Source organism: Schistocerca nitens, chromosome 1, assembly GCF_023898315.1.
Source record: "Schistocerca nitens isolate TAMUIC-IGC-003100 chromosome 1, iqSchNite1.1, whole genome shotgun sequence".
NCBI classification, from domain to species: Eukaryota; Metazoa; Arthropoda; class Insecta; order Orthoptera; family Acrididae; genus Schistocerca; species Schistocerca nitens.
Genome location: NC_064614.1, coordinates 253,059,269 through 254,212,701, shown reverse-complemented (window position 1 = coordinate 254,212,701; position 1,153,433 = coordinate 253,059,269). Strand labels below are relative to the sequence as shown.

The 1,153,433-nt window shown below is 40.9% G+C and overlaps 2 protein-coding genes and 1 pseudogene across 3 annotated transcripts; 2 read left to right on the top strand and 1 right to left on the bottom strand.

Moving 5' to 3' along the window:
* Positions 1–206,680: 206,680 nt before the first annotated feature.
* Positions 206,681–1,137,741, top strand: LOC126247391 (parathyroid hormone/parathyroid hormone-related peptide receptor-like). Its single transcript, XM_049948475.1, has 14 exons — positions 206,681–206,778; positions 334,565–334,622; positions 805,918–805,993; positions 893,844–893,922; positions 925,271–925,377; positions 947,764–947,895; positions 955,261–955,355; positions 976,135–976,300; positions 993,873–994,035; positions 1,006,378–1,006,508; positions 1,040,964–1,041,049; positions 1,041,163–1,041,304; positions 1,062,956–1,063,070; positions 1,137,454–1,137,741. Exons 4-14 carry the CDS (start codon positions 893,850–893,852, stop codon positions 1,137,537–1,137,539), a joined length of 1,296 nt encoding a protein of 431 aa, XP_049804432.1. The 5' UTR covers positions 206,681–206,778; positions 334,565–334,622; positions 805,918–805,993; positions 893,844–893,849; the 3' UTR covers positions 1,137,540–1,137,741.
* LOC126247365 (parathyroid hormone/parathyroid hormone-related peptide receptor-like) lies at positions 382,160–671,578 on the top strand. Of its 2 annotated transcripts, none has more exons than XM_049948473.1 (12): positions 382,160–382,229; positions 426,866–426,944; positions 456,666–456,772; positions 479,272–479,403; positions 486,764–486,858; positions 507,821–507,986; positions 525,756–525,918; positions 537,566–537,696; positions 571,991–572,076; positions 572,190–572,331; positions 593,891–594,005; positions 671,337–671,578. In XM_049948473.1, exons 1-12 carry the CDS (start codon positions 382,185–382,187, stop codon positions 671,420–671,422), a joined length of 1,347 nt encoding a protein of 448 aa, XP_049804430.1. In that variant the 5' UTR covers positions 382,160–382,184; the 3' UTR covers positions 671,423–671,578. The 2 variants fall into 2 exon arrangements, with proteins under 2 accessions (XP_049804430.1, XP_049804431.1); XM_049948474.1 differs by lacking the exon at positions 671,337–671,578 and adding an exon at positions 640,214–641,875 and having other exon boundaries at positions 382,161–382,229.
* LOC126210189 (5S ribosomal RNA) lies at positions 748,236–748,353 on the bottom strand (annotated as a pseudogene).
* Positions 1,137,742–1,153,433: the final 15,692 nt, after the last annotated feature.

The window sequence follows — 1,153,433 nt, the reverse complement described above, 5'->3', positions numbered from 1 at the left end:
GAAGATGCAACAGATCTGCTAAAGAGAATGCCTACACTACACCTGTCCGTCCCTTTTTGCAGTAGTGCTGCACGCTGTGGGGTCCTTACCAGATATTCCTGGAGGTTTCGAATATTATTATCCTTCGGCCTAAACCATTACAAGTGCGTTATTTCTGGTTGTCACTACTCTTGTATAAGTGGATATTCAACGAGGTGTGAAGTTTTAAAAATCATCTCGCTAACGTAAAGTAACTTTTTTTTCAGGTGATTGTCTGTAGTCGTGATACACTTTGAGATCCCAACGCCAAAGAAGCACAACACGCTGCTAGGGCAGCGAAAACATAAAGGTGCAGACTGTTGAGAAAGCGAATTGTCGCGAGCTGCTTCTTTTACTGCATTTGAAGGTGAACAGTACTGCAACATTCCATACTGAATTTTGGTGTGTGTGTGTGTGTGTGTGTGTGTGTGTGTTTGTGTGTGGTAACAGATGTATCCAAGCCCATAGCCTGAGACTACAACTACCCGCACTACAGATGTATCCTGCAAGTTGCCTGGGCTCCGGCACTGCAGGAACACTCCTTTTGCACACTCGTAAGGCGGGCATGGCATATCAATAATAAACTGACGGAAAAAATCGCTACTGAACAAGGAGTTGTGCGACATAAACGAATGTTGGTAGGCATATTTCTATATTTGAAAGACGACATCTATTCAAACTCCACGCCAATCTCATAAGAGTGACACTAGTAGCGCCACTATTGGGCTGTAACTCAGGTTTGCTATAAATAAACGCTGTAACAATCGTGAGGGTTATTTACCCTACAGATTGGACCTGATGAGTTGATGTTGGTCAAGAATGCTTTTAATGCGACAGGTCCCGGACGGCCACGTGGCACTACCGAGAGGGAAGACCATCGTGTTCGGTTTATCGCTATGGCAACGGTAGTCATCTGCAGCAGCAGTTGAACAGCAGTTGGCGCTACAGTAACACGGGGTACTGTTATCAATCGGTTACTTCAAGGACAGCTCCAAGCAAGACGCCCTGTAGCGTGAATTCCACTGACCTCAAGCCAATTCCCTGTATTTAGCCACCAAGTTCAACAGGCTTGGCACTCCATTCCACAAACTGACATCTGGCACCTGTACAACACAATGCATGCACGTTTCCATGCAACATCCTGGTGATTATACCTGTTATTAATGTACCAGCATTTTACATTTGCAATGGCTTACCTCGCGTTTACATCAGATTGTCACCTTGCCTTCTGAATCATTTAAATATGGAATCCATACAAATGTATTCCGGAAATTTCACTACTCTACATTTATATTTTTTGGTGTAACAATTTCTTTTCCGTCAGTGTACCAAATTGAATTGCGTGCAGAGCACGCCAATCTTTTAAGAACTGCAGCTCCAGCACCAGAGGCATCTGCTTCGAAACCAGAGGCACGCGCAGCCCAGACAGCATCGCCACAAACGGAAGCACTGCTTTGCCTCCGTGTATTACAGGCCATCCATGCATCAAGCAGGTGTCATTCCGTATTGTGTATTTAGAACGACACGCCATTTAGTTCGTTGAGCCACTTCAATCAGTTCTGAAGCAGAGCGAGCACCATGATCTAGACCACGTGTTTCTTTTTCTTTAAAGAAATAGGTACTAGATTCACAAAGGAAATATTTTTGTATTGTATCCAATAGTTAAATGTGCAAACTGCTGCTTAATTTTACTTTATATGAAAATTTTCTTTATATGTGAACACATAAATATACGCAGAATGCAAATACAGTTAACAGGTTATAAGAATGAAGTACAGGATCCGCAAAAAATATTTTTGCACTGCATACAATAGTTTTATGTTCAAACGGTACTTCAAGTAAAGAATTCCTTTCCTTGTAGTAACTGTTCTATTTACATCACGGAACCATAGCATAAATTAATCGCTTGTAACACGGATCTTATGAAATAGTGTCTTAGAATTTTTAATATTCCTCATACCAATGCACTAATTCACAATTGGCTTGAAAATATTCTTCTTGGAAGTTATTTTAGTCTTGCATATAAATATAGGATGTTGATATTTGTAATGATAGAGGCAGGAGCTATCAAACTTTCAAGCGTATCCTGTTATTATCCGCAATACAGCCTTCTTCTGTGTTCTTGTGCGTTTCCGGCAGCAACCCGATCTGGAGGATAATGCACCTCAGTTAGTACGAGCAACCAGCTGCCACTGAGGAATTTTACGTCCTCCAATGTAGCCTCCTGGTGGCCTGGTGCTCCCAGACTGGTATCTTGGTGTATAACTTAGACTGATAACTGTGCTCAGCAGTTTCCATCACTATACTACCAAATATACGTTGAGTTTGCTGCACTGCCTGAAAAGGGGCCAGTGCTAAGTGAAGTAGTTCAACGACTTCCATGGAACTTATAATATTTCTGTGGTATCGTCCAAAGATCGTGAAACCACACCAAAGTCGGCAATGCGCTTCGATACCACAGACATTACCGATATCTTGCTCCAATACGCAACGATGAATGGGAGGACTCATAAAGAACCACTCCCTCTCTCAGGGCCACAGCGTCATCACACACAGGTTGATATACTGAGAATGGACTCGCTCAGCCCCTGTTTGGCGCCTCCAACGAAGCAGTCAGCATTATCTAGGTAGTACACCTGTGCTATTCAAGTCTCAGAGGGACTGTAATTTTGTAAATGTTGAACTTCAAGAGAAGAGTTCGTAATTGTGTGCATCAAGTAATGCTTTACTATTCAATAATAGTAGTGAACATTCGGCTCATTCCTACAGCAAGGAACTGTATAAAGTTAAGTAAATCTTTTTATCAGTCTTATAATATAGTGAACTAAGTGGTGGCCAAAAATATCCAGCATAAGAAGTCATCCCTCATTCAGCCAACGGCTCCGCTAAAGATGGCAAAGGAGCAGACAAGGGTTCAGGGCACTATCTTGCCTTTGGGATGGTAAACTGCTCCTAAAGGCGGAAGAATCAGCAGTGATCAACGGCATGAGGATGCAGAAGGCATTGGAAACCACTGCACTAAATATACATAACGTTTATGCACAGGACATGTCCCCTGCAACTAAACAGTGTCATGGTGATCTCTCAATTTGAAAAATATTCCGGACTAGCTTCCCATTTGGATTTTCGGAAGGGGACTGCCAATGGGGAGGTCACCATGAGAAAATGATTGAATAACCAACGAAAGGATAACGTTCTACGACTGAGAACAAGGAATGTCAGAAGTTTTACCATGGTAGGGAAGCTAGAAAATCTTAAAAGAGAAATGTTAAGGCTCAGTCTAGGTATAATGAAGGTCAGTGAAATGAAATGAAAAGAAAACAAGAATTTCTAGTCAGATGAGAACAGGGTAATATCAGCAGCGGCAGAAAATGGTAGAATAGGGGTAGGATTCGTTATAAATAGGAAGGTAGGGCAGATAGTGAGTTGCTGTGGGCAATTCAGTGATAGGATGAGTCTCATCATAGTCGACATCAAACCAACAACGACAACGATAGTTGAGATAGCGTGGGGGAGAGGAGGAAGATTAATCGAGTTATACAATAAATTTCAGCTAGTAATAGAGAATGCTCCGTTCAAAAATTACGAGAGAAGGAGGTATACCTGGAAAAGGCTGGGAGATACGAGTACATTTCAGTTAGACTACATCATGCCGAGGCAAAACTCCAAAATCACATTCTGGATTGTAAAGCGTACTCAGGAGCAGTTATGGACTCAGATCAAAATTTCGTAGTTATGAAGAGGAGGCTGAAGTTTGAGAGACTTGTCAGGAAGAATCAATGCACAAGTTAAATACGGAAGTACTAAGGAATGGCGAGGTACACATTAAGTTCTCTGAGGCTGTAGATATTAAGATAAGGAATAGCTCAGTAGTCACATCACTTGAAGAGGAATGGGCGTCTCTAAAAGGGTAGTCACACAAGTTGAAGAGAAAACCGCCGGTACAAAGAAGGTAACTGCGAAGAAACCATGGGTAACAGAAGAAATACTTCAGTTGATAGATGAAAGAATGAAACACAAGAATGTTCTAGGAATTCAGGAATACAGAAACACAAGTAACTTAGGAATGAAATAAGTAGGAAGTGCAGGGAAGCTAAAGCGAAATAGCTACATGAAAAATCTGAAGACATCGAAAAAGAAATGATTCTAAAAAGAACTGACTCAGCATATAAGAAAGTGAAAACAACTTTCGCTGAAACTAAAGACAAAATCGGTAACGTGGAGACTGCAGGGGTAATCAAAAATGGTTCAAATGGCTCTGAGCACTATGGGACTCAACATCTTAGGTCATAAGTCCCCTAGAACTTAGAACTACTTAAACCTAACTAACCTAAGGACATCACACACACCCATGCCCGAGGCAGGATTCGAACCTGCGACCGTAGCAGTCCCGCGGTTCCGGACTGCAGCGCCAGAACCGCTAGACCACCGCGGCCGGCAGGGGGTAATCCCCCTGTTAAATGCAGAGGAGACAACAGATAGGTGGAAAAAGCGCAGTGATGGCCTCTATGACGGGGAGGACTTGTTTGAACAGGGGTGATATAGAAGAGATAGGGGATCGAGTAGAAGAATCAGAATTTAAAAGAGCTCTGGAAAACTTAAAATCAAATCACGCAGAAGGGATGGATAAAATTCCATCAGAATTTCTGAAACCATTGAGAGAGCAGCAACAAAACGACTATTCACGTTCGTGTTTATTATGTATGAGACTGGCAACATACCATCTGACTCTTAGAAGAACATCATCAACACAATTACGAAGATTGTAAGAGTTGACATGTGCGAGAATTATCGCACAATCAGTCTGACAGCTCATGCATCCAAGTTACTGACAAGAGTAATATACAGAATAACGGAGAAGAAAACTGAGGGTGTGTTAGATGTCGATCAGTTTTGTTTAGGAAAGGTAAATGCCCCAGAGAGGGGCAATTCTGACATTGTGGTTGACGATGGAAGGAAAAATAAAAAAAATTCAAGACACGTTCGTAGCGTTTGTCGCCCTGTCGCGTTCGAAAACGTAATAAATGTGCAAGATGTTAGAAATTCTGAGAAAAACAGTGGTAATCTATAGGGAAAGACGGTTAATGTACCACATGTACAAGAACAAGGACGGAACAATAAGAGTGGAAGACCAAGTACGAAGCGCTCGGATTAAAAGGGATGTAAACAGGGATATATTCTTTCGTCCCTACTGTTCGATCTACACATCGAAGAAGCAATGATGAATATAAATGAAAGGTTCAAGAGTATCATTGAAATTCAAGGTGAAAGGGTGTAAATGACAAGAGTCGCTGATGACACTGCTGTTGTGAGTGAAAGTGAAGCTAACTTACAGGATCTGCTAAATGGAATGAATGGTGTAACGAATACAAAGTATGGATTGAGACAAAGAAGACGAAAGTAATGAAAAGTAGCAGAAATGAGAACATTGAGAAACGGAACATCAGGCTTAATGATCACGAAGTAGATGAAGTTAAGGGATTCCGCTACCGAGGTAGCAAAATAATCAATCACGAACTGAGCAAGGAGGACTTAAAAAGCAGACTAGCAGTGGAAAAAAGGACATTCATAGCCGAAAGAACTCTACTAATATCAAACATAGGCCTTAATTTGAGGAAGAAACTTCTGAGAATGTACGTTTGGAGCACAGCATTGTGTGGTAGTGAAACATGGACTGTGGGAAAACCGATGCAGAAAAGAGTCGTGCATTTGAGATATGGTGCTACAAAAGAATGTTGAAAATTAGATGGACTGATAAGGACTGAGGATGTCCTCCGCAGAATCGCTGAGAAACATAATATATGGAAAATACTGACAAGAAGAAGGGACATCAGGTAAGACATCAGGGAGTAATTTCCATTGTCCTTGAGGGAGATGTAGAGGGTCAAAGTTGTAGAGGACGACAGAAATTGGAATGCATCCAGCAAATAATGTAGTTTGCAATTGCTTCTCCGAGAACAAGAGGTTGACACAGACGAGGAATTCGTGGCGGGCCGTATCAAACCAATCGGAAGATTGATGATTCAAAAAGAAGAAAAATTAGAATAATTTTTCATATGGTGTAGTTCCGGGCAGCCATATAAAAGAGTTATCAAAAACACCAACAGTTGTTACCGGACGAATTGAACTTCGTCAAATCGTAACACTTTCAAGCGCTTTCATGAACGGAGACAAAATAAGCTTTAGTGTTTACCAATCCTTAATTTGTGGTTCAGTCTAATTGGGCACCTTAAGTCAGTGCTGAACAAGTCTGGTTAAGTTTCTGTATTTTTGTGTTCAATGAAAATAAATGCTAATTGCTTATAGTATGAAACAATGTTAGTGAGTGTGTGGCTACCACATACGAGGTGTATGAAAAAAATGATGACAGTGACAGGATTGAAAGTGATCTGGCAACGCTGTGTTGTTCTACTTGTGTAGACCGCTGTGTTCGTTCCATTCAGATACTCAGTCCAAGTTTCAGCTTCGTACAGCCAGCACGAGATTTTTAAGAGCGCCAGTTGTTTTGTGTTATGAAAATGGGATAGCGGAATTTAGAGAAACGTTAAGTGATCACGTTTTGTGTTAAACTTGCGGAATCAGCGGGTATGACCCTTGGAAAGGTGAAACAGACCTATGGTGAACATTCCTTATGAAGCTCATAAGTTTCTCGTTGGCTCAAATCAGTTTTGGAAGGCCGAAGAGATGAACCTCGCTCAGTGACACCTTCAACTTCAAAAACCGACGGAAACTTCTAAAGGGTGCATGCTCTTGAGAGATTGTTCCTCCAGAACAAACTGTCAACCAAGTATTTTACAAAGACGTCCTTGAAAGGCTCAAAACGCAGTGTATCGAGTGAGACCGGGCACTGCAGACAAGTGGATGCTTCATCGTGACAACGCCCCTTGTGACGTGACCTCTCGCAGCAAGGAATCTTTGACTTCAAAAGGCATTCCTGTTGTTCCACAGCCCCCCTATTCCCCTAGTCTGAGTTCTTGCGATTTTTTCTTTTTCCAAAATTGCAAAATATCTTAAAAGGACGTCATTTTGGGACTCTGGAGACCATTCAAAGGAACGTGACCGTCATGTTAAAGGCCCCTACCAATTGAAGCCTCTCAGCGCTGCTACCAAGACCGGGAAAAATGACTCCACCGGTGTATAGGTGCCGAATGGAACTACTTTGAAGCGGACAATACTATTGTTTGAAAAAATAAAAACTTTGATAGAGCGCCAGTTGTTGTTGTTTGTTATGAAAATGGGATAACGTAATTTAGAGAAATGTTAAGCGATGACGTTTTGTGTTAAACTTGCGGAACCCGCGAGTATGACCTTTCAAAATTTGAAACAGGCCTATGGTGAACATTCTTTATCAAGCTCATAAGTTTCTCGTTGGCACAAATCAGTTTTGGAAGGTCGAGGAGATGAAGCTCGCTCAGTGAGACCTTCAACTTCAAAAACCGACGAAAACGTCGAAAGTGTGCGTGCTCTTGTGAGACTGTTCCTCCAGGACAAACTGTCAACCAAGTATTTTACAAAGACGTCCGTGAAAGGCTCAAAACGCAGTGGATCGAGTGAGACGGGTCACTGCAGACAAGTGGATGCTTCAACGTGACAATGCCCCTTGTGACGTGACCACTCGCAGCAAGGAATCTTTGACTTCAAAAGGCATTCCTGTTCTTTCACAGCCCCCCTATTCACCTAGTCTGAGTCCTTGCGATTTTTTCTTTTTCAGAAATCGCAAAATATCTTAAAAGACGTCATTTTGGGACTGTGGGGACCATTCAAAGGAACGTGACCGACATATTAAAGGCTCTACCAATTGAAGCCTCTCAGCGCTGCTACCAAGACTGCGGAGAACGACTCCACCCGTGTGAAGCTGCCGAAGGGGACTACTTTGAAGCGGAAAATACTACTGTTCGAAAAAATAAAAACTTTGATAGATAAAAAAAAGTCTTATTACTTACATACGTGCTGTATTGAAAGGTGGACATGCAGAGGACTAACACCATCACCAAGTTTATGGTCGCAGTTTAATTGTTTTTGTGATGTGATAATTAAAACTTAACGGCTATCCCTAGTATGCATTAGGATATTGGGTCACAGACTGAATATCAGACAAAATACACTAACAGAAAAAAGTTGCAGCATCAAGAACGAGTTGTGCTACATAAACGAAAGTTAGTTGATATGTTTTTGCATCTGAAAGACGATGTCCATTCAGATTTCGCGCCAGTCGCATAAGAAACATAAGAATGGTCTCTGCAGCGCCTCCATGAGGAAACAAATCAGGTTTGCTTTGAGTACACGCTGTAATGATCGTGAGCATTAGTTAGCTTTGACATTCGACATGGTGAATTTATGTTAATTAAGAACGATTTAAGGCGATAATGAAGCCATTATCGACACCTTACTGACTTGGGATGAGGTCGAGTATCAGTACTAAGATAATCTGGATGTTCCTTCTGCATTATTTCAGACACAACGAACTGTTACAAATCGGTTACTTGATGGACAGGTCCGACTCAGACGCCCTGTGGCGTGTCTGCCACTGACCCCAAACTACCGCCATTTGCCATTTCAGTGGCGTCAAGCAAGAGGTCATTGGAGGGCAGGGTGGAAGTCTGTTGTGCTTTCTCGAGAAAGCTGGTTCTGTCTCGGTGCAAGTGATGGCCGTGTATTGGTTAGGAGGCCAATGGAGAGCCAGCCTGTCTGCTTCCTAGACACATTGGACCTACATGTGAGCTTACGGTCAGTGGTGAGATTTCGTACGACAACAGCAGCACTCTCGTGGCTATCCCACGCACCCTGACTGAAAATTGGTACGTCAGTCTGGTGATTCAACCTGTTGTGCAGACATCCATGAACAGCATTCCAGGCGATGTTCTGCAACAGGAAACTCTCACACACATCCCGCTATTGTAACCCAACACGCTCAACAGTGTCGACATGTTGCCTTGACCTGTCCGATCACCAGATCTGTCTCCAACCGAGCACATACGGGACACCTGACGACAGCTCCAGCGTCATTCACAGCCAGCATTAACCGTCCCTATATTAGCCGGCAAATTGCAACAGGCATGGAACTCTTGCACGTTTGCAACCTAGTATTCGACATTCTGGCGGTTACACCTGTTATTAATGTAACATCATAAAACATTTGCAGTAGCTTATCTGGCACTCACATTAACCTGTGATCTTGCAGTGTTAAGCACTTAAATATGCCACCTAGAAAAATGTATTCCCGAAATTTCTTTGTTCTACAATAATTATTTTTTGGTGTTGAGATTTTTTTCCCGTCAGTGTATGATGTACCAAGAAGCGCAGAATATTTGTTTTTTACCAGAGAAAGAAAAATACTTCTACCACAACATTTTACTAGTGCGTGTGAGGACGTAGATATGCTGCATTAGCCGTGTAGGCGGCGACTTCGACGACTGCATCCTCTCGCCCAATACCGCAGATAGGTGTGCGGGAGACTCATGTTGGCCTTTGAATGTTACTTGTTCATTGAGAAGGTCCATGTGATGATTTATTGCTGTATACTTTTAAATTTTCCGCCAGCGCGCCGCCAGCGAGCTCACGCTTCCACCGCACGCTGTCTGTGATGGGGGGCGCAACGCATTTGAATTTACATGACGTCACGGCGTGCGACTCTGATTAGACGGAGCTTCTTTTTAAGCAGCCCCGCTCAGAGCTTCTCCCCAGACTCAGTTAATCCATAGACTCACCAACCTTAGTACGGAAGACTGTAGTGAGACATTACATCGACGCAGAAGTTGCTACTTCCAGTGGAGCTTATCGGCTGAGGAAGACACGACGGTCGGTCTGTTCCACTGGGCCCTCCAGGGCCTGTTCAGATGGAGTTTAGTCTTAGAAGTTGCTACTCAGCATTCCTAGTTACCAGTGACTTATCCCTTTATATCAGCATTCAACAGTATTTGTTTCTGTCAAAAACGGTACTCTCATTTTATACAACAGCACCACAGTAGGACCCACAGCACTTAAAAATTATGTAGTTCTCAGTCACAATTTAAGACAAAACAACGGAGAATTATACGAATGAGGCATAAATGGTAGGAGAGATGTACATGTACAGACAGATGAGTGATTACTATTTCAGAAAAATTCGATGAATTATTCAAGAGAAAGAGCTTCATAAATTGAGCAAATCAGTAATGTGTCAGTCCACCTCTGGCCAGTACGTAAGCAGTTATTAGACTTGGAACTGATTGATAGAGTTGTTGGATGTCCTCCTGAAGGATATTGTGCCAGATTCTGTCCAACTGGCGGGTTAGATCGTCAAAATCTCGAGCTGGTTGGTGGGTCCTGCCCATAGTGCTCCAAACTTTCTCAATAGGGAAGAAATCCGGCGGCCTTGCTGGCCAACGTATGATTTGGCAAGCGCGAGTACGAGCAGTAGAAGTTCTCGCCGTGTGTGGGCGAGCTTTATCTTGCTGAAATATAAGCCCAGGATGGATTACCACGAAGGGCAACGAAACGGAGCGTAGAATGTCGTCGGCCTACCGCACTGTTGTAAGGGTGTCGCGGATGACAACCGAAGGGATCCTGCTATGAAAAGTTATAGCAGCCCAGACCATCACTCCCGGATGTCGTGCCGTGCGACGGCCGACAGTCTGGTTGGTATCCCACCGCTGTGCAGTGCGTCTCCAGACACGTCTTCGGTCTGTAATTTCATTGACAGGTATAATTGTCTTCAGTGATGAGTCACGCTCCGAACTGAGCCCCGACGAACAAGGTATTTATGGGCCCTCAATAGGTACATAATGCATTCACTTTCAGTCTTCCCTTCTTTGCCATATGAGCTCTTAATATTTACACAACTGCTTTTCTTTCTTCTTAAGATCACTTTCATTTTTCTGTAGGTACCGTTATCTTTTCCTGTCTTTCCCTTTAGTTTCTACTGCCTTGCATTTTTCCACCAACCATTCCTGCTTAGCTATTTCGTCTGTATCCCCTTACGCCCCCCCCCCCCCCTTCATATGGCGTATTTCTGTATTTTTTCCTTTCGCCAGTTAAATTCTGTTTCTCCTGCAGTATGCAAGGATTTGTTGCTGGCATGTCTTTTAACCTATACGATCCACTGTTACAGGGCTATTACAAATGATTGAAGCGATTTCATAAATTCACTGTAGCTCCATTCATTGACATATGGTCACGACACACTACAGATACGTAGAAAAACTCATAAAGTTTTGTTCGGCTGAAGCCGCACTTCGGGTTTCTGCCGCCAGAGCGCTCGAGAGCGCAGTGAGATAAAATAGCGACAGGAGCCGAGAAAGCGTATGTCGTGCTTGAAATGCACTCACATCAGTCAGTCATAACAGTGCAACGACACTTCAGGACGAAGTTCAACAAAGATCCACCAACTGATAACTCCATTCGGCGATGATATGCGCAGTTTAAAGCTTCTGGATGCATCTGTAAGGGGAAATCAACGGGTCGGCCTGCAGTGAGCGAAGAAACGGTTGAACGCGTGCGGGCAAGTTTCATGCGTAGCCCGCGGAAGTCGACGAATAAAGCAAGCAGGGAGCTAAACGTACCACAGCCGACGGTTTGGAAAATCTTACGGAAAAGGCTAAAGCAGAAGCCTTACCGTTTACAATTGCTACAAGCCCTGACACCCGATGACAAAGTCAAACGCTTTGAATTTTCGGCGCGGTTGCAACAGCTCATGGAAGAGGATGCGTTCAGTGCGAAACTTGTTTTCAGTGATGAAGCAACATTTTCTCTTAATGGTGAAGTGAACAGACACAATGTGCGAATCTGGGCGGTAGAGAATCCTCACGCATTCGTGCAGCAAATTCGCAATTCACCAAAAGTTAACGTGTTTTGTGCAATCTCACCGTTTAAAGTTTACGGCCCCTTTTTCTTCTGCGAAAAAAACGTTACAGGACACGTGTATCTGGACATGCTGGAAAATTGGCTCATGCCACAACTGGAGACCGACAGCGCCGACTTCATCTTTCAACAGGATGGTGCTCCACCGCACTTCCATCATGATGTTCGGCATTTCTTAAACAGGAGATTGGAAAACCGATGGATCGGTCGTGGTGGAGATCATGATCAGCAATTGATGTCATGGCCTCCACGCTCTCCTGACTTAACCCCATGCGATTTCTTTCTGTGGGGTTATGTGAAAGATTCAGTGTTTAAACCTCCTCTACCAAGAAACGTGCCAGAACTGCGAGCTCGCATCAGCGATGCTTTCGAGCTCATTGATGGGGACATGCTGCGCCGAGTGTGGGAGGAACTTGATTATCGGCTTGATGTCTGCCGAATCACTAAAGGGGCACATATCGAACATTTGTGAATGCCTAAAAAAACTTTTTGAGTTTTTGTATGTGTGTGCAAAGCATTGTGAAAATATCTCAAATAATAAAGTTATTGTAGAGCTGTGAAATCGCTTCAATCATTTGTAATAACCCTGTACTTTCACTGCTTCATCCTTCTAAGCTTTGTATTCTTCTTAGTACATTGTATTCCTCTCCCACGTTTCAGTTCAACGTTGCCTAATGCTTGCTCTAATACTTCCAACAACTTCTGAGTCTGTCAATTTATTCAGGTCCCATTTCCATAAATTTCTATCTTTTTGTGCATCACAGCAAATAAATAATAGCAGAGGTTGAAAATACCGCTTCAGTTGTAAATTTCTTTATTTGCGCATGACCTGTTTCGGACTGTTATAAGCCCATCCTCAGGTGTCGTAGCCGTGCTGTGGTCCCCGAGCGCTGCATGTACCAAGCGCGGTGTGCTGCCTATGAGCGCACCGCACCTGGTACACGCGACGCTCGGGGACCATAGCACGGCTACGACACCTGAGGATGGGCTTATAACAGACCGAAACAGGTCGTGCACAAATAAAGAAATTTACAACTGAAGTGGTATTTTCAACCTCTGCTATAATGCTCAGTTGCGGATGTTCTTCCAACAGGATTGTTTGCAATAAATAATAGTCCGTTCCACATTTTACAGTTTAAAATCTGGTTCCGAAATCTCTGTGTCGTCATTATATCATCAACCTAATACCTTCTAGTATCCCTAGGACTCATCCAGATTTACGGCTATGTTTCATAATTCTTAAACCATTAGTAATGATGAAATTCTGTTCTGCGCAGTATTCTTCCAGGTGACTTCAATCTTTCATTCCTTTCTCCCAGTCGATTGTCTTATTTCTCCTTCTTTTCCAAGTATCGTCTCTCTTAGGTACCCGAATAATTTCTCTTGTCTTGTTCATCTGCGTAGCTCGTTGGCAGTTGGCGTACAAACTTGTACTAGTGTGGTGAGTGTTGACTTCGTGTCTGTTTTGGCTATGGTACATCGTTCACTACGCTGTTCGTAGTAGCCTATCCGTATTCCTATTTTCTTAGTCACTATTAGGGCTGCTATTACATAACTCATGTTTGATTTTGTGTTGACAACCCTCTTCCCTGACAAGAAGTCCTGTTCTTTCTGCCACCGTGCATCACGAATTCGCACGATCTCTAACTTCAACCTTTGCATTTCTCTTTTCAAATTACCCAGCCCACTAAAGCTGTCTAACATTCCACGTCCCGACCCGTAGAAAGCTAGTTTTGTTTTTCCTGGTGACGACATCCTCCTGAGTAGGTCCTTCCAGGACGTCCGAATGGGAGACTATTTTAACTCTGGAATATCTCATCCTAGACGACGGCATAATTATGAAGCCATACAGTAGAGCTGCATGCCTTCGGGAAAAAATAACGGTTGTGTTTTCCTTTGCTTTCAACCGTTCACAGTACCAGCACAGCAGTGTCATGTTGGCTGATGTCAGAAAGCCAGATTAATCGATCATCCACATTGTTGCACCTGTAAATACCGAAAAGATTGTTGCCGCTTTTCAGCAGCCTAAGATACTACTCCGTCTTGATTGTTCCTATCGTACTGCCTTCTATGCCACTGAGGCATGCTACCTACTCCACCTCGGGATAAATGTGGCAGTGTTCTAAATTTCTCAAATACGTCCGACATAAAACATTGTTTATACTCAATGTTTTATACATAATGAACCAATTTTTGAATTAAATAGACAATTGAGGGAGATTAATTGTTAGTATTGCTCTCGTAAATATTATTAATCTGAATGAGAAAATTGTATGAAAGTGGCCAAGTATTGTCGTTTTGAAGAGTTCTTGTTGATGCGATGTGCACAAACAATAGAGTCGAGCACGGGGTACTGAACAATATGTTAAGCTCGTGATTAAACAGGCGTTGTGGCCGAGCTTACTATCAGCCTCACTGTAACTTGACGTGGACAGAAATCACTATAGGCTTGTCAGACAGTCCACTGGTCAGAGATCCAGTCAGATGGAGACGGAGATCTGATGAACGAAGGCACGGTTACAATCGTGTGGCTGACTATCGCAGACTACAACTTTATTTCTCATAATCTGCCACCTTCGGACTGTCTACAGACCAGCGACTAGATAAATATTGAAAACGTCACCACTCCTCGTATACAAAGACTAAGGATATTATCTGAAAATGATTCATAAAAGCCGGCCGTTGTGACCAAGCGGTTCTAGGCGCTTCAGCCCGGCACCGCGCTGCTGCTACGGTCGCAGGCTCGAATCCTGCCTCGAGCATGGATGTGTGTGATGTCCTTAGGTTGGTTAGGTTTAAGTAGTTCTAAGTTCTAGGGGACTGATGACCTCAGAAGTTAAGTCCCATAGTGCTCAGAGCCGTTATTGTTGTCTACTGGTACAAAGGTGGAAGTGATTTCGACAGCATTGCTTCGATATATGGAGTTGTGACTAGCACTGACATCCAAATTAAATGTGTTCTGTACGTTTGACTGTCAGAGTTTTAATTTGCTATTCCCCTTGGTTTGCTATAAATTCTGTCATTGGGTCCAAATTTACATTTGTATTCATTCAATTACGTCAGACTGTGCATAACTTCTTTCATTAATCCTACCTTTGACCAGTCTGATAGTTGATCATTAAAAATCACTGCTCTGCATAAAAGCCGCGACAACGTCTCCTCACAGGCCTGCATCAGTGCTGCCTCCAGTAATATTTTAAAGTGTGCTTTCCCCATAGGTGGCGAACAACTTCCGTACTCCGGATTCCGGAAAGACCCGTTGCGTTGTAACTTGGTACCGTTATTTGAATAACGGTACCAAGTTACAACGCACCAGCGAAATTAACACATAAATAATAAAAACATAAAATCAAAGCGCTTCGATCTGCGCTAACGACACGAAACTAGCCATGTTTAATGAGGAGTAAAGAATACGAAAACTGGATATGTTACACTACTGGCCATTAAAATTGCTACATCACGAATATCAAGTGCTAAAGACGCGAAATTTAAGAGACAGGAAGAAGATGCTGTGATATGAAAATGATTAGCTTTTCAGATCATTCACACAAGATTGGCGCCGGTGGCGACACCTACAATGTGCTGACATGAGGAAACTTTCCAACCGATTTCCCATACACAAACAGCAGTTGACTGGCGTTTTCTGATCAAACGTTGTTGTGATGCCTCGTGTAAGGAGGAGAAATGCGTACCTTCATGTTTCCGACTTTGATAAAGGTCGGATTGTAGCCTATCTCGAGTGCGTTTTATCGTATCACGACATTACTGCTCGCATTGGTAGAGATCCAATGACAGTTAGCAGAATATGGAATCGGTGGGTTCAGTAGGGTAATACGGAACGCCGTGCTGGATCCCAACGGCCTCGTATCACTAGCAGTCGAGATGACATGCATCTTATCCGCATGGCTGTAACGAATCGTTCAGCCACGTCTCGACCCCTGAGTCAACAGACGGGGACGTTTGCAAGATAACAACCATCTGCACGAACAGTTCTACAACGTTTGCAGCAGCATGGATTATCAGCTCGGAGACCATGGCTGCAGTTACCCTAGACGCTGCATCACAGAAAGGAGCGCCTGCGATGGTGTACTCAACGACGAACCTGGGTGCACGAATGGCAAAATGTCATTTTTTCGGGTGAATCCAGGTTCTGTTTACAGCATTATGATGGTCGTATCTGCGTTTGGCGACATCGCGGTGAACGCGCATTGGAAGCGTGTATTCGTCATCGCCATACTGGCGTATCACCCGACGTGATGGTATGGGGTGCCATTGGTTACACGTCTCGGTCACCTCTTGTTCGCATTGACGGCACTTTGATCAGTGGACGTTACATTTCAGATGTGTTACGTCCCGTGGCTGTACCCTTCATTTGATCCCTTCGAAACCCTACATTTCAGCAGGATAATGCACGACCGCATGTTGCAGGTCTTGTACGGACCTTTCTGGATACAGAAAATGTTCGACTGCTGTCCTGGCCAGCACATTCTCCAGATCTCTCACCAACTGAAAACGTCTGGTCAATGGTGGCCGGCAACTGGCTCGTCACAATACGCCAGTCACTACTCTTGATGAGCTGTGGTATCATGTTGAAGCTGCATGGGCAGCTGTACCTATACACGCCATCCTAGCTCTGTTAAACTCAATGCCCAAGCGTATCAAGGCCGTTATTACGGCCAGAGGTGGTTGTTCTGGGTACTGATTTCTCAGTATCTATGCACCCAAATTGCCTGAAAATGTAATCACATGTCAGTTCTAGTATAATATATTCAACCAATGAATACCCGTTTATCGTCTGCATTTCTTCTTGGTGTAGCAATTTTAATGGCTAGGAGTGTACTCACATTTGCAGAAGTGCGGCGTTTTGTGGTAGTGTGCAAAATGTCGGCAACAAGTGACTCCGGCAGACGAACTAGGTGTTCTCCTTCAGGGTAGTAACCCACATCGGTGTAAGATAGCTTGATGAGTTTCCGTGGAAAGTGGACCCCGAGGGAGAGTGACGCAAAATAAGCTCTTCCTCAGACAGTCTTCGCTTTCACGTAATTTGCTTGGTCGAGGAATGCGCAGGGCGAACTGAAGACACGTTCAGACTGAGGGGGTCTGTAATTCGTCCCACGCGACACCTAGTGACCTGAATCCCTCCCTGTGATGCTGTCTGTAGTTAATCAAGCGGCAATTCAGCTAGAACTGCTGCGCTGGGACGTACCGGCTGGCTAGAGCTGTATTTCATCTCCGCTCGCGTTCTGGTTGGCTCTTCCTTTTATATTTCCTTGGATTCTCTGTTTCGACACCAAACTATTTGCCAGAGGTAGATATGATAAATCCGATGTCGATGCACTGCAAGCTGAGCATTATGCATAGTAATGTAAGTGAGTAATTTTTTTGACATTCACCCTGTAATCGTGCAGCTAGGTTTTACGTAAAGATTACTTGTTTCGATTTGAGGAAAAATACCCTCTCACATACAAACTTTCGACCCAAGAATCAAATTTAGTAACCTGATCTGACTGGGAGGAGGTAGAGAATTACCTAGGCTGTGAGCACTTACTTTATTAACAGAACGGATTATGGTGGGCATAGCAAAAGGAAAATTGAATTTAAGGGAACATGAACAGTTATACCAAAGACCTCACCTAGCATAAAAGTGTTTAGGTAACATGGTGTAGAGCCAGTTTCAGAGGAAATTAACATGTGGATCCAGATGAAAAATGGTTCTAATGGCTCTGAGCACTATGGGACTTAACTTCTGAGGTCATCAGTCCCCTAGAACTTAGAACTACTTAAATCTAACTAACCTAAGGACATTACACACATCCATTCCAGAGGCAGGATTCGAACCTGCGACCTAGCGGTCGCGCGGTTCCGCACTGTAGCGCCTAGAACCGCTCGGCCACTCTGGCCGGCTCCAGATGAAAGATCGTCCGCCGAGTTGCAAGTCTTTTCAGTTGACGCTATACTTCGCGACCTCCCTATCGATGACGATGAAATAATGATGATGAGAACATAATCCCCGAGCAGAGAAAATCCTCGACCCAGTCGGGAAACGAAAGCGGGCTCGTTGCACGTCAGTCAGATGTTCTTGTTAATTTTGTTTTATTTATATTTTGCCTAGTCTCACTTTTTATTTTATTTTATTTTATTGTCTGTGGAGTGGAGGGGGGCGGGGGTGGAGGGTTTAATGGTCCCAGGGACAAAGTGGGCAAGGGTCATTTTACAAAGCCTGGCTACAATGTCTCCTTCGCCAAACAAGAACATACGGTAGGGGTAAGTGGCCAAAGGTGAATATTCATTTATTTATTGACAAAAGGTAAATCCAGTAGCTTGTCTCTGTCACAAGATTTTAAAAGACGGAGGGAGGCGTACTACTTGCGTGAAAAAAAAAAACACAAGTAACGCTTCTGAAACACTTACATGCGGCGTCGATACCCCTCGGACGCCGCCTACCCTTCTTCATGGAACGTTCTTTCGTAATGTCATGCAGGTACCTTTACCTGTTCAGTCTTTTAAGTGTGAATGTATCAAATTTATCTCCTGCCATGAATGGTCCAGCTAGGGCCGGATCGTGGAAGTAGCTCCTCATGAAGTAGGAAAAGTTTTGGCTGTACTTCGGGTTCTTCATAATAGCACAATGACTATCGTTTTGTTTAAAAAATCCATGAGTCCTATGACACCACCTCCAAAAAAAAAATTATGAATCGCGTGACCTATGATCCACATGACAGCACTGTGGTTCGTCCTCGGGTAACAGCGTCCGGATAGAGTGCGGGCGAAATTCTTTGAAAAGAGAGCCAAAATTTAGCGCACAAAATACCATATCTCATCCGACTGCCCACAGCGTAGCTGATGTTAATCTGTATCCTGAAGATTGGAGTTCACACCCAAAGGCGAAATGTCAAGAGGGATCCATGGAGTCTCTCTCAAATAATCTGATTTTTGTTCACCGTCACGTGCCATGTCGAACGTACGACTGAATCTAGCGTTACTGCGTTGACAGTGCGCCATACTGCCCTACAATGCACAATAGGATATGTCAGTTCGACGATATTAGGTGACTGGCGGCGAGCTACGATGCTACAAATGTCACTGGCCATTGGAAAGTGAGAGACAGCAAGAACGTCTCGCAGGTAGCTATACTCTAGATAAAACCTCCCAAAGTAGGAAAACGGCATCGGTACCTCAATAAGCGCCAGTGGAGGATCAACATGGTGACACAGCCTCCATCGGTAAACCCATGAGGCTGGTCGGGTATCGCCGCCAAAGCTCGAGGTGCATACCAAATTATAGAATTACTGCCCGATCACGAACATTCTTTAGGAAGAATGAGGGAGTCGTATCGAACCGTAAACATAATTGGAGCGCTGACAAATGGACCGAATGCGTCCATGCGGCTTCGAGCTGTGTGTTTAGGCAACGGTAGCGTTTGCGCTGCATGCGGAATTCGTGATGCCTGATAGACATTAATAAATTCGGTCCGTTGATGAAAGGTCAAAGTGCGGAGACGACGATCCAAAGGTCTAGCTCGGCTATGTTTCAAGAGGCTCTGATAATTAAGGATCGTCGTACGTGAAATGTTGTCCGTGATGTTGATACCAAAACAGCGGAATTTATCGCACAGTGTGAGTGGGACGAAGTTTTCAGGTGTCACCCCAGTGCCAATATTCAAGGTCACCGATTTATGTACGTTTATACGGCTCCCTGAACCTTCACCAAAAGTGGCTAATCAACCCATGGCTCTGCGGACATCATGTTCGTCACGAAGAATTAACGTCAGATCATCTGCATACGCGTTGCACCTGAAAACGATGGCACCAAGAGGCAGTCAAGTGAGGCGGTGTCGCAAGCCTCGCAACAACGGTTCTAATTCTAAAGCGTACAGTATCATCGATAAGTTGCATCCCTATCTAACGGAGTAGCGAATCTGCAAGTGCGTTCGACAGTCTACCGTTGACAAGCGCTTTTGATGTTGCGGTACGTAGGAGACTGAGCACCATCTCGACGAAAGCGACCGGTTAATACACAGACTGGAAAACAGCAGTTAATTACGTATGATCGACGCGATCAAATGGTTGACTAAAGCTTTTCGCATCCATCGCTTCCAGTACACGACGCATGTTAGCAAGGGCAATCAGGCCCCTGCGGCGGCAAAGGGCAATCGGATGTTACGCGTCCCACCCATCGATGTCTGATCCATTGATAAGACCAAGACGTCCAACGCTGAATTCGAGTTGTCAACAGGCGTGTGAAAATTTTCATATCACAGTTCAATAAATTTAATGTCCGGTAGTCCATAATGCCTGATCCTTCGCGAGGTATACGGATTGGTATGATGACACCTTCAACTAAGGCAGTCGGAAGATGCACCTCTGCCGTCGTGACTTCGTGACATATGGAAGTCCAATAGGGTACAGATAGCCTCTGGAACGTCCTATAAAATGCAGGGTTAATCCAGCAGGTCCTGATGTCTTATTGGCTGCCTCTTTTCCTGTGGCACCCACTTCTTCTTCAGTCACCGGTTCTAGTAGTGCCTGTTGAACGTTCGGAGTGACCGTGGAGGGCGTAAAACCAACCACATCAGCAATGATCATTGGGTCAAATTTCTCCCCCCCCCCCCCCAACATGTGGCACTAATGGGTAAAATGCGTAATGTTTATGTCTCTTTGCACGATGTGACGGACGCCATCTTCTCTTGTCACCTCATGGATCAAAGTCCTGTATCCGCGTTATATGGTACATGTACGGTCGTTCGTTGGCGATTCTGACTGTTTGATGTAAACAAATAATGGTCCCTTCAAAGTGTTGACTTGTCAACGTTTCAGTCTTCGCTTCTGCTCGGCTGTCATTTGGCTGTCCAGTGACGAAGGTGTTGTGTCGACAAGTGGTGCCGACACAGTGTTTTGAGGGGGCCGAAATGCACGCTATAAGCGCACGAAGGATGGCGTGAAGTCTGAAACAGGAGACGTAATGAATGCTATAAAGAAAAGTACGTAGCTGCCGAAATACTTAACTTTAATCCATCCTTGTGGTACATTGCTCTTGACGATACAAGTGAGACTCTTAAGATACATGCAATGTTACAAATGGCGCCTTGCTAGGTCGTAGCCATGAACTTAGCGGAAGGCTATTCTAACTATCTGCTCTGCAAATGAGCGAGGCTTCCACAGTGTGCATCGCTAGCGACGTCGTCCGTACAACTGGGACGAGTGCTCGTCAGTCTCTCGAGACCTGCCTTGTGGTGGCGCTCGGTCTGCGATCCTGACAGTGGCGACACGCGGGTCCGACATGTACTAATGGACCGCGGCCGATTTAAGCTACCACCTAGCAAGTGTGGTGTCTGGCGGTGACACCACAGAAGGCATAACGGAACTCCCTGAGGATGGTGTAGTGGAGCTCTCTAATGCTGCGCCTGCACGCTGCAGGTTCCCTACTAAACGCCTTCAAGGTAAAAGGCTCGGCTTGGCACAGTTCAGCCACCACTGTAAAGTAGACGTATACGCACCTCGTCGTCGTAGGCTCAGTTACTATGTGTCTCCCATCAGTGAGCTCAGGTGAGTGGTGTAAAATTTCCGCGAGCAGCGGCTGCGCCACACCCGTTGGCGTCCAAGTGTGGTGGTACAGATGTAAGCAGTGTGTTCAGTAAATGCCGCCAGCTACAACTCGGCTACCGTGATAGCATCCCTGAGAGAGTGGGAGGTGAATTCTGCTACACGAATGTTCCGCGAAGTACGTGACACTGTTTAAAATTCAAATCACCACCTGTCACCACATCATCTATTTACCCAAGAGGACGCCATCATCATTTAATCATACAGTAAAGCTGCATGCCCTCGGGAAAAATTACGGCCGTAGTTTCCCCTTGCTTTCAGCCGTTCGCAGTACCAGCACAGCAAGGCCGTTTTGGTTATTGTTACAAGGCCAGATCAGTCAATCATCCAGACTGTTGCCCTTGCAACTACTGAAAAGGCTGCTGCCCCTCTTCAGGAACCACACGTTTGTCTGGCATTATTTGGTTAATTCCTCAACAAAGAATAGCTAACGTTCACGCTTCTTCCTGGCACTCGACGGTGCGTAAACATTGACGGGGTATCATCTCTGGGACCAGTAGCGTCATACCCCTGACATTCGGGAGGTAACGTACATCGGTGCCTGTTAAACCTTTTTTCAGATGAACTGCGACGCCACTATCAGTATCCGACGCGAGTGCTATGCATGTCGTGTATTCAGAGACGTCCAGGAACACAAGAACGTATACTTCTTGCAATAAGACCAAGTCAGTGTGTGTCGCGTAACAATGGCAGCTTCGCTCGCGGCCGAATGGTGTTGATCTTCATAGTCGCGAATCGATATGACTGTCGCTCGCCCTCGGCTGTGGCAGTCATCAGTGTGAGCAATGGCGACGGGTATGGTCTCGCCGACGCCACCCTGTCGTCTGTATTATCATGTCGTCCCCAGGAGATGGAGAGGCGGGTGTAACTCTCTTTCTTCTACAACTATTGTACCCCCAAAGAGTCGTCTCCCACATCGTCACTGGAGACAGGCTGCCGGCGTGCTACAGCGGCTACCAAGGAGTCCCTTGACGTGGTTCCACCCCCCCCCCCCCCTCCGTCACCGAACAGATGTCCAGGAGAGGAATCATCCATTGCGTCGGTTCCTAATGGGGATGGGGAAGCAGTAGCAGGTAGAGATCGGTACGATCGTGTGTATTCGTCCGCGTGAGACAGTCGTCAGACGGCGTCTGTCGTCGTTTCTTGCTTGCGGATGAACGCTGCTTCTGGACGTGCGCGCCGAGTCGGAATGTGAATGTAGATCCGACTCCTCTACGTCTTCCAAGAGAAATGCTTGGGTTGGCACGAGTCTTGGATCGACATACAGACGCCCGTTGTGCGGCGGCAGTTGCTGTTCGGATTTATCTGGCGACTCCCTCTGCAGCGATCGAGCAGTTAAGTGCCCCGTCAATAGTGACCGTCTGTCTCCGCTGGTAACCTATCCCAATACACAACGCCAGACGTCGCAGGTGCATAAGTAACTGGTAAAATCGGCGGAGGAAGATGTTGTACCGCTTCGGCTGATGGAATCTGGATGACCGGCGGCTGCAAACAATCAGAGAAAAGCTGGCCCTTCTGTCCACATCCTGAGCAGTACCTGATAGTCCATCTTACGTGATAACTACACGAGTACAGTCAACGTTCAAGTATGAAGGAACATGCTTTGTGAGTTCGAGTTTGACCTGTCGTTCTCCATTGAGGCTGGATACGTTGTGAAAGTCTGCCACTTCTCAGCCACATGGCTAATGACAGTCCCACACGGCTACCTCGAAAGGTAGCTCGTAAACTCGGAGGATCGTCATGCCTAGGCTTGCATGTTCATGGGTAACAGAGCCGATATGACCATCTAAATGCCTACACTGGCGTTTGCCGGCATTACCGGTAACCACCTTAGTGTGCACTTCTTTTATAATTATCTTAACATTGACGATACTGGTTGTGATCGAAAAGTGAATATCAGTGATGTCCTGTGGCTCTAGATGTAGTTCATCACGTAAAAAATCATGGATATTCATCTTGGAACGTAATCTCAATAGTATTCTTTCTATAGCATTTCACCGTGTTACTTCAATGAGTATACAGTAGGCGACTAGCGCTCGCCGGAAGTGAACAAACTCACGTACGCTACTAGACGCCCTCGCCCCTCCGTCGCTGATTGCCAGCTGATTTCCTCAGCTAAGGGGGCGGACAGTTGTACTCAGTTATAAGACATCAAATTAACACACTTAATGAATGAAGCACTGCGACGTTGCTAACTGCTTCAGCACTCAAACTCACCTTTTGTGATGAAAAGCTTGCACAGATATATAAAGTATAATATTTGGAGTGGTTACTGGTGTTGTTGACGTAAATTTAAGCAATAAAATCATTAATTGTGGTGGCCCATTCGCGTAAAGTAATACATTCCAAATGCTTAGTGTATGTCGGCCTAACTCTTTGGAAAAGAAACATGTAATAGTCATGTGGGACTGGAGTGTAGTAGTAGGGGAAGGAGTAGAAGAAAGGGTTACGGGAGAAAATGGGCTTGGTACTAGAAATAGGAGAGGATAAAAACTAATTGAGTTCTACAATAATTTCAGCTATCAAAAGCGAATACTCTGTTCAATATTCACAAGAGGAGGAGGTATACTCGGAAAAGACCGGCAGATGGGGTTAAGATTACAGTTATACCATATTATGGTCAGGCAGAAGTTACTGAAGTGTTAAGTAATCTGTTATGATCACGTTCCTGCGTCACTAAGCTTTTCCACTCTTCGGCGACGACTTCTGCACCTGGATTCTGCAAGAACTTGAGATATCGGGTAACTGAATATACATCGACGCATTAGGAGCTCAGTTTTATAATTAATTTACAATTCTATCTTTCAAGTCATTATTATACTCCTGCTTTCATCAGTTCGATGTGTGCCACTTCTCGAGCAACGAACTTTCAAAAAATCACGTCATCATTTTATTTAGTTCGTTTTTGTGGAATACGCTACAGCGTTCACCCACGTACTTCGTGTAGGTACCTGTACAAGAAGCAAGGCATTTCAACTGTGCCGTCACAATACGTATATTCACTAAATGCACAAATAGCACATGGCAGTACTAGAAGAACTGTGAGGTCCATACTTACAATACAAGGAAAAGGGAAAGAAAGACTCGTTTCTAAGTGTAATTACATGAGTAGGACCAAAAAATTATGGTATCATTAATTTGAACTAAGACCATGCATACATATCATGTCAACTGACTCGTTTCACATCATTTCGATAAAAGAATCATTCAAATGATCTATGGAACCTGACTAACTAACAAACCAACTAACTACGAGTAAATATCATGTTCCGCAGTTTAAGGTTTTTCCTGAAATCCACTACCCATATTTTTTAATTATGCAATATAAATTGTAGTGGGACAGTCGTAATTTATGAGTAGCTCACTTCTAAACATAAATTTCTCAGTCACAGAATGAACGATTAAACATAACGTTAACAGAAAATCAAAATTCCTCCTTACTACACGTATCCACGTACTGCTTACCTGGGGTGTTCCACCGCGGTGCTAGCAACTAGCTCCCATGTTTACTGATAAGAGCGCTTGCCTGCGGAGGAGCTATAAACAGAAGTTTGAAGGACCCCTTAACTTTCAGACTGTTTGATGGTACCGAGCTGCCGCCTGTTTCCCATCAATTTCGCCCTCCCTCCGGTCTGCATCCACTGTGTCATCTCATCGAGTTATCCGCAGGCCCACTCGATACCACGATTAACACCCACTCGCTGGTACGTTGCTACTAACAAAGTTAGTTTCGCCATTCCGCCTGCCAGAGGCATAGTGGCTTCGCAATTGGTGCTCGAACCATTAAAATGGAAAACGTGTCCGGCATGGGGCCACGAATCCAGTGTCCCAAGTCATTTCCCATATTGGTCTTGATGCATTCTTTACATTAATACAGGTAAGAGAAACATCTATATGAAATAAATGTTCGTTTGTTAAAATACGTTCATCTCCGCAAGTTCTTGACCAATTGCTTTGAAATTTTGACATAACTTTGAATTCTAATATGGGCATGTTTTAAATACCTATATTTTTAATATGTGATGTATAATATTTGTCTATGCAATTTTTTGAGTTTTTTTGTAAGAACTTTTACCTACTATTAAACTTGCATAAACTTGTGTTAAATATATTTCAAAAATAGGTACATAAAACACGTGTCTATTGTAATGTAACGCAGCGTTAAAATTTCAGAGCAATTGGTCTACAACTTTCGGAGTTTTGCGATCAGGAACATCTACATTTTTTTTACAAGTACAAATGCGGATGTTCCTTTCTTAAAAATCTCAAATCTCGAAAATTTCTGCACAGATCAGTTTAAAATTTTTCCATGTCGTTCCATTAGAATACACGCATGTTTTTATAAACCTACTGGACCGTCATCTGGTATATATGTAACATACAGGGTGAGTCACCTAACGTTACCGCTGGATATATTTCGTAAACCACATCAAATACTGACGAATCGATTCCACAGACCGAACGTGAGGAGAGGGGCTAGTGTAATTGGTTAATACAAACCATAAAAAATGCACGGAAGTAAGTTTTTTAACACAAACCTACGTTTTTTTAAATGGAACCCCGTTAGTTTTGTTGGCACATCTGAAAATATAAACAGATACGTAATCAGTGCCGTTTGTTGCATTGTAAAATGTTAATTACATCCGGAGATATTGTAACCTAAAGTTGACGCTTGAGTACCATTCCTCCGCTGTTCGATCGTGTGTATCGGAGAGCACCGAATTACGTAGGGATCCAAAGGCAACGGTGAGGACCTTAGGTACAGAAGAGACTGGAACAGCACATTACGTCCACATGCTAACACCTTTTTATTGGTCTTTTTCACTGACGCACATGTACATTACCATGAGGGGTGAGGTACACGTACACACGTGGTTCCCGTTTTCAATTACGGAGTGGAATAGAGTGTGTCCCGACATGTCAGGCCAATAGATGTTCAATGTGGTGGCCATCATTTGCTGCACACAATTGCAATCTCTGGCGTAATGAATGTCGTTCACGCCGCAGTACATCTGGTGTAATGTCGCCGCAGGCTGCCACAATACGTTGTTTCACATCCTCTGGGGTTGTAGGCACATCACGGTACACATTCTCCTTTAACGTAGCCCACAGAAAGAAGTCCAGAGGTGTAAGATCAGGAGAACCGGCTGGACAATTTATGCGTCCTCCACGTCCTATGAAACGCCCGTCGAACGTGTACCTCACCCCTCATGGTAATGTACATGTGCGTCAGTGAAAAAGACCAATAAAAAGGTGTTACCATGTGGACGTAATGTGCTGTTCCAGTCTCTTCTGTACCTAAGGTCCATCATCGTTGCCTTTGGATCCCTACGTAATTCGGTGCTCTCCGATACACACGATCGAACAGCGGAGGAGTGGTAGTCAAGCGTCAACTTTAGGTTACAATATCTCCGGATGTAATTAACATTTTACAATGCAACAAACGGCACTGATTACGTATTTGTTTATATTTTCAGATGTGCTAACAAAACTAACGGGGTTCCATTTAAAAAAAAACGTAGGTTTGTGTTAAAAAACGTACTTCCGTGCATTTTTGTATGGTTTGTATTAACCAGTTACACTAGCCCCTCTCCTCACGTTCGGTCTGTGGAATCGATTCGTCAGTATTTGATGTGGTTTACGAAATATATCCAGCGGTAATGTTAGGTGACTCACCCTGTATATCTAATAAAACTGGAAACATAAAAATATAAATATTCATTGGTTTGAAATCGTCAATCTCCGAAAGATCTTGACCAATTGCCTTGAAATTTTGAGACATCGTTGCTTTCTAATACGGGTGTGTTTTTAGGTATCTATTTCTTTAATATATATAAGAAACTCTTTGAGATTTTTGTAGCAATGTTCCTCAGTTATAAAATTTATAAAAACTTGTATATACAGGGTGGTCCATTGATCGTGACCGAGCAAAATATCTCCCAAAGATGCGCCAAACGAAAAAACTACAAAGAACGAAACTTGTCAAGCTTGAAGGGGGAAACCAGATGGTCCTATAGTTGGCCCGCTAGATGGCGCTGCCATAGGTCAAACGGATATAAACTCCGTTTTTTTAAATAGGAACCCCCACTTTTTATTTCATATTCATGTAATACGTAAAGAAATATGAATATTTTAGTGGGACCACTGCTTTCGCTTTGTGATAGATGGCGCTGTAACAGTCACAGACATATGGCTCACAATTTTAGACGAACATTTGGTAACAGGTAGGTTTTTCAAATTAAAATGCAGAACGTAGGTACGTTTGAACATTTTATTTCAGTTGTTCCAATGTGATACATGTACCTTTGTGAACTTATCACTTCTGAGAACGCATGCTGTTACAGCGTCATTACCTGTAAATACCACATTAATGCAATAAATGTCTCGTGGTCGTGCGGTAGCGTTCTCGCTTCCCACGCCCGGGTTCCCGGGTTCGATTCCCGGCGGGGTCAGGGATTTTCTCTGCCTCGTGATGGCTGGGTGTTGTGTGATGTCCTTAGGTTAGTTAGGTTTAAGTAGTTCTAAGTTCTAGGAGACTGATGACCATAGATGTTAAGTCCCATAGTGCTCAGAGCCATTTGAACCATTTTTTTGCAATAAATGCTCAAAATTATGTCCGTCAACCTCAATGCATTTGGCAATACGTGTAACGACATTCCTCTCCACAGCGAGTGGTTCGCCTTCCGTAATGTTCGCACATGCATTGACAATGCGCTGACGCGTGTTGTCAGGCGTTGTCCGTGGATCACGATAGCAAATATCCTTCAAGTTTCCCCACAGAATAAATTCCGGGGACGACAGATCCGGTGAACGTGCGGGCCATGGTATGGTGCTTAGACGACCAATCCACCTGTCATGAAATACGCTACTCAATACCTCTTCAACCGCACGCGAGCTATGTGCCGGACATCCATCATGTTGGAGGTACACAGCCATTCAGTCAGGCAGTGAAACATCTTGTAGTAACATTGGTAGAACATTACGTAGGAAATCAGCGTACATTGCACCGTTTAGATTGTCATCGATAAAATGGGAGTCAATTATCCCTCCTCTCATAATGCCGCACCATACATTAACCCGCCAAGGTCGCTGATGTTCCACTTGTCGCAGCCATTGTGGATTTTCCGTTGCCCAGTAGTGCATATTATGCCGGTTTACGTTATCGCTGTTGGTGAATGATGCTCGTCGCTAAATAGAATGCGTGCAAAAAATCTGTCATCGTCCCGTAATTTCTCTTGTGCCCAGTGGCAGAACTGTATACGACTTTGAAAGTCGTATACTTTCAAAGTCGTTTCCATGCAATTCCTGGTGTATAGAAATATGGTACGGGTGCAATCGATGTTGATGTACGAGTAGCATTCTCAACAGCGAAATTTTTGAGATTCCCGATTCTCACGCAATTTGTCTGCTACTGATGTGCGGATTAGCCGCGACAGCACCTAAGACACCTACTTGGGCATCATTATTTGTTACAGGTCGTGGTTGACGTTTCACATGTGGCTGAACACTTCCTGTTACCTTAAATAACGCAACTATCCGGCGAACGGTCCGGACACTTGGATGATATCGACCCTTTCCGCAATTAGTAAATGGTCCATTTTAACACAGGTAATGTATCACGAAGCAAATACCATCTGCACTGCCGGAATGTTACGTGATACCAGGTACTTATACGTTTGAGACTATTACAGCGCTATCTATCACAAAGTGAAAAAAGTGTTCCAACTAAAACATTCATATTTCTTTAGTACTACACGAATATATAATAAAAAATGGGGGTTCCTATTTAAAAAAAACGCAGTTGATATCCGTTTGACCTATGGCAGCGCCATCTAGCGGGCCAACCATAGCGCCATCTGGTTTTCCCCTTCAAGCTAGACGAGTTTCGTTCTTTGCAGTTTTTTCGTTTGATGCTTATTTCGTGAGATATTTGGCCCGGTCACTATCAATGGACCACCCTGTATATACTGGTATTGGAACATTAGAATACGCTAGCATTTGAATGGAACGTTTTGCCAAAATTTCAAAGCTTTCGGTGAAGAACTTTTGGAGATATAATGTTTTGAACAAACTACCTTCATTTGTTGTTTTCTTTCTTTATTCTTTGTTAGTACAGTAGATCTGCCTTAGTTCATTACAATATTACATCGCAGAGTGCGTCGTACTTGAAGAGCCTAAGCGCTGCAGCATGTAATTGCAAATCAATCTGAGGAAGAATCCATTACGCGCTTATGTTTGGTTTTAGTAACCACTGGAGTGACAACTGGTGAACGGAACAGATACACACGTAATAATGATTCTGTTAACTTCTTGTGTATAGTTCACTTTCTTATGTTTTCATTCTGCTTCACTTCGTTTCCGTAATTGCTTTTCTTATTTTTTGGAGCAAGTGGCAGTGGAACTGTGCTGTGTAGATTGATTATCTTTTGAAATCAATTAGTTCGTTAGTATTTTTTAATTTATTTGCTTCTTTCTTTACTCGTTGTTTTCTTTCTTTATTTTTTATTAATATAATCGATCTACTTTAGTTCATCGAAATGCTGCCTAAAACATTCATATTTCTTTACGTACTACACGAATATGTAATAAAGAATGGGGGTCCTATTTTTAAAAAAACGCAGTTGATATCCGTTTGACCTATGGCAGCGCCATCTAGCGGGCTAACCATAGCGCCATCTGGTTTCCCTCTTCATGCTAGACAAGTTTCGTTCATTGGAGGTTTTTCGTTTGACGCTTGTTTCGTGAGATATTTGGCCCGGTCACTATCAATAGACCATCCTGTATTGTGCATGTTTCACACAGAGCGACTGTTTTGGGGAAATAGTTTAATCGTTTTACGGTTCGATACCATAGTTTATCGTAGAAAAACCTGCAAGAATGATGTATGTCACGTGCTGGAAATACATTTCTTACATTGGAATATTAACAGCGCTGCATTCCAAACGACTGATAGGTGGGAAACAATAGCGATCTAACATTATAGCTTGTTGTAAGTGAGGGACGTTGTAACGTTATAAGTGCATATGTTTATGTTCTCTCTTACCAGTACCTTCACGGTACTGATCCTAGACTATAGAAAAATACTTTAAGAGTTGATAGCGTAGTTGATTTACGTAAAATGGTTCAAACTCCATCCGTCTGGAGCTCCATCATACATAAAAACAACCCGTTTCTTGTTGTTCTTAACCGTCTGCTATTATATCACAACACTTTCAAATCTGTTGCTATACACCGATAAGGGGACCTAACCTCCTCGACATGGGTGCATCTGGAGAAATGTTATGTACTTGGATGGGCGAGGACTTGGCTAGCTCGATTCATTCATGTGACGTGGAATGTAGCTGTCCCTTCTGGTCGGTTGCAGATTAAATCGGTAACGGTGCTGCAGGGTGGGTTGGTCAATGACAGTGTGAGGGGTCTTTCAGTCTCTAATTTTATCCTAAGACTCTGAGAATGCTCTGTGACCCCCCATCAGCAAAGAGGTAGATCATAAATTAAGCACCATGCTCGAGGTGTTAGAAATATGTAGAGTGCTGTCTGGTATACTTTGATGATGTGTGTGTTCGACAATTAACAATGAATGGACGTACTGCACAGTCAAAGTAGAGAAGGGGGTGGTTTAGCTATGATACTGAAATTGGTGAACATGCTGTCACAGCATTTCTCGGTGTTGAAATTACTGTAAAATTGCTGAAATTGTTCGCACTATCAACTGTGATGCCTATTATTATAGTACACTGATGGTGTATTTTCCACCCCATCCATCCACTGGTACGCTGTTGGTTACCACATAATGATTGACTGACATCGCTTGTTTGAGTTGGAGAGAGAGATTTGGTGGAGGGACAACACCTACTGGGGATGGATAGCACCGAAACAGCGATCGCGTACATGACTGTAGTGTGAGTAATCAGTCGAAATGGAACGCAGAGCCATCAGCTATTCCATCTCTGTGACAGATGAGTTTAAATGTAGAGGTCGTCAATCACTATCGGACATCAGTTTGGAAACTCTCCACAACACCGCCAAACTCTTCCACTTTCCTCATGTTGTAACTGTCTTACATTTGAAATCAGCCAGTGTGTGTGGCGTGTTATGATAGCCGCAGTAACAAGATGATTAGATGATTTACACTGTGAGATGTCTAGTTTTCTGCGAGAGGCAATGGATCAGAACGTGTTAATGTCAGTTTAGAACCTGACATGGACCTCGAAGTCGTGGAAAAAATCAAAATGTATGGCAGAGTACAGAGCATGTTACAGCAGGAAAAAAAAAAAGGTGCAAACAACGACACGGGGTCACAGGGAGCGTCTCTTGCGACTTACAGTATAGTCTGTGGGATACGGTCATCCTCCAACAGTACAGGTGATGAAACTTTAAAATGATCTGTGCAGTGGATCAGTACCTGTATATTTAATAGGATCATCACATGTTCTCGATGTCGGCACGCATGCGGTATTTGTTTTCGATATATGGGAGGAGAGAGACGCGGTAAAAATCGTATCGAATTCTCTATCGGATGAAGTTAGTTGAGCTTTTATAGTTCATAATTTTTCTCTGGCAGATGGAATAGAATGACGATGATAGAATGTTGGGGTGATATACGTGAATGGGCCCTGAGGGACGTGGATCTGTAGTACCTGCTTGTAGTTTGGAGAAGCACCACAATGCAGTAGCAAAATCCGCGTCCTTCCCCCAGCTCCCATACAGACTTTTATATTACCTCGTGTTGCAGGACCAGCCTTCGTTTCCATCGAATGGTCCAAACACAGTTGTGTCACAGTAACTCAGCTTCGCCTGTTTCTGCACGGGTTGCCGAAGGTAGTAGATGTAGCTTTCTCCGACTTCTACTCAGTTCCGACTTACATTGCAACAATCACATGCGCAAAACAGAGTCTGAGGGGTAGTTTCAAGATACATAGGAGCTACCTAAAACTATGTTGAAATTTTACGGTAGCAGATAGGTTCGAGAAAGGTGGCTCGTTTCGAGATACGAGAGTGCCAGAAATATGATATGGCAACAAGACAAAATGCGTTACAAATACAGGAGTGGTGGCGGCGTGAGGGGGTTGCAAATACCTGTTTCATACCACGCTCCTTAGCCGAATCACTTTCAAAATTCGATAATTTTATTTCGAGGGTGCATCGTCAGCGACGTGTAACCGCACTGCTGGTGTGATAATATACAATGCGGCGATCACCGCCTATATTCAGTGTCATGGTATTTGTCTGGTAAAACCATGTCATTCATAGGTAATGCAGTACGTGGATTTATGAAGCCGGTATAGCTTTTAACATGGATACTTGTGTGCACGTGTAGAACCAAGACCGTTTGTGATGGTAATATGTTTATTTTTATTTATTTTTATTTTTTTTTTTATTATAGCGCTTTGTAAGATGATTACACCTCTCTTTCTAACACACTGTGGTAGCACTCGCAAGAAAAACTCATGAGACATGTCCACCCATCGTTGATTTTTGGTTAGTATTATTTTGTATTATACTTACTAGAAGGCAGTGCATAATAGGCTCGCCTTGAGCATCAGCCTTATAAAGTATGTGTTTGTGTCCCGACATGTGCAAAGGAAATGACTATGTCCAGTGGTAAGGAAGTTATGGATTTGACGTGGAGTACTGTGATAGCAAAGGGAAGAGTATGTCAAGTCATAGGAATGGTACACATATATCCATTTCCAGAGTCATAGCCGTCAGCAGGGTGTATTTCTGATACTTTGCTCATTGTCGAATGTCGTTCAAATGAGACCACAGTCGTAACATTTAGTTGTAAGTAGAATGAGCTGTCCGAATGTAGAGGCCTCTTCGAGTGTAGGAATGTAGCTGACTTAACCGTATTGTTCTCTTGACAGTTGAATAGCGAACTAATACTTAGTATGTGTTGGGCAGCTTTCGTGATCAAGTGGAAATCTGACTACATTGACTACATTCAATGTGGACATGTGTTTTCTCTGGGCCATTGTTCCCTACCATATAGATTGTTCGGTTGACTGCTTCCTCACATTTGACTTCTTTATCTAGTTGAGAGAAGATCGATTGTGGTGTGTGCATCTAGCAGGTGGAAGACAGGTTTGCCGGTTCTCTAGACTTGAGAAACACCTTAGTAGACTTTGTAAATTATAGAGATGATTTGGAATCTGTTACATCACCGACATCAGTATTCACGAGTGGAAATATCATTTTCCTCTATTTGTGTCGAGTTTTCACGTAAAAGTCTTCGCAGACGGTGTAAGTTTCTAGTTACTCAGTGGTCAAGAGCACACTCCACCTCGCTAAGGTTTGGGGTTTGTAGAGAAATAATTTACAGTCTATATCTTCGGAATTACGTTGTGCAAGCGATAGGTAGGATACTGCTGTGTGTTTAATATTGAGAAGTGCCGCGAAAATGGTATAATATTATGGAAAACCATGCGAAAATACATGTGTTCTTGTAATCCCAGAGTCTGGAGATGGGTATAGAAAAGCAAGCAAGCAAGCAGGTCCAGACCAGAAACAGTAATGTGTTTGTGCCAAGGGAGAACGAGCCAGAATTTATAGAACAGTTCTGAGAGTGATTTCGGTCCACTGAGGGCTCTCTGGTCACCTGTTGAGAGTAGATGACTGTCGAGCTCACAGGGAAATATCTGGTGTTGCAAGGGGTGTGCACAGTGCTGTCTGTCTTAGTGACACATGTATGAATGATGTAAGAGTGCTGATTTTGTATGGTGCACGATATTAATTGTATGTTTATTACATCAACACGATATGCAGTGATATATTGCTGGGTTGGAGATCGGTATCACACTCTAATATTCAAGCTCATGTCCTCAGTGGTAGACTAAGAGTCTTTCCGTATTTGACGATATGTAGGGCACTTTGTAAGGTTTAGTTGTGGGTGCAATATGACGATCAGTGTAAAATAGTTTTTTGCTGCTGAAAGTCTTGTCTGCAGAAAGAAAACAAAAAATACGGATGGTGCTTCCACACTGGCGGCATCAGCAATTCGGTAAGTAAATTCGATAAGAGCCAATCATAATACCCATTTCCTTTACAAGATATCCTTTGTGCTGGTATATAAGAGTCTCTACACAGTAGTGAGAACGTTTGTGTATGTTGAAAGCAGGAAGGGTAACACATGACAGATGGGATACCACATTAGAACCGCGAGGATGAACGAATTCGCATTTTACTTGTTGTTCTATCGATAGTGATAATGATTACAGTACACCAACCCGTGTCGGTGATGTTTTTCCAAGCATTATGTCCATGGGTACGGTATTCATTATCACACATAGAGCCAGATGTCTGTCCTTCATAACACTTCTTTCAGAGAATCTTGGCAGGATGCAGCATCTTCCAGAAGCGCTGATTGTAAGACTTTGTCAGATAACTTCCTAGGACTGAGCAGAATTGAGACATATAGCTGGTGTGAGTGTAGGCATACCATAATATTTTCAGGTGCAGTACAGATATAGAAGATAACTGCACATTGTTTGTGCAAAATGTGTATACATTGCAGTGTAAAGTTACTGTGGCTTATGTTGTGGCATCACCAGAGAAGATGAGCGTGTGTCCTATCGTGAGGGACATATAGATTCAGCACATCAATAACCGCAAGGGGATGAGAGAGATTTTTTATGTGGACAATTATGTATGCTATAGATACTGAGATTTGTTCCAGAAGCACAGCTGTCAAGAGGAGACATTACCTGTACATCTATTGGTGTCAGACTGCAGCAGCAATCGTAATATTTAATTTTAGTTACACTGGTAAATATGTTCCTGGCTTCCAATATTCTTGTGAGTCTTGTATGTTTTTGATGATCTGTGGACAACTTTAGCAGGTTTAACTGTCAGTGCAATTTAGCGATCTGTGCAAAATAATTTTACCGCTGAAAGTCTCGTCTGTAGAAAACAATGGTGAATAGTGCTCCCACACTGCCAGCAGCAGCAGTTTGAAGGGTAAATTCAGTGTCGAACAGGCTGTCCTGTTAGGATCGCTAGCAACAATACGCCCTGTGCTATTCTGGGAAGCATTGGAATATCTCTCTTAGCGTTGGACCCACACCACAGCTATGCATCATCGCATCAGCAACAGTAAACACACGCACGTGCGGTCCAGAGGATGACTTGGCGCTTATTTAGATAGACATGTGACGTCAGTGTAACACTCAAAGAACTTTCACATGCTGTCAGCAGCCGAGTGAGAGTGATGGCCAGTGCTGGATTGCGTCTGGTGGTGGCTTGTGGCAGCATCGATACACTCTGAAAATAGGCCTTTGCTCCCATCCGCTCACATCAGCAATGGTGTCTTGGTGACCACATAATTCGAGAAGAATTTCTCAGGTGTCAAGTATGAAAGGGATGCTGCCACTCGTGCCTGTGGGACCCAAACGGGCACCTGTGCATGGCTTGGCAGCTGCCAGTGCATCTCGACTTCTGGGAGCATGTGCAGTAGCGTCGTGTGTGGTCCAGTGGACAGGGGATGGCGAGCAGTGCCTGTGCACACTGTTTGCATGCCTGCTGCATTATTTTGGGGGCAGGTCTGTAGGCTGTGCTGTGTGTTATTTGGATAGTTTACGAGTTGATTTCGTTTGTACATCAGTGTACTGCATTATTTGGGAGGAGTTTGCATGTCTATGTGCTGTGTACTGAAATTTTCTCGGAAATTTAGGAGTTGTTTGCATGTCTGCAGAGTGTTATTTCAGTAATTTACGAGTAGTTTACAGGACTGTAGGCTGTGTAGTGTGACACCAATCATATCATAGCATGTGTTTTGTGTCAGTATAATAAATACGCTATCTCTCAAAATCCATACCTAAATAAATTGTTCCAAAATAAATAAAGTACACTCCTTCCTCTCTCCAGCAGCCCAGTGCAGGCTGAGTCTTTTTTTCCTGTCCAGACAGCCATCTTGGGTTACGTCACAGAATGGACAACAGTGCTCTCTGGTGGTGGTACTGTGTACTAGGTCAGTTGGACTCTGGATCCCATGGCAACCACACTGTTTTCCTCCAAAATCCACCATCTTGGATAATGGTACTTGTGTCATCAGCTGACATAATGGACGCAATTTTGGATTATGCCACAGGATGGACAACAGCACCCTGTGGTGGTGGTACTGTGTACTAGGTCAGTTGGACTCTGGACCTCATGGCAAACACACTGGATGGCTTACTGCCTCTAATTGTTTGAATAAAGACTGAATGCAAAAGAAAGACTTATGTCCAGCACAGGTCGAGTCCTTTTCCAGCCAATTCCTAGGAGGAGGTGGCGGTCAGGTGACTTAGGTTAGTGGAGGTAGCTCAAGTGACCTATTTTCCTGCTATTTTCTTAGGATAGTAGAGGTTGCATTGTCCTGATGGAATTTGAACTTCCCACCATTTTGCAGGGGCGTTATGTTAGTGGAGGTAACCTAATTGGCCTATCTTCATGCCAAAATCCGCCATCTTGAATGACATCACGACCACCATCTTGGACTTCATGCACTGTTGCCAAGTCTACAGGCCGCCATCTTGGATGACGTCATCGCCGCCATCTTAAATATATCTGGCAACAATGGAGAGTGGGGCCACTCCTCCCCCCCTTGTTCCACAACTACTAACGATTTTTCCATCTTCATACAAAGGCAGTCATCATACGCATGAGTAAGTTCAAGATTCAGTTGAACATGTTCCTCGCTATCGCTGTCTAGACCTATTTATTATAATCACTCGCAATCCTGCTTGAAAGTTATACTACAGCTCTTATTTCCTGGACAATCCGCAGTGCAAAGACATGACTTCTCAGCACCTGTTTGCAGACAGAAGCTGAAAATGTTGATGGTAAAACAATGTTTTTAGGTCTGTGAGATGATGGGTGTACTCAGTGGAATTGCGAAAGAAGAGTCTTCCACATGCACATATCTGGCTTTGTAACAAAGTCACTTCAGACGTAATCGACGATGTAACACGTACCAAATACCGGATGCCGATGGAGATGTCGACGCCGAAGACGATGGCGACGTCGACAGGATTTTGCATGAAGTTGCGACGAAAAATATGATATACGGGCAGGGTGAATCCAAATTCATCATGCATTGTAGATGGAAAATGCACTAAGCGATGTCCTCGATCATTAGTATTCAAGACAGTTGCAGGACGCAGTGTACACTGGTGGCCAAAATTAAAGCAAAACATCGAACTTCGGCCGGGTTGCGTTTGTTTCGCTCCAGAACGGTATTCTCGGTGATAGTAAAGTATAAAGAATACAGAACGTAAGCAACTACAACATGCATAATGGTAGACAAATATTTTCTTCATTTCAGTAGAGTGTGTGACCACTTCTGGCAGCAATACAGGCATTACAAACGACAGGGAATGCTGTGAATGATGCCATCAATCTCATGTTGAGGCAATAACGCCCATTTCCGGCCAGAGTGGCCGAGCGGTTCTAGGCGCTACAGTCTGGAACCGCGCGACCGCTACGGTCGCAGGTTCGAATCCTGTCTCGGGCATGGATGTGTGTGATGTCCTTAGGTTAGTTAGGTTTAAGTAGTTCTAAGATCTAGGGGACTGATGACCTCAGAAGTTAAGTCCCATTGTGCTCAGAGCCAATAACGCACATTCTTCCTGCAGTACTGCTCGTAAATTTTGGAGACTGGTTGGTAGATGCTGACATGGTGCAACTCATGTCCCTAGTGTGTTCCAGACATGCTGTATGGGGTTCAAATTGGGAGAGGAAACAGGCCACGCCATGTGCGCAATATCTTTCGTTTCCAAGAATACATCAACCATGTGTGCTCTATGAAGTCGAGCACTATCGTCCAGCAATACGAAGTTTGGGCCCACAGCATCTCACTGCCACTGCATATGAGGTCCCAAGACGTCATTGCGATACCTGACAGCAGTTAAACCTTGCTGATTTAACTGTACAATTTCTTGAAGAGGTGTTCGAGAGGGCAACATAATCACTGCACACACCATTAGGGATCAACGTTCAGAATGGTTGGGTCTCGAAATAGTGTTCTACGTTTCCTCCACATCATTGTCCAGACCAAATTAGGACTCATGTGAGAAAACAACAATTGCCGAATGTTGACGACACCACTCTAGATGTTCCCTTCTGTGAAGACACGTCAAAGATACACTACAGCAGGTCTCTGACAACAAAGTCCACTCTATCAAAGCCTTCTCTACACTGTTTGCCCCGATACAATGTGCAACAGCTGGTGCGAGATCAGATGCCAGTTTCCATGCAGTACTAAGGTGGTATCGTTATGCCCTTACAGCCAAATAACAGTTGTCTTCTTCGGATGTTACACGCAGTTGGCGCCACCCTGGTTTTTGGAATAGAGTTTCGTACTCTGTAAACTGTCACCAAATTCGAAAAACTTCAGAACGATTCACATTAAGCCATCGGGCCACATCAGTTTGGCACTGTCCTGCTTCCATTCTTCCTATGGCCCTCCACCACAGAGAGCCTGTTAGGCATCTTCTCTGTGCCATGCTGCACAGTCTGAGTATACAGCGATTGTGTACTATCCTGTTTGATAGGTGCCATGACATCATTTTGGGAGTGGTTGTCCACTGACCAGAATGACACCTTCCTGGCATGACACAATTGTACAGACATCTGTTGACAGTTTGTACGATTATATCGTGAATTAGACAAAGTATGGGGAAATAGTGGATTGTTGCTCTAATTTTGGACATTTGTGTGTATATGGAAGAATATCAGCGGAAGATGGTGATAGATTAGCAACCATATATAGGCGAGATAGTTACATCGAACTGGAAACCGATGGATTGTTCCATATTCGCTTTTACTCTCAAAAACATAGAAAGGGCACACCAAGTGTGATACTGCTTACCTCCACTTTGAAATACCTTGGCATCACGCTTGACCATCACCTCACCTGGACTCCCATCTCCTTAGAATCCAACACAAAGCCCACAGTAGACTCTGCCTCATGAAACTCCCGTCTGGCTGGACATGGGAATTGCACCCTTCTAGCATCCTTCATACCTACAAATCCTTGATCCATTCTATACTTTGTTACACCAGTGTTGCCTGTAACTCCACGTCTCCTAAATTCTATAAAGCCCACCAAGTCCTTGAACGCTATGTACTCCACCTTGCTTACCGTGTCCATCTCCCATCCCCCACAAGGACCCTATATGATCTCATCCACTTTCCACATCTCCTCCTTTTCCTTGAACACTTCTGTATTCTCTACACCAACTGCCACCTCGATCCCCCTCACCCCCTGGTGTCTCCATTCCTCTCCACTCCCCACCTGCTGCCACACCTTTACCAATGTGTCCCCGCCCCCATCTCTCTGTCTCCACACTCTCCACCTCCTCACCCAATGGAATTTCCAATGTCTCCCCATCCTGTATGATATTTATCCTACCTTCCAACTGTCCCTCCTCTTCCCCTGCCCTCCTCTCTTGAGCTCCCTCTCCTCCCCCTCTCTGCTGTTCCCTCCCTCCTCCCCTGTCTTTCTCCTTTTGCAGTCCTCGCACCCCCTCCCCGTCCCCTGCCCCTTGGTGTGCTACCGTCTCCACTTCTTCTCTTCTTCTCCCCCATCCTGGCCCCCTCCTCTGTGACCCCCCCCCCTCCCATCGCTCTTTCATCTCTCCCCCCCCCCTCTCCAACCTCCCCCCCCCTCCCCTTTAGCAGGCCCTTCAAATTTTACTGCAGTTCATTTGTTGTGTTTCAATGCTCACAGTGTATGTAACATCAGTGGAGTGTGTGTTCAGTGTCGTCGTCCCATGCTGTGAACGCGGTTTTTTAATGTGCTGTTTGTGTCGCCAGTGTGCTACATCTTCATCGAGTATCATTTTAGTTGTATGTGGATTTTATGTAAACGTGCCTCGTCCAACTGCCCCTTTTTTGTATATTTTAACTCCAATCGCTTCCCTCTTCTCACGTGCTCATTTCATCTTTTGTCCATGTGTGTTACATGTGTTATGCCCTCCTATGGTATTTCATGTAATCTCTTGGCTGAAGAGCGGCGAATTGTGACAATAAAGGAAAAAATGGAATATTGCACCTCTGTTAAATCGATCAAATAAATTTGAAAGTACGTGAATAAAGGCAGCGTCATGGCACTTTTTAGTGTGCAGTCGGAAAGAAGTGATACAAATGCGATATCAGCTGGAAGATACATAAGCAGCAATTAAGCTGTGCGGTATATTCTTTGAATTACCATACACGAACGAAGTCCAGCTTTGATCACGTAGCAGGAAATCTAGAAAATGGACAACGTGTTTATTTCACAAATGCAAATGTGCAACAAAATAGCCCCGAATCCAACAGCTGCAACGTTAACTACTTTCTTCACGTTACTGTCGTATTCGGAAGTGCCTAAGTATTACACATGGAATGCGAGTAGAAAATCATTTGAAAGACGAAACGAGGAGGGCCAGCTAAAGGACAACCTGGCATAGTCAAAGAAACTACCCTAGGCAGACCGTACCCCGTGCCTCCCAGGATGAATACTTCTTTTTCGACTGCTATTGGTAAATGTCCAGGTCCAGTCCCTTTCCAATAATTGAAAATTTTCAGTGACGTAACATATGCCATTTTCCGCAGTGCATGTAGAGCTCTGAATTGGTTGGCGAATGACTGAGATATATGAATTAATGACCCATGCAACACGTCATATCCAAAACAAATTCGTGTGTTCTCGATCTCCGTGGAACGCCGCCGCACATACTGCAACTGGAAATCGGTGTGCTAGTTATCATGTTGCGAAACATCAACTAGCCAAAGCCGTGCAACGGCACAGGGCTTATAGTAAAAACATTAATGAGCAGCATCCTAGAAACACCAATCTTGACAGAACCACTAATAGGTGAAAATGTCCCCATTTCCCGCATACCTGTTTTTCCATCGGATATACCATTTCAGTTTAAGAGATTGCAATTTCTCAATCAACTGGCGTTTCCAGTTACGATTAACAAATATAACGGTTAATCCTTCGAAGCGTTCGGTTTACTTCTACAGATGGATTGCTTTTCTCGTGGACACTTATACTGAAGCGCCAAAGAAACTGGTATAAGCATGCGTATTCAAATACAGAACTATGTAAAAAGCAAAACGTAGCGTTGCGGTCGGCAACGCCTATGTAAGACAAGTGTCTGTCGGAGTTGTTACATCGGTTACAAAGCAAGTTATCAAGATTTAAGTGAGTTTCAACGTGGTTTTATAATTGGCCCACGAGCGATGGGACACAGCAGCTTCTTCGAGGTAGCGATGAAGTGGGGATTTTCCCCTACGATCATTTAACGAGTGTACCACGAATAGCAGGAATCTGGTAAAACATCAAATCTGCGACATCGCTGCGCCCGGAGAAAGATCCTGCAAGAACAGAACCAACGACAATTGAAGAGAATCATTCAGCGTGACAGAAGTTCGCTAAATTTCTACAGATTTCAATGCTGGCCCATCCACAAGCTTCAGCATGAGAACCATTCAACGAAACATTATAGATACGAGCTTTCGGGGTCGACGGTCCTCTCGTGTACCCTTGATGAATGCACGACACAAAGCTTTACGCCTTGCCTGGCCCGTCAGCACTGACATAAGAATGTTGATGACTGGAAACATGTTGCCTAGTCGGTCGAGTCTCGCTTCAAATTGTATCGAGGGGATGGACGTGTACGGGTATGGAGACAACCTCATGAATCCGTGGACCCTGGATTGTTCAAGCTGGTGGAGGCTCGGTGTTGGTGCGGGGTGCGTGCAGTTGGGATGATATGGGACCTCCGATCCGTCTAGATACACCTCTGAGAAGTGACACGTACATAAGCGTCCTGTCTGGTGACCTGCATCCATTCATGTCCATTCCGACGGATATCGTCAACTCCGGCAGGACAATGCGACACCCCACACGTCCATAGTTGCTACAGAGTGGCTCCAGGAACACTCATCTGAGTTAAAACACTTCCGCTGGCCACCAAACTCGCCAGACGTGAACACTGTTGAGCATACTTGGGGTACATTCCAACGTGCTGTCCAGAAGAGATCTCCATCCCCTTCACTCTTATAGATTTATGGACAGCCTGGAGTGATTGATGGTGTCAGTTCCCTCCATGCAACGTCGTGTTGCAGCTCTTCTACGTGCTCTTGGGGGCCCTTCACGATATTAGGCAGGTGTGCCAGTTTCTTTGGCTCTTCAGTTATACAGGTGTGTCGCATTTCTTAGAGTCGCCAATCCAGACAATCTGTACATCTACAAAGAAAATGGAACAACAAAAATATTGTATACGCACAAGAATTTTGAAATTAAACATGTTAGAAACGTAAGCTTTCTCTTTTCTTTTTTTCTTTTTAACCTAAGCTATAGCAAAGCGTGGCCAGGTACAGTTGGCTAGCAATAAGAATTTTAATTACATGTTGTGTTGTTGTGGTCTTCAGTCCTGTGACTGGTTTGATGCAGCTCTCCATGCTACTCTATCCTGTGCAAGCTTCTTCATCTCCCAGTACCTACTGCAACCTATATCCTTTTGAATCTGCTTGGTGTATTCATCTCTTGGTCTCCCTCTACGATTTTTACCCTCCACGCTGCCCTCCAATGCTAAAGTTGTGATCCCTTGATGCCTCAAAACATGTCCTACCAACCGATCCCTTCTTCTAGTCAAGTTATGCCGCAAACTACTCTTCACCTCAATCCTATTCAATACCTCCTCATTAGTTATGTGATCTACCCATCTAATCTTCAGCATTCTTCTGTAGCACCACATTTCGAAATCTTCTATTCTCTTCTTGTACAAACTATTTATCGTGCATTTTTAACTTCCATACATGGCTACACTCCATACAAATATTTTCAGAAATGACTTCCTGACACTTAAATCTATACCCGATGTTAACAAATTTCTCTTCTTCCGAAAAACTTTCCTTGCCATTGCCAGTCTACATTTTATGTCCTCTCTACTTCGACCATCATCAGTTATTTTGCTCCCCAAACAGCAAAACTCCTTCACTACTTCAAGTGTCTCATTTCCTAATCTAATTCCCTCAGCATCACCCGACTTAATTCGACTACATTCCATTATCCTCGTTCTGCTTTTGTTGGTGTTCATCTTATATCCTCCTTTCAAGACACTATCCATTCCGTTCAACTGCTCTTCCAAGTCCTTTGCTGTCTCTGACAGAATTACAATGTTATCGGCTAACCTCAAAGTTTTTATTTCTTCTCCATTGATTTTAATACCTACTCCGAATTCTTCTTTTGTTTCCTTCACTGCTTGCTCAATATACAGATTGAATAACATCGGGGAGAGGCTACAGCCCTGTCTCACTCTCTTCCCAACCACTGCTTCCCTTTCATGTCCCTCAACTCTTATAACTGCCATCTGGTTTCTGTACAAATTGTAAATAGCCTTTCGCTCCCTGTATTTTACCCTTGCCACCTTCAGAATTTGAAAGAGAGTATTCCAGTCAACATTGTCGAAAGCTTTCTCTAAGTCTGCATATGCTAGAAACGTAGGTTTGCCTTTCCTTAATCTAGTTTCTAAGGTAAGTCGTAGGGTCAGTTTTGCCTCACGTGTTCCAATGTTTCTACGGAATCCAAACTGATCTTCCCCGAGGTCGGCTTCTACTAGTTTTTCCATTAGTCTGTAAAGAATTCGCGTTAGTATTTTGCAGCTGTGACTTATTTAACTGATTGTTCGGTAATTTTCACATTTGTCAACACCTGCTTTCTTTGGGATTCGAATTATTTTATTCTTCTTGAAGTCTGAGGGTATTTCGCCTGTCTCATACATCTTGCTCACCAGATGGTAGAGTTTTGTCAGGACTGGCTCTCCCAAGGCTGTCAATAGTTATAATGGAATGTTGTCTACTCCCGTGGCCTTGTTTTGACTCAGGTCTTTCAGTGCTCTGTCAAACTCTTCACGCAGTCTTGTATCTCCCATTTCATCTTCATCCTCATCCTCTTCCATTTCCATAATATTGTCCTCAAGTACATCGCCCTTGTATAGACCCTCTATATACTCCTTCCACCTTTCTGCTTTCCCTTCTTTGCTTAGAGCTGGGTTTCCGTCTAAGCCCTTGATATTCATACAAGTGGTTCTATTTTCTCCAAAGGTCTCTTTAATTTTCCTGTAGGCAGTATCTATGTTACCACTAGTGAGATAAGCCTCTACATCCTCACATTTGTCCTCTAGCCATCCCTGCTTAGCCATTTTGCACTTCCTGTCGATCTCATTTTTGAGACGTTTGTATTCCTTTTTGCCTGCTTCATTTACTGCACTTTTATATTTTCTCCTTTCGTCAATTAAATTCAATATTTCTTCTGTTAGCCAAGGATTTCTACTAGCCCTCGTCTTTTTACCTACTTGATCCTCTGCTGCCTTCACTATGTCATCCCTCAAAGCTACCCATTCTTCTTCTACTGTATTTCTTTCCCCCATTCCTGTCAATTGTTCCCTTATGCTCTCCCTGAAACTCTGTACAACCTCTGGTTTAGTCAGTTTATCCAGGTCCCATCTCCTTAAGTTCCCACCTTTTTGCAGCTTCTTCAGTTTTAATCTACAGTGCATAACCAATAGATTGTGGTCAGAGTCCACATCCGCCCCTGGAAATGTCTTACAGTTTAAAACCTGGTTCCTAAATCTCTGTCTTACCATTATATAATCTATCTGGAACCTGGTCCCGAGTTCGAGTCTCGGTTCGGGACACAGTTTTAATCTGCCAGGAAGTTTCATACCTGAAACCTGTCAGTATCTCAAGGCTTCTTCCATGTATACAGCCTTCTTTAATGATTCTTGAACCAAGTGTTAGCTATGATTAAGTTGTGCACTGGGCAAAATTCTACCAGGCGGCTTCCTCTTTCATTTCTTACCCCCAATCCATATTCACCTACTACGTTTCCTTCTCTCCCTTTTCCTACTACCGAATTCCAGTCATCCATGACTACAAAATTTTCATCTCCCTCCACTATCTGAATAATTTCCTTTATGTCATCATACATTTCTTCAGTTTCTTAGTCATCTGCAGAGCTAGTTGGCATATAAACTTGTACTACTGCAGTAGGCGTGGGCTTCGTCTCTGTCTTGCCCACAATAATGCGTTCACTATGCTGTTTTTAGTAGCTTACCCGCACTCCTATTTTTTTATTCATTATTAAACCTACTCCTGCATTACCCCTATTTGACTTTGTATTTATAACCTTGTATTCGCCTGACCAAAAGTCTTGTTCCTTCTGCCACCGAATTTCACTGATTACCACTATATCTAACTTTAACCTATCCATTTCCCTATTTAAATTTTCTAACCTCTCTGCCCGATTAAGGGATCTGACATTCCACGCTCCGATCCGTTGAACGCCAATTTTCTTTCTGCTGATAACGACGTCCTCCTGAGTAGCCCCGCCAGGAGATCCGAATGGGGGAATTGTGTTACCTCCGGAATATTTTACTCAAGATGACGCCATCATCATTTAACCATACAGTAAAGCTGCATGCCCTCGGGAAAAATTACATTTAATTACACAGCGCCTTAAAATTTACTACATAGAAGTAATTTACTACGGCGCCAATAAAATCATTTTTAGCCTACAGCTGACTGCGTGCGTAAAATTTACATTCTCTTGCGGCAACTTTGAATAACGAGAATAAAATTTCATCCCAAGTTGTCAACAAGGAACTGTGCAAGTTGGTGGTGGCTTCGTAATGGTGTGGGCTGTGTTAACATGGAATGGACTGGGTTCTCTGGTGCAACTGAACCGATAATTGACTGGAAATATTTATGTAGATTACTTGGAGGCCAATTGCAGCCATTCATCTACTTCATGTTCGCAAAAAACTATGGATCTTTTGTGGGAGGCCGGCCGATGTGACCGAGCGGTTCTAGCCGATTCAGTCCTGAACCGCACTGTTGCTACGGTCGCAGGTTCGAATCCTGCCTCGGGCATGGACGTGTGTGATGTCCTTAGGTTGGTTAGGTTTAAGTAGTTCTAAGTCTAGGGGACTGATGACCTCAGATGTTGAGTCCCATAGCGCTTAGAGCCATTTGTTTTGTGAATGACGAAGCGCAATGTCGCGGGATCGCAATGGTTCGCGCCTGGTTTGAAGAACATTCTGGACGATTCGAGCGAATTATTTGGCCACGAAATTCGCCAGACGTGAATCACATGGAACAATTGTGGGAAGAAACTGAGGTATCAGTTCGTGCACAAAGTTCTTCACCGGCAACACTTTCGCAATGTTATGTCACCGACACTTTTATTGAAGGATTAAGAATAGATTCGTTCCTCAAAGCCGCATTTATTCAGGTACACAACCAAACTTCCTATAATGTTTGCGGCTTTGTTTCTCCAAGTACATTTAGTTGTTTTAAGAGCTCTGTGTGTTTTTTGATCATGGCGAAACAGCTAGTGATTTATATCCTCTAAATACGATAAGAGGAATTATTACTTGCATCTATACTACAAAAAGATTATAATTTGAATTTCGTAGAATTTACTGATCATTTCGAGCGGCGTCTGACGTAATGCGGCAATCACATACGTATTAGCAGCTAAAAACGGCGGTTTATTTCAGAAAAGAAAGCTGTAGGTCACAATTGATACAGAGAAACTTACAAAATAAGCAACGTTAGTTTTCCGTAAGAGGTATTCACACATTTTCGCATAAAGAAACTTTAACAGCAAAACTGTTAACTAACATAAAGTACAAAAAATGCGGCGCGGATGTTTTATACTCGGGTCTTAGATGCGGATAAAGTTTCAGATTTTCCCTTCTCCATTTTATTTTTAATTTAGCGCATATCTATTTGGTACTTCACTTACGTTATTGAGCAACAAGTACCAATACCAACATACAAAAAAAAAAGAATTCATTTATATCAATATCGTTCCTGAGTTAGTAAGAGACCGTTTCATCTTGCCGTCGTATTTTGTCTTAGATGATGGTGAACATTGTGACTGCTTGTTTTCTTCTATTGTGCCTCGCCAGAATTACGGGAACTTTGTCACTGTTGTTCCCACTATCATGTCTCTTGTTCCATGTTGTGGTTACGCTAGGCAGAAATCAGGATATACGAGGTTCTGAACAGCAATTAACAATGAAGCGTTGGTGGCGGTCTGCTCAGCACCCGGAAACTGCTGATATGAATGCATTGTGTAGCTATTGTCCATTTAACACTGGCTCAGTTAACGCTTGTCGCACATATCCGAGCACCAAGCGTGACGTATTTAGTGTTGTCGGCACGATGCAAGTTATCCTTCGGTCAGCAAACACTCATATTGCAAACGGCGTCATCGGCGCTCACTGTGTCTTCTGTTATCGGTCCTTACCAAACGATTCCCTCTAGTTTAGAGGCAGCGGATGTAACATTATCTCTGAGTAAATATTCTGCGAAAGGTCACTTATCGCCTTTTCAGTCATGGATTTCGACGTGGTTGTTGCATCTCACAATAATTCCATATTTAAAACCATGTCTAAAGTCAGTTTTCGATGCTCAGTTTTACCTTCAGGTCACTTTCCTCAAATATTTTCTCTATTTATGTTTACTTTTTCTTACCGTAGTAAACTGACTCATTTTCAAAATAGTTCAATTCCAAAATTGTACAGTGGAACTCTCAAAGGTGTTAAGTGCCAAAATGTATATAATTGAGATTTTTGATCAGAAAGTGCTTTAAGCCAAAGCCATTTTCCTCTCAAAAGAGCTATTTTTCGGTTCATCGTCTTCGAGTTGCAACTGATGGTGATAGATGGTACTCCTTTTTTTATGATCATGCCTGCCAGTACAGAGTCTCAAGAGAAGACACGTCCAGCACTTCAGATACGTGATTTTCATGTTAAACTTGATTACGTTAAATTTTGATATAAACTGAAACCATTATCTAGGTTAGGTATTACACTACTGGCCATTAAAATTGCTACACCACGAAGATCAAGTGCTAAAGACGCGAAATTTAACAGACAGGAAGAAGATGCTGTGATATGCAAATGATTAGCTTTTCAGATCATTCACACAAGGTTGGTGCCGGTGGCGACACCTACAATGTGCTGACATGAGGAAACTTTCCAACCGATTTCCCATACACAAACAGCAGTTGACTGGCGTTGCCTCGTCAAACGTTGTTGTGATGCCTCGTGTAAGGAGGAGAAATGCGTACCTTCATGTTTCCGACTTTGATAAAGGTCGGATTGTAGCCTATCGCGATTGCGGTTCATCGTATCGCGACATTGCTGCTCGCGTTGGTCGGTATCCAATGACTGTTAGCAGAATACAGAGTCGGTGGGTTCACGAGGGTAATACGGAACGCCGTGCTGGATCCCAACGGCCTCCTGTCACTAGCAGTCGAGATGACAGGCATCTTATCCGCATGGCTATAACGGATCGTGCAGCCGCGTCTCTATCCCTGAGTCAACAGTTGGGGACGTTTGCAAGACAACAACCATCTGCACGAACAGTTCGACGACGTTTGCAACAGCATGGACTATCAGCTCGGAGACCATGGCTGCGGTTACCCTTGACGCTACATCACAGACAGGAGCGCCTTCGATGGTGAACTCAACGACGAGCCTGGGCGCACGAATGGCAAAACGTCATTTTTTCGGATGACGCCAGGTTCTGTTTACAGCATCATGATGGTCGCATCCGTGTTTGGCGACATCGCGGTGAACGCACATTGGAAGCGTGTATTCGTCATCGCCATACTGGCGTATCACCCGGCGTGATGGTGGTGTGCCATTGGTTACACGTCTCGGTCACCTCTTGTTCGCATTGACGGCACTTTGAACAGTGAACGTTACATTTCAGATGTGTTACGACCCGTGGCTCTACCTTCATTCGATCCCTGCGAAAACCTACATTTCAGCAGGATAATATACGACCGCATGTTGCAGGTCCTGTACGGGCCTTTCTGGATACAGAAAATGTTCGTCTGCTGCCCTGGCCAGCACATTCTCCAGTTCTCTCACCAACTGAAAACGTCTGGTCAATGGTGGCCGAGCAACTGGCTCGTCACAATACGCCAGTCACTACTCTTGATGGCCGGCCGGAGTGGCCGAACGGTTCTAGGCGCTACAATCTGGAACCACGCGACCACTACGGTCCTGTACGTGCTATTCTGGACACAGAAAATGTTCGACTGCTGCCCTGGCCAGCACATTCTCCAGATCTCTCATTATCCAGCTTCAAGAATTTAGTGAATACATGCAGTTTTGAATCAGTGTTGAATTCTCCGCCCTGCCTCGGGCATGGATGTGTGTGATGTCCTTAGGTTAGTTAGGTTTAAGTAGTTCTAAGTTCTAAGGGACTGATGACCTCAGACGTTAAGTCCCATAGTGCTCAGAGCCTTTTGAACCATTTTGAAGTACTCTTGATGAACTGTGGTATCGTGTTGAAGCTGCATGGGCAGCTGTACCTGTACACGCCATCCAAGCTCTGACTCAATGCCCAGGCGTATCAAGGCCGTTATTACAGCCAGAGGTGGTTGTTCTGGGTACTGATATCTCAGGATCTATGCACCCAAATTGCGTGAGAATGTAATCACATGTCAGTTCTCGTATAATGTATTTGTCCAATGAATATCCGTTTATCATCTGCATTTCTTCTTGGTGTAGCAGTTTTAATGGCCAGTAGTGTATTAATTTGGTAATTTACATCTTTATACTTCATTTGTGCAGAAAATATGAAATGGATATTGCAGTGCGGAGAATTCAACACTGATTCAAAACTACATGTATTCACTAAATTCTTGAAGCTGGATTGTAGAAGGCAGAAGAATTCTCTTATGCAGTATGTTTCTCTTGGAGAGGCTCAGATGCACCACAAACGTAATAACAAGAGTAAAGATACCATTAGGCGGCAGTTTACTGCAACGTACAGTATCCCAAATGGGGAAGGTAATTTGATACAGGTTTGCAAAAATACATTCATGAACAACTAGAAGGTAGGCCGCAAAGAAATAGAAGTGATAATTTCTAAAAAGAAGAAGGGCAATGTAGTGTACATCGACTATAGTAAACCTAATGTGTCACATGAGTTGGCTAAGGTGACAAAAGTCACACGGCAGCGATATGCACACGTGCACATGGCGGCAGTATCGCGTACGCAAGGTGTAAAAGGGAGCTGTCAGCGACAGCGACAGGGGAGCTATCATTTGTACTCAGTAGATCCATATGGAAAGGTTTCCGATGTTATTATGGGCGCACTATGGGGATTAACATACTTTGAACGCTCAGTGATACTTGCAGCTAGACGCATGGGGCGTTACGTTTCGGAAACCGTTAAGGATTTCAATGTCCTGAGATACATTGTGTCAAGAGTGTGCAGAATACCAAATTTCAGACATTACCTCTCACCAGGGACAACGCAGTGGCCGAGCGTCTTCATTCCAAGACCGAGAGCAGCGGCTTTTGCGCCGAGTTGCAGTGCTAACAGACAAAATCATTGTGGGACGTACGACGAGCGTATACGTTAGGACAGTGCGGTGAAATTTGGCGTTAATGGGCTATGGCAGCGGGCGACCTGTGCGAGTGCCTCTGCTTACAGCTCGTAACCATATCGATTGCACCCTAGACGAATGGAGAACCGTGAGCTGGTCATATAAGGCCATATTTAAGTTGGCGGGAGCTGACGGTATCGTTGGATTGTGGCGCAGACCCACGGATCGATGGACAAAAGGTGTCAACAAGGTACTGTGTAAGTAAGTGGTGGCTTGTGGCTCCCTAATTGTGTGGGTTGTGTTTATATGGAATGGACTGGGACCTCTGGTCCAAATTAACGTATCATTGACTGGAAATAGTCATGTTCGGCTACCCTGGAGACCAATTGTAGCTATTCATGCACTTCATATTCCCAAACATTTTTATGACAGTGCGCCATATCACCGATTTGAAGAACATTCTGGACAATTTGAGCGTATGATCTGTTCACCCAGATCGTCTGAAATGAATCCCATCGAGCATTTATGGGACATAATTGAGAAGCCAGTTCGTGCACAAAATCCGGTATTGAAACACTTGCGCTATTATCGACGGCTCAGTTTTTCTGCAGGAGACTTGTAACGACTTATTGAGTTCATGCCACGTCGAGCTCTACACCGGGCAAGAGGAGCTTCGACTCAATATTTGGAGGTATCCCATAACTTACGTTGTCTTAGTGCACACAGATGATGACGAGTGTAGAGTAAAAAATCATGTTAATTAGTTTCCGAAGAATGGAATCCATTCCAGACTTGAATATACACAGACCGTCAGTTGCGTTTAATGAAATATTTTCAAACAACGAAGTTGGTTGCACATACTGTAAAAAGATCTGTAAACAAACTTTTTCCTGAACTGAAATCTCGTCGTCGTACGGTAGATAAATGTAAAACATGCGACGAACTGCAATGCGAAATTCGAGGGCAAAGTGCACAAATTGTACCTGCAAAAAAGGTGCTAGAATTGCACCGGTGTACAGCACAGAGTACTGCAGACAAAATGAAAGCCAAACGTGCTCTTTCTCAATCGGCGGGAGGTCAAATATCTACACTACTGGCCATTAAAATTGCTACACCGAGAAGAAATGCAGATGATAAACGGGTACTCATTGGACAAATATATTATACTAGAAGTGACGTGTGATTACATTTTCACGCAATTTGGGTGCATAGATACTGAGAAATCAGTACCCAGAACAACCACCTCTGGCCATAATAACGGCCTTGATACTCCTGGGAATTGAGTCAAACAGAGCTTGGATGGCGTGCACAGGTACAGCCGCCATGCAGCTTCAACACGATACCACAGTTCATCAAGAGTACTGACTGGCATAATGTGACGAGCCAGTTGCTCGGCCACCATTGACCAGACGTTTTCAATTGGTGAGAGATCTGGAGAATATGCTGGCCAGGGCAGCAGTCGAACATTTTCTGTATCCAGAAAGGCACGTACAGGACCCGCTACATGCGATCGTGTATTATCCTGCTGAAATGTAGGGTTTCGCAGGGATCGAATGAAAGGTAGAGCCAAGGGTCGTAACACATCTGAAACAACATGCGAACAAGAGGTGACAGAGGCGTGTAACGAATGGCACCCCATACCATCCCGCCGGGTGATACGCCAGTATGGCGATGACGAATACACGCTTCCAATGTGCGTTCACCGCGATGTCGCCAAACACGGATGCGACCATCATGTTGCTGTAAACAGAACCTGGATTCATCCGAAAAAATGACGATTTGCCATTCTTGGACCCAGGTTCGTCGTTGAGTACACCATCGCAGGCGCTCCTGTCTCTGATGCAGCGTCAGGGGTAACCGCAGCCATGGTCTCCGAGCTGATAGTGCATGCTGCTGCAAACGTCGTCGAACTGTTCGTGCAGATGGTTGTTGTGTTGCAAACGTCCCGAACTGTTGACTCAGGGATCGAGACTTGGCTGCACGATCCGTTACAGCCATGCGGATAAGATGCCTGTTATCTCGACAGCTAGTGATACGAGGCCGTTGGGATCCAGCACGGCGTTCCGTATTACCCTCTTGTACTCACCGATTCCTTATTCTGCTAACAGTCATTGGATCTCGACCAACGCGAGCACCAATGTCGCGATACGAAACACCGCAATCGCGATAGGCTACAATCCGACCTTTATCAAAGTCGGAAACGTGATGGTACGCATTTCTCCTCCTTACACGAGGCATCACAACAACGTTTCATCAGGCAACGCCGGTCAACTGCTGTTTGTGTATGAGAATCGGTTCGAAACTTTCCTCATGTCAGCACGTTGTATGTGTCGCCACTGGCGCCAAAATTGTGAGAATGCTCTGAAAAGCTAATCATTTGCATATCAAAGCATCTTCTTCCTGTCGGTTAAATTTCGCGTCTGTAGCACGTCATCTTCGTAGTGTAGCAATTTTAATGGGCAGTAGTGTACTACACTCCTGGAAATGGAAAAAGGAACACATTGACACCGGTGTGTCAGACCCACCATACTTGCTCCGGACACTGCGAGAGGGCTGTACAAGCAATGATCACACGCACGGCACAGCGGACACACCAGGAACCGCGGTGTTGGCCGTCGAATGGCGCTAGCTGCGCAGCATTTGTGCACCGCCGCCGTCAGTGTCAGCCAGTTTGCCGTGGCATACGGAGCTCCATCGCAGTCTTTAACACTGGTAGCATGCCGCGACAGCGTGGACGTGAACCGTATGTGCAGTTGACGAACTTTGAGCGAGGGCGTATAGTGGGCATGCGGGAGGCCGGGTGGACGTACCGCCGAATTGCTCAACACGTGGGGCGTGAGGTCTCCACAGTACATCGATGTTGTCGGCAGTGGTCGGCGGAAGGTGCACGTGCCCGTCGACCTGGGACCGGACCGCAGCGACGCACGGATGCACGCCAAGACCGTAGGATCCTACGCAGTGCCGTAGGGGACCGCACCGCCACTTCCCAGCAAATTAGGGACACTGTTGCGCCTGGGGTATCGGCGAGGACCATTCGCAACCGTCTCCATGAAGCTGGGCTACGGTCCCGCACACCGTTAGGCCGTCTTCCGCTCACGCCCCAACATCGTGCAGCCCGCCTCCAGTGGTGTCGCGACAGGCGTGAATGGAGGGACGAATGGAGACGTGTCGTCTTCAGCGATGAGAGTCGCTTCTGCCTTGGTGCCAATGATGGTCGTATGTGTGTTTGGCGCCGTGCAGGTGAACGCCACAATCAGGACTGCATACGACCGAGGCACACAGGGCCAACACCCGGCATCATGGTGTGGGGAGCGATCTCCTACACTGGCCGTACACCACTGGTGATCGTCGAGGGGACACTGAATAGTGCACGGTACATCCAAACCGTCATCGAACCCATCGTTCTACCATTCCTAGACCGGCAAGGGAACTTGCTGTTCCAGCAGGACAGTGCACGTCCGCATGTATCCCGTGCCACCCAACGTGCTCTAGAAGGTGTACGTCAACTACCCTGGCCAGCAAGATCTCCGGATCTGTCCCCCATTGAGCATGTTTGGGACTGGATGAAGCGTCGTCTCACGCGGTCTGCACGTCCAGCACGAACGCTGGTCCAACTGAGGCGCCAGGTGGAAATGGCATGGCAAGCCGTTCCACAGGACTACATCCAGCATCTCTACGATCGTCTCCATGGGAGAATAGCAGCCTGCATTGCTGCGAAAGGTGGATATACACTGTACTAGTGCCGACATTGTGCATGCTCTGTTGCCTGTGTCAATGTGCCTGTGGTTCTGTCAGTGTGATCATGTGATGTATATGACCCCAGGAATTTGTCAATAAAGTTTCCCCTTCCTGGGACAATGAATTCATGGTGTTCTTATTTCAATTTCCAGGAGTGTATTTCTGCAGCAAGTACTTCATGTCCCTCCCTTCACTTACTGATTCTGTAGTGTTTTATCGTGGTCAGTTGAGCTGTTTTAACTTCTTCATCAGGTTAGGTGACACCCAGACTTCTTATATATGAGCCTGAGATCGGGACTGATTGTCGTGTCGCACGCGTTAGCGCGAGCGTGATGTGTTTCCGGCCGCAGTTTTTAAATTTTTTTTTATCTGTGTTACACTTTCGATTTCGGTACATACCGCGGACGATGAAGCTACAAGGTAAACATATTACAGTGCTTAACACCCTGGTTTGCCATTCCGAAAATTAAACTTCAAAATACGATATGCTGACGGCCGAGTAGCGTGTTTGGTGTGTGAACGGTGCCCGGTGTATACAACACTAACTCTTTTGATGCGTATATTGGATTGCAAGTTTAATATACAGACTAATGAAATACTCTCTCATTATGGAATGTCGGTTCATAATGTCAACCTGAAATATATTATGTGTGGACAGTGCAGCAGTTCGTCCGCCGAATTGACGGATTTTGCTCAGCAGTGTTATCTGTGAACTTAATGAACTTACAGCTTATAGTGACCATGCTATACTTTATTGGGATGCAAGCTAATAAGGCGAAAGCTGCCTAGAAGGACTGTGAAGAGAGAGTTATATCGAGCTGAACGCTTTCTGAGAACAGTGCTGGCAGTGATATTGGCGTAACAGAGTTAACGTCTTACCAGGGACGATTATTTCGTGTTATAATAATCGCAACACTTTAATTTGGGAACCGTGAAGTATAAGGCATCCAGAAGCCCTGTATTAGACGGAACAGTCCCTTTTTTGAGTCTCTGTCCCGTTTTTCTCAAGGTTCAACAGGAAGCCAAAACGTCCGTTTTTGTGGCAGTAAGTTATCGACATAAAATGCCGTTTAACTATGGTTCTCAAAAATTCAAAAGTCTTATTTTGCATCACTTTGATGACAAATTTAACGGTACTAACAACTGACAAAGAAAACCACTATATATATTATGGATCTACGGTACAAATACACCGGAAACCATTTGGAGACTTCGCTCCGAGAAGTACAGTTGCGCACGACAATTGAACTGCGCTGGTCTGCCCTGTCAGCTAACATCTACATCTACATCTACTGAGGGTTCATCGAACCACCTTCACAATAATTCTCTATTATTCCAATCTCGAACAGCAAGCGGAAAAAAAGAACCTCTGCATCTATCCATGCGAGCTCTGATTTTCCTTATTTTGTTATGATGATCGTTTCTTCCTATGTAGGTCGCATTCGGAAGAGAAGTTTGGTGATTGAAATTTCTTGAGAAGATCTCGCCCCAACGAGAAACGTCTTAAATGATGTCCACGTCAAATCCTGTATCAAAAGTACAAAAAGTGCTACCCTTCTTTCAACTTTCTCGACGTAATCCGTTAATCATATCTGCTAAGTATTCCACACCGCGCAGCAGAACTCCAAAAGAGGTCGTACAAGCGCCATGTAGGCAATCTCTTTGGTAGATCTGCTGCATCTTCTAAGAGATCTGCCAATAAAATACCATCTTTGGTTCGCCTTCCCCACAACATACTCTATAAGTTCTTTTCAATTTAAGCTGTTCGTAATTGTAATTCCTTGGTATTTAGTTGAATTTACGGCCTTCATATTTGACTGATTTATCGTGTAACCGAAGTTTAATGGATTCTTTTTCATTAATGTGGATGACCTCACATATTTCATAATTAGATTCAACTGCCAATTTTGGCAGTACGTGGATATCTTTTCTAAATCGTTGTGCAATTTTTATTTTATTTTATGATGACTTTACTAGGCGGTAGACGGGAGCGCCATCTGCAAACAACTTAAAGAATGTTGTTCGGACTGTCTCCTACATCGTTTATATAGATAAGGAACTGCAGAGGGCCTATAGCACTACCTTGGGGAACGCCAGAAATCACTTCTGTTTTACTAATTGACAATCCGTCCATTACTACGAACTGTGATCTCTCTGACAAGATATCAAGATTGCAGTCGCTTAACTGAGACGATATTCCATAAGCACGCAATATGATTACAAACCTCGCTTTTGAGGTAAGGTGTCGAAAGCCTTCTGGAAATCTAGAAATACGGAATCAGTTGGAAATCCCTTGTCGATAGTGGGGGTAAAGAGCTCGTTCTGTTTCACAAGAACGATGTTTACTAAATCGGTGTTGACTGTGCGCCAATAGGCACTTCCCTTCGAGGCGATTCATAATATTCGAACACAATATACGTTCCAAAATCTTGTTGCACATCGAAATTAATGATAAAGGCCTATGATTTGGTGGATTACTTCTATTGCCTTTCTTGAATAGTGATGTGACTTGTGCAGCTTTCCAGTCTTCGGGTACGGATCTTTCGTAGAACAAGCGATTGCATATGATTGCTAAATATAGAGCTACTGCGTCAGTATACTCTTAAAGGAACCTCATTGGCATACAGTCTGGACCGGAAGACTTGCTTTTATTAAGTGATTTAAGTTGCTTCACTATTCCGAGGATATCTGCTTCTAAGTTACTCATGTTGACATTTGTTCTTGATTCGAATTCTGGTATATTTACTTCGTCTTCTTTGGTGAAGGAATTTCGGAAGGGTTGGTGAAGGAATTTCGGAAGGCTGTGCTTAGTAACTCTGCTTTAGCAGCACTGTCATCGACAGTATTTCCTTTGCTATCATAACCACTCGTGTTTGATGTGAATGTTGCCAACAAAAACGAAAACTACAAACGCATATCAATGAGTGTGGGTCCAAAGATTTTCATTGCGATTGTGACTTTAGCTGAAGACAGTACGGTGTTCTACATTTGGGAAACAATAAAATACAGGAAACCTTTGTCAACAATGAGTGCTAAAATACTTGAAGTTAACAATAAGCCACTGCCGAAAACGAAGTGTGTTTTTAATAATGACCTACAAAAGGAATACACATACGTTAAAAAAATTTTCTGATCCATATGTTGGATGTAATAAGTGTGCATCTACTTTCGGCATAAGCCGTGGGGCGCAATTGGAGGTATCACAAAATACAAACAGTGAAAACCATAACCGAATGATGCGTGCAAGTGCTTCTTCCAGCATCGTATTCACTAATTTTTGAAAAGCAAAAGGTTTGGTCATCAACGTAAGAAATTAGCAACTGTTGAGGGACTATTCGAGTACCATTCGCTTACCATACTGTCCACCATAACCAGTCTTTCAGATCAATGGACTGTACTGCTAAACTTATCCAACGTATTTTTTAACATAAATTGACTTGTGACCGTAGCAGAAAGGAGGCAATTATATAAAATTTTTCAATCCCATTAGCAAATTTCTCAACTAGAATCCGATTTACAGAAAGCCAATTTTCTTTCAGTAATGACGAATGCATCAAACCATAAAGACGTAAAAATATTTTCATTGTTACTAGATATTTTGATCCCAAAGAGGCCATTCAAGTTAAAATGTTAGATCTAATATCTTTGCCCGGAGAAACTTCAGAAATCACTGCTACACTTTTAAGAGTAATAACTTCAAAAAAAATCAATGGCTCTTTGCGGAGATAATACAAACTGCAGTTCTGGAGGTGTTTCAAGTAAGGACGTCAATAGCTTTTTCACGAAACTGAAAGGAAATTTAGGTCGTAACTTACTTGGGATTGAGTGTTCTACTCATACAGTCCACAATATTATGCAGATGGCTATTGATGTCTTTCCTATTGATATTGAAGTTTTTTTCTATAATTTGTTCTTACTGCTAAGTGTGTTCAGGAAAGGTTGAATATCTTATAGAATTTTGTAAATTTTAGACCATGAGTACAAACAAGTTTTAGGCTATGTCGAATGTCTTCTGACTATGTTTGTTCCTCTGAAATCATATTTAGAATCTCAAAATAAATGCCCATTTCTTATGAATCCATTCTTTGAAAATCCTTTATCAGAAGCTTGACTGTACCTTCTTTCCAATCAAGTACCAACGTTTTTCACCGTGGGTCAAGGACAAGGTAGTGAAACAATTACAGTGTTAAATGATTTAAAAGCTAATTCAGTTATCATCAGATATCGCAAATTTTGAAGTTCCACACATTTTATCAAACAGCAGCCGATTATTTAAGAAAGGAGTTTGAACCCGTTGAGGGTTTGCAGCAGTGCAGTTTGGTAACGCTTAAGGATCGAATACCTCATTGGAAAGATATACAATAAACTGAAGATTTCACTCGTGAAATGGCTCCTTCAACTGTAATAGACGATACTGGTCTGTGTGGTGAGTATGTGTATATTGAACAAAATATCTCACCGAAAATATTACAAAAATGGAACTGGAACAAATCACCTAGCGACTGTTGAGCAGAAATTATTTCACATTGTAAAATGAACAAGGTGCCTAATACAAACTGATAATATTACAATTTCTTCTTTGTTTACCAGGAACTAACGCCCCCATCGAACGAGTGTTTTCTCGTGTGAATGGTTTGTGTACAAATGAGAAGAAAGCTGTACAAGTTTGAAATTTTCCCGACGAATCAACTGTTCAAAAAGATTTCGGGCTTGCAGCCGGTCGTCGTAAGCTTCATTGCACTTTTATGGGGGATTTTGAGGATGGAGCACTTGAATCAGCGGTTTGTAAACCAACGGTTTTTTAGAGATACGTCGATGATACTTTCATAGTGTGACCCCACGGAGAGGAAAAGTTAATGGAGTTTTCTCATCATCTTAACTCCATCCATGAGAATATTCGATTTATTATGGAACTAGAGAAAGATGGCTGCCTTCCATTCCTGGCTGTTTTGCTTAAACGGAAGAGTACGGCTCGGTGGGGCACTCTGTATATCGTAAGCCCACTCACACTGATTCACTGATTTGTATTCTTCAAGTTGCCATCATCCATCCTAGACCATGAGTGTACTTAAAACCCTTGTGCACAGGGCACATACAGTGTCGCATGCAGAGAATTTGCCTAAGGAACTTGCACATTTAAGGACGGTGTTCAGAAACAATGGATACTCGATCCGGCAATTAACAGGGCCTTCCCAACTACAGCCAGGAACGGGGAAGTGGGTAAAGAGGAGAACGTGCCATCCAAGTCCCTGGCTTTTCTTCCCTTCGTTGGAAATATCTCCTTCAAGATAGCGATGATTCTTAATTATCTTCATGTGAAAGTGGTTTTACGTCCGCCTTCCGAGAGTTCGGATTTTCTGGGATCGGTGAAGGATGATCTGTTACTGCGGCAGGGGGGAATTTACAAAATACCGTGTCAATGTGGTATGGCCTACATAGGACAGACAACGCGTACAGTGGAAGAGCGTTGTACAGAACATCAACGTTGCACTCGCCTACCGCAATCCAGTAAGTCTGCAGTTGCGGAACATTGTATTTCTAGCGGACATTCAATGGAGTACGACAAAACTTCGATTTTGGACACAGCAACAACTTTTTGGGACTCCATTATCAAAGAATCCGTTGAAATACGCATTGCGGGAAACCTGATGAACCGTGACAGTGGTTACCAACTGAATAACGCTTGGAATCCCGTCATCTCCGAAATATGCTTGAGACGAAGGCGCCAGAAGACTTTCAATAGCTGCTACCAGCGACAATACCGACGGCAGCTGAGTATTGCAGTTCCACCAGCGAGAGCGCTGTCGCTGGGCGGTGTGGCCCTTCTGTCTCCGCGACTGCAACGCATGCGCGGCAGTACTATCAGCGCACTACATAAGACGCAGCGGAAAACGTCTTCGTCAGTCCTGGTTCGGCTCACCTGACGATGGCTGGCAGTTGTCCAGCCGAAATATCGTGCAATGAAGTTTACGACGACCTGCTACAAGCCCGAAATCTTTTTGAAGAGAAGAAAGCTCTTTCAGTGCAATCTTTGAAAGCTATGTTGATCAATAACGGGAATTTTGATCAACCCTGGTTAATTCTTACAGAGTGTTGGTGGTAATGTGGACTTACTGAAGAGGGTCCATTCATCAGCAAAATATTGATGAGGATGAGTCTTGCGTTAACAGTTCTACAGGGCTGTTTCTCTGGAGTGAGTTTAGAGCTACTGTATAATGTAAGTCATACATTATTTATTAATTTATGTGTTATTAGTTTCGAAATCTTCGTTTGTATGACGATGCAGTTTTAGTTATTCACATTTAAAATAGACCGTATTCTTGTTTCAAGAATATAATCACCTTATTGAAGCAACGTGTTTAACAAGTGAACTGTTTCATCACGGAAATTCTTCTAGCCGTAATCTGATGTGAAACAAAAAAAATTAAATTATGAGTAGAAACGTTTAACAAGCACTGTGACGTCGGAATACGCCGAGTGTTTACTGGTGAAGTTCGTCCCGTCTGCATTACCGACTACAAGTATTTCAATCGAGAGGGTACTGTAAAAGTCGCACGTACCTGCTCCACCTTCAAACGGAGATCATTCTCAAGAGGCCAATTACGGCAGCAATTATTATGAGGATTACACTGAGGGATTATGGAACGGCAGCATGGAACTACGGTACGCCGACTTCAGCAGGTAACTGATTAAACACCGCACGTTGCTAGAAAGATTTTTGTAATGAAATTATTAAGTCTGCTTAAGTCGTTCTTGTTTCTCATTGTTGCTACTCTTCACGTAACTGAAATCCCAAGCGTTTTTAAATATTGCTTTACGTAATTTTCAAAGCCATGAAACAGAATTAATTTTATTTTTTCAATAGCTTTCAATAGACAATATCATATTTTTGCAAATATTTTGTTTTCTTACACTGCCTTAATTCTTACAACATTTATGTGTACTACCAAATTATTGGCAGCGATGTTACTGGCAGCGATACAATATTTTCCAGTATTTGTCTTCTCTTCCGTTTTGCCTACATAAATATAGAATTACGGTAAATGTGAGCGGTGCTGCTGTATACTACATACTATCCAGTTTATTTGCCTAAATATCTGTTATTTATTTCCGTGTGTTGGCGAAATACGCAAGTTATATAGCATGTGCCATTACGTCAGTTAATTACAGCCAATCAATAAAGAGTAACGGTGCTTTCATTGGTGAAGTACTTAGACAGAGTAGAAACTTTAAATGTGACAGATGCGTGTTGCGTGGCATTTTCTTGCGTATCAGAATTTGTAATGCTGCTGTATTCCAAAGCCATTGTGGGATCTTGCGTACTTGTTTGATGAATATTAGTAGTCAGTTTCATCCGTGCGGGCGTAACTTTTAATTAAGTCTTGAAGTAATAGAATTTTCGTGGTTTCAGTTACTTCAAAATTTATGTACATGAGATCTTGCGTACATTTCGTCACACACATATCAGGTTCCTTCACTTTTTATATATGAGCAATGTCGTTTCCTGGTAGGAGAAATAGTGCAGTAGTAGTAGTAGTAGAGGGTTTTTCTGGGCTCACGACAGCAAGGTCTTCAGCGCCCGCTCAGTAACATAGTGACACGGGGAGAAATATTGGTGGTGGCGATCCCTGTTTCGTCACAATCTCCACTGTCTCCGTTAGACAGAAAGAAAGGATGATTAATTTGTGTCTATTTTGATGTAAATTCTTTGAAGCAGTGTGACAGAAAATATAATCCAGCGGCGCTCTTAGCCTTTTATAAATGTCCCTACCCGAGTTGCTGAAGATAGTTGTGTTCTATTCATACAACAAGCGAAAGTTACAGAGCGGTATGCCTACCCTGTGGTAAGCAGATGGTTAACCATCATGCATGACTGGTCACATTACATAATTTAGCACAGTCTACAATTCAAAAACTGTCGCAGAAAACTAACTAATGACAAAGTACTAAAGATTTTAAAGAAAGCTTAAAAAATATTGACTGGGCTGAGGTTTACAATGAGCCAAATGCTAACTCTAAATTCAATATATTTCTTAATGAGTTTGTTTTCTTTATTACATTAGTTTTCCTAAAAAGATAATTAAATGTAATAATGAGAAGTTATTAAAGAAACCTTCTGTCACTGCAGGTAACACAGTGTCTCCACAACATAGAACAAGAAATAACGCACAAATATTTTCACATTTTAGACATTACTGTAACATATTTTGTACGCACATCTTACCTGTGACTGATAACGGGATAAGAAAATAAAATCAGTTCCTAATATTATTGAAAGAGAAAAATGGAAAGAAGCCATAGGAGGTCACACTGTTTCTATGAAAGAGAATGGAATCACTGTAAAAGACATTTCATGTAAACCGATATATTTAATAGTTACTTATTGAAAATAGGTGAGAACACTGGGACAAATAGATCTGAAGAGAAAGCAAAACACTACACTGAAGAAGCATTACAGAGGACTTTCAGCGAAATTAATATCAAATCCCTACCTCAAATAAGGAAGATCTAAAAAGTAAAAGTTCATATGGATACACAATATCCCAAATAAGACGCTAAAAGCTTGTGGCCTTGTTGTATGTAACGATCTTATTAGTTACGTAATGCATCATTAACTCAAATTGTTTTCCCAGATAAGCTGAAATATGCTATTGTTACACCTCTCTATAGAAAGGACGACCCCACAGATGTCAATAACTACCGGCCAGTGTCACTCCTTACATCATTTTGTAAACTTTTTGAGAAAGTAATGTACTTTAGGCTTCTCATCCATCTGTGTAGTTAGGGGATGCTTAGTCAATCACAGTTTGAATTTCAGTAGGGCTACTCTTTTCAGTCAGTTGTTTATCAATTTACTGAGCACATAATACAAACTTTATACGATCAAATATCACCTGGTAGAATCTTTGTGACCTATCGAAGTGATGTGATTGTGCCAATCGCAACATTCTTTTTGAGAAGTGGAGCCTTTTGTAATTACTTCAGCACGCTTCCGGTTTATTTTTTTAAGAAATAAAATGTAGAGAGTTACCTCAGCCTCTTCGACTAGAACAAAGAGGGACGCCGCATCTTCTGCATGGCCATAACTTACAATGAAAGGCCCACAGTGTTCGAAGAGTGGCTATCTAATGTTTTTTCTTTTTGTGTTAATGATGTGCAATTTTGAATCTGAAAACAGATACTGTTCTGTTTGCAGACGATATGTTGTTCCAAAGCCGAACAAAGACGTATCAACAGAGAAGGAGTAACTAATGCTTTTGTGAAATTTATGACAGGTTTTGCACAAACGAGATAGCTTTAACCTTTGAAAAAACGTAGGTCATCCAGTTTCGTACTGTCAACAACTCCCACTTCCTATTAACCTACTACAGCAACAAGAAATAATAAGCAGGGTATGTAATTCAACTATTTGTCCGCGAATAATGATTAAAACGTAAACTGGAAAAATCATATAGGTTCAGCTACTTTTGTCATTAGAATTACTGAAACTCTGGAGATATAAGTGTCAGTAAATTAACAAATTTTGTATAATTTGTTTCACTATTGACAGGGACAATTTTCTGGGTTAACTCGTAACTTAGGCAATAAGTATTCTTTGCCTAAAAGACAGTAATTAGAGATGTCTTCGGGGTTCACACACATACACCCTATAGGCATCATTTTAAGGAGCTGGGAATGTGAACCATAGCCTCGTAGCACATTTATTCAGTTGTAAAATTTGTTATCAGCGCTTGACCTGAGCTTAAGAATAACAGGGGTATTAACAAGTACAGCACTAAAAAGACAAACATTCTCAATTACTCTTTAATGACCTTAACTCTGGCACATAAAGGGATGAAATATGCAGCTGTAAAGCTCATGAATTACGCGCCTGCACGCGCATGCACGCGCGCGCTTGTGTGTGTGTGTGTGTGTGTTCCACGTTTGTTCTGTTGACACGTTCCACAGTATAACTTTTATTGAGAATATGATTTATGGAACAAGTAACTTACTAATTAACTGAAAGAAGGACTGGTATTGAAAGTGATGACATGCAGCAGAGCTGAAATGCCTCACTGATTCACTTTGAGTTGCTCTGTCTGCTGGTATATGCTGAAGATCGTAAATAGCAAGTCTAATATCTCGCAAATTAATTACTAATTATGCAGGCAGTGAGAAGAAATAAGCGCTAACCATCATTTGCAGATGGTCCACGGCCACATCCAAATGGGTTTCCATCTCCTGTGAGGATTCAGTGTCGAACAAACTCAATTACAAAGTGAAAGATGAATCGCAGAAGCAAAATTATTTATGTAGGACTACTTCATGGTGCAGTGAGTATTTTATGTGCGCTTCCTTTGAATTTACGTAAGAGTAAACGATAGTTCGCTGAAGAGCTGAGTAGACCGGCTGTGCCAGCAGCGGGAACTTGATACATTACATAGTCTCGGACATGTGATAGGCAGTCTTTTCAGCCAAGACTTTCATATCAGTGTTTCTCCGTCTGTGATGAGAGTTTCTCAATACCTGTGACCTATTCGCCTTTTATTCGTTTGGAGTACAGAAGGAGATTGGGAAGTGGCCCCTAATGGACACACCGAAATCACAATCGAAATCAGTTGTAGTTGCCAAACACTTCTTTATTACAAACACATTGCTTATAATACCATAATCACAACAAAGCTTGTCTTATAGAACACAAAAATATTTTAAGATATCTTCCACATATCGTTTACTTTCAACCAATTACATTAATTTAAACCATGTCCATGGACCCATAATTAATTCAATATGACTGACAAATAAATTACACCTACTTCATCACTTACATGCAAACCCTTTTATCTATCTTTTCATCACATCCAAGTTCGGATTTCAGCAGACAGTAATGTTTTAAGACTTCTTTGGCCAACTTTTCATAATTCAAACACAATATTAATAAAAGCATGCTCGTAAAATATGACTAACATAACTATCTCAGATAAAAGTTATGAGTTCAACAAACACTAAAATTTTAAGGATTACTCGGTCAACTTTTCACCGACTAATAAAATGTTCATAAAATCCTCCTGATTCATAAAATATGACTAACATGAATAACTCACATCAAAGTTCTAAGTTCAACAAGCCCCAAAAATTTTAAACTTTACTCGGCCAACTTCTGATTAATAGAACAATACTACTTGCATATACCAGGTTCGTATGACTTCATTACCTGACTATAACGAGAAGATATTCCCAAGAAAAACTTAACACTGGCCGCTTCCACTTTACATCTACATCTACATCTACATTTATACTCCGCAAGCCACCCAACGGTGTGTGGCGGAGGGCACTTTACGTGCCACTATCATTACCTCCCTTTTCTGTTCCAGTCGCGTATGGTTCACGGGAAGAACGACTGTCTAAAAGCCACCGTGCGCGCTCGAATCTCTCTAATTTTACATTCGTGATCTCCTCGGGAGGTATAACTAGGGGGTAGCAATACATTCGGTACCTCCTCCGGAAGCGCACCCTCTCGAAACCTGGCAAGCAAGCTACACCGCGATGCAGAGCGCCTCTCTTGCAGAGTCTGCCTCTTGAGTTTGCTAAACATCTCCGTAACACTATCACGGTTACCAAATAACCCTGTGACGAAACGCGCCGCTCTTCTTTGGATCTTCTCTATCTCCTCCGTCAACCCGATCTGGTACGGATCCCACACTGATGAGCAATACTCAAATATAGGTCGAACGAGTGTTTTACCTGAGTATTAGTGATGGACGCGAGCACAGCAAAAGATTTTAACCAATACAAGAAATCCACGGGACAAGAAATGAACAGACAATATTCTGGGGCGTGAGATACACAGCTAGTTATCAGTATCTTTCAATGATATACTCCACAAATGAAACCAACAGAATTAACCTCAGTGACTTACTTGGGCTTCACAGCTCTTAAAATTTGATTAGCCAATCCCTTAAAACCATCACTAAAATAATGGCATAAAAGTTAGAATAGCAAGAATTATCTCGGTTCACATTTAAAGGCCAGACCAAAACAATGACGTAACAGGTGGAATGGGAAAAATATTTCAGCGTAGCTTGGAACGCCAAACACAGACTTACGCACTGCAGTGTTACACTTGTTGCTACGTGTTTAGCCGTGCTTCGTGTCTGTTTGGTGGGCGTCGTTACACTTCCTTATCCGTCGTCAAGGTATCAAGTGAAAAAACCAAATCCAGTGATAAACAACTGGAACAATTCCAAATGGTTTTTAGTACACTGGAATATTTAGCTAACATGAGCACCACCCACCGAAGCAATACGACGACTCCAATTCATTCGGCCTGTGTAACTTGTAACTAACTAAACGGAACTTCTCCTTCTAACCTCGAAGAAAACCCAGTTACGATGGGCAGAAGATTTGCATTGTAACGGTTAGACTCGCAATAGCGGCTGGCCACGCTCCTTCGTCGTGCCAACTCGGCCTCCGCCGTGCTGCATACAAACACAGTCCCTCGTAACTCCACATCACACCGCGGATACCCGCACACAAACCCCAGCAGAGCGCGCGCACTGCAGTTAAAATCCCCCGACGCCAAAGATGTGTAGAAGACAAATAAGCATCGAAGTCGACTCAACGATCAAAAGACAATCGATGGAAACTGGCGTCAGTGGAAATTGGCGTCAGCAACGCACCATCTCAGAGATCATACGTACTGTTACATATTCACAGAGTTACAGAATCACGTCAGTTTCTGACTCGTTTGTAAATAAGGTACATAGGAGTTCGATACATTTTTCTTTCTTTCGTGTCAATAATGTCGTAATTGAAAGAAAGAATAATGGAACGTTGGTTTTTGAAGTCAGGCCAACATCAACATTAAAAAGTTTTTAAATTATTTACGTAAATCACTGAAACGTGTACTGCATAGGATTTCACTTTCTCTTCTCGAAGCAGAAAATTTGTGACAAAACTGTATCAATAAAAGTGAAATCCAAACACCTCTTGTTTGTCTGTTGCTATTTCTACACAGTACAGTACCGCATGAAAGCCCTCACTAAATACGTTATCATGAGAGTCCACTCACCGTAATGAATATCACGGAATGAAATTACTGAGCAGCACATTCACTTGTAAGAACGAGTATTTTTACTTTAAAATATTCATGCTCACCGTAAGTGTTCTTGTTTTTGTTGTTGTTCGGTCCGAAGACTGGTTTGATACAGCTCTCCGCACTTGTATGTCCTGTGCAAGCCCCTTCATCTCTGAATAGCTTCGGCAGCCGACTTCCGCTTGACCCTGCTTGCTATACTCACGCTTTAGTCTTCCTCTACAATCCCCCCCTCTTCCGCCGTTTCCGCCTATTACCAATTCTTTGACATAGCAGAATCATCAGGATGTGTCCTATCAACTGAGCCCTTCTTTCAGTCTGGTTGAGCGATAAATTTATTTTTCCTCGAATTCGATTCACTAACTTCTCATTAGTTATTCGATCTACCTATTTAATCTTCATCATTTTTCTATATTACCACGTATCAAAAGCTTCTACACTATTCTTATATGAACTGATTATAGTCCACATTTCTCTGCTCTTCTTACGGCTGTCAGTCTACATTTCACATCCTCTCTAGTTTAGCCATTGGCAGTTATTTTAATGTCCAGATAGCATAACACATCTGCTGATTCTACTGTCTCATTCCCTAATGTTATTCCGCAACATTCCATCAGTCTTGTTTTATTTTTAGGTCTTGTTTTATTTTTGTTGATGTTCATCTTATAACTACTTTTTAAGCCACTATCAAGTCGAATCGACTGGTCTTACAAGTTTTTTACGGTCTGTGACAGAATAACAATATCATCGGCATTCTTCAGCCTTTATTTTTCTTCTGAACTGTAATTCCATTTCCATATTTGTCCTTTACTGCTTGCTCAACGAGCAGATTCAATAACATTCCTTCTCAATCACTGCTTCACTTTCATATCATTCGACACTGCTTCATTTTCATATCATTCGACCCTTATAACTGTAGTCTGACTTCTGTACAATGTGTAAATAATCTTTCGTTCCCAGTGTATTATCACTGGTACCGTAAATATTTCATACAACGCGTTTCAGTCAACATTATCAAAACTTTTCTTCTAATCTCCAAATGCGAGAAAACGTGGGTTTACCTTTAAGATAAGTCATAGAAGCATAATTGCCTTCCGTCTTTATTTCCCCGAGGCCACCTTCTAGCAGTTTTTCCATTCTTCTGTGAATAATTCATCTCAGTATTTTGCAACCATGACTTTTTAAACTATTGATTCGGTTGTATTCCCACCTGTCAGCACCTTTAAAATACGCTTGCAGACAAAGAACGATGTACCAAGATGAAATTATCCGATTGCGACGGAAATGTGATGTAAATGTACACACAAACAAAAAAAATCAGAAAAAAATTGATGATTTATTCAAGAGAAAGAACTTCACAAATTGAGGGAAGTCAATAACGCGTTGGTCCACGTCTGGCCCCTATGCAAGTAGTTCTTTGGTTTTGCATTCATTCATAGAGGAGCTGGATGTATTGAGGGACATCGTGCTAAATTCTGTCCAAGGGGCTTATTAGATGGTCAAAATCTTGAGCTGATTACAGGGTCTTGTCCACAATGCTGCAAACGTTCTCAATCAGGGAGAGATGCGGTGATCTTGCTGGTCAAGGTGGGCTCATCTGTTCTTCATTTATGTCCTCTTCCATTTCTGTAACACTGCCTTCAATTTTTGTACAGACATTCTGTATACTCCTTTCACCTTTCAGCTTTCCCTTCTTTGCTTAGGACTGGCCTTCCACTTCAGCTCTTTATATTCATACAGTTGCTTCTCTTTTTTCCAAATCTTTCTTTAATTTTTCAGTGGGAGGCATCTATCTTTCTCCTAGTGAAATATGCTTCTAAAGCCTTACATTTGTCCTCTGATCTTTCTTGATGAGCTATTTTGCACTTACCATAAGTTTCATTTTTTAGACTTTTGTGTTCCCTTTCGTCTGCTTCAGTTGCTGCATTTTTATATTTTCTCCTTTCATCATTAAATTCATATCTCCTCTCTCATCCTAGGATTTATACTAGGCCTTGTCTTTTTACCTATTTGATCCTCTTCTGCCTTCACTATTTCATCTCTCACAGCTATTCGTTTTTCCTTTACTGTATTACTTTCCTCTGTTCGAGTCAATCGTTGCTTAATGCTCCATCTGAAACTCTCAACAATCTCAGGTTCTTTGAGCTTGTCCACGTCCGATCTGCTACGTTTTCTACCTTTTTGCAAATTATTCCGCTTTAACCTATGGTTCATAACCAATAAATTGTGGTCAGTGTCCACATCTGTTTTTGGAAAGTTCTTACAATTTAAAATCTGGTTCCGAAATTTCTTTCTTACCATTAATAATATAATCTAAAACCCTTCCAATGTCTCCAGGCATCTTCCACGTAAACAACATTTTTCGTGATCGTTACACTATGTGTTAGCAATGATTGAATTATGCTCTGTGAAAAATTCTACCAGGCGGCATCCTCTTCCGGTGTTTGGCTGTAAAAAATACCTGTCCTCATAGCCCAGAAATTCGGAGCGGAAAAGAAAGCACAGCCCGTAGTTGCGGTGCAGTGCCGGAGCGACGGAGCGGCCTGGTGACGTCATCACGCAACAGCCTGCAGCCTAAGGCACGGATGTACCATATATAAACCAGAAAATACGATACTGGTAGCACATCTTAACTGTATTTGGTAAATATTTAGAACCGCAATGTATGACTTACATGGAACATAAGTGAATGTCGAAATATTCATCTAATTACCTACTTTAATATGTTTGCCTCTTAAAGTTAAATGTAAGTCAATACATTTATTACGCTGTCATATTATCTGCGCAAGGAATGTGCATTTGATGGCCTTAAGAGCATATTAAAAAGTGTAAGTGTTCCATAGAATTTAAACGAGCGCCTTCCACGTGGGATTAAAAATGGCGGATTGTTCAGCTTGTACTACACAGTTCTCTATTGCAGCCGAAGACGTCACACAAGATGTAGTCCACCAAAGCTTCAAGTGAGATAAGGCCATCAACTTAACAGAATAACGCCAGCAAGGTGCTGCAAGAAGCAGAACTGCGCCACAGCCCCAAACAGTGGCGCAGCAACGCCCAGCGCCACTCCTCTAAGAAACTGCCCAGAACAGTTTTCTCTACCTGAAGAAGCAGGCGAAACACGAGAAACGCTCAGCATGCTCTGTCTGTAGAGACGGTGCAGAGCGTCCTGCAGTTACTGCAGTTACTTCAGTCCTTTGTGGTGAATGCGCTACAACCCCTTAGCTCAACCACAGAGGAATCGCATCGCCAGCTGATTGCGTACGGAACTAATCAGTGATTTTTTTGTTTCTCCTTCCAGTTCTTTAAATCTGGACAATAAGAACGTTATCTGTTAAACACACTGAACGGCCAAAAGTCAGGGGACGGCACAGTGATAAGAGGCGGTTGTCGGCTGGTGGAGCCCATGCCGTGCAAGCGGTGCATCTACACCAGGGACGAGCTGACTCAGAGCAGAACGTCGATCGTCCCTTATGGCTCTGAGAAGAGAATGTGACGTACCCTGTAAGCAGGCGCAGGAGTTCTACGGGGCAAATTACAGCCGTCATAGGCGTCGGCGAGATAGTTAGGGGGAATCTGGGTGCAGACTTCTTATTCATTACAGAGCCCTCTCGTATTTCTAGGAACCGTTGTCTGCGGTTCTACTGTACCGCTGATTTAACACTGAATACCGCGACGAGAAACAATGCAGCTTTACCAGTCACTATACAGGGTGTTTATAAACAAATATCGGGGTTTTAATGCTTTATAATATTTCTTACATTAAACTTACAGTTATAAATGATATGTCAAATGAAAGAGCAACTCAAACAGTTTTACCAATAATCTTATAAATGTTCAATGTGAGCACCATTTGTCACACGGCCTTTCTTTTTTGGTGAACCTACTGTAACTTGCGCTTCTTACATTCACACACTATAGCAATTGCTCTTTCCTCAGTTGGAAGAAGATGAGCCAGAGAACATAATTTTCCAGCAAGATGGTGCGCCACCTCACTGGCATAGCGAAGTACGCGATCGATTAAACTTCACTGTACCCAAGCGCTGGATAGGCCGCAAGTGGCCCAATGACAGGGCTTGCTTTGCTTGGCCCCCACGTCCACCCGACCTAACGCCATGCGATTTGTTCCTTTGGGGCTTCATCAAGGATCGTGTGTACGTGCCTCTGCTGCCAGCAGACCTCCCTGAATTAAGAAACCGAATTGAAGCATCACTGAAGACACACTTATCAACGGTTGGGAAGAACTCAGCTATAGACTTGATGTGTGCCGTGTGACAAATGGTGCTCACATTGAACATTAGAAGGATCTTGGTGCAAATGTTTGAGCTGCTCTTTCATTTGACATATCATTTCTAACTGTAAGTTTAATATAATACAATTATAAAGCGTTAAAACCCCGATATTCATCTATAAACACCCTGTATAGTTTAGGTTTTCTTAGTTGTCACTCTGTTCGTGGAAAATAATCCCGATTCCTTGGTGTGGTTGCGATTTCAGCGTTGGTCAAGTTGGGTGACAACCTGTACAGAACCGCTCCGAAATCATGACTTCAGTCAGTCGCGCCCTTGTTCAGGCCTTACTGAGCTGCTGAGATAAGGTACTGGTCTGATATCCTGGTGCACTGATTCAGTCGCCGATTCCAAACAAACACGGCAGTGGCCTATGTGACTGTCATCCGCCCCAGTTCCCGTAAGGAATGTTCAGAGGTAATGATATACACCCTGATCACTTCCTAGTTACTTTATAAATTGAAATTTGGGCAAGATGGAGGAAACAAACGTCTGCAAAGAAAACCCAAAGCCAAAACTTGAAATATAAAGTTCATCTGCTACAGGAAGAAAACGTAAGGCACTTACATCAGGAAAGACTCACACAGGAATTCCAAATGGTTGAAACTAAACACAATATTGAAGAAGAATGGGAAAAATTAGAAACATCAATGCTGAAAATAGCTAATGAGGTACTAGGGGAAAGTAAAGTGTCAAACCAGAAAAGCGGTCCGAAAATATAGAACACAGAAAGAGTTGACAAAATTAAAGAAAAAATGCTCATGACACCTACTTACAAACAAGGACAAATGAAGCCTGGGAAATATATGAAAAGAAAAGAAATAATGCAAAGACATTTGCCTGGAGCGATTTAGGGAAATTTAAGTCAAGATGGCCAGACGCATCTGAGCTGTAGTCCATTCGAAAGCCGGTACAATGTGCTTACCACTGCACCACCTCGTTCGGTAACACCCAACAACAATGGTTCAAATGGCTCTGAGCACAGTCCCCTAGAGCTTAGAACTACTTGAACCTAACTAAGCTAAGGACATCACACACATCCATACCCGAGGTAGGATTCGAACCTGCGACCTTCGAGGTCGCTCGGTTCCAGACTGAAGCGCCTAGAACCGCTCGGCCACTGCGGCCGGCCAACAACAATGTGAGCAATTAGAAATACATCTAACGTCAGCCAACGTGTAACTTCATTTACACGGATCACGAAAGTTACACACATCAAAAAGAGTTTTGCATCACCCCAGTTTAAAGAACTCCTGAAGATAGATGTTGACTGTGGATATTGTGCCACAGTCCGTTTGACTGTTCAGAGATGTCACTGAACCCGGCCAAAGATGTAAACAACCATGCATGAGCAGCGCCTATTAGACGGAAGGGGTCAGACAGCCGATCAGCTCCGGTCATTCCACCAGGTTACTTTGTGCCAGGAAGGGCTCTCGACAAGGGAAGTGTCCAGGCTCTCGGAGTAAGCCAAAGACATGTTGTTTGGATATGGAAGAGCTACAGAGAGACAGGAACTGTCAATAACATGCCTCGCTCAGGCCGCTACCAACGGATTATGGCTCGGAGAAACCCTGACAGCAACGCCACCATATTGAATAATGCTTTTCGTGCAGCCTCAGGACATTGTGTTACGACTCAAACTGTGCGCAATAGCCTGCATGATGCGCAACTTCACTCCCGATGTCCATGATGAGGTCCATCTTTGCGACCACGACACCATGCAGCGCGGTACAGATGGGCCCGACAACATGCCAAATGGACCGCTTGGGATTGGCATCACGTTCTCTTCACCGATGAGTGTCGCATATGCCTTCAACCAGACAACCGTCGGAGAAGTGTTTGGAGGCAACCCGTTCAGGCTGAACGCCTTAGACACACTGTCCAGCGAGTGCAGCAAGGTTGACGATCCATGCAGTTTTTGGATGGCATTAGGTGGGACCGACGTACGCTGCTGGTGGTCGTGGAAGGCCCCGTAACGGCTGTACGATACGTGAATGCCATCCTCCGACCAATACTGCAACCATATTGACAGCATTTGGCGAGACATTCGCCTTCAAGGACGGCAATTCGCGCCCCCATCGTGCACATCTTGTGATTGAGTTCCTTCAGGAAAACGACATTGCTCTATTATAGTAGCCAGTACGCTCTCCAGACATGAACCCAATCGAACATGCCTGGGGTAGACTGCAAAGGGCTGTTACTGGACGACGAGACCCACCAATCACTCTGAGGGATCTACGCCGATTCGCCATTGAGGAATGGGACAACTTGGACCAACAGTGCCTTGATAAACTTGTGGATAGTATGCCATGACGAATACAGGCATGCATCAATGCAAGAGGACGTGCTACTGGGTATGAGAGTTACCGGTGTGTACAACAATCTGGACCACCAACCTCTGTAGGTCTCACTGTATGGTGGTACTATATGCAATGTGTGGTTTTCACGAGCAATAAAAAGGGCGGAAATTATGTTTATGTTGATCTCTATTCCAATTTTCTGTACAGGTTCTGGAACTCTCGGAACCGAATTCAGATGTTCAAATGTGTGTGAATTCTTAAGGGACCAAACTACTGAGGTCATCGGTACCCAGAGTTACACACTACTGAAATTAACTTAAACGAAATAATGCTAAGAACAACACACACACCCATGCCCGAGGGAGAACTCGTACCTCCGGCGGGAGAGGCCGCGCAATCCGTGACATGGGCGCCTTTAGACTGTACGGCTACTCCGCGCGACTCTTGGAACCGAAGTGATGGAAAACTTCTTTTTTATGTGTGTACATAGCGCCGTTAGTTGCAAACGCAGATACGCCGTTTAACGATCCCCCACATCCTCCTCACCCTTATCTACCTCCAAAAAACCATGACCAGCTGGACAGGCCACGTGAGGTGTCTCCCATCGGCAGCGACTAGGATGGCTGTGCGTGGCACTCCATGTCTGCCTTCTTTCTGCTCTTGCACTGTTGCCTTTTCCGCATGTGCCATTGGGTAACGTATTCTTGCAGAAAGACGTCGGCACCGACTTGGATGTTCATTGATCTCCCATTTGGTCATTTAACATAGTGGAAACAATGGAAGAGCTTGTGCTAAATCTTGACCTAGTGCTTCCAGTGCTGACTCAATGCTGAGACGGAGTCTGAATTCTCTCGTCAAGTCTGGTACGACTGGAGGCTCGGGTGTGGAATGCTTGGATGTCGTCACTACAAATGGTGCGTGGAATGCAGCGTCCGCCAACAAATCTTTTCTACTGTAAATTAACCGTATAAATCCATCTTGTCAATTAATTTACATTTCAATCGGAGAACATGGGGTGTGACCCGCCCCAGTTTTCAGAGTCAATTAAATCTTTTAATATATGTCAGTACCTGGGGCGTCTCCATCAGGAGAAACTGTGGATCTGTGTGCGAGGTTTCAGTCTCCGGGAAATAAACTTGTGATATTCATTTGGCCAGCGATCGGGCTGTTGTAAATGCCACGACGGCCCATGCCATCATATATCTCTAATACGAAGTTTGAGGCGTTTTTCTTCTTGGCGTACGATTCGCAAGATCGTCCCTATAATGTCTCCATTGGGATGGCGAGGTGTACGTTGAATTTCCGTAGTCCAGATACATGCAAAAAATTTTCAAGTATCAGGACTAGCACTTAACCAATGATGTATCACCATGGGATCTGTCTCGTTAGCATTGCAACAGAAACGAAGAAGTCTCATCGTCATTAATACTGTCAAAAATTCCAATCGTGACAGCGTAACGCTCTTCACAGTTGTTTGTCTGCTTATTAACAAAAGTGGCCAACTGACGAATGGTGAATTACTGAGGAAGAAGAGAAAATTATTCCACAGCCTTGTTTAACAGTCCATTTTCTGGAATGTGTGAGACTAATAATGCCTAGTCTAAAAATTGTTTATAGCTGCTATGATGAGTTGTATCATTTATTGCAATAAATGAGGAAGCAAATATGTTTTAAGTTAATCATTAAAATTACGTGAAAGTAACAACCTATAATTAACGCATAACAATATTTCGAGTCCAACAAATGTAATATAAAGTATATATGTTTTTGAGCATACTATAATACTGTAAAATACATTATAGCCGTACATAATCACGATACGAAGTACGTTCAAATGATAAACAAATAACTCGCTTTTTCACAATGCTTTGAACGTAAGCCACTGAACGTTTTTTTATAAAAACTTCATAGCACTAACTTTTCATAAAACTGTCCTACGTACATAGAAAAATGGATAAGTAGTATGTAACCAGAGGTGGCTTGTTCTAGTCATTTTTCAGTCATCTTCATCTTCTTATGTGGTAGCCTAGGTGTTCAGCTTACTTGATGTGAATATGTAATATACTGTACTTCAGTATTTTAGCAATATAATCTTTCTTCTTCTTGTTTACCGGAGCTTTTCCACCACATACTTCTCTTTAACGGAGCCCAGTCTTCTAGTTGGGAAAATATGTCCTGGCTATCACTAATGCATGAACTTCAGGTTCTACAAAAATGCTCTAGCAACTTTTTGCCCTTTCTCTTTTGACATGTACCCATAGTACAGAAACCGATGGGGAGAAAATGACACTTTGTCATGTTTTCTAGTGCTCCTCCCATTTTTTGAGCTGAGATGATGACATTTGTTTATAAAGGGATCCATCAAGTGTTAAAATCCATTGTTTCTTTTGTTTCTGCTGCATGAACTTTACAATGACCAAGGCTGCTGAATTCGGTGATAAGTTATATATACCGATCTACAATAAGCACTCATTCGCCCATTGTCGCGGTGATATGGTAGATAAGAGTGCCCTCTAATGGGAACTAGTGACGGCTTTTACTAAATTTGTCACTATCTGTTATGAACTGTAACATTTCTCTAGCTGTATGACTGTGATTTTGACTTCCAAATGTGTCTCCGTACAAGTGTCGGTCTTTTATGTTTTTGGAGACAAGGTACTCGATGCAATGGTTAGAAAGGTGCTTACTGCATTAGGGTCTTTCTTAATTTGACCCACATGACAACAATAACAAATGCCTTTCTTTGTTTTCATGGGCTGTATCTCAAAATTTAAAAAATCATAGTGTGATGTCACCGCCAGACACCACACTTGCTAGGTGGTAGCTTAAATCGGCCGCGGTCCATTAGTACATGTCGGACCCGCGTGTCGCCACTGTCAGGATCGCAGACCGAGCGCCACCACAAGGCAGGTCTCGAGAGACTGACTAGCACTCGCCCCAGTTGTACGGACGACATTGCTAGCGACTACACGTACGAAGCCTTTCTCTCATTTGCCGAGAGACCGTTAGAATAGCCTTCAGCTAAGTCCATGGCTACGACCTAGCAAGGCGCCATTAACCATATCTGGAGAGAGTCTCACTTGTATTATCAAGAGCGATGTACCGCAGAAGCGAATAAAAGTTAAGTATACGAGAAGCTCCGTTCTTTTCTTTATAGCATTCATAACGTATCCTGTTCCAGACTTAACGCAAGACGGCTTGAGTTGACGCGTGCCCTTTCGGCTACCTCCCTTGTGTCTAGACTGTCTTGTCTAGACACAGCACATAGCATACTAAAACGCAATCATTTTTTTTTTGTTTTATTGCTTTTCATCATTATTTTAAACTCCAAATTCTGAGGTCCTCGTCTTAACACCAAATGTGGAACAGTTAATCAAAGTTTTCAACAAATATCACATACTGATTCAGCATGACTCCTATCCTGACACAAGTTTATTTCTAAAATGTGACAACCCCTGGGGTTCTCCCTACGAAAAACAATTGCGTAGTTAAATTCGCTTTCTACAAGCAACAAAACAATGACGACCTCCAGTTTTAATTTCAATTGATGCCTCTTTGTAAAGAAACTGAAACCTACAAAATATGCATTTCCAATGTTTGAGGAGTTATCCGCTTTTAGAAATGAGCGATTCAGTTGGACATGAGACTCAGTATTTAGTGCGCCTGACATATAAGAAAAAAAATGGCTCTGAGCACTATGGGACTCAACATCTTAGGTCATAAGTCCCCTAGAACTTAGAACTACTTAAACCTAACTAACCTAAGGACATCACACACACCCATGCCCGAGGCAGGGTTCGAACCTGCGACCGTAGAAGTCCCGCGGTTCCGGACTGCAGCGCCAGAACCACTAGACCACCGCGGCCGGCGACATATAAGACCTCACCATATTGTCGCTCGGCAGCGTGACAGAAACGATAGGTGCAAATTTTACCCTCTTCGAAGTTTTGATACATCTTGGTATATAAGTTTGTAATGGCTGACATCCGGGTGTGGCACTGAGGCAAGATACCGAGGCAAAAATTTATTCCACCCAAATAGCGGAGTCTCGAAAGTTTTCCTATTGTAAATTCTGGGGTTGGTAAGCTCAGGTGATCATAAAAAGTAGCGGTTACTTACAACGACCTTCTTCTGCTGCCTGTACTTTAACGGCGACTTGACGCTGATCTGTGCAAACTATATCACCTACCACCAACAAGTAACAAATCTCGTGATCTCTTTGCCTTTTTATGTCCATAGGTCGACCTGTCTGCAACTGTGTACCTCTACGATTGCTAGGCTCATAACCACCTGAAAATGGCTTTGGTGGCTAAAACTGGTGGTAGTGTTAGAAAAAGAAACTGCGGCTGGGGCTGTACTTTTCGCACCATTAATTACTACACTTGCAGATACCCACAACCATCATCTGTCACGTCCAACATATAGACAAAAAAGTAAAACTCAGAAAAATTAATATTCACGAGTTAGAAATGTTGTGTTTTTTGCTGTGTATAATACTTGCATGTATACAAACAATGTAAAGTGAAAAATTGTATTTTTTTATATAACTTTATTTGTTACTCAACTGTTTTCAGCAGAACATTCAGCGATTCGCCTTGTGAAACCTGAGAAAGCACTGACATGCGCGCGAGACATCGTTTACCTCGAGAAATTGAGGCTGTACACAACAAATTTTCAAGTACAGATACCATTTGGAAAATATGGTCCTTGATTTTTTACTACCTCCCAGTTTACAACGACAGGTAAAAATTTTTCATCTAGAACTCAATGAACAGTCGAACACCAAAGGTCAAAAATAAAAATAATTAAATGAACTTCCGACATGATTGCTCGGAACCTTCGGTTGTCAGTAATTTGGTCGACCTGTGTTTGTATATATAAGGAAACTTTTCTCTCTGAGAAGCTCCTACACATACGCTAATGAGAACCCTTGTTCACAGCGTGCAGTGTGCCAGCGTGTCATAGCCTTCACGCAATTTAATTGACTTCAGTGAATGAGAGTGGGCCTGTCCTAGTAATTGCCCTTTGTTACTAGGCCTTTCCGGCTTCCGCGGTGGTAATTAGAGTGATGCAGTACTTCCTGGTTCCAGCGAAGCTTCCTACACTCCGGTAGCACGATTTCGTCGCGCCGCCAAAAGTAATAATTCAGCAGAGATACGTGAAAGCAAAAATAAAGGGAAAGATGTTGCATGTGATGAAAAACAATAAAGAGTAGAACGGATTTCATTGTGAATAAAAGATGACAACGCTGTTTTGCTTTCACAGAAATGTTAGTACCTACAGCGGCTTCCACGACCAGCAGAGTATTATATACACCCAATTAATTTAGCAGTAAGTTAGTGGCACAGTTTCCACGCGTCATCTGCACGATAAATCGTAGTAATATGGAACAAGTATTTTCTTCATCTTCACACCACAAACGAATTTGTAATTTTTATTTTTATTTATTTATTTTTTTTTTTATTTAGGAAGTTACTCTCAGCCACGCGAGGAATTGGAGCGATGGGACAACCGATTGGTTTTAACAAACGATTGTTTCTTCCGTTCAGTCAAATTTTTTTTCAGTCGAATAGAACAACCAAATGAAACTAGTCTCTCCGGACATATCAGGTATATAAATGTTTTCACTCAATCTATGAAGTTTTCATACTTTTGGCATTAAATATTAGTTTGTTTTGAGAAGTTAATAGCTGGCGCTACATTATGAATTTCTATTTAAATACATTAACAATTAGTTTTTTATTTAAATTTACTGAAGCTCTGTCTGCTTCTTCACGCAGGTTAGCACCAGTCATCGATAATTCTATTTCGGTAAATGCTGAGGTGAAGATACCAGAAACCATACAAGACACAATTTTTTTAATTGTTGGTGAACCCTCTTGTTTTTAAGCGCATATTTGTCATTCTTCAGATTTTTTTTTTTTTGCGGAAATGTTTGGCGTCATTAGTTAATTATTTTTGAATTTCTTTAATTCACGTAATTTCACCATATGAACCATCTAGCACATGATGTACGTCGGATTGAGTTTATATTTACCACTTTTTACCCAGTTACATGATTGTTTTTGTTCCTGCGCCACTAAGCGTTTCGGTATTCTGATCCAGACCCGAAGTTCGCTGTTAAGAAAACGCCTGCTCACAAGCACGGACAAAGAACTGAGCTAACAGCTACTTATTGGCCCTGAATAAAAACGACTGTATAACTGGCGACAGGCGATAGTGGAAGGCGTCAACAATAAAGATTTAATAGTGGCAAATCAATCGAATCTTTCCGCTCAGAAATGAATGGACAGGACTGCACCGACTGTTTTGATGTGGTTTCTCCCATATACTGCTTTCACTTAAAAGAAAGACTGAATAACTCAACGCACAGGTAAAACTATAACCGAATCAGTCGATTTCTGTCCAACAACCGACTAAATCGATTGTTTTTTTTTCGGTTGCTTCCGTAACTATAAGGATTGGCAACAGCAACATGATTCCTGTGAACATCAAAAGTTTTCTCAGTAAGACGGAGATGTATATTTCGTTCAGGAGAGGGCAGTAGCCGGCCGCGGTGGCCGTCCGGTTCTAGCGCTGCAGTCCGGAACCGCGGGGCATGGATGTGTGTGATGTCCTTAGGTTAGTTAGGTTTAAGTAGTTCTAAGTTCTAGGGGACTGATGACCTAAGATGTTAAGTCCCATAGTGCTCAGAGCCATTTGAACCATTTTTTAGAAGACAGTATGGTGAAAAATATACGCTCAGGAGACGACAGTATGGTGTAATATTGCCATCGTTTACATTTTATCTGGCTTAAGGATGTACATAACGATGTCATATCTCCCGCTGTGTGCTGTCACGGTACCACTTGGTAAGATGTGGAGATGATGCCACTGACATACACACATTAAAAAAGTTTTGCATCACCTCGGTTTCAAGAGTTCCGAAACCTGTACAGAAAATTGGAATAGAGATCAACATAAACATCATTTCCGCCCTTTTCGTTGCTCATGAAAACCACACATTGCATGTAGTACCACCATACAGCGAGACCTTCAGACCTAGTGGTCAAGATTGCTGTACACCGGTACCTCTCATTCCCAGTAGCACGTCCTTTTGCATTGATCCATGCCTGTATTCGTCGTGGCATACTATCCACAAGTTCATCAAGGCACTGTTGGTCCAGATTGTCCCACTCCTCAACGGCGATTGGGCGTAGATCCCTCAGAGTGGTTGGTGGGTCTCGTCGTCCATAAACCGCCCTTTTCAATCTATTCCAGACATGTTCGATAGTATTCACGTCTGGAGAACATGCTGGCCAATCTAGTTGAGCGATGTCGTTATCCTGAAGGACGTCGTTCACAAGATGTGCATGTGGGGGCGCGAATTGTCGTCCATGAATACGAATGCCTCGCCAATATGCTGTTGATATGGTTGCACTATCGGTCGGAGGATGGCATTCACGTATGGTACAGCCGTTATGGCGCCTTCCACGACCACCAGCATATGAAGGCATATGCGACACTCATCGGTGAAGAGAACGTTATGTCAATCCTGAGCGGTCCATTCGGCATGTTGTACCGCGGTGTATGGTGTCGTTGTTGCAAAGATGGACCTCGCAATGGACGTCGGGAGTGAAGTTGCACATCATGCAGCCTATTGCGCACTGTTTGCGTTGTAGCACGACGTCCTGTGACTGTACGAAAAGCATTATTTAAGACGGTGGCGTTGCTGTCAGGGTTCCTCCGAGCCATAATCCGTTAGTAGCGGTCATCCACTGCAGTAGCAGCCCTTGGGCGGCCGCGGCGAGGCATTTTGTCGACAGTTCCTGTCTCTCTGTATCTAATTCATGTCTGAACAACATGGCTTTGATTCACTCCGAGACGCCTGGATACTTCCGTTGTTGAGAGCCCTTCCCGGCGAAAGTAACAATGCGGACGCGATCGAACCGCGGTATTAACCGTCTAGGCATGGTTGAACTACAGACAACACGAGCCGTGTACCTCCTTATGGGTGGAATAACTGGTACTGATCGGCTGTCGGACATCCACCGTCAACGTCTATCTTCAGGAGTCTTTGGAACCGGTGTGATGCAAAACTTTCTTAGATATGTACATACCACTGCACGCACAGACAATTCCTCGTTCAGTACCAATGCAGTGGTTTCAGGTATTTTTTTATGAATATTACCTGTCTCTCGGTAAATCAGATGTCTATTACTCACTAAACCCACAGGTAATGCGTGCCGCAAGTTACACTGACAAACATCTGCGTAAGGCAGCAGGAAGAAAAACTGCATTTGACAAGACAACTAACTACCTACAGAAGTACGAAGTCAAAGTATCACCGACATGACTCCTAATTGCAGCAGCAGAATATCAAATTACATCTGACATAGAATCTCGCTACAGCAGTTTACCCTCAAATTACATTTCGGGTGACGTGTACTTGCAGCAGAAGGAAGTCAGAATACAACTGACATGAAAGTCAAATTACCTCTGAAGTGAAAACCTCTTGGAAACTCTGGTAGTCAAATTACATTTGGCATGGCATCTAGCTACAGTAGTAGGAAACCATATTACATTGGGTATGGCATACACCTACAAGCTGTGGTAAGTCAAGTCTCATTTGACATTACGTCTACCTGCAGCAGCAGGAAGTCAAGTTACATTTGATGTGATATCTATCGGCAGTAGTAGGAAGCCAAATTACTTCCTACGTGATACTTATTTACAGCAGCAGGCATTGTATTTTACTACCTGCTGCTGTTGGTTGTTTTTATATGGAACTAGTGGCACACTGGAATTGACCCTTCGGCTAACAACATCCTCCTTCAATGGACGAAAGCAAGTGACACTTCTGGCCCTCAGTTTCTTACACGATATAGGCTTGAAATCGATGGTACACTAATTTAATATCACAATAACTGCTGTGTCACAGAGACACTAACTCCTCCCGAACAGGCTACGAAGGCCCAAATGTACCGACCGGCCGCCGTATCATCCTCAGACCACAGGCACCACTGGATGCGGGTATGGAGGGGCATGTGGTCAGCACACCGCTCTCCCGGGCGTATGTCAGTTTCCGAGACCGGAACCGCTACTTCTCAATTAAGTAGCTCCTCAGTTTGCCTCACAAGGACTGAGTGCAGCCCGCTTGCCAACAGCGCTCGGCAGACCGGATGGTCACCCATCCCCAGCTCGACAGCGCTTAACTTCGGTGATCTGACGGGAATCGGTGTTACCACAGCGACAAGGCCGTCGGCCACAGAGACACTATCTGATCAAAATCATCCGAACATCATTACGAAATGAGGAATTGACCACTAGATGTCACGATCGGCGGATCCACGAGTATTAAAGGAGACGGAGTGTATTGCGCTGTCAGTGGCGTAGCAGTAACAGCTGAATGGATTGGTCAAGAGAGCTCCATGAAGTTGAACGTGAACTAATTTATTGCATGTCAGCTGAGCTACAGTCTTCACCCGGTAGCTGAGTGGTCAGTGCGATGGAACGTCAATCCTAAGGGCCCGGGCTGGGTCGAAGATGTCTTCCGCTAAGGTACTGGGTGTTGTGTTGTCCTAATCATCATCATTTTTATTCCCATCGACGCGCAAGTCGCCGAAGTGGCGTCAGATCGAAAGACTTGCACCCGGCGAACGGTTTACCCGACGGGAGGCCCTAGTCGCACGACATTCACATTCACCTGAGTAACAAATCCATCAAGGACATTTCGACCCTTCCAGAGATGTCGACATATGGTGATGCAATTATCTGAATGCGTGGTGTCTGTCCTTTCGGACATGTCCGAAAGAACACACACCTTGCAGAATCTGCAGCTGCCAAACACTATATGCAAATCGAAGGGGATCATTGCTGTTGGCTGCAGCGGAACATTACGCGGAATCAGCCGCCACAAGCGAAAATGTGTACCGGACCGGGATTCGAAACCGAAATCACCTGCCTACTAGGCAGGTGCTTTAACCACTGCCCCATCCGGGACCATCGTTGTCTCAAATGCGCGGACCATCTCGTCACGCCTCACGGCGGTTCCACATTCCCACCTAGCGTCACCTACCCGCAGTCCCTGTCCCCTGGCCCCTGTTCGCTACTCTGAGATTCCCACAGGAGTTTCGGAGGCATTTGTACATTCCCACTGGAGAAGGTGGATCCACTGCCCAGCGAGGCATTTTCTCTCAATTTACATAGGAGATGTAATTGTCAAATGGAAACGCGAAGGAAGAACCATAGCCAAACGAAGATCAGTCACATCTCATGCACAGACGGACAGGAAACGTCGAGCACTGGCGACGGTGATTGTAAGAAATCGCGTAAAATCACCAGAAAGAAATACTCGTGAGTTCCAAAGTATTACCAGCAGTCCATCTAACATAGTGATCCTGCGTATGGAGTTAAAACAATGGGCTAAATTGGCCTAGCAGTTATTCATAAGTAAACATTTCAGTAGTCAATGCGCTGCTTGAGGTGATGTAAACGCCGACGCCATTGGATAGTCGATGACCCGAAACGAATTATTTAGAAGATCGAATTACGCTTTAGCCTGTGGCAATCTGAAGGAAACGTTTGGGTTTGGCGAATGTCTTGAGAATGTTACCTGCCATCATGCGTTGCACGCACAGTGACGTATGGAGGATGTGGTGTTAGGCTATGGGGGTTTTCTTCGTGGTTAGGGTGTGGTCCCACTACTGCACTTAAGAAAACCCTAAATGCGGAATGACATGAGCACACTGTACAGTAGTGTATATTCAGTGCATTAGAGGAACGTTTCGGAGACGATGATTGTCCAGATAGAGTATTCTGCAACATAGCCGGCATTAATCGTGAATCTCTTGTCCAGCGATAAGTCTCAAGCGAATGGAAAAAAACACAGGTGATTTATATGTATAAGAAAGGTAAAACAACGGTGCAGAATAATTAGAGACCAAGTATCCTTAACATTCTGATTTGGAATATCTCAAAATTTCCTAGAGACAGAAAAGCTTCTGTCCACAAATCAGTTGGATTTAAAAAGCATCACTCGTGTTAAATTCAGCTTACCATTCTCCTATAAACCGTGGATGGACGGCAACAGGTAGATTCCACATTCCTAAATTTCCGGAAAGCATTTGACGCGGCCCACCACTGCAGATTAAAGATTGACGAAGGTCAGAGCATACTGTTTAGGCACCCAAGCATGAGTGTTGCTCAAAGACTTTGAGCAACAGAGCTCAGTACGTGGTCCTCGATGGAGAGTATCGTCAGAAGTGCCCCAGGGAATTGCGATAGGACCGCTTTTATTCTCTGTATACATAAATGATCTGACGGAGAAGGTGAAATGCAATTTACGGCTGTCTGCTGATGGCGGTGTGGTGTACGGCGACGGGCCGTCATGAGTGACAGAAGGGCTGTACAAGAAGACTTAGACAAAATTCCTAGATGGTGTCGTGAATGGCAGCTTGCTCTAAATATAGAAAAATGTTAGTGCAGGTGAGTAGGAGAAACAGTCCTGCAGCGTTGGAATACAGGATTAGCAGGTTGCAGCTTGACAGTCTCTTTGAGTAAATATCCTGGCGTAACGCTGGAAAGGGATATGAAATGGAAACAGCATGTCAGGTTGGAAGGCGAATGGTCGACTTTGGTTTATTGGTAGAATTTTGGGAAAGTGTAGCTGATATATAAAGGAGGCGGCATATACACTAAAACTAAAAACTAAACACCTCCCAAACAAGCCAAAAAGACCCAACGGCACCGACCGGCCGCCGTGTCATCCTGAGCCGACATGCGTCACTGGATGCGGATATGGAGGGCCATGTGGTCAGCACACCGCTCTCCCGGCCGTTTGTCAGTTTCCGAGATCGGAGCCGCTACTTCTCAATCAAGTAGCTCCTCAGTTTGCCTCACAAGGGCTGAGTGCACCCCACTTGCCAACAGCGCTCGGCAGACAGATGGTCACCCATCCAAGTAGGCATATACACTACTGGCCATTAAAATTGCTACACCACGAAGATGACGTGCTACAGACGCGAAATTTAACCGACAGGAAGAAGATGCTGTGATATGCAAATGATTGGCTTTTCAGAGCATTCACACAAGGTTGGCGCCGGTGGCGACACCTACAACGTGCTGACATGAGGAAAGTTTCCAACCGATTTCTCATACACAAACAGCAGTTGACCGGCGTTGCCTGGTGAAACGTTGTTGTGATGCCTCGTGTAAGGAGGATAAATGCCTACCATCACGTTTCCGACTTTGATAAAGGTCGGATTATAGCCTAACGCGAATGCGGTTTATCGTTTCGCGACATTGCTGCTCGCGTTGCTCGAGATCCAATGACTGTTAGCAGAATATGGAATCGGTGGGTTCAGGAAGGTAATACGGAACGCCGTGCCAGATCCCTACGGCCTCGTATCACTAGCACATTCTCCAGATCTCTCACCAATTGAAGACGTCTGGCCAATGGTGGTCGAGCAACTGACTCGTCACAATGCGCCAGTCACTATTCTTGATGAACTGTGGTATCGTGTTGAAGCTGCATGGGCAGCTGTACCTGTACACACCATCCAAGCACTGTTTTACTCAATGCCCAGGCGTATCAAGGCCGTTATTACGGCCAGAGGTGGTTGTTCTGGGTACTGATTTCTCAGGATCTATGCACCCAGATTGCGTAAAAATGTAATCACATGTCAGTTCTAGTATAATATATTTGTCCAATTAATACCCGTTTATCATGTGCATTTCTTCTTGGTGCAACAATTTTAATGGCGAGTAGTGTAGAACGTTAGTACGACTCATTCTTTATTACTGCTAGAGTGTTTGGGATCCCCACCAGGTCGGATTAAAGGAAGACGTAAAAGCAATTCAGAGACAAACTGCTAGATTTGTTACCAGTAGGTTCAATCAGCACGCAAGTATTACGGAGATTCTTCGTGAAATCAAATGGGAATCCCTCTAGGGAAGACGATGCTCTTTGCGCGAAGCACTACTGCCCAAAATTAGAGAACTGGCATCTGAGGCCAACTGCAGAACGCTCCTGCTGCCGCCAACGTACATTTCGCGTAAGGACCACGAAGATGAGACGCGATAAATCGGGGCTCGTACTGAGGCTTTTAGACAGTCGTTTTCGCCTCGCTGTATTTACGAATGTAACAGGAGAGGAAATGATTAGAAGTGGTGCAAGGTACCTTCCGCCATGCACCGTAAGGTAGATTGCGGAGTATGTATGTAGATACAGATTGCTTGTATCATTATGACAAAGTACTCTGTCATAAAGCAGCATTCCTGAGGCTGCATTTTGTTGACAACAAAATTCCTGAAATAGACTGGTCTGCCCAGATTCCCGACCCGATCTTCTCCGTTTTGGGCTCTTGAGGAAGATTTGGTTGCAAATTCCTCTACAGACTTTCACACACCATACTGAAAGTGTCCGTAGCAGATTTCAAGCCGCCAGAGAGACAGTAGTCACCCGGATACTTTTGATCAGATGATGTACGAGGGTGAGTCAAATGAAAACCTTAAATATTTTAAAGTATTATTTATTGTGCAGAAGTGGTACACAGCTGTATCACTTTTTTAACATAATCTCCCCTACGCTCAATGCAAGTCCTCCAGCGCTTACAAAGTGCATAAATTCCTTTAGAAAAAAAAAATTGTTTTTGTAGTCCGCGCAACCACACCACGTGGCGTACCTCTTCATCAGAAAGGAACTTCTTTCCTCCCATTGCGTCTTTGAGTGGTCCAATCATATGGAAATCACTTGGGAAAGGTCTGGTGAGTATGGTGGATGAGGAAGACACTCAAAATGCAGGTCTGAGATTGCTACAACTGTTCTACCGGCAGTGTGGGGCCTTGCATTGTCATGTTGCAAAAGTACACCTGCTGACAGCAATCCACGTCGTTTCTATTTGATTGCATGCCGCAGATGATTTTTTATGAGATCTGTGTATCATACACTGGTGACGGTGGTCCCTCTAGGCATGTAATGCTCCAAAATGAAGCCTTTTTCGTCCCAAAAGAGAGTCAGCAAAACCTTCCCTGCTGATGGTTCTGTTCGAAACTTCTTTGGTTTTGGTGATAAGGAATGGCGCCATTCCTTGCTCGCTCTCTTGGTTTCCGGTTGCCGACCGCGGTGGTCTAGCGGTTCTAGGCGCTCAGTCAGGAACCGCGCGACTGCTACGATCGCAGGTTCGAATCCTGCCTCGGGCATGGATGTGTGTGCTGTCCTTAGGTTAGTTAGGTTTAAGTAGTTCTAAGTTCTAGGGGACTTATGACCACAGATGTTGAGTCCCATAGTGCTCAGAGCCGTTTCCGATTGGTGGAAGTGAACCCAGGTTTCGTCCTCAGTAACGATTCTTGCAAGGAAGCCATCACCTTCTCGTTCAAAGCGCCGAAGAAGTTCTTCACAAGCATCAACACGTCGTTCTCTCACTTCAGGAGTCAGCTGCCGTGGCACCCATCTTGCAGACACTTGTGAAACTGGAACACATCATGCACATTGTGGTGTGCTGTCCCATGACTAATCTGTAAACATGCAGCAATGTCATTCAGTGTGACTCGACGGTTTTCCTTCACTATGGCTTCAACTGCTGCAATGTTCTGTTGAATCACAACTCGTTGTGCCTGACCTGGACGAGGAGCATCTTCCATTGAAGTCACACCATTTGTGAACTTCCTACTCCATTCTTAGACTCGCTGCTGTGACAAACATGCATCACCGTACTGAACCTTCATTCGTCGATGAATTTCGATAGGTTTCACACCTTCACTACGCAAAAACCGAATAACAGAACGCTGTTCTTCCCTGGTGCAAGTCGCAAGTGGGGCGGCCATCTTTATACTGATACTGAGACGGTATGTGCGCATCTGCACTACGCTGCCACCTACAGGCCATTCTGCACGCTGTTTATAACACGCTTACCAACTTAAAGTATAACGGAGCGAAATTTTGATTTGTTATTACAAATTTAAGGTTTTCATTTGACTCACTCTCCTACATCGTTAATGAGAATAAAAAAAAACAGTTTTACCTAGATTGGTGACTGTACGCAATATGACGACACGGCTACTCGTTCTGTCAGAGACCGCCTCTTCCTGAATGCGTGAGGGCGCCGCTCAGGCTGTGGGGTGCTCATCAGGGAAGTCGCTGTAGCGACACTCGCCTCACGTTCCGCTGAGGGGCCCAACATGGCACCCCCATTTGTCTCGAGAGAGCTACGTGAGACGGCAGGCGCGGCCGTTGCTCACAGTGACACGGCCGCTAAGCAGCTCCCGTGTCACGTTACCGACGAACCACTTCTTCTCCTTTGTCCTCGAAAGAGGGGGCAATTTCTCTGTCAGTGTTTACAGCAGCAACCATAGTGGCGACAGATATGACTGCCTTGAGTGGCGAGAGGAGTGACATTTTTTTTCTTGCGTTTTCCTGACATGTTGAATACCAGCAACATTTCACGCTCAAAGCTGTTTCCTAACCTTTCGGTACTTTGTTTCGTCCGGAATTCAAATGATAAAATTTGTCTAACTTTTAAAGTAATGTGTAAATATTTATCTCATGTATGTATTTGTTAAAGTTCGTGTTTGTAAATGTCTGGTTGCATTCTGAAATTGGTAAAACTTTTTTTGATATCGAAATTCGTAGATCTCAGTCTAAGGCAACAAAACTGTGTTACAATTAAATTTTTAACGCAAATATGCGGAGCTCAAGCTACACGATGCGAAATTCAGTCTAGCAATCCATTTTCTGTGAAATTTACTGGAAAACATATGACTCATTGTCAGATTAAAATGTTGCCCCTCAATTTTGTTAATCTTTATCTTTAGTCTTGCATACAATGACTGCACCAGATTTGTTACTGTAATTGCACATAATGAACATAAAAATTACCGCATCTGACTTTCTGACAAAACTGCTTAAGTACTCACAAGATAGCACTTTGCTGACGTTTTCCACTGGTATTAAGCCTCTGACCTATTATATTGCCGGCCGCGGTGGCCGAGCGGTTCCAAGCTCCTCAGTCCGCAACCACGCTGCTGCTACGGTCGCAGGTTTGAATCCTGCCTCGGGCATGGATGTGTGTGATGTCCTTAGGTTAGTTAGGTTTACTTAGTTCTAAGTTCTGGGAGACTGATGACCTCAGATGTTAAGTCCCATAGTACTTAGAGCCATTTGAACCATTTGAACCTAATATATTATTTTCACAAACAACACTCTGACAATCACTGTGCCTCACAGTGGGCAAGGATGATAATTTTGTTGGCCTACCTGTGCGAACGGAACGCTCTTCTCTTCTGCAACCTGTTACTGTTAAGATAATGATGAAACTGTCAAAAATCCAATTTCATTTACCGTACTTTTGATGCGCAACGCAGGAGGGTATCTTGTCATTTTACATAAAAATTATGATGATGGTAATGGTGTTTGGTTTGTGGGGCGCCGAACTGCGCGGTTATCAGCGCCCGTACAAATTCCCAAGCTTCGCTCTGTCCAAACTCGCCACTTTCAGGAATGATGATGAAATGATCAGGATAACACAAACACCCAGTCATCTCGAGGCACTTAACATAAAAAAATGCTTCTGCAGCACACAACTAGCGATGTGCTGTGCGAGTATACAAAACACATTGATAAAGGTAAAGATTGTAAGGTGGGGAACTAAGCTTAACGACTAATAAATGAGAACAAGATTCCAAGTTAAACTACGCTTCATTAAGGTACAACAACAATACAAATTTCCAGAAAGAGTTCACAAATAGACAAGTGAAGAAAATATTTCTTAATAATTTTCCTGTGCACTGTTACATTCCTTGCCACTTGTTTCATTTCTAATACAAAACCGTATATCGCATTGTAAAATTTCTACATCAAACTTGAATTGTAGGCAATGTCCTACAGTAAGAAACTATACAATTACAAACATAAAAAACTGGATTACCTTCCACGTTGGCGTATATAATTCCTCGATTAGTACAATCCCACCTACTCAGTATTTTTCATCAAAACATATTATCTGTGGTCTCAGGAAGAGACTTACAAAGAATATGCTTGTATCGATACTACGGAGGTTGAGTGCATCTACCAAATTCAGGACTTCATTTATAAATATGGCCAAAACTTCGTGAAAATCGTCATGGCGAATAGCACACTCCACTTTCAACTTAAAATCTATAACATGAGGGTGACAGGATTTTGACCAGATAAATCCACAATTTGTCTCGTAAAAATAAGACAACTGATATATAGCAGTGACATTAAATCTTAACACTTCGAAGAGATTCATCGAATAATGTATTCAGGAGTTTATTTTAGGTGAAATACGCAATATAATTCACTAAAAATTTTCAGAAAACATGCCTTAATGTACACTATTATAAAATTAAAGTTCAGTTATAAAAATTTAATCAAAAATTCCAAAAATTCAAACAAAATACTCACAATCCAACAATGTCAGAAAGTTACAAATTACTTGGCACAAAAATAGTTGCAATATTTCTTAGTATTTTGTGGAACGTCCATTTGAGCGTGAATTTCTTGAATTAAACCGTTCTTACTGTGATAACTTCTCGGTTGGCATATAGGGCGACAATTCGACGCGTATCATCTTCTCCTGGTGGAATAAACAGTCACCACTATTAACTCTCTGACGTATGGACTAACCAAATAACTGGCTAAGCTTCTAAAACACCTTGTGGACTACTGCACTCAGAATGTGAAGAACACGGTTAATTCCATGGCATTATTTAAGGGCATGAAGCAGAGGATTCACTTGACAATGAGCTTCAATTGCTTTCCAAAAAATTCCTCTTTAATGCTATGTTCTACAAAGATCTGAATCCGTAGAAGTCACCATACGCTTCACTTAATATGATAACATATGATGAAGGACACAGTAAAAAATGACCAACGTTTGAAATTAACAGATCATGTGACGTTATTGTATATTTCAGTGAAATGGAAATGATTGCATTCAACTCTCTGTATTTGTAGAAATCAGATGGCCATCTTTTCTCGTAACTTAGTTCGTTGGGTAGAACAGCAACAAGTATTGTTTAAATAGCGTCTTATATTTTTTATTCGGAAATCCACATGCACACCTCAAGATTTATGCAAATGCGTACTACAGAGTACCATTCACGTTAACATATCAAAACTGTAAAACAATATAGATTTTGGATTTCCCGTACAAGCACACTTGCAAGTATCCGAGGTAATGTAACACGTCTGCGTGATGAAATTAACAATGAACAAAAGGGAACCTAACTAAAATTCAGTCAACCGTCTTCTGTCGAATGTTTGTGTGAGTACAATGTAAGCCAACGAAGAGAAAGTAGAAATACTACTCCTCTATGGAGGTTGTGAGTTTGCCGAACAATAATTACAATAATGTTTTCTTATTTACGTGGAGAGGTATGACATATGTGATGTAATAGAAAAAGAAATGAAAGTCGATATGGAAGACTTACGGGATCTCATACTAGTGTCGGAGCGTAACGGATCTTTGTAGGACTTTGTAACCTCCCCCTCACTTATCGACCTTAATGACAGTGAAAAATTAAACCGCGTGTACCTAATGGAAATTTGGGAAAGCAATCGTCACCGAAGTTAATCTGTCGGTAAAGAGGGAGGAAAGGGTTACATCTAAATGAAAGGAAAAATGCAAATGAAACTGGTGGAAATTAATTTTGAAAAGGGGTAAAGTTAATAAAGAAAGTAAATGTGCGGCCGTTACGTTAACAATTAACTAGCGGTAATTAGATATTTGAGATTTGGGGGAAATTACGGTCGCCAGTCCTAAGGACAATTACTATAGTAACTGAAAAAGAAAGGTTATTACACATATAATTAGCACTAGAAGCGTGGCAACTGAAGGTTGACACGTGTAGTGTGAAAACTGTAAGTTTGTCAGAAGTAATAAATTTCGCTACACTCTGACTTAATTTAGCAAAAGAATTAATAAAACCGGAAAATCGAAAGTTAATTTAGTGACTGAAGTTAATAGTGAGCTTTCTTTCTGAAGCACATCGAAATTCAGTAAAATACGGTTAGTCTTGGACTACCTCAACAATCATTTCAAAAGCTACTTGAATCTACGCAATTTAGAAATAAGAGATTTAACTTCGAACTTGAATTAAATGATTCTGAACAATTAACAATAGTAAAATTTAGTACGTACCAAGCTGAGCTGCAGTCACAGGTCAGCTAAAATATGCTAACAAAACTCGCACTCTTAATTTGTGCTCGTGTAATCTAAATATTGTAGCCAGCTATGAATACTTTAACTGAACTTTGAAATTAAGGCAGTGAAATTGAATTATATTATTTTAATGCTGGCGTTTGAATTTCAACGACACTCGGGTTCATTTCGGAAAAGGAAGGGACCCGGCTTGGCAATGCAATTGGGACAATGAGCAACAAAGGTTCATGCTACGTTGCTGTAATTTTGTGATTTGAACAGTTTGAAAAGCTGAGGTCTGCCATACAGTTCTGAAACTTTACGTGCTTTTAGTCTTCCTTGTTGGTTGATTGAAGGTTTGAAGTCGCCGATCGAGGAGGTGGCGACAGTCACTCATTGTCGGCCGCCGCTGTTGCAGAAGCTGGATGCTGGCGCGCCTTCTTCTCGACACGGCCACCAGGCGAAACGGGCTCTTGATGTGTGCCAGCTAATGCTTCCCGTCCGCGACACCGTGCTAGAAACTACCATAGCCAGTCGATCGCAATTACATGCTGCCAAACCCCGAAAGCCCGGCAACTTTCGGGAGCGTCACACAACACACCTGCACCACTCGCTACTCCAGCCAGACTCCGACTGCTCTGCCCGCGCTCCACGCGGCAGAGTTAACACTACCAAAGATCCTACACACTTTGATTCTTCACACGACCTATCGATGTAATCGTTCGATAGCATAGTTTTCCCTAGGCAAGACCCAGCGTAAAATACAAATAATATTTACAAAACAAACCAATTATACATCGACATAAATGCATATATATATATATATATATATATATATATATATATATATACACAAATATTAAAACAATTACAATATATAAAGACACAGAAATGTTATATCTTCAGGTAACAAAATAAGTAAAAAATTATGGTACAATAGATGGAAATAGGAGGATATGCATTTCCGGCATTACAACTTGCACTCAAATAAGGCACAAAGATGGACAATACTCCATCGAAATGTCTAAAAACATTGGCGGAAGTGGCAACCAAAAGCCTATTGAGATTGGTTTGGAGAATATAATCGACTGGAAAAATACCATCCATTGTTTGGAAAAAATATCATCCATGACATCCAGAATTTAAATAAGCACGAGAATTATGAAGCAATCAGCTTAACTATCAAGCATCCAAGTTGTTAACAAGAGCAATATACAAAAGAATGAAAATAAAAACAAGGATCTGACTGATAACACTCAGTTTGGCTTCAGTAAATCAGCCAGAAAGGTACCTCCGACTGTACGCTTGGTAATGGACTCATGATGTAACAAAAATCGAGGCACATTCCAAGGATTTGTGCGTCTGCCAAAAACGTTCGACGATGTTAACTGGTGCAAAATTTTCGACATTCTGAGAAAATAAGAGTAATCTTTAGGGAAATAGGGATACTGCACAATACGTGTAAGAATCAAATGGGGACAATAAGATGGAAGATCAAGGGCAAAGTGCTCAGATTAAGAAGGGTCCGAGACATGATGTAGTTTCTTGCTCCTACTGTCCAACGTATAAGTTGAAAAAGTAATAACAGAAATGAAAGAAAGGCTAAAGACTGGCTTTAAAAAACAGGGTGAAGGGATATCGGTGATAAGATTCGCTAATGACACTGTAATCAGTGGATGGACTGGAATGGACGGCCTAAAGAGTACAGAATATAGATGGAGAGCAAGCGGAAAAAACACAAAAGTAGAGAAGATCAGCAGGAATTAGATTAGCGTAGACGTAATATCAAACTTGGTGAATACGAAGTAGACGATGTTAAGGAATCCTACTTCCGTGGAGGCAATATAACACATGACGGACAACGTAAGGGGTACATAAAAGGCAGAATAACATAAGCTAAGAGCGCATTCCTGGCGAAAATATTTCTACTAGTATCAAATATCAGTTTGTGGAAGATCTTTCTCGGAATGTGCGTTAAGATCATAGCATTGTATGGCAGTTAATCACAGAGTACTGGAAAACCGTAAAGAAGAGAGTCGAAACGTTTCAAATGTGATGCTACAGAAGGATATTGAAAATTAGGTGGACTGATAAAATAGAAATGAGGACGTTCCCTGCCGAATCGGTGAAGAAAGTAACATGTGAGCAACACAAATGAGAAGAAAGGACAGGATTATAGCACACATGTTACGATATCAGGGAATAAATTATTTGGTACCAGGTGAAGCTGTAGAGGGTAAGAACTGTAGGGTTACACATGGATTGGATTGCATCCAAGAAATAATAGAGAACGTAGGGTGCAAGAGCCTTTCTGAGATGACAAGACTGGAGCGAGAGAGGAACTCACAAAGGGTCAGATCAAACCAATCAGAAGGCCCATGAGTGAAAAAAAATTAGAAGAAAAGAAAACAATCATGTTGGTTAATGTCCCCTCTGCTACTTGAAGATTTGCTTGATTACTTTTTTAGTTTGATTCTCGACAATAAATTACATGGGGTGGTCAAGAATCTTTTTTTATTTTTATCATTCTTCTGACTCTTGATAACAGAGTAATTGTTTTCGAGAGCTCGTATCGACAAAGCAGATTGCGACCTCGATGTTGGATTAAGAAAAATTTTGGGTGCAGCCCGTCACGAATTCTTCGCCTGTGCCAATGTCACCAGCGAACCTTATCATTGATATCGTTACACCTTGATTTTGATCTCACTCTTGAACCATTCTTTTATTTCTCTCAATGTTCCTTCAATGTATACACTGAACAGTAGGACCAAAATATTGCATCCCTGTCCTACACCCCCTTCAATCGGAGCATATCTTTCTTGGTTTTCCACTCTTATTGTTTCCTCTTGGTTCTTGTACATGTCGCATATTACCCAAATTTCCCAGTAGCTACCGCCGGCCGTTGTGACCGAACGGTTCTAAGTGCTTCAGTCTGGAACCGCGCAACCACTACGGTCGCAGGTTCGAATCCTGCCTCGGGCATGTAAGTGTGTGATGTCCTTAGGTTGGTTAGGTTTAGGTAGTTCTAAGTTCTAGGGGACTGATGACCTCAGATGTTAAGTCCCATAGTGCTCAGAGCCATTCGAACCATTTGAACCCAGTAGCTACCCTGATTTTTCTCAGAATTTCGATCATCTTCCATCATTTTAATTTGTCGAACGCTTATTCCAGGCCAGCAAATCCATTAATTCTTCTTCAGTTTTGCTTCCATTATCAAGCACAACATCACAGCGACCTCTCTCGTTTCATAAAACAGAACTGATCGTCACAACAGATCCACAATTTTCTTTTCCATTCTTCTGTATAATATTCTCGTCAGCAATGTTACAACATTCCCGATCTCCGCGGTTGTAATATGTCAGAACGACAAAAAAAATGGTTCAAATGGCTCTGAGCACTATGGGACTTAACATCTGAGGTCATCAGTCCCCTAAAACTTAGAACTACTTAAACCTAACTAACCTAAGGACATCACACACATCCATGCCCGAGGCAGGATTCGAACCTGCGACCGTAGCAGTCGCGTGGTTCCGGACTGAAGCGCCTAGAACCGCTCGGCCACCGCGGCCGGCTCAGAACGACAGATAGGTTTTTTTTTGAGAGAGAGAGAGCGGGGGGGGGGGGGGTGACTCACGCCGAAGCTAGCGGAGAAACGTAGGTAAGTGTGTCATTGACTTTATTACATCGAAGATACGCAGCGGGTCTTCTGCTGAACTCGACGTTGGCGCCCCGCAGCGTGCGTGGGTCAACTACAGTCGCGAAGGCCAGAATCTGCAGCGCCGGCGCCCGATCGCCCAGCCTTGGTGACGTACCGCTCCTGTTCGGGCCACGGCTAAGTGACCGTCCCTTGCGTTATCCGCGCTCTGTGGCCTGGAACACGGCTGACGTCTCCCTCAAGCACGTGTCGAGGAACCTACGTTGAGAGGCGAAGGGAAGCAGCCGACCGCTGCCGTTGTACTGAACCTTAGCAGCTCTGGCCGTCCGCCCAGGGCAGCTCGTAGCTTACGAGCGGTGTCGTAAACCTGCCTCCCAGAATCGTTTCCAGAATATCAACATTGCCGCACCCATGAAACGATGTGCCAATTGGTCCCTTAACTACTACCTTCCGGCCATAGCTGAGCGAAATTTACAAGAATTCCCCAAATCCACTCCCGTATTTATTCGTGGCCCAGAAGCATCTTGGATGAATGACCTGTTAAGGTGATTGTGCGATAATTCTCGCACTTCTCAGCTCTTTCAATCTTGGAAATTGTGTGGATGACTTTTTCCCGAAAGTCTGACCGTATACCGCCAGTCTCATACATTCTACACACCAACGTGAATAATCGTTTTGTTGCCACTTCCCCCAATCATATTAGAAATACCGATGGAATGTTGTGTACCCCTTTTGTTTTATTTGAATTTGAGTCTTCCAAAACTCGTCTAAATTCTGATTCTAATACTGGAACTCCTAACTCTTCTCTATCGACTCCTATTTCTTCTTCTATCACGTTGTCAAGTAGGTTCTTCCTCCTCGTAGAGGCCCTCAATGTATTCTTTCCAGCTATGCCCTCTCTCCTCAGCATTTAACAGCGGAATTAACATTGCACTGTTCATTTTACCGCCCTTGCTTTTAATTTCACTGAAGGTTGTTTTGACTTTCCTGTACGCTGAGTCAGTCCTTCTGACAATCATTTCTTGAAGTATTTCTCCCATTACTCATGGATTTTTCGCAGTTATCTTCCTTGTACCTACGTTTTTCTCTCCAACTTCTGTGACTGCCGGTTTTAGAGTTGTCCATCTCTCTTCAATTGGACTGCCTACAGAGCTACTCATTATCGCAGTATTCACCGCCTCAGAGAGCTTCAGGCATACCTCTTCATTCCTTACTACTTCCGTGTGCCACTTCTTTGCTCATCGATTCTTCCTGACTAATTTATTAAACTTCAACCTGACTGAAACCTTCCGGTACCTCTGAGCCTTTTCCAAGTATACCTCCTCCTCTTGTGATTCTCGAACAGAGTATTCGCTATCACTAAATTAACCAGAACTGAATTAGTATTTCTCCTGTCTCAAACCCATATTCTCTCGTAACCCTGTCTTCTACTTCTTCCCCTACAACCACATTCCAGTTCCCCATCACTGTTTGATTTTCATCTCCCTTTACGTACTGAATAACCCGTTCGATATTTTCACATACTTCCTCTATCTTTTAATCTTCGGCTTGCGACGTCGGCATGTATTTGGTCTGCTGTCGAGTTTAATGAGGACAATCCTGTCACTGAACTGTTCCCAGTAATACACTCTGTTTCCTAACTTCCTATGCATAACGAATTCTACTCCGAATTCTACTCCCGTTATTCCATTTTCTGCTGCTGTTGGTATTACCCCATAGTCGTCTTCTTTCCACTTCACTTCACTGACCTCAACTGTATCTCGCTTGAGCCTTAGCAAATTCCTTTTCAGATTTTTCACCTTGTCCACTACGTTCAAAATTCTGACATCCCACCCCTTGAATCGTAGAACGTTATCCCTGATTATTAAATCCGTTTATCATGGTCACCTCCCCCTTGGTAGTCCCCTCCTGGAAATCCGAATGGGGGCCTAATCTGAAATCATTTGGCAATGGAAAGGTCATCATGGCACTTTTTCAATTACAGGCCACATGTTCTGTTGATACACCTGATGTGTCTTTAACTCACTGGTTTCCATTGCCTTCTGCATCCTCATGCGGTTCATCATCGCTGTTTTTGTCATCTTTTAAGGGCAGTTTCCCAACGCAAGGGCAAGAGCGTGCCCTGAAATTCTGGCCGCTCCGCCGCCCTCATTGACAAGGCCGTTGGAAGAATGAGGGTGACATTTTTATGCCGGAAGTCTTCGGCCACCATTGGGTGATGATATTTTCAGAATTTCAGCAGTGGCGGGTTACGAACCCGAGACTCAAAGACGCTACCTCCAGACCATAAGTTAGGTTAGGTTAGTAGGGTTTAACGTCCCGTCGACAACGAGGTCATTAGAGACGGAGCGCAAGCTCTGTTTAGGGAAGGATGGGGAAGGAAATCGGCCGTGCCCTTTCAAAGGAACCATCCCGGCATTTGCCTGAAACGATTTAGGGAAATCACGGAAAACCTAAATCAGGATGGCCGGAGACGGGATTGAACCGTCGTCCTCCCGAATGCGAGTCCAGTGTGCTAACCACTGCGCCAGACCATAAGTCTGTTGTAATTACAAAATTAAGTCAAATTTGCGAAGAACTTGGCACTAGAAGCTCACTTACCGATACGACGTTGCATCTCCTCTGGCCTGGATGGATGCATTGATTCTGCTGGGAGGGGCGTCATAAATGTGGGGTTTCCTATCCTGAGACAAGATGGCACTCTACTTTTTAAACTGTTTCTTGATTTCCTGGATATTGGCACTGGTACAGAGTTGCCATTCAGGTCTCACACTTCTCAATAAGTAGTCCACGTTACCCTGTCGTGACAGCACTCCAGGCGCCGCCATCTTGTTGTGGTGTTAACGGCAGCCTACACATGAGACAGTAATGCCTTAGTCTGACTGCTGCTATTGTGCGACGTCACAGAATGTTGCAGATAGACCAGTACTTGTTCTCGAATGGCAGCTGCAGCTGTGAAGGAGTTACAGTGTACTTGGTGCGCAATAAGGCGATCATCCCTTGTTGTGATAGATGTAATCGACTGCGGCCTAGACATCTAACGTGCCTGTTCTTGCGTCCCGTTCAGTCCAACATAGAATTACCGATATGTCCAAATGCCCCACAGATCTGTAAATGGCACAATTAAACTACACTCCTGGAAATTGAAATAAGAACACCGTGAATTCATTGTCCCAGGAAGGGGAAACTTTATTGACACATTCCTGGGGTCAGATACATCACATGATCACACTGACAGAACCACAGACACATAGACACAGGCAACCGAGCATGCACAATGTCGGCACTAGTACAGTGTATATCCACCTTTCGCAGCAATGCAGGCTGCTATTCTCCCATGGAGACGATCGTAGAGATGCTGGATGTAGTCCTGTGGAACGGCTTGACATGCCATTTCCACCTGGCGCCTCAGTTGGACCAGCGTTCGTGCTGGACGTGCAGACCGCGTGAGACGACGCTTCATCCAGTCCCAAACATGCTCAATGGGGGACAGATCCGGAGATCTTGCTGGCCAGGGTAGTTGACTTACACTTTCTAGAGCACGTTGGGTGGCACGGGATACATGCGAACGTGCATTGTCCTGTTGGAACAGCAAGTTCCCTTGCCGGTCTAGGAATGGTAGAACGATGGGTTCGATGACGGTTTGGATGTACCGTGCACTATTCAGTGCCCCTCGACGATCACCAGTGGTGTACGGCCAGTGTAGGAGATCGCTCCCCATACCATGATGCCGGGTGTTGGCCCTGTGTGCCTCGGTCGTATGCAGTCCTGATTGTGGCGCTCACCTACACGGCGCCAAACACGCATACGACCATCATTGACACCAAGGCAGAAGCGACTCTCATCGCTGAAGACGACACGTCTCCATTCGTCCCTCCATTCACGCCTGTCGCGACACCACTGGAGGCGGGCTGCACGATGTTGGGGCGTGAGCGGAAGACGGCCTAACGGTGTGCGGGACCGTAGCCCAGCTTCATGGAGACGGTTGCGAATGGTCCTCGCCGATACCCCAGGAGCAACAGTGTCCCTAATTTGCTGGGAAGTGGCGGTGCGGTCCCCTACGGCACTGCGAAGGATCCTACGGTCTTGGCGTGCATCCGTGCGTCGCTGCGGTCCGGTCCCAGGTCGACGGGCACGTGCACCTTCCGCCGACCACTGGCGACAACATCGATGTACTGTGGAGACCTCACGCCCCACGTGTTGAGCAATTCGGCGGTACGTCCACCCGGCCTCCCGCATGCCCACTATACGCCCTCGCTCAAAGTCCGTCAACTGCACATACGGTTCACGTCCACGCTGTCGCGGCATGCTACCAGTGTTAAAGACTGCGATGGAGCTCCGTATGCCACGGCAAACTGGCTGACACTGACGGCGGCGGTGCACAAATGCTGCGCAGCTAGCGCCATTCGACGGCCAACACCGCGGTTCCTGGTGTGTCCGCTGTGCCGTGCGTGTGATCATTGCTTGTACAGCCCTCCCGCATTGTCCGGAGCAAGTATGGTGGGTCTGACACACCGGTGTCAATGTGTTCTTTTTTCCATTTCCAGGAGTGTAGTTAGCCAAATAAAACCGAGAATCAGGTCGTTTTCAAACTGCCAGGTACTGGTAACGCTGTCTCATTTCGGTATGTGGTATCTCCGTCTCTTTCATAATGATCATACAACATCTGATGTTGTTCACGCCCCTTGTATATCCCACCAAGCCTGCTAACACTAAGCACAAACATCACTAATGCAGTCTAACTGCCGTTCCACTTGTGACAGAAATGGCAAATCTAATCGTTTACACTCTGCTGATGGTCTATACGTACACGATGGTACACTGACATCCATATCTTCTCTGTGCTTCACTTTTTTGGCATGCAAAGTATAGTGGCGGGGCGGACCTCAAAAGTAAGTTACACATTTTCTATGGCACGTGAAGTAAATTTTACGGAATGCTGCACTATATTTTACAGCGAAACAGATTCAGGACACTATTTTTCACCATATTTGCCAAAACTCTGGAAACAATGGACGTTCTAGTAATCATTCCGCTCCTCGGTGATTGAAATCAACCCCATGCTCACTGAGCTGTTTGAGAACTTCTGTGTGAACATCCACATTGTTGGAAAATCCATGACTGCCGTGAACCAATTCCTTTATCGCTGGGCTTTAACATCTGTAGTGTCCTTTCTTCCCAGTTAGCGCCATCCACATCGTGTGGCCTTCTCAAATCTTGGCACCTTTTCACCATAGCTGGATGTGCCACTGTATTTGGCCCGTATAGTGGCAGAATTTCATGCTGAATCTGTGTGCAATGTAGAGCTTTCAGCCACAAGAGTATCCAGTCCGTCTCTCTCTCTCTCTCTCTCTCTCTCTCTCTCTCTCTGTGTGTGTGTGTGTGTGTGTGTGTGTGTGTGTGTGTGTGTGTTTGTGTGTGTGTGTCTAGATATGTATGATGGTGTATATTCAAAGATGACTTCTGGCCTCTTTGGTAGTCAATTTAGTTTTGATGTTCTTATATTCTTACACATAAATAGCTTGATATTTTATAGTGGTGACTTTAATGGTTTTCAGGATTTTCTGTACGTTTCTTTTGTGCATCGTAGTGAGATCGCTCACTAGTCTAATGGTGTTGTTGTCATAAAGGAGTTACTTTGTCTTGATAATATATTCCTTTCACTTATTAGTGCTGGCGTATTAACTTCACCTGCCTTGGTATTGAGCGCATTATGCTTTTTTAGTATCTTGTTTTCTGACATTTTTTGTTCTGTTGTTTTCTTGCATTTTACATTTGATAATGGTCTTGTTGTCACTGATCATGTGTTGTCTTGTTAGGTTGGCATTGAAATGTAATAAGTAAACACGGAAAAATGACCACAAATCTTCTAGTCTCATTAAGCTGTTTAACTCATCACCATTGTATATAAATCTCTAAAAAAAATTTCCCCTAAACTTTGTCTAGCTCTTTGCTGTTTCCTTTACTTGTTGGTAGAATATTCTTTACTTTCTCCATATCAGCATTGCAAATGTTCTACCACTGCTTCTCTTTCCTTCCATTCTCCCTTCTGTGACAATTCTCGTAAACTGCTTTTCCGTAGAATGTCATAAATCCAATTTGCTTTCCTCTTCCTCCACCTTCATCTACATCCATATCTACTGATATACTCTGAAAACCACTGTGATGTACACTGTATCAGTTATTAGGGCTTTCCTTTCAGGTATGATTGCTTAAATATGTCCGTGCGTATTGTAATTAGTCTAATCTTATCTTCCTAATCCCAATGGGAATGATAGGGGAGGGGATTGTAGTGTACTCATATATTCGTGCCTTACAGTTATCTCTAAAATTTTTCTAAGTATGTTTTCATAGGATGGTTAGAATCTGTGTTCAAGAATCTACCAGTACAATACTTTCAGCATCCCTGTGACTCTCACTGGTCAAATAAACCTGCTATCATCCACGCTGCCCTTCTTTTCATACGTTAAATATCCCCTGTTAGTCCTGTTTGGTTAGGGTCCAACACACTTGAGCAATATTCCAGGAAGGGTCGGATGAGTGTTTTACATGCAATCTTCTTCTTCGTGAACTGCTTGTATTTTCCTAATATTCTACCATGGAACCGCAGTGTGGAACCTCCTTTACTTACGAATGTGCCTATGTGATTGCTCTATTTCAGATCCCTACAGATCGTTACATCCATCCATCTATTTAAATTTACCGATTAAAACTGTGGCTCAATGAAATTTTCGACTTAGTATACTACGCTTTCACGTTTTGTGATGTGTAGAATTTTACATTTCTGAACATTTAATGCAAAGTTACTTATCCTTGTACCAGTTACTGATCATGTCAACATTCGACTAAATATTTGTGGAACATTACATTTCCCTGTGCTGGTGTTTTAACTCTTCTCTCTTATTTCTTGTTTTACTTTTAGTTCTGGCACCTTCAAAGTATTCTACAGGCTGGCTCACTCTTGTTTTTTGTGACCAGCCAGTCACGTTTCCTGTGCTGTTATTTTAGCTACTCTCGTTTTCTTTATGTTTTAATCCCTTGTATAGCACATTTCATCCTTTCTCCGTTGTCCTACAGCGTGTCAGGTAGAGTAATTGTACGAGTGAAAGTGAGTGAGATGAGGGTGAGTGAGTGAGTGAGTGAATGAGTGAACGTCATTTTGTAGCTTTACTCCTCACAATGTGGCAACATTTTTGGCCCCTTTATCGACTTCGTTTCTGAGACAAATTCCATTACGCAGTTTCTGAAACAAATGCGATGCGGTAGTGATGAAATATATCATGTATCTGATTGCCACGGTCCATGTTTTCAGCATCTTATGAGATAAATGTACGATTTGGTTCTGACGTGACTGAAGTCTTTAGGGAGCTCTTGTTGCTTTCAGTTCTTACATTTTCTTCTAACGTAATTTTTCCATTTCATCTTCAGAGCCGGATCCAAAGACTTCCAATCACCTTAATTCTCTTTCTATTTTTTTTTTTTTTTTTTAATCTTAAGATTTTAAAGATGGTTGTTCTTCGGCAACTGTGCATGCAAGAGCTCCAATCGATTGGAAGTAACAGACAACCAAATGCAAAATACGGGTTTGTTAAACCTTGTCCATAGTTTCGACAGTTTTAAAACTGTCTTCTTCGAGGGTATTGTACCTATTAACAAATGTTACGAAATTGTGTGAACAACAGAGATGGTACCATTACACTAGCCGGCCGTGGTGGCCAAGCGGTTAAAGGCGCTACAGTCTGGAACCGCGCGGCCGCTACGGTCGCAGATTCGAATCCTGCCTCGGGCATGGATGTGTGTGATGTCCTTAGGTTAGTTAGGTTTAAGTAGTTCTAAGTTCTAGGGGACTGATGACCTTAGAAGTTAAGTCCTATAGTGCTCAGAGCCATTTTGAACCATTACACTAATTAAAATTACAGGAAATGTTTACAAATAATTTAGAGGAGCATACTCACGTAGAATCACATAGTATCTACTCCCGATGAGGAAATCGTTGACTGTGTCTAATACACGTGCCTGTCATCCCCTTAATAACCATTTAAAATATACGATTAAAAATTAGTATCTGTGTATTGTAGGGCTTTGTCTCAACGCTTTTTAAATTACCATACTTTTAACAATGGTTTCAGCAACGTGTAGTGTGCCACTTGAAAGATATGTATAAATACAGTAAAATATAAAACATGGCAGCATATCCTACAGAGCGTGAGTATGCCACGTACAGAGTTAGTGATATGCGCCGACCGTCTGAAGAGTAGAAGCACTAGCCTGGGAGGTGGCGCTGTTGCACGTCCTGTAAGCGCGTAACTGCAATGAACAGCCTGTGCGATTTCACAAGTACGTTTTCATTACCAGAAGTAACATATTGATTAAAAAGTTAAAAAGAGGGAGAGTGGAGGGGGTTAAAAAGGGTGTGCCATTATATGGCTTATAAGGAACCTATGGCTCAGGAAAACAATATGTGCAGAAATGCACGAGAAGCACTTGTGCGTGAATACGCAACTATAACAAGCATGAGTTTCAAGGCAAAAACACTTAAAGGAAATAATTTCAACTTATAAGAGGCTCAAAACTTGACTTATTAAGTTGACCTCTGACATGGAAGAATACTGTAAAACGACACGCTGTGGAGGAGAAACTGCAACTATTAAAAGACAAATGCAAGTAGGGGAAAGAGGAGGAAAGGCAAATGCAAATAGGGCAAAGAGAAGGAGGGGGGGAAGAGGGAGGGTAGATCATCACTTGTGAAGCGTCATGCTAAGGGAAGTTGTCATACTGATAAAACATGCTATATAAACAAACATACTTTGCCCAAGTCAAAGCTCACGTAATACTAAGAAGAAAGGGGAACGACGTAGAGGACAATTTATTAGAGGATCAATACGGATTCGGAAGAGGAAGGGCTACAAGAGAAACCTTTGAATGTCTACCCACATGCGTGGAAAGTATGAAGATATTAACGAGGACTGTCTCACGGATTGCTAAAATGCTTTTAGTCAAGAAAAATCTGAGAAGTAGGATTCCCGCTCCGAGGGTACTTAATTGTGTATATAGACTATAATAGTTTCGTGCGTCTCCTCCTTCTCCATGACAATGCAAGGCCCCACAAACCTGCGCACCCAATAGAAGGTCACTAAACTCCACTGGACTCCACTTCCTCACCCATTCCACAGCCCGGGTCTCGCACCTCAGACCTCCATCTCTCTGGCTCAATGAGAGCTGTGCTTGGCTGAGCAGTACTTGGATCATGGGGAGGTTATTGACACAGCAAGACGTTGATTCCGATGTTGACCAGCAGAGTGCTTCCTTGCGGACATACATACCGTCCCAGTAAGATGGCGTATAGCGACTGTACTGAACGGAAATTATGTCGAAAAATAGGATTTTGTAGCCAAAGAAGTGAGAGATAATATGGCGTATTGGAATCCTGAATTACACCAACGTGCTTTCAAAATAAAAGTTTCTTTACTTATTGAACGCCACTCATAAGTAGAAAATGTCAGGGACTATGTGGAAAAACGGGTAAAACATAGCAGGCAACATAGCCGGTATTTGGCAACCCTGCGCTATCTGATTATCTGGCTTCACTAGTGTCCGGAAACTCTTCTTTGCCGAACTGAGGCCATTAACATGACAATGGGCGATGTCGCACGGTATTAGCGTAAAGTCTGGTGGGGGTGACCAGCTTAACGAGGCTTCAGCCGAACACCTATCACCACACATACCAAACAGATGTGGACATTAAAATTATAAAGAATGTAGCAACCAGTCGCGGAATCATAATTTATCTTGTTGCAAATCGATTTCGACTGATATCAGTCATCATCATTGCATTTTTCTAACCGATACATGCCATAAGTAGAAGTAATGTCCTTGGCAAATTTCTTACGGAGTCCAAAATTCAGATGTGAACATGCTACAACCTCGTCTCAGGTCACTCATATTAGTTATATTATCCGTTTATCACATCTGATTTGTCACCACCTCTCTCTTGCACATGTGTGTCTCCTTGACTTATTGTGTGTTCACATTTCTTTCAATGATTCAAATGACATCTTTCATTTTTAGGGTTCCACACCTCAATGTATCAAAACAGAACGTCTTTAACATCACTTTTCTCTCTCTCTCTCTCTCTCTCTGTGTGTGTGTGTGTCTGTCTGTGTGTGTTTCTGTCTGTCTGTTATGACCACTTTTCCTCAGGAACGGGTAGAGGTATCAAGTTGAAATTTATGTCAGATGCTAGAATCTACGGTCTCTTGGAGCTGTAAAAATTTAAGCTTCTAAGTCAACGCAGTCAGAAGACACAGCAGTATTTGTCACGTATTTTGGTACTTGCAAAACTGTAGACGAAATACCTACAGAGGTATCAGACCTGGTGGACTAGCGGTTAAGCGTGTGCTTGGAAACAAAGAGATCACGGGATCGAATGTCGCTCGGACCAATGATTTTTCTGTCTTTTATACTAGCTTTCACCTCTCAATGATGTGAGGAGTCGCCATAAAAAAACATGCGGCTCGGATTTCATGTTAAACTGTAGGTCCCCCTCCCGTTTGGATAACTGGTATAGATTAACAACAGGTAACTCGCCGAAGTGGCTTCCAATAGAAAAACTTGAACCAGACCGTTGAGCCTCACGAAAGTAGTTTTTTCTCTATATATATAATTAAAATACCCTCTCAGCGCGAGTCCTACTCGCAGTTCTCGGATTCTTTGTGATCAAAGGCATTTTCTCAATCTATGAGACATTCGTACATCTCCTTCTTAACATCTCCATAGTTTCCATGCATATGCTTATACACTCAAAGGCTTCTCTTGTTCCCTTTGCTCTTCCGAATGCGTATGATCCTCTGATAAGATGTCCTCTATGTCGTTCTCCTTTCTGCTTAGTATTGCGTGCGCATTGACTTTGGCAATTTGATACGTAAGGCTGCACTCCTTTGTATTTGATTTTCGGTACTTGAATGTTAAAAGAAAATCTTCTGTAGTTTTACTATACTTTGTATTTTATTTGTGAGAAAAAATAGTCTCATTTTAGTACACTATCGCCATGTGTAAAGTCATAGCGGCAATATTTCTCTGTTTTCGATCACGATCTGAAGCACTACTATGTATCGAGAGAAACTAAAGCACTAACACACGGTACTACTCTTTCATTTCCACTTTTGACGATAACTGCTCAACATCTAAGGCAAGACTGACTAGAGCTCTCGGTTTCTGCGAGGAGTCATGTACAAAAAAGACCTTGGAATACATCCAACTGCAGTTTTACATAGTAAATCTTCTTATCTACCTACCGTAAAGTGTGAAGTTATTCATTCACGTGAGTACTAAAACAAATCAGCTAAATTTCGATTACGCGATAAGTCACACAAATATGAAGGCTGTAAATTAAGCTAAATAGCGATTACAATTACAAATAACCTAAATTGGAACGATCACATAGATAATATTGTGGATAGTGTAGTGTTAGCAGTTAGCCAACACTACGCACACTACTTGGTTGAGGTGGCCGAATGCACGCGTTAAACTCGCGCAGGCTAGAGAGAGGTCTGAAACAGGATACGTAATGAATGCTATAAAGAAAAGTACGTAGCTGCTGGAATACTTAACTTTAATCCATCATTGTTGTACATCGCTCTTGACGATACAAGTGAGACTCTGTAGATACATGCAATGTAATACTAATGGCGCCTTGCTAGGTCGTAGCCATTGACTTAGCTGAAGGCTATTCTAACTATCTGCTCTGCAAATGAGCGAGGCTTCGTCAGTGTGCATCGCTAGCTAAGTCGTCCGTACAACTGGGGCGAGTGCTAGTCCGTCTCTCGAGACCTGTCGTGTGGTGGCGCTCGGTCTGCGATCACTGACAGTGGCAACACGCGGGTCCGACATGTACTAATGGACCGCGGCCGATTTAAAGCTACCACCTAGCAAGTGTGGTGTCTGGCGGTGACACCACAGATAGAGCAAACCAAAGACTGTGATTCATTGGCAGAACACTTCGAAAGTGCAACAGGTCTACTAAAGAGACTGCTTGCACGACGCTTATCCGCCCTATTCTGGAGTATTGCTGGGCGGTGTGGAATCCGCATCAGGTGGGACTGACGGATGACACCGAAAAAGTACAAAGAAGGACAGCTCGTTTTGTATTATCGAGAACTAGGGGAGATCGTGTCACAGACGTGGAACGTGAATTGGAGTGGCAATCATGAAAACAAAGGCGGCTTCCGTTGAGACGGGATCTTCTCATGAAATTTCAATCACCAGTTTTCTCCTCCGATTGCGAAAACATTCTGTTGGCACCCATCTACATAGGGAGAAATGATCATCACAATAAAATAAGAGAAATCAGGGCTCGCACAGAAAAATTTAAGTGCTGGTTTTTCCCGCGTGCCGTTCAAGAGTGGAACGGTAGAGAGACAGCTTGAAGGTGGTTCATTGAACTTCCTGCCAGGTACTTTATTGTGATTAGCAGAGTAATCACGTAGATGTAGATGTAGATGTACATTTGCAGTTCTTTCGTATCTCGCCATGCCAATTAATTTTTCAGAGTACCTGAGATGTTTTCATATTACGTCTGAACTAAAACGCTCTTGTGCGTTACAAAGTTCCCCGATCCCCTGCGGAAACCTGTTCAGAATATCTTGTCTGTGTTATAGGCCTAGTCTGTATCGCTGTATCGGATTTCCGATCATCTAAATAGTATGCCAGACCGCGATTCGAACCTGAGGTCCTGGAGCTTGGGAGACATTGAGGGAGGGGAGAGGGGGTGGGGGGGCAAGGAATGACAACCTGAAACTTTAAAATGGTCTGTGAAGCGTACCCGGGTAGCGCAACCTCTTTCCCATTATCCACGAAACGCAACGTTATACTTTAAAGTAATGTGACATCGTATTTTAAGTTCTCAAAAATGCTAATAGTTTCGTGTGCCAAATAATCTTCATTGGGTTAAGGCAAGAAAAGCGGATAATAAATTGTGAGCACAGCGTCTTACCACACTGTTATGAAACTACTGAGGACCTAGTAAAAATTCTATGTAGAAATGCTTAATTGATAATGCACTGAAAGATTTTTTTTTTAATTGTCCAAGTGTCTAACGTTGTTCCTATTGATGTCGAGCTATGGCCGCGACCCCCTCCCCCCCTCGCTTTTCCCAACGTCGTGTTCCGCCAAAATCTTCTGCCTTTTCCATCCGACCAATAGACAACTTCGGCACTAAAACTAGTTTACCCTATCGAAGAGAATTGTTGGGAGTTGCTTGTGGTTTACGCCAATCGATCTTGCGTGAGATGAGCTGAGAGCTTGCGCCGAACTACTTCATTAAGAATTAAGGCTCCAGTGGGATTTTCTAGAACAAGTTTCAAGGCGTACCTGATATGAAGAGTGCTTTTAGAAAGTGAACTTGCGTGTCATGCAGCACTGTGCTACAAACACTCACAAAACATATGATTTTGTTTCGAGTTTGTTTGACACAAAAAATTTTCTACTTTAATTGAAACTATAAATTGTAATTTCTTTTTGTTTTTGTTACAGATATAATTTACAGAATTAGTAAAGACTATTATTTCAAGAACAATGTATACAAGAATTGTATGACCACTCGATCTTGGAAGAACAAAGTGGCATTCGAAAACGCAGGTCACGTGTATATAACAGCTTTAGCAGCAGACAGAGGATGAAGAAGAGATTGGAATCTAAGCAGATATTTGGTCTTCATAGATCCTGAGAAAGCATGTAACTCAGTCCTCCAAAGATGTCAAAAATGGTTCAAATGGCTCTGAGCACTATGGGACTCAACTTCTGAGGTCATTAGTCCCCTAGAACTTAGAACTAGTTAAACCTAACTAACCTAAGGACATCACAAACATCCATGCCCGAGGCAGGATTCGAAACTGCGACCGTAGCGGTCCTGCGGTTCCAGACTGCAGCGCCTTTAACCGCACGGCCACTTCGGCCGGCTTCCAAAGATGTCGTCTGAGGTCCTGTAGTTTGGGCAATTGCCAAAAATTTATGTGACAACTAACATAAACCTCCAAAAGTCGGCAGAGTGTGTCATTAAAAGTGGGACAAGAAATTTCTAGAGAGCCCTTCTGAATAACTAAAGGCCTGAAATAAGGCTGCTGTCTGTCTCCCAGTCTGTTGAAGATTTTATTTACTCGTATGGTGATTTTATACAATATACAGTTGATACAAGGCAAGTGATTTTACACAATATACATATAAGACAAGATTAAACCTTAAATTCGGTGTTTTTCAACCAATTAATTAAGCTGGGTGTGAGAGTGAACAAGTCGTCGGGAATTCAAGGGTATGAATGAAGTGGACAGCGTTGGACTAAATGTTCAATTGTCTGCTCTTCGTGATTACATTCACACATTTATGAATTGATCCAGACCCATTTGTACCTGAAGTAGCTACAACAACCATGTCCAGTCCTTAACCTGCTGAGGCGGCACCAGAGGTTCCTCGGTAGGTCAAAACCTTTTGGGTTCTTTGTGGGATCAAGGTGATGGGCTCTTGTTCCAAATGTTTTTGTTGTCCATTCATGCTTCCAGCTTTCATTTAGATCAAAACTATCCGCGATGAGTTGTCCTGCAGTAACACTTGCTGGTCTTCTTGATCGCAATCGTTGCTGTGGCGGATGGCAGAATTCTTGGTGCAGTGCTAGAGGGGGTGATGCAGAGATTTTCTTGGCCTCCCTCAGTAGAGCTTGTTTCCGCCTTAAGTGAGGTGGAGGGATGTGACTCAGTACAGGTAACCAGTGGCATGGGCTGGATTTGATGGAACCAGTAATACAGCGCATTGTGTCGTTAAGTTTTGTGTCTACCTTCTTCACATGTACACTTTCCAGCCGTACAGGTGCACAGCACTCAGCAGCAGAGTACACAAGACTGATGCCAGTTAAACGCAGACAGTCAGCAGAGGTTCCCCAGGTTGTACCACTGAGCTTATGTAGTAAGTTGTTCCTTGCAGCAACTTTATGAGAAAGATTGGTGATGTGCTCTTTGTAGCTCAGAGTTCTATCTAGAGTGATTCCGATATATTTTGGGAAAGGATTGTACCTCAACGTTTGTCCATTAAGCAGAACTCTTGGTTTGTAGTTCGCATCACGATTCGCTAGATGGAAACATATGGTGATATACAAAATGTTGAAGATGAATGTGCAGAAGGCACTGGATCCTTGGTGTACAAAGTGCTTATGCATGGTGTTTGAAGTAGGGGACCAGCGCGTGAGCACACTTTTCTGTGCTAATGATCAGGTCCTCATTGTAGCAAACACCTTTAAGCTAATTAGTCAAAGAAGCTGCCCAAATAGACATATCTGTAAACAGAATATGTTATTCGAAAAAAGAATGTTACAAAAAAAAGGAAATTAAAAATCAAGATACATTTAATATTTTATTTTTATTTCATAAACAATACTAATCCCAGGAGATGAGGTACTGCGAAAGCATAGCTGTGAAGACGAGTCTTGGCGTATGCAGAAATTTAAGGGACCGGATAAACAAAGACGTTTCATTCACCTCAGTGGATGCATGAACAATCATAAATCAATGATTTGATCTATAAAAATGACCTGCACACTCTGCCCAAACTAAAGATTAACATAGCAAAGGAGATTAGCAACATTATTGTCAGCCACTCTGTTGCATACTGTGTTATGTGAGGAGGAATCTTATAGACAGTTTAGTTCAAAGAGTCTTGTAGTTCTTCCTTGCTTTCAATGAGGATATCAATGTCACTAGCGAATCTTATCCGTGATATTCCGTCACTCTCAATTTTAATCATACTTCTGAAGTTTTGTTCTATTGCCTCTTCGATGTAGACGTTGAGCAGTGCTGGCCGCGGCTTATGCGTTGGTTTAAACTTTGACTGTTACTCTGCGTTTGGTTTCCCGCTGTTATTGCGATTATGCTGCGGTTCTTCCTCTTTCTACCTATGGCAGCAACGGCGTGTATTGATATTCGCACCTTGTACAATCTTTGGTCTGGTGCTGATAGTTTCTGGCTAGCCGGTTTGCGGCAGTCGTTCGGTTGGTGTGGGTCAGCCAGGAAATCTGCGCGCTGCGCAGTGGGCTGGACCCGCTGGCGGTCTCTACGCAGTGTCGGAGTGTGTGGGAGCTGTTCCGATTGCTACGAGGTTCGTGGCTCACCGACCCAGGACAGCAAAGTTGAGTGTTCAGTTAATTACCGAAGCCAGTCTGTTCACATTGTCCGTTGACTTTCATGGTTGGCTGTTGGGGGTATTCCCGTGAGCAACAGCGAGTGTTTGAGTTGGCGAAAGTTTGGCCACCATCCGGTGGAGTTTAACTGTATTTTGATTATTTGAAGTCCAAGTGCACCAGCGGAATTTTCTGCCTTGTGACCGTTTGCGTTCCGGTTACCTGTCCTGGCCGCTGACGTAAAATTCAGGCAGTGTCTTTTCCTCACCGTGTTGTCGCTGTCCAACACGTTTGTGTAGTTTTGACAGCTTATGCATACTTGGTTGTGGGCGACTACACCTTTTACGTTTTCGCTTTGGAGTTCCTTGTGTATTGGTCGGGAGGAAAGCAAGTCGTCTTGTCGGTGGGTCGGTTGACTGTCTCTTGGTTGGGTTTCCGGCAGATCGGATATAGTTGGGCCGACTACCTGTCCCCCCGAAGCGAAGGTTAATATTTCAAGTGCAGACCGACCCCCGGAAATTTCTGAGCGCCGCTGGCTGTACTGCCTTTTCTTATTGGTGTTTGATTGTGTGTTTTAATGGCTCATAGCCGATGGTTTGAATCTGTATGCTTTTAGTTGGGTTTTAAATAATGGGCCTTCAGCCGTTTTAAAATTGAAAGTTCCTTACTTGCCAAGTCTTGCATTGTTTGGGCCTTCAGTCTCCCTTTTTAAAAATTATGTATGGATAAAGCTTTGGGCCTTCTGCCTTTGAAAATTTGTTGTAGATGTGTTTTTAAATCACGGGCCTTCACCCCTTTTCAAATTAAAATTCCTTACTTGTCAAGTCTTTGATTGTTTGAGTCTTCAGCCTCATTTGAAATATTATTTAAGGATAAAACCTTGCGCTTTCTACCTTTTGAAAATGTATTGTAGTTGTGTTTTAAATCATGGGCCTTCAGCCGTTTTAAAAATTAAATAGGTTGCGCCCTTAAGCCATAAGATTGGGTGACATATTCAGGGTCGTGCGGTAGCGTTCTCGCTTCCCACGCCCGGGTTCCCGGGTTCGATTCCCGGCGGGGTCAGGGATTTTCTCTGCCTCGTGATGGCTGGGTGTTGTGTGCTGTCCTTAGGTTAGTTAGGTTTAAGTAGTTCTAAGTTCTAGGGGACTTATGACCACAGCAGTTGAGTCCCATAGTGCTCAGAGCCATTTGAACCATTTTTTTGACATATTCAGACGATAGTTAAGCTCGGAAATTTGCGCTGTTGTGTTTGGGCAACTAAATAAAGTTATATGTGTTCGAATGTAACTGACAGCACCTCATTTTTGGCCCCTTTCCACAGTTCCAACTATCTGTTCTGTCCTGCGGATTTAACCAGGCGTTTCGGACGTAGAGTAGAATGACTGCATCCGTAACCTTCTCTGTTTTTAATCCGAGTACTTTTCTCTTCTGTTTTTACTGTTCCTCTTCGTTCTTATACATATTGTATATTTCACCAGAGAAACAAAATTTTTGAAGATGCTCCACACTTCGACCGTCAGATACCACACTAAAAACGGAATTGCTCTCTTAAACTGACGTAGGAGTATCTAGGGATTAACAAACACAACGTTATCGCTATCTTTACCAAAGTTTTGAGTAAGCAAAATGTATGTTCCAAATCTGCGACACAGACTGACAGGTAGAATGCTTCACGAATAGAAGCTATAGGAAATTAAAGTGACATACATGATGCTCCTCTATCTTTTGTGTATACTCTCATCACAGGGCTTCGAATGTGTTGCTAAGAGTAAGGTCGTCAACCACCACGGTCGCTGGGCCCAAGCACCTCAAGCTTTTAATCACTTATAAAGGAATCCATCGTGTATAGCTTGCACATGTTTTACTGTAAGGGTCGATCGAAAAGTTTCCGATCGAAGGGCGTGGAGTCCAGAGTCGGTATGACAATCATACATAATCGGAGTGAGCATACAGGAAATGGTCCCACCGAAACACCAGGTTGAAGATGGTAAAACATCGTTTCCTACTCCCTACTGCACATCTTCGTCCGACGGGAATCGTCGACGCCTCAAAGCCTTTTTAAGGGACCGAAGGCGTGATATTCGCATGGGGAGAAATCAGGAGGGCGCTCCATTGTCTCCTACTTGAATCTCCCAGCTCAGGCTGGCCTCCCAGCTCAACCGGCGTCTAGTGCCGAATCACTTGCAGCCTGTGAGAATCCACAAAACTAGGGAAGTGGTTGCTACGGCAACGAGACGAACAAGGTAACGGCCAGGCTTATGTAAGACAAATTAATTGAGCGACATGTCAGACAGTTGTATTAGTCTGTGATGTAGGCTAATCATTTTATCTTAGGGACGCATTTACAATTCGCGCATTTCTCCTGGCGGTTGTTCTACTGAAAAATGGCATCAGGAGTTGCCTGAAGAAGTGAGAGTTACTTGGGCTCCAAAACTTGGTCAGTGTTCAGTTTACTCTCAACAGAGCAGTCGAAGATTTACTGTAATTACTGAATGTAGTCAGTTGACATTTCGGCTAACAGAAGTATTTATAGCAATTTCAGTTTTGACAATTTGTCGTTTTAAGGCACAGGCGTTAATGCTCTCTCTACAACGTTAAGGCGAGACATGATGGAACATAGTTTCCAGTAGCCTGAATCTATTTTTTATTGTTTATTGTTATTTCATTCTCCTCGTCCTATATGGGTGAAGAGTGAGCTGCAAGCGATACAACATTCCGCTCTTCAGCCAAAATACTTAAAAATAATATAAATGAGGACGGAACAAACATTACTAAAAGGCGAAGCATTTACATATGTTTTAGAAACTCTAAACGAATAAATTTTGCAGTTCTTTTTTTTTTATCAGTCTTCTGACTGGTTTGATGCGGCTCGTCTCGGATTCCTCTTCTGTACCAAACCCTTCATCACAAAGTAGCACTTTCAATTAATTTCTAGGAGTATACCAGGTTCTGCTTCCTCTACAGCTTTTACCATCTACTGTTCCTTCTAATACCACAGAAGTTACTCCCTGATGTCGTAACAGATATCTCATCTTTATATCCCTTCTTCTTGTCAGTGTTTTCGATACATTCCTTTCCTCGGCGAGTATGCAGAGAACCTCCTCTTACCTTACCAGTCCACCTAATTTTCAATAGTCTTCTGAGCACAATATCTCAAATATTTCGATTCCCTTCTTTCCTGGCTCAAAATGGCTCTGAGCACTATGGGACTTAACTTCTGAGGTCATCAGTCCCCTGGAACTTAGAATTCCTTAAACCTGACTAACCTAAGGACATCACACATCCATGCCCGAGGCAGGATTCGAACCTGCGACCGTAGCGGTAGCGCGATTCCAGACTGTAGCGCCTAGAACAGCTCGGCCACTACGGCCGGCCTCTTCTTTCCCAGTTTTCCCACATTTCCTGCTCCACTACCATACAACGCTGTGCTCCAAACGTACATTCTCAGAAATTTCTTCCTCAAATTAAGACCTATCTCTAGTACTACTAGCCTTCTCTTGGCCAGGAATGTCCTTTCTGTCAGTGCTGGTGTGCTTTTTATGTCCTTGTTCCGCCCATCATGGTTATTTTGTTGTCTGGTAACAGAATTCCTTAATTTCTTTTACTTTTCGGTCCCCAATTCTTATGTCATGTTTCTCGCTGTTCTCATTTCTGTCACTTATCGTTACTTTCGCCTTTCTTCGATTTACTCTCACTCCAATTCTGTTGTCATCAGAGTGTTCATTCTACTCAATGTATATTGTAATACTTCCTCATCTGCACTGGGGATAGGAATACCGTCAGCGAAGCTTATCATTGATATCCTTTCAGCTTGAATTTTAATCTCACTCTTGAACCTTCCTTAGTCCCGCCATTGTTTCTTCTATGTAAAGATTGAACAGTAGGGACGAAAGACCGCATCCCTGTTCTACACCCTCTTCCATCTAAGCACATCGTTCTTGGTCTTTCACTCTTATTGTTACCTTTTCGTTCTTGTAATTGTCGTATATTACACGTCTTCCCCTTTACTTTAACCCGATATCTCTCGGAATTTGGAATGCCTTGCATCATTTGAGTTTGTTGAACGCTTCTTCCAGATCTAAAAATACTACGAATGTGTCTTAATTTTTTCTTTGATCTTGCTTCCATTATCAACTGCAACATCAGAACTGCCTTTCTAATGCCTTTATCAAACTGATCGTCATATAACAGATACTTAATTTTCTTTTCCATTCTTTTGTATGTAATTCTTGTCAACAACTTGGATGCATGAGCTATTAGGTTGACTGTGCTAGATCTCTCGCAGTTATCGGCTGTGGTAATCTTCGAAATTGTGTGGATGATGTTTTCCCGAAAGTCTGAAGGTGTATCGGTAGTTTCATACATTCTACACACCAGCGTGAATAATAGTTTTTTGCCACTTCCCATAATGATTTTAGAAATTCCGATAGAACGTTATTGATCCCATCTGCCTTATTTGAAAGTAAGTCTCCCAAAGCTATTTCATATTCTGATTCTAATAATGAATTCCCTATCTCTTCCCTACCATTCATGTTTCTTCTTTTATCACGTTCCCAGACAAGTCCTCCCCCTCAAAATTTTCAGATGTGTGTGTGAATTCTTAAGGGACCAAACTGCTATCGCTACGGTCGCAGGTTCGAATCCTGCCTCAGGCATGGATGTGTGTAATGTCCTTAGGTTAGTTAGATTTAATTAGTTCTAAGTTATAGGCGACTGATGACCTCAGAAGTTAAGTCACATAGTGCTCAGAGCCATTTGAACCATTTTTGCACCAAACTGCTAAGGTCATCGGTTCCTTGACTTACACACTACTTAAACTAACTTAAACTTACGCTAAGAATAACATACACACCCATGGCCGAGGGAGAACTCGTATCTCCGGCGGGAGGGGCCGCGCAGTCAGTGACATGGTGCTTCAAACCGCGCGGCTCTCTCCTCTGCATTTAACAGTGTAATTCCCATTGCACTCTTAATGTTAACAACCTTGTTTTTAATTTCACCAAGGTTGTTTCAACTTTTGTAATTGCTGAGTCAGTCCTTCCAACATTCATTTCGTTTTCGATACTATCTTCACATTTTTCCTGAAGTTATTGCGCCTAAGCCTCCCTGCACTTCCTATTTATTTCACTCCTAAGTGAGCAGTATTTCTATATTCATGAATTTCCCTGAACATTTTGTACTTCCTCCTTTCATAGATCAAGTGAATTATTTCTTCTCTTACCCATGTTTTCTTCGCAGTACTGTTGTCTGCTTTTCCAACTTCTTTGATTTCCCTTTTTAGAGATGTCCATACCTCTTCAACTGAACTGCCTACTGAGCTCTTCATTATCTAGTATCAATGGTTTCAGAGAACTTAAAGCGTATCTCTTCATTCAAATTAGCATATAGTATCTCAATTCTTTGCAAACTGATTCTTCATGACTAGTCTCTTAAACTTCAGTCTGCTCTTCATCATTACTAAACTCTGATCTGAATCTATGTCAGCCCCAGGGTACGCCTTAAAATCCAGATTTCAGAATCTCTGCTTGACCCTGATGTAATCTAATTCAAATCGTCCCATACCTCCCGCTCATTTCCAAGAATACTTCTTGCTCTTGTGATTCTTGAACAGGATGTTCGCTGTTAGCAGCTGGAATTTATTGCAAAGCTCAATTAGCTCACATTTTCCGGTAATCCTTTCTTGTACTCCTACCCTTACTGCCGCATTCCAATCCCACATGCCTATTAATTTTCATCTGCCTTTACGTACTGAATCGCCTTCTCAGTATCATCATGTACTTTCCCTATCTCTTCATCTTCTGATTGTGACATTGACATGTATACCTAAACTATAATTGTCGCTATTGTTTTTCTGTCGATTCTAATGAGAACTACCATATCACTTAACTGTTCACAGTAACTCGCTGTCAGCCCTATCTTCCTATTCATAAAGATTCCTGTTCCTGTTCTACCAGTTTCTGCTGCTGTTGATATTATCCTATACCCATCTGAACACAAATCCTTGGCTTCTTTCAATTTCACTTCACTGGTCCCTACTGTATCTACATTAAGCCTCATTATTTACCTTTTCAGATTTTATAGATCTCTTACCACGTTGAAATCACGCGACGACTCGTAGAACATTATCCTTTCGTTGGTTATTCAGTCTTTTCCTCATGGCGTTTACAAAACATTAAAACTGTTGCCGTGCTTTGGTTCAAATGGCTCTGAGCACAATGGGACTTAACTTCTAAGGGCATCAGTCCCCTAGAACTTAGATGTACTTAAACCTAGCTAACCTAAGGACATCACACACATCCATGCCTGAGGCAGGATTCGAACCTGCGACCGTAGCGGTCGCGCGGTTCTAGACTGTAGCGCCTGCCGTGCTTTGTTGTTGAAATTAAAATCGAAGGACTTTGTTACACGAGGTGCGACAATAAAGTAATGAGACTGATTTTCTTTGCAAGATGTAGCAACCCTGCCGGCTTGCATAGGCACAATATCTTTGACGTTGGTCTATAAGCTGCTTCTAGTCCAAGTGGCACATCGATGTAACTGCTCAGTCGTGAGGTGTGCTGTAATAAGTTAACACGTGTTCGTGTCGCTCATCATGGAAATGCGCAACGGTATGCCATTTCTTTTTTCGTTAAATTGGATGAAAATGCGACTACAACTTATAGTAAGCTTCAGAAGGCTTTTGGAGAGGAGGTTATGTCAAGAGCTCAAGTTTTTCGTTGGCATAAAATGTTTAGTGAAGGCAGAACGAATGTTGAAGATGAAGACCGCAGTGGACGACCATCAGCCTCACAGACGGATGTCAACTCGTCCAGGGTGCGTGAACTCGTACGATCTGATCGAAGATCATCCGTGAAAATGATTGTAGAAGAACTGAACATCAATCTAGAAACGGTTCGTCTAATAACGACTAAAGATATTGGTATGAGAAAGATTTGTGCAAAAATGGTCCCCAAAAATCTCACACCACAACAGCGAGAAACACGGAAAAATATGACAGCCGATCCGTTAGAGCAAACGGAATTCAATCCAGAATTGCTGAGTCGTGTTATCACTGGTGATGAAAGTTGGTTTTTCCAGTATGATCCGGAGACAAAACGCCAAAGTTCGCAATGATGCTCAATGGAATCACCCAAAAAAGCTCTCCTTTCAAAGTCAAAAGTGAAATGCATGCTTGTGTGCTTCTTTGATTCCAAGGGAATTGTTCATACAAGACAAGATGTCCAAAAAGCTGTGACAAGAGTCTTGGAGGATATTACAGAAGATGAGTTCCAGAAATGTTACCATCAATGGCAGCAGTGCTGGAAAAAGTGTGTGCAATCAGAAGGGAACTACTTTGAAGGAGACAACACTAAACTTGACTAAAACGGTAAGCAACACTTATTTTCAAATGAGTCTCATTACTTTACTGTTGCACCTCGTATACAAGGGTGTGCTGGAAAGTAATGTCTCCGTTTTTTGTATAAAATCAAACTTTATTAACACTCTACATCTTTATACTTCATCTCTACATATTTATTTCTTAATGTAGTCAGCCTGGTGACGAACACATCTCTCCTATCGAGAGACCAGGTGGTGACAATGTCATTGCTGGATGTTTGACTTTGTTGACGGAGCCAGAACCTCATCTTCACTTCCACCGCTTCATCACTATGAAAGTGAAGACCTCGAATGTGTTCTCTTAGTTCTGAAAAATAGGTTAAAATCGGATGGGGACAAGTAGGGGCTGTATGGAGGCCGATCGACGAGAGTGAACTCAAGGCATTGGATTGCTGCAAGTGTCGCAGCACTCGTGTGTGGTCTGGCCTTATCCTACTGAAGGACAGGATGCTCCATGTGTGAACAAACCCCTTCGACTTCGTAGAACTCTGTTACTGTACACCATTTCTCAAGCACCTACACAATTACGTTAAACATCGCCACGTTACACGCTACAATTCGGAGCCCTCTAGTAGCAGTGAACAACATTGAATCAGTAGTTACGTTATTTGCAAACCAACAGTTATAGCTATGCCAATTTATATGTTTTTAGAGTGGGTAGTACCTCCAAGTACATGTGGATGGCGAGACCAAGCCATTAATAATTATTTTCCACTAGGCAGTAGCAGCAGCGATTCAGGTATTGAAGTGTGGACACATGGACACAAAACGGGTAGTCTATGCTGACAGACATAGTCCGCTCATTGTTGCAGTTGCGACAGTGCAGAAAACACCAGGTCTTCAAGTCTGCGACTTGTTTGTTTGAAGACTGTTCGACGCATAGAAAAAAAGACAACCAACATGATGATGCATGTACATATTAAGGTAAAATGTATAAAACTATCGAAGTCCAAGAAAAGAGTACAAGTCGGCTCCTAGCTGAGCTGTTCCCGGCTACAGAAAAATGTTTCAAAAATGAGCCCCATGTGAACAGGACTGACGCACTGAGGGTTCCGTACAAATTCAGTTACACACTATCTGATCAAAAGTATCCGGACGCCTGGCTGAAAATGACTTACAAGTTCGTGGTGCCCTCCGTCGGTAATGCTAGAATTCAATATCGTGTTGGCTCGCCCTTAGCCTTGATGACAGCTTCCACTCTCGCAGGCATACGTGCAATCAGGTGCTGGAAGGTTTCTTGGTGAATGGCAGCTCATACTCCACTGAGTGCTGCACTGAGGAGAGGTACCGACTTCAGTCGGTGAGGCCTAGCACGAAATCGGGGCTCCAAAAGCACCCCAAAGGTGTTCTTTACGATTCAGGTCAGGACTCTGTGCAGGCCAGTCCATTACAGGGATGTTGTCGTGTAGCTACTCCGCCACAAGCCGTGCATTATAAACGGGTGCTCGTTCGGGTTGAAAGATGCAATCGCCATCCCCGAATTGCTCTTCAACAGTGGGAAGCAAGAAGGTGCTTAAAACATCAGTATAGGTCTGTGCTGCTACAGTGCCACACAAAACAACAAGGTGTGCAAGCCCCCTCCATGAAAAATATGACCACACCATAACATCACCGCCTCCGTATTTTACTGTTGGCACTGCACGCGCTGGCAGATGGCGTTCACAGAGCATTCGCCATATCCACACCCTGCTATCGGATCGCCACATTGTGTACCGTGAAACAACGTTTTTCCACTGTTCAATTGTCCAATTTTTACGCTCCTTACGCCAAGCGAGCCGTCGTTTAGCATTTAATGGCGTGATGTGTGGCTTATGAGCAGCCTCTCAACCGTGAAATCCAAGTTTTCTCATCTCCCGCCTAACTGCCATAGAACTTGCAGTGGATCCTGATGCAGTTCGGAATTTCTGTGTGATGGTCGGGATGGATTACACCTTACGACCCTCTTCAACTGTCGGCGGTCTCTGTCAGTCTTCAGACGAGGTCGGCCTGTACGCTTTTGTGTTGTCCCTTCACGTTTCCACTTCACTATCACATCGGAAACAATGAACCTAGGGATGTTTAGAAATGTGGAAACATCGCGTACAGACGTATGACACAAGTGACACCCAATCACCTGACCACATTCGAGGTCCCTGAGTTCCGCGGAGCACCCCGTTCTGCTCTCTCACGATTTCTAATGACTACTGAGGTCGCTGATATGGTGTACCTGGCAGTAGGTAGCAGCATAATGCACCTAATATGAAAAGCGTATGTTTTTGGGGGTGTCAAAAAATCGCTCTGAGCACTATGGGACTTAACAACTGAGGTCATCAGTTCCCTAGAACTTAGAACTACTTAAACCTAACTAACCTAAGGACATCACACACATCCATGCCCGAGGTAGGATTCGAACCTGTGACCGTAGCAGGCGCGCGGTTCCGGACTGAAGCGCCCAGAACGCTTGGCGCTTGGGGGTGTCCGGATACTTTTGATCACATAGTGTATGTATACAGATTTTTCATCCGTCTCAGAATCAGAGAAGCTCCACGATTTTTGTCTGTTATTGATATCGATACTGGCAAGATATCGGTCCCCGGAAATCCAAGACAGTTTCAGTACAGTAGTTCCTGAGACTAGCCTGGACACAGAAAAAGAAGCGAGCAGGCGACATCAGTTTATATCTGTAAAGAGAAAAGGTTTAATAAAATATTTTTATTTACTTACTAAAGGAAGACTCCACTTACATTTTATTTTTGCATGCAGTAATATGTTTCTGTCTTGCTTGTGACGGATTATGAGTGCAATGTATGCTGTAATGGCAAAAAGATCTCTTGTGATATAGCAACAGTTTAACGTTTTACGGAAATTTTTTCCTTTACTTACACTGCGAAACCTAGCTTCTTTTCATATTTCATGATTTTAGGTCAAAGAGAAGTACGGTGTATGTTTTTATGAGTGAGTTTGCGAGTATCGAAGTATGTGATATAAATAGCCGTATCTCTTAGCAGAATTGACGTAGAAGCTTCAGTGTCTCACACCGCCGAGGGACCGTAGACCATAATATGTGACATAAATGTGAAGTTGATACGCCTATCAGTTCCTGAGGAAGAGGAGTGTTAACAGACCGATAGTCGGATAATAAATGACAAATAAAATATTTTTGGTGTGTGATATAATTACAGATTAACAATTTTCGGATTTTTACTGTTAGTTATACAGTGGAAAATTGCTTTCTGCGAAATTTCATGATTCTAGGTCAACGGACAGTACCCTGCAAGTTTTGATAAGTTAGTTTATGAGTATCAAAATATGTGACATAAATAACCGTATATTTTGATTGCTTTGACTTAGTAGCTTAAATTTTTTACACTGCAAAGGACCGTAGACCCTACTAACTGACATACATTTCAACCTGATGCGTCCATCGGTTCCTAAGAAAAAAGTGTTCCTAACAGTCAGACAAACAGACAGACAGAGAGACGAACAACAAAATGATCCCATAGAGGCTCCGTTTCTACCAGCTGAGGCACGAATCGTAAAAAGAACACTGCACTTCCTTTAAAAAGCTGAAGGACCAGCACTGGAAACAAGTTGATTTTGGAATGAGAAAATGTGTGTGAATCCAAATATGTATACGTATGCTTCCACATACACTGTGAGCGTTGGACATGTGTCAAACACAATGACAACAATCAGCTTGCTTAAATATAAAAAATACGTACACAATTACACTGAAAAGATTCGTTGGTGTAGAACACTTGGTGGTTGGATTACAATGGCGTTAAATAAATTACGTAGTGAGTTACCCGTTCATTGTCCTCGTGTACACTATTTCTTCAGCTTCTGCTCGTGACATCGGCGTGTTTATGTAAACTGTTGCTGTTGGCACCGATATGCTGCCGATTTTGGTTATACCAAGCCTGTCTCTGAACTCTTCTTTGTCCTGCCTTCTTATTCATGACGAATCTTACACCAGTTTTCTATTGCTGCTGATGCCGCAGAAATTCTTACTTTGTTCCACTTCACTGTCTCTTATTACTTCTGGCTGAGTCTCTGAATTTTAGTTTACCATTTTACTTACTTTCCTACAACATTCAAATCCTTACCTCGACATCCGAATGGAGAAATGTACCTTTCTTTGGTGCATTAATTTGTCGTGGACTTCCTCCTTGGTGGTCTCCTCTCAGAGATCGTTATGAGAGTATATTCTGGAATCTTTTGCTAATGTAGAGATCCTCATGATACTTTTTCAGTTTTAAGTACCGATGGCAGACTGAGGTTGACTGGAAACGGTAATTTAGGCTACTATTTCTATGGCGTCAGTATAGTGCAGATCAAGTGTCTAATATTTCACTATTTTGTTTGAAGATTAAACAAACTTTCCTACTACTACTGATTTGACTGTATATAGTAGTGTATAGAAAGAAATAAAAACAAAACAGCTTTATGTGTGTCACCGCAACCGATTTCTCATATACAAACAGCAGTTGACCGGCGTTGCCTGGTGAGACGTTGTTGTGATGCCTCGTGTAAGGAGGAGAAATGCGTACCATCACGTTTCCGACTTTGATAAAGGTCGGATCGTAGCCTATCGCGATTGCGGTTTATCGTATCGCGACATTGCTGCTCGCGTTGGTCGAGATCCAATGACTGTTAGCAGAATATGGAATCGGTGGGTTCAGGAGGACAATACGGAACGCCGTGCTGGATCCCAACGGGCTCGTATCACTAGCATTCGAGATGACAGGCATCTTATCCGCATGGCTGTAACGGATCGTGCAGCCACGTCTCGATCCCAGAGTCAACAGATGGGGACGTTTGCAAGACAACAACCATCTGCACGAACAGTTCGACGACGTTTGCAGCAGCACGGACTATCAGCTCGGATACCATGGCTGCGGTTACGCTTGACGCTGCATCAAAGACAGGAGCGCCTGCGATGGTCTACTCATCGACGAACCTGGGTGCAAAACTGGCAAAACGTCATTTTTTCGGATGAATCCAGGTTCTGTTCACAGCATCATGATGGTCGCATCCGTGTTTGGCGACATCGCGTTGAACGCATATTGGAAGCGTCATCTCGGCGTGATGGTATGTGGTGCCATTGATTACAAGTCGCGATCACCTCTTGCTCGCATTGACGTAACATTACAGATGTGTTACGACCCGTGGCTTTACCCTTCATTCGATCCCTGCAAAACCCTACATATCACAGGGTAATGCTCGACCGCATGTTGCAGGTCCTGTACGGACCTTTCCGGATACAGAAAATGTTCGACTGCTGCCCTGGCCAGCACACTCTCCAGATCTCTCACCAATTGAAAACGTCTGGTCAATGGTGGCCGAGCAACTGGCTCGTCACAATTCGCCAGTCACTACTCTTGATGAACTGTGGTAACGTGTTGAAGCTGCATGGGCAGCTGTAGCTGTACACGCCATCCAAGCTCTGTTTGACTCAATGCCCAGGCGTATCAAGGCCGTCATTACGGCCAGAGGTGGTTGTTCTGGGTACTGATTTCTCAGGATTACACCCAAATTGCGTGAAAATGCAATCACATGTCAGTTCTAGTATAATATATTTGTCCAATGAATACCCGTTTATCATCTGTATTTCTTCTTGGTGTAGCAATTTGATTGGCCATTAGTGTATTTTGTGACAACTAGATAATGTGCTCGGTATGGTGTATGACCACCTCCGGCAACAGTTCAGGCCTGTGAACGACGGGGCGTGCTGTAAATGATGTCATCAGTCTCATGTTGAGACAATAACGCCCGCTCTTCCTGCGGAGCTGCTCGCAAGCCTTGGAGAGTGGTTGGTGGATGCAACGTGCCTTCCTTATGCCTCCCAGACATGCTCTTTGGAATTCAGATCGGGAGAGCGAGCAGGCCAAGCCGTACGTGCAGTATCTTCCTTTTCCAAGGTATCATCAACCACATGTGCTCTATGAGGTCGAGGATTATCGTCCATCAGTACGAAGTCTGGGCCCACAGCTCCTCGCAACAACCGCACACGAGGTCCCAAGATCTCGTCACGATACCTGACGGCAGTTAAACCTTGCTGATTCAACCACACAATTGCATGAAGAGATGTCCGACTGGTCAACATAATCCCTGCCCATACCATCAGGGATCCTCCTCGATATCGGTCTGTGTTCTCTATGTTTGGGTGCCGAAATAGTGTGCCAGATGCAAATCCGCTGGGAATCAATCTCCAGACATAATCGGGATTCATCTGTGACAAGAGCGTTGGTCCGCTGTCCGACCGTACAGATGGCATGCTGCAGACTCCGCTCTAGACGTCCTCTTCAGTGAAGACGGTTCAGAGGTACGCATACAGCAGGTCTCCGACAATACACCACTCTGCTGAAGCCTTCTGTACACCGTTAGCCTCTACTCAACACATCCAGTGGATGCTGCGAGGGCAGATGCCAGTTGCCGCGCAACGTCTGACATAACCATCAGTATTTCGACAGGTGTATACACTGTCATTTGCAGGGTACAAATGCAGTGGTATTTCTGTAAGTTATTTGAAAAAGACATAATTATTGTACACGTTAAAATATTTGCTGATTTGTACAGTTGCTGCCGGCCGCGGTGGCCGTGTGGTTCTAGGGGCAGCAGTCCGGAATCGCTGGACTGCTACGGTCGCAGGTTCGAATCCTGCCTCGGGGATGGATGTGTGTGATGTCCTTAGGTTAGTTAGGTTTAAGTAGTTCTAAGTTCTAGGGGACTGATGACCTAAGATGTTAAGTCCCATAGTGCTCAGAGCCATTTGAACCATTTTTTTGTATAGTTGCTAGTGAAACTGCAATACATCAGTCCACCAATAGAGCCTCTCCTATTAATCATACGACACCTAAGAACGCTGAGTTATTAGACGTCGTCTTCCAGTCATACTGACTCAGTACTACAATTAAATAAAAACAAAATGTACAAATATATCAAGAGGATATTAACTACATGTAAGAGATTTAAATCTCTCTAATTTGCTTAAAGTTATAGTTGGAACTCATGTATGCACATTCAGTTATTGTGCAACTGTCGCTTCATGTGTCCCCTGATTCACTCGCGAACGGTGAGCGTAAAGAATGATTACACAGGCCAACGAAAAAAAATTTTTTGAAACACTTTTTTTACTTCGATAGCTGATCTTTATAGATTTTTATGAGGTGAACCCAAATCTAGCCTTAGTTTATTGTATCATCCATAGTTTTCGAGCATTATGCTTTTTATAATATAGTATAAAAATCCTATGCTATACGGTAAACGGGGAAATTAATGAAACGCTTTGTTACAACGTAAGCATGGTTTGTATTTACAGTAAGATACTTAAAACAGTGATATATGTTAATAGAGGTTTCACTTGTCAGCTGTAATTGGTTTGTATTTTCTTTCTCTTTTTTCTTTGAAGCTTCTTGTGTAGCTTTTTCTACGATGAGTCGCTTGCTGAACTTCACGAGGAAGTGACCAACAGTAGTCCCCCATCATGTTGGTTTCTCAGCGGCCTTGGTAGCGTTTTCCATCACTTTAATGTCCTGGTGAAAAGGCTCTCCTCGCTCCTCACTAACATCTCCCATATTGTCCAGGAAGTAACCAAGGTGACTGTTCAAAAAGTGAGCATTCAGGCTCATTAAACATCCTAAAGTTTTAATCTTCTTTAACATTGTGGCTGTAACAGACACATATTCTGGGTCATGTTCATGTCCTAAGAACATTGGTACGACTTGCTCGAATGATATCCATGCCTCTTTCTCATTTAAGGTCATTGTGGATTCAGAGTTAACATCAAACATCAATTTTCTAATGTAGGGCACAAAGACAGATTCTTTTGGTTTAGCTACTGAAAGGTGTCGAAACTTTAGGCAGAGATGCTTACAACATGGTCCACCTTTAGGCAAAGCCCTTTAGAAACTGTTTCATTAGACCTAACTTTATATGTAGAAGTGGTAGGGGTACGTTTTTTTTTTTTTTGGATCTACAAGGTTTTTGCATAGAATGTTCTTCTCTCCAGGGTTTAAAGACTCCCTCACAGGCCAGTTCTTTCTGCACCAGTGTTCATCTACATCTACATTTATACTCCGCAAGCCACCCAACGGTGTGTGGCGTAGGGCACTTTACGTGCCACTGTCATTACCTCCCTTTTCTGTTCCAGTCGCGTATGGTTCGCGGGAAGAACGACTGTCTGAAAGCCTCCGTGCGCGCTCGAATCTCTCTAATTTTACATTCGTGATCTCCTCGGGAGGTATAAGTAGGGGGAAGCAATATATTCGATACCTCATCCAGAAACGCACCCTCTCGAAACCTGGCGGGCAAGCTACACCGCGATGCAGAGCGCCTCTCTTGCAGAGTCTGCCTCTTGAGTTTGCTAAACATCTCCGTAACGCTATCACGGTTACCAAATAACCATGTGACGAAACGCGCCGCTCTTCTTTGGATCTTCTCTATCTCCTCCGTCAACCCGATCTGGTACGGATCCCACACTGTTGAGGAATACTCAAGTATAGGTCGAACGAGTGTTTTGTAAGCCACCTCCTTTGTTGATGGACTACATTTTCTAAGGACTCTCCCAATGAATCTCAACCTGGTACCCGCCTTACCAACAATTAATTTTATATGATCATTCCACTTCAAATAGTCCGCACGCATACTCCCAGATATTTTACAGAAGTAACTGCTACCAGTGTTTGTTCCGCTATCATATAATCTTACATTAAAGGATCCTTCTTTCTCAAAAATGGTTCAAATGGCTCTGAGCACTATGGGACTCAACTGCTGAGGTCATAAGTCCCCTAGAACTTAGAACTACTTAAACCTAACTAACCTAAGGACAACACACACATCCATGTCCGAGGCAGGATTCGAACCTGCGACCGTAGCGGTCGCGCGGTTCCACACTGTAGCGCCAGAACCGCTCGGCCACCAGCGGCCGGCGATCCTTCTTTCTATGTATTCGCAATACATTACATTTGTCTATGTTAAGGGTCAGTTGCCACTCCCTGCACCAAGTGCCTATCCGCTGCAGATCTTCCTGAATTTCGCTACAATTTTCTAATGCTGCAACTTCTCTGTATACTACAGCATCATCCGCGAAAAGCCGCATGGAACTTCCGACACTATCTACTAGGTCATTTATATATATTGTGAAAAGCAATGGTCCCATAACACTCCCCTGTGGCACGCCAGAGGTTACTTTAACGTCTGTAGACGTCTCTCCATTGATAACAACATGCTGTGTTCTGTTTGCTAAAAACTCTTCAATCCATCCACACAGCTGTTCTGATATTCCGTAGGCTCTTACTTTGTTTATCAGGCGACAGTGCGGAACTGTATCGAATGCCTTCCGGAACTCAAGGAAAATAGCATCTACCTGGGAGCCAGTATCTAATATTTTCTGGGTCTCATGAACAAATAAAGCGAGTTGGGCCTCACACGATCGCTGTTTCCGGAATCCATGTTGATTCCTACAGAGTAGATTCTGGGTTTCCAAAACCGACATGATACTCGAGCAAAAAACATGTTCTAAAATTCTACAACAGATCGACGTCAGAGATATAGGTCTAGAGTTTTTCGCATCTGCTCGACGACTCTTCTTGAAGACTGGGACTACCTGTGCTCTTTTCCAATCTTTTGGAACCTTCCGTTCCTCTAGAGACTTGCGGTACACGGCTGTCAGAAGGGGGGGCAAGTTCTTTCGCGTACTCTGTGTAGAAACGAATTGGTATCCCATCAGGTCCAGTGGACCTTCCTCTGTTGAGTGATTTCAGTTGCTTTTCTATTCCTTGGACACTTATTTCGATGGCAGCCATTTTTTCGTTTGTGCGAGGATTTAGAGAAGGAACTGCAGTGCGGTCTTCCTCTGTGAAACAGCTTTGGAAAAAGGTGTTTAGTATTTCAGCTTTACGCTGTCTGGATATGCTGTTTTGAGCCACTTACTGATTTAACGTAAGACCAGAACTTCCTAGGATTTTCTGTTAAGTCGGTACATAGAATTTTACTTTCGAATTCACTGAACGCTTCACGCATAGCCCTCCGTACGCTAACTTCGACATCGTTTAGGTTCTGTTTGTCTGAGAGGTTTTGGCTGCGTTTAAACTTGGAGTGAAGCTCTCTTTGATTTCGCAGTAGCTTCCTAACTTTGTTGTTGAACCACGGTGGGTTTTTCCCGTCCCTCACAGTTTTACTCGGCACGTACCTGTCTAAAACGCATTTTACAATTGCCTTAAACTTTTTCCATAAACACTCAACATTGTCAGTGTCGGAATAGAAATTTTCGTTTTGATCTGTTAGGTAGTCTGAAATCTGCCTTCTATTACTCTTGCTAAACAGATAAACCTTCCTCCCTTTTTTTATATTCCTATTAACTTCCATATTCAGGGATGCTGCAACGGCCTTATGATCACTGATTCCCTGTTCTGCACTTACAGAGTCGAAAAGTTCGGGTCTGTTTGTTATCAGTAGGTCCAAGATGTTATCTCCACGAGTCGGTTCTCTGTTTAATTGCTCGAGGTAACTTTCGGATAGTGCACTCAGTATAATGTCACTCGATGCTCTGTCCCTACCACCCGTCCTAAACATCTGAGTGTCCCAGTCTATATCTGGTAAATTGAAATCTCCACCTAAGACTACAATATGCTGAGAAAATTTATGTGCAATGTATTCCAAATTTTCTCTCAGTTGTTCTGCAACTAATGCTGCTGAGTCGGGAGGTCGGTAAAAGGAGCCAATTATTAACCTAGCTCGGTTGTTGAGTGTAACCTCCACCCATAATACATATTTCACAGTAACTATCCACTTCTACTACACTACAGGATAAACTACTAGTAACAGCGACAAACACGCCACCACCGGTTGCATGCAATCTATCCTTTCTAAACACCGTCTGTGCCTTTGTAAAAATTTCGGCTGAATTTATCTCTAGCTTCAGCCAGCTTTCTGTACCTATAACGATTTCAGCTTCGGTGCTTTCTATCAGCGCTTGAAGTTCCGGTACTTTACCAATGCAGCTTCGACAGTTTACAATTACAATACCGATTGCTGCTTGGTCCCCGAATGTCCTGACTTTGCCCCGGACCCTTTGAGGCTGTTGCCCTTTCTGTACTTGCCCGAGGCCATCTAACCTAAAAAACCGCCCAGTCCACTCCACACAAACCCTGCTACCGGTGTAGCCGCTTGCTGCGTGTAGTGGACTCCTGACCTATCCAGCGGAACCCGAAACCCGACCACCCTATGGCGCAAGTCGAGGAATCTGCAGCCCACACGGTCGCAGAACCGTCTCAGCCTCTGATTCAGACCCTCCACTCGGCTCTGTACCAAAGGTCTGCAGTCAGTCCTGTCGACGATGCTGCAGATGGTGAGCTCTGCTTTCATCCCGCTAGCGAGACTGGCAGTCTTCACCAAATCAGATAGCCGCCGGAAGCCAGAGAGGATTTCCTCCGATCCATAGCGACACACATCATTGGTGTCGACATGAGCGACCACCTGCAGATGGGTGCACACTGTACCCTTCATGGCATCCGGGAGGACCCTTTCCACATCTGGAATGACTCCCCCTGGTATGCACACGGAGTGCACATTGGTTTTCTTCCCCTCTCTTGCTGCCATTTCCCTAAGGGGCCCCATTACGCGCCTGACGTTGGAGCTTCCAACTACCAGTAAGCCCAACCTCTGCGACTGCCCGGATCTTGCAGACTGAGGGGCAACCTTTGGAACAGGACAAGCAGCCATCTCCGGCCGAACATCAGTATCAGCCGGAGACAGAGCCTGAAACCGGTTCGTCAGACAAACTGGAGAGTCCTTCCGTTCAGCCCTCCGGAATGTCTTTCGCCCCCTGCCACACCTCGAGATGACCTCCCACTCTATCACAGGTGAGGGATCAGCCTCAATGTGGGCAGTATCCCGGGCAGCCACAGTCGTATTCCGATCGGAGGATGCGTGGTACGAGCTGGCCGTCCCCGACAAACCCCATCCGGACCCCCACAGTGATGCCCATTGCCAACAGCCTCAAGCTGTGTGACCGAAGCCAACACTGCCTGAAGCTGGGAGCGAAGGGATGCCAACTCAGCCTGCATCCGAACACAGCAGTTGCAGTCCCTATCCATGCTAAAAACTGTTTTGCAAAGAACGTCTGAACTGATCTACAGAGAGCACAAACGAATCGACACAAAATTTAAACAGTTATTAAAATACAAGATTGCCTAGTAAATGCAGTAACGCTGCTACTTGCGGACTGCTGACACACTGCTTGGCGGCGGAAGGAGACTACGCGATTTTACACTATTCAGGTACTAAAACGCGATGCTACAACTCTCAAATACTATAATACGCCCGAAATTTATGAATTTGAACAATGCAAGTACCAAAAACACGCAAAGAAATTAAGAATTAAACTATTTCAAATGAGTGAGCTAGGAGAATACGACTTTCTGCTGGCAGCTGCTTATGCAACGGCTTTTCCTTATCTTCCTCCCATTCACACAAGAAACATGGAAATTTGGTAAAGCCGCCTAGCTGCCCAAGGAGCATGCATGTTACTTTTAGATCGCCACATGTCACCCAGCCAGGAGCAGAATAGCCTATTTTCTTTATCACTATTTCTAGGTTTTCATAGCTTTCTTTCATATGTGCAGAATGTCGAGCAGGTATAGATGCATACTTGTTACCATTGTGTAATCAAACAGCCTTTACACTAGCTTTGGATGAATCAATAAACAGCCTCCAATCTTCCTTTTTGCAATACCAAACTCATTCATCAGACCGGGAATGTCTGAGCAGCACACTAAATCACCTTCTTGTTGAAAAATCTTGGAAAATTGCTGCTCTCTCTTTCTGTACATGTACATGCTGCTTCTTTTCTTTTAATCTAGAGCTAAGCAATTCAGCTTTTTCCTTCGTTAAGCCCAGATCCCTAATCAAATCGTTAAGCTCGGTCTGAGTAAACAATTTGGGCTCTAGACTTTCTGTGTTACAATGGAATTCATCATCATCTGGTTCATCTACATAAAATCGTACACCATAAAATACTTGTGTTGGAATAGAATTTAAATCATCTGATGGTTCAGGAACCGGCAAATCTACACCATGCCCTACTGGTCGGACGGCGGACGGAAGGTTAGGGTAGCTTATTACCTTCTTGTTTTTCGAATTATCACCAGTAATATCCAGACTGAAAAAGTAGCAATCATCGGAATGATTTCTTGTCTCCCTCTATATCCGGCGTCCAAGGTTTACCTTGATCAACAAGTTTAGATCTAAAGTATGATAAATAAACATTTTTCACAAAGTCTATAATGTTTCTTTGGTGTTTTTAATCACAAATTCACCACAAATATAGTCCGCAGCTCGTGGTCGTGCGGTAGCGTTCTCGCTTCCCACGCTCGGGTTCCCGGGTTCGATTCCCGGCGGTGTCAGGGATTTTCTCTACCTCGTGATGACTGGGTGCTGTGTGCTGTCCTTAGGTTAGTTAGGTTTAAGTAGTTCTAAGTTCTAGGGGACTGATGACCATAGATGTTAAGTCCCATAGTGCTCAGAGCCATTTGAACCATTTTGAACCACAAATATAAAAAAAACTGCAGAGTTTTTACAACCACGATTAGACATTGTACTGAGCACATGTACAGGGAACGGGAAAGTGAGGTTAGGCTGACAGTAAGCAAAACACCATCCGTTAAAACAAATATAGAATCGACCCTTTTTTTGCCAGAAAATGTTTTTCAGCAATACTACCAACGTCGTACTCATTCATTACACCTCATTTTTAAATTATTTTAACTATATAAAAGCTGTTAAATTCTTTAAGAAATCGCTTAATTTGATAAATTTAACTGTAAAATGTGAAGAAATGGTGGGTTATACAGTTTTTTTAAGTATCATATTGGGATTTACCACCCTAAAAACATAAGAATAAGGAATTTTCAGCAAAAAAGTTTTTTCATTGTTGGCCTGTGTTGGCTCGAAACTTTGATTTTATCTTCATAGTCTTTTCGCGAGATACACGTAGGAGAGAGCAATATGTTCATTGGCTCTTCTATGGAAATACACGTTTGAAAATTTAAAGCTTTCTACTACAATTACAATATTTTAAAATATATTAAAAATTTTCACTTACACTTGACTCAAAAAATAAAATAATATAAAATAAAATTAATGAAAATCAACTAAAGGAAAATACGCTACTTCCAGTAGTTAATACGACACAAAAATTTTATAATCCTTAGCACATCAAACATACCTTTTCAAATGTTCAAATGTGTGTGTGTGTGATTTTCTAAGGGACCAGACTGCTGATTTCATTGGTCCCTAGACTTACACACTACTTAAACTAACCTTAACTAACGTACGCGAAGGACAACATACACACTCATGCCCGAGGGAGGACTCGAACCACCGGCGGGAGAGGCCTCACGATTCGTGACATGGCGCCTCTAACCGCGCGGCCACTCCGCGCTGCATACCTATTCAGTTGCGATAAGTTTACCTTAATAAAGAACGAATATGCTTGATTCGTATGCTTCTGCACTGTTCTGAATATATCACAGATGTAATGTCTCTTAATGATGGTAACGAAAGTTACAGAACAGACAAACAGGTCAGTTCAACTGTCGGCTCTGACACCTATGAGGAAATATTAGCTTAACAGCTGGTTACTTCACCAACTAATATTCTTTTCACTACAGACATTATCTTAACAATATTTATACCGCATTTTGAAACAGAAATCATCTTTCAGTGACAGTTATATTGAAAGGTATCACTAATATCACTCCGAAGCAGAGTACCCCCCTGGAAATTGTTGGTGACTGCTTCAGATCTAGATATTTCTGTACACTTCTGCAAGTATTAATTAGCCACACGTACAACGACTCTAAATACTACGCGGACATTATTCTTATCGATCTGCTTTGTCTGGTGGTCTTGAGACTCAGTATCAGTTTTATATTTTGTGTCTGATCTATCACAAATTAAAGATGGCCGAAAGAGAGCTGCAGTATACTAGTCGGGATGACATAGTCTTTGTGCGATAACAGTTTACAGTTACTATAAAAAACAATACTTTTGGAAATGTGTACCTTTTATACAAGCGCAAACAACGGTTATTGCTGGCCCCATATTTACCATCATCAGTTCTTACTTTCTGATAATTTTGTTAGTTAATTTTGCTTGCATGTGGACATATCAAGAGAATAAGTTAATATTACGTTATACTGATAATTTTTACGTTATGGACCGTCTGACTACAACTGAATGAAACACAATTTTCGTGCCATATGCGTTTCACCTTTATTTTCTGCAAGACATCTACAGTGATCTGGAATATGTACATATTTTTGCTACTTACTTTACATTTTGGTCAATGTACCTATAAGTTATAAACAGTTCTGGTGGTTGGTTTTTGCTATTATGTAGTGATATTTCGAACTGAACTTACAGGTTGCGTGGACGATTTTCTACATATTACGCTCCTGTTGCATTTTTGTTATTGTTCCTCTTCTTATAAATGCCAATTTGCGGAATTTTTCCCGCATTTCACAGCACTCCAACCTGACAAACACACACAATGACAACACCACACAGGAAAGAACCGGATGGTACACGATGACTTACACTTTAAATTAACACACAGAGTTGCAAACATTCTAAAGAGACAGGGCTTCCAAATACCATACAAGACTGGGCACACCCTCCAATCACATCAAAGCCAAACAGCTACAAAGAGGGACAAATTCCAACATTCAGGAATATATAAACTTGTTTGTCAAAGTTGTGATGCAGTATACATAGGCATAACCTGCAGGAATTTTAAAACACGAAGCAAAAAACATATCATGAGTTGGAAGTACGAAACAAACCATTCCACATTTGTAGAACAGTTAAAACACCATAACCACCATCCTACAAACATGTAACAAGAAACGAAAATAATGACAAGCATTTTATACAAATGCAAGTAAACTTCCACATTCAGAAAGCCATCGCAGAAAACAAACATGTGATAAATGAGCAAACACACATCAACACAGGTTCCCTACTAAATAAAAGAAATGATAAGATAAAAATCGTCCCTCATACAACCAGAAAAAAATCTCAACCCCCCTTCGCCTTCTGGACACACACACACACACACACAGACACACACACACACACACACATACATACACAAAAAATGCATACACAAGCAGATCACAGATACTTCAATAATTACACTCGAAAGTTGGCAATATCATTCGACCTTTGGCAATAACATCTGACAATCGGCAACACAAACCAAAACATTGCATCAAAACAAGTGTTCAGTTCCTAGTGCTGTGAAATGTGGGAAAAAATTCGCAAATTGACGTTTATAAGAAGTGCAACAACAACAAAATTGCAACAGGAGCGTAATATGTAGAAAATCGTCCACGCAACCTGTAAGTACAGTTCAAAATATCACTACACAATAGCAAAAATCAACCACCAGAACTGTTTATAACCTTTAGGTACATTGACCAAAATGTAAACTAAATACCAAAAATATGTACATATTCCAGGCCACTGAAGATACCTTGCAGAAAATAAAGGCGAAACGCGTATGGCACGAAGATTGTGTTTCATTCACTTGTAGTCGGACGGTCCATAAAGTAAAAATTATCAGTATACCGTAATATTGCACGCAACTGAGGAAGACAGGACTAAAAAAGCTGAAGATGTGAAAACGTTAATGCTCATGAATGAAATGGTGTGGATTTTCAGTAGTGGAAGGATAAATACTTACTTAAGTAAAAATTAACGACGTTCTCCGACATGTATTATAAACATTACGCGCCTATTAGATGCACTTTATCTTCGGCGGACTGGCACCCAGCAACCAGAAAGACGGCTGATAAGGGAGGAGAGCTACTGCGCCATTTTCCTGCCTAACAGGCAGAGTAACTATTATAATTTAATCCTTAATTTCGATCGGAAGGTTAAGTTAACAGCGAGTTTTTTGTATTAGTTCCGCTTGCAGTCTTCTGTATACAAGTAAAACATCAGAGGCACTAATCTGCAACACAGACATCCCATTTCAATTACATATTTCTGTACATATACTATTACACTTCTGTATCTGTGTGCAACCCCCATCGCTTCACAATTACGAACATTCATTCTATCTTACATTTTCGAAAGCTATCTGTATTTTCGGGACATAAAATGAGGCTGTTCTTTTTCGTTACTAAGATTAAGGTCGTCCATTGCAAACATTACACTAGCATAATATGCTTCCAGATGTCGTTACTAAGCATCTCTCAAGTACGATGAAACGCAAAGGTGGCTTTTCAGTGCTACTGCGCTCTGGCACGGAGCCACGGAGTGCTGACGACTGAGTGGCCTTCCAGCGAAATGCTTCTCAACGCCACATTCTTCAGGTGCGGAAGCAGCACTCTTGAGGAACTTCCGTGCTCCACAACACACTCGCGGATATTGTGACGTCAACACAACGCTGCTGCTGTTACAGCTGGAAGGAAGCCAGCAACATCTCTGAGCAGAAGCAGACGCTCGTTCACACGAATGCCATATGGCTACATTTCACGTTATTAAAGCTTCAAGAGAACTTAGCATTCACAAGTTGCGGCAAGCCATTTAGTTTGTTCTCCCGCATATTTCTTCTTTAGTACATGGCGCAAGTCTTTTACTTCTCCAAAACACATGATGCATTCGCTCTGTGTGTGATTGTAACAGCATTTCAAGGACAGGTCAGTTATCCACATTCCGAGCGTCAGTCTCTACGTCCTGAAATAATGTAATTTTTACCTTTCTCCATCATGTTTTTAGTTTTACTCTTATTCAAGTTCGTTTTACAAGCACTTTTCCCTGGATTGTTTCCTGTCTCCCTTCTTTTTCCTCTTTTAAAGTTTCCACAAAAGGTCTGTAACAGTTAGAGTACGGGGGACATTCAGTAAATAACGCAACACACTTTCTTTCTCAACCAGTTTCGGTTGAAGAAATGACACCGTGGGACACCGTGAAGTATTCTCGCTTCAGCTCCTATACACCAAGAAGAAATGCAGATGAGAAACGGGTATTCATTGGACGAATATATTATACTAGAGCTGACATGTGATTACATTTCCACACAACTTGGGTCCATAGATCCTGAGAAATCAGTACCCAGATCAACCACCTCTGGCCATAATGACGGCCTTGATTCGCCCTGGCATTGAGTCAAACAGAGCTTGGATGGGGTGTACAGGTACAGCTGCCCATGCAGCTTCAACACGATACCACAGTTCATCAAGGGTAGTGACTGGTCTATTGTGACGAGCCAGTTGCTCGCCAACATTCACCACACGTTTTCAGTTGGTGAGAGATCTGGAGAATGTGCTGGCCAATGCAGCAGTCGAACATTTTCTGTATCCAGAAAGGCCCGTACAGTACCTGCAACATGCGGTCGAGCGTTATCCTGCTGAAATGTACGGTTTCGTATGGATCGAATTAAGGGTAGAGCCACGGGTCGTAACTCATCTGAAACGTAACGTCCACTGTTCTAAGTGCCGTCAATGCGAACAAGAGGTGACCGAGACGTGTAACCAATGGCACCCCATACCATCACGCCGGGTGATACGCCAGTATGGCGATGACGAATACACGCTTCCAATGTGCGTTCACCGCGATGTCACCAAACACGGATTCGACCGACATGATGCTGTAAACAGAACCTGGATTCATCCGAAAAATGACGATTTGCCATTCGTGCACCCAGGTTCGTCGTTGAGTACACCATCGCAGGCGCTCCTGTTTGTGATGCAGCGTCAAGGGTAACCGCAGCCATGGTCTCCGAGCTGATTGTCCATGCTGCTGCAAACATCGTCGAACTGTTCGTCCAGATGGTTGTTGTCTTGCAAACGTCCCCATCTGTTGACTCTGGGATCGAGACGTGGCTGCACGATCCGTTACACCCATGCGGATAAGATGCCTGTCAGTGACACGAGGCCGTTGGGATCCAGCACGGCGTTCCGTATTACCCTCCTGAACCAACCGATTCCATAATGTGTTAACAGTCATTGGATCTCGACCAACGCGAGCAGCAATGTCGCGATACGATAAACCGCAATCGCGATGGCTACAGTCCGACCTTTATCAAAGTCGGAAACGTGATGGTACGCATTTCTCCTCCTTACACGAGGCATCACAACAACGTTTCGCCAGGCAACGCCGGTCAACTGCTGTTTGTGTATGAGAAATCGGTTCGAAACTTTCCTCATGTCAGCACGTTCTAGGTGTCGCCACCGGTGCCAACCTTGTGTGAATGCTCTGAATAGCTAATCATTTGCACATCACAGCATCTTCTTCCTGTCGGTTAAATTTCGCGTCTGTAGCACGTCATCTTCGTGGTGTAGCGAGATTAATGGCCAGTAGCGTAGTTACATGAAGTGTCGGTAGGTGGCGGCGCCACACGTAGCCTTCAAAATGCCGTCTGTAATGGAGGTGCGTTCCAAGCAGAGAGCTGTCGTTAAGTCTCTTTTGGTAGAAAACCGGAGCATTTCAGAAATTAATAGGCGCTTGCAGAATGTCTACAGAGACCTGGAAGTGAGCAGGAATACGGTGAGTTCTCTGTCAACATTGCGACAAGGTCGCGCCAACCTGTCCTATCTCCCGCGTGCGAGCCGGCCGCACATCGCTGTGACTCCTGCAGTGTTGGAACGTGAGGACACTCTCATTCGAGATGATCGACGGATCACAATCAGACATCTCACTGCAGAACTGGCCGTCTCTGTTGGTGGTGTTAACTCGCTCGTCCAGCAGTTGGCGTACTCAGAAGTGTATATCCACTGGGCTCCTAGCCACGTAACAGAAGACCATAAAGAGCAACAAAGAGTCATCTGCGCCGAATTGCTTCCGCGTTACGAGCCTGCTCTTGACAGTCTTTTGTCGATCATTGTCACAGTCGATGAAACGCGGATTCATCACTTCGAACTGGAAACAAAACGACAATCCTTGAAGTGGCGCCACACCAACTCTCCTCCAAAGAAAAAGTTCATAGCCGCACTCTCAGACGGTAATCTCATGGCGATTGTCTTCTGGGACTCTGAAGGGGTTATTCAGTTTTATGTTCTCCATCGTGGTGCAACTGAAAGCCTTCAAATCTAGACTTTAATAATAAAATGGGAAGGTACTGTTAATCAGAAGTCAAGCCTTAACATCACAATACAAAAAAATGACTAAAGAAACATCACACAAACATTTTTCTTTGACAAACTCTTTCACTAACATAGGGTCTGTGGTGGCCAAAGTGAACAGCTGGGGATCGACTCACGACAGTAACCGGAACACTAATCGCTTTATCTGACTTCATACTCGTGAATCCGGGTTATTGCACAAAAACTATGCCACCATCAAGTATCTATATTCTACCATTCCAAAAAGAAAAATATGGTTCAAAAGAACAGGGCGGTGAGAAACATATATTGGAGTCCTGCGCCGTAGCAGTGAATACCTTACCCTCCTGCTGGTCAGAGCGGCACACCGCGATGCGTTCGGCGACTGAAGTCATGGACGGCCTCAATCTGTTATTAATGGCGCGCACCCAAAAACGCAAGTACGCGGTCTCGCGTTCAGTTAATTCGAACGGCAGGTACTTTCCTATGAGCCTCTGAAACCCCGGTGGATTCCAGTGTGCAGGTGGACCCGTTTAATGGTCTGTCAAACCAATTTGACAAATGAGTACACCCACGCGTCACTTGCTGTATGCGTGAAGCTAGAAGCAGTAATTCTGACGGTTCAGGAGGTGACTGACACAGGCTCTAAGTGGCACACTAGCAAAGGATGCAAGTCTCACCGTATAGGTAGAGACCTTCAGTTCTTTACTAGCAAAGCGCCAGTACAAGAGTGACATCTCTTCTCTCTCTGTCTGCTTCCTCCTCAGCTCGGTGGCAAAGCACACTTACATCTTAAACTTCATCCACTTTAGCACAAGCCAATCTCGAGCTGGAGCACAGCATTCGAAGCTCGGAGAGGGGCCCTTGCTCTGCATACACCGATCTGACCAATCAGAGACTTTAAAGTCAATTGGGAGAAAAGGAGAAAAGGAGAAAAGATTCACCTTCACAGCCTCTTTCCTGCGTGTTTACGCCGTTTCTTTTGCTAACAACGTGACCAGGATCGAACCACACCCCTCCATAGAAAGCTTTTTATCTCCCCTGTTGCGTCCATTTCAGAGTTTTCAAAGAACGGCCATAAACTCACTAAATGCCTTGTGCTTTCACGAATATATTTTGTAACAGTGTCTGGATGTCTGGGTCCCAGTGACCTACCCCACGGAAATTCGCAGAACGCTCACAGTGGTTTGTCGGCTTCCTGCCTAACAAGGGCCCAACCTCTGCCTCATTGCCAGTCTACTAAGTGCTAGCCATTGCAGCGGTGACTTCTCGGCGCTAGTCAGTCTACCTGGATGCGCCTGCCTCCCGACTGGCACCAACTAAAGTGCCCGCACATTGAGACAGCAGAACTCGGGCGTCCGGCAATGTTTCCACCCAGCTGCCACTGAAAAAACGCGCTTCCCTCAGCCCACTATCGCCATGCTCTTTTACTGCAGTTGTTTAAATCGGCACCCTATTCCTTTAAACACAGGTAAAGCTTACTGTTATTCCTTCCCTAGAGCATGCAGCAAGAGCATTAACTACTGTCCACCATTTCATCAAGATGTATGAAGTCAAATTGCAATAAAGATCATATTCCCTAAGAACATGAAGTGGCATAACACCAAATCAGAAGTGAGAGTAATCTGCAATCTCTCACAACGATCAACGCAGCAGTGTATTATGCTTGAGCATATTATACTTCAGTGTATTATATCTCAGTGTGTTAGTCACCAAAAAAGTAGAAACGAATTTTTCCTTCTGCATGACAACGCAAGATCTGACACAACTCGGCGCAACCACGAGGAGCTCACAGAACTTCATTGAACTGTTCTTCCTCATCCCCCGTACAGCCTGGATCTTGCACCTTCCGGATTAGATCTGCGTGGCCCAGTGAAGGATGCACTCCGCGGGGAGCAATAAATGTATGATGGGGAACAGCAAGACGTTGGCTCCATTTACCTTAGAGTGGTACCAGCATACAGGTCCTCCCAGTTAGGTGGCGTACGTCCGTCGCATTGAACGTCTATTATGGTGAAAAATTGGGTTTTGTAGCCAAAAAGTGTATTGGAATCCTCAATAAAACCAATCTGCTTTCAGAAAAAAATGTGTTGCATTACTTACTGAACGACCCTCGTATGATATACCAGTAAGAGTCAGAAGCGTCCATCGCCGAGATGTCTGAGGCAGGCTAGTGCAATAACATTTGACACACAGGAAGACCAAACTATCGTGGATGATGAGGGAGGTGAAAGAGAGCCGGGGAAAGAGGGGACGGAGGGAGCCATAGTTCTACTCCCGGAGCGCGAAACGCGAAAAGGGACGTGGCCCGTTAACTAGTCAGTTTATATTCAGAAAATACCATATTCTTTGTCAGAAACTACAGAGAAAGGGTAATACCAAGTATGCGGCTTCCTTTGTTATTAAGTAATTTTAAAACTTTATTTTTTGTGTTCACATGTTGTTATATTCAACTGACATTCTACGAAAATAATAACTCTTCTTTGCTCAAAATTTCTTATCCACTTACAAGAAATTAATAGAGACCTGTAGTAGTTTCTGTTAGTCCAGCCAGAAGACCCAACGAGACCTACCTTATGGTCTGTTCTGGTTTTCCAACGCCGTCCACAGCAGTTGACTGTTAGGATTATGACAGCAAAACCCCATTTGATATTACCATATGTGCTACATCTAAATCACAGGAAAATTAATTTACTTGTTCCTAGCAACAAATACTTCATGATACCGAACGGTTGGTTGCAGTCCGATGAATATGTATGTCACATGGTTAGTGTCTCTGCTTGCTAACCTGGAGACGAGAATATGATTCCTAGTGATCACTTACGGCTTTTTTGCGACTGTAAGTTATGGAGCTGAGTATTCGAAATCTCAAGTGACCAAATAAGTTGCTGGAATAAATAAGCAGCAACAATAACCGAAACGATAACTGCGTCCATCCAGAAGTTTCAGTGGCGCCGGGCGAATTTACCCTGGCGGCCGCGACCGTTATGTACGTACTCTTGTTATTGCTGACAGTTGGAGCTACACTAGCGCCTCAAGCGGCCAGAAAGCTGTTCGTTTCTTAACGTCGTACGCGACCATTACGCGACATACGAATACTGTTTGTTTTTAATTATCTTTTATATAATTTACGAAATATTTTCATTATGCAGTATCAAGAGAAGTGAATGCTCGTAAAATAAACCTTAATACCGCCAAAACTCTTGAAAGACATTACGTAAGCTACAACTTATTCGAGAAAAAATATTTTCGAAATTTTTTCCGTATTTCCATCTTGCCCCAAGTTTTCACTTCAACAGCATTCTGATCTGCTTAACAACAAATCAGGAGCGTTTATTAAGAACCTGGATTCAATATTTTTTTTAAAGTAGTTGTCTTTCTTTAACCGTTTGAACGCTGAAACGCTGTAACAAATATGTCTCAAAAGGCGACTTGCAAAACAGCGGTTTGGAGGGGGGGAGGGGAGAGGAGGGGGGATCTTGGTGCTCTATGCCTGTTTGAGATAGGAACATGGTGTCAAAAGTCTTTGTTTAGACCGGACCAGCAGCCATTTCTACAACCATTTGAACATCTCTCTTGCTGTAGGGACATTACAGTATATTAAGCAAGGTTTGAATAACGAAACGGAGCTGGTGCCCAGGAAAATTTTGCGGCTCGATTAATCCTTTCTGAAAAAGATTTTAATTGAACTGAAATTAATGCTCAGCTAGTTGCACCATTTGTACGTGCAGGAACAGTCATCAGACTGGAACGAGACTGATGGTTCAAATTGGTCCATCGAATTGTCACACCCCAGTTTAAGATAAATTTTATCCGTTTGAAAACATTTTGCTTCATTTGAATTTTACGTGCAAAAAACATGTTTTTCTGGGAGATTTTGAAGCGTGCCACTTCTATATTTTAAACTTTTACGAATCGCTTCAACTCTGGATGAGGGTAGATAAATAGGGGCAAAACGCAATTTTTTCATCGAATAATCTTTGTCCGTTGCCGAGATATGAAGGTTTAAAATCGAGCTAAACGCAGTATGTAAAAATCGCTCTGACGTGAACTGAATGCGCGAAAACGGATTAAAATGAATCAAATAAATAAAAAATGCATTCTTGCGGTAAAAAGGAAAACTCGCTTTCAAAAATCTAGCTTCATTCCGATTTTACGCGCAAAAACTGGTGTTTTGTCAGTTTTTTTACGCACCGTTTCTTTGTTTCAAACTGTTGCGAATCGGTACAAATTTTGTAAGGAGGTAGGCAAATACGCGTCGCTAAAAGCTCGTCCTGTATTTTGGTGAAAGCTTTGCTCAATGCCACATCAGTCGTCGCCCGAGTCAATAAAAATCTACATCCATTGCCAAGTTATGGCGGTCTAATGACAAAATTGTTGCAGCGTAAAAGTTGTGAATCAGAATGAAAAACGCTTCTATTATAGCACCTTTTCGATATATCTGGCAGCTTCAAAGACGTTTAAATCAAAACATCTTGACATATTCGCGCTATTTTACGAGGCAATCCGACTTCCCCAGCGCAATAAGCTCTAGTAGATGCAAGCTGTTGACACATGTGCATCTAGCACTTTACAGACTAAAGTCCCTGATCCTGTCGCCAAACTCCAGAACATTCACGAGCCATGATAAGCAATAGGCAGTATCACATGGCCGAAGAGCATACATGTAACAGCTAAAAAGAGTTTGAGTGTCTGTGGGTGTATTTGTTCCTGAGATAACCCTAAAAAATTTTTTGGTTTCTGGGTAGAGGCGGTTGATTTTTTCCCCGAAGGAAGAATTTCTCCCCCAACTTCACTCCCTGTTACATGTATGGTGAATATTGTAGAAACAAAAAGACACAAATTTGTGTGCTTCTAGAGAGTGGAACGCATCGACAATAGGAAGTATCCGAGAATGTAGGTGCATGTGAAATAGGAATTATCCCAGAGTAGGGCATGCATTCTAAATTTTAGTGACGTGTGCCGTGTTGAATGAAATGGTGGCATGTGCCATGTTATACTACATGACACAATCAAACATGTTACTTTAGTTGACATGATGCGTTTTATTTCATGAGATGGATACCAATACTAACAAGTAAAAACAATTGAATATTTCAAAATGTTTTGATTGAAATATCTTTGCCAGTTGATAAGTAGAAAAGCTAGTTGCCTTCTTTTACATCCCTGACTCTGCCCAGGACACATTAGCCTTTTTATGCTAGGATACGAGCATTTTTCATTTTGGTTACTTTCTATGATATTTCAGTTGCTTTCTGTCCTTATTATGATGGGCACTATCCTTGTCAGATAAAAATTTTGAACAAAATGCTACATTTCACTCGCCTTTCCAACATATGAATAAATTTATTTAATCCAAATAATTAATTTTCAAAAGACTACGTTTTCGATATATCTGGCAGCTTCAAAAACATCTTGACATATTCGCGCTGTTTTACGAGGTAATCCTACTTCCCCAGCGCAATAAGCTGGGGTCTGACTTTTCTGGCTGTGGTGTAGCGACTTTCCTGGAAATGGTTTCTTCTGCGCATTCAGTCCGATTGCTTTTGACATTTTATTATCACGGCTGCATAACATATCTCTTCTTGAGCCGCAACTCATATGGCGTTCGTGAACTGGTTTGGCTCGAACTGCAGCGAACAAAACTTTACGTTATTATGTAGCAATACGAAATCCTTCTGCTGTTTACTAACGATTTCATACTCCGAAAAACAAACATTAAAGTTTAGTAAATGTGGGTACCTTACACTAGAATCGAAAAGGAATAGCCCTGTAACATAATGTTTTACCTCTCAGGAGCTCTAACGAGTGATTAATGTCACAAACTGGAAGCTGAAGAAATGAGTTAAAATGTGTGTCACGGCTTGGACATGAACTTAGGGTTTTTTGTTTGTAAGCAGAAATGCAGAACATTACATCATCGCACCACTATGGCCAACGGTGCTGCACAAACTACGCAAATCGAATGCCCTCGGCAACACAAACTTCGATTCATATCTTCAGCTTATTTTCCTCCTAAACTGTCACTAGTGTCGGGCTCCGCAGCATAGGAATAGCAGCCCAGCGTTGAACGAAATTGGGAAGTCCTGTACCACAGGTGAGCGTATAAATCTTACGATTACATTTTCTCTGAGACATTTAAGTCTCATCTTTATCTACCACAATGCTGGAAGCTGAAGAAATGAATTAAAATTTGTCACACCAGGGACTCGAACATCGAATCGAGTCTTCAGCATTATCGTAAATGTCTCGTGGAATATTTAGTTATAAGATCTAAATGTCACAACGTTTTTCATTAATTTTATTATTGGTGCAATTTAATATATATTCTCCCTCTTGTAGGAACCAAGTTACAGGTCAGTATAAAGGAAACTACTCATATTCATCGGATATCATACCGAACATAATAGTGTACAGGCCACCTGGGGTGATGTTCTCACACTATGTAACGAAAGTGAGCAGCAGTGTCACAGCTGAAATGTTACTGAGGTCATGTGAACTTTGGACCCAAAAAAAGGCGCTCCATTGTTTGCGGAATGTTTCTCACACCATAGTGAGGCGTACCTGAAATGGGGGGGGGGGGGGGGGGGGGTGATGCATTGACTTGGTTGAAGTACAAACAAGTGGATGTAGAATGAGATTTTCACTCTGCAGCGGAGTGTGCGCTGATATGAAACTTCCTGGCAGATTTAAACTGTGTGCCGGACCGAGACTCAAACTCGGGACCTTTGCCTTACGCGGGCAAGTGCTCTACCAACTGAGCTACCCAAGCACGACTCACGCCCCGTCCTTACAGCTTTAATTCTGCCAGTACCTCGTCTCCTAACTTCCAACCTTTACAGAAGCTCTCCTGCGAACCTTGCAGAACTAGCACTCCTGAAAGAAAGGATATTACGGAGATATGGCTTATCCACAGCCTGGGGGATGTTTCCAGAATGAGATTTTCACTCTGCAGCGGAGTGTGCGCTGATATGAAACTTCCTGGCAGATTAAAACTATGTGCCGGACCGAGACTCGAACTCGGGACCTTGGTTGGTACGTAGGAGACGAGGTACTGGCATACGTAAAGCTGTGAGGACGGGGCGTGAGTCGTGTTTGGGTAGCTCAGTTGGTAGAGCACTTTCCCGCGAAAGGCACAGGTCCCGAGTTCGAGCCTCGGTCCAGCACACAGTTTTAATCTGCCAGGAAGTTTCAAGTTGATGTACTTGATTGGGCTGTCACCTACTGCGTCCCTCGAAGTTGAGAAACGGCAGCGAACGTAGCAGGACCGCACTACACCCCTTGTGAACACTCCTCACCTTTCGAAACACACAGATCATTCAGTTCTGCAAATATAGAGGCACCAAATTAATAATATGGCGGGGAAATAATAACTAGAGTGGGATCTTTAAAAACTTTAGGTGTCAAGCATTTATGAACTTAAAAAGTCTATTCATTTATGAAACCATTGACAGCACTTGGTTCAAATGGCTCTGAGCACTATGGGACTCAACTGCTGAGGTCATTAGTCCCCTAGAACTTAGAACTAGTTAAACCTAACTAACCTAAGGACATCACACACATCCATGCCCGAGGCAGGATTCGAACCTGCGACCGTAGCGGTCTCGCGGTTCCAGACTGCAGCGCCAGAACCGCGCGGCCACTTCGGCCGGCTGACAGCACTTGACTGTTTTCTTATTTCTTTATTATGGCTCTGAGCACTATGGGACTCAACTGCTGAGGTCATAAGTCCCCTAGAACTTAGAACTACTTAAACCTAACTAACCTAAGGACAACACACACATCCATGCCCGAGGCAGGATTCGAACCTGCGACCGTAGCTGTCGCGCGGTTCCAGACTGTAGCGCCAGAACCGCTCGGCCACCAGCGGCCTTATTTATTATGCTATCTCCATTTCGGAAGCAGAGCCATTTTCAAGTGCAAGATGAGAAAAAGTAAATAACTTTGTAAACTCAAAAGCAACGCTTTTCGCCCGGATAGGGCATCATCAGGGTATCCGAAAATATAATAAAATAATATAAAATATAAATGTAGGATTACTGTAGTGTCATCGTCCCCTTATATTTTCAGATAACCTAATGATACCCAATGCCGGCGAAACGAGTCGTTCTTGACTTAATAAAGAACACCATCCAACCTACGACTGTTTTTTTAATTAGTGTAATTACAAATATTAGAAATTGTACGCATATTTTGTAATATTTTGACGACGAAATGTCATTCAGCCATACCTGATACTTACTGACTTTTTATTACCTCACACTCGAAAATGTCTCTGCAATCGAAATCGCGATAGTGAAATAAATAAATAACAAAAAGTTACTGACAAATGGCCACAATGATTTCATTTAAAAATTATATTATGGCTGTTGTCTCCAAACAAGGAAAAATTATAAATGGGTGCAGGTGACCAGACAGGATGCTTACGTACGTGCCACCTGCCAGAGTCGTACCTACACGTATAAGGGGTCCCATATCACACCGACTGTACACGTTCCTCGCCACTTCAGAGCCTCCACTAGCTTGAACTGTCCCCTGCTGACATGCAGGGTCCACGGATTCATGAGGTTGTCTCCATACCCGTACACGTCCATCCGCTCGATACAATTTGAAACAAGATTCGCCCGAACTGGCAATATGTTTCCGGTCATCAATAGTCCAATGTCGGTGTTGATGCTCCCAGGCGAGGGGTAAAGCTTTTTGACGTGCAGTCATCAAGAGTACACGAGTGGGCCTTCGGCTCCGAAAGCCTATATCGATGATGTTTCGTTGAATGGTTCGCACGCTGACACTTGTTGACGGCCCAGCTTTGAAATCTGTAGCAATTTGCGGAAGGGTTGATTTCTATCACGTTGAACGATTCTCTTCAATCGTCGTTGGTCCCATTCTTGCAGGATCTTTTTCCGGCCGCAGCGATGCCGGAGATTTGATGTTCTTCCGGATTTCTCATATCCACGGTACGCTCGTGAAATGGTCGCACGGGAAAATCCCCACTTCATCGCTGCCTCGGACATGCTGGTCCCATCGCTTATGCGCCGACTATAGCACCACGTTCAAACTCACTTAAACCTTGATAACCTGCCATTGTAGCAGCACTAACCGACCTAACAACTGCGACAGACACATGTCTTATATAGGCGTTTCTGACTGCAGCCCTGTATCCTGTCTGTTTACATATGTCTGTATTTGAATACGCATGCCTATACCAGTTTCTTTGGCACTTCATTGTATATTTAACTTCAGCTTAACTATTTCTCTTTTCAAATTTTCTAACCTCCCCGATTAAGAGACCTAATAATCCACACTCCTATTTATAGAATGCATTTTGTTTTTGCTGATGGCAACATCCTTCTGAGTAGTCCAGAGCTGGAGATGTGAATGGGAACTATTTTATCCCCAAAATATTTTACCCAAGAGGATACAGTAAAGCTGCGTGCCGTCGAGGCAAGATAACAGCTGTAGTTTTTCTTTGCTGTCTGCCGCTTGCAGTACCAGCACAGCAAGCCTATGTGGCTATATTGGCTGGTATTACAAGGTCAGATCAGTCAATTCTGAGGTGCCATCTGAGCTGTTTAGAATACCCTTAACGTGCTATAAATCAATTCCTTAGTGACCTACAGAGAGGAGAAACTTCCCATAAGGACACAAATTTAAGAAAGAAATGTCACGCAAAGAAGCACATTGTTGAAGGGAAACTAATAGGGATGGAGCAATCATGCATAAAAATATGGGTAGCACAACACACATGGGTACGTTAAGTATGGGGATCATCTATCTACAACATAAACAAGCAGTCAGAGTAACAGTTTGTTTTATTATTACGAAACTATCCACTTAGATAAGTATGTGAACCTTTAATAAACGGACAAGGAATTTTAATTATGAAATCTAGCCTTAGCACAAATGGGTGATCGCAGTAAAAGGATGATCAAAAAAATGGCTCTGAGCACTATGCGACTTAACTTCTGAGGTCATCAGTCGCCTAGAACTTAGAACTAATTAAACCTAACTAACCTAAGGACATCACACACATCCATGCCCGAGGCAGGATTCGAACCTGCGACCGTAGCGGTCACGCGGTTCCAGACTGAAGCGCCTTTAACCGCACGGCCACACCGGCAGGCAAAAGGATAATCATGTGAACAAATTGGAGATGCAGCCAATGACTGAAAGAGAAATTACTGCTTTAAAGAAAGAGCCTGGGAAAATAAGTAGTAACGTCAGCTTTATCGCCAAAGTGCATGATGAAAGCAACTAGCTGTCTGCGAACATTAAAACTGTGTAATAAAAACCCGATGAAAGTTAATTAGCCTAGCATCCCTCTTGACTCAGTGACTGCATCGCCAGCTCATCTTACCACTCTCACACAGCGTGAAGCTGGAAGATGGCACCAGTAACGGCTGGAAATTCTGAGTCCAGGTTGTCCTCTGTAGCCAGTAGTAATAAGAAGACATCTTTCTGCATGCCAGCAAATCTTGTCTCATCAGTCACCTATCAGCAGGTCTCTCCTCGACCGCCTGGTCACAAATCTTCTTTCAGATAAATACTGTAACCCGTACTGGAACGCCGGCCGGAGTGGCCGAGCGGTTCACAGTTCGGCGCTAGCGGCCGTGCGAAGCGGAGTTCCGAATACTTCCGCCTGTGCGGCGTGTACGAGTGTTTGTTTACTTGTGGACTTAGTCTGCGCGGGGGCTAGTAACAACGATCATGGCGAACAAGTACAGGAAAACTACATTACGATTCAATTTCTGCAAAGACTACGAACGACCCAAGGCTTTAGCAGTGGAACGATTCATTCGACAGGACGTCAAGATACCGCCAAACGATATTGTCGGAATTCACCTGTCCATCGTTAGTCCCACGGTGTATGTTAAGATGGTAAATGACGCGGCGTGTGAGAGAATTCTGCAGGCGACAAAAGCTGGTCTCCGATTTTGCCATAGTGACGGGAATGTCGGCGCGGTAACTGTAGAACATGCTGGTCTGGGTGTACGGACAATACGTGTTTTTGAGCTGCCATTTGAGCTCCCGGCTGACGAAGTTATCGAGGCTTTTAAGCCATACGGCACGGTACATGGTCACACAGCAGAACGCTGGACACAATTCGCCACGTACCCCGTTCTTAACGGAGTGCGACAGATCACTATTGATCTTCAGAAGCATGTACCGTCCTATCTGACAATTGGTGGTTGTGGGGCGGTGGTGATTTACGATGGTCAACGACGTACATGTTCTGGCTGTGGCCAGGAGGGACACCTCAGATAGAACTGTATGCAACGGTGGGTTACGCAACTGCCTTCAGATGTCCGGGAGCCGTCGCCGGCGATGACAGTACTACCGATCACCTAGGCCAAAGCCCTCACTGCGTCCGCTGATGACCGAAAGGACACAGCCCCGGTTTAAGATCAAGATGGCACTCTCCGAAACATTGCAGCAGACGTCGGGATGACAGAGGATGCTGCTCCATCGAGCATACAATCTACGGCGACAACATCAGATGAGACCGAACTCCCACCAAGCACACCGATAGTACACGAAACAGTTCTAGCCACTACGGATGCTGTGCCGTCTGGAACGCACTCTGTGACGACAACATCAGTTTCGACCGAACTCCCGCCAAGTACAACGATGGGACTCGAAACACTTCCAGTTCCTACGGATGCTTTTCTGTCGGGCAGCCGTGATTACCTACAATCTGAGGACACGGAAGGAAGATCACGCAAAAAACGTTCCCCGAAAAGGAGGAAACGGCGTCGTCGCACGACATCTCCTAGGAATGACTCCCCTTGCCCCGACGACGATGTGCCTGTGGACCAAGACGACACAACAGCCTCTACGAAACAGGATGAGGCAATGGAAACTGTTCGATCAGACCCGCAGCGGTCTGTCACATTGACGGTACCGGGACGTGGTGATGCTGGAGAGGAATCACAACCAGTTCGCTCTCCAGACGCAGATGCTGTGGCTACGGACACGAATATATCACTGCCTGCAAAGATGTGGTATGACGATATTGAGGAGGCGCCGGACGTCATACAGAGGCAGCCGGCACTCACGAAGACGGCCTAATAATTGCTGAAGGTGAAGGGAGAGGGGCGAGAGAACGTCTTCTAACTCAGCCCCCAGCGTCGATGCAGGGAGATGTTGTTGCGCCTCGACAGAGTGGGATTCAACGCCATGCGAACCGTATTGCGACATTAAATATAAATGACGTGCGTTCACCGGCCAATACACTGAAGGAAATGATTTGGGCATCTGATGTGGATATTGCTTTGCTGCAGGAAGTCCACATAGCTGCATTCCCATACATCGCAGGCTACCAATCCTATTCGTCACATGGAGATCACAATGGGAGTGGGGTGGCAGTTTACTTGCGAGATGGCTTCCCAGTGGAAAACGTGTGTTACCTTCCGTCGGCCAGGGGAATGGCTTTCACGACGTTTGGGACTCGCATCATCAATCTTTATGCACCGTCGGGAAACAATCGGCGGCGGGAAAGGGCGCGATTTTATGCAGAAGACATTGCCCCACTTTTCCATGGACGTTATGAATGTGTAATAACTGGTGGAGATTTCATCTGTGTTCTCAGCCAGAAAGACCAATGGCCGCAAGCAAACATCAGCCAAGAGTTGCGAATCGTTGTCAACGACCTTGTACTTAGTGACACGTGGGAATTACGACATGGAGATGCACCGGGATACACCTATGTGACAAGTCATTCGGCGAGCAGGTTAGATCGCATTTATATCTCACGGGCTCATGCAAATGATGTCCAGGACGCGGAACGCTGGCCATTGGCATTTTCCGATCACAGCGCTTACATCTGTAATGTGCTTCTTCCCCGTAGAAAGGTATGGAACAGTAAGGCCCCGTGGAAATTAAACATTCAACATCTACATGATCGTGAATGCCGTCAACGGATCCTTGAGACATGGACGATGTGCGAGCGAAGGGTTGGAAGGTATGCGACCAAGCTTGATTGGTGGCTGACTTGTACTAAACCGGCGCTTCGCCGTACGTTGATCTCATATTGCAGGGAGATGGCAGAATGGCGCCGCCGTACGACCGACTTTTATTTTGCAGCGCTACGCGACCTGGACGATGGTCCGCCGGGATAGGACGTTTGGATCGAACGCAAAAGGATAAAAGCTAAACTAGTGGCTTTAGCTCGGAAACATCTTCAGGGAACCATGGTGCGCACCAGATGTCACGATACGATAATGCACGAGATTCCTTCCATGCACCACGTCGTGAATGCACGAAAGCACCGACGACGCGTTTTGGTACGTGAATTAATTACCCGCGAAGACCGAAGAGTGACGCGTCAAGCGGACATTGTTTCTGCATTCGTCGACCATTACCAACACATCTATCTGGAAGAAGCAGCCCCTGTCGATGACCTCAAACGTATAGCCACGTACGTCTCCCATACACTGACGGTGGAAGCCGCGGGAACCTTACTGGAAGCCATTACCTGTGAGGAAATACATGATGCGATCGCAAAGGGTGCGTTGAATAGGTCCCCAGGCATTGATGGACTTCCTGCTGAATTTTATCGAGAATTTCACAACGAAATGGCACCGCGATGGACGGAAATGTACAACGAAATGTTAAATTCCGGTGCGCCTATTCCACCGGCTTTTATGGAAGGCCTCTTGGTGCCAGTACATAAACCGAAGCCAGGAATTACGGTCACACATTATCGTCCCATCACCCTGCTTAATGCCGACTATAAGATCTTTGCACGGTTGCTAGCGTCCCGATGCCGTATGTTTAATTCGTAGCGTTCTCTCTCCAGAACAGACGACACCGGGTGGATCGATGAATGTGCAAACAGCTGCTGGCGAATGCCGTGATGTGATAGCGCTGGTGGAGGAGTGCCGGCTTAAAGCGGCGATGGTGGTGGTTGATTTTGACAGTGCTTTTGACAAGGTGCGCCACAACTATCTGTACGCTGTACTGGAACAAATGGGATATCCAGACCGTTTTACTGGTCTCATTAGAAGGATTTATGGGGGCGCACAATCCTTGGTACAGGTTAATGGGCGTATAGCAGGGCCCATTCAAATTCGACGATCCATTCGCCAGGTCTGCCCTCTTTCGATGCTGCTGTTCGCGATAGCGTTGGAACCATTGATTGGGAGGCTAACAAATTCTCTTTCTGGGATGGAACTGCGGGGCTACACCTTCAAAAGTCGTGCCTATGCGGACGACCTCCTGCTGCTCGTTCGTTCTGAGGAAGAGGTGAAGACGGTCCTTGAACTGTTGTTGGACCACAGTGTGACGGCGGGTAGTGCAGTGAACATGAACAAATCGGCAGCAATGCCGGTTGGAAGGAGCCTTACGCCGGAAGAAATTAGTCCGTTTCCTTACGTGCAACGGTTCCGCTATCTCGGCATAGACTTTACCTCATCTGTAAAACATACTGCGGCAGTTAACTACCGACGTATTTTACAGACAACACGTACCATGGTCCGACAACATCTCCTACGGCGCCTTGATCCTTTGCAGCGAGTCGAATATCTGAACACTTATGTGGTTTCTCGAATGGTGCATATTTCGCAGATCCTGCCCCTACCCCTCACGCTCGGACGTCGACTTCAATCAGCACTAGGCTATTTTGTGATGATTGGGTCGCCCCTCAAGGTGCGATACGCAACGCTCACGCTCCCTACGGACGAGGGGGGACTCGGACTTACGAATGTTCACTGCCGAGCGACGGCGCTCCTTCTAGCCACGATGTACAAGCAATGGCGTAGCGGGCGTGATTCCCTTACATCCCGCCTACTGGATCTCCTAGTTCCAGCGTCCCTCACACCTGCGGTGGCGGTGGGCAACATTACGCCACATTTTGCGCATGTATCAACATTTATCGTGGAACTTAGTTATATCAGAGACGAGCTTCCGCGCACGAGACCGCCATGCGCGAAGGATTTTTGTGTTTGGCTGCTACGGCGGATAAGTCGTAATGTCATTGAACTCAAACACCCCAAGTTGCATTAGCCGAAGATTTGGAGACATGTGCACCAAAAATTCCTTCCTACCTTCGTTCGGGCACTGTGGTTCTCTGTCACGTGTGGCAAGTTCAACACCAACCAACGACTCCATGCAATTGGACTAGTGGACACTCTACTATGCCCGAAATGTCGCCAAGTGGATGACGACCATCACCGCTTAACTTGTATCGCGCTGGAGGACGTATGGTTCCTAGGAAGACAGATGGTGGCTTGCTACCTCCGTGTGACCCCGCAACATATTACACCTGCTTCCTTCTTACATCCGGAGAGTGACTACTTTCCGGCGATTAAATCACAGTCGATCATCTGGGCCAAAGGTTGGACGATCGCGTACCTCTATGGGGATGCTGCCAAGTCGCGACTCGACTTTTGGTATTCCTTGCAGCAAGCCCACAATGAGGTTCATAGATGGTCACACTATCGGAAAACCTTTGCCAACTATCTTCAGGCAGTCTTCCTCGTGTGCACATTTGACAGCTGATAATGAACCTCAAGCTTCTCTCTCCGCTCCATATGCAATGCACATACTTTACCATGAAATGATCTACATGTTCCTTTTAACAGAGTGGTCCTTATGGAAAATAAATAAATAAAAACAACATCCCTGTATCCCTGTTCCTTTACATTTGTGATTTGGTTTACAATGATTTTTTTTGTTTGTTTTTGCAGAGGATGCATTTCATTTAGTGTTTGCAAAAAAAAAAAAAAAAAGCGGTTCTAGGCTCTACAGTCTGGAGCCGCGCGACCGCTACGGTCGCAGGTTCGAATCCTGCCTCGGGCATGGATGTGGGTGATGTCCTTAGGTTAGTTAGGTTTAAGTAGTTCTAGGGGACTGATGACCTCAGCAGTTAAGTCCCATAGTGCTCAGAGCCATTTGAACCATTTTTTTTTTCGTACTGGAACTGAGGAAGAAGCTCCTGTACTATCCGGTCCTGGAATGTAGTACTGTATGGCAGTGAAACCACAACCACTGCAAATCAATAGAAGAAGGCAACTCAAGTATTTCAAATGCTGTGCTGTCGAAATATAAACCGTTAATTGAACAGGAACCAAAAAGAATGCGTGAGGCAAGAAGTCAGCGGAAGCCTTTTACCAGAAGAAGAGAATAACCAGTGAAACATCTTCCACGGCAGGCTGGAATTGTCCATTAGGTGCAGCAAGAGCTGGATTCGGACTGACTACCACGGAGCCGATCGCCACCGCACAGGGTTGCGTCACCAGCCTCAGCTGTGGAGGCCACTGTTGGCCATGGGAGAAACGAACAGATGAGATAGGAAAAACTAGAGCACAGCCACAAACTGATGATTTAAAAGAATATGAAGCTGTACTGGCTCACGTATTCCGATCATTGTCTTTCTCGGACATCTGCAACATCTGTGGCTCTGGGAGACATAACATTAAACCCCATACTTTGCTTCGTAGTTGAGAAAGAATGCATTAGCTGATGTTTCGCACACGAAGTGGAGTGAGGTGCAGGTTGAGTGAAGTGCAGATGGAACAACGGGTACCAGGTCTGTGAGAAAGCGCGCCAGCTTAGTTATATGAGGTGACTTGCTCCCACGACACGAGATGGATAGTTAGCCTCGGCCCAGCACACCAAGTCTCACAATTACCTTTATTAATCTTAGTTAAAGTGTAATACAGACTACATGGTTTATTATGGTAGCTTTTCTCTCAGTATTATAGTGATGAAAAAGACCACTTCAGCTATATGATAAATATTTATGAGCCATCTAGTTTCGCGGCGTTAGAGCCACATCTTCAGGCATACATCTTCATATAAAAAAAGAGCAAAACGCATAAATGTTTCGTTTCGGTTATTATACGGTTAAACTATAAACGGAACTACACTGACGCAAAAAAAAAAACGCCACACCAAACAATAACTGTTAAAAACTATACAACAGCCATACTCTAAAACAATATATTTATAATATGTCCAGCATATGTAAACAGATGTGCTATTTTGTACCATGTTTGTGTGATGTAACAAGCATCTCTGAACAATAAGTATATGGACATGGACTTTTGCGCAAGGTGCTTTATGTTTTTAAATACTTTAGTGATGACAAACCTTTTATAATGTGCTGGTTTTTATCCACTTGATATCTTGTACGTGAGGTTCAGCGTAAAATGAACACGTTTTACTACAAAAGATTTTTAAGACATGGAGATGACAGCAAAGTTTGCTGAAATTGGTAGTCATAAATAAATAAATATTTTATGCGATCTTGGCTTTTAAATGAATTTTAACAATCAAAACAGATCGTCTTTCAGTACTCTCAAAACGAGGAAATTCAACCAAGAAATAATTAATTCCCACACACCTATCATGGATAAAACTGCGTCGTCAAGAACTTTCTCCGTGAGATTTATCACAGAACGTTTAGACATAGTACCAGATTCCGAGCCACGGAAACATTCAAACTTCGCCACATGCCTGGCAGTCACACTGCGACCATGAAGCATCGTCCAGCCAGTCCGAAGAAAAGGCCTAAATTTTTGAAGCCAACATTAAATGAACGGAAACAATTCCTTGGGAACAAAATCCAATTGTCTACAGTGTAAAGGATCGTTTCACGAACAATAGCTGGGCCAGTGCATTGTTTTATGCGACCAGCAGCAGAAGAATTAATATGATGCACAACATTGACAACCACTGGAACAATGTTTTGATCACGGCTCCTCAGCAAAAACAATGCACATTGCAATCTTACTCCACTGCTGCGAATTTTTCTGACCAATACATTTCCTCCCCATAGAGGTTGTAAGACGTCGTGGTCTCCTGACCTTCATTGCTTACATATTCCGCACATCAAGATGCTTCATTCGAAGCCAAACTCCATAAGATAAAGTCAACATTGTATGAATTCATGTAAACGATATGCAACTAACAAGTAAATCGCAAGTGCTCACCGAGGTTGAAATACTCGAGGCTGGCGTACACACACACATTCAAGACACAACGGTCACAAAAGCTTTTAGTTCGGGAGAGGCAAACCGCACGCCGAGAGGCTGGTCCCTTCAGAGGACAAGTCAACCCATCTACGACAGCCGGCGACCACCGGTAAAGCAGACAGTGTTTGCCTGAGTGAAAGGGAGAATGACCCCGTGCTTGGCTTAAAAGCAAATTCCGCTACATTGTGTGGGAGCACCCAGCCTATGCATTCTTTACAAACATAGCACGCAGTTTCAGAGGTTTCCACAGGGAGACAGCAAACGCCAAACGCCGATGCTACAGATTTCCGGATTGGTCGCCTTAAACGAAACGTCATTCTGCCGTTTTAGAAGAGCAATGCTGATTGGCAGACGACATTCCTGACGCCTTGAGTTGAAGGAGTAATGGAAGAGACCGAAAGATATACCCCTTCACGTCTGGCATGGAGAGGAGCCGTTCTGTTGTCGCTCTTGGAGCGAGAACACGTAACGATAGCGTGTGCACTTGTACGTGTACTCAAAGAGCGAGGAACAAGTCTCTCCTCAGTACTTCACTGGGAGAGCACCTCTGTTGAGAGCAAATCATAGTGTGACTCTATATTGAGTCCTTGCGATTAAGTGTTGTTCACTGTGTTGGCCGCCACAATTATTGTGCGGTGTGAATGGACAGAGTTATAGTTAAGCCGCCTGTGAGCGAATTTTTTAGTGACATCGCGGTGGACTTGTTATCTGACCGGTGTATCACGCCAATAGTTAGACTAGGGGCGAATAGGAGTCCTTGACTTCATCAAGGCGTAGGGAGAGTTTGATTGGTAAACTATTTGAGACCTTAGTTGACTTCCATTACTTTTTATGCATTGACCAGTAGCCTACTACGAGCAGACAGATGGAGTTATGATGGAAAGCCTGTTGGCATCTACCACTGCCAATTTCTCTATGGAAGAGTCCGTGGAACGTGTCTTGGAGTTAGCGGCTTCGAAACCTAAGTGTTTTTTTCAGGTATGTATACGATGCCTTTGTTGTTTGGCCTCATGGCAGTGTGAACTGGAACGACATTTTAGAATACCAGAATTCAAACCACCCGAATGTTCGTTTCACGATGGGGGTGGAAACGATATCTGTCTCCTTCTTTGATGTCTTGGTCAGGAGGAAGATGGATGGCACGTTGAGTCATGGCGTTCACAGGAAGAGTACTTACACTGACTTGTATCTGCAGGCTGACGGTTCTCAACATTCGGCTCATCGTGAACGGCTACTTAGTACTTTGGATCACAGGATCCTGAAAGTTTGTCAGCTGAGTTAACCCTTCTTGAAATCACCTTTCGTCAGATGGTGCTAAAGTCTACGGCCTTTTTGCCTTACACAACGGACATCTCGAACAGGATTGGTCGTATTTTTCGAAAATATGATGTGAACTCTATTTTTCGACGTCCATCTAAGATCAGAATCTTTATAGGTTCCATAAAAGATGATCTTGCTTTGTGTAAGGCGGGTAGCTACCGTATTGCTTGCAGTTGTGGCACGTCATATACTGGTCAGATTATTAGGACTGGGAAGGGTCGATGTACTGAGCGTAGGCGGCACACACTTACAACAGCCGAGCAAACACGCCATTGTAGAACATTGTCTCGGCACCGGTCATCCTATGGAATATAACAACAAGGAGATTCTGACATTGACGTCCAGCTATCGGGATAGTTTTATTAAGGAAGCTGTCGAAATTAAATTACCAAATAACCTTGTGAACAGAGATGGTTTTGTTTAAATTCTGCATTAAATCGTGCTCTCTCACATGTCAAAAAACAGAGGGACAGATTTTATGCTACCTCACCTATTGATTATTAATTTCACTATCGATAACTTCTGACGTCGGCCATCTTTGTTTTGTGACAGCAGTTTGTGTGTGTGTGTGTGTGTGTGAGTGAGTGTGTGTGTGTGTGTGTGTGCGTGCGTGCGTGCGTGTGTGTGTGTGTGTGTGTGTGTGTGTGTGTGTGTGTGTATTATCTTTACGGAGTTTCATTGAGAACCGAGATTTTAAATTCGCTAGTACAGCGCTTACTTCCTGCAGTTTTGCCTTGAAAATGGCAGGTGCGCTCTTGTCGAAATATCGGCTGTTGTTGACAACGTCATTTGGCTGCATTCCCGTAAGTTACTTGAATATTGCATACGCCTGGCGAAACTAAGGTCTCACATTGAAGTGAGTTGTGGATCCTGTTATAATGTGCATGTATTCAATAGCTAAAAGAAAAGAGTCCCTTGGTAGAAAAACAGCGAGCGACAAAAATTTGTCTTCTACGTCCAGTCTTTCCACACAAGGTGTCCTCCTCTGTCACTTCAAGGTACGCTGCTAAATACGGTTAAACAAGGCGTTCGTTCGAGGCTATTACTTCTTGTGTGCTCCCGACCATATTTCCTTAGCAAAACTAGCGTGACATTCAAGTCGAACAGGAAAATTATGAAGCAGTTCGCAGTACCCACGTTGTCAGTCGTAAGAAGTTCAGGGCCAACGGAACAGGGTTCGGCACGCAGCTCACGTAGACTCACACACGACGCTGTCGTATTTCCTTTGAGACCGTAGAGAAGTAGGACCGATGGCAGCGGACCAGGAAGAGGTATTTCGTTTTCCCAAGGTGGCGAAGTGGCACAGATAAATAATGGCTGCTTAGTGCCGTAAGAGGCACAGAATGACGTTAGTTAAAGGGAAAGAAAGAGCTGGTTGGCAACGAAGTAAGTTACTGCGATCTCTAACAAGACACCACAGTACTTGTGTTCACTGAACAGGTAACCCTGAATGTGAAGCTAAATAAATCCTATTCAATTTTTTTCATTGATGCTATTCAGTTTACGTGAACTGTTCCATAGTTCTCTGCAACGGGTCTAATAAACTCATGTTATAATGGTGTTATGTAAGTACTAGAAATTTGGGATACTTTCAGCCTCATATAGTAATAGTAATATTAATAGGATAATGATCAAAAAATAAGATAATTCGTTAGTGCACTTATTATTGCGTGACACATTTCCTTCTTGTCTCAAATACTATACGATGCAACTGCACCTGTAAATTTCAAGTCTGCGAAAGCGCTTCCGGGAGCAAAGTATCGTAACGTAAGCGCTGATTTGGTAGAACTGTGTCTCTCATTGTACTATTTTATGTTTTGATTATGGGGGTACCAGCGTCCGAAGAAATTTGTCGGGAGGGATCTGGAGGGGGGCGGAGGGCAATTGTCAATGAATTGGGACGCTAATGTATGTGGAGAACCATTTCCAGTAATGTATCAAATGTTGGGGCAACAGCATACAAAAACTTACGATAATTTTTGTTTCGTTCAACCCTGATCCCCTCAGCAAGAGTTCGTGAGTGATCTTTGACGTTACTTGAATCAGTTTTCATCCATTTTTTTGTGCTTACAATAATGTGCAATAACCACAGTAGCAACATCTTTATCGTCCAAAATCCTAATCACAGTGTTATTGCATAATATCAAATGGTTCAAATGGCTCTGAGCACTACGGGACTTAACATCTGTGGTCATCAGTCCCCTAGAACTTAGAACTACTTAAACCTAACTAACCTAAGGACATCACACACATCCATGCCCGAGGCAGGATTCGAACCTGCGACCGTAGCAGTCGCGCGGCTCCGGACTGAGCGCCTAGAACCGCTAGACCACCGCGGCCGGCTGCATAATATCGTAGACATTATTATTGAGCAGTCTAGTGAGATCTTGAACAATATTGAACAATATTATCGACCATTTAGGGCCCACTTTAGAAGTCTCTTGTGGCTATTTGTCTAGCAGTGCTGTTTATAGTTGCCCAGGAAGCAAGGATTGTTAATGCAAATCGAAGATCCATAGTTACGGCGATGTTGCTCCTGATATCTTTTTTTTAGAGAACAATGTAATACAGTATGACGAGAGGTATGGGGTATATCAACCTACGCACATTCGCATGTGTCTGACTTTTGCCAATACTGCGTACATATACAGGGTATGGTCTATGTACCGTTATGAAATGGGTCATTCCTCTATTTGGGTTCATGTTTACCTTCTCGAATGTCAGGACTATTGGCAACCACAACAACCAGTATCCTTATTGTCCCAGTCCGTCTGTCGCCTTCCAGCTCTCCAGAACTTCACTTGCACTTTATTCGTGATTTGTTGCACCTCACCTTCTCAAAGTCCCCTTTCCCTGACTAATAGCAAGCAGCTCTGTACAGGACCATTATATCGAGAGGATACGTCTTACGCGTCCATTCGTGCGTTAATAGAATATCTGCTGGACCCCATACTTGCTACGAATTCATCGCTGGCAAGGTGGCACTGTGGTTCAATCTCACTCCTGATAGAGAAAATTTATAAGCCACAGTTGAAATTCGTGACACCTTGAACACGATTTCGCAAGCTTTCCCGTTGACTTTAGTTAAGGGAACTGAGAAAGTGCTTTCTCGAATCTCCACATTTGACATCTGCGAATAATACATCGTCCTAATTTGAGAATAACATTACTACTTAAATAACATCTGCCCCTTAGCAATAAAAAGGTTGTCTTGTGGGCAGTTAATGTGGGTTTGTTGTTAATGAAGCATCCTACTATATAGATAACGCCATATGTAGATTTTTTATTGAACAGCTGGAGGTGTAATGTATTCGCCGCAAGACCTAAATTACCTACATGCATTTGCTATTCAAAACCAACAGATGAAACACCTAAATCGATTCACGACAGAAGGAAGTACACAAATGTTCGGGGAATAACAGGAATACAACAATATACCAGGTGTGTTCAATAAGTAAGGCAACACTAGTTTTCTGAAAGCAGGTTGCCCTTTTTCAGTATTCCAACACAACATTTCACTCGCCACTCTTCTGGCTACAAAACTCTATTTTTGGAGATCTTCTCTGTTCAAGCGACTGCCTCACGCCACCTTACTAGGACGGCTTGTATGCGCACCTGGTACCATGCTACTGATCGCCCTCGGAGCCAACGTCTTGATGCTCCAATGACCTCCCCATCATTCACGTACTGCTTTCCACGGATTTGGAAGTTGGAAGGTGCGAGATTCGAACTGTAAGTTGGACAAGGAAATGTTGTGATCTTTTCTTGGGTGAGCAGACATGTGAGGCCTTGCGTTGTTATGGAGAAGGGGAAGTTCGTTTCCATTTTCGTGGCGACGAACATGCAGAAGTCGTTTCTTCAATTTCTTGAGGGTAGCACAGTACACTTCAGAGTTGATCTTTGCGCCATAAAGGAGGACATCATACAGAATAACATCTTCAGAGTCCCAGAAGACCGTCGCCATGGCTTTATGGCTGATAGTTAGATTCTGAACTTTTTTTCGGAGGAGAAGTGCTGTGGCGGCAGTCCATGGACTGCCTCTTGATTCCGGTTCAAAGTGATGAGCCCATGTTTCATCGCCTGTGACGATGTTTGACAAAAAATTGTGACGATCAACAGTTCTGCGCAGATGGCCCTTCGTTTTTCTTTACGCTTTGGTGGAGAAGACCTAGCGGGCACATACCTTCGAGTAGCCGAATTGATGGACGAGTGTGTCAGCAGTATACCACCGGTAACATCCAACTGATCAGCGAGGTGTTTGTGATTCGTCGATCCCCTCAGATGAGAGTGTCCGCACGTTCCAAGATTGCAGGAGTCACAGCTGTGTGCAGCCGGCCCGCACGCGGGAGATGGGACAGGTTTGCCGGACCTTGTTGCGATGCTGACAGACGCCTCGCAACGACTCACAGTGCCTTTTTTCACTGTCAGGTCTTCGTATACATTCTACAAACCACTAAGATTGTCTGATTTTTCACCAACAGAAACTCAGCTACATCCCTCTGGAACGCACCTCCGTTACAGACGCCAGTTTGAAGGCTACGTATAGCGCCGCCACCTGTCAGACCTTCATAAAACTATAGGAGCTGAAGCGGTAGTATTCCATGATGTGTCCACAACAAATTACGCATTTTTTCAGCCGAAATTGGCCGAGGAAAAGAATGTGTTGCATTACTTATAGAACGCCCCTCATAAATCCCTTAGAAATGAAATAAACAGCAAGTGCAGGGAACAAAGGTGAAATCTATGCAGGAAAGATGTGACAAAATCAAACAAGAAATTATTGACAGGAGGACTGAATTAGTAAACATTTCACCTTTGGTGAAATTAAAACCAAGCGTGGTAACATCAAGAGCGCAATGGGAATATCACTGTTAAATCGAAAAGACAGAGCAGATAGATGGAAAGAGTACAATGAAGGCATCTTCGAGGGTGAGCACTTGTCTGATGACGTGACAGTAGAAGAAACTGTAGACGATAAGGATGGCATAGGTGAACCAGTGTTAGAGTCCGAATTTAAAATAGCTCTGGAAGACATAAGATGAAATAAGGCAGAATGGATAAATAATATTCCCTCGGAATTTCTAAAATTGCAATCAAATGACTATTCAAGTTGTTGTGTCAATTCTAAGCGACTGTCGACGTACCATCAAACTTTCGGGAAAATATCATCTACACAATTCCGAAGACCGCAAGGGAAAAAAAGTGCGACAACTATCGCACAGCTAGCTTAACAGCTCACGAATCCAAGCTTCTACAAGAATAAGATACAGTGCAATGGGAAATAAAATTGAGCATCAGTTAGATGACGGTCAGTTTGACTTTAGGAACGGCAATGGCACCAGAAAGGCATTTCTCAAGTTGCGATTCTTAATGAGTGCAAGACTGAAGGAATATTAAGACACGCTCATAGGATTTTTCGACCAACAAAAAGCGTTCGACATTGTACAATGCTGCAAGATATTTCCAGTCTCAGAACACTAGGAGCAAGCTACACGGAAAGACGGATAATATACAACATGTACAAGAGCAAGGAGGAACCACTAAGACCGGAGTACCAAGAATGTAGTGTTCGGATTAAAAAGGGGGTTCCTAATGTTCACATCGATGAGGCAAACACGGAAATAGAAGAAAGGTTCAAGAGTATGATTAAATTTCAGTGTGAAAAGACATCTGATGGCATTGCTTTCCTCAGTGAAGCTGAAAAAGAGTTACAAGGTTTGTTGAATGGAATGAAAAGTCTGATGATTACAGAATATGGAGTAAGAGTAAATGGAAGAAAGTAAGAGAAGTAGCAGAAATGAGAACAGCCAGTAACTCAATATCAAAACTGGTGATCATGAAGTAGATGAAATTAAGGAATTCGACTTCATATGCAGCAAAATAACACATAACGGAAGAAACAAAGAGGACACAAAGAGCTAACAAGCAAATGAAATAGGGGATTCCTGACCAAGAGAATTCTACTGGTATCAAACATAGGCTTCAATTCGAGGAACAAATTTTTAAGAATGTGCGTTTGAAACACACCTCTTTATTGTAGTGAATCACGGTTATTGGGAAAACCAGAAAACAAGAGAAACGGGGTTTTGAGATGTGGTGCCATAGAACAACCTTGAAAATTAGGTGGACTGATACAATAAAGAATGTTGTAGTTCTTCGCACAATCAATGAAGAAAGGAACGTTTGGAAAACACTGACATGAAGAACGGAAGAAGAAAGGACATGTGTTAAGACTGCAGGGAATGAGCTTCATTGTACTCGAGGGTAAACAGTGTAGGCGAAGAAGAGATTGGAATACACCCAACAAATAATTAAGGGCGTTGGGTGCCAATGCTTCTTCGAGACGAAGAGGCTAGTGTATTTTTTTTTAAATCTTTGATGTACTCCAGTTCTGTTGCCTTGTTGATAGTATCGATGAACTGCGAGGCCGTGTACAGGTATTGACCGGAAGATGTCCTGGAGCCTGCATTCACATGAACGGTGTTCGTTTACTGACTCAGAAACGATTGGTTTTCGGACCTATGTTTATTAGGATTATTTGCTTGTCTTCTACTCGCCCCTTTCGTTTTTATCTGTAATAGACAATACTGTAGGGGTAGAAGTGCAGAAATTTCTAACGATGACTGAGACCAGTGTATTATATCAGTATTTACTGCATTTGCAGACAAAGAATTATTGCTGTTATGAACCATGGACCTTCCCGTTGGTGGGGAGGCTTGCGTGCCTCAACGATACAGATAGCCCTACCGTAGGTGCAACAACAACGGAGGGGTATTTGTTGAGAGGCCAGACAAACGTGTGGTTCCTGAAGAGGGGCAGCAGCCTTTTCAGTAGTTGCAGGGGCAACAGTCTAGATGATTGACTGACCTGGCCTTGTAACACTAACCAAAACGGCCTTGCTGTACTGGTACTGCGAACGGCTGAAAGCAAGGGGAAACTATAACCGTAATTTTTCCCGAGGGCATGCAGCTTATCTGTATGATTAAATGATGACGGCGTCCTCTTGGGTAAAATATTCCGGAGGTAAAATAGTCCCCCATTCGGATCTCTGGGTGGGGACTACTCAAGAGGACTTCGTTATCAGGAGAGAGAAAAATGGCGTTCTACGGATCGGAGCGTGGAATGTCAGATCTCTTAATCGGGCAGGTAGGTTAGAAAATTTAAAAAGGGAAATGGATATGTTAAAGTTAGATATAGTGGGATTTAGTGAAGTTCGGTGGCCGGAGGAGCAAGACTTTTGGTCAGGTGAATACGGGGTTATAAATACAAAATCAAATAGGGTAATGCAGGAGGTTTAATAATTAATAAAAAATAGGAGTGCGGGTAAGCTACTACAAACAGCATAGTGAACGCATTATTGTGGCCAACATAGACACGAAGCCCATGCCAACTACAGTAGTACAAGTTTGTATGCCAACTAGCTCTGCAGATGATGAAGAACTTGATGAAATACATGATGAGATAAAAGAAATTATTCAGGTGGTGAAGGGAGCCGAAAGTTTAATAGTCATGGGTGACTCGAATTCGACAGTAGGAAAAGGAAGAGAAGGAAACGTAGTAGGTGAATACGGATTGGGGCTAAGAAATGAAAGAGGAAGCCGCCTGGTAGAATTTTGCACAGAGCATAATCATAGCTAACACTTGGTTCAAGAATCATGAAAGAAGCTTGTATACATGGAAGAACCCTGGAGATACCAAATGGTCTCAGATAGATAATATAATGGTAAGACAGAGATTTAGGAACCAGATTTTAAATTGTAAGACATTTCCAGGGGCAGATGTGGACTCTGACCACAATCTATTGGTTATGAACTGTAGATTAAAACTGAAGAAACTGCAAAAAGTTGGGAATTTAAGGAGATGGGACCTGGATAAACTGAAAGAACCAGAGGTTGTACAGAGTTTCAGGGAGAGCATAGGGGAACAATTGACAGGAATGGGGGAAAGAACTACAGTAGAAGAAGAATGGGTAGCTTTGAGGAATGAAATAGTAAAGGCAGCAGAGGATCAAGTAGGTAAAAGGACGAGGGCTAGTACAAATCCTTGGGTAACAGAAGAGATACTAAATTTAATTGATGAAAGGAGAAAATACTAAAATGCAGTAAGTGCAGCAGGCAAAAAGGGATACAAACGTCTCAAAAATGAGATCGACAGGAAGTGCAAAATGGCTAAGCAGGAATGGCTAGAGGACAAATGTAAGGGTGTAGAGGCTTATCTCACTAGGGCTAAGATAGATACTGCCTACAGAAAAATTAAAGAGACCTTTGGAGAAAAGAGAACCACTTGCATGAATGTCAAGAGCTTAGATGGAAACCCAGTTCTAAGCAAAGAAGGGAAAGCAGAAAGATGGAAGGAGTATATAGAGGTTCTATATAGGGGCGATGTTCTTGAGGATAATATTATGGAAATGGAAGAGGAGGTAGATGAAGAAGATATGACAGATATGATACTGCGTGAAGAGTTTGGCAGAGCACTGAAAGACCTAAGTCGAAACAAGGATCCAGAAGTAGACAACATTCCATTAGAACTACTGACAGCCTTGGGAGAGCCAGTCCTGACAAAACTGTATCATCTGGTGAGCAAGATGTATGAGACAGGCGAAATACCCGCAGACTTCAAGAAGAATATAATAATTCCAATCCCAAAGAAAGCAGGTGTTGACAGATGTGAAAATTACCGAACTATCAGTTAAATAAGTCACAGCTGCAAAATACTAACGCGAATTCTTTACATACGAATGGAAAAACTGGTAGAAGCCGACCTTGGGGAAGATCAGTTTGGATTCCGTAGAAATGTTGGAACACGTGAGGCAATACTGACCGTACGACTTATCTTAGAAGAAAGAATAAGGAAAGGCAAACCTACGTTTCTAGCATTTGTAGACTTAGAGACAGCTTTTGACAATGTTGGCCGGAATGCTCTCTTTCAAATTCTGAAGGTGGCAGGGGTAAAATATAGGGAGCGAAAGGCTATTTACAATTTGTACAGAAACCAGATGGCAGTTATAACAGTCGAGGGATATGAAAGGGAAGCAGTGGTTGGAAAGGGAGTGAGGCAGGGTTGCAGCCTCTCCCCGATGCTATTCAATCTGTATATTGAGCAAGCAGTAAAGGAAACAAAAGAAAAGTTCGGAGAAGGTATTAAAATCCATGTGGAAGAAATAAAAACTTTGAGGTTCGCCGATGACACTGTAATTCTGTCAGAGGCAGCAAAGGACTTGGGAGAGCAGTTGAACGGAATGGACAGTGTCTTGAAAGGAGGGTATAAGATGAACATCCACAAAAACAAAACAAGGATAATGGAATGTAGTCGAATTAAGTCGGGTGATCCTGAGGGAATTAGATTAGGAAATGATACCTTAAAGTAGTAAAGGAGTTTTGCTATTTGGGGAGCAAAATAACTGTTGATGGTCGAAGTAGAGAGGATATAAAATGTAGACTGACAATGGCAAGGAAAGCGTTTCTGAAGAAGAAAAATTTGTTAACATCGAGTATAGATTTAAGTGCCAGGAAGTCGTTTCTGAAAGTATTTGTATGGAGTGTAGCCATGTATGGAAGTGAAACATGGACGATAAATAATTTAGACAAGAAGAGAATAGAAGCTTTCGAAATGTGGTGCTACAGAAGAATACTGAAGATTAGATGGGTAGATTACATAACTAATGAGGAGGTATTGAATAGAATTGGGGAGAAGAGGAGTTTGTGGCACAAAAGAAGAAGGGATTGGTTGGTAGGACATGTTCTGAGGCATCAAGGGATCACCAATTTAGTACTGGAGGGCAGCGTCGAGGGTAAAAATCGTAGAGGTAGACCAAGAGATGAATACACTAAGCAGATTCAGAAGGATGTAGGCTGCAATACGTACTGGGAGAAGAAGCAGCTTGTACAGGATAGAGTAGCATTGGAGAGCTGCATCAAACCAGTCTGAGGACTGGAGACCACAACAACAACAACAACAACAACAATGAGTAGCATGTTTTAAGGTTGGTTAGTACCTTTAGACACATTAATGTTTATTTTTCACTGGGCAGTAGGTCATATGTTCAGGTGTGGGTGCATGAATGGGAAACCGTTAGTCTATACTGACAGGTATAGTCTACTTAATGGTGCGGTTCCGAAAGTGCAGAAAACATCGGGTAGCAAATTACGTGACGTCTTTGTGGAAAACTGTCAGAGGGAAAGAAAAATCAATTAATACATTGGAATGAGTATATATTAAGATGCCAATGCTCACAATATCTCTTAATATCCTCCATATATACAAATCACCCAAAACATCCTGTCCACCTACCTAGTAGCCTGTATGTCAACCTGTAACACGTATAACAATGGCGATGCGTCGTGGTATGGAAGCAGTAAGGCGTTTGTAGGTCGCTGGATGGATTTGGCACCACATCTGCACACACTAGTCCCCTAATTTCCGTAAATTCCGGGAAGAGGTCGATGAGCCCTGACCACGGTCATTCACATCGCAGATATGTTCGATCGGCTTCAGATCTGGCGAGCTGTGGGCCAGCACATTAAGTGGAACATGCCAGTGAGTTCCTCGAACCACTCCTTTACACTCCTGGCCTTGCGACATGGTGCATTATCTTGCTTAAAAATGCAGTTGAGAAACATGATCGTCATTAAGAGGTGTACGTGGTCTGTAACCAGCGTACGAGACTACTTGGCCGCCATGGCGCCTTGCACGAGCTCCACCGGACGCATGGATGCCCATGTGAATGATCCCCAGAACATAATGTAGCCACCCACGGCTTGTCTCCGTCCTGAAATACAGTTGTCAAGAGGATGTTACCCTGGAAGACAACGAATTCGCGTCCTATTTTGTCATAATGAAGAAGCTGTTGGGATTCATAACACCATGTAACGCTCTGCTAATGCGTGCACGTCCAGTGCCGAAGGTCACGTGCCCATTTCAGTCGTAATTGCCAATATCATGGTGTTAACACTGGAACATGCTTGGGACGTCAGCTGCGGAGGCCCATCGTTAAGAGTGTTCGGTGCACCGTGTGCACAGACACACTTATACTCTGTCCAGCGTTAAAGTCTGATGTTAGGTCCCCACAGTTCACCGCCATTCCTCTTTTACCAGATAGCGCAGTCTACGACGTCCGAAATCTGTAATGAAGGGTGGCCGCCAAATCCCACGATGCCTGGACACCGTTTCACAGAGCTCCTAGAACACCTGACAAGTAGTGCAACTTCCGAAATGCTCGCGCCGAGTCTCTGGGCCATCACAGTCTGCGTTCGGTCAGCCGCAGGTACATCGCGCGCCTTCCCCATTCTACACACGTACAACACCCTCACTCATACTACATGCACCATTCATGTGCCTGACTAGCAGTCGTTCATCGACAGGTGGCGCTGCTATCGGCTGGACGGGTTTATATCGATAGTAGGATGATAGTTATAATGTTCTGACTGATCATTGTATATGGGATGTCTGTTGTAACTTGGAGCAACTGAATAACTCGAAAAATACGCGTCAAACGAACAACACATTCCAGGTTTAAATGTAATATTTTCAATGGAGATGTGCCCGTGCTAAAACTCTAAAACTGACGGTCCCCTAACCCATACACCTTTCCACGGGTTCCCCCCTCCCTCCCCCCACCCCCGCATGGTCTTGTTTGAAAATCACCCTGCGCTCTGTCAAACGCAGGTACATCGCGCGCCTTCCCCTTTCTACACACGGACAACACCCTCACTCATACTACATCCACCATTAATGTGTCTGACTAGCAGTCGTTCCTCGACAGGTGGCGCTGTCCCTCCCACCCCCCCCCCCCCTGCCATGGGGATAGAGCCAACTTTTTATTTTCAAATGGGAACCACCCATTTTTATTACAGGTTCGGTTTCTACACCAAGAGAGTAGGGTTTACAAAAAACTTTTTTTTTCGATTCGTGGTAGATAGCATGGTAATCGACAAAATTCAATTTCTCCGGGTGTTGCAATTAAGAACCTACTCATTTGATTCTACTTCATATTTTAGATAAAAATATAATTTACTTGTTCTAAACAGTTAATATTACTGTTAAAAATGTAATTTAGGTTTGCAAATTTGATTTTACACTAATGCACTTACATTTAGAAATTTAAAAGTCTGGCACATGGTAACGTAGTTTTCTGTTCTCTTTAGAGTTGATTTCGATGAACCCCTATACCATAAGGATATGTGCGCCCCTCGAATTTTATCATGAGGGTGACCGAGTTTGGTGTAAGTCTCGAAAGGAGACGATTGTCGCTCGTCTCTGTATCCTTTGTTTTCTCTTGTCGTGCATTTGCAACACATCCAGTAAAATAATTAAGACCATCGACATTTCTTGTGCTGTGAATGTAGAGGTGGTTGATTTACATCTGAATATGACGTAAACAAGGGAAGCAGTTTGTTTCGCGATGTATCTCATTTAGATGAAATAAAATGCGATGACACGTGTCCGCCCAAAGCTGTCACATACAGGTGCTTTCAGTGTAATTTGCGCTGCCTGCTGTTTATTGCCACAGGACACACAGAGCGTCAGAAACCACAACACAGGTAGAAGAGAAAGCACAAACATTGTTTTTGTTGGGCAACGGATTGGTACTTGAAGCCCTTCACATGTGTAATGTAATTAGCTAAAATCGTAAACTAACTAAAGCTTCACGCCATTTCAACAGCTGAACAATATTACTAAATGGAATATCCGAAAACAAACCTGACATTCTAGTTTTGATCTGAAAATACAAGAGCCATCTTCACAGGCACATTATACTTCTCTAATTGTAAAGAGGCAAAAGAAGAAATTTCAGTCACAAAACGAAAAAAAAGCTATTGTAGTACTTTTAACCACGCGTTGAGTTGCGGATGTCATTGTATTCCTTATATGAAAAGTATAATAACCATCACCTCCAAGTATTACAGGCGTCGATTTCGTGTTTATTATTTTTTGTGTTTTGTCGATTTTTTCTTGTTACTGAACAATTTTGGTGCCGCTATATTATACTTTACTAATTATTATAAAATTTCAGTGTCGCTAGATATCTGTCCTGAAGTTGACAGGTCAGTTGTTTATTGTCGTGAATACTGTACAGCCGGCCGCGGTGGCCGTGCGGTTCTAGGCGCTGCAGTCCGGAACCGCGGGACTGCTACGGTCGCAGGTTCGAATCCTGCCTCGGGCATGGATGTGTGTGATGTCCTTAGGTTAGTTAGGTTTAAGTAGTTCTAAGTTCTAGCGGATTGATGACCTCAGAAGTTAAGTCCCATAGTGCTCAGAGCCATTTGAACCATTTGAACCAATACTGTACTGTTATGTAAGAACAGTGTTCTGTTATGTGTTAGTAATTTTATGTTAGGTAATTGGTATGCATGGAGCAATGCAAATGGTTTTAACTCGAATTGGTCCTGTTCCGTCAGTCACTGAAAAGTCACGAGAAAGTTAAGTCCAAAAATGATGATTTTAATTAATGAAATGTTAGTAGTTCAAATGTGTGTGAAATCTTATGGGACTTAACTGCTAAGTCATCAGTCCCAAAGGTTACACACTACTTAACCTAAATTATCCTAAGGACAAACACACACACACCCATGCCCGAGGGAGGACTCGAACCTCCGCCGGGACCAGCCGCACAGTCCATGACTGCAGCGCCCAAGACCGCTCGGCTAATCCCGTGCAGCGAAATATCAGTAGTGACGTTGCAAGATCTGATGTGTGTTTACATAAGATACACTTGAAAGCCTAAGTGATGATGACTTGAGCTGCGACAGGAACGACGAAAGGGAAAGGAATGGTAAAAACTCTAGCCCTTCCGATGCTGACTTTAGCTAGCCTGCAGGCCCTTGACAATTGTGAGTTGAAGTTACTGACCAAGAAAAACACAATTATAAATCCTTGTGGCCTATGGATAAGAGTAATTTTGAAACAAGACCATGCTTCTAATATCTAGGAAGTACTACAATCAACAGTGAAAAAAAAAGGCGGGTAGTATACGATAACAGAAGCAAGTACGTTCCAGTAAACTTGGATATGCACACCAGACGACTGCCAAATAGTTCCAAATGTGTGATTAAGTAACGGAACTGTCTTACATATGAAATACTGTCATGTTAGGACAAATATAGACTGAGGTGACAAGTTATGGGTAGCGATGTGCAGATATATAAATGACGGTAGTTTCGCGTGCATAACGTTTAAAAGGACAGTGCATTGGCGGAGCTGTCATTTTTACTGAGGTGATCTAAGTGATTTTGGTCCCGTGACGGGAATTAACAGACTTTGAACGCAGAATGGTAGTTGGAGCAAGACGCATGGGATATTCTGGAAATCGTTAGGGAATTTAGTATTCCGAGATCCACAGTGTCAAGGGTGTGCCGAGAATAAGATTTACAGGCGTTACCTCTCACCAGGTCAACGCAGTGGCCGACGGTCTTCACTTAACGACCGAGAGCAGAATTTGTGTAGAGCTGTCAGTGCTAACAAACAAGCAACACTGCATGAAATAACCGTAGAAATCAATGTGGGACGTAAGACGAACGTATCCGGTAAGACAATGCGGCGAAATTCGGCGTTAATGGGTTATGGCAGCAGACAACAGACCAGAGCGCATTTGCTAACAGCGCGACAGCGCCTGCAGCGCCTCTCCTGGGCTAGTGACCATGTCGGTTGGACCCTAGTCGACAGGAAAACCGTGACCTACTCAGATAAGTCCAGATTTCAAGATTTCAGTTGGTAAGAGGTGATGGTAGAGTTCGAGTGTGTCGCAGACCCCACGAAGCCATGGACCCAGGATGTCAATAAGGCACTGTGCAAGCTGGTGATGGATCCTTAACGGTGAGCGGCCGTGTTTATATGGAATGGACTGGGTTCTTTGGATGTTCGGCTACTTGGAGATCATCTGCAGCCATTATTCCAAAACAACGATGGAATTTTTATGGCCGACAGTGCGCCATTCACTGGGTCACTAATGTACGCGACTGGTTTGGAAAACATTCTGGAAAAAATCAAGCCAATGATTTGTCCACTCAGACCGCCCGATATGAACCCCATCAAACATTTATGGATCATAATCGGGAGGTTAGTTCGTGCACAAAATCCTGCACCGGCAACACTTCCGAAATTATGGACAGCTATGGAGGCAGTATGGCTCAGTATTTCGGGCAGGGGTCTTCCAACCACTTGTTGAGTTCTTACGACTTCGAGTTAACTGTACTACGCCGGCAAAAGGAAGTCCAACGCGATATTAGGAAATACCCACGACTTTTGTCACCGTAGTGTATCTGACACGTAAACTTTTCGATTCAGTCTCCCAAAAAATGTGTTGAATATTTTGAGAGGTGATAGTAGCTACTGAAAGTCCAATAAACATTAGGTTCTTACACGCATGCTTTCTGAGATCTGTACACTTGTTGATACGAGAAATGGAACATGATGACCATTCATGACGCTTGTTATAACAGGTGCTCAACGTGACGTAACTCCATGGCAATCCATATTTCTGTCCTTCCTGTCTTTGAAAGACATCCGGGTGTTGTTGTAAGTACTAGCATGCATTGACGACGCGATCCCATACTGTCTGGACTACGTTGACTGGGCTGGCAGAGACTAATGCCTTCAAGTGTTTCCGTAACAAAAATTCCAGGGGACTGAAGTCCGGAGAACGTGGAAGCCACGGGGTGGGGTCTCCGCGACCATTCCAGCGGTCCTGAAATGTCAGCTTCAGATGTTCACGCACAGTTTACAGGAAATGTGTTGTTGCCTTATCGTGCGTAAACCACATCTATAGTTAGTAAACTAACATGGCAAAGGGCAGGCAATACATTAGCAAGGAGAAACGATGTTGATGTCCTCTTTCTGTAACTGCATAGGGAGTTTCATAACCTGCTGGTTATGAAAATTCACAGCACCATCTCTTGTGAACTCCACCTCGTCGGTACAATCTTCGACAAAAACAGTGGATCTGCAGTGCACTTCCGCAAGAGGTATTGACAGAACAGCAATCTGCTACGATGGCCTTCTGGCCTTAGTGCTTGGGCACGCTGAAGATGATATGGCACCAAATATTCATGTAGCACCATCCAGATAAGGAGATAGCTCATGACTTCTGCTGCCAAACGCCGCACACTGGTTCCAGGCGTTTCGTCCAGTAGCTGTTGCACATGACCCTCCATCTGAGGTGTGCGGACTGACCGAGGCTATCCACTGTTTACCTTGTGCGGTGCAAGAGAACCCGTGTCTTTAACACTGTGAAAAAGGTGGCAGAACTGGTTGTCGGATGGTACTCTGTGTTGTGGATATTTTTCCGCGTAGAGGGCACGAGCTCACAGGCTACTTCCATTTGTTAACCCGTAGCAGAAAATCCTATTCGCCACATCACCTGTGGAGTAGTATGCTTCCATTACTAACATGTGGAAGAGAAAGGAAAATGCACATGTAATACGTCAGCCTCAAAAATGGCTCTGAGCACTATGGGACTTATCTTCTGAGGTCAACAGTCCCCTAGAACTTAGAACTACTTAAACCTAACTGACCTAAGGACATCACACACATCCATGCCCGAGGCAGGATTCGAACCTGCGACCGTAGCGGTCGCGCGGTTCCAGACTGAAACGCCTAGAACCGCTCGGCCACTCCGGCCGGCCGTCAGTCTCAGTTGCAAATATAAACCAATCTTTACCCACGTTTCAGTCCAAATAATTTTGCCTTCTTCAGAAACCAGTGACACTAAACTATTGCATGCCAAAATTTGGCCATGTTAAGTATAAAGCTGTAGCACCGAAGTAACCAGTTACTACAGTTCAGTTATCACATTGCTGACAGGGCTGCAAAATGTTAAAATTTCATAAAGGAAAATGTGCTGAACCATTTGTGTACATGACGGTAGAAATATCACAATAAAAGTAAACATAACAATTATGCCATTTTTGGTAGTTGACACGGCACTACGATACATATTCAGGGTTGCAAGTAATTCACTGCATAATAGCACACGTTAACAAGATTGAAACTACAGTACCTACAACACAACGCAAACGACACAATTACCTGTAGACTACCCAATGCTCAGACTGATGTGTACACTAGAGACGTCGATACAGAGAGACATGTAGAGTAGTGAACCCTACATCTACATCTACATCTACATGACTACTCTGCAATTCACATTTAAGTGCTTGGCAGAGGGTTCATCGAACCACAATCGTACTATCTCTCTACCATTCCACTCCCGAACAGCGCACGGGAAAAACGAACACCTAAACCTTTCTGTTCGAGCTCTGATTTCTCTTATTTAATTTTGGTGATCATTCCTACCTATGTAGGTTGGGCTCAACAAAATATTTTCGCATTCGGAAGAGAAAGTTGGTGACTGAAATTTCGTAAATAGATCTCGCTGCGACGAAAACCGTCTTTGCTTTAATGACTTCCATCCCAATTCTCGTATCATATCTGCCACACTCTCTCCCCTATTGCGTGACAATACAAAACGAGCTGCCCTTTTTTGCACCCTTTCGATGTCCTCCGTCAATCTCACCTGGTAAGGATATCACACCGCGCAGCAATATTCTAACAGAGGACGAACGAGTGTAGTGTAAGCTGTCTCTTTAGTGGACTTGTTGCATCTTCTGAATGTCCTGCCAATGAAACGCAACCTTTGGCTCGCTTTCCCCACAATATTATCTATGTGGTCTTTCCAACTGAAGTTGTTCGTAATTTTAACACCCAGATACTTAGTTGAATTGACAGCCTTGAGAATTGTACTATTTATCGAGTAATCGAATTCCAACGGATTTCTTTTGGAACTCATGTGGATCACCTCACACTTTTCGTTATTTAGCGTCAACTGCCACCTGCCACACCATACAGCAATCTTTTCTAAATCGCTTTGCAACTGATACTGGTCTTCGGATGACCTTACTAGACGGCAAATTACAGCATCATCTGCGAACAACCTAAGAGAACTGCTCAGATTGTCACCCTGGTCATTTATATAGACCAGGAACAGCAGAGGTCCCAGGACGCTTCCCTGGGGAACACCGTATATCACTTCAGTTTTACTCGATGATTTGCCGTCTATTACTACGAACTGCGACCTTCCTGACAGGAAATCACGAATCCAGTCGCACAACTGAGACGATACCCCATAGGCCCGCAGCTTGATTAGAAGTCGCTTGTGAGGAACGGTGTCAAAAGCTTTCCGGAAATCTAGAAATACGGAATCAACTTGAGATCCCCTGTCGATAGCGGCCATTACTTCGTGCGAATAAAGAGCTCGCTGCGTTGCACAAGAACGATGTTTTCTGAAACCATACTGATTACGTATCAATAGATCGTTCCCTTCGAGGTGATTCATAATGTTTGAATACAGTATGTGCTCCAAAACTCTACTGCAAACCGACGTCAATGATATAGGTCTGTAGTTCGATGGATTACTCTTACTACCCTTCTTAAACACTGGTGCGACCTGCGCAATTTTCCAATCTGTAGGTACAGATCTATCGGTGAGCGAGCGGTTGTATATGATTGTTAAGTAGGGAGCTATTGTATCAGCGTAATCTGAAAGGAACCTAATCGGTATACAAACTGGACCTGAAGACTTGCCCGTATCAAGCGATTTGAGTTGCTTCGCATCCCCTAAGGTATCTACTTCTAAGAAACTCATGCTATCAGCTGTTCGTGTTTCAAATTCTGGAATATTCCATTCGTCTTCACTGGTGAAGGAATTTCGGAAATCTGCGTTCAATAACTCCGCTTTAGTGGCACAGTCGTCGGTAACAGTACCATCGGCACTGCGCAGCGAAGGTATTGACTGCGTCTTGCCGCTTGTGTTCTTTACATACGACCAGAATTTCTTCGGATTTTCTACCAAAGTTCGAGACAATGTTTCGTTGTGGAACCTATTAAAGGCATCTCGCATTGAAGTCCGTGCCATATTTCGCGCGTCTGTAAATTTTTGCCAATCTTCGGGATTTCGCGTTCTTCTGAACTTCGCATGCTTTTTCCGTTGCCTCTGCAACAGCGTTCGGACCTGTTTTGTGTACCACGGGGGATCAGTTCCATCTCTTACCAATTTATGAGGTATGAATCTCTCAATTGCTGTTGCTACTATATCTTTGAATTTGAGCCACATCTCGTCTGCATTTGCATAGTCAGTTCGGAAGGAATGGAGATTGTCTCTTAGGAAGGCTTCTAGTGACACTTTATCCGCTTTTTTAAATAAAATTATTTTGCGTTTGTTTCTGGTGGATTTGGAAGAAACGGTATTGAGCCTATCTACAACGACCTTGTGATCACTAATCCCTGTATCAGTCATGATGCTCTCTATCAGCTCTGGATTGTTTGTGGCTAAGAGGTCAAGTGTGTTTTCGCAACCATTTACAATTCGCGTGGGTTCGTGGACTAACTGCTCGAAATAAGTTTCTGAGAAAGCATTTAGGACAATCTCGGCAGATGTTTTCTGCCTACCACCGGTTTTGAACAAGTATTTTTGCCAACATATCGAGGGAAGGTTGAAGTCCCCACCAACCACAACCGCATGAGTGGGGTATTTATTTGTTACGAGACTCAAATTTTCTCTGAACTGTTCAGCAACTATATCATCGGAGTCTGGGGGTCGGTAGAAGGAGCCAATTATTAACGTAGTTCGGCTGTTAAGTATAACCTCCATCCATACCAATTCGCACTGAGTATCTACTTCGACTTCACTACAAGATAAACCACTACTGACAGACACAAACACTCCATCACCCAGGCAACGGCTGTGGACTTAAAGTATTTGTTTCCTCGATGTTTACATAGTCAATAAGCGACGCGAACATATTCGCAACCGAACGTCTTCAGCACCTATGGACAAGTGTACAAAACTCAGGAAAAGTATGCTCACGTTTATTGGACTTTTTTCTTGCTTTACTGGTAACTACCTTCTCCAAAACATTCGACACTTTTTAATATCCTTTATTTGGGTTTAAATTTCACTTGTGGCCTTCCTTACCAAGAAAGAAAACACTATTTCGTCATGTCATATGTTACAATTTACGATTCTCTTGTACCTGATAGAAGGATGTGTTCTACATATTGTCCTCGCATTTGGATGCTATACAACACTGGTGTCTGCGGTGTGGACGAGTTCTTTCAACCCCCCCACCCCCTGATCATCTCGCAGATCCTGTCAAGACTGTACGATTAGATGTTGGAAGGGTTGTTTCCAGAAAGCAGACTAGTCCAAATATCGATTTTTTGAGTTAAACATGTCTTCTTTTTCTCTTTGGCCAGCTCTGTGTAATGATACTATTTCTGTCTCCAAGTAGCAGACAGGTCCAGAGATAAACACCCTTAAAATATTGAGGATTCTACAACAATAAGACAAGACCCATATCTTTCCATCAAATTCCAGACTAGTCCTTGGAATTGTCTACTATTTGCAGAATACAGTGGTAGAGTGCGTTACTGTGCGCTCCGCACTGTCAGCTGAGACAGCCTTTAACTTTTTCTTACAGTCTTGCAAGTCATTGTCTCAGTAGCGTTCGACAATAGAGGACACTAACTCTTGTATGTGGTCAGAAAGGCAACAGGAAAAGAGGAAACGTGAATGTATCGTAACAGATGCAAAAGTACGAGGTGAAGAACGTGTAAACCATGGTCGGAACCTTGTCCCAAAGCGAATAGTTTGTGCTGATTGTAGGTAAGTTGTTCATTAATATTTGTTGATAATATTGTTGATACTTATATACTTCAGTAGTTATATACTTAATTACTGTTCCATTCCACTGCTAATACAGTTCTATCGTATTCTTAGGCCCACAAAGTTCAGGTGCTTTAAAAATATCGATGATGGCAAACGGCAACAGATTTTGGAAGACTTTAACAGCTTGGGTGCAAAGGACGATCAAGACTCCGATCTATATGGACTAATTACAAGTCACGTAATTTCAACGAAGCGGCCATGGAATACTGACCAATTTAAAAGGAGAAACCATGCAGCTGCCTATGCTTACAAAGTTCGCATTGAAGGTAAGGATGTACCTGTGCCAATAAGCTTTTTTAAACTTCAACGCAGTTTTTAAGGACAGACTCACCAGATTACAGCACAGCTTATTGACAACTGGGGGGTCACCGAAAAGCAAACACGTTCGCCCTAAATCTAGACCGAGGAATTGACTGTGTGAAATATGGAATATCACATTACTTTATATCAGGCAAGAAAATCTCATTACTCAATTAGGGACAGTCCAAAGCGGAGTTACCTGTCTCAAGAGTTGAGCATTGCTGTCATACGTCAACACACACTTAACCTGTATCAGATTAATGTACCCAGCAAATAATATTGCCAGTTTTCAACACAGGCCTTTGATTCCTAAGGTCGGATACATGTGCAATAAGCGACGCACTTCAGCAAAAGATCAGTGCAGCTACAGTTGCAGACGAGAATATAAAAGCCCAAAACACAGTAGAAAAAACACAAGACTTAAAGAGAGCTGATGCTTACGTGACAGAAAGATTTGTTATGAAAGCTAAGGTAGGTGATGCAACTTGTCTGTGCTTTGATTTCATGCAAAACCTTCCTCTGCAACACATTCAGAGTAGTCCTGGTTATTATTCACGGCGAGAATGGCACAGCATTTTCTGCGTTCATAACTTAGCAGACGATTCTGTGAAAATGTATCGCTACCTCGAGCATGAGGCTAAAAATGGCCCAAATGAAATGACAGCATTGCTCCTGTATATAATAAATAACCTTCCAGAAGATCAAATGCGTGATGAACTGTTTTCAATCTCTGAATGGTGCCCCGGACAGAATAAAAACAAGACAATGATTCAGTTTCTGTACTGTGTGGTTCACGTTCTGAAACTTTTCAACAGTCACATACCTCTGCCGGCCCCTGTGGCCGAGCGGTTCTAGGCGCTTCAGTCTGGAACCGCGCGACCGCTTCGGTTGCAGGTTCGAATCCTGCCTCGGGCATGGATGTGGGTATGTCCTTAGGTTAGTTAGGTTTAAGTAGTTCTAAGTTCTAGGGGACTGATGACCCAGATGTTGTCCCATAGTGCTGAGAGCCATTTGAACCATTTGAACCACATACCTCTTCCCCATTAGAGGCAACAGGTTCTTCCCTAAAGATCAAGACTTTGGCCTAATTGGTAAGGAGAAAAAGAAAAACCGTTAAGCTGTAATATCTGAAAAGTGGGACAAAGTTGTGGAAGACGCAAGGAAGTACCGTACACAATTTTACCTCAAGATAATGACTCATGAAGATTTCTTCGATGTAAAGAGTGCTGTAGAATCATTGTTCTTGAAGACAACAAACAACTGCAAACAGCATGATGATTCTCAAGAAAGATGATACATACAGCAACCTACGGCGAACATACTATCAGCCTTGGGAAAGACGCATTGTGACAAGCAGAACGTAGCGAAGAGATGTTACTTCTCTTACTCTTCCAAACTTCTGTGAGTCACCTTCTGGTTTGCAATCTGCTAAGAAAAGGGCTTTGTTGGATCTTATACAGTACCTCGAAGACCCTGCACATCGCACATACTCCGAGTCTTCATTGGAGGATCTCCATGCGCACACAGAAGATCAACCTGCAGCGTAAAATTTTGATACTGATATGATGATAATTCTGACGGTTATGACGATGATTGATTGCAAGGAATGTTTACCTTTCAATAGTAACTCGTATTTTGTACGTAATTACTAATAAATTATTGTTTTACTGTTTCGTTTGACTAAGATTTCCGCAAAAACCAGACTAGCCTAAACGTTTTTTATTCTTTCTCAACTGTACCGATACAAAAAAATTTCTTCTATTTGTAAGGGAAAACTGTTATAGAGTAGATAGTACAAAACGAATATTAACTTGTTTCGTTCGACCCAACTGAAGCTAGCCAGATTTTTTAAGTTCCTGAAAATTGTGCTTCTAGGACTGGTCTGGTTCTTGGAATCAACCCTTCAGTTCTTCAACCTTATCAACGGGAGTGCAGTACATTTCACTCTTGATATGAGCACATGCAGAGAAACTCAGAGGATTGAGATTATGTTATCTTGGAGGCCATGGTACAAGCCCAGTTCGATCTATCCATCTATGACCATATTCGTACGTTAGACATCCTATATTAGCAGTAAAATGTGGCGATGCCCCACCATGCACATACCATATTCCCCAAGGAGTACATCCTCAAGTAATCCTGGAAGACCTCACAGGAGACATCGATGATACCCTGGTCCATCAAATTCACTCGGAAGAATGTATGACCCAGTGAGACGATAGCCTGCTAGCCCTAATCGCACATTAAATGAGACACGTTGGCGATGTGGTGACGCAAAAACAGCTGAAACCGTCTATGTTTATACTACTTATTTACGCAGACTGCAAGTTAAGGTCTTTAAATGCAAAGAATTTGGCGGGATCTCAGAGAAATTGTCCCGTAATTGATAAGTCACGATTGAATCTACTTTATATATTTGTTTGTACATTCCCGTTATCAGAGTATCTTTTTAGAGTTATAATTCTCGTGATTTATAATTATAAATCGGTGAATTTATGTGTTTGAACTTCTACTGTATAACTTCCGTACATCCAACTTCGAGTAGCTTTCTAATTGTATAATATTTCCGCGTAATATTCCAAACGTAGAATGAGAGGTTCTCATTTATTGCTGTGTAACGTTTTAGCTATATGGTCAGTGTACTGCGACACGGACGTAATGTGACTGTACAACTTTCTGAACATGAAGCCTGAATGTGCAACGCTGTGAATATATAATGGTACAGAATTTTCTGAAAGCTATATTATCAATGTAATAGTCAATTTTACCTAGTATCCGTGGCTGATAACTTCCCAGTAATCACGACTGTGATATTAACTGACGTTTACAACGACCGTGTGCTGTTATTGATACTCATTGGATTTATATGGAAGTACTTAACTATCTACTGCTTCTTAAATACACCAAATAATGTTTGGTAAAGATCCTAACACTAATTCTTACCTGCGCAATGAAGATAACACAGTCCGGTTCTGCCCTGCAATCCTACATGTAATGTAACATTCTGCTGCAAGACTGCCTTTAAAAAGTCGCACGGCTTTTGCCAGTAGCATTTAAATAAATCATGCGATGTGCAACGCGTATGAGTACACAAATAACGCAACAAAACAAGCAAGGCGAGTTAGCGCGTCAGATTTTCAATCTTCAGACGAGCGTATAAAGATCTAGATCTAATTAAATCAAAAATTTGCTTCAATTACACTAATCCAATTTAATGGAGAAAGCATGCATGGTTAACTGGTTTGGTATTTGAAAGTGTGAGCAAGTCTCTGTTAAATTGTGTTGTCACTAACAATCACTGGATTTCAATATGTAGCAGAAAGCTCATGTATTAAACGGTTTTAGAAAAATCACATTCCTGCATTCACTACATCGAAAAGGGTGAAGAGTGATGTAATAATTTCCTGAGTTTGTGTATGGTGATCACGAAATAGCTACCCACGCTAACTAAAAACTTAATTTCTACATCTTGACTAGCGAAATAAAAATGTTCCCCAGCCAAAACGCTCAAACAGTTGTGAACGCAACAGAGTAGCGTCCCGAAAGTAGAATCTCCACACCATCACTGACAACAATACAAATCCAACTGAAGAGCGTCCCTGACCATAAACAAGGCAGACACAAGTGATGTCATGGACCCGTAGCAACATTAACTCTGGCAATCCAAAGAAATCTCCACGGATGTCCTCAGGAGCCAAGCTCCATGTGGTAAGGATTAGAGAAACTACTGCCACATCTCCTCATACAGAAACCTCACCCATTATGCTGATTTGAGCCCAATTTTAGTCCCATTTAGATGAGGACTTAATCTAAAACGGTTATATTTCAAAGACATTTGTACTAACTGGGGCCAGTACACATCCACCTGTGTCAGTTTTCGCCACTACTTATGACACACAATGTATCTTTAATCGTTGTTGTTGTTGTTGCGGTCTTCAGTCCTAACACTGGTTTGATGATTTGATGCAGCTCTCTATGCTACTCTATCCTGTGCAAGCCTCCTCATCTCCGAGCAACTACGGCGACCTACATCCTTCTGCATATACCTACTCTATTCATGTACTACGATTGTTACCCCCCACATAACCCTCCTATACTAAACTGGTGATCCGTTGATACCTTAGAATGTGTCCTACCAACCGATCCCTTCTTTTAGTCAGGTTGTACGACAAATTTCTCTTCTTTCCAATTCTTTTCAGTGTCTCATTAGTTACGTGATCTCCCGTCTCATATTCAGCATTCTTCTGCAGCAACACATTTCAAAAGCTTCTATTCTGTTCCTGCCTAAACTGTTTATCGTCCATGTTTCACTTCCATACATGGCTTCACTCCATACAAATACTTTCAGAAAGGACTTTCTGACACTTAAATCTATACTCGATGCTAACAAATTTCTCTTCTTCAGAAACGTTTTTCTTTCCAGTGCCAGTCTATATTTTATATCCTCCCTACTTCGACCATCATCAGTTACTTTGCTTCCCAAGCAGCAAAACTCTTCTACTACTTTGAGTGTCCTAATCTAATTCCCTCAGAATAATGTGAGCCAATTCGACTACATTCCATCATCCTCGTTTTGCTTTTGTTGATGCTCATCCTATATCCTCCTTTCAAGACACTGTCCATTCAGTTCAACTGCTCTTCCAGTCCTTTACTGTCTATGTCAGGATTACAATGTCATCAGCAAATATAAAATTATTTATTTCTTCTCCCTGAACTTAAATTCCTACTCCAAATTTTTCTTTTGTTTCCTCTACTGCTTGCTCAGCATACAGATTGAATAACATCGGGGATAGGCTACAACCCTGTCTCACTCTCTTCTCAACCACTGCTTTCCTTTCATGCCCCTCGACTCTTATAACTGCCAACTGGTTTCAGTACAAATTGTAAATAGCCTGAAATTTCCTGGCAGATTAAAACTGTGTGTTGGACCTAGACTCGAACTCGTGACCTTCGCCTTTCGCGGGCAAGTGCTCTACCCACTGAGCTACCCAAGCACAGCTCACGCTCACGAACCGTCCCCACAGCTTCAATTCTCCCAGTACCTCGTCTGTTACCTTTCAAACTTCACAGAAGCTCTTCTGTGAAGTTTCATATCAGCACACACTCCGCTGCAGAGTGAAAATTTCATTCTGTAAACAGCCTTTCGCTCCCCGTATTTAACTACTGCCATCTTACGAATTTCAAAGAGAGTATTCCAGTCAACATTGTCAAAAGCTTTCTCTAAGTCTACAAATGCTATAAACGTAGATTTTCCTTTCCTCAACCCATCGGCTATGAGAAGTCTTAGGGTCGTTATTGTCACGCGCGTTCCAAGATTTCTCTGGATTTCAAACTGATCTTCCCCGAGGTCGGCTTCTACCAGTTTCTCCATTCTTCTTTAAAGGATTCGTGTTAGTTTTTTCTCAACCGTGACTTATTGAACTGATAGTCCTTTAATTTTCACACCTGTCAGCACCTGCTATCTTTGAAATTGGAATTATTATATTCTTCTTGAAGTCTGTAAATATTTTACCTGTCTAATACATCTTGCTCACTGGGTGGAATAATTTTGTCATGACTGACTCTCACAAGTCTATCGATAGTTCTAGCGGAATGTTATCTACACTCGAGGCCTTGTTTCGAATGGCTCTGAGCACTATGGGACTTAACATCTGAGGTCATCTGTCCCCTAGAACTTAGAACTACTTAAACCTAACTAACCTAAGGACAACACACACATCCATGCCCGAGGCAGGATTCGAACCTGCGACCGTAGCGGTCGCCCAGTTCCAGACTGAAGCGCCTTGTTTCGATTTAAGTCTTTCAGTACTTTGGCAAATTCTTCACGCAGTTCCATTCTTATCTTCATCTAAGTCCTCTTCCATTTCCATAACAGTGTCCTCAAGTATACCTCCCTTGCAAAGACACTCTATATGCGTTCGGCTTTTCCTTCTTTACTTAGGACTGGTTTTCCATGTGAGCTCCTGATGATCATATAGGTTTTCTCCAAAGGTCTCTTTAATTTTCCTGTAAGCAGCGTCTATCTTATCACTAGCGATGTATGCTTCTACATCCTTACATTTCTCCTGTAACCGTTCCTGCTTAACCATTCTACACTCTCGATCGCATTTCTTAGACGTTTGTATTCCCTTCCGCCTGACTCATTTATTGGATTTTTATATTTTATCCTTTCGTCGATTAAATTCAATGTCTCTTGTGTTACCCAAGGATTTCTACTAGCCCTTAGTTTTTACTTACTTGATCCTCTGCTGCCCTCACCCTCAAAGCTACCCATTCTTCTCCTACTGTATTCCCTTCCCCTGTTTTTGTCAATCGTTCCTTAATGGTCGCTCTGAAACTCCCTATACCCTCTGGTTCTTTCAGTTTATCCAGGTCCCACCTACTTAAATTCTCGCCTTTTTGCAGTTTCTTCATTTTTGATTCGTAGTTTATAACAAATAAATTGTGGTCAGAGTGCACATCTACCACTGGAAATGTTTACAGTTTAAAAGCTGGTTCAGAAATCTCTGTCTTGCCGTTATATAAGCAATCTGATTCCTTCCGGTGTCTCCAGGTCTCTTCCACGTATAAAACCTTCTTTCATGATTCTTAAAACAAGAATTAAGAATTAATTAATTTGATTGTGACTGCACACGCATCTGAATGAACAACTGAACATACATGAAACCTGAAGAAATTTGTAGTTTTTTCAGCTTTGTTATGGACATGCGATGCCATAATATCAGATCATCGTAGAATAAATGCAAACGTAAAATAACGCAGCAGCCTTACCGTACTTATTAATGTGGATAATTCCACTGCATTTGTCTTAAAACAACCTGTTTGCTTTTGACGCATGATTTCTAATCGGCAGTTTCATTAATTCTTACAGCTTATCGCTTAAGCTCAAAAATGGTTCAAATGGCTCTGCGCACTACGGGACTTAACATCTGAGGTCATCAGTCACCTAGAACTTAGAACTACTTAAACCTAACTAACCTAAGGACATCACACACATCCATGCCTGAGGCAGGATTCGAACCTGCGACCGTAGCAGCAGCACGGTTCCGGACTGAAACGCCTAGAACCGCTCGGCCACTCCGGCCGGCATCGCTTAAGCTTTCGAAAGCTCTAACATAATCTGTGAAACGAATACTGTCAACTGAATTCTTTTTCTCTTTTACCTGTTTTAGTTCAAAGGCATTCCCTTCCAAAAACCTAGCTGACTGGCAGATACGTATTTTGAAAGGTGTTTTGACATGGACAGAAGCTCTAGAATTGTACAACAGCGCGAAGTAGTGCGACAGATTGCACAACGGCTTCTGTTGTCTTCTCACCTCTCACTGATAGTGCCCGGTTTCCCTTTTCAAGTTTTTTCGTATTATTTTAACAGATATAAGAATTCCTCTATAATTTATGCGTTGTTTGAAAAATTGGAAAGCTAGAAAACTTTAACACTGGAGAGGTTATGGGAGGACGTAAAAAAAAAAAAACATTGTTGCAAATAAAGGACTGAATAAATTTACAACCAAGAATAGTGATTGGTCGTCTCTAAAGGACACAAATCTGTGGATTTTCAGGGGCAAATCGCTTATCAAATGAAAAGTTATGGTAAAAGACTAAATTATTGAATGTAAAATCTTAATTTCTTTGTTTAACAAGGGAAGCGATTGGATCTCCCGAAAAGAATTTACATGAGGCTTTGAAAGGTGGACAGGTATGCAAATAAAACAATATGTGCGAAATATGGCGTTTCGAAATCGCTCACAATCCCAGGATGAGGACGTGGTACAACAAAGGATACAAAAAGTGGATATCAACAAGGGCAATGGCAATGACATGATGTACATGTACATTTCATGTTTGTGTATTCTCCTATATGCAGAGCAACAGACAAAATGGCACCGTAGATCCAAATAATAGTCTTTGTACGTCTTACGGTCTCCATGACACACATTGCACAGAAACAAAACGTTTCTGGTACGCACTCCTTTCTGCTTACACTACAAACATTGTCCTGAGTGTTCTCTGCACAATATGTCAAAATGTTAATGCGACTATCCCCGTCAGAAATATGAGCAGAATTCCAAATCAGACCATACACAAATAAAACATGAGGCACACACACCCCATACAACAACGTAACAAATAAAAATAACAATATAGACCTCATATAACCTACGTTACTCCACGGCATGGTAATGTGGTGGGAAAAAGCAACGCTGTTAAACTACTCCAGGAGCAGGTCGCGACGGCACTCGAATCATATTCAGGAGCGTTGCACATATCAACTGCAGCAAAGTTCACCTCCAACACACTGCGGAATGGCAGAACCGTATCCTGTGCCACGTATCCAGACGCTTTCCATACATAGGTTGGTATAATGTCGCTCTGAACTGATTACATGTGAAAGAATGCAGCCTGAAAATGAAGAGTCTGTCACGCAGATTGATGGCATGATTCTCATCACAGCGCATGACGGCGCGCAAATGGTTTATACTGGTGAAAGAAGCACACGTGCAGAGGCTGGCAGTGCTTTGTAGCTTTCGTTGATATGGTCATTTCCAACAACTGTCTGTCCTTGTTGCCGAAGGCTTTGGTTGGCAGACTCGTGTCGCCACGAATCCAGCTACAAAGTGGCAGGACCCGTTATTTCCGGTTCCAATACCTACCGCATATGATACAAAACAAGTGCTTTAGCCATCTTCCCACTAGCACTGCAGTCATATTCTGTGTTCCGTAGTTCGTTGCGTTGTAACGTTTGGGACACACGTCAGCCAAACGTCTCCATACGATTCCTAAAAGCAGATATACATATTTTGAAAGGTGTTTTGACATGGACAAAAGCACTTGAATTGTACAACAGCACGAAGTAGATGGTTCAAATGGCTCTGAGCACTATGGGACTCAACTGCTGAGGTCATAAGTCCCCTAGAACTTAGAACTACTTAAACCTAACTAACCTAAGGACAACACACACATCCATGCCCGAGGCAGGATTCGAACCTGCGACCGTAGCGGTCGCGCGGTTCCAGACTGTAGCGCCAGAACCGCTCGGCCACCAGCGGCCGGCGCACGAAGTAGATGCGACAGATTGCACAACGGCTTCGGTTGTCGTCTCACCTCTCTCTGACAGTGTCCGGTTTGCTGTGACTTCGTACTCAAATCGACATTGGTCGGTATTGAACATCATGTCGGCATCAATGTCATTGACAATAAGATAGTCCGTCGCCTTTTGAACACTCCAATGTCCTCATTCTCCCGGTAGTGTCCATAGTAATATCCTGCCTTGCAACTAACCGTGTGAACTTGTGTGAAGTTATTTTATAGCGGTTTTCGAAGTGCTGCCCTTGAAATTAGAGATGCCTAGAGGAATAGCTTCTTGCTTCGCTCACGTCTCTACACGCCAATAGTGAATTGAGAGTTCCATGTGGGGCGCCACCTGCAATTTAGTATATATATATTCTGGCGAATTCTTGCCGCCTTGTGTTCCATAATACCGCCAGATTCAAGGCCTGTAACAATTTGCCGCACCTTCTCTAGCGTTGTGTTTGAGAGCAGCCGCTGCTACGGATTTGGGCGCAGCCTTCACACTGTCATAAATCCTCTTCACTGTTATTGGTGTGAAATGTTTCTGAATTCCTGTATGTCGCACCCTGGGGGCGGGGGGTGATGGTTCATAGGAACTGGAACCGGAGTTTCGCACTGGCAGTTGTGGAACATCACTGTGGGACCATTCCCTGTCGTCCAGCCATTTGCAAGATCATCACTGTCACGCCATAACGTCTGTCCTTCCAACATGAAAGCACCTCAGCACATGTTTCTCCAACAGGTTTATCAACTCCTGTGCAATACGCCTGTTAAAGTATGTTGGAGCCGTGTCGTATAGTGGATAACCCTCTGTCACCTCCGTCATTTGTACCACAGCATGGGGATTACACGCCATTTCGGAAATCTCACGGCCAAACGTCGTCTTCTAAAACTTCAGTGTTGAACAGACGAACAGGCTTGTGCCCTGACCCATTACTTACGACTAAGCCCCTTCGTGGGCAAACATCACTGACGTACGACACACGCTTCATCTTCCACGCTTGCGCCTTCTCACATGACCTCGCAACGCACGCTTATATATTGTCCGTTTGTCCTCCAAGGTCTGCAAGTAATTCTGGTGAGTAGCAGCTCTCGTTGTCTTGCACTCACGTTCTCCGGTGGGATACACGTGGCTCGGTAGACATCTTTAACTGTAGCCCTCGCCCTTCGAAGCTCCGTCTCTCGTTTAGGATGTTCATACCACGTTTATTGCAAAACACTGTCACTGCACCTATTGGAGCGGCCGTCTCATTTGCATGTACTAGTCCAGGGTTGTCAGCAGTTGTGCCATATGACTCGTCGCACATGTTGTTAACAGTTACAGGCAGGTACAAAATAAGTGCATATCCTTGTTGTTCGTGAATGTCTAGCAAATAATCTTGGGGCACATGACCCCCTTGCTATTTCAGCTTTGTGAGCGGAATCGGAGATGGTGCATTTAAGAATGGCCCCGATGATTACTATTAGCACCATAAGGTACGGCCAGATCTGTTACCGATATTATTCTTCTAATCCTCCTTAGCCAATCCGTTTTCAAAAGTCAAGCTTAGAAATTGACTTTAACCTAGCACTGTATTTTGAGCGAACTCTCACTTTACATGTCCTCGTGAGAGGGTTTTGAGCAATTGTGGAACACCATATTTCGCACATATTGTTTCCTTTGCATGCCAGTTCACCTCTCAATGTCTCGTTCAAATTCTCGTCGGGACATTCCATAACTTCCCTTGTAAGTGCAGTAGGTACTTACCACAAAACTGATAGATTTAGTTACAGCTGAGAAGAACTAAGGAGAATACTCGAAATGAAGGAAAGGATGGAAACAAACAAAAAGTCAAAATTGAATTAATGACATTAGGTGCTAGTCTGCATTGGTTTACATTAATGGAGAAAGTTGAAAATTTGAGCTTGGCCACAGTTCAAACCCGGGTCTCCCACTCACTAGGCAGATGCCCTAACCACTGTGCCATCCGGACACAGTGGTAATCGCAACTACACGGACTACCTCTAGCATGCCTCCCGTCAAATCCAAATTCTCAGCTTACCCACACACTGAGATGTATGAGACAGGCAAAATTCCCTCAGACTTCAAGAAGAATATAATAATTCCAATCCCAAAGAAAGCAGGGGTTGACAGATGTGAAAATTGCCGAACTATCAGTTTAATAAGCCACGGCTGCAAAATACTAACACGAATTCCTTGCAGACGAATGGAAAAACTGGTAGAAGCCGACCTCAGGGCAGATCAGTTTGGATTCCGTAGAAATGTTGGAACACGCGAGGCAATACTGACCCTACGACTTTTCTTAGAAAATAGATTAAGGAAAGGCAAGCCTACATTTCTAGCATAGACTTAGAGAAACCTTTTGACAATGTTGACTGGAATACTCTCTTTCAAATTCTGAAGGTGGCAGGGGTAAAATACAGGGAGCGAAAGGCTATTTACAATTTGTACAGAAACCAGATGGCAGTTATAAGAGTGGAGGGGCATGAAAGGGAAGCAGTGGTTGGGAAGGGAGTGAGACAGGGTTGTAGCCTCTACCCGATGTTATTCAATCTATATATTGAGCAAGCAGTAAAGGAAACAAAAGAAAAATTCGGAGTAGGTGTTAAAATCCATAGAGAAGAAATTAAAACTTTGAGGTTCGCCAATGACATTGTAATGCTGTCACAGACATCAAAGGACCTGGAGAGCATCTGAACGGAATGGACAGTGTCTTGGAAGGAGGATATAAGATGAACATCAATAAAAGCAAAACGAGGATAATGGAATGTAGTCGAATTAAATCGGGTGATGCTGAGGGTATTAGATTAGGAAACGAGACGCTTAAAGTAGTAAATGAATTTTGCTATTTGGGGAGCAAAATAACTGATGATGGTCAAAGTAGAGAGGATATAAAATGTAGACTGGCAATAGCAAGGAAAGCGCTTCTGAAGAAGAGAAATTTGTTAACATCGAGTATAGATTTTTCAGTGTCAGGAAGTCTTTTCTGCAAGTAGTTGTATGGAGTGTAGCCATGTATGGAAGTGAAACGTGGACGATAAACAGTTTAGACAAAAAGAGAATAGAAGCTTTCGAAATGTGGTGCTACAGAAGGATGCTGAAGAATAGATGGGTAGATCACATAACTAATGAGAATGTACTGAATAGAATTGTGGAGAAAGAAAGTTGTGGCACAACTTGACTAGAAAAAGGGATCGATTGGTAGGACATATTCTGAGGCATCAAGGGATCACCGATTTAGTATTGGAGGGCAACCCGGAAGGTAAAAATCGTAGAGGGAGACCAAGACATGAATACACTAAACAGATTCAGAAGGATGTAGGTTTCAGTAGGTACTGGGAGATGAAGAAGCTTAAACAGGATAGAGTAGCATGGAGAGCTGCATCAAACCAGCCTCTGGACTGAAGACCACAACAGCAACAGCCCACATACTAATGGCGTAGTGCTCCTTGCCCTTTATACTCATTACTCACGGCATTTCGCCAATTTCCGTAAGACTTCGAGCGTGGTGTGCATCTGCACTGAAGGGATCATTGGCCAGCCTCGCCTTAATTGTATGTGTGGTGTCAATTCTTTCGGACATCAACATATAAATAAAGGAAAAGTTTTAGAAATTCGCCAAAAATGATAACAGAACTCTATGAAAGTGAAACATGGAGCATGACGTCGAAAGGTAGAATTCAAGCAGCCGAAATGCGTTTGTTATAGCTGTGGAAGGAACCTCATAGCTAGATCCTATAAAAATCCAAAGTCCGAGAAACTATCTCAAAGCTACAAGTTCACAGCAGACAGCTGACAAACACAGGAATAAGCGGATAAGCCACAGGCTCCCCAAAAGTATTTTAAACTACCAGCCCTCAACGAAAAGAAGCGTCGGATGGGCAACTGAGAGGTGGATACCAGAATATGAGCTGCTTTATTGCCTTGCATCTGCAAGAAGTGTTATTCAAGAATATCGTTTGGCCACAACGTCTTCCTTCTTTTTGTGCCGTTTCCTGCATCGGCGCAGGGTCGACATGGTGATTAGCGGATTTGGCATGCTTGATTTGAGGAGTGACCGGATGCCGTTCCTGTTGCTAAACCGTTACCCCCGAGACGGAATGTGTGTACCCAAACGGTCTAATTGTAGTGGTAGTCATGTGAAGGTGGGCAAAACTTTTGTACATGTTTGCGAATTGTGTAACTGATGGGGGACTTGGGTATCATCCCGGTACTCACACAGTCTGCTGAATCCTAAGGCATCGACTGCACACCGACCAGCGCAGCCCTGCGATACGGCATCAAGAACGCGTTGACCCTCGCGCCAGTGGAAGGAGCGGGCAGCGCCACACCGGCAGGAAGACAGAGTTAAGCGCCCCCTGTCGACGCTGACTTGATCAGCAGCCCATCGCTAGTAGGCAGGCAGTGTGTTCGAACACGCGATGCACAAGCAAGTCTCCACCGCGCAATGATCGGTTGATCGTCTACTACGGCCATGCCACATAGGAAGAAAATTCGGAGACGAAGACCAAGGCTGCGGACATGGTAACTTCTGGAATGGCGCGAACGGACAACAACGGACGATCCGGGCCCCGGCAGCGGCCGGTAAGTTTGCGTCCTCAACGTCGGCGATCGACGTCTGGAACCAGCCACAGCTCCAGGGGAAAGACAGTCACACTAGGAACATACACCCCACCACCTATCAACATTCTACCGACTGAAGACCACCAGGAACAACGAATAACGAACGACGATCGAAGGAAACGACTCCAACTGGCAGGTTTTCATTTTGTCCCAAACAAACGAACGGAACGTAAGAGGGAACACGCCTGCACTAACGACTCTCCCAGCACTGGAAATCCTTGAAGCCACGGTCATCATAATTTCTACTGCCTATTGCCACATCACGCTGATGTCAACGTACATCAGCCCCAATAGGCAATTCATTGAAGAGGATTTCCTGGCGATATTTGACCGATTTGATGAAATCTTGATGTGTGCTGATCTCAGTTCAAAGCAGTTCGCATGATACTCTCGAAGCAACAGCCCGAGAGGTGGAGACTCTGTCCTTTGGAAGAAAGACTTGATGCTACCACGTTCGCGTCTGAGAATCCAACGCACATTCTGTCGAACACCCATCGTAGTTTGGATATTCTAGATATGGCCATGCTTAAGAACCTGAGGCTGGATTGGCAACTGCATACGATCAACGACTTGACCTCCAACCACCATCCAGTCTTGGACGTGATCACAGAGGCTTTGCGCACAATGTGACATCCATCACAAACGTCCACGAATTAGGACAAGCTCGACCGGTGGCTGCAAAACAGTGTGCAACCCACTGTATTCGTTTCATCTGCAGCATGTATTGATGAAACCATTGACAAACTAACTGGCCAAATTCGAAGCACATACAATAGGCATCATTCATCACCACCTACCTTACGCCTTATCAAGAGTACCTCGCTACCTTCACCAAAAATTTGAAAACTCTCAAGAATAGGGCCAGATGACGCAGACTGTGCTATGGGAACCCAGAAGCTCGGAGGGAGATGAAACGCCTCTCAAACGAACTTCGCTGACGTGCCTTAGAACATCAAACTGAAGCGTGGGGAAACAAAATGTCCACCTTTCTGCTCCAATCCCGTAACGAGTGCAGTCTTTCCCGCACCATACGAAATCCATGGCCACTGAACCGAACGCTCCAGGGTCCCGCAGGACCGACGTATGACCCACTCGCCAAAGCAGAACTTTTGCCTCCACTTACGAAGCTTAGAAAGATGTGGACACCCTAGATGGTGGTGTGGACGCATATGGGATCACACAGAGAGCACAAATAATCAGGGACACTATCCAGCAAGCACAGCCAATTCTCGCGACCCTGGCGGAAACCCGAAGAATAATTCGCAGCTTTGGGGTTCATGCTCCGGGACCAGATGGCGTTACTCATGACGAACTTAAGCACATCCCCCGGAAGCCAACTGTTTTCGTCACACGCATCTACGACAGCTGCATGCCGTTGGGGTACTTTCCACAACCTTGGAACATTGCTCAGGTTGAGCCCATTCCGAAGTCTGGAAAAGATCTAAGCCAGCCCTCGAATTATCGACCAATCAGTCTCTTGTCGACAGTGTCGAAAATGCTTGAAGGGTTGCTACTCTACAGGACACAAGCTGTAATCTTCGACCTGGATATGATAAGGCTGGATCTCTTCGCCTTTCAACCTCAGCTTTCTACGTATCTCATAACATATCGCCTTTAATATGGATATGTCTACTTACACCGTCGCCAGTTTTTGGATATATACACTCCTGGAAATGGAAAAAAGAACACATTGACACCGGTGTGTCAGACCCACCATACTTGCTCCGGACACTGCGAGAGGGCTGTACAAGCAATGATCACACGCATGGCACAGCGGACACACCAGGAACCGCGGTGTTGGCCGTCGAATGGCGCTAGCTGCGCAGCATTTCTGCACCACCGCCGTCAGTGTCAGCCAGTTTGCCGTGGCATACGGAGCTCCATCGCAGTCTTTAACACTGGTAGCATGCCGCGACAGCGTGGACGTGAACCGTATGTGCAGTTGACGGACTTTGAGCGAGGGCGTATAGTGGGCATGCGGGAGGCCGGGTGGACGTACCGCCGAATTGCTCAACACGTGGGGCGTGAGGTCTCCACAGTACATCGATGTTGTCGCCAGTGGTCGGCGGAAGGTGCACGTGCCCGTCGACCTGGGACCGGACCGCAGCGACGCACGGATGCACGCCAAGACCATAGGATCCTACGCAGTGCCGTAGGGGACCGCACCGCCACTTCCCAGCAAATTAGGGACACTGTTGCTCCTGGGGTATCGGCGAGGACCATTCGCAACCGTCTCCATGAAGCTGGGCTACGGTCCCGCACACCGTTAGGCCGTCTTCCGCTCACGCCCCAATATCGTGCAGCCCGCCTCCAGTGGTGTCGCGACAGGCGTGAATGGAGGGACGAATGGAGACGTGTCGTCTTCAGCGATGAAAGTCGCTTCTGCCTTGGTGCCAATGATGGTCGTATGCGTGTTTGGCGCCGTGCAGGTGAGCGCCACAATCAGGACTGCATACGACCGAGGCACACAGGGCCAACACCCGGCATCATGGTGTGGGGAGCGATCTCCTACACTGGCCGTACACCACTGGTGATCGTCGAGGGGACACTGAATAGTGCACGGTACATCCAAACCGTCATCGAACCCATCGTTCTACCATTCCTAGACCGGCAAGGGAACTTGCTGTTCCAACAGGACAATGCACGTCCGCATGTATCCCGTGCCACCCAACGTGCTCTAGAAGGTGTAAGTCAACTACCCTGGCCAGCAAGATCTCCGGATCTGTCCCCCATTGAGCATGTTTGGGACTGGATGAAGCGTCGTCTCACGCGGTCTGCACGTCCAGCACGAACGCTGGTCCAACTGAGGCGCCAGGTGGAAATGGCATGGCCAGCCGTTCCACAGGACTACATCCAGCATCTCTACGATCGTCTCCATGGGAGAATAGCAGCCTGCATTGCTGCGAAAGGTGGATATACACTGTACTAGTGCCGACATTGTGCATGCTCTGTTGCCTGTGTCTATGTGCCTGTGGTTCTGTCAGTGTGATCATGTGATGTATCTGACCCCAGGAATGTGTCAATAAAGTTTCCCCTTCCTGGGACAATGAATTCACGGTGTTCTTATTTCAATTTCCAGGAGTGTAGACGGCGAACCACCGGGTCTGGCGCGACAAACTGATCACCAAATTGTACGACCTTCACGTCCTTCCTGGCTACTGTATCAAGTCGATCATCAGCTTTTTTCAGGGCAGGAACAGTTAAGATACAAGGACAACGCTCCAGTCTCAGGCACCTTTGGGGAAGAATCCCACAGGGATCGGTTTTGTCACCCATTCTCTTTGTCATCTACGTTAACGATTTCCAGTTCTGCCCCCAGTGGTGCTTGCCCACTTGCCCAATTTTCTTGTGATACAGCTCTGTTGACAGGCTGCCGACTAGCCATTGCCATCATCAACTGCCTCCAGCGACAACTGACGTTAACTGAACAATGGATGGCCCAAAACTGTTTTGAGCTCAATGAAGAAGAGACGGAGGCCGTGATATTTACACCACAACGCTTCAGTCTCCGACTGATTCTGCACGGTTGACTATTCAACTGGACAGACAGAGTTAAGTATCTTGCTATTATCCTGGACAAGAAGCTACTTTTTGAACACATTTACGAGAGAAACGGACCAAGTAGCTACAACTTCTCCACTAGCTCTATCCTATATTAGCAAGCACAGAACTACAGACCAGGACCAAGCTCCGCCTTTATTCTGCAACTGTCCTCCCGGCGTTTCTTTACGGCTCGTTGACTTGGGGCACAGTTTGCCCCTCATTCTTACGCCACCTCCAGGCAGTCCAGAATCTGTGCTTTCGGGCCATACTACGTGCACCCTGTTGGGCCCAGATCCATGACCTCCATCGTGAACTTGACATGGCACTCCTCAGGGAACAGATTCGGATATCCTCTATGAAACTCCTCAACGACATTGAAGCGTTACGACCACCAACAAGGCACCTTCAGTATGTCGACTCTGTGGTATCTGGACAGTGGCACAGGGCCAAGATACTGCGAGCCATCGAGGAAGATCTTCCTTAATGACGTCGACGTGAAGCTGATTGAAGACATGGTGGGAAAAACTGTGTCACCAAATTTTAACCAAAAATACTGATGTTGTGTAGGTCGACAACGAACCGTTTTTAAACTACAGGAACTTAGCGCCATGCGCTCCGTTTGGCCGCGGGATTGCCCTCTTGCCGGATGCTCTGGACAACGCATGACTGTGAATGCTTTGCCTTCCGGGGATCGCGATGTATCCAAGGCGGCCCGCACACTCGCTGCCCGTCAACCGACGATCGGCAACAGGGTAATCCCATGGCCAATCGAAGTGCTTGGCACCAAGTTCCCGTAGTTTAAAAATGGTGCTTTGTCGACCTACACAACATTAGTAATTTTGTTTCCTACTGGCATCAGCTATCCAGGATTAAAATTTCGTGACACAATTTTCCTCCATCCTGTGTACATATACATATCTGGATCTACAGATCCCGAGCCCAAGACCCTGTTAAAGATAATAAAGATGAACTTGGACCATCTACCTTCACACCCCAGAAGTCTATCCATGCGGATGGTAGTACTTTGGAAACATTACAAAAAAAAAAAAAAAAAATGTTTGATCTGAGTTGTCGAGAGCATCACTACTGAGTAATAGGAAGACGATATTTAGCCTGCGTTCTTCGAGTAGTAATGGTGTGTAAATGTAATTGGTTGTAGGAGGCTCAGGAAGCACAGGAAGCCACCTCATAACGAGAATTTAATTTATGTTTTTTTTTTCCTTTTTAGAAATAAAGTGTTCCATTAATCTGCAAGTGTTTTATGTGGATCATTTTGGATTCCTGCCACCGCCCATCGCAATTTCTTTTTTTCCTTGTTTGTGTCGGTGCTGACTCCCACAGTAGCCGACACAACAGAATCGTATGTGGGAAATCGCCTAAAAACCACATCCAGGCCGACAGGCACACTACACCGACCCTTGTCGTTAATCGATCGGGGGCTGGCACCTCTCCCCGTCCCGAAAGCTTCAACGCCCACGGCTCTCCGGGTCTTTTGCACACAGTAATGAGCACAAATAACCTTCAGTCGCTTGGGCGTTGCATTCACGTTCCACTACGTTGATACGTGTCTGCCAGGGTCCTTAAAAGTTCTCGAAATACTTACCTCCAACAATTTAAATAAGGCATCATTAAAATAACTTTATATAATTTCCAAACCTTGGCCTAGCCGTAAATTGTCCATCACAGGTCTGCAACAGCCGTGCTGCATTCGCCTACAGTAAGTTATGGAGACCAGAGAAAATCTAAATCAAGATCTGTGGACGGGAATTTGAACTCTTTTTTTTTTTTTCCTTTTCTGTACGTTTGCCTACCCAAAGCGGTAGACACGAGTTCGGTTCCGTGTACTGCTAAGAAATTTTCTTTGGTGAAACGACAACACGTCCTCACAGCCTTCTGAACACAATTATGGGGTTCTTTAGTAAGAAGTAGACTACTTCTTAGGAAAGGAGAAATAAATGCCCTCTAAACAGATGCACACACTATACACCTCACCGTACTGATATAAAACGACGTCATCAGGCCGTTGTGCATGAGTGTGCAGAATTTTCATGCATGTGAGTTATGATGGGTTTATTGGTTGTGCGCGAAAATGAGTGGACCGACAGAACTGGGTGGAGGTCACAAGAATAGAGAAACTGATTGCGCTGGACTGCGACAGCAACTCCACAACGTTATTTACATTTTGGCTGAACGTTGACTGAACGCTTATACTGCAGATCTTTTCTTGTCTTACGTAACTTGTGAATGAGCAAGCAGCTTCATACAGGTAGAGTGTATTACATTGTCACAAGACGGAAGACGGTGTGAGAAGAAGCGATCGCGGTAAGTTCAGTTTCTTAATTCAACGTGCTGTAGATGCCAAAATATCCAAACATTCAGAACGAGTTGTCTTGCGGTTTTCATTTGTCTTATCATCATCCAAGAGCTTTTCTGAATTCATTTCTCATTAACGAGTCAGTTTTTTTCTTTAATGAACATAGACGTGCAGTACCTCGTCAGTAAGTAATAAAGACTGTACAGATAACTTTCTTACTTAGTTAATACGTTAAGGAATTTAATCATATAATATCGTGGTACACCCGCCATTTATTTTGCTGAATTAATTTCTTACCCCATCTGCGTAGTTTCATAGTGAATGCACTGCTTTCTTCGGAGATATTTTTTTTTCCATTTTTTTTTGGGAGGGGGGGGGGGGAGAGGTCGTCATTAATCTTCTTACTAGTTTCATGTGGCCCGCCACGAATTCCTCTGCCGTGTCTACCTCTTCATCTCGGAACAGCACTTGCACCCTGTGTCCTGAAGTAACTGTTGGACCTATTCCAGTCTCTGACCATCCCTACACTTTTTACCCTCTGCAGCTCCTTCTAGCACCACTGAAGTTAATGCCTTTTGTCTTAACACGTACTCTGTCATCATGTCCCTTCTTCTTGACAGCGTTGTCGAAATATTTCATTTCTAACCGATTCTGCAGAGAACGTCCTCATTCCTAATCAGTAGACCTAATTTTCAAAATCCTTCTATAACACTACATCTAAAAGACTTCGGTTCTTTCCTTTCCGGTTTTCACACAGTCCATGATTCACTACCATACAACTTACATTCTCTTGAAATTCCTTCCTCAAATTAAGGCCTATTTTTTTATGCCAGTAGACTTCTGTTTTACAGGAATGTCCACTTTATCTGTGCTAGTCTACTTTTTATGTCCTCCCTGCTTCGTCCGTCATGAGTTATTTGCTTCCAAAATAGCACACAGTCTTAACTTCGTCTCCTTCGTAGTCACCAATTTTGATTTTAAGTTTATCGCTTTTTTTTCATTTCTGCCACTCCTCAATACTTTTATCTGTCTTCCCTTTACTCTCAAACCATAGATGTGCTCATTAAACCATTCGCTCCATTCAACACATCCTTTAATTCTTCCTCACTCTCAATGAGGATAGCAATATCATGGAATCTTATCATTGATATCCTTTCACCGTGAATTTAATGCCACTCCTAAACGTTTCCTTTATTTCCGTTGTTGCTTCTTTCCTGTACAGATGGAACAGTAGGGGAAAGGGACTCCTTCCCTGTCTTACACCCGTTTTAACATGAGCACTTCGTTACCGGTCATCCACCGTTATTTTTTCTTATTGATTACTGTGTATAATGTGTATTACCCGTGTTTACCTATAGCAGACTCCTATTTTTCTCAAAATTTCTAACAACTTCATCTCTTTACATTGTCGAACACTTTTTCCACGTCGACAAACAAGAGTCATTGAACTAGAAAATGCATAATTCAGTATCTCATACAACACGCTCCATCCCTTGGGTTCTAGCTCTAGCAAATAAGCATCAACAGAGCTTTTGATGACGATGGTGGTAGGTAAACGTGAGATGATTCCTCAAAGTGTACATTGATGCAGCAATGCTCAAAATTTTAACCTCTTCAAATCCGTAACGGTCTAAATGAAATCCTTCGTCAAAGACAAGAAGTTATATTGACACGCTCTAGTATTCACGCTAATCTTATAACAATTTCCTCTCCAGACAAACAAGTATACAGGCTAACGCAACAGACTTTTTACACGACAAATCGCTCCCCAGAGGGTGACAAATATTCCACATTGTACCACAAAACTCTGAAGTTCGCCTTCTCGCACTAAGCCTGTGACCTTCGTAAGAACTGATTGAGCAAGTGAGAGCTATCACGTACCAATACTCATCAGTGGTCGGAACGCAAGTGTAGTGTAAACTGTTAGACGCAGTGTAAGGAGCACACTACGCCGACAATAACAAGTTCCTGAACACTCGATTGATGCGTGCACCACGAAACAGAGATACACGTAAACATTAGACGGAACCTGTAACAGCGTACGACAATTAGATAGATAATACTGACTGCTTTTTGGAACACTCTGAAAGTGAAACCTCGATAATCGTCTGAGTTCGGCGATGTATACAGCTCGTATATTTTATTTATTTTCGTTTAATCACACTAATTTGTTAATTGCACTGACTACACGAAAACCTTCGTTCCAGATATGCAACACTTGATTGCAGTACACAATTACAATAATCTACACAGAAATCTACACTCTCTGATCAAAGGTATTCGTAAAACCTATGTATTGTGAAATTGACCACAAGATGTAACGACAAGCGGACACACCAGTATAAATGGAGGTGGGGTGTATTGTGTTGTCGATAGAGAAGCAGTAACATCAGAATGAATCTGTCAGGAGAATTCGGTGACTTCGAATGTGGGCTGGTCATTGGATGTCACATTAAAAAATTCTTCATGGACATTTTAGTTCTTCTGCCCCAGTCAACTGTTGGTGATGTGACTGTGAATTGCAAAAGCGAAGGAACAGCCACAGCTACACCGAGAACAGGCAGACCTCATGTACTCACGGACAGAAACCGTCCAATATTTTTTTAGGTCGAGACTGTTTGCTATTTTTGCCGTATATTTTGCCGTACCGCTGTTCTCCAGGGGAAATGTTCTCAAAATTACTAATGTACATACGAGGGAAGTTTGAAAAGTCCGTGCAAAAATAAAATCTGCTTACGTGTTTGGGGTAAACCTTTTATTATTTTTCTACATAGTCTCCTTTTAGACTTATACACTTCGTCCAACGGTGTTCTAATTTGTTGATCCCTTTCGAATAATAGGAATTGACAAGTCTGCAAAATAGCTATTAGTTGCTGCAATCACCTCCTCTTTCAATAAAATCTTTGTCACGCCAGCCGTTTCTTCAAATTGGGGAACAAATAGTAGTCCGAGGGAGCCAAGTCTGGAAAACAGGGGGGATGTGAAAAAGAGTTGGAATCTTATTTCCATTAATTTTGCGACCACAACTGTTGAGGTGTGCGCTGGTTCATTGTCGTGGTGCAAAAGGACTTTTTTGCGGTTCAATCGCCGGCGTTTCTCTTGCAGCTCGGTTTTCAAACGGTCCAATAACGATGAGTAATATTCACATGTAATAATTTTACCCTTTTCCAGATAGTCGACGACGATTATCCCTTGCGAAACGCAAAAGACAGTCGCCATAACCTTTCCGGCCGAAGGAATGGTCTTCGCCCTTTTTGGTGCAGATTCTCCCTTGGTAACCCATTGTTTATGATTGTTGATTAGTCTCAGGAGTATAGTAATGTATCCTAGTTTCACCCACAGTGATGAAACGACGCTTAAAGTCCTGCGGATTCTTTCTGAGCAGCTGCAAACCATCCTTGCAACACTTCACACGATTCCGTTTTTGGTCAAGCGTGAGCAATGGCGGAACCCATCTTGCGGATAGCTTTCTCATGTCCAAATGGTCCAAATGTTTATGCAAAATATTATGTACCCGTTCATTCGAGATGCCCACAGCACTAGCAATCTCGCGCACCTTAAGTCTCCTGTCACCCATCACCATATTATGGATTTTATCAATGATTTCTGGAGTCGTAACTTCCACAGGGAGTCCAGAACGTTCAGCATCACTTGTGCCCATATGGCCACTTCGAAAATTTTGAAACCACTTATAAACTGTTCTAATCGAAGGTGCAGAGTTACCGTAATGTTTAACAAGCTTCTCTTTAGTCTCCTGAGGCGTTTTGCCTTTCATAAAGTAATGCTTAATCACCATACGAAATTCTTTTTCGTCCATTTTTTGACAATCACTCGACTTCCTTGATTCACACGAATGCCAAACACAAAGAAATAGACCAATATGACTGAAACTTGGTGTGTGTTCTTTCCAAAGATGCTACTGAGCCGTGGTAAAAATTGCTGTTTTGAAGAGCACGCCGCAGCGCGTAGTGTGAAGCAGTCGCCCTCCGTTTCTGGCGGTGGCGTCGCTGTGGTAATCGCAGCTTTTGGTGTCTCCCTCTGGTGGGAAAGCGGAAAGGTTGCCTGTTCACGTGCATTTAAGGGGCGCTATCAGCTCGGCAGGGTGGTCAGTCGGAGTGAGGCTAGGTCAGTCTCGCGCCACCAGTTGCTGGTCTGTCTCTCGTTCGCATTTGTGCGGCAGTTAGTGTCTGTCTGTCGTCGGAGTGCGAGTATGTCTGTCGTTTGGATCAAACTTTAAGCCAGAAAATGAGAGTCTTGCCATTCCGCCAGTAACAGAACTCAGCTAGTGGTCGCCCGGTCGGGGCTGAGTTCCTGCATCTGAGTCTGCACGTTAGGTCGCCAGTCTGCTCGAATTGCTCGGGCAACGGTCATTGGGGGTTGGATCGGTCGGTTGGTCGGTCACGCACTGAGACACGAGATGACGTGTCCGCCTTGAGCGTCGGCGCATGTGAGGTCCCCACGTGAGTCCAGTGGGCCGCGCCGTATAGAAAGGGGTAGTGGCTTCGCGGCCGACACGAGAGCAACAGAGCGTTGGGGCTGCTGCGCCAGGTCTTCGCCAAAAATGGCTGTTTATTAGAAGATAAGTGATTCGAGATATGTTGTTTCATTTACTTGTTAAATTCTACTTGTTTTCTTGGTGAGGTCACCAGCCGCGTGTTTTGGGGTCGTCCCACCATTCTTCTCCGTTTGCCCACCCGCGGGAAGGTGGTTATTTGTGAATTGGGTGGTCCGTTTTTCCCTTGTGGGGTTGGGGGGGGGGGGGGGGGGGGGGGGTAGAGCAATCTGCGGTTCGGGTTGTTCAGTAATCCCCCTTGTCAATCTGTCACACGTTAATAGCTGTCTCTGTCATGTTTGTCGGATTCGGTGTTAACGAATTTATAGAATTAAGGTGTAAAGGCCGAATAACTGAAATATGTTTTTATCTCGCCTATCATTTTGCGAGGCGGTATATGTGTAATATAGAGCATTTTATGTAAGTCTGAATTTCATGGATTTTATTTAAATAGTCATTTTTGTGAAGTTGCCACCCTTCCACCGTAAGAGTCCTTTTAAAAACAAATTGCACATTCGGTGGCAAATAATTTCTTAGTGTGAGTGTTTGTAGCATTTCCATCCCTCTTAAAGGGTGCGTAGTTAATTCGTTTGTGTGAGGTTGTTAAATGGTTCAAATGGCTCTGAGCACTATGGGACTTAACATCTGAGGTCATCAGTCCCCCAGAGCTTAGAACTACTTAAACCTAACTAAACTAAGGACATCACACACATCCATGCCCGAGTCAGGATTCGAACCTGCGACCGGAGTGGTCGCGCGGTTCCAGACTGAAGCGCCTAGAACCGCTCGACCACGAGGTTGTTAAAATTTTTTGTTTAAAGTAATTTTGGTGTCTTGCAGATATGCACCAGTGTAGTCTTTCAGAGGTGAGCGGTCGTGACTACGGCCGTGTTGAAAGGGTGCGGCAAGCTTCTCGTCCCGAAGGGTCATACTGTCAATATTGTTCTTTCTGCCTCTAAATAAAATTGTAACTAGAAATTTCGAGGGTGCTTTCTGCTTACAAATTTTAAATCTGTTTTTGAAAAGGCTTTTATGAATAAAATTAGCATTTGTTACAGGTAATTTCATTTTCATCAGTTACTCGCTGGCAACTACTTCCACGCTCACCTAGTGTGATTAAATGAGTTAATGTTCTTGATTAATCGCTAGTAAATAAAGGAAATTCTTTGAGAAAAGATTTTGAAAGTAAATTCACGGTTCAGCTACTAACTAAACATGACCTCGATACGCACCGGTGGTGCTATCTCTCGGTCTTTGCACGGACTTTTCAAACGCCCCTCGTATAAACTGATGGACAGTGCAAATTCGCCAGCTCTTGTGAGTGGCTACGTCCAAACCCCCAATGTTGCGAATCTCCCGCCTGTCACCGCTGGTAGACTGGTGCCCCGACCTCGGCGCCTGGCCTGGCCCCAGCCAGCATGTCAGAGGCCTCCTAGCAGCGCGTGGCCCCGGCGCGTCCCGCGGTCCGCGGCAGCTGTGGTGACGTCACGGATTATCTGCCCGCCGGCCGGCCTCGGACCCGCGAGTGAGGCGCCGACAAACACACGCACAACAGTGGCCTGCCGGCAGCGGAGCGGGACGCGCGCGAATCTCGCTACGGGCCGGAACACCGCAGCTCGCCGTTCAGTGTGTGTGTGTGCACCAGGTATCGCACTTCGCAGCAGGAGAGGTAGCTGTGTCACGAGTGCTTCTCCAGGTAACTTTCCAACAGCTTCCTCTATCTTATATTCAGCATGTAACTAAATTCCCTTTACAGGTTTCGAGGACAAGTTCCTTACACCAAAACAAAACCAAAAAAACTAGTAAACATGGGTTCTAAAATACATACCTCAAGAACTATGAGCATTTGTTCATCATCGATACTGTGAAAAACATCTCTTCCACAGCAAGCTCTTTGCACCAATTGTAAAGTTATACGTGCCGCTAATGTGCCAGGAAGGGGGGTTATAATTGTTACATCCCACTTCTGACACCAATTGTAACGTTATACAGACGGGTAACGTGCCACTTTTGACACCAATTGTAATGTTAGGAGAGGTTTACAAGGGACTTCTGCACCCGATGTTAATGTGTAGCTTGGCAGGAAAGGGGAAAGAAGGCTGTTAAATATGCCTCGTGGCGGCAGTGTGCTGGAGGTCGACCGGTCAGGATTTGATAGTGGGCATCCAGGGCTACCGTTAAATGACAAAACAGGAAATTAAATACAATGAATAGGATATATTTCAATATACAGAGTACAAAGGGCGCGCCTATGGTCGGATGTTAGCAGGTTCAGGCCAGTCTAGGAGGTCGAATATTAAAATGGGCAACAGAAGGGGAAGCGGTTCATATTAACTTACGTTCGTGGCCGGTCGCGAAAGGCAGAGCCGGAGGTCTACCTTCCAAAAAGACGCCTGTTATGCTCCAGGTCTGGATTACAAGAGAGAGAAGCAACTGTGTTCTGCTCCGTAGGACGCTCCGGCGTCCACACACGTGATCGGTATCCCGCGCACGCTATTGGCTAAGATCAATGGCGGACAGAACCGCCTCGGGTTTGAAAGGCAAGCGACTTGTGTCACTTTTTTTTTTTTTGAGACGGTGTGAATTATTCTGGGAGAAAACTTGTAAAGACTCCACTGGGCCTTTGAAATAAATTTCTTAAACCAGTTCCCTAAAATATTACTTGACTAGCTGCCATCCTGTACAGTATTTTGGAAGGAGATAGTATGGACCAGAACAAAGAAAAGTGGCAAGTAAACATTGGTTCTAAAATGCAGATACAAAACGCTATGAGCACTTGCCCAACAAAAGAGAGTAGCGAGGATAAACAAATGTTCATAGCTCTTAAACTATTAATTTTAGAGCCCATGTTTACTGGAAATTCTTACCTTGTTTTGGTCCATACCAACTCCTCCTAAAATATGGAAAGCAAAGAGCTTGCAGTAGAATAAATGTGTTTCACAGTATCGAAGTTTGCACTTTAGACGCCATGTTTACTAGACATTACGCTCTTCTTTCGGTAGAAGGAACCTGTCCTCAAAACATATAGAGGGAATTTAGCTACACCCTGTATAATCGAAAATGCTTGCCATAACGCGTAACTGTTCTTCAGAACACACGCTGGTTCAGTTTCTTATATCGTTCCAGAAGGCACTACCCCGTTGCCCATTTCAGCACCTGCAGCTCCTCGAAACTGATCGAAATTTTATAACTACCCAATCAGTCTACTGGAGTAGAGTGGCGCCTAAGACTAACACAATTTCGTAGCGTTCCGCGGGCCAGTGTCTATTTGAACGAAACCGTTTGGGTATTAGGTCACGTTATTTTGAAGCTAGAATAACTATTAAAATCGACTTTTTCACCGTCTTTGCAGTAGCTCTTTTCAGGGCAACCTGATCAGGTCCGCTGTTCGTTTTATAATTGTTACAGCCATTTGTTAAAGCACTGTACTCTAACATCTTAAGTTTTCGCAAACCAAGGAAAACATTCTGCAGGTGAGTAGATGGAATGTAGCAGAGTGGACTTTTTAATGTTTGAAGAACACAATGAAATGGATATTTATCCACTACTGTAGCTGATAAGTAGTGCAATATCTTTGAAGAATCCTAGAATAAGTTTCTTTCCTTGAGGAAGAAATTCATATAAATGATCAAGTAATGATTTTGATAGTGTTTTAGATTATTTCTTTCTTTTACTCATTCTTATTCACAGTATTGTATACTCAAAGTACATACAAAACGGTTTCATTGATCTTCAATCAGCAGCAGTAGTAACAGCACTGTTACGAACAGGATATTTCTTCGGAACATTGTAAAAATACCTATATTCATGCGCAATACAATCAGTCAAACGATAAATGTCTTGCATTTTTTTTCCTGTTAACAGCCAGCCTTTTTAAAATTAAAAACATACGCTCTTCTGGAAATACACACATCAAAAAAAGTTTTGCTTCACCTCGGTTCCGAGAGTTCCGTAAACTACACAGAAAATTGGAATACAGATCAACATAAACATCATTTCCGTCCTTTTTATTGCTCATCAAAAACAAATTGCGTGTTATACCACCATACAGCTATACCTTCAGAGGTGGTGGTCCAGATTGCTGTACACACCGCTACCTCTAATACCCAGTAGCACGTCCTCTTGCATTGATGGGCGCTGATGACCTCGATGTTGAGCGCCCGTAAACCCCAACACACACACTCTTGCATTGATGCATGCCTGTATTCATCGTGGCATACTATCCACAAGTTCATCAAGGCACTGTTGACCCCGATTGTCCCACTCCTTAACGGCGATTCGGCGTAGACCCCTCAGGGTCGTTGGTGGGTCACGTCGTCCATAAACAGCCCTTTTCAATATATCCCAGACATGTTCGACAGGGTTTATATCTGGAGAAAATGCTGACTACTCTAGTCGAACGATGCCATTATCCTGAAGGAACTCAGTCACAGGATATGCACAATGGAAGTGCGAATTGTCGTCCATGAAGACGAATGCCTCGCCAATATGCTGCCGATATGGTTGCACTATCGTTCTGAGGATGGCATTCACGTATAGTGCAGCTGTTACGGCGCCTTCCATGACCACCAGCGGCGTACGTCGGCCCCACATAATGCCACCCCAAAACAGCAGGGAACCTCCACCTTGCTGCACTCGATGCACAGTGTGTCTAAGGCGTTCAGCCTGACTGGGTTGCCTCCAAACAGGTCTCCGACGATTGTCTGGTCGAAGGCATATGTGACACTCATCAGTGAAGAGAACGTGGGGCCAATCCTGAGCGGTCCATTCCGCATGTTGTTGGGCCCATCTGTACCGCGCTCGATAGTCTCGTTGTTGCAAAGATGGACGTCGCCACGGACATCGGGAATGAAGTTGCGCATCCGCGTACAGTTTGAGTCGTAACGCGACGTCCTGTGGCTGCACAAAGAGCATTGTTCCACAAGGTGGCGTTGCTGTAAGGGTTCCTCCGAGTCATAATTCGTAGGTAGCGGTCATCTACTACAGTAGGAGCCCTTCGGCGGCCTGAGCGAGGCATCCCATCGACAGTTCCTGTCTCTCTGTATCTCCTCCATGTCCGAACAACATCGCTTTGGCTTACTCCGAGACGCCTGGACACTTCCCTTGTTGAGAGCCCATCCTGCACACAGTAACAATGCGGACGCGATCGAACCGCGGTATTGACCGTCTAGACATCTACATCTATATCTACATGGATACTCTGCAAATCACATTTAAGTGCCTGGCAGAAGGTTCATCGAACCACCTTCACAATTCTCTATTATTCCAATAGCGCGCGGAAAGAACGAACATCTATATCTTTCCGTACGGGCTCTAATTTCCCTTATTGTATCGTGGTGACCGTTTCTCCCTATGTAGGTCAGTATCAACAAAATATTTTCCCATTCGGAGGAGAATGTTGATGATTGGAATTTCGTGAGAAGATTCCGTCGCAACGAAGAACGCCTTTCCTTTAATGATGTCCAGTCCAAATCCTGTATCATTTCTCTGACACTCTCTCCCATAATTCGCGATAATACAAAACATACTGCCCTTCTTTGAACTTTTTCGATGTACTCCGTCAGTCCTATCTGGTAAGGATCCCACAGCTCGCAGCAGTATTCTAAAAGAGGACGGACAAGCGTAGTGTAGGCAGTCTCCTCAGTAGATCTGTTACATTTTCTAAGTGTCCTGCCAATAAAACGCAGTCTTTGGTTAGCCTTCCCCACAACATTTTCTATGTGTTCCTTCCAATTTAAGTTGTTCGTAATTGTAATACCTAGGTATTTAGTTGAATTTACGGCTTTTAAATTTGACTGATGTATCGTGTAACCGCAGTTTAACGAATTCTTTTAGGACTTATGTGGATGAACTCAAACTTTTCGTTATTTAGAGTCAACTGCTAATTTTCGCACCATTTAGATATCTTTTCTAAATCGTTTTGCAACTTGTTTTGATCTTCTGATGACAGCGTCACCTGCAAACTACCTAAGACGGCTGCTCAGATTGTCTCCCAAATCGTTTATATAGATAAGGAACGGCAAAGGTCCTATGACACTACTTTGGGGAACGCCAGAAATCACTTCTGTTTTACTCGATGGCTTTCCGTCAGTTGCTACGGACTGTGACCTCTCTGACAAGAAATCACAAATCCAGTCACATAACTGAAACGATATTCCACAAGCAAGCAATTTTACTACAATATACGGATTCGATCTTAAATCCCTTGTCAATAGCACTCAGCACTTCATGCGAATAAAGAGCTAGTTGTGTTTCACAGGAACGATGCTTTCTAAACCCATGTTGACTGTGTGCCAATAGACAGTTTTCTCCCAGGTAATTCATAATGTTCGAACACAATATATATTCCAGAATTCTGTTGCATATCGACGTTAACGATATGGGCCTGTAATTTAATGGATTACTCCTACTACCTTTCTTGAAGATTGGTGTGACCTGTGCAACTTTCCAGTCTTTGGGTACGGATCTTTCGTCGAGCGAACGGTTGTATATTATTGTTAAATACTGAGCTCATGCATTAGTATACTCCGAAAGGAACCCAATTGGTTTAAAGTCTGGATCAGAAGACTTGCTTTTATTAAATTATTTAAGTTGCTTCACTTCTCTGAGGATATTTACTTCTACGTTACTCATGTTGGCAGCTGTTCTCCGTTCGAATTCTGGAATATTTACTTCCTCTTCTTTTGTGAAGGCATTTCGGAAGGCTGTGTTTAGTAACTCTGCTTAGGCAACACTGTCTTTGATAGTATCTTCATTGGGATTGCGCAGAGAAGACATTGATTGTTTCTTGTCGCTAACATACTTCACATACGACCAGAATCTCTTTGGATTTTCTGCCAGGGTTCGAGACAAAGTTTTGTTGTGGAAACTGTTATAAGCATCTTGCATTGAAGTCCTCGCTAAACTTCCAGCTTCTGTAAAAGATCGCCAATCTTGGGGATTTTGCGTCTGTTTAAATTTGGCATGTTTGTTACTTTGTTTCTGCAACAGTCTTCTAACCCGTTTTGTGTACCAAGGAGGATCACCTCCGTCGTTTGTTAATTTATTTGGTATAAATCTCTCAATTGCTGCCGATACTGTTTCTTTGAATTCAGGCCACATTTGGTCTACACTTATATTACTAATTTGGAATGAGTGGAGATTGTCTCTCAGGAAGGTGTCAAGTGAATTTTTATCTGCTTTTTTGAATAGTTATATTTTGCGCTTATTTTTCGAGGATTGGGGCTTCAGTATTCAATCTCGCTACGACAACCCTGTGTTCACTAATCCCTGTATCGGTTTTGATGCTCGTTATTAACTCAGGATTATTTGTTGCTTCGAGGTCAAGTGTGTTTTCACAGCCGCTTACTATTCGCGTGGGCTCCTGAACTAACTGCTCGCAATAATTTTCAGAGAATGCGTTTAGCACGTTTTCAGATGATATTTTATGCGTACCTCCGGAATTAAACATGTTTTTTCGCCAACGTAACAAGGGTAAATTAAAGTCACCACCAACTATTTTCGTATGAGTCGGGTACGTGTTTGAAATCAAACTCAAGTTTCCTTTGAACCTTTCAGCAACTGTATCGTCTAAATTGGGAGGTCGGTAAAAGGATCCTATTATTATTTTATTCTGGTTGCCAACAATGACCTCTGTTCATACTAACTCACAGGACGTATCTACTTCAATTTCGCAACAAGTTAAACTACTTCTAACAGCAACAAACACGCCACCGCCAACCGTGTTTAGCCTACCCTTTCTGAACACTGTTAGATGCTGAGCTTATATCCGCGTTTAGCCGGCTTTCAGTGCCTATAGCGCTTTGAGCATCAGTACTTTCTATTAGCTTTTGGAGCTCTGACACTTTCCCAACACAGCTACAACAATTTACAACTGTTATACCAATGGTTCCTTTATCTACGTTCCTCCTGTGTTCAGCCTGCTCCCTTTGTGACTGAAGCCCTTCTTGTGTTTTCCCGAGACCCTCTAACCTAAAAAAACCGCCCAATCCACGCCACACAGCCCCTGCTACCCGTGAACCGCCTCCTGCGTATAGTGGACACCGGACCTATTCAGCGGAACCCGAAACCCAACCACCCTTTGGCGCAAGTCGAGGAATCTGCACACTACACGGTCACAGAACCGCCTGAGCCTCTGATTCAAACCCCCGACTCGGCTCTGTACCAGAGGTCCACAATCGGTCCTCTCGACTATGTTGCAAATGGTCAGCTCTGTTTTCATCTTGCAAGCAAGACTGGCAGCCTTTACCACTTCTGTTAGCCGCTCGAAACCAGAGAGAATCTCTTCTTATCCAAAGTGAGACGTATCATTGGTACCTGCAGTTGGCTGCACCCTGTGTTCTTCATGGCATCCGGGAGGACCCTTTCCACATCTATAATGACTCCACCCGGTATGCACACGGAGTGCACATTAGTTTTTTTTTTTTTTCTTCTTGTCAGCCAAGTCCCTGAGGGAGCTCCCAACTACCAATAATCCCACCCTCTGTGATTGCCCGGATCTTGCAGGCCGAGTGGTTTCCTCTGAAACAGGACAACACGAGCCGTGTACCTCCTTCCTGGTGGAATGACTGGAACTGATCGGCTGTCGGACCCTCTCCGTCTAATAGGCGCTGCTCATGCATGATTGTTTCCATCTTTGGGCGGGTTTGGTTCAAATGGCTCTGAGCACTATGGGACTTAACATCTATGGTCATCAGTCCCCTAGAACTTAGAACTACTTAAACCTAACTAACCTAAGGACAGCACACAACACCCAGTCATCACGAGGCAGAGAAAATCCCTGACCCCGCCGGGAATCGAACCCGGGACCCCGTGCTCGGGAAGCGAGAACGCGACCGCGAGACCACGAGCTGCGGACTTGGGCGGGTTTAGTGACATCTCTGAACAGTCAAAGGGACTGTGTCTGTTATGCAATCACCATAGTCAACGTCTATCTTCAAGAGTTCTGGGAACCGGGGTGATCCAAAACTTTTCTGTATGCGTGTAAAAGATTGAATGTATGCATCTGTAGCCCTCCTATGTATTCAGCAGCCACAACAGTTGTCTGTAACCTACTATGTTCAAAATGCACACCTCCATACTTATCAAGAGGGACACTTAATTGTCAATCACATCGCGATTACGGGCAGCATGGGGTTCACGCCTGAGCCTCAGGACGTGCGCTAGCAGCGCATGTCGGGTGTTTCAAGCGTCAACTTCGCGTCTCAATATCTCGGGATGTAATGGGAATATTGCGATGCAATCAACGCCATTGTGTATGTGCTTTGTCATGCTATGGATTGCTGAAGAAAAAATATAGGAGGTCCATTTAAAAAAACATAAGTTTGTGTTAAAAAAACACATATGCTTTCGTTTTAGAATGTTTCGAAATATGTACATTCAGGGGCCCCAGCCCTACATTGATACCTGTGAAAGTCGTTTTCCAATAGCTGTTATTGTTCCAGAGATATTTTGGGTGGACAAGATAGCTGGGACACCCTTTATATTCTGGCAGCTCTTCTGGGTACCTGTTTCACCACGAAAAATTTCGTGTCACACATTATACGAATGTTCCCTAAACGGAAAAATACTGTTTCACTCCATTAAACTGTTAGTAACCGCGATAGGCGCAGACTTTTGAAGCACATACTGATGCTTATTTTCTCCAGTATGGCCGTCGGAAACAAATGTAGCTCTTTGAAATTTTCTGGGACACATTCTTTTATATAATCAAACAGGAAGGAGTACACTTCATTTGCTCTTTTCCCAACAATGCCTTGATGGCATACAGGCATTCATTTTTGATGTTGTGGATACAAAATAAATTGAAATGCCTCCTGAAATATTTGGCGTAATACTTAAAGGTAATGCCAGAATTGGGACCTTTTATTTGTAGTAACTCGCGCACAGCCTGACTGTGAGCCTGGAAGTCGAATTTCTAAATCCACGTGAAGAGTTCAGTTACTCTTGTACAGGAAATGTCTATGTGATCGTGAATGAGTTTCACACATGCAGGTGACATAGCACGGCTCTTGTAACCAGTTCCACGCATATCTTGTGGACCACAATAACCAAAATGAGAAACGCAAGCAGTACGGCACACTTTACGTCATTCAGTCTATACTGACAGTCATCTTCCGTGAACTTTTCAAAACACTTGTAACTGCAACTAGAAGGAAGAAAAACGAATATAACATCACTTTGTCATCCTATTTTCAGACGAGCCGGCTGACCTGTGACATACCACGCGTGGAGGTCCACATCGAAATTTTGTTTCGTTCCGACGGCACTTCCCCCTTTGCTCTTTGACATTTCCAGTCGAAAAAATTCCATTTTGTAGAGAAAATATCAATAAACATTTTGACGAAATTTGACATTGTTATCTATAACACATCCCGAGAAAAAAATTCTCAAAAACATGCTTTTTTCGGGCCAAAGATAGTAAACCTCCCCTTAGATGCATTTATCATCGTTATTTCGAACTGTTATACCATTCTCAAGTGACAGATCACAACGACGGGTCTCAATGCCTGATCGTTATCAGACGCCACTCCTGCTGGGCGCTCAATAAAAATTAAGTGCACTGATGACATGAACTGTACAGTGATCACTACACGAAGTGCCACGTTCTTATATAGAGGGGTTCAGAAAAATGTAGACACTCTTTTATAGTCAATATTTATGGAACAAAATGACATACCGTCACAGTTCTTGCACGGGGAGAAGGTTACTTTATGTGTTCAAAGTGACCGCCATTAGCAGCCAAACAACGTTGATGACGCTGATCTGTTGACCGAACTACGGCTACCAGTATTGCCGTACAGGACGCCTCGATGGTTTTCGTAGCTCGTTCAGTGTAGCTGGCTTCTGTTAATAAACTTCATTTTTCAAGGCCCCCAATAGGTAGAAGTGAAGAGATATAAGGCCTAGAGACCGTGGTGGGTACTCAACAGCTCTTAGACCTATCCATGGCCCAGGTACATCTTCATTCAAGTAGGCTCTGGCGTCTCTGTGGTAATGAGGCGGAGCGCCATCTTGTTGTAGGTAAAATCTTTAATTTCCAAACACATCTCAGATGGCAGATAAAATCGATATTTGCAGCATATGAAAATACTGGTACACCTCAACGGTTGTGGTACCTTCTAAGAAGAATGGGCCAGTCAAACGATGACATACCACACAACATATTAACACCTGCTAGGTTAATTTGTTTATCCATATGAACGTGAGGATTTTCAGGAGTCCAGTACACGCAGTAGTGGAGGTTTACTGTACCGTTCAGTTTGAATTGTGCCTCGTCAGGCCAGATAACCATCCCTGAAAACCATCCATCCTCACGAAGCTTGCCTTCAAACCAATCGCAGTACTCCATCTGTGGTGTCACTGCCAGACACCACACTTGCTAGGTGGTAGCTTAAATCGGCCGCGGTCCATTAGTACATGTCGGACCCCCGTGTCGCCACTGTGTGATCGCAGACCGAGCGCCACCACACGGCAGGTCTCGAGAGACGTACGAGAACTCGCCCCAGTTGTACGACGACTTTGCTAGCGCCTATACGGACGAAGCCTTTGCTCTCATTTGCCGAGAGACAGAATAGCCTTCAGCTAAGTTAATGGCTACGACTTAGCAAGGCGCCATTAGCCTTACATAGTTTGATAGTTATCGTATGAAATGTCTCATCAAGAATGCTGTATTCACAACAAGGATAAATAAAAGTTAAGTATTAGAGGAGCTGCATACTTTTCTTATTAGAATTCACTACTTATCCTGTTCCAGAATTCACGCCAGTCTGCGTTAGATAGCGTGCATTTCGGCCTCCTCTATCTACAAGGTGTTGGCACATTCACCAACACATCACCATCCTTCGATCCGAGTCATCCTCGTTCATAGCCTGCAACGAGCTTGGAAAGTACACTTTCGACTTTGCAACCTTCAGAATCCATCCTGGGCTTCGGCAGCTTACGACGCGAGGCGTGGCGCCTTTTATCGTTCCTGTCTAGAGCCTAGTGGTGGGCAGGAAATCGCGTATCTGTTAGAAATCGCAGTGACTGAGAAGTCACAGATATCACAGTAGCAACTTTACAGAATCTAACTGCGATTTCAGTCACAGTTAGCAGTCGCAAGTAGTATTTCACATTCAAAGACGTGAGCCATCTATTGGTCGAATTTAGCACTGCTTTCTGCGATTTCAGTGACAAGTCGCAACTAAGAGTCGCAAGTAGCAACTAGAAAGCGCGGTTAACAGTGCCATCTGTGGGTCAAAGTTCGTACTACGCCCATCCCTGCGGTACGCTATGGAGTCTAACTGCGATTTCCGTGACAAGTCGCAACTAAGAGTCGCAAGTAGCAACTAAAAAGCGCAGTTAGCACTGCCATCTGTTGAGCAAAGTTCATACTACGCTATTCGCTACCGAGTCAAACTGCGATTTCTGTGACAAATCGCAACTAAGAGTTGCAAGTAGCAACTAAAAAGCGCAGTTAACATACTTTTCCTAGTGTCATCTGTTGATCGACGTACGTACTTCGTTATGAGAGCCTTGTGCCTCACGAGATCGATGTGCTGTGTGTGCATATGAAGGGCTTATTTCAATAGTGGTACAAGTCTATTTTTGTTAATTTTGAGATATAGAGTCGTAAAGTTAAATGAGCGCTGAAAAATCTGCAGTTGAGATACCAGAAATATTCAAGCATATGGCTTCTTGCTAGAGATGAACCTTTATTTATGTTTGTTTGGATCACTAATTTCAGAAGCATTATAGACAGAAAAGTGGAGGTAATGGACTTGTACCACTATTGAAATAAGCCTTTCATATTATGTGACGACATGCACATTCAGCATCAGTTATGGTTGGTCAAATACTGCTGTGACTCTGAATGTATTATATTAATAAGAAGCAACATTGCCCTTTTCTCCTGAAAATATCAAGTAACGTAACAAATGTGTTTGATTCTGCTTCCAATATGACAGTTTTGGTTAATACTCCACATGCCTACAGGACTTTGCAATGTTAACACAGCAGAACTCAGACATCTGTATAAGTGTAGAGAAATGAAAAAAGTCATATGAATGCCTCACTTTTGTTCCGACACAGTTCAAGACTCGGGAGAAAAGTTTTACACCTGGTGTTCTACATGGCAACTTCACACACAAGAACTTTTTGCCGACACTACTACCACCTACATAAGTAAGCTTTTCCTGTGTTACTTTCAAGTAATGCACTTAAGCTATTCCTGATTTAACTGGAAGATCTGTACTTCCCACTTTCATATCAACAGCCTCAAAATGCATATTGTAGACTTCGGAATATGTTACAGGTCAGTGTCACACCAAGATTGTGGAGAAAGGGGGCGGGGGGGGGGGGGGGCGGCATGTCGCTCTCCAACAAGTGTTTACCAATAAGTAAGTGGCGGAAAATTATGGGTATAGGACGGCTTAAACATGTGGAAAATGAGATTTTTATTATTCACTCATTGTATTTGACATTTATTATTCCTTTAAAATCGCACAACAACTTCAATAAAACACAGCTTAATCATTCACACACTTACTTCACAATTGTTTCACTTTTAAACTGCAAATCCTCTAAGAGCTGTCTTGAATCTTCACAAGTCTCTCCCAACAGCCTTGATGTGGATAGATACGTACAGCAACCAGTAATCAGAGTCAGAACTGTGTCTGCAAAAACACAAGGATTATTAAACAATTTTTGCTGTCATTAATTACTAGAAATATAATTGACAGAGTAGATTGCTAATATTTGCTATAATGAATATCACATTTGCAAGAACGATCTCACTGAAGTAATTAAGTCCATCGAAACGCTTAGAAACTAACCTCTCGTCTGACGAAAACGGTGTAAAGACGCAGTGGCAATTTCTTCAGATCTGTTGACAATGATATTTTGAGTTATCACTTTACTGAGTGACTGAAATGTAGTTCAGGTACCTGTGAACATAACAATATGTTAGAATTCATTTTCTAAATACGAACTATTACGGTACTGTACGGCTACTTACATATTAATTACACTATTAATATTTTCACAGTTGTTTCTTTAATACAAAATTAAAGCCAACGGAAGAAAAAACGTAAAACATACTTGCCAATGACAGGTTTGTTGCGATGCAATTTTCCATGTTGACAGATGTAACTTTTTCATACAGTAGTAAGTCGCAGAAATCGCAGGAGTCACGGAAATCGCAGAAGTAGCAGAAGTCACAGAAATCGCAGAAGTAGCAGAAATCGCAGAAGTAGCAGAAGTAGCAGAAATCGCAGAAGTCACAGAAGTAGCAGAAATCGTGGAAGTAGCAGAAATCGCAGAAATAGCAGTGGCGGAGGGATACACGACCTATGTTCCTTAACTGCGACTCTTAACTGCGACAAATCGCAGTTAAGAATAACAGATACTGAAAAGTAGCATTCACAGAAATCACTGATATCGGAAAATCGCAGTTTAGCCCATCACTACTAGAGCCTGTGTATCGGGAGAATGACTCATGCGTGCACAGCAACAGATGGTCTAAAGCGGGTTCAGTCGAGTACTTAGTTCTAATTTTCATCCACCAGAGTGTAGTAGTGCCCAGAGACATTCAAGAAACAGATCAAGAGAATGTTTTTGTGAATTTTTCTGTTTATTTCTTGAAGGCGTTTTTATTTATTTTTGTACAGTTTTGTATATGGTTTTAGTAATGTGAATGATGCGTGAATGTGGTCTAAAGATAGTATGTACATCATTGTTCTACTGATAAACGCTGTACGAACTAGCGTGAGAAATTCGTAAGACTGTGTGAATGCAGACGACGGGGAATTTTGTATCATCATATATTAAGTAAGGTTATGGTAAAAGGAAAGCTAATTCGAGTGCAAATGAAAATAGTTAATAACGTAAAGTATAAACAAAATACCATAATGTTAAATACACTACTGGGCATTAAAATTGCTACACCAAGAAGAAATGCAGATGATAAACGGGTATTCATTGGACAAATATATTATATTAGAACTGACATGTGATTACATTTTTACGCAATTTGGGTGCATAGATCCCGAGAAATCAGTACCCAGGACAACCACCTCTGGCCGTGATAACGGCCTTGATACGCCTGGGCATTGAGTCAAACAGAGCTTGGATGGCGTGTACAAGTACAGCTGCCCATGCAGCTTCAACACGATACCACAGTTCATCAAGAGTAGTGACTGGCGAATTGTGACGAGCCCGTTGCTCGGCCACCATTGACCAGACGTTTTCAATTGGTGAGAGATCTGGAGAATATGCTGGCCAGGGCAGCAGTCGAACATTTTCTGTATCCAGAAAGGCCCGTACAGGACCTGCAACATGCGGTCGTGCATTATCATGCTGAAGTGTAGGGTTTCCCAGGGATCGAATGAAGGGTAGAGCCACGGGTCGTAACAAATCTGGAATGTAACGTCCACTGTTCAAAGTGCCGTCAATGCGAACAAGAGGTGACCGAGACGTGTAACCTATGGCACCCCATACAATCACGCCGGGTGATACGCCAGTATGGCGATGACGAATACACGCTTCCAATGTGCGTTCACCACGATGTCGCCAATCACGGATGCGACCATCATGATGCTTTAAACAGAACCTGGGTTCATCAGATAAAATGATGTTTTGCCATTCTTGCACCCAGGTTCGTCGTTGAGTACACCATCTTAGGCGCTCCTGTCTGCGATGCAGAGTCAAGGGTAACCGCAGCCATGGTCTCCGAGCTGATAGTCCATGCTGCTGCAAACGTCGTCGAACTGTTCGTTCAGATTGTTGTTGTCTTGCAAACGTCCCCATCTGTTGGCTCAGGGATCGAGACGTGGCTGCACGATCCTTTACAGCCATGCGGATAAGATGCCTGTCATCTCGACTGCTAGTGATACGAGGCCGTTGGGATCCAGCACGGCGTTCCGTATTACCCTCCTGAACCCACCGATTCCATATTCTGCTAACAGTCATTGCATCTCGACCAACGCGAGCTGCAATGTCGCGATACGATAAACCGCAATCGCGATAGGCTACAATCCGACCTTTATCAAAGTCGGAAACGTGATGGTACTAATTTCTCCTCCTTGCACGAGGCATCACAACAACGTTTCACCAGGCAACGCCGGTCAACTGCTGCTTGTGTATGAGAAATCGGTGGAAACTTTCCTCATGTCAGCACGTTGTATGTGTTGCAACCGGCGCCAACCTTGTGTGAATCCTCTGAAAAGCTAATCATTTGCATATCTTCTTCCTTTTGGTTAAATTTCGCGTCTGTAGCACGTCACCTTCGTGGTGTAGCAATTTTAATGACCAGTACTGTCTTTATTTCGGGCAAAAGTGCAGTTCCAAAGTGTGTTATTTGTTGATTGGTTAGTCATGAAAAGCGCAGACTAACGCGGGAGAATAATGTTTTTCTATTGACCTTAAAGAAAATGGACCAGTCAGAACGGAGTATTCTTCGCGCTTCTTTTCTCTGAGATATAGAATGTTCACAGCAGTCTAAGAGTCGGAGCCTAGCCTTTCAATGGTACGGTCGTGTTTAGTATGAGCTCCGAAGGAAGTTACAGTTTGCCGGTTTTAGTGGTGCTACATGTCTCAAAAGTTAATTAAAGTGAAGGCATATTTATTCCGGTGCGTTTTTTTAGAAAGTACGGATTTCTTAAGTAAATTTGTGTTTAATAAAAGACAGTAACTCCGCGTGGCAAATAGACCAGATCGCTGACTAAAAACTTGAGTGCATTAGGCACTGATAAACTTAATAGTATGTCGAGCAGTTTCATTTAAAAACAATCCGTGCTTAGTAGCTATTGAGATTTCGGGAAATACGCTATCATAAACCAGCTAATGTGAATTAAAGTGTTTTTTCTTGACTGTGTTAGGATTAGCACGGGCTTGGCAGCGAACGTGTAATTCTTGGCTTCAGAATATACCGAAGTTTTTTTAGGTGACTCAGTAAAATGTTGCAACACAGCAGCGCTAGAAGCTGTCTTGATGTTTTCGGTCGGGCTGACCTTCTCTTTTGCACATCCTGAACCGTACCGCCAGCTTCAGATTTATCCCTAATATGATAAATTGTTGTACATGTTGATTGTCGTTGTACCTCCATCGATTTTCGTACTCCCAGTACCACTTCAGTATGGCCCTGCGTTGCTCAAACGGCGAACTTATTTCATTCATCGCTGTACTGTCTTCTGCTGGAAAACGCACGCCAAGCTCTGTCGAGAAAACAGAGAACTACGCTGCCCCCAAAAATTGCAATGATATGTCATGGGTAACCCTCGTTTCACTACAATTCCTGCGAACTTGACGTCATTTTGACGTCACATGAAATATCGACGACCTCATTATCGGCAATCGACTTTGGTTAGCATTCGATACGGGCCTCTCACAAGATTTCATGCGCTTCATTAAATATCACTTATTAACACATCAACGATATAAGCCTTAAAGATAGAGCATGATAACAAAGACCGGAGTTAAACATCGCCCGGTTAAGTGCGAGCCTAATAAATAACGTTGTGGCTGGTGGAATCGAAAGTTATTGGCTCGCATCCCGATACATCCAATTTTTTTTTTCATGTTAGAGATGTTAATACATTCTTTTACTTTCTTACGAAAGTAATACAAGTATGTTCTGCAATACTGGATGTTATTTACATTCAGTATGTTTGGAGAACAAACGATGAAATAAATAGTGATTTCAGAGCACGTGGTTAGCTAAGAACCTGAGGACAGCTTAAATTACTGCGACTAAAACGAGCAACAACAAAATTCATATTCTCCCTCCATACAAAATTTGGCTCTTTATTTACGAATATGTGACGCCTTTCGAGTGTGTGTTTAGGCAGAAACCTAACACGGCAACTTAAAACATCAATGTAGGCCTGTGCTGTAATAATGCCAAAAAAACAATAAGGGGTGGAAGCCCCCTCCATGAGAAAACGACCACACCATAACACCACCACCTCCGAATTCTACTGTTGGTACTGCATACGCTGGCAGTTGACGTTCACCGAGCATTCGCCATACCCACACCCTGCCATCGGATCGCCACATTGTGTACCGTGATTTGTCAATCCACACAACGTTTTTCCACTCTTCAATCGTCCAATCTTTTCGCTCCTTACACCAAGCGAGGCGTCGTTTGGCATTTACCGTCGTGATGTGTGGCTTATGAGCAGCCACTCGACCATGAAATCCAAGTTATTACCCCCCGCGTAACTGTCGTAGTACTTGCAGTGGATCCTGATGCAGTTTGGAATCCCTGTGTGATGATCTGGATAGATGTCTGCTAATTACACATTACGACCCTCTTCAACTGTCGGCGGTCTCTGTTCGCCCAGGTCGGCCTGTACGCTTTTGTGCTGTCCGTGCCCTTCACGTTTCCACTTCACTATCACATTGGAAGCAGTGAACCAAGTCATGTTTAGGTGTGTGGAAATCTCTCGTACAAACGTATTACAGAAGTTACACCCAATCACCTGACCACGTTCGAAGCCCGTGAGTTCCGCGGAGCGCCCTGTTCTGCTCTTTCACGATGTCTATTGACCACTGAGGTTGCTGACACGGAGTACCTGGTAGTAGGTGGCAGCACAGTGCGCCTAATATGAAAAACGTATGTTTTTGGCGGTGTCCGGATACTTTTGATCACATAGTGTATTACAGATCTTAATACGGGACAGGAAACCCGTTGGTGTTGAAAACAGGTTCCAGTCTTCTCGGACTGGGTAAATACAGGTCATGTATGGTTTTCAAGGGAATCTTATACGCCGGCTGGTGTGGCCGTGCGGTTCTAGGCGCTACAGCCTGGAACCGCGCGACTGCTACGGTCGCAGGTTCGAATCCTGCCTCGGGCGTGGATGAGTGTGATGTCCTTAGGTTAGTTAGGTTTAAGTACTTCAAAGTTCTAGGGGACTGATGACCACAGATGTTAAGTCCCATAGTGCTCAGAGCCATTTGAACTATATTTTTTAATCTTATACTGATCTTCCTGAAAAACAGTGACGAGTTCAGGTAACGATTACTGAGGTGGTCAGCGATCACGCACCCTTCTCTCCAAAGCAGACCACAAGGGCTGAATATTACTGAGATTTGGTGACTGATAGTCAGCCAAAATGGTACAATTCCTTCTCGTGAAGAGTGGTCCTTCACGATGCGAGCTGTGTGAACACGATCCCTGACGTCTTGGAACTCAACAACATCACAAGGAACAAACATTCTACCATGGAATGGACCTGATCAGCTAAAATTACCACATGATCCTTGAATGTAATGCGACCATGCGGCATAGTCGTGGGACTCATGGATATGGCGATACGACTACCCATACCATCACCGAACTCTAGCCATGCTTCATTCTTGGAAGATAAACTCGGCCAGAAGTTGTGAAACGATGCTCATCTGAGCAAATCAATGTCTTCCATTCCGCCACTCTCCAGCTTTCTCGACTTCGGCACCACGTTTTGCTGACACAGGCATTTGCATCACCGATGAGTGGTTTTGCAATTCCAGCTCGCCCTGCAGTTCGCTCCCCCCGCGTTGGTTTGGTGCCGACGGGGTTTGCAAGTGCGACATTAACTTCTGCAGTGACTTTTGCATCTATCGTCCACTTATTTTTCATTACAATGACCGTCTGTCACGACCACACAGCACACACATTCGTAGCCGTTGTGACTTAACGGATGCTTTCCCGCGTTACCTGTATGCAGTATAAATTTTGAAACACCAAACAGTTTGACTCCCTTGTTTACGGAAGCATCCATCATATGAACATCAACAGTCTTACACGTACGAATTCACTGATCTCCGAAATAATGCACTCACAACTAAACAGAACACCGTTCTAACCACGAGTGATACTTTAAACTTACTGAGGACATTGCACAGGTGCCGTTGGTTGTCAAATACAACAGCACAACCTGCAGGCTTGGCTAGCATCGGTATTTATAGTGAAACATGCATTTCTCAAGGGGTTTCCATTTCTTAGTTCAAGCCCTGTCAGTACATAGACAGCCCTGAGGCAGGTTCGTACGAAGTAGAGAGGCTTATTTAAGAGAACAAGACACAATGTTTCAAGAGTAAGTTAAAAGAGGTGGTGTGGGATGAGGTGTGTATAGAAAGAGCTGCTAATATCAGATTCCATTTTTTCCGTAGTAATTTTGTGTCGACGTTTGACAGTTGGTTTCATAAAAAGTTATCTTGGAGGTCCACTAAAAAAAAAAACTAAGCTGTGGATAACCAAGGGAATTAAAATCTCATGTAAGAGGAAAAGGGAAATTTATGTAAAGGCCAGAAAAATTCAAGATCCGATATTACTTCCATACTACCAAAAATGCTGCACTATTTTAAGGAACATTAATAAGAGTCAAGAAGTATGTACATCCTGGCAGTCAATAAGTCCTGACGGTTAATAAGATTTAAAATATATGGTATATTGTTTACCGCGAGACAGGACAGCCAGTTAGTGTACTAGGTACCATAACAATCTAAATAACAATGTAGTGACTGATAATCCACAAGCTGAGAGTACTTTTAACAATAACGTTCTCAATGTAGCATAAAAATAGGATTAACTGGTTCTGTTGAAGATGCAAGAGAATGTATTAAAATGTCATTCCAAGAAACTTTAAGCAGATAGATGCAGTACCAACCTCCTTCACTGAAATTAATAGAATTATAAAATTCTAAAACGCAGAAGCTAGTATGTTATTGATGGAATTTCAAACAGAATTCAGGAAAGTTCTTCTAATCTAATAAGTAATGTAATGCACAACTGGCACACGGAATTCCTCCAAAAAGACTAAAAGGTGTAAGTGTTAAACATCGAAAGATTAAACAATTACCATCCAATTTCCTTACTGATATTTTCTCCCAAAATATACGAAACAGTAATTAATTCAAGAGTAGTCTCACACTTAAGTGGAAACAATTTACTTAGCGTAACACAGGTTGGGTTACAGAATGGTTGCTCGACTGACAATACTATTTGTACATTCATTTATCAAATAGTAAAATCCTTAAATAATAAAATATCGAGCGTTGGTATTTTTTGTGACCTATCCAAGGCGTTTAATTGCTTGGATCACGTTACCGTCTAAGAAAAATTCAAGTTTTGTGGAACTGAGGGCTTTAAACACAGCTGGTTTGACATACTTAAAAACATAATGCCAAAAGTCGTGCTGAATAATTCAAAAATGTTCGAAAGGTAGCAAATTTTAATGACTGGATAGAAATCACAAAGATCATTAATCCAAAAGGCTTAATTTTGGATCCACTCCTTTTCCTTACATATCAGTATAACTTTCCACATAACATTCAAAAAGCAAAACTGGTACTTTTTGCTGATGATACTAGTGTTATAATAAATCTCATTACAGAAAAAGGAGCTAAAATTTTGTAAATAATATTTTCCAAAGAATTATTAAGTGGGTCTCTGAAAACGGATTATCCCTTAATTTTGAAAAACACACTACATTCAGATGTGTACAACAAATAGTCATGCAGCCCATGAGCAGGAGTCAGTAAATAGGGTAGAATGCTCCAAATTTTTGGGTCTCCATATTGATGAAAACTTTAACTAGAAGAAGCGTATTACTGAGCTTCTCAAACAATTAAGTTCAGCTATTTTCGCTCTTCGTATAATTGCTAATCTTGGATACAAACGAGTTAACCTCCGAACGTATTTTGGGCATTTTCCACTCAACGTCTTATAGAATATTTTTCAGAGGTATTTCATCACTTAGAAAGAACGTACTGGTTGCACACGAGCGGGCAGTGAGAATAATTTGTGGCGGTCACCCACCGACGTCAAGCATGTACCTCTTCAAGGAGCTAGGCACTTTAAGTGCACCGTCACAGTACATATATTCGCTAATGAAATTCGTCATAAATAATCAATCACAGATTGAGAAGAACAAGACACGTTGTCAGAAGGTAAAATTGCCTTCACTACCCATTAGTAAAACTGTCAATGGCTCAGAAATATAATTCAGTATGCAACAGCAAAAGTTTTTGATCATTTTCCCAGTACCATAAAATGTCTGACAATTAACAAAGCAAGTTTTAAATCTAAATTAAAAGCATTTCTTCTGGATAGTTCCTTCTATTTCATAAACTAATTTCTGTTTATAAACTGGTAGACAGAAAAAAACTTGTTTCTAAGTGTATTTGCATTGGTAGGACTATAAAACTGATTTGATTATTAATGTTAACACTAATCATGTATATGTATCATGTAAACTGACTCGTTGCACATCATTTCTATAAAAGAATCGTTGAAGTGACTCTATGTAACTACCAACCAAACATACATGAGGGTGTTTGTGAAGTACAAAAATTTCAGTACAATTCCCTGATTTGTTATAACTACTCGTACCTGATTTCTTTCGGTGGAGAAGTAGGTTGAAAAAAATATTGCATGTCACAACCTCATTTGCAGAAACAAAAAAAGGCACATTCGCTATGCACACATTTGGATTCTTAGCATTTTATTTCCACATTTAAGTTCATTTACTATACTGTATAGTACTGTAATTTGTAATCAGTTTTACTCAGGTATCTAAACTTCTCATGCTTGCGATTTCGATTTTCAAGGTACTTAATTTTTCCAGACAATGGATTCGCACGAAAATTAAATCACTAGCTCTTATATTTTATAAATATTCTTCACCTATTCAAACTCTTAAACAACAAAGCAACCAGTTCAGAACACTCGCCATACATTTCTTTTACTATAATAACAGAGGAAGGTGCTCCTATACTTTTGGGCAACCAGGCACATGAGAAAGGATTTAGCACATTATACTTTTTAGTGGCAGTTATTGGGCCGTATCTGATACATCCATTCTGATTCTTCTTGTGTAGGCCTTTCTAGAAAAGTCTTTCTCCTGTTTATTTCTCCAGCGAAATACTTTACAACATCAAAATTTCTTTTTGCTTCTTATATCCTGGAGGCACTGGAGGATTTCAGATAGATTATGTAACAGTAAGACAGAGATTTAGGAACAAGGTTTCAAATTGCAAACATTTGCAGTGGCAGATGTGGACTCTGACCACAATCTATTGGTTATGAACTGTAGATTAAAACTGAAGAAACTGCGAAAAGGTGGGAATTTAAGGAGATTGGATCTGGATATACAGGAAGAACCAGATGTTGTAGAGCGTTTCAGAGAGAGCATTAGGGAACGATTGACAAGAACGGGGGAAAGAAATACAGTAGAAGACGAATGAGTAGCTTTAAAAGATGAAATTGTAAAGGCAGCAGAGGATCAAGTAGGTAAAAAGACGAGGGTTAGTAGACATCCTTGGATAACACAAGAGATATTGAACTTAATTGATGAAAGGAGAAAATATAAAAATGCAGTAAATGAAGCAGGCTAAAAGGAATACAAACGTATCAAAAATGAGATCGATAGGAAGTGCAAAATTTCTAAACAGAGATGGCTAGAGGAAAAACGTAAGGATGTAGAGGCATATATCACTAGGGGTAAGATAGATACTGCCTACAGGAAAATTAAAGAGATCTTTGGAGAAAAGAGAACCTCATGGATGAATATCAAGAGCTCAGATGGAGAACCAGTTCTAAGCACGAAGGGAAAGCAGAAAGGTGAAAGGAGTATATAGAGGGTCTATACAAGGGCGATATACTTGAGGGCGATAATATGGAAATGGAAGAGGACGTAGATGAAGATGAAATGGGAGATATGATACTGCGTGAAGAATTTGACAGAGCACTGAAAGACCTAAGTCGAAACAAGGCCCCGGGAGTAAACAACATTCCATTAGAGTTACTGATAGCTTTGGGAAAGCCAGCCCTGACAAAACTACCATCTGGTGAGTAAGATGTATGAGAAAGGCGAAATACCCTCAGACTTCAAGAACAATATAATAATTCCAATCCCAAAGGAAGCAGGTGTTGACAGATGTGAAAATTACCGAACTATCAGTTTAATAAGTCACGGCTGCAAAATACTAACGCGAATTCTTTACAGACGAATGGAAAAACTGATAGAAGCCGACTCGAGGACGATCAGTTTGGATTCCGTAGAAATGTTGGAATACGTGAGGCAATACTGACCCTATGACTTATCTCAGAAGATAGGTTAAGGAAAGGCAAACCTACGTTTCTAGAATTTGTAGACTTAGAGAAGGCTTTTGACAATATTGATTGGAATACTCTCTTTCAAATTCTGAATGTGGCACGGATCAAATTCAGGGAGCGAAAGGCTATTTACAATTTGTACAGAAAACGGATGGCAGTTGTAAGAGTCGAGGGGGATGAAAGGGAAGCAATGGTTGGGAAGGGAGTCAGACAGTGCTGTACCCCTTCCCCGATGTTATTCAATCTGTATATTGAGGAAACAGTAAAGGAAACAAAAGAAAAATTTGGAGGAGGAATTAAAATCCATGGAGAAGAAATAAAAACTTTGAGGTTTGCCGATGACATTGTAATTCTGGTAGAGACAGCTAAGGACATGGAAGAGCAGTTGAACTGCTTGGACAGTGTCTTGAACGGAGGATATGAGATGAACATCAACAAAAGCAAAACGAGGATAATGGAGTGTAGTCTAATTAGATCAGGTGATGCAGAGGGAATTAGATTAGGAAATGAGACACTTAAAGTAGTAGATGACTTTTGCTATTTGGGTAGCAAAATAACTGACGATGGTCGAAGTTGAGAGGACATAAAAGGTAGACTAGCAATGACAAGGAAAGCGTTTATGAAGAAGAGAAATTTGTTAACATCGAATACTGATTTGTCAGGAAGTCTAATTGGAACACCATAGCTCTAATGTTGTACGGATTTATTTTGCCTTTGGTTTTATTTCATGTTATATTGGATCTGAGTTTCTGTAAATGTGTTTGATTCAATAGATAACACAAAATTGTATACTCCTTTCTTTGTAAAAACTTTTATGTCATAATTTGATTCTCTGCAATGTAGTGTATCTGTCATTTAAATTCATTGTCGCAATTGGAGGGAGGCAAAACTTTCTGTATATATTTGGAATTTTGTTTAAATAATTCTTTTTGTAGAAATACCAATATGTGCAAATGTTTTGTTTTATTTAAAATGATTGTTTGTTGTTACGTAAACTGCTGACCTTCACTTAGGATTCTTAGTTATTTTGTATGTAAAAGATAGTGTGGTTCCCCTTGGGAACGGAACTTAGTAGCGCGCGCAAATTGTGGTTGGCCTAGGTAGAAAAGGTGAAATTGAGAGTCAGTCGGGAACGAGCTACCAAACTGTGAACTGCCCATGTAAAAGTTGTATATTGTGCTGGTTCTGAGAGAGGCTTTCCTGTCGTTTTCCAATGCCTCGGATGGATGTTCAAGAAGCTGGAATTATTCTGAAATTGGTATCTATCATCGCCACCAAGGAATGATAGACTCCAGCAATTCTACCTGCAAATCCACCTAACAACACGCAATCGCCACCACATTGCACAATCACTGCAATGGAACACTATAGTTCAAATGGTTCAAATGGCTCTGAGCACTATGGGACTTAACATCAGTGGTCATCAGTCCCGTAGAACTTAGAACTACTTAAACCTAACTAACCTAAGGACATCACACACATCCATGCCCGAGGCAGGATTCGAACCTGCGACCGTAGCAGTCGCGCAGCTCCGGACTGAGCGCCTAGAACCGCGAGACCACCGCGGCCGGCGAACACTATAGTAATGTACAGTGAAGGATCAGCTTGTTGGATGTGTTAGTGTGCTCAAATGTAAGGTAATACATAACTGAATTTATGTACCTACCTTGATTTTTTCCTTATCATAACACCACTCAGGTTCCTCTCCGTTTGAACTAAAGTGATTACTGAGTGTCCCTACTGATAGAACATTAATGCCCAGTGTTTTTATAATTAATGCCTCTTGAACATAGTAGAAAGAAAGTTAATGTGGCAAGAGAGTGAGTTAAAGTAAATGATGCTTGCTGAAAATAATTTTCCTATGAAAACTGCTTATTAAAGTGTTGTTGCCAACTTCAAAATTAAAAGTTCTTAAGACTGAGGCTTATAAAGTTTTGCTTAGTAAATGATCACATTGCTGCCTGTTGTAAATCGCAGAAGGTGAGTCAGTGTCTTACAAATATGTTAATTTTGTGTCTCACTGTAGTAAAAGTGGAAAACTGCAGTTGTGGAAAGTTATATACTCATACTTGGTAAGCACTTGTTTCTTTTGGGTATTGAAAGTGTATTGAGAGTGTAATAAGATCCACAGGTTATTCTTTACACTCATGATAAATAACAATTAATAGAGAGACCACTATTCATGAAAACAATAATTTCTTTATTCAATAAAACAGTGAATTCCATTTAACTTTCATTCTAAATAGAAAATTATTTAGCTGAGAGAGGCTTAACCTGTGGCCATTTCATAATTTTGCAATGAACTACATTTACAATTTTATGTCAACTAGGAAAATGTTTGGAAAGTAATACTGAACCTATGTCCGATTTATGATTCTACAGTGAATATTAATAGTAATGTTATAAAGACCATTCAGTTTGAATAATCCATGAAAGTAATAGTGTGTATTGTTATCTGTTATATTTATGCCAGTAGTTTGTTCTGATCTGTTAACTCCAACCTTAACCTGAACACACTGTATTCAGGTGGCAGAGTTCATTGCAGTCGCGTGTGGAAAAGTATAGGTTGTGTTTGTCCGTTGAAGTTACTCATACCTGATTTCTTCTTAAAAAAAGAATGTTAATCATTCTCTTGCCTAATTAGGCTGGCGACCGTTTTCTTTACTCTTTAAACAGTGTAGCTAGGTAAAATATTATTAATTACTGTTTAAATGTTTACGTAATTCTGACTTTCACTTCCGATAAGCCACCTCCGTTAGGTACAACACGGTCAACATACCAAAATTCCTCTCAGAGGGTAACACTGCTCTGTTGCGTTATACCATAATTGCTTTAACAAGATAGTTTTATTTCACGACCTGTTTCAACTTTAAGGTTATGGTATAGTAGTGGCAGACAGAAATGTTATATACTCTGAAAGTATTTGTAAGGAGTGTAGCCATGTATGGAAGTGAAACAAAGATGGTTAGTGGTGTAATCAAGAAGAGAATATAAGCTTTCGAAATGTGGTGCTACAGAAGAATGCTGAAGATTAGATGGGTAGATCACGTAACTAATGAGGGGGTATTGAATAGAGTTTGGGAGAAGAGGAATTTGTGGCACAACCTGACTAGAAGAAGGGATCGGTTGACAGGACATGTTCTGAGGCACCAAGGGATCACCAATTTAGTATTGGAGGGCAGCGTGGAGGGTAAAAATCGTAGAGGGACACCAAGAGATGAATAAGCAGATTCAGAAGACTCAGAAGGATAATTACTTGGAAGTGAAGAAGCTTGCGCAGGATAGAGTGGCATGGAGGGCTGCATCAAACTAGTCTCTGGACTGAAGACCACAACACAACAACACATCCAGTAAACTGTTTATATGGAGTGATAAGTGACTTTTAGTTCTTAGTGGCTTTGGCTCATAGGTTTAGTGGCTGCGGCAGCCACAAGACGCCAGTCGTACAGAATGCTTCTCTATTGTAATAACCGATGTCAACGTGTATATGAGGTAAGTAATTATCGATAACAACAAGCCCGCATCTCGTGGTCGTGCGGTAGCGTTCTCGCTTCCCACGCCCGGGTTCCCGGGTTCGATTCCCGGCGGGGTCAGGGATTTTCTCTGCCTCGTGATGGCTGGGTGTTGTGTGCTGTCCTTAGGTTAGTTAGGTTTAAGTAGTTCTAAGTTCTAGGGGACTTATGACCACAGCAGTTGAGTCCCATAGTGCTCAGAGCCATTTTTTTTTATAACAACAAATATCACCTCACGACGTACACGACGTAAAGGGCAATAACAACACGACAGCGGAAAGTAAATTTCATCTAGGGTAGCAGCACTACTGGACTCACTGCGAGCCCCGTAATTCTGGTTCTAGTCACATTTAAGACAAGAAAATGTTATTACACGCTCATGCACATTTCCCTCATTTTACAGACGCACGATGATACTGCCTGGTAGAATTAAAAGATTCTTCTGAGCAGCAGGGTGCATCTCCCAGTGGTAATGGAATTCCTCCGTGTCTGCCAACCGCAAAACTGAGCCGCCGCCTTTAATACAGACACTTTTACGGCGGTGTTTACGTCACTGACGACGTAGCCCACTTCTGGGCTCACACCAAATGTACTGTAGATCCTACACTAAAATCTAAACCCTTCAGTTCACAATTATAGATATGAGAACAAGGGATAATTCCTAGTACTTTCCCACAATTTCCCAAATGATTCTGTTGCTGTTTTCGACTGTAGGTATGCGATGTTTTGTTTATAGAATTCATTTACTTCTACACTTTTTAAACAAAATTCTGAAGGAAATACAACCACAACAAACAAATCTTTTCCTGCTTTAGAGGCTAAATACTTGCAGCAACTTCGGTGATTACCACCACGTTCATTGTATATTTCTGCTTAAGAAAGTTTCATCTTCAGTTTTATTCTTTTCTTTCGTCGACGTTCTCACTCGAAAGTAACAACATGATATTACGAAGTAGTGATCTCTGGTCGAGCGGTGGCCACGTACTAGCTATCGGTTTCCCCTTTCTTGTGATATGGATCACAGGTGCAGTATAAAGCTGGCTCGAAATGTACATCAAAATTATATCAACGTTTCATACGAAAATTTTTGTTTCGCGGAGAAGCAGTAAATGATGTCGTTTTTTTCTTTGTGGTATTGTTACTGTAGTTTGTTGGTAGTGTATCAGATTTGTCACACCGTATCGGTACGAACATCTCTAAGAAACAATAGAAGGCTGCTACAAAAAGGCGACACTAGTTCAGTATGGTGCAGTTAGTAGTCGACACGAGCCATACAGCGGTGAGGTGGAAGATTAGGGACGTACATGTACTTTATACATATATAGTCCACAAGTCACCTTATGGTGCGTGCGGACGACACTTTGTGTTTCACAATCCCCTCTCACTTTCTTATTCTAGTCGCGAAATGTGTGCGTGAAGATCGATGAGGCCTCCAGGTGAACTCCAATGTCTGCAATTTTATCTTCATGACTTTTCTTCCCTTTTTATTTTTTTTTCTGGTCATTGTCGGGCCACATTCCCATCGTCAATGGTCCTGCAAAAGATTCACAATAATACAGTTCCTGATTCTATACGCTATGGACTATATACGACAGGATTTGGTACGTATTTCCAAATGTGGGTTAGAACGTCCAGTGCTTAAGTGTAATTTCTTTTTGTACCCTCAGATTTTTTTGTAGATGTTTTTTGTACAAATGTTACTTAATTTTTAGCTGGTTTGCAGTTCGTCTGACCAGAAACATGTTCTTCGACGATGACGTCTCATGGACAGGTCAGACACATTTTAACATTCCAGCATCAACTTGAAATGGCAACAAAGCGAAATCATGACCGTGTAAAATATATGAACAATTAACAGCTACACAGCGGAAATTTCTTTAAAAAAATCTCCAGAAGGCGTTTGCAAACAGCGAAATCCCCAGATTCCGAGATAACTTGACAATACCGGTTTAATATTGACAACATACGCAGAACGCGATGTTCACTCCAGAAATGTTTCTACTCATATAAAAAAACATGGAGGTAGAAAAAGGAGTTTTCGTTACGTCGCAAAGTTGAAGCCGTCGTCCGACATCTTGATATCTATAGATTTTTGTGGCCGTATCTCAAATAGCAGCCGGTACGTTGATTGTGTGGAGAGGCAATTGTTTAATCATTAGGCGTCGTTTACTGGTGTACTAATGGATCCGACCGTAATGTAAAGTTTAAAGGAATCACGTCTCATTCGTAAGCAACATTTTCTTTTGTATACATGAATTATGGTTGCACTGTTTACTTTTATCCTTTCCCGTATTTTTCATTGATCTGGCATCCTAGCCACTCTGTATCAACGGACTCGTTCCAGCACAACATACTGCTACAATATGTGATAAAAAGTATCCGGACACCTGGCTGAAAATTACTTACAAGCTCGTAGCGCCTTCTATCGATAATGCTGGAATTCAGTATGGTATTGCCCCAAACCTAGCCTTGATGATAGCTTTCACTCTCGCAGGCATACGGTCAATCAGGTGCTGGAAGGTTTTTTGGGGAATGACAGCCCATTCTTTACGGAATACTGCATTGAGGAGAGGTATCGATGTCGGTCGCTGAGACCTGGCACGAAGTTGGCGTTCCAGAACATCCCAAAGGTGTTCTATAGTATTCAGGTCAGGACTCTGTGCAGGCCAGTCCATTACACGGATGTTATTGTCGTGTAACCACTCCGCCACAGGCCGTGCATTATGAACAGGTGTTCGATCGTGTTGAAAGATACAATCGCCATCCCCTAATCGCTCTTCAACAGTGGGAAGCAAGAAGCTGCTTGAAACATCAATGCAGGCCTGTGCTCTGATATTGCCACGCAAAACAATAAGGGGTGCAAGCCCCCTCCATGAAAAATACGATCACACTATAACACCACCACCTCCGAATTTTACTGTTGGCACTAGACATTAACCAAGCATTCGCCATTACCACGCCCTGTCATCGGATCGCAGTATTGTCTACCGTGATTCGTCACTCCACACGTTTTTCCACTGTTCAATCGTCCAATGTTTACGCTCCTTACACGAAGTGTGGTGTTGTTTGCCATTCACCGGCGTGATATGTGGCTTATGAGCAGCCACTCGGCCTTGAAATCCCAGTTCTCATCTCCCGCATAAGTGTCATAGTACTTGCAGTGGATCCTGATGCAGTTTGGAATTCCTGTTTGATGATCTGGATATATGTCTTCCTATTACACATGACGATCCTCTTCAACTGTCGGCGGTCTCTGTCAGTCAACAGACGAGGTCGGCCTGTACGATTTTGTGCTGTACGTGTCCCTTCACGTTTCCACTTCAATAACACATCGGAAACAGTGAGCCTAGGGATGTTTAGGAGTGTGGAAATCTCGCGTGCAGACGCATAACACAAGTGACAGCCAATCACCTGACCAAGTTCGAAGTCCGTGAGTTCCGCGGAGCCCCCCATTCTGCTCTCTCACGATGTTTAATGACTACTGAGGTCGCTGATATGGAGTACCTGGCAGCAGGTGGCAGCACAGTGCAGCTAATATGAAAAACATATGTTTTTCGGGGTTGTCCGGATACTTTTGATCACATAGTGTATGTGACCGCTCTGGTTGTTGGTGCAGCATCTTGTTCCTTAAAGTCCTGCTGCTGATAATTATTCATTGTTCACATTTCCTCTCTCTTTAAAAAATAGCTTGCCTAGAACAGCTGGAGACAGCGGTGAGGTGTACGTGAGTTTTGTGTGTGTGTATGAATGTGTGTGCGTGTGTGTGCTTCGCTTCCTTTGTGAAGAAGGCTTTCGCCGAAAAATTATGTCAACACTCCTCTAATCGTGCCTGCCTGCTGCTTGACTTGCGAGTCACATTATAGTTATTCCCTTGTGAATTTTATTGTAAATAATCTAGTGCACTTCACAGGAGCAATGATACATAATTACAATACCAGAAGAAAAAGGACATTGATTACGCCATATTAAGGTTGTCTGTAACACAAACAGTGGTTCACAACGCTGCAACTATAATAGATATTTTAAGGGAAAAGAAAAACTCTGTATGAAATAAATATGCCGAGTAGCGGCAAAGAATTAATTTATCTACATGTGATAGGCGTAAGAGGTAAGATCTCAAATAATTTAATTTATGAAACGGAAGACAAAAGCCTACAGAGTAGCGGCAAAGAATTAATTTATCTACATGTGATAGGCGTAAGAGGTAAGATCTCAAATAATTTAATTTATAAAACGGAAGACAAAAGCTTACAATTATTATTATTGTTTACCAAACCTAACTGCTTCTGTAATAAATAATTTGTATTTGTATAGTAATACTTCGCAACAATCAGCGCGAAGATAATTGATGAAGCATAATTTTTTTTTATTTATTTATTGTTCCGTGGGACCACATTTAGGAGAAGTCTCCATGGTCATGGAACGAGTCAATACATGAAATTATAACACGATTGTAGAAACAGATAAAATGAAATAAGAAACATATTCAGGCGACAAGTCGTTAGTTTAAATAAAGAAAATCAAGAATTTAACACTGGAATTTGCTTAATTTTTTAGCTCTTCCAGGAGCTCCTCGACAGAATAGAAGGAGTGAGCCATGAGGAAACTCTTCAGTTTAGACTTAAAAGAGTTTGGGCTACTGCTAAGATTTTTGAGTTCTTGTGGTAGCTTATTGAAAATAGATGCAGCCGAATACTGCACTCCTTTCTGCACAAGAGTCAAGGAAGTGCATTCTACATGCAGATTTGATTTCTGCCTAGTATTAACTGAGTGAAAGCTGCTAACTCTTGGGAATAAGCTAATATTGCTAACAACAAACGACATTAAAGAAAATACATACTGTGAGGGCAATGTCAAAATTCCCAGACTATTGAATAGGGGTCGACAAGAGGTTTTCGAACTTACACCATACATAGCTCGAACAGCCCGTTTTTGAGCCAAAAATACCCTTTTTGAATCAGAAGAATTACCCCAAAAAATAATACCATATGACATAAGCGTATGAAAATATGCGAAGTATACTAATTTTCGTGTTGAAATGTCACTTATTTCAGATACTGTTCTAATGGTAAATAAAGCGGCATTTAGTTTCTGAACAAGATCCTGAACATGGGCTTTCCACAACAGCTTACTATCTATCCGTACGCCTAGGAACTTGAACTGTTCCGTCTCGCTTATAACATGCCCATTCTGTCTGATTAAAATGTCAGTTCTTGTTGAATTGTGAGTTAGAAACTGTAAAAACTGAGTCTTACTGTGATTTAGCATCAAATTATTTTCCACAAGCCACGAACTTATATCATGAACTACATTATTTGATAATGTTTCAATATTACACACAAGATCCTTCACTACCAAGGTGGTGTCATCAGCAAACAGAAATATTTTTGAATCACCTGTAATACTAGAAGGCATATCATTTATATAAACGAGAAACAGCAGTGGCCCCAGCACCGACCCCTGGGGAACGCCCCATTTAACAGTGCCCCATTGGGACTGAACATCATTACCACTCTCAATATTGCGGAGGATTACCTTCTGCTTTCTGTTCTTAAAGTAGAAGGCGAACCAATTGTAAGCTACTCCCCTTACTCCATAATGTTCCAACTTCTGCAGTAATATTTTGTGGTCAACACAGTCAAAAGCCTTCGTTAAATCAAAGAAATCACCTAACGTTTGCAACCTTTTATTTAATCCGTCCAAAACCTCAAAGAGAAAAGAGGCTATAGCATTTTCAGTTGTTAAGCCATTTCTAAAACCAAACTGTACATTTGACAGCAAATTGTGTGAATTTAAATGCTGCAGTAACCTTGTATATACAACCCTCTCGATAACTTTAGCAAACACCGATGGCATAGAAATAGGTCTATAACTGTCAACATTATCCCTGTCTCCCTTTTTATAAAGTGGCTTCACTACCGAGTACTTTAATCGGTCAGGAAACCGACCACTCCTAAAGGAAAAGTTACAGATATGGCTAAGTACTGAGCTAACATACGTGGAACAATACTTCAGTATTCTGCTAGATACCCCGTCATATCCATGAGAGTTCTTGGTCTTTAGTGATTTAATTATTAACTCAATCTCCCTCTTGTCAGTATCATGGAGGAGCATTTCAGGTAACAGTCTCGGAACACTTTTTTCTAAGAGCGCTATATGATTCCCTGTTGGGACTAGGTTTCTATTTAGTTCACCTGCTATATTCAGAAAGTGATTATTAAGTACTGTACATATATGCGACTTATAATGTTCGTTAACTATCATTTTATTATTGGTTTCGTATCATGTAGCGTCCGTTCACACCAGCAACCTGTATCTTTTAAAAATCGAACTCTGATGTCCCCTTGTTCGGCGACCGTAGAAATTCCACTTCAGAGACCGAAGCTCCAACCTGTAATAAGAATATTTATGTAATTTATGAAGAAGACAATCTTTCTTGAAGTTTTCCCGGCAGACATAATGTTCCATCATCTTTCGGGCGTGCACTCGGGACAGCGACAATTCTTCTTGCGATATTTCGGCTAGAAACCTTCCAGCCATCTTCAAGGCGAGTCGGAGACTGAGTTCGTAGCGTTTGCGCGTGCCTATTTATACGGAGAGTCACGTGATACAAAGCTGCTGAGGATTGAAAGCGCATGCGTCAAAGATATCAAAGTCGCCACTACTGCGCTAGTCATAGATAAGATGTATATAGCAAAGATAAACATATAAGCGCAGAGTGCAAACAAATTAGTGCTGCTGCGAATCCACTGTCCTTGTAAATAAATAATTAATCTTAAAAAGCGGTAACATCTGTCGGAAATGAAGATGCAGAAATTCTTTCCGAACGAAGGTGTGAAATAAGCGGTTTCCAAGCATTGTCAAGATAAAATCCTTCGTCACGGTTTAGCAGGTTGTCGGCTAGTTGTATTTCTACAACTTCCTTAACAACTGAGTCCCAGAAAGATGAAGCAGTAGTTAAAATCTTAACATCTTTATAATCCATGGCATGGCCAGTAGAAATGCAATGTTCGGCAACTGCTGATTTGTTGGACTGAAGAAGACGTGTGTACCGCTGGTGTTCGACGCATCGTTCCTGTACAGTGCGCGTGGTTTGCCCTATGTAACGTTTGCCACACTCACCAGGGATTTCATAAACTCCTGCCTTTCGCAATTTCTGCATCTTCACTTCCGACAGATGTTACCACTTTTAAACATTAAATATTTATTTACAAGCACGGTGGATTCGCAGCAGCACTATTTTGTTTGCACTCTGCGCTTATATGTTTATCTTTGCTATATACATCTTATCTATGACTAGCGCAGTAGTGGCGACTTTGATATCTTTGACGCATGCGCTTTCAATCCTCAGCAGCTTTGTATCACGTGACTCTCCGTATAAATAGGCACGTGCAGACGCTACGAACTCAGTCTCCGACTCGCCTTGAAGATGGCTGGGAGGTTTCTAGCCGAAATATCGCAAGAAGAATTGTCGCTGTCCCGAGTGCACGCCCGAAAGATGATGGAACAAGACAATTATTATTGGCGACGTGCGTGAAAGAACTACTGAAATTGTGTGCTAATTTTTATTTTATTTGTTGTTCCAAGATACAAAACTGTTCATGTTAGGAGAACCGCTGGAACCGAAAAGTAAAATTTATCTGACGAGAAAATTAAAAGCAGAATTTAGGAGAGAAGAACCAGAAAAGGTAAGGCGCAGCAATCCTTAGCTCCTGCACATTAGCAAGAGCGTATGTGTGTCGTAGACTTCATTATGTGAAATGTCGTTTAGTTTGAAGTTGATACAGCACTTTTCTTTTCAAAATGCATATAATATACACTCACAATACAACAGAGTGTAACAGTAAGTCGTAGAACATTGTTCTAAGAAGATAGCTTCGTTTGACTACATCATTCATAAAATAGCGAGCCGCCATTAAGAAAACAATATGTGGACAGAAAATTTTTTAAATTTCAGTTTATGAATTTTCGTAGCAGAGGATGTTTAAAAATCAAACATCTGCTATTAAAACAAAATTTTATCAATAGAATTTTTGCACAGGGATGGTTAAAGCAGGTAGACAATTAGCAAAAATTGAGCATAACATTGAAAATGCATATTCTGACAGTGTTGTAGCTAACGGAAATGACCAATGTGTGTTACACAATATCACAGTAACTACACAAACCGTAGACAACAATGAAAATCTGTTAGGGAAATATGTTTAGTAGGATGAATGAAGCTACATCAGAGCCTTTAATTGAGGCGGACGTATTATTGTATGGTACAGCCTGCGCCGTCGTCAAACACCGACCCAGTGCAAATCATGTTAAGCAAATTGGGCAATCTGGACATCCAAACTAAATTGAATAACATACAAACTGATCTCACTACTTTAAAAACCGAACATGATGAGATAGAATCAGAATTAGTGACAGTGCAAAACAGTAACACTGCACTAAATACCAAAGGTGACGAAATAAATATTCGACTCACTGGTCGGGTTACAGGTTTATACAGACAGATCAAAACACTTAGTGAGCAACAGGGTCAATCAAATGCTAAAACTGAAACTTTGTTTAGTCAGAATAAGAAATCTGAGGATCAGCAAAAGTTACTTGTATCTGATGCTGAGATGTCTTCTAATCATGACGCATTAAGCACATAAGTAGCATGTGTTGCTGAGGCGTACGCTTCCGTAAACACAGCTTCCGTAAACACACGTGTCACAGAGTTAGATGCCAAGGTAGATATCGTAGCAAGTAATTTTAAAGACAGTTTGCAATTAGAAACCGACAATCACTTTTGTCAGGTTAACACAGATTTTCACACTTGACTGGAGAAAAACGATAAGCATTTTGAAAGTTGTTTGAACAAAATTTGCCCTCGATTGTCAATGATAAAGCTAAAGAAATTTTGAACAGTGATACAGATACTGTACATTTTCCACCACAAACCGACAGATACATACAGAAACAGTCAAGTGATTACATACCTAATGAGCACATAGAACATACTAATAGTAACTCATACGCAAATTAACAGGATAGACATGAGTCTATGAGCCAGTTCAGCAACTACAAGTGTGTGAACATGCGCCGCCATCAAATAGCAGTAAACAAATAATATACCGTATCCAATGTGTATATGGGAAATGAGCATATTTTAAATCAAGGGGCGTAAAATGCATTAGCAGAAATGTTACATGATTAAAGTTTATTAAAATACAGGCAATTCCAAGCCTTCGTCCATGAAAAGACAAGAGTACATCCAATTGTTTTTCTCAAAGCTCTTAGAAACCCTTTTCTCCGTACATGGACAGAGAGGCGAAAGATATGTTAGGTCATCGGTTTCATACAAGGTGAAGCAGCCATAAGGGCGTGTTAAGTTGCGGATTGTTGTACAAATTATGAACAATGCGAGCGAGCTTTTCTGAACAAATTCTGGTCAGCTTCGGTTCAGGAGAGGCTTCGAAATTGGTGTCCGAACCAGAACCGTTCAATTCACGGCAGGGTAATCTTCATCGTTACTTTGAGAAATATTTGAACATGACACATTACTGGAATGATTCCGTGTCTTCACGAGACGTGACCCGTGTATTAAAAACACGATTGCCATTTCACATAAGGGAAAAAATACAGTTACCAGATCATGAAGTAGAACAGGTTCTTTCGGTCTTAGTTCACTTGATATCATTAACGAAGACATACTGAGTACGCGAAATAACAGTTACGGCACGCCTGTCAGAAATACAAACAGCGCCAGTTAGTCAACCTAATCCACACACGAGGAATAATGTCAACTGCATGGGGCAGCAAAACATGCAACCATCTCTGAATGCGTGCAATAATAACATGGCACACATTCAAACGGAGACAATCCAAACATAAAAGGAAAAGCCGATAACAATAACAACAACTATGGACATGGAAATAATCACAATCACTGGCAACACAGCACGCAAAACCCACCGTATAAAACAATCCGCAACCACAGTATTACAGGAACCATTACGGACATGGTGGTTTTCCATACTTTAATTGCCGGCAAAATCATTGGCAATCACCACCAAGTGTTACGGAGCAAAACAGTAATTTAATGAATCATACTCAACCAAGCAACAATAATATGACAAATCAAAACACAACACCGCACATACAAAGGCAACAAAACGGTGACTGCAACAGACAATATCCGAGTGTAAATATTGTGAAGGTTGAGAATGAAGACACCCCAACAACCACACATTCGACGAACTAGTAAGGTCACAACTCACCCCTAGGTGGTTATTGAGGTACGCGTGGGGGACGGTGATACAATAACAGACATGTTTGACGCACCGAATGGAAGATAGTGCTCAAACACAATTATAACAAGCGATTTAAACAACCCACACATACTTTTCCTAAGGAACAATCACGAAGCAAGGTTAATAGACGAGCTACTTGAAGATCATACTGAGTGTCGATCACCAATAAAAGACATCGTTCTAGGAACGGTACACCAACAAGTATTATGACTGATACGGGAGCGGCAATTAGCACTGTATCTCACAATTTTTATGAACAAATGGTTGAATTAGAATCGATATCTGAATTTCCGGGTCAAAAATGCAGAATCTTGACTACGGTTGGATGCAAATCAAATAGGATAGGTAAGCAAATATTTGTGACTATGGAAGTAAGAAATGGTACAATAGAATGGCCGCTCCTTGTTGTAGAAAACCTGGTCATAAATTGCCTGATTGGCGTAGATGTATTGAGAGAGAAGAACAGTATAATTGACTTCTCACATGGAAAATTTTTATGAAGCACAACGGCACTCAGATCTACATTAGTCTGGATAAGCAGAGAATGAACCATCATAAACACTGTTCTGTATGCAAGATCCAGTTAGTATGTGAACAAGATGACATTACTAGCAATGAATCTGTGTTTGATACATTGCTAAACTACATCTACCTATTTACAAAGAAACCAGGTGTGATCAATACGTATATATATAACATGGAAGTTAAACCTCATGAAATCTTTTGCTGTAGCACATATAAGATTCCTCAGTGCAAGCAGCCTGTGAAGCGTGAAGGAATCAAGCAAATGCTTAGGTGGAATATCATGGAACCATCAGTATCTCCTAATTGCAGTCCATTATTAACTGTAATCAAACCAAACGGAAATATACGCTTAGTTCTGGATACACATGCGATCAACGAAATCATCATGCCAGTTCACACAAAAACACACAATCTCGAAGAACAATTGTAGAAATTTTTAGAGGCAAAATACTTATTAACTGTAGATTTAAAAAATTCGTTTTGGCAAGGACCGTTAAGAAAAGAGTCAAAGAACTCTATTGCGTTTATTTTTGGTGGCCGCAGGTACCAATGTTGTGTACTACCATTCGGACTCAATGTAAGTTTAGGTGTTTCCATTACTGCTCTAGGCACAGAATTACTGGAAAATATACACTTAGTTCTGGATACACATGCGATCAACGAAATCATCATGCCAGTTCACACAAAAACACAAAATCTCGAACAACAATGGTAGAAATTTTTAGAGGCAAAATACTTATTAACTGTAGATTTAAAAAATTCCTTGTACGTTGATGACATCCTTATAGCCACACAGACACGAGAATATCATATATACATTTTAGAAGAGACATTATGTACATTCGGACAAGCTAGTGTTACAGAAAAGCTACAAAACTCAACGTTTGCAGGAAGTAAGTTTAAGTACTTGACACATACTATTAGTTGTGAAGGTATTAGACTAGATCCTAGTAAATTGGATGCAATGAATAATTTTTATTACCCACGAATCAGAAAAAAAATTAAAATCTTTACATCTTTCGTGGGTCTAGGCGCTACGTGCTGAATCAGTTGCTCAACAGCAAACACTTGATGGCACTTTTAAAGAAGAATCATGCTTGCGTTTGGACGGAACAATGTACACGAGATTTTAACAGAGTAAAGGAAGCATTGGTGAACTTAAATACACTCCTGGAAATGGAAAAAAGAACACATTGACACCGGTGTGTCAGACCAACCATACTTGCTCCGGACACTGCGAGAGGGCTGTACAAGCAATGATCACACGCACGGCACAGCGGACACACCAGGAACCGCGGTGTTGGCCGTCGAATGGCGCTAGCTGCGCAGCATTTGTGCACCGCCGCCGTCAGTGTCAGCCAGTTTGCCGTGGCATACGGAGCTCCATCGCAGTCTTTAACACTGGTAGCATGCCGCGACAGCGTGGACGTGAACCGTATGTGCAGTTGACGGACTTTGAGCGAGGGCGTATAGTGGGCATGCGGGAGGCCGGGTGGACGTACCGCCGAATTGCTCAACACGTGGGGCGTGAGGTCTCCACAGTACATCGATGTTGTCGCCAGTGGTCGGCGGAAGGTGCACGTGTCCGTCGACCTGGGACCGGACCGCAGCGACGCACGGATGCACGCCAAGACCGTAGGATCCTACGCAGTGCCGTAGGGGACCGCACCGCCACTTCCCAGCAAATTAGGGACACTGTTGCTCCTGGGGTATCGGCGAGGACCATTCGCAACCGTCTCCATGAAGCTGGGCTACGGTCCCGCACACCGTTAGGCCGTCTTCCGCTCACGCCCCAACATCGTGCAGCCCGCCTCCAGTGGTGTCGCGACAGGCGTGAATGGAGGGACGAATGGAGACGTGTCGTCTTCAGCGATGAGAGTCGCTTCTGCCTTGGTGCCAATGCTGGTCGTATGCGTGTTTGGCGCCGTGCAGGTGAGCGCCACAATCAGGACTGCATACGACCGAGGCACACAGGGCCAACACCCGGCATCATGGTGTGGGGAGCGATCTCCTACACTGGCCGTACACCACTGGTGATCGTCGAGGGGACACTGAATAGTGCACGGTACATCCAAACCGTCATCGAACCCATCGTTCTACCATTCCTAGACCGGCAAGGGAACTTGCTGTTCCAACAGGACAATGCACGTCCGCATGTATCCCGTGCCACCCAACGTGCTCTAGAAGGTGTAAGTCAACTACCCTGGCCAGCAAGATCTCCGGATCTGTCCCCCATTGAGCATGTTTGGGACTGGATGAAGCGTCGTCTCACGCGGTCTGCACGTCCAGCACGAACGCTGGTCCAACTGAGGCGCCAGGTGGAAATGGCATGGCAAGCCGTTCCACAGGACTACATCCAGCATCTCTACGATCGTCTCCATGGGAGAATAGCAGCCTGCATTGCTGCGAAAGGTGGATATACACTGTACTAGTGCCGACATTGTGCATGCTCTGTTGCCTGTGTCTATGTGCCTGTGGTTCTGTCAGTGTGATCATGTGATGTATCTGACCCCAGGAATGTGTCAATAAAGTTTCCCCTTCCTGGGACAATGAATTCACGGTGTTCTTATTTCAATTTCCAGGAGTGTATTTTGACTCAGCCTGATCTTAACGAAGATTTCCGTATTGCAAACGATGCAGTATGCACAGGGCTTGGATCATGTCTATTTTAGGTGATAATAACGGGGGGGGGGGGGCAACCAAGAGGTAAAAATTGGTTTTGATAGTCGAACTCTGGGTGAGTGCGAACGTACTTATTCAACCACAAAGTTGGAAACCCTGTGAATCATACGGGCTTTTAAGAAATTTAACTATTATATTTTTGGAAGACATGTGAAGATATACACTGACCATCAGGCGTTAACCTTTTTAATGACATGCAAACTCGTACATCTCCGATTATCGCGACTGGCAATGACCTTGCAAACTACTCCTTCGAAAAGGACAACATAACTGCAGATGCGTTGTCACATCTACCTCAGAGACTATCTCATGACGCAGATGATATGGAACATAAGAACAATTACCGCATCATGCTCAGGCAGGACAAACAATACCATCAGCATTATCTAGATTTTTGTAGGGATACGTCGACACTGCAGAAGGCTGACAGTAGGTGGAGCAAAGTAAAATCGGCAACAGCAAACAACCCTGACTACCCTATTTGAAAGCATTATAAACTAGATCAGAATGTCTTTTTCTATCGTCGACGTTCAGACGGTAATCAACTGCGCGTCTGTGTTCCACAAGAATCAGAAACAAATCTAATCTGGCATACACATTTTACTTCGGGACACTACGGCACAAAGAAATATATGCAAAAAGTAAACACTTACTGTTATTTCACATGCGGAGGAAAATTCACAAACTTACCAAAACATGTACAAATTGTCAAAAGGCAAAGCCTGAGAACCTAGGTTCTAAAGTCGAGTTGCATTCAATTATTCCCAGTAAACCTTAATAAATTGTAGCGACAAACAAAAGTGGACCGTATCAACGATGTGTAGGCGATGTCAAGTATGTATTCGCTCTGCGTGACCTTTTCTCAGAATATGTGAAACTATGTGCCACAAGATGTGCGACAGCCAACACAATCATTAAAAGGGTAAGTAGAGATTATATACCTAGCGTTGGCAAATCTATCGCCATCCTTTCTGACAATGCATCATATTACACAGATTATAAGTTCAGGAAGTTCTTGAAAGATAATGACATCGAAATTATCCTTGTCTCAAGATTTAGCCCTCAATCTAATCCATTTAAAAACGTATTCAAGGAAGTAAACCGTTTTATGCGAACGTACATTTCAGTGAATCATACCAATTGGGCGAATTATTTGCCTCTTTTCGAGGACGCTTACAATAATTTCCCAATGTATGACACTAATTATACACCTACAGAAATTATGTTAGATGTAAAGGATTGTAACGAATGGTGTGATCCCCTTCCGAAGGTTCCTCGACAACCGGAATCTCACGGCAGCAAGATATGAGATGTATTAATTACCCTCGCAAATAACGTCAGAATCAGAAAACACGAAATTGACAAAACTGTAAAACGAACTCAGAAATTTACAATTGACACGCAAGTAATTTTGCATTTCACCCGAAATCTTGTGCATTGAAGCGACATAACGCTAAGTGGGCACTTCTTTTTCAAATCCATACCTCATTGCTCGTATTCCACATGTTGGGACATATTTGTTAAAAATCCTAGAACAAGCAAAATAGTTGGATTGTACCATCATAGATATTTACGTAAGTTTCATGTAAAAGCATAAACTATGACATTAAGAGACAAGCAGGCAAATGAATCACAAACCACGAATGTAAAGCACAACGCGGTGTCTACAGATTACAAATACACACATCAAAAAAAAGTTTTGTATCATGCCGGTTCCCAGAACCCCTGAAGACAGACTTTCACTGTGGATATTGTATCACAGATACAGTCCCTTTGACTGTTCAGAGATGTCACTAAACCTGCCCAAAGATGTAAACAACCATGCAAGAGCAGTAGCTATTAGACGGAGGGGGTCCGGCAGCCGATCAGTTCCAGTCATTCCACCAGGAAGGAGGTACATGGATCGTGTTGTCTGTAGTGCAACCATGCCTAGACGGTTAATACCGCAGTTCGATCGCTTCCGCATCGTTACTTTGTGTCACAAAGGACTCTCAACAAGGGAAGTATCCAAGCGTCTCGGGGTGAACCAAAGCGATGTTGTTCGGACATGGAGGACATACAGAGAGACAGGAACCGTCTATGACACGCCTCGCTCAGGCCGCCCAAGGGCTGCTATTGCAGTGGATGACCGTTATCTACGGATTATGGCTCGTAGGAATCCTGACAGCAACGCCAGCATGTTGAATAATGCTATTCGTGCGACTACAGGACGTCGTGTTACGACTCAAACTGTGCACAATAGGCTGCATGATACTCAGCTTCACTCCCGACGTCCGTGGCGAGGTCCATCTTTGCAACCACGACACCATGCAACGCGGTACAGATGGGCCCAAAAACATGCCAAATGGACCGCTCAGGATTGGCATCACGTTCTCTTCACCGATGAGAGTCGCATATGATTTCAACCAGACAGTCGTCGGAGACAACTTAGACACACTGTCCAGCAAGTGCAGCAAGGTGGAGGTTCCCTGCTGTTTTTGGGTGGCATTATGTGGGGTCGACGTTCGGCGCTGGTGGTCATGGCATGCGCCGTAACGGCTGTACGATACGTGAATACTTTCCTCCGACCGATAGTGCAACCATATCGACAGCATATTGGCGAGGCATTCGTCTTCATGGACGAAAATTCGCACCCCCATAGTGCACATCTTGTGAATGACTTCTCTCAGGATAACGACATCGTTCGACTACAGTGGCCAGCATATTTTCCAGACATGAACCCTATCGATCATGCCTGGGATAGATTGAAAAGGACTGTTTACGGACGACGTGACCCACCAACCACTCTGAGGGATCTACGCCGAATCGTAGTTGAGAAGTGGGACAACCCGGACCCACAGTGCCTTGATGAACTTGTGAATAGTATGCCATGACGAAAACAGGCACGCATCGATGCAAGCGGACGTGCTACTGGGTATTACAGGTACAGCAATCTTGGCAACCACCTCTGAAGGGCTCGCTGTAAGGTGGTACAAAATACAATGTGTGGTTTTCATGATCAATAAAAAGGGCGGAAATGATGTTTATATTGATCTCTATACTAATTTTCTGTACAGGTTCCGAACCTCTCCGAACCGAGGTGATGCATAACTTTTTTTGATGTGTGTATATAAAATCGTCTAAGGTATTTTATTTCAGGTCACCATCTAAGAAGAAAGAAGATATGGCGAGGAACAGAACTTTATTATGATATAAATGATCTCTTTGTCATTAATGATTTATTTAATTTTATTATGTTGCATACCGAAGGTTATGCCTGTCACTCAGGGATTTTCTGTGTAACAGTAATGACAGAAGACTGAGCGCATATGAACCTCACACAAACAGAAATCATTCCTAGAAACGAATTACGTTTCAAGACACATAATGGAACCACATACGTTCAGAATGTAATGAAAAATGTCAAAGGATGCAGACAAATTATATAGACGAACGAAATCATTATAGCACATTGGCAAACAGATTAAGGTTCACAAACATATCAAGTGCTGTATCTTGTAGCTCGATTTAGAGAAATGTTAACTGTTGCTTTAACTGTAGGGTTTGATTCATAGAGAAGCTATTGAGCTCATGTGTTGTTGCGCGGCTTGTGCTGGGCTTAATCTTTTCTTTCAGATTTCAGCAGTGATTAAAGAAATCCTATGATATATAAAAGAAACACAGAACTGCTGCGTAAACAAAAGTATAGTAGAATGTTTACAATGACAAAAGTAATTAGACAAAAAACTTTTAAAAGAACGAATTAAATCGTGTATATGATGACAGGAATGTCATAAGGCGCAATAAACGGTGATAAATTCGATCACTTAAGTTCAAAGTAGTGTACAATGAAACATATGTAAGACAATGGCAAGTAGCAAAAACAAATATAAACAAATTAATATTATGTGTGTGAGAAGTCGTGAGGAATTTGGAGGGCGAAATGTTCTCGGAAACGCGACTACCTGCCAAGTACAAATCCAAAACAGGGGTCGACCAAGAAATTCTGTCACTCTTCCGCACGGTTCTGCAGAGAACGAGTATGTTATGGCCTTTGTTCCCAAATGAATCGCCACCACGAAGACCACCAGATGAATACCGTTGTGCGCGTGTGTTATTCTGAAAAAACGTAAAAAAGAAAACATTGGATGTAAAACAATATTTTGAGTGTGAAAAACGAATTGTATTTATTGTACCATCTGTTATATATTTACTTTATTATTTCTATGTTAAAATGTATGATTTCCTCTTCTAATGATGATCATTATGTAAGAAGACAAATATTTAACCACGTGCGACAAGTTTAAGCCGTTGCATACTGAACTGTGGAATGACTGGAGCTATTGTGCATACCAGAGGTTGTTGAAATATGAACATTGCGTGACGACAGCTCGACGTATTCTCCTCGCACTGAGACTACAAATAATGCTCCAAGAAGCTCGGCGCGAGAATTTAAATCTGATTATTGTATATAAATGTAAAAAGAAACTGGTATATATATATGTTTTTGAAGAATATTGTAAACAAACCTTAGAAGTAAATAGTTCGACTGTAGTTTGACATTCAGGCTCGCTATTCAGGGGGCAGTATAATAGATCTTTTAAGGGAAAAGAAAAATTCTGTATGGAATAAATATGCTGAGTAGAGCTGACTAGAGCCTATCACAGGCATAAGAGATAATACCTCGGATAATTTTATTTCTGCAACAAAAGACAAAAACTTACAATTATTATTCTTCTGTTCTCTTTGTTAGAGTTTGGAGAGGAAACCTCTTTCCGTAATCTGCTAGACGTTGTATAATTTTTTAGTTGATAAAGTATGTCATCAAAGGTGTCGTTGACATGCTTCTGTCTTAAAAATTTCTATTTGTATAGTAATATTTCGCAGCAATCAGCGTGAAGATAATTGATGAAGTATAATGGTCATTACGTATTCTTTTATTATTGGTCTCCTATCATATATGTGTCCTTTCAGACCAGCATTCTGTATCTTTTAAATTCTAAGTCTGATGTTTCTTTGTCCGGCGAAAGTAGAAATTCTATTTGAGAGACCGCAACTTCGACCTGTAGTAAGAATATTTTTGTCATTTATGAATAAGACAACCTTTACAACCAAAGGTTTTGATCGCTTACTCAGTGTTATACAATGCCTGGCAGACAGGAAAGTAAAATTTGAACTTTAACTGAAAATGCTTCTCTTTGATAACTACTCCTACTCTGCAGAAGACTGTCTATTATTGTTATGTATAAATGTTGACGACTAGGAATTACTAACATGTTTCTGCATCTAATTAATAAATGATCAGCATGGAGGCGTAGTTACAAAAAAAATTGATGTTAATATAAAATGGCCATTTCACATCATTAAGATTTATCATAAATTCTACACTTTGAAAATCTCAAAATGAAATCCAAAAGTAAAATGAAGCAATTGATCAAAGTAGACTACATTGCAATATTGATATGTCTGGTTGTCCCTGAAACATTGACAGTTACTGGCGAGAAATATTCTGGGAAAAGAAGCAAACAGGCTACTTTTCGAAAGGTAGGCCTATATGTTACACAGGTAAGGTTATTTTTATTTTAAAAAAGTTACTTACATGCACGTTAAAGCAAAATATCCATTTTACGGGGTCTATGCGTTTGAGCCCCCTCCCTTAACCACATTTGTAGTATTTCACAATATTTAGCACGAGATACAATATGATGCCTTGTTTCTTCCCTCATTACACATGTTAATGCTCTGGCAAAGAACACGTAGGTAAGTTTTTTGCAAACGAGAACATTAAAAAAGCTGTGCATACGGGTTGAAAGCTGTGAATGTAACGAATAAGAAACAGTACCAGTAGCAAACAAGCATTGGTTTCAGAGTTCCAGCTTCATCTGATGTCGAGTAAAAGTGAAATTAAATGGATTACGAAAGCATGATTTTCACACTGCTTCCTTCTCTTCTTGGTTAATCGAAGTATATCAATGAGAAACAAGTTATATTAACGAGGCCAAATGTGTCGTATTGCAAGAGCAAATACGCATTTAAAAACAAAACGTTCGTAATTGCCTTTCTGACACTGTGTTACTCATGTAAGCACTGTAATTATTAGTGTTTAAAGGAGTTGTAGCGTGCGGTTAGGGCTATTGGAGATGGCTGCTGGTCTAGCCTGCTCTGGCTTCAAAACAACGTACAGCGTTAGTCTATAGTGCCACAGACTGTGATATTGCCATCTTCCTTCCTTTTTTACCTCTATAGAGAAAATATTCGAGTAATACTCAGAGTCCAAACGAACAAACCGACATAAAAAAGAAAAAATTTATCAAAAATTTCACAGATATCCTCACTCACAGATGATAACGCCTTAATCAAAACTCAACATAATTAATATGTTAATTCTATTTAACTTGTTTATAACCAGTAAACGAAATAATACAAAGAAATTAAAAAAAACGATTGCATAGCAGTCTATGAGTCACTTAAATCACAGAATACAATACGCACGAACACCCAGAGGTATACCTCCACACAGGAATCAATACCTCTGATATTTTTGACGACGAAATGCGTCGCTGGCATTGCACAGCAAGCCTACAACATAACGAGGACTTGCTAGAAACTAGCTAAAATTTAAAATAACATATGTAAAAACATATACAAAAAATGCTATCATGGTATGAAAAATTCCATGTTAGTACTGGACATTCTAACGCAAAATGGAAATACATCCCGAATCTCATAGCATTTAGTCCTTAGTGTACGGTAATATGATTGTATTACTGTGTATCTTTTATTACATCGCTGACGTTGGGCATGTAGTTCAACTCCGGCCCGAGAAAAAGAAAACCAGATAGGCAACCTTTTTTATGTTGTTCATGAACTAAGTCATTTGCCATACAATAATACAAAGAAAATGAAAAAGAGTTCAACCTCACAAAGAAGGTAAGAAAAAATGTCATCTATGATCTGTACATGAAGAAAGACTACTGAGAGTGTTTGTCATTCCGAAATCACATTTGATTTTGATTGTTTGTGAACGTGTTACGCCTTGTGTGATAAAGACAAACGTCTTCCAGCATGTATCGAAATTAGACAACAGCAGTGACGGAGACTGCAGCTTATCATTTCAAGATAATGCTGCTCGCGTTATAGTCGGAGTCCTAAGAGCGTCATGCGAATATGGAATCTGTGTCCAGGAGGGCCATACTCATCGCGAGTAAAATAATTATCGATGCGAACAGTGAGACGACTTCAGGAGCACCATAGGCAGCCAATATGGCGACCACCGCTATGTATCGCACATTACTACACAATTTGCAGCGACCGGCTCCAAATTACCGCCGTTACCAGATCTGTTACAAAAGAGAAAAAAATACTAACGTAACGACAAAAGATTAAACTGGCTGAACGCTAAGTCTCCTGAAGAAAATCTAAGAATATACAAAAACGATAACATAGCTGAAAGTCATAACATAAATTTGCGGGTATTCTGATACGAGCATCAGCATCACATAATTTGTGCACACAGGTACATGAGAAAGTCCTAGCGATTGCCTGAGCGTGTCGTATGCTTATAAAAACTTGAGGTGCAGCTGGTAGAGTGAGCTAGGCTGAGGTGCATAAGTGACCAGCACCACAGACTGAACAGATTACAGTTAAATATTAGTAGTCACAAACTAAAATACACTATAAATGATTTTTCCACAAGATATTCTGTTCGGAAATATTCCACAACTAGTAGTGCAAATTCTCCAAACTTCTATTTCGTACAGAGAAGAAAAATCACGAGACTAATGAACGCAGAAACTCTCCCTTACACCTTTAATACATAATAAAGTTTTTCATCGTCTTTGACGTATTTAACAGATCATTTCTCATCATCATCATCATCATCATCATCATCTCAGCCTTTTCCCAAGTCATGTGGGATCGGCGTTGCTTTGCTGGATCCTTCTCTTCCATAAATGCCTATCCAGTGCTTCTTCTCTGAGCCATCCTTTCTCCCGTAGGTCGCCTGCTACCTTGCCCTTCCATCTCAGTTTCGGTCTTCCTCTTCTCCTTGTTCCTTCGATTTCTAGGCCTTCAATTCTTCTCCCCACGTAGTACTCCCATCTTCTCGGCACATGTCCACACCATCTTAGCCTACTTTCTTGGATCTTCTTCTCTATGGACCCCACTTTCACTGTTCCCCTGATGTACTTATTACTGTCTATCCTTTCGTGGCACCCCACTCATCCACCCTAACATTCTCATTTCTGCCACTCCCATCTTTATCTCTTGGGCTTTTGTAATTGGCCAAGTTTCTGCGCTATACAGCATCGCAGGCCTCACCACGGACTTGTAAAGCTGTCCTTTAATTCTGCAGCTAACCTTCTTATCACACAGTACTCCGCTCAGTTTCCTCCAGTTCATCCATCCACTATTTATCCTGTGCTGTATTTCGGCCTCCATTCCTCCATCACTTTGCATCTAAGAGCCTAGGTATTTAAATTTCTTGACCAGCGTCAGTTATTCTCCTTGCAGGTTTATAAATACGTCTTTGGCATCCTTTGTACACATATATTCTGTTTTCACCCTACTAATTCTCATTCCCCTTTTCTCTAGAGCTTTTCTCCACTGTTCAAGCTTGTCTTGAAGTGTCTCTTGGGTGAATTCAGAGATTACAACATCATCGGCAAACATCATGCTGCAAGGTGCCTCTGTTTTCACATCTTTGACTAGCACATCCATGAAAAGGTCAAAGAGATATGGGCTGGTAGTAGATCCATGATGTAGTCCTACTCTCACTAGAAATGCCTTTGTTGCACCTGCACTGCTCCTGAGTTGTGTCATTGCACCTTCTAACAACCCTACCACAACAAAGGTCAAAAATTAATTATGATTGTAGTGTTGCTCACCCTGCTAAATATTGCATTTTCGGGCAACAACAAAGTTATATTATGTGGCAGGTGTCATTAGAGCACAGTTAATAGTCATTTCATGAAATAATGGATAAACTAGGCACTCATCTTTTCGTGTTTCCCATACTGGTCTCGCTGGTCTCGTTGTGAACTCATGGCTCAATCGTCGAAAATCTAGGTAGTGACGATTCCAAGCTCGGATGCACAGAGGCCTAGGTGTTATTCTGCGATATTCAAAAGTTTTATAGATGTGTTTCATAAATCATTCTTGAAGATTAAACTTTTGCAAGTTAGCGCAATGGTGATGTAAAAAATAATCAGCGCTCCGAATTTAAGTTAGACTTCTTTTTTATTATTTTTCTTGTAATATCACTTCGCATTATAAAACATACTTGAAAATATCTTCCTGACTGTTATATTTCACATTTCATAAACTGACTACAACTTGCGTCTTTTCAACATGACGACCAAGACTTGACTCTCTAATAACCGCTAACGCGCCCAAAAATCAGAGTTACAAATACATCAAAGATCATAGTGACAAAAGAAAGAATACACATAAGAATAATATCACTGCAACATAAACATATCGATGTATCAAAGTACATCTACATTAATGAAATCAAATCTGAATGTTGTCTCAGAAATATGTTAACTACTTTACAGAAACACAGTAGAATATTGCTGGTATCGAGAGGTTGAGGTGAGGTGCCGCAATGGTTACGTAATTCAAGTACAATTACAACCTTCATACATGTCTTCTAACACACTGATATATTTTTCTGGCAGGCATTTACTTCTCAGACATCTCCATATCTCTTCCCTCGGCACTCTGTCATACGCCTTCTCAAGATGGATAAAGGCTATATGTATTTCGGCTTGTACCTCTCTGTGCCTCGCCATCCGTTGCCTTAGTGCAAATATTGCGTCGGTTGTTCCTCTTCCCGTCATAAACCCAAACTGTTCTTCACTTCAGTTTCTAGACGCAACCTCTTCTCAATAATACTCTCCCAGATCTTCATTGTGTGGGACATCAGTTTTATCCCTCTTTAATTGCCACAGTTTTGGATATCCCCTTTCCCCTTGCATATGGGAACCACCATACTACTCCACCACGCATGCGATATTCTTTCTCCTTTCCTGATCATTTCTGTTGTAACAATATTTTGTATTCGTCTGTGAAATTCTGTATGTCGCGTTCACGTACAATTCACTGTACTTTGTTCACAATGGTACTTCACTCAATTACAGAGCGAAATAATAGTCACTAATTCGAGAGACAAACATACAGAACAATTCGTACGAGAGCAAAATCGGCAGTTACAAGAGATACAACCTAAGGTCGAACATTTGACACTTCTCAGTCCATATATTCTAGCGATTGCCGTCGATATCGGAAAACAGAGTCATTTGTTGACTTATTTCACAGTCGTAGGTTGGGGGATAACTAAATACGATTTGTGTGGAAAAATTTTGTTTAAACTTTTAATCAGAGTAGATTCTTAATTCCGTGTTTTGTGTATCTTGGCAATTTGTTAATGACTTCTTGTTAAAATACAGCATCCCGTTTGAATACTAGTTTGACAAAGCTTTTCATTAGCGACGAGACATTCATCCTACGCTTAGGTTTTTGCATAAAATGTAAGAACGTGAATGATGAAATCTGTATAGCGCAGTCAGCTGCTTTCTTAAAATAGCTTCATTCATGTTCTCGACTCACGGTTACTGCCCAGATAAACGCTATCTAAAACTTGATGCAGTGGGTAGTTACAGGTAAAAAACGTCTTCATAAACTACAAGTGTTGTGTGACGAGCTCTCAGTGCTGGTGAGGTACGTCACTCTGAATAACTGCGCCAGCGGTATGTTCCAAAGCCGCTACGTTATACATTAGTCAACGTTCAGAAATTATATTTCAGAATAACCGAGAGATACCTTGATGAGAACTCTGAACACAAATATACAATATTTCCTCTAACACACTCTCTGCCTGAAGCTAAATCCAAATAGCGATACAGTATTTGACTGTGTTGATTACAACGACAAGTTCGTCACTGTTACGGAATATTCCAGGCTGGAGACCCAATTAACCCACAGTAACTGAAGATCAGCTGGTCGCCACTACATGATACGATTTCAGGGTTTGACGCCTTGATGAGACTGTTGATGACACAGAATCTGCAGCCGTCGGTCGTGAGCTATAATACCGCGCAAATGAATAGTGTGGTTGCTAGATTGGCTGCCGCTATAGGAGATAGCGAGTTCGTCGCCGATTGGCCTACCTGATCGGATGATGTCATCGTTGTCTTGGATTGGCAGGCAGGAGGCGCGGCAAAAGTGATTCCTCCGCCGAGGTCGACCTCGCGCAGCCGTTCGACCGAAGGTGAGTGCGTTGCAGGCGTCGCCGGCAACCCGGAACACAGCGATGTCAGACGGGATGCAAGCAGCGAGGGTACCCGGAGTATCCAGCAATAAGGGAATCGTTATTTTCTTTGCACTCGAATAGCCCATAAAACTGAAGCGATTACAGACATTTAGCAGTCTGAACAGGTAAGAATTTTCGCCAAGATGCGAACTGTTCACTAAAGGTCGGGTAGTGAACAGCTACGAGGTGCTTCTACGACTCTGCTAGCCCAGCAAAAGCCCGTGAAAACTTCCTGCAATTCCTTACTGAAATGGTGGAAGTTTCGCAGCTAAAGGATTACCAAGTGCTTCACGGATCGTTATTCAAACTACACACTGGCAGGCAAAGGTTTGCTTCTAACTATTCGCAACTCTTCAGATCCTACTGAATCGTGGAACAGATTAATTTAGCAGTTTATGTATATTTTACTGGTGTTTGCTTTACATATGACTACAGGAAACAAATGCCTAAAACTAGTTAAAATATTTTCAGTTCGGAGATGCAAAACATGCATGAATTCGTTTTGTTTCCTATTATGTTTACAATATGTCGCATTTAAGCCACAAACACCTAGCTGTCCCGTTGATTCAACCTTCGTCCCGGAGGCAAGCAATAATTGCATTAAAATTAACTATACTGACAGAACCTAGCAAGAATGACGGTTTTATTCTTTTTCCTGACTGCTTAGCTTGCGGCTACAACAGACAGCTACGTATCTTTGTCTCAGCCCATTGTGCCCATGTCTAAAGTATAATGCTCTCTGAGCCAGCCTAAGAACAATCGCTCTCAGATACAGTTATATTCCATCGATAATTAAATCGGTTTTCAACGTGAAATACGAGGGTTTTAGCAGAAACTGACCCCCAAGTTTTCTCGGTGGCACTGTCCTGCTATTGAGACACGGTTAAGCGTTGAGAATAAAATTTCTCATTTAACGGTTGAGAATAAAATTTCTCATTTAACCATCGTGCATGTAATTATCCAGAGGTAAAAATATAATAAATTATCATAACTAACAAAAAAGAATTCAAACTTACATACCTGAAAATTGCGATTTCCTTTTAACACGATGTGGTACTGCAGTAGTACGAGCCTAATGGGAATGTTGTTTAGTATTCTGAAACTTTAGCAAGGATTCGAATTGACTCAGAAAATGAAACACATAGTAACTATCAATGCATATCCAGTTATTCCCAGAGCAAACAAGTTTAAGTATAATTCTGATTGTCAAAAAATAATATAGGCCTATAGACATTAAAGAATATCACACTGTTTTTAGTAATATTTAACTTTTTTCAGCATTTTTGTACTTCTTTCGCGGTACGGAATTTTTCCAAACACGAATGTAGTAGCATTTTCTCAGTTTGTTAACAGCTGTCCGTAAAATTCTTTACCAAATTCGAGACAATATCTCTGATAAGGGACAGGGCATTACAGATTTCTCTGTTTATAATAAAATGATAAATGTTAAGGTAATAGTCATCTTAGGATATGTTGTAATAGTTCACTTAGGCGCCACTTAATTCAAACAAGCGCGACGAATACATAATTTCCTCCTTAAACTGAAGATCTCCGGAAATTCGTTAAATAAATTATAGCTCGGAGACATATTGTCTTTCTTGTTTTCTTGTTTCGCCTGTTCTAGCTTTATATTTCGGTCCGTTGTCTACGTGATACATTACCTGTTCAAATGACTTGTCACCATCAGTTCGCTTCATTCTTCCCATTTCTGTCAGTATTGTTCGCTATTATGATCTATACTAGAGTACATATCCATGTCTTATGTCTTCATTTATCTTCAAATATCCAATTTTACATGACCATTTCCTAACGATTTGTATCAAGCGAAAGACATGACAACTGAATTAAAATTATTTTAAGTGCAGTTATGAGGATATGGACTCAAATCGTCCAATAGTTGGTTTGAGAATTTCAGTGTAAATTTGGTCTGTTACTGTTGATAAACTGGTCTGTTGCTGAGAATATTCTGCAGTTTTTCTAAGTAATTCTGTATTTGTTGCTTTTACTCTTTTTTATGCCATATAATTTTGGTCGTTTTCGGTAGTCTACCTAACCTGATGTTTTGACTTCTTATGTTGTAGTAATTCCGCTTCATACAGTTATATTTCAAACACTACAACTTCCCTTTAAGTGGCGCATATTCCATTCATAATCCATTACACAATGTGAATGGTATAAAAATTGAAAGGAAGGCTCGAATCGAAATAACCCGTCGAGGCCGAAAGAGACGGGTCTGCTAACACGGACTGTACAACTATGGGAAATTGTGTGGGCGGTGGGCCTTCGCAGGAGCTAAAGCAATATTCAACCAAAAAGTTTTGCGGAAACCACAGAAAACCTCAGTGAGAATAGTCGGGCGATGCAATTCGTTCCTCCCAACAACTAGTCTAAGTGTAATTACTGACGACTCATTTCATTTTATCGCAGCTAAGCTGCTCGGTCTAACTATTAAATTGCAGTGTAGCAGGACGAAAACTGGAACTTCCCTGACTTATAAATAAAACTAAATCATCGTACATTGAGGGATCTTACTCTACCTGCTAAAACTTGTCTATAGAAGTCGGGTTTTAACTTTCAAATGACGAAGGAATGTTCACAACTGCGTTCATTAATTATAATTTCTCCCAAAGTACTCAAAGTTGTGCCCCTGACGAACGTTTACCGAGTCAACCTATAAAAGGCATTAAATAGTCTTCCGTCGACTGCCTGTATTTCGGTATTTTTAGGCTTGTATTTCTGATCCGTATTTTGGAACGCAAACTTCGTTGTTGGTGTTTCCAAAACTCACTTAAGCTCTTCGTCATGAAGTAATAAAAGAAGTCACACCTACACATTGCGAGAATCAGTATCTCTGTTTGTCACTGGTGAAATTCACTCATTTGTTTGGTTTCTACTGCACGCTGCAGTCTAACTGTTAAACTGCAGTGTAGCAGGACGAAAACTGGAACTTCCCTGACTTATAAATAAAACTAAATCATCGTACATTGAGGGATCTTACTCTACCTGCTAAAACTTGTCTATAGAAGTCGGGTTTTAACTTTCAAATGACGAAGGAATGTTCACAACTGCGTTCATTAATTATAATTTCTCCCACAGTACTCAAAGTTGTGCCCCTGACGAACGTTTACCGAGTCAACCTATAAAAGGCATTAAATAGTCTTCCGTCGACTGCCTGTATTTCGGTATTTTTAGGCTTGTATTTCTGATCCGTATTTTGGAACGCAAACTTCGTTGTTGGTGTTTCCAAAACTCACTTAAGCTCTTCGTCATGAAGTAATAAAAGAAGTCACACCTACACATTGCGAGAATCAGTATCTCTGTTTGTCACTGGTGAAATTCACTCATTTGTTTGGTTTCTACTGCACACTGCAGTCTAACTGTTAAACTGCAGTGTAGCAGGACGAAAACTGGAACTTCCCTAACTTATAAATAAAACTAAATCATCGTACATTGAGGGATCTTACTCTACCTGCTAAAACTTGTCTATAGAAGTCGGGTTTTAACTTTCAAATGACGAAGGAATGTTCACAACTGCGTTCATTAATTATAATTTCTCCCAAAGTACTCAAAGTTGTGCCCCTGACGAACGTTTACCGAGTCAACCTATAAAAGGCATTAAATAGTCTTTCGTCGACTGCCTGTATTTCGGTATTTTTAGGCTTGTATTTCTGATCCGTATTTTGGAACGCAAACTTCGTTGTTAGTGTTCCCAAAACTCACTTAAGCTCTTCGTCATGAAGTAATAAAAGAAGTCACACCTACACATTGCGAGAATCAGTATCTCTGTTTGTCACTGGTGAAATTCACTCATTTGTTTGGTTTCTACTGCACACTGCAGTCTAACTGTTAAACTGCAGTGTAGCAGGACGAAAACTGGAACTTCCCTGACTTATAAATAAAACTAAATCATCGTACATTGAGGGATCTTACTCTACCTGCTAAAACTTGTCTATAGAAGTCGGGTTTTAACTTTCAAATGACGAAGGAATGTTCACAACTGCGTTCATTAATTATAATTTCTCCCAAAGTACTCAAAGTTGTGCCCCTGACGAACGTTTACCGAGTCAACCTATAAAAGGCATTAAATAGTCTTCCGTCGACTGCCTGTATTTCGGTATTTTTAGGCTTGTATTTCTGATCCGTATTTTGGAACGCAAACTTCGTTGTTAGTGTTCCCAAAACTCACTTAAGCTCTTCGTCATGAAGTAATAAAAGAAGTCACACCTACACATTGCGAGAATCAGTATCTCTGTTTGTCACTGGTGAAATTCACTCATTTGTTTGGTTTCTACTGCAAACAGATTGCCAATATCCATTGAAAACCGAACAACTTAGAGGAATTTCGCGTAGACCACCAGTCATTCGCAGTATACAGGTTGCGACTGCTTTACCACGTTATGACTAAAGCCGTCAAGAGAATTTTGGAAACCATATCATTGGGCTTCCGTTCCCCAAAGAAAATGCAGACAGTCCGCGGACTTACATTCATAAAATGGATATCTTCCACTGTATCTGCGTACTATTATGGATTCGTTCCAAAAATATTTTTCCATGGTTCTCTGAGAAAAGCAAGCTTTCACATAATATAAACACAGTGACAGAAATACGATGATTACGACATCGATTACAATGCACCTCATAACGTCAACAATACTAACATTACGTACAGAAAAGCTGACAAAGATAAAATAAAAGTCACTTGCATACATATGAATCATTAGATTTACAATATACTCATAAACAAACGACACATGATAGCAACATTTATCAAATGCGAATCTAAAGTTCAATAACTCGTAACCGTTACCATTTTTAATATCTGATTGCCGGCGTTTAATAATCTGCGAATCAGATGTCAGTTATTGTTAGAAAAGTAAATATTTCTGCTACTAACAATACAAGTTATTTTAATATCGTGCAAAACCAGGAATATCTCATAAAGAGCACAGATATTAAACATATCCTGTTGGAACAACACATCACAGGCTGCGTAGGGCTTCTCAGGGCAGCGATCGTAAGGCCTCCCCGATTAGTCTGACAAACAGGTTCCAGGTGCTGTCTGTGGCTGACGCTGCCCTTCGTCCTGGCCATCGTCCGAGCCATCACAGATGGTGGGATTATTGGTAGTTAGGTGCTCCAATGTTAGGCTTGTTATGTGGCCCTCCAGGGACATGGCTGCCACGGAAGGGAAGAAAGCCAGAGAGCACTCCATGTGCATACCGGGTGGAGTCGTTCTAGAAGTGGAACGGGTCCTTCCGGATGCCTTGAAGAGCACGGGGCGCAGCCAACTGCAGGTGATGGCTCATTTCGGTACCAATGTTGTGTGTCGCTTTTGATCGGAAGAGATTCTCTGGTTTCGAGCGGCTATTAGAAAAGGTAAGGACTGCCAGTATTGCTTGCGAGATGAAAGCAGAACTCACCATTTGCAGCATAGTCAACAGGACCGATTGCGGACATCTGGTACAGAGCCGTGTGAAGGGTCTGAATCAAAGGCTCGGACAGTTTTGCGACCATGTAGGCTGCAGATTCCTCAACTTGCGCTATAGGGTGGTGGGGTTTCGGGTTCCGTCAAATAGGTCAGGAAACCATCACATGCAGGAGGCGGCTACGTAGGTATCAGGGGGCTGTGTAGCGTGGCCTGGGCGTTTTTCTGCGTTAGAGGGCCTCGAGGAAACACAAAAATGGCTTCAATGTTGAAGAGTGTAGGTCGAACACAGGAAGAACGTAGATCGGTATAACAGTTGTAGAGTGTTGTAACTGTATTGTGAAAGTACCAGACCTCCAAGCACTAATAGAAAGCACTCATGCTCAAATCGTTATAGGCACTGAAAGCCGGAGGACCTAATAGTGTTCAGAAAAGATAGGCTAAATACAGATGGCGATGGCGGTTTGTTGCTATTGGAAGTAGTTTAGCTTGTAGAAAAATTGAAGTAGATAGTTCCTGTGAGTTAGTATTGGTAGAGGTCATTCTTGGCAACCGGAATAAAATAATCATTGGATCCTTTCCCCGACTTCCCAACTCAGATGATACAGTTACTGAAAGATTCGAAGAAAACAAATACCCGATTCATACAATTATAGTTGGTGGTGACTTCAATTTATCCTCGATATGCTGGCGAAAATTTAGATTTAAATCCGGAGATACGCATAGAACATCAAGCGAAATCGTACTAAACACGTTCTCGGAAAATTATTTCGAGTAGTTAGTTCAGAAGCCAACTCGAACAGTAAACAGTTCTGAAAACACACTTCACCTATTGGCAGCAAATAATCCTAAGATAATAATGAGTATCAAAACGGATACAGGGATTAGAAAACACAGGGTTGTCGTAGCGTGAGCCGGCCGAAGTGGTCGTGCGGTTAAAGGCGCTGCAGTCTGGAACCGCAAGACCGCTACGGTCGCAGGTTCGAATCCTGCCTCGGGCATGGATGTTTGTGATGTCCTTAGGTTAGTTAGGTTTAACTAGTTCTAAGTTCTAGGGGACTAATGACCTCAGCAGTTGAGTCCCATAGTGCTCAGAGCCATTTGAACCATTTTTTGTCGTAGCGTGACTGAATACCGTAACTGTCAAATCCTCCAAACAATCTCCACTCCTTCCAAATTAACAATGTAAGTATAACAGATGTGGCTTGAATTCAGAGAAACAGTATCGTCATAAATTGAAAGATTTGAATCAAACAAGTGAATAAACGACCGAACTGATCCCCAAGGCACAGAAAACAAGTCAGAACGCCGTTGCAGAAACAACTGAAAAAAGCACGCCAAATTTAAACGAACGCAAAATCCCCAAGATTGGCGATATTTTACAGGAGCTCAAAATTCAGCGCGCACTTCACTGCGAAATGCTTATAATAGCTTCCACAACGAAACTTTGTCTCGAAACCTTGCAGGAAATCCTAAGAGATTCCGGTCGTACGTAAAGTATTTTAGCGGCAAGACACAACCAATACCTTCTCTGCATCATAGTAATGGAAATAAAATCAATGAAAATTTTGCTAATGCAGCGTTAGTAAAGACAGCCTTCCGAAATTCCTCCACCAAAGAAAAAGTAAATGTTCCAGAATTCGAATCAAGAACAGCTACCAACATGAGTAACTTGGAAGTAGATTCTTCGGGGTAGTGAAGCGACATAAATCACTTAATAAAACAAGTCTTCCGGTCTAGACCGTACTAGGGTCTACCAGTTAGGTTTCTTTCAGAGTATGATGCTGCATTAGCTCCATACATAGCAATCATATGCAATTACTCGTTCAGTGAGAGATCCGTATCCAAAGACTTGAAAGTTGTATAGGTCACACCAATATTCAAGAAATGGAATAGGAATAATCCACTAAAATATAGATCCATACCATTAACTTCGATATGCATCAGGATTTTGGAACATATATTGTGTTCGAACATTATGAATTACATCGAAGAGTATGCATGATCTATTGGCACACAGTCAACACGGATTTAGAAAACATCGTTCTTGTGAAACACTACAAGCTCTTTACTCGCACGAAGTACTGAGTGCTATCGTCAAGGGATTTCTAATTTTATCATATTTCTAGATTTCCACAAGGCCTTTGATATGGTACCTCACAAGTAGTTTGTAATCAAACTGTGTATTTATGGAATATCCTCACAGTTATGCGACTGGATTCGTGTTTTCTTGTCAGAGTGGTCACAGTTCGTAGTAACTGACGGAAAATCGTAATGTAAAACAGAAGTGACTTCCAGCGTTCCTCAGGTTAGTGTTATAGGCCCTCTGCTGTTCCTTATCTATATAAACGATTTAGGAGACAATCTGAGCAGCTGTATTAGGTTGTTTTGCAGATGATGCTGCCGGTTTTCGTCTAGTATAGTCATCAGAAGTTCAAAACAAATTGCAAAACGATTTAGAAAAGATATCTCTATAGTGAAACAAGTTGGCAGCTGACACTAAACAATGAAAAGTGAGAGGTCATCCACATGACAGCTAAAAGGAGGCCGTTAAACTTTGGATACGCGATAAATCAATCAAAACTAAAAGCCGTAAATTAAACTAAATACCTATAAATTACAGTTAGGATCAAAAATTGGAAAGAACACAAAAAATCCTGTCAGGAAGGTGAACCAGAGACTGTGTTTCATTGGCAGAACAGAAGATGTAACGGATTCACTAAAGACCATCTACACTACACATGTCTGTCTTCTTTTGTAGTAATGGTGCATGGCTCTGAGCACTATGGGACTTAACATCTGAGGTCATCAGTCCCCGAGAACTTAGAACTACTTAAACCTAACCTAAGAACATCACACACATCCATGCCCAAGGCAGGATTCGAACCTGCGACCGTTGCGGTCGCGCGGTTCCATACTGAAGCGCCGAGAACCACTCGGCCACACCGGCCGGCAGTAATGGTGCACGGTGTGGCATCCTTACCACATAAAATAAATGGTCTACATCGAGAAAGTTCAAAGAAGGGGAGTACGTTTTGTATTATCGACAAATAGGGGAGAGGGTGTCACAGTCCAGGATTTAGGGTGGACATCATTAAAACAAAGGCGTTTCGCGGTGCTGCGAAATTTTCTCACGAAATTTCAATCCCTAACATACTCCTCCGACTGCGAAAATATTTTTTGACGGCGACCTTCATAAGGAGAAACGACCATCATAGTAAAATAAGGGAGGTCAGGGCTCGCACAGAAAAAATATAGGTGTTCGTTTCTTCCATGCACTACTCGAGAGTGGAATAACAGAGAATTATTGCGAAGATGGTTCGATGAACACTCTGCCAAGTACTTAGATGTGATTTTCAGAGGATCCCTGTGTGTGTAGATGTAGATGTAGATGTAGGCCACCTTCCTGTTGCAAGAATGGCGAAAGAACGTGTATAACAATATTCTGCACGTTCCGAGCGCTGGTTAGCTTTCCCTCCAAAAACACCAAAGGTGAGCGACAGTTGTAGCTTTTCGCACCCCAGACATTAAGACTCGTGATGGGGTTAGTATGTCTTGGGCGAGTGCACCCTACACTAACCTGATCTACGTCGTCTGCACGAACCACTGTCACTTGCGTGCAGGCAGAATCCGTTTTCATCGCTGAAGACCACGGCTCGCCATTACATCTTCCGAATGATCCTATGGTAGCACCAGTCAAACCGTGTACGTTGATGCTGTGGCGTGCCAATTGTCCCACAACCGTTTCGCAAATGACCCCGTCATCTGTGATGTACTAGTTGTACGATCTGCCACTGTTGTCCTTACAATACGAAAATGGTTCAAATGGCTCTGAGCACTATGGGACTCAACTGCTGTGGTCATTAGTCCCCTAGAACTTAGAACTACTTAATCATAACTAACCTAAGGACATCACAAACATCCATGCCCGAGGCAGGATTCGAACCTGCGACCGTAGCAGTCGCACGGTTCCGGACTGCGCGCCTAGAACCGTGAGACCACCTCGGCCGGCTTTACAATACGACGATCCCGGTAGGCGTCTGTGCTGCGTGAACGTCCAGAATCTCGTCTGCAGGTGTGAGAATGTCTACGTGACCTCTGATACCAGCATCATTGCACAAATGACGCAGCACGTCCAGCTTATGTGGCAGTTCTCTGAAAGGACCATCCCGCCACCCGTAAGGCCACAATTTGACCCCTTGTAAACTCGCACAATTTGTTGTCGAAAGCACGAGTGCATCTCCGTGACATTTTTAACAGATTGATTCACAGGTTTGCACCATACTGAGGCTTCTGGCTGTAAGGATTCCCTATCAAAGGGTAGACACAGATGGCGTTCTGGTAGCTATGCCACTACGCTATCTGTTAGGGGACGACATTGAAACAGTGATCAGTACATCAACAATCCCCCATGTGGCATATGCCGTCAAAAGATCAAAATCGACGTCATCTTTCCAGGTGTACTAATTTTTTGCCTGTACTGCAGTTGATCGATAGGTAATTGTGTAATACTCTTTCCTAGCATCTCTCCACTTGTGGCATCGTGGTAGCATCCATAAGTAGGAATACCTGTAGGATGTAAGACAAGGGCTTAAGCAAGGAAGTATCCTATCTCCTGCACTTTTTAATGTTGTGATGGAGGGAATGAATAGGGCAGTTAAAGATATACTAAAAGAAAAAGACAAAGATGATTTTTGCAGATGATATGGTAATATGGGGTGATAAAGAGGTAGATGTACAGTTACAGCTTGATGCGTGGAAGGAAATAATGAAAAGGTATGGATTAAAAATAAGTAAAGATAAGAGTGAAGTAATGGTATTTGGAAGAGAGAAAGGGATCAATGGAAATATTACCTCAAATGGAGAACCCCTCAAAGTGGTAGCAAGTTTCACTTATTTAGGGACCGAAATATCGAGGGATGGAAGAGTAAACAACGAAATTAATTGGAGGTTACAGAAGGGAGGCAATTTCTACCAAACAATAAAACACCTGATTTGGAATAAGGAAGTTTCAGAAAAAACAAAACTCCTTATATATAAGAATTATTACTTCCCTATTGTCACCTATGGTGGAGAAACATGGGCAATGACAGAAAGGGACTGGAGCAGACTGCAAGCAGGGGAAATGAAATTTCTCAGAGCAGTTAAGGGAAAAACAAAAATGGACAGAGTAAGGAATGTAGAGATTAGATAGGACTTTAAACAAGAAAGTACGAGCGAAGAAATTGAAAAAAATAGATTAAGATGGTATGGGCATGTTAAGAGGAAGCATGGGCAGAGACTCCCCAAAATTATGGAAGAACTAAAGCTGGATGGAAAAAGACCTAGAGGTCGCCCAAGAACACGATGGAAAGGAGAGGTGTGACCTGACAGCAAGTGGAGGAAGAAAAATGGTGGGAGCCAAATGGAGAAGACTCGTCAGCACCCAGACCCGGCAGTAGCCGGAGCGGGATCCGGATATACACTCCTGGAAATGGAAAAAAGAACACATTGACACCGGTGTGTCAGACCCACCATACTTGCTCCGGACACTGCGAGAGGGCTGTACAAGCAATGATCACACGCACGGCACAGCGGACACACCAGGAACCGCGGTGTTGGCCGTCGAATGGCGCTAGCTGCGCAGCATTTGTGCACCGCCGCCGTCAGTGTCAGCCAGTTTGCCGTGGCATACGGAGCTCCATCGCAGTCTTTAACACTGGTAGCATGCCGCGACAGCGTGGACGTGAACCGTACGTGCAGTTGACGGACTTTGAGCGAGGGCGTATAGTGGGCATGCGGGAGGCCGGGTGGACGTACCGCCGAATTGCTCAACACATGGGGCGTGAGGTCTCCACAGTACATCGATGTTGTCGCCAGTGGTCGGCGGAAGGTGCACGTGCCCGTCGACCTGGGACCGGACCGCAGCGACGCACGGATGCACGCCAAGACCGTAGGATCCTACGCAGTGCCGTAGGGGACCGCACCGCCACTTCCCAGCAAGTTAGGGACACTGTTGCTCCTGGGGTATCGGCGAGGACCATTCGCAACCGTCTCCATGAAGCTGGGCTACGGTCCCGCACACCGTTAGGCCGTCTTCCGCTCACGCCCCAACATCGTGCAGCCCGCCTCCAGTGGTGTCGCGACAGGCGTGAATGGAGGGACGAATGGAGACGTGTCGTCTTCAGCGATGAGAGTCGCTTCTGCCTTGGTGCCAATGATGGTCGTATGCGTGTTTGGCGCCGTGCAGGTGAGCGCCACAATCAGGACTGCATACGACCGAGGCACACAGGGCCAACACCCGGCATCATGGTGTGGGGAGCGATCTCCTACACGGGCCGTACACCACTGGTGATCGTCGAGGGGACACTGAATAGTGCACGGTACATCCAAACCGTCATCGAACCCATCGTTCTACCATTCCTAGACCGGCAAGGGAACTTGCTGTTCCAACAGGACAATGCACGTCCGCATGTATCCCGTGCCACCCAACGTGCTCTAGAAGGTGTAAGTCAACTACCCTGGCCAGCAAGATCTCCGGATCTGTCCCCCATTGCGCATGTTTGGGACTGGATGAAGCGTCGTCTCACGCGGTCTGCACGTCCAGCACGAACGCTGGTCCAACTGAGGCGCCAGGTGGAAATGGCATGGCAAGCCGTTCCACAGGACTACATCCAGCATCTCTACGATCGTCTCCATGGGAGAATAGCAGCCTGCATTGCTGCGAAAGGTGGATATACACTGTACTAGTGCCGACATTGTGCATGCTCTGTTGCCTGTGTCTATGTGCCTGTGGTTCTGTCAGTGTGATCATGTGATGTATCTGACCCCAGGAATGTGTCAATAAAGTTTCCCCTTCCTGGGACAATGAATTCACGGTGTTCTTATTTCAATTTCCAAGAGTGTAGATAGTAAATAGCGTACTGGGCATGTCGCCGACATCAGTGAGTAGATATCACGGGATTTTCTATGTTACGCTGTTTGCATTTTGGCAGAGACCGAAACTAATATTAGAAGTATTTTTACTGTATTGGCAGATTTATTTGTAACGGTAGCAGTGAATAATTATGATTGCTAGGGATGCATACTGAAATACATAAAATGGGGAACAGTTACTTTTAGTAAGTTTGTTCCACAGAGACATATGACTTCGGAGGCAATGCATGTGGACGACAAAAACTGTTTCCTACGCATCGAAAGTCGTCTGTATTACACTCGCAAAGAAGACGCTCGACGAGATGGCTTATACGTTGAATCGGTAGAAATCGAATGCTGTTAACCGATATTGCTCCTTTACTGCCGTTACCGGGTTCAACTAGTATACAACATTGTGTTTACTAATGGTTTAGTGCATTAATAAAAAAGATAATTTCGAACTCAATTATACTTATCATTTCAGCGATTGTCAACTCAGCATACCACTTATACTTTCGTTCATGCAGACGCACCACGACATTGTAGTCTACTCTTTGAAGTTGGCAGTGGAGTGAAATCAATTAATACCGATCGATGTTACTTGATTTCTGTCGAGTCAAGTACTTCTATCTGGAATCTTGACAATGCAGTGCGCTTGTAATACGTATCGTAATAAGCAGTGACATGGGACGCTCATTTCATTTATTAGAATTTTGAAACGCACACATTATGTGGTTAAACTTTGAAATATGCATCTCACTACAATATTCATTAAGCTTCGAGAGTATAGAGTTTTCTTTTCAATTAATGACTGTCTTCTTGAGCAAAAGTAATATTTTAATGTAAGGATCATCTAAAATCTAGCCACGTGTAAATCGATCCACAAAATTACATCATTCGCAACTGATGTGTGATCTTTTAAGTGCATTTACATCAATATACTGTAAACACTGTAACGTTTTGCAGTTTATACGCTCGTTGCTTTAAGATTCAGTTATAAACATACGGGTTCTTTATGCATTGGGCAGGTAGGAACACTTTAGGACACACATTCGTAATTCGATCTTCAGACCGAAGATGTTTTACGTATTCACTTAAACTATTAGACAGTGTTAATAGTTAAGCACTCGTTTGTATTCAAGTAGTTAATTCCGTTCGTGAATTAAGTTAAATGGCTACCTTGCCTTTAAGTAAAGCGTAAGTAATACCAACTCAGGAATATACTATCCATAAAAGATATCACTTTTTCGAACCCCTTTATTGTCTCCAAATGCGAAGTATAAGTTTGAAATTTGGCTCTTTCTTAATGGCGCAAAAGCGTGGCGACATGCGACGTCACCCTCTGGCTCGGCGAAGCTTCAAACGAAAAGGTGTCGACACATGCTAGAAAAGGCCACATCTCATAAGCTCATGTGAAGCGCAAAGTGGGTTAATGATTGCACATTTTCACCAAACTTCACCACAATCCTCCCCAACATCATCGAAGACGTGTCACACGGTGGCAAGGTCGTCCAGTCCCAGTCGTCCCACTCCCAAGCTTAGCCACATTTCATCACTTCTTTCGACGTCTCTGCGATGGAAGTTAGCACCGCGACACCCAGCTTTGAAATCGCGCGGTTTTCCTGCGGATGGCCGAGGGAAATATATCAGACACACCGCCTCTCAGAATCAACACGAGAAGCTCTCAAGAGGTAGCGCAAAGGGTTTCAAAGAAGCCACCCTTTCCCTTGGTTCGCAGAGCAATGAGCAACAGGGTGATGTTCTTGACAACGTTTGATACTGCTCACACACCCCGGACGATTCTACCCTACTCTAAGGACTTCATGGGACTGCAACGCCACTAAACTCGATCTGATCCCTTTGGAGTGTAGTCCAATCGTAAGTTTCGCTCTGGTCTACAGAGTGATAGCACTACGGACTGTTTAAAACCATTCGAAGAAATGTGAACTTGATACGATGCAGCACAGGGTGTTTATTCTTTGTCAGCCCTCCTGTGATGTGACCACGGAGGGGAGCAACATTGGCAGAAGCGTGAATGAAACAGCAACATCCTCGGTGCCATCCATGCACGTTAAAAGTGTTCCTGTCGGGGACTCTGATATACACTGAAGCGCCAAAGACACTGGAATAGACATGCTTATTCAATAATAAGCAGAATACGGCGCTGCGGTCGGCAGCATCTACATAAGACAACAAGTGTCTGGCGCAGTTGTTAGATCGGCTACAACGGCAGGTTATCAAGATTTAAGTGAGTTTTAACGTGGTGTTATACTCGGCGCACGAGCGATGGGACACAGCATCTGCGAGATGGCGATGAAGTGGGGATTTTCCTGTACGACCATATCACGAGTGTATCATGAATATCAGGAATCCCGTTAACATCAAATCTCCGACATCGCTGCGGCCTGAAAAAGGTCCTGCTAGAACGAGACCAACGACGACTGAAGAGAATCGTTTAACGTGACAGAAGTGCAACCCTTCCACAGATTGCTGAAGATTTCAACGCTGGCCCATCAGCAAGTGTCAACGGGGCGAACCATTCAGTGAAACATAATCGATATGGATTTTGGGATACGAGGGCTCACTCGTGTACCCTTGATGACTGCACCACAAAAAGCTTTACGCCTCGCTTGGGCCCGTCAAAATCGACATTGGACTGTTGATGACTGGAAACATGTCGCCTGGTCTGACGAGTCTCGTTTCAAATTGTATCGAGCGGATGGACGTGTACGGGTATGGAGAAAACCTCATGAATCCATGGACCCTGCACGTCAGCAGGGGACTGTTCAAGCTGTTAGAGGTTCTGTAATGGTGCGGGGCGTGTACAGCTGGAGTGATATGGGACCGTTGATACGTCTAGATACGCCTCTGAGAGGTGACATGTACGTAAGCATCCTCTCTGATCACCTGCATCCATTCGTGCCCACTGCACATTCCGACGGACTAGGGAAATTCCAGCAGGACAACGAGACATCCCACACGACCACAGTTGCTACAGAGTGGCTCCAGGAACGCTCTAATGAGTTTAAACACTTTCACTGGCCACCAAACTCCCCAGACATGAACATTATTGAGCATATCTGGGATGCCTTGCAACTTGCTATTCAGAAGAGATCTCCACCCCCTCGTAGTCTTACGGATTTGTGGACAGCCCTGCAGGATTCATGCCTGTCATTTCCCTCCAGCACTACTTCAGACATTAGTCGAGTCCATGCTAACTCGTGTTGCGGCACTTATGCGTGCTCGCGGAGGCGCTACACGATATTAGGTAGGTGTACCAGTTTCTTTGCCTCTTCAGTGTACATGTAGCCAAGTAGTGCCCTGCGGCTGCTCGAGCGCCTTACGACAGGCAACCCTACGTAAGAGCTGTCACAGCGTTTGCCTGCTCTTACAAATCTTACTCTTTGAACTTCGCTATTTAGAAAAGTAACCATTTTTTTAAGTGTTCACGAACCAGTCCCCATAAAAGGACGGCGAAACTAACAATAAAGGTGCTAAGGTCGAGACAGTTGGAATGAGACAGACTGCAAGCAGTGAGTTTCCCTATTTGATTGTCTTTCACGCCATTCCCGCCCATACTTAAATGTAAGAAATACTGTTTTGGTACAATGCGCTTCTCAAGCATTTTAAGAATTCGACGTTCACAGTCGTACAAACCTATTTATTACCATACGAGACAGCCATCCAACACTGCAGCGGCTTTATCGGAACCAGCTAAGGCGTCAGAGTTCACCCGTATCACATCTGAGTCTCTTCAGCTTTCTTTCTAATCTTCCGCCAAACACTAATAGGGTTTTCCTTCAATCGCAGTTGATGTTACGGGTAACGACTCCATTTCAAAAAAATATGGAACGTGCTTTCCAACGTAGAGTAATGAACAAACTCCCTGGGCGACTATATAGTCTGTGCACCAACAATTGTTAGCATTCCCGTTGTCAAAATGAAGCGGTTTACAACACAGCAGGCAGGAAAATATGCAATACCTGACCTATTCCACAAACACTGGACAAGTACGCTTTCTACTGATGATTCAAAAGCAATACAAATTGATACGTTCGTGTTGATATATTTTGGGTAAGCTGGTGGCGGTTATTTGACTAGGAGCTCAGTAACAGGTCAGGAGAGGAGATGTTGCTGACGGTAGATGGGGAGAACGCCGCGTGAGCTTGAAAGGAAGGGAAGGGCTTGGGCAGTACAGAGGGGATCAGTCGACTGACACCCAGCACAGGATATTGGAGAGTGTTAATTTTGGAAGACAGCAGGTTTTCCTGTTTTGTATTGGTTACGTTGTGGATAGCCATGTGTAAAATCATAGATTCTTTTGGTCATGTCCATTGCTGTTGTGGAAAATTCGATGTGGTGGTGCCAGGTCTTAATTCAGCCACGAAAGTAATTCGAGGTTGCCCTACTGCGTGGCAGTGTAGCAGTTATCACCTTCATATAAGAGAAGTTAACGGTGCTGTATTGTACACTGAAAATGAAAAATATCATAATCTAGATAAAGTTCTGAATATACGGACTGAAACCGTGCGTTTGTAGAAAATCACAAGTACGTGAAATCTTCTTGGAAATTTTAGGTTCAATTATAGCATCAGGAAATAATGTTCAAGCGAGAAGGCTGACGTACCGTATGCTTAAAGTTACTGCAGTGGATTTTTTTTTTTTTTTTTTAGGTTGTGGTAGGTGGGCATTACAGGTCTGCAAATTATTATATCTGATTAATGGCGTTTTTATGACAGTAGAGTGGTAATTCTGTTATATGGAGTGGTTTGCAACTGTTTCCACTTTTCAGTGCTTTAGCTGTAAGAGTATCTTATACTAAACTTTATGTGTGTCTTTCACACGAATGCTGAATGACAGTAATTGAATGTTAACTGGCGTATGTCCGCACAACTTAAAATAATCAGGTTACCACAAATAATCTCGACTTTTAACAGAACTTTTCTCCATTCATCTCATATATTCGTAAGACTTGTCTGTTAATTCCAATAACTGAGGACATAGTATGCAGTACTCGCCACGTTCTTTTCGAAACAGATATAGCTCGTTCACGTGCACTTGCCATCTTGTTAGTAGCATATCTACATATATACTGCGCTAGCCACCAAGCGGTGTGTGGCGGAGGGCACTACTCGCTCCAAAGGCACATTTCCCCCCCCCCCCCCCCCCCCCCTCTGTTGCACTCGCAGATTGCGCCAGGGAAAAACGACCGTCTGAACGCCTCAGTAAGAGCTCTAATTTCCCTTATCTTTGAATGGTGATCATTGCGCTATTTGAAAATTGGTGGTAATAATATATGTTCTACATCTTCGGCGAATATCGGATTTTCGAAATTAGTGAGCAGCCCCTTCCGTTTAGCGTGTCGTCTGTCTGCAAGTGTGTCCCACTTCAAACTTTCTAGGAGATTTGTAACACTCTCGCGATGGCTAAATGTACCAGTCACGATTCTTGCCCCTCTTCTTTGGACCTTCTCAATCTCTTGAATGAGACCAACTGGTAAGATCCCATACAGACGAACAATACTCTAAGACTGGCGAACTAAGGTATTGTAAGCAATTTCCTTTGTTGAAGGATTGCATCGCTTCAGGATTCCACCAATAAATCTAGAGTTCGCCTTATCTGTTACTTGTGTAACCTGATCGTTCCATTTAAGATCATTTCGAATAATCACACCCAGATACTTGACGGACATTACCGCTTCCAAAGACTGGGCATTTATTTTGTACTCGTACATTAATGGGGATCTTAGCTTTGTTATACGCAGTAGGTTACAGTTACTAATATTGAGAGATAACTGCCAGTCGGTACACCACGCATTTATTTCCTGAAAATGCTCATTAATTCATTAATTTGTTCACAACTTCCATGTGATTCTACTTTCCTGTAGACGACAACATCATCGGTAAACAGTCTAATGCCGCTGTCAGTACCATCAGCCAGATCGTTTATGTAAATCGTAAAAAGCAGCGGATCTATTACGCTGTCCTGGGGCACACCTGATGTTGCGCTTGTTTCTCTTGAAGTCTCCCCATGCAGGACGACATACTGCTCTCTGTCTGTTCGAAAACTTTCTATCCAACCGCATGTGTCTTCGGATAGACCGTAAGCGAGCACTTTTTGGAGCAACCGACAATGCGGAACTGAGTCGAACGCCTTTCGAAAGTCGAGGAATATGGCATCAGCCTGGGAGCCGGAATCTAGAGCCCGTTGTATATCATGCACAAAGAAAAAGTCATTATGTCTGAACACAAAATATGTTCCATGATCCTACAACTAATCGATGTCAGTGAAACTGGCCGGTAATTATGTATATCCGATTTTCTACCCATTTTATAGATTGCTATGACCTCGCCCTTCTTCCAGTCCCGTGGAACTTTCCGCTGTTTCAATGATCTCTGATAGATGATGGATAAAAAAGGCGCTGTATTTGTATCATAGTCAACATAAAATCTTACTGGGAAACCGTCTGGGCCAGATGCCTTCCTGGCGTCTAAGGATCTTAACTGTTTGACAATCCCAGATACACTAAACACTATGTCAGCCATCCTTGCGTTTGTTCGACAATTGAAAGGGCAAATGTCGCATTGCAGCACTCGTCTCCAAGCACAGAGGTGTCGCTGCATCCGTCACAGCTTAGGATATTATAATCTAGTCTACCATCAAAAATATAGGGTTCTTCACAATTCATGTTACACACTACAAGAGACTGCATCGGGGACTTAGTAGATCAAGTATTGCAGAGGAAGCCACGTCCGAAAACGTCATCCAATAACGCTACAGAGCTTGCCGGCGCCGGTAAATGTATGTATACACAGAATTATTCCGTGATTATGTTACAAACTTCCTACGATGATGGAGAAGTGTAAATGTATCAATTTGAGTTAAGAGTGCCTGTACCAGAAACTAAAGAGTCTAAAGTTATCAGCCGAAAACCGTTCTGATACCTCTGACAGTGGAAATTAGGTACTTGCGCAGTTGTCGCTCAGATTGTTAGGCAGGCGACTTTCAGAGGTGCTAGTACCAAAACAAGAAACAGTGTCAAGTAAACGTAGGCTCTAAAACGCATACATTCAGAGCTGTTCAATAGAGGTGATACGTTTCACAGTTGCGAAGCTCCACAACTGCCCATAGTCCTCAGGTATGCATTTTAGAGCCCATGTTTCCTGGATATTTTTTCCTTGTTTTGGTCCGTACTACAGCCTCTAAAAGTTGCCTACCTTATAATCTTAGCAACAACAGTAACAGTACAAGATTTCACTGTCAGAGGTATCAGAAGGTTTTTCGCTTATAACTTTCGACTCGTTAGTTTCCAGTACAGGGACCCTTACTTTAAATTGATACGTTTATATTTCTCCGCCATCCTAGAAAGTTTTTAACATCATCACAGGATCACCCGTAGATACACTCATGCTCATAAATTAAGGATAACTGCAGAGTGTGGTGCCAAACAACGTGGCGCTACATAAAACTGGCGCTAATAGCAAAGGCACATAAGGAACACACACGACACAGATCTGTAAGTCCATGGTAGTAGTCATAAGTTGAGAAAACCGTCCCGAAACACATGTGCTACAAAATGCCACTGTTTCTTACACATGTACCCCGACATCAATATCGGATATGATCACTGTGCACACGTACGCAGGCCGCTCAACGGGTTGGCATACTCTGAAAGAGGTGGTCGAGCAGCTGCTGGGGTATAGCCTCTCATTCTTGGGGGTTTGAAGACGTGTAGCGATACGTCGACCGAGAGCATCCCAGACGTGCTCGATGGGGCTTAGGTCTGGAGAACAGGCAGGCCACTCCATTCGCCTGATATCTTCTATTTCTAGGTATTCCTCCACGATGGCAGCTCGGTGGGGCCGTGCGTTATCATCCATCAGGAGGAAGGTGGGACCCACTGCACCCCTGAAAAGGTGGACATACTGGTGCAAAATGACGTCCCGATACACCTGACCTGTTACAGTTCCTCTGTCAAAGACATGCAGGGATGTACGTGCACCAATCATAATCCCACCCCACACCATCAAACCACAATCTCCATACAGGTCCCTTTCAAGGACATTAAGGGGTTGGTATCTGGTTTCTGGTTCACGCCGATGAAAAGCCGGCGAGAATCACTGTTCAGACTATACCTGGACTCGTCCGTGAACATAACCTGGGACCACTGTTCCAATGACAATGTACGGTGTTCTTGACACCAGGCTTTACCTACTCTCCTGTGACCAGGTGTCAGTGGAAAGCACCTTGCAGGTCTCCGGACAAATACACCATGTCTGTTCAGTCGTCTATAGACTGCGTGTCTGGAGACAACTGTTCCAGTGGCTGTGGTAAGGCCCCGAGCAAGGCTACCTGCAGTACTTCGTGGCCGTCTGCGGGCACTGATGGTGAGATATCGGTCTTCTTGTGGTGTTGTACACTGTGTACGTCCCGTACTGTAGTGTCTGGACAAGTTTCCTGTCTGCTGGAATCGTTTCCATAAGCTTTGTGGCACACGGAGGGCCCGTGCTACGCCCTGCTGTGTTTGACCAGCCTCCAGTCGCCCTAGTATTCTACCCCTGATAACACCATCAATATGTATTTTTTGAGCCATTTTCGACACACAGTCACCATTAGCACGTCTGAAAACGTCTTCACACTTACTCGCTGCACCGTATTCTGACATGCACCAACACATCTCTGCGTATGTTGACTGCTGCCAGCGCCACCATGCGACGACCGCAGGTCAAATGCACCGCATGGTCATACCCTGAGGTGATTTAAACCCGCAAACCGTGCACCAGAGCGTTGTTTCACCATGTATCAGCATTATCCTTAATTTATGAGCATGAGTATACATAGATTTACAGGCGCAGGCGCCTCTAACTTTGATGCTCTACAGCGTCGTTGGATGACGTTTTCGGACACGGGTTCCCGTCTGAAACTTGATTACTACGTCCCCTCTACAACCTCTAGAAATGTGTAACATGAATTTTGAAATATCTTGTCTAATAGATTATAACCTAACCTCCCTGATTCTGCCAAAAACTGACGTAGGCGATCAGATATCCTGTGATGAAGCTGTCTGCCGATGTTATCGACGACGGCGACGGCGACGGCGTCTGACGACCGTTGTCGACGCCCCTGCGAAAGCACACTAACGCATTCTGGTATGGTATTGAACAGCCGCTTAAAACTGTGAACTTCGATTTCTGGAAAACGCTCGAGAGGCGCTTTGTTCTAGAATGGCATTTGTTTCAGCCAGTCACATACTACAGCCATACGAAAGATGAGCAAATTTGATGGCCAGTTAATGATTTGCGCACCTTGACAGGGAGGGGGGGACTTGGGGGAGAGCACGAGGGCACATGCGACCACATTGTTTTGACAACTGCTGCTGCTGCTGCGCTTCATGAACAAGGACGGAGGCAGCGACTGGCTAATTAACGTGCAGCTAATCAGAAGGATCCAGTGATGTCTTTAATTATCGTAAGGTAGCGAAACTTGGTAGATATCCTAATAAATTAATGCGGTAGGGATTTACGCTAGGGGAAAAAAATTAGTTCCAGTTTGGCCAGTATGCGCATATCTGCGCTGTGAATGCAAGAAAGACGTACAGAAATATAAACAGGCTTCTTCGGCCATTGTCACAGTCGATGAAACACGGATATCTGAACAAAAAAGATATGTCCGACTAAGACAACACCCCATGTCACCGATGGCAGAACACCAGGATGAGTGCAGCAAACTGAGCGATTTTGGTGAAGCTCGCGTACTGGCGAAACTGCCTCTTACTTTCAGGAGGAAAATTAGAGAGACAATAGATATAGCCAAGCGGCCAGCCAACATGAACAGAAAAGACGGGTACCGACTTCCGACGTATGGGTGCCATCAATAACAACGTTACGGGACGACAGCCCACGTGAAGCAGTACACACGGGCGCGCGGGAGACCGCAGCGGCCGCAGGGACATAAGAGTACTGGCGCGCCTCGGCCGGCTCCAGAAAGCAGGAAAACAACGCCACGTCACAACTGCCGCCTGGTTTTCCATTAGCCGATTTCCACCAATCACAAGCAGTAATGCAAACACTAGCCAAACGTCGGGTTTCCACCAATGAAAAGAAATAATAAAAACACCAATAAAGGACTTCTAACATCTCTCCCCTTCACCCTTAACAGCCTATCAGAATTAGATAACAGCCACTTCTGCACTTATATAAGAAACAAAGTTTTCTCATTCAGTAGTAAACAAAAACATCTTGAAGAAAGTCACTTGCAGCAGTGACCGAAGAGGCGGTAGTTTCAGATGTGTACTATACGATCACAAACCCAGCAAAATTTTATTCGCCACGTACAGAAATGATTCCATACGTAATGGATTAGGACTGGGACGTGGGCAGAAAAGGTCAAACAAGTGAGGGAAGCTTAGTGTTGATTTTATTATTAAACGCCGTTTACGCAATTTGTTCATGAAGAGCCCCAGAGAGGTCGACGGGATGCTGTAACACGCCAGATTTGTACCTGGTGGTCAAATTGGAACAATTTTTTTTTTCAGCGTAAGTCGGTTCCGCATTAACGTATCAGCATACCTACTTAAGATTCACTGTCATGGGATAGTTATAGCCACAAATGGACCTCTTATAACCAACCAGTGCCTGGCGCAGCTCAGGGACCCGGCGTCCAGTGTTGGCTGCGACTGTCTACCCTCCTACTAGTCACACCACTGGCAGCACTGTTGACACAATCCGCGTGCAAACGTCGCACCTACTGTATGTACCAGATGATGCTCGACAAGTGTTCCATCTCTGTGATGCACATATCCTGCCTTGGAATCAGCGTTGAATTCTATGCTTTTAACCCCTAAGTGGGTACTTTCCGTCCTCATTCCTCTGGCTCGGTGGGTAACTTCCCTAGCGCGGGCTGACACAGTCACACCACGTGCCTTGCTCATTCATTAATATATCTCTGAGTTAATTTAGTTCATGGAAAACTAAAGAACATTAGAATTAGAGTTCTAAAACTACCGCTGGCTACTGTAGACTATCATAAGCAAGCGTAGACTATCGTAGTTTTCCTACTAGCTTTGGTCGGTAAAGGTCGTACCCATGTTACCTGTACGTCAAACCTAGTTAACACGACACTAGGTTGAAGGCAATTGCGCTACCAGCCACTGCACATGTGCGCCGCGCGTTTGCGCAACACGCTGGTGAAACAAAACACTTTCGCCGTGTTCCAAATGGTTCAAATGGCTCTGAGCACTATGCGACTTAACTTCTGAGGTCATCAGTCGCCTAGAACTTGGAACTAATTAAATATAACTAACCTAGGGACATCACACACATCCATGCCCGAGGCAGGATTCGAACCTGCGACCGTAGCGGTCGCTCGGCTCCAGACTGTAGCGCCTAGAGCCGCACGGCCACTCCGGCCGGCCGCCGTGTTCCATCTTTGGCGACACTAGCTGCACGAGTTTTGAGGTTATGTGTGTTCGTAGAGTGTAGACAACCTGAAATATGAAGTGGGGAACGGAGAATAATGTTCGCTTTTTGGATATCTATGCTTTGCATAGGTGTTTGTGGGATTTCAGTGATACCGATTACAAAAACAAGCAACATATTGCTGCCGCTGAGACTGTCTGTGCGATCGTAACACAGATGGTTTGACAATATCTGAGCTTCAGGGCAAAATTTATTGAGTTAGGAGCATATATATAACTGAATTAGGAAAAATACAAGCAAGTGTAATTCTAGCTGTGGCTAGAAGACTAAAATTCCATCGTTCCAGTTGGCCAACTCTTTGTTAAGGAATATTGTTGACAGGAAGGAAGGCTATACAAATTCAAGAAGCTGCATTCTTTATTCAATATTCATCTATTTAAAACGTCGCTGCAGTGATCCCCATTCACATACTTCAGAATTTTAAAATATTGCCACTGTAAAGATCTCTCTTCAGGAGAGTAGTTTGCAAACCATTCTCTTCGTAATGAGCCTGCTTCGAGTAATTATTGTTGCTAATGTAAATAATTATTACTGTTAATGTTAATAATCATTGGTGTTAATGAAATAGCGTCATCATCATCTAAAACCGTATCTTATAGCATGCCGAGTGTTCTTAATTGTAATGCACGTAATATGTTATGTATTTTCAGTTCTGGCGACAGTGCTTCATGCATTACAGTACCTTTATTCCTTATCGCATAATTACCTCTATTTAGAAGAAACGTGAACAGCTCTGTTGACATTCTAAGATAATTAAAAGAACTTCTTGGATCTTCCGTTGTAGATTATTTCAGCAAGGGTGCTGAGCAACCGAGCTAACGTCTTTTCTTCATCCAGTCACGAATCGAAAAATGTTTCTTATTTTTTTCTTAAACAGCGATTCCACGCAACAAGCTTTAACTCCATCACAACTCGTGCGACGCGCAGCTGCCAAAACTTTCATTTCAGACACAACTCAGGGACCCACAAAACGACGAAACTGAAGTGAATACTGGTGGGCGCAACCCAATGTCGTCGTGTAAACTAGGCTTTGGTTGTGTTGCATGCCTATCGGACGATACCCCATGACACTCGCTTTCTTTACGTGTGTGGTCAGTACCTTACACGATTCCTCTAAAAACCGGAAACAGTGAACCGTCTAGAAACTGAGTGAGGATATAGAGGGTGTTCCAGGACGAATGGTCAGAACTCAGGTTTATGACAGGAACGATCATTTGAAGCAAACAATCCTAGTAAAAATATGCTTTAAATTGCATACGTTAAGAGATATGAGCACTTCTTCATCATCGATACTGTGGAACAAATCTCTTCTACTGCAAGCTCTTTGCTTTCCACATTTTGAGAGGTGGCAGAATGGACAGAAATAATAAAAAAAATTTCGAGTAAACATGGGTTCTAAAATGCATACCTTAAGAGCTATGAGCACTTGTTCAGCAGAAGAGATTTTTTTCACAGTAGTCAAGATGAACAAATGCTCATAGCTATTAAGGTATGCATTTTAGAACACATGTTTACTGGACTTTTTCTGGTCTTTCAATCCATACTGCCATCTCTCAAAATGTGGAAAGCAAAGACCTTGCAATAGATGAAATTTTTTCCGCAGTATCGAAGGTGAAGGAGTGTATTGTGATAAGCAACCTGCTTACGTATAAATAACATATAATAATCAAGGGAGAGAGTGTCATGGTATGACAATCAGTAAAACGAAGTGAAATATTTTGGCGACCCCCACCTACATAACGAGAAATGGCCACCGCAACACAATAAGAGAAATCAGAGCTCACACACAAAGATTTGTGTGTTCATTCCTTTTGTTTTACCCCGTGTAGACCTATATACTATTCAGCAAACAGATTTGCTTGGTCCCACTGAGTCGTTTACCGAACAAAATACGAACTTCGGGTCAAATTTGTGACTGGATTCAGCAATTTTCTAATAGATGGAACTCCAATACATGAACGAAATCGACAGATGTAATCAAACTCTCAAGGAAGGATTTAGGTGTTTAACATGTGCTTTGTTCATTTTTTCCCACATAGGATTGGAGAGTGGAATGCTCAATAAATAGTCTTTGCACCCTACATCAATCACTTTGATGTGAACTGCAGAACAGTGTGGTGCAATTGTTTTGATGTAACATAGCGATGTTTGGAGTGAAGGGACACAACTTTTTTTGTTTTTGTTTTCTCTAACTGAGAATAGCAACGGAAACCTAAAAGTATCTGCTATATGAATAGATTTTGACATAAAATTCACTGATTTTGGTAGAAAGGCACTGATTTCGACTGGAAATACGCTAATTTTTCTTACAGTTCCAAACATCTATTTGATACACTGTCAAAAATTCCACCCTCTTCACATCCAAATGTCTCATGGAGTCTCTGCACCACTGCTGGAATGTGATGTTAAAACACTTGTTAGAATACCTCCTTTAGCGACCCCTAGCTGCGAGATAACAGAATATATGACAAATGGTATCTAAGAAAAGTGACCATTTGACGTGTGTAGTACGATGAATTGCAGAATATATGGGTGACCCATGTACTCTCATCCATGCGAGTCGTTATAGATATTCCATTGGATTTTTATTATAATCATTGTCGTAGCACGTCATTTAATAATGTGTGAACCATCACTGAAGAGGCTTAAATTAAGTCAGGAATAGAAACAAAGCGTCAATCTGGACTGGATCAAAGCATTTATCTGGACTGGGTTTTGGAAAAAAAATATCGATTGAAGTTATGCCCTTTACCAGGATATTAATCATTTATATTACAGGCAAATTCTATCTGTAGGAGCCTAATCCAATCAGATGATTTTTTTAAACTAAATTAGAATCTATAAGATCCCTGTGTGCACAGCCTCCATTGAGAATTTCAGTATTAAGAATCGGACAGCAATCAGTCGCAAAAGCCACCTTTTATCTAGATTTCGACTATTACGCAGTCATCACCGGTGCTAATAAATACAAAGATATGTGGAATCAACAACAGATAAAAAAATATCAAATATCAGAGGTACAGCAAACCATAAGAAAATATATAGCAAAAGCATACCAGTTGCCAACAGGTGACGTAGACCCCATCGTATCAAAGAAAAACAGAAATAAATGATACAGGCATGTATGTGACTGACAGAGACCTGAGGCCTTTGCTTACATTATCGCAAGTGGCAGGAACATATATATATTTGAACACCTGTGGTGCTCTCTATTGAACTATAGATCAAAAAACTTTTTTACTGTAATATTTTTTAAAATTCTTTTTGCAATAAAACCAAGCTAATAAGCAGATCTTTTAAAAATTTATGTCAAGGATTTACAATGTGGTATGGTGAAACGAAAAGTCATTTTACATGAGAGTAAAGACAGTACTGGACAAATGCTTATTACATTTAATATTAAGACTAATAGATTAGAATCTACTCACAAAAGTACCTAGAATAATATATTCAAAATCAGTTAAGATACTTAAAACCATTTAAAACTCAGGGATGTATACACCGGGGTAAAATAACGTAAAACTGTTCCGTATGGGACTTGAGGGGCCTTCTCTGGACTTACAATACAATCTGGTGCAAATCAAAGCAGCAGTCTGTTACAACACATGTATTGGATTCTAAATTTACAACCACTTCACAAAATGTATTTGTTTTATGTAACAGAAGGTCTGAACAAATGTAGTGAGTAAAATCTAACATATGTAAAATAGTGAAGTACATGACGTAGCGTCATAGAGGCCTTGAGCTGCTCTCTGTACACTTAGCTATGAATAAAACGATATTCCGAAGAAAATCTAATACAAAGTCAAATATTTGGACACATATACATTGTATACGATACGATATTTCAGTGTCTGTGTTATTCTGTTTACGATGGAAAGTTCCTTTAGACATATATGCATCAGAAAAAGACAGCATTGCAATATCATATTTATCTAGCGATACCGGGCAAGCGACTTTCAAGTACAACGTGTGACCCGTACGGCAATGTACATAATGGATGTACGAGTACGGATCGTAGACGCAGAGTTGACGACATATGGAAGTTTGGGTCTGGCCGTGGGTCGTGCACGGGTAGCCAAACGGTAAGGCGACTGCTCGCGATAAGCGGGAAATCCGGCTTTGAGTCCTGGTCCGGCACAGATTTTCATTGTCGTCATTCCATTCTACAGCTGATGGCTGTCCTTATTCGCAATTGCGAATGCATTTAATGTAAATATACATTAAGCCCTTTCACATCCACGTCTCTAATATAGGGGCTGTACCGTGTCAAAACATTTCTGATTTTTTTTAAAAAAAGCAATATATTAAATGAAGAACATAATAAAATGTTATTAACATCATAGTCACAGATTACCTTTTCAATAACCAGAGGCTGCATTACACCGGTGACACAATCTCAAACCATCCATTAGTATATGAAAATGACGACCTGAAATAATGTTCGAGGGCTGGTTTATCCAGTTCTAAACTCTTAACCCAGTTGCATTTTCTCTCTCTCTCTCTCTCTCTCTCTCTCTCTCTCTCTCTCTCTCTCTCTCTCTCTCTGTGTGTGTGTGTGTGTGTGTGTGTGTGTGTGTGTGTGTGTGTGTGTGTGTGTGTGTGTGTGTGTGTGTGTGTGTGTGTGTGTGCGCGCGTTTGTGTGTGCTTGCGTGTGTGTGTGTGTGCACGCACACGTGCGTGTGCATCACACGTACTCCCTCCCCCCCCCCCCCCCAGACTCTTTGTTGAACCTAACTTGGTTGGGTCCATTTCCAAACACTATGACAGATCTAACCTTCACACTCTACTCTGGACTTCATGGGGCTGGGTACCCTCAGAGCCCGGGCTTAGGTTTCTGAGATGGATCCACCAGTAGTAACTCCATCTAGTGTTCAGAGGCAAATGCACCAGCAGCGGGACCTGGATAGTGTTCGAAGGTGGATCCGTGCACATTGGGTCCAGGATATTGATCAGAGAAGGAGCCCCCCCCCCCCCCCCCACACACACACAAATACACAACAGTGCAATTAGGGAAGGAATTTACAGTTGGATAATACAGTTCCTCAAACATTATTTCCTTCTTTTACATACGTCTTGGATCTTTAAGCTATATAATTATGTAATTTGAGAGCTAGAATTTATCAGTATTCTATGTTATCACAATACGAGAAAGTAGAAACAGGTCGTTAAGTGCTCATGGAGCTAGATTTCGTAAGATTCAGTAAGCATGGAGGTGTATTTAAGATAGCTAAACAGACACTCAACTACCATGTGCTTAATAACATTGTAACACACTCCAGCTACACCACAATCCATGTGCTTTAGTTCAAGTAACAGGTTTGTTGAGAAAATAATTTTTTATCTACTCTCAGCCATGATTTTATTTTTTAAGTACGAAATGCATAGCAGCGCTGGATATACGTAGCAGCGCTCAACATAAGAAAATACCTCCATGTCACCTTCTTAATTAGGCTTAACGTTCTTAATTAGGCTTAACTTTGTTAAGCGTTATCAGTCATTCATGAAGCATCGGCGTCCGTTTAGCCACTATTTTTTTATGACTCACCTGTCGGCGTGTGCTTCATGTTTATGAGGTTGTGATAGGGAATTTCGTGCGACTCTGAATCTTGTATATACTTTTAGCGGTTTATTTTCTCGTAGTGTTAGCGCTATAAATATTCAGTGGCTAGTTGGGTTCGAGACAGCTGTCTGTCTAATGGAATGGCCCTGACTCATCGTGAAATGTTGCCAAGAGAAAGAACAAGAATATTATGCAGCACTTTATCAAAAGCGAAGCACTTAAAATGCGGATAATACCATTTACAGTGCAGAGATGAAAAAACCAGGCTAGGAATTCCTTTTGCAGATGTTATAAGCCACCGAAAACAATGCTCTCAGGCTGACCAGCGTACTGATAAATGGTCACAAATCCCATCCTCATAAGTAATGAGTTTATTCACAAAATAACATTTTTTCTACTGTCGTTCACGAATTTTTTAATATGTTGTGTTTCGATAATAGACACACGTGATGTTAATGTTCACTAGCATATTTCCAGGTACTTTTGATCAGATAGCGTAAGCACAAAGTAGATCACACAGCGCATTACAAGCAAACAAGAGGGGAGCAAGTTCGCATGTGCACCCGTAGCAAGAGGTGCACTGCAGCATGCGTGCCTGAGTGGCAGGAAGAATACAGTGTTCCTAACCGAAAATCGGTTTCAAAGTCAGCCATATCGACCATCCCACTCTCGAAAAACAAGTGGGGAAAAACGAACACTGTGTGCCATATTCTTAACATAGCTGTGCACAGTGAGCTGCCGCCTCACAGGAAGGTGCTGCTGCAACAAGTAGTGGTGGCCTGCAGATCTGATACCGAGCAGTGTATAATTATTACTAACTTAACGTACTATAAAAAAGCACTATTAACAAAATACTCTTCATAGAATGGAATGAATCTGTGTTACGCATCTGATCCCATTTGGTGCCTCGCTGCCGGTATCAGCAAGTGGATTCAATATAAAACACGATATTATTACATCTTACAAAATCAGTCTGCATCTGTGCATAAAAAATGAGGCAAGATTGATGCCATGTGACCGCTAGTTGTTATACCGAAGCCTGTGCGACAACTCCCGTACACCACACTGTGGGTGCAGAGTACCACCGGCCCTCTTTACATGCACACACACTATAACAAGACAGGCGACTCGCAGAACAGTGCAACTTGTCAACTGCTACAGCCTCTATGCAGTGGCTGAGCTAGATGCTGCCTCAGGGCGACAGCGCGGTGGCTCGCAAACACTAACTGTCACTGCATGTTTGCCACATTCCACACGCTCCAGTGTGTAGCCCCAAAATACATCAAATGAGAGTTGAGACCGCAGCCTTAATGACAAATCGGAAAACCGTATTTTGAGAAACATTTTTTCGCGCGAGAGAAAGTGTCCAATATTATGTACTGGACCACAGCATGTAGAATGCTGTCTTCACGTGTGGAGACCAAGGATCAGTCCCATGGTATAGACAGTATGGGTCAGAAGGTAAGGCAGGTTTGGTGCTGCCCTGACCCTCACACAGCAGTTGCGCGACAGCACCCGTAGCAAGAGGTGCACTGCAGCATGCGTGCCTCGGTCGGGCAGCGCTGTATTATGTGATGGAGCCCATGACCTTCAGTGTGACTGTAATAAAACACTGCTGCATGAATGCCCAGGAGAGCCACGGTCGTTGTTAAATCTATAACCAGGGTTCTATCCGAATAATTTATTTAAAAATGGCTCTGCACCTCCACACTACAATTGCTCAGCAGCAAAAGTAGAAAGAGTGTACTGCGTTAAGAGAATGAACCCAAACTCCTCCACAGTGTAGTTGCTACATAGAAAGAGCGTATTTTGTTTAAAATACTCTCTCACACAACCTATTGGGCTAGGTCCACCATCTTCTTTATCCTTTTTCTAAAAACCCGTCTGTACATCCCATAGGCTTTGTAGATATCAATTCCCTATTGTATCATGTAGTATCAATAATACACTCAAATATTGCTATACAACCAGAAATTTCCTTTTTTTTAATTTCCCATCATTTGGCACTGGACTATGTCCACTGTAATATTATAGGTACGGATTCATAACACAAGTCATGGAGGTAGCCACCTGGGGCAGCCATGTATGAGAGTGATATAATTCCATCATATTTTGTCAGACGTCTTCGATCAGCCATGTTTGATTTTGGCAGTCATACTGGATCATAAACATACTAATTAAGAGAAGGCTACCCTAAAAACATCTTGGCCAAAAATTAGATCCTAAATAAACTTATGTAACAAAATGAAGCTATAAGGAAAAGGATAGTCCTAATTGCTGATAAATTAGATCCTACATAAAAACTGCGTAACAATCCAAATGGTATAGAACGATTGGGGAGGGGGAGCTAGAGAGAAAAGGTGCTGGGGGAGTGTCCAGATGTTCAAGGTCAGTAGCCCAGTCAGTAGAATAACAGCCCAGCTTTTATACATAAGGCAATTGGCATACACGAAGAAGGGGAGAGGTGCATGGAGGGGGGTGTCATAATGCATCCCTAACCTCTCTCAAGCAGGCGAAGAGAGGGTGAAAATTGGGCTCGGACTGGTATAACCCCCATCATCAGATCTACCACAGATCTTCATGAACCTACTTTATAGAGAGGACATGCCTCCGATCTCCACAGTTTATGACGAGGCGTGGACGTATCATCCTTCAGTCACTTCCCACGGATGCTCATAGCAGTAGGACGCAAGCAGCTGACCATTTCCACCATTTCCGAGATGCTCGTTCCCTGGTGCCAGCCTGTAGCAATCTGCCATTCGTTAAAGCCGATTACGTCAGATGATTCACTTGCGTATCTTATTGTCTTTAAAGTGAGTCCACATTCGTCACTGCCAGCTTAATACACTTTCCTTACTGCTTTACGTGCCTGCAACGTCACCATGTGAGGCGGGCAGTGGTTGTAATATAGTGGACCATAAGCATTGTATGTTAATACATGAAGTACTTACAGAGTGAAATTTCCCGAAACAAAAGTTATCTTATTCCTCCTCAAAGTTCAGATGTAAAGTTTCATTTTTAGGCTATCCGCAATGTGGTAGTCTCATGACAAAAGCTGTAGGGATCACATTACCCAGATCTTTGCCATGAGATGCTCTACTTCTCTATGTTTTAATCACTTTACTGAAAATTCACACACTGAAAACTTTCAGACACATTTGACTCTTAAATTTGAAAATTATATTTAGCATACGACAAGCACTACAGGTCATTTCTTCTGTTTATTTCTTTTATTATTCATCTAGACAAATCAACTGACTCTATGACTCGCCTTTTTATTTGTGCTACACTCTTTCTATGTGTAAAATATACATTTGAGACTTATTAAATGTTATAAATACCTGACATTATCAGCTGGAGGGCGATCATGTAAGGAACACTTCAGATATGAATTTTGTATTGTGGTGACCGCATTGTAGTGGCGACTTCTGCCACCAAATGCATCAGGATGACCAAATGTAGCGGGAAGAGATAGAAGGCACTGTATTAAGACTCGTTGGAACTTTCCAAATGATTTATTGTTTCCAACCACAGTGCCCTCATACACCTCGGTCTCCATCACAGGTCCCTACTGCAGCAACCACAACCAACAGCGGGAACGCCTTGGGCTGCGGATCGGAGCCGCCAGGCGGGGAAGCCGCCGGTGGTGGAGCACGCAGCACCGGGTAAACACAGGACGATTCGGACGACAGACCAACGACAACAGACAACAACCGACCACGACCGACTATGAGCGACACAACAAGGAAGAGATAAACAACGGAGGCTTGTGGAAACCACAACACCAAACACCAAACGTAAATCCACTCGGAACCAGAGCCAGGCAAATGTCAACAACGAGCAACGACCAGAACGCAGTACCGCCGAGATAGAAACGAAATCAAGAGCGAGTACCAGACTGGCTGGACTAAGGCAGAGCGTGTCCCTATATACGAAACCGGAGGGAGCGGCTATTGGCCGCTGTCTGCACGTGGCTTAGCCAGGCCCCCACAACCGCACGAGTGGTCGACTGTGAAGAGCGGACAAATTGAGTAGCTGGGCGGCGGCCGTTAGAGTGGTAAACCGACGCGCGGAGTTCGAATGTTTATACATCGCTTTTAGTTATAAAATGCCTTCCCTTGGGTTAGGTCGCAAACATAATGCCTCATTTAAATACGTTACTACAATATACTTTTTAATTTATGAACAAACGGCAACTAGTCACTGTTTATGAATTTATATTACGTACTACATGGAATCTGCCGCAGCTAAAAGTTATGTACTGGACCCCTAGCATTTTTCGTAGTTCATTTACGATAGATGTACGCAAAATGCGTCAAAATACTCGAAGATTTGCCCACTTTATTAATAGATATTTTCTGACTCTACCTTGCTTTAGATTTTATGACGAGAAGTGCGTTATATATGGCATAGTGCTTTAGCAACTCACGACCATATTATCGAGTTTCGACCTAACCTAGACCATGAAAACACTACCGATCAGCCAGCTTTCTTCAAAATGATCAGAACATATAAAATGGTATTCTGTCGGTCGGAAATGTTGCCTCCTGACAGCGTGTAACCATTTTTGTAACAGCTGTGGTTTTGAGAAAGGAAACCTGCAAATAGATGCACAGACACTATGCTAATACCGTGTTACAAAAACATTTATTAAGCAAGTCCACTGACATACAAAACAACTTCAAATATTCACATACCTGTGAAATGTAATATTCGTTCCTTTCTCGAATCTATTTGTGCAATTAATCGCTGCAAACTCTTCACCATTGTACTTCTTTTGATTGGAACGTACAGACAGTAGAATTACGAGTAACAAATACTGTATGTACGCCCCAACAAATATACAACGTTGAATCAGGGTCTTCATAAACAACAATACTACACAACACATCTTTTTTTTTTAATCTCATTTTGTTCGTTTTAGTTTCTTTGTATTTTCTCGGGGCGGACGTCGAAACACACCCGTTTCAGTTCGTAGCTGATGCATTAACTCAGTTTTTTTATTACAGAGGGCAGCTAGCACTCCGACCGAACACTCTGAGTTACCGTGCCTTCATCAGACTACAACCACTATAATGGCGTCCAGCCGAAGGTTCAAATTATCCCGCGACTGCAGCGCTATCAGTGAGTCTAGTTATTTTTTACAAGGTCTTTGGGCTTAGCGGTGGTGCCCTCGCTGCGCGAGAGCCGCTGCGCGGAATAGCCGCCGCGGAGGCGGAGCCCTCTATGGGCTGACCACGTCCATTTATTCTGCAGCGTGTTGAACTTCCGCGGCGGAAGGTACTAGACCCACAATGCCGAGGAAGCACCCCAGCAGCCCATGCAATGCAACGCTGTGTCGAGCCAGCCTTGAGTTGCGGTATCGTCAGGATGCCGGCAGTCGACTCGGCAGTCTACATCCCTGCCGACTCAGCGCTGCTCAGTGTGAGCCGCAAGCTGCCTGCTGACAACTGCAAGATGGTCCACATCGTGTTCCCTCACTGGGTTGGCTTAGGATGCGGCGACAACAAGTGCCCTTGATCTGGAGTCCGAATCTGTGGCCCTCGCCTTGGGATGCCTCCGGCATGTGTTGGAAACCGGGACGACTGCCCGCAGTGGTGAGCCTTGGCGTGGCCCGCCGCTGGCTGGCTACGGACCCCACGTTGGCCTCAAAGGGTCGAACCAGTGGCCTACCGTGTACTGGAATGCTGGCGCCCCATCTGCTGCTGCCTGTAGCTGGTGGTGTGGCATGCCCCGCCATCCAGGAGAGCTGCCACACTTGAATGAATCTCGTTAGAAACCCGCACCTGTTTATACGCGGCTGTGCGCCTCTGTTTTGCCATACACCCCACTTCGCATCACGTACTCATAACATGCTAGGTTGGCCAGTGGGCCCCTTCTGCCTGCGACTTGTGACATGCAAAACCGGTACATAGACTCTTTCAGCAAACCTGTGGCCTCTATTGTACTTCGCAACTGTTGGTATGCCTAACTCACTGCAATTCGGCCTGCACCTGGCTGTAACTAGTGCTCAGAATATTGCACAAAACTAACATTCCCTATCCTAAACGGTGTTGCAGCTACAGCATATAGATACATACGAACAATGCAATGAAAACCATATCTGAAGCTTTCTTTACTAATTAAATGTGATTTTCAGGCCATCTTCAGTAGTTGCTCTATTAAATAGTTCCACTCGTTGTCGAAGTGAATCTTTTTTTGATGCATAAGTAAATACAATCTCATGAGTAAAATTAAGATGCTTCGGATACGTTTAACACTAGATTCTTTCTTTGTCCTTCCAGTTCAAGGATCTGAAAACTTACTTTGGAACTGCTAACAATATTTTTGGTTCTGAGGAATCTCCTTACCGGCACTTCTTTCATCTAGCAGTTTCCCATTGTTCTGATGAGACTTAATAGAAACTGTCGCATTGACATACATATTATACGCTCGTACTGAAACAATGCCTTATTCGTCAAGAGCTGCTAGTGTGGAATTTGTGGGAACTGACAAGGAGACCGCACCTACTCGTCATGAACGATTTAGTCCTAGTTTATGGTACTGTATAAGCAATGCTTGACCAAAAATGAGAGTGACAGAAATGGGAGCTCTAGGTAGTTAAGCGTCCAGAAAAAATAGCGTTTTGGACGAGGCAAGAGCTACTTTTGTCTGCGTGGTTTCCAGGCAGTGGTTACCACAGCTGAAAGAGTATGGAACGGTAATCAGTAGATCGCGTGGGCGAATTCCTATTCGGGAATTCTTTGTTATTTTCAGTTTTTACCTTACTTAGACTGCAAATGAACCGAAACTACGCTCGGTATGCCGTATTTATTAATATTTTCGTAAAAAGTACGAAAGGAAAGGCTAACGACGATTACTAAAAATAAAGAAAGATTCCCTCATAGCGACTCGACACCACGAGCCTTGGATTACTGTTCTGTACTCACTCTTCTTATTTTGTTTATTTATTTATTTCTTCTTCTGTCGTTCTGTCAACTGATTAAAAACTTTTCCTCTACATTTCTGTGCGGACGTCGCATGACGCTTCTAAAATTCGATCGATGAAAACATCGCCCAGATTTTTCTCTTTTTTCTTTTTAAATTGTTAATACAGAGGACGGTCAGTTCGCTGAACGAACACGCTAAGCTACGGTGTCGGGCATACCCGCTGCGCTAACCGCTACCGTGAAACTATGCTAATGTAAATGGCTGACATGAAATGTATTCACAGTTGCGAATATCAGCTGTGTAAGGGAATGATACATTTCATGCATGCATGTCCGAAGGAACATTACATCGTTCTTCTTAACAACACAGGCAATGAAATACTGTATAGTAACGTAAATGGCTCATGTCTCGCTCGACTCTCGCCAAAAAGTGATTTTTTTTCTAAACACTTGGAACTCTGCAGCTTCCTCTTCTACCACTTTCATTTCTCGCCAAGACCTGTATATAACACAAATCTGAAGGAAATCAGCGGTGACGAGTAGGCGCGGTTCCCTTGTTAATCAAAGGGTATGTAAGATTGTATAAATCGCAGTCAAAGAGGCAATTCCTATGCTTTGTTCCATTTTGTAATTGTACTCACGATCTGCAACTAACCTAAAACTCACAAATGTTGTGGGGTACGGAGGCAGAGGGGACGGACATTGTGACATGACCGTTTCGCAGCTTCCTTCTTTTGCTCTAAGACAACATTGAACAGTTATAGGGATGGGCATTGTTATCAACAAACATCTCAGCCGTTTTACGTCGAGTTGTTACTTTTCCAACTATTCCTCCTGGTCCTGAGTCAATAGTGTCTAGGCTTACAAGAAATTATTAACATATTCGGCGTCGAAACTACGCCTCTGTGTGCGATTGTAATTAAAAGAAAAAGCATTATTCATTCATCACACAAATGACAAACTGACCGTGTCTTTGAAGGTAACAACACTGCAAAGTTCTGTATGAACCAGTTTAAAAAATGTCATAATTGGTTTATTTTCTTCTAGAATAATATAATAATGATTTCATTTTCTTTACAGACACTTACAAGCTACTGTGAAGAATCTGTTACCTTTATTTAGAAATACACGTAATTACTACAGTAAATTATGTACTGTGCTCGTTTCAGAAGGATAACGCAATGTTTTGTTTAATGTATATCAGTCCTACTACTAATCCTGCTGGTTTTGCTTGTTCGTTCACTACTGCTACTACAGCTGTTACTACTACTACTAATACCACTATAATTAAAAACTGTTTTCTTTAACTGTAGTTGTTCTATTGCTAGCAGGAACGAAAATAGCAGTTTTCTTGACGGCTCTTGAAACAGAATTATTACAATAGCGGCAATTTTATATTTCAGATACTAGAACGTTCGCCCGGCACTTCACTGAATGGCAAGTATTCTTCGACTCTTATTTTCCACTCTTTTCCTACTGGACCCTTTCCAAACACATTTCGCTCAGAATTTTGATGGATACGTTGGTCCTTGCCAACTCCAGCTTTTATCTTTTATGAAGTACTTTTCGAGCTCTGTTTGGGCGTTATTTCCTCCTATTTGTTTTCAACGGCCATACGAGGGTAGAGCCACCTTCTGGACGTTTGCCGGTATAGCTGTTCTCCATGATATTGCAAAACTTGTTTACGCCATAAAAATGAAAATGGTCTGTGTTTATTGTCGTTTATTGCCCCGTACGTCCGCCGCCGTAACAAATATCTGAAGATGCAGTAGGACAAAGCTTTTGGAGATTTACGTTCAGCCGACTGGTGTGGCCGAGCGGTTCTAGACGCTTCAATCTGGAACCGCGCCACCGCTACCGTCGCAGGTTCGAATCCTGCCTCGGACATGGTTGTGTGCGATGTCCTTAGGTTAGTTAGGTTTAAGTGGTTCTAAGTTCTAGGGGACTGATGACCTCAGATGTTAAGTCCCATAGTGCTCACAGACATTTGAACCTCTTTTTTTATGTTCATTACTTAGTCGCATGACAGAGGACCAACAAAGGAACGTCCACGACCGCCCACTCACCTTTTCTCCCCCTTCCCCCTCCCCCCCCCCTCTCTCTCTCTCTCTCTCGCTCGCTTTCTGTGTGTGTGTGTGTGTGAGAGAGAGAGAGAGAGAGAGCACGTGAATTTGTTCTTTTACCGCCATATTACTCGATATGGTTCGTATCTCCTCTCTTTTCAGAAGTTAATCTCTTCGAGTCCCGGTTAGAGCACTGGACTCGCATTCTGGAGGACGACGGCCCAAACTCGCGTCCAGCCATCCTGATTTAGGTTTTCCGAGATTCCCCTAAATCGCTTCAGGCAAATGCCGGGATGGTTCCTTTGAAAGGGGACGGCCGATTTCCTACCCTATCCTTCCCTACTCCCATTGGACCGATGACCTAGCTGTTTGATCCCCTCCCCCAAATCAACCAACCAACCATATTCGAGCCCCACTACACATTATCATAGCATCACATCCGATAGACGCTCTGTAGCAGTTGATAAGACAAATTCGGGACTGTTTCAACTACGAGTACGTGTAGCAGAGCTCAGGCCATTGGCAAATCCCTTAGATTAAGGAGACGAGTAATAAGAACAAAAGTGTGTATGGCAAGATGAAACCTTCTTGGGGGCCAAGCTGATCTCCGAGTATGCAGAGAGCCGCAGTCAGTTCAGCACTTCTCACGCCTGTTCGAGTCTGACAACTTGTATACTGGAAGACTTTCATTTCGCCAAAGATAGAGCTGTCCATCTTGTAAGTTTCTGTACTGTAATAAATTAATTATTTTTCACAGCTTAGTTAATACATACGTTTTCAAAGTTTATTTTCCATCTTTACTAATCACTTTCCTTAATGTTTTCTTGGTGTTTTTAAGTACTCTGGCACATGCATAATTTATAAACAGTTGTTATAAAAATACAATTTGTATGGTTACTGTATGCAAAACAAAATAAATGTATAAGAAAAAGCCTTTTCGGTAGTAGTGTGAATGGGAATTCAAGCCGAGCATTTTCTTGAAAACAATCATGAAATGATTGTAGATTTTGTCAGATCCATGGGCTTGGACTGTACTCAAAACATGACGCTGCCGGCACCTGGGAAGTTAACCACTATCGCTGCACTCAACCCTTGGAAAATAGCAGACCTGCCTAAGTTTTTTGCTTGCTGGGGAGTGGCTTCCCTACAGCGCAGTTGTGTGACTGACCCACCCGAAGTCTAAGAGGCCGGACCGAGGCTGGAAGAACAAAGCAAGGCATGAAGATTAGGGCTGAACGTCTCGTAGACGACGAGGTCATTAGCTGGATCACCAATTTGGATTTTGGAGAGAGGTGGGAAAGAAATCGCTACTTTCAGAGCAAAACCACGGAAACTTTAATCTGGATGGCCGAAGTCCTCCAGAATGCGAGTCCTATGTGCTAACCATTGCGCCAACCATTCGGTACCACGGCTGGGGAATGAGCGAGCGAGTTCAGAGATGGGTTCCACGCTGTTTTCCGTAATCCGTGCTGAAAATTCCGCTCATGACCTGCTGAAACCTTGTATGGCTGTGTCGAGTACAATACTACCCAACTCAGGCCTGGGAATTTTGGTATCAGCCTGGCTTTACTAATCTGGGCCAAACTGATAATCTCAAGAGTAGGCGTATGATTGCTGGTAGTTAACAGCGGTACTTCAGACAGACAACGCCGACTCAATTCTACCAGATTTGCTGTCCAATGGCGACAGGACGGCACGAAATCTATCCTAAATGGTTCAAATGGCTCTGAGCACTATGGGATTTAACAGGTGAGGTCATCAGTCCCCTAGAACTTAGAACTACTTAAACCTAACTAACCTAAGGACATCACACACATCCATGCCCGAGGCAGTATTCGAACCTGCGACCGTAGCGGTCTTGTGGTCCCAGACTGAAGCGCCTAGAACCGCTCGGTCACACCAGACGGCGAAATCTATCCCAGCCACACGCTTTGTACAATGCACGGATCATTTACACAATTCTCAACAATGCCCCTGTACTGCTCACCTAATGTTCCTGCTAATTAAAATACCAGGAGAAGACCAAAGCTCAGTTAACTGACAATATTCTCACGTGCTACTCAGCAGGGTGCGGGACGCTCAGACTGTAAATGTATATCACTAAGCACCTCCTATTTGTATGCCTCGGAAAACTGGTGTATCTATATGTCTGGCTGTAATACCCAAATCTGATCCTAACGCACTACTGTCACGTTCTGTCTAGATGATGCTTTTAGACCTGCACAAATATTCTTTCTCTGTCCGCAGCTTTTGAAACAATGCTTACAGGGCGAACAAAAAAACATTTTATTGTTAATTTAGATACATAGTCATTAACATGCATTAAAGAGGGAAACACAAATATGCACCAACGGCAATTTGTTATTTCATATTGTGTTACCAGTAGGATTCTTATAACATACTACCTCTGTATATCCTGTGCTACATTTTCGTCGTGTTTACTCGTTTCAGTATGTTATGGATGTAAAATTTGTTTCATGTCGGTATCTGTCCTTTGTTATGTATCTTCGTACCAGGGTATGACTTAAAACTTATGTACACTATGAACTGTAGTGTAACATTTCGAGTGTTGAGATGGCTGTTTAGTCACGTTCCGAAATCCAATAAATTAAAAAAGAAATTACACACTTCCTCAAACACAACTCGCTAAGGTCTGACAACGGACGCAATAAACACAAAATCTCAGGAGACGACCACGACGTTGCTCCAGTGATATTTCCTTGAATGCGAAACGTGACGCTGGAGGTAAATCGGATATGCTTCTCACTCGTTCAGATTTCCTCAAACGATGCAGACGCCGGAGGCCACACCGAGTGTGTTGACCAAGCATCGTACTATAGAAGTAGCTGAATCTGATCCTTATGAAACTTTTGAAATTCTCCACTCTGAAATTTCTCCCCCTGTGCCTCGATCTATCGTCGACACTGCTCAGGCAATTTTTTTTTTTCTTTCAAATCGGAAGTAAAACCTTCATAATACTGTCGGGCTCTTTAAAAGTACGACTCCTGAAAATATAAATATTAATGATTCGACGTCGTGTTGTAAGGAGTACTGTTACTTTGATGTTGTAACGTACCGATATTGTACTTCATACTTATCGCTCGCTTCTGCAACTTTCGAAGCCGAGCGCGCCTTTTCTCTGAGGGAGCACTGTCTTGCTGTAAATGGCGACAATGCTCCAGCAGTAGATGTTTCGCGCCTTCTTGGTGTGTACAAAGTAGAGTCGTTGTTGTGTTTCAGCTAGGAGCGGTCGCACCGAGCCACATCACTGATAAGTCAGTATGAAGAATTTGATAGGGAGTATTATTAAGAGTTGAAAGTGTAACCTCGATTCGTAGGAGAAAGTTATTCAGTTGTTTCGCGAAAAGGCGAGCAGGATTAGTTATGAGTAGAGTTGTAGAACTATGGAGGCCTACCATAAGTGAGCTTACACTACGGTAGTTTACCCCGTAGCTTTGAGCAGTTAAGATCGTATCTGTGTTACCGATACGTTGGGTGTATTGTATACCTCTCGGGCATAACGTCGGAATGTATGCGATCAGTGTCTTACTAGATTCCTCTAGAAGATGGAAGCACTCAACCGTCTAGAAACTGAGGATATATAAAAGGCCAGGTAAACTACAGAACATTTTTGTTCTATATAGTTATTCCTTCTGTATATCTCTTAAGAATAAACAGTATTTACAGCAAAACTGAAATTGTCAATGTGTAACTGAGGTTTTATTCGAAAACTGTTGATTTGTAACGTGAAACAGAGGAATATTGTACTACCAATAAAGAAAACAATACAGATGTTATCACACAGAGCTAAAAAAGCCATTTCCTCATAAAAAGATAAACAAAACAAAAAGCAAACAAAAATACATCAAACATTATGTTGTGATTTGGCAGGAGCCAATTCACGGGGTTTGGAGGAAGCCGAAAGGCACGCGTTTAAGCTCACGCAGGCTGGCGTGAGGTCTGGAACAGGTAAAGTAATTATACTATCAAGAAAAGTACGTAGCTGCTGGAGTACTTAACTTTAATCCATAATTGGTGAACATCGGTCTGACTGTACATGCATCCCAAGATAAATAACAAATGATAATGGCGCCTTGCTAGGTCGTAGCAAATGACGTAGCTGAAGGCTATGCTAACTATCGTCTCGGCAAATGAGAGCGTAATTTGTCAGTGAACCATCGCTAGCAAAGTCGGCTGTACAACTGGGCGAGTGCTAGGAAGTCTCTCTAGACCTGCCGTGTGGCGGCGCTCGGTCTGCAATCACTGACAGTGGCGACACGCGGATCCGACGTATACTAACGGACCGCGGCCGATTTAAAGGCTACCACCTAGCAAGTGTGGTGTCTGGCGGTGACACCACACATTACCTCAGTACTTTGTCGAACGTCTATAAAATGTGTTTCTGTTGTTCATAAGCAATTCGCATTTATCAATACTAACAGGAGACTCTTGTCTTTGAACATGACGAAGAATATTCTGTTGAGTACAAAATAAAACCAGTAATTGCGAGTATGTACATTTCTTTGTGTTGCTGCAAGTAAACTGTACTTGCATCAAAAATATTTGCGCTGATTACATAAAAGCTCAGAAGTCATGTGATCAACTAATTCTTATTACTTATAAAATGCTGTTTATATTCTGTAATGATATAAAATACACAGTGGACTAAAACTGAGTGATGTATGGCTCTAATTACGTGCAAAACCAAAAACTAAACAAAAAAATGAGAAGTCGTCGACCCTCACTTTCACTCTTATACATTCATTTATGTTTCTTTCCCTACCAATTCCGCCAATATTATCGGTCATCCTACCATTTAATGCTCACTTATGTAGCGTACGTGCATCAAAAGTAACGAACTGTAGTTCTGGTACAGCAGAACTCTAGTTATGAAATTTAAGGTTGAAACAGTGTAATGTTTGTGAATCAGTAATTTTCTTGGGGAAACATATTGATAGTAGAACATGAATAAAAAGCTTGTTCTGTTACTGTAGAAACGTAATGTAGCATTGGTTACTTCAGCATCAATGTGGAACAAGTGTAACTGTTATCATACGACAGGATGAACTTGGGCATTGTTAGAGAAACACGTTACGTGCAAAAGGGACAATAAAACAAATAATTTGACTTGTGTGTTGTTATTTCAAAGTGACATTTGCCATGTCTTAACTGAATAACTTTAATATTTCAGGAGCATGAGAGACACGTGTTCGTATGAGGCACATGGTCAGATTTATTTCGTAACGAAGCTCGTTCTCTATGTAAAACTCCCATACTCGAGTCCAGTAGCCGCAAAGACTAGTCTACTATAACATAATCTAATATATAAATTATATATGTTGTTGTGGTCTTCAGTCCTGAGACTGGTTTGATGCAGCTCTCCACGCTACTCTATCCTGTGCAAGCTTCTTCATCTCCCAGTACCTACTGCAACCTACATCCTTCTGAATCTGCTTAGTGTATTCATCTCTTGGTCTCCCCCTACGATTTTTACCCTCCAAGCTGCCCTCCAATATTAAATTGGTGATCCCTTGATGCCTCAGAACATGTCCTACCAACCGATCCCTTCTTCTGGTCAAGTTGTGCCACAAACTCCTTTTCTCCCCAATCCTATTCAGTACCTCCTCATTAGTTATGTGATCTACCCATCTAATCTTCAGCATTTTTCTGTAGCACCACATTTCGAAAGCTTCTATTCTCTTCTTGTCCAAACTATTTACCGTCCATGTTTCACTTCCATACATGGCTACACTCCATACAAATACTTTCAGAAATGACTTCCTGACACTTAAATCTATACTCGATGTTAACAAATTTCTCTTCTTCAGAAACGCTTTCCTTGTCATTGCCAGTCTACATTTTATATCCTCTCTACTTCGACCATCATCAGTTATTTTGCTCCCCAAATAGCAAAACTCCTTTACTACTTTAAGTGTCTCATTTCCTAATCTAATACCCTCAACATCACCCGACTTAATTCGACTACATTCCATTATCCTCGTTTTGCTTTTGTTGATGTTCATCTTATATCCTCCCTTCAAGACACTGTCCATTCCGTTCAACTGCTCTTCCAAGTCCTTTGCTGTCTCTGACAGAATTACAATGTCATCGGCGAACCTCAAAGTTTTTATTTCTTCTCCATGGATTTTAATACCTACTCCGAATTTTTCTTTTGTTTCCTTTACTGCTTGCTCAATATACAGATTGAATAACATCGGGGAGAGGCTACAACCCTGTCTTACTCCCTTCCCAACCACTGCTTCCCTTTCATGTCCATCGACTCTTATAACTTTCTGTACAAATTGTAAATAGCCTTTCGCTCCCTGTATTTTACCCCTGCCACCTTTAGAATTTGAAAGAGAGTATTCCAGTCAACATTGTCAAAAGCTTTCTCCAAATCTACAAATGCTAGAAACATAGGTTTGCCTTTCCTTAATCTTTCTTCTAAGATAAGGTCAGTATTGCCTCACGTGTTCCAGTATTTCTACGGAATCCAAACTGATCTTCCCCGAGGTTGACTTCTACTAGTTTTTCCATTCGTGTGTAAAGAATTCGTGTTAGTATTTTGCAGATGTGGCTTATTAAACTGATTGTTCGGTAATTCTCACATCTGTCAACACCTGCTTTCTTTGGGATTATATATAAGTAATCTAATATAATATAAAAATAACTAATATACATTACGGAGCTTTGTGGTGTTATTGCTTACCCGATGTTGTCGGTTCGGACTGGCAGAGGTATAGTCATGCAATGTTTCAACGAGTCAGCTATTTTGCTGGGTAGTCATTTGCGTTCATGAGATGCTGTGACGTGATGTGCGTATCTGCGCTGTCAGTCGATGTATAAAGAAAAGCTTGTGCATGATGCATCCTTGATATTCACAATACCTAACCTTGAAGGGCAACCGCTGTGTTAGATGCCACCGTGCACTGATATATACTTGAATATTTCTCGTATCTCAACTGCATATTTTTCAGCGCTCTTTTAACTTTAGGACTCTGTATCTCAGAATGAACAAAAATGGACTTGTGCCGCTATTGAAATAAGCCCTTCATATGATCCTTGAGCTTTCATATGGTCCTACCTGGTCTAGTTTCAGTGGTGGAGCTCTACTAGAATGTGTCGATTTGAGGGATCAGGAAAGGTTAGAATAAAAGTCTTCTGACGTAAAGGACAGCTGAGGTCAACACTATCTGGGGTACCAATTTCCAACATTTGCAGCTGCCTCCCAATCGTCTCCGAATAGACTAGTTTTACAAGGATTGTCTGGTGATATAGCGTAGTAACTACATCTGCTATTTGTATTACATAGACGTCTCTCACCTCCGCGGTTTGCTTAAATAACATTTTTGTTCAGCTTAACATCGTGATAACAACGATGTTCCTAAAGGCCTTACAAGATTTCAATACAGTAGGAATCACGCCTCCCTTAATGTAGCATCGTAGTTTAGCCTGTTTGCACTCGTACCAAAGCGAGTTGCATAGCACATGGGGCGGGTGTGGGTGGGTGCGAGTGAGAAAGGCGTATGTGGAATTTTTACATAGAGCATGCAGTACACTGCCCGTAACTGCAAGTCAGTCGTAAACATAACTTCGCCAGAACGTTACGTCAGATATCCGTTGCACTGGGAGCTGTGTTTTTCCAGCCCATTCTGGAAGCCTTGTGGCGTACGTAGACCGTCCATAGACCGTGTTACCGGAGGCACATTCATAGTTCTGCAGTGTCAGGGATTTGCTTCTCAAATTAGCGCCCTATTTTAATTAATTAATTAACACTTTAGTACTGAAATCGAGTTAGTTGGCCGTTGGAGTTTTATGAGGCTGTCGCCTTGCAAATGTCAGCCACGAGCAGAACAGGGAAGTGCCCGGCTGGCTCTCGACCTTGGCCACGTGGCGCCATTGTGACGTCACCGTTTATCTGAGTCCACTTCCTACAGGCCCGTAGCGCTTCCGCAAAAAACAAGCGGGCAGGCGGCGCTGTGCAAAGCAATTCCACGCAGCAACCGTCCGTCCGCACACGCTGCCACGGCAGTGTGACTTGCTATGCAGCTAACACACTTCCTCCGATGAGCTTAAAATTATACCTGATTACAGATGTTTTGTGAATAGATTGCTTAATTTCACTTATCATCACTGGCAAAATTGAAGCTCCGGGGACGGCTCGTGAATCATGCTTAGGTTGCCCAGCTGGTAGAGCATTTGCCGGCGAAAGGCAAATGTCCCGAGTTCGAGTCTCGATCCGGCACACAGTTTTAATCTGACAGGAAGTTTCATATCAGCGCACACTCCTTTGCAGAGTGAAAATTTCATTCCGGTATCATCACGTGATTCGGCTATTGCTATCATCAGATCCAAAACATAAGACTCGTGAAAGAAAGTTCAATCACAGTCGCAACAAAACCTACGCCGAAGTGGAGCGTTTATTACAGCTGACACTTAACTTCACGGCTTCCATGTTTCCACAGTACCCTATGTATTCGAATTGGGGGAGGGGGTGGGGGGAGGGGTAGGAGTAATAAAAGAAAAGATGTTATAGACACGTGGAAGTCCCATTATTGGAACTCTGGGAATGCCCTTTCAGAGAACAGAAAATAGCAGGTCCTGTCAGAGAAGTACTGCACGAAGAATTTAAGAAATTATCACTGGTAATGCCAGCATTCTCGATTGAAAGTAATCCATCGTCATTCCTACAGTGAAACGTTGATATCCAAATTTTATATAATTTAACGCCTCCCTCTTTTCTGTAAATCGTTAGAGTCTATAAACCTGAATATCCTCTCTATACCTGTGCGCACGGTATTGGGGTGTTTTTGATATGACACTCGTTTCACTGAATTTTTTCACCCTCTTGGTAAACGTTTTCCGCTAAGGCCGATTTATCCATATATCCGCTCTTGAGTTCAACCAGATGGATGTTAACACTTCTTTTCGTGGTACCAATATAAAATAGTCCACAAAGACAAGGAATTTTTTATATGGGTGCGCCAAAGGACGTCGTATATGTTTTGCCGATCTTAAAACATTCTTTCATCCTCCCCATCGGTCTGACGGTAGTTTCCACACCATAATTGCTCAACACCTTCCCCATGTGACCTGTAATCTTACTAATGAACGAAAGGAAAACTTTACCCTTGGGTGACCGTTGCTCCTTGTTGATTCTGATTGCCTCCTAGGGCGAAGTGCTCGATCTATCTCCTTGTTAGAATAACCATTCTTCTTGAATGCCGACCGGAGATGTTCAAGATCATGTTTTAAACAAGGCAGTTCACAAATTTTGTATGCCCTGTCTACCAATGTTTTAACAATATCTCTTTTTTGCCTGGGATGGAGGTTAGAATCTTTATGAAGGCAACGGTCAGTGTGTCTGGCTTTCCTAATTTCTTATGGTCCTATCGGCCATATCTGAAGATGTTTACCAATAGGGTGATTCTAAAATAAAATTCAGTGAGACGAGCGTCATATCTACAACATCGCATTATCATGGGTGCATGTATAAAGAGGCTGTTCGGATTTATAAACACTGGAATAATTTTAACAGATAAGATGAAGGTGTTAAATTAGATAACTTTTCGATGTCAATGTTCCGCCGTAAGAATGACGATATATTTTTTTCAGTTGAGAATGTTGGCTTTACCTGAGATAATTTCATAGATGAGGTCATGTGATGGACTGTAGTGTGCTCTACAGTGCCTATCTATACGGCGCTCTCCCGAGTTCTGGTCGCATTTCGCCACTTTACCTCTGGAGATGTCTCCTGGAGTCGGAGATAAAATGGTACGGGACGTTTTATGCATCGACTTCGATCTATCAGACTGGAAGTTTCATGTGATATCAGTACCGGTCGAGGAAGCTGACATCGTATGATGTATATTTCTTCAGCTTAAGGAAACCAAACGAAGAAAACGTTTGGCATCTATCTCTGGTAGTCTACTTGAATATGTGCACGTGAGTACCTAATTGGCTAACTTTAATGCTAAATGAATCGGAAACAGCGCAACATATCGAATTTTTTTCTGAACAAATATTTCTCAGCACGGACTCCCCTGAAACATCCTTACAAGCTTCGCACCCTATATGAGATAAAGAATTTATTACAAAGGAACCTATTCCCTGGATCTCTTTTCGATTGACTAAAGGTGTCCTAATTTATCATCTACCACTCTTTTCAACTCCGACTTCTCATTATTTCCATAGTTCCACACATTTTCTGTTCGTGTCACACCAATGACAGCCACTGAACAATCGTTTTCTAGAACGTCCTTTGTCACACAATCCTCGAAATTCAACGTGTATAACTGACTCTCAGTACTTGTCATGAACAGTTTCATATCAAATTTAATTTATAAATTCCAGCCCGAGGATATCATCTAATAGGGGAGGAACAGTGAAGAAGTTTGCCCACATTGCTCATGATTGACACACGAAATCGATTCTAGCTCGTCTCTCCACTTCCATTGCTTTTCTCATTACTGCTTCTCTCACTTTAGTCTTCTACCTTGGAAATTTAGAGCATGCTTTCTCTCGTAGACATTTGTCATAAACACTATTGCTCATCAAGGACTTTCCAGCGTCAAAAACACAATGAATTTCCTTACAGGATAACCTAGAATCTCCACTTCATCTCCCTCTCTTAACAGAACTTCCGTTAACTCTTCAAAACTAATGTACAATAATATGAGTTGCTGATAATTATTTACACTATTACCCAGCCCAGATCCCTCCAGTCAATTCCTTGCAATATTCGTTTCACTCGCACTTATTTCTTGAATTGGCCATCAGCACTTCTACAATTTGTTGTGCTGCATCACGCTTCTGTACTCTCTTATACCTCACAAAATCACTCCTATCACTGTAAGAGCCTCTTGGAGACCGTCAGGCCGGCCGGTGTGGCCGAGTGGTTCTAGGCGCTTCAGTCTGGAACCATGCGACCGCTACAGTCGCATGTTCGAATCCTGCCTCGGGCATGGATGTGTGTGATGTCCTTAGGTTAGTTAGGTTTAAGTAGTTCTAAGTTCTAGGGGACTGATGACCTCAGATGTTAAGTCCCATAGTGCTCAGAGCCATATGAACCATTTGAATTTGATACCACCAGCCTCTCTTGGACCCGTTGTTCCACCTGTTACCAATCATATTCAAATGATAGCGAGAATGTCATATTCTGCTTCCCTCCAGACGATGCTCTGAAGTTGAACTATTTCCGGCTTGCTGTACCAGGACTTTTACCTTGTTACTGCAATCACAGCCCAGCTCTTGTAAGAGACATCAAAATGCCCTTACATCGTCCATGCACCTCCTGGCTGTGACTTTCTTGGAGACAATGAGGCAGGCTTCGTCAAGCAAATCCTTACTAGCTCCGCCGGGTCATACGACAAATCAAGGTATTGGTTTCACTTCGTCATTTCCCTGAAATACTGTCTTGGATTACTATAATTTGATTCACTACACCTCTTCATCATGGAAATACTTATTTTTATCTCACCCTGGATACTCTTACACGAGAACTCAGATAGAAATGTGTATCTAAAAGCTTGGTGCGTTTTACAGGTTCGAATCCTGCCTCGGGCATGGATGTGTGTGATGTCCTTAGGTTAGTTAGGTTTAAGTAGTTCTACGTTCTAGGGGACTGATTACCACAGATGTTAAGTCCCATAGTGCTCAGAGCCATTTGAACCATTTTTTTGCGTTTTACGGTCTTGCATGATTGCGTGGAAAGTCGTCATGCAGGTGCCCACAGACGAAATTTATCTTCAACAAAGGGAACGAAGACATGGACAGTGCTTTGTCAAGTCGTCAAGGCACATTTGTAGGTGTTGCTCCTTCATGGGACAGGGCACAAGACTTACTTCTGGAACGAGGACAACTGATATTGAGGATTGTCCTCATCAAGATCAGTCAACTCGTCCAGTTCATTCGGTCTAATCCGCGTGGACGTCCATTTAAGTTGACATAACCTATCCTGTAATTCATCTGTTCTGATTACTTTGAATTTGCTTTCTGCTTGTACTGAACCCAGCATTTGTAGTATTGCATCTCACATCGTGGTTGCAGTTCGCAATCCATCAGAGCTCATCTAACATTCCCCGACGCTTTCTGTTTATCTCAATCGGATTCTGCCTGTATTGTAGCAGCAACTGGACTTCTGCTCTGTCGCCTACTGCTACGAGACATGTACGATCAGAACAGTCATCTGTACAGAGAGGAGAGAAAGTCGCTCAATGGCAGTGGCTAGCAACTCTAGTTTATCCAAGACTTCTATCCCTCTTCTTGTTGCTGTAATACTTATCGTGCTGCGGAATATGCTGAAATACATTTTGTAGCAATTCGGTCTGCTCTGTAGTAATTTCACTTATGACTTCTAATACCTAATCAACCGATGCAGCACGGCTTCGCAAGGCCAACTCTCCTTCCAAAATTATTATACGATTCTCAATCCCTTCAGCTGTCTTGGGCTGGTGTTCTGCCTCGTCAGCTACTTTATTGCTCACTTCTTCACGCCATTGGTTCATTGTTTCTAACTTTGTCCTGACTTCACTTATCTCTTCCTAATTTCTTCCATGGTGCCCGTCCTGACTTCGCTTATCTCTTCCTAATTTCTTCCATGGTGCCCCCGCTTACGGCAATATACGTATCTAATTCGTCATTTTGCGCCTCAGTCTTTTGCCCTAGCCTCTTCTCCTAATCAGTAGTCTTCACTTTAAGTTTCTTGTACAGATTGACTAACTCTGCACTTTCATTCTCTTTCCTAGGTTCTCACTCTTCACCTGAAATTGCTACATAATTAGCTTCTGAAAATCTCTAGAGTCAATCCTGGATATAATGATGATGATGATGTTTGGCTTGTGGAGCGCTCAGCTGCGCGGTTATCAGCGCCCATACGAATTCCCAACCTTTGCTCAGTCCAATCTGCCATTTTCATGAATAATGATGAAATGATAAGGTTATCACAAACACCCAGTCATCTCGAGGCAGGTGAAAATCCCTGACCCCACTGGGAATCGAACCCGGGACCCCGTGCTCGGGAAGCGAGAACGCGACCGCCAGACCACGAGATGCGGACAATCGTGGATATAACAGGTGAGCCAGAGCGTGGCACTGTTCACTCGGGTTCAGTGAACTCGTCCTGTACCTGCCATGCCAGTCCGTCTGGCACCTCTATGGACTGCAGACTAATCTCCTGAGAGATGTCCGGAGGGGCTTGGCCCATGCATGGCGTTTGCGTCAGTGTCTAAAACCTTCGCCCCGCCTTCTAACAACTGCATTGTGTCCACTGACAAAACTATCTCCTTCTGGGAACACGTCTCCCCGTCGCTCCCACTGGCGACCCTGTCAACACTTTCTTCATGTTAACAGTACAAGTCTGAACACCTCTTAATTTGAGACTGAATTTATTGATGGGTATTCAAAACAGAAAAGAAACATGACAAAACTTAGAAGGAATTCTAAATAAAAACTGTTTCACATTTTTTTTGTGTCATCAGTCCTCTGACTGGTTTGCTGTGTCCCGCCACGACTTCCTCTCCTGGGCCAATCTTTCCGCCTCAGAGGAGTAGCACTTGCAACCTATGTTCTCAGTTATTTGCTGGATGTATTCCAATCTCTTTTTTCCTCTACAGCTTTTACTCTCTACAGCTCCCATTACTACCGATGATGTTATTCTCTAATATTTTAACAGGTATCCTATCCTTCTTATCAGTGTTCCCATATATTCCTGTACGCGCCTGTTCTGCGGAGAACCTCCTCATATCGTACCTAGTAAGTCTACCTAATTTTCAACATTCTTCTGCAGCACCACATCTCAAATGTTTCGATTCTGTTTCGTTCCGGTTCTCCCACAGTCCGTGTTTCACTACCATCCAATGCTGTGCTCCAAACGCACATCTCAGAAATTGGCTTGATACTAGTAGACTTCTCTTGGCCAGAAATACCCTCTTTGCCAGTGCTAGATTGTCCTCCTTGATCCATCCGCCATAGGCTATTTTGCTGGCTTGGTAGAAGAATTCCGTAACTTCATCTACTACGTAATCACCAATCGTGATCTTCATTTTCTCACTGTTCTCATTTCTGCTTCTTCTCATTACTTTCGTCTTTCTTCGATTTACTTTCAATCCATATTCTGCACCCATTTGACGGTTCATTCCAGTCAGTAGATCCTGTTCTTCTTCTTCACTTTCACTAAGGGTAGCAATGACATCAGCGAATCTTATCACTGATATCGTTTCACTTCTAATTGTAACTGCTTTTTTTAACCTTTCTTTTACAGTGAAGAGCCAAAGAAACTGGTACACGTGCCTAATATCGTGCAGGACCCCCTTGAGGACGAAGAAGTGCCGCAACACGACACAGCGTGGACTCGACTAATGTCTGAAGTAGTGCTGGAGGGAACTGATTCCATGAATCCTGCAGGGCTGTCCATAAATCCGTAAGAATACGACTGGGTGGAGATCACTTCTGAACAGCACGTTGCAAGGCATCCCAGTATTGCTCAATAAGGTTCATGTCTGGGGAGGTTGGTGGCCAGCGGAAGTGTTTAAACTCAGAAGAGTGTTCCTGGAGCCACTCTGTAACAATTTTGGACGTGTGGGGTGTTGTACTGTGCAGCTGGAATTGCCCAAGTCCGACGGAATGCACAATGGGCATGGATGGATGCCGGTGATCAGACAGGATGCTTACGTATGTGTCACCTGTCAGAATAGTATCTGGACGCAATAGGGGTCCCATATCTCTCTATCTGCACACGCGCCACAGCCTCCACCAACAGGAACAGTCTCTTGTTGACGTGCAGGATCCATGGATTCATGAGTTTGTCTCCACACCCGTACAGGTCCATCCACTTGATACAATTTGAAATGAGACTCGTCTGTCGAGATAACATGTTTCCAGTCATCGACAGTCCAATAGCGATGTTGAAGGGCCCAGGCGAGGCATAAAGCTTTGTGTCGTGCAGTCATCAAGGGTACACGAGTGCACCTTCGACTCCGAAAGCCCATATTGATGATGTTCCTTTGAATGGTTCGCACGCTGATACTTGTTGATGGCTCAGCACTGAAATCTGGAGCAATTTTCGGAAGGATTGTACTTCTGTGACGCTGAACGATTCTCTTCAGTCGTCGTTGGTCTCGTTCTTTCAGGATCTTTCCAGCCGCAGAGATGTCAGAGATTTGATGTTTCACCGGATTCCTGATATTCAATGCACACTCTTGAAGTGGTCGTACGGGAAAAACCCCACTTCATCGCTACCTCGGAGATGCTGTGTCCCATTGCTCTCGTGCCGACTATAACATCACGTTCAAACGCAGACAAATCTTGATGACCTGCCATTGTATCAGGACTAACCGATCCACTCTTTATTTCACTATCTCTGTGTTTGAATATGCATGCCAATGCCTGTTTCTTTGGCGCTTCAGTGTATTTCCGTCATTGTCTCTTTGCTATATAGATTGAAAAGAAGGGGCGGAAGACCTCATCCCTGTCTTATACCCTTTTTAATCAGAGAGCTTCGCTCTTGGTCTCCCACTCTTATTTTTTCCTCTCGATTCCTGTATGTATTGTATATTGCCCGTTCTCCCCTATACCCTACCCCTATTTTCCTCACAATTTCGAACATCTTGCACCATTTGACGTTGTCGAACGCCTTTTCCTGATTGACGATCCTGTGAACGTGTCTTGATTTTTCTTCAGTGTTGCTTCCATTATCAACCGTAACGTCAGAACTGCCTCTCTGGTGCCTTTACCTTTCCTGAAGCCAAACTGATCGTCATCTAACACATTCTAAATTTACTTATTTATTCTTCTCTATATTTTTCTTAGACGCGTGAACTGTTAAGCTTACTGTGCAATAATTCTGGCACTTGTCAGCTCTTGTAATCTTCCGATTTCAGTGGATGATGTTCTTGGTCTTCCTACTGATCTGGTATCTAAAATTCTGAAATTTAAGGCTTGTTTTGGTAGTCTAGAATCTGGCATTCTGTGTAGATGTTCTAACTAGCCTTGTCAATTAGACTTGATTTTTCTCATTTATAGCGTATATCCCAAGTTTTGCTCTTATGTCTTCGTTTCTTAATCCATCTATTGTGCAGACCTTTCATTCCTCGTAGAAATTTCATTTCTGATACTTGAAATCTACTTTCTTGCTTTTCAGCAGTTGTCCAAGTTTCACTTCCGTGTAGTTAAGTGGATGCGGCCATTATCTAGTAAAGCTTTAGTTTTCTGTCTTTTCTCACTTTGTTTCTCAATGTTCTATCGATTGTTCTATGTATCATCTGATATTTCTGCAGTTTGTTGTCAATGTCGGGTTCATTCTGGTAGCTTATAATATATCCTAGATAATTGAAAGAACTAACTTGTTCGATGGTTTTATTTCCTCTAACAAGCTTAGTCCTCGCCAGTTTCGTCAGTTTGAAAGCCATCACTTTCGCTTTTTGGAATGGATATTTTCGTATTATATTCTTTAGCAATTTGGTTAAGCTTATGGCTATCCTGTACAATTGCGAGGTCATCTGCAAAAAGCATTGTATTAAAGAATATGTTATCTGATAATCTTAAGGCAAGATCAGTTTGTTGTTTCCATGTTTCAATCACGTCGTCAGTGTATTCATTAAAAAGTGTGGGCGATATACTACCCCCTTGTCAGACGCCTTGATTTGTAGACGTGTCTTCAGATATAGCATGATTAGTCTTTATTCTTATTTTTGTACTTCTGTATAGGCTTTCTATCACTTTATTATTTGCTGCAGATATCCTTTCTTGTGTAAAAATTCCATAAATTCCATTGCTTCTACATGGTTGAAGGTTTTCTCTCAGTCTATAAATACGATGCATGTTTCACTATTGAACTCTCTTGGTTACTCTATAATTTGGTACGTGTGAAAACATTATCAGCACAGGATCTAGCTTTTCTGAAACTGTTTTCTTCTTAAGATAACAAATTTTCGGTAATAATCTGCAGGCACTGATTTATTATCTTGGCGTACATCTTGTATGCTGTGCCTGTTGATGTTAAACCACGGTAATTATTGCAGTCATTTCGTTTACCTTTTTTAGAGATTAATACGACATCTGCAATTGTCAATAGTTTCGGGATTTGGCGTCTTTTCCAAAACATATTGTATAAATGAAAAAGTCTTAAGTTTTAACAATAACCGCCCAAATTTAAGTATTTTAGCGGTTACGCCGTCTGGTCCCGTTGCTTTCCGGTCTTTCTCTTTTTGTTTTATTCAGAGCATTGTTTATTTCTTGGATCATTGTGAGATCGCCGCCATATGGCTTATACATTTCGGGTGTGTCTGTCTCTGATGCTTGGTTTTCATTACACCAAAGCTGTTCATAATGTGCAGCTCATTCATATTCTGTTATTATAATCTGATACGCTAGCTTCTTTTCCTCAACTGCTTCTGCAATATCTTCGTTCCACACTCTAACGCCCTTCTTATTTTTTCTCTTATCCTTTTCTTTTAGTGATTCATCTGCGTCCTGTTCGATACACAGCTTTATATTTTGCCATTCTGTTTCCAAACTGTCACTTGTATCTGTCTGGTTTAGGCAAATATTCAGTCTATTTTGGTATTGATGTTTTATGCTCTCATCCTGTAACAGATGAACCTTAAAACCTTCTTCCCTTTTTGTTTGAACTCTTTTGTCTTCCTTCCAGCGAGCATAGCTATTCTTGCTATCACTAGGTTGTGGTCCGAGTGAATGTCGCTACCTCTCCAAACACGAATATCATGAACTTGATTGCATATTTTGCTATTGGCCATCATATAATTTATTACCGATCTCTGAATTTATGCATATCTCTCATCCCAAAAAAATTAGTAATTTTCAGTTCATTACTTGAGGCAAAATGTACAAGAGAATGTCCATTATCATTAATGTGTTGTTCGCCGAAAGTTCCGACGGTTACAGGCACCAGATACTAGATTATTTCCTCTTCTGGCATTAAACTCTCTGCAGATTAATAGGTGATACGTTTTATTTTATTTATCCACTTCTTTTTTGTAGGGTTTCATAAGCAGCTCCAGTCTCTTTCTTCTACTTTTAGGAGTGTACACCCCAATTACTTTTAAACGCTCTCGATCTATGTTGAATCTCGGTGTTATGATTCTGTCATTTATGTAAGTATAATCTTCGATTTCAGATTTCTGTTTACTATCTACTATTATAGTTACTACACTACTTGCTCTTTTATTACTTCTTGCACCGCCGTAAATCATTATGCATTTCTAACATTCCACGTCGTAACGCTGAGCTTTTCCACTATTCCGAACCATTTGTCCTTTCCTGATTTGAGTGGTCTTGTATTTAATCCGTCTGGCTGGCTCCATTGAAGAACATGAGTGAAACTGAAGTGCCTGGTACTAGATGCCACCCCATAGCCAGGCTAGATATGTAGTGGGGCTGCCACATTTTGGCCTCTTGACTTGTCATTAATTTTGGGTAAAGTTTACTTTTCCTAGCTTTGGTAAGCCAGGTCACCTACCTGCAAGGCAGCAGTGTTTAATTTTTCTTTGGGGTTATTTCTCCTTGGAAGGTTGACTTCACCTTGTCTAAAGGCCATCATGCCCCGTGTCTGAGCCCTCTCGGACGCTAATTTTAAGTCTTCAGTGACCTCGTTGTGGACTGCTCTTCGTCTGGCTTGGGTGACCCTGCAAGAAGCTTAAGGGAACATTGTACGTCCTATGCCGCCAATGTTAAATTATCGAATTTTGTGACCCATTATCTTGGAAAGTTTTTAAGACACCAACTTACAATTTTCCATAATTATTGAATGCACCTTTCTAGATACACTGAACTAGATTTCATGTTTTTTTTTTTCAAACACTCAATTTAATTATTCTAATTCCATATGTGCTGAATCTCACACTTGGCATGCTGTGAAAAAAAATGGCTCTGAGCACTACGGGACTTAACATCTGAGGTCATCAGTACCCGAGAACTTAGAACTACTTAAACATAACTAACCTAAGAACATCACACACATCCGTGCCCGAGGCATGATTCGAACCTGCGCCTGTAGCGGCCGCGCGGTTCCAGATTGAAGCGCCTATAACCGCTCGGCCACACTGGCCGGCCATGCTGTGATAATTTCATGTCTCTACCATCAGTACTTTTTTTAGAAAACGGGTCATTTATTGCAAAAAAAATTAGCTCAGGCGTATTGAGGTTTAAAAATGTTTTTATTACAAATTCTTATACAGACGTACATTTCTGCATCTTTTATGCACTAGAATTGCCCTGCCGATAGTCTGTGTCTTCTTCAGTGTCACAACACCCAGTGTTTGCCACCTCCTTTTCTTTCTTAATTCTTTTGTCATTTGCTGAGAAGCTAACTCTGCTTCATGTACACGAAGCTCATCCAGTTCCTGCAGTCCTTTAGCTGTGTTTTGTCAAAATCTTACCCCTAAATTCTTCAGAACCTTAAAGTCTTTCACAGTTCCCACCATTAAAAGTTGTTATAGCATCAGACACTGCTAACTTTAGAGTCATAAGGCCAACAAATACATGTTTAGGAAAATGGCACCACAAAACATTATTGAAGGACTCATTCAATTCTGGGTCTTCCCATGTAAACACTTCTTTAATAGCTCAGGAGTTGCCAAATCTCTGTAAATAAGTTTGATTGCCATAATATCATTACTTTTACCACTGTCACCCGTTTCTAAAGATACTTTCCTTTTCAGTGCACTAGAGGACGTGGTCACTTCGAAAACATCATCGTGGTTTCCTTCACTACTAGCACACGTGTTTTCAAGTACTTCAGAAGAAAATGCGGGTCTCACATATCTGTTACCCTCAAATCTGCGTTTCTTGAAGTCACTTTTACGCTTAGTCATTTTATTTACGTATAAAAATCAATATAAGTTAGCTTACTACAAAAATAGCCGATAATCACACTACTTTCAACGGAAACTAGTATCAGAAACAAAGGACTGATTTGTTTATTCGTAATGCCAACTTCTGAGACGTAGCAGTAGGCACAAAAAAAAGCAATTCACAGACTGTGTAGTTCCCAAGATATGACTGATCAACTGGGGCAGCATACGCATAGCTGTGAAATTTGAAGTCACATGTCCAAATTCAAAATATTTTTTGAAAGTCTCACAATTGTCTGATTTTAATGCATTATATACCAAAATGTTCAGGAAAGTGCCAAGTACGCTATGGGGTAGAAAACAGAAAATATCAAGTTTCATCATATTTCATGTATAATGTCCCCTTAAGCTCCCCCTAGCATAGCTCTCAGGGTAGCGTCCGCTCACGATACGGTGATCGATGTGTGGTGACCAATTTTCATCTAAAGTCGCTACTCGTGACACTTATCTCAAATTTACAAGTGGTAAACAAGCCAGACAAAAATAAATTGCTGCATTGTCGGCGAAATTCTTTTTAGATACTACCGAAAGCAGGTGACAAAAATGTGAGTGTACGCTTCAGTTTGGAACGGCTCTTCCCCTCCAGCGCTCGACATTTCCCCCACAGCGCCTGTCCGTAGCGGCCCCCCCCCCCCTCCACCCACTTCTCTACTGCTTTCCCCTCATACATCCTGCCATCTGCGCATCTGCGAGGCATGGTATTCTGTATGTGCTATAAAGGGACGAGCAAACCTCCTTACCGTAGTAGGTTGCAGTCCTCGAGAAGGTCACTGACAATTTAAAAGACTTTTCTCGAGCTGGACAGCTATACTCATTGGTCGCAGGAGATGAAGGGCATCAGTGGAAAGCATGTAAGCAAAGAAAAGCGAATCATACTCCATGAAAAAAATTACATTTATTAACACGAGGTATTCTCCCCACAAAGTTAGCGATCATTTAACAAGTGAAATTAACCTTAATATTATTATTCCCTTTGGGTATTGACTTATTGACGAATTCTGTCGACCTTATTCTGTCAGCAAAGGAAAGTGCAATCGGAAAAAGGGGAAAACGTTGCTCTTGTGAACGCATTAAAAGCTCAAGCGCTCGCTACAGCAGTGGAAGTCACTGGAATATACACTGAAGCGCCAAAGAAACTGGTATAAGCATGTGTATTCAAATACAGATGTATGTAAACAGGCAGAATACGGCACTGCGGTCGGCAATCCCTTTATAACAAGTGTCTGGAGCACTTGTTAGATCGGTTACTGCTGCTATGATGGCAGATTATAAAGATTTAAATCCGTTTGAGAGTAGTGTTACAGTCGGCGCACGAGCGATGGGACGCACCATCTCCGAGGAGGCAATAAATTGGGGATTTTCCCGTACGACCATTTCACAAGTGTACCGTGAATATCAGGATCCGGTAAAACATCAAATCTCATATATCGCTGCGGCCTGAAAAGACCCTGCAAGAACGAAACCAACGACGACTCAAGAGAATCGTTCAACGTGACAGAAGTACGGCCCTTCTGCAAATTGCTGTATATTTCAGTGCTGGGTCATCAACAAGTGTCAGCATTCGAACCATTCAACGAGGCATCATCGATATGCGCTTTCGGAGCCGAAGGTTCACTCGTGTACCTTTGATGACTCCACGACACAAAGCTTTACATCTCGCCTGGGCCCGTCAACACCGACATTGGACTGTTGATGAATGGAACCATGTTGCCTGGTCGGACGAATGGACGCGTACATGTATGGGGACAACCACATGAATCTATGGATCCTGCATGTCATCAGAGAACTGTTCAAGCTGATGGATGCACTGAGGCTCTGTAATGGAGTGGAGGGTGTGCAGTTGGAGTGATATGGGACCCCTGATACGTCTACATACGACTCTGACAGGTGACACGTACACAAGCTCACTGTCTTGTCACCTACATCCATTCATGTTCATTGTACATTCAGACGCACTTGGGCAATTTCAGTAGGACACTGCGACATCCCACACGTCCAGAATTTCTACAGTGTGGCTCCAGCAACATTCTTCCGATTCTAAAGACTTCCGCTGGAGCGTATCTGGGATGCCTTGCAACGTGCTGCTCAGAAGAGACCTCCACCCCGTCGTACTCTTACGGATTTATGGACAGCCCTGCAGGATTCATGGAATCAGTTCCCTCCAGCACTACTTCAGACATTAGTCGAGTCCACGCCATGTCGTGTTGCGGCGCTTCTGCGTGCTCGTTGGGGCCCTACACGATATTAGGCAGGTTACCAGTCTCTTTGGCTCTTTAGTGTAAATTCACCAATAATTCCTACGAATTATTAACTGCCGTCAAACCTGGCTTCTGACCATTCATTCTGCCCAAGAGAATCTGTAGAGCACCATGAAGAAATCCTAATGGGAGTAACTAATGAAAAGACATGTCGTCCTTCCAAAATCCAAGTTGAAAATAGATAAAATTTACACACGCGAAAATCAGCTACCTAACCCCCTGGATAACTGGATTTAATTACTGCACGGATTATCTACATTATGAAAGGAAATGTTTAACCGGATTACCAACCAAAAACGTTTTACCCTAAATGCGCCCGAGAGCACCAACCGTTACTCACCACATCGTCAGATTGCGATTTAGTATTCCCGAAACTTTCTAAAACATCCCAGATTCTGTGCTCTGGTGCAAAGCTCCCTGAGCAGGGGACGGGGGTGGGGTGGGAGGGGCGTGGGGAAGGTGGCTGCCAACCAATCTTCCTAAAGCACGACGCCCAACGCTTTATCCAATCAGGTGGACGACAAAAATGCTGGCGCCCGTTTCTCAGCACTCCACCCGTTTACTGAACAAAAATTCGAACAGGAATTCGGTGGAAATTTCCGTAGTTCGCACGCAGGTCTAACTGACCAATCACCAGACGAACATTTGAAAAGAGTGGGACCAACACTGCTATCTCCACGCCAGTCACGCCACATTCCAGTTTTGAAAGCTAAAAATTCAACGGACGTTCTTACGTTTCCACAACGTGAAACCAAGGAAGCTATACTGTCTCTACTATGACACTTGCACTCCCAAATAACCACACCTTCATACAACACTGAGCTAACCATTATCAAGTTGTGGGTAAAGAGTAAAATAGAATGCTGATACGAGATGCATCTCCGTTGGAAACTTGCATCGTAATTCGGAATAACATAGGCACTGCCATGTCGTATTTATACGCCGACAGTGGGCAGTGCTTTCAAGTAAAATGCCTCCCCTGTACGGGAATATACGTAATGGATGTACCAGTACAGAATGTAGGTAGACACATTGTTAACGACATAGGGAAGTTTAGGTCTGGACCTGAGTGGTGCTCGGGTTAAGCAAATGATGAGGCCCGCGATAAGCGGGAATTCCGGGTTGGATTTCCCGCTCCGGCACCAATTTTTGTTGTCATCATTCCATTATACAGCTGATGGTTATTCATATTTACAACTGCAAATACATTTCTTGCACAAAATCAATAGAGTCAAGAACGCGCGCTATTCTTCACCTAGGCATGGTTATATGATAAGCAAACAGCAGCAAAGCGGCCTGCTGAATTACTTGAAGCCATGTTAATCATTACAAGTAGTACTCTAACGAAAGACGGCTGAAAAAGTCTAATAATATGTTTCTCTGATTTCTTTCGGGAGAAAAGTTGCATGTTCGTTAATATTTTCTTGTCGCGTGGTCTTGGATTTTCAGCAGAATGCCTCTGTTATTTTCATCGCTTCATTTATAGCCTCTGTCGAGGAGATTTGAGACGACCACCTTAGCACACATTGTTGCTGTTGTTGTTGTTATTGGTGTGTTCTTGAGTCCGAAGGCTGATTTGATGCAGCTCTCCATGGTACTCTATCCTGTGCAAGCCTTTTTGTAGAATAATTACTGCAACCTACATCCTTCTAAATCTGCTTACTGTATTCATCTCATGGTCTCCCTCTATCATTTTTATCACCAACACTTCCTTAAAATACTGAGCTGGTGACGCTTTGAAGTCTTAGAAGGTGTCCTGTCAATCAATCCCTTTTTCTAGTCAAGTTGTGTCACAAATTTCTTGTCTCCCCAGTTCTATTTAATACCTCGTCATTAGTTACGTGATCTGCCCATATAATCTTCAGCATTCTTCACATTTCTAAAGCTTCTATTCTCTTTTTATTGAAGTGCTCACTGTACACGTTTCACTTTCATACATGGCAACACTCCATACAATATCTTCAGAAAAGACTTCATAACACTACAATCTACGTTCAATGTTAACAAATTTTTCTTCTGAAGAAATGCTCTTATTCCCAGTGCCAGTCTACGTTTTGTATCCTCTCTTCTTCGACCATCGTTAGTTATTTTCCTGTCCAAATATCAAAACTCATTTACTGTCTTAAGTGTGTCGCTTCCTAAACTAATTCCTTCAGTATTACTTGATTTAATTCGACTACATTCCATTACCCTTGTTTTCCTTTTGTTAATGTTTATCTTATATCCTCCTTTCAAGACACAGTCGATTGCATTCAACTGCCCTTCCAAGTCCTTTGTAGTCTCTGACAGAGTTATGATGTCATGACAAGCCTCAAAGTTTTTATTTCTTCTCCCTGAACTTCAATTCCTATTCCTAATCTTCCCTTCACTGCTACCTTCATAATTTCAAAGAGAGTCTTCCACTCAACATTGTCAACCGCTTGCTGTAAGTCTACAAACGCTATAAACATAGGTTTGTCTTATTTATTTACACGTCAAGTTCCGTAGTACCAAATTGAAGGCAAATCTCCAAGATCATGAAACTTGTCAGTACATGAAATTACAACATAAAAGTAATAACAGATAAAAATAAAATGTTTATGAACCCGAAAAATGTCAAGCCATAAGTTTAAGCAAACACGATCAACAATACAACAAGAATCAGTTTAATTTTTCAAGGAACTCCTCGACAGAATAGAAGGAGTGACCCATGAGGAAACTCTTCAGTTTAGATTTGAAAGCGCGTGGATTACTGCTAAGATTTTTGAATTCTAGTGGTCGCTCATAGAAAATGGATGCAACAGTATATTGCACACCTTTCTGAACAAGGGTTAAGGAAGTCCGATCCAAATGCAGGTTTTATTTCTGCCGAGTATTAACTGACTGAAAGCTGCTTATTCTTGGGAATAAGCTAATATTGTTAACGAGAAATGACAGTAAGGAACATACATATTGAGAGACCAATGCCAAAATACCCAGACTCGTGAACAGGGGTCGACAAAGGGTTCGTGAACTTACACCACTTATTGCCTGAACCGCCCATTTCTGATATCCTTTCAGAATTGGAATAGTTACTCCAAAATAAAATACCATACATCATAAGCGAATGAAAATAAGCAATGTAGACTAACTTTAGAGTCGAACGATCATTCAGTTAGATACCGTTCGAACAGTAAAAATGGTAGTATTAAGTCTTTTAACAAGATCCTGAATGTGACCTTTCCACAACAGTTCACTATCTATCTGAACACCTAGAAATTTGAACTGCTCAGTTTCACTTATCACATGCCCATTCTGTGAAATTAAAACATCAGGTTTTGTTGAAATGTGTGTTAGAAACTGTAAAAACTCAGTCTTACTGTGATTTCAAAAAATGTTCAAATGTGTGTGAAATCTTATGGGACTTAACTGCTAAGTCATCAGTCCCAAAGCTTACACACTACTTAACCTAAATTATCCTACGGACAAACACACACACCCATGCCCGAGGGAGGACTCGAACCTCCGCCGGGACCAGGACTGTGATTTAGCATTAGTTTATTTTCTATGAGCGATGAACTTACGTGATGAACTGCACTATTTGAAATCAAGCCAATGTTGCACACAACATCGTTTATTACCAAGCTAGTGTCATCAGCAATTCTATTTTAGAGTTATCTGTAATACGAGTACTAGAGGGCATATCATTTATATAAATAAGGAACAGGAGTGGTCCCAACACTGATTCCTGCCCCCTCCCCTTGATTGTACCCCAACCAGACCCCACATCACACCCATTATCAACACCGTGAATGATGACCTTTTGCTGTCTGTTGCTAAAGTAGGAGGTGAACCAATTGTGAGCTACTCCCCGTATTCTGTAATGGTCCAACTTATGCAGCAATATTTTGTGATCAACACAATCAAACGTCTTAGTTAAATCAAAAAATATGCTTAGCGTTCGAAACCTTTTGTTTAACCCATCAAGTACCTCAAAGAGAAAAAAGAATATAGCAGTTTCAGTTGTTAAACGACTTCTAAAGCCGAACTGTACATCTGATAGCAAATCGTGTGATATAAAATGATCAATTATTCTTACATACACAGCCTTATCAGTAACTTTAACAAACACTGATGGCATAGAAATAGGCCTAAAATTGTCTATATTATCCCTTTCTCCCTTTTTATAAAGCGGCTTAACTAGTTCAGGAAACTCACCATTCCTAAAGGAAAAATTACAAATATAGCTAAATACAGGGCTAACATGTGCAGCATAGTACTTTAATTTTCTGATCGGCACTCCATTATATCCATGAGAGCCCTCATTAGTCTTTAGTAATTTAATTATCGACTCAATCTGCCCCTTGTCTGTATCACAGAGGAGTATTTCAGACATCAAGGCATTTGCCAAGAGAGTTATATGATTCCCTGTAGAAACTAAAGTTTTATTTAATTCACCAGCAATGCTCAGAAAATGATTGTTAAATATTCTGCATATATCAAACATAAACATCTGTTAGTAAAATTTTCTCCACAAATTTTAACAGTAAAAGGCTTTTGTACCCATACAAATGTTGCATATAATTACAAACTATGTAGGAAAGTCAATCCAGCAGCGATAGAGAGTTTTTTAAACCTCGTCAAGGAACAAGAGTGGTAGGATTCTGATTCTCATGGCAGGATGGCTTTGCTTAGGACTGGTTTTCCATCAGAGCTCTTGATATTCATACTGCAGCTTCTGTTTTCTCCAAGGACCGCTTTTATTTTTTTGTAGGCGGTATCTGTCTTTCCCTAACGAAATCTGCTTCTAAATACATACATACTCTACATATATCATTCATCATTAACAGAAATATTTTTACTACGCATTGACTTTATATCGTCTACCTTGTGCTGCTGACCAGACACTACCTTCACAACTGACGGTGTGGTTTTAATTTTATCCTGTGAATTAGCTATTCTATTAGCGTGCCACATACGCTTTGCCTTCCTAATAACATTTTAAGCACCTTGCAGTACTGTTTGTAATGGGCTACTGTAGCCTGATTGTGACTGTTTCTAACATTTTGATATAATTGCCGATTTTTCCTACATGATATCCTTATGCCACTAGTTAGCCACCTAGGCTGCCTTTTACCGCTAGTACCCCGTTTAGAACGTTCTAATGGAAAGGAACTTTCAAAGATAATGAGAAATGTGTTAAGGAAAGCTTATATTTGTCATCTATGTTATTCGCACTATAAACTTCCTGCCACTCTTGTTCCTTGACGAGGATTAAAAAACTCTCTGTTGCTGCTGGATTGACTTTCCTACATAGTTTGTAATTATATGTGACATTTGCTTGAGTACAAAAGTCTTTTAGTGTTAAAATTTGTGCCGCATGGTCTGAAAGGCCCTTCACCCTTTTACTAACACAATGCCCATCTAGTAATTAAGAATGAATAAAAATATTGTCTATGGCTGTGCTATTGTTCCCCTGCACCCTAGTTGAAAAAAACACGGTCAGCATCAGATCATATGAATTTAGAAGATCTACAAACAACCTTTTTCTTGCACCATAATATACAAATCTAATATTGAAGTCACCACATATAACCAATTTTTGGTACTTCCTATAAAGTGAATCAAGAACTCTCTCTAGCTTGAGCATAAATGCTCTGAAGTCAAAGTTGGGGGATCTATGAACAATAACAATTAGAAGTTTAGTTTCACTAAATTCAACTATCTTCAAAGATAGGTAGTGGGGTCAGTATTGCCTCTCTTGTTCCTCCACTTCTCTGCAAAGCAAACTGAGCTTCTGTGAGGTCGACTTCTACCAGTTCTTCGAATCTTCTGTAAAGAATTCGTGTTAGTATTTTGCAGCTATGACTTATTACACTGACGGTTCGGTAATTTTCACACTTGTCAGCAACTGTGTTCTTTTTACCTGGAGTCCGAGAGGGCTTCGCTTGTCCCCTACAGGGTGCACACTTGATGGAAGAGTTTTGTCATGGCTGTCTTTCCAAAAGTTATCAGTAATTCTGTCAGAATGTCGTCTACTCCCTGGGGCTTGTTTCGACTGACGTTTCTTCTCAAATTCTTCTCCCATCTCATATTCAACTACGTCTCATCCACTTCTGTAGTGTTGGCTTCAAGTTCACCTCCCTTGCACAGACCCTCCATCTTTCAGCTTTCCCTTCTTTGATTAGGATTGGTTTTCCATCAGAACTCCTGATATTCATACTGCTGCGTTCTCTTTTCTCCAAGGACGTCTTTTATTTTCTTGTAGGCGGTATCTTTCTTCCCCTAGCGAAATTTGTTTCTAAATCCTTATATCTGTCCTCTAGCCATTTCTGCTTAGCCATTTTGCGCTTCCTATCAATCTTATTTTTTAGACATTAGTATTCCTTTTCGCCTGATTCTTTTCTGTATTTTTATATTTTCTACTTTCATCGATTACATTCAGTATCTCTCGTATTATACAAGAATTTATACTAGGCCGTGCGTTTTTACCTATTTAATTCTCTGCAGCGTTTGCTATTACATCTCTTAAAGCTACCCATTCGTCGTCTTCTGTATTACTTTATCCTGTTCTAGCAATTGTTGCCTAATGCTCACTCTGGAAATCTCAATAACCTTCGGTTCTTTCAACTTATCTCAGTCCCACTTCCTCAATTTCCTACCTTTCTTCAGTTTTATGTACAGTTCGTTGGCAATAAATTGTGGTCAGAGTCCACATCTCCCCCTGGAAATGACTTATAATTTAAATTCTGGTTCCCAAATTCTGTCTTACCATTACTTAAGCAATGTGGAAGCTTCCGATGTCTCCAGGCCTCTACCACGTATACAACCTCCTTTCATGATTCTTAAACAAGTGTCAGTGATGATAAATTATGCTCTGTGCAAAATTCTACTAGGCGACTTCCTCTTTCAGTCCTTTCCCCCCGGCCATATTAACCCAACTATTTTCCTTTCTTTTCCTGTTCCTACTATCGAATTCCAGTCCCTCTCACAACTGAATAATCATCTTCCTTAACTATATGAATAATTCCTTTTATCTCATCATATATTTCTCCAAACTCTTCATCATCTGCGGAGCGAGTTGGCATATATTATCCGAATCTGGACAACCTTCCAGATCAGACGAGGATTCACAGCATTCGTAACACGCGTGAAAGGTTAGTAAAACGGATAGTGTACAGGTATAGCGCTAGGGGGCCTATATAAATATTTTTATTCATTATTTTGTTTTAGGCAACGCGCTTGCCGCAGTGGATACACCGGTTCCCGTGAGGTCACCGAAGTTAAGCGCTGTCGGGCGTGGCCGGCACTTGGATGGGTGACCATCCAGACTACCATGCGCTGTTGCCATTTTTCGGGGTGCACTCAGACTCGTGATGCCAATTGAGGAGCTACTCGACCAAGTAGTAGCGGCTCCGGTCAAAGAAAACCATCATAACGACCGGGAGAGCGGTGTGCTGACCACACGCCCCTCCTACCCACATTCTCAGGATGACACAGCGGTCGGATGGTTCCGATGGGCCACTTGTGGCCTGAAGACGGAGTGCTACTACATTATTTTGTTTTCCTTATTGTGTTTAGTAACGGATCTCAGTACATTCAGGTATTGAAAAATGAAATGATCGTGTGGCATTGTTGGCCGGGTGGCCTCTTGCGGGGAAGTTCGGCCGCCGTATCGCAAGTCCTTTTTAGTTGACGCCACTTCGGCGACTTGCACATCAATGATGATAAAATAATGAGGATGAACACACAACACCCAGTCATCACGTGGTAGAGAAAATCTCTGACCCCACCAGGAATCGAACCCGGGACCCCGTGCGCAGGAAGCGAGAACGCTACCGCAAGACCACGAGCTGCGGACTATTCAGGTATTACAAGAACGTTATGACTCTGATATGGCTTTACTACATGAGAAAGTATTTGCAACTATCGAAACTGCACGATCGGGTAGTAGGTCGGTGATGACTGATGAGGTTAATGCTGATTGTTGAATTCTGGCGGTTGTCGTATGTATAGACTCGTGTCAAACTTGTAAATCAGTATGTGCTCCTTGTCGTGTTGAACAGCAGAAAAGCAGAGATTAATGTTGAGTATACTGTGAACTGAACACTCTGCATTATGCGTGTATGAACGGAGTTTTTGCGTGTGATGTGAATTCAAATCAGTGGGTCCCTGGCAAACAATGCTTGTGCACAATGTCAGGTTTGAATACTTCGAGAACTGTGTTTTGATGTGTATATCCCTTCAAATGTGTCGTATCAATCACTGAGCAGAAACTGTTTCGCAGGTACAAGGGAGTAGAGCACTGTACAGATGAATAGTCTCCCATAATTATGACAGTATTTCAAATTGTGCGCATTTTTTTACTGCAGTTCCACGGCTTCAAGCTCACGACGACAGCTGCGACAGTACTGGAGTCCTATCATTATTTGCAGCAGATGTATAACGGATTTGGTGTCATTATTTTCAAAGTAGAATCGTCAAATACCAGCACTGCGTGTGTTCTTCCCCACATTAACTCGGAATTCTACGAGGTGAGGTGCAGCCATTTACTGTTAAACACTATCAGTCTCTCAGTTACAAAATTACCTGTTGTTTCTCTAAAATGAAATTTTGTTCCAATTGTAGAATTGTTTTTAGTCGATCTACGACAACATTCTCATTTAACAGTCTCAACCCACTGTCCGCACAAACTAAGTTGACACTGAACAGTATAAATGTTGTGTTTTCTCCACCTATCTCCTTATAGTTATTTTACTATGTAATAAAATAGTGGTTGCACCTGTTCTCAATCACTTAGTGTATCACCCAAGTTTCGACGATTTATGAATAATTGTGTCAAATGAATAGATTTGCAACCAGCCGTTATGTGGCGCGCACTCAAACCTATCGTAAGTATTCTTTGTTGCGATTAGCGGAGAACAGCAGCAGTATTCGAATTTGACAGCTGTTGTCCTGTACGCCGGCCGAAGTGGGCGTGCGGTTCTAGGCGCTACAGTCTGGAGCCGAGCGACAGCTACGGTTGCAGGTTCGAGTCCTGCCTTGGGCATGGATGTGTGTCATGTCCTTAGGTTAGTTAGGTTTAATTAGTTCTAAGTTCTAGGCGACTGATGACCTCAGAAGTTAAGTCGCATAGTACTCAGAGCCATTTGAATCATTTTTGTCCTGTACACGTGTTCTGGAGCATGTTTGTTTACATTATAATGTGATTTGTATGGTTTGTCGCGTCGGTGTATGCCGAGTAATTAACCACATTTTTCGTTACATGCATATTTATTATTCAACAACCACGGTACTTTGTATTTGTGGCAACTATAATGCCAGAAAACGATGTTTATGTAATTTTATTGGTGCTGGTTTTGTGCATGTTTGCATAAATGTGCAAGGCGAGTATATAAGTACAGTTTCAGGGCTTTTGAGTTGCTACGGTAAATTTAACTTCATTCTTGTAACTCATAACCTAATATGTAGAATTCATCACCATTAACTAATACACTTACGTTAATTAAGGGTGGGTTGTATAAAGCACGTGACACAAAGAATGATCAATCTGAATTCGGAGATCAGCGTTATATTAACGTTAATCCTAGATTATTTCGTCGTGAAGTGGAATCATCTTCGACTGGCGTTATTTCTCGGATCGAGTCAACTTAAGCACAGTCGTCAGATTACAACCTTATCGGCATTACAAAATAACATTTTTGTTCTGCGCAAATCCGAGTTAAAAAGAAGTAAATAATGCTATTAACACAAAAAATGTTAAGTAAATATGTGAAAACGCCACTTTCAAATTGCTAAAGCTCTAAATACTTTTACGCTCTCTTAGGTTAAGAATGAGCGGCTTTGTAATTAATGAATACAGGTAACAATCGGATCTTATAACAGTTTTTGGAGATGACTCGTAGTTAATGTGATTAGTTTCAGGCATTTTACAAGCACTTAGAGGCAGTGTAAGAAATGGAAATTTTAATATTTGCATTGAAAAGTTAAGTATATGGAGCTTGACCGCAGCCAATAACGATTAAACATCTTTTTTAAAACTGTTCTCTAGCCTCGTATAGCGGTACCTATAGAGCATTTATTTTTTAACTACAGAACAAATGCATAAAATGTTATGCCAACTGCACACGCGTTGATGAACAATACCAGTTATATGCATAATAAAGTCAAGTTTTAGCGATAAGCCAGTGGCTCAGCGGTTGCTTCCCATAGTGCATTTCAGAGGAAGTCAGATTCTATCGCAGGTCATTTGTTGGAACTTTTTTTCTGTTTGCCACTTGACTTCGCCTCTGGCAGTGTTTGTTAATTTACAACATACTGAGCTGTTGAAGTTTCCATCTCACGAGAGGAATCTATCATATTTGCACCCGGAGTTGAAACTCAGTCTTATTTGATGTTTTTCCTCTCTCTCTTACTGTCGCCGAAGTTGTGACATCAATATTTTTGTTACATCTTGAAAAACAATGGAATTATTGGGAAAAAATAAGCATTTCAAATATTATTAAAAATAGCATTTATCATTACAATTCACATGGATTAACACTTTCCAGTAAACTATCACCAACAGTCTTTCTTTGTCTCTAATTAGTCGTTGTGTGACGGTTTGCCCTCTTTTGTTTCTTTGTTTGTTGTCCTCAGTGTCGACGTACTGGCTGAAAAAATAGGGGGTGGAAGTGCAGTACTGTCTACTGTAAATGATGTAGCCGACAGGTGCACTTTTGCATTTCACAGTTGTTTACTTTCACTTTTCACAGCCCCCCCCCCCCCCCCTCCCATATACAAATTTAATATGGCCAGTGCACTATTGTTTAGTTTTCTATAAGCCTCATCAATCGTTTTCAGGCGAACATCCACATACTGCTACAATAGTTTACTGTTGAATATCTATGAGCAGTAAAAAATCTAACCACAAAGTTCAAAGTTCTTGAAGAATAGAAAGTTACGTATGGAGCAGACGCTGTCATTGTTTTAACACACGGTCTAATAGTGTAACACTTATCTCACAGTTAGGTTGAAGCTTTGTTGTTATTCTAATCAACACAGATGTCTCGTCTGAAACTCGGCCGTGGACTGACTGTCTTGGTACCAAAAATCTGGTCCTTGTATATCTTCACAATAATGGGTACTGAAACTACACATTGTTCGAAGTTTAATTTATAGAAATTAACTGAATACATCGAAAAATTGCGTCTTTTTAACAGTTTATTCTACTACAAGACTTAAGCCGAATTATTTGTTTAAATGATGAAACTAACAGATATCGTTACGCAAACAATACTTTTGACAAAACTGTTAATTACTTTTGAATTAATTATGAGCTGGCTTTGCTGACATGTTTTCGAATAGGGCCAAATAGAGCCTTTAAGAAAACTACGAGGTGCATTCAAGTTCTAAGGCCTCCGATTTTTTTTCTAATTAACTACTCACCCGAAATCGATGAAACTGGCGCCACTTCTCGACGTAATCGCCCTGCAGACATACACATTTTTCACAACGCTGACGTTATGATTCCATGGCAGCGGCGAAGGCTTCTTTAGGAGTCTGTTTTGAGCACTGGAAAATCGCTGAGGCAATAGCAGCACGGCTGGTGAATGTGCGGCCACGGAGAGTGTCTCTCATTGTTGGAAAAAGCCAAAAGTCACTAGGAGCCAGGTCAGGTGAGTAGGGAGTATGAGGAATCACTTTAAATTTGTTATCACAAAGAAACTGTTGCGTAAAGTTAGCTCGATGTGTGGGTGCGTTGTCTTGGTGAAACAGCACACGCGCAGCCCTTCCCGGACGTTTTTGTTGCAGTGCAGGAAGGAATTTGTTCTTCAAAACATTTTCGTAGGATGCACCTGTTACCGTAGTGCCCTTTGGAACGCAATGGGTAAGGATTACGCGCTCGCTGTCCCAGAACATGGACACCATCATTTTTTCAGCACTGGCGGTTACCCGAAATTTTTTTGGTGGCGATGAATCTGTGTGCTTCCATTGAGCTGACTGGCGCTTTGTTTCTGGATTGAAAAATGGCATCCACGTCTCATCCATTGTCACAACCGATGAAAAGAAAGTTCCATTCATGCTGTCGTTGCGCGTCAACATTGCTTGGCAACATGCCACACGGGCAGCCTTGTGGTCGTCCGTCAGCATTCGTGGCACCCACCTGGATGACACTTTTCGCATTTTCAGGTCGTCATGCAGGATTGTGTGCACAGAACCCACAGAAATGCCAACTCTGGAGGCGATCTGTTCAACAGTCATTCGGCGATCCCCCAAAACAATTCTCTCCACTTTCTCGATCATGTCGTCAGACCGGCTTGTGCGAGCCCGAGGTTGTTTCGGTTTGTTGTCACACGATGTTCTGCCTTCATTAAACTGTCGCACCCACGAACGCACTTTCGACACATCCATAACTCCATCACCACATGTCTCCTTCAACTGTCAATGAATTTCAATTGGTTTCACACCACGCAAATTCAGAAAACGAATATTGCACGCTGTTCAAGTAAGGAAAACGTCGCCATTTTAAGTATTTAAAAAAGTTCTCATTCTCGCTGCTGGCGGTAAAATTCCATCTGCCGTATGGTGCTACCATCTCTGGGACGTATTGGCAATGAACGCGGCCTCATTTTAAAACAATGCACATGTTTCTATATCTTTCCAGTCCGGAGAAAAAAAAAATCGGAGGCCTTAGAACTTGAATGCACCTCGTATTAGGGCCTAGTTGCTCCTCTAAATGTTTATAATTAGTACAGAATTTATATTTGTTTATATGTCAACAATAGAAATTAAGTTACAAAACAATTACTGATTCTACCCTATAACAATAGTATTAAGTAGGAATAGTCGAAATAAATTAGAAAATCAATTACATCCACAAAAATAAGCACAAAATTAGATGTGGTGTTGTATTCATTAAAACTGAGGGCCAACCTTCCTCTTTTATGAAAATGCAGATTATACTCACGTATGTTAATCTTAATTACTCAGACATGAAAAAATGAATTTTAAGGAGGAAGATGGCAATACAAGAGGGGAGGTAAAAATATTCCATCATGCTTCGTCACAGTTGGCAAATATGCTTCTCGATTAGACGTAAACCAATTAACAGAACTGCACCAGAATATGTAAGCAACGTGCACAAAATAGTGAGAGCTCAAAAAGAAACCTATCTTCAGTTTTTGGACAAATTTTCGTGACCTTGCCTGGAGAAGTTTCTCTACATTATTGACTCATTGGGTGGGCAAATCGATAGCTCCTTATACGACGGGTTGTTTGTTGATGAAATTGGAATACCGAAGTGTTCATCTAAAATAATTCTGGCAAAGTGAATGTCTCTAAGTTAACTTTTTCCATTTCAAATATTATTAAAAATAGCTTTTATCATTACAATTCACGTAGATTAATACTTTCCAGAAAACTAAGACATTCACCGATTACAGAAGTGCTCTGTTTTCATTGCACAGTAAAGGGAAATCACAAGTAGATGTGATGCAGTTTAAATACACAGCTTTATCCATAGTCAATTTCAGGCTCGTTCTTTCGAGAAAATGTTTCGACATACGTAGTTTACCACGAATATCGTCTGATAACTAGTAGCTACATTAACGAGGATGTTCTAATTACATTCACACTAAAAAAATGTAACTGTGGCATGTGCCTTCGCACAATGTCCGTGATGCTCCGAATTTCTAAGATATCGACATGGAGAACGGAGAGATTCTCTTGCATCATGAAAGTAAGTAGCAAGGCAGAAAATGAAATACTGGAATTTATGTGTTTGCAGTTATCGATTGCCGTTAGCTGCAGAAAACTGTATGAGGTTTGTGGTGATAAAATCTAGTTTTAATACGATATAAAATGCTCATTGCTTTTGTCAGTAATACCGTTGTATTTCACGATGTCACGATGCCGCATAATTTTCTTGAGAAAGAAAGAGAGAAAAAAACACATAATATTGGATTTAAACAAGGGACGCATACATTCAAAGCTGTGCTCCCAACGACTGCGCTACCAGCTCACTTAAGTACACTCTGCGCAAGCGGACTGATGAAGCGAGGTCGAAGCTTCGACCGTACGTTTCTCGGGAACTATTTACTGTTGTTACCTAAGCCAAAGTAGGTGTCCCTTTATTTTCACCATTCCTTCACCCTGTTAAGTTCGGACTGTATCTGAAAGCTACCAATGGTGGGTTCCCATTGTCAGAATAAAAATAAATCACACGGCAGTTATAGCTGCAGCACTTGTCTTGGGCAATACAATACAGGTTTGTACAAAATGATCTGGAAACTTTGAAGTGATTGTAAAAATGTTTGTTTGTATGATTATGTGTGTCTGTATTATATGATTATATATATGGAAATAGCAATTCAAGAAGTTCTTGTGTCATGTTTATAAATGTTCTGTGTGTGAAAAGAAAGGTCACACGGCACACGCCCAATCTACAATCCAAATCACCCACACTCGCCCTAAGGTGTCCACATTGATGTCAGTCACAACTACCCTGATACGTCCGCCTTTGCAAAGACATCGTGTTTTTATTTCAACTTTTGTACCTAAGGTCCTGAATTTTCCACATGCATCAGTTGCGGACTCGCTATTGCAGATCTCAGTCCCCCAAAATGCCCCTTCTCCGTTGGTCTGGCCACCATGTTGCTGGAGATCATTGCAACAAAAAAGCTTCTTGTGTTGTTGAAGCCATACATATAATCACATAATACCTTAACTCAATACAAACATTTTGTACTATCAATTGAAATTGTCTAGATCATTCTAAATAATTCTGAATAGCTATCAGTGCATCGGATGGGGAGCCTGAAAGAATTGTAGCCAGCAGTGTTTTTTTTAAATCTGTGGAAGGACAAGTAAATAACAAGAACATACCAAATATCTTCAGTGGTCTGGAATATGTACATAGTTTTACTATTTAGTTTACATTTTGGGGCAATATATCTATAGGTTATAGACCGTTCTGGTGCTTGGTTTTTCTATGACGTAGTAATATAGGTTCCGAAGACGATTTTCTACATGTTATGTTTATGTTCCATTTTTGCTGCTGTTCTCATTTGGGTTTTTGTTGTCCACACTTCACAGCACTAAGAACGGATCACTTGTTTTTTTATTTTTATTTTAATTTTGTGTGTGTGAAATGGTATTTGTGTGTGTGTGTGTGTGTGTGTGTGTGTGTGTGTTGTGTGTTTGTGTGTGTGTGTGTGTGTGTGTGTGTGTGTGTGTGTGTGTGTGACCAGAAGGCGAAGGGGGAAAGAGAGAGAGAGAGAGAGATAGATAGATAGATAGAGGGAGGGAGGAAGGTATGTATTTGTTTTAATGTGGTTGCATGTGCAAGAGGGATGATTTTTACCTTATCTTTTTTTATTAAGTGTAATAGGGAGTCTGTACAGAAGTTTGTTTTCAGCGATGGATTTTTGCATGTGGAAGTTTCCTTGCATTAGGATAAGATATTTGTCACTGTCTTGTTATCATTGACATAACACATTTTCAAACATTTCCGGTCACGATTTACCTGTTAGTTCTGTGAATTCCTCGCATTTTCTTTGTCGGCCGTAGTAACTTTTATCAGTTCCTTGCCTTCAATTGTGTCTTTATGCTAACCGAATCCATTTCCAGCATGAAATCGGTTCTGACTGGGGAAAAGTTTGAAGATCGGAACTCTCCTGCTCTCTTTTATGTTTACAATACATCTTCGATAATAAGTATTGTGTATCTAGGATGTATGATCAGTAACTTCGGTCGCAGCCCTATAATCGTGCAAATAGCTGATTTTAGCGGTGTTGCAAAGCAGGTTTTGTGCTAATTTAAATCGACACTAAACCTCCTTCGGTGGATCCAAGTTTATTGTCATTCAATAGGGCAGAGTCTGAGCGATGTTCGATTTCTGAACTAAGGCCGAAATTGACCTTCACCCAGAAATGTTTATACAATCGGCACCTCGATGTAACATAACGAGATTAGATCATCATTCGATTGCGCGATCATTTACACTATTTAAATTTAGGTCGGCTATTACCGTTTTTTGCAGTAGCATCCGTCAGAGACGGAGAGAACGAATTTAAATAGGCATGTGTCAGTGTAGCGTGCTTGCTAAGTGGTTCACGGGTAAAGTGGCATACAACAAACCAAATGGTGTCAGGTTCGATCACCCGTCGCTTATAGGATTTTTATCTGTCAATTATCAATTCTTTTACCACTGGCAACGTTCGTCGATGTGAAAAATAAGTTGACAGAGGTTCGGAAGCCTCGTTAAACTGTGGGCCCCCATGTACCTGGCTGGATAAGTGAGTTCAAAGGCCGGATGAAGACAACGACATACCATCACCAGCAGGACCATGCCTAGTAAAGTACCGTTAGGTTCAAAACTATCTTCTGATTCATAACTGCTTTACTTGTTGCTAAGTGGTATGAAGTATAAAAATTGCATTTTTCAAACCATCGAGAAATAGTAGGGTTTTGGCCATACTCTTTTATTTTTCTCTCTTCTGTTAGTCGTGGGAATAACCTCCAGAACTCTTGTGTCTATCCTCATGTCACTCAGTATATCAAACAGCCTGTGTCATCTGTTTATTGACTGTCTTAAGCTAAGAGAAGAGTCGTTCTAGTACGGCTTTAGCTTATCAAGTTTCCTGGAACTTTTCCCTGATATCTTAAGTGACTGTGTTTCTCTTTCGTTTCAGTTGGTCTTGAATGGGTTCCGAACGCATTGGTCTTCAGGCTGTGTTACTTAAATTTGAGGTAATAAAACTATTCGTTAATTTCTTGCCTTATAAAAACTTCCACAAATTTTGTAGTAGTTCAGTGTTAGCATAGTTTAAACAACGACAAGCTGATGACATTAAAGTTCAAGGACGTCTCCATAAGCAACATTTGAAGACGAATAAAGGTCTAACGCAAATTATTGGTTAATTACTATTACGAAAATAAATAAGAAAAGCTTTGACCCTATCTGAAGCGCGGTCTTTGAATTTCAGGATTTCCGATAGTGTACACAGTGGAAACAAATAGACGTAACTACACTACTTTTTCATTCCCGAGACGTCTTCACCTGTAGTGAATTATTCTTTCTATTTCTTATCGTCTCTTCGTCAGTCCTTGATCCTGTAATCTATTTTTCACTTGATAACTTAGATTATTATGTTTCCTTGATTATTTGAAGTTCATATCACATACATAAAGAAAAACAAAAAACAATTCTTTTTAGCTCATACTGACAGTAGCTTCGTACCTTTTTATGAAAAGAACATATTTGGTTCTTGTACTGTAGTTAGAGCAAGCAACTTTCTCAATTACTCTCTACGATGGCGATGCTTAAAACGCAATCCACACATAAATGTTCAGTTTTTCCTTTACTGTCACTATGCTCATTCCATTTTTTGTATCGAAACAGCTGTGATGGTAGATTTGTTTGTATTCTTTTTTATATTCTCTAGTCCATCCACATCTCACCACTGGCTTTACCTGATAGAGGTATTTTCCGTTTACAGGTATCCCTGTGACAAATGGAATCAACATCAACAGAAACCAGTAGCGCTGAATGCATTTTATGATAGAAAGAAATCTGTAAGCGATTTTACAAATATCATTTTTAGTTTGTTATAGCCATGGCTTGTTTCATTATGTTGCGTTAGCCAGTTCTGCATTAAGCATCTTACAGATATTTTTCTTATTGTTTTCAGTGGTACATGATCTTCTACTGATATTTATCTGAGTATTAATGAACATAATATTTTTTCTTGTTGAGCTTATGGTTTCCGCGCACCTTATCCGCCATAGTATGTGTGATGATGGTTAGTTATCACTATTGTTTCATAATTTCTCCGGGTTCTACAGTAATAGTCCGATGGCTCCGTGATGTAATACACTAGCTGTCAAAAAAACGTTAAGTAACCAGAAGAAATGGATGTCAGTATAACGTCGTACACTTATACGGAGTGTTCAAAAAGTCTCTCCGCCGTGCCGTATGATAGCCGCGCGTGCCGTATGATTGTTCGCCTGCCTGGGTTACTTACCTTCAAGTGGACTCTCCCAACATTCCACTGTTTCGTTTATCTCAGCCAGCGTCAGTAGTATCGTTGGTGTGCGTCGTCACGTGTTGACGTGAGCGTTTAAGTTTAGTTCCTTTGTTCGTTTGTTTCGTTTTTGTTGCTCTTAAAATGCTAACCATTCAAGTACGTGTGTTTTTAGTCGAACAAGTGTTAAAAGCTGGCGGTAAATACACAGTTTCAGTTCGTCAAACATTTAATTCAGTTTTCCCGGAGACAGCACTTCCACATCGTAATACTGTGCAAGATTTGATTAACAAATTTCAAAGTACGGGTTCCGTGACACATGCACCGAGAAGTGGTCGTCCTAGAGTTTTGTCTGAGGATAAACTACTCGATATTTCCGATAAAATGTCCAAGAGCCGGAGCAAGTCAGTAAGAAAACTCGACCAGCAAATCGATGTTAGTGTCGGAATGGCCCACACAGCTGTAAGGAAAAAATTAGAACTTTTCCCATACAAAGTAGTAGTCATGCAAGAACTGAAAAATACTGATCATGGCAAGAGACTGCATTATTGTCAATGGTTCAAAAATTTCGTTCAACAAAATGGAAAGGATATTCTTAATGAAACGTTTTTCACTGATGAAGCGTGGTTTCATTCATCCACTCGCAAAATTCTCGTACGTGGAGTACTGAAAATCCATTGTGTATTCATGAGGAACCACTTCATTCTGTGAAAATAGGAGTTTGGATTGCAGTTTCGAGACGTCGGATTGTGGGTCCCATATTTTTCAACGAAACGATAAACGTACAACGTTACTGCAGTGATATTCCGTACACATTTATAGGAGAACTTGTGTTAAGTGAGATACTGAACATTTATTTTCAACAAGATGGTGCAACCGCGCATACAGCTCGCGTTTCAGTGCCACTGCTTGCAGGTGTTTTTGGTGATCACATAATTTCACAGGAACTTGGCATCCACGGTCGCCTGACCTAACACCGCCTGACCTTTTCTTCTGGGGTGCAGCGAAAGCAACTGTCTATAAAAACCGTCCAAAATCCGTCGATGAATTGAAAACTGCAATCTCCACTTTCACTGCTTCTGTTACAGAAGAAATGTTACAGCTTGTGTTTGGGATCATGATTAGGCGAACTGAATTGTGTATTCAACAACAGGGGGGACACTTTCAACATTTAATGTGAAAATTTGTAAGTAAAAATGAATATGCAGAGGTTGATTTCGGTATGTTCACTGCGGCATACGGCACGCGCGGCTAACAATCATACAGCATTGCGGAGAGACATTTTGAACATCCCGTATGTTATAGGGGATACATAAAGGATTAGAGTTGCATTTCTCTGACAGGTATAACGGCCAACAGAGTACATAAGCGTTGTTCGTGTTTAGTGTTACGATGCCAGGTAGTGCATGTAAGGGGCGTGAACCGTGTCTGGTGCTGAGTAATCACTGCGAAGGACGCGGAGGTGTCGCATACTCGTGTGGAACATCGTTATCAGTTGTGGATCTCCATTTGGCCGGCTCATCAAATCCTACAATATCCAGATATATAGGGCATTTCGCAGTGTCAAGGTCACAATGGTGGGCTGCATTGGAACGTGAAATAAGGCCTAATCGTCATCATTGCTCTGGTCGCCCTCGTCGGACCACAAAGGGGCATCGCCGTATTGTGCACCAACCACTTCATAACCCATTCAAATTTGCGCCTCTCATACGAGTACAAGCAATGGACTCCCTCCAGCATTCTGTGTCATCCCGCCCAGTGGTAGGAGACTAGCAGTGGCCGGACTAGGGAATTACCGTCCCATGGGTAGGCTGTTGTTAACCCATAACACAAACGGCTGCGTTTGGAATGGTGCCGTGATCGGGAAGAATGCTGGCTCTGAGCACTATGGGACTTAACATCTATGGTCATCAGTCCCTTAGAACTTACAACTACTTAAACCTAACTAACCTAAGGACATCACACGACACCCAGTCATCACGAGGCAGAGAAAATCCCTTACCCCGCCGGGAATCGAACCCGGGCGCGGGAAGCGAGAACGCTATCGCACGACCACGAGCTGCGGACTGGGGGGGGGGGGGGGGGGGGGGAAGAATGCTGTTTGCTGATGATGCTGTGGTGTACGGGAAGGTGTCGTCGTTGAGAGACTGTAGGAGGATACAAGATGACTTGGACAGGATTTGTGATTGGTGTAAAGAATGGCAGCTAACTCTAAATATAGATAAATGTAAATTAATGCAGATGAATAGGAAAAAGAATCCTGTAATGTTTGAATACCCCATTAGTAGTGTAGCGCTTGACACAGTCACTTCGATTAAATATTTGGGCGTAACACTGCAGAGCGATATGAAGTGGGACAAGCATGTAATGGCAGTTGTGGGCAATGCGGATAGTCGTCTTCGGTTCATTGGTAGAATTTTGGGAAGATGTGGTTCATCTGTAAAGGAGACCGCTTATAAAACACTAACACGACCTATTCTTGAGTACTGCTGGAGCGTTTGGGATCCCTGTCAGGTCGGATTGAGGGAGGACATAGAAGCAATTCAGAGGCGGGCTGCTAGATTTGTTACTGGTGGGTTTGATCATCACGTGAGTGTTACGGAAATGCTTCAGAAACTGGTGGGAGTCTCTAGAGGAAAGGAGGCGTTCTTTTCGTGAATCGCTACTGAGGAAATTTAGAGAACCAGCATTTGAGGCTGACTGCAGTACAATTTTACTGCCGCCAACTTATATTGCGCGGAAAGACCACAAGGATAAGATAAGAGAGATTAGGGCTCGTACAGAGGCATATAGGCAGTCATTTTTCCCTCGTTCTGTTTGGGAGTGGAACAGGGAGAGAAGATGCTAGTTGTGGTACGAGGTACCCTCCGCCACGCACTGTATGGTGGATTGCGGCGTATCTGTGTAGATGTAGATGTAGATATAGAGTCGCGAATCTGCACTACACTGAATGACCATCATCGATGATTAAGTTGGCGACCTTAGGAGAGGTCACGAGCTTCCAATGTTTTGGAGAGGCACAGCGGTGTTACCCCTGACGTCATGGTGTGGGCAGCCACTGGGTATGTCTTCAGTTAACTAAGGCGGTGGTTGAGGGAAATCTGACGGCACAACGGAACGTCACGGACGTCTTGAATCCTCACGTTTTTCCGCAGGACATTGGTCGTCCGCATTTGGCACGGTGTCTCTACGAGCCGTCTGCGCGATATTGACGTACTCCTGTGGCTAGCAAGGTACCTAGAAGTGATCCCCAAAGCACATGCTTGGCACCAGCTCGACTTCTTCCCAGTGCCACTACCCAGGATATCAAGGACCAACAGCTGTTAGCCTGCTTGCCTCAGGAGAGGATACAACGTCTTTCTGACACCCTTCCCAACCGAATCAGTGCATATATCCAGGCCAGAGGGGATACAACGTCATGCTGATAAGTGAATCGTACTGCCAAGTTCTTTGTAAATTTGACTCAATTTTGTAATACATACCTCCTCAACCCGTGAAGTTTCATTTCGTTTCCTCCTCCCCTTCCGGCTGGTTCACATTTTTAGTCAGACAGTGTAGTTATACCCGTAGATAATGTATTTAATGATTGTATAATTGTCGGAATTTCTTCGTTTGTAAATACAGTATTGGCGTGGAAATTATATTGAGCAAATCGTAAACATTTACTGGGTAATCAGAATACGTCTTCGAAAGATTCTGATGGTTTCCTTAGGCAACGTTATCAGTAAGATATCGATTTATAAAATGAATCGGTCAGTGGTTAATTGCTCCAATGGCGAGATAACGGCGTGCACTGTCATTACCGCGAAGGTGAATGTGGTTCATGGTGATAGAATTGAAGGTTTTAGAGCGTTTTTAAAGGAGTGAATTATCACCTTGTGATTTCCTGTCTTCTGAACACCCTTCCAGCAAAGTAGTGTTGTGCTGCGGTTTATAATTATGACTAGCTGATAACAGACGCAAAAAGACGAGGTCACATAGTCATTCGCACATTACTGTAATGGCGGATTTAGCAGCTATTAGTGTGAGAAAATGCACATTACTAATTGGCGCTAATGGGCATCCAGATGCTGGCAGCCCCACGCTCATGAATAACCTCACAGCTCTCCGCGAATCCCTCCATGACGGAGCGCTAACCACAGTCTCTGACTGTTAAGGCCGGCCGGAGCGGCCGAGCGGTTCTACGCGCTACAGTTTGATGCCGCGCGACCGCTACGGTCGCAGGTTCGAATCGTGCCTCGGGCAGGGATGTGTGTGATGTCCTTTAGTTAGTTAGGTTTAAGTAGTTCTAAGTTCTAGGGGACTGATGACCTCACCAGTTAAGTTCCATAGTGCTCAGAGCCATTTGAACCATTTGACTGTTAAGACAGACGCAAATTTTAAACGATCTTTAGCGGAAGAAATATCTCATCGGCTCCAAAATGTAGATGATTTGTTATTCCTCTTTCTTTAAATACAACAGAACATATTTAGTTACAACATCGCGATTTTTTCTTAGAAATGGTTCAAATGGCTCTGAACACTACGGGAATTAACTTCTGAGGTCATCAGTGCCCTAGAAAGTAGAACTACTTAAACCTAACTAACCTAAGGACATCACACACATCCATTCCCGAGGCAAGATTCGAAACTGCGACCGTAGCGGTCGCGCGGTTCCAGACTATAGCGCCTAGAACCGCACGGTCACTCTGGCCGGCGATGTTTTCTTAGAAAATATCTTGAAGTAACTCCTGTGCAACAATTCCATCTTCAACAGAAGCTGCAATTTTTGGGAGGAAAATCAAATTCCGCTTGAGATTTATTCGATATCATAACCGGTTTCAGGTGTACTCCATTATCCAGTGCAGCGGTGTAGCCATGCAATATGTCGCTCGTTCGTACTGGGAAATACTAGTTATTCATTTATTCATTCGTTATTAATTCAATTATTCATTGCGTTCGACAGGTCCCCTCCCCCGCTGCCCCGCCCCCCCCCCCCCCCCCACATAAACCATGGACCTTGCCGTTGGTGGGGGGGCTTGCGTGCCTCGGCGATACAGATGACCGTACCGTAGGTGCAACCACAACGGAGGGGTATCTGTTGCGACGCCAGACAAACGTGTGTTTCCTGAAGAGGGGCAGCAGCCTTTCCAGTAGTTGCAGGGACAACAGTCTGGATGATTGACTGATCTGGCCTTGTAACATTAACCAAAACGGCCTTGCTGTACTGCGAACGGCTGAAAGCAAGGGGAAACTACAGCCGTAATTTTTCCCGAGGGCATGCAGCTTTACTGTAATATTAAATGATGATGACGTCCTCTTGGGTAAAATATTCCGGAGGTAAAATAGTCCCCCATTCGGATCTCCGGGCGGGGACTACTCAAGAGGACGTCGTCATCAGGAGAAAGAAAACGGGCGTTCTACGGATAGGGGCGTGGAATGTCAGATCCCTTAATCGGGCAGGTAGGTTAGAAAATTTAAAAAGGGAAATGGATAGGTTAAAGTTAGATATAGTGGGAATTAGTGAAGTTCGGTGGCAGGAGGAACAAGACTTTTGGTCAGGTGAATACAGGGTTATAAATACAAAATCAAATAGGGGTAACGCAGGAGTAGGTTTAATAATGAATAAAAAAATAGGAGTGTGGGTAAGCTGCTACAAACAGCATAGTGAACGCATTATTGTGGCCAAGATAGACACAAAGCCCACGCCTACTACAGTAGTACACGTTTATATGCCAACTAGTTCTGCAGATGATGAAGATATAGATGAAATGTATGGTGAGATAAAAGAAATTATTCAGGTAGTGAAGGGAGACGAAAATTTAATAGTCATGGGTGACTGGAATTCGTCAGTAGGAAAAGGGAGAGAAGGAAACATAGTAGGTGAATATGGATTGGGGGGGGGAAGAAATGAAAGAGGAAGCCGTCTGGTACAATTTTGCACAGAGCATAACTTAATCATAGCTAACACTTGGTTCAAGAATCATAAAAGAAGGTTGTATACATGGAAGAATCCTGGAGATACTAAAAAGTATCAGATCGATTATATAATGGTAAGACAGAGCTTTAGGAACCAGGTTTTAAATTGTAAGACATTTCCAGGGGCAGATGTGGACACTGACCACAATCTATTGGTTATGAACTGTAGATTAAAACCGAAGAAACTGCAAAAAGGTGGGAATTTAAGGAGATGGGACCTGGATAAACTGACTAAACCAGAGGTTGTAGAGAGTTTCAGGGAGAGCATAAGGGAACAATTGACAGGAATGAGGGAAAGAAATACAGCAGAAGAAGAATGAGTAGCTCTGAGGGATGAAGTAGTGAAGGCAGCAGACGATCAAGTAGGTAAAAAGACGAGGGCTAAAAGAAATCCTTGGGTAACAGAAGAAATATTGAATTTAATTGATGAAAGGAGAAAATATAAAAATGCAGTAAATGAAGCAGGCAAAAAGGAATACAAACGTCTCAAAAATGAGATCGACAGGAAGTGCAAAATGGCTAAGCAGGGATGGCTAGAAGACAAATGTAAGGATGTAGAGGCTTATCTCACTAGGGACAAGATAGATACTGCCTACAGGAAAATTAAAGAGACCTTTGGAGAGAAGAGAACCACTTGTATGAATATCAAGAGCTCAGATGGAAACCCAGTTCTAAGCAAAGAAGGGGAGGCAGAAAGGTGGAGGGAGTATATAGAGGATTTATACAAGGGCGATGTACTTGAGGACAATATTATAAAAATGGAAGAGGATGTAGATGAAGACGAAATGGGAGATAAGGTACTGCGTGAAGAGTTTGGCAGAGCACTGAAAGACCTGAGTCGAAACAAGGCCCCGGGAGTAGACAACATTCCATTAGAACTACTGACAGCCTTGGGAGAGCCAGTCATGACAAAACTCTACCATCTGGTGAGCAAGATGTATGAGACAGGCGAAATACCCTCAGACTTCAAGAAGAATATAATAATTCCAATCCCAAAGAAAGCAGGTGTCGACAGATGTGAAAATTACCGAACTATCAGTTTAATAAGTCACAGCTGCAAAATACTAACGCGAATTCTTTACAGACGAATGGAACAACTAGTAGAATCGGACCTCGGGGAAGATCAGTTTGGATTCCGTAGAAATGTTGGAACACGTGAGGCAATACTAACCTTACGACTTATCTTAGAAGAAAGATTAAGAAAAGGCAAACCTACGTTTCTAGCATTGTAGACTTAGAGAAAGCTTTTGACAATGTTAACTGGAATACTCTCTTTCAAATTCTGAAGGTGACAGGGGTAAAATACAGGGAGCGAAAGGCTATTTACCATTTGTACAGAAACCAGATGGCAGTTATAAGAGTGGAGGGGCATGAAAGGGAAGCAGTGGTTGGGAAGGGAGTGAGACAGGGTTGTAGCCTCTACCCGATGTTATTCAATCTGTATATTGAGCAAGCAGTAAAGGAAACAAACGAAAAATTCGGAGTAGGTATTAAAATTCATGGAGAAGAAATAAAAACTTTGAGGTTCGCCGATGACATTGTAATTCTGTCAGAGACAGCAAAGGACTTGGAAGAGCAATTGAACGGAATGGACAGTGTCTTGAAAGGCAGATATAAGATGAACATCAACAAAAGCAAAACGAGGATAATGGAATGTAGTCGAATTAAGTAGGGTGATGCTGAGGGAATTAGATTAGGAAATGAGACACTTAAAGTAGTAAAGGAGTTTTGCTATTTGGGGAGTAAAATGTAGACTGGTAATGGCAAGGAAATCGTTTCTGAAGAAGAGAAATTTGTTAACATCGAGTATAGATTTAAGTGTCAGGAAGTCGTTTCTGAAAGTATTTGTATGGAGTGTAGCCATGTATGGAAGCGAAACATGGACGATAAATAGTTTGGACAAGAAGAGAATAGAAGCTTTCGAAATGTGGTGCTACAGAAGAATGCTGAAGATAAGGTGGGTAGATCACGTAACTAATGAGGAGGTATTGAATAGAATTGGGGAGAAGAGAAGTTTGTGGCACAACTTGACTAGACGAAGGGATCGGTTGGTAGGACATGTTTTGAGGCATCAAGGGATCACAAATTTAACATTTTAGGACAGCGTGGAGGGTAAAAATCGTAGAGGGCGACCAAGAGATGAATACACTAAGCAGATTCAGAAGGATGTAGGTTGCAGTAGGTACTGGGAGATGAAGAAGCTTGCACAGGATAGAGTAGCATGGAGAGCTGCATCACACCAGTCTCAGGACTGAAGACCACAACAACAACAACAACATTCGACAGTTCCCGTCATGAAGAAGAGTCTTCAGGGATGTGGAGCGATGGTGTACATTAATAAAGTGAAACAGCAGCGATAGATTGCATCAATAATTGACTATCGTTAAACTGTTACAAGCTACTAGTGGGTATTCAACCTACGTTTAACGCAGTGAAGTTAACAAAAAAGGAGCTACTTCAGAAACAGCATCTGCTTTCCCAGTTATATGAAAACCAGAGTCCCAGTGGGAAACTTTCGAACTTTTATAGTTTCAGATAACGACAGCATTTGGAATAATTGTAGTCGCTGGGCTAAGGTTAGTTACGAGAATGAAGAGTAAACGTCTTTAAAAATGAACCGAACGACGTGAAATAATAATTATGAATTCATAATACATCGTTTTATGTACACTTACATGTGCCCGAAAATATGTTTGGCATTCGGAATGTTTGTCCTGGTTTGTACGAGTGTTTGTCCCGGCTTGTACGATGGGCGGGGACGAGGGACTGTTAGTAATGCCACATGACGTGTAACTGTAACTCGACCAATATATTCAATTAAAGTAAGCACGTTAGGCCGTAGTAACAATAGGTAAACCGCAACTCAAGGCGGCGATAAAAAATATGTCCGTTGTTTCGGAAAGTATATTCGTTTAGAAAAGTCATCTCGGACAGAAGAGATAATGCACTAGCGCAGTAGTCACGATTATTGTCTATGACAATACTGTATAAAAATTATTCAGTTAATAAGCACTTTGAAACAAGTAAAATTGTATTTGTAGTAAGATAATATAAAGAGAGAGTCTCATATTCGTGAGGAATAAGTTATTTTCGTAAATATAGGTGCATCCATAGCGCAAAATAGGAATTCAATGTCAGAATCCTGTTAAAAAATCTTTTAAACGATACCTCATTCATCCCTGTACGACTAGTATGCGTTGAAAAAAAAGGTATGTTGACTTGAGTAATAATATATAATAATGATAAACTGTTAAGGAGCCTACACACGTTCGATATTAATTGACAATAGTAGTTTGTTAAACATTCGATATATTTAAGCGACCTCACACCATCAATAGCACTGACAAAAATTGTCAGTTGACAACGCGATTTTACAAGTTTAAGATGATAACACCCCAAAAACAAAGTGAGTGCTGCAATCATATCATCTAACTTGCAAGCAACAGAAAACAACAAAAAACGGGAAAATCTTCTGTAAGTGGTTGAAAAAAAGGACAGATCACAAGTTAATTTACTGACTGAAATCAGAGGCACGGACGCGAAAGTTTTCATCTGCCTATATTTTCAGGGAATTAATATGTAAAATATCTTTCACGGCTTATGACAATTTGGTGAAACTGGTACGCATCACAGGCCTCTTACTACTTACTGCAGGTCTGTGACCTATTTTTCGAAGTGCAGGCGTTTTTCCAAATTACCATGTAATTCATTGACTTATATATTTTTTTCAAATTAATAAAGTAAGCAGTGTAGTGGAGAATCCTCCGTTGGCCAGCCTATTAAAATTCTTTTGTACTAAAATACTACTTTGAAAAATTGACTCTGAGTTGTGGTATGCACAGAGGCGAACTGAAAACGTAAACAGTGCATTCTAACGTCTGTGTCTGGTTCAGAGAGCTCTGTCGGTATGTGAATAGAGATTATTCTCACACCGTTAATACTTGAACTCACGCGTTCAGTCTGTATTGACAATATTGAGAATATTTTGAAGGCCATCAGTAACGTTCGTCAATATTTTTAGTGTGGACAATAAGTCAATACACACCCTCAAACAGTCAATATATTGACGGTTTGACAGTGTTATTGAACGAGTGAGGGCCCTTTAAGCGCTGTAGGCCGTTGGTAAAAGGTCATAATTTAAGAGAAACTCAATTTCAGATAACCGAATGCGCGAATACTGCTTTTTTATTTCCCGGTTGCAGCGCCACGTAGGAAAAATGGTGGTTCCTGAGCGTAAAGCGGTTTGCGCTCTGCGGTTTGCTAAGAGTAAATCTGTAATTTCAGTTCAGCAAGCGTTTCGTTTAAAGTTTAACTGTGAGCCCCCATCTGATAGAAACATATATCGACGGTATAATCAGTTCGAAACGACAGGATGTTCCTGTAAAGGGGAAAGCAAGGGACAATCCAAAGTGTCTGTTAAGGATCTTGACCGTGTCAGAGCATCTTACCTTCGAAGTCCTAAGACGTGTGTTAGGAAAGCAAGTCTTGAACTTGCGAAAGACGTCAGTGTGGAGTCTTTTAAGAAAACACATGCATCCATACTGGCTACAGTTTGTACAAGCCTTAAATCCAGATGAGTATTGTGTACGTTATGGCTTTGCACGTGGAGTGTTGAATCGGGGAGACGACTTTCTTGACCGTGTGGTGTTCACTGATGAGACATGTTCAGTGATGAGATACTATTTTATTTGAGTAGGAAATTAAATACCCATAATTTTCCGCTGAAGCTACCGTAACGGGGATGGGATATTGGATATTACCAAATAAGCAGTTTTTATGGTTTACGATCCCTCACAACTTGGGAACCACATGGAGCCCACCATTCATAAGTTATCTGGATATGTTCCAAGAATTGCGCTTTCCCCAATTAGAAGGTGAGCCTGAAAATTTTATTGTGCGGCAAAATGGACTTCCTCCCACTGACATTTCTTTGTAGAAGAGTGCTTCAACGTCGAAGTCTCTAACTACTGGATGGTCTTCATGGTCAGCTTAACAGAGCTATTTTCCTCTGGTCTCCGCGGTCACCTGATCTCGGGCCATGCGACTTTTTTTTCCTTTATAAGAGATCATGTCTACGTTCCGCCTCTACCTAATGATTTGCCAGAGTTGAGACCCCGAACTGTAGAGGCTATTACTTCCGTTACTCCGCACATGTCCAGCAGCTTGTGGGGAGAATTGGATTTTAGGCTGCATGTGTGCTGTGTAGCTGAAGATGTAGGCATAGAACATTTGTAAGAAAAACTAGTTTACTTTGCCTTCAGTTTCATGCATCGTTTGTTGTAAACGTTCTAAATTAAACTGTTATAATATACCTCTGAAACAGGCACATTCTTTTATGGACACCCTGTATATTTCTCCATCGGTCCGAGTGATAAGAATTCGACTGCTGGTCACCACAGTAAGTCTTCTCTGTTACGAAGCTGGAGTAGCGTCATCCATCCGGCGCAAACTGCCTCAACACACCCATGGCCACTAAAAGATAAACTTTCGTTTATCCGACAAATGAACGCTTGCAGCGAGGTTAATAGTAGTGACCCAAATGTTTATGAAGATTGTTGTGCGGGACTTAGTACACAGTTTTTACACCGAGCTCTCTGGTTCCACGAAACCTTTGAGTGAGATTTACGCAACTCGGCCGAGGGTAAATGTAACTAGTTGCCAGACGGGTGTGACAATTGCATTCAGATCTGTTCGGTCTACAGACCTAGTCCTTTAAGCAGTGCAGTTTACGTTTGACGATACTTTGTAGCGAACGCTTCTCCACCAAACAAAAACTGTTGCAGTTGTTTCAAAGAAAATGCCTTTTTTGCATGCTGCACATCGAAATTTTTATTTTTATTTATGCACCCAGACGCGTTTCGCCTTTTTACAACGAATCTTCAGTGGGTGTCCTGAAATAGTACATTTTATGGTTTCACATCAGGGGACTGATGACCATAGATGTTAAGTCCCATAGTGCTCAGAGCCATTTCACATCTAAGTTATAGATTTAAAAACAGTTCCTTAACGTTTTTTTATGAAATGGAAAGGTACTTACAGGTAACTTCTAATTCATTGCATCTAAGCAAAGTGCTTTCTCTCATCTGGCAACCAGGCCGACATCTTACAGTTCACTTTCAGTTCACTGTTTACGTTACACATCACTGTAACTGCAATCTTTTTAATACAGAGTTTCATTAGTTTTTCTAAGTGTTACCAACATTCTCAGTTTTCTGCATTCAGCTGTTTTATGAATGTGTGTGTGTGTATATGTGGGTGTGTGTGTGTGGGGGGGGGGGGGAATCAGATGTGTAATCATTTGTTGGGATTTCTGTCTATTATATGATCAATCAGAGGAATCAGTGAATTGGTGAATTGTTAGTCATATTTACTTAGTAATTTAGTAGTTGTTTCTTTTCAGCCTTTGTTTTGTGTATATGATAATTTTCTTGTAATGTTAGGAGATATCTTTCATTATTTATTCTAATTATTTTCATATCATTTTCTCTTGTAGTAGGTTTGTGGTTATTTTCTCTCAAATGTTCTGCAAAACTTGAGTGGCTCGTTCCATATTTCCATGCTCTGATATGTTCTTTGTACCGGATGTCAAATGTTCTGCTGGTTTGTCCTATATATCTTCCATCACATGTGGTGCACTTGTAACATGCCCTTTTTTTTATTTATTATATCCGCTCGTTCGCGGATCTGAATAGCAGCCCAAAATTAGATAATTAATTAATGTGACCGTGTACCTAATGGGCTGGCAATCGGATTGGACTGCTCAGGGGATGTTACATTCCGTATTGTCCTTCGCAAATACTGTAATAAGTACTGTTTGGTGGTAAGAAGGATACAATACAGTTTCACAAACAAGATCTATATTCTCAGCAAAAGCATAAAATAAGGAGACAGCCACTGCCTTCGTCAATACACTGTAAATGACGGCTAATCTCAGCACAAGTTTCTTTAGTTATTCTTAATCGTCACACGCAACATCCAATCACTGTAATCCAAGTAATGCCGGCGCGGTAGACGCGGAAGTTCAATAGCGGCACTTAATATCACTGAAATCACTCTGTAATTAAACTTTCTCACTTTCCCGTATAATACTAACACAAAGGGGTTAAACCGCGGCGATGGCCACTCCCTTTGTCGATAATTTGCATTAATTCAACTGCTGGCTTCTGCACAGCTCTGCCCGCCTCGCGGGAACCTACCACACCCTGACTCGGCACTCTCCACACTCTAACTCTCCGCCCAGTTCTTCCCGCCTCGCGGGAATCTACCCAAGCCGCACTCGGCACTCCGGTGAACCCCCTTTCGCTCTCGCGACCTGCACACACACTACTCGATAGTTGCCCTGTCGACCTGTGTGAGCGCAAACTTAGTAGTAAGGGCCTGCGGACCCCTTACATCCCCGCCCTCAAAAACTTTTTTTGAACCGCAGGTGAAAAAGAATCGGCAAGGGATTACAAAAAAAAACATGGTTACATTTGAACAGAACATGCAATACAAATCATTAATGAATTTACAATTTTTCAAAGTAGTCCTGGACTCCGGTAGTGGGCTGCCTCCACAACAATTTCTACAAAAGGTTATTACATCACATAAATGGCATTGTCTAAAATTACAATTTTTCATTTCAACCAGCATTAGTCCTCTCTAATCCAATATCTAATGACAACACACACAGCATATATACTCAAAAATTCTTACCTAAACACAGAACATATGAATTCTACACTACCATTTAGCTATTACAGGTTTTATATTCATTCTTAGATAATTTTTGATATGAAATATGCAACTCTAATTGTAATACCTTACAAAACACAATGCAAATAAACACTTCCCTCTTTCAAAAGTCCATTTTACAGCTAAATGTCCTAACCATGTCTTAGCAGGTTTATTCGGGTCCTTGTACCCCTCATTCTTGACCGGACCTCACCTGGAGTGTCCTTCGGTTTTTCGGTTCCTCCGCCTCTTCCTCGGTAATCAGACGAATGATTAATATGAATCCTTGGGTCATTACTCCCTTCTCTGTTTTGATCATTAGCTTGCTTGTATTTCTGTGATATAATAGACTCCAATTGGTCCAGTATCTTCATTAAGGCCTCTCTACCTTTAATTAGGCTCCTGGATACGGTTCCTTGCCTTTTCTGATTCAATCTTCTTTTTATCGCAGATACCATGACGTTATCATTCAGGGGTTGTTCCAAAATCTCGTTCCGTTTCCACAAATGTTTGGCAAATTCTTCCGACGTTCCTTTCCAATTACTAAGTGGCTTGCAGTGTAGTGGGTCCTCAAGTGCTGCACACTGACGACTTTTGGGCCAGCATTTCTTCAATAATCCTCCTCCAAACTGATCATAATTAGTATTCCCTTTCTTCCTCTTGATTCCACAAGTGAAGTCCTCACCTTCAATTGCAATCCACTGGTCATCTTCTTCTCGCTGCACGGCTATAGCATTCCTCGGATTGGCTGCCAATTGGTTTTGCTTATCTCCTATCCCCTCAACCACATCGTTGCATTGTTTCTGCATCTGCGTCACCTTGGCGATTCGATGATTGCAATTTGTTTCCACTTCGTTGATTCTTTCTCCCAATTCGGCTTTCGTTTCTTCAATATTGTCTTCTATTTTTTTTGTTAATTTTCCTTCCACCTTTTCCACATCTCCCTGGACTTGGTCTATACTCTTCTGCAGCTTATTCTCTCTCTCGTTGATATCCATTTTCCACTGTTCTTGTAGCTTCTGTATTTGCTTCTTCAGATTACATTCCATCTTCATCTGCGATGTTTTGATCTCTTGTGCTATAGTTGCTTGTAACTCTTCCTTTAATGATGCGTTATTTTCTTGTGAATTCTTCTTTAATGATTCTTGACCTTTTAGCAACTCTACTAACATCGACCGTATATCGGCCTCTTCTGAAACTGGCCTAGCTCTCATCGCTTGTCCCGGTGTTTCAGGGTAACTAGTTGAATGTGCTGATGGGCTTCCTAATGACAATCCACAATCACTAATTCCTGAATCATCTTTGTCTTCCTGTCCTATCCCTTTCCTCTCAACTACTGCCTCATAGACCTGCTTATCTTCAAAAGACATTTTTGGTTTATATTTAATGCCCAGGCAAGTAATACAAAATAACCTCCAATAACCCAAAACACTCCTAATTACCATGAAACTAATCAAACAGTTCCTGTAATCCTTTCAGTTAATTCCCAAAATGATACAACATGCATGGGTACTGAACATAACAGCCCTCAAAAACCTAAATTTCCAGTAACAATTTCCACATACACAGTTTACGTAAAAATGTTTCAAACAAGATAATCATAACACTCACAAAATCTATAAATGCTATATTACCAAAACAATTACCATTTATACAGTGCAGTGTGCATAAATAAGCATGCTATACTTCATAGTATGTTTCACAACTTTTTTGAAATTACTGCAATTGAGCACTTTTCCTAATGTAAATATCAGTTAAAAACTGTTTATTTATCGCAAATATTGCACACTGCAATTTACTGTTATGTTAACCCGTCGTCTTCACTCACCAACCGACGTTACCGCAAGCCGCGATGTTTTGACGTTTGAGATGGGCGTGGCTGTGCCGCCGCTGGAGCTTGCGTGAAGTTGAAGATCAGCTGCAAGGCGACGTAGTTCCCCGTCGGCCGCTCCGTGGCGCTGCAGGCGGGCGTAGTTCGTAGTTCGGCCGCTAGATGCCGGAACTGCGCTCGTTGTCTCGAAGTTGCGTCGCTCGCCGTGGTGTCGTGTGAAATCACCTCGCGGATCGAAGCTCTTTGGTGCAACTGCTACGCGGCTGCGTGACGTCATTCACTAATTGCGTCGCCACAATACATTATCGTCAGCATACCAGTTTATGGGTCCACACGAATTCGTCCGATTTTCACCGTTCAAAAAGCAATTTCAGTCAACATGTTATCATTAAACACCTTTCTAACAACTTGTGTGACGAAGTCTTGGCTCGTTTTGCTATTTTAATGTTCACACGTGTCTCTCTTTAGTGTCCACTTTTCACAGTTTTTCGCGCAGATTTTCGCATTTGCACTTTACAACACAGTTTATTGACGCTAATTGGCTATTTAATATGGCAAGAAAAACAGTTTAGTCACAATCGTGCGATATTATTACTTCGTATTGTTCAAAAATGCACTGTTCCTTATCGCGATTTTAACGTTGCAAAATATTTTCTTGCTTTAAGCACGGTAAATTACCTATTGTTCATTACGACTCGTCCGAAAATTGCACTTGTCCTTTCACGGTAAGCCAAGGATGTAACATACCCTTTTATTTATTATTATTGTTCCCGCTCGTTCGCGGATCTGAATAGCAGCCCAAAATTAGATAATTAATTAATGTGACCGTGTACCTAATGGGCTGGCAATCGGATTGGACTGCTCAGGGGATGTTACATTCCGTATTGTCCTTCGCAAATACTGTAATAAGTACTGTTTGGTGGTAAGAAGGACACAACACAGTTTCACAAACAAGATCTATATTCTCAGCAAAAGCATAAAATAAGGAGATAGCCACTGCCTTCGTCAATACACTGTAAATGACGGCTAATCTCAGCACAGGTTTCTTTAGTTATTCTTAATCGTCACACGCAACATCCAATCACTGTAATCCAAGTGATGCCGGCGCGGTAGACGCGGAAGTTCAATAGCGGCACTTAATATCACTGAAATCACTCTGTAATTAAACTTTCTCACTTTTCCGTATAATACTAACACAGAGGGGTTAAACCGCGGCGATGGCCACTCCCTTTGTCGATAATTTACATTAATTCAACTGCTGGCTTCTGCACAGCTCTGCCCGCCTCGCGGGAACCTACCACACCCTGACTCGGCACTCTCCACACACTAACTCTCCGCCCAGTTCTTCCGGCCTCGCGGGAATCTACCCAAGCCGCACTCGGCACTCCGGTGAACCCCTTTCGCTCTCGCGACCTGCACACACACTACTCGATAGTTGCCCTGTCGACCTGTGTGAGCGCAAACTTAGTAGTAAGGGCCTGCGGACCCCTTACACACTGTAGTTGGTATATTCCTGCTTTTTGATAGATATCTGTGTTTTTCGTTATTTTTGGAATGTGCCTTTGGATTGAATTGTCTGTTTTGAATGATGTGTATATACCGTGTCTTTTGAAAATGTTTGTTATTTTATGTGTGAGTTTGTGCTGTGTGAGTTTGCACTCCTCTGCCTCACTTCCTACAGTCAGGTAACACTGGTCACAAAATGAAGAATCTGAATGCTGTTCTTTGCTAAGTCATAGGTGCTGAATTCGAAAATTAAATCATCTTTTCGTAATCAGACTCGATTTTCTTATGACAAGCTACTATATCTATCGAAATCTTTGAAAATGCTGCAATTTTATTATTCTTTTTTGGCTTAACTTAGATATTGCGCTGCTTTAATTGCTGAAAAATAATCTAAATATCTACCAGGAATTACCTTAGGTGACTCTCAGTTCAGAAATTTGCCTTCCGGAAAGAAGGTTGGTTTAGCAATACTGCCGACGAGTCGTTCTTGAACATATCGAATCACGTTGTGTTTGCTGTTGGCATTCGCATTTCAGCAGTGAGGGTTTTGATTACTGTCGGAAACGACTGCTTCTTGTTCTAATTCATGAAGAATTGTTTGCGTTTTGTGTTAATTCAGAAGAAGAAATCTAGTTCCCTATGACTTCCCGCTATTTCAGTCGAAGAATCATCAACAGTAACAAACAACACAAAACGAACTTTTATCTACAAATGTCTACAACTGATCACTTAATAGTAAAAGTAAACGTAAATTATGTAAAGGGTAAATGTTTGTTTCCAAGAATTAAGCAATATCGGGAAAAGAGAAATGGAAAGAGAAGTTGTGAACAATGACAATCAACAGTCAATGACAGTCAAGTCCCCCCTTTGCTGATTGGGCAGGTGATTCAACAATAGTAAACAATCAGTGCATGATCTGCAAAGTCTCAGCCGAACTTACATTTGGTTGTAAGAATGCAGTATTCTGGTGGAACCGGCAATATGAAACCGGAAAAAAAACGTTTGCAAATTGTTTTGTAAGGTAGGATCATCAGACGTCAGGGCGACAGAGACTCACAGTCATAGCAGCAGTGACCGGGACAATACAAAATATTTGGCGTTACGTATTAGCACATTGCCTTTTCGAATGTTAATTCATGCTTTTAGAACCAGAATCGCTATGTAATTCGAGTGGAACCCTTAGTACTTCTTCCATTAGCGAAAGGACCAACTCCAAACGATACTTCGTCTTCCATTTCAGAATTTAGCAGGCTGAACTTTCACCTATGGAAATAAAATATAGTTTCCATCATCATGAGTCAAGTGTTCTAGTGTATGGCGTAGTGATCCTACGTTCGATTACCGTGACGGTCATGGGTTACTGTAAGGTGGGAAAGTCTGGAGTAGGGTCGGCTCAGTCTGCTGAGGAAAAATGAGAAGCTGCTTGATTAGATAAACGCTGAAACTGAAATGCGCATGGCCTCAAATCAAAAGACTTGCACCACTCTTGGTGCTACACAACATTTATAATTTCTGGTCGAACATTAAGTTAATTGTGGAAACCCAACAATTTAAAACAAGAACAAACTTATGAAAATAGCGCACAGTATTTTTCTTCAGCATATTACGAATTCGGTTCTGGTTTCTTTAGCGGACTTCTGCTTTTGCTCCTTGCGCAACCATCATTTCTCCTTGAGGATGCGGATTTCCTAAACGTGCGCAGTTCCTCATTCGCACGTGCCGGGTTAAAGTAGTCGCAATAAACATTTGCTGCATGTTCACCGAACGACGACATAAAAAGCTGTGAGCAGTTTTAGGTTCTCTCACGTGTACCGACTGAGCCAATTGGAGCATTGATCGCTTTTCCTTGAACAGTGATCTGCAAATAATAACAGTTAGAAATGTTATTCCTGCGACACATTCCTGTAGTATTGCAGTATTTCATAGGTACTAGACATACCAGCTAAAATTGTCGAAAATGTGCCAGAAAGAAATGATATCGTTTATTTATCTATGACTCTCTCTGTGACTATAAACAGACACGCCTGAAAGGAGAAAGTGTGCCTCTTCAAAGAGAAATTCTTGATCATTATAGTAGTTTATATACACTCTAAAAAAAAATGACGCACTCCGAGGGAATTATTGGAATGATACTGAATCGGTAGATGTGATGTACTTGTGTAGAAAAACAAATGATTCCAATGTCAGGAAAATTGGGTGGTTTGTTCAGTATAAAGAGCTTCACAAGTTGAGCAATTCAATAACGCGTGCGTCCACCTCTAACCCTCATACAAGCATTTATTCAGCTTGGCATTGGTTGACAGTTCTCGGATGTCGTCCTGAGGGATATCGTGCCACATTCTGTCCAACTGCCACGTTAGATCGTCAAAATCACAAAAAAAGCACGAAGACACGCAGCAGAAATTCTAGCAGTGTACGGGCGGATATTATTTTGCTGAAATGTAAGACCAGCTTCTATATCGGCATGGATGCTCTGCAAATCACATTTAAGTGCCTGGCAGAGGGTTCATCGAACCACGTTCACAATTCTCTATTATTCGAATCTCGTATAGCACGCGGAAAGAATGAACACCTATATCCTTCCGTACGAGCTCTGATTTCCCTTATGTTATCTTCGTGATCGTTCCTCTCTATGTAAGTCGGTGTCAACAAAATATTTTCGCATTCGGAGGAGAAAGTTGGTGATTGGAATTTCGTGAGAAGATTCCGTCGCAACGAAAAACGCCTTTCTTTTAATGATGTCCATCCCAAATCCTGTATCATTTCTGTGACACTCTCTCCCATATTTCGCCATAATACAAAACGTGCTGCCTTTCTTTGAACTTTTTCGATGTACTCAGTCACTCCTATCTGTTAAGGATCCCACACCGCGCGACAGTATTCTAAAAGAGGACGGACAAGCGTAGTGTAGGCAGTCTCCTTAGTAGGTCTGTTACATTTTCTAAGTGTCCTGCCAATGAAACGCAGTCTTTGGTTACCCTTCCCCTCAACAATTTTTGTGTGTTCCTTCCAATTTAAGTTGTTCGTAATTCTAATACCTAGGTATTTAGTTGAATTTACGGCATTTAGATTAGACTGATTTATCGTGTATTCAACGTTTAACGCGTTCCTTTTAGCACTCATGTGGATGACCTCAAACTTTTCGTTATTTAAGGTTAACTGCCACTTTTCGCACCATTCCGATATTTCTTATAAATCGTTTTGTAGTTTGTTTTGATATTCTGATGACTTTATTAGTCGATAAACGACAGCGTCATCTGCAAACAACCGAAGACGGCTGCTCAAATTGTCTCCCAAATCGTTTATATAGATACGGAACAGCAAATGGCTTATAACACTACCTTGGGGAACGCCAGAAATCACTTCTGTTTTACTCGATGACTTTCCGTCAATTACAACGAACTGTGACCTCTCTGACAGGAAATCACAGATCCAGTCACATAACTGAGACGATATTCCATAAGCACGCAATTTCACTACGAGCCGCTTGTGTGGTACTGTGTCAAAAGCCTTCCAGAAATCCAGAAATACGAAATAGATCTGAAATCCCTTGTCAGTAGCACTCAGCACTTCATGTGAATAAAGAGCTGGTTGGGTTTCACAGGAACGATGTTTTCTAAACCCATGTTGACTGTCAACAGACCGTTTCTTTCGAGGTAATTCATAATGTTCGAACACAACATATGTTCTAAATCCTGCAGCATATCGACGTTAACGATATGGGCCCGTAATTTAGTGGATTACTCCTACTACCTTTCTTGAATATTGGTGTGACCTGTGCAACTTTCCAGTCTTTGGGTACGGATCATTCGTCGAGCGAACGGTTGTATACGATTGTTATGTATGGAGCTAATGCATCAGCATACTCCGAAAGTAACCTAATTGGTATACAGTCTGTACCAGAAGACTTGCTTTTATTAAGTGATTTAAGTTGCTTCATTACTCCGAGGATATTTACTTCTACGGTACTCATGTTGGCAGCTGTTCTCGATTCGAATTCTGGAATATTTACTTCGTCTTATTTTGTGAAGGCATTTCGGAAGGCTGTGTTTAGTAACTCTGCTTTGGCAGCACTGTCTTCGGTAGTATCTCCATTGCTATCGCGCAGAGATGGCATTAATTGTTTCTCGCCGCTAACATACTTCACATACGACCAGAATCGCTTTGGATTTTCTGCCAGGTTTCGAGACAAAGTTCGAGTTGTCTTGGTATGAACAAAACGGGGCGGGGAATATCGTCAACCTTCCGGTGTGCTGTAAGGGTGCCTCAGATGACAATCAAAGGGGTCCTGCTAAGAAAAGAAGGGGACTCTAGACCATTACTCCTGGTTGTCGTCCCGTATGACGGGCGACAGTCAGATTGGTATCTCACCGCTGTCTGGGGCCTCTTCAGGCACGCCTACTGGATAGAACCTCTTTGACTGGAGTAGGATTGTCTTTAGTGACGAGTTCCGCCTCGATATGAGCCCCGATGACCAGCTTAGGAATGTGTAGAGGCGCCCCGGACAGCGGTAGGCTACCAGCGTGACGCCCGCCTTGGGTTGCCACTTCTTTTCATAGTAGTCATCCTTTGGTGTCATCTGTGTCACCATTACAGCAAAGCGGTACGTCGACGGTATTCTACGCCCCGTTTTTTTGTCCTTCATGGCAAGCCATTCAACAAGATGGTGCCCCGCCGCATACGGAGAGAGTTTCTGCCGCTTGTCTTCGTGCTTGCCAAACTCTACCTCGGCCAGCAAAGTCACCAAACCTGACCCCAATCTAAAGCGTATGAAGCATTATGGGCAATCCCAGTTCGGGATTTTGACGATCTAACGTGCCAATTGGACAGAATTCGGCACGATATCCCTTAGAAGGACATCCAATAACCCTATCAATCAGTGCCAAGTCGAATAACTGCTTGCATAAGAGGCAAAAATGGACCAATGCATTTCGACTTGCTCCATTTGTGAAGCTCCTCCTCTTAAATAAGTCGCCCAATTTTTCTGAAGTTGTACCCATTTTTTTATCTGTATATATATACACCGACATCAAAAAAACGTAAGCCACTGCTGTTTGAAACCAACATAACTTATCTGTGCTGCAGGTCCTCTAAAAACTGAAACCATGTGGGGTACAGCCGTTTGACTATACGCATTTGTTACCGTAAGAAACCACTAGAGGACGTTACTCTTTATAGCAGTCAGACCGGATGTACACCAATACTGTGATGCAACAAATATTAGATAACACGTTATTAGAGATGAGGCAGTCCTTAATGTTTCTAAATTAAACTTCGTTACAATAAGTGACACAAAAGTGTTATCACACACATAAATGACACAATGAGCTTTTGTTCGTGATCTGAGTTTGAACCCACTGTTAACCAAACAAAGTTTGGGTGTATGATCGAGACTCGACTAGGCATAAAGAGATGTAAAATATCGAAGCTTTTACCAGTGTCAATTTACAAGACCGAATGTCCAAACCTGGTAATAAATGACGACCCGTTTAGCGCACACTGGGAGCCCCATGAAGCTTATATTGCCCCTGAGAAATAATCGCGAAATGTATGTAATAAAGTGCAACGCACAAGTGTGTAATGCCATGAAGTAAAGTTGTGGTGATGGACGGTGAGTACAGTCATGTAACCATATGAATTGTTAACTAAGCACAATCAGATGCCAGATATTAAATATGTTCACCAGTAGCGTGCTACTTTGAACGTGAAACGATACAAATGATTTTTGCCTGGCAGGGATTCGAACCTGGCACCTTTCACAATCGTCTTATAGCTGCGAACAGACGTGAAATATTTAATGTTTCTTCACCACTAACGAGATGTCAACATATTCAACTAGAGGTAATGCAACAAATAGTTCTGTACTATCTGTGACTCCAACGCCACGCATATCGTCGTTGCCGACCCCAAACGAAAAGTTCAAAAAAATGGTTCAAATGGCTCTGAGCACTGTGGGACTTAACATCTATGGTCATCAGTCCCCTAGAGCTTAGAACTACTTAAACCTAACTAACCTAAGAACAGCACACAACATCCAGTCATCACGAGGCAAAGAAAATCCCTGACCCCGCCGGGAATCGAACCCGGGAACCCGGGCGTGGGAAGCGAGGACGCTACCGCACGACCACGAGCTGCAGACCCAAACGAAAAGGTGTCAACTCCCAAATCCACTTTTGCTAGTAGTTTGGATAGCGCCGTTCGTAGAAACCTGGAGAAGCTTGGCATCATGAGGAAACAATGAAATGATTGGACAGTAGCATCTCGAAGGGTTCAAATCCAGAGGAAAAATTGGAATCGGAGCTCAAATTCCAGTCCAGTGCCAATAATTTCAAAACCTCAAGGACACTTAAAATAAGAAATGAAGGTCCTATGACCTAAAACTACCTGCACATCATCAGATAGTTATCAATAACGAGGTGGAATTACTAGTGTAAGAAAGCTTCCTAGAGCCAGAGTTTCTGCAAGCAGCGACTTCCGTCTTTTACAGTCAAAACTAATCCAACTCTGTTCCACTCAGTAGCGAAAAGACGTGTTTAATGTTGATCTGAAACCATGACACAGTCCTACTTTCCTTACTAATCGTTACTGGAGGTGAAGAGGGTATGTTGGTGGCTGTTAATAACTGGTACCCCCTGTGGGAATCAAACCCATGTTTAATTAGAGTAGCCATTTGTTATACAGTGCTATGATGAGGCAATAGTTGCATTACTACAGTGCATAGAAGAAAGGTATAAATATGGACATCAGCTTTTGTTTTTGACTTAAAGGTACCTTCTTTTGTAAAAATTCTAGATTTTATACCTTCATTAACAACTATAACAAGTTTAAGACATGATGAGAGGCGAAACCACGATATGTATCCTTTATTTCTATTCGAAAACAAAGATTTACAAAAAGCTTGTAAAATGGAACTTAAAAAAAGAGGGGTGCAAACACAGGCATCCACAAAAATGTTCAAGAAATCTTTTGAAGTATTTTAAGTAAATGGGTTAAAACAATACAAAATGGTAGACTAGTCTACTAAAAGCGACTTTCGTAGAATTATGCATGAAATCTGAAATTATTTACAGTAACCACAAACGTAAGTAGCTCCTTCAGCACCAGCACAATCTAAATGTGCCCACATTTTTGGCAAATAACACATTTAATCCACACCTCTCCTCTCCTGTCTTGAGGAAACTTCTCTTCATAAAAGATGCAGCTTGTATCGCCTCATTCTGGTGTATCCCCACCGTTCACATCAAAGTTATTATCGCTGTCCACGAGGTGAGGGCTGCAGGAGCCTGACGAGCCTGATGATGAATCAGATAGTTTTGTGGAACAAATTTTCTGTTTTTGAAGGACTTTGGATTTTGCACCTCTGTCCGCAGGGCGGCCTCTAACCCCAGAGGAAGTCAACGACCTGTTCTTGACAGCACTTTTGTCATTCGACTTTCTCAGCCGATTTTTGTGTGGCGTTCCAGTGATGTGGCAGGCGGTTGCTGCTTTTTGTCCCCGTGTTGTGTTTCTCTTCTTAATGTTCGGGACAGGAGATATGTCGAATGGTGAAACTGCATTTATTGAAGTCCCTGGAGAACTTCCCGATGTTTCAATGGCTTCATTAACTGGCATAGCTATAGCTTGAAGTGACTTTACATCAGGATAACTCGAAGAAGAAGCAGATGATGTCGATGGTCCAGAGACACCAAGTAGAGGAGCATGTGATTCAGAAACATTAGGTCTATGTACCACTGTGGAGCACGTTTTTCCTATAACAAACTCAGTAGCTATGAAATCAGCGTCGATGAAGATGTAACAGTTCATAGGGTATAACCCGGTTACTTTGAATCCGTTTATTGCTATCTCAGCTGATTTGGTACGAAGGTAGGCTTGGCCAAAAACCTCCATTAAGCTCATAAGATGTGAGGGGACGCTCATTGTGATGCAACCATACTCTCACTGCCTCGCTGTAGTACGTTTTCAGAGGTCCCATGAACATCTTATCTAGAGGCTGCAGTTTGTTGGTGCAATGTGGAGGAAGTGAGATGATAGTCATGTGGTGTTTTTTCGCCAACAATAGCATGTGGATTTCGAACGTGGCTATAATGACCATCCAAGAGAACAGGCCTTTGTTCAGTCGGACATATTTTCTCAGTGAAGTGAACGAACCATTCGTTGAACAAATTGTTTTGAACCCATCCTTCAGTTGCACCAGGTGGCAGCCTCTCATTAGAGCTTGGGACATGTTGGTTCTAGGGAAAATTATCATTGGCGGGACATGCTGTCCCGAAGTGCTCATGGATGCGATAATGTGATTGTAGCCCCTCTTTCTGCAGACGTTAGAGCTGCAATTTGTTTCTTCCCTTTCATCCCTATCACTTTTGGAATTTTGCTTTGGACATTGGACAGGCCTGCCTCATCCACGTTATACACTCGGTCTGCTGGATATGAGTGATTGTGGAAAGCGTCTGCCAATAAATCAAAGAAAACCATCACATTCTCTTTATTGAAGCCTAAGGCTCTGGCATATGAAGTCCCACAGGGTTTGCAAATTGACAGCTGATCCTTGTGTCTCTCAAGAAAAAGGACAGCCAAAGCTTGTCCTGCTTCTCCTCCTCTGAAAGGGGTAGCCAAAGTATTTCTGTAGGCAAGTAAAAATGCCATTCTTCTCAGATCCACCAAAGCGCACCCAAAGAATTTTTGCTCCATCTCAAGGAGATAAGAAATTAGCCGTTGTTCGAGATCTGCATTTAAAGTCGCTTTTCTTCTAAGCTTTGTCTCTTGAATCGCTTGCTCAGGGATTTTATCAAGTTTAAGAAATCTCTGCAAAGTGGTTCGAGGCACCCTGAATATTCTTGCAGTACCTTTCACAGAAGCCTTCTTTGCTTTCACAGCTGCTATGGCACGTACCATCTGAGGTTTATCCCACTGATGCCTCTGGTTCTTACATTCATAGCGCTTCTTCGTTCTCGGCATTGTGGAAGGACGAACTAAAGCACTAGAGTCTATTATCACAATTTGAAAATACTATTCGTTTGTTTGTTGCTGTGTGAGTTGTATACATGATCTTTAAACAAAATTCGACTAACCACATCCCCATAAAATTATTTAAATGTTTCACATTGTTTAAGAGAAGAGATGATATAATTAGCTTCCAATTGATCACTGCTATTGTCTACCAGCAACAGGCACCGTTTTCAGTCCTGGTCGCCAGACTGCGGCACTTCCCATACCCTCTTCGTGAGGGGTGCCCATAATTACACGTGTGCCCATTTTTACACCTTTTCCTTAATAACCCTTTCCATTAGGTAATTGAACAAAATAGACACAAACATCAGAGAAATTGTCAGTAATATATTCCACCTCGTTACGACAACCATCTCCTGATGTGCAGATAGTTTTAGGGTATAGGACCTCCATTTCTTATTTTAAGTGTCCCTGAGGTTTTGAAAATATTGGCGCTGGACTGGAATTTGAATCCTGATTCCAATTTTTATCTGGATTTGAACCCTTCGAGATGATATTGTCCAATCATTTCAGTGTGTCCTCATCATGCCAAACTCCTCCAACTCTCTACGAACGGCGCGCTCCTAACTGCTAGCAAAAGGTGAAAGGTGATTTAGTTGTTGACTCCTCTTCGTATGGTGTCAACAACGACGATATGCGTGGGACTGGAGCCTCGGGCAGTACAAAGCTATGTGTTGCGTTACCTCTAGGCGAGCATGTGCACATCTTGCTACTGGTGAAAAAACATTAAATATTTCATGCCTATTTGTAGCTATAATAGTGAAAGGCGCCAGATTCGAATCCCAGCCAGGCAAAAATCATTTGTATCGTCGTTTCACCTTCCAGTAGTTAACAATTCATGTAGGTGGTTCTATCCTCCGCCCATCATCACAGCTTTACTTAACGGTGTTTCACACTTGCGCGCTGCGCTTTATTACGTAACTTACTTATAAGTACGTTACTTCTCAGGGGCAATATGGCAATATAAACTCCATGGGGCTGCCAGTGCTGTGCTAAACGTATCATCAATAATTTCCAGGTTCGGAATTTGGCCTTGTAAACTGATACTGATAAAAGATATTTTACATCTCTTTGTGCCTTGTCGAGGCACCATCAGACATACAAGCTGTGTTTGGTTAACAGTGGGTGCAAATTCGGATCACGAACAACAACTCTTCAAGTCATTGAGTGCGATAAGACTTCTGCAATGTTACTTATTGCATTGAAATTTAATTTACTAGCGTTAAAGACTGTCTCTTCTCTTGTAACGTGTTTTCTAATATTTGTTGTATGACAGCATTTGTTTACGTCTGGAGTGACTGTCATAAATACCAAGTACTTTACTAGTCTCTTGTGGTACCCACTGTGTATAGTCAAACGACTGTACTGTGGAGGGTTTAGAGGACCTGCGAAGTCGCTTACTATGTTGGCTGCATACAGTCAGGTACAGCCTACACATTGGAATTCAGGGGTGACCTGCTTTTTGTGCTGTCAAATGTACATGATCTCTCGGTCTATTGTCCCATTCTGGTAGTTCCTTCGTGGTGCGTAGTTATTTTTTGGAAGGTGTACATGCGGTCAGTTACGTAAGTATAAGAGTATCGACAACATAATAAGTTTTAAAAACATTAGTTGAAGTAGAGTGCAATAATCACGCAAGTAACCTCCCATTAATGTGCCATTTCACTAATGCGAATACATAATAATGTATATGCATCCACGTACTATTAAGCTCACTGGAGAAATTTTAGTCACATCCTTGAGCACACTGGTCGCTTTGAAGCCTTGTTGATGGTGCAGAACTGGTAACAGCAGCCAACGTAACCCTCCTCGGCCGACCTAAGTCGTGGCATTGAAGTAATGTGTACGTTCCAGACGACTGTAGGGAATGTTGTTGTTGTTGTGGTCCTCAGTCCTGAGACTGGTTTGATGCAGCTCTCCATGCTACTCTATCCTGTGCAAGCTTCTTCAACTCCCAGTACTTATTTCAATCTACATCCTTCTGAATCTGTATAGTTTATTCATCTCTTGGCCTCCCTCTACGATTTTTACCCTCCATGCTGCCCTCCAATGCTAAATTTGTGATCCCCTGATGCCTCAGAACATGTCCTACCAACCGGTCCCTTCTTCTTGTCAAGTTGTGCCACAAACTCCTCTTCTCCCCAATTCTATTCAATGCCTCCTCATTAGCTATGTGATCTACCCATCTAATCTTCAGCATTCTTCTGTAGCACCACATTTCGAAAGCTTCTATTCTCTTCTTGTCCAAACTATTTATCGTCCATGTTTCACTTACACACATAGCTACATTCCATATAAATACTTTCAGAAACGACTTTCTGACACTTAAATCTATACTCGACGTTAACAAATTTCACTTCTTCAGAAACGCTTTCCTTGCCATTGCCAGTCTACATTTTATATCCTCTCTACTTCGACCATCATCAGTTATTTTGCTCCCCAAATAGCAAAACTCCTTTACTACTTTAAGTGTCTCATTTCCTAATCTAATTCCCTCAGCATCACCCTACTTAATTCGACTACATTCCATTATCCTCGTTTTGCTTTTGTTGATGTTCATCTTATATCCTCCTTTCAAGACACTGCCCATTCCGTTCAACTGCTCTTCCAAGTCCTTTGCTGTCTCTGACAGAATTACAATGTCATCGGCGAACCTCAAAGTTTTTATTTCTTCTCCATGCATTTTAATACCTACTCCGAACTTTTCTTTTGTTTCCTTTACTGCTTTCTCAATATACAGATTGAATAACATCGGGGAGAGGCTACAACCCTGTCTCACTCCCTTCCCAACCACTGCTTCTCTTTCGTGCCCCTCCACTCTTATAACTGCCATCTGGTTTCTGTACAAATGGTAAATAGCCTTTCGCTCCCTGTATTTTACCCCTACCACCAATAGAATTTGAAAGAGAGTATTCCAATCAACGTTGTCAAAAGCTTTCTCTAAGTCTACAAATGCTAGAAACGTAGGTTTGCCTTTCCTTAATCTTTCTTCTAAGATAAGTCGTAAGGTCAGTATTGCCTCACGTGTTCAACCATTTCTACGGTATCCAAACTGATCTTCCCCGAGGCCGTCTTCTAGCAGTTGTTCCATTCGTCTGTAAAGAATTCGCGTTAGTATTTTGCAGCCGTGACTTATTAAACTGATAGTTCGGTAATTTTCACATCTGTCAACACCTGCTTTCTTTGGGATTGGAATTATTATATTCTTCTTGAAGTCTGAGGGTATTTCGCCTGTCTCATACATCTTGCTCATAAGATGGTAGAGTTTCGTCAGGACTGGCTCTCCCAAGGCTGTCAGTAGCTCTAATGGAATGTTGTCTACTCCCGTGGCCTTGTTTCGACTCAGGTCTTTCAGTGCTCTGTCAAACTCTTCACGCAGTATCTTATCCCCCATTTCGCCTTCATCTACATCCTCTTCCATTTCCATAATATTGTCCTCAAGTACATCGCCCTTGTATAAACCCTCTATATACTCCTTCCACCTTTCTGCCTTCCCTTCTTTGCTTAGAACTGGGTTGTCATCTGAGCTCTTGATATTCATACAAGTGATTCTCTTCTCTCCAAAGGTCTCTTTAATTTTCCCGTAGGCAGTATCTATCTTACCCCTAGTGAGATAAGCCTCTACATCCTTACATTTGTCCTCTAGCCATCCTTGCTTAGCCATTTTGCACTTCCTGTCGATCTCATTTTTGAGACGTTTGTATTCCTTTTTACCTGCTTCATCTACTGCATTTTTATACTTTCTCCTTTCATCAATTAAATTCAATATTTCTTCTGTTACCCAAGGATTTCTATTAGCCCTCGTCTTTTTACCTACTTGATCGTCTGCTGCCTTCACTACTTTATCCCTCAGAGCTACCCATTCTTCTTCTACTGTATTTCTTTCCCCCATTCCTGTCAATTGTTCCCTTATGCTCTCCCTGAAACTCTCTACAACCTCTGGTTCTTTCAGTTTATCCAGGTCCCATCTCCTTAAATTCCCACCTTTTTGCAGTTTCTTCAGTTTTAATCTACAGTTCATAACCAATAGATTGTGGTCAGAGTCCACATCTGCCCCTGGAAATGCCCTACAATTTAAAACCTGGTTCCTAAAGCTCTGTCTTACCATTATATAATCTATCTGATAGCTTTTAGTATCTCCAGGATTCTTCCATGTATACAACCTTCTTTCATGATTCTTGAACCTCTTTCATTTCTTCCCCCCAATCCATATTCACCTACTATGTTTCCTTCTCTCCCTTTTCCTACTCTCTAATTCCAATCACCCATGACTATTAAATTTCCGTCTCCCTTCACTACCTGAATAATTTCTTTTATCTCATCGTACGTTTCATCAATTTCTTCGTCATCTGCAGAACTAGTTGGCATATAAACTTGTACTGCTGTAGTAGGCATGGGTTTCGTGTCTATCTTGGCCACAATAATGCGTTCACTATGCTGTTTGTATTAGCTTACCCACACTCCTATTTTTTTATTCATTATTAAACCTACTCCTGCATTACCCCTATTTGATTTTGTATTTATAACCCTGTATTCACCTGACCAAAAGTCTTGTTGCTCCTGCCACCGAACTTCACTAATTCCCACTATATCTAACGTCAACCTATCCATTTCCCTTTTTAAATTTTATAACCTACCTGCCCGATTCAGGGATCTGACATTCCACGCTCCGATCCGTAGAACGCCAGTTTTCTTTCTTCTGATAACGACGTCCTCTTGCGTAGTCGCCGCCCGGAGATCCGAATGGGGGACTATTTTACCTCCGGAATATTTTACCCAAGAGGACGCCATCATCATTTAACCATAGTGTAAAGTTCCATGCCCTCTGGAAAAATTACGTTCGCAGTACCAGCACAGCAAGGCCGTTTTGGTTAGTGTTACAAGGCCAGATCAGTCAATCGTCCAGACCGTTGCCCCTGCAACTACTGAAAAGGCTGCTTCCCCTCTTCAGGAACCACACGTTTGTCTGACCCTCAACAGATACCCCTCCTACGGTGCGGCCATCTGTATCGCTGAGGCACGCAAGCCTCCCCACCAACGGCAAGGTCCATGGTTCATTGGGTGGGGGGGGGAGGGGGGGCTGTAGGGAATAAGCAGAGATAAATGGACCGACGTGGACACATAACAGAATGTTAGAAAGGAGCTATCGTTTTCTATCGTGACCGTGACCCCACCGTGAATTATGTTTCACAATTTGACGGTGTATCATGGAGAGATGTCAAACGTGTGTACGAGAAATGTTGTACAACTCGTAGGCTATGCGACCGAAGGTATTAAAACGTGCATCCAAGAATGCGGCGTTGTAATTATGAGGGTTTTTTCTTTCATGTCACTCTTGCATCAGGTACACTGTTGGATTACACAGTTTGCGATAATGAGAACATGGTACGAGTCAAGAAAAATTTCAAAAACCATTATAATTGCAACACAGTAAACGCGGCATGCAACAGACGTCAGTTTGACATGAAGTGTATTACACGCTTAAATGTGCAAATGACTAACATTTCAGTACAATCGGACGATGTAGGCAGAAGTAACGACACTTACTTTTTGTAAGTAAGAATAAATTATGTAGTTATTATGTCATGTAGATCACATTTGGATATTTATCATTTGTGAGAAGATCAATTTATGGATGTTATGAGGAGAAACGTAGTCGACACACATAGTGTCAGGAAATGTTTTTATTAGCACGAAGACTGAGGTACAATTTAAGTTATCGATTGTCGATTGTTGAAGCAAAGATAATCGCAACACCTTGCAACAAACACTTTGATTCTCAACTAACTTGATATTAAGTAAATTCTATTTTTGTTATACGCAGGACATGTTTCTAACATGAACACAACATTGCTCACTGTTTGCTGTTTTCGTAGATGCCGAACAAACCATCTGAAATTGCATTTTTAGATCTCTGTAGGAAATCTATTATTGTAATGTTGAAATCAGATTAATCTATTACCCCATATTTTGCCACCATAAACGGAGCATCTGTAACAACTGAAGATCACGATAGGGCAATAGGTTTCATGGAGCACCTACTCTCTCGCCCAATTGCACAACTGTATCCTGTTTTGACTAAGGAATCACGGCCGAATTCACCAACGTCAATTAAAATTAAGCACATCATAAAATATTGCTGTCTCTGTAAGTATTTGTTTAAGATGCTCTTGCCGTTAGTTGACTTTTTGTGCTCTAATGTTAGTCGACTTTTTGGATTCTGCTGCTAGTTTCTAGAAGCCTAATACTCGGATTATAAAATACGGCTGAGAACCGCAGGCTGCACGAACACCCGCGGGCCGCAGTTTGACGACTATTGGGTTATTGTGTGTCATTTCGGATCCTCTTACCGCGGATAATCGGAAGGTTTCTGACCGGTTACTGCAATTTGTGTTTTCAGTTGAATCCAGGGGGTAGAGAGATACAGAGAAATGTAGACACTCTCTGATAGTTAATATCTTTGAATTAAAATGACATATTGTTGTAATTTTGCGGGGTAGCGTAGTCTATTGTTTTCTCAACAGATCTTGGCCCTCGGTTTCCAGCAGATGACAGTGCAGCAATAAATGAAGTAAGATTGTCTTTTGAGCAACGCAAGACCGTATCGAAGGAGTACTGGAAGTACGAAAACATGATGGAGGTACAACGGTAATGGTGTAATGTGTACGGAACTCAGCTGAAGCCGTTGGTGCTGTTCGGGATGAGCATAAGGAAAGGTCTGGCCGGCCAAGAACATCAGCAAGTGCAACTTCCAGCACTGCTGTGTTGCAAGCACTTTACTAGGTCACCTCAAAAGTGGGGTAAGCCGATCAAGCGTACGACGAATTCTGAAGCGTGTCAAGTGGAAAGTGTACTTTTCAAGATCGACGCACGCTATGAAAGAGGACAACTGCGAGTACTCTGAATCGTTTGCAGGGATGTTTCGCGACGATAAAAGATTGCAGAGATGGTTATCTTTGTCTGACGACGCGCAATTCAGACTGAACGGTACTGTAAACCGCCACAACTGGGTGTATTGGGCTCCTGAAAATCCTCACGTTCACGGGGACAAAAATATTAATCTAGCGGGTGTTAATGTGTGGGATAATTCCCAAGAATGTTTGCCTATCGAAGACGCGGGCTCCAAACGATAGATATCAGATGTGCGATTCTAAATCGATCACGCTGCTATGGTGGCGGGCGCTATAAGCATGTTTGTAGTACACGCTACAACAACGACAAAAGAAGAGCTTTACGAAAATACTTGTAATTACAAAGGAAACGACTTACCTCTCTCGTCGTCGACGTTGTCGTCATGCGAAAGTCCATTTGATGAGTACGCTACGGCAGTATTCTCTTTTTGGGGTAACCTGGATAGACTCTGCCAATGTCACGCAAAACTATGGGTAGAGTGTCACATGCGTCAAATTTTCCTTGTAACCTCAAGTTATGGAAATACAGATACTGAAACAATTGGTCTCTCTCTCTCTCTCCTGGACGCCCTTCTCTTTTAATGGAAGATATCACTGATTTCCACAGGCACTCGATGTTCTGCGTGTGCACATTGGGGTCATCGGAAGACACGAAGCCTATACTATGGTTGACAAACTCGTGGTTGAATCCTTCTCTTTCAGTGTCTTGTAGGACTGAAAGCCGTCTGTAATCACTTTTCTACAGGGCAGTATAAAGTGCTTTAAAAGACCGACTGAAGTTAAATTGTCTCTGGAGAGCACTTTTACCACAAAGTACCTCCGGGACTCTCGTTCTATACCACCGAATACGCAAATATGTTTGATTTCATTCTTTAAAGGCCGTTCTCTCTGGTTTTTCCTTCTTGCTATGTGTGATTCGTCCACTTCAACAACTTTATTTGGTTCACCTTGTAATGTCCCCACAGAAAATACCCTATACCACGCACCAATTAATCATTGTCAATCAAACCATCCACATTCATTCACTTTGGAAAAGTATCTGATCTGATTTTCTCGTAACATATGTGGCGACAGCTAAACGACGCCAAAGTATTTTCTAGCGCGTTTATTCTTTGAAATAACAGAGATGCATATATGCATTCTCTATGGTTGTTAGAGAGTAACTAGGACAGTTTCTGAAGTAGGGATTGAGGGATTGACTTATTTCTGAGAATTACATATTCTGATTTTCTTCTCGCTAAATCGAGCGAATTAACTTTTGTGCCACTAGCGGTTTGTTTCAATAGAAAGAGAATGTAAACGGAAAATAATTAAGACGTGGAATCACCGGAGATCTGGACATGTAACGGAGATGGATTTAATACACAATTTCCTTCATAAATAAGGTTTGTGACTTTTTGTTCCGGAGTGAATGAACGAATGAGTTTTTTCTGAACCATTTGATGATCACGTTGGCCCTGTAATTAGTGGGGAAGTTTCAGCTGTGTCGAAGAGAGCCTGCAATCACTGAGTCTGTGTTAAATCGTCCAAAAAGGCTTCGTACACATCTGGAATTCGCAATCTTTCGTAAAAGGAACAAATTGTCCACACGATTGATTCTCCCGACTGAATACGGTGTTTAACAGTAATAATAAATGTAAAGATCTCTTACAGCAAGTCAGCCAACAAATGGGAGGCCCTTACTTTACTGTATAGATTTATGTGTGAAGGTGAAGGGATCTTAAAGGCAACAGATACACGTCTATACAGACAAGACATTACACAAAGTTAGCGGCTAGCTGCATTCATCACCTATTCATAGAGAAGGAAGAGACGACAACTTATTATTATCTTGTTAAAATGGCCAATCCGTGACAGGACACGTTTTTGGACGTTGCTAAAATAATTTTGTTCTCTGTTTCATGTCAACTACGACGAGCTAACCTAACTGACGCTTGGAAAAGAGAGGAAAGACTCGCAGGTGATATAATTGGATCTACAAATAAAGCCGAAAGACAGCACGCTCGGCGCAGAGAAAAGGCTAGATCTATACTTTTATTATTATATGCTAGTGTAGTTGAAGTATACGCTTTTTTTATTTAGTGTTATTTGATTTTTGAACATTGATTAACTGTGTTCATGTTAGAAGTATTTTCATTGACCTGTCCCAGTTGCATTTCTCTGTATATGAACATTAAGAAGGTAGACACAGAAGTACTCTTGTGTCAACGGAGTTACATATAGTGACAGTAGAAGGGAGTTATATATAGTGACAGTAGAACATTTATATGGTTTTAACTAGGGCAATGTTTAGGATGAGTCAAGCAGAGCAAAGCAGCACGCAACAGCCTTCAGCTGTTAGCACTGATAATAATGACGTAGTAAGAAGTGTTGTAGGACCGATGGCTACAGATCGCGCAATAGAACGCCCTGTAGATACGGCTGGAGGTATACAGCAGGGATTAGATCCATTGGTAATTATCATGAGAAAGATGCAGATGATAATCGAGAGCATGAATACTTTGAAAACCGATATTAACGCGAAATTGGCCTCAGTTACTGAAGGGCAGGAAAATTTGAAAACCGATATTAAAGCCCGATTAGTGACAGTCACTCAAACTCAAGAAGAAATGAAATTAGTTCAGACTGAGATTAAGCAGCAGTTACAAGACAGTTTTTCCGAATTAGAGCAGCGGATAGAGGCGAAGACCAAGGAACTCAAAGATCAGGCCGAAGAGACGGAGCCGGCCGCGGTGGTCTCGCGGTTCTAGGCGCGCAGTCCGGAACCGTGCGACTGCTACGGTCGTAGGTTCGAATCCTGCCTCGGGCATGGATGTGTGTGATGTCCTTAGGTTAGTTAGGTTTAAGTAGTTCTAAGTTCAAGGGAACTGATAACCACAGCAGTTGAGTCCCATAGTGCTCAGAGCCATTTTTTTGAAGAGACGGAACGAAAATTAACTGCACAAATAGAATTGGTGAAAGCACAATGTGAGGAATCTACTCACCGCGTACGTGTCGAAATGAAGGAGTATGTGGCTATTAAGATAGATACTGTACGGGAACAAGTGGAAATGGTTCCGCAATTAGTACAAAAGCAAGATGCCATGTCATGTGCAATTGCGTCACTTCCTGAATTGGCACGTACACAGACTAACCTAAAGGAAAGCGTTGAACAACTGACAGAGCGTCAAGACGTTATAGACCACCAAATTAACGTATTAACGGGTAAATTATCCGAAATCACATTAGAAAACAAAAGGCTAATGTGTGAAAACGTTGAGCAAAATGTTAAGGCAGTATTCCAGAGTTTATCTGGCAAACAGGAAGAGAATTTGTTTGCGAAAGGACTTGAGGAGGTGCGACAGCAGTTAGGTGCTGATTTGGAGCATTGGAAACAAACGATAGAAGAGTCGATGCGCGCTTCACAACAAAGCTCAGAACAAATGAATACAGGGCAGCAGCAGAAGTTGGCAGCGACTATAGAGCCAGTTACTGCCCATTCGCACACAATACCGACTTGTGTAAGTAATTCAAACATTAAATTGCCACAAGCGGGCTGTTCGCGTGAATTCTTATCTAACGGAGATTACGAAAGCCTTTGCCATGCCGAAGAAAAAATGATAAAGCATAGCCAATTCCAGATTTTTAACTCTGACAAAAGGGGGTCCATCCAATTGTTTTTATTCGAAGTTTCAGAGGAGTGCTACCCAGAAATTGGTCGGAGTGACAGAAGATCAGTTTTGTTACAGGATATGTACAAGGTTCGGGGGCGATCTGGGCCTCGGACATGACTTCTGTTTGCTCGACATATGACGATTTTGAGAAGGCGTTTTTAGCAAAGTTCTGGTCAGAAGGGGTACAGGAACGCCTAAGGCAGGAGGTGCTCTGCCCAGAGCCTTTCTCCTTTTCGAAAGGAAACCTTAGAAAGTATTTCGAAAAATATATAAATAAAACGAGATACTGGGACAGACCTATGCCCTTGCCAGATATAATAAACATATTTAAGGCAAGACTACCAACTAGCATCCGGAATCAATTGATTTACGGCAACGACAAAGACTTGGAGTCGTTCCTCACGACGTTAGACCATATAGATATTATCGAAGAGAACAACCAGAAAGCCCGTAATAACAGATTCCAATATAGGGAGATAGAACCTCCGCCAAACGGTAGGCAAGGTGGAAGTATGTGTTATGCCAATGGCGATCAATCGACACTTAGAAGGAATGAACAGAGATCGTTAAGTAATGGAGAAACCCCTCAAAATCTCAATAGTAATCCCCAGCAATGGCCTTGCGAGGGGCTATTCAAGGAACAACAGGAACGGGAAAAGATACAATCCCGTGTGGAGGAACGAAAGAAATTTCAGACCCCAAGCGTGGAATAATAACGATAATAGGAAGTGGAATCAACCGGAAGGAATGAATTCAAATAGCCAACATCAGTGGGGTCGGACATCTACGAATCAACCGGTAATTACCGAAGTGACGGATGATGTCAACCAGCAGACAAATCAAAATCCAACAAACTTGTAAGGACCCACTCGTGCCCCGGAGGAGCGGTCAACAATTGGTTGAGGGGCAACAGGATATGTGTACCCATGTTAACGTATAATGATGGACGTTTACTGGCAGATGAACTGACCGAGGACTTAGAACCACAAGATGAGGATAAGGAACAGGTGGCAGTAGCCGAAGTGCAAGTCATTATGGAGACCGTACCTATAGTGGCGGTTTTAGACACAGCTGCAACCACAAATGTTATTTCGGAGGCGCTATTCAACAGAATCAGAAATATAAGAAGAGTACCAATTTTTCCAGTTCAAAATTGCAGAATAATAGGCGCCGTTGGAGCTCGATCGGCTAATGTAAAGGTGCAGTCACTACTTGGTGTGGAAGTCGGAAATGTAGCAATATTAAGCACATTCCTTGTTGTGACAAATTTGGTGGTAGACTGCATTATCGGAGTCGACAGCCTACGTCAATACGGATGCAGAATAGATTTTAAAACAGGAAAAATTTGGTTGAATGTAAATAAACAAGAAATTGAGTTGGAGTTGTTGAGAAAAAAAAAGTCTTACGAGAAAATATAATTGTGGGATCAGTGTGCAAGTAATCAGGACGGCCCAAAATTCGAAAGAGCACGTAATTAATGAGTTCCAAGTCAAGGAAGATTTCGGTCAATTAGTGTTTGAAAAGTTAAATGAATCCGACTGCATTATTGAAGATCAGAAGAAGCATCTCAATGAATTATTATTCACCTATGAAAACGTTTTTGATGAAAGACCAGGAGTTATTAAGGGATACATATGCCATCTTTACGTTAAGCCGCACGAAACGTATTGTAGAACTTTCTGTCCTGTTCCCTGGAGGTTAAAGGCTCAAGTTCAAAAGGAAATAGATCGCATGTTGAAATGGGGTTTGATGGAACCCTCTGCAAGCCCATACTGCTCCCCATTGCAAGTGACAGAGATGAACGTTCGTAAAAACATAACAATAAACTGTCTGTGTTTAGTGTTAGAAAACTGTAAACTGAAATAATTAATCAGGGACACAGATTGTAGAAATAGTGACTACCTATTACTATCGAGTGCTGCAAAGAAGATAGTGGAGATAGGCTTCACCTGTGTTTGGGTAAACATGGAACTTTAGCATTGGTAATGTCATCAAGATTTATAAAGGATCTGAATGACCTTCAAGAAGAAAGAAATGTTTCCCGAAAATGACGCTGCATAATCAAAAGAGGTTCACAGTGAATGTTCATATATACTTTCAAGTGCACGCTTAGATGTGTAAAGGTGTGAAGTGGTGCGTTTAGGCAGTGAATCATAAGTGACGGTTAACGCCGCAAAGATAATTTCCCGCGCAAAACAATTGACGCCGGCGCGAGAGTTAGAATCGATATAGACGACACAGATATGCTTTGTAAGAGACTCGCATCAAACGCGAGGGGAAACTGATTGATGTTGAACTTCAAAAAAGTGTCATAATTAGACGTTAAGAGTTCTTGATTTATTGTTGAATGTCAAAAGAAAGTAATATTCATAGAATTAGTAGTTATTTAATGGGTCTTGTTCACTTTGGAATTTTGTTTGAAAATCCATTTCCATATATGTGCATGTATGAATGCCGGATGAATCAGAGAATAAATGAAAGAAGAGAATCCACATTCCTCACTACTAATAACTTTTACATTACAGCAATCAAGCGGAGAAATATATGTATTTAGGATAAAATTTTTATGAGTATAGGTAAATGATATGACTTTTCAAGGAAATGATGGATTATGTCTTTGTATAAAATGAACCACACTTTCCATTATTCGATGATTTGAATCCAAAATCTACTGCAAGTTGCATGAATCCTTTAAATTACGAAGAACAAATCATTGACAGAAAATGTGTCAGAATTTTTGGACTTACAAGCACAAATGGTGATGCGAAGTCCAAAAGAAAATTCAAACTAGAGTAATTATTATGATGTTTTCGGCAACAGCATTAGTCAATGGATAAACGGAAACTTTAAGTCAATGGCTAAATTCCTTGCAGTACATCCTAAGAAAAAGGATGCATGAAGCCAGAGGGATTTTGTTTTCAAAAAGGAGAATCTTGGACGGTGGAACCTAACCAGTTCTTTTACAGGAAGAGTTTCCCTTTCGGTCATTGCTAATTCTTTCGGAATGAATGTTGCATGTGAAATCTGGTATCCCTGTTCCTTCTACTCTTCCCATTGTGGGCCGCGTAGAAGACCGACTACAAATGTGGACGTCGGGGACATGCAAGATCCGGGGGAGTTTCAGCATCGCAAGATATTGTCCTGGGAACAAGATTGTAAAAAAAGAAACTCGAGTTATTTTTTTTTTTTTTTTTTTTTTTTTTTTTTTTTTTTTTTTTTTTTTTGCTAGAGGCACAAATCACTCTTCTCCAAATCGTTATATAAATCGATCCCTATCTTTCCTTTAGAGATCAATTTCAAAATTATTTTTTCTCTTCTGTAGGCTTTCCTATCTTCTATGTACCGTAGGCTGGGGGTCTAGGCTTAAGAGGTTTTCCAAGGTTTCCCTGCTTAAGAAAGTTCCCGAATGGGTAGACCCTGATAACAGTCTCATGAAAGATCATCTTTCTTGGTTGTGCACAGCAAACATAACACCTTGATGCACGTAAAAGCAATACAGCCGCGGTACCTGTCTCTTCATTTCTTATGTTTCCAATGTTTATTTTCTTCGTCTGTCTTAAACATAATTATTTCTTTTTCAGTCGGAGGACTGACACTCATCACTTCCGGGTTACCCACAATAATAGATAGCTCGCGAAGTGTGTTCGGTAAATCAAAATTAGGCTCACAAACTTCGCTCGCTGCGAGGGGCATTGTAATGTCCCCACAGAAAATACCCTATACCACGCACCAATTAATCATTGTCAATCAAACCATCCTCATTCATTCACTTTGGAAAAGTATCTGATCTGATTTTCTCGTAACATATGCGGCGACAGCTAGACGACGCCAAAGTATTTTCTAGCGCGTTTATTCTTTGAAATAATAGAGATGCATATATGCATTCTCTATGGTTGTTAGAGAGTAACTAGGACAGTTTCTGGAGTAGGGATTGAGGGATTGACGTATTTCTGAGAATTACATATTCTGACTTTCTTCTCGCTAAATCGAGCGAATTAACTTTTGTGCCGCTAGCGGTTTGTTTGAATAGAAAGAGAGTGTACACGGAAAATAATTAAGACGTGGAATCACCGGAGATCTGGACATGTAACGGAGATGGATTTAATACACAATTTCCTTCGTAAATAAGGTTTGTGACTTTTTGTTCCGGAGTGAATGAACGAATGAGTTTTTTCTGAACCATTTGATGATCACGTTGGCCCTGTAATTAGTGGGGAAGTTTCAGCTGTGTCGAAGAGAGCCTGCAATCACTGAGTCTGTGTTAAATCGTCCAAAAAGGCTTCGTACACATCTGGAATTCGCAATCTTTCGTAAAAGGAACAAATTGTCCACACGATTGATTCTCCCGACTGAATACAGTGTTTAACAGTACTAATAAATGTAAAGATCTCTTACAGCAAGTCAGCCAACAAATGGGAGGCCCTTACTTTACTGTATAGATTTATGTGTGAAGGTGAAGGGATCTTAAAGGCAACAGATACACGTCTATACAGACAAGACATTACACAAAGTTAGCGGCTAGCTGCATTCATCACCTATTCATAGAGAAGGAAGAGACGACAACTTATTATTATCTTGTTAAAACCTATCGGTACACTGTCGTTCGTCACTATTACATAATAAACTTCTCTGCAAAACCCGAAATAGTTGCACACGGTATTGGTAGATGAGTCAGTTTCTGATGCTGTTGCTTGAAGGGTATAGACCCTAATCCAGCAAGATACAAGAATTTTGCCGGTCTGGATCGATAAATTGGAATAGTTAAACCATGTATTCTTCCTGATGGTCGTTCGTTTACCACAGTTTCCGCAATGAAACAGTAAAGGTATTTCACTGTCAGAACTGTTCTTACAAACTTTTATAGACTTCGCACCACCGAAGTCTACACAGTCCCTCCTTTCGTCATCTGGTATTCGTCCACATTCCCGACAGAAATTCGAACAATTTTCTGCATTGCATAAGCATGGAATTAGATTCTTCCACGTGAGGCAATCGGCGGAAGAAACGTCTACAATACCAGACATCCCACTCACTACCGACATAAATACACTCCTGGAAATTGAAATAAGAACACCGTGAATTCATTGTCCCAGGAAGGGGAAACTTTATTGACACATTCCTGGGGTCAGATACATCACATGATCACACTGACAGAACCACAGGCACATAGACACAGGCAACAGAGCATGCACAATGTCGGCACTAGTACAGTGTATATCCACCTTTCGCAGCAATGCAGGCTGCTATTCTCCCATGGAGACGATCGTAGAGATGCTGCTGGATGTAGTCCTGTAGAACGGCTTGCCATGCCATTTCCACCTGGCGCCTCAGTTGGACCAGCGTTCGTGCTGGACGTGCAGACCGCGTGAGACGACGCTTCATCCAGTCCCAAACATGCTCAATGGGGGACAGATCCGGAGATCTTGCTGGCCAGGGTAGTTGACGTACACCTTCTAGAGCACGTTGGGTGGCACGGGATACATGCGGACGTGCATTGTCCTGTTGGAACAGCAAGTTCCCTTGCCGGTCTAGGAATGGTAGAACGATGGGTTCGATGACGGTTTGGATGTACCGTGCACTATTCAGTGTCCCCTCGACGATCACCAGTGATGTACGGCCAGTGTAGGAGATCGCTCCCCACACCATGATGCCGGGTGTTGGCCCTGTGCGCCTCGGTCGTATGCAGTCCTGATTGTGGCGCTCACCTGCACGGCGCCAAACACGCATACGACCATCATTGGCACCAAGGCAGAAGCGACTCTCATCGCTGAAGACGACACGTCTCCATTCGTCCCTCCATTCACGCCTGTCGCGACACCACTGGAGGCGGGCTGCACGATGTTGGGGCGTGAGCGGAAGACGGCCTAACGGTGTGCGGGACCGTAGCCCAGCTTCATGGAGACGGTTGCGAATGGTCCTCGCCGATACCCCAGGAGCAACAGTGTCCCTAATTTGCTGGGAAGTGGCGGTGCGGTCCCCTACGGCACTGCGTAGGATCCTACGGTCTTGGCGTGCATCCGTGCGTCGCTGCGGTCCGGTCCCAGGTCGACGGGCACGTGCACCTTCCGCCGACCACTGGCGACAACATCGATGTACTGTGGAGACCTCACGCCCCACGTGTTGAGCAATTCGGCGGTACGTCCACCCGGCCTTCCGCATGCCCACTATACGCCCTCGCTCAAAGTCCGTCAACTGCACATACGGTTCACGTCCACGCTGTCGCGGCATGCTACCAGTGTTAAAGACTGCGATGGAGCTCCGTATGCCACGGCAAACTGGCTGACACTGACGGCGGCGGTGCACAAATGCTGCGCAGCTAGCGCCATTCGACGGCCAACACCGCGGTTCCTGGTGTGTCCGCTGTGCCGTGCGTGTGATCATTGCTTGTACAGCCCTCTCGCAGTGTCCGGAGCAAGTATGGTGGGTCTGACACACCGGTGTCAATGTGTTCTTATTTCCATTTCCAGGAGTGTATTTTGGGTTTCCCTAGCAACTCACCAATAGTTTATCATAACGCCCGCCACCACAGTCACGTGATCTATTTAGAATCGCACATTCTACATTTATCGTTTGGAGCCCGCGGCTTCGATAGGCAAACATTCTTGGAAATTACCCGGTGTGGTCTGTCATCGCACGGTTCGATTGGCCCATTCTCCTTTGAAGGTACCGTAACTGGCGAAGTGTATCTTCATGTGCAAACATCTATTTCACCTGGCATCCGAAAGGTGTTTGGAAGTGAAAGTTTTTACCTACAACAAGATGACTCTCTGCCTCACTAACACAGAGATGTCAGAGCCTACTGGACGAAAATCTACCTGGACGATGGATAGGTGGAAGAGGAGCTGATGAGTACCAACCACGGTCTCCAGACGTTACAACTCTTTACTTCTACCAATGCAGGACCCTGCAAAATGAAATTTACCAACAGAAGCCAGCTACACTGAACGAGCTACGAGAAAGCGTCGTGGCGTCCTGTGCGGCTGTCACACCGGCAATACTGACAGCCGTAGTTCTGCCACCCGCCCAGAGGGATCGACGTTGTTTGGCTGCTAATGGGGCTCAATTTGAACACATAAAATAACCTTCCCCCTTTGCCAGAATTGTTGCGGTATGTCATTTTGTTTCATTATTATTGACTATCAATGAGTGTCTTCATTTTTCTGGACCCCGCTGTACACCCTACTCACCATGTGCTGCGTGGTTAATCGCATAGTGTTTTTCCCATTCTCGCTTAACCAAATTAATCGTACATCTATTTTGTGGAACACTTATTTCTGATAAATTCTAGTGTCCGATAACACCCGTCGGCTTTGACCAATGACATCATATGTAAGGCAAAGATGCTGCAATGGACAATCTATGAATGGAACAGATCATACTCATAAACCAACGAATGTAATATGCCACAACATAATGCATTTAACGCGACTATTATATACGTGCGAATAAACCGTCGAATAGTTGGAACCGGTAACTAGAAACAACCTATGTAGGACGTTATTTCTAGTTATCGATTCCAATACTGCTGTTTCTTGCGCAAACATTTTATAACATATCAGGAACGTGCTTAAAAAATGATCTTGTTGGTGAACTACAGAATACGACTAGACTTTCAAAAATTGAAAATCTTTACGCACATTACAGCACACGCAAAGAAATAAAACGCAAAAACGACCAAACCTTGCAACCGATAACTATACTACACGAAAGTCACACCAACTACAGTAGCTCCAAATAATACTCAGTAAAATCGATACACCAGGAGTGACAGTAAAAATAAGAGCAGTGTAGCAGAAACATCGAAAAGGAAAACAAAAAGTGGCTCCATAAAAAGAAACGTACCGCATATGAACTTCCAAAGGAACCAAGATTGAGGCTGACAAGAACGAAATAAAAACATAACAAGAAATAATAATGTTAGAAGGTCAAACTGTAACGAAAGAAGCAAAACCAGAATAAATAATGAAAAAAATAATAAGAAACACAAACTACCACGCACGAATGAGGTACCATCCAAATCAGTTCTTCCCTACCACCCGCCCTCAATCAGACGAAAAATTTTAAAATAGTAAAAAGAATGAAACCACGAGTCAATAATATAAACCCTCCGGCAAAGACGCAGCAATATCCCTCGGCCCACCATTGTAACCAGAAAATATTAAAAGCCAGAAAAACCTCCTTCCAGAGAAACCAAAAAAGTAGCACTGGCACAATACAGTGACATAAAAAAACGCAACGTAAAACAAATAATATGTATCAGACTCACCAATTCCTAACTAACAAAATGAGGCTTGTACATTTTGCTGACTCCTTTAATAAATGCAAGAAATAAGCAATAACCTTTAGGAATACTCTTCCTACAACAGTATTCATCTTAATGGCCTTACCACACAGAAATCCTTATCTTTCCCCGCCCGACAACAGATTTTACAGCCCCCCAATACCCCTCGATAGTGTTAGTACATGGCCTCGTCTTATAATCTTTAAACTGAATACTGTGATTCACGACCAAATGATGATAACCCCCAACTCCTTGTACGAAGCAAACGCATCCGACATGACTACAGAACCTTCTTCCACATATTCTTCTATTAAATATGTCAAGACACCTTTGTCCGATTTGGTACAACCCTAAATACAACATCAGCACAATCTCCTCCAGAAACTACTACTCCAAAAACCCAAAGCCAAACAACCTCGTGCCCCCTTTCGTACTTTCTCTTTCCAAAATGTGGCTCATTTACTTCAACTATAACCCCTGACTCTCCCAATGACCCCCTATACTTTCTCTACGAAACGAGAACCAGTCGACTACAGCACCACACGAAACCTCTGCTTCGTGCATGATAGATTTGCAAGAATATTCATAGCAAAAATAGTAGGTCAGCACGAAAATTACTTCTAAACTCATCCTCGATCTTTCGAACCACGTCCCCCTGCGTATGCATCTCCATATGTTATTTTTTCTGCACCTCCACATGAATTCATCGGAAGTTCGTGATGATGCAACCTTCATTAAAACGATATAATTTCCACAGACACTGCACTTGCAAAATTCAACAATGACGCCCAATGATTCCAAAAATTTTATAGTTGATTTACGGTCACTCATTTTCTGAAGCAGCATTTTCGCAGTAAAAACAACTGACTCATCCATAACTAACAGCGTTAGAAATCAAGACCTTATCAATCACGACTACTTATAACTCACCACTACTTTCATTAACAAAAGATGCCGAAAACAAATTACGAGAAAAAAACAAAACAATCTACATCGAATTTTTAATATACGCGCATAACGAGGAAATCCAGAGAAACCATTTAACGTTCATCGACAGCACTCTGCGGCACGAATAAAATAACATCACACATTACGTCATTGGTCAAAGCCGACAGGTGGTATCGGACACTAGAATTGACCCTTATTTCAGCCACCATTAGTTTATTAAGGCGAGTGTAAGCGTAACACTGAGGTATGTAGCTTTTAATTTAAAGTCGAGAAGCGGTTTTCCTGTACGCGATCCCTCAAGACGTACACGTTATATTAACGAGTGGGCAAGGCGCGAGTCACAGCTCCAGAGGGAAAGACAGATTTTCGCTGGGTGACGCGACGCGGAAGCACAGCGGCCGGACGGGGAAGGCGGCGGATGTGGCGTGCAGTCTCCTGCCGACGCCAGTGTGCGTCCAGCAGAGCTCGCGGCGCCCCACACATGCAGCACTGGGCCAGAATGGTCTACCTCAACTATAATCGGAAGGTAAGCTCACACGCGTACACCAGCGTACGGAATACCAGACCAGCTGTGTCACTGCACTGAAGAGTTTCTAGCAAACAGAACCCAGCACGTCATTCTCAACCATGAGAAATCGTCAGATGTAAAAATAACTTCGTATGTACCGCAGTGGAGTGTTATTGGGCCACTGTTTTTCACAAGATATAGAGCGTATTAGAAAGAGCGTGTAACAGTTTGAAAGAAAGTAGTAACCACAAAACAAGAAAAAAGTGTGCAATAAACATGGACTCTTCGCTCTCCGTATTATGGGATGAAGTATTATAGATCAAAACAAAAAACAAAAAATGGCCGGTGGATATTGGCTCTAAAATGCATACCTTAAGAGCTATGAGACTTTTTTATCTTCGATGCTGTGAAACGCAGGTCTTTTGCTGAACAGGTGCTCGTACCTCTTAAGGTATGCATTTTAGAGCCCATGTTTGCTGGACTTCCTTCTCTTGTTTGGGTGGGTCTACCACCTCCCAAAATGTTCGACACACCCTATACTTCTTAAGTAATAGAACCCAGTACGTTGTCCTCGATGGTGAGTGTTCATCGGCGGTGAGGGTATCATCTGGAGTGCCCCAGGGAAGTGTGGTAGGCCCGCTGTTGTTTTCTGTCTACATAAATGATCTTTTGGATAGGGTGGATAGCAATGTGCGGCTGTTTGCTGATGATGCTGTGGTGTACGGGAAGGTGTCGTCGTTGAGAGACTGTCGGAGGATACAAGATGACTTGGACAGGATTTGTGATTGGTGTAAAGAATGGCAGCTAACTCTAAATATAGATAAATGTAAATTAATTCAGATGAATATGAAAAAGAATCATGTAATGTTTGAATTCTCCATTAGTAGTGTAGCGCTTGACATAGTCACGTCGATTAAATATTTGGGCGTAACACTGCAGAGCGATATGAAGTGGGACAAGCATGTAATGGCAGTTGCGGGCAATGCGGATTGTCGTCTTCGGTTCGTTGGTAGAATTTTGGGAAGATGTGGTTCATCTGTAAAGGAGACCGCTTATAAAACACTAATACGACCTATTCTTGAGTACTGCTCGAGCGTTTGGGATCCCTATCAGGTCGGATTGAGGGAGGACATAGAAGCAATTCAGAGGCGGGCTGCTAGATTTGTTACTGGTAGGTTTGACCATCACTCGAGTGTTACGGAAATGCTTCACGAACTCGTGTGGGAGTCTTTAGAGGAAAGGAGGCGTTCTTTTCGTGAATCGCTACTGAGGAAATTTAGAGAACCAACATTTGGGGCTGACTGCAGTACAGTTTTACTACCGCCAACTTACATTTCACGGAAAGACCACAAAGATAAGATAAGAGAGATCAAGGCTCGTACAGAGGCATATAGGCAGTAATTTTTCCCTCGTTCTGTTTGGGAGTGGAACAGGGAGAGAAGATGCTAGTTGTGGTACGAGGTACCCTCCGCCACGCACCGTATGGTGGATTGCGGAGTATGTATGTAGATGTAGATATAAGTGACCTAGTGAATAACGTCGAATGTTCGATGAGGCTTTTCGCGGAGAATGCTATTTCTGCAGAGAAGTCACAATGCTAGAAAATTGTAGTGAAATACAAGAAGACCTAAAGAAATCGACGCTTGGTGCAGGAAGCGGAAGTTTTCTATCAACATAAATGTAACGTATTACGTATAGAAAGGCAGAAAGACCGATAATTATATGATCACACTATTACAGAACAATCGTTGGAAGCAGTCACATACTTAAAATACCTGGGAGTATGCGTACGTAGCGATTTCAAGTGGATAGACCACATAAAACTAATCGTAGGTAAGGCAGATGCCAGATAGAATCATCGGCACATGTAGTCCATCCGCAAAGGACGAAGTTTACAGAACCCTCGTTCGACCATTTTTTGAATATTGCTTGTCGGTCTGGGATCCGTACTAGATATGACTGATAGAGAAAATAGAGACGACCCAAAGAGGAGCAGCGCATTTGGTTACATTTTCATATTAGATCATCAACCAACTCCAACGGCTGACGTTGCAAGAAAGGCGTTATGCGTCACTCGTGTTTTACTGTTCCGAGAAGAATCAACCAATATATTGCTTCCTCCTAAGTATATCTCGCAAAAAGACCACAAAGGTAAAATTAGAGAGATTCGAGCTTACACGGAGGCTTTAACAATAATCGTTCTTCCCAGGAACTATTCGCTCTCGGAACAGGAAATTGGGGTAGTGATTGTAGCCCACAAAGTACCCTCCGCGACACAACGTAAGGTAGCTCGCGTAGTGTAGATGTAGATGTACTAAGGACGTATTTTAATATTTCTGTGCCATCCCACTGGCTTCAAACAGCCCAATGTTTCTGTCCAGACTGTAGTACTCTCTCCATCTTAGCACGTATATTCCAAGAGATATCCTCAGTGACGTAGGAACTGTGTTAGTTTCGCAAAAAAAATTCCCGTCGTTACTTTTTCTGTGGCCTTACAGTCAGCATCAGATAACGTGCACCCACTATGTTTTGTCATCTAGTTACACGATTCTTGGAAGTAGTTCTTCCCCAATAAAGCAGCAACTGTACGCTGTGTTTAGTTTCTCTGTCTTCAGGATTTTTATATTGGAATGAACAGTTCCTGGTCCATATGTGGAGTTACCTCTGTACATCACTTCTGCCTGCCTAGATGTTCGATACCAAACGTTACACGACTGTTCTGCTTCTCTCGTGAACGGACGATCTGTGGCATGGTGCTTCTTTCTTCCGGTTAATAGATCCACTTCATAGGTCACTCATTCCGTCTTCAGGCCACGAGTGGCCTACCGGGACCATCCGACCGCCGTGTCATCCTCAGAGGAGGATGCGGATAGGAGGGGCTTGGGGTCAGCACACCCCTCTCCTGGTCGTTAAGACGGTATTCTTGACCAAAGCCGCTACTATTCGGTCGAATAGCTCCTCCATTGGCATCACGAGGCTGACTGCACCCCGAAAAATGCTGACAGCGCATGGCGGCCTAGATGGTCACCCGTCCAAGTGCCGACCACGCCCGACAGCGCTTAACTTCGATGTTCTCGCGGGAACCGGTGTATCCACTGCGGCAAGGCCGTTGCCAGTTCATAGGTCATCATAAAGCGTAATGCGCAGCGTGCCAGCTTCCGACACAGACATCGAATCCTCGTCACAAATTAAAGACCGTGGCTGGTGCAGCAGAAAGCGTGGGTGTGGTTTTTATGCGGTTTCTCACGCTCGTTTAAGCAAATGCTGGGTTGGACCCCAATTTCTGTCTCAGAAAATACGACACCAAACGGGTAGGCCTATAATACGGTCACAACTGGAATAAAATTCACACATTTCAGACAGATGGTGCACGCGCTAAGGGGGTGAAACACCCCTTGAAAAAGTTCGAGTATAATATTTCTGAATGAGTACCATTGTAATGATAACTGATATATAAATGAATGAGTACCAGTGAAATGATAACTGATACATAAAACAAAACACCTTCGAATATAAGTTCTATGGCTTTAAGACACGTTACAACGGTGCAAAATGAGTCGTGAAAAAGTCATTTTTTCCGATATCCCCCCCCCCCCCCAGTTTCCATATCGTCATCTAATAGCAGAACGAATGACATCATTAATATCAAATTCAGTCATATATGTTATGAAGTGATATTCCAAAGACGCATTTGTCAGAAATAAGCTAGAAATATCTCTAAATCGGTGCACAGAGCCCGATATTTTCCACGTGCATGTTGAGTTGTTTAAAAAAACTTTCTCGGAAAAATATAGTCCGAATGTATATTCTAAATATATTGTTCTATATATTTTTTTTCTTTTAATTCCATTAAATATAAAAATCTTGTGTTGTTTCGTGATTTCTTTTTATATTTGGTGTTCCTTTTTTCAATTTGTGAAATTTTCAGTTTTATTAATGTTACAGTTCAAATTGTTTGTACATTATTGTTGTAACATTATTGTAAATATGTACAATAATAAGCAAGCGCAGAGTCTTTCGGCAATTTTGGCATTGAAGTAGACACACAATCGGGTGGGCATACAGCGATACATAGGTATTTCTAGCTTTTTTCTGACAAATTCTTCTCAGGAATACCATTTCATCATATATGACTGAATATGGTATTATCGACGCTGCACGTCTTGCTACTACTCAAAAATCGAAATCAAAAATGATATGTAGGAGAGAGGTATTTCGAAAAAAATGATTTTTCGACAAATCTGAATGCATTGTTGTAACGTACATTAAAAGTTCTTTTAATATCTGTTACCGTTTGAACGGTGCCAAATCAGAAAAATTAAACTCAATTTTTTTTTTCAAGAGGTTGTGTCACATCCTATGCGGCCGTATGGATACGTACAAAAAAATCTTAGTTTGCTCCGCACAGAAACATATTCAAAGCTGATCAAAATAGATGTGTATTCCTTGGGTAACTTTACTTGTAAGATGGAGGCCATCAGGTTGCAAACCAAATAAAAATAAATTTGCCAAATCCTGTGTAAAACGGACCCCTAACGTACTAGACGGAATGAGCACAAAGCAATAGAATAAGAAGAAACTACTTTTGACGATTTCTACTAAGTTTCAGGCAGTTGTTTTGGACAATAGCGGAATGATTGAATACATCAAAAGTGTAAATAAAGCTAAACCATTTTACTGATCACCTTGTCCAGGTACAAATCACCCTCGAGTTTTCAAATGTCACCTCTTTTGCACTAGTTTTGAAGCAGGTAATTAGATTCTTTTCCAGAAATCTGAAACATCCGGTATAAAAGATTTATAATGGTGGACACTTTGTTTCTTGTCTGTGCATGGCGGTCATCAGATACGATGATCTTGGACCGCAACGCTCATAAAACTTCATTTCGACCAGTACTGAGCTCCATGAGCTGAAGGAGTGAGCGCGGTGCGTAACACTATTCAAAGGCATATTTGGAAGGATGGTCTATGGTAAAGCCGTCATATTAGCGAGAGGCATTCGGAGTTTTCGCTTGTGTTTATGACTTTCGAGTGATCTTTTCCTCTTATACTTCGTACCAAAATGGCCAAGAATTATTTTTCGTATGGTTCAGTAACTGATGATCGACAGAAAGCGTTGTTCCGTTTCCACAGTTAAATTAGCTAAGCTTCATGCGTGAAGGAAAATATTCAACTGACACAATAAAATGCCACTATAAACCTGAAATCTATTCAGATTTCCTCACTCGAGAGCAGAATGTATAAATAAATGGGTGACGCTCTACGTACGGGGAAATAGATACCGTTGATTTACTTATTGGCAATCTTTTGCAAAAGACATACTGCAGACAGGAACCGATAAACAGCTGCTGAAAGACGACAATGTCCCGAGTTTATTCAGTTTTATCGATGATTTACAACAGAACAATCAATCAGGCCAGTGTATTAGAGTTGTCATGTTTGGCACATTTTGTAAACATTTAAGTATTGCGGTGAAAAATAAATATAGAAATAAAATCTGCTACAAATACTGTTAGTGATTTGACAGTCTCCTTGCTTCTTGGAAATTGTAGTTTGCTAACTGAAAACGTTAATTTCATTATTGAGTAGTACATAGCAGGTTTAATGCCAGTACCTTTTGTTTGCTTGTAGTGAGCAGTTTTGCTACTTAAGTAGGTTTACCGAACTGTTTTTTCGCATCTTCCCGTTTCGTTTCCATCATATTCCATTGTCAGGACCCAAGAATGGTTAAGTTAAAATTGTTTATTAGCGAAATGTTCACGACCCATTTAGGGACATAATTATACAGGAACATGGCTCATATCGATGCTTCACTCATTTTGTGTCGATACATTGTCTCATAATTCTATGAGTTGGATATGGAAGGGGAAATATAAATTTCTTCTGTACAGAAGGAAGCTTTTTGAGCATAACGATACCAAAATTACATACTCAAACAGAGCAGAGCAGGTGCGAAGTGGATCTTACAGAGAAGGATTAGCAGATACAAATTACACTACTGGCCATTAAAATTGCTACACCACGAAGATGACGTGCTACAGACGCGAAATTTAACCGACACGAATAAGATGCTGTGATACGCAAATGATTAGCTTTTCAGAGCATTCACACAAGGCTGGCGCCGGTGGCGACACCACAACGTGCTAACATGAGGAAAGTTTCCAACCGATTTCTCATACACCAACAGCAGTTGACCGGCGTTGCCTGGTGAAACGTTGTTGTGATGCCTCGTGTAAGGAGGAGAAATGCGTACCATCACGTTTCCGACTTTGATAAAGGTCGGATTGTAGCCTATCGCGATTACGGTTTATCGTATCGCGACATTGCTGCTCGCGTTGGTGGAGATCCAATAACTGTTAACAGAATATGGAAACGGTGGGTTCAGGAGAGTAATACGGCCTTGTATCACTTGCACTCGAGATGACAGGCATCTTCTCCGCATGGCTGTAGCGGATCGTGCAGCCACGTCTCGATCCCTGAGTCAACAGATGGGGACGTTTGCAAGACAACAACCATCTGAACCAACAGTTTGACGACGTTTGCAACAGCATGGACTATCAGCTCGGAGACCGTGGCTGCGGCTACCGTTGACACTGCATTACAGACAGGAGCGCCTGCGATGGTGTACTCAACGACGAACCTGGGTGCACGAATGGCAAAACGTCATTTTTTCGGATGAATCCAGGTTCTGTTTACAGTATCATGATGGTCGCATTCGTGTTTGGCGACTTAGCAGTGAACGTACAATGGAAGCGTGTATTCGTCATCGCCTTACTGGCGTATCACCCGGCGTGATGGTAAGGGGTGCCATTGGTTACACGTCTCTGTAGCTTTCTCTCCACTGTAGTACTGATCACACTTCATATGACATCCTGCTGTGTTGGCAGAAGAGCCAACACCGTGTTGCTAGAGGAGGCCGAAATGCACGCGTTTAATTACACGCAGACTGGCGTGAGGTCTGGAACAGGACAATGTCTTGAGAATTGCAATAAAGTACGAAGATCTTGGAATACTTAACTTTAATCCATAATTGGTGTACATCGCTCTTGACGGTACATGCTTCACATAATAAATATCAATTGAATACGGCGCCTTGCTAGGTCGTAGCAAATGACGTAGCTGAAGGCTATGCTAACTATCGTCTCGGCAAATGAGAGAGTAATTTGTCAGTGAACCATTGCTATGAACGTCGGCCGTACAACTGGGGCGATTGCCAGGACGATTCTCTAGACCTGCCGTGTGGTGGCGCTCGGTCTGCAATCACTGACAGTGGCGACACGCGGGTCCGACGTATACTAATGGACCGCGGCCGATTTAAAGGCTACCACCTAGCAAGTGTGGTGTCTGGCGGTGACACCACACATCCAATTCAAGTAGAGGTTATTGGTACAGCTAGACTGGCAAAACGCCCATTCTAGAAGTAACCAGGGCCAATTCGGAAACTTTTTCCACACAGGTCGAATCACCAGACTGACGCACCAATGGCGAATTTTCTCTAAAGACACACACCCAACAAAAATCGAAACTGATCACTTACCACAATGCCATATAAAAGAAATTACATCAATATCGCATGTTAAACAACTGAAACAGCGTGATAATTTAACGGTGACTCTTATATCTCGAGTTTAACAATTTCCACAGTGCATTATTTAACAACAAATATATATCAGCTACGTAGCAAGTCTCCGTTCTACCTGCTTTATTAATGTGTGATGTCACTATAAATTTGTCGATAGTGGACTTATAATTTTCACGAAAAATTAATACTGTAGAAATCAATTTCCCTCACCACCTGCATTAAAATGACATTGCTGCTTACCAAGTCTACATCAGCAGTGTTCAAATCACTATTAGACATATAACCAGCTATAGAAAAATCCAAGTCTTAACACTCACAACACAATGCTAAGTTATCGAACGATATTACCCCCATTAAACTACACTCCTGGAAATGGAAAAAAGAACACATTGACACCGGTGTGTCAGACCCACCATACTTGCTCCGGACACTGCGAGAGGGCTGTACAAGCAATGATCACACGCACGGCACAGCGGACACACCAGGAACCGCGGTGTTGGCCGTCGAATGGCGCTAGCTGCGCAGCATTTGTGCACCGCCGCCGTCAGTGTCAGCCAGTTTGCCGTGGCATACGGAGCTCCATCGCAGTCTTTAACACTGGTAGCATGCCGCGACAGCGTGGACGTGAACCGTATGTGCAGTTGACGGACTTTGAGCGAGGGCGTATAGCGGGCATGCGGGAGGCCGGGTGGACGTACCGCCAAATTGCTCAACACGTGGGGCGTGAGGTCTCCACAGTACATCGATGTTGTCGCCAGTGGTCGGCGGAAGGTGCACGTGCCCGTCGACCTGGGACCGGACCGCAGCGACGCACGGATGCACGCCAAGACCGTAGGATCCTACGCAGTGCCGTAGGGGACCGCACCGCCACTTCCCAGCAAATTAGGGACACTGTTGCTCCTGGGGTATCGGCGAGGACCATTCGCAACCGTCTCCATGAAGCTGGGCTACGGTCCCGCACACCGTTAGGCCGTCTTCCGCTCACGCCCCAACATCGTGCAGCCCGCCTCCAGTGGTGTCGCGACAGGCGTGAATGGAGGGACGAATGGAGACGTGTCGTCTTCAGCGATGAGAGTCGCTTCTGCCTTGGTGCCAATGATGGTCGTATGCGTGTTTGGCGCCGTGCAGGTGAGCGCCACAATCAGGACTGCATACGACCGAGGTACACAGGGCCAGCACCCGGCATCATGGTGTGGGGAGCGATCTCCTACACTGGCCGTACACCACTGGTGATCGTCGAGGGGACACTGAATAGTGCACGGTACATCCAAACCGTCATCGAACCCATCGTTCTACCATTCCTAGACCGGCAAGGGAACTTGCTGTTCCAACAGGACAATGCACGTCCGCATGTATCCCGTGCCACCCAACGTGCTCTAGAAGGTGTAAGTCAACTACCCTGGCCAGCAAGATCTCCGGATCTGTCCCCCATTGAGCATGTTTGGGACTGGATGAAGCGTCGTCTCACGCGGTCTGCACGTCCAGCACGAACGCTGGTCCAACTGAGGCGCCAGGTGGAAATGGCATGGCAAGCCGTTCCACAGGACTACATCCAGCATCTCTACGATCGTCTCCATGGGAGAATAGCAGCCTGCATTGCTGCGAAAGGTGGATATACACTGTACTAGTGTCGACATTGTGCATGCTCTGTTGCCTGTGTCTATGTGCCTGTGGTTCTGTCAGTGTGATCATGTGATGTATCTGACCCCAGGAATGTGTCAATAAAGTTTCCCCTTCCTGGGACAATGAATTCAAAGTGTTCTTATTTCAATTTCCAGGAGTGTATATATTTTACACTAATCTATATTTAGCCATTAGGTCATTTTCGAGTGTGTACCGAAATGACTAAACAATAAAAAATTTAAATAACAGAGGGGGACAAAAATAGAAAGAATAGAAATTACTGTATGAATTACGCGCCTTGTTACATTATTCACGCGTCAAAAATCGTCTGACCTGTGTGAAATAATATTCAGCGTCGGGAAGTACGAATCAGGCTACACAAATCAGTTGTCTCATAATTACGTGTGAGAAAATACCTGCGGCACACAAAATACCTGGAAACTTGGAAGCCAGGCAAATATAGTGAAGCTGTGATGTAAATTGGACGTCCAAAACACAGGTTTAAGCTTCATTACACAGTGTCTAAACATCAACTGTCATGAATGTAAGTGAAACGATCGTCAAAAACCACCAGAGAAACATGTGCACTACTGTTTGCATTTCTGACTGAGGCGTGCCGTAACTGTTATTCCGCGCACTCCGCATGTCTTCCTCAATGATATCAAGTGAATCTAAGACCGAAAGAAACTGTTCTACATAATTATCTGGTAACTGCTTTTTTCCATTATGTGAAATAGCAATCGTGTTTTTAATGCACGCCGGTCGGTGTGGCCGAGCGGTTCTAGGCACTACAGTCTGGAACCGCGCGGTCGCTACGGTCGCAGGTTCGAATCCTGCCTCGGCCATGGATGTGTGTGATGTCCTTAGATTAGTTAGGTTTAAGTACTTCTAAGTTCTAGAGGACTGCTGACCTCAGAAGTTAAGTGACATAGCTCAGAGCCATTTGATTTGAACAAGGTAGTAGAATTGTTTACTTGATATGCTGAGTACATTAATTTTGCCATAAACACTACATGACTGTGTAGCATGGAGATCTAATTTCAAAGCTCACTTGTAAACACCGTAAAATCCTTTAACGTACTATAAATACCAAGAATCATGGAGATTCAACCTCATGAGACAGTTAATTTTCCAATAACTGGTGCGTTATATAATTAAAAAGCTGTAGACATCGTAACAAAATGACGAAAACTTTATGAAAAACTTCTAAAGGTTTTTACACTAAGACAAACACTCAAAAGACAGCAGTGTAAAAAAGGAATTATGGGGTGGGAGGAAGGGGACACTGGGGGGGGGGGGGGAGGGGGGCTTAGGGAGGCAAAAAGGGGTGACGCAGACGTAGGAGGGCAGGTTGGAACTACTTACATACTTTCAAGGGCTTCTTCACTCTTCGGCAGCTGTCCTGTATTCCCATTCGCAAGCTTTCACGATCATGGCAGCCTTCCTCTTTCAGATCTCTCTTCCTCATGTTTCCAATTACTCCCGCTCTTCATGTTAACCTCGGCCGTCCCCGCTTCCTCCTTCCTGGCGGCGACCGCTCCAGAATTGGTTTTGGCCATCATCCTTGCTCCACTCACCGTATGTCGCCATACCAATGAAGAGCTCTAGTCTCAGTTATTTGCACGACTGATTGTTCCATATCCGTTATCTCCGTAATTTTATCATTTCTTTTCTCTCTGCCCTGGATGTCCTGACTGCCCTCCGTATTTCTTCAGTTTCTACTGCCTGTACTCTGCTTCTCTGCAGCTCTCCACAAGGTCTATCCTTCTGCACCGTACACGGATCAGCCAGAACATCGTGACAACCGACCTTCGATCGATATAAACCCGACCAGGCAATAGCTCTGTCACCTGGCGTGGATGACTGCTAGTCAGACACATACACGGTGCATGTAGTATCCGTGAGCGTGCTGTCCGTATGTAGAAAGGGGAAGGCTCGCAATCTATCTGAGTTTGATCGAAGGCAGATTGTGATGGCCTGGAGGATCGGCACGAGCATTTCGGAATCTGCACGACTTGTCGGCTGACCGAGGACTGCTGTGATGAGTGTCTTCAACATGTGACGAAACCAAGGTGAAACCACATCCAAAAAAACAAGGTGGAACCACGTGCAGATGTCATGGGGTTGGGCCGCCACTACTCTTTACAGATATCGGACGTCGTAGGCTGTGCAGACTGGTAAAGCAGGACAGGCGGCGATATGTGGCGAAACTAACATCATATTTTAATGCTGGGCAGAGTACAAGTTTTTCTGAAGACACAGTGCACCGAACACTCCTAACGATGGGCTTCCGCAACCGACGACCCATGCATGTGCCAATGTTAACGCCACGACATCGCAACTGTCAATAAAATGGGCACATGCCCATCGGCACTGGAGCGTTGAATCGTCTGATGAATCTCGATACCTTCTTCATCAAGCCGATGGGAGGTTGCGAATACTTCGTCTTCCAGGGAGACAGCTCCTTGACACCTGTACTGTGGGATGTAGACGAGCTGTCAGCGCCTCTGTTGTGCTCCGCGGAACATTCACGTGATCATCCATGGGTCCAATGGAGCTCGTGCAAGGCACTGTGATGGCCAAGGCGTATGGTAAATTGGTTGCAGACCACATACACTCCTTCATGACGATCATGTTTCGAGACGACAGTGGCATTTCTCAATAAGATAATGCGGCATACCACAAGGTCAAGAATGTGATGAAGTGGTTCGAGAAATACAGTGGCAAGTTCCAGTTGATGAACTGGCCCCCGACCTCGCCAGATCTGAAATAGACGAACTCGTCTGGGATATGATTGAACGAGGCGTCAGAGCTTAATCCCCCCCTTCCCAGAACTTACGGGAATTAGTTGACTTGTATGTGCAGATGTGATGGCAACCCTCTCCAACGGCCTACCAAGGCCTCATTGCTTCCAACCCACGTCGCGTCGCCACTGTTATCCGTGCCAAAGATAGACATACCGGCTATTAGGTAGGTGGTCATAATTTTCTGTCTGATCAGTGTATGTTGATATATTTTCCACTACTGTCTACAGAATCCTCTTCTTTGTTTCTTTTGACATTGCCGGACTCCACAGAATTCCATTTATCGTTTTAAATGCTGCTCTTGCCTGCCGAATTCTGTATTCCACATCTGCTTCACAGCTTGCTCAGGAACAGATAATCGGTCCTAAGTTTCTGAACTGCTTTACAGCTTTAATAATTCCTTGCGGCAGTTCTATATCCATTCCATCTCCTCTAGTAGCTTACTAGATGTCCAGTTTTGCTCATATTTTTTCTAAACCCGTCCCCTTTAGATATTTCCATTAATTTCGTTATCATAAATGTGACATCCTCTCTCCTTTGTGCTGTCAGTACTTGATCACTGGAAAATGATAATGAGTGGATAGACTAGTATCCCATACCTCCGAGTGACTGATTCCAACGTTCCAGTATATACTGTATGTACGGTGTAAAGAGGATCGGTGAGATACTGCAACACTGTCTGAATCCTTCCAATGTTTAGAATGCCTAACTCAGCTTTCTCCCTACTTTAACTGCTGTGTACGATTGATGGTATAATCCTTCAGTGAAGGATATATGTTCTGTTTCTACTCCTATATAAACTCCGCCGCTTCCGCTACTCTGTTGATAGGTACAGAATTCAAAAATATTGGTGTCCTGCTTGACCCTTAGAATACACTTTCTCATTTATTTGTCTGAAGATAAAAATATGATTCATAGAAGATTGTCCAACTGTAAAACTTGCCTGCTCCCCTTGCATTTTTCCCTCAATCTAGTTCTGCTTTTGAGTAAGCGCGAAAAAGTCTACTGATAGAAGCCGTAACAGTAATTGCCCTATAATTTTTTGGGTGCTTCTTCTTCCCTTTTCTGTAGATAGAAGATTTGTATTCTACACACTACTCTCTTGGTATTTCCTCTCCCTCCACAATCTGCCTGAACAATTCACGTACAAGTCTCACCATTTGAGGGGACCTATATTTCCACAGTGCCATCGCTCTTCCTCCCAGTCAACATGCCTTTCCGTTCTTTGTCTCTTTCGGCATCTCTTTTACCTCTTCCTCTAGTATAGGTTCAATATTACCTAATGTACTTATTTTGTTGTAGACTTCTATCACGTGGTCTCTTCTTTTTTCTATCAGGAGTTCTTCAAAGTGCTTTTTCCACGGTCCGATAGGTATAGACTGTATTGTGGGTGCGAGACTGCTGGCCGTTTCCATCTTCCTTATTGTCCACCGTGCCTCGCCGATTTCAAAAAATGGTTCAAATGGTTCTGAGCACTATGGGACTCAACTGCTGAGGTCATTAGTCCCCTAGAACTTAGAACTAGTTAAACCGAACTAACCTAAGGACATCACAAACATCCATGCCCGAGGCAGGATTCGAACCTGCGACCGTAGCGGTCTTGCGGTTCCAGACTGCAGCGCCTTTAACCGCACGGCCACTTCGGCCGGCTTCGCCGATTTCCTACATCCCTTAATTTCTTAGCCCCCGTTTTATATAACTTATAAATTTTCCCATCCTCCTCTCCCCCAGAGCATAACAGTATGTGATACAGGTTGAAACCACCGAAATGAAAATAAAACGTGAAAAAAATGGTTCAGATGGCTCTGAGCACTATGGGACTTAACAGCTGAAGTCATCAGTCCCGCCGGCCGCAGTGGCCGTGCGGTTCTAGGCGCCTCAGTCCGGAACCGCGTGACTGCAACGGTCGCAGGTTCGAATCCTGCCTAAGGCATGGATGTGTGTGGTGTGCTTAGGTTAGTTAGGTTTAAGTAGTTCTAAGTCATAGGGGACTGATGACCTCAGATGTTAAGTCCCATAGTGCTCAGAGTCATTTGAACCATTTTTCATCAGTCCCCTAGAAAATGGCTCTGAGCACTATGGGACTCAACTGCTGTGGTCATAAGTCCCCTAGAACTTAGAACTACTTAAACCTAACTAACCTAAGGACAGCACACAACACCCAGCCATCACGAGGCAGAGAAAATCCCTGACCCCGCCGGGAATCGAACCCGGGAACCCGGGCGTGGGAAGCGAGAACGCTACCGCACGACCACGAGATGCGGGCAGTCCCCTAGAACTTAGAACTAATTAAACCTAACTAACCTAAGGACATCACACACATCCATGCCCGAGGTAGGATTCGAATCTGCGACCGTAGCAGTCGCGCGGTTCCGGACTGAAACACCTAGAACCACTCGGCCACCGCGGCCGGCAACGTGAAAAACTAGCGGGCGTTTGTCTGTTCCACGGTTCAGTCTTATACTTGTTCAGACAGTAATACTCATTATGAATCAAAACAAGTGGCCGATGCATTAGGTCTGTGCAGTAGCAAGAGATGCCCAGAATACTTGTTAAATGATCTGTTTGAATCTAACAAAAAGAACTGTTATTTCTGAGGAACTGCTGAATGGTAAATACATCTGTCTTACTAACGTTAATTATAACTATGTGAACTAAGATCCAATGTATCGGCTGCTTGTTTGGCTTCATAATGCGTACTAAGTGCTCACTTGTCAGGTGTGTAATACTAGCCTACAAGATACTAGGAGATGTGCAGGGAATGACCTACACAACGGCCACACTGTGTCACATGATGGCACATCTGACATTGATTATTCAGCCAATAGTATTACATGAACATAAGAGGTTAAAACTAGCACACATGCAAGTAAAATGAATTCATAGTACCAGACCACAAGCTGTCCTCGAGCTACTATAGCCCTAAGTGTCAAAATAATTGTGCACTGATTTTCATCAAACAATGTAAGATGTATATGTTTACTTACACCGAGGTGACAAGTCATGGGACACCCCCTAAAATCGTGTCGGACCCCCTTTTGCCCAGCGCAGTGCAACAATTCGACACAGCATGGACTCAACAAGTGTTGGAAGCACCCTGCAGAAATATTAAGTCATGCTGCCTCTGCAGCCGCTCATAATTGCGAAACTGTTATAGGTGCAGGATTTGGTGCACGAACCGACCTCTAGATTATATCCCATAAATGTTCGATGGGATTCTTGTCGGTCGATCTGGGTGGCCAGATCATTCACTTGAATCGTACAGAATGTTCTTCAAACCAATCGCGAAAAATTGTGGCCCAGTGACATGGCGCATTGTTTTCAATAAAAAGTCCATCGTTGTTTGGGAATATGAAGTCCATGAATGGCTGCAAATGGTCTCAAAGTAGCTAAAAATAGCCATTTCAAGTCAATGATTGGTTTCATTCCATTTAAGCACAGCCCACACCATTATGGAGCCAACACCAGCTTGCACAGTGCCGTGTTCGCAACTTGGGTCCGATGCTTCGTGGGGTCTACGCCACACTCGACCCCTTCCGTCACCTCTTACCAACTGAAATCAGAACTCATCTGACCAGGGCACGTGTTTCCAGCCGTTTAGGATCCAACCGATATGGTCACGAGCCCAGGACAGGTGCTGCAGGCGCTGTCGTCCTGTTAGCTAAGGCACTCGCGTCGGCCGTCTGCTGCTATAGCCCATTTCGTCCGACGGTCGTTAATTGATACGTTCGTAGACGGCCACATTAATTTCTGTGAGTATTTCAGGAAGTGTTGCTTGTCTTTTAGTACTGATCACTCTACGCAAACGCCGCTGCTTTCGGTCCTTAAATGAAGCCAGTCGGCCACTGCGTTGTCCGTGATGAGAGGTAATGCCTGAAATTTGGTTTTTCGGCACGTATTTGACACTGTGATTCTTGGAATATTGAATTCCCTAACGATTTCTGAAATGGAATGTCCCATGCCTCTCGCTCCAACTACACTACTGGCCATTAAAATTGCTACACCACGAAGATGACGTGCTACAGACGCGAAATTTAACCGACACGAAGAAGATGCTGTGATATGCAAATGATTAGATTTTCAGAGCATTCACGCAAGGTTACCGCCGGTAGCGACACCACAACGTGCTGACATGAGGAAAGTTTCCAACCGATTTCTCATACACAAACAGCAGTTGACCGGCGTTGCCTGGTGAAACGTTGTTGTGATGCCTCGTGCAAGGAGGAGAAATGCGTACCATCACGTTTCCGACTTTGATAAAGGTCGGATTGTAGCCTGTCGCGATTGCGGTTTATCGTATAGCGATATTGCTGCTCGCGTTGGTCGAGATCCAATGACTGTTAACAGAATATGGAAACGGTGGGTTCAGGAGAGTAATACGGCCTTGTATCACTTCCAGTCGAGATGACAGGCATCTTATCCGCATGGCTGTAGCGGAACGTGTAGCCACGTCTCGATCCCTGAGTCAATAGATGGGGACGTTTGCAAGACAACAACAATCTGCACGAACAGTTCGACGACGTTTGCAGCAGCATGGACTATCAGCTGGGAGACCATGGCTGCGGTTACCCTTGACGCTGCATCACAGACATGGAGCGACTGCAATGGTGTACTCAACGACGAACCTGGGTGCACGAATGGCAAAACGTCATTTTTTCGGATGAATCCAGGTTCTGTTTACAGCATCATGATGGTCGCATCCGTGTTTGGTGACATCGCGGTGAACGCACATTGGAAGCATGTATTCGTGATCGCCATACTGGCGTATCATCCGGCGTGATGGTATCGGATGCCATTGGTTACACGTCTCGGTCACCTCTTGTTCGCATTGACGGCGCGTTGAACAGTGGACGTTACATTTCAGATGTGTTACGACCCGTGGCTCTACCCTTCATTCGATCCCTGCAAAACCCTACATTTCAGCAGGGTAATGGACGACCGCATGTTGCAGGTCCTGTATGGGCCTTTCTGGATACAGAAGATGTTCGACTGCTGCCCTGGCCAGCACATTCTCCAGATCTCTCACTAACTGAAAACGTCTGGTCAGTGGTGGCCGAGCAACTGGCTCGTCACAATACGTCAGTCACTACCTTTGATGAACAATGCTATCGTGTTGAAGCTGCATGGGCAGCTGTACCTGTACACGCCATCCAAGCTCTGTTTGACTCAATTCCCAGGCGTATCAAGGCCGTTATTACGGCCAGAGGTGGTTGTTCTGGGTACTGATTTCTCAGGATCTATGCACTCAAATTGCGTGAAACTGTAATCACATGTCCGTCCTAGTATAATATACACTCCTGGAAATTGAAATAAGAAACCGTGAATTCATTGTCCCAGGAAGGGGAAACTTTATTGACACATTCCTGGGGTCAGATACATCACATGCTCACACTGACAGAACCACAGGCACATAGACATAGGCAACAGAGCATGCACAATGTCGGCACTAGTACAGTGTATATCCACCTTTCGCAGCAATGCAGGCTGCTATTCTCCCATGGAGACGATCGTAGGGATGCTGGATGTAGTCCTGTGGAACGGCTTGCCATGCCATTTCCACCTGGCGCCTCAGTTGGACCAGCGTTCGTGCTGGACGTGCAGACCGCGTGAGACGACGCTTCATCCAGTCCCAAACATGCTCAATGGGGGACAGATCCGGAGATCTTGCTGGCCAGGGTAGTTGACTTACACCTTCTAGAGCACGTTGGGTGGCACGGGATACATGCGGACGTGCATTGTCCTGTTGGAACAGCAAGTTCCCTTGCCGGTCTAGGAATGGTAGAACGATGGGTTCGATGACGGTTTGGATGTACCGTGCACTATTCAGTGTCCCCTCGACGATCACCAGTGGTGTACGGCCAGTGTAGGAGATCGCTCCCCACACCATGATGCCGGGTGCTGGCCCTGTGTACCTCGGTCGTATGCAGTCCTGATTGTGGCGCTCACCTGCACGGCGCCAAACACGCATACGACCATCATTGGCACCAAGGCAGAAGCGACTCTCATCGCTGAAGACGACACGTCTCCATTCGTCCCTCCATTCACGCCTGTCGCGACACCACTGGAGGCGGGCTGCACGATGTTGGGGCGTGAGCGGAAGACGGCCTAACGGTGTGCGGGACCGTAGCCCAGCTTCATGGAGACGGTTGCGAATGGTCCTCGCCGATACCCCAGGAGCAACAGTGTCCCTAATTTGCTGGGAAGTGGCGGTGCGGTCCCCTACGGCACTGCGTAGGATCCTACGGTCTTGGCGTGCATCCGTGCGTCGCTGCGGTCCGGTCCCAGATCGACGGGCACGTGCACCTTCCGCCGACCACTGGCGACAACATCGATGTACTGTGGAGACCTCACGCCCCACGTGTTGAGCAATTCGGCGGTACGTCCACCCGGCCTCCCGCATGCCCACTATACGCCCTCGCTCAAAGTCCGTCAACTGCACATACGGTTCACGTCCACGCTGTCGCGGCATGCTACCAGTGTTAAAGACTGCGATGGAGCTCCGTATGCCACGGCAAACTGGCTGACACTGACGGCGGCGGTGCACAAATGCTGCGCAGCTAGCGCCATTCGACGGCCAACACCGCGGTTCCTGGTGTGTCCGCTGTGCCGTGCGTGTGATCATTGCTTGTACAGCCCTCTCGCAGTGTCCGGAGCAAGTATGGTGGGTCTGACACACCGGTGTCAATGTGTTCTTTTTTCCATTTCCAGGAGTGTATTTGTCCAATGAATACCCGTTTATCATCTGCATTTCTTCTTGGTGTGGCAATATTAATGGCCTGTAGTGTATTATTCCGCATTGAAAGTCTGTTAATTCCCGTTGAGCGACCATAATCACTTCGGAAACCTTTTCACATGAATCACATGAGTACCAATGACGGCTCTCCCAATGCAGCTGCCCTTTTACAGCTTGTGCACGCATTACGACGCAATCGTTATATGTGTATATCGCTATCCCATGACTTCTGTCATCTCAGTATGTGTATATTGCAACGACGTTAGCTAGTATCAAAAGACATCTTTGTATACTCGCCATGGTATTGCCTGTGCGTTGATCTGTGCAATCGAGATTCTATGGTGCAACCTTTGAAGTCTTACATCGTAAGATGTTTAATCGCTGCACACAGTAAAAATTAGTAATGTGTCTTAAAAAAGTATCAAATAATAATGCCAAAATGTGTATCCACCTAGACTTTGAGGACCTTATATAACAAAGTTCTGTTACGTGAGAGTGCGACACCATGTTACCTGCATGGTCTTTACACGGTGTACCTTTTATACGCCTGTTGCATTTCAGACTAAAAACCGATGTACAAAATTTACGTTCCTGCACCCAGCCGTTACCTTTCCTTAAATGTACGCTTGTGACACCTGCTATTGTGAATCTGGTCGATGTAGAATATTAACATAGCAACGAATGCCACATGTATTAAAGTTAGCGCTACAACATAAAGTCTTTGACTTATATGGCCTTATTCAGTTACGAGTTGCATTACTCTTAGTTGATGATTTTTCTTTGTTACCTTTCACCTAGACTTTGTGGTACAAGTCAGAGTATCGGCACGTATAGTATGCAATAAGGAAATAAGTACTTTTAGCCCTTGAGATACTGGCCTTCGACACATATTATTAATTTGTTCCATATACTTTATAAAAGTCAAGGTGCTATCATTTTTATTGATATGCATAATGTTTACCTGATAATCATCCAGACCTCGCGTGACCTGTTCATAAGGAAATAAGCGTACTGTGTAGGTCTTGCTTTAATGATCTTTGGCAGATATTTTGAATTTGCTCTGTATACGTGACCACAATTAAGTTTGCTGTCCTTTCTACCGCTGTATGGTCTTTACCTAATAATCACCCAGACATCTGGTGCTGTTTTTAGCTGTACTAACATATTAACTATTTCCTTGACAATGATATTACAGAAGACTCTGTTGTAAGTACAATAATTTTTTCTCTTTGGTTATGCGAAAATGAAGTTAGGTTTAATCTGTGGTAGCTCTATCATGACGTAGAAAAGTGGACACATAGATAATGTAGGAATTCTTGGTTAGTAATAGTTTCGGCTACAATTACTCTACAACAAGTGTGTATAGATAATCTAAGTGACATTAAATTGGTTTTAATAGTGTAACCCATTTAAAACTGTTTTTCTACTAAGATTTCACCTAGACACAGGCTGATTAGTTAGATGTCTCTAAACATTGAATTACTCTCATAACGACATAAGTGTACCATATAGATTTTCATTAGTGACCTCCATTACAGACTATGGGTTTAATTCGTGTATAAGATGGAAATTATGATGGTGTCCTCCTAACTGATGTAGGGTCTATACTCAAAATAAACTAGACATCGGGTGACATATTGTAACAGTAAAAAACTTGTCAACACGTCATACAAGACACAGTTGTGAGTGCATAAATTAAATGTATCATGCGGTACTTTCAATCAAGACATAGGCAGTTGCACTCTAAGATATCGATTTAGTCTTAGATACAATAGTTTTATCCTCGTTCCTGCTACTATTAGGCTTGCATAGAGAACCTAAGCCACATGTCTTCTGGTTTTTGACTGTGTAATTTTTTAATATTGTAAGAAGTGTTTTTGTAAAATAATTAAATATGTTATTTTACAAAAAATGTTTTTAATGGTAATGTTTTCAGGCTTGGCATATATCCATGCTTTTGTCCAGTGTAAGTTGGTGTTATCGAGTAACACCACCAAAGTGCCCAATGTGGTGGGCTTATGTAACAGAATGTTTACTCTCATTCTCAGTCAATTGCCATCTGTTGATGCCTTGTCGTCGCGCATTAGTATCATGTTTGTATATTTCATTGCTTTTATGTTTGACATGCCGACTTCCAGTAAATTTCACTACACTGACGCACATGTATGTGGAATATCGCCACTTGCAGTACTGAAGAAAAAGATGCTGTGATGTTATAAAGCAGCATTGCTTTTATGTTTGACATGCCGACTTCCAGTAAATTCCACTACACTGACGTACATGTATGTGGAATATCGCCACTTACAATACTGAAGAAAAAGGTGCTGTGATGTCATAAAACATAAGATATGTTGTGGTTCTTCCATGTATTGGGTTAAATGAAATATTCATGTATTTCATCATGCTAGTTAACTGTTTATCCTGTCAATGTGAGTTCTATCCTATAGCGGGTCTGATCGTGGCAAAAACGTCTTGCCGAAACTAGTTACCTAATAAATGGTTTACTAGCGATCTTGGGGTTTAAAATTTCTTCAGACCCCACACTATTGCAGTTCGCCTCCATACTGATATAACGTTCTGTGTTAAACAGAAATATTGTAGAAACTTGGAAGCTATGACATTTTTTGGAGATGCTGCTAGCAAATAGGCTTTCTCAGGAAAGCTTTCCAATTTGGAGCACTGAAAATAGTCTGCTTTGGTTGTTGTTCTTCCTTATTTCCTGGTTATAGCTTGAGTCATGTGGTCCAAAGGATGTCAAGTCTGAAGCCCGTACATACAGTGTGGTGGGAGACGTAACAAAACAACCCCGTTTTCGTTGGAAAGTTCAAGGGTATGTGTGCTCTTGTAGCTACTATGGCCATCTAGTATTGGAAGTATTTTTTTTTTGTGTGTGTTTGGCTTCACTATGGAAATGAATTGTTACAGCCATTGCACACATAAATCTGCAGTCATGTACCGATTTTCACTGTGCAGATGCAGGGTACCCACTTTATCTGCATCGTACAGTATTGGAGATGGAATTCAACTTCTTTCGAAGAAACATTTATGCAGGTGGAATGTACCGTCGGAAGTGGGACACGCTACAACAGTTACGTAAATTCCACTCAGAACTCTTTATGGCACCAACTTGTTTTTTATTTTTTAGTAAAAATTCTTTGAGGTTTCTGAATGTTGTGAGCGATGATTCGCCCAAATCATACATTTTTAATGGCAGAAGTGTTATCGTTGTCGACTACCTCTTCAAGCAGCGAGAAAAATTATAAGACTTGTGGCTTATTAACAGCCAGTGAACATGCTGCTCAGGTTTGTTCTGGTTGCCGTAGACTTACCTCAGGGTTACGATTTCGGAAACGTTCCAACGCTGCCATCTTACTATCTTCCTTAAAAGGAGGATGAATTACAGTTCTCTGAGACACCTCATACGCTATATGTCGAGTGTCAGTTCAGGTTAATCCACAAAGATGCGATTCAAGGTCTAAAATATGGACTAGCAGCTTTTCAGTCTTGTGAGCGTACATTATGAAATCGAACATCTTCTTGACCGCTTTTCTCACCTCGTTCTTTCCAGAACAGCGTAACCTGAGGTACACTGTACACCAAAGATGCTAAAGTCATCCCATCATACTCTTTGTAACGGCAGCAACAGCAGATGTCACGTCGCTTCCATTCCACGACAATCTGTTTGAAGTCTACTATGTATTGTGAGCTCTTCTTCCCCTGATAGTAAATCTTCCTTAGAAGTGATCAACGCTACACAGCTTGGAAAGTTTCCTAACAGTAGGACTGGTTTCGTTGACCTCGAAAACGGTTTTCCGCGCCTCACCTCAGCAAAAGCAAGTGCGCAAAGATTAATGGTTTGTGGGGTTGCCAGCACAAACTATCGAGTAAAAAGAGCTCTATGGAATTAGCAAGCAATCAACAATGTTGTGCTATTGTTATAAACATGTCTTATGTATTTAAAAAATCAAATATTTGCTTGATATCAATTTAAGTTAAAGTCAATAACTCTTTTGCTAGCTGTTGCGATCGACGTTGCTCCAGTAATTGACAGCTGACACTGAAATTACATCTCAAATGCTGACAGCTTAGAGTACGAAACACATGAAAGTAAAAGACCACTTTGAAAGAAGCGATGCAGAATTTGCAGGAAGAAACACCGAAATCTTTAAACACAAAGACGCAGCACTGGAAAGTTCACGCAAGGACTCATCAGGCTACTTCTCCAGTCAACGGAAGCTAGTTTTGCAGCTTTATATCGAATCGCAGAGACCGAGAAATATCATACAGCAGGAGAGGAGATAATTAAGTGGTGCTTATTAGTTGCGCTGAAGATAGTTCCAGGACAGCAACATGTGGAAAGGATAAACAAGATATCTCTCTCTAACAATATTATCGGAAGTCGTGAGTTTGGATATTTTCGACGCGGTAGTCAACGAAATAATATTATTTCTTTGCACCGCACTTGGATGAATGGACTGACGTTCTAGCTTGCTTCCAGCTGCTTGTCTATCTTCGATACATGCAAAGCGACGGCCTGAAAGAGGAATACTTCTTGTTCCCGTAATCACTGGTCATTACTACAGCAGCGAATATGTTTTTCGATCAGCGAAGAAGTTGTTGAGGAAAATTAGAGACGTTGGTCAAAGTTGGTACGTGTGAGCACAGACAGAGCACCTTCCATGCTTGGCATTCTCTCTGAATCCACGTATTGGTGAAAGAAGTTCTCCAAATACAACGTTCTGCCACGGCGGTATTATCGTTTCGCTTTGACAGTGAAAATATTCCACCTGACATGTTCATTGAACTCACTCATATAGTGAATATTGTAAACCCTATTCGAGACAGTGCAACGAACACGAGAGTTCTCAAAGAATTCTGAAAAGAAACTGAAGCAAAATTCGATGTCCTCTTGTTCCACACCGAAATACGACGGCTGTGACGTGGTAATATGTTGCACAGAGTGCTCGATTTGCAACAAGGAATTGCTTTGTTTCTGAAAAGGGCGATGACGGAAAAGGAGAAACACTTAACGTGCTGAAATAACAGATAATATATTTATACTGACAGGAAAAGATCGAGTTGTTGAAGATGCAGAAGATGAAAATCATGTGGCCTCTTGACAATGGAGATTTTGATTTCATTAATAAATGCCACGGAAGACTACAGACTTAAACAACTAGCACTGATAAAAAACCATCCCAACATCAAGAAGGAATTTCCGAGATAAACGAAAGTTGGTCGGCGTGTTTCTACATCTGACAAACGATGTCTCTTCAGATTTCGTGCCACTCACATAAAGCCTAGTTTACACGACGACATTGGGTTGCGCCACTCGTTGTGTGGAATGAGTTGCACGCAAGTGGTTTCATACATGACTGTAGACACGGCGACACCAGTATACACTTCAGTTTCGTCGTTTTGTGGGTCTCTGAGTCGTGTCTGAAATGAAAGAGTTGTGAGGGAGTTAAAGCTTGTTGCGTGGAATCGCTGCATAAGAAAAAAATAAGAAACGTGTTTCGATTCTTGACTAGCTGAAATAATTTATAACGGAGGACCCATGAAATTGTTTTAATTACTTTAGAATGTCACCTGAACTGTTCACGTTTTTTCTAAATAGAGTTAATTATGCAATAAGGAACAAAGGTACTGTAATGCATGAGGCACTGTCGCCAGAACTGAAATTACATATCATATTGCGTGCATTACAATCGAGAACACTCGGCATGCTGTAAGATACGGTTTTAGTCGGTGATGACGCTACTTCATTAACACAATAATTATTACTGTTAATGTTAATAATTACTGAACATTAGCAACAATAATTATTCGAAGCAGGCCGCATTAAGAAGAGAATGGTTTGCAAACTACTCTCTTGATGATAGATCTGTACAGTGGCAATATTTCAAAATTCTAACATACGTGAACGGGGAGCAATGCAGCGACGTTTTAAATAGATGAATATTGAATAAAGAATGCAGCTTCTTGAATTTGTATAGCCTTCCCTCCTGTCAACAATGTTCCTTGGCTTACTCGAACGACGGGATTTTAGTCTTGTTGACAAGAGCATTGCCACAGCTAGAATTGTACTTGCTTGTATTTTTCTTAATTCAGTTGTATATGTGCTCCTAACTCAATAAATTTTCCCCTGCAGCTCAGACATTGTCAAACCATCTATGTTATGATCGCACATGACGGTCTCAGCAGCAGCAATATGTTGCTTATTTTTGTAGATATCCAACAAGCGAACATTAATTTCCGTTTCCCACTTCACATTTCAGTTTGTCTACACTCTACGATACACATAACCTCAAAACTCATGCAACTAGTGTCTCCAAAGTAGGAACACGCCGAAAGTGTTTAGTTTCACCGAGTTGCGCAAACGCGCGGCGCGTATGCGCAGTGGCCGGTAGCTCGGTTACTTGCAACCTAGTGTCGTGTAAACTAGGCTAGTAGCGCCACTATGAGGATGCAAATCAGGTTTGCTTTAAGTACACTCTGCAGCGATCGTAAGTGTCAGTTATCTTCGAGATTGGACGTGGTGACCTGAGGTTAGTCAAGAATGCCTTTAAGGTGCCAAAGATGTCATTATCAACACCTCACTGAGTATGTATGAGATCGTGTAATAGGGCTACGAGAAGCTCGATGTTCCTTCTGAAATATTGTAGAAAGATTTGACAGGCATATAGGCACCGTACAGAACTATCGGCAGCAGTGCTCACGGATATACGGTTGCCAGAAGACCGGGCTCTGGACGGCCAATTGGCACTATCGAGGGGGAAGACCTTCTGGTTTCGTTATGGCTCTGGCGCATCGTACTCCATCTGTAGCAGTAATTTGAGCAGCAGTTAGCAGCACAGTGACACAACGAAAACCTACAAATCAGTTACGTCAAGGACAGCACCGAGGCTGGCACACTGTAGCATGCATTCCGCTGATCCACCATCTCCGACTTCAGTGGTGTCAAGCAAGAGCTCACTGCACAGCAAGGTGGATGTCTGTTGTATTGTGAAAGCTAGTTCTGCCTCGGTGTCAGTGATGGCCATGTGTTGGTTAGAAGGCAGTTAGTTGAGATCTGCAACCAATCTATCTGCATGGTAGATACGTTGGTTCTACACCTGAAGCTATGGTCTGGGATGCAATTTCTATGACAACAGCAGCACTCTCGTGGTTGTTCCACGCTCCCTGACTGCAAATTGCTACGTCAGTGGTGATTCGACCAGTTGCGCTGCCATTCGGAAACAGCAGTCCAGGGTATGTTTTCTAACAGGATAACGCTCGCCCTGTTGTAATCCAGCACCCTCTACAGAGTATCGACATGTTACCTTGGCCTGCTCGATAAGCAGATCTGTCACCAGTCGAGCACATACGGGACTTCATCGACGACAACTCCAACCGTCATCCACAATATGCATTAACCGTCCTCGTATTGACCGATCAACTGCAACAGGCGTGGGGCGTCATCTCACAAACACCCCCGGCACCTGTACAACACAATGCAAGCACGTCTGCATGCTTGCATTCAGCTTTCTGATATTAATGTACTAGCATTTAACTTTGCAATGGCTTATATCGCGCTTACATTTAACTGTGATCTTGTAATGTTAATCACTTAAATATATTACCCAGACAAATTATTCCCGAAATATCATTGCTCTCATTTTTTGGTGTTGTGAATTTTTTCCATCTATTTATTTCGAAAGTGCCATATCGTTGTTTTTTATTTGTGGAAATAATTACGTTTCACTTCAGATTGTAAGGAAATATAGCGAATAGTTTGACAGCACAAGACCAAGTTACCAGTTTCCTTCACAGAACAGACCTTCATCAGTGCAGGACTGAAGGCCAAGACAATTCAATTTTGCCAGAGCTGATAGTGATTCTCGACGTCAACAATGAAATCTTACTTGCCGATTCATGTGACGGCTCTTTGTCTGCTAGCCGGTTGCCCTGCAGGAAGCTGTGTATGTTTCCCGTTGACAGGTCTGGTACTGTTTTTCTTGTGAGCCCAGGGGTATCAAGGCCGTTATTATGAGTAGTAAGGCAACCTTCACGTCAGGCCACTCTGAATTGTTGCCAAATTTAGTGAAGATGGCGGCCATGACGTCATCCAAGATGGCGGCATGTAGACTTGGCAACATCGCATGACGTCATCCGAGATGGCGGATTTTGGCGGGAAAATTGGCCAATTGTGTACGTCCACCAACCTACCCTCCATAAAAACGGCGGCAATTTTGAATTTTGGCGGGAAAATAGCCCAATTGGGCTAAGTTCACTAACCTAAGCCTCCAGAAGAAAAAATGGCGGGATGTTTGAATTCCAACAGTTTGACGCATGCAAAAACCGTACTTGTCTTTATTTTTATTCATTATTATTGATTATCATTCATTATCTTTTTTATCATTTATTATTATTTATGTTCATTTATTTCATTTATTATTTATTATTATTATTAGTGGCCTACCTCCACTAACATAGAAAACCACGCCAAGTTCAATTTATTATTATTGATACAATACGCCTAATTTTGGCGGCAAGAAAGCCATTTCCCTTACAACTATAACAAAAAATCGGTCACAAGTTCAAATTCCATCACGATGATCGGTCACACATACTGAATAGGCCACCTCATCGTACTAAGTTTGAATTTTCTCTCAGTCGCTTATTGTTTCACTTATAAGCTATCAAAATCTCGTCAAATTCATTCATTCATTCATTTCATTGTTGCCCTTATGGACAGTGTTTGAACTCGAAAATCACATGATGACACAATTTTCACTTCTTTCCTCTCTTCCTCTTCTCTTCCCAAAATCTCTTCATCCTTTGGCTGTGCTCCTGTTTCCTTTGCTCTGTCCATAATGTTCCTGTCTTCTTTCTCTCCTTTACAATAAATTTTGCACTCCTAACTTTGTTTCTGAAGTATTTCCTGTCTCCTATCATTTGCCTGTTGATCCCTATCTGCCTTACGTCTTCGTCTATTTCATGATACCAATTTGTTTTCTTGCCTGAGCTGTTTACTACATCAAAAATTTTCTTTGTAAGTCGGTTGTTGTCCATTCTCTGTATGTGCCCATAGAAAGTTAATCTGCGTTTTCTGATCGCGTCTGTTAGTCTGTCAGTGTGCTGGTACAGCTCTTTGGTAGGTCGCTTCATCCATATGCCATCTCTGTGAATTGGTCCAAATATTTTTCTGAGAATTTTGCGTTCTATTTTTTCTGTGTCTATGATGCCTGATGCTCCAATTGTGGTTGTTTCTGACGCGTACAATGCTTCTGGTAATACAACTGTTTTGTAGTGCCTAAGTTTGGCCTGCCTCGATATGCTTTTCTTATTATAATGTGACCATGTGAGTTTGTATGCCTTCTGGAGTTTCTTCGTTCGTTCCATGTTAGCCGCCTTGTTTGATCCTCCCATTTGTATGTACTCCCCTAAATACTTAAATTTTTCGACTCTTTCTACGGATCCATATACAGTATGCATGGTGTGTACATTGTTGGTCTGTCGTTCCATATATTGTGTCTTCTCGTAAGATACCTGCAGACCTGTTTTGGCAGCTATTTCATGCAAGCATTCCAGTGCTTCCTTTGCCTCCTGTGTATTATTGCTGAGTATGGCTATATCATCTGCAAATGCCAGACATTTTATGATTGTTTTGGTTTCACGTGTTCTTCCCAGCTGTATTCCTTTAACTTGTTCCTCCCACTGTTTGATAATTTTGTCTAACACCATGTTGAACAGGATTGGTGAGAGCCCGTCTCCTTGTCGGACACCTGTGTGTATGTGGAAGGGTTCCGAAATTTCTCCCATGAACTTAATCTTGGAGGTAGTGTCTGTAAGCGTCTGTTGTATAAGTGTCCTGGTTTTTCTGTCGATACCATATTCTTCCAGTACGTCAAAGAGTGTCTGTCTGTCTATGGAATCATATGCTTTTTTAAAGTCCACAAAGGTAACTACAGTGTTTCTTGCCTGTCTGACTTTCAAAAGTGTTCTCAAGTTCCAGATCTGTTCGATGCATGATCTCCCTTTTCTGAAGCCCGCCTGGTATTCCCCAATTTGCAGATCTGCTTGTGGTTCTAGTCTGTTTAATAGCACCTTAGAGAAAATTTTGTATGTAACTGGTACTAGCGAAATGCCTCTGTAATTGTTTGGATCTGACTTATCACCCTTTTTATGTAACGGATGGATCAATGCACATTTCCATTCCTCTGGCACTTTCTCTGTGATCCAAATTTCGGAGATAATCTTATGGATTTTTTTGGTGATGTTTTCATCTTGGAGTTTCCAGATCTCGGCGATAATACCATCTTCTCCGGCAGCTCTGTTATTTTTCATTTGTTTTATGATTTCCTCTATCTCTTCTATTGTGGGTGGATCAGAATCGGCATTAGATGTGGTCTTTTGGAATGTTAATTTTCCTGTAGGTTTTTTGCAATTAAGAAGTTTATCAAAGTAATGTTTGAGAATTTTACAGTTTTCTTTTGTGTTTGTTTCCAGGGATCCATCTGTTCTTTGGAAGCAGAGGCTAGGGGGTTGATAGCACTTAATATTTTCTTTGAAAGTTCTGTAAAAATTTCTTGTGTTTTTTCTTTTGAAATCTTCCTCAATTTCTTTTAGTCTGTTATTGTCATATGCTCGTTTTTCCCTTCTGATTTCCTTCGATGCTAGTTTCTGAACTTCGTGAAATTCTTTCCATGTTTCTGAATTTCTGTAGCTACTGAACTTGTCCCATGCTTGCTTTCTTCTCTCAATGGCTTCATCACAATTTGCGTTCCACCACCTATGTAATAATAATAAACTGCACTTCCACTAATTTAAGTCAACTCCTGTGAATTCGTGGGAAATGGACTGAGGACTTTATTTCAAACAGTACGGTCATCACTAGTTCTCCAACTTAACATATTCGAGATTGCAGCAGCATCCACTGTGCTCGCTATGAGGTCTGGAGTCCAACTGTGTTAGCTCGTATCTCAGCCACCCGAGGACGTCGCCGTGACGTCATTTAAGATGGCGGCAAGAAAGCCAATTGCATATGGCTAGAACGCGGGCTATATCACGTGACTAAAGCATCCACATAGAACACTGGAAAAAAAATTGACCTTCATCAACTTGTCCTTCTCTAGAATAAATGAGTGAACGTTTAAATCGTACCTAGTTAAAGCCCTATCTCTATCGATCATCCCGTACACTCTCTGTTATCATTTAACACAGATGTGAGTAAGTTTAGACGGGAATGATTCCTGTCCTCCTGAAAATCATCAAATACAGTATTCAACTCTCGTGTATCACTGCACCTTAGTAGACATACACTATAATATGAACTCAAAGAGAAAAAAATTGACTACCTTCCTTATTCCGCTCACTTCGATGTCATCGTTTTCCTACATTCGTCTTGTTGCCGCATACTTGACTCCATGTACAAATTGCTCCCTGCGAACCAGAAAATAAGCAAGCATGTCCTCACTTTCACCGCATCTCGGTCCATATTAGGTCAGTTTATACGTATGCACTAATCAGTTTTCGCATTTCTTTCGATTTTATGTCAGATCTATCCATACGACTGCGACATAACATATCGTTCTGTGTTCTAAAATTGCCTGTAAATGTAATTGCCTGTCGGACGTGTGACTTAGTGTGGGACAGGTTGATTGCACGCGTCTGTTGTGTTATTTTGCCGCCGGCCAAAGTGGCCGTGCGGTTAAAGGCGCTGCAGTCTGGAACCGCAAGACCGCTACGGTCGCAGGTTCGAATCCTGCCTCGGGCATGGTTGTTTGTGATGTCCTTAGGTTAGTCAGGTTTAACTAGTTCTAAGTTCTAGGGGACTAATGACCTCAGCAGTTGAGTCCCATAGTGCTCAGAGCCATTTGAACCATTTGTTATTTTGCTATGCGTTATTTGGACAGATTATGAGTACTGATGGTGTTTACAGTTATGTGTACTGCATCATTTAGGTGCAGTTTGATATTGTGCACTGAAATTAGGAGCTGTTTGCGTGTCTGCCGACTGTGTAACATGACACCAGGACGAGTGTTTTTTGTATGAGAGTGAGAGGTACACTCGATGCGTAAATAAAATGTATGTTAAGTATTTGTGGGACGATACAGAATGAGAGAGTTCGAGTTGGTTGTTATTTTTTCTACTTGGAGGGTTTGTTAGATCGAATTGCTGAGGCGAGTAGCTACGAGAGCGTGAGGGATGTGATTGCAGCATATCTCCGTCTCTCAGCGGTTAACTAAAGATGGGGCGAGCAATGTTCTCGGATTAGGTACTGGGGGTGTGCTCTGGCCATGTGCTAGACCGTGTGGATTGAACAACAGTATTAGGGTCATAGTTTAGCTACAATATTTATAGAGGACTATGTCCGACGCGAGTATAAAGGTCCAGACTGTGATGTGGGCGGTCTCGGCTCGTGGTGTGTGAGAGAGGCAAAGCAGACGATTTTGAGTCATCACAGGTGACTTAGGTTAGTGGCTTCGTTTGCCACAATTTTCTTTTGTTTGGTAGCGAAACACGAACTGACCATCAGAATTGAAGCTTGGCTTATTTGTATAGACAGAATGTGATATAAGTTAATGTAGGTTAGTACACGTTAGTGCACATTAGTAAACGGAAGCAAGCATTAGTACATGTTAGCCAACGAATATGGGTCGGTAAAAGGACGTGGTGGTCTGTAGGGACTTTAACTATTTCATTTCAAGTGCAGGCGGGTGTGGCAGTGGCGAAAATTGATTCAAAGTCTAGGTGGACGTGGCAGTTTTCCGCATCAGAGAGGTTAATTAATTGATCAGATTAATTAAATAGTCATGCGGACTTTGTTACATTCACTTGCGGAGGTACTAAGCTAGGTGCGTGCGATGGCTCATGTGTACGGACGTGTGTTTTCGCCAAGATCCTGGATTAGATAATCGAAGCATGTGGGCTGAAAATGAGAATCAGGTGATCAGTTAACTTAGTGAGAGCGTTCTTTGTCCGACAGAGCCACGTGGTCGAACACGCGTTGTAACGTCAAGGAAGTTTCCAACTCGGTAGAAAAAACATTCCAGTTCGAGCGTGTTGGTTCCTGTCTATCGGTCTTGAATTGCAAAGTTTATGGGGATGAGGGCGTCCTTTGTGCTCCATCACACGTGCTGGTGGCGCGGTATGTGACGTGAGGGTGGTTTGGACAAAGCAAGTGTGACAGTTCCTGTCCGTCGGAGATGGGAATTTGCGAACTTTAGGACCGATATAGCTTTTAGCGTGTCACGTGATAGAACTTTCCAAACATCTCGGGCGGTTGTGTGAGGTAGGTATCGGCAGGTTCGAACCTGTTCACAAAAATAAATTTCGGGTGGAACGTGTCCTTTGTCCAGCACGTGGTCGACAGGTTCCATCCTGCCCAGCGTTAAGTGCTCGCGGGATCCTCAGGCGCCGCTTGCCGCCTACCTGGCGCGCTGGCCGGGGCTGTGCGGGCACTGCTGGTCGCTTGACGTCTGCCGGCCAGGGAGCTGCCGATGGAGCGGGCTCAGCCGGCCGCGCATACGTCAGCTGCGCTCTGGAGTTCGCTGTGTGAGCATGGACAAGTCAGTTGGGACACACCTGCATGACCGTAATGCCTGAAATAAAGAGTCATTTTCCCACCTTGTGACTTAGCGTAGTACAAGTGACGAGATTTTAATAATGCATGTCCGGGTGCTGATTTAGAAATACGTGGCCAGATTTGACTGTCCAGCAAAGCAGGTTGCAGATTCCCCTCTCGAGCAAGCAACTTTGGCGACGAACGTGTGGCGGGGCGTTGCTTGTCCCACAAAGCCGCGTGGTGGATCTCGAACCGACCGGCCGATGTTTACGCCGGCCGAGTGGCGCCTGTGACGTCAGCGGCGGCTTGCTGGCTGGACCAGCGGCGCGCGTGGGCTACTGCCGACCGACCTCTGCTGGCGACGACATGAACTAAACCATTTGGGCTCTGGAGTTCGTGGTGTGACCATCTCGAAGTCAGTTGGGACACACCTGTATGACCGTAATGCCTGAAATAAAGAGTCATTTCCCCACCTGCTGACTTAGGTTAGTATAAGTGGCGCGATTTTAATAATTTTGCGGCGGAAGTATAAGTGACCGCGAAAATTCAAACTTGGTGGACGTGACCCAATTGGCTTTCTTGCCGCCATCTTAAATGACGTCACGGCGACGTCCTCGGGTGGCTGAGATACGTACTAACACACAGTTGGACTCCAGACCTCGTAGCGAGCATGGTGGATGCTGCTGCGATCTCGAATATGTTATGTTGGAGAACTAGTGATGACCGTACTGTTTGAAATAAAGACCTCAGTCCATTTCCCACAAATTCACAGGAGTTGACTTAGATTAGTGGAAGTGCAGTTTATTATTATTATTTGACGAGATTTTGATAGCTTATGAGTGAAACAATAAGTGACTGCGAGAAAATTCAAACTTAGTACGATGAGGTGGCCTATTTAGTATGTGTGACCGATTATCGTGATGGAATTTGAACCTGTGGCCGATTTTTTGTTATGGTTCTAAGGGAAATGGCTTTCTTGCCGCCAAAACCAGGCATATTGTATAAATAATAATAAATGATTGAACTTGGTGCGATTGTCTATGTTAGTGGAGGTAGGCCAATAATAATAATAAATAATAATAAATGATATAAATGAACATAAATAATAATAAATGATAATGAATGATAATAAATAATAATGAATAATAATAAACAAAAGTAAGGCTTTGCAGCCAGTATCGTGTTGGAATTTGGAGGGAATTTTCTAGTGGAGGCAGGTCAATAATAATAAATGATAATGAATGTTAATAAATGATAATCAATAATAATGAATAATAATAATAAAGACAAGTACGGTTTTTGTATGCATTATCCTGTTGCAATTCAAACTTCCCGCCATTTTTTCTTCTGGAGGCTTAGGTTAGTGGACGTAGCTCAATTGGCCTATTTTCCCGCCAAAATCCGTCATCGCCGCCATCTTGAATAAATTTGGCAACAATGCAGAGTGGCCTGATGAGAAGGTTGCCCTACTACTAATATGGCCAGAGGTGGTTGTTCTGGGTAATGATTTCTCAGGATCTATGCACCCAAATTGCGTGAAAATGTAATCACATGTCAGTTCTAGTATAATATATGTGTCCAATGAATACCTGTTTATCATCTGTATTTCTTCTTGGTATAGCAATTTTAATGGCCAGTAGTGTAGGTCATAAATGCTTGCATATTTCACTGTTTGTTAGGTAATTAAAATCCGGGCCCTATTCTTCAGCCCCGGCCAGGGCCTACGAGTAGAGGGCGTGCTTGCACCCCTACGCTCTGTATCTAAACCAATAAAAGTTCTTTGTAACTCTGAAAAGTGTTTGCCCAGGGACCCCCTCGTCTTTGTAAGCAACCCATTGACCGCTTCATCTGGTGTCAGCAGGTAGTCTTCGAGCCCATCACGAAGTCGTTTCTTGACAACAGTACGAGCAACAACACCTACTATCTTCATTGCGGGGTGAGTGCAGTCTCTTCGTTTTGTTTTTGTTTGACTGCGAGTGTCATGACTAGTCAGTGAGTTTTTGTCAGGGGCTGAGTTGCAACTGTAAGCTTAGTGTGTGATACAGGAACACAAACAGTAATGGGAGGAGGATTACTTGTTAGTGTTAGTTTTCTGGTAGTTATGGGCAATAAGGGTGGCATGAGTAACACCTATGACTCATTATGTAGAGGTATATAAAACTGTTAATCATCAATAGTAATGTGGCAGGAGAAGCTAAGTTAAGTAGTTGTTTTGCTGTATAACATCAATGAGTAAGAGAAGCCACTCAGACGAGAGCAATATGTTAGTGTTGCACTTAAGTGGTCTTGTAATTTTATTTTGTTTCGTGTGGAGCAAGGCGTATGACTCGATATCATAGCATGTAAGGCAGTGCGGAGTGTTTCAGTGGTTTTTTTCTCGTTTATGATTGTGTAGCTCATGACATATAATCATTTCATGCAGTATCACAGGATCAGTACAGCAAGGTCGTTGAGAATTTTAAGGTACAAAGTAGATAGAGTGCGAGTGGAAAATATGGACAAGAGTAAGAGATTAGAAGCACTTGATTCTTAGATGGAGGAAAAGACGTAGTCCAAGACTCCAGAGGAGAGAAGACAGAAAGGAAAAAGAGGAAGCAGAATGGAAGAAGAACAATGCTGAAAAGGAGAGGAGCAGGCTTGCGGATAATTTACCTGTTCCTACAGAATGTCCGACTACAGTTGATGTGGTTAAACCTGTCACACCTGAGGAGAGCAGGACAGAATGTCCGGATTGGTTACACGATTTTCTTGCTAGGAAGACTAAATTAACTGTGCATTATGTCGAAATACGACTTTCTGGGAATTTAAGTAAGGCAGAGAAGAATGACGTTGTTGAAGTTAAGGAGAGTAATGTAGAATTCCTGCTCCGATATCCAGTGAATTGTGGAGTCTGGGGTAACTGTAGTGCCAGACGGAATGAGTGTGGACCGTACCGAAGTGATTCAGTGAAGTGAAAGCAACAGGGGTGATTTATGTGACGTACTGCCTGTCCCACTGGGTGACGGTGGGTTCCGTGTAGAGGCCAGAGAGTCTAGGCCGGACGCCCAGGGAAGTGCAAGCGCCTCTGATTTTTGTGTTGTGCAGAGTGGAACTACCGACGGAATTGTTGTTTTAGATACTACAGGGCATACACGAGAAGTTGTTGATACTTATGTTGCAGGTGTTGTGACAGAAACGGTGCAGGCACGCACGTTTCCTCAGAATCAGGGTGAATGGAGGAAAAGTAAGAGAAGGCGTGGCTGTAGAGTTGATAATCAGGTGGACAGAGCTTAATCTGGTGAAAAGTGTACGTCAGAGGTTCGGAATGTAAAAACGAGCGCAAGTACTGGGTCACAGCCGTGACGCGCGGAGCGAGCTTTTCATAACACAGCCATAGTCTGGCGTATGGGATGAGCATGAAATGGGTGAAGGGTGCAAAGCAAGCCTGACTGAACATCATGCCAAAATTGACCGACGGCGACAAAAAGCCGTTGCCAGTGTGGAGACCTCACGACGTGCATCTAGTGTAGAAGACGAACCACTTAAGCGACGTACAAATACATTCAGTAATAATTCGCATGATACAGTGCCGGCAGACAACGGGAAGTTGTTTTGGGTAGGCAGGAGTATCAGAAAATTCATCAACGAGTGGTACAATGAAAAGAGTAAGTGGAACTACATGTCGAGGAGTTGGGAATGGGAGTACTATATTTAAGGATAGTTTTTGGAGTACGTTGTCTTGGGAAGCGTAAGATGAACTGTTGTCCGAAGGACAAAGGTCCGAAAGCTGTGCCGGAGCAAAGGGCGTAAAGTTGTAATGAAGTCAGACCAAGTTTTGTTGACGGTGACATATTAAGGATAATTGACTAAGAAAGAATGAGAGTCATTTTAGCTTGTAAGTGTGGAATGGAGAGCTAGCTTTTGTGTGCATGAGCATGGTAAGGGGCCTAGCAGTGGAATATGTTTCGTAGAATTTGAATTAAGGAGCGGGGCAGGAGGCTATTGAGAAATCATATGAGTTTATGTGAAACAAACGAGAGACGAAAGATGGATTTATGGAGTCAGGGACGATTTAGTACTTATTTTACGAATTAAGGGTAGAAGTAATTATAATAAAAAGCTGGGACAGGATGAGACCCGAGCAACCAGATCTTGTCCATGGGAGGGGGGGGGGGGGGGGGAAGTGTAGTACCGCGACGCAGTCTTTGGACATAAAACTATTATCCTTTAACAAAAGTAAAGAGAAGTAGCAGGGAAGCGCCGTAGAGCATAGCGTTAACAGCTGCAGCCGGTAGCAGCCAGTATGGTGACGTGTGGGTCACAGTAACAGACCACAAACTGATAGCACTGCAAGGACAGCTGAGCTCAGTGGTAAACGAGCCGCGTAGCGGGAACAGTGGAGCAAGTGGGAGAGGTATCATCACATCAAGTTGAGTCTCTTGTTATGGAAACGTGACTAGGAGCCGGGTTTTAGTGAAACAACTAAGTCCTGGAGGCATATAAATAAGTCTGGATTTTGAGGCAGGGAGCACTTGTCAACGCCGAAGGCCAGCAGTACCACCACGATGCGACGCAGGACAATGAGACGACTGGGCTCCGACAGCCTCAGTCATGAGTTTGAGACCGCCATCTTTACCTGCCACCACCGACGCCGATTGCGAGGGGCCATAATCCGAGTGGGTTACTATCATAGCACAACACAACGCGATTCTGGCGTCAACGGCCGTGGCCTACAGAGGTTGCCGTCCTAAGCAGCGTAGGGTGCCGGCTCACCTGCACCAGGCAGAAGCCCCCGCCCCCCCCCCCCCCCCCACCCCTCGTAGAGTCAACGACTAGAGGCGTGCCTGCCTCACAATGCCATCCATGTATCGAAATCCATAAAAGTTCTTTGTAACTGTTAACAGTGTTTGCACTGGGCCTGTCACCTCCATTCACCACCCCACAGCTTAAAGACGGACTTGGCAACATTTCAACAAAATATTGTTGGCGAGTATCCCATTCTATCCAAACAAGTCTTATGAAAACATATTCTATTTGCCACTACTTGCAGGTGTAATATTTTAACTACTGTATCAATCAAAACAAAAGTGGAGAATGAAATGAACTTGGAACATGATGTATGATGTGCATTGGTAGACACCAATCCTAAAAAACAAAGAAAGAAAGAAGCAGTACCAAACATTTCATTGACTTATTCTATACCTAATAAAGGATCGAGACAAAAAACAGAAGTTTACTAATTTGAAGGTTAGCCAAATATCTTTCATCTTACCCATTTTTAAGTCTAAGGTTTTTCTAGATGCTAAAATTCGTTGGGTTGTTAACTGATATCTGATCTCGTAATGGGTAATAATCATTGAAAGACTGATAACTGAAGTTGGCTGTGCGCCGATGCACCTGTATATTAGCCAAATCTAACATAGTGCGCTTGAGGCTAAATAAAAAGTGAGCAGAGAATATACAGGGTGTTCAAAATAAAGTGTCAAAAACTTGGAGAGGAGGTAATATTCGTCGAAGAAAGAAAAATAAGTCCAATAAACGTGGGTCTGGAAACATATACTTTCCGTGATAAACACGCGTTTATAGGAAGGGCTGCGCGACGCTTAGTTGCGAATATAAGCGCAGTCGTTGCATCGGCGCTCCATCAAATGTGTCAGCAAGGTATTATGATGTTTTGCTCTTAGCACTCTACTTACCATTAGGTGGTCTGCAGTCAGTATTGTGGTTCGAATCGTGTTGTAGGCTACGTTAGTTTTCGTAAAGCGGAGATTCACTTATATGTTTACTGTTACTGGACTGTTTGTACGTACAAATGGCGTAGTACATTTACAATTACATTTTGTCTCTTCCACCACTTGTTAGCAATGGAAGCCTACTATTCGACAGGTGAAATGGCAGATATGATATTCTGCTACGGTTTAGCAAATGAACGAAGTCTGCGAGCCCATGCCCTCTATGCTGAAAAATATCTGTAGCGTTGAGTGCCCTCTGATAATCTGTTCTGCAGACTTTTCCAGTGCACCTTGGAAGACTGACAGTGGAAGGCCCCGTTCAGTCCTCACGCCTGACATGGGGGAGCGTGTCCTACGTATTATAAACTGTCACTTGTATATCTGTTTCACAGCTAACTTTATATACCTTAATTCCACAAGGGATATAAACTTCTTTAGCCTCTCCGAATAATCATTTTCTTTCAAACTTCCGTGAAATAAAGTCCATAAAATCTCAATAGCGTAAGCTCAATAATCCAGATATCTTCCAGTCTCGTGGCAAATGAGACGCGAGATAAAAGAAACTTCAACGCCAGAAAGACTTCACTTCACGTAAATAAAATTTGCTTTCCAAATCAGTCACTCGTAAAATTCATCTTCACGCACACTTCCAAAAAAATCTTCAAAATTATGAACGTTAGCTTTTTAATAATTTTTTGGCAGCAATTATTAATTGCACTGCGGTAATAGATACACGTCTCAGACAGAACTAACACTTATAAACAGATTTCAACTTCTCGCAGCTAAATCAAGACAGGAACTCGAGACATATTTTAATTCACTACAATTCAAAACTACACTACTTGCCATTAAAATTGCTACACCACGAAGATGACGTGCTACAGGCGCGAAATTTAACCGACAGGAAGAAGATGCTGTGATATGCAAATGATTAGCTTTTCAGAGCATTCACACAAGGTTGGCGCCGGTGGCGACACCTACAACGTGCTGACATGAGGAAAGTTTCCAACCGACTTCTCATACACAAACAGCAAAAAAATGGCTCTGAGCACTATGGGACTCAACTGCTGAGGTCATTAGTCCCCTAGAACTTAAAACTAGTTAAACCTAACTAACCTAAGGACATCACAAACATCCTTGCCGGAGGCAGGATTCGAACCTGCGACCGTAGGGGTCTTGGGGTTCCCGACTGCAGCGCCTTTAACCGCACGGCCACTTTTTTTTTTTTTTTTTTTAATTTCATTTTGTTCGTTTTCTTTCGTTGTATATGATCGGAGCGGACGTCGTAAGACACCCGTTTCAGTTCGTTGTTGATCGATAATCACTTCGGCCGGCTACACAAACAGCAGTTGACCGGCGTTGCCTGGTGAAACGTTGTTGTGATGCCTCGTGTAAGGAGGGGAAATGCGTACCATCACGTTTCCGACTTTGATAAAGGTCGGACTGTAGACTATCGCGACTGCGGTTTATCGTATAGCGACATTGCTGCTCGCGTTAGTCGATATCCAATGACTGTTAGCAGAATATGGAATCGGTGGGTTCAGGCGGGTAATCGGAACGCCGTGCTGGATTCCAACGGCCTCGTATCACTACCAGTCGAGATGACAGGCATCTTATCCACATGGCTGTAACGGATAGTGCAGCCACGTCTCGATCCCTGAGTCAACAGGTGGGGTTGTTTGCAAGACAACAACCATCTGCACGAACAGTTCGACGACGTTTGCAGCAGCATGGAATATCATCTCGGAGACCAAGTCTGTGTTACCCTTGACGCTGCATCACGGACAGGAGCGCCTACGATGGTGTACTCAACGACGAACCTGGGTACAGGAATGGCAAAACGTCATTTTTTTCGGATGAATCCAGGTTCTGTTTACAGCATCATGATGGTCACATCCGTGTTTGGCGACATCGCGGTGAACGCACATTGAAAGCGTGTATTCGTCATCGCCATACTGGCGAATCACCCGGCGTGATGGTATGTGGTGCCATTGGTTACGCGTCTTGGTCACCTCTTGTTCGCATTGACGGCACTGTGAACAGTGGACGTTACATTTCAGATGTGTTACGACCCGTGGCTCTACCCTTCATTCGATCCCTGTGAAACCGTACATTTCAGCAGGATAATGCACGACCGCATGTTGCAGGTCCTGTATGAACCTTTCTGGCTACAGAAAATGTTCGACTGCTGCTCTGGCCAGCACATTCTCCAGATCTCTCACCAATTGAAAACGTCTGATCAATGGTGACCGAGCAACTGGCTCGTCACAATATGCCAGTCACTACTCTGGATGAACTGTGGTATCGTGTTGAAGGTGCATGGGCAGCTGTACCTGTACACGCCATCCAAGCTCTGTTTGACTCAATGTCCAGGCGTATTACGGCCAGAGGTGGTTGTTCTGATTTCTCAGGATCTATGCACCCAAGTCGCGTGAAAATGTAATCACATGTCAGTTCTAGTATAATATATTTCTCCAATGAATCCCCTTTTATCATCTGCATTTCTTCTTGGTGTAGCAATTTTAATGGCCAGTAGTGTATTAAATTCATTTCTCTTCATTATAAATTTAGGGTTGTGTGAGTCGCTTCGGAGGTGGGGTAGGGGGAGAGTTTGCAAAACCGCCGTCGCTTTACGCCACCGTAGACCAGGAAGGATGGCTGCGTAACGGCAAGGAAACTGGTCCTACTGCGACGCCTCACGCCTATACCATGAAACAATAGAAAGAGCGTGTGTTTCTTGCAATACCATATTACAATAAGAAATATACGCAATCTTTTCATTTTCGATAACGTGCATGTGTCGAGTGACGGAGACTGGTCGATGTTACAGTCTAATTTAATTCAGACTTTAGAAAATGGAAAATAAGTCAATACTGAAACCATTCCACTAAACAGTTGTACGCAGTACAATGGAAACTTGCATTTTTACTGCTACATGAGAATGTCCTCAACTTTACAGGTATGATGAGGTCAGCTGTTTAAGCCACAATTCGAACCATTCGATGTGGCATTTATTCAGATACAAGAGGCATTCCCATGGACAAAAGTTTGTTAAATAACGGAAATGTCCTGAATAACATCCGCAGTTGTATCCCCAATCTTTGCAATTGTAATCTGACACTTCCGCTTCATTTGTGAACAGTATTTCATTTCCAAAGCTTGTGACACGTTCTTCGCAGTCTACGGGAGCAGCTCTGCCATTGCTGTCTTCGTGTTATCTCTGAGGAAGTGAGTAAGTAATGTCGCAGCGCTGTACGGGTCTATAAATACATCACTCTCTTCCGCGATGTTTCCTGGCTGTTGACGAAATAGCATCTACAGTCGCTGGCGAACAGGATTTTATTTAATTATGTATACTTCTGAGGCTTTTCTTACTAGAAACGTGACCAGTATTGAATTTTTATAGAAAACGGTGACCACTTTAACTGAAAGTTGACGTACATCCTTCTGTGCGACTTTAAATTCGTACCAAGACAGGACTCGTAGACGACCAGAGAAGAAGTCACCTCGGTATGGAAGAGCAAAGATGGATGATCAGAAGTGAAGCACACGCAACACCCGCACGTCTTTTCCTTGACTCTCTGATCCTCAGTTTTCAAACACTAGAAGTTTAAAAGCTTTGGGCAGACCCCCTTTTGAACGCATACGGTTATTGCTGACGCGTATACGCTGTTTCATCACATGAGCTTCATATCACCATTATTCTATTCTTCCTGATTTTATTACGATTTTTGTGAAAACGTATCCACACTGTAGCAATACATGGTGCTATTCATATTTATACGCCACAAAAAGAGCGAGGATCACAGTAGCTAATGATGATGCAATAATAAGAGTATATCCCGAGGGGGACACATTAAATATTGTGGTGTCATAAGGTTCAATGTCGCCCATTCCTGTTCGTGATCTAAATGATTTACTTGGGATACTGTGGAACTCTCCAAAGCTGTAATGTCTGATTACTACATGAACACATTGATAAAGGATTCAAACACATCCATAGTAGACACCGCCGAGAGTGTAAGTGAATGGTCTTACAGCTGGTTCACAGCCAACAGCTCCACTTCTAATCTTATAAAAAAAAACTCATTGTATACAATTCCAAGCAAATCAGAATATCTTACAGGTACTAGAAGTAGAGATCAATGGTCGTACGCTTGATGAAGCTCCAAGTATGAAGTTACTGGGCACCCAGGTGGACAGTAAATTGACGTGACACCAGCATGTCAATAAGTTAACAAAAACTCTCAGTTATATCTGCTTTGCGCTTAGAAACCTTCTCATTTTGTTGACTTGCAGACAAGAGTGCTAGCATATTCACTCAATATTTTTGTGAAAAACATACTTCTTCTACAAATGCATGAAGTAAGAATATTGTATAAATAAGACAACTGAACATCTTTGAAAATCTTCGTAAACTTCCATTATATGCTAATACCTTACTTTTTCACGGTATTTATGGTTAATAATAAGAAAGAATTGAGGATTAACTCTGCAGTTCACAACCACAATACTAGAAATAAATATAATTTTCATGTACACTATGCATTCATCTTTAGGGTTCAGAATGAACTTTTTAATACTCTGGTACACAAGTTTATACCTGTTTGCTAGTGGAGCATCAGGCATGAAATTTGTAAACCCCAAATCTTCAAAAGCAAAGTGAAAGAATCACATTAGCCATTTAGCGGTGCCTTTTTACAAAATGCAGCAAGTTATCAATTATTTAGGTGCAATTATCTAGTTAGCGTATTATCCGTGGTTGATTCGGTGATTTAAAGAAAAGGGAGAAAAATAAGTCTCAAATCCTCTGATAACATTTGAATCAATATTTTCTTTTAAAATTCATTATGCTGCGAATGACTCATGTGTTATCATATATTTCAAGACATTGAAATGCGTTGATCTGTCATTAGAGTAAGGTGGAAGAAATTTGTTTGACTATACACATGTTTTGGCTGTCTGGGAGGTATGAATGAAAATCAGAAAAAAATTGGCAGTTATTTTCTGAGAGTGAGCTAAAAACAAATAGTAGCGAATACTGTGTGTTTTAGTTTTGTAAACAAGCTGCCAGTTCCCAGTGAGTAATGTGTAAATATTGCAGTAGCCTTTCAAATATGACATTTTCCATGTTTTGTAAATATAAAATACAAGAAACTATCAGCCTCGATTGCGATAATTACCTCAATGGAGGCTGATAGTTCAAATGGTTCAAATGGCTCTGAGCACTATGCGACTTAACTTCTGCGGTCATGAGTCGCCTAGAACTTAGAACTAATTAAACCTAACTAACCTAAGGACATCACACACATCCATGCCCGAGGCAGGATTCGAACCTGCGACCGTAGCGGCCGCGCGGGTCCAGACTGTAGCGCCTTTAACCGCTTGGCCACCACGGCCGGCGGAGGCTGATAGTTTCTTATATATTAGATTATCACGACTGCTGACTGGGCTGCAATGTTGAAAGTACTAAAATTTTGTAAATGTCATTTTCTAGTAAAATTTATATTTTAGATTATCCAGATTTTTCGTTTAACCATTTACTCTTTGATTCATATTAACCTGTATGATCAGGAGTTTGCTGTGGCAATTTTCTCGTAATACACAAGTAATCTATGCGTAGTTACCAGAATTATTAGAGTAGGTAGATTAGTACCAGTTTTAATTTGTTGTTTATGCATCTTACAGAAGCAGCCAGCTGTGGTTGTTGTTGTCTGTTAATGCATAACCTGATGTATCCTAAAGACTTTCCTTCATGATGAAACTAACAGAATACGAAGTCTGAATGAATGGATCCTCTCAATCTCTACTTGTATTGCAGTGACATTCCACCATGCCAATATCTGCAGCGAGATCCCACCCAAATAGGAATATTATTTCATCCATGAAGTTTACATCATCCTCGTCTTGCCTTCATACTCCTGGTCAATCCCTTGTGGCTACTGCCACTTGTTTTTAAATATATATCTCCTTTAAGGACACTGAGGGCTGAGATGTGCTGATGAGATGCGTCTATTTCACTCTCCCCCTCCCCCCTTTTTCACCTGCCCCTCACCCTGTTGACAGTAACACCACAGTCTTTGTATGCTGTTTTAAGGAAAATTAAAGAAAGTGAGTATCGCCTCATAATAAAGTTTCATAGAGTTCCAGAAAACCTGCCAAAAGGCTATAAAAATTCTTAATGTGACGGCAGTTGGTGACCAAAACTTGTAACTGGCTCTTTGTGTAAAACAATTATAGCTTGTGTCTTCGACTACGATGCAAGAATATGGACTGGCTGAGCAGGAAAAGTAAAGACTGTGCAATCTCTTCAACAACAGTCAAGGTTCGAACATTGAGTTCATGGAACCTAATACCTCTCCGTTTCATAATAAGTGTACCGTACTTAATTTTCAAAATCATTCTGCACCTCCACATTATTGTGTAATAGATGGTGCACATCTTTTCGGGGCTTGCTGTGGTTATTACCTTCAGAATAAAACAGTTAATGGTCTTCAGTCAAGACGACATAATGTCATATAATGAAACAGCCAAATACTGTAGACCATTGTGACTGTTTTGAACTGCTTATTATACTCGTAATTTCAAGGAAAACCAAGTATATTGAAACTGTCTACCTAAATGTGAAGCAAAATTCTTTATCTTTTTTCAGCGAGAGATGGAAAAGCAGAAGGAAATTTTAATTATAAAGGAAATGGAATGCAGAAAATTAAATGCATCGAATGCACCAGGTAAGTCAACAACTCATAATAATTTCCGTATTGTGTACTGTCATTTAGGATTGTAGATCTAAGGGTTGTTGTAAGTAATTGATCATTGATTAACGTAACTTTTCAAATAACTTACGGGAATGCAGCCGGATGGCGTAGTCGACAACCGCATAACGCTTCACGTCACCTGGCTGCGTTCCCGCCAGTTAATTTGAACATTGTATATTCTGGGAGAAACTCATGTGTCACTATTTAACATTTTATTGTTATTTGCATCACTCCCATAACTGAAGTATTTGCATTGTACTGTATATTTATTGATCCAGCTTTGGCATACAGTACAGCTTGTACAAGTACTATTGGACACGTCAGAATAACGTGTCATTCAATATAAACGCAAAAGGAAAACGCATATAATCATTCTTGAACTCTGAGTTGTGCTGATTGATATAAATGAAGAAAAATTACTATTGTTCCAAATTTAGAAATTCTTGTACAGAATAAAAACAGTGCTTCATTACGAATACCTTTAGTTTTTTCCCTTAAATACTAGTTCTGGAGCAATATTATTTCATCTATTGTATTATTGTGTAATGTGACATCGCACTGTATTATACTTTTGATGTAGGATAATGTTCTGGAAAACATTTGATAGATATTGACAGTTCTCTGGTTCCACAATTGTGCACAGCCCTGTTCTGCATTTTTCACCAATTTTCATGAGGAAGTTCCCAGCGAATAAAATGGTTTCAAGAAGGAGCAAACATGGAACAGTTATATCACCAAGCTCATTAAAATGAGGTTTACAGGATTCCATTTTTTAAGGCCACAAATTATCCTCAGTCGCCTTCTTTACTTTATACACTGAAGAGCCAAAGAAACTGGTACACTTGCCTAATATCGTGTGGGTCCTTGCAAGAACACGGAAGTGCCATAACACGACGTGGCATGGTCTCGACTAATGACTGAAGTAATGCTGGAGGGAACTGATACCACGAATCCTGCAGGGCTGTCCATAAATCCGTAAGAGTAATAGGCAGTGGAGATCTCTTCTGAACGGCACGTTGCAAGGCATCCCAGAAGTGCTCAATAATGTTTATGTCTGGAGAGTTTGTTTGCCAGCGGAAGTGTTTATACTCAGAAAAGTGTTCCTGGAGTCACTCTGTGGCAATACTGGACGTGTGCGGTGTCGCTTTGTGCAGCTGGAATTGCCGAAGTCCGTCGGAATGCGCAATGGACATGAATGGATGCAGGTGTGAGACACGATGCTTACGTAACTGTCACCTATCAGAATCGTTTCTAGACGTATCGTGGGTCCCATATTACTCCAGTACAGAGGCTCGACCAGCTTGAACAGTCCCCTGCTGCCATGGCAGTGTCCGTGGATTCATGAGATTGCCTCCATACCCGCACACGTCCATCGGCTAGATACAATTTGCAACAAGACTTGTCCGACCAGGCAACATCTTTCCAGTCGCAAACAGTCCCATGTCGGTCTTGATGGGCCCAGGCGAGGCATAAAACTTTGTTTTGTGCAGTCATCAAGGGTACACAAGTGGACCCTCGGCTCCGAAAGCCCATATCGATGATGTTTCGTTGAATGGTTCGCACGCTGACACTTGTTGATGGCCCAGAATTGAAATCTGCAGCAATTTGCGGAAGTTTTGTACTTCTGTCACGTTGAACGATTCTCTGTGGTCGTCGTTTGTCCCGTTCTTGCAGGATCTCTTTCCTTCCGCTGCAATGTCGGAGATTTGATGTCTTACCGGATGCCTCATTCCACGGAACATTCGTGAAATGGTCGTACGGGAAAATCCCCACTTCATCGCTATTTCAGAGTTGCTGTGTCCCATCGCCAGTGCGCCAATTATAACACCACGTTCAAACTCACTGTTGTGATAACTCTGGAAATTATTTTCTGATATCAGATACCGGTCGCCTCATGTCGGGCGCCAAAACTGTAGTGAATTCGAGAAATTAAATGAAATTAAACACGGAGGGTACAAAATTGAGGGGTTCCTGTATGAATATAAAAGATTGCTTATATGTTCAAAACATGAAAGAAATGTTTTTTTGTGCTGTTTATACAAAACAAAACAAAATCACAAATCTCAGGGCCGATTTGACAGGGTACGGACACGACTCAGTTATTAAGGGGAAGGAGGAGGGAACGAATCGTCTCACCATTCTTGTTATCATTCGTCATTTACTGCTGTTGACTGCACCCGGGAACTCTGCCCAGGGAGTCGGGCCCCTTCCTCCTCCACGGCAGCTCGCGGCGACTTGGCGAAAGTGGCTGCGGTATTAAATCTCTTAAATCTTGATAACCTGCCATTGTAGCAGCAGCAACCGATCTAACAACTGCGCCAGACACTTATTATCGTAAACACAAGATAGACGTTGACTGTGGATATTGTACCACAGACACAGTCTCTTTGACTGTTCAGAGATGTCACTAAACCTGCCCAAACATGTAAACAACCATGCATGAGCAGCGCCTATTAGACGGAGGAGATCCGACAGCCGATCAGTTCCAGTCATTCCTCCAGGAAGGAGGTACACAGCTCGTGTTGTCTGTAGTTCAACCATGTCTAGACGGTCAACACCACAGTTCGATCGCGTCTGCATTGTTACTTGGTGCTAGGAATGGCTCTCAACAAGACAAGTGTCCAGGTGTCTTGGAGTGATGTTGTTCGGACATGGAGATACAGAGAGACTGGACCTGTCGACGACATGCCTCGCTCAGGCCGCCCAAGGGCTACTACTGCAGTGGATGACAGCTACCTACGGATTATGGCTCGAAGGAACCCTGATGGTAACGCCACCATGTTGAATAATGCTTTTAGTGCAGCCACAGGACGTCATGTTACGTCTCAAACTGTGCGCAATAGGCTGAATGATGCGCAACTTCACCCCCGACTTCCATGGTGAGGTCCATCTTTGCAACCACGACACCATGCGCCAACATGCCCAATGGACCGCTCAACGTTGGCATCACATTCTCTTCACCAGTGAGTGTTGCATATGCCTTCAACCAGACAATCGTCAGAGATGTGTTTGGAGGCAACCCAGTCAGGCTGAAAGCCTTAGACACACTGTCCAGCGAGTGTAGCAAGGTGGAGGTTCCCTGCTGGCATTTTGGGGTGGCATTATGTGGGGCCGACGTACGCCGCTGGTGGTCATGGAAGGCGCCGTAGCGGCTGTATGATACGTCAATGTGATCCTCCGACTGACAGTGTAACCATATCGGCAGCATATTGGCGAGGCATTTGTCGTCATGGACGACAATTCGCGCCCCCGTCGTGCACATCTTCTGAATGACTTACTTCAGGGTAGCGACATCGCTCGACTAGAGTGGCCAGCATGTTCTCCACACATGAACCGTATCGAACATCCCTGGGCTAGACTGAAAAGGGCTCTTTATGGACGACGTGACCCGCCAACCACTCTGACGGATCTACGCCGAATCGCCGTTGAGGAGTGGGACAATCTGGACCAAGAGTGCCTTGATGAACTTGTGTATGCCATGATGAATACAGGCATGCATCAATGCAAGAGGACGTGCTACTGGGTATTAGAGGTACCGGTGTGTACAGCAATCTGAACCACCGCTTCTGGAAGTCTCGCTGTATGGTGGTACAACATGCAATGTGTGGTTTTCACGAGCAATAAAAAGGGCGGAACCTAAAATGATCGCTCGCTTCCCACGCCCGGGTTCCCGGGTTCGATTCCCGGCGGGGTCAGAGATTTTCTCTGCCTCGTGATGGCTGGGTGTTGTGTGCTGTCCTTAGGTTAGTTAGGTTTAAGTAGTTCTAAGTTCTAGGGGACTTATGACCACAGCAGTTGAGTCCCATAGTGCTCAGAGCCATTTGAACCTAAAATGATCGCGTCTGAAGTTAATCTGCCCAGTCAAGCAGTCAAGGCTATTTTCGAGTACAAAAAGAGTGCAGAAAAGCTCGCAATGACGATACAGCATACTCACTTCAATAGAAATCATCTCAAAGATAACTCATTCCAAATTATGTCAAGACTGACTTCAAAACAAACACGACAACTGCAAAGAAAACATTGGTAAACGCACGAAAACTCTGGGTGCAAAACGAGCTGAAAGAACTTTATATTATGTTCAACACACAGCTTTATAATGCAGAATTACGGTTGGGAAAGTTGCTTCAAAGACTAGAATATGATTCCGTAACCGAGAAAGTCAGATAGTACACCGAGTTCATCGTACAGAAAACAAAAGAAACAAAAGCTACACGGAAGAAAAAACTAGCCAATCTTATAAAGCAACAGTTACCTCCCAAACTGAACCAAAACAGCCAAGGAAACAGACATTCTACACTACGTTTCCTCAACAACACGAACATAATATTCACTGCAGAAGAAGAGGCACTACTCTGCAAAGGTTTAAAACTCAATGTTCAAGTTCCACTGGACCAAAAGAACCAAGAAAAGCTCATCACTAGTGTCACACAGATCTTAAGCATAGCCCCTAAGAAGCAAAATGACAGAATAGCAGCCTGCCACAAACTTAACGAAATCATTGAAAAGCAAATTGCAGAACCATCCCCAGCATACAAGAAAAAAGAAGCCCTTACATGTACCATTGAGACTAAATTAATCATGAATAATGCAATAATTGTAAAAGGGTAACATAACTGTTGTAATGAACACAGCAACATACGATGAAAAAACTTTAGACTTCTTCCAAACCAACGACATAATAGAAATACATAAACATCCAACAGCCAGAACACAAAAAGAGATCAAACACATTTCAAACTACTACAACTTTCTACTCACTATCCAAGAAGCAAGAAACACTGTAACAATGAGCCCACAAGCACCTTGCCTTAGATCACAACCAAAGATCCACAAAAATAGGACCCCCATCAGACCTATAGTGAACTGTAGGAACAGCCCAACATGCAAACTCAATAAAATACTCTTCAGCATTCTCAAAGAAGCATACACATTCAATAACGAGAGAACACTAAAAACACAACAGAATTTACACAACATGTCAAAAACATAGAAGTACCTGATGGAGTCACACTTGCCTCATTTAACAAACAAAATCTTTATTCCTCTGTGACAGTAGATCACACACAGCAGATAATCAATGCCAACCTGAAAAAGCACAAAAAATCCCTTCAGTTCACATTACTCAACTAATGGACCTTCTTGAATTTGCACTTTCACACGACTATTTTAAATTTAACAATAAAATCTACAAACAAACAGATGCTCTGGCAATGGGCTCGAATCTGTCTGTATTGCTAGCAGAAATATTTATAAGTAACTTAGAAGACAAAATCCTGAATTTCAACCACCGTCTCCTCAAAAATATCATCAACTACTAGAGATATGTAGATGATACCATCATTTTAATCAAAGGCACTATAGATGACATCAGTGAGTTGAACCAGTTATTCAACAACTCCCATGAAAACATAAAATTCACAACACAACACACACTACAACCCATAACTCCTCTTGTCACCCCACAGCCCACAAAATAGCAGCATTCCGGTGCGTGATCAACAGAGCTATACAACTACCACTCTCTGAAGAAAAATGTGATCAGGAAATTGAAATAATAAAACAATCAGCTATTGCGAGTGGTTATAACAGCTCCATAGTGGACACCCTAAAACACTCAATAATGGCAAAGCCATCACAGCACAAACAAAAGAAAGAAAGTAACATCTTCCATACAATCCCCTTTCTAGATAACATTTCATATCAAACTGCCAATGTCTTCAAACGAAAAGGCATAAGCATATCCTTTATCATAGACAACAAGATAGGACAGGAGCTACCCCACAACGTCAGCACACGAAACCCACTTCATCACACAGGTGTGTATAAACCTGAATGTTTGGACTGTGACTGCTTCTACATAGTCCAGACAGGCAGATCGTTTGAGGTTAGATTCAAAGAACACATGGCAGCACTAAAAAACAAAAAATACCACACAACAACAATAGCCACCCACCTGCATGAAATAAAGCTCCATGTTAACAACACAAGTATCAGCATCCTACACATCCAACCAAAACCCAGAAAAATAGATATCCTTGAAACTCTCCAAATATACAAACACCAAACAAAACAACCTGAATCCATATTAAATGACCAAAATGACAATATTTACAGTAGTATCATCTCTGTTTTCATTAAATTGCATACACACATACACATACACACACACGCACACATACACATACATACACACACACACACACACACACACACACACACACACACACACACACACACACACACACTTTAGTATTTACCATAAATATTTAGTTATGTTACCATGACAGCTGCCAAGAGTACGAGAGATTGACCTCATCTATCTACATCTCCATCTACGTGATTACTCTGCTATTCACGACGAAGTGTCTGGCAGAGGGTTCAATAAACCACCTTCAAGCTGTCTCTCTACCGTACCACTCTCGAACGACATGCGGGAAAAACGAGATCTCAAATTTTTATGTGCGAGCCCTGATTTCTCTTTTTTTTTCGTGATGATCATTTCTCGCCATGTATGTGGGTGGCAACAGAATGTTTTCACAATCGGAGGAGAAAACTGGTGATTGATATTTCATGAGGAGATTCCGTCACAACGAAAAACACCTTTGTTTTAATGATTGCCACTCCAATTCACGTATCTTGTCTGTGACACTATCTCCCCTATTTCGCGAAAATAGAAAACGAGCTACCCTTCTTTGTACTTTTTCGATGTCATCCGTCAGTCCCACCTGATGCGGATCCCACACCGCACAGCAGTAGTCAAGAACAGTCGACTGTTTACTCACTGAAACAACATTCCAACTAGACGTTTACTTGGGAACAGCGTTATAGCCGAAACAAGGTTACAGGAAAAAAGGAACATTACCAATTAAATTTTTTTCACCTTACCTGGAATTACTCATTATAATAAATTTGAATTTACAGGCGTTGGGTACTATCTCGTCCCTAATAAGCTGTTTACTGATATTTGTTGCGTCTTCGTATTTGTTTACATCTGAAACGATTGCTATACAGAGCTGTGTTTTCTGGAGGTCACTTGTGATAACCACTTTGTATAGTCAGACGACTGTACCGAAAAGTGTTTAGAGATCCTGCAAGACATTTACGTTATGTATGCTGCCTGTATATCTGGCGCAAAGCGATTCAAGTCATTGAGATACTTGCGAGATAGGATATTACATTACCTGATGCGACACTGTGGGACACGGCCTATATCCAATTTACCTGTACACGTTTAACAGGAAAGACTATGGGGTCTGTCTGTGTGTGCCTACAGCAACACTCGATCATTATCTTTAACTGTGACGCCCTATATTGGAATTAGGGAACCAGTAGAGACCAACCAACCACTTTACGAACTTCGAGGACATATCGATTGGTGGCAATAGTAGACAATGTTGCTATTACCATTTACCAGCAAGAAAAAGAGATATTTTCCAGTGTTCGGTAATTACAGAATCTCTCCCACCCTGCACAGCATCACCTTAGGAGCGATAATGTGAATAACGATTGCTAGCGAGTACATCTAGTGTTGTGGAACATGCGAATGCAAATGTGCAGTGAAGATCACAGCCACACTTAAGGCAGGACCAGTAGTAGCACATCACCCCACAGCGGCGTACGAGTAGCTCTACCTCGGCGACGAAGGCGAGGAGAAGCGTATCGAAGCGAAGTGTAAGACAGTGCCTTAATCAGTCCCTATGGTTTTTCCGGTGCTGTTCTTTGTTTCTTTTTTATTAATTACAGGAACTAAAAAGTGATTCTATGGCAGAGATAGCTCTGCTCTGGTGCGCATCTCCTCGTCTGCATCGCCATGGTGGAACTATGCCACCATGGGGCTGACATGGTACTCCTGGTTCTGCCTTCAGTGTCGTTGTGATCTTCGCTGCACCCACACATCCCGTATACACTGAGCGTGTCCGACCTCCCTTTTCCCAACTTAATGCAGCAACTCGAAGTGGCATAGACTCAACAAGTCATCAGAAGTCCCCTGCAGAACGACTGAGACATGCTGCCTCTATAGGTGTCCATAACTGCGAATGTGTTCCCAGTGCAAGATTTCGTGCACGAATTGACCTGTCGATCATGTCTCGTAAATTTTCGGTGAGATTCGTGTTTGGCGACCTGTGTGGCTAAATCATGGGTTCGATTTGTCCAGAATGTGCTTCAGACCAGTCGCGAACGGTTGCGGCCTGGTGACATGGCCCACCCTGTTTGAGAACATGACCTCCACAAGTGGTTGGAGATGGTATCCAAATAGCCGAACATAACCATTTCCAAGTCAATGATCGTTTCAGTTGGAACACAGGATCCAGTCCATTCCATGTAAACGCAGCCCACACCATTACTGAGCCACCACCATCCTGCACGGTGCCTTATTGACAACTTAGATCCAGGCATTGTGGGGTCTGCACCGCAATCGATCCCTACAGGCAGTTCTGGGACTCATCTAACCAGACCGCGGTTTTCCATTCGTCTAACCGATTGGTCACAAGCCCAAGAGAGGCAATGCCGTGCTGCTAGCAAAGACACTCGCGTTGGTCGGCTGCTGCCATGACACATTAAAACCACATTTCGCCGCACTGCCCCAACGGATACGTCGTTGTAAGTCCCACATTCATTTGTGCGCTTATTTGACGCATTGTGCTTATCTGTTAGCACTGACAACTTTACGTAAACGCCACTGCTCGCAATCGTTAAGTGAAGGCCGTCAGCCACACCGTTAACAGTCGTGAGAGGTAATGCTTGAATTTTGGTATTCTCGGCACACTCTCTATACTGCGGATCTCGGAATATTTAATTCCCTAACGATTTCTACAATGGAATGTCCCATGAGTCTAGCTCCAGCTGCCATCCTGCTTTCAAAGTCTGTTAATCCTCATAGTGCTGTCATAATCAAGTCCGAAACCATTTCACATGATCACCTGAATAAAAATGACAGCTTCGCCAATACACTGCCCTTTCATAAATTGTGTACGGGATACTATCACCATCTGTATATGCGCATGTCGCTATCCCACGACTTTTGTCACACCAGTGTATACAAGGACAGCATTCATTTTACCTGTCTCCCTACAGTAGACCTTTCCTTTACAATCTAGGTTCATATGGCTCATATTACGGAATATCCTCGATTCAGTATACAATAATCAACTACATCGGTACCGGCCCTGATACAAAATGTATTCGTGAATATATATTGTATTGTATTGTATGGAACTGGGGACCTAGAAACTACAGAGAGGCTTCGTCTCCGCCATAGCCCTCAGTGGTGTGGTACACAACCCCACAACAGGCTACAGCAGTCCACTCACCCCCCCCCCCAACCCACACACACACATCGAACCACCCCCTCCCCCCCCCCCCCCCCTCCTCGGGTTATTGTGCGGTTCGGCCACCAGTGGACCCCTCTGGGAACATCTCACACCAGACGAGTGTAACCCCAAATGTTTGCATGATAGAATAATTATGGTGTATGTATACATGGAGAAAGTGTTTGCGCAGTAGTCGCCGACATAGTGTAACTGAGGCGGAATAAGGGGAACCAGCCCGCATTCGCCAAGGCAGATGGAAAACCGCCTTAAAAACAATCCACAGACTGGCCATCACACCGGACCTCGACAGTAATCAGCCAGGCAGATTCGTGTCAGGGACCGGCACGGCTTCCCACCGGGAAAACAGTGCGTTAGACCGCACGGCTAACTGGGCGGGCGTGAATACTGTTTGTGTGTTTCCTTTTTTATTAACTATTACTTACATCTACATCCATATTCCGCAAGCCACGGTGTGTTGTATGGTGGAGCGTATTTTGTGTACCTCTATCAATTACCCCCTTTCCTATTCTATTCACAAATATCTCACGGGAAGAACAGTTGCCTCCACGCGGGCTCAAATCTCTCTGCTCTTATCTACCTGGTCTTTACACGAGATAAACATAGGAGGAAGCAGTATATTTGTCGACCCTTCCGGGAACATGCACTCTGGACACTTTAACAGTAAACCATACTGTAATGCGGTGTCACCTCGCCTTTCCTGTTCCACTCACAAACTGTTTGAGGGAAGATTAATTGCCGGTAAACCCCCCTTGTGGGCTCAAATCTCCCTAATTTTATCTTCGTGGTCTTTTCACGAGATATACATAGGAGGAAGCAGTATTAAAAAAATGGCTCTGAGCACTATGGGAGTTAACTTCTGAGGTCATCAGTCCCCTAGAACTTAGAACTACTTAAACCTAACTAACCTAAGGACATCACACACATCCATGCCCGAGGCAGGATTCGAACCTGCGACCGTAGCTGCGTTCCAGACTGTAGCGCCTAGAACCGCTCGGCCACCCCGGCTGGCGGAAGCAGTATATTTGTGGGCTGTTGTAGGAACGTATACTCTTTGCTCTTTAACAATAAATCATACTGCGATTCAGTACGTCTCTCTAGCAGCATCTGCTGCTGGAGTTAGTTGATCGTCTCTGTGACGCGTTTGTGCCTACTAAACGAACCTGTAATGAAACGTGCTGCTCTTCTTTGGAGCTTCTCTTTGTCCTCTGTCAATCCTACCCTATACAGATCCCCTACTGATGAGCAGTGTTCAATTATAGGCCAAACCAGGTTTTGTGAGCTATCTCCTTTGTTGATGGACCGCATTTCCTGAGGATTCTTCCAATGAATGTCACGGCCGACTGCACCAACGTCGAATAAAAGTTAACTGTGGTTAAATCTGCATTTAACACTGGCCAGTTCAAAATTCGTCTGCACCAACTTAGTTTAAAGTTAAACGAAAAAGTTAACTGCGGTTAAAGTTGACTGTGGTTGGAGGCTCATTTATCTTGAATTGATCACGCTTAAAATAAGGAAACACATACCATATTAAGATGGCGGAGCGTTTTGATGTTTCAGATAGCACAGAAGATGAAAAAATGTTATAACTTGACCAAGTAAATCATCATCACAACTGTATTCACGTACTTCTGGAAAGGGGAAATCCTTTCAAAGAAGGAAATTTGAAGAGAAATTTCGTCTTTCAAAAGAAACAGTGTGGTGGTTACTACAACAAATCAACGAGACTTTGGAATTTCCTACTCACCAGAACATCTCAGTCTCACCCACTAATAGACTTCTAATGACATTAAGGGTGCATTTGGAGCGCATTACTGGTGCATTTAATACAACTTCCACTACAGTGCTAATGTTCACTCGACAGCAAAAAAAGTGGGCCACTTCTGAATGCAGACAACATAACGTAGCTGACTTGCAAATCCTCTAAAGACCGAAACCCTCTTGGGTACAATCGATTGACTTCACACAATGGTTACCACAAGAGACCACTAGAGAACACTGCTCATTCTGGCTGTCATCCAAATGTAAACTAATACTGTGATGCAACAAATATTAGAAAACACGTTTTAGAGGTTAGGCAGCTGCTAATGCTTGTAAATTAAACTTATTTACAACAAGTGACACTTCAGAAGTCTTACCGTGCCCATTAAATGACATGACGAGATTTTGTTCTTGTTCTGAATTTGAATGCAGTTTTAACCAAACAAAGCTTGCGTGTCTGATAGAGACTGAACTAGGAATAAACAGACTAAAATATCGAAGTTTTCACCAGTATAACTGTAAAAGGTCGAATGTCCATATCTGGAAATAAATGACGATATTTTTAGCACTGCACTAAGAACCTCACGAAGCTTATATTGCCCCTGAAAACTAACCACGAAAAGCATGCAATAAAGTGCAATGCGCAAGCGCGAAACGCCATGAAGTAAAGTTGTGGCGATGGACAGGGAGTAGAACCCAGTACCTGTTTGAATTGTTAACTAAGCACAATCGGACTTCAGGTATTAAGTATGCTCATCAATAGCGTGATGTTGGAACCTGAAACGACGGTACAAGTGATTTTTGCCTGGCAGAGATTCGAACCCAGCACCTTTCACTATTGTCTTGTAGCTACGAATAGACATGAAACATTTATTGTTTCTTCACCAGTAGCAAGATGTGCACATGTTCGGCTAGAGGTGCCTGGGTCTCCAACCCAGCGCATATCGTCGTTGTTGACCCCACATGAAGAGATGTCAACTACTTCGTTCGCTTTCACTAGTAGTTAGGATCGCGCCGTTCGTAGATACCTGGAGGAGTTTGACATCGTGAGTAAAAAACGAAATCATCTAGAAGGTTTCAAATCCAGAGAAAAATTGGAAACGGAGCTCGAATCCTAGTCTAGTGCAAAAATTTTCAGATCTCAAAGTCACCTAAAATAAGAAATGAAAGTCCTAAGACCTTACATGAGGATTGGTTCGTGAACTAAAATAACATTACTAGTGTAAGAAAGCTTACTAGAGACAGATTTTCTGCAAGCAGCAACTTTGTCTCTGACGGCTAAAACTAATCCAACTCCGTTGCAGGCAGTAGCGAATGTAGATGTTTAATGTTGATTTGGAACCACAGTACAGTCCTGGGTTCTTTACTTGTTGTTACTGAGGGAGAAGAGGGTATATTTGTGACTGTTAAAAACTGGTACCCCAGCGGAAATCGAACCCACACCTTAGTCATTGCAATCTAGACTCAGTCCAACCAACCACCGAATCTTACATGTCTTAGCATCATGTTTTTATCATAATGGGGTACGCAGTACATGGTACATGAAGTGTTGACTTGCAATTCAGCTGTTGTTGTGAATAACGTTTTCGTTCTGTAATAGTCTACGGCACGCACTGCGAGCGCAAAGCGGTGATATCAAACCCATCCTTGTCCTTTCTGTTTTAAGCCATATTGCGTCCTTCTGCTATGAGCATCAGTCTGACAGAAGGTCAGAGACAGTTTCGTTATTTTTCTAGCCAGCCAGTAATAGAAAAAGGTTGGTGAAACATGTTTATGAAAGATCTCGTGGGTGTCAATCATGTTAAGACCAATTTGTGCACCATCAGCCATCGGCCATTTGATGTAGACCTGCTTCTACCCAAGTGATCGCGACGTATCAGGCATAGAGTCTATGATCTCCAGCGGACTTTTCTGCACTCTAATCGACAAGTACATCCTTATGAAACATTTTGTACGATACAATACTGTGTTTCAGCATGTTCCGTGGCGATTTTGTATGGCATATCACTATAAACTTATTTAACAATGGTCTTACTTTGTTCAAGTTTGTAGTATAGCTGATGCCTTGACAACTTGAATATTTCTCATTTTTTACTTGTTGGGGAGCGTCGTTTATGCATCAGAAAACGGACTCTAAACGGAATAAAGTTTAACATTTGTCCCATTATGTTCTTTTGTGTTTAATAAAAGGGTGAAAGCAATGTAGGCAATTTGAAACCCCGTTTGCCTTGTATGGAGTGAGTGCTTTCGAGAAAGCCAAGTCGTATCGTTTCAAATATGATAAGTTTGAGAAAAATTCATCACCACATTCAGGAAGACAAACAGTTGTTGATGAAGGACGTTTCTGGAATTTGCTACTGTGGTCAATTACGGCGTATTAGCCTTTGTGTAAAACTTGCCTTCAGTAGTCATATTGAGGTTAAAAGAAAGAACGAGGATTACGGTACAATGTCTCGCCGAAAATGAAATCAGACGCTAACTGGGAACGGTAGGAAAGGAAGTCGTCTGCGCACTTTCAAAGGATTGATCCTTCCATTTGCTGCAATAGTTTTTAGGAGGTAACCGTAAACCTAAACCAGTAAAACCTGATGGCTATTTGAAGTACATACGGTAACTTCATAAGGAGAAAATAGTGGAGCCATAACAAACATTATCTCAAACAATGGCCTGTATACGTCCACAAATTTTATTGTTATTGATATACGTCTGGTGGCGCCAAGTAGGTGTTTTGTGTTACGAACTGCTTCACAGGGATGTGTCCTTTGGAGTTGACATTTTTGGCAACAAATGAGATGCCTTGCAGTCGCAGAGTAACATAAGCGACATGGAAGACAGCACCAAGGAGTTTGGTTGACAATCGTGCCTCCTGCGCATCTTCTAATCTGACACCCGCATGTGTTTATCTTTCTCGCCCCTTAACGGTTAACTATCAATAAAGTTAGTTTCTGCTTTCTTTTGTTTGTTTTGTTTTGACGATTGCGTTAAACGTGGCTTAACACAGTATCAGCATGTTGTTGTGAATAACGTATTCATTGTATAATAGTCTACGGCACGAAGGATCAATCCTTTGAAAGTGCACAGATGACTTCCTTTCCCACTGTTCGCAGTTCGCGTCTCATCTCGTTTTCGACGAGACATTGTACCGTAATCCTCCTTCCTTTCTTTTAATCTCAATCCGTGGATTCGATCTGCGCGTCATCAGACGGTAACGAGATGGAATATATTGTTGACAGTTTCTCTGATATTTGTGTCTATTTTGTTAAGTAACCTAATGGAAAACGCTTTTAATGTGCACTATAGTAATACAACTGATTCATCGTCATAATACCATACGATGAAAGACTATCTTAATTAAACGTGAAGTCTTTTGTCGTACTCAAGGACCTTTATCGGACGACAACGTAAATACGACAATGTGGCTGTGAGAGTAGTTATTGAATGAAGTACAGTTGGCAGATTATTCAGTGATACGATTTCATTAACAAATATGTGTATTTTCAGTATTTTATGTTTCTTACCTCTACATCTACTGGTTACTGAACGTAGAGAGACGTCTTAGGATTACAAAATTTCTAAAGATGTTTTGTGTTCGATAGAGCTGTGTGGAGCTCTGTCACAGAGGACGTAAAATGTTACTCTCGCGCCAGTTTGGAACTGAGAGCTACTGCCTCTTCTCCCTTTCAGTGTGTTGACATTTTCATGGTGAACGCGATCAGCTGCAGCGTTCATCGCCTCCTCATTGCCCTTGTGATGGCTGATACAGATAATTCGCAATGTAGACAACGAGATTAACTGTAGTAGCTGCATGAAAGTAATCTCCCCAGTCTGTAAACTTATATTTGATCAATCTGTGACACACCAAAGTGGAATTCATTTAGTATCTTTGATTGGTATACCACGAATGTATCAAGTGGATCTTGAAAATAATCCTCTGTCATTCTAGGAAGAAATAAAACAATCGTCATCAGACATGTTACACTCTTTTGTCATGATGTCATGATCCTATCATAGTCGTAGCAGAAGATTATGTTTCTTCGTCGAGTGGGCTAACAATTTAGGAGTGCACCTTCTGCATCAACGATGCAGCGGCTTAATTATTTTTCCTACGACGTCATGAGTAGTAATCAGGTATTTATGGCGAGGGAGAAGAATGGAAAGTTGCACAGAACACAGCAATGCATACGAAAGAAAATAAACGTAATTCACTCAGTTACAGATACATTTAATTGACAATGGCATATAGCAGGACATGTGAATAAATACTTTGAAGCAACGTTATTAAATACCCCGAAATGTATTACATATTGACATCAAACCAGAATGGATTTGGGAAGCGTCACCCTTGAGAGACACAGCTGACACTTTTTCACACAACGTACTGTGTAAAGGGTCTCTCAAATTGATTTCGTAGTTACAGAGCTCCAAAAAGGCTTTTGGTATCATTCCTCATAAATGGATTCCTACCACGTTGCTTTCCTACAGACTATCGTCTGTTGTGGACTGGATTCGTGATTTCCTGTCTGAAGGATCACTGTGTTCAGTGGATGACAGGATGCTATTTCTAATATACACAAACTATTTAGCAGTCAGAGCATTTGTCTTAGATTTGTCTGAGATAACGCTGCCGTCTAGTAAAGTCCTCAGAAGAGTAAAGCGAATTGCAAAATGATGTTGACAATCTACACGGTGCAGATTGTGACAATAGATGCTAAACAGTTAAATGTGGGAGGTTCCGCACATGATTACTAAGAAGGTTCCATCAAGCAAAACAAATCTGAGGGTTATAGATATAACAAAAGTCCTGGGGCTAACAAATATAAACAGCATAACTGGGAAACATCACATGTTGTGACGGAGGGGGAACAAACTGTAGGGTGTGTAATAATTATGTGTTATTTATGGTTGTCAAAGCAGAAAAATACGTAAAGACTTTTTCTAGGTTAAGTGAATATTTTAGAGACTTTTTGCGCAGCAACAGCCAGCCCTTCGACAGATCAACGACCGAGCAGCCTGGCAATGCTTCCAAGGAAAACAACGACCAGCGCTGTTCGCACATCAGTGGTCAATGTTCCAGGTACTGTCAGCATACGGAACTCCCGTACGTGACGTGTCTGGCGATACGGAGGAGAGGTCAGGGAAATGTCCGACCACGCCAGCAGCCCGCATCTCGTGGTCGTGCGGTACCGTTCTCGCTTCCCACGCCCGGGTTCCCGGGTTCGATTCCCGGCGGGGTCAGGGATTTTCTCTGCCTCGTGATGGCTGGGTGTTGTGTGCTGTCCTTAGGTTAGTTAGGTTTAAGTAGTTCTAAGTTCTAGGGGACTTATGACCACAGCAGTTGAGTCCCATAGTGCTCAGAGCCATTTGAACCACGCCAGCACAGAGGTGAAACACTGGAAAGCCGGGAAGTGTGTCGATGTTGGTCACGTGTCTGTCCAACGTGAGAAGCATAGATCAAAGACCGAAGCGTCAGTCGCCGCCTAGAAACTTTCCAACATTGGCAAAAACACCGAATAAATACTTCCGACAAACGGTCATGAAAGTGTCCTCCGAGAGAAGAAAGAAGACACGGATAAACGTCGCTTGTACGGACGGATCGATGGTTAGTCAGCGGACGTCATATTTCGCTTCAACGACAGCCGCTACGCTGTTCGACAGAAGATATCAGTACCGCGACAATAGGTCAACGCAGAAGATGCCATCCCAGATGTTACCAGAAAGAAGTTCGTGTGGTATTTACCTAAATGATTGGTGAGGACAAAGGGACTGCGGCCTCACCAAATGGGTCTCCTGTGAGCCTAGGGATTGACGAACTCCGCCAGAGGACGCCTAACCTGAAGCTCGCTGGTTCGATTCTGTGATGGAGGACCCCACGCCACGCCGTAGCCGCTTGTTAATAACGCAGCGAGAGAATTCATAAGGAGAAGACCGCACCGCCGCCGTAGTGGGTCACGCCGTAGTGGGGAAGAACACGACGTCTGGCACGCCGCTGAAACACGAGCTGTCGCCGCATCAGCGGTCTCTGAAATCAGCACGCTACGTCTCCGCCGCTCCGCAGCCGCGAGGAATTGAGCGAGTTAAAACACATCGTATTGCTCTGTTTGTTCAAAGGGTCTTATGTCAAAATAAATGACTGTTAGTGGAACCACCAATGTTTGACTCACACCTCACCCACTGAGCCAAGGAAAGAGCCCACTCTCCCTCCCACAACGTGTCGCTTTCCCTCCTGCCATCCCTGACAAAATAATGATCTTTGCTACCCTCAGTCACTGACGCTCAATATCTAGTGTCCCTAAACCTCGACCCGATACGAAATGTTGGGTTACTGACACAGCCATTAGAAGATCGAAGAAGTCTACTAAGGAGACCACCAACACTACGGTTGTTCGACCTCGTCTGGAATACTGCTGAGGAATGTGCGATCATCACCTGGCTGGATTGATGGAGGCCACTGAAAACGTTGAAAGAAGGCAGCTGATTTTGCAGTATAGCGAAATAGGGGAGAGAGGATGACGGTTTTCTTTTTTTTCCCCCTTGACGTTGGAGATGGGGAGGAGGCAGGGGGACGAGTTGGGGACACAGATTAAAACAAACGCTTTTTCACTGTATCGCGTTATTTCAACAAGATTTCAGCCACGATCCCCCCTCTTCTGAAAACAAACTTCTGTTATCACTGCCGTACAAAGGATGATACTACAAATGTAGTAACATAAGAGTAATTAGAACTTGCACATAAAGTTTTGGTGTTCATTTTTCTCGGACTTCATATGTGAGTTGACTGGTCGCGAAACTGAAGCGATTGTGTGAACCCTTTATGAACTGCGAATTACAGAGTAATCGTGTATCACTTTGATGTAAATGAAGCGCCTCAGCAAAACGTAATTTCCGTTGTGCAGCACTTAAAGTTTCAAAGACAATAAGTACAGTTTGTAAGTGCTCAAAATGTGAATAATATAAGATGAACACACAATTATTTCGCAAGTTTGTCACTAAAACTGTTTACTTTTAAAATCCGTGATCTTGGTAGAACACATATTTTCTTAAGGAAAGATCTTATGCATAGAACTTACAAAAAAGAATAGTTTCTTGCATCATGTTTTTGCTAGCTAGTTGAAATATTTCGTGGTAGCTACATTCATCAGGAGTGTATTCTTTAACTTATTTTTCGTTAAATATTTGAATCAAACGTCAAAAGTAGATGCGCCTACCTGCTCATGTTGTAGCAAAATAGCTCTAGCTGCATTAGTTTGTGTTGTAGACTTGGGTAGGGTACATGAAATGTTTGGTACTTCAAGGAGTCAGCAAGGCTTTGCTAGGGCCCATACTAGCTGCGATTCGTGAGCGGCGGGAGAGCCAGGCTGGATGGCTGATTAGCTGGCCAGCAGGATACACTATGTGATCAAAAGTATCCGGACACCTGGCTGAAAATGACTTACAAGTTCGTGGCGTCCTCCATCGGTAATGCTGGAATTCAGAATGGTGTTGGCCCACCTTTAGCCTTGATGACAGCTTCCACTCTCTCAGGCATACATTCAATTAGGTGCTAGAAGCTTTCTTGGAGAATGGCTGCCCATTCTTCACTAAGTGCTGCATTGAGGAGAGGTATCGATGTCGGTCGGTGCGGCCTAGCACGAAGTAGGCGTTCCAAAGCATCCCAAAGGTGTTCTATAGGATTCAGGGCAGGACTATGTGCAAGCCAGTTCATTACAGGGATGTTACTGTCGTGTAACGACTCCGCCACAGGCCGTGCATTATGAACAGGTGCTCGATCGTGTTGAAAGATTCAATCGCCATACCCGAATTGTTCTTCAATAGTGGCAAGCAAGAAGGTGCTGAAAACTCAATGTAGGTCTGTGCTGCGACAGTGCCAAGCAAAACCACAAGGGTTGCACCCCCCTCCATGAAAAACAGGACCACACCATAACACCACCGCCTCCGAATTTTACTGTTGGCACTTCACACGTTGGCAGATGACGTTCAGCGGGCATTCGCCACACGCACACCCTGCCATCGGATCGCCACATTGTGTACCGTGATTTGTCACTCCAACAACGTTTCTCCACTGTTCAGTCGCCCAATGTTTACGCTCCTTACACCAAACGAGGCGTCGTTTGGCATTTACTGACGTGATGTGTGGCTTATGAGCAGCCCCACGACCATGAAATCAAAGTTTTCTCAGTCCCCGCCTAACTGTCATAGTACTTGCAGTGCATCCTGATGCAGTTTGGAATTCCTGTGTGATAGTCTGGACAGATGTCTGCCTATTACACATTACGACCGTCTTCAACTGTCGGTGGTCTCTGTCAGTAAACAGACGAGGTCGGCCTGTACGCTTTTGTGCTGTATGTGTCCCTTGACGTTTCCACTTCATTATCACATCGGAAATAGTGGACCTATGGATGTTTAGGAGTGTCGAAATCTCGCGTACAGACCTATGAAACAAGTGACACCCTATCACCGGACGACGTTCGAAGTCCGTGAATTCCGCGGAGCGCCACATTCTGCTCTCTCGCGATGTCTAATGACTACTTAGATCGCTGATATGAAGTACCTGGCAATAGGTGGCAGCACAATGCACATAATATGAAAAACGTATGTTTTTGGGGGTGTCCGGATACTTTTGATCACACAGTGTACAGCCTGGTGCCGAGGCGAGACCGAAGCGAGCGAGCCGGCAGTGACGGGCCAACAGCACCCCCTCTCCCCACCCCCGCCACCACAGTCAGGAACGGGCCAGCACAACCATAATTATTCTTGGCTCTGCCTCTGCCTCTCCCTTCGACATAGGTATGTTTACTTCCTCTCCTGGCATCAGTATCAGATCGGCAAGCAGAAATACACATCAGGCCGTCTGTTACAATGGCTCACTGAGAGACATCAACCTGAGATAGAGTTGTCGCTCTTATTGAAGAAGGTGGATGTTCCATCAGAATAGCTGGCAGAAGGTGTGGTGTGGCATATACCATTGCAACGAGATGGTGGAGGAACTACATTGAAAGAGGCCCTACCAAAAGAGCTCCTGGCTGAGGCACGAACAGAGTGAGCTCACCACAGGACAGATGAACGAAATCTTTAGAAATTTTGTCATAATGGGACGTCTCACTACGTTCAGTAACCAGTAGATCTAGAGGTAAGAAACATAAAATACAGCGGATCTGCTACTGAAAATAGACAAATCTATTAATGAAACCCTATCACTGAATATTCGGTTAACTGTGTTTCATTCAGCAGCTACTCTCACAGCCACATTGTCGTATTCACATTGTACACCGTAAAGCTACTTAAGTACGACAAAATTAAGGTAGCCATTTTTGTATGATATTATGATGAGACCCCAATTGTATTATTGTAGTGCATATTAATATCGTTTCCCATTAGGCTATTGAAAAAAATAGATACAAATATCAGATAAATTGTCAACAATATATTCCACCACGTTATCGAAAACCATCTGATGATGTGCGGGTAATTTTTCGATCCCATGCAGGTAATGACTTGCTGATTCTGAGTTAAGCCACGTATAAAGTACAATCGCCAAAACAAAAACAAACAAAAGAAAAAAACTAACTTACTTGATGGTTGATCGATAAGGGGTGATGAAGGTAAACACATGGGGGTGCCAGATTAGAAGATGTGCATTAGGTATGTTTGTGAACAAAGCTCCCTGATGCTGTCTTCTATGTCGCCAAAAATGTCGACTGCAAAGGAATGTCCTTGTGAAGCAGTTTGTAACACAAAACATCGACTTACTTTGCGCCACCAGATGTATATCAATAACAATAACATTTGTGGACGTATCAGACCATTGTTTGAGATAATGTTTGTTAGGTCATACCCACCGTTTTCTCCTTATGAAGTTACTGTACGATACTTCAAATCAGAATCAGGCTTCAGTGATTTAGGTTTACGGTGACTTTCTTCAATCTATTGCAGCAAATGCAAGGATCAGTCCTTTGAAATAGCACAGATGACTTCCTTCCCTGGAACCGTGCGACCGCTACGGTCGCAGGTTCGAATCCTGCCTCGGGCGTGGATGTGTGTGATGTCCTTAGGTTAGTTAGGTTTAAGTAGTTCTAAGTTCTAGGGGACTGATGACCTCAGACGTTAAGTCCCATAGTGCTCAGAGCCATTTGAACCATTTGAACTTCCTTCCCCATCTTTTCCAGTTCGCGTCTAATCCCGTTTTCGACGAGACGTTGTACCGTAATCCTCCTTCTTTTCTTTTAACCTCAATATGAGTTTTGAAGGCAAATCTCACACAAAGGTTAACTGATCACATTTTGCCAATTATCGGATACACTGCCATTGACCATAGTAGTAAATTGAATGTGGTGATTAATGTATCTCAAACCGATCATACTTGGAACGATAGAACTCAACTTTCTCGAAAGCACTCATTCCATACAGGGGACAGTTGTTTCGAACTGCCTCCACTGCTATCATATTAATCACAAACGGAACACAATGGTACAAATATCAGACTTTACTCCGTTTTAGAGTCCATTTTCTAACATATAAATGACTCTCCTCAATGCCAGAAATGAGAAATATCCAAGTTGTCATGGCACGAGCTATACTACAAACTTGAACAAAGTAAGACCATTGTTAAATACGTTTATAGTTATATGCCATACAAAATCGCCACGGAGCATGCTGAAACACAATATTATATCATACAAAATGATTCGTGAGATCGTACTTGTTAATTCAAGCGCAGAGACTCCATGCCTGATATGTCGCGATCACTTGGGTAGAAGCAGGTCTGCATCAAATGGCCGATGGCTGATGACGCTGAAATTGGTATTAGCATGACCAACGCCCACGAGCCATTTCATAAACATGTGTCATTAAGATTTTTCTATTACTGCGTGGTTAGAAAAATAATGAAACTGTCTCTGACCTGTCAGATCGATGCTCTTAGCAGACAGACGGAACATGGCTTTAAAAAGCAAGGAAAGGCAGGGGTTTGATATCACCACTTGGCGCTCGCACTGCGTGACGTTGACAACAGCTGATGTGCAAATCAACACATCTCATACCATCTGCTGTTTACCCCTTTATGACAAAAACATGACGCTTAAACATGTGAAATTCGGGGGTTGGTTGGACTGAGACTAGCTTCTAATGACTTAGATGTGGGTTTGATTTCCACTGGGGGAAACAGTTCTTAATAGCCATAAATATAACCACTTCATCTCCAGTAACAGCAACTGTTCTATGGTTCCAATCAACATTAAACATTGATGAAGGTTCCTCGGGTCTCCTTCAGGGTGGTAGCGTTGATGTATCGCGACATTTCGGGAAGTGTCATACTACCCATCTTACAATGAAGTGTCGAGATTCGTAGAGAGTGGGGTATTTACACTACTGGCCATTAAAATTGCTACACCACGAAGATGACGGGCTACAGATACGAAATTTAACCTACAAGAAGAAGATGCTGTGATATGCAAATGATTAGCTTTTCAGAGCATTCACACAAGGTTAGCGACGGTGGCGACACCTACAACGTAATGACATGAGAAAAGTTTCCAACCGATTTCTCGTACACAAACAGCAGTTGACCGGCGTTGCCTGGTGAAACGTTGTTGTGATGCCTCGTGTAAGGAGGAGAAATGCGTACCATCACGTTTCTGACTTTCATAAAGCTCGCATTGTAGCCTATCGCGATTGCGGTTTATTGTAACGCGACATTGCTGCTCGCGTTGGTCGAGATCCAATGACTGTTAGCAGAATATGGAATCGGTGGGTTCAGGAGGATAATATGGAACGCCGTGCTGGATCCCAACGGCCTCGTATCACTAGCAGTCGAGATGACAGGCATCTTATTCGCATGGCTGTAACGGTTCGTGCAGCCACGTCTCAATCCCTGAGTCAACAGATGGGGAAGTTTGCAGGACAACAACCATCTGCACGAACAGTTCGACGACGTTTGCAGCAGCATGGTCTATCAGCTCGGAGACCATGGCTGTGGTTACCCTTGATGCTGCATCACAGACAGGAGCACCTGCGATGATGTACTGAACGACGAACCTGGGTGCACGAATGGCAAACCGTCATTTTTTCGGATGAATCCAGGTTCTGTTTACAGCATCATGATGGTTGCATCCATATTTGGTGGCATAGCAGTGAACGCACATTGGAAGCATGTATTCGTCATCGCCATACTGGCGTATCACCCGGCGTGATGGTATGGGGTGCCATTGGTTACATGTCTCGGTCACCTCTTGTTTGCAATGACAGCACTTTGAACAGTGGACGTTACATTTAAGATGTGTTACGACCCATGGCTCTACCTTTCATTCAGTCCCTGCGAAACCCTACATTTCAGCAGGATAATGCATGACCACATGTTGCAGGTCCTGTACGGGCCTTTCTGGATACAGAAAATATTCGACTGCTGCCCTGCCCAGCACATTCTCCAGATCTCTCACCAATTGAAAACGTCTGGTCAATGGTGGCCAAGCAACTGGCTCATCAAATACGCCAGTCACTACTCGTGATGAACTGTGGTATCGTGTTGAAGCTGCATCGGCAGCTGTGCCTGTACACGCCATCCAAGCTCTGTTTGCCTCAATGCCCAGGCGTATCAAGGCCGTTGTTACGGCCAGAGGTGGTTGTTCTGGGTACTGATTTCTCAGGATCTAAGCACCCAAATTGCGTGAAAATGTAATCACGTGTCAGTTCTAGTATAATATATTTGTACAATGAATACTCGTTTATTATCTGCATTTCTTCTTGGTGTAGCAATTTTAGTGGCCAGTAGTGTATATGCGCAGTCACACCCCTCCACTAGGCCTTGGGATGCTGTGGTGGACGAGCATGAGCACACTGCCGTGGGGTTAGCAGTCACCTCAGCAGCCGCGATCGGATCTCGGTGCAAGCATTCTGTCTACGTCCGCAGCGGAGGACATTGACAGGTGCGCTCCCGACAGTTTGCCGCAATCACAGGTTTCCTTGCTGCGCTCAATTGGTATCCCGCATCCCTGTTGACCAGGTTGGCATGAATCCTTATTTCTAGGGATTCTTTGATAATACTTCCCCAGAAGCCAGATATTCGGCAGAACACCTTCGTGTTTTCAAAGTTGAATGTGTGTTCATTTATGCTGTGTTCTGCTATGGCCGATTTTTCTGTGTGACCTAGTCGCAGACATCTGATATGTTCTTCACAGCATTTAGATATACAGTGCTGTGTTTGTCCAACGTATTTTTTACCACATTTGCATGGTATGCAGTATATTCCTGGTGTGTTAAGACTCAGCCGGTCTTTGGCAGAACCTAGGAGCTCCCTCGTCTTTGGTGGTGGACAGAGAATGGTTTTGATATTATATTACCCCAGAAGTCATGCAATTTTGGATGAGAGTCTTCTTCTTCTTCTTCTGGGGTTGTCACTGTTTCCTTCCTAATTTAAAACGCCCTGTTGATCTGCATTTCACTGTAGCCATCTTAGTGAAAGACTTCCCTCAGGTGTTGCAGGTCAGATGGCAGGCTGCAGATGGTGCACGCCCAATGTATCAGGGTGGTCAGTAGTGTTAGCCTTTGTGCTGGATGGTGGCAGCTTGTTGCATGAAGGTATGGGTCTGTGTGTGTCTTCTTCCTATGTACTGCATGGCCTAGAGAACCATCTGCCTTCTTCTTAATTAGTATGTCAAGCAAGGGGAGGCATCCATTTTCCTCCATTTCGATCATGTGGGAACATGGCAAACAGGCACTAGATGAGTTTCTGGAGCACCTCAACAGCATCCATCCAAATATCAGATTTAAAATGGAAATGGAGGAAAATCTTTGGCTACAGATGTGACAGCTATTGTGGACAGGCTGTGTGGAAGGGATTTCTTGGTATGTAATGGGTGGCAGCTGTCAAAGTGGAGGTACTGCTGTTGGTTGATACATATGTTTGATCTGGAAGGAAGTTCTGATGTCGTCATTAACAGCACACCAGATGCAGCGCCTCTCCCAGGGTTTGTGGCCATTATGTTGGATCATAGGCAACTAGAAACTGTGGCCTAATCAGACGAATCCTGATTTCAGTTGGTAAGAGCTGTTGGCACAGACCCCATGAAGCTATAGACCCAAGTTATTAAGAAGACATTGTGCATGGTGTTGGTGGCTCCATAATGGTGCATACTGTGTTTACATGGAATGGACTTGGTCCTCTTTTCCAGCTGAACTGATTGACTAGGAAATGGTTATGTTCAGCTATTTGAAGACTATCTCCAACCATTCTTGGACATCAAATGGCTCTGAGCACTATGGGACTTAACTTCTAAGGTCATCAGTCCCCTAGAACTTCGAACTACTTAAACCTAACTAACCTAAGGACATCACACACATCCATGCCCTAGGCAGGATTCGAACCTGCGACCGTAGCGGTCGCGCAGGTCCAGACTGTAGCGCCTAGAACCGCTCGGCCACCCCGGCCGGCTCTTGGACATCATATTCCCAAACAAATATGTCAGCTGAGGGGGCCACAGTTCTTCATGAAGAACATTCTATACAATTTGACTGAATGGTTTTGCCACCCAGATCACCCGATATCAATTTTATCAAACAGAATGTTAAGGACATAATCAAGATGTCAGTTCATGCACAGCATCCTACACTAGCAACACTTTCGCAATTGTGGGTGGCTCAGTATTTCTGCAGGGGACTTCCAGTGACATCTTGAATCCATGTCTACATCTACATCTACATTTATACTCCACAAGCCACACAACGGTGTGTGGCGGAGGGCGCTTTACGTGCCACTGTCATTACCTCCCTTTCCTGTTCCAGTCGCGTATGGTTCGCGGGAAGAACGACTGTCTGAAAGCCTCCGTGCGCGCTCTAATCTCTCTAATTTTACATTCGTGATCTCCTCGGGAGGTATAAGTAGGGGGAAGCAATATATTCAATACCTCATCCAGAAAACGCTCTCGAAACCTGGCGAGCAAGCTACACCGAGATGCAGAGCGCCTCTCTTGCAGAGTCTGCCACTTGAGTTTGCTAAACATCTCCGTAACGCTATCACGGTTACCAAATAACCCTGTGACGAAACGCGCCGCTCTTCTTTGGATCTTCTCTATCTCCTCCGTCAACCCGATCTGGTATGGATCCCACACTGATGAGCAATACTCAAGTATAGGTCAAACAAGTGTTTTGTAAGCCACCTCCTTTGTTGATGGACTACATTTTCTAAGCACTCTCCCATGTCATGTCATGCCAAGTTGCTGCACTATGCTGGGAAAAAGGATTTCTGACACAATATTAGGTCTTCTGTAACCCCAATGTTACAGTGAGATGCAAGTCAATGTTTGATATTTTAAATTTTTGTATTTTAATTTCTTTCCCTGGAAGATTATTGAAAATGAAAACTGCAGCATAAAGTACACATTGCTGCAAGAAAGTTTGTCAAGCTGCTGTTCATTTTCTATCTAATTTTCATCGTGCCATTTCCTTTTGAATCAGTTTGCGTTATTAACCATAAATCCCATTTGTACAGGGCTGACAGAAACACCCAAACACACTGCACATTGTACTGAGAGACATTTTCTGATGTAAGAATATTCTTTGTAAATTTTCAGAGTACAGGGCTTAATGATTTGATACAGTGAAAATATGCAAAGTAACAAGTTTCAGTGTCAGATGCAGAGGAAATTATGCTAGTTGTATAGATAGCAGCATTAAGTTTCTATACAAGATCGTAATGTCATTCTGTGAAGAGAGTTTTTCATTTATTTTTGGTACAAAGAACTGAATTATTATTTGAGCTCTTTCTGAGAGTAAAAGTTCACTTCTACAAGAGTTCTGTCAGAAACTGTATGCTCTGCACTTTGTTGCTGTTAAATGTTAATATGTTTTCTGCAAGCCATGAGCTTATCTTATTCACTTCCATACTCACTATAACATTCACATTATGTTACATGTCTCTCATAATGACACTTGTGTGACTTGAAAAAAGAACAATGTTTGAATCACTTGCCAAGTAAAGAATCATAAATGAAGTAGCTATGAACAAGAAAGTCCTCACAACACTGATGGTAATACCATGTGTACTATAAAACAGATTACATTTATTTATAAAATGAGAAGTAAGATTCCTGAAGATAATTTTAAAAAATCTTATGATTGATAGTTATAATTATCACCTAAAAGAAATCTGGGTGCAATCATGAAACTTGTGGATGGTGTCAGCTCTATTCATATTCACCCATCAATGGATTACATTTTCCCCACAGTGGATGATTTGGTGGAGACCTTGGCTGTGGAAGTCTGCATTTTCAATATTCATGAAATACATGACCTTAAAAATCATCTTATTATCTTGCTGTAAGTGCCTGCCATAAATGGTTTCTTCACATGATGAAAGGGAAAGAAGCCACTGGGTGTCATATCAGGAGAATATGGTGAGAGTGAAGCAGCTGAGGCAAAATTTGATAGCACAAAGAAGCATGAAGTGTGACTCCTTCCTGTGTAGAGTGAGCTGTAGCATTACTACATACCAAAAATATACTCTTTGACATCCACCCATGACTCTTCATCATCACAGCTCATAAGGAAATTTCAGCAGTATGCTCTTGTGAAGGTTTCCCCTTACAAACATAATCTCTCATAATCTGTTTGCTGTACACCATTGCAGTCCCAGAAAACACTCAGCATCACCTTGCCAATTTTTTTTATTTGTGTATTGTGTTTCCTTTTTTCTTTTGTGTGTGTGTGTGTGTGTGTGTGTTTGTATGTGTGTGTGGGTATGTGTGTGTGGGTATGTGTGTGTGGGTATGTGTGTGTGTGTGTGTGTGTGTGTGTGTGTGTGTGTGTGTGCCTGTGTGTGGGTTGCCATGGCACAGGTACAGCATTTCTTCTCTTCCTTTATTCAGTGGACTTTTTGAGTGGGTGTGAGCAGTCTTGAATACCTAGCAGATATCTACTTTTGTCATGTTCAGTATGTCATGCGATATATTGAAAACTGATTTTCACTTTTTTTCACTATCAACTCAGTTGTGATGTGCTGCTCTTTGAAATTTCTGGGCACCCATTTCCCATGTGATTCTGAATTCTTCACAAAGATATGGTCTGCACTTCATTCTTCATCACTGAGATTTTTCTGGCACCACTGGAAGTATATGCACCACCTAACCACCGTGTCATAAGATGATTTATTGTTGCTGTACCCATCCATGAACTCATCATATGTTATTGCAGTATTGTGTCCCTTCAAATGTTAGAAAGAAATAGCTACACTATATTTCACTTTATCAGGGAGTTGCACTATTTTATTTTCGCTCCTGTAGTGCCATGCTGTGGTGCAGGAAATTCAATGTTTATCAGCACCACAAACATATACATGCAAAAACGCAGAAAAATTAATTGCAATTCTTCAGGCTTTCTGATGTTCTTGATATAGGAGAAGGGTTAGAATTTAACATCTCATCAACAGTGAGGTCTTTAACGACATAGCAGAAGCTCAGGTTACAGAAGGATGATGAAGTAAATCAGCCTTGCCCATTTCAAAGGAACCATCCTGGCATTTGTCTGGAACAATTTAGGGAAATCATAGAAAACCTACCTGGATCTGGATGGCCAGACAGGCAATTGAACCACTGTCCTCCCAAATGTGAGATTAGTGATTTGTTGTGTGTACTAAAGTTATATCATAACCTTCCTTTCATGTTATTTCAGTGATGAGACTTACTGCATGCGCCAGGTGCTCCCTGTTTCAGGTAGCACCTGACGAAGGCAATGAGTCACATCACCAAAATATCATGAGATAAAGACTATGATATCCGACACTACACTCAAGACTGTTTAAATTAATTTACATGATAATTAAAACTTTATGACCATCCCTTGTATTTAAACAAGGCATAACAGGCTTTGGAATACACAATTAAACCCAAAACGTTTGTGACCAATTAAAGAGTACAATTGTAGGAAAAGAAGTGGAACTACTGTATCACCAGATCTTGTATCTCCAGATTTACTTCAGCTGGAGTTGCTTAAGAAAGAAAGAAAGTATACCTTTAAATTCCAACAAGTCATGCAAGTATGACTGAATTTATTGTAAACATTTGCAGAGATATTGACTAGAAAATGCTATTGCATCATCAGGAATCTTTTACAAATAATAGGCCCTATTAGGTCATCACTTTTTTAACAGTTATTTCGGGTCTTCATGGAACATGAATAAAGATTCCCATGTGGAATCAACCTTCTTTTTCACTGACAACACTGCCATAATGCCCAGTGCAGTCCTGAAGGCCTTGTCATTCACATCAATTTTGTCTTTACTGTTTACCTTTTGGCTACATGTATAAGATAAACAATTAATGCCATGAAACGAAAGGTTATTTCTGTATCACATACAATCATGCAAATAGCTTGCAGTTATCTGCTCTGATATATGTTTAGTTTGATAAATCGTGCTCTATTTATCATCATTTCTGAGGTCACAGCATGCTGAGTTACCTTACTTTCTTGTATTGTAATAATTCAGTAGTAAATAGATGATATTCCTGATTAAGTTTCATAAATCATTCTTTAATGTTATTTTCACTTATATATCTGTAAATTACTGTAGATAGTTATCAAGAGCAACAATACTGCTACCTTTCTTTACCTTTTGTCCCAGGAACATGTGAACCAGTATGGGATACAATTTCATGCTGGCCAGAGACAGAACCTGGACAATACCAGATTCTACCATGTGCAGACTACTTTCTAGGTTTTGATCCTATGGTAATGATCATATTTTGTCAAATATCTCTTGCTGCCTAAGCTTAACACTTAATCACACAATGAAATTAACAGTATTTCACTGGCATTGGGGTAAAACCTTTTATTTTTTAAATGCTATCAGCTTGCTTATCATGTTTCACAAAATGTTATTGACCTTTTTACTCTCTTCCTAGTGTAAATTTTCATATGAGTTTGTTACTGTAACTACATGTTTTTATTGAAATACTGCTTTTTCATACAGTGTCATTATGTTGAGCAAGGAAATCCTGATTTAATATTGCAATACATTAAATTTAACAACAATATCAGAAGGATGTATTTCTACTCACATACAGGAGGCACTGATACACAGAAAGGTACAATAAAAAGACGTCTAAACATTTAAGCTTTCAGACAAAAAAAGTCTTTCTTCCAAAATAGAAACATACATTCAAACAAGACTTGTGCTTGCTTGTATCAATAAATTATTCCAAAATTACTCCAGCAAACCAATGACTTTCTCAAGTCACACTCTGATATGGGATCATTTCCTCCTTATATCCATAACACACTCTCCACCACAGCTTTCCATCATCCTCCTAACCCTTGGAACATCCTAATAAAACCATGTAACAGTCTCAGCATTTCTCATCCATTATCCTTACCACAATGTTCCTACTCTGCAACTAATCCCACTCTAAAATCAGTCACATGCACTTGCCCCTACCACTCACTCTAGTTGCATTACTAGTAAATCCTACAGTATCAAATAAAGAGCAACATGCGAAACCATGCATGAGATCACCAGAAGGCTTCTTAAATAAGAAAGACTACCATGAAGTGGTACAGTGGGCACAGAAGAATTGACTGTCTTAAGGACAACCAGTTCTCAGTAGCTGAGCAGACTTCATCATGACTCAAGAGACCGAAGTATCTGATATACTGTATGAGCCTATTGGACCCTCTCACTCAGCACTAGTTTCCCGAAACTCTGGAGATGGGAAGCTTGCTCTCAAACATATTTTCACATTCACCCCCCCCCCCCCCCCCCCAATCTTCTCTTTGCTTTTAATATCTTTTTGAATTCTGAAAAGAATTTGACTCAATACCACACTGACATTTGTTGACTGATGTTTTATAATTTGAGAGTATCAAAAATGAGGTTTGTGACAGGATTGCAGATTTTTTATAGGAAGGATGCAGTATGTTAATTTGGATAGAGAGCCACTGATAGATGTAGCAGTAACTGCAGGCATTGCCTAGGGAAGTGTGCTGAGACTCTAGATGTACATGTTGTACAGCAATGAGTAGGTTGATGATATTAATAGAAACCTCAGACATTTCACAGATGATACTGTTATCCATAATGAGTAGTCTGGAAACATGTGCACAAATATTCAGTCTGATCTTAATATCTAAAAGCAATGTGAAGATTGGTAGCTTCCTTTAAGTATTCAGAAATTTAAATTTGTGTGTTTCAAAAACCACAGAAAGGTAGCCTTGTATGACTAAAAAATAGAGTCACACCCAGAATGGGTCAACTCATTGGTGTAATCAGTGTGGAGGTACTGAATGGAATGATCACATAGACTCACTTGTTGGTAAAGCAGGTAGTAGTCTTCAGTTCATAGGTAGGACACTGAGAAAATGCAATCAGAAAGGTGAACACCTACAAAATACTGTCTGAAACATCCCAGTATATTATGCAAGTGCAGTGGACCCATACTAGATATGACTAACTAGGGCCGGCCGGAGTGGCCGAGCGGTCCTAGGCGCTACAGTCTGGAACCGCGAGACCTCCACGGTCGCAGCTTTGAATCCTGCCTCGGGCATGGATGTGTGTGATGTCCTTAGGTTAGTTAGGTTTAAGTAGTTCTAAGTTCTAGGGGACTGATGACGTCAGAAGTTAAGTTCCATAGTGCTCAGAGCCATTTGAACCATTTTTTTGACTAACTAGGGATACTGAACTTTTACAGGAAGGGCAGTACAAATGGTTACAGGTTTGTTTCTCTCACAGAAGAGCATAATGGAAGTGCTGTCAAAAACTAAACTGGCAGGCCCTTGAAGGTATCAAATATCCTGTGAAAACCTACATACAAAATTTCAAGAAAAAATATTAAGTGAACAATTTAGGGATATGTTTCAGTCCCTTATTATCACTCTTTTACAGGCCGAGAACTCAAGGTCAGATTAAATACAGTGCACACTGAGACAATAAAGCTGTCATTTTATCTGCACTCCATATGTGGGTGGAAAGGGAAGAAATCTTGATATTAATTACAATGAGAATTACTCTCTGCTGCATTCCTTACAGTGGTTTTAAGAACATGGACATAGATGTAAATATAGCTTTTGAAATCAAAGAAATATTGCTACACCCCTTTTGTGTAACACACTCTCAATTAAATGAAAAATATGGATACACTGCAATCACATGATAGTTCACAATTCCAGTCCACTGGGTCACATAGTTTTGTGTGAGAATGGTAGAGAATTTAGTACAACATAATCTGAAGCGTCTTACAGTGGCTCAGTAATAAGGTCTTATCTTCAGATTGACATCAAAGCAACCAGGTCCCCTGTGATATTCTGCTGGCATCTCTTACCAACTGCTGGAGGAGTCCCTCCTGGCAGAAATTGCAGCATATTAACCTAGCTGTCAAATGACAGAGATATAGTATCCCTCCCCACTTTAATCCATATGTAGGACCAGAAGTGTACTTGTCAGTATCATGATCACTCTACCGGTATGGGGGAGGTTTGGGTAGGCAAGTTAGCTAAGGGTTCACTGTCCATCTCAACACATGATGTTACTGTGTCCTCTTCTTGTGGCTCACGATTGCCCAGAACTACTATTCTGCAGGACTGTTTTGCAATATTTTATGGAGCTATGTTATGTACTGTAACCAGCTGTGCATCATCATCAGAGAGACCATTCATAACAGGAGAAGTTTTTATTTGTTTGGACCTATCTTGGTCTACAAAAACATTATCTATCAGTGTGCTGCTTTCATCTACCATCCATATAGGAAAATCAGTAACTGACGTCAAATTGAAAGAACCAAGTAATAAGATGGTAGAGCACTTGCCCGCGAAAGGCAAAGGTCCCGATTTCGAGTCTCGGTCAGGCACACAGTTTTAATCTGCCAGGAAGTTTCATATCAGCGCACACTCTGCTGCAGAGTGAAAATCTCATTCTGGAACCAAGTAATACTTCACAGTCAATCTTTCTGCGAGACTTTTTCAGAAAATCTACATTGAAATTCCCACAAAACAGTTGTGTATTGTGTATTGTTTGTATTGAACTGGGGACCTAAAAACAATGGAGGGGCTTCATCCCACTGTAGCCCTCACTGGTTCACAACCCCACAACAGGCCACTGCAGCCCACCCACCTAGACGTGCGTACACGGAGACAGTGTCTGCGCAGCAATCATTGACATAATGTAACTGAGGCGGAATAAGGGGAACCAGCTCACATTCACCAAGGCAGATGGAAAACCACCTTAAAAACCATCCACAGGCTGGCCAGCACACCAAACCATGACACTAATCCACCAGGTGGATTTGTGCTGGGGACCGGCATGCCTTCCTGCTTGGGATGCAGCATGTTAGACTGCGTGAGCCGGGCGGTCTCACAAACAAGTTACTTCCATATCTGACAATGACTCTCCATCCAAGAGAACATACTGTGTACCAAAAAGTTATCAGTCCAGTTGCAAATTTCACTTGGAAGTCCATATGATCATACTTTTGACAATAAGTATAGGTGTGGTACTGAGTCAGATGCTTTTTGGAAATCGAGAAATACTGTATCTACCTGACTGCCTTGATCTAAAGCTTTCGGTATGTCATGTGAGAAAAGTGTAAGTTGGGTTTTGCATGATTGATGTTTTTGGAAACTTTGCTGGTGGGCATGGAGAAGGTCATTCTGTTCGAGATACTTCATTATTTTTGAACTCAGAATATGTTCTAAGATTCTACAACAAGCCAATGTCAAGGATAATGGATGGTAGTTTTGTGGATCTTTAGTATTTTTCTGATCTATTCTTCAGTGTCTCAGAGGAAAACAAACACACTGCTGGTGCCACAACTACATACATCTACTATTACTTACCTTGAGGTTTGGTTTCACCCTGAAAATAAGCCGTTTGTCACTCCGTTTTATGTACTCAGTCTACTGTCAATGCAGGGATGCACTTTCTTTCATCATAGTACATTTAGAAGAATGAGAGTGATGTTTTATCTCTAAAATTAATTTGATGTTATTTGACAGAACTTTTTAAGTCTCTACTGTTAATGTATTATTAATTTTTTCTACACATTATGCCACACACCAGTGCAAAGTGGCATCTGTAGTCAAAAATGATGCCAAAGTAATATCATTTTCCTGGTACACCCCTGAATGATATCACAGTAAACATAAAACACATCAGAATGAAATTGGTGTCATCAAGCTTAATCACTTTTGCAAGTATAAGCTTTCATCAGTACGACATATGAGATTTTTGTTGCTGCTGCTACCAAATGGTGCTTAGACAGATGGAGGGATAATATAATACACTACTTGACCACTTTTCCAATTAAAGATTACTGTAACCATATTTCACAGATGATCATATCCAATTGGCTCTCATGATCTTTTAAGTTAATGTGAGTTTCCCTACATTAATATAACATACCTGTGGCTGAGTGAGGTAAATGTAATGAATCAAAAAGTGTTGCAGCCACAGCTCCATATTCAGGGCACTGACCACCACAGTCAAAGACCCATACTGACACAGCACCCTCAGTATCAAGTCATTTTTGTGCTCTGATATACTTTCGTGATACAATGATCATGTCCTCAAGAAACTTCCATATCATGGAAGAATGCAGCAGCGCAACCTCTTGCACATAATTGGCCTCCTGACATGAGTCTTTAAGTCCCTGGGGCTAGCCAGCCATTCTGGCACAGCTGAGCTATGTTATGATGCTGACTCCATGTCAGGTGCAGTCACAAAGATAGTGATATATGTATGATGCAGCTGCTAACATCAGCACCATCCGTTGTACTCTTGACTGTTGCCTGACATCACATGCTCTTGGGATCCTTGTGTCCTGCCACCCATGTCTCAGGGCTTGAAATGAGCTCTCACCAAGCTCTGCACCACACAGGCCTGATGTAACCAGTTGTAGCCACCAATTCTCCAGTATGGAGTTTGGGGCACTGTGTCACCCTACTGTCAATTGAGCACCTTTACTGGGACTGTAGCAGACACTATAGTCAGGTCTGCTGTGGGCTCAGTCCCACAAGACATCTATGAGGCCCAACACAGCTTCAGCGAGACTCAGTATGCACTGCCACTGACAAGAAATATACTGCGAGGACAGCTCCACTGGGAGACACTGCAGTGACATATTTTCCACACTTGGCAAGTTACAAATAACTTGGTATGAAGGGCAACCACAGCTGTGATTAAGAATTTCAAATAGTGAAAACCACAACAGCTGCATCAAAATGATTTATTAACAACTACTTTCATGACGTTATGGTCACATCTTCAGCTAACAAACTGCTGACCTAAAAAAGGTAGCAAAATCATAATTATAACTGTCCTAAAGCAGAAAGTACCTAATTAATATAGTGCTGATTAGCAAATGATATATACATACCTTTCAATACTAATGTTCTTAAAATCTTCAAAAGGGTAAATAATACATGTTGTACTCTTACCCTCCCACATCACAATTAAATACATTGTCTTAGTATCTTCACTATTTTCAAAAGCTTTGAGAGGTGTAAGATATACAAAATAAATAACTTTCTACTCATCTTCATTATCTTGCTTTTGTTGTTAATGGCTCAAAGTCTTGTCTAGAAGTACATTCTTGCAGCTGAAATTTCGATTCCTTAGGTTCTTGATGACTAAATAACTGATGAAGATTTGTCTGTATTATTCTTGAATTTCATTCTTTGTCACATCTTTCAACATTTCACTCTTTTTTACATTTTCCACATTCAGGAAAAACCAACAAGTACATATTTGGTGACAAACTTAGAAAATGTCTACTTCCATCAGAGACATGCCCACCACTACTTACATTCTGCAGTACTCACAATTTCCAAAGAGTTTACAAAGCAAAAGAGTTTACAGACTTTCTTTACCAAAGAAGAATATTCCCTAAAATATATCATTATTTTGTAAATCAATCTAGAAATAAGTTTAATAATTATTGTCAGATTGTACAATTAATAATATGAATTTTAAGTTTGCCAGAAATTTTGTAATTTCAATTATTTTTAAAAGAAGAGTAATTTTAACTGTTAGTACATATTGATTGTAACACATTAATTTCTTTTTATACATTTTAGCCTGAAATGTAATATACTGTATACAAAAACATATGAATTCCTTTAGCTGAGATAATTTTAACCTATGATAGAATCGATGGTATACATGGTAGAGATTATCTCTATTAAAAAAAAAAGAAGGTAATGTTAGAGGAAGGTGACTCATTATAATATCCCTCTCACAAAATTTGGAAACCAAATGTTTGCAATATTTTATGACAGACTATAAGGTTTACCGAACATTGTACAAAATGGTGCCCAGGACAGCAGATAGATGTATAGAGGTATCTGATACATAACATGTAATGGAGAACTTAGAATATTTACTATAAGACTCATAATCTATACATATATCAGGATATGGTATTCAGATTTTCAGATCTGTGGAACATACTGTTACAAGAAAAATTATAGAATGTAAAAACTACAGCACCACCAAACTGTAGAAAAACAAAGACAATGTAAATTACTAGAATTTATAAGTTTTGAGTTAAGATCTATACGATGAAACATTCAATATCTTCAAAAGATAAGAGAAAACATTTCAGAACATAAGTGTATGACGAGTAAGTCAACTCAAAAAACTCATAACGACGGGTACAGACCAGAAGAATATACTCAGTCATGAGTAGTAATCAATCAGCCATATAAATCATAGTATTTATGGATGTATTGACTCATGGAAAAACAAAATAATGGAAAAATATTAGAGCCTGAGTTTACGATGTGGGGACCAACCCAAGAAATCCAAACCACACAGGGTACAAACCAGGAAAAAAAGTTCAACACAACAAAATGAATAAAGTTCATAATCATATTAATGAGTTAAACTATATGCAAAGAGTAACTGTGAGAAGCATCTAGCTTCAGTCAGTGGTTGTACACTCTCCTTGAGTACACGTGCAAACAATCATGAACAGAGCTAAGGATGAGTCTGTCCAAAACTCAAAATCCAATCAGATACAATACTGCAATTCTCAGGATAGATTCAGGTAAACATACTCACAAATTAGCTTTGAATGATGACACAATCCAGTAGCTTAACAACCAAAATCCAAGTATGAAAGCAGACATATATACATCTTATTATATTGTCCATACTAGTAAATGTCTTCCACACTGACCTACATACACAAAGACCTAGAAGATTCAAAACTTCCTGGCAGATTAAAACTGTGTGCCGGACCTATACTTGAACTTTGGAAACCTAGAAAATTCATTTACAAATGGAAAAAAAATACATACTGATTTAAAGTTTCATAATGATTGGAGAGTCGTCCCCCAATAAAAACAATGAAATAAAAAATTAAAAAAACATGCATTTATGCTGAATAACAGTGTCTTTAACAGTCTTGGTTAATAATTCACAAATATCAGACACAACACACATTCCAGTCGACAGATGCTCCAGTATGTTACCCAGCACATACAATGTCTTGCAAAATGACTGGTCCAGCAGGGCACAGCCATACAGCAATGTGGAGAGTGTATCTGCCCCCATCTTTCAGCTTCCTCCTTAGAGTTATCATTACACTCTCAAATGGATAGGTAACTTCCTGTCTAGCATTCACATCAAATCCTGAAACATTGTTTTGAGTACTAAATATGTTATTAAATACCTTCTTAACATCACACGAGGTATGCTCTCCAGCTGCATTTTACATAGTCAGTTATATGGCATTTATGTCAGGTGAGATTAAAAAGTGTTCACATATGAAAGATTAATAATCAGAGTTAAATGCAATAAAAAAATGGACTAATAAGGTAATGCACACAGATATGCTCAGATACTATTCCTAATTTTTGCAGTACAAGTTATGAATATTGTTCCATTTCAGAACTGTAAAAAGCTCTACTCATACAGTCTCATGGTATCTATACATTAAATTCTACAGCACAAATCCATTACAGAACATAATTACATAGTGTATCACAGATTTTAATCCAGTCAATACAGAACTTCAAAACTCACATACTAAGTTCCACAAAACAAAACACAGTTACATAGTCTTATACATATACAGAGAGATTTAAACTAAGTAAGTGGATAAGATAGAACTCTAGAAAATACATGATCTTACATACTAAACCCATGGCAATGGAAAAGGTACAAACAAAGAAAGATTAGATACCTATGGATCATATCTATAGGCTTTCAGTTCAGTGCCTAATCCAAACAACTTCTTAGATTTTGGATACATGAGTCTGTATGCTTTAGAATGTGGATTTCAAGAACTTCGAATGGTCCAATATAAATGTCAAAAAATTTCTTTATCTCAGATGTCAGTACTTTAGAATTCTCTTTGGCTTTCACCAACACAAAATCTCCTACTTCAAACTTACAAAATCTACTTTTACCATCATGTCTCTGCTTTCTCCTGCCCCCCTGTTTTTTCATCATCTCCATCAGTCAGTATATAAGACAGAACTTTAAAATTACATGATCTTACATACTACATTCATGAAAAACAAAACACAGTTACATAGTCTAAAAAAATCTACAAACACAGTGAATATTTTCTTCTAGACTAGGTATTACTATGCATTCATGTTCATGTCTCTTGTCCTCTATACTAAATGTTGCCAGTACTTGACATCTTACATACTTACTTTGCTTACCACTGGCCCCTCTTATCTTTACACCGACAATGGGCATTCCCACAAAATTCTTACTATACTGGATTTTGCCTCTAAATTATTCAGATATACCACGAATCAGACTACCTGTATCAATCAAACAGTTCCCTTCCCACTGATCAATCTTACTCTTAATGTATGGACATCCAACATCTGAATTATCATCACTGTTGTTAGACACTTCTTGTAAAAGATCACTTTCAGTTTCATAAATGCTACATCAGCACTGTTTTGCTGGGTTTTATCAACATTACTGGTATCATAGCATTACTTTGGCTACACTTGCTATCAGGTAATGATTGAACACACTGAATGGGTTCCATAGCACAACTGACATTACTTATTACAGAAGGAACAAAAAAAAAAAACATTACTGTCAAAATTACACGTCTACTTAGATCTTCTTTCACTTCATTCCACCAATTTTGGTACAGATTTTGACTAACCAAGGCTAATTTATTCCAGAATGCAAATTTATCTATGTTATCATCAATATAATCACAAACATTTTTTTTTAAATCACCTTTATTCTCTGAGCTTACATTTTGGATCATTAGTCTGGATGACATTAATGAAAAACTGCTTTGACTGGACTAGTATTCCATGACTCTCACTTACATCATCACAAACATCACTTACCTTACCTGTATTCACAAATAACTCTGAAACTTCAGTATTCATAAACTCCACAAATACCTGACACTCATCATCATCCTCATTGCCATCATCATCTTCTTCCAAAATTACTTCACCAATAACATCATTAACAACACAATTCGTATCACTATCAAAGTCACACACTTCACTTACATTCATTTGCAATAAACTATCAGTCTCAGACTTATCAGCCTCCGTCAATTCACAGCTCTCATTTATGCCTACATCAAAAATACCACCTAATACATATCCAATACAGTTATTACCCATCTTACATGCATCAATAACACTGTTTTCTGACCAAGAGAAGAAATCATTAGAACACGCTACATAAAAATTCTCATTACTCTGACATTCTGGTTTGTGATTAGTATCTACATCATTATAATTAAGCATAGTATTCCAAAACTTTTGATCAAAACAAAATGAGAAATCTGATGTTCCTTCCGTTCAGCTTCAGACACCTGTGCCACATTGTTAATTCTATTATTATTGTCTAAATGTATGTGTAAATTGGGAGGCCTGTACTTGCGTGTTTCCTCACCCCAACACCATGGACCTTCATTGAGGCAAACCACTGTTTCCCAAATAGTTGCCTCTATGATTGTTTCTCCTATGATATTGCCATGGTTATCCCTATTATTCCTGTTCTACTGAGGTTAAAAATTTCTGTCTCTATTACCATTTTGACCCTGACTGAAATTACCATTATCTCTGTTTCTGTAGTTGCTACCATTGTGATCTCTATCATTTCGATTGTTATGGTACATGTTTCTTTCTGCTGCCCTATCCAGCCAATTTATTTAAAATACTTTTCTCTAAACTCTGGTATGTTTCCCACTGACTTAAATTTAGATTTACCCGAGACAGAGCTTCACCTTCAAGACATCTTTTAACAAATTTAATCTTTTGGTTGTCACTCATGCCTGACACAAAACTATGTCTACAGTGGTGTAGAAAATCCACTGTATGTAAACTGTTTGATGGAAAACGTTTGGTTGGAATGTTGGACCACACAATACCATTGTTTGAATAAAGATTATTGTTAATGAAATTTTCCTGAACTACTGAAATTTTTTGCTCTAGAACATTTACATTATTTAGCATACTGTTTTCAACATTAAAAATATTTTGACCTAAACTACTAAAGTTCTGTTCCATTTCTTCCTCTATGATCTTCTGTTGAACTCTGATATCATTAACATTCTTCTCCTGTTGCAAAGATTGTGCAACTATCTCATTTACCAAAACAATAAATTTATTTTCTAATACACTAACTTTTCATTCACACTTTTTAATCCATCTGACAACCAATTTTTTAGCTCTGAAACCTGATTGCTAAGTTGGTCTATTTGATATTGTACCTTGCCATTTTGTCATTGTTTTCAGTTTTCAGTTTATTTAATTGTCCTTGAAGTGAAGTAAATTTTTCAGTTAACTGATCATTAAATGCACTAAATTTGCTATTGTTGTCTGTCTTCATTTCCTCTAATTTTATTAAAATCAACTACAAAATATCAGTTGTCACTGTCTCTTTGCTAACTACACTTTCACTTGGTTCAAACATGTCTAGGCTGTGTCCTACAGCTTTCACATCTACATAACTATCCTCATCTCTATTCATTTTCCTAGCAATCACACGAGTCCACCAAACTTATTAATTTCACAAGTAGTTTGTACTTATCTTTGTTGATGTTCTTCGTCATACTTGTCAAGTCCTCCTTCAATTCATTCAGTCTGTCATTGTTGATATCATATGAAATACTCATCACTGTTGATATGACTTTGTTGGGCAGTTCTCTGATCTTATTTCGTCAAGTAATTGGAGCTTTCGAATCTTCATTTACATAAAAACTGCAAATACACATATCCAAAATCCATTCCTCTTTTGCAACAGACCGATCTTCATTATCAGTCAACAGATCATGGCTGATGCCACCACTTGTAATCTTACCCTCCCATCCTCTTTATCTCATTGTTGTTGTTGTCGATGGCTCAAAGTCTTGTCTAGGGGTACATTCTTGCAGCTGAAATTTCGATTTCTTAGCTTCTTGATGACTAAATAACTGATGAAGATTTGTCTGTATTATTCTTGAATTTTATTCTTTGTCACATCTTTCAACTTTTCACTGTTTTTTACATTTTCCACATTCAGGAAAAACCAACATATTTGGTGACAAACTTAGAAAATGTCTACTTCCATCAGAGGCATGCCCACCACTACTTACATTCTGCAGTACTCACAATTTCCAAAGAGTTTACAAAGCAAAAGAGTTTACAGACTTTCTTTACCAAAGAAGAATATTCCCTAAAAATATCGTTATTTTGTAAATCAATCTAGAAATAAATTTAATAATCATCATCAGATTGTGCAATTAATAATATGTATTTTATGTATGCCAGAAATTTTGTAATTTCAATTATTTTTAAAATAAGAGTAATTTTAAGTGTTAGTACGTATGAGTTGTAACACAATAACTTCTTTTTATTTATTTTAGCCTGAAATATAATACAACATATTCAAAACCATATGCATTCTTTTAGTGAAACAGCTGAGATAATTTTAACCCATGCAAGAATTGATAGTACTCATGGTATTGGTTATCTCCATAAAAAAAGGTAATGTTAGAGGCGGGTGACTCGTTATAAAGTCCCCTATCTTCCTGCAAAAATTGGTATCACAAAGACCACAACCATCATCAGTAAAGATGTAACCCTAGAAGCAAAAATTGTTAAATAAGAACTGCCGTCATAAAGCTTGGAAAAGAATGTCCAGCCTAAGTAAACGTAAGGGACATATGTGGTACATCTTCTCAGGTACAGATAGAATGTGCAGCTAGAATTGTGTCACCATCCACTTTTGGCAGATTCTGACTAATGACATGGAATATTCACAAGTGATAGGCAGAGGGGAGGGGGGCATATAACAAACAAGTTGCCCTCTCTTTCTATGCCTTTCATGACATCATTTCCAATCTCCATCTGTTTCTTAACATTATACACATTATTCTCATACTGTGTTTTGGTACTGTAATATCTGCTTGTTAATTGTAAAATTGTTAAGACCTGCTATCTCTGTTTTTGTTGTTTACAGAGGTTTCTCTGTTTTCCAAAACTTACTCGCAATTATACATTGGTTTAGATTGGCAATTTGCTGTTGCTTTTTGCGTTTCTTTGTGGCCGCTGCCCCACTATGTTGATTCCTATTGTTTAGTGGGTTCTTCCTAAGATGGGACCCACTTATTCAGTCACTGGTGGTGCTGGCTGCTGTGCCTGAGCAGATGTACCACAAATGTCCAGTAAGTCCATTAGATTGGGGGTTTGTCTCCATATTTTATGATGGCAGTTCTTATTCAAGAATTTTTGTTTCTAGTTTTATGTCTTCCTCCGGTTCCACTGGCTATTTTATTCATGATGGTTATGTTTGTTATTATGCCAGTTTTGTGCAAGAAGATAGGGGACTTCTATAATTTACCCTTATGGAGATTTTAAGGGCATAATTTGTTGAAAGTTTCATGTACCTTACTTGCTGATCAACATTATATTAATTCCATAGTTCATGCTTCAGGATAGTCTTAATTACAATTTTGGTATCTTCTTTAAGTCAGCAGTTTGTTATCTGAAGATGTGACTATAATGTCATGAAATGAGTGATGATTAATAAATCATTTTGATGCAGCTGTTGCAGTTAATATCATTTGAAAAACACACCAAGGTCTCAGAGATTAACTCCCATAGCTAAAAAGACTGAATGATTGTAAATAATAAATTATAAAGGGCATTTATGTACATCAGCTGCTTTCCTCTGCTGCACCCACATCCATCTCTAACCCACTGCAAGCCATCCCAAGACCCTGTCACAAAACCAAAAATATATGCAGGGTGATTCAGAGATGTTTACTGCACCTGATTGGGTGGCACAGTGTAGTTGCTGAGTACTAGTGACATGTTACAGGGGCACTGTCTGACAAGAAACCTGGAAGGCGGGATGGTACATTGTTTAAAACACTTTTAGACACTTACATTATTTTCTTGCCTACCTCTGACATATATTTTTCCAAGGTGTGAGTTCCTTCATATCTGCTACACAATGTATTTGTTTTGATTAAAGTATTCCTCTGCAAGAAATTCTTCACACACAGCCTTGCTTTGCATCTTGTGCTATGAAATGAAGTGGCTCATTTATCCACTGATTTTTTATGAATAAAAAAATAAACTAACTATGAAATCAATGAATGTGGTGACACACCCACTCCTTTCTCTGGCATGGTGGCAGAATTTAACATAAGCTAATTTTCTGAACATGGGTTGGGGTTCTGATGTATAGTGTCATTCAATAGTTGGCCTTCAAGGTTAAAGTGAAACATAGTGAGATTATCAATTAAATAAATCATTGCTTCAGAGTAGCATTTTGGAAATGTGGATACTGCTTACATAACTATGTTACAACCTGTTTTGTCTTTATAATTCTTCTGCAGCACCATTTTCAAATTTTCTATTCTTTTCCTGTCTATATTGTTTATTGCCCATGTTACAGCTAAGACAAAATAGTTTCACAAAAGAAGCACACTGATCAAGAAATTGGGTTCCCCAAAGAGATATGCTACTAATTCCATTTGACATCACTCATAGCTCTGATAATGGCTTGAAGGGAGCAATGAAGAGGGTCCACAAGTTTCTTCAGTTGTGCCATATTGAGTTGAAGTCAACATCGATGTTCAGATCTTGAAGAACTACCAAACTGTGGGGATGTTGACTGTTACATTTCAGCTACTGTTCCAAATATCCCCACAGAATCAGGTGATTCAGCAGGCAGTTGAGTACAGTAGTGTGCCTGAGTGTTCATCAAAACAGTAGTCTATATATGCAGCCCTGCAAATGTGGTTGTTGTTATATTGTAAGATGGGAGCATTGTGTGTGCTGTGAGCAATGGCCTTTTAAAAGGTATCCAACACCAATGTGCAATTCATGCATTTTTTTTCCAGCGATGCTCATTCAGAAACTGTTTGGGAGGAATCTGTGTTCACTGACAGCAGAAATTCACTATTGGGTTTAAAACCAATTTTCAGGGATGAGATGTGCCACTCATCTCCAGTCCCTGTCAGTTAGGATTCTTTTATGACCACTGTTCTTACATTGTGTCACATGGCTGTGAATGGTACACCAGTCTTTGTAGACATGTTGGACAGCTCACATTGATACATCAACAAATCAGACAGCTTCAATCAGGGTGTAGTTTCAGGCCTGATCAAACACAATAGCTCCTTTCTGCCATTCTGTCACAGTTACATATACATCTGCATCCTGAAAGGGGGAAGCAATACAGAAAATGAACAATATCTGACTCACTGCATGTGGTGTGATCCTATAAATCACAGTTTTGCCTCTTTTCAAATGATACAGGGTAGTGAGTACACAGATGGCCCAGTGAGGCATTTAACCTGCTGTGTATGGAAGGGGTAGTTCATTCCAGAAATAATTCTGAGATATTTTTGAGGGGTATTCTATCCCATGACTTGCAACTCCTCAGTCAAGTGACTGTGAGCATAAATTGGGATGTTTATTTCAACATTGTAAATAGTCAGCTTTTGCCCTTTCTTCCACCTCTTCATGAATAATATACTGTAAATGCTCACATCTTCCAAGATGACAACAATCATGTTCATATGGCTTCACATATACGAGGTCTACCTTCTACTTATTGTACATTGTCTCCTTTGTAATACTCTCCTCCACAATTGATACACCACTCCCAACACTGTTTCCGCTTCTGGAAGCAGTCTTGGTATGCCCCTTGTTGGATCATGCAAAGCACTGTCTGCATATTTTCTTTTATCTGATCTGGCATTTATAATGATATGTTTACGTAATGTGTATACATAAACATACAGTTATAAGTCCCCGTTCGTAATCGCTAATTATAACAATATGTTACTTTTGTGCTGTAACATATAGCTATAATCAGCGGTGGAAACATATTTGCGAACGCCGACCGTGTGCGGCTGTTTCTTGTTGGATCGTCTGATCAGTCGGAAGTTGCATTGCAGAGGAGAGTAAATGCCTATTCAAAATATAATTATTTTGGATAGCTCAACATGAATTTCCTAAGGGACCGTAGTTTATCATGCATTTACCAGTAGAATATGGCGCGGAGAAAATATTTCTCCGCATATAACTTCCGTCCGAACTCGACGAAAGAATTCGTGACTGTGAACTCTCTATTTGGCAGAAACATAAAGAAAATTAAATAATTTCATGAAGAAGTGAGACATAGATTCTATATTAAATGAATAGTCCATACACCAGTTCCATTTAACTCTGAATTTATGGCAATTAATAGACGAACTTACACTGCAATGAAGGATTTAACATGGATGCCGTTTTGACTGGCACTTCTCGTAATAAAAACAATTCCTTTGACGTTTTCACAAACATGTCGCACAATAAATCTACTGCTAGGCACTTTTAGTATTACACATTTACTTTACACTAGAACAATATTATTTTTAACAATAATAATACGGCGGCAAGACATGCGCATCCGACACAAGTTACAGGAGACAAGAGAAGAATGAGTAACTGTTTCATTTCATTTCATTTTATTATCTTCCTGTATATCATATCATATCTCGTACCTCAAAAAAAAAAAAAAAAAAAAAAAAGTGTAAAAGTGTTCTTCTTCTGTCCGTTTTTCGCGCCGCGGTTTTCAAAGTCAATAACTCACTGCATCTCTGACGGCGCTTCGACAATAAACAAGTTACGTCACAGGTCATTCACCTTTTACATTCTCGCAACATTATTTGCTAACTGTAGCTGTTGCCGAGTGACTGCTTGATTAATGAATGATTTAAAATGATAAGGCAATCACATAATGTTACACATTGCAAATCTTTGTCCTTTCAATGGGATTTTTATCGTTGGAAAAAAGTCCACAGGGACCTCTTAAGGAACATCTTATTCCCATTTGCACAATCCAATTGCTCTTCACAAAATTGTGAGGTGAAGGTCTTTCTGGTCTTGACTCGTCAGCTGTGGGATGAACTTGGTGGCAACAAGATGCTGTGTCAGGATTTCATGAGATGATCCAACTGAAATGTCACATTTTTCTGCAATTTCTTGGACAGTCAGTCTTCTATTGGCATGCACAATTTTGTTGACGTTCCCCACAGGAGCGTCATCGATAGATGTCAGAAGGTGTCCTGAATGAGGTTCATCTTTAACTTCTGTCCAGCCATTTTTAAACCATGTGAACCATCTATAACACTGAGTATGGCTTAAGCACTCTTGAGTTTCATACAAAATTTAATGCAGACACATTGCCCCTCTAATTCTGCCAGCTCAAAATTCACAAACTGTGTGACACAACATTCTACTCGATACAGCAACGAATATTAACTAACAGACATACAACAATGAAGCTTGTAGAAGTTATACATTAAACACAGGCATATGCAGGTATGCCAACTGGATTTTGTTCCAACACACCATAGGGCGCGAAATTTCAGATGAACTGGAATCTTTTGAACAGACCTCATACATTCCAGGTGAATGATCAGGAACATGTAGAATTGCATGCACAGATTCAGTACAACAGACTGGCAGGGACATACCATTTCACTGCCATGACTTACAGCAGAAGTGGAGGGTCATATTGACACTTGGTTCAGTTCTACATCATCTCTTTTTAGGGGATGCCCAATATTTTGTATGTTCAGCTTGCTTTCTGACAGTCAAATTTATATAATATCTTATAATACTTCTCTTTTCCAGATAAGGCCAGTTTGCATTTATTGGATAAGTTTTATTTGTGTTTCTGGTTACTGAAATTCATTTTGATTTATGTGTTTGACATTGCATCAGTTTGGGGGTGATCTAAACATTACATTATTTTTGAAGAATCAAGTCTGCCAAGACCATCAGCGGTTCTTTTTATTACTATGACTGGTTTCAACAGAACTACACGGTCATCATCAGATCTGAAAGTTACATAAACAAAACATCCCACGTGAAGGTGACTTAAATGTACACAGTTTCATATAACCACCATGTACACTACTTCGATGTTAGAATGTACCTTGCAACATTATTACTTGTACATGCTTGTTACAATACTGAAAGCCACATAGTGATGTTGCCTCAGATAAAATGTGACAGGGAACATCACCATATCACAAATAAAATAAAACAAAATTAAAACATACAGCATCACTTGCAGTTGTCTCAGCATACACTATTTGCTTGACACCACAGTAGCAATGTAGCTACTATAATTCTCCCTCAGATGAGGAAGTACACATTTGTTTACATAGTAGTGTCCAATAATTGATAAACGTTTCTACAACTGGGAGAAGATGCTTATTCAGATTTTGCACAAGTCACTTAAGAGAGGCACTAGTTGCACCACTAGGAGAATGCAAATCAGGTTTGTTTTAAGTACACACTGTAATGAAAGGTTTGCTTTAAACACACATTGTAATGATCATGAGCATTAGTTACCTTTGAGAATGGATGTGTTGAATTGATGTTAGTCAAGAATGCCCTTAAGATGACAAAGACACCATTATCAACACCTCACTGACTTTGAACCAGGTCTTGTAATAGGGCTGCAAGAAGCTGAATATTCCCTCTGCAATATTGCAGAAAGACTTGACAGGAATGTAGCCACTGTATATGACTGCCGGCTGTGGTGATCACAAGAATATACAGTCGCAAGAAGACCTGGCTCTGGATGGTCACATGGGACAACGAGAGGGTAAATCATTGAGTTTGGTGTATGGTTCTGGTGCAGCACATTGCATCTGCAGCAGCAATTTGAACAGTGTTTAGCACTACAGAGACACCATGAACTGTTACAAGTCAGTTACTTCAAGCACAGCTTTGAGGCAGACACCCATAGCATGCACACCACTGACCACAAACCACCACCACTCGTGACTTCAGTGGCTCAAATGCTCATTGGTGGGCAAGGTGGAGGCCCATTGTGTTTTCTGATGAAAGCTTGTTCTGCCCCAGTGCCAATGACGGCCATGTGTTGGTTAGAAGTAGGCCAGCTGAGGACCTGTAAACAACCCGTCTGCATGCTAGACACACTGGACATACACCTTAGATTACAGTCTGGGATGCAGTTTTATATGACACCAGTAGTACTTTTGTGGTCACCTTCTGTACCCTGACTGCAGATTTGTTCATCAGTCTGGTGATGCCACCTGCTGTGCTGACATTCATGAACAGCATTCTAGGGGGTGTTTTCCAACAGTATACTACTCACCCATACCACTGTTGTAATCCAACTTCTGCTACAAAGTGTAAACATGTCCCTTGGCCTGCCTATCATTAGATCTGTCGCCAATCAAACACATATGGGACATCATTAGATAACAACTCAATGTCATCCACAGACAGCATCAACCATCTCTGTACCTGCTGACCAAGTGCAACAGGCATGCATGGAACTCCATCTGACAAACTAATATCCAGCACCTGTACAATACAATGCATGCACTTCTTCTTGCTTGCATTCAATATTCTGGTGGTTACACTGTTAATGTACTAGCATTTCACATTTGCAATAGCTTATCACACCATTATCCTGTGATCTAACAATCTTAATCACTTATATATGTTACCTAGACAAATGAACTCCTGAAATTTCATTACTCTATATTAATTATTTTTTGATGTTCCAATTTTTTTCTGCAAGTGTATATTGTTTGAAGTTGATTTTATAAAAATTATGTAAAATAGTAGGCAGCCTATTGTGTCAACATACTTTAAGGCATCATTTAATTTTGTGATATTTCTGTTGTTTTTGTTCATTAATTTAAAAAATTCACAGATTTTTTAAACATTAAAATTGTTTAAGAGTATTAAAATCATAATTTCTTTAAAAATTCTTGCTGCAGGACATTGAATTTAAATACTGGTCAAATGCGGTGTAAAACATTTAATGATTATATTGTTTAACTTTTACAGCTTCATTATTACCTTCCTGCCTGCAGTTTGTGTGTAGTTTGTGTGGTTCAAGGTACAATTTGGGTGATTTAAGTGATGCATTGTACAAGACTATTTTGTGCCATCTTTTAAACCAGCATTGAAAAAAAAGGGTAATGCTAAACATGGTGGACTCTTTCTCTTTACAACTACGATAAAAGTATATTTTTACTAAAAGTAATCGAAGGTATAACAGCCTCCTCCACACTCCCCACTAGCACAATGACATCACTCTAGCTCTACTTTGGCAGGAAATAGATGCTGTGTGCCAACTAACTCCTTATACCATCTGACTCCTGTCTACCCCAAGGATTTTTTGAAGTTTTGTAAATCTCATATCTTCCCTGATACCTTTCATATGAATTATAGCAGCTACAGCATTGTTCAAACTATTTAAGACTGTTCTTGAATGCAAATGTTCTGCGCTTAACAGAGAAGTTTTTGCTTTCATTACTTCCTCCCAGGTTTTTATCATTACCATTGTTATTCCCTCATTTCCAGTGGTTTTTCCACTTTTCATACACCACATTGCTTTCTCTACATTTTCTGGTGATAGTACTTCCACAACCCACTCATTTTTGCAATAAGTTGTCAGGGTATTTCTTTGCTTGGTGGCAATATTTAGATTTCTGAAGAAATCCTCAGACACCTGTATGAAGTGTGATCCCCTCGTACATCCTAACAGATCCATAAGATATCTTCACTGATGTAATGTCTACATATTGTAAGTGCCTAATTTGCTTTCTTCACTCTTTGGTTATTCTCAATGTTTTCTCTTATGACCTTCTCATTATTTATTCTGACAGATTTTCATTAAGAGTTTTGAACAGTATTGTTTAGTTCAGTCAATTCTATTGAACGTCTGTTTTGATTTGTTTTTATTTCTTATCTTTCCTTCGATTTTTGTAATCTCCAATGAAATTTTATTTTGTTTGTTTCCCTTCACTCTTGAAACATATCAAACTGTTTCCAGTATAATATTTGTTAAATGACCATTTCTTATATTTAAATCTACAGATTCTTCATTTTCTTGAGGCAGTTTTATGGGTAAAAAAAATAGTTATATAAAAGAAATAGCACTAAATTAACAATAATTTTAGTGTTCTTCCTCTTATATACTGGTACCTAAATTATTTGAATAAATGGAACTGGGTTTGTGCTTCAAGAGTTTTATTCTTTACAACTTACTGTTCAGTTTTATTTTGCTTCTTACTAGTCTGTGGTCATTGGAAATCATGAACTGGTTTAAGACTGACAGATTCTGCTTGGTGTGTCTGTTGTTTGACAGCACATAGTTTCACTTTTAATTCAATTTTGTCCTTTTTTGTCCAATTTTTGCCTGAGATTTTTATTAAAAATGTTTCTGGGGTTAACATTTGGTTTCCTTTACTAACTCTTGTAACACTTCATAAAAATTTTCAACTTTTTCTTTTTCATCCAATGTTGTTGGTGCATAAATTTCTACTATTTAAATAAGTGTTGTTTCCTTATTATTAATACTATTCTTGCTATTTCTTCCTTACAAACCAATAATTCAGTCCTTAATTTTGTGGTTAATGCTAAAACCTTCTTGTGAGTGTATGTATTGATCTGTGTCTCTATAGCAAATGACTGCAGTTATTTTTATTCAACTTTGTTTTTTTCTCCTCTGATACATCAGTGATATCCCACTTGATGCTATTTAGTTGTGCTTTCAGCTACAGCAGCATATATTCAGTCTAAAGTGTTCTATTTATAGTGCCTGTTTGGAGTATGGTAGAAGCAGTCAAGTCAAAAGTAATAGTATTTTAGTTTCTTTACGTGTTTGGGTCCATAGTCTGATGTAATTTCTGTCTGCTTAAACTGTTTTTAATGTTTATTGTAGGCTGTGATATGCTGTTGCTACAGACGAACTCTACTACATCATGTATTACTGTCCAATAATGTAATATGTGAGCCGGCCGAAGTGGCCGTGCGGTTAAAGGCGCTGCAGTCTGGAACCGCAAGACCGCTACGGTCGCAGGTTCGAATCCTGCCTCGGGCATGGATGTTTGTGATGTCCTTAGGTTAGTTAGGTTTAACTAGTTCTAAGTTCTAGGGGACTAATGACCTCAGCAGTTGAGTCCCATAGTGCTCAGAGCCATTTGAACCATTTTTTAATATGTGATTTAATAAAGTTAATCTGTATAAAAAATTTGTCACAGCCTATGGTGGACATAAATAATGATTTTAGCATGCACAATATTTTGTTTAGCCAAACTTCATGTAGCAGTGTTTGGTTAGAGATCTAGCTAGTAGTGCATCTTATTACAAACACGCTGCTCATGTTCCTTCAGTCCTCTACCTCCAACATGCATTAACCTAGGCCAAGATTCAGACAGATATCTCAAGAATTCACAGATAACAAATTGTCCTCCAACAACCTTCTCCATAGTACATTAGCCAGCAGGCTGGACATATCTGGTGAGGCATATGTCCATCATAAATCCTCAACAGCGCTAGACGCACAGCACTTGCAACTGATGTTTGATTGTTTCTAAATGCCAGTGATGGCCATCTACATAGTCATTTTGCTCACTGAACATGTGCTGGCCAAGGGTAATCTTGTTATGCTTGGTCAATACCAGGTACTAGGTCATTAATCAATGTCAGTCACTAAATCAGTTAGTTTTCTATTGAATAAAGTAATGAAATCTGTTTTGAAGTTTTCCCTAATGCCTGCAGCCAAAGCACCACAAGAAAATTACCTCAATTAAATCATGTAATAGATTGAAATAGCATCCTGTTGTTGGTTGTTAGAAATATATTTTATGAAAAAGTTTAATGTTAAATTCTGCTCCTAGCTTTATTCTTGATACTTTAAAAAGAGTTAATTTTTATTGATTCATTCACCTAAAAGTAATAACTAATTCACATATCAACAGAAAAATGCGACAAAGTACTGTTACGAGAATGGCACGTGGGAACATTGGAGCAACTACACACAGTGTTCTGACAGCGGGTACACCACAGTAACTGAACAGTTTGATGAAGTCCTTAATGATTCTTCAGTTGTGGTATGAAATTTTAGATTTTTTAAAATTATAATAAACAAATTTTTTGTAACTGTATGGGAGGGCTGAATGTACAAGACCATGATATATTCAGAACTTTGAAGACTGGATACAATGTGACTGTTATCTGTAGATGATATAAAGTAAAAATCCTTGACTATGAAGATATGAGAGACAAAAACTTGCAGTTAGTTGTGTAATGATCACAGGTATACAACTTTACCTCCTGTACAGTTCAAGTATTAAAATGGAAAAGTTTATAAGAAATAAGTAACACAGTTTGATACAATCTCTTTTAACAGTGATCATTAGCAAGTTTACCAAATTAATAGTTTGTCAAATTAGTTGAGAAATAGTAAATTGTGGTACAGTGGCGCTACAATGGAGTCATAATCTTATCATTATCGCTGTTCTGAAAGAAAAACCATGTGGAAGAAGAATAATCCATTTTTACACAAAATTATAACTTGTTATTTCCTTAACACTCCTGTCTTGTAGTTTTCTTTCACATAATATTGTTGTTCTTGAATGTAAAGTGTTTTAATTCGCAATGATAAATGAGTGTTTTCTTGTATGAGGCAAAGCTTACCATTACAAAAAGGGAATTATTATTTTAGGGGAAGTAATGTTGATTGTTTTACGTTACATAGGGGAGTTACTGAGTCAGGTATAAAGGTCTTCAATAAGCTCCCCATCAATATAAAAAAGGAAATAAATAATGTACAGGTTTTCAAAAGGAAACTAAAACTATTCCTCATCGAACAAACTTTCTATAAAATGAATGAATACTTAGAGTTATGATGTACAAGAGTGGGGGAAACCGCCTAAGAAAAGCATTCCCTTAAAGATAAAATGTGATGCTGTTACTTGTAGTTTAACTGAAACTGTGGTGATAAAATGTAAATTTATCTGTTTCATTATGAGAAAATGTGAACTCACATGTATCCCACTTTCTTGAGCATTCACTTAAACCTCTTCTTAAGGGATGCAGTTAAAACTTGTATTCATTCAAACCATGACCATGACGAAAATTTACTTCCTTATATATGTCAGTAGCATAAAAATATGCACTGTCACTTATTCTACTATTTTAAACAATCACTTAAACTGTTTTCGGCATAATGCAGGCTTTAATACTGCATGCAAGTAATTGTTCTTGTAAAATAAACCAATGTCTGTGCAATGTGATGTATAAATGTTAATGTACTACTGTAATTGCATCAATTGACTTGTCCTTTATTACTTGTACACTGGCTGTATAATATGTAATCAACAGGACCAAATAAATAAATAAAAATAAAAATAAACTCTTGCACGTAGCTAAACCATTTTTCTGTTTTTGTAACTAGCTGTTCCCATAAATGCATTGCTATAGCTCAGTCAGGTTAAATGGAAAAGAAAGAAAACAGAAAGCAAACATTTCTAACATCTATGGGAATTGTATATCTAAAAACAAAGATGATGTGACTTACCAAACGAAATCGCTGGCAGGTTGATAGACACACAAAGAAACACAAACATATACACAAAATTTAAGCTTTTGCAACCAACGGTTGCTTCATCAGGAAAGAGGGAAGGAGAGGGAAAGACGAAAGGATGTGGGTTTTAAGGGAGAGGGTAAGGAGTCATTCCAATCCTGGGAGCGGAAAGACTTACCTTAGGGGGAAAGAAGGACAGGTATACACTCGCATACACACAAATCTCCCCCCCCCCCCCACCTGTCCACCCAGTCTGTGTCACCTCCTTCTCTTTTCCTGTCCATATTCTTCTCACTCCTCACTCTCCATTGCCTCCTGTCCCCTTTCTCTGTCCATCTCCTCATTTCTGCTTTCTATCTCCATTTCCTCTCACCCTTTGTCGATCTCCTCTTCCTCACTCTCTCTGACTTTCAGCCTTATTTATTGTTATTGCATATTCAACTTGTTACATGAGCTTCTTATCACTTGCTGATAAGTCGTAAATACAATTTTCCTGTTTGTCAACAACATTTTTTTGTTATATATTTTATATATAAATGCATTTATATACACTACTGGCCATTAAAATTGGTACACCAAGAAGAAATGCAGATAATAAAAGGGTATTCATTAGACAAATATACTAGAACTGACATGTGATTACATTTTCACGCAATTTGGGTGCATAGATCCTGAGAAATCAGTACCCAGAACAACCACCTCCGGCCGTAATAACTGCCTTGATACACCTGGGCATTGAGGCAAACAGAGCTTGGATGGCGTGTACAGGTACAGCTAGCTGCCCATGCAGCTTCAGCATGATATCACACTTCATCAAGAGTAGTGACTGGCGCATTGTGATGAGCCAGTTGCTCGCCCACCATTGACCAGACATTTTCAATTGGTGAGAGATCTAGAGAATGTGCTGGCCAGGGCAGCAGTCGAACATTTTCTGTATCCAGAAAGGCCCGTACAGGACCTGCAGTATGCAGTCGTGCATTATCATACTGAAATGTAGGGTTTCGCAGGGATAAAATGAAGGGTAGAGCCACGGGTCCTAACACATCTGAAATGTAACGTCCACTGTTCAAAGTGCCGTCAATGCGAACAAGAGGTGACCGAACGAGTGGTATCGGTAGTTTCAGTAGTCCGTTACATTACAACGTGTAACCAATGGCACCCCATACCATCATGCCAGGTGATATGCCAGTATGGCGATGACGAATACACGCTTCCAATGTGCGTTCACCAAGATGTCGCCAAACACAGATGCAACCATCATGATGCTGTAAACAGAACCTGGATTCATCCAAAAAATGATGTTTTGCCATTCGTGTACCCAGGTTCGTCGTTGAGTACACCATCACAGGCATTCCTGTCTGTGATGCAGCGTCAAGGGTAACCACAGCCATGGTCTCCGAGCTGATAGTCCATGCTGCTGCAAGCGTCGTCGAACTGTTCATGCAGAAGGTGGTTGTCTTGCAAACGTCCCCATCTGTTGATTCAGGGATCAAGACGTGGCTGCATGATCCATTACTGCACATGTAGATAAGATGCATGTCATCTTGAATGCTAGTGATACGAGGCCGTTGGGATCCAGCACGGCGTTCCATATTACCCTCCTGAACCCACCAATTCCATATTCTGCTAACAGTCTATGGATCTCCACCAACGCGATCAGCAATGTCGCGATACGATTAACCGCAATCGTGATAGGCTACGATCCTACCTTTATGAAAGTTGGAAATGTGATGGTACACATTCCTCCTCCTTACACAAGGCATCACAACAATGTTTCACCAGGCAACACCGGTCAACTGCTGTTTGTGTATGAGAAATCGGTTGGAAACTTTCCTCATGTCAGCAAGTTGTAGGTGTTGCCACCAGCGCCAACCTTGTGTGAATGCTCTGAAAAGCTAATCATTTGCATATCACAGCACGTTCTTCCTGTCAGTTAAATTTTGCATCTGTAGCACATCATCTTTGTGATGTAGCGATTTTAATGGCCAGTAGTGTATTATATACAGGGTATCGCTAAGAAACACCAACAAACTTTAGACACAAGTTCCTCCCACCAAAACAAGAAAAAAGTCTAGTAAACAAGGGTGCTAAAGAGCATACCTTAAAAGATATGAGCACTAGTTCATCTGAGATACTATGAAACATATTTCTTCTACTGCAAGCTTTTGCTTTTCATATTTGGTGAGGCAGTAGTGTGGACCAGACCAAGAGAAAAACTCTAGTAAACATGGGCTCTAAAACGTATAGCTTAAGAGCTATAAGTAGTTATTCAGTAGAGGAGAACTGTTTCACACTAGTGAAGATAAACAAGTTCATTTTAGACCCTAAGTTTATTAGACTTTTTTTCTTGTTTTGGTCAATACTTACTGCTCCCGAAATATGGAAAGCAAAGACCTTGCAGTAGAGGAGATCTGTTTAATGACATTTTAAAACCCATGTTTATCACACACTTTTTTACTTACACCTGTATAAGGAACCTGTCCTTAAAATGTGCTGGAGTTTTTATGGGACACCCTGTATATTAAATTATGTATAGTATGTCTGGCCGAATGTTCATTAGAGTATTGCATAAAAATTTAAGGTAAATAAGTCAAGAAATTTTTGACATTTTTGGTAATAGCACTTCCCTTTTATATTTCACATGTTTATTTATATATGACATATATATTAAAAAATGGGCATATAAAAATACATTCATATTCAAATGCAACATTGTGTCAAAATTTCAACGCAATCAATGAAGAACTTCTGGATATTTAAGATTTTGAACAGACAAAACATTTAAATTTTTATTTATATAGACGTAAATTTTCATTTGCACAAAATTACAAATCTCCAAAAGTTCTTCACTGATAATGTTGCATTCTAACATGCACGTGTTTTTGTATACCTACTGAAGCATCAAATGTTCATCATTCAGAATCTTAACTCTCTGAAAGTTCTTCACCAATTCCTTTGAAATTTTGACACAACATTGTATTCAAATATGGGCAGACAATACTGTTTGTAATTCCTGATTGTCAGGCAGTGCACATTCTGTGTCACGACAGTTGAACATCCCATGGTCCACTGTATAGAAATTGCTTCAAACCATTCTCAAATGGTATTCACACAAGATCCATATTGTACAGCAGCTGGCACCATAGGATCCACAACATGTTGACTTCGCTGTCCACTTTCTCTTAACTATTGAAGTTGACGAGTGCTGACCCCGCACCATCCTATGGACAAACAAAGCTCATTTTTCTCTGACAGTGGAGGTGAACACACAGAGTTGCTGAGTGTGGAGATCTTCACCTCCAGTCACTGTGCATGAAGTTGCTCTGTACAGTGAATGTTTCTCCATATGGTGTGGCTTCATCGCTATGTTCATCATTAGCCCATTCTTTTTCGAAAAATTTGACTCTCAAGGATCAAAGAGGTGCAGTGTGATGGCCAGCATTAATGCGATATGCTTTGCCAGCATGTCATACTCATCCTACAGGAGAGAGATGCATTGAACAGTTTTCATTGCAAGATGGGGCTCCACTGCACATCGCTCTTGAAGTTCACCTGCTTCTCTGAAAAACATTTGGAAATGATTGAATTATCAGCCAATTATTTCCAAATTCTTGACCGGCATGATCACCTGATCTCACTCCCTGTGATTCCTGGTTGTGGGGCTACCTGACGGACAGGGTTTACCAAGGCAACATTCACACATGATCTGAAGTCCAGCATATCAAGAGAGATAGTCAGCATGCTTTGTTCTACTGTGCAGTATGCAATCCTGTGCTTTCAGACTCTCCTGGACACTGACAGGTGCCATATTGAGCCACTTTTGTTGCAGTAATGGTACTGGTATGAAATGGTATGATGTGCCATAGTTGCACATTTAAAATCTTTCAGCTGAACTGGTTCTGCATTATTTCTCTTCCCCATGTCCTTGACATTAATGTTACCAAGTTTGGTCCTTGTATGGTAATTAGTTTCTCTATTATAACTTATTAAATAGGGAAAGTTTGATTATAACCACCTGGTATATAAAAACATGCGTGTGCTTGAATCCAATGATATGTCAAAATTTCAAAGCAAGTGGTGAAGAACTTTTGGAGATTTGCAATATTGTACAAATGAACATTTACATTTTTATTTAATAGATTACTAACCTGGCTTTCAAGAAACGTATACATGTTGATATCTATATTTCTGGGAGAGTTATACCTTTAAATTCTTTAAAATGCTTCCTCTGTGATTTTCTGTTGGTACCCTGTTTCATCGTCCTTATTGATTATTTTTAAGTTTAAAAATTATTGCTTTGCTAAACCTTTATTTGCACTGAACAGTGTGCCATATTGCAGCAGTCTCTTTGTTTTTGAATGTAGACATGTATCAGAAGCACCAAGACTTCATGAGTGTCATAACAGTACAACTGGGTGTGCAACAGACTATGACTGATTTGATCAATGGCTTTAGACAGATTTAAAAGCAGCCCACAGCTTAATTCATAGCCACTGTATGGAATTAAAGTCGAGAAAGATGTATCAGTTTATATGGTTTTTTTCTGAATCCATTTTCAGCATTCCAAAGTATTTTATTTTTATTCAAATAGTTCAGCAACCTTTTCATTAAAATATTCTGTTAGTTATCATTCGTCTTTACCTTCTTATGCGTACTAGCCACCTTCCTTTATCTAAATGCTGTGTCAATTTTTGTTACAAGAAATTCATAATTATGACTGCAATCATTTCTACTTATTATTTTAGCCATTTAAGTCAACTCCCCCACTTTCATAATTTCTTATTCTTCTTTTTCTGCAGCTTGAGTTGTACTTAGAAGCTAACCCATTCACTAGTTTCATGAATTAGCTGTCTCCTAATAAGGCTCTGTTTGTAATATAATAAGACCTACAGAATAACCACTGAAGAAATAATTACACTGTTAACCTCACCACTGAGGGCCTTAAAACTCCAAAACATAATTTTCATTCTTATATCAACCTGTCCTTTCTCGTCATTGTCAATATCAAATCATGTTACTGCTTTTTGCATAGCTTTCAGCTTGTAGCTGACATCAAATGCTCATGAATTTTAAGGTCTCTTGAAACGTAATATTTATTAAAGAATCACAGACCAACTTATAATGTTGGTAAAGTTTACTGGCCATGGATAATGTTGAGGACTACTAGCACTGATGTGGCTGAGCCTGACATGCTTGTAGATAGCATTCTGGCTAGCTGAAATGACAGAAATGGGAACACAGAATTGCTGGCAGAGCTGTGAGCCAATTTCATTTTATGCTTGGGCAAACATATATGCTTCCTGTACTTTTCAGTAGATCTCTTGACAGTTCTTGGAAGAACTGCACCCAGTAGTTACAGTCATACTCTCACTGGTGGCATCACAGCTGTTAGAGTAAAGCTTTTGTTACTGTTTGTTGGTATCTATCTTAGCCTGAAACTGCTAACTCAATGATTTTTGCTGGGTGAGCATCATTGTCATTGGAAACTTGTTCATTTTGTTGCTGTAGTCAACAGATATTGTTGTATGTATGCTTGTGTGTCCTGTAAATTTATCAGACTATAATTGAAACATGGTAATGTAGACAGTATATCACAAATCATTACGACTGTTTTTGCTCATTACGACTGTTTTTGCATTATACTGAAGATTTAAGGCATTGTTAAAAGATGAATCTTCTAGGCAATGTTTATTTTTATATTTTGCTTTGTATCTGTTGACATTCAATATCAATCAAATAAGGGTACATGGCAGATACTTTTCACAGACATCATCAATAAATAATGTTATAAATCTTTTGTGTTACTTATGATGGCTTCATATATAAATGAAAACAATGTTTCTTCAGAAACCAATGAAATTATAAAGATGCTTTATTCTTTACAGATATATGTGCAACTTTCAAGAGACATTTCCAAAGCAGGCTACAGTATTTCAATGGTATCACTTATTTTTGCATTCACCATTTTGGCATCTGTCAGGTACGTTAAATTGTGTTAATTATAATCACACACACACACACACACACACACACACACACACACTAGCAGTCAGATATCAACCAACATTTTCATAAGAAGTTGTAGAATTTTCTGAAGGAACTAATACCATCAAATATTGCATGACGACAGTTCACAATATAAGCAGTATGATGCCTCAGAGTTGTTGGATTGCTGCTGAGGACAACTGTGCAACAACTTTTGTTACTGCCACCAAATATTTCTCATTTTACATACAGAAGGAAGTACCCTATCCAATCTTATATTGCATGTGTGATCAGTGATAGCTCTGGGGATTTTGTATACTAAGGTAGATGATTAACATTTTGAAAGAAGGCAGGGAACAACTGCATCTTGGGAGGAGCATGCTACATGGCTGGAAAAAGGGGTCCTGGAACAGACACAACCCTCAGTTGCACCGTCAGTGTTCCACGTATTTAGGGGCAAACAAAATTTGCATTTTGTCATAAATGCAAATACAAACGTGAATTCTGCATCAAAAATGTGGAGACATAAAATGCTACTTTATAGAAAATTGTATCTAGATGAACTATTTTATCAGAGATGGTTTGAAACAGCTTTATTTTCTGCATATAAATTTTCAAAATGTAACCAATCTTCGGTTACTGGTATTGCACATCATGCGGCAAAATGAGTTTTGAAAGATACTGTGTCTAAGAATGTGTTTGCAAAATAAAAAGCGCATGAATGCAATGATGTGCCATTGTGCTGGATTTTCAAGTGCTATGCCAACTGTGAGTGGTAGAATGGTCTGTACAAGATATAAGCCTCCATATGAGCCCTAATTTCTCATATCTTGTCTTCATGGTACTTACACACAGTGTATGTTAGCAGTAGTAGTATCATTCCACAGTCAGCTTCCAATGCAGCTCCTCTAAATTTTCTCAATAGTGTTCCTCAGAAAAAATGTTGCCTTCCCTCCAGGGATTCTCATTTAAGTTCCTGAAGCATCTATGTAGCACTTGCTTGTTGTTCAAACCTACTGGTAACAAATCTAGCAGCCCACCTCGGAATTGCTTTTATGTCTTCCTATAATCTGACATGTATGGATCCCAAACACTCAAACAGTACTCAAGAATAGTTTGCACTAGCATCCTATATGTGGTCTCTTTATCAGATGAATCACACTTCCCAAAATTCTCGCAATAAACCAAACTCAACCATTCTTCTTTCCTACCACAATCCTCATATGCTTGTTCCATTTTATATCACTCTGCAGCATTACACCCAGGTATTTACACATTGTGAGTGTGTCAAGCAGGACACTAATAAAGCTGTTGCAAACATTACAGGTTCGTACTTGCCACATCATGTAATGTAGTAGTCAGCTGTGGAACCTAACATCTTATAACAAAGAAATGTGTACATTTAACTGGTAGCTAAAATTAAAAGGTTGATGTAATGTGGAAACTTTATACTATGCCAAAATTCTTCCCATAACATAGAGCAGAGTTATTTTCGGTTCTATTTCTATTTGAAGTACCTTGTTGGTTCTAACTGTAGCATTGTCAGCTATGGGTAGCATGGTTATGTATGCTTATGAAAGGTCAAAATTAACATTTTGCTGGTTTTATTGTTATTGACTTGGGCAGCAAAATGAAAAGTAATGTCAAGAAACACATTATTATCTTGGATTACAACCACGTCTTAGAGAGACCTGGATAACAGATAGTTGGTCCATTACTGCAAATTACTGCACCCAAGAGATGATTTAAGGAAGAACTGTTTTAGGCTTCTCCTAGTGTTACTTTGTAATATTTGTATGAAATATCAAATTAATTGCATTCACTGAAATGAAATGAATATATGATGGAGGTGAAATCAATGAAAATGCTATGATAGAAATAATATCCATGAAAAACATTCTGAAATAGTAAAATTGGAATGAAATATACATGTTGTGACTGATGAAAATTTAGGTTGATTTTTTACATTAATTATTCATTCCATAGACCCACAAAAGAGGGGATCTTCCTAGGTGTGAAACATGTCAGATAAACACATTACAAAAATGTAATTAGAAAAACTTGAGTTTCATTAATTTTAATGATCCTCAGTCAATAAACAGTAAAATTATGTACATGAATTAAAATTAAACTGCTAATGTTTACAGGTTTAATACTTACATCTGCTTTCATTAAATCCTTCATTCACACAGTAGCTAGTAACTTGACTATTACAACCAAGTATTGTCAAAAATTAAAGTAAATTATTCATTTCAATGATCCTCAGTTAATAACAGTCAAATTATGTACAAGATTTAAAATTTAACTTCCACTATTTACAGACTTAAGACTTACATCTGCTTTCCATACAACCATAATTCACACAGTAGTTAGTTACTTGGCTGTTACAACCAAGTATTGTCAAAAATTAAAGTATAATAAATTTTCATTAAAATGATGTACTGCACTTGTTGAGAAATTCAAAGATGGAATAGAAGGAATTTGCCACCAAAAATTCTTTTAAATTATGTTTAAATTGTGCCTTGTCTGAAACTAAACTGTTAATGGTTGCTGGTAACTTATTGAAAATATGCATTGCTGAATACTGGACTCCCCTCTGGGCAAGAATAAGTGATTTTAAATCTTTATGTTTATTATTCTTATTCCTAGTATTAATACTGTGTACTAAGCAGTTAGTTGGAAATAGAGTTGTATTATCTACAACAAACTTCATTAAGGAATAAATATACTGAGAAGCTGTGGTTAGTATGCCCAATTCTTTGAATAGGTTTCGACATTATGTTCGTGGATTTACATGACACACTACTCTTAATTATATGATTCTGTACTCTAAAAATTTTTTCTCCGTTTGTGGAGTTACCCCAAAATATGATACCATATCACATAATGGAGTGAAAATAAGCAAAAGATGCCAGTTTTTTATATTTATATCTCCTATGTCTGACATCATTCGCATTGCAAACACAGACTTGTTTAGGTGCTATAGCAATTCATTAGTATGTCGCTCCCTACTAGATTTATTGTCAAGTTGTAATCCCAAGAATTCTACACTCTCAACTTCTCCTATTTCCATGTTATCATACTTAATACACACACTAGAAGGAAATCTCTCAGAAGTTCTGAACTGCATGTAGTGGGTCTTTTCAAAGTTTAATGTCAGTGAATTGGCTATGAACCACTTATTAATATCAATAAAGATTAGATTAGCTGCTATTTTTAAATTTATATTTGATTTACTATTTATTGCAATGTTTGTATCATCTGCAAATGAGAAAAACTTGGCATCTGGTAATGTAACAGATGCCACTGTCATTACCTCCCTTTCCTGTTCCAATTGCGCATGGTTCATGGGAAGAATGACTGCCGGAAAGCCTCTGTGCACACTTGAATCTCTCTAATTTTACATTTGTGATCTAGGAAGGTATAAGTAGGGGGAAGCAATATATTCGATACCTCACCCAGAAATGCACCCTCTCAAACCTGGACAGCAAGCTACACCGCGATGCAGAGCACCTCTCTTGCAGAGTCTGCCACTTGAGTTTGCTAAACATCTCCGAAACGCTATCACGCTTACCAAATAACCTTGTGACAAAACTCGCCGCTCTTCTTTGGATCTTCTCTATCTCCTATGTCAACCCGGCCTGGTATGGATCCCACACTGATGAGCAATACTCAAGTATAGGTCGAATAAGTTCTTTTGTAAGCCATCTCCTTTGTTGATGGACTACATTTTCTAAGGACTCTCCCAATGAATCTCAACCTGGCACCCACCTTACCAACAATTAATTTTATATGATCATTCCACTTCAAATCGTTCTGTATGCATACTCCCAGATATTTTACAGAAGTAACTGCTACCAGTTTTTGTTCCTCTAATCATATAATCATACAATAAAGGATCCTTGTTTCTATGTATTCGCAATACATTACATTTGTCTATATTATGGGTCAGTTTCATTTATTTTTAGAGCTATTTGTTCCTCCTCATTTCTGCTCCTACCTGTCTCTGACTTAACTATATCCTGTATTGTTTTCATTTTATTGCCGGATGTATTTATCTTCTTCTCATAATGCAGGTGTTCAGATTTATGGATAACCTTCTTCAGCATCTTACAGTAATTTTTGTAATGAGCTATAATGCTAGTATCAAAGGTGTCCCTACATATGAGATAGAGTTTCCTTTTTGTCTCACATGATATCTTTATCGCTTGTGTGATCCATGGTTTCTTATTGGACTTCTGCTTAATTTGAGTTACCTTCAGGGGAAAACAATTTTCAAATAAGGTGCTAACTTTATTAATGAATGTTTTGCATTTTCCATTTGTGTCTTGGATGCTGTAAACATCCATCCAATTAATTTCTTTGAGCAATCTCCTAAATTTTTCAGTTTTTGACTGTTTTATTGGCCTTCTGTACTCAGTTCTGATAGATGTTTTGCCCTGACAATGCCAGACCAGAGCTTGGACACTGACTTTTTTTTTTAACGGTCTCTTTGATGGGAGAAACTTAAAACAGTCATACCAATAATCCTCACTTCTGAAAACAAGATCAGGCCTAATGTGAGAAGTTATGCATCCCATTGTGCAAAATTTTGCAAAGGTAGTTCAAGTTCTCCAGGACATGATATAAGATAGATAACCATGAGACTGGAAAGACAAAATTTGATGTTGGGCTATGCTTTCCTGACTCTGCTACAATTCTGTGATGAAACTGTCATCAGCATTAACAGAGTTCAGAAAAGTCTTCAAGGTTCTGTACATGATATAAAATCTCTGTGTAACAAGTACCAAGAGCAAAGAGAGGCGTTAGTGGCAAAGTTGCTTCAGGAAGAATCAGATATCTATGAGAAAAGTAAAATTCCATCTTTCATGAATGTTTCAATCTTAGATGCCATTCCCTATTTGGAAATTACTGTTTCATATTCCAAATGTATTGAATTTTTTCAATACATTTTCTCTGACAGTCTCCCACAAGTCCAGTCCCTCATCCATGATGTGGGAGATGGGCAATGGCATGAAGAAAGGGATTGCCTGTAGGGCAGTACAATGGGGACTGTGTGTGCCCTCAGACTGCTACAGTATCTATGAAGGCCCTACAGAGCCCTGAAAAGTGGTGGCCAAGGGGGCTCTGGTGGAGTCAGCAGTGGATAATCCATTTGCTTTCAACACTCAAATGAGGCCTGGATCAAAACCAATACCGAAAGTGACAAAGCCTTTGAGCAGATCTGCCACGTATGATGACCAAAATGGTCATGATGAAAGACACACCGAAAGAAATATACAAGAACTGGGCTATTAATGCTGTATCCTTAGAAAAGTATGCAAGAAGTAAAGTGCTGGGAAAAGGATGTGGTAGTCAGGAAAAGACAAAAGAAGAACTGGTGTCACACTAATAGTAGCTAAAGAACTGGCAAATGAAGTACTTATTGTTGAAAATGTGATTGACACAATAATTAAAGTTAAGATAATGATAGAAGAAGATATTCTTGATGTGGTCCGGATGTATGCTCCTCAAATAGGCTGAAAAACAGATTAGAAGGAAGAGTTCATCTCTAAACTGGAAGATGCTTTAACATCTATCAAGACTGTCACTATGGGAGACTTTAATGATAGAATTGCAGATGATAGAAGAGCATATGAAACAGTCATAGGAAGCCACAGAGAAGATCATATAAATGAGGAAGATAAGGTATTACTAGACACATGTCTGAGAAGTGAATGTATAATTGGTGATGGATGGTATAAGAAAAGAGATAGTCACATGTGAACCAAATGTGGTAGGAATTTAGAATGTAAATCCACAACAGACTATTTAATAATAACTAAAGAAATCACAAGAAGCCTGACAGAAGTTGAATCAATCCCAAGCATTAATCTCAATGGAAACCACAGACTACTGGTAGGGATACTGAAGAAAATCAGAAAACTTACATATGGGGAAAAAGAGAGGCAAAAATCAAGGCCTGGAAACTGAAAGATAGAGAAACCTGAGAGACAGACGGGAAGAAGATTAAGACACAGCTTCCTAAAGATGAGAGGAAGGATGTGAAGGAAGAATGGAGGAATTTCAAACAGGCCCTTCCCAATGCAGCAGAAGAAAGATGTGGAAGGACATGGACAAGAATCAGATACAAAAAACTCCATGGTGAAATGAGAGAAAGAAGTTTTGAAAGTATGGAAAGAATGCTTCCAAAAACTATATGAATGATGGGATGAAACAAATGCACATGATGAGATAGAGGGAAATGTAAGAGATATTGCCATTACAGAATAAATAAAAGAGAAGATCTGCAGCTCTTAGATGTAGAGAAAAATGGCAAAGCTCCTGGAGTAGATGACATCACAGTGGAAATGTTCAAAGCCACGTGAGCTATCAGAATTCACTGACTGTATAGAATAATGAGGATAGTATGGACATGTAGAAGGATTACTTGTGATCAGACAAAGGACAATTATTGTACCAATCTTTAAGAAGGGTACCAAGTTCCTCTGTGAGAATTGCAGAGGAATAGCTCTACTGTTGCACTGCATGAAGATTTATGAAAAGATAATTTTACAGAAAATCAGGAAAGAGACAGAACCGTAATTAAGAGAACAAAAAGGATTCTGACCTGGAAGATGTCATATTTACAGCCAGACAAGTTATAGAAAGGAAATGGTAATTTGGTAAAAGCATCATATTTGCATATATATGTAAGGCTTATGAACTGTTAGAAGGAAATTCTCATGGCCAGGTCTGAATAGACTGTAACTGTCAAAAGGAATGCAACTGAGAAACATTTACAAAAAAATTACCCAGAGTAGTATAATAGACAACAACAATCATAATAGTTTATAATGGACTTAGGGATTTGGCAAGGAAGTGTACTCTCGCCAGTGATTTTTAATATAGTTATGGACAACATCATAAAAAAAAGTTCACCAAGAGTCAACAGCAGATAATACGAAAATCATAGCATATTCAGATGATGTGGTGACCTCTTCATGTATGCAGCCCCCATCAATGCAACCCGCATCACATGCTGTGAAGGTGTCCCCATCCCATTGACTGCCTCCTGTACATGTATCAGCCTGGGGTTCCTGCTTCCCGATGCCAGGTGCTGACCAGTCTCCAGTCTCACATACATTGCTGCAGCCTACTGTTCCAGTTGGGCCGCCTCCACTGGTTCCCTCACTATCATCACCTCAGCCATCATCGCTGGTGGGTCCAGCCCCATCTCCTCCACACTGGGTCCTGCCTGCAGATGACAATGCAAATATAGCAATGGCACCCTCCTCCTTGGTGCTGTCATCAACACAATGTCCCCCCACCATGGAAACCATATTCCTGCCACACTGTATCCAATAGATATGTTTCTCATTGGGTCACCAACTTCTCCTCCGTCATCTGGGTGCCTTCTTTGCATGAAGGAGAAGTGTGCTGTACCCTGCTATTAGTGTGTGTGACTTTTAGTATGCCAAGAGTAGTGTGGCCATGTGTGTCTACTTAAATCAACTGCCAACTGTTTCAGCATTATCCGAGCACTAAGGCCACCTGTAGGAAGCTTGCACATGACATGGCATCCCCCACATTGTCCACCTGTGACTTGTGTCTATGTATGCAAGGAGCTGCATTGACTCACACTCACTACGTTGTTTTATTTTGTAGCACTCACATCAATTGTTTTGTGTATCACTTATGCTGCACCTTCTGTATGACTCTTTTTGTCTTGTTATGTGTGAGGCCAATTTCTGTTACTGTTCAGAGGTATGAATAAAGCCGTATTTGTGTTACTTCACTCAGTGTTGTGTTTTACATGGTTACTGAATGTTAAGATTAAATGTATGAAAACAGAAAAATTTGCAAACTTTTATAAACATATTTAAAATATATCTATTGAACAATATTAATATACACATCTTAAAGTTATCACTTACTTGAAGAACATGTCCACATGAAGCAGGTAAAGAACCTCACAAAAGTAATAAAAGCATAATATATATTTTACGGATTCATCTTTAGACAGAGCACTTGCTTAAAGCGCTGAGAAAATGCTAGTCACACAAAGCTCTGCTGTTAGTGAATCACAACTATTTCAAAAGCTTTTTACTGAGATGTCACACATGTATCATCGTCAAAACTTGTGGCTTGTTGTGGGTAAGAAGGCATGAAACATTAGAGAAGTGGTGTAGCACTGCATTCTGTATCCATGCTCGATGAACAGAGGGGGTGTGGCAGCATCCTTGAACTACACTCGAGCAATGATGTAGTGTAATGAGCATCAAGTGCTTCATGCAAGGCACAGGTCTAAGTGTGGGCAATTTTACCTTGTATTCTTACTGCTGAAACATAACTTTTTTAAGGTTTCATGCTATCAAAGCTACATCAGCTATTATATGTACAAGCATAAATAAACTATTCTATCAGCTAATATAACATTCAAAATAATCAATTTTTCATGTAATTGGATAGGTGAAAAAAACCTATTGCAAGCTACGATCTCCTGTGAGAATCTCAGAGTAGTAAACATGGAGTCAGTGGATAGGAACTGCAGATAGGTGGCACTTGGTGGGATTATGGATTGCCTGTGTGGTGTGCGGAGATAGTCCGCGCAGTTGCAATAATGCTGTGTCTTGGTTAACAGTGGTTAACACCCCTACCTAGTAAGCAGGAGATCCTGGGTTTGAGTCCTGGTCTGGTACACATTTTCACTCATTGCTGATGATTCAACATACTGTTCTGCTGCAGGTGACAGCAGTGATCCCCATCAGTTTACATATAATGTTTGATAGCTGCAGATACTGCATGGTGTCTGTTCTTTTAGACTCGTCTGAAAGAACAGACACTGCACATTCATATAATTGATACACCTAGCTGGACAATGGATCCATCTTCCAATCTCCTGTGGGAATCTCAGAGTTGTGAACATAAAGTCAATGGAGAGGGATTGCAGATAGGTGGCACTAGGAGGGAATGTGGATCAACCATGAGGCATGTCAAGATAGTCCATGCAGTTACAGTAACTCTGTGTTTCAAGTGGTGCAGTGGTTTATGCACCTGCCTAGTAAGCAGGAAATCCTGGGTTTGAATCCCAATCCAGTACACATTTTCACTCATTGCCACTGATTTCACATAACGTCCCACTGCAGTTGACAGCAGCGATCCCCCACAGTTTACACTCAGTATTACCCTGGTCTTAAATGTTTTAATCAGCTACTTTTATAGGGCCATGACTTCCTAAAATCATGCACTGAAATGAGATCCATTCTGCCTGAGATTTTTCCCACTGCTCAAAGAATAGCTTTTCATCACCCTCCCTATCTTCACAACATCCTCCTCAGACCCTATGCTCCTTCTATATCCATCCCTACCTATGGCTCGTACCCCTGTGACCATCCCTGCTGCAAGACTTGCCCTATACACCCTCCTACCATCACATATACCAACCCTGTAAGTGGCAAAACATATGTTATCAAAGGGAGGGCCTCCTGTGAAATGACACATGTCGTATACCAGCCCTTATGTAAATGCTGTTTGGCCTGTTACATTGGCATGACTACCACCAAATTATTTCGGTTAGGATAATGGACATAGACAGAGGTTGTATACTGGCAACACACAATATCCTGTTGCTGAGCATGCTCTACAACATAACAGTCGTGACCTCAATGCCTATTTCACCACATGATTCTTCCTCCAGACACCAGTTTCTCAGAACTCTGTGGGTGGGAACCAGCATTACAACATGTCCTTGGTTCTCACCACCTACTTGGCCTAAATTTACATTAATTTCTTTCACGTCAGTATTTCTTCACGTAACAACTCCTTTCTTCACTCCAGTTTAGTTTTCTACATCTTTCATTTTCTGATCTATCTGTTTATCACCATTCTCCCCTCCCACCTCCGTTACATACAGTACGCCTAACTTTTCACTCTTATTAACTCATGCATGATGTTTTAGTAGTAATCTCTGTCTTGCTCATTACCTGGTCTTCCACTTTTAAGTTCTCAGGTTTTCAAATCTCATCCATTGCAGTCCCTACAAACTGTCTTCCCTTCTCATTCTGTCCGTTAAGTCACTGCTGACCCAGGGTTCTGTGTGACTTTTCCAAACTGTACCTCTTCTGTTAATCCTCTCCAGTCCTTTTCCTTCACCCCTCTTCCTTACGCCTCAAGTTGTCTGCTGGAAGAAGAAGCCTCTGGCTCCAAAAGCTTGCATAAGTTAAACCTCTTTTTGTGTGTGTTCTCCTGTTACCACTTGGTGAGTAAACTTTTTTTATCTATCCATTTACATTATATTCTATCAGCTAGTTTGACTTGATTGGAAGGAAATCTACTGGTGAGAAAGACTCAATGATCTTAATCTCAGAATCAGACATAATCTCACATGGAATTTACTCTATACCGAAGCATGGTAATTAAGGGAGAATGAATCTTACTCTGCTTGGAGCATACACTGTGCTGAATGTTGACAATATTAGGAAAAGGATAGACAGCTACTCACCATAAAGATGACCCATTGATCTGCATACAGGCACAACGAAAAGACTGTTATACATTATAGCTTTCGGACAAAGCCTTCTTCAGCAAAGAAAACATGTACACATTCACAAAAGCAAGCACACCTCAGCTCTGAACAGAATGTGACTATCATGTGAACAGCAATATGGAGTGGGGCAGGGAAGAGGAAGAGATAGCAGGGAATCGTGGGAGGAGACAAGAGCACTGTCTGGTGGGGTGTGCAGGGACTAGAGATTGCCATGTACCGTGTCGGGAGGTGGTATGTGGTGGGAAAAGCAGGAACTGGAAAAGGAGAGTAGCAGGAAATGAGACAATCAGGAAAGCAGTAGGTTACCATAGGTTGAGAGCGGGATAATTTTGGGATTGGAGAATGTGTTGTAAGGATAACTCTCTTCTGCACAGTTCAGAAAACCTGGTGATGGAGGGGAGGATCCAGATCAGTCTCAACCTATGGTAATGTACCATCCCACCACTCTCCACTGAGCAGTTTCCACCCTCTCGTCCTATCACCTCCTTCCTTTTCACAGTCCTTCACCATCTACCCACCCATCCTTTCCCCTTCCCTGCTCCTCTTCTTCTGTGCTCCTTTCCCTTTCCACTGCCCATTTTGTCCCCCACACTCCACATCCTGACACTAGTCTCTAGTCCCTGCATGCCCTAACAGACAGAACTCTTCTCTCCCACTTCCCCACCACACTCTGGAATGCTATTCACGTGACAGTCACAGTCAGAGCTGCTAATGGCAGTGGTCACATGTGTGTGAGGTGTGCTTGCTTGTGTGTTTAATACTATCACAGCTCTCTCCTTTTCATACAGACTCTTCATTCTCTTCCAATATTTTAAGTATCTTATAACTAATTAGCTTATCTTGATCCTCCATGCTGTAACAACTACATAATATCTCACTGACCTCAACGGGTATGAATTGATTTTCATGTACCTGTTTCACCAATTCCAAATCATCAAATCCTACTGTTCTATTACTCATATCATTATTTAGTACTTTCACATAAACCATACCATCTAACTCATCATAAAATACAACATCAGCATCAAAATAATCATTAGCAACATCATCTGCAACCACTTCAACTACACGTCTCCTCATCACAATCACTATCAAAAGTACTAGAACATGTGCTAGCGGACACACAAACATAATTTAACTTAGGTATGTGATTCTTTCTTTTCTCCACATCTTTTTCAGATAATAGCAAAAATTTGCCATCATAAAGTAAGTTATCTAAACAGTACTCATCAGCATCATCATAAATTTTGCTATTACTAAACACATAATTCTCATCAAATAACTTAGTCAAATTATCTGTACTAAGATGAAATGTATTTCCTGTTTTACTAGTCTTTTCCCTCATTTCCATCAGCATGAACTCCCAAAATCCTTTATCATAATCAACTTTGTTTATCTGGTAATTATTGTGTCTATTGTGGTGTCTGTGGCCTGAATCCCACGTTCTTCTCCTGCCTCTATCTTGATTGATTGATTTATTTATTTTATCCATCTTTCAGCATTAACATGAAATCTATGTCATCAGAAGAATTACAGCTATTTGCACATTATGTTTTTCATAACAAAATATTACATGGTACAAAAATAACAGTGTTGTACCCTATTATCTTATAATTGCCTCTACATCCATATCTATACATGACAGTAAGCCTTAATTTATTAGCATTAACATGCAATTGACGCTGTCAGAAGAATTATAGCTATTTGTACATTATGTTTCATATAAAAAAATATTGCATGGTAAAAAATATAGCAGTGTTGTACCCTATTAGCTTATAGCTGCCTCTAAACCACATCTATACATAACAGTAAGCCTTAATTTATCAATAAATTAGGTCATCTTTACAACTATTCTGAAATTATTCTATACTATAGAAAGTATTTACCTTCATCCACACTTTGGTTTTAGTTTTAAATATGTTCAGTGAAACCACTTGAGCCTGAATGGGTAAAGTGTTGAATGATTGTATGCCTATGTATTCATACCTAGATTGGGTTTTCTTAAGCCTGGTTGTGGATATATCAATCGCATTTGTTTGTTGACTATTGTGTTGATGAACAGATTTCCTTATAGTGTAGTGGTTTAAGTTTTCTTTTATTTTTAATAGGGAACAATATATGTAAAGAGATGGGACTGTGAGAATTTATAAGTCTTTAAAATAAGGTCTACATGAGGTCTTGTCAGTGATTCCATAAAGACATCTAATTGCTTTTTTTCTTCCAAGTGAAAATTTTTGGCTCCTGGGGAGTTACCCCATAAAAGAATGCCATATTGTAGATGGCAGTGTAAGAAGGCATAGTATGAATGAAGTAATAAATCTTGTGTAATACATGTGTGTATTTTGACTAGTAGGTAGATAACTCGTGATAACTTTCGACACACATAATCTGAATGTGTGTCCCACATTAATTTCGAGTCAACATGTATTCCTAGTAGTTTAACAGATGATAATCAGTGTTACTGTTTGACAAACTGAAGATTATATTGGCAGTCTTTTCATGGTTCATAGTTAACTCATTAGCCTTAAACCAGATATTCTTCACTTTCCTCCTTCAGTTTGTTTATATCCTTTCTGGTACTAGCCAAGGTTGTGTCATCAGCATAGAGGATAGATTTTTTAGGGTATGTTACTCGGAAATTCATTTACAAAGAATATAAATAGTAGAGGGCCAAGCACTGAGCCCAGAGGAACACCTCGTTTTATACTTAGTCTGTGACTTTTGGCCTTTATGCTTTACAATTTGTTTTCTATTGCTGAGGTATGATTGAATTAGTCAGAGTCCCAAGTGTTTGATTCCATAGCAACACGGTTTATCTAATAATAATTTGAGGTTAACTGAGTCAAAAGCCTTACTCAAGCCAATTTGAATGGCTTCGGCAGATAATTCTGACTCAAATGCTTTGAATGTCGATAGGTTTGACCTAAATCGATACTGAGAATCAGTTAATATATTATTGTCTGATAGGCGTATAGCCGGCCGCTGTGGCCGAGTGGTTCTAGGCATTTCAGTCCGGAACCACGCTGCTGCTATGGTCGCAGGTTCGAATCCTGCCTCAGGCATGAATGTGTGTGATGTCCTTAGGTTAGTTAGGTTTAAGTAGTTCTAAGTCTAGGGGACTGATGACCTCAGATGTTAAGTCCCATAGTGCTTAGAGCCATTTGAACCATTTTTTGATAGGTATATGCATATTTGCTGCAGTATGCAGTATTCTATTATATTTGAAAGAATAGGCACAAGTGAAATTGGTCTATAATTATTGATACAGGACTTGTCACACTTTTTGTAGAATGATATAACAACTGTCTTTTTGAGACATTCTGGAAAGTGTCCACTAGAGAGCATCCAGTTTATCAGTATGAAAAGAGGATATGATATGAGATCTAAAAATTTTTTAAATTACAAAGTTTGACAGGCGATAAACATTTTAGATCTGGAGTATCCTAATTTAGAGTTTGCTTTAATTATATCAATTACTTGTGCTTCTCTCCATTTACAAGCTGATACTATGTTTGTAATGTTCCGTTGAAAATTTCTGCCAGATGTGGGGTGAAAAATAGGTGTATGTGTAGAATTGGAATTCTGGTTGCCCTGAGTTGAGAGGCTAAGTTTGGCAGAGTTGACAAAAAAGTGATTGAAATCATCAGCAGTGATGTTAGCAGCATTTGTGTTGTCTTTATAGTTTATTTATTTATTGTTCCGTAGATCCAGTTAGTGAGTCAATCACAAGGATATGGAACGTGTCAAATTGTACATGTGTCAATTTAAACTTACAATAAATACAAGGGCAATTCAATGGCAAATTGTACATAGTTTAAGTAAGACATACTATAAATACAGTAACAGATACAATGTCAGCTAGATAACATAACAACCATTTGACAGAAAAAGAAGTTTCAAATAAAGGTTAAAGATAAGAGCACAAAGTTAAATCAGATATTAGGCCTACAAGAGTAAATACATGTACAGCCAATCTGTTGTTACAAAAAGTGTGCTAATGCCCAAATGCACAAAAAAATCAATTTAACTACTTCTAGACACAATAAGTTTAGTGATGGTATACATTTTCTTTCAGGTATTCATCCACAGTATAATAAGATTTCTCTGTCAGGTAATCTTTGAGAACTTGTTTAAATTTTGGCAGTTCTGTATGAACACATTTGATATGTAGTGGTAGAGCATTGAACAGCTTAATGCTGGAGTAGTGAACTCCTTTTTGTACCAGAGTGAGACGTTTCATTTCTAAATGTAGATGGTTTTTGTTTCTGGTGTTATAACCATGGAATTTACTGTTGTCTTGGTATATGGAATAATTTTTGCACACAAAGGTCAGCAAGGAAAAAATATACTGTGAGGCAGTTGTTAGGATACCTATCTTCCGAAACAAGTGCCTGCAAGAGTGTCTTTGATGGACCCCACACATTATTCTGATTGCTTTTTTTTTTTTTGGATGGTGAAAACTTTTTTTGCAAGTGGTTGGTTCCCCCAGAATATGATAGCATATGACATCAATGAGTAGAAGTAGCCAAATTAGGCAACCTTAATAGTGTCAACTTCAGCCACTGAAGAAATTACCCGTAATGCAAATGTTGCCGAGCTAAGTTTTTTACATAGATGAAGACTGTGAACTGACCAATTACATTTACTGTCTATCTAAGCACCCAGGAATTTTGTGTCTTCAACTTTCTGTATTGGTTGATCTCTACATTTTATGTCAATTTCATCAGGATTACTTTGTGATGTATGGAACCTCATAAAATGAGTTTTATCTGCATTGAGTGAGAGACCATTTGAGGAGAACCAATTTAAGATGTCATTAAAAACAGTATTTGTAGTTTTTTCAAGATCATGATCAATCAAATCGTCAATTAGAATTGTGGTATCATCGGCAAACAGGGTAAATTTGCTGTTTGTCTCAGAACAAAGAGGAAGATCATTAATAAAGATGAGGAAAAGCAGTGGGCCCAAAACGGAGCCTTGAGGCACACCACATGTTATCGTGCCCCATTCAGATGAGGCAGGTTCTCCAGAAGAGCCATTTAGCATTACAGTCTGCTTCCAATCCTGTAGATATGATTGTAGGCACAAGCCAACAGTACCAGCTAAACCATAGTATTCTGCCTTTTTCCAAAGAATTTGGTGGTTTACACAGTCAAAGGCTTCTTAAGATCACAAAAAATACCCACTGGAGACATTTTTTTGTTAATGGCTTCCAAAACTTGGTTACTGAAAGAGAATATTGCCTGTTCAGTACAAAGACCGGCACGAAAACCAAACTGATTTTTGCTTAAGATACTGTGGAAGTTGAGATGGTCTACAATCCTCCTGTGCATGAATTTTTCTAGAATTTTCGAGAAGATAGTTAATAGGGATATTGGGCGATAGTTTGTAACAATGCTTTTATCCCCTTTTTTAAAGAGAGGAATCACTACAGCCAACTTAAGTCTGTCAGGGACAATCCCATCTTGTAGGGATGCATTGTATATGTTGCATAAGACAGGACTAACAAATTTATAACAGTGTTTCAGCATTTTACTGGAAATATTGTCCACACCAGCAGAATTTTTATTTTTTAATGATCTAATTACTCTTATGACTTCGCTTACAGTAACTGGAGATAAGGATAACTGTGGGATATCCACATCTAGCTCTGCTTTTATTACTTTCCATGCAGCCTTACATTTATTGTGTGATTTTTTAATGAAATCACCATTTGGCTTACACTTGGCTATTTTAATTTTAGATCTGTATTTTGTTTTTAGGTTTTTGTAAGTTTCTTTATCTAATGCTCCCTTTTTGACTTTATCGTGACAAGTAATTACCAATAGTCTCAGTTTTTGTAATTGAGGTGAAAACCACTTCTGTAAAGTTGAGTGGCTAGGTTCCCTTACTTTTTTGTTTTTTAACCATTGAACAGCATGTATGGAAGATTCAGAAATGATTTTGAGGAATGTGCTGAAGGCTTCATCCACATTTCTGGAGGAATGTTCACGGTATTCCAATCTATAGACTTAAGTTCTTCTCTATACTTGCTAATACTTCTACCTGTAAATAGTCTCACATACTGAATTTCTTCCTGGTCTTTTTTTTTTTTTTTTTTTTTTTTTTTTTTTTTTTTTTTTTTTTTCAGTAATTAGTTTTACCCATATACCTCTATGGTCCGACAGGTAATCAACATTAAATAAGCCTAGCTCAAAATCACATTTGTATACATTTGTTATTAGATTGTCAAGAGAGGAGAAATGCCTTGCAGGACTTTCATTACCACAAAAGAGATAGGATCTTAACATATTTACTAAATTAACATTTATGGCTGTCGTTTTCCTAATGTCTATGTTTAGATCCCAGAAATTAATATTTCAGTAACTGTCCTTGTTGTTTTGTTCTGGTGGAATTGTGATGACTCCCCATTCTGAAAATTGATCTCCCAAGCTCAATCTAATTTATCTACGTATTTCAGAAATTCCTCAATAGTGTTGTCTGGTCCGTAAATAAGACTCCACTGAACATGGCCAGGTAAACGCCACTTCACCACATCAATTTGGATTAATGCATCAAGTGATTTATATAAATGTGCTAAAGTCCTAAGCTGATTTTCACAAAATTCTCTCATTCTCATATCTCCTTTGCAGAATCTAATTTTATTCAAAAATTCTGATTTTATTCATGCCTGCTTACTTTCTGACCAAAATTTGTTTAGAAATAATTTTTCAAACTCTGTAAATGTCATTTCTGGGTTAACATACTGGTTAGCCCAGGATAAATCTTCTACATCTAAAATAGATTAAAAAATTTCACTTTCATATGTTCTGGCATGCCTGGGGCAAAGCTGTCTTTGCACCAGTACAAGTAAGCGACAGGGTGGAGTTTAAAATCACCCAGAAAAATTTTGATAATAACATTACTGCAATTGTTCTGAAACATGTTATTATCACTATATATACTACTAAACATATTAATCTCTAGATTTATTACTTTAGAGGTGACTGCTTGAAGACTATTTGTTAATTCATTCACCTGCTGTTTACTGAAGAAATTTGTTCTAAAACAAGTATAGAATTTAATTTTAGTTTCTTGTCAAGGAAATTATTTTTGGTTTCAATATAAGTCTGTTTGTTATGCAGCTCTGATTTTCTTCTGTCAAGTTTGTCAGTGACAATCTTTTCTGTTCCTTTTACTCATTTGTTGACTAGGCCAACATGTTTGTTAACTAGCTGTAATTCAGTAACAGCAAACTTCTTCAGACAATCCACCTCAGATTCTACATCGGATACTGTTTCATGTTCACTGTTTATTTGTTTATTTGCCTTATTAACATCTTCCCTAATTGCTTCTAGCTTCTGGTCCATTGGTTTGAGAATATGTCTATTTTTCTGAAATTATTTTTGACATTGTCTCTACTTTTTTTTTTTATTTTGCTGTGACAGTTTACTATCTAGTAACTTAGAAAATTGATCTAATAGGTTTTCTTGTTGTTGAAATACAAATAAAGGTGAAATTATACTACTTGATGAATACTCTTGGCTTTGAATGTTTGGATTCGGTGTCAATGCACGTAGCTGTTGACCCGATCTTGTTGTGATTCCGCCTTGGTCACATGCAGAAAACGTATTGCTTCTACTCATTTTAACTAATTTTCCACAACTTGATGAGATGATAAAAAAAACTTCCAAAAACTATCTTTCCTATAATATTTGTGAAGTATGTCACACACAATTATTTGATTGACTTTATTATGCAATTTCACTTCCTATCAGTTAGCTGTTTTACTACTCTGTTATGTAAGTAATATTTTGGTACTCATCTGACAGTCCATGCTGCTGGCTGTTGGTGTTGGTCCATTTATTCACATGTCCACTTTTTCCATATAGGCCCTTGTTTCTGTTCATGTCCCAGTACATGGTAAAAAATTATTTCACCCAAAACTTAATAACCATTAGCATACAATGAAGTTTTATACATATCCCAGCTCTTTTCACCACATTGTAATAAAACATGGTGGAAATGTTTTTGCAGGTGTTTGGAATGTGTATCGTTGTTTAACACAAGAAAAACAATGTTAACTATACCACGTTTTACCACACATTACCAGGATAAAATATGTTCTCCACCAGTTTTATATGTATCTCACGTAATGTGGGATGTAGCCTCTTGATGCTGCCATAGATTCATTTTGATGTTATTGCATCGTCACATGGATATCATGTAATGGTTTAATTAAGTTTTAGTGCTTCTTGTTCATTTCGCATGCTAGATGTTCAGCGGCATATGTACGAAGTCTGACTACATGCTGTTGATACAAAATTTGGTCTAAGACTGAAGTATGGCAACTTACAAATTGCCTCTATTTATATGGTTTTAAACAGTTACTGTCATTGTTACATATAGAATTTAGCATTTATACAATTAAAGTTTTTACATACTTCTTCCCAAATTACATACAAATTTACATGGAATAAAAGAGAATAATTTCATACAAAGACAGGAAAGAATTTGTTTCTATTAAGACTATAAATTACATGTTTTATCATTGCAACAATGTATTTCATTAATTTAACATATAGTATTTAAGTAACGTAAAAAAAAATCATGCTATCATTTTCAGTTGAACAGAGTGATTAGTTTTATTGAATGAAAGGCCCAGAAGCAACTAATTAACTTTTCAACAAGTAAAATTTTACATTTCTATATGGATGTTATTACAGTTGTATTAAGGAACACCAATTAAAACTGATGATGGTCGAAGTAGAGAGGATATAAAATGTAGACTGGCAATGGCAAGGAAAGCGTTTCTGAAGAAGAGAAATTTGTTAACATCGAGTATAGATTTAAGTGTCAGGAAGTCTTTTCTGAAAGTATTTGTATGGAATGTAGCCATGTATGGAAGTGAAACATGGACGATAAATAGTTTGAACAAGAAGAGAATAGAAGCTTTCGAAATGTGGTGCTACAGAAGAATGCTGAAGACTAGATGGGTAGATCACATAACTAATGAGGAGGTACTGAATAGGATTGGGGAGAAGAGGAGTTTGTGGCACAACTTGACCAGAAGAAGGGATCGGTTGGTAGGACATGTTCTGAGGCATCAAGGGATCATCAATTTAGTATTGGAGGGCAGCGTGGAGGGTAAAAATCGTAGGGGGAGACCAAGAGATGCATTCACTAAGCAGATTCAGAAGGATGTAGGTTGCAGTAGGTACTGGGAGATGAAGAAGCTTGCACAGGATAGAGTAGCATGGAGAGCTGCATCAAACCAGTCTCAGGACTGATGACCACAACAACAACAATATTAAAACGTGAGTATGCTTGATTCTGACTGAAAAATCATCTTGTCATATTTTCATTAGGGATTCAAACAATTTCTGGTTTCAAAACATAAAAATACCTGACACTCTATGACTTGGAAATATCGGAAATTTAATGGTTAATTACTCCGTAATTTCAATAGCAAAATCAATCCTACCATGTACCTGAAAGTTGTCTTGGGTGTGAATGATGATGATACATTAGTTTTTAATCCAACATGTTTCCTTCATTCCATATACTGGTGAGACCCAATGTAAACAATGTCAAAACAACAGTTCAAATTAGTGTAAATTATTAATATTATATATATACCCTATTTGGGAGACTAGAGATGAGATTGGAATAGAATATATGGTCCTAAGAGGTTGTGGTATTACAATCTTACTGGCAGAATTTTGACATGGTTGTTCATAATTATAGTCCGATTAAGAGGTAACATTGCATGTAATTATTGATATGAACTGTAATAATACGATTCACGTTGTCCGTTGCACTTCACATAGTGTAGACCAGGAACAGTCTGCTAGGCATGCCCAATGTCAAACTGACTGGGCACGGCCCATGCTGCCTGAGTTGTTGTTGTTCCACCGGCAGAGGGCGTGGCCTAATTCTCGCATGCCCTCTGGTGGCCGGGACTTTACTTGCGGCAACTACTGTCCGTGACGCACCATGCCGATGTGCAACTCCCGCAATCTTTCTGGTGGCTACTGCATGGACTTTAAGCTGAATATAATGATAAATGAACTTGTAAATGTGTTTTACATGATTACTAACATTTAATTAAGAAGAAAAAATTGTACATTATTTGAATCTAACACATGTTTGCTCCATAATAATTTGTATAAATATCCAATTTCTACTTCAGAGCCTTATATTCCATGTAGCACCTTGCCTCTCATTTAAAATATTTGAAAAAAAATTCACATTACCTTTACAACCAAAGTTTTTGCTTAACACTCTCTCTTACCTCTGAGAATGGATTAGAATTTTTAATCATTAAACAGGTCTGAGGAACAGTTTATATCACTGGGGTTTATTGTGAACTAAAATATAGGGTATCAATCTTAAGCTGTTATTCATTTTTCACTTTAAAAGGCACTAATTTACATTTTTTTCATTGCAGGACATTGTGGTGCCCTCGAAATATTTTGCACATGAACTTGTTTCTTTCATTTATTTTGAGAGCATTTGTTTCACTACTTAAAGAAAGTATTTTTGTTCTTTATATTGGTCTCCCAAGCAATTTAGTAGAGGAAGGTGGTATATATTTCTTCAAAGAACAACCTGAGGTAAGCAATGAAGCTTTGTAATATCTATATCTAGAAAGATAATTGTTTTAACTCTTACAACAAATACAGTTATTGTCACTTTACTTGTGTCCATTTCCTTCTCATCAGATTTTCTCGTATATTGAGTATCTAACATTTATTACTATCATCATTAGTGCTAATATAGATTGTTTCATAGTGAACTGATCATGGCTTAGATGCCTGAATCAAAGGTGTACAAAAGCCCCTATTAAAATTAAACAGATTTAGAAACTTGCTCACTTACAAGCCGAAGTACTGTGCAAAATAAAGCTAAAGTGGTCCAGAAGATGAAGTGAGATGATAGCAATTGAGAGAGAGCCCACCAATGCATAGTCTTATATTTGTCCTCTGTGTAAGTTCACATGATCAGCCAGCAATATTGGCAGTGCTCTTGCTGCTGGTGCCCTTGCCAGATGTGGGTGATTTTACACATACCCATACACCTGTATCTTCCATTTGCACATATGGTAGGGTTACTAAAGAAATTAGATTAGATTAGATTTACTTTCATTCCAATTGATCCGTAGTGAGGAGGTCCTCCAGGATGTGGAACATGTCAGAAAAACAACAATACATGACAAATATTTACAACTAAAACAAATAAGCTAATGTACCATTCCACAGGTCCCAAGAGGAATGATCATCATTTTTTAATGAACACTAACAGTCATTTTACAAATACTAATGCACTGAATTTAAAATAAAAAAGTTTTTTATTTATTTATAAGGTAATAAACATGTAATACAACTACTGTAATACTTATTTACAATGAACACATTACTGCACTGAAATGGTGCAGAAGTTAGATTACACTTACACACACACACACGCACGCAAATTTTCAATGAACACCTTACTGCACTGAAATTGTGCAGAAGTTATGTTGTACTTATATACAAATCAGTTGGTTTTACTAAGAAATTCATCAATGGAGTAGAAGGAGTTGGCCACCAATAAATCCTTTAGGCTTCTCTTAAACTGAATTTCAGACAGCCTTATAACTGTTTCATGTGTGAATAAGAAAATTATTCAGTAAGATCTGCAAAGTGTATCAAATCACTAAGTTTTTGTCTGTTGATCATCCACAAACAGACAGTTTCACAAGACATGGATTTCACCTAAACAGAAGTCTGGAAATTGTAATGGGCTGCCATAGATGTCTTCAGGAGTGACAGTGTTAGAGCCAAGTGTGTGGTACTCTGTGCAGTGCCAAGCCTACGACATTGCAGTTTATGCAGCCAAATCCTGGGAATGTTGAAGCACAACAAACATAATCATCCCTATCACAACCAATTCCAACTGCACCAACACAATTATCACAAATCACAGTGAAAATATAATTATCAGCAGCAGGACTGCTATTATTACCAGCAGGAAAACTACCACCATTAGCTGCAGCAGCAGAACCAGTACAACCAAAAACAGAAGATACTGAAGGAATATAGGCACAATCAAAACTGCCTTTCAAAGGCTATGGCAGCATAGATATACATGTTAGGGCAGGTGGAGTGGTCATTATTCATGGATTTGACAGGAATGCTCATTGTAAGCAAAAAAATCTTATGAACATATGTCCTATTCTGAGTGGTTTCTGAGACAGAATACATTTAATGGATGTTTGATTTTGGGCTAGATGTGTACACATGTGTCTTACCCATCTGACCTCTTTTAGAAGAGCAAATGATGGGACATAATTATCTTCATTTTTTTGGAAAATTTGTTGTTGAACTCCTTGAGTATGTTCCTTTGGTCACGAAGGCTATAATGTACTTCCACCATGATGGAGTCTCTCCATGCTGCTGCTCTCATCATGGAACATGCAGAGGTACTCAGACAAGCCACACAAAATGTTCTTCCAAGAATACTCAGATGCAACGAAATTGATGGTGGGGTATTCAAACATTTTTTATGAACTGTACAATGACTGTAAGATGATGTGTACAATAATTCTTAGAGGTGAATGTGTTAAAAATATATCGTTTTCAACAGATACTTTGTAAAATGCATCTTGCAAAACTTAACAATATTATGAAAAGGAAAGTTAGTACTCACCATATAGCGGAGATGCTGAGTTACAGATAGGCACAACAGAAAGACTGTCACACATAAGTGTCTTCCTGTTTCCTTAAATAACATACTTATATGGCAAACAGTCCGGACACTTCAATGATGTCATCCAGGATACCAAGCAGCATACATAGCACACACCCGTTGGGCATTTTGATCACAATAGCCATACATCAACACGATATTGACCTTTTCCGCAATTGGTAAATGGTCCATTTTAACACGGGTAATGTATCACGAAGCAAATACCATCCACACCGGTGGAATGTTGCATGACACCACATACTTATATGTTTGCGACTATTACAGCACCATCTATCACAAAGTGAAAAAAGTGGTCCAACTAAAACATTCACATTTCTTTACGTACTACACGAATATGTAATAAAAACTGGGGATTCCTATTTTAAAAAACGCAGTTGATATCCGTTTGACCTATGGTAGTGCCATCTAGTGGGCCAACCATAGCGCCATCTGGTTTCCCCCTTCAAGCTAGACAAGTTTCATTCTTTGTTGTTTTTTTGTTTTACACTTATTTTGTGAGATATTTGGCCTGGTCACGACCAATGGAGCACCCTGTTCAATCAGTTTTTTTATGTAAAACTTTTGAGTAACATTTTATTCATTCTTTTCTTAATATTTGGGAACAAATTTTTATGTTTCAAGATATTCATCTATAGTATAACACCAATTTTGCAATAAATATTTATGGACAACTGTTTTAAATGTTGACATGTCTTTTATTGTTTTAATGTTATTAGGTGGCTTATTGTATTGTCTGTATCCTGTTTGGAGTAACACATTCTGTTTTAGTGTTGTGTATGCATGTGGAACATGCATATCCTGCTTTCTCCTTGTGTTATACAGGTGGATACTCTCGTTAGTTGATATAAGATTGTTGCTATTTTCTAAGATTTTCCAAATAAATATTATTACTTGTAAGATATATAAACATGGTAGTGGAAGGATGTGAAGTTTCTTAAATAAGGGGTTGCATGAGATTCTTGAGGCAGCATTTTCTATGGCTCTTACAATTCTCTTTTGGCACATAAAATAAGTTTTGCTGGCAGATGCATTTCCCCAAAACATTATGCCATATTGGAGTTCCTGGGCAAAGTATACACTTCTTAGTGTCTCTTTTGATGTGCAACCAGAAATAATTTTGATAGTATACCAAATGATATTCAATTTATTTATAATGTATTTTGCATGTTGGATCCATATTCCGAGAAATTTTGTAGAGCTCTTAGTTTTCAAGGATTCTGGTAAACAACTCTATGTCTCGTGTTAGTGGACATTTATTTTGCACTTTGTGTAAGTTCATTGTGACTTTTTTCTGTGTTTATTACTTAACTGTTTCCAGAAAACCAGTCTGTAATGTGGGTGGTACACTTTTTAATCGCTATCAGTTATTCTTCTCTTGTCCTTTCTTTTATTATCAGATTTGTGTCATCTGTGAGGTTTATGTAATTATGGTATGGACTGGTCGATTCCAAGTCATTCACAAAGAGTAGAAACAGATAGAAACAGAATTGGACATAGAATAAAGCCTTGTGGTACACTGTACTTAATGCTCTGCTTTTCTGAGTGGTAGGACTTTCTCTTGCTCCCTTCTTGGATAGCTACCTCAACCACTTGGTTTCTATTTTGGAGATATGATTTTATCCATTCACAAGCTGGGCAGATAATACCTACAGATTCAATTTTCTTAAAAAAGGTGTGATTTATGACATCAAATGGTTTAGAGAGGTCTAGAAATATGGATGAGATATGCTCTTTGCTGTCTATTGAATGTAAGGTTTCATTTAGGAATGCAAAAATAGCAGTCTCAGTAGATTTAAATTTTCAGAATCCTTTTTATGTATTTGAGAAGTAATTATTTTTCTATGAAATTGATCAATCTTTTATAATAGATTTTTCAATTATTTTGGAAAAACCAGATAGTATAGAAATAGGCCTATAATTTGATACTTCTGTTTTTATCCCTTTCTTGAGCAGAGGTTCTACTCTTTCTCTCTTCAATTTTTCTGGGAACGCCCCTTCTGATAGAGAACAGTTACAGATGTCGACAGGTGGCCTGGGTATGAGGGAAGCACATTTCTTCAAGATGTAGTCAGGGTTATTGTCACTAGCAACAGAGAATTTGGGCTTCAGTTCTTTGATTGTAGCAAGCATTTCCTTATCATTGGTAGGATATAGTAAAATAGATTTATTATTTAAAGTACAAATGGACTGATTTCTGGGAGTACATTTGGATTCGATTTATAAGATATTCAGCTAACTGTGTAAAGTACGAATTAAATTTATTTGCAATTTTTGTAGGTTCAGTTATCACAGCTGACTTTTCCATTAGGCAGTTAATATTAAGGAAATCTGCCTGTTCTGCTGCAGTTTCCTTCCTTACAATATTCCATGTGGCTTTCATTGTATTGGAGGAATTTTTCATGCATGTGTCATTTGCCATTATTTTTGCTTGTTTGACAACATCTTTGAAGAACTTTTTATAGGTTTTGTAATAAGTATCAAATTCTGGTGACGTGAGCTGTTTGGAAATCTGTGTAGTAATCTTTTTTTGTTTGAGGATACCAGAATCCCAGAAGTGATCCATTTATTTTTTGTTTTCCTTGTGTATATTTTCCTCTGTGTTGAAGGGAAGCACAATTCAAAATAGTAGGAAAAATTACTGATGAAGTTTTTATATTTTTCATCTGTGTGTTTGCAGTTATAAATCTCTTTCCAGTTTTCTTTGTTCAGGTAATGGAGAAAGTGATTTATATTTTCATTACTGTAGTTTCTACTGGTGGTAGTTAGGCAGTGTTTAAATTGCAGTTCAGTTTCTGTACTCAGAGTTATTCAACTGTGTGACCCCCAAAGCACATGTTTAGTGTTTCTATTGTAAGTTCATTTCTATATTTACAAATATCTGATCAATGGTGGTGGACGAGGTCTTCTTGATACGAGTTGTTGTTTCCACAGTAGATTTGATGTTAAAAGTTTTCAAGGGATTCAGAAATTCATTATTTTCTTTGATGTTCTTTGCAAAGTCAATATTAAAATCACAATGTAAAATAACTCTTTTGTTTCTTTGTGTTAGCCTATTAAGTGAATATTCCGAAAGTTTTAGGAAGATACTTATGTCACCAGTTGCAGCTCTGTATAAACAAATAATGGCTAGTTTAGTGTCGACAATCCCAACTCCTGATAGCTCTACAGCTTTTTCGTTCATTATTTCAACAACAAATTTTATATTTATGAAGTTTGTATGATTTCTTACAAATGTACAATTTCCACCAAGTTTAAGAATTTTTTACAGAAATAACAACCTTGCACAAAGTTATGGAGGGACACTACATAACTTGTCCTCATCAAGCCAAAGTTTTGTGTAACATGATAATGAGGTAGTTTTTAATTTGTTTTCTAAGAAGATTTGGATTTCAATTATTTAGTAGCTAGTGATAGCACATGTTGATGAAAAAGAACCATATTCATACTTCTGTACTCTACCTGTGAGTTTAGAAATAAGATATTACGGTGAATCATCTGTGAGTTGGCAGACTGATTTTTCACAGTTTTATTTTTTTCCTGGCTTGAAACTATAAAAAATTGTCATTGAATGGAAGAGATGTATTTTGCCTATGGCTTCGACGTAAGGTGTTTTGCATTGCTGCTCCAGTTGTTGTTGGTTCTGCTGCTACTACTAGTAGTGTTGTTGTTGTTGCTGCTGCTGCTGCTACTGCTACTGCTTCTGATGATCATGTTGCTGCTGCTTCACTTATTTCTGGTGTTTGCTCTTCCACAACTACTGTGCTGTTCTGTGAGCTGCTTGCATTTGGGGTTTTCACTTGCATTAGCAAAAGCTCACATTTGTCTTGGAGGATTGCAGCTTTGCTGACAGCAGATTTTCCATTTGAGTCTCCAGATAATATGCACTTCTTGTCCATGAGAGGTATGACTCTTGTATCATCACATTGCACATTTGAGATTTTATTTACTACATCTAAAATTTTTGTTACTACAAAGGTTTTTTCAAGTTTATTTAGGTGAAAACTGTGTGTTGTGTGGAATCTTTTCCCAAAATTGCTTATGTTCACAAATGTTATATTTTAAACCACCTGCAAATATTTGCATTTCTGTATCTGCACTTTCGATATCTTCGTTTACACAGGATGATTCTCTGAAAAAACAATAATGTTTGTTTCTCTCAGCTCATTATTTTCTTTTTAATGAGATTAAAATATGCTTTTTTCACTCCTTGTAACATCATTTGATCCTGCCAGGAAGTCCTTTTCGCTCAGCGAAGAAATTTTGTTCCTGAGTCATTGATGTAGCAGCACTGAATTTTGCTCCTGGGTTTGTTGTACAATTAAGATTCTGACTGCTTGTGCGCTGAAATTCAGTGGCTATATTTTGGCCTTGGCTGTCTGCATGCAATTTTACATGTATGTGCTGTTCAGAGCATACCAATTTTCTCCCTACCTTTGCTGTGCACGCTGTCTCGTTTGGCACTATTTGTTTTGTCTTTTTTGCTAACATAAGTCAATAGTGTGTCGGGTGAACAGCTTATTGGTGGCAAATGTTTTTGGGAGCACTTTTGCATATGACATATGCATTTAATATTGGTATGCATTTTAGTTACAAAGGCAAATGGTTATATAAATGAATGACATTCGACACATTTTTGCTTCAATAGTGAAAACAAAGTTTGCGGGTTTTGTGTGATGTGGAAGTTAACTGCCACAGTTTTTTCAGAATTTATGATGAACCTATTGGTCCTGAACCAGTACCTTGAGGTATGCATAACTGATATTGCAGCCTCCTGCAGATTTTCCTCATTCTGTGATTTAATTAGAATATTAGTGTCATCTGCAAATAGTACAGTACATCCATCATGTATTTTACTTGCTGAGTCATTTATTTACAGCTGTAAAAACAAGAAATTTTTTGTGTTTCACTATCTTTGTGTTTTATTTCTGTAATCTGCTGATTATTACTGAGGTACAACTGGAGCCACCTTTCAGACTGACTGGTAATTCCATAATTACCTAATTTATGCAAGAGAATGCCATGATCAGTAACATCAAAGGCTCTACTTAGATCCATAAATATCCTAGATACATGTTGCTTATCATCCACTGCTTTTAATACTTCATTTGGACTATAGTTAACAATATCACTTTTTGCACCCTTCTCATACAAAGGTGTTACTTTTGCAGTTTTTACATTATTTGCAACACACCACTCTCAAAAGATGAATTTACTATGTCTGTTAGTGGTTCCACAATAAATGTTGTGCTAAATTTGGTATCTAGTCAACAACCACTGAACATTTACTAGGTAATTCTTACAGGATTCTTGACAGTTCCTCAGGTGTTGCTTGATACATGAAAAATGTGTTTGTATGAATTCTTTGATCTGAGTGACTGACTGGCTGTTTGTCAAGGTGTGTATTTATTGACTGCTGTGCTATATTAGAGAAATAATTGTTGAAAGCACCAGTCACATTTTTGAGGTTGGTTAGTTTACTTTATTCACAATAAGCTCTATATTACTGTGATTAACTGGCCTGGTGCCCATTTCTTCCCTTATAACTTGTCAGGTTGCTTTAGTTTTATTCTTGAACTTACACAATATTTTGTCATTTTCTATTTTTTGCTTTTGAAGTAACTCGAGTTAGCATTCTTCTGTATTTTTTTGAAATATCCAATTAAGTCAGGATTACTATTTTGCTTGGAGTACTCATACAATCTCCTTTTCGGAAGGTTGGAACTTAAATAGTGGCAACTGCTTATTCACAACCAAAACAAAAGAGTCACATGTTTGCACCTGTTACTTTCCCTCAAAGTAGTCACCAGCATTGTGTGTCCAGTGATGGGGAAGACATAGTATACTGTTAGCAGAGCCAGTTCCGTCGATCGTGCGAATGGAGCGGTCTACTGCCTGTTGAATTTCTGTAACAGTTCTGAAGCAAATGTCATGAAGTGGTTCCTACATTTTCTGAATCAAATCAAAGTCACAAGGACTTAAGTCTGGGGAGTATGGTGGATGGTACAGTACTTCCCAGTCCCATCAACCAAACAGAGCAGCCACAGCTTGCGCTCTATGCGCCCGCGCATTGTCATGCAAAATGATGGGTGGGTTGTACAGAATGAAGATGCAAAGCTAGTTCTTTTTGCTGATGATACAAGTATAGTAATCACACCCAAGAAGCAATAATCAGCTGAGGAAATTGCAAATAATGTCTCTCAGAAAATTATTAAGTGGTTCTCTGCAAATTGACTCTCACTAAATTTTGAGAAAACACAGTTTATACAATTCTTTAATTTTTTAGGTTAGGAGGCCTTGGGAAAGTACGGGGTGGGCTGCTATCTCAAAGGGTGCATGGCAAATACAGGACGTGCTTGGATCAAGGAACAGTCAGAATTGTAGTTGTAAATTGTTGTAGTTGTGCTGGGAAAGTCCCTGAGCTACAAGCGCTAATAGAAAGCACAGAAGCTGAAATCGTTATAGGTACAGAAAGCTGGCTAAAGCCTGAAATAAGTTCTGCAGAAGTTTTTACGAAGTCTCAGATGGTGTTCAGGAAAGATAGATTAGGCAGAATTGGTGGTGGAGTGTTTGTGTCTGTCAGTAGTGGTTTATCTTGTAGTGAAGTCGAAGTAGATACTCCGTGCGAATTGCTATGGGTGGAGGTTATACTTAACAGCCAAACTAAGTTAATAATTGGCTCCTTCTACCGACCCCCAGACTCTGATGATATAGTTGCTGAACAGTTCAGAGAAAATTTGAGTCTCGTAACAAATAAATACCCCACTCATACGGTTATAGTTGGTGGGGACTTCAACCTTCCCTCGATATGTTGGCAAAAATACTTGTTCAAAACCGGTGGTAGGCAGACATCTTCCGAGATTGTCCTAAATGCTTTCTCCGAAAATTATTTCAAGCAGTTAGTCCACGAACACACGTGAATTGCAAATGATTGCGAAAACACACTTGATCTCTTAGCCACAAACAATCCACAGCTAATAGAGAGCATCATGACTGATACAGGGATTAGTGATCACAAGGTCGTTGTAGCTAGGCTCAATACCGTTTCTTCCAAATCCACCAGAAACAAACGCAAAATAATTTTATTTAAAAAGCGGATAAAGTGTCACTAGAAGCCTTCCTAAGTGACAATCTCCATTCCTTCCGAACTAACTATGCAAATGTAGACGAGATGTGGCTCAAACTCAAAGATATAGTAGCAACAGCAATTGAGAGATTCATACCTCATAAATTGGTAAGAGATGGAACTGGTCCCCCATGATACACAAAATACGTCCGAACGCTGTTGCAGAGGCAACGGAAAATCCCGAAGATTGGCTAAAATTTACAGACGCATGAAATTTGACACAGACTTCAATGCTAGATGCCTTTAATAGGTTACACAACGAAACATTGTCTCAAAATTTGGTAGAAAATCCGAAGAAATTCTGGTCGTATGTAAAGTACACAAGCGGCAAGATGCAATCAATACCTTCGCTGCGCAGTGCCAATGGTACTGTTACCGACGACAGTGCCGCTAAAGCGGAGTTATTGAACGCAGTTTTCCGAAATTCCTTCACCAGGGAAGACAAATGGAATATTCCAGAATTTGAAACACGAACAGCTGCTAGCATGAGTTTCTTAGAAGTAGATACCTTAGGGGTTGCGAAGCAACTCAAATCGCTTGATACGGGCAAGTCTTCAGATCCAGATTGTATACCAATTAGGTTCCTTTCAGATTACGCTGATACAATAGCTCCCTACTTAGCAATCATATACAACCACTCGCTCACCGATAGATCTGTACCTACAGAATGGAAAATTGCACAGGTCGCACCAGTGTTTAAGAAGGGTAGTAGGAGTAATCCATCGAACTACAGACCTATATCATTGACGTCGGTTTGCAGTAGGGTTTTGGAGTATATACTTTATTCAAACATTATGAATCACCTCAAAGGGAACGATCTATTGATACGTAATCAGCATGGTTTCAGAAAACATCGTTCTTGTGCAACGCAGCTAGCTCTTTATTCGCACAAAGTAATGGCCGCTATCGACAGGGGATCTCAGGTTGATTCCGTATTTCTGGATTTCCGGAAAGCTTTTGACACCGTTCCTCACAAGTGACTTCCAATCAAGCTGTGGGCATATGGGGTATCATCTCAGTTGTGCGACTGGATTCGTGATTTCCTGTCAGGAAGGTCGCAGTTCGTAGTAATAGACGGCAAATCATCGAGTAAAACTGAAGTGATATCAGGTGTTCCCCAGGGAAGCGTCCTGGGACCTATGCTGTTCCTCATCTATATAAATGACCTGGGTGACAATCTGAGCAGTTCTCTTAGGTTGTTCACAGATGATGCTGTAATTTACTGTCTAGTAAGGTCATCCGAAGACCAGTATCAGTTGCAAAGCTATTTAGAAAAGATTGCTATATGGTGTGGCAGGTTGATGCTAAATAACGAAAAGTGTGAGATGATCCACATGAGTTCCAAAAGAAATCCGTTGGAATTCGATTACTCGATAAATAGTACAATTCTCAAGGCTGTCAATTCAATTAAGTATCTGGGTGTTAAAATCATGAACAACTTCAGTTGGAAAGACCACATAGATAATATTGCGGGGAAGGTGAGCCAAAGGTTGTGTTTCATTGGCAGGAAACTTTGAAGATGCAACAAGTCCACTAAAGAGACAGCTTACACTACACTCATTCGTCCTCTGTTAGAATATTGCTGCGCGGTGTGGGATCCTTACCAGGTGGGATTGACGGAGAACATCAAAAGGGTGCAAAAAAAAGGGCAGCTCGTTTTGTATTATCACGTAACAGGGGAGAGAGTGTGGCAGATATGATACACGAGTTGGGATGGAAGTCATTAAAGCAAAGACATTTTTCGTCACGGCGAGATCTATTTACGAAATTTCAGTCACCAACTTTCTCTTCCGAATGCGAAAATATTTTGTTGAGCCCAACCTACATAGGTAAGAATGATCATCGAAATAAACTAAGAGAAATCAGAGCTCGAACAGAAAGGTTTAGGTGTTCGTTTTTCCCGCGCGCTGTTCGGGAGTGGAATGGTAGAGAGATAGTATGATTGTGGTTCAATGAACACTCTGCCAAGCACTTAAATGTAAATTGCAGAGTAGTCATGTAGATGTAGATGTAAATGGTATAACACCATTGATAAATATAGACTATGAATGGAAGTCTGTTGCTAAGGCAGAATACTCAAAATTTATTCGTGTGTGCATTGATGAGAAATTGAATTGGAAGGAACACATCGATGATCTGCTGAAATGGTTAGGTTCAGCTACTTATGCTATTAGGGTTACTGAAAATTTTGCCAATAAACATATCAGTAAATTAGCTTACTATGCCCGTTTTCATTCATTGCTTTCATATGGCTTCATATTTTGTGGCAATTTGATATTAAGAGAGAAAGTATTCATTGCACAAAAGTGTGTAATCAGAATAACAGTAGGAGCCCACCCAAGATCACCTTGCAGACATTTATTTAAGGAACTTGGGATATTCACAGTACCTTCACAATACATATATTCACTTATGAAATTAGTCATTAATAACCAATCCCAATTAAAAAATAACAGCGAAGTGCATAGCTACAACACTAGAAGAAATGATGAAATTCACTATTCTGGAATAAATTTCACTTTGGCTCAGAAAGGTGTGAATTATGCTGCCACAAAAATCTTTAGTCATTTGCCAAATAATATTAAAAGTGTAACAGAAGGCCAACCAACATTTAAAAGCAAATTAAAAGAATTTCAGAATGACAACACCTTCTACTCAATAGATGAGTTTTGAGATATGAAGTAATAACTGTGTGTGTGTTTGGGGGGGGGGGGGGGGGGGGATTACTGATTTTGCCTAAGTTATGTTAAAGTGACACTTCCACATCATTATGAAATGTCGTATCCGTGACCAGTGGAACAAGGATTAATGTATGTGTGTACAAAACTGTAACTCTAAGGTTTCGGTCCACATCGAGGTCTCATGATAAATCTTTAGATGTTTCCAGAATAATCATAATTAACAACTGACTACACCAATAATGTTAAAGCAAAATACAGTTATATCTCACATCTCACCTTTTATGATATAACAAAACAGATTCTATGGGTACATGTTCAGTAGTTTTCTAAACATGGCCAGAATTCAATAATTTCTATACACTGAAACAGATCCAGATACATTTAATGTGTAAACACCGAGCAAGTTACTTCAGGACCAATATCAAAACTTCTTCAAAATAGCAATTTTCCCCAAAATGTAGTCTTTTTTCCTTTAATTGTCAAATATCCTCAATCCTCCCCAATAGTAGTTCATCAACACAACATAGTCATCTTCAACTGGAAGAGATATTTCATTATTTAAACTTTCCTAGCTTCAGATAGTGCAAAATATGTAAAAACAAAAAAAATCTTGTTTTATGGTACAAGATTTTCAATCAATGTGTAAATAATTTCATCTCTTCTCAACAAAAGAGAGTCACAATAAATTTCCTCATTAACCAGACAGTAGAAATATTGTGAGATTGCACTTAGCACTAGACGTCTTAACTTCTAGCTGAAAAGACACTTAACCTATTGAGACAGTCAAAGAGCATGTGTAAAGGTAGACAGATGAACAGAACAAAATCTGCAATATGAGAAGATGAAAATCAAAAGTAATACTGCAGCTCATCCTCATCATCACTGACTTCTGCATCTGTTTCTACTAATGAAAATCTCTATGCATATGACAATTTTTTCACATATATACACAAAATTTTGGTGCAACGTTGTCTTCATACAAACTTCATTTTCTGTTTAGCACATTTGTTTGAAACTTTGCAAGTAATCACATTACCAGCAACTCTGATTTTGTATGTTTTACCCTATAATGAACTTTACAACAGTCTTAAACATTTACAATAATAATAATAATAATAATAATAATAATAATAACTTCCAATGTCAGTTAAATTAGGCAGAAGTTTGTCATGACTAGACTGAGGTAACATCATGAAACTGTTCTCGCTTATGTTACAAGCATTTTCAATGTAATAGTCTGATAACTCCTAGCACTTATTTAAATATACCTTCTGTCAAGTTATCTTCTTAAATTTTTCTAAACTTTACGATTTTGAGCTTAAAATAAATCTGAATTTGTTATAATTGCCTTCATCGAAAATAGACCACACACACACACACACACACACACACACACACACACACAAATGCAACTCACACACATGACTGTAGTCTCAGGCAACTGAAACCACACTGCCTTGTTTGTTCCTATAATTTTCTTAGTGTCTGAATTTTCATCTTACACCACAAGGGCATCGTTGGCAATTTCCATTGAATTTTCTCCTTCAACGCTCAAAATTGTTTTCACTGTCGTTATTAATAATGCTCCTAACTGTTGCATCACTAAGTCATCTTTCAGTGCCTCATTTTTAAGTTAGAGATGTTTTCATTATAAACTTCAAGTTAGTTTTCAGTTCTGCTAAGTCTTTTATTATTTCCCTCCATTAGCAACCTAAATTATTCACTGATGGAAGCATTGCCCTCTTTAATTTGCAACAAAAGCATTCTGAACATTTCAGTTGTATCTAATTTCTTTGATCCTTCTGAATGTTCTAAAGACTGATCCAGCATTAACCCCCATGACCCATGTCCTCTAAATTTTTCTCTTTGTTTTCATCATGTTGAAAAAGTTACATTTTATTTTCTGCAATCAAAAAACTAATTAGAAATATACTACACCACTTATAATAACATATTTTTTTCATCAAGTTCCAGTCCAGATCCCTGACTGTTTTCAACAATGTGGCCCAGTTGCTCCTCAGTTTTCCACAAGCTTCATCTCAGCTGCACTGTTCTTTCTGGTCATCATCCAAACTTTTATATAGTGTGAAATTTAATCATAACATTCACTGAAAAACAGAATATTTATTAGTATTTCAGTCTACAACTCAATGATCATGTTTGATGCACCCAAATATAAACAATATTTTCACAATGGTTTACTGATGATAATCATAAAAAAAATTGATAGTTTCAATGGTCCCAGGGTTAAAATTCATTTATCAAAACTTTTCAGAAGTTGGTGTGGTTTTTAATTTATAAATGACTAAACACTTTTCTTTTATGTTTGATGATTTATTTTGCTGTTTTTTCTCCAGTTCAAACATAATATTTGTCACACTTTTCATAACATACACTACTGGCCATTAAAATCGTTACACCAAGAAGAAATGCAGATAAACGGGTATTCATTGGACAAATATATTATACTAGAATAATGGCCTTAATATGCCTGGGCATTGTGTTAAACAGAGCTTGGATGGGGTGTACAGGTATAGCTGCCCACGCAGCTGCAACACACTACCACAGTTCATCAAGAGTAGTGACTGGTGTATTGTGACGAGCCAGTTGCTCAGCCACCATTGTCCAAACGTTTTCAATTGGTTACAGATGTGGAGAATGTACTGGCCAGGGCAGCAGTCGAACATTTTCTGCATCCAGAAAGGCCCGTACAGGACCTGCAACATGCAGTCATGCATTATCCTGCTGAAATGTAGGGTTTCGCTGGGATCAAATAAAGGGTAGAGCCATGGGTCACACATCTGAAATGTAATGTCCACTGTTCAAAGTGCCGTCAATGTGAACAAGAGGTGACTGAGACATGTAACCAATGGCACCCCATACAAATCACGCCGGGTGATACACCAGTATGGCGATGAATACAGAACCTGGATTCATCCGAAAAAATTACGTTTTGCCATTCGTACACCCAGGTTCGTCGTTGAGTACACCATTGCAGGTGCTCCTGTCTGTGATGCAGCATCAAGGGTAACCGTGGCCATGGTCTCCGAGCTGATAGTCCATGCTGCTGCAAACATCATCAAACTGTTCGTGCAGATGGTTGTTGTCTTGCAAACGTCCCCATCTGTTGACTCAGGGATTGAGACGTGGCTTCACGATCCATTACAGCCATGTGGATGAGATGCCTGTCATCTCGACTGCTAGTGATATGAGGCTGTTGGGATCCAGCACGGCAGTCCATATTACCCTCCTGAACCCTTTGATTCCATATTCTGCTAACAGTCATTGGATCTCGACCAACGTGAGCAGCAATGTCACGATACGATAAACCGCAATTGCGAAAGGCTACAATCTGACCTTTATCAAAGTCGGAAACATGATAGTACGCATTTCTCCTCCTTACACGAGGCATCACAACAATGTTTCACCAGGCAACGCTGGTCGACTGTTGTTTGTGTGTGAGAAATCGGTGGGAAACTTTCGTCATGTCAGCACATTGTAGGTGTCGCCACCATTGTGTGAATGCTCTGAAAAGCTAATCATTTGCATATCACAGCATCTTCTTCCTGTCGGTTAAATTTCGCATCTATAGCACGTCATCTTCATGGTGTAGCAATTTTAATGGCCAGTAGTGTAGTTCTTCAAATTAGATTCATATCTTTGATATATGACAAAGCGTGGAACAATGAATATCATGAATGAAGTTTTATAAAGCAATGTCTATCCTCACATTGTTCTACAGAGTGAGTGATGGGTCATTTACAAACAAGAAGACAGTAAGATCCAGGCAGCTGAAATCAGATTTCTTAGGGCTGTGGAAGGTTTTACCAGAGCAGACAGATTAAGAAACAGTGACATTAGGAAGGAATTAAAGATATTTAATTTAGGAAGCAAAACTGAAGGCAACAGAAAAAAATGGAGTGAACAAGTTAACATAATAAATTGCAGCAGACTAGCTTAAATAAGTCACAAACTATAATCCAGTAGAAACCAAAAGAATCTGGGATGGCCGAGGAAGGGGTGGGCACCACAATGGAGGAAGGCATAATACTTTAAGTGGAGAAGAAGAAGGAAAAGAAGAAGACTATTTTTTGTCCTTCCTATTATTGCCAGCGGAATATTCCAAGTCATTGCCAGCATGACAGATGTTCTAACAACACCTTTTCATATTCCAGTAATCTTGACATTAAAAGAGTTTGCAATTAATACTGATGAAAACTCGTATATGAGCATGCAACTGTATATTTACTACAGCGAGAAATGAGCATGGAAAATAGGGGCTAGGATAATGACAATATTATGAAAAGGAGGGATTGCTACACATGTTATAGACGGGGTGTTTAGTCACAGACAGGTACAACAAAAAGACTGCTGTACATTCAACCTTTTGGCCAAAAGGCCTTCTTCCATTCTTCCGAAGTAGAAAACACACACACATACACACACACACACATACACACACACACACACACACACACACACACACACACACACACACACACACACACATGACCACTCTCTCTGGTCACTGAGGCTGCAGCCACACAGAGTGGTCATTTGTGTACGAGTTGTCCTTGTGCAAAAGTGTGTATGTTCTCTACTGCAGACGAAGGCCTTTCGGTCAAAAGCTCACTCTTTTTAAGAACCTTCAACATCACAGCGCATCAGTAATCGTTGGTTAATATATTAAAAAACTAGAAACCCACCTCGATTGCGAAAAAATGACCTAGTGTTAACCTAGGTTTCGGCGTAGATAACTACACCTTCTTCAGAACAATAAAACTCACAAGTGCCTAAGAAGACCTTTGTCAATGATTAAAAGAACACCATAGCTATATATTTACAAACGAAAAAAAGGAAAACACAAACAGTACATATGTACAAAGTCAAAACCCCTACGTAACTTACACCATTAAGTTAAGTAGTGGTTTTGACTTTGTACATATGTACTGTTTGTGTTTTCCTTTTTTTCGTTTATAAATATATAGCTATGGTGTTCTTTTAATCATTGACAAAGGTCTTCTTAGGCACTTGTGAGTTTTATTGTTCTGAAGAAGGTGTAGTTATCTACGCCGAAACCTAGGTTAATACTAGCTGCTTTTTTCGTAATCGAGGTGGGTTTCTAGTTTTTTAATAAACTCACTCTTTTTGTTGTTCCTGTTTTTAACTCAATGTCTTCTCTGTTTGGTAAGTAGTAATCTATTCATCCTTTCATAATATCATAGAAAAAAAGATTAACTACGAACTCAGAGTCAAACAACCTTGTAGGTTATAGCCCAGTAACTTGTTCAATGTCTCAAATTTAAAAACACCATTTGTAGAAGCTGCTATTGCAGTTTATAATTGCACTAAAAGATGTTGTTTTTGTGCCAGTTGTATGGTTATGTGTATTCAAAAACCATAATTGTCAATAGTTACATATGTCTGACATAAATTGCACATTCAGAAAAATTCATTCAAAAATCAAAAAATTGTAGGGAGATGAAATGACTGACCAGCACTTACCTTCAGTACTGTGTATAGACACATTTAAAATTCTTCCTTTTGAAGAGCCAGTTATTCTGTCTCCTTGTAATTTTATAAAGTGCATGTATTCTGATGGTCTCATGCAGGGACAAAGTTAACCAGCTCAAATGTGCAAATATATAAAGAAAATGTATTTTTCTTTTAAAAGTTCACTATACTCCATGTAAACATCATAGAAATTTATAATTAGGAGGTCTTTATTTACACTATAAACTGAGATGTTGAAATTTGTTCCATCAGATACTAAGACTCTTTCTGTTATAATTTATACTTAATATATTTAACATCTTCCTTGTCTCTTCCAGAGAATTGTATGGGACTGCAAATTAGTAATCAGTATTTGGCAATATTTCATGCTAGCTAATTATAGTTGGATATTGATGGAAGCCCTCTACCTACATAATCTTGTTTTCAATGCTCTTTTTTCGGACAGAAGCAGTGTGATACACTACACCATTTTAGGTTGGGGTACGTATGTTCTTATTATAACTTACTACAAATATAACTGTCAAAATATGCCAACAGTGCTCTCATGATGTTCTCATGGCTCATTTGTAGAAGTACTGTGGGTATTATATATGCACATAACTGTAGTAATGGTGGTTTCAAGTTATGGAAATATTACTAATGACTTGGCAAGCAAATTAGAAGTGACAATGAATACATGCTAAATAAATATATAAATTGGTGACAGATAAAGAAAATGTAATAATTGATTCCCCACTGCCTGGAAGGCTAAAAGTGACATATTTCAGTATCATAATTTTAGAGGTCTGGATTTACTAGTTGAATTATTTGTATGTTCCATGGGTTATAATTATCTCTTGCTTTCATGTGGAGCAATTCACTTGCTTACAGTTATAATACATATTTTAAGAAAAACACACAAAGTTTTCTGCACAAGCTGATAAACATTTGTCATTAGTGATAATTTGCTTATCACATATATCCCTACACCATTTGACAGAACTCAAGAAATATTATCTTAGCACCATGCTAGTCACTGGCAGACATTAATTTTGTACCATTTGATTTGATTTGTGTAGTAACACGATTCACATTTTCTGTTGCACTTCACATAGTGTAGACCGGGAGCTGTTTGCTAGGCATGCCCGATGTGAACTGACTGGGCATGGCCCATTCTGCCTGAGTAGTTGTTGTTCCACCGGCAGAGGGCGTGGCTGAATTCTCGCGTGCCCTCTGGTGGACGGGACTTTACTTGCAGCAACTACTGTCCGTGATGCACCGTGCTGATGTGCACCTCCCGCGATCTTTCTGGTGGCTACTGCACTCCTCCTTCGGGGGGTGAAGCCACTGTGATCCACTGTGTCGGAAGTTGGAGTGTCATGCAGTAGCGATGACCTCCATGTCCATTGAAAGGCTGGAATTGGGGGGATCTGCCAACCCTCGAGCCGGAACCTTCGAATACGGTTGGAAGTGACCCACACGAAGACGCCCCCGTCGTCCCGCCACCGGAGCCCGGGACAGAACGGGCGACAAGCCGTCAAATTGCGGATCCCGGTCCACCTCAGGAGGGGCAAGACCCAGTGGCGGGGACGATGGGGAAGGGACGACCACAGGTGAACCAGCATCCTGAGAAACTGGGCCTGCGCGGGGGGCTGGCTCTTGCCGGGACATCTCTAATGATGGCGATGCCAGTGCTGCAGCTACTGGAGGCTGCCAAGGCTGAGAACCATCGCAGTGTGGCGGGGTCACAGGTGGGAGGGGCGGTAGCATCCCCTGAGAAAACGAAAAGGGTCCCAGCAATGGGGAAGCCAGCGCCCGAGGAGTCGGAGGGTGGGTGCCCAAACGTGGATGTAGCTGATTTTGGTGATGACGTACCTCCCAGTCCCCCGCCTGCAGGGTATAGAGCCGGTGGCCATTGTGGTGCAGGACCACCGCCAATATCCAATGTGGATTGCGACCAAACCCACGTGCCCAGACCGACATACCCGGTGGAAAGCCGGGTACCCCATTTTGCGAAGACTTGCGAGGACCAGACTGGAGGAGGTGCAGCAGAGTCCTAGGTTGGCGCTTGTGGAGGAAGTCTGTAGGGCTGCGTTCCCCCATCAGTGTGGTCCGGTATGCCTTCAGGAAAAACGTCAATGCCTCCTCCGCAGGAAATACGTGCACATACTTTTTCATCTGTGTCTTAAATGTGCACACCATGCGCTCGGCATCCCCATTCGATTGTGGATGAAAGGGGGGAGAGCAAACATGCCGAATACCGAAGTGCCTACAAAAATCCTGGATGGTCTGCAAAATAAACTGAAGTCCATTGTCCGATACCAGGGTGACTGGCAGACCTTCCACAGAAAAGATTTTTGATAGTGCCTGGATTGCGACTTCTGAAGTGGTTGAGGAGCAGCGAACCACATATGGGAATCGGGAATAAGCATCAATGACAATGAGCCAAAAGCCATTGAGAAACAGGCCCGCAAAATCTATGTGAACATGTTCCCATGCCTGGGTTGCAGGCAGCCATGAAGAGAACGCTGACCTGGGAGACGCCTGTCGGCTCGCACACTGGGAACAGGCGGCCACCAAGTGCTCAATTTCTCTGTCAATACCAATCCAGTACACATGTCTGTGAGCCCAGGTTTTAGTACGGGAAACACCCCAGTGCCCCTCATGTAATAACGTGAGGACCTCCCTTCGCAAACTTGCAGGAACAACCATGCAAGGAGCTGTAGCTGTATCATCGGTAGCCAGAAGGAGAACTCCTTCCAAGACAGAGGCGGCCTCGTAGAACAAAATAATTATGAAGAGGGTCCGAGGCCTGGCCTGGAGGTTGGGACGACCACCCCTGCTGAACGAGGCGAACTACTTGCCGGAGAACTGGGTCACCTGCCGTTTCCCTGGTGACTCTAGAACTAGTGATCGGGAAGCCATCAACCGCTTGGTGGGATGCCACATCCAAATGAAAACACATAATCTCCTCCCATCGAACTTAGGATCCGGGCCCACCGGAAGACGGGAAAGAGCGTCGGAGTTGGCATGCTGTCCGGTAAGGTGAAAATGAATGTCATAATGGTACTTAGAGAGGAACGAGCCCAGCGCTGCAGTCTGTGGGCCACCCTATCCGGAATTTGAGAGGCGGGGCCAAATAACGATATTAATGGCTTATGGTCAGTGATTAACTGAAACTTCGGATATACCGAAGGCCAACCGCTGGTATTGGTAAAGGCCAAACGGGGTGTTGACGTCCGCCAGCCGTTTGGAATCATCATCAAGTGGTATCTGATGATAAGCCTCCGAAAGATCAATTTTCGAAAAATATTGGCATCCCTCCACGGCGGAGAACAATTCATCAGAATGAGGCAAGGGATAGTTGTCCACCACCAATTGGGAATTAATGATGGCCTTGAAATCGCCACAAGGACGTAATTTTCCCGAGGGTTTCATGACAATAACGAGGGGCGAAGCCCACTCACTAGAAGAAATGGGAAGAATGACCCCGAGGGCTGTCAGCCGATCTGGCTCTGCTTTTACCTGAGGGCAGAGAGCCAAGGGGATCTGCCTCGCGCGTAGAGAACATGGGCGAGCCAACGCCTTCAATGTTAAGTGAGCTTCAAAGTCTGAAACACACCCCAGGCCCTCCTCAAAGATATCCTTATAGTCAGAGATCAAAGATTCCAATAATTGATAGGGAACATCTTTGGAGACCAACTGTATGGTGTCTGCAATAGAAAAACCGAAAGCTTGAAAGGCATCCAATCCAAAAAGGTTAGCAGAGCTCGCATCACTGACAACAATAAAAGTAAGAGGCCAAGTGACTGATTTGTAAGTAACATCGGTAGTGAATTGACCCAGTAGGGGAATGAACTGTTTACCATAACCACGTAGACACTGGTAAACTGGCGCCAATGGGGGTGACCCAAGGTCGAAGTAAGTTTTTGCATTCAATAAGGAAACTGCCGCGCCCGTATCTACTTGCAGTTGTAATCGGCGCGACCAAACCAACACCTCGATAAAGAGTTTTTGTGCCGATGTGTCGGGAGCCTGCCCTGACGAAACTTCCTGAATGTCAACGTCCATGTCCTCTGTACCTGCTCCCTTCAATTCTTTTGAGGCTGAGAGTCAAACTTTAGCAATGTGTCGTTTTTATTGCATTTGCGACAAACAGCCCAATGCTGGGGGCACTCTGACCGATCATAATGTATATAGCACGATGCACAGTATGGTAACAGGGGCCGGCAGCCGGAACTCTATTTACGCGCCGTGTGGCAGCAGCCGTAACGGCCGGATTGTACCGCTCGTACGTCGTCCACCCCAGATGCAGTGGACGCGGCCGCACCGCCCTGAACCGCCGTGACGTCGCACCACGCTTCCAACTGTTGACCTGAGGCGTGAAAGAGTTCATACAATTGAGCAATGGACAGGACTTCCTCAAGGGAAGGGTCTTCCAACTGCAGGGCCCATTGCCGGACCTCCCTATCAGGGACCGAATGAACAATGACGTCGCGCACCATAACGTGGGTATACAACTCTCGCGACTGCTCCGTGACAAAATGACACTTGCAACTAACTCACTGCAGGGTAGCGGCCCACACCCAGTAAGACATATGGGGCTGCTTCTTGCATTGATAGAACTTGACCCTAGCCGCCACAACATGCGTGCGGTGGTGATAATATGAAGACAGCAATGAACACAATGCGTCAAAAGACAAGGATGAGGGTTCCTGCAATGGCGCTAGCTGCCACAAAACTTGATACAGCGAGGGAGATATCCAAGACAAGAAAAGAGCATGACATACCTCTGCATTGGCAACATGAAATGCCTGGAAATGCTGCCGAAGGTGACGTTCATATGTGTCCCAATCCTCCGCCGTCTCGTCATACAGGGGAAAGGAAGGAGGGAATGGCGCTGGAGCAGACTGCGTGGAGAGCAACGCCGCAAGCACTTGTTTCATGGTTGCCATGAGCTCCATCTGCTGCTCAAACAAAACCCGCACTAAATCCTCCATGCCATGGATAAGCTGCAAAACCGGAACAAAGATGCAACACGCGAAAGAACAATCCCATCCTCGTCGCCAATTGTGTAGTAACACGATTCACGTTTTCCGTCGCACTTCACATAGTGTAGACCAGGAACTGTCTGCTAGGCATGCCCGATGTGAACTGACTGGGCACGGCCCGTGCTGCCTGAGTTGTTGTTCCGCCGGCAGAGGGCGCGGCCAAATTCTCGCATGCCCTCTGGTGGACGGGACTTTACTTGCGGCAACTACTGTCCGTGACCCGCCGTGCCAATGTGCGCCTCCCGCGATCTTTCTGGTGGCTACTTCAATTTGACTTTTTATTGGTCCAGTTTTATCATACAGCAAAAATTGTACAATCGATATTGGACAGATGAAAGAAAAGTTACAATAATACATAGTATCAGCAAAATAGTAGGCAAATTAAAAATAGGTACCTATTACAATTAATTTCGTTACGTATTCAGAAATTCTCTGACAGAATAGAAACAGTGCTTTATTAGAAATGCCTTTACTTTAGCTTTAAATATTGTATGAGTAGCATTTTTTATTTCCTCTGGTATCTTATTGTGTAGTATTACACCAATGTTAATTATGCTCCTGTGATAGGTGGTTGTTCTGTGATATTTGATGTATATTTGATTCCCCTCTGGTACTGTAGTTGTGTACATTTTTGCTCTGTAGCAGTTTGCCTGTTTTCAGGAGGTAGTCCCTAGTGGACAAGATAGTTTCATAAATGATTAAACTTGGAACATTTAGAACACTAAGCTCAGTAAAATGGGATTTACAGGACTCCATATTTTTCAGGCCACAAATTATTCTTAGAGCTCTTTTTTGCATTCTAAAAACCTTTACACTGTGAGTTGAGTATCCCCAGAAAACGATCCCATATCGGACTAGTGAGTGGAACTGAGCATAGTATGCCTGCAGTACTGTTGTTTTGCTTGTTGTAGCCTTTAAAACTCTTAGGCCATAGCACACAGATGATAGTTTTCTAGAAAAGTTATTTATATTGTGTATTCCACTTTAAGTCTTGCTGAACCCATAGACCCAAACATTTTGTGGCACATTTTCTAGGGGATAATTTTTTAATTGTGTTTGAATAGAGATTTGATTAGACGGAGGAATTAAATGAAAATCAACACACACAGTTTTTTCAGTATTTATAATGAGTTTGTATTTTGTGAACCACACAGAAAGTCTTTTCATAGAACTTTCTGCTGTGGACTGCAAAGTTTCTGGACTGGATCCATTGAGCAATATGCTGGTGTCATCAGCAAACAGGATAGTTTCTGTGGCACTCATATATTCAACTAAGTCGTCCACATAAATAAAGAAGAGTAGTGGACCTAAGATTGAGCACTGCGGTACACCATATTTTATTGGTAATTCGTTAGAAAGAAACGAGTTGTTTCTTGTTTTATTCATTTTGTTGAATTCATACTGAAGTGATACTTTCTGCCTCCAATTTTTTAGGTATGAACACAACCAGCTATGGGCTACACCTCTTACACCTCGACTTTCTAATTTTTCGAGCAGAATGTAATGGTCCAGGACATCAAAGGCTTTTGATAGATCTAGAAAAATACCTGCAGCTAATTTATGTTGATCAAGGGATTTTAAGATGCAGTCTAAGAATTCGAAAATTGCTGTTTGTGTAGATTTAGTCTTTCTAAAACATTGTTGTTGTACTGTAAGAGGTGCTTATTTATTTATGAGACTTAAAAGCCTGTCGTAGAAGAGTTTTCCTAAAATTTTTGAGAAGGAACATAACTGTGACACGGATCAGTAGTTTGATATTTTTGAAGAAGTACCTTTTTTTAGCAGTGGTGAAACTTTTGCTATTTTAAAAATATCTGGAAAAACACCAGTTTTTAAAGACAGGTTGAAAATGTTTGCCAAGGGGTTTGCTATGTGGTGATCACATGCTTTTAATATGAAATCAGGTACTTCATCAAGACCACCTGCATCTTATTGCTTAATGGTTTAATTTTACTTATAATTTCATTGGGGTTTGGTTCATAAACATACATAGAAGCAGTCGAGATCACTAATTTGCTGGAGAAACTTGGGACTGGTCCTTGACAGTGTACTTGAATGAGGTCTTCAGCTACGGAAGTGAGGTATTCATTGAATTTTTCCACAACTGAATTTGGGTCTGTGACTTTTGAGCCTTCTAGTGTTAATGATGCATTCTTTTTCTTTGGAGCTGAACTACAAGTTTCTTTCTTTATAACTCTCCACACGGATCTCATTTTGTTAGATGAGTTTCTTATCAAATTGTCATTCCACATAATTTTTACCTCTTTGACTACTCTACCATAGATTCTTTTGTAGGCTTTTGAATAACCTGTGAATTCTTGGGTTACTCTATATTTCTTATAATAGTATTGCAGAAATCTGTTTCTCTCACTGGAAATTTTTATGCCTTCAGTTACTCATTGCTTATTATTGTTAGGTTTTACTGTTTTTACTAATTTTGGAAATGCTACATTAAAATAGTGAAGAAAGATGCTCTGAAAACTCATGTACATGCTTTCAACATTGTTCTGAGTGGCAATGCTTTCCCAGTTTTCCTACGCCAGTAAGAGATTAAAAATTCTAATGTTATCTTCTGTAATGTTATCTATGTACAGCATTGTATGGTAGTGAAACATGGACTGTGGGAAAACCGGAAGAGAACAGAATCGAATCATTTGAGACGTGGTGCTATAAACGAATGTTGAAAATTAGGTGGACTGATAAGGTAAGGAATGAGGAGGTTCTACGCAGAATCGGAGAGGGAAGGAATATGTGGTAAACACTGATAAGGAGAAGGGACAGGATGATAGGACATCTGCTAAGACATGAGGGAATGACTTCCATGGTACTAGAGGGAGCTGTAGAGGGCAAAAACTGTAGAGGAAGACAGAGATTGGAATACGTCAAGCAAATAATTGAGGACGTACGTTGCAAGTGCTACTCTGAGATGAAGAGGTTAGCACAGGAAAGGAATTCGTGGCGGGCCGCATCAAACCAGTCAGTAGACCAATGACCAAAAAAAAAATGTTATCTTCAGAAAAGTTTCTATTTTCAACTACTTTTTTTGGAACTACTACTACTTGTAGGCATTTCTATATACAGCAGCTGTGCCTCATGATCACTATAACCCATGCTCAGTACTCTGCTTGTGAAACTGTAATTTGTTTCTGATATGAATATTTGGTCAATAATGGAATTTGTGCATTCTGTTAAACTTGTTGGGCAGTGTCTTGTGGGGATAATATTGAATGTGTTGGTAATATTTATTAAAGCATCTCTGGTGCTGCTGTCTTTTGAAAAATCAATATTGAAATCCCCACAAAGCACTATCCTCATATTTAGTGTACAGATCCTGTTCAGCAGAACCTCTATTTTGTTCATAAAGACTAGCAGGTTTCCACTTGGTGCTCTATATATGTTAATAACTATGAAACTAAGCTCTGGCAGTTTAGTAATGGAAAGTTCAAAGTCTTTTTCAGTTGGGTCAATATAACTTTTACTGACATCACAGAACTTCATTTGTTCTTTTACAAAGATAGCAGAGCCACCATGTTTGGAAAGCTCTAGGCTAAAATTACTTGCTAATCTATATCCTGAGATTGAGGTTAATTTTACTTCATCATTTTGTATCCAATGTTCTGTAATGCAAATTATGTCTAGATTTAGTGCATACTGGAGTAGTACTTCCAACATGGAAATTTGATTTGTGGGTGACTGAACATTATGGTGTAGTATAGCAAAATCTGGGTATTTAGTAACTTTAGTTGAAATGGTTTCTGATTATTGATCTAATGGCATTTCTAATACAGCACTTACCCTACAAAATGTTCGCTGCCGGCCGCGGTGGTCTCGCGGTTCTAGGCGCGCAGTCCGGAACCGTGCGACTGCTACGGTCGCAGGTTCGAATCCTGCCTTGGGCATGGATGTGTGTGATGTCCTTAGGTTAGTTAGGTTTAAGTAGTTCTAAGTTCTAGGGGACTAATGACCACAGCAGTTGAGTCCCATAGTGCTCAGAGCCATTTTGAAAATGTTCGCTATCTTTCTTGTGTGTGGCTTCTGTTTGCTGGTGGCAATCAACAGGTGAGTTAACTTCTGGAGCTTGTATAAGTTTTGCTTCATCCACATCTGTCCTCTTTGGTTTAAACCATTTCATAATTTTCGTTTGGCTGATGACTTGATTGTTTGTTTCTCACCTAATTGGTTTAAACCACTTGGTAATTTGCATCTGGCCGATGACACAGCTTGTAACTCATCTAAAGCACTTCTTAATCTCCATTTGTTTGTCACTTATACTTTTTTCTTCACTCTTCTTCGAGATGCGAGTACATATTTTTTTGGCTAGTAATTTCTTTCCTGGTGTATTTAAATGAAGTCCATGGACTGTATGGAACCTTTGCTCCAATCTGTTTATATCTACAATATCGACATTCTTAAAGTTAGTGCATATTTCAGTGATACACTCATTTGCAAGATTAATTTCGTGGTTCACACATGACCAGGGTGGTAAATCATGTTGATGTAGGATGTTCATAATGAGTACATTTGTGTGGGTTAAATTATTTAAACATTTCCTCATTTTTGTAATAACCTTGTATGTCTCATTTCTATAGACGTCATTTGATTCTCCTATTAACACAGCAAAATCGTCTTTATTCAAAGTAGCAATGTCAGTTGATGTTGTTAGATCTGTTATTTCACTCAATGAAGTCCGTGGCTTTATGAAACCAGATGCCTTGAAACTACATGTTCTCATCAACATTGCAGAAATTTCACAGCCGTGACTATCACCTAACACACAGATTGTTTTGTGTTTCACACTTTTTGTAACCAGAGGATTTAAGGTTCTTTTCTCACCTGACTAGTGTCACTTTTTCACCACATGTATTATAAATGTTCTTCAGTTTGCAGTTTCGCTGGAGATGTGTTTTTTAATGTAGTTTCCTTTTTTGCACTGAAGTCTGTGGTAGTGTAGGTGTGCGCATTTATTTTCGGAATTTTTAGAATATCTCCTGATGCAGTATTTTCATTGTTTGACCTACTTACAATGAGCAATGGTTTGCCTACATCGTTTTCCAACTTTTCAACCTTTTCTGACGTGTTCACTAAATCTACTAAATTTTAAAACAACAATAACTCCTTTAAAACAACAATAACTCCTAAAGTTATCAGACCAGAGATATCTCCTTAGAATATCCTTTTCAAAAGAATACTCCTTGTTTTGTTGTTGACTCAAATTGTCTTCCATTTTCTGTGTACAACATAAGGTACCATTACTGCGCAGTCACCTGTTTGTACCCTTGAAAATACCTCGCTCATCATACAAGCACCTCTTTGCATATTAACCAACAACATTTCTTCTTCCAACATCATTCTATTTAAGCTGCTTTATACATTGAGCTAATTGTCATCAGATATGTACATTACAATTATATCACAAATGTTTGGATTCAAATATCTTGTACAATGAGAATACATTTGGAAATGCAAAACAGCCAAGAATGTAAGACACAACAAAAGATCATTGAAATGTTTTTGGTTATTGCTTCTACAACGTTACTGTTGTTACTGTGAGCACCGTTCTTACATGGCCACAACACACCTCCAAGTTACTACATCTGAGAATGAGTAGCTCACAGCAGGTGGACTCATGAAGCTCCTTCTCCTGCTTTGCAGATGTGGTATGTCGATGTACCTTGCATCATCTTCACATAATAATAAACTATTTCTCTTACAATATGCTTTCTGAAATTTAACTACTTATACAAGTATTTATTAATGTCACAACCATCTTTCATTATTTAGAAGGACTGAGAGTATGACCCATCATCTTCCCTAAAATAATGTGTTACACCTCAAGGTACATTTTGTAGTTCAGTCCACGCTCAATCCTAGAAGTTTTCGTATTTGCTTATTGTTTCTTCACATTTGGCAATTACAAGTTGTATCATAAAACTTCCTGGCAGATTAAAACTGTGTGCCCGACTGAGACTCAAACTCAGAAACTTTGCCTTTCGCGAGCAACTCTCTACCATCTGAGCTACCGAAGCACGACCCACGCCCGGTCCTCACAGCCTTACTTCTGCCAGTATCATAGTTCGAAGTGCACATTAAAACTACAGGTCCTCCTATAACTTGCTGGAAAGGAAGTTCAGAGATCAGAGGAAGGTGTGGGCACATTACATCAATTAGAACCTTGCTTAGTAAAATGCTGCATCCTTGGATTAAGGACAGCTTTACATTACAGTGGTTGTAGACAAACCAAATAAAACTGTTGCAAGATATGATACAGAGACTGGGTGGCACTGGGAGAGAATATGGCTTTGGAATTAATGTAGAAAAGACAAATGTCACATGAATGTCTTCAGATGATACACTGTTAAATTTGAGATTGGGATCAAACAATCTGGAAGGCAATCTGGACACCTTTTAATATATGATAGGCATCATCCCATTGAAATTTGTTCCTAACTTGCCATGGTCAAAGAGGCAGTCATAAAGTAATCTCTACTTACTAGTAATATTGATATTAGACTGAAGAAAAAATGGGTTAAGTGTTATATATGGAGTGTGGAACTGTATGGGAGAGAAACTTGGACACTAAGGAAAACAGACAAAAAAATTTTAACAAGTTTGAGATGTTGTATAGAAGAAGGATAGGAAATATAAAATGAACAGACAGAATAACATAGATAGAGGTGCTGACATGGGTTGGTGAGAGGTAGTCAGTTGCAGAAATATCATCTACAGATAACACAGCCTGATAAGCCATATTTTGAGACATTAATGTCTCTTACTTGATGATACATAAGGCAGGTTAGGAGAAAAAACTCAGAATGAGAAGAAGAAGAGCAGCATTGATTGATGAATTAAAGATAAAGAACAAATATCAGCTGTTGCAGAAACAACTGAAGATAGAGATAAATGGAGGAGAAGAATCATAACTAAAACCTGATGTCTTAAGGATGAGCTTTCCTAGTCATCTGTGGAACTGACAGCAGACAGAACACTGTAGATGATAATGGTAACAGTATTTAGTTAATACCAAGTGTATAGAATGCATTTTTCAATGTAAGTACATAAGTAAATAAATAAAAATCATGTTCTCTTTTTTGTTCTAGGATTGCCTTTGTTGTTTCTTATTCCATGGATTATATGCCGTATTTTTTTTGAAGATGACTTGTGTTGGACTTTCAATTTAAATAAAAATATATCTGCAATTATATATGTTCCTATGGCTGCCTCAAATATTGTAAGTGTAGATGAATATTATTACTTATCTTTTGTTCACATTTGTTCATATCAAAGAAAGCATACCTGAAATTACTTAGGAAGATTTAACAGGAGAGTAGCAAGAATATCTAGTATTGAATTTCAGCATAATTTCTCAATGAGAAACTTTAACTATGTGACAAAAGTAATTGCAGTATTTGTATGGCCTGCAAAAATCTTGTAAATGCAATAAAAGAAAAACATGTTTTTGGCTTGTCATTTGATTTCCTTGTAACTTGTAGCAAAGATGAATAAAAGTAAAGCAGAGTCACCATAACTTCAGCACCAGTAGTGGATTGCCTAGTGCCCTCAGAAACAGACATTACATTCTATGTCTTTCTTTACAAAAACCCTTTTCTTATATTTGTATTTTTATTTGTACTTGTATTTATTTATTGGTCCTGTAAATCGTGTTTAGGTACATATTTTGTACAAACGATGTAGGACAAGTCACGTTGTTACAGTATATACAACTTCATACACATTGTTATTTTGAAAGAATAAATAATTAAAAATTATTCAATACATGTTGAATATTGATGACAAATTTAATATAATGAAATAAAATGATAGACTTATTAAGAAAATTTGAGCAGTTACACTACACTTTTCTGGTACTCTAAAAACTCAGAAACAGAATAGAAGTAGTGCAGTTTCACTTTAAACTTTTGTAAATTTTGCATCTGTTTCAAATAGGGTGGCATGTGATTGTACAGCATTATGCCAGTATGATACACTCCTCTCTTACAGATGTTTGTACTTACTGTATTGACATGCAAGTAATGCTTCTGCCTAGTATCATGAGGGTGGTAATCACAGTTATACTTGAAGATATTTCCATCTTTTAAAATACTTCCTTTTGTGAAATTTAATATTTCATACATATATAAGCAAGGGAGAGGCAGTACACTGAGATTTTTAAATATTGGTCTACTGGAGCCTCTGTACTTAGTATGGTTTTTTATTCTAACAATCTTTTTCTTTAGCCTAAATGTTTTGTTTGTACCTACGGAGTTCCCCCAAAAGATAATGCCATACATCAGCAGTGACTGAATACTGCCATGGTACATTGTGATCACAGACACACAGCTTGTATTTTGTGCAAGGATTCTTCCTGCGTACGTAAGTGTGTTTAGCTTTTTATTTACATGGTTAAGATGTGTCTCCCATTTTAGGTTTTGCTGGATATGTATACCTAAAAATTTTGTGTCACTCACAGATGAGACAGTTTTTCCATCAATTTTAAAAATTGGTCTTGCAGGATGTAGTTTCTGTGAATTGTGGAAATTGACTGTCACTGTTTTTTCATTATTTATTATTAGCTTGTTTGTTCTGAACCATTGTGTCAAATTTTGTATTATAACTGTAGCTGTTTTTTGTAGGCTTTCTTCATCACGTGATTTGATTAGGATATTTGTGTCATCTGCAAAAAGTACTGTTGTCCTTTTAGTTATTTTTTCTGACAAATCATTAACATAAAGAATGAAAAGAATTGGCCCAAGGACTGACCCTTGAGGAACTCCATATGTAATGTTTTGTGCCTTACTGTAAAAATTACAAATTTTTGTGTTTTTATGTCTTTTTATTTTATTTTAGTGATCTGTTGACAGTCATGAAGGTAGGAATGTATCCACTTGTTTGGCAGGCCTCGTATTCCATAATTACCTAGCTTCTGCAACAGAGTATTATGATCAATTACATCGAAGGCTTTACTAAGGTCAAGAAATAGGCCAGACACATGTTGCTTATTATCTACTGCAGTTAGAATTTCATTTAAGAAGGTATAAATAGCTGACTGTGTTGGTCTGCCAGTTCTGAATCCATGTTGCGCATCACTTATTATGTTTTCATTATTTAGAAAGGCTGTCAGCCTTCTAAGAAAAAGTTTTTCAAGAATTTTACCAAAACCTGACAATACTGATACGGGTCTATAGTTTGCAGCTTCATGTTTGTCCCCTTTCTTGTACAGTGGTGTCACTTTTGCCATTTTCAGATTTTTCGGGAATATACTACTCACGAATGATGAATTGAAAATATCCGTTAATGGTTCTACAACAGATGTTACACTTGCTTTGATAATAATATCTGGTATTTCATCAGTACCTGCTGAATACTTATTGGGTAACCTTTTTATAATGACAGATAATTCCTCAAATGTTGTTGGAGACGTGAATAGGGTTCTTGTAAGAATTTTTGTATCTGGAGTGTATTGCTGTCTGGTTGTGAGTTGTAATGTTTGGTAATTAGGTGGTGTGCAACATTAGAAAAGTAGTTGTTAAATTTATTAGCCACTACTGTGGGGTTGATTATTTTATTGTTGTTTTCATGAAGTTCTATATTTTTGTGGACTAATGATGTAGTACCTGTTTCTCTTTTTATGATACTCCAGGTTGCTCAAGTCTTATTCCTGGAATTTTTTATTTGTTTGTCATTTTCCATTTTCTTTGCTTTTCTTATAACTTGTCTAAGTATTTGTTTATATTGTTTAAAGTAGTTGATGAATACAGGATTTTTGGTTTGCTTTGAGTATTCATATAAGTTCCTTTTATTCTGGCATGATATTTGTATTCCTGTTGTGATCCATTTATTTGGTTTGTGCACAGAATTTGTAAGTGACGTTTGTTTGGACAAGGCTATTTCAAAAAACTGTTTGTATGTGGGCATAAATTTATCAAACTTGTCATCTGTGTTGTTTGAACTGTAAACATCAGTCCAGATTTCTCTTCTCAAGAGAGAGCAAAAGTAATCTATGTTTTCATTATTAAATTTCCTCACAATAGCTCTAGTTTTCTGGGCTTTCATGTTTCCTGGAATAGCATTTGTATTTGGGCATTGTGATCACTAAACCCAGTGTTTGCAGTCTCTGTGTTGCAGACATATTTATCTGTATTTACAAACACCTGATCTATGGTTGTTGCAGAAGTAGTGGTTATATGAGTTGGGTTGGTTATAGTTGGTTTTAGCTTAAAGGACTTCAGTAAGTCTTTGATTTCATCTTTAAATTTACTAGGTTTGGAGAAATCAACATTGAAATCTCCACATATGATAATATTTTTTTAATAGTGTTGAAGTCCTCTAATAGCTCTTCCATATGTTTATAAAACACTTTTTTTACCGCCATCTGGTGACCTATATACACAGATGATTACAGAATTGCTAGTTGGCAGTTCTACTATTGAGAGTTCTATGTCTCTTTCTTTAGATAAGCTGTCAAATTTGGTTATGTTAGTGAAGTCTATATCTTCTCGAAGACATATGCAGCTACCACCATGCCTGAGTACTTCTCTACAAAATGTGGCAGCTAATTTAAACTGACGTACGTGTGCTAGTTCTATCATGTCTTTATTTAGCCAGTGCTCAGTAAAGCATAAAACGGAAATATCACTCATATCATTTAACAAGATTTGTATTTCATCCAGTTTATTGGAAAGAGACTGAACATTCTGATGGAACAATTTAAAGTATGGAGCAGGGACTATATTGTGTCTTGCTTGACCACTTACCTCTTTTTTACATCTAGTATTGTTAGCTGTAACAAATCCTCCTTGATTTGAGGTGTGGGTGGTGTCTTCTTGCTAGCTGGTTCCCTGGATTCTGGGCCCTGCCTTTCTGTGCTGTGGTGCTTCTAATGGTAATCCAATTGTCAAGTAGCATTTGTTTCATTTTAGGCACTTGTATTGCACTGGTTTTCACATTGTATTTATTTTGGTGAAACACTAATTTCTTCAGGTAGACTGGTCGATTCAGAGAGACATGCATCTGGTTTGTACGACTGTTAATTTTAATTAACGAAGACAGTCTATTGCATACCTGCTCCTTCCCCTGTCTGTTCAAGTGGAATCCATGATGTGTGAATTTATCATTAGACAGTCTTTCCATTTCAAAGTTTATGGATATTCTACTTTTGTTGCAAGATTTTGAACAGTTCACTGTTTGCACTAAATGATGATTAACCATGCCAATTTTTTCGTTTATATATTCTTTGACGAATCTTTGGGGAATTGGATGCAAAATGATATTTGTCTTGTTACTGAGTTGGAGAACTCTTGGTAACACGTTATCAATGCTTTCCACAATGTTTTTGTAGTAGTCTTCAGTATCGTTCAACCCAGCCATTAAGATAAGAGTATCACTTGCATTCAAATCTTCTGCTAATTTGTCAATTAGATTAAAAACTTCATGGAGAGGAGCATTTGGTTTAATAAAACTTTTAATGTCATATTTTGTGTCTAGTTTTGTCTCCAGAATGTTTCTGCAGTACCAGCCTTGGCTGTCACTCACTATTAAAACTTTTGGATTCCATACTGCATTCTGTAACTCGTAACTTTGTTTCATATGTTGAGGTGCTTTATCTTCTGGAACACTATTGGTATCGTTCATTACAGTTTCGTTTTCACTGATTGCTGTGTAAACGCTGCCTTCTGTTACACTCACACATTGCATTGGCTCTTTACCAGCTGACATCAGAACAGTTTCTTTATCTGAAGGTGCACTTACTTGTTTGGTTGCACTTTTTCTGGATACCATTGGCATTGTAGATACATTATAACACGAGTGCCGTTTTAGTTGTGATTTTAAATTGTGTGTGTTGGATGCACTTTTTATGGTACACCACTTTTCACTGCTTACATATCTGCTTAGTTCTTGTTCTAACTCACTGATTCTTGCTAACAGAACGTTTCTATCCTCTTGCAACACTTTAATTATTTCATCTTTCGATGCTGAGTCCGTTACGAGTTTGTGATCACCATGTGGCACCAAAACACAGTTCTTCATTTTTGATCATGTAAAAATACCCTTACATTTATTTACTTTTACAGTGCACGAGTATCACAGATTGTCCTTATCGCCACCATTTTTTACACATTTCACACATAATAGTCTTGTATTTATATCAGTTTTTGTGAGCTTTGAATATGTTACCCTTTTACCCTGCACCATCTTTTAATGATTTTCATTCATGAATTTAACAGAATCAGATGGTAACATTAATTTGTCATTATGATGAACAGTTGTTCTGTTCAATGAGTTTCAGATAAAAAGAAGGTGACATTTTTTAACCACTGCTTTATTTGTTTTATTAGTATGTGACTAGTTTCTACTTTTAGGCCATTTTCAAATTATTTTCTGTACTGTAACAGGTATTTATGAGTATTGGCATGAGGTTCTCTGGTGGAAGTGCAGAAGATGTTGGCAGTTTGATACTGTTTGTTGATTTTATTGCTAGGTATAGTGAATATCTGCCTGTGAGAGGCATGCATCAGGTCACTAGTAGTGAACATTCAACTAGGGTGGGCTGGTGTAGAGTTGCTGGCATCAGTCCTTCTCATCTGTGTGGTTCTATAGTGAACAACCTTGCTTAGCTATACATTCCAATCTGCTTCATAATACTGTGTCAGGTGATGGTACCTCAACTCTTCTGACTGTGGCTTGAGCAGGCTGATCTTCAGCACAGCAGTAGCCAGCACCGTTGCACAGACCAGTGGCTGGAGAGTGGCAGCTAGTGATAGTGGATCTTAATGGCATAAGGCTGGGAGGGGCTTTCTTCAACCTTCAGCCCATCTAATCTGTGGCTGGACCACCAGCTGGCAGTCCAGTCAAGATGATGAAATGACATTAGTGGCATCACAGCAGCAGCCTACATGCAGCGGACTCAAGTTCTAAGCCCAGCTGTACACAGGCCCAGTCCATTCAGATGGTTAGCGTTTGCGCATGACAGATCGTGCCTTGTTGCTGCGTGCATCAAGTACAAGGCTTGCCTAGCACTGCCAAAATTTCTTATATGCTAGTCATTGCCCAAGTGGCTGGGTCATGGTTGCAGAAATACTGATTCTACACATTACAGTAACAGACTGCAGCATGGGCACGGATCATAACATTTCTTACCATCTTGGAAGAGTTAGGCCCACTGAATGTCTAATCTGACAAGTCTGGCCAAAAAGTGGCACATATTCATTTATGTTTTACACCTTACAAAATCCCGATTTAAACACAGGTCTGGAGTACGAACTGTAGGTTAGCTGCTACACTCTTATAGTCTTTTCTTTCCAATTTAATATTTACACTTTTTATGACATTTACACTTTTACACCATTTCACCTTCATGGCACTTGGTCATTGAGTGATTCCTGAGTTTTTGCACCATCCCACTTCAACTTTTCAAGGCTCTCTTCTAGGCTGAGTCATTTCTTTACCTGAATCAGCACTTCTGGTATGGCCCTGCAGTTTGAAAATGGTGAGGATGGGATCTGGGCAACTCTACACTTGAGGGAGCTATAAACAATGTACTATTGCCTTTACTATGAATGCAACTGATGTGGTAGTTCCTAAAAGCAGATGATGCTTCTGTTTGGTTTGGTGTCTTTTTCTCATGCCCAGGCAAATGTTCCATTGATACATGGCCATTCTTAGCAGCCAGCATCTGGTCTAGTGAAGCTAGAAGGGTTAGGTCTAAGGTGTTATTTAGATATGGCAGTTATTCTTTAGGCACAATTTAAAAATGTAAGTCTGAATATGTAAAGCAGCAAACAAATGTTATTCAGGGTTGTTGTTTGAATTATAGTGGCAAGTAGTCAGAAAGTAGGTCCAGAAATGGTGCAGCAGGTACCATTAATCAACAGCCTTGCCCGTGCAATTTTAATTGTTATGTGCTACTTAAGGGACCTTGGTCATAACAATTACATATGATTACTTCTGTGTCTGTTACTGAAAAGAGCCAATGCGACCTTACCTTTTGGAAAAGTTCAGTTTTACTTGCAAACACAACCCTGGGGCACTTGCTGCAGCAACTTAGAAGTGGAGAGCAGTGCGTAGGATTTCCTGTCAGGCACTATTCTGTAAAGCTCCCAACACCACCAAGTAGGAATGAAATACAACCTCCAGTATGGTACCTTCACTGGTGATGGCAAAATTAGCCCACCCTCAGTTAGTTTGCTAGGCTAACCCATGACCTTAGACATATGGATATGTCAGCGTAACCAAAGTGGTACAATGTTCCTTTCACCTGACCTTACCTTCTCTCCTTACCACATCCCTCCCCCATTTTGAAGGAATTGCTACCAATGTGAGGCAGTGCTTCAGGGGTTCCCTTGAGTGGATGGACTGACCCTACATGTACAACCTTGGTAGAAGTTGAGAGTTTCAGTTTTACATTAACTGGAGAAATCATTTCAATTAGTTGAAAAGGCTCATGGTACTTGTAATGTTCTCCATTGATAGTCCACAGTGTTGATGTACTGCATTGTTATACTGGGTGAAAAATGAAGTGGTTGAAGTTCAACACTGATTACTGTAAATGATGTAGCCAACAGTTGCACAGTTGCGTTTCACAGTTCTTTACTTTCAATTCACAAACGTCAATATTGCACAGTTATATGGCCTGTTCACTATTGGTTAATTTTTGATAAGCCTCATACATAAACATCAGCATACTGCTACAATAGTTTGCTGTTGAACATCTACGAGCAGAAAATACCTAACCATACAGTTCACTATTTCTCAAATATATTGAACAGACACTGTCATTGTTTTAACACATGGCCTGTTTATGTTACACTAATTCCACTGTTCAGTTGACACATCGTTGTTACACTAGATTGATACAGGTTTCCTGTCTGAAAATCAGCTGTGGACTGACTGTCTCAGGACCAAAAATTGGGCCTTTATATATCCTTACAATAATAGGTACTAAAACTATACATTGTTCGATGTTTAATTTACAGAAATTACAATTAAAACATAACTCATTCAATTAACTGAATAAATTGAAAATTTCTGTCTCTTTAAGAGTTTCTTCTACCACCAAGGCTAGGCTGAATTATTTGTTTAAATAATGAAATTAACAGATACATTATACAAATAATAATTTTGACAGATGTGGTAATTATTTGCCAATGTTTTCAAATGGAGCCAAATAAATACTTTAAGAATCCTAATAGTTCTTCTTCCTAATGTTTATAATTATTATAGAATTTATATTTGTTTATAAGTCAACAATAGAATAAGTCATGAAACAATTACTGATTTCACCCTATAACAAAAGATATTAACTAGGGATAGGCAAAATAAATAGGAAATTAATAACATACACAAAACTAAGCACAAAATTAGATCTGGTGCTATATTTCTTAAGAGTGAGGGCCAACCTTTCTTTTTTATGAAAGTGCAGATTATATTCATAATGGTAATTAGTCAAAAATTTAAAAAAAATAATTTAAGGAGGCAGATGGCAAAACAAGAGAGGAAGTAAAGAGATCCCAGCTTGCTTTTTCACATACTGTATTATTAACTTCCTTGTCTTCCCTTTAAATACATTGCGGTTAGTTGACATTACCACCATGTGACATGGTACTTGGTGGCTTTGTTTTTCCTTTTTGGGCACTTGCCACTCCAGGACTTTTAAATTCATCTTCTGAACCTGGCACCATATACACTTTGATCTCTTATCAAAGTTTTGAATGGGGGATACATCTTCCCCATGGTGACATTTACAAAGTTCAACAGGGGAAGAAACAACTGTTTATGGTTATAAGCCCATACATTCATGTATTTTTTAATTATAGTCTGCTTCAAAGTACAGTAGTAGAGTGTCCCAGTGATGACTATTTACTACATAATAATTTAACATTTTTCCTATTGTGCTGTGCATCCTCTCTGTCCTCTGAATCACATGCTGGTATACTGGACTATGCCTTAACTTTCTAATCCATGAAAGTTGACACAATTGCTTCACTAGTTCAGAGATAGGTTAGTGCCAGTGGTTAAACATTGTCTGAGCTACTGTTTCTGCTTGCTGTTTCAGCATAGTAGCCATGGATAGAAATACCAATCATTTGGAATTGTCTATCAGCCACGTGTAACCTTTGTAATGGAATCTGTTGAGAATTAAGCTCAGCCCTTTGCACACAGAGTACACAATCTTTGACATACTGTTCCTCTCAGAAACCTGTCACAAAACTTCTTCCTGTAAACTTGTCAGCACTTTTTGTGTGTGTATATATATATGTGTGTGCATGTGTGTGTGTGTGTGTGTGTGTGTGTGTGTGTGTGTGTGTGTGTGTGAACTGAGCATCCATCAAGAATTGCTGACAATCCCGGTCACAGGCCTAAGCATAGTCTGCAGATATACCAATACATTCCACAGTGTGTATCTTGTGAATCAATCTGCTTTCATTACCATGAATCTTTCCAGGTTCATGTAACACTTCAAAATTATTGAGTTTTTGATAATTTGTAATAAAATAGGTAACAACCTACCTACCTCTAGACAACGTACTAGTCATTCTAATTTACCAAGAAAGTTGCAGATACAGGGTAAATAAGCCCTAGGACTAAAGGGAAATCTGGGAAAATCTTGGGAATTTTCTTATACAGGAAAAATCAGAGGAAAACTCAGGAGTTTTTCAGAATTCCATAAATATCGTGTTGCTTTAGTTTTCAGTTAAATTATTGTGATTTAGACTGATAAGAACTGACGCTCTAACAAAGAATTTTACTTTATCCCACTACTGAAGAATAATACAGTAGCAATACAACTTAAACAAAAGAATTGCAGTAATACAACATAAACAAGAGAATAACACCAAAATCAAACACCATTTGCAAAGAAAATGCACCATTTACAACTGCAAAACACAGTGCACACATAAATGTCTGCTGACAGCTAAATGTGTAAAAGACTATGCAATACTTGGTAACAACAAACAGCTTTCAATGCAGGGTCCATGAGAAATATGGCCTGGCAAAAATTTGTGATGTCACATCAGCTGGCTTGTCTGCCACACTTTGTGAATGCTTGGCTCCATGCAGGTCACCTGGGAAATCAATTGTTAATTGAAAAGGTACCCACTAAAGCCCCTCCCCCCCCCCCCATTAACCATGGACCTGGGAAGGCTTGCATGCCTCAGCAATACAAATAGATGTACCATAGGTACAACTGCAATGGAGGGGTATCTGTTGAGAGATCAGGCAAATGTGTGATTCCTGGAGAGGGGCAGCAGCTTTTTCAGTAGTTTTTCCCAAGGACATGCAGCTTTACTGTATTGTTAAGTGATGATGGTGTCCTCTTGGGTAAAATATTCTGGAGGCAAAATAGTTCCCCATTTGGATCTCCAGGCAGTGACTACTCAGGAGGATGTCGCTATCGGCAGAAACAAAACTGGCATTCTACGAATCAGAGCATGCAAGGTCAGATCCCTTAAATTGGGCAGGTAAGTTAGAAAATTTAAAAGAAGGAAATGGGTAGGTTAAAGTTAGATATAGTGGGAATTAGTGAAGTTCGGAGCAGGAAAAACAAGACTTCCGGTCAGACGAATACAAGGTTGTAAATAAAAAATCAAGTAGGAGTAATGCAGGAGTAGGTTTAATAATGAATAAAAAAATATGAATGCAGATAAGCTACTAGGAACAGCATAGTGAACGCATTATTGTAGCCAAGATAGACACAAAGCCCATGTCTACCACAGTAGTACAAGTTTATATGGTAACTAGCTCTGCAGATGATGAAGAGATTGAAGAAATGTTGTATACATGGAAGAGGTCAGGAGACACTGGAAAGTTTCAGGTTGATTATATGATGGTAAGATAGAGATTTTGGAACAAGATTGCAAATAGTAAGGCATTTCCAGTGGCAGATGTCAACTCTAACCACAATTTATTGGTTATGAATTGTAGACTAAAACTGAAGAAACTGCAAAAAGGTAGGAATATAAGGAAATGGGACCTGGATAAACTGAAAGAACCACAGGCAGAAGAGAGTTTCAGAGAATGCATTAGGGAACGACTGACAAGAGCAGTGGAAAAAGATTCAGTAGAAGAAGAATGGGTTGCTTTGAGAGATGAAATAGTGAAGGCAGCAGTGGATGAAGTAGGTAAAAAGACAAAGGCTAGTAGAAATCCATGGGTAACAGAAGATATATTGAATTTAATTGAGGAAAGTAGGAAGTGCAGTAAAAGAAGCAAGTGAAAAAGAATACAAATGTCTCAAAAATGAGATTTACAGGAAGTGCAAAATGGCTAAGCAGGGATGGCTAGAGGACAAATGTAAGGATGTTGAAGCATGTGTCAGTAGGGATAAGACAGATACTGCCTACAGGAAAAGCAGAGAGACATTTGGAGAAGAGAGAACCTCCTGTGTGAATATCAAGAACTCAGACGGAAAACCAGTCCTAAGGAAAGAAGAGGAAGCAGAAAGATCAAAGGAGTATATAGATGGTCTGTACAAGGTGATGTACATGAGGACAATATTATGGAAATGGAAAAGGATGTAGATGAAGATGAAATGGGAGATATGATACTACATGAAGAATTTGACAGAGCACTGAAAGGCCCCAGGAGTAGACAACATCTATTAGAACTACTGATAGCCCTGGGAGACTAGCCATGACAAAACTCTTCCATCTGGTAAGCAAAATGTATGAGACAGGAGAAACATCCCCAGACTTCAAGGATAATATAATAATTCCAGTCCCAAAAAAAGCAAGTGCTGGCATTTGTAAAAATTTACCGAGCTATCAGTTTAATAAGCCACAGTTGCAAAATACTAACATGAATTCTTTACAGACAAATGGAAAAACTGATAGAAGCTGACGTTGGGGAAGATCAGTTTGGATTTCATAGAAATGTTGGAAAACTTGAGACAATACTGACCCTACGACTTATCTTAGGTGATAGGTTAAGGAAAGGAAAACCTACATTTACAGCATTTGTAGACTTAGAGAAAGCTTTTGACAATGTTGACTGGAATACTCCCTTCCAAATTCTGAAGATGGCAGGGGTAAAATACAGGGAGCAAAAGGCTATTTACAATTTGTAAAGAAACCAGATGGCATGAAAGGGAAGCAGTGTTTAAGAAGGGAATGGGATAGGGATGTAACCTATCTCTGATATTTTTCAATCTGTATATTGAGCAAGCAGTGAAGGAAACAAAAGAAAAATTTGGTGCAAAAATTAAAATCCTTGGAAAAGAAATAAAAACTATGAGGTTTGCCGATGACATTGTAATTCTGTCAGAGACAGCAAAGGACCTGGAAGAGCAGCTGAACAGAATGGTGGACAGTGTCTTGAATTTAACACATTGTGTACAAAATTATATGAATTAAAAAATAAAAACATCTGAGGCAATGTTGATTGACCTGTTCAAAATTCAAAAATTAGTTCTGTTATCGAATACTTCTGTTGAGGAAAAGTAATGCTACAGGAGGGTGTCCCTTTACAGTATGCACCATTTAACGCCAGTACCATGTATCCTTAATCTAAATTGATTAAACAGACAATGTCATCTTAAGTAATATACCCTTAAGTAATATACTCTCTGACCAAAAAAGTGGTTGTGGGATTTCATTGAATACCACTTTGCCTTAAATTTGAACACAATATAGTGAAGAATTTAATGGTCACTGACTCCAAAATGTTTTAAACCTTGCAAGTTAAACATCTCATTTTCTTTTCTTGCAATTGGGTCAGTTACACAGTTTCTTTTGGGTGTTATTGCATGTCGTGCTTCGTAGAGATGTTGAAACTTGGAAGTTAGTCCTTCACTCTCTATAGTCTTCTTTACTAATACCAAGTCCCCTAATTTATACACTATTTGGGTGCACCTTTCCCATTTCTTTTTTCTCTCATTCTCTCTCTCTCTGTCTCTTTCCAATCATCAATCCTGACTTGTGGGGTCTGCTGTTTCGCTACATCTCCTCCATTTCTCCCTGTTGTTGACATCTTTTGGTCTTAAGCCAAAAACGTGCATGTCTCCCCTGACTTTGTCAGTCCATCTCTTTGCCGGTCTTCCTCATGGCCTTGTTTCTGGGTTGATATGGAGTGCTGTATTTGTGACTGACTTGTCTTGCTTTCTCATGATGTGGCCGTACCAACAGAGACGGGCTTCCCTCACTTTGTCGGTCATCAACGTGACACCAAACATTTGCCGAATGTCTGTATTTTTTACATGATCACATTGTGTCAGCCCCATGGGCCATTGAAGCATCTTCATCTCCATGGTGTATAACATTTGATCCTGTTGTTTCAACATAGAGTGACACTCAGTCCCATACTTTGCTGCTGGGCATACCATGGTCTAATATACTGCATTCACCCTCATCCGAGTATCAAGAGTTGTGTCGCAGTCTGAGGTGACGACATACCCTAGGTACTTAAAATGCATGGTCTTCTGCAGGTCTTATTCGCCAATACTTTGGTGCCTCTGGTTTGGCAGCCACATTCTAGGTACTCTGCCTTCTGGACATTGAGGTGCAGTCCATTGTCAGCCAATCTGTCCTTCCACATTTGAACCTGGTGCTGGAGTTCAGGGTGGGCTTAATCAGCAAGTACCACATCATCTGCATAAAGAAGGGTCCAGAGATGTGAAGTCTGTATGTCAGCTGTTGTCATATTCATGCAAAGAATGAATAGCAATGGTGAAAGGGCAGAACCCTGATGAACACCCACAGTGATACCGAACGGCGGAGAAATTCCAGCAGGACTCCGAACAACACTAAGGGAATTACGGTACAAAAGTTGCACCCAGCTTACATACTCTTCAGGGATGCCATGGCAGTGAAGAGCTTGCCAATTAAAATCATGTGGGATATGATCGAAAGCCTTTTCTAGATCTAGAAATGCCATGTGTACACTCTTGTGTTTTTCCATCAAAAGGTGCATGGCTTGGATAGCATTGATGGTGCTGCATCCCTTAACAAATCAACACTGGTTTGGTATTATGGAAACAATACTTCTGAGTCTGCTATCAAGTACCCCATTCAAAGATCTTTCAAGTATGACAGAGGAGTTGAATAGGGTGATAAGTCGAGCAATCGTTCATGTCCCCTTTTCCCTTCTGGAATGGAACTGTTATGCTAGTTGTCCATTCTTGTGGAAGCTGTTTTTTGGTGATGATTTGGTTGAAGAGTGAGACAAGGAATTCTGAAGCAGCCTTCTGTGCATTTTCCTGATTTCCACTGGTAGGTCATCTGGGCCAGTTGCTTTTCCATTTTTCATCTTGCTGATGGCATGCATTACTTCTTCAGGTGTAATTGAGGGGAAGGTCCTAAGTTAGGATGAGGACTAGTAATTGGTGGATGCATAAACTCTTTGTTGCTGATGTTACAAAAGTAGGCTGTCCAACACAGGAAAATAGACAATTTATCTCTTAGCAACTTCAACATTTGTAGTCCTGTCTTCCTCAGTAGCATGTAATATTACGGTATATTGATAATTTTTACTTATGGACCATCTGACAGCAATTGAATAAAACACAATTTTAGTGCCATATGTGTTTCGCCTTGATTTTCTGCAAGGTATCATCAGTGGCAGGTTGCATGGACAATTTCTTACATATTACACTCCTGTTGCATTTTTGGTGTTCTTCTTCTTCTTATGAATGCCAATATGCAGTTTTTTCCCACATTCCACAGCGCTATGAACTATGAAACATTGCATTGAAACAATCGTTCAGTTCATAGTGCTGTGGAATGTGTGGAAAAAACACAAATTGGCTTTCATAAGAAGAACAACACCAAAAATGCAACAGGAGTGTAATATGTAAGAAATTCTCCACGCAACCTGCCACTGATAATGCCTTGCAGAAAATAAAGGCAAAATGAGTATGGCACTAAAATTGTGTTTTATTCAGTTGCTGTCAGGTGGTCCATAAGTAAAAATCATCAATATACCGTAATATCTCTTAGCAGTTTGGTGTCAGCTCCCGTGATGTGCATGACGTGTCCAATGTCCTGAGATGAAAGGTGACATGACTTATCAAGATGGTAGATGTTGTTTTCTCCCGATGGTGTGTCAAGCTGGTCATACAGTGTCTGGTAATACTGATGTTCTGCCCTGTTTGCTGCCAATTTCAGGTTATGATATTTCTGGAGGTCAGTGTCAATTCGTGAGTTACATCGAGTCCTGTATGCCATCTTTGTCTCCTTGATTGCTTGCTTGACTTCATCTGTCCACCACCAGGTTTGTTTATCAATGCATTTTCTTCCAGGTATGATTTTTCCCAGCGTTTTTGTCACTGCTTGATGTATTTGTTCCACAGCATCTTTCGATATATCTTCAACCAACTGATCGGTTTTCACGGAGAAGTTTGCCAAGGCTGCCATCAACATGTTTCACTGGGTATTCATTCGCCACCACTTAATTTTCTCAGTCCCAGTCTTAGGTTTAGGTTTGGGTTGTATAACACACTTATGAATATCAAGGACAAGCAATTGGTGCTGATGGGCAATGCAGTCATACGGAATTACTTTGGCATCCATTACCAGCCTCATGTCTTGTTGACGAACTAGCCAATAATCAAGCTGAGTAGCATGATCTCCACTTGTATAAGTAGCCAGATGTGTTGGCATCTTTTTAAAGTATATGTTGGTCACAATGAGATCATGAGCTTCTGCAAAATCAAGTATCTGACATCCATCATCGTTCCGTACACTGAACCCATGTCCTCCATGGCATCTCACATACCCTTCTTTGTGAGCCCCGACATGTCCGTTCAAATCTCCTCCAACAATGATAGACTCATCCTGGGGAATTTCTCAAAGGAGGGTTCCCAGACTGTTCCAAAACTTGTCCTTCTCATCCTCAGTGTGTCCAGTTTGAGGTAAATAGCAAGATACAATGTGGGCAGTGATAGCTGTTGAATCAATCTCGATAGACATAAGCCTTTCTGACTCCCTGTTGACACTGGTGACATTGTTACAGGTTGGTTGGTTGGTTGGTTGTTTTGGGGAAGGAGACCAGACAGCGTGGTCATCGGTCTCATCGGAGTAGGGAAGGATGGGGAAGGAAGTCGGCCGTGCCCTTTGAAAGGAACCATCCCGGCATTTGCCTGGAGTGATTTAGGGAAATCACAGAAAACCTAAATCAGGATGGTCGGACGCGGGATTGAACCGTCGTCCTCCCGAATGCGAGTCCAGTGTCTAACCACTGCGCCACCTCGCTCGGTCATTGTTACAGAAGTCCTGGTAGACAACTATTGCTATGCCATTTTGTGTACTGGTACCATGATAGATGAGTTTGCATCCATCTCTGATTTCTTTTCTCTTTGAACTTTTCCACTTGGTCTCCTGGGTGCAGGCAATGTTGACACATCTGTTTTTAAGCATTTCTGCTAGTTCACAATGTCAGCTGGTCAATGAACCAATATTGAGGGTCGCTAATCTCATTAGTTGTATAGGTTGGACTAACTTCTTTAACCTACCACATCCATGAGTAGGTAACCCTCGCCCATTTCTCACATCACTTAGGCACAATTGGTGTGTATTGCTACAGGAGGGCACCCTAGCATGTTCCGAATTTAGCCATAGATGCAACAAAAGATTCCTCAACTGACGGGTCCCTTCGTCTGTCACTGAGGGCATTTTATAGCTACTGACAGCAAGTTATTAGGTGACCCCTAACCTGCATTAATTAATGCCTTTTTGATATTTGTCTATGGTACAGGAGTAATCCACACAGTCTCTTCAGGCCAGTTCTACTGGTGCTGTCCTGGTAACCATATGGGAGTGTTCATTCAGTATTCTTTCAAAACAACCCAACACTATCATTCCACTTGGAGTGTTTATCAGCCCAATATGGTCGACATTACCTTCCTAATTCTCACATCTCGCATTGACGGTGTTAGCCTGTGAGTGGTACCATGATATGAGGACATGATTGATTTTTTCCCATGCTAGGAACTCCTCAAATTGACTTGCTGTAAATTGTTTACTGTTATCTCACAATAGGTGTTTTGGTCTCCCTACCTGCTGTAAGTAATGATGTCTCAGCATCAGTATGATACTTTGGGCCATGGCTTTTCTCAATGGATATAATTTAACTAATTTCAACCAGCATTCCAGGACAACAAAATTACTGCCCAACTCCCTGCTCCCCAGACAGTGGACCATAGAAGTCAACTACTACTAAATCCCATAATTCATTGAATATTATGGGATGAAGTAAGTTGTGCAGTTTTGTCGTCCATTTTTCACCATCTGACATATCCCACTATGTTGTAAATTTTTTTTAACTCTCCAGTGCATGTTTTTAATGCAATAATACATTTTAATGTGCATGGTACAGTTCTTATGACAAAAGTGACCAAATCTTAGATGTATGGACCATGTTATTAATGCAGTAGGGCTGAAGGGAATAAAGAGCAGCCAGTTACTTAAAGAGTGACTTTTGTGGAACAGCATCCCTCTTTTGATGTTTAACTCATCATTCCCATTTTCTAACCATTGAGTATGTTGGTGTAGTGCTTGATCCATGTGTTACTCTGTTTGTAAGTTCTACACCTACATCTACATCTACATCCATACTCCGCAAACCACCTGACGGTGTGTGGCGGAGGATACCTTGAGTACCTCTATCGGTTCTCCCTTCTATTCCAGTCTCATATTGTTTGTGGAAAGAAGGATTGTCGGTATGCTTCTGTGTGGGCTCTAATCTCTCTAATTTTATCCTCATGGTCTCTTCGCGAGATATACGTAGGAGGGAGCAATATACTGCTTGACTCTTCGGTGAAGGTATGTTCTCGAAACTTCAACAAAAGCCCGTACCGAGCTACTGAGCGTCTCTTCTGCATAGTCTTCCACTGGAGTTTATCTATCATATCCATAATGGTTTCGCGATTACCAAACGATCCTGTAAAGAAGCGCGCTGCTCTCTGTTGGATCTTCTCTATCTCTTCTATTAACCCTATCTGGTATGGATCCTACACTGTTGAGCAGTATTCAAGCAGTGGGCAAACAAGCGTACTGTAACCTACTTCCTTTGTTTTCAAATTGCACTTCCTTAGGATTCTTCCTATGAATCTCAGTCTGACATCTGCTTTACCAACGATCAACTTTATATGATCATTCCATTTTAAATCACAAGTTATGGCAGAAATTTATGACATCCCTATACAAACTGGTTTTAAAAATCATATTGCAAAAGTGCCACATTCTCATATGTCTTCTTGTTGCTATAAACCTATTGGAAGCTACAATGATGCCTCTGGTACTAAATTTTTGTTGCCTTTGACATAACCTGTAGAAAAAATTGAATTCCTGTTGCACAGTGTGCACTTTAGTGAGCCTGTTGTGTAGCAGCTTACTTTTTGAGACTAGCGTTAATGATTTGCAATCACTATAGACAATGGTCTCATAGCCTAATAACTTTTTAAATGTACATACTTCTGCTGATGTCTTTTTATCTGTTACGCCATAATTTCTTTCAGTATGTCTGAGGGCATGGCTTGCAAATGCTATAGGTTTGTGTTCAACTATAGCACTCAATAATTTTTTTTTGTACATCTGGGTGCTGAGGCTGTAATCCAAGGCATCTGTTGTGAGATGAAATGGTTGGCTGAAATCAGGATACACCAGTAGTGGTGCTGCACCAAACTGTCTCCAGCAGAGAGTACGAGTGTAGGACAGTAAATCTTTGATGAGGGCTGTTTGGTTGAATCTGGGAGTGGGGCTGAAGGTGAGGACTCTCTGCTGGAAGTATCACTTTGCCATGAAGAAAAATGATCCTATTCCTACTCCTAATGATCCAACTCCCCAAGACACTATCCAAATTGAACCCTGCCTGGAACAGTTCCGTCCTCCGTCACAGCGGGACCCACCTCCTCTTCCTCAAAATCACCCTCTCCAAACCTTCCAGGAATTTCTGACTTCCAGCCTTGCCTCTCAATCCTTCTTAAAAAACCTTAATACTTCTCCCAACATCACCACTGCTGAAGCCCGAGCTATCCGTGATCTGAAGGCTGACCGAGTCATCGTCATTCTTCCAGCGGACAAGGGTTCCACGACCGTGGTACTTGATCGTCGGGAGTATGTGGCTGAGGGACTGCGTCAGCTTTCAGACAACACCACATACAAAGTTTACCAAGGTAATCCCATTCCTGATGTCCAGGCGGAGCTTCAAGGCATCCTCGGAACCTTAGGCCCCCTACAAAACCTTTCACCTGACTCCATCAACCTCCTGACCCCACCGACACCCCGCACCCCTACCTTCTACCTTCTTCCCAAAATTCATAAACCCAACCATCCCGGCCGCCCCATTGTAGCTGGTTACCAAACCCCCTCAGAGCGTATCTCTGCCTACGTAGATCAACACCTTCAACTCATTACATGCAGTCTCCCATCCTTCATCAAAGACACCAACCACTTTCTCGAACGCCTGGAATCCTTACCCAATCTGTTACCCCCGGAAACCACCCTTGTAACCATTGATGCCCATTACTGAACAAAGTGGCAAACATCCGCATTTGTGTAATACGGCGAATAATACCACAGAGAACTCTGTCAGTGAAATAAGTGATAAGTATAAATGGAAAACAGTTTCCTATAATAAGAAGGACAAACGTAAAAGTGCAACGAACAAAGAAGATGACAAAAACGATTTTCTGTTAATAGGTGATTCTATTTTAAAAAATGTTATTGTGCCGGACTGCGAGGTCGATGTTCGACCTGGAATCCGATCGCATCAACTCAACAAACATTTTAAGAATGTATTGTCCACGAAAAGAAACACGGGCGAAACTGGTAACAAAACTTTAAGTACCGACGATTACAGAGGTGTCTTAATCCACGTGGGCACAAACTCCATCCGCAGTAACAGTGAGGAAGAAATCGTGAATGAAACACGGAATCTGATTAGATCGGCGAAAACTGTATACCCAACATCCAGGCTGGTAATTAGTGAAATTATTCATCGAAGATCGGTAAGTGATACTTACATCAACAGGCTAAATACCGGCATTAGGGAACAGTGCAACAGACTCGGTGCAGTATTCATTGACACAAACAAATTCTTAAACTGCAAGTGTCTGGGAAAAGACGGCCTGCACTTGAATAGATTAGGCTCTGTGAACCTAAGTAAAATATTCATAGACGTGTGTAAAGTCCTAAGAAGCAAAGGAAACTAATTCATTGTGATAGGGGTGACAAAGAAAAAATTCAAACTGAAAATAAAAAGTTTAGGTACCAAACAAATGATGCACGTGAAATAACTAAAAGCAAAAATGATCTATTGATGCACTGGAATATAAATGGCTTAGGGGCAGAACTACCAAATCGTAAATTCTCAAAAATCGACGAACTAAAAATTCTGCTTTCAGAATCCGTAAATATTAAAATAATCTGCTTAAATGAACGCTGGTTAACAGAAGATAGTATAAAAGTACTAAATAGTATTAATAATTTTAAGGTAGCTGCTAGCTTTTGTAGAATAAGCAAATCTCGTGGAGGCTCCTGCATTCTTGTCAATTCTTCCATAAGTTATACAGTAAGAGATAGTTTTAATTATTTAAATGAAGAGAGCGTGTTTGAAAGTTGCTCTGTAGAGCTGAGTGATCTGAATACATTGGTTATAGCAATCTACAGAATTCCTGGATTTGCGGTAACAAAAGTGTTTTTAACCAAATTCGAATGCCTCCTGGAAAAACTCCAGAAAGAAAGTAAGAAAAAAGTTGTTATAGCAGCAGACTTCAACTTAAATGTCTTAGTTGAAAGCAATGATTCCACAAAATTTCGTGACTTAATTCAGAAATCTGGTTTCAAGCTAAATTTTTCTGAAGGCACTAGGGAAAACAGCAGATCAGTGACCTGCATTGATAATATTATTACTAACTACAAATTTGACAGTGGAAATAAGCACAAATACTGCTTAGACTTGGATATTTCAGATCACTCAGCTCTGTTTATTGAGCTCCCAAAAGCAAATAACCTAAAGCCTCCAGAAGTGTGTATAAAAAGGGATCTCAGTAAAAGTAAAATGGATTTATTCCGCAGTAAATTAAGTATAATAAGCTGGCCTGTAGACTACAATAGTTCAAGCTCGATAAACTATGACAAATTCTTAAATTGTTTCTTAGAGGTATTTAATGAATCATTTCCTCGTAGATATAAGCAAAAGAAAGTTAATGGTAAACTCAAATGGATTACAACAGGAATAAAGATCTCTAGTGCCAGAAAGAGAGAGCTCCACAATGAGTTAAAATCAAACAGAAATCCAAATTTTGTTATTTATGTCAAACAGTATAAAGCTGTATTTAGGAAAGTTGTAGCGGCAGCTAAAAAAATGGCAAATAATAAATTCATACGAGAACACAGAAATAAGACAAAAGCAGTGTGGTCAGTTGTTAAGTCTGAACTAGGAGCCAAAGTAAAAATTCATGAGATTTTGAAAATTAGACATGAAAATGAAATTATAGTAAACCCTGTTCAGATGTCAAGTTGTTTCAATGAATTCTTCCTAAACGTAGTAAGATCGGATGTGGATACGACATTCTATCAGGGCATCACAAATTTGGAAAACAGCCAGAACACATCTTTTAAACAATTTGAAAAAATAACCCAAAGGGATGTGGAAAAGGAAATATTGTCTCTAAAAAACAAAACCTCACATGGGTGGGATGAAATAACAACATCTGTAATCAAGTATGTGTACGATATTATTTCCCAACCACTGTCAACTATTATAAATCAATCTTATGAACAGGGATGCTTTCCAGAGGTATTGAAATATGGTGAGATCAAACCTCTATTCAAGAAAGGATCGACAGAAGATATGGGGAATTACCGGCCTATCTCTCTCTTGCCGGTCTTCTCTAAAGTGTTTGAAAAGATTGCAGCAAAACAAATTAATAACTTTCTTACTGTAAATGATATAATTTTTAAAAACCAGTTCGGATTCCAACAGGGTAAAAGCACTGCGAATGCTATAAATGAGTTTATCCAAAAAATATGCTCCACGTTAGATAAAGGTAGAAAGGTCACAGGTATATTCTGTGATCTGACTAAAGCTTTTGATTCAGTGAACCATGCATTACTCCTCCACAAATTACAGATGTATGGAATCAGAGACACTGCTTTAAAATGGTTTAGCTCTTACCTGTCAGGTAGGAAACAGAGAGTAATTTTAACTTCAAATGGAACCAATTATTCATCAGATTGGAAAACAGTTCCCCAAGGAGTCCCACAAGGTTCGATATTGGGTCCCTATCTGTTTCTTTTTTACGTAAATGACCTACCACTTGCTATTGATGTTCATTCAGTCTTATTTGCTGATGATACATCAGTTCTAATTGAAAATGAGGTATCTGAAAATATTCCAGAAAAAGCCAAAAATACTTTAGAAAAACTTGAATCTTGGTTCTATCAAAATGGACTAAAACTAAATGTAACTAAAACCAAAATGATACAATTTGAAGCTAAATCAGTAGAAAGGAGTGAAATAAAGATAACTTGCAATGATCAGGATATCACAGAAGCAAACCACGTGAAGTTCTTAGGCCTAAATCTTGACAAAAATTTAAATAGGAAGGTACACATAGATTACTTAGCAAATAAACTGAACAACTTAGCATTTGCAATGTGTATTTTGTCAGGTGCCACAAACATGGATACCAGAAAGATAGTTTATCACTGCTACTTTGAGTCAGTTATTCGTTATGGCATAATCTTCTGGGGAAATTCAGCAAATGTCACTAGGCTCCTAGTATTACAAAAGAAAGTAATTAGAAACATGTGTGTTGCAAAAAAACAGGAATCCTGTCGACCACTGTTAAAAAATTTAAAAGTACTATCTATCCCCTCACTTTACATATATGAGATGGTGGTGTTCCTATATAGAAATCAACAAACACTAGACAATTTCCGTTTTGACCACAACTACAGCACTCGCCACAGAGACAACTTCAAACTTCCAACACATCGTTTAAAACTTTATGCCCAAACGCCAGAGTATATGGGGTTAAAAATTTTCAATAAAATAAAAGGCAGTAATATATTTAAAATGGAGATTGGTTCACTGAAAAGATTGCTCTTTACTCTCCTGGTGGAAAAGTGTTATTATTCTGTCGATGAATTCATTGAGGACAGCTTCACAATCTGAACACAGGGATTGTAAAACATTTATTATTTTATGTACATGTGTAGCTGTAACTTAGAAATGTAAAATATAATGTAAACTTTTGTATTTCTCTTAAAAAAGTGAAAAAAGTTTCTTTTGTAAACCTTGACATGTCTCCTGCACATCAAATCAAATGATTTGAAAATTGTATGTAATGAGATGAATAAACCACATAACATAACATAACATAACAAATATTCCGCACGTCCAGGGCCTCGCTGCGTTGGAGCACTTCCTTTCACATCGATCACCTGCCACCCTACCTAAAACCTCTTTCCTCATTACCTTAGCCAGCTTCATCCTGACCCACAACTTCTTCACTTTTGAAGGCCAGACATACCAACAATTAAAGGGAACAGCCATGGGTACCAGGATGGCCCCCTTGTACGCCAACCTATTCATGGGCCGCCTAGAGGAAGCCTTCTTGGTTACCCAGGCCTGCCAACCCAAAGTTTGGTACAGATTTATTGATGACATCTTCATGATCTGGACTCACAGTGAAGAAGAACTCCAGAATTTCCTTTCCAACCTCAACTCCTTTGGTTCCATCAGATTCACCTGGTCCTATTCCAAATCCCACGCCACTTTCCTTGATGTTGACCTCCATCTGTCCAATGACCAGCATCACACGTCCGTCCACATCAAACCCACCAACAAGCAACAGTACCTGCATTATGACAGCTGCCACCCATTCCACATCAAACGGTCCCTTCCCTACAGCCTAGGTCTTCGTGGCAAAAGAATCTGCTCCAGTCCGGAATCCCTGAACCATTACACCAACAACCTGACAACAGCTTTCGCATCCCGTAACTACCCTCCCGACCTGGTACAGAAGCAAATAACCAGAGCCACTTCCTCATCCCCTCAAACCCAGAACCTCCCACAGAAGAACCACAAAAGTGCCCCACTTGTGACAGGATACTTTCCGGGACTGGACCAGACTCTGAATGTGGCTCTCCAGCAGGGATACGACTTCCTCAAATCCTGCCCTGAAATGAGATCCATCCTTCATGAAATCCTCCCCACTCCACCAAGAGTGTCTTTCCGCCGTCCACCTAACCTTCGTAACCTGTTAGTTCATCCCTATGAAATCCCCAAACCACCTTCCCTACCCTCTGGCTCCTATCCTTGTAACCGCCCCCGGTGTAAAGCCTGTCCCATGCACCCTCCCACCACCACCTACTCCAGTCCTGTAACCCAGAAGGTGTACACAATCAAAGGCAGAGCCACGTGTGAAAGCACCCACGTGATTTACCAACTGACCTGCCTACACTGTGATGCATTCTATGTGGGAATGACCAGCAACAAACTGTCCATTCGCATGAATGGACACAGGCAGACAGTGTTTGTTGGTAATGAGGATCACCCTGTGGCTAAACATGCCTTGGTGCACGGCCAGCACATCTTGGCACAGTGTTACACCGTCCGGGTTATCTGGATACTTCCCACCAACACCAACCTATCCGAACTCCGGAGATGGGAACTTGCTCTTCAATATATCCTCTCTCCCCTTACCCACCAGGCCTCAATCTCCGCTAATTTCAAGTTGCCGCCACTCATACCTGTCATTCAACAACATCTTTGCCTCTGCACTTCCGCCTCGACTGACATCTCTGCCCAAACTCTTTGTCTTTAAATATGTCTGCTTGTGTCTGTATATGTGTGGATTGATATGTGTGTGTGTGTGAGTGTATACCCGTCCTTTTTTCCCCCTAAGGTAAGTCTTTCCGCTCCCGGGATTGGAATGACTCCTTACCCTCTCCCTTAAAACCCACATCCTTTCGTCTTTCCCTCTCCTTCCCTCTTTCCTGATGAGGGAACAGTTTGTTGCAAAAGCTTGAATTTTGTGTGTATGTTTGTGTTTGTTTGTGTGTCTGTCGACCTGCCAGCACTTTCATTTGGTAAGTCACATCATATTTTTTTTTAGATATATTTTTCCTACGTGGAATGTTTCCCTCTATTATAATCACAACAGAAACTGTAATACATCTAACGGAAATGCATATGGTCTCTACATATACAAAAACAATATTAGTGTGTATGTCAAATCTTCAGCTGTTCCTGGTTTCAACAAAAATATCTCTTTATGACTGGTAATAATGTCTGATTTCTCCTTTGCATGAAGTCCTAATGATTTATCAGTACTAGCTAATATATCTTCCACTAATATTGTTTCTGTATATAATAGAGGCCATATGCATTTCTGTTTGATCTATTGCAGTTTCTATTGTGAGTATTACATGTATGTGACTAGTTGCCATGGAATCAAATGGTAATGTTATTAGTTGTTGATCATCACTATATGAAAAAGTTACAGATCCTGTACATTCCTTTCCCAGACGTATAGGGATGCTTAAATCAGATACAAGGAACATCATACAACTAAATTTATATGTGCCAATAGAAAAATGCATTAATATTTCAGCCTGCACCAGGTTACTGTTTTTTCCTGTGTATCCCATCACCTTCACTCTGGTGACCAGCAGTATCATGAATACATGCAACAAATTACAGGTCATTAAAAAATTCTGGTTCACAACACAAATTTCAATGCCTAATCCATAATTATATCTACTGGTACTTCACCTATCATGATGTAACTTTTGTCAAATGTAATTTTTAGTTATACATTGATTCTCATGTAATAAATTATTCATCATCATATTACCTCTATCATACCTAATAGTCATATGGGACCTAATAATCATATGGGATTCCAATGATATTGACTTGACTGAAACCACTTCAGAAGATCGAGCCTGTCTTCTGAAGCTTATAAGTTTTCCCTCTGTGCTGTTATGAAATTCTTGAGTGTTTTGATCTCCTTCAGGAGTACTTTGTTTAGCATCTTTCCAATTACATCTTTATCTGTTGTTATGCTGGTTATTGCATTCATTTCTCTACTCTCTTTCTCCCCTAAATTGACTGTTAGCTTGTGCTTATCTTCTGTCCCTGATCATGTTCCTACGGTTATTGTTTCAACATTCCTGCTGGCTTTCTGTCATGTCCAGCTGTTCCGAATATTCTAAAACGATCTTAACTTTTCCCCAGCCTTTCCCTAATAACTTTTTTCATACTCTCCATGGTAGGAGGCTGATAATAACTTCTAATAAGTGCTCCTCACAAATTGGATCACTGAGGCATTTGGCTTTATTTAGTTGATATTCAACAAAATCCCTGTATCCCATCCATTCACTACTGTTATATGGTTTTGACCCCAGTAATTCCAGGTGAAGTTACTTCAATACTCCCCACTCCAGTATTTAGCTTTTAATTCACTTTCAAAATCAATAAAAGACTTGAAATCATCTACCATCAGCATACCATATTGTGCTTTGTTTTCCAATAAATGTCTGGCTATGAATCTAATTTTATTCTGGTCTGACCATGTGCTGGGTAACATACTTCAGGCTTGAGGAATAATAAAGTATGTATATTTCTGCCTGGTGTAAATTTAGGAACTATATGGTTAATTCCTTTACTAAGCATTGACATAAAATCATCACACATACTACTTTGTTGATTGCTCTTAACTAATTCCTCATCCCTATGCTTTCTTTCTGGTTGTGGGCAGTTCTGAGTGGATGCATCATCACTGTTGGACAATAAATGTGGGAGTCTGTTGTTACTATTACGAGTCATCAACCTAGTGTCTGCTGGTCTGACTGCAGTGTCTGAATATGGGATGTCTTGTGTATGTGAGGTATTATTCTGCTGTGAATGTAATGTAGTTTCTTTGTGCTCATTACAGCATTCCACTGTTTTTGAATGAATGTTAATTTTATTCATTAAGAACAATATTGTTTCTATATCTCTTCTGTCAATTTTTGCACATTCATTTCAGTCTTCTGTTTTGAGCTGTTTAATTTTTATGTCTTGACAGAATGAATGTGTTGTAACTGTCACTCTACCTTGTCATCTAATAATTCCAATTGTATATCTATTTCCTCTAAGCATTGGAACACTAGGCCAAGTCTAGTTTCCAATATATCCATTCTCACATTGACCTGTGTCATTGGAGTATTGATATTTAATTCCACCTGTTGTAATCCGGTATTCATTTGGTTTAACCTTTATTTAAATGGGTAAAATTGTTATCCATCTGATTTGTCATTGTTTCTGTAACAACCTGATGACAAACTGATTCCATCTGTGAAAATCGTGATTCCATCTGTGAAAATTTTTGTTGGTCCATTGCATGAATGTATATAATAATGCTTCAGCTGTTTGATGACCTTCTAAGAGACTCATGATTGTTAAACTCATCTCCAATTATTTAGTATAACAGCACAAAGTTACTGCCATACTATCAAATTAAATAGGGGTGGCCCTGACTTTAAAAGAACTTTAGAGGTCAGAGGTCATCTATTAGTCACTAAGTGCTAGTTATGCACCAAATTCATTCAGTGCAACATATTTACAATTATACAAACACACAAACATATCTCATATTTGACCCACCGGTAATTAATTGCTATAAAGGTAGATGATGTACAATCTTAAACAATGCACTGCACTGCTGTGAGATGACAATGTGGAGAGTTGAAATGTGTGCATACTAATGTATGCTCATGATGCTGGGTGCTGAAGCAGACAACTTATGTACACGTTTTCAATTACTCTTCACAGCCTTAAACTGGCATGCTGCAAATGTATTTAAGTACTGCTTGATTCATATTTAGCAATCTGTAGATGCAAACCAGCCACAACATGTGATATTTTCAATGAATAAAGTCATCACCAATTGTTTATATGCATGGCGACATGTCATTGATTCATGTACTCTGGAAGTTGTTCTTGAAAATTAGAGTTTTCACTGGTAAATATTAATATTATGCTATATAACAGAATAAAACACATTCAGTTGCAACTTTAGTGCAATTCTCACTGTTTCTTGTGTCATAACTGCATGCTGTATCACTTTATCGATGTCCATTTTTATCATTGCAATTGTAATTGCACTTTGCAGATTACTATCACTACTGATAACAGTTGTGTGTGTGTGTGTGTGTGTGAATTTTCTGCATAATTTGCCTGCTTACTTCGTCTTCTTTACTTCTGTGAAACATCATATATGTTTTTGTATTTTTTCCTGTGTTGGATTTCATCTCCATTGATGTTCACTGGCACACAAATCTACCAGATGCGACAATGCCACTGTGCAGCTGAATTAATAGATTGTCTCAGCTTTGAATATTTTTGCCTGAAATCCCTAACTAATTCTTCTTCCTCCAGTACTCCAAGTTAGCTGTCAGTGTACCTAGTGAAATCTCTGCTTCTAGTGAAAATATAATTAATCATGCTGATGGGCACTAGGCAGCTTCCATGAACCTCTTGTACATACGATAAACTGTGGCATATAAAACACTGTGCTGTGTCCAGTTCTTCGCTCCCTATCAAGGTCTCGGCCACATATAAAGTATAAAAAGTCAGATCTACTGCTCTATCCACCCAGATAAGCTTCCAGTGTTATATCCAGTGAGTTGATTCTAAGGGACCATGTACATAGTTTAGGTGTGCCTTGTGACTGTTTGGTTTTTTTAATAGTAAAACTGGAATGGAATGATGTTGCATCCATTCCCACTGTGCAGTGTTCTAGGTTGACTTTGTATGATATTTAATCAGAAAATGTAGCCACATTATGACATTGTAGCTAAGGTCAACCCTAGGGAGTACTTCCACACAAGGCCAGAAGTCTATCACCCTCCCACTTGGAAATTCAACAATGTGGGACCGAGTAAGTGAATACAATGCCAACCTGCACCACTTAGCCTACAATGAGATGGTTAAATTTTTTTTAATATCAAGTATGTGGACTTGCTATGGGTACCTGCAATCATGCGTTTGCACAGACTCCCTTCTACATACCCAGTTAAACGATACTCTGCCACTGATTCCACAAAGGGGTGTCTCGAGCTTACGTTAACTGAGAACACAGCACAGTGGCTGCATTGTTCCTTCTGTTATGTAACACTGTGCTGTGGGTCTACACTGCAGCTACCTCCCTTGTGTTTGTGGAAACCTCCACTGGTTTTTCTGTTCAGAGTGTCCCTCTCATTTACACTTCTAACACTGAAGCTTCCCACAATTCCACTGAATACGGCCATGCTAACTGCATCTATAAAATGCTATCTGAGTATTAAAAACTACTCTTTTCACCCTGAGTTTGGTCACTATGTCAATCTAGGTGAAAACTGTTGCAGTTTCTACAGACTCGTTTAAAGTTTGTGGAAACTCCGTACACATTTTATGCAACATCTCAACAGGCAAACCCCCCCAAAAATGCATCTAGCATCCTTTTGCTCAGCCTGCTGCAGAATGTCCCTATCGATCTGTCAATTCCTAATATGTATTAGAATTTATTTTCCTAATATGATCCATAAAACCTTACACCACTTCTCCCTACCTTTGACCTACCTCATTAACTTGTTTCCAATAGTATCAATATGTGTTCTTCTTCATGTAGTGCTCAACCAGTCCTCCTGAAAGTCCTGGGATGACTGAACATTTCACAACAACGTCTTATGACATATCACAAACACCCTAGCACCAACTGCTGCACATTTTTTCAGATGATGTAACTTACCAAACGAAAGAGCTGGCATGTTGATAGACACACAAACAAACACAAACATACACACAAAATTCAAGCTTTCGCAACCAACGGTTGCTTCATCAGGAAAGAGGGAAGGAGGGGGAAAGATGAAAGGATGTAGGTTTTAAGGGAGCAGGTAAGGAGTCATTCCAATCCCGGGAGCAGAAAGACTTACCTTAGGGGGAAAAAAGGGACAGGTATACACTCGCGCACACACACACACATCTATCCGCACATATACAAACACAAGCAGACATATGTAAATGCATTTGTTTTGGTTTACACACATGCTGTATTTTTGGTTTGACAGCTTTACATTTTAATCAACAGTTTCAGACAGTTTTAAAACTGAAATTATAGGGGAAGCATGTTGAGGGTGAATTGATAAGTATGGTAAATTTCTGTAAAAAGAAAATGATGGTTGGTAAACATAAATTTTTTAATAATTTTATGCACAATGACAAATGGGAGTAAGGAGCAATGACTTATTATTGGCTCTGTAAACCCATGGGATGTGGTGCACTTAAATTTGAATGAATATTTTGACTGCAGTTGGGTGGTATACCATCTGCATAATAGGAATGCAGACCAATTCTCTATTCCTGTTTCTAAGAATAATGTCATGGACAACAAATACACAGTTGTAGAACTAAGACAAACTGAACCAAGAAACCTAAACATCTTGGACATTTTACTGAAAACAGAAAACTAGGAACGGATTTATAGTGAAAAAATAAATAAGAGTTGGGTATCTTTCTGTGAAGCTATGAATTACTATATAAATATTAGTGTCAAAAATCAAACAATGTAAACTCCTGGTAGGAATATGACCGCCAACTCCAGCATCTCCGACCGGTCATGGGTGCGTGAAGTGTGCTTGCTAGTGTGTGGGTGAATGGTGTGTGTGTCTCTTAGTGATGACAGCCATGGTTGAAAACTTTATGTGGGTGTCTTTTCATTGTGCCTGTTTGTAACTTGATGTGTCTTCTTTACGGTAAGTAGCAATCTGTCTTTTCTTAAATTGTTGTTACTAGTGTCAAAAGATATGCAGAAAAGTACAAAAAAAGCCTGTTAGAAATCGCATCACTTCAAAACTTAGTCAGGGTAGGGAGGAGTTAATGGGAGTGTATAAAGATTATCAGACAAATAAATACCAAGTGGAGATGCTGAGTCGCAATAGGCACAACAAAAAAATTCACACAATTGTAGCTTTCTGCGAGTAGCAGCACCAGTGCATGATGGGAGTGGCGACTGGGTGGGGGTAGGGAGGAAGCTGGGGCAGGGAGGGGGAGGGATACTATGGTGGGAGTAGTGGACAGTGAAGTGCAGCAACACTAAACTGTAGAAATAGCCATAAAGGATAGGCTTGTAAATTTCATACAGAAATAAAATACCTGGTGCTTTGCAGGATTTTTACATTCAACTCATAATTTCAAATAATACGGCAAATGAAAGAGCACCTCAAACTGCTTCTCTTACCTGTGTTCAACATGAACAACATGAACACATTGAGCCAATAGGTGAGTTCTTCCCAGACCTTGATCAGTTTGTCTGGAGTAATTGTTGCAACAACTGCTTTAATTGTGTTTCTTAAGTTTGGTAGATCAGCTGGTAGCAGAAGCACATACACAGGATCCTTTATGAACCCCCCAAGGTTAAAATTGTATGGCATCAGATGAGATGAATGTGGAAGCCATTGGCACAAGCTCTGTCATCCAACCTCTTGCAGCCAATCCAGACATTGCGTATAATGTCATTTATTGAATTGCTTACTGAGTTATGCCAGTGAAATGGCGCATGATTTTGCTACCAAATAAAGTTCTGTGGTTCAGCTTCTTCCAATTGAGCGAAACCCCATAGCTACAGCACATCAAGAGAAAAAACACCAGTTGCTACCAAATAAAGTTCTGTGGTTCAGCTTCTTCCAATTGAGCGAAACCCCATAGCTACAGAACATCAAGAGAAAAAACACCAGTTACAATTTAGCCATGAAAGAAAGAAAGGCCCATAAACTCTGCACTGGTATATGGCCTAAAAATCGTTTAATTTGTGGAAGTCCTATTGCAAGTGTACCACCTTGTGTGGATTTGCTGACCTCCTGATGTGCACATTATGTGTGTCCCCATTTCCACTTAAGTGACTGTCGATTCATCACCAAAGATGACATGGTCGAGAAAATCTTCCTTCTCATGCAGCAAAGTTGGCACATAAACCATGGTACATAGGTTTTAAATCTCGTAAGAACTGCAAACAGTAAGGAAATAGTTGAAAGCATCACATTAGAAGTACCCACACAGATGTCACTGGAACTGCTAATTCATCACTTGTTTCTCGAACTGATTTCTTGGGGCAATGCATGTAAAACTCTCTTACTCATTTAACACATTCTTAAGTCACACTTGGTCATAGGTGTGAAAAATAGTGTTCACATTGGACACTTGTAAGAAAAACTGTTTTAGTTGATCTTCTATTTGCTGTATCACTTACAATCATATGTTGAATGTGATAAATGCTACTAAGCCTTAAACCCCAATATTCACTAAAACACCTGGTGTAATAAATAATACACAGCACAGTTTCAGAAAAGGTTGAGCCACAAAGACAGCAGTTGCAGACTTCACAGCATATGTAGTCAGGGGACTGGAAAAACAGAAACAAGTATGTAGTATACTCCTTGACGTGTCAAGGACCTTTTGTCTGTGTATGTCACAGACATCCATTAGAAAAATTAAATCAGTATGGCTAAGAGGTAGAGCAATAAATGTTATTGATTTATTTATTGAAAATAAAATATAAAAATGGCATCTTATTGGATACTGTGCTTTCAGTATTCAAAGTGGTAAAATAATGTGTTGTATTGATTTAGCAAAAGCACCATTACTATTTATTCTATACGTAAATCACATGACCGATGCTGTAAATGAAACAGTGGTCATGTATACTGATGACATATCTCTAGTAGTAGATGGATAGGCCATTGAAAAATCTTCATAACCAGCTTTGTGTCTCAAGTATTTCAGAAGCTCCTTATAGCAAGATTTTGGGGTTGACAGTGGACAGTTTCATGTCATAACAGATTCATATAGATATAAATCTGTTCAAAAAATAATACAAATATATTTCTCCTGTGAAAAATGTCACAAACTGTTGACCATGATACTTTATAGTCTTATTTATCCACACTCTTCTTACTATATACCCTTGTGTGGGAGAGCAGGTAACATACATATAAGTAGGTTACTCATACTGTTGTATAAGGCAATTATGTGCATTAGAAACCTATCACCAAGGCTGTCCTGCAGAAACCAATTCACAGAATTCCAAATAATAACAGTGCCTGCACTGTAGATATTTGAAACAGCTAGATCCTAAAAATAAACTATACAGCTTTGATGAATAAAAATATAAGTATTTGTGAAGGTAACTACCCCATGTATACAGATAGTCATAAGTTAAATGACAAAGATCTTGAAATGAACACTTTATAACAAACTTCCATGCAGCATTAATAACTTAAAAACACTATCTACTTCAAATAAAAACTAAATAAGCCAACTGGTCTCAGGCTGTTGCTACAATGTATGGGAGTTCTTTGAATCAAGTGTACAAATCCCTTAAATAATCAAACACTTGAAAATCCAGGATCGAATGAACAATATTATGAAAAGTAAAGTTGCTACGCAAGCACCCGTGCACACACATAACTCACACACACATATGACCACAGTCTCTGGCAGCTGAAGCCACACATTGAATGTTTTAAATAAGAGATTTATCTACAAATGCCATATAAAAACATGTAAAGATGTTGTGCTGCCAACTATATATTCTTTTAACTATGTCTGAAACTGTTTTGTGTGTGTGTGAAATACAGAAAACTCATTATAACTGTTTTTATTTTACATGATGTAAACTTTAATTCTACACAGCTTTGTCATAAATGCCTGAAAAACAGTGTACTTTTATTTTTTTATGTAAATACCAAACACATTTTAACACATGTACTTATATCCTAATGTATCCAATATCACTAGAATAAGTGGCCAAAGGATGAAAAATAAGTAAATTAAATAAGAATATTGAGTTTAGGGTATACCACTTCACGGTATTGCCGGCCGCGGTGGTCTCGCGGTTCTAGGCGCGCAGTCCGGAACCGTGCGACTGCTACGGTCGCAGGTTCGAATCCTGCCTCGGGCATGGATGTGTGTGATGTCCTTAGGTTAGTTAGGTTTAAGTAGTTCTAAGTTCTAGGGGACTAATGACCACAGCAGTTGAGTCCCATAGTGCTCAGAGCCATTTGAACCACTTCACGGTATTTAGTACTTTGCATGCCTGGGGGGTGTTTATGCACTATGAATTGTAGACTTTCTCAGCTGTAGTTTAGTTGACTGTTCACTCTTTTGTTGATCATGTAATATGTCCCTTAACTGAATCGTGTCAAACTTTTTGTATAGGTGCATAAAAATTAGTTAAAATATATGATTATTGAGTGAACTGTTTTCCAGATAAAGGAAATTTTTGGGGACTTTCCACCATAACTCTTGACCATTTATCACTGGAAAAACGAATTTAAAAATAGTTGTGCGAGTGATAAAGATTCGCCATGCTCTGGAGTTTCACTTGATGTTTTTTTCTGATGAAATGGTACATAAAATTTGTGATATCCTAAGTGATGATCTTTTCAACAACTAACATAAAATGAATGTAAGATAATCAACCTTGTAGACCTAGACTTACATGCATATTTAATGTTAAAAATCTGTAAGATCTGCTAACAGTAAACCATTTCCTTTGTTTACAGATATGTTTCATATTATTCATTAGGCTTGTCAGAGTTATCTTCACAAAACTGCAATCATCAGTATGTGAGCAGACACAAATCTATAGGTAAATTATTTTCTTTTCTTTGATTTAATTATCATTTTCATTGCTGGAAATAATAATTATATTTCTCATGATAAGAATGATGTGAAGTTCTTGTGCATCTTCCCAATTACTAGACGCCTGGCAAAATCAACACTAACACTTATACCTTTGTTTGGAGTGCACTATGTAGTATTTCTGGCATTTGAACATTCAAAAATTGGGATCCGAGCAGAAATGGTGGTCCTCCTTACCAACATTCTATTTGATTCTTTCCAGGTATGTTGGTTAAACATGTCTTTAGGTTACCTGATTTACATACAAATAACTATAAATTATAAAATAGTTATTTTGATGAAAATTATTTTTACTATTGCACTTATTGTGTATAATATGTTGTATTAATGTTTGCTTGTACTTCTGTTCCTTATGTATCAATAAGGCTACAAGTCAGCTTCATGAGTAATTTAGTACTTACTATTTCCAAAATTAATTTTGAACTATCTAATTAAGTCTACTAATATGTGAGAAAGTTCTGGTAGAATGTACAGCTGCACTGTGCTGGATGTTCAAACAATGCTGGGGTTGCAGCCTGGCAGCTGGGGGTTGTGTCAGGTGGGATGAGTGGAGAGAGAAAGAGGCTGGAAGCAGTAGGAGGTGTTGGGGACAGGTAGCCAGTGGCTCAGAGAGAGGTAGCAGGTATGTAAGAAAGGACCATGCAAGGAGGGGTAGCAGGTGCATGAGTCAGGCATGTGCCACATGAGTACCAGAGCTGGTGAGATGTGAAACTCATCCAAGATTTACTCTCCTTCTCTTGATCCATTCAGTGGAATTTTTTCTTTGCTACCAATCCATCCAAACAAGGTTAACCTAATACCAACAGTGAACGTTGCCTCTCCCAGTTCACACTACAATCCTGCCGTGACCCTTCCATCTAACAAACCTCAGTTACCTTCCAAGAATTCCTTAACTCCAACTTGATCACCATCTATTTCCTTGTCCATTCTCAAGAAAACAAACCCCACAACAGAAGGAAGAACAGCCTTTCCTAACCTCAAAACAAACTGCGATTTAATCATCCTTGCAGCAGACAAAGTCTCTACCACCATTATGACAACAGAAGGCTGCCACCAACAGTCTGACTCCACCACGAACACCTGCACATAGCAATTCCACCTCAGAACATAACCTCCGATCCCTATTGAAATGCCTAAACCCATCCCAGAATCTCTTCCCTGAATCCATCTCCTGCCTTACCCCAGTGACCCCCCACACACCAACTTTCTACATGCTTTCCAAAATTCACAAACCTTACAATGCTGTACATTTCATTGTAGCTGGTCATTGTGCTCCCACTGAAATAATTCTGCTCTGGTTGACCAACATGTCCAACCAATTACCAAAAGCTTACCCTTACACATCAAAGATACTAAATACTTCCATCACTGACCTTCGACCATCCTTACCACATTATCACCTGGATCCCTAGTTTTCACTGTAGATGCCATATCCCCATACACCAATACCCTTCTTGTCTATGGCCTTGCTGCTGGTGAACACTACTTCTATCAAAGTCCTTCTGGCTCCAAACACACTGCCTCATTTCTCATACACCATACTAATTATATACACACACACAACTGCTTCTCCTTTGAGGGAATATATACAAAAATATCCACAGCCCAGTCATGGGCATCCACATGGCACTCTCCTATTTTAAGATGTTAATGGGCAATTGGGAGGAAAATTTTGTGCTCTCCCAAAACCTCAAAACCCCTGTTTGGTTAAGATTCATTGATGGTATGTTCATGATTTGGACTCAGGGCCAAGACATCCCATTGTCATTCCTGCACACCCTCAGCACTTTCTCTCCCCCCTCCTCAACCAAATGTGCCTTGTTCCTGGTCACTGACCATCACTTTTCTGATGGCTTCATCCAAACTTCTCTTCATATTAAATCCACTAATCAACAACAGTACAAGCGTTCTGATAGCTTTCATTCCTTGCACAGCAAAACTATTTAGTTCTACAACTCAAAAGATAATCAGCAGGTTTAATTCTACATCTACATCTACATGGATACACTGCAAATCATGTTTAAGTGCCTGGCAGAGGGTTCATTGAACCACCTTCACAATTCTCTATTATTCCAGTCTCATAACGCGCGGGAAGATTGAACACCTATATCTTTCTGTACGAGCTCTGATTTCCCTTATTTTATCGTGGTGATCATTACTCACTATGTAGGTGAGCATCAACAAAATATTTTTGCATTTGGAGGAGAAAGTTGGTGATTGGAATTTTGTGAGAAGGTTACGTCCCAAAGGAAAATGCCTTTCTTTTAATGATGTCCAGCCCAAATCCTGTATCTCTCCTATATTGCACGATAATACAAAATGTGCTGCCCTTCTTTGAACTTTTTCAATGTACTCTGTTAGTCCTATCTGATAAGAATCCCACACTGCACAGCAGTATTCTAAAAGAGGACAAACAAGCATAGTGGGCAGTCTCCTTAGTAGATCTGCTAATAAAACACAGTATTTGGTTAGCCTTCCCCACATTTTCTATATTTTCCTTCCAATTTAAGTTGTTTGTAATTGTAATTCCTAGGTAGGTATTTAGTTGAATTTAAGGCCTTTAGATTTGACTGATTTATCATGTAGCTGAAGTGTAATGAATTCCTTTTAGCACTCATGTGGATGACCTCATACTTTTCATTATTTAGGGTCAACTGCCAATTTTAACACCATTCAGATATCTTTTCTAAATCATTTTGCAATTTGTTTTGATCTTCTGATGACTTTATTAGCCAATAAACAACAGCATCATCTGCAAACAACCTAAGAGGGCTGTTCAGATTGTCTCCCAAATCGTTTATGTAGATAAGGAACAGCAAAGGGCCTATAACACTACCTTGGGGAATGCCAGAAATCACTTCTGTTTTACTCAATACCTTTCCATCAATTACTATGAACTGTGACCTCTGTGACAGGAAGGCACAAATCCAGTCACATAATTGAGACGATATTGCATATGCACACAATTTCACTACAAGCTGCTTGTGTGATACAGTGCCAAAAGCCTTCCAGAAGTCCAGAAATACGTAATCAATCTGAAATCCCTTGTCAATAGCACTCAACACTTCATGCTAATAAAGAGCTAGTTGTGTTTCACAAGAATGATGTTTTCTAACCCCATGTTGACTGTGTGTCAATAGACCATTTTCTTCAAGGTAATTCTTAATGTTTGAACACAATATATGTTCCAGAATCCTGCTGCATATCAATGTTAATGATATGGGCCTGTAATTAAGTGGATTACTCCTACTACCTTTCTTGAATGTTGATGTGACCTGTCCAACTTTCCAATCTTTGGGTACATATCTTTTGTCAAGCGAACAGTTGTATATGATTGTTGAGTATGGAGCTAATGCATCAGCATATTCTGAAAGGAACTTAATTGGTATACAGTCTAGACCAGAAGACTTGCTTTCATTAAGTGATTTAAGTTGCTTCACTACTCCAAGGATATTTACTTCTGTGTTACTCATGTTGGCAGCTGTTCTTGATTTGAATTCTGGAACATTTACTTCGTCTTCTTTTGTGAAGGCATTTCAGAAGGCTGTGTTTAGTAACTCTGCTTTGGCAGAACTTTTTTTGATAGTATCTCCATTGCTTTCGTTCAGAGAAGGCATTAATTGTTTCTTGCCACGAACATCTTCACATACAAGCATAATCTCTTTGGATTTTCTGCCAGGTTTTGAGTAAAATTTCGTTGTGGAAACTGTTATAAGCATCTCACATTGAAGTCCATGCTAAATTTTGAGCTTCTGTAGAAGATCACCAATCTTGGCCATCCTTTGTTCATTGCCTTGTAACACATTACACCAGCCAAAATGCAGCCCCACTGTGAAGGCTGTTCTCAAACAGAGGATGAGTTGGTTGACATTTGTAATCATCTGGAAATCACCGTGATTGCTGTCAAATGATTGACAGGTGCTTCGAATCAGTGTGTTGGAAGAGCTCCAAAGAGTTGTGTACTGGCAATGCCTGTACCAGAGGTACTTCAAGTACTATCCTAGCCTCTGGATCCCGTCTCCTCTGCAGAAAGTACAGGATCTGTCATTACACGTCCATATGACTGTGAGTGGCACATCAATGGTATATCTAGGTATCCCGTACAGGGTGGACGGTGATCGGGGACAACTCAGAGTGTTGTATCAATCTCCTAACCAACAAGTCTGAGGTTCTGTCTTTCACAGAAACTGAAGCTAAACAAGTGGGGCTCACTTCACCTTTTGTGGGGAAACCTATTTTTCCCAGTGTCAGGAGGAGGCAAATGCAAAAGTATTGGGGCCTATTAATCATCTGCAGTTCAAATGTATGATGAATGATGGTACACCTTAAGGACATGGCAGCAAGGGACAGGAAAGGACACCAGGTGCACTCAGTGTGTATGCCTGTGGGCCTCATTCAACATGTTGAAGAGGCTGTTCCAGCTGTGGCTTCCTGGACTTGTGCCATAGGGCTGAGTACTGTAGGGCCCCCTAAAAAGGTCAGGTATGTGCTACACATCAGAAGCTGGTAATCAGGTAGCTGACTTTGTATGGTGGGTGCACAAGGGTTTTTTTTTGATCAGATGACCCTCCAACCAATCCAGATAACAATATCTGTAGGAAACCCAGAAGTATAAGTGTAAGATCAAAAGAAATGCCTCCCATAGGTGAGAGTATTAAAACCCTAATAGTAAACTGCCGAAGCATTTGCAACAAAGTGCCAGAGATTGAAGCATTCATGAAAAGCAGTGAAGCTCACATAATACTAGGTACAGAAAGTTGATGACCTCCTCAATGCCAACCAGCATGGTTTTTGAAAACATCGATCATGTGAAACCCAACTCGCACTTTTCTCACATGACATACTGAAATCTTCTAACGCTTTCTTGGACGACAAGAGACAGTGCTGTATTGGGTTGCATGACTCTTATGTCTGTTCCAGTTGACTCATACAATGCATGTGCAGCTGATCCTCTTCTTTGGGTCTTCATCTATGCCACTCTCACCATTTAATTCTTCTCCGAAGACTGTTTCACATTAAAGGGAATAATATTAACCAACTCTCTATTCTTGAAAAAAACTGTTTACTCATAGGATCTTTTCAGTTCAACAACAATATATTTTCAACTCTCAACCACAAAGTAACAATTATTCTGTACAAGCTCCAGCAAGCCAACTGGTTCCAAGATAAATATCAGAATTGACAAAACACCCATGCAATTACATACAAGCTGCCTCATGCAGAGCCAAGACATCAAGTAAGAGTCTCTATGCAATACACGCTTCTTCATGACACCAAAAACCACATAACATTATACAAGCACTCTTTGACTTTTTGAAATAAATTCCAAGGAACTGCTGGTAACCACTTGTCGGGTCAGCTCCTGGCTTCTCGTGTCAGCTGTCCCTCCTGCACACACAGATATGTGTGGCACAGTAAAAAGGCTCTATCTCCCTCATCATTAAAATATCAGCTGTTTGAGATGGTGGAGAGCCAAGTGTTTGTAGAAATTACCCGAAATTTTCAAAGCACTACATATGGCTCCCCTTAGCTCGAACACGTGAAATTTTACACATATTCATCATATACACTAATATTTGTTGTTGTTGTTGTGATCTTCAGTCCTGAGACTGGTCTGATGCAGCTCTCCATGCTACTCTATCCTGTGCAAGCTTCTTCATCTCCCAGTACCTACTGCAACCTACATCCTTCTGAATCTGCTTAGTGTATTCATCTCTTGGTCTCCCCCTACAATTTTTACCCTCCACACTGCCCTCCAATACTAAACTGGTGATCCCTTGATGCCTCAGAACATGTCCTACCAACCAATCCCTTCTTCTAGTTAAGTTGTACCACAAACTTCTCTTCTCCCCAATCCTATTCAACACCTCCTCATTAGTTATGTGATCTACCCATCTAATCTTCAGCATTCTTCTGTAGCACCACATTTCGAAAGCTTCTATTCTCTTCTTGTCCAAACTGTTTATCGTCCATGTTTCACTTCTATACATGGCTACACTCCATACAAATACTTTCAGAAATGGCTTCCTGACACTTAAATCTATACTCGATGTTAACAAATTTCTCTTCTTCAGAAATGCTTTCCTTGCCATTGCCAGTCTACATTTTATATCCTCTCTACTTCAACCATCATCAGTTATTTTCCTCCCCAAGTAGCAGAACTCCTTTACTACTTTAAGTGTCTCATTTCCCAATCTAATTCCCTCAGCATCACCCAACTTAATTCGACTACATTCCATTATCCTCGTTTTGCTTTTGTTGATGTTCATCTTGTATCCTCCTTTCAAGACACTGTCCATTCCGTTCAAATGCTCTTCCAAGTCCTTTGCTGTCTCTGACAGAATTAGAATGTCATCGGCGAACCTCAAAGTTTTTATTTCTTCTCCGTGCATTTTAATACCTAATCCAAATTTTTCTTTTGTTTCCTTTACTGCTTGCTCAATATACAGATTGAATAACATCGGGGAGAGGCTGCAACCCTGTCTTACTCCCTTTCCAACCACTGCTTCCCTTTCATGCCCCTCGACTCTTATAACTGCCATCTGGTTTCTGTACAAATTGTAAATAGCCTTTCGCTCCCTGTATTTTACCCCTGCCACCTTCAGAATTTGAAAGAGAATATTCCAGTCAACATTGTCAAAAGCTTTCTCTAAGTCTACAAATGCTAGGAACGTAGGTTTGCCTTTCCTTAATCTAGTTTCTAAGATAAGTCGTAGGGTCAGTATTACCTCACGTCTTCCAATATTTCTACGGAATCCAAATTGATCTTCCCCGAGGTCGGCTTCTACTAGTTTTTCCATTCGTCTGTAAAGAAATCGTGATAGTATTTTGCAGCCGTGACTTATTAAACTGATAGTTCGGTAATTTTCACATCTGTCAACACCTGCTTTCTTTGGGATTGGAATTATTATATTCTTCTTGAAGTCTGAGGGTATTTCGCCTGTCTCATACATCTTGCTCGCCAGATGGTTGAGTTTTGTCAGGACTGGCTCTCCCAAGGCTGTCAGTAGTTCTAATGGAATGTTGTCTACTCCCGAAGCTTTGTTGCGACTCAGGTCTTTCAGTGCTCTGTCAAACTCTTCACGCAGTATCGTATCTCCCATTTCATCTTCATCTACATCCTCTTCCATTTCCATAATATTGTCATCAAGAACATCACCCTTGTATAGACCCTGTATATACTCCTTCCACCTTTCTGCTTTCCCTTTTTTTCTTAGATCTGGGTTTCCATCTGAGCTCTTGTTATTCGTACAAGTGGTTCTCTTTTCTCCAAAGGTCTCTTTAATTTTCCTGTAGGTAGTATCTATCTTACCCCTAGTGAGATAAGTCTCTACATCCTTACATTTGTCCTCTAGCCATCCCTGCTTAGCCATTTTGCACTTCCTGTCGATCTCATTTTTGAGACGTTTGTATTCCTTTTTGCCTGCTTCATTTACTGCATTTGTATATTTGCTCCTTTGATCAATTAAATTTAATATTTCTTCACTTACCCAAAGATTTCTACTAGCCCTCGTCTTTTTACCTACTTGATCCTCTGCTGCCTTCACCACTTCATCCCTCAAAGCTACCCATTCTTCTTCTACTGTATTTCTTTCCCCCATTCTTGTCAATTGATCCCTTATGCTCTCCCTGAAACTCTGTACAACCTCTGGTTTAGTCAGTTTATCCAGGTCCCATCTCCTTAAATTCCCACCTTTTTGCAGTTTCTTCAGTTTTAATCTACAGTTCATAACCAATAGATTGTGGTCAGAGTCGACATCTGCCCCTGGAAATGTCTTACAATTTAAAAGCTGGTTCCTAAATCTCTGTCTTACCATTATATAATCTATCTGAAACCTGTCAGTATCTCCAGGCTTCTTCCATGTATACAATCTTCTTTTATGATTCTTGAACCAAGTGTTAGCTATGATTAGGTTGTGCTCTGTGCAAAATTCTACCAGGCGGCTTCCTCTTTCATTTCCTACCCCCAATCCATATTCACTTACTACGGTTCCTTCTCTCCCTTTTCCTACTGATGAATTCCAGTCACCCATGACTATTAAATTTTCATCCCCCTTCACTATCTGAGTAATTTCTTTTATTTCATCATACATTTCTTCAATTTCTTTGTCATCTGCAGAGCTAGTTGGCATATAAACTTGTACTACTGTGGTAGGCGTGGGCTTCATATCTATCTTGGCCACAATAATGTGTTCACTATGCTGTTTGTAGTAGCTTACCCGCATTCCTATTTTCCTATTCATTATTAAACCTACTCCTGCATTACCCCTATTTGATCTTGTGTTTATAACCCTGTAGTCACCTGACCAGAAGTCTTGTTCCTTCTGCCACCGAACTTCACTAATTCCCACTATATCTAACTTTAACCTATCCATTTCCCTTTTTAAATTTTCTAACCTACTTGCGCGATTAAGGGATCTGACATTCCACGCTCCGATCCGTAGAATGCCAGTTTTCTTTCTCCTGATAACGACATCCTCTCGAGTAGTCCCCACCCGGAGATCCAAATGGGGGACTATTTTACCTCCGGAATATTTTACCCAAGAGGACGCCATCATCATTTAACCATACAGTACAGCTGCATGCCCTCTGGAAAAATTACGGCTGTAGTTTCCCCTTGCTTTCAGCCGTTCGCAGTACCAGCACAGCAAGGCTGTTTTGGTTAGTGTTACAAGGCCAGATCAATCAATCATCCAGACTATTGCCCCTGCAACTACTGAAAAGGCTGCTGCCCCTCTTCAGGAACCACACGTTTGTCTGGCCTCTCAACAGATACCCCTCCGTTGTGGTTGCACCTACGGTACGGCTATCTGTATCACTGAGGCACGCAAGCCACCCCACCAACGGCAAGGTCCATGGTTCATGGGGGGACATTAATATTTATCACAACACTAATTTACATTTCAATCAGTATACAACATGTCTCTTTTAGTCCTTGTGTACTTAATACCTAGATTTTCCTTTTCTTGTTTTTCTTCATTTTGACAATAACTATCTGAGCATTTCACCCGATGTTGGAGCTATTGTTTTACATCCAGGAATCATGCGGATAACATTTTTTATTTCCAGTCACAAACTCCAGGTGGCACAGACTTTTGATTGGCTCATTGTTTACTATACTTCTCTAAACTATCTTTGCTTTAGTACTTAACAGTTTTATTTCCTACAGTAGCTTGTAGTCTGGAGGAAACTCTGGAGAAAAAAGTGAACGTGATCTTTCTGACACTCATAACTCCTAATAATGCTGTTGTTCAAACTTACCAGAATGATCTCTATAAAACTGTGTGACATCTGTCATGATACTGTCCTTTCCTTTAGGCACAGTACCTATATTTTAACTCCTAGATGCTCCTATGGATGCACTAACTCCTTCTGTATTGGTAGGTACACCTCTTTCTTATCCCCATATTCTATTGTACAGTTCAATCCCCTTCTTGGTGCACCTGCCTGTACAGTATACGTCAGCCTCTCTTCGGTCTGCCTATCTGCCCTTTTCTTCATTCAATAAAAGGTGAGTGTGCCCCCACTCCTTTGTGACTAGGCCCCATGGTTCATTGCCCTAGTATACATCTTTTGTATACTGTTGCTAAATATTACCTGGCAAAATTCAATTCTACTTCACAATTCACTTTTACCTCTGAGTACCTTATTTGATCCCCTAAAGTCCTCCACTACTTGTCAACTTCTACACTTTCAGCAGACCTCAAATTTATATATAATTCGATATAACATATCTTTCTTTATTCGATACTTGTCCCACTATCCTACAAATCATCAGAAAAAATGTTCGACTGATATTCCTAGATAATTATCACCATTAGTTCCTCCCTGGCTTATGCTCATTATTTCTTCCATACTTTTTACTCTCCTTCATTTATCACACTTCCTCGTGCAATGTAGAACTGTCTCTGTTCTTATATCTATGTATAAATGTTATAACGTCAAGTTTAACAATATATATTTCAGAATGACACAACACATATAAGTCACAGAGTAAGTTGACAAGCAAGACATGTGTACATGTTAGTATTCCAATGAGCACTGAGTCCCAGTCTAGGGGCCGCTACTCTTCTGACCACTTAGGTGGCGCAGCTGCTGCATGGCTGGCAGACAGCGCCACACGTAGAGGACGCGTGTAATTGCGCGGCAGCGCTTTGAATGATTGGCGAGTCACAACACTTTCCCCACCTTTGAAATTGTTGCACTGGTCTTGATGGAGGTGTCCTGGAGATGGCTAATGTCCATAGGTGTTGTTTGACTCGCCGTAAAGTCTCGAGGAGGAGGCTTCCCGTACGGACGGAACTGTCCCCGATGATAACGGGTCGAGATGACAGGAGACGTAGGGGTCGAATCTGCTGGGGCTCCATGCACCAATCTGCCCATTCCGGCAAGTCCAATTGATATGACTGGAGACATGGGCGATGTGTCGGCGTCCGTTGGAGGAGGAGGCGAGTAGATTTGCTCTGACAGAGGATGGTCATCCGGTTCCTGCATGGGCACGTCTCCTGGTGGCATCCGTTCTTGTGCTGGCATCACGATGATGGTGAGAGGGCTGCGTTGTGAGTATTGAGAGATGCGAAGGTCCCGAGCGTCAGGTAGAGCCGAAGGTGGTGTAGCGGCATTCGGAACAGGCGTTGCCGGCACATGAGGCCGAAGCTGGTCTGAATGACACAGTGCAACACCCGTGTCCGTCTGGATTTCATACAAGCCGGCCAAAGTGGCCATGCGGTTAAAGGCGCTGCAGTCTGGAACCGCAAGACCGCTACAGTCGCAGGTTTGAATCCTGCCTCGGGCATGGATGTTTGTGATGTCCTTAGGTTAGTTAGGTTTAACTAGTTCTAAGTTCTAGGGGACTAATGACCTCAGCAGTTGAGTCCCATAATGTTCAGAGCCATTTTTTTTTTTTTTTGATTTCATACATGCATCTGCCAAGGTGTCGTAAGATGCGGCCTGGGCTCCATTTTGGCCACCTGCCATGTCCCCGTACCCAGACGAGGTCGTCAGTGGTGAACCGGCCAAGTGAAGGCACCTGCTGCTGTGAGGTGGAAGGCAGCAGAAGATGAAGCAGCGTGCGGGGCTGTCAGCCATGTAAGAGCTCAGCCGGACTGTGGTCGCCCATGCAGGTGAAATGGTAAGACGCCAGAAACTGGAGAAGCACATCATCAGCAGCAGAAGAAGTCAGAAGTTTCCGCATCTGAGCCTTGAATGTGCAGACCAGTCGTTCAGCCTCACCGTTGGATTGTGGATAGAACGATGGGGCCATGACATGCATAACGACGTGATGAGCACAAAAATCCGCAAATTCAGAAGAAGCAAATTGCGGACCATTATCAGTAACAAGAGTAGAGGGGAGGCCTTCCAAAGAAAAAATTCGGGCGAGAGCACTGGTGGTTGCCGCGGTGGTAGGCGACGTGCAACGGACAATGAAAGGAAAGTTAGAGTAGGCGTCAATTACGAGGAGCCAATAAGTACCTAAAAAGGGTCCCACAAAGTCAGCATGAATGCGCTCCCAGGGCTTCTCAGGCGAAGGCCACGGTGACAAAGATGACTTCGGGGCAGCGGCTTGTGATGCACAAGGGCCGCAGGCAGCGACCATGTGTGCTATTTCAGAGTCGCTGCCAGGCCAATACACATGACGACGCGCCAGAGATTTTGTGCGAGACACACCCCAGTGCCCTTGGTGAAGGAAGTGCAAGACCGAAGCATGCAAAGACGCAGGTACCACAACAGTGGAAAGGAGGATGACACCATTCCTAGCCGTGAGGCAGTAGCGCAAAGCGTAGTAGTTCCGCAATGGATCAGAAGTCTTAGTGGACGGGCGATCTGGCCAACCATTCTGAATACAGCGTAAAACCCAGGAGAGGGTAAGGTCAGAACCCGTAGCAGCCGCCAGCCTGTCCCCAGTGATGGGGAACCCGTCCACAACCCGCTGCTCGGCAACATCCAGGTGGAAACACAAAAGTTTGTTCCTATTGAATGCCAGATCAGGACCCTTGGGAAGGCGAGACAGTGCATCAGCATTCACATGTTGAGCTGTCGGCCGGAATTGAATCTCGTAATTGAAATGAGACAAGTAAAGAGCCCAATGCTGGAGGCGGTGTGCAGCCTTGTCGGGAAGTGACGTTGATGGATGAAACAAGGAAACAAGTGGTTTGTGATTCGTAACAAGATGAAATTTGGATCCATAGACAAAAACACCAAACTTATGAAGAGCATAAATAATGGCCAAAGCTTCTTTTTCAATTTGAGAATACTTTTATTGGGCATCCGTGAGCGTTTTGGAGGTATAAGCAATGGGTTGTTCCGAACCATCAGAAAAACGGTGCACAAGGACTGCACTGACCCCGTACTGAGACATGTCCATGGCAAGAACAAGATGTTGGCCAGGTCGATAAGTAGCCAGGCACAGGGCCTGTTTCAGCATAGTCTTCAATTTCTGGAAAGCCGCATCGCATGATGCGGACCAGTGAAAAGGCACGTTTTTATGCAACAGGCGATGCAACAGCTGAGCCACCGAAGCCACAGATGGTAAAAACTTGTGATAGTATGCTATTTTCCCCAAGAAGGCCTGCAGTTCTTTAACAGATGTAGGGTGAGGAAGGGCATCGATCACACCGACACTTTGCTGAAGCGGACGAATACCATACCGAGAGAGTTGAAACCCCAAGTACGTGATAGATGCCTGAAAAAATTGTGATTTCTGAAGATTACACTTAAGACCGGCAGTCTGTAAGACATGAAAAAGTGTGCAGAGATTTTGAAGATGTTCTTCAGTGGTGGAGCCAGTGACAACAATATCGTCCATGTAATTGATACACCCAGGGATAGGGCTGGTAGAAATCCTTGGGTAACAGAAGAAATATTGAATTTAATTGATGAAAGGAGAAAATATAAAAATGCAGTAAATGAAGCAGGCAAAAAGGAATACAAACGTCTCAAAAATGAGATCGACAGGAAGTGCAAAATGGCTAAGCAGGGATGGCTAGAGGACAAATGTAAGGATGTAGAGGCTTATCTCACTAGGGGTAAGATAGATACTGCCTACAGGAAAATTAAAGAGACCTTTGGAGATAAGAGAACCACTTGTATGAACATCAAGAGCTCAGATGGAAACCCAGTTCTAAGCAAAGAAGGGAAAGCAGAAAGCTGGAAGGAGTATATACAGGGTCTGTACAAGGGTGATGTACTTGAGGACAATATTATGGAAATGGAAGAGGATGTAGATGAAGATGAAATGGGAGATACGATACTGCGTGAAGAGTTTGACAGAGCACTGAAAGACCTGAGTCGAAACAAGGCCCCCGGAGTAGACAACATTCCATTAGAACTACTGACAGCCTTGGGAGAGCCAGTCCTGACAAAACTCTACCATCTGGTGAGCAAGATGTATGAAACAGGCGAAATACCCTCAGACTTCAAGAAGAATATAATAATTCCAATCCCAAAGAAAGCAGGTGTCGACAGATGTGAGAATTACCGAACTATCAGTTTAATAAGCCACAGCTGCAAAATACTAACACGAATTCTTAACAGACGAATGGAAAAACTAGTAGAAGCTGACCTTGGGGAAGATCAGTTTGGATTCCGTAGAAATACTGGAACATGTGAGGCAATACTGACCTTACGACCTATCTTAGAAGAAAGATTAAGGAAAGGCAAACCTACGTTTCTAGCATTTGTAGACTTAGAGAAAGCTTTTGACAATGTTGACTGGAATACTCTCTTTCAAATTCTAAAGGTAGCAGGGGTAAAATACAGGGAGCGAAAGGCTATTTACAATTTGTACAGAATCCAGATGGAAGTTATAAGAGTCGAGGGACATGAAAGGGAAGCAGTGGTTGGGAAGGGAGTAAGACAGGGTTGTAGCCTCTCCCCGATGTTATTCAATCTGTATATTGAGCAAGCAGTAAAGGAAACAAAAGAAAAATTTGGATTAGGTATTAAAATCCACGGAGAAGAAATAAAAACTTTGAGGTTCGCCGATGACATTCTAATTCTGTCAGAGACAGCAAAGTACTTGGAAGAGCATTTGAACGGAATGGACAGTGTCTTGAAAGGAGGATACAAGATGAACATCAACAAAAGCAAAACGAGGATAATGGAATGTAGTCGAATTAAGTTGGGTGATGCTGAGGGAATTAGATTGGGAAATGAGACACTTAAAGTAGTAAAGGAGTTCTGCTACTTGGGGAGGAAAATAACTGATGATGGTTGAAGTAGAGAGGATATAAAATGTAGACTGGCAATGGCAAGGAAAGCATTTCTGAAGAAGAGAAATTTGTTAACATCGAGTATAGATTTAAGTGTCAGGAAGCCATTTCTGAAAGTATTTGTATGGAGTGTAGCCATGTATGGAAGTGAAACATGGACAGTAAATAGTTTGGACAAGAAGAGAATAGAAGCTTTCGAAATGTGGTGCTACAGAAGAATGCTGAAGATTAGATGGGTAGATCACATAACTAATGAGGAGGTGTTGAATAGGATTGGGGAGAAGAGGAGTTTGTGGCACAACTTCACCAGAAGAAGGAATCGGTTGGTAGGACATGTTCTGAGGCATCAAGGGATCACCAATTTAGTATTGGAGGGCAGCGTGGAGGGTAAAAATTGTAGGGGGAGACGAAGAGATGAATACACTAAGCAGATTCAGAAGGATGTAGGTTGCAGTAGGTACTGGGAGATGAAGAAGCTTGCACAGGATAGAGTAGCATGGAGAGCTGCATCAAACCAGTCTCAGGACTGGAGACCACAACAACAACAACAGGGATAGGGAGCAATAATTGTTCCAAGAATCGCTGAAAGAGAGCAGGGGTGCTAGCAACCCCAAATGGCAAGCATTGGTATTGATAGAGGCCGAAAGGCATGATAAGGACCAGAAACTGCTGGGAAGCAGCATCGAGAGGAAGTTGATGATAAGCCTCTGACAGGTCAATTTTAGAAAAATACTAGTATCCAGCAAGTTTAGTGAACAGTTCTTCAGGACGGGGCATAGGGTAAGTATCGATGAGGCATTGAGCATTTACTGTGGCTTTGAAATAGCCACAGAGACGAATATCACCATTTGGCTTAGCAATGACAACGACAGGAGAGGACCACTCACTGGAAGTGACAGGAAGCAAGACCCCTGAAGTAGTAAGACGATCCAACTCCCGTTTTACCCGATCACGAAGGGCCGCAGGAATGAGCCGAGCCCGAAAAAACTTAGGCCGAGCAGTGGGTTTGAGTGTGATATGAGCTTCAAAGTCATTTGCATGGCCTAACCCAGGAGAAAAAAGGGATGAAAATGTCATCGACAAGGAACCCAGTTGAGCATAAGGAATAGCATCAGAGACAATATTGACAGAATCATCAATGGAGAACCCAAAAACGCGAAAGGCATCGAAACCAAAAAGATTTTCTCTGTTGCTCTGGTCGACCACAAATATGGGAACAGTGCAAACGATGGATTTGTAAGATACCTCAGCATTAAACTGTCCCAAGAGAGAAATCTTCTGTTTATTGTACGTCCGTAATTGCCGAGTGACAGGTGACAGGAGTGGAGAACCCAACTGAAGATACGTCTGAGAATTAATTATAGTGGCAGCAGAACCGGTATCCACTTGCATACAAACATCTCGACCAAGGATTTGGACAGTGAAGAATAACTTCCCTGAAAGGGAAGAAGTACAATTGACAGACAACACAGAATCAGAATCAGCGTCATGTTCATGAACATCATGTATGCGGTCGGATTTGCAAACGGAAGACACATGACCTTTCTTTTTGCAATTGTGACACACAGCCCTACGTTGGGGACAATCCTCGTGTGAAAGTTTCGTAAGACACCGCAGACATGAAGGAAGTTGCCGGGGGTTGTGCTGCAGTTTCTTAGCGGCTTGTTTACGGCTACGCCGAGGCTGCGCGTGGGAGTGCACTGCGGCCATATCGGCCGGCGGGGACGGGCCGCATGCGTCGTCAACAGTGCACAGAGGTTGTATTTCCCCAACATCAACCCACGCCTCTATTTGCGCCCCAGCGGTGCGAGAAATTTCAAAAGACTGCGCAATGGAGAAAACTTCATCTAGAGACGGATTCGCCAACTGAAGGGCACATTGCCGAACTTCTTTGTCGGGTGCCGACCAGATAATAGCATCCCATACCATGGAATTGGCATAGGATTATTTGTGAATGTCAGTAACAAATTGACCCTTTCAACTGAGACCGTGAAGTTCAGCAGCGCAAGTGCGATAGGATTGATGTGGCTGTTTTTGACAACGATAAAAGGCAACACGAAAGGCTACCACATGCGTTTGCTTTTGAAAATAGACAGACAGAAGTGAGCACATTTCAGCAAAGGACAAAGATGCAGGACCCTTCAAAGGAGCCATTTGTGACAACAACCAATACGTTTGAGGTGAAATCCAGGAAAGGAACAGAGACTTACATGGTTGTTCATCCATGACATGAAATGCCAAGAAGTGCTGTCGAAGACGTTTTTTGTAATCAGACCAGTCTTCTGCCATCTTGTCGTAAGGAGGAAAAGGAGGTACAGCCAACGACGAGAAACACCCCGCATTTGATGCCGCGACAAAATCGTGAATCGCTGCTGTTAGAAGCATTTGCTGTTCAAGGAGATCTAGCCATGGAACCCTGTGGGTCAACAGTGAAAAGGAAAAATCGACTACCTCGTCGCCAATTGTTATAACGTCAAGTTTAACAATATATATTTCAGAACGACACAACACGTATAAGTCACAGAGTAAGTTGACAAGCAAAACATGTGTACGCATTAGCATTCGAATGAGCACTGAGTCCCAGTCTAGCAGCCACTGCTCAGCTGGCCGCTTAGGTGGTGCAGCTGCTGCATGGCTGGCAGACAGCGCTGCACGTAGAGGACACACGTAATTGCGCGGCGGCGCTTTGAATGATCAGCGAGTCACAACAATAAATATATAAGAAGTGACAAAAGGAAAAAAAGGGATGATGCAGAACCATCATATATCGACCTTACAATATGTGCATCTATCCAGATGTACATATGTCTTTATTCCTCTCCCCATCTCATGAAGGCCTTCACAGACAGGCAATAACCCCCCCCCCCCCCTACCCATCTCCAAACATAGTCCACAAACAGATTTCCTGTGGCGTATCCTCACACATCCTCATTCCCCCCATCAACCCTAAGAATCAACTACAAAGGAGCCTCCCCCCCCCCCTCCCAATCTGTTACCTAATATCATCCTGCAATGGAAAAATTGAACCATACTCCTTGCCAGGGCTTTGATAAACTCTCATCAAGCCCTGAAATGAGGGACACCATACCCAGAAATCTTCCCATTCCTCCTAAAGCAGTGTTCCATCACCCACTCAATCTGCACAACATCCTAGTCCATCCCTATACCACTCCCAATTCAGAGTACTTGCCACAGGGATATATATTGTGATGGTAGACTAAGGTGCAAATGTGCCTGAAGCACACCACCCAGCACATCCTACTTGAACCCTGTCACAGGCCTATCCTATCCCATCAGAGGCAGGGCCACCCATGAAACAAGCATATCATATTCCAGCTGTACTGCAATCATCGCACAGCAATTTATGTGGGCATGACCACCAACCTGCTGTCCAACAGAATGAATGGCTGCCACCAAAATGTAGTCAAGAACAAAGTTGAACCCCCAGTGGCACAACACACCACTTAGCACAACATGAGGAGTTCAGTGGTTGCTTCACAATCTGTGCCATCTGGATCCTTCCAGCCAACACCAGATTTTCTGAACACCGTAATGCGTGTTTTCCTTACAACAAATACTTCACTGCCATAATCCTTTAGGCCTCAGCCTCTGCTAACTTACTGTCTTGACACCTCCTACCCAACAGTTTCATCACCCTCTCTACTGTCGCTCCTTCCTAGGCTGTGTCTCCATTTCATCTTGATCATGCTCCATACCTCACCTTGTTCCTGCAGCTGCCACCACTCCCTCCAGTATTTCTATTTTACACACCTCCTGCCTCCCAGCAAGCTTCTAGCTACCCACCACTAACTCCTTCTCGTGCTACCTGCTCCCCCCCTCCCCCCCCCCCCTCTCACTCTCTCTCTCTCTCTCTCTCTCTCTCTCTCTCTCTCTCTCTCTCTCTCTCTCTCTCTCTCTCTCGTGTGTGTGTGTGTGTGGGTGTGGGTGTGTGTGTGTGTGTGTGTGTACTGTAGCTTGTCAATGCATTTCTTCTGAAAGCTAACAAAGTTTTCATTGTCTTTTGTGTGTGCCTGTCAGTGACTCAATGCCTCTGCTACCAAGCTGGTCCTGTGTAAGCAAAGATATACATGAAAAAAAAAAAAAAAAACAAAGAGGCTCCAAATACCTGCAGCCAATTTAATAATGGAACATTAGTGGATATAAGTAAACTTGGAAGAAGATTTCACACAACTCATGACCTCCACCTCAACATAGTGGGAGAGAATTTAATTACCTGCAAGATTTTATGAATAGTAGGTAAAAAATTAAACCTGGAGCATTATATTTCAGAAGTTGTACCTCTCAAGGACAAAAGTAATGTGTTTTATTCTACAAACAAGAAATGTTGGGTAACAGAAGTGCAAGGAGCCAACTACAACACAAATGAGGCTACCACATGGACTTCCTAGGGGGCAGAAAGCACTCAGAGGTCAATGAGACAAAAGACAACTCCAAGCAAGTGCACATATGGTTTTTGTGGACAGAATCTCTCCAAGCAGAGATGAGATATGTGATGTAATTAAAATGGCCTTAGGAAATTTTGATGTTAATTTAAAATCTAGTAGACAAATAAATTGTAGGGACAAGTCTCTTTCTATACACCACCAGAACGTCCAGTCAGTCACAGACAATGTTTTAAGATTGAGGTCTTACTAAATATTGAACTTAGTTTTGTCAGTGTTCTATGTCTCTCAGATTACTGGTTAAAGGCAGATCTGATTGATTCACTTTCAGTACCATGCTACACACTTGCAAATTACTCCTGTGGAAGAAATCACAAAAATAGTAGTACTACTGTTTTAACTGAAACTTAGATACAAAACTATTGACAGTTTTGCGTACTTCATTGAAGAAAAGTTTGAAGCAACAGATGTACAAATCAGTGGTGCAAATACAACTCACTTATTGCTCTGCTAATGGGAATTTTGAGTTATTTTTCAATAAACCTGAAACATTGCTTAGTATGATACATGTAAGCATGAAATAAACAGCAATATGTAGGCAGTTAAGCACCTTTCCTTGGAACAAGCATGAGAAAAAACTATCACTCAACCATATAAATACTTTTGATTTAAACCAAACTAACAATTAGAATAAGAATTACCAAAACTACTGTTACTACTGTGGCCCAGATATTTGCAAACACAATTTATACTGCAAAATGCATAAATATAAATACAAGAGATCATGAAGTGCAAGTGGTAACCCTCTCAGACTATTTACTGCCAAACCAACATGATAAGGAAACCATGACTAAGAAATTTCAACACATAGAGTGTAGAAATGTTCAATCACTTATTGTCAAGAGAGAGATGGGAAGATGCATTACACCAACAAAAACTTTGAAAAGTTTTGAACAGTCCTAAGTATGTATTTATGACAACCACTTTCTGTGATCTTTAATCCAGTGGAGTTTGCAAACAGACATCTCACAAATCTATCTTAGAAAAGTAACTTCCTGCACCAAACCTGTCCAAGAGTTCCTCAGGGCGAGGTGACAGGTAAGTGTCAGCTACTGTCTGTGGGTTGACTATAGGCTTGAAGTCAACACAAATGCAAATGCGATCAGAAGGCTTAGGCAGCAAAACAAGAGGACTTGCCCATTCACTAGCTTGAATGGGAGCAATTACACCATTCTCTTGCAGTTCTTTCAATCCCTCATGGTACCATACTATGCCAGCCTTTGCAGGGGCCATCTAGAGAAATCATTTCCAGCCAACCAGAATCCCAAACCCTTCACCTACTTCAGATTCATTGATGACATCTTCGTGATCTAGATCGGGGATTCCTCCAGAACCTCAACACCTTCTCCCCCATTCACTTCACCTGTTTGTCCTGAATCCAAAAAACCAACTTCCTTGATGTTCACCTCCACTTCAAAGATGGCCACATCAGTTCCTCCATCCATATCAAACCTACCAGTCACTAGCATACTTCCACTATGGCAACTACCACACACTCCATACCAAGAATTCCCTTCCATACAGCATAGTCACTTGCACTCATTGCATCTATAGTGATGTGCAGTCCATCTCAAAACATACTAAGGGACTCACTGAGGCCTTCACAGACAGTAATTATCATTCCAATCTTGTATAGGAACAGATCTTCCATGCCGTATTTCTCCAGTCACCCACCAGCTGCCAAAGTTCCACCATATGGCCACACAGGAATACTCCTTTTATGACTCAGTACCAGCCAGGACAGGAGCAAATGATTGACATTCTCCGCCAGGGTTTCAACAACCTCTCATCACGCCCTGAAATGAGAATTGTGCTACCCAATACCCTCCTCACCCTTCCCACAGTGGTATCCTGCCACTCTCCAAGTCTACACAATATCCTCATCAATTCCTACACAACCCCTGCTCTAAACCCCTTGCCTCTTGGCTCATATCCCTATAATAGACCTAGATGCAAGACCTGTCCCATACAGCCTCCCACCACCACGTACTTCAGTCCAGTCACAAGCATCACCTATCCCATCAAAGCCACAGCCACCTGTGAAACAAAGTCATGTGATCGACAGGCTAATCTGCAACCACTGTGCCTTATTCTATGTTGGCATGACAACCAAAAAGCTGTCTGTTTGCATCAGTGGCCACTGACAAACTGTGGGCATGGAAGAACTGGACCACCCATTTGCTGAACATGCTGCCCAACACAACATTCTTTATTTTAATGACAGCCTGTGCTCTCTGGATCCTTCCTATCAACACCAGCTTATCTGTATAGTGCAGGTGGGAACTTTCCACCCCCCACCCCCCCCCCCACCTATACCCTGCTCTCCCTCCTCTTCCCTGCCCCAGCCTCCTCCTTACCCTCACCAACTGGGATGTTTCTCTCATCACACACAGTTGCATGTAGTCTGGCCCGGCAGCCAGAGGGAGTGGTCATGTGTGTGTGAACTGTGTTTGCATGATGTATGTGTGTGTGTGTGTGTGTGTGTGTGTGTGTGTGTGTGTGTGTTTTGTGTGTGTGTGTGTGTGCATGAGCCTTTCTATGCATGCATGCAAGGGTGTGTAGGTGGCCATTCACATGCATGTGCATTGCTGTGCTTGCTCAGGTGCAAATGACATCCCACAATCTGCAGAGATTTTCTGAATGAATAACAAATTTCAATCCAGTGAGTGGTCTTCTGTAATCCTAACTATTTAAATACATATTATTCTATTTGTTTTCTGTAGGCATTTCATATACTTATATGAACTCTAATAACAGTTTTCAAAAATAAACTTAGATGGCTTGATTTACTTTTCCTTGTCTGATAACATTATTACTGTGATTCTTCAGTTTCTCCCAGCGTATTTGTTGCTCGAACAGTCCACGGGTATACTGCCAGTTCATAGTGTCCAACGGGCCGCCTGCCCTCAGGAGCTCAGTTCATCAGCGCACCTGATGATGGCGACATGTCTGATCACCGAAATATTGTGCCCGTTGGACACAATGAACCGGCAGTATACCCGTGGACTGTTCGAGCAACATTATTACTAGTCTGTAACTGTGCCAAGAACATCATTACTGCTTTATTAACTGTATTAATTGTTTACAGGGTTTCCTTGTGGCACTTCTTTATTGTTTCTTGAATTCAGAGGTCAGGACAGAGCTAAATAAGACACCTTTCCAGTGGCCCCAAAGAAGACGAAGGAACACCAATGCTAGCGATGGTATGATATGTAGAATGTAGTGTTGTAGCTGCTGATTTTTTGTGAAGCACTAGAGTCCATTCAGATGGTTGTATACTACTTATATTTTATTTCATGAGTATGTCAGTGACAACAGTATAGAAGCTCACAGAAGACAATGAGATTTGCACAGTGTACATGCCTCAAATGTTGTGTTACTTCATAGCTTTGTACATGGCTTTCTAACAAAAGTTTTGAAACTGCTACATCAATGAAGCAATTGACAATAATCCCACTGCATTTTTCTCTGTATTTGTTTTTATCATCTTCAGCACAGTTGTTGTTCTATTGGATAGCTTTGCACAAAGTGACAAGTTTTAGAGTATAATTTTTGTCTTCAGGCGATATTAACTGTTACAGTACAATAAAATCACAATAAAAGGAAAATTTAATTCAGCACTCTGTAAAATTACAAAGAGATGGAATAATTAGACAGTACTTACCTTTATGAGATGAAATTCCCAGGTACTTGTTGAAATAAATTCTTCAGTGTAAAAGAAACTACACCCATCTTCCAAGCCTTACATGTTCTTTTCTCAGGGAGGAAAGAGGAATAGAGTACATCTCACCTTGCAGTATACGTAACCTTCCAAACTACTCTGTTTCACCTCTCTTATTCTGTTAGACATACAATACACTGAAGCACGAACACGCCAACTTAATTTGTCTATGCCCTGAGAAAGATTGCTGTGGCACAGTCAAAGAATCAACTGTTTTGGTATTTTAGCATTTTAATTATTTTGTAAGCTAAAACTGAAGTGTATGGAGAAGGATTTTAGTGAAATTAATAATGACTGTGGAAATCCATATATTTATAGAAATTAATTTTCAGTTAAAACTTGTACATAAATTCTTTTAATTTTAATATATAAAATACTAATTTCATTTAAAATTATAAACCACAGTCTTTAAGGTATTAGTAGTGTAGAATAAATAAGTTTAGCTTTAGCCAAATAAAAGGAAGTATTTTTAATTCAATGCAGAGTGTCTGTGATGGAAAGGGTCTTAGGAGAGGAAGGAGTGTGCATTCAGTTTGCTTTTGATACTAGTTTTTTTTTCTTTTTATAGATGAAATTAACCATTTCTACAGCCATGTTGTACTGTCAATGTACTCCAGGCATCAGTGGTAAAGAGATATGGGAAATGGTAACATCTAATAGAGTGAACCGGTATAGGATATGGAAAAGAGGCTTGACCTGTTGCTTCAGTCAGACATAGATGAGCATCAGGTAATGCAGTTGTAGACAGGTCACAATAAAATTTCAGCAAGAGAAAGAAAGTTTTGTTGTTAGGCAGTTACGCTAGAGATGTTGATCAACTGTTGGATGATCCTGGAGCTTGAATAACTGCTAATATTAGTTCCTGAGTAAGTGATATTAAAAAGGAAATGGAGAAGGCAAGTACTGTCATGACTTGTAAAATATCAAAGGTTACCAATGCCACAACAGGGTACTTTTAATTGTATGGAGGGCAGATGGAAACCATCTTCTAAGAGATGTTAAGACTGAGACAAATATTCACTTTGAGAAACTAACTGGACACCATAATCCTAGTATACTGTAATCATGCAAACAGCTTATAGTCAAATATTTACAGTGATTGTGATGTCCCTCGCCTCCAGTTGAAATTGAATAAGTGTAAAATGTGAAAGACCAGCTACTCTAATTACATCATAATATCTAAAAACTGTGACTTAGAATAATGAACTATTTATTTGGATTGATTTGTTAGTGTCATCATGTGCAGTTGAAATAATCTGCTCTCAGAAAATCATGTGACCACTGTTATAGTTTTAACTGGTATTATAGGATTTAGGTAAATTCGTATTTTAGCAGTAGAACTGTACTTCTCTACAGTGGGTATGAAGAAAGGTATTCAATAAAATATCACACATTTAAGTACAATGGCATTAATAAACTCTGCTCAGACACCATCCAGAGACACATAAAACAAAAGTAGAATTTCATAACAAATCATTTATGCCAGTAACTCCATGCAGAGCAACTGCAGAAAATTTTTGCCTATTCATAACTAACTGCAAGGCTATATATAACAATGCAAAACAGATAATGGTTGCTGATGATTTAAATATACATTTTCAAAAAGCTCATATACTGGTAGTAAGAATTTATTCCAGTTACTAACATTAGAATCTGATTTATTTTGTACCATAAGCTTTTCAATAAGTTTAGTTAATTGCTGTCAGTGATGTGGCTTGCTTGTCTCAGCAATACAGACAGCCATACTGTGTGTGCAACCACAACAAAGAGATATCTGTTGAGAGGCAAGACAAACATATGGTTCTGGAAATGGGCAGTAGCCTTTTCAGTAGTTGAAGGGGCAACAGTCTGTATGTTTGACTGATCTGGCATTGTAACATCAAACAAAATGGCCTTGTTGTGCTGTTAATGCAAATATCTGAAAGCAAGTGGAAACTGCAGCCTTAATGTTTTCCCAGGGCAAGCAGCCCTACTGTATGGTTAAATGATGAAGGTGTCCTCTTGGGTAAAATATTCTGGAGATAAAATAGTCCCCCTTTTGGATCTCCAGGTGTGGCTACTTAGGAGAATCTCATCATCAGGAGAAACAAAATTTGTGTTATATGGATTGGATGTGGAATGTTACACCCCTAATTGGACAGCTAGGTTAGAGAATTTTAAAAGGGAAATTGATAGGTTGAAGTTATATATAGTGCAAATTAGTGAAGTTTGGTGGCAAGAAGAACAGGACTTCTGGTCATGTGAATACGGGGTTATAAATAGAAAATCAACTCAGGATAATGCAGGAGTGGATTTAATAATGAATAAGAAAATATGAATGCAGGTAAGATAGTATGAACAGCATAGTGAACACATTACCATAGCCAAGATTTACACAACCCACCACAGTAAAACAAGTGTATGCCAACTATCCCTGCAGAATATGAAGAGATTTAAAAAATGTATCATGTGATAAAAGAAATTATTGGAATACTTAAGGGATACAAAAATTTCATTGTGTTGTGGACTGAAATTTGTTGGTAGGAAAAGTAAAAGGAGGAAAAATAGTAGATGAATATTGACTGGGGGAAAGAAATGAATGAGAAAGCTGCTGTAGAATTTTGTACAGAGTATAATTTAATCATTGTAAACCCTTGGTTTGAGAAACGTGAAAGATGACTGTATGTGTGGAAGAGAGCTGGAAGGTTTCATATTGACTTTATACTATTGTAAGTCAGAGATTTTGGAACCAGATTTTAAACTCTAAGGCATTTCTAGGGGCAAATGTGGACTCTGACCACAATGTATTGCTTATCAACTGTAGATTAAAGCTGAAGAAGGAGATGGGACTTAGACAAGTTGAAAGAACCAGACGTTTCAGAGGCTGAATTGGGAAAAGGAATACAGTAGAACTCGAATGAAGCAGGTGAAAAGGAATAAAATCGTCTTGAAATGAGACTGACAGGAAGTGCAAAACGGCTGATCAGGAATATCTGGAGGACAAACGTAATTATTGAGGATCATATTTCATTAGAAGGAAGACAGACACTGCCTGCAGGAAAATTCAAGAGGATTTTTGAGAAAATAAAAGCAGCAGTATGAATATCCAGATCTCAGATGGAAAACTAGTCCTAAGCAAAGAAGGAAAGCTGAAAGGTGGAAGCAGTATATAGAGGGCCTATACAAGGGAGATGAAATTGAAGGCAATCAAAATAACTGATGACAGCCAAAGTAGAGAGGATATAAATAGCAGACTGACAAAGGTAAGAAATGTGTTTCTGAAGAAGAGAAATTTGTTAAAACTGAGTATAGATTTAATTGTTAGGAAGTCTTTTCTGAAGGTATTTGTCTGGAATGTAGTCATGTATGGAAGTGAAACAGGGACAGTAGCACAGTTCAGATACGAACAGAATAGATGCTTTTGAAATGTGGTGCTACAGAATAATACTGAAGATTAGATGGTAAGTTACATAGCTGATGAGGAGGTACTGAATATAATTGGGGAGACAAGGGATTTGTGGCACAACCTGAGTAAAAACAGGGATTGATTGATAGGACACAACCTGAGACATCAAGAGATCTCCATTTTAGTATTGGAGGGAAATACTGGAGTAAAAATCATAGAGGGGAGCAAGAGATGGATCAAAAAGCAGATGCAGAAGGATATAGGTTGCAGTAATTATTTGGATGTGAAGAGGTTTTCACAGATAAAGTAGCAGACCAGTCTTCGGATTGAAGAGAACAGTAACAACAGCAGCAGCAGCTAACTGCTGATTAATTGACAGGTATAATTAACATTCATATTACAAAATCACTAGTCAAGTCTCAGATTGTGTCATGCAGTTCCTATGTTAAGTATTAATACTGATTAAGATGCAACATCTACTAAATCTGACATCAAGAAATCTATGAATTAACCAGTAGTTGAGTATCTTAGGAAACTGCTCGGGGTCATAAGCTCAGAAATTGTATACTTTAATTAAAAATATAATGCACTTATTAATGAAGTCTTCATCTTATGCAATATTTATGTTCCCCAAAATAAAATCAGTTCTAACCAACATTTACATGAAAACCTCTAAGGATAAAGGTATCTTGTAAATCAAAAGGATAAATGATTCATCAAAGATCTGGAGCACTCTTAAAGTGGTGTGATGTTTGCTGATAGTATTATTACACTGATAAAGCGGCCAGACACATCCACAGCAGACACAGCTAGGAGAATAGTAGAATAGGCTTGTAACTGGTTCACAACATACAGTGTAGCTCTTAATCTTACAAAAACTCATATAATTCAATTCCCATGAAACGAAAATGACCTGCAGTTACTAACAATAGAGACCAGTTGTCCCATACTAACTGAAATCAGACTAACTGTCTGAAATCATAGACTTCCATGTTTGTAAAAAAGTAAAGGTGGATCTATCATGTGAATAAGTTAACTAAAACACTCAGTTCTGCAAACTTTTTTTACTTGGAAGACTCTCTCACTGTGTCAACTGGTTGACAGGATTGTTAGTATACTTTTCATATTTTCACTTAGTACTATATGATTGCTTGCAGTAACAGTATTATATAAAGTTAATAACTGAACAAACTGCAGAACCATCTTCTAACATCATGGCAATCTTATTCTCACTTGCCAACACATTACTCCCTGATGATACTTGTATAAGGTGGCTCTAGTGTCAGCTGTGAACCACTCATACTAGTTGTCAGGATATGTAGGTACTGGGTCCATGAAGAGCAGAAATACACAAACACTGCGTAAATAACTTCCACGTGATTATTCACAAAAAACAGTTTATAGTAACATGCACACCTACACCAACTCATCATGACTTGGTCTGTCACCTTAGCACCTTAACAGGTTCCACTTTGTAGTGAGAAAATAGTTATTCCACATTTAAGCTGTGCTAGATAAAACAGCTATACTGTGTGCAGGTGGCCAGTGACTCGCGCCGTGTAGGTGCTCTGCGGTAGGCATCACATGTACTGACGAAAGTAGTTCATCAGCATTCCAAAATAAGTGGCAGCTTGTACACATGTACACAGGTTTCCACTTTTGTGCAAGCTTCTACCCTTTACACTTCACAATAAGAGTGAATTGAGGATGAGCTGATCCAGTCACAACCGCTGTACTTGTACGAGAGGCAAAATTAATTTCCACAATAATATGAATGAGTGCAGAAAGCAAAGTTCTTAAATACACATGATTTCTGCAATTATAAAAATATTTTTGCAGTTTTTATCAAAATTTTGTACATTTTTAGCTACTCTGATTCTGATGCAGTACATTTAGAAAAAATGGAAAGTAAGCTCATTCAACTCATAGAATCGGGTGTACTGCCGGTGGTCTGCATCTTCCCAACACAATATTTGGACGTCATAACTCAGTGTCTTCATCAGGTGTTCCCTGAGGTGTTCAGTCTCAGGGAACACCTGATGAAGACGCCGAGTTATGACATCGAAATATCATGTTGGGAAGACGCGGACCACCGGCAGTACACCCGATTCTATGAGATGACAACAAATCGCCTGGAAAGTCTTAGAAATTATTAGCTCATTCAACATTAAATTTGATTTCTTGGTTAAAAATGCAGCGCTCATCATTTTGGTGGGAGATGAAATGGTCCAAACATATTGCTTCTCCAGTGGAAACATCATTTCATACAATTCCTTCTCTTTCATTTCACATTTTGTTTGGTCATTAAAATTAAAGTACACTATAATGTTTTTACACACAAGTACCTTTTTACACAACACTTTTATGACAGAAGACATACTAAGTGTGCAATACAAGGTCTTACAGAGACAATTCTGAACTACAGACTTCCTAAGACCAGACTGACTGATTTGGTGAACATTCAGTTGTATATAACAGATAATGATTTTCCAGAATGTTCTAGGAGCTGTTTGTTCAAATTGAAGGTAACAATGACATCTGTTTTTCAAAAACAATGGGAACCTAAGAATTATTTTTATCTTCTTGTATGTATACAAAAATCTGAGATTGAAAATAACCACATGTAAAGGTATGCATATACTTTGTTTTCACATCAGTAAAAATTGTTTTCAAAGAAATTAAGTGTGTCTCTGAAAAATAATGATGTTCTTCATTTAGCAGTAATAAATTTCTGTTTAATATTATGTAAATTAAATGTGGAAAAATTATCAAGTCTACATGACATTTGTTATAAATTTATGGAAAAATAAAACCAACTACTATTTCTCTTTGATAGGCTTGTCCAAAATGAGATCTACAAGATTAATCTTTGCAGTACAATACTTTCACATAATATGATACACATAATACTTTAATAACTTACCAGAAAAATTTTGGAAGGTATAATATTTTGTAAATACTGCAATGTAAAATTTGCTTAGGTAAATATCGTGAATCCTTTACTCTACAAACAAAAACAGATCATACATTAACAAAAAAGGGGTGGATTCACCATTTCAGTAAACTCAGGGTGGTATCAGAAATTTTGGTTGATTTAGAAACCCCATTATCTTTGTTTGCTATACAGGATGATTCATGATGATATGCAAATATTTTAATAACTAAAACCAAAGAAAAAAGTTCATATAAACATTGGTCTGCAAATGTTTAGTTATATAGTTACAGATAATAAAAGATTTTGCCTCAAATTTAGTAACTTCGCTAATATGAAGCCATCCCAAAACTGTACGAGATTAAAGTAAAGCATTATTTCCATTTATATTGTTGTTATTGGTCTGGTTAATCTAATAAAACATGTCCCAGATGTGTATCTGCATTACTTGGTTGCATTATGAATGCAGTAGACGAAATTAGGAATAACTATGTCAAACTGAAACGAGCAACAAAATCTGTTCATACACGTGCAGCTAAATGCATCGAACTCAGTGGAGGCATTTTTGAACATTTATTGTGAATCTATTGTGAAATTGTATATGCACTGTACAACTTGCCGGCCATGGTGGTCTCGCGGTTCTAGGCGCGCAGTCCGGAACCGTGCGACTGCTACGGGCGCAGGTTCGAATCCTGCCTCGGGCATGGATGTGTGTCATGTCCGTAGGTTAGTTAGGTTTAAGTAGTTCTAAGTTCTAGGGGACTGATAACCACAGCAGTTGAGTCCCGTAGTGCTCAGAGCCATTTGAACCATTTTTTTGTACAACTTCCTCAACACTGAACTTTGTTTTTTCCAGTTTAACATGAGTTCACGTGTGCTATGGTATTGATAAAAGCAGATTATCTGACATATTCATACAGTTTCCATTAATGATATTACCATCATTTTTTCAAAATTAAATTCTCTGCAATTTCTGTCGAAAACTTTGTGCAATTGCCTGGAATTTAAAAAACAAAATGGGCCACGTAGTTAAGAAATTAAAAATATTACGAAATTATGTCCTTGCTTCTCTGGATGTTCTGCAAAACTACAGCAGATACACTCCTGGGACATGATTTATTGGATTCACCAGATCAATAATAACATAATAAATTGAAATTGCGCTTTACTTTAACCCCATACAGTTTTGTGATGGCTTCATATTAGCGAAGTTGCTAAATTTCAGGCAAAATCTTTTATTACCTGTACCTCCTTACCTAAACATTTGTGGACCTATGTTTATATGAACTTTTTTCTTTAGTTTTACTTGTAGAATAACATATTAAACTATTTGCATATCTTCACGAATCACCTTGTATATGATAAACGCAAAGGTGTGTTTTATTTTAGTTGTAAAACAAACTCTTGCATTAATCATTTTTATGAATTCTTCTCTTGAATTATATTTATTATATTTAAGCCAAGTTTCTAATTCTTGCAGCAGCAAGAAAGATTGCAACAGGACATGTTGTCATGGTTAGTTGTTGTCCATTTGTGCTTCCACCATTAACGTATTAAATTTCTGCACACTATAATGAGGTTACATAAGGTACCTTTCAGTATGTAATACCTAATTAGAGTTACTGTTGTCTCAGACAGTGGAAAAATATGGAAAAACAGCTAGTTATAACTTTTTTCCTGTCAACTTTGCTTCTACAGTTTTATAAGATGTACATGAATAGCTCCCTTGCTGCACAGAAATCACTCGAAATATTTCTTGTACATCTACCTACTCGTTGTTGTTGTTGTTGTTGTTGTTGTTGTTTTGGTCTTCAGTCCTGACACTGGTTTGATGCAGCTCTCCATGCTACTCTATCCTGCGCAAGCTTCTTCATCTCCCAGTACCTACTGCAACCCACATCCTTCTGAATCTGCTTGGTGTATTCATCTCTTGGTCTCCCTCTACGATTTTTACCCTCCACGCTGCCTTCCAATACTAAATTGGTGATCCCTTGATGCCTCAGAACATGTCCTACCAACTGATCCCTTCTTCTAGTCAAGTTGTGCCACAAACTTCTCTTCTCCCCAATCCTATTCAATACCTCCTCATTAGTTATGTGATCTACCCATCTAATCTTCAGCATTCTTATGTAGCACCACATTTTGAAAGCTTCTATTCTCTTCTTGTCCAAACTATTTATCATCCATGTTTCACTTCCATACATGGCTACACTCCATACAAATACGACCTGACACTTAAATCTATACTCAATGTTAACAAATTTCTCTTCTTCAGAAACGCTTTCCTTCCCATTGCCAGTCTACATTTGATATCCTCTCTACTTTGACCATCATCAGTTATTTTGCTCCCCAAATAGCAGAACTCCTTTACTACTTTAAGTGTCTCATTTCCTAATCTAATTCCCTCAGCATCACCCAACTTAATTCGACTACATTCCATTATCCTCATTTTGCTTTTGTTGATGTTCATCTTGTATCCTCCTTTCAAGACACTGTCCATTCCGTTCAAATGCTCTTCCAAGTCCTTTGCTGTCTCTGACAGAATTAGAATGTCATCGGCGAACCTCAAAGTTTTTATTTCTTCTCCGTGCATTTTAATACCTAATCCAAATTTTTCTTTTGTTTCCTTTACTGCTTGCTCAATATACAGATTGAATAACATCGGGGAGAGGCTGCAACCCTGTCTTACTCCCTTTCCAACCACTGCTTCCCTTTCATGCCCCTCGACTCTTATAACTGCCATCTGGTTTCTGTACAAATTGTAAATAGCCTTTCGCTCCCTGTATTTTACCCCTGCCACCTTCAGAATTTGAAAGAGAATATTTCAGTCAACATTGTCAAAAGCTTTCTCTAAGTCTACAAATGCTAGGAACGTAGGTTTGCCTTTCCTTAATCTAGTTTCTAAGATAAGTCGTAGGGTCAGTATTACCTCACGTCTTCCAATATTTCTATGGAATCCAAATTGATCTTCCCCGAGGTCGGCTTCTACTAGTTTTTCCATTCGTCTGTAAAGAAATCGTGATAGTATTTTGCAGCCGTGACTTATTAAACTGATAGTTCGGTAATTTTCACATCTGTCAACACCTGCTTTCTTTGGGATTGGAATTATTATATTCTTCTTGAAGTCTGAGGGTATTTCGCCTGTCTCATACATCTTGCTCGCCAGATGGTTGAGTTTTGTCAGGACTGGCTCTCCCAAGGCTGTCAGTAGTTCTAATGGAATGTTGTCTACTCCCAAAGCTTTGTTTCGACTCAGGTCTTTCAGTGCTCTGTCAAACTCTTCACGCAGTATCATATCTCCCATTTCATCTTCATCTACATCCTCTTCAATTTCCATAATATTGTCCTCAAGTACATCGCACTTGTATAGACCCTCTATATACTGCTTCCACCTTTCTGCTTTCCCTTCTTTGCTTAGAACTGGGTTTCCACCTGAGCTCTTGATATTCATACAAGTGGTTCTCTTTTCTCCAAAGGTCTCTTTAATTTTCCTGTAGGTAGTATCTATTTTACCCCTTGTGAGATAAGTCTCTATATCCTTACATTTGTCCTCTAGCCATCCCTGCTTAGCCATTTTGCGCTTCCTGTCGATCTCATTTTTGACACGTTTGTATTCCTTTTTGCCTGCTTCATTTACTGCATTTTTATATTTTCTCCTTTCATCAATTAAATTTAATATTTATTCTGTTACCCAAAGATTTCTACTAGCCCTCATCTTTTTACCTACTTGATCCTCTGCTGCCTTCACCACTTCATCCCTCAAAGCTACCCATTCTTCTTCTACTGTATTTCTTTCCCCCATTCTCGTCAATTGTTCCCTTATGCTCTCCCTGAAACTCTGTACAACCTCTGGTTTAGTCAGTTTATCCAGGTTTTGCAGTTTCTTCAGTTTTAATCTACAGTTCATAACCAATAGATTGTGGTCAGAGTCGACATCTGCCCCTGGAAATGTCTTACAATTTAAAAGCTGGTTCCTAAATCTCTGTCTTACCATTATATAATCTATCTGAAACCTGTCAGTATCTCCAGGCATCTTCCATGTATACAATCTTCTTTTATGATTCTTGAACCAAGTGTTAGCTTTTATTAGGTTGTGCTCTGTGCAAAATTCTACCAGGCGGCTTCCTCTTTCATTTCTTACCCCCAATCCATATTCACCTACTACGGTTCCTTCTCTCCCTCTTCCTACTGACGAATTCCAGTCACCCATGACTATAAATTTTTCATCGCCCTTCACTATCTGAATAATTTCTTTTATTTCATCATACATGTCTTCAATTTCTTCGTCATCTGCAGAGCTAGTTGGCATATAAACTTGTACTACTGTGGTAGGCATGGGCTACATATCTATCTTGGCCACAACAGTGCATTCACTATGCTGTTTGTAGTAGCTTACCTGCATTCCTATTTTCCTATTCATTATTAAACCTACTCCTCCATTACCCCTTATTTGATCTTGTATTTATAACCCTGTAGTCACCTGACCAGAAGTCTTGTTCCTCCTGCAACCGAACTTCACTAATTCCCACTATATCTAACCTTAACCTATCCATTTCCCTTTTTAAATTTTCTAACCTACCTGCCCGATTAAGGGATCTGACATTCCACGCTCCGATCCGTAGAACGCCAGTTTTCTTTCTCCTGATAACGATGTCCTCTTGAGTAGTCCCTGCCCGGAGATCCAAATGGGGGACTATTTTACCTCCGGAATATCTTACCCAAGAGGACACCATCATCATTAACCATACAGTAAAGCTGCTTGCCCTCGGGAAAAATTACGGCTGTAGTTTCCCCTTGCTTTCAGCCGTTCGCAGTACCAGCACAGCAAGGCCGTTTTGATTAGTGTTACAAGGCCAGATCAGTCAATCATCCAGACTGTTGCCCCTGCAACTACTGAAAAGGCTGCTGCCCCTCTTCAGGAACCACGCGTTTGTCTGGCCTCTCAACAGATACCCTTCCGTTGTGGTTGCACCTACGGTACGGCTATCTGTATCGCTGAGGCACGCAAGCCTCCCCACCAACGGCAAGGTCCATGGTTCATGGTCCATGGTTTATTGAAATACAAAAATACCTTGATATTGTTTTGTTTTTAGTTCAAGATTTGACATGAACTCTCACTGCTCCGTCTATCACTGTAGCACTTCTATTAACCTCAATAATGTTTCCAATTACTGTGGCTTCCTTGAAAATGATACGACCTCATCAGTCCCAAAAAGTTTCAAGACTGTATTAATAAAAAATAGAGAAACTTTTGGTTTTAACAGTTCAGCTGTTCTACATAGTATTCCTCCACTTGTGCACAATGCACAGCATGTTCATGCAACAATGTGAAACTGTCAGAAAAATCCTCCTTTTAAGATGTTGTTCTACTCACACATCACATTGGCTTGAATGCTGGTTATGTCATCAAAGTTCTGACCCCACATGTGAATTGTTATACACTCCTGGAAATGGAAAAAAGAACATATTGACACCGGTGTGTCAGACCCACCATACTTGCTCCGGACACTGCGAGAGGGCTGTACAAGCAATGATCACACGCACGACACAGCGGACACACCAGGAACCGCGGTGTTGGCCGTCGAATGGCGCTAGCTGCGCAGCATTTGTGCACCGCCGCCGTCAGTGTCAGCCAGTTTGCCGTGGCATACGGAGCTCCATCGCAGTCTTTAACACTGGTAGCATGCCGCGACAGCATGGACGTGAACCATATGTGCAGCTGACGGACTTTGAGCGAGGGCGTATAGTGGGCATGCGGGAGGCCGGGTGGACGTACCGCCGAATTGCTCAACACGTGGGGCGTGAGGTCTCCACAGTACATCGATGTTGTCGCCAGTGGTCGGCGGAAGGTGCACGTGCCCGTCGACCTGGGACCGGACCGCAACGACGCACAGATGCACGCCAAGACCGTAGGATCCTACGCAGTGCCGTAGGGGACCGCACCGCCACTTCCCAGCAAATTAGGGACACTGTTGCTCCTGGGGTATCGGCGAGGACCATTCGCAACCGTCTCCATGAAGCTGGGCTACGGTCCCGCACACCGTTAGGCCGTCTTCCGCTCACGCCCCAACATCGTGCAGCCCGCCTCCAGTGGTGTCGCGACAGGCGTGAATGGAGGGACGAATGGAGACGTGTCGTCTTCAGCGATGAGAGTCGCTTCTGCCTTGGTGCCAATGATGGTCGTATGCGTGTTTGGCGCCGTGCAGGTGAGCGCCACAATCAGGACTGCATACGACCGAGGTACACAGGGCCAACACCCGGCATCATGGAGTGGGGAGCGATCTCCTACACTGGCCGTACACCACTGGTGATCGTCGAGGGGACACTGAATAGTGCACGGTACATCCAAACCGTCATCGAACCCATCGTTCTACCATTCCTAGACCGGCAAGGGAACTTGCTGTTCCAACAGGACAATGCACGTCCGCATGTATCCCGTGCCACCCAACGTGCTCTAGAAGGTGTAAGTCAACTACCCTGGCCAGCAAGATCTCCGGATCTGTCCCCCATTGAGCATGTTTGGGACTGGATGAAGCGTCGTCTCACGCGGTCTGCACGTCCAGCACGAACGCTGGTCCAACTGAGGCGCCAGGTGGAAATGGCATGGCAAGCTGTTCCACAGGACTACATCCAGCATCTCTACGATCGTCTCCATGGGAGAATAGCAGCCTGCATTGCTGCGAAAGGTGGATATACACTGTACTAGTGCCGACATTGTGCATGCTCTGTTGCCTGTGTCTATGTGCCCGTGGTTCTGTCAGTGTGATCATGTGATATATCTGACCCCAGGAATGTGTCAATAAAGTTTCCCCATCCTGGGACAATGAATTCACGGTGTTCTTATTTCAATTTCCAGGAGTGTATTTGGGAATAATAAGAAGTCATTTACCACCAAATCAGGTGAATATGAAGGGCAGTTGAGAGCTGTCACTCATTATGTGCCAGAATCTGCACTACATTTGCAGCCAGGTGAATGGGAGCAATGCCATGCAGCAAGAAGAAATCCCTTCCCTTTCATTGTTGTAGACAAACCATTGAACCATCTTCTGCAACCAATCCATGGCACCCAAGTTATAGTGCAACTTTACAGAGGTGCCAGTAGGAAAAAATTCCCTTTGAATAATGCTATAACATCAACAAGGTGACAAACTATGTCTTCACTCTTGATTTTGTCATTTGCACCTTCTTTGCTCTTGACAAACCATCAAAGAGCTATTCTGCCCTTTGTCTTTTTGTGGTAGGTTTGTTTTGATAACAACAAGTCTCGTCATCTATGATGATTTTTTCAAGAAAAGAAATGTCTGCATTTTTTATTCCAGTCACGTCACAGCAGGTGTACATGCATCACTGTTTTTGTTTGCAAGTTAAAGTGTGTTGGACAAACTTCAAACACACTTTTCTCTTCTTCAAAACATTATGGAGAATGTCTTAAACACTTGTTTTACAGATGTTCAGTTCTTCAACAACAGTTCAGCATGAGACATGGTGGTCATTTTTTAAAAGAGCGAGGATTTTCTCAACATTTTTGTTGTTTGAACTTCAGGGTGTATTGCCTGACCTCTCATTGTCCTTGAGCAACACCTGTCCTTTACAATTTTTAAACAGCTCAAACACTCAACCACAAATTGAATACTTTAAATAATTAGTACGATAAGCCTTTTCCATGGACTCAAATAGCAGCATAGCCACTTTGCTGAGTGAAATTGAATGACTGCTAGTTGCTCCACAGCCATTTATGACACAACAATGTTGACAAACTATGGCCATATGTCCACTACTTAACACTGCCTACTCACAACTGACCAGTGGAATGCATTCTTGTTGTTTACAGCTGTCAGTTCAAGCTGCCAGTGTAGCTACTATGCTGAAGTCATGTACATGTCAGGCATAAAATTAGTCATGGAACTTTTTGGATGGACAGTGAAGTCAGACAACTTCAATGAATTTTTAACAAAGTTTGCAGTAAATTTGCACATTTCTCAGTAAGAGTAACTAACCAAAAGAATGCAGAAAATTGTCTTAGTAATTCAATCAATATAGTCCGTGGACGTAATTCTGATTGGGGAAAAATCATATACGGCTTCCCCAAAGCTCAGTCTTACCCCTGACATTGTTCCTCATATACATAAATGATATTCCGTCTAGTATGCAACAAATAGAATTAGTTTCTTTTGCAGATGACACCAGTGCTTTAAACAATCCAAGCATATAAACATGAACAGAAGTAATGGTACACAGTCTTCTTAAAACTATCAGTGACTCATTTTCTGTGAATGCTGTCACCCTCAATTTTAAAAAGATACAGCATATCCAGTTCTGCACATCTAGGGGTACTACACTAATGATAAGTGTAACACATGGTGAGGAAGTATTATATGGGGTTGATACTTCAATATTCTTGATGAGAATTTAAGCTGGAAAAAACACATTTTGGAACATTATAATTATCAGATTTGAGCTCAGTTTAGTAAACAAATTTCCTGTACTTAATCGAAAACTGTAACATAATATTTCTTGATAGAGAGTTGAAAATTAGTTGAGACATGTAACTCAGAAGACTGTAGACTGATTTTATACTAGTTAGTTAGTTTCAAGTTCATGGATCATTATGCACAATAAATAGTAATGATGTGAAAGAGTCATTTTACATTTACATTGCAGATTGTAAATATGGCTATATGCTGAAACTTATAATTATGTTTTTTCTTCTTTCTTTAAAAAAGAAAATATGCAGAGGTTACCACCTTTTACACATTACAATAATAGAAATTTTGCTACTGAATAGAAGGAGTTATCAGTGAGAAATGTTTTTCAGTTTGTTTTCAAATTTTACTTTGCTGTCTGTCAGACATTTTATATCATTGGGTAAATGATCAAAAATTTTAGTTGCAGCACTGTACACCCCTTTCATGTAAAATACAACATTAATGTGGAGTAATGAACGTCATTTTTCCTTCTGGTATTGTAATTATGTGCATCATTACTCCTTTTCAACTGTAATAGATTATTTACAACAAACTTACTGAGGGCATTAATATACTGTGAACCAGTAGTCATAATGCCCAACTCCTTAAACAGATGACTACAAGATGATTGTGGGTGAGCACAACGTACACTGAAGTGCCAAAGAAACTGGTATAGGCATGTGTATTCAAATACAGAGGTATGTATACAGGCAGAATAAGGCACTGCAGTCAGCAACGCCTATGTAAGACATCAAGTGTTGGCGCAGTTGTTAGATCAGTTACTGCTGCTACAGTGGCAGGTTATCAAGATTTAAATGAGTTTTATTGTGGTGTTATAGTCAGTGTATGAGTGATGTGACACATCATCTCCGAGGTACTGATGAATGGAGATTTTCCCCTGTGACCATTTCATGAGTGTACCATGAACATCAGGAGTCTGGGTTACATCAAATCTCCAACATAGCTGTGGTCGAAAAAAGATCGTGCAAGAATGGAACCAACAATGACTGAAGAGATTCAATCAATGTGACAGAATTGCAAACTTTCCACAAATTGCTACAGATTTCAATGCTTGGCCAACAACAAGTGCGTGAACCTTTCAGTGAAACATCATCGATATGGGCTTTTGGAGCTGAAGGGCCATGCATGTACCCTTGATGACTGCATGACACAGAGATTTACGTTTCACCTTGGCCTGTCAGCACCAACATTGAACTGTTGATGATTGGAAGCATATCGCCTGGTTGGACGAGTCTCATTTCAATTTGTATTGAGCAGATGGACGTGTACAGGTGTGGAGACAATCTCATGAATCCATCGACCCTCTTCTAAGCTTAAACACTTCCACTGGCCACCAAACTCCCTGGACATGAACATTATTGAGCATATCTGGGATACCTTGCAACACGCTGTTCAGAAGAGATCTCCACCCCCTCGTACTCTTACGGATTTATGGACAGCCCTGCAGGATTCGTGGTGTCAGTTCGCTCCAGCACTACTTCAGTCATTAGTCGAGTCCATGCCACATAATGTTGCGGCACTTCTGCATGCTCGTGGGGGCCCAACCCTATATATTAGGGACAAGAAAATTTTGCAAAAACGATAACGTGAAAAATAATGCGAAATTGGCAATTTTTAATGAAATGTCACAAAATTGGCAGTTTTTAAGAAATATGGAGAAATTTGTCATTTTCGCTTGTAAAAAAAATGTTATAAATATGAGGTCGTCAATCTGCCGATTTTCATAACTGCTAGTTATTTAATATCGCAATTGCATTTTGACATCTTATTTCCACAAGGCTTAGGTTGGTGTACCGTCTTAATATACATGATCAATTCCTGCATAGCTATGATCTGATGTCAGAAGTAATATCAAAAGTGCGACAAAAATTGGCAAAAAACAACGAATTTGAAGAAAAATAATACCAAATTTGACAGAAACACTGAATTGATAAAAAACCATAGAATCTGGCAAAAAAGGTAAAATCAAAGTTGGAGAGAAGGGTAACAATGAATTTGGCAAAAATAGCAGCCAATTTGGCGGCAAATACCACCAAATTAAGCAAAAAATAGCAGCAAATTTTCCAAAGAAATAACTGATAGAAAACAACACAAATTTTGAAATAACCTCAAATTTAGCAAAAGAATAAAACCAAAAAGATACAAATGACAAAAGCAGCGATTTTAGCAAAAATAGCACCAAATGGCAAAAACAGCGAAGTTGGCACAAAAACCCGAAACTGACAAAAAAAAAAACACCAAACTTGACAGACAAGTGTTGTGACTAGCCGATCATTCAAAGCGCCGCTGCGCAATTACGCGCATCCTCTATGTGCGGCGCTGTCTGCCAGCCATGCAGCAGCTGCGCCACCTAAGCGGCCAGCCGAGCAGCGGCCGCTAGACTGGGACTCAGTGCTCATTCGAATGCTAACGTGTACACATGTCTTGCTTGTCAACTTACTCTGTGACTTATATATGTTGTGTCGTTCTGAAATATATTTGTTAAACTTGACGTTATAACAACAATGAATGTAACAAAAAGATAAAAAGTTTAAAAACGGCCGAAAATAGCACAAAATTTGGCGAAACAGGGAGATTCATATGAAAATCCAAAATTGGCAAAAAACACCAAACTCGGCAAAAAAAGAATTTGACAAAAAGATAAAAATGACAAAGCAAGCAAAAAATAGCACCAAATTTGCAAAGCCACTTAAACTGGCATGAAAATGCGAAACTGGCAAAAAACAACAAACTCGGCAAAAATTACCCCAAATGTGCAAAAATAGTGACACCTAATTTGTAAAAAAATCACATCAAATTTAGCAAAAATGCAACTTAGCAAAAAATGCAACAACGAATTCTGCAAGAAAAGATAACATCAAATTTGTCTAAACATATCACAAAATTTGGTCAAAATTTAACACCCCATTTGGCCATAAAATAAAAGATTTTTTCTTGCCCCTACATACATTAAGTCCCCACCAAGTGTTACACTTATCAGTACCAGTCTCATATGCAAGAAAGAACTAATTCTGCTTTATGCATATTAGAAGGAAGATGATTCTCATATATGAGGAACAATAGCAGACCTATTATTGAGCTTCAGGGAGCCCCATAAGTGGTTTCTACCCAGTCAGAATTATGATCCCAGATTGTGTTGGTTGAATTACCAAGCACAGCTTTGTAGATTCTTATATTTAGATATGACATTGTCTATTGGTTAGCAGTACCATTAATTGCATAAAACAAATTTGTCTAGAGGAATAGTTATGTACACCATGGATAGGTCACAGAAAATACCAATCAGTGCTATTTTATTATTTAATGCTTGTTAAATTTGTTGAGTGCACGTATAAATGGCTTTCTCATTAGAGCAACTCTCCTGAAACATGAACTGTGATTCGCTGGGGACATTACTATTACTTAGGTGGGATACTCTTCTAGAACATGTCATCTTAATAAAAAAATTTGGAAAATGATATCAGCAGTGAAACAAGTTGGTAGTTCTTGACATCCCTCCTACCATCTTTCTTTAACAGTGGCATATTCCAGTCTCCTCAGAAAAATGCTTCAAGTTAGTGATGCATTACATATTTCAGATAGGACTGTACTTATCAAACTAATACAAATCATTACTACTCTACTGCAAAAACCATCAAAACCAAATGAGATTTTATTTTTGAGAGAATATACAATTTTCCTAATTTCAGAAGGAGAAACTACTGATAAATTCACATAACTGAATTTTATGAGAGTTAATTTTTCATCATATTATTGTGATTTTTCTCTAGAACTGTCTGTCCCTATATTTTTTACAACATTTAAGAAATAATTATTAAATGTGTACGCTATCAATGAGTCTTCACTTATAGCCCTTCCATTCAGTTCAGCAGTAAAGCCATCCTGTTCTATGGCTGGTTGTCCTGTCTGAATTTCACTACATTACATATAGCCATACGTGCGTTGTCAGAATTACCGATTTCTGATGTTATATGCATGTTACTTGATATTTTTAATAACCTTTGTTATTAATTCTGAATAGTTTTTGCACTGCGTAAATACCTTAGGATCTGTACTTCTTCTTACCAACAGATACATTTTCCTTTTCCTTTCACAAGATACTTTAATCCCTCTAGGGATCCATGATTGTTCCATGGCTGTTTAGTGTCCTTTCTAATTAGCTTACACAGAATGCTGTTTTCAAAGAATGACATGAATTTATGTTAGCATATGGTTCATTATAAATTTCATTCTAGGTGATCTCTTGTAAACTATTCCTAAAAACATTTGTACTGAAGTCATTAATTATTCTAACTGATTTCCACTTAGGACTATCTATACTGTAAGGCACTAAGAGCATTTTTCCTACCAGATTCCTTTACAAAATCTACACTGAAGTCACCACAGGTTATTAATGGTTCGCTTCTGACTGACAGAGTAAGCAATACAGAAGCAGACTATTATTTGGTATTAATTCACAAGCACACACTTCTTTGTGCTGATCACTACAAAATCTACTTGTCTCAATGTTTTTGAACTTGTGCTCTGTCTTAATGTATGCGACAACTCCTCCTTTAGTTTTGCATGAGTGAGATGCTGGAATGTAATCTTTTACATGTAACTTCAGACTTGCATAACTCATGGACACGTGACCACTATAGTTTCCTGGAACTAAGGTCTGACTGTGACTACATTTGTGGTGGGCAGCAATCTTTGCTGGGATGTGTACACTACTGGCCATTAAAATTTCTACACCATGAAGATGACAAGCTACAGACGTGAAATTTAACCGACAGGAAGAAGATGCTGTGATATGCAAATGATTAGCTTTTCAGAGCATTCACACAAGGTTGGTGCTGGTGGTGACACCTACAACGTGCTGACATGATGGAAGTTTCCAACCAATTTCTCATACACAAACAGCAGTTGACCGGCGTTGCCTGGTGAAACATTGTTGTGATGACTCATGTAAGGAGGAGAAATGCATACCATCATGTTTCTGACTTTGATAAAGGTCGGATTGTAGCCTATTGCGATTGCGGTTTATCGCAGTATGACATTGCTGCTCGCGTTGTTTGAGATCCAATGACTGTCAGCAGAATATGGAATTGGTGGGTTCAGGAGGGTAACATGGAATGCCGTGCTGGATCCCAATGGCCTCGTATCACTAGCAGTTGAGATGACAGGCATCTTATCTGCATGGCTGTAACAGAGCATGCAGCCATGTCTTGATCCCTGAGTCAACAGATGGGGACGTTTGCAAGACAACAACCATCTGCACGAACAGTTCGACGACGTTTACAGCAGCATGGACTATCAGCTCGGAGACCATGGCTCTGGTTACCCTTGATGCTAAATCACAGACAGGAGCGCCTGCAATAGTGTACTCAACAACGAACCTGGGTGCACAAATGGCAAAACATCATTTTTTCGGATGAATCCAGGTTCTGTTTACAGCATCATGATGGTTGCATCCGTGTTTGGCAACATCGTGGTGAACACACATTGGATGCGTGTTGGTATGGGGTGCCATTGGTTACACCTCTTGTTCGCATTGATGACACTTTGAACAGTGGACGTTACATTTCAGATGTATTACGACCCGTGACTCTACCCTTCATTCGATCCCTGCAAAACCCTACATTTCAGCAGGATAATGCACAACTGAATGTTGAAAGTCCTGTACGGGCCTTTCTGGATACAGATCATGTTTGGCTGCTGCCCTGGCCAGCACCTTCTCCAGATTTCTCACCAATTGAAAACGTCTGGTCAATGGTGGCCGAGCAACTGGCTCATCACAATACGCTAGTCACTACTCTCGATGAACTGTGGTATCATGTTGAAGCTGCATGGGCGGCTGTACCTGTACACACCATCCAAGCTCTGTTTGACTCAATGTCCAGGCATATCAAGGCCGTTATTACGGCCAGAGGTGGTTGTTATGGGTACTGATTTGTCAGGATCTATGGACCCAAAATGTGTGAAACTGTAATCACATGTCAGTTCTAGTATAATATATTTGTCCAATGAATACCGATTTATCATCTGCATTTCTTCTTGGTGTAACAATTTTAATGGCCATAGTGTAGTAGTGTCACAGAAGAGCAGTGTGGGGGTGGGGAAGATACTAGCACTGCATTTAGCGACGTGTTGAGGACAAGATAGTAGACTGCTAATTGCAGAATCAGGAGGCTGCCATTTTGGGGGGGGGGGGGGGGTGTAGGAAGGAGGACTATTCTTGTATATGGAGGGTGGAAGCAGGGAAGGGGATAGGCTTATGTGTGATGATCACAGATAGCTAGGCTGTATGCAAGGGACTAGTTGATGTAGAATGGGATGGCAGCTGTTGAAGTGAGGGTATTTTTGATATTTGACACATTTGATGTGGAACTAGTGATTTAGCCATTCCTGAGGTTGATTCTTCTAGATGGTCCATGATAAAGTTCATATGGAATGGAGGCATGTAGGTGCCCTTGGCTACACCGCAGATTTGTTTCTAGGTGATGCCGTCAAAAGGGAATTAATTGTTGTTGAGGGTATAGTTTGTCATGGTGATGAGGTAGGAGGCCTTAGGTCTAGAGTTGGTCAGGCAATGGGGACGATTTGAAGAGCGGCAGGTTCAAATGGCTCTGAGCAATATGGGACTTAACTTCTGAGTTCATCAGTCCCCTAGAACTTAGAACTACTTAAACATAACTAACCTAAGGACATCACACACATCCATGCCCATGGCAGGATTCGAACCTGTCGCAGGTTGTCACGTGGTTCCAGATTGTAGCACCTAGAACAAGAGTGGCAGGAAGTCCAGCTGAATATCTGGAATGGTGTCACTGTAGCAGGGCTTGCAGATACATGTATCTGACAGCTGCTGGAGCCCTCTGCTCATAATCCCTGGAGTTCATAGTCACATTGGTGGAGCCTTTGTGGCCAGTAAGATTATGCAATCAGGATCAGTATTTAAATGATGAATTCAAATCCTGTATAGCTCCTTCCTAGGCCAACCCATTCATGGGCCATCTTGAGGAGTCCTTCCTAAGAACCCAAAATCCAAAAAAATGGTTCAAATGGCTCTGAGCACCACGGAACTTAACATCTTAGGTCATCAGTCCCCTAGAACTTAGAACTACTTAAACTTAACTAACCTAAGGACATCACACACATCCATGCCCAAGGCAGGATTCGAACCTGCGACCATAGCCGTCCTGCGGTTCTGGACTGAAGCACCTAGAACCGCACGGCCACCACGGCCGGCCCCCCAAAATACAAAACCCCTCAACTGGTTCAGATCTGTTGACGATGTCTTTTAAGATCTGAACCAAGGGTGGGGACACTCTATCTACATTTCTCCAGAGTCTCAACGTTTTCTTCCCCATTTGCTTCTCCTGAACCTCCTCAGTGCAGTAAACCACATTCTTTGATGTTGACCTCCATCTCTAAAATGGCTACATCAATACCTCTACCCACATCAAACCTATCAGCTACCAACAATAACTCCACTTTAACAGCACATCTGCTACCAATTTCTTTCCACCGTGTTTCCACCTGTGGTCAGCACATTTGTAGTGAAGAGCAGTTCCTCTCCAAATATGACAAGGGTCACAGTAAGGCCCTTCACACATTTTACAGAAACAGATTTCCCACACCTAGCCTCCCCAGTCAACTACCAGCCTCCACATATCCACTGTCTGGCCACACAGAAACATAACCCTTGTGATTCAGTATCATCCAGGGCTGGAGCAACTGAATCACATTCTCCACAATGTTTTCAACTAGCTCTCGTCATGCCATGAAATGAGAAATATCCTCCACACTATTTACCCCACCGTTCCACAGTGCTATACCACTGTCCACCCAACTTAAGCAATATCTTTGCCCATCCATATTACACCTCTGCTCCCTATCCTTTGTCGTATGGCTCAGATCCCTCCAATAGATGCAAATTCAAGACCTGTCCTATACATTCTCCCGCTACCATTTAACTAAGACCTGTCACATGCATCTCCTACCCCATCAAAGGCAGGAACACCTTTGAAAGCAGACATGTGTTCTGCCAGCTTAACTGCAATCACTATGCCTTGTTCTTTGGCGGCATGATCTCTAAAAGTATCTGTCTGCATGAAGGACCACCACAAAACTTTGACCAAGATAAAGTTGGACAACACATTTGCTGAGGATGCTGCCCAACACAATACATTTGACTACAGTGACTGCTTCACAGCCTATGCCATCTGGATTTTTCTCACCAAAACCAGCTTTTCTGAAATGCACAGGTAGGAATTCTCCCTGCAACATACCCTCCATATCTTCCTCCTGGCTTCAAACTTTGCTAGTCCCTGTCCTTCACCTGCCTATCCCCCTCCCTGCTCCCAATCCAGCTCCATAGATAACTTCTGTCTTACAATTACATCTACGGAATCTTTGCCCCTTCTCTGCTTATCTCCTCTCTCTTCCCCCCCCCCCCCCCCTTTCTCCAGTACAGCCGCCTGATGGTGCATCTAGCAGACCACTATTTTGTCCCCAGACAGCACTATTATCTTTCCCCATCCCTACCTTGCTATCACTCCCCCTCCTGCTCGTGCCTCTTCTTTATTCCTCTACCCAATGCAATAACGATTACTGGTCACCTCAGACACAGCCATAATCGGGCCTTAGTGCCCAGAGATGACAGTGACGATGTGTGTGTCAGTTATGCATGTGTAAATGTTTCTTTTGTCTATATCAGATGAAGGAATTAGTCCAATAGCTAATAATATCTAGCATATAATCTCAGTATTTGTCTGAAGTACCATATTCAAATATCTTCTGTTCAGTTCTTGACTGGACTGTTTATTGTTCACTTTTCCCATCTGAGAAATATCTTTAGAAAAATCTTCCTAATGTATAACAAATGTCTGTTTTACAGAAATGTATTTTCTTCCTGTTACCATTCTTCATTTTATGTCATCGCTGCTTCAGCCTTCATTAGTTATTTTGCTGCCCAGATAGCAGACTCAAGCTACTACTGTTAGTGTCTCATTTCATAATTTAATTCCCTCTAGCTGTGCCCAAAATGGCTTCTGAACTAATGTTGTGTCATCAGTGTTCTTAATGGGTATAGTTAACTAATTAAATAGCTTAATTCCCATGTGGAAAATTCCTTTCTGGCATAAACTTGAGTTTGCATGTACTAAATACAGGTTATTTCCCATCTGTGTGTAATGATTATAGCTACTTTTGCATTCATGCATGTCATAGACAAACATAAATTTCTTTTCCAAATATCTCCTTGGCTCCATTCACAGCCTGTTCAATGTATAGACAGAATAACATAATGGATAGGCTACAACCTTGTCTCATGCCCATCTCCACTGCTGCTATCTTTCATGTACTTCAATTTTTATGCTTGCAGTCTGGTTTCTGTGCAACTTGTATAACTTTTATTTTATCCCTGCTACCTTCACAATATCAAAGAATGTACTACAGTCAACAAATATCAAAGAATGTGTTTCAGTCAACAATGTCAAAAGCTTTCTCTAAATCTGCAAATATTATAAGTGTAGTTTTGCGTTTCTTTAATGTATCTTTTAAGATAAGTCATAGGGTCAGTACGGCCTGGGTGTTCCTACTTCTTTCTGGAACAGAAAACGATCTTTGCTGAGGTGAGCCTCAAACAGTTTTTCCATTCTTCTCTAAATAATTCATTTTAGTATTTTGCAACAATGGCTTATTAAACTGGTTGTCCCATAATATTCACATTTGTCAGCACTTACCTTCTTTGGAATTGGAATTATTACAGTGTGCTGTCAAGTTCATCTCACAGACCCTTGTATCATATCTTATTTTCATTCAGTTCAATTCAATTCAATTTTTATTATCACATAACATGCCTTATACAATCAAAGATTGTAACATAGGTGACTTGTCAGTTTTACACTATATATAACAATACTAAAAATAGACAATAAACTAATAATATACATGGTGTAACATCTTCAAAGAGGTATTTTAATTACAATTATAATGCATTGTTACCATTCATGAAATCTTCTACACTATAGTAACATTTATCTTTCAGATATTTTTCCAGGTCTCTTTTGGTACCTTTTACATTTGGGTCATCCATATCTTTCCATATTTTATTTACAAATTTCATGCCCATATAGTATGGGGTTTTTTCATATGATTTTAAACAGTGGGTAGGTAACATGTAGCTCGTTCTATGTCTGGTATCATATTGATGCAAGAAGAAGTTGCCCTCAAAAAGTTGTGGGTTTCTTTTCGTGAAAGTGAGAGTTTCATAGATGTATATGCTTGGAATGCTCATTAGATCCAGTTTTACAAATAAAGGTTTGCAGTGTTGCTTTGGTTTTGCTCCCACCATTGCTCGGATGATTCTTTTTTGTAGTCTAAAAGCTCTAAGTAAATTTGTTTTTTCAGACCCCCAGAAAATTATACTATACCTAATGACTGAAACAAAATATGCATTATATACAGTTTTTCTTACAGCTAAATCAGTAATACTATACAAGATATTCATAATATATACAATGCTATTCAGTTGACCCAGTATGTTGTCCACATGGCGACTCCATAACAGGTTTTTATTGACTAACACGCCAAGGAATTTGACAGAGTCTGCAGTCTCTAATTTTTTGTCCAAATACCTTATTTCACTTATAGACTGTGCAGATTGTTTTGTGTTAAAATGAACAATTTTTGTTTTTGTAAAATTTAATGTCAAGTTATTGTTTTTGACCCATGCCTCCACTTCCCCAAGTGTTTGTTCAGTATGACGAATTAGGTCTACCTCATTTTTACAACAGACTACAGCTGTTGAGTCATCTGCATAGAGGATAGTATCAGACTGGACCTGACATGGCATATCATTAATATAATACAGAAAAAGCAGTGGCCCTAATATTGAGCCTTGTGGAACACCTAATTGAGTGTTTTTCCAGCCAGAGAGAAATTTCTTGCCGTTGATGTTAATAAGTACTCTTTGTTTTCTGTTTGCCAAGTATGATGACATCCAGCTAAGAGATTTGCCTTGAAAACCATAGCGTGCCAATTTTTGGAGAAGCAGGTCATGATTTACTGTGTCGAAGGCTTTGGACAGGTCACAAAAGATGCCTGACACACACATTCTATCATCAAGACATCTGCTGACTTTTGTGACTAATTCATTTATTGCATGGATTGTGCTGTGGCCTTTTCTGAAACCATATTGATTGCCTAAGATAATGCTGTTAGATGAATTGTGATTTTCAATCTGATCACATGCAACTCTTTCAAATATTTTTGAGAAAATTGGTAAGAGTGAGATTGGCCTATAGTTGCCCAATTCATCTTGTTTACCTTTCTTATGTATGGGCCGAACTTCTGCATATTTTAATCGATCTGGGAAACATCCCTCATAAAATGATTGGTTGATTATGAAAGAGAGTGGATATGCAATTCTGTGACGGACTATTTTTATTATTTCAGTGGGGACCTCATCCCACCCCGCAGATTTTGAATTTTTTAGGGACATTATGATTTTGATGACATCTGAGATGGAAACATGAAAAAACTTAAAACATGTGCAATTGCTATCTGTCATATTGGGCTTTGTATTTGGTGGTGAACAGTCACCAAATTTGTTACAGTTTATGAAAAAGTCATTGAATGATTCACAAATGGCACTGGGTTCTGTAACAGCTCTACCATTTATCACTATTTTAGAAGGGCATTTTCTCACTGCCGACTTCACTTCTTATAACAGACCAAACAGCTTTTGATTTGTTTTTTTCATTTGAAAAGAAGTCGTTATTTGCAGTACGTTTTGCTAGTTTAACTATTTTGTCAAATGTTTTTTTGTATGTGCTTACATACTTAAGAAATTGAGGGCTTCGATTTACTTTTGCCTCCATATGCAGTTTCCTCTTAGTAGCACTAGACACTCTAATTCCTTTTGTTACCCAGGATCTACTTTTTTGGGACCTGGTCCTCACTGTTACAAAAGGGAAGCATTCATTGAATATACCCAAGAATTCAGTTAAAAAGTTATTGTATTTGTCACTTGTGGAAGTGTGTTTGCTGACTGTCCACTTGGTTTGGCTTAGTTTTTTGCAAAATACTTCCACATTTTCTTGACTGAAATTCCTACATCTTTTTGTTGTGCAGACTGAATTTTGCTTCGGTAATGATACAAATAGTGCTTTATGGTCTGATACTCCTAAATCTAGAAGAAACTTTTCATTTACATAATAATTATAACTACTTACAATATTGTCAATACATGTTGCAGAGCTTGCTGTAATTCTTGTATACTGATCGAAATTGAGATTTAGCCCATTTGTGGCTACCAGGTTCTTTAAGTGTGAAGAAAATTTGTCATCAGTCCTTACATCTATGTTGAAGTCAGCACATATAACCACTTTCTTGTACAGTTTCTCACATTTTAATTTATGTAGCAATGTATCAAACTTATCTAAAAATACCGAGCTTATATGGGACCCAGGGGTGCGATATATGCTGATAATTAGTGTGTTATAGTCTTTAAGTTCTATACAACAACTTTCAAATGTGCCTTCTTCATTCAGATGGCTAAAATTCTGTCTGATATCATAGTCTACCGTGGAATGAACTAATACGCAAGAGCCTCCATACCCATTGGTCCTACAAAAGCTGGTAGCCAGTTTATAACCTGTAAGTTTATTTAGGAGACTGATATTTTCAGATTTTAGCCAATGTTCATTAAGGCATATTACTTTCACAGATTGTTTCACACTTTCTAGCAAAATTTCTATATCATAAAGCTTCCTGATCATTCCTTCAGACAGACCTCTTATGTTCAAGTGCATAACGAAATTACTACTGCATATATTATTAGGTAGAGGGTCTTTAAAACTAATTTGACTATAAAGTAACGGAACGTCCACCTGAGTGTTGACTGCTTGTTCTGGATTCGTTGTATTGGGCCAAATTCGGATAGAACTGGCCCCCTTCCTCAGTTTCCCTGTGTGTGAGCATCTGGGTGATGAGTAGGTACAGTTTTCTTGACGATAATTTCAGTCTTTGCTGTATGTTCTGAGGCTGGTTCTGGCACCGTCTCATCTTCTGGACATGATGTTCCTGTTTGAGCTGGCGCTGTGGCTGCGATTTTGAAATTGTTTTCTCATTTATCCATTTCCTTGGTCGATACTAGTTGCACAGTAATTGGTTTTCTTGCAACGTCGTCGTCTTTTTGTATTAATTTTGCTAGCATTCTGCCAACGTATGACTTGCCAGCGTTATTATAATGTAGTCCATGTTTCGTAAACAAATCTCTTGCATCTGGAAGATCAAGAAATGTTACATTTTGTTGGGACTTGCATATTTTGTAGAACTGTCTGTTTACTTTTGCAAGCTCTAGATTTACGATGGAATTGTCTTGCAGGTCGTATTTGTGAGGCAAACTAGTAACTATGATGTTCGGAACTTTCAGATCAAGTAATGTAGTTTTTAAACACTGGGTCGCATGTTTACTCTCATTTCTGTATACATCATTACTTCCACCCATGATTATGACGGCATCATTCTTAGATAGCTCATTAAGTGAGTTGCTGCTCTTAATTATCTCAGTCAAAGGTGCACTGGGTTTCGTCATACCTGTTGCCGTGAATAACGTACTGTACTCATTTATTTTTTCGGCAATTTTCTTGGCGTGGCTATCACCAAGTACAACAACTCGTCGTTTGATGTTCACTGATTTATTTTTCGTATTAGATGTTTTCTTGGCTGCGCGCTCGATTGGAAGTTTCGTCATTGTTCTTTGTCTTATCACAGTCTTCGTCTAGTGTTGTGAATTTATTTGCTAGCGATATCGCCGGAACTGTACTCACTGTCTGTTTGTTTGTTTTTTTTGGCAAACGCCACGTTTTTTGCGCAGAACGACGGTTAACAACACTGTCTTGTGCTAGACGATGATCTCGCTCTATCTCTTTGTATTTCGTTTCCAGTTCTTGATATTTCTGCCGAAGTTCTTCATATTTCGTATTTATAGTCATTAAATCCTCTGTAAGCACACTTATTATTTTTTCTTTTGATTTTATCGTGTCCACTACCTCGTTTTTCGTGACACTCACAATGCACTGACGGCATGTCCAGTCATGTTCGTCTTTTATATATTTTAGATTCACTTTAACACATTTGTCGTGATACCACGACCTGCACTGGATGCATAGGATACCTCTCTTTACCTTTTTACGCAGATTTTACACACGTCACTATCACTTTTTAAGGAAACTGAGACATCGTTACAGAACAAAGTTTCATTCGGCGCCATCTTTCCTCTTCCACTTTTATAATATTTTATTGAAGGCCAGTTCTTTTGTGTAGCTCCTCTGTATGTTTCTTTGTCAAAATATTTAAGCCATTCCTTTCTTGATGTCATTTGTGACGATGCTCCAGAATCAATGATCCACTCATTCTGGTTGAAAACTGAATACCAAGTGCACAAAACAATCACTTTTCTGTTCCCTTTGATTCTTTCTTTGACAAGTCTTGCTTCTGAGGACATTCGGACTTGAAGTGACCATACTTCCAGCAATTGAAACATTTCACTTCCTTCTTTTCTTGCTTGTCTTTTGAGAAACCCTACTGTGATTTCTTATAATTCTTTGTAAATAAGGCACTATCACTGCCACCTTTGTCCAACTTGAGGTATTCTTCCACACTACATTCAGCAACTTTGCTTTGATATTTTCTGATGTGAAATTTTCGTCCACTGTACTGGGCTCTATACCCATCCAGTATGGTAAACAAACTTTTGGTAAATCTCTAAGCATAACCAGTGCAATTAGCCCATCATCAACTGGTTTGTCGATGTTCTGCAGTTTGCTGGCTACATCCAACATGTGAGTAACGTAATTTTGAATAGTCTGTTCGATTTTGGATAGTGTAGTATCCAGCAGAACATCCCAAAGATTAATCCATCTGGTTTTATTCTTACCAGCAAGCAGGTTTTCCAAAGTATCCCGAGCTTCATTTGCTTTTGTTGTGTTTTCCACTTGCGCATACAGAGATTTATCCACATGCAAAAGAATAAGTGTCCACACATCTATATCCTTCTCTGCATTCGTAGCAGTACTTGCACCAATGGTATAATCCCATAATTTCTCGTGCATTAGAATGAGTTTCATTCTGAACTTCCATGTGCTATAATCATCCTTGTTTCTCAGTTTGTCTACCACTGGAGTAGTGGTTTTTGTCAATCTTACATTTGAAGCCATTTTCAGACACTTGAATTCAAAGCACTAGAATATGAGACTGAGTTCAAATGCTGATGAAGTTGACAAAACACAAATCGAAACAAGTATCACACACAACACGGGCACATAACGTAACACGTTTCTTCAGTTATTTATCTTTCTATCCACACAACAAACATAGATTTGCCGTTCTGGGCCCATAACCTGTTAGCAGAGCAAGATTAGGCATTGAAAAAGAGAAGTAACAGATTGTTCATAGTACTTATATTCTGATAAAAATACATTACATGTTGCAAAATTAAGATAGTGAACATCAAGATCAAAAATAGTCTACTCATCATACTCTATGTATACAAACAATGAGCCAGATTACCAATATAACAAAAATGAGACAAAAGTCATCACAATGTTTACATATTGATGTCACTGAATTTACATCTGCCATGGTTTATTCACTAGATTTTGATCTTGTAATGATTTCATTTGTGTTTTTTGCTTTAACTTTGCAGCAGTAACATTTTCCAGGTTGAACTACTATACTTTTAATTGCACGGAATACACAAAGACTCATTATTTTTTACATTTTTCGCAGAACTCGATTTTTGTGTACACCTTATAAGAATGTAATTGATTTTTCAATTTTATAAACAAATGTAAATTCTGTACTAATTATAAACATTTGGAAGCTGCAACAGTGGCATTCTATAAGTATTTATTTGGCTCTATTTGAAACCATGTTAGCAAAGCCAGCCCTTAATTAATTCCAAAGTAATTACCAATTTCATCAAAATTATTGTTTGTATAACTATATCTGTTAATTACATGACTGAAACAAATAATACGGCTTAACCCTTGTAGTAAAATAAACTGTTAAAAAGACAGAATTTTTCTGTATACTGGTATTCAGTTAATTGAATGAATTATGTTTCAGTTGTAATTTCTGTAACTCAAACATCAAACAATGTATAGTTTCAGTACCTATTATTGGGATGATATATAAAGGCCCAGTTTTTGGTCTCGAGACAGTCAGTCCACGCGCGAGTTTCAGATGATGAACCCGAATTGTTAGATCGACAACAATGTATCAACTTAACTGTGAAATAAGCATAAGACAAATAGGCCGTGTGTTAAAACAATGCCAGTCTGTTCAATATGTACTGTATTATTCTGCAAGAACTTTGAATTGTGTGGTTAAGATTTTACTGCTCTTAGACATTCATCAGTAAACTATTGTAGCAGTATGTGGATGTTTGCTTGCAATGTGTTAATGAGGATTATCAAAGTTAACTTATAGTGGACTGGCCATATAACGTTTTTTTTTTTTTTTTTTTTGGGGGGGGGGGGGGGGTGAACAGTGAAAAAGAACTGTGAAACGCAAATGTGCACCTGTCGGCCACATCTAGCTACACAGTATGTTGATACCAAGGACAATCAAAAAGGCGAATGTCACAAAAGAGTAAGAAATTTCTCAGCAGTAAAGTTCTGGAAATGTTGATTGCAGTTAGCACAAGACGAAACAGCAGAACCAACTGTAGCATGCCAACCACAAACAGTAGCATATCAGCCACCACCTGTTATAGCAGCAGAACCATCACCATCAGCTACTATAGCAGAGCCACCTTTGATTAATCAGGACAAGGCAGCTGAGAAGTAAAGTTGAAATCAGTGGGATTTGAATTAGGATAAAAATGTAAGTTATGATATGCTCTCATAATCACTTTCTTAGGTGTTAATAGCTCATTTTTGCACAGAAAAATGTAATTATTGTTGTGCAATGGATCCAGGAACTCAGAAAGAGCTTAGTTTTGTTTGTTTACTCTTCAGAAAAACTTTGTACGTGCCACAATGAAGCCCTCACAGTTAATGCTGTTCTCAGGTATAGATGAGCTATTTCCTGTTTATAAGCAGCTGCAAATCACCTGAAATGTTGTTATATTTAAAGCTACTGCAAATTGCGTGTTTGGCAGGCTGCCAAGAGACACATAGCAGAGACACCGAAGGTATCTCAACTATTATACTCTCCTGTGGATACTGTCTCCTCTTCATGATTTAGAGGATCTAACACCCGTTGTTGCCTATGAGTAGTGTGCAAGTGGTAGATCCAAGGGTCCTGTACAGGGGAGGCAGGAGTCAGGGAGAACATAGTGTACTATACTACATCTATGTAGTATGACCGAGTATGACATTCTGACTTCCATGGAAACTGACAATAAGAACTGTACTTGAAATATTGTCAGAGATACATTGTCACTGTGTGCTCTTGAACTGACCTACATTACATCAACATAGTTATTAGTTTTCAGTTCTCTGAAACAGAGGTTGAAGTATATTGTTCACACACCTTTAAGAAGGTATGGTATGGCAGAAAAAGACCAGTCCATTAATTTGTATGATGTTAACTGCACAAAACACTCTTGTGTTGTCATATGGAGTCTCTATGATGTAACTAATGAGGAGTCCCAGGACTTCAACGTTGATTGTTCTTCAAGTTCACATATTGCATTAATTGCAGCCATGCTTTGTCAGAAAAAAATAACATGTCCTGATCAGCCAGTATTTGGTTAGCAGGAGTGATGGTGTAACATTTCTCACCACCAGTGTTTTTGAAAATGTCTTGGATTAAATCACAAATTGATGCTCCTCCATCCATGAGGTCGAGATATTAATCTTGGCAGTCTTCTTGATGCTATTCCAGAGGAGCAGTTGCTGCATCAGATTTCATGCCTTCCCTTCTCTCATCATTATGATGATACTACACTATACACACATCCATTACACTCACCTAAATACTGAAACTATCCATACGACACAACTCTCACATATCTGTAAGAAAAGAGGCTATTTTGCAAGGCAGAAGAACATTCTTTCCAATGGGCAGCTGAACCTACCCTGTGGGATATTTCAGCAAACAATTCCATATGACATTTAGGTTTACACTGTTTGGGTCTTGCAGTACAGGAAGTTTTGAGAGACTATGGTTCACTCTGTGATGTCTTTGTAACTGTGAAAGCTATCTCATATATAATTCTGCAAGCCACAAAAAGGGAAAATGTATATGTAGATGATGTGCTATATCCAAGGTCGATAAGACAAATCCAATTGTGAACTTCAACATCTGATACAAGTGTGTACAATTTGATTAGTTGTAAGGATAAAATCTTTCAGTAAACAGTGACCAAAGTATTGAATGCACAGAGCTGAATTAGATATGACAGACAGTTTGTCGTGTAAAAAACAAATGTTGGAGAGTTTTTGTGAGATCAAAGCTATTTCAAATGGATATGGAGCAGCAGGCAGATTCACTGAACTCTCTACATCATCTTCTTTGATTACAAGTTTCCATGTATGGTAGCAATTATGTGTTGACCCTTACAGGGATCATATGCGAGGAAATATGAACACATTTGAAAATCATTGAGGAGGCTTCTTATGAACCTCACTAATTTTTGATTTATTTATTTTGGTGATAAACCATTCTGAATGTTTTAGACATTCTATTTTGTACTCTTGTTTATTCTTTAAAACAAAACATTCACAAAATTAGAAATTTAAGAAGCCTATGAGGCAGCCTATTCTGTATGTTAAATTGACACTTGACTTATACTAGTGCACTATGTCCATCAATACCACAGAAACAAAATTTTGTTTGCTTCAATAATATCTCCGTGTCAGTCTGAAAACTTCTCATCTAACTCACATAGTTCATTAAAAGATCAATTTTTTGTTCAGGAGGAATTCTCCTGTTGATTGTATGATGTTAATTTATACAATTTTCAAACAACATTTTGACTATTGTGCAATAATGAAAATTAATTGAAAAATGTGCTACAGAAATTATTTCAGACAATTACTATCTAAAGCTGCTTGAAGAAATATGGCAATCAGCCTTTTTATTATAGAGTTTTATTGAAGCCAAATGCATTTTCAGTTTTCACCAATCTCCAGATCATTTAATACAATTATACCTTCATCAGTACAATATTTTAATTGACTGCATTTTAAATGCTGTTTTTCTATTTTGTTTTATAACTTATAATTCTCTTTTTACTTTTATATTCTTAGCACAAACACTTTTAGTTTCACTCAATGTTGTGCACCAGCGAAGACTGATGAAAGCCTGAAACATGTCTTGGCATAAATAAAGCTATTTAAAAAGTGGCTGGTTATATTTATTCAAGTAATTCAGTTCACAGCTGTGGAGCTCAATACTCATTAACATGGGTAAATTAACTTTTCTGTAAATTTTTATCATTGCAGAGCCACTAGAAAAGTTCTCCTTCGCTATAAGACATACATAACACAAAGAAGGAATGAGTGAATGAATTGAATGATGTTATTGTGTTTGTGTTCATGTTATTCTGTGGAACATGAATACTGTTTTCTAGTACTATACTACTTGTTACAGTCATTATCTACTCAAGGGCTTATGTTTGTAAATACTGCAAGTCTTGTGGACATGGACTTTTGAAGCTGCTTTGCAATAGTCTGGCTTCAGTCTTTATGCAATGCTTAGCTGCAGTGTACTCCTGTGTCACATAGAATATACAAAGGTGTCACAGATTCACTAAGAAGTATATGACATTTATATGTTTGACTTCCGATTGTTGCTTGGGAAAAGATGAACATATGATCATCAGAATGTACTACTTTCTTCCAATCATTATTGTGGCATTTAACATCATTTGCATGATCCCTATGACACTGGTAATTTTTATTTACAAAATTATTTAATTGGATGGATAGAAAATCTACTCACTAAGTGGTGGCAGAATTTTTAATGTTATTATTATTATTGTGGTATTTTATTTATTATTTTAGAAAGAGTTTTCTCAATATGTTGACTGAGTTTTGTTGTGACCCGTATCTGCCAACCCCTCTGTACTTTGTGACAATCCTCTTTCCTCTTCAATATTCAGACATGTCAATTGCTGATTAGATCCTTTCATCCATACCTTGGTGTTGATGTCATCCTTTGAGTCATTATTTCAGCAGCACCTGGTATACTGATTATCTGATTATGTAAAACATATCACTCAGTGGCAGTGTTTGGCAATGATCCAAGCACATTACCATACTCCAAAGGCACTGACAATTCAACTTCACTCATGAAGCTAGCTGATCAGTAATAGACTGTACACCAAGGGGTATATTCTTTGTTGCAATATTAGTCATCTGCTCACACATTTTGAAACATTTTTAATGCAAAAATATATTAAATTTAACTACTTCCATCACTGTACGGTTGACAAACACATTTTGATGTGTTAATGGAAATCCTCAATACAAACCAAAATACAGAAAGATAACCAGGTAGCAAATACTGTAAGCATTGAACAGTGCATAGCAACAGAAACAAATACCTCAACATTCAGATATGAGTTCACACACACACACACAATCCAAGCCTGAACTCAAGTTTGGATGCTGATCATGATTTCAACTTGTTATTTACATCTTATTCATGTGTTTTTCCACTGCTCAATAATTTTACTATCTAGTGAAGATTGTATTTTATTAACAGAATCTTCCATCGGTTCTTGGTAGAACAACATTATAATAAATGAAAAGCACCAGTTTGCTTTTGTTCTACAATATTGTAGAACAAAAGCAAACTGGTGCTTTTCATTTATTAAGATTGTATTTTGTGATTCTGTTATTTGGGAATAATACTGATCATATCCATTGCACTTGGTAAGCGACATATCCTTCTTGAGTCATGCCATATGGCAAGCACCTAAGAGAGCTCAGTCTAACTTAGCTACTAGTACGGTGTGCCTGATGGTTCCTGAACAGGAGACCACTGAGCTTAGCCAGACTTCTTTAACCGTAAAATCTTTGTATGCTTCAGCATTCCCATATAATGCAGACGTGGAATGTTGTGTGTTACAGGAAACAAAGGCCTTGGTCTCGTTGCCCATATTACAAGTGTGGTCCATTGAAAAAGAAAAACAAAATATAAATAAAATAAAATTAGAAGTACCCAGAATGAGTTGCAGCTGCTGTTACCTGCCTCATAGTTTATTTCCATATGCCAAATCCTATGAATGTTCATGTGTTTGTGATTTTGATGTACTACCTTCATGTGTAAAGGTCTTCAGGCAACCTGTGGGAAGTGTGGTTCACCTGCACATGAAATGGGTATCGAATGTTCTCTCTGCCTCTTGGTGTCAGTTTCTTGGGCAAGCTTCCTGCAGATAGACTATGGTCTTCATAAAAGGAAAAATATGCATGAAATCAAAGTTTCAGAACATATATCATAGTTTACATGATTTAATATCATTGAATTACTTAACTTCCTAAAGTTTGTCACCTCACTGGTGTAACATTCCATTCTGCAGACTAGAGTTGACACTAAGGCAGTGATAGATACAGGTAATAAAAAATGCACCTACATTAAATGCAGTTACAAAATGGAATCATAAACTAAATGTACCACTGTATCCAGTGTGGAAGGTCCAGTGCATAGAAAAATATGTCACCAGATCTTCCCAAGAGGCAGTCAGAGGAAAAAGAAGTAATATTACTGTAACTAAAGCTTCAGCGTTGTCTCCAAAAGACAAACTTTTAATGGTTGGTTGGTTGGTTGGGGAAGGAGACCAGACAGCGAGGTCATCGGTCTATTCGAATTAGGGAAGGACGGGGAAGGAAGTCGGCCGTGCCCTTTGAAAGGAACCATCCCAACATTTGCCTGGAGTGATTTAGGGAAATCACGGAAAACCTAAATCAGGATGGCCGGACGCGGGATTGAACCGTCGTCCTCCCGAATGCGAGTCCAGTGTCTTACCACTGCGCCACCTCGCTCGGTAAACTTTTAATGAACAGTGCTAATAAATGAAAAATAATAACACTAAAACTATGGCATCATGCATCCTTTACAATGTCTGATGAACCACTAGAGAATATAATGATATCAAGTATGAAGTTTGCCTAACAACTTCCCGTACTTCAGAGTTACCTCACCTTGGCAGAAGGGTAAGGATCAGGATTAAATAAAACTTAACTGATAAAGTGACCCCCATTCTGGATTGGTATATAAAATGACTCAGGATTTATGTGAGGGAATTGAGATTCTTTGCACAGGTGTGGCACGGATACCCATATACTAAAGGCCTGCAGAAAAGTTGACCTCACCAGGTAGAGAGCTAAAATAGTAGTGACAATATTTGTCAACAAAAAATACCTCTGGTCACTTCTCCCTCTCAGCACAATCTAGCAGTCAGTTGCTGCTACAGCGCATATGTCATATATGACAATGAACTGTTCCTTTTACCTGCCACTGCATGAAGCCCTCATTGATGAGTCTATCAACAAAGATATCCTACAAGTCCCTCAGCTTTGGTTCTCTTTGTGGAGATGTTGATGTACACAATATACAATCAAGGTTCACCACCATAATCACCTGGGCAGAACAATATGTCTCCCAAAAATGGATGAAATGATGCACTTCAGCACCATTTTAGAATTGCTTTCTGCCATCATTCTTTCAGTATGTCCTCCTGTGCTTGCAAACACTACCCAGTGGTATCTGGTTAACAATTTACAATCTAGTGAAGCTCTCTCCAACTGGATGTTCCTGGTAAATAGAACAGTGCTTGAAAGAAAGCCACTAAAATGGATACTTAGCAAAGTAAACTACATTGTACAGCCAGCTTCCTGCATTTTAAGATCAAAACGAATTAAATGAATAAAAAATTGGACCCACCAAACTGCTAATGCAGTTCTTCAGAACTTATATGAAGACAGTCTGTCACCTGCTTGTGTAAACAGTCCTGCTCTACAAACAAAAGCTGATGTATGGCTCTGTTTAGGTTCAAATGTCAGTCACCTGCTGAAAGTCTGACAGCTTTTAATATGGTGTTGACAAAGTGCCACTGAATTATTAAGGATAAAAGGAACAGATATTGGTAACAATTTTTCATTTTCTTAAAATCTTCATTTGTGTGCGATACCACCAGGAGTCTTTCAATTATAGGTGCAAGATGACCTAGTAATGCTGCATTGATGAATAATACACTCTTGGAAATGGAAAAAAGAACACATTGACACCGGTGTGTCAGACCCACCATACTTGCTCCGGACACTGCGAGAGGGCTGTACAAGCAATGATCACACGCACGGCACAGCGGACACACCAGGAACCGCGGTGTTGGCCGTCGAATGGCGCTAGCTGCGCAGCATTTGTGCACCGCCGCCGTCAGTGTCAGCCAGTTTGCCGTGGCATACGGAGCTCCATCGCAGTCTTTAACACTGGTAGCATGCCGCGACAGCGTGGACGTGAACCGTATGTGCAGTTGACGGACTTTGAGCGAGGGCGTATAGTGGGCATGCGGGAGGCCGGGTGGACGTACCGCCGAATTGCTCAACACGTGGGGCGTGAGGTCTCCACAGTACATCGATGTTGTCGCCAGTGGTCGGCGGAAGGTGCACGTGCCCGTCGACCTGGGACCGGACCGCAGCGACGCACGGATGCACGCCAAGACCGTAGGATCCTACACAGTGCCGTAGGGGACCGCACCGCCACTTCCCAGCAAATTAGGGACACTGTTGCTCTTGGGGTATCGGCGAGGACCATTCGCAACCGTCTCCATGAAGCTGGGCTACGGTCCCGCACACCGTTAGGCCGTCTTCCGCTCACGCCCCAACATCGTGCAGCCCGCCTCCAGTGGTGTCGCGACAGGCGTGAATGGAGGGACGAATGGAGACGTGTCGTCTTCAGCGATGAGAGTCGCTTCTGCCTTGGTGCCAATGATGGTCGTATGCGTGTTTGGCGCCGTGCAGGTGAGCGCCACAATCAGGACTGCATACGACCGAGGCACACAGGGCCAACACCCGACATCATGGTGTGGGGAGCGATCTCCTACACTGGCCGTACACCACTGGTGATCATCGAGGGGACACTGAATAGTGCACGGTACATCCAAACCGTCATCGAACCCATCGTTCTACCATTCCTAGACCGGCAAGGGAACTTGCTGTTCCAACAGGACAATGCACGTCCGCATGTATCCCGTGCCACCCAACGTGCTCTAGAAGGTGTAAGTCAACTACCCTGGCCAGCAAGATCTCCGGATCTGTCCCCCATTGAGCATGTTTGGGACTGGATGAAGCGTCGTCTCACGCGGTCTGCACGTCCAGCACGAACGCTGGTCCAACTGAGGCGCCAGGTGGAAATGGCATGGCAAGCCGTTCCACAGGACTACATCCAGCATCTCTACGATCGTCTCCATGGGAGAATAGCAGCCTGCATTGCTGCGAAAGGTGGATATACACTGTACTAGTGCCGACATTGTGCATGCTCTGTTGCCTGTGTCTATGTGCCTTTGGTTCTGTCAGTGTGATCATGTGATGTATCTGACCCCAGGAATGTGTCAATAAAGTTTCCCCTTCCTGGGACAATGAATTCACGGTGTTCTTATTTCAATTTCCAGGTGTGTATTATTCAAACTACCATTCAACCTATGGCAGTGCACCTCACTCAAATCATTACTACTGGTAGCCAGGGTTCAGTTTTCTGCTAAGTGATTGCATTAGAAAAGTGATTGGGAGACTTCAGTTCCATAAACAGTGAAGCTGACAACTGCCTATTCTCTGTGTGAGCTGGATTCAGCCTTGTCTGTAGCATTTGACACCTCACTATGTAATAAGAAAAGACACAATAGTTTATTGAGGCAACATACCACAAACTTTATTGTTATGTATTAAATGGGACCATTTTCTGAGTCATGGAAACAAGTAATTTGAAATCTTCTCCTCACACTTGGGAATGAGCAGACATACGAAGAGGCTATTATAACTTTTCCCTCATTAGCCATGTAGGAAACATCTTACAGTAGACAGTCAACTGCTACCTTCCTTGTACCTTAGAATTCACACAGCTCCTTAGTCATTTCGGTGTGTTTTGCACTAGTGGATAACCTAACCCAGGCAGGGGCTGGTCTATAACACCCTATTCTGCACAGTCATGACTTTATAGTTGTTTTCTTTGATCTTGAGTAGGCCAGTGATACTTCACAAAGGTACAGTATTCTTAGATAGCTCCATGCATATGGTTTCTGTGGAAGTCTACTCATTTATTGTAATTATTTCTTTCCTGATACTACTTTTAATACTGAGTTAGTGATATCCTATCTGATCAGTCTGGGGAATACAACAGTGTTCCTCAATATAGGATTTAGATGTGAGCCTCTTCTAACTAACAGTCCCTTTAGAAGCTTTATTTAGAGCTTCATATTTGTGGATGAGTTTTTGACTTTCTAATCATCCTTCATTCCCTCAGGTGCCACATGGCTGTTGTAACTCACAATTACAAGGCTGTAGGTGTAGGTAAAGCATATTGGTTTTAAATTTTCTTCTTAGAAATATATATTCATACTATGTTTTTAATATTTCTGAAACTAGAATGAGATATACCATTTTAAATTTCAAAGATTTAAGTTTCTGGGCCTCAGTTTTGATAACAGACTTGTTAGAGTGCTACATCTAAGGGATCTGAAAGTATGGTCCCTTAAAGAACTTGACATAGAAATATGCATCAGTTACAAGACAATGAAAACAAATTAAGCTTATTTGCTCCAGGATTATAAAAAATTTATTATAATTGATTATGGTAGCTTGATTTATTCATCTCACTACGTTTCTCACCAAAAGGAAATTAATACAGCCTACTACAAAGGAATTAGGCTGGCCGCAGGGGATTTTAACACAACTCCCATTCGCAGCTTCTGTACAGAGGCTGCTTAGCCACCAGATTCCATCAGACGGTAAAGCTTCAAGATATAGTCACTTATTTTTTGAATATTCAGCTTAAATTTTAGATAAGCACTGCAATTTTATTACAGTGCACATAGATGGGTCTGAGCAGGTGAGTCTGAAGTCTTTCATTCTGCTATTCTCACTCGTACTGCATTACTGAGGTACAGTGTTGAAGCTCTATGAAATCCTGAGCCATTATCAAAGAAAGAATTTTCTGATCTGCTCCAGGTACATAATTTGCCCTCAAACAATTTGTCGGAGGTACCTAGCAGAAAAAATTATTCTGCTGACACATGACCCCCTCTACCAACTAAGAATACAACTGTAGGTTTATCACTCTGCTGGGTGCCAGGGCACATATAGCTGCAGTAAGCTTATCAGGGATGCACTATAATGGAATTTACTGTGCCTCTTGCAGGATATTAGCATTCTAGTTAGTTAGTTGAACCATGGACCTTACCGTTGGTGAGGAGGCTTGCGTGCCTCAGCGATACAGATGGCCGTACCGTAGGTGCAACCACAACGGAGGGGTATCTGTTGAGAGGCCAGACAAACATGTGGTTCCTGAAGAGGGGCAGCAGCCTTTTCAGTAGTTGCAGGGGCAACAGTCTGGATGATTGACTGATCTGGCTTTCTAACATTAACCAAAACGGCCTTGCTGTGCTGGTACTGCGAACGGCTGAAAGCAAGGGGAAACTACAGCCGTAATTTTTCCCGAGGACATGCAGGTTTAGTGTATGATTAAATGATGATGGCGTCCTCTTGGGTAAAATATTCCGGAGGTAAAATAGTCCCCCATTCGGATCTCCGGGCGGGGACTACTCAAGAGGACGTCGTTATCAGGAGAAAGAAAACTGGCGTTCTACGGATCGGAGCGTGGAATGTCAGATCCCTTAATCGGGCAGGTAGGTTAGAAAATTTAAAAAGGGAAATGGATAGGTTAAAGTTAGATATAGTGGGAATTAGTGAAGTTCGGTGGCAGGAGGAACAAGACTTTTGGTCAGGTGATTACAGGGTTATAAATACAAAATCAAATAGGGGTAATGCAGGAGTAGGTTTAATAATGAATAAAAAAAAATAGGAGTGCGGGTTAGCTACTACAAACAGCATACTGAACGCATTATTGTGGCCAAGATAGACACAAAGCCCATGCCTACTACAGTAGTGCAAGTTTATATGCCAACTAGCTCTGCAGATGATGAAGAAATTGATGAAATGTATGACGAGATAAAAGAAATTATTCAGGTAGTGAAGAGAGACGAAAATTTAATAGTCATGGGTGACTGGAATTTGTCAGTAGGAAAAGGGAGAGAAGGAAACATAGTAGGTGAATATGGATTGGGGGGAAGAAATGAAAGAGGAAGCTGCGTTGTAGAATTTTGCACAGAGCATAACTTAATCATAGCTAACACTTGGTTCAAGAATCATAAAAGAAGGTTGTATACCTGGAAGAATCCTGGAGATACTAAAAGGTATCAGATAGATTATATAATGGTAAGACAGAGATTTAGGAACCAGGTTTTAAATTGTAAGACATTTCCAGGGGCAGATGTGGATTCTGACCACAATCTATTGGTTATGATCTGCAGATTGAAACTGAAGAAACTGCAAAAAGGTGGGAATTTAAGGATATGGGACCTGGATAAACTGAAAGAATGAGAGGTTGTAGAGAGCTTCAGGGAGAGCATAAGGGAACAATTGACAGGAATGGGGGAAAGAAATACATTAGAAGAAGAATGGGTAGCTCTGAGGGATGAAGTAGTGAAGGCAGCAGAGGATCAAGTAGGTAAAAAGACGAGGGCTAATAGAAATCCTTGGGTAACAGAAGAAATATTGAATTTAATTGATGAAAGGAGAAAATATAAAAATGCAGTAAATGAAGCAGGCAAAAAGGAATACAAACGTCTCAAAAATGAAATCGACAAGAAGTGCAAAATGGCTAAGCAGGGATGGCTAGAGGACAAATGTAAGGATGTAGAGGCTTGTCTCACTAGGGGTAAGATAGATACTGCCTACAGGAAAATTAAAGAGACCTTTGGAGAGAAGAGAACCACTTGTATGAATATCAAGAGCTCAGATGGCAACCCCGTTCTAAGCAAAGAAGGGAAGGCAGAAAGGTGGAAGGTGTATATAGAGGGTTTATACAAGGGCGAAGTACTTGAGGACAATATTATGGAAATGGAAGAGGATGTAGATGAAGATGAAATGGGAGATAAGATACTGTGTGAAGAGTTTGACAGAGCACTGAAAGATCTAAGTCGAAACAAGGCCCCCGGAGTAGACAACATTCCATTGGAACTACTGACGGCCTTGGGAGAGCCAGTCCTGACAAAACTCTACCATCTGGTGAGCAAGGTGTATGAGACAGGCGAAATACCCTCAGACTTCAAGAAGAATATAATAATTCCAATCCCAAAGAAAGCAGGTGTTGACAGATGTGAAAATTAACGAACTATCAGTTTTATAAGTCACAGCTGCAAAATACTAATGCGAATTCTTTACAGACGAATGGGAAACCTGGTAGAAGCGGACCTCGGGGAAGATCAGTTTGGATTCTGTAGAAATGGTGGAACACGTGAGGCAATACTAACCTTACGACTTATCTTAGAAGAAAGATTAAGAAAAGGCAAACCTACGTTTCTAGCATTTGTAGACTTAGAGAAAGCTTTTGACAATGTTAACTGGAATACTATCTTTCAAATTCTGAAGGTGGCAGGGGTAAAATACAGGGAGCGAAAGGCTATTTACAATTTGTACAGAAACCAGATGGCAGTTGTAAGAGTCGAGGGGCATGAAATGGAAGCAGTGGTTGGGAAAGGAGTGAGACAGGGTTGTAGCCTCTCCCCGATGTTATTCAATCTGTATATTGAGCAAGCAGTAAAGGAAACAAAAGAAAAATTCAGAGTAGGCATTAAAATTCATGGAGAAGAAGTAAAAACTTTGAGGTTCGCCGATGACATTGTAATTCTGTCAGAGACAGCAAAAGACTTGGAAGAGCAGTTGAACGGAATGGACAGTGTCTTGAAAGGAGGATATAAGATGAACATCAACAAAAGCAAAACGAGGATAATGGAATGTAGTCAAATTAAATCGGGTGATGCTGAGGGAATTAGATTAGGAAATGAGACACTTAAAGTAGTAAAGGAGTTTTGCTATTTAGGGAGTAAAATAACTGATGATGGTCGAAGTAGAGAGGATATAAAATGTAGACTGGCAATGGCAAGGAAATCGTTTCTGAAGAAGAGAAATTTGTTAACATCGAGTATAGATTTAAGTGTCAGGAAGTCGTTTCTGAAAGTATTTGTATGGAGTGTAGCCATGTATGGAAGTGAAACATGGACGATAACCAGTTTGGACAAGAAGAGAATAGAAGCTTTTGAAATGTGGTGCTACAGAAGAATGCTGAAGATAAGGTGGGTAGATCACGTAACTAATGAGGAGGTATTGAATAGGATTGGGGAAAAGAGAAGTTTGTGGCACAACTTGACTAGAAGAAGTGATCGGTTGGTAGGTCATGTTTTGAGGCATCAAGGGATCACAAATTTAGCATTGGAGGGCAGCGTGGAGGGTAAAAATCGTAGAGGGAGACCAAGAGATCAATACACTAAGCAGATTCAGAAGGATGTAGGTTGCAGTTGGTACTGGGAGATGAAGAAGCTTGCACAGGATAGAGTAGCATGGAGAGCTGCATCAAACCAGTCTCAGGACTGAAGACCACAACAACAGTTACATATTCTGATGATCATTTTGCATGACAGTTCATAATGATGTGGAACGGGTCATTTTATATTCACATTGCGAAATTTGTACATATGGTTACATTTGAACATTTCTAAGGTCTTTTTTTCCTATTAAAAGAAAGATATACAGATGAGATACCCACCACCTTTTACATGTTACAGTAATAAAAATTCTTCTACAGAATAGAAGGAGTTGTCAAGAAGAAACTTTCTCATTTTGTTATCAAATTTTGCTTTTCTGTCTGTCAGACATTTCATATCACTGGGTAAGTGATCAAAAAGTTTTTGTTTGCAGGATTGTGCACCCCTTTTTGTTCTGTAGACAAGCTTAATGTGGAGTAATAAGCATCGTTCTTGCTTCTGGTATTGTAATTTTGTACCTCGTTGTTCCTTTTGAACTGTAGTGGATTATTTACAGCAAACTTCATGAGGGAATAAATGTACTGTAAATAAGTAGTCACAATGCCCAAATCCTTAAACAGATGTCAACAAGATGATTATTCTTACAGCACATTTTTGCGCAATGAATATTTTTTTTCTTAAAGATGAGTTACCCAGAAAATTATACCATATGACATTATTTAATGAAAATATGCAAAACTTACTGCTCTACCTATACCCAAGATTTGCAGTGATTCTAAGTGCAAATGTGGCTGGACTAAGGGGTTCCAATGTGCTTTTCCCAAACACTTCTAAGCGCATGGATCTGCTATTGTATTTTAATATCAAGTATTTTATACTACTTGTGTGTGTGTGTGTGAGAGAGAGAGAGAGAGATTCAGTTAGTTTATTTTAACAAAACTTTCAATAATTATTTTAATCACACTCGTAGTGTGACCACCAAAGATTCAAATGTAGAGAACACCAGAAAACCCACCCATCAACATCATCACCTGATTCTGTTGTTTGAACAAAGGAATACACTGCACATAATATCCTTTCCTGGTTGTCATATGATATTATTTTTAACATTACAGATCATAACACAGTACAATATATTATTTTTGTATGCTACTGCCATCTAAAATATCCTCAGTAAAAGAGGAACTATTAAAAGCATAAAATTATAAATATTATTATTATCACTTATTGTCTAGGAGTGTTATGAAGTTATTTAAATCTCTCTTTTCTCAAAGAGAATAACAAAATAGATAAATTTTCAAACAAACTATATGAAATTCCAATATTATTTTACATGTTTTTGCAGGAAAAGCATTCCTATCAGTCTCAGCTGCAGGCACTGCAGACAAGAAAAAATAATTTTAAAGCTACTAAATCATAAATTTGAAAAGTTACTGTAACAATGACTTCTGACTAAATTAGAAATTTGTTACCCCTTAATGTATTCAATTTAATCTAGCATTTTGCAATAATAAAAGCCTGTGAATGTCTGTACTCATAATGAAAGGTGATATATGTACTGAAAGAGGTGTTTAACTTGTGAAAAATTGTGTACATGAAACTTCCTGATAGACTGAAACTGTGTGCTGGATCAAGACTGGGAACTTGGGAACTTTGCCTTTCATGGGAAGTGCTCTAGCAGGAGAGCTTCTGTGAAGTTTGGAAGGTAGGAGACGAGTTACTGGCAGACATAAAGCTGTGATGACAGGTCATGAGTTGTGCTTGGGTAGCTTAGTTGGTAGAGCACTTGCCCATGAAAGGCAAACGTCATGAGTTCAAGTCTTGGTCCAGCTCACAGTTTTAATCTACCAGGAAGTTTCATATCAGCTCACACTCTGGTGAAGAGTGAAAATTTCATTCTGGAATTGTGTACTTGCTCAACTGAATGCTTAAAGTTGCATAATCTAAAATAGATCTCTTACAGTAATACTCCATTAGAATTTATCTCCATCTACATAAACAATGTATAATCATCATCTCTCTTAAATCATGTAATATATTAAAATTAATGACAAAGATGTTGTTATTTTCTATTTGACACTGAAACAATAAAATTCCTTATTAGAAAACATTTTTCCAGTATCAAAATTCATTAGTAACATGCAGTGACACACCCCTCAAACAAAATAAATACAATTATTTTTCCATCATTTAAATGAAGAAGAAACAATTTAATTTACAGCAGTTAAAGTTTATTTCAAAGACAAAGATGTTTTTGACAAAATTACAGATATACTGAGTTGTTTTTCTATAGCAACCTCGAGTTCTTAGACATAAACATTACAGTTCAGTGTTTTACTGTTATCTAAGAGTTATCAGTGGATTCAGCTACCCTCACACCAGTGAAGAATGCATTAAGAAAAAGTTACTGTAACAATGACTTCCTGACTGAATTAGAAATTTGTTACCCCTTAATGTATTCAATTTAATCTAGCATTTTGCAACAGTAAAAGCCTGTGAATGTCTGTACTCATAATGAAAGGTGATATATGTACTGAAAGAGGTGTTTAACTTGTGAAAAATTGTGTACATGAAACTTCCTGATAGACTGAAACTGTGTGCCAGATCAAGACTGGGAACTTGGGAACTTTGCCTTTCATGGGAAGTGCTCTAGCAGGAGAGCTTCTGTGAAGTTTGGAAGGTAGGAGACGAGTTACTGGCAGACATAAAGCTGTGATGACAGGTCATGAGTTGTGCTTGGGTAGCTTAGTTGGTAGAGCACTTGCCCATGAAAGGCAAACGTCATGAGTTCAAGTCTTGGTCCAGCTCACAGTTTTAATCTACAAGGAAGTTTCATATCAGCTCACACTCTGGTGAAGAGTGAAAATTTCAATCTGGAATTGTGTACTTGCTCAACTGAATGCTTAAAGTTGCATAATCTAAAATAGATCTCTTACAGTAATACTCCATTAGAATGTATCATCATCATCTCTCATAAATCATGAAATATATTAAAATTAATGACAAAGATGTTGTTATTTTCTATTTGACACTGAAACAAAAAAATTCCTTATTAGAAAACATTTTTCCAGTATCAAAATTCATTAGTAACATGCAGTGACACATCCCTCAAACTAAATAAATACAGTTATTTTTCCATCATTTAAATGAAGAAGAAACAATTTAATTTACAGCAGTTAAAGTTTATTTCAAAGACAAAGATGTTTTTGACAAAATTACAGATATACTGAGTTGTTTTTCTATAGCAACCTCGAGCTCTTAGACATAAACATTACAGTTCAGTGTTTTACTGTTATCTAAGAGTTATCAGTGGATTCAGCTACCCTCACACCAGTGAAGAATGCATTAAGAAAAATTTTCTCTACTGATAGTGTTCTTTGCAGTTTCAGCAATTACCATAAATTTGATACCTGTAGTGCCAGGTACCCAATCAAAATGTGCAAAGACATTATTTAAGATATAAACTTTTGTGCACATTTTGTTTCTGGTAATTAAGCCACTGTAAATCATTTACATCAGACATAACTCTGTCTTTGACTAGAAAGTAAGCTAGTTTGTTGTTTAGTTATTTGCAGATTCCATGGATTTTTTATGTTCAGCATTTTATTATTATTATTATTATTACTAACATGCGTACTACAGAGTTTTGTACAGTACATCTTTATCTCTCTCTCTCTCTATCTCTCTCTCTTTCTCTCTCTCTCTCTCTCTCTCTCTCTCTCTCTCTCTCTCTCTCTCTCTCACACACACACACACACACACACACACACACAACCATATCATTACACACACACACAACCATATCATTACACATTCACACACACACACACACACACAACCATATCATTACACATTCTGAAATAGTCATGTAGAGTAGATAGAGTTTGTATTTCAAGTCAGTTTTATTATCCTTTGAATCTTTTACATCACTCAGTTTGTGATCAAAGATTTTCACTCTTTTGTGTTCCTCAGTAAGATTGACTGATTTATATTGTAAATCAATTCTCCTTTTGTATTGTATATCACTGTCATTCCATTCAGCTGCCCCTCTAAGTCCTTTACTGTCTCCGATAGAATTACAGTGTCATCAGCAAACCTCAGAGCTTTTGTTTCTTCTTCCTGAACTTCAGTTTCTACTCCAGATTTTTGTTTGGTTTCATTTACTGCTTTCTCAGTGTACATATTGAATAACATCGGTGATAGGCAACAACCCTGTCTCACTTCCTTCTCAACCACAGCTTCCTTTTCATGCCCCTTGGCTCTTGTATCTGATGTCTGGTTTCTGTAAAAATTGTAAATAGTCTTTCACTCACTGTATTTTACCTCTCCTACCTCCAGAATTTCAAAGATAGTATTCCAGGCAACATTGTCAAAAGCTTTCTCTATGTCAAAAAATTCTATAAACACAGGTTTGCCTTTCTTTAACCTATCTTTTAAGATAAATCATAGGGCCAGCATTGCCTCACGTGTTCCATCATTTCTCTGGAATCTAAACTGATCCTATCCAAGATTCACTTCTGCCAGTTTTTCCATTCTTCTGCAAAGAACTCATGTTAATATTTTGCAACCATGAAATATTAAACTGATAGTTTGGTAATATTCACACCTGTCAGCACCTACTTCCTTTTGAATTGGAATTATTATATCCTTCTTGAAGTCTGAAGGTATTTTGCCTATCTCACACATCTTGCTCACTAGATGGAGGCTATCAGTAGCTCAGATAGAACATTGTCTTCTCCTGGGGCTTCGTTTCAACTTCGGTCATTCACTGCTGTGTCACATTCTTCTCACAGTATTTTATTCCCCCATCTCATGTTCATCTATGTCCTGTTTCGTTTCTATACTATTGTCTTCAAGTTCATCTCCCTTGTATAGACCCTCTGCACACTGTTTCCACATTTCCACTTTCCCGTCTTTGCTTAGAACTAGGTCTCCATCTGAGCTCTTGATATTCATACACCTATTTCTCTTTTCTCCAAAGGCTTCTTTAATTTTCTTGTAGTGGTATCCACCTTTCCCCTAGTGATCTACACTTCTAAATCCTTACATTTGTTCTCTGGCCACTCCTTGTTAGTCATTTTGCACTTCCTATCAGTCTCATTTTTTTTAGACATTTTGTAAACCCTTTCACCTGCTTCATCTGCTGCATTTTATATTTTCTCTCCATTTATTAATTAAATTCAATATCTCCTGGGCTATCTGAAATTGTCTACTAGGTCTTAACTATTTCATCATGTGATGCCTTCACTATTTGATCTCTCAAAGCTACACATATGTAATAATGATAGATATAGTTAAGACTGAAGCATCTGATTGCAGTTATTTAATTCTTAAAAATTTTCTATGTAATAATGGCTATTTACAATTTGTACAGGAACCAGATGGCAGTTATAAGAGTCGAGGGGCATGAAAGGGAAGCAGTGGTTGGGAAAGGAGTGAGACAGGGTTGTAGCCTCTCCCTGATGTTATTCAATCTGTATATTGAGCAAGCAGTAAAGGAAACAAAAGAAAAATTCGGAGTAGGTATTAAAATTCATGGAGAAAAAGAAAAACTTTGAGGTTTGCCGATGACATTGTAATTCTGTCAGAGACAGCAAAGGACTTGGAAGAGCAGTTGAACGGAATGGACAGTGTCTTGAAAGGAGGATACAAGGTGAACATCAACAAAAGCAAAACGAGGATAATGGAATGTAGTCAAATTAAATCGGGTGATGCTGAGGGGATTAGATTAGGAAATGAGACACTTAAAGTAGTAAAGGGGTTTTGCTATTTAGGGAGTAAAATAACTGATGATGGTCGAAGTAGAGAGGATATAAAATGTAGACTGGCAATGGCAAGGAAATTGTTTCTGAAGAAGAGAAATTTGTTAACATCGAGTATAGATTTAAGTGTCAGGAAGTCGTTTCTGAAAGTATTTGTATGGAGTGTAGCCATGTATGGAAGTGAAACATGGACGATAACCAGTTTGGTCAAGAAGAGAATAGAAGCTTTTGAAATGTGGTGCTACAGAAGAATGCTGAAGATAAGGTGGGTAGATCACGTAACTAATGAGGAGGTATTGAACAGAATTGGGGAGAAGAGAAGTTTGTGGCACAACTTGACTAGGAGAAGGGATCGGTTGGTAGGTCATGTTTTGAGGCATCAAGGGATCACAAATTTAGCGTTGGGGGGCAGCGTGGAGGGTAAAAATCGTAGAGGGAGACCAAGAGATCAATACACTAAGCAGATTCAGAAGGATGTAGGTTGCAGTAGGTACTGGGAGATGAAGAAGCTTGCACAGGATAGAGTAGCATGGAGAGCTGCATCAAACCAGTCTCAGGACTGAAGACCACAACAACAATGTAATAATGATAGATATAGTTAAGACTGAAGCATCTGACTGCAGTTATTTAATTCTTAAAAATTTTCTTACATTAAATGGTGAAACAAACTCTGTAAATTTTCCAAGAGAAAATATGTATGTAGTAAATTAACAGACTCTAAATACAAACAAGTTTAATTTGGATAATGGTAAATGATTGCAAATATACTGAGAACATTACACAGGTAAAAAGGTTGTTGATCTTAAACTCACTCTCTCCACAACAATTAACATGTCTTTCCAACCATTGGTTATTTCACAGCTAACAGACAATGATCTACGATCTTCGACAAGCTACCCCATAGTTGGTCATAGTACCTCCCCAAAACCCATACATGCATGTTTAGTAGCTGCTCCTTTCCTTCTCTAATTTTGGTAGCAAGCAAAATCTATTACTTAACTAAATTTCAAATTTGCTTACAACTTTTTCCCCTGTTCACCATCTCCTCAACGGTAAAGTGAGTACACATTGAACCGATGAGGATAACATCTACTTTATCAACTCCACAACGACCAAGTGTTACACAGTTATCTCAAACAATGGACTCAGGCTTTGTTTCGCTGGATTACACACAACAACAAGTGGAAAGTGAAGTGGACAATCTGCTAAATAGTGTGACAATCAATCACTCACATGAAGTTCAAAGGGACTCCACAACAATTAACATGTCTTCAACAAAATGTTTTGTGAAAACTATAGGTTGTGGTTTCGCTGGGGCAATCGTTGATTATACAAGAAAGACCAGAAAATCAAGGAACAGGAGCTGAAGGTTTGTCCCCTTCAGGCAGAGTTAGAAATTGTAACAAACTGAATTAAGGCAGCTGAAGGGGAGGGGAAAAAAAAAGTAGTGAGCAGATGTTGACTGAAATTCGCACACGTGCTTTGATCTTCTATGCACCCTGATGTCGGTTAGAGTAGTGCCGTGTGCAGTGCCGCCATTTGTTCAAAATGCACATGCAGTCAACTATTACCAAGCTATGCCAGCCTTGCCTTCCTCACAGATAAGTAAAAGACATTTTATGCATCCAGTTCGCCACAACTAACTACTGTATCGGCGGCCCAGTTTCGCGACCGTGTGGGTACGAGTGCACCCAACATTGTACTGTGACAGTGCAACCACTAACAGATTTCACCAATGTTTTATGGTCCTCCCACAAGGGGTGCATGGCCAGTGTGTGCGGAAAACTCTCATTGTTGCCACTTTAAGCTCAAGGCCACCCACCCTACCCCCCTTACCCATGGGGGGGTCTCGATTCTGACCATACAACTGCTCGCTCCTTCCGCAGTACTGTCTGCATTTTCCGCGCTGGCCTTGCACATCATTTCTGAGTTGGACGATGTCAGTGCTATTCCTACAATTTCCTGTCCAGTTTACAGGCCCTCATTATGTACTGCTCCCCTGTTTCCTCCCACGGTACTGACCATGCCTGCCACGTCGTGATTTTGGGTGTCTTCAGAGACATTACAACCAGCCGTTGTTCCGAACGTGTGTGCTAGTAACATTTCCGCTCCGGTGATGCTGGATCCCAGCATGAACTCTTGTGCAGCAAGACCGCAGGCCTTCCAAGACATGCCAAAGCCACCTTTGTCTCCACCTCCAGGCTGCCTACCCAAGCTACCTCCTCTATATGAGGACAATCGAGTTGCATGGTTTGCACTGGTGGAGCACCTCTTCCTGATGACAACTCCAAGTTTCTATGTTTGGTCACACACCTTCACAACCATGCAGTTTTAATTTGTGATCTCCTACTTTCGCCTCCACCACCACTGAGGTATGAGTTCACCAAGAAAACAATATTGGACCGACTTGCCTGCTCGCCACAGGAATTGATAATTGAGATTCTGTACAAGGAGCACCTGGGGGACTGCACTCCATCACAACTTTGGTGCCACCTCAGGTTATTCGTGAGTGAACACATGATGCCAAACATCACTCTGTGGGCGGTATGGAGGTAAGAATGGATTCACCTGTTTGGTACTCCTTAAATTCCATAATTATTTATTTTTCACAACAGAATATCACATCAAAAGCTTCGCTAAGGTCAAGAAATATTCCAAAAATGTTGTGTCGATTATCTGCTGCAATCATTACTTCATCTAGAAAGGCAAAAATAGATGATTGTCTGACCTGTCAGCTCTGAATCTGTGTTGTAAAACACTTATTAGCATTACTTTTCTTTTAGAGAAGCTGTCAGTATCCTAAGATAAGGCTTTTCAAGAATTTTACCAAAGCATGACAAATTGATACAGGGCTGCAGTTCTCAGCTTCACATTTGTCTCCTTTTTTATGCAGAGATGTTACTCTGCAGTTTTCAATTTTTTTGGAATATACCACCCACAAATGTTAAATTGGAAATTAACTGTTAGTAAATACTACATTTGCTTTGATGACAATATCCAGTGTTCCATCAGGATCCTCTGAATATATTTTGTGCAATCTTTTTATAATCATAGACAATTCATCAGATGTTGCAGGAGACATGAGTAGCATTCTTGTATGAATTTTTAATCTGATTGTAGTTTATTGCTACCTGGTTCTGTCTATTGTTGTTTGGCAATAAGATTTTGCACTGTAGGCTATTTGAAAAGTAAATGTTAACTGTACTAGCCCCTAATGAGAGGTGAATCATTTAACTGTTATTTTGATTAAGTTTTATGTCCCTGTAGTCTAATGACATTGCACCTGTTTATTTTCATATGGTCATTGAAGTTGCTTTTGTCTTGTTCCTGGAATTTTCTATTTGATGTCATATTTTAACCTCTTTGCTTTTGATATCACCCAACATAGACTCTTCACACAACATATCACTTGTCTAAATATTTGTTCAGATTGTTTAAAATAATGAAGACAAGATTTGTGGTTTGCATTGAGTAAGCTTAAAATATTCTGTCATTCTGGCAAGATATTTGCATTCCTGCTGTGATTCACTTGTTTAAATCTCACACAGAATTTTTAATGATGATTGTTTGGAAAAGGCATTCAAAATCCATTTCACTCAGTACCACACATCAGCACATATTAACAAAGATATGATCATGTGGAGTCCCAAACAAATTTCTTAATAGGGAGCATGCAGCATGCTATCTTTGAAGAGAGTCCTTGACTGTTATAGAAGTAACTTTGGACATGTGCCAGGGAAATGTGTTAGCACATTTGGTCTTCATTAATAACTCGTCAGACAACATTAACAGTGACCAGAAACTTTCTGCAAGTGATGCAGTTATCTATAATCAAGAATTGACTGGTTCAGAAATGTAAAGCTGTACTCTTCATAAAACACAAAAATGTTGCATTCTATGTTTTATATATCACTGAATCAGAATTACAATAAGTCAACTCATAGAAATATCTGGGTTTAACCATTTGTAAGGATGTGTACTGTAATGATCACATAGGTTACAGTTGTAGATAAAGCAGGTGGCAGACAGGATCATCAATACGGTACTGTAAAAAGGCAATCAGTCTACACAGGAGGAAACTTACCGAAATCCTTACGTGAACATGATAGAACACTGTTAGAGTGGCATTTATTCCAAATAGGACTAACAAGTAGTATTAAATGTATATAAATTTGAAGCACAAAACATAATTAGAGATGCTGCATGGAGTGAGAGAGGCAAGGCTTGTTTATTTCAGCACCACTCCTCTCCCCTTGACAGGGTGTTTGATGGAGAGCTTGATTCCTCCACTCCCCAGACATTTATATTAGTGCTCAAGGAAAACTGGAAAGACCGCATTAGTCTGCCTAAGACATACAGTGTGCACATGCTTTCCTTATATCTGTGTTTTGATCCCACAAAAGAATACCACACAATGACTGGTACAACAAACTTAAGTCTAGGAAACAACTTTTTATAATGGTTGCACTAGATTAGATTAGATTAGATTAGATTAATACTAGTTCCATGGATCATGAATACGATATTTCGTAATGATGTGGAACGAGTCGAATTTTCCAATACATGACATAATTAGGTTAATTTAACAGCATACTTAAGTTAATATAACAACTTTATTTTATTGTGTTTTTTGTTTTTCTTTATTTTTTATTTTTATTTTTTTAATTTTTTTTTAATATTTTTTTTTCTTAATTTATATCTAAAAATTCCTCTATGGAGTAGAAGGAGTTGTCATTCAGAAATTCTTTTAATTTCTTCTTAAATACTTGTTGGTTATCTGTCAGACTTTTGATACTATTTGGTAAGTGACCAAAGACTTTAGTGCCAGCATAATTCACCCCTTTCTGTGCCAAAGTTAGATTTAATCTTGAATAGTGAAGATCATCCTTTCTCCTAGTATTGTAGTTATGCACACTGCTATTACTTTTGAATTGGGTTTGGTTGTTAATAACAAATTTCATAAGAGAGTATATATACTGAGAAGCTACTGTGAATATCCCTAGATCCTTAAATAAATGTCTGCAGGATGATCTTGGGTGGACTCCAGCTATTATTCTGATTACACGCTTTTGTGCAATAAATACTTTATTCCTCAGTGATGAATTACCCCAAAATATGATGCCATATGAAAGCAATGAGTGAAAATAGGCGTAGTAAGCTAATTTACTAAGATGTTTATCACCAAAATTTGCAATGACCCTTATTGCATAAGTAGCTGAACTCAAACGTTTCAGCAGATCATCAATGTGTTTCTTCCAATTTAATCTCTCATCAATGGACACACCTAAAAATTTGCAATATTCTACCTTAGCTATATGCTTCTGATTAAGGTCTATATTTATTAATGGCGTCATACCATTCACTGTACGGAACTGTATGTACTGTGTCTTATCAAAATTCAGTGAGAGTCCGTTTACAAGGAACCACTTAGTAATTTTCTGAAAGACAGTATTGACAATTTCATCAGTTAATTCTTGTTTGTCAGGTGTGATTACTAGACTTGTATCATCAGCAAAGAGAACTAACTTTGCCTCTTCATGAATATAGAATGGCAAGTCATTAATATATAATAAGAACAACAAAGGACCCAAGACTGACACTTGTGGAACCCCATTCTTGATAGTTCCCCAGTTTGAGGAATGTGCTGATCTTTGCATGTTACGAGAACTACTTATTTCTACTTTCTGCACTCTTCCAGTTAGGTACGAATTAAACCATTTGTGCACTGTCCCACTCATGCCACAATACTTGACCTTGTCTAGCAGAATTTCATGATTTACACAATCAAAAGCCTTTGAGAGATCACAAAAAATCCCAATGGGTAGTGTTCGGTTATTCAGATCATTCAAAATTTGACTGGTGAAAGCATATATGGCATTTTCTGTTGAAAAACCTTTCTGGAAACCAAACTGACATTTTGTTAGTACTTCATTTTTACAGATATGTGAAGCTACTCTTGAATACATTACTTTCTCAAAAATTTTGGATAAAGCTGTTAGAAGGGAGATTGGACGGTAATTGTTGACATCAGATCTATCCCCCTTTTTATGCAAAGGTATAACAATAGCATATTTCAGTCTATCAGGGAAAATGCCCTGTTCCAGAGAGCTATTACAGGGGGGCTGAGAATCTTACTTATCTGTTGAGAACAAGCTTTTAGTATTTTGCTGGAAATGCCATCAATTCCATGTGAGTTTTTGCTTTTAAGCAAGTTTATTATTTTCCTAATTTCAGAGGGAGAAGTGGGTGAGATTTCAATTGTATCAAATTGCATAGGTATGGCCTCTTCCATTAACAGCCTAGCATCTTCTAATGAACACCTGGATCCTACTTTATCCACAACATTTAGAAAATGATTATTAAAAATATTTTCAACTTCTGACTTTTTGTTCATAAAGTTTTCATTCAATTTGATGGTAATAATGTCTTCCTCTGCTCTTGGTTGACCTGTTTCTCTTTTAATAATATTCCAAATTGTTTTAATTTTATTATCAGAGTTGCTGATTTCAGACATGATACACATACTCCTGGATTTTTTAATAACCTTTCTTAATATAACACAGTAGTTTTTATAATTTTTGATAGTTTCTGGGTCACTACTCTTTCTTGCTGTCAGATACATTTCCCTTTTCCGGTTACAAGATATTTTTATACCCTTAGTAAGCCATGGTTTGTTACAAGGTTTCTTACGAGTATATTTAACTATTTTCTTGGGGAAGCAGTTTTCAAATGCATTTACAAAAATGTCATGAAATAAATTATATTTTAAATTGGCATCAGGTTCACGGTACACCTCATCCCAGTCTAACTGCTGTAGGCTTTCCCTGAAATTTGCAATTGTTAAATCGTTGACTGAACGTACTACTTTGGAGGACTGTTTAGTATTGCTGAATGGAGCTATGTCATATATTGTAACTAGCTGTGCACCATGATCAGAAAGACCATTCTCAACAGGCTGAGCATTTATCTGGTTAAACTTATCTTGGTCTATAAAGAAGTTATCTATCAGTGAGCTGCTATCCTTTACCACCCGAGTAGGAAAATCAATAACGGGTGTCAAATTGAAAGAACCGAGTAATACTTCAAGGTCATTTTTCCTATTACCCTCTTTCAGAGAATCTACATTGAAGTCCCCACAAATAATAATTTGCCTCCCCCTGTCTGACAGATAGCACAACAAGGAGTCCAAATTTTTCAGAAATAGATGAAAATTTCCTGATGGGGACCTATATACAGTTACAATTATAATTGTGCCTTTATTTAATTTAAGCTCACAGGCACATGCTTCTATATGTTTCTCTACACAAAACTCTTTTGTTTCTATACTTTTTGCACAATGATAACTTTTGACATATATGGTGCACAATGATAACTTTTGACATATATATAGCTACGAAGTGGCCCACAGTAAGAATCCAATAACACATATGAAGAGGTGAATGTGTAATGGAATTAGAGCTGTCTAGACCTGTTTCTAAATGTTGTGGCCAGCTGGTAAGAGTGTGAGAAAGAGATACTGCGCACACAGTCATGTGTGAGGGCATCTAACAGTTGTTGGACTTCTAGCTGCGTCTCCTGACTTCTGTGGCACACCTTGCGACTGTGCACCTGGATCTTGGATGTGGATCTGTGTGGGTCACTACAGTCTCAGCTTACTACCTGTAAATCAGTAGAAGGTGGAAAACTTTAAAATACATGCATTTACTATGAACCTTAGGAGTCTACCAATACTGTGTACAGTCATACTGTAGTTGACATCACATCTATTTTGCCAAACAATGTTCCTGTAGTACAACAAATTTAGTTGTGCATATTTTGTCTGATACCAAAAGTACAACACTAGCTCATTTTACATATGCACAGCAATTTAGTATTAACTGAATATTTTCCATGCTCTCAAATGTCGTGCTAAAGGTTTATGTGTTTCTTTATTTTGGAATCCGAAATCACTTTTTTGATTGATACAGGTTCAGTCAAGACATTAATTAATCAACAGACCTGTCACCAATCAGGTGCATCACATTTTTGCCTGTCCCCCTAAACAGCCAAAGGATTATAATAGAAAAAACTGCAGTGTTCATACTTGACACAACATGGTTTCATAAAAAATAGCTGTTATAGTGGTTGCCATGTAAGTTCAATAAAACATTCGTGTTGAGATGCCTTCATAAACTTTTGCTTTAAGTACTAAGTAATGTAAATATGATTTTTGATAATATTGCTTTAAGTAGAACTGACAACTTCTGTCACAGTAATGTCACATTATCTTAACTACGTCTTAGTTATGCTTACTACCCTGTATCACACTCTGGCCAAACACTATCCCACATCAGTTTTTGAGAATGACTGGAGAAAACCCAGAGAATCAATTCAGTAGGCTACATAGTGTAGAGCGCATTGAATCTGTGTCAGCTAATGGGTGAGACAGAGATACAACTGTGGTTCAGAAATTCATGAGTCTGTATGTAGCTACAGAGATTTTAAAAGCACAATAAATTTGCAGTCGGCCACAGAAGTATAATCTATCATCAGCAATGATCAGCTACTTTCAAAACTAGCCAGTTCAAAAATGTGTGTGAGTTCTTAAGGGACCAAACTGCAGAGGTCATCAGTCCCTAGACTTACACACTACTTAAACTAACTTAAACTAACCTATGCTAAGAACAACACACACATCCATGCCTGAGGGAGGACTCGAACCTCCAGCAACAGGGGCCGCTCAGTCAGTGACATGGTGCCTCTAACTGCACGGCAACTAGCATACTTCTAAAAATAGACTTGCAGATGTATATCTGGAATCACCAGTAGCTGAGGTTTCACAGTGCGAGTCTGTACGAAACACACAGTTTTGGTTGTGAAGCACATAGCATGGTCATTCTGAAAGGCCATATGCATTAGGAACACTCAAGGAACCAATTTCCAGCCTTCCTCAGTAATATTAAGTTTTATATTAAATTTATTCCCAATGTACCCCAGTTGTGCAGCTACTAAACAGACTTAGGAGCAAATGCTACTATGCATTCCACTCATGAAAAAGGAAACTTAAATCTCCCTTATGCTTAGCAATATTCAAGCCAGGTTAGTGACTGGTAATACCAGCATATGGATCAGACTAACACTCAATTGGAGCTGTTATTTATTCAAATTACTGATAACAGTTGTGGAAACCTTGAGTACAACAAGAACATATTGGACATAATAATAAACAATTTACTTGTCCACCATCTTTTTTAGAAAATTATCATTTGAGAATTGAGTAAATATTAACTTACTAACAGCAGATACACAGCATCTCTGTAGCATAAATGAGGTGGCAGCAATGTTTTTCAAAGTATCAGCTACCTGTCTAATTTACTTGATCAGTTTTAGAAGGAATAAACATGAATAGTATTAAGCGGTATAGCCAAAGTTTATTGTTAATGTGGCATACAGATTAAACTGCTGTGATTTCCCCAGCTTTCATTGATGTATACTGTGACATGTCCACATCCCTGAACGTCCTTCTTCCCAATGGAATCTAGAGAACACAATGACTGCATTAGTGAATGCAGTGGGATTAATTGTGTATTCAAATTAATACTAACACTTGTGCATGTTCAGAGCCCAGTATGAGGGGTGTACTGTACAAAGTAATAGAATAAGAAGTACTCATCATAACCTATTCCAAAAAAATTCCACATGTCCATATGGAGTAAAGTTTCATCTGGCAATTGACCACAAAACAGGAGTCATTTTCATATCCTCCAACATCACACAACAACAGAGCAATATTGACAAAGCTGGGTACTTTTTCCTCGACATGTACAACTGTGAAATTTATTGCACATTGTAATGTAGCCGACCAGGAAACACTATAATGATGCAACTGATGCCAATACCGATCATCATCCTGTTACACAGGTCACATACAAGACACGAATTTTGTAAATTACTGTTATCACTGACATACTTAATTTCACTTGAAAATTAGTTTTTAATAGCCATTATGCTTGAGTAGGTTTGCTTCTTGTTTTAAAATTATCTTTATTTTACATAAAAGTACTTTTACAGAAAATTCTAGAATATTAGTTTGTGGCATCGATAGGTCATATCAACCACACAAATTACAATCTTTGGAATATTAACTGCTCTGTCCTGCTGCCATGTTTAATTCCGTCTGCCTTTGTACTTCATGCAGTGTTCATGTGTATCAGTCTTTATGGTAAAATATATGTGTATATAGAAAACTTGGGAACTGTTTATTACATATATTACGATCCATATCCAGAACTCCCATATTTGTGGCCCTGGACAAAAAAGTTCTATGTCTTCTGTAACTTCCGCACTGGTCATATAGAATCAACAGGTTTCACGTCTGACGCCATGGCTACATCACTGAACATTCTTTACGAAGATTTGGAGGCCCAGCTCTTACAACCAGGCCAACACAACCTTCCACCATTGGTTATTTCACAGCTAACAGACAATGATCTACGATCTTCGACGAGGATAACATCTACTTTAGCAACTCCACAACGACCAAGTGTTACACAGTTATCTCAAACAATGGACTCAGGCTTTTTTTCACTGGATTACACACAACAACAAGTGGAAAGTGAAATGGACAATCTACTAAATAGTGTGACAATCAATCACTCACATGAAGTTCAAAGGGACTGAAATTCGCACACGTGCTTTGATGTTCTATGCACCCTGATGTCGGTTAGAGTAGTGCCGTGTGCAGTGTCGCCATTTGTTCAAAATGCACATGCAGTCAACTATTACCAAGCTATGCCAGCCTTGCCTTCCTCACAGATCAGTAAAAGACATTTTATGCATCCAGTTCACCACAACTAACTACTGTATCGGCGGCCCAGTTTCGCGACCATGTGGGTACGAGTGCACCCAATATAGCCTATTCACCCATCAACACTGTACTGTGACAGTGCAACCACTAACAGGTTTCACCAGTGTTTTATGGTCCTCCCACAAAGGGTGCATGACCAGTGTGTGCAGAAAACTCTCATTGTTGCCACTTTAAGCTCAAGGCCACCCCCCCTACACCCCTTCACCCATGGGGGGTCTCGATTCTGACTATACAACTGCTCGCTCCTTCCGCAGTACCGTCTGCATTTTCCGCGCCGGCCTTGCACATCATTTCTGAGTTGTACAATGTCAGTGCTATTCCTACAATTTCCTGTCCAGTTTACAGGCCCTCATTATGTACTGCTCCCCTGTTCGCTCCCACGGTACTGACCGTGCCTGCCACGGCGTGATTTTGGGTGTCTTCAGAGACATTACAACCAGCCGCTGTTCCGAACGTGTGTGCTAGTAACATTTCTGCTCCGGTGATGCTGGATCCCAGCATGAACTCTTGTGCAGCAAGACCGCAGGCCTTCCAAGACACGCCAAAGCCACCTTTGTCTCCACCTCCAGGCTGCCTACCCAAGCTACCTCCTCTATATGAGGACAATCGAGGTTCATGGTTTGCACTGGTGGAGCACCTCTTCGAGGTGCATCAAGTGACTGATGACAACTCCAAGTTTCTATGTTTGGTCACACACCTTCACAACCATGCAGATTTAATTTGTGATCTCCTACTTTTGCCTCCACCACCACTGAGGTATGAGTTCACCAAGAAAACAATATTGGACCGACTTGCCTGCTCGCCACAGGAATTTATAATGAAGTTTCTGTACGAGGAGCACCTGGGGGACCGCACTCCATCACAACTTTGGTGCTACCTCAGGTTATTCGTGAGTGAACACATGATGCCAAACATCACTCTGTGGGCGGTATGGTCTTTCCAGTTACCTACCGACCTACAGATATCCCTACTGTAGCACTCTTTCGAGTCTATTGGTTCTTGCCTATGCACCGCAGATCAGCTGTATGTACTCCTGTGCCAGAAACACCCAGCTCATCCTCTATCGCTGTGTGACACTACACCTCCTGTTTACTGGCCATCTGCAGGCAGGGGCAGGGCCCATTCTGCTTCCATGCCTTCTATGCTGCCAGGCAGTACTCATTTGCTCTCTCCTCTTTCCAAGCACTCAAGACTCGCCCACACTCCATACGTCCTGGTTTACATCACAGAACAGATCAACATGGACAAGCCTCCCCTGCTATCACAGTCACAGTCATCGCCACATCTGGCTCATCCATACTGTTGGTTCCACAAGATTTTTGGGGCTGAGGCCAAGAAGTGGAGGTTACCTTGCCAACACCCAAATGCCAACCACAGGAACTAAGTGACTCCAAGTCCTGCGAGGAACTTTACATGTGTCCCCTAACATTGCACTCTGTCCGCTCGTCCCCTTGGCCAAGCAGTCGTTTCTACGTGACAGACATTTCATCACAGTTTGTCTACCTAATTGACACTGGCACTGACGTGTCTATCATACCTTAATCATTGGCTCCTACCGACTTTTCACCGATGAAGATTCTCCTCGTACATCGTCAACATCGACGAACCAATTCTCAGTATGATTTTTTTGTCCCATTAGAAGCTCCCCCAGAAAGTAGTCCAGTGTTCAGTCTTACACCACCCATCTAACACTCAGATACCATGTTCCAGCACCCATGCTCCTCGTTCCACTTCCGCTGCAACATCGGATTTGGTTCACGAGTATTCCACCCTCGTCACTAACCTACTTTCAGAATACAACTCAGCGGTGCACCTCTGCTGGGAGAACGATGAGCTAAAACTACGCATTGCTCACACTTACAACGAGCTCGCTGCGGCCTGCACCTCACTATTGAAATTGCAATACACAGTTCCTTCACCAGATCAAACTTCATTGCCAAGCATCAGTCTGAACACTCATCAGGTTAGTTCAAAAACATTCATTGCGTATGACAATTCATGTTCAGTGACCTGTGCACCATCCAAGTGCCAACTACGTGCAGTGCCTCATGTTTCAAACAGTGTCTCTAATAACAGTTGCTTGCACAGCACGGCCACGCCCACTACACAGGCAGCCACCCCACTTGTTGATAAACATTCCCCCTCTCCCGCACGCCAGCCAAGCAATTCGGTGGCCATCGCTGTCCCTTGTGTGACACCAGCGCCTCTCTTGCCAGCGCTGGTTACCCAAGGTGAAGTTAACAACAGACTGTCACTGCATGCCCCACTCTGCTCTGTGCTGCGCATGCAGCCGACTTCTAGAAACAAGTGAATGCCACACTCGCGTAATAGGTATGTGACTTTCGTGCTGCCTTTTCCCACTCATGCTAATGGCTATGCCTCATCGCACCTCACTCGTCCCAGAACTCCACGTCAGAATGTTACTCAGCCTCATGTGCAATTCTCAGTTTCTTCTATCACCAATGGAACAACACCCAAGATAATTACCACTACCGGCCATCATATTAGACACAAGTTTAGATGCCTCAACCCCAGTAAGTTGCATGCAGCCCGGCAGCAAATTAACAAACTTCTGGAGGCAGGCATTCTACAGCCATCAGACAGCAATTGGTCTTCACCAATTCACCTCATCACCAAACACGATGGTTCTTTTCAAATGTGTGGTGATTGCAGACATTCAAATGCTCACACTGTCATGGACAATTACCCCGTGCCAAACATAAACAATTTCACTCATATGTTATCAGGTGCCACAATCTTCAGTGTGACTGACTGCAAATGTGCTTACCACCAGTTCCTGTAGCACCGGAAGACATTCCAAAGACCGCGATCATCACACCACTCAGTTTGCTCCAGTACAGCTTCATGCCATTCGGTTTAAAGAATGTGGCACAAACATGACAACGTTTCATCGACTCAGTCTTACGACGATTCGAGTTCTGTTTCGCACACCTGGATTACGTACTCATTTTCAGCAAATCGACTGAAGACAACGAAGATCATTTACCCCAGGTCCTCCAGACTTTGGCATCCAATGGTGTCGAGGTCAACAAAGAAAAATTCCAATTGCATCAGTCTTCTGTGACATTTTTGGGTTACACTGTCTCCACAGATGGAATACAGCCTCCCAAATCCCGCGTGCAGGCTATCACATCTTTGCCACCCCCAGCTGTGTACAAAGAACTCAGACGTTTCCTAGGTACTATAAATTACTAGCGCCGTCATGTACCTACTGCCGCTGCGGTGCAGGCCCCGCTGACGGACTCCCTCTCTGGCAAACAAACTTCGGGCATTAAACCAGTCCATTGGACTGAACCCATGATAGAGGCTTTCAGGTCTCTTAAAATCGCCTTAGCTCACACAGTCATACTCACCACCCTGGTCCCTCTGCCAATTTGTTCATCGCTACGGACAACGGCGACATCGCGTTTGGGGCAATATTACAACAAAGCAAAGGTGACACAGTTTCACCACTTCATTTATTCTCCAAAAAACTGTCTACAGCACATAATAAATATTCCGCTTTCGATAGAGAGCTTCTGGCAGTGTACAAGGCCATCAAACATTTCCGCACTGACATTGAGGACCATCTTTCTTCATTCTTACTGATCACAAACTGCTGGCGGACGCCTTATGCAAACCACTGCTACAACTGTGGATGAAATAAACTTGAGTAGAATTCTGCTATGAATAGTCCAAATATTTTGTGAAGCACTACATGCCTCATCAGATGTTTATCACCATTTCCACATATGGCACAAGTTTAACCACAACAGTAGTTTACAGTTTGTTTGTGGACAAAGAAAACTCATGACTGCTTCCCAACTTTACATTCAGCTTGGCACACTTACTGTAGTAAATGTGTAGTATACTCTAAGAAGAGTGCTATATTTTAGGTATGTGCATCTATACATCTGTGGACCCCATAAGCATCAGTCAAGAAGAAAAGAAAAAGGGTATGAATTTTTAAGGTCAAAAATATATCCTCTCCAGTCAATTAGGACTTTCTCAATCTCTATGGGGTGCACCACAGTTAGCATGGTTGCACAATATTGTGTCAAACTAGGGAGATGAGGCCTGACTTTGTTCAATCCTATGCCACTTAAAAGTCAATTCTGGTGGGTAACTTTAGGTTTGTTTGGGGAGTTCTCCCCATATTCATCTAGTTAGGAATGTCTATCCTAGGCAATACTTTACTCCAACAATCCAAAAAGTATAGTTTTTAAAACACATTTTATTCAACTTTAATTGTATCAGTCAACATTAAATATGTAAGATATGAAAATAACATGACCAGGTTTGAAGTTTTACAAGCAAACAAAGTTTTATATAAGGTGCCACCCAAAATATCCCAGAAAGTTATTGTAAAAATCAGGAAACTATACTTACGTCCTAATGTCCTGTGTCACCTTCAAAGTAGTCACCTTTGGCATGTATGTAAAGATCCTAATATTGTTCCCATTTTTGGAAGCATTCCTGGAAGTTTGCAGGATGAAGGGTGTTCAGGATCTATTGCGATTCCACTTGTATGTCTTCAGCCGTGCCAAAACATTGCCTTTTCAGTGCAATTTTCACCTTCAAGAACAGATGGAAGTCACATAGGGCTAGATCTAGTGAGTAGAGCAGGTGGGGGCTATTGCAATGTTGTTTCTGCTCAGGAATTCCTTCATGGTGAGAGAGGTGTGCACTGGTGCATTGTCATAGTGCACCAACCAGTCTTTCTTTTTCCACAACTCTGGCCATTTGCACCTAACAGTTTCTGTCAGTTGCCTGAAAACCTCACAGCAAAGATGTCCATTGAAAGTCTGACCATGTAGAATGAACTCCTTATGCACAATTCCCTGAATGTTGAAAAACATGATCAGTGTTTACTACATGTTGCTGCAAACTTTATGAGCTTTTTTTCTGCCTTGGAGAAGAAGGTGTTTTCCATTTTGATGACTGCTGCTTCATTTCAGAGTCATAACTGTACACCCAAGGTTCATCACCTGTTACAACTCTGCATGAGAACTTTGGACACTCTTGAACTCTTTGTTGTAGTTCAGTGCCCATCTGAATCCTGAGGTTTCATTGGTCAATGCTAAGAAGCTGAGGGCCGAACTTTGCTGCAACTCATCTCACATTTAGTTCAATGGCTAGAATTCGTTGACATGTACCATGTAACAGCCCACATCTGTTACAAACATCCTGAATTGTCTGCCTTCAGTCTTCATGAATCATGTCATGCACTTTCATGATTATTTCCAGTGTTATGCACATTGACCATCAACCAGAATGTTTTTCATCTTCCACAGATTCTTGGGCTTCCATGAAGCGCTTTAACAACTCAAATGTTCTTTCTTGACTGAATGCAATCTCACCAAATGTCTCCATCAGCATTTGGTGGGTTTCAGCTGCAGTTTCCTTCAACTTGAAACAGAACTTAATGTAAATTAATTGTTACTTTATGTTGTACTTCTACGTCAGAAATCTGTTGTAATGAAACTAAAGAAAATTCCATAAAATTAGATTATATGAACGTATCTTCTTGGTTGTAGCTTCAATTTATACTATATATGAATACATTACAGTCCCTAACTCACTTTCACAATGCCAGCATGGCTATTATGTGTTTTAGGTAAAAATGTATATCTCCAAAAGTATTGAAGTTATTGATTTGAATTTTAACAGCATGATTGTGTTATCCATAGCATTTGGTGTACTACGTATGAAAAAGATTGATTAATATTTAAAAGTACTTCTACAGGTTCACAGAGAGTACTGTATATGTAACGTATTGCATGCAGCGTTAAGCAAGTATACAGTTAGCTCGGCCCAGTAGCCAGCATCAGCATGAATACCAAATCTGCTCTCCTCCCGGCTCCACGGCGAGCTACACTTTCAATGCAGGATGACAACTCGTAATAATTTGAAATGTTATGCTATGTCATATCACAGAGTTCTGAATGATTCACTATATTTTTGGCACCCAAAGGGGGCTTCGATTTGATTTCATTGTCATGTTTTTGCTAGTGTGACAACATTTAAATTTTCAGACATGATTCAGAAAGAATTCCTATTTCTCTATTAGAATATGCTAAGCTTTTTGAGTATGATGTCAGGTGTATGGATAGAGAGTTTTTGTGCTGAATGCATTGCAAATGTGAGTATGAAGTACACATAGCAATTGCTAGTGTATTTAGTTTTGGTTACCACAGCCTTCTATGTATTTTGTAAGGTAGTTTTAGAAAATATCATTTGTTTCTCTGAGTATTCTGTGCTCTGTTTTCGTTGTTCTGTTTGTGGCTACCAGCATTGCCATCAGCATTGTATTGTCTGTATCTGTACTTTCTGTTGAGTGCTTTAAGTTTGTGGTTTTTGTTTTCCTATGCACCTGAGATCTGGGAGATTTATAGATATGGAAACCGATAGGACACTGGAGGAGAGTTTCGATGTGGGTGAGGAAATGCCACGCACATCTGTGGGGAGTATACAAATTGAGAGTACACTATAAACCATCAGGCCAATGGAGGAGAGATCAGGTGTGAATGAGGAGATGGCTGGCACATCTGTTTGCCATACACAAAGTCAGAGCCCACTGGATGGAATTTTCGTGGTATTAGAAAACAACACATTGTTGTTAATCACCACAAGTGAGGGAAATAAAACATGATTTGAAAGACTGGAAGCCAAGATAAAATTTTGCATTCAGAAGCTTAATGGGCAGATTGCTGAAGTTGAGCACGAATTGCTTAAAAAAAACGAAAAAGATATGGACAGAAATCACCAACAGCCTGGATAAAGAGAGCAAAGAGTGCGAAATGAAGGTCAACAACTCATAAATGAGATAAATGCAAAGATGACAGACATGTCCATCTGTATGGATGAGAAAAGTAAATAGCCCAAGGAAACACAAACACAAGTGTCCATCCTTGAGTAAGAAATGTCTGAAATGTGACAAGGTAATGTCCTTGTAATGCAGGTCATGTCAGCGAATTTGCAGACCACATTCTTGATTCACGTGGCGGACATACCACTGGTCAAGTATGGTCAAACGTGCAGTACCCAGTTGAAGGCACACTTAAAGAATTTAGATGCCTATCTGCATGTGAAAGATGGAAGGTAATGCTTTCCTCGTTGCATGGCAGACTCCCGACCAGGAGGAGGCTGCCTGATCTGATGTAGAAATTTGCAGGAACAGTAGTTACAAGGATTTCTGCACTCAGTTTCTGGCAATGTACTGTAACATGGCCACAAAGGTAAGTGCAAAGAGAGCTTATATCAGGGACAGTATGTGTCGCACAGTCATGCCAATCCATGACAACACATACTGCTCATTTTTTTGTTCTGTTGGGATACTTGAACAACAAAATGACAGGTGAGGAATTGTGTAGTTTGATATGCTCACATTTTCCTGCTCAGGCTCTCATCAGAGCACTGCCAAGAAAACAGTTCCTCGGTATTTTAATGTCTTTGGATGTCATTGAGGAATACGAGTGCTGAGGGATGGTACATGCTAACACAATGAGGGAAGAAAACAGGGTGTTACAAAGGTTTGTACCTCAGAATGACAGGCAGAATTGGCACAATAACAGACAAAGGATAGAAGAAGGGAATTGACAAGAGCGAAATAGACACCATGGCCCACACTAGGGAGAACAGGGCAGGAATGAAGTGCTAGATCACAGATACTACGTGAATTGTGTACAAGCATCACATAACAACAAAGGCCTTGAGAGTGATGGAGCTTCACCACCACTGGCCCCACCTCAGGTGGATGTGCATGTGGTCACAAAGGTGACTGGCCAAAGACAATGAGGTATTGCAGGGGACACCTCAGTAGCGAAGGGACGTTACATACACAGTATGAGGTACCAGCAGTAGCAAGTGCAAGACGACAGCGAGTAGTACTATGATGACTCAGAGTTCTCAGAAAAAGAGAACAGTCGGTGTCCCATCTCTGAGATAACCGTGGAAGGAATTAAGACAAGAGCATATCTGGATTCTGGGTCAGAAGTGACAGCATTTTCAACATGTTTTTACGTGATACTGGTAGAAATAGGCAGTAAATTAGCTCAGATACCAGTAAGAGGGATCTCACTAATTCCTGCTTTTGAAGCAAAAAGGATAAAGGTAGAAAAGCAGGTCTTGGCGTTGCTAAGCAACGGAAGAAGTGGCTTCCAGGTGAATTCAGTTGTCATCTGTGGGTTGGCACTCGATTTTATAATCGCTAATGATATACTCTCGAGAAGAGTGGTGATCATCAACTGGAGTACTAAAACCATGGTAAATTTGTACAAAGATCTGGTTGCATGGGGTACAGATAGCACTAAGGGCACAATTAATTTAGTACAATGCAAGGACGCTGAGGAAAGTTCATATGTGGGCCACAGTAGCTACAAGGTGATTTGTTAGAGGAAACATGCATTGCAGATGAAGTGAGTATGCTATCCAAAAGTTGTGATGAGAATTCAATGAACACTGCCAACTAAAGAGAATCTTACAGACATGATGCGTCTGGTTGTGGGTTAGAGACCATTGCCCATGAGCCTTTAGGATTTAGACTGCCAGAGGTTGTTAACGAGTACATTCCCATGACACCCCAAATCACCCATCTGACTACAGAAGACATGTTCCAAAAGGAACATAATAACACGCAGAGAGAGAGCACAGTCAAATGCCGTGACAATAAGGGCACTGATATAATGACAAAAGTTGAGGGTGAAGCCCGCACAGCAACTAAGAGGCTCATGTCAAGCAGAGAATGTGAAAGAAATTGCAGAATGGCTAAGAAGCACTGTGATGTGTGCCATGGAAGTACAAGTATAGTACTTGTATATTCCCATTAGCCATTAGTAGAAAATAATGCTGTTCCATCCATGATTGAAAAATTTGTGGAAGCCAGGCAGTTTTCAGTGAACCGCAAGTGTTTCTGCGCATCAAAGTGATGATGTAAATGGATCACAACTCACGCAGAAACAAGAAACATGGTAGATGGCATCCTGTGTACAGACGATCAGCCAGAAGTGGGTGTGGAGAATGCAGAGGCTGATCCAACTGGAATACTTAGAAAAAATATATAAGGTGGCCTATAACTGAGCCAGGAGTGGAGAGAGGGAATGGAGAAAACAATCATGGAATTCAAGGGTACATTCTCATTCCTACTGGGAAAGTTTTAGAAAGTGGTCCACAAATTTAGAGTAATGTATGATCAGCTACCAATAAGAAAAAGATACTCAGCGGCCTGGAAGCACACCAGGAAACAATACAGAGGATGAAGCCCAAATTAAAGGTTATGTTTCAAGTAATATTGGTAAATTTACCCTTTCTGCAGTAGAAGCACTAACAAGAGTAGCTGTCAGGAATGTCACCTCAGAAAATTGTCAAATGTATGGAGAGCATCATAGAACGAGGGTGGCAGAATGAAGCTCCTTTGGAAAATTCAGTGGAGTAGATGAAAATTTCATGAAATGACAATAGTGGCAGCGATAATGACAATGAAACTGACATTTCAAGAATCCATCTTAGCAACAAGAGTGATTTCAGAGGGTTTTTTCCATTATCCCCAAGGAAATGGAGCACAGGAGATACAGCTGTGGTTTTGGTGGGCACAATTTATGTCAGTAAGTAACTACATAACAAAATCATATCATTGAAAATTTTGAAATTTTAATCATCTCAGGAACTCAGTCAGTATCACTCAAATTAAATATTACTGTTTCAGTATAACTGCTGTAATATGGAGACCCTGTTATTAGTATTGCTTTTGTTCTTTCTAAACAGTAGAGTAGGCCTATTTAAAATATGTTTCCCCACCATGATGAACACACTTAATCTTATTTTTTGTTGTGTTAGAATGAAGTAGGCAGATTAGAGAAATTAAATAGTTTTATTACAAACCTGTAGGATCTGTTTCTCATGTTGAAACCATATAGGCACCCGATTAGTAGTTGATGCATGCGTAGACCATTATTCATCATATTTAACTCAAATTATCTCAGATTAGAGCACTCTGACAGAGTTCTGGTTTCAAACTTATGAAAATGTGATGTAAGCTTAAGATTTCATTCACTTAATATATTCGCCTAATGTCAGTAACAACCAAGTTTCCCACATGTTGAAAATTCAGAAACATTTGTAAACTGTCTTTATATCATCTCAATAATTTTTTGCCCCAGACAAAGCTAAAATTGAACATAGTATAACTCTTTCAGAAAATATTGATGCTTTTACTTATTTATAAAATGAATAGTTTGTTTGAGTGAGTTGAATGAAATGTAAGATTACGCATGTGTTCCACGTTTGATGTGGAACTGTATTCCATGCCTCTATGTGCTCCTGCTGAAATGTCAGTCCTTAAGTATGGACAGACTATAGTAGATGTACTGCACTTGTGTAACTCAATGTTTTCTTTATTTATTTAGTTAACCTCAACTAATTAGAGCCATCATGCCCTCTCTTACATTGGACTGGGATTTCGCACATACAGTACCTTGTTTACATTATAGTTTCCTAAAGAATAACAATTTTAATATGACAGATAATATTAAAATGATCTGAGTGTCTGAAATGGCAGTGTTGGTAAATAATACTGCCAGAGTTAGGACTACTGCAACTGCCACTAATAGTGATAGTAATGATAATTTAATAATAATAACAATAACAATAATGATAGTGGTGGTATAAAAAGAATTTAAAGGTGTACAAGATAGACATTGTCAGGTATGGCAAGTCCAGGGGAAAGGAAACTTAAGGAGATGCACCAGCTAATAATACTGCAAAAAGATGAAGACCTAATTGAAAAGAAGAATGTACAAAGTAAAGAGCGCATACAGGAACAATGGTAATCCTTATTATTGCATTAGTAGGAATGTCATTTACTGTCTTGTGAGGCTGGAGATGTTATTCAGTTCTTTACTATAATGTGGGAGGCTGTTCCAGAGTTAGATTCCTGCTACTGAGAAGTATTTTGAAAAAGTGGCTGAATGATGAAGGGGGAAGGTGTTTCTGCCATGTTGTTCAGATAAGAGTATTAAGTTTGAGGAGAGATATGAGGGACAGTGTTCATTATAAGACAATAGAGGGTATGGAAATCTCTATGCTTGTCTGCATGCAGCCGGAACAGCTGTGCATAGCTGATGAATTATGATCAAAGAGGCAAACATCACAGATATTACAAACACATAACAAGATATTACAAACACATAACAAGATATTACAAACACATAACAAGATATTACAAACACATAACCAGTTCCAGGCCCCATATACTTTCCTGAGAAAGACATTATAGGATAACATTGCAGTAATCAGTAATTGGATGTATACATGTTTGTACAAGTTTCTTTACAAGCACGAGAGGGAATAGCTTTTTATATTTTGGTAGGGCATGGAGAGATGCTGATACCATCTTGCATATTGTAGTTATTGCTCATTCCAATTTAGATTTTCATCTGCTATTACTTCTAGACTCTTTGCTGAATGAGAGAAGTTGATATTTGACCCATTTAGGGTTAAAGATGGTAGGGATTCCTGGTATCTCAGGCTAATGAGCTTACAATGACGAGCAAGTATTGCTTGGATTTTGGGTGGGTTGATGTGCCCATCTCGAAAGTGCACATGGGTTGGTACTGAAATTCTCTATACCTGTCTTCAGGTTTATTGATTTTGCACTTGGATACAAGTGGAGGTTTTTGGTGTACATGAGGCATTTGCAGTAGGATAAAAGAGATGACACATCATTTACATACAATGAAAAGAGTATAGGATCTAATGCCAAAGCCTGGGGGATGCCTGATACTGTTTGCCTCCCTTGTGACTTTATAGTGCTGGACATGACGCATTGCTGGTGAGATGCCAGCTATAGGCTAAACCACTGCACTTGGCAAGAAATTTCGGCTGCTAAGTTTGGCAAGTAAAATGTCAAAGTCAGCAGTGTAAAGCCTTTGTTGAAATCTAAGAAGCACACAGTAGTTGACTCTAATGCATCCACAGCAAGCTTCAGGTCATCTGTTACTTTTATTAAGGCAGATTTTGTGCTGTGATGTTTACAGAAACCTAATTAGTATTTGTGTTGTAGGTTTTTTGTAGTTAGTAAGCCTTGGACAGTGCAGGAAGAATGCAAATAGGCTGGTAATTAGAGGCTGCAGTGGCAACATCCTTTTTAGATAGTGGCTTACCTAATCACTGTTTCCAGGCCTCAGGGAAAATGATTTTGGTTAAGGAGTGGTTGAAGACATCAGTTATGGTGGGCAGTAATGGGTCAATAATAAGCTTCATCATTTGAAGTCTGGGGCCATTATGTGTAGTAGATGCTGATCTCATATGAATGATGGCATTTTTCAAGATACTGCAGGACCCATGCTTTAGATAGAATTTTTTGTGGCTACAGTCATTTACCTCCCTTGAAGTAATCAATAGTCTCTCTTTCATTTGTCATACAGTTTGGTGGTAGGTAATGTGAAGTACTGGTTCAATTCTTTGTCCAGGGAAATGGGATCAGCCCGCAGCTTTCACTTTGATTAGACCAAGGTCACGCAGGTGTTTCCATAAGGGTAGCTGGTCTATTTCTGTTGTCAGTTAATGTATGAACAAGCTTCAGTTTTGCTTTTCCCGTATCTTGAGTGACTCTACCTCACCTCTGCTTGTAAGCAATATGATTTTCAGGCATGTGGCATAGTTTGTATGCCTGATGTACAGTATCGCTGAGATTCATGGCTGTTTTAGTTCTTCAGTTAGCCAATGTGCAGGTTTCTTTCTTAATTTTCCAGTCTTTAGGGGAATATATTTGTCATAGACTTGTGTGAGTTTGTTAGTAAACCCATGAAGCTTTTTGTTTATGCCTGAGAAAGGAATAGAAGATGTCCCCAGACAGTTTCTTGCACTTCAGTTGTAATTTCAAATAAATTAATGCATTTGAAGCCTCAGTATGCAGCAGCTGCAGTTTCTTTCTGGGATATTCTAGTGAGTACATCATGAAAATCGTGTAATGGATGGACAATGCCAGATGCAGATATTTGAAGGGTAAAAATTACTCTGTTTTAGAAGTTCATTGCAAGTATATCTAGGAGAACATGAGTGCTGTTCATGCGATGGTGTGGCATCATGAAATATTATGCAGTTGCGGCTGTTTCAAATCTGCATCACCGGTACAGCAGTGATGGCTGAGCAACTCCTTGTTGGTGCTGCACACCATGACATAAGCACCAATGCAAGGAGAGTGTGTTGCAGCACCACACATTGTCACATCATTTGAGCCAAGGAGACAAGGACTCTGGTGTTGGAGAGCAAGTGAGCAACAAGCAGTTGTCAGATGCCTATAGAGGATTTGACTGCATGCTGTAGCTGCCATAATACGGCAGCTGCAACAAGGAGGAGAGAGCTGATCAAATACTTACTGTGGCTAAGTGCAGTTCACTTCAGGGCTAACTGGCTGGTCTTTTCCCCAAACAGAACCTGGAGGCAGCGAAGTAGGGAACTACATCATAAGATGGGTCTGTTCTCTGCCAGTTAGGTGTCAACTTATCATATAATGAGTCAGTTGTCAGCTGTTGTATGTAGTGGGCGTAATTCAGTCTGATTGGCACATTATATTAACAGCGGTCACTGTTTGATTTGTGACCACATGTGTGAACTGTACAGATGCAATAGCCAAGTTTGTGTATCACCAGTGCATTTTGCCCCCTTTCAGTTTGAAGTCATCTGACTTTTCACTCATTTTTATGTAACAAAAATGCACCTTATTTAATTGCCAGGCTTTACCTCAATTTTGAGAAAGGTTGTCTAGTGCAGTGGCTGTATTAATAAATGGTTTGACTGCCTGCGCATTTCTCCTGAGCTTCCATTTTATATGTTCCTGCATGGGCAGACATTGTTTATCTAGATTATTATATATTTCCTTTTAAAATTACTGTGTATTTCATTTTAAAATTTTAAGTAGGATTTTCTCCTTGCTCAATTGACAAGAAAAGTTGAACTCATCTAGTAGATTTTCATGAGGTGCTTGGTTCAAATGATGACAATGTGTAATGCTGCAACACTCTCTTCAATTAGCCAGTCTTCTGGTTCTGATTTAAATTATTGATGCATTTGTGAGCAAGTAATTATAGAATATTTAACATGTTTGGTTAAGGTTACGGTGTTGTGTTGGTATTCTTTTGTAAATTCCTTGCACAAATAGATTCAATTCTGACTCTTCTATTATCTTTCAGAAATTATCATGTCAAGTTTGATATGAATTATTCAATTATTTCAGTTATTTGTTACTATGGTTTTAATTTCAATTGATGTTAATAGTGAATAGTGGACGACAAACCAATCTCGACACTAAAATTAACATCCCTATCTCAACCAATGCACCATAAGACATACCAACATGAGACATATGTGCCAGTTACACAGAGAAGGGTTTTTTATCATTAGGTACTGAAAATGACATGGGTGCAGAACTTAAGAAGACTGGCCAGTTGAAGAGAGTGTTGCAGCACTACACATTGTCATCATTTGAACCAAGCACCTCATGGAAATCTACTATATGAGTTCAGCTTTTTCTGTTTATTTATGTGATGATATAGATTCTCTGTCAGTTTCCCTTGTTGAATACTTCCTATCCTAAGTCACACATAATATGTATTGTGTATCAGTTACATGTGTGAAGGCATTTTGTTGATGAAAACAAAACCTATATGAGTAGCCCATTTTGAGTGTCATGTCTCACATAGGTTGACTCTTACATAGAAGATAACAGCAACCAACCACTTCTTATGGTGCTATTTATTTATTTAAATAGTGCTGTTACCACTTTTGAACTAACAGGTTCATCTTCAGATGGCTAGTTCATGTAAAATGTATCTTAATGTGAACTAGCCATCTTATGTTGAACCTCTCACTTTGAAACTGGTAATGGCACCATTTAAATGAATAAATACCAATGTAAAAAGTGGCTGGTTGCTGTTATCTCTGTGTAAGAGTTAGCCTGTATTTTGCACACAGACACAGGCACAGAATGTCAGTTTTTGACAAAGTAGCATGACAGGTTTGTTTCCATGATTTCACCATAATGATCAGAATTCACATTCTTATTTTTGGAAAGGAAGTTAATGAACACAGTGATCTTTCAGTTTTGTAATAATGTTCAAATCCAATATACATGTCTGAGTCTAGTCTTTCACTGTGATACAAATGCACCAGTTTCTTGATGCTTTCTGATATAAGAAAGGTATCACATTTCATCACCTATGACAATGCTGTCCAAGAACTCAAAGCTATCATCACAACATCACTGGAGAGACAACATTCCTTAACTCTCATTCGCCACATACTTTTAAAACGTTTTGTGGCAATTTTTTGTAGCAAAGACGGAAATTCCTCCAGTATATAGCTGCCAAATTTTTAAACTAGAATATTGATTCTCCTCAAAGACTTGCTGCAACTTCAGAAGGTTCATTGATGAGAGATGGCTGGCCAATGTTGCTTCATTTTGCTTATCTTCATCTGCCTTATATACTTGGTAGATTTTATAATTAATTTTGTTCCAAAGTATCTTCTGCATAGTGAAACATTCAGATCTAGCGTAATAGGTGGCAGGGAAATAAATATAAACTGGCATTTTCAGCCACCTCAGTGGTGAGTGTGCAAGTGATGAGGATGTACTAAGAGTAGCATCCAAGATCTCTCATACCTATGTATTTATCTACTGCAATGTATGACATCATATGTTTTATTATTGTAATGTATTTATGGTACTTTTTAGGTACTCCTCACTCTGATAAATAGGTGAACACATATATTTAACTACTCCGATGTTGTGCTTTTTAATAAAAGATTTATAGGTCTTTATTGTCAATGAAGATTATGTTAATTAAGGTTTCTAACTTTTGCAGTTCACAGATGTAAAATCCCTCTTGTGGTGTACCCAGCAGCAGTCAAAACTCAGGATCAATACCAGTACAGCACATGGTGTAAATGAAATGAAGAGAACAGCCAGAAGACATCTTACAAGGATGAGGTTGTGCTGCATTTTATTGAGACACATGGAAATCCGTATGTTCAGGATATCATTTCCCTCGTTAAATAAGAAATTTGTGCAGCTATTATGAGAGACTGTAATATTGATTAATTTACAATCGATTACTAGCAAGCATATGAAAAAATAAATGCCGGCAATTGAATTGTGTTTATGGCTAGTGATATTTAATACAGTTCTTGAAAAAAATCATATTTGAAATGATGGTGTGAAAGAAAAAATCCCTTTATTTACATCTGTAAAATTAATTATTTAGTAAGATGCATATCCCACATTTTGGGTTTTATGTAACATTAAAACCTACACAGCTTACCTAGGTCCCACATCACTCTTCCTTCTGGCTCAGAGGAGAGATGATATGTTGAAATAAAAACCTGTTTAGTTTTAAGATTGCAGTTTCTTTTAGCAAAAACTGAATTCTGCAATGGAACTATAAAAAATCTCTTTTCAAGAAGTAGGGAGATCAGTAGCATTGGGTTTGAACAACTCTGAGAGCAGATGACAAGTGTGTGGGGTATTGCCAGTGTGAGGATGGTGGTGGTGGTGGTGGTTAGTGTTTAACGTCCCGTCGACAACGGGGTCATTAGAGACGGAGCGCAAGCTCGGGTTAGGGAAGGATTGGGAAGGAAATCGGCCGTGCCCTTTCAAAGGAACCATCCCGGCATTTGCCTGAAACGATTTAGGGAAATCACAGAAAACCTAAATCAGGATGGCTGGAGATGGGATTGAACCGTCGTCCTCCCGAATGCGAGTCCAGTGTGCTAACCAGTGTGAGGAGGGAAAAGGTTCATGCAGCAGCTTTTGGGATGGACCTAATGTTTTGAGTTGTTGGACGTCATGGTGGAGTTCTCAAATGGTATTATAATGGTAGGTTCATGGTGGAGATGTCAAAAAGTTGGCAGAAACCTGCTCAAATCTGCAGGGGTATCAAGCTTGTCAGCAGGGGGGATGTAATGTTATTCCAGTCTCTCAGTACTTCTCTACTCCCATCATTTGTCCTGCATGTCTTTGATACCTCACGGCTGCCACAACCTTCCCCTACCTCCTCCCCCACCCCCCTCCCACATGCACAAAAATAATCTCATGACACTATATAGTACCAACTGGACCAGCTTGTAGTGGCCATAGTGTCAGGTGGGGTGGGTAGAGGGAGATGGAGGCAGGAAGATGGAGTGGGGGTAGGTGACTAGCAGCTTAGGAGGAGGCAGCCAGTTTGCTGCCTAGGAATAAGGGAAGGAAGGGTGGCAGGTACACAGGCTACACATGTGATGCATGGCTGTCAAACCTGGTGGGTAGTGACACATGCTGAAGGTGATGTGGGTGCATGAATTGGGTTTGTGGGAGAGGGGGGGATGACAGGATGGAGGAAGAGGAAACTGTTGGTGTGGAGGGTGTGAGGGCAGTTGGCTATTGGAGATTGATGAGGCCTGGACAGTTGTGGAAGCACAGTATGTGTTGTAAGGATGACACCCATGTGTGTAGTTCAGAGAAACTAGCAGTGATAGGAAGGATCCAGATGGCCTGGGTTGCCTTCGAAACTGAGCATGTTGTGCAAAGCCCCATGTTGTGCCAGTGGGTGGTCAACTTTGTTGTTGGCAACAATTTTGTAGTGGCTATTCATGTTGGTGGGCATCTGATTAGTAGTCATACTGACATAAAAAAGGATGTGCATTGTTTGTAGCAGAGTTGGTGTATGACATAGCTGCTTTCACAGGTGGCCCAGCCTCTGATGGCTTAATGGGGTAGACCTGTAGCAGGACTAGAGAAGGAGGTGCTGGGTGGGTGGATTGGGCAGGTATTGCACCTTGATCCGCCACAAGGATCATATCCTTGTGGCAAGCTGTTGGGAGTGATACTGAAATAGGGATGGACGAGGATATTGAGTAGGTTGAGTGGGCAGTGGAACACCACTTTAGGAGGAGTCAGAAGGATTTTGGATAGGATGCCCCACATTTCAGAGCATGATGAGAAATATTCAAAGTTCTGATAAAGATACGTTTCAGTTGCTCCAGTCCAAGATGATACTGGGTGATGAGGGGGAGGGGGAACCACTCCCTTGTAACTGATGCTTGTGGTGGTGGGAGCAGGGCAGTTGTGGCATGGCATATGCCATAGCATGGGAAATCTGTTTGTGGACTAAGTTTGCGATGTATTGCCTGTCTGTAAAGGGCATTATACAATCTTCAGCATAATGGGCAGGAAAGTTCTAGACACTGCAAATATGTTGTCCATAGGTCACTAGGCTGTACAAGAGGGACATTTCGGTGTACACTCCTGGAAATGGAAAAAAGAACACATTGACACCGGTGTGTCAGACCCACCATACTTGCTCCGGACACTGCGAGAGGGCTGTACAAACAATGATCACACGCACGGCACAGCGGACACACCAGGCACCGCAGTGTTGGCCGTCGAATGGCGCTAGCTGCGCAGCATTTGTGCACCGCCGCCGTCAGTGTCAGCCAGTTTGCCGTGGCATACGGAGCTCCATCGCAGTCTTTAACACTGGTAGCATGCCGCGACAGTGTGGACGTGAACCGTATGTGCAGTTGACGGACTTTGAGCGAGGGCGTATAGTGGGCATGCGGGAGGCCGGGTGGACGTACCGCCGAATTGCTCAACACGTGGGGCGTGAGGTCTCCACAGTACATCGATGTTGTCGCCAGTGGTCGGCGGAAGGTGCACGTGCCCATCGACCTGGGACCGGACCGCAGCGACGCACGGATGCACGCCAAGACCGTAGGATCCTACGCAGTGCCGTAGGGGACCGCACCGCCACTTCCCAGCAAATTAGGGACACTGTTGCTCCTGGGGTATCGGCGAGGACCATTCGCAACCGTCTCCATGAAGCTGGGCTACGGTCCCGCACACCGTTAGGCCGTCTTCCGCTCACGCCCCAACATCGTGCAGCCCGCCTCCAGTGGTGTCGCGACAGGCGTGAATGGAGGGACGAATGGAGACGTATCGTCTTCAGCGATGAGAGTCGCTTCTGCCTTGGTGCCAATGATGGTCGTATGCCTGTTTGGCGCCGTGCAGGTGAGAGCCACAATCAGGACTGCATACGACCGAGGCACACAGGGCCAACACCCGGCATCATGGTGTGGGGAGCGATCTCCTACACTGGCCGTACACCACTGGTGATCGTCGAGGGGATACTGAATAGTGCACGGTACATCCAAACCGTCATCGAACCCATCGTTCTACCATTCCTAGACCGGCAAGGGAACTTGCTGTTCCAACAGGACAATGCACGTCTGCATGTATCCCGTGCCACCCAACGTGCTCTAGAAGGTGTAAGTCAACTACCCTGGCCAGCAAGATCTCCGGATCTGTCCCCCATTGAGCATGTTTGGGACTGGATGAAGCGTCGTCTCACGCGGTCTGCACGTCCAGCACGAACGCTGGTCCAACTGAGGCGCCAGGTGGAAATGGCATGGCAAGCCGTTCCACAGGACTACATCCAGCATCTCTACGATCGTCTCCATGGGAGAATAGCAGCCTGCATTGCTGCGAAAGGTGGATATACACTGTACTAGTGCCGACATTGTGCATGCTCTGTTGCCTGTGTCTATGTGCCTGTGGTTCTGTCAGTGTGATCATGTGATGTATCTGACCCCAGGAATGTGTCAATAAAGTTTCCCCTTCCTGGGACAATGAATTCACGGTGTTCTTATTTCAATTTCCAGGAGTGAATAAGGTTCGGCAGTTGTCAAAATGCAGGGACTGTTGACAGTTGGTGGGTTTAATGTGGACAGAGGTGTGGATGGAGCCATCAGAGAGGTGGAAGTCAAAGTCCTGGAAGGTAGTGTACGGGGAAGATGTGGACCAGGTGACGTAAATGAAAGAGAAGTTGATGAGATTGTGAAGGAATGTGGATAGGGTGTCTTGGCCCTGAGTTCAGGCCATAAAAACATCATCAATGAGTCTTAACCAGACAGAAGGTTGGGAGTTTTGGAAGGCCAGGAAGATTTCCTCAAGTCGGTCGGGGTGGCCGAGTGGTTCTAGGCGCTACAGTCTGGAACCGTGCGACCGCTACGGTCGCAGGTTCGAATCCTGCCTCGGGCATGGATGTGTGTGATGTCATTAGGTTAGTTAGGTTTAAGTAGTTCAAAGTTAAGTCCCATAGTGCTTAGAGCCATTTTGATTATTTCCTCTAAATGGCCCACCAACAGGTTGGCATAGGAGGGTGCCATATGGTTATTCCCCTACACTGTCCTTTCTTCTGCTGAAAGGTTTGTGTTCCATGTTTGGATTATCCTTGCCTCTCCCCATTCATAGTACTATCCAACTGTGACCCTCCACCCCCACCCCTTCCCACATAACCCAACTTAACTGGAATCCTGTTGTTCACAGTATTGGGCCTCGAAGTATTGATATATGTATATACTTCTTATATTCGACTGTTTCTTTCTTAACTACGCTGAACAATATTTCATTTTACGAGAGAAACGTAAAAAGGGAGGTTAGGGTTCAACACTCCATCGGAGACAAGGTAAACAAACACTGACCGTACACGGAAGGGGGGGGGGGCGGTAATAGACAGTAACCTTTTCAAAAAAACTGTACCGCCATTTCACTTAAATCAGTCAAGGAAACCACGGACAGCGTTAACCTGAGTAGTGGGAAGGGATTTCAGTCGCTCTCCTCAGAAGACGAATCCCATGCCTTAGCTATTGTGCTTCTTGTTCGGCCTGAAACAACTGCACTAGACTTGATTACGATATCATCAAATGTGAAAAAGATGGATCATAAAATAAAACTTGCTTCAAAAGTCAAGGGAAGGAAAACAGGACGCTTTGAAATATGTATCACAAAAATTAATTGCACCAGTACTGAAAGTATTATTTATATATGAGCAATCGGCCTCCATATCCGCCGTCCATAACATGGATAATGATATTGGGGCACAGCCTGGGCCTAACTGTGTCCAACTGTGGTCATAAAAGTACCCAGCCAGCTTAATACTGTTGACAGTGATTCGTTCGTCAGTTGGGAACCATAGTTTATACGCCCTAATCCCTCCGTCGATAGCTTCTATTCTCTTCTTGTCTAAACTATTTATCGACCATGTTTCACTTCCATACATGGTTACACTCCACACAACTCCTTTCAGAAAAGACTTCCTGACACATTAATCTATACACGATGTTAACAAATATCTCTTCTTCAGAAACGGTTTCCTTGGCGCTACCAGTCTACATTTTATATCCTCTCAACCTCGACCATCATCAGTTATTTTGCTCCCCACGTAGCAAAATGCATCTACTACTTTAAGAGTCGTAGCGCTCGCAAATTCTAGCGGCGTGCCAGATACAATTAGTGTCAGATAGTCTCATAGGGTAGAGGATAGCGCACGAGACTGCTCAGCCTTTGGCCCGGGTTCGATCCTCACTACCGTCCGTGTTAAATTTTCGGATCGCTCTCTTGATCAGTTTTAGGAAACCAAACGAAGAACACATTTGGCGAGATCGTCTTTGGCGGGCAGCTTGAATCTGCGCGCTAGGACCTGATTGGCTAACGTCAATGCTAATCAACTCGGAAGCGGCACAACGTAGCAAATTCTTTTCTTAACAGTTATTTTTCAGCACAACCTACCCTACAACACCCTTACAATATTTCCAGACTAGTTCTGACCACCCTGTATATGAAGGGGTTACTAAAATTTGTTAAAGTAACACAAAACTATAAGCAAGACATTCAATCATTCTAAGACAACCTATAAGATTTGGTGCATCTTCTCTTACAGAGGAAACGTATACAGATGTAAAGTGCTCCTTAAGAGTGAACCACAAAAGAACCAACGCTCAACGTATTCAGGACTGCAGCATGTGTCTCGAAGCTCTCTGCAGCTCAGACTGGTTGAAAGTTGCATGAAAGAAAGGAAGATACTCTACCTGCCGAAAGTAGTTTCTCAGTATATTAATTCTGAGGAACGCAAATTATTTTGCAGTGAGCTGCGCTCGTGTCAGTTGCGAACGTGGACAATGGGTGAATAGGCAGATACAAACCGAGCATAAATTTCGTAAAGTTTTGAAGTTTTTATGGAAGGAAATGTTATCACATGTAATGGATTATGATCGGGACGTGGACAGAAAAGGTCAAACAAGTGACAGAGCCATAATGTTGATTTTATTATTAACCGCCGCTGTCACAGTTTGTTCAATATGAGCACCTGGGACGTCGACGAGATCCTGTACAGCGCCACATTTGCATCTGGTGGCCAAAACTGGAACTTTTCTTTTTTTAAGCGTCGATATGGTCAACAGAGAGGTATACCAAGGTAAACGATACCAAAAGCCCGTCTGCCACTCACGACACAGCATGGAAGTGCAGGGCTTGCCGTGGTCTTCGGCGACAAAAGCAAATTCTGCGTGCACGGAAGTGATGCTTGTTTGCGTGTACGACATAGACCTACTCAACAATATTCTAAAAAAGGACGGACAAGCGTAGTGTAGGCAGTCTCCTTGGTAGGTCTGTTAAATTTTCTAAGTGTCCTGCCAATGAAACGCAGTCTTTGGTTAGCTTTTCCCACATTTTCTATGTGTTCCTTCCAATTTAAATTGTTCGTAATTCTAATACCTAGGTATTTAGTTGAATTTACGTTTTTAGATTAGACTGATTTTTCGTGTAACCGAAGTTTAACGCGTTCCTTTTAGTACTCATCTGGATGACCTCACACTTCTCGTTATTTAAGGTCAACTGCCACTTTTCGCACCATTTCTTTTAAATCGTTTTGCAGTTTGTTTTGATCTTCTGATGACTGTATTAGTCGATAAACGACAGCGTCATCTGTAAACAACCGAAGACGGCTGCTCAAATTGTCTCCCAAATCGTTCTTATAGATAAGGAACAGCAAAGGGCCTATAACACTACCTTGGGGAACGCCAGAAATCACTTCTGTTTTACTCGATGACTTTCCGTCAATTACGACGAACTGTGACCTCCCTGACAGGAAATCACAGATCGTCACATAACTGAGACGATATTCCATAAGCACGCAATTTCATTACGAGCCGCTTGTGTGGTACAGTGTCAAAAGCCTTCCGGAAATCCAGAAATACGGAATCGATCTGAAATCCCTTGTCAATAGCACTCAGCACTTCGTGTGAATAAAGAGCTAGTTGTGTTTCACAGGAACGATGTTTACTAAAGCCATGTTGACTGTGTGTCAATAGACCGTTTTCTTCGAGGTAATTCATTACGTTCGAACACAATATATGTTCTAAAATCCTGCTGCATATCGACGTTAACGATATGGGCCTGTAATTTAGTGGATTACTCCTACTACCTTTCTTGATCTTTCTGAAGGGGACGCTAACCAGCGCCCGGTATGTGCAGAATGTTGATAGAACCGTTCTTTTGCCGTTCCTGCAACAGGAAGGTGATGTGTTTTTCCAACAGGATAATTCTCACCCACAGACTGCCCGTGAAACTCAATAAGCTCTTAAAGTCGTCCAACAACTTTCCTGACCAGCACGATCTCAGGACTTGTCTCCAATAGAGCACGTGTGGGATATGATGGGACGAGATTTGACTCGTATGACTCGCCAGCCGAGAAAAGATCGATCAGGCGTGCCGTAACGTATCCCAGGACAGTATTCGCCATCTGTACGATATACTGGATGCCAGAGTCAGTGCTTGCATTGCTGCCCATGGAGGCTACGTCACATAATAACATGGGTGCTACAGCGCGGATCGGTACCTTGTACTTCGGAACCGTATGTGCTATTGATCTGTAAATGTACACATTTCATGTGGTCCATATGCACCGCTGCAACAATAAATCTTGAGTGAACTGGACAAACCTCTAAACGGGTGTACTTTTTTCTTCCGCCAGTGTATTTTCAGATTTCTATAATATTAAATAGGTAGGAAATAAATGTGGGAAACGGCCTATAATCCGGGATTACTAAATGAAAAATCGATATTAATCCTTGTCCCATGGACGAAGCCCCGAACGGAACAAGATCTAATCTTGCGAACAATGAGACCAAACTTGCAAAGCTAAAACTAGTGCAATACAGAATTAACCAATGTAACTCTAGCAAGCAGTACTCTGACCATAAATCTTGAATGCTGCTGCTCCGAAATGGCCTCGTCCATAATGCACAAGATACTGACGTCTGACTTTAACACGTAGAACAAGTTGGCTGCTGCCTTGACCAGCGGCAAGGACAAAGATCCAGCCTCAGAAAAACCGATAAAGGACGTGTGCTCTTCCGTGTTCACATGGGCAATGCGGACTCATATCCTAACGGCATCTGACTGCGCGGCAGGGCTCTGCTTGCAAAGTACATCGGGCAGATATGCTTCACCCTAGCACCTACCATACCGTAGCGGGGAACTGAAGCAAGTGTTCTCGAATCGAAGCCGCAGTTCGGGCGGATTAATGTGAAAACAGCCCTAATGATTTGGAAGGTATGACAGACAACAAAACGAAACGAAACAAGAAAATGAAGGAACGTGGCTTAAATAGCTTAACTCCCTAGTTTTCTGCATAAGGTCTACATCAAAAGACGGGAAATTACAGGCATCTATCCAGGAATGTATGGTTCGTTCCTGACAAGTAGGAGCAACAACGCGGCAAGTTATTGGTTCAAGACAGTTGCATGAAACGTATGTAGTAGCGTATAGTGGGATTATGTTTTCATTTACTTAGTTTTTCAGCCTCGGTTGTTGTGTAATATTTCCTTACAAATAGCCTGCGTCTATCTTTGGCGCTTAATTTTTCCTCTTTAATTTTTTTACACGGCAAAATTTTATCTACGTTCCTTTCCACAATTTTGTTGTATTTTTCCTTCAGCTAGCTTGGAATTTAATAATAACTTGAACTAGCCATTTCATTTTCGCATATCTTTCTAACAGGGATTCAAAGTCCTCATGTGTTACTTCATTGTGTATGCAACACTCTGTCAGATATATGGCATTATTTACTAAGTACAAACACAGCGTAGCCCTACCAATGGCGACTTCAGTATGGAAACGCTACACTGGCGCCAGTGAGCGATCTAGTTATTTTTAGTAAGTCTATGGCTTCTTTATTTAAGGAGTGATGTGAGTTCCTTAGAAGAACAAAACAGTGAATAGATCGTCTTTGAGCTATGCTAGTGACTTTCGTATCCCCTGGTGATAAATAACATGAAATACGTTCCTAAAACATGGCTTTCACATGGCTCAGTAGCATCAGCAAGCCTATGTGTCTTACTGTGAGACATTACTAGGAGAGAGTGTTGTACCTTGTGGATAGCGTACCTAGGTATACATGATATTTCGTGGCTAGTGTTTCAGTTTAGTGACCAATTTTATAATCACATAAAGGAATCCGTTTTAGAGACCGTCATAAGGAGTTAGCCGCATTTTATACTGTCTTTGTTGCTGTCAGACATGAGGTTGTGTTTTGTGCAGCTTTGTGAATATTTTGAGTTCTACACATTTAAGTGCTATGTAATATGTGAGGGCTATTTGGAAGGTATTCAGTGACAGAATGTTATGGTGAGTAAACTTCTGTAATGGAAGTGAAGTGAGTAAAATTCTATATATTTGTAACATGCTCGTATAAGATATGGACGGTTTAAGCCACTTTTACTTGGTTTAATCTTTGAAACTTTATTAAAAGTGTTAACGTCCTTTCCTTTGTTCAGAGTCTTTCATTTTACACTAACGACAAGGGAAACACTTCTGCTTTTCTCCTGTCCTTAAAAGGTGGGGTTTATTGCTTCCTGACAAAAGAAAACCATAATATTTTTAAAACGGATGCTAGTTTCTACTTTCGACTAGTGCTATCGACTTTAAAAATATGGGATACTTCTTTTATACTCTGTTGGAACAGTAGGGCCCAACGGTACCGACCGATCGAATGCCGTGTCGTCCGCAGCCGATAGACGCCACTCGATGCGAATATGGAGGACATGTGGTCAGCACACCGCTCTCCCGGTCGTTGTCAGTTTTCGTCACCAGAGCAGCTACTTTTCAGTCAAGCAGCTCCTTAACTGGCCTCACAAGGACTGAGTGTTTGCCAACAGCGCTCTGCAGACGCGGACGGTTACCCATCCAAGTGCTAGACAGGCCCGACAGCGCTTAACTTCGGTGATGTGACAACAACCGGTGTTATCGCTGCGGCAAGGCCGTTCTCACACTTTTTCTAAACATCCTGCATGATTCCCGGATAGCTGAGTGCCAAAATACAACTAAATGCTCTACTGAGAGAAATTCTCGCACGGATTAAAACAAGTATGTCCCACGGATATTGAAAACTTAAATTTTAAAATATCGAGCATGTAACTCAAATTTTGTATTCTAATTGAAGAGCATTAAAACATAAAGCTGTCGCGTAGAGTACAAATTTCTTTACATTGATTAAGGAAGTGTTATCTCAATTTAAATATTTTGCTTTTGTTGAGTTCCTTTTCAGTATTATAGCAGTACAACACATTCTACGGGGTAACATCAAAAGTAAAGCTGTTCATCTACTTGGAGAATGGTTTGAACACCACAGAGCTTCACTAGGCATGATTATAAACAAGCGTAATCGTATATTAAAGTGTGGAACCTCGCTGAATTAGTCTTTTAGAATTTGATAATTGTGGCAAAAATTACTTTAGTTCTATATGAAAAAGCGAAAATGGTACCGGTATCTCTGTAAGATGTCTATGAAAAGTGACTACAAGTCATTTATTGAGGAGTTACTTACAGTTCATATATCTTAAAGGGTCACGGAATGTTACAATCTCTTAAAATCACACGAAACAAACCTTGAGCAAGAAAAATTGTGGCTCCATAAATTTTAAAGTATTTATTACAATGAAAAATTCCTCAAAAGGAAAAACGGAACTTGGAACCACAAAAGAAGAAAAGTCGATCCAAAAAAAGATGATAAACTCAATGGAGTGTCTCCTGGCAATTGAAGATGTGCAAAGCCAATACTGGGATCAAATAAAAGAAAGTCTAATGAATAAAGCCGAACAATTAGCTCCCATGGTCAAAGCCAAAAAACTTGCCTGGTGAACAGCAGCATGTGACAGACCCCTTGACATAAAAAGAAAGGAATAGCAACAGCGGCAATCACAGAAAAATGAACTTAACAGAAAAAACTTCCTAAACATAAGAAAATTAGTAAGCAAAAACATCAAAGGAATAAAAAAGCCCAAGAAAACCAACTCCTTTTTCAGATCAATGAAGAGCTCATAAAAAAACACCCAAGCAACTTTTTTAAGACTAATAAACAAAAAATAACCAAATACAGCCCACCAACCCTACAGCTCCAAGACAAAAACTGAAGTATTGCCCACAGCAACAGTGATAATTCCAAGATATTAGCAGAATGTTTCAAAAACCTTCTCAACTGTTAAGAACTCATAGAAAAATTGACTTTAAGACCTCAACAATAACCAACCTTAACTCTAAACCACCTTCCACCAAGGAACTGCAGAGAGTCATTTCAAATCCCAGAAGCTATAAAGCCTCTGAAGAAATTTGGATTAATGAAAGAATTCAAGGTGAATGGAAGACAGCTATGATCCACCCCACACCATAAGGAAGGGTCTAAAACAGACCCCAACAACTACAGAGGGATCTGACTCCTAGACGTAACATACAACACATTCTCTAAAGTCTTACAAACAGGGCAAAACCCAACCAGACCATCGACATGGAGAATATCAAGTGGGTTTCTTGAAAGGAAGATCCTGCCCAGGTTAAATTCTAAACCTCAGAAACTTCATGCCCTATCAAAAATTTAGATCAAAATCATATGTTATCACTTTCATTGACTTTCAGAAAGCATACGCCGCAACAAACCGGGAATCCCTTATCTCTATACTAAACAAATTAAACTGAGACAACAAAACCACAAACCTTAATTAGAGAAACGCTTAAAAACGCGTACTACCAAGTCAGATTCATGCAGAATTCTCCAACCCTTTGGAAATAAAAAGTAGTGTACTGCTATTTAAATGCGTCTTGGAAAAAGTAGTCAGAGTGTGGAACACGATTATCCATAGCGGAATCCGTCTAGGAACAAAAAACAAAGCCATTAAAGTCAATTGCCTAGCCTTTAGATGTGATAAGGCCCTACTAGCTGAGACGTGGGAAGAAGACAAAGAACAGACCCTGGAACCACAAAAACAAGACCTGGGAAGAAGGCGAAGAACAGACCCTCGAACTACAAAAACAAGCTGAAAAAATAGGTCTCAAAATCCCCTTTGAGGAGACCAAGATAATCACAGACGTAGAAAAGCCACCAAAATATTTTAAATTGGGAGAACAAAAAATAGAGATCGTCAGAGATTTCACACTTCTTGGAAAGTGGATCAGTTGGAATGCTCTCGAGAAAAAGGCAACGGAAACTGGAAGAAATAAAGTTGAACTGACCTCCCAACTCACCAAAAACACATACAACAAATATATCCCTTGTGGAATGAAAAAATAAGACATTACAATACAGTAATCAAATAGAAAGCCGTGTACGCATCCGAAACATTGTCCATCACCAACCACGGCCCGGTTTAAAGGCGGGAGATCAAAGAAATTCTTGATCCCAGATTCCACAACAAACTAATTCGCATAAAAAACGAAACTCTTTACCAAATACTGAAAACCTCTCAGACACAATCAGGAAAAGAAGAATTGATTTTAAGGACACACCCCCAGAATTAACCCAAATGAATAACAAAAAATCATCGATGAAGAGTAATGAAATTTCAGGAGTACGTTTGTCTAGGTAACACATTTCAGTGATTTCCGTTGCAAGGCCACAGCTTAAAACTGCCAGAATGTTGAACGTAAGCATGCAGGCGTGCGCAAGTGTGTTGTGAAGATGGCGGATGACAGTTCGTGGGATGGAGTTCCATGCCTGGTGCACTTCGTCGGTCAATAAGGGATAGTTAACGCTGGTTGTGGATAGCGCTGGTGTTTTCGTCTAATGATGTCTCATATGTGCTCGAGTGGAGACAGATCTCGTTATTTAGCAGGCTAAGGCAACATGTCGATACTCTGTAGAGCATGTTGGGCCGAGAGCTGTTCTGTTGGAAAACGCCCCTGGAATGTCGTTTACGAATGGCAGCACAACATGTCAAATAACCAGATTGAAGTACAAATTTGCAGGTCGCGAAGCATAACCACGAGAGTGCTCCTGCTGTCGTACGAAATCGCATCCAGACCTTAACTTGTGGTGTAGATCCAGTGTGTCTACAACACAGACAGATTGGTTGCAGGCCTTCAACTGGCCTCCTTTCAACCAACACACAGCCATCACTGGTACCGAGGCAGAACCAGCTTTAATCAGCACAAAAGACCTCCACCCTGTTCTCCAATGAGCTCTCGCTTGACACCACTGAAGTGTCCGCCCTGGTAGCTGAGTGGTCAGCGCCATGAAATGTCATGCCAAGGAGCCCAGGTTCGATTCCCGGCTGGGTCGTAGATTTCCTCCGCTCAGGGACTGGGTGTTGTGTTGTCGTAATCATAATCACCTCATCCTCATCAACAGACAAGTCGCCGAAGTGGAGTCAGCTCAAAAGACTTGCACCACGCTAACGGTCTACCCGACGGGAAGCTCTAGCCACACGACATTTCATTTCACCACTCAAGTCACATTTGGCGGTGGTCTGGAGTCAGTGGAATACACGCTGGGGTGTGTCTGTCACGGAGCTGTCCCCGAAGTAAACGATTTATAACAATTCATTGTGTCAAGTGCTGCAAACTGCTGCACAAATTGCTGCTGCAGATGCAGTGCAATGCGCCAGTCATACGCCGTACACGATGGTCTTCCATCCGGAGCCAGGGCTTCTTGCAACCATACGTTCTCGTAACCACCGCTGTCAGCAATCATGTACAGTGGCTACATTCCTGCGAAGTCTTTCTGCAGTATCACAGAACGAGCATCCAGCTTCTCGTAGCGACACGACGTCGTTTAAACTCAGTGAGGTGTTGATAATGGCGTCATTGTTGTCTTAAAGGCTTTCTTGACTAACATCAACTCACCACGTCCAACCTTAAACGTAGCTAACGCTCATGACCGTTACATTAGATTAGATTAGATTAGATTTACTTTCATTCCAATTGATCCGTAGTGAGGAGGTCCTCCAGGATGTGGAACATGTCAGAAAAACAACAATACATGACAAATATTTACAATTAAAACAAATAAGCTAATGTACCATTCCACAGGTCCCAAGTGGAATGATCGTCATTTTTTAATGAACACTAAGAGTAATTTTACAAATACTAATGCACTGAATTTAAAATAAAAAAGTTTTTTATTTATTTATAAGGTAATACAACTACTGTAATACTTATTTACAATGAACACATTACTGCACTGAAATGGTGCAGAAGTTAGATTATACTAACACACACACACACACACAAATTTTCAATGAACACATTACTGCACTGAAATTGTGCAGAAGTTATGTTGTACTTATATACAAATCAGTTGGTTTTACTAAGAAATTCATCAATGGAGTAGAAGGAGTTGGCCACCAATAAATCCTTTAGGCTTCTCTTAAACTGAATTTCATTGGTTGTTAAGATTTTTATGGCTGCTGGCAAGTTATTGAAAATGTGTGTTCCTGAATAATGCACACCTTTTTGTGCAAGACTAAGTGACTTTAAATCCTTGTGAAGAGCATTCTTATTTCTAGTATTGATTCCATGAATTGAGCTGTTGGTTTGAAAAAGTGATATATTTTTAATGACAAATTTCATTAAGGAATAAATATATTGGGAAGCAGTAGTTAGTATCCCTAGTTCCCTAAACAGGCTTCTGCAGGATGTTCTTGAGTTCACACCACATATAACTCTCACTGCACGTTTTTGTGCCCGGAAAACTTTAGCTTGGCTTGATGAATTACCCCAAAAAATAATCCCATATGACATTATGGAATGAAAGTAAGCATAGTATGCCAGCTTTTTCATTTTTATATCCCCTATGTCTGACAAAATTCGCATTGCAAACAGAGATTTGTTAAGACGCTTCAGCAGTTCTGTGGTGTGCTCCTCCCAGTTGAATTTATTATCAAGCTGTAATCCCAAGAATTTAACACTGTCCACTTCTTCTATCTTCTTGTCATCGTATGTTAGACATATACTCTTGGGACACCCCTTACAAGTTCTGAACTGCATGTAGTGTGTTTTTTCAAAGTTTAGTGACAAAGAATTGGCTAGGAACCAGTGATTAATGTCCACAAATATTTTATTGGCTGATCTTTCTAAGACTACATTTGACTTGCTATTTATTGCAATGTTTGTATCATCGGCAAACAAAACAAATTTGGCATCTGGTAATGTTACTGATGAAAGGTCATTGATATACACAAGAAAAAGTAAGGGCCCCAAAATGGAACCTTGTGGGACCCCACATGTAATTAGTTCCCAGTTGGATGAGGCCTGATAGCTTGATACATGTCTCTTTCCTAATAACACCCTTTGTTTCCTGCCAGAGATATAAGATTTGAACCATTTTGCAGCATTTCCTGTTATACTATAATATTCTAGTTTACTTAAAAGGATATTGTGATTTACACAGTCAAATGCCTTTGACAGATCACAAAATATACCAGTTGCCTGCAATTTTTTGTCTAATGAATTAAGCACATTTTCACTGTAAGTGTAGATAGCCTTCTCAATATCACAACCTTTTAGAAATCCAAACTGTGACTTTGACAGTATGTTATTTGAGATAAGATGGTTATAAAGACGACTGTACATTACTTTTTCGAAAATTTTTGAGAATGCTGGCAACAGTGAAATTGGACGGAAATTTGATGCTATTTCTTTATCTCCCTTCTTAAACAGTGGCTTAACTTCAGCATATTTCAGGCATTCAGGAAATATTCCACTAATAAACGACTGGTTACACAGATAGCTTAATATGTTACTTAGCTCAGAATCACATTCTTTAATTAACTTTGTTGATATTTCATCATACCCACTAGATGTTTTTGATTTTAAAGATTTTATGATGGACATTATTTCTGTTGGGGTAGTGAGGGTCAAATTCATATTAAGGAAGTTACTTGAAATGTCTGGTCTAAGGTAATCCATAGCAGCATCTACCGAACCTGACAACCCCATCTTGTCAGTAACAGTTATAAAATGTTTGTTAAAAAGTTCTGCAACACTATACACATCTGTCACCAATGTATCATTTACTCTTAATGCTATTTGTTCCTCTTCATGCCTGGTTCTACCGGTCTCCTCCTGCACTATATCCCATATTGTCTTAATTTTGTTATCTGATATGACTATCTTTTCCTTGTAATATATTTGCTTTGACATCCGTATTACAGTCTTTAATATTTTGCAGTATTTCTTATAATGTGCTATAGCATCAACATTGGAAATGTTTCGGAGTGACAGATACAGTTTTCTTTTTGTTTTACAAGATACCCCTATTCCTCGAGTAATCCATGGCTTCTTTGTAGACTTTGCTCTAACCTTGGTAAGTTTTGGGGGAAAGCAGTGTTCGAATAAGGTAAGCACTTTATTAGCAAAAATGTTATATTTTTCATTCATGCCATGAACGCTGTAAACATCAGTCCAGTGAATGTCTCTGAGGAGTGTCCTAAAATAATCAATTTTTGGCTTACTGATTACCCTTTTGAGCTCAGATTTAACAGATTTTATACCCTGTTCAGTATTAACATTTAACAGAACGCGTATTTAAAGCAAACCGATTTTCATCCTCATAGTGGCGTTGCAAGCGCCATTCTTATGCGACTAATTAAACGTCATCTTTCAGGTGTAAAAACGCGCCTATCAACTTTCGTTTGCGTCGCACAACTCCTTCTTGCTTTGCGGTGTTTTCCGTCACTGTAGATTAACAAAATAAATTTTTGATTATTTCCACAACATAAAAACCAACTAAATTGGATTATGGAAACGGAGAAGGACTTACTAGAGTTCCAAATCACAGAAAATATGCTTACAGCTTATATATATACACATTAAAGGTATACATACATATACATATACATATACAAATTAAAGGTAGGTTTCAAGTCAAAAACAAAACTAAACGAACAACCCAAGTCTCTGAAAAAGAAATGCAAAACAAGACCAAAAAGAATGAAACAATTCTGAGCTATAGAAAAGTACAGAACATTAAAATTTGATTGATTTAAAGTAGCCAAAAGTAAGCCGCAACAAAAGAAGAAAAACAATTCCAAGAAATTTTAAAACCAATATTAACTGCAATAAAACACCAACTTCCGCAATGCGGTAGACATTAAATAATATTTCCGTACGTTAAAATGTTCTATATGGCAAATTTACAACTGACTTCGCCATGTGTTTTCATGATTATTCTGCGGGCCGGACTAGTCGCTACAGTCTGGAACAGCGCGACCGCTACGGTCGCAGGTTCGAATCCTTCCTCGGGCATGGATGTGTGTGATGTCCTTAGATTATATTACGTTGCCATTTGTTACGGGCATGGATGTGTGTGATGTCCTTAGGTTATGTTACGTTGCCATTTGTTACGCTATATACATATAATCAGGTGAATTTTTCTTTTGTTAGAGCATGATTCTTTCTCTCTTGGATATAAGTTTTTCTTATAAATTTTACTTACGTGCATAAGTAAATATGAAACGGGTTCTTGAAGGGCCGCTGTTATTCATGTACCAACCTTAGATTTTGAACGTGGTGACTAAAATATAGTTGCCATTAACTGAATAGAATGTAATTTTGTTAATTTCTATTTATTGATTGCAAAACAAGGCTCGAGAGAATTTCGATTGTTGCCGTGGAGCGGCCAAGATAAAACTTACTGAACTCATGGAATCTGTATAATTTAAAAAATGAACTTTAACGTAAATTAATTATCTGTTGCAATTTAAAAAGGTTCTTACAACGAATTGTCTCGCATTTACAGTTACTGTTAATACTATGAAAAAATAAATTAATACTTCGGCGCGTAATGGCTGACCAGAGGCTGCATCAGAAGATGAGCTTCCCGCAGCGCAAATTAAAATTCTTATTAAAAATAATTAGCCGCTGCGACCATTTGAGGTGACAACTATTCCAAATAAATTCATTTTGTGATAACAATAATTAGTTTATTTTAGCAGAATACCGGATAACTTACATAAAATATGTGTAGCCGCTCAATGGATGCCTTCCGTATCGCGAAACAAAACATTGTGAGTACCATAAAGTGCGTCCTTCCTCCTCGACCATACAATCGCGGCTCTTTTCGATCCTTTTTTATTTTCATAGACATGTTTTAAATAAAGATGCTACTTTTAAATTATCGCTGCACATCACTTGTTTCAAGAACACTGACTGTATCTTTTATACTAATTATATTCATTGTTTACGACCGATAAAAATGTCAATATTTATGTGACGTACCGTTACAGTTAGTTAGGTTTAAGTAGTTCTAAGTTCTAGGGGACTGATGGCCTCAGAAGTTAAGTCCTATAGTGCTCAGAGCCTTTTGAACCTTTTGAACCATTTGAACTGTGATCATCCTACATCAGTTAGACAAATATACGAGGACTAGCTAGAAAGTAATTCCCCCAAATATTTTATATGAACACTCGTAAGCTTTCGAAATAAAACAAAGGTTATTTACATTCTTTATTCTTCACTTCCACAAATTTGCAGCCCTCTGTCGCTAGAGGGTTCCGAATTGTAGTGCGGTAACATGACGGTGTGTAACGTAACAACATCGGTGCGTGAGTAAAGAGAGCTGTAATCGAGTTTTGTATTCGAAGAGTTCGTCCACACACGGAGCGCCCTCTCCCTCACCATGACAGTGCTACACGACACTCGAGTGGCTCTAAGTCTGCTGCAATCCGACGCCTTGGCTTCACTGTCGTCGATAATTCCCCATACAGTCTAGACTTGGCCCCATCCGATTTTCATCTGCTTCCAAAACTTAAAAAATACCTTAAACGACTTCACTTTGACAGTGTGGAACTGAAGCAAGCAGTGGTGAGGTTGTGGCTCATCAAAAAATCAACCATTCTACAATGAGGGTGTCATCAAACTGGTCTTTTGTTAGGAGAAATGTGTTCGTTGCCAGGGTGACTAGATCGATAAATAAATATGTAGACATGAAGAATAAAGCTGTAGAATGTAAATAACATTTGTTTTATTTATAAATCTTTAGTAAGAGTTTTCACATTCCAAAAAATCGTAGGGCGTTATTTTTCAGCACATCCTCGTACATAATCTGAACTGTAGACGATTATAGCTTCTGAATCTTCAGAAATGATTTAGGAGTTACATGACACCCGTTCATTGCCGCTATGTTTTATTGACTTGCTGCCTTCAGTGAACTTATACGAGTACATTACATTTAAAACGTAATTCTTCTCAGACGCCATGCTGTGTTCTAAAAATACTAGCCTCGTTATCTATAAATTTTGATATTTATACACTGTGTAGTTTTAAGTTTAGTATCATTCCAGAATTAATTAGTTGCAACAAACATCAACTCTGAAAAATTTTACAAAATTCAATACTTTCCTCTTTGTGTGTTCATAATGTGATTAAAACAACATTTAAATGGCGTCAGAATGATTTCATTTCTACTCAGTAACAGATGGGAAAGTCGATGCGGAGGTAAGCAGATCCGTTGTTAAAAGACAGAAAACCGTATAAGACACGAAACCCGGTGCTCAAGACGATATCAGTCTGCTGGCGGAAGCTAGTCAGTCAGGAACAGCCAATCTCAAAGCTATTTCAGCCAGTTCACGGTTTTCCTATCACGTGACTGTGGCGTAGACAAATTGCTGCATACGGCGCAAGCACTGACCCAATTCAGCTCACGATCAGCACCGCCAATGTCACGGTCTAGACATTCTCTGTGCGTCCGAGAAGCCACGCCATGTCTTTCAAAAAGCAAACTTTACAAGTGAAGGAATGTGGCAACATGGACACAAAATAACTACAGATGGTTGACAAAAATATGGAACATCCAAAAGGCAAAATACACTATGTGATCAAAAGTATCTGGACACCTGGCTGAAAATGACTTAAAAGTTCGTTGCCCCCTGCATCGGTAATGCTGGAATTCAGTGTGGTGTTGGCCCACCATTTGCCTCGATGACAGCTTCCGCTGTCACAGGCATACGTTCAATCAGGTGCTGGAAGATTTCTTGGGGAATGGCAGCCCATTCTTCACGGAGTGATGCACTGAGGAGAGGTATCGATGTCGTTCGGTGAGACCTGGCACAAAGTCGGCGTTCTATAGGATTGAGATCAGGACTCTTGCAGGCCAGTCTATTCCAGGGATGTTACTGTCGAGTATCCACACCATGTAACCTTCCCACACGAAATGTTTAAATGAAAATGGAGCCAAGTGTAAACTTCCCTAAAAATATTTTTAAATAGAAATGTGCCAAGTGTAACCTTGCCACAAAAAAATAATAATTAAATGTATTTTTCTAATATTGTAACCTCAGAACAAAATTGGCTCCCATTTATAGTCTGTGCGCAGAAATGCATTCACATTTAATGTTACCACAAATTCTATTCTCATTCAATGTCAAGTTCGAAACAGAAAAATTCCTAAACACCAAAATAATAAAAAAATTTTGTAACCTGATGAATTTTATGATGACAGCAGCGCTGCCCTTCGGCCCTGTATTCTGAATAAAAAAAGCAAAAATTCTTACCTCAATAAAACTGCAATTATATCTGCTCTTAATTAGTCATTTTTCGACACAACTTCGTGCAATGGTGGCCTATATTTTTTTTTTTTTTGATTCTTGAAAGCAATGATAATGCATTGGAAATTGAAATGAATGTTTTTCTTTAAAAGAGTTACTTTATATTATAAAAATTATTATTGGGGCATTTTTTCTGAACAAATTAAATTACAATTAACATACATTATTAAATATGCGAAAGGCTGCTTCTTTACCTTCTACAACAATACTCATCCTCCAGAGTCACGAGCAGAGCACACAGCCAATACATGCCGACTCCACCAGACTACCACCATCGACTCGCGCAGACAAGCGCAGACTACTACTGACTCGCTACTGTCGACTCGCGCAGACAAGCGCAGACTAGCGACAAGCAACAACTAACGATAAACTACTCTCTGATCAGAGATTCTGTCATGCCTTGCCCATCGCCGGCAAAGCATACGTCTTACATAACCCTCCACTGGGGGGGGGGGGGGGGCAAAAATTTGGCAGCAATGGTGAGTCAATTGGACTTGCCATGAGCAACAAATTTTTCTTAATTAACTAAGTTTACAGTCACACAATATATACATATATATATGTGCAGAACATGAAATATAGTGCACATGCACTGAGTACAGAACATATCAGGCAATGAAAAAATGTATTCACAATGAATACAAAACATATTAACAAATGGCAAAAGTGCACACGCACTGTAAAACTCTTTAGCATTTTTACAACAAATAAACATAATGAGTACAAATCATATTGACAAATGACGAAAGTGCACACGCACTGTAGAACAGAACATATCTGGGAATCACAAAATGTATACGTAATGAGTACAAATCATATTAACAAATGGCATAGAGTGCACACGCACTGTAAAACTCTTTAGCATTTTTACAACAAATAAACATATCAAGGAGTGAAATAAAGTGCAAAGGCACTGTATAAGTCTTTAGCATTTTTATATAACATATCTTGAAGTGAAAAAAAGTGTACACGCACTGTATAAGTCTTTATCATTTTACAAGATTTTAAACGCATTGTATAAGTGTTTACCATTTTACAAGAACTAGGAAAGGAATGGGAAGGATTGCGTCATGGTTGTAGCACTTTAGGTTGCACGCAGCTGCACTGAAAGTACATATCTTTCTATAGAAGCACAACACCAAGTGAGACAATCTGAAGTTCTTTTCCTTGAAGTATTAATCAGTGTAGCCAAAACACTGAAATGTCGTGATAATATTCCATGCTATCATTTTGGTAGTACACTAGGTACACCAAACAGTGGGACCATAATAACATCTCCATCGCTCAAGGTGGTGGACAGCATGTCGTGTCAACACCACGTTCTTGTAAAGTCAACGTAGAATTAGTGCAAAAACCAAATATAGTGCTCCATGATCATGAGGATAGACAGGACAAATGGATATTGCAGTAATTTCTGGTAATTAGGTCAGAAGGTGAAGGACATTAAGTCACATAGTAGTCTTCATTGAGAATTACACTAGTCTAACAACTGATTTGAGTAATTGGTGGCACACATTTCTGTACCATGTATGTAGTATTACAGAATAATGTTCATAAATTATCTGAATATAGTAATTATTGGCATAGCATTTATACATTATTAATCTAATTATAGTAATCATTGGCATCATAGGTCATCTCATTACAATAAACAGTGGCATTCATTGGCCAGTTACAAAGCATTTTTTCTATGCATTATTCAGAAGTGATCATTCAAAACAAGCATTAATTATTGGCATAGCATTTATACATAATTAATCTAATTATAGTAATCATTGGCATCATAGGCCATCTTATTACAGTAATCATTGGCATTCATTGGCCAGTTACAAAGTATTTTTTTATGCATTATTCAGAAGTGATCATTCAAAACAAGAGTTAATTATTGTCATAGCATTTATACATAATTCACCTAATTATAGTAATCATTGGCATCATAGGTCATCTTATTACAGTAATCAGTGGCATTCATTGGCCAGCTACAAAGCATTTTTTTATGCATTATTCAGAAGTGATCATTCAAAACAAGCGTTAATTATTGGCATAGCATTTATACATAATTAATCTAATTATAATAATCATTGGCATCATATGTCATCTCATTACAGTAATCAGTGGCATTCATGGCCAGTTACAAAGCATTTTTTTTTTTTGTGTGTGCTAGCAATGCTTTGCATTGGGATCGATAATTAATTACTGGGGCATAACAATATTTGCTTTTGAGTTATTGCTGCAAATGAAGATGTGTAACGTCATTCGTCATGAGTCAGCTGTAGCAAGGTTATGAAACAAGTAGAGTATATGTGATCACATTCATAAATTACATAGGTTTAATGAACAACTGCTTATAGAACATTAATTTCATGAATAATTTCTCCTGCAAAATATACAAATATGGATTATTAAACTGAAAGAAGAAACGCATATTATGCTGAAAAGTAGTGAACTTCGAATTAACAGGTAGTGAAATGTGTATAAAAAATATATATGTTCTCTAGCTGTCCTTTCCAAAACCTTCAGTCATCATACCATGCGATATAAGACATACTGTCAAAACGAAGTGCAACAAATACTTAAATAACTACATAGCATCTCTTAACTAACAGTAAATATATAAACTTCATCATTATTTTCATCTGCAAAGAAAAAACTTCATTATCCATATTATCATAACTCCATTATTATCATCACCTGTAAAGAAAAACTTCATTATCCATAGTAGCATATTCTTCATCATTATTCATCACCATTCATTATCATCTGCAAAAAACTCACTTCATTATTCATTATATAACTATTCCTTATTTCTAGCATATTTCATCACTAAAACTAAGATGTGTTGTTCTGTCTGACAGCCTGCATCAATCGCCTCGTATTCTGAAAGAAAAAATTAGTTAAGACTGCTATTCTACGATGTGTATAGTATATTCTTGTTAATGCTTGTTAATTCTGATCCATTTACTCTTCGTCACGAGGTATTGCATCCTCTTTCGTTCGTTCCGAAGGTGAAATTTCCATTTCTGTTTAATTTATTTCTTTTACACGTTATTTCTTTCTGAAAATGATGAACAAAGATTAATGTCTTGCATTTAAATCATATACCCATTAAATAAAAACTGGTTTATAGTAACATAATTGAGCATACAGCATAGCATGACAGAAAACGTAATATGTCAAAAACATCGACAGTGTTCAGAAGCAAAAATGAACACAGTGTATCACAATGTAGCAGCAAAAAAAAAAAAAAAAGTAAAGTAGTCACGATGTTGAGATATCATATGGCAAAAATGTTAAAGTCAACTAGTGATTGTTATATCTTAACTATTTCATAGTGCATACAAACAAAACAGGAAAACAATCATATATACATAAAAAATGGAAAATATGCACGGTCTTATATATGATGACAAGAAATATAACCTTCTTTGTGTTCAGCTTGTATGTTGTGTAGTTAATAGAGGCGAGAATTGAAGACTTTAATGGAGAGAGAATTTAATAAAATTAATATGTCACTAGATAGAATTGCATAATTATTCATAAGGTACCTAAGTTTATCCGGAAAAATGTGCACGGTCTGATGTGTAACGACAAGAAAAGCGACCTGCAAACCTTACCTTGCCGGGCACTTGCCAAGAAAAAATACGACAATCATCAGTAAGTAGTCACATAAATATAATTGCATAAGTGGTCATAAAATGTGTAAGTTCATCTGGAAAAATATGCACGGTCTGATGAGTAACGACAAGAAAAGCGACCTGCTAACCTTACCTTGCCGGGCACTGGCTAAGAAAAAATACGATAATCATCAGTGAGTGTTCATGTGGATATAATTGCATAAGTGGTCATAAAAAATTAGGAAATGGCATTACAGTGTGATAAATCATAAAGTATGTTCATTCAATAAAAGGTTTGATGTTCGTCATGTGGTGGTTTCCTTTGGTTTTTCTGGTTCTCAAAGTTTCGACGTGTACTACATTGGGGTGAGGAATGCTGCGAATCCGATATGGACCTGTGTATAGAAGTTCAAATTTACTGCATCTACTCTTTCTTCTGTTTGATAAATAGTGTGTACGTACTAATATCTTCTGTCCAATATGAAAGTCACGGCGTGTACAAACCTGTTTTTGCTGTCTTCTCCGGCGCTCTGCGGCACGTTTGATGTTGTTCAGCGCAATGTCAATTATTTCATGATGTCGTAGTCGACGAGATGTAGGAAAGGTTACTAATTCTTTAATTTTGTTAGGTGCTTCAACATTTTTCAGTATAACAGACGGAGATAGCATAGTAGATTCATTTGGTATGGAATTAATAACATCCTGGAATGAGAGTATGTATGTGTCTCAATCAATATGTTTTTATGGCAGTATATTCTACACAGTTTACCAATTTCTTTCATTAATCGTTCACAAGGGTTCGAAGATGCATGCTACCTGATGAAATTGTCAATACTGCCTTTCAGAAAATTACTAAGTGGTTCCTTGTAAACGGACTCTCACTGAATTTTGATAAGACACAGTACATACAGTTCCGTACAGTAGATGGTATGACGCCATTAATAAATATAGACCTTAATCAGAAGCATATAGCTAAGGTAGAATATTCCAAATTTTTAGGTGTGTCCATTGATGAGAGATTAAATTGGAAGAAACACATTGATGATCTGCTGAAACGTTTGAGTTCAGCTACTTATGCAATAAGGGTCATTGCAAATTTTGGTGATAAACATCTTAGTAAATTAGCTTACTACGCCTATTTTCACTCATTGCTTTCATATGGCATCATATTTTGGGGTAATTCATCACTGAGGAATAAAGTATTTATTGCACAAAAGCGTGTAATCAGAATAATAGCTGGAGTCCACCCAATATCATCCTGCAGACATTTATTTAAGGGTCTGGGGATATTCACAGTAGCTTCTCAGTATATATACTCTCTTATGAAATTTGTTATTAACAACCAAACCCAATTCAAAAGTATTAGCAGTGTGCATAACTACAATACTAGGAGAAAGGATGATCTTCACTATTCAAGATTAAATCTAACTTTGGCACAGAAAGGGGTGAATTATACAGGCACTAAAGTCTTTGGTCACTTACCAAATAGTATCAAAAGTCTGACAGATAACCAACAAGTATTTAAGAAGAAATTAAAAGAATTTCTGAATGACAACTCCTTCTACTCCATAGAGGAATTTTTAGATATAAATTAAGAAAAAAAAGAAAAAAAACAAAAATATTAAAAAAATTAAAAATTAAAATAAAAGATAAAGAAAAACAAAAACACAAAAAAATAAAGTTGTTATATTAACTTAAGTATGTTGTTAAATTAACCTAATTATGTCATGTAATGGAAAATTCGACTCGTTCCGCATCATTACGAAATAACGTATTCATGATCCATGGGACTAGTATTAATCTAATCTAATCTAATCTAAGCTAATCTAATATATAGACCGGAGAAATGTTTCTAGCTCGTAACATACGTGTCCATATAGCAGATCGAAACTGTGATCCATTGTCGGAAATTACGTTCAACACATGCCCTACATGAAATAGAAAACTCGTCGTATACGTTTCTCCATGTTGGTAAAATAACAGTTCTGTCTCAGTATACGAAAACATTTTCTGGCTCCGTAATGTGCGTAACTTAAATGAGTATACCAGATTAATTTGTTAACAAGTTCGTCAGGAATGCATAATAACCAATTGTTGCTGTCAGGATGAGAGCGGCGAAACAGAATGTCATTGCGTACAGTGTAATGGTTTCTAATAGTAACATTATTCCTATCTTGCCAAAGGTGTTTGATTTCTTTCCATTCGTTGTCTTTACTCTGCTCCTGTGCCATGTCTCGCAATGACGACGAAATGAAACTTTCAAACGCAACTCGCTGAATGCACATAACGCTGAACTTTGCTTTGCAGAAGTTGGTTGCATTGTCTTGCTGATTATTGTTAAGAAAACGGGATAGTGCGTCTGCTACAATATTTTGTGTGCCGGGAATGTGAACAATTGTAAAATTAAATTCCTGCAAATAAAGTTTCCATCTGCTTAATCTGTCGTGTGTAAATTTAGCCGAAAGTAAAAATTGTATCGCTCTATGATCTGTGTAAACGGTAGTATGTCTTCCATAAAGAAAATGCCTAAATCTGGTAAAAGCCCATACAACACATAATGTTTCAAGTTCTGTACCAGAATAAATTCGTTCAGCAGGTGACAGCGATGTTTTTAATTACTGTACAACCATCTTCTTCAATTTCCTGAAAAATATGTACGCCTAAAGCGGTGTTAGAACTGTCGGTGGCAATAGAAAAATTTCTGGTAAGATCTGGGTGCGATAAAAGTGGTGCATTCAACAGAGCATGTTTCAAATAACATTCTCGTGAACAAGGTTCTGCGTGTCAAAAGTATTGCTTGCGTTACTGGAATATGCAACCTGTACTGTATCTAGTCAAATTCTATCTGACGTGTTATTATTTTCAGGAGGGTGCTGTGGCATTTCCACTATTTGAACTGAATGTAAGCTTAAAATTGTGATCATTATTTTTACGTCTGTCATGATAATCATTTCTATACGGCGCATTGCGATAGGAATTGAAATAGTGTGTTTTCTGTACGTACTGATTCCCTTGTTGCTGTGCGTTACTATTTGTTGGAGCTGATGCTATACGTGCACGCGGCGAAACATTAAAGCTTGGTTGACCTTGTGAAACGCGTATGTATTCATGTATTCAGTACCAGCGATGGCGAGGCATGCTAGAATCTCTGACCTTAGAGTTATTTAGCGTTGCTAGTCTGCGCTTGACCGCGCAACAGTGCAGTTGCGGTCGAGTTGCGAGAGAGTAGTTTTACGTAGCGAGTCGCGAGAGCATGTAGTAGCGCGCGAGAGACAGTCGCAGTTGTGTGTGAGGAGTCGGCGGGCGTCGACATGGCCCTCTGGTCAAGGTTCAGGACGAGGTATATTTTTTAAATAAGCTAATGAAGCAGCATTGCGCACATCTGAGAATGTAATGTATCTTAACTGTAATTAATTTGTTCAAGAATCGCGCCAATAATAATTTTGTTCTCAAAACAATTTTTTTAAAAAAGATAATCATTACAATTGAATGTTCATTTCTCAATTTTTGTGTCGAGTTTACATTGGGTCATTATTTTTCAATATTTTTGTAGCGAAGGTACAGTCGCTTTTATTTCAATTTAACGATGTTTTGTGGGAGCTCAACAACATTTGCGTCACTGTTATTCAGTAATCTAGTGGGGAAATAACTTTTGGCACGTTTTCATTATCATAGACTTTTCTTTTATTTTTGCTGGGAGGTTGCATTGAGCACGATTCCCATTAACATTTAATTATTGTCATTTTCCAAATATCTCTGGGAAGGTTACACTTGGCGACATCCAGTCCAGGATCGTATTTCTTTGAGAATCTTCTGAAACGTAGCCAGATATCTGCTGTTATTTACTAAAATATAATTAGCTTTTGGCGCAACGCTTTTACTAATTTTGTGACTTTCTTTCCTCAGATCATCGGCAATTCGTTGCTCTGTTGTATTTGTGTTTGTTGCTTTTTGCATTGTGCTTATTTTATTTGTGAATAATTGTGACTATAGTAAAAATGCCGCGAAAGACTGTGAATAGTGTATCGCGAGGTATTATGAATGAAATTACCGACTTAAACAACGTGACCGATAGTAATTGTGACACGCAGTGTAATGATGACAATCGTGCGTTCACTGACAATCAATGCGTTCCAACCACTAATGATGAGTTTTATCTTAATGACGAACAAATGAACTCAATTGACTCCTCTGTTAATTTGACGACAATTGATGACGCGGGGCGCCCTATTGTAATGAGCGCTACCCAGCTTAACACACCCGGTTTGGAAAATTTAAGTAACGTACAGACAAATTTTTCTAATGAAAATGGACAGGGTACTGAAAGTACGACGGATCCATTTAATTCCGAAATAGTGACTGACAGTGTACGTTCGACTGAATGGCCAAATGTTCGCACAAAACGCGACAATTGCAGATACGCAATCAAACAGCACAGAGAATAGGAATGCTGATTTCGGGTCGGATCCAATTATGGCATTGTTGCTACAAATCACTAAACAGTTTAATGAAAAATTAGACAATAATAATGAAAAACAAGACAAACTTAGCGAAAAATTAGACAACAATTCCAGACAGTTAAATGAAAAATTAGAGAACAATTCCAAACAGTTAAATGAAAAATTAGACAACAATTCCAGACAGTTAAATGAAAAATTAGAGAACAATTCCAGGCAGTTAAATGAAAAATTAGACAACAATTCCAGACAGCTTAGCGAGCAGATTGCAGCCGTTGCCGCGCTCTGTCATGATACTAAGAAACAGTTACGCGAGGTAATTGAGGCTTGTTCAAAGAAAAGTAGCGAAGAAATTAGATCTGTTGCTCAAGAATTAAGGGATATGCAAACAGTTACAACAGAAACACTTAGGGAAGAAATTAGCGCAGTCGGTAAACAACGCTCTGAAAAGGTTACACAATTACGCGACGAGTTTAAAGCAATGACAGCAGAACTTTCGCGTACAATGGACGCAAAGATAGACGCGAAATTCGACCAACAGAACTTTCAAATTGACGAACGTTTTAATCTTCACATACAAAACAGTGATACGCGTTTCCGCAAATTTATTCAGGATCAAAATAAAGTAAAACGTCAAGTAATGGAAACAATCACTGCACAGAGACAAGAAGACAAACGTAAAATGTTTGCGAAAGCAAAAACATACGTAGACAACAATATTGCTACAGTGTCCGACAAAATTAATACCATCGAACAGTTGAACGCGGAATTACGTGATGAAATTTCTAATCTTAAATCAAAAACAGATACACACACAGCAGATATTCAGACAGTGACAGACAGATTTGAACAATTAGAAATAACACAGGATTGCGATGTCATCAAAGCTGACGTTAAAAAATTGAACGAAACCACACGTAAATTACAAAAACAGATTAATACTTCTGACACTAAAAGCGATGATCAGGTAAAAATACTGACTGAAAAATGTGAGGAATTGGCCAGTCGTATTGACGCTATTGAAAGTAATAATGACAGCAAATCAGACGATACTTCACCGGTTTCATTTAATCAAACACCTGAATTTCAAAATCTACAGCAGACAATTAATGAGATCGATTCGTCTAATAACACGTTGCGTAGAAAATTGTCAAGTTTACAGCAAGAAGTAACAGAGATGAAAAATATTTCAGTTAATAACACATCACAGCAGACGCCACTTTGCGAACATTTATCAGACTCACGCAGTGCATATAATTTAGGTAATCAACAGAGAGTATACGACGTAGATTCCTAACAGACACAGACAAATAGATTCTCTTACAATCATGAACCTGTTCCATCATACAGAGACGATAATTTTGATTACAAACATTTTCTGTCAGTGAGAAAATTTAAAGTGTTCAAAAATGACAGAACACGGATTCATCCGCTAGATTGGATACAACAATTTAGCTTTGCTTTTCCACCGACTTGGCCCGTAACGCACAAACTTGAATTTATTTGCAGTTTTTTGTAAGGCGAACCGGCAACTCGTATGAGACCGATCGCGAGACAATGTTATTCAGTAGAAGAATTTCAGAATGCTTTTCTGTCAGCGTATTGGTCGAAGACGACACAGCGCGGAATTAAAGATCAGTTAATTAGCTTACCAAATTATGAGAACTCAAATTTTCCCAGTGTGACGCAATTTTTTGAGCACATGGTGCAACAAAACCAGTATTTAAGTGAACCCTATAGTGAATCTGCACTCATTCAATTATGTATCTCTAAATTACCACGATCGTTAAGAGTGTCACTTTTAACAGGTCAGCAAAAAGAAAATATTTCGGCATTCAGGGATCTGCTGCAGCTTTTAGAAGTGCAGCAATCAGACTATTCTTTCGTAAACAAAAATTTTTCATATAATAACCAAGGTCAACAAACATACAGTAATTACGATCAGTCACGTAATTTCAATAGTAAAAGTAACAGACGCTTTAGGAATGACAACCACCGAAACTTCAATAACAGACAAAATTCCAATTATCAATATCGTCAAAATTGTCAGCAACAGGAACCACATTTTAGTAACAATAGACGTTTTCCACCACAACAGCATGAAAGTCAGCCGGTTAGCATACCTAACCAACAATGTAATGCACAAGGTCAACAAGGCTTTAATGTTTCGCCGCGTGCACGTATAGTCCCAGATCCAACAAATAGTAACGCACGGCAGCAAGGAAATAACTACGTACAGAGAAGACAGTATTTCAATTCCTATCGCAATGCACCGTATATGAATGACTATCACGACAGACGAAAGAACAATGAGCATAATTACCAACATACGTTTAATAACAGTCGGTCCTACGAGCAGCAAAATGATCAGCAACAACATATTCTGATGAATGAACCAAACAGTAGGTATCATCCAGAGCGTAATACGTCTGGAAGAAATAATAGAACAGTTCAAATAGTCGAAATGCCACAGAATCGTCCTGACAATAATAACACGTCAGATAGAATTTGACTAGATACAGTAAAGATCGCATCTTGCAGTAACACAAGCACTACTTTAGACACGCAAAATGTTGTTCACGAAAATGTAATTACTTTTGACGACATAAGAGATACTGTTTTGCAGGAAAGACCAGTTGTTCAAAAATCCATTTCACATCCTGTCATCGAAATTAAAATTGGTTCATCGAAATTTTCAGCAGTAATCGATTCCGGATCACCTATGTCAGTAATAAATGAAGAAACTTTTAACGAGTGTAACAAAGAGAATACCTATCCCACATTACCATTAGGCAAAACGAAAGTGAAAGGAGCAGTATCGAGTAAAGGAGTAGACGTTAAATTACAGACACATTTATCATTTTGTATTGCAGGTCACACATTTCACTCAAATTTTTGGATTGTTCCTTTATTGTCAACAGACGTTATTTTAGGCACTAATTTTCTGGTACAACACGACGCAGTTATCGATTTTCAGAATTCTTATTTAATGTTGAAGGATGAAAATATACAATTTGCTATAGAATTTCAGCACTCACTATCTGCGGAAGAACAAACAATTAATCGCACAGAGGTCATTTCCGTATCACGTAACATAGACTGTAATTCCACATTGTTCACTGATACGTACGTACATAACTATAACACTCCAGACGAAGCTGACTACGACGTTATGCAGATGATTTCTGATAAAGTTAAACAGAGCAGTGCAAATACAGACGTCGAACGCACGCAAATACGCAAAATTCTTTTACAGCAAGCTCCAGTTTTGGACAACATTCCTGGTACTATGTCCGGATTTATGTATGAATTTCAAGTCAAACAGCACGACACATTTAAAGCAAAACATTATCCCATTCCATATATCCACAGAGAACACGTTAAAAAAGAATTGCAAGATATGCTCGACCAAGGAATTATTGAACCAGCAGTTAGTCCGTACATAAACCCGCTACATATTGTTAAGAAAAAAGATGGCTCACTTCGCCTTGTACTTGATTCGCGTCACATCAATGACATAATTATTAATGAAACAGATCGACCACAGACACTAGAAGAACTTCTACAGAAATTTCACGGTACTGCTATCTATTCCACATTAGATTTGAAATCGGGATTTTGGAAAATTCAGCTTCATCCGAACTGCAGAAAGTACACAGCATTTCTTTGTTTTGGCGACTGTTATCAATTTTGCAAACTACCATTCGGCTTAACTATTTCTTCTGCAGCTTTTATTCGCGGTTTGAATACAATACTTCCGACAGAACTTAAAGATAGAATCACGACGTACGTAGACGACATTCTTATTGCAGAAGCTAACTGGACTGAACACAATCTGATTCTAGAACAACTGTTACAAACTTTTCGTGCACAAGGACTCACAGTTAATTTCAGTAAATCACACTTTGGTAAAACTTCTATAAAATTTCTTGGACATGTGATTACAGCAGAAGGCATTACGCCTGACCCGGAAAAACTTCAAGCTTTACGTGACATTACTGTTCCTACAACGAAAAAACAATTACGCAGCTTTTTGGGATTAATTAACTTTTTTCGTAAATTTATTCATCACTCTGCTTTAGACACACCTAGATCAATTAACAGGTAAAAACACTATTTGGTAATGGGATAAGCGAGCACATTCTGAATTTATGAACCTGAAACATGCTTTGTTGAATGCACCACTTTTATCGCACCCAGATCTTACCAGAAATTTTTCCATTGCCACCGACAGTTCTAACACCGCTTTAGGCGTACATATTTTCCAGGAAATTGATGAAGATGGCTCTACAGTAATCAAAAACATCGCATTTGCAAGCCGCATTCTGTCACCTGCTGAACGAAATTATTCCGTTACAGAACTGGAAACATTATGTGTTGTATGGGCTTTTACGATATTTCGGCACTTTCTTTATGGCAGACATACCACCGTTTACACAGATCACAGAGCGATACAATTTTTACTTTCGGCTAAATTCACTCACGACAGATTAAGCAGATGGAAGCTTTATTTACAGGAATTTAATTTTACAATAGTTTACATTCCCGGCACACAAAATGTTATAGCAGATGCACTATCCCGTTCTCTCAGCAACAATCAGCAAGACATCGCAACCAACTTCTGCAAAGTAAATTTCAGCATTATGTACATTCAGCAAGTTGCATTTGAAAATTTTATTTCATCGTCATTACAGGACATAGCAAAAGAGCAAAATAAAGACAACGTGTGGAAAGAAATTAAACACCTCTGGCAAAATAAGAATAATGTTACGATTAGAAACCACTACACTGTACGCAATGACATTCTGTTTCGCCGCTCTCATTCTGACAGCAACAATTGGTTATTATGCATTCCTGACGAACTGGTTAACAAATTAATCTGGTATACTCATTTAAATTATGCACATTACGGAGCCAGAAAATGTTTTCTTATACTGAGACAGAACTGTTATTTTGTCAACATGGAGAAACGTATACGACGAGTTTTAGCGTCATGTAAAATTTGCCAAAAAGCTAAATCAGACACAACTTCACATATTCCTCCATTACATCCAATTGTACCTGTTAAATTAAGACATATGGCCGCAGTAGACATTTTTGGTCCAATTCCGAGAACTAACAGAGGTTTCTGCTACATCTTTGTCGCTGTTGAATTCACTTCAAAATTTGTTACTTTCACTCCGTTACGCAAAGCTACTGCTAAAACCGTTTCGAAAGCATTTGTAAAGCATTTTCTATTTCATGTAGGGCATGTGTTGAAAGTAATTTCTGATAATGGATCACAATTTCGTTCTGCTAGATGGACACGTATGTTACGAGCTAGAAACATTTCTCCGATCTATATATCCAGGTACCATGATTCTTCGAACCCTTGTGAACGATTAATGAAAGAAATTGGTAAACTGTATAGAATATACTGCCACAAAAGACATATTGACTGGGACACACACATATTCTCATTCCAAGATGTAATTAATTCCATACCAAATGAATCCTCTATGCTATCTCCGTCTGTTATACTGAAAAATGTTGAACCACCAAACAAAATTTCAGAATTAGTAAACTTTCCTACATCTCGTCGACTACGACATCGTGAAATAATTGACATTGCGCTGAACAACATCAAACGTTCCGCAGAGCGCCGGAGAAGACAGCAAAAACAGGTTTGTACACGCCGTGACTTTCACATTGGACAGAAGATATTAGTACGTACACACTATTTATCCAGCAGAATAAAAGGTAAGTGCAGTAAATTTGAACTTCTATACACAGGTCCATATCGGATTCGCAGCATTCCTCACCCCAATGTTGTACACGTCGAAACTTTGAGAACCAGGAAAAGTAAGGGCAACCACCATGTGTCGAACATTAAACCCTTTATTGAATGAAACCACTTTATGATTTAACATGCTATGATGCCATTTACTAATTTTTATGACCACTTATGCAATTATAATTATGTGACTACTTTTTGATGACTATCGTATTTTTTCTTGGCAAGTGCCCGGCAAGGTAAGGTTAGCAGGTCGCTCTTCTTGTCGTTACACATCAGACCGTGCATATTTTTCCAGATGAATTTACACATTTTATGACCACTTCTGCAATTATATTCACATAACTAATTATTGATGATGATCGTATTTTTTCTTGGCAAGTGCCCGGCAAGGTAAGGTTAGCAGGTCGCTCTTCTTGTCGTTACACATCAGACCGTGCATATTTTTCCAGATGAATTTACACATTTTATGACCACTTCTGCAATTATATTCACATAACTAATTATTGATGATGATCGTATTTTTTCTTGGCAAGTGCCCGGCAAGGTAAGGTTAGCAGGTCGCTCTTCTTGTCGTTACACATCAGACCGTGCATATTTTCCAGATGAATTTACACATTTTATGACCACTTATGCAAATATATTCACATGACTAATTATTGATGATTATCGTATTTTTTCTTGGCAAGTGCCCAGCAAGGTAAGGTGAGCAGGTCGCTCTTCTTGTCGTTACATATCAGACTGTGCACATTTTTTTTTTCCAGAGACACTTACGTATCTTATGAATAATTATGCAATTCTATGTAGTGACGTATTAATTTTATCAAATTCTCTCTCCATTAAAATCTTTAATTCTCGCCACTATTAACTACACTACATATAAGCTGAACACAACGAACGTCACATTTTGTCTTTCTTATGTATATACGATTGTTTCATGTTTTGTTTGTATGCAATATGAAATGGTTAAGACATAGCAAACACCAGTTGACTTTGACATTTTTGCCTTATGATATCTCAACATCGTGACTACTTTACTGTTACATTGTGGCACACTGAATACATTTTTTGCCTCTGAACACTATCTAAGTTTTTCACATATTACGTTTTGTGTCATGTTATGCTGTATACTTAATTATGTTACCATAAACCAGTCATTACTTAATGAGTACATGATTTAAATGTAAGACATTAATCTCTGTTCATCAATTTCAGAAAGAAATGATGCGGGAAAGGAATAAATTAAACAGAAATGGGAATTTCACCTTCGGAATGATCGAAAGAAGATGCAAACCTCGTGAGGAAGAGTAAATGGATCAGGATTAACAAGCATTAATAAGAATATACTATACACATCGTAGAATAGCAGTCTTAACTAATTTTTTCTTTCAGAATACAAGGTGATTGATGCAGGCTGTCAGACAGAACTACACATCTTAGTTTTAGTGATGAAATATGCTAGAGATAAGGAATAGTTGTTTAATGAATAATGAAGTGACTTTTTTGCAGATGATAATGAATGATGAAGAATATGCAGCTATGAATAATGAAGTTTTTCTTTAAAGGTGATGATAATAATGGAGTTATGATAATATGGATAATGAAGTGATGGATAATGAAGTTTTTTCTTTACAGACGAGGATATTGTTGAAGTTATGTATTTATGCTATGTAGTTATTTAAGTATTTGTTGCAGTTCGCTTTGACAGCAGGTGTTATATTGCATAGTATAATGATTGAAGGTTTTGGAAATGACAGCTATGGAACACATTTTTTATACACGTTTCACTACCTGTTAATTCGAAGTTCACTACTTTTCAGCACAAAATGCATTTCTTCTTTCAGCTTAATAATCCATTTTTATATATTTTTGCAGGAGAAATTATTTATGACATTAATGTGCTATAAGCAGTTGTTCATTAAATCTATGTCATTACATATACTCTACTTGTTTCATAACCTTGTTATCGCTGACTCATGACGAATGACGTTACACATTTTCATTTACAGGAACAACCCAGAAGCAATTTTTTTTCTTTTTCTCTTCTTGCTTTCCCTTATAATTACCCAAAGCAATGCATTGCTAACAAAAAAAAAGTATCACCAGTTCCAAATAATGCTACCCATTTAAGAGAGTTCTGAATAATACTGAATGATGAACAATGTTTTGTACTATTCAATACTTGCTGGCCAATGAGTGCCAATAATTAGTATAACTAAATGAATTATGTTCATACTATGCCATTCATTAGCTCCTGTTTTCAATGATGACTTCTGATGTTTTGTAACTGGCCAATGACTGATTCAATACTTGCTGGCCAATGAGTGCCAATAATTAGTGTAACTAAATGAATTATGTTAATACTATGCCATTCATTAGCTCCTGTTTTCAATGATGACTTTTGATGTTTTGTAAGTGGCCAATGAGTGCCAATAATTAGTATAACTAAATGAATTATGTTAATACTATGCCATTCATTAGCTCCTTTTTTCAAAGATGACTTTTGATGGTTTGTAACTGGTCAATGAGCGCCAAGGTTCTCTGTAAATGGATAACTCATGAACATTATTCTGTAATACTACATACATGGTACAGAAATGTTCAATAACTGGGCAATGAATGCCGCAAATTACTAGTGTAATTCTCAATGAAGACTACTATGTGACTTAATGTCCTTCACCTTCTGACCTAACTACCTGGAATTACTGCAATATCCATTTGTCCTGTATATCCTCTTGATCATGGAGCACTATATTTGGTTTTTGCACTAATTTCACGTTGGTGTGCCTTGTAAGAGCGTGGTGTTGACAAGACATGCTGTCCACCACCATGAGCGATGGAGACGTTATTATGGTCCCACTGTTTGGTGTACCTGATGTACTGCCAAAATGATAACATGGAATATTACTACGACATTTCAGTGTCTTGGCTACGCTGATAAACACTTCTGGGAAAAGAACTTCAGATTGTCTCACTTGGTGTTGTACTTCTGTGGAAAAATATGGACTTTCAGTGCAGCTGCGTGCAACCTAAAGTGCTACAATCATGACGCAATCCTTCCTATTCCTTTCCTAATTCTTGTAAAATGAAAAAGTCATATACAGTGTGTGTGCACTTCCTTTCATTTGTTAATAAGATCACTTGTCCCGAAATTACTAACAACTTCTATAGTGCATGTGCACTTTATTTCACTCCTTGATATGTTCATTTGTTGAAGAAAAATACTAGAGAATATTATAATGCATGTGCACTCTATGCCATTTGTTAATATGATTTGTACTCATTTTGTGATTTGCTGATATGTTCTGAACTATAGTGCGTGTGCACTTTTGTCATTTCTCAATATGATTTGTACTCGTTGCCTATATATTTGTGATTTCCTGATATGTTCACTACTTCAGTGTGTGTGCACTTTTGTCATTTGTCAATATGATTTGTACTAATTAGGTTTATTTGTCGTAAAAATATTAGTTTTACAGTCCGTGTGCACTTTCTGCCATTTGCACTCATTACGTATACATTTTGATTTGCTGATATGTTCTGAACTACAGTGCATGTGCGTTTTTGTCATTTTGTTAACATGATTTCTACTCATTGTATATATATATTTTGTCATTACCTGATATGTTCTGTACTACTGTGCGTGTGAACTTTTGCCAATTGTGAATATGTTTTGTACTCATTGTATATATTTTGTCTGCCTGAAATGTTTTGTACTCGGTGCATGTGCACCACATTTAATTCATGTTCTACATCTGAATATTCTGTGAATTGTAAAAGTTAATTAATTAAGAAAAAATTTGTTGCTCATGGCAAGTCCAAATGACTCACCATCGCTGCCAAATTTTTGCCCCCCCCCCCCCCCCAGTGGAGGGTTATGAAACGCGTATGTATTCATGTATTCAGTACCAGCGATGGCGAGGCATGATAGAGTCTCTGACCAGAGAGTTATTTAGCGTTGCTAGTCTGCGCTTGACCGCGCGACAGTGCAGTTGCGGTCGAGTTGCGAGAGAGTAGTTTTACGTAGCGAGTCGCGAGAGCATGTAGTAGCGCACGAGAGACAGTCGCAGATGTGTGTGAGGAGTCGGCGGGCGTCGACATGGCCCTCTGGTCAAGGTTCAGGACGAGGTATATTTTTTAAATAAGGTAATGAAGCAGCATTGCGCACATCTGAGAATGTAATGTATCTTAACTGTAATTAATTTGTTCAAGAATCGCGCCAATAATAATTTTGTTCTCAAAACAATTTTTTTAAAAAAGATAATCATTTCAATTGAATGTTCATTTCTCAATTTTTGTGTCGAGTTTACATTGGGTCATTATTTTTCAATATTTTTGTAGCGAAGGTACAGTCGCTTTTATTTCAATTTAACGATGTTTTGTGGGAGCTCAACAACATTTGCGTCATTGTTATTCAGTAATCTAGTGGGGAAATAACTTTTGGCACGTTTTCATTATCATAGAATTTTCTTTTATTTTTGCTGGGAGGTTGCGTTGAGCACGATTCCCATTAACATTTAATTATTGTCATTTTCCAAATATCTCTGGGAAGGCTACACTTGTAGACTGCATTGTTGGTTAGGTATGCTAACCGGTTGGTTTTGTTGCTGTTGCGGAGAAAACCTCTATTGTTACCAAAATGTGTTTGCGACTGCTGAAAATTTTGCACATACTGATGATTAAATTTTTGTCTGTTATTAAAGTTCTTGTGGTTATCATTTCTGGAGCGTCTAATGAAAAATTGTCACTTTCGGTAAAAACTTGTCGTATCAGGTTTTCTTTACACGTTTCTTAATCCTAGGTAGAGCAATAGTTGAAGAGCCGTTTTGATAGATATAAAGGATAGTAGAAGAGAAGGCAGCAGTGCAGAAAACTAAAGATGAAACAGCACTACTACGGCTCGGGGCCCTGTGCACGCTACGGCACATATTCATTAAAGCGTAATGAATCCCCTGAGGTCAATTACGCGCTGCAAATAAATTTTAGCTTCTGCGTTACAGGCAATGGCGGTGAAAATTCAAAAACAAATTGCTGTATCCATGCTCATTACAAGCAATGCTGTTGAAAATACAAAAACAAATTGTCGTATCCAGTTCAAAGTGTGACTCTGTGTTCTGTCATTATTAAATACCTTGGATTTTTTTACGCATAAAAATTGCTTATAATCAACGTTCTCGTCTCTGAATTTGAGAACACATTCAGGTTTGTGTGAGAATCTGTTTGTCTGTGTCATTTCGGATTTTAAGTCGTGTAGCTTTTCGGATTTTAAGTCGGGTAGTCTATGTAAATTGCTGAAGTTATACTGGCTGTGTGAGTATAACAAATGTTTGGAATGTGCCGTATGCTGTGACGTGTTAGTGACTGAAACATTTTTCATTTCTGTCACTTTAATACGTTCGTCAATTAGGTTGTTCTGCTGTTCACATTTCTTATCGACTTCCGTATCCACAGTGTGTGAAAGTTTTGGTGACTTTAAATTAAACTCGTCGTGTAACTGTGTCGCATTTTCAGAACATTGTTCAGCGACTGCATTAATTTCATCTCTAAGTGATTCTGTTGTGCCTACACGTGTACTACTTAATTCTTGTACAACAGATGTAATTTCTTCATTACTGTTCCTAGCATGAGCCTTACATTCCTCAGATAATTGTTCTTTCGTGTCGTGACGTTGCACGGTAACAGCTGTAATCTGTTCACTAACTTGTTTGTTCTGTTCGTTAAGGTTGTCGTGTTTTCATTCGACTGTTTGCAACTTTCATACCACTGTTTGAACATTTCAATAATTTGTTTGTAAGTGTTGTCTATTATTTCATTCAACTGTTTGGAATTGTTGTCTAGTTTTTCATTCCACTGTTCGAGTTTTTCATCAAGTCGTAGCAATACTGCCATAATTTGATCCAACCCAATATTACCTACTCTACTCTCTGTGCTGTTTGATGTTATACCTGCAATTGTCACGTTTTCTGTAACCATCTGGTCATTCTGTAATTCTTGAAAATGTTTGCTAATCGGATGTGCACTGTTGGTCACTAAATCGGAATCAAATAAATCTGACGTATTCTGACTACACTGTTCATTTTCGTTAGAAAAATATGTCTGTTCATTACGTAAATTTTGCAAACCGGGTGTGTCATTCGGCAGCGTTCATTGTAACAGAACGTCCCGCGTCATCAATTGCCGCTAAATTAACAGAGGACACAGTTGAATTTATTTGTTCATCATTAGGATCAAAATCGTTATTAGCGGTCGGTACGCACTGATTGTCTGTAAATGGAGGATTGTCATCATTACACTGAGTGTCGCAAATACTATCGGTCAAATTATTAGAATCGGCTATTTCACTCATTACACATCGCGATGTACTGTTAACAGTTTTTCGCGGCATTTTTCACTAATCAAAATCATTCACAAATGAAACAAAGACAATGCAAAATGCAACAAACACAATACAACAAAGAGCAACAAATCGCCGATGATCAGTGAAAGAAAGAGCGATAAATTAGTAAATGCGTTGCGCCAGATGCAAACTACATTTAAGTAAATAACAGCAGATATATGACTACTTCTCAGAGGATTCACAAAAAAATACCATCCTGGCCGTATGTCGCCAAGTGTAACCTCCCCACAAAAAATGTTAAATGCAAAATGAGGCCAAGTGTAAACTCCCCACAAAAATATTGTTAAATGGAAATGTGCCAAGTGTAACCTTGCCACAAAAAAATAATAATTAAATAAATTTTTCTAATATTGTAACCTCAGAACAAAATTGGCTCCCATTTATAGTCTGTGCGCAGAAATTCATCACATTTAATGTTACCACAAATGCTATTCTCATTTAATGTCAAGTTCGAAACAGAAAAATTCCTAAACACTGAAATAATAAAAAAATTTTGTAACCTGATGAATTTTATGATGACAGCAGCGCTGCCCTTCGGCCCTGTATTCTGAATAAAAAAAGCAAAAATTCTTACCTCAATAAAACTGCAATTATATCTGCTCTTAATTAGTCATTTTTCGACACAACTTCGTGCAATGGTGGCCTATATTTTTTTTTTTTTTTTATTCTTGAAAGCAATGATAATGCATTGGAAATTGAAATGAATGTTTTTCTTTAAAAGAGTTACTTTATATTATAAAAATTATTATTGGGGCATTTTTTCTGAACAAATTAAATTACAATTAACATACATTATTAAATATGCGCAAGGCTGCTTCTTTACCTTCTACAACAATACTCATCCTCCAGAGTCGCGAGCAGAGCACACAGCCAACACATGCCGACTTCACCAGACTACCACCGTCGACTCGCGCAGACAAGCACAGACTACTACTGACTCGCTACTGTCGACTCGCGCAGACAAGCGCAGACTGGCGACAAGCAATAAACTAACGATAAACTACTCCCTGGTCAGAGATTCTGTCATGCCTCGCCCATCGCCGGCAAAGCATACGTCTTACAACCACCACAGACCGTGCATTATGAACAGTTGCTCGATCGTGTTGAAAGATGCAGTCGCCATCCCCGAATCGCTCTTCGACAGTGGGAATCAAGAAGGTGCTTAAAACATCAATGTAGGCCTGTGCTGTAATAATGCCAAAAAAGCAATAAGGGGTGGAAGCCCCCTCCATGAGAAAACGACCACACCATAACACCACCGCCTCCGAATTCTACTGTTGGTACTACATACGTTCACCGAGCATTCGCCATACCCACACCCTGCCATCGGATCGCCAAATTGTGTACCGTGATTTGTCACTCCACACAACGTTTTTCCACTCTTTAATCGTCCAATCTTTTCGCCCCTTACACCAAGCGAGGCGTCGTTTGGCATTTACCGTCGTGATGTGTGGCTTATGGGCAGCCACTCGACCATGAAATCCAAGTTCTTACTCCCCGCGTAATTGTCATAGTATTTGCAGTGGATCCTGATGCAGTTTGGAATCCCTGTGTGATGATCGGGATAGATGTCTGCTTATTACACATTACGACCCTCTTCAACTGTCGGCGGTCTCTGTCCGCCCAGGTCGGCCTGTACGCTTTTGTGCTGTACGTGCCCTTCACGTTTCCACTTCACTGTCACATCGGAAACAGTGAACCAAGCGATGTTTAGGTGTGTGGAAATCTCTCGCACAAACGTATGACAGAAGTTACACCAAATCACCTGACCACGTTCGAAGCCCGTGAGTTCCGCAGAGCGCCCTGTTCTGCTCTTTCACGATGTCTATTGACCACGGAGAACCTGGTCGTAGGTGGCAGCACAGTGCGCCTAATATGAAAAACGTATGTTTTTGGCGGTGTCCGGATACTTTTGATCACATAGTGTATTACAGGTCTTAATACGGGACAGGAAACCCGTTGGTATTGAAAACAGGTTCCAGTCTTCTCGGACTGGGTAAATATAGGTCATGTATGGTTTTCAAGGGAATCTTATACGCCGGCCGGTGTGGCCGTGCGGTTCTAGGCGCTACAGTCTGGAACCGCGCGACTGCTACGGTCGCAGGTTCGAATCCTGCCTCGGGCATGGATGAGTGTGATGTCCTTAGGTTAGTTAGGTTTAAGTACTTCTAAGTTCTAGGGGACTGATGACCACAGATGTTAAGTCCCATAGTGCTCAGAGCCATTTGAACCATTTTTTTAAATCTTATACTGATCTTCCTGAAAAACAGTAGCGAGTTCAGGTAACTATTACTGAGGTGGTCAGCGATCACGCACCATTCTCTCCAAAGCAGACCACAAGGGCTGAATATTACTGAGATTTGGTGACTGATAGTCAGCCAAGATGGTACAATTCCTTCTCGTGAAGAGTGGTCCTTCACGATGCGAGCTGTGTGAACACGATCCCTGACGTCTCGGAACTCAACAACATCACAGGGAACAAACATTCTACCATGGAATGGACCTGATCAGCTAAAATTACCACATGATCCTTGAATGTAATGCGACCATGCGGCATAGTCGTGGGACTCATGGATATGGCGATACGACTACCCATACCATCACCGAACTCTAGCCATGCTTCATTCTTGGAAGATAAACTCGGCCAGAAATTGTGAAACGATGCTCATCTGAGCAAATTAATGTCTTCCATTCCGCCACTCTCCAGCTTTCTCGACTTCGGCACCACGTTTTGCTGACACAGGCATTTGCATCACCGATGAGTGGTTTTGCAATTCCAGCTCGCCCTGCAGTTCGCTCCCCCCGCGTTGGTTTGGTGTCGACATGGTTTGCAAGTGCGACATTAACTTCTGCAGTGACTTTTGCATCTATCGTCCACTTATTTTTCATCACAATGACCGTCTGTCACGACCACACAGCACACACATTCGTAGCCGTTGTGACTTAACGGATGCTTTCCCACGTCCCCTGTATGCAGTATAAATTTGATCAGTTTGACTCCCTTGTTTACGGAAGCATCCATCATATGAACATCAACAGTCTTACACCTACGAACTCACTGATCTCCGACATAGTGCACTCCCAACTAAACAGAATACCGTTCTAACCACGAGTGATACTTTAAACGTACTGAGGACATTGCACAGGTGCCGTTGGTTGTCAAATACAACAGCACAACCTGCAGGCTTGGCTAGCATCGGTATTTATAGTGAAACATGCATTTCTCAAGGGGTTTCCATTTGTTTGTTCAAGCCCTGTCAGTACATAGACAGCCCTGAGGCAGGTTCGTACGAAGTAGAGAGGCTTATTTAAGAGAACAAGACACAATGTTTCAAGAGTAAGTTAAAAGAGGTGGTGTGGGATGAGGTGTGTATAGAAAGAGCTGCTAATATCAGATTCCATTTTTTCCGTAGTAATTTTGTGTCGACGTTTGACAGTTGGTCTCATAAAAAGTTATCTTGGAGGTCCACTAAAAAAAAAAACTAAGCTGTGGATAACCAAGGGAATTAAAATCTCATGTAAGAGGAAAAGGGAAATTTATGTAAAGGCCAGAAAAATTCAGGATCCGATATTACTTCCATACTACCAAAAATGCTGCAGTATTTTAAGGAACATTATTAAGAGTCAAGAAGTATGTACATCCTGGCAGTCAATAAGTCCTGACGGTTAATAAGATTTAAAATACATGGTATAATGTTTAAGGCGAGACAGGACAGCCAGTTAGTGTACTAGGTACCATAACAAGCTAAATAACAATGTAGTGACTGATAATTCACAAGCTGAGAGTACTTTTAACAATAACGTTCTCAATGTAGCATAAAAATAGGATTAACTGGTTCTGTTGAAGATGCAAGAGAATGTATTAAAATGTCATTCCACGAAACTTTAAGCAGATAGATGCAGTACCAACCTCCTTCACTGAAATTAATAGAATTATAAAATTCTAAAACGCAGAAGCTAGTATGTTATTGATGGAATTTCAAACAGAATTCTGGAAAGTTGTTCTAATCTAATAAGTAATGTAATGCACAACTGGCACACGGAATTCCTCCAAAAAGGGTAAAAAGTGTAAGTGTTAAGCCTCTTCATAAGAATGATTAAACAATTACCATCCAATTTCCTTACTGATATTTTTCCCAAAATATACGAAACAGTAATTAATTCAAGAGTAGTCTCACACTTAAGTGGAAACAATTTACTTAGCGTAACACAGGTTGGGTTCCAGAATGGTTGCTCGACTGACAATACTATTTGTACATTCATTTATCAAATAGTAAAATCCTTAAATAATAAAATATCGAGCGTTGGTATTTTTTGTGACCTATCCAAGGCGTTTAATTGCTTAGATCACGTTACCGTCTAAGAAAAATTCAAGTTTTGTTGAACTGAGGGCTTTAAACACAGCTGGTTTGACGTACTTAAAAACATAATGCCAAAAGTCGTGCTGAATAATTCAAAAATGTTCGAAAGGTAGCAAATTTTAATGACTGGATAGAAATCACAAAGGTCATTCCAAAAGGCTTAATTTTGATCCACTCCTTTTCCTTACATATGAGTATAACTTTCCACATAACATTCAACAAGCAAAACTGGTACTTTTTGCTGATGATACTAGTGTTATAATAAATCTCATTACAGAGAAAGGAGCTACAATTTTGTAAATAATATTTTCCAAAGAATTATTAAGTGGGTCTCTGAAAACGGATTCTCCCTTAATTTTGAAAAACACACTACATTCAGATGTGTACAACAAATAGTCATGCAGCCCATGAGCAGGAGTCAGTAAATAGGGTAGAATGCTCCAAATTTTTGGGTCTCCATATTGATGAAAACTTTAACTAGAAGAAGCGTATTACTGAGCTTCTCAAACAATTAAGTTCAGCTATTTTCGCTCTTCGTATAATTGCTAATCTTGGATACAAACGAGTTGACCTCCGAACATATTTTGGGCATTTTCCACTCAACGTCTTATAGAATATTTTTCAGAGGTATTTCATCACTTAGAAAGAACGTACTGGCTGCACACGAGTGGGCAGTAAGAATAATTTGTGGTGGTCACCCATGGACGTCAAGCATGTACCTCTTCAAGGAGCTAGGCACTTTAAGTGCACCGTCACAGTACATATATTCGCTAATGAAATTCGTCATAAATAATCCATCACAGATTGAGAAGAACAAGACACGTTGTCAGAAGGTAAAATGGCCTTCACTACCCATTAGTAAAACTGTCAATGGCTCAGAAATATAATTCAGTATGCAACAACAAAAGTTTTTGATCATTTTCCCAATACCATAAAATGTCTGACAAGTAATAAAGCAAGTTTTAAATCTAAATTAAAAGCATTTCTTCTGGATAGTTCCTTCTATTTCATGAACTAATTTCTGTTTAAAAACTGGTAGACAGAAAAAAACTTGTTTCTAAGTGTATTTGCATTGGTAGGACTATAAAACTAATTTGATTATTAATGTTACAACTAATCATGTATACGTATCATGTAAACTGACTCGTTGCACATCATTTCTATAAAAGAATCGTTGAAGTGACTCTATGTAACTACCAACCAAACATACATGAGGGTGTTTGTGAAGTACAAAAATTTCAGTACAATTCCCTGATTTGTTATAACTACTCGCACCTGATTTCTTTCGGTGGAGAAGTAGGTTGAAAAAAATATTGCACGTCACAACCTCATTTGCAGAAACAAAAAAAGGCACATTCGCTATGCACACATTTGGGTTCTTAGCATTTTATTTCCACATTTAACTTCATTTACTATACTGTATAGTACTGTAATTTGTTATCAGTTTTACTCAGGTATCAAAACTTCTCTTGCTTGCGATTTAAATTTTCAAAGTACTTAATTTTTCCAGACACTGGATTCGCACGAAAATAAAATCACTAGATCTTATATTTTATAAATATTCTTCAGCTATTCAAACTCTTAAACAACAAAGCAACCAGTTCAGAACACTCACCATACATTTCTTTTACTATAATAACAGGGGAAGGTGCTCCTATACTTTTGGGCAACCAGGCACATGAGAAATTATTTAGCACATCATACTTTTTAGTGGCAGTTATTAGGCAGTAACTGATACATCCATTCTGATTCTTCTTGTATAGGCCTTTCTAGAAAAGTCTTCCTCCTGTTTATTTCTCCAGCGAAATACTTTACAACATCAAAATTACTTTTTGCTTCTTATATCCTGGAGGCACTGGAAGATTTCAGATAGATTATATAACGGTAAGACAGAGATTTAGGAACAAGGTTTCAAATTGTAACATTTCCAGTGGCAGATGTGGACTCTGACCACAATATATTGGTTATGAACTGTAGATTAAAACTGAAGAAACTGCGAAAAGGTGGGAATTTAAGGACATGGGATCTGGATAAACAGGAAGAACCAGATGTTGTAGAGCGTTTCAGAGAGAGCATTAGGGAACGATTGACAAGAACGGGGGAAAGAAATACAGTAGAAGACGAATGAGTAGCTTTAAAAAATGAAATTGTAAAGGCAGCAGAGGATCAAGTAGATAAAAAGACGAGGGTTAGTAGACATCCTTGGATAACACAAGAGATATTGAACTTCATTGATGAAAGGAGAAAATATAAAAATGCAGTAAATGAAGCAGACTAAAAGGATTACAAACGTATCAAAAATAAGATCGATAGGAAGTGCAAAATTTCTAAACAGAGATGGCTAGAGGAAAAACGTAAGGATGTAGAGGCATATATCACTAGGGGTAAGATAGATACCGCCTACAGGAAAATTAAAGAGATCTTAGGAGAAAAGAGAACCTCGTGGATGAATATCAAGAGCTCAGATGGAGAACCAGTTCTAAGCAAAGAAGGGAAAGCAGAAAGGTGAAAGGAGTATATAGAGGGTCTATACAAGGGCGATATACTTGAGGGCGATAATATGGAAATGGAAGAGGACGTAGATGAAGATGAAATGGGAGATATGATACTGCGTGAAGAATTTCACAGAGCACTGAAAGACCTAAGTCGAAACAAGGCCCCGGGAGTAGACAACATTCCATTAGAGTTACTGATAGCTTTGGGAAAGCCAGCCCTGACAAAACTACCACCTGGTGAGTAAGATGTATGAGGCAGGCGAAATACCCTCAGACTTCAAGAAGAATATAATAATTCCAATCCCAAAGGAAGCAGGTGTTGACAGATGTGAAAATTACCGAACTATCAGTTTAATAAGTCACGGCTGCAAAATACTAACGCGAATTCTATACAGATGAATGGAAAAACTGATAGAAGCCGACTCAAGGACGATCAGTTTGGATTCCGTAGAAATGTTGGAATACGTGAGGCAATACTGACCCTATGACTTATCTCAGAAGATAGGTTAAGGAAAGGCAAACCTACATTTCTAGAATTTGTAGACTTAGAGAAGGCTTTTGACAATATTGATTGGAATACTCTCTTCCAAATTCTGAATGTGGCACGGATCAAATTCAGGGAGCGAAAGGCTATTTACAATTTGTACAGAAACCAAATGGCAGTTGTAAGAGTCGAGGGGCATGAAATGGAAGCAATGGTTGGGAAGGGAGTCAGACAGTGCTGTAGCCCATCCCCGATGTTATTCAATCTGTATATTGAGGAAACAGTAAAGGAAACAAAAGAAAAATTTGGAGGAGGAATTAAAATCCATGGAGAAGAAATAAAAACTTTGAGGTTTGCCGATGACATTGTAATTCTGGTAGAGACAGCTAAGGACATGGAAGAGCAGTTGAACTGATTGGACAGTGTCTTGAACGGAGGATATGAGATGAACATCAACAAAAGCAAAACGAGGATAATGGAGTGTAGTCTAATTAGATCAGGTGATGCAGAGGGAATTAGATTAGGAAATGAGACACTTAAAGTTGTAGATGACTTTTGCTATTTGGGTAGCAAAATAACTGACGATGGTCGAAGTTGAGAGGACATAAAAGGTAGACTAGCAATGACAAGGAAAGCGTTTATGAAGAAGAGAAATTTGTTAACATCGAATACTGATTTGTCAGGAAGTCTAATTGTAACACCATAGCTCTAATGTTGTATGGATTTATTTTGCCTTTGGTTTTATTTAATGTTAAATCGTTGAGTTTCTGTAAATGTGTTTGTTTGAATAGATAACACAAAATTGTATATTCCTTTCTTTGTAAAAACTTTTATGTCATAATTTGGTTCTATGCAGTGTAGTGTATCTGTCATTTAAATTCTTTGTCGCAATTGGAGGGAGGCAAAACTTTCTGTATATATTTGGAATTTTGTTTAAATAATTTTTTTTGTAGAAATACCAATATGTGCAAATGTTTTGTTTTATTTAAAATGATTGTTTGTTGTTACGTAAACTGCTGACCTTCACTTAGGATTCTTAGTTATTTTGTATGTAAAAGATAGTGTGGTTCCCCTCGGGAACGGAACTTAGTAGCGCGCGCAAATTGTGGTTGGCGTAGGTAGAAAAGGTGAAATTGAGAGTCAGTCGGGAACGAGCTACCAAACTGTGAACTGCCCATGTAAAATTTGTATATTGTGCTGGTTCTGAGAGAGGCTTTCCTGTCGTTTTCCAATGCTGGACAATGATGGACAAAGAGCTGGAATTATTCTGAAATTGGTATCTATCATCGCCACCTAGAAATGATAGACTCCAGCAATTCTACCTGCAAATCCACCTAACAACACGCAATCGCCACCACATTGCGCAATCACTGTAATGGAGCACTATAGTAATGTACAGTGAAGGATCAGCTTGTTGGATGTGTTAGTGTGCTCAAATGTAAGGTAATACATAACTGAATTTATGTACCTACCTTGATTTTTTCCTTATCATAACACCACTCAGGTTCCTCTCCGTTTGAACTGAAGTGATTACTGAGTGTCCCTACTGATAGAACATTAATGTCTAGTGTTTTTCTAATTAATGCCTCTTGAAGATAGTAGAAAGAAAGTTAATGTGGCAAGAGAGTGAGTTAAAGTAAATGATGCTTGTTGAAAATAATTTTCCTATGAAAACTGCTTATTAAAGTGTTGTTGCCAACTTCAAAATTAAAAGTTCTTAAGACTGAGGCTTCTAAAGTTTTGCTTAGTAAATGATCACATTGCTGCCTGTTGTAAATCGCAGAAGGTGAGTCAGTATCTTACAAATATGTTAATTTTGTGTCTCACTGTAGTAAAAGTGGAAAACTGCAGTTGTGGAAAGTTATAGACTCATGCTTGGTATGCACTTGTTTCTTTTGGGTATTGAAAGTGTATTGAGAGTGTAATAAGATCCACAGGTTATTCTTTACACTCATGATAAATAACAATTAATAGAAAGACCACTATTCATGAAAACAATAATTTCTTTATTCAATAAAACAGTGAATTCCATTTAACTTTCATTCTAAATAGAAAAGTATTTAGCCGAGAGAGGCTTAACCTGTGGCCATTTCATAATTTTGCAATGAACTACATTTACAATTTTATGTCAACTAGGAAAATGTTTGGAAAGTAATACTGAACCTATGTCCGATTTATGATTCTACAGTGAATATTAATAGTAATGTTATAAAGACCATTCAGTTTGAATAATCCATGAAAGTAATAGTGTGTATTGTTATCTGTTATATTTATGCCAGTAGTTTGTTCTGATCTGTTAACTCCAACGTTAACCTGAACACACTGTATTCAGGTGGCAGAGTTCATTGCAGTCGCGTGTGGAAAAGTATAGGTTGTGTTTGTCCGTTGAAGTTACTCATACCTAATTTCTTAAAAAAGACTGTTAATCATTCTCTTGCCTAATTAGGCTGGCGACCGTTTTCTTTACTCTTTAAACAGTGTAGCTAGGTAAAATATTATTAATTACTGTTCAAATGTTCACGTAATTCTGACTTTCACTTCCGATAAGCCACCTCCGTTAGGTACAACACGGTCAACATACCAAAATTCCTCTCAGAGGGTAACACTGCTCTGTTGCGTTATACCATAATTGCTTTAACAAGATAGTTTTATTTCACGACCTGCTTTCAACTTTAAGGTTATGGTATAGTAGTGGCAGACAGAAATGTTATATACTCTGAAAGTATTTGTATGGAGTGTAGCCATGTATGGAAGTGAAACAAAGATGGTAAGTGGTTTAATCAAGAAGAGAATAGAAGCTTTCGAAATGTGGTGCTACAGAAGAATGCTGAAGATTAGATGGGTAGATCACGTAACTAATGAGGGGGTATTGAATAGAGTTTGGGAGAAGAGGAATTTGTGGCTCAACCTGACTAGAAGAAGGGATCGGTTGACAGGACATATTCTGAGACACCAAGGGATCACCAATTTAGTATTGGAGGGCAGCGTGGAGGGTAAAAATCGTAGAGGGACACCAAGTGATGAATAAGCAGATTCAGAAGACTCAGAAGGATAATTACTTGGAAGTGAAGAAGCTTGTGCAGGATAGAGTGGCATGGAGGGCTGCATCAAACTAGTCTCTGGACTGAAGACCACAACACAACAACACATCCAGTAAACTGTTTATTTGGAGTGATAAGTGACTTTTAGTTCTTAGTGGCTTTGGCTCATAGGTTTAGTGGCTGCGGCAGCCACAAGACGCCAGTCGTACAGAATGCTTCTCTATTGTAATATCCGATGTCAACGTGTATATGAGGTAAGTAATTATCGATGACAACAAATATCACCTCACGACGTACACGACGTAAGGGGCAATAACAACACGACAGCGCAAAGTAAATTTCATCTAGGGTAGCAGCACTACTGGACACACTGCGAGCCCCGTAATTCTGGTTCTAGTCACATTTAAGACAAGAAAATGTTATTACACGCTCATGCACATTTCCCTCATTTTACAGACGCACGATGATACTGCCTGGTAGAATTAAAAGATTCTTCTGAGCAGCAGGGTGCATCTCCCAGTGGTAATGGAATTCCTCCGTGTCTGCTAACCGCAAAACTGAGCCGCCGCCTTTAATACAGACCCGTTTTACGGCGGTGTTTACGTCACTGACGACGTAGCCCACTTCTGGGCTCACACCAAATGTACTGTAGATCCTACACTAAAATCTAAACCCTTCAGTTCACAATTATAGATATGAGAACAAGGGATAATTCCTATTACTTTCCCACAATTTCCCAAATGATTCTGTTGCTGTTTTCGACTGTAGGTATGCGATGTTTTGTTTATAGAATTCATATACTTCTACACTTTTTAAACCAAATTCTGAAGGAAATACAACCACAACAAACAAATCTTTTCCTGCGTCAGAGGCTAAATACTTGCAGCAACTTCGGTGATTACCACCACGTTCATTGTATATTTCTGCTTAAGAAAGATTCATCTTCAGTTTTATCCTTTTCTTTCGTCGACGTTCTCACTCGAAAGTAACAACATGATATTACGAAGTAATGATCTCTGGTCGAGCGGTGGCCACGTACTAGCTATCGGTTTCCCCTTACTTGTAATATGGATCACAGGTGCAGTATAAAGGTGGCTCGAAATGTACATCAAAATTTATATCAACGTTTCATACGAAAATTTTTGTTTCGCGGAGAAGCAGTAAATGATGTCGTTTTTTCTTTGTGGTATTGTTACTGTAGTTTGTTGGTAGTGTATCAGATTTCACAAAATTGTTAAGGCTTTCGCGGCCACTTGTTGACAAACTGCCTATTGGCTTCTGTCTCGGGTTCTTCGGCCGACGTTCATCTAATGATTTTTCTGACGTTTCGCCAGCACGAGTGGCTGGCATTGTCAAAGCTTCACCCTCCATTGCCGGTGGTGAACTGGAGGCGAGCTCGCGGCCGCAGACTATATGTACCTGGCGCGCCAACGTCCGAGGGCTTCTCCGCGGTCATTTCCGGTGCGGTTCTCCTCTTGCTACCTGCGACGGTCGTTCGCTGCAGTACGGGAAGCCAGGATCCGTTTACCTTAAGGCTTTCCTCTTTCTTGTTGAAACTGTTCGCGTGTTTTTGGATTTCTACAGCTTCTCTGAACAAGCGCGCTTGCGACGATGACGTCTCATGGACAGGTCAGACACATTTTAACATTCCAGCATCAACTTGAAATGCCTACAAAGCGAAATCATGATCGTGTAAAATATATGAACAATTAACAGCTACACGGCGGAAATTTCTTTAAAAAAATCTCCAGAAGGCGTTTGCAAACAGCGAAATCCCCAGATTCCGAGATCACTTGATAATCCCGGTTTAATATTGACAACATATGCAAAACGCGATGTTCACTCCAGAAATGTTTCTACTCATATAAAAAAACATGGAGGTAGAAAAAGGAGTTTTCGTTACGTCGCAAAGTTGAAGCCGTCGTCCGACATCTTGATATCTATAGACTTTTGTGGCCGTATCTCAAATAGCAGCCGGTGCGTTGATTGTGTGGAGAGGCAATTGTTTAATCATTAGGCGTCGTTTACTGGTGTACTAATGGATCCGACCGTAATGTAAAGTTTAAAGGAATCACGTTACATTCGTAAGCAACATTTTCTTTTGTATACATGAATTATGGTTGCACTGTTTACTTTTATCCTTTCCAGTATTTTTCATTGATCTGGCATCCTAGCCACTCTGTATCAACGGCCTCGTTCCAGCACAACATACTGCTACAATATGTGATCAAAAGTATCCGGACACCTGGCTGAAAATTACTTACAAGCTCGTAGCGCCTTCCATCGATAATGCTGGAATTCAGTATGGTATTTTCCCAAACCTAGCCTTGATGATAGCTTCCACTCTCGCAGGCATACGTCAATCAGGTGCTGGAAGGTTTTTTGGGGAATGACAGCCCATTCTTTACGGAATGCTGCACTGAGGAGAGGTATCGATGTCGGTCGCTGAGACCTGGCACGAAGTTGGCGTTCCAAAACATCCCAAAGGTGTTCTATAGTATTCAGGTCAGGACTCTGTGCAGGCCAGTCCATTACACGGATGTTATTGTCGTGTAACCACTCCGCCACAGGCCGTGCGTTATGAACAGGTGCTCGATCGTGTTGAAAGATACAATCGCCATCCCCTAATCGCTCTTCAACAGTGGGAAGCAAGAAGCTGCTTGAAACATCAATGCAGGCCTGTGCTGTGATATTGCCACGCAAAACAATAAGGGGTGCAAGCCCCCTCCATGAAAAATACGATCACACTATAACACCACCACCTCCGAATTTTACTGTTGGCACTAGACACGCTGGCAGATGACATTAACCAAGCATTCGCCATTACCACGCCCTGTCATCGGATCGCCGTATTGTCTACCGTGATTCGTCACTCCACACGTTTTTCCACTGTTCAATCGTCCAATGTTTACGCTCCTTACACGAAGTGTGCTGCTGTTTGCCATTTACCGGCGTGATGTGTGGCTTATGAGCAGCCACTCGACCTTGAAATCCCAGTTCTCACCTCCCGCGTAAGTGTCATAGTACTGAAAGTGGATCCTGATGCAGTTTGGAATTCCTGTTTGATGATCTGGATATATGTCTTCCTATTACACATGACGATCATCTTCAACTGTCGGCGGTGTCTGTCAGTCAACAGACGAGGTCGGCCTGTACGCTTTTGTGCTGTACGTGTCCCTTCACGTTTCAAACTTCAATAACACATCGGAAACAGTGAACCTAGGGATGTTTAGGAGTGTGGAAATCTCGCGTACAGACGCATGACACAAGTGACAGCCAGTCACCTGACCACGTTCGAAGTCCGTGAGTTCCGCAGAGCCCCCCATTCTGCTCTTTCACGATGTTTAATGACTACTGAGGTCGCTGATATGGAGTACCTGGCAGCAGGTGGCAGCACAGTGCAGCTAATATGAAAAACTTATGTTTTTCGGGGTTGTCCAGATACTTTTGATCACATAGTGTATGTGACCGCTCTGGTTGTTGGTGCAGCATCTTGTTCCCTAAATTCGTGCTGCTGATAATTGTTCATTGTTCACATTTCCTCTCTCTTTAAAAAATAGTTTTCCTAGAACCGCCGGAGACAGCGGTGAGGTGTACGTGAGTTTTGTGTGTGTGTATGAATGTGTGTGCGTGTGTGTGCTTCGCTTCCTTTGTGAAGAAGGCTTTCGCCGAAAAATTATGTCAACACTCCTCTAATCGTGCCTGCCTGCTGCTTGACTTGCGAGTCACAGTATAGTTATTCCCTTGTGAATTTTATTTTAAATAATCTAGTGCACTTCACAGGAGCAATGATACATAATTACAATACCAGAAGAAAAAGGACATTGATTACGCCACATTAAGGTTGTCTGTAACACAAACAGTGGTTCACAACGCTGCAACTATAATAGATATTTTAAGGGAAAAGAAAAATTCTGTATGAAATAAATATGCCGAGTAGCGGCAAAGAATTAATTTATCTACATGTGATAGGCGTAAGAGGTAAGATCTCAAATAATTTAATTTATGAAACGGAAGACAAAAGCCTACAGAGTAGCGGAAAAGAATTAATTTATCTAGATGTGATAAGCGTAAGATCTCAAATAAATTAATTTATAAAACGGAAGACAAAAGCTTACAATTATTATTATTCTGTTCTGTCGGTTAGAGTTTGGAGAGGAACGACTTAGCGTTATCTACAAGACGCTGTACAGTCATTTAGTTGATAAAGTTAGTCGTGAAAAGTATCGGTGTTTTATTTAAAATGACAGTTTACCAAACCTAACTGTTTCTGTAATAAACAATTTGTATTTGTATAGCAATACTTCGCAACAATCAGCGCGAAGATAATTGATGAAGCATAATGTTCGTTAAGTATCATTTTATTATTGGTTTCGTATCATATAGCGTCCGTTCACACCAGCAACCTGTATCTTTTAAAAATCGAACTCTGATGTCCCCTTGTTCGGCGACCGTAGAAATTCTACTTCAGAGACCGAAGCTCCAACCTGTAATAAGAATATTTATGTAATTTATGAAGAAGACAATTTTTCTTGAAGTTTTCCCGGCAGACATAATGTTCCATCATCTTTCGGACGTGCACTCGGGACAGCGACAATTCTTCTTGCGATATTTCGGCTAGAAACCTTCCAGCCATCTTCAAGGCGAGTCGGAGACTGAGTTCGTAACGTTTGCGCGTGCCTATTTATACGGAGAGTCACGTGATACAAAGCTGCTGAGGACTGAAAGCGCATGCGTCAAAGATATCAAAGTCGCCACTACTGCGCTAGTCATAGATAATATGTATATAGCAAAGATAAACATATAAGCGCAGAGTGCAAACAAAATAGTGCTGCTGCGAATCCACCGTGCTTGTAAATAAATAATTAATCTTAAAAAGCGGTAACATCTGTCGGAAATGAAGATGCAGAAATTCTTTCCGGACGAAGGTGTGAAATAAGCGGTTTCCAAGCATTGTCAAGATGAAATCCTTCGTCACGGTTTAGCAGGTTGTCGGCTAGTTGTATTTCTACAGCTTCCTTAACAACTGAGTCCCAGAAAGATGGCCCGCATCTCGTGGTCGTGCGGTGGCGTTCTCGCTTCCGACGCCCGGGTTCCCGGGTTCGATTCCCGGCGGGGTCAGGGATTTTCTCTGCCTCGTGATGGCTGGGTGTTGTGTGCTGTCCTTAGGTTAGTTAGGTTTAAGTAGTTCTAAGTTCTAGGGGACTGATGACCATAGATGTTAAGTCCCATAGTGCTCAGAGCCATTTTGAGCCAGAAAGATGAAGCAGTAGTTAAAATCTTAACATCTTTATAATCCATGGCATGGACAGTAGAAATGCAATGTTCGGCAACTGCTGATTTGTTGGAATGAAGAAGACGTGTGTACCGCTGGTGTTCGACACATCGTTCCTGTACAGTGCGCGTGGTTTGCCCTATGTAACGTTTGCCACACTCACAAGGGATTTCATAAACTCCTGCCTTTCGCAATTTCTGCATCTTCACTTCCGACAGATGTTACCACTTTTAAAGATTAAATATTTATTTACCAGCACGGTGGATTCGCAGCAGCACTATTTTGTTTGCACTCTGCGCTTATATGTTTATCTTTGCTATATACATCTTATCTATGACTAGCGCAGTAGTGGCGACTTTGATATCTTTGACGCACGCGCTTTCAATCCTCAGCAGCTTTGTATCACGTCACTGTCCGTATAAATAGGCACGTGCAAACGCTATGAACTCAGTCTCCGACTCGACTTGAAGATGGCTGGGAGGTTTCTAGCCGAAATATCGCAAGAAGAATTGTCGCTGTCCCGAGTGCACGCCCGAAAGATGATGGAACAAGACAATTTTTATTGGCGACGTGCGTGAAAGAACTACTGTAATTGTGTGCTAATGTTTATTTTATTTGTTGTTCTAAGATACAAAACTGTTCATGTTAGGAGAACCGCTGGAACCGAAAAGTAAAATTTATCTGATGAGAAAATTAAAAACAGAATTTAGGAGAGAAGAACCAGAAAAGGTAAGGCGCAGCAATCCTTAGCTCCTGCACATTAGCAAGAGCGTATGTGTGTCGTAGATTTCATTATGTGAAATGTCGTTTAGTTTGAAGTTGATACAGCACTTTTCTTTTCAAAATGCATATAATATACACTCACAATACAACAGAGTGTAACAATAAGTCGTAGAACATTGTTCTAACAAGATAGCTTCGTTTGACTACATCATTCATAAAATAGCGAGCCGCCATTAAGAACACAATATGTGGACAGAAATTTTTTTAAATTTCAGTTTATGAATTTTCGTAGCAGAGGATGTTTAAAAATCAAACATCTGCTATTAAAACAAAATTTTATCAATAGAATTTTTGCACAGGGATGGTTAAAGCAGGTAGACAATTGGCAAAAATTGAGCATAACATTGAAAATGCATATTCTGACAGTGTTGTAGGTAACGGAAATGACCAATGTGTGTTACACAATATCACAGTAACTACACAAACCGTAGACAACAATGAAAATCTGTTTGGGAAATATGTTTAGTAGGATGAATGAAGCTACATCAGAGCCTGTAATTGGGGCGGACGTATTATTGTATGGTACAGCCTGCGCCGTCGGCAAACGTCACCGACCCAGTGCAAATCATGTTAAGCAAATTGGGTAATCTGGACATCCAAACTAAATTGAATAACATACAAACTGATCTCACTACTTTAAAAACCGAACATGATGAGATAGAATCAGAATTAGTCACAGTGCAAAACAGTAACACTGCACTAAATACCAAAGGTGACGAAATAAATATTCGACTCACTGGTCGGGTTACAGGTTTATACAGACAGATCAAAACACTTAGTGAGCAACAGGGTCAATCAAATGCTAAAACTGAAACTTTGTTTAGTCAGAATAAGAAATCTGAGGATCAGCAAAAGTTACTTGTATCTGATGCTGAGATGTTGTCTTCTAATCATGACGCATTAAGCACATAAGTAGCATGTGTTTCTGAGGCGTACGCATCCGTAAACACACGTGTCACAGAGTTAGATGCCAAGGTAGATATCGTAGCAAGTACTTTTAAAGACAGTTTGCAATTAGAAAGCGACAATCACTTTTGTCAGGTTAACACAGATTTTCACACTTGACTGGAGAAAAACGATAAGCATTTTGAAAGTTGTTTGAACAAAATTTGCCGACGATTGGCAATGATAAAGCTAAAGAAATTTTGAACAGTGATACAGATACTGTACATTTTCCACCACAAACCGATAGATACATAAAGAAACAGTCAAGTGATTACATACCTAATGAGCACATAGAACATACTAATAGTAACTCATACGCAAATTAACAGGATAGACATGAGTCTATGAGCCAGTTCAGCAACAACAAGTGTGTGAACATGCGCCGCCATCAAATAGCAGTAAACAAATAATATACCGTATCCAATGTGTATATGGGAAATGAGCATATTTTAAATCAAGGGGCGTAAAATGCATTAGCAGAAATGTTACATGATGAAAGTTTATTAAAATACAGGCAATTCCAAGCCTTCGTCCATGAAAAGACAAGAGTCCATCCAATTGTTTTTCTCAAAGCTCTTAGAAACCCTTTTCTCCGTACATGGACAGACAGGCGAAAGATATGTTAGGTCATCGGTTTCATACAAGGTGAAGCAGCCATAAGGGCGTGTTAAGTTGCGGATTGTTGTACAAATTATGAACAATGCGAGCGAGCTTTTCTGAACAAATTCTGGTCAGTTTCGGTTCAGGAGAGGCTTCGAAAGTGGTGTCCGAACCAGAACCGTTCAATTCACGGCAGGGTAATCTTCATCGTTACTTTGAGAAATATTTGAACATGACACATTACTGGAATGATTCAGTGTCTCCACGAGACGTGACCCGTGTATTAAAAACACGATTGCCATTTCACATAAGGGAAAAAACACAGTTGCCAGATCATGAAGTAGAACAGTTTCTTTCGGTCTTAGTTCACTTGATATCATTAACGAAGACATACGGAGTACGCGGACTAACAGTTACGGCACGCCTGTCAGAAATACAAACAGCGCCGGTTAGCCAACCTAATCCACACACGCCGAATAATGTCAACTGCATGTGACAGCAAAACATGGAACCATCGCTGAATGCGTGCAATAATAACATGGTACGCATTCAAACGGAGACAATCCAAACAAAAAAGGAAAAGCCGATAACAATAACAACAACTATAGACATGGAAATAATCACAATCACTGGCAACACAGCACGCAAAACCCACCGTATAAAACAGTCCGAAACCACAGTATTACAGGAACCATTAGGGACATGGTGGTTTTCCATACTTTAATTGCCGGCAAAATCATTGGCAACCACCACCAAGTATTACGGAGCAAAACAGTAATTTAATGAATCATAGTCAACCAAGCAACAAAATGACAAATCAAAACACAACACCGCACATACAAAGGCAACAAAACGGTGACTGCAACAGACAATATCCGAGTGTAAATATTGTGAAGGTGGCAAATGAAGACACTCCAACAACCACACATTCGACGAACTAGTAAGGTCACAACTCACCCCTAGGTGGTTATTGAGGTACGCGTGGGGGACGGTAAAACAATAACAGACATGTTTGACGCACCGAATGGAAGATAGTGCTCAAACACAATTATAACAAGCGATTTAAACAACCCACACATACTTTTACTAAGGAACAATCACGAAGCAAGGATAATAAACGAGTTACTTGAAGATCATACTGAGTGTCAATCACCAATAAAAGACATCGTTCTAGCAACGGTACACTGACAAGTATTATGACTGATACGGGAGCGGCAATTACCGCCGTAGCTCACAATTTTTATGAACAAATGGTTGAATTAGAATCGATATCTGAATTTCCAGTTCAAAAATGCCGAATCTTGACTACTGTTGGATGCAAATCAAATAGGATAAGTAAGCAAATATTTGTGACTATTGAAGTAGGAAATGATACAATAGAATGGCCGCTCCTTGTTGTAGAAAACCTGGTCTTAAATTGCCTGATTGGCGTAGATGTATTGAGAGAGAAGGACAGTATAATTGACTTCTCACATGGTAAATTTTTATGAAGCACAACGGCACTCAGATCTACATTAGTCTGGATAAACAGAGAATGAACCATCATAAACACTGTTCGGTTTGCAAGATCCAGTTAGTATGTGAACAAGATGACATTACTAGCAATGAATCTGTGTTTGATTCATTGCTAAACTACATCTACCTATTTACAAAGAAACCAGGTGTGATCAATACGTATATATATAACATGGAAGTTAAACCTCATGAAATCTTTTGCTACAGGACATATAAGATTCCTCTGTGCCAGCAGCCTGTGATGCGTGAAGGAATCAAGCAAATGCTTAAGTGGAATATCATGGAACCATCAGTATCTCCTAATTGCAGTCCATTATTAACTGTAATCAAACCAAACGGAAATATACGCTTAGTTCTGGATACACATGCGATCAACAAAATCATCAGCCAGTTCACACAAAAACACAAAATCTCGAAGAACAATTGTAGAAATTTTTAGGGGCAAAATACTTATTAACTGTAGATTTAAAATATTCGTTTTGGCAAGTACCGTTAAGAAAAGAGTCAAAGAACTATACTGCGTTTATTTTTGGTGGCCGCAGGTACCAATGTGTACTACCATTCGGACTCAATGTAAGTTTAGATGTTTTCAATACTGCTCTAGGCACAGAATTACTGGAAAAGGTAATGTTGTACGTTGATGACATCCTTATAGCCACACAGACACTGGAATATCATATATACATTTTATAAGAGACATTATGTACATTCGGACAAGCTGGTGTTACAGAAAATCTACAGAACTCAGCGTTTGCCGGAAGTAAGTTTAAGTACTTGGCACACAATATCAGTTGTGAAGGCATTAGACTAGATCCTAGAAAATTGGATGCAATGAAGAATTTTTATTACCCGCGTATCAGAAAAATAATTAAAATCTTTAAATCTTTCCTGGCTCTAGCCTCACTTTTAGGCGCTAGGTGCTAAATCAGTTGCTCAACAGCAAACACTTGATGGCACTTTGAAAGAAGAATCATGCTTGCGTTTGGACAGAACAATGTACACGAGATTTTAACAGAGTAAAGGAAGCATTGGTGAACTTAAATATTTTGACTCAGCCTGATCTTAACGAAGATATCCGTGTTGCAAACGATGCAGTATGCAGTATCACGTCTATTTTAGGTGATAATAACTGCGGGACAACCAAGAGGTAAAAACTGGTTTTGATAGTCGAACTCTAGGTGAGTGCGAACGTACTTATTCAACCACAAAGTTGGAAACCCTGTGAATCATACGGGCTTTTAAGAAATTTAACTATTATATTTTTAGAAGACATGTGAAGGTATACACTGACCATCAGGCGTTAACCTTTTTAATGACATGCAAACTCGTATATCTCCGATTATCGCGACTGGCAATGACCTTGCAGAACTACTCCTTCGAAAAGGTAAGGACAACATAACTGCAGACGCGTTGTCACATTTACCTCAGGGACTATCTCATGACGCAGATGATCTGGAACATATGAACAATTACCGCACCATGATCAGGCAGGACAAACACTACTATCAGCATTATCTAGACTTGTGTAGGGATACGTCGACACTGCAGAAGGCTGACAGTAGGTGGAGCAAAGTAAAATCGGCAACAGCAAACAACCCTGACTACCCTATTTGAAAGCATTATAAACTAGATCAGAATGTCTTTTTCTACCGTCGACGTTCAGACGGTAATCAACCGCGCGTCTGTGTTCCACAAGAAACAGAAACAAATCTAATCTGGCATACATATTTTCCTTGGGGACACTACGGCACAAAGAAATATATGCAGAAAGTAAACACTTACTATTATTTCACATGAGGAGGAAAATTCACAAACTTACCAAAACATGTACAAATTGTCAAAAGGCAAAGCCTGAGAATCTAGGTTCTAAAGTAGAATTGCATTCGATTAATCCCAGTAAACCTAAAGAAATTGTAGCGACAGACAATAGTGGACCGTATCAAAGATGTGTAGGCGGCGTCAAGTATGTACTCGCTCTGCGTGACCTTTTCTCAAAATATGTGAAACTATGTGCCACAAGATGTGCGACAGCCAACACAATCATTAAACTGGTAAGTAGAGATTATATACCTAACGTTGGCAAACCTGTCGCCATCCTTCCTGACAAAGCATCATATTACACAGATTATAAGTGCAGGAAGCTCTTGAAAGATAATGACATCGAAATTATCCTTGTCTCAAGATTTAGCCCTCAATCTAATCCATTTAAAAACGTATTCAAGGAAGTAAACCGTTTATGCGAACGTACATTTCAGCGAATCATACCAATTGGGCGAATTATTTGCCTCTTTTCGAGGACGCTTACAATAATTTCCCAATGTATGACTCTAATTATACACCTACAGAAATTATGTTAGACGTAAAGGATTGTAACGAATGGTGTGATCCCCTTCCGAAGGTTCCTGGACAACCGGAATCTCACGGCAGAAAGTTATGAGATGTATTAATTACCCTCGCAAATAACGCCAGAATCAGAAAACACGAATTTGACAAAACTGTAAAACGAACTCAGAAATTTACAATTGACACCCAAGTAATTTTGCATTTCACCCGAAATCGTGTGCATTGAAGCGACATAAAGCTAAGTGGGCGCTTCTTTTTCAAATCCATACCTCATTGCTCGTATTCCACATGGTGGGACATATTTGTTACAAATCCTAGAGCAAGCAAAATAATTGGATTATACCATCATAGATATTTACGTACGTTTCATGTAAAAGCATAAACTATGACATTAAGAGACAAGCAGGCAAATGAATCACAAACCACGAATGTAAAGCACAACGCGGTGTCTACAGATTACAAATACACACATCAAAAAAAGTTTTGTATCATGCCGGTTCCCAGAACTCCTGAAGACAGACTTTCACTGTGGGTATTGTATCACAGATACAGTCCATTTGACTGTTCAGAGATGTCGCTAAACCTGCCCAAAGATGTAAACAACCATGCATGAACAGCAGCTATTAGACGGAGGGGGTCCGGCAGCCGATCAATTCCAGTCATTCCACAAGGAAGGAGGTACATGGCTCGTGTTGTCTGTAGTGCAACCATGCCTAGACGGTTAATACCGCGTTTCGATCGCTTCCGCATCGTTACTTTGTGCCACGAAGGAATCTCAACAAGGGAAGTATCCAACCGTCTCGGGGTGAACCAAAGCGATGTTGTTCGGACATGGAGAAGATACAGAGAGACAGGAACTGTCGATGACATGCCTCGATCAGGCCACCCAAGGTCTGCTATTGCAGTGGATGTCCGTTATCTATGGATTATGGCTCGTAGGAACCCTGACAGCAACGCCACCATGTTGAATAATGCTTATCGTGCAGTCACAGGACGTCGTGTTACGACTCAAACTGTGCACAATAGGCTGCATGATACTCAGCTTCACTCCCGACGTCCATGGCGAGGTCCATCTTTGCAACCACGACACCATGCAACGCGGTACAGATGGGCCCAAAAACATGCCGAATGGACCGCTCAGGATTGGCATCACGTTCTCTTCACCGATGAATGTCGCATATGACTTCAACCAGACAATCGTCGGAGACGTGTTTCGAGGCAACCCGGTCAGGCTGAACAACTTAGACACACTGTCCAGCAAGTGCAGCAAAGTGGAGGTTCCCTGATGTTTTGGGATAGCATTACGTGGGGCCGACGTTCGGCGCTGGTGGTCATGGTATGCGCCGTAACGGCTGAACGATACGTGAATACAATCCTCCGACCGATAGTGCAACCATATCGACAGCATATTGGCGAGGCATTCGTCTTCATGGACGACAATTCGCACCCTCATCGCGCATATCTTGTGAATGACTTCCTTCAGGATAACGACATCTTTCGACTACAGTGGACAGCATATTTTCCAAACATGAACCCTATCGAACATGCCTGGAATAGATTGAAAAGGACTGTTTACGGACGACGTGACCCACCAACCACTCTGAGGTTCAAATGGTTCAAATGGTTCTGAGCACTATGCGACTCAACTGCTGAGGTCATCAGTCGCCTAGGACTTAGAACTAATTAAACCTAAGGACATCACACACATCCATGCCCGAGGCAGGATTCGAACCTGCGACCGTAGTGGTCGCTCGGTTCCAGACTGTAGCGCCTTTAACCGCACGGCCACTCCGGCCGGCCCACTCTGAGGGATCTACGTCGAATCGTAGTTGAGGAGTGGGACAACCCGGACCAACAATGCCTTGATGAACTTGTGGATAGTATGCCACGACGAAAACAGGCACGCATCGATGAAAGAGGACGTGCTACTGGGTATTAGAGGTACAGCAATCTTGGCAACCACCTCTGAAGGGCTCGCTGTAAGGTGGTACAAAATACAATGTGTGGTTTTCATGAGCAATAAAAATGGCAGAAATGATGTTTATATTGATCTCTATTCCAATTTTCTGTACAGGTTCCGGAACTCTCGGAACCGAGGTTATGCAAAACACTTTTTGATGTGTGTATATAAAATCGTCTAAGGTATTGTATTTCAGGTCAGCATCTAAGAAGAAAGAAGAGATGGCGAGGAACAGAACTTTATTATGATATAAATGATCTCTATGTGATTAATGATTTATTTAATTTTAGTATGTTGCATACTGAAGGTTATGCCTGTCACTCAGGGATGTTCTGTGTAACAGTAATGACAGAAGACAGCGCATATGAACCTGACACAAACAGAAATCATTGCTAGTAACGAATTACGTTTCAAGACACATAATGAAAGCACATACGTTCAGAATATAATGAAAAATCTCAAATGATGCAGACAAATTATGTAGACGAACGAAATAATTTTAACACATTGGCAAACAGATTAAGATTCACAAAAATATCAAATGCTGTATCTTGCAGCTCGATTTAGAGAAATGTTAACTGTTGCTTTAACTGTAGGGTTTGTTTCATAAATAAGCTATTGAGCTCATGTGTTGTTGCGCGGCTTGTGCTGGCCTTAATCTTTTCTTTCAGATTTCAGCAGTGATTAAAGAAATCCTATGATATATAAAAGAAACACAGAACTGCTGCGTAAACAAAAGTATAGTAGAAAGTTTACAATGACAAAAGTAATTAGACAAAAGACTTTTAAAAGAACGAATGAAATGGTGTATATGATGACAGGAATGTTATAAGGCGCAATAAACCGTGATAAATTCGAACACTTAAGTTCAAAGTAGTGTACAATGAAACATATGTAAGACTATGGCACGTAGCAAAAACAAATATAAACGAATGAATATTATGTGTGTGAGAAGTCGTGAGGAATTTGGAGGGCAAAATGTTCGCGTAAACGCGACGACAACCTACCTACCAAGTACAAATCCAAAACAGGGATCGACCAAGAAATTCTGTCACTCTTCCGCACGGTTCTGCAGAGAACGAGTGTGTTATGGCCTTTGTTCCCAAATGAATCGCCAACACGAAGACCACCAGATGAATACCGTTGTGTGCGTGTGTTATTCTGAAAACAACGTAAAAAAGAAAACATTGGATGTAAAAAATGGCATGGACATGGATTATGAGAAAATACTCATTTAACGATGACGTCGAATGAATAATTAACTTCAGAAATACTGACGTTAGAACGATTTTAAGTTTGTCTGGGCAATGAATAGACACTGCATATGATAGACTATCTGCAACTACATGGAAAAGCATTAAATTGATGTCATCAGTACATATATATGTATATATATAATAAAATATAAGCAACATTATTTTGAGAGTGAAAAAAGAATTGTATTTATTGTACCATCTATTATATATTTACTTTGTTATTTCTATTTTAAAATGTATGATTTCCTCTTCTAATGATGATCTTTATGTAAGAAGACAAATATTTAACCACGTGCGACAAGTGTTAAGCCGTTGCATACTGAACTGTGGAATGGCTGGAGCTATTGTGCATACCAGAGGTTGTTGAAAAATGAACGTTGCGTGACGACAGCTGGACGTATTCTCCTCGCACTGAGACTACAAATAATGCTCCAAGAAGCCCGGCGTGAGAATTTAAATCTGATTATTGTATATAAATGTAAAAAGAAACTGGTATATGTATGTTTTTGAAGAATATTTTAAACAAACCTTAGAAGTAAATAGTTCGACTGTAGTTTGACATTCAGGCTCGCTATTCAGGGGGCAGTATAATACACTCCTGGAAATGGAAAAAAGAACACATTGACACCGGTGTGTCAGACCCACCATACTTGCTCCGGACACTGCGAGAGGGCTGTACAAGCAATGATCACACGCACGGCACAGCGGACACACCAGGAACCGCGGTGTTGGCCGTCGAATGGCGCTAGCTGCGCAGCATTTGTGCACCGCCGCCATCAGTGTCAGCCAGTTTGCCGTGGCATACGGAGCTCCATCGCAGTCTTTAACACTGGTAGCATGCCGCGACAGCGTGGACGTGAACCGTATGTGCAGTTGACGGACTTTGAGCGAGGGCGTATAGTGGGCATGCGGGAGGCCGGGTGGACGTACCGCCGAATTGCTCAACACGTGGGGCGTGAGGTCTCCACAGTACATCGATGTTGTCGCCAGTGGTCGGCGGAAGGTGCACGTGCCCGTCGACCTGGGACCGGACCGCAGCGACGCACGGATGCACGCCAAGACCGTAGGATCCTACGCAGTGCCGTAGGGGACCGCACCGCCACTTCCCAGCAACTTGGGGACACTGTTGCTCCTGGGGTATCGGCGAGGACCATTCGCAACCGTCTCCATGAAGCTGGGCTACGGTCCCGCACACCGTTAGGCCGTCTTCCGCTCACGCCCCAACATCGTGCAGCCCGCCTCCAGTGGTGTCGCGACAGGCGTGAATGGAGGGACGAATGGAGACGTGTCGTCTTCAGCGATGAGAGTCGCTTCTGCCTTGGTGCCAATGATGGTCGTATGCGTGTTTGGCGCCGTGCAGGTGAGCGCCACAATCAGGACTGCATACGACCGAGGCACACAGGGCCAACACCCGGCATCATGGTGTGGGGAGCGATCTCCTACACTGGCCGTAGACCACTGGTGATCGTCGAGGGGACACTGAATAGTGCACGGTACATCCAAACCGTCATCGAACCCATCGTTCTACCATTCCTAGACCGGCAAGGGAACTTGCTGTTCCAACAGGACAATGCACGTCCGCATGTATCCCGTGCCACCCAACGTGCTCTAGAAGGTGTAAGTCAACTACCCTGGCCAGCAAGATCTCCGGATCTGTCCCCCATTGAGCATGTTTGGGACTGGATGAAGCGTCGTCTCACGCGGTCTGCACGTCCAGCACGAACGCTGGTCCAACTGAGGCGCCAGGTGGAAATGGCATGGCAAGCCGTTCCACAGGACTACATCCAGCATCTCTACGATCGTCTCCATGGGAGAATAGCAGCCTGCATTGCTGCGAAAGGTGGATATACACTGTACTAGTGCCGACATTGTGCATGCTCTGTTGCCTGTGTCTATGTGCCTGTGGTTCTGTCAGTGTGATCATGTGATGTATCTGACCCCAGGAATGTGTCAATAAAGTTTCCCCTTCCTGGGACAATGAATTCACGGTGTTCTTATTTCAATTTCCAGGAGTGTAGATCTTTTAAGGGAAAAGAAAAATTCTGTATGGAATAAATATGCTGAGTAAAGCTGAGTAGAGCCTATCACAGGCATAAGAGATAATATCTCAGATAATTTTATTTCTGCAACAAAAGACAAAAACTTACAATTATTATTCTTCTGTTCTCTATGTTAGAGTTTGGAGAGGAACGTCTTTCCGTAATCTGCTAAACGTTGTATAATTATTTAATTGATAAAGTATGTCATCAAAAGTGTCGTTGACATGCTTCTGTCTTAAACAATTTCTATTTGTATAGTAATATTTCGCAGCAATCAGCGTGAAGATAATTGATGAAGTATAATGGCCATTAGGTATCCTTTTATTATTGGTCTCCTATCGTATATGTGTCCTTTAAGACCAGCATTCTGTATCTTTTAAATTCTAAGTCTGATGTTTCTTTGTCCGGCGAAAGTAGAAATTCTATTTGAGAGACCGCAACTTCGACATGTAGTAAGAATATTTGTCATTTATGAATAAGACAACCTTTACAACCAAAGGTTTTGATCGCTTACTCAGTGTTATACAATGCCTGGCAGACAGAAAAGTAAAATTTGAACTTTAACTGAAAACGCTTCTCTTTGATAACTGCTCCTACTCTGCAGAAGACTGTCTATTATTGTAATGTATAAATGGTGATGACTAGGAATTACTAACATGTTTCTGCATCTAATTAATAAATGATCAGCATGGAGGCGTAGTTGCAAAAAAAAATTGATGTTAATATAAAATGGCCATTTCACATCATTGTGATTAAGACTTATCATAAAAATAGCTCGTGGAATGTGAAAGTAAGTAACTGACGCACTATTGTTACATCATGAAGCATGGGATAAATTCTACACTTTGAAAATTTCAAAATGAAATCCAAAAGTAAAATGAAGCAGTTGATCAAAGTAGACTACATTGCAATATTGATATGTCTGGTTGTCCCTGAAACATTGACGGTTACTGGCGAGAAATATTCTGGGAAAAGAAGCAAACAGGCTACTTTTCTAAAGGTATGCCTATATGTTACATAGGTTAGGTTATTGTTATTTAAAAAAAGTTACTTACATGCACGTTAAAGCAAAATATCCATTTTACGGGGTCTATGCGTTCAAGCTCCCTCCCTTAACCACATTTGTAGTATTTCACAATATTTAGCACGAGATACAATAGGATGCCTTGTTTCTTCCCTCATTGCACATGTTTATGCTCTGGCAAAGAACACGTAGGTAAGTTTTTTTGCAAATGAGAACATTAAAAATGTTCTGCATACGGGTTGAAAGCTGTGAATGTAACGAATAAGAAACAGTACCAGTAGCAAACAAGCATTGGTTTCAGAGTTCCAGCTTCATCTATTGTCGAGTAAAAGTGAAATTAAATGGATTACGAAAGCATGATTTTCACACTACTTCCTTCTCTTCTTGGTTAATCGAAATATATCAATAAAAAACAACTCACATTAACGAGGCCAAGTGTGTCGTATTGCAAGAGCAAATTAGCATTTAAGAACAAAAAACGTTCGTAATTGCGTTTCTGACACTGTGTTACTCATGCAAGCCCTGTAATTATTAGTATTTAAAGTAATTGTAGCGTGCGTTTTGGGCTATTTGAGATGGCTGCTGGTCCAGCCTACTCTGGCTTCAAAACAACGTACAGCGTAAGTCTATAGTGCCATCTCCCTTCTTTTTTTACCTCTATAGAGAAAAGATTCGAGTAATACTCGTAGTCTAAACGAACAAACCGACATAAAAAAGAAAAAAAATTATCAAAAATTTCACAGATACCCTCACTCTCAGATGAAATAACGGCCTAAGAAAAACTCAACAGAATTAATATGTTAATTGTATTTAATGTGTTTATAACCAGTAAACGAAATAATACAAAGAAATTAAATAAAACGATTACATCGCAGTCTATGCGTCACTTAAATCACAGGATACAATATGCACGAACACACAGAGGTATACCTCCTCACAGGAATCAATACCTCTGACATTTTTGACGACGACGAAATGCGTCGCTGGTATTGCACAGAAATAACAAGGACTTGCTGGAAACGAGCTAAAATTTAAAATAACATACGTAAAAACATATACAAAAAATTCTATCATGGTATGGAAATTCCATGTTAGTACTGGACATTCTAAAGCAAAATGGAAACACACCCGCATCCCATAGCATTTAGTCCGTGGTGTACGGTAATATAATTGTGTTATTGTGTATCTTTTATTACATCACTGACGTTGGGCATGTAGTTCAACTCCGGACCTAGAAAAAGAAGAACAGATAGGCAGCCTTTTTTTATGTTGTTCATGAACTAAGTCATTTGCCATACCTGGACATGAAAAAGAGTTCAACCGCACAAAGAAGGTAAGAAAACGCCACCTATGATCTGTACATGAAGAAAGACTACTGAGAGTGTTTGTCATTGCGAAATCACATTTGATTCTGATTGTTTGTGAACGTGTTACGCCTTGTGTGAGAAAGACAAACGTCTTCCAGCATGTATCGAAATTAGTCGACAGCAGTGACGGAGACTGCAGCTTATCATTTCAAGATAATGCTGCTCGCGTTATAGTCGGAGTCCTAAGACCGTCATGCGAATATGGAATCTATGTGTCCAGGAGGGCCATACTCATCGCGAGTAAAACAATTATCGATGCGAACAGTGAGACGACTTCAGGAGCACCATAGTCAACCAATATGGCGACCACCGCTATGTATCGCACATTTCTATACAATATGCAACGACCGGCTCCGAATTACCGCCGTTACCATATCTGTTACAAAAGAGAAAAAAAAGCACTAACGTAACGATAAAAGATTCAACAAGCTGAACGCTAAGTCTATAGAAGAAAATCTAAGATTATACAAAAACGATAACATAGCTGAAAGTCGTAATATAAATTTGCGGGTATTCTGATACAAGCCCCAGCATCACATAATTTGTGCACACAGGTACATGAGAAAGTCCTAGCGATTGCTTGAGCTCGTCGTATGGGTATAAAAACTTGAGGTGTAGCTGGTAGAGTACGCTAGGCTGAGGTACATAAGTCACCGGCACCGCAGATTCAACAGTTTACAGTCAAACATTTTTAGTCATAAATTAAAATACACTATAAATGATTTTTCCACAAGATATTCTGTTCGGAAATATTCCGTAACTAGAAGTGCAAATTCTCGAAACTTCTAATTCGTACAGAGAAGAAAAATCACAAGACTAATGAACACAGAAACGCTCCCTTGCACCTTTAATACATAATAAAGTTTTTCATCGTCATTGACGTATTTAACAGATCATATCTCATCATCATCATTTTCATCATCTCAGCCTTTTCCCACATGTGAGGTCGGCGTTGCTTTGCTGGATCCTTCTCTTCCATAAATGCCTATCCAGTGCTTCTTCTCTGAGCCATCCTTTCTCCCCTAGGTCCCCTGCTACCTTATCCTTCCATCTCAGTTTCGGTCTTCCTCTTCTCCTTGGTCCTTTGATTTCTAGGTCTTCAATTCTTCACCCCCCCCCCCTTCTTTGCACGTTTCCATACCATCTTAGCCTACTTTCTTAGATCTTCTTCCCTATGGAACCCACTTTCACAGTTCCCCTGATGTACTCATTCCTTAGCCTATCCTTTCGTGTCACACCACTCATCCACCTTAACATTCTCATTTTTGCCACTCCCATCTTTTCTCTTGGGGTTTTGTAATTGGCCAAGTTCCTGCGCTATGCAGCATCGCAGGCCTCACCACAGACTTGTAAAGCTTTCATTTCATTCTGCAGCTAACCTTCTTATCACACAGTAGTCCGCTCAGTTTCCTCCATTTCATCCATCCACTATTTATCCTGTGCTGTATTTCGGCCTCCAGTCCTCCATTGCTTTGCATGTAAGAGCCTAGGTATTTAAATTTCTTTACCAGCGTCAGTCGTTCTCCTTGCAGGTTAATATTTAGGTGTTTGGTATCCTTTGTACACATATACTCTGTTTTCAGCCTGCTAATTCTCATTCCCCTTTCCTCTAGAGGTTTTCTCCACTGTTCAAAGCTTGTCATGAAGTGCCTCCTGTGTGGGATCAGAGATTACAACATCATCGGAAAACATCATGCTCCAAGGTGCCTCTTTTTTCACATCTTTGACTAGTACATCCATGATAAGGTCAAAGAGATATGGGCTGAGAGCAGATCCCTGATGTAGTCCTACTCTCACTTGAAATGCCTTTGTTGCACCTGCGCTGCTCCTGACTTGTGTCATTGCACCTTCATACATGTCTTCTACCACCCTGATATATTTTTCTGGCAGGCATTTACATCTCAGACATATCCATATCTCTTGCCTCGGCACCCTGTTATATGCCTTCTCAAGATCGATAAAGGTCATATGCAGTTCGGCTTGTACTTCTCTGTGCCTCGCCATTAATTGTTGTTGTTGTTGTTGTGGTCTTCAGTCCTGAGACTGGTTTGATGCAGCTCTCCATGCTACTCTATCCTGTGCAAGCTTCTTCATCTTCCAGTACCTACTGCAACCTACATCCTTCTGAATCTGCTTAGTGTATTCATCTCTTGGTCTCCCCCTACGATTTTTACCCTCCACACTGCCCTCCAATACTAAATTGGTGATCCCTTGATGCCTCAGAACATGTCCTACCAACCGATCCCTTCTTCTGGTCAAGTTGTGCCACAAACTCCTCTTCTCCCCAATCGTATTCAGTACCTCCTCATTAGTTATGTGATCTACCTATCTAATCTTCAGCATTCTTCTGTAGCACCACATTTCGAAAGCTTCTATTCTCTTCTTGTCCAAACTATTTACCGTCCATGTTTCACTTCCATACATGGCTACACTCCATACAAATACTTTCAGAAATGACTTCCTGACACTTAAATCTATACTCGATGTTAACAAATCTCTCTTCTTCAGAAACGCTTTCCTTGCCATTACCAGTCTACACTTTATATCCTCTCTACTTCGACCATCATCAGTTATTTTGCTCCCCAAATAGCAAAACTCCTTTACTACTTTAAGTGTCTCATTTCCTAATCTAATACCCTCAACATCACCCGACTTAATTCGACTACATTCCATTATCCTCGTTTTGCTTTTGTTGATGTTCATCTTATATCCTCCCTTCAAGACACCATCCATTCCGTTCAACTGCTCTTCCAAGTCCTTTGCTGTTTCTGACAGAATTACAATGTCATCGGCGAACCTCAAAGTTTTTATTTCTTCTCCATGGATTTTAATACCTACTCCGAATTTTTCTTTTGTTTCCTTTACTGCTTGCTCAATATACAGATTGAATAACATCGGGGAGAGGCTACAACCCTGTCTCACTCCCTTCCCAACCACTGCTTCCCTTTCATGTCCCTCGACTCTTATAACTGCCATTTGGTTTCTGTACAAATTGTAAATAGCCTTTCGCTCTCTGTATTTTACCCCTGCCACCTTTAGAATTTGAAAGAGAGTATTCCAGTCAACATTGTCAAAAGCTTTCTCTAAGTCTACAAATGCTAGAAACGTAGGTTTGCCTTTCCTTAATCTTTCTTCTAAGATAAGTCGTAAGGTCAGTATTGCCTCACGTGTTCCAGTATTTCTATGGAATCCAAACTGATCTTCCCCGAGGTCGGCTTCTACTAGTTTTTCCATTCGTCTGTAAAGAATTCGTGTTAGTATTTTGCAGCTGTGGCTTATTAAACTGATTGTTCGGTAATTCTCACATCTGTCAACACCTGCTTTCTTTGGGATTGGAATTATTATATTCTTCTTGAAGTCTGAGGGTATTTCGCCTGTTTCATACATCTTGCTCACCAGATGGTAGAGTTTTGTCAGGACTGGCTCTCCCAAGGCCGTCAGTAGTTCCAATGGAATGTTGTCTACTCCGGGGGCCTTGTTTCGACTCAGGTCTTTCAGTGCTCTGTCAAACTCTTCACGCAGAAGTACATCGCCCTTGTATAGACCCTCTATATACTCCTTCCACCTTTCTGCTTTCCCTTCTTTGCTTAGAACTGGGTTTCCATCTGAGCTCTTGATGTTCATACAAGTGGTTCTCTTATCTCCAAAGGTCTCTTTAATTTTCCTGTAGGCAGTATGTATCTTACCCCTAGTGAGATAAGCCTCTATATTCTTACATTTGTCCTCTAGCCATCCCTGCTTAGCCATTTTGCACTTCCTGTCGATCTCATTTTTGAGACGATTGTATTCCTTTTTGCCTGCTTCATTTACTGCATTTTTATATCTTCTCCTTTCATCAATTAAATTCAATATTTCTTCTGTTACCCAAGGATTTCTACTAGCCCTCGTCTTTTTACCTACTTGATCCTCTGCTGCCTTCACTACTTCATCCCTCAAAGCTACCCATTCTTCTTCTACTGTATTTCTTTCCCCCATTCCTGTCAATTGTTCCCTTATGCTCTCCCTGAAACTCCCTACAACCTCCGGTTCTTTCAGTTTATCCAGGTCCCATCTCCTTAAATTCCCACCTTTTTGCAGTTTCTTCAGTTTTAATCTACAGGTCATAACCGATAGATTGTGGTCAGAGTCCACATCTGCCCCTGGAAATGTCTTACAATTTAAAACCTGGTTCCTAAATCTCTGTCTTACCATTATATAATCTATCTGATACCTTTTAGTATCTCCAGGGTTCTTCCGTGTATACAACCTTCTATCATGATTCTTAAACCAAGTGTTAGCTATGATTAAGTTGTGCTCTGTGCAAAATTCTACCAGGCGGCTTCCTCTTTCATTTCTTAGCCCTAATCCATATTCACCTACTACGTTTCTTTCTCTCCCTTTTCCTACACTCGAATTCCAGTCACCCATGACTATTAAATTTTCGTCTCCCTTCACTATCTGAATAATTTCTTTTATTTCATCATACATTTCTTCAATTTCTTCGTAATCTGCAGAGCTAGTTGGCATATAAACTTGTACTACTGTAGTAGGTGTGGGCTTCGTATCTATCTTGGCCACAATATTGCGTTCACTATGCTGTTTGTAGTAGCTTACCCGCATTCCTATTTTCCTATTCATTATTAAACCTACTCCTGCATTACCCCTATACATTAGTGCAAATATTGCGTCGGTTCTTCCTCTTCCCGGCATAAACCCAAACTGTTCCTCACATACTCTAGTTTCTAGATACAACCTCTTCTCAATTATCCTTTCACAGATCTTCATTGTGTGGGACATCAGTTTTATCTCCTTATCCTCCTCTACGCATGCGGTATTCTTTCTCCTTTTCCAGATCATTTCTGTTGTAACAGTATTTTGTAGGCTACAGACAAACTTCGTCTGTGAAATTCTGTACGTCGCATTCACGTACAATTCACTGTACTTTGTTCACAATAGTGCTTCACTCAATTATACAGCGCAATATTCGTCGCTAATTCGGGAGACAAACATACAGAACAATTCGGACGACAGAAAAATCTACAGTTACAAGAGATACAATGTAAGGTCGAACATTTGACACTTCTCAGTTTAGTTATTCTAGCGATTGCCATCGATATCAGAAAACAGAGTCATTTGTTGACTTATTTCATAGTCGTAGGTTAGGGGTTGACCAAATACGATTTGTGTGGAAAAATGTTGTTTCAACTTTTAATCTGAGTGGATTCGCAATTTCGTGTTTTATGCATCTTGGCAATTTGTTAATGACTTCTTGCTAAAATACAGCATCCCGTTTGAATACTAGTTTGCCAAAGCTTTTCATTAGCGACGAGACATTCACCCTACACTTAGGTTGAACGTGAATGATGAAATCTGTATAGCGCAGTCAGCTGCTTACTTAAAATAGCTTCATTCACGCTCTCGATTCACGGTTTTTTCCCAGATGAACACTATCTAAAATTTACTGCAGTGGGTAGTTACAGGTAAAAAACGGCTTCATAAACTATAAGTGATATGTGACGTGTTCGCAGTGCTGGTGACAGACATCACTCTGAATCACTGCGCTAGCTACGTTATACGTTAACCCACATTCAGAAATTATATTTCAAAATAACCGACAGATGCCTTGATGAGAACTCTGAACACAAATATACAATATTTCCTCTAATACAATCTCTGCCTGAAGCTAAAACCAAATAGAGATACAGTATTTGACTGTGTTGATTATAAGTTCGTCACTGTTACGGAATATTCCAGGCTGGCGACCAAATTAACCCACAGTAACTGAAGATCAGCTGGTCACCACTCCATAGTAAGATTTCAGGGTTTGACGCCTTGATGAGACTGTTGACGAGACGGAATCTGCAGCCGTCGCTCGTGAGCTATAATACCGCGCCAATGAATACAGTGTAGTTGCTTGATTAGCTGCCGCTATCGGAGTTAGCGAGTTCGTCGCCGACTGGCCTTCCTGATCGGATGATGTCATCGCAGTCTTGGATTGGCAGGTGAGAGACGCGGCCAAAGTGGTTCCTCCGCCGAAGTCGACCTCTGTTGCGCAGCAGCTCGACCGATGGTGACTGCATTGCAGGTGTGGCCGGCAACCCGGAACACAGCGATGTCCGACGGGTTGCAAGCAGCGAGGGTACCCGGAATACCCAGCAATAAAAAACGAGCACTCCGTCTTCAGGCCACGAGTGGCCTACCAGGACCATCAGACCGCCGTGTCATCCTCAGTGGAGGAGGCGGATAGAAGGGGCGTGGGGTCAGCACACCGCTCTCCCGGCCGTTATGATGGTATTCTTGACCGAAGCCGCTACTGTTCGGTCGAGTAGCTCCTCAATTGGTATCACGAGGCTCAGTGCACCCCGAAAAATGGCAACAGCGCATGGCGGCCTGGATGGTCACCCATTCAAGTGCCGACCACGCCCAACAGCGCTTAACTTCGGTGATCTCACGGGAACCGGTGTTTCCACTGTGGCAAGGCCGTTGCCCATCCAGCAATAAGGGAATCGTTATTTTCTTTTTACTCTAATAGCTCATAAAACTGAAGAGATTCCAGCCATTTAGAAGTCCGAACAGGTAAGAATGTTCGTCAAGATGCGAACTGTTCACTAAAGATCGGATAATGAACAGCTACGAGGTGCTTCTACAACTCTGCTAGCCCAGCAAAAGCCCGTGAAAACTTCCTGCAATTCCTTACTGAAATGGTGGAAGTTTCGCAGTAAAAGGATTACTAAGTGCTTTTCACGGATCGTTATTCAAACTACATACGGGCAGGCAAAGGCTTGCTCTTAACTATTCGCATCTCTTTAAATCCTGCTGAATCGTGGAACAGATTCTTTTAGCAGTTTATGTATATTTTAGTGGTGTTTGCTTTACAGTACGACTACAGGAAACAAATGACTGAAATTAGATAAAATATTTTCTGTTTGAAGATGCAAAACATGCAAGAATTCGTTTCGTTTCCTATTATGTTTACAATATGTCGCATTTAACCCACAAACACCTAACTGTCCCATTGATTCAACCTTCATCCCGGAGGCAAGCAACAATCACATTAAAATTAACTAGACGGACAGAACTTAGCAAGGATGACACTTGTATTTATTCTTTTTCCTGACGTCTCAGCTTGCAGCTACAACAGACGGCCGGCCGAAGTGGCCGCGCGGTTCTGGCGCTGCAGTCTGGAACCGCGAGACCGCTACGGTCGCAGGTTCGAATCCTGCCTCGGGCATGGATGTGTGTGATGTCCTTGGGTTAGTTAGGTTTAACTAGTTCTAAGTTCTAGGGGACTAATGACCTCAGCAGTTGAGTCCCATAGTGCTCAGAGCCATTTGAACCATTTTTTACAACAGACGGCTACGTATCTTTGCCTCAGAACATTGTGCCCATGTCAAAAGTATAATTCTCTCTGAGCCAGCAAAAGAACAAAACTCTCTCAGATACAGTTACATTCCATCGGCAATTAAATCGGTGTTCAGCATGAAATACGAGGATTATAGCAGAAACTGTACCTGGGTTTTCTCGGTGGCACTGTCCTGATATTGAGACACAGTTATGCATTGAGAAAAAATTTCTCATTTAACCATCTTGCATATCATTATCAAGTATAATAAATTTTCATAACTGACAAAAAATAGTTCAAACTTACATACCTCCAAATCGCGATTTCATTTTAACACAATGTTGTACTGCCTAATGGGAATGTTGTTTAGTATTCTGAAACTTTAGCAAGGATTCGAATTGACTCAGAAAATGAAATACATTGTAATTATTAATGCATATCCAGTTATTCCCAGAGCAAAAATGCTTAACTATTATTGGTTCAAATGGCTCCGAGCACTATGGGACTTAACATCTGAGGTCATCAATCACCTAGAACATACAACTACTTAAACCTAACTAATCTAAGGACATCACGCACATCCACGTCCAAGGCAGGATTCGAACCTGCGACCGTAGCGGTCGCGCGGTTGCCGGCCGGGGTGGCCGAGCGGTTCTAGCCGCTACAGTCTAGAACCGCGCGACCACCACGGTCGCAGGTTCGAATCCTGCCTCGGGCATGAATGTGTGTGGTGTCCTTAGGTCAGTTAGGTTTAAGTAGTTCTAAGTTCTAGGGGACTGATGACCTCAGAAGTTAAGTCCCATAGTGCTCAGAGCCATTTGAACCATTTTTCGGGTCGCGCGGTTCCAGACTGAAGCGCCTAGAACCGCTCGGCCACACAGGCCGGCTAAGTATTATTCTGATTGTCAAAAATAATATATAGACATTAAAGAATATGACAATGTTTGTAGTAATATTTAACTTTTTTCAGCATTTCTGTACATCTTTCAGGGTATGGAATTTTTCCAAATACTAATTTTCTCACTTTGTCAACACCTGTCCGTAAAATTCTTTACCAAATTCGAGACAATATCTCTGATAAGGGACAGGGCAATTACAGATGTCTCTGTTTATAATAAAATGATAAATGTTAAGGTAATAGTTATCTTAGGATATGCTGTAATAGTTCACTTACACGCCATTTGATTCGTACAAGCGCGACGAATACTTATTTTCCTTCCTAAACTGAAGATCTCCAGAAATTCGTTAAATAAATTATAGCTCGGAGACATATTGTATTTCTTGTTTTCTTTTTCTTACTTTTGACATTGGCTTTAGCCTGTTCTAGCTTCACAATTCAGCCCGTTGTCTACGTGGTACATTACCTGTTCGAATGACTTGCCATCATGAGTTCGCTTCATTTTTCCCATTTCTGTCAATATTGTTCGCTATTATGATTTATACTAGAGTACATTTCCATGTCTTATATCTTCATTTATCTTCAAATATCCAATTTTACACGACCATTAGCTAACGATTTGTATCAAGCCAAAGACATGACAACTGAATTAAAATCGTTCGAAGTGCAGTTATGAGGATTTGGATTCAAACCGTCCAACAGTTGGTTTGAGAATTTCAGTGCAAGTTTGGTCTGTTATTGTTGATAAACTGGTCTGTTGCTGAGAATCTTCTAAGAATTTTCTGCAGTTTTTCTAAGTAATTCTGTATTTGTTGCTTTTACTCGTTTTATGCGATATAATTCTGGTCGTTTTCAGTAGTCTACCTAACCTGATGTTTTGACTTCGGTATGTTGTAGTAATTCCGCTTCATACAGTTATATTTCAAACACTACAACTTTCCTTTAAGTGGCGCATATTCCATTCATAACCCATTACACAACGTGAACGGTAGAAAAATTGAAAGGAAGGCTCGAACCGTAATAACCCGTCGAGGCCGAAAGAGACGGGTCTGCTAACACGGACTGTACAACTATAGGAAATTGTGTGGGCGGTGGGCCTTCCGCAGGAGCTAAAGCAAAATTCAACCAAAAAGTTTTGCGGAAACCACAGAAAACCTCAATGAGAATAGTCGGGCGATGCAATTCGTTCCTCCCAACAACTAGTCTAAGTGTAATTACTGACGGCTCATTTCATTTTGTCGCAGCTAACCTGCTCGGCCCAACTATTAAACTTCAGTGTAGCAGGACGAAAACTGGAACTTCCCTGACTTATAAATAAACCTAAATCATCGAACATTGAGGGATCTTACTTTACCTGCTAAAACTTGTTTACAGAAGTCGGGTGTTAACTTTCAAATGACGAAGGAATGTTCACATCTGTGTTCATTAATTATAATTTCTCCCAAAGTACTCAAAGTTGTGCCCCTGAAGAACGTTTACCGAGTCAACCTATAAAAGGCATTAAATAGTCTTCCGTGGATAGAAGTACGTCGACTGCCTGTATTTCGGTCTTTTTAGGCTTGTATTTCTGATCCGTATTTTGGAACGCAAACTTGGTTGTTAGTGTTCCCAAAACTCACTTGAGCTCTTCGTCATGAAGTAATAAAAGAAGTCACACCTACACATTGCGAGAATCAGTATCTCTGTTTGTCATTGGTGAAATTCACGCAATTGTTTGTCCACTCCACATAGATTGCCAATATCCATTGAAAACCAAACAACTTAGAGGAATTTCGCGTAGACCACCACTCATTCGCAGTATGCAGGTTACGACTGCCTTACCACGTTATGACAAAAGCCTTCAAGAGAATTTTGAAAACCATGTCATTGAGCTTCAGTTCTCTAAAGAAAATACAGACAGTCCGCGGACTTACATTCATAAAATGTATATCTACCACTGTCTCTATGTACTATTATGGATTCGTTACAGAAATATTTTTCCATGGTTCTCTGACAAAAGCAAGCTTTCACATGATATAAACACAGTGACAGAAATACGATGATTACGACATCGGTTACAATGCACCTCATAACGTCAACAATACTAACATTACGTACAGAAAAGCTGACAAAGATAAAATAAAACTCACTTGCATACATACGGATCATTATATTTATAACACACTCATACACAAACGATACATGATAACAACATTTATCAAATACGAATGTAAAGTTCAATAAGTCGTGACCGTTACCCTTTCTAGTATCTGATTGCCTGCGTTTAATAATCTGAACAATGACGCGAATCAGATGTCAGTTATTGTTAGAAAAGTAAATATTTCTGCTACTAACAATATACGCCATTTTAAAATAGTGCAAAACCAGGAAAAGCTCAAAAAACAGTACAGATATTAAACATATCTGTGCTTTTTTATGATATTTTCTTGGTTTTATGGCCAGAGATACTCATACAGTATGATAAGATCACTTTTTATTTTCAAGTGATCTCAGTTTGTTTAATGTTATTTAGTTGATATATAGCATCCAGAGATTAAGCTCTAGTCGAGATATCGATGACCGTAATACGCAGCCAGAAAAAAGTAGTATACAAATTTGGAGGATTCCCGTTCATTCAAGATTTACTTTTGCAACACTGAGTATGGAGTGCTTGAAATGAATACATTTACTGGTCAATAGTACAATCGGTTCCGAGGTATTAGACAGATATATAGTTGTTTGTTATGAATCGCACAAGTCACTTCTCGTCCCCATATATCCCACACGTGCTCGATTGGAGACAAGTCTGGATATCGCGCTGGCCACAAAAGTTGCTGCACTTATGCAGAGTACATTAAGTTTCACAGGATGTGTGTGGGTGAGCCTTATCCTGTTGGAACAGCACATCACAGGCTGCGTAAGGCTTCTCAGGGCACCGAACGTAAGACCTCCTCGATTAGCCTGACAACCAGGTTCCAGGTGCTGTCTGTGGCGGACACTCCTTCATCCAAGCTCTCATCCGAGCCATCACAGAGGGTGGGATTATTGGTAGATAGGTGCTCCAATGTTAAGCTTGTTATGGGGCCCCCTACGGACATGGCTGCCAAGGAAGGGAAGATAGCCAGTGAGCACTCCATGTGCATACTGGGTGGAGTCGTTCTAGACATGGAACGGGTCCTTCCGGACGCCATGAAGAACAGCGGGTGCAGCTAACTGCAGGTGATGGTTCACTTCGGTACCAATGATGTGTGTCGATTTGGATCGGAAGAGATTCTCTCTGGTTTCGAGCTGCTAATAGAAAAGGTAAGGACTGCTAGTATTGCTACCGATATGAAAGCAGAGCTCACCATTTGCAGCGTAGTCAACATGACCGATTGCGGACATCTGGTACAGAGCCGAGTGAAGAGTCTGAATCAAAGGTTCAGTCAGTTTTGCGACCATGTAGGCTGCAGATTCCCCAACATGCGTCATAGGGAGGTGGGGTTTCGTGTTCCGCCAATTAGGTCAGGAATCCATCACACGCAGGAGGCAGCTACGTAGGTAGCGGGGGCTGTGTAGCGTGGCCTGGGCGTTTTTTACGTTAGAGGGCCTCGAGGAAACACAAAAAGAGCTTCAGTCTTAAGGCGTTTAGGTCGAACACGAAGGACGTAGATCGGTACAACAGTTGTAAAGTGCCGTAACTTTGTTGCGGAAGTACCAGAGCTCCAAGCACTAATAGAAAGCATTCATACTCAAATCGTTATAGACACTGAAAGCTGGCAGTAGCCGGAGGACCTAATGGTGTTCAGAAAAGATAGGCGAAATACAGTTGGCGGTGGCGTTCAAATGGTTCAAATGGCTCTGAGCACTATGGGACTCAACATCTGAGGTCATAAGTCCCCTAGAACTTAGAACTACTTAAACCTAACTAACCTAAAGACATCACACTCACCCATGCCCGAGGCAGGATTCGAACCTGCGACCGTAGCAGTCCCGCGGTTCCGGACTGCAGCGCCAGAACCGCACGGCCACAGCGGCCGGCGGCGGTGGCGTGTTACTTGCTATTGGAAGTAATTTAACTTATAGAAAAATTGAAGTAGATAGTTGTGTGAGTTAGTATTGGTAGAGGTAATTCTTGGCAACCGGAATAAATACTTATTGGATCCTTTCCCCGGCTTCCCAACTAAGATGATACAGTTGCTGAAAGGTTCAAAGAAAACACACACATACCCGATTCATACAATTATAGTTGCTGGTGACTTCAATTTATCCTCTATATGCTGCCGAAAACATATATTACAGTTATGAAAACACACTTGGCCTCTTGGCAGCAAATAATCCTGAGCTAATAATGAGTATCAAAATGGATACAGGGATTAGTAAACAGCGGGATTTGTCGTAGCGAGACAATACCGCAACTGTCAAATCCTCCAAAAATAAAAGAAAAATATATCTATTCAAAAAATCGGATGAAAATTCGCTTGACGCCTTCCTGAGAAACAATCTCAACTCCTTCCAAATTAAGAATGTAAGTATAACAGATGTGTTGAAAGTCTCTTCGGGTTTGCTGCCGGATCCTAAAATCAACTCGATTCGATTTGTATCAGTGTCTACAAAGAAGTAACTGAAATTAGGTTGGCGGATAACTTAATTAACAGAGACAATGGGTTTCCTCTTAGTAGGCCGTGGGCGACGCCTGCACAATGTGCGGTACGGTGGCCTATACAGTATTTCGGTTGGGGACTCATCAGCAGAAGCAGCATTCTCCTGCAGATGACGACCAGTTGGACCACAGAAACATCGAATCGAGTTGATTTTAGGATCCGGCAGCAAACCCGAAGAAACTTTCAAGACTTATTACTCCGGGAAAGCCTACGATGTCACATAACAGATGTGGATTGAATTCAGAGAAACAGTATCGTCAGCAACTGAGAGATCTGTACCAAACAAGTTAATAAACGACCGAACTGACACCCCATGGCACACAAAACAAGTTAGAACACCGTTGTGGAAACTACGAAACAAGCACGCCAAATTTAAAAGAACACAAAATCCTCAAAACTGGCGATTTTTTATAGAAGCTCAAAATTCAGCGCGCACTTCAATGCGAGATGCTTATAATAGTTTCCACAACGAAACTTTGTCTCGAAACCTTGCAGGAAATCCTAAGAGATTCTGGTGGTACGTAAAGAATGTTAGCGGCAAGACACAACCAACAGCTTCTCTGCCTCATAGTAATGGAAATACTATCGATGACAATTTTGCTAATGCAGCGTTAGTAAAGATAGCCTTCTGAAGTTCCTCCACCAAAGAAGACGAAGTAAATGTTCCAGAATTTGAATCAAGAGTAACATGAGTAACTTGGAGGTAGTTATCCTCGGGGTATTGAAGCAACATAAATCACTTAATAATACAAGTCTTCCGGTCCAGACTATATACCAGTTAGGTTCCTATCAGAGTATGGTGCTGCATTAGCTCCATACATAACAATCATATGCAAAACTCGCTCTACGAGAGATCCGTATCCAAAGACTAGAAAGTTTCACAGATCACACCAATATTCAAGAAAGGGAAGAGGAGTAATCCACTAAATTTCTGACCCCTACCATTAACTTAGATATTCAGCAGGATTTTGGAACATATGTTGTGTTCGAACATTATGAATTACATCGAAGAGCATGATCTATTGCCGGCCAGTGTGGCCGAGCGGTTCTAGGCGCTACAGTCTGGAACCGCGCGACCGCTACGGTCGCAGGTTCGAATCCTGCCTCGGGCATGGATGTGTGTGATGTCCTTAGGTTAGTTAGGTTTAAGTAGTTCTAAGTTCTAGGGGACTGATGACCTTAGATGTTAAGTCCCATAGTGCTCAGAGCCATTTGAACCATTTGAAGCATGATCTATTGACACACAGTCAAAACGTATTTAGAAAACATCGTTCTTGTGAAACACTACTAACTCTTTACTCACACCAAGTATTGAGTGCTATCATCAAGGGATTTCAAATTGATATCATATTTCTAGATTTCCACAAGGCTTTTGATTTTGATATCGTACCTCACAAGTAGTTCGTAACCAAATGCGTGCTTGTGGAATATCGTCGCAGTTATGCGACTGGATGCGTGCTTTCTGGTCAGAGATGTCACAGTTCGTAGTAACTGACGGAAAATCATAATGTAAAACAGAAGTGATTTCTGGCGTTCTCCAGGTTAGTGTTATAGGCCCTCTGCCGCTCCTTATCTATATAAACGATTTAGGAGACAATCTGAGGAGCCGTATTAGGTTGTTTTGCAGATGATGCTGTCGTTTATCGTCTATTATAGTCATCAAAAGATCAAAACAAATTGCAAAACGATTTAGAAAAGATATCTGTATAGTGAAAAAACTGGCAGCTGACACTAAATAATGAAAAGTGTGAGGTCACCCACGTGACAGCTAAAAGGAGTTCGTTAAACTTTGGATACACGATACATCAATCAAATCTAAAAGCCACAAATTCAACTAAATACCTAGGAAATATAGTTAAGAACAACTGAAATTGGAAAGAACACAGAAAATACTGCCGGGAAGGTGAACCAGAGACTGTGTTTTATTGGCAGAACAGAAGATGTAAGGGATTCACTAAAGACTACCTACACTACACTTGTCTGTCTTCTTTTGGAGTAATGCTGCACCATGTGGCATCCTTACCACATAGAATAAACGGTCTACATCGAGAAAGTTCAAAGAAGGGGAGTACGTTTTGTATTACCGACAAATAGGGGAGAGGGTGCCACAGTCTCGATACAGGATTTAGGGTGGACATCATTAAAACAAAGGCGTTTCACGGTGCTGCGAAATTTTCTAACGAAATTTCAATCCCTAACATACCCTACGAATGCGAAAATATTTTTCTGACGGCGACCTTCATAAGGAGAAACGATCATCATAGTAAAATATGGGACGTCAGAGCTCGCACGGAAAAATATAGGAGTTCGTTTTTTTCCATGCGCTATTCGAGAATGGAATAACAGAGAATTATTGTGAAGATGGTTCGATGAACACTCTGCCAAGTGCTTAGATGTGATTTGCAGAGTATCCATGTAGGTGTAGATGTAGATGTAGGTCACCTTCCTGTTGCAACAACGGTGAAAGAACGGGACTAACAATATTCTGCACGTTCCAAGCGCTGGTTAGCTTTCCCTCCAGAAACCCCAAAGGTGAGCGAGAGTTGTAGCTAAGCGCACCCCACACCATAAGACTCGTGATGGGTCACGTCTTGGGCGAGTGCACCCTACACTAACCGGATCTACGTCGTATGCACAAACGACTGTCACTTTCGTGCAGGTAGAATCTGCTTTCATCGCAGAAGACCACGCCTCGCCATTACATCTTCCGAGTGATCCTCTGGTGGCACCAGTCAAACCGCGTACGTCGATGATGTGGCGTGCCCGTTGTCCCATAACCGGTTCGCAAACGCCCCTTTATCTGTGATGTGCTAGTTGTACGATCTGCCACTGTTGGCTTTACAATACGACGATCCTGGTAGGCGTCTGTGCAGCGTGAACGTCCAGAACCTCGTCTACAAGTGTGAGAATGTCTACGCGACCTCTGATACCAGCATCATTGTACCACTGACGCAGCACATCCAGCTTGTGTGGCAGTTCTCCGAAAGGACCATCCCGCCACCCGGAAGGCCACAATTTGACCCCTTGGAAACTCGCTCAGCTCAGTTGGTTGTGGGAAACACTACTATATCTCCGTGGCATTGTTACCAGCTTGCTTCACAGGTTTGCACCATAATGAGCCTTCCGGCAGTAAGGATTCCCTATCAAAGGGTAGACACAGATGGCATTCTGGTAGCTATGCCACTACGCTATCCGTTAGAAGACGACGCTGAAACAATGATCAGTACATCAACAACCCCCAAGTGGCATATGCCGTCGAAAGATCAAAATCGACGTCGTCTTTTCAGGTGTACTAATTTTTCGCCTGTAGTGCAGTTGATGTATAGGTAATTGTGTAATACTCTTTCCTAGCATCCCTCCACGTGTGGTATCATGGTAGCATCCATAAAGTAGGAATATTTGTGGGATGTTCATAGCGTACTGGACATGTCGCCAACATCAAAGAGTAGATATCACTGGATTTCCTATGGTACGCTGTATACATTATGACAGAGACCGAAACTCATATTAGACGTATTTTTACTGTATTGGCAGATTTATTTGTAACGGTAGCAGTGAATAATTGTAATTACTACGGAAGCATACCGAAATACATAAAATGGGGAACAGTTACTTTTAGTAAGTTTGTTCCACAGAGACACGTGACTTTGGAGGCAATGCACGTGGACGACAAAAACTGTCTCCTACGCATCGAAAGTCGTATGTATTACACTCGCAAAGAAGACGCTCGACGAGATGGCTTATACGTTGAATGGCTAGAAATCGAATGCTGTTAACCGATGTTGCTCCTTTACGGCCGCTACCGGGTTCAACTAGTAGACAACATTGTGTTTACTAATGGTTTAGTGCATTAATAAAAAAGCTAATTTCGAACTCAGTTATACTTTTCATTTCAGCTATTGTCAACTCAGCATACCACTTACACTTTCGTTCATGTAGATGCACCACCAAATTGTAGTCTATTCATTGAAGTTGACAGTGGAGTGAAATCAATTAATACCGATCCATGTTACTCGATTTCTGTCGGGTCAAGTACTTTTATCAGCCATCTCGGCAAATCAGTGCGCCTGTAATACGTATTGGTAATAAGAAGTGACATAGGACGCTCATTTCATTTATTCGAATTTTGAAACGCACACATTATGTGGTTAAACGTTGAAATATGCATCTCACTAGAAAATTCATTAAGCTTCGAGAGTATAGAGGTTTCTTTTCAATTAATGACTTCTTGAGCAAAAGTAATATTTTAATGTAAGGAACATCTGAAGTCTCAGCCACGTGTAAAACGATCCACAAAATTACATGATTCGCAGATGATGTGTGATCTTTTAAGTGCATTTACATCAATATACTGTAAACATTGTAACGCTTTATTATTTATCCGCTCGTTGCTTTTAGATTCAATTGCAATCATGCGTTTTCTTTATGCATTGAGCAGGTACTATTGACGTGCTGGATCTACGTCGAAACTGGTTTGCAACAAAAGATAATTCATGCTGCTGCATGTTCAAAAGGACCTCCTGCACGCAACAGCTGTAGCTTGTCTCTTCTTGAAAATATTACCCTTTACAGATATTTTCTTACAAATATCACACAGATTATTTACAGCAATGTTACTTTTTTATTTATTTGTTATTGGCTTTTAGCCATAAAAACTGAAAGGTTTGATAAATATGCCGAGATAACCTTTGACCTTCGTCATAGGAACACTTTAGGACGTACATTCCTAAACTGATCTTCAGACCGAAAATGTAATACGTATTCACTTAAACTAATAGACAGAGTTAACAGTTAACCACACGTTTGTATTAAAGTAGTTAATTCAGTCCGCCAATTAAGTTAAATGGATACCTTCCCTTTAAGATTTTGATGTCTTCTTGTCCTGAAAACCTGGCTATGGTATCACATGCACCTCTGGCTGTATCTGGATAGTCCAAAGTGGCTGGTAGTGACCAAGTCTCAACAGTTCCTTTAAAAACTTGACTCTTCCTTTCTCACAGCGCTTGCGCTGATGTAGGATGCTATTCTGGGAAGCATTGCAACTGATTTGTATAGCGCGTTCAGAGAGAGACTTGGCTGTTATTTGCATAGACATGTGTCGTCAGTATTATTTACATAGACATGTGACGTCGGTATAACATTGATAATCTTCTCACTGCGTCGATGAGGGTGATTCGGTCGGCAATTAGTTCTTCGCTGGACCGCAGGTAGAAAGGCATTGCGCCAGCAACAGAGAACACCTGCACACGGCCCAGAGACGTCTCGCATAACGGACCGCCGTGTGCCCGCAGTCCGGTGTGCGTGCCTTGGGACATTTGTAGGGAACAGTTTGCTGATACGTTTTACATGCTTTATTTTGACAATGTATGAGTTGTTTGCGTGTCTGTAGATCAGTGTGCTGCATTATTTCGGTAATTTAAGAGTATTTTGCAGGTCTGTGGGCTGTTCAGTGCATTATTTCGACCGTTTACAATTAGTGAGTGTGTCTGTAGGGTGTTATTACGTGCATTATTTCGGTGATCTACGAATAATTTGCAGGTCTGTAGGGTGGGCAATGCATTATTTCGAAAGATTACAGTTAGTGAGCGTGTTCGCAGAGCGTTAAATATGCATTAGTTTTTGACAGTTTATGAGTTGTTTTCATGTATGTTGTATTATTTTGTGAATATTTGTGCAGGCTACGCAATGCATAATTTCGGCAGTTGACAATTAGCAAGCGTGTTTGCCGAGCGTTTTACATGCATTATTTTGACAATTTACGAGTTGTTTGAGTGTCTGCATATCAGTGTACTGCATTATTCCGGTGATTTTCGAGTAGTTTGCAGTTCTGTAAGCTATGTAGAGTGACCAGTATCAGTGTAATAAATGTACTATGTCAAATCCATCCCTAAATAAATTTTTCCAAAATAAATAAAGTACATCCCTTCCTATCCAGCAGCCCAGCATAGGCTGAGTCCTTTTCCCGCCGATTCCAAGGAAGAGGTGGCGGTCGGATGACTTAGGTTAGTGGAAGTAGCCCAAGTGACCTTTTTTCCCGCCTTTTTCTTAGGTTAGTGGAGTTAGCCCAAGAGCCACTTTTCCGTGCCTAAATTTGAACTTCCCACCATGATGTCATTGTGACTTTGCCATATCTATCACCGCCATTTTGGATCCACCATCTTGAATAAATTTGGCAACAATGCAGAGTGAGGCCACATCGGCTTTGTCCCGCTGCTCTCCTATAGACCACTCTGTATGTGCAGAGTACCACTGGCCCTCTTTACATGCACACAGATTGTAACAAGGCAGCTGACTCGCAGAATAGTGCAGCCCGTCAGCAGCCACTGCCTCCATACAGTGGCTGAGCCATATGCTGTCTTAGGCTGACAGCACGGTTGCTCGCAAACACTAGCTATCCCTGCATGTTTACTACATTCCACATGCTCGAGTGTATAGCCAAAAACGCATCAAATGCAAGTTGAGACCGATGCCTTAATGACAAATCGGAAAATTGTATTTTTGTAATTATTTTTGGACAACAGAAAGTGTCTGATATTCTGTACTGGACCACAGCATGTAGGACGCTGTCTTCACGTATGGAGGTGAAGGATGAGTCCCCTATCATGGGCAGTATGGGGTAGGGGTCAGAAAGCAAGGCAGGTTTGGTGCTGCCATGGCCCTCGCAGAGCAGATGCACACCAGCGCCAATAGCAATAAGTGCACTGCAGAGTGCATGCCTAAGTTGGCCAGGGATGTACTATGTGATGGAGCCCATTATCTTCAGTGTGACTGTAATAAAGCACTGCTGTAAGAATGTCCAGGGGAACCACGATCATTGTTAAATCTATAAGCTGGGGGCTATCAGTATAATCTGTTCAAAAATTACTCTTCACATCCACACTACAATCGTTCTGTAGCAAGAGTGTACTGTGTTAGAAGAATGAACAAGAACGCCTCTACCGTGTAACTGTTACATAGAAAGGGCGTACTTTGTTTAAAATATTCTCTTACACAGACAGTTGTGCTAGATCCACCATCTTCTTTATCTAAAAACCCATCTGGAATGATAATAATAAACTAATCTGGACACCCCAGAAGCTTTTTAGACATCAATTCCACAATGTATCATGTACAAGTAATAATAATAAATTATGGGCCCATGATTAAATACTGCTTCACCTGTCTGGAGAGATCCAGAAATGTTCCTAAATGTTTTAAACAAATAGATTATGCAATATGCAATCTATCTTCCATGGACTGATTTCCCACCATTTCCACTGGATTACATCGACTGTAACGTTATAGGTACGGATTCATAGCACAACTCATCGAGGTAGCCATCTGGGACAGCCATGTATGATAGTGACATCACTCCACCATACTTTGACACTTCGACATCTTGGATCCACCATTTTTTATTTTGGCAGTCAGGCTGTTGTTGTGGTCTTCAATCTAGAGACTGGTGTGATGTAGCTCTAAATGCTACTCTATCCTGTACAAGCCTCTTCATCTCCGAATAACTACTGCAACATACAGCCTTCTGAATCGGCTTAGTGTATTCATCTCTTTGTCTCTCTCTACGATTTTTATCCTCCATGCTTACCTCCAATACTAAACTGGTGATCCCTTGATGCGTCAAAACTTGTTCTACAAACCGATCTCTTGTTGTAGTCAATATGTGCCACAAATTCCTCCTCTCCCCAAATCTATTCAGTATCTCTTCATTAGTTACGTGATCTACCCATCTAATCTTCAGCATTCTTCTGTAGCACCGCATTTTGAGAGCGTCTAGTCTCTTCTTGTCTAAACTAGTTAAAGTCCATGTTTCACCTCCATTCGTAGCTACACTATACAAATACTTTCAGAAAAGACTTCCTGAAACTTAAATTTTTACTCGATGTTAACAAATTTCTCTTCTTCATAAACACTTTCCTTACCATAGCCAGTCTAAATTTTGTATCCTTCCTACTTCGACAATCATCAGTTATTTTGCTTGCCAAATAGCAAAGCTCATTTACTACTTTAAGTGTCTCATTTTCTAATCTAATTCCCTCAGCATCAACTGATTTAATACGACTACATTCCATTATTCTCGTTTTAATGTTGTTGATGTTCATCTAATATCCTCCTTTCAAGACACAGTCCTTCCGTTCAGTTGCTCTTCCATATCCTTTGTTGTCTCTGACAGAATTAGAATGTCGTCGGCAAACCTCAAAGTTTTTATTTCTTCTCCATGGATTTTAATTCTTACTCCAAATTTTTCTTTTGTCGCAGGGTCAGTATTGCCTCGCGTGTTCCAACATTTCTACGGCATCCAAACTGATCTTCCCCGTGGTCGGCTTTTACCAGTTTTTCCATTCCTCTGCGAGAAATTCGTGTTAGTACTTTGCAACTGTTACTTATTAAACTGATAGTAAGGTAAATTTCACACCTATCAACACTTACTTTCTTTGGGATTGGAATTATTACATTCTTCTCCAAGTATGAGGATATTTGGCCTGCCTCATACATTTTGCTCACCAGATGAGTTTTGTCATTGCTGGCTTTCAGAAGGCTATCAGTAGTTCTAATGGAGTGTTGTCTACGCCCAGGGCCTTTCAGTGCTCTGTCAAATTCTTCGCGCAGTATATCTCCTATTTCATCTTCATCTACGTCCTCTTCCATTTCCATAATATTGCCCTCAATTACAACGTCCTTGTATAGACATTCTATACACTCCTTCCACCTTTCTGCTTTCGTTTCTTTGCTTGGAACTAGTTTTCCATCTGAGCTCTCGATATTCATACAGGTGGTTCTCTTTTCTCCAAAGGTCTCTTTAACTTTCCTGTAGACAGTATCTATCTTACTCCTGGTGATACAGGCTTCTCCATCATTGCATTTGGCCTCTAGCCGTCCCTGCTTAGCCATTTTGCTCTTCCTGCCTCTCTCATTTTTGAGACGTTTGTATTCCTTTTTGCCTGCTTCATTTACTGCGTTTTTGTATTCTCTCCTTTCATCAATTAAATTCAACATCTCTTCTGTTACCTATGGGTTACTACTACCCCTCGTCTTTTTGCCTGCTTTATACTCTGCTGTCTTCCCTATTTCATTTCTCAAAGCTACCCATTCTTCTTCATTCTTTCCCCTGTTCTTGTCAATCGTTCCTTAATGATCGCTCTGAAACTCTCTACAACCTCCAGTTCTTTCAGTTTATCCAGGTCCCAACTCCTTAAATTCCTATCTTTTTGTAGTTTCTTCACTTTTAGTCTACAGCTTGTAACCAATAAATTGAGTCCACATCTGCTCCTGGAAATGTCTTGACAGCCATATTGGATCATAAATGTAGTAATTAAGAGAAGGTTATCTTCTTGTAAAAATACTTGTCAACCATCTTGGCCAAAAAACCAGATCCTTAATACCCTTATGTAATAAAATTTAGATATAATAAAAGGATCGTTCTATTTGGTAATAAACTAGATCTAAATGAAAATGTATGACAACCCAAGTGGTCTAGAACGATTGGGGAGATATTGTTAGAGAGAGGAGGGGCTGGGGGAGTGTCTGACGATCAAGGTCAGTAGCCCAGCCAGTAGAATAACAGCCCACCCTTATAAGTATGGCAATTGGCCTACACGAAGAAGGGGATAGGGGTGTGGAGGGGATGTCATAATTCATCCCCAACCCCTATCACACAGACGTAAATGGGATGAAAATAGTACTCGGACTGGTATAGCCCCCATGTACATTGTGCTCCATCATCCCAGATCTGCCATAGATTTTCATGAACCTAATTTATAGAGCGGGCAGGACTCCGGTCTCCACAGTTTATGACAAGGCGTCACTTCCCACGGATGCTCATAGACGTAGCGCGCACGCAGCCGATTAACTTCGCCGTATCCGAGCTGCTCGATCCCTGGCGTCGCTCTGCAGAAATATGCCATTTGTCGAAGTCGATTACGTCAGATGATTCAGGTGCGGATCTTATCGTCTTTAGAGTGATTCCATATTCGCCACTGTCCCACTTAATACACTTTCCTTACCGCGTTACGTGCCTACAACGTCAACTGGCCAATCAGCATAGTATGTTAGTATTCCACAAGCGCTACAGGTTATTTCTTCTGTTTAGTTATTTTCTTACTCATCAACTGATTCTATGACATCACTTTTTATTTGTGCTACGTTCTTTTACGTATTAAATATTCATTTGAGATTTATTAAATGTTATAAATACTTCTGGAGGGCGACCATGAATTCAATCTAAAGAAAGCTTCAGATATGAGGTTTTTCTGCTGTGATCGCATATGGGTACATGCGATCAACGCAAGAGAAACCATGTCTAAAGATTTCTTTACTCATTAAATGTGATTTTCAGGACATCTTCAGAAGTTTCTCTATTAAACAGTTCCACTCGTTGTAGACGTTTATCTTTATTTGATGCATAAGGAAAGACAATCTCATGAGTAAAATTAAGTTGCTCCAGATACGTTCCGTTAACACAAGATTCTTTCTTTGCCCTCTCAGCATAAGGATCTGAAAACTTCCGCTACAGCTGCTGATAATAGTTTCGGTTCTGTGAAATCTCCTTACCCGACACTTCTGTCCGCTCATGATTTCCCTCTGTTCTGATGAGAATTAATAGAAACTGTCGCATTGACATACTTATTATACCCCCGTGTTGAAACAATGCCTTCTTTGTCCAAAGCTGCTAGTATGGAATTTGTTGGAACTGACAAGGAGACCGCACCTTCTCGTCATGAACCAATTAGTCCTAGTTTATGGTACTGTATATGCAGTGCTTGACCAGAAACGAAAGTGACAGAAATGGGAGCTCTAGGTAGCCAAGCGTTCAGAAAAAATAGAGTTTTCGCGCGCCTCGGTCGAGGCGTGGTTTCCAGGCAGCGGTATCCGGGAATTCATTTTTTATTTTCGGTTTTTGCGTTACTTAGACTGGAAATGAACCGAAATTACGCTCAATATACTGTATTTATCAATATTTTCGTAAAAGGTATGAAAGGAAAGATAAACGGTCACTTGAGATTTTGCAGTGTAAATAACACAAAAAGTGAAAATAAAGGAAGGGTCCTGCTTAGCGACTCGACACCACGACCCTTGTATTACTGTCCTGTACTCGCTCTTCTTATTTTATTTATTTACTTTTTCCTTTTTCTCTCGTTCTGTCAGCTTCTTTGTAATTTTTCGTTTGCATTTCTGTGCGAACGTCGCATGACATCCATAAAATTCCATCGATGAAAACATCACTCAGTTTTTTTTCTTTCTTTTCTTTTCAAATTGTTATTACAGAGGACGGCCAGTTCGCTGAGCGAGCACACTAAGCTACGGTGCCGGGCATGCCCACTGCCCTAACCGCTGCCGTGAAACTATGCTAATGTAAATGGCTGACATGAAATGAATTCACAGTTGCGAATACGAACGAACATCAGCTGTGTAAGGGAATGGTACATTTCATGCATTTATGTCCCAAGGAAAACTGCATCGTTCTACTTAATAACACAGGCAGTGAAATATTGTACAGTAACATAAATGGCTCATGTCTCGATCAACTCTCCCCAAAAAGTGATTTTTTTTCTAAACACTTGGATCTCTTGTGCCTTCACTTCTGTCACTTTCATTTCTCGCCAAGACTTGTATATGATACAAATCTGAACGAAATCGGCGGTGACGAGTAGGCCCGGTTCCCTTGTTAATGAAAGGGTATGTGAGATTGTATAAATCTCAGTCAAAGAGGCAATTCCTATGCTTTGTTCCGTTTTGTAATTGTACTCACGATCTGCAAACTAACCGAAACTCACAAGTCTTGAGGGGCACGGAGGCGGTGGGGATGGACGTTGTGACATCGACCGTTTCACTGTTTCCTTCTTTTGCTCTAAGACAACACTGAACGGTTGTAGGGATGGCCATTGTTATTAATCAGCAAACCTCTCAGCCGTTTTACGTCGAGTTGTTACTTTTCCAACTATTCCTCCTGGTCCAGAGTCAAGAGTGTCTAGTCTTAAAGGAAATTATTAACATATCCGGCGTCGAACCTACGCCTCTGTGTGCGATTGTAATTAAAAAAAACCGTTCATTCACTACACAAATGACAAATTGATTGTGTCTTTGAAGGTAACAACACTGCAAAGTTCTATATGAACCAGTTTAAAAAAATGTCAAAATTGGTTTGTTTTCTTCTAGTATAATATAAAAATGATTTCATTTTCTTTACAGACCTTGATTTAGAAATACACGTAATTACTACAGTAAATTATGTACTGTCCTCGTTTCAGAAGGATAACGCACTGTTTTGTTTAATTTATATCACTCCTACTACTAATTCTGCTGGTTTTGCTATTTCATTCACTACTGCTACTACAGCTGTTACTACTACTACTAATACCACTATTATTAAACACTGTTATCTTTAACTGTAGTTGTTCTTTTGCTAGCAAGAACGAAAACAGCAGCTTTCTTGACGGCTCCTGAAACAGAAGTATTACCATAGCGGGAATATTATATTTTAGTTACTAGAACGTTCGCCCGGAACCTCACAGAATGACAAGTATTCTTCGACTCTTATTTTCCACTCTTTTCCTACTGGACCCTTTCCAAACACATTTCGCTTAGAATTTTGACGGATACGTTGGTCTTTGCCAACTCTAACTTTTATCTTCTTTTATGAAGTACTTTCCCAGCTCTGTTTTGCGCGTTATTTCCTCCTATTTGTTTTAAATGGCCATATGAGGGTAGAGCCATCTTCTGGACGTGTGCCGGTATAGCTGTTCTCCATGATATTGCAAAACTTGTTTACGACATAGAAATGAAAATGGTCTGTGTTTATATCCCCGTGCGTCCGCTGCCGTAACAAATATATCTGAAGATGCAGTAGGACAAAGCTTTTGCAGACTTATGTTCATTACTTAGTCGCATGACAGAGGACCAGCAAAGGAACGTCCACAAACCCCCGCTCTCCTTTTCTCCTCCTCCCCCTCCCCCTACCTCTCTACTCTCTTTCTCCCTCTCTCTATCGCTCCCTTTCTGTGTGTGTGTGTGTGTGTGTGTGTGTGTGTGTGTGTGTGTTTGTGTGTATGTGCGAGAGGGAGAGAGGGAGAGAGAGAGAGAGAGAGAGAGAGAGAGAGACAGAGACAGAGACAGCACGTGAATTTGTTCTTTTAACGACAAATTGCTCGGTATGGTTCGTATGTCCTCTCTTTTCAGAAGTTGATCTCTTCGAGTCCCGGTTAGCACACTGGACTCGCATTCTGGAGGACGACGGTCCAAACCCGCGTCCAGCTATCCTGATTTAGGTTATCCGTGATTTCCCTAAGTCGCATCAAGCAAATGCCGGGATGGTTCCTTTGAAAGAGCACGGCCGATTTCCTTCCCTATCCTTCCCCACTCCCATGGGACCGATGACCTAGCTGTTTGGTCCCCTCCCTCAAATCAACCAACCATCTTCGAGACCCACTACACATTCCCAGCTCCATCATCGCATCACATCCGATAGACGCTCTGTAGCAGTTGATAAGACAAATTCAGGACTGTTTCAACTACGAGTACGTGCAGCAGAGCTCAGAACATTGGCAAATCCCTTAGATTAAAGAGACGAGTAATAAGAACAAAAGTGTGTATGGCAAGATGAAACCTCTTTGGGGACCAAGCAGATCTCCGAATCTGCAGAGCCACAGTCAGTCCAGCACTTCCCCTGCCTGTTAGAGTCTGACAACGTGTATACTGGAAGACTTTCATTTCGCCAAAGATAGTGCTGTCGATCTTGCAAGTTTCTGGACTGTAATAAATTAATTATTTTTCACAGATTAGTTAATATATATGTTTTCAAAGTTTATTTTCCATCTTTACTAAGCACTTTCTTTCATGTTTTCTTGGTGTTTTTAAGCACTCTGGCACATGCCGTAATTTATAACCGTTGTTATAAAAGTACAATTTGTATGGTTACTGTATGCAAAACAAAATAAATGTATAAGAGAAAGCCTTTTCGGTGGTAGTGTGTATGGAAACTCAAACCGAACATTTTCTTGAAAGCAATCATGAAATGATTCCAGATTTTGTCAGATCCATGGGCTTGGACAGGACTCGAAAGATGACGCTGTCGCTACACTCAACCCTTGGAAAATATCAGGCTTGCCTAAGTTTTTTGCCTGCTGGGGAGTGGCTTCCCTATAGCGCAGTTGTGTGACTGACCCACTCGAAGTCTACGAGGCCGGACCGAGGTTGGAAGATTAGGAATGAAGATTAGGGCTTAACGTCTCGTCGACGACGAGGTCATTAGCCGAAACACTAATTTGGATTTTGCAGAAATGGGGGAAAGAAATCAATACTTTCAGAACAAAACCACGGAAACTTTAACCTGGATGGCCTAAGTCCTCCCGAATGCGAGTCCTATGTGCTAACGATTGCGCCACCCATTCGGTACCACGGCTGGGGAATGAGCGAGCAAGTTCAGAAATGGGTTCCACGCTGTTTTTCGTAATCCGTGCTGAAAATTCCGCTCATGATCTGCTGCAATCTTGTATGGCTGTGCCGAGTACAAAACTGCCAAACTCATGCCTTAGCCTGGCTTTATTAAATTGGGCCAAACTGATTATCTCATCAACAGTAGGCAAATGATTGCAGGTAGTTAACAGCGGCACTTCAGACAGACAACACCGACTCAATCTTACCAGATTTGCTGTCCGATGGCGACAGGATGGCAGGAAATCTACTCTAGCCACACGCTTTGTACACTGTATGGAGCCGACCGGAGTGGCCGTTCGGTTCTAGGCGCTACAGTCTGGAACCGGGCGACCGTTACGGTCGCAAGTTCGAATCCTGCCTCGGGCATGGATGTGTGTGATGTCCTTAGGTTAGTTAGGTTTACTTAGTTCTACGTTCTAGGCGACTCATGACCTCAAAAGTTAAGTCGCATAGTGCTCAGAGCCATTTGAACCATGCATTGGCGACTCCATAGAGTGCTGTGTGCACAACGACCACATACGTGAATTTAGAAGGAAGCTCAGCGTTGGCCGTAATTTTGATGGTTTATTGACAGCAAAATCGATTTTCAATCACATAGTGATCATCTTCAGTGCTGTAGTGTACAAATTAAACTCATAGGCACTGGTGTCAAGCTATTATCAGTAACCAAAGCTATGTAACGATCACAATTGTTGGTTACTGATAATAACCTGACACCAGTGCCTATGAGTTTGATTTGTATACTACAGCACTGAAGATGATCACTATGTGATTGAAAATCGAATTTGCCGTCAATAAACCATCAAAATTGCGGCCAACGCTGACCTTCCTTGAAATGAATGGCTCATTTACACGTTTCTCAACGGTGCCCATGTACTGCTAACCTAATGTCCTTGGTAATGAAAATACTAGGAGAAGACCAAAGCACAGTTAACCGACAATATTCTCACGTGCTACTCAGCAGGGTGCGGGACGCTCAGACTGTAAATGTATGTCACTAAGCACCTCCTATTTGTATTTGTCGGAATACTGGTGTATCTATATGTCTGGCTGTAATACCCAAATCTGATCCTAACGTACTGCTGTCATGTTCTGTCTAGACTCTAGATGATGCTTTTAGACCTGCACAAACATTCGTTCTCGTTTCTCAGCTTTTGAAATAATTCTTACAGGGCGAACAAAAGAGCCTTTTATTGTTAATTTAGATACATAGTCATTAACATGCATTAAAGAGGGAAACTGCAAATGTGTACCAACGGCAATTTGTTATTTTACATTGTGCTACCGGTAGGATTCTTATAACATACTACCTCTGCATATCCTGTGCTACATTTTCGTCTTGTTTACTCGTTTCATTATACTATGGATGTAAAATTTTTTTCATGTCGGTATCTGTCCCTTGTTATGTATCTTCGTACCAGGGTATGACTTAAAACTTATGTACACTATGAACTGTAGTGTAACATTTCGAGTGTTGAGATGGCTGTTTAGTCACGTTCCGAAATCCAATAAATTAAAAAAGAAATTACACACTTCCTCAAACACAACTCGCTAAGGTCTGACAACGGACGCAATAAACACAAAATCTCAGGAGACGACCACGACGTTGCTCCAGTGATATTTCCTTGAATGCGAAACGTGACGCTAGAGGTAAATCGGATATGCTTCCCACTCGTTCAGATTTCCTCAAACGATGCAGACGCCGGAGGCCACACCGAGTGTGTTGATCAAGCATCATACTATAGAAGTAGCTGAATCTGATACTTATGAAACTTTTGAAATTATCCACTCTGAAATTTCTCCCCCTGTGCCTCGATCTATCGTCGACGCTGCTCAGGCAATTTTTTTTCTTTCAAATCGGAAGCAAAACCTTCATAATACTGTCGGGCTCTTTAAAAGTGCGACTCCTGAAAATATAAATATTAATGATTCGACGTCGTGTTGCAAGAAGTACTGTTATCTTCGATGTTGTAACGTACCGATAATGTACTTCATACTTATCGCTCGCTTCTGGAACTTTCGAAGCCGAGCGCGCCTTTTCTCTGAGGGAGCACTGTCTTGCTGTAAATGGCGACAATGCTCCAGCAGTAGTTGTTACGCGCCCTCTTGGTGTGTACAAAGTAGAGTCGTTGTTGTGTTCCAGCTAGGAGCGGTCGCACCGAGCCACATCGCTGATAAATCAGTATGAAGAATTTAATAGGGAGTATTTGATGTGTCGGCAGCTGGGCCAACACCTTGTAGAAGGAAGTGGCTGAAAGTGCACGCTAAACTAACGCAGACGGGCGTGAAGTACTGGAACATGAGACTTATTAATGAATAAGAAGAACAGTACGTAGCTGGAATAATATACTTAACTTTATTCTCTTGTTGGAATACATCTCTTGAATAGTAGTAAGCTATAAGCACTGATACAAATGGCGCCTTGCTAGGTAGTAGCTATGGAATAAGCTGAAGGCTATTCTATCAGTCTCTCGGCAATTGAGAGGAAGACTTGGTAGGTCTGGTCGCAAGCTATGTCGTCCGTACAACTGGGGCGAGGTCTAGTCCGTGTCTTCTGACCTGCCATGTGGTGGCGCTAGGTTTGCGATTACACAGTGGCGACACGCGGGTCCGACATGTACTACAGGACCGCGGCCGATTTAAGTTACCACCTTGCAAGTGTGGTGTCTAGCGGTGACACCACAGTATTATTAAGAGTTGAAAGTGTAACCTCGATTCGTAGGAGAAAGTTATTCAGTTGTTTCGCGAAAAGGCGAGCAGGATTAGTTATGAGTAGAGTTGTAGAACTATGGAAGACTACCATAAGTGAGCGTACACTACGGTAGTTTTCCTCGTAGCTTTGAGCAGTTAAGATCGTATCTGTGTTACCGATACGTTGGGTGTATTGTATACCTCTCGGGCATTACGTCTGAATGTATGCGATCAGTGTCTTACTAGATTCCTCTTGAAGATGGAAGCATTCAACCGTCTAGAAACTGAGGATATATAAAAGGCCAGGTAAAATACAGAACATTTTTGTTCTATATAGTTATTCCTCCTGTATATCTCTTAAGATTAAACAGTATTTACAGCAAAACTGAAATTGTCAATGTGTAATTGAGGTTTTATTCGAAAACTGTTGATCTGTAACGTGAAACAGAGGAATATTGTACTACAAATAAAGAAAGCAATACAGATCTTATCACACAGAGCTAAAAAAGCCATTTCCTCATCAAAAAGGTAAACAAAACAAAAAGCAAACAAAAATACATCAAACATTACCTCAGTGCTTTGTCGCACTTATATAAAATATGTTTCTGTTGTTCATAAGCGATTCACATTTATCAATAGTAACAGGAGACTCTTGTCTTTGAACATGACGAAGAATATTCTGTTGAGTACAAAATAAAACCAGTAATTATGTACATTTCTTTGTGTTGCTGCAAGTAAACTGTACTTGCATCAAAAATATTTGCGCTGATTACATAAAATCTCAGAAGTCATGTGATCAACTAATTCTTATTACTTATAAAGTGCTGTTTATATTCTGTAATGATATAAAATACACAATGGACTAAAACTGAGTGATGCATGGCTCTAATTACGTGCAAAACCAACAACTAAACAAAAAAATGAGAAGTCGTCGACCCTCACTTTCTCTCTTATATAGTCATTTATGTTTCTTTCCCTACCAATTCCGCCAATATTATCGGTCATCCTACCATTTAATACTCACTTATGTAGCGTACGTGCATCAAAAGTAACGAACTGTAGTTCTGATACAGCAAAACTCTAGTTATGAAATTTAAGGTTGAAACAGTGTAATGTTTGTGAATCAGTAATTTTCTTGGGGAAACATATTGATAGCAGAACATGAATAAAAAGCTTGTTCAGTTACTGTGGAAACGTAATGTAGCATTGGTTACTTCAGCATCAATGTGGAACAAGTGTAACTGTTATCATACGACAGGATGAACTTGGGCATTGTTAGAGAAAACGTTACGCGCAAAAGGGACAATAAAACAAATAATTTGACTTGTGTGTTGTTATTTCAAAGTGACATTTGCCATGTCTTAACTGAATAACTTTAATATTTGAGGAGCATGAGAGACACGTGTTCGTATGAGGCACCTGGTCAGATTTATTTCGTAACGAAGCTCGTTCTCTATGTAAAACTCCCATACTCGAGTCCAGTAGCCGCAAAGACTAGTCTACTATAACATAATCTAATATATAAATTATATATGTTGTTGTGGTCTTCAGTCCTGAGACTGGTTTGATGCAGCTCTCCACGCTACTCTATCCTGTGCAAGCTTCTTCATCTCCCAGTACCTACTGCAGCCTACATCCTTCTGAATCTGCTTAGTGTATTCATCTCTTGGTCTCCCCCTACGATTTTTACCCTCCACACTGCCCTCCAATGCTAAATTTGTGATCCCTTGATGCCTCAGAACATGTCCTACCAACCGATCCCTTCTTCTGGTCAAGTTGTGCCACAAACTCCTCTTCTCCCCAATCCTATTCAGTACCTCCTCATTAGTTTTGTGATCTACCCATCTAATCTTCAGCATTTTTCTGTAGCACCACATTTCGAAAGTTTCTATTCTCTTCTTGTCCAAACTATTTACCGTCCATGTTTCACTTCCATACATGGCTACACTCCATACAAATACTTTCAGAAATGACTTCCTGACACTTAAATCTATACTCGATGTTAACAAATTTCTCTTCTTCAGAAACGCTTTCCTTGCCATTGCCAGTCTACATTTTATATCCTCTCTACTTCGACCATCATCAGTTATTTTGCTCCCCAAATAGCAAAACTCCTTTACTACTTTAAGTGTCTCATTTCCTAATCTAATACCCTCAACATCACCCGACTTAATTCGACTACATTCCATTATCCTCGTTTTGCTTTTGTTGATGTTCATCTTATATCCTCCATTCAAGACACTGTCCATTCCGTTCAACTGCTCTTCCAAGTCCTTTCCTGTCTCTGACAGAATTACAATGTCATCGGCGAACCTCAAAGTTTTTATTTCTTCTCCATGGATTTTAATACCTACTCCGAATTTTTCTTTTGTTTCCTTTACTGCTTGCTCAATATACAGATTGAATAACATCTGGGAGAGGCTACAACCCTGTCTTACTCCCTTCCCAACCACTGCTTCCCTTTCATGTCCATCGACTCTTATAACTGCCATCTGGTTTCTGTACAAATTGTAAATAGCCTTTCGCTCCCTGTATTTTACCTCTGCCACCTTTAGAATTTGAAAGAGAGTATTCCAGTCAACATTGTCAAAAGCTTTCTCCAAATCTACAAATGCTAGAAACATAGGTTTGCCTTTCCTTAATCTTTCTTCTAAGATAAGGTCAGTATTGCCTCACGTGTTCCAGTATTTCTACGGAATCCAAACTGATCTTCCCCGAGGTTGACTTCTACTAGTTTTTCCATTCGTGTGTAAAGAATTCGTGTTAGTATTTTGCAGCTGTGGCTTATTAAACTGATAGTTCGGTAATTCTCACATCTGTCAACACCTGCTTTCTTTGGGATTATATATAAGTAATCTAATATAATATAAAAATAACTAATATACATTACGGAGCTTTATGGTGTTATTGCTTACCCGATGTTGTCGGTTCGGACTGGCAGAGGTATAGTCATGCAATGTTTCAACGAGTCAGCTATTTTGCTGGGTAGTCATTTGCGTTCATGAGATGCTGTGACGTGATGTGCGTATCTGCGCTGTCAGTCGATGTATAAAGAAAAGCTTGTGCACGATGCATCCTTGATATTCACAATACCTATCCTTGAAGGGCAACCGCTATGTTAGACGCCACCGTGCACTGATATATACTTGAATATTTCTCGTATCTCAACTGCATATTTTTCAGCGCTCTTTTAACTTTAGGACTCTGTATCTCAGAATGAACAAAAATGGACTTGTGCCGCTATTGAAATAAGCCCTTCATATGATCCTTGAGCTTTCATATGGCCCTACCTGGTCTAATTTCAGTGGTGGAGCTCTACTAGAATGTGTCGATTTGAGGGATCGGGAAAGGTTAGAATACAAGTCTTCTGACGGAAAGGACAGCTGAGGTCAACACTATCTGGGGTACCAATTTCCAACATTTGCAGCTGCCTCCCAATCGTCTCCGAATAGACTAGTTTTACAAGGATTGTCTGGTGATATAGCGTAGTAACTACATCTGCTATTTGTATTACATAGACGTCTCTCACCTCCGCGGTTTGCTTAAATAACATTTTTGTTCAGCTTAACATCGTGATAACAACGATGTTCCTAAAGGCCTTACAAGATTTCAATACAGTAGGAATCACGCCTCCCTTAATGTGGCATCGTAGTTTAGCCTGTTTCCACTCGTACCAAAGCGAGTTGCATAGCACGTGGGGCGGGTGTGGGTGGGTGCGAGTGAGAAAGGCGTATGTGGAATTTTTACATAGAGCATGCAGTACACTGCCCGTAACTGCAAGTCAGTCGTAAACGTAACTTCGCCAGAACGTTACGTCAGCTATTCGTTGCACTGGGAGCTGTGTTTTTTCAGCCCATTCTGGAAGCATTGTGGCGTACGTAGACCGTCCATAGACCGTGTTACCGGAGGCTCATTTATAGTTCTGCAGTATCAGGGATTTGCTTCTCAAATTAGCGCCCTATTTTAATTAACACTTTAGTACTGAAATCGAGTTAGTTGGCCGTTGGAGGTTTATGAGGCTCTCGCCTTGCAAATGTCAGCCACGAGCAGAACAGGGAAGTGCCCGGCTGGCTCTCGACCTTGGCCACGTGGCGCCATTGTGACGTCACCGCTTATCTGAGTCCACTTCCTGCAGGCCCGTAGCGCTTCCGCAAAAAACAAGCGGGCAGGCGGCGCAGTGCAAAGCAATTCCACGCAGCAACCGTCCGTCTGCGCACGCTGCCACGGCAGTGTGACTTGCTATGCAGCTAACACGCTTCCTCCGATGAGCTTAAAATTATACCTGATTACAGATTTTTTGTGAATAGATTGCTTAATTTCACTTATCATCACTGGCAAAATTGAAGCTCCGGGGACGGCTCGTGAGTCATGCTTAGGTTGCCCAGCTGGTAGAGCATTTGCCGGCGAAAGGCAAATGTCCCGAGTTCTAGTCTCCATCCGGCACACAGTTTTAATCTGACAGGAAGTTTCATATCAGCGCACACTCCTTTGCAGAGTGAAAATTTCATTCTGGTATCATCACGTGATTCGGCTATTGCTGTCATCAGATCCAAAACTTAAGACTCGTGAAAGAAAGTTCAGTCACAGTCGCAACAAAACCTACGCCGAAGTGGAGCATTTATTGCAGCTGACACTTAACTTCACGGCTTCCATGTTTTCTACAGTACCCTATGTTTTCGAATTGATTGGGGGGGGGGGGGGGGGTAGGAGTAATAAAAGAAAAGATGTTATAGACACGTGGAAGTCCCATTATTGGAACTCTGGGAATGCCCTTTCAGAGAACAGAAAATAGCAGGTCCTGTCAGAGAAGTACTGCACGAAGGATTTAAGAAATTATCACTGGTAATGCCAGCATTCTCGATTGAAAGTAATCCATCGTCATTCCTACAGTGAAACGTTGATATCCAAATTTTATATAATTTAACGCCTCCCTCTTTTCTGTAAATCGTTAGAGTCTATAAACCTGAATATCCTCTCTATACCTGTGCGCACGGTATTGCGGTGTCTTTGATATGACACTCGTTTCACTGAATTTTTTCACCCTCTTGGTAAACGTTTTCCGCTAAGGCCGATTTATCCATATATCCGCTCTTGAGTTCAACCAGATGGATGTTAACACTTCTTTTCGTGGTACCAATATAAAACAGTCCACAAAGACAAGGAATTTTTTATATGGGTGCGCCAAAGGACGTCGTATATGTTTTGGCGATCTTAAAACATTCTTTCATCCTCCCCATCAGTCTGACGGTAGTTTCCACACCATAATTGCTCAACACCTTCCCCATGTGACCTGTAATCTTACTAATGAACGAAAGGAAAACTTTACCCTTGGGTGGCCGTTGCTCCTTGTTGATTCTGATTGCCTCCTAGGGCGAAGTGCTCGATCTATCTCCTTGTTAGAATAACCATTCTTCTTGAATGCCGACCGGAGATGTTCAAGATCATGTTTTAAACAAGGCAGTCTACCAATGTTTTAACAATATCTCTTTTTTGCCTGGGATGGTGGTTAGAATCTTTATGAAAGCAACGGTCAGTGAGTCTGGCTTTCCTAATTTCTTATGGTCCTATCGGCCATATCTGAAGATGTTTACCGAGAGGGTGATTCTAAAATAAAATTTAGTGAGACGAGCGTCATATCTAAAACATGTGTGTATAAAGAGGCTGTTCGGATTTATAAACACTGAAATAATTTTAACAGATAAGAGGAAGGTGTTAAATTAGATAACTTTTCGATGTCAATGTTACGCCGTAAGAATGACGATATATTTTTTTCAGTTGAGAATGTTGGCTTTACCAGAGATAATTTCATAGACGAGGTCATGTGATGGACTGTTGTGTGCTCTACAGTGCCTATTTATACGGCGCTCTCCCGAGTTCTGGTTGCATTTCGCCACTTTACCTCTGGAGATGTCTCCTGCAGTCGGAGATAAAATGGTACGGGACGTTTTATGCATCGACTTCGATCTATCAGACTGGAAGTTTTATGTGACATCAGTACCGGTCGAGGAAGCTGACATCGTATGATCTATATTTCTTCAGCTTAAGGAAACCAAACGAAGAAAACGTTTGGCAACTATCTCTGGTAGTCTACTTGAATATGTGCACGTGACTACCTAATTGGCTAACTTTGATGCTAAATGAATCGGAAACAGCGCAACATATCGAATTTTTTTCTTAACAAATATTTCTCAGCACGGACTCCCCTGAAAAATCCTTACAAGATTCTCACCCTATATGAGATAAAGAATTTATTATAAAGGAACGTATTCCCTGGATCTCTTTTCGATTGACTAAAGGTGTCCTAATTTATCATCTACCACTCTTTTCAACTCCGACTTCTCATTATTTCCATAGTTCCACACATTTTCTGTTCGTGTCACACCAATGACAGCCACTGAACAATCGTTTTCTAGAACGTCCTTTGTCACACAATCATCGAAATTCAACGTGTATAACTCACTCTCAGTACTTGTCATGAACAGTTTCATATCAAATTTAATTTATAAATTCCAGCCCGAGGATAGCATCTAATAGGGGAGGAACAGTGAAGAAGTTTGCCCACATTGCTCATGATTGACACACGAAGTCGATTCTAGCTCGTCTCTCCACTTCCATTGCTTTTCTCATTACTGCTTCTCTCACTTTTGTCTTCTACCTTGCAAATTTAGAGCATGCTTCCTCTCGTAGACATTTGTCATAAACACTATTGCTCATCAAGGACTTTCCAGCGTCAAAAACACAATGAATTTCCTTACTGCTAATTCCTACTCTAGTTACAGGATAACCTAGAATCTCCACTTCATCTCCCTCTCTTAACAGAACTTCCGTTAACTCTTCAAAACTAATGTACAATAATATGAGTTGCTGATAATTATTTACACTATTACCCAGCCCAGATTCCTCCAGTCAATTCCTTGCAATATTGGTTTCACTCGCACTTATTTCTTGAATTGGCCATCAGTACTTATACAATTTCTTGTGCTGCATCGCGCTTCTGTACTCTTATACCTCACAAAATCACTCCTGATCACTGTAAGAGCCTCTTGGAGACCGTCAGGCAGGCCGGTGTGGCCGAGTGGTTCTAGGCGCTTCAATCTGGAACCGTGGGACCGCTACAGTCGCAGGTTCGAATCCTGCCTCGGGCATGGATGTGTGTGATGTCCTTAGGTTAGTTAGGTTTAAGTAGTTCTAAGTTCTAGGGGACTAATGACCTCAGATGTTAAGTCCCATAGTGCTCAGAGCCATATGAACCATTCGAATTTGAGACCACCAGCCTCTCTTGGACCCGTTGTTCCACCTGTTACCAATCATATTCAAATGATAGCGAGAATGTCAAATTCTGCTTCCCTCCAGACGATGCTCTGAAGTTAAACTATTTCCGGCTTGCTGTACCAGGACTTTTACCTTCTTACTGCAATCACAGCCCAGCTCTTGTAAGAGACATCAAAATGCCATTACATCGTTCATGCACCTCCTGGCTGTGACTTTCTTGGAGACAATGAGGCAGGCTTCGTCAAGCAAATCCTTACTAGCTCCGCCGGATCGTACGACAAATCGAGGTATTGGTTTCACTTCGTCATTTCCCTGAAATACTGTCTTGGATTACTATAATTTGATTCACTATACCTCTTCATCATGGAAATACTTATTTTTATCTCACCCAGGATACTCTTACACGAGAACTCAGATAGAAATGTGTATCTGAAAGCTTGGTGCGTTTTACAGCCTTGCATGATTGCGTGGAAAGTCGTCATGCAGGTGCCCACAGACGAAATTTATCTTCAACAAAGGGAACGAAGATATGGGCAATGCTTTGTCAAGTCGTCAAGGCACATTTGTAGGTGTTGCTCCTTCATGGGACGGGGCACAAGACTTACTTCTGGACCAAGGACAAGTGATATTGAGGATTGTCCTCATCAAGATCAGTCAGCTCGTCCAGTTCATTCGGTCTAACCCGCGTGGACGTCCATTTAAGTTGACATAACCTATCCTGTAATTCATCTGTTCTGATTACTTTGAATTTGCTTTCTTCTTGTACTGAACCCAGCATTTGTAGTATTGAATCTCACATCGTGGTTACAGTTCACAATCCATCAGAGCTCATCTAACATTCCCCGACGCTTTCTGTTTATCTCAATCGGATTCTGCCTGTATTGTAGCAGCAACTGGACTTCTGCTCTGTCGCCTACTGCTACGAGACATGTACGTTCAGAACACTCATCTGTACAGAGAGGAGAGAAAGTCGCTCAATGACAGTGGCTAGCAACTCTAGTTTATCCAAGACTTCTACCCCTCTTCTTGTTGCTGTAATACTTATCGTGCTGCGGAACATGCTGAAATACATTTTGTAGCAATTCAGTCTGCTCTGTAGTAATTTCACTTATGACTTCTAATATCTGTGATCAATCAACCGATGCGACACTGCTTCGCAAGGCCAACTCTCCTTCCAAAATTATTATAAGCTTCTCAATCCCTTCAGCTGCCTTGGGCTGGTGTTCTGCCTCGTCAGCTACTTTACTGCTCACTTCTTCACGCCATTGGTTCATTGTTTCTGACTTTGTCCTGACTTCGCTTATCTCTTCCTAATTTCTTCCATGGTGCTCCGCTTACAGCAATACATGCATCTAATTCGGCGTTTTACGCCTCAGTCTTTTGCCCTAGCCTCTTCTCCTAATCGGTAGTCTGTGCTTTAATTTTCTTGTTCAGATCCTCTAACTCTGCTCTTTCATTCTCTTTCCTAGGTTCTCACTCTTCACCTGAAATTGCTACATAATTAGCTTCTGAAAATCTCTAGAGTCAATCCTGGATATAATGATGATGATGATGTTTGCCTTGTGGAGCGCTCAGCTGCGCGGTTATCAGCGCCCATACGAATTCCCAACCTTTGCTCAGTCCAATCTGCCATTTTCATGAATAATGATGAAATGATAAGGTTATCACAAACACCCAGTCATCTCGAGGCAAGTGAAAATCCCTGACCCCACTGGGAATCGAACCCGGGACCCCGTGCTCGGGAAGCGAGAACGCGACCGCGAGACCACGAGATGCGGACAATCGTGGATATAACAGGTGAGCCAGAGCGTGGCACTGTTCACTCGGGTTCAGTGAACTCGTCCTGTACCTGCCATGCCAGTCCGTCTGGCACCTCTATGGACTGCAGACTAATCTCCTGAGAGATGTCCGGAGGGGCTTGGCCCATGCATGGCGTTTGCGTCAGTGTCTAAAACCTTCGCCCCGCCTTCTAACAACTGCATTGTGTCCACTGACAAAACTATTTCCTTCTGGGAACACGTCTCCCCGTCGCTCCCACTGGCGACCCTGTCAACACTTTCTCCATGTTAACAGTACAAGTCTGAACACCTCTTAATTTGAGACTGAATTTATTGATGGGTATTCAAAACAGAAAAGAAACATGACAAAACTTAGAAGGAATTCTAAATAAAAATTGTTACACATTTTTTTTGTGTCATCAGTCCTCTGACTGGTTTGCTGTGTCCCGCCACGACTTCCTCTCCTGGGCCAATCTTTCCGCCTCAGAGGAGTAGCACTTGCAACCTATGTTCTCAGTTATTTGCTGGATGTATTCCAATCTCTTTCTTCCTCTACAGCTTTTACTCTCTACAGCTCCCATTACTACCGATGATGTTATTCTCTAATATTTTAACAGGTATCCTATCCTTCTTATCAGTGTTCCCATATATTCCTGTACGCGCCTGTTCTGCGGAGAACCTCCTCATATCATACCTAGTAAGTCTACCTAATTTTCAACATTCTTCTGCAGCACCACATCTCAAATGTTTCGATTCTGTTTCGTTCCGGTTCTCCCACAGTCCGTGTTTCACTACCATCCAATGCTGTGCTCCAAACGTACATCTCAGAAATTGGCTTGATACTAGTAGACTTCTCTTGGCCAGGAATACCCTCTTTACCAGTGCTAGATTGTCCTCCTTGATCCATCCGCCATAGGTTATTTTGCTGGCTTGGTAGAAGAATTCCGTAACTTCATCTACTACGTGATCACCAATCGTGATCTTAATTTTCTCACTGTTCTCATTCCTGCTACTTCTCATTACTTTCGTCTTTCTTCGATTTACTTTCAATCCATATTCTGCACCCATTTGACGGTTCATTCCAGTCAGCAGATCCTGTACTTCTTCATCACTTTCACTGAGGGTAGCAATGACATCAGCGAATCTTATCACTGATATCCTTTCACTTCGAATTGTAACTGCTTTTTTTAACCTTTCTTTTACACTGAAGAGCCAAAGAAACTGGTACACGTGCCTAATATCGTGCAGGACCCCCTCGAGGACGAAGAAGTGCCGCAACACGACGCAGCGTGGACTCGACTAATGTCTGAAGTAGTGCTGGAGGGAATTGATTCCATGAATCCTGCAGGGCTGCCCATAAATCCGTAAGAATACGACTGGGTGGAGATCACTTCTGAACAGCACGTTGCAAGGCATCCCAGTATTGCTCAATAATGTTCATGTCTGGGGAGGTTGGTGGCCAGCGGAAGTGTTTAAACTCAGAAGAGTGTTCCTGGAGCCACTCTGTAACAATTTTGGACGTGTGGGGTGTTGTACTGTGCAGCTGGAATTGCCCAAGTCCGACGGAATGCACAATGGGCATGGATGGATGTCGGTGATCAGACAGGATGCTTACGTATGTGTCGCCTGTCAGAATAGTATCTGGACGCAATAGGGGTCCCATATCTCTCTATCTGCACACGCACCACAGCCTCCACCAACAGGAACAGTCTCTTGTTGACGTGCAGGGTCCATGGATTCATGAGTTTGTCTCCACACCCGTACAGGTCCATCCGCTTGATACAATTTGAAAGGAGACTCGTCTGTCGAGATAACATGTTTCCAGTCATCGACAGTCCAATAGCGATGTTGAAGGGCCCAGGCGAGGCATAAAGCTTTGTGTCGTGCAGTCAACAAGGGTACACGAGTGCACCTTCGACTTCGAAAGCCCATATTGATGATGTTCCTTTGAATGGTTCGCACGCTGATACTTGTTGATGGCCCAGCACTGAAATCTGGAGCAATTTGCGGAAGGATTGTACTTCCGTGACGCTGAACGATTCTCTTCAGTCGTCGTTGGTCTCGTTCTTTCAGGATCTTTCCGGCCGCAGAGATGTCAGAGATTTGATGTTTCACCGGATTCCTGATATTCAAGGCACACTTTTGAAGTGGTCGGACGGGAAAAACCCCACTTCATCGCTACCTCGGAGATGTTGTGTCCCATTGCTCTCGTGCCGACTATAACATCACGTTCAAACGCAGACAAATCTTGATGACCTGCCATTGTATCAGGACTAACCGATCCACTCTTTGTTTTACTATCTCTGTGTTTGAATTTGCATGCCAATGCCTGTTTCTTTGGCGCTTCAGTGTATTTCCGTCATTGTCTCTTTGCTATATAGATTGAAAAGAAGGGGCGGAAGACCTCATCCCTGTCTTATACCCTTTTTAATCAGAGAGCTTCGTTCTTGGTCTCCCACTCTTATTTTTTCCTCTCGATTCCTGTATGTATTGTATATTACCCGTTCTCCCCTATACCCTACCCCTATTTTCCTCACAATTTCGAACATCTTGCACCATTTGACGTTGTCGAACGCCTTTTCCAGATTGACGATCCTGTGAACGTGTCTTGGTTTTTCTTCAGTGTTGCTTCCATTATCAACCGTAACGTCAGAACTGCCTCTCTGGTGCCTTTACCTTTCCTGAAGCCAAACTGATCTTCATCTAACACATTCTAAATTTACTTATTTATTCTTCTCTATATTTTTCTTAGACGCGTGAACTGTTAAGCTTACCGTGCAATAATTCTGGCACTTGTCAGCTCTTGTAATCTTCCGATTTCAGTGGATGATGTTCTTGGTCTTCCTACTGATCTGGTATCTAAAATTCTGAAATTTAAGGCTTGTTTTGGTAGTCTAGAATCTGGCATTCTGTGTAGATGTTCTAACTAGCCTTGTCAATTAGACTTGATTTTTCTCATTTATAGCGTATATCCCAAGTTTTGCTCTTATGTCTTCGTTTCTTAATCCATCTATTGTGCAGACCTTTCATTCCTCGTAGAAATTTCATTTCTGATACTTGAAATCTACTTTCTTGCTTTTCAGCAGTTGTCCAAGTTTCACTTCCGTGTAGTTAAGTGGATGCGGCCATTATCTAGTAAAGCTTTAGTTTTCTGTCTTTTCTTACTTTGTTTCTCTATGTTCTATCGATTGTTCTATGTATCATCTGATATTTCTGCAGTTTGTTGTCAATGTCGGGTTCATTCTGGTAGCTTATAATATATCCTAGATAATTGAAAGAACTAACTTGTTCGATGGTTTTATTTCCTCTAACAAGCTTAGTCCTCGCCAGTTTCGTCAGTTTGAAAGCCATCACTTTCGTATTATATTCTTTAGCAATTTGGTTAAGCTTATGGCTATCCTGTACAATTGCGAGGTCATCTGCAAAAAGCATTGTATTAAAGAATATGTTATCTGATAATCTTAAGGCAAGATCAGTTTGTTGTTTCCATGTTTCAATCATGTCGTCAGTGTATTCATTAAAAAGTGTGGGCGATATACTACCCCCTTGTCAGACGCCTTGATTTGTAGACGTGTCTTCAGATATAGCATGATTAGTCTTTATTCTTATTTTTGTCCTTCTGTATAGGCTTTCTATCACTTTATTATTTGCTGCAGATATCCTTTCTTGTGTAAAAATTCCATAAATTCCATTGCTTCTACATGGTTGAAGGTTTTCTCTCAGTCTATAAATACGATGCATGTTTCACTATTGAACTCTCTTGGTTTCTCTATAATTTGGTACGTGTGAAAACATTATCAGCACAGGATCTCGCTTTTCTGAAAATGTTTTCTTCTTAAGATAACAAATTTTCGGTAATAATCTGTAGGCACTGATTTATTATCTTGGCGTACATCTTGTATGCTGTGCCTGTTGATGTTAAACCACGGTAATTATTGCAGTCATTTCGTTTACCTTTTTTAAAGATTAATACGACATCTGCAGTTGTCAATAGTTTCGGGATTTGGCGTCTTTTCCAAAACATATTGTATAAATGAAAAAGTCTTAAGTTTTAACAATAACCGCCCAAATTTAAGTACTTTATCGGTTACGCAGTCTGGTCCCGTTGCTTTCCGGTCTTTCTCTTTTTGTTTTATTCAGAGCATTGTTTATTTCTTGGATCATTGTGAGATCGCCGCCATATGGCTTATACATTTCGGGTGTGTCTGTCTCTGATGCTTGGTTTTCATTACACCAAAGCTGTTCATAATGTGCAGCTCATTCATATTCTGTTATTATAATCTGATACGCTAGCTTCTTTTCCTCAACTGCTTCTGCAATATCTTCGTTCCACACTCTAACGCCCTTCTTATTTTTCCTCTTAACCTTTTCTTCTAGTGATTCATCTGCGCCCTGTTCGATACACAGCTTTATATTTTGCCATTCTGTTTCCAAACTGTCACTTGTATCTGTCTGGTTTAGGCAAATATTCAGTCTATTTTGATATTGATGTTTTATGCTCTCATCCTGTAACAGATGAACCTTAAAACCTTCTTCCCTTTTTGTTTGAACTCTTTTGTCTTCCTTCCAGCGAGCATAGCTATTCTTGCTATCACTAGGTTGTGGTCCGAGTGAATGTCGCTACCTCTCCAAACACGAATATCATGAACTTGATTGCATATTTTGCTATTGGCCATCATATAATTTATTACCGATCTCTGAATTTATGCATATCTCTCATCCCAAAAAAATTAGTAATTTTCAGTTCATTACTTGAGGCAAAATGTACAAGAGAATGTCCATTATCATTAATGTGTTGTTCGCCGAAAGTTCCGACGGTTACAGGCACCAGATACTAGATTATTTCCTATTCTGGCATTAAAATCTCTGCAGATTAATAGGTGATACGTTTTATTTTATTTATCCACTTCTTTTTTGTAGGGTTTCATAAGCAGCTTCAGTCTCTTTCTTCTACTTTTAGGAGCGTACACCCCAATTACTTTTAAACGCTCTCGATCTATGCTGAATCTCGGTGTTGTGATTCTGTCATTTATGTAAGTATAATCTTCGATTTCAGATTTCTGTTTACTATCTACTATTATAGTTACTACACTACTTGCTCTTTTATTACTTCTTGCACCGCCGTAAATCATTATGCATTCCTCACACTCCAGGTCGCAACGCTGAGCTTTTCCACTATTCCGAACCATTTGTCCTTTTCTGATTTGAGTGGTCTTGTATTTAATCCGTCTGGCTGGCTCCATTGAAGAACATGAGTGAAACTGAAGTGCCTGGTACTGGATGCCACCCCATAGCCAGGCTAGATATGTGGTGGGGCTGCCACATTTTGGCCTCTTGACTTGTCATTAATTTTGGGCAAAGTTTACTTTTCCTAGCTTTGGTAAGCCAGGTCACCTACCTGCAAGGCAGCAGCGTTTAGTTTTTCTTTGGGGTTATTTCCCCTTGGAAGGTTGACTTCACCTTGTCTAAAAGCCATCATGCCCCGTGTCTGAGCCCTCTCGGACGCTAATTTGAAGTCTTCAGTGACCTCGTTGTGGACTACTCTTCGTCTGGCTTGGGTGACCCTGCAAGAAGCTTAAGGGAACATTGTACGTCCTATGCCGCCAATGTTAAATTATCGAATTTTGTGACCCATTATCTTGGAAAGTTTTTAAGACACCAACTTACAATTTTCCATAATTATTCAATGCACCTTTCTAGATACACTGAACTAGATTTCATGGTTTTTTTCAAACACTCAATTTAATTATTCTAATTCCATATGTGCTGAATCTCACACTTGGCATGCTGTGAAAAAAAAATGGCTCTGAGCACTATGGTACTTAACATCTGAGGTCATCAGTACCCTAGAACTTAGAACTACTTAAACATAACTAACCTAAGAACATCACACACATCCGTGCCCGAGGCATGATTCGAACCTGCGCCTGTAGCGGTCGCGCGGTTCCAGACTGAAGCGCCTATAACCGCTCGGCCACACTGGCCGGCCATGCTGTGATAATTTCATATCTCTACCATCAGTACTTTTTTTAGAAAACGGGTCATTTATTGCAAAAAAAATTAGCTCAGGCGTATTGAGGTTTAAAAATGTTTTTATTACAAATTCTTATACAGACGTACATTTCTGCATCTTTTATGCACTAGAATTGCCCTGCCGATAGTCTGTGTCTTCTTCAGTGTCACAACACCCAGTGTTTGCCACCTCCTTTTCTTTCTTAATTCTTTTGTCATTTGCTGAGAAGCTAACTCTGCTTCATGTACACGAAGCTCATCCAGTTCCTGCAGTCCTTTAGCTGTGTTTTGTCAAAATCTTACCCCTAAATTCTTCAGAACCTTAAAGTCTTTCACAGTTCCCACCATTAAAAGTTGTTATAGCATCAGACACTGCTAACTTTAGAGTCATAAGGCCAACAAATACATTTTTAGGAAAATGGCACCACAAAACATTATTGAAGGACTCATTCAATTCTGGGTCTTCCCATGTAAACACTTCTTTAATAGCTCAGGAGTTGCCAAATCTCTGTAAATAAGTTTGATTGCCATAATATCATTACTTTTACCACTGTCACCCGTTTCTAAAGATACTTTCCTTTTCAGTGCACTAGAGGACGTGGTCACTTCGAAAACATCATCGTGGTTTCCTTCACTACTAGCACACGTGTTTTCAAGTACTTCAGAAGAAAATGCGGGTCTCACATATCTGTTACCCGCAAATCTGCGTTTCTTGAAGTCACTTTTACGCTTAGTCATTTTATTTACGTATAAAAATCAATATAAGTTAGCTTACTACAAAAATAGCCGATAATCACAATACTTTCAACGGAAACTGGTATCAGAAACAAAGGACTGATTTGTTTATTCGTAATGCCAACTTCTGAGACGTAGCAGTAGGCACAAAACAAAGCAATTCACAGACTGTGTAGTTCCCAAGATATGACTGATCAACTGGGGCAGTATACGCATAGCTGTGAAATTTGAGTCACATGTCAAAATTCAAAATATTTTTTTAAAGTCTCACAATTGTCTGATTTTAATGCATTATACACCAAAATGTTCAGGAAAGTGCCGGGGTAGAAAACAGAAAATATCAAATTTCATCATATTTCATGTATAATGTCTCCTTAAGCTCCCCCTAGCATAGCTCTCAGGGTAGCGTCCGCTCAGGATACGGTGATCGATGTGTGGTGACCAATTTTCATCTAAAGTCGCTACTCGTGACACTTCTCTCAAATTTACAAGTGGTAAACAAGCCAGACAAAAATAAATTGCTGCATTGTCGGCGAAATTCTTTTTAGATACTACCGAAAGCAGGTGACAAAAATGTGAGTGTACGCTTCAGTTTGGAACGGCTCTTCCCCTCCAGCGCTCGACATTTCCCCACAGCGCCTGTCCGTAGCGCCCGCCCCCCCCCCCCCCCCAAAGTTCTCTACTGCTTTCCCCTCATATATCCTGCCATCTGCGCATCTGCGAGGCATGGTATTCTGTATGTGCTATAAAGGGACGATCAAACCTCCTTACCGTAGTAGGTTGCAGTCCTCGAGAAGGTCACTGACAATTTAAAAGACTTTTCCCGAGCTGGACAGCTATACTCATTGGTCACAGGAGATGAAGGGCATCAGTGGAAAGCATGTAAGCAAAGAAAAGCGAATCATACTCCATGAAAAAAATTACATTTATTAACACGAGGTATTCTCCCCACAAAGTTAGCGATCATTTAACAAGTGAAATTAACCTTAATATTATTATTTCCTTTGGGTATTGACTTATTGACGAATTCTATCGACCTTATTCTGTCAGCAAAGAAAAGTGCAATCGGAAAAAAGGGAAAAAGTTGCTCTTGTGAACGCATTAAAAGCTCAAGCGCTCGCTACAGCAGTGGAAGTCACTGGAATATACACTGAAGCGCCAAAGAAACTGGTATAAGCATGTGTATTCAAATACAGATGTATGTAAACAGGCAGAATACGGCACTGCGGTCGGCAATCCCTTTATAAGATAACAAGTGTCTGGAGCACTTGTTAGATCGGTTACTGCTGCTACGATGGCAGATTATAAAGATTTAAATCCGTTTGAGAGTAGTGTTACAGTCGGCGCACGAGCGATGGGACGCACCATCTCCGAGGAGGCGATAAATTGGGGATTTTCCCGTACGACCATTTCACAAGTGTACCGTGAATATCAGGATCCGGTAAAACATCAAATCTCATATATCGCTGCGGCCTGAAAAGACCCTGCAAGAACGAAACCAACGACGACTGAAGAGAATCGTTCAACGTGACAGAAGTACGGCCCTTCTGAAAATTGCTGTATATTTCAGTGCTGGGTCATCAACAAGTGTCAGCATTCGAACCATTCAACGAGGCATCATCGATATGCGCTTTCGGATCCGAAGGTTCACTCGTGTACCCTTGATGACTCCACGACACAAAGCTTTACATCTCGCCTGGGCCCGTCAACACCGACATTGGACTGTTGATGAATGGAACCATGTTGCCTGGTCGGACGAATGGACGCGTACATGTATGGGGACAACCACATGAATCTATGGATCCTGCATGTCATCAGAGTACTGTTCAAGCTGATGGATGCACTGAGGCTCTGTAATGGAGTGGAGGGTGTGCTGTTGGAGTGATATGGGACCCCTGATACGTCTACATACGACTCTGACAGGTGACACGTACGCAAGCTCGCTGTCTTGTCACCTACATCCATTCGTGTTCATTGTACATTCCGACGCACTTGGGCAATTTCAGTAGGACACTGCGACATCCCACACGTCCAGAATTTCTACAGTGTGGCTCCAGCAACATTCTTCCGATTCTAAAGACTTCCGCTGGAGCGTATCTGGGATGCCTTGCAACGTGCTGCTCAGAAGAGACCTCCACCCCGTCGAACTCTTACGGATTTATGGACAGCCCTGCAGGATTCATGGAATCAGTTCCCTCCAGCACTACTTCAGACATTAGTCGAGTCCACGCCATGTCGTGTTGCGGCGCTTCTGCGTGCTCGTTGGGGCCCTACACGATATTAGGCAGGTTACCAGTCTCTTTGGCTCTTTAGTGTAAATTCACCAATAATTCCTACGAATTATTAACTGCCGTCAAACCTGGCTTCTGACCATTCATTCTGCCCAAGAGAATCTGTAGAGCACCATGAAGAAATCCTAATGGGAGTAACTAATGAAAAGACATGTCGTCCTTCCAAAATCCAAGTTGAAAACAGATAAAATTTACACACGCGAAAATCAGCTACCTAACTCCCTGGATAACTGGATTTAATTACTGCACGGATTATCTACGTTATGAAAGGAAATGTTTAACCGGATTACCAACCAAAAACGTTTTACCCTAAATGCGCCCGAGAGCACCAACCGTTACTCACCACATCGTCAGATTGCGATTTAGTATTCCCGAAACTTTCTAAAACATCCCAGATTCTGTGCTCTGGTGCAAAGCTCCCTGAGCAGGGGACGGGGGTGGGGTGGGAGGGGCGGGGGGAAGGTGGCTGCCAACCAATCTTCCTAAAGCACGACGCCAAACGCTTTATCCAATCAGGTGGACGACAAAAATGCTGGCGCCCGTTTCTCAGCACCCCACCCGTTTACTGAACAAAAATTCGAACAGGAATTCGGTGGAAATTTCCGTAGTTCGCACGCAGGTCTAACTGACCAATCACCAGACGAACATTTAAAAAGATTGGGACCAACACTGCTATCTCCACTCCAGTCACGCCACATTCCAGTTTTGAAAGCTAAAAATTAAACGGACGTTCTTACGTTTCCACAACGTGAAACCAAGGAAGCTATACTGACTCTACTATGACACTTGCACTCCCAAATAACCACACTTTCATACAACACTGAGCTAACCATTATCAAGTTGTGGGTAAAGAGTAAAATAGAATGCTGATACGAGATGCATCTCCGTTGGAAACTTGCATCGTAATTCGGAATAACATAGGCACTGCCATGCCGTATTTATACGCCGACAGTGGGCAGTGCTTTCAAGTAAAATGCCTCCCCTGTACGGGAATATACATAATGGATGTACCAGTACAGAATGTAGGTAGACACATTGTTAACGACATATGGAAATTTAGGTCTGGACCTGAGTGGTGCTCGGGTTAAGCAAATGATGAGGCCCGCGATAAGCGGGAATTCCGGGTTGGATTTCCCGCTCCGACACCAATTTTTGTTGTCATCATTACATTATACAGCTGATGGTTATTCATATTTACAACTGCAAATACATTTCTTGCACAAAATCAATAGAGTCAAGTACGCGCGCTATTCTTCTCCTAGGCATGGTTATATGATAAGCAAACAGCAGCAAAGCGGTCTGCTGAATTACTTGAAGCCATGTTAATCATTACAAGTAGTACTCTAACGAAAGACGGCTGAAAAAGTCTAATAATATGTTTCTCTGATTTCTTGACAAACTTATATGTCATTCGGGAGGAAAGTTGCATGTTCGTTAATATTTTCTTGTCGCGTGGTCTTGGATTTTCAGCAGAATGCCTCTCTGTTATTTTCATCGCTTCATTTATAGCCTCTGTCGAGGAGATTTGAGACGACCACCTTAGCACACATTGTTGCTGTTGTTGTTGTTATTGGTGTGTTCTTGAGTCCGAAGGCTGATTTGATGCAGCTCTCCATGGTACTCTATCCTGTGCAAGCCTTTTTGTAGAATAATTACTGCAACCTACATCCTTCTAAATCTGCTTACTGTATTCATCTCATGGTCTCCCTCTATCATTTTTATCACCCACACTTCCTTAAAATACTGAACTGGTGACGCTTTGAAGTCTCAGAAGGTGTCCTGTCAATCAATCCCTTTTTCTAGTCAAGTTGTGTCACAAATTTCTTATCTCCCCAGTTCTATTTAAAACCTCGTCATTAGTTACGTGATCTGCCCATATAATCTTCAGCATTCTTCACATTTATAAAGCTTCTATTCTCTTTTTTCTGAAGTGCTTACCGTACACGTTTCACTTTCATACATGGTAACACTCCATACAATATCTTCAGAAAAGACTTCCTAACACTACAATCTACGTTCAATGTTAACAAATTTTTCTTCTGAAGAAATGCTCTTATTCCCAGTGCCAGTCTACGTTTTGTATCCTCTCTTCTTCGACCATCATTAGTTATTTTCCTGTCCAAATATCAAAACTCATTTACTGTCTGAAGTGTGTCGCTTCCTAAACTAATTCCTTCAGTATTACTTGATTTAATTCGACTACATTCCATTACCCTTGTTTTCCTTTTGTTAATGTTTATCTTATATCCTCCTTTCAAGACACAGTCGATTGCATTCAACTGCCCTTCCAAGTCCTCTGTAGTCTCTGACAGAGTTATGATGTCTTCTCCCTGAACTTCATTTCCTATTCCTAATCTTCCCTTCACTGCTACCTTCATAATTTCAAAGAGAGTCTTCCACTCAACATTGTCAACCGCTTGCTGTAAGTCTACAAACGCTATAAACGTAGGTTTGTCTTATTTATTTACACGTCAAGTTCCGTAGTACCAAATTGAAGGGCAAATCTCCAAGATCATAAAACTTGTCAGTACATGAAATTACAACATAAAAGTAATAACAGATAAAAATAAAATGTTTATAAACCCGAAAAATGTCAAGCCATAAGTTTAAGCAAACACGATCAACAATACAACAAGAATCAGTTTAATTTTTCAAGTAACTCCTCGACAGAATAGAAGGAGTGACCCATGAGGAAACTCTTCAGTTTAGATTTGAAAGCGCGTGGATTACTGCTAAGATTTTTGAATTCTAGTGGTCGCTCATCGAAAATGGATGCAACAGTATATTGCACACCTTTCTGAACAAGAGTTAAGGAAGTCCGATCCAAATGCAGGTTTTATTTCTGCCGAGTATTAACTGACTGAAAGCTGCTTATTCTTGGGAATAAGCTAATATTGTTAACGAGAAATGACAGAAAGGAACATACATATTGAGAGGCCAATGCCAAAATACCCAGACTCGTGAACAGGGGTCGACAAAGGGTTCGTGAACTTACACCACTTATTGCCTGAACCGCCCGTTTCTGATATCCTTTCAGAATTGGAATAGTTACTCCAAAGTATAATACCATACATCATAAGCGAATGAAAATAAGCAAAGTAGACTAACTTTAGAGTCGAACGATCATTCAGTTAGATACCGTTCGAACAGTAAAAATGGTAGTATTAAGTCTTTTAACAAGATCCTGAATGTGACCTTTCCACAACAATTCACTATCTATCTGAACACCTAGAAATTTTAACTGTTCAGTTTCACTAATCACATGCCCATTCTGTGAAATTAAAACATCAGGTTTTGTTGAAATGTGTGTTAGAAACTGTAAAAACTGAGTCTTACTGTGATTTCAAAAAATGTTCAAATGTGTGTGAAATTTTATGGGACTTAACTGCTAAGTCATCAGTCCCTAAATTATCCTACGGACACACACACACACCCATGCCAGAGGGAGGACTCGAACCTCCGCCGGGACCAGGACTGTAATTTAGCATTAGTTTATTTTCTATGAGCGATGAACTTACGTGATGAACTGCACTATTTGAAATCAAGCCAATGTTGCACACAACATCGTTTATTACCAAGCTAGTGTCATCAGCAAACAGAAATATTTTAGAGTTATCTGTAATATGAGTACTAGAGGGCATATCATTTATATAAATAAGGAACAGGAGTGGTCCCAACACTGATCCCTGCTCCCCCCCCCCCCTTGATTGTACCCCAACCAGACCCCACATCACACCCATTCCCAACACCGTGAATGATGACCTTTTGCTGTCTGTTGCTAAAGTAGGAGGTGAACCAATTGTGAGCTACTCCCCGTATTCTGTAATGGTCCAACTTATGGAGCAATATTTTGTGATCAACACAATCAAACGTCTTAGTTAAATCAAAAAATATGCTTAGCGTTCGAAACCTTTTGTTTAACCCATCAAGTACCACAAAGAGAAAAGAGAATATAGCAGTTTCAGTTGTTAAACGACTTCAGAGCCGAACTGTACATCTGATAGCAAATCGTGTGATATAAAATGATCAATTATTCTTACGTACACAGCCTTATCAGTAACTTTAACAAACACTGATGGCATAGAAATAGGTCTAAAATTGTCTATATTATCCCTTTCTCCCTTTTTATAAAGCGGCTTTACCAGTTCAGGAAACTCACCATTCCTAAAGGAAAAATTACAAATATAGCTAAATACAGGGCTAACATGTGCAGCACAGTACTTTAATTTTCTGATCGGCACTCCATTATATCCATGAGAGCCCTCATTAGTATTTAGTGATTTAATAATCGACTCAATCTGCCCCTTGTGTGTATCACAGAGGAGTATTTCAGACATCAAGGCATTTGCCAAGAGAGTTATATGATTCCCTGTAGAAACTAAAGTTTTATTTAATTCACCAGCAATGCTCAGAAAATTATTGTTAAGTATTCTGCATATATCAAACATAAACATCTGTTAGTAAAATTTGCTCCACAAATTTTAACACTAAAACGCTTTTGTACCCATACAAATGTTGCATATAATTACAAACTATGTAGGAAAGTCAATAGAGAGTTTTTTAAACCTCGTCAAGGAACAAGAGTGGTAGGATTCTGATTCTCATGGCAGGATGGCTTTGCTTAGGATTGGTTTTCCATCAGAGCTCTTGATCTTGATATTCATACTGCAGCTTCTGTTTTCTCCAAGGACCGCTTTTATTTTTTTGTAGGCGGTATCTGTCTTTCCCTAACGAAATCTGCTTCTAAATACATACATACTCTACATATATCATTCATCATTAACAGAAATATTTTTACTACGCATTGACTTTATATCGTCTACCTTGTGCTGCTGACCAGACACTACCTTCACAACTGACGGTGTGGTTTTAATTTTATCCTGTGAACTAGCTATTCTATTAGCGTGCCACATACGCTTTGCCTTCCTAATAACATTTTAAGCACCTTGCAGTACTGTTTGTAATGGGCTACTGTAGCCTGATTGTGACTGTTTCTAACATTTTGATATAATTGCCGATTTTTCCTACATGATATCCTTATGCCACTAGTTAGCCACCTAGGCTGCCTTTTACCGCTAGTACCCCGTTTAGAACGTTCTAATGGAAAGGAACTTTCAAAGATAATGAGAAATGTGTTAAGGAAAGCTTTTATTTGTCATCTATGTTATTCGCACTATAAACATCCTGCCACTCTTGTTCCTTGACGAGGATTAAAAAACTCTCTGTTGCTGCTGGATTGACTTTCCTACATAGTTTGTAATTATATGTGACATTTGCTTGAGTACAAAAGTCTTTTAGTGTTAAAATTTGTGCCGAATGGTCTGAAAGGCCCTTCACCCTTTTACTAACACAATGCCCATCTAGTAATTAAGAATGAATAAAAATATTGTCTATGGCTGTGCTATTGTTCCCCTGCACCCTAGTTGAAAAAAACACGGTCAGCATCAGATCATATGAATTTAGAAGATCTACAAACAACCTTTTTCTTGCACCATAATATACAAAACTAATATTGAAGTCACCACATATAACCAATTTCTAGTACTTCCTATAAAGTGAATCAAGAACTCTCTCTAGCTTGAGCATAAATGCTCTGAAGTCAGAGTTGGAGGACCTATGAACAATAACAATTAGAAGTTTAGTTTCACTAAATTAAACTGTCTTCAAAGATAGGTAGTGGGGTCAGTATTGCCTCTCTTGTTCCTCCACTTCTCTGCAAAGCAAACTGAGCTTCTGTGAGGTCGACTTCTAACAGTTCTTCGACTCTTCTGTAAAGAATTCGTGTTAGTATTTTGCAGCTATGACTTATTACACTGACGCTTCGGTAATTTTCACACTTGTCAGCAACTGTGTTCTTTTTACCTGGACTCCGAGAGGGCTTCGCTTGTCCCCTACAGGGTGCACACTTGATGGAAGAGTTTTGTCATGGCTGTCTTTCCCAAAGTTATCAGTAATTCTGTCAGAATGTCGTCTACTCCCTGGGGCTTGTTTCGACTGACGTTTCTTCTCAAATTCTTCTCCCATCTCATATTCAACTACGTCTCATCCACTTCTGTAGTGTTGGCTTCAAGTTCACCTCCCTTGCACAGACCCTCCATCTTTCAGCTTTCCCTTCTTTGATTAGGATTTGTTTTCCATCAGAACTCCTGATATTCATACTGCTGCGTTCTCTTTTCTCCAAGGACGTTTTCTTGTAGGCGATATCTGTCTTCCCCTAGCGAAATTTGTTTCTAAATCCTTGTATCTGTCCTCTGGCCATTTCTGCTTAGCCATTTTGCGCTTCCTATCAATCTTATTTTTTAGACATTAGTATTCCCTTTCGTCTGATTCTTTTCTGTATTTTTATATTTTCTACTTTCATCGATTACATTCAGTATCTCTCGCATTATACAAGGATTTATACTAGGCCGTGCGTTTTTACCTATTAAATTCTCTGCAGCCTTTGCTATTACATCTCTTAAAGCTACCCATTCGTCGTCTTCTGTATTACTTTATCCTGTTCTAGCAATTGTTGCCTAATGCTCACTCTGGAAATCTCAATAACCTTCGGTTCTTTCAACTTATCTCAGTCCCACTTCCTCAATTTCCTACCTTTCTTCAGTTTTATCTACAGTTCGTTGGCAATAAATTGTGGGCAGAGTCCACATCTCCCCCTGGAAATGACTTATAATTTAAATTCTGGTTCCCAAATTCTGTCTTACCATTACTTAAGCAATGTGGAAGCTCCCAATGTCTCCAGGCCTCTACCACGTATACAGCAATGTGGAAGCTTCCAATGTCTCCAGGCCTCTACCACGAATACAACCTCCTTTCATGATTCTTAAACAAGTGTCAGTGATGATAAATTATGCTCTGTGCAAAATTCTACTAGGCGACTTCCTCTTTCAGTCCTTTCCCCCCGGCCATATTAACCCAACTATTTTCCTTTCTTTTCCTGTTCCTACTATCGAATTCCAGTCCCTCTCACAACTGAATAATCATCTTCCTTAACTATATGAATAATTCCTTTTATCTCATCATATATTTCTCCAAACTCTTCATCATCTGCGGAGCGAGTTGGCATATATTATCCGAATCTGGACAACCTTCCAGATCAGACGAGGATTCACAGCATTCGTAACACGCCTGAAAGGTTAGTAAAAAGGATAGTGTACAGGTATAGCGCTAGGAAGCCTACATAAATATTTTTATTCATTATTTTGTTTTAGGCAACGCGCTTGCCGCAGTGGATACACCGGTTCCCGTGAGGTCACCGAAGTTAAGCGCTGTCGGGCGTGGCCGGCACTTGGATGGGTGACCATCCAGACTGCCATGCGCTGTTGCCATTTTTCGGGGTGCACTCAGACTCGTGATGCCAATTGAGGAGCTACTCGACCGAATAGTAGCGGCTCCGGTCAAAGAAAACCATCATAACGACCGGGAGAGCGGTGTGCTGACCACACGCCCCTCCTACCCACATTCTCAGGATGACACAGCGGCCGGATAGTTCCGATGTGCCACTTGTGGCCTGAAGACGGAGTGCTACTACATTATTTTGTTTTCCTTATTGTGTTTAGTAACGGATCTCAGTACATTCAGGTATTACAAGAACGTTATGACTCTGATATGGCTTTACTACATGAGAAAGTATTTGCAACTATCGAAACTGCACAATCGGGTAGTAGGTCGGTGATGACTGATGAGGTTAATGCTGATTGTTGAATTCTGGCGGTTGTCGTATGTGTAGACTCGTGTCAAACATGTAAATCAGTGTGTGCTCCTTGTCGTGTTGAGCAGCAGAAAAACAAAGATTAATGTTGAGTATACTGTGAACTGAACACTCTGCATTATGCGTGTATGAACGGAGTTTTTGCGTGTGATGTGAATTCAAATCAGTGGGTCCCTGGCAAACAATGCTTGTGCACAATGTCAGGTTTGAATACTTCGAGAACTGTGTATTGATGTGTATAGCCCTTCAAATGTGTCGTATCAATCACTGAGCAGAAACTGTTTCGCAGGTACAAGGGAGTAGAGCACTGTACAGATGAATAGTCTCCCATATTTATGACAGTATTTCAAATTGTGCGCATTTTTTACTGCAGTTCCACGGCATCAAGCTCACGACGACAGCTGCGACAGTACTGGAGTCCTATCATTATTTGCAGCAGATGTATAACGGATTTGGTGTCATTATTTTCAAAGTAGAATCGTCAAATACCAGCACTGCGTGTGTTCTTCGCCACATTAACTCGGAATTCTACGGGGTGAGGTGCAGCCATTTACTGTTAAACACTATCAGTCTCTCAGTTACAAAATTACCTGTTGTTTCTCTAAAATGAAATTTTGTTCCAATTGTAGAATTGTTTTTAGTCGATCTACGACAACATTCTCATTTAACAGTCTCAACCCACTGTCCGCGCAAACTAAGTTGACACTGAACAGTATAAATGTTGTGTTTTCTCCACCTATCTCCTTATAGTTATTTTACTATGTAATAAAATAGTGGTTGCACCTGTTCTCAATCACTTAGTGTATCACCCAAGTTTCGACGATTCTGATTTTTTACATAATTTATGAATAATTGTGTCAAATGAATGGATTTGCCACCAGCCGTTATGTGGCGTGCACTCAAACCTATCGTAAGTATTCTTTGTTGCGATTAGCGGAGAACAGCAGCAGTATTCGAATTTGACAGCTGTTGTCCTGTACGCCGGCCGGAGTGGACGTGCGGTTCTAGGCGCTACAGTCTGGAGCCAAGCGACAGCTACGGTTGCAGGTTCGAATCCTGCCTCGGGCATAGATGTGTGTCCTTAGGTTAGTTAGGTTTAATTAGTTCTAAGTTCTAGGCGACTGATGACCTCAGAAGTTAAGTCGCATAGTGCTCAGAGCCATTTGAACCATTTTTGTCCTGTACACGTGTTCTGGAGTGTGTTTGTTTACATTATAATGTGATTTGTATGGTTTGTCGCGTCGGTGTATGCCGAGTAATTAACCTCATTTTTCGTTACATGCATATTTATTATTCAACAACCACGGTACTTTGTATTTGTGTCAACTATAATGCCAGAAAACGATGTTTATTTAATTTTATTGGTGCTGGTGTTGTGCATTTTTGAATAAATGTACAGTTTCAGGGCTTTTGAGTTGCTACGGTAAATTTTTCATTCTTGTAGCTCATAACCTAATATGTAGAATTTATCACCATTAACTAATACACTTACGTTAATTAAGGGTGGGTTGTATAAAGCACGTGACACAAAGAATGATCAATCTGAATTCGGAGATCAGCGTTATATTAACGTTAATCCTATGTTATTTCGTCGTGAAGTGGAATCATCTTCGACTGGCGTTATTTCTCGGATAGTGTCAACTTAAGCACAGTCGTCAGATTACAACCTTATCGGCATTACAAAATAACATTTTTGTTCTGCTCAAATCCGAGTTAAAAAGAAGTAACTAATGCTATTAGCACAAAAAATGTTAAGTAAATATGTCAAAACGCCACTTTCAAATTGCTAAAGCTCTAAATACTTTTACGCTCTCTTAGGTTAAGAATGAGCGGCTTTGTAATTAATGAATACAGGTAACAATTGGATCTTATAACAGTTTTTGGAGATGACTCGTAGTTAATGTGATTAGTTTCACGCATTTTACAAGCACTTAGAGGCAGTGTAAGAAATGGAAATTTTAATATTTGCATTGAAAAGTTAAGTAATGGAGCTTGACCGCAGCCAATAACGATTAAACATCTTTTTTAAAACTGTTCTCTAGCCTCGTATAGCGGTACCTATAGAGCATTTATTTTTTAACTACAGAACAAATGCATAAAATGTTATGCCAACTGCACACGCGTTGATGAACAATACCAGTTATATGCATAATAAAGTCAAGTTTTAGCGATAAGCCAGTGGCTCAGCGGTTGCTTCCTATAGTGCATTTCAGAGGAAGTTAGATTCGATCGCGGGTCATTTGTTGGAACTTTTTTTCTGTTTGCCACTTGACTTCGCCTCTGGCAGTGTTTGTTAATGTTTGTTAATTTACAACATACTGAACTGTTGAAGTTTACATCTCACTAGAGGAATCTATCATATTGGCACCCGGAGTTGAAACTCAGTCTTATTTGATGTTTTTCCTCTCTCTCTTACTGTCGCCGAAGTTGTGACATCAATATTTTTGTTACATCTTGAAAAACAATGGAATTATTGGGAAAAAATAAGCATTTCAAATATTATTAAAAATAGCATTTATCATTACAATTCACATGGATTAACACTTTCCAGTAAACTATCACCAACAGTCTTTGTTTGTCTCTAATTAGTCGTTGTGTGACGGTTTGCCCTCTTTTGTTTCTTTGTTTGTTGTCCTCAGTGTCGACGTACTGGCTGAAAAAATAGGGGGTGGAAGTGCAGTACTGTCTACTGTAAATGATGTAGCCGACAGGTGCACTTTTGCATTTCACAGTTGTTTACTTTCACTTTTCACAGCCCGCCCTCCCTCCCATATACAAATTTAATATGGCCAGTGCACTATTGTTTAGTTTTCGATAAACCTCATCAATTGTTTTCAGGCCAACATACACATACTGCTACAATAGTTTACTGTTGAATATCTATGAGCAGTAAAAAATCTAACCACAAAGTTCAAAGTTCTTGAAGAATAGAAAGTTACGTATGGAGCAGACGCTGTCACTGTTTTAACACACGGTCTAATAGTGTAACACTTATCTCACAGTTAAGTTGAAGCTTTGTTGTTATTCGAATCAACACAGATGTCTCGTCTGAAACTCGGCCGTGGACTGACTGTCTTGGAACCAAAAATCGGGTCCTTGTATATCTTCACAATAATGGGTACTGAAACTACACATTGTTCGAAGTTTAATTTATAGAAATTACAATTAAAACTTAACTCATTAAATTAACTGAATACATCGAAAAATTGCGTCTTTTTAACAGTTTATTCTACTACAAAACTTAACCCGACTTATTTGTTTAAATGATGAAACTAACAGATATCGTTACGCAAGCAATACTTTTGACAAAACTGTTAATTACTTTTGAATTCATTATGAGCTGGCTTTGCTGACATGTTTTCGAATAGGGCCAAATAGAGCCTTTAAGAACACTACGAGTATTAGGGCCTAGTTGCTCCTCTAAATGTTTATAAATAGTACAGAATTTATATTTGTTTATATGTCAACAATAGAAATTAAGTTACAAAACAATTACTGATTCTACCCTATAACAATAGTATTAAGTAGGAATAGTCGAAACAAATTAGAAAATCAATTACATCCATAAAAATAAGCACAAAATTAGATGTGGTGTTGTATTCATTAAAACTGATGGCCAACCCTTCCTCTTTTATGAAAATGCAGATTATACTCACGTATGTTAATCTTAATTACTCAGACATGAAAAAATAAATTTTAAGGAGGAAGATGACAATACAAGAGGGGAAGTAAAAATATTCCAGCATGCTTTGTCAAAGTTGGCAAATATGCTTCTCGATTAGAAGACGTAAACCAATTAACAGAACTGCACCAGAATATGTAAGCAACGTGCACAAAATAGTGAGAGCTCAAAAAGAAACCTATCTTCAGTTTTTGGACAAATTTTCGTGACGTTGCCTGGAGACGTTTCTCTACATTATTGACTCATTGGGTGGGCAAATCGATAGCTCCTTATACGACGGGTTGTTTGTTGATGAAATTGGAATACCGAGGTGTTCATCTACAATAATTCTGGCAAAGTGAATGTCTCTAAGTTATTTTTGTCCATTTCAAATATTATTAAAAATAGCTTTTATCATTACAATTCACGTAGATTAATACTTTCCAGAAAACTAATACATTCACCGATTACAGAAGTGCTCTGTTTTAATCGCACAGCAAAGGGAAATCACAAGTAGATGTGATGCAGTTTAAATACACAGCTTTATCCATAGTCAATTTCAGGCTCTGTCTTTCGAGAAAATGTTTCGACATACGTAGTTTACCACGAATATCGTCTGATAACTAGTAGCTACATTAAAGAGGATGTTCTAATTATACTCACACTAAAAAAATGTAACTGTGGCATGTGCCTTCGCACATTGTCCGTGATGCTCCGAATTTCTAAGATATCGACATGGAGAACTGATAGATTCTCTTGAATCATGAAAGTAAGTAGCAAGGCAGAAAATTATATACTCGAATTTATGTGTTTGCAGTTATCGATTGCCGTTAGCTGCAGAAAACTGTATGAGGTTTGTGGTGATAAAATCTAGTTTTAATACGATATAGAATGCTCACTGCTTTTGTCAGTAATACCGTTGTATTTCACGATGTCACGATGCCGCATAATTTTCTTGAGAAAAAAAGAGAGAAAAAACACATAATATTGGATTAAACAAGGGACGCATATATTCAAAGCTGTGCTCCCAACGACTGCGCTACCAGCTCACTTAAGCACACTCTGCGCAAGCGGACTGATGAAGCGAGGTCGAAGCTTCGACCGTACGTTTCTCGGAAACTATTTACTGTTGTTACCTAAGCCAAAGTAGGTGTCCCTTTATTTTCACCATTCCTTCACCCTGTTAAGTTCGGACTGTATCTGAAAGCTACCAATGGTGGGTTCCCATTGTCAGAATAAAAATAAATCACACGGCAGTTATAGCTGCAGCAGTTGTCTTGGACAATACAATACAGGTTTGTACAAAATGATCTGGAAACTTTGAAGTGATTGTAAAAATGTTTGTTTATATGATTATGTGTGTCTGTATTATATGATTATATATATGGAAATAGCAATTCAAGAAGTTCTTGTGTCATGTTTATAAATGTTCTGTGTGTGAAAAGAAAGGTCACACGGCACACGCCCAATCTACAATCCAAATCACCCACACTCGCCCTAAGGTGTCCACATTGATGTCAGTCACAACTACCCTGATACGTCCGCCTTTACAAAGACATCGTGTTTTTATTTCAACTTTTGTACCTAAGGTCCTGAATTTTCCACATGCATCAGTTGCGGACTCGCTATTGCAGATCTCAGTCCCCCAAAATGCCCCTTCTCCGTTGGTCTGGCCACCATGTTGCTGGAGATCATTGCAACAAAAAAGATTCATGTGTTGTTGAAGCCATACATATAATCACATAATACCTTAACTCAATACAAACATTTTGTACTATCAATTGAAATTGTCTAGATCATTCTAAATAATTCTGAATAGCTATCAGTGCATCGGATAGGGAGCCTGAAAGAATTGTAGCCAGCAGTGTTTTTTTTTAAATCTGTGGAAGAACAAGTAAAGAACAAGAACATATCAAATATCTTCAGTGGTCTGGAATATGTACATAGTTTTACTATTTAGTTTACATTTTGGGGCAATATATCTATAGGTTATAGACCGTTCTGGTGCTTGGTTTTTCTATGACGTAGTAATATAGGTTCCGAAGACGATTTTCCACATGTTATGTTTATGTTCCATTTTTGCTGCTGTTCTCATTTGGGTTTTTGTTGTCCACACTTCACAACACTAAGAACTGATCACTTGTTTTTTATTTTAATTTTAATTTTGTGTGTGTGGAATGGTATTTGTGTGTGTGTGTGTGACCAGAAGGCGAAGGGGGAAAGAGAGAGAGAGAGAGAGAGAGAGAGAGAGAGAGAGGGAGGGAGGAAGGTATGTATTTATTTTAATGTGGTTGCATGTGCAAGAGGGATGATTTTTACCTTATCTTTTTTTATTAAGTGTAATAAGGAGTCTGTACAGAAGTTTGTTTTCAGCGATGGCTTTTTGCGTGTGGAAGTTTCCTTGCATTAGGATACGATATTTGTCACTGTCTTGTTATCATTGACATAACACATTTTCAAACATTTCCGGTCACGATTTACCTGTTAGTTCTGTGAATTACTCGCATTTTCTTTGTGGCCGTAGTAACTTTTATCAGTTCCTTGCCTTCAATTGTTTCTTTATGCTAACCGAATCCATTTCCAGCATGAAATCGGTTCTGACTGGGGAAAAGTTTGAAGATCGGAACTCTCCTGCTTCCTTTTATCTTTACAATACATCTTCGATAATAAGTTCAAATGGCTCTGAGCACTATGGGACTCAACTGCTGAGGTTATCATTCCCCTAGAACTTAGAACTACTTAAACCTAACTAACCTAAGGACATCACACACACCCATGCCCGAGGCAGGATTCGAACCTGCGACCGTAGCAGTCCCACGGTTCCGGACTGCGCGCCTAGAACCGCGAGACCACCGCGGCCGGCCGATAATAAGTATTGTGTATCTAGGATGTATGATCAGTAACTTCGGTCGCAGCCCTATAATCGTGCAAATAGCTGATTTTAGCGGTGTTGCAAAGCAGGTTTTGTGCTAATTTAAATCAACACTAAACCTCCTTCGGTGGATCCAAGTTTATTGTTATTCAATAGGGCAGAGTCTGAGCAATGTTCGATTTTTGAACTAAGGCCGAAATTGACCTTCACCCAGAAATGTTTATACAATCGGCATCTCGATGTAACATAACGAGATTAGATCATCATTCGATTGCGCGATCATTTACACTATTTAAATTTATGTCGGCTATTACCGTTTTTTGCAGTAGCATCCGTCAGAGACGGAGAGAACTAATTTAAATAGGCATGTGTCAGTGTAGCGTGCTTGCTAAGTAGTTCACGGGTAAAGTGGCATACAACAAACCAAATGGTGTCAGGTTCGATCACCCGTCGGTTATAGGATTTTTATCTGTCAATTATCAATTCTTTTACCACTGGCAACGTTCGTCGATGTGAAAAATAAGTTGACAGAGGTTCGGAAGCCTCGTTAAACTGTGGGCCCCCATGTACCTGGCTGGATAAGTCAGTTCAAAGGCCGGATGAAGACAACGACATACCATCACCAGCAGGACCATGCCTAGTAAAGTACCGTTAGGTTCAAAACAATCTTCTGATTCATAACTGCTTTACTTGTTGCTAAGTGGTATGAAGTATAAAAATTGCATTTTTCAAACCATCGAGAAATAGTAGGGTTTTGCCCATACTCTTTTATTTTTCTCTCTTTTGTTAGTCGTGGGAATAAGAACTCTTGTGTCTATCCTCATGTCACTCAGTATATCAAACAGCCTGTGTCATCTGTTTATTGACTGTCTTAAGCTAAGAGAAGAGTCGTTCTAGTACGGCTTTAGCTTATCAAGTTTCCTGGAACTTTTCCCTGATATCTTAAGTGACTGTGTTTCTGTTTCGTTTCAGTTTGTCTTGAGTGGGTTCCGAACGCATTGGTCTCCAGGCTGTGTTACTTAAATTTGAGGTAATAAAACTATTCGTTAATTTCTTGCCTTATAAAAACTTCCACAAATTTTATAGTAGTTCAGTGTTAGCATAGTTTAAACAACGACAAGCTGATGACATTAAAGTTCAAGGATGTCTCCATAAGCAACGTTTGAAGACGAATAAAGGTCCAACGAAAATTATTGGTTAATTACTATTACGAAAATAAATAAGAAAAGCTTTGACCCTATCTGAAGCGCGGTCTTTGAATTTCAGGATTTCCGATAGTGTACACAGTGGAAACAAATAGACGTAACACTACTTCTTCATTCCCTAGACGTCTTCACCTGTAGTGAATTATTCTTTCTATTTCTTGTCGTCTCTTCGTCAGTCCTTGATCCTGTAATCTATTTTTCAGTTGATAACTTAGATTTTTATGTTTATTTGAAGTTCATATCACATACATAAAGAAAAACAAAAAACAATTCTTTTTAGCTCATACTGACAGTAGCTTCGTACCTTTTTATGAAAAGAACATATTTAGTTCTTGTACTGTAGTTGGAGCAAGCAACTTTCTCAATTACTCTCTACGACGGCGATGCTTAAAACGCAATCCACACATAAATGTTCAGTTTTTCCTTTACTGTCACCATGCTCATTCCATCTTTTGTACCGAAACAGCTGTGATGGTAGATTTGTTTGTATTCTTTTTTATATTCTCTAGTCCTGATATGAGGTATTTTCCGTTTACAGGTATCCCTGTGACAAATGGAATCAACATCAACAGAAACCAGTAGCGCTGAATGCATTTGATGATAGAAAAAAATCTGTAAGCGATTTTACAAATATTTAGTTTGTTATAGCCATGGCTTGTTTCATTATGTTGCGTTAGCCAGTTCTGCATTAAGCATCTTACAGATATTTTTCTTATTGTTTTCAGTGGTACATGATCTTCTACTGATATTTATCTGAGTATTAATGAACATAATATTTTTTCTTGTTGAGCTTATGGTTTCCGCGCACCTTATCCGCCATAGTATGTGTGATGATGGTTAGTTATCACTATTGTTTCATAATTTCTCCGGGTTCTACAGTAATAGTCCGATGGCTCCGTGATGTAATACACTAGCTGTCAAAAAAACGTTAAGTAACCAGAAGAAATGGATGTGAGTATAACGTCGTACACTTATACGGAGTGTTCAAAAAGTCTCTCCGCCGTGCCGTATGATAGCCGCGCGTGCCGTATGATTGTTCGCCTGCCTGGGTTACTTACCTTCGAGTGGACTCTCCCAACATTCCACTGTTTCGTTTACCTCAGCCAGCGTCAATAGTATCGTTGGTGTGCGTCGTCACGTGTTGACGTGAACGTTTAAGTTTAGTTCCTTTGTTCGTTTGTTTCGTTTTTGTTGCTGTTAAAATGCTAACCATTCAAGTACGTGTGTTTTTAGTCGAACAAGTGTTAAAAGCTGGCGGTAAATACACAGTTGCAGTTCGTCAAACATTTAATTCAGTTTTCCCCGAGACAGCACTTCCACATCGTAATACTGTGCAAGATTTGATTCACAAATTTCGAAGTACGGGTTCCGTGACACATGCACCGAGAAGTGGTCGTCCTAGAGTTTTGTCTGAGGATAAACTACTCGATATTTCCGATAAAATGTCCAAGAGCCGGAGCAAGTCAGTAAGAAAACTCGACCAGCAAATCGATGTTAGTGTCGGAATGGCCCACACAGCTGTAAGGAAAAAATTAGAACTTTTCCCATACAAAGTAGTAGTCATGCAAGAACTGAAAAATACCGATCATGGCAAGAGACTGCATTATTGTCAGTGGTTAAAAAATTTCGTTCAACAAAATGGAAAGGATATTCTTAATGAAACGTTTTTTACTGATGAAGCGTGGTTTCATTTATCCACTCGCAAAATTCTCGTACGTGGAGTACTGAAAATCCGTTGTGTATTCATGAGGAACCACTTCATTCTGTGAAAATAGGAGTTTGGATTGCAGTTTCTAGACGTCGGATTGTGGGTCCCATATTTTTCAATGAAACGATAAACGCACAACGTTACTGCAGTGATATTCCGTACACATTCATAGGAGAACTTGTGTTAAGTGAGATACTGAACATTTATTTTCAACAAGATGGTGCAACCGCGCATACAGCTCGCGTTTCAGTGCCACTGCTTGCAGGTGTTTTTGGTGATCACATAATTTCACAGGAACTTGGCATCCACGGTCGCCTGACCTAACACCGCCTGACTTTTTCTTCTGGGGCGCAGCGAAAGCAACTGTCTATAAAAACCGTCCAAAATCCGTCGATGAATTGAAAACTGCAGTATCCACTTTCACTGCTTCTGTTACAGAAGAAATGTTACAGCTTGTGTTTGGGATCATGATTAGGCGAACTGAATTGTGTATTCAACAACAGGGGGGACACTTTCAACATTTAATGTGAAAATTTGTAAGTAAAAATGAATATGCAGAGGTTGATTTCGGTATGTTCACTGCGGCATACGGCACGCGCGGCTAACAATCATAAGCATTGCGGAGAGACTTTTTGAACATTCCGTATGTTATAGGAGATACGTAAAGGATTAGAGTTGCATTTCTCTGACAGGTATAATGGCCAACAGAGTACGTAAGCGTTGTTCGTGTTTAGTGTTACGATGCCAGGTAGTGCATGTAAGGGGCGTGAACCGTGTCTGATGCTGAGTAATCACTGCGAAGGACGCGGAGGTGTCGCATACTCGTGTGGAACATCGTTATCAGCTACTGGCGCAGTTTGAAAGCGACCTCATTGTGGATCTCCATTTGGCTGGGGGAAGAATGCTGTTTGCTGACGATGCTGTGGTGTACGGGAAGGTGTCGTTGAGTGACTGTAGGAGGATACAAGATGACTTGGACAGGATTTGTGATTGGTGTAAAGAATGGCAGCTAACTCTAAATATAGATAAATGTAAATTAATGCAGATGAATAGGAAAAAGAATCCTGTAATGTTTGAATACCCCATTAGTAGTGTAGCGCTTGACACAGTCACTTCGATTAAATATTTGGGCGTAACACTGCAGAGCGATATGAAGTGGGACAAGCATGTAATGGCAGTTGTGGGCAATGCGGATAGTCGTCTTCGGTTCATTGGTAGAATTTTGGGAAGATGTGGTTCATCTATAAAGGAGACCGCTTATAAAATACTAACACGACCTATTCTTGAGTACTGCTGGAGCGTTTGGGATCCCCATCAGGTCGGATTGAGGGAGGACATACTAGCAATTCAGAGGCGGGCTGCTAGATTTGTTACTGGTGGGTTTGGTCATCACGCGAGTGTTACGGAAATGCTTCAGAAACTGGTGGGAGTCTCTAGAGGAAAGGAGGCGTTCTTTTCGTGAATCGCTACTGAGGAAATTTAGAGAACCAGCATTTGAGGCTGACTGCAGTGCAATTTTACTGCCGCCAACTTATATTGCGCGGAAAGACCACAAGGATAAGATAAGAGAGATTAGGGCTCGTACAGAGGCATGTAGGCAGTCATTTTTCCCTCGTTCTGTTTGGGAGTGGAACAGGGAGAGAAGATGCTAGTTGTGGTACGAGGTACCCTCCGCCAAGCACTGTATGGTGGATTGCGGAGTATCTATGTAGATGTAGATGTAGATGTAGAATGGCGTCGCATTGTGTTCTGGCATGAGTCGCGGATCTGCAGTACACTGAATGACCATCATCGATGATTAAGTTGGCGACCTTAGGAGAGGTCATGAGCTTCTAATGTTTTGGAGAGGCACAGCGGTGTTACCCCTGACGTCATGGTGTGGGCAGCCACTGGGTATGTCTTCAGTTAATTAAGGCGGTGGTTGAGGGAAATCTGACGGCACAACGGAACGTCACGGACGTCTTGCATCCTCATGTTTTTCCGCAGGACATTGGTCGTCCGCATTTGGCACGGTGTCTCTACGAGCCGTCTGCGCGATATTGACGTGCTCCTGTGGCTAGCAAGGTACCCAGAAGTAATCCCCAAAGCACATGCTTGGCACCAGCTCGACTTCTTCCCAGTGCCACTACCCAGGATATCAAGGACCAACAGCTGTTAGCCTGCTTGCCTCAGGAGAGGATACAACGTCTTTCTGACACCCTTCCCAACCGAATCAGTGCATATATCCAGGCCAGAGGGGATACAACGTCATGCTGATAAGTGAATCGTACTGCCAAGTTCTTTGTAAATTTGACTCAATTTTGTAATACATACCTCCTCAACCCGTGAAGTTTCATTTCGTTTCCTCCTCCCCTTCCGGCTGGTTCACATTTTTAGTCAGACAGTGTAGTTATACCCGTAGATAATGTATTTAATGATTGTATAATTGTCGGAATTTCTTCGTTTGTAAATACAGTATTGGCGTAGAAATTATATTGAGCAAATCGTAAACATTTACTGGGTAATCAGAATACGTCTCCGAAAGATTCTGATGGTTTTCTTAGGCAACGTTATCAGTAAGATATCGATTTATAAAATGAATCGGTCAGTGATTAATTGCTCCAATGGCGAGATAACGGCGTGCACTGTCATTACCGCGAAGGTGAATGTGGTTCATGGTGATAGAATTGAAGGTTTTAGAGCGTTTTTAAAGGAGTGAATTATCACCTTGTGATTTCCTGTCTTCTGAACACCCTTCCAGCAAAGTAGTGTTGTGCTGCGGTTTATAATTATGACTAGCTGATAACAGACGCAAATGGACGAGGTCACATAGTCATTCGCACAGTACTGTAATGGCGGATTTAGCAGCTATTAGTGTGAGAAAATGCACATTACTAATTGGCGCTAATGGGCATCCAGATGCTGGCAGCCCCACGCTCATGAATAACCTCACAGCTCTCCGCGAATCCCTCCATGACGGAGCGCTAACCACAGTCTCTGACTGTTAAGGCCGGCCGGAGTGGCCGAGCGGTTCTAGGCGCTACAGTTTGGAGCCGCGCGACCGCTACGGTCGCAGGTTCGAATCGTGCCTCGGGCAGGGATGTGTGTGATGTCCTTAAGTTAGTTAGGTTTAAGTAGTTATAAGTTATAGGGGACTGATGACCTCACCAGTTAAGTCCCATAGTGCTCAGAGCCATTTGAACCATTTGACTGTTAAGACAGACGCAAATTTTAAACGATCTTTAGCGGAAGAAATATCTCATCGGCTCCAAAATGTAGATGACTTGTTATTCCTCTTTCTTTAAATACAACAGAACGTATTTAGTTATAACATCGCGCTTTTTTCTTAGAAATGGTTCAAATGGCTCTGAGCACTACGGGACTTAACTTCTGAGGTCATCAGTGCCCTAGAACGTAGAACTACTTAAACCTAACTAACCTAAGGACATCACACTCATCCATGCCCGAGGCAAGATTCGAACCTGCGACCGTAGCGGTGGCGCGCTTCCAGACTATAGCGCCTAGAACCGCTCGGTCACTATGGCCGGCGATGTTTTCTTAGACAATATCTTGAAGTAACTCCCGTGCAACAATTCCATCTTCAACAGAAGCTGCAATTTTTGGGAGGAAAATCAAATTCCGCTTGAGATTTATTCGATTTCATAATCGGTTTCAGGTGTACTCCATTATCCAGTGCAGCGGTATAGCCATGCAATATGTCGCTCGTTCGTACTGGGAAATACTAGTTATTCATTTATTCATTCGTTGTTAATTTAATTATTCATTGTGTTTAACAGGTCCCCCCCCCCCACCCATGAACCATGACCTTGCCGTTGATGGGGAGGCTTGCGTGCCTCAGCGATACAGATGGCCGTACCGTAGGTGCAACCACAACGGAGGGGTATCTGTTGAGAGGCCAGACAAACGTGTGGTTCCTGAAGAGGGGCAGCAGCCTTTTCAGTAGTTGCAGGGACAACAGTCTGGATGATTGACTGATCTGGCCTTGTAACATTAACCAAAACGGCCTTGCTGTGCTGGTACTGCGAACGGCTGAAAGCAAGGGGAAACCACAGCCGTAATTTTTCCCGAGGGCATGCAGCTTTACTGTATGATTAAATAATGATGACGTCCTCTTGGGTAAAATATTTCAGAGGTAAAATAGTCCCCCATTCGGATCTCCGGGCGGGGACTACTCAAGAGGACGTCGTCATCAGGAGAAAGAAAACTGGCGTTCTACGGATCGGAGCGTGGAATATCAGATCCCTTAATCGGGCAGGTAGGTTACAAAATTTAAAAAGGGAAATGGATAGGTTAAAGTTAGATATAGTGGGAATTAGTGAAGTTCGGTGGCAGGAGGAACAAGACTTTTGGTCAGGTGAATACAGGGTTATAAATACAAAATCAAATAGGGGTAATGCAGGAGTAGGTTTAATAATGAATAAAAAATAGGAGTGCGGGTAAGCTACTACAAACAGCATAGTGAACACATTATTGTGGCCAAGATAGACACAAAGCCCACACCTACTACGGTAGTACAAGCTTATATGCCAACTAGTTCTGCAGATGACGAAGAAATTGATGAAACGTATGATGAGATAAAAGAAATTATTCAGGTAGTGAAGGGAGACGAAAATTTAATAGTCAAGGGCGACTGGAATTCGAGAGTAGGAAAAGGGAGAGAAGGAAACATAGTAGGTGAATATGGATTGGGGGGAAGAAATGAAAGAGGAAGACGTCTGGTAGAATTTTGCACAGAGCATAACTTAATCATAGCTAACACTTGGTTCAAGAATCATAAAAGAAGGTTGTATACATGGAAGAATCCTGGAGATACTAAAAGGTATCAGATAGATTATATAATAGTAAGACAGAGATTCAGGAACCAGGTCTTAAATTGTAAGACATTTCCAGGGGCAGATGTGGACTCTGACCACAATCTATTGGTTATGAACTGTAGATTAAAAGTGAAGAAACTACAAAATGGTGCTAATTTAAGGAGATGGGACCTGGATAAACTGAAAGAACCAGAGGTTGTACTGAATTTCAGGGAGAGCATAAGGGAACAATTGACAGGAATGGGGGAAAGAAATACACTAGAAGAAGAATGGGTAGCTCTGAGGGATGAAGTAGTGAAGGCAGCAGAGGATCAAGTAGGTAAAAAGACGAGGGCTAGTAGAAATCCTTGGGTAACAGAAGAAATATTGAATTTAATTGATGAAACGACAAAATATAAAAATGAAGTAAATGAAGCAGGCAAAAAGGAATACAAACGTCTCAAAAATGAGATCGACAGGAAGTGCAAAATGGCTAAGCAGGGATGGCTAGAAGACAAATGTAAGGATGTAGAGGCTTATCTCACGAGGGGTAAGATAGATACTGCCTACAGGAAAATTAAAGAGACCTTTGGAGAGAAGAGAACCACTTGTATGAATATCAAGAGCTCAGATGGAAACCTAGTTCTAAGCAAAGAAGGGAAGGCAGAAAGGTGGAAGGAGTATATAGAGGGTTTATACAAGGGCGATGTACTTGAGGACAATATTATGGAAATGGAAGCGGATGTAGATGAAGACGAAATGGGAGATAAGATACTGCGTGAAGAGTTTGACAGAGCACTGAAAGACGTGAGTCGAAACAAGACCCCGGGAGTAGACAACATTCCATTAGAACTACTGACAGCCTTGGGAGAGCCAGTCATGACAAAACTCTACCATCTGGTGAGCAAGATGTATGAGACAGGCGAAATACCCTCAGACTTCAAGAAGAATATAATAATTCCAGTCCCAAAGAAAGCAGGTGTTGACAGATGTGAAAATTACCGAACTATCAGTTTAATAAGTCACAGCTGCAAAATACTAACGCGAATTCTTTACAGACGAATGGAAAAACTGGTAGAATCGGACCTCGGGGAAGATCAGTTTGGATTCCGTAGAAATGTTGGAACACGTGAGGCAATACTAACCTTACGACTTATCTTAGAAGAAAGATTAAGGCAAACCTACGTTTCTAGCATTTGTAGACTTAGAGAAAGCTTTTGACAATGTTAACTGGAATACTCTCTTTCAAATTCTGAAGGTGGCAGGGGTAAAATACAGGGAGCGAAAGGCTATTTACAATTTGTACAGAAACCAGATGGCAGTTATAAGAGTCGAGGGGCACGAAAGAGAAGCAGTGGTTGGGAAGGGAGTGAGACAGGGTTGTAGCCTCTCCCAGATGTTATTCAATCTGTACATTGAGAAAGCAGTAAAGGAAACAAAAGAAAAGTTCGGAGTAGGTATTAAAATGCATAAAGAAGAAATAAAAACTTTGAGGTTCGCCGATGACATTGTAATTGTGTCAGAGACAGGAAAGGACTTGGAAGATCAGTTGAACGGAATGGACAGTGTCTTGAAAGGCAGATATAAGATGAACATCAACAAAAGCAAAACGAGGATAATGGAATGAAGTCGAATTAAGTAGGGTGATGCTGAGGGAATTAGATTAGGAAATGAGACACTTAAAGTAGTAAAGGAGTTTTGCTATTTAGGGAGTAAATAACTGATGATGGTCGAAGTAGAGAGGATATAAAATATAGACTGGCAATGGGAAGGAGAGCGTTTCTGTAGAAGAGAAATTTTTTAACATCGTCTATAGATTTAAGTGTCAGGAAGTCGTTTCTGAAAGTATTTGTATGGAGTGTAGTCATGTATGGAAGTGAAACATGGACGATAAATAGTTTGGACAAGAAGAGAATAGAAGCTTTCGAAATGTGGTGCTACAGAAGATTGGATGGGTAGATCACATAACTAATGAGGAGGTATTGAATAGAATTGGGGAGAAGAGGAATTTGTGGCACAACTTGACAAAAAAAAGGGACCGGTTGGTAGGACATGTTTTGAGGCATCATGGGATCACAAATTTAGCATTGGAGGGCAGCGTGGAGGGTAAAACTCGTAGAGGGAGACCAAGAGAAGAATACACTAAGCAGATTCAGAAGGATGTAGGTTGCAGTAGGTACCGGGAGATGAAGAAACTTGCACAGGATAGAGTAGCATGGAGGGCTGCATCAAACCAGTCTCAGGACTGAAGACCACAACAACAACAACAACATTCGACAGGTCCCGTCATGAAGAAGAGTCTTCAGGGATGTGGAGCGATGGTGTACATTAATAAAGTGAAACAGCAGCTATAGATTGCATCAATAATTGACTATCGTTAAACTGTTACAAGCTATTAGTGGGTATTCAGCCTACGTTTAACGCAGTGAAGTTAACAAAAAAGGAGCTACTTCAGAAACAGCATCTGCTTTCCCAGTTATATGAAAACCAGAGTCCCAGTGGGAAACTTTCGAACCTTTATAGTTTCAAATAACGACAGCATTTGGAATACGTGTAGTCGCTGAGATAAGGTTAGTTACGAGAATGAAGAGTAAACGTCTTTAAAAATGAACCGAACGGCGTGAAATAACAATTATGAATTCATAATACATCGTTTTATGTACACTTCCATGTGCCCGAAAATATGTTTTGCATTGGAATGTTTGTCCTGGTTTGTACCAGTGTTTGTCCCGGCTTGTACGATGGGCGGGGACGAGGGACTGTTAGTAACGCCACATGACGTATAACTGTAACTCGACCAATATTTTCAATTAAAGTAAGCACGTTAGGCCGTAGTAACAATAGGTAAACCGCAACTCAAGGCGGCGATAAAAAATATGTCCGTTGTTTCGGAAAGTATATTCGTTTAGAAAAGTCATCTCGGACAGAAGAGATAATGCACTAGCGCAGTAGTCACGATTATTGTCTATGACAATACTGTATAAAAATTATTCAGTTAATAAGCACTTTGAAACAAGTAAAATTGTATTTGTAGTAAGATAATATAAAGAGAGAGTCTCATATTCGTGAGGAATAAGTTATTTTCGTAAATATAGGTGCATCCATAAGCGGTAAGTTATAGCGCAAAATAGGAATTCAATGTCAGAATCCTGTTAAAAAATCTTTTAAACGATACCTCATTCATCCCTGTACGACTAGTATGCGTTGAAAAAAAAGGTATGTTGACTTGAGTAATAATATATAATAATGATAAACTGTTAAGGAGCCTACACACTTTCGATATTAATTGACAATACTAGTTTGTTAAACATTCGATATATTTAAGCGACCTCACACCATCAATAACACTGACAAAAATTGTCAGTTGACAACGCGATTTTACAAGTTTAAGATGATAACACCCCAAAAACAAAGAGAGTGCTGCAAACATATCATGTAACTTGCAAGCAACAGAAAACAACAAAAAACGGAAAAATCTTCTGTAAGTGGTTGAAAAAAAGGACAGATCACAAGTTAATTTACCGACTGAAATCAGAGGCACGGACGCGAAAGTTTTCATCTGCCTATATTTTCAGGGAATTAATATGTAAAATATCTTTCACGGCTTATGACAATTTGGTGAAACTGGTACGCATCACAGGCCTCTTACTACTTACTGCAGGTCTGTGACCTATTTTTCGAAGTGCAGGCGTTTTTCCAAATTACCATGTAATTCATCGACTTATATATCTTTTTCAAATTAATAAAGTGAGCAGTGTAGTGGAGAATCCTCCGTTGGTCAGCCTATTAAAATTCTTTTGTACTAAAATACTACTTTGAAAAATTGAATCTGAGTTGTGGTATGCACAGAGGCGAACTGAAAACGTAAACAGTGCGTTCTAACGTCTGTGTCTGGTTCAGAGAGCTCTGTCGGTATGTGAATAGAGATTATTCTCACACCGTTAATACTTGAACTCACGCGTTCAGTCTGTATTGACAATATTGAGAATATTTTGAAGGCCATCAGTAACGTTCGTCAATATTTTTAGTGTGGACAATAAGTCAATACACACCCTCAAACAGTCAATATATTGACGGTTTGACAGAGTTATTGAACGTGTGAGGGCCCTTTAAGCGCTGTAGGCCGTTGGTAAAAGGTCATAATTTAAGAGAAACTCAATTTCAGATAACCGAATGCGCGAATACTGCTTTGTTATTTCCCGGTTGCTGCGCCACGTAGGAAAAATGGTGGTTCCTGAGCGTAAAACGGTTTGCGCTCTGCAGTTTGCTAAGAGTAAATCTGTAATTTCAGTTCAACAAGCGTTTCGTTTAAAGTTTAACTGTGAGCCCCCATCTGATAGAAACATATGTCGACGGTATAATCAGTTCGAAACGACAGGATGTTCCTGTAAAGGGAAAAGCAAGAGACAATCCAAAGTGTCTGTTAAGGATGTTGACCGTGTCAGAGCATCTTACCTTCGAAGTCCTAAGACGTGTGTTAGGAAAGCAAGTCTTGAACTTGCGAAAGACGTCAGTGTGGAGTCTTTTAAGAAAACACATGCATCCATACTGGCTACAGTTTGTACAAGGCTTAAATCCAGATGGGTATTGTGTACGTTATGGCTTTGCACGTGGAGTGTTGAATCGGGGAGACGACTTTCTTGACCATGTGGTGTTCACTGATGAGACATGTTCAGTGATGAGATACTATTTTATTTGAGTAGGAAATTAAATACCCATAATTTTCCGCTGAAGCTACCGTAACGGGGATGGGATATTGGATATTACCAAATAAGCAGTTTTTATGGTTTACGATCCCTCACAACTTGGGAACCACATGGAGCCCACCATTCATAAGTTATCTGGATATGTTCCAAGAATTGCGCTTTCCCCAATTAGAAGGTGAGCCTGAAAATTTTATTGTGCGGCAAAATGGACTTCCTCCCACTGGCATTTCTTTGTAGAAGAGTGCTTCAACGTCGAAGTCTCTAACTACTGGATGGTCTTCATGGTCAGCTTAACAGAGCTATTTTCCGCTGGTCTACACGGTCACCTGATCTCGGGCCATACGACTTTTTTTTTTCCTTTATAAGAGATCATGTCTACGTTCCGCCACTACCTAATGATTTGCCAGAGTTGAGACCCCGAACTGTAGAGGCTATTACTTCCGTTACTCCGCACATGTCAAGCAGCTTGTGGGGAGAATTGGATTTTAGGCTGCATGTGTGCTGTGTAGCTGAAGGTGTACGCATGGAACATTTGTAAGAAAAACTAGTTTACTTTGCCTTCAGTTTCATGCATCGTTTGTTGTAAACGTTCTAAATTAAACTGTTATAATATACCTCTGAAACAGGCACATTCTTTTATGGACACCCTGTATATTTCTCCATCGTTCCGAGTGATAAGAATTCGACTGCTGGTCACCACAGTAAGTCTTCTCTGTTACGAAGCTGGAGTAGCGTCATCCATCCGGCGCAAACTGCCTCAACACACCCATGGCCACTAAAAGATAAACTTTCGTTTATCCGACAAATGAACGCTTGCAGCGAGGTTAATAGTAGTGACCCAAACGTTTATGAAGATTGTTGTGCGGGACTTAGTACACAGTTTTTACAGCGAGCTCTCTGGTTCGACGAAACCTTTGAGTGAGATTTACGCAACTCGGCCGAGGGTAAATGTAACTACTTGCCAGACGGGTGTGACAATTGCATTCAGATCTGTTGGGCCTACAGACCTAGTCCTCTAAGCAGTGCAGTTTACGTTTGACGATATTTTGTAGCGAACGCTTCTCCACCAAACAAAAACCGTTGCAGTTGTTTCAAAGAAAATGCCTTTTTTGCATGCTGCATATCGAAATTTTCATTTTTATGTATGCACCCAGAAGCGTTTCGCCTTTTTACAAGGAATCTTCAGTGGCTGTCCTGAAATAATACATGATTTGTCTATTTTTACACATAGGTTATGGTTTCACATCTAAGTTATAGATTTAAAAACAGTTCCTTAACGTTTTGTTATGAAATGGAAAGGTACTTACAGGTAACTTCTAATTCATTGCATCTAAGCAAAGTGCTTTCTGTTATCTGGCAACCAGGCCGACATCTTACAGTTCACTTTCAGTTCACTGTTTACGTTACACATCACTGTAACTGCAATCTTTTTAATACAGAGTTTCATTAGTTTTTCTAAGTGTTACCAACATTCTCAGTTTTCTGCATTCAGCTGTTTTGTGAATGTGTGTGTGTGTGTATATGTGGGTGTGTGTGTGGGGGGGGGGGGGGGGGAATCAGATGTGTAATCATTTGTTGGGATTTCTGTCTATTATATGATCAATCAGAGGAATCAGTGAATTGGTGAATTGTTAGTCATATTTACTTAGTAATTTAGTAGTTGTTTCTTTTCAGCCTTTGTTTTGTGTATATGATAATTTTCTTGTAATGTTAGGAGATATCTTTCATTATTTATTCTAATTATTTTCATATCATTTTCTCTTGTAGTAGGTTTGTGGTTATTTTCTCTCAAATGTTCTGCAAAACTTGAGTTGCTCGTTCCATATTTCCATGCTCTGATATGTTCTTTGTACCGGATGTCAAATGCTCTGCTGGTTTGTCCTATATATCTTCCATCACATGTGATGCACTGTAGTTGGTATATTCCTGCTTTTTGATAGATATCTGTGTTTTTCGTTATTTTTGGATTGTGCCTTTGGATTGAATTGTCTGTTCTGAATGATGTGTTTATACCTTGTCTTTTGAAAATGTTTGTTATTTTATGTGTGAGTTTGTGCTGTGTGAGTTTGCACTCCTCTGCCTCACTTCCTACAGTCAGGTAACACTGGTCACAAAATGAAGAATCTGAATGGTGTTCTTTGCTAAGTCATAGGTGCTGAATTCGAAAATTAAATCATCTTTTCGTAATCAGACTCGATTTTCTTATGACAAGCTACTATATCTATCGAAATCTTTGAAAATGCTGCAATTTTATTATTCTCTTTTGGCTTAACTTAGATATTGCGCTGCTTTAATTGCTGAAAAATAATCTAAATATCTACCAGGAATTACCTTAGGTGACTCTCAGTTCAGAAATTTGCCTTCCGGAAAGAAGGTTGGTTTAGCAATACTGCCGACGAGTCGTTCTTGAACATATCGAATCACGTTGTGTTTGCTGTTGGCATTCGCATTTCAGCAGTGAGGGTTTTGATTACTGTCGGAAACGACTGCTTGTTGTTGTAAATTCATGAAGAATTGTTTGCGTTTTGTGTTAATTCAGAAGAAGAAATCTAGTTCCCTATGACTTCCCGCTATTTCAGACGAAGAATCATCAACAGTAACAAACAACACAAAACGAACTTTTATCTACAAATGTCTACAACTGATCACTTAATAGTAAAAGTAAACGTAAATTATGTAAAGGGTAAATGTTTGTTTCCAAGAATTAAGCAATATCGGGAAAAGAGAAATGGAAAGAGAAGTTGTGAACAATGACAATCAACAGTCAATGACAGTCAAGTCCCCCCTTTGCTGATTGGGCAGGAGATTCAACAATAGTAAACAATCAGTGCATGATCTGCAAAGTCTCAGCCGAACTTACATCTGGTTGTAAGAATGCAGTATTTTGGTTGAACTGGCAATATGAAACCGGAAAAAAAAAGCGTTTGCAAATTGTTTTGTAAGGTAGGATCATCAGACGTCAGGACGACAGAGACTCACAGTCATAGCAGCAAGAGCTATTTAAAGATTTTGGCAGTGACCGGGACAATACAAAATATTTGGCGTTACGTATTAGCACATTGCCTTTTCGAATGTTAAGTCATGCTTTTAGAACCAGAATCGCTATGTAATTCGAGTGGAATCCTTAGTACTTCTTCCATTAGCGAAAGGACCAACTCCAAACGATACTTCGTCTTCCATTTCAGAATTTAGCAGGCTGAACTTTCACCTATGGAAATAAAATATAGTTTCCATCATCATGAGTCAAGTGTTCTGGTGTATGGCGTAGTGATCCTACGTTCGATTACCGTGACGGTCATGGGTTACTGTAAGGTGGGAAAGTCTGGAGTAGGGTCGGCTCAGTCTGCTGAGGAAAAATGAGAAGCTACTTGATTAGATAAACACTGAAACTGAAATGCACATGGCCTCAAATCAAAAGACTTGCACCACTCTTGGTGCTACACAACATTTATAATTTCTGGTCGAACATTAAGTTAATTGTGGAAACCCAACAATTTAAAACATGAACAAACTTATGAAAATAGCGCACAGTATTTTTCTTCAGCATATTACGAATTCGGTTCTGGTTTCTTTAGCGGACTTCTGCTTTTGCTTCTTGCGCAACCATCACTTCTCCTTGAGGATGCGGATTTCCTAAACGTGCGCAGTTCCTCATTCGCACGTGCCGGGTTAAAGTAGTCGCAATAAACATTTGCTGCATGTTCACCGACCGACGTCATAAAAAGCTGTGAGCAGTTTCAGGTTCTCTCACGTGTACCGACTGAGCCAATTGGAGCATTGATCGCTTTTCCTTGAACAGTGATCTGCAAATAATAACAGTTAGAAATGTTATTCCTGCGACACATTCCTGTAGTATTGCAGTATTTCATAGGTACTAGAGATACCAGCTAAAATTGTCGAAAATGTGCCAGAAAGAAATGATATCGTTTATTTATCTATGACTCTCTCTGTGACTATAAACAGACACGCCTGAAAGGAGAAAGTGTGCCTCTTCAAAGAGAAATTCTTGATCATTATAGTAGTTTATATACACTCTAAAAAAAATGACGCACTCCGAGGGAATTATTGGAATGATACTGAATCGGTAGATGTGATGTACTTGTGTAGAAAAACAAATGATTCCAATGTCAGGAAAATTGGGTGGTTTGTTCAGTATAAAGAGCTTCACAAGTTGAGCAATTCAATAACGCGTGCGTCCACCTCTAACCCTCATACAAGCATTTATTCAGCTTGGCAATGGTTGACAGTTCTCGGATGTCGTCTTGAGGGATATCATGCCACATTCTGTCCAACTGCCACGTTAGATCGTCAAAATCACAAAAAAGCACGAAGACACGCAGCAGAAATTCTAGCAGTGTACGGGCGGATATTATTTTGCTGAAATGTAAGACCAGCTTCTATATCTGCATGGATGCTCTGCAAATCACATTTAAGTGCCTGGCAGAGGGTTCATCGAACCACGTTCACAATTCTCTATTATGCCAATCTCGTATAGCACGCGGAAAGAATGAACACCTATATCTTTCCGTACGAGCTCTGATTTCCCTTATGTTATCCTCGTGATCGTTCCTCCCTATGTAAGTCGGTGTCAACAAAATATTTTCGCATTCGGAGGAGAAAGTTGGTGATTGGAATTTCGTGAGAAGATTCCGTCGCAACGAAAAACGCCTTTCTTTTAATGATGTCCATCCCAAATCCTGTATCATTTCTGTGACACTCTCTCCCATATTTCGCCATAATACAAAACGTGCTGCCTTTCTTTGAACTTTTTCGATGTACTCAGTCACTCCTATCTGTTAAGGATCCCACACCGCGCGACAGTATTCTAAAAGAGGACGGACAAGCGTAGTGTAGGCAGTCTCCTTAGTAGGTCTGTTACATTTTCTAAGTGTCCTGCCAATGAAACGCAGTCTTTGGTTACCCTTCCCCACAACAATTTCTGTGTGTTCCTTCCAATTTAAGTTGTTCGTAATTCTAATACCTAGGTATTTAGTTGAATTTACGGCTTTTAGATTAGACTGATTTATCGTGTATTCAACGTTTAACGCGTTCCTTTTAGCACTCATGTGGATGACCTCAAACCTTTCGTTATTTAAGGTTAACTGCCACTTTTCGCACCATTCCGATATTTCTTATAAATCGTTTTGTAGTTTGTTTTGATATTCTGATGACTTTATTAGTCGATAAACGACAGCGTCATCTGCAAACAACCGAAGACGGCTGCTCAAATTGTCTCCCAAATCGTTTATATAGATACGGAACAGCAAATGGCCTATAACACTACCTTGGGGAACGCCAGAAATCTCTTCTGTTTTACTCGATGACTTTCCGTCAATTACAACGAACTGTGACCTCTCTGACAGGAAATCACAGATCCAGTCACATAACTGAGACGATATTCCATAAGCACGCAATTTCACTACGAGCCGCTTGTGTGGTACTGTGTCAAAAGCCTTCCAGAAATACGAAATAGATCTGAAATCCCTTGTCAGTAGCACTCAGCACTTCATGTGAATAAAGAGCTGGTTGGGTTTCACAGGAACGATGTTTTCTAAACCCATGTTGACTGTGTCAACAGACCGTTTCTTTCGAGGTAATTCATAATGTTCGAACACAACATATGTTCTAAATCCTGCAGCATATCGACGTTAACGATATGGGCCCGTAATTTAGTGGATTACTCCTACTACCTTTCTTGAATATTGGTGTGACCTGTGCAACTTTCCAGTCTTTGGGTACGGATCATTCGTCGAGCGAACGGTTGTATACGATTGTTATGTATGGAGCTAATGCATCAGCATACTCCGAAAGTAACCTAATTGGTATACAGTCTGGACCAGAAGACTTGCTTTTATTAAGTGATTTAAGTTGCTTCATTACTCCGAGGATATTTACTTCTACGGTACTCATGTTGGCAGCTGTTCTCGATTCGAATTCTGGAATATTTACTTCGTCTTATTTTGTGAAGGCATTTCGGAAGGCTGTGTTTAGTAACTCTGCTTTGGCAGCACTGTCTTCGGTAGTATCTCCATTGCTATCGCGCAGAGATGGCATTAATTGTTTCTCGCCGCTAACATACTTCACATACGACCAGAATCGCTTTGGATTTTCTGCCAGGTTTCGAGACAAAGTTCGAGTTGTCTTGGTATGAACAAAACGGGACGGGGAATATCGTCAACCTTCCGGTGTGCTGTAAGGGTGCCTCAGATGACAATCAAAGCGGTCCTGCTAAGAAAAGAAGGGGACTCTAGACCATTACTCCTGGTTGTCGTCCCGTATGACGGGCGACAGTCAGATTGGTATCTCACCGCTGTCTGGGGCCTCTTCAGGCACGCCTACTGGATAGAACCTCTTTGACTGGAGTTGGATTGTCTTTAGTGACGAGTTCCGCCTCGATATGAGCCCCGATGACCAGCTTAGGAATGTGTAGAGGCGCCCCGGACAGCGGTAGGATACCAGCGTGACGCCCGCCTTGGGTTGCCACTTCTTTTCATAGTAGTCATCCTTTGGTGTCATCTGTGTCACCATTACAGCAAAGCGGTACGTCGACGGTATTCTACGCCCCGTTTTATTGTCCTTCATGGCAAGCCATTCAACAAGATAGTGCCCCGCCACATACGGAGAGAGTTTCTGCCGCTTGTCTTCGTGCTTGCCAGACTCTACCTTGGCCAGCAAAGTCACCAAACCTGACCCCAATCTAAAGCGTATGAAGCATTATGGGCAATCCCAGTTCGGGATTTTGACGATCTAACGTGCCAATTGGACAGAATTCGGCACGATATCCCTTAGAAGGACATCCAATAACTCTATCAATCAGTGCCAAGTCGAATAACTGCTTGCATAAGAGGCAAAAATGGACCAATGCATTTCGACTTGCTCCATTTGTGAAGCTCCTTCTCTTAAATAAGTCGCCCAATTTTTCTGAAGTTGTACCCATTTTTTTATCTGTATATATACACCGACATCAAAAAAACGTAAGCCACTGTTGTTTGAAACCAACATAACTTAGCTGTGCTGCAGATCCTCTAAAAACTGAAACCATGTGGGGTACAGCCATTTGACTATACGCATTTGTTACCATAAGAAACCACTAGAGGACGTTACTCTTTATAGCAGTCAGACCGGATGTACACTAATACTGTGATACAACAAATATTAGATAACACGTTATTAGAGATGAGGCAGTCCTTAATGTTTCTAAATTAAACTTCGTTACAATAAGTGACACAAAAGTCTTATCACACACATTAAATGACACAATGAGCTTTTGTTCGTGATCTGAATTTGAACTCACTGTTAACCAAACAAAGTTTGGGTGTATGATAGAGACTCGACTAGGCATAAAGAGATGTAAAATATCGAAGCTTTTACCAGTATCAATTTACAAGACCGAATGTCCAAACCTGGTAATAAATGACGACCCGTTTAGCGCACACTGGGAGCCCCATGAAGCTTATATTGCCCCTGAGAAATAATCGCGAAATGTATGTAATAAAGTGCAACGCACAAGTGTGTAATGCCATGAAGTAAAGTTGTGGTGATGGACGGTGAGTACAGTCATGTAACCATATGAATTGTTAACTAAGCACAATCAGATGCCAGATACTAATATGTTCACCAGTAGCGTGCTACTTTGAACGTAAAACGATACAAATGATTTTTGCCTGGCAGGGATTCGAACCTGGCACCTTTCACAATCGTCTTATAGCTACGAACAGACGTGAAATATTTAATGTTTCTTCACCACTAACGAGATGTCAACATATTCAACTAGAGGTAATGCAACAAATAGTTCTGTACTACCTGGGACTCCAACGCCACGCATATCGTCGTTGTCGACCCCAAACGAAAAGTTAAAAAAAATAGTTCCAATGGCTCTGAGCACTGTGGGACTTAACATCTATGGTCATCAGTCCCCTAGAACTTAGAACTACTTAAACCTAACTAACCTAAGAACAGCACACAACACCCAGTCATCACGAGGCAAAGAAAATCCCTGACCCCGCCGGGAATCGAACCCGGGAACCCGGGCGTGGGAAGCGAGGACGCTACCGCACGACCACGAGCTGCAGACCCAAATGAAAAGGTGTCAACTCCCAAATCCACTTTTGCTAGTAGTTTGGATAGCGCCGTTCGTAGAAACCTGGAGGAGCTTGGCATCATGAGGAAACAATGAAATGATTGGACAGTAGCATCTCGAAGGGTTCAAATCCAGAGGAAAAATTGGAATCGGAGCTCAAATTCCAGTCCAGTGCCAATAATTTCAAAACCTCAAGGACACTTAAAATAAGAAATGAAGGTCCTATGACCTAAAACTACCTGCACATCATCAGATAGTTATCAATAACGAGGTGGAATTACTAGTGTAAGAAAGCTTCCTAGAGCCAGAGCTTCTGCAAGCAGCGACTTCCGTCTTTTACAGTCAAAACTAATCCAACTCTGTTCCACTCAGTAGCGAAAAGACGTGTTTAATGTTGATCTGAAACCATGACACAGTCCTACTTTCCTTACTAATCGTTACTGGAGGTGAAGAGGGTATGTTGGTGGCTGTTAATAACTGGTACCCCCTGTGGGAATCAAACCCACGTTTAACTAGAGTAGCCATTTGTTATACAGTGCTATGATGAGGCAATAGTTGCATTACTACAGTGCATAGAAGAAAGGTATAAATATGGACATCAGCTTTTGTTTTTGACTTAAAGGTACCTTCTTTTGTAAAAATTCTAGATTTTATAAATTCATTAACAACTATAACAAGTTTAAGACATGATGAGAGGCGAAACAACGATAAGTATCCATTATTTCTATTCGAAAACAAAGATTTACAAAAAGTTTGTAAAATGGAACTTAAAAAAAGGGGGGTGCAAACACAGGCATCCACAAAAATGTTCAAGAAATCTTTTGAAGTATTTTAAGTAAATGTATTAAAACAATACAAAATGGTAGACTAGTCTACTAAAAGCGACTTTCGTAGAATTATGCATGAAATCTGAAATTATTTACAGTAACCACAAACGTAAGTAGCTCCTTCAGCACCAGCACAATCTAAATGTGCCCACATTTTTGGCAAATAACACATTTAATCCACACCTCTCCTCTCCTGTCTTGAGGAAACTTCTCTTCATAAAAGATGCAGCTTGTATCGCCTCATTCTGGTGTATCCCCACCGTTCACATCAAAGTTATTATCGCTGTCCACGAGGTGAGGGCTGCAGGAGCCTGACGAGCCTGATGATGAATCAGATAGTTTTGTGGAACAAATTTTCTGTTTTTGAAGGACTTTGGATTTTGCACCTCTGTCCGCATGGCGGCCTCTAACCCCAGAGGAAGTCAACGACCTGTTCTTGACAGTACTTTCGTCATTCGACTTTCTCAGCCGATTTTTGTGTGGCGTTCCAGTGATGTGGCAGGCGGTTGCTGCTTTTTGTCCCCGTGTTGTGTTTCTCTTCTTAATGTTGGGGACAGGAGATATGTCGAATGGTGGAACTGCATTTATTGAAGTCCCTGGAGAACTTCCCGATGTATCAATGGCTTCATTAACTAGCATAGCTATAGCTTGAAGTGACTGTACATCAGGATAACTCGAAGAAGAAGCAGATGATGTCGATGGTCCAGAGACACCAAGTAGAGGAGCATGTGATACAGAAACATTAGGTCTATGTACCACTGTGGAGCACGTTTTTCCTATAACAAACTCAGCAGCTATGAAATCAGCGTCGATGAAGATGTAACAGTTCATAGGGTATAACCCGGTTACTTTGAATCCGTTTATTGCTATCTCAGCTGATTTGGTACGAAGGTAGGCTTGGCCAAAAACCTCCATTAAGCTCATAAGATGTGAGGGGACGCTCATTGTGATGCAACCATACTCTCACTGCCTCGCTGTAGTACGTTTTCAGAGGTCCCATGAACATCTTATCTAGAGGCTGCAGTTTATTGGTGCAATGTGGAGGAAGTGAGATGATAGTCATGTGGTGTTTTTTCGCCAACAATAGAATGTGGATTTCGAACGTGGCTATAATGACCATCCAAGAGAACAGGCCTTTGTTCAGTCGGACATATTTTCTCAGTGAAGTGAACGAACCATTCGTTGAACAAATTGTTTTAAACCCATCCTTCAGTTGCACCAGGTGGCAGCCTCTCATTAGAGCTTGGGACATGTTGGTTCTAGGGAAAATTATCATTGGCGGGACATGCTGTCCCGAAGTGCTCATGGATGCGATGATGTGATTGTAGCCCCTCTTTCTGCAGACGTTAGAGCTGCAATTTGTTTCTTCCCTTTCATCCCTATCACTTTTGGAATTTTGCTTTGGACATTGGACAGGCCTGCCTCATCCACGTCGGTCTGCTGGATATGAGTGGTTGTGGAAAGCGTCTGCCAATAAATCAAAGAAAACCATCACATTCTCTTTATTGAAGCCTAAGGCTCTGGCATATGAAGTCCCATAGGGTTTGCAAATTGACAGCTGATCCTTGTGTCTCTCAAGAAAAAGGACAGCCAAAGCTTGTCCTGCTTCTCCTCCTCTGAAAGGGGTAGCCAAAGTATTTCTGTAGGCAAGTAAAAATGCCATTCTTCTCAGATCCACCAAAGCGCACCCAAAGAATTTTTGCTCCATCTCAAGGAGATAAGAAATTAGCCGTTGTTCGAGGTCTGCATTTAAAGTCGCTTTTCTTCTAAGCTTTGTCTCTTGAATCGCTTGCTCAGGGATTTTATCAAGTTTAAGAAAGCTCTGCAAAGTGGTTCGAGGCACCCTGAATATTCTTGCAGTACCTTTCACAGAAGCCTTCTTTGCTTTCACAGCTGCTATGGCACGTACCACTGATGCCTCTGGTTCTTACATTCATAGCGCTTCTTCGTTCTCGGCATTGTGGAAGGACGAACTAAAGCACTAGAGTCTATTATCACAATTTGAAAATACTATTCGTTTGTTTGTTGCTGTGTGAGTTGTATACATGATCTTTAAACAAAATTCGACTAACCACATCCCCATAAAATTATTTAAATGTTTCACATTGTTTAAGAGAAGAGATGATATAATTAGCTTCCAATTGATCACTGCTATTGTCTACCAGCAACAGGCACCGTTTTCAGTCCTGGTCGCCAGACTGCGGCACTTCCCATACCCTCTTCGTGAGGGGTGCCAATAATTACACCTATGCCCATTTTTACACCTTTTCCTTAATAACGCTTTCCATTAGGTAATTGAACAAAATAGACACAAACATCGGAGAAATTGTCAGTAATATATTCCACCTCGTTGCGACAACCACCTCCTGATGTGCAGATAGTTTTAGGGTATAGGACCTCCATTTCTTATTTTAAGTGTCCCTGAGGTTTTGAAAATATTGGCGCTGGACTGGAATTTGAATCCTGATTCCAATTTTTATCTGGATTTGAACCCTTAGAGATGATATTGTCCAATCATTTCAGTGTGTCCTCATCATGCCAAACTCCTCCAAGTCTCTACGAACGGCGCGCTCCTAACTGCTAGCAAAAGGTGAAAGGTGATTTAGTTGTTGACTCCTCTTCGTATGGTGTCAACAACGACGATATGCGTGGGACTGGAGCCTCGGGCAGTACAAAGCTATGTGTTGCGTTACTTCTAGGCGAGCATGTGCACATCTTGCTACTGGTGAAAAAACATTAAATATTTCATGTCTATTTGTAGCTATAATAGTGAAAGGCGCCAGATTCGAATCCCAGCCAGGCAAAAATCATTTGCATCGTCGTTTCACCTTCCAGTAGTTAACAATTCATGTAGGTGGTTCTATCCTCCGTCCATCATCACAGCTTTACTTAACGGTGTTTCACACTTGCGCGCTGCGCTTTATTACGTAACTTACTTATAAGTACGTTTCTTCTCAGGGGCAATATGGCAATATAAACTCGATGGGGCTGCCAGTGCTGTGCTAAATGTATCATCAATAATTTCCAGGTTCGGAATTTGGCCTTGTAAACTGATACTGATAAAAAATATTTTACATCTCTTTGTGCCTTGTCGAGTCTCCATCAGACATACAAGCCGTGTTTGGTTAACAGTGGGTGCAAATTCGGATCACGAACAACAACTCTTCAAGTCATTTAATGAGTGTGATAAGACTTCTGCAATGTTACTTATTGCATTGAAATTTAATTTACTAGCGTTAAAGACTGTCTCTTCTCTTATAACGTGTTTTCTAATATTTGTTGTATGACAGCATTTGTTTTCGTCTGGAGTGACTGTCATAAATAGCAAGTACTTTACTAGTCTCTTGTGGTACCCACTGTGTATAGTCAAACGACTGTACTGTGGAGGGTTTAGAGGACCTGCGAAGCCGCTTACTATGTTGGCTGCATACAGTCAGGTACCGCCTACACATTGGAATTCAGGGGTGACCTACTTTTTGTGCTGTCAAATGTACATGATCTCTCGGTCTATTGTCCCATTCTGGTAGTTCCTTCGTGGTGCGTAGTTATTTTTTGGAAGGTGTACATGCGGTCAGTTACGTAAGTATAAGAGTATCGACAACATAATAAGTTTTAAAAACATTAGTTGAAGTAGAGTGCAATAATCACGCAAGTAACCTCCCATTAATGTGCCATTTCACTAATGCGAATACATAATAATGTTTATGCATACACGTACTATTAAGCTGACTGGAGAAAGTTTAGTCACATCCTTGAGCACACTGGTCGCTTTGAAGCCTTGTAGATGGTGCAGAACTGGTAATAGCAGCCAACGTAACCCTCCTCTGCCGACCTAAGTCGTGGCATTCAAGTGATGTGTACGTTCCAGACGACTGTAGGGAATGTTGTTGTTGTTGCTGTGGTCCTCAGTCCTGAGACTGGTTTGATGCAGCTCTCCATGCTACTCTATCCTGTGCAAGCTTCTTCATCTCCCAGTACTTATTGCAATCTACATCCTTCTGAATCTGTATAGTTTATTCATCTCTTGGCCTCCCTCTACGATTTTTACCCTCCATGCTGCCCTCCAATGCTAAATTTGTGATCCCCTGAAGCCTCAGAACATGTCCTACCAACCGGTCCATGCTTCTTGTCAAGTTGTGCCACAAACTCCTCTTCTCCCCAATTCTATTCAATGCCTCCTCATTAGTTATGTGATCTACCCATCTAATCTTCAGCATTCTTCTGTAGCACCACATTTCGAAAGCTTCTATTCTCTTCTTCTCCAAACTATTTATCGTCCATGTTTCACTTACACACATAGCTACACTCCATATAAATACTTTCAGAAACGACTTTCTGACACTTAAATCTATACTCGACGTTAACAAATTTCTCTTCTTCAGAAACGCTTTCCTTGCCATTGCCAGTCTACATTTTATATCCTCTCTACTTCGACCATCATCAGTTATTTTGCTCCCCAAATAGCAAAACTCCTTTACTACTTTAAGTGTCTCATTTCCTAATCTAATTCCCTCAGCATCACCCTACTTAATTCGACTTCATTCCATTATCCTCGTTTTGCTTTTGTTGATGTTCATCTTATATCTGCCTTTCAAGACACTGTCCATTCCGTTCAACTGATCTTCCAAGTCCTTTCCTGTCTCTGACACAATTACAATGTCATCGGCGAACCTCAAAGTTTTTATTTCTTCTTTATGCATTTTAATACCTACTCCGAACTTTTCTTTTGTTTCCTTTACTGCTTTCTCAATGTACAGATTGAATAACATCTGGGAGAGGCTACAACCCTGTCTCACTCCCTTCCCAACCACTGCTTCTCTTTCGTGCCCCTCGACTCTTATAACTGCCATCTGGTTTCTGTACAAATTGTAAATAGCCTTTCGCTCCCTGTATTTTACCCCTGCCACCTTCAGAATTTGAAAGAGAGTATTCCAGTTAACATTCTCAAAAGCTTTCTCTAAGTCTACAAATGCTAGAAACGTAGGTTTGCCTTAATCTTTCTTCTAAGATAAGTCGTAAGGTTAGTATTGCCTCACGTGTTCCAACATTTCTACGGAATCCAAACTGATCTTCCCCGAGGTCCGATTCTACCAGTTTTTCCATTCGTCTGTAAAGAATTCGCGTTAGTATTTTGCAGCCGTGACTTATTAAACTGATAGTTCGGTAATTTTCACATCTGTCAACACCTGCATTCTTTGGGATTGGAATTATTATATTCTTCTTGAAGTCTGAGGGTATTTCGCCTGTCTCATACATCTTGCTCATAAGATGGTAGAGTTTCGTCAGGACTGGCTCTGCCAAGGCTGTCAGTAGCTCTAATGGAATGTTGTCTCCGGGGCCTTGTTTCGACTCAGGTCTTTCAGTGCTCTGTCAAAGTCTTCACGGAGTATCGTATCTCCCATTTCATCTTCATCCTCTTCCATTTCCATGATATTGTCCTCAAGTACATCGCCCTTGTATAGACCCTCTATATACTCCTTCCACCTTTCTGCTTTCCCTTCTTTGCTTAGAACTGGGTTTCCATCTGAGCTCTTGATATTCATACAAGTGGCTCTCTTTTCTCCAAAGGTCTCTTTAATTTTCCTGTAGGCAGTATCTATCTTGTCCCTAGTGAGATAAGCCTCCACATCCTTACATTTGTCCTCTAGCCATCCCTGCTTAGCCATTTTGCACTTCCTGTCGATCTCATTTTTGAGACGTTTGTATTCATTTTTGCCTGCTTCATTTATTGCATTTTTATATTTCCTCCTTTCATCAATTAAATTCAATATATCTTCTGTTACCCAAGGGTTTCTACTAGCCCTCGTGTTTTACCTACTTGGTCCTCTGCTGCCTTCACTATTTCATTCCTCAAAGCTACCCATTCTTCTTCTACTGTATTTCTTTCCCCCGTTCCTGTCAATTGTTCCCTTATGCTCTCCCTGAAACTCAGTACAACCTCTGGTTTAGTCAGTTTATCCAGGTCCCATCTCCTTAAATTCCCACCTTTTTGCAGTTTCTTCAGTTTTAATCTACAGTTCATAACCAATAGATTGTGGTCAGTGTCAACATCTGCCCCTGGAAATGTCCTACAATTTAAAACCTGGTTCCTAAAGCTCTGTCTTACCATTATGTAATCTATCTGATACCTTCTAGTATCTCCAGGATTCTTCCATGTATACAACCTTCTTTCATGATTCTTGAACCTCTTTCATTTCTTCCCCCCAATCCATATTCACCTACTATGTTTCCTTCTCTCCCTTTTCCTACTCTCGAATTCCAGTCACCCATGACTATTAAATTTTCGTCTCCCTTCACTACCTGAATAATTTCTTTTATCTCATCATACGTTTCATCAATTTCTTCGTCATCTGCAGAACTAGTTGGCATATAAGCTTGTACTGCTGTAGTAGGCATGGGTTTCGTGTCTATCTTGGCCACAATAATGCGTTCACTATGCTGTTTGTATTAGCTCACCCGCACTCCTATTTTTTTATTCATTATTAAACCTACTCCTGCATTACCCCTATTTGATTTTGTATTTATAACCCTGTATTCACCTGACCAAAAGTCTTGTTGCTCCTGCCACCGAACTTCACTAATTCCCACTATATCTAACTTTAACCTATCCATTTCCCTTTTTAAATTTTATAACCTACCTGCCCTATTAAGGGATCTGACATTCCACGCTCCGATCCGTAGAACGCCAGTTTTCTTTCTTCTGATAACGACGTCCTCTTGAGTAGTCGCCGCCCGGAGATCCGAATGGGGGACTATTTTACCTCTGGAATATTTTACCCAAGAGGACGCCATCATCATTTAGCCATACTGTAAAGTTCCATGCCCTCGGGAAAAATTACGTTCGCAGTACCAGCACAGCAAGGCCGTTTTGGTTAGTGTTACAAGGCCAGATCAGTCAATCGTCCAGACCGTTGCCCCTGCAACTACTGAAAAGGCTGCTGCCCCTCTTTAGGAACCACACGTTTGTCTGGCCCTCAACAGATACCCCTCCTACGGTGCGGCCATCTGTATCGCTGAGGCACGCAAGCCTCCCCACCAACGGCTAGGTCCATGGTTCATTGGGGGGGGGGGGAGGGGGGGCTGTAGGGAATAAGCAGAGATAAATGGACCGACGTGGACGCATAACAGAATGTTAGAAAGGAGCTATCGTTTTCTATCGTGCCCGTGACCCCACCGTGAATTATGTTTCACAATTTGACGGTGTATCATGGAGAGATGTCAAACGTGTGTACGAGAAATGTTGTACAACTCGTAGGCTATGCGACCGAAGGTATTAAAACGTGCATCCAAGAATGCAGCGTTGTAATTATGAGGGCTTTTTCTTTCATGTCACTCTTGCATCAGGTACACTGTTGGATTACACAGTTTGCGATAATGAGAACATGGTATGAGTCAAGAAAAATTTCAAAAACCATTATAATTGCAACACAGTAAACGCGGCATGCAACAAACGTCAGTTTGACATGTAGTGTACTACACGCTTAAATGTGCAAATGACTAACATTTCAGCACAATCGGACGAAGTAGGCAGAAGTAACGACACTTACTTTTTGTAAGTAAGAATAAATTATGTAGTTATTATGTCATGTAGATCACATTTGGATATTTATCATTTGTGAGAAGATCAATTTATGGATGTTATGAGGAGAAACGTAGTCGACACACATAGTGTCAGGAAATGTTTTTATTAGCACGAAGACTGAGGTACAATTTAAGTTATCGATTGTCGATTGTTGAAGCAAAGATAATCGCAACACCTTGCAACAAACACTTTGATTCTCAACTAACTTGATATTAAGTAAATTCTATTTTTGTTATACGCAGGACATGTTTCTAACATGAACACAACATTGCTCACTGTTTGCTGTTTTCGTAGATGCCGAACAAACCATCTGAAATTGCATTTTTAGATCTCTGTAGGAAATCTATTATTGTAATGTTGAAATCAGATTAATCTATTACCCCATATTTTGCCACCATAAACGGAGCATCTGTAACAACTGAAGATCACGATAGGGCAATAGGTTTTATGGAGCACCTACTCTCTCGCCCAATTGCAAAACTGTATCCTGTTTTGACTAAGGAATCACGGCCGAATTCACCAACGTCAATTAAAATTAAGCACATCATAAAATATTGCTGTCTCTGTAAGTATTTGTTTAAGATTCTGTTGCCGTTAGTTGACTTTTTGTGCTCTAATGTTAGTTGACTTTTTGGATTCTGCTGCTAGTTTCTAGAAGCCTAATACTCGGATTATAAAATACGGCTGAGAACCGCAGACTGCACGAACACCCGCGGGCCGCAGTTTGACGACTATTGGGTTGTTGTGTGTCATTTCGGATCCTCTTACCGCGGATAATCGGAAGGTTTCTGACCGGTTACTGCAATTTGTGTTTTCAGTTGAATCCAGGGGGTAGAGAGGTACAGAGAAATGTAGACACTCTCTGATAGTTAATATCTTTGAATTAAAATGACATATTGTTGTAATTTTGCGGGGTAGCGTAGTCTATTGTTTTCTCAACAGATCTTGGCCCGCGGTTTCCAGCCGATGACAGAGCAGCAATAAATGAAGTAAGATTGTCTTTTGAGCAAAGCAAGACCGTATCGAAGGAGTACTGGAAGTACGAAAACATGATGGAGGTACAACGGTAATGGTGTAATGTGTACGGAACTCAGCTGAAGCCGTTGGTGCTGTTCGGGATGAGCATAACGAAAGGTCTGTCCGGCCAAGAACATCAGCAAGTGCAACTTCCAGCACTGCTGTGTTGCAAGCACTTTACTAGGTCACCTCAAAAGTGGGGTAAGCCGATCAAGCGTACGACGAATTCTGAAGCGTGTCAAGTGGAAAGTGTACTTTTCAAGATCGACGCACGCTATGAAAGAGGACAACTGCGAGTACTCTGAATCGTTTGCAGGGATGTTTCGCGACGATAAAAGATTGCAGAGATGGTTATCTCTGTCTGACGAGGCGCAATTCACACTGAACGGTACTGTAAACCGCCACAACTGGGTGTATTGGGCTCCTGAAAATCCTCACGTTCACGGGGACAAAAATATTAATCTAGCGGGTGTTAATGTGTGGGATAATTCCCAAGAATGTTTGCCTATCGAAGACGCGGGCTCCAAACGATAGATATCAGATGTGCGATTCTAAATCGATCACGCTGCTGTGGTGGCGGGCGTTCTAAGCATGTTTGTAGTACACGCTACAACAACGACAAAAGAAGAGCTTTACGAAAATACTTGTAATTACAAAGGAAACGACTTACCTCTCTCGTCGTCGACGTTGTCGTCATGCGAAAGTCCATTTGATGAGTACGCTACGGCAGTATTCTCTTTTTGGCGTAACCTCGATAGACTCTGCCAATGTCACACAAAACTATGGGTAGAGTGTCACATGCGCCAAATTTTCCTTGTAACCTCAAGTTATGGAAATACAGATACTGAAACAAGTAGAATTGGTCTCTCTCACTCTCCTGGACGCCCTTCTCTTTTAATGGAAGATATCACTGATTTCCACAGGCACTCGATGTTCTGCGTGTGCACATTGGGGTCATCGGAAGACACGAAGCCTATACTATGGTTGACAAACTCGTGGTTGAATCCTTCTCTTTCAGTGTCTTGTAGGACTGAAAGCCGTCTGTAATCACTTTTCTACAGGGCAGTATAAAGTGCTTTATCAGACCGACTGAAGTTACATTGTCTCTGGAGAGCACATTTACCACAAATAACCTCCGGGACTCTCGTCCTATACCACCGAATACCCAAATATGTTTGATTTCATTCTTTAAAGGCCGTTCTCTCTGGTTTTTCCTTCTTGCTATGTGTGATTCGTCCACTTCAACAACTTTATTTGGTTCACCTTGTAATGTCCCCACAGAAAATACCCTATACCACGCACCAATTAATCATTGTCAATCAAACCATCCACATTCATTCACTTTGGAAAAGTATCTGATATGATTTTCTCGTAACATATGCGGCGACAGCTAGACGACGCCAAAGTATTTTCTAGCGCGTTTATTCTTTGAAATAACAGAGATGCATATATGCATTCTCCATGGTTGTTAGAGAGTAACTAGGACAGTTTCTGGAGTAGGGATTGAGGGATTGACGTATTTCTGAGAATTACATATTCTGACTTTCTTCTCGCTAAATCGAGCGAATTAAATTTTGTGTCACTAGCGGTTTGTTTGAATAGAAAGAGAGTGTAAACGGAAAATAATTAAGACGTGGAATCACCGGAGATCTGGACATGTAACGGAGATGGATTTAATACACAATTTCCTTCATAAATAAGGTTTGTGACTTTTTGTTCCGGAGTGAATGAACGAATGAGTTTTTTCTGAACCATTTGATGATTACGTTGGCCCTGTAATTAGTGGGGAAGTTTCAGCTGTGTCGAAGAGAGCCTGCAATCACTGAGTCTGTGTTAAATCGTCCAAAAAGACTTCGTACACACCTGGAATTCGCAATCTTTCGTAAAAGGAACAAATTGTCCACACGATTGATTCTCCCGACTGAATACAGTGTTTAACAGTAATAATAAATGTAAAGATCTCTTACAGCAAGTCAGCCAACAAATGGGAGGCCCTTACTTTACTGTATAGATTTATGTGTGAAGGTGAAGGGATCTTAAAGGCAACAGATACACGTCTATACAGACAAGACATTACACAAAGTTAGCGGCTAGCTGCATTCATCACCTATTCATAGAGAAGGAAGAGACGACAACTTATTATTATCTTGTTAAAATGGCCAATCCGTGACAGGACACGTTTTTGGACGTTGCTAAAATAATTTTGTTCTCTGTTTCATGTCAACTACGACGAGCTAACCTAACTGACGCTTGGAAAAGAGAGGAAAGACTCGCAGGTGATATAATTGGATCTACAAATAAAGCCGAAAGACAGCACGCTGGGCGCAGAGAAAAGGCCAGATCTATATTTTTATTATTATAGCTTGCTAGTATAGTTGAAGTATACGCTTATTTGTTTAGTGTTATTTGATTTTTGAACATTGATTAACTGTGTTCATGTTAGAACTTAGAAGTATTTTCATTGACCTGTCCCAGTTGCATTTATCTGTATATGTACATTAAGAAGGTAGACACAGAAGTACTCTTGTGTGAACGGAGTTACATATAGTGACAGTAGAAGGTAGTTATATATAGTAACAGTAGATCATTTATATGGTTTTAACTAGGGCATTGTTTAGGCCAGATCTATATTTTTATTATTATAGCTTGCTAGTATAGTTGAAGTATACGCTTATTTGTTTAGTGTTATTTGATTTTTGAACATTGATTAACTGTGTTCATGTTAGAACTTAGAAGTATTTTCATTGACCTGTCCCAGTTGCATTTATCTGTATATGTACATTAAGAAGGTAGACACAGAAGTACTCTTGTGTGAACGGAGTTACATATAGTGACAGTAGAAGGTAGTTATATATAGTAACAGTAGAACATTTATATGGTTTTAACTAGGGCATTGTTTAGGATGAGTCAAGCAGAGCAAAGCAGCACGTAACAGCCTTCAGCTGTTAGCACTGATAATAATGACGTAGTAAGAAGTGTTGTAGGACCGATGGCTACAGATAGCGCAATAGAACGCCCTGTAGATACGCCTGGAGGTGTAACAGCAAGTATACAGCAGGGATTAGATCCATTGGTAATTATCATGAGACAGATGCAGATGATAACCGAGAGCATGAATACTTTGAAAACCGATATTAACGCGAAATTGGCCTCAGTTACTGAAGGGCAGGAAAATTTGAAAACCGATATTAAAGCACAATTAGTGGCAGTCACTCAAACTCAAGAAGAAATGAAATTAGTCCAGACTGAGATTAAGCAGCAGTTACAAGACAGTCTTTCCGAATTAGAGCAGCGGATAGAGGCGAAGACCAAGGAACTCAAAGATCAGGCCGAAGAGACGGAACGAAAATTAACTGCACAAATAGAATTGGTGAAAGCACAATGTGAGGAATCTACTCACCGCGTACATGTCAAAATGAAGGAGTATGTGGCTATTAAGATAGATACTGTACGGGAACAAGTGGAAATGGTTCAGCAATTAGTACAAAAGCAAGATGCCATGTCATGTGCAGTTGCGCAACTTCCTAACCTAAAGGAAAGCGTCGAACAACTGACAGAGCTTCAAGACGTTATAGACCACCAAATTAACTTATTAACGGGTATATTATCCGAAATCACATTAGAAAACAAAAGGCTAATGTGTGAAAACGTTGAGCAAAATGTTAAGGCAGTATTCCAGAGTTTATCTGGCAAACAGGAAGAGAATCTGTTTGCGAAAGGACTTGAGGAGGTGCGACAGCAGTTAGGTGCTGATTTGGAGCATTGGAAACAAACGATAGAAGAGTCGATGCGCGCTTCACAACAAAGCTCAGAACAAATGAATACAGGGCAGCAGCAGAAGTTGGCAGCGACTATAGAGCCAGTTACTGCCCATTCGCACACAATACCGACTTGTGTAAGTAATTCAAACATTAAATTACCACAAGCGGGCTGTTCGCGTGAATTCTTATCTAACGGAGATTACGAAAGCCTTTGCCATGCCGAAGAAAAAATGATAAAGCATAGGCAATTCCAGATTTTTAACCCTGACAAAAGGGGGGTCCATCCAATTGTTTTTATTCGAAGTTTCAGAGGAGTGCTACCCAGAAATTGGTCGGAGTGGCAGAAGATCAGTTTTGTTACAGGATATGTACAAGGTTCGGGGGCGATCTGGGCCTCGGACATGACTTCTGTTTGCTCGACATATAACGATTTTGAGAAGGCGTTTTTAGCAAAGTTCTGGTCAGAAGGGGTACAGGAACGCCTAAGGCAGGAGGTGCTCTACCCAGAGCCTTTCTCCTTTTCGAAAGGAAGCCTTAGAAAGTATTTCGAAAAATATATAAATAAAACGAGATACTGGGACAGACCTATGCCTTTGCCAGACATAATAAACATATTTAAGACAAGACTACCAACTAGCATCCGGAATCAATTGATTTACGGCAACGACAAAGACTTGGAGTCGTTCCTCACGACGTTAGACCATATAGATATTATCGAAGAGAACAACCAGAAAGCCCGTAATAATAGATTCCAATATAGGGAGATAGAACCTCCGCCAAACGGTAGGCAAGGTGGAAGTATGTGTTATGCCAATGGCGATCAATCGACACTTAGAAGGAATGAACAGAGATCGTTAAGTAATGGAGAAACCCCTCAAAATCTCAATAGTAATCCCGGCAATGGTCTTGCGAGGGGCTATTCAAGGAACAACAGGAACGGGAAAAGATACAATCCCGTGTGGAGGAACGAAAGAAATTTCAGACCCCAAGCGTGGAATAATAACGATAATAGGAAGTGGAATCAACCGGGAGGAATGAATTCAAATAGCCAACATCAGTGGGGTCGGACATCTACGAATCAACCGGTAATTACCGAAGTGACGGATGATGTCAACCAGCAGACAAATCAAAATCCAACAAACTTGTAAGGACTCACTCGTGCCCCGGAGGAGCGGTCAACAATTGGTTGAGGGGCAACAGGATATGTGTACCCATGTTAACGTATAATGATGGACGATTACTGGCAGATGAACTGACCGAGGACTTAGAACCACAAGATGAGGATAAGGAACAGGTGGCAGTAGCCGAAGTGCAAGTCATTATGGAGACCGTACCTATAGTGGCGGTTTTAGACACAGCTGCAACCACAAATGTTATTTCGGAGGCACTATTCAACAGGATCAGAAATATAAGAAGAGTACCAATTTTTCCAGTTCAAAATTGCAGAATAATAGGCGCCGTTGGGGCTCGATTGGCTAATGTAAAGGTGCAGTCACTACTTGGTGTGGAAGTCGGAAATGTAGCAATATTAAGCACATTCCTTGTTGTGAAAAATTTGGTGGTAGATTGCATTATCGGAGTCGACAGCCTACGTCAATACGGATGCAGAATAGATTTTAAAACAGGAAAAATTTGGTTGAATGTTAATAAACAAGAAATTGAGTTGGAGTTGTTGAGAAAAAAAAGCCTTACGAGAAAATATAATTGTGGGATCAGTGTGCAAGTAATCAGGACGGCCCAAAATTCGAAAGAGCACGTAATTAATGAGTTCCTAGTCAAAGAAGATTTCGGTCAATTAGTGTTTGAAAAGTTAAATGAATCCGACTGCATTATTGAAGATCAGAAGAAGCAGCTCAATGAATTATTATTCACCTATGAAAACGTTTTTGATGAAAGGCCAGGAGTTATTAAGGGATACATATGCCATCTCTACGTTAAGCCGCACGAAACGTATTGTAGAACTTTCTATCCTGTTCCCTGGAGGTTAAAGGCTCAAGTTCAAAAGGAAATAGATCGCATGTTGAAATGGGGTTTGATGGAACCCTCTGCAAGCCCATACTGCTCCCCATTGCAAGTGACAGAGATGAACGCTCCTAAAAACATAACAATAAACTGTCTGTGTTTAGTGTTAGAAAACTGTAAACTGAAATAATTAATCAGTGACACAGATTGTAGAAATAGTGACTACCTATTACTATCGAGTGCTGCAAAGAAGATAGTGGAGATAGGCTTCACCTGTGTTTGGGTAAACATGGAACTTTAGCATTGCTAATGTCATCAAGATTTATAAAGGATGTGAATGACCTTCAAGAAGAAAGAAATGTTTCCCGAAAATGACGCTGCATAATCAAAAGAGGTTCCCAGTGAATGTTCGTATATACTTTCAAGTGCACGCTTAGATGTGTAAACGTGTGAAGTGATGCGTTTAGGCAGTGAATCATAAGTGACGGTTAACGCCGCAAAGATAATTTCCCGCGCAAAACAATTGACGCCGGCGCGAGAGTTAGAATCGATATAGACGACACAGATATGCTTTGTAAGAGACTCGCATCAAACGCGAGGGGAAACTGATTGATGTTGAACTTCAAAAAAGTGTCATAATTAGACGTTAAGAGTTTTTGATTTATTGTTGAATGTCAAAAGAAAGTAATATTCATAGAATTAGTAGTTATTTAATGGGTCTTGTTCACTTTGGAATTTTGTTTGAAAATCCATTTCCATATATGTGCATGTATGAATGCCGGATGAACCAGAGAATAAATGAAAGAAGAGAATCCACATTCCTCACTACTAATAACTTTTACATTACAGCAATCAAGCGGAGAAATATATGTATTTAGGATAAAATTTTTATGAGTATAGATAAATGATATGACTTTTCAAGGAAATGATGGATTATGTCTTTGTATAAAGTGAACCACACTTTCCATTATTCGATGATTTGGATCCAAAATCTACTGCAAGTTGCATGAATCCTTTAAATTACGAAGAACAAATCATTGACAGAAAATGTGTCAGAATTTTTGGACTTACAAGCACAAATGGTGATGCGAAGTCCAAAAGAAAATTCAAACTAGAGTAATTATTATGATGTTTTCGGCAACAGCATTAGTCAATGGATAAACGGAAACTTTAAGTCAATGGCTAAATTCCTTGCAGTACATCGTAAGAAATAGGATGCATGAAGCCATAGGGATTTTGTTTTCAAAAAGGAGAATCTTGGACGGTGGAACCTAACCAGTTCTTTTACAGGAAGAGTTTCCCTTTCGGTCATTGCTAATTCTTTTGGAATGAATGTTGCATGTGAAATGTGGTATCCCTGTTCCATCTACTCTTCCCATTGTGGGCCGCTTAGAAGACCGACTACAAATGTGGACGTCGGGGACATGCAAGATCCGGGGGAGTTTCAGCATCGCAAGATATCGTCCTGGGAACAAGATTGTAAAAAAAAGAAACTCGAGTTACTTATTGTGAATTTTTTTTGCTAGAGGCACAAATCACTCTTCTCCAAATCGTTATATAAATCGATCCCTATCTTTCCTTTAGAGATCAATTTCAAAATTATTTTTTCTCTTCTGTAGGCTTTCCTATCTTCTATGTACCGTAGGCTGGGGGTCTAGGCTTAAGAGGTTTTCCAAGGTTTCCCTGCTTAAGAAAGTTCCCGAATGGTTAGACCCTGATAACAGTCTCATGAAAGATCATCTTCCTTGGTTGTGCACAGCAAACATAACACCTTGATGCACGTAAAAGCAATACAGCCGCGGTACCTGTCTCTTCATTTCTTATGTTTCGAATGTTTATTTTCTTCGTCTGTCTTAAACATAATTATTTCTTTTTCAGTCGGAGGACTGACACTCATCACTTCCGGGTTACCCACAATAATAGATAGCTCGCGAAGTGTGTTCGGTAAATCAAAATTAGGCTCACAAACTTCGCTCGCTGCGAGGGGCATTGTAATGTTGGCTGGTTCAAATGGCTCTGAGCACTATGGGACTTAACATCTATGGTCATCAGTCCCCTAGAACTTAGAACTACTTAAACCTAACTAGCCTAAGGACAGCACACAACACCCAGCCATCACGAGGCAGAGAAAATCCCTGACCCCGCCGGGAATCGAACCCCGGGCGTGGGAAGCGAGAACGCTACCGCACGACCACGAGATGCGGGCCATTGTAATGTCCCCACAGAAAATACCCTATACCACGCACCAATTAATCATTGTCAATCAAACCATCCACATTCATTCACTTTGGAAAAGTATCTGATATGATTTTCTCGTAACATATGCGGCGACAGCTAGACGACGCCAAAGTATTTTCTAGCGCGTTTATTCTTTGAAATAACAGAGATGCATATATGCATTCTCCATGGTTGTTAGAGAGTAACTAGGACAGTTTCTGGAGTAGGGATTGAGGGATTGACGTATTTCTGAGAATTACATATTCTGACTTTCTTCTCGCTAAATCGAGCGAATTAAATTTTGTGTCACTAGCGGTTTGTTTGAATAGAAAGAGAGTGTAAACGGAAAATAATTAAGACGTGGAATCACCGGAGATCTGGACATGTAACGGAGATGGATTTAATACACAATTTCCTTCATAAATAAGGTTTGTGACTTTTTGTTCCGGAGTGAATGAACGAATGAGTTTTTTCTGAACCATTTGATGATTACGTTGGCCCTGTAATTAGTGGGGAAGTTTCAGCTGTGTCGAAGAGAGCCTGCAATCACTGAGTCTGTGTTAAATCGTCCAAAAAGACTTCGTACACACCTGGAATTCGCAATCTTTCGTAAAAGGAACAAATTGTCCACACGATTGATTCTCCCGACTGAATACAGTGTTTAACAGTAATAATAAATGTAAAGATCTCTTACAGCAAGTCAGCCAACAAATGGGAGGCCCTTACTTTACTGTATAGATTTATGTGTGAAGGTGAAGGGATCTTAAAGGCAACAGATACACGTCTACACAGACAAGACATTACACTAAGTTAGCGGCTAGCTGCATTCATCACCTATTCATAGAGAAGGAAGAGACGACAACTTATTATTATCTTGTTAAAACCTATCGGTACACTGTCGTTCGTCACTATTACATAATAAACTTCTCTGCAAAACCCGAAATAGTTGCACACGGTATTGGTAGATGAGTCAATTTCTGATGCTGTTGCTTGAAGGGTATAGACCCTAATCCAGCAAGATACAAGAATTTTGCCGGTCTGGATCGATAAATTGGAATAGTTAAACCATGTATTCTTCCTGATGGTCGTTCGTTTACCACAGTTTCCGCAGAACTGTTCTTACAAACTTTTATAGACTTCGCACCACCGAAGTCTACACAGTCCCTCCTTTCGTCATCTGGTATTAGTCCACATTCCCGACAGAAATTCGAACAATTTTCTGCATTGTATAAGCATGGAATTAGATTCTTCCACGTGAGGCAATCGGCGGAAGAAACGTCTACAATACCAGACATCCCACTCACTACCGACATAAATATTTTGGGTTTCCCTAGCAACTCACCAATAGTTTATCATAACGCCCGCCACCACAGTCAGGTGATCTATTTAGAATCGCACATTCTATATTTATCGTTTGGAGCCCGCGGCTTCGATAGGCAAACATTCTTGGAAATTACCCGGTGTGGTCTGTCATCGCACGGTTCGATTGGCCCATTCTCCTTTGAAGGTACCGTAACTGGCGAAGTGTATCTTCATGTGCAAACATCTATTTCACCTGGCATCCGAAAGGTGTTTGGAAGTGAAAGTTTTTACCTACAACAAGATGACTCTCTGCCTCACTAACACAGAGATCTCAGAGCCTACTGGACGAAAATCTACCTGGACGATGGATAGGTCGAAGAGGAGCTGATGAGTACCCACCACGGTCTCCAGACGTTACAACTCTTTACTTCTACCAATGCAGGACCCTGCAAAATGAAATTTATCAACAGAAGCAAGCTACACTGAACGAGCTACGAGAAAGCGTCGTGGCGTCCTGTGCGGCTGTCACACCGGCAATACTGACAGCCGTAGTTCTGCCACCCGCCCAGAGGGATCGACGTTGTTTGGCTGCTAATGGGGGTCAATTTGAACACATAAAATAACCTTCCCCCTTTGCCAGAATTGTTGCGGTATGTCATTTTGTTTCATTATTATTGACTATCAATGAGTGTCTTCATTTTTCTGGACCCCGCTGTACACCCTACTCACCATGTGCTGCGTGGTTAATCGCATAGTGTTTTTCCCATTCTCGCTTAACCAAATTAATCGTACATCTATTTTGTGGAACACTTATTTCGGATAAATTCTAGTGTCCGATAACACTCGTCGGCTTTGACCAATGACATCATACGTAAGGCAAAGATGCTGCAATGGACAATCTATGAATGGAACAGATCATACTCATAAACCAACGAATGTAATATGCCATAACATAATGCATTTAACGCGACTATTATATACGTGCGAATGAACCGTCGAATAGTTGGAACCGGTAACTAGAAACAACCTATGTAGGACGTTATTTCTAGTTACCGATTCCAATACTGCTGTTTCTTGCGCAAACATTTTATAACATATCAGGAACGTGCTTAAAAAATGATCTTGTTGGTGAACTACAGAATACGACTAAACTTTCAAAAATTTAAAATCTTTACGCACATTACAGCACACGCAAAGAAATAAAACGCAAAAACGACCAAACCTTGCAACCGATAGCTATACTACACGAAAGTCACACCAACTACAGTAGCTCCAAATAACACTCAGTAAAATCGATACACCAGGAGTGACAGTAAAAATAAGAGCAGTGTAGCAGAAACATCGAAAAGGAAAACAAAAAAGTGGCTACATAAAAAGAAACGTACCGCATATGAACTTCCAAAGGAACCAAGATTGAGGCTGACAAGAACGAAATAAAAACATAACAAGAAATAATAATGTTAGAAGGTCAAACTGTAACGAAAGAAGCAAAACCAGAATAAATAATGAAAAAAATAATAAGAAACACAAACTACCACGCACGAATGAGGTACCATCCAAATCAGTTCTTCCCTACAAGCCGCTCTCAATCAGACGAAAAATTTTAAAATAGTAAAAAGAATGAAACCACGAGTCAATAATATAAACCCTCCGGCAAAGACACAGCAATATCCCTCGGCCCACCATTTTAACCAGAAAATATTAAAAGCCAGAAAAACCTCCTTCCAGAGAAACCAAAAAAGTAGCACTGGCACAATACAGTGACATAAAAAAACGCAACGTAAAACAAGAAATATGTATCAGACTCACCAATACCTAACTAACAAAATGAGGCTTGTACATTTTGCTGACTCCTTTAATAAATGCAAGAAATAAGCAATAACCTTTAGGAATACTCTTCCTACAACAGTATTCATCTAAATGGCCTTGCCACACAGAAATCCTTATCTTTCCCCGCCCGACAACAGATTTTACAGCCCCCCAATACCCCTCGATAGTGTTAGTACATGGTCTCGTCTTATAATCTTTAAACTGAATACTGTGATTCACGACCAAATGATGATAACCCCCAACTCCTTGTACGAAGCAAACGCATCCGACATGACTACAGAACCTTCTTCCACATATTCTTCTATTAAAGATGTCAAGACACCTTTGTCCGATTTGGTACAACCCTAAATACAACATCAGCACAATCTCCTCCAGAAACTACTACTCCAAAAACCCAAAGCCCAACAACCTCGTGCCCCCTTTCGTACTTTCTCTTTCAAAAATGTGGCTCATTTACTTCAACTATAACCCCTGACTCTCCCAATGACCCCCTATACTTTCTCTACGAAACGAGAACCAGTCGACTACAGCGCCACACGAAACCTCTGCTTCGTGCATGATAGATTTGCAAGAATATTCATAGCAAAAATAGTAGGTCAGCACGAAAATTACTTCTAAACTCATCCTCGATCTTTCGAACCACGTCCCCCTGCGTATGCATCTCCATATGTTATATTTCTGCACCTCCACATGAATTCATCGGAAGTTCGTGATGATGCAACCTTCATTAAAACGATATAATTTCCACAGACACTGCACTTGCAAAATTCAACAATGACGCCTAATGATTCCAAAAATTTTATAGTTGATTTACGGTCACTCATTTTCTGAAGCAGCATTGTCGCAGTAAAAACAACTGACTCATCCATAACTAACAGCGTTAGAAATCAAGACCTTATCAATCACGACTACTTATAACTCACCACTACTTTCATTAAGAAAAGATGCCGAAAACGAATTACGAGAAAAAAACAAAACAATCTACATCGAATTTTTAATATACGCGCATAACGAGGAAATCCAGAGAAACCATTTAACGTTCATCGACAGCACTCTGCGGCACGAATAAAATAACATCACACATTACGTCATTGGTCAAAGCCGACAGGTGGTATCGGACATTAGAATTGACCCCTTATTTCAGCCACCATTAGTTTATTAAGGCGAGTGTAAGCGTAACACTGAGGTATGCAGCTTTTAATTTAAAGTCGAGAAGCGGTTTTCCTGTACGCGATCCCTCAAGACGTACACGTTATATTAACGAGTGGGCAAGGCGCGAGTCACAGCTCCAGAGGGAAAGACAGATTTTCGCTGGGTGACGCGACGCGGAAGCACGGCGGCCGGACGGGGAAGGCGGCGGATGTGGCGTGCAGTCTCCTGCCGACGCCAGTGTGCGTCCAGCAGAGCTCGCGGCGCCCCACACATGCAGCACTGGGCCAGAATCGGAAGGTAAGCTCACACGTGTACACCAGCGTACGGAATACCAGACCAGCTGTGTCACTGCACTGAAGAGTTTCTAGCAAACACAACCCAGCACGTCATTCTCAACCGTGAGAAATCGTCAGATGTAAAAATAACTTCGTGTGTACCGCAGTGGAGTGTTATTGGGCCACTGCTTTTCACAAGATATAGAGCGTATTAGAAAGAGCGTGTAACAGTTTGAAAGGTAGTAGTAACCACAAAACAAGAAAAAAGTGTACAATAAACATGGACTCTTCGCTCTCCGTATTATGGGATGCAGTATTATAGATCAAAACAAAAAACAAAAAAATGGCCGGTGGATATTGGCTCTAAAATGCATACCTTAAGAGCTATGAGACTTTTTTATCTTCGATGCTGTGAAACGCAGGTCTTTTGCTGAACAGGTGCTCGTACCTCTTAAGGTATGCATTTTAGAGCCCATGTTTGCTGGACTTCCTTCTCTTGTTTGGGTGGGTCTACCACCTCCCAAAATGTTCGACACACCCTATACTTCTTAAGTAATAGAACCCAGTACGTTGTCCTCGATGGTGAGTGTTCATCGGCGGTGAGGGTATCATCTGGAGTGCCCCAGGGAAGTGTGGTAGGTCCGCTGTTGTTTTCTGTCTACATAAATGATCTTTTGGATAGGGTGGATAGCAATGTGCGGCTGTTTGCTGATGATGCTGTGGTGTACGGGAAGGTGTCGTCATTGAGGGACTGTCGGAGGATACAAGATGACTTGGACAGGATTTGTGATTGGTGTAAAGAATGGCAGCTAACTCTAAATATAGATAAATGTAAATTAATTCAGATGAATAGGAAAAAGAATCATGTAATGTTTGAATACTCCATTAGTAGTGTAGCGCTTGATATAGTCAGGTCGATTAAATATTTGGGCGTAACACTGCAGAGCGATATGAAGTGAGACAAGCATGTAATGGCAGTTGTGGGCAATGCGGCTAGTCGTCTTCGGTTCGTTGGTAGAATTTTGGGAAGATGTGGTTCATCTGTAAAGGAGACCGCTTATAAAACACTAATACGACCTATTCTTGAGTACTGCTCGAACGTTTGGGATCCCTATCAGGTCGGATTGAGGGAGGACATAGAAGCAATTCAGAGGCGGGCTGCTAGATTTGTTACTGGTAGGTTTGACCATCACTCGAGTGTTACGGAAATGCTTCGCGAACTCGGGTGGGAGTCTCTAGAGGAAAGGAGGCGTTCTTTTCGTGAATCGCTACTGAGGAAATTTAGAGAACCAACGTTTGGGGCTGACTGCAGTACAGTTTTACTACCGCCAACTTACATTTCGCGGAAAGACCACAAAGATAAGATAAGAGAGATCAAGGCTCGTACAGAGGCATATAGGCAGTAATTTTCCCTCGTTCTGTTTGGGAGTGGAACAGGGAGAGAAGATGCTAGTTGTGGTACGAGGTACCCTCCGCCACGCACCGTATGGTGGATTGCGGAGTATGTATGTAGATGTAGATATAAGTGACCTAGTGAATAACGTCGAATGTTCGATGAGGCTTTTCGCGGATAATGCTATTTCTGCAGAGAAGTCACAATGCTAGAAAATTGTAGCGAAATACAAGAAGACCTAAAGAAATCGACGCTTGGTGCAGGAAGCGGAAGTTTTCTATCAACATAAATGTAACGTATTACGTATAGAAAGGCAGAAAGACCGATAATTATATGATCACACTATTACAGAACAATCGTTGGAAGCAGTCACATACTTAAAATACCTGGGAGTATGCGTACGTAGCGATTTAAAGTGGATAGACTACATAAAACTAATCGTAGGTAAGGCAGATGCCAGATTGAATCATCGGCACATGTAGTCCATCCGCAAAGGACGAAGTTTACAGAACCCTCGTTCGACCATTTTTTGAATATTGCTTGTCGGTCTGGGATCCGTACTAGATATGACTGATAGAGAAAATAGAGACGACCGAAAGAGGAGCAGCGCATTTGGTTACATTTTCATATTAGATCATCAGCCAACTCCAACGGCTGACGTTGCAAGAAAGGCGTTATGCGTCACTCGTGTTTTACTGTTCCGAGAAGAATCAACCAATATATTGCTTCCTCCTAAGTATATCTCGCAAAAAGACCACAAAGGTAAAATTAGAGAGATTCGAGCTTACACGGAGGCTTTAACAATAATCGTTCTTCCCAGGAACTATTCGCTCTCGGAACAGGAAATTGGGGTAGTGATTGTAGCCCACAAAGTACCCTCCGCGACACAACGTAAGGTAGCTCGCGTAGTGTAGATGTAGATGTACTAAGGACGTATTTTAATATTTCTGTGCCATCCCACTGGCTTCAAACAGCCCAATGTTTCTGTCCAGACTGTAGTACTCTCTCCATCTTAGCACGTATATTCCAAGAGATATCCTCAGTGACGTAGGAACTGTGTTAGTTTCGCAAAAAAAATTCCCGTCGTTACTTTTTCTGCGGCCTTACAGTCAGCATCAGATAACGTGCACCCACTATGTTTTGTGATCTAGTTACACGATTCTTGGAAGTAGTTCTTCCCCAATAAAGCAGCAACTGTACGCTGTGTTTAGTTTCTCTGTCTTCAGGATTTTTATATTGGAATGAAACAGTTCCTGGTCCATATGTGGAGTTACCTCTGTACATCACTTCTGCCTGCCTAGATGTTCGATACCAAACGTTACACGACTGTTCTGCTTCTCTCGTGAACAGACGATCTGTGGCATGGTGCTTCTTTCTTCCGGTTAATAGATACACTTCATAGGTCACTCATTCCGTCTTCAGGCCACGAGTGGCCTACCGGGACCATCCGACAGCCGTGTCATCCTCAGAGGAGGATGCGGATAGGAGGGGCTTGGGGTCAGCACACCCCTCTCCTGGTCGTTAAGACGGTATTCTTGACCAAAGCCGCTACTATTCGGTCGAGGAGCTCCTCCATTGGCATCACGAGGCTGACTGCACCCCGAAAAATGCCAACAGCGCATGGCGGCCTAGATGGTCACCCCTCCAAGTGCCGACCACGCCCGACAGCGCTTAACTTCGATGATCTCACGGGAACCGGTGTATCCACTGCGGCAAGGCTGTTGCCAGTTCATAGGTCATCATAAAGCGTAATGCGCAGCGTGCCAGCTTCCGAGACAGACATCGAATCCTCGTCACAAATTAAAGACCGTGGTTGATGCAGCAGAAAGCGTGGGTGTGGTTTTTATGCGGTTTCTCACGCTCGCTTAAGCAAATGCTGGGTTGGTCCCCAATTTCTGTCTCAGAAAATACGACACCAAACGGGTAGGCCTATAATACGGTCACAACTGGAATAAAATTCACACATTTCAGACAGATGGTGCACGCGCTAAGGGGGTGAAACACCCCTTGAAAAAGTTCGAGTATAATATTTCTGAATGAGTACCATTGAAATGATAACTGATATATAAATGAATGAGTACCAGTGAAATGATAACTGATACATAAAACAAAACACCTTCGAATATAAGTTCTATGGTTTTAAGACACGTTACAACGGTGCAAAATGAGTCGTGAAAAAGTCATTTTTTCCGATACCCCCCCCCCCCTAGTTTCCATATCGTCATCTAATAGCAGAACGAATGACATCATTAATATCAAATTCAGTCATATATGTTATGAAGTGGTATTCCAAAGACGCATGTGTCAGAAATAAGCTAGAAATATCTCTAAATCGGTGCACCCGAGCCCGATATTTTCCACGTGCATGTTGGGTTGTTTAAAAAAACTTTCTCGGAAAAATATAGTCCGAATGTATATTCTAAATATATTGTTCTATATATATTTTTTTCTTTTAATTCCATTAAATATAAAAATCTTGTGTTGTTTCGTGATTTCTTTTTATATTTGGTGTTCCTTTTTTCAATTTGTGAAATTTTCAGTTTTATTAATGTTACAGTTCAAATTGTTTGTACATTATTGTTGTAACATTATTGTAAATATGTACAATAATAAGCAAGCGCAGAGTCTTTCGGCAATTTTGGCATTGAAGTAGACACACAATCGGGTGGGCATACAGCGATACATAGGTATTTCTAGCTTTTTTCTGACAAATTCTTCTCAGGAATACCATTGCATTATATATGACTGAATATGGTATTATCGACGCTGCACGTCTTGCTACTACTCAAAAATCGAAATCAAAAATGATATGTAGGAGAGAGGTATTTCGAAAAACATGATTTTTCGACAAATCTGAATGCATTGTTGTAACGTACATTAAAAGTTCTTTTAATATCTGTTACCGTTTGAACGGTGCCAAATCAGAAAAATTAAACTCAATTTTTTTTTCAAGAGGTTGTGTCACATCCTTGGCGGCCGTATGGATACGTACAAAAAAATCTTAGTTGGCTCCGCACAGAAACATATTCAAAGCTGATCAAAATAGATGTGTATTCCTTGGGTAACTTTACTTGTAAGATGGAGGCCATCAGGTTGCAAACCAAATAAAAATAAATTTGCCAAATCCTGTGTAAAACGGACCCCTAACGTACTAGACGGAATGAGAATACGAAGAATAAGAAGAAACTACTTTTGACGATTTCTACTAAGTTTCAGGCAGTTGTTTTGGACAATAGCGGAATGATTGAATACATCAAAAGTGTAAATAAAGCTAAACCATTTTACTGATCACCTTGTCCAGGTCCAGATCACACTCGAGTTTTCAAATGTCACCTCTTTTGCACTAGTTTTGAAGCAGGTAATTAGATTCTTTTCCAGAAATCTGAAACATCCGGTGTAAAAGATTTATAATGGTGGACACTTTGTTTCTTGTCTGTGCATGGCGGTCATCAGATACGATGATCTTGGACCGCAACGCTCATAAAACTTCATTTCGACCAGTACTGAGCTCCATGAGCTGAAGGAGTGAGCGCGGTGCGTAACACTATTCAAAGGCATATTTGGAAGGATGGTCTTTGGTAAAGCCGTCATATTAGCGAGAGGCATTCGGAGTTTTCGCTTGTGTTTATGACTTTCGAGTGATCTTTTCCTCTTATACTTCGTACCAAAATGGCCAAGAATTATTTTTCGTATGGTTCAGTAACTGATGATCGACAGAAAGCGTTGTTCCGTTTCCACATTTAAATTAGCTAAGCTACATGCGTGAAGGAAAATATTCAACTGACACAATAAAATGCCACTATAAACCTGAAATCTATTCAGATTTCCTCACTCGAGAGCAGAATGTATAAATAAATGGGTGACGCTCTACGTACGGGGAAATAGATACCGTTGATTTACTGATTGGCAATCTTTTGCAAAAGACATACTGCAGACAGGAACCGATAAACAGCTGCTGAAAGACGACAATGTTCCGAGTTTATTCAGTTTTATCGATGATTTACAACAGAACAATCAATCAGGCCAGTGTATTAGACTCCTCATGTTTGGCACATTTTGTAAACATTTAAGTTCAGATGGTTCAAATGGCTCTGAGCACTATGGGACTCAACTGCTGTGGTCATAAGTTCCCTAGAACTTAGAACTAATTAAACCTAACTAACCTAAGGACATCACACACATCCATGCCCGAGGCAGGATTCGAACCTGCGACCGTAACAGTCGCACGGTTCCGGACTGCGCGCCTAGAACCGCGAGACCACCGCGGCCGGCAAACATTTAAGTATTGCAGTGAAAAATAAATACAGAAATAAAATCTGCTACAAATACTGTTAGTGATTTGACAGTCTCCTTCCTTCTTGGAAATTGTAGTTAGCAAACTGAAAACGTTAATTTTATTATTGAGTAGTACATAGCAGGTTTAATGCCAGTACCTTTTGTTTGCTTGTAGTGAGCAGTTTTGCTACTTAAGTAGGTTTACCGAACTGTTTTCTCGCATCTTCCCGTTTCGTTTCCATCATATTCCATTGTCAGGACCCAAGAATGGTTAAGTTAAAATTGTTTATTAGCGAAATGTTCACGACCCATTTAGGGACATAATTATACAGGAACATGGCTCATATCGATGCTTCACTCATTTTGTGTCGATACATTGTCTCATAATTCTGTGAGTTGGATATGGAAGGGGAAATAAAAATTTCTTCTGTACAGAAGGAAGCTTTTTGAATATAACGATACCAAAATTACATACTCAAACAGAGCAGAGCAGGTGCAAAGTGGATCTTACAGAGAAGGATTAGCAGATACAAATTACACTACTGACCATTAAAATTGCTACACCACGAAGATGACGTGCTACAGACGCGAAATTTAACCGACACGAAGAAGATGCTGTGATACGCAAATGATTAGCTTTTCAGAGCATTCACACAAGGCTGGCGCCGGTGGCGACACCACAACGTGCTGACATGAGGAAAGTTTCCAACCGATTTCTCATACACAAACAGCAGTAGACCGGCGTTGCCTGGTGAAACGTTGTTGTGATGCCTCGTGTAAGGAGGAGAAATGCGTACCATCACGTTTCCGACTTTGATAAAGGTCGGATTGTAGCCTATCGGGATTACGGTTTATCGTATCGCGACATTGCTGCTCGCGTTGGTCGAGATCCAATGACTGTTAACAGAATATGGAAACGGTGGGTTCAGGAGAGTAATACGGCCTTGTATCTCTTGCAGTCGAGATGACAGGCATCTTATCCGCATGGCTGTAGCGGATCGTGCAGCCACGACTCGACCCCTGAGTCAACAGATGGGGACGTTTGCAAGACAACAACCATCTGAACCAACAGTTTGACGACGTTTGCAACAGCATGGACTATCAGCTCGGAGACCGTGGCTGCGGTTACCCTTGACACTGCATTACAGACAGGAGCGCCTGCGATGGTGTACTCAACGACGAACCTGGGTGCACGAATGGCAAAACGTCATTTTTTCGGATGAATCCAGGTTCTGTTTACAGTATCATGATGGTCGCATCCGTGTTTGGCGACTTAGCGGTGAACGTACAATGGAAGCGTGTATTCGTCATCGCCTTACTGGCGTATCACCCGGCGTGATGGTATCGGGTGCCATTGGTTACACGTCTCTGTCACCTGTTGTTCGCATTGACGGCGCTTTGAACAGTGGGCGTTACATTTCAGATGTGTTACGACCCGTGGCTCTACCCTCCATTCGATCCCTGCAAAACCCTACATTTCAGCAGGATAGTGGACGACCACATGTTGCAGGTCCTGTACGGGTCTTTCTGGATACAGAAAATGTTCGACTGCTGCCCTGGCCAGCACATTCTCCTTGAAAACGTCTGGTCAATGGTGGCCGAGCAACTGGCTCGTCACAATACGCCAGTCACTACTTTTGATAAACTGTGGTATCGTGTTGAAGCTGCATGGGCAGTTGTACCTGTACACGCCATCCAAGCTCTGTGTGACTCAATGCCCAGGCGTATCAAGGCCGTTATTACGGCCAGAGGTGGTTGTTCTGGGTACTGATTTCTCAGGATCTATGCACCCAAATTGCGTGGAAATGTAATCACATGTCAGTTCTAGTATAATATATTTGTCCAATGAATACCCGTTTTTCATCTGCATTTCTTCTTGGTGTAGAAATTTTATTGGCCAGTAGTGTAATATGGATAGTGAATTGCAAACTAGTTCCAGTGTCACTTAGTAACACTAAGCAATAATGCATTCTTCCTGTCCACCACAATTCGACAGCTTTCTCTTCACTGTAGTACTGAGCACTCTGCATGTGACATCCAATTCTAGTAGAGATCATTGGTGCAGCTAGACTGGCAAAACGCCCATTCTAGAAGTAACCAGGGCCATTCTTCCTGTCCATCACAATTCGACAGCTTTCTCTCCACTGTAGTACTGATCACACTTCATATGACATCCTGCTGTGTTGGCAGAAGAGCCAACACCGTGTTGCTAGAGGAGGCCGAAATGCACGCGTTTAATTACACGCAGACTGGCGTGAGGTCTGGAACAGGACAATGTCTTGAGAATTGCAATAAAGTACGAAGGTCTTGGAATACTTAACTTTAATCCATAATTGGTGTACATCGCTCTTGACGGTACATGCTTCACATAATAAATATCAATTGAATACGGCGCCTTGCTAGGTCGTAGCAAATGACGTAGCTGAAGGCTATGCTAACTATCGTCTCGGCAAATGAGAGCGTAATTTGTCAGTGAACCATTGCTATGAACGTCGGCTGTACAACTGGGGCGATTGCCAGGACGATTCTCTAGACCTGCCGTGTGGTGGCGCTCGGTCTGCAATCACTGACAGTGGCGACACGCGGGTCCGACGTATACTAATGGACCGCGGCCGATTTAAAGGCTACCACCTAGCAAGTGTGGTGTCTGGCGGTGACACCACACATCCAATTCAAGTAGAGGTTATTGGTACAGCTAGACTGGCAAAACGCCCATTCTAGAAGTAACCAGGGCCAATTCGGAAACTTTTTCCACACAGGTCGAATCACCAGACTGACGCACCAATGGCGAATTTTCTCTAAAGACACACACCCAACAAAAATCGAAACTGATCACTTACCACAATGCCATATAAAAGAAATTACATCAATATCGCACGTTAAACAACTGAAACAGCGTGATAATTTAACGGTGACTCTTATATCTCGAGTTTTACAATTTCCACAGTGCATTATTTAACAACAAATATATATCAGCTACGTAGCAAGTCTACGTTCTACCTGCTTTATTAATGTGTGATGTCACTATAAATTTGTCGATAGTGGACTTATAATTTTCACGAAAAATTAATACTGTAGAAATCAATTTCCCTCACCACCTGCATTAAAATGACATTGCTGCTTACCAAGTCTACATCAGCAGTGTTCAAATCACTATTAGACATATAACCAGCTATAGAAAAATCCAAGTTTTAACACTCACAACACAATGCTAAGTTATCGAACGATATTACCCCCATTAAACTATATATTTTACACTAATCTATATTTAGCCATTAGGTCATTTTCGAGTGTGTACCGAAATGACTAAACAATAAAAAATTTAAATAACAGAGTGGGACAAAAATAGAAAGAATAGAAATTACTGTATGAATTACGCGCCTTGTTACATTATTCACGCGTCAAAAATCGTCTGATCTGTGTGAAATAATATTCAGCGTCGCGAAGTACGAATCAGGCTACACAAATCAGTTGTCTCATAATTACGTTTGAGAAAATACCTGCGGCACACAAAATACCTGGCAACTTGGAAGCCTGGCAAATATAGTGAAGCTGTGATGTAAATTGGACGTCCAAAACACAGGTTTAAGCTTCATTACACAGTGTCTAAACATCAACTGTCATGAATGTAAGTGAAACGATCGTCAAAAACCACCAGAGAAACATGTGCACATTAATTTTGCCATAAACACTACATGACAGTGTTTAGACTGTGTAGCATGGAGATCCAATTTCAAAGCTCACTTGTAAACACCGTAAAATCCTTTAACGTACTATAAATACCAAGAATCATGGAGATTCAACCTCATGAGACAATTAATTTTCCAATAACTGGTGCGTTATATAATTAAAAAGCTGTAGACATCGTAACAAAATGACGAAAACTTTATGAAAAACTTCTAAAGGTTTTTACACTAAGACAAACACTCAAAAGACAGCAGTGTAAAAAAGGAATTATGGGGTGGGAGGGAGGGGACACTGGGGGGGGGGGGCTTAGGGAGGCAAAAAGGGGTGAAGCAGACGTAGGAGGGCAGGTTGGAACTACTTACATACTTTCAAGGGCTTCTTCACTCTTCGGCAGCTGTCCTGTATTCCCATTCGCAAGCTTTCACGATCATGGCAGCCTTCCTCTTTCAGATCTCTCTTCCTCATGTTCCCAATTACTCCCGCTCTTCATGTTAACCTCGGCCGTCCCCGCTTCCTCCTTCCTGGGGGCGACCGCTCCAGAATTGGTTTTGGCCATCATCCTTGCTCCACTCACCGTATGTCGCCATACCAATGAAGAGCTCTAGTCTCAGTTATTTGCACGACTGATTGTTCCATATCCGTTATCTCCGTAATTTTATCATTTCTTTTCTGTCTGCCCCGGATGTCCTGACTGCCCTCCGTATTTCTTCAGTTTCTGCTTCTCTGCAGCTCTCCACAAGGTCTATCCTTCTGCACCGTACACTGATCAGCCAGAACATCATGACAACCGACCTTCTATCGATATGAACCCGACCAGGCAATAGCTCTGTCACCTGGCGTGGATGACTGCTAGTCAGACACATACACGGTGCATGTAGTATCCGTGAGCGTGCTGTCCGTATGTTGAAAGGGGAAGGCTCGCAATCTATCTGAGTTTGATCGAAGGCAGATTGTGATGGCCTGGAGGATCGGCACGAGCATTTCGGAATCTGTACGACTTGTCGGCTGACCGAGGACTGCTGTGATGAGTGTCTTCAACATGTGACGAAACCAAGGTGAAACCACATCCAAAAAAACAAGGTGGAACCACGTGCAGATGTCATGGGGTTGGGCCGCCACTACTCTTTACAGATATCGGATGTCGTAGGCTGTGCAGACTGGTAAAGCAGGACAGGCGGCGATAAGTGGCGAAACTAACATCATATTTTAATGCTGGGCAGAGTACAAGTATTTCTGAACACACAGTGCACCGAACACTCCTAACGATGGGCTTCCGCAACCGACGACCCATGCATGTGCCAATGTTAACGCCACGACATCGCAACTGTCAATAAAATGGGCATATGCCCATCGGCACTGGAGCGTTGAATCGTCTGATGAATCTCGATACCTTCTTCATCAAGCCGATGGGAGGTTGCGAATACGTCGTCTTCCAGGGAGACAACTCCTTGACACCTGTACTGTGGGATGTAGACGAGCTGTCAGCGCCTCTGTTGTGCTCCGCGGAACATTCACGTCATCATCCATGGGTCCAATGGAGCTCGTGCAAGGCACTGTGATGGCCAAGGCGTATGGTAAATTGGTTGCAGACCACATACACTCCTTCATGACGATCATGTTTCGAGACGACAGTGGCATTTCTCAATAAGATAATGCGGCATACCACAAGGTCAAGAATGTGATGAAGTGGTTCGAGAAATACAGTGGCAAGTTCCAGTTGATGAACTGGCCCCCGACCTCGCCAGATCTGAAACAGACGAACTCGTCTGGGATATGACTGAACGAGGCGTCAGAGCTCATCGCCCCCTTCCCAGAACTTACGGGATTTAGTTGACTTGTATGTGCAGATGTGGTGGCAACCCTCTCCAACGGCCTACCAAGGCCTCATTGCTTCCAACCCACGACGCGTCGCCACTGTTATCCGTGCCAAAGATAGACATACCGGCTATTAGGTAGGTGGTCATAATTTTCTGTCTGATCAGTGTATGTTGATATATTTTCCATTACTGTCTACAGAATCCTCTTCTTTGTTTCTTTTGACATTGCCGGACTCCACAGAATTCCATTTATCGTTTTAAATGCTGCTCTTGCCTGCTAGATTCTGCATTCCACATCTGCTTCACAGCTTCCTTAGAAACAGATAATCAACACAGAATTCCATTCAGCATTTTAAATGCTGCTCTTGCCTGCCGAATTCTGCATTCCACATCTGCTTCACAGCTTGCTCAGGATCAGATAATCGATCCTAAGTTTCTGAACTGCTTTACAGCTTTAATAATTCCTTGCGGCAGTTCTATATCCATTCCATCTCCTCTAGTAGCTTACTAGATGTCCAGTTTTGCTCATATTTATTCTAAACCCGTCCCCTTTAGACACTTCCATTAATTTCTTTATCATAAATGTGACATCCTCTCTCCTTTGTGCTGTCAGTACTTGATCACTGGAAAATGATAATGAGTGGATAGACTAGTATCCCATACCTCCGAGTGACTGATTCCAACGTTCCGGTATATACTGTATGTACGGTGTAAAGAGGATCGGTGAGATACTGCAACACTGTCTGAATCATTCCAATGTTTAGAATGCCTAACTCAGCTTTCTCCCTACTTTAACTGCTGTGTACGATTGATGGTATAATCCTTCAGTGAAGGATATATGTTCTGTTTCTACTCCTATATAAACTCCGCCGCTTCCGCTACTCTGTTGATAGGTACAGAATTCAAAAATATTGGTGTCCTGCTTGACCCTTAGAATACACTTTCTCATTTATTTGTCTGAAGATAAAAATATGATTCATAGAAGATTGTCCAACTGTAAAACTTGCCTGCTCCCCTTGCATTTTTCCCTCAATCTAGTTCTGCTTTTGAGTAAGCGCGAAAACGTCTACTGATAGAAGCCGTAACACTAATTGCCCTATAATTTTTTGGGTGCTTCTTCTTCCCTTTTCTGTAGATAGAAGATTTGTATTGTACACACTACTCTCTTGGTATTTCCTCTCCCTCCACAATCTGCCTGAACAATTCACGTACAAGTCTCACCATTTGAGGGGACCTATATTTCCACAGTGCCATCGCTCTTCCTCCCAGTCAACATGCCTTTCCGTTCTTTGTCTCTTTCGGCATCTCTTTTACCTCTTCCTCTAGTATAGGTTCAATATTACCTAATGTACTTATTTTGTTGTAGACGTCTATCACGTGGTCTCTTCTTTTTTCTATCAAGAGTTCTTCAAAGTGCTTTTTCCACAGTCCGATAGGTATAGACTGTATTGTGGGTGCAAGACTGCTGGCCGTTTCCATCTTCCTTATTGTCCACCGTGCCTCCGGTTCAAATGGCTCTGAGCACTATGGGACTCAACTGCTGAGGTCATTAGTCCCCTAGAACTTAGAACTAGTTAAACCGAACTAACCTAAGGACATCACAAACATCCATGCCCGAGGCAGGATTCGAACCTGCGACCGTAGCGGTCTTGCGGTTCCAGACTGCAGCGCCTTTAACCGCACGGCCACTTCGGTCGGCTTCGCCGATTTCCTACATCCCTTAATTTCTTAGCCCCCGTTTTATATAACTTATAAATTTTCCCATCCTCCTCTCCCCCAGAGCATAACAGTATGTTATACAGGTTGAAACCACCGAAATGAAAATAAAACGTGAAAAAAATGGTTCAGATGGCTCTGAGCACTATGGGACTTACCAGCTGAAGTCATCAGTCCCGCCGGCCGCAGTGGCCGTGCGGTTCTAGGCGCTTCAGTCCGGAACCGCGTGACTGCAACGGTCGCAGGTTCGAATCCTGCCTAAGGCATGGATGTGTGTGGTGTGCTTAGGTTAGTTAGGTTTAAGTAGTTCTAAGTCATAGGGGACTGATGACCTCAGATGTTAAGTCCCATAGTGCTCAGAGCCATTTGAACCATTTTTCATCAGTCCCCTAGAAAAAATGGCTCTGAGCACTATGGGACTTAACATCTGTGGTCATCAGTCCCCTAGAACTTAGAACTAATTAAACCTAACTAATCTAAGGACATCACACACATCCATGCCCGAGGTAGGATTCGAATCTGCGGCCGTAGCAGTCGCGCGGTTCCGGACTGAATCACCTAGAACCACTCGGCCACCGCGGCCGGCAATGTGAAAAACTAGCGGGCGTTTGTCTGTTCCACGGTGCAGTCTTCTACTTGTTCAGACAGTAATACTCATTATGAATCAAAACAAGTGGCCGATGCATTAGGTCTGTGCAGTAGCAAGAGATGCCCAGAATACTTGTTAAATGATCTGTTGGAATCTAACAAAAAGAACTGCTATTTCTGAGGAACTGTTGAATGGTAAATACATCTGTCTTACTAACGTTAATTATAACTATGTGAACTAAGATCCAATGTATCGGCTGCTTGTTTGGCTTCATAATGCGTACTAAGTGCTCACTTGTCAGGTGTGTAATACTAGCCTACAAGATACCAGGAGATGTGCAGGGAATGACCTACACAACGGCCACACTGTGTCACATGATGGCACATCTGATATTGATTATTCAGCCAATAGTATTACATGAACATAAGAGGTTAAAACTAGAACACATGCAAGTAAAATGAATTCATAGTACCAGACCACAAGCTGTCCTCGAGCTACTATAGCCCTAAGTGGCAAAATAATTGTGCACTGATTTTCATCAAACAATGTAAGATGTATATGTTTACTTACACCGAGGTGACAAGTCATGGGACACCCCCTAAAATCGTGTCGGACCCCCTTTTGCCCAGCGCAGTGCAACAATTCGACACAGCATGGACTCAACAAGTGTTGGAAGCACCCTGCAGAAATATTAAGTCATGCTGCCTCTGCAGCCGCTCATAATTGCGAAACTGTTATAGGTGCAGGATCTGGTGCACGAACCGACCTCTAGATTATATCCCATAAATGTTCGATGGGATTCTTGTTGGTCGATCTGGGTGGCCAGATCATTCACTTGAACCGTACAGAATGTTCTTCAATCCAATCGCGAAAAATTGTGGCCCAGTGACATGGCGCATTGTTTTCAATAAAAAGTCCATCGTTGTTTGGGAATATGAAGTCCATGAATGGCTGCAAATGGTCTCAAAGTAGCTAAACATAGCCATTTCAAGTCAATGATTGGTTTCATTCCATTTAAAGACAGCCCACACCATTATGGAGCCAACACCAGCTTGCACAGTGCCGTGTCCGCAACTTGGGTCCGATGCTTCGTGGGGTCTACGCCACACTCGACCCCTTCCGTCACCTCTTACCAACTGAAATCAGAACTCATCTGACCAGGGTACGTTTTTCCAGCCGTTTAGGATCCAACCGATATGGTCACGAGCCCAGGACAGGTGCTGCAGGCGCTGTCGTCCTGTTAGCTAAGGCACTCGCGTCGCCCGTCTGCTGCTATAGCCCATTTCGTCCGACGGTCGTTAATTGATACGTTCGTAGACGGCCACATTAATTTCTGTGAGTATTTCAGGAAGTGTTGCTTGTCTTTTAGTACTGATCACTCTACGCAAACGCCGCTGCTTTCGGTCCTTAAATGAAGCCAGTCGGCCACTGCGTTGTCCGTGATGAGAGGAAATGCCTGAAATTTGGTTTTTCGGCACATATTTGACACTGTGATTCTTGGAATATTGAATTCCCTAACGATTTCTGAAATGGAATGTCCCATGCCTCTAGCTCCAACTACACTACTGGCCATTAAAATTGCTACACCACGAAGATGACGTGCTACAGACGCGAAATTTAATCGACACGAAGAAGATGCTGTGATATGCAAATGATTAGATTTTCAGAGTATTCACGCAAGGTTACCGCCGGTAGCGACACCACAACGTGCTGACATGAGGAAAGTTTCCAACCGATTTCTCATACACAAACAGCAGTTGACCGGCGTTGCCTGGTGAAACGTTGTTGTGATGCCTCGTGCAAGGAGGAGAAATGCGCACCATCACGTTTCCGACTTTGATAAAGGTCGGATTGTAGCCTGTCGCGATTGCGGTTTATCGTATATCGACATTGCTGCTCGCGTTCGTCGAGATCCAATGACTGTTAACAGAATACGGAAACGGTGGGTTCAGGAGAGTAATACGGCCTTGTATCACTTGCAGTCGAGATGACAGGCATCTTATCAGCATGGCTGTAGCGGATCGCGCAGCCACGTCTCGATCCCTTAGTCAATAGATGGGGACGTTTGCAAGACAACAACCATTTGCACGAACAGTTTGACGACGTTTGCAGCAGCATGGACTATCAGCTGGGAGACCATGGCTGCGGTTACCCTTGACGCTGCATCACAGACAGGAGCGACTGCAATGGTGTACTCAACGACGAACCTGGGTGCACGAGTGGCAAAACGTCATTTTTTCGGATGAATCCAGGTTCTGTTTACAGCATCATGATGGTCGCATCCGTGTTTGGTGACATCGCGGTGAACGCACAATGGAAGCGTGTATTCGTGATCGCCATACTGGCGTATCACCCGGCGTGATGGTATCGGGTGCCATTGGTTGCACGTCTCGGTCACCTCTTGTTCGCATTGACGGCGCGTTGAACAGTGGACGTTGCACTTCAGATGTGTTACGACCCGTGGCTCTACCCTTCATTCGATCCCTGCAAAACCCTACATTTCAGCAGGGTAATGCACGACCGCATGTTGCAGGTCCTGTATGGGCCTTTCTGGATACAGAAGATGTTCGACTGCTGCCCTGGCCAGCACATTCTCCAGATCTCTCACCAATTGAAAACGTCTGGTCAGTGGTGGCCGAGCAACTGGCTCGTCACAATACGTCAGTCACTACCTTTGATGAACTGTGGTATCGTGTTGAAGCTGCATGGGCAGCTGTACCTGTACACGCCATCCAAGCTCTGTTTGACTCAATTCCCAGGCGTATCAAGGCCGTTATTACGGCCAGAGGTGGTTGTTCTGGGTACTGATTTCTCAGGATCTATGCACTCAAATTGCGTGAAACTGTAATCACATGTCCGTCCTAGTATAATATATTTGTCCAATGAATACCCGTTTATCATCTGCATTTCTTCTTGGTGTGGCAATATTAATGGCCAGTAGTGTATTATTCCGCATTGAAAGTCTGTTAATTCCCGTTGGGCGACCATAATCACTTTGGAAACCTTTTCACATGAATCACATGAGTACCAATGACGGCTCTCCCAATGCAGCTGCCCTTTTACAGCTTGTGCACGCATTACGACGCAATCGTTATATGTGTATATCGCTATCCCATGACTTTTGTCATCTCAGTATGTTTATATTGCAACGACGTTAGCTAGTATCAAAAGACATCTTTGTATATTCGCCTAGGTATTGCCTGTGCGTTGATCTGTGCAATCGAGATTCTATGGTGCAACCTTTGAAGTCTTACATCGTAAGATGTTTAATCGCTGCACACAGTAAAAATTAGTAATGTGTCTTAAAAAAGTATCAAATAATAATGCCAAAATGTGTATCCACCTAGACTTTGAGCACCTTCTATAACAAAGTTCTGTTACGTGAGAGTGCGACACCATGTTATCTGCATGGTATTTACACGGTGTACCTTTTATACGCCTGTTGCATTTCAGACTACAAACCGATGTACAAAATTTATGTTCCTGCACCCAGCCGTTACCTTTCCTTAAATGTACGCTTGTGACACCTGCTATTGTGAATCGGTCGATGTAGAATATTAACATAGCAACGAATGCCACATGTATTAAAGTTAGCGCTACAACATAAAGTCTTTGACTTATATGGCCTTATTCAGTTCCGAGTTGCATTACTCTTAGTTGATGATTTTTCTTTGTTACCTTTCACCTAGACTTTGTGGTACAAGTCAGAGTATCGGCACGTATAGTATGCAATAAGGAAATAAGTACTTTTAGCCCTTGAGATACTGGCCTTCGACACATATTATTAATTTGTTCCATATACTTTATAAAAGTCAAGGTGCTATCATTTTTATTGATATGCATAATGTTTACCTGATAATCATCCAGACCTCGCGTGACCTGTTCATAAGGAAATAAGCGTACTGTGTAGGTCTTGCTTTAATGATCTTTGGCAGATATTTTGAATTTGCTCTGTATACGTGACCACAATTAAGTTTGCTGTCCTTTCTATCGCTGTATGGTCTTTACCTAATAATCACCCAGACATCTGGTGCTGTTTTTAGCTGTACTAACATATTAACTATTTCCTTGACAATGATACTACAGAAGACTCTGTTGTAAGTACAATAATTTTTTCTCTTTGGTTATGCGAAAATGAAGTTAGATTTAATCTGTGGTAGCTCTATCATGACGTAGAAAAGTGGACACATGGATAATATAGGAATTCTTGGTTAGTAATAGTTTCGGCTACATTTTACTCTATAACAAGTGTGTATAGATAATCTAAGTGACATTAAATTGGTTTTAATAGTGTAACCCATTTAAAACAGTTTTTCTACTAAGATTTCACCTAGACACAGGCTGATTAGTTAGATGTGTCTAAACATTGAATTACTCTCATAACGACATAAGTGTACCATATAGATTTTCATTAGTGACCTCCATTACAGACTATGGGTTTAATCCGTGTATAAGATGGAAATTATGATGGTGTCCTCCTAACTGATGTAGGGTCTATACTCAAAATAAACTAGACATCGGGTGACATATTGTAACAGTAAAAAACTTGTCAACACGTCATACAAGACACAGTTGTGAGTGCATAAATTAAATGTATCATGTGGTACTTTCAATCAAGACATAGGCAGTTGCACTCTAAGATATCGATTTAGTCTTAGATACAATAGTTTTATCCTCGTTCCTGCTGCTATTAGGCCTTCATAGAGAACCTAAGCCACATGTCTTCTGGTTTTTGACTGTGTAATTTTTTAATATTGTAAGAAGTGTTTTTGTAAAATAATTAAATATGTTATTTTACAAAAAATGTTTTTAATGGTAATGTTTTCAGGCTTGGCATATATCCATGCTTTTGTCCAGTGTAAGTTGGTGTTATCGAGTAACACCACCAAGGTGCCATGTGGTGGGCTTATGTAACAGATTGTTTACTCTCATTCTCAGTTAATTGCCATCTGTTGATGTGTTTGAGGACTTGTAGTCGCGCATTAGTATCATGTTTGTATATTGCATTGCTTTTATGTTTGACATGCCGACTTCCAGTAAATTTCACTACACTGACGCACATGTATGTGGAATATCGCCACTTGCAGTACTGAAGAAAAAGATGCTGTGATGTTATAAAGCAGCATTGCTTTTATGTTTGACATGCCGACTTCCAGTAAATTCCACTACACTGACGTACATGTATGTGGAATATCGCCACTTACAATACTGAAGAAAAAGGTGCTGTGATGTCATAAAACATAAGATATGTTGTGGTTCTTCCATGTATTGGGTTAAATGAAATATTCGTGTATTTCATCATGCTAGTTAAGTGTTTATCCTGTCAATGTGAGTTCTAACCTATAGCAGGTCTGATCGTGGCAAAAACGTCTTGCCGAAACTAGTTACCTAATAAATGGTTTACTAGCGATCTTGGGGTTTCAAATTTCTTCAGACCCCATACTATTGCAGTTCGCCTCCATACTGATATAACGTTCTGTGTTAAACAGAAATATTGTAGAAACTTGGAAGCTATGACATTTTTTGGAGATGCTGCTAGCAAATAGGCTTTCTCAGGAAAGCTTTCCAATTTGGAGCACTGAAAATAGTCTGGTTTGGTTGTTGTTCTTCCTTATTTCCTGGTTATAGCTTGAGTCATGTGGTCCAAAGGATGTCAAGTCTGAAGCCCGTACATACAGTGTGGTGGGAGACGCAACAAAACAACCCCGTTATCGTTGGAAAGTTCAAGGGTATGTGTGCTCTTGTAGCTACTATGGCCATCTAGTATTGGAAGTATTTTTTTTTTGTGTTTGGCTTCACTATGGAAATGAATTGTTACAGCCATTGCACACATAAATCTGCAGTCATGTACCGATTTTCATTGTGTAGATGCAGGGTACCCACTTTATCTGCATCGTACATTATTGGAGATAGAATTCAGCTTCTTTCGAAGAAACATTTATGCAGGTGGAATGTACCGTCGGAAGTGGGATACGCTACAACAGTTACGTAAATTCCACTCAGAACTCTTTATGGCACCAACTTGTTTTTTTTATTTTTTAGTAAAAATTCTTTGAGGTTTCTGAATGTTGTGAGCGATGATTCGCCCAAATCATACATTTTTAATGGCAGAAGTGTTATCGTTGTCGACTACCTCTTCAAGCAGCGAGAAAAATTATAAGACTTGTGGCTTATTAACAGCCAGTGAACATGCTGCACAGGTTTGTTCTGGTTGTCGTAGACTTACCTCAGGGTTACGATTTCGGAAACGTTCCAACGCTGCCATCTTACTATCTTCCTTAAAAGGAGGATGAATTACAGTTCTCTGAGACACCTCATACGCTATATGTCGAGTGTCAGTTCAGGTTAATCCACAAAGATGCGATTCAAGGTCTAAAATATGGACTAGCAGCTTTTCAGTCTTGTGAGCGTACATTATGAAATCGAGCATCTTCTTGACCGCTTTTCTCACCTCGTTCTTTCCAGAACAGCGTAACCTGAGGTACACTGTACACCAAAGATGCTAAAGTCATCCCATCATACTCTTTGTAACGGCAGCAACAGCAGATGTCACGTCGCTTCCATTCCACGACAATCTGTTTGAAGTCTACTATGTATTGTGAGCTCTTCTTCCCCTGATAGTAAATCTTCCTTAGAAGTGATCAACACTACACAACTTGGAAAGTTTCCTAACAGTAGGACCGGTTTCGTTGACCTCGAAAACGGTTTTCCGCGCCTCACCTCAGCAAAAGCAAGTGCGCAAAGATTAATGGTTTGTGGGGTAGCTAGCACACACTATCGAGTAAAAAGAGCTCTATGGAATTAGCAAGCAATTAACCATTGCTTCCAAAAATTATTTCATGATGTTATAAAAAGTATTATTTTTGGTTGCTAATTACTTTCTTTATTTCTAATACGCTTTTTCTAAAGTAACATTCTGTATTTCAGCAGTCGATAACGTATGTGACGGAGCCAAGGAGGTTAAAATAAATTATAACCGCCTTGGATGGAACAGCGCAAAATCGGCGTAGTCCTGTGTCATTTTTCCCACTTAAACACAAATGTAATCTTATGTCATAACCTCAACAACTAACAAAGACGCAATTAAAATATTGCTACAGATTTCAAGACTTACTGTTTTAAAATCTTCTTCCCCTGATAGTAAATCTTCCTTACAAGTGATCAACACTACACAACTTGGAAAGTTTCCTAACAGTAAGACCGGTTTCGTTGACCTCGAAAACGGTTTTCCGCGCCTCACCTCAGCAAAAGCAAGTGCGCAAAGATTAATGGTTTGTGGGGTAGCCAGCACAAACTATCGAGTAAAAAGAGCTCTATGGAATTAGCAAGCAATCAACAATGTTGCGCTATTGTTATAAACATGTCTTATGTATTTAAAAAATCAAATATTTGCTTGATATCAATTTAAGTTAAAGTCAAGAACTCTTTTGCTAGCTGTTCCGATCGACGTTGCTCCAGTAATTGACAGCTGACACTGAAATTACATCTCAAATGCTGACAGCTTAGAGTACAAAACACATCAAAGTAAAAGACCACTTTGAAAGAAGCGATGCAGAATTTGCAGGAAAAAACGCCGAAATCTTTAAACACAAAGACGCAGCACTGGAAAGTTCACGCAAGGACTCATCAGGCTACTTCTCCAGTCAACGGAAGCTAGTTTTGCAGCTTTATATCGAATCGCTGAGACCGAGAAATATCATACAGAAGGAGAGGAGATAATTAAGTGGTGCTTATTAGTTGCGCTGAAGATAGTTCCAGGACAGCAACATGTGGAAAGGATAAACAAGATATCTCTCTCTAACTATATTATCGGAAGTCGTGAGTTTGGATATTTTGGACACGGTAGTCAACGAAATAATATTATTTCTTTGCACCGCACTTGGATGAATGGACTGACGATCTAGCTTGCTTCCAGCTACTTGTCTGTGTTCGATACATGCAAGACGACGGCCTGAAAGAGGAATACTTCTTGTTCCCGTAATCACGGGTCATTACTACAGCAGCGAATATGTTTTTCGATCAGCGAAGAAGTTTGTTGAGGAAAATTAGAGACGTTGGTCAAAGTTGGTACGTGTGAGCACAGACAGAGCACCTTCCATGCTTGGCATTCTCTCTGAATCCACGTATTGGTGAAAGAAGTTCTCCAAATACAACGTTCTGCCACGGCGGTATTATCGTTTCGCTTTGACAGTGAAAATATTCCACCTGATATGTTCATCGAACTCACTCATATAGTGAATATTGTAAACCCTATTCGAGACAGTGGAACGAACACGAGAGTTCTCAAAGAATTGTGAAAAGAAACTGAAGCAAAATTCGATGTCCTCTTGTTCCAAACCGAAATACGACAGCTGTGACGTGGTAGTATGTTGCACAGAGTGCTCGATTTGCAACAAGGAATTGCTTTGTTTCTGAAAAGGGCGATGACGGAAAAGGAGAAACACTTAGGCGGGCCGCAAGATGAGACGCAGGTGATTCTTAGGGCAAATTCCTCACGGCAGCGTGAGTCACGGCGAGAATCATCGCTAGTTGGATCGCAGTTTCAATACGCAGTTTGCTGAGTAACTTTGGCTCTGGCAGAGACGGCGACTTCTGCTATGTTAATAGATATAAGTTCAGAATCGGATTCCGATTCTGAGTTTGAGTTCGAAACGGTGTGTTACATCGCTTTGATGAAACAAAAAGCAGAAAAAAGTTCGTACATGGGGAATTCGCTTTAACTAAGGAATTTGATGATGAAAAATTCACGAACTATTTTAGATTAAACCGTGACCAATTCCAAGAAGTGCATGGTCTCATCAAGAATGAAATTGACAGACAGGGATGCAACGCTACAAGGCCGATTGCAGTTAGCTTTTCCTCCATTTCGAATTACCAACAGCCAGAACCACCGTGAGCCTCGCAGTAAACTGCGTACAGGATACTGCGGTCCACAGGGTCACCGAGCGCAGGAACTGCGTCACGTCACGCTGCGCTCTAACGTGCGCAGGACCACTCAGTTGTGTGGTTCGCAAAAACTCACCGTGAGTCACCCTGCCTCACCTCACGGACCTGCGTCTCATCTTGCGGCCAGCCTTAACGTGCTGAAATAACAGATAATATATTTATACTGACAGGAAAAAATCGAGTTGTTGAAGATGCAGAAGATGAAAATCATGTGGCCTCTTGACAATGGAGATTTTGATTTCATTAATAAATGCCACGGAAGACTACAGACTTAAACAACTAGCACTGATAAAATACCATCCCAACATCAAGAAGGAATTGTCCGAGATAAACGAAAGTTGGTCGGCGTGTTTCTATATCTGACAGACGATGTCTCTTCAGATTTCGTGCCACTCACATAAAGCCTAGTTTACACGACGACATTGGGTTGCGCCACTCGTTGTGTGGAATGAGTTGCACGCAAGTGGTTTCATACATGACTGTAGACACGGCGACACCAGTATACACTTCAGTTTCGTCGTTTTGTGGGTCTCTGAGTCGTGTCTGAAATGAAAGTTTTGTCAGCTGCACGTCGCACGAGTTGTGAGGGAGTTAAAGCTTGTTGCGTGGAATCGCTGCATAAGAAAAAAATAAGAAACGTGTTTCGATTCTTGACTAGCTGAAATAATTTATAACGGAGGACCCATGAAGTTGTTTTAATTACTTTAGAATGTCACCAGAACTGTTCACGTTTCTTCTAAATAGAGTTAATTATGCAATAAGGAACAAAGGTACTGTAATGCATGAGGCACTGTCGCCAGAACTGAAATTACATATCATATTGCGTGCATTACAATCGAGAACACTCGGCATGCTGTAAGATACGGTTTTAGTCGGTGATGACGCTACTTCATTAACACAATAATTATTACTGTTAATGTTAATAATTACTGAACATTAGCAACAATAATTATTCGAAGCAGGCCGCATTAAGAAGAGAATGGTTTGCAAACTACTCTCTTGATGATAGATCTGTACAGTGGCAATATTTCAAAATTCTAACATACGTGAACGGGGAGCAATGCAGCGACGTTTTAAATAGATGAATATTGAATAAAGAATGCAGCTTCTTGAATTTGTATAGCCTTCCCTCCTGTCAACAATGTTCCTTGGCGTACTCGAACGTCGGGATTTTAGTCTTGTTGACAAGAGCATTGCCACAGCTAGAATTGTACTTGCTTGTATTTTTCTTAATTCAGTTGTATATGTGCTCCTAACTCAATAAATTTTCCCCTGCAGCTCAGACATTGTCAAACCATCTATGTTATGATCGCACATGACGGTCTCAGCGGCAGCAATATGTTGCTTATTTTTGTAGATATCCAACAAGCGAACATTAATTTCCGTTTCCCACTTCACATTTCAGTTTGTCTACAATCTACGATACACATAACCTCAAAACTCATGCAACTAGTGTCTCCAAAGTAGGAACACGCCGAAAGTGTTTAGTTTCACCGAGTTGCGCAAACGCGCGGCGCGTATGCGCAGTGGCCGGTAGCTCGGTTACTTGCAACCTAGTGTCGTGTAAACTAGGCTAGTAGCGCCACTATGAGGATGCAAATCAGGTTTGCTTTAAGTACACTCTGCAGCGATCGTAAGTGTCAGTTATCTTCGAGATTGGACGTGGTGACCTGAGGTTAGTCAAGAATGCCTTTAAGGTGCCAAAGATGCCATTATCAGCACCTCACTGAGTATGTATGAGATCGTGTAATAGGGCTACGAGAAGCTCGATGTTCCTTCTGAAATATTGTAGAAAGATTTGACAGGCATATAGGCACCGTACAGAACTATCGGCAGCAGTGCTCACGGATATACGGTTGCCAGAAGACCGGGCTCTGGACGGCCAATTGGCACTATCGAGGGGGAAGACCTTCTGGTTTCGTTATGGCACTGGCGCATCGTACTCCATCTGTTGCAGCAATTTGAGCAGCAGTTAGCAGCACAGTGACACAACGAAAACCTACAAATCAGTTACGTCAAGGACAGCACCGAGGCTGGCACACTGTAGCATGCATTCCGCTGATCCACCATCTCCGACTTCAGTGGTGTCAAGCAAGAGCTCACTGCACAGCAAGGTGGACGTCTGTTGTATTGTGAAAGCTAGTTCTGCCTCGGTGTCAGTGATGGCCATGTGTTGGTTAGAAGGCAGTTAGTTGAGATCTGCAACCAATCTATCTGCATGGTAGATACGTTGGTTCTACACCTGAAGCTATGGTCTGGGATGCAATTTCTATGACAACAGCAGCACTCTCGTGGTTGTTCCACGCTCCCTGACTGCAAATTGCTACGTCAGTGGTGATTCGACCAGTTGCGCTGCCATTCGGAAACAGCATTCCAGGGTATGTTTTCTAACAGGATAACGCTCGCCCTGTTGTAATCCAGCACCCTCTACAGAGTGTCGACATGTTACCTTGGCCTGCTCGATAAGCAGATCTGTCACCAGTCGAGCACATACGGGACTTCATCGACGACAACTCCAACCGTCATCCACAATATGCATTAACCGTCCTCGTATTGACCGATCAAGTGCAACAGGCGTGGGGCGTCATCTCACAAACACCTCCGGCACCTGTACAACACAATGCAAGCACGTCTGCATGCTTGCATTCAGCTTTCTGATATTAATGTACTAGCATTTAACTTTGCAATGGCTTATATCGCGCTTACGTTTAACTGTGATCTTGTAATGTTAATCACTTAAATATATTACCCAGACAAATTATTCCCGAAATATCATTGCTCTCATTTTTTGGTGTTGTGAATTTTTTCCATCTATTTATTTCGAAAGTGCCATATCGTTGTTTTTTATTTGTGGAAATAATTACGTTTGACCTCAGATTATAAGGAAATATAGCGAATAGTTTGACAGCACAAGACCAAGTTACCAGTTTCCTTCACAGAACAGCCCTTCATCAGTGCAGGACTGAAGGCCAAGACAATTCAATTTTGCCAGAGCTGATAGTGATTCTCGACGTCAACAATGAAATCTTACTTGCCGATTCATGTGACGGCTCTTTGTCTGCTAGCCGGTTGCCCTGCAGGAAGCTGTGCATGTTTCCCGTTGACAGGTCTGGTACTGTTTTTCTTGTGAGGCCTAGTCAGGTTTCATGCATGCTACCTGCTCTGGACAATCAGGAGTCCCGTTTGGTCACTGACGTCGCAGCCTACAGGGCGGGAATTCGGAGACAACGCCAGTTAACCCTCGAGACCAAACAGAACGTCACACGCCCGACGGCCGACCTGCGATCTTTCTCAAACGAGTGTAAAGAAACTTTGATAAAAAGATTTGATTCTTGCACATCTTAAAGCTTCATTTTTTTAGCTTCGTGATGAACTGCCTGTCATTTCGTTAATGATTATATTTATTGTGATATTTTAGGATTTAGTAGACTACTGCAAGAATGTTGGGAAGTTTGCAGTGAAAAGTAGAGGTTGCTATGATTTTCATTTGGTGCGTGTTAGGTCATATGTTGTGGTGTATGAAATGTAGCTAAAATTTTGATTTTTTTCTTTATACTTTGGAGAATTTCTCTGGAATGGATCGTATTTAAACCGCTTCGTCCCGAACTCGAGCGCAAGTGAAAAAGCCAGAATGAAATATCACGAAATTCCTCGTATCTCGTAAATGGCTTCAGACATCTAAACAATATTTTTGCAAATGAAAATATACAAAGAGGAGAGTATTTTGCCATTTGAGTAACTGAGAAATTTCCATATCTACCACGATATTCAAAGGGTTACAGATTTTTTCAATGAATTGTAATATTTAAGTGCCATCGATAGCTGGTGAAACAAGAATTACTGTGGTTTTGGAATAATATGCGTGAGGAAATTACAGTTTATTTTCATACCAAGAATGGGCATTTTCATAAACTATTGACATGTCTTTATATCAGTTGGTGTTTTATGATTCTATCGCAATTTCAACTGCATTAGAATGTTAGTGAGATGAATATTTATAAATTCAATTGCATTTTGACGAAGGAAACTGATTAATGTGGCAGCAAGGAGTCTTACATATTACCCAAAACTTGTCAATGATAACGTTTCTCTGAAAAAAAAAAAATAAACTTGAGGACAAGTCCGGGGAAAATAATTTGCTAATTCTGTTGAAATATTGGCGAAATCCTCTATCCCAATGTATTTTTAATAACGAATGGTATGGATTGAAACTGGGCAGTTATCCAAGAAATACTAAAACAGCTAACAGCACGTAGCATGCCATTCCTTCTTTCCTGTCCCTATACAGAATTAGGGGGTTGTACTTTTTCACCACAAACATCTTTTAATTAGCCAAAGATATTGGTAATCTGTTTACATCATGATGTGCAGTTGATTTTGCAAAATTAAAAGTTTTCATATTTCTCAGATAATTGAGATACAGAAATGAAATTCTTTGGTCAGTGTCAATCCACAACTCTCTGGGGTGTAGGATTCCATTAAAAGTTTGAACAGAACTATCGATTTATTTTCGCCAGACTTCTTATTCCCCCTAATTTTCTTCAGAGTGACGTTATCAGCGGCGAGTTTTGTGTAACACGTAACCTTGTTGCCACATTCAAATGTGCTTCTTTCGTCGAAACACAGCAGAGTTTGTAAATACTTACGTCACTAACATTCTAATGCAGCTGAAATTGCTACAGAATCATAATACAACAACTGATGGAAAGACAAGTCAATAGTTTTTGAAAATACCCATTCTCAGTATAAAAATAAAGTGAAATTTCCTCACATATGTTGTTCCAAACCCACAGTAACTCTCATTTCCCCAGTTATCGCTGGTGCTTACGTATTACATAATTTCACTGAAAAATCTGTAGTAGCATCAATATTGTGATAGATGGGGAGGTTTCACATATTAATCATATGGCGAAAAAGTCTCCTCTTTGCTTATTGTCATTTGCAAAAATGTTGTTCTGAAGCCATTTACGAGATACGAGGAATTTTTTGAATATTTCATTCTGGCTTTTTCTCTTGAGCTCGATTTCGGGACGAAGCGCTTTGTGTATGATACATTTTCTAGAGCAAAACCTTCAACGTTTAAAGAAAGTTCAATATTTTAGCTACATTTACACGTACGAAACGAAAATTCATAGCAACTTCCATTTTTCACTGCAAACTTCCCGAAATACTTGCAGTAGTCCACTTAATCTTAAAATATCACAATAAATTTTACCCTTAATGAAATGATAGGCAGTTAATAATGAAGCTGACGAATGAAACTGTACGAAGTGCAAGAATCAAACTTTTTTTAAAGATTAGTTTCCTTACAATCGTTCGAGAAAGATTGCAGTTCGACATGCTCGCGCGCCCTACCGTTCATGGAGTCAAACCAGGCAGCTAGCTTCCGCGCCAAATCATACACCGTATGAGTTCAGCATACGAGGTAGCCGCCACCCCCACCTGCTGGCCATCAGCCATACGCGCCATCAAATAAACTTGCTGAGAACCTTACTTTATGTGAGACGGGCTTCAGCAGTGTAAGGTGCCGGCTCAGAAGCACCAGGCGAAAGCCACTGCTCATTCATCAGTAGGGTCCGGATTTTAATGACAAGTCATATTTTTTGCTGAACTACAGGGTGAATTTTAGAACAATTTGTACACAAATCTAGGCATTTTAGTGTCAAAAAATGTATTTTGATTGTGCATATAAAGTCATATTTCAACAAATTTTAGTAATAGGTCATATTGCGGCTAACGTTTAATATAGTAGGTTATATTTCCGTCAACTTTTGCCAAAAATGCATATACCGTTTTTCTCGTATCTTACGGGACACACGAATAAGAAAAGGAATATGTTGCTCACGAGACAATATTTAACGTGTTATTATGAAAGATAAACAGATAAATTAGTACACAGCTTTATTTCTCAGGACTGTAGCAGAAAATCGGTGTACCACAACAGTCGTTTCGCGAACATAAAACATTGTTGCGCAGAGTCGACAATACGCTCTCAGAGCCATCAAAGGCGGCTTCTGCCGTAATAATCATCGCAGTCGCACAGGTGTTACCAGTAACCAGTTTGAATACAGCCTTTGCCTTGTTCAACATGCCTAAAGCAAAGTTGCGAGGATATGTTCGAAAATTTGGAGAGACGTTCTTTAGTACTGATGGGAAAATACTATTTTGTAAACTGTGTGAAGTTAAAGTTAGTGCAGAAAAGCGCTATAATGTGCAACAACACTGTAATACCGCTAAACACAGCAGCTGTGTGAAACGAAGTGCTGAAAATAACAGCAGGCAAACGCTGTTATTTGAACAGATAGGTCAATCGTCAACTGTGCAATCATTCTGCAAGGATTTGTGTGAGATGATGGTGTCCTGCAAAAATTGGAAAATCTGAAGAATCCACACTTCAGACGGTTCTTGGAGAAGTACACAACATATCCAGTTCCACATGAATCTACACTGAGAAAGAACTATTTATCCGTATGCTACAATGATGTGCTCAACAAAATACGAATTCCTATTGCTGAGCAAAAGATCTGGCTGTCGATAGATGAAACTATGGATAATAGTGGGCGATATACTGCAAATGTTGTTGTTGGTGTTCTAAAATTTGATGGCCCTGGAGATACGTTCCTACTAACGTGTGAAGCTCTCGATAGAGTAAACAATTCGACGACTGCTATTTTGTTTGACAGCTCTCTGATGCTACTGTGGCCGGATGGTGTGAAAAGAGACAGCGTTTTGCTGCTCGTAACAGATGGTGATTCATATATGGCTAAAGCAGCCAAAGGGCTTCAGATTCTCTACCCCAGTATGGTGTACGCCACTTGCCTTGCACATGCGTTGCACAGAGTTTCCGAAGAGGTGCGATCAAATTACCCTGACGTGGACAAATTAATTTCCTGTGGCAAAAAAATCTATGTGAATGCTCCGTTACGGGTGCAGAAATTCAAGGAACAAGCACCTTCAACGCCCCTCCCACCTAAACCTGTTCTTACACGATGGGGTTCTTGGCTTAATGCTGCGGAGTATTACTGCACCAACTACACCCAAATAAAGACAATCTTCTGTGAGCTTGATAGCGATGAATCAGTTGCTATCAACATTGTGAAAAAAGTTTTTACAGATACATTGTCTCAAAACTTGGCATACATCAACGCCAATTTTTCAGTGATATCAAGGCGGCCGGAGTGGCTGACGGTTCTAGGCAGTCTGGAACCGCGCGACCGCTACGGTCGCAGGTTCGAATCCTGCCTTGGGCATGGATGTGTGTGATGCCCTTAGGTTAGTTAGGTTTAAGTAGTTCTAAGTTCTAGGGGAATGATGACCTCCGCTGTTAAGTCCCATAGTGCTCAGAGCCATTTGAACCATTTTAGCCAGTGATATCAAAAGCCTTCAAACGACTGGAAGCTGTTGGCACTCAGCTATGTGAGGCCCTGAGTATTGCGCAACATGTCCAGAGTGAGCTGGGTCGAGCTCGTGGTCATGTGGCTGACAAAGTGAAAACCAAATTGCAAAGTGTTCTCCAACGGAATCCTGGATATTCTACACTGTGCAAAATTAGTGGCAGTCTTTCAGGGAATGCCGCAACATTTGAAGATACTGAAACAAAGCTGAGCTCCAGTGACCTGGCTGCCAAAGCTGAACTCCAGTGACCTGGCTTCCATCAGATACGCTCCAGTAACGTCTTGTGAAGTGGAGAGGAGCTTTTCCAGGTACAAAACTATCCTCAGCGACAACTGTAGATCTCTGACAATGAAAAACCTGAAAATGCACCTTCTGATCCAGTGCAACTTTGCAGATACTGAATATTGACATACGGTATTAAATAACGTAAAACGCTTTAAATACTATGTAGAAATAAAAACATTGTTTTACTGTTTCGACAGATGATCTTTTCACTGTACTTTGTGTTTAGAAAATAAAACATTCAGACTTTCAAACTATAAGTGCAAATTAGCCACAAACCCTACAGGAAGAAAGAACTATACTTACATTATACTGAGAAGTGAATTTTGTATTACTTTATGGTGAATAAAAAATTAAATAAACAAACAAGAATGCTTTAAATAAACTTATATTCAGTGATATTTTATTTTTTACGGTTATATTCAAGTAAGTTTTACACTACTGGCCATTAAAGTTGCTACACCACGAAGATGACGTGCTGCAGACGCGAAATTTAACCGACAGGAAGAAGATGCTGTGATATGCAAATGATTAGCTATTCAGAGCATTCACACAAGGTTGGCGCCGGTGGCGACACCTACAACGTGCTGACATGAGGAAAGTTTCCAACCGATTTCTCATACACAAACAGCAGTTGACCGGCGTTGCCTGGTGAAACGTTGTTGTGATGCCTCGTGTAAGGAGGAGAAATGTGTACCATCACGTTTCCGACTTTGATAAAGGTCGGATTGTAGCCTATCGCAATTGCGGTTTATCGTATCGCGACACTGTTGCTCGCGTTGGTCGAGATCCAATGACTGTTAGCAGAATATGGAATCGGTGGGTTCAAAAGGGTAATACGGAACGCCGTGCTGGATCCCAACGGCCTCGTATCACTAGCAGTCGATATGAAAGGCATCTTATCCGCATGGCTGTAACGGATCGCGCAACCACGTCTAGATCCCTGAGTCAACGGATGGGGACGTTTGCAAGACAACAACCATCTGCACGAACAGTTCGACGACGTTTGCAGCAGCATGGACTATCAGCTCAGAGACCGAGGCTGCGGTTACCCTTGACGCTGCATCACAGACAGGAGCGACTGCAATGGTGTACTCAACGACGAACCTGGGTGCACGAATGGCAAAACGTCATTTTTTTCGGATGAATCCAGGTTCTGTTTACAGCATCGTGATGGTCGCACCCGTGTTTGGTGACATCGTGGTGAACGCACATTGGAAGCGTGTATTCGTCATCGCCATACTTGCGTATCACCCGGCGTGATAGTATGGGGTGCCATTGGTTACACGTCTCGGTCGCCTCTTGTTCGCATTGTCGGCACTTTGAACAGTGGACGTTACATTTCAGATGTGTTACGACCCATGGCTCTACCCTTCATTCGATCCCTGCGAAACCCTACATTTCAGCAGGATAATGCACGACCGCATGTTGCAGGTCCTGTATGAGTCTTTCTGGATACAGAAAATGTTCGACTGCTGTCCTGGCCAACACATTCTCCAGATCTCTGACCAACTGAAAATGTCTGGTCAATGGTGGCCGAGCAACTGGCTCGTCACAATACGCCAGTCACTACTTTTGATGAACTGTGATATCGTGTTGAAGCTGCATGGGCAGCTGTACCTGTTCACGCCATTCAAGCTCTGTTTGACTCAATGCCCAGGGGTATCAAGGCCGTTATTATGAGTAGTAAGGCAACCTTCACGTCAGGCCACTTTGAATTGTTGCCAAATTTAGTGAAGATGGCGGCCATGACGTCATCCAAGATGGCGGCATGCAGACTTGACAACATCGCATGACGTCATTCGAGATGGCGGATTTTGGCGGGAAAATTGGCCAATTGTGTATGTCCACTAACCTATCCTCCATAAAAACGGCGGCAATTTTGAATTTTGGCGGGAAAATAGCCCAATTGGGCGAAGTTCACTAACCTAAGCCTCCAGAAGAAAAATGGCGGGATCTTTGAATTCCAACAGGATGACGCATGCAAAAACCGTACTTGTCTTTATTTTTATTCATTAATATTGATTATCATTCATTATCTTTCTTTATCATTTATTATTATTTATGTTTATTTATATCATTTATTATTATTAGTGGCCTACCTCCACTAACATAGAAAACCACGCCAAGTTCAATCATTTATTATTATTTACACAATACGCCTAATTTTGGCGGCAAGAAAGCCATTTCCCTTACAACTATAACAAAAAATCGGTCACAAGTTCAAATTCCATCACGATAATCGGTCACACATACTGAATAGGCCACCTCATCGTACTAAGTTTGAATTTTCTCGCAGTCGCTTATTGTTTCACTCATAAGCTATCAAAATCTCGTCAAATAATAATAATAAACTGCACTTCCACTAATCTAAGTCAACTCCTGTGAATTCGTGGGAAATGGACTGAGGTCTTCATTTCAAACAGTACGGTCATCACTAGTTCTCCAACTTAACATATTCGAGATTGCAGCAGCATCCACTGTGCTCGCTATGAGGTCTGGAGTCCAGCTGTGTTAGTTCGTATCTCAGCCACCCGAGGACGTCGCCGTGACGTCATTTAAGATGGCGGCAAGAAAGCCAATTACATATGGCAAGAACGCAGGCTATATCACGTGACTAAAGCATCCAGATAGAACACTGGAAAAAAAATTGACCTTCATTAACTTGTCCTTCTCTAGAATAAATGAGTCAACGTTTAAATCGTACCTAGTTAAAGCTCTATCTCTATCGATCATCCCGTACATTCTCTGTTATCATTTAACACAGATGTGAGTAAGTTTAGACGGGAATGATTCCTGTCCTCCTGAAAATCATCAAATACAAAATTCAACTCTCGTGTATCACTGCACTTTAGTAGACATACACTATAATATGAACTCAAAGAGAAAAAAATTGACTACCTTCCTTATTCCGCTCACTTCGATGTCATCGTTTTCCTACATTCGTCTTGTTGCCGCATACTTGACTCCATGTACAAATTGCTCTCTGCGAACCAGAAAATAAGCAAGCATGTCCTCACTTTCACCGCATCTCGGTCCATATTAGGTCAGTTTATACGTATGCACTAATCAGTTTTCGCATTTCTTTCGATTTTATGTCAGATCTATCCATGCGACTGCGACATAACATATCGTTCTGTGTTCTAAAATTGCCTGTAAATGTAATTGCCTGTCGGACGTGTGACTTAGTGTGGGACAGGTTGATTGCACGCGTCTGTTGTGTTATTTTGCTATGCGTTATTTGGACAGATTATGAGTACTGATGGTGTTTACAGTTATGTGTACTGCATCATTTAGGTGCAGTTTGATATTGTGCACTGAAATTAGGAGCTGTTTGCGTGTCTGTCGACTGTGCAACATGACACCAGGACGAGTGTTTTTTGTATGAGAGTGAGAGGTACACTCGATGCGTAAATAAAATGTATGTTAAGTATTTGTGGGACGATAGAGAATGAGAGAGTTCGAGTTGGTTGTTATTTTTTTCTACTTGGAGGGTTTGTTAGATCGAATTGCTGAGGCGGGTAGCTACGAGAGCGTGAGGGATGTGATTGCAGCATATCTCCGTCTCTCAGCGGTTAACTAAAGATGGGGCGAGCAATGTTCTCGGATTAGGTACTGGGGGTGTGCTCTGGCCATGTGCTAGACCGTGTGGATTAAACAACAGTATTAGGGTCATAGTTTAGCTACAATATTTATAGAGGACTATGTCCGACGCGAGTATAAAGGTCCAGACTGGGGGACGTGGTGGTCTGTAGGGACTTTAACTATTTCATTTCAAGTCCAGGCGGGTGTGGCAGTGGCGAAAATTGATTCAAAGTCTAGGTGGACGTGGCAGTTTTCCGCATCAGAGAGGTTAATTAATTGATTAGATTAATTAAATAGTCATGCGGACTTTGTTACATTCACTTGCGGAGGTACTAAGCTAGGTGCGTGCGATGGCTCATGTGTACGGACGTGTGTTTTCGCCAAGATCCTGGATTAGATAATCGAAGGATGTGGGCTGAAAATGAGAATCAGGTGATCAGTTAACTTAGTGAGAGCGTTCTTTGTCCGACAGAGCCACGTGGTCGAACACGCGTTGTAACGTCAAGGAAGTTTCCAATTCGGTAGAAAAAACATTCCAGTTCGAGCGTGTTGGTTCCTGTCTATCGGTCTTGAATTGCAAAGTTTATGGGGATGAGGGCGTCCTTTGTGCTCCATCACACGTGCTGGTGGCGCGGTATGTGGCGTGAGGGTGGTTTGGACAAAGCAAGTGTGACAGTTCCTGTCCGTCGGAGATGGGAATTTGCGAACTTTAGGACCGATATAGCTTTTAGCGTGTCACGTGATAGAACTTTCCAAACATCTCGGGCGGTTGTGTGAGGTAGGTATCGGCAGGTTCGAACCTGTTCAGAAAAATAAATTTGGGGTGGAACGTGTCCTTTGTCCAGCACGCGGTCGACAGGTTCCATCCTGTCCAGCGTTAAGTGCTCGCGGGCGCAGAAAGATGTTTACGTAGCCGGACTCTGAGGCGAACACGGCTGACTGTTTGTGGCTGGACCCTCAAGCGCCGCTTGCCGCCTACCTGGCGCGCTGGCCGGGGGCTGTGCGGGCACTGCTGGTCGCTTGACGTCTGCCGGCCAGGGAGCTGCCGATGGAGCGGGCTCAGCCGGCCGCGCGTACGTCAGCTGCGCTCTGGAGTTCGCTGTGTGAGCATGGACAAGTCAGTTGGGACACACCTGCATGACCGTAATGCCTGAAATAAAGAGTCATTTTCCCACCTTGTGACTTAGCGTAGTACAAGTGACGAGATTTTAATAATGCATGTCGGGGTGCTGATTTAGAAATACGTGGCCAGATTTGACTGTCCAGCAAAGCAGGTTGCGACGGGTGTGAGGTCAGGGCAGATTCCCCTCTCGAGCAAGAAACTTTGGCGACGAACGTGTGGCGGGGCGTTGCTTGTCCCACAAAGCCGCGTGGTGGATCTCGAACCGACCGGCCGATGTTTACGCCGGCCGAGTGGCGCCTGTGACGTCAGCGGCGGCTTGTTGGCTGGACCAGCGGCGCGCGTGGGCTACTGCCGACCGACCTCTGCTGGCGACGACGTGAAATAAACCATTTGGGCTCTGGAGTTCGTGGTGTGACCATCTCGAAGTCAGTTGGGACACACCTGTATGACCGTAATGCCTGAAATAAAGAGTCATTTCCCCACCTGCTGACTTAGGTTAGTATAAGTGGCGCGATTTTAATAATTTTGCGGCGGAAGTATAAGTGACTGCGAAAATTCAAACTTGGTGGACGTGACCCAATTGGCTTTCTTGCCGCCATCTTAAATGACGTCACGGCGACGTCCTCGGGTGGCTGAGATACGTACTAACACACAGTTGGACTCCAGACCTCGTAGCGAGCATGGTGGATGCTGCTGCGATCTCGAATATGTTATGTTGGAGAACTAGTGATGACCGTACTCTTTGAAATAAAGACCTCAGTCCATTTCCCACAAATTCACAGGAGTTGACTTAGATTAGTGGAAGTGCAGTTTATTATTATTATTTGACGAGATTTTGATAGCTTATGAGTGAAACAATAAGTGACTGCGAGAAAATTCAAACTTAGTACGATGAGGTGGCCTATTTAGTATGTGTGAGCGATTATCGTGTTGGAATTTGAACCTGTGGCGGATTTTTTGTTATGGTTCTAAGGGAAATGGCTTTCTTGCCGCCAAAACCAGGCGTATTGTATAAATAATAATAAACGATTGAACTTGGTGCGATTTTCTATGTTAGTGGAGGTAGGCCAATAATAATAATAAATAATAATAAATGATAATAAATGAACATAAATAATAATAAATGATAATGAATGATAATAAATAATAATGAATAATAATAAACAAAAGTAAGGCTTTGCAGCCAGTATCGTGTTGGAATTTGGAGGGAATTTTCTAGTGGAGGCAGGTCAATAATAATAAATGATAATAAATGATAATGAATGTTAATAAATGATAATCAATAATAATGAATAATAATAATAAAGACAAGTACGGTTTTTGTATGCATTATCCTGTTGCAATTCAAACTTCCCGCCATTTTTTCTTCTGGAGGCTTAGGTTAGTGGACGTAGCTCAATTGGCCTATTTTCCCGCCAAAATCCGTCATCGCCGCCATCTTGAATAAATTTGGCAACAATGCAGATTGGCCTGATGAGAAGGTTGCCCTACTACTAATATGGCCAGAGGTGGTTGTTCTGGGTACTGATTTCTCAGGATCTATGCACCCAAATTGCGTGAAAATGTAATCACATGTCAGTTCTAGTATAATATATGTGTCCAATGAATACCTGTTTATCATCTGTATTTCTTCTTGGTGTAGCAATTTTAATGGCCAGTAGTGTAGGTCATAAATGCTTGCATATTTCACTGTTTGTTAGGTAATTAAAATCCGGGCCCTATTCTTCAGCCCCGGCCAGGGCCTACGAGTAGAGGCGTGCTTGCACCCCTACGCTCTGTATCTAAACCAATAAAAGTTCTTTGTAACTCTGAAAAGTGTTTGCCCAGGGGCCCCCTCGTCTCTGTAAGCAACCCAACCGCTTTATCTGGTGTCAGCAGGTAGTCTTCGAGCCCATCACTAAGTCGTTTCTTGACAACAGTACGAGCAACAACACCTATTATCTTCATTGCGGGGTGAGTGCAGTCTCTTCGTTTTGTTTTTGTTTGACTGCGAGTGTCATGACTAGTCAGTGAGTTTTTCTCAGGGGCTGAGTTGCAACTGTAAGCTTAGTGTGTGATACAGGAACACAAACAGTAATGGGAGGAGGATTACTTGTTAGTGTTAGTTTTCTGGTAGCTATGGGCAATAAGGGTGGCATGAGTAACAGCTATGACTCATTATGTAGAGGTATATAAAAACTGTTAATCATCAATAGTAATTTGGCAGGAGAAGTTAAGTTGAGTAGTTGTTTTGCTGTATAACATCAATGAGTAAGAGAAACCACTCAGACGAGAGCAATATGTTAGTGTTGCACTTAAGTGGTCTCGTAATTTTATTTTGTTTCGTGTGGAGCAAGACGTATGACTCGATATCATAGCATGTAAGGCAGTGCGGAGTGTTTCAGTGGTTTTTTTCTCGTTTATGATTGTGTAGCTCATGACATATAATCATTTCATGCAGTATCACAGGATCAGTACAGTAAGGTCGTTGAGAATTTTAAGGTACAAAGTAGATAGAGTGCGAGTGGAAAATATGGACAAGAGTAAGAGATTAGAAGCACTTGATTCTTAGATGGAGGAAAAGACGTAGCCCAAGACTCCAGAGAAGAGAAGATAGAAAGAAAAAAGAGGAAGCAGAATGGAAGAAGGACAATGCTGAAAAGGAGAGGAGCAGGCTTGCGGATAATTTACCTGTTCCTACAGAATGTCCGACTACAGTTGATGTGGTTAAACCTGTCACACCTGAGGAGAGCAGGACAGAATGTCCGGATTGGTTACACGATATTCTTGCTAGGAAGACTAAATTAACTGTGGATTGTGTCGAAATACGACTTTCTGGGAATTTAAGTAAGGCAGAGAAGAATGACGTTGTTGAAGTTAAGGAGAGTAATGTAGAATTCCTGCTCCGATATCCAGTGAATTGTGGAGTCTGGGGTAACTGTAGTGCCAGACGGAATGAGTGTGGACCGTACCGAAGTGATTCAGTGAAGTGAAAGCAACAGGGGTGATTTATGTGACGTACTGCCTGTCCCACTGGGTGATGGTGGGTTCCGTGTTGAGGCCAGAGAGTCTAGGCCGGACGCCCAGGGAAGTGCAAGCGCCTCTGATTTTTGTGTTGTGCAGAGTGGAACTACCGACGGAATTGTTGTTTTAGATACTACAGGGCATACACGAGAAGTTGTTGATACTTATGTTGCAGGTGTTGTGACAGAAACGGTGCAGGCACGCACGTTTCCTCAGAATCAGGGTGAATGGCGGAAAAGTAAGAGAAGGCGTGGCTGTAGAGTTGATTATCAGGTGGACAGAGCTTAATCTGGTGAAAAGTGTACGTCAGAGGTTCGGAATGTAAAAACGAGCGCAAGTACTGGGTCACAGCCGTGACGCGCGGAGCGAGCTTTTCATAACACAGCCATAGTCTGGTGTATGGGATGAGCATGAAATGGGTGAAGGGTGCAAAGCAAGCCTGACTGAACATCATGCCAAAATTGACCGACGGCGACAAAAAGCCGTTGCCAGTGTGGAGACCTCACGACGTGTATCTAGTGTAGAAGACGAACCAGTTAAGCGACGTACAAATACATTCAGTAATAATTCGCATGACACAGTGCCGGCAGACAACGGGAAGTTGTTTTGGGTAGGCAGGAGTATCAGAAAATTCATTAATGAGTGGTACAATGAAAAGAGTAAGTGGAACTACATGTCGAGGAGTTAGGAATGGGAGTACTATATTTAAGGATAGTTTTTGGAGTATGTTGTCTTGGGAAGCGTAAGATGAACTGTTGTCCGAAGGACAAAGGTCCGAAAGCTGTGCCAGAGCAAAGGGCGTAAAGTTGTAATGAAGCCAGACCAAGTTTTGTTGACGGTGACATATTAAGGATAATTGACTAAGAAAGAATGAGAGTCATTTTAACTTGTAAGTGTGGAATGGAGAGCTAGCTTTTGTGTGCATGAGCATGGTAAGGGGCCTAGCAGTGGAATATGTTTCGTAGAATTTGAATTAAGGAGCGGGGCAGGAGGCTATTGAGAAATCATATGAGTTTGTGTGAAACAAACGAGAGACGAAAGATGGATTTATGGAGTCAGGGACGATTTAGTACTTATTTTACGAATTAAGGGTAGAAGTAATTATAATAAAAAGCTGGGACAGGATGAGACCCGAGCAACCAGATCTTGTCCATGGGAGGGGGGGGGGGGGGGAAGTGTAGTACCGCGACGCAGTCTTTGGACATAAAACTATTATCCTTTAACAAAAGTAAAGAGAAGTAGCAGGGAAGCGCCGTAGAGCATAGCGTTAACAGCTGCAGCCGGTAGCAGCCAGTATGGTGACGTGTGGGTCACAGTAACAGACCACAAACTGATAGCACTGCAAGGACAGCTGAGCTCAGTGGTAAACGAGCCGCGTAGCGGGAACAGTGGAGCAAGTGGGAGAGGTATCATCACATCAAGTTGAGTCTCTTGTTATGGAAACGTGACTAGGAGCCGGGTTTTAGTGAAACAACTAAGTCCTGGAGGCATATAAATAAGTCTGGATTTTGAGGCAGGGAGCACTTGTCAACGCCGAAGGCCAGCGGTACCACCACGATGCGACGCAGAACAATGAGACGACTGGGCTCCGACAGCCTCAGCCATGAGTTTGAGACCGCCATCTTTACCTGCCACCACCGACGCCGATTGCGAGGGGCCATAATCCGAGTGGGTTACTATCACAGCACAATTCTGGCGTCAACGGCCGTGGCCTACAGAGGTTGCCGTCCTAAGCAGCGTAGGGTGCCGGCTCACCTGCACCAGGCAGAAGCCCCCCCCCCCCCCCCCCCCCCCTCCTAGCGTCAACGACTAGAGGCGTGCCTGCCTCACAATGCCATCCATGTATCGAAATCCATAAAAGTTCTTTGTAACTGTTAACAGTGTTTGCACTGGGCCTGTCACCTCCATTCACCACCCCACAGCTTAAAGATGGACTTGGCAACATTTCAACAAAATATTGTTGGCGAGTATCCCATTCTATCCAAACAAGTCTTATGAAAACATATTCTATTTGCCACTACTTGCAGGTGTAATATTTTAACTACTGTATCAATCAAAACAAAAGTGGAGAATGAAATGAACTTGGAACATGATGTATGATGTGCATTGGTAGACACCAATCCTAAAAAACAAAGAAAGAAAGAAGCAATACCAAACATTTCATTGACTTATTCTATACCTAATAAAGGATCGAGACAAAAAACAGAAGTTTACTAATTTGAAGGTTAGCCAAATATCTTTCATCTTACCCATTTTTAAGTCTAAGGTTTTTCTAGATGCTAAAATTCGTTGGGTTGTTAACTGATATCTGATCTCGTAATGGGTAATAATCATTGAAAGACTGATAACTGAAGTTGGCTGTGCGCCGATGCACCTGTATATTAGCCAAATCTAACATAGGGCGCTTGAGGCTAAATAAAAAGTGAGCAGAGAATATACAGGGTGTTCAAAATAAAGTGTCAAAAACTTGGAGAGGAGGTAATATTCGTCGAAGAAAGAAAAATAAGTCCAATAAACGTGGGTCTGGAAACATATACTTTCCGTGATAAACACGCGTTTATAGGAAAGGCTGCGCGACGCTTAGTTGCGAATATAAGCGCAGTCGTTGCATCGGCGCTCCATCAAATGTGTCAGCAAGGTATTATGATGTTTTGCTCTTAGCACTCTACTTACCATTAGGTGGTCTGCAGTCAGTATTGGGGTTCGAATCGTGTTGTAGGCTACGTTAGTTTTCGTAAAGCGGAGATTCACTTATATGTTTACTGTTACTGGACTGTTTGTACGTACAAATGGCGTAGTACATTTACAATTACATTTTGGCCGGCCGAAGTGGCCGTGCGGTTAAAGGCGCTGCAGTCTGGAACCGCAAGACCGCTATGGTCGCAGGTTCGAATCCTGCCTCGGGCATGGATGTTTGTGATGTCCTTAGGTTAGTTAGGTTTAACTAGTTCTAAGTTCTAGGGGACTAATGACCTCAGCAGTTGAGTCCCATAGTGCTCAGAGCCAATTACATTTTGTCTCTTCCACCACTTGTTAGCAATGGAAGCCTACTATTCGACAGGTGAAATGGCAGATATGATATTCTGCTACGGTTTAGCAAATGAACGAAGTCTGCGAGCCCATGCCCTCTATGCTGAAAAATATCTGTAGCGTTGAGTGCCCTCTATAATCTGTTCTGCAGACTTTTCCAGTGCACCTTGGAAGACTGACAGTGGAAGGCCCCGTTCAGTCCTCACGCCTGACATGGGGGAGCGTGTCCTACGTATTATAAACTGTCACTTGTATATCTGTTTCACAGCTAACTTTATATACCTTCATTCCACAAGGGATATAAACTTCTTTAGCCTCTCCGAATAATCATTTTCTTTCAAACTTCCGTGAAATAAAGTCCATAAAATCTCAATAGCGTAAGCTCAATAATCCAGATATCTTCCAGTCTCGTGGCAAATGAGACGCGAGATAAAAGAAACTTCAACGCCAAAAAGACTTCACTTCACGTAAATAAAATTTGCTTTCCAAATCAGTCACTCGTAAAATTCATCTTCACGCACACTTCCAAAAAAATCTTCAAAATTATGAACGTTAGCTTTTTAATAATTTTTTGGCAGCAATTATTAATTGCACTGCGGTAATAGATACACGTCTCAGACAGAACTAACACTTATAAACAGATTTCAACTTCTCTCAGCTAAATCAAGACAGGAACTCGAGACATATTTTAATTCACTACAATTCAAAACTACACTACTTGCCATTAAAATTGCTACACCACGAAGATGACGTGCTACAGGCGTGAAATTTAACCGACAGGAAGAAGATGCTGTGATATGCAAATGATTAGCTTTTCAGAGCATTCACACAAGGTTGGCGCCGGTGGCGACACCTACAACGTGCTGACATGAGGAAAGTTTCCAACCGACTTCTCATACACAAACAGCAAAAAAATGGCTCTGAGCACTATGGGACTCAACTGCTGAGGCCATTAGTCCCCTAGAACTTAAAACTAGTTAAACCTAACTAACCTAAGGACATCACAAACATCCTTGCCGGAGGCAGGATTCGAACCTGCGACCGTAGCGGTCTTGGGGTTCCCGACTGCAGCGCCTTTAACCGCACGGCCACTTCGGCCGGCTACACAAACAGTAGTTGACCGGCGTTGCCTGGTGAAACGTTGTTGTGATGCCTCGTGTAAGGAGGGGAAATGCGTACCATCACGTTTCCGACTTTGATAAAGGTCGGACTGTAGACTATCGCGACTGCGGTTTATCGTATAGCGACATTGCTGCTCGCGTTAGTCGATATCCAATGACTGTTAGCAGAATATGGAATCGGTGGGTTCAGGCGGGTAATCGGAACGCCGTGCTGGATCCCAACGGCCTCGTATCACTACCAGTCGAGATGACAGGCATCTTATCCACATGGCTGTAACGGATAGTGCAGCCACGTCTCGATCCCTGAGTCAACAGGTGGGGTTGTTTGCAAGACAACAACCATCTGCACGAACAGTTCGACGACGTTTGCAGCAGCATGGCTGGTTCAAATGGCTCTGAGCACTATGGGACTCAACTTCTGAGGTCATTAGTCCCCTAGAACTTAGAACTAGTTAAACCTAACTAACCTAAGGACATCACAAACATCCATGCCCGAGGCAGGATTCGAACCTGCGACCGTAGTGGTCTTGCGGTTCCAGACTGCAGCGCCTTTAACCGCACGGCCACTTCGGCCGGCCAGCAGCATGGAATATCATCTCGGAGACCAAGTCTGTGTTACCCTTGACGCTGCATCACGGACAGGAGCGCCTACGATGGTGTACTCAACGACGAACCTGGGTACAGGAATGGCAAAACGTCATTTTTTCGGATGAATCCAGGTTCTGTTTACAGCATCATGATGGTCACATCCGTGTTTGGCGACATCGCGGTGAACGCACATTGAAAGCGGTATTCGTCATCGCCATACTGGCGAATCACCCGGCGTGATGGTATGTGGTGCCATTGGTTACGCGTCTTGGTCACCTCTTGTTCGCATTGACGGCACTGTGAACAGTGGACGTTACATTTCAGATGTGTTACGACCCGTGGCTCTACCCTTCATTCGATCCCTGTGAAACCGTACATTTCAGCAGGATAATGCACGACCGCATGTTGCAGGTCCTGTATGAACCTTTCTGGCTACAGAAAATGTTCGACTGCTGCTCTGGCCAGCACATTCTCCAGATCTCTCACCAATTGAAAACGTCTGATCAATGGTGACCGAGCAACTGGCTCGTCACAATATGCCAGTCACTACTCTGGATGAACTGTGGTATCGTGTTGAAGGTGCATGGGCACCTGTACCTGTACACGCCATCCAAGCTCTGTTTGACTCAATGTCCAGGCGTATTACGGCCAGAGGTGGTTGTTCTGATTTCTCAGGATCTATACACCCAAGTCGCGTGAAAATGTAATCACATGTCAGTTCTAGTATAATATATTTCTCCAATGAATCCCCTTTTATCATCTGCATTTCTTCTTGGTGTAGCAATTTTAATGGCCAGTAGTGTATTAAATTCATTTCTCTTCATTATAAATTTAGGGTTGTGTGAGTCGCTTCGGAGGTGGGGTAGGGGGAGAGTTTGCAAAACCGCCGTCGCTTTATGCCACCGTAGACCAGGAAGGATGGCTGCGTAACGGTAAGGAAACTGGTCCTACTGCGACGCCTCACGCCTATACCATGAAACAATAGAAAGAGCGTGTGTTTCTTGCAATAGCATATTACAATAAGAAATATACGCAATCTTTTCATTTTCGATAACGTGCATGTGTCGAGTGACGGAGACTGATCGATGTTACAGTCTAATTTAATTCAGACTTTAGAAAATGGAAAATAAGTCAATACTGAAACCATTCCACTAAACAGTTGTACGCAGTACAATGGAAACTTGCGTTTTTACTGCTACACGAGAATGTCCTCAACTTTACAGGTATGATGAGGTCAGCTGTTTAAGCCACAATTCGAACCATTCGATGTGGCATTTATTCAGATACAAGAGGCATTCCCATGGACAAAAGTTTGTTAAATAACGGAAATGTCCTGAATAACATCCGCAGTTGTATCCCCAATCTTTGCAATTGTAATCTGACACTTCCGCTTCATTTGTGAACAGTATTTCATTTCCAAAACTTGTGACGCGTTCTTCGCAGTCTACGGGAGCAGCTCTGCCATTGCTGTCTTCGTATTATCTCTGAGGAAGTGAGTAAGTAATGTCGCAGCGCTGTACGGGTCTATAAATACATCACTCTCTTCCGCGATGTTTCCTGGCTGTTGACGAAATAGCATCTACAGTCGCTGGCGAACAGGATTTTATTTAATTATGTATACTTCTGAGGCTTTTCTTACTAGAAACGTGGCCAGTATTGAATTTTTATAGAAAACGGTGACCACTTTAACTGAAAGTTGACGTACATCCTTCTGTGCGACTTTAAATTCGTACCAAGACAGGACTCGTAGACGACCAGAGAAGAAGTCACCTCGGTATGGAAGAGCAAAGATGGATGATCAGAAGTGAAGCACACGCAACACCCGCACGTCTTTTCCTTGACTCTCTGATTCTCAGTTTTCAAACACTAGATGTCTAAAAGCTTTGGGCAGACCCCCTTTTAAACGCATACGTTTATTGCCGACGCGTATACGCTGTTTCATCACATGAGCTTCATATCACCATTATTCTATTCTTCCTGATTTTATTACGATTTTTGTGAAAACGTATCCACACTGTAGCAATACATGGTGCTATTCACATTTATACGCCACAAAAAGAGCGAGGATCACAGTAGCTAATGATGATGCAATAATAAGAGTATATCCCGAGGGGGACACATTAAATATTGTGGTGTCATAAGGTTCAATGTCGCCCATTCCTGTTCGTGATCTAAATGATTTACTTGGGATACTGTGGAACTCTCCAAAGCTGTAATGTCTGATTACTACATGAACACATTGATAAAGGATTCAAACACATCCATAGTAGACACCGCCGAGAGTGTAAGTGAATGGTCTTACAGCTGGTTCACAGCCAACAGCTCCACTTCTAATGTTATAAAAAAAAACTCATTTTATACAATTCCAAACAAATCAGAATATCTTACAGGTACTAGAAGTAGAGATCAATGGTCGTACGCTTGATGAAGCTCCAAGTATGAAGTTACTGGGCACCCAGGTGGACAGTAAATTGACGTGACACCAGCATGTCAATAAGTTAACAAAAAATCTCAGTTATATCTGCTTTGCGCTTAGAAACCGTCTCATTTTGTTGACTTGCAGACAAGAGTGCTAGCATATACACTCAATATTTTTGTGAAAAACATACTTCTTCTACAAATGCATGAAGTAAGAATATTGTATAAATATGACAACTGAACATCTTTGAAAATCTTCGTAAACTTCCATTATATGCTAATACCTTACTCTTTCACGGTATTTATGGTTAATAATAAGAATGAATTGAGGATTAACTCTGCAGTTCACAACCACAATACTAGAAATAAATATAATTTTCATGTAGACTATGCATTCATCTTTAGGGTTCAGAATGAACTTTTTAATACTCTGGCACACAAGTTTATACCTGTTTGCTAGTGGAGCCTCAGGCACGAAATTTGTAAACCCCAAATCTTCAAAAGCAAAGTGAAAGAATCACATTAGCCATTTAGCGGTGCCTTTTTACAAAATGCAGCAAGTTACCAATTATTTAGGTGCAATTATCTAGTTAGCGTATTACCCGTGGTTGATTCGGTGATTTAAAGAAAAGGGAGAAAAATAAGTCTCAAATCCTCTGATAACATTTGAATCAATATTTTCTTTTAAAATTCATTATGCTGCGTATGACTGATGTGTTATCATATATTTCAAGACATTGAAATGCGTTGATCTGTCATTAGAGTAAGGTGGAAGAAATTTGTTTGACTATACACATGTTTTGGCTGTCTGGGAGGTATGAATGAAAAACAGAAAAAAATTGACAGTTATTTTCTGAGCGTGAGCTAAAAACAAATAGTAGCGAATACTGTGTGTTTTAGTTTTGTAAACAAGCTGCCAGTTCCCAGTGAGTAATGTGTAAATATTGCAGTAGCCTTTCAAATATGACATTTTCCATGTTTTGTAAATATAAAATACAAGAAACTATCAGCCTCGATTGCGATAATTACCTCAATGGAGGCTGATAGTTTCTTATATATTAGATTATCACGATTGCTGACTGGGCTGCAATGTTGAAAGTACTAAAATTTTGTAAATGTCATTTTCTAGTAAAACTTATATTTTGGATTATCCAGATTTTTCGTTTAACCATGTAGTCTTTGATTCATATTAACCTGTATGATCAGGAGTTTACTGTGGCAATTTTCTCGTAATACACAAGTAATCTATGCGTAGTTACCAGAATTATTAGAGTAGGTAGATTAGCACCAGTTTTAATTTGTTGTTTATGCATCTTACAGAAGTAGCCAGCTGTGGTTGTTGTTGCCTGTTAATGCATAACCTGATGTATCCTAAAGACTTTCCTTCATGATGAAACTAACAGAATACGAAGTCTGAATGAATGGATCCTCTCAATCTCTACTTGTATTGCAGTGACATTCCACCATGCCAATATCTGCAGCGAGATCCCACCCAAATAGGAATATTATTTCATCCATGAAGTTTACATCATCCTCGTCTTGCCTTCATACTCCTGGTCAATCCATTGTGGCTACTGCCACTTGTTTTTAAATATATATCTTCTTTAAGGACACTGAGGGCTGAGATGTGCTGATGAGATGCGTCTATTTCACTCTCCCCCTCCCCCCTTTTTCACCTGCCCCTCACCCTGTTGCACAGTAACACCACAGTCTTTGTATGCTGTTTTAAGGAAAATTAAAGAAAGTGAGTATCGCCTTGAAAAAAGTTTCATAGATTTCCAGAAAACCTGCCAAAAGGCTATAAAAATTCTTAATGTGACGGCAGTTGGTGACCAAAACTTGTAACTGGCTCTTTCTGTAAAACAATTATAGCTTGTGTCTTCGACTACGATGCAAGAATATGGACTGGCTGAGCAGGAAAAGTAAAGACTGTGCAATCTCTTCAACAACAGTCAAGGTTCGAACATTGAGTTCATGGAACCTAATACCTCTCCGTTTCATAATAAGTGTACCGTACTTAATTTTCAAAATCATTCTGCACCTCCACATTATTGTGTAATAGATGGTGCACATCTTTTCGGGGCTTTCTGTGGTTATTACCTTCAGAATAAAACAGTTAATGGTCTTCAGTCAAGACGACATAATGTCATATAATGAAACAGCCAAATACTGTAGACCATTGTGACTGTTTTGAACTGCTTATTATACTCGTAATTTCAAGGAAAACCAAGTATATTGAAACTGTCTACCTAAATGTGAAGCAAAATTCTTTATCTTTTTTCAGCGAGAGATGGAAAAGCAGAAGGAAATTTTAATAATAAAGGAAATTGAATGCAGAAAATTAAATGCATCGAATGCACCAGGTAAGTCAACAACTCATAATAATTTCCGTATTGTGTACTGTCATTTAGGATTGTAGATCTAAGGGTTGTTGTAAGTAATTGATCATTGATTAACGTAACTTTTCAAATAACTTACGGGAATGCAGCCGGATGGAGTAGTCGACAACCGCATAACGCTTCACGTCGCCTGGCTGCGTTCCCGCCAGTTAATTTGAACATTGTATATTCTGGGAGAAACTCATGTGTCACTATTTAACATTTTATTGTTATTTGCATCACTCGCATAACTGAAGTATTTGCATTGTACTGTATATTTATTGCTCCAGCTTTGGCATACAGTACAGCTTGTACAAGTACTATTGGACACGTCAGAATAACGTGTCATTCAATATAAACGCAAAAGGAAAACGCATATAATCATTCTTGAACTCTGAGTTGTGCTGATTGATATAAACGAAGAAAAATTACTATTGTTCCAAATTTAGAAATTCTTGTACAGAATAAAAACAGTGCTTCATTACGAATACCTTTAGTTTTTTCCCTTAAATACTAGTTCTGGAGCAATATTATTTCATCTATTGTATTATTGTGTAATGTGACATCGCACTGTATAATACTTTTGATGTAGGATAATGTTCTGGAAAACATTTGATAGATATTGACAATTCTCTGGTTCCACAATTGTGCACAGCCCTGTTCTGCATTTTTCACCACTGTTCATGAGGAAGTTCCCAGCGAATAAAATGGTTTCAAGAAGGAGCAAACATGGAACAGTTATATCGCCAAGCTCATTAAAATGAGGTTTACAGGATTCCATTCTTTAAGGCCACAAATTATCCTCAGTCGCCTTCTTTACTTTATACACTGAAGGGCCAAAGAAACTGGTACACTTGCCTAATATCGTGTGGGTCCTTGCAAGAACACGGAAGTGCCATAACACGACGTGGCATGGTCTCGACTAATGACTGAAGTAATGCTGGAGGGAACTGACACTACGAATCCTGCAGGGCTGTCCATAAATCCGTAAGAGTACGAGGGGGTGGAGATCTCTTCTGAACGGCACGTTGCAAGGCATCCCAGAAGTGCTCAATAATGTTTATGTCTGGAGAGTTTTTTTGCCAGCGGAAGTGTTTATACTCAGAAAAGTGTTCCTGGAGTCACTCTGTGGCAATACTGGACGTGTGCGGTGTCGCTTTGTGCAGCTGGAATTGCCGAAGTCCGTCGGAATGCGCAATGGACATGAATGGATGCAGGTGTGAGACACGATGCTTACGTAACTGTCACCTATCAGAATCGTTTCTAGACGTATCATGGGTCCCATATTACTCCATTACAGAGGCTCGACCAGCTTGAACAGTCCCCTGCTGCCATGGCAGTGTCCGTGGATTCATGAGATTGCCTCCATACCCGCACACGTCCATCGGCTAGATACAATTTGAAACAAGACTTGTCCGACCAGGCAACATCTTTCCAGTCGCAAACAGTCCAATGTCGGTCTTGATGGGCCCAGGCGAGGCATAAAGCTTTGTTTTGTGCAGTCATCAAGGGTACACGAGTGGACCCTCGGCTCCGAAAGCCCATATCGATGATGTTTCGTTGAATGGTTCGCACGCTGACACTTGTTGATGGCCCAGAATTGAAATCTGCAGCAATTTGCGGAAGTGTTGTACTTCTGTCACGTTGAACGATTCTCTGTGGTCGTCGTTTGTCCCGTTCTTGCAGGATCTCTTTCCTTCCGCTGCAATGTCGGAGATTTGATATCTTACCGGATGCCTCATTCCACGGAACATTCGTGAAATGGTCGTACGCGAAAATCCCCACTTCATCGCTATCTCAGAGTTGCTGTGTCCCATCGCCAGTGCGCCAATTATAACACCACGTTCAAAACTCACTGTTGTGATAATTCGGGAAATTATTTTTGACATCAGATACCGGTCGCCTCATGTCGGGCGCCAAAACTGTAGTGAATTCGAGAAATTAAATGAAATTAAACACGGAGGGTACAAAATTGAGGGGTTCCTGTATGAATATAAAAGATTGCTTATATGTTCAAAACATGAAAGAAATGTTTTTTTGTGCTGTTTATACAAAACAAAACAAAATCACAAATCTCAGGGCCGATTTGACAGGGTACGGACACGACTCAGTTATTAAGGGGAAGGAGGAGGGAACGAATCGTCTCACCATTCTTGTTATCATTCGTCGTTTACTGCTATTGACTGCACCCGGGAACTCTGCCCAGGGAGTCGGGCCCCTTCCTCCTCCACGGCAGCTCGCGGCGACTTGGCGAAAGTGGCTGCGGTATTAAATCTCTTAAATCTTGATAACCTGCCATTGTAGCAGCAGCAACCGATCTAAAAACTGCGCCAGACACTTATTATCTTAAACACAAGATAGACGTTGACTGTGGATATTGTATAACAGACACAGTCACTTTGACTGTTCAGAGATGTCACTAAACCTGCCCAAAGATGTAAACAACCATGCATGAGCAGCGCCTATTAGACGGAGGAGATCCGACAGCCGATCAGTTCCAGTCATTCCTCCAGGAAGGAGGTACACAGCTCGTGTTGTCTGTAGTTCAACCATGTCTAGACGGTCAACACCACAGTTCGATCGCGTCTGCATTGTTACTTGGTGCTAGGAATGGCTCTCAACAAGAGAAGTGTCCAGGTGTCTTGGAGTGATGTTGTTCGGACATGGAGATACAGAGAGACTGGAACTGTCGACGACATGCCTCGCTCAGGCCGCCCAAGGGCTACTACTGCAGTGGATGACAGCTACCTACGGATTATGGCTCGAAGGAACCCTGATGGTAACGCCACCATCTTGAATAATGCTTTTCGTGCAGCCACAGGACGTCATGTTACGTCTCAAACTGTGCGCAATAGGCCGAATGATGCGCAACTTCACCCCCGACTTCCATGGCGAGGTCCATCTTTGCAACCACGAATCCATGCGCCAACATGCCAAATGGACCGCTCAGGGTTGCTATCACATTCTCTTCACCAGTGAGTGCTGCATATGCCTTCAACCAGACAATCGTCAGAGATGTGTTTGGAGGCAACCCAGTCAGGCTGAAAGCCTTAGACACACTGTCCAGCGAGTGTAGCAAGGTGGAGGTTCCCTGCTGGCATTTTGGGGTGGCAGTATGTGGGGCCGACGTACGCCGCTGGTGGTAAGGAAGGCGCCGTAGCGGCTGTATGATACGTCAATGTGATCCTCCGACCGATAGTGTAACCATATCGGTAGCATATTGGCGAGGCATCTGTCTTCATGGACGACAATTCGCGCCCCCGTCGTGCACATCTTCTGAATGACTTACTTCAGGGTAGCGACATCGCTCGACTAGAGTGGCCAGCATGTTCTCCACACATGAACCGTATCGAACATCCCTGGGCTAGACTGAAAAGGGCTCTTTATGGACGACGTGACCCGCCAACCACTCTGAGGAATCTACGCCGAATCGCCGTTGAGGAGTGGGACAATCTGGACCAAGAGTGCCTTGATGAACTTGTGTATGCCATGATGAATACAGGCATGCATCAATGGAAGAGGACGTGCTACTGGGTATTAGAGGTACCGGTGTGTACAGCAATCTGAACCACCGCTTCTGGAAGTCTCGCTGTATGGTGGTACAACATGCAATGTGTGGTTTTCACGAGCAATAAAAAGGGCGGAACCTAAAATGATCGCGTCTGAAGTTAATCTGCCCAGTCAAGAAGTCAAGGCTATTTTCGAGTACAAAAAGAGTGCAGAAAAGCTCGCAATGACGATACAGCATACTCACTTCAATAGAAATCGTCTCAAAGATAACTCATTCCAAATTATGTCAAGACTGACTTCAAAACAAACACGACAACTGCAAAGAAAACATTGGTAAACGCACGAAAACTCTGGGTGCAAAACGAGCTGAAAGAACTTTATATTAAAAAGCAAATGTTCAACACACAGCTTTATAATGCAGAATTACGGTTGGGAAAGTAGCTTCAAAGACTAGAATATGATTTCGTAACCGAGAAAGTCAGATAGTACACCGAGTTCATCGTACAGAAAACAAAAGAAACAAAAGCTACACGGACGAAAAAACTAGCCAATCTTATAAAGCAACAGTTATCTTCCAAACTGAACCAAAACAGCCGAAGGAAACACACATTCTACACTACGTTTCCTCAACAACACGAACATAATATTCACTGCAGAAGAAGAGGCACTACTCTGCAAAGGTTTAAAACTCAATGTTCAAGCTCCACTGGACCAAAAGAACCAAGAAAAGCTCATCACTAGTGTCACACAGATCTTAAGCATCGCCCCTAAGAAGCAAAATGACAGAATAGCAGCCTGCCACAAACTTAACGAAATCATTGAAAAGCAAATTGCAGAACCATTCCCAGCATACAAGAAAAAAGAAGCCCTTACATGTACCATTGAGACTAAATTAATCATGAATAATGCAATAATTGTAAAAGGGTAACATAACTGTTGTAATGAACACAGCAACATACGATGAAAAAATTTTAGACTTCTTCCAAACCAACGACATAATAGAAATACATAAACATCCAACAGCCAGAATACAAAAAGAGATCAAACACATTTCAAACTACTACAACTTTCTACTCACTATCCAAGAAGCAAGAAACACTGTAACAATGAGCCCACAAGCACCTTGCCTTAGATCACAACCAAAGATCCACAAAAATAGGACCCCCATCAGACCTATAGTGAACTGTAGGAACAGCCCAACATGCAAACTCAATAAAATACTCTTCAGCATTCTCAAAGAAGCATATACATTCAATGACGAGAGAACACTTAAAAACACAACAGAATTTACACAACATGTCAAAAACATAGAAGTACCTGATGGAGTCACACTTGCCTCATTTAACAAACAAAATCTTTATTCCTCTGTGACAGTAGATCACACACAGCAGATAATCAATGCCAACCTGAAAAAGCACAAAAAATCCCTTCAGTTCACATTACTCAACTAATGGACCTTATTGAATTTGCACTTTCACACGACTATTTTAAATTTAACAATAAAATCTACAAACAAACAGATGCTCTGGCAATGGGCTCCAATCTGTCTGTATTGCTAGCAGAAATATTTATAAGTAACTTAGAAGACAAAATCCTGAATTTCAACCACCGTCTCCTCAAAAATATCATCAACTACTAGAGATATGTAGATGATACCATCATTTTAATCAAAGGCACTATAGATGACATCAGTGAGTCGAACCAGTTATTCAACAACTCCCATGAAAACATAAAATTCACAACACAACACACACTACAACCCATAACACCTCTTGTCACCCCACAGCCCACAAAATAGCAGCATTCCGGTGCGTGATCAACAGAGCTATACAACTACCATTCTCTGAAGAAAAATGTGATCAGGAAATTGAAATAATAAAACAATCAGCTATTGCGAGTGGTTATAACAGCTCCATAGTAGACACCCTAAAACACTCAATAATGGCAAAGCCATCACAGCACAAACAAAAGAAAGAAAGTAACATCTTCCATACAATCCCCTTTCTAGATAACATTTCATATCAAACTGCCAATGTCTTCAAACGAAAAGGCATAAGCATATCCTTTATCATAGACAACAAGATAGGACAGGAGCTACCCCACAACGTCAGCACACGAAACCCACTTCATCACACAGGTGTGTATAAACCTGAATGTTTGGACTGTGACTGCTTCTACATAGTCCAGACAGGCAGATCGTTTGAGGTTAGATTCAAAGAACACATGGCAGCACTAAAAAACAAAAAATACCACACAACAACAATAGCCACCCACCTGCATGAAATAAAGCTCCATGTTAACAACACAAGTATCAGCATCCTACACATCCAACCAAAACCCAGAAAAACAGATATCCTTGAAACTCTCCAAATATACAAACACCAAACGAAACAACCTGAATCCATATTAAATGACAAAAATGACAATATTTACAGTAGTATCATCTCTGTTTTCATTAAATTGCATACACACATACACATACACACACACGCACACATACACACACACACACACACACACACACACACACACACACACTTTAGTATTTACCATAAATATTTAGTTATGTTACCATGACAGCTGCCAAGAGTACAAGAGATTGACCTCATCTATCTACATCTCCATCTACGTGATTACTCTGCTATTCACGACGAAGTGTCTGGCAGAGCGTTCAATAAACCACCTTCAAGCTGTCTCTCTACCGTACCACTCTGGAACGACATGCGGGAAAAACGAGATCTCAAATTTTTATGTGCGAGCCCTGATTTCTCTTTTTTTTTTCGTGATGATCATTTCTCGCCATGTATGTGGGTGGCAACAGAATGTTTTCACAATCGGAGGAGAAAACTGGTGATTGATATATCATGAGGAGATTCCGTCACAACGAAAAACACCTTTGTTTTAATGATTGCCACTCCAATTCACGTATCTTGTCTGTGACACTATCTCCCCTATTTCGCGAAAATAGATAACGAGCTACCCTTCTTTGTACTTTTTCGATGTCATCCGTCAGTCCCACCTGATGCGGATCCCACACCGCACAGCAGTAGTCAAGAACAGTCGACTGTTTACTCACTGAAACAACATTCCAACTAGACGTTTACTTGGGAACAGCGTTATAGCCGAAACAAGGTTACAGGAAAAAAGGAACATTACCAATTAAATTTTTTTCACCTTACCTGGAATTACTCATTATAATAAATTTGAATTTACAGGCGTTGGGTACTATCTCGTCCCTAATAAGCTGTTTACTGATATTTGTTGCGTCTTCGTATTTGTTTACATCTGAAACGATTGCTATACAGAGCTGTGTTTTCTGGAGGTCACTTGTGATAACCACTTCGTATAGTCAGACGACTGTACCGAAAAGTGTTTAGAGATCCTGCAAGACATTTACGTTATGTATGCTGCCTGTATATCTGGCGCAAAGCGATTCAAGTCATTGAGATACTTGTGAGATAGGATATTACATTACCTGATGCGACACTGTGGGACACGGCCTATATCCAATTTACCTGTACACGTTTAACAGGAAAGACTATGGGGTCTGTCTGTGTGTGCCTACAGCAACACTCGATCATTATCTTTAACTGTGACGCCCTATATTGGAATTAGGGAACCAGTAGAGACCAACCAACCACTTCACGAACTTCGAAGACATATCGATTGGTGGCAATAGTAGACAATGTTGCTATTACCATTTCCCAGCAAGAAAAAGAGATATTTTCCAGTGTTCGGTAATTACAGAATCTCTCCCACCCTGTACAGCATCACCTTAGGAGCGATAATGTGAATAACGATTGCTAGCGAGTACATCTAGTGTTGTGGAACATGCGAATGCAAATGTGCAGTGAAGATCACAGCCACACTTAAGGCAGGACCAGTAGTAGCACATCACCCCACAGCGGCGTACGAGTAGCTCTACCTCGGCGACGAAGGCGAGGAGAAGCGTATTGAAGCGAAGTGTAAGACAGTGCCTTAATCAGTCCCTATGGTTTTTCCGGTGCTGTTCTTTGTTTCTTTTTTATTAATTACAAGAACTAAAAAGTGATTCTATGGCAGAGATAGCTCTGCTCTGGTGCGCATCTCCTCGTCTGCATCGCCATGGTGGAACTATGCCACCATGGGGCTGACATGGTACACCTGGTTCTGCCTTCAGTGTCGTTGTGATCTTCGCTGCACCCACACATCCCGTATACACTGAGCGTGTCCGACCTCCCTTTTCCCAACTTAATGCAGCAACTCGAAGTGGCATAGACTCAACAAGTCATCAGAAGTCCCCTGCAGAACGACTGAGACATGCTGCCTGATGTGTCGGCAGCTGGGCCAACACCTTGTAGATAGAGGTGGCTTAAAAGGCACGCTAGACAAACGCAGACGGGCGTGAAGTACTGGAACAGGATACGTAATTAATGCTATGAAGAAAAGTACGTAGCTGGTATAATACTTATCTTTAATCAATCATTGTGGTACATCGCACAAAGGAGACTTTAATTACAATCACTGTAAGGCTAATGGCGCCTTGCTAGTTCGTAGCCATTAACTTAGCTGAAGGCTATTCTGTCTCTCGGCTAATGAGAGAGAAAGGCTTCGTACGTCTAGTCGCTAGCTCTGTCGTCCGTACAACTGGGCTGAGTTCGAGTCAGTCTCTCGAGACCTGCCTTGTGGTGGCGCTAGGTTTGCGATCACACAGTGGCGACACGCGGGTCCGACATGTACTACAGGACCGCGGCCGATTTAAGCTACCACCTAGCACGTGTGGTGTCTGGCTGTGACACCACACTGCCTCTATAGGTGTCCATAACTGCGAATGTGTTCCCAGTGCAAGATTTCGTGCACGAATTGACCTGTCGATCATGTCTCGTAAATTTTCGGTGAGATTCGTGTTTGGCGACCTGTGTGGCTAAATCATGGGTTCGATTTGTCCAGAATGTGCTTCAGACCAGTCGCGAACAGTTGCGGCCTGGTGACATGGCCCATCGCTGTTTGAGAACATGACCTCCACAAGTGGTTGGAGATGGTATCCACATAGCCGAACATAACCATTTCCAAGTTAATGATCGTTTCAGTTGGAACACAGGATCCAGTCCATTCCATGTAAACGCAGCCCACACCATTACTGAGCCACCACCATCCTGCACGGTGCCTTATTGACAACTTATATCCAGGCATTGTGGGGTCTGCACCGCAATCGATCCCTACAGGCAGTTCTGGGACTCATCTAACCAGACCGCGGTTTTCCATTCGTCTAACCGATTGGTCACAAGCCCAAGAGAGGCAATGCCGTGCTGCTAGCAAAGATACTCGCGTTGGTCGGCTGCTGCCATGGCACATTAAAGCCACATTTCGCCGCACTGCCCTAACGGATACGTCGTTGTAAGTCCCACATTCATTTGTGCGCTTATTTGACGCATTGTGCTTATCTGTTAGCACTGACAACTTTACGTAAACGCCACTGCTCGCAATCGTTAAGTGAAGGCCGTCAGCCACACCGTTAACAGTCGTGAGAGGTAATGCTTGAATTTTGGTATTCTCGGCACACTCTCTATACTGCGGATCTCGGAATATTTAATTCCCTAACGATTTCTACAATGAAATGTCCCATGAGTCTAGCTCCAGCTGCCATCCTGCGTTCAAAGTCTGTTAATCCTCATAGTGCTGTCACAATCAAGTCCGAAACCATTTCACATGATCACCTGAATAAAAATGACAGCTTCGCCAATACACTGCCCTTTCATAAATTGTGTACGCGATACTATCATCATCTGTATATGCGCATGTCGCTATCCCACGATTTTTGTCACACCAGTGTATACAAGGACAGCATTCATTTTACCTGTCTCCCTACAGTAGACCTTTCCTTTACAATCTAGGTTCATATGGCTCATATTACGGAATATCCTCGATTCAGTATACAATAATCAACTACATCGGTACCGGCCCTGATACAAAATGTATTCGTGAATATACACTCCTGGAAATGGAAAAAAGAACACATTGACACCGGTGTGTCAGACCCACCATACTTGCTCCGGACACTGCGAGAGGGCTGTACAAGCAATGATCACACGCACGGCACAGCGGACACACCAGGAACCGCGGTGTTGGCCGTCGAATGGCGCTAGCTGCGCAGCATTTGTGCACCGCCGCCGTCAGTGTCAGCCAGTTTGCCATGGCATACGGAGCTCCATCGCAGTCTTTAACACTGGTAGCATGCCGCGACAGCGTGGACGTGAACCGTATGTGCAGTTGACGGACTTTGAGCGAGGGCGTATAGTGGGCATGCGGGAGGCCGGGTGGACGTACTGCCGAATTGCTCAACACGTGGGGCGTGAGGTCTCCACAGTACATCGATGTTGTCGCCAGTGGTCGGCGGAAGGTGCACGTGCCCGTCGACCTGGGACCGGACCGCAGCGACGCACGGATGCACGTCAAGACCGTAGGATCCTACGCAGTGCCGTAGGGGACCGCACCGCCACTTCCCAGCAAATTAGGGACACTGTTGCTCCTGGGGTATCGGCGAGGACCATTCGCAACCGTCTCCATGAAGCTGGGCTACGGTCCCGCACACCGTTAGGCCGTCTTCCGCTCACGCCCCAACATCGTGCAGCCCGCCTCCAGTGGTGTCGCGACAGGCGTGAATGGAGGGACGAATGGAGACGTGTCGTCTTCAGCGATGAGAGTCGCTTCTGCCTTGGTGCCAATGATGGTCGTATGCGTGTTTGGCGCCGTGCAGGTGAGCGCCACAATCAGGACTGCATACGACCGAGGCACACAGGGCCAACACCCGGCATCATGGTGTGGGGAGCGATCTCCTACACTGGCCGTACACCACTGGTGATCGTCGAGGGGACACTGAATAGTGCACGGTACATCCAAACCGTCATCGAACCCATCGTTCTACCATTCCTAGACCGGCAAGGGAACTTGCTGTTCCAACAGGACAATGCACGTCCGCATGTATCCCGTGCCACCCAACGTGCTCTAGAAGGTGTAAGTCAACTACCCTGGCCAGCAAGATCTCCGGATCTGTCCCCCATTGAGCATGTTTGGGACTGGATGAAGCGTCGTCTCACGCGGTCTGCACGTCCAGCACGAACGCTGGTCCAACTGAGGCGCCAGGTGGAAATGGCATGGCAAGCCGTTCCACAGGACTACATCCAGCATCTCTACGATCGTCTCCATGAGAGAATAGCAGCCTGCATTGCTGCGAAAGGTGGATATACACTGTACTAGTGCCGACATTGTGCATGCTCTGTTGCCTGTGTCTATGTGCCTGTGGTTCTGTCAGTGTGATCATGTGATGTATCTGACCCCAGGAATGTGTCAATAAAGTTTCCCCTTCCTGGGACAATGAATTCACGGTGTTCTTATTTCAATTTCCAGGAGTGTATATTGTACTGTATTGTATGGAACTGGGGACCTAGAAACTACAGAGAGGCTTCGTCTCCGCCATAGCCCTCAGTGGTGTGGTACACAACTCCACAACAGGCTACAGCAGTCCACTCACCCCCCCCCCTCCCCAACCCACACACACACACACCGAACCACCCCCTCCCCCCCCCCGGGTTATTGTGCGGTTCGGCCACCAGTGGACCCCTCTGGGAACATCTCACACCAGACGAGTGTAACCCCAAATGTTTGCATGATAGAATAATTATGGTGTATGCATACATGGAGAAAGTGTTTGCGCAGTAGTCGCCGACATAGTGTAACTGAGGCGGAATAAGGGGAACCAGCCCGCATTCGCCAAGGCAGATGGAAAACCGCCTTAAAAACAATCCACAGACTGGCCGGCACACCGGACCTCGACAGTAATCAGCCAGGCAGATTCGTGTCAGGGACCGGCACGCCTTCCCACCGGGAAAACAGTGCGTTAGACCGCACGGCTAACTGGGCGGGCGTGAATACTGTTTGCGTGTTTCCTTTTTTATTAACTATTACTTACATCTACATCCATATTCCGCAAGCCACGGTGTGTTGTATGGTGGAGCGTATTTTGTGTACCTCTATCAATTACCCCCTTTCCTATTCTATTCACAAATATCTCACGGGAAGAACAGTTGCCTCCACGCGGGCTCAAATCTCTCTGCTCTTATCTACCTGGTCTTTACACGAGATAAACATAGGAGGAAGCAGTATATTTGTCGACCCTTCCGGGAACGTGCACTCTGGACACTTTAACAGTAAACCATACTGTAATGCGGTGTCACCTCGCCTTTCCTGTTCCACTCACAAACTGTTTGAGGGAAGATTAATTGCCGGTAAACCCCCCTTGTGGGCTCAAATCTCCCTAATTTTATCTTCGTCGTCTTTTCACGAGATATACATAGGAGGAAGCAGTATTAAAAAAAATTGCTCTGAGCACTATGGGACTTAATTTCTGAGGTCATCAGTCCCCTAGAACTTAGAACTACTTAAACCTAACTAACCTAAGGACATCACACACATCCATGCCCGAGGCAGGATTCGAACCTGCGACCGTAGCTGTCGCGCGGTTCCAGACTCTAGCGCCTAGAACCGCTCGGCCACCCCGGCTGGCGGAAGCAGTATATTTGTGGGCTGTTTTAGGAACGTACACTCTTTGCTCTTTAACAATAAATCATACTGCGATTCAGTACGTCTCTCTAGCAGCATCTGCTGCTGGAGTTAGTTGATCGTCTCTGTGACGCGTTTGTGCCTACTAAACGAACCTGTAATGAAACGTGCTGCTCTTCTTTGGAGCTTCTCTTTGTCCTCTGTCAATCCTACCCTATACAGATCCCCTACTGATGAGCAGTGTTCAATTATAGGCCAAACCAGGTTTTGTGAGCTATCTCCTTTGTTGATGGACCGCATTTCCTGAGGATTCTTCCAATGAATGTCACGGCCGACTGCACCAACGTCGAATAAAAGTTAACTTTGGTTAAATCTGCATTTAACACTGGCCAGTTCAAAATTCGTCTGCACCAACTTAGTTTAAACTTAAACGAAAAAGTTAACTGCGGTTAAAGTTGACTGTGGTTGGAGGCTCATTTATCTTGAATTGATCACGCTTAAAATAAGGAAACACATACCATATTAAGATGGCGGCGCGTTTTGATGTTTCAGATAGCACAGAAGATGAAAAAATGTTATATCTTGACCATGTAAATCATCATCACAACTGTATTCACGTACTTCTGGAAAGGGGAAATCCTTTCAAAGAAGGAAATTTGAAGAGAAATTTCGTCTTTCAAAAGAAACAGTGTGGTGGTTACTACAACAAATCAACGAGACTTTGGAATTTCCTACTCACCAGAACATCTCAGTCTCACCCACTAATAGACTTCTTATGACAATAAGGGTGCATTTGGAGCGCATTACTGGTGCATTTAATACAACTTCCACTACAGTGCTAATGTTCACTCGACAGCAAAAAAAGTGGGCCACTGCTGAATGCAGACAACATAACGTAGCTGACTTGCAAATCCTCTAAAGACCGAAACCCTCTTGGGTACAATCGATTGACTATACACAATGGTTACCACAAGAGACCACTAGAGAACGCTGCTCATTCTGGCTGTCATCCAAATGTAAACTAATACTACGATGCAACAAATATTAGAAAACACGTTTTAGAGGTTAGACAGCTGCTAATGCTTGTAAATTAAACTTATTTACAACAAGTGACACTTCAGAAGTCTTACCATGCCCATTAAATGACATGACGAGATTTTGTTCTTGTTCTGAATTTGAATGCAGTTTTAACCAAACAAAGCTTGCGTGTCTGATAGAGACTGAACTAGGAATAAACAGACTAAAATATCGAAGTTTTCACCAGTATAACTTTAAAAGGTCGAATGTCCATATCTGGAAATAAATGACGATATTTTTAGCACTGCACTAAGAACCTCATGAAGCTTATATTTCCCCTGAAAACTAATCACGAAAAGCATGCAATAAAGTGCAATGCGCAAGCGCGAAACGCCATGAAGTAAAGTTGTGGTGATGGACAGGGAGTAGAACCCAGTACCTGTTTGAATTGTTAACTAAGCACAATCGGACTTCAGGTATTAAGTATGCTCATCAATAGCGTGATGTTGGAACCTGAAACGACAGTACAAGTGATTTTTGCCTGGCAGGGATTCGAACCCAGCACCTTTCACTATTGTCTTGTAGCTACGAATAGACATGAAACATTTATTGTTTCTTCACCAGTAGCAAGATGTGCACATGTTCGGCTAGAGGTGCCTGGGGCTCCAACCCAGCGCATATCGTCGTTGTTGACCCCACATGAAGAGATGTCAACTACTTCGTTCGCTTTCACTAGTAGCTAGGATCGCGCCGTTCGTAGATACCTGGAGGAGTTTGACATCGTGAGTAAAAAACGAAATCATCTAGAAGGTTTCAAATCCAGAGAAAAATTGGAAACGGAGCTCGAATCCTAGTCTAGTGCAAAAATTTTCAGATCTCAAAGTCACTTAAAATAAGAAATGAAAGTCCTATGACCTTACATGAGGATTGGTTCGTGAACTAAAATAACATTACTAGTGTAAGAAAGCTTACTAGAGACAGAGTTTCTGCAAGCAGCAACTTTGTCTCTGACGGCTAAAACTAATCCAACTCCGTTGCAGGCAGTAGCGAATGTAGATGTTTAATGTTGATTTGGAACCACAGTAAAGTCCTGGGTTCTTTACTTGTTGTTACTGAGGGAGAAGAGGGCATATTTGTGACTGTTAAAAACTGGTACCCCAGCGGAAATCGAACCCACACCTTAGTCATTGCAATCTAGACTCAGTCCAACCAACCACCGAATCTTACATGTCTTAGCATCATGTTTTTATCATAATGGGGTACGCAGTACATGGTACATGAAGTGTTGACTTGCAGTTCAGCTGTTGTTGTGAATAACGTTTTCGTTCTGTAATAGTCTACGGCACGCACTGCGAGCGCAAAGCGGTGATATAAAACCCATCCTTGTCCTTTCTGTTTTAAGCCATATTGCGTCCGTCTGCTATGAGCATCAGTCTGACAGAAGGTCAGAGACAGTTTCGTTATTTTTCTAGCCAGCCAGTAATAGAAAAAGGTTGGTGAAACATGTTTATGAAAGATCTCGTGGGTGTCGATCATGTTAAGACCAATTTGAGCACCATCAGCCATCGGCCATTTGATGTAAACCTGCTTCTACCCAAGTGATCGCGACGTATCAGGCATAGAGTCTATGATCTCCAACGGACTTTTCTGCACTCTAATCGACAAGTACATCATTATGAAACATTTTGTACGATACAATACTGTGTTTCAGCATGCTCCGTGGCGATTTTGTATGGCATATCACTATAAAATTATTTAACAATGGTCTTACTTTGTTCAAGTTTGTAGTATAGCTGATGCCTTGACAACTTGAATATTTCTCATTTTTTACTTATTGAGGAGCGTCGTTTATGCATCAGAAAACGGACTCTAAACGGAATAAAGTTTAACATTTGTCCCATTGTGTTCTTTTGTGTTTAATAAAAGGGTAAAAGCAATGTAGGCAATTTGAAACCCCGTTTGCCTTGTATGGAGTGAGTGCTTTCGAGAAAGCCAAGTCGTATCGTTTCAAATATGATAAGTTTGAGAAAAATTCATCACCACATTCAGGAAGACAAACAGTTGTTGATGAAGGACGTTTCTGGAATTTGCTACTGTGGTCAATTACGGCGTATTAGCCTTTGTGTAGAACTTGCCTTCAGTAGTCGTATTGAGGTTAAAAGAAAGAAGGAGGATTACGGTACAATGTCTCGCCGAAAATGAAATCAGACGCTAACTGGGAACGGTGGGAAAGGAAGTCGTCTGCGCACTTTCAAAGGATTGATCCTTCCATTTGCTGCAATAGTTTTTAGGAGGTCACCGTAAACCTAAACCAGTAAAACCTGATGGCGATTTGAAGTACATACGGTAACTTCATAAGGAGAAAATAGTAGAGCCATAACAAACATTATCTCAAACAATGGCCTGTATACGTCCACAAATTTTATTGTTATTGATATACGTCTGGTGGCGCCAAGTAGGTGTTTTGTGTTACGAACTGCTTTACAGGGATGTGTCCTTTGGAGTTGACATTTTTGGCAACAAATGAGATGCCTTGCAGTCGCAGAGTAACATAAGCGACATGGAAGACAGCACCAAGGAGTTTGGTTGACAATCGTGCCTCCTGCGCATCTTCTAATCTGACACCCGCATGTGTTTATCTTTCTCGCCCCTTAACGGTTAACTATCAATAAAGTTAGTTTCTGCTTTATTTTGTTTGTTTTGTTTTGACGATTGCGTTAAACGTGGCTTAACACCGAATCAGCATGTTGTTGTGAATAACGTATTCATTGTATAATAGTCTACGGCACGAAGGATCAATCCTTTGAAAGTGCACAGATGACTTCCTTTCCCACTGTTCGCAGTTCGCGTCTCATCTCGTTTTCGACGAGACATTGTACCGTAATCCTCCTTCCTTTCTTTTAATCTCAATCCGTGGATTCGATCTGCGCGTCATCAGACGGTAACGAGATGGAATATATTGTTGACAGTTTCTCTGATATTTGTGTCTATTTTGTTAAGTAACCTAATGGAAAACGCTTTTAATGTGCACTATAGTAATACAACTGATTCATCGTCATAATACCATACGATGAAAGACTATCTTAATTAAACGTGAAGTCTTTTGTCGTACTCAAGGACCTTTATCGGACGACAACGTAAATACGACAATGTGGCTGTGAGAGTAGTTATTGAATGAAGTACAGTTGGCAGATTATTCAGTGATACGATTTCATTAACAAATATGTGTATTTTCAGTATTTTATGTTTCTTACCTCTACATCTACTGGTTACTGAACGTAGAGAGACGTCTTAGGATTACAAAATTTCTAAAGATGTTTTGTGTTCGATAGAGCTGTGTGGAGCTCTGTCACAGAGGACGTAAAATGTTACTCTCGCGCCAGTTTGGAACTGAGAGCTACTGCCTCTTCTCCCTTTCAGTGTGTTGACATTTTCATGGCGAACGCGATCAGCTGCAGCGTTCATCGCCTCCTCATTGCCCTTGTGATGGTTGATACAGATAATTCGCAATGTAGACAACGAGATTAACTGTAGTAGCCGCATGAAAGTAATCTCCCCAGTCTGTAAACTTATATTTGATCAATCTGTGACACACCTAAGTGGAATTCATTTAGTATCTGTGATTGGTATACCACGAATGTATCAAGTGGATCTTGAAAATAATCCTCTGTCATTCTAGGAAGAAATAAAACAATCGTCATCAGACATGTTACACTCTTTTGTCATGATGTCATGATCCTATCATAGTCGTAGCAGAGGATTATGTTTCTTCGTCGAGTGGGCTAACAATTTAGGAGTGCACCTTCTGCATCAACGATGCAGCGGCTTAATTATTTTTCCTACGACGTCATGAGCAGTAATCAGGTATTTATGGCGAGGGAGAAGAATGGAAAGTTGCACAGAACACAGCAATGCATACGAAAGAAAATAAACGTAATTCACTCAGTTACAGATACATTTCATTGACAATGGCATATAGCAGGACATGTGAATAAATACTTTGAAGCAACGTTATTAAATACCCCGAAATGTATTACATATTGACATCAAACCAGCATGGATTTGGGAAGCGTCACCCTTGAGAGACACAGCTGACACTTTTTCACACAACGTACTGTGTAAAGGGTCTCTCAAATTGATTTCGTAGTTACAGAGCTCCAAAAAGGCTTTTGGTATCATTCCTCATAAATGGGTTCCTACCACGTTGCTTTCCTACAGACTATCGTCTGTTGTGGACTGGATTAGTGATTTCCTGTCTGAAGGATCACTGTGTTCAGTGGATGACAGGATGCTATTTCTAATATACACAAACTATTTAGCAGACAGTCAGAGCATTTGTCTTAGATTTGTGTGAGATAACGCTGCCGTCTAGTAAAGTCCTCAGAAGAGTAAAGCGAATTGCAAAATGATGTTGAAAATCTACACGGTGCAGATTGTGACAATAGATGCTAAACAGTTAAATGTGGGAGGTTCCGCGCGTGATTACTAAGAAGGTTCCATCAAGCAAAACAAATCTGAGGGTTATAGATATAACAAAAGTCCTGGGGCTAACAAATATAAACAGCGTAACTGGGAAACATCACATGTTGTGACGGAGGGGAAACAAACTGTAGGGTGTGTAATAATTATGTGTTATTTATGGTTGTCAAAGCAGAAAAATACGTAAAGACTTTTTCTAGGTTAAGTGAATATTTTAGAGACTTTTTGCGCAGCAACAGCCAGCCCTTCGACAGATCAACGACCGAGCAGCCTGGCAATGCTTCCAAGGAAAACAACGACCAGCGCTGTTCGCACATCAGTGGTCAATGTTCCAGGTACTGTCAGCATACGGAACTCCCGTGCGTGACGTGTCTGGCGATACGGAGGAGAGGTCAGGGAAATGTCCGACCACGCCAGCAGCCCGCATCTCGTGGTCGTGCGGTAGCGTTCTCGCTTCCCACGCCCGGGTTCCCGGGTTCGATTCCCGGCGGGGTCAGGGATTTTCTCTGCCTCGTGATGGCTGGGTGTTGTGTGCTGTCCTTAGGTTAGTTAGGTTTAAGTAGTTCTAAGTTCTATGGGACTTATGACCACAGCAGTTGAGTCCCATAGTGCTCAGAGCCATTTGAACCACGCCAGCACAGAGGTGAAACACTGGAAAGCCGGGAAGTGTGTCGATGTTGGCCACGTTTCTGTCCAACGTGAGAAGCATAGATCAAAGACCGAAGCGTCAGTCGCCGCCTAGAAACTTTCCAACATTGGCAAAAACACCGAATAAATACTTCCGACAAACGGTCATGAAAGTGTCCTCCGAGAGAAGAAAGAAGACACGGATAAACGTCGCTTGTACGGACGGATCGATGGTTAGTCAGCGGACGTCATATTTCGCTTCAACGACAGCCGCTACGCTGTTCCACAGAAGATGTCAGTACCGCGACAATAGGTCAACGCAGAAGATGCCATCCCAGATGTTACCAGAAAGAAGTTCGTGTGGTATTTACCTAAATGATTGGTGAGGACAAAGGGACTGCGGCCTCACCAAATGGGTCTCCTGTGAGCCTAGGGATTGACGAACTCCGCCAGAGGACGCCTAAACTGAGGCTCGCTGGTTCGATTCTGTGATGGAGGACCCCACGCCACGCCGTAGCCGCTTGTTAATAACGCAGCGAGAGAATTCATAAGGAGAAGACCGCACCGCCGCCGTAGTGGGTCACGGTCACGGTACTGAGGGAAGAACACGACGCCTGGCACGCCGCTGAAGCACGAGCTGTCGCCGCATCAGCGGTCTCTGAAATCAGCACGCTACGTCTCCGCCGCTCCGCAGCCGCGAGTTAAAACACATCGTATTGCTCTGTTTGTTCAAAGGGTCTTATGTCAAAATAAATGACTGTTAGTGGAACCACCAATGTTTGACTCACACCTCACCCACTGAGCCAAGGAAAGAGCCCACTCTCCCTCCCACAACGTGTCGCTTTCCCTCCTGCCATCCCTGACAAAATAATGATCTTTGCTACCCTCAGTCACTGACGCTCAATATCTAGTGTCCCTAAACCTCGACCCGATACGAAATGTTGGGTTACTGACACAGCCATTAGAAGATCGAAGAAGTCTACTAAGGAGACCACCAACACTACGGTTGTTCGACCTCTTCTGGAATACTGCTGAGGAATGTGCGATCATCACCTGGCTGGATTGATGGAGGCCACTGAAAACGTTGAAAGAAGGCAGCTGATTTTGCAGTATAGCGAAATAGGGGAGAGAGGGTGACGGTTTTCTTTTTTTCCCCCTTGACGTTGGAGATGAGGAGGAGGCAGGGGGACGAGTTGGGGACACAGATTAAAACAAACGCTTTTTCACTGTATCGCGTTATTTCAACAAGATTTCAGCCACGATCCCCCCTCTTCTGAAAACAAACTTCTGTTATCACTGCCGTACAAAGGATGATACTACAAATGTAGTAACATAAGAGTAATTAGAACTTGCACATAAAGTTTTGGTGTTCATTTTTCTCGGACTTCATATGTGAGTTGACTGGTCGCGAAACTGAAGCGATTGTGTGACCGTTTATGAACTGCGAATTACAGAGTAATCGTGTATCACTTTGATGTAAATGAAGCGCCTCAGCAAAACGTAATTTCCGTTGTGCAGCACTTAAAGTTTCAAAGACAATAAGTACAGTTTGTAAGTGCTCAAAATGTGAATAATATACGATGTACACACAATTATTTCGCAAGTTTGTCACTAAAACTATTTACTTTTAAAATCCGTGATCTTGGTAGAACACATATTTTCTTAAGGAAAGATCTTATGCATAGAACTTACAAAAAAGAATAGTTTCTTGCATCATGTTTTTGCTAGCTAGTTGAAATATTTCGTGGTAGCTACATTTATCAGGAGTGTATTCTTTAACTTATTTTTCGTTAAATATTTGAATCAAACGTCAAAAGTAGATGCGCCTACCTGCTCATGTTGTAGCAAAATAGCTCTAGCTGCGTTAGTTTGTGTTGTAGACTTGGGTAGGGTACATGAAATGTTTGGTACTTCAAGGAGTCAGCAAGGCTTTGCTAGGGCCCATACTAGCTGCGATTCGTGAGCGACGGGAGAGCCAGGCTGGATGGCTGATTGGCTGGCCAGCAAGATACACTATGTGATCAAAAGTATCCGGACACATGGCTGAAAATGACTTACAAGTTCGTGGCGTTCTCCATCGGTAATGCTGGAATTCAGTATGGTGTTGGCCCACCTTTAGCCTTGATGACAGCTTCCACTCTCTCAGGCATACATTCAATTAGGTGCTAGAAGCTTTCTTGGAGAATGGCTGCCCATTCTTCACTAAGTGCTGCATTGAGGAGAGGTATCGATGTCGGTCGGTGCGGCCTGGCACGAAGTAGGCGTTCCAAAGCATCCCAAAGGTGTTCTATAGGATTCAGGGCAGGACTATGTGCAAGCCAGTTCATTACAGGGATGTTACTGTCGTGTAACGACTCCGCCACAGGCCGTGCATTATGAACAGGTGCTCGATCGTGTTGAAAGATTCAATCGCCATACCCGAATTGTTCTTCAATAGTGGCAAGCAAGAAGGTGCTGAAAACTCAATGTAGGTCTGTGCTGTGACAGTGCCAAGCAAAACCACAAGGGTTGCACCCCCCTCCATGAAAAACACGACCACACCATAACACCACCGCCTCCGAATTTTACTGTTGGCACTTCACACGTTGGCAGATGACGTTCAGCAGGCATTCGCCACACGCACACCCTGCCATCGGATCGCCACATTGTGTACCGTGATTTGTCACTCCAACGACGTTTCTCCACTGTTCAGTCGCCCAATGTTTACGCTCCTTACACCAAACGAGGCGTCGTTTGGCATTTACTGACGTGATGTGTGGCTTATGAGCAGCCCCTCGACCATGAAATCAAAGTTTTCTCAGTCCCCGCCTAACTGTCATAGTACTTGCAGTGCATCCTGATGCAGTTTGGAATTCCTGTGTGATAGTCTGGACAGATGTCTGCCTATTACACATTACGACCGTCTTCAACTGTCGGTGATCTCTGTCAGTAAACAGACGAGGTCGGCCTGTACGCTTTTGTGCTGTATGTGTCCCTTGACGTTTCCACTTCATTACCACATCGGAAATAGTGGACCTATGGATGTTTAGGAGTGTCGAAATCTCGCGTACAGACCTATGAAACAAGTGACACCCTATCACCGGACCACGTTCGAAGTCCGTGAATTCCGCGGAGCGCCACATTCTGCTCTCTCGCGATGTCTAATGACTACTTAGATCGCTGATATGAAGTACCTGGCAATAGGTGGCAGCACAATGCACATAATATGAAAAACGTATGTTTTTGGGGGTGTCCGGATACTTTCGATCACACAGTGTACAGCCTGGTGACGAGGCGAGACCGAAGCGAGCGAGCCGGCAGTGACGGGCCAACAGCACCCCCTCTCCCCACCCCCGCCACCTGAGTCAGGAACGGGCCAGCACAACCATAATTATTCTTGGCTCTGCCTCTGCCTCTCCCTTCGACATAGGTATGTTTACTTCCTCTCCTGGCATCAGTATCAGATCGGCAAGCAGAAATACACATCAGGCCGTCTGTTACAATGGCTCACTGAGAGACATCAACCTGAGATAGAGTTGTCGCTCTTATTGAAGAAGGTGGATGTTCCATCAGAATAGCTGGCAGAAGGTGTGGTGTGGCATATACCATTGCAACGAGATGGTGGAGGAACTACATTGAAAGAGGCCCTACCAAAAGAGCTCCTGGCTGAGGCACGAACAGAGTGAGCTCACCGCAGGACAGATGAACGAAATCTTTAGAAATTTTGTCATCATGGGACGTCTCGCTACGTTCAGTAACCAGTAGATCTAGAGGTAAGAAACATAAAATACAGCGGATCTGCTACTGAAAATAGACAAATCTATTAATGAAACCCTATCATTGAGTATTCGGTTAACTGTGTTTCATTCAGCAGCTACTCTCACAGCCACATTGTCGTATTCACATTGTACACCGTAAAGCTACTTAAGTAAGACAAAAGACTTCACGTTAATTAAGGTAGCCATTTTTGTATGATATTATGATGAGACCCCAATTGTATTATTGTAGTGCATATTAATATCGTTTCCCATTAGGCTATTGAAAAAATAGATACAAATATCAGATAAATTGTCAACAATATATTCCACCACGTTATCGAAAACCATCTGATGATGTGCGGGTAATTTTTCGATCCCATGCAGGTAATGACTTGCTGATTCTGAGTTAAGCCACGTATAAAGTACAATCGCCAAAACAAAAACAAACAAAAGAAAAAAAACTAACTTACTTGATGGTTGATCGATAAGGGGTGATGAAGGTAAACACATGGGGGTGCCAGATTAGAAGATGTGCATTAGGTATGTTTGTGAACCAAGCTCCCTGATGCTGTCTTCTATGTCGCCAAAAATGTCGACTGCAAAGGAATGTCCTTGTGAAGCAGTTTGTAACACAAAACATCTACTCACTTTGCGCCACCAGATGTATATCAATAACAATAAAATTTTTGGACGTATCAGACCATTGTTTGAGATAATGTTTGTTAGGTATTACCCACTGTTTTCTCCTTATGAACTTACTGTACGATATTTCAAATCGGAATCAGGCTTCAGTGATTTAGGTTTACGGTGACTTTCTTCAATCTACTGCAGCAAATGCAAGGATCAGTCCTTTGAAATAGCACAGATGACTTCCTTCCCTGGAACCGTGCGACCGCTACGGTCGCAGGTTCGAATCCTGCCTCGGGCGTGGATGTGTGTGATGTCCTTAGGTTAGTTAGGTTTAAGTAGTTCTAAGTTCTAGGGGACTGATGACCTCAGACGTTAAGTCCCATAGTGCTCAGAGCCATTTGAACCATTTGAACTTCCTTCCCCATCTTTTCCAGTTCGCGTCTAATCCCGTTTTCGACGAGACGTTGTACCGTAATCCTCCTTCTTTTCTTTTAACCTCAATATGAGTTTTGAAGGCAAATCTCACACAAAGGTTAACTGATCACATTTTGCCAATTATCGGATACACTGCCATTGACCATAGTAGTAAATTGAATGTGGTGATTAATGTATCTCAAACCGATCATACTTGGAACGATACAACTCAACTTTCTCGAAAGCACTCATTCCATACAGGGGACAGTTGTTTCGAACTGCCTCCACTGCTATCATATTAATCACAAACGGAACACAATGGTACAAATATCAGACTTTACTCCGTTTTAGAGTCCATTTTCTAACATATAAATGACTCTCCTCAATGCCAGAAATGAGAAATATCTAAGTTGTCATGGCACGAGCTATACTACAAACTTGAACAAAGTAAGACCATTGTTAAATACGTTTATAGTTATATGCCATACAAAATCGCCACGGAGCATGCTGAAACACAATATTATATCATACAAAATGTTTCGTGAGATCGTACTTGTTAATTCAAGTGCAGAAAAGTCCGCTGGAGATCATAGACTCCATGCCTGATATGTCGCGATCACTTGGGTAGAAGCAGGTCTGCATCAAATGGCCGATGGCTGATGGCGCTGAAATTGGTATTAGCATGACCAACGCCCACGAGCCATTTCATAAACATGTGTCATTAAGATTTTTCTATTACTGCGTGGTTAGAAAAATAATGAAACTGTCTCTGACCTGTCAGATCGATGCTCTTAGCAGACAGACGGAATATGGCTTTAAAAAGCAAGGAAAGGCAGGGGTTTGATATCACCACTTGGCGCTCGCACTGCGTGACGTTGACAACAGCTGATGTGCAAATCAACACATCTCATACCATCTGCTGTTTACCCCTTTATGACAAAAACATGACGCTTAGACTAGCTTCTAATGACTTAGATGTGGGTTTGATTTCCACTGGGGGAACCAGTTCTTAATAGCCATAAACATACCCTCTTCATCTCCAGTAACAGCAACTGTTCTATGGTTCCAATCAACATTAAACATTGATGAAGGTTCCTCGGGTCTCCTTCCGGGTGGTAGCGTTGATGTATCGCGACATTTCGGGAAGTGTCATACTACCCATCTTACAATGAAGTGTCGAGATTCGTAGAGAGTGGGGTATTTACACTACTGGCCATTAAAATTGCTACACCACGAAGATGACGGGCTACAGATAAGAAATTTAACCTACAAGAAGAAGATGCTGTGATATGCAAATGATTAGCTTTTCAGAACATTCACACAAGGTTAGCGACGGTGGCGACACCTACAACGTGCTGACATGAGAAAAGTTTCCAACCGATTTCTCGTACACAAACAGCAGTTGACCGGCGTTGCCTGGTGACACGTTGTTGTGATGCCTCGTGTAAGGAGGAGAAATGCGTACCATCACGTTTCTGACTTTCATAAAGCTCGCATTGTAGCCTATCACGATTGCGGTTTATTGTATCGCGACATTGCTGCTCGCGTTGGTCGAGATCCAATGACTGTTAGCAGAATATGGAATCGGTGGGTTCAGGAGGGTAATATGGAACGCCGTGCTGGATCCCAACGGCCTCGTATCACTAGCAGTCGAGATGACAGGCATCTTATTCGCATGGCTGTAACGGTTCGTGCAGCCACGTCTCAGTCCCTGAGTCAACAGATGGGGAAGTTTGCAGGACAACAACCATCTGCACGAACAGTTCGACGACGTTTGCAGCAGCATGGTCTATCAGCTCGGAGACCATGGCTGTGGTTACCCTTGATGCTGCATCACAGACAGGAGCACCTGCGATGATGTACTCAACGACGAACCTGGGTGCACGAATGGCAAACCGTCATTTTTTCGGATGAATCCAGGTTCTGTTTACAGCACCATGATGGTTGCATCCATATTTGGTGGCATAGCAGTGAACGCACATTGGAAGCATGTATTCGTCATCGCCATACTGGCGTATCACCCGGCGTGATGGTATGGGGTGCCATTGGTTACATGTCTCGGTCACCTCTTGTTTGCAATGACAGCACTTTGAACAGTGGACGTTACATTTAAGATGTGTTACGACCCATGGCTCTACCTTTCATTCAGTCCCTGCGAAACCCTACATTTCAGCAGGATAATGCATGACCACATGTTGCAGGTCCTGTACGGGCCTTTCTGGATACAGAAAATATTCGACTGCTGCCCTGCCCAGCACATTCTCCAGATCTCTCACCAATTGAAAACGTCTGGTCAATGGTGGCCGAGCAACTGGCTCATCAAATACGCCAGTCACTACTCGTGATGAACTGTGGTATCGTGTTGAAGCTGCATCGGCAGCTGTGCCTGTACACGCCATCCAAGCTCTGTTTGCCTCAATGCCCAGGCGTATCAAGGCCGTTGTTACGGCCAGAGGTGGTTGTTCTGGGTACTGATTTCTCAGGATCTAAGCACCCAAATTGCGTGAAAATGTAATCACGTGTCAGTTCTAGTATAATATATTTGTACAATGAATACTCGTTTATTATCTGCATTTCTTCTTGGTGTAGCAATTTTAGTGGCCAGTAGTGTATATGCGCAGTCACACCCCTCCACTAGGCCTTGGGATGCTGTGGTGGACGAGCATGAGCACACTGCCGTGGGGTTAGCAGTCACCTCAGCAGCCGCGATCGGATCTCGGTGCAAGCATTCTGTCTACGTCCGCAGCGGAGGACATTGACAGGTGCGCTCCCGACAGTTTGCCGCAATCGCAGGTTTCCTTGCTGCGCTCAATTGGTATCCCGCATCCCTGTTGACCAGGTTGGCATGAATCCTTATTTCTAGGGATTCTTTGATAATACTTCCCCAGAAGCCAGATATTCGGCAGAACACCTTCGTGTTTTCAAAGTTGAATGTGTGTTCATTTATGCTGTGTTCTGCTATGGCCGATTTTTCTGTGTGACCTAGTCGCAGACATCTGATATGTTCTTCACAGCATTTAGATATACAGTGCTGTGTTTGTCCAACGTATTTTTTACCACATTTGCATGGTATGCAGTATATTCCTGGTGTGTTAAGACTCAGCCGGTCTTTGGCAGAACCTAGGAGCTCCCTCGTCTTTGGTGGTGGACAGAGAATGGTTTTGATATTATATTACCCCAGAAGTCATGCAATTTTGGATGAGAGTCTTCTTCTTCTTCTTCTGGGGTTGTCACTGTTTCCTTCCTAATTTAAAGCGCCCTGTTGATCTGCATTTCACTGTAGCCATCTTAGTGAAAGACTTCCCTCAGGTGTTGCAGGTCAGATGGCAGGCTGCAGATGGTGCACGCCCAATGTGTCAGGGTGGTCAGTAGTGTTAGCCTTTGTGCTGGATGGTGGCAGCTTGTTGCATGAAGGTATGGGTCTGTGTGTGTCTTCTTCCTATGTACTGCATGGCCTAGAGAACCATCTGCCTTCTTCTTAATTAGTATGTCAAGCAAGGGGAGGCATCCATTTTCCTCCATTTCGATCATGTGGGAACATGGCAAACAGGCACTAGATGAGTTTCTGGAGCACCTCAACAGCATCCATCCAAATATCAGATTTAAAATGGAAATGGAGGAAAATCTTTGGCTACAGATGTGACAGCTATTGTGGACAGGCTGTGTGGAAGGGATTTCTTGGTATGTAATGGGTGGCAGCTGTCAAAGTGGAGGTACTGCTGTTGGTTGATACATATGTTTGATCTGGAAGGAAGTTCTGATGTCGTCATTAACAGCACACCAGATGCAGCGCCTCTCCCAGGGTTTGTGGCCATTATGTTGGATCATAGGCAACTAGAAACTGTGGCCTAATCAGACGAATCCTGATTTCAGTTGGTAAGAGCTGTTGGCACAGACCCCATGAAGCTATAGACCCAAGTTATTAAGAAGACATTGTGCATGGTGTTGGTGGCTCCATAATGGTGCATACTGTGTTTACATGGAATGGACTTGGTCCTCTTTTCCAGCTGAACTGATTGACTAGGAAATGGTTATGTTCAGCTATTTGAAGACTATCTCCAACCATTCTTGGACATCAAATGGCTCTGAGCACTATGGGACTTAACTTCTAAGGTCATCAGTCCCCTAGAACTTCGAACTACTTAAACCTAACTAACCTAAGGACATCACACACATCCATGCCCTAGGCAGGATTCGAACCTGCGACCGTAGCGGTCGCGCAGTTCCAGACTGTAGCGCCTAGAACCGCTCGGCCACCCCGGCCGGCTCTTGGACATCATATTCCCAAACAAATATGTCAGCTGAGGGGGCCACAGTTCTTCATGAAGAACATTCTATACAATTTGACTGAATGGTTTTGCCACCCAGATCACCCGATATCAATTTTATCAAACAGAATGTTAAGGACATAATCAAGATGTCAGTTCATGCACAGCATCCTACACTAGCAACACTTTCGCAATTGTGGGTGGCTCAGTATTTCTGCAGGGGACTTCCAGTGACATCTTGAATCCATGTCTACATCTACATCTACATTTATACTCCACAAGCCACACAACGGTGTGTGGCGGAGGGCGCTTTACGTGCCACTGTCATTACCTCCCTTTCCTGTTCCAGTCGCGTATGGTTCGCGGGAAGAACGACTGTCTGAAAGCCTCCGTGCACGCTCTAATCTCTCTAATTTTACATTCGTGATCTCCTCGGGAGGTATAAGTAGGGGGAAGCAATATATTCAATACCTCATCCAGAAAACGCTCTCGAAACCTGGCGAGCAAGCTACACCGAGATGCAGAGCGCCTCTCTTGCAGAGTCTGCCACTTGAGTTTGCTAAACATCTCCGTAACGCTATCACGGTTACCAAATAACCCTGTGACGAAACGCGCCGCTCTTCTTTGGATCTTCTCTATCTCCTCCGTCAACCCGATCTGGTATGGATCCCACACTGATGAGCAATACTCAAGTATAGGTCAAACAAGTGTTTTGTAAGCCACCTCCTTTGTTGATGGACTACATTTTCTAAGCACTCTCCCATGTCATGTCATGCCAAGTTGCTGCACTATGCTGGGAAAAAGGATTTCTGACACAATATTAGGTCTTCTGTAACCCCAATGTTACAGTGAGATGCAAGTCAATGTTTGATATTTTAAATTTTTGTATTTTAATTTCTTTCCCTGGAAGATTATTGAAAATGAAAACTGCAGCATAAAGTACACATTGCTGCAAGAAAGTTTGTCAAGCTGCTGTTCATTTTCTATCTAATTTTCATCGTGCCATTTCCTTTTGAATCAGTTTGCGTTATTAACCATAAATCCCATTTGTACAGGGCTGACAGAAACACCCAAACACACTGCACATTGTACTGAGAGACATTTTCTGAGGTAAGAATATTCTTTGTAAATTTTCAGAGTACAGGGCTAAATGATTTGATACAGTGAAAATATGCAAAGTAACAAGTTTCAGTGTCAGATGCAGAGGAAATTATGCTAGTTGTATAGATAGCAGCATTAAGTTTCTATACAAGATTATAATGTCATTCTGTGAAGAGAGTTTTTCATTTATTTTTGGTACAAAGAACTGAATTATTATTTGAGCTCTTTCTGAGAGTAAAAGTTCACTTCTACAAGAGTTCTGTCAGAAACTGTATGCTCTGCACTTTGTTGCTGTTAAATGTTAATATGTTTTCTGCAAGCCATGAGCTTATCTTATTCACTTCCATACTCACTATAACATTCACATTATGTTACATGTCTCTCATAATGACACTTGTGTGACTTGAAAAAAGAACAATGTTTGAATCACTTGCCAAGTAAAGAATCATAAATGAAGTAGCTATGAACAAGAAAGTCCTCACAACACTGATGGTAATACCATGTGTACTATAAAACAGATTACATTTATTTATAAAATGAGAAGTAAGATTCCTGAAGATAATTTTAAAAAATCTTATGATTGATAGTTATAATTATCACCTAAAAGAAATCTGGGTGCAATCATGAAACTTGTGGATGGTGTCAGCTCTATTCATATTCACCCATCAATGGATTACATTTTCCCCACAGTGGATGATTTGGTGGAGACCTTGGCTGTGGAAGTCTGCATTTTCAATATTCATGAAATACATGACCTTAAAAATCATCTTATTATCTTGCTGTAAGTGCCTGCCATAAATGGTTTCTTCACATGATGAAAGGGAAAGAAGCCACTGGGTGTCATATCAGGAGAATATGGTGAGAGTGAAGCAGCTGAGGCAAAATTTGATAGCACAAAGAAGCATGAAGTGTGACTCCTTCCTGTGTAGAGTGAGCTGTAGCATTACTACATACCAAAAATATACTCTTTGACATCCACCCATGACTCTTCATCATCACAGCTCATAAGGAAATTTCAGCAGTATGCTCTTGTGAAGGTTTCCCCTTACAAACATAATCTCTCATAATCTGTTTGCTGTACACCATTGCAGTCCCAGAAAACACTCAGCATCACCTTGCCAATTTTTTTTATTTGTGTATTGTGTTTCCTTTTTTCTTTTGTGTGTGTGTGTGTGTGTGTGTGTGTGTGTGTGTGTGTGTGTGTGCCTGTGTGTGGGTTGCCATGGCACAGGTACAGCATTTCTTCTCTTCCTTTATTCAGTGGACTTTTTGAGTGGGTGTGAGCAGTCTTGAATACCTAGCAGATATCTACTTTTGTCATGTTCAGTATGTCATGCGATATATTGAAAACTGATTTTCACTTTTTTTCACTATCAACTCAGTTGTGATGTGCTGCTCTTTGAAATTTCTGGGCACCCATTTCCCATGTGATTCTGAATTCTTCACAAAGATATGGTCTGCACTTCATTCTTCATCACTGAGATTTTTCTGGCACCACTGGAAGTATATGCACCACCTAACCACCGTGTCATAAGATGATTTATTGTTGCTGTACCCATCCATGAACTCATCATATGTTATTGCAGTATTGTGTCCCTTCAAATGTTAGAAAGAAATAGCTACACTATATTTCACTTTATCAGGGAGTTGCACTATTTTATTTTCGCTCCTGTAGTGCCATGCTGTGGTGCAGGAAATTCAATGTTTATCAGCACCACAAACATATACATGCAAAAACGCAGAAAAATTAATTGCAATTCTTCAGGCTTTCTGATGTTCTTGATATAGGAGAAGGGTTAGAATTTAACATCTCATTAACAGTGAGGTCTTTAACGACATAGCAGAAGCTCAGGTTACAGAAGGATGATGAAGTAAATCAGCCTTGCCCATTTCAAAGGAACCATCCTGGCATTTGTCTGGAACAATTTAGGGAAATCATAGAAAACCTACCTGGATCTGGATGGCCAGACAGGCAATTGAACCACTGTCCTCCCAAATGTGAGATTAGTGATTTGTTGTGTGAACTAAAGTTATATCATAACCTTCCTTTCATGTTATTTCAGTGATGAGACTTACTGCATGCGCCAGGTGCTCCCTGTTTCAGGTAGCACCTGACGAAGGCAATGAGTCACATCACCAAAATATCATGAGAGAAAGACTACGATATCCGACACTACACTCAAGACTGTTTAAATTAATTTACATGATAATTAAAACTTTATGACCATCCCTTGTATTTAAACAAGGCATAACAGGCTTTGGAATACACAATTAAACCCAAAACGTTTGTGACCAATTAAAGAGTACAATTGTAGGAAAAGAAGTGGAACTACTGTATCACCAGATCTTGTATCTCCAGATTTACTTCAGCTGGAGTTGCTTAAGAAAGAAAGAAAGTATACCTTTAAATTCCAACAAGTCATGCAAGTATGACTGAATTTATTGTAAACATTTGCAGAGATATTGACTAGAAAATGCTATTGCATCATCAGGAATCTTTTACAAATAATAGGCCCTATTAGGTCATCACTTTTTTAACAGTTATTTCGGGTCTTCATGGAACATGAATAAAGATTCCCATGTGGAATCAACCTTCTTTTTCACTGACAACACTGCCATAATGCCCAGTGCAGTCCTGAAGGCCTTGTCATTCACATCAATTTTGTCTTTACTGTTTACCTTTTGGCTACATGTATAAGATAAACAATTAATGCCATGAAACGAAAGGTTATTTCTGTATCACATACAATCATGCAAATAGCTTGCAGTTATCTGCTCTGATATATGTTTAGTTTGATAAATCGTGCTCTATTTATCATCATTTCTGAGGTCACAGCATGCTGAGTTACCTTACTTTCTTGTATTGTAATAATTCAGTAGTAAATAGATGATATTCCTGATTAAGTTTCATAAATCATTCTTTAATGTTATTTTCACTTATATATCTGTAAATTACTGTAGATAGTTATCAAGAGCAACAATACTGCTACCTTTCTTTACCTTTTGTCCCAGGAACATGTGAACCAGTATGGGATACAATTTCATGCTGGCCAGAGACAGAACCTGGACAATACCAGATTCTACCATGTGCAGACTACTTTCTAGGTTTTGATCCTATGGTAATGATCATATTTTGTCAAATATCTCTTGCTGCCTAAGCTTAACACTTAATCACACAATGAAATTAACAGTATTTCACTGGCATTGGGGTAAAACCTTTTATTTTTTAAATGCTATCAGCTTGCTTATCATGTTTCACAAAATGTTATTGACCTTTTTACTCTCTTCCTAGTGTAAATTTTCATATGAGTTTGTTACTGTAACTACATGTTTTTATTGAAATACTGCTTTTTCATACAGTGTCATTATGTTGAGCAAGGAAATCCTGATTTAATATTGCAATACATTAAATTTAACAACAATATCAGAAGGATGTATTTCTACTCACATACAGGAGGCACTGATACACAGAAAGGTACAATAAAAAGACGTCTAAACATTTAAGCTTTCAGACAAAAAAAGTCTTTCTTCCAAAATAGAAACATACATTCAAACAAGACTTGTGCTTGCTTGTATCAATAAATTATTCCAAAATTACTCCAGCAAACCAATGACTTTCTCAAGTCACACTCTGATATGGGATCATTTCCTCCTTATATCCATAACACACTCTCCACCACAGCTTTCCATCATCCTCCTAACCCTTGGAACATCCTAATAAAACCATGTAACAGTCTCAGCATTTCTCATCCATTATCCTTACCACAATGTTCCTACTCTGCAACTAATCCCACTCTAAAATCAGTCACATACACTTGCCCCTACCACTCACTCTAGTTGCATTACTAGTAAATCCTACAGTATCAAATAAAGAGCAACATGCGAAACCATGCATGAGATCACCAGAAGGCTTCTTAAATAAGAAAGACTACCATGAAGTGGTACAGTGGGCACAGAAGAATTGACTGTCTTAAGGACAACCAGTTCTCAGTAGCTGAGCAGACTTCATCATGACTCAAGAGACCGAAGTATCTGATATACTGTATGAGCCTATTGGACCCTCTCACTCAGCACTAGTTCCCCGAAACTCTGGAGATGGGAAGCTTGCTCTCAAACATATTTTCACATTCAACCCCCCCCCCCCCCCCCAATCTTCTCTTTGCTTTTAATATCTTTTTGAATTCTGAAAAGAATTTGACTCAATACCACACTGACATTTGTTGACTGATGTTTTATAATTTGAGAGTATCAAAAATGAGGTTTGTGACAGGATTGCAGATTTTTTATAGGAAGGATGCAGTATGTTGATTTGGATAGAGAGCCACTGATAGATGTAGCAGTAACTGCAGGCATTGCCTAGGGAAGTGTGCTGAGACTCTAGATGTACATGTTGTACAGCAATGAGTAGGTTGATGATATTAATAGAAACCTCAGACATTTCACAGATGATACTGTTATCCATAATGAGTAGTCTGGAAACATGTGCACAAATATTCAGTCTGATCTTAATATCTAAAAGCAATGTGAAGATTGGTAGCTTCCTTTAAGTATTCAGAAATTTAAATTTGTGTGTTTCAAAAACCACAGAAAGGTAGCCTTGTATGACTAAAAAATAGAGTCACACCCAGAATGGGTCAACTCATTGGTGTAATCAGTGTGGAGGTACTGAATGGAATGATCACATAGACTCACTTGTTGGTAAAGCAGGTAGTAGTCTTCAGTTCATAGGTAGGACACTGAGAAAATGCAATCAGAAAGGTGAATGCCTACAAAATACTGTCTGAAACATCCCAGTATATTATGCAAGTGCAGTGGACCCATACTAGATATGACTAACTAGGGCCGGCCGGAGTGGCCGAGCGGTCCTAGGCGCTACAGTCTGGAACCGCGAGACCTCCACGGTCGCAGCTTCGAATCCTGCCTCGGGCATGGATGTGTGTGATGTCCTTAGGTTAGTTAGGTTTAAGTAGTTCTAAGTTCTAGGGGACTGATGACATCAGAAGTTAAGTTCCATAGTGCTCAGAGCCATTTGAACCATTTTTTTGACTAACTAGGGATACTGAACTTTTACAGGAAGGGCAGTACAAATGGTTACAGGTTTGTTTCTCTCACAGAAGAGCATAATGGAAGTGCTGTCAAAAACTAAACTGGCAGGCCCTTGAAGGTATCAAATATCCTGTGAAAACCTACATACAAAATTTCAAGAAAAAATATTAAGTGAACAATTTAGGGATATGTTTCAGTCCCTTATTATCACTCTTTTACAGGCCGAGAACTCAAGGTCAGATTAAATACAGTGCACACTGAGACAATAAAGCTGTCATTTTATCTGCACTCCATATGTGGGTGGAAAGGGAAGAAATCTTGATATTAATTACAATGAGAATTACTCTCTGCTGCATTCCTTACAGTGGTTTTAAGAACATGGACATAGATGTAAATATAGCTTTTGAAATCAAAGAAATATTGCTACACCCCTTTTGTGTAACACACTCTCAATTAAATGAAAAATATGGATACACTGCAATCACATGATAGTTCACAATTCCAGTCCACTGGGTCACATAGTGTGGTGTGAGAATGGTAGAGAATTTAGTACAACATAATCTGAAGCGTCTTACAGTGGCTCAGTAATAAGGTCTTATCTTCAGATTGACATCAAAGCAACCAGGTCCCCTGTGATATTCTGCTGGCATCTCTTACCAACTGCTGGAGGAGTCCCTCCTGGCAGAAATTGCAGCATATTAACCTAGCTGTCAAATGACAGAGATATAGTATCCCTCCCCACTTTAATCCATATGTAGGACCAGAAGTGTACTTGTCAGTATCATGATCACTCTACCGGTATGGGGGAGGTTTGGGTAGGCAAGTTAGCTAAGGGTTCACTGTCCAACTCAACACATGATGTTACTGTGTCCTCTTTTTGTGGCTCACGATTGCCCAGAACTACTATTCTGGAGGACTGTTTTGCAATATTTTATGGAGCTATGTTATGTACTGTAACCAGCTGTGCATCATCATCAGAGAGACCATTCATAACAGGAGAAGTTTTTATTTGTTTGGACCTATCTTGGTCTACAAAAACATTATCTATCAGTGTGCTGCTTTCATCTACCATCCATATAGGAAAATCAGTAACTGACGTCAAATTGAAAGAACCAAGTAATACTTCACAGTCAATCTTTCTGCGAGACTTTTTCAGAAAATCTACATTGAAATTCCCACAAAACAGTTGTGTTTTGTGTATTGTTTGTATTGAACTGGGGACCTAAAAACAATGGAGGGGCTTCATCCCACTGTAGCCCTCACTGGTTCACAACACCACAACAGGCCACTGCAGCCCACCCACCTAGACGTGCGTACACGGAGACAGTGTCTGCGCAGCAATCATTGACATAATGTAACTGAGGCGGAATAAGGGGAACCAGCTCACATTCACCAAGGCAGATGGAAAACCACCTTAAAAACCATCCACAGGCTGGCCAGCACACCAAACCATGACACTAATCCACCAGGTGTATTTGTGCTGGGGACCGGCATGCCTTCCTGCTTGGGATGCAGCATGTTAGACTGCGTGAGCCGGGCGGTCTCACAAACAAGTTACTTCCATATCTGACAATGACTCTCCATCCAAGAGAACATACTGTGTACCAAAAAGTTATCAGTCCAGTTGCAAATTTCACTTGGAAGTCCGTATGATCATACTTTTGACAATAAGTATAGGTGTGGTACTGAGTCAGATGCTTTTTGGAAATCGAGAAATACTGTATCTACCTGACTGCCTTGATCTAAAGCTTTCGGTATGTCATGTGAGAAAAGTGTAAGTTGGGTTTTGCATGATTGATGTTTTTGGAAACTTTGCTGGTGGGCATGGAGAAGGTCATTCTGTTCGAGATACTTCATTATTTTTGAACTCAGAATATGTTCTAAGATTCTACAACAAGCCAATGTCAAGGATAATGGATGGTAGTTTTGTGGATCTTTAGTATTTTTCTGATCTATTCTTCAGTGTCTCAGAGGAAAATAAACACACTGCTGGTGCCACAACTACATACATCTACTATTACTTACCTTGAGGTTTGGTTTCACCCTGAAAATAAGCCGTTTGTCACTCCGTTTTATGTACTCAGTCTACTGTCAATGCAGGGATGCACTTTCTTTCATCATAGTACATTTAGAAGAATGATAGTGATGTTTTATCTCTAAAATTAATTTGATGTTATTTGACAGAACTTTTTAAGTCTCTACTGTTAATGTATTATTAATTTTTTCTACACATTATGCCACACACCAGTGCAAAGTGGCATCTGTAGTCAAAAATGATGCCAAAGTAATATCATTTTCCTGGTACACCCCTGAATGATATCACAGTAAACATAAAACACATCAGAATGAAATTGGTGTCATCAAGCTTAATCACTTTTGCAAGTATAAGCTTTCATCAGTACGACATATGAGATTTTTGTTGCTGCTGCTACCAAATGGTGCTTAGACAGATGGAGGGATAATATAATACACTACTTGACCACTTTTCCAATTAAAGATTACTGTAACCATATTTCACAGATGATCATATCCAATTGGCTCTCATGATCTTTTAAGTTAATGTGAGTTTCCCTACATTAATATAACATACCTGTGGCTGAGTGAGGTAAATGTAATGAATCAAAAAGTGTTGCAGCCACAGCTCCATATTCAGGGCACTGACCACCACAGTCAAAGACCCATACTGACACAGCACCCTCAGTATCAAGTCATTTTTGTGCTCTGATATACTTTCGTGATACAATGATCATGTCCTCAAGAAACTTCCATATCATGGAAGAATGCAGCAGCGCAACCTCTTGCACATAATTGGCCTCCTGACATGAGTCTTTAAGTCCCTGGGGCTAGCCAGCCATTCTGGCACAGCTGAGCTATGTTATGATGCTGACTCCATGTCAGGTGCAGTCACAAAGATAGTGATATATGTATGATGCAGCTGCTAACATCAGCACCATCCGTTGTACTCTTGACTGTTGCCTGACATCACATGCTCTTGGGATCCTTGTGTCCTGCCACCCATGTCTCAGGGCTTGAAATGAGCTCTCACCAAGCTCTGCACCACACAGGCCTGATGTAACCAGTTGTAGCCACCAATTCTCCAGTATGGAGTTTGGGGCACTGTGTCACCCTACTGTCAATTGAGCACCTTTACTGGGACTGTAGCAGACACTATAGTCAGGTCTGCTGTGGGCTCAGTCCCACAAGACATCTATGAGGCCCAACACAGCTTCAGCGAGACTCAGTATGCACTGCCACTGACAAGAAATATACTGCGAGGACAGCTCCACTGGGAGACACTGCAGTGACATATTTTCCACACTTGGCAAGTTACAAATAACTTGGTATGAAGGGCAACCACAGCTGTGATTAAGAATTTCAAATAGTGAAAACCACAACAGCTGCATCAAAATGATTTATTAACAACTACTTTCATGACGTTATGGTCACATCTTCAGCTAACAAACTGCTGACCTAAAAAAGGTAGCAAAATCATAATTATAACTGTCCTAAAGCAGAAAGTACCTAATTAATATAGTGCTGATTAGCAAATGATATATACATACCTTTCAATACTAATGTTCTTAAAATCTTCAAAAGGGTAAATAATACATGTTGTACTCTTACCCTCCCACATCACAATTAAATACATTGTCTTAGTATCTTCACTATTTTCAAAAGCTTTGAGAGGTGTAAGATATACAAAATAAATAACTTTCTACTCATCTTCATTATCTTGCTTTTGTTGTTAATGGCTCAAAGTCTTGTCTAGAGGTACATTCTTGCAGCTGAAATTTCGATTCCTTAGGTTCTTGATGACTAAATAACTGATGAAGATTTGTCTGTATTATTCTTGAATTTCATTCTTTGTCACATCTTTCAACATTTCACTCTTTTTTACATTTTCCACATTCAGGAAAAACCAACAAGTACATATTTGGTGACAAACTTAGAAAATGTCTACTTCCATCAGAGGCATGCCCACCACTACTTACATTCTGCAGTACTCACAATTTCCAAAGAGTTTACAAAGCAAAAGAGTTTACAGACTTTCTTTACCAAAGAAGAATATTCCCTAAAATATATCATTATTTTGTAAATCAATCTAGAAATAAGTTTAATAATTATTGTCAGATTGTACAATTAATAATATGAATTTTAAGTTTGCCAGAAATTTTGTAATTTCAATTATTTTTAAAAGAAGAGTAATTTTAACTGTTAGTACATATTGATTGTAACACATTAATTTCTTTTTATACATTTTAGCCTGAAATATAATATACTGTATACAAAATCATATGAATTCCTTTAGCTGAGATAATTTTAACCTATGATAGAATCGATGGTATACATGGTAGAGATTATCTCTATTAAAAAAAAAAAGAAGGTAATGTTAGAGGAAGGTGACTCATTATAATATCCCTCTCACAAAATTTGGAAACCAAATGTTTGCAATAATTTATGACAGACTATAAGGTTTGCCGAACATTGTACAAAATGGTGCCCAGGACAGCAGATAGATGTATAGAGGTATCTGATACATAACATGTAATGGAGAACTTAGAATATTTACTATAAGACTCATAATCTATACATATATCAGGATATGGTATTCAGATTTTCAGATCTGTGGAACATACTGTTACAAGAAAAATTATAGAATGTAAAAACTACAGCACCACCAAACTGTAGAAAAACAAAGACAATGTAAATTACTAGAATTTATAAGTTTTGAGTTAAGATCTATACGATGAAACATTCAATATCTTCAAAAGATAAGAGAAAACATTTCAGAACATAAGTGTATGACGAGTAAGTCAACTCAAAAAACTTATAACGACGGGTACAGACCAGAAGAATATACTCAGTCATGAGTAGTAATCAATCAGCCATATAAATCATAGTATTTATGGATGTATTGACTCATGGAAAAACAAAATAATGGAAAAATATTAGAGCCTGAGTTTACGATGTGGGGACCAACCCAAGAAATCCAAACCACACAGGGTACAAACCAGGAAAAAAAGTTCAACACAACAAAATGAATAAAGTTCATAATCATATTAATGAGTTAAACTATATGCAAAGAGTAACTGTGAGAAGCATCTAGCTTCAGTCAGTGGTTGTACACTCTCCTTGAGTACACGTGCAAACAATCATGAACAGAGCTAAGGATGAGTCTGTCCAAAACTCAAAATCCAATCAGATACAATACTGCAACTCTCAGGATACATTCAGGTAAACATACTCACAAATTAGCTTTGAATGATGACACAATCCAGTAGCTTGACAACCAAAATCCAAGTATGAAAGCAGACATATATACATCTTATTATATTGTCCATACTAGTAAATGTCTTCCACACTGACCTACATACACAAAGACCTAGAAGATTCAAAACTTCCTGGCAGATTAAAACTGTGTGCCGGACCTATACTTGAACTTTGGAAACCTAGAAAATTCATTTACAAATGGAAAAAAAAATACGTACTGATTTAAAGTTTCATAATGATTGGAGAGTCATCCCCCAATAAAAACAATGAAATAAAAAATTAAAAAAACATGCATTTATGCTGAATAACAGTGTCTTTAACAGTCTTGGTTAATAATTCACAAATATCAGACACAACACACATTCCAGTCGACAGATGCTCCAGTATGTTACCCAGCACATACAATGTCTTGCAAAATGACTGGTCCAGCAGGGCACAGCCATACAGCAATGTGGAGAGTGTATCTGCCCCCATCTTTCAGCTTCCTCCTTAGAGTTATCATTACACTCTCAAATGGATAGGTAACTTCCTGTCTAGCATTCACATCAAATCCTGAAACATTGTTTTGAGTACTAAATATGTTATTAAATACCTTCTTAACATCACACGAGGTATGCTCTCCAGCTGCATTTTACATAGTCAGTTATATGGCATTTATGTCAGGTGAGATTAAAAAGTGTTCACATATGAAAGATTAATAATCAGAGTTAAATGCAATAAAAAAATGGACTAATAAGGTAATGCACACAGATATGCTCAGATACTATTCCTAATTTTTGCAGTACAAGTTATGAATATTGTTCCATTTCAGAACTGTAAAAAGCTCTACTCATACAGTCTCATGGTATCTATACATTAAATTCTACAGCACAAATCCATTACAGAACATAATTACATAGTGTATCACAGATTTTAATCCAGTCAATACAGAACTTCAAAACTCACATACTAAGTTCCACAAAACAAAACACAGTTACATAGTCTTATACATATACAGAGAGATTTAAACTAAGTAAGTGGATAAGATAGAACTCTAGAAAATACATGATCTTACATACTAAACCCATGGCAATGGAAAAGGTACAAACAAAGAAAGATTAGATACCTATGGATCATATCTATAGGCTTTCAGTTCAGTGCCTAATCCAAACAACTTCTTAGATTTTGGATACATGAGTCTGTATGCTTTAGAATGTGGATTTCAAGAACTTCGAATGGTCCAATATAAATGTCAAAAAATTTCTTTATCTCAGATGTCAATACTTTAGAATTCTCTTTGGCTTTCACCAACACAAAATCTCCTACTTCAAACTTACAAAATCTACTTTTACCATCATGTCTCTGCTTTCTCCTGCCCCCCTGTTTTTTCATCATCTCCATCAGTCAGTATATAAGACAGAACTTTAAAATTACATGATCTTACATACTACATTCATGAAAAACAAAACACAGTTACATAGTCTAAAAAAATCTACAAACACAGTGAATATTTTCTTCTAGACTAGGTATTATTATGCATTCATGTTCATGTCTCTTGTCCTCTATACTAAATGTTGCCAGTACTTGACATCTTACATACTTACTTTGCTTACCACTGGCCCCTCTTATCTTTACACCGACAATGGGCATTCCCACAAAATTCTTACTATACTGGATTTTGCCTCTAAATTATTCAGATATACCACGAATCAGACTACCTGTATCAATCAAACAGTTCCCTTCCCACTGATCAATCTTACTCTTAATGTATGGACATCCAACATCTGAATTATCATCACTGTTGTTAGACACTTCTTGTAAAAGATCACTTTCAGTTTCATAAATGCTACATCAGCACTGTTTTGCTGGGTTTTATCAACATTACTGGTATCATAGCATTACTTTGGCTACACTTGCTATCAGGTAATGATTGAACACACTGAATGGGTTCCATAGCACAACTGACATTACTTATTACAGAAGGAACAAAAAAAAAAAAAAACATTACTGTCAAAATTACACGTCTACTTAGACCTTCTTTCACTTCATTCCACCAATTTTGGTACAGATTTTGACTAACGACAGCTAATTTATTCCAGAATGCAAATTTATCTATGTTATCATCAATATAATCACAAACAATTTTTTTTAAATCACCTTTATTCTCTGAGCTTACATTTTGGATCATTAGTCTGGATGACATTAATGAAAAACTGCTTTGACTGGACTAGTATTCCATGACTCTCACTTACATCATCACAAACATCACTTACCTTACCTGTATTCACAAATAACTCTGAAACTTCAGTATTCATAAACTCCACAAATACCTGACACTCATCATCATCCTCATTGCCATCATCATCTTCTTCCAAAATTACTTCACCAATAACATCATTAACAACACAATTCGTATCACTATCAAAGTCACACACTTCACTTACATTCATTTGCAATAAACTATCAGTCTCAGACTTATCAGCCTCCATCAATTCACAGCTCTCATTTATGCCTACATCAAAAATACCACCTAATACATATCCAATACAGTTATTACCCATCTTACATGCATCAATAACACTGTTTTCTGACCAAGAGAAGAAATCATTAGAACACGCTACATAAAAATTCTCATTACTCTGACATTCTGGTTTGTGATTAGTATCTACATCATTATAATTAAGCATAGTATTCCAAAACTTTTGATCAAAACAAAATGAGAAATCTGATGTTCCTTCCGTTCAACTTCAGACACCTGTGCCACATTGTTAATTCTATTATTATTGTCTAAATGTATGTGTAAATTGGGAGGCCTGTACTTGCGTGTTTCCTCACCCCAACACCATGGACCTTCATTGAGGCAAACCACTGTTTCCCAAATAGTTGCCTCTATGATTGTTTCTCCTATGATATTGCCATGGTTATCCCTATTATTCCTGTTCTACTGAGGTTAAAAATTTCTGTCTCTATTACCATTTTGACCCTGACTGAAATTACCATTATCTCTGTTTCTGTAGTTGCTACCATTGTGATCTCTATCATTTCGATTGTTATGGTACATGTTTCTTTCTGCTGCCCTATCCAGCCAATTTATTTAAAATACTTTTCTCTAAACTCTGGTATGTTTCCCACTGACTTAAATTTAGATTTACCCGAGACAGAGCTTCACCTTCAAGACATCTTTTAACAAATTTAATCTTTTGGTTGTCACTCATGCCTGACACAAAACTATGTCTACAGTGGTGTAGAAAATCCACTGTATGTAAACTGTTTGATGGAAAACGTTTGGTTGGAATGTTGGACCACACAATACCATTGTTTGAATAAAGATTATTGTTAATGAAATTTTCCTGAACTACTGAAATTTTTTGCTCTAGAACATTTACATTATTTAGCATACTGTTTTCAACATTAAAAAAATTTTGACCTAAACTACTAAAGTTCTGTTCCATTTCTTCCTCTATGATCTTCTGTTGAACTCTGATATCATTAACATTCTTCTCCTGTTGCAAAGATTGTGCAACTATCTCATTTACCAAAACAATAAATTTATTTTCTAATACACTAACTTTTCATTCACACTTTTTAATCCATCTGACAACCAATTTTTTAGCTCTGAAACCTGATTGCTAAGTTGGTCTATTTGATATTGTACCTTGCCATTTTGTCATTGTTTTCAGTTTTCAGTTTATTTAATTGTCCTTGAAGTGAAGTAAATTTTTCAGTTAACTGATCATTAAATGCACTAAATTTGCTATTGTTGTCTGTCTTCATTTCCTCTAATTTTATTAAAATCAACTACAAAATATCAGTTGTCACTGTCTCTTTGCTAACTACACTTTCACTTGGTTCAAACATGTCTAGGCTGTGTCCTACAGCTTTCACATCTACCTAACTATCCTCATCTCTATTCATTTTCCTAGCAATCACACGAGTCCACCAAACTTATTAATTTCACAAGTACTTTGTACTTATCTTTGTTGATGTTCTTCATCATACTTGTCAAGTCCTCCTTCAATTCATTCAGTCTGTCATTGTTGATATCATATGAAATACTCGTCACTGTTGATATGACTTTGTTGGGCAGTTCTCTGATCTTCTTTCGTCAAGTAATTGGAGCTTTCGAATCTTCATTTACATAAAAACTGCAAATACACATATCCAAAATCCATTCCTCTTTTGCAACAGACAGATCTTCATTATCAGTCAACAGATCATGGCTGATGCCACCACTTGTAATCTTACCCTCCCATCCTCTTTATCTCATTGTTGTTGTTGTCGATGGCTCAAAGTCTTGTCTAGGGGTACATTCTTGCAGCTGAAATTTCGATTTCTTAGCTTCTTGATGACTAAATAACTGATGAAGATTTGTCTGTATTATTCTTGAATTTTATTCTTTGTCACATCTTTCAACTTTTCACTGTTTTTTACATTTTCCACATTCAGGAAAAACCAACAAGTACATATTTGGTGACAAACTTAGAAAATGTCTACTTCCATCAGAGGCATGCGCACCACTACTTACATTCTGCAGTACTCACAATTTCCAAAGAGTTTACAAAGCAAAAGAGTTTACAGACTTTCTTTACCAAAGAAGAATATTCCCTAAAAATATCGTTATTTTGTAAATCAATCTAGAAATAAATTTAATAATCATCATCAGATTGTGCAATTAATAATATGTATTTTATGTATGCCAGAAATTTTGTAATTTCAATTATTTTTAAAATAAGAGTAATTTTAAGTGTTAGTACGTATGAGTTGTAACACAATAACTTCTTTTTATTTATTTTAGCCTGAAATATAATACAACATATTCAAAACCATATGCATTCTTTTAGTGAAACAGCTGAGATAATTTTAACCCATGCAAGAATTGATAGTACTCATGGTATTGGTTATCTCCATAAAAAAAGGTAATGTTAGAGGCGGGTGACTCGTTATAAAGTCCCCTATCTTCCTGCAAAAATTGGTATCACAAAGACCACAACCATCATCAGTAAAGATGTAACCCTAGAAGCAAAAATTGTTAAATAAGAACTGTCGTCATAAAGCTTGGAAAAGAATGTCCAGCCTAAGTAAACGTAACGGACATATGTGGTACATCTTCTCAGGTACAGATAGAATGTGCAGCTAGAATTGTGTCACCATCCACTTTTGGCAGATTCTGACTAATGACATGGAATATTCACAAGTGATAGGCAGAGGGGAGGGGGGCATATAACAAACAAGTTGCCCTCTCTTTCTATGCCTTTCATGACATCATATCCAATCTCCATCTGTTTCTTAACATTATACACATTATTCTCATACTGTGTTTTGGTACTGTATTATCTGCTTGTTAATTGTAAAATTGTTAAGACCTGCTATCTCTGTTTTTGTTGTTTACAGAGGTTTCTCTGTTTTCCAAAACTTACTCGCAATTATACATTGGTTTAGATTGGCAATTTGCTGTTGCTTTTTGTGTTTCTTTGTGGCCGCTGCCCCACTATGTTGATTCCTATTGTTTAGTGGGTTCTTCCTAAGATGGGACCCACTTATTCAGTCACTGGTGGTGCTGGCTGCTGTGCCTGAGCAGATGTTCCACAAACGTCCAGTAAGTCCATGAGATTGGGGGTTTGTCTCCATATTTTATGATGGCAGTTCTTATCCAAGAATTTTTGTTTCTAGTTTTATGTCTTCCTCCGGTTCCACTGGCTATTTTATTCATGATGGTTATGTTTGTTATTATGCCAGTTTTGTGCAAGAAGATAGGGGACTTCTATAATTTACCCTTATGGAGATTTTAAGGGCATAATTTGTTGAAAGTTTCACGTACCTTACTTGCTGACCAACATTATATTAATTCCATAGTTCATGCTTCAGGATAGTCTTAATTACAATGTTGGTATCTTCTTTAAGTCAGCAGTTTGTTATCTGAAGATGTGACTATAATGTCATGAAATGAGTGATGATTAATAAATCATTTTGATGCAGCTGTTGCAGTTAATATCATTTGAAAAACACACCAAGGTCTCAGAGATTAACTCCCATAGCTAAAAAGACTGAATGATTGTAAATAATAAATTATAAAGGGCATTTATGTACATCAGCTGCTTTCCTCTGCTGCACCCACATCCATCTCTAACCCACTGCAAGCCATCCCAAGACCCTGTCACAAAACCAAAAATATATGCAGGGTGATTCAGAGATGTTTACTGCACCTGATTGGGTGGCACAGTGTAGTTGCTGAGTACTAGTGACATGTTACAGGGGCACTGTCTGACAAGAAACCTGGAAGGCGGGATGGTACATTGTTTAAAACACTTTTAGACACTTACATTATTTTCTTGCCTACCTCTGACATATATTTTTCCAAGGTGTGAGTTCCTTCATATCTGCTACACAATGTATTTGTTTTGATTAAAGTATTCCTCTGCAAGAAATTCTTCACACACAGCCTTGCTTTGCATCTTGTGCTATGAAATGAAGTGGCTCATTTATCCACTGATTTTTTATGAATAAAAAAATAAACTAACTATGAAATCAATGAATGTGGTGACACACCCACTCCTTTCTCTGGCATGGTGGCAGAATTTAACATAAGCTAATTTTCTGAACATGGGTTGGGGTTCTGATGTATAGTGTCATTCAATAGTTGGCCTTCAAGGTTAAAGTGAAACATAGTGAGATTATCAATTAAATAAATCATTGCTTCAGAGTAGCATTTTGGAAATGTGGATACTGCTTACATAACTATGTTACAACCTGTTTTGTCTTTATAATTCTTCTGCAGCACCATTTTCAAATTTTCTATTCTTTTCCTGTCTATATTGTTTATTGCCCATGTTACAGTTAAGACAAAATAGTTTCACAAAAGAAGCACACTGATCAAGAAATTGGGTTCCCCAAAGAGATATGCTACTAATTCCATTTGACATCACTCATAGCTCTGATAATGGCTTGAAGGGAGCAATGAAGAGGGTCCACAAGTTTCTTCAGTTGTGCCATATTGAGTTGAAGTCAACATCGATGTTCAGATCTTGAAGAACTACCAAACTGTGGGGATGTTGACTGTTACATTTCAGCTACTGTTCCAAATATCCCCACAGAATCAGGTGATTCAGCAGGCAGTTGAGTACAGTAGTGTGCCTGAGTGTTCATCAAAACAGTAGTCTATATATGCAGCCCTGCAAATGTGGTTGTTGTTATATTGTAAGATGGGAGCATTGTGTGTGCTGTGAGCAATGGCCTTTTAAAAGGTATCCAACACCAATGTGCAATTCATGCATTTTTTTCCAGCGATGCTCATTCAGAAACTGTTTGGGAGGAATCTGTGTTCACTGACAGCAGAAATTCACTATTGGGTTTAAAACCAATTTTCAGGGATGAGATGTGCCACTCATCTCCAGTCCCTGTCAGTTAGGATTCTTTTATGACCACTGTTCTTACATTGTGTCACATGGCTGTGAATGGTACACCAGTCTTTGTAGACATGTTGAACAGCTCACATTGATACATCAACAAATCAGACAGCTTCAATCAGGGTGTAGTTTCAGGCCTGATCAAACACAATAGCTCCTTTCTGCCATTCTGTCACAGTTACATATACATCTGCATCCTGAAAGGGGGAAGCAATACAGAAAATGAACAATATCTGACTCACTGCATGTGGTGTGATCCTATAAATCACAGTTTTGCCTCTTTTCAAATGATACAGGGTAGTGAGTACACAGATGGCCCAGTGAGGCATTTAACCTGCTGTGTATGGAAGGGGTAGTTCATTCCAGAAATAATTCTGAGATATTTTTGAGGGGTATTCTATCCCATGACTTGCAACTCCTCAGTCAAGTGACTGTGAGCATAAATTGGGATGTTTATTTCAACATTGTAAATAGTCAACTTTTGCCCTTTCTTCCACCTCTTCATGAATAACATACTGTAAATGCTCACATCTTCCAAGATGACAACAATCATGTTCATATGGCTTCACTTATACGAGGTCTACCTTCTACTTATTGTACATTGTCTCCTTTGTAATACTCTCCTCCACAATTGATACACCACTCCCAACACTGTTTCCGCTTCTGGAAGCAGTCTTGGTATGCCCCTTGTTGGATCATGCAAAGCACTGTCTGCATATTTTCTTTTATCTGATCTGGCATTTATAACGATATGTTTACGTAATGTGTATACATAAACATACAGTTATAAATGTCCCCATTCGTAATCGCTAATTATAACAATATGTTACTTTTGTGCTGTAACATATAGCTATAATCAGCGGTGGAAACATATTTGCGAACGCCGACCGTGTGCGGCTGTTTCTTGTTGGATCGTCTGATCTGTCGGAAGTTGCATTGCAGAGGAGAGTAAATGCCTATTCAAAATATAATTATTTTGGATAGCTCAACATGAATTTCCTAAGGGACCGTAGTTTATCATGCATTTACTAGTAGAATATGGCGCGGAGAAAATATTTCTCCGCATATAACTTCCGTCCGAACTCGACGAAAGAATTCGTGACTGTGAACTCTCTATTTGGCAGAAACATAAAGAAAATTAAATAATTTCATGAAGAAGTGAGACATAGATTCTATATTAAATGAATAGTCCATACACCAGTTCCATTTAACTCTGAATTTATGGCAATTAATAGACGAACTTACACTGCAATGAAGGATTTAACATGGATGCCATTTTGACTGGCACTTCTCGTAATAAAAACAATTCCTTTGACGTTTTCACAAACACGTCGCACAATAAATCTACTGCTAGGCACTTTTAGTATTACACATTTACTTTACACTAGAACAATATTATTTTTAACAATAATAATACGGCGGCAAGACATGCGCATCCGACACAAGTTACAGGAGACAAGAGAAGAATGAGTAACTGTTTCATTTCATTTCATTTTATTATCTTCCTGTATATCATATCATATCTCGTACCTCAAAAAAAAAAAAAAAAAAAAAAAAAAAAAAAAAAAAAAAAAGTGTAAAAGTGTTCTTCTTCTGTCTGTTTTTCGCGCCGCGGTTTTCAAAGTCAATAACTCACTGCATCTCTGACGGCGCTTCGACAATAAACAAGTTACGTCACAGGTCGTTCACCTTTTACATTCTCGCAACATTATTTGCTAACTGTAGCTGTTGCCGAGCGACTGCTTGATTAATGAATGATTTAAAATGATAAGGCAATCACATAATGTTACACATTGCAAATCTTTGTCCTTTCAATGGGATTTTTATCGTTGGAAAAAAGTCCACAGGGACCTCTTAAGGAACATCTTATTCCCATTTGCACAATCCAATTGCTCTTCACAAAATTGTGAGGTGAAGGTCTTTCTGGTCTTGACTCGTCAACTGTGGGATGAACTTGGTGGCAACAAGATGCTGTGTCAGGATTTCATGAGATGATCCAACTGAAATGTCACATTTTTCTGCAATTTCTTGGACAGTCAGTCTTCTATTGGCATGCACAATTTTGTTGACGTTCCCCACAGGAGCGTCATCGGTAGATGTCAGAAGGTGTCCTGAATGAGGTTAATCTTTAACTTCTGTCCAGCCATTTTTAAACCATGTGAACCATCTATAACACTGAGTATGGCTTAAGCACTCTTGAGTTTCATACAAAATTTAATGCAGACACATTGCCCCTCTAATTCTGCCAGCTCAAAATTCACAAACTGTGTGACACAACATTCTACTCGATACAGCAATGAACATTAACTAACAGACATACAACAATGAAGCTTGTAGAAGTTATACATTAAACACAGGCATATGCAGGTATGCCAACTGGATTTTGTTCCAACACACCATAGGGCGCGAAATTTCAGATGAACTGGAATCTTTTGAACAGACCTCATACATTCCAGGTGAATTATCAGGAACATGTAGAATTGCATGCACAGATTCAGTACAACAGACTGGCAGGGACATACCATTTCACTGCCATGACTTACAGCAGAAGTGGAGGGTCATATTGACACTTGGTTCAGTTGTACATCATCTCTTTTTAGGGGATGCCCAATATTTTGTATGTTCAGCTTGCTTTCTGACAGTCAAATTTATATAATATCTTATAATACTTCTCTTTTCCAGATAAGGCCAGTTTGCATTTATTGGATGAGTTTTATTTGTGTTTCTGGTTACTGAAATTCATTTTGATTTATGTGTTTGACATTGCATCAGTTTGGGGGTGATCTAAACATTACATTATTTTTGAAGAATCAAGTCTGCCAAGACCATCAGCGGTTCTTTTTATTACTATGACTGGTTTCAACAGAACTACACGGTCATCATCAGATCTGAAAATTACATAAACAAAACATCCCACGTGAAGGTGACTTAAATGTACACAGTTTCATATAACCACCATGTACACTACTTCGATGTTAGAATGTACCTCGCAACATTATTACTTGTACATGCTTGTTACAATACTGAAAGCCACATAGTGATGTTGCCTCAGATAAAATGTGACAGGGAACATCACCATATCACAAATAAAATAAAACAAAATTAAAACATACAGCATCACTTGCAGTTGTCTCAGCATACACTATTTGCTTGACACCACAGTAGCAATGTAGCTACTATAATTCTCCCTCAGATGAGGAAGTACACATTTGTTTACATAGTAGTGTCCAATAATTTATAAACGTTTCTACAACTGGGAGAAGATGCTTATTCAGATTTTGCACAAGTCACTTAAGAGAGGCACTAGTTGCACCACTAGGAGAATGCAAATCAGGTTTGTTTTAAGTACACACTGTAATGAAAGGTTTGCTTTAAACACACATTGTAATGATCATGAGCATTAGTTACCTTTGAGAATGGATGTGTTGAATTGATGTTAGTCAAGAATGCCCTTAAGATGACAAAGACACCATTATCAACACCTCACTGACTTTGAACCAGGTCTTGTAATAGGGCTGCAAGAAGCTGAATATTCCCTCTGCAATATTGCAGAAAGACTTGACAGGAATGTAGCCACTGTATATGACTGCTGGCTGTGGTGATCACAAGAATATACAGTCGCAAGAAGACCAGGCTCTGGATGGTCACATGGGACAACGAGAGGGTAAATCATTGAGTTTGGTGTATGGTTCTGGTGCAGCACATTGCATCTGCAGCAGCAATTTGAACAGCGTTTAGCACTACAGAGACACCATGAACTGTTACAAGTCAGTTACTTCAAGCACAGCTTTGAGCCAGACACCCATAGCATGCACACCACTGACCACAAACCACCACCACTCGTGACTTCAGTGGCTCAAATGCTCATTGGTGGGCAAGGTGGAGGCCCATTGTGTTTTCTGATGAAAGCTTGTTCTGCCCCAGTGCCAATGACGGCCATGTGTTGGTTAGAAGTAGGCCAGCTGAGGACCTGTAAACAACCCGTCTGCATGCTAGACACACTGGACATACACCTTAGATTACAGTCTGGGATGCAGTTTTATATGACACCAGTAGTACTTTTGTGGTCACCTTCTGTACCCTGACTGCAGATTTGTTCATCAGTCTGGTGATGCCACCTGCTGTGCTGACATTCATGAACAGCATTCTAGGGGGTGTTTTCCAACAGTATACTACTCACCCATACCACTGTTGTAATCCAACTTCTGCTACAAAGTGTAAACATGTCCCTTGGCCTGCCTATCATTAGATCTGTCGCCAATCAAACACATATGGGACATCATTAGATAACAACTCAATGTCATCCACAGACAGCATCAACCATCTCTGTACCTGCTGACCAAGTGCAACAGGCATGCATGGAACTCCATCTGACAAACTAATATCCAGCACCTGTACAATACAATGCATGCACTTCTTCTTGCTTGCATTCAATATTCTGGTGGTTACACTGTTAATGTACTAGCATTTCACATTTGCAATAGCTTATCACACCATTATCCTGTGATCTAACAATCTTAATCACTTATATATGTTACCTAGACAAATGAACTCCTGAAATTTCATTACTCTATATTAATTATTTTTTGATGTTCCAATTTTTTTCTGCAAGTGTATATTGTTTGAAGTTGATTTTATAAAAATTATGTAAAATAGTAGGCAGCCTATTGTGTCAACATACTTTAAGGCATCATTTAATTTTGTGATATTTCTGTTGTTTTTGTTCATTAATTTAAAAAATTCACAGATTTTTTAAACATTAAAATTGTTTAAGAGTATTAAAATCATAATTTCTTTAAAAATTCTTGCTGCAGGACATTGAATTTAAATACTGGTCAAATGCGGTGTAAAACATTTAATGATTATATTGTTTAACTTTTACAGCTTCATTATTACCTTCCTGCCTGCAGTTTGTGTGTAGTTTGTGTGGTTCAAGGTACAATTTGGGTGATTTGTGTGATGCATTGTACAAGACTATTTTGTGCCATCTTTTAAACCAGCATTGAAAAAAAAAGGGTAATGCTAAACATGGTGGACTCTTTCTCTTTACAACTACGATAAAAGTATATTTTTACTAAAAGTAATCGAAGGTATAACAGCCTCCTCCACACTCCCCACTAGCACAATGACATCACTCTAGCTCTACTTTGGCAGGAAATAGATGCTGTGTGCCAACTAACTCCTTATACCATCTGACTCCTGTCTACCCCAAGGATTTTTTGAAGTTTTGTAAATCTCATATCTTCCCTGATACCTTTCATATGAATTATAGCAGCTACAGCATTGTTCAAACTATTTAAGACTGTTCTTGAATGCAAATGTTCTGCGCTTAACAGAGAAGTTTTTGCTTTCATTACTTCCTCCCAGGTTTTTATCATTACCATTGTTATTCCCTCATTTCCAGTGGTTTTTCCACTTTCCATACACCACATTGCTTTCTCTACATTTTCTGGTGATAGTACTTCCACAACCCACTCATTTTTGCAATAAGTTGTCAGGGTATTTCTTTGCTTGGTGGCAATATTTAGATTTCTGAAGAAATCATCAGACACCTGTATGAAGTGTGATCCCCTCGTACATCCTAACAGATCCATAAGATATCTTCACTGATGTAATGTCTACATATTGTAAGTGCCTAATTTGCTTTCTTCGCTCTTTGGTTATTCTCAATGTTTTCTCTTATGACCTTCTCATTATTTATTCTGACAGATTTTCATTAAGAGTTTTGAACAGTATTGTTTAGTTCAGTCAATTCTATTGAACGTCTGTTTTGATTTGTTTTTATTTCTTATCTTTCCTTCGATTTTTGTAATCTCCAATGAAATTTTATTTTGTTTGTTTCCCTTCACTCTTGAAACATCTCAAACTGTTTCCAGTATAATATTTGTTAAATGACCATTTCTTATATTTAAATCTACAGATTCTTCATTTTCTTGAGGCAGTTTTATGGGTAAAAAAAATAGTTATATAAAAGAAATAGCACTAAATTAACAATAATTTTAGTGTTCTTCCTCTTATATACTGGTACCTAAATTATTTGAATAAATGGAACTGGGTTTGTGCTTCAAGAGTTTTATTCTTTACAACTTACTGTTCAGTTTTATTTTGCTTCTTACTAGTCTGTGGTCATTGGAAATCATGAACTGGTTTAAGACTGACAGATTCTGCTTGGTGTGTCTGTTGTTTGACAGCACATAGTTTCACTTTTAATTCAATTTTGTCCTTTTTTGTCCAATTTTTGCCTGAGATTTTTATTAAAAATGTTTCTGGGGTTAACATTTGGTTTCCTTTACTAACTCTTGTAACACTTCGTAAAAATTTTCAACTTTTTCTTTTTCATCCAATGTTGTTGGTGCATAAATTTCTACTATTTAAATAAGTGTTGTTTCCTTATTATTAATACTATTCTTGCTATTTCTTCCTTACAAACCAATAATTCAGTCCTTAATTTTGTGGTTAATGCTAAAACCTTCTTGTGAGTGTATGTATTGATCTGTGTCTCTATAGCAAATGACTGCAGTTATTTTTATTCAACTTTGTTTTTTTCTCCTCTGATACATCAGTGATATCCCACTTGATGCTATTTAGTTGTGCTTTCAGCTACAGCAGCATATATTCAGTCTAAAGTGTTCTATTTATAGTGCCTGTTTGGAGTATGGTAGAAGCAGTCAAGTCAAAAGTAATAGTATTTTAGTTTCTTTACGTGTTTGGGTCCATAGTCTGATGTAATTTCTGTCTGCTTAAACTGTTTTTAATGTTTATTGTAGGCTGTGATATGCTGTTGCTACAGACGAACTCTACTACATCATGTATTACTGTCCAATAATGTAATATGTGAGCCGGCCGAAGTGGCCGTGCGGTTAAAGGCGCTGCAGTCTGGAACCGCAAGACCGCTACGGTCGCAGGTTCGAATCCTGCCTCGGGCATGGATGTTTGTGATGTCCTTAGGTTAGTTAGGTTTAACTAGTTCTAAGTTCTAGGGGACTAATGACCTCAGCAGTTGAGTCCCATAGTGCTCAGAGCCATTTGAACCATTTTTTAATATGTGATTTAATAAAGTTAATCTGTATAAAAAATTTGTCACAGCCTATGGTGGACATAAATAATGATTTTAGCATGCACAATATTTTGTTTAGCCAAACTTCATGTAGCAGTGTTTGGTTAGAGATCTAGCTAGTAGTGCATCTTATTACAAACACGCTGCTCATGTTCCTTCAGTCCTCTACCTCCAACATGCATTAACCTAGGCCAAGATTCAGACAGATATCTCAAGAATTCACAGATAACAAATTGTCCTCCAACAACCTTCTCCATAGTACATTAGCCAGCAGGCTGGACATATCTGGTGAGGCATATGTCCATCATAAATCCTCAACAGCGCTAGACGCACAGCACTTGCAACTGACGTTTGATTGTTTCTAAATGCCAGTGATGGCCATCTACATAGTCATTTTGCTCACTGAACATGTGCTGGCCAAGGGTAATCTTGTTATGCTTGGTCAATACCAGGTACTAGGTCATTAATCAATGTCAGTCACTAAATCAGTTAGTTTTCTATTGAATAAAGTAATGAAATCTGTTTTGAAGTTTTCCCTAATGCCTGCAGCCAAAGCACCACAAGAAAATTACCTCAATTAAATCATGTAATAGATTGAAATAGCATCCTGTTGTTGGTTCTTAGAAATATATTTTATAAAAAAGTTTAATGTTAAATTCTGCTCCTAGCTTTATTCTTGATACTTTAAAAAGAGTTAATTTTTATTGATTCATTCACCTAAAAGTAATAACTAATTCACATATCAACAGAAAAATGCGACAAAGTACTGTTACGAGAATGGCACGTGGGAACATTGGAGCAACTACACACAGTGTTCTGACAGCGGGTACACCACAGTAACTGAACAGTTTGATGAAGTCCTTAATGATTCTTCAGTTGTGGTATGAAATTTTAGATTTTTTAAAATTATAATAAACAAATTTTTTGTAACTGTATGGGAGGGCTGAATGTACAAGACTATGATATATTCAGAACTTTGAAGACTGGATACAATGTGACTGTTATCTGTAGATGATATAAAGTAAAAATCCTTGACTATGAAGATATGAGAGACAAAAACTTGCAGTTAGTTGTGTAATGATCACAGGTATACAACTTTACCTCCTGTACAGTTCAAGTATTAAAATGGAAAAGTTTATAAGAAATAAGTAACACAGTTTGATACAATCTCTTTTAACAGTGATCATTAGCAAGTTTACCAAATTAATAGTTTGTCAAATTAGTTGAGAAATAGTAAATTGTGGTACAGTGGCGCTACAATGGAGTCATAATCTTATCATTATCGCTGTTCTGAAAGAAAAACCATGTGGAAGAAGAATAATCCATTTTTACACAAAATTATAACTTGTTATTTCCTTAACACTCCTGTCTTGTAGTTTTCTTTCACATAATATTGTTGTTCTTGAATGTAAAGTGTTTTAATTCGCAATGATAAATGAGTGTTTTCTTGTATGAGGCAAAGCTTACCATTACAAAAAGGGAATTATTATTTTAGGGGAAGTAATGTTGATTGTTTTACGTTACATAGGGGAGTTACTGAGTCAGGTATAAAGGTCTTCAATAAGCTCCCCATCAATATAAAAAAGGAAATAAATAATGTACAGGTTTTCAAAAGGAAACTAAAACTATTCCTCATCGAACAAACTTTCTATAAAATGAATGAATACTTAGAGTTATGATGTACAAGAGTGGGGGAAACAGCCTAAGAAAAGCATTCCCTTAAAGATAAAATGTGATGCTGTTACTTGTAGTTTAACTGAAACTGTGGTGATAAAATGTAAATTTATCTGTTTCATTATGAGAAAATGTGAACTCCCATGTATCCCACTTTCTTGAGCATTCACTTAAACCTCTTCTTAAGGGATGCAGTTAAAACTTGTATTCATTCAAACCATGACCATGACGAAAATTTACTTCCTTATATATGTCAGTAGCATAAAAATATGCACTGTCACTTATTCTACTATTTTAAACAATCACTTAAACTGTTTTCGGCATAATGCAGGCTTTAATACTGCATGCAAGTAATTGTTCTTGTAAAATAAACCAATGTCTGTGCAATGTGATGTATAAATGTTAATGTACTACTGTAATTGCATCAATTGACTTGTCCTTTATTACTTGTACACTGGCTGTATAATATGTAATCAACAGGACCAAATAAATAAATAAAAATAAAAATAAACTCTTGCACGTAGCTAAACCATTTTTCTGTTTTTGTAACTAGCTGTTCCCATAAATGCATTGCTATAGCTCAGTCAGGTTAAATGGAAAAGAAAGAAAACAGAAAGCAAACATTTCTAACATCTATGGGAATTGTATATCTAAAAACAAAGATGATGTGACTTACCAAACGAAATCGCTGGCAGGTTGATAGACACACAAAGAAACACAAACATATACACAAAATTCAAGCTTTTGCAACCAACGGTTGCTTCATCAGGAAAGAGGGAAGGAGAGGGAAAGACGAAAGGATGTGGGTTTTAAGGGAGAGGGTAAGGAGTCATTCCAATCCTGGGAGCGGAAAGACTTACCTTAGGGGGAAAGAAGGACAGGTATACACTCGCATACACACAAATCTCCCCCCCCCCCCCCCCCCAACCTGTCCACCCAGTCTGTGTCACCTCCTTCTCTTTTCCTGTCCATATTCTTCTCACTCCTCACTCTCCATTGCCTCCTGTCCCCTTTCTCTGTCCATCTCCTCATTTCTGCTTTCTATCTCCATTTCCTCTCACCCTTTGTCGATCTCCTCTTCCTCACTCTCTCTGACTTTCAGCCTTATTTATTGTTATTGCATATTCAACTTGTTACATGAGCTTCTTATCACTTGCTGATAAGTCATAAATACAATTTTCCTGTTTGTCAACAACATTTTTTTGTTATATATTTTATATATAAATGTATTTATATACACTACTGGCCATTAAAATTGGTACACCAAGAAGAAATGCAGATAATAAAAGGGTATTCATTAGACAAATATACTAGAACTGACATGTGATTACATTTTCACGCAATTTGGGTGCATAGATCCTGAGAAATCAGTACCCAGAACAACCACCTCTGGCCGAAATAACTGCCTTGATACACCTGGGCATTGAGGCAAACAGAGCTTGGATGGCGTGTACAGGTACAGCTAGCTGCCCATGCAGCTTCAGCATGATATCACACTTCATCAAGAGTAGTGACTGGCGCATTGTGATGAGCCAGTTGCTCGCCCACCATTGACCAGACATTTTCAATTGGTGAGAGATCTGGAGAATGTGCTGGCCAGGGCAGCAGTCGAACATTTTCTGTATCCAGAAAGGCCCGTACAGGACCTGCAGTATGCAGTCGTGCATTATCATACTGAAATGTAGGGTTTCGCAGGGATAAAATGAAGGGTAGAGCCACGGGTCCTAACACATCTGAAATGTAACATCCACTGTTCAAAGTGCCGTCAATGCGAACAAGAGGTGACCGAACGAGTGGTATCGGTAGTTTCAGTAGTCCGTTACATTACAACGTGTAACCAATGGCACCCCATACCATCATGCCAGGTGATATGCCAGTATGGCGATGACGAATACACGCTTCCAATGTGCGTTCACCAAGATGTCGCCAAACACAGATGCAACCATCATGATGCTGTAAACAGAACCTGGATTCATCCAAAAAAATGATGTTTTGCCATTCGTGTACCCAGGTTCGTCGTTGAGTACACCATCACAGGCATTCCTGTCTGTGATGCAGCGTCAAGGGTAACCACAGCCATCGTCTCCGAGCTGATAGTCCATGCTGCTGCAAACGTCGTCGAACTGTTCATTCAGAAGGTGGTTGTCTTGCAAACGTCCCCATCTGTTGATTCAGGGATCAAGACGTGGCTGCATGATCCATTACTGCCATGTAGATAAGATGCATGTCATCTTGAATGCTAGTGATACGAGGCCGTTGGGATCCAGCACGGCGTTCCATATTACCCTCCTGAACCCACCGATTCCATATTCTGCTAACAGTCTATGGATCTCCACCAACGCGATCAGCAATGTCGCGATACGATTAACCGCAATCGTGATAGGCTACGATCCTACCTTTATGAAAGTTGGAAATGTGATGGTACACATTCCTCCTCCTTACACAAGGCATCACAACAATGTTTCACCAGGCAACACCGGTCAACTGCTGTTTGTGTATGAGAAATCGGTTGGAAACTTTCCTCATGTCAGCAAGTTGTAGGTGTTGCCACCAGCGCCAACCTTGTGTGAATGCTCTGAAAAGCTAATCATTTGCATATCACAGCACGTTCTTCCTGTCAGTTAAATTTTGCATCTGTAGCACATCATCTTCGTGATGTAGCGATTTTAATGGCCAGTAGTGTATTATATACAGGGTATCGCTAAGAAACACCAACAAACTTTAGACACAAGTTCCTCCCACCAAAACAAGAAAAAAGTCTAGTAAACAAGGGTGCTAAAGAGCATACCTTAAAAGATATGAGCACTAGTTCATCTGAGATACTATGAAACATATTTCTTCTACTGCAAGCTTTTGCTTTTCATATTTGGTGAGGCAGTAGTGTGGACCAGACCAAGAGAAAAACTCTAGTAAACATGGGCTCTAAAACGTATAGCTTAAGAGCTATAAGTAGTTATTCAGTAGAGGAGAACTGTTTCACACTAGTGAAGATAAACAAGTTCATTTTAGACCCTAAGTTTATTAGACTTTTTTTCTTGTTTTGGTCAATACTTACTGCTCCCGAAATATGGAAAGCAAAGACCTTGCAGTAGAGGAGATCTGTTTAATGACATTTTAAAACCCATGTTTATCACACACTTTTTTTACTTACACCTGTATAAGGAACCTGTCCTTAAAATGTGCTGGAGTTTTTATGGGACACCCTGTATATTAAATTATGTAGAGTATGTCTGGCCGAATGTTCATTAGAGTATTGCATAAAAATTTAAGGTAAATAAGCCAAGAAATTTTTGACATTTTTGGTAATAGCACTTCCCTTTCATATTTCACATGTTTATTTATATATGACATATATATTAAAAAATGGGCATATAAAAATACATTCATATTCAAATGCAACATTGTGTCAAAATTTCAACGCAATCAATGAAGAACTTCTGGATATTTAAGATTTTGAACAGACAAAACATTTAAATTTTTATTTATATAGACGTAAATTTTCATTTGCACAAAATTACAAATCTCCAAAAGTTCTTCACTGATAATGTTGCATTCTAACATGCACGTGTTTTTGTATACCTACTGAAGCATCAAATGTTCATCATTCAGAATCTTAACTCTCTGAAAGTTCTTCACCAATTCCTTTGAAATTTTGACACAACATTGTATTCAAATATGGGCAGACAATACTGTTTGTAATTCCTGATTGTCAGGCAGTGCACATTCTGTGTCACGACAGTTGAACATCCCATGGTCCACTGTATAGAAATTGCTTCAAACCATTCTCAAATGGTATTCACACAAGATCCATATTGTACAGCAGCTGGCACCATAGGATCCACAACATGTTGACTTCGCTGTCCACTTTCTCTTAACTATTGAAGTTGACGAGTGCTGACCCCGCACCATCCTATGGACAAACAAAGCTCATTTTTCTCTGACAGTGGAGGTGAACACACAGAGTTGCTGAGTGTGGAGATCTTCACCTCCAGTCACTGTGCATGAAGTTGCTCTGTACAGTGAATGTGTCTCCATATGGTGTGGCTTCATCGCTATGTTCATCATTAGCCCATTCTTTTTCGAAAAATTTGGCTCTCAAGGATCAAAGAGGTGCAGTGTGATGGCCAGCATTAATGCGATATGCTTTGCCAGCATGTCATACTCACCCTACAGGAGAGAGATGCATTGAACAGTTTTCATTGCAAGATGGGGCTCCACTGCACATCGCTCTTGAAGTTCACCTGCTTCTCTGAAAAACATTTGGAAATGATCGAATTATCAGCCAATTATTTCCAAATTCTTGACCGGCATGATCACCTGATCTCACTCCCTGTGATTCCTGGTTGTGGGGCTACCTGACGGACAGGGTTTACCAAAGCGACATTCACACATGATCTGAAGTCCAGCATATCAAGAGAGATAGTCAGCATGCTTTGTTCTACTGTGCAGTATGCAATCCTGTGCTTTCAGACTCTCCTGGACACTGACAGGTGCCATATTGAGCCACTTTTGTTGCAGTAATGGTACTGGTATGAAATGGTATGATGTGCCATAGTTGCACATTTAAAATCTTTCAGCTGAACTGGTTCTGCATTATTTCTCTTCCCCATGTCCTTGACATTAATGTTACCAAGTTTGGTCCTTGTATGGTAATTAGTTTCTCTATTATAACTTATTAAATAGGGAAAGTTTGATTATAACCACCTGGTATATAAAAACATGCGTGTGCTTGAATCCAATGATATGTCAAAATTTCAAAGCAAGTGGTGAAGAACTTTTGGAGATTTGCAATCTTGTACAAATGAACATTTACATTTTTATTTAATAGATTACTAACCTGGCTTTCAAGAAACGTATACATGTTGATATCTATATTTCTGGGAGAGTTATACCTTTAAATTCTTTAAAATGCTTCCTCTGTGATTTTCTGTTGGTACCCTGTTTCATCGTCCTTATTGATTATTTTTAAGTTTAAAAATTATTGCTTTGCTAAACCTTTATTTGCACTGAACAGTGTGCCATATTGCAGCAGTCTCTTTGTTTTTGAATGTAGACATGTATCAGAAGCACCAAGACTTCATGAGTGTCATAACAGTACAACTGGGTGTGCAACAGACTATGACTGATTTGATCAATGGCTTTAGACAGATTTAAAAGCAGCCCACAGTTTAATTCATAGCCACTGTATGGAATTAAAGTCGAGAAAGATGTATCAGTTTATATGGTTTTTTTCTGAATCCATTTTCAGCATTCCAAAGTATTTTATTTTTATTCAAATAGTTCAGCAACCTTTTCATTAAAATATTCTGTTAGTTATCATTCGTCTTTACCTTCTTATGCGTACTAGCCACCTTCCTTTATCTAAATGCTGTCAATTTTTGTTACAAGAAATTCATAATTATGACTGCAATCATTTCTACTTATTATTTTAGCCATTTAAGTCAACTCCCCCACTTTCATAATTTCTTATTCTTCTTTTTCTGCAGCTTGAGTTGTACTTAGAAGCTAACCCATTCACTAGTTTCATGAATTAGCTGTCTCCTAATAAGGCTCTGTTTGTAATATAATAAGACCTACAGAATAACCACTGAAGAAATAATTACACTGTTAACCTCACCACTGAGGGCCTTAAAACTCCAAAACATAATTTTCATTCTTATATCAACCTGTCCTTTCTCGTCATTGTCAATATCAAATCATGTTACTGCTTTTTTCATAGCTTTCAGCTTGTAGCTGACATCAAATGCTCATGAATTTTAAGGTCTCTTGAAACTTAATATTTATTAAAGAATCACAGACCAACTTATAATGTTGGTAAAGTTTACTGGCCATGGATAATGTTGAGGACTACTAGCACTGATGTGGCTGAGCCTGACATGCTTGTAGATAGCATTCTGGCTAGCTGAAATGACAGAAATGGGAAAACAGAATTGCTGGCAGAGCTGTGAGCCAATTTCATTTTATGCTTGGGCAAACATATATGCTTCCTGTACTTTTCAGTAGATCTCTTGACAGTTCTTGGAAGAACTGCACCCAGTAGTTACAGTCATACTCTCACTGGTGGCATCACAGCTGTTAGAGTAAAGCTTTTGTTACTGTTTGTTGGTATCTATCTTAGCCTGAAACTGCTAACTCAATGATTTTTGCTGGGTGAGCATCATTGTCATTGGAAACTTGTTCATTTTGTTGCTGTAGTCAACAGATATTGTTGTATGTATGCTTGTGTGTCCTGTAAATTTATCAGACTATAATTGAAACATGGTAATGTAGACAGTATATCACAAATCATTACGACTGTTTTTGCTCATTACGACTGTTTTTGCATTATACTGAAGATTTAAGGCATTGTTAAAAGATGAATCTTCTAGGCAATGTTTATTTTTATATTTTGCTTTGTATCTGTTGACATTCAATATCAATCAAATAAGGGTACATGGCAGATACTTTTCACAGACATCATCAATAAATAATGTTATAAATCTGTTGTGTTACTTATGATGGCTTCATATATAAATGAAAACAATGTTTCTTCAGAAACCAATGAAATTATAAAGATGCTTTATTCTTTACAGATATATGTGCAACTTTCAAGAGACATTTCCAAAGCAGGCTACAGTATTTCAATGGTATCACTTATTTTTGCATTCACCATTTTGGCATCTGTCAGGTACGTTAAATTGTGTTAATTATAATCACACACACACACACACACACACACACACACACACACACACACACACACACACAAACACACACACACACACACACACACACACACACACACACTAGCAGTCAGATATCAACCAACATTTTCATAAGAAGTTGTAGAATTTTCTGAAGGAACTAATACCATCAAATATTGCATGACGACAGTTCACAATATAAGCAGTATGATGCCTCAGAGTTGTTGGCTTGCTGCTGAGGACAACTGTGCAACAACTTTTGTTACTGCCACCAAATATTTCTCATTTTACATACAGAAGGAAGTACCCTATCCAATCTTATATTGCATGTGTGATCAGTGATAGCTCTGGGGATTTTGTATACTAAGGTAGATGATTAACATTTTGAAAGAAGGCAGGGAACAACTGCATCTTGGGAGGAGCATGCTACATGGCTGGAATATGGGGTCCTGGAACAGACACAACCCTCAGTTGCACCGTCAGTGTTCCATGTATTTAGGGGCAAACAAAATTTGCATTTTGTCATAAATGCAAATACAAACGTGAATTCTGCATCAAAAATGTGGAGACATAAAATGCTACTTTATAGAAAATTGTATCTAGATGAACTATTTTATCAGAGATGGTTTGAAACAGCTTTATTTTCTGCATATAAATTTTCAAAATGTAACCAATCTTCGGTTACTGGTATTGCACATCATGCGGCAAAATGAGTTTTGAAAGATACTGTGTCTAAGAATGTGTTTGCAAAATAAAAAGCGCATGAATGCAATGATGTGCCATTGTGCTGGATTTTCAAGTGCTATGCCAACTGTGAGTGGTAGAATGGTCTGTACAAGATATAAGCCTCCATATGAGCCCTAATTTCTCATATCTTGTCTTCATGGTACTTACACACAATGTATGTTAGCAGTAGTAGTATCATTCCACAGTCAGCTTCCAATGCAGCTCCTCTAAATTTTCTCAATAGTGTTCCTCAGAAAAAATGTTGCCTTCCCTCCAGGGATTCTCATTTAAGTTCCTGAAGCATCTATGTAGCACTTGCTTGTTGTTCAAACCTACTGGTAACAAATCTAGCAGCCCACCTCGGAATTGCTTTTATGTCTTCCTATAATCTGACATGTATGGATCCCAAACACTCAAACAGTACTCAAGAATAGTTTGCACTAGCATCCTATATGTGGTCTCTTTATCAGATGAATCACACTTCCCAAAATTCTCCCAATAAACCAAACTCAACCATTCTTCTTTCCTACCACAATCCTCATATGCTTGTTCCATTTTATATCACTCTGCAGCATTACACCCAGGTATTTACACATTGTGAGTGTGTCAAGCAGGACACTAATAAAGCTGTTGCAAACATTACAGGTTCGTACTTGCCACATCATGTAATGTAGTAGTCAGCTGTGGAACCTAACATCTTATAACAAAGAAATGTGTACATTTAACTGGTAGCTAAAATTAAAAAGTTGATGTAATGTGGAAACTTTATACTATGCCAAAATTCTTCCCATAACATAGAGCAGAGTTATTTTCGGTTCTATTTCTATTTGAAGTACCTTGTTGGTTCTAACTGTAGCATTGTCAGCTATGGGTAGCATGGTTATGTATGCTTATGAAAGGTCAAAATTAACATTTTGCTGGTTTTATTGTTATTGACTTGGGCAGCAAAATGAAAAGTAATGTCAAGAAACACATTATTATCTTGGATTACAACCACGTCTTAGAGAGACCTGGATAACAGATAGTTGGTCCATTACTGCAAATTACTGCACCCAAGAGATGATTTAAGGAAGAACTGTTTTAGGCTTCTCCTAGTGTTACTTTGTAATATTTGTATGAAATATCAAATTAATTGCATTCACTGAAATGAAATGAATATATGATGGAGGTGAAATCAATGAAAATGCTATGATAGAAATAATATCCATGAAAAACATTCTGAAATAGTAAAATTGGAATGAAATATACATGTTGTGACTGATGAAAATTTAGGTTGATTTTTTACATTAATTATTCATTCCATAGACCCACAAAAGAGGGGATCTTCCTAGGTGTGAAACATGTCAGATAAACACATTACAAAAATGTAATTAGAAAAACTTGAGTTTCATTAATTTTAATGATCCTCAGTCAATAAACAGTAAAATTATGTACATGAATTAAAATTAAACTGCTAATGTTTACAGGTTTAATACTTACATCTGCTTTCATTAAATCCTTCATTCACACAGTAGCTAGTAACTTGACTATTACAACCAAGTATTGTCAAAAATTAAAGTATAATAAATTTTCATTAAAATGATGTACTGCACTTGTTGAGAAATTCAAAGATGGAATAGAAGGAATTTGCCACCAAAAATTCTTTTAAATTATGTTTAAATTGTGCCTTGTCTGAAACTAAACTGTTAATGGTTGCTGGTAACTTATTGAAAATATGCATTGCTGAATACTGGACTCCCCTCTGGGCAAGAATAAGTGATTTTAAATCTTTATGTTTATTATTCTTATTCCTAGTATTAATACTGTGTACTAAGCAGTTAGTTGGAAATAGAGTTGTATTATTTACAACAAACTTCATTAAGGAATAAATATACTGAGAAGCTGTGGTTAGTATGCCCAATTCTTTGAATAGGTTTCGACATTATGTTCGTGGATTTACATGACACACTACTCTTAATTATATGATTCTGTACTCTAAAAATGTTTTCTCCATTTGTGGAGTTACCCCAAAATATGATACCATATCACATAATGGAGTGAAAATAAGCAAAAGATGCCAGTTTTTTATATTTATATCTCCTATGTCTGACATCATTCGCATTGCAAACACAGACTTGTTTAGGTGCTATAGCAATTCATTAGTATGTCGCTCCCAACTAGATTTATTGTCAAGTTGTAATCCCAAGAATTCTACACTCTCAACTTCTCCTATTTCCATGTTATCATACTTAATACACACACTAGAAGGAAATCTCTCAGAAGTTCTGAACTGCATGTAGTGGGTCTTTTCAAAGTTTAATGTCAGTGAATTGGCTATGAACCACTTATTAATATCAATAAAGATTAGATTAGCTGCTATTTTTAAATTTATATTTGATTTACTATTTATTGAAATGTTTGTATCATCTGCAAATGAGACAAACTTGGCATCTGGTAATGTAACAGATGCCACTGTCATTACCTCCCTTTCCTGTTCCAATTGCGCATGGTTCATGGGAAGAATGACTGCCGGAAAGCCTCTGTGCACACTTGAATCTCTCTAATTTTACATTTGTGATCTAGGAAGGTATAAGTAGGGGGAAGCAATATATTCGATACCTCACCCAGAAATGCACCCTCTCAAACCTGGACAGCAAGCTACACCGCGATGCAGAGCACCTCTCTTGCAGAGTCTGCCACTTGAGTTTGCTAAACATCTCCGAAACGCTATCACGCTTACCAAATAACCTTGTGACAAAACTCGCCGCTCTTCTTTGGATCTTCTCTATCTCCTATGTCAACCCGGCCTGGTATGGATCCCACACTGATGAGCAATACTCAAGTATAGGTCGAATAAGTTCTTTTGTAAGCCATCTCCTTTGTTGATGGACTACATTTTCTAAGGACTCTCCCAATGAATCTCAACCTGGCACCCACCTTACCAACAATTAATTTTATATGATCATTCCACTTCAAATCGTTCTGTATGCATACTCCCAGATATTTTACAGAAGTAACTGCTACCAGTTTTTGTTCCTCTAATCATATAATCATACAATAAAGGATCCTTGTTTCTATGTATTCGCAATACATTACATTTGTCTATATTATGGGTCAGTTTCATTTATTTTTAGAGCTATTTGTTCCTCCTCATTTCTGCTCCTACCTGTCTCTGACTTAACTATATCCTGTATTGTTTTCATTTTATTGCCGGATGTATTTATCTTCTTCTCATAATGCAGGTGTTCAGATTTATGGATAACCTTCTTCAGTATCTTACAGTAATTTTTGTAATGAGCTATAATGCTAGTATCAAAGGTGTCCCTACATATGAGATAGAGTTTCCTTTTTGTCTCACATGATATCTTTATCGCTTGTGTGATCCATGGTTTCTTATTGGACTTCTGCTTAATTTGAGTTACCTTCAGGGGAAAACAATTTTCAAATAAGCTGCTAACTTTATTAATGAATGTTTTGCATTTTCCATTTGTGTCTTGGATGCTGTAAACATCCATCCAATTAATTTCTTTGAGCAATCTCCTAAATTTTTCAGTTTTTGACTGTTTTATTGGCCTTCTGTACTCAGTTCTGATAGATGTTTTGCCCTGACAATGCCAGACCAGAGCTTGGACACTGACTTTTTTTTTTAACGGTCTCTTTGATGGGAGAAACTTAAAACAGTCATACCAATAATCCTCACTTCTGAAAACAAGATCAGGCCTAATGTGAGAAGTTATGCATCCCATTGTGCAAAATTTTGCAAAGGTAGTTCAAGTTCTCCAGGACATGATATAAGATAGATAACCATGAGACTGGAAAGACAAAATTTGATGTTGGGCTATGCTTTCCTGACTCTGCTACAATTCTGGGATGAAACCGTCATCAGCATTAACAGAGTTCAGAAAAGTCTTCAAGGTTCTGTACATGATATAAAATCTCTGTGTAACAAGTACCAAGAGCAAAGAGAGGCGTTAGTGGCAAATTTGCTTCAGGAAGAATCAGATATCTATGAGAAAAGTAAAATTCCATCTTTCATGAATGTTTCAATCTTAGATGCCATTCCCTATTTGGAAATTACTGTTTCATATTCCAAATGTATTGAATTTTTTCAATACATTTTCTCTGACAGTCTCCCACAAGTCCAGTCCCTCATCCATGATGTGGGAGATGGGCAATGGCATGAAGAAAGGGATTGCCTGTAGGGCAGTACAATGGGGACTGTGTGTGCCCTCAGACTGCTACAGTATCTATGAAGGCCCTACAGAGCCCTGAAAAGTGGTGGCCAAGGGGGCTCTGGTGGAGTCAGCAGTGGATAATCCATTTGCTTTCAACACTCAAATGAGGCCTGGATCAAAACCAATACCGAAAGTGACAAAGCCTTTGAGCAGATCTGCCACGTATGATGACCAAAATGGTCATGATGAAAGACACACCGAAAGAAATATACAAGAACTGGGCTATTAATGCTGTATCCTTAGAAAAGTATGCAAGAAGTAAAGTGCTGGGAAAAGGATGTGGTAGTCAGGAAAAGACAAAAGAAGAACTGGTGTCACACTAATAGTAGCTAAAGAACTGGCAAATGAAGTACTTATTGTTGAAAATGTGATTGACACAATAATTAAAGTTAAGATAATGATAGAAGAAGATATTCTTGATGTGGTCCGGATGTATGCTCCTCAAATAGGCTGAAAAACAGATTAGAAGGAAGAGTTCATCTCTAAACTGGAAGATGCTTTAACATCTATCAAGACTGTCACTATGGGAGACTTTAATGATAGAATTGCAGATGATAGAAGAGCATATGAAACAGTCATAGGAAGCCACAGAGAAGATCATATAAATGAGGAAGATAACGTATTACTAGACACATGTCTGAGAAGTGAATGTATAATTGGTAATGGATGGTATAAGAAAAGAGATAGTCACATGTGAACCAAATGTGGTAGGAATTTAGAATGTAAATCCACAACAGACTATTTAATAATAACTAAAGAAATCACAAGAAGCCTGACAGAAGTTGAATCAATCCCAAGCATTAATCTCAATGGAAACCACAGACTACTGGTAGGGATACTGAAGAAAATCAGAAAACTTACATATGGGGAAAAAGAGAGGCAAAAATCAAGGCCTGGAAACTGAAAGATAGAGAAATCTGAGAGACAGACGGGAAGAAGATTAAGACACAGCTTCCTAAAGATGAGAGGAAGGATGTGAAGGAAGAATGGAGGAATTTCAAACAGGCCCTTCCCAATGCAGCAGAAGAAAGATGTGGAAGGACATGGACAAAAATCAGATACAAAAAACTCCATGGTGAAATGAGAGAAAGAAGTTTTGAAAGTATGGAAAGAATGCTTCCAAAAACTATATGAATGATGGGATGAAACAAATGCACATGATGAGATAGAGGGAAATGTAAGAGATATTGCCATTACAGAATAAATAAAAGAGAAGATCTGCAGCTCTTAGATGTAGAGAAAAATGGCAAAGCTCCTGGAGTAGATGACATCACAGTGGAAATGATCAAAGCCACGTGAGCTATCAGAATTCACTGACTGTATAGAATAATGAGGATAGTATGGACATGTAGAAGGATTACTTGTGAACAGACAAAGGACAATTATTGTACCAATCTTTAAGAAGGGTACCAAGTTCCTCTGTGAGAATTGCAGAGGAATAGCTCTACTGTTGCACTGCATGAAGATTTATGAAAAGATAATTTTACAGAAAATCAGGAAAGAGACAGAACCGTAATTAAGAGAACAAAAAGGATTCTGACCTGGAAGATGTCATATTTACAGCCAGACAAGTTATAGAAAGGAAATGGTAATTTGGTAAAAGCATCATATTTGCATATATATGTAAGGCTTATGAACTGTTAGAAGGAAATTCTCATGGCCAGGTCTGAATAGACTGTAACTGTCAAAAGGAATGCAACTGAGAAACATTTACAAAAAAATTACCCAGAGTAGTATAATAGACAACAACAATCATAATAGTTTATAATGGACTTAGGGATTTGGCAAGGAAGTGTACTCTCGCCAGTGATTTTTAATATAGTTATGGACAACATCATAAAAAAAAGTTCACCAAGAGTCAACAGCAGATAATACGAAAATCATAGCATATTCAGATGATGTGGTGACCTCTTCATGTGTGCAGCCCCCATCAATGCAACCCGCATCACATGCTGTGGAGGTGTCCCCATCCCATTGACTGCCTCCTGTACATGTATCAGCCTGGGGTTCCTGCTTCCCGATGCCAGGTGCTGACCAGTCTCCAGTCTCACGTACATTGCTGCAGCCTACTGTTCCAGTTGGGCCGCCTCCACTGGTTCCCTCACTATCATCACCTCAGCCATCATCGCTGGTGGGTCCAGCCCCGTCTCCTCCACACTGGGTCCTGCCTGCAGATGACAATGCAAATATAGCAATGGCACCCTCCTCCTTGGTGCTGTCATCAACACAATGTCCCCCCACCATGGAAACCATATTCCTGCCACACTGTATCCAATAGATATGTTTCTCATTGGGTCACCAACTTCTCCTCCGTCATCTGGGTGCCTTCTTTGCATGAAGGAGAAGTGTGCTGTACCCTGCTATTAGTGTGTGTGACTTTTAGTATGCCAAGAGTAGTGTGGCCATGTGTATCTACTTAAATCAACTGCCAACTGTTTCAGCATTATCCGAGCACTAAGGCCACCTGTAGGAAGCTTGCACATGACATGGCATCCCCCACATTGTCCACCTGTGACTTGTGTCTATATATGCAAGGAGCTGCATTGACTCACACTCACTACGTTGTTTTATTTTGTAGCACTCAAATCAATTGTTTTGTGTATCACTTATGCTGCACCTTCTGTATGACTCTTTTGTCTTGTTATGTGTGAGGCCAATTTCTGTTACTGTTCAGAGGTATGAATAAAGCCGTATTTGTGTTACTTCACTCAGTGTTGTGTTTTACATGGTTACTGAATGTTAAGATTAAATGTATGAAAACAGAAAAATTTGCAAACTTTTATAAACATATTTAAAATATATCTATTGAACAATATTAATATACACATCTTAAAGTTATCACTTACTTGAAGAACATGTCCACATGAAGCAGGTAAAGAACCTCACAAAAGTAATAAAAGCATAATATATATTTTACGGATTCATCTTTAGACAGAGCACTTGCTTAAAGCGCTGAGAAAATGCTAGTCACACAAAGCTCTGCTGTTAGTGAACCACAACTATTTCAAAAGCTTTTTACTGAGATGTCACACATGTATCATCGTCAAAACTTGTGGCTTGTTGTGGGTAAGAAGGCATGAAACATTAGAGAAGTGGTGTAGCACTGCATTCTGTATCCATGCTCGATGAACAGAGGGGGTGTGGCAGCATCCTTGAACTACACTCGAGCAATGATGTAGTGTAATGAGCATCAAGTGCTTCATGCATGGCACAGGTCTAAGTGTGGGCAATTTTACCTTGTATTCTTACTGCTGAAACATAACTTTTTTAAGGTTTCATGCTATCAAAGCTACATCAGCTATTATATGTACAAGCATAAATAAACTATTCTATCAGCTAATATAACATTCAAAATAATCAATTTTTCATGTAATTGGATAGGTGAAAAAAACCTATTGCAAGCTACGATCTCCTGTGAGAATCTCAGAGTAGTAAACATGGAGTCAGTGGATAGGAACTGCAGATAGGTGGCACTTGGTGGGATTATGGATTGCCTGTGTGGTGTGCGGAGATAGTCCGCGCAGTTGCAATAATGCTGTGTCTTGGTTACCTAGTAAGCAGGAGATCCTGGGTTTGAGTCCTGGTCTGGTACACATTTTCACTCATTGCTGATGATTCCACATACTGTTCTGCTGCAGGTGACAGCAGTGATCCCCATCAGTTTACATATAATGTTTGATAGCTGCAGATACTGCATGGTGTCTGTTCTTTTAGACTCGTCTGAAAGAACAGACACCGCACATTCATATAATTGATACACCTAGCTGGACAATGGATCCATCTTCCAATCTCCTGTGGGAATCTCAGAGTTGTGAACATAAAGTCAATGGAGAGGGATTGCAGATAGGTGGCACTAGGAGGGAATGTGGATCAACCATGAGGCATGTCAAGATAGTCCATGCAGTTACAGTAACTCTGTGTTTCAAGTGGTGCAGTGGTTTATGCACCTGCTTAGTAAGCAGGAAATCCTGGGTTTGAATCCCAATCCGGTACACATTTTCACTCATTGCCACTGATTTCACATAACGTCCCACTGCAGTTGACAGCAGCGATCCCCCACAGTTTACACTCAGTATTACCCTGGTCTTAAATGTTTTAATCAGCTACTTTTATAGGGCCATGACTTCCTAAAATCATGCACTGAAATGAGATCCATTCTGCCTGAGATTTTTCCCACTGCTCAAAGAATAGCTTTTCATCACCCTCCCTATCTTCACAACATCCTCCTCAGACCCTATGCTCCTTCTATATCCATCCCTACCTATGGCTCGTACCCCTGTGACCATCCCTGCTGCAAGACTTGCCCTATACACCCTCCTACCATCACATATACCAGCCCTGTAAGTGGCAAAACATATGCTATCAAAGGGAGGGCCTCCTGTGAAATGACACATGTCGTATACCAGCCCTTATGTAAATGCTGTTTGGCCTGTTACATTGGCATGACTACCACCAAATTATTTCGGTTAGGATAATGGACATAGACAGAGGTTGTATACTGGCAACACACAATATCCTGTTGCTGAGCATGCTCTACAACATAACAGTCGTGACCTCAATGCCTATTTCACCACATGATTCTTCCTCCAGACACCAGTTTCTCAGAACTCTGTGGGTGGGAACCAGCATTACAACATGTCCTTGGTTCTCACCACCTACTTGGCCTAAATTTACATTAATTTCTTTCACGTCAGTATTTCTTCACGTAACAACTCCTGTCTTCACTCCAGTTTAGTTTTCTACATCTTTCATTTTCTGATCTATCTGTTTATCACCGTTCTCCCCTCCCACCTCCGTTACATACAGTACGCCTAACTTTTCACTCTTATTAACTCATGCATGATGTTTTAGTAGTAATCTCTGTCTTGCTCATTACCTGGTCTTCCACTTTTAAGTTCTCAGGTTTTCAAATCTCATCCATTGCAGTCCCTACAAACTGTCTTCCCTTCTCATTCTGTCCGTTAAGTCACTGCTGACCCAGGGTTCTGTGTGACTTTTCCAAACTGTACCTCTTCTGTTAATCCTCTCCAGTCCTTTTCCTTCACCCCTCTTCCTTACACCTCAAGTCGTCTGCTGGAAGAAGAAGCCTCTGGCTCCAAAAGCTTGCATAAGTTAAACCTCTTTTTGTGTGTGTTCTCCTGTTACCACTTGGTGAGTAAACTTTTTTTATCTATCCATTTACATTATATTCTATCAGCTAGTTTGACTTGATTGGAAGGAAATCTACTGGTGAGAATGACTCAAAGATCTTAATCTCAGAATCAGACATAATCTCACATGGAATTTACTCTATACCGAAGCATGGTAATTAAGGGAGAATGAATCTTACTCTGCTTGGAGCATACACTGTGCTGAATGTTGACAATATTAGGAAAAGGATAGACAGCTACTCACCATAAAGATGACCCATTGATCTGCATACAGGCACAACGAAAAGACTGTTATACATTATAGCTTTCGGACAAAGCCTTCTTCAGCAAAGAAAACATGTACACATTCACAAAAGCAAGCACACCTCAGCTCTGAACAGAATGTGATGATCATGTGAACAGCAATATGGAGTGGGGCAGGGAAGAGGAAGAGATAGCAGGGAATCGTGGGAGGAGACAAGAGCACTGTCTGGTGGGGTGTGCAGGGACTAGAGATTGCCATGTACCGTGTCGGGAGGTGGTATGTGGTGGGAAAAGCAGGAACTGGAAAAGGAGAGTAGCAGGAAATGAGACAATCAGGAAAGCAGTAGGTTACCATAGGTTGAGAGCGGGATAATTTTGGGATTGGAGAATGTGTTGTAAGGATAACTCTCTTCTGCACAGTTCAGAAAACCTGGTGATGGAGGGGAGGATCCAGATCAGTCTCAACCTATGGTAATGTACCATCCCACCACTCTCCACTGAGCAGTTTCCACCCTCTCGTCCTATCACCTCCTTCCTTTTCACAGTCCTTCACCATCTACCCACCCATCCTTTCCCCTTCCCTGCTCCTCTTCTTCTGTGCTCCTTTCCCTTTCCACTGCCCATTTTGTCCCCCACACCCCACATCCTGACACTAGTCTCTAGTCCCTGCATGCCCTAACAGACAGAACTCTTCTCTCCCACTTCCCCACCACACTCTGGAATCCTATTCACGTGACAGTCACAGTCAGAGCTGCTAATGGCAGTGGTCACATGTGTGTGAGGTGTGCTTGCTTGTGTGTTTAATACTATCACAGCTCTCTCCTTTTCATACAGACTCTTCATTCTCTTCCAATATTTTAAGTATCTTATAACTAATTAGCTTATCTTGATCCTCCATGCTGTAACAACTACATAATATCTCACTGACCTCAACGGGTATGAATTGATTTTCATGTACCTGTTTCACCAATTCCAAATCATCAAATCCTACTGTTCTATTACTCATATCATTATTTAGTACTTTCACATAAACCATACCATCTAACTCATCATAAAATACAACATCAGCATCAAAATAATCATTAGCAACATCATCTGCAACCACTTCAACTACACGTCTCCTCATCACAATCACTATCAAAAGTACTAGAACATGTGCTAGCGGACACACAAACATAATTTAACTTAGGTATGTGATTCTTTCTTTTCTCCACATCTTTTTCAGATAATAGCAAAAATTTGCCATCATAAAGTAAGTTATCTAAACAGTACTCATCAGCATCATCATAAATTTTGCTATTACTAAACACATAACTCTCATCAAATAACTTAGTCAAATTATCTGTACTAAGATTAAATGTATTTCCTGTTTTACTAGTCTTTTCCCTCATTTCCATCAGCATGAACTCCCAAAATCCTTTATCATAATCAACTTTGTTTATCTGGTAATTATTGTGTCTATTGTGGTGTCTGTGGCCTGAATCCCACGTTCTTCTCCTGCCTCTATCTTGATTGATTGATTTATTTATTTTATCCATCTTTCAGCATTAACATGAAATCTATGTCATCAGAAGAATTACAGCTATTTGCACATTATGTTTTTCATAACAAAATATTACATGGTAAAAAAATAACAGTGTTGTACCCTATTATCTTATAATTGCCTCTACATCCATATCTATACATGACAGTAAGCCTTAATTTATTAGCATTAACATGCAATTGACGCTGTCAGAAGAATTATAGCTATTTGTACATTATGTTTCATATAAAAAAATATTGCATGGTAAAAAATATAGCAGTGTTGTACCCTATTAGCTTATAGCTGCCTCTAAACCACATCTATACATAACAGTAAGCCTTAATTTATCAATAAATTAGGTCATCTTTACAACTATTCTGAAATTATTCTATACTATAGAAAGTATTTACCTTCATCCACACTTTGGTTTTAGTTTTAAATATGTTCAGTGAAACCACTTGAGCCTGAATGGGTAAAGTGTTGAATGATTGTATGCCTATGTATTCATACCTAGATTGGGTTTTCTTAAGCCTGGTTGTGGATATATCAATCGTATTTGTTTGTTGACTATTGTGTTGATGAACAGATTTCCTTATAGTGTAGTGGTTTAAGTTTTCTTTTATGTTTAATAGGGAACAATATATGTAAAGAGATGGGACTGTGAGAGGTCTACATGAGGTCTTGTCAGTGATTCCATAAAGACATCTAATTGCTTTTTTTCTTCCAAGTGAAAATTTTTGGCTCCTGGGGAGTTACCCCATAAAAGAATGCCATATTGTAGATGGCAGTGTAAGAAGGCATAGTATGAATGAAGTAATAAATCTTGTGTAATACATGTGTGTATTTTGACTAGTAGGTAGATAACTCGTGATAACTTTCGACACACATAATCTGAATGTGTGTCCCACATTAATTTCGAGTCAACATGTATTCCTAGTAGTTTAACAGATGATAATCAGTGTTACTGTTTGACAAACTGAAGATTATATTGGCAGTCTTTTCATGGTTCATAGTTAACTCATTAGCCTTAAACCAGATATTCTTCACTTTCCTCCTTCAGTTTGTTTATATCCTTTCTGGTACTAGCCAAGGTTGTGTCATCAGCATAGAGGATAGATTTTTTAGGGTATGTTACTCGGAAATTCATTTACAAAGAATATAAATAGTAGAGGGCCAAGCACTGAGCCCAGAGGAACACCTCGTTTTATACTTAGTCTGTGACTTTTGGCCTTTATGCTTTACAATTTGTTTTCTATTGCTGAGGTATGATTGAATTAGTCAGAGTCCCAAGTGTTTGATTCCATAGCAACACGGTTTATCTAATAATAATTTGAGGTTAACTGAGTCAAAAGCCTTACTAAAGCCAATTTGAATGGCTTCGGCAGATAATTCTGACTCAAATGCTTTGAATGTCGATAGGTTTGACCTAAATCGATACTGAGAATCAGTTAATATATTATTGTCTGATAGGCGTATAGCCGGCCGCTGTGGCCGAGTGGTTCTAGGCATTTCAGTCCGGAACCACGCTGCTGCTATGGTCGCAGGTTCGAATCCTGCCTCAGGCATGAATGTGTGTGATGTCCTTAGGTTATTTAGGTTTAAGTAGTTCTAAGTCTAGGGGACTGATGACCTCAGATGTTAAGTCCCATAGTGCTTAGAGCCATTTGAACCATTTTTTGATAGGTATATGCATATTTGCTGCAGTATGCAGTATTCTATTATATTTGAAAGAATAGGCACAAGTGAAATTGGTCTATAATTATTGATACAGGACTTGTCACACTTTTTGTAGAATGATATAACAACTGTCTTTTTGAGACATTCTGGAAAGTGTCCACTAGAGAGCATCCAGTTTATCAGTATGAAAAGAGGATATGATATGAGATCTAAAAATTTTTTAAATTACAAAGTTTGACAGGCGATAAACATTTTAGATCTGGAGTATCCTAATTTAGAGTTTGCTTTAATTATATCAATTACTTGTGCTTCTCTCCATTTACAAGCTGATACTATGTTTGTAATGTTCCGTTGAAAATTTCTGCCAGATGTGGGGTGAAAAATAGGTGTATGGGTAGAATTGGAATTCTGGTTGCCCTGAGTTGAGAGGCTAAGTTTGGCAGAGTTGACAAAAAAGTGATTGAAATCATCAGCAGTGATGTTAGCAGCATTTGTGTTGTCTTTATAGTTTATTTATTTATTTATTTATTGTTCCGTAGATCGAGTTAGTGAGTCAATCACAAGGATATGGAACGTGTCAAATTGTACATGTGTCAATTTAAACTTACAATAAATACAAGGGCAATTCAATGGCAAATTGTACATAGTTTAAGTAAGACATACTATAAATACAGTAACAGATACAATGTCAGCTAGATAACATAACAACCATTTGACAGAAAAAGAAGTTTCAAATAAAGGTTAAAGATAAGAGCACAAAGTTAAATCAGATATTAGGCCTACAAGAGTAAATACATGTACAGCCAATCTGTTGTTACAAAAAGTGTGCTAATGCCCAAATGCACAAAAAAATCAATTTAACTACTTCTAGACACAATAAGTTTAGTGATGGTATACATTTTCTTTCAGGTATTCATCCACAGTATAATAAGATTTCTCTGTCAGGTAATCTTTGAGAACTTGTTTAAATTTTGGCAGTTCTGTATGAACACATTTGATATGTAGTGGTAGAGCATTGAACAGCTTAATGCTGGAGTAGTGAACTCCTTTTTGTACCAGAGTGAGACGTTTCATTTCTAAATGTAGATGGTTTTTGTTTCTGGTGTTATAACCATGGAATTTACTGTTGTCTTGGTATATGGAATAATTTTTGCACACAAAGGTCAGCAAGGAAAAAATATACTGTGAGGCAGTTGTTAGGATACCTATCTTCCGAAACAAGTGCCTGCAAGAGTGTCTTTGATGGACCCCACACATTATTCTGATTGCTTTTTTTTTTGGATGGTGAAAACTTTTTTTGCAAGTGGTTGGTTCCCCCAGAATATGATAGCATATGACATCAATGAGTAGAAGTAGCCAAATTAGGCAACCTTAATAGTGTCAACTTCAGCCACTGAAGAAATTACCCGTAATGCAAATGTTGCCGAGCTAAGTTTTTTACATAGATGAAGACTGTGAACTGACCAATTACATTTACTGTCTATCTCAGCACCCAGGAATTTTGTGTCTTCAACTTTCTGCATTGGTTGATCTCTACATTTTATGTCAATTTCATCAGGATTACTTTGTGATGTATGGAACCTCATAAAATGAGTTTTATCTGCATTGAGTGAGAGACCATTTGAGGAGAACCAATTTAAGATGTCATTAAAAACAGTATTTGTAGTTTTTTCAAGATCATGATCAATCAAATCGTCAATTAGAATTGTGGTATCATCGGCAAACAGGGTAAATTTGCTGTTTGTCTCAGAACAAAGAGGAAGATCATTAATAAAGATGAGGAAAAGCAGTGGGCCCAAAACGGAGCCTTGAGGCACACCACACGTTATCGTGCCCCATTCAGATGAGGCAGGTTCTCCAGAAGAGCCATTTAGCATTACAGTCTGCTTCCAATCCTGTAGATATGATTGTAGGCACAAGCCAACAGTACCAGCTAAACCATAGTATTCTGCCTTTTTCCAAAGAATTTGGTGGTTTACACAGTCAAAGGCTTTCGTAAGATCACAAAAAATACCCACTGGAGACATTTTTTTGTTAATGGCTTCCAAAACTTGGTTACTGAAAGAGAATATTGCCTGTTCAGTACAAAGACCGGCACGAAAACCAAACTGATTTTTGCTTAAGATACTGTGGAAGTTGAGATGGTCTACAATCCTCCTGTGCATGAATTTTTCTAGAATTTTCGAGAAGATAGTTAATAGGGATATTGGGCGATAGTTTGTAACAATGCTTTTATCCCCTTTTTTAAAGAGAGGAATCACTACAGCCAACTTAAGTCTGTCAGGGACAATCCCATCTTGTAGGGATGCATTGTATATGTTGCATAAGACAGGACTAACAAATTTATAACAGTGTTTCAGTATTTTACTGGAAATATTGTCCACACCAGCAGAATTTTTATTTTTTAATGATCTAATTACTCTTATGACTTCGCTTACAGTAACTGGAGATAAGGATAACTGTGGGATATCCACATCTAGCTCTGCTTTTATTACTTTCCATGCAGCCTTACATTTATTGTGTGATTTTTTAATGAAATCACCATTTGGCTTACACTTGGCTATTTTAATTTTAGATCTGTATTTTGTTTTTGTAAGTTTCTTTATCTAATGCTCCCTTTTTGACTTTATCGTGACAAGTAATTACCAATAGTCTCAGTTTTTGTAATTGAGATGAAAACCACTTCTGTAAAGTTGAGTGGCTAGGTTCCCTTACTTTTTTGTTTTTTAACCATTGAACAGCATGTATGGAAGATTCAGAAATGATTTTGAGGAATGTGCTGAAGGCTTCATCCACATTTCTGGAGGAATGTTCATGGTATTCCAATCTATAGACTTAAGTTCTTCTCTATACTTGCTAATACTTCTACCTGTAAATAGTCTCACATACTGAATTTCTTCCTGGTCTTTTTTTTTTTTTTTTTTTTTTTTCCGGTAATTAGTTTCACCCATATACCTCTATGGTCCGACAGGTAATCAACATTAAATAAGCCTAGCTCAAAATCACATTTGTATACATTTGTTATTAGATTGTCAAGAGAGGAGAAATGCCTTGCAGGACTTTCATTACCACAAAAGAGATAGGATCTTAACATATTTACTAAATTAACATTTATGGCTGTCATTTTCCTAATGTCTATGTTTAGATCCCAAAAATTAATATTTCAGTAACTGTCCTTGTTGTTTTGTTCTGGTGGAATTGTGATGACTCCCCATTCTGAAAATTGTTCTCCCAAGCTCAATCTAATTTATCTACGTATTTCAGAAATTCCTCAATAGTGTTGTCTGGTCCGTAAATAAGACTCCACTGAACATGGCCAGGTAAACGCCACTTCACCACATCAATTTGGATTAATGCATCAAGTGATTTATATAAATGTGCTAAAGTCCTAAGCTGATTTTCACAAAATTCTCTCATTCTCATATCTCCTTTGCAGAATCTAATTTTATTCAAAAATTCTGATTTTATTCATGCCTGCTTACTTTCTGACCAAAATTTGTTTAGAAATAATTTTTCAAACTCTGTAAATGTCATTTCTGGGTTAACATACTGGTTAGCCCAGGATAAATCTTCTACATCTAAAATAGATTAAAAAATTTCACTTTCATATGTTCTGGCATGCCTGGGGCAAAGCTGTCTTTGCACCAGTACAAGTAAGCGACAGGATGGAGTTTAAAATCACCCAGAAAAATTTTGATAATAACATTACTGCAATTGTTCTGAAACATGTTATTATCACTATATATACTACTAAACATATTAATCTCTAGATTTATTACTTTAGAGGTGACTGCTTGAAGACTATTTGTTAATTCATTCACCTGCTGTTTACTGAAGAAATTTGTTCTAAAACAAGTATAGAATTTAATTTTAGTTTCTTGTCAAGGAAATTATTTTTGGTTTCAATATAAGTCTGTTTGTTATGCAGCTCTGATTTTCTTCTGTCAAGTTTGTCAGTGACAATCTTTTCTGTTCCTTTTACTCATTTGTTGACTAGGCCAACATGTTTGTTAACTAGCTGTAATTCAGTAACAGCAAACTTCTTCAGACAATCCACCTCAGATTCTACATCGGATACTGTTTCATGTTCACTGTTTATTTGTTTATTTGCCTTATTAACATCTTCCCTAATTGCTTCTAGCTTCTGGTCCATTGGTTTGAGAATATGTCTATTTTTCTGAAATTATTTTTGACATTGTCTCTACTTTTTTTTTATTTTGCTCTGACAGTTTACTATCTAGTAACTTAAAAAATTGATCTAATAGGTTTTCTTGTTGTTGAAATACAAATAAAGGTGAAATTATACTACTTGATGAATACTCTTGGCTTTGAATGTTTGGATTCGGTGTCAATGCACGTAGCTGTTGACCCGATCTTGTTGTGATTCCGCCTTGGTCACATGCAGAAAACGTATTGCTTCTACTCATTTTAACTAATTTTCCACAACTTGATGAGATGATAAAAAAAACTTCCAAAAACTATCTTTCCTGTAATATTTGTGAAGTATGTCACACACAATTATTTGATTGACTTTATTATGCAATTTCACTTCCTATCAGTTAGCTGTTTTACTACTCTGTTATGTAAGTAATATTTTGGTACTCATCTGACAGTCCATGCTGCTGGCTGTTGGTGTTGGTCCATTTATTCACATGTCCACTTTTTCCATATAGGTCCTTGTTTCTGTTCATGTCCCAGTACATGGTAAAAAATTATTTCACCCAAAACTTAATAACCATTAGCATACAATGAAGTTTTATACATATCCCAGCTCTTTTCACCACATTGTAATAAAACATGGTGGAAATGTTTTTGCAGGTGTTTGGAATGTGTATCGTTGTTTAACACAAGAAAAACAATGTTAACTATACCACGTTTTACCACACATTACCAGGATAAAATATATTCTCCACCAGTTTTATATGTATCTCACGTAATGTGGGATGTAGCCTCTTGATGCTGCCATAGATTCATTTTGATGTTATTGCATCGTCACATGGATATCATGTAATGGTTTAATTAAGTTTTAGTGCTTCTTGTTCATTTCGCATGCTAGATGTTCAGCGGCATATGTACGAAGTCTGACTACATGCTGTTGATACAAAATTTGGTCTAAGACTGAAGTATGGCAACTTACAAATTGCCTCTATTTATATGGTTTTAAACAGTTACTGTCATTGTTACATATAGAATTTAGCATTTATACAATTAAAGTTTTTACATACTTCTTCCCAAATTACATACAAATTTACATGGAATAAAAGAGAATAATTTCATACAAAGACAGGAAAGAATTTGTTTCTATTAAGACTATAAATTACATGTTTTATCATTGCAACAATATATTTCATTAATTTAACATATAGTATTTAACTAACTTAAAAAAAAATCATGCTATCATTTTCAGTTGAACAGAGTGATTAGTTTTATTGAATGAAAGGCCCAGAAGCAACTAATTAACTTTTCAACAAGTAAAATTTTACATTTCTATATGGATGTTATTACAGTTGTATTAAGGAACACCAATTAAAACTGATGATGGTCGAAGTAGAGAGGATATAAAATGTAGACTGGCAATGGCAAGGAAAGCGTTTCTGAAGAAGAGAAATTTGTTAATGTCGAGTATAGATTTAAGTGTCAGGAAGTCTTTTCTGAAAGTATTTGTATGGAGTGTAGCCATGTATGGAAGTGAAACATGGACGATAAATAGTTTGAACAAGAAGAGAATAGAAGCTTTCGAAATGTGGTGCTACAGAAGAATGCTGAAGATTAGATGGGTAGATCACATAACTAATGAGGAGGTACTGAATAGGATTGGGGAGAAGAGGAGTTTGTGGCACAACTTGACCAGAAGAAGGGATCGGTTGGTAGGACATGTTCTGAGGCATCAAGGGATCATCAATTTAGTATTGGAGGGCAGCGTGGAGGGTAAAAATCGTAGGGGGAGACCAAGAGATGCATACACTAAGCAGATTCAGAAGGATGTAGGTTGCAGTAGGTACTGGGAGATGAAGAAGCTTGCACAGGATAGAGTAGCATGGAGAGCTGCATCAAACCAGTCTCAGGACTGATGACCACAACAACAACAATATTAAAATGTGAGTATGCTTGATTCTGACTGAAAAATCATCTTGTCATATTTTCATTAGGGATTCAAACAATTTCTGGTTTCAAAACATAAAAATACCTGACACTCTATGACTTGGAAATATCGGAAATTTAATGGTTAATTACTCCATAATTTCAATAGCAAAATCAATCCTACCATGTACCTGAAAGTTGTCTTGGGTGTGAATGATGATGATACATTAGTTTTTAATCCAACATGTTTCCTTCATTCCATATACTGGTGAGACCCAATGTAAACAATGTCAAAACAACAGTTCAAATTAGTGTAAATTATTAATATTATATATATACCCTATTTGGGAGACTAGAGATGAGATTGGAATAGAATATATGGTCCTAAGAGGTTGTGGTATTACAATCTTACTGGCAGAATTTTGACATGGTTGTTCATAATTATAGTCCGATTAAGAGGTAACTTTGCATGTAATTATTGATATGAACTGTAATAATACGATTCACGTTGTCCGTTGCACTTCACATAGTGTAGACCGGGAACAGTCTGCTAGGCATGCCCAATGTCAAACTGACTGGGCACGGCCCATGCTGCCTGAGTTGTTGTTGTTCCACCGGCAGAGGGCGTGGCCTAATTCTCGCATGCCCTCTGGTGGCCGGGACTTTACTTGTGGCAACTACTGTCCGTGACGCACCATGCCGATGTGCAACTCCCGCAATCTTTCTGGTGGCTACTGCATGGACTTTAAGCTGAATATAATGATAAATGAACTTGTAAATGTGTTTCACATGATTACTAACATTTAATTAAGAAGAAAAAATTGTACATTATTTGAATCTAACACATGTTTGCTCCATAATAATTTGTATAAATATCCAATTTCTACTTCAGAGCCTCATATTCCATGTAGCACCTTGCCTCTCATTTAAAATATTTGAAAAAAAATTCACATTACCTTTACAACCAAAGTTTTTGCTTAACACTCTCTCTTACCTCTGAGAATGGATTAGAATTTTTAATCATTAAACAGGTCTGAGGAACAGTTTATATCACTGGGGTTTATTGTGAACTAAAATATAGGGTATCAATCTTAAGCTGTTATTCATTTTTCACTTTAAAAGGCACTAATTTACATTTTTTTCATTCCAGGACATTGTGGTGCCCTCGAAATATTTTGCACATGAACTTGTTTCTTTCATTTATTTTGAGAGCATTTGTTTCACTACTTAAAGAAAGTATTTTTGTTCTTTATATTGGTCTCCCAAGCAATTTAGTAGAGGAAGGTGGTATATATTTCTTCAAAGAACAACCTGAGGTAAGCAATGAAGCTTTGTAATATCTATATCTAGAAAGATAATTGTTTTAACTCTTACAACAAATACAGTTATTGTCACTTTACTTGTGTCCATTTCCTTCTCATCAGATTTTCTCGTATATTGAGTATCTAACATTTATTACTATCATCATTAGTGCTAATATAGATTGTTTCATAGTGAACTGATCATGGCTTAGATGCCTGAATCAAAGGTGTACAAAAGCCCCTATTAAAATTAAACAGATTTAGAAACTTGCTCACTTACAAGCCGAAGTACTGTGCAAAATAAAGCTAAAGCGGTCCAGAAGATGAAGTGAGATGATAGCAATTGAGAGAGAGCCCACCAATGCATAGTCTTATATTTGTCCTCTGTGGAAGTTCACATGATCAGCCAGCAATATTGGCAGTGCTCTTGCTGCTGGTGCCCTTGCCAGATGTGGGTGATTTTACACATACCCATACACCTGTATCTTCCATTTGCACATATGGTAGGGTTACTAAAGAAATTAGATTAGATTAGATTTACTTTCATTCCAATTGATCCGTAGTGAGGAGGTCCTCCAGGATGTGGAACATGTCAGAAAAACAACAATACATGACAAATATTTACAACTAAAACAAATAAGCTAATGTACCATTCCACAGGTCCCAAGAGGAATGATCATCATTTTTTAATGAACACTAACAGTCATTTTACAAATACTAATGCACTGAATTTAAAATAAAAAAGTTTTTTATTTATTTATAAGGTAATAAACATGTAATACAACTACTGTAATACTTATTTACAATGAACACATTACAGATGGTGCAGAAGTTAGATTACACTTACACACACACACACACACACACACACGCAAATTTTCAATGAACACATTACTGCACTGAAATTGTGCAGAAGTTATGTTGTACTTATATACAAATCAGTTGGTTTTACTAAGAAATTCATCAATGGAGTAGAAGGAGTTGGCCACCAATAAATCCTTTAGGCTTCTCTTGAACTGAATTTCAGACAGCCTTATAACTGTTTCATGTGTGAATAAGAAAATTATTCAGTAAGATCTGCAAAGTGTATCAAAACACTAAGTTTTTGTCTGTTGATCATCCACAAACAGACAGTTTCACAAGACATGGATTTCACCTAAACAGAAGTCTGGAAATTGTAATGGGCTGCCATAGATGTCTTCAGGAGTGACAGTGTTAGAGCCAAGTGTGTGGTACTCTGTGCAGTGCCAAGCCTACGACATTGCAGTTTATGCAGCCAAATCCTGGGAATGTTGAAGCACAACAAACATAATCATCCCTATCACAACCAATTCCAACTGCACCAACACAATTATCACAAATCACAGTGAAAATATAATTATCAGCAGCAGGACTGCTATTATTACCAGCAGGAAAACTACCACCATTAGCTGCAGCAGCAGAACCAGTACAACCAAAAACAGAAGATACTGAAGGAATATAGGCACAATCAAAACTGCCTTTCAAAGGCTATGGCAGCATAGATATACATGTTAGGGCAGGTGGAGTGGTCATTATTCATGGATTTGACAGGAATGCTCATTGTAAGCAAAAAAATCATATGAACATATGTCCTATTCTGAGTGGTTTCTGAGACAGAATACATTTAATGGATGTTTGATTTTGGGCTAGATGTGTACACATGTGTCTTACCCATCTGACCTCTTTTAGAAGAGCAAATGATGGGACATAATTATCTTCATTTTTTTGGAAAATTTGTTGTTGAACTCCTTGAGTATGTTCCTTTGGTCACGAAGGCTATAATGTACTTCCACCATGATGGAGTCTCTCCACGCTGCTGCTCTCATCATGGAACATGCAGAGGTACTCAGACAAGCCACACAAAATGTTCTTCCAAGAATACTCAGATGCAACGAAATTGATGGTGGGGTATTCAAACATTTATTATGAACTGTACAATGACTGTAAGATGATGTGTACAATAATTCTTAGAGGTGAATGTGTTAAAAATATATCGTTTTCAACAGATACTTTGTAAAATGCATCTTGCAAAACTTAACAATATTATGAAAAGGAAAGTTAGTACTCACCATATAGCGGAGATGCTGAGTTACAGATAGGCACAACAGAAAGACTGTCACACATAAGTGTCTTCCTGTTTCCTTAAATAACATACTTATATGGCAAACAGTCCGGACACTTCAATGATGTCATCCAGGATACCAAGCAGCATACATAGCACACACCCGTTGGGCATTTTGATCACAATAGCCATACATCAACATGATATTGACCTTTTCCGCAATTGGTAAATGGTCCATTTTAACACGGGTAATGTATCACGAAGCAAATACCATCCACACCGGTGGAATGTTGCATGACACCACATACTTATATGTTTGCGACTATTACAGCACCATCTATCACAAAGTGAAAAAAGTGGTCCAACTAAAACATTCACATTTCTTTACGTACTACACGAATATGTAATAAAAACTGGGGATTCCTATTTTAAAAAACGCAGTTGATATCCGTTTGACCTATGGTAGTGCCATCTAGTGGGCCAACCATAGCGCCATCTGGTTTCCCCCTTCAAGCTAGACAAGTTTCATTCTTTGTTGTTTTTTTGTTTTACACTTATTTTGTGAGATATTTGGCCTGGTCACGACCAATGGAGCACCCTGTTCAATCAGTTTTTTTTATGTAAAACTTTTGAGTAACATTTTATTCATTCTTTTCTTAATATTTGGGAACAAATTTTTATGTTTCAAGATATTCATCTATAGTATAACACCAATTTTGCAATAAGTATTTATGGACAACTGTTTTAAATGTTGACATGTCTTTTATTGTTTTAATGTTATTAGGTGGCTTATTGTATTGTCTGTATCCTGTTTGGAGTAACACATTCTGTTTTAGTGTTGTGTATGCATGTGGAACATGCATATCCTGCTTTCTCCTTGTGTTATACAGGTGGATACTCTCGTTAGTTGATATAAGATTGTTGCTATTTTCTAAGATTTTCCAAATAAATATTATTACTTGTAAGATATATAAACATGGTAGTGGAAGGATGTGAAGTTTCTTAAATAAGGGGTTGCATGAGATTCTTGAGGCAGCATTTTCTATGGCTCTTACAATTCTCTTTTGGCACATAAAATAAGTTTTGCTGGCAGATGCATTTCCCCAAAACATTATGCCATATTGGAGTTCCTGGGCAAAGTATACACTTCTTAGTGTCTCTTTTGATGTGCAACCAGAAAGAATTTTGATAGTATACCAAATGATATTCAATTTATTTATAATGTATTTTGCATGTTGGATCCATATTCCGAGAAATTTTGTAGAGCTCTTAGTTTTCAAGGATTCTGGTAAACAACTCTATGTCTCGTGTTAGTGGACATTTATTTTGCACTTTGTGTAAGTTCATTGTGACTTTTTTCTGTGTTTATTACTTAACTGTTTCCAGAAAACCAGTCTGTAATGTGGGTGGTACACTTTTTAATCGCTATCAGTTATTCTTCTCTTGTCCTTTCTTTTATTATCAGATTTGTGTCATCTGTGAGGTTTATGTAATTATGGTATGGACTGGTCGATTCCAAGTCATTCACAAAGAGTAGAAACAGATAGAAACAGAATTGGACATAGAATAAAGCCTTGTGGTACACTGTACTTAATGCTCTGCTTTTCTGAGTGGTAGGACTTTCTCTTGCTCCCTTCTTGGATAGCTACCTCAACCACTTGGTTTCTATTTTGGAGATATGATTTTATCCATTCACAAGCTGGGCAGATAATACCTACAGATTCAATTTTCTTAAAAAAGGTGTGATTTATGACATCAAATGGTTTAGAGAGGTCTAGAAATATGGATGAGATATGCTCTTTGCTGTCTATTGAATGTAAGGTTTCATTTAGGAATGCAAAAATAGCAGTCTCAGTAGATTTAAATTTTCAGAATCCTTTTTATGTATTTGAGAAGTAATTATTTTTCTATGAAATTGATCAATCTTTTATAATAGATTTTTCAATTATTTTGGAAAAACCAGATAGTATAGAAATAGGCCTATAATTTGATACTTCTGTTTTTATCCCTTTCTTGAGCAGAGGTTCTACTCTTTCTCTCTTCAATTTTTCTGGGAACGCCCCTTCTGATAGAGAACAGTTACAGATGTCGACAGGTGGCCTGGGTATGAGGGAAGCACATTTCTTCAAGATGTAGTCAGGGTTATTGTCACTAGCAACAGAGAATTTGGGCTTCAGTTCTTTGATTGTAGCAAGCATTTCCTTATCATTGGTAGGATATAGTAAAATAGATTTATTATTTAAAGTACAAATGGACTGATTTCTGGGAGTACATTTGGATTCGATTTATAAGATATTCAGCTATCTGTGTAAAGTACGAATTAAATTTATTTGCAATTTTTGTAGGTTCAGTTATCACAGCTGACTTTTCCATTAGGCAGCATCTTTGAAGAACTTTTTATAGGTTTTGTAATAAGTATCAAATTCTGGTGACGTGAGCTGTTTGGAAATCTGTGTAGTAATCTTTTTTTGTTTGAGGATACCAGAATCCCAGAAGTGATCCATTTATTTTTTGTTTTCCTTGTGTATATTTTCCTCTGTGTTGGAGGGAAGCACAATTCAAAATAGTAGGAGAAATTACTGATGAAGTTTTTATATTTTTCATCTGTGTGTTTGCAGTTATAAATCTCTTTCCAGTTTTCTTTGTTCAGGTAATGGAGAAAGTGATTTATATTTTCATTACTGTAGTTTCTACTGGTGGTAGTTAGGCAGTGTTCAAATTGCAGTTCAGTTTCTGTACTCAGAGTTATTCAACTGTGTGACCCCCAAAGCACATGTTTAGTGTTTCTATTGTAAGTTCATTTCTATATTTACAAATATCTGATCAATGGTGGTGGACGAGGTCTTCTTGATACGAGTTGTTGTTTCCACAGTAGATTTGATGTTAAAAGTTTTCAAGGGATTCAGAAATTCATTATTTTCTTTGATGTTCTTTGCAAAGTCAATATTAAAATCACAATGTAAAATAACTCTTTTGTTTCTTTGTGTTAGCCTATTAAGTGAATATTCCGAAAGTTTTAGGAAGATACTTATGTCACCAGTTGCAGCTCTGTATAAACAAATAATGGCTAGTTTAGTGTCGACAATCCCAACTCCTGATAGCTCTACAGCTTTTTCGTTCATTATTTCAACAACAAATTTTATATTTATGAAGTTTGTATGATTTCTTACAAATGTACAATTTCCACCAAGTTTAAGAATTTTTTACAGAAATAACAACCTTGCACAAAGTTATGGAGGGACACTACATAACTTGTCCTCATCAAGCCAAAGTTTTGTGAAACATGATAATGAGGTAGTTTTTAATTTGTTTTCTAAGAAGATTTGGATTTCAATTATTTTACTAGCTAGTGATAGCACATGTTGATGAAAAAGAACCATATTCATACTTCTGTACTCTACCTGTGAGTTTAGAAATAAGATATTACGGTGAATCATCTGTGAGTTGGCAGACTGATTTTGCACAGTTTTATTTTTTTCCTGGCTTGAAACCATAAAAAATTGTCATTGAATGGAAGAGATGTATTTTGCCTATGGCTTCGACGTAAGGTGTTTTGCATTGCTGCTCCAGTTGTTGTTGGTTCTGCTGCTACTACTAGTAGTGTTGTTGTTGTTGCTGCTGCTGCTGCTACTGCTACTGCTTCTGATGATCATGTTGCTGCTGCTTCACTTATTTCTGGTGTTTGCTCTTCCACAACTACTGTGCTGTTCTGTGAGCTGCTTGCATTTGGGGTTTTCACTTGCATTAGCAAAAGCTCACATTTGTCTTGGAGGATTGCAGCTTTGCTGACAGCAGATTTTCCATTTGAGTCTCCAGATAATATGCACTTCTTGTCCATGAGAGGTATGACTCTTGTATCATCACATTGCACATTTGAGATTTTATTTACTACATCTAAAATTTTTGTTACTACAAAAGTTTTTTCAAGTTTATTTAGGTGAAAACTGTGTGTTGTGTGCAATCTTTTCCCAAAATTGCTTATGTTCACAAATGTTATATTTTAAACCACCTGCAAATATTTGCATTTCTGTATCTGCACTTTCGATATCTTCGTTTACACAGGATAATTCTCTGAAAAAACAATAACGTTTGTTTCTCTCAGCTCATTATTTTCTTTTTAATGAGATTAAAATATGCTTTTTTCACTCCTTGTAACATCATTTGATCCTGCCAGGAAGTCCTTTTCGCTCAGCGAAGAAATTTTGTTCCTGAGTCATTGATGTAGCAGCACTGAATTTTGCTCCTGGGTTTGTTGTACAATTAAGATTCTGACTGCTTGTGCGCTGAAATTCAGTGGCTATATTTTGGCCTTGGCTGTCTGCATGCAATTTTACATGTATGTGCTGTTCAGAGCATACCAATTTTCTCCCTACCTTTGCTGTGCACGCTGTCTCGTTTGGCACTATTTGTTTTGTCTTTTTTGCTAACATAAGTCAATAGTGTGTCGGGTGAACAGCTTATTGGTGGCAAATGTTTTTGGGAGCACTTTTGCATATGACATATGCATTTAATATTGGTATGCATTTTAGTTACAAAGGCAAATGGTTATATAAATGAATGACATTCGACACATTTTTGCTTCAATAGTGAAAACAAAGTTTGTGGGTTTTGTGTGATGTGGAAGTTAACTGCCACAGTTTTTTCAGAATTTATGATGAACCTATTGGTCCTGAACCAGTACCTTGAGGTATGCATAACTGATATTGCAGCCTCCTGCAGATTTTCCTCATTCTGTGATTTAATTAGAATATTAGTGTCATCTGCAAATAGTACAGTACATCCATCATGTATTTTACTTGCTGAGTCATTTATTTACAGCTGTAAAAACAAGAAATTTTTTGTGTTTCACTATCTTTGTGTTTTATTTCTGTAATCTGCTGATTATTACTGAGGTACAACTGGAGCCACCTTTCAGACTGACTGGTAATTCCATAATTACCTAATTTATGCAAGAGAATGCCATGATCAGTAACATCAAAGGCTCTACTTAGATCCATAAATATCCTAGATACATGTTGCTTATCATCCACTGCTTTTAATACTTCATTTGGACTATAGTTAACAATATCACTTTTTGCACCCTTCTCATACAAAGGTGTTACTTTTGCAGTTTTTAGATTATTTGCAACACACCACTCTCAAAAGATGAATTTACTATGTCTGTTAGTGGTTCCACAATAAATGTTGTGCTAAATTTGGTATCTAGTCAACAACCACTGAACATTTACTAGGTAATTCTTACAGGATTCTTGACAGTTCCTCAGGTGTTGCTTGATACATGAAAAATGTGTTTGTATGAATTCTTTGATCTGAGTGACTGACTGGCTGTTTGTCAAGGTGTGTATTTATTGACTGCTGTGCTATATTAGAGAAATAATTGTTGAAAGCACCAGTCACATTTTTGAGGTTGGTTAGTTTACTTTATTCACAATAAGCTCTATATTACTGTGATTAACTGGCCTGGTGCCCATTTCTTCCCTTATAACTTGTCAGGTTGCTTTAGTTTTATTCTTGAACTTACACAATATTTTGTCATTTTCTATTTTTTGCTTTTGAAGTAACTCGAGTTAGCATTCTTCTGTATTTTTTTGAAATATCCAATTAAGTCAGGATTACTATTTTGCTTGGAGTACTCATACAATCTCCTTTTCGGAAGGTTGGAACTTAAATAGTGGCAACTGCTTATTCACAACCAAAACAAAAGAGTCACATGTTTGCACCTGTTACTTTCCCTCAAAGTAGTCACCAGCATTGTGTGTCCAGTGATGGGGAAGACATAGTATACTGTTAGCAGAGCCAGTTCCGTCGATCGTGCGAATGGAGCGGTCTACTGCCTGTTGAATTTCTGTAACAGTTCTGAAGCAAATGTCATGAAGTGGTTCCTACATTTTCTGAATCAAATCAAAGTCACAAGGACTTAAGTTTGGGGAGTATGGTGGATGGTACAGTACTTCCCAGTCCCATCAACCAAACAGAGCAGCCACAGCTTGCGCTCTATGCGCCCGCGCATTGTCATGCAAAATGATGGGTGGGTTGTACAGAATGAAGATGCAGAGCTAGTTCTTTTTGCTGATGATACAAGTATAGTAATCACACCCAAGAAGCAATAATCAGCTGAGGAAATTGCAAATAATGTCTCTCAGAATATTATTAAGTGGTTCTCTGCAAATGGACTCTCACTAAATTTTGAGAAAACACAGTTTATACAATTCTTTAATTTTTTAGGTTAGGAGGCCTTGGGAAAGTACGGGGTGGGCTGCTATCTCAAAGGGTGCATGGCAAATACAGGACGTGCTTGGATCAAGGAACAATCAGAATTGTAGTTGTAAATTGTTGTAGTTGTGCTGGGAAAGTCCCTGAGCTACAAGCGCTAATAGAAAGCACAGAAGCTGAAATCGTTATAGGTACAGAAAGCTGGCTAAAGCCTGAAATAAGTTCTGCAGAAGTTTTTATGAAGTCTCAGATGGTGTTCAGGAAAGATAGATTAGGCAGAATTGGTGGTGGAGTGTTTGTGTCTGTCAGTAGTGGTTTATCTTGTAGTGAAGTCGAAGTAGATACTCCGTGCGAATTGCTATGGGTGGAGGTTATACTTAACAGCCAAACTAAGTTAATAATTGGCTCCTTCTACCGACCCCCAGACTCTGATGATATAGTTGCTGAACAGTTCAGAGAAATTTTGAGTCTCGTAACAAATAAATACCCCACTCATACGGTTATAGTTGGTGGGGACTTCAACCTTCCCTCGATATGTTGGCAAAAATACTTGTTCAAAACCGGTGGTAGGCAGACATCTTCCGAGATTGTCCTAAATGCTTTCTCCGAAAATTATTTCAAGCAGTTAGTCCACGAACACACGTGAATTGCAAATGATTGCGAAAACACACTTGATCTCTTAGCCACAAACAATCCACAGCTAATAGAGAGCATCATGACTGATACAGGGATTAGTGATCACAAGGTCGTTGTAGCTAGGCTCAATACCGTTTCTTCCAAATCCACCAGAAACAAACGCAAAATAATTTTATTTAAAAAGCGGATAAAGTGTCACTAGAAGCCTTCCTAAGTGACAATCTCCATTCCTTCCGAACTAACTATGCAAATGTAGACGAGATGTGGCTCAAACTCAAAGATATAGTAGCAACAGCAATTGAGAGATTCATACCTCATAAATTGGTAAGAGATGGAACTGGTCCCCCATGATACACAAAATACGTCCGAACGCTGTTGCAGAGGCAACGGAAAATCCCGAAGATTGGCTAAAATTTACAGACGCATGAAATTTGACACAGACTTCAATGCGAGACGCCTTTAATAGGTTACAAAACGAAACATTGTCTCAAAATTTGGTAGAAAATCCGAAGAAATTCTGGTCGTATGTAAAGTACACAAGCGGCAAGATGCAATCAATACCTTCGCTGCGCAGTGCCAATGGTACTGTTACCGACGACTGTGCCGCTAAAGCGGAGTTATTGAACGCAGTTTTCCGAAATTCCTTCACCAGGGAAGACAAATGGAATATTCCAGAATTTGAAACACGAACAGCTGCTAGCATGAGTTTCTTAGAAGTAGATACCTTAGGGGTTGCAAAGCAACTCAAATCGCTTGATACGGGCAAGTCTTCAGATCCAGATTGTATACCAATTAGGTTCCTTTCAGATTACGCTGATACAATAGCTCCCTACTTAGCAATCATATACAACCACTCGCTCACCGATAGATCTGTACCTACAGAATGGAAAATTGCACAGGTCGCACCAGTGTTTAAGAAGGGTAGTAGGAGTAATCCATCGAACTACAGACCTATATCATTGACGTCGGTTTGCAGTAGGGTTTTGGAGTATATACTTTATTCAAACATTATGAATCACCTCAAAGGGAACGATCTATTGATACGTAATCAGCATGGTTTCAGAAAACATCGTTCTTGTGCAACGCAGCTAGCTCTTTATTCGCACAAAGTAATGGCCGCTATCGACAGGGGATCTCAGGTTGATTCCGTATTTCTGGATTTCCGGAAAGCTTTTGACACCGTTCCTCACAAGTGACTTCCAATCAAGCTGTGGGCATATGGGGTATCATCTCAGTTGTGCGACTGGATTCGTGATTTCCTGTCAGGAAGGTCGCAGTTCGTAGTAATAGACGGCAAATCATCGAGTAAAACTGAAGTGATATCAGGTGTTCCCCAGGGAAGCGTCCTGGGACCTATGCTGTTCCTCATCTATATAAATGACCTGGGTGACAATCTGAGCAGTTCTCTTAGGTTGTTCACAGATGATGCTGTAATTTACTGTCTAGTAAGGTCATCCGAAGACCAGTATCAGTTGCAAAGCTATTTAGAAAAGATTGCTACATGGTGTGGCAGGTTGATGCTAAATAACGAAAAGTGTGAGATGATCCACATGAGTTCCAAAAGAAATCCGTTGGAATTCGATTACTCGATAAATAGTACAATTCTCAAGGCTGTCAATTCAATTAAGTATCTGGGTGTTAAAATCATGAACAACTTCAGTTGGAAAGACCACATAGATAATATTGCGGGGAAGGTGAGCCAAAGGTTGTGTTTCATTGGCAGGAAACTTTGAAGATGCAACAAGTCCACTAAAGAGACAGCTTACACTACACTCGTTCGTCCTCTGTTAGAATATTGCTGCGCGGTGTGGGATCCTTACCAGGTGGGATTGACGGAGAACATCAAAAGGGTGCAAAAAAAAAGGGCAGCTCGTTTTGTATTATCACGTAACAGGGGAGAGAGTGTGGCAGATATGATACACGAGTTGGGATGGAAGTCATTAAAGCAAAGACATTTTTCGTCACGGCGAGATCTATTTACGAAATTTCAGTCACCAACTTTCTCTTCCGAATGTGAAAATATTTTGTTGAGCCCAACCTACATAGGTAAGAATGATCATCGAAATAAACTAAGAGAAATCAGAGCTCGAACAGAAAGGTTTAGGTGTTCGTTTTTCCTGCGCGCTGTTCGGGAGTGGAATGGTAGAGAGATAGTATGATTGTGGTTCAATGAACACTCTGCCAAGCACTTAAATGTAAATTGCAGAGTAGTCATGTAGATGTAGATGTAAATGGTATAACACCATTGATAAATATAGACTATGAATGGAAGTCTGTTGCTAAGGCAGAATACTCAAAATTTATTCGTGTGTGCATTGATGAGAAATTGAATTGGAAGGAACACATTGATGATCTGCTGAAATGGTTAGGTGCAGCTACTTATGCTATTAGGGTTACTGAAAATTTTGCCAATAAACATATCAGTAAATTAGCTTACTATGCCCGTTTTCATTCATTGCTTTCATATGGCTTCATATTTTGTGGCAATTTGATATTAAGAGAGAAAGTATTCATTGCACAAAAGTGTGTAATCAGAATAACAGTAGGAGCCCACCCAAGATCACCTTGCAGACATTTATTTAAGGAACTTGGGATATTCACAGTACCTTCACAATACATATATTCACTTATGAAATTAGTCATTAATAACCAATCCCAATTAAAAAATAACAGCGAAGTGCATAGCTACAACACTAGAAGAAATGATGAAATTCACTATTCTGGAATAAATTTCACCTTGGCTCAGAAAGGTGTGAATTATGCTGCCACAAAAATCTTTAGTCATTTGCCAAATAATATTAAAAGTGTAACAGAAGGCCAACCAACATTTAAAAGCAAATTAAAAGAATTTCAGAATGACAACACCTTCTACTCAATAGATGAGTTTTGAGATATGAAGTAATAACTGTGTGTGTGTTTGGGGGGGGGGATTAATGATTTTGCCTAAGTTATGTTAAAGTGACACTTCCACGTCATTATGAAATGTCGTATCCGTGACCAGTGGAACAAGGATTAATGTATGTGTGTACAAAACTGTAACTCTAAGGTTTCGGTCCACATCGAGGTCTCATGATAAATCTTTAGATGTTTCCAGAATAATCATAATTAACAACTGACTACACCAATAATGTTAAAGCAAAATACAGTTATATCTCACATCTCACCTTTTATGATATAACAAAACAGATTCTATGGGTACATGTTCAGTAGTTTTCTAAACATGGCCAGAATTCAATAATTTCTATACACTGAAACAGATCCAGATACATTTAATGTGTAAACAGCGAGCAAGTTACTTCAGGACCAATATCAAAACTTCTTCAAAATAGCAATTTTCCCCAAAATGTAGTCTTTTTTCCTTTAATTGTCAAATATCCTCAATCCTCCCCAATAGTAGTTCATCAACACAACATAGTCATCTTCAACTGGAAGAGATATTTCATTATTTAAACTTTCCTAGCTTCAGATAGGGCAAAATATGTAAAAACAAAAAAATCTTGTTTTATGGTACAAGATTTTCAATCAATGTGTAAATAATTTCATCTCTTCTCAACAAAAGAGAGTCACAATAAATTTCCTCATTAACCAGACAGTAGAAATATTGTGAGATTGCACTTAGCACTAGACATCTTAACTTCTAGCTGAAAAGACACTTAACCTATTGAGACAGTCAAAGAGCATGTGTAAAGGTAGACAGATGAGCAGAACAAAATCTGCAATATGAGAAGATGAAAATCAAAAGTAATACTGCAGCTCATCCTCATCATCACTGACTTCTGCATCTGTTTCTACTAATGAAAATCTCTATGCATATGACAATTTTTTCACATATATACACAAAATTTTGGTGCAACGTTGTCTTCATACAAACTTCATTTTCTGTTTAGCACATTTGTTTGAAACTTTGCAAGTAATCACATTACCAGCAACTCTGATTTTGTATGTTTTACCCTATAATGAACTTTACAACAGTCTTAAACATTTACAATAATAATAATAATAATAATAATAACTTCCAATGTCAGTTAAATTAGGCAGAAGTTTGTCATGACTAGACTGAGGTAACATCATGAAACTGTTCTCGCTTATGTTACAAGCATTTTCAATGTAATAGTCTGATAACTCCTAGCACTTATTTAAATATACCTTCTGTCAAGTTATCTTCTTAAATTTTTCTAAACTTTACGATTTTGAGCTTAAAATAAATCTGAATTTGTTATAATTGCCTTCATCGAAAATAGACCACACACACACACACACACACACACACACACACATGACTGTAGTCTCAGGCAACTGAAACCACACTGCCTTGTTTGTTCCTATAATTTTCTTAGTGTGTGAATTTTCATCTTACACCACAAGGGCATCGTTGGCAATTTCCATTGAATTTTCTCCTTCAACGCTCAAAATTGTTTTCACTGTCGTTATTAATAATGCTCCTAACTGTTGCATCACTAAGTCCTCTTTCAGTGCCTCATTTTTAAGTTAGAGATGTTTTCATTATAAACTTCAAGTTAGTTTTCAGTTCTGCTAAGTCTTTTATTATTTCCCTCCATTAGCAACCTAAATTATTCACTGATGGAAGCATTGCCCTCTTTAATTTGCAACAAAAGCATTCTGAACATTTCAGTTGTATCTAATTTCTTTGATCCTTCTGAATGTTCTAAAGACTGATCCAGCATTAACCCCCATGACCCATGTCCTCTAAATTTTTCTCTTTGTTTTCATCATGTTGAAAAAGTTACATTTTATTTTCTGCAATCAAAAAACTAATTAGAAATATACTACACCACTTATAATAACATATTTTTTTCATCAAGTTCCAGTCCAGATCCCTGACTGTTTTCAACAATGTGGCCCAGTTGCAGTTTTCCACAAGCTTCATCTCAGCTGCACTGTTCTTTCTGGTCATCATCCAAACTTTTATATAGTGTGAAATTTAATCATAACATTCACTGAAAAACAGAATATTTATTAGTATTTCAGTCTACAACTCAATGATCATGTTTGATGCACCCAAATATAAACAATATTTTCACAATGGTTTACTGATGATAATCATAAAAAAAATTGATAGTTTCAATGGTCCCAGGGTTAAAATTCATTTATCAAAACTTTTCAGAAGTTGGTGTGGTTTTTAATTTATAAATGACTAAACACTTTTCTTTTATGTTTGATGATTTATTTTGCTGTTTTTTCTCCAGTTCAAACATAATATTTGTCACACTTTTCATAACATACACTACTGGCCATTAAAATCATTACACCAAGAAGAAATGCAGATAAACGGGTATTCATTGGACAAATATATTATACTAGAATAATGGCCTTAATATGCCTGGGCATTGTGTTAAACAGAGCTTGGATGGGGTGTACAGGTATAGCTGCCCACGCAGCTGCAACACACTACCACAGTTCATCAAGAGTAGTGACTGGTGTATTGTGACGAGCCAGTTGCTCAGCCACCATTGTCCAAACGTTTTCAATTGGTTACAGATGTGGAGAATGTACTGGCCAGGGCAGCAGTCGAACATTTTCTGCATCCAGAAAGGCCCGTACAGGACCTGCAACATGCAGTCATGCATTATCCTGCTGAAATGTAGGGTTTCGCTGGGATCAAATAAAGGGTAGAGCCATGGGTCACACATCTGAAATGTAATGTCCACTGTTCAAAGTGCCGTCAGTGTGAACAAGAGGTGACTGAGACATGTAACCAATGGCACCCCATACAAATCACGCCGGGTGATACACCAGTATGGCGATGAATACAGAACCTGGATTCATCCGAAAAAATTACGTTTTGCCATTCGTGCACCCAGGTTCGTCGTTGAGTACACCATTGCAGGTGCTCCTGTCTGTGATGCAGCATCAAGGGTAACCGTGGCCATGGTCTCCGAGCTGATAGTCCATGCTGCTGCAAACATCATCAAACTGTTCGTGCAGATGGTTGTTGTCTTGCAAACGTCCCCATCTGTTGACTCAGGGATTGAGACGTGGCTGCACGATCCATTACAGCCATGTGGATGAGATGCCTGTCATCTCGACTGCTAGTGATATGAGGCTGTTGGGATCCAGCACGGCAGTCCATATTACCCTCCTGAACCCTTTGATTCCATATTCTGCTAACAGTCATTGGATCTCGACCAACGTGAGCAGCAATGTCACGATACGATAAACCGCAATTGCGAAAGGCTACAATCTGACCTTTAACAAAGTCGGAAACATGATAGAATGCATTTCTCCTCCTTACACGAGGCATCACAACAATGTTTCACCAGGCAACGCTGGTCGACTGTTGTTTGTGTGTGAGAAATCGGTGGGAAACTTTCGTCATGTCAGCACATTGTAGGTGTCGCCACCGTTGTGTGAATGCTCTGAAAAGCTAATCATTTGCATATCACAGCATCTTCTTCCTGTTGGTTAAATTTCGCATCTATAGCACGTCATCTTCATGGTGTAGCAATTTTAACGGCCAGTAGTGTAGTTCTTCAAATTAGATTCATATCTTTGATACATGACAAAGCGTGGAACAATGAATATCATGAATGAAGTTTTATAAAGCAATGTCTACCCTCACATTGTTCTACAGAGTGAGTGATGGGTCATTTACAAACAAGAAGACAGTAAGATCCAGGCAGCTGAAATCAGATTTCTTAGGGCTGTGGAAGGTTTTACCAGAGCAGACAGATTAAGAAACAGTGACATTAGGAAGGAATTAAAGATATTTAATTTAGGAAGCAAAACTGAAGGCAACAGAAAAAAATGGAGTGAACAAGTTAACATAATAAATTGCAGCAGACTAGCTTAAATAAGTCACAAACTATAATCCAGTAGAAACCAAAAGAATCTGGGATGGCCGAGGAAGGGGTGGGCACCACAATGGAGGAAGGCATAATACTTTAAGTGGAGAAGAAGAAGGAAAAGAAGAAGACTATTTTTTGTCCTTCCTATTATTGCCAGCGGAATATTCCAAGTCATTGCCAGCATGACAGATGTTCTAACAACACCTTTTCATATTCCAGTAATCTTGACATTAAAAGAGTTTGCAATTAATACTGATGAAAACTCGTATATGAGCATGCAACTGTATATTTACTACAGCGAGAAATGAGCATGGAAAATAGGGGCTAGGATAATGACAATATTATGAAAAGGAGGGATTGCTACACATGTTATAGACGGGGTGTTGAGTCACAGACAGGTACAACAAAAAGACTGCTGTACATTCAACCTTTTGGCCAAAAGGCCTTCTTCCATTCTTCCGAAGTAGAAAACACACACACATACACACACACACACACACACACACACACACACACACACACACACACATGACCACTCTCTCTGGTCACTGAGGCTGCAGCCACACAGAGTGGTCATTTGTGTACGAGTTGTGCAAAAGTGTGTATGTTCTCTACTGCAGAGGAAGGCCTTTCGGTCAAAAGCTCACTCTTTTTAAGAACCTTCAACATCACAGCGCATCAGTAATCGTTGGTTAATATATTAAAAAACTAGAAACCCACCTCGATTGCGAAAAAATGACCTAGTGTTAACCTAGGTTTCGGCGTAGATAACTACACCTTCTTCAGAACAATAAAACTCACAAGTGCCTAAGAAGACCTTTGTCAATGATTAAAAGAACACCATAGCTATATATTTACAAACGAAAAAAAGGAAAACACAAACAGTACATAAGTACAAAGTCAAAACCCCTACGTAACTTACACCATTAAGTTAAGTAGTGGTTTTGACTTTGTACATATGTACTGTTTGTGTTTTCCTTTTTTTCGTTTATAAATATATAGCTATGGTGTTCTTTTAATCATTGACAAAGGTCTTCTTAGGCACTTATGAGTTTTATTGTTCTGAAGAAGGTGTAGTTATCTACGCCGAAACCTAGGTTAATAGTAGCTGCTTTTTTCGCAATCGAGGTGGGTTTCTAGTTTTTTAATAAACTCACTCTTTTTGTTGTTCCTGTTTTTAACTCAATGTCTTCTCTATTTGGTAAGTAGTAATCTATTCATCCTTTCATAATATCATAGAAAAAAAGATTAACTACGAACTCAGAGTCAAACAACCTTGTAGGTTATAGCCCAGTAACTTGTTCAATGTCTCAAATTTAAAAACACCATTTGTAGAAGCTGCTATTGCAGTTTATAATTGCACTAAAAGATGTTGTTTTTGTGCCAGTTGTATGGTTATGTGTATTCAAAAACCATAATTGTCAATAGTTACATACGTATGTCTGACATAAATTGCACATTCAGAAAAATTCATTCAAAAATCAAAAAATTGTAGGGAGATGAAATGACTGACCAGCACTTACCTTCAGTACTGTGTATAGACACATTTAAAATTCTTCCTTTTGAAGAGCCAGTTATTCTGTCTCCTTGTAATTTTATAAAGTGCATGTATTCTGATGGTCTCATGCAGGGACAAAGTTAACCAGCTCAAATGTGCAAATATATAAAGAAAATGTATTTTTCTTTTAAAAGTTCACTATACTCCATGTAAACATCATAGAAATTTATAATTAGGAGGTCTTTATTTACACTAAAAACTGAGATGTTGAAATTTGTTCCATCAGATACTAAGACTCTTTCTGTTATAATTTATACTTAATATATTTAACATCTTCCTTGTCTCTTCCAGAGAATTGTATGGGACTGCAAATTAGTAATCAGTATTTGGCAATATTTCATGCTAGCTAATTATAGTTGGATATTGATGGAAGCCCTCTACCTACATAATCTTGTTTTCAATGCTCTTTTTTCGGACAGAAGCAGTGTGATACACTACACCATTTTAGGTTGGGGTACGTATGTTCTTATTATAACTTACTACAAATATAACTGTCAAAATATGCCAACAGTGCTCTCATGATGTTCTCATGGCTCATTTGTAGAAGTACTGTGGGTATTATATATGCACATAACTGTAGTAATGGTGGTTTCAAGTTATGGAAATATTACTAATGACTTGGCAAGCAAATTAGAAGTGACAATGAATACATGCTAAATAAATATATAAATTGGTGACAGATAAAGAAAATGTAATAATTGATTCCCCACTGCCTGGAAGGCTAAAAGTGACATATTTCAGTATCATAATTTTAGAGGTCTGGATTTACTAGTTGAATTATTTGTATGTTCCATGGGTTATAATTATCTCTTGCTTTCATGTGGAGCAATTCACTTGCTTACAGTTATAATACATATTTTAAGAAAAACACACAAAGTTTTCTGCACCAGCTGATAAACATTTGTCATTAGTGATAATTTGCTTATCACATATATCCCTACACCATTTGACAGAACTCAAGAAATATTATCTTAGCACCATGCTAGTCACTGGCAGACATTAATTTTGTACCATTTGATTTGATTTGTGTAGTAACACGATTCACATTTTCTGTTGCACTTCACATAGTGTAGACCGGGACCTGTTTGCTAGGCATGCCCGATGTGAACTGACTGGGCACGGCCCATTCTGCCTGAGTAGTTGTTGTTCCACCGGCAGAGGGCGTGGCTGAATTCTCGCGTGCCCTCTGGTGGACGGGACTTTACTGCAACTACTGTCCGTGACGCACCGTGCTGATGTGCACCTCCCGCGATCTTTCTGGTGGCTACTGCACTCCTCCTTCGGGGGGTGAAGCCACTGTGATCCACTGTGTCGGAAGTTGGAGTGTCATGCAGTAGCGATGACCTCCATGTCCATTGAAAGGCTGGAATTGGGGGGATCTGCCAACCCTCGAGCCGGAACCTTCGAATACGGTTGGAAGTGACCCACACGAAGACGCCCCCGTCGTCCCACCACCGGAGCCCGGGACAGAACGGGCGACAAGCCGTCGAATTGCGGATCCCGGTCCACCTCAGGAGGGGCAAGACCCAGTGGCGGGGACGATGGGGAAGGGACGACCACAGGTGAACCAGCATCCTGAGAAACTGGGCCTGCGCGGGGGGCCGGCTCTTTCCGGGACATCTCTAATGATGGCGATGCCAGTGCTGCAGCTACTGGAGGCTGCCAAGGCTGAGAACCATCGCAGTGTGGCGGGGTCACAGGTGGGAGGGCCGGTAGCATCCCCTGAGAAAACAAAAAGGGTCCCAGCAATGGGGAAGCCAGCGCCCGAGGAGTCGGAGGGTGGGTGCCCAAACGTGGATGTAGCTGATTTTGGTGATGACGTACCTCCCAGTCTCCCGCCTGCAGGGTATAGAGCCGGTGGCCATTGTGGTGCAGGACCACCGCCAATATCCAATGTGGATTGCGACCAAACCCACGTGCCCAGACCGACATACCCGGTGGAAAGCCGGGTACCCCATTTTGCGAAGACTTGCGAGGACCAGACTGGAGGAGGTGCAGCAGAGTCCTAGGTTGGCGCTTGTGGAGGAACTCTGTAGGGCTGCGTTCCCCCATCAGTGTGGTCCGGTATGCCTTCAGGAAAAACGTCAATGCCTCCTCCGCAGGAAATACGTGCACATACTTTTTCATCTGCATCTTAAATGTGCACACCATGCGCTCGGCTTCCCCATTCGATTGTGGATGAAAGGGGGGAGAGCAAACATGCCGAATACCGAAGTGCCTACAAAAATCCTGGAAGGTCTGCAAAATAAACTGAAGTCCATTGTCCGATACCAGGGTGACTGGCAGACCTTCCACAGAAAAGATTTTTGATAGTGCCTGGATTGCGACTTCTGAAGTGGTTGAGGAGCAGCGAACCACATATGGGAATCGGGAATAAGCATCAATGACAATGAGCCAAAAGCCATTGAGAAACAGGCCTGCAAAATCTATGTGAACATGTTCCCATGCCTGGGTTGCAGGCAGCCATGAAGAGAACGCTGACCTGGGAGACGCCTGTCGGCTCGCACACTGGGAACAGGCGGCCACCAAGTGCTCAATTTCTCTGTCAATACCAGTCCAGTACACATGTCTGTGAGCCCAGGTTTTAGTACGGGAAACACCCCAGTGCCCCTCATGTAATAACGTGAGGACCTCCCTTCGCAAACTTGCAGGAACAACCATGCAAGGAGCTGTAGCTGTATCATCGGTAGCCAGAAGGAGAACTCCTTCCAAGACAGAGGCGGTCTCGTAGAACAAAATAATTACGAAGAGGGTCCGAGGCCTGGCCTGGAGGTTGGGACGACCACCCCTGCTGAACGAGGCGAACTACTTGCCGGAGAACTGGGTCACCTGCCGTTTTCCTGGTGACTCTAGAACTAGTGATCGGGAAGCCATCAACCGCTTGGTGGGACGCCACATCCAAATGAAAACACATAATCTCCTCCCATCGAACTTAGGATCCGGGCCCACCGGAAGACGGGAAAGAGCGTCGGAGTTGGCATGCTGTCCGGTAAGGTGAAAATGAATGTCGTAATAGTACTTAGAGAGGAACGAGCCCAGCGCTGCAGTCTGTGGGCCACCCTATCCGGAATCTGAGAGGCGGGGCCAAATAACGATATTAATGGCTTATGGTCAGTGATTAACTGAAACTTCGTGCCATACAAGAAAGGGTGAAACTTGGTAACAGCATAGACAATGGCCAAAGCCTCTTTTTCCACCTGGGAGTAATGGGCCTGCATGGGTCTAAGATTTTTAGACGCAAACGCCAGTGGCTGCTCGGAGCCATCCACGTTGCGATGGTCCAGGGCCGCCCCCGCCCCATACTGCGAAGCATCTGTAGCCAGGACCAATGGCTTATTGGGGTCAAAAGTAGCCAATCAAGGTGCTGACGTGAGGAGGCCCTTCAACGAGGTGAACGCGTGCTCGCATTCAGGCGACCAATCAAAATGAACACCCTTGCGCAGAAGGCAGTACAGGGGGCGGGCTATGGTGGAAGCCCGGGGAATGAACCAGTGGTACTAGGCAATCTTGCCTAAAAAAGCTTGTAACTCCTTCAGCGAAGTGGGCCACGGAAGGTTGACGATACCTTGGACCAAACTTCCTAGCGGCTGGACGCCGTGCTGAGAGATGGTGTAGCCCACATACTCAATGGACGGTTGGAAGAAGTTCGACTTACACAGGTTGCAACACAGGCCCATGGACCTGAATTTCAGAAAGAGGGTTCAGAGGTTGTGCAAGTGTTCCTCCGTGCTGCTGCCTGTGACAATTATGTCATCCAGGTAATTAATACAATGAGGGATTGTTGACGTGATGTGCTCAAGATAATGCTGAAATATCGCCGGGGCACTGGATATACCGAAGGCCAACCGCTGGTATTGGTAAAGGCCAAACGGGGTGTTGACGTCCGCCAGCCGTTTGGAATCATCATCAAGTGGTATCTGATGATAAGCCTCCGAAAGATCGATTTTCGAAAAATATTGGCCTCCCTCCACGGCGGAGAACAATTCATCAGAATGAGGCAAGGGATAGTTGTCCACCACCAATTGGGAATTAATGATGGCCTTGAAATCGCCACAAAGACGTAATTTTCCCGAGGGTTTCATGACAATAACGAGGGGCGAAGCCCACTCACTAGAAGAAATGGGAAGAATGACCCCGAGGGCTGTCAGCCGATCTAGCTCTGCTTTTACCTGAGGGCAGAGAGCCAAGGGGATCTGCCTCACGCGTAGAGAACATGGGCGAGCCAACGCCTTCAATGTTAAGTGAGCTTCAAAGTCTGAAACACACCCCAGGCCCTCCTCAAAGATATCCTTATAGTCAGAGATCAAAGATTCCAATAATTGATAGGGAACATCTTTGGAGACCAACTGTATGGTGTCTGCAATAGAAAAACCGAAAGCTTGAAAGGCATCCAATCCAAAAAGGTTAGCGGAGCTCGCATCACTGACAACAATAAAAGTAAGAGGCCAAGTGACTGATTTGTAAGTAACATCGGTAGTGAATTGACCCAGTAGGGGAATGAACTGTTTACCATAACCACGTAGACACTGGTAAACTGGCGCCAATGGGGGTGACCCAAGGTCGAAGTAAGTTTTTGCATTCAATAAGGAAACTGCCGCGCCCGTATCTACTTGCAGTTGTAATCGGCGCGACCAAACCAACACCTCGATAAAGAGTTTTTGTGCCGATGCGTCGGGAGCCTGCCCTGACGAAACTTCCTGAATGTCAACGTCCATGTCCTCTGTACCTGCTCCCTTCAATTCTTTTGAGGCTGAGAGTCAAACTTTAGCAATGTGTCGTTTTTATTGCATTTGCGACAAACAGCCCAATGCTGGGGGCACTCTGACCGATCATAATGTATATAGCACGATGCACAGTATGGTAACAGGGGCCGGCAGCCGGAACTCTATTTACGCACTGTGTGGCAGCAGCCGTAACGGCCGGATTGTACCGCTCGTACGTCGTCCACCCCAGATGCAGTGGACGCGGCCGCACCGCCCTGAACCGCCGTGACGTCGCACCACGCTTCCAACTGTTGACCTGCGGCGTGAAAGAGTTCATACGATTGAGCAATGGACAGGACTTCCTCAAGGGAAGGGTCTTCCAACTGCAGGGCCCGTTGCCGGACCTCCCTATCAGGGACCGAATGAACAATGACGTCGCGCACCATAACGTGGGTATACAACTCTCGCGACTGCTCCGTGACAAAATGACACTTGCAACTAACTCACTGCAGGGTAGCGGCCCACACCCAGTAAGACATATGGGGCTGCTTCTTGCATTGATAGAACTTGACCCTAGCCGCCACAACATGCGTGCGGTGGTGATAATATGAAGACAGCAATGAACACAATGCGTCAAAAGACAAGGATGAGGGTTCCTGCAATGGCGCTAGCTGCCACAAAACTTGATACAGCGAGGGAGATACCCAAGACAAGAAAAGAGCATGACATACCTCTGCATTGGCAACATGAAATGCCTGGAAATGCTGCCGAAGGTGACGTTCATATGTGTCCCAATCCTCCGCCGTCTCGTCATACAGGGGAAAGGAAGGAGGGAATGGCGCTGGAGCAGACTGCGTGGAGAGCAACGCCGCAAGCACTTGTTTCATGGTTGCCATGAGCTCCGCCTGCTGCTCAAACAAAACCCGCACTAAATCCTCCATGCCATGGATAAGCTGCAAAACCGGAACAAAGACGCAACACGCGAAAGAACAATCCCATCCTCGTCGCCAATTGTGTAGTAACACGATTCGCGTTTTCCGTCGCACTTCACATAGTGTAGACCAGGAACTGTCTGCTAGGCATGCCCGATGTGAACTGACTGGGCACGGCCCGTGCTGCCTGAGTTGTTGTTCCGCCGGCAGAGGGCGCGGCCAAATTCTCGCATGCCCTCTGGTGGACGGGACTTTACTTGCGGCAACTACTGTCCGTGACCCGCCGTGCCAATGTGCGCCTCCCGCGATCTTTCTGGTGGCTACTTCAATTTGACTTTTTATTGGTCCAGTTTTATCATACAGCAAAAATTGTACAATCGATATTGGACAGATGAAAGAAAAGTTACAATAATACATAGTATTAGCAAAATAGTAGGCAAATTAAAAATAGGTACCTATTACAATTAATTTTGTTACGTATTCAGAAATTCTCTGACAGAATAGAAACAGTGCTTTATTAGAAATGCCTTTACTTTAGCTTTAAATATTGTATGAGTAGCATTTTTTATTTCCTCTGGTATCTTATTGTGTAGTATTACACCAATGTTAATTATGCTCCTGTGATAGGTGGTTGTTCTGTGATATTTGATGTATATTTGATTCCCCTCTGGTACTGTAGTTGTGTACATTTTTGCTCTGTAGCAGTTTGCCTGTTTTCAGGAGGTAGTCCCTAGTGGACAAGATAGTTTCATAAATGATTAAACTTGGAACATTTAGAACACTAAGCTCAGTAAAATGGGATTTACAGGACTCCATATTTTTCAGGCCACAAATTATTCTTAGAGCTCTTTTTTGCATTCTAAAAACCTTTACACTGTGAGTTGAGTATCCCCAGAAAACGATCCCATATCGGACTAGTGAGTGGAACTGAGCATAGTATGCCTGCAGTACTGTTGTTTTGCTTGTTGTAGCCTTTAAAACTCTTAGGCCATAGCACACAGATGATAGTTTTCTAGAAAAGTTATTTATATTGTGTATTCCACTTTAAGTCTTGCTGAACCCATAGACCCAAACATTTTGTGGCACTTACATTTTCTAGGGGATAATTTTTTAATTGTGCTTGAATAGAGATTTGATTAGATGGAGGAATTAAATGAAAATCAACACACACAGTTTTTTCAGTATTTATAATGAGTTTGTATTTTGTGAACCACACAGAAAGTCTTTTCATAGAACTTTCTGCTGTGGACTGCAAAGTTTCTGGACTGGATCCATTGAGCAATATGCTGGTGTCATCAGCAAACAGGATAGTTTCTGTGGCACTCATATATTCAACTAAGTCATCCACATAAATAAAGAAGAGTAGTGGACCTAAGATTGAGCACTGCGGTACACCATATTTTATTGGTAATTCGTTAGAAAGAAACGAGTTGTTTCTTGTTTTATTCATTTTGTTGAATTCATAGTGAAGTGATACTTTCTGCCTCCAATTTTTTAGGTATGAACACAACCAGCTATGGGCTACACCTCTTACACCTCGACTTTCTAATTTTTCGAGCAGAATGTAATGGTCCAGGACATCAAAGGCTTTTGATAGATCTAGAAAAATACCTGCAGCTAATTTATGTTGATCAAGGGATTTTAAGATGCAGTCTAAGAATTCGAAAATTGCTGTTTGTGTAGATTTAGTCTTTCTAAAACATTGTTGTTGTACTGTAAGAGGTGCTTATTTATTTATGAGACTTAAAAGCCTGTCGTAGAAGAGTTTTCCTAAAATTTTTGAGAAGGAACATAACTGTGACACAGATCAGTAGTTTGATATTTTTGAAGAAGTACCTTTTTTTAGCAGTGGTGAAACTTTTGCTATTTTAAAAATATCTGGAAAAACACCAGTTTTTAAAGACAGGTTGAAAATGTTTGCCAAGGGGTTTGCTATGTGGTGATCACATGCTTTTAATATGAAATCAGGTACTTCATCAAGACCACCTGCATCTTATTGCTTAATGGTTTAATTTTACTTATAATTTCATTGGGGTTTGGTTCATAAACATACATAGAAGCAGTCGAGATCACTAATTTGCTGGAGAAACTTGGGACTGGTCCTTGACAGTGTACTTGAATGAGGTCTTCAGCTACGGAAGTGAGGTATTCATTGAATTTTTCCACAACTGAATTTGGGTCTGTGACTTTTGAGCCTTCTAGTGTTAATCATGCATTCTTTTTCTTTGGAGCTGAACTACAAGTTTCTTTCTTTATAACTCTCCACACGGATCTCATTTTGTTAGATGAGTTTCTTATCAAATTGTCATTCCACATAATTTTTGCCTCTTTGACTACTCTACCATAGATTCTTTTGTAGGCTTTTGAATAATCTGTGAATTCTTGGATTACTCTATATTTCTTATAATAGTATTGCAGAAATCTGTTTCTCTCACTGGAAATTTTTATGCCTTCAGTTACTCATTGCTTATTATTGTTAGGTTTTACTGTTTTTACTAATTTTGGAAATGCTACATTAAAATAGTGAAGAAAGATGCTCTGAAAACTCATGTACATGCTTTCAACATTGTTCTTAGTGGCAATGCTTTCCCAGTTTTCCTTCGCCAGTAAGAGATTAAAAATTCTAATGTTATCTTCTGTAATGTTATCTATGTACAGCATTGTATGGTAGTGAAACATGGACTGTGGGAAAACCAGAAGAGAACAGAATCGAATCATTTGAGATGTGGTGCTATAAACGAATGTTGAAAATTAGGTGGACTGATAAGGTAAGGAATGAGGAGGTTCTATGCAGAATCGGAGAGGGAAGGAATATGTGGTAAACACTGATAAGGAGAAGGGACAGGATGATAGGACATCTGCTAAGACATGAGGGAATGACTTCCATGGTACTAGAGGGAGCTGTAGAGGGCAAAAACTGTAGAGGAAGACAGAGATTGGAATACATCAAGCAAATAATTGAGGACGTACATTGCAAGTGCTACTCTGAGATGAAGAGGTTAGCACAGGAAAGGAATTCGTGGCGGGCCGCATCAAACCAGTCAGTAGACCAATGACCAAAAAAAAAATGTTATCTTCAGAAAAGGTTCTATTTTCAACTACTTTTTTTGGAACTACTACTACTTGTAGGCATTTCTATATACAGCAGCTGTGCCTCATGATCACTATAACCCATGCTCAGTACTCTGCTTGTGAAACTGTAATTTGTTTCTGATATGAATATTTGGTCAATAATGGAATTTGTGCATTCTGTTAAACTTGTTGGGCAGTGTCTTGTGGGGATAATATTGAATGTGTTGGTAATATTTATTAAAGCATCTCTGGTGCTGCTGTCTTTTGAAAAATCAATATTGAAATCCCCACAAAGCACTATCCTCATATTTAGTGTACAGATCCTGTTCAGCAGAACCTCTATTTTGTTCATAAAGACTAGCAGGTTTCCACTTGGTGCTCTATATATGTTAATAACTATGAAACTAAGCTCTGGCAGTTTAGTAATGGAAAGTTCAAAGTCTTTTTCAGTTGGGTCAATATAACTTTTACTGACATCACAGAACTTCATTTGTTCTTTTACAAAGATAGCAGAGCCACCATGTTTGGAAAGCTCTAGGCTAAAATTACTTGCTAATCTATATCCTGAGATTGAGGTTAATTTTACTTCATCATTTTGTATCCAATGTTCTGTAATGCAAATTATGTCTAGATTTAGTGCATACTGGAGTAGTACTTCCAACATGGAAATTTGATTTGTGGGTGACTGAACATTATGGTGTAGTATAGCAAAATCTGGGTATTTAGTAACTTTAGTTGAAATGGTTTCTGATTATTGATCTAATGGCATTTCTAATACAGCACTTACCCTACAAAATGTTCGCTGCCGGCCGCGGTGGTCTCGCGGTTCTAGGCGCGCAGTCCGGAACCGTGCGACTGCTACGGTCGCAGGTTCGAATCCTGCCTCGGGCATGGATGTGTGTGATGTCCTTAGGTTAGTTAGGTTTAAGTAGTTCTAAGTTCTAGGGGACTAATGACCACAGCAGTTGAGTCCCATAGTGCTCAGAGCCATTTTGAAAATGTTCGCTATCTTTCTTGTGTGTGGCTTCTGTTTGCTGGTGGCAATCAACAGGTGAGTTAACTTCTGGAGCTTGTATAAGTTTTGCTTCATCCACATCTGTCCTCTTTGGTTTAAACCATTTCATAATTTTCGTTTTGCTGATGACTTGATTGTTTGTTTCTCACCTAATTGGTTTAAACCACTTGGTAATTTGCATCTGGCCGATGGCACAGCTTGTAACTCATCTAAAGCACTTCTTAATCTCCATTTGTTTGTCACTTATACTTTTTTCTTCACTCTTCTTCAAGATGCGAGTACATATTTTTTTGGTTAGTAATTTCTTTCCTGGTGTATTTAAATGAAGTCCATGGACTGTATGGAACCTTTGCTCCAATCTGTTTATATCTACAATATCGACATTCTTAAAGTTAGTGCATATTTCAGTGATACACTCATATGCAAGATTAATTTCGTGGTTCACACATGACCAGGGTGGTAAATCATGTTGATGTAGGATGTTCATAATGAGTACATTTGTGTGGGTTAAATTATTTAAACATTTCCTCATTTCTGTAATAACCTTGTATGTCTCATTTCTATAGACGTCATTTGATTGTCCTATTAACACAGCAAAATCGTCTTTATTCAAAGTAGCAATGTCAGTTGATGTTGTTAGATCTGTTATTTCACTCAATGAAGTCCGTGGCTTTATGAAACCAGATGCCTTGAAACTACATGTTCTCATCAACATTGCAGAAATTTCACAGGCGTGACTATCACCTAACACACAGATTGTTTTGTGTTTCACACTTTTTGTAACCAGAGGATTTAAGGTTCTTTTCTCACCTGACTAGTGTCACTTTTTCACCACATGTATTATAAATGTTCTTCAGTTTGCAGTTTCGCTGGAGATGTGTTTTTTAATGTAGTTTCCTTTTTTGCACTGAAGTCTGTGGTAGTGTAGGTGTGCGCATTTATTTTCGGAATTTTTAGAATATCTCCTGATGCAGTATTTTCATTGTTTGACCTACTTACAATGAGCAATGGTTTGCCTACATCGTTTTCCAACTTTTCAACCTTTTCTGACGTGTTCACTAAATCTACTAAATTTTAAAACAACAATAACTCCTTTAAAACAACAATAACTCCTAAAGTTATCAGACCAGAGATATCTCCTTAGAATATCCTTTTCAAAAGAATACTCCTTGTTTTGTTGTTGACTCAAATTGTCTTCCATTTTCTGTGTACAACATAAGGTACCATTACTGCGCAGTCACCTGTTTGTACCCTTGAAAATACCTCGCTCATCATACAAGCACCTCTTTGCATATTAACCAACAACATTTCTTCTTCCAACATCATTCTATTTAAGCTGCTTTATACATTGAGCTAATTGTCATCAGATATGTACATTACAATTATATCACAAATGTTTGGATTCAAATATCTTGTACAATGAGAATACATTTGGAAATGCAAAACAGCCAAGAATGTAAGACACAACAAAAGATCATTGAAAGGTTTTTGGTTCTTGCTTCTACAACGTTACTGTTGTTACTGTGAGCACCGTTCTTACATGGCCACAACACACCTCCAAGTTACTACATCGGAGAACGAGTAGCTCACAGCAGGTGGACTCATGAAGCTCCTTCTCCTGCTTTGCAGATGTGGTATGTCGATGTACCTTGCATCATCTTCACATAATAATAAACTATTTCTCTTACAATATGCTTTCTGAAATTTAACTACTTATACAAGTATTTATTAATGTCACAACCATCTTTCATTATTTAGAAGGACTGAGAGTATGACCCATCATCTTCCCTAAAATAATGTGTTACACCTCAAGGTACATTTTGTAGTTCAGTCCACGCTCAATCCTAGAAGTTTTCGTATTTGCTTATTGTTTCTTCACATTTGGCAATTACAAGTTGTATCATAAAACTTCCTGGCAGATTAAAACTGTGTGCCCGACTGAGACTCAAACTCAGAAACTTTGCCTTTCGCGGGCAACTCTCTACCATCTTAGCTACCGAAGCACGACCCACGCCCGGTCCTCACAGCCTTACTTCTGCCAGTATCATAGTTCGAAGTGCACATTAAAACTACAGGTCCTCCTATAACTTGCTGGAAAGGAAGTTCAGAGATCAGAGGAAGGTGTGGGCACATTACATCAATTAGAACCTTGCTTAGTAAAATGCTGCATCCTTGGATTAAGGACAGCTTTACATTACAGTGGTTGTAGACAAACCAAATAAAACTGTTGCAAGATATGATACAGAGACTGGGTGGCACTGGGAGAGAATATGGCTTTGGAATTAATGTAGAAAAGACAAATGTCACATGAATGTCTTCAGATGATACACTGTTAAATTTGAGATTGGGATCAAACAATCTGGAAGGCAATCTGGACACCTTTTAATATATGATAGGCATCATCCCATTGAAATTTGTTCCTAACTTGCCATGGTCAAAGAGGCAGTCATAAAGTAATCTCTACTTACTAGTAATATTGATATTAGACTGAAGAAAAAATGGGTTAAGTGTTATATATGGAGTGTGGAACTGTATGGGAGAGAAACTTGGACACTAAGGAAAACAGACAAAAAAATTTTAACAAGTTTGAGATGTTGTATAGAAGAAGGATAGAAAATATAAAATGAACAGACAGAATAACATAGATAGAGGTGCTGACATGAGTTGGTGAGAGGTAGTCAGTTGCAGAAATATCATCTACAGATAACACAGCCTGATAAGCCATATTTTGAGACATTAATGTCTCTTACTTGATGATACATAAGGCAGGTTAGGAGAAAAAACTCAGAATGAGAAGAAGAAGAGCAGCATTGATTGATGAATTAAAGATAAAGAACAAATATCAGCTGTTGCACAAACAACTGAAGATAGAGATAAATGGAGGAGAAGAATCATAACTAAAACCTCATGTCTTAAGGATGAGCTTTCCTAGTCATCTGTGGAACTGACAGCAGACAGAACACTGTAGATGATAATGGTAACAGTATTTAGTTAATACCAAGTGTATAGAATGCATTTTTCAATGTAAGTACATAAGTAAATAAATAAAAATCATGTTCTCTTTTTTGTTCTAGGATTGCCTTTGTTGTTTCTTATTCCATGGATTATATGCCGTATTTTTTTTGAAGATGACTTGTGTTGGACTTTCAATTTAAATAAAAATATATCTGCAATTATATATGTTCCTATGGCTGCCTCAAATATTGTAAGTTTAGATGAATATTATTTCTTATCTTTTGTTCACATTTGTTCATATCAAAGAAAGCATACCTGAAATTACTTAGGAAGATTTAACAGGAGAGTAGCAAGAATATCTAGTATTGAATTTCAGCATAATTTCTCAATGAGAAACTTTAACTATGTGACAAAAGTAATTGCAGTATTTGTATGGCCTGCAAAAATCTTGTAAATGCAATAAAAGAAAAACATGTTTTTGGCTTGTCATTTGATTTCCTTGTAACTTGTAGCAAAGATGAATAAAAGTAAAGCAGAGTCACCATAACTTCAGCACCAGTAGTGGATTGCCTAGTGCCCTCAGAAACAGACATTACATTCTATGTCTTTCTTTACAAAAACCCTTTTCTTATATTTGTATTTTTATTTGTACTTGTATTTCTTTATTGGTCCTGTAAATCGTGTTTAGGTACATATTTTGTACAAACGATGTAGGACAAGTCACGTTGTTACAGTATATACAACTTCATACACATTGTTATTTTGAAAGAATAAATAATTAAAAATTATTCAATACATGTTGAATATTGATGACAAATTTAATATAATGAAATAAAATGATAGACTTATTAAGAAAATTTGAGCAGTTACACTACACTTTTCTGGTACTCTAAAAACTCAGAAACAGAATAGAAGTAGTGCAGTTTCACTTTAAACTTTTGTAAATTTTGCATCTGTTTCAAATAGGGTGGCATGTGATTGTACAGCATTATGCCAGTATGATACACTCCTCTCTTACAGATGTTTGTACTTACTGTATTGACATGCAAGTAATGCTTCTGCCTAGTATCATGAGGGTGGTAATCACAGTTATACTTGAAGATATTTCCATCTTTTAAAATACTTCCTTTTGTGAAATTTAATATTTCATACATATATAAGCAAGGGAGAGGCAGTACACTGAGATTTTTAAATATTGGTCTACTGGAGCCTCTGTACTTAGTATGGTTTTTTATTCTAACAATCTTTTTCTTTAGCCTAAATGTTTTGTTTGTACCTACGGAGTTCCCCCAAAAGATAATGCCATACATCAGCAGTGACTGAATACTGCCATGGTACATTGTGATCACAGACACACAGCTTGTATTTTGTGCAAGGATTCTTCCTGCGTACGTAAGTGTGTTTAGCTTTTTATTTACATGGTTAAGATGTGTCTCCCATTTTAGGTTTTGCTGGATATGTATACCTAAAAATTTTGTGTCACTCGCAGATGAGACAGTTTTTCCATCAATTTTAAAAATTGGTCTTGCAGGATGTAGTTTCTGTGAATTGTGGAAATTGACTGTCACTGTTTTTTCATTATTTATTATTAGCTTGTTTGTTCTGAACCATTGTGTCAAATTTTGTATTATAACTGTAGCTGTTTTTTGTAGGCTTTCTTCATCACGTGATTTGATTAGGATATTTGTGTCATCTGCAAAAAGTACTGTTGTCCTTTTAGTTATTTTTTCTGACAAATCATTAACATAAAGAATGAAAAGAATTGGCCCAAGGACCGACCCTTGAGGAACTCCGTATGTAATGTTTTGTGCCTTACTGTAAAAATTACAAATTTTTGTGTTTTTATGTCTTTTTATTTTATTTTAGTGATCTGTTGACAGTCATGAAGGTAGGAATGTATCCACTTGTTTGGCAGGCCTCGTATTCCATAATTACCTAGCTTCTGCAACAGAGTATTATGATCAATTACATCAAAGGCTTTACTAAGGTCAAGAAATAGACCAGACACATGTTGCTTATTATCTACTGCAGTTAGAATTTCATTTAAGAAGGTATAAATAGCTGACTGTGTTGGTCTGCCAGTTCTGAATCCATGTTGCGCATCAGTTATTATGTTTTCTTTATTTAGAAAGGCTGTCAGCCTTCTAAGAAAGAGTTTTTCAAGAATTTTACCAAAACCTGACAATACTGATACAGGTCTATAATTTGCAGCTTCATGTTTGTCCCCTTTCGTGTACAGTGGTGTCATTTTTGCCATTTTCAGATTTTTCGGGAATATACTACTCACGAATGATGAATTGAAAATATCCGTTAATGGTTCTATGATAGATGTTACACTTGCTTTGACGATAATATCTGGTATTTCATCAGTACCTGCTGAATACTTATTGGGTAATCTTTTTATAATGACAGATAATTCCTCAAGTGTTATTGGAGACGTGAATAGGGTTCTTGTAAGAATTTTTGTATCTGACTGGAGTGTATTGCTGTCTGGTTGTGAGTTGTAATGTTTGGTAATCAGGTGGTGTGCAACATTAGAAAAGTAGTTGTTAAATTTATTAGCCACTACTGTGGGGTTGATTATTTTATTGTTGTTTTCATGAAGTTCTATATTTTTGTGGACTAATGATGTAGTACCTGTTTCTCTTTTTATGATACTCCAGGTTGCTCAAGTCTTATTCCTGGAATTTTTTATTTGTTTGTCATTTTCCATTTTCTTTGCTTTTCTTATAACTTGTCTAAGTATTTGTTTATATTGTTTAAAGTAGTTGATGAATACAGGATTTTTGGTTTGCTTTGAGTATTCATATAAGTTCCTTTTATTCTGGCATGATATTTGTATTCCTGTTCATTTATTTGGTTTGTGCACAGAATTTGTAAGTGACGTTTGTTTGGGCAAGGCTATTTCAAAAAACTGTTTGTATGTGGGCATAAATTTATCAAACTTGTCATCTGTGTTGTTTGAACTGTAAACATCAGTCCAGATTTCTCTTCTCAAGAGAGAGCAAAAGTAATCTATGTTTTCATTATTAAATTTCCTCACAATAGCTCTAGTTTTCTGGGCTTTCATGTTTCCTGGAATAGCATTTGTATTTGGGCATTGTGATCACTAAACCCAGTGTTTGCAGTCTCTGTGTTGCAGACATATTTATCTGTATTTACAAACACCTGATCTATGGTTGTTGCAGAAGTAGTGGTTATATGAGTTGGGTTGGTTATAGTTGGTTTTAGTTTAAAGGACTTCAGTAAGTCTTTGATTTCATCTTTAAATTTACTAGGTTTGGAGAAATCAACATTGAAATCTCCACATATGATAATATTTTTTTAATAGTGTTGAAGTCCTCTAATAGCTCTTCCATATGTTTATAAAACACTTTTTTTACCGCCATCTGGTGACCTATATACACAGATGATTACAGAATTGCTAGTTGGCAGTTCTACTATTGAGAGTTCTATGTCTCTTTCTTTAGATAAGCTGTCAAATTTGGTTATGTTAGTGAAGTCTATATCTTCTCGAAGATATATGCAGCTACCACCATGCCTGAGTACTTCTCTACAAAATGTGGCAGCTAATTTAAACTGACGTAGGTGTGCTAGTTCTATCATGTCTTTATTTAGCCAGTGCTCAGTAAAGCATAAAACGGAAATATCACTCATATCATTTAACAAGATTTGTATTTCATCCAGTTTATTGGAAAGAGACTGAACATTCTGATGGAACAATTTAAAGTATGGAGCAGGGACTATATTGTGTCTTGCTTGACCACTTACCTCTTTTTTACATCTAGTATTGTTAGCTGTAACAAATCCTCCTTGATTTGAGGTGTGGTTGGTGTCTTCTTGCTAGCTGGTTCCCTGGATTCTGGGCCCTGCCTTTCTGTGCTGTGGTGCTTCTAATGGTAATCCAATTGTCAAGTAGCATTTGTTTCATTTTAGGCACTTGTATTGCACTGGTTTTCACATTGTATTTATTTTGGTGAAACACTAATTTCTTCAGGTAGACTGGTCGATTCAGAGAGACATGCATCTGGTTTGTACGACTGTTAATTTTAATTAACGAAGACAGTCTATTGCATACCTGCTCCTTCCCCTGTCTGTTCAAGTGGAATCCATGATGTGTGAATTTATCATTAGACAGTCTTTCAATTTCAAAGTTTATGGATATTCTACTTTTGTTGCAAGATTTTGAACAGTTCACTGTTTGCACTAAATGATGATTAACCATGCCAATTTTTTCGTTTATATATTCTTTGACGAATCTTTGGGGAATTGGATGCAAAATGATATTTGTCTTGTTACTGAGTTGGAGAACTCTTGGTAACATGTTATCAATGCTTTCCACAATGTTTTTGTAGTAGTCTTCAGTATCGTTCAACCCAGCCATTAAGATAAGAGTATCACTCGCATTCAAATCTTCTGCTAATTTGTCAATTAGATTAAAAACTTCATGGAGAGGAGCATTTGGTTTAATAAAACTTTTAATGTCATATTTTGTGTCTAGTTTTGTCTCCAGAATGTTTCTGCAGTACCAGCCTTGGCTGTCACTCACTATTAAAACTTTTGGATTCCATACTGCATTCTGTAACTCGTAACTTTGTTTCATATGTTGAGGTGCTTTATCTTCTGGAACACTATTGGTATCGTTCATTACAGTTTCGTTTTCACTGATTGCTGTGTAAATGCTGCCTTCAGTTACACTCACACATTGCATTGGCTCTTTACCAGCTGACATCAGAACAGTTTTTTTATCTGAAGGTGCACTTACTTGTTTGGTTGCGCTTTTTCTGGATACCGTTGGCATTGTAGATACATTATAACACGAGTGCCGTTTTAGTTGTGATTTTAAATTGTGTGTGTTGGATGCACTTTTTATGGTACACCACTTTTCACTGCTTACATATCTGCTTAGTTCTTGTTCTAACTCACTGATTCTTGCTAACAGAACGTTTCTATCCTCTTGCAACACTTTAATTATTTCATCTTTCGATGCTGAGTCCGTTACGAGTTTGTGATCACCATGTGGCACCAAAACACAGTTCTTCATTTTTGATCATGTAAAAATACCCTTACATTTATTTACTTTTACAGTGCACGAGTATCACAGATTGTCCTTATCGCCACCATTTTTTACACATTTCACACATAATAGTCTTGTATTTATATCAGTTTTTGTGAGCTTTGAATATGTTACCCTTTTACCCTGCACCATCTTTTAATGATTTTCATTCATGAATTTAACAGAATCAGATGGTAACATTAATTTGTCATTATGATGAACAGTTGTTCTGTTCAATGAGTTTCAGATAAAAAGAAGGTGACATTTTTTAACCACTGCTTTATTTGTTTTATTAGTATGTGACTAGTTTCTACTTTTAGGCCATTTTCAAATTATTTTCTGTACTGTAACAGGTATTTATGAGTATTGGCATGAGGTTCTCTGGTGGAAGTGCAGAAGATGTTGGCAGTTTGATACTGTTTGTTGATTTTATTGCTAGGTATAGTGAATATCTGCCTGTGAGAGGCATGCATCAGGTCACTAGTAGTGAACATTCAACTAGGGTGGGCTGGTGTAGAGTTGCTGGCATCAGTCCTTCTCATCTGTGTGGTTCTATAGTGAACAACCTTGCTTAGCTATACATTCCAATCTGCTTCACAATACTGTGTCAGGTGATGGTACCTCAACTCTTCTGACTGTGGCTTGAGCAGGCTGATCTTCAGCACAGCAGTAGCCAGCACCGTTGCACAGACCAGTGGCTGGAGAGTGGCAGCTAGTGATAGTGGATCTTAATGGCATAAGGCTGGGAGGGGCTTTCTTCAACCTTCAGCCCATCTAATCTGTGGCTAGACCACCAGCTGGCAGTCCAGTCAAGATGATGAAATGACATTAGTGGCATCACAGCAGCAGCCTACATGCAGCGGACTCAAGTTCTAAGCCCAGCTGTACACAGGCCCAGTCCATTCAGATGGTTAGCGTTTGCGCATGACAGATCGTGCCTTGTTGCTGCGTGCATCAAGTACAAGGCTTGCCTAGCACTGCCAAAATTTCTTATATGCTAGTCATTGCCCAAGTGGCTGGGTCATGGTTGCAGAAATACTGATTCTACACATAACAGTAACAGACTGCAGCATGGGCACGGATCATAACATTTCTTACCATCTTGGAAGAGTTAGGCCCACTGAATGTCTAATCTGACAAGTCTGGCCAAAAAGTGGCACATATTCATTTATGTTTTACACCTTACAAAATCCCGATTTAAACACAGGTCTGGAGTACGAACTGTAGGTTAGCTGCTACACTCTTATAGTCTTTTCTTTCCAATTTAATATTTACACTTTTTATGACATTTACACTTTTACACCATTTCACCTTCATGGCACTTGGTCATTGAGTGATTCCTGAGTTTTTGCACCATCCCATTTCAACTTTTCAAGGCTCTCTTCTAGGCTGAGTCATTTCTTTACCTGACTCAGCACTTCTGGTATGGCCCTGCAGTTTGAAAATGGTGAGGATGGGATCTGGGCAACTCTACACTTGAGGGAGCTATAAACAATGTACTATTGCCTTTACTATGAATGCAACTGATGTGGTAGTTCCTAAAAGCAGATGATGCTTCTGTTTGGTTTGGTGTCTTTTTCTCATGCCCAGACAAATGTTCCATTGATACATGGCCATTCTTAGCAGCCAGCATCTGGTCTAGTGAAGCTAGAAGGGTTAGGTTTAAGGTGTTATTTAGATATGGCAGTTATTCTTTAGGCACAATTTAAAAATGTAAGTCTGAATATGTAAAGCAGCAAACAAATGTTATTCAGGGTTGTTGTTTGAATTATAGTGGCAAGTAGTCAGAAAGTAGGTCCAGAAATGGTGCAGCAGGTACCATTAATCAACAGCCTTGCCCGTGCAATTTTAATTGTTATGTGCTACTTAAGGGACCTTGGTCATAACAATTACATATGATTACTTCTGTGTCTGTTACTGAAAAGAGCCAATGCGACCTTACCTTTTGGAAAAGTTCAGTTTTACTTGCAAACACAACCCTGGGGCACTTGCTGCAGCAACTTAGAAGTGGAGAGCAGTGCGTAGGATTTCCTGTCAGGCACTATTCTGTAAAGCTCCCAACACCACCAAGTAGGAATGAAATACAACCTCCAGTATGGTACCTTCACTGGTGATGGCAAAATTAGCCCACCCTCAGTTAGTTTGCTAGGCTAACCCATGACCTTAGACATATGGATATGTCAGCGTAACCAAAGTGGTACAATGTTCCTTTCACCTGACCTTACCTTCTCTCCTTACCACATCCCTCCTCCATTTTGAAGGAATTGCTACCAATGTGAGGCAGTGCTTCAGGGGTTCCCTTGAGTGGATGGACTGACTCTACATGTACAACCTTGGTAGAACTTGAGAGTTTCAGTTTTACATTAACTGGAGAAATCATTTCAATTAGTTGAAAAGGCTCATGGTACTTGTAATGTTCTCCATTGATAGTCCACAGTGTTGATGTACTGCATTGTTACACTGGGTGAAAAATGAAGTGGTTGAAGTTCAACACTGATTACTGTAAATGATGTAGCCAACAGTTGCACAGTTGCGTTTCACAGTTCTTTACTTTCAATTCACAAACGCCAATATTGCACAGTTATATGGCCTGTTCACTATTGGTTAATTTTTGATAAGCCTCATACATAAACATCAGCATACTGCTACAATAGTTTGCTGTTGAACATCTACGAGCAGAAAATACCTAACCATACAGTTCACTATTTCTCAAATATATTGAACAGACACTGTCATTGTTTTAACACATGGCCTGTTTATGTTACACTAATTCCACTGTTCAGTTGACACATCGTTGTTACACTAGATTGATACAGGTTTCCTGTCTGAAAATCAGCTGTGGACTGACTGTCTCAGGACCAAAAATTGGGCCTTTATATATCCTTACAATAATAGGTACTAAAACTATACATTGTTCGATGTTTAATTTACAGAAATTACAATTAAAACATAACTCATTCAATTAACTGAATAAATTGAAAATTTCTGTCTCTTTAAGAGTTTCTTCTACCACCAAGGCTAGGCTGAATTATTTGTTTAAATAATGAAATTAACAGATACATTATACAAATAATAATTTTGACAGATGTGGTAATTATTTGCCAATGTTTTCAAATGGAGCCAAATAAATACTTTAAGAATCCTAATAGTTCTTCTTCCTAATGTTTATAATTATTATAGAATTTATATTTGTTTATAAGTCAACAATAGAATAAGTCATGAAACAATTACTGATTTCACCCTATAACAAAAGATATTAACTAGGGATAGGCAAAATAAATAGGAAATTAATAACATACACAAAACTAAGCACAAAATTAGATCTGGTGCTATATTTCTTAAGAGTGAGGGCCAACCTTTCTTTTTTATGAAAGTGCAGATTATATTCATAATGGTAATTAGTCAAAAATTTAAAAAAAATAATTTAAGGAGGCAGATGGCAAAACAAGAGAGGAAGTAAAGACATCCCAGCTTGCTTTGTCACATACTGTATTATTAACTTCCTTGTCTTCCCTTTAAATACATTGCGGTTAGTTGACATTACCACCATGTGACATGGTACTTGGTGGCTTTGTTTTTCCTTTTTGGGCACTTGCCACTCCAGGACTTTTAAATTCATCTTCTGAACCTGGCACCATATACACTTTGATCTCTTATCAAAGTTTTGAATGGGGGATACATCTTCCCCATGGTGACATTTACAAAGTTCAAAAGGGGAAGAAACAACTGTTTATGGTTATAAGCCCATACTTTCATGTATTTTTTAATTATAGTCTGCTTCAAAGTACAGTAGTAGAGTGTCCCAGTGATGACTATTTACTACATAATAATTTAACATTTTTCCTATTGTGCTGTGCATCCTCTCTGTCCTATGAATCACATGCTGGTATACTGGACTATGCCTTAACTTTCTAATCCATGAAAGTTGACACAATTGCTTCACTAGTTCAGAGATAGGTTAGTGCCAGTGGTTAAACATTGTCTGAGCTACTGTTTCTGCTTGCTGTTTCAGCATAGTAGCCATGGATAGAAATACCAATCATTTGGAATTGTCTATCAGCCACGCGTAACCTTTGTAATGGAATCTGTTGAGAATTAAGCTCAGCCCTTTGCACACAGAGTACACAATCTTTGACATACTGTTCCTCTCAGAAACCTGTCACAAAACTTCTTCCTGTAAACTTGTAAGCACTTTTTGTGTGTGTATATATATGTGTGTGCATGTGTGTGAGTGTGAGTGTGTGTGTGTGTGTGTGTGTGTGTGTGTGTGTGTGTGTGTGTGTGTGAACCGAGCATCCATCAAGAATTGCTGACAATCCCGGTCACAGGCCTAAGCATAGTCTGCAGATATACCAATACATTCCACAGTGTGTATCTTGTGAATCAATCTGCTTTCATTACCATGAATCTTTCCAGGTTCATGTAACACTTCAAAATTATTGAGTTTTTGATAATTTGTAATAAAATAAGTAACAACCTACCTACCTCTAGACAACGTACTAGTCATTCTAATTTACCAAGAAAGTTGCAGATACAGGGTAAATAAGCCCTAGGACTAAAGGGAAATCTGGGAAAATCTTGGGAATTTTCTTATACAGGAAAAATCAGAGGAAAACTCAGGAGTTTTTCAGAATTCCATAAATATCGTGTTGCTTTAGTTTTCAGTTAAATTATTGTGATTTAGACTGATAAGAACTGACGCTCTAACAAAGAATTTTACTTTATCCCACTACTGAAGAATAATACAGTAGCAATACAACTTAAACAAAAGAATTGCAGTAATACAACATAAACAAGAGAATAACACCAAAATCAAACACCATTTGCAAAGAAAATGCACCATTTACAACTGCAAAACACAGTGCACACATAAATGTCTGCTGACAGCTAAATGTGTAAAAGACTATGCAATACTTGGTAACAACAAACAGCTTTCAATGCAGGGTCCATGAGAAATATGGCCTGGCAAAAATTTGTGATGTCACATCAGCTGGCTTGTCTGCCACACTTTGTGAATGCTTGGCTCCATGCAGGTCACCTGGGAAATCAATTGTTAATTGAAAAGGTACCCACTAAAGCCCCTCCCCCCCCCCCATTAACCATGGACCTGGGAAGGCTTGCATGCCTCAGCAATACAAATAGATGTACCATAGGTACAACTGCAATGGAGGGGTATCTGTTGAGAGATCAGGCAAATGTGTGATTCCTGGAGAGGGGCAGCAGCTTTTTCAGTAGCTTCAGGGCAACAGTGTGAATGATTGACTGATCTGGCCTTGTAACAGCCACCAAAATGGCCTCTCTGTGCTTGTACTGTGAATGGCTGAAAACAAGGAGAAACTACAGACGTAATTTTTCCCAAGGACATGCAGCTTTACTGTATTGTTAAGTGATGATGGTGTCCTCTTGGGTAAAATATTCTGGAGGCAAAATAGTTCCCCATTTGGATCTCCAGGCAGTGACTACTCAGGAGGATGTCGCTATCGGCAGAAACAAAACTGGCATTCTACGAATCAGAGCATGCAAGGTCAGATCCCTTAAATTGGGCAGGTAAGTTAGAAAATTTAAAAGAAGGAAATGGGTAGGTTAAAGTTAGATATAGTGGGAATTAGTGAAGTTCGAAGCAGGAAAAACAAGACTTCCGGTCAGACGAATACAGGGTTATAAATAAAAAATCAAGTAGGAGTAATGCAGGAGTAGGTTTAATAATGAATAAAAAAATATGAATGCAGATAAGCTACTAGGAACAGCATAGTGAACACATTATTGTAGCCAAGATAGACACAAAGCCCATGTCTACCACAGTAGTACAAGTTTATATGGTAACTAGCTCTGCAGATGATGAAGAGATTGAAGAAATGTTGTATACATGGAAGAGGTCAGGAGACACTGGAAAGTTTCAGGTTGATTATATAATGGTAAGATAGAGATTTTGGAACAAGATTGCAAATAGTAAGGCATTTCCAGTGGCAGATGTCAACTCTAACCACAATTTATTGGTTATGAATTGTAGACTAAAACTGAAGAAACTGCAAAAAGGTAGGAATATAAGGAAATGGGACCTGGATAAACTGAAAGAACCACAGGCAGAAGAGAGTTTCAGAGAATGCATTAGGGAACGACTGACAAGAGCAGTGGAAAAAGATTCAGTAGAAGAAGAATGGGTTGCTTTGAGAGATGAAATAGTGAAGGCAGCAGTGGATGAAGTAGGTAAAAAGACAAAGGCTAGTAGAAATCCATGGGTAACAGAAGATATATTGAATTTAATTGAGGAAAGTAGGAAGTGCAGTAAAAGAAGCAAGTGAAAAAGAATACAAATGTCTCAAAAATGAGATTGACAGGAAGTGCAAAATGGCTAAGCAGGGATGGCTAGAGGACAAATGTAAGGATGTTGAAGCATGTGTCAGTAGGGATAAGACAGATACTGCCTACAGGAAAAGCAGAGAGACATTTGGAGAAGAGAGAACCTCCTGTGTGAATATCAAGAACTCAGACGGAAAACCAGTCCTAAGCAAAGAAGAGGAAGCAGAAAGATCAAAGGAGTATATAGATGGTCTGTACAAGGTGATGTACATGAGGACAATATTATGGAAATGGAAAAGGATGTAGATGAAGATGAAATGGGAGATATGATACTACATGAAGAATTTGACAGAGCACTGAAAGGCCCCAGGAGTAGACAACATCTATTAGAACTACTGATAGCCCTGGGAGACTAGCCACGACAAAACTCTTCCATCTGGTAAGCAAGATGTATGAGACAGGAGAAACATCCCCAGACTTCAAGGATAATATAATAATTCCAGTCCCAAAAAAAGCAAGTGTTGGCATTTGTAAAAATTTACCGAGCTATCAGTTTAATAAGCCACAGTTGCAAAATACTAACATGAATTCTTTACAGACAAATGGAAAAACTGATAGAAGCTGACCTTGGGGAAGATCAGTTTGGATTTCATAGAAATGTTGGAAAACTTGAGACAATACTGACCCTACGACTTATCTTAGGTGATAGGTTAAGGAAAGGAAAACCTACATTTACAGCATTTGTAGACTTAGAGAAAGCTTTTGACAATGTTGACTGGAATACTCCCTTCCAAATTCTGAAGATGGCAGGGGTAAAATACAGGGAGCAAAAGGCTATTTACAATTTGTAAAGAAACCAGATGGCATGAAAGGGAAGCAGTGTTTAAGAAGGGAATGAGATAGGGATGTAACCTATCTCTGATATTTTTCAATCCGTATATTGAGCAAGCAGTGAAGGAAACAAAAGAAAAATTTGGTGCAAAAATTAAAATCCTTGGAAAAGAAATAAAAACTATGAGGTTTGCCGATGACATTGTAATTCTGTCAAGGACCTGGAAGAGCAGCTGAACAGAATGGTGGACAGTGTCTTGAATTTAACACATTGTGTACAAAATTATATGAATTAAAAAATAAAAACATCTGAGGCAATGTTGATTGACCTGTTCAAAATTCAAAAATTAGTTCTGTTATCGAATACTTCTGTTGAGGAAAAGTAATGCTACAGGAGGGTGTCCCTTTACAGTATGCACCATTTAACGCCAGTACCATGTATCCTTAATCTAAATTGATTAAACAGACAATGTCATCTTAAGTAATATACCCTTAAGTAATATACTCTCTGACCAAAAAAGTGGTTGTGGGATTTCATTGAATACCATCTTGCCTTAAATTTGAACACAATATAGTGAAGAATTTAATGGTCACTGACTCCAAAATGTTTTAAACCTTGCAAGTTAAACATCTCATTTTCTTTTCTTGCAATTGGGTCAGTTACACAGTTTCTTTTGGGTGTTATTGCATGTCGTGCTTCATAGAGATGTTGAAACTTGGAAGTTAGTCCTTCACTCTCTATAGTCTTCTTTACTAATACCAAGTCCCCTAATTTATACACTATTGGGGTGCACCTTTCCCATTTCTTTTTTCTCTCATTCTCTCTCTCTCTGTCTCTTTCCAATCATCAATCCTGACTTGTGGGGTCTGCTGTTTCGCTACATCTCCTCCATTTCTCCCTGTTGTTGACATCTTTTGGTCTTAAGCCAAAAACGTGCATGTCTCCCCTGACTTTGTCAGTCCATCTCTTTGCCGGTCTTCCTCATGGCCTTGTTTCTGGGTTGATGTGGAGTGCTGTATTTGTGACTGACTTGTCTTGCTTTCTCATGATGTGGCCGTACCAACAGAGACGGGCTTCCCTCACTTTGTCGGTCATCAACGTGACACCAAACATTTGCCGAATGTCTGTATTTTTTACATGATCACATTGTGTCAGCCCCATGGGCCATTGAAGCATCTTCATCTCCATGGTGTATAACATTTGATCCTGTTGTTTCAACATAGAGTGACACTCAGTCCCATACTTTGCTGCTGGGCATACCATGGTCTAATATACTGCATTCACCCTCATCCGAGTATCAAGAGTTGTGTCGCAGTCTGAGGTGACGACATACCCTAGGTACTTAAAATGCATGGTCTTCTGCAGGTCTTATTCGCCAATACTTTGGTGCCTCTGGTTTGGCAGCCACATTCTAGGTACTCTGCCTTCTGGACATTGAGGTGCAGTCCATTGTCAGCCAATCTGTCCTTCCACATTTGAACCTGGTGCTGGAGTTCAGGGTGGGCTTAATCAGCAAGTACCACATCATCTGCATAAAGAAGGGTCCAGAGATGTGAAGTCTGTATGTCAGCTGTTGTCATATTCATGCAAAGAATGAATAGCAATGGTGAAAGGGCAGAACCCTGATGAACACCCACAGTGATACCGAACGGCGGAGAAATTCCAGCAGGACTCCGAACAACACTAAGGGAATTACGGTACAAAAGTTGCACCCAGCTTACATACTCTTCAGGGATGCCATGGCAGTGAAGAGCTTGCCAATTAAAATCATGTGGGATATGATCGAAAGCCTTTTCTAGATCTAGAAATGCCATGTGTACACTCTTGTGTTTTTCCATCAAAAGGTGCATGGCTTGGATAGCATTGATGGTGCTGCATCCCTTAACAAATCAACACTGGTTTGGTATTATGGAAACAATACTTCTGAGTCTGCTATCAAGTACCCCATTCAAAGATCTTTCAAGTATGACAGAGGAGTTGAATAGGGTGATAAGTCGAGCAATCGTTCATGTCCCCTTTTCCCTTCTGGATTGGAACTGTTATGCTAGTTGTCCATTCTTGTGGAAGCTGTTTTTTGGTGATGATTTGGTTGAAGAGTGAGACAAGGAATTCTGAAGCAGCCTTCTGTGCATTTTCCTGATTTCCACTGGTAGGTCATCTGGGCCAGTTGCTTTTCCATTTTTCATCTTGCTGATGGCATGCATTACTTCTTCAGGTGTAATTGAGGGGAAGGTCCTAAGTTAGGATGAGGACTAGTAATTGGTGGATGCATAAACTCTTTGTTGCTGATGTTACAAAAGTAGGCTGTCCAACGCAGGAAAATAGACAATTTATCTCTTAGCAACTTCAACATTTGTAGTCCTGTCTTCCTCAGTAGCATGTAATATTACGGTAGATTGATAATTTTTACTTGTGGACCATCTGACAGCAATTGAATAAAACACAATTTTAGTGCCATATGTGTTTCGCCTTGATTTTCTGCAAGGTATCATCAGTGGCAGGTTGCATGGACAATTTCTTACATATTACACTCCTGTTGCATTTTTGGTGTTCTTCTTCTTCTTATGAATGCCAATATGCAGTTTTTTCCCACATTCCACAGCGCTATGAACTATGAAACATTGCATTGAAACAATCGTTCAGTTCATAGTGCTGTGGAATGTGGGGGAAAAAACACAAATTGGCTTTCATAAGAAGAACAACAACACCAAAAATGCAACAGGAGTGTAATATGTAAGAAATTCTCCATGCAACCTGCCACTGATAATGCCTTGCAGAAAATAAAGGCAAAATGAGTATGGCACTAAAATTGTGTTTTATTCAGTTGCTGTCAGGTGGTCCATAAGTAAAAATCATCAATATACCGTAATATCTCTTAGCAGTTTGGTGTCAGCTCCCGTGATGTGCATGACGTGTCCAATGTCCTGAGATGAAAGGTGACATGACTTATCAAGATGGTAGATGTTGTTTTCTCCCGATGGTGTGTCAAGCTGGTCATACAGTGTCTGGTAATACTGATGTTCTGCCCTGTTTGCTGCCAATTTCAGGTTATGATATTTCTGGAGGTCAGTGTCAATTCGTGAGTTACATCGAGTCCTGTATGCCATCTTTGTCTCCTTGATTGCTTGCTTGACTTCATCTGTCCACCACCAGGTTTGTTTATCAATGCATTTTCTTCCAGGTATGATTTTTCCCAGTGTTTTTGTCACTGCTTGATGTATTTGTTCCACAGCATCTTTCGATATATCTTCAACCAACTGATCGGTTTTCACGGAGAAGTTTGCCAAGGCTGCCATCAACATGTTTCACTGGGTATTCATTCGCCACCACTTAATTTTCTCAGTCCCAGTCTTAGGTTTAGGTTTGGGTTGTATAACACACTTATGAATATCAAGGACAAGCAATTGGTGCTGATGGGCAATGCAGTCATACGGAATTACTTTGGCATCCATTACCAGCCTCATGTCTTGTTGACGAACTAGCCAATAATCAAGCTGAGTAGCATGATCTCCACTTGTATAAGTAGCCAGATGTGTTGGCATCTTTTTAAAGTATATGTTGGTCACAATGAGATCATGAGCTTCTGCAAAATCAAGTATCTGACATCGATCATCGTTCCGTACACTGAACCCATGTCCTCCATGGCATCTCACATACCCTTCTTTGTGAGCCCCGACATGTCCGTTCAAATCTCCTCCAACAATGATAGACTCATCCTGGGGAATTTCTCAAAGGAGGGTTCCCAGACTGTTCCAAAACTTGTCCTTCTCATCCTCAGTGTGTCCAGTTTGAGGTAAATAGCAAGATACAATGTGGGCAGTGATAGCTGTTGAATCAATCTTGATAGACATAAGCCTTTCTGACTCCCTGTTGACACTGGTGACATTGTTACAGGTTGGTTGGTTGGTTGGTTGTTTTGGGGAAGGAGACCAGACAGCGTGGTCATCGGTCTCATTGGAGTAGGGAAGGATGGGGAAGGAAGTCGGCCGTGCCCTTTGAAAGGAACCGTCCCGGCATTTGCCTGGAGTGATTTAGGGAAATCACAGAAAACCTAAATCAGGATGGTCGGACGCGGGATTGAACCGTCGTCCTCCCGAATGCGAGTCCAGTGTCTAACCACTGCGCCACCTCGCTCGGTCATTGTTACAGAAGTCCTGGTAGACAACTATTGCTATGCCATTTTGTGTACTGGTACCATGATAGATGAGTTTGCATCCATCTCTGATTTCTTTTCTCTTTGAACTTTTCCACTTGGTCTCCTGGGTGCAGGCAATGTTGACACATCTGTTTTTAAGCATTTCTGCTAGTTCACAATGTCAGCTGGTCAATGAACCAATATTGAGGGTCGCTAATCTCATTAGTTGTATAGGTTGGACTAACTTCTTTAACCTACCACATCCATGAGTAGGTAACCCTCGCCCATTTCTCACATCACTTAGGCACAATTGGTGTGTATTGCTACAGGAGGGCACCCTAGCATGTTCCGAATTTAGCCATAGATGCAACAAAAGATTCCTCAACTGACGGGTCCCTTCGTCTGTCACTGAGGGCATTTTATAGCTACTGACAGCAAGTTATTAGGCGACCCCTAACCTGCATTAATTAATGCCTTTTTGATATTTGTCTATGGTACAGGAGTAATCCACACAGTCTCTTCAGGCCAGTTCTACTGGTGCTGTCCTGGTAACCATATGGGAGTGTTCATTCAGTATTCTTTCAAAACAACCCAACACTATCATTCCACTTGGAGTGTTTATCAGCCCAATATGGTCGACATTACCTTCCTAATTCTCACATCTCGCATTGACGGTGTTAGCCTGTGAGTGGTACCATGATATGAGGACATGATTGATTTTTTCCCATGCTAGGAACTCCTCAAATTGACTTGCTGTAAATTGTTTACTGTTATCTCACAATAGGTGTTTTGGTCTCCCTACCTGCTGTAAGTAATGATGTCTCAGCATCAGTATGATACTTTGGGCCATGGCTTTTCTCAATGGATATAATTTAACTAATTTCAACCAGCATTCCAGGACAACAAAATTACTGCCCAACTCCCTGCTCCCCAGACAGTGGACCATAGAAGTCAACTACTACTAAATCCCATAATTCATTGAATATTATGGGATGAAGTAAGTTGTGCAGTTTTGTCGTCCATTTTTCACCATCTGACATATCCCACTATGTTGTAAATTTTTTTTAACTCTCCAGTGCATGTTTTTAATGCAATAATACATTTTAATGTGCATGGTACAGTTCTTATGACAAAAGTGACCAAATCTTAGATGTATGGACCATGTTATTAATGCAGTAGGGCTGAAGGGAATAAAGAGCAGCCAGTTACTTAAAGAGTGACTTTTGTGGAACAGCATCCCTCTTTTGATGTTTAACTCATCATTCCCATTTTCTAACCATTGAGTATGTTGGAGTAGTGCTTGATCCATGTGTTACTCTGTTTGTAAGTTCTACACCTACATCTACATCTACATCCATACTCCGCAAACCACCTGACGGTGTGTGGCAGAGGATACCTTGAGTACCTCTATCGGTTCTCCCTTCTATTCCAGTCTCATATTGTTTGTGGAAAGAAGGATTGTTGGTATGCTTCTGTGTGGGCTCTAATCTCTCTAATTTTATCCTCATGGTCTCTTCGCGAGATATACGTAGGAGGGAGCAATATACTGCTTGACTCTTCGGTGAAGGTATGTTCTCGAAACTTCAACAAAAGCCCGTACCGAGCTACTGAGCGTCTCTTCTGCATAGTCTTCCACTGGAGTTTATCTATCATATCCATAATGGTTTCGCGATTACTAAATGATCCTGTAAAGAAGCGCGCTGCTCTCCGTTGGATCTTCTCTATCTCTTCTATTAACCCTATCTGGTACGGATCCTACACTGTTGAGCAGTATTCAAGCAGTGGGCAAACAAGCGTACTGTAACCTACTTCCTTTGTTTTCAAATTGCACTTCCTTAGGATTCTTCCTATGAATCTCAGTCTGACATCTGCTTTACCAACGATCAACTTTATATGATCATTCCATTTTAAATCACAAGTTATGGCAGAAATTTATGACATCCCTATACAAACTGGTTTTAAAAATCATATTGCAAAAGTGCCACATTCTCATATGTCTTCTTGTTGCTATAAACCTATTGGAAGCTACAATGATGCCTCTGGTACTAAATTTTTGTTGCCTTTGACATAACCTGTAGAAAAAATTGAATTCCTGTTGCACAGTGTGCACTTTAGTGAGCCTGTTGTGTAGCAGCTTACTTTTTGAGACTAGCGTTAATGATTTGCAATCACTATAGACAATGGTCTCATAGCCTAATAACTTTTTAAATGTACATACTTCTGCTGATGTCTTTTTATCTGTTACGCCATAATTTCTTTCAGTATGTCTGAGGGCATGGCTTGCAAATGCTATAGGTTTGTGTTCAACTATAGCACTCAATAATTTTTCTTTGTACATCTGGGTGCTGAGGCTGTAATCCAAGGCATCTGTTGTGAGATGAAATGGTTGGCTGAAATCAGGATACACCAGTAGTGGTGCTGCACCAAACTGTCTCCAGCAGAGAGTACGAGTGTAGGACAGTAAATCTTTGATGAGGGCTGTTTGGTTGAATCTGGGAGTGGGGCTGAAGGTGAGGACTCTCTGCTGGAAGTATCACTTTGCCATGAAGAAAAATGATCCTATTCCTACTCCTAATGATCCAACTCCCCAAGACACTATCCAAATTGAACCCTGCCTGGAACAGTTCCGTCCTCCGTCACAGCGGGACCCACCTCCTCTTCCTCAAAATCACCCTCTCCAAACCTTCCAGGAATTTCTGACTTCCAGCCTTGCCTCTCAATCCTTCTTAAAAAACCTTAATCCTTCTCCCAACATCACCACTGCTGAAGCCCGAGCTATCCGTGATCTGAAGGCTGACCGAGTCATCGTCATTCTTCCGGCGGACAAGGGTTCCACGACCGTGGTACTTGATCGTCGGGAGTATGTGGCTGAGGGACTGCGTCAGCTTTCAGACAACACCACATACAAAGTTTACCAAGGTAATCCCATTCCTGATGTCCAGGCGGAGCTTCAAGGAATCCTCGGAACCTTAGGCCCCCTACAAAACCTTTCACCTGACTCCATCAACCTCCTGACCCCACCGACACCCCGCACCCCTACCTTCTACCTTCTTCCAAAAATTCATAAACCCAACCATCCCGGCCGCCCCATTGTAGCTGGTTACCAAACCCCCTCAGAGCGTATCTCTGCCTACGTAGATCAACACCTTCAACTCATTACATGCAGTCTCCCATCCTTCATCAAAGACACCAACCACTTTCTCGAACGCCTGGAATCCTTACCCAATCTGTTACCCCCGGAAACCACCCTTGTAACCATTGATGCCCATTACTGAACAAAGTGGCAAACATCCGCATTTGTGTAATACGGCGAATAATACCACAGAGAACTCTGTCAGTGAAATAAGTGATAAGTATAAATGGAAAACAGTTTCCTATAATAAGAAGGACAAACGTAAAAGTGCAATGAACAAAGAAGATGACAAAAACGATTTTCTGTTAATAGGTGATTCTATTTTAAAAAATGTTATTGTGCCGGACTGCGAGGTCGATGTTCGACCTGGAATCCGATCGCATCAACTCAACAAACATTTTAAGAATGTATTGTCCACGAAAAGAAACACGGGCGAAACTGGTAACAAAACTTTAAGTACCGACGATTACAGAGGTAACTTAATCAATGTGGGCACAAACTCCATCCGCAGTAACAGTGAGGAAGAAATCGTGAATGAAACACGGAATCTGATTAGATCGGCGAAAACTGTATACCCAACATCCAGGCTGGTAATTAGTGAAATTATTCATCGAAGATCGGTAAGTGATACTTACATCAACAGGCTAAATACCGGTATTAGGGAACAGTGCAACAGACTCGGTGCAGTATTCATTGACACAAACAAATTCTTAAACTGCAAGTGTCTGGGAAAAGACGGCCTGCACTTGAATAGATTAGGCTCTGTGAACCTAAGTAAAATATTCATAGACGTGTGTAAAGTCCTAAGAAGCAAAGGAAACTAATTCATTGTGATAGGGGTGACAAAGAAAAAATTCAAACTGAAAATAAAAAGTTTAGGTACCAAACAAATGATGCACGTGAAATAACTAAAAGCAAAAATGATCTATTGATGCACTGGAATATAAATGGCTTAGGGGCAGAACTACCAAATCGTAAATTCTCAAAAATCGACGAACTAAAAATTCTGCTTTCAGAATCCGTAAATATTAAAATAACCTGCTTAAATGAACACTGGTTAACAGAAGATAGTATAAAAGTACTAAATAGTATTAATAATTTTAAGGTAGCTGCTAGCTTTTGTAGAATAAGCAAATCTCGTGGAGGCTCCTGCATTCTTGTCAATTCTTCCATAAGTTATACAGTAAGAGATAGTTTTAATTATTTAAATGAAGAGAGCATGTTTGAAAGTTGCTCTGTAGAGCTGAGTGATCTGAATACATTGGTTATAGCAATCTACAGAATTCCTGGATTTGCGGTAACAAAAGTGTTTTTAACCAAATTCGAATGCCTCCTGGAAAAACTCCAGAAAGAAAGTAAGAAAAAAGTTGTTATAGCAGCAGACTTCAACTTAAATGTCTTAGTTGAAAGCAATGATTCCACAAAATTTCGTGACTTAATTCAGAAATCTGGTTTCAAGCTAAATTTTTCTGAAGGCACTAGGGAAAACAGCAGATCAGTGAGCTGCATTGATAATATTATTACTAACTACAAATTTGACAGTGGAAATAAGCACAAATACTGCTTAGACTTGGATATTTCAGATCACTCAGCTCTGTTTATCGAGCTCCCAAAAGCAAATAACCTAAAGCCTCCAGAAGTGTGTATAAAAAGGGATCTCAGTAAAAGTAAAATGGATTTATTCCGCAGTAAATTAAGTATAATAAGCTGGCCTGTAGACTACAATAGTTCAAGCTCGATAAACTATGACAAATTCTTAAATTGTTTCTTAGAGGTATTTAATGAATCATTTCCTCGTAGATATAAGCAAAAGAAAGTTAATGGTAAACCCAAATGGATTACAACAGGAATAAAGATCTCTAGTGCCAGAAAGAGAGAGCTCCACAATGAGTTAAAATCAAACAGAAATCCAGATTTTGTTATTTATGTCAAACAGTATAAAGCTGTATTTAGGAAAGTTGTAGCGGCAGCTAAAAAAATGGCAAATAATAAATTCACACGAGAACACAGAAATAAGACAAAAGCAGTGTGGTCAGTTGTTAAGTCTGAACTAGGAGCCAAAGTAAAAATTCATGAGATTTTGAAAATTAGACATGAAAATGAAATTATAGTAAACCCTGTTCAGATGTCAAGTTGTTTCAATGAATTCTTCCTAAACGTAGTAAGATCGGATGTGGATACGACATTCTATCAGGGCATCACAAATTTGGAAAACAGCCAGAACACATCTTTTAAACAATTTGAAAAAATAACCCAAAGGGATGTGGAAAAGGAAATATTGTCTCTAAAAAACAAAACCTCACATGGGTGGGATGAAATAACAACATCTGTAATCAAGTATGTGTACGATATTATTTCCCAACCACTGTCAACTATTATAAATCAATCTTATGAACAGGGATGCTTTCCAGAGGTATTGAAATATGGTGAGATCAAACCTCTATTCAAGAAAGGATCGACAGAAGATATGGGGAATTACTGGCCTATCTCTCTCTTGCTGGTCTTCTCTAAAGTGTTTGAAAAGATTGCAGCAAAACAAATTAATAACTTTCTTACTGTAAATGATATAATTTTTAAAAACCAGTTCGGATTCCAACAGGGTAAAAGCACTGCGAATGCTATAAATGAGTTTATCCAAAAAATATGCTCCACGTTAGATAAAGGTAGAAAGGTCACAGGTATATTCTGTGATCTGACTAAAGCTTTTGATTCAGTGAACCATGCATTACTCCTCCACAAATTACAGATGTATGGAATCAGAGACACTGCTTTAAAATGGTTTAGCTCTTACCTGTCAGGTAGGAAACAGAGAGTAATTTTAACTTCAAATGGAACCAATTATTCATCAGACTGGAAAACAGTTCCCCAAGGAGTCCCACAAGGTTCGATATTGGGTCCCTATCTGTTTCTTTTTTACGTAAATGACCTACCACTTGCTATTGATGTTCATTCAGTCTTATTTGCTGATGATACATCAGTTCTAATTGAAAATGAGGTATCTGAAAATATTCCAGAAAAAGCCAAAAATACTTTAGAAAAACTTGAATCTTGGTTCTATCAAAATGGACTAAAACTAAATGTAACTAAAACCAAAATGATACAATTTGAGGCTAAATCAGTAGAAAGGAGTGAAATAAAGATAACTTGCAATGATCAGGATATCACAGAAGCAAACCACGTGAAGTTCTTCGGCCTAAATCTTGACAAAAATTTAAATAGGAAGGTACATATAGATTACTTAGCAAATAAACTGAACAACTTAGCATTTGCAATGTGTATTTTGTCAGGTGCCACAAACATGGATACCAGAAAGATAGTTTATCACTGCTACTTTGAGTCAGTTATTCGTTATGGCATAATCTTCTGGGGAAATTCAGCAAATGTCACTAGGCTCCTAGTATTACAAAAGAAAGTAATTAGAAACATGTGTGTTGCAAAAAAACGGGAATCCTGTCGACCACTGTTAAAAAATTTAAAAGTACTATCTATCCCCTCACTTTACATATATGAGATGGTGGTGTTCCTATATAGAAATCAACAAACACTAGACAATTTCCGTTTTGACCACAACTACAGCACTCGCCACAGAGACAACTTCAAACTTCCAACACATCGTTTAAAACTTTATGCCCAAACGCCAGAGTATATGGGGTTAAAAATTTTCAATAAAATAAAAGGCAGTAATATATTTAAAATGGAGATTGGTTCACTGAAAAGATTGCTCTTTACTCTCCTGGTGGAAAAGTGTTATTATTCTGTCGATGAATTCATTGAGGACAGCTTCACAATCTGAACACAGGGATTGTAATACATTTATTATTTTATGTACATGTGTAGCTGTAACTTAGAAATGTAAAATATAATGTAAACTTTTGTATTTCTCTTAAAAAAGTGAAAAAAGTTTCTTTTGTAAACCTTGACATGTCTCCTGCACATCAAATCAAATGATTTGAAAATTGTATGTAATGAGATGAATAAACCACATAACATAACATAACATAACAAATATTCCGCACGTCCAGGGCCTCGCTGCGTTTGAGCACTTCCTTTCACATCGATCACCTGCCACCCTACCTAAAACCTCTTTCCTCATTACCTTAGCCAGCTTCATCCTGACCCACAACTTCTTCACTTTTGAAGGCCAGACATACCAACAATTAAAGGGAACAGCCATGGGTACCAGGATGCCCCCCTTGTACGCCAACCTATTCATGGGCCGCCTAGAGGAAGCCTTCTTGGTTACCCAGGCCTGCCAACCCAAAGTTTGGTACAGATTTATTGATGACATCTTCATGATCTGGACTCACAGTGAAGAAGAACTCCAGAATTTCCTTTCCAACCTCAACTCCTTTGGTTCCATCAGATTCACCTGGTCCTACTCCAAATCCCACGCCACTTTCCTTGATGTTGACCTCCATCTGTCCAATGACCAGCATCACACGTCCGTCCACATCAAACCCACCAACAAGCAACAGTACCTGCATTATGACAGCTGCCACCCATTCCACATCAAACGGTCCCTTCCCTACAGCCTAGGTCTTCGTGGCAAACGAATCTGCTCCAGTCCGGAATCCCTGAACCATTACACCAACAACCTGACAACAGCTTTCGCATCCCGTAACTACCCTCCCGACCTGGTACAGAAGCAAATAACCAGAGCCACTTCCTCATCCCCTCAAACCCAGAACCTCCCACAGAAGAACCACAAAAGTGCCCCACTTGTGACAGGATACTTTCCGGGACTGGACCAGACTCTGAATGTGGCTCTCCAGCAGGGATTCGACTTCCTCAAATCCTGCCCTGAAATGAGATCCATCCTTCATGAAATCCTCCCCACTCCACCAAGAGTGTCTTTCCGCCGTCCACCTAACCTTCGTAACCTGTTAGTTCATCCCTATGAAATCCCCAAACCACCTTCCCTACCCTCTGGCTCCTATCCTTGTAACCGCCCCCTGGTGTAAAGCCTGTCCCATGCACCCTCCCACCACCACCTACTCCAGTCCTGTAACCCAGAAGGTGTACACAATCAAAGGCAGAGCCACGTGTGAAAGCACCCACGTGATTTACCAACTGACCTGCCTACACTGTGATGCATTCTATGTGGGAATGACCAGCAACAAACTGTCCATTTGCATGAATGGACACAGGCAGACAGTGTTTGTTGGTAATGAGGATCACCCTGTGGCTAAACATGCCTTGGTGCACGGCCAGCACATCTTGGCACAGTGTTACACCGTCCGGGTTATCTGGATACTTCCCACCAACACCAACCTATCCGAACTCCGGAGATGGGAACTTGCTCTTCAATATATCCTCTCTTCCCGTTACCCACCAGGCCTCAATCTCCGCTAATTTCAAGTTGCCGCCACTCATACCTGTCATTCAACAACATCTTTGCCTCTGCACTTCCGCCTCGACTGACATCTCTGCCCAAACTCTTTGTCTTTAAATATGTCTGCTTGTGTCTGTATATGTGTGGATTGATATGTGTGTGTGTGTGAGTGTATACCCGTCCTTTTTTCCCCCTAAGGTAAGTCTTTCCGCTCCCGGGATTGGAATGACTCCTTACCCTCTCCCTTAAAACCCACATCCTTTCGTCTTTCCCTCTCCTTCCCTCTTTCCTGATGAGGGAACAGTTTGTTGCGAAAGCTTGAATTTTGTGTGTATGTTTGTGTTTGTTTGTGTGTCTGTCGACCTGCCAGCACTTTCATTTGGTAAGTCACATCATCTTTTTTTTTAGATATATTTTTCCTATGTGGAATGTTTCCCTCTATTATAATCACAACAGAAACTGTAATACATCTAACGGAAATGCATATGGTCTCTACATATACAAAAACAATATTAGTGTGTATGTCAAATCTTCAGCTGTTCCTGGTTTCAACAAAAATATCTCTTTATGACTGGTAATAATGTCTGATTTCTCCTTTGCATGAAGTCCTAATGATTTATCAGTACTAGCTAATATATCTTCCACTAATATTGTTTCTGTATATAATAGAGGCCATATGCATTTCTGTTTGATCTATTGCAGTTTCTATTGTGAGTATTACATGTATGTGACTAGTTGCCATGGAATCAAATGGTAATGTTATTAGTTGTTGATCATCACTATATGAAAAAGTTACAGATCCTGTACATTCCTTTCCCAGACGTATAGGGATGCTTAAATCAGATACAAGGAACATCATACAACTAAATTTATATGTGCCAATAGAAAAATGCATTAATATTTCAGCCTGCACCAGGTTACTGTTTTTTCCTGTATATCCCATCACCTTCACTCTGGTGACCAGCAGTATCATGAATACATGCAACAAATTACAGGTCATTAAAAAATTCTGGTTCACAACACAAATTTCAATGCCTAATCCATAATTATATCTACTGGTACTTCACCTATCATGATGTAACTTTTGTCAAATGTAATTTTTAGTTATACATTGATTCTCATGTAATAAATTATTCATCATCATATTACCTCTATCATACCTAATAGTCATATGGGACCTAATAATCATATGGGATTCCAATGATATTGACTTGACTGAAACCACTTCAGAAGATCGAGCCTGTCTTCTGAAGCTTATAAGTTTTCCCTCTGTGCTGTTATGAAATTCTTTAGTGTTTTGATCTCCTTCAGGAGTACTTTGTTTAGCATCTTTCCAATTACATCTTTATCTGTTGTTATGCTGGTTATTGCATTCATTTCTCTACTCTCTTTCTCCCCTAAATTGACTGTTAGCTTGTGCTTATCTTCTGTCCCTGATCATGTTCCTACGGTTATTGTTTCAACATTCCTGCTGGCTTTCTGTCATGTCCAGCTGTTCCGAATATTCTAAAACGATCTTAACTTTTCCCCAGCCTTTCCCTAATAACTTTTTTCATACTCTCCATGGTAGGAGGCTGATAATAACTTCTAATAAGTGCTCCTCACAAATTGGATCACTGAGGCATTTGGCTTTATTTAGTTGATATTCAACAAAATCCCTGTATCCCATCCATTCACTACTGTTATATGGTTTTGACCCCAGTAATTCCAGGTGAAGTTACTTCTGTACTCCCCACTCCAGTATTTAGCTTTTAATTCACTTTCAAAATCAATAAAAGACTTGAAATCATCTACCATCAGCATACCATATTGTGCTTTGTTTTCCAATAAATGGCTGGCTATGAATCTAATTTTATTCTGGTCTGACCATGTGCTGGGTAACATACTTCAGGCTTGAGGAATAATAAAGTATGTATTTTCTGCCTGGTGTAAATTTAGGAACTATATGGTTAATTCCTTTACTAAGCATTGACATAAAATCATCACACATACTACTTTGTTGATTGCTCTTAACTAATTCCTCATCCCTATGCTTTCTTTCTGGTTGTGGGCAGTTCTGAGTGGATGCATCATCACTGTTGGGCAATAAATGTGGGAGTCTGTTGTTACTATTACGAGTCATCAACCTAGTGTCTGCTGGTCTGACTGCAGTGTCTGAATATGGGATGTCTTGTGTATGTGAGGTATTATTCTGCTGTGAATGTAATGTAGTTTCTTTGTGCTCATTACAGCATTCCACTGTTTTTGAATGAATGTTAATTTTATTCATTAAGAACAATATTGTTTCTATATCTCTTCTGTCAATTTTTGCACATTCATTTCATTCTTCTGTTTTGAGCTGTTTAATTTTTATGTCTTGACAGAATGAATGTGTTGTAACTGTCACTCTACCTTGTCATCTAATAATTCCAATTGTATATCTATTTCCTCTAAGCATTGGAACACTAGGCCAAGTCTAGTTTCCAGTATATCCATTCTCACATTGACCTGTGTCATAGGAGTATTGATATTTAATTCCACCTGTTGTAATCTGGTATTCATTTGGTTTAACCTTTATTTAAATGGGTAAAATTGTTATCCATCTGATTTGTCATTGTTTCTGTAACAACCTGATGACAAACTGATTCCATCTGTGAAAATCGTGATTCCATCTGTGAAAATTTTTGTTGGTCCATTGCATGAATGTATATAATAATGCTTCAGCTGTTTGATGACCTTCTAAGAGACTCATGATTGTTAAACTCATCTCCAATTATTTAGTATAACAGCACAAAGTTACTGCCATACTATCAAATTAAATAGGGGTGGCCCTGACTTTAAAAGAACTTTAGAGGTCAGAGGTCATCTATTAGTCACTAAGTGCTAGTTATGCACCAAATTCATTCAGTGCAACATATTTACAATTATACAAACACACAAACATATCTCATATTTGACCCACCGGTAATTAATTGCTATAAAGGTAGATGATGTACAATCTTAAGCAATGCACTGCACTGCTGTGAGATGACAATGTGGAGAGTTGAAATGTGTGCATACTAATGTATGCTCATGATGCTGGGTGCTGAAGCAGACAACTTATGTACACGTTTTCAATTACTCTTCACAGCCTTAAACTGGCATGCTGCAAATGTATTTAAGTACTGCTTGATTCATATTTAGCAATCTGTAGATGCAAACCAGCCACAACATGTGATATTTTCAATGAATAAAGTCATTACCAATTGTTTATATGCATGGCGACATGTCATTGATTCATGTACTCTGGTTAAGTTGTTCTTGAAAATTAGAGTTTTCACTGGTAAATATTAATATTCTGCTATATAACAGAATAAAACACATTCAGTTGCAACTTTAGTGCAATTCTCACTGTTTCTTGTGTCATAACTGCATGCTGTATCACTTTATCGATGTCCATTTTTATCATTGCAATTGTAATTGCACTTTGCAGATTACTATCACTACTGATAACAGTTGTGTGTGTGTGTGTGTGTGTGTGTGTGTGTGTGTGTGTGTGTGTGTGTGTGTGTGTGTGAATTTTCTGCATAATTTGCGTGCTTACTTCGTCTTCTTTACTTCTGTGAAACATCATATATGTTTTTGTATTTTTTCCTGTGTTGGATTTCATCTCCATTGATGTTCACTGGCACACAAATCTACCAGATGCGACAATGCCACTGTGCAGCTGAATTAATAGATTGTCTCAGCTTTGAATATTCTTGCCTGAAATCCCTAACTAATTCTTCTTCCTCCAGTACTCCAAGTTAGCTGTCAGTGTACCTAGTGAAATCTCTGCTTCTAGTGAAAATATAATTAATCATGCTGATGGGCACTAGGCAGCTTCCATGAACCTCTTGTACATACGATAAACTGTGGCATATAAAACACTGTGCTGTGTCCAGTTCTTCGCTCCCTATCAAGGTCTCGGCCACATATAAAGTATAAAAAGTCAGATCTACTGCTCTATCCACCCAGATAAGCTTCCAGTGTTATATCCAGTGAGTTGATTCTAAGGGACCATGTACATAGTTTAGGTGTGCCTTGTGACTGTTTGGTTTTTTTAATAGTAAAACTGGAATGGAATGATGTTGCATCCATTCCCACTGTGCAGTGTTCTAGGTTGACTTTGTATGATATTTAATCAGCAAATGTAGCCACATTATGACATTGTAGCTAAGGTCAACCCTAGGGAGTACTTCCACACAAGGCCAGAAGTCTATCACCCTCCCACTTGGAAATTCAACAATGTGGGACCGAGTAAGTGAATACAATGCCAACCTGCACTACTTAGCCTACAATGAGATGGTTAAATTTTTTTTTAATATCAAGTATGTGAACTTGCTATGGGTACCTGCAATCATGCGTTTGCACAGACTCCCTTCTACATACCCAGTTAAACGATACTCTGCCACTGATTCCACAAAGGGGTGTCTCGAGCTTACGTTAACTGAGAACACAGCACAGTGGCTGCATTGTTCCTTCTGTTATGTAACACTGTGCTGTGGGTCTACACTGCAGCTACCTCCCTTGTGTTTGTGGAAACCTCCACTGGTTTTTCTGTTCAGAGTGTCCCTCTCATTTACACTTCTAACACTGAAGCTTCCCACAATTCCACTGAATATGGCCATGCTAACTGCATCTATAAAATGCTATCTGAGTATTAAAAACTACTATTTTCACCCTGAGTTTGGTCACTATGTCAATCTAGGTGAAAACTGTTGCAGTTTCTACAGACTCGTTTAAAGTTTGTGGAAACTCCGTACACATTTTATGCAACATCTCAACAGGCAAACCCCCCCAAAAATGCATCTAGCATCCTTTTGCTCAGCCTGCTGCAGAATGTCCCTATTGATCTGTCAATTCCTAATATGTATTAGAATTTATTTTCCTAATATGATCCATAAAACCTTACACCACTTCTCCCTACCTTTGACCTACCTCATTAACTTGTTTCCAATAGTATCAATATGTGTTCTTCTTCATGTAGTGCTCAACCAGTCCTCCTGAAAGTCCTGGGATGACTGAACATTTCACAACAACGTCTTATGACATATCACAAACACCCTAGCACCAACTGCTGCACATTTTTTCAGATGATGTAACTTACCAAACGAAAGAGCTGGCATGTTGATAGACACACAAACAAACACAAACATACACACAAAATTCAAGCTTTCGCAACCAACGGTTGCTTCATCAGGAAAGAGGGAAGGAGAGGGAAAGATGAAAGGATGTAGGTTTTAAGGGAGCAGGTAAGGAGTCATTCCAATCCCGGGAGCAGAAAGACTTACCTTAGGGGGAAAAAAGGGACAGGTATACACTCGCGCACACACACACACATCTATCCGCACATATGCAAACACAAGCAGACATATGTAAATGCATTTGTTTTGGTTTACACACATGCTGTATTTTTGGTTTGACAGCTTTACATTTTAATCAACAGTTTCAGACAGTTTTAAAACTGAAATTATAGGGGAAGCATGTTGAGGGTGAATTGATAAGTACATGGTAAATTTCTGTAAAAAGAAAATGATGGTTGGTAAACATAAATTTTTTAATAATTTTATGCACAATGACAAATGGGAGTAAGGAGCAATGACTTATTATTGGCTCTGTAAACCCATGGGATGTGGTGCACTTAAATTTGAATGAATATTTTGACTGCAGTTGGGTGGTATACCATCTGCATAATAGGAATGCAGACCAATTCTCTATTCCTGTTTCTAAGAATAATGTCATGGACAACAAATACACAGTTGTAGAACTAAGACAAACCGAACCAAGAAACCTAAACATCTTGGACATTTTACTGAAAACAGAAAACTAGGAACGGATTTATAGTGAAAAAATAAATAAGAGTTGGGTATCTTTCTGTGAAGCTATGAATTACTATATAAATATTAGTGTCAAAAATCAAACAATGTAAACTCCTGGTAGGAATATGACCGCCAACTCCAGCATCTCCGACCGGTCATGGGTGCGTGAAGTGTGCTTGCTAGTGTGTGGGTGAATGGTGTGTGTGTCTCTTAGTGATGACAGCCATGGTTGAAAACTTTATGTGGGTGTCTTTTCATTGTGCCTGTTTGTAACTTGATGTGTCTTCTTTACGGTAAGTAGCAATCTGTCTTTTCTTAAATTGTTGTTACTAGTGTCAAAAGATATGCAGAAAAGTACAAAAAAAGCCTGTTAGAAATCGCATCACTTCAAAACTTAGTCAGGGTAGGGAGGAGTTAATGGGAGTGTATAAAGATTATCAGACAAATAAATACCAAGTGGAGATGCTGAGTCGCAATAGGCACAACAAAAAAATTCACACAATTGTAGCTTTCTGCGAGTAGCAGCACCAGTGCATGATGGGAGTGGCGACTGGGTGGGGGTAGGGAGGAAGCTGGGGCAGGGAGCGGGAGGGATACTATGGTGGGAGTAGTGGACAGTGAAGTGCAGCAACACTAAACTGTAGAAATAGCCATAAAGGATAGGCTTGTAAATTTCATACAGAAATAAAATACCTGGTGCTTTGCAGGATTTTTACATTCAACTCATAATTTCAAATAATACGGCAAATGAAAGAGCACCTCAAACTGCTTCTCTTACCTGTGTTCAACATGAACAACATGAACACATTGAGCCAATAGGTGAGTTCTTCCCAGACCTTGATCAGTTTGTCTGGAGTAATTGTTGCAACAACTGCTTTAATTGTGTTTCTTAAGTTCGGTAGATCAGCTGGTAGCAGAAGCACATACACAGGATCCTTTATGAACCCCCCAAGGTTAAAATTGTATGGCATCAGATGAGATGAATGTGGAAGCCATTGGCACAAGCTCTGTCATCCAACCTCTTGCAGCCAATCCAGACATTGCGTATAATGTCATTTATTGAATTGCTTACTGAGTTATGCCAGTGAAATGGCGCATGATTTTGCTACCAAATAAAGTTCTGTGGTTCAGCTTCTTCCAATTGAGCGAAACCCCATAGCTACAGCACATCAAGAGAAAAAACACCAGTTGCTACCAAATAAAGTTCTGTGGTTCAGCTTCTTCCAATTGAGCGAAACCCCATAGCTACAGAACATCAAGAGAAAAAACACCAGTTACAATTTAGCCATGAAAGAAAGAAAGGCCCATAAACTCTGCACTGGTATATGGCCTAAAAATCGTTTAATTTGTGGAAGTCCTATTGCAACTGTACCACCTTGTGTGGATTTGCTGACCTCCTGATGTGCACATTATGTGTGTCCCCATTTCCACTTAAGTGACTGTCGATTCATCACCAAAGATGACATGGTCGAGAAAATCTTCCTTCTCATGCAGCAAAGTTGGCACATAAACCATGGTACATAGGTTTTAAATCTCGTAAGAACTGCAAACAGTAAGGAAATAGTTGAAAGCATCACATTAGAAGTACCCACACAGATGTCACTGGAACTGCTAATTCATCACTTGTTTCTCGAACTGATTTCTTGGGGCAATGCATGTAAAACTCTCTTACTCATTTAACACATTCTTAAGTCACACTTGGTCATAGGTGTGAAAAATAGTGTTCACATTGGACACTTGTAAGAAAAACTGTTTTAGTTGATCTTCTATTTGCTGTATCACTTACAATCATATGTTGAATGTGATAAATGCTACTAAGCCTTAAACCCCAATATTCACTAAAACACCTGGTGTAATAAATAATACACAGCACAGTTTCAGAAAAGGTTGAGCCACAAAGACAGCAGTTGCAGACTTCACAGCATATGTAGTCAGGGGACTGGAAAAACAGAAACAAGTATGTAGTATACTCCTTGACGTGTCAAGGACCTTTTGTCTGTGTATGTCACAGACATCCATTAGAAAAATTAAATCAGTATGGCTAAGAGGTAGAGCAATAAATGTTATTGATTTATTTATTGAAAATAAAATATAAAAATGGCATCTTATTGGATACTGTGCTTTCAGTATTCAAAGTGGTAAAATAATGTGTTGTATTGATTTAGCAAAAGCACCATTACTATTTATTCTATACGTAAATCACATGACCGATGCTGTAAATGAAACAGTGGTCATGTATACTGATGACATATCTCTAGTAGTAGATGGATAGGCCATTGAAAAATCTTCATAACCAGCTTTGTGTCTCAAGTATTTCAGAAGCTCCTTATAGCAAGATTTTGGGGTTGGCAGTGGACAGTTTCATGTCATAACAGATTCATATAGATATAAATCTGTTCAAAAAATAATACAAATATATTTCTCCTGTGAAAAATGTCACAAACTGTTGACCATGATACTTTATAGTCTTATTTATCCACACTCTTCTTACTATATACCCTTGTGTGGGAGAGCAGGTAACATACATATAAGTAGGTTACTCATACTGTTGTATAAGGCAATTATGTGCATTAGAAACCTATCACCAAGGCTGTCCTGCAGAAACCAATTCACAGAATTCCAAATAATAACAGTGCCTGCACTGTAGATATTTGAAACAGCTAGATCCTAAAAATAAACTATACAGCTTTGATGAATAAAAATATAAGTATTTGTGAAGGTAACTACCCCATGTATACAGATAGTCATAAGTTAAATGACAAAGATCTTGAAATGAACACTTTATAACAAACTTCCATGCAGCATTTATAACTTAAAAACACTATCTACTTCAAATAAAAACTAAATAAGCCAACTGGTCTCAGGCTGTTGCTACAATGTATGGGAGTTCTTTGAATCAAGTGTACAAATCCCTTAAATAATCAAACACTTGAAAATCCAGGATCGAATGAACAATATTATGAAAAGTAAAGTTGCTACACAAGCACCCGTGCACACGCATAACTCACACACACATATGACCACAGTCTCTGGCAGCTGAAGCCACACATTGAATGTTTTAAATAAGAGATTTATCTACAAATGCCATATAAAAACATGTAAAGATGTTGTGCTGCCAACTATATATTCTTTTAACTATGTCTGAAACTGTTTTGTGTGTGTGTGAAATACAGAAAACTCATTATAACTGTTTTTATTTTACATGATGTAAACTTTAATTCTACACAGCTTTGTCATAAATGCCTGAAAAACAGTGTACTTTTATTTTTTTATGTAAATACCAAACACATTTTAACACATGTACTTATATCCTAATGTATCCAATATCACTAGAATAAGTGGCCAAAGGATGAAAAATAAGTAAATTAAATAAGAATATTGAGTTTAGGGTATACCACTTCACAGTATTGCCGGCCGCGGTGGTCTCGCGGTTCTAGGCGCGCAACCGGAACCGTGCGACTGCTACGGTCGCAGGTTCGAATCCTGCCTCGGGCATGGATGTGTGTGATGTCCTTAGGTTAGTTAGGTTTAAGTAGTTCTAAGTTCTAGGGGACTAATGACCACAGCAGTTGAGTCCCATAGTGCTCAGAGCCATTTGAACCACTTCACGGTATTTAGTACTTTGCATGCCTGGGGGGTGTTTATGCACTATGAATTGTAGACTTTCTCAGCTGTAGTTTAGTTGACTGTTCACTCTTTTGTTGATCATGTAATATGTCCCTTAACTGAATCGTGTCAAACTTTTTGTATAGGTGCATAAAAATTAGTTAAAATATATGATTATTGAGTGAACTGTTTTCCAGATAAAGGAAATTTTTGGGGACTTTCCACCATAACTCTTGACCATTTATCACTGGAAAAACGAATTTAAAAATAGTTGTGCGAGTGATAAAGATTCGCCATGCTCTGGAGTTTCACTTGATGTTTTTTATGATGAAATGGTACATAAAATTTGTGATATCCTAAGTGATGATCTTTTCAACAACTAACATAAAATGAATGTAAGATAATCAACCTTGTAGACCTAGACTTACATGCATATTTAATGTTAAAAATCTGTAAGATCTGCTAACAGTAAACCATTTCCTTTGTTTACAGATATGTTTCATATTATTCATTAGGCTTGTCAGAGTTATCTTCACAAAACTGCAATCATCAGTATGTGAGCAGACACAAATCTATAGGTAAATTATTTTCTTTTCTTTGATTTAATTATCATTTTCATTGCTGGAAATAATAATTATATTTCTCATGATGAGAATGATGTGAAGTTCTTGTGCATCTTCCCAATTACTAGACGCCTGGCAAAATCAACACTAACACTTATACCTTTGTTTGGAGTGCACTATGTAGTATTTCTGGCATTTGAACATTCAAAAATTGGGATCCGAGCAGAAATGGTGGTCCTCCTTACCAACATTCTATTTGATTCTTTCCAGGTATGTTGGTTAAACATGTCTTTAGGTTACCTGATTTACATACAAATAACTATAAATTATAAAATAGTTATTTTGATGAAAATTATTTTTACTATTGCACTTATTGTGTATAATATGTTGTATTAATGTTTGCTTGTACTTCTGTTCCTTATGTATCAATAAGGCTACAAGTCAGCTTCATGAGTAATTTAGTACTTACTATTTCCAAAATTAATTTTGAACTATCTAATTAAGTCTACTAATATGTGAGAAAGTTCTGGTAGAATGTACAGCTGCACTGTGCTGGATGTTCAAACAATGCTGGGGTTGCAGCCTGGCAGCTGGGGGTTGTGTCAGGTGGGATGAGTGGAGAGAGAAAGAGGCTGGAAGCAGTAGGAGGTGTTGGGGACAGGTAGCCAGTGGCTCAGAGAGAGGTAGCAGGTATGTAAGAAAGGACCATGCAAGGAGGGGTAGCAGGTGCATGAGTCAGGCATGTGCCATATGAGTACCAGAGCTGGTGAGATGTGAAACTCATCCAAGATTTACTCTCCTTCTCTTGATCCATTCAGTGGAATTTTTTCTTTGCTACCAATCCATCCAAACAAGGTTAACCTAATACCAACAGTGAACGTTGCCTCTCCCAGTTCACACTACAATCCTGCCGTGACCCTTCCATCTAACAAACCTCAGTTACCTTCCAAGAATTCCTTAACTCCAACTTGATCACCATCTATTTCCTTGTCCATTCTCAAGAAAACAAACCCCACAACAGAAGGAAGAACAGCCTTTCCTAACCTCAAAACAAACTGCGATTTAATCATCCTTGCAGCAGACAAAGGCTCTACCACCATTATGACAACAGAAGGCTGCCACCAACAGTCTGACTCCACCACGAACACCTGCACATAGCAATTCCACCTCAGAACATAACCTCCAATCCCTATTGAAATGCCTAAACCCATCCCAGAATCTCTTCCCTGAATCCATCTCCTGCCTTACCCCAGTGACCCCCCACACACCAACTTTCTACATGCTTTCCAAAATTCACAAACCTTACAATGCTGTACATTTCATTGTAGCTGGTTATTGTGCTCCCACTGAAATAATTCTGCTCTGGTTGACCAACATGTCCAACCAATTACCAAAAGCTTACCCCTACACATCAAAGATACTAAATACTTCCATCACTGACCTTCGACCATCCTTACCACATTATCACCTGGATCCCTAGTTTTCACTGTAGATGCCATATCCCCATACACCAATACCCTTCTTGTCTATGGCCTTGCTGCTGGTGAACACTACTTCTATCAAAGTCCTTCTGGCTCCAAACACACTGCCTCATTTCTCATACACCATACTAATTATATACACACACACAACTGCTTCTCCTTTGAGGGAATATATACAAAAATATCCACAGCCCAGTCATGGGCATCCACATGGCACTCTCCTATTTTAAGATGTTAATGGGCAATTGGGAGGAAAATTTTGTGCTCTCCCAAAACCTCAAAACCCCTGTTTGGTTAAGATTCATTGATGGTATGTTCATGATTTGGACTCAGGGCCAAGACATCCCATTGTCATTCCTGCACACCCTCAGCACTTTCTCTCCCCCCTCCTCAACCAAATGTGCCTTGTTCCTGGTCACTGACCATCACTTTTCTGATGGCTTCATCCAAACTTCTCTTCATATTAAATCCACTAATCAACAACAGTACAAGCGTTCTGATAGCTTTCATTCCTTGCACAGCAAAACTTTTTAGTTCTACAACTCAAAAGATAATCAGCAGGTTTAATTCTACATCTACATCTACATGGATACACTGCAAATCATGTTTAAGTGCCTGGCAGAGGGTTCATTGAACCACCTTCACAATTCTCTATTATTCCAGTCTCATAACGCGCGGGAAGATTGAACACCTATATCTTTCTGTACGAGCTCTGATTTCCCTTATTTTATCGTGGTGATCATTACTCACTATGTAGGTGAGCATCAACAAAATATTTTTGCATTTGGAGGAGAAAGTTGGTGATTGGAATTTTGTGAGAAGGTTACGTCCCAAAGGAAAATGCCTTTCTTTTAATGATGTCCAGCCCAAATCCTGTATCTCTCCTATATTGCACGATAATACAAAATGTGCTGCCCTTCTTTGAACTTTTTCAATGTACTCTGTTAGTCCTATCTGGTAAGAATCCCACACTGCACAGCAGTATTCTAAAAGAGGACAAACAAGCATAGTGTAGGCAGTCTCCTTAGTAGATCTGCTAATAAAACACAGTATTTGGTTAGCCTTCCCCACATTTTCTATATTTTCCTTCCAATTTAAGTTGTTTGTAATTGTAATTCCTAGGTAGGTATTTAGTTGAATTTAAGGCCTTTAGATTTGACTGATTTATCATGTAGCTGAAGTGTAATGAATTCCTTTTAGCACTCATGTGGATGACCTCATACTTTTCGTTATTTAGGGTCAACTGCCAATTTTAACACCATTCAGATATCTTTTCTAAATCATTTTGCAATTTGTTTTGATCTTCTGATGACTTTATTAGCCAATAAACAACAGCATCATCTGCAAACAACCTAAGAGGGCTGTTCAGATTGTCTCCCAAATCGTTTATGTAGATAAGGAACAGCAAAGGGCCTATAACACTACCCTGGGGAATGCCAGAAATCACTTCTGTTTTACTCAATACCTTTCCATCAATTACTATGAACTGTGACCTCTGTGACAGGAAGGCACAAATCCAGTCACATAATTGAGACGATATTGCATATGCACACAATTTCACTACAAGCTGCTTGTGTGAAACAGTGCCAAAAGCCTTCCAGAAGTCCAGAAATACGTAATCAATCTGAAATCCCTTGTCAATAGCACTCAACACTTCATGCTAATAAAGAGCTAGTTGTGTTTCACAAGAATGATGTTTTCTAACCCCATGTTGACTGTGTGTCAATAGACCATTTTCTTCAAGGTAATTCTTAATGTTTGAACACAATATATGTTCCAGAATCCTGCTGCATATCAATGTTAATGATATGGGCCTGTAATTAAGTGGATTACTCCTACTACCTTTCTTGAATGTTGATGTGACCTGTCCAACTTTCCAATCTTTGGATACATATCTTTTGTCAAGCGAACAGTTGTATATTATTGTTGAGTATGGAGCTAATGCATCAGCATATTCTGAAAGGAACGTAATTGGTATACAGTCTAGACCAGAAGACTTGCTTTCATTAAGTGATTTAAGTTGCTTCACTACTCAAAGGATATTTACTTCTGTGTTACTCATGTTGGCAGCTGTTCTTGATTTGAATTCTGGAACATTTACTTCGTCTTCTTTTGTGAAGGCATTTCAGAAGGCTGTGTTTACTAACTCTGCTTTGGCAGAACTTTTTTTGATAGTATCTCCATTGCTATCGTTCAGAGAAGGCATTAATTGTTTCTTGCCACTAACATCTTCACATACAAGCATAATCTCTTTGGATTTTCTGCCAGGTTTTGAGTAAAATTTCGTTGTGGAAACTGTTATAAGCATCTCACATTGAAGTCCATGCTAAATTTTGAGCTTCTGTAGAAGATCACCAATCTTGGCCATCCTTTGTTCATTGCCTTGTAACACATTACACCAGCCAAAATGCAGCCCCACCGTGAAGGCTGTTCTCAAACAGAGGATGAGTTGGTTGACATTTGTAATCATCTGGAAATCACCGTGATTGCTGTCAAATGATTGACAGGTGCTTCGAATCAGTGTGTTGGAAGAGCTCCAAAGAGTTGTGTACTGGCAATGCCTGTACCAGAGGTACTTCAAGTACTATCCTAGCCTCTGGATCCCGTCTCCTCTGCAGAAAGTACAGGATCTGTCATTACACGTCCATATGACTGTGAGTGGCACATCAATGGTATATCTAGGTATCCCGTACAGGGTGGACGGTGTTCGGGGACAACTCAGAGTGTTGTATCAATCTCCTAACCAACAAGTCTGAGGTTCTGTCTTTCACAGAAACTGAAGCTAAACAAGTGGGGCTCACTTCACCTTTTGTGGGGAAACCTATTTTTTCCAGTGTCAGGAGGAGGCAAATGCAAAAGTATTGGGGCCTATTAATCATCTGCAGTTCAAATGTATGATGAATGATGGTACACCTTAAGGACATGGCAGCAAGGGACAGGAAAGGACACCAGGTGCACTCAGTGTGTATGCCTGTGGGCCTCATTCAACATGTTGAAGAGGCTGTTCCAGCTGTGGCTTCCTGGACTTGTGCCATAGGGCTGAGTACTGTAGGGCCCCCTAAAAAGGTCAGGTATGTGCTACACATCAGAGGCTGGTAATCAGGTAGCTGACTTTGTATGGTGGGTGCACAAGGGTTTTTTTTGATCAGATGACCCTCCAACCAATCCAGATAACAATATCTGTAGGAAACCCAGAAGTATAAGTGTAAAATCAAAAGAAATGCCTCCCATAGGTGAGAGTATTAAAACCCTAATAGTAAACTGCCGAAGCATTTGCAACAAAGTGCCAGAGATTGAAGCATTCATGAAAAGCAGTGAAGCTCACATAATACTAGGTACAGAAAGTTGATGACCTCCTCAATGCCAACCAGCATGGTTTTTGAAAACATCGATCATGTGAAACCCAACTCGCACTTTTCTCACATGACATACTGAAAGCTTCTAACGCTTTCTTGGACGACAAGAGACAGTGCTGTATTGGGTTGCATGACTCTTATGTCTGTTCCAGTTGACTCATACAATGCATGTGCAGCTGATGCTCTTCTTTGGGTCTTCATCTATGCCACTCTCACCATTTAATTCTTCTCCGAAGACTGTTTCACATTAAAGGGAATAATATTAACCAACTCTCTATTCTTGAAAAAAAATGTGTACTCATAGGATCTTTTCAGTTCAACAACAATATATTTTCAACTCTCAACCACAAAGTAACAATTATTCTGTACAAGCTCCAGCAAGCCAACTGGTTCCAAGATAAATATCAGAATTGACAAAACACCCATGCAATTACATACAAGCTGCCTCATGCAGAGCCAAGACATCAAGTAAGAGTCTCTATGCAATACACGCTTCTTCATGACACCAAAAACCACATAACATTATACAAGCACTCTTTGACTTTTTGAAATAAATTCCAAGGAACTGCTGGTAACCACTTGTCGGGTCAGCTCCTGGCTTCTCGTGTCAGCTGTCCCTCCTGCACACACAGATATGTGTGGCACAGTAAAAAGGCTCTATCTCCCTCATCATTAAAATATCAGCTGTTTGAGATGGTGGAGAGCCAAGTGTTTGTAGAAATTACCCGAAATTTTCAAAGCACTACATATCGCTCCCCTTAGCTCGAACACGTGAAATTTTACACATATTCATCATATACACTAATATTTGTTGTTGTTGTTGTGATCTTCAGTCCTGAGACTGGTCTGATGCAGCTCTCCATGCTACTCTATCCAGTGCAAGCTTCTTCATCTCCCAGTACCTACTGCAACCTACATCCTTCTGAATCTGCTTAGTGTATTCATCTCTTGGTCTCCCCCTACAATTTTTACCCTCCACACTGCCCTCCAATACTAAACTGGTGATCCCTTGATGCCTCAGAACATGTCCTACCAACCAATCCCTTCTTCTAGTTAAGTTGTACCACAAACTTCTCTTCTCCCCAATCCTATTCAACACCTCCTCATTAGTTATGTGATCTACCCATCTAATCTTCAGCATTCTTCTGTAGCACCACATTTCGAAAGCTTCTATTCTCTTCTTGTCCAAACTGTTTATCGTCCATGTTTCACTTCCATACATGGCTACACTCCATACAAATACTTTCAGAAATGACTTCCTGACACTTAAATCTATACTCGATGTTAACAAATTTCTCTTCTTCAGAAATGCTTTCCTTGCCATTGCCAGTCTACATTTTATATCCTCTCTACTTCAACCATCATGAGTTATTTTCCTCCCCAAGTAGCAGAACTCCTTTACTACTTTAAGTGTCTCATTTCCCAATCTAATTCCCTCAGCATCACCCAACTTAATTCGACTACATTCCATTATCCTCGTTTTGCTTTTGTTGATGTTCATCTTGTATCCTCCTTTCAAGACACTGTCCATTCCGTTCAACTGCTCTTCCAAGTCCTTTGCTGTCTCTGACAGAATTAGAATGTCATCGGCGAACCTCAAAGTTTTTATTTCTTCTCCGTGGATTTTAATACCTAATCCAAATTTTTCTTTTGTTTCCTTTACTGCTTGCTCAATATACAGATTGAATAACATCGGGGAGAGGCTGCAAACCTGTCTTACTCCCTTTCCAACCACTGCTTCCCTTTCATGCCCCTCGACTCTTATAACTGCCATCTGGTTTCTGTACAAATTGTAAATAGCCTTTCGCTCCCTGTATTTTACCCCTGCCACCTTCAGAATTTGAAAGAGAATATTCCAGTCAACATTGTCAAAAGCTTTCTCTAAGTCTACAAATGCTAGAAACGTAGGTTTGCCTTTCCTTAATCTAGTTTCTAAGATAAGTCGTAGGGTCAGTATTACCTCACGTCTTCCAATATTTCTACGGAATCCAAATTGATCTTCCCCGAGGTCGGCTTCTACTAGTTTTTCCATTCGTCTGTAAAGAAATCGTGATAGTATTTTGCAGCCGTGACTTATTAAACTGATAGTTCGGTAATTTTCACATCTGTCAACACCTGCTTTCTTTGGGATTGGAATTATTATATTCTTCTTGAAGTCTGAGGGTATTTCGCCTGTTTCATACATCTTGCTCGCCAGATGGTTGAGTTTTGTCAGGACTGGCTCTCCCAAGGCTGTCAGTAGTTCTAATGGAATGTTGTCTACTCCCGAAGCTTTGTTGCGACTCAGGTCTTTCAGTGCTCTGTCAAACTCTTCACGCAGTATTGTATCTCCCATTTCATCTTCATCTACATCCTCTTCCATTTCCATAATATTGTCATCAAGAACATCACCCTTGTAGACCCTGTATATACTCCTTCCACCTTTCTGCTTTCCCTTTTTTTCTTAGATCTGGGTTTCCATCTGAGCTCTTGTTATTCGTACAAGTGGTTCTCTTTTCTCCAAAGGTCTCTTTAATTTTCCTGTAGGTAGTATCTATCTTACCCCTAGTGAGATAAGTCTCTACATCCTTACATTTGTCCTCTAGCCATCCCTGCTTAGCCATTTTGCACTTCCTGTCGATCTCATTTTTTAGACGTTTGTATTCCTTTTTGCCTGCTTCATTTACTGCATTTTTATATTTGCTCCTTTCATCAATTAAATTTAATATTTCTTCACTTACCCAAAGATTTATACTAGCCCTCGTCTTTTTACCTACTTGATCCTCTGCTGCCTTCACCACTTCATCCCTCAAAGCTACCCATTCTTCTTCTACTGTATTTCTTTCCCCCATTCTTGTCAATTGATCCCTTATGCTCTCCCTGAAACTCTGTACAACCTCTGGTTTAGTCAGTTTATCCAGGTCCCATCTCCTTAAATTCCCACCTTTTTGCAGTTTCTTCAGTTTTAATCTACAGTTCATAACCAATAGATTGTGGTCAGAGTCGACATCTGCCCCTGGAAATGTCTTACAATTTAAAAGCTGGTTCCTAAATCTCTGTCTTACCATTATATAATCTATCTGAAACCTGTCAGTATCTCCAGGCTTCTTCCATGTATACAATCTTCTTTTATGATTCTTGAACCAAGTGTTAGCTATGATTAGGTTGTGCTCTGTGCAAAATTCTACCAGGCGGCTTCCTCTTTCATTTCCTACCCCCAATCCATATTCACTTACTACGTTTCCTTCTCTCCCTTTTCCTACTGATGAATTCCAGTCACCCATGACTATTAAATTTTCATCCCCCTTCACTATCTGAGTAATTTCTTTTATTTCATCATACATGTCTTCAATTTCTTCGTCATCTGCAGAGCTAGTTGGCATATAAACTTGTACTACTGTGGTAGGCGTGGGCTTCGTATCTATCTTGGCCACAATAATGTGTTCACTATGCTGTTTGTAGTAGCTTACCCGCATTCCTATTTTCCTATTCATTATTAAACCTACTCCTGCATTACCCCTATTTGATCTTGTGTTTATAACCCTGTAGTCACCTGACCAGAAGTCTTGTTCCTTCTGCCACCGAACTTCACTAATTCCCACTATATCTAACTTTAACCTATCCATTTCCCTTTTTAAATTTTCTAACCTACTTGCGCGATTAAGGGATCTGACATTCCACGCTCCGATCCGTAGAATGCCAGTTTTCTTTCTCCTGATAACGACATCCTCTCGAGTAGTCCCCGCCCGGAGATCCAAATGGGGGACTATTTTACCTCCGGAATATTTTACCCAAGAGGACGCCATCATCATTTAATCATACAGTACAGCTGCATGCCCTCTGGAAAAATTACGGCTGTAGTTTCCCCTTGCTTTCAGCCGTTCGCAGTACCAGCACAGCAAGGCTGTTTTGGTTAGTGTTACAAGGCCAGATCAATCAATCATCCAGACTATTGCCCCTGCAACTACTGAAAAGGCTGCTGCCCCTCTTCAGGAACCACACGTTTGTCTGGCCTCTCAACAGATACCCCTCCGTTGTGGTTGCACCTACGGTACGGCTATCTGTATCGCTGAGGCACGCAAGCCACCCCACCAACGGCAAGGTCCATGGTTCATGGGGGGACATTAATATTTACCACAACACTAATTTACATTTCAATCAGTATACAACATGTCTCTTTTAGTCCTTGTGTACTTAATACCTAGATTTTCCTTTTCTTGTTTTTCTTCATTTTGACAATAACTATCTGAGCATTTCACCCGATGTTGGAGCTATTGTTTTACATCCAGGAATCATGCGGATAACATTTTTTATTTCCAATCACAAACTCCAGGTGGCACAGACTTTTGATTGGCTCATTGTTTACTATACTTCTCTAAACTATCTTTGCTTTAGTACTTAACAGTTTTATTTCCTACAGTAGCTTGTAGTCTGGAGGAAACTCTGGAGAAAAAAGTGAACGTGATCTTTCTGACACTCATAACTCCTAATAATGCTGTTGTTCAAACTTACCAGAATGATCTCTATAAAACTGTGTGACATCTGTCATGATACTGTCCTTTCCTTTAGGCACAGTACCTATATTTTAACTCCTAGATGCTCCTATGGATGCACTAACTCCTTCTGTATTGGTAGGTACACCTCTTTCTTATCCCCATATTCTATTGTACAGTTCAATCCCCTTCTTGGTGCACCTGCCTGTACAGTATACGTCAGTCTCTCTTCGGTCTGCCTATCTGCCCTTTTCTTCATTCAATAAAAGGTGAGTGTGCCCCCACTCCTTTGTGACTAGGCCCCATGGTTCATTGCCCTAGTATACATCTTTTGTATACTGTTGCTAAATATTACCTGGCAAAATTCAATTCTACTTCACAATTCACTTTTACCTCTGAGTACCTTATTTGATCCCCTAAAGTCCTCCACTACTTGTCAACTTCTACACTTTCAGCAGACCTCAAATTTATATATAATTCAATATAACATATCTTTCTTTATTCGATACTTGTCCCACTATCCTACAAATCATCAGAAACAATGTTCGACTGATATTCCTAGATAATTATCACCATTAGTTCCTCCCTGGCTTATGCTCATTATTTCTTCCATACTTTTTACTCTCCTTCATTTATCACACTTCCTCGTGCAATGTAGAACTGTCTCTGTTCTTATATCTATGTATAAATGTTATAACGTCAAGTTTAACAATATATATTTCAGAATGACACAACACATATAAGTCACAGAGTAAGTTGACAAGCAAGACATGTGTACATGTTAGTATTCCAATGAGCACTGAGTCCCAGTCTAGGGGCCGCTACTCTTCTGACCGCTTAGGTGGCGCAGCTGCTGCATGGCTGGCAGACAGCGCCGCACATAGAGGACGCGTGTAATTGCGCGGCGGTGCTTTGAATGATTGGCGAGTCACAACACTTTCCCCACCTTTGAAATTGTTGCACTGGTCTTGATGGAGGTGTCCTGGAGATGGCTAATGTCCATAGGTGTTGTTTGACTCGCCGTAAAGTCTCGAGGAGGAGGCTTCCCGTACGGACGGAAGTGTCCCCGATGATAACGGGTCGAGATGACAGGAGACGTAGGGGTCGAATCTGCTGGGGCTCCATGCACCAATCTGCCCATTCCGGCAAGTCCAGTTGATATGACTGGAGACATGGGCGATGTGTCGGCGTCCGTTGGAGGAGGAGGCGAGTAGATTTGCTCTGACAGAGGATGGTCATCCGGTTCCTGCATGGGCACGTCTCCTGGTGGCGTCCGTTCTTGTGCTGGCATCACGATGATGGTGAGAGGGCTGCGTTGTGAGTATTGAGAGATGCGAAGGTCCCGAGCGTCAGGTAGAGCCGAAGGTGGTGTAGCGGCATTCGGAACAGGCGTTGCCGGCACATGAGGCCGAAGCTGGTCTGAATGACACAGTGCAACACCCGTGTCCGTCTGGATTTCATACAAGCCGGCCAAAGTGGCCATGCGGTTAAAGGCGCTGCAGTCTGGAACCGCAAGACCGCTACAGTCGCAGGTTTGAATCCTGCCTCGGGCATGGATGTTTGTGATGTCCTTAGGTTAGTTAGGTTTAACTAGTTCTAAGTTCTAGGGGACTAATGACCTCAGCAGTTGAGTCCCATAATGCTCAGAGCCATTTTTTTTTTTTTTTTGATTTCATACATGCATCTGCCAAGGTGTCGTAAGATGCGGCCTGGGCTCCATTTTGGCCGCCTGCCATGTCCCCGTACCCAGACGAGGTCGTCAGTGGTGAACCGGCCAAGTGAAGGCACCTGCTGCTGTGAGGTGGAAGGCAGCAGAAGATGAAGCAGCGTGCGGGGCTGTCAGCCATGTAAGAGCTCAGCCGGACTGTGGTCGCCCATGCAGGTGAAACGGTAAGACGCCAGAAACTGGAGAAGCGCATCATCAGCAGCAGAAGAAGTCAGAAGTTTCCGCATCTGAGCCTTGAATGTGCAGACCAGTCGTACAGCCTCACCGTTGGATTGTGGATAGAACGATGGTGCCGTGACATGCATAACGACGTGATGAGCACAAAAATCCGCAAATTCAGAAGAAGCAAATTGCGGACCATTATCAGTAACAAGAGTAGAGGGGAGGCCTTCCAAAGAAAAAATTCGGGCGAGAGCACTGGTGGTTGCCGCGGTGGTAGGCGACGTGCAACGGACAACAAAAGGAAAGTTAGAGTAGGCGTCAATTACGAGGAGCCAATAAGTACCTAAAAAGGGTCCCGCAAAGTCAGCATGAATGCGCTCCCAGGGCTTCTCAGGCAAAGGCCACGGTGACAAAGATGACTTCGGGGCAGCGGCTTGTGATGCACAAGGGCCGCAGGCAGCGACCATGTGTGCTATTTCAGAGTCGCTGCCAGGCCAATACACATGACGACGCGCCAGAGATTTTGTGCGAGACACACCCCAGTGCCCTTGGTGAAGGAAGTGCAAGACCGAAGCATGCAAAGACGCAGGTACCACAACAGTGGAAAGGAGGATAACACCATCCCTAGCCGTGAGGCAGTAGCGCAAAGCGTAGTAGTTCCGCAACGGATCAGAAGTCTTAGTGGACGGGCGATCTGGCCAACCATTCTGAATACAGCGTAAAACCCAGGAGAGGGTAAGGTCAGAACCCGTAGCAGCCGCCAGCCTGTCCCCAGTGATGGGGAACCCGTCCACAACCCGCTGCTCGGCAACATCCAGGTGGAAACACAAAAGTTTGTTCCTATTGAATGCCAGATCAGGACCCTTGGGAAGGCGAGACAGTGCATCAGCATTCACATGTTGAGCTGTCGGCCGGAATTGAATCTCATAATTGAAATGAGACAAGTAAAGAGCCCAATGCTGGAGGCGGTGTGCAGCCTTGTCGGGAAGTGACGTTGATGGATGAAACAAGGAAACAAGTGGTTTGTGATTCGTAACAAGATGAAATTTGGATCCATAGACAAAAACACCAAACTTATGAAGAGCATAAATAATGGCCAAAGCTTCTTTTTCAATTTGAGAATACTTTTATTGGGCATCCGTGAGCGTTTTGGAGGCATAAGCAATGGGTTGTTCCGAACCATCAGAAAAACGGTGCACAAGGACTGCACTGACCCCGTACTGAGACATGTCCATGGCAAGAACAAGATGTTGGCCAGGTTGATAAGTAGCCAGGCACAGGGCCTGTTTCAGCATAGTCTTCAATTTCTGGAAAGCCGCATCGCATGATGCGGACCAGTGAAAAGGCACGTTTTTATGCAACAGGCGATGCAACAGCTGAGCCACCGAAGCCACAGATGGTAAAAACTTGTGATAGTATGCTATTTTCCCCAAGAAGGCCTGCAGTTCTTTAACAGATGTAGGGTGAGGAAGGGCATCGATCACACCAACACTTTGCTGAAGCGGACGAATACCATCCCGAGAGAGTTGAAACCCCAAGTACGTGATAGATGCCTGAAAAAATTGTGATTTCTGAAGATTACACTTAAGACCGGCAGTCTGTAAGACATGAAAAAGTGTGCAGAGATTTTGAAGATGTTCTTCAGTGGTGGAGCCAGTGACAACAATATCGTCCATGTAATTGATACACCCAGGGACAGGGAGCAATAATTGTTCCAAGAATTGCTGAAAGAGAGCAGGGGCGCTAGCAACCCCAAATGGCAAGCGTTGGTATTGATGGAGGCCGAAAGGCGTGCTAAGGACCAGAAACTGCTGGGAAGCAGCGTCGAGGGCTGGTAGAAATCCTTGGGTAACAGAAGAAATATTGAATTTAATTGATGAAAGGAGAAAATATAAAAATGCAGTAAATGAAGCAGGCAAAAAGGAATACAAACGTCTCAAAAATGAGATCGACAGGAAGTGCAAAATGGCTAAGCAGGGATGGCTACAAGACAAATGTAAGGATGTAGAGGCTTATCTCACTAGGGGTAAGATAGATACTGCCTACAGGAAAATTAAAGAGACCTTTGGAGATAAGAGAACCACTTGTATGAACATCAAGAGCTCAGATGGAAACCCAGTTCTAAGCAAAGAAGGGAAAGCAGAAAGCTGGAAGGAGTATATACAGGGTCTGTACAAGGGTGATGTACTTGAGGACAATATTATGGAAATGGAAGAGGATGTAGATGAAGATGAAATGGGAGATACGATACTGCGTGAAGAGTTTGACAGAGCACTGAAAGACCTGAGTCGAAACAAGGCCCCCGGAGTAGACAACATTCCATTAGAACTACTGACAGCCTTGGGAGAGCCAGTCCTGACAAAACTCTACCATCTGGTGAGCAAGATGTATGAAACAGGCGAAATACCCTCAGACTTCAAGAAGAATATAATAATTCCAATCCCAAAGAAAGCAGGTGTCGACAGATGTGAGAATTACCGAACGATCAGTTTAATAAGCCACAGCTGCAAAATACTAACACGAATTCTTAACAGACGAATGGAAAAACTAGTAGAAGCTGACCTTGGGGAAGATCAGTTTGGATTCCGTAGAAATACTGGAAGACGTGAGGTAATACTGACCTTACGACCTATCTTAGAAGAAAGATTAAGGAAAGGCAAACCTACGTTTCTAGCATTTGTAGACTTAGAGAAAGCTTTTGACAATGTTGACTGGAATACTCTCTTTCAAATTCTAAAGGTGGCAGGGGTAAAATACAGGGAGCGAAAGGCTATTTACAATTTGTACAGAATCCAGATGGCAGTTATAAGAGTCGAGGGACATGAAGGGGAAGCAGTGGTTGGGAAGGGAGTAAGACAGGGTTGTAGCCTCTCCCCGATGTTATTCAATCTGTATATTGAGCAAGCAGTAAAGGAAACAAAAGAAAAATTTGGATTAGGTATTAAAATCCACGGAGAAGAAATAAAAACTTTGAGGTTCGCCGATGACATTCTAATTCTGTCAGAGACAGCAAAGGACTTGGAAGAGCAGTTGAACGGAATGGACAGTGTCTTGAAAGGAGGATACAAGATGAACATCAACAAAAGCAAAACGAGGATAATGGAATGTAGTCGAATTAAGTTGGGTGATGCTGAGGGAATTAGATTGGGAAATGAGACACTTAAAGTAGTAAAGGAGTTCTGCTACTTGGGGAGGAAAATAACTGATGACGGTTGAAGTAGAGAGGATATAAAATGTAGACTGGCAATGGCAAGGAAAGCATTTCTGAAGAAGAGAAATTTGTTAACATCGAGTATAGATTTAAGTGTCAGGAAGCCATTTCTGAAAGTATTTGTATGGAGTGTAGCCATGTATGGAAGTGAAACATGGACAGTAAATAGTTTGGACAAGAAGAGAATAGAAGCTTTCGAAATGTAGTGCTACAGAAGAATGCTGATGATTAGATGGGTAGATCACATAACTAATGAGGAGGTACTGAATAGGATTGGGGAGAAGAGGAGTTTGTGGCACAACTTCACCAGAAGAAGGAATCGGTTGGTAGGACATGTTCTGAGGCATCAAGGGATCACCAATTTAGTATTGGAGGGCAGCGTGGAGGGTAAAAATTGTAGGGGGAGACCAAGAGATGAATACACTAAGCAGATTCAGAAGGATGTAGGTTGCAGTAGGTACTGGGAGATGAAGAAGCTTGCACAGGATAGAGTAGCATGGAGAGCCGCATCAAACCAGTCTCAGGACTGGAGACCACAACAACAACAACAGGGATAGGGAGCAATAATTGTTCCAAGAATCGCTGAAAGAGAGCAGGGGTGCTAGCAACCCCAAATGGCAAGCATTGGTATTGATAGAGGCCGAAAGGCATGATAAGGACCAGAAACTGCTGGGAAGCAGCGTCGAGAGGAAGTTGATGATAAGCCTCTGACAGGTCAATTTTAGAAAAATACTAGTCTCCAGCAAGTTTAGTGAACAGTTCTTCAGGACGGGGCATAGGGTAAGTGTCGATGAGGCATTGAGCATTTACTGTGGCTTTGAAATAGCCACAGAGACGAATATCACCATTTGGCTTAGCAATGACAACGACAGGAGAGGACCACTCACTGGAAGTGACAGGAAGCAAGACCCCCGAAGTAGTAAGACGATCCAACTCCCGTTTTACCTGATCACGAAGGGCCGCAGGAATGAGCCGAGCCCAAAAAAACTTAGGCCGAGCAGTGGGTTTGAGTGTGATATGAGCTTCAAAGTCATTTGCATGGCCTAACCCAGGAGAAAAAAGGGATGAAAATGTCGTCGACAAGGAACCCAGTTGAGCATAAGGAATAGCATCAGAGACAATATTGACAGAATCATCAATGGAGAACCCAAAAACGCGAAAGGCATCGAAACCAAAAAGATTTTCTCTGTTGCTCTGGTCGACCACAAATATGGGAACAGTGCAAATGATGGATTTGTAAGATACCTCAGCATTAAACTGTCCCAAGAGAGAAATCTTCTGTTTATTGTACGTCCGTAATTGCCGAGTGACAGGTGACAGGAGTGGAGAACCCAACTGAAGATACGTCTGAGAATTAATTATAGTGGCAGCAGAACCGGTATCCACTTGCATACAAACATCTCGACCAAGGATTTGGACAGTGAAGAATAACTTCCCTGAAAGGGAAGAAGTACAATTGACAGACAACACAGAATCAGAATCAGCGTCATGTTCATGAACATCATGTATGCGGTCGGATTTGCAAACGGAAGACACATGACCTTTCTTTTTGCAATTGTGACACACAGCCCTACGTTGGGGACAATCCTCGTGTGAAAGTTTCGTAAGACACCGCGGACATGAAGGAAGTTGCCGGGGGTTGTGCTGCAGTTTCTTAGCGGCTTGTTTACGGCTACGCCGAGGCTGCGCGTGGGAGTGCACTGCGGCCATATCGGCCAGCGGGGACGGGCCGCATGCGTCGTCAACAGTGCACAGAGGTTGTATTTCCCCAACATCAACCCACGCCTCTATTTGCGCCCCAGCGGCACGAGAAATTTCAAAAGACTGCGCAATGGAGAAAACTTCATCTAGAGACGGATTCGCCAACTGAAGGGCACATTGCCGAACTTCTTTGTCGGGCGCCGACCAGATAATAGCATCCCATACCATGGAATTGGCATAGGATTCTTTGTGAATGTCAGTAACAAATTGACTCTTTCAACTGAGACCGTGAAGTTCAGCAGCACAAGCGCGATAGGATTGATGTGGCTGTTTTTGACAACGATAAAAGGCAACACGAAAGGCTACCACATGCGTTTGCTTTTGAAAATAGACAGACAGAAGTGAGCACATTTCAGCAAAGGACAAAGATGCAGGACCCTTCAAAGGAGCCATTTGTGACAACAACCAATACGTTTGAGGTGAAATCCAGGAAAGGAACAGAGACTTACATGGTTGTTCATCCATGACATGAAATGCCAAGAAGTGCTGTCGAAGACGTTTTTTGTAATCAGACCAGTCTTCTGCCATCTTGTCGTAAGGAGGAAAAGGAGGTACAGCCAACGACGAGAAACACCCCGCATTTGATGCCGCGACAAAATCGTGAATCGCTGCTGTTAGAAGCATTTGCTGTTCAAGGAGATCTAGCCATGGAACCCTGTGGGTCAACAGTGAAAAGGAAAAATCCACTACCTCGTCGCCAATTGTTATAACGTCAAGTTTAACAATATATATTTCAGAACGACACAACACGTATAAGTCACAGAGTAAGTTGACAAGCAAAACATGTGTACGCATTAGCATTCGAATGAGCACTGAGTCCCAGTCTAGCAGCCACTGCTCAGCTGGCCGCTTAGGTGGTGCAGCTGCTGCATGGCTGGCAGACAGCGCTGCACGTAGAGGACACACGTAATTGCGCGGCGGCGCTTTGAATGATCAGCGAGTCACAACAATAAATATATAAGAAGTGACAAAAGAAAAAAAAGGGATGATGCAGAACCATCATATATCGACCTTACAATATGTGCATCTATCCAGATGTACATATGTCTTTATTCCTCTCCCCATCTCATGAAGCCCTTCACAGACAGGCAATAACCCCCCCCCCCCCCCTTCCCATCTCCAAACATAGTCCACAAACAGATTTCCTGTGGCGTATCCTCACACATCCTCATTCCCCCCATCAACCCTAAGAATCAACTACAAAGGAGCCTCCCCCCCCCCCTCCCAATCTGTTACCTAATATCATCCCGCAATGGAAAAATTGAACCATACTCCTTGCCAGGGCTTTGATAAACTCTCATCAAGCCCTGAAATGAGGGACACCATACCCAGAAATCTTCCCATTCCTCCTAAAGCAGTGTTCCATCACCCACTCAATCTGCACAACATCCTAGTCCATCCCTATACCACTCCCAATTCAGAGTACTTGCCACAAGGATATATATTGTGATGGTAGACTAAGGTGCAAATGTGCCTGAAGCACACCACCCAGCACATCCTACTTGAACCCTGTCACAGGCCTATCCTATCCCATCAGAGGCAGGGCCACCCATGAAACAAGCATATCATATTCCAGCTGTACTGCAATCATCGCACAGCAATTTATGTGGGCATGACCACCAACCTGCTGTCCAACAGAATGAATGGCTGCCACCAAAATGTAGTCAAGAACAAAGTTGAACCCCCAGTGGCACAACACACCACTTAGCACAACATGAGGAGTTCAGTGGTTGCTTCACAATCTGTGCCATCTGGATCCTTCCAGCCAACACCAGATTTTCTGAACACCGTAATGCGTGTTTTCCTTACAACAAATACTTCACTGCCATAATCCTTTAGGCCTCAGCCTCTGCTAACTTACTGTCTTGACACCTCCTACCCAACAGTTTCATCACCCACTCTACTGTCGCTCCTTCCTAGGCTGTGTCTCCATTTCATCTTGATCATGCTCCATACCTCACCTTGTTCCTGCAGCTGCCACCACTCCCTCCAGTATTTCTATTTTACACACCTCCTGCCTCCCAGCAAGCTTCTAGCTACCCACCACTAACTCCTTCTCGTGCTACCTGCTCCCCCCCTCCCCCCCCCCTCTCACTCTCTCTCTCTCTCTCTCTCTCTCTCTGTGTGTGTGTGTGTGTGGGTGTGTGTGTGTGTGTGTGTGTGTGTGGGTGTGTGTGTGTACTGTAGCTTGTCAATGCATTTCTTCTGAAAGCTAACAAAGTTTTCATTGTCTTTTGTGTGTGCCTGTCAGTGACTCAATGCCTCTGCTACCAAGCTGGTCCTGTGTAAGCAAAGATATACATGAAAAAAAAAAAACAAAGAGGCTCCAAATACCTGCAGCCAATTTAATAATGGAACATTAGTGGATATAAGTAAACTTGGAAGAAGATTTCACACAACTCATGACCTCCACCTCAACATAGTGGGAGAGGATTTAATTACCTGCAAGATTTTATGAATAGTAGGTAAAAAATTAAACCTGGAGCATTATATTTCAGAAGTTGTACCTCTCAAGGACGAAAGTAATGTGTTTTATTCTACAAACAAGAAATGTTGGGTAACAGAAGTGCAAGGAGCCAACTACAACACAAATGAGGCTACCACATGGACTTCCTAGGGGGCAGAAAGCACTCAGAGGTCAATGAGACAAAAGACAACTCCAAGCAAGTGCACATATGGTTTTTGTGGACAGAATCTCTCCAAGCAGAGATGAGATATGTGATGTAATTAAAATGGCCTTAGGAAATTTTGATGTTAATTTAAAATCCAGTAGACAAATAAATTGTAGGGACAAGTCTCTTTCTATACACCACCAGAACGTCCAGTCAGTCACAGACAATGTTTTAAGATTGAGGTCTTACTAAATATTGAACTTAATTTTGTCAGTGTTCTATGTCTCTCAGATTACTGGTTAAAGGCAGATCTGATTGATTCACTTTCAGTACCATGCTACACACTTGCAAATTACTCCTGTGGAAGAAATCACAAAAATAGTAGTACTACTGTTTTAACTGAAACTTAAATACAAAACTATTGACAGTTTTGCGTACTTCATTGAAGAAAAGTTTGAAGCAACAGATGTACAAATCAGTGGTGCAAATACAACTCACTTATTGCTCTGCTAATGGGAATTTTGAGTTATTTTTCAATAAACCTGAAACATTGCTTAGTATGATACATGTAAGCATGAAATAAACAGCAATATGTAGGCAGTTAAGCACCTTTCCTTGGAACAAGCATGAGAAAAAACTATCACTCAACCATATAAATACTTTTGATTTAAACCAAACTAACAATTAGAATAAGAATTACCAAAACTACTGTTACTACTGTGGCCCAGATATTTGCAAACACAATTTATACTGCAAAATGCATAAATATAAATACAAGAGATCATGAAGTGCAAGTGGTAACCCTCTCAGACTATTTACTGCCAAACCAACATGATAAGGGAACCATGACTAAGAAATTTCAACACATACAGTGTAGAAATGTTCAATCACTTATTGTCAAGAGAGAGATGGGAAGATGCATTACACCAACAAAAACTTTGAAAAGTTTCGAACAGTCCTAAGTATGTATTTATGACAACCACTTTCTGTGATCTTTAATCCAGTGGAGTTTGCAAACAGACATCTCACAAATCTATCTTAGAAAAGTAACTTCCTGCACCAAACCTGTCCAAGAGTTCCTCAGGGCGAGGTGACAGGTAAGTGTCAGCTACTGTCTGTGGGTTGACTATAGGCTTGAAGTCAACACAAATGCAAATGCGATCAGAAGGCTTAGGCAGCAAAACAAGAGGACTTGCCCATTCACTAGCTTGAATGGGAGCAATTACACCATTCTCTTGCAGTTCTTTCAATCCCTCATGGTACCATACTGTGCCAGCCTTTTCAGGGGCCATCTAGAGAAATCATTTCCAGCCAACCAGAATCCCAAACCCTTCACCTACTTCAGATTCATTGATGACATCTTCGTGATCTAGATCGGGGATTCCTCCAGAACCTCAACACCTTCTCCCCCATTCACTTCACCTGTTTGTCCTGAATCCAAAAAACCAACTTCCTTGATGTTCACCTCCACTTCAAAGATGGCCACATCAGTTCCTCCATCCATATCAAACCTACCAGTCACTAGCATACTTCCACTATGGCAACTACCACCCACTCCATACCAAGAATTCCCTTCCATACAGCATAGTCACTTGCACTCATTGCATCTATAGTGATGTGCAGTCCATCTCAAAACATACTAAGGGACTCACTGAGGCCTTCACAGACAGTAATTATCATTCCAATCTTGTATAGGAACAGATCTTCCGTGCCGTATTTCTCCAGTCACCCACCAGCTGCCAAAGTTCCACCATATGGCCACACAGGAATACTCCTTTTATGACTCAGTACCAGCCAGGACAGGAGCAAATGATTGACATTCTCCGCCAGGGTTTCAACAACCTCTCATCATGTCCTGAAATGAGAATTGTGCTACCCAATACCCTCCTCTCCCTTCCCACAGTGGTATCCTGCCACTCTCCAAGTCTACACAATATCCTCATCAATTCCTACACAACCCCTGCTCTAAACCCCTTGCCTCTTGGCTCATATCCCTATAATAGACCTAGATGCAAGACCTGTCCCATACAGCCTCCCACCACCACGTACTTCAGTCCAGTCACAAGCATCACCTATCCCATCAAAGCCACAGCCACCTGTGAAACAAAGTCATGTGATCGACAGGCTAATCTGCAACCACTGTGCCTTATTCTATGTTGGCATGACAACCAAAAAGCTGTCTGTTTGCATCAGTGGCCACTGACAAACTGTGGGCATGGAAGAACTGGACCACCCATTTGCTGAACATGCTGCCCAACACAACATTCTTTATTTTAATGACAGCCTGTGCTCTCTGGATCCTTCCTATCAACACCAGCTTATCTGTATAGTGCAGGTGGGAACTTTCCACCCCCCCCCCCCCACCTATACCCTGCTCTCCCTCCTCTTCCCTGCCCCAGCCTCCTCCTTACCCTCACCAACTGGGATGTTTCTCTCATCACACACAGTTGCATGTAGTCTGGCCCGGCAGCCAGAGGGAGTGGTCATGTGTGTGTGAACTGTGTTTGCATGATGTATGTATGTGTGTGTGTGTGTGTGTGTGTGTGTGTGTGTGTGTTTTGTGTGTGTGTGTGTGTGCATGAGCCTTTCTATGCATGCATGCAAGGGTGTGTAGGTGGCCATTCACATGCATGTGCATTGCTGTGCTTGCTCAGGTGCAAATGACATCCCACAATCTGCAGAGATTTTCTGAATGAATAACAAATTTCAATCCAGTGAGTGGTCTTCTGTAATCCTAACTATTTAAATACATATTATTCTATTTGTTTTCTGTAGGCATTTCATATACTTATATGAACTCTAATAACAGTTTTCAAAAATAAACTTAGATGGCTTGATTTACTTTTCCTTGTCTGATAACATTATTACTGTGATTCTTCAGTTTCTCCCGGCGTATTTGTTGCTCGAACAGTCCATGGGTATACTGCCAGTTCATAGTGTCCAACGGGCCGCCTGCCCTCAGGAGCTCAGTTCATCAGCGCACCTGATGATGGCGACATGTCTGATCACCGAAATATTGTGCCCGTTGGACACAATGAACCGGCAGTATACCCGTGGACTGTTCGAGCAACATTATTACTAGTCTGTAACTGTGCCAAGAACATCATTACTGCTTTATTAACTGTATTAATTGTTTACAGGGTTTCCTTGTGGCACTTCTTTATTGTTTCTTGAATTCAGAGGTCAGGACAGAGCTAAATAAGACACCTTTTCAGTGGCCCCAAAGAAGACGAAGGAACACCAATGCTAGCGATGGTATGATATGTAGAATGTAGTGTTGTAGCTGCTGATTTTTTGTGAAGCACTAGAGTCCATTCAGATGGTTGTATACTACTTATATTTTATTTCATGAGTATGTCAGTGACAACAGTATAGAAGCTCACAGAAGACAATGAGATTTGCACAGTGTACATGCCTCAAATGTTGTGTTACTTCATAGCTTTGTACATGGCTTTCTAACAAAAGTTTTGAAACTGCTACATCAATGAAGCAATTGACAATAATCCCACTGCATTTTTCTCTGTATTTGTTTTTATCATCTTCAGCACAGTTGTTGTTCTATTGGATAGCTTTGCACAAAGTGACAAGTTTTAGAGTATAATTTTTGTCTTCAGGTGATATTAACTGTTACAGTACAATAAAATCACAATAAAAGGAAAATTTAATTCAGCGCTCTGTAAAATTACAAAGAGATGGAATAATTAGACAGTACTTACCTTTATGAGATGAAATTCCCAGGTACTTGTTGAAATAAATTCTTCAGTGTAAAAGAAACTACACCCATCTTCCAAGCCTTACATGTTCTTTTCTCAGGGAGGAAAGAGGAATAGAGTACATCTCACCTTGCAGTATATGTAACCTTCCAAACTACTCTGTTTCACCTCTCTTATTCTGTTAGACATACAATACACTGAAGCACGAACACGCCAACTTAATTTGTCTATGCCCTGAGAAAGATTGCTGTGGCACAGTCAAAGAATCAACTGTTTTGGTATTTTAGCATTTTAATTATTTTGTAAGCTAAAACTGAAGTGTATGGAGAAGGATTTTAGTGAAATTAATAATGACTGTGGAAATCCATATATTTATAGAAATTAATTTTCAATTAAAACTTGTACATAAATTCTTTTAATTTTAATATATAAAATACTAATTTCATTTAAAATTATAAACCACAGTCTTTAAGGTATTAGTAGTGTAGAATAAATAAGTTTAGCTTTAGCCAAATAAAAGGAAGTATTTTTAATTCAATGCAGAGTGTCTGTGATGGAAAGGGTCTTAGGAGAGGAAGGAGTGTGCATTCAGTTTGCTTTTGATACTAGTTTTTTTTCTTTTTATAGATGAAATTAACCATTTCTACAGCCATGTTGTACTGTCAATGTACTCCAGGCATCAGTGGTAAAGAGATATGGGAAATGGTAACATCTAATAGAGTGAACCGGTATAGGATATGGAAAAGAGGCTAGACCTGTTGCTTCAGTCAGACATAGATGAGCATCAGGTAATGCAGTTGTAGACAGGTCACAATAAAATTTCAGCAAGAGAAAGAAAGTTTTGTTGTTAGGCAGTTACGCTAGAGATGTTGATCAACTGTTGGATGATCCTGGAGCTTGAATAACTGCTAATATTAGTTCCTGAGTAAGTGATATTAAAAAGGAAATGGAGAAGGCAAGTACTGTCATGACTTGTAAAATATCAAAGGTTACCAATGCCACAACAGGGTACTTTTAATTGTATGGAGGGCAGATGGAAACCATCTTCTAAGAGATGTTAAGACTGAGACAAATATTCACTTTGAGAAACTAACTGGACAGTCATAATCCTAGTATACTGTAATCATGCAAACAGCTTATAGTCAAATATTTACAGTGATTGTGATGTCCCTCGCCTCCAGTTGAAATTGAATAAGTGTAAAATGTGAAAGACCAGCTACTCTAATTACATCATAATATCTAAAAACTGTGACTTAGAATAATGAACTATTTTATTTGGATTGATTTGTTAGTGTCATCATGTGCAGTTGAAATAATCTGCTCTCAGAAAATCATGTGACCACTGTTATAGTTTTAACTGGTATTATAGGATTTAGGTAAATTCGTATTTTAGCAGTAGAACTGTACTTCTCTACAGTGGGTATGAAGAAAGGTATTCAATAAAATATCACACATTTAAGTACAATGGCATTAATAAACTCTGCTCAGACACCATCCAGAGACACATAAAACAAAAGTAGAATTTCATAACAAATCATTTATGCCAGTAACTCCATGCAGAGCAACTGCAGAAAATTTTTGCCTATTCATAACTAACTGCAAGGCTATATATAACAATGCAAAACAGATAATGGTTGCTGATGATTTAAATATACATTTTCAAAAAGCTCATATACTGGTAGTAAGAATTTATTCCAGTTACTAACATTAGAATCTGATTTATTTTGTACCATAATCTTTTCAATAAGTTTAGTTAATTGCTGTCAGTGATGTGGCTTGCTTGTCTCAGCAATACAGACAGCCATACTGTGTGTGCAACCACAACAAAGAGATATCTGTTGAGAGGCAAGACAAACATATGGTTCTGGAAATGGGCAGTAGCCTTTTCAGTAGTTGAAGGGGCAACAGTCTGTATGTTTGACTGATCTGGCATTGTAACATCAAACAAAATGGCCTTGTTGTGCTGTTAATGCAAATATCTGAAAGCAAGTGGAAACTGCAGCCTTAATGTTTTCCCAGGGCAAGCAGCCCTACTGTATGGTTAAATGATGATGGTGTCCTCTTGGGTAAAATATTCTGGAGATAAAATAGTCCCCCTTTTGGATCTCCAGGTGTGGCTACTTAGGAGAATCTCGTCATCAGGAGAAACAAAATTTGTGTTATATGGATTGGATGTGGAATGTTACACCCCTAATTGGACAGCTAGGTTAGAGAATTTTAAAAGGGACATTGATAGGTTGAAGTTATATATAGTGCAAATTAGTGAAGTTTGGTGGCAAGAAGAACAGGACTTCTGGTCATGTGAATACAGGGTTATAAATAGAAAATCAACTCAGGATAATGCAGGAGTGGATTTAATAATGAATAAGAAAATATGACTGCAGGTAAGATAGTATGAACAGCATAGTGAACACATTACCATAGCCAAGATTTACACAACCCACCACAGTAAAACAAGTGTATACCAACTATCCCTGCAGAATATGAAGAGATTTAAAAAATGTATCATGTGATAAAAGAAATTATTGGAATACTTAAGGGATACAAAAATTTCATTGTGTTGTGGACTGAAATTTGTTGGTAGGAAAAGTAAAAGGAGGAAAAATAGTAGATGAATATTGACTGGGGGAAAGAAATGAATGAGAAAGCTGCTGTAGAATTTTGTACAGAGTATAATTTAATCATTGTAAACCCTTGGTTTGAGAAACGTGAAAGATGACTGTATGTGTGGAAGAGAGCTGGAAGGTTTCATATTGACTTTATACTATTGTAAGTCAGAGATTTTGGAACCAGATTTTAAACTCTAAGGCATTTCTAGGGGCAAATGTGGACTCTGACCACACTGTATTGCTTATCAACTGTAGATTAAAGCTGAAGAAGGAGATGGGACTTAGACAAGTTGAAAGAACCAGACGTTTCAGAGGCTGAATTGGGAAAAGGAATACAGTAGAACTCGAATGAAGCAGGTGAAAAGGAATAAAATCGTCTTGAAATGAGACTGACAGGAAGTGCAAAACGGCTGATCGGGAATATCTGGAGGACAAACGTAATTATTGAGGATCATATTTCATTAGAAGGAAGACAGACACTGCCTGCAGGAAAATTCAAGAGGATTTTTGAGAAAATAAAAGCAGCAGTATGAATATCCAGATCTCAGATGGAAAACTAGTCCTAAGCAAAGAAGGAAAGCTGAAAGGTGGAAGCAGTATACAGAGGGCCTATACAAGGGAGATGAAATTGAAGGCAATCAAAATAACTGATGACAGCCAAAGTAGAGAGGATATAAATAGTAGACTGACAAAGGTAAGAAATGTGTTTCTGAAGAAGAGAAATTTGTTAAAACCGAGTATAGATTTAATTGTTAGGAAGTCTTTTCTGAAGGTATTTGTCTGGAATGTAGTCTTGTATGGAAGTGAAACAGGGACAGTAGCACAGTTCAGATACGAACAGAATAGATGCTTTTGAAATGTGGTGCTACAGAATAATACTGAAGATTAGATGGTAAGTTACATAGCTGATGAGGAGGTACTGAATATAATTGGGGAGACAAGGGATTTGTGGCACAACCTGAGTAAAAACAGGGATTGATTGATAGGACACAACCTGAGACATCAAGAGATCTCCATTTTAGTATTGGAGGGAAATACTGGAGTAAAAATCATAGAGGGGAGCAAGAGATGGATCAAAAAGCAGATGCAGAAGGATATAGGTTGCAGTAATTATTTGGATGTGAAGAGGTTTTCACAGATAAAGTAGCAGACCAGTCTTCGGATTGAAGAGAACAGTAACAACAGCAGCAGCAGCTAACTGCTGATTAATTGACAGGTATAATTAACATTCATATTACAAAATCACTAGTCAAGTCTCAGATTGTGTCATGCAGTTCCTCATGTTAAGTATTAATACTGATTAAGATGCAACATCTACTAAATCTGACATCAAGAAATCTATGAATTAACCAGTAGTTGAGTATCTTAGGAAACTGCTCGGGGTCATAAGCTCAGAAATTGTATACTTTAATTAAAAATATAATGCACTTATTAATGAAGTCTTCATCTTATGCAATATTTATGTTCCCCAAAATAAAATCAGTTCTAACCAACATTTACATGAAAACCTCTAAGGATAAAGGTATCTTGTAAATCAAAAGGATAAATGATTCATCAAAGATCTGGGGCACTCTTAAAGTGGTGTGATGTTTGCTGATAGTATTATTACACTGATAAAGCGGCCAGACACATCCACAGCAGACACAGCTAGGAGAATAGTAGAATAGGCTTGTAACTGGTTCACAACATACAGTGTAGCTCTTAATCTTACAAAAACTCATATAATTCAATTCCCATGAAACGAAAATGACCTGCAGTTACTAACAATAGAGACCAGTTGTCCCATACTAACTGAAATCAGACTAACTGTCTGAAATCATAGACTTCCATGTGTGTAAAAAAGTAAAGGCGGATCTATCATGTGAATAAGTTAACTAAAACACTCAGTTCTGCAAACTTTTTTTACTTGGAAGACTCTCTCACTGTGTCAACTGGTTGACAGGATTGTTAGTATACTTTTCATATTTTCACTTAGTACTATATGATTGCTTGCAGTAACAGTATTATATAAAGTTAATAACTGAACAAACTGCAGAACCATCTTCTAACATCATGGCAATCTTATTCTCACTTGCCAACACATTACTCCCTGATGATACTTGTATAAGGTGGCTCTAGTGTCAGCTGTGAACCACTCATACTAGTTGTCAGGATATGTAGGTACTGGGTCCATGAAGAGCAGAAATACACAAACACTGCGTAAATAACTTCCACGTGATTATTCACAAAAAACAGTTTATAGTAACATGCACACCTACACCAACTCATCATGACTTGGTCTGTCACCTTAGCACCTTAACAGGTTCCACTTTGTAGTGAGAAAATAGTTATTCCACATTTAAGCTGTGCTAGATAAAACAGCTATACTGTGTGCAGGTGGCCAGTGACTCGCGCCGTGTAGGTGCTCTGCGGTAGGCATCACATGTACTGACGAAAGTAGTTCATCAGCATTCCAAAATAAGTGGCAGCTTGTACACATGTACACAGGTTTCCACTTTTGTGCAAGCTTCTACCCTTTACACTTCACAATAAGAGTGAATTGAGGATGAGCTGATCCAGTCACAACCGCTGTACTTGTACGAGAGGCAAAATTAATTTCCACAATAATATGAATGAGTGCAGAAAGCAAAGTTCTTAAATACACATGATTTCTGCAATTATAAAAATATTTTTGCAGTTTTTATCAAAATTTTGTACATTTTTAGCTACTCTGATTCTGATGCAGTACATTTAGAAAAAATGGAAAGTAAGCTCATTCAACTCATAGAATCGGGTGTACTGCCAGTGGTCTGCATCTTCCCAACACAATATTTGGACGTCATAACTCAGTGTCTTCATCAGGTGTTCCCTGAGGTGTTCAGTCTCAGGGAACACCTGATGAAGACGCTGAGTTATGACATCAAAATATCATGTTGGGAAGACGCGGACCACCGGCAGTACACCCGATTCTATGAGATGACAACAAATCGCCTGGAAAGTCTTAGAAATTATTAGCTCATTCAACATTAAATTTGATTTCTTGGTTAAAAATGCAGCGCTCATCATTTTGGTGGGAGATGAAATGGTCCAAACATATTGCTTCTCCAGTGGAAACATCATTTCATACAATTCCTTCTCTTTCATTTCACATTTTGTTTGGTCATTAAAATTAAAGTACACTATAATGTTTTTACACACAAGTACCTTTTTACACAACACTTTTATGACAGAAGACATACTAAGTGTGCAATACAAGGTCTTACAGAGACAATTCTGAACTACAGACTTCCTAAGACCAGACTGACTGATTTGGTGAACATTCAGTTGTATATAACAGATAATGATTTTCCAGAATGTTCTAGGAGCTGTTTGTTCAAATTGAAGGTAACAATGACATCTGTTTTTCAAAAACAATGGGAACCTAAGAATTATTTTTATCTTCTTGTATGTATACAAAAATCTGAGATTGAAAATAACCACATGTAAAGGTATGCATATACTTTGTTTTCACATCAGTAAAAATTGTTTTCAAAGAAATTAAGTGTGTCTCTGAAAAATAATGATGTTCTTCATTTAGCAGTAATAAATTTCTGTTTAATATTATGTAAATTAAATGTGGAAAAATTATGAAGTCTACATGACATTTGTTATAAATTTATGGAAAAATAAAACCAACTACTATTTCTCTTTGATAGGCTTGTCCAAAATGAGATCTACAAGATTAATCTTTGCAGTACAATACTTTCACATAATATGATACACATAATACTTTAATAACTTACCAGAAAAATTTTGGAAGGTATAATATTTTGTAAATACTGCAATGTAAAATTTGCTTAGGTAAATATCATGAATCCTTTACTCTACAAACAAAAACAGATCATACATTAACAAAAAGGGGGTGGATTCACCATTTCAGTAAACTCAGGGTGGTATCAGAAATTTTGGTTGATTTAGAAACCCCATTATCTTTGTTTGCTATACAGGATGATTCATGATGATATGCAAATATTTTAATAACTAAAACCAAAGAAAAAAGTTCATATAAACATTGGTCTGCAAATGTTTAGTTATATAGTTACAGATAATAAAAGATTTTGCCTCAAATTTAGTAACTTCGCTAATATGAAGCCATCACAAAACTGTACGAGATTAAAGTAAAGCATGATTTCCATTTATATTGTTGTTATTGGTCTGGTTAATCTAATAAAACATGTCCCAGATGTGTATCTACATTACTTGGTTGCATTATGAATGCAGTAGACGAAATTAGGAATAACTATGTCAAACTGAAACGAGCAACAAAATCTGTTCATACACGTGCAGCTAAATGCATTGAACTCAGTGGAGGCATTTTTGAACATTTATTGTGAATCTATTGTGAAATTGTATATGCACTGTACAACTTGCCGGCCATGGTGGTCTCGCGGTTCTAGGCGCGCAGTCCGGGACCGTGCGACTGCTACGGGCGCAGGTTCGAATCCTGCCTCGGGCATGGATGTGTGTCATGTCCGTAGGTTAGTTAGGTTTAAGTAGTTCTAAGTTCTAGGGGACTGATAACCACAGCAGTTGAGTCCCATAGTGCTCAGAGCCATTTGAACCATTTTTTTGTACAACTTCCTCAACACTGAACTTTGTTTTTTCCAGTTTAACATGAGTTCACGTGTGCTATGGTATTGATAAAAGCAGATTATCTGACATATTCATACAGTTTCCATTAATGATATTACCATCATTTTTTCAAAATTAAATTCTCTGCAATTTCTGTCGAAAACTTTGTGCAATTGCCTGGAATTTAAAAAACAAAATGGGCCACGTAGTTAAGAAATTAAAAATATTACGAAATTATGTCCTTGCTTCTCTGGATGTTCTGCAAAACTACAGCAGATACACTCCTGGGACATGATTTATTGGATTCACCAGATCAATAATAACATAATAAATTGAAATTGCGCTTTACTTTAACCCCGTACAGTTTTGTGATGGCTTCATATTAGCGAAGTTGCTAAATTTCAGGCAAAATCTTTTATTACCTGTACCTCCTTACCTAAACATTTGTGGACCTATGTTTATATGAACTTTTTTCTTTAGTTTTACTTGTAGAATAACATATTAAACTATTTGCATACCTTCACGAATCACCTTGTATATGATAAACGCAAAGGTGTGTTTTATTTTAGTTGTAAAACAAACTCTTGCATTAATCATTTTTATGAATTCTTCTCTTGAATTATATTTATTATATTTAAGCCAAGTTTCTAATTCTTGCAGCAGCAAGAAAGATTGCAACAGGACATGTTGTCATGGTTAGTTGTTGTCCATTTGTGCTTCCACCATTAACGTATTAAATTTCTGCACACTATAATGAGGTTACATAAGGTAACTTTCAGTATGTAATACCTAATTAGAGTTACTGTTGTCTCAGACAGTGGAAAAATATGGAAAAACAGCTAGTTATAACTTTTTTCCTGTCAACTTTGCTTCTACAGTTTTATAAGATGTACATGAATAGCTCCCTTGCTGCACAGAAATCACTCGAAATATTTCTTGTACATCTACCTACTCGTTGTTGTTGTTGTTGTTGTTTTGGTCTTCAGTCCTGACACTGGTTTGATGCAGCTCTCCATGCTACTCTATCCTGCGCAAGCTTCTTCATCTCCCAGTACCTACTGCAACCCACATCCTTCTGAATCTGCTTGGTGTATTCATCTCTTGGTCTCCCTCTACGATTTTTACCCTCCACGCTGCCTTCCAATACTAAATTGGTGATCCCTTGATGCCTCAGAACATGTCCTACAAACTGATCCCTTCTTCTAGTCAAGTTGTGCCACAAACTTCTCTTCTCCCCAATCCTATTCAATACCTCCTCATTAGTTATGTGATCTACCCATCTAATCTTCAGCATTCTTATGTAGCACCACATTTTGAAAGCTTCTATTCTCTTCTTGTCCAAACTATTTATCATCCATGTTTCACTTCCATACATGGCTACACTCCATACAAATACGACCTGACACTTAAATCTATACTCAATGTTAACAAATTTCTCTTCTTCAGAAACGCTTTCCTTCCCATTGCCAGTCTACATTTGATATCCTCTCTACTTTGACCATCATCAGTTATTTTGCTCCCCAAATAGCAGAACTCCTTTACTACTTTAAGTGTCTCATTTCCTAATCTAATACCCTCAACATCACCCAACTTAATTCGACTACATTCCATTATCCTCGTTTTGCTTTTGTTGATGTTCATCTTATATCCTCCTTTCAAGACACTATCCATTCCGTTCAACTGCTCTTCCAAGTCCTTTGCTGTCTCTGACAGAATTAGAATGTCATCGGCGAACCTCAAAGTTTTTATTTCTTCTCCATGGATTTTAATACCTACTCTGAATTTTTCTTTTGTTTTCTTCACTGCTTGCTCAATATACATATTGAATAACATCGGGGAGAGGCTACAACCCTGTCTCACTCCCTTCCCAACCACTGTGTCCCTTTCATGCCCCTCAACTTTTATAACTGCCATTTGGTTTCTATACACATTGTAAATAGCCGTTCGCTCCCTGTATTTTACCCCTGCCACCTTTAGAATTTGAAAGAGAGTATTCCAGTCAACATTGTCAAAAGCTTTCTCTAAGTCCACAAATGCTAGGAACATAGGTTTGCCTTTCCTTAATCTAGCTTCTAAGATAAGTCGTAGGATCAGTATTGCCTCACGTGTTCCAATATTTCTACGGAATCCAAACTGATCTTCCCCAAGGTCGGTTTCTACTAGTTTTTCCATTCGTCTGTAAAGAATTCGCATTAGTATTTTGCAGCCGTGACTTATTAAACTGATAGTTCGGTAATTTTCACATCTGTCAACACCTGCTTTCTTTGGGATTGGAATTATTATATTCTTCTTGAAGTCTGAGGGTATTTCGCCTGTCTCATACATCTTGCTCACCAGATGGTATAGTTTTGTCAGTACTGGCTCTCCCAAGGCTGTCAGTAGTTCTAATGGAATGTTGTCTACTCCCAAAGCTTTGTTTCGACTCAGGTCTTTCAGTGCTCTGTCAAACTCTTCACGCAGTATCATATCTCCCATTTCATCTTCATCTACATCCTCTTCAATTTCCATAATATTGTCCTCAAGTACATCGCCCTTGTATAGACCCTCTATATACTGCTTCCACCTTTCTGCTTTCCCTTCTTTGCTTAGAACTGGGTTTCCACCTGAGCTCTTGATATTCATACAAGTGGTTCTGTTTTCTCCAAAGGTCTCTTTAATTTTCCTGTATGTAGTATCTATTTTACCCCTTGTGAGATAAGTCTCTATATCCTTACATTTGTCCTCTAGCCATCCCTGCTTAGCCATTTTGCGCTTCCTGTCAATCTCATTTTTGACACGTTTGTATTCCTTTTTGCCTGCTTCATTTACTGCATTTTTATATTTTCTCCTTTCATCAATTAAATTTAATATTTATTCTGTTGCCCAAAGATTTCTACTAGCCCTCATCTTTTTACCTACTTGATCCTCTGCTGCCTTCACCACTTCATCCCTCAAAGCTACCCATTCTTCTTCTACTGTATTTCTTTCCCCCATTCTCGTCAATTGTTCCCTTATGCTCTCCCTGAAACTCTGTACAACCTCTGGTTTAGTCAGTTTATCCAGGTTTTGCAGTTTCTTCAGTTTTAATCTACAGTTCATAACCAATAGATTGTGGTCAGAGTCGACATCTGCCCCTGGAAATGTCTTACAATTTAAAAGCTGGTTCCTAAATCTCTGTCTTACCATTATATAATCTATCTGAAACCTGTCAGTATCTCCAGGCTTCTTCAATGTATACAATCTTCTGTTATGATTCTTGAACCAAGTGTTAGCTTTTATTAGGTTGTGCTCTGTGCAAAATTCTACCAGGCGGCTTCCTCTTTCATTTCTTACCCCCAATCCATATTCACCTACTACGTTTCCTTCTCTCCCTCTTCCTACTGACGAATTCCAGTCACCCATGACTATAAAATTTTCATCGCCCTTCACTATCTGAATAATTTCTTTTATTTCATCATACATGTCTTCAATTTCTTCGTCATCTGCAGAGCTAGTTGGCATATAAACTTGTACTACTGTGGTAGGCATGGGCTACATATCTATCTTGGCCACAACAGTGCATTCACTATGCTGTTTGTAGTAGCTTACCTGCATTCCTATTTTCCTATTCATTATTAAACCTACTCCTCCATTACCCCTTATTTGATCTTGTATTTATAACCCTGTAGTCACCTGACCAGAAGTCTTGTACCTCCTGCCACCGAACTTCACTAATTCCCACTATATCTAACCTTAACCTATCCATTTCCCTTTTTAAATTTTCTAACCTACCTGCGCGATTAAGGGATCTGACATTCCACGCTCCGATCCGTAGAACGCGAGTTTTCTTTCTCCTGATAACGATGTCCTCTTGAGTAGTCCCTGCCCGGAGATCCAAATGGGGGACTATTTTACCTCCGGAATATCTTACCCAAGAGGACACCATCATCATTAACCATACAGTAAAGCTGCTTGCCCTCGGGAAAAATTACGGCTGTAGTTTCCCCTTGCTTTCAGCCGTTCGCAGTACCAGCACAGCAAGGCCGTTTTGATTAGTGTTACAAGGCCAGATCAGTCAATCATCCAGACTGTTGCCCCTGCAACTACTGAAAAGGCTGCTGCCCCTCTTCAGGAACCACGCGTTTGTCTGGCCTCTCAACAGATACCCTTCCGTTGTGGTTGCACCTACGGTACGGCTATCTGTATCGCTGAGGCACGCAAGCCTCCCCACCAACGGCAAGGTCCATGGTTCATGGTCCATGGTTTATTGAAATACAAAAATACCTTGATATTGTTTTGTTTTTAGTTCAAGATTTGACATGAACTCTCACTACTCCGTCTATCACTGTAGCACTTCTATTAACCTCAATAATGTTTCCAATTACTGTGGCTTCCTTGAAAATGATACGACCCCATCAGTCCCAAAAAGTTTCAAGACTGTATTAATAAAAAATAGAGAAACTTTTGGTTTTAACAGTTCAGCTGTTCTACATAGTATTCCTCCACTTGTGCACAATGCACAGCATGTTCATGCAACAATGTGAAACTGTCAGAAAAATCATCCTTTTAAGATGTTGTTCTACTCACACATCACATTGGCTTGAATGCTGGTTATGTCATCAAAGTTCTGACCCCGCATGTGAATTGTTATACACTCCTGGAAATGGAAAAAAGAACATATTGACACCGGTGTGTCAGACCACCATACTTGCTCCGGACACTGCGAGAGGGCTGTACAAGCAATGATCACACGCACGACACAGCGGACACACCAGGAACCGCGGTGTTGGCCGTCGAATGGCGCTAGCTGCGCAGCATTTGTGCACCGCCGCCGTCAGTGTCAGCCAGTTTGCCGTGGCATACGGAGCTCCATCGCAGTCTTTAACACTGGTAGCATGCCGCGACAGCATGGACGTGAACCGTATGTGCAGCTGACGGACTTTGAGCGAGGGCGTATAGTGGGCATGCGGGAGGCCGGGTGGACGTACCGCCGAATTGCTCAACACGTGGGGCGTGAGGTCTCCACAGTACATCGATGTTGTCGCCAGTGGTCGGCGGAAGGTGCACGTGCCCGTCGACCTGGGACCGGACCGCAACGACGCACGGATGCACGCCAAGACCGTAGGATCCTACGCAGTGCCGTAGGGGACCGCACCGCCACTTCCCAGCAAATTAGGGACACTGTTGCTCCTGGGGTATCGGCGAGGACCATTCGCAACCGTCTCCATGAAGCTGGGCTACGGTCCCGCACACCGTTAGGCCGTCTTCCGCTCACGCCCCAACATCGTGCAGCCCGCCTCCAGTGGTGTCGCGTCAGGCGTGAATGGAGGGACGAATGGAGACGTGTCGTCTTCAGCGATGAGAGTCGCTTCTGCCTTGGTGCCAATGATGGTCGTATGCGTGTTTGGCGCCGTGCAGGTGAGCGCCACGATCAGGACTGCATACGACCGAGGTACACAGGGCCAACACCCGGCATCATGGAGTGGGGAGCGATCTCCTACACTGGCCGTACACCACTGGTGATTGTCGAGGGGCACTGAATAGTGCACGGTACATCCAAACCGTCATCGAACCCATCGTTCTACCATTCCTAGACCGACAAGGGAACTTGCTGTTCCAACAGGACAATGCACGTCCGCATGTATCCCGTGCCACCCAACGTGCTCTAGAAGGTGTAAGTCAACTACCCTGGCCAGCAAGATCTCCGGATCTGTCCCCCATTGAGCATGTGTGGGACTGGATGAAGCGTCGTCTCACGCGGTCTGCACGTCCAGCACGAACGCTGGTCCAACTGAGGCGCCAGGTGGAAATGGCATGGCAAGCCGTTCCACAGGACTACATTCAGCATCTCTACGATCGTCTCCATGGGAGAATAGCAGCCTGCATTGATGCAAAAGGTGGATATACACTGTACTAGTGCCAACATTGTGCATGCTCTGTTGCCTGTGTCTATGTGCCCGTGGTTCTGTCAGTGTGATCATGTGATATATCTGACCCCAGGAATGTGTCAATAAAGTTTCCCCTTCCTGGGACAATGAATTCACGGTGTTCTTATTTCAATTTCCAGGAGTGTATTTGGGAATAATAAGAAGTCATTTACCACCAAATCAGGTGAATATGAAGGGCAGTTGAGAGCTGTCACTCATTATGTGCCAGAATCTGCACTACATTTGCAGCCAGGTGAATGGGAGCAATGCCATGCAGCAAGAAGAAATCCCTTCCCTTTCATTGTTGTAGACAAACCATTGAATCATCTTCTGCAACCAATCCATGGCACCCAAGTTATAGTGCAACTTTACAGAGGTGCCAGTAGGAAAAAATTCCCTTTGAATAATGCTATAACATCAACAAGGTGACAAACTATGTCTTCACTCTTGATTTTGTCATTTGCACCTTCTTTGGTCTTGACAAACCATCAAAGAGCCATTCTGCCCTTTGTCTTTTTGTGGTAGGTTTGTTTTGATAACAACAAGTCTCGTCATCTATGATGATTTTTTCAAGAAAAGAAATGTCTGCATTTTTTATTCCGGTCACGTCACAGCAGGTGTACATGCATCACTGTTTTTGTTTGCAAGTTAAAGTGTGTTGGACAAACTTCAAACACACTTTTCTCTTCTTCAAAACATTATGGAGAATGTCTTAAACACTTGTTTTACAGATGTTCAGTTCTTCAACAACAGTTCAGCATGAGACATGGTGGTCATTTTTTAAAAGAGCGAGGATTTTCTCAACATTTTTGTTGTTTGAACTTCAGGGTGTATTGCCTGACCTCTCATTGTCCTTGAGCAACACCTGTCCTTTACAATTTTTAAACAGCTCAAACACTCAACCACAAATTGAATACTTTAAATAATTAGTACGATAAGCCTTTTCCATGGACTCAAATAGCAGCATAGCCACTTTGCTGAGTGAAATTGAATGACTGCTAGTTGCTCCACAGCCATTTATGACACAACAATGTTGACAAACTATGGCCATATGTCCACTACTTAACACTGCCTACTCACAACTGACCAGTGGAATGCATTCTTGTTGTTTACAGCTGTCAGTTCAAGCTGCCAGTGTAGCTACTATGCTGATGTCATGTACATGTCAGGCATAAAATTAGTCATGGAACTTTTTGGATGGACAGTGAAGTCAGACAACTTCAATGAATTTTTAACAAAGTTTGCAGTAAATTTGCACATTTCTCAGTAAGAGTAACTAACCAAAAGAATGCAGAAAATTGTCTTAGTAATTCAATCAATATAGTCCATGGACGTAATTCTGATTGGGGAAAAATCATATACGGCTTCCCCAAAGCTCAGTCTTACCCCTGACATTGTTCCTCATATACATAAATGATATTCCGTCTAGTATGCAACAAATAGAATTAGTTTCTTTTGCAGATGACACCAGTGCTTTAAACAATCCAAGCATATAAACATGAACAGAAGTAATGGTACACAGTCTTCTTAAAACTATCAGTGACTCATTTTCTGTGAATGCTGTCACCCTCAATTTTAAAAAGATACAGCATATCCAGTTCTGCACATCTAGGGGTACTACACTAATGATAAGTGTAACACATGGTGAGGAAGTATTATATGGGGTTGATACTTCAATATTCTTGATGAGAATTTAAGCTGGAAAAAACACATTTTGGAACATTATAATTATCAGATTTGAGCTCAGTTTAGTAAACAAATTTCCTGTGCTTAATCGAAAACTGTAACATAATATTTCTTGATAGAGAGTTGAAATTAGTTGAGACATGTAACTCAGAAGACTGTAGACTGATTTTATACTAGTTAGTTAGTTTCAAGTTCATGGATCATTATGCACAATAAATAGTAATGATGTGAAAGAGTCATTTTACATTTACATTGCAGATTGTAAATATGGCTATATGCTGAAACTTATAATTATGTTTTTTCTTCTTTCTTTAAAAAAGAAAATATGCAGAGGTTACCACCTTTTACACATTACAATAATAGAAATTTTGCTACTGAATAGAAGGAGTTATCAGTGAGAAATGTTTTTCAGTTTGTTTTCAAATTTTACTTTGCTGTCTGTCAGACATTTTATATCATTGGGTAAATGATCAAAAATTTTAGTTGCAGCACTGTACACCCCTTTCATGCAAAATACAACATTAATGTGGAGTAATGAACGTCATTTTTCCTTCTGGTATTGTAATTATGTGCATCATTACTCCTTTTCAACTGTAATAGATTATTTACAACAAACTTACTGAGGGCATTAATATACTGTGAACCAGTAGTCATAATGCCCAACTCCTTAAACAGATGACTACAAGATGATTGTGGGTGAGCACAACATACACTGAAGTGCCAAAGAAACTGGTATAGGCATGTGTATTCAAATACAGAGGTATGTATACAGGCAGAATAAGGCACTGCAGTCAGCAACGCCTATGTAAGACATCAAGTGTTGGCGCAGTTGTTAGATCAGTTACTGCTGCTACAGTGGCAGGTTATCAAGATTTAAATGAGTTTCATTGTGGTGTTATAGTCAGTGTATGAGTGATGTGACACATCATCTCCGAGGTACTGATGAATGGAGATTTTCCCCTGTGACCATTTCATGAGTGTACCATGAACATCAGGAGTCTGGGTTACATCAAATCTCCAACATAGCTGTGGTCGAAAAAAGATCATGCAAGAATGGAACCAACAATGACTGAAGAGATTCAATCAATGTGACAGAATTGCAAACTTTCCACAAATTGCTACAGATTTCAATGCTTGGCCAACAACAAGTGCGTGAACCTTTCAGTGAAACATCATCGATATGGGCTTTTGGAGCTGAAGGGCCATGCATGTACCCTTGATGACTGCATGACACAGAGATTTACGTTTCGCCTTGACCTGTCAGCACCAACATTGAACTGTTGATGATTGGAAGCATATCGCCTGGTTGGACGAGTCTCATTTCAATTTGTATTGAGCAGATGGACGTGTACAGGTGTGGAGACAATCTCATGAATCCATCGACCCTCTTCTAAGCTTAAACACTTCCACTGGCCACCAAACTCCCTGGACATGAACATTATTGAGCATATCTGGGATACCTTGCAACACGCTGTTCAGAAGAGATCTCCACCCCCTCGTACTCTTACGGATTTATGGACAGCCCTGCAGGATTCGTGGTGTCAGTTCCCTCCAGCACTACTTCAGTCATTAGTCGAGTCCATGCCACATAATGTTGCGGCACTTCTGCATGCTCGTGGGGGCCCAACCCTATATATTAGGGACAAGAAAATTTTGCAAAAACGATAACGTGAAAAATAATGCGAAATTGGCAATTTTTAATGAAATGTCACAAAATTGGCAGTTTTTAAGAAATATGGAGAAATTTGTCATTTTCGCTTGTAAAAAAAATGTTATAAATATGAGGTCGTCAATCTGCCGATTTTCATAACTGCTAGTTATTTAATATCGCAATTGCATTTTGACATCTTATTTCCACAAGGCTTAGGTTGGTGTACCGTCTTAATATACATGATCAATTCCTGCATAGCTATGATCTGATGTCAGAAGTAATATCAAAAGTGCGACAAAAATTGGCAAAAAACAACGAATTTGAAGAAAAATAATACCAAATTTGACAGAAACACTGAATTGATAAAAAACCATAGAATCTGGCAAAAAAGGTAAAATCAAAGTTGGAGAGAAAGGTAACAATGAATTTGGCAAAAATAGCAGCCAATTTGGCGGCAAATACCACCAAATTAAGCAAAAAATAGCAGCAAATTTTCCAAAGAAATAACTGATAGAAAACAACACAAATTTTGAAATAACCTCAAATTTAGCAAAAGAATAAAACCAAAAAGATACAAATGACAAAAGCAGCGATTTTAGCAAAAATAGCACCAAATGGCAAAAACAGCGAAGTTGGCACAAAAACCCGAAACTGACAAAAAAAAACACCAAACTTGACAGACAAGTGTTGTGACTAGCCGATCATTCAAAGTGCCGCTGCGCAATTACGCGCATCCTCTATGTGCGGCGCTGTCTGCCAGCCATGCAGCAGCTGCGCCACCTAAGCGGCCAGCCGAGCAGCGGCCGCTAGACTGGGACTCAGTGCTCATTCGAATGCTAACGTGTACACATGTCTTGCTTGTCAACTTACTCTGTGACTTATATATGTTGTGTCGTTCTGAAATATATTTGTTAAACTTGACGTTATAACAACAATGAATGTAACAAAAAGATAAAAAGTTTAAAAACGGCCGAAAATAGCACAAAATTTGGCGAAACAGGGAGATTCATATGAAAATCCAAAATTGGCAAAAAACACCAAACTCGGCAAAAAACGAATTTGACAAAAAGATAAAAATGACAAAGCAAGCAAAAAATAGCACCAAATTTGCAAAGCCACTTAAACTGGCATGAAAATGCGAAACTGGCAAAAAACAACAAACTCGGCAAAAATTACCCCAAATGTGCAAAAATAGTAACACCTAATTTGTAAAAAAATCGCATCAAATTTAGCAAAAATGCAACTTAGCAAAAAATGCAACAACGAATTTGGCAAGAAAAGATAACATCAAATTTGTCTAAACATATCACAAAATTTGGTCAAAATTTAACACCCCATTTGGCCATAAAATAAAAGATTTTTTCTTGCCCCTACATACATTAAGTCCCCACCAAGTGTTACACTTATCAGTACCAGTCTCATATGCAAAAAAGAACTAATTCTGCTTTATGCATATTAGAAGGAAGATGATTCTCATATATGAGGAACAATAGCAGACCTATTATTGAGCTTCAGGGAGCCCCATAAGTGGTTTCTACCCAGTCAGAATTATGATCCCAGATTGTGTTGGTTGAATTACCAAGCACAGCTTTGTAGATTCTTATATTTATATATGACATTGTCTATTGGTTAGCAATACCATTAATTGCATAAAACAAATTTGTCTAGAGGAATAGTTATGTACACCATGGATAGGTCACAGAAAATACCAATCAGTGCTATTTTATTATTTAATGCTTGTTAAATTTGTTGAGTGCACGTATAAATGGCTTTCTCATTAGAGCAACTCTCCTGAAACATGAACTGTGATTCGCTGGGGACATTACTATTACTTAGGTGGGATACTCTTCTAGAACATGTCATCTTGATAAAAAAATTTGGAAAATGATATCAGCAGTGAAACAAGTTGGTAGTTCTTGACATCCCTCCTACCATCTTTCTTTAACAGTGGCATATTCCAGTCTCCTCAGAAAAATGCTTCAAGTTAGTGATGCATTACATATTTCAGATAGGACTGTACTTATCAAACTAATACAAATCATTACTACTCTACTGCAAAAACCATCAAAACCAAATGAGATTTTATTTTTGAGAGAATATACAATTTTCTTAATTTCAGAAGGAGAAACTACTGATAAATTCACATAACTGAATTTTATGAGAGTTAATTTTTCATCATATTATTGTGATTTTTCTCTAGAACTGTCTGTCCCTATATTTTTTACAACATTTAAGAAATAATTATTAAATGTGTACGCTATCAATGAGTCTTCACTTATAGCCCTTCCATTCAGTTCAGCAGTAAAGCTATCCTGTTCTATGGCTGGTTGTCCTGTCTGAATTTCACTACATTCCATATAGCCATACGTGCGTTGTCAGAATTACCGATTTCTGATGTTATATGCATGTTACTTGATATTTTTAATAACCTTTGTTATTAATTCTGAATAGTTTTTGCACTGCGCAAATACCTTAGGATCTGTACTTCTTCTTACCAACAGATACATTTTCCTTTTCCTTTCACAAGATACTTTAATCCCTCTAGGGATCCATGATTGTTCCATGGCTGTTTAGTGTCCTTTCTAATTAGCTTACACAGAATGCTGTTTTCAAAGAATGACATGAATTTATGTTAGCATATGGTTCATTATAAATTTCATTCTAGGTGATCTCTTGTAAACTATTCCTAAAAACATTTGTACTGAAGTCATTAATTATTCTAACTGATTTCCACTTAGGACTATCTATACTGTAAGGCACTAAGAGCATTTTTCCTACCAGATTCCTTTACAAAATCTACACTGAAGTCACCACAGGTTATTAATGGTTCGCTTCTGACTGACAGAGTAAGCAATACAGAAGCAGACTATTATTTGGTATTAATTCACAAGCACACACTTCTTTGTGCTGATCACTACAAAATCTACTTGTCTCAATGTTTTTGAACTTGTGCTCTGTCTTAATGTATGTGACAACTCCTCCTTTAGTTTTGCATGAGTGAGATGCTGGAATGTAATCTTTTACATGTAACTTCAGACTTGCATAACTCATGGACACGTGACCACTATAGTTTCCTGGAACTAAGGTCTGACTGTGACTACATTTGTGGTGGGCAGCAATCTTTGCTGGGATGTGTACACTACTGGCCATTAAAATTTCTACACCATGAAGATGACAAGCTACAGACGTGAAATTTAACCGACAGGAAGAAGATGCTGTGATATGCAAATGATTAGCTTTTCAGAGCATTCACACAAGGTTGGTGCTGGTGGTGACACCTACAACGTGCTGACATGATGGAAGTTTCCAACCAATTTCTCATACACAAACAGCAGTTGACCGGCGTTGCCTGGTGAAACATTGTTGTGATGACTCATGTAAGGAGGAGAAATGCGTACCATCATGTTTCTGACTTTGATAAAGGTCGGATTGTAGCCTATTGCAATTGCGGTTTATCGCAGTATGACATTGCTGCTCGCGTTGTTTGAGATCCAATGACTGTCAGCAGAATATGGAATTGGTGGGTTCAGGAGGGTAACATGGAATGCCGTGCTGGATCCCAATGGCCTCGTATCACTAGCAGTTGAGATGACAGGCATCTTATCTGCATGGCTGTAACAGAGCATGCAGCCATGTCTTGATCCCTGAGTCAACAGATGGGGACGTTTGCAAGACAACAACCATCTGCACGAACAGTTCGACGACGTTTACAGCAGCATGGACTATCAGCTCGGAGACCATGGCTCTGGTTACCCTTGATGCTAAATCACAGACAGGAGCGCCTGCAATAGTGTACTCAACAACGAACCTGGGTGCACAAATGGCAAAACATCATTTTTTCGGATGAATCCAGGTTCTGTTTACAGCATCATGATGGTTGCATCCGTGTTTGGCAACATCGTGGTGAACACACATTGGATGCGTGTTGGTATGGGGTGCCATTGGTTACACCTCTTGTTCGCATTGATGACACTTTGAACAGTGGACGTTACATTTCAGATGTATTACGACCCGTGACTCTACCCTTCATTCGATCCCTGCAAAACCCTACATTTCAGCAGGATAATGCACAACTGAATGTTGAAAGTCCTGTACGGGCCTTTCTGGATACAGATCATGTTTGGCTGCTGCCCTGGCCAGCACCTTCTCCAGATTTCTCACCAATTGAAAACGTCTGGTCAATGGTGGCCGAGCAACTGGCTCATCACAATACGCTAGTCACTACTCTCGATGAACTGTGGTATCATGTTGAAGCTGCATGGGCGGCTGTACCTGAACACACCATCCAAGCTCTGTTTGACTCAATGTCCAGGCATATCAAGGCCGTTATTACGGCCAGAGGTGGTTGTTATGGGTACTGATTTGTCAGGATCTATGGACCCAAAATGTGTGAAACTGTAATCACATGTCAGTTCTAGTATAATATATTTGTCCAATGAATACCGATTTATCATCTGCATTTCTTCTTGGTGTAACAATTTTAATGGCCATAGTGTAGTAGTGTCACAGAAGAGCAGTGTGGGGGTGGGGAAGATACTAGCACTGCATTTAGCGACGTGTTGAGGACAAGATAGTAGACTGCTAATTGCAGAATCAGGAGGCTGCCATTTTGGGGGGGGGGGGGGGGGGGTGTAGGAAGGAGGACTATTCTTGTATATGGAGGGTGGAAGCAGGGAAGGGGATAGGCTTATGTGTGATGATCACAGATAGCTAGGCTGTATGCAAGGGACTAGTTGATGTAGAATGGGATGGCAGCTGTTGAAGTGAGGGTATTTTTGATATTTGACACATTTGATGTGGAACTAGTGATTTAGCCATTCCTGAGGTTGATTCTTCTAGATGGTCCATGATAAAGTTCATATGGAATGGAGGCATGTAGGTGCCCTTGGCTACACCGCAGATTTGTTTCTAGGTGATGCCGTCAAAAGAGAATTAATTGTTGTTGAGGGTATAGTTTGTCATGGTGATGAGGTAGGAGGCCTTAGGTCTAGAGTTGGTCAGGCAATGGGGACGATTTGAAGAGCGGCAGGTTCAAATGGCTCTGAGCAATATGGGACTTAACTTCTGAGGTCATCAGTCCCCTAGAACTTAGAACTACTTAAACATAACTAACCTAAGGACATCACACACATCCATGCCCATGGCAGGATTCGAACCTGTCGCAGGTTGTCACGTGGTTCCAGATTGTAGCACCTAGAACAAGAGCGGCAGGAAGTCCAGCTGAATATCTGGAATGGTGTCACTGTAGCAGGGCTTGCAGATACATGTATCTGACAGCTGCTGGAGCCCTCTGCTCATAATCCCTGGAGTTCATAGTCACATTGGTGGAGCCTTTGTGGCCAGTAAGATTATGCAATCAGGATCAGTATTTAAATGATGAATTCAAATCCTGTATAGCTCCTTCCTAGGCCAACCCATTCATGGGCCATCTTGAGGAGTCCTTCCTAAGAACCCAAAATCCAAAAAAATGGTTCAAATGGCTCTGAGCACCATGGAACTTAACATCTTAGGTCATCAGTCCCCTAGAACTTAGAACTACTTAAACTTAACTAACCTAAGGACATCACACACATCCATGCCCAAGGCAGGATTCAAACCTGCGACCATAGCCGTCCTGCGGTTCTGGACTGAAGCACCTAGAACCGCACGGCCACCACGGCCGGCCCCCCAAAATACAAAACCCCTCAACTGGTTCAGATCTGTTGACGATGTCTTTTAAGATCTGAACCAAGGGTGGGGACACTCTATCTACATTTCTCCAGAGTCTCAACGTTTTCTTCCCCATTTGCTTCTCCTGAACCTCCTCAGTGCAGTAAACCACATTCTTTGATGTTGACCTCCATCTCTAAAATGGCTACATCAATACCTCTACCCACATCAAACCTATCAGCTACCAACAATAACTCCACTTTAACAGCACATCTGCTACCAATTTCTTTCCACCGTGTTGCCACCTGTGGTCAGCACATTTGTAGTGAAGAGCAGTTCCTCTCCAAATATGACAAGGGTCACACTAAGGCCCTTCACACATTTTACAGAAACAGATTTCCCACACCTAGCCTCCCCAGTCAACTACCAGCCTCCACATATCCACTGTCTGGCCACACAGAAACATAACCCTTGTGATTCAGTATCATCCAGGGCTGGAGCAACTGAATCACATTCTCCACAATGTTTTCAACTAGCTCTCGTCATGCCATGAAATGAGAAATATCCTCCACACTATTTACCCCACCGTTCCACAGTGCTATACCACTGTCCACCCAACTTAAGCAATATCTTTGCCCATCCATATTACACCTCTGCTCCCTATCCTTTGTCGTATGGCTCAGATCCCTCCAATAGATGCAAATTCAAGACCTGTCCTATACATTCTCCCGCTACCACTTAACTAAGACCTGTCACATGCATCTCCTACCCCATCAAAGGCAGGAACACCTTTGAAAGCAGACATGTGTTCTGCCAGCTTAACTGTAATCACTATGCCTTGTTCTTTGGCGGCATGATCTCTAAAAGTATCTGTCTGCATGAAGGACCACCACAAAACTTTGACCAAGATAAAGTTGGACAACACATTTGCTGAGGATGCTGCCCAACACAATACATTTGACTACAGTGACTGCTTCACAGCCTATGCCATCTGGATTTTTCTCACCAAAACCAGCTTTTCTGAAATGCACAGGTAGGAATTCTCCCTGCAACATACCCTCCATATCTTCCTCCTGGCTTCAAACTTTGCTAGTCCCTGTCCTTCACCTGCCTATCCCCCTCCCTGCTCCCAATCCAGCTCCATAGATAACTTCTGTCTTACAATTACATCTACGGAATCTTTGCCCCTTCTCTGCTTATCTCCTCTCTCTTCCCCCCCCCCCCCCCCTTTCTCCAGTACAGCCGCCTGATGGTGCATCTAGCAGACCACTATTTTGTCCCCAGACAGCACTATTATCTTTCCCCATCCCTACCTTGCTATCACTCCCCCTCCTGCTCGTGCCTCTTCTTTATTCCTCTACCCAATGCAATAACGATTACTGGTCACCTCAGACACAGCCATAATCGGGCCTTAGTGCCCAGAGATGACAGTGACGATGTGTGTGTCAGTTATGCATGTGTAAATGTTTCTTTTGTCTATATCAGATGAAGGAATTAGTCTAATAGCTAATAATATCTAGCTTGTCTGAAGTACCATATTCAAATATCTTCTGTTCAGTTCTTGACTGGACTGTTTATTGTTCACTTTTCCCATCTGAGAAATATCTTTAGAAAAATCTTCCTAATGTATAACAAATGTCTGTTTTACAGAAATGTATTTTCTTCCTGTTACCATTCTTCATTTTATGTCATCGCTGCTTCAGCCTTCATTAGTTATTTTGCTGCCCAGATAGCAGACTCAAGCTACTACTGTTAGTGTCTCATTTCATAATTTAATTCCCTCTAGCTGTGCCCAAAATGGCTTCTGAACTAATGTTGTGTCATCAGTGTTCTTAATGGGTATAGTTAACTAATTAAATAGCTTAATTCCCATGTGGAAAATTCCTTTCTGGCATAAACTTGAGTTTGCATGTACTAAATACAGGTTATTTCCCATCTGTGTGTAATGATTATAGCTACTTTTGCATTCATGCATGTCATAGACAAACATAAATTTCTTTTCCAAATATCTCCTTGGCTCCATTCACAGCCTGTTCAATGTATAGACAGAATAACATAATGGATAGGCTACAACCTTGTCTCATGCCCTTCTCCACTGCTGCTATCTTTCATGTACATCAATTTTTATGCTTGCAGTCTGGTTTCTGTGCAACTTGTATAACTTTTATTTTATCCCTGCTACCTTCACAATATCAAAGAATGTACTACAGTCAACAAATATCAAAGAATGTGTTTCAGTCAACAATGTCAAAAGCTTTCTCTAAATCTGCAAATATTATAAGTGTAGTTTTGCGTTTCTTTGATGTATCTTTTAAGATAAGTCATAGGGTCAGTACGGCCTGGGTGTTCCTACTTCTTTCTGGAACAGAAAACGATCTTTGCTGAGGTGAGCCTCAAACAGTTTTTCCATTCTTCTCTAAATAATTCATTTTAGTATTTTGCAACAATGGCTTATTAAACTGGTTGTCCCATAATATTCACATTTGTCAGCACTTACCTTCTTTGGAATTGGAATTATTACAGTGTGCTGTCAAGTTCATCTCACAGACCCTTGTATCATATCTTATTTTCATTCAGTTCAATTCAATTCAATTTTTATTATCACATAACATGCCTTATACAATCAAAGATTGTGACATAGGTGACTTGTCAGTTTTACACTATATATAACAATACTAAAAATAGACAATAAACTAATAATATACATGGTGTAACATCTTCAAAGAGGTATTTTAATTACAATTATAATGCATTGTTACCATTCATGAAATCTTCTACACTATAGTAACATTTATCTTTCAGATATTTTTCCAGGTCTCTTTTGGTACCTTTTACATTTGGGTCATCCATATCTTTCCATATTTTATTTACAAATTTCATGCCCATATAGTATGGGGTTTTTTCATATGATTTTAAACGGTGGGTAGGTAACATGTAGCTCGTTCTATGTCTGGTATCATATTGATGCAAGAAGAAGTTGCCCTCAAAAAGTTGTGGGTTTCTTTTCGTGAAAGTGAGAGTTTCATAGATGTATATGCTTGGAATGCTCATTAGATCCAGTTTTACAAATAAAGGTTTGCAGTGTTGCTTTGGTTTTGCTCCCACCATTGCTCGGATGATTCTTTTTTGTAGTCTAAAAGCTCTAAGTAAATTTGTTTTTTCAGACCCCCAGAAAATTATACTATACCTAATGACTGAAACAAAATATGCATTACATACAGTTTTTCTTACAGCAAAATCAGTAATACTATACAAGATATTCATAATATATACAATGCTATTCAGTTGACCCAGTATGTTGTCCACATGGCAACTCCATAACAGGTTTTTATTGACTAACACGCCAAGGAATTTGACACAGTCTGCAGTCTCTAATTTTTTGTCCAAATACCTTATTTCACTTATAGACTGTGCAGATTGTTTTGTGTTAAAATGAACAATTTCTGTTTTTGTAAAATTTAATGTCAAGTTATTGTTTTTGACCCATGCCTCCACTTCCCCAAGTGTTTGTTCAATATGACGAATTAGGTTTACCTCATTTTTACAACAGACTACAGCTGTTGAGTCATCTGCATAGAGGATAGTATCAGACTGGACCTGACATGGCATATCATTAATATAATATAGAAAAAGCAGTGGCCCTAATATTGAGCCTTTTGGAACACCTAATTGAGTGTTTTTCCAGCCAGAGAGAAATTTCTTGCCGTTGATGTTAATAAGTACTCTTTGTTTTCTGTTTGCCAAGTATGATGACATCCAGCTAAGAGATTTGCCTTGAAAACCATAGCGTGCCAATTTTTGGAGAAGCAGGTCATGATTTACTGTGTCGAAGGCTTTGGACAGGTCACAAAAGATGCCTGACACACACATTCTATCATCAAGACATCTGCTGACTTTTGTGACTAATTCATTTATTGCATGGATTGTGCTGTGGCCTTTTCTGAAACCATATTGATTGCCTAAGATAATGCTGTTAGATGAATTGTGATTTTCAATCTGATCACATGCAACTCTTTCAAATATTTTTGAGAAAATTGGTAAGAGTGAGATTGGCCTATAGTTGCCCAATTCATCTTGTTTACCTTTCTTATGTATGGGCCAAACTTCTGCATATTTTAATCGATCTGGGAAACATCCCTCATCAAATGATTGGTTGATTATGAAAGAGAGTGGATATGCAATTCTGTGACGGACTATTTTTATTATTTCAGTGGGGACCTCATCCCACCCCGCAGATTTTGAATTTTTTAGGGACATTATGATTTTGATGACATCTGAGATGGAAACATGAGAAAACTTAAAACATGTGCAATTGCTATCTGTCATATTGGGCTTTGTATTTGGTGGTGAACAGTCACCAAATTTGTTACAGTTTATGAAAAAGTCATTGAATGATTCACAAATGGCACTGGGTTCTGTAACAGCTCTACCATTTATCACTATTTTAGAAGGGCATTTTCTCACTGCCGACTTCACTTCTTATAACAGACCAAACAGCTTTTGATTTGTTTTTTGCATTTGAAAAGAAGTCGTTATTTGCAGTACGTTTTGCTAGTTTAACTATTTTGTCAAATGTTTTTTTGTATGTGCTTACATACTTAAGAAATTGAGGGCTTCGATTTACTTTTGCCTCCATATGCAGTTTCCTCTTAGTAGCACTAGACACTCTAATTCCTTTTGTTACCCAGGATCTACTTTTTTGGGACCTGGTCCTCACTGTTACAAAAGGGAAGCATTCATTGAATATACCCAAGAATTCAGTTAAAAAGTTATTGTATTTGTCACTTGTGGAAGTGTGTTTGCTGACTGTCCACTTGGTTTGGCTTAGTTTTTTGCAAAATACTTCCACATTTTCTTGACTGAAATTCCTACATCTTTTTGTTGTGCAGACTGAATTTTGCTTCGGTAATGATACAAATAGTGCTTTATGGTCTGATACTCCTAAATCTAGAAGAAACTTTTCATTTACATAATAATTATAACTACTTACAATATTGTCAATACATGTTGCAGAGCTTGCTGTAATTCTTGTATACTGATCGAAATTGAGATTTAGCCCATTTGTGGCTACCAGGTTCTTTAAGTGTGAAGAAAATTTGTCATCAGTCCTTACATCTATGTTGAAGTCAGCACATATAACCACTTTCTTGTACAGTTTCTCACATTTTAATTTATGTAGCAATGTATCAAACTTATCTAAAAATACCGAGCTTATATGGGACCCAGGGGTGCGATATATGCTGATAATTAGTGTGTTATAGTCTTTTAAGTTCTATACAACAACTTTCAAATGTGCCTTCTTCATTCAGATGGCTAAAATTCTGTCTGATATCATAGTCTACCGTGGAATGAACTAATACGCAAGAGCCTCCATACCCATTGGTCCTACAAAAGCTGGTAGCCAGTTTATAACCTGTAAGTTTATTTAGGAGACTGATATTTTCAGATTTTAGCCAATGTTCATTAAGGCATATTACTTTCACAGATTGTTTCACACTTTCTAGCAAAATTTCTATATCATAAAGCTTCCTGATCATTCCTTCAGACAGACCTCTTATGTTCAAGTGCATAACGAAATTACTACTGCATATATTATTAGGTAGAGGGTCTTTAAAACTAATTTGACTATAAAGTAACGGAACGTCCACCTGAGTGTTGACTGCTTGTTCTGGATTCGTTGTATTGGGCCAAATTCGGATAGAACTGGCCCCCTTCATCAGTTTCCCTGTGTGTGAGCATCTGGGTGATGAGTAGGTACAGTTTTCTTGACGATAATTTCAGTCTTTGCTGTATGTTCTGAGGCTGGTTCTGGCACCGTCTCATCTTCTGGACATGATGTTCCTGTTTGAGCTGGCGCTGTGGCTGAGATTTTGAAATTGTTTTCTCGTTTATCCATTTCCTTGGTCGAAACTAGTTGCACAGTAATTGGTTTTCTTGCAACGTCGTCGTCTTTTTGTATTAATTTCGCTAGCATTCTGCCAACGTATGACTTGCCAGCGTTATTATAATGTAGTCCATGTTTCGTAATCAAATCTCTTGCATCTGGAAGATCAAGAAATGTTACATTTTGTTGGGACTTGCATATTTTGTAGAACTGTCTGTTTACTTTTGCAAGCTCTAGATTTACGATGGAATTGTCTTGCAGGTCGTATCTGTGAGGCAAACTAGTAACTATGATGTTCGGAACTTTCAGATCAAGTAATGTAGTTTTTAAACACCGGGTCGCATGTTTACTCTCATTTCTGTATACATCATTACTTCCACCCATGATTATGACGGCATCATTCTTAGATAGCTCATTAAGTGAGTTGCTGCTCTTAATTATCTCAGTCAAAGGTGCACTGGGTTTCGTCATACCTGTTGCCGTGAATAACGTACTGTACTCATTTAGTTTTTCGGCAATTTTCTTGGCGTGGCTATCACCAAGTACAACAACTCGTCGTTTGATGTTCACTGGTTTATTTTTCGTATTAGATGTTTTCTTGGCTGCGCGCTCGATTGGAAGTTTCGTCATTGTTCTTTGTCTTATCACAGTCTTCGTCTAGTGTTGTGAATTTATTTGCTAGCGGTATCGCCGGAACTGTACTCACTGTCTGTTTGTTTGTTTTTTTTGGCAAACGCCACGTTTTTTGCGCAGAACGACGGTTAACAACACTGTCTTGTGCTAGACGATGATCTCGCTCTATCTCTTTGTATTTCGTTTCCAGTTCTTGATATTTCTGCCGAAGTTCTTCATATTTCGTATTTATAGTCATTAAATCCTCTGTAAGCACACTTATTATTTTTTCTTTTGATTTTATCGTGTCCATTACCTCGTTTTTCGTGACACTCACAACGCACTGACGGCATGTCCAGTCATGTTCGTCTTTTATATATTTTAGATTCACTTTAACACATTTGTCGTGATACCACGACCTGCACTGGATGCATAGGATACCTCTCTTTACCTTTCTTACGCAGATTTTACACACGTCACTATCACTTTTTACGGAAACTGAGACATCGTTACAGAACAAAGTTTCATTCGGCGCCATCTTTCCTCTTCCACTTTTATAATATTTTATTGAAGGCCAGTTCTTTTGTGTAGCTCCTCTGTATGTTTCTTTGTCAAAATATTTAAGCCATTCCTTTCTTGATGTCATTTGTGACGATGCTCCAGAATCAATGATCCACTCATTCGGGTTGAAAACTGAATACCAAGTGCACAAAACAATCACTTTTCTGTTCCCTTTGATTCTTTCTTTGACAAGTCTTGCTTCTGAGGACATTCGGACTTGAAGTGACCATACTTCCAGCAATTGAAACATTTCACTTCCTTCTTTTCTTGCTTGTCTTTTGAGAAACCCTACTGTGATTTCTTATAATTCTTTGTAAATAAGGCACTATCACTGCCACCTTTGTCCAACTTGAGGTATTCTTCCACACTACATTCAGCAACTTTGCTTTGATATTTTCTGATGTGAAATTTTCGTCCACTGTACTGGGCTCTATACCCATCCAGTATGGTAAACAAACTTTTGGTAAATCTCTAAGCATAACCAGTGCAATTAGCCCATCATCAACTGGTTTGTCGATGTTCTGCAGTTTGCTGGCTACATCCAACATGTGAGTAACGTAATTTTGAATAGTCCGTTCGATTTTGGATAGTGTAGTATCCAGCAGAACATCCCAAAGATTAATCCATCTGGTTTCATTCTTACCAGCAAGCAGGTTTTCCAAAGTATCCCGAGCTTCATTTGCTTTTGTTGTGTTTTCCACTTGCGCATACAGAGATTTATCCACATGCAAAAGAATAAGTGTCCACACATCTATATCCTTCTCTGCATTCGTAGCAGTACTTGCACCAATGGTATAATCCCATAATTTCTCGTGCATTAGAATGAGTTTCATTCTGAACTTCCATGTGCTATAATCATCCTTGTTTCTCAGTTTGTCTACCACTGGAGTAGTGGTTTTTGTCAATCTTACATTTGAAGCCATTTTCAGACACTTGAGTTCAAAGCACTAGAATATGAGACTGAGTTCAAATGCTGATGAAGTTGACAAAACACAAATCGAAACAAGTATCACACACAACACGGGCACATAACGTAACACGTTTCTTCAGTTATTTATCTTTCTACCCACACAACAAACATAGATTTGCCGTTCTGGGCCCATAACCTGTTAGCAGAGCAAGATTAGGCATTGAAAAAGAGAAGTAACAGATTGTTCATAGTACTTATATTCTGATAAAAATACATTACATGTTGCAAAATTAAGATAGTGAACATCAAGATCAAAAATAGTCTACTCATCATACTCTATGTATACAAACAATGAGCCAGATTACCAATATAACAAAAATGAGACAAAAGTCATCACAATGTTTACATATTGATGTCACTGAATTTACATCTGCCATGGTTTATTCACTAGATTTTGATCTTGTAATGATTTCATTTGTGTTTTTTGCTTTAACTTTGCAGCAGTAACATTTTCCAGGTTGAACTACTATACTTTTAATTGCACGGAATACACAAAGACTCATTATTTTTTACATTTTTCGCAGAACTCGATTTTTGTGTACACCTTATAAGAATGTAATTGATTTTTCAATTTTATAAACAAATGTAAATTCTGTACTAATTATAAACATTTGGAAGCTGCAACAGTGGCATTCTATAAGTATTTATTTGGCTCTATTTGAAACCATGTTAGCAAAGCCAGCCCTTAATTAATTCCAAAGTAATTACCAATATCATCAAAATTATTGTTTGTATAACTATATCTGTTAATTAAATGACTGAAACAAATAATACGGCTTAACCCTTGTAGTAAAATAAACTGTTAAAAAGACAGAATTTTTCTGTATACTGGTATTCAGTTAATTGAATGAATTATGTTTCAGTTGTAATTTCTGTAACTCAAACATCAAACAATGTATAGTTTCAGTACCTATTATTGGGATGATATATAAAGGCCCAGTTTTGGGTCTTGAGACAGTCAGTCCACGCGCGAGTTTCAGATGATGAACCCGAATTGTTAGATCGACAACAATGTATCAACTTAACTGTGAAATAAGCATAAGACAAATAGGCCGTGTGTTAAAACAATGCCAGTCTGTTCAATATGTACTGTATTATTCTGCAAGAACTTTGAATTGTGTGGTTAAGATTTTACTGCTCTTAGACATTCATCAGTAAACTATTGTAGCAGTATGTGGATGTTTGCTTGCAATGTGTTAATGAGGATTATCAAAGTTAACTTATAGTGGACTGGCCATATAACGTTTTTTTTTTTTTTGGGGGGGGGGGGGGTGAACAGTGAAAAAGAACTGTGAAACACAAATGTGCACCTGTCGGCCACATCTAGCTACACAGTATGTTGATACCAAGGACAATCAAAAAGGCGAATGTCACAAAAGAGTAAGAAATTTCTCAGCAGTAAAGTTCCGGAAATGTTGATTGCAGTTAGCACAAGACGAAACAGCAGAACCAACTGTAGCATGCCAACCACAAACAGTAGCATATCAGCCACCACCTGTTATAGCAGCAGAACCATCACCATCAGCTACTATAGCAGAGCCACCTTTGATTAATCAGGACAAGGCAGCTGAGAAGTAAAGTTGAAATCAGTGGGATTTGAATTAGGATAAAAATGTAAGTTATGATATGCTCTCATAATCACTTTCTTAGGTGTTAATAGCTCATTTTTGCACAGAAAAATGTAATTATTGTAGTGCAATGGATCCAGGAACTCAGAAAGAGCTTAGTTTTGTTTGTTTACTCTTCAGAAAAACTTTGTACGTGCCACAATGAAGCCCTCACAGTTAATGCTGTTCTCAGGTATAGATGAGCTATTTCCTGTTTATAAGCAGCTGCAAATCACCTGAAATGTTGTTATATTTAAAGCTGCTGCAAATTGCGTGTTTGGCAGGCTGCCAAGAGACACATAGCAGAGACACCGAAGGTATCTCAACTATTATACTCTCCTGTGGATACTGTCTCCTCTTCATGATTTAGAGGATCTAACACCCGTTGTTGCCTATGAGTAGTGTGCAAGTGGTAGATCCAAGGGTCCTGTACAGGGGAGGCAGGGGTCAGGGAGAACATAGTGTACTATACTACATCTATGTAGTATGACCGAGTATGACATTCTGACTTCCATGGAAACTGACAATAAGAACTGTACTTGAAATATTGTCAGAGATACATTGTCACTGTGTGCTCTTGAACTGACCTACATTAAATCAACATAGTTATTAGTTTTCAGTTCTCTGAAAAAGAGGTTGAAGTATATTGTTCACACACCTTTAAGAAGGTATGGTATGGCAGAAAAAGACCAGTCCATTAATTTGTATGATGTTAACCGCACAAAACACTCTTGTGTTGTCATATGGAGTCTCTATGATGTAACTAATGAGGAGTCCCAGGACTTCAACGTTGATTGTTCTTCAAGTTCACATATTGCATTAATTGCAGCCATGCTTTGTCAGAAAAAAATAACATGTCCTGATCAGCCAGTATTTGGTTAGCAGGAGTGATGGTGTAACATTTCTCACCACCAGTGTTTTTGAAAATGTCTTGGATTAAATCACAAATTGATGCTCCTCCATCCATGAGGTCGAGATATTAATCTTGGCAGTCTTCTTGATGCTATTCCAGAGGAGCAGTTGCTGCATCAGATTTCATGCCTTCCCTTCTCTCATCATTATGATGATACTACACTATACACACATCCATTACACTCACCTAAATACTGAAACTATCCATACGACACAACTCTCACATATCTGTAAGAAAAGAGGCTATTTTGCAAGGCAGAAGAACATTCTTTCCAATGGGCAGCTGAACCTACCCTGTGGGATATTTCAGCAAACAATTCCATATGACATTTAGGTTTACACTGTTTGGGTCTTGCAGTACAGGAAGTTTTGAGAGACTATGGTTCACTCTGTGATGTCTTTGTAACTGTGAAAGATATCTCATATATAATTCTGCAAGCCACAAAAAGGGAAAATGTATATGTAGATGATGTGCTATATCCAAGGTCGATAAGACAAATCCAATTGTGAACTTCAACATCTGATACAAGTGTGTACAATTTGATTAGTTGTAAGGATAAAATCTTTCAGTAAACAGTGACCAAAGTATTGAATGCACAGAGCTGAATTAGATATGACAGACAGTTTGTCGTGTAAAAAACAAATGTTGGAGAGTTTTTGTGAGATCAAAGCTATTTCAAATGGATATGGAGCAGCAGGCAGATTCACTGAACTCTCTACATCATCTTCTTTGATTACAAGTTTCCATGTATGGTAGCAATTATGTGTTGACCCTTACAGGGATCATATGCGAGGAAATATTAACACATTTGAAAATCATTGAGGAGGCTTCTTATGAACCTCACTAATTTTTGATTTATTTATTTTGGTGATAAACCATTCTGAATGTTTTAGACATTCTATTTTGTACTCTTGTTTATTCTTTAAAACAAAACATTCACAAAATTAGAAATTTAAGAAGCCTATGAGGCAGCCTATTCTGTATGTTAAATTGACACTTGACTTATACTAGTGCACTATGTCCATCAATACCACAGAAACAAAATTTTGTTTGCTTCAATAATATCTCCGTGTCAGTCTGAAAACTTCTCATCTAACTCACATAGTTCATTAAAAGATCAATTTTTTGTTCAGGAGGAATTCTCCTGTTGATTGTGTGATGTTAATTTATACAATTTTCAAACAACATTTTGACTATTGTGCAATAATGAAAATTAATTGAAAAATGTGCTACAGAAATTATTTCAGACAATTACTATCTAAAGCTGCTTGAAGAAATATGGCAATCAGCCTTTTTATTATAGAGTTTTATTGAAGCCAAATGCATTTTCAGTTTTCACCAATCTCCAGATCATTTAATACAATTATACCTTCATCAGTACAATATTTTAATTGACTGCATTTTAAATGCTGTTTTTCTATTTTGTTTTATAACTTATAATTCTCTTTTTACTTTTATATTCTTAGCACAAACACTTTTAGTTTCACTCAATGTTGTGCACCAGCGAAGACTGATGAAAGCCTGAAACATGTCTTGGCATAAATAAAGCTATTTAAAAAGTGGCTGGTTATATTTATTCAAGTAATTCAGTTCACAGCTGTGGAGCTCAATACTCATTAACATGGGTAAATTAACTTTTCTGTAAATTTTTATCATTGCAGAGCCACTAGAAAAGTTCTCCTTCGCTATAAGACATACATAACACAAAGAAGGAATGAGTGAATGAATTGAATGATGTTATTGTGTTTGTGTTCATGTTATTCTGTGCAACATGAATACTGTTTTCTTGTACTATACTACTTGTTACAGTCATTATCTACTCAAGGGCTTATGTTTGTAAATACTGCAAGTCTTGTGGACATGGACTTTTGAAGCTGCTTTGCAATAGTCTGGCTTCAGTCTTTATGCAATGCTTAGCTGCAGGGTACTCCTGTGTCACATAGAATATACAAAGGTGTCACAGATTCACTAAGAAGTATATGACATTTATATGTTTGACTTCCGATTGTTGCTTGGGAAAAGATGAACATATGATCATCAGAATGTACTACTTTCTTCCAATCATTATTGTGGCATTTAACATCATTTGCATGATCCCTATGACACTGGTAATTTTTATTTACAAAATTATTTAATTGGATGGATAGAAAATCTACTCACTAAGTGGTGGCAGAATTTTTAATGTTATTATTATTATTATTGTGGTATTTTATTTATTATTTTAGAAAGAGTTTTCTCAATATGTTGACTGAGTTTTGTTGTGACCCGTATCTGCCAACCCCTCTGTACTTTGTGACAATGCTCTTTCCTCTTCAATATTCAGACATGTCAATTGCTGATTAGATCCTTTCATCCATACCTTGGTGTTGATGTCATCCTTTGAGTCATTATTTCAGCAGCACCTGGTATACTGATTATCTGATTATGTAAAACATATCACTCAGTGGCAGTGTTTGGCAATGATCCAAGCACATTACCATACTCCAAAGGCACTGACAATTCAACTTCACTCATGAAGCTAGCTGATCAGTAATAGACTGTACACCAAGGGGTATATTCTTTGTTGCAATATTAGTCATCTGCTCACACATTTTGAAACATTTTTAATGCAAAAATATATTAAATTTAACTACTTCCATCACTGTAGGGTTGACAAACACATTTTGGATATGTTAATGGAAATCCTCAATACAAACCAAAATACAGAAAGATAACCAGGTAGCAAATACTGTAAGCATTGAACAGTGCATAGCAACAGAAACAAATACCTCAACATTCAGATATGAGTTCACACACACACACACAATCCAAGCCTGAACTCAAGTTTGGATGCTGATCATGATTTCAACTTGTTATTTACATCTTATTCATGTGTTTTTCCACTGCTCAATAATTTTACTATCTAGTGAAGATTGTATTTTATTAACAGAATCTTCCATCGGTTCTTGGTAGAACAACATTATAATAAATGAAAAGCACCAGTTTGCTTTTGTTCTACAATATTGTAGAACAAAAGCAAACTGGTGCTTTTCATTTATTAAGATTGTATTTTGTGATTCTGTTATTTGGGAATAATAATGATCATATCCATTGCACTTGGTAAGCGACATATCCTTCTTGAGTCATGCCATATGGCAAGCACCTAAGAGAGCTCAGTCTAACTTAGCTACTAGTACGGTGTGCCTGATGGTTCCTGAACAGGAGACCACTGAGCTTAGCCAGACTTCTTTAACCGTAAAATCTTTGTATGCTTCAGCATTCCCATATAATGCAGACGTGGAATGTTGTGTGTTACAGGAAACAAAGGCCTTGGTCTCATTGCCCATATTACAAGTGTGGTCCATTGAAAAAGAAAAACAAAATATAAATAAAATAAAATGAGAAGTACCCAGAATGAGTTGCAGCTGCTGTTACCTGCCTCATAGTTTATTTCCATATGCCAAATCCTATGAATGTTCATGTGTTTGTGATTTTGATGTACTACCTTCATGTGTAAAGGTCTTCAGGCAACCTGTGGGAAGTGTGGTTCACCTGCACATGAAATGGGTATCGAATGTTCTCTCTGCCTCTTTGTGTCAGTTTCTTGGGCAAGCTTCCTGCAGATAGACTATGGTCTTCATAAAAGGAAAAATATGCATGAAATCAAAGTTTCAGAACATATATCATAGTTTACATGATTTAATATCATTGAATTACTCAACTTCCTAAAGTTTGTCACCTCACTGGTGTAACATTCCATTCTGCAGACTAGAGTTGACACTAAGGCAGTGATAGATACAGGTCATAAAAAATGCACCTACATTAAATGCAGTTACAAAATGGAATCATAAACTAAATGTACCACTGTATCCAGTGTGGAAGGTCCAGTGCATAGAAAAATATGTCACCAGATCTTCCCAAGAGGCAGTCAGAGGAAAAAGAAGTAATATTACTGTAACTAAAGCTTCAGTGTTGTCTCCAAAAGACAAACTTTTAATGGTTGGTTGGTTGGTTGGGGAAGGAGACCAGACAGCGAGGTCATCGGTCTATTCGAATTAGGGAAGGACGGGGAAGGAAGTCGGCCGTGCCCTTTGAAAGGAACCATCCCAACATTTGCCTGGAGCGATTTAGGGAAATCACGGAAAACCTAAATCAGGATGGCCGGACGCGGGATTGAACCATCGTCCTCCCGAATGCGAGTCCAGTGTCTTACCACTGCGCCACCTCGCTCGGTAAACTTTTAATGAACAGTGCTAATAAATGAAAAATAATAACACTAAAACTATGGCATCGTGCATCCTTTACAATGTCTGATGAACCACTAGAGAATATAATGATATCAAGTATGAAGTTTGCCTAACAACTTCCCGTACTTCAGAGTTACCTCACCTTGGCAGAAGGGTAAGGATCAGGATTAAATAAAACTTAACTGATAAAGTGACCCCCATTCTGGATCGGTATATAAAATGACTCAGGATTTATGTGAGGGAATTGAGATTCTTTGCACAGGTGTGGCACCGATACCCATATACTAAAGGCCTGCAGAAAAGTTGACCTCAGCAGGTAGAGAGCTAAAATAGTAGTGACAATATTTGTCAACAAAAAATACCTCTGGTCACTTCTCCCTCTCAGCACAATCTAGCAGTCAGTTGCTGCTACAGTGCATATGTCATATATGACAATGAACTGTTCCTTTTACCTGCCACTGCATGAAGCCCTCATTGATGAGTCTATCAACAAAGATATCCTACAAGTCCCTCAGCTTTGGTTCTCTTTGTGGAGATGTTGATGTACACAATATACAATCAAGGTTCACCACCATAATCACCTGGGCAGAACAATATGTCTCCCAAAAATGGATGAAATGATGCACTTCAGCACCATTTTAGAATTGCTTTCTGCCATCATTCTTTCAGTATGTCCTCCTGTGCTTGCAAACACTACCCAGTGGTATCTGGTTAACAATTTACAATCTAGTGAAGCTCTCTCCAACTGGATGTTCCTGGTAAATAGAACAGTGCTTGAAAGAAAGCCACTAAAATGGATACTTAGCAAAGTAAATTACATTGTACAGCCAGCTTCCTGCATTTTAAGATCAAAACGAATTAAATGAATAAAAAATTGGACCCACCAAACTGCTAATGCAGTTCTTCAGAACTTTATGAAGACAGTCTGTCACCTGCTTGTGTAAACAGTCCTGCTCTACAAACAAAAGCTGATGTATGGCTCTGTTTAGGTTCAAATGTCAGTCACCTGCTGAAAGTCTGACAGCTTTTAATGTGGTGTTGACAAAGTGCCACTGAATTATTAAGGATAAAAGGAACACATATTGGTAACAATTTTTCATTTTCTTAAAATCTTCATTTGTGTGCGATACCACCAGGAGTCTTTCAATTATAGGTGCAAGATGACGTAGTAATGCTGCATTGATGAATAATACACTCTTGGAAATGGAAAAAAGAACACATTGACACCGGTGTGTCAGACCCACCATACTTGCTCCGGACACTGCGAGAGGGCTGTACAAGCAATGATCACACGCATGGCACAGCGGACACACCAGGAACCGCGGTGTTGGCCGTCGAATGGCGCTAGCTGCGCAGCATTTGTGCACCGCCGCCGTCAGTGTCAGCCAGTTTGCCGTGGCATACGGAGCTCCATCGCAGTCTTTAACACTGGTAGCATGCCGCGACAGCGTGGACGTGAACCGTATGTGCAGTTGATGGACTTTGAGCGAGGGCGTATAGTGGGCATGCGGGAGGCCGGGTGGACGTACCGCCGAATTGCTCAACACGTGGGGCGTGAGGTCTCCACAGTACATCGATGTTGTCGCCAGTGGTCGGCGGAAGGTGCACGTGCCCGTCGACCTGGGACCGGACCGCAGCGACGCACGGATGCACGCCAAGACCGTAGGATCCTACGCAGTGCCGTAGGGGACCGCACCGCCACTTCCCAGCAAATTAGGGACACTGTTGCTCCTGGGGTATCGGCGAGGACCATTCGCAACCGTCTCCATGAAGCTGGGATATGGTCCCGCACACCGTTAGGCCGTCTTCCGCTCACGCCCCAACATCGTGCAGCCCGCCTCCAGTGGTGTCGCGACAGGTGTGAATGGAGGGACGAATGGAGACGTGTCGTCTTCAGCGATGAGAGTCGCTTCTGTCTTGGTGCCAATGATGGTCGTATGCGTGTTTGGCGCCGTGCAGGTGAGCGCCACAATCAGGACTGCATACGACCGAGGCACACAGGGCCAACACCCGGCATCATGGTGTGGGGAGCGATCTCCTACACTGGCCGTACACCACTGGTGATCATTGAGGGGACACTGAATAGTGCACGGTACATCCAAACCGTCATCGAACCCATCGTTCTACCATTCCTAGACCGGCAAGGGAACTTGCTGTTCCAACAGGACAATGCACGGCCGCATGTATCCCGTGCCACCCAACGTGCTCTAGAAGGTGTAAGTCAACTACCCTGGCCAGCAAGATCTCCGGATCTGTCCCCCATTGAGCATGTTTGGGACTGGATGAAGCGTCGTCTCACGCGGTCTGCACGTCCAGCACGAACGCTGGTCCAACTGAGGCGCCAGGTGGAAATGGCATGGCAAGCCGTTCCACAGGACTACATCCAGCATCTCTACGATCGTCTCCATGGGAGAATAGCAGCCTGCATTGCTGCAAAAGGTGGATATACACTGTACTAGTGCCGACATTGTGCATGCTCTGTTGCCTGTGTCTATGTGCCTTTGGTTCTGTCAGTGTGATCATGTGATGTATCTGACCCCAGGAATGTGTCAATAAAGTTTCCCCTTCCTGGGACAATGAATTCACGGTGTTCTTATTTCAATTTCCAGGAGTGTATTATTCAAACTACCATTCAACCTATGGCAGTGCACCTCACTCAAATCATTACTACTGGTAGCCAGGGTTCAGTTTTCTGCTAAGTGATTGCATTATAAAAGTGATTGGGAGACTTCAGTTCCATAAACAGTGAAGCTGACAACTGCCTATTCTCTGTGTGAGCTGGATTCAGCCTTGTCTGTAGCATTTGACACCTCACTATGTAATAAGAAAAGACACAATAGTTTATTGAGGCAACATACCACAAACTTTATTGTTATGTATTAAATGGGACCATTTTCTGAGTCATGGAAACAAGTAATTTGAAATCTTCTCCTCACACTTGGGAATGAGCAGACACACGAAGAGGCTATTATAACTTTTCCCTCATTAGCCATGTAGGAAACATCTTACAGTAGACAGTCAACTGCTACCTTCCTTGTACCTTAGAATTCACACAGCTCCTTAGTCATTTCGGTGTGTTTTGCACTAGTGGATAACCTAACCCAGGCAGGGGCTGGTCTATAACAGCCTATTCTGCACAGTCATGACTTTATAGTTGTTTTCTTTGATCTTGAGTAGGCCAGTGATACTTCACAAAGGTACAGTATTCTTAGATAGCTCCATGCATATGGTTTCTGTGGAAGTCTACTCATTTATTGTAATTATTTCTTTCCTGATACTACTTTTAATACTGAGTTAGTGATATCCTATCTGATCAGTCTGGGGAATACAACAGTGTTCCTCAATATAGGATTTAGATGTGAGCCTCTTCTAACTAACAGTCCCTTTAGAAGCTTTATTTAGAGCTTCATATTTGTGGATGAGTTTTTGACTTTCTAATCATCCTTCATTCCCTCAGGTGCCACATGTCTGTTGTAACTCACAATTACAAGGCTGTAGGTGTAGGTAAAGCATATTGGTTTTAAATTTTCTTCTTAGAAATATATATTCATACTATGTTTTTAATATTTCTGAAACTAGAATGAGATATACCATTTTAAATTTCAAAGATTTAAGTTTCTGGGCCTCAGTTTTGATAACAGACTTGTTAGAGTGCTACATCTAAGGGATCTGAAAGCATGGTCCCTTAAAGAACTTGACATAGAAATATGCATCAGTTACAAGACAATGAAAACAAATTAAGCTTATTTGCTCCAGGATTATAAAAAATTTATTATAATTGATTATGGTAGCTTGATTTATTCATCTCACTACGTTTCTCACCAAAAGGAAATTAATACAGCCTACTACAAAGGAATTAGGCTGGCCGCAGGGGATTTTAACACAACTCCCATTCGCAGCTTCTGTACAGAGGCTGCTTAGCCACCAGATTCCATCAGACGGTAAAGCTTCAAGATATAGTCACTTATTTTTTGAATATTCAGCTTAAATTTTAGATAAGCACTGCAATTTTATTACAGTGCACATAGATGGGTCTGAGCAGGAGAGTCTGAAGTCTTTCATTCTGCTATTCTCACTCGTATTGCATTACTGAGGTACAGTGTTGAAGCTCTATGAAATCCTGAGCCATTATCAAAGAAAGAATTTTCTGATCTGCTCCAGGTACATAATTTGCCCTCAAACAATTTGTCGGAGGTACCTAGCAGAAAAAATTATTCTGCTGACACATGACCCCCTCTACCAACTAAGAATACAACTGTAGGTTTATCACTCTGCTGGGTGCCAGGGCACATATAGCTGCAGTAAGCTTATCAGGGATGCACTATAATTGAATTTACTGTGCCTCTTGCAGGATATTAGCATTCTAGTTAGTTAGTTGAACCATGGACCTTACCGTTGGTGAGGAGGCTTGCGTGCCTCAGCGATACAGATGGCCGTACCGTAGGTGCAACCACAACGGAGGGGTATCTGTTGAGAGGCCAGACAAACATGTGGTTCCTGAAGAGGGGCAGCAGCCTTTTCAGTAGTTGCAGGGGCAACAGTCTGGATGATTGACTGATCTGGCTTTCTAACATTAACCAAAACGGCCTTGCTGTGCTGGTACTGCGAACGGCTGAAAGCAAGGGGAAACTACAGCCGTAATTTTTCCCGAGGACATGCAGCTTTAGTGTATGATTAAATGATGATGGCGTCCTCTTGGGTAAAATATTCCGGAGGTAAAATAGTCCCCCATTCGGATCTCCGGGCGGGGACTACTCAAGAGGATGTCGTTATCAGGAGAAAGAAAACTGGCGTTCTACGGATCGGAGCGTGGAATGTCAGATCCCTTAATCTGGCAGGTAGGTTAGAAAATTTAAAAAGGGAAATGGATAGGTTAAAGTTAGATATAGTGGGAATTAGTCAAGTTCGGTGGCAGGAGGAACAAGACTTTTGGTCAGGTGATTACAGGGTTATAAATACAAAATCATATAGGGGTAATGCAGGAGTAGGTTTAATAATGAATAAAAAAATAGGAGTGCGGGTTAGCTACTACAAACAGCATACTGAACGCATTATTGTGGCCAAGATAGACACAAAGCCCATGCCTACTACAGTAGTGCAAGTTTATATGCCAACTAGCTCTGCAGATGATGAAGAAATTGATGAAATGTATGACGAGATAAAAGAAATTATTCAGGTAGTGAAGAGAGACGAAAATTTAATAGTCATGGGTGACTGGAATTTGTCAGTAGGAAAAGGGAGAGAAGGAAACATAGTAGGTGAATATGGATTGGGGGGAAGAAATGAAAGAGGAAGCTGCCTTGTAGAATTTTGCACAGAGCATAACTTAATCATAGCTAACACTTGGTTCAAGAATCATAAAAGAAGGTTGTATACCTGGAAGAATCCTGGAGATACTAAAAGGTATCAGATAGATTATATAATGGTAAGACAGAGATTTAGGAACCAGGTTTTAAATTGTAAGACATTTCCAGGGGCAGATGTGGATTCTGACCACAATCTATTGGTTATGATCTGCAGATTGAAACTGAAGAAACTGCAAAAAGGTGGGAATTTAAGGATATGGGACCTGGATAAACTGAAAGAATGAGAGGTTGTAGAGAGCTTCAGGGAGAGCATAAGGGAACAATTGACAGGAATGGGGGAAAGAAATACATTAGAAGAAGAATGGGTAGCTCTGAGGGATGAAGTAGTGAAGGCAGCAGAGGATTAAGTAGGTAAAAAGACGAGGGCTAATAGAAATCCTTGGGTAAAAGAAGAAATATTGAATTTAATTGATGAAAGGAGAAAATACAAAAATGCAGTAAATGAAGCAGGCAAAAAGGAATACAAACGTCTCAAAAATGAAATCGACAAGAAGTGCAAAATGGCTAAGCAGGGATGGCTAGAGGACAAATGTAAGGATGTAGAGGCTTGTCTCACTAGGGGTAAGATAGATACTGCCTACAGGAAAATTAAAGAGACCTTTGGAGAGAAGAGAACCACTTGTATGAATATCAAGAGCTCAGATGGCAACCCCGTTCTAAGCAAAGAAGGGAAGGCAGAAAGGTGGAAGGTGTATATAGAGGGTTTATACAAGGGCGAAGTACTTGAGGACAATATTATGGAAATGGAAGAGGATGTAGATGAAGATGAAATGGGAGATAAGATACTGTGTGAAGAGTTTGACAGAGCACTGAAAGATCTGAGTCGAAACAAGGCCCCCGGAGTAGACAACATTCCATTGGAACTACTGACGGCCTTGGGAGAGCCAGTCCTGACAAAACTCTACCATCTGGTGAGCAAGGTGTATGAGACAGGCGAAATACCCTCAGACTTCAAGAAGAATATAATAATTCCAATCCCAAAGAAAGCAGGTGTTGACAGATGTGAAAATTACCGAACTATCAGTTTAATAAGTCACAGCTGCAAAATACTAACGCGAATTCTTTACAGACGAATGGGAAACCTGGTAGAAGCGGACCTCGGGGAAGATCAGTTTGGATTCTGTAGAAATGGTGGAACACGTGAGGCAATACTAACCTTACGACTTATCTTAGAAGAAAGATTAAGAAAAGGCAAACCTACGTTTCTAGCATTTGTAGACTTAGAGAAAGCTTTTGACAATGTTAACTGGAATACTCTCTTTCAAATTCTGAAGGTGGCAGGGGTAAAATACAGGGAGCGAAAGGCTATTTACAATTTGTACAGAAACCAGATGACAGTTGTAAGAGTCGAGGGGCATGAAATGGAAGCAGTGGTTGGGAAAGGAGTGAGACAGGGTTGTAGCCTCTCCCCGATGTTATTCAATCTGTATATTGAGCAAGCAGTAAAGGAAACAAAAGAAAAATTCAGAGTAGGCATTAAAATTCATGGAGAAGAAGTAAAAACTTTGAGGTTCGCCAATGACATTGTAATTCTGTCAGAGACAGCAAAAGACTTGGAAGAGCAGTTGAACGGAATGGACAGTGTCTTGAAAGGAGGATATAAGATGAACATCAACAAAAGCAAAACGAGGATAATGGAATGTAGTCAAATTAAATCGGGTGATGCTGAGGGAATTAGATTAGGAAATGAGACACTTAAAGTAGTAAAGGAGTTTTGCTATTTAGGGAGTAAAATAACTGATGATGGTCGAAGTAGAGAGGATATAAAATGTAGACTGGCAATGGCAAGGAAATCGTTTCTGAAGAAGAGAAATTTGTTAACATCGAGTATAGATTTAAGTGTCAGGAAGTCGTTTCTGAAAGTATTTGTATGGAGTGTAGCCATGTATGGAAGTGAAACATGGACGATAACCAGTTTGGACAAGAAGAGAATAGAAGCTTTTGAAATGTGGTGCTACAGAAGAATGCTGAAAATAAGGTGGGTAGATCACGCAACTAATGAGGAGGTATTGAATAGGATTGGGGAAAAGAGAAGTTTGTGGCACAACTTGACTAGAAGAAGTGATCGGTTGGTAGGTCATGTTTTGAGGCATCAAGGGATCACAAATTTAGCATTGGAGGGCAGCGTGGAGGGTAAAAATCGTAGAGGGAGACCAAGAGATCAATACACTAAGCAGATTCAGAAGGATGTAGGTTGCAGTTGGTACTGGGAGATGAAGAAGCTTGCACAGGATAGAGTAGCATGGAGAGCTGCATCAAACCAGTCTCAGGACTGAAGACCACAACAACAGTTACATATTCTGATGATCATTTTGCATGACAGTTCATAATGATGTGGAACGGGTCATTTTATATTCACATTGCGAAATTTGTACATATGGTTACATTTGAACATTTCTAAGGTCTTTTTTTCCTATTAAAAGAAAGATATACAGATGAGATACCCACCACCTTTTACATGTTACAGTAATAAAAATTCTTCTACAGAATAGAAGGAGTTGTCAAGAAGAAACTTTCTCATTTTGTTATCAAATTTTGTTTTTCTGTCTGTCAGACATTTCATATCACTGGGTAAGTGATCAAAAAGTTTTTGTTTGCAGGATTGTGCACCCCTTTTTGTTCTGTAGACAAGCTTAATGTGGAGTAATAAGCATCGTTCTTGCTTCTGGTATTGTAATTTTGTACCTCGTTGTTCCTTTTGAACTGTAGTGGATTATTTACAGCAAACTTCATGAGGGAATAAATGTACTGTAAAGAAGTAGTCACAATGCCCAAATCCTTAAACAGATGTCAACAAGATGATTATTCTTACAGCACATTTTTGCGCAATGAATATTTTTTTTCTTAAAGATGAGTTACCCAGAAAATTATACCATATGACATTATTTAATGAAAATATGCAAAACTTACTGCTCTACCTATACCCAAGATTTGCAGTGATTCTAAGTGCAAATGTGGCTGGACTAAGGGGTTCCAATGTGCTTTTTCCAAACACTTCTAAGCGCATGGATCTGCTATTGTATTTTAATATCAAGTATTTTATACTACTTGTGTGTGTGAGAGAGAGAGAGAGAGAGAGAGATTCAGTTTGTTTATTTTAACAAAACTTTCAATAATTATTTTAATCACACTCGTAGTGTGACCACCAAAGATTCAAATGTAGAGAACACCAGAAAACCCACCCATCAACATCATCACCTGATTCTGTTGTTTGAACAAAGGAATACACTGCACATAATATCCTTTCCTGGTTGTCATATGATATTATTTTTAACATTACAGATCATAACACAGTACAATATATTATTTTTGTATGCTACTGCCATCTAAAATATCCTCAGTAAAAGAGGAACTATTAAAAGCATAAAATTATAAATCTTATTATTATCACTTATTGTCTAGGAGTGTTATGAAGTTATTTAAATCTCTCTTTTCTCAAAGAGAATAACAAAATAGATAAATTTTCAAACAAACTATATGAAATTCCAATATTATTTTACATGTTTTTGCAGGAAAAGCATTCCTATCGGTCTCAGCTGCAGGCACTGCAGACAAGAAAAAATAATTTTAAAGCTACTAAATCATAAATTTGAAAAGTTACTGTAACAATGACTTCTGACTTAATTAGAAATTTGTTACCCCTTAATGTATTCAATTTAATCTAGCATTTTGCAATAATAAAAGCCTGTGAATGTCTGTACTCATAATGAAAGGTGATATATGTACTGAAAGAGGTGTTTAACTTGTGAAAAATTGTGTACATGAAACTTCCTGATAGACTGAAACTGTGTGCTGGATCAAGACTGGGAACTTGGGAACTTTGCCTTTCATGGGAAGTGCTCTAGCAGGAGAGCTTCTGTGAAGTTTGGAAGGTAGGAGACGAGTTACTGGCAGACATAAAGCTGTGATGACAGGTCATGAGTTGTGCTTGGGTAGCTTAGTTGGTAGAGCACTTGCCCATGAAAGGCAAACGTCATGAGTTCAAGTCTTGGTCCAGCTCACAGTTTTAATCTACCAGGAAGTTTCATATCAGCTCACACTCTGGTGAAGAGTGAAAATTTCATTATGGAATTGTGTACTTGCTCAACTGAATGCTTAAAGTTGCATAATCTAAAATAGATCTCTTACAGTAATACTCCATTAGAATTTATCTCCATCTACATAAACAATGTATAATCATCATCTCTCTTAAATCATGTAATATATTAAAATTAATGACAAAGATGTTGTTATTTTCTATTTGACACTGAAACAATAAAATTCCTTATTAGAAAACATTTTTCCAGTATCAAAATTCATTAGTAACATGCAGTGACACACCCCTCAAACAAAATAAATACAATTATTTTTCCATCATTTAAATGAAGAAGAAACAATTTAATTTACAGCAGTTAAAGTTTATTTCAAAGACAAAGATGTTTTTGACAAAATTACAGATATACTGAGTTGTTTTTCTATAGCAACCTCGAGTTCTTAGACATAAACATTACAGTTCAGTGTTTTACTGTTATCTAAGAGTTATCAGTGGATTCAGCTACCCTCACACCAGTGAAGAATGCATTAAGAAAAAGTTACTGTAACAATGACTTCCTGACTGAATTAGAAATTTGTTACCCCTTAATGTATTCAATTTAATCTAGCATTTTGCAACAGTAAAAGCCTGTGAATGTCTGTACTCATAATGAAAGGTGATATATGTACTGAAAGAGGTGTTTAACTTGTGAAAAATTGTGTACATGAAACTTCCTGATAGACTGAAACTGTGTGCCAGATCAAGACTGGGAACTTGGGAACTTTGCCTTTCATGGGAAGTGCTCTAGCAGGAGAGCTTCTGTGAAGTTTGGAAGGTAGGAGACGAGTTACTGGCAGACATAAAGCTGTGATGACAGGTCATGAGTTGTGCTTGGGTAGCTTAGTTGGTAGAGCACTTGCCCATGAAAGGCAAACGTCCTGAGTTCAAGTCTTGGTCCAGCTCACAGTTTTAATCTACCAGGAAGTTTCATATCAGCTCACACTCTGGTGAAGAGTGAAAATTTCATTCTGGAATTGTGTACTTGCTCAACTGAATGCTTAAAGTTGCATAATCTAAAATAGATCTCTTACAGTAATACTCCATTAGAATGTATCATCATCATCTCTCATAAATCATGAAATATATTAAAATTAATGACAAAGATGTTGTTATTTTCTATTTGACACTGAAACAAAAAAATTCCTTATTAGAAAACATTTTTCCAGTATCAAAATTCATTAGTAACATGCAGTGACACATCCCTCAAACTAAATAAATACAGTTATTTTTCCATCATTTAAATGAAGAAGAAACAATTTAATTTACAGCAGTTAAAGTTTATTTCAAAGACAAAGATGTTTTTGACAAAATTACAGATATACTGAGTTGTTTTTCTATAGCAACCTCGAGCTCTTAGACATAAACATTACAGTTCAGTGTTTTACTGTTATCTAAGAGTTATCAGTGGATTCAGCTACCCTCACACCAGTGAAGAATGCATTAAGAAAAATTTTCTCTACTGATAGTGTTCTTTGCAGTTTCAGCAATTACCATAAATTTTATACCTGTAGTGCCAGGTACCCAATCAAAATGTGCAAAGACATTATTTAAGATATAAACTTTTGTGCACATTTTGTTTCTGGTAATTAAGCCACTGTAAATCATTTACATCAGACATAACTCTGTCTTTGACTAGAAAGTAAGCTAGTTTGTTGTTTAGTTATTTGCAGATTCCATGGATTTTTTATGTTCAGCATTTTATTATTATTATTATTATTATTATTATTACTAACATGCATACTACAGAGTTTTGTACAGTACATCTTTATCTCTCTCTCTCTCTATCTCTCTCTCTTTCTCTCTCTCTCTCTCTCTCTCTCTCTCTCTCTCTCTCTCACACACACACACACACACACACACAACCATATCATTACACACACACACAACCATATCATTACACATTCACACACACACACACACACAACCATATCATTACACATTCTGAAATAGTCATGTAGAGTAGATAGAGTTTGTATTTCAAGTCAGTTTTATTATCCTTTGAATCTTTTACATCACTCAGTTTGTGATCAAAGATTTTCACTCTTTTGTGTTCCTCAGTAAGATTGACTGATTTATATTGTAAATCAATTCTCCTTTTGTATTGTATGTATGAATATCACTGTCATTCCATTCAGCTGCCCCTCTAAGTCCTTTACTGTCTCCGATAGAATTACAGTGTCATCAGCAAACCTCAGAGCTTTTGTTTCTTCTTCCTGAACTTCAGTTTCTACTCCAGATTTTTGTTTGGTTTCATTTACTGCTTTCTCAGTGTACATATTGAATAACATCGGTGATAGGCAACAACCCTGTCTCACTTCCTTCTCAACCACAGCTTCCTTTTCATGCCCCTTGGCTCTTGTATCTGATGTCTGGTTTCTGTACAAACTGTAAATAGTCTTTCACTCACTGTATTTTACCTCTCCTACCTCCAGAATTTCAAAGATAGTATTCCAGGCAACATTGTCAAAAGCTTTCTCTATGTCAAAAAATTCTATAAACACAGGTTTGCCTTTCTTTAACCTATCTTTTAAGATAAATCATAGGACCAGCATTGCCTCACGTGTTCCATCATTTCTCTGGAATCTAAACTGATCCTATCCAAGATTCACTTCTGCCAGTTTTTCCATTCTTCTGCAAAGAACTCATGTTAATATTTTGCAACCATGAAATATTAAACTGATAGTTTGGTAATATTCACACCTGTCAGCACCTACTTCCTTTTGAATTGGAATTATTATATCCTTCTTGAAGTCTGAAGGTATTTTGCCTATCTCACACATCTTGCTCACTAGATAGAGGCTATCAGTAGCTCAGATAGAACATTGTCTTCTCCTGGGGCTTCGTTTCAACTTCGGTCATTCACTGCTGTGTCACATTCTTCTCACAGTATTTTATTCCCCCATCTCATGTTCATCTATGTCCTGTTTCGTTTCTATACTATTGTCTTCAAGTTCATCTCCCTTGTATAGACCCTCTGCACACTGTTTCCACATTTCAACTTTCCCGTCTTTGCTTAGAACTAGGTCTCCATCTGAGCTCTTGATATTCATACACCTATTTCTCTTTTCTCCAAAGGCTTCTTTAATTTTCTTGTAGGTGGTATCCACCTTTCCCCTAGTGATCTACACTTCTAAATCCTTACATTTGTTCTCTGGCCACTCCTTGTTAGTCATTTTGCACTTCCTATCAGTCTCATTTTTTTTAGACATTTTGTAAACCCTTTCACCTGCTTCATCTGCTGCATTTTATATTTTCTCTCCATTTATTAATTAAATTCAATATCTCCTGGGCTATCTGAAATTGTCTACTAGGTCTTAACTATTTCATCATGTGATGCCTTCACTATTTGATCTCTCAAAGCTACACATATGTAATAATGATAGATATAGTTAAGACTGAAGCATCTGATTGCAGTTATTTAATTCTTAAAAATTTTCTATGTAATAATGGCTATTTACAATTTGTACAGGAACCAGATGGCAGTTATAAGAGTCGAGGGGCATGAAAGGGAAGCAGTGGTTGGGAAAGGAGTGAGACAGGGTTGTAGCCTCTCCCCGATGTTATTCAATCTGTATATTGAGCAAGCAGTAAAGGAAACAAAAGAAAAATTCGGAGTAGGTATTAAAATTCATGGAGAAAAAGAAAAACTTTGAGGTTTGCCGATGACATTGTAATTCTGTCAGAGACAGCAAAGGACTTGGAAGAGCAGTTGAACGGAATGGACAGTGTCTTGAAAGGAGGATATAAGGTGAACATCAACAAAAGCAAAACGAGGATAATGGAATGTAGTCAAATTAAATCGGGTGATGCTGAGGGGATTAGATTAGGAAATGAGACACTTAAAGTAGTAAAGGGGTTTTGCTATTTAGGGAGTAAAATAACTGATGATGGTCGAAGTAGAGAGGATATAAAATGTAGACTGGCAATGGCAAGGAAATCGTTTCTGAAGAAGAGAAATTTGTTAACATCGAGTATAGATTTAAGTGTCAGGAAGTCGTTTCTGAAAGTATTTGTATGGAGTGTAGCCATGTATGGAAGTGAAACATGGACGATAACCAGTTTAAACAAGAAGAGAATAGAAGCTTTTGAAATGTGGTGCTACAGAAGAATGCTGAAGATAAGGTGGGTAGATCACGTAACTAATGAGGAGGTATTGAATAGAATTGGGGAGAAGAGAAGTTTGTGGCACAACTTGACTAGGAGAAGGGATCGGTTGGTAGGTCATGTTTTGAGGCATCAAGGGATCACAAATTTAGCGTTGGAGGGCAGCGTGGAGGGTAAAAATCGTAGAGGGAGACCAAGAGATCAATACACTAAGCAGATTCAGAAGGATGTAGGTTGCAGTAGGTACTGGGAGATGAAGAAGCTTGCACAGGATAGAGTAGCATGGAGAGCTGCATCAAACCAGTCTCAGGACTGAAGACCACAACAACAATGTAATAATGATAGATATAGTTAAGACTGAAGCATCTGACTGCAGTTATTTAATTCTTAAAAATTTTCTTACATTAAATGGTGAAACAAACTCTGTAAATTTTCCAAGAGAAAATATGTATGTAGTAAATTAACAGACTCTAAATACAAACAAGTTTAATTTGGATAATGGTAAATGATTGCAAATATACTGAGAACATTACACAGGTAAAAAGGTTGTTGATCTTAAACTCACTCTCTCCACAACAATTAACATGTCTTTCCAACCATTGGTTATTTCACAGCTAACAGACAATGATCTACGATCTTCGACAAGCTACCCCATAGTTGGTCATAGTACCTCCCCAAAACCCATACATGCATGTTTAGTAGCTGCTCCTTTCCTTCTCTAATTTTGGAAGCAAGCAAAATCTATTACTTAACTAAATTTCAAATTTGCTTACAACTTTTTCCCCTGTTCACCATCTCCTCAACGGTAAAGTGAGTACACATTGAACCGATGAGGATAACATCTACTTTATCAACTCCACAACGACCAAGTGTTACACAGTTATCTCAAACAATGGACTCAGGCTTTGTTTCGCTGGATTACACACAACAACAAGTGGAAAGTGAAGTGGACAATCTGCTAAATAGTGTGACAATCAATCACTCACATGAAGTTCAAAGGGACTCCACAACAATTAACATGTCTTCAACAAAATGTTTTGTGAAAACTATAGGTTGTGGTTTCGCTGGGGCAATCGTTGATTATACAAGAAAGACCAGAAAATCAAGGAACAGGAGCTGAAGGTTTGTCCCCTTCAGGCAGAGTTAGAAATTGTAACAAACTGAATTAAGGCAGCTGAAGGGGAGGGGAAAAAAAAAGTAGTGAGCAAATGTTGACTGAAATTCGCACACGTGCTTTGATCTTCTATGCACCCTGATGTCGGTTAGAGTAGTGCCGTGTGCAGTGCCGCCATTTGTTCAAAATGCACATGCAGTCAACTATTACCAAGCTATGCCAGCCTTGCCTTCCTCACAGATAAGTAAAAGACATTTTATGCATCCAGTTCGCCACAACTAACTACTGTATCGGCGGCCCAGTTTCGCGACCGTGTGGGTACGAGTGCACCCAACATTGTACTGTGACAGTGCAACCACTAACAGATTTCACCAATGTTTTATGGTCCTCCCACAAGGGGTGCATGGCCAGTGTGTGCAGAAACCTCTCATTGTTGCCACTTTAAGCTCAAGGCCACCCACACTACCCCCCTTACCCATGGGGGGGTCTCGATTCTGACCATACAACTGCTCGCTCCTTCCGCAGTACTGTCTGCATTTTCTGCGCTGGCCTTGCACATCATTTCTGAGTTGGACGATGTCAGTGCTATTCCTACAATTTCCTGTCCAGTTTACAGGCCCTCATTATGTACTGCTCCCCTGTTTCCTCCCACGGTACTGACCATGCCTGCCACGTCGTGATTTTGGGTGTCTTCAGAGACATTACAACCAGCCGTTGTTCCGAACGTGTGTGCTAGTAACATTTCCGCTCCGGTGATGCTGGATCCCAGCATGAACTCTTGTGCAGCAAGACCGCAGGCCTTCCAAGACATGCCAAAGCCACCTTTGTCTCCACCTCCAGGCTGCCTACCCAAGCTACCTCCTCTATATGAGGACAATCGAGTTGCATGGTTTGCACTGGTGGAGCACCTCTTCCTGATGACAACTCCAAGTTTCTATGTTTGGTCACACACCTTCACAACCATGCAGATTTAATTTGTGATCTCCTACTTTCGCCTCCACCACCACTGAGGTATGAGTTCACCAAGAAAACAATATTGGACCAACTTGCCTGCTCGCCACAGGAATTGATAATTGAGATTCTGTACAAGGAGCACCTGGGGGACCGCACTCCATCACAACTTTGGTGCCACCTCAGGTTATTCGTGAGTGAACACATGATGCCAAACATCACTCTGTGGGCGGTATGGAGGTAAGAATGGATTCACCTGTTTGGTACTCCTTAAATTCCATAATTATTTATTTTTCACAACAGAATATCACATCAAAAGCTTCGCTAAGGTCAAGAAATATTCCAAAAATGTTGTGTCGATTATCTGCTGCAATCATTACTTCATCTAGAAAGGCAAAAATAGATGATTGTCTGACCTGTCAGCTCTGAATCTGTGTTGTAAAACACTTATTAGCATTACTTTTCTTTTAGAGAAGCTGTCAGTATCCTAAGATAAGGATTTTCAAGAATTTTACCAAAGCATGACAAATTGATACAGGGCTGCAGTTCTCAGCTTCACATTTGTCTCCTTTTTTATGCAGAGATGTTACTCTGCAGTTTTCAAATTTTTTGGAATATACCACCCACAAATGTTAAATTGGAAATTAACTGTTAGTAAATACTACATTTGCTTTGATGACAATATCCAGTGTTCCATCAGGATCCTCTGAATATATTTTGTGCAATCTTTTTATAATCATAGACAATTCATCAGGTGTTGCAGGAGACATGAGTAGCATTCTTGTATGAATTTTTAATCTGATTGTAGTTTATTGCTACCTGGTTCTGTCTATTGTTGTTTGGCAATAAGATTTTGCACTGTAGGCTATTTGAAAAGTAAATGTTAACTGTACTAGCCCCTAATGAGAGGTGAATCATTTAACTGTTATTTTGATTAAGTTTTATGTCCCTGTAGTCTAATAACATTGCACCTGTTTATTTTCATATGGTCATTGAAGTTGCTTTTGTCTTGTTCCTGGAATTTTCTATTTGATGTCATATTTTAACCTCTTTGCTTTTGATATCACCCAACATAGACTCTTCACACAACATATCACTTGTCTAAATATTTGTTCAGATTGTTTAAAATAATGAAGACAAGATTTGTGGTTTGCATTGAGTAGGCTTAAAATATTCTGTCATTCTGGCAAGATATTTGCATTCCTGCTGTGATTCACTTGTTTAAATCTCACACAGAATTTTTAATGATGATTGTTTGGAAAAGGCATTCAAAATCCATTTCACTCAGTACCACACATCAGCACATATTAACAAAGATATGATCATGTGGAGTCCCAAACAAATTTCTTAATAGGGAGCATGCAGCATGCTATCTTTGAAGAGAGTCCTTGACTGTTATAGAAGTAACTTTGGACATGTGCCAGGGAAATGTGTTAGCACCTTTGGTCTTCATTAATAACTCGTCAGACAACATTAACAGTGACCAGAAACTTTCTGCAAGTGATGCAGTTATCTATAATCAAGAATTGACTGGTTCAGAAATGTAAAGCTGTACTCTTCATAAAACACAAAAATGTTGCATTCTATGTTTTATATATCACTGAATCAGAATTACAATAAGTCAACTCATAGAAATATCTGGGTTTAACCATTTGTAAGGATGTGTACTGTAATGATCACATAGGTTACAGTTGTAGATAAAGCAGGTGGCAGACAGGATCATCAATACAGTACTGTAAAAAGGCAATCAGTCTACACAGGAGGAAACTTACCGAAATCCTTACGTGAACATGATAGAACACTGTTAGAGTGGCATTTATTCCAAATAGGACTAACAAGTAGTATTAAATGTATATAAATTTGAAGCACAAAACATAATTAGAGATGCTGCATGGAGTGAGAGAGGCAAGGCTTGTTTATTTCAGCACCACTCCTCTCCCCTTGACAGGGTGTTTGATGGAGAGCTTGATTCCTCCACTCCCCAGACATTTATATTAGTGCTCAAGGAAAACTGGAAAGACCGCATTAGTCTGCCTAAGACATACAGTGTGCACATGCTTTCCTTATATCTGTGTTTTGATCCCACAAAAGAATACCACACAATGACTGGTACAACAAACTTAAGTCTAGGAAACAACTTTTTATAATGGTTGCACTAGCTACGAAGTGGCCCACAGTAAGAATCCAATAACACATATGAAGAGGTGAATGTGTAATGGAATTAGAGCTGTCTAGACCTGTTTCTAAATGTTGTGGCCAGCTGGTAAGAGTGTGAGAAAGAGATACTGCGCACACAGTCATGTGTGAGGGCATCTAACAGTTGTTGGACTTCTAGCTGCATCTCCTGACTTCCGTGGCACACCTTGCGACTGTGCACCTGGATCTTGGATGTGGATCTGTGTGGGTCACTACAGTCTCAGCTTACTACCTGTAAATCAGTAGAAGGTGGAAAACTTTAAAATACATGCATTTACTATGAACCTTAGGAGTCTACCAATACTGTGTACAGTCATACTGTAGTTGACATCACATCTATTTTGCCAAACAATGTTCCTGTAGTACAACAAATTTAGTTGTGCATATTTTGTCTGATACCAAAAGTACAACACTAGCTCATTTTACATATGCACAGCAATTTAGTATTAACTGAATATTTTCCATGCTCTCAAATGTCGTGCTAAAGGTTTATGTGTTTCTTTATTTTGGAATCCGAAATCACTTTTTTGATTGATACAGGTTCAGTCAAGACATTAATTAATCAACAGACCTGTCACCAATCAGGTGCATCACATTTTTGCCTCTCCCCCTAAACAGCCAAAGGATTACAATAGAAAAAACTGCAGTGTTCATACTTGACACAACATGGTTTCATAAAAAATAGCTGTTATAGTGGTTGCCATGTAAGTTCAATAAAACATTCGTGTTGAGATGCCTTCATAAACTTTTGCTTTAAGTACTAAGTAATGTAAATATGATTTTTGATAATATTGCTTTAAGTAGAACTGACAACTTCTGTCACAGTAATGTCACATTATCTTAACTACGTCTTAGTTATGCTTACTACCCTGTATCACACTCTGGCCAAACACTATCCCACATCAGTTTTTGAGAATGACTGGAGAAAACCCAGAGAATCAATTCAGTAGGCTACATAGTATAGAGCACATTGAATCTGTGTCAGCTAATGGGTGAGACAGAGATACAACTGTGGTTCAGAAATTCATGAGTCTGTATGTAGCTACAGAGATTTTAAAAGCACAATAAATTTGCAGTCGGCCACAGAAGTATAATCCATCATCAGCAATGATCAGCTACTTTCAAAACTAGCCAGTTCAAAAATGTGTGTGAGTTCTTAAGGGACCAAACTGCAGAGGTCATCAGTCCCTAGACTTACACACTACTTAAACTAACTTAAACTAACCTATGCTAAGAACAACACACACATCCATGCCTGAGGGAGGACTCGAACCTCCAGCAACAGGGGCCGCTCAGTCAGTGACATGGTGCCTCTAACTGCACGGCAACTAGCGTACTTCTAAAAATAGACTTGCAGATGTATATCTGGAATCACCAGTAGCTGAGGTTTCACAGTGCGAGTCTGTACGAAACACACAGTTTTGGTTGTGAAGCACATAGCATGGTCATTCTGAAAGGCCATATGCATTAGGAACACTCAAGGAACCAATTTCCAGCCTTCCTCAGTAATATTAAGTTTTATATTAAATTTATTCCCAATGTACCCCAGTTGTGCAGCTACTAAACAGACTTAGGAGCAAATGCTACTATGCATTCCACTCATGAAAAAGGAAACTTAAATCTCCCTTATGCTTAGCAATATTCAAGCCAGGTTAGTGACTGGTAATACCAGCATATGGATCAGACTAACACTCAATTGGAGCTGTTATTTATTCAAATTACTGATAACAGTTGTGGAAACCTTGAGTACAACAAGAACATATTGGACATAATAATAAACAATTTACTTGTCCACCATCTTTTTTAGAAAATTATCATTTGAGAATTGAGTAAATATTAACTTACTAACAGCAGATACACAGCATCTCTGTAGCATAAATGAGGTGGCAGCAATGTTTTTCAAAGTATCAGCTATCTGTCTAATTTACTTGATCAGTTTTAGATGGAATAAACATGAATAGTATTAAGCGGTATAGCCAAAGTTTATTGTTAATGTGGCATACAGATTAAACTGCTGTGATTTCCCCAGCTTTCATTGATGTATACTGTGACATGTCCACATCCCTGAACGTCCTTCTTCCCAATGGAATCTAGAGAACACAATGACTGCATTAGTGAATGCAGTGGGATTAAATGTGTATTCAAATTAATACTAACACTTGTGCATGTTCAGAGCCCAGTATGAGGGGTGTACTGTACAAAGTAATAGAATAAGAAGTACTCATCATAACCTATTCCAAAAAAATTCCACATGTCCATATGGAGTAAAGTTTCATCTGGCAATTGACCACAAAACAGGAGTCATTTTCATATCCTCCAACATCACACAACAACAGAGCAATATTGACAAAGCTGGGTACTTTTTCCTCGACATGTACAACTGTGAAATTTATTGCACATTGTAATGTAGCCGACCAGGAAACACTATAATGATGCAACTGATGCCAATACCGATCATCATCCTGTTACACAGGTCACATACAAGACACGAATTTGGTAAATTACTGTTATCACTGACATACTTAATTTCACTTGAAAATTAGTTTTTAATAGCCATTATGCTTGAGTAGGTTTGCTTCTTGTTTTAAAATTATCTTTATTTTACATAAAAGTACTTTTACAGAAAATTCTAGAATATTAGTTTGTGGCATCGATAGGTCATATCGACCACACAAATTACAATCTTTGGAATAATAACTGCTCTGTCCTGCTGCCATGTTTAATTCCATCTGCCTTTGTACTTCATGCAGTGTTCATGTGTATCAGTCTTTATGGTAAAATATATGTGTATATAGAAAACTTGGGAATTGTTTATTACATATATTACGATCCATATCCAGAACTCCCATATTTGTGGCCCTGGACAAAAAAGTTCTATGTCTTCTGTAACTTCCGCACTGGTCATATAGAATCAATAGGTTTCACGTCTGACGCCATGGCTACATCACTGAACATTCTTTACGAAGATTTGGAGGCCCAGCTCTTACAACCAGGCCAACACAACCTTCCACCATTGGTTATTTCACAGCTAACAGACAATGATCTACGATCTTCGACGAGGATAACATCTACTTTAGCAACTCCACAACGACCAAGTGTTACACAGTTATCTCAAACAATGGACTCAGGCTTTTTTTCACTGGATTACACACAACAACAAGTGGAAAGTGAAATGGACAATCTACTAAATAGTGTGACAATCAATCACTCACATGAAGTTCAAAGGGACTGAAATTCGCACACGTGCTTTGATGTTCTATGCACCCTGATGTCGGTTAGAGTAGTGCCGTGTGCAGTGTCGCCATTTGTTCAAAATGCACATGCAGTCAACTATTACCAAGCTATGCCAGCCTTGCCTTCCTCACAGATCAGTAAAAGACATTTTATGCATCCAGTTCACCACAACTAACTACTGTATCGGCGGCCCAGTTTCGCGACCGTGTGGGTACGAGTGCACCCAATATAGCCTATTCACCCATCAACACTGTACTGTGACAGTGCAACCACTAACCGGTTTCACCAGTGTTTTATGGTCCTCCCACAAAGGGTGCATGACCAGTGTGTGCAGAAAACTCTCATTGTTGCCACTTTAAGCTCAAGGCCACCCCCCCTACACCCCTTCACCCATGGGGGGTCTCGATTCTGACTATACAACTGCTCGCTCCTTCCGCAGTACCGTCTGCATTTTCCGTGCCGGCCTTGCACATCATTTCTGAGTTGTACAATGTCAGTGCTATTCCTACAATTTCCTGTCCAGTTTACAGGCCCTCATTATGTACTGCTCCCCTGTTTGCTCCCACGGTACTGACCGTGCCTGCCACGGCGTGATTTTGGGTGTCTTCAGAGACATTACAACCAGCCGCTGTTCCGAACGTGTGTGCTAGTAACATTTCCGCTCCGGTGATGCTGGATCCCAGCATGAACTCTTGTGCAGCAAGACCGCAGGCCTTCCAAGACACACCAAAGCCACCTTTGTCTCCACCTCCAGGCTGCCTACCCAAGCTACCTCCTCTATATGAGGACAATCGAGGTTCATGGTTTGCACTGGTGGAGCACCTCTTCGAGGTGCATCAAGTGACTGATGACAACTCCAAGTTTCTATGTTTGGTCACACACCTTCACAACCATGCAGATTTAATTTGTGATCTCCTACTTTTGCCTCCACCACCACTGAGGTATGAGTTCACCAAGAAAACAATATTGGACCGACTTGCCTGCTCGCCACAGGAATTGATAATGAAGTTTCTGTACGAGGAGCACCTGGGGGACCGCACTCCATCACAACTTTGGTGCTACCTCAGGTTATTCATGAGTGAACACATGATGCCAAACATCACTCTGTGGGTGGTATGGTCTTTCCAGTTACCTACCGACCTACAGATATCCCTACTGTAGCACTCTTTCGAGTCTATTGGTTCTTGCCTATGCACCGCAGATCAGCTGTATGTACTACTGTGCCAGAAACACCCAGCTCATCCTCTATCGCTGTGTGACACTACACCTCCTGTTTACTGGCCATCTGCAGGCAGGGGCAGGGCCCATTCTGCTTCCATGCCTTCTATGCTGCCAGGCAGTACTCATTTGCTCTCTCCTCTTTCCAAGCACTCAAGACTCGCCCACACTCCATACGTCCTGGTTTACATCACAGAACAGATCAACATGGACAAGCCTCCCCTGCTATCACAGTCACAGTCATCGCCACATCTGGCTCATCCATACTGTTGGTTCCACAAGATTTTTGGGGCTGAGGCCAAGAAGTGGAGGTTACCTTGCCAACACCCAAATGCCAACCACAGGAACTAAGTGACTCCAAGTCCTGCGAGGAACTTTACATGTGTCCCCTAACATTGCACTCTGTCCCCTCGTCCCCTTGGCCAAGCAGTCGTTTCTACGTGACAGACATTTCATCACAGTTTGTCTACCTAATTGACACTGGCACTGACGTGTCTATCATACCTTAATCATTGGCTCCTACCGACTTTTCACCGATGAAGATTCTCCTCGTACATCGTCAACATCGATGAACCAATTCTCAGTATGATTTTTTTGTCCAATTAGAAGCTCCCCCAGAAAGTAGTCCAGTGTTCAGTCTTACACCACCCATCTAACACTCAGATACCATGTTCCAGCACCCATGCTCCTCGTTCCACTTCCGCTGCAACATCGGATTTGGTTCACGAGTATTCCACCCTCGTCACTAACCTACTTTCAGAATACAACTCAGCGGTGCACCTCTGCTGGGAGAACGATGAGCTGAAACAACACATTGCTCACACTTACAACGAGCTAACGAGCTCGCTGCGGCCTGCACCTCACTATTGAAACTGCAATACACAGTTCCTTCACCAGATCAAACTTCATTGCCAAGCATCAGTCTGAACACTCATCAGGTTAGTTCAAAAACTTTCATTGCGTATGACAATTCATGTTCAGTGACCTGTGCACCATCCAAGTGCCAACTACGTGCAGTGCCTCATGTTTCAAACAGTGTCTCTAATAACAGTTGCTTGCACAGCACGGCCACGCCCACTACACAGGCAGCCGCCCCACTTGTTGATAAACATTCCCCCTCTCCCGCACGCCAGCCAAGCAATTCGGTGGCCATCGCTGTCCCTTGTGCGACACCAGCGCCTCTCTTGCCAGCGCTGGTTACCCAAGGTGAAGTTAACAACAGACTGTCACTGCATGCCCCACTCCGCTCTGTGCTGCGCGTGCAGCCGACTTCTACAAACAAGTGAATGCCACACTCGCGTAATAGGTATGTGACTTTCGTGCTGCCTTTTCCCACTCATGCTAATGGCTATGCCTCATCGCACCTCACTCGTCCCAGAACTCCACGTCAGAATGTTACTCAGCCTCATGTGCAATTCTCAGTTTCTTCTATCACCAATGGAACAACACCCAAGATAATTACCACTACCGGCCATCATATTAGACACAAGTTTAGATGCCTCAACCCCATTAAGTTGCATGCAGCCCGGCAGCAAATTAACAAACTTCTGGAGGCAGGCATTCTACAGCCATCAGACAGCAATTGGTCTTCACCAATTCACCTCGTCACCAAACACGATGGTTCTTTTCAAATGTGTGGTGATTGCAGACATTTAAATGCTCACACTGTCATGGACAATTACCCCGGGCCAAACATAAACAATTTCACTCATATGTTATCAGGTGCTACAATCTTCAGTGTGACTGACTGCAAATGTGCTTACCACCAGTTCCTGTAGCACCGGAAGACATTCCAAAGACCGCGATCATCACACCACTCGGTTTGCTCCAGTACAGCTTCATGCCATTCGGTTTAAAGAATGCAGCACAAACATGACAATGTTTCATTGACTCAGTCTTACGATGATTCGAGTTCTGTTTCGCACAGCTGGATTACATACTCATTTTCAGCAAATCGACTGAAGACAACGAAGATCATTTACCCCAGGTCCTCCGGACTTTGGCATCCAATGGTGTCGAGGTCAACAAAGAAAAATTCCAATTGCATCAGTCTTCTGTGACATTTTTGGGTTACACTGTCTCCACAGATGGAATACAGCCTCCCAAATCCTGCGTGCAGCCTATCACATCTTTGCCACCCCCAGCTGTGTACAAAGAACTCAGACGTTTCCTAGGTACTATAAATTACTAGCGCCGTCATGTACCTACTGCCGCTGCGGTGCAGGCCCCGCTGACGGACTCCCTCTCTGGCAAACAAACTTCGGGCATTAAACCAGTCCATTGGACTGAACCCATGATAGAGGCTTTCAGGTCTCTTAAAATCGCCTTAGCTCACACAGTCATACTCACCACCCTGGTCCCTCTGCCAATTTGTTCATCGCTACGGACAACGGCGACATCGCGTTTGGGGCAATATTACAACAAAGCAAAGGTGACACAGTTTCACCACTTCATTTATTCTCCAAAAAACTGTCTACAGCACATAATAAATATTCCGCTTTAGATAGAGAGCTTCTGGCAGTGTACAAGGCCATCAAACATTTCCGCACTGACATTGAGGACCATCTTTCTTCATTCTTACTGATCACAAACGGCTGGCAGACGCCTTCTGCAAACCACTGCTACAACTGTGGATGAAATAAACTTGAGTAGAATTCTGCTATGAATAGTCCAAATATTTTGTGAAGCACTACATGCCTCATCAGATGTTTATCACCATTTCCACATATGGCACAAGTTTAACCACAACAGTAGTTTACAGTTTGTTTGTGGACAAAGAAAACTCATGACTGCTTCCCAACTTTACATTCAGCTTGGCACACTTACTGTAGTAAATGTGTAGTATACTCTAAGAAGAGTGCTATATTTTAGGTATGTGCATCTATACATCTGTGGACCCCATAAGCATCAGTCAAGAAGAAAAGAAAAAGGGTATGAATTTTTAAGGTCAAAAATATATCCTCTCCAGTCAATTAGGACTTTCTCAATCTCTATGGGGTGCACCACAGTTAGCATGGTTGCACAATATTGTGTCAAACTAGGGAGATGAGGCCTGACTTTGTTCAATCCTAGGCCACTTAAAAGTCAATTCTGGTGGGTAACTTTAGGTTTGTTTGGGGAGTTCTCCCCATATTCATCTAGTTAGGAATGTCTATCCTAGGCAATACTTTACTCCAACAATCCAAAAAGTATAGTTTTTAAAACACATTTTATTCAACTTTAATTGTATCAGTCAACATTAAATATGTAAGATATGAAAATAACATGACCAGGTTTGAAGTTTTACAAGCAAACAAAGTTTTATATAAGGTGCCACCCAAAATATCCCAGAAAGTTATTGTAAAAATCAGGAAACTATACTTACGTCCTAATGTCCTGTGTCACCTTCAAAGTAGTCACCTTTGGCATGTATGTAAAGATCTTAATATTGTTCCCATTTTTGGAATCATTCCTGGAAGTTTGCAGGATGAAGGGTGTTCAGGATCTATTGCGATTCCACTTGTATGTCTTCAGCCGTGCCAAAACATTGCCTTTTCAGTGCAATTTTCACCTTCAAGAACAGATGGAAGTCACATAGGGCTAGATCTAGTGAGTAGAGCAGGTGGGGGCTATTGCAATGTTGTTTCTGCTCAGGAATTCCTTCATGGTGAGAGAGGTGTGCACTGGTGCATTGTCATAGTGCACCAACCAGTCTTTCTTTTTCCACAACTCTGGCCATTTGCACCTAACAGTTTCTGTCAGTTGCCTGAAAACCTCACAGCAAAGATGTCCATTGAAAGTCTGACCATGTAGAATGAACTCCTTATGCACAATTCCCTGAATGTTGAAAAACATGATCAGTGTTTACTACATGTTGCTGCAAACTTTATGAGCTTTTTTTCTGCCTTGGAGAAGAAGGTGTTTTCCATTTTGATGACTGCTGCTTCATTTCAGAGTCATAACTGTACACCCAAGGTTCATCACCTGTCACAACTCTGCATGAGAACTTTGGACACTCTTGAACTCTTTGTTGTAGTTCAGTGCCCATCTGAATCCTGAGGTTTCATTGGTCAATGCTAAGAAGCTGAGGGCCGAACTTTGCTGCAACTCATCTCACATTTAGTTCAATGGCTAGAATTCGTTGACATGTACCATGTAACAGCCCACATCTGTTACAAACATCCTGAACTGTCTGCCTTCAGTCTTCATGAATCATGTCATGCACTTTCATGATTATTTCCAGTGTTATGCACATTGACCATCAACCAGAATGTTTTTCATCTTCCACAGATTCTTGGGCTTCCATGAAGCGCTTTAACAACTCAAATGTTCTTTCTTGACTGAATGCAATCTCACCAAATGTCTCCATCAGCATTTGGTGGGTTTCAGCTGCAGTTTCCTTCAACTTGAAACAGAACTTAATGTAAATTAATTGTTACTTTATGTTGTACTTCTATGTCAGAAATCTGTTGTAATGAAACTAAAGAAAATTCCATAAAATTAGATTATATGAACGTATCTTCTTGGTTGTAGCTTCAATTTATACTATATATGAATACATTACAGTCCCTAACTCACTTTCACAATGCCAGCATGGCTATTATGTGTTTTAGGTAAAAATGTATATCTCCAAAAGTATTGAAGTTATTGATTTGAATTTTAACAGCATGATTGTGTTATCCATAGCATTTGGTGTACTACGTATGAAAAAGATTGATTAATATTTAAAAGTACTTCTACAGGTTCACAGAGAGTACTGTATATGTAACGTATTGCATGCAGCGTTAAGCAAGTATACAGTTAGCTCGGCCCAGTAGCCGGCATCAGCATGAATACCAAATCTGCTCTCCTCCCGGCTCCACGGCGAGCTACACTTTCAATGCAGGATGACAACTCGTAGTAATTTGAAATGTTATGCTATGTCATATCACAGAGTTCTGAATGATTCACTATATTTTTGGCACCCAAAGGGGGCTTCGATTTGATTTCATTCTCATGTTTTTGCTAGTGTGACAACATTTAAATTTTCAGACATGATTCAGAAAGAATTCCTATTTCTCTATTAGAATATGCTAAGCTTTTTGAGTATGATGTCAGGTGTATGGATAGAGAGTTTTTGTGCTGAATGCATTGCAAATGTGAGTATGAAGTACACATAGCAATTGCTAGTGTATTTAGTTTTGGTTACCACAGCCTTCTATGTATTTTGTAAGGTAGTTTTAGAAAATATCATTTGTTTCTCTGAGTATTCTGTGCTCTGTTTTCGTTGTTCTGTTTGTGGCTACCAGCATTGCCATCAGCATTGTATTGTCTGTATCTGTACTTTCTGTTGAGTGCTTTAAGTTTGTGGTTTTTGTTTTCCTATGCACCTGAGATCTGGGAGATTTATAGATATGGAAACCGATAGGACACTGGAGGAGAGTTTCGATGTGGGTGAGGAAATGCCACGCACATCTGTGGGGAGTATACAAATTGAGAGTACACTATAAACCATCAGGCCAATGGAGGAGAGATCAGGTGTGAATGAGGAGATGGCTGGCACATCTGTTTGCCATACAGAAAGTCAGACCCCACTGGATGGAATTTTCGTGGTATTAGAAAACAACACATTGTTGTTAATCACCACAAGTGAGGGAAATAAAACATGATTTGAAAGACTGGAAGCCAAGATAAAATTTTGCATTCAGAAGCTTAATGGGCAGATTGCTGAAGTTGAGCACGAATTGCTTAAAAAAAACGAAAAAGATATGGACAGAAATCACCAACAGCCTGGATAAAGACAGCAAAGAGTGTGAAATGAAGGTCAACAACTCATAAATGAGATAAATGCAAAGATGACAGACATGTCCATCTGTATGGATGAGAAAAGTAAATAGCCCAAGGAAACACAAACACAAGTGTCCATCCTTGAGTAAGAAATGTCTGAAATGTGACAAGGTAATGTCCTTGTAATGCAGGTCATGTCAGCGAATTTGCAGACCACATTCTTGATTCACGTGGCGGACATACCACTGGTCGAGTATGGTCAAACGTGCAGTACCCAGTTGAAGGCACACTTAAAGAATTTAGATGCCTATCGGCATGTGAAAGATGGAAGGTAATGCTTTCCTCGTTGCATGGCAGACTCCCGACCAGGAGGAGGCTGCCTGATCTGATGTAGAAATTTGCAGGAACAGTAGTTACAAGGATTTCTGCACTCAGTTTCTGGCAATGTACTGTAACATGGCCACAAAGGTAAGTGCAAAGAGAGCTTATATCAGGGACAGTATGTGTCGCACAGTCATGCCAATCCATGACAACACATACTGCTCATTTTTTTGTTCTGTTGGGATACTTGAACAACAAAATGACAGGTGAGGAATTGTGTAGTTTGATATGCTCACATTTTCCTGCTCAGGCTCTCATCAGAGCACTGCCAAGAAAACAGTTCCTCAGTATTTTAATGTCTTTGGATGTCATTGAGGAATACGAGTGCTGAGGGATGGTACATGCTAACACAATGAGGGAAGAAAACAGGGTGTTACAAAGGTTTGTACCTCAGAATGACAGGCAGAATTGGCACAATAACAGACAAAGGATAGAAGAAGGGAATTGACAAGAGCGAAATAGACACCATGGCCCACACTAGGGAGAACAGGGCAGGAATGAAGTGCTAGATCACAGATACTACGTGAATTGTGTACAAGCATCACATAACAACAAAGGCCTTGAGAGTGATGGAGCTTCACCACCACTGGCCCCACCTCAGGTGGATGTGCATGTGGTCACAAAGGTGACTGGCCAAAGACAATGAGGTATTACAGGGGACACCTCAGTAGCGAAGGGACGTTACATACACAGTATGAGGTACCAGCAGTAGCAAGTGCAAGACGACAGTGAGTAGTACTATGATGACTCAGAGTTCTCAGAAAAAGAGAACAGTCGGTGTCCCATCTCTGAGATAACCGTGGAAGGAATTAAGACAAGAGCATATCTGGATTCTGGGTCAGAAGTGACAGCATTTTCAACATGTTTTTACGTGATACTGGTAGAAATAGGCAGTAAATTAGCTCAGATACCAGTAAGAGGGATCTCACTAATTCCTGCTTTTGAAGCAAAAAGGATAAAGGTAAAAAAGCAGGTCTTGGCGTTGCTAAGCAACGGAAGAAGTGGCTTCCAGGTGAATTCAGTTGTCATCTGTGGGTTGGCACTCGATTTTATAATCGCTAATGATATACTCTCGAGAAGAGTGGTGATCATCAACTGGAGTACTAAAACCATGGTAAATTTGTACAAAGATCTGGTTGCATGGGGTACAGATAGCACTAAGGGCACAATTAATTTAGTACAATGCAAGGACCCTGAGGAAAGTTCATATGTGGGCCACAGTAGCTACAAGGTGATTTGTTAGAGGAAACATGCATTCCAGATGAAGTGAGTATGCTATCCAAAAGTTGTGATGAGAATTCAATGAACACTGCCAACTAAAGAGAATCTTACAGACATGATGCGTCTGGTTGTGGGTTAGAGACCATTGCCCATGAGCCTTTAGGATTGAGACTGCCAGAGGTTGTTAACGAGTACATTCCCATGACACCCCAAATCACCCATCTGACTACAGAAGACATGTTCCAAAAGGAACATAATAACACGCAGAGAGAGAGCACAGTCAAATGCCGTGACAATAAGGGCACTGATATAATGACAAAAGTTGAGGGTGAAGCCCGCACAGCAACTAAGAGGCTCATGTCAAGCAGAGAATGTGAAAGAAATTGCAGAATGGCTAAGAAGCACTGTGATGTGTGCCATGGAAGTACAAGTATAGTACTTGTATATTCCCATTAGCCATTAGTAGAAAATAATGCTGTTCCATCCATGATTGAAAAATTTGTGGAAGCCAGGCAGTTTTCAGTGAACCGCAAGTGTTTCTGTGCATCAAAGTGATGATGTAAATGGATCACAACTAACGCAGAAACAAGAAACATGGTAGATGGCATCCTGTGTACAGACGATCAGCCAGAAGTGGGTGTGGAGAATGCAGAGGCTGATCCAACTGGAATACTTAGAAAAAATATATAAGGTGGCCTATAAATGAGCCAGGAGTGGAGAGAGGGAATGGAGAAAACAATCATGGAATTCAAGGGTACATTCTCATTCCTACTGGGAAAGTTTTAGAAAGTGGTCCACAAATTTAGAGTAATGTGTGATCAGCTACCAATAAGAAAAAGATACTCAGCGGCCTGGAAGCACACCAGGAAACAATACAGAGGATGAAGCCCAAATTAAAGGTTATGTTTCAAGTAATATTGGTAAATTTACCCTTTCTGCAGTAGAAGCACTAACAAGAGTAGCTGTCAGGAATGTCACCTCAGAAAATTGTCAAATGTACGGAGAGCATCATAGAACGAGGGTGGCAGAATGAAGCTCCTTTGGAAAATTCAGTGGAGTAGATGAAAATTTCATGAAATGACAATAGTGGCAGCGATAATGACAATGAAACTGACATTTCAAGAATCCATCTTAGCAACAAGAGTGATTTCAGAGGGTTTTTTCCATTATCCCCAAGGAAATGGAGCACAGGAGATACAGCTGTGGTTTTGGTGGGCACAATTTATGTCAGTAAGTAACTACATAACAAAATCATATCATTGAAAATTTTGAAATTTTAATCATCTCAGGAACTCAGTCAGTATCACTCAAATTAAATATTACTGTTTCAGTATAACTGCTGTAATATGGAGACCCTGTTATTAGTATTGCTTTTGTTCTTTCTAAACAGTAGAGGTAGGCCTATTTAAAATATGTTTCCCCACCATGATGAACACACTTAATCTTATTTTTTGTTGTGTTAGAATGAAGTAGGCAGATTAGAGAAATTAAATAGTTTTATTACAAACCTGTAGGATCTGTTTCTCATGTTGAAACCATATAGGCACCCGATTAGTAGTTGATGCATGCGTAGACCATTATTCATCATATTTAACTCAAATTATCTCACATTAGAGCACTCTGACAGAGTTCTGGTTTCAAACTTATGAAAATATGATGTAAGCTTAAGATTTCATTCACTTAATATATTCGCCTAATGTTAGTAACAACCAAGTTTCCCACATGTTGAAAATTCAGAAACATTTGTAAACTGTCTTTATATCATCTCAATAATTTGTTGCCCCAGACAAAGCTAAAATTGAACATAGTATAACTCTTTCAGAAAATATTGATGCTTTTACTTATTTATAAAATGAATAGTTTGTTTGAGTGAGTTGAATGAAATGTAAGATTACGCATGTGTTCCACGTTTGATGTGGAACTGTATTCCATGCCTCTATGTGCTCCTGCTGAAATGTCAGTCCTTAAGTATGGACAGACTATAGTAGATGTACTGCACTTGTGTAACTCAATGTTTTCTTTATTTATTTAGTTAACCTCAACTAATTAGAGCCATCATGCCCTCTCTTACATTGGACTGGGATTTCGCACATACAGTACCTTGTTTACATTATAGTTTCCTAAAGAATAACAATTTTAATATGACAGATAATATTAAAATGATCTGAGTGTCTGAAATGGCAGTGTTGGTAAATAATACTGCCAGAGTTAGGACTACTGCAACTGCCACTAATAGTGATAGTAATGATAATTTAATAATAATAACAATAACAATAATGATAGTGGTGGTATCAAAAGAATTTAAAGGTGTACAAGATAGACATTGTCAGATATGGCAAGTCCAGGGGAAAGGAAACTTAAGGAGATGCACCAGCTAAGACCTAATTGAAAAGAAGAATGTACAAAGTAAAGAGCGCATACAGGAACAATGGTAATCCTTATTGTTGCATTAGTAGGAATGTCATTTACTGTCTTGTGAGGCTGGAGATGTTATTCAGTTCTTTACTATAATGTGGGAGGCTGTTCCAGAGTTAGATTCCTGCTACTGAGAAGTATTTTGAAAAAGTGGCTGAATGATGAAGGGGGAAGGTGTTTCTGCCATGTTGTTCAGATAAGAGTATTAAGTTTGAGGAGAGATATGAGGGACAGTGTTCATTATAAGACAATAGAGGGTATGGAAATCTCTATGCTTGTCTGCATGCAGCCAGAACAGCTGTGCATAGCTGATGAATTATGATCAAAGAGGCAAACATCACAGATATTACAAACACATAACAAGATATTACAAACACATAACAAGATATTACAAACACATAACAAGATATTACAAACACATAACCAGTTCCAGGCCCCATACACTTTCCTGAGAAAGACATTATAGTATAACATTGCAGTAATCAGTAATTGGATGTATACATGTTTGTACAAGTTTCTTTACAAGCACGAGAGGGAATAGCTTTTTATATTTTGGTAGGGCATGGAGAGATGCTGATACCATCTTGCATATTGTAGTTATTGCTCATTCCAATTTAGATTTTCATCTGCTATTACTTCTAGACTCTTTGCTGAATTAGAGAAGTTGATATTTGACCCATTTAGGGTTAAAGATGGTAGGGATTCCTGGTATCTCAGGCTAACGAGCTTACAATGACGAGCAAGTATTGCTTGGATTTTGGGTGGGTTGATGTGCCCATCTCGAAAGTGCACATGGGTTGGTACTGAAATTCTCTATACCTGTCTTCAGGTTTATTGATTTTGCACTTAGATACAAGTGGAGGTTTTTGGTGTACATGAGGCATTTGCAGTAGGATTAAAGAGATGACACATCATTTACATACAATGAAAAGAGTATAGGATCTAATGCCAAAGCCTGGGGGATGCCTGATACTGTTTGCCTCCCTTGTGACTTTATAGTGCTGGACATGACGCATTGCTGGTGAGATGCCAGCTATAAGCTAAACCACTGCACTTGGCAAGAAATTTAGGCTGCTAAGTTTGGCAAGTAAAATGTCAAAGTCAGCAATGTAAAGCCTTTGTTGAAATCTAAGAAGCACACAGTAGTTGACTCTAATGCATCCACAGCAAGCTTCAGGTCATCTGTTACCTTTATTAAGGCAGATTTTGTGCTGTGATGTTTACAGAAACCTAATTAGTATTTGTGTTGTAGGTTTTTTGTAGTTAGTAAGCCTTGGACAGTGCAGGAAGAATGCAAATAGGCTGGTAATTAGAGGCTGCTGTGGCAACATCCGTTTTAGATAGTGGCTTACCTAATCACTGTTTCCAGGCCTCAGGGAAAATGATTTTGGTAAAGGAGTGGTTGAAGACATCAGTTATGGTGGGCAGTAATGGCTCAATAATAAGCTTCATCATTTGGAGTGTGGGGCCATCATGTCTAGTAGATGCTGATCTCATATGAATGATGGCATTTTTCAAGATACTGCAGGACCCATGCTTTAGATAGAATTTTTTGTGGCTACAGTCATTTACCTCCCTTGAAGTAATCAATAGTCTCTCTTTCATTTGTCATACAGTTTGGTGGTAGGTAATGTGAAGTACTGGTTCAATTCTTTGCCCAGGGAAATGGGATCAGCCCGCAGCTTTCACTTTGATTAGACCAAGGTCACGCAGGTGTTTCCATAAGGGTAGCTGGTCTATTTCTGTTGTCAGTTAATGTATGGACAAGCTTCAGTTTTGCTTTTCCCGTAGCTTGAGTGACTCTACCTCACCTCTGCTTGTAAGCAATATGATTTTCAGGCATGTGGCATAGTTTGTATGCCTGATGTACAGTATCGCTGAGATTCATGGCTGTTTTAGTTCTTCAGTTAGCCAACGTGCAGGTTTCTTTCTTAATTTTCCAGTCTTTAGGGGAATATATTTGTCATAGACTTGTGTGAGTTTGTTAGTAAACCCATGAAGCTTTTTGTTTATGTCTGAGAAAGGAATAGAAGATGTCCCCAGACAGTTTCTTGCACTTCAGTTGTAATTTCAAATAAATTAATGCATTTGAAGCCTCAGTATGCAGCAGCTGCAGTTTCTTTCTGGGATATTCTGGTGAGTACATCATGAAAATCGTGTAATGGATGGACAATGCCAGATGCAGATATTTGAAGGGTAAAAATTACTCTGTTTTAGAAGTTCATTGCAAGTATATCTAGGAGAACATGAGTGCTGTTCATGCGATGGTGTGGCATCATGAAATATTATGCAGTTGCGGCTGTTTCAAATCTGCATCACTGGTACAGCAGTGATGGCTGAGCAACTCCTTGTTGGTGCTGCACACCATGACATAAGCACCAATGCAAGGAGAGTGTGTTGCAGCACCACACATTGTCACATCATTTGAGCCAAGGAGACAAGGACTCTGGTGTTGGAGAGCAAGTGAGCAACAAGCAGTTGTCAGATGCCTATAGAGGATTTGACTGCATGCTGTGGCTGCCATAATACTGCCATAATACGGCAGCTGCAACAAGGAGGAGAGAGCTGATCAAATACTTACTGTGGCTAAGTGCAGTTCACTTCAGGGCTAACTGGCTGGTCTTTTACCCAAACAGAACCTGGAGGCAGCGAAGTAGGGAACTACATCGTAAGATGGGGCTGTTCTCTGCCAGTTAGGTGTCAACTTATCATATAATGAGTCAGTTGTCAGCTGTTGTATGTAGTGAGCGTAATTCAGTCTGATTGGCACATTATATTAACAGCGGTCACTGTTTGATTTGTGACCACATGTGTGAACTGTACAGATGCAATAGCCAAGTTTGTGTATCACCAGTGCATTTTGCCCCCTTTCAGTTTGAAGTCATCTGACTTTTCACTCATTTTTATGTAACAAACATGCACCTTATTTAATTGCCAGGCTTTACCTCAATTTTGAGAAAGGTTGTCTAGTGCAGTGGCTGTATTAATAAATGGTTTGACTGCCTGCACATTTCTCCTGAGCTTCCATTTTATATGTTCCTGCATGGGCAGACATTGTTTATCTAGATTATTATATATTTCCTTTTAAAATTACTGTGTATTTCATTTTAAAATTTTAAGTAGGATTTTCTCCTTGCTCAATTGACAAGAAAAGTTGAACTCATCTAGTAGATTTTCATGAGGTGCTTGGTTCAAATGATGACAATGTGTAATGCTGCAACACTCTCTTCAATTGGCCAGTCTTCTGGTTCTGATTTAAATTACTGATGCATTTGTGAGCAAGTAATTATAGAATATTTAACATGTTTGGTTAAGGTTACGGTGTTGTGTTGGTATTCTTTTGTAAATTCCTTGCACAAATAGATTCAATTCTGACTCTTCTATTATCTTTCAGAAATTATCATGTCAAGTTTGATATGAATTATTCAATTATTTCAGTTATTTGTTACTATGGTTTTAATTTCAATTGATGTTAATAGTGAATAGTGGACGACAAACCAATCTCGACACTAAAATTAACATCCCTATCTCAACCAATGCACCACAAGACATACCAACATGAGACATATGTGCCAGTTACACAGAGAAGCGTTTTTTATCATTAGGTACTGAAAATGACATGGGTGCAGAACTTAAGAAGACTGGCCAGTTGAAGAGAGTGTTGCAGCACTACACATTGTCATCATTTGAACCAAGCACCTCATGGAAATCTACTATATGAGTTCAGCTTTTTCTGTTTATTTATGTGATGATATAGATTCTCTGTCAGTTTCCCTTGTTGAATACTTCCTATCCTAAGTCACACATAATATGTATTGTGTATCAGTTACATGTGTGAAGGCATTTTGTTGATGAAAACAAAACCTATATGAGTAGCCCATTTTGAGTGTCATGTCTCACATAGGTTGACTCTTACATAGAAGATAACAGCAACCAACCACTTCTTATGGTGCTATTTATTTATTTAAATAGTGCTGTTACCACTTTTGAACTAACAGGTTCATCTTCAGATGGCTAGTTCATGTAAAATGTATCTTAATGTGAACTAGCCATCTTATGTTGAACCTCTCACTTTGAAACTGGTAATGGCACCATTTAAATGAATAAATACCAATGTAAAAAGTGGCTGGTTGCTGTTATCTCTGTGTAAGAGTTAGCCTGTATTTTGCACACAGACACAGGCACAGAATGTCAGTTTTTGACAAAGTAGCATGACAGGTTTGTTTCCATGATTTCACCATAATGATCAGAATTCACATTCTTATTTTTGGAAAGGAAGTTGATGAACACAGTGATCTTTCAGTTTTGTAATAATGTTCAAATCCAATATACATGTCTGAGTCTAGTCTTTCACTGTGATACAAATGCACCAGTTTCTTGATGCTTTCTGATATAAGAAAGGTATCACATTTCATCACCTATGACAATCCTGTCCAAGAACTCAAAGCTATCATCACAACATCACTGGAGAGACGACATTCTTTAACTCTCATTCGCCACATACTTTTAAAACGTTTTGTGGCAATTTTTTGTAGCAAAGACGGAAATTCCTCCAGTATATAGCTGCCAAATTTTTAAACTAGAATATTGATTCTCCACAAAGACTTGCTGCAACTTCAGAAGGTTCATTGATGAGAGATGGCTGGCCAATGTTGCTTCATTTTGCTTATCTTCATCTGCCTTATATACTTGGTAGATTTTATAATTAATTTTGTTCCAAAGTATCTTCTGCATAGTGAAACATTCAGATCTAGCGTAATAGGTGGCAGGGAAATAAATATAAACTGGCATTTTCAGCCACATCAGTGGTGAGTGTGCAAGTGATGAGGATGTACTAAGAGTAGCATCCAAGATCTCTCATACCTATGTATTTATCTACTGCAATGTATGACATCATATGTTTTATTATTGTAATGTATTTATGGTACTTTTTAGGTAATCCTCACTCTGATAAATAGGTGAACACATATATATAACTACTCCGATGTTGTGCATTTTAATAAAAGATTTATAGGTCTTTATTGTCAATGAAGATTATGTTAATTAAGGTTTCTAACTTTTGCAGTTCACAGATGTAAAATCCCTCTTGTGGTGTACCCAGCAGCAGTCAAAACTCAGGATCAATACCAGTACAGCACATGGTGTAAATGAAATGAAGAGAACAGCCAGAAGACATCTTACAAGGATGAGGTTGTGCTGCATTTTATTGAGACACATGGAAATCCGTATGTTCAGGATATCATTTCCCTCGTTAAATAAGAAATTTGTGCAGCTATTATGAGAGACTGTAATACTGATTAATTTACAATTGATTACTAGCAAGCATATGAAAAAATAAATGCCGGCGATTGAATTGTGTTTATGGCTAGTGATATTTAATACAGTTCTTGAAAAAAATCATATTTGAAATGATGGTGTGAAAGAAAAAATCCCTTTATTTACATCTGTAAAATTAATTATTTAGTAAGATGCATATCCCACATTTTGGGTTTTATGTAACATTAAAACCTACACAGCTTACCTAGGTCCCACATCACTCTTCCTTCTGGCTCAGAGGAGAGATGATATGTTGAAATAAAAACCTGTTTAGTTTTAAGATGGCAGTTTCTTTTAGCAAAAACTGAATTCTGCAATGGAACTATAAAAAATCTCTTTTCAAGAAGTAGGGAGATCAGTAGCATTGGGTTTGAACAACTCTGAGAGCAGATGACAAGTGTGTGGGGTATTGCCAGTTGAGGATGGTGGTGGTGGTGGTGGTTAGTGTTTAACGTCCCGTCGACAACGGGGTCATTAGAGACGGAGCGCAAGCTCGGGTTAGGGAAGGATTGGGAAGGAAATCGGCCGTGCCCTTTCAAAGGAACCATCCCGGCATTTGCCTGAAACGATTTAGAGAAATCACAGAAAACCTAAATCAGGATGGCTGGAGACGGGATTGAACCGTCGTCCTCCTGAATGCGAGTCCAGTGTGCTAACCAGTGTGAGGAGGAAAAAGGTTCATGCAGCAGCTTTTGGGATGGACCTAATGTTTTGAGTTGTTGGACGTCATGGTGGAGTTCTCAAATGGTATTATAATGGTAGGTTCATGGTGGAGATGTCAAAAAGTTGGCAGAAACCTGCTCAAATCTGCAGGGGTATCAAGCTTGTCAGCAGGGGGGATGTAATGTTATTCCAGTCTCTCAGTACTTCTCTACTCCCATCATTTGTCCTGCATGTCTTTGATACCTCACAGCTGCCACAACCTTCCCCTACCTCCTCCCCCACCCCCCTCCCACATGCACAAAAATAATCTCATGACACTATATAGTACCGACTGGACCAGCTTGTAGTGGCCATAGTGTCAGGTGGGGTGGGTAGAGGGAGATGGAGGCAGGAAGATGGAGTGGGGGTAGGTGACTAGCAGCTTAGGAGGAGGCAGCCAGTTTGCTGCCTAGGAATAAGGGAAGGAAGGGTGGCAGGTACACAGGCTACACATGTGATGCATGGCTGTCAAACCTGGTGGGTAGTGACACATGCTGAAGGTGATGTGGGTGCATGAATTGGGTTTGTGGGAGAGGGGGGGATGACAGGATGGAGGAAGAGGAAACTGTTGGTGTGGAGGGTGTGAGGGCAGTTGGCTATTGGAGATTGATGAGGCCTGGACAGTTGTGGAAGCACAGTATGTGTTGTAAGGATGACACCCATGTGTGTAGTTCAGAGAAACTAGCAGTGATAGGAAGGATCCAGATGGCCTGGGTTGCCTTCGAAACTGAGCATGTTGTGCAAAGCCCCATGTTGTGCCAGTGGGTGGTCAACTTTGTTGTTGGCAACAATTTTGTAGTGGCTATTCATGTTGGTGGGCATCTGATTAGTAGTCATACTGACATAAAAAAGGATGTGCATTGTTTGTAGCAGAGTTGGTGTATGACATAGCTGCTTTCACAGGTGGCCCAGCCTCTGATGGCTTAATGGGGTAGACCTGTAGCAGGGCTAGAGAAGGAGGTGCTGGGTGGGTGGATTGGGCAGGTATTGCACCTTGATCCGCCACAAGGATCATATCCCTGTGGCAAGCTGTTGGGAGTGATACTGAAATAGGGATGGACGAGGATATTGGGTAGGTTGAGTGGGCAGTGGAACACCACTTTAGGAGGAGTCAGAAGGATTTTGGATAGGATGCCCCACATTTCAGAGCATGATGAGAAATATTCAAAGTTTGATAAAGATACGTTTCAGTTGCTCCAGTCCAAGATGATACTGGGTGATGAGGGGGAGGGGGAACCACTCCCTTGTAACTGATGCTTGTGGTGGTGGGAGCAGGGCAGTTGTGGCATGGCATATGCCATAGCATGGGAAATCTGTTTGTGGACTAAGTTTGCGATGTATTGCCTGTCTGTAAAGGGCATTATACAATCTTCAGCATAATGGGCAGGAAAGTTCTAGACACTGCAAATATGTTGTCCATAGGTCACTAGGCTGTACAAGAGGGACATTTCGGTGTATAAGGTTCGGCAGTTGTCAAAATGCAGGGACTGTTGACAGTTGGTGGATTTAATGTGGACAGAGGTGTGGATGGAGCCATCAGAGAGGTGGAAGTCAAAGTCCTGGAAGGTAGTTTACGGGGAAGATGTGGACCAGGTGACGTAAATGAAAGAGAAGTTGATGAGATTGTGAAGGAATGTGGATAGGGTGTCTTGGCCCTGAGTTCAGGCCATAAAAACATCATCAATGAGTCTTAACCAGACAGAAGGTTGGGAGTTTTGGAAGGCCAGGAAGATTTCCTCAAGTCGGTCGGTGTGGCCGAGTGGTTCTAGGCGCTACAGTCTGTAACCGTGCGACCGCTACGGTCGCAGGTTCGAATCCTGCCTCGGGCATGGATGTGTGTGATGTCATTAGGTTAGTTAGGTTTAAGTAGTTCAAAGTTAAGTCCCATAGTGCTTAGAGCCATTTTGATTATTTCCTCTAAATGGCCCACCAACAGGTTGGCATAGGAGGGTGCCATATGGTTATTCTCGTACACTGTCCTTTCTTCTGCTGAAAGGTTTGTGTTCCATGTTTGGATTATCCTTGCCTCTCCCCATTCATAGTACTATCCAACTGTGACCCTCCACCCCCACCCCTTCCCACATAACCCAACTTAACTGGAAGCCTGTTGTTCACAGCATTGGGCCTCGAAGTATTGATATATGTATATACTTCTTATATTCGACTGTTTCTTTCTTAACTACGCTGAACAATATTTCATTTTACGAGAGAAACGTAAAAAGGGAGGTTAGGGTTCAACACTCCATCGGAGACAAGGTAAACAAACACTGACCGTACACGGAAAGGGGGGGGGGGGCGGTAATAGACAGTAACCTTTTCAAAAAAACTGTACCGCCATTTCACTTAAATCAGTCAAGGAAACCACGGACAGCGTTAACCTGAGTAGTGGGAAGGGATTTCAGTCGCTCTCCTCAGAAGACGAATCCCATGCCTTAGCTATTGTGCTTCTTGTTCGGCCTGAAACAACTGCACTAGACTTGATTACGATATCATCAAATGTGAAAAAGATGGATCATAAAATAAAACTTGCTTCAAAAGTCAAGGGAAGGAAAACAGGACGCTTTGAAATATGTATCACAAAAATTAATTGCACCAGTACTGAAAGTATTATTTATATATGAGCAATCGGCCTCCATATCCGCCGTCCATAACATGGATAATGATATTGGGGCACAGCCTGGGCCTAACTGTGTCCAACTGTGGTCATAAAAGTACCCAGCCAGCTTAATACTGTTGACAGTGATTCGTTCGTCAGTTGGGAACCATAGTTTATACGCCCTAATCCCTCCGTCGATAGCTTCTATTCTCTTCTTGTCTAAACTATTTATCGACCATGTTTCACTTCCATACATGGTTACACTCCACACAACTCCTTTCAGAAAAGACTTCCTGACACATTAATCTATACACGATGTTAACAAATATCTCTTCTTCAGAAACGGTTTCCTTGGCGCTACCAGTCTACATTTTATATCCTCTCAACCTCGACCATCATCAGTTATTTTGCTCCCCACGTAGCAAAATGCATCTACTACTTTAAGAGTCGTAGCGCTCGCAAATTCTAGCGGCGTGCCAGATACAATTAGTGTCAGATAGTCTCATAGGGTAGAGGATAGCGCACGAGACTGATCAGCCTTTGGCCCGGGTTCGATCCTCACTACCGTCCGTGTTAAATTTTCGGATCGCTCTCTTGATCAGTTTTAGGAAACCAAACGAAGAACACATTTGGCGAGATCGTCTTTGGCGGGCAGCTTGAATCTGCGCGCTAGGACCTGATTGGCTAACGTCAATGCTAATCAACTCGGAAGCGGCACAACGTAGCAAATTCGTTTCTTAACAGTTATTTTTCAGCACAACCTACCCTACAACACCCTTACAAGATTTCCAGACTAGTTCTGACCACCCTGTATATGAAGGGGTTACTAAAATTTGTTAAAGTAACACAAAACTATAAGCAAGACATTCAATCATTCTAAGACAACCTATAAGATTTGGTGCATCTTCTCTTATAGAGGAAACGTATACAGATGTAAAGTGCTCCTTAAGAGTGAACCACAAAAGAACCAACGCTCAACGTATTCAGGACTGCAGCATGTGTCTCGAAGCTCTCTGCAGCTCAGACTGGTTGAAAGTTGCATGAAAGAAAGGAAGATACTCTACCTGCCGAAAGTAGTTTCTCAGTATATTAATTCTGAGGAACGCAAATTATTTTGCAGTGAGCTGCGCTCGTGTCAGTTGCGAACGTGGACAATGGGTGAATAGGCAGATACAAACCGAGCATAAATTTCGTAAAGTTTTGAAGTTTTTATGGAAGGAAATGTTATCACATGTAATGGATTATGATCGGGACGTGGACAGAAAAGGTCAAACAAGTGACAGAGCCATAATGTTGATTTTATTATTAACCGCCGCTGTCACAGTTTGTTCAATATGAGCACCTGGGACGTCGACGAGATCCTGTACAGCGCCACATTTGCATCTGGTGGCCAAAACTGGAACTTTTCTTTTTTTAAGCGTCGATATGGTCAACAGAGAGGTATACCAAGGTAAACGATACCAACAGCCCGTCTGCCACTCACGACACAGCATGGAAGTGCAGGGCTTGCCGTGGTCTTCGGCGACAAAAGCAAATTCTGCGTGCACGGAAGTGATGCTTGTTTGCGTGTACGACATAGACCTACTCAACAATATTCTAAAAAAGGACGGACAAGCGTAGTGTAGGCAGTCTCCTTGGTAGGTCTGTTAAATTTTCTAAGTGTCCTGCCAATGAAACGCAGTCTTTGGTTAGCTTTTCCCACATTTTCTATGTGTTCCTTCCAATTTAAATTGTTCGTAATTCTAATACCTAGGTATTTAGTTGAATTTACGTTTTTAGATTAGACTGATTTTTCGTGTAACCGAAGTTTAACGCGTTCCTTTTAGTACTCATCTGGATGACCTCACACTTCTCGTTATTTAAGGTCAACTGCCACTTTTCGCACCATTTCTTTTAAATCGTTTTGCAGTTTGTTTTGATCTTCTGATGACTGTGTTAGTCGATAAACGACAGCGTCATCTGTAAACAACCGAAGACGGCTGCTCAAATTGTCTCCCAAATCGTTCTTATAGATAAGGAACAGCAAAGGGCCTATAACACTACCTTGGGGAACGCCAGAAATCACTTCTGTTTTACTCGATGACTTTCCGTCAATTACGACGAACTGTGACCTCCCTGACAGGAAATCACAGATCGTCACATAACTGAGACGATATTCCATAAGCACGCAATTTCATTACGAGCCGCTTGTGTGGTACAGCGTCAAAAGCCTTCCGGAAATCCAGAAATACGGAATCGATCTGAAATCCCTTGTCAATAGCACTCAGCACTTCGTGTGAATAAATAGCTAGTTGTGTTTCATAGGAACGATGTTTACTAAAGCCATGTTGACTGTGTGTCAATAGACCGTTTTCTTCGAGGTAATTCATTACGTTCGAACACAATATATGTTCTAAAATCCTGCTGCATATCGACGTTAACGATATGGGCCTGTAATTTAGTGGATTACTCCTACTACCTTTCTTGATCTTTCTGAAGGGGACGCTAACCAGCGCCCGGTATGTGCAGAATGTTGATAGAACCGTTCTTTTGCCGTTCCTGCAACAGGAAGGTGATGTGTTTTTCCAACAGGATAATTCTCACCCACAGACTGCCCATGAAACTCAATAAGCTCTTAAAGACGTCCAACAACTTTCCTGGCCAGCACGATCTCAGGACTTGTCTCCAATAGAGCACGTGTGGGATATGATGGGACGAGATTTGACTCGTATGACTCGCCAGCCGAGAAAAGATCGATCAGGCGTGCCGTAACGTATCCCAGGACAGTATTCGCCATCTGTACGATATACTGGATGCCAGAGTCAGTGCTTGCATTGCTGCCCATGGAGGCTACGTCACATAATAACATGGGTGCTACAGCGTGGATCGGTACCTTGTACTTCGGAACCGTATGTGCTATTGATCTGTAAATGTACACATTTCATGTGGTCCATATGCACCGCTGCAACAATAAATCTTGAGTGAACTGGACAAACCTCTAAACGGGTGTACTTTTTTCTTCCGCCAGTGTATTTTCAGATTTCTATAATATTAAATAGGTAGGAAATAAATGTGGGAAACGGCCTATAATCCGGGATTACTAAATGAAAAATCGATATTAATCCTTGTCCCATGGACGAAGCCCCGAACGGAACAAGATCTAATCTTGCGAACAATGAGACCAAACTTGCAAAGCTAAAACTAGTGCAATACAGAATTAACCAATGTAACTCTAGCAAGCAGTACTCTGACCATAAATCTTGAATGCTGCTGCTCCGAAATGGCCTCGTCCATAATGCACAAGATACTGACGTCTGACTTTAACACGTAGAACAAGTTGGCTGCTGCCTTGACCAGCGGCAAGGACAAAGATCCAGCCTCAGAAAAACCGATAAAGGACGTGTGCTCTTCCGTGTTCACATGGGCAATGCGGACTCATATCCTAACGGCATCTGACTGCGCGGCAGGGCTCTGCTTGCAAAGTACATCGGGCAGATATGTTTCACCCTAGCACCAACCATACCGTAGCGGGGAACTGAAGCAAGTGTTCTCGAATCGAAGCCGCAGTTCGGGCGGATTAATGTGAAAACAGCCCTAATGATTTGGAAGGTATGACAGACAACAAAACGAAACGAAACAAGAAAATGAAGGAACGTGGCTTAAATAGCTTAACTCCCTAGTTTTCTGCATAAGGTCTACATCAAAAGACGGGAAATTACAGGCATCTATCCAGGAATGTATGGTTCGTTCCTGACAAGTAGGAGCAACAACGCGGCAAGTTATTGGTTCAAGACAGTTGCATGAAACGTATGTAGTAGCGTATAGTGGGATTATGTTTTCATTTACTTAGTTTTTCAGCCTCGGTTGTTGTGTAATATTTCCTTACAAATAGCCTGCGTCTATCTTTGGCGCTTAATTTTTCCTCTTTAATTTTTTTACATGGCAAAATTTTATCTACGTTCCTTTCCACAATTTTGTCGTATTTTTCCTTCAGCTAGCTTGGAATTTAATAATAGCTTGAACTAGCCATTTCATTTTCGCATATCTTTCTAACAGGGATTCAAAGTCCTCATGTGTTACTTCATTGTGTATGCAACACTCTGTCAGATATATGGCATTATTTACTAAGTACAAACACAGCGTAGCCCTACCAATGGCGACTTCAGTATGGAAACGCTACACTGGCGCCAGTGAGCGATCTAGTTATTTTTAGTAAGTCTATGGCTTCTTTATTTAAGGAGTGATGTGAGTTCCTTAGAAGAACAAAACAGTGAATAGATCGTCTTTGAGCTATGCTAGTGACTTTCGTATCCCCTGGTGATAAATAACATGAAATACGTTCCTAACACATGGCTTTCACATGGCTCAGTAGCATCAGCAAGCCTATGTGTCTTACTGTGAGACATTACTAGGAGAGAGTGTTGTACCTTGTGGATAGCGTACCTAGGTATACATGATATTTCGTGGCTAGTGTTTCAGTTTAGTGACCAATTTTATAATCACATAAAGGAATCCGTTTTAGAGACCGTCATAAGGAGTTAGCCGCATTTTATACTGTCTTTGTTGCTGTCAGACATGAGGTTGTGTTTTGTGCAGCTTTGTGAATATTTTGAGTTCTACACATTTAAGTGCTATGTAATATGTGAGGGCTATTTGGAAGGTATTCAGTGACAGAATGTTATGGTGAGTAAACTTCTGTAATGGAAGTGAAGTGAGTAAAATTCTATATATTTGTAACATGCTCGTATAAGATATGGACGGTTTAAGCCACTTTTACTTGGTTTAATCTTTGAAACTTTATTAAAAGTGTTAACGTCCTTTCCTTTGTTCAGAGTCTTTCATTTTACACTAACGACAAGGGAAACACTTCTGCTTTTCTCCTGTCCTTAAAAGGTGGGGTTTATTGCTTCCTGACAAAAGAAAACCATAATATTTTTAAAACGGATGCTAGTTTCTACTTTCGACTAGTGCTATCGACTTTAAAAATATGGGATACTTCTTTTATACTCTGTTGGAACAGTAGGGCCCAACGGTACCGACCGATCGAATGCCGTGTCGTCCGCAGCCGATAGACGCCACTCGATGCGAATATGGAGGACATGTGGTCAGCACACCGCTCTCCCGGTCGTTGTCAGTTTTCGTCACCAGAGCAGCTACTTTTCAGTCAAGCAGCTCCTTAACTGGCCTCACAAGGACTGAGTGTTTGCCAACAGCGCTCTGCAGACGCGGACGGTTACCCATCCAAGTGCTAGACAGGCCCGACAGCGCTTAACTTCGGTGATGTGACAACAACCGGTGTTATCGCTGCGGCAAGGCCGTTCTCACACTTTTTCTAAACATCCTGCATGATTCCCGGATAGCTGAGTGCCAAAATACAACTAAATGCTCTACTGAGAGAAATTCTCGCACGGATTAAAACAAGTATGTCCCACGGATATTGAAAACTTAAATTTTAAAATATCGAGCATGTAACTCAAATTTTGTATTCTAATTGAAGAGCATTAAAACATAAAGCTGTCGCGTAGAGTACAAATTTCTTTACATTGATTAAGGAAGTGTTATCTCAATTTAAATATTTTGCTTTTGTTGAGTTCCTTTTCAGTATTATAGCAGTACAACACATTCTACGGGGTAACATCAAAAGTAAAGCTGTTCATCTACTTGGAGAATGGTTTGAACACCACAGAGCTTCACTAGGCATGATTATAAACAAGCGTAATCGTATATTAAAGTGTGGAACCTCGCTGAATTAGTCTTTTAGAATTTGATAATTGTGGCAAAAATTACTTTAGTTCTATATGAAAAAGCGAAAATGGTACCGGTATCTCTGTAAGATGTCTATGAAAAGTGACTACAAGTCGTTTATTGAGGAGTTACTCACAGTTCATATATCTTAAAGGGTCACGGAATGTTACAATCTCTTAAAATCACACGAAAAAAACCTTGAGCAAGAAAAATTGTGGCTCCATAAATTTTAAAGTATTTATTACAATGCAAAATTCCTCAAAAGGAAAAACGGAACTAGGAACCACAAAAGAAGAAAAGTCGATCCAAAAAAATATGATAAACTCAATGGAGTATCTCCTGGCAATTGAAGATGTGCAAAGCCAATACTGGGATCAAATAAAGAAAGTCTAATGAGTAAAGCCGAACATTTAGCTCCCATGGTCAAAGCCAAAAAACTTGCCTGGTGAACAGCAGCATGTGACAGACCCCTTGACATAAAAAGAAAGGAATAGCAACAGCGGCAATCACAGAAAAATGAACTTAACAGAAAAAACTTCCTAAACATAAGAAAATTAGTAAGCAAAAACATCAAAGGAATAAAAAAGCCCAAGAAAACCAACTCCTCTTTCAGATCAATGAAGAGCTCATAAAAAAACACCCAAGCAACTTTTTTTAAGACTAATAAACAAAAAATAACCAAATACAGCCCACCAACCCTACAGCTCCAAGACAAAAACTGAAGTATTGCCCACAGCAACAGTGATAATTCCAAGATATTAACAGAATGTTTCAAAAACCTTCTCAACTGTTAAGAACTCATAGAAAAATTGACTTTAAGACCTCAACAATAACCAACCTTAACTCTAAACCACCTTCCACCAAGGAACTGCAGAGAGTCATTTCAAATCCCAGAAGCTATAAAGCCTCTGAAGAAATTTGGATTAATGAAAGAATTCAAGGTGAATGGAAGACAGCTATGATCCACCCCACACCATAAGGAAGGGTCTAAAACAGACCCCAACAACTACAGAGGGATCTGACTCCTAGACGTAACATACAACACATTCTCTAAAGTCTTACAAACAGGGCAAAACCCAACCAGACCATCGACATGGAGAATACCAAGTGGGTTTCTTGAAAGGAAGATCCTGCCCAGGTTAAATTCTAAACCTCAGAAACTTCATGCCCTATCAAAAATTTAGATCAAAATCATATGTTATCACTTTCATTGACTTTCAGAAAGCATACGCCGCAACAAACCGGGAATCCCTTATCTCTATACTAAACAAATTAAACTGAGACAACAAAACCACAAACCTTAATTAGAGAAACGCTTAAAAACGCGTACTACCAAGTCAGATTCATGGCAGAATTCTCCAACCCTTTGGAAATAAAAAGTAGTGTACTGCTATTTAAATGCGTCTTGGAAAAAGTAGTCAGAGTGTGGAACACGATTATCCATAGCGGAATCCGTCTAGGAACAAAAAACAAAGCCATTAAAGTCAATTGCCTAGCCTTTAGATGTGATAAGGCCCTACTAGCTGAGACGTGGGAAGAAGACAAAGAACAGACCCTGGAACCACAAAAACAAGACCTGGGAAGAAGGCGAAGAACAGACCCTCGAACTACAAAAACAAGCTGAAAAAATAGGTCTCAAAATCCCCTTTGAGGAGACCAAGATAATCACAGACGTAGAAAAGCCACCAAAATATTTTAAATTGGGAGAACAAAAAATAGAGATCGTCAGAGATTTCACACTTCTTGGAAAGTGGATCAGTTGGAATGCTCTCGAGAAAAAGGCAACGGAAACTGGAAGAAATAAAGTTGAACTGACCTCCCAACTCACCAAAAACACATACAACAAATATATCCCTTGTGGAATGAAAAAATAAGACATTACAATACAGTAATCAAATAGAAAGCCGTGTACGCATCCGAAACATTGTCCATCACCAACCACGGCCCGGTTTAAAGGCGGGAGATCAAAGAAATTCTTGATCCCAGATTCCACAAAAACTAATTCGCATAAAAAACGAAACTCTTTACCAAATACTGAAAACCTCTCAGACACAATGAGGAAAAGAAGAATTGATTTTAAGGACACACCCCCAGAATTAACCCAAATGAATAACAAAAAATCATCGATGAAGAGTAATGAAATTTCAGGAGTACGTTTGTCTAGGTAACACATTTCAGTGATTTCCGTTGCAAGACCACAGCTTAAAAATGCCAGAATGTTGAACGTAAGCATGCAGGCGTGCGTAAGTGTGTTGTGAAGATGGCGGATGACAGTTCGTGGGATGGAGTTCCATGCCTGGTGCACTTCGTCGGTCAATAAGGGATAGTTAACGCTGGTTGTGGATAGCGCTGGTGTTTTCGTCTAATGATGTCTCATATGTGCTCGAGTGGAGACAGATCTCGTGATTTAGCAGACTAAGGCAACATGTAAATACTCTGTAGAGCATGTTGGGCTACAACAGCGGCATTTGGCCGAGAGCTGTTCTGTTGGAAAACGCCCCTGGAATGTCGTTTACGAATGGCAGCACAACATGTCAAATAAACAGATTGAAATACAAATTTGCAGGTCGCGAAGCATAACCACGAGAGTGCTCCTGCTGTCGTACGAAATCGCATCCAGACCTTAACTTGTGGTGTAGATCCAGTGTGTCTACAACACAGACAGATTGGTTGCAGGCCTTCAACTGGCCTCCTTTCAACCAACACACGGCCATCACTGGTACCGAGGCAGAACCAGCTTTAATCAGCACAAAAGACCTCCACCCTGTTCTCCAATGAGCTCTCGCTTGACACCACTGAAATGTCCGCCCTGGTAGCTGAGTGGTCAGCGCCATGAAATGTCATGCCAAGGGGCCCAGGTTCGATTCCCGGCTGGGTCGTAGATTTCCTCCGCTCAGGGACTGGGTGTTGTGTTGTCGTAATCATAATCACCTCATCCTCATCAACAGACAAGTCGCCGAAGTGGAGTCAGCTCAAAAGACTTGCACCACGCTAACGGTCTACCCGAAGGGAAGCTCTAGCCACACGACATTTCATTTCACCACTGAAGTCACATTTGGCGGTGGTCTGGAGTCAGTGGAATACACGCTGCGGTGTGTCTGTCACGGAGCTGTCCCCGAAGTAAACGATTTATAACAATTCATTGTGTCAAGTGCTGCAAACTGCTGCACAAATTGCTGCTGCAGATGCAGTACAATGCGCCAGTCATACGCCGTACACGATGGTCTTCCATCCGGAGCCAGGGCTTCTTGCAACCATACGTTCTCGTAACCAGCACTGTCAGCAATCATGTACAGTGGCTACATTCCTGCGAAGTCTTTCTGCAGTATCACAGAACGAGCATCCAGCTTCTCGTAGCGACACGACGTCGTTTAAACTCAGTGAGGTGTTGATAATGGCGTCATTGTTGTCTTAAAGGCTTTCTTCACTAACATCAACTCACCACGTCCAATCTTAAACGTAGCTAACGCTCATGACCGTTACAACGCGTATTTAAAGCAAACCGATTTTCATCCTCATAGTGGCGTTGCAAGCGCCATTCTTATGCGACTAATTAAACGTCATCTTTCAGGTGTAAAAACGCGCCTATCAACTTTCGTTTGCGTCGCACAACTCCTTCTTGCTTTGCGGTGTTTTCCGTCACGGTAGATTAACAAAATAAATTTTTGATTATTTCCACAACATAAAAACCAACTAAATTGGATTATGGAAACGGAGAAGGACTTACTAGAGTTCCAAATCACAGAAAATATGCTTACAGCTTATATATATACACATTAAAGGTATACATACATATACATATACATATTAAAGGTAGGTTTCAAGTCAAAAACAAAACTAAACGAACAACCCAAGTCTTTGAAAAAGAAATGAAAAACAAGACCAAAAAGAATGAAACAATTCTGAGCTATAGAAAAGTACAGAACATTAAAATTTGATTGACTTAAAGTAGCCCAAAGTAAGCCGCAACAAAAGAAGAAAAACAATTCCAAGAAATTTTAAAACCAATATTAACTGCAATAAAACACCAACTTCCGCAATGCGGTAGACATTAAATAATATTTCCGTACGTTAAAATGTTCTATATGGCAAATTTACAACTGACTTCGCCATGTGTCTTCATGATTATTCTGCGGGCCGGGTAGTCGCTACAGTCTGGAACCGCGCGACCGCTACGGTCGCAGGTTCGAATCCTTCCTCGGGCATGGATGTGTGTGATGTCCTTAGATTACACTGTTCAACATGGGTTCTATTTCTGATATTAAAGTATGTGCTTCTAGACCATTTTACCGTGGGAAATTCAAATATGTAAACAAAAAATCGTTGTCAGGGATACTTTTTATGTAATATGTATATATATATGTATATTCACAATTCATGGCAAACACAGAGATGTTCTGAAGAAATACGGGTATGTTGCCGCATCCAGTAGTGATAGAACGTGATAATTTCTTGTGCAACAGCAGGTGGGAAGAATCGGACATCATTAGGTTACCCCCGCCACACCTATGTCATTAAGACCACCTGAAACATCTCATTAACTCGAACGGCGACAGCCGGTCGCTGCCTCGGCAGTAAAGCTTTACGCCTCCTAGGGGCAGTTGCATCGAGTTTACAACAGTGGTGTTAGCCGCAGTTTGTGTCAGTCTTAATGAGTGGGTGTTTTGGCTGACAAGTAATTGTCTGTCGTATTTCCGAGCACGGATGAATTTTTTAATTCCTGTGTGTAAACTGATTGAGCCTGGTGCTGAAGGTAAAACGACTGCTCGTTTTTACACATCAGCGTTCCTCTAGTTCCCTACTATTAAGTTAATACAGGTGTATTACCAAAGCAGTATTTTTAAATTTGCAGAAATGCCACGTCGTCGTGGATGTCGATATAAGCTGGACAACTTCTGCTACATCTGTGGGAAGTTCACTTTTGCCAGAAATAGGAAGAAAATTTCTTCAGTCATAAAGAAAGCATACAAACATTACTTTGGAGTAGAGGTGGAGACCAAGATAAAGAATGGGCACCATATTTCTGTTGTGCTACATGTTACTGCAAACTAATTCAGTGGTGGAAAGGTAAAGAGAATGTGGCGATGTTTGCTGTTCCCATGGTGTGGAGGGAGCCTAAGGATCATGTTACTGACTGTTATTTCTGTCTAACAAAAATTCAGGGTTTTACAAACAAAAAGTCGAAGAGGCACATTGTTTACCCAGATCTGCCTTCAGCGAGAATGCCAGTGCGGCATTCGGACAACCTTCCAGTACCTTCAAGAGCTCGAGATCAAATTCCGAGTGACAGTGAAATAAGTAGTACTGAAGAAATCACAGATGATGATTCTTTATATCACTGCACAAGTGAGTCATCGCCACATTTGTTAACACAGGCAGATTTAAATGATTTTGTACGTGATCTAGGGCTAAGTAAACAAAAGGCACAGCTGCTTGGTTCAAGATTACAAGAGTATAAGCTACTGCACCAAAGTACTAAAATCAGTGTGTTCAGGCACAGAGAACATGCCTTTATTTCTTATTTTTCAACTGACGAAGCACTGACATTTTGCAATGATGTTGCTGGCCTGATGAAAGTGCTGAACTTCACTTATATTTCACAGGAGTGAAGACTTTTCATAGATGCATCGAAAACAAGTCTGAAGGGTGTTTTGCTCCATAACGGAAATAAAATACCCTCTGTTCCAGTAGCTTACGCTAGTTTGACAAAAGAGAATTATGAATTCGTACAAAGGATGCTAAATTCATTAAAATACAATGAACACAAATGGAAAATATGTGCAGATTTCAAGGTAATTGCTATGGTACTGGAAATGCAACAAGGCTACACAAAGTATGCCTGTTTTCTTTGCGAGTGGGATAGTCGAGACCGAAATTCTCACTTCGTGAAAAAGAAATGGCCTAGGCAGAGATGGAAAGTTGGCAAAAGTCTGGTAGCTCCTGAATATATACTACTTCCACCGCTTCGCATCAAACTTGGCCTGATGAAACAATTCGTGAAGGCCATGGATCCAACAGGCTGTGGGTTTGCATATCTAGCTACCAAATTCTCCCGTCTTTCAGCTGCAAAAAAAAAGGAAGGTGTATTTGTGGGCTCACAAATCAGGGAGCTGCAGAAAGATGCAAATTTTGAAGCATGTTTAACTGATAAAGAAAAAACCGCATGGGACTGTTTCAAGATGGTGTCGGAAAACTTCCTCGGAAGAAAAAGAGCTACTAACTACAAAGCAATTGTGAAGGATATGATCAAAGCATATCAGGATTTGGGGTGCAATATGCCTTTGAAGGTACATATGATGGACTCTCATCTGGACTACTTCACAGAGAGTTGTAGTGACGTATCGGATGAACATGGGGAAAGATTCCATAAAGACATTTCTACCGTAGAAAGGCGCTATGAAGGGAAGTGGGTACCTTCTATGTTAGCAGATTATTGCTGGAATATCATTCGAGAGAAGAAAGATTCACAATACAAGAGAAAAAAGTGATGTGCATTACAAGGCAGTTGTTTGTCAATTTTCTGCAATTTCTCATGTCAAATAAATGGTTCAAAGTGTATACACATAGGTTACTGTGTTATATGTTAGATCCCACCCTCCATTAATGTGATGAACTTATAACATCATAAAGATGTGCATTTGTTTGTCGAATTTCACCTCACGTTTGCTGCACTATATCAGAAACTGAAAAGAAAAATAAAATTGCGA

What these genes read in the sequence shown, in the direction of transcription:
- LOC126247391 (XM_049948475.1), top strand. Translation starts at nt 893,850, where the DNA reads ATGGAAAAGCAGAAGGAAATTTTAATAATAAAGGAAATTGAATGCAGA. An exon ending in TTCTAGGTTTTGATCCTATG is followed by an intron (nt 925,378 to 947,763) that starts GTAATGATCATA and finishes ACATATCAACAG; the next exon opens with AAAAATGCGACAAAGTACTG. An exon ending in GAGCAGACACAAATCTATAG is followed by an intron (nt 1,041,050 to 1,041,162) that starts GTAAATTATTTT and finishes CCCAATTACTAG; the next exon opens with ACGCCTGGCAAAATCAACAC.
- LOC126247365 (XM_049948473.1), top strand. Translation starts at nt 382,185, where the DNA reads ATGCAGCACTGGGCCAGAATGGTCTACCTCAACTATAATCGGAAG. An exon ending in ACCATTTTGGCATCTGTCAG is followed by an intron (nt 486,859 to 507,820) that starts GTACGTTAAATT and finishes TTTTCATTGCAG; the next exon opens with GACATTGTGGTGCCCTCGAA. An exon ending in TTCTATTTGATTCTTTCCAG is followed by an intron (nt 572,332 to 593,890) that starts GTATGTTGGTTA and finishes AATTGTTTACAG; the next exon opens with GGTTTCCTTGTGGCACTTCT.